The sequence below is a fragment of the Dermacentor variabilis genome, chromosome 4 (assembly GCF_050947875.1).
Source record: "Dermacentor variabilis isolate Ectoservices chromosome 4, ASM5094787v1, whole genome shotgun sequence".
Classification (NCBI taxonomy): domain Eukaryota; kingdom Metazoa; phylum Arthropoda; class Arachnida; order Ixodida; family Ixodidae; genus Dermacentor; species Dermacentor variabilis.
The window spans coordinates 129,243,416-130,396,848 of record NC_134571.1 but is presented as its reverse complement, the minus strand read 5'-3'; the positions used below and the strand labels follow the sequence as shown (position 1 = coordinate 130,396,848).

Below are 1,153,433 nucleotides of genomic sequence, written 5' to 3'. Positions count from 1 at the left end.
CTGTGTTATGTGGGGTCACAGGCACCGCGCGGTGTTGGGTGACGCGTCGCGGCAGGTGCCAGGTGGGCGAGTGCCGATTCCGGGAAGTCGGCATTGTGCGCACGGTGTTGGCAGTCCGCCGACGGTCACACGAGTCCACACAGACCAACCTTGAAAGGGACCGCTGTACAAAGTATAGTGGGTGTGGCTCCCGAGTGCCTGACTAATTGGAGGCGCCGCCGAGGTTAAGAAGGGCTTAGCAACTCTGACCCCGTTCCGCATGCAGTGAGCATGGACCTAATCTTCTACGCGTCCGGAACGCAATCGCCAGCCTTGTTGTTGGGTGCGACTGCCTGTGTGGTGTCGAAGGCCAGCTTACAGTGCACGCTGTAGGAATGCGGTGCACACGTAAAAAGTGCATTCGGACGACGGCGTCTTGGAAACACGCACTCGGAGAACTTTGTCTTGTAGACAATAAGTTTGAAGGACAAGGAGGGCCATCAGTCTCCCACGCGGACAAACTTTGAGTACGGCCGCACTACGTGGTATCGATGCCCCTGCTTCCGAGACAGTTGCGGCCCAGAGACGCCGTTGGGATTTGAAACGGTCTAGCGATAACTTGTTCGGGCCTGGCGTGTTTTGCTGAGCCCGTCACTAACTACGGAGAAATGAGAGGGCAACGGAGTTTTGGCGAAGACGGAAAAGAGCTTTGTTTTCCAATATATTTATTTTTAAGAGTAAGCCCATCCCTGTGGGTTGTGGCTTAACAAACGTTTGACTCTGATTGGCAACTGAACCTGTGGGACGGGCCAACGGCCCTACCGCCTTTTTTTTCTTTGTATATTTGGGCTATAAAAATCGGGACGACATGCTGTCCCTCAGACTTGGCTGAAATCAGGGTCGCTGATAGATCAGTGAGGCTCCGTACCATGTACGAGAGACTTGGCTGAAATCAGGATTGCTGATAGATCAGTGAGCCTCCGTACTATGTACGTTAAAACGAGTCTGGGCTCTAACAGTCATGGAGACAGTCGAAGAGTGAGACTTTGTTTCTCAGTTGTTCAAGTTTGTAATGTATTTGTTTTACCTGCCATGTATATAGAAAAGTTTACGTATAAATATTTCTTGTACATCTGATCTGCATCGCTTCCTGTCTGCGTTTGATCAACAACTGCCGATCATCGTCCGAGAAGCTTCAAGTTCCAGCGGTGAAGCGAGGACAGAGAACGAACGAAACTTTACTGCACTGATTAAGTTTCTAACTAATTACCTTATGGCACATATTGCAATTTACGAATTCTAGCCGGGAAATTTTCGAGGCGAATCCACTTGAAACGAATTCCCAGGATGACGCCAGTTTCGAGATATGAATTCCTGAACTTAGCAGAGAATTTCATTCGCGTTCCAGCTACTTTAGTGCTTGAATGCATGAAGAGACGTTTTGTTAAGAAAGCAAGTAGAACGACAGCGCATTTTTACCAGAAGTTTGACGGTGCATATCTCGTAAATGATGTCATCCACACAATTATTTTCAAGTGGTTATGCCTTGCAGTCTCACCCGCTATAATTTGGAAATTACAATACGCGCCACGAGGTAATTAAAAACTTACTTAGACCTTCCTTAATTAGTCGATTATGCATTTCACTTTTTTGTCCAAGTAATGTCTGCCTCTTCGAGTAGACCAGCTCATGGACTAGAATTGTGCTTTCTGCCACAGGCAAGTTTCAAGAATTTTTTAAGTATTCGCTAAAACGCCCTGTACACCTTCCTACCACATCATTTTCCACGCGCTTCTGCAGCTTTATAACTTCTTCGGGGTTGATTATCTTACGACCGATCTGATATGGGTCTGGGGCAGTTGAGTGGTATTTTGCCCTTGTACCGTATTATTCAACTCTATCTTATTCGCGGTAGTCAAAAAAAAAAGGAAAAGAAAATGCCCGTCGCAAAATGGGACCATGTTGTATTTTGCCGCGTATCGTACTTTGTTTAACGTGTTCTAACCACGTCGGTATTTTCTTCCGTGTCTCGCTGTATTTTGCTTTGTTAACTGCGTTGTGCTTCGCGGTAGGTCTGTCGTTTCCATTTGACATAGGACTTTCCACTGTGGTCTAACATTAAATTACACAGAGCATTTCCTTCGCCCCTCCCTCTCGATTCATTCATGCGCACACTCGGGCTCATATCGTAAATAAACAAAACAAAATATTGCCTCGGCACCTTTCTTCGCAAATGCTGTGTGCCTCGTAGTGTGCCCACATCGCGAGAAAGAAAACACTCAAGACGAAGCTGCTTCGGAATCGCTGCGACCTATAGATCGAAGTCACGTGGAAGACAACGTTAACGGCAACAAGCCCGGAGGATCAGTGAAGTCTGGTGGACCGGGCGCGGGGCCCTGGCACTTAGCCAACGCGGCCTTCTGGACTGAAAGAGCCGCCCACCTAGGGCGACTCTCACATTTACGGCGTTTCACACAGTAAATGTTTGTTCACCCTCCTCCTCCTCCTCCTCCTCCTTTTCTTTATGTAGCTGGAATCACTCGTCGCCTTCGCCGACGACGAGACCCTGGAGGACGGTGAGACCACGTTGCCACCGGGTGCCGAACCGCCGACCTGCGACGCGGACCGCCGCCCGTCGAGGCAAGATTCGCGCGGTTCCTCGGTGCGCAGGAGCCAGAAGTGGCACGAGCGTTCCGGGGGTCAGCACCAGCCGGCGGTGGCGCTGTCGTCGTCGGCGGCGAACGAGGACGTCGACGAGATCATCGACCACGAGATCGAGCTGGAGGGCAACAAAAAGATGTGCCGGGCGAACGTCAACCTGTTCACCCTCTCCTTCAAGTGCGACATCACGGAGAACCAGGTGCGGCGAGGTTTGAAAACGAAACTATGGCGCTGGCTTGAACGCGGCGCTGCGCGAAAGAAAACCACTGATTTATTGTTGCAAGGGAACGTCGTGGTCGGGTTTCCTTTTTATACAATCATTTGTTGCCGGAAGAAATAGTCCATTGTTCTGAAACCACATTGTCCCTTATTTTTATTACATCGCAGGTATGACAACGTGCGTAAACCTTAAGGTCTAGCCTGCGTAAATTTTTTCTTCTTCCTTTTTTGCGTATTACAAGCAACGTGAATTCATGCGAGAGCAGTAATTACCAGTCGTGAAGTAAAATACCTACGAAACAGAATATGAACCCTACAAAATGACAGCGATTCGACCAGCATGAACATGGTGGTGGTCAAGCACGAGCAACAAGGCATTCCCACTTGCCCAGACCTCAACAGCCATATATCCCGTGCAACAATTGAAGGGTGTTTTCCGAGATTCAATTCATGCACACTGTCCACATGTCCGTAACAAGACGTTCTTACTTGAAGTATAGGCATTCGTGTATATACTGGCACGGTATTGTTCCCACTCAAAAGTGCGTTTTATTTCAACATACTTCATCGTTTCATCGTAATAGGGTACCATTTTCTGCTTTCTTTTTCTAGTTTCAACAACATCAAGTTCACGACACTGTGTTTCGTTCGAACATGACTTGTGCCTTCATCACATGGATATTCATAATCATTTGCCAAGCAGTTATGCTTCCAAAGTGAGTCATTTTCTTACAGCTTTTAATTCTATTTATTTTAGCGTATACTACGCTAAATGACAAACAAATGGCTGGCGTAAGCGCACGCTTCAATAATGCGGCGGTTTTATTTTTCAGGTCGTTATTTATGACGGTGTCATATTCTGTTGTGTCCAGCCTTCTGGCTATTGTTCTTGTGGCTGCGGTTGGAAGCGAGTGTCGATGGTCTCCAAGTAACCTTGTGAAGGTTTCCAAGCTTTTGGAAGAACAGTGCTTCTGGAGGAATATCGTTATTTGTTCTACAATCCTCGTGATGTACATTGCTTCCACTGGCACCATGGTAAGCATCATGGGGCAAAGGGCAAGGGTGTTGCCATTGTGTATTTTAGTTACTCTCACTTTTACTGCCGTGAGCTTTTATTTTAGCTGGCGAACATGACCAAAGTATACGCAAGTTTTCTCTAAATTACCGCGCGTTATGTTTGAGAAATTTGAATTTTGAGCCATTAATTCTGCACAGTGATTATACCATAGGATAAGCGTAAAAGCGAAATACAAGAACATGCAATACACACTCTGCATTTTGATCAAGACATAGTAAGTTTTGATCATACAAATGCGACATGTATTTTTATGGGAACTAAACGGCTCTAATGACACCTGGTCGTCATGTGATTGTCGTGCCCTTCATCGCATCATGTCCTACTCATTACTTCCCCAAACAGTAACCACAAAAAGAACTTTAAAATAATAGTGTATCGATTTTAAATCAAGAAAGAAAAACAAGAAACATTACGATTTATCTGGGTAGACTTCATCAGGCGAATATAGGATGTAACAATGCCATGCGGTCAGGTAGAGCATTTTTCGTATTCTTCGGGGAAATAAATAAGCTACCCCGAATAAAGCGCTTGCGATCTCTCCGTTTAAATGATTCCTATAACGTACTATCGATGATGATGATGATGATGATGATGATGATGGTGGTGGTGGTGGTGGTGGTGGTGGTGGTGGTGGTGGTGGTGGTGGTGGTGGTGGTGGTGGTGGTGGTGGTGGTATACTGTCGCACTTGACAACAATAAGTAATGTTTGAAACGTCATTCAAGGGAACTGCAGTAGTTTGCTGACCGTTTTGCCTAAGAAGGAAGCTGCGTTCTTAGGGCACATTGAATCTGCATGGCCGTATTGCGCTAATTTCATAGCTGTTTACGGCACCGGCGCATTTAATTACTGTGCAGTGTTTTTCTTCCTTCTTTCCTTTTTTTTTTAACTTCAAACACCCTAAAAAGCACTGCTGTGAAATTTACCCGAAGTCATTAGAGATGAATTAGCTGCCAGCGGACATCATTTGCAAGAAAAATCCAACGCAATCCTTTCAATACCTTTAGACTAACTACATTAATTAAGTTTGACTAAACAACTTTGCGGCACATGTTTATATTTAATTCTTGTTGAGCTAGTTGGTGGTGCATAGCACAGACGAAGGAGACAGAATCTCGTTCCTTCTCCTTCGTTTGTGTGAATTTGCACCCGTCTTCTGATGGCTCTTTATATTGGGAAGTTCAGCAGAATCGTCATAGAAGACTAATTCTGTTTTTCCACATTTCATACTGGCCATGTAAGACCGAAATAACTGGAGTCAAGTTATTCGTTCCCTTCATAAGGTTTCGTACAATAATTACAAGAAGGAGCTGGCGCTATTAGACAGTTTTAGTTTAGCGTTTGCAACCAAACGTAAACGCATTATGTGCGTAATGAAATAGCGCTCTCATCACTGCGCATGCTTTGAATGCTATTGGGTTTCTGTGATTTACGTGTGCTATAATACCGTACGTTATTTGGGGCATCTAACGTACGTAATTTTTACGCACGTTAAAAAATAGCGTTCTCCAAATTGGGCGGGGGGCACCGACGGCTCTCGCTTCACCGTGAACTAGTCATGTTTACGCTCTCCTTGATCGCCAGTAACTATCAAAATGAGCTTTCGCGTCCTCTAAACTCACCTGAAGCGTTTGTTATGAGTGCATAGCGCATCTAATTTCTGGGATCTTTCGGTGATTCCGTATACATAAACGAGACACGTCCGTGTATCAACAACACGATGATTGTTAATGGATTGCCTTGGCTTGAACACGCTTGGTACAAGGCACCCGACGGTGCTCTGTGACGCCTGCTACCCTTCTTACGTTTGCGTTCCTGCACGTTAAATTGAAAGTCTTGAAGGGACGCGCACCGTAATGTCCCGCAAAGGTACTTGCGTTTTACATTCATAAGGCGACAAACGCTATTCGAAAGCTGTCTATTGTCTGTTGAAAACGAGGAGGTTCTGCCAGCATGGGAATGATGGGTATCACACGTATTTTCCGGAACTTCGTCCTTCTGGCTTCGACCGGCTTCGCGACCTTACATACGCGTCATTTTCAACAAAGTACTGTCTAATAAATAAATAAAAAAATAATATTATAATTTTGCGACGGCAGCATTTGAACACAGGGCCTCTAGCTCAGAAGCCTCATTGAAACCATTACGCCACGGACGCATGGGTCGACAAGCGGCCAAAAACGCCCTTACGAATTTCTCGCATCGGCATACCACGTCATCAGGGCCTTGTGAGAAACGAGCGTTGGCTCCCTTCGGTCCGAGCTTTCACTCCCCGGGATCGCTTTACGTGCGCCTTTGCTGGCTTAAGCTCCTGCTCTCTGTTACTCAGATATATTACAGGATTTGCACCTTGAGATACTGACACTCCCGCGGCCCTGCAAGGGTCTTAATATATCAGAAGAGTCTCACCTCCGTCCGCACAAACTGTGTCGTTTAATAGTCCAATCAAGCTTCACGCCATTGGTCCCGAGTCTTTTACAGCGCAGTGCAAATTTTGTGTCCAGAAGGCAGACTTGCACCATGTGACATGGGCTTGTCACTAAAATGGCAGCAATTCGGCAATAAATCAGCCAACGTGGGATGGCTGCGAGGCGGCCCTGTCCAGCTCGGATCTCGAGGAGCGACGAGCCCTCGTCGAAAGAGTATGCTTTTATCAATGGCGTCCCGCACTGGGGACCTCACCAGTCTTCCCGCAACCCAAGCTCACTGGCCCCTTGCACCCGTGGGCCCCGGGTGCAAGGGGCTAGTGAGGGGGTGACAGAAGACCTATGGGCCCCGGGTGCAAGACGACCTTGCTACGCCACTGGACGCGCCCAGCAGCTTAGCACAGTGGCGGTGAGAGGGAAATACGGGGCGACGACTCCCGAGAGCGAGACGGCGGCACCTGGATACGCACGTCGTGCGGCTGCTTCGTCGATGCGACAGCCCGCCTCGCCCCGCGGCGTCGCGTCGTCGTACTATCTTTTTTACTATTGTTGCGTCTCGGGGCGCCTCGGCGTTTGTTGCGTTTGCGAGAGAGGCGTATATATCATATAACCCTTAAGGTTAACGAATGTAGCGGTCATGTCCCAAGCTGATCATTTCAATCTTCTTCATCTTTTTGCTACTATAGTTCACCCTTGAAGCAGTAAGTCGCCGCCCAATGGTTGTCGTAACCTAATTTTTTTTCAGTTTGTCTGTGACCGCCAGTCCAGCAACTCGACGGATCAGTGTCGCCACGAGCCGTCGGAAAGTTCCTTGTGTTGCTATCCGCAGGTATGTACACCTTCATTCGTCGAAGCGTACATGTTCTCCTTTGGTGCATGCGGCAGTGAACAAATTTATGTGAAATGGCGGTTTCTTGTGAAATTCACTGCCTAGGCTTCTAAGCTGTTAGTTTCTGTAGCTTTCTCGATAATTCAAACTTTGTTTGTGCTGCTGCAACCAAAGGGACAATGGTGGATAGCATTTTGCTTACGGACGGCGCCACAAAGCTCCACTTCCCACTTTGTTTATGTTATGGCCCTCACTCTCACGTGCATTTCCGAGTTTGTATGCTAAAGGATGTACGTGCGTTCCTTTTTTTCTTTTTTGATAGCCTTCCTTTGGTCTCCTGTGATTTATTAAATGTGCAGTAGCAAGTGAAGCCTATTGCTCGGCTAACCTGTCCAGCCATCGTTAAAGATTTATATCACCAGCGTGCGCCCATGTTCCCATACTGGTTGATGCAAACTGTTTCTTTGTGATGCATTCTTGGATTGTATCACAATGGGTAGGCTATGGGGTGGAAATAGCGTAACATGTCAGTGGATGTTCAAGAGGCCATTGCCATAGGTATTGTTATTTTCAGCTGTAGCACAGCGCCAACCTTCTACGCAGATTATCTCTGACGACCCGAGATGAAAAATATCGCTTACTTTCGTTACTACTGTAAGTCTGGTGGAAGATGGCGGAGAATCGTCGTTCAATAATATTTGCCAGCCACCTGTAGTCACTTGGCTGGAAAACTGCAGATTTCTGCGGTTTCTGAGCTTTCTAAAATCTAAGACCAACAGGGCATCCATACCGATTTAACGCGGTGGGTCGTGTGATCGGCACAGCATTGAACTTTTCCAGAGCATTAGTGTTACCGAGCAAGCAGCATAAGAACAGGAAACCTTTCGTTGTGCTCCGCAGTTTGACGAACTTAACCGGTTCGTTTTGTCGGAGCACGCGGCGAAGTAAATTAACGAACTGATACGACGGGCTTTAGACTCACAAAAAATAATAATGATTTTTTTTAGTACTAGTTGGTGGACATATCAACATGACCGCTTTTAACTTATTCGCGAATATTCGAGGCAAAGTGCCAAAACACTGAGGTTAAAGAATGCATATGTAATGACCAAGTATTCCATTAAGGAAAAGTAACAACATTTGGAAGCGTTTGCTAGGGACACCACGTATATAAAAATTTGCAAGGCACTTGTATGAAGTTCTGAGCCACTTGCGCATTTGTTTTGCCCAGTATTGCCATGACATGCACCATGCCATATTTATAGCATATTTTTTTCTTTTCTCTCTCTCTCTTTCTCTCTCTCTCTCTCTCTCTTTCAGTACTACGTATTTTCTTGGATGTTGTACATGGTTGCCTGCTCTGCCTTCATCAAACTCAACTACCTTATAAAGGTCGCCATGCTTACTGCCATGGCGGTAACGGACATACTGCTCGTCAAAGTGTTCTTTCCGGACGTATTCAGAAGGTCTCACAAGGGCTACAATGTGTAAGCATCTGTCCATTTGACTTTGAGGAATGCTGCGGTCAGCGTATTAACGTCGGCAACGTTTTGGAGTAATGGAGAAGCGGCGTCACCTCCGACATTTAAATCCAGTATAAAACAGCCAATATACATACATTCCCGTCTAACGTATCAGATTCACCGTACTCTTTCCCTGCACAACTCCGAAGGGTTTAGTATAGCAAGGAAACGAGATGTCGTGCTCGCAAACTCGTTAAGAAAGGGAACTTTCTGCGATGGGCGCTGAAAGAGCGGCTTTTCTTTGCGCTATGGTGGCTTGATGTAAACTTAATATGTTAGCTTGCTAGAGGCGAAGTACGCACACAGGGAGTATGTGGCCGAGAGGCAACTTCGTTAGTTGTAACATATATCATTCCGCCGAGTAATCTATCGAGGAATAACTCGACCACTTAACGGGTAGTCAAAGATTTGAAATTAATCCCGCCCACGGTTAAGCTTCGGCGCAAGGAAAACGTGACCGCTGTCTTATTCAAAAAATACGGCCAACTAAAAGGTTGTTAAAATTACGCCGCAGTCTCATTGATTTGCGCTAAGTGTACCTGTTGTCATACATGCGTAATTTATGTCGATCAAGAACGTTTCAGCTCTTCTTTTTCTTTTTCAGGATTGTTTCAGTGGAAGACCGTATGCCCATCTTGATCGCCGTATTTTTCTACATAGTTGTCTATCACTGCAGACTGGTAAGTTTCATTAACGTTACCTTTACATGCTATATGCAAAAGAAAGCACGATATGTTGCTCTTCGTTAGTGTTACTACGTAACGTCAGTGCACGACATATGCTGCCCAAGATGAAAGGGCTGCTTTCTAATTGCAATAGTAACCACATTTTAGAAGCTTCGTCGAAGAATGCCGAAAAATCTAATATATCCAACCAGCGCCGAGTCTATCACCTTTCTACGTGCCTATTTTTCCAATTGGTAAATTGGCACTGGTTGTCAACTCGAAATACTCTGGTTTAATGCGACCCTAATAATACACCAAAACAACAGCACCTAAGAAACGACGGAATAAAATAAAGCGAGTTTTTTTTTTTTTTAAATTGTAATTTCGTCTTGATTTACGCGCTCCAACTCAGCCTAGCAAAGTAAGAACTTATTAATGTATTTATTGTGTAACGATGTTGGGCGGGGGGGGGGGGGATTTCTATGGGTGCTTTGACCTTAATCCATTGTCAGAGAATGTTGTAACCCTCAGAAAAATTAAATAGAGAAGGTGGGGCTGTAGATATTGCACGAAAGTTGCAATAACGCAACGAAAGAACCGAACTATTCTTTCGACGTTTCCTTTCGCATCTCAAGTCATTTGCCACGACAGCGGCATTCTGCCACATGTCATCTTGCTTCCTCGCTTGTTTACTCGTTCGTCAAATAACTGCGCTCAGTGAAACGGCCGAAAAATCGATCGGCTACGTTGTGAATGCCAAGTTAGAATGTATAGTATAAAGTAAGAACAGATTCGTGTACACTGATGTGTGTGTGTGTGTCTCAATTCATGCCTCGACCTTGATGAGTTGTCACAGAACGCAGTACCCCGAATGAAAGAACAAAAGTTACTCGGAGCGTGGATGCACAGCGCGAAAATTACAGTAGCACAAGCACAGTTGAGCATTGTTTCTAGCCCCCCACGGAGCGAAACCATATGCATGAAACATGCGCCATTACTAAATGCCTCCAACCATGCGCACCCGTCGCAGTCTCGTTCCATCAATGCTGTAGAAGGGGCCTACTCGGCATTGCGCTTCCGCTTTTGCGCTCGACGTCGGCTGAGACGAACGACGCCGGCGCTGTCATCCTGTCGTCCCGTGGCCTGAACACAACGCGCTGGTCTGCCGGCGCGACGAGATTCGTAGCCATTAGTGTAATGAACCTCGAGAAACCGTCTCCGGTGAAGCAGGGCGAGGTGAAAGTGTCGTTGGCGATGTGTCAGCGATGTGTGTAATAACTCCGAATGGCGCTTTTTTCCGAAAGCCTTTTGCTGCTTATCATAATTTTCTATATTTATTTATTTTTTCCAAGCGTAGAGAAGAGGCAAGAAAAAAGGTGGGAGGGAGAGAGGAAGAAAGAAAGAAATTCCAGTGGATTAGCTTGCAGATGCAAAGCTAGCTGGCTAACGAGGCGTGGTATAGCGGTAAGCGTAAGCTACCAGCGATTAGTTACGTACCCTACTTTTGAGTTAGTAATGCGCTACGGTAAATAAGTCGCCGTATTTGCTAACGCAAACGCTTTCTTCGAAATGTTATGGACTAATTTTCTAAACAATTACGTATATATCCTTTAGCGTTAATAGTGCACAATGTATGTCAGAAGTACATGGCGCTTTCTTCAACGCGGCTGTTCAACTGTGTTCTCGTTGGAAGGTTGCAAGAAATGTCTTGCTGGCTGTCGTAAACTGAACACTATGCGAGCGAACCTCTCTGCTAGTTATCGTGACAACTCGTATGCCGCACCTTTTCCAGTGAGTTTAACGTCTTCAAATTTTTATCAGGGTTATCTCTGAAAAGGTAGCTCATCTGTGGAAGACAGCGGCGTTTTATCTTATTTATTTTTATTTTGCACGCATAAATATCACTCACAGAGGAGGAGAAGAGAGCTAGCTCACAACTGTCCCCAGGAGAGGCACAACGCTTGATGGCTATAGAAGTGTACACTGATGTGTGTGTGTGTGTCTCAATTCATGCCTCGACCTTGATGAGTTGTCACAGAACGCAGTACCCCGAATGAAAGAACAAAAGTTACTCGGAGCGTGGATGCACAGCGCGAAAATAGAAAAAGAATAGTGAAACAGTAACATAAATAAAAGAACCTGGAATGTGGAAGAATACATAACAATGTTCTTCGACAGCTCTTATCGCCGGTTCTGGGTTCCGACGTGCGACCAGCTACTATACCGATGACAGCGACAACAAAGAGAAACGTGGTATCTAGTTATCGATCTTCGTCAAGCAAGGGTGGCTGAGGAGAAAATGTCTTGCTGCAGTGACAATAAAACAAATTCCGCCCATCGTGTCTGGAAACAGTATCAAGTTATCGATAACCTTCCGAATGTTACTAGGATGTTACTTACTGAAGCGAAGCAGTGGGCCTCCTCTGCGGTGCTAGGATATGCTACGAAAGACAAGTTGTGTCCGGTCGAAGCGCGGTCAGTGGGCCTGTAACCAAGTTAGTGCCCTAGTCGGTCTTTCACAATTGAATGATTCCTTCGTTAACTACAGTAATGGAATGCGTGGTAAGTACAACGCAGACGAAGTGGAAGCGATCCGGAAGCGATGCGGAAGTGATGCCGAAGTAGCATTCGAGAAACGGTCCCTCGAAGCCAACAGAAGCAGAACGCAATTCTGGAAATGCGCCTGGACGTTGCTACATAGAAGCCCCAGAGTCACTGAATATTCAGCGAAGCAGAAACGGTGCAAGAAAAGCGAGTCAGCAGAATTACTGAGCCTCCCCCAATTTGCATAATATGTAACGACTAGTGCAGTGTCGAGACAACATTTCCGACTGTGAGAAACGACAGTTTTTTCTTCTTCTAGGCAAAAAATGTGACAGTTTAACGGACAAGAAAAGAGTCTGCTTGCATTGAGAGGATGTTTTTTTTATTATTATTCTCTCACAGTGACGTATGTTACATGCAAAATTATGTATCTGCTTTGAAATAGGCGCGCAACAACCACGGAAGTAAGACGAGCAAGAAAAGGGCGTCCCTCGAAACTAATTTTACTCGCAGAAAAGCAGCGTAATATATTACCGTTCCGCCAACCACATCGCTTCAAGAACAGCAGAGATAGAGAACTCCAATTTTCGATAAAAAAAAAAAAAAAAACAATCTTTCAGCATATTGGCCTGTGCATTGTGATTACTGCTTGTGTGGGCCGAGGTTTTATGGTGTTTGCATTCTCGATAAGAATACAGATGCCCTGGCGCGTGAGATAATGGAATAATACTGCATTAAAAGGAAAAGAGACATGTATATCAGTGACACGTCTGTGGTTCTGCGTGGCGGAGAATACGAATTTTGCAATCTTTTCTACATTAGAAGGTTTCTGGAAATCCACTTATCTGGTGCAATTTGACGAGCGCTTGACGCAATGCGGTTGGCGCATGTTCGGAAGGGCTATATGTTACCCGGCTTTCTTGTGAATAAAGTTGGTTACCCAGTTACCATGCACCAACTAGCCGAGCAGCAAGTCTTGCAGTTATGTATGTATGTATGTATGTATGTATGTATGTATGTATGTATGTATGTATGTATGTATGTATGTATGTATGTATGTATGTATGTATGTATACATTTATGCATGCATGTATATATGTATGTATGTATGTATGTATGTATGTATGTATGTATGTATGTATGTATGTATGTATGTATGTATGTATGTATGTATGTATGTATTAATTATGGGGTTTTACGTGCCAAAACCACTTTCTGATGATGAGGCACGCCGTAGTGGAGGACTCCGGAAATTTCGACCACCTGGGGTTCTTTAAAGGGCCCCTGAAACGGTTCGGAGAAATTCGGAGAAATTTTGTAGACGCGTAGGGTACAGCTTAAGTAGGTCATTCGCACCACAATTTAAGTGAAGCGTTGCGTATTAATGGAGCTACAAGCGATTACAAGTTACCCTCCTCCCTAGTCATGCTTTTCCTCCTCAACTCTTTCACCGAGCGATCGGGGCTAAGCTCCGCCTTCACTGGTTCTGCGTCACGATGCGACGTCACACGTCCACTTCCGGTTGTTTTCAAGCCCGCCCCCACCCGCGCGAAACATCTCCGCTAGCCGCTTGGCCGTTCACCCCAAGCGAGGGCTATCGAAGCAGCGTGCGTTGCGAGCACTCTGTCGAAGCCGATGAAGGAACTTTAGCGTAGACGTACGTGAGCTGCCTGATCGGTCTCCACGGTTCAGCCACCCGTTGGCGCAGAGCTTAACCAGCCAAAGAAAGCTCTATGCTCCAGCTCTATGCCACCAGGTGGCTGCACCGTGCAGACCATTCACATTTGCGCTTCTCTTCAACCTCTGAAACGACACGCATGGGGACACGGCCAGGCCCTGTCCCCTTGCGCTTGCGTTTACCATAATATCGGACTCGCGAAACGCTATTGCGTTAGTAATCTCCCGGTGTAAAGTAACGGCCGCAATCGCGCAAATCCTGCCGCCGATCGGATAGCGGCAGTCCGATGCGCTGCAGCCAGTCCGCTCGTCTACTGGCTTGCAGAGGGACAGGATGTCGCAGCTTGACATATTGCCAATCACTACGTTTGCAGTCCACAACGCAACAAAGTCGAATCAAAGACAGACCGACACTGACGGCGGAGCTCTCGTCATAGACGGAGCACGTTGTAATACAAGCAGACGACACTTGCTGTGTGCCGGAAGTGTTTAAGTGTACTGAAAAATTGTTCTTGTGCATTCTCTTTATGTTACTTTCTTTTTATAAAAACAAATTAACTAACATTCCAACTATTACGAACATCATTTGTTTATCATAAAGTTGGAAAAATTATCGATCACGCGCCCTGGTCCGCCAATCGGATAGCTCACCCCACTGACGTCATATGGGTGATTTCCGGTGAGGCGTCTTAAAATTCCGCCGAGCGGGGTGCTGTGATCGGCAGCGATGTGCATTTTTAACACCTTATAATAAATTACACGCTTTACGTGGAGCACTTAGATGTGTCAATTAATGATCAGAAGCACCTACTGTAACGACTCAGTACGTTTGTAGAAAATTGTCAAAATCGTTTCAGGGTGCCTTTAACGTGCACCTAAATCTAAATACATGGGTGTTTTCGCATTTCGCCCCCATCGAAATGCGGCTGCCATGGCAGCGATTCGATCCCGCGACCTCGTGCTCAGCAGTCCAACACCATAGCCACTGAGCAACCACTGCAGGTTGTATGTATGTATGTATGTATGTATGTATGTATGTATGTATGTATGTATGTATGTATGTATGTATGTATGTATGTATGTATGTATGTATGTATGTATGTATGTATGTATGTATGTATGTATGTATGTATGTATGTATGTATGTATGTATGTATGTATGTATGTATGTCAATCTTCGCAGACTGAAGTCACCTCAAGACTGGACTTCCTGTGGAAGCGCCAAGCACAGGCTAACCTGCAGAGCATGCGCGAGATATGCACCTACAACACGCAACTGCTACGCAACGTTCTTCCCGATCACGTGGCAACCTATTTTCTTACTCACGACAGAAAGAATGAGGTTAGTATTCACCGCGAGATTCAAATACAGCTTGCAGCACCGTTGCCAAGTCATTGTGGATAGGTGGCCGAAGGCGCGCATTGAAGTGTACAAGGCGGTGTTCCGCTGTAGACGACATGGCCCGACTTTACGGTAGTGTAATGCGCTGACTGCAGATAAACGATGCTATGCTGCCCTCCAGTGCCCCATTCTTTGCGTGACGTGTGCACAACGTTATCACTGACTTGAAAGATGCACAAACTGTCATTCAACGCATGAATGGCACTCAGCCACGCAGTCTCTTTTTCGGCACTTTCTTGCGGCTTATTTTTGTTTCACTTGCTTTCCGCCTACTCTGAAGACATTGTTGCGCAAGTTAACAATTGCCTTCTGAAGAGTATAGTCTTGGGCTTATTGGTAATACATAGTTACCCTAGAAGCATAGCGCGGCAAGGACAATCGACAAAGACTTGTGCTTAATGCAAACGGCGCAGCTCTGATAACAAGTGCCGCTATAGCCTTTCCCCAAGCCACTGGGATGGACGCACGGCTTTAGAGTTGCCACACCGCTGTGAACTTGTATGTACGCACCTCTTCCTCATATCATCATCATCATTCATTCATCAGCCCTTTTCCTCCCCTCCCCTTTTCCCCAGTGTACAGTAGCAGGCCGGAGCAAGTTATAGCTCAGGCCGACCTCTCTGCCGTTCTGTAAATAAATCTCTTCTCTTCCTCTTCTTTTGGGGATATGAGCCATTAAGAAGGTAACTTAGTTTTTTTTTTTACCACTCAACTTGTTGTTTGCGTGGTTCCAATTAATGTATGAACTGTACGGTTCTCTTTGCTGAGTGCTCGCAGCCTCTGTATTACGAGAGCGATGAGCCATTGCATTTTGTGATTGCTTAGAGGGGTATGAGCAATGCTGATGATGATAGTTTTTGTATGATTGGACCGGACGACGCGTTTTTTTTTTTTTTTTCAGGGCCTTCAGGCGTATAAGCCACTTCAGGCTTTTGCCTCAGGAAAAGGGGCTCCTCATTTGGAAAGCTCGAAAGGCTTACGATGTGAACTTTTGTATCCTAGCTGGTTGATTGCTTAATGCTCCAAGCAGTGTCGAAGGATACTGCATTCAAGCGCTATCCTAAATTATGTTGTCATTTATATTCTAATCAACAAGCGGAGAACGCTGCCATTGACTTCAAAAAAAAAAGAAAAAAACTAAAAGAGCAACAGTTCAATTCATTGAATTCCCGCCCCTCAGCGCTCGTACTAATTTGGTACCTGTTTCTCAGTTTCATTACTATTGCAATATATGTTCACTAAGATGACGCGGCTCGTGGTATCTTAGGTTCTGACCACTCAATAATATTTAGTGGCAATTCAAGTTTCATAACTTCACAATATCATCTGAGATTTCTGCGACACTTCTGTTAATATTCTTGGAGCAGAAATTTGTCTTAGAATGCTCGTTGCTGATTCGGTATACTTATTATGTGTTCTACGCGTTGATGATGAATTATTCCCTGCAGCTGATATACGTGAATATCGCGTACATGGACGCACGTCTTCACGATCGCGCTGGATTTATTTTCATTTTTTTTCCTGGTTCTGTTGATAATGTTAGTGTCTCTGCGAACCTAAATTCGTTCAGTTTTTCGATCAATTTTCAGCTAAGTGATTGCGCTGACATCCATTCTTTCTAACGCCTCGTTTTATAATACACCATAGAGCTTTGTTTAATATTTTGCCAAAACAAGAAAAAGGTGACACCAAAGCCATCTAGTGCGTGTTTCTTTGTTTGTGTTGCTCGCTTCTTTTTTTCGGTGAGCTTGTGGGCAGTAATCTACAACGCTTCACTGCACAGTTAATATCTCAGAGTGTAGCCTTGGCCCATATATTATCAGTAATACCTATTAATATTTCACATGCGCAATACATTTCATTGGTGTTGCAGGAGCTCTATGCACAGTCCTACGTCTGCTGCGGTGTGTTGTTCGCCTCCATACCAAACTTTGCAAATTTTTATTCCGAGGACGTCAACAACGGCGTGGAATGCATCAGGCTACTGAATGAAATAATATTTGACTTTGACCAGGTAAGAAGTCGTCAACAAAGGTTGCCCTTTTCAGCGTTTCAGCGTTTTCTTGCACCACAACTACAAAAATAGGTACTCTTCACTTATTAAATCCCAGTACCCATCACTGAACGACTTCAGTACTCGTCACTTTAAATTCATAACATTTAGGTGCTGTTGTAAAAAAGGCAAATTTAACCCCACCATAATTTTCATATCCCTCTCCTAACCCTTGTCACTTTCCCCGACTTTTGTGGTTTTGACAGCAGCGTTAAAATTAGGAACAGATAAATAGCGACGCTAAGCGCTAAAACTGGGGTTAGCTTTCTTTATATTACGTAATGTTAAAAAAAGTTTCCAATTATAAGGTCTTTCCGTAGAAAGAAAAAAAATGAAGTGTAATGTAGGACCATGAAGTCATGGACGCTTTGCTAATTATTCTAAAAAGAAAAACGTGCGTCGACACCAACTCTCTAAATGGAGCAAGAGCGGCGCCACTTTGAAATTGAATAGGCCCAGCCAAACCGTAACTGTTCAGCACGCTCCTGCGAAATCGACGAATAGTATAACAGAAGTGATTGGCTGGCGAGCACCTCACCCAACCGAAAGGGTTACCACGTGATTTTTTCAACCGCTGCGGAATATTCGAAATTGAACACCTATCAGTAAATTGCGAGCACTTCCGTTTTTCCAAGTGGCCTCTGTCTTTAGCCAAAAACGCTCGCTCCTGGGAGGCGCAGTTATTGTTCCGCGAGCTCGTAATAATATTTTATACTTACTGCGTTAAGTTTTGGTTGTTTTCAACCAGCAGTCCTCTTTCTTCTTTTAATTTTCCATAAGTTCGGAGACGTAGCTCCTAATTTACCACTTTGTTGCAATTTCTCTCTTGCGTTAGCTGCTCGATGACGAAAGGTTTCAATGCCTGGAGAAAATCAAGACAATCAGCAGCACGTACATGGCGGCTTCTGGCCTGAACCCTAAAGACCAGGTAAGCTCGTTGCAAGTGGCTTTTTTTTCTTTGTGCAAATGCTCACGTCTATTCTCTCTACGCGTTTCAGCTTCGACGAGCGCTTGTGCGAGCTCTTCACAGATGACTTACAGTTGCATGCCCGCTCCCTAGCTGCTGTGTTCCTATATACAAAGCGTACAACTGGGCGTTCATTTTTCTCAGACCGAATCCCGTTTTTTCTTTGCAAAACCATTTACAGTTAAAACTGTCGTGCAAAAACAAAGAAGGAACAAAGAATGCTTTCCGGGCCGAATTAAGGAGTTTTTGTCGTAATCATGCAGGTGGCAATTATTTATATTTACGCTAGATCGCGGATGGTATGTGACAAGCATCTGTGTAAAATTTTCGGGCTTTCGTAGGAGTAACTTTTCCGTATAGCAGGTAACAGTGTGGCTTTTGATGACTTCGAAGTATAGTGACTAAATTAAAAAAATAAAGGCGATTCGGCAGACACCAATGAGGTGGGCGGTTCAAGTCTATAACTTGTTTCTGCTAACAGGTGAGTGTTCAGTGCACAGCTGTCTCAACTCAAATATGTACCGCGATCTTATGTAGAGCTTAACTTATACTATATGACGTATATTTTGCCTTTCTTTTTGTTCTACTGAAATTTTCCACCGTGGCTCGCCGTTTATGTTCTGTCTGTTCAAGTAAATCACCCGCGACCTTTCCATTACAGAACCTTGCATCATGGGTCCACCTAACAGCTCTTGTGGACTTTGCGATTTCTATGAAAGAAGCCCTTGAAGATGTCAATAAGCATTCCTTCAACAACTTCAAGCTGCGTGTAGGTAAGCGAGCCTTTAACGGAACGTGCCGTGCTAACCAAAGGGCACACTGTATTTTCGTTTCATTTCGCTATGTATACTAAAGAGTTTGTTAGTTTAGCTACGGGCAAAATCCAGCCAATTTTTAACGCGTGTCAATAATAGGCGTCTATTCTTGAAAAAACTGGCTGAGGAATCAGTTGGGTCGTGACACCCGGATAAAGTGAACTAGAAGGGTTCCGGTCTACACAAGCGTAGCGTTGTATAGCGCTATACAGGAAGGGGCGCATGGACACCGTACGGATTTATAAACTTTGTAAGCTTTTTATAACATGAAAAAGTCGACATCAAATAGCAAAGAAAGTACCACGCGTCGTCTGTTCACCGATGACGCCACCTTCACCCTATACGGAAACAAAGCGCTGCATGAGCGGAGATCTGTCTACGGCGGCTACTGCGAAGCGCCCCCACGCGTCACCGACCTGCTGTGTCTCGCGATCTCCCGATTAACGAGGCAGTCGCGCCACATTTCGCTTCGTTTGCAACGTGCTGCACGTGACAAGATTGTCCGCGGCAGCCAATATATCGCGAATTGAAAACACGTATAGAGTTGCGCTCACATTTCGCATTAGGGAGTATCGTAATCGTCGGTGAATTTTTCGCTCGTTTGAAGTTCACATGCTTTGGTAAAAAGAAAAACATCGTCTAACTGTATTTTTCTGAGCTTCTTCGCTAGAAAAGCCTCCGGATCATCGTTGACTTTTTTTTTCTAGTTGGGCTCTATATCTCTGGACAGTGAACCGCCAGAAACCAAGAGCATACTGATGACGGCTTTTCAGTAATAAATTAGAGATTACGTGTACTGCTCCACTGCCACTGATGTATAACCTATTGCAGAAAATCAGGCCTGTATTCACAAAATAGTTCTCACACTTGAACTGTTCGTAAGATCAGGCACCAAGCAATAGTGACGTTGGTCATATTAAAGTAGGCGGTCGATCAACGGCAAACAGCTCTTACGAGTGAAAACATTTGTCTATTTCACCACAAAAAAGCAAGGCTAAAGTAAAGCAAGTGTGGCTTAAACCGACAGCAGACTAGGGCATATATCATGAATATCATTTTCATCTTGAATTATTTCTTCCGTTTGCCATTTGTTCCGCTATTGGCCTGCTCTGCCACTGCGTGGAACAGATAATCACAGTAACGTAGTCGAAGGAATTTAATCGTTACAAAACGAGTCTAAGGAAGCACAAAATCCCCGCTTGATAACGACGTATAGTAGGACGAGGATCTCATCATGAAGGAGATTAAATTGATGTTACGGTGACGCATGAGCTGCGTATACGCCTCGTAAAATTTCTGCCCATGTTCAATTTGTAAACAACCACATGAAGAACAACGTGGATGACAAGGTTGGATGAAAATCCCCATAACAAAGCATGCAGACATGGTTTATGAGGCTGCCGTCTGTCTGACGCGAACCTGTTGGGCCTGCGTACTTACGTCATTAGGACCGCAGTCGTACAGGTGGCTTACGACATCCCACTGTCCTTCGTCCACAAAGTTGAACAAAAATAACAGGCCGATACGTGAACTAGCGTTTAAGGCAAAAATGCTTGCTTTTTTTCCACATTGCTTCATTTGGTTGTCCTGCTCAGTTCGAGCGCTCGTCATGCTAGGTGGCACGGAGGCCAAACATCGCACAAAATTGCGTGATTTGTGCGAGTCATAAGAGGCGAGAGGCGTCTCACTTACGGCAGGGCACCCATCACGGTATCTCCTTCACAAAGAGATGTAGTATAGTTTGGTTATTTGCTAACGTGAGTTCTGTCCTCCTATATAATATCGCTCTACTTGTCGCGTGCCTTCGTAGTTCGCACACGATTGTTGTTGTTGTTGTTGTTGTTGTTGTTGTTGTTGTTGTTGTTGTTGTTGTTGTTGTTGTTGTTGTTGTTGTTGTTGTTGTTGTTGTTGTTGTTGTTGTTGTTGTTTCTTGCACCGTTTGAGCATCTCTTCCGACGGTGTATTCGTCTTTTCAAATAAATGTATGTTCTTAATTTGTCAATGCCCGTGTTTCTCAAGTTGTCGCGCAGTCCCATGACAACAACTATGCGCTGTTTTCCTCCTACAAGTACCAAGTGGCCAACAGAAGGGCTATGTAATTAACCTTGCCCACCCCCCCTTCCTCTCGAACGCTCTTCAATTCGCGTCTGCCTCGAGCTTTCGCACCGCGTGCTTTATTGGACTAGAATTGCTTTACGGGCGCGAAGTAATTATTGCCTGTCGGCGTGAACCGGATGTCGGCAAAGGTCACAAGTCTTGGAGGTCACAAGCGTCGGACTGCAATATAAGAAGGACACTCAAAGCTCGTACAAGAAAGCAGGGCAGTTTCTAGGCAAACGCTTCCCTGAAATGAAAATATGAAACGCTGTTCTATCCTTCACGGTTTTTCGCATCCTTCACACGTTCATCCATTTCTCGCTGCTCAGCTTCCAAGCCACTTTAACTACCGCGCGCTGCGCTAAGAAGTTCTGACACTGGGCTCATTTTTGCGGGCGCCAACTTAGCTACGGCGGCAGCAGTCTTCGATGGTCCCGTAGTAATGCGATCAGCTTTGTGGAGTTGCAAGGCAGGAGCCGATAGCATCGGATGCCGGCGAGTATGCACACCGCTCTTATCGCGATCTGCTTCACTCGCTGTGTTCGTAGCCCCAAGCCGCGTGCTTCTTTGCTCGAACAGGGATAAGCCACGGTCCGCTGGTCGGCGGCGTGATCGGGGCCCGCAAGCCCGTGTACGACATCTGGGGCAACACGGTGAACGAGGCCAGCCGAATGGACTCCACCGGGGCCCTGGACCACATCCAGGTGCCGCGGCCCACGGCGCAGCTGCTCGAGGAGCACGGCTACAGCGTGCAGTGCCGCGGCCTCGTCCAGGTCAAGGGCAAGGGCACCATGGAGACGTACTTCGTGCTGGGCAAGAAGATCGCGCGCGCGCGCTCCATGAACAGGAATCCGAGCACCAGGAGCACGCTGGCTGCCTTCGTCTACGGGCTCGTGCAGGTGGGTCTCTCTCGAAGAACGCAACTCAGAGTGCGCGGAAACGAACAGAACTGTCAGTCGCTCAGGCGGGTTTCGTTAAGAATGCTGTATCGAACGGCTGTATCGAAGAAGAAAACGCAGCCGGATGCGGTGTCACTTTTTACACATGTGAGCCATGACTAAGTCTGGAATGCAACTTCAACATGAAACTGCATGCGTGTGCATCTCAGCGCTTTTTTATTTTTTGTCTGTGTGTTTGCACGCCCGCGTGCATGTACAAATTTCTGGATAGGGGTTTCAGAAAGCGAAATCGTAATAGCATGTGCGTCTCACAATACGCGGCGCAGGGTCGCTGCTGAACACCGAATGAAGGCCATCACTCCACTAATCGGTCGTAATGCGTTGGCAGTCCGTACTTTCGTCGTATATTGCAGATTATGAGGTATGAATTGTAATCAACCATGCTGCTACTCAGGTCGTGACAGACAATCTTCTTTTTTTTTTTGCTAAAGCTTAATATTCGAGCTGATGTGAGTCGACTTTAAGCCGTAACCACGTGCAACGTCCTTGTGGTGGAACATCCGCTTACCGCTAACGTTTCTGACCTTCGCGTAGCGCAGTGTACAGTTAACACCCCCAGTCTTAGCAAGGATTATTAGCGCTCGACGCTGTTGTCACTACAGCGAATTTCAGTGGCCTGTTTGAAGCACACCGGGAGCAAGTTATCAAGCAAAATTTTGGAGATGTCACCTCAAGTTGCAAGCCATAAGCATATATTACGTGCTTTAATGGCACTAGTCAGGACATCTCTGCAAAATTTAGAAGTATGGCGGACTAGACCAGCTAGTAATCAGCTTATAGAGGTGCGTAGCGAGCTAAGCAGTGTAGAGGACAATGACAGACAAACGCCAGCGCTAACTTCCAACTAAGGTTTATTGTGATATGCGCAATATCTATACCAGTTAACAAAAAAAACATGGTATAACCAAGAAGAGCCAATCAATCCTAGCGCTTTATACAGTTTACCACAGCTGAAAGTTAGTCCTTACAGTTTGCCTCTCGTCGTCGCAGTTCACGGCTACGCGCTATACTTATCTGCCCAAAATCGGTGGATCGGACTTCGACTCCAGCGTGACCTATTTCCTTTCTTACCATCTGCTCCTTACTCGAATTGCCCAACGGAAAACTGCTCGACCTTCTTCGCAGCGCAAATCACAGACCACATGAACGACCAGGCCAAGTCTGCGCGTTGAAAAAATCCGCTAACACTTTTTTTTTTTTCGTTCACGCGCTGCAAGCAGCCAACAAAGGTCGGGCTGGTTCGCGTTGTCGGTACGTTGGACAAAGCTTGCGTAGCCTCGTAGGCAGCTGGCATTGATCGATAGCACTTAGCATACCGATACGAAATATTCTTGATAAAAAAAGGATTTTGCGATGCTTTTGCGAGTGGTTCGACGGCCGAAAATAATAAGATGCATGGAGAAGAAAGGAAAGTTTCCGCGCCAAGAATCGGACCTTCGATCTCTTATGTCCAAACGGAGGCCATACCGCTTCGTACGGCAGGACGAACTTTTCTTGAAAGGAAAAGAGATTGACAAAATTTTCCGGAAAAAGTTTCTCTGTAGATGAATGTGTTATGTATATGTACGGTTCCTGCAAGAAGCTGGAAAATGTACATTCGTAACAAAAAACCTGCGAAAGCATTTAAAAAATTATATTTACTCAAGCCGCTACTCGGAATTGAATCTGTGATCCTTCTTTAGCTTGCAAAATCATCCGCACCACGGTTGCGCCGAACCAATGTAGGTAAAAACATGTTCTAGTGCCGTCGTGTAACATGAGAAATTGTTGTCAGCGTACTCGGTGAAATATTACCTTAACAGCATGCGCTTTCTGCATCTACATACAAAAGAAAAAATAAGGACATTAAGCAGAACACTGAACATTCTGAACTCTACGCATCCGAAGAGTCGCTTCGTTTGCCAGCTCCAATCATTCAGGGCGTCCAGCGTAGCCTCTGCCACAATTAAAGAAATGTGCGAGTGCCTCGCAGCTGGACAGAACCAAGGTAATGTTTGGCGCCGCTTAAAGCAAGTTAGATTATTATATTTTGCATTTCGCCTAATTACATATTTAGTTATCATTAATTGAATAACTTCTCCAATATTTTAATCAGAGCAACCTTGTCAGTTGCAAAAATTGTAGGCGATAACGAGGAACTTCGAATGTAGACAATGTCCACTTACCGGGAGCGCAGAGTTTCAAAGCTGATATGTGAGCATTGTCAGCGACGGAGCTAAGGAAACGATTATTAGATTACAGGTGGAAAGAAACAGTAGGGAAGACATGGGGACCGTACAATCAAAGGCGCAGCTATATTTGCGATATATGGTAGAGCTATAGCAGAATGCTAGATTGGGATATGGTAACACGTAAGCGCTCACACCGGCTGTGCCGCCATCCCGATTCGAAGGGGATGCCATCATCGTCATCTTCGTCATCTTCTTCGTCATCATTATCATCACGATCACTGATCCCTTTCGAAAACCATCCCCATTTTGCAGGCCCGCAAGAAGCAGGCCCTGGGTTCCAGCCTGAGCGTGCCCAGCCCCCGCCAGAGGGCGTCCCCGAACGCCGGTTCCTTCATGCGCAAGCAGAAGCTGCACCGCATGCTGTCCGAGACGCCCAACTCGGACCGCAAGCGCAACCGGCTACGGGAGAGGAGGATGACCGAGACGGCCGGCAGCAGCCAGTCCTTCCCGGACATGCGCAGTGCGGACAGGGACGAGCCTTTCAACTCGCCGTGACGTGCTGTGTGCGCGAACGCGAGTGCGCGCCAAGCCGCGGTGCGTGTGTTCCGGCTTGCGCTAGCGTCTGCGCGCGTCTGTGTGTTTCCGTGCGCGCGCGCGCACGCAGGAGCATCGAATCGGCGGCATTTGTTCGGAAAAAATGTGGACGGACCTTCTTAGCCGGAGGCAGGCCGTCTCGAGAGGCGATGGAACGAAATGTGAACTTGCCCTGTTTCGCGAGAAAAAAGAAGCCTGCCCCTGAAGTCGTCCTGACCAAAGAAAGGTAATGTTCGTCTGGACCCACGGAGGATAAAACTGACACGAAAAAAAAGAAGCCTATATGGAGTTTAACCGCAAATATTGTTTGCACAGGCACACGATATTGTCCTAATCGTTTCATGCATGTTGACGGCCTTGAAAAAGGAAATAAGCGTTACGCTTCATTTTATTAGTACTTGTTTAGTTGAATAACAAACCTACTCTTCGCATGCAATTTTTCTTCTCGCACCACGTTACTAGAATACTGCGCGTGTACTATAATAATTTCACATTTAACACCTATATTGAATGCATTTCGTGCTAAACTGATGCGAACGCGCTAACAATTTACAGTGGCGGTTTCATATTCTGGTGAAATAAGTAAAACTTCTCGCCCCGCGGTAGATCACTGCTTTACCAACACTTGGCGCTCCTGACGCGGGCGTCGTTGATGCCGGAACAGCACGGCAGCGCCGACGGCGCGAACGGGTATCGTATTGCTGTCACAATAAAAACATTTTTTTGCCGTTAAAAGAAAGAACAATGCTGAGAAGGTAAGAAATGAAGAAAAAGGAAAAGATTTTGAACTGTAGAATCTGCGGTAATATAGCGTTTTCCATTGGTGCAGGTGCATACCGTGGCAAAACGGGCAAATTCTGAAAACGCGACGTTCAGGAATGCATATGTTACCAACCGAGGTGCTCTCGTTGACTTCCTCGTCAACGACATTCAAAATGCATTTGTTGAAAGCACGCCGCCAGATGTGCCAGCCGAAATTTAATTTTTTTGGCCTCTCTATGCACCACTATAAAGTGGTATAGCAAGCGTATTTCAAGACAGCTTGAGTTCTTGCCGAGCAATTCGTGGATGTTTTATTTAAGCCAGTCTTGCGAGGTCTTTCGTGAGCAGTCAGAGCCGTGTCGCGATACGATTTGCTGTTTACTTACGTCAGTCCTGCTGCAGGAATAGCGTTGGACGAGCGGAGATAATTCCAGTGTTTGGCTGCTTCATTTATGCAGCTGCACCGTGTTCCGTAATGTGAAATCTCAAAAAAGTTCGAGAAGCATTTCTTGCTGAGCTCTTTTTAGTATTGCGACTTACTGGGCATTCTATTAAGCACCCCACCTTAAGACTATTTATATTGCCTCAGATAATGGTCCCAAAAATCCATCTACAAAAAGATTATGTGCTATATTAAAGGGTACTGCGCGCTATTTCCTTCCACTTTTTGTTGTTTATGTGAGAGCTTATAGCGAACTGTGGCAAATGCAAGCAAAAATCGAGAAAGCAACACAGGATTAAAAATTCAGTAGCGTCTTAACAACATTACAATGGCATTACGAACAATGCTTGACTACACGTCCACGATTTCGCGCAGGATACCTTGCGGACCGAGTGTTCTTGTTTCTGTGGATCAGTGGCCTAAGCTACAAAGCTGTTCCTTCCAACAGTTATTTTCCGCTGGCTGACAGCCTTCGCTATTAATCTGCCCAGCACCGGGATTGGCTCGAATTGGCTCCTACGAACAATTCTAGAGTAAGAGCTTTTTGTCAATAAGGGCCCAGATGTTTTGCATCTGGCCAAGGTATAGCGAACAGTGTCTCTCGCAACTGTCTAAAAAAGGCAGGAAAGTGCTGTCGCTGTGAAGAGTGCTGGTCGTTTGCGAGTTCTCGAAAAAAAAAATTGGTGCATTTGTAAGTGAGACGGCGAACTGCTGCCCCCACACGTGGAAATGTGGCGCACTCTATCGGTCTTCTCGGGAACTATCCCGCAAGGCGCTCTGATTCAACGTTTCCGCAAACCACAGGCCGAACGCTCGCAGGTTTCGCATCGTAAGCGCAGTTTGTTATTGGACGGCTATACCTTCTCACAATATGTCCAACATCGTCGTTGGTCTGTGCCTGCTCTGACAAACAATTCTGGTGCAAGAATGTTTTGTACTAACAATACCTTGAGTTGGGTGAGTTGGCTCATCTTGACATTGTTCATAAAAACGGGCTAAAGACAAAGACGAAAGGAACACGTACGACAGGACAGGTGCTGAACTTCCAACTAGCATTTATTTATTTATTTATTTATTTATTTATTTACTTATTTGCTTCGTCACAGGACATTGTAAGAGGTGGCGGAGGGAAAAGCCGTTCAAATGATGGGTTGAGGGTTCCTCCGCCACCTTTGTGAACAGTGGCAGCATTTCTAACGATCATCTCTTTTGTGTTCTGCGCATCAGGTACATTATGAACGCATCAGCATACAAAATTTTGTAAAGCCAATCAGTTCGTAGATGAGAATGCATAGTCAGGCGTTCCCGTGTCTGGATACCTCGAAAGAAAAGTCACTTCTTTCTTATGCAACGCGAAAGACGGACAGCTGACACACTTGTCACTTGCATAAATTTCCTTATAAAATACGCTTCAACTATGCCGCATTCAGTTTTTTTTTTTTTTGTCTTGCCTTAAGAAAGTTGTGCCGGCAAGCACAGGTGTGCGTGCACTCTCCCTGCAGTGTTCGGCCAAGTTGCTATTGTATCCTTTTATAACGTCATCATTCATTCATTCATTCATTCATTCATTCATTCATTCATTCATTCATTCATTCATTCATTCATTCATTCATTCATTCATTAGCTTCAATTTTATTTTCATTTCAGTTTTATTTTTCAGAAAAATACACCTTTCTGGTAGGGGTACGTGGCCAAAAACTATTTAGACAGCTTGGCTGGGCTCGGGCAGCCTCGAAACTTGTGGCAGTGTTGATATTCAGGAGATGTGCAGATATTCTTGCACATACACTCACATATATACTAACACATGCATATATCATATATACACAAATAAAGTGATTACACTTCAAAAGCGCACAGATACACCTACAGTAAAAATGTATAGTACATTCATTACCAACAACAACTAACCTAACTAACCAAGAACCTAACTAAATTAGGTTCGTAGTTTAAATGAGGTTGAAAATATAACCATTTGTAGAAGTTGGATAGCACCCTGAAAGTTAACAGCAATATAAGGCTATAGGTGTCGGAAATTTTTTTGTTACTTCTTTCTAAATAAAGCCCTCGATATGCTTGCACTTTAATAAACTAGGTAAATTGTGTTCAAGGGATTGTAACTTGTAGTTCTTGCGGAAACGCGGTATAAACCACAATACCGTGTTTCAGGTACAGATGTTACTCAGAGCGCGTTTTAATGATGGTGTGTGTGTGTGTAAGGAAATTGTGAAAGGAGCTAGCCGAAAAATATAAGGAACGCAAAATACGAAAGTTATACATATTATGAGAGGCCATGATCCTATAGGTCTGAAATGCAACGCCAGTGTCTGATAGGTACGGAATGTTTGCAACGTATCGAAGTACCTTTTTTTTACGCAACACGTGAATTTTTGTGCTATTTGTCTTAGTAGTTGTTAATCATACTAGGTTGCAGTAGTGCTGTCTAGCCCTTTCGTTGAAGCACTGGTCAGTTCGTCCAACATAAACACACAGCATTTAATGTGCAACTGGCGAATGTAGTCCGTTGATTAGTGTGTCTTGCTATGCGTTTCTGCTTCTTTTGAAGGTTGCACACTGCCGACAATTTGCAAGGCGCTGAAAAAAAAAAAGCTATATTGGCAGTGTGTCGGTTTACGACCTGTTTCAAATCATGCGAAACTTTGTGAAAGCGTGAAGGACTACATGCGCAGGTCTTCTGTCGCAATATTTAGTTGGGCACCTCATTCCAAAAATAAAACTAATCTGTTAGTTATCTTACATATCTATACATAGGCTGGGCGCGTGCGCCATCCAGACATCCCGCACTGAATCCCGCCACCATAAACGATAGATGAAAAGCACGACCAAAACTATTTGAACCTTCACGTGTCGAACGAGGTCTAGTCAGCTTTGCGCCATCATTGATCTCTCGTGTAAGGTGGTAGGAATGAGGGCGTGATTTTCGGCTGGTTCATGCGCACAGAATCTGTACATTGCTTTTCTACCTCCTGCTGCAGTTCGGTAAACGCTCAGATGTAGCCAGCCGGACGTGTCCTGTCTTTCTTCTTCGCTAATGCGCCTCGTTCTACGTGCCTTTTAACAAAAAAATAATGTACCAGCACCAACTCGCCGAGCTTGCTACTGTCTTTTTAACAGTAGTCCAAAAAGGCTACAACTATAATTGACTTCACTGTGCTTTTTCTTTCCTCTCTGCCCTTTTCCTTCACTAGGAGCACGAGCCACGACGAAGTTACTGCTTTTGCGGCGCATTGGACTTTCTGTGCCGGCACGCCAAAGGACTTTTTTCGAAACGAACTCTGCTGACCTGCGCGATCCTTGGTCCTGTACACCGTCATACGCCATAATCATCACCGACAGCGTGGTGCTAACTGAAGGACGCCTCACGCACCGGTGCCATTTGTCGGAGATCACGTGTTCTGTTTCAAGCGCCTAATCGTATCCATTGTTACTATTTTACCAGATGGCTAATAAATATTAATTTCTGTAGACATCAGCAAACAAGGCTCAGCGTGGATGCTAGTATGTGAACGGGTCTCTATTAGCCGTCCCACTAAGTAAGCGTCGGTTCCTATCCCTGCGTATACGAAAATTTACAAGCACGAAAGTGTAAGTACTGATTATACCTGGTATGTTAGCTCACACGCAAACTCTGCCGGGCTTTATAAACCCTGGCAACATTTCTTTTGCTTCGAGAAATCACTTCGCTGCGTTGAAAGCTGCGAATCAAGAGGCCGCAATATCATTTGGTGTTTTTTATTCTTGCGGAATTTCTCACGTAGCGGACTTAAACTGCGCTGTCGATCTCAGATGCCATGCGATGCCATATATGTTACTGTCCGATTTGAGTAAAGGGCCCCCAGAAAAAGGGCGTCACACTCCCGGAAACAGCAACAGAAACACGATGATGGTAAGGAGCTGGGGTATTGTGCAGAAAACCTAGAAAAAGTGACTAAACCGCATTTCTTTCCGGTTTAAATACAACGTAATCAATTTTCTACTACTCAGTGGACGCCTAAAGATTATCAGGTATCCAAAGCGGTCTTTTTCGTGAGAGTTTACGGTGCCTTAATGCGCTCGCCCACGCCTTGAGCATGTGTGTATGAATGAGGGCTCAGTAATCCTTATGTTCGAGGTCGCGGGATCGAATCCCGGCCACGGCGGCCGCATTTCGATGGGGGCGAAAACCGAAAACATCCATGTACTTAGATTTAGCTGCACGTTCAAGAACCTCAGGGGGTCCAAATTTCCGGAGTCCCCCACTACGGCGTGCCTCCTAATCAGAAAGTCGTTTTCGCACGTAAAACCTCATAATTAGCCCTTATGGTAGGCAGTTCGCATTGTGGCTTCACTCGGAAGTCACCTGAATTATTCCGGATTCACGTAATTTACTCGCAAACGGAATATCGTTTCTCAGTCAAAGAAACGCTTTCTGATCTTGCAGAGCCAATCTTTCGGACCAGCTTTACTTTGTTTTTGTTTGTTTTTTTACCTTTAGTGACCCCGACAGTCTGGTGAGTGACAAGTCGTTGAGAAGCTGCCGTTGTAGCACTGAACAATAACGGAACAGTTTCTGCAGTAAATTCAGCAACTTGAGTGCATCAAATCAGTTCTCTCGGGAAATCTTCGTATACAGTGATCTTTAATAAGACTAATGTGGTCCAGCTTCTTTTCTTTTTCAGCTACATAAGCGCTCACACCAGCCATCACATGTCCTAATTTATTTACGAAGTCGTAGTATAAAGTACTAAGAGTTCGTAAAAGATATCAAGCTTGCTATGAACTCTCCTCGAGGCTTTCTCGAAAACTTCATGCGCCCTCTGTTGGCTCACAAAAGCTCCGCAACAGAAAGTCGTAATAAGCTGCAGGTATATCTCGTCCACAAGACAACAGGGCACGTAAGTATGCCGAATGCGTTGTGAGGCATCAGGGGGTTTGCGATTGCGTTCTCGTATCATCGCCAGACAGCGGACCTACGTAGGCTCGTTGCGAGCCAAGCAGACTGCGCACCCTCTTGGATCGACATCTGTGCACTCTTCCCACCCTTCAAAAGCAGTGTTGTCGCCATCGCTATACTGGCATGAAAAGTAAAGTATTGTTGCTGTTGATCGCATACGTATATAACACCGCGGAACACGAGACCACCGGCTACACTCCGTTTCTAGAGCAGAGTTCTCGGGCGCCCGTTCCGGGACGAGCGTCGGCTTAACCGAGCGAACGAGAAAAAATAAAAAAAGAGCGAACGCGGAGCGAAGCGGGGGATGAAAGACGCGAGGAGGAAAATAGAGGAGGAAGGTGCAGCGGTAACATGAGGCGGAAAGCAGGGGAGGGTATGGCGAAAGCGTGAGAAGAAAAGCGTAGTGCCAGGACGATGGCTACGAGATGGCACCAGAGTAGCGCGCGTCGTCTGGGGGGTCCGTCTGCGGCGGCTGCTGTGAATCGCGCTAACGCATAATCCACGCGCTGCCTCTCGCGATCTCTGGAATTGGCGAGGCAGTCGCCCCACACTTCATACCGTTAGCAACGTGCCGCACAAGACAGATTGTCCACGCCAACCAATACATCGCGAAATGAAAACACCGTATTGGGTTGCGCTCAAATTTCGCATTGCGAGTATTGGGATCATCTGTGAACTTTTTTTTTCTTCTTACGCTCGACCGCCGCAGCACACATTAGACAGTACATTTTTCTGTTCTAGTCATGACAACCTTTCTATCGTTGAAACTCTTTGTCGGGTGGAGTAGGCTCGGTGTCCTGCTCGTTTACGTACACTGGCTTCATAGGAGCAGCATAAAGGCCGCTGCCATAGTCGACACCGGCACGTCACTCACTTCCCCGGTGTCTGGTTATGGACTCCCATGATCGAATGTGATCTGTGCCAAAAGCTGTTTGCTGACTACGTTGGACCGCTCGTTGGGATCGATCATCTAAGCGAGGTGAATTACAGACTAGCTCGCCTCACTGCCAGTGGCGAACACTCATCCAAAACTGAGATCACGCATGCAACCTTCCTTAGGCCGTTTCCCGGCAGCTGCCCAACTGACCTCTCGCCAGGAGGGCATCGTCTGCTAGAGGGGCAATGTTGCAAAACGTCAACGCTTATGAATCATAGGCAGCAACGGCAAGAATGATGGAGAGAGGAAGAGAAGAAGGACGTCCAATACCGTCTGGCAGTTGCCGCTCGACCTCTTTAAATTAACTGTTTCCCACTCATGTTAACAGTATATGCATACCTACAGCAAGTTGGCTTGGTCCTTTTGAAACGTTCAAAGTTTCTGTTTTAGGCCTAGAATGTAACGTATTGTTTAGTACTGCCGAAACTCTCCCCTGGACGCCCTTATTCAGACTCCCACGGTGCGTTCATCTTATACGGAAATGGGTCAGTTGTTAATATATATAGAGGGGTTACGTTAGTAATGCAATATGCAAATGTCGTTGCCATGCTTTTATTAAAATGGAGAATACTACAGAAAGAGTTTCGTAACTTCGCTCTACCGCAACGCCACTACAGGTACCCATCGGCACTGATTGCATTCACAGCGGAATTTCAAGCTCTTCCACTAACGAGGCCTGCGTTCAGCCCGTCTTTTACAACGATCTAGAGCGTTTCATTGATGTACATAGCGTGGCCCTCGTCCACAACATCACATTGCTACCGTTATTGTCCCACGCAGCCTAATCGAAGAAACCTTAGCCGTGTTGCGTTTCGCCTGCGACGCGCGGTTTTGCCGGCGCGACTGCGGCGGGGCGGCAGACATTTTGGCCCGTTCGGCGTCGCCGCAACGCTCCCCGCCAGGCGTTTCCAGGCGTTTCCAGGCATGTTCCGATGCCACGTGTCTTCATGTGCGTGTGTGAGTGTATGTGCCATTGTGCCCGAACGGCGGCGATGCGACAGCAGGGGGTCACCCTCTCCTTCCAGTCATTGTGCCCGACCAGAGGCGCTACGAGAGCCGAAGTTACCTTCTCCTCCCAGTCTTTGTGCCCGACCGGCGGCGCTACGACAGTGTGCGTCACCATTAGCCCATTGTACAATCACGTGCTCGTCTATTGAGGGGTTCCTTCTTGCCCTCAACTGCGAGAGTATAAAAACAGCTGCCCCCGGACGCCAAAAGGAGGGCTCCGATTTCTTCTGTTGAGTAAAGTGCTCTCCCGTCTCTCTACTTCGGTCAACCTGACCGCCAACTCTTTGCGATGTTAAAATAAACAAGTTGTTTTGTTGTTACCAGTCGACTCATGCTTTGCCGGGACCTTCGGATGCTTCCAGTTGTACCCCAGGCCGCCAGGCCAACGCTACCCTTGGGGCTTGCGACCCAGGTACAACCACGGGCGTCAGCGCCGAGTTCCCAACAACCGATGCCATCGGTGGGATCCAAACAGCCGTTAAGAGGAAGCTTAAGCTCGAGTGCTCCTATCTAAGTACATGTAAAAGGAGAATTCGTTTTTCTCGGCAACCACTGCACCAAATTTGACGAGTTTGTTGCATTTAAAAGACAAACTTAAAATCTAGTGACTGTTGGTTCCGAATTTTTGAGTTAGATTGTTAATTTTTTATTAAAAATTGGCAAAAATCGAAAATTTTCAGAAAACGAAACTATGAAGTTTACAACTCTGTAACTTAACCACTAAAAATTATAATACAATTCTGTGAATTGCATCTAACAGTACATCTAAAGCGGACAAAATTGATATGTTACACATGAATATAAAAAAATTTAATCTTAGGGAAATACAACTTTTGCAAAACCGTTGTAACCAACGTAACAAATTCACGTAAGATGTAAAATGACATATTGAATTTGTCCGCTTTGAATGATCTAATGGATGCCGTTTACAGAACCGCGATATCGGTTCTTGGTGCAGAGCTATGAATTTGTAAACTTCGTGCTTCTATTTTTTTTCAAACGGTCAAATATTTGAAAATCGTTTTAAGAAAATTCAAGCCCTAAATCGAAATTCCGCTTCCAACAGTCACTAGAATTTAGCTTTCTCTTTCAAATGCGACAAATTTCATCAAAATAGGTCCAGGGGTTATCTTATAAAAACGTTTTTGCGTTTTACATGTATTTGAATAGGCCGCGTCGGAGTTGGGCCCCAGCTAAAGCTTCCTCTTAAGCCTTTATCTAAATGGTGGGCAGAGGAATGGGGTTCCGATTTATAAAGGTTTGCTCTCCTCGGAACGTTTTGTCATTGGCCGATAACCTTCGCTAACAATATATTCACTTACCTGATTTGCCGTCACCTGCTTTTACCAGTCCATCTAGAAGGGTTTGTGAATATCAGTCTAGTATAGTGTGCACCGAAGCAGCATCGTCGTATACTGGAATGATATTACATGGGGATAGTGATGACGATGAACCAGACTACATCTCCACCATATCGCTTCCATCAAATAGTGCTGCTAGGTTATCTCGTTCGGAATGAGGGAGAAGACCGCATAGAACGAAATGAATATCAAATCGAACAAAAAATTATGAAATACCCCTGTCATTATTGGAACAGGAGTAAGTCCAGTGGCATAGCCAGCAATATTTTTTTTCCGTGTGTGGAAGAGCAAGGGGAACGCGTTGGAGGGGCATGTGCCCGTTTGGCCGCTCCCTTCATCCCGCCCCCCTTGTTACTTCCCTGCCCTAGGCAAAGCGTTGCTTGGGTCTATACTTGCGCAATTTGTTGTTTATCGTTTTATTAGCGCAAATGAGCACTTGAATTGTCTCACAGCCCTAGCTGTCGCAAAGCGAAAAGTGGCAAATGTGAGAATTATACCTGGGGCGCGTTTAGACGTATTCGTGTGTTTCGAAGTGGCAATAAGCGTTTCAATCATTTCAAAATGCCAGATGACACGAACGAAGAGTGGTAAAGTAGAGTTATTATCATGACCTATTCAAATTACCCGCGAAAACAAGTCGTCCCTATTTTATCCACCAGATGCCGCCATACACAGCGGTCGTCGGTCTTTGGTATTCAATTAAAATAGCGGACAGACCGTGTCAATACAAGTCCAGGAAATGCCTCGGGTAAGAGAATGTAAATACGTCCGTGTATGGATAAATGAGGGCAAATAGATATATGAACACAAAAAAGAAGGTTATAATAGCAAAGAAAGGAGAAATGCGGACTTGTGAAATACAGAGCGCTGTGGCGATACAGTAAGTACGAAGCGCTCCGGGTATATGTGGAAGGGCTTAATGATTCGAGGACTAACGTTTGGAAGTGCGGCACAGTCGTACCACAAAAGCCGTACAGAGCGATATGGACAGGGCAACTTTTGAAGTTAAGGAAGCTCAGAGCAAATTGACTTTGAAGAACGACTGAGTGGGAAAGAAAGTATATGAGTTGCGAGAGTGTTCAAGTATTAGTACAGGGAAAATATTGACTCACAGCGGAGCAAAAGAACTAGGAAGTTTAAGAGCAAGTATGCGGCCGGTATGTGCGCAAAATAGCAACAAAGACTGTTAAATGCAAAGGCATTGGAAAAGAAACCGGCTATGAGTAACTTCTTATAAGGCAAAACCGAAATCACGGGAGACATATAAGTTTTTACTTTTCCAAGCGAGATCAGGATGCCTTAGAACGCGTAGTTACAAAACAAGGTAGACCAAGGAAGAAGCATGAGCTTGCGGCAGTAAAGCTATGGAAACAATGGCAAGATATAGATTGGCAAGATATCTTCCCGGCTGCAGGTTTGGGCTCCGCTGGCCTCCTTGAAAACCTTGGGTTCAGGGATAGTTGGGGGAAAGTTAACATGTCCACAATATAGATCAGTAAAACGCCAATAGAGGTTTGGTGGCAGAATAGTAGGGTGACCACATACAACTCAGGAGTGGGAAAACGAAGTTCCCAATAATGACGCAGGAAGTTTGATGGTGGACATGTATTTTCTGTAAAAAATAATAATGAGCTAGGTAAGACCTTCGCTAAATAAGAAAAACATCAGGCAGGAACTCCTGTGGGCGTTTTCTAAGTGTGCGTAAGCATTGTGCCGCTTGCTCATCGCGCATCCCAGTGTCATTATCAGTGTTATGAAACTTGATTCGACCAGCGACAACGCTTCGGCGACACGAACCCCTGTGGACGGCGGCGGAAGGTGAATTGATGACGCAAACAAACTACTCAGATGGCGGCGCCAGATGCTCTGATGACGTTCTGATCATTACATGCCATTATCGCCCTTTCGCCCCATGTCCACCCGCGTTGAACCATTATGAACCAGGATCAACCCTACTCCGTGGGCGGCTGCGTATGACGTGGCCGCGCGGGCCTTGTCTTGAAAAGCGATATGCGATGGCGACAGGGTGCGCCGAGTGCTGATAGCGTCGTGTGCTCTGTGTTCTCAGTGGTCAGTTAGTGCTGAAGCGAGAGGCAGCACGAAGACAAATTAGCTCGCTGCTGCGATCCCTATCTTGAAAGCGATCCTTCTATGTTGCGGAGGGACGGACAGACGGACAGACATAGGGGTTTCCTCATCTGGCAGGCATACAAATGCTTACGCATTCAAAATAGAACTTTAGCTCCAGCCATCGCCCCGTTTTGAGGGGGATGCTTTTAGCATCCAACCATCCACCCTAGGGTGCCTCGATACCAAGCCAGGTTTTCAAGGTGGGTACAATGTATCCGCCTGTGCCGTGAGGGTTCGCACCCCCGCCGAGCCGCCTTTAAGCCTGTGCTAAAGCCGTCGTAATTTTATCGAGATCGCCCGCATTTTTGGGGGGAAAATTTAGTGAAAAGTCATGATCTGGTAAAAAAAAAGTGCTGGGTTTCGTGAATACTCGAAAAAAAAAGTTTAAAAAGAAAATTATGCACTTATGATGAGGGTTTATTCAGGAGCTCCTATATATTACACGTGAATGGAGAGATCGTTTTAAATGGGAAGCATTTCTTTTCCTAATAGAAGCCAAAGTCAAACGCAGAGGCCGTTCAAGGTCACAGAGTTTGTCGCCGATGCGCGCGCATCCCCGCGCACCCACTCGCTCGCCGCTATTGATTCGGGCCCTCTTTGGTCCGCATGCATGCTCTCCAACGCACCCACTCCGCACGCCGCTGCTCGCTTGGTGCCGTCTCTCCTTGCTGCGCTCGCTGGTTCGGGTGTGCGCGTCACAAGTATACAGGCGTGGCTCGGGTGCGCTAGGTGCGCTGTGTTGCGCGTAGTTCTGTACGACGTTACCTCTCTACTTCCAGATACAACAATGGACCATCGAAAGTGCCAAGCGGTAGACGAACGTAAGAGTGCAAAGGCTCTGCAGAGACTACAGAGATGCGCAATGCGTACCGAAGCGGTGAGGCAGGAGGCGAAGCGACGGGCGAACGAGTCACGTGCGGCCTTGCAGCGCGAGCAAGAGAAGCGACGCGGGGCCGAAGAACCGCGGCACGCCGAGCAAACGGCCGCTGTAGAGGCCACAAAAATAACAATAATAAAACGACGCCGATTGGAGGAGCGGCATTTGCGGGAAGCGGACGTGTGCTCTTGAAAGCACCCCGACGAATTAGGTTCGACGGGTATACTATAGCGTCTGCGACCGCCTCGGGTTCCGATCGTACGTCGTCAGAGTGTGGCGGACCGCGCATGGCAGCGGTCTTCGAGTGGGCATCTTCTCGGGAGGACGCGAGTTCGTTCGGGCTTTGCGTTACGTGCAAGGGAGAAATGCTTAGCGTTGACCTAGATAGTCATCAAGGATGATTTCTGGCGTATTCTTTCTTTTTTTTCTGAGCAACCACTGTACCAATTCTGAAGAGACTTGTAGCATGGAAGAGTAAAATTCTATTGACGTTATGGAATAATACGCACACACACACAACCACAGACATGCACATGAAGAAGCACACACAACCGCACGCAAGCGCACACACATGGACGCACGCACCGACACTCACAAACAGCCGCGGACACGCACAAACGCATACACTCACACACGTGCACACGCACGCACACGCAAACAAACACGCGCACACACTGATGCACGCAAGCATTAATGCGCGCACACGCACTCCCACATTACCATTTATTATTTCTTTTCAAAGCATGCGCACACATACACACGCACACACATGCACGAACACACGTACGCGCATGTGCAAACACGCACGCTCGCGCGCACATACTGACGCACGCACACACATGCACGCACGCACACAAACATGCATACTCTGCAAAAAAAAAAACACCCTATCAAGGATTCCCACACAAGCATGTGTGTGTGTGTGTGCGTTTGTGCGCTTCATGAATCGAGATGATTCATGAAGCGCGCGTTTCAATTCAATCGTCTCAAGAGAGCTAGCTGCCATGAACGAAGAATCGCAGCGCGCGCCTATCTATAGGCACGTGTTTGATGCACCTGGCTGTATCTTAAATTGTGGGAGCATCGGCGACTGGAGATGCAGTTCCAATCACCCCTATCAGACACGTAATTTTTTTCGTTACACGGCAACTTGTGTTCAATCCAGACTCTGTCTATACTTGGCAAGAACCGGACCCGACCGATCCGCACCAAACACTTGGTAGGTAGACAAATAACATTTCGCTTCAAAAAAAAAAAAGAAGAATTAGCTTGCACTGCGCAAAAACCCATTTACGGTTCCGTTCGGCTGCTACAACATCGTTCCCACAAACATGTCATAATATTGACTGAATTCGTGGGACTTACATCACTAGGGAAGAAAGGACAAGGTACGTATCATCATATATCTGTTTACAAACCGTGATCGGTTGGCAGCGGCTGCCCAGTATACCATGCTCCTATCTCAGGAAAAGGAGGGTAAGGGGCACATAATTAGTGTTGCGGTAAACCAAAAGGGAGACAAGAAGTGCTGGAACTGACGCGTCTGACTCTGTGATGCTGCGACTGCTGAGGAGTAGCAGCTGATATTTTCGCATTCGCTCGCAATGTTGTTTTCCTAAACGAGTGTCATGGTGGACGGACCAAAGGGGTTGGAGGCACATCACAACGGGCTACGCTGAGTAGCCATGATGGAGGCATGATTTCGTATTATAGTTCGACGGAGATAAGTCGCCCTAATGGGCGTAATCTGGATGTTCTTTGTATATTATGCAGCTAGGTATTATGCAGCTTTGTATATTATGCAGCGAATAAAAAATTATTTGATTGCACTGTAGTATTGGAGTATAGTCGCCAGCAGAAGCAAAGTCAAACATTTTTGTCAGCTTTGACCAGTTGTTTCATGTAGTACATCGAAAGCACACATTCAGCTTTACAAGGTGTTTCACGCAACCTGAGCCAAAATTTTAAAAATATGCGAATGCTACGTAGCAGGACAGACCCGAGGTAACGTTGTTTGCAGTCGCTTGGAGATACTGAGATTATTTGTTGCATTCCCTCTAATTACATTAGTTAGTCTTAATTATTGACCTTCTTGAATATTATAGTTAGATGAAAAGTGTCAAGGGGAAAATCGTATAGCAACAGGAAATACTTCCGATACAGCTTTCTGTTGCTCAATGCGTGCTACATAAAAGTGTTTTTTCTGAGCGTGAAAGACGCCCGCGAATACACCCAAAGAGCGGCCAGTCGCGCGAAAGTTTTGCGTGTATTCACGGGATTCTTTCATGCTCGGAAAAAAAATGTTGTGTTGCACGTACTGAGCAACAGAAAGCTGTATCCGGAGTTTTTACAGCGGAGCTGTACATGGCCAGGGTGCCATAGAATCGTGTCCCAGGCACAAAAACTATCATCATCAATGGCTCACAGCCCCGTAACCAAGGGAAAATTCAATGCAAGCAGAGGCTACAAGCACTCAGCAAAGTGAAGCGAACAGTGCTTACATTCTTTCTAATCACGCATGCAACGTACAGAACAGCATGTCGAAAACTGTCACCACCAATGGCTCATACCTCCAAAGCAAGCAAAAAATGGCAATGGCTCATTGCCCCGTAAGGTTCATGGCTACTCGCTTTGAGTGGGTTAGTTGCGGTAACACTGCCCCAGTGGTGTTTCTCGGTGATTTCAATGTGGACGTGTCGGCACCAAAAATGGAGTGGTTTGCGCGTTTGGTGTTGCAGACATATTGCTCGAGATGCCACACCTATCCGGCCCAACCGACCACCCGGGGACGTGCGTGCATCTATTTGACATGATCAAAGAATGTGTTTGCAGTTGCTGATATTCCGATCAGTGCAGGTCATAGCGACCACAAAGCCCTGTGACCGCCGTTAGTAATTACAACGAATGATGCCAATAAAGTCTTTACCACAAGTTTTCTTACCGCGATGTTTACAACTCCGCTGGTCAGTCACCTTCGCCGGGCAGAATGGCCTTGATTTTCACGTTGCTGTGCAAAATCCTCGTTGACACTTTTCATCTGATTATGATATTTAAGAACTTGATTGATCAATTAAGACTAATTGTGCAATTAGGCGCAATGAAAGAAATAATCTGAATATCTCCAAGCGAGGGCAAACAACATTACCTTGATTCGGGTCATGCATTTGCGTAGCCTTTGCATATGTTTAAGGTTTGGCTCAAGTTACGTGAAACACCCTGTGTAATTCTAATCCTACACCGCAGGATAGGCAGATTCGGAGTTACGCTCATCTCTAAGCTGCTCACTCTCATGGCGTCGTTAAGTAATGTTTCACAACTGCGAGTTCGGAGATGTAAAATTATTTCAAGGTCCTGAGCGAAATATCATTGTCGATAACGAGGACCTATACGTTATGGCCGCACAATATACGGCCGCGGTGGACCCCACGTAGCCCGAGAGGGGAGTTCTAGCGGCCCGCGACTGAGTTCAGGCGTCCGAAGTGGGCTGGTTCTGCAATACCGGCGTGACCGTACGACGAGAAAAAAAAAATGACGATTCAGTCACCGATTTTCAGGACATGTCGAAAACCGGTCGGTACAAATTAAACTGCGTCTCAAGCCATCCGACGATGAGCAGCAGCGCGACCCGCTGTTTCGTCAACCCTTTCCTCGGTGCCTCCTGAAGATTTCAAGTCCGCCGCACGGAAGCTGATCGAGGATCAGCGTTCACCGAAGTTAAAAGGCGTGCACCAGGGTCTTCGCCTCATTTTGTTTCATAAGGACCTCAACAAAAGCAACTGCGGACACACAGCTAACAATGCCTTGGAGCTTGTGCTTCTTTTTTTTTTTCGGAAGCCACCTACGCATTTGAGAGGACGTTCCGGGGGATGACGCCGAACAAGAGCCACTTTTTATCTTCAAGGACCGACGCCGCGATATTGCAAGACCTGCTCAGGACCGCCGCAAGTGCGATGACAAAAAAAAGAAAGAACAGACAGAGAGAGAGAGAGAGAGACTGCCTTTCCGCAAGCGAAACATGCAACGCTTCTCGCTAAAATGCAGCCCGCGCAGCTCCCAGAGAAGTTATTTATGGCCCTCGCTAATTTGCCCAGCCCTGCTCTTAACAATTGGTCACAAACGTACACTGTCACGTGGCCTCGGAGCCCCTCGACGATTGGACGAAGCGGAAAAGTGAGCAAGGCGATGGCGGTGATGTTGGCGTGTTCCATATGGCGTCATATTGGCGTTGTCCGTAAGTCTGTGATCCACGACGAGTGTCATTTCCCGCATTTGTTCACCACGAGACCCAAGTAAACGTTTAAGTCACCGTCAGGTTACAGCACCCTAGCGAGACCTCTGGATTTAATTACCGTTATTGTCGTTGTTTGTAGAAGTGTGTTGGGCGTGTTTGCCGCTTGTCTTTGTACCGCCGAAGTCAGACCATTGTTATGATTGGGGGTTCAATCCCATCGCTCGTGATCCGTTGTCAAGGTTGGAGTTGGGCATGAATTAGAAGGTAGCTGGCCCATGCGGTCGTCCAACTTATCCATGCTGAGGACGTTGATGAAGGGAAGGACTGCTTCTCATCAAGAACGAGGAATAAGGGTTTATTTACAGTATTTATACCAGTCTAACATGACTGCTTGAGAGAGAGTGTCCTGAGCAGCCGCACAACTGCGGTTTTTAAACACTCGGTCCTCTGCCGATACAAGGTGACGCGAACGTTCGTTTAGTCATCGCAAACTAGCCGCCTCTCCGCGGCACGGTTTACACACACACGCGCACACACGCATACACACAGGTGCGATGGTCCGGAGCCGACGTCAGAGGGGCTTCGCAGAACTCGGAGCCGTTCCGGGTAGCGCGTTGTCTTGCGTCTTGGTAGGTGCGTGGGAAGGAGCGTCCGTCGGCGTTCCCGCGGCATCTTCCTCGCCCGTAGGAGACCAGGTCCGCTTTGTCGTGTTGCGCACAAAGCCTGCTTCGTCGAACTCCTTCAGTCACAACGCATCCTAGCTGAAGCGACGGAGAGTGGAGGATGCGCTTATTGATACCGACACAAAGTCGACTTAGCCACGCCGTGGCTAGAGGTTGGCGGCGGCATTCCAATATGAGGTTGCCACCACTGGCGTAACTGGCTGGCAAACTTGCACTGCAGCTGGCCGTTCTTAACACCATGCAAAGTGAGCGCACGATATTTGGACGTCAAGCAGTTTCGCGAGCACCTCGTTCACTGGCGTCTCCAAAAAGGCGTCACGAAGCAGATGACCTGTGTTCTTTCTTTTTCTGAATGAGATGAAACGCTATTGGAATTCTTATGAAATGTTGTCCACACGTTGTGAGTTCTGTTCACGAGCATGAACGTTTATCTTCTAGCAAAAAGACGTCGCAAGCTTGAAATTACTGCTGAAGGACGCCATTCGCATTCGAACTTTCTGTTACGACACGGATAGAAAACGTTGCGGCTTTCTCCGTTATAGAATGAACGAGAAGTGCTTGTGTCTGCATCCAAATGCCGAAATGAGTTGACCAAACATCATTTAAAGAATTGGCCAGGTACGCTTTGGTATACTTAATACGAGCTCTTTAATGTGTGCCAATGAAGTTATTTGTACCTGCCGAATACAAAATCACGACAGTTACGTCGGGCCATTGTGAAGAATAGGTGATAGTGGCAATATGACACTAAGACTCAAATAAATGTCTTTTTTTTGCGAAAACTTTATTTTATACCCGAGCAAATACCTTCGCATACAAACGTGCCATAGCATGCTGCCCATTTTCGCTAAAGTTGATCTCGTTTGTATTTCTTGCAGGGCAACATATTAAATTCCGCGCCGCTCGTGAGACAACTTAAACGCGGCAAAGTGATCGCAAACGGTCGCAAACGTAATTTATTGCCGAGGCCCCAATTGTCCTATTCACTTTTTAACTTTGTCTACACATCTACTCTTACCTGGCCCTTACTGTCACACAACAGAAAGAAGCTGCGGCGTTTATTTCACCGAGGACACCAAGAAAACGTCATATTTCGCATGGAAAGACCAAGAAGGCCGGGGTGAGTTAATCATTTACAAAGCTCCTACTTAAGGCATCTGCGCGAAAATTTCGGGGCACATTGCCTTTACCATGCCCCGCACTTCAACAAGACATAATTTTTCCTAACGTGAGCTTTTTCGGAATATGGGGAAGTAAACTTAAAACGGTATGCATGATATATTCAAACACTTGCTTAAGCAAATTATTACAGAAGGCTTTTTTTACGCGCGTTCAACATGGTACGAAAAATTCAGCGGAATTTCAATGCCGAGTTTCAATTGCCGAAAATTCAATGAAATTCAATGGAACAGAACTCGATTTTGGTAACACTTGTAGTTACGCAGAGTAGCCGGGTAAATTTTGAGCAGCTTACCAAGAATGCACTCGTAACGCTCCGGAGCACTTGCATGTGTCATCATCATCATCACCATCAGCCTATTTCTTACGTCCACTGCAGGAGGAAGGCCTCTCCCTACGATCTCCAATTGCGCCTGTCTTGCGCTAGTTGATTGTGAAACTTGCGAAAAATTGCATGCGTAATTTCTTGCAAATCTTGTAATTAATCTACAAACTATGAAATTTATGTAGTTCTATAGGCTTGTATAGTTCACCGAGGACATCTTAGAAAGCAAGTAGAATTGTTGTATTAAGCCTGGAAATAGTGGAGAAACGAGCGTTCAGTAATTATTTCCAATGGGTTTGTTCAAGCCAGCAGCACGTGCGACAACTTAGCCAAACACAAGAGTTAACCTTCTACCCGTTCTTGCTGAATTTCAACTTGTTTACCTGCCCAGTTGCTTTAGGATTGGGAAGTGCAGGGTATAACGACAGCATGGCGCTCTCGAACGCTTGAATAAGTAACTTTCAGCGAAAGCTGTAAATAACCTACACAGATTAAACACTTGTATTTCTTCAGTCACAAACGTGCTTCCTATTTCAACGAAATATAAACGCCATACCTTTCATAGTCCAGGAGGATGCCGGGGAAAAGCGTCTACATGCCTTGTAAGCGCATAAAATATTGATTGAATAAGAGTATAGAGTTATTGTTTTCAAAGCACATAATCATTTTACGCACTTCAAACGTTTGCTAACTGTCATTCATAGAAATGGGACCATTTCCTGAATATATGAAATCTCTCCCGTTCTTGGCTCTTTCAGGCAAGCAGATAAACTTTTGAAGCGTTTTATATAACGCCTCTAAACGAGCCGAGAACGAGAGCTTAACCATTTCCATTTAACCAGTAGTCGACACACACGCACTTCAAAGTTTGCCTGCATATTCACCCTAACAATCGCCAAATTTTATCAAAATATAAACTTCGTGAGTTACGTAGCTTTTTTTTTCTTTTGTTTTTCAGAAAACCGCGAGAACTCGCGTATGAAGTTTTCGAGCGCTCGTTGTCGCCATAACAACTTCACTTAAAATCTGATGGCGGGCCGCAACGCAGCCTGCGGGACGCATGCTGTGCAGCCGTGACCTAAAACGTGGAATATGCGAGTTTTGTGGTGGGCTTAAAAAGCTGGATGACATGCGCCATCGGGAAACGGGAACTTGTACTCGACTGACAAAGCTTGGCGCGGCTGCGGATAGATGGCGCTGCGTGCCAGCGTGCGAAGCTACGGCACTTTGTGCATAGAGAAAGCTTCGTGGGCATCACGAGTTCCAAGTTGCGTGAAAAGTGCCGATGGAGAGACGCAAACGCGGCAGACAACAAAAGGGAGTTTTAAATTGTGCGCACCGGCGGTTAGGGGACGTAAACTACCGTGATTTTAAAATAACGCGAAATGTTACGCACCACAGCAACCACCGAAGCCCATACACAAGGCATCACACCTTCTCCACGGGGGGCACCGCAAGAGTCTGTTCGGCCCAACCCACGGGAGACGCACTCCCGCTTCAAAACAGACGACAAACTGCATCGCGTGCTGTGACCCTTTGCATGTTATTTGCCTTAAGCCGCTTCTTGTAAACCATAATGTCGTGCTTCCCTCAGCGTCGACCACTTCGGTGTGCGTCCACCTCGTTAATCTAACATGTGGCCCTCGCAACCTAAAATCGCGTGCTCGTTAAACTAAACGCAGCCCTGCCTTCGTAGGTAGCGACGCGAATCTCTTTTCGAGATGACTTTTCGACATCTGCGAGGTGACCGTTTTTGTCACGGGGTATGGCAAATGTTTATTTTTACTCCGCTCTACTACATCCGAGGCAGATTGCATCGCAAGCCGTACTTCTCTGTGCCGCATACGTAATCAGGTAAAACGAATGAATAGGTTGACGCAAGTTATTTCGGTCTAAGTGGCCATGTTGAAACGTATGTAACCGTAGCTATACTTTTATTACCACTCCCTTAAAATTTTCGGCATAAGCATTCAAGAGAAACGGCTGCTTCCCCGCATTTCCATCTTCCATGAATGACGTTTCTTTTTGTCTTGTGTTGGAGCTGGGCATTGCAGGGTTTACCAGGTATGCATCGATCACTCGGCATTGCTCAAACGATTCATCATCATCATCATCATCATCATCATCATCATCATCATCATCATAATTTATTTTCCCCTAAAGGCGGCAGGGGCGCATTGCATAATGAGAGGAGTGGGGGCAAACGCAAAAAAAGTAATACAGTTAGAAACGAAATGCAATACGGGCAAAAAAAAAATGAAAACGTAACAATAGAGTTACTGAGCAGAATGCAAAAAAAAAAAAAAGAGCTCACTGCCATTTCACTCTGTGAAGGTGGATGACCAGCGAAGCTGTATATATGGTGATGAACTATCTAAATATAAATAAAGACACATTCCACATGAACTATCATTTTCTATCATCTATATTATTTTGTCAGTAAGGTGACTATAACCTTGTGGCCACTGTGGCAGACTTGACGTCAGCAGCTTCCTACCACCTTCGCGCCTATTCCCGCTTCTGCGCACGCCGTCATTCTTTGTGGGCATGCTGTTCTTCCTCGGTCCGCACAGTACGCGGCCTAGCCATTAAGGCCCAACCACACGCGGTGAATCGTGCGCGCCTGGCTGCGCGTCACGCGTCTGCGAGGCCGTACGCGCCTGTCCTACGCGTCCAGAGAGGGCAGACGCGCAGGAAACGCGCGCGTCAAGGAGGTCTTGATCTTGGGCGTCTGTTTGAGCGTACGCGACGGAAGTGGCAGCTTGTGCACCGACGTCACGTGGGCCGCATGTACACTTCCGGCGGTTCGGAAAGGTTGTTGAAGTTTCAGAATCGTGCGGAGACGCCGGGAGTCGCTGCTGGTTTCGTGTCGATGGAGCACAGAGGCTATGGAGGCGATCAACAACGAAGCGCTGATCGCCTGCGCTGAGGCTCGACCGGCGCTTTGGTAGCAGGCGAAACACAAGCGCCACTAGAACAAGCACTTGACGAGGTGGTCGTGGATCGTCATGCCCAACGCTGCCGAACAGGTCAGTGCTCGGAATTTTATACGGGCGTCATAGCGGAGCAGTTTCAATCGCGATCGAGCCCGATCGGGGTCGGATTTTGTGATCACGATTGCCTGTACCGCGCAATCTGCGCAGGACCGATCGTGATCGAGAAATTTGATCGCGCTCGATCGCCATCGAAAGCCTAGCTGTGTGGCACTGGTATAAGCTGACTCTCTCATCAGCCGACTCGCAGATGTCTAAAACGCGTTTCATCTGTGCAGATGACGTTATCCCAGCGCTGCAGAAGTGATGGAAGTCCGCGGGGAATAAATTTCCGCGCCTGGGAATACGTTTCAGAAAGAAAAGAGCCGCGCCGTGCCAGACGACGTTCAGGACGACGTCATCTGGCTGTTTTTCGACCAGATGATGTTTCTGCGCCACACAATGGAGAGTAGACCGTAAGTGATCTTGAAGTTTCCACCTTAGCCGGCGTGTTAAAAATGAAACACGGGATTTTAGTGCTTTCCCTTTACCACGTTAACCGGCGATGCCGTATGTTTCTGTTATAGCTGGCAATGCACCGCACTTATGGGAATCGACTCAATATTGTGCTTACACAAGCAAGTCGACGCACAGTATGCATTATATTCAGCTTTGTCTAATTGGCGATAAAATATTTGTGCTGCATCGCCGCTCCGATTATCGCATATTTCGTTAAATGTGATCCGGTGAGGGGACATACAAGCAGTACAAGAATAGCTTTGTATATTTATTTAGGTACCCACAAAGCCAGTTTGGCTTTGCAGTGGGGAGCAGAGAAAGCAGAAATACAGGTACAAAATAACAAGTAAAATAGCACTTAAAAACCTAACAGTAAATCATAAGACAGAAGTACAGAGAATATCACATACAAATTAGCAGGATGAATAAAAAGAAAAGGGCTTGCATGATGCACACACAAAAACAAAACACAAAACATGCAAGTAGTTTTTTTTTTATTCTGTGCACTGATCCTAGAAGGCAGCGTGCAAGTCAATGGCCAGTATTTAACTGAGTATTGAATGTTGCAATATTCATGTGTACCTTGGGCACTTCAATGCACAGTTTTAATTTTGCATTTTGTTGCTTGCCAGCAGTGTGCAAATCGGTGCTTCATCACAGACCCTCAAATATTACCTAGCTTGCTTAGGGATTCATTCAGTGTCATCATGCTGTAGGAATAAATGCGCCATAGTACTGACGACATTGTCAGCTGTGTAATTGATAATTCTTTTTGTGTCTGCTCAGCAGTGTCCTTACCTAATTATCAGCCTGCGGTTATTCTGCAGATCCCAGGTGGTGTGGTTACTCGTTTAAGCGAAGCTTTCACGATGTTTGTGGAGAACGCTGTTCCTGCTTAGCAAAATTTTCAAGGAAGGACTAGATGATCCAGTTTAACACATTCGCACTGTGCAAAAAATGATTATTGAAATTTTACATGCTAAAACCACTATCTAGTTACATTATTTTAATTGGTATTTGCATTACGTCCAGTACTTGTCACTCGTGCAACACAGTAGCCAGTAGTCAGCTGGGATGACCATGGTTCAACGACTACATTAATATCAATATGATGCGAGCTATTTGGCAAGACAGTAGGAGTGGCGGTAGGAAAGTCCAGAGAAGAGGCAAAAAAAGCTTGGCTGTAAGAAACCTTCTGGAAGGATTTGCTCGCTAAGGTCGGCTTTGCTGGGCCAAAACACCCTTTACAAGGCAGATGGCAAGAAGGCAAACATTATTAGATGTAACTTCCTAAATACAAACAAGAAATGCCCTGATTACTACGTACACAGCTTCACACTGTGTTTAGACGTACATTCAGTTAAGAAAAACAGTTTAGAATGAGATGAAGTTTACAAACAAGTGAAAGGAAAACAAAGTTACAAGCCAAGAACGTTTCCAGTAGAAAAACTAGAACAGGAGAGAGCCTTATACTAAAGCAAGACCTAACAGTACTACTACTCTATGTTTAGAGAGTGCAAGCATAGGTCTTTCAACATGAAATTTATTAAGTGGTTTTACTGAGTAAATGTAGTGGAATGCTTCCTGCTAATTATTTCAAAACTGAAACATTCCAAATATCATGCACTGTTTTGAGTAGAAGTAATCACTAGGCTTTAGGCATGCAGATCTCGTAAGAACTGCTTAAATGCATCACAAGCAAAAACAGAAAAAGATACAAAAGCTACACTTATGCGCATGCAGAAACTGTTCATTCTGGTTGTATAGGCAAGTCACTTTTGTCCCTACAAAACTGATTCAGAGCTTCAGTGTACGCTAATAAAATCACACACTAAAACAAATGTGGACGGATTTGAGCCTTCATATATTTTTGCATCCAGACTGGCACATTATTTACACATTGACAGTATGTGCAACCCTTATTACGCTCACATGCAGGATGTCCGCCAACCTTCCACCAGTGCCCCCACCGAGTGAGGAGGGAAGTGCTGCAGACATCTTAACAAAAAATGTGCCAGTTTTCCGATCTGGCAACACTTGGAAGTGCCATCACCGTCAAGTGAAGAGTCACAAGCGCCAGCATCGACTCTGTCTTCGGCGTCGCATGAGTCTGTGGAGTCTCAGGGCATTTTAGAATCTCTTGAATCACCGATGTTTCAAGAAGTTCTGGTTCCTGAGGATTCTGAGGCACACCACAGCAGTCCGCAGTCAGAAGCATCGCTGGCTTCAGCAGGCAGTCATAGGCTGGATACGTTAGGAAGCATTGCTTCTGAAGCAAAGTCAAGGGGGAGGAAAAGGAAAAAGAAAGATTAGAGTCAGTTAATATTGGAGGAATTAGGCAATGTTTCAAGTGCAATCAAAAGATGCAAACCACAGGACGACCTCGAACTTTTGCCGTCTCTCTGCTCAAACACATTAGAGAGGTCAGTGAGGATACGCATTTCGACATGAAAATTACATTGATGCAAGTAGGAGAGTAATTCAAAGATTAATGTTTTTGAATGTATACTTTTTGTATAATAAAGCCAAGAGACAATGAAACAAAAGGAAATCATTGATGAATTTAATGACTTTATATCGAAATGGAAAAATAAGGAGGAAAATGAAAGTATATAAGCAGGTAGCTTCTCACTAATGGGAGACAAACCCACAAACTTTGAATTATGCTTGCATTGCTTTACCAGTAGAGCTGCAGCAATGGCTATCCCTCTGCAAACTTTCTTGGGCCTGAATGTGCATGTACTGGATCTCACCCTGGTAGTGTTAGCCAACGCTACTCATGCAAGAACACTCCAAGAGCCTAATCTAGTACACATAAACATTCTATGAAATTGATGGTGGAATAGCCTCCAGCTCAATTGGTTTTGGTTTTAGCTCCCACCAGTGGCAAGTTATATTTTGACCACTTTCATTTCCCTTCTCCTTGTGATGTTGACATTACAAATAAAATGAGTTATTTTCCTTTATGCTTTATATATGTTTCCTTGTCTGTTGTTGTCATGTCAAAGCCCCTCAGCTCTTCTTTTTTGTTCATTTTACATTGTGTTGTATCCATATTTTTGTGCGGTATTCAAGAATTTCATAAAGTTGATATCTGTGGGCCTGGTTGGCTGGCCATTGCTGCTGTAGAGATGTGTGAACATGTTTTAGCAACCCACCTGCGATAAAGAAGCACTGACTTGCAACTAAAGGTTTGTTGTTGCAAGACAGATGTTTATCGCTTTCATCTGTGTTTACTCATTCAGCCTGTCTTGCAGCAATGAACCTTTTTGAGTTCACCACCTGTGCATGAAGAGTTTGTGCATGCATGTAGAGATGCCTGTACATGCCTGTAAATAAAAAAATGTAATGAACCTTCAACCAGACCCCACTGAAAATTTCGGTTATATGCTGCAAGTTGTAAAGCCTGTCGGGGCGTTCTAGCAGCGCAAGCATTTTTCATATTGTTTTATTATTATTAGAAGAGGTAGCAGAAAGGCAAAAGTCTTGCCACCACATAGCCAGGAGGCGAGGTTCACTGCCAACATAGACAACCTCTACCTCTCCCACAACTATCATCCACAAGCCACATTCCTTGCATTTTTTTTCTTTGTGTTCCGTGGCTCAGTTCCAGAGTTGGTTTTGCATGTTCTGCATTGGATGTTTGGCCAAAGTCTTTGTACGTAATCAGTGACATTGAAGGCAGTGTGTAAATGAGACATTTATACGTATGACCCTGCTTCACTGGCAGGAAGCAGGGCTACCTGACGGGAGCCGTGAACAGCATGTGAGCTTTAAAAAATTTCTTAAGCTGAAAAAAATGTAAGAAATTTCTGCGGCTGTCGTGCTGTTCTGCAGTTGTTTAATACTTTGCAGGCACGATCGCCACTATATGACTTACACACCACTGCAGAGTCTAGCCGCCTCAATCCCCACACAGTAAGTCAAGGCAACGTCTTTTATGTCTTACCGGGATGCCAAGTAGCTTGAATGCAAGTTGAAAAAAAATTAGTACGCATGTTTCAATTGTTTGAATACTAATTATGATGACATGATTTTTCTTCACAATGATCTACATGGCTGTGAGGGGGCCCTTTTCAGGTGACATACGATCAAAATTCATATGTGTAGGTTAGCTACCACCTTTGTTTAATACTACATGTGCAAGCATACCTCAGTGCATGTTTTACAGGTTGCGCAAGGTCAAAAGCACTGAGGTAGCTTTTGTGCGATGCCAGTCGATGGCAGTTTTCTTTAGAGTTAGCCGTAACTGTTACACTGGTGATGCAGTAAGTGGAAACTTTCAGTCTCTATGCTCATGCGATCATTTTTTTCTTGTATTTCTTTTTACGCGCATTGTCAGTACCATCATTACTATTTCTCGTTTTGTATCAGCATTTCGTGTCCCATTTTTTTATGTGTTTATGAGTTAATAAATAGTTAGTTGTGTATAATTCTGTATTCTGTGGAAAGAGAGAAATAAAGATGATTATTAATATATTATTATTATTATTATGTATTAGTATTTTTTATGCACGCTCGTTGTCAGTCGTTTCCTTCTTTCTTTTGTTTTGCTTCAATGTTTTGTGGCTCCTTCCTGATTTGGCTTCCAAAAGGCGGCGGGCAGTAATATGTAAATAAAATAAAATAAATGATACATTAAATGACAAAGAAACGGTGTTCTGTATTCCTGCAATCGCACATTATTACTCTAGGGGCAACTGTCCTTTACCAACCTCAATGCTACAGCAAGTCGTTCTCCAGGCTCCAGGGGTTTCTCGAATGTGGTGCTGCCGTGTGAGGGCCTCTGCTAAAAAGCTCAATAGCTTGTCCAAGAGCTGCGGCGCCTTGTGAAAGAACTTGTAGAAAAATCCGTGGTCATCCTGACGTATCCGTTGCATCTGTAAAAAATGGTGCATTATTGCCTGGCAGCAAGACCATGCCCTGCCCATATACACGCGCAGGTATCAGGAGCTGTACACTTTTCACAGACACACACGTATAGCCACTAGCCATCATTAATTTTACCCCCTGCTTTGTTTATGTGCTTGAATACAAACAGTGGTTCGGCAAAACAGGAGAGCCAGTCAACGGTATATTAAAATCGTGCGGCCACTGCCAAGAAACTTCCGAAATTAGTCGCACAGAATTTTAACCTGCCCCCCAGGTCACAATTTAATTACATTACACTTCATATTCTACAGTTACAATTCTGAGAGACAGAAAATATAGGAAATCGTATCTCCTCCACAAGCTTCATATAAGACAACCAACACGTGTAAAAAGGTGTTCTTGAATCTATGTGCTATACTAATGGCACAAATATAACTAGCAGTCCTTTGCTTCTTGTAGGGGTGTGCTAATACCGAAAAGTAGATTTAGAATCGAATCAAATGAAGAAAAAATAATCTGGATATCAAATAAGATATCGAATAGCAGAAAATGTATTACAAAACTTAATCCTTACAAATTTTGTGCAAGAAAAGAGGCTGCTACACAAGCTCTGTGTAAACAGTATGGTCTACTGTTAATAATGAAGGGAGCCCCAAATTAGTATTACAGATTGTCTGTTGAATCAAGCGCTTCTTCCCCTCTGACGCTGAACAGTTAATGACCGTATGTCGTACGGCATACACGGGTTAGACAGACGGCGGTTGAAACGTCGTGAGGTGTTGTCACCACGTATCCAATATACTATCTGTATGCTTCCGGCGGCTAATCAGCCCGATCTTCGCCTATGCTTTCGCGCTTTCCGCACTACACCCTGCTCTTGTCGTTCCCCCTGTTCGCGTGCGTCACGTTATCGTTTCGATCGGTGCTGTCAACCTGGACGAACCTTGCACCGACGACGCGATGCTGTTCTGCGAATTGGGCGTTCGCGCTCTGCGAGTACGATCCCCGCATTACTACTTTAACCCTTTCGCTTATGCGCGCACTTAAAAACGCTGATAAGTAATTGCTGTCCTAACGAAGATAAGTCTCCATGTCCAAACACTGGCTCCTAGTTCTACCACTGTAGATCATCGAAAGGAAAGAAGTTACTCACAGCCGTAAAGTCCTTCTTTACGCAGTTGAAAGACTGGCCGGACCCACCAACGTCGCCGCCGCAGAGGCCGCAGACGCTTTCTGCGCTCCCGCCGCCGTTGCAAGAGCAGCAGCAGCAAAAGCTTCTTTCTCATGTGGTACATTACGGGGAGAGAACGCTGATGCCGGCGAAGCAAGCGGCTAAGCAAGGGCTCGGCAGCAACGTCGTGCGTGGTCGCGCGCAGATGTCAGCTGCAGTTGTGAGCAAGCAGACGCTATCCCGCGTGATGTTGATAATTGATGTAGCTTTTCTTGCCATAAGGATGTATAGATACAAACAGCGTGCGTTTCTCAACTTAAAAACAATGTACTAGCTCTAACATTGATAAATTAAATAAACATGGCTAGCCATAAAGAAATTAAAGATAAACTTTTCTCAAAGCCAAAGACGACCGTTTCCGCCATCGCTGGGCAGCTGGTCTGTCAGCCCTGTGCTACGCGCAGCGAAGCGCGCACGTGTGCGCGTATCGTGTGGCTGGACGCCCTTCCCTTCATCACCCGCGTACGCGCACGCAGACGCGTACGCTTACGTGTACGCGTAGCGAGACGCGTATCCCGGGCTGCGTGTGGTTGGGCCTTTACACGACCGGAACGCAACTGAGAAAACGTGCCTATGCAGCACGTGACGTACTCAGCACAAGAGAGACACCCATTGACGATTGTCAGTTTGCCGTCGTAGTTTTATTTTATTCATTCGTATTTTGAATGTAGGTAGACATTATTATAGCGCCATCTACGGACGAGGCACAGGAGCTGTTGCGTACTCCAGGGTAGCGTACCGTAGTGCTGCCGAGAAGTAGCGGCGCCTGCCTATAGAAGCTCGACCGACATTACTTATTGGGTAGCGTGGCGTTGTCGGCGGGCTGCAGGCATCCGGTTGATCATGGCGACCAAGCGAAACTTGCACTGCTTATTCAAAGGTAGTTGAAAGAAAATAAGAAGAGCATGAAGTATGAAGTATGAAGTATATCAAAAGTACATTTCGGAGCCCCTTAAATAGCCTCTCTACAAGTGTGGGCGGGATCTTGCTTCCGTCGATGACACGTGACAGGCACAGAGAGAGGGCCCCTCCTCCTGCATTACCGAGCACGGCTAGGAGAAGTCGATCCTCTTTTCGACGAAACCGTGGAGAAGGTCGGGTGAATGACACGTCGCCCGTGGGCTCCGGCCCAGAGGGTAGGGTGAATGACCTCTCGCCCGTGGGCTCCGGCCCAGCGGGTAGGCGGAATGACCTGTCGCCCGTGGGCTCCGTCCCATGCGGTAGTGTGAATGACCTGTCGCCCGTGGGCTCCGACCAAGTAGAGGGTAGGGGGATGAAGTATCGCCCGTGGTGTCCGACGCCAACCCTAACAGCATCTCCGACGGGGGAGGAAGATGCCGACATGTAGGGGCCAGCAGCCGCTGTACGAGGGATCGGCGTTTCGGTATCAGGATTCTCCGTAGAGGTCACGAACCCTTCGTTCGTAGCAGTTAGATTCCGGGGAGTGGTCATCCGTCCTCGTGGCGCTCTTGTGACTTTTCTCCTTGGTCCGGTCCGGTGAAATTGGTCTTTGCAAGCAGGTCTCGCAACTTTTCGTCGCCTGCGTGGGCGAGCAATCGCCCCAGAACAGTGCCGGATCCACAAACACAAAGCAGTGAGCACAAGGCCACTCTCCCCCAAGACACACCCGGCTTTTAACAAAAAAAGAAAACCCGCTACACCTTTCCCATTTTCTACGCGCGTCCTCCCCCCCTCAACACTAAAAACAGCCATTTCTTGAAAGTGTTAAGACGTGGTTATTAAAATCGGATAACAATCGGCTTCACTTCGGAAAAACATATGAATGCACGAAAAAAAATGCCACGGAAACCCGGATGAGCATGAGGCTTTCGATACTCTAGGAGCAACGACTTAAACCGTCGGCATTGCCGTTAAGCTTACCCTTCTTGTAGCGAATATCGAAGGTGTACTGTTGAAGAGCCAAGCTCCAGCGCACAAGACGACCGTTTTTCGTAGAAATGGACTGCAGCCATGTGAGGGGACAGTGATCAGTCTCTATCGTGAATCTTGAGCCAGCGATATAGCAAGCTACCTTCTGTACCGCCCAAACTACGTAGGCGCATTCCTTTTCTGATGCAGTGTATGCTGCCTCACGAACTGAAAGCTTTATACTGGCGTACAGTACAGGATATTCGTTCTCGTCATCTTTCTTTTGACAGAGCACCACCCCCATACCCCTGTCACTGGCATCACAGTGAAGAATGAATGGCTTAGAGTAGTCGGGCGCGTTCAACACTGGCTGACTCGTCAGTGCGTTCTTCAGCATACTAAAAGCCTTTTCTTTCGCGTCATCCGACTTTACCGTTTGCGGTTCTGTTTTTCTGAGAGCATCCGTTAAAGGACTCGCAATCTCGCAATACCGTGGGATATATCTTTGGTAATAACCGGCCAAGCCAAGCAATGACCTGATGTCCCGCTTGGTGCGTGGTTGCGGGAAGTTGTCTGTCGCGGTCAGTTTAACCTCGGAAGGCCGACAATGACCTTGCCCTATTACATGACCCAGATAAGCTACCTCCGCGCGATCTAATTGGCATTTGGGAGCCTTAACAGTTAAGTTGGCCTCTCGTAGACGACACAACACGGTTCGGAGGTGTTGCATATGGTCCGCCCATAATGAAGAAAAGATAGCTATGTCATCGAGATAGGAAAGTGCAAAGTCCTCCATTCCTCGTAGCACCTGGTCCATAAGGCTACAGAAGCAATATGGCGCATTCTTCAATCCAAAGCTCAGGACTTTCGGACGAAAGGTTCCCATCGAGGAAATAAACGCGGCAACCTGCTTGCCCTCTCGGTCAATGGAACCTGCCAATATCCTCTGACTTAATCGAGCGTAGAGATGAAATTAGCACTGTTCACTTTCTCAAGCCTTTCCTCGATATGCGGTATTGGATAAGCCTGGTCCTTCGTGATTAAATTTAGCCTGCGGTAGTCGATACATGGCCGTGGCTCTTTTCTTGGGAACTCAACCAAGATAAGAGGCGAGGTATAATCACTCTCTCCTGGCTCGATTACACCTAGCTCTAACATATTGTTTATTTCAGCGCTGTTAGGGTTGGCGTATGCCACCACGCGGCGACAGGTCATTCACCCTATCACCTGAGCCGGAGCCCACGGGCGACCTCATCCCCTTCACCTTCTCTTGGCCGGACCCCACGGCGCCGGAGAGGTCATTCACTCTAAACCTGAGCCGGAGCCCACGGGCGACCTCTCTCCGTGCCTGTCACGTGTCATTCGACGGATGCAAGATCCCGCCCACACTTGTAGAGAGCCTATTTAAGGGGCTCCGAAATGTACTTTGGGAGACTTCATACTTGATACTTCTTACTTCATGCTCTTCTTATTCTATTTCAACTACCTTTGAATAAACAGTGCAAGTTTCGCACTAGCAAATCGTCTCGCCCGCGCTTGGTCGCCATGATCTACCGGATGCCTGCAGCCCGGCGACAACGCCACGCTACCCAATAAGTAAAGTCGGTCGAGCTTCGATAGGCAGGCGCCGCTACTTCTCGGCAGCAGTACGGTACGCTACCCTGGAGTACGCAACAAACTGGCTGGATACGGAATCGGAAGCGATTGGGATGCGGAATCCTGGAGACCCCAACCTGGACGACAACTACGAGATCGTAGCCTCTTCGTCATGGCAACAACGTTCGGAAGAAAGGTGTCTGGATCATGACTGCATATCGCTAGTGCACGGCTTTTCTTCACTAAGATATCACTTGGCTTTTACATATTTTTTGGAAAGTACATTGCAGTGATTTTTCTTAAAACCGTTGACGGAAGTTTGAGTACGTCAAGCTTGTATAGAGTGAAGGTTCAGCAGCACTAAGGGCAGCGATGAACTTGAAGGCACTAAAGAAGCTCTTATTGTTGAGCTTGGCCAAAGAGTTGGGCCTCCAAATTGCCGAATCAAAGAGAAAGCCGGGGAACATTGAGGCGATCGAAGTGACCGGGTCAGACGACGAGGAACTGACGGAATGCCTCGAGAGCATTAAAGAAAAAGAAGAAGAGCGTAAGCGCCTAGAGGAAAAAGAGGAGCGCGAGCGGGCAGCACGTGAGGCCAAAGAAGAGCGCGACCTCAAAATGAAGCGCCTAGAGATTGAGCTTCTGAAAGCACAAAATAGCGAAAGACCTAGCACAGAGGCACGTGAAAGCGAGCGCAGAATGACAGACTTGATGGCACCTTACACAGTAGGAGGGGACATAGGTCTTTTTCTGGTACAGTTTGAGCGCACGTGCGAGAAGGCAAAATTCGCGAGAAACACGTGGCCGCAACGCTTGCTTACGTTACTGCCACGTGAGGTAGCTGATATTCTCGCCCGCATGGGGAAAGAAGAAGCAGAGGACTTCTCAAAGCAAATCTGCTTAAAAAGTATAGATTATCAGCTGAAGCATTCAGGCGAAAGTTCAGGGAAGTCAAGAAGACCAAAAGTGAGTCATATTCAGATTTTGCATACACCTTGGAGGTAAACCTGAAGGAATGGCTCAGAGAAGAGGGTGCACTCGGCGATGCCGAAAAGACAATGCAGTGCGTTGCTTTAGAACAGTTCTACCGCCGGCTGCCAGTAAACATCAAGCATTGGGTTCAGGATAGGCCAGGCGTAGACTCTATCACGAAAGCGGCCAGTATCGCTGAGGAGTACGTAACCCGCCGTGCGTTCAAAGGCAACGAAGCTCCTAAGAAGGAGGTGACTAAATACAGAGCTGACAAGCCAGAGCGTTCGCGGAAGTCGATCGAATCAGTATAAATCAAAGGAAAGGACAGATTCAGTGAAAAGTAGTGACGAGAACAGCAAGGGAAAGGAGGAGTCCCCCGAACAGAGGGCAGAGAAGTAAAAGAAGAAGGCTTTCGAGGCCAAGAAACCAGTAGTTTGCTACAACTGCCGAAAAACAGGGCATATCTCTGCGGGATGCAGGAATCCCAAAGTAGTGTTGATGTCACTAAGTAGTAACGCACAGAATCTGAACTTGCTCGAACCGTGCATTCGAGACCTCATGGTAAACGGCAAACCGTGTAGAGTGCTTCGCGACTCGGCAGCCACAATGGACGTAGTGCATCCGTCGTACGTAGAGGCAGGCCAGTTCACGGGGGAATGTGCTTCGATAAGGCAAGCCGTAGAGGCCTCCAGTGTTTGTCTCCCGGTTGCCAAAATTCGTATTGAAGGCCCTTTCGGAGTACTGGACACTGAAGCCGCCGTCTCGACACATCTCCCGCCGCAGTATCCATATTTGTTTTCTAACCAATCAGAGGATTTGCTGCGACGCAAGGGAATCGGGTTTAGTGAGGGAACAGTGCCAGCCCTAGCTCGTTCCAAGGCAGTGTACGAATGTCCAGTGGTGGAGAAAACAGGTTTGACAGCTGATTCGTCAACCAGTACTGAACAGGATAGCCCTATAGGGTTGATGCGGAAAGTACGCCAGCTAACGAAAAAACCAGGAAAGCAGCGGAGCCTGAAATGTCGCGAGAGGGAGAATGTAGGAGAAAGTTCTTAAACGTAAGCCCTGCCACAATGATTGCTGAGCAGGAAATGCGTAATGCACAAAACAATGCTGAGCATTACTATGACAGGACGGCTCGCACGCGACGCTTTGAAGTGGGGGAAAAGGTAATGATCCTGAAACCCTCGTTGAAAAACAAACTAGAGGCCCAATGGGAAGGACCGGTTGACATAATTCGGAAATTATCTGAAACAAGCTACGTAATCACGGTACCGGGAAAACGAAGGACACCACAAGTGTACCATAGCAATCTACATAAACCCTACAGGCAGAGGGAAGCCATTGTGAACATGTCCCTTAACCAACCAGAGGAAATGCCTGTCGACTTTCCAGAGTTAACTGCAGTGACGGAGACAAAAGACATTGACGAGACCATTGATAAGTTAGTAGAACAGGCGGAGTTGAATCCCAATCAGAGGGCCGAACTGAGGGAACTCGTGTTTGAATTTAAAGACGTATTTTCAGACACACCGGGCACGACAACTGCGATCGTTATCGACATCGAGTTAACCTCGTCGGACCCAGTTCGTTCGAAAGCTTATCGCGTTTCGCCTCGTCAACGTGAAGTCATGACCGCTGAAATAAACAAGATGTTAGAGCTAGGTGTAATCGAGCCAGGAGAGAGTGATTATACCTCGCCTCTTATCTTGGTTGAGTTCCCAGGAAAAGAGCCGTGGCCATGTATCGACTACCGCAGGCTAAATTTAATCACGAAGGACCAGACTTATCCAATACCGCATATCGAGGAAATGCTTGAGAAAGTGAGCAGTGCTAATTTCATCTCTACGCTCGATTTAGTCAGAGGATATTGGCAGGTTCCATTGACCGAGAGGGCAAGCAGGCTTGCCGTGTTTATTTCCCCGATGGGAACCTTTCGTACGAAAGTCCTGAGTTTTGGATTGACGAATGCGCCATATTGCTTCTCTAGCCTTATGGACCAGGTGCTACGAGGAATGGAGGACTTTGCACTTTCCTATCTCGATGACATAGCTATCTTTTCTTCATTATGGGCGGACCATATGCAACACCTCCGAACCGTGTTGTGTCGTCTACGAGAGGCCAACTTAACTGTTAAGGCTCCCAAATGCCAATTAGGGCGCGCGGAGGTAGCTTATCTAGGTCATGTAATAGGGCAAGGTCATTGCGGGCCTTCCGAGGTTAAACTGACCGCGACAGACAACTTCCCGCAACCACGCACCAAGCGGGACATCAGGTCATTGCTTGGCTTGGCCGGTTATTACCAAAGATATATCCCACGGTATTCCGAGATTGCGAGTCCTTTAACGGATGCTCTCAGAAAAACAGAACCGCAAACGGTAAAGTCGGATGACGCGAAAGAAAAGGCTTTTAGTATGCTGAAGAACGCACTAACCAGTCAGCCAGTGTTGAACGCGCCCGACTACTCTAAGCCATTCATTCTTCACTGTGATGCCAGTGACAGGGGTATGGGGGTGGTGCTCTGTCAAAAGAAAGATGACGAGAACGAACGTCCTGTACTGTACGCCAGTATAAAGCTTTCAGTTCGTGAGGCAGCATACACTGCATCAGAAAAGGAATGCGCCTGCGTAGTTTGGGCGGTACAGAAGCTAGCTTGCTATATCGCTGGCTCACGATTCACTATAGAGACTGACCACTGTCCCCTCACATGGCTGTAGTCCATGTCTACGAAAAACGGTCGTCTTGTGCGCTGGAGCTTGGCTCTTCAACAGTACACCTTCGATATTCGCTACAAGAAGGGTAAGCTTAACGGCAATGCCGACAGTTGAAGTCGTTGCCCCGAGAGTATCGAAAGCCTCATGCTCATCCGGGTTTCCGTGGCACTTTTTTCATGCATTCATATGTTTTTCCGAAGTGAAGCCGATTGTTAGCTGATTTTAATAACCACGTCTTAAGGCTTTCAAGAAATGGCTGTTCTTAGTGTTAAGGGGGGGAGGACGCGCGTAGAAAATGGGAAAGGTGTAGCGGGTTTTCTTTTTTTGTTAAAAGCCGGGTGTGTCTTGGGGGAGAGTGGCCTTGCGCTCGCTGCTTTGTGGTTGTGGGTCCGGCACTGTTCTGGGGTGATTGCTTGCCCACGCAGGAGACGAAAAGTTGCGAGACCTGCTTGCAAAGACCAATTTCACTGGACCGGACCAAGGAGAAAAGTCACAAGAGCGCCACGAGGACGGATGACCACTCCCCGGAATCTACCTGCTACAAACGACGGGTTCGTGACCTCCACGGGGAATCCTGATACTGAAACGCCGATCCCTCGTGCAGCGGCTGCTGGCCCCTACACGTCGGGATCTTCCTCCCCCGCCGGAGATGCTGTTAGGGTTGGCGTTTGTCACCACGTGGCGACAGGTCATTCACCCTACCGCCTGAGCCGGAGCCCACGGGCGACCTTATCCCCTTCACCTTCTCTTGGCAGGACCCCATGGCGCCGGAGAGGTCATTCACTCTAAACCTGAGCCGGAGCCCACGGGCGACCTCTCTCCGTGCCTGTCACGTGTCATTCGACGGATGCAAGATCCCGCCCACACTTGTAGAGAGCCTATTTAAGGGGCTCCGAAATGTACTTTGAGAGACTTCATACTTGATACTTCTTACTTCATGCTCTTCTTATTCTCTTTCAACTAGCTTTGAATAAACAGTGCAAGTTTCGCACTAGCAAATCGTCTCGCCCGCGCTTGGTCGCCATGATCTACCGGATGCCTGCAGCCCGCCGACAACGCCACGCTACCCAATAAGTAATGTCGGTCGAGCTTCGATAGGCAGGCGCCGCTACTTCTCGGCAGCAGTACGGTACGCTACCCTGGAGTACGCAACAGCGGCCATGACTTCACGTTGACGAGGCGAAAAGCGATAAGCTTTCGAACAAACTGGGTCCGACGAGGTTAACTCGATATCGTGAACGATCGCAGTTGTCCTGCCCGGCGTATCTGAATATACGTTCTTAAGTTCAAACACGAGTTCCCTCAGCTCGGCCCTTTGATTGGGATTCAACTCCGCCTGTTCTACAAACTTAACCATGGTCTCGTCAATGTCTTTTGTCTCCGTCACTGCTGTTAACTCTGGAAAGTGGACAGGCATTTCCTCAGGTTGGTTAAGGGACATGTTCACAATGGCTTCCCTCTGCCTGTAGGGTTTAAGTAGATTGCTATCGTACACTTGTGGTGTCCTTCGTTTTCCCGGTACCGTGATTACGTAGTTTGTTTCAGATGATTTCTGAATCATGTCAACCGGTCCTTCCCATTGAAACTCTAATTTGTTTTTCAACGAAGGTTTCAGGATCATTACCTTTTCCCCCACTTCAAAGCGCCGCGTGCGAGCCGTCCTGTCATAGTACCACTTAGCCTTGCTTTGTGCCTTACGCATTTCCTGCCCTGCTAATTCCTGAGAAGCGTGCCGACGGTCCAACTGCTCTAGCACGTACGCCACAATCGAAGGATCGTCTGCCCGGCCTTCCCAGGCTTCTCGAACAATGCGGAGTGGGCAGCGAAGGCAGGGTCCGTAAACGAGCTCTGAAGGTGAAAAACCTGTTGATTCGTGCGGTGCAGTTCGAAGCGCGAACATGGCGGCAGGCAAGCAGATCTCCCAATCGGCTTTGTGCTCATAACACAAGGCTCGCAAAAGCCGTTTCATGACTGAGTGTACTTTCTCTACCGCGTTTGACTGCGGGTGGTACACTGAGCTATGGATAATTTTAATACCGCATCTTTCCAGAAACGTCGAGGTCAGTGCGCTCGTAAAGGCGGATCCTTGATCTGACTGGATTTCTGTGGGAAACCCTACTCGCGCGAAGATAGATAAAAGCGCGTTGACGATCTCCGCCGAGCTTAGTTCATTGAGAGGCACTGCCTCGGGAAATTTCGTTGCGGGGCATAGTGCCGTAAGAATATGTCGATAGCCAGACTGCGGCGCAGGAAGTGGTCCCACTGTGTCTATTATGAGCCTGCGAAATGGCTCCGTGATAATGGGAACAAGTTTCATTGGCGCTTTAGCCTTATCTCCGGGCTTGCCTATGCGTTGACATGTGTCGCTGCTTCTTACAAATGCTTCTATTTCGCGAAAGCAGCCGGGCCAGCAAAATTTCTACAATAAGCGGTCCTTTGTTTTGCGAATGCCCAGGTGCCCTGTCCAAAGACCCCCGTGAACCAGGTGCAGGAGCTGCTCACGATAGGGATGCGGCACCACGAGTTGGTCGAATTTCACTCCCTTTCGACTGGTGTACTTTCTATAGAGGACGCCTGCCCTCTTTAGGAACTTCGCGTTCTGTTTGCTACACCTTCTTTAGCGTCTGGCCTTAGGTTACGCAGGGTGGAATCTTTTTCCTGCTCTGCAATCAATGTGGCAGGGCTTATATTCAATAACCTTTGCCTGCATTCTGCCTCGCGAGACATTTCAGGCTCTGCTGCTTTCCTGACTTCTTCATTAGCTGGTGTACCTTCCACATCATCCCCTATAGGGCTGTCCTGTTCGGCACTGGTGGACGAATCCTCCTTCAAACCTGTTTCCTCCCCTACTGGACACTCATACACTGCCTTGGCCGCGAGCTCCCGTGCCTTGGAACGAGTTAAGGCTTGCACTATCCCTTCACTAAACCCGATTCCCCTGCGTCGTAGCAAATCCTCAGATTTGTTAGAAAACAAATATGGATACTGAGGCGGGAGATGTGCCGAGACGGCAGCTTCAGTGTCTAGTGCTCCAAAAGGTCCTTCGATACGAATCTTGGCCACCGGGGGACAAACACTGGAGGTTTCTACGGCTTGCCTTATCGAAGCACATTCCCCCGTGAACTGGCCTGCCTCTACGTACGACGGATGCACTGCGTCCATTGTGGCTGCCGAGTTGCGAAGCACTCTACACGGTTTGCCGTTTACCACGAGGTCTCGAATGTACGGTTCGAGCAAGTTCAGATTCTCTGCGTTACTACTTAGTGACATCAACACTAGTTTGGGATTTCTGCATCCCACGGAGATATGCCCCGTTTGCCGGCAGTTGTAGCAAACTACTGGTTTCTTGGCCTCGAAAGCCTTCTTCTTTTGCTTTTCTGCCCTCTGTTCGGGTGACTCCTTTTCTCCTTCGCTGTCCTCGTCACTACTTTTCCCTGAATCTGATCTTTCCTTTGTTTTATACCGACTCGACTTTGACCATCGTTTTGGCTTGTCGGGTCTGCGTTTATTCATCTCCTCCTTAGGAGCTTCGCTGCCTTCGTCCGCACGGCGAGTTACGTACTCCTCAGCGAGATCGGCCGCTCTCGAAACAGTGTCTACGCCTGGCCTATCCTGAACCCAATACTTGATGTTTACTGGCAGCCGGCGGTAGAACTGTTCTAAAGCAACGCACTGCATTGTCTTTTCGGCGTCGCCGAGTGCACCATCTTCTCTCAGCCATTCCTTCAGGTTTACCTCCGAGGTGTACGCAAAATCTGACTATGACTCTCTCTTGGTCTTCTCGACTTCCCTGAACTTTCGCCTGAATGCTTCTGCTGATAATCTATACCTTTTAAGCAGCTTCGCTTTGACTTCATGGAAGTCCTCTGCTTCTTCTTTCCCCATGCGGGCGATGATATCAGCTACTTCACGTGACAGTAACGTAAGCAAGCGTTGCGGCCACGTGTTTCTCGCGAATTTTCTCACACGTTCGCTCAAACTGTACCAGAAAAAGACCTATGTCCCCTCCGACTGCGTAGGGTGCCATCAAGTCTGTCATTCTGTGCTCGCTTTTACGTGCCTTTGTGCTAGGTGCAGTGGTGTTTTGGCTGAGTATCGGGTGGTTTAAGGTGTCTCAATAACCGTATTTTAGTTCCTGGTTGATTGGCATTCCTTGCGTCCGCCGTCTTGAGCTGATGTCGACCAGTTCTCCTGGCCAGGCGCGATCCGCCTGGTCAGCATCCCTGTCACCTAATGAATTGCCCATAGATTTATTTTTTCGCAGTGGCGTCAGCACCATTCCTGTGGCGCTTGTGCCTACCAATGGAGGTTTCATCAGGATCACGAATCCACAGGCTGTCCAGAAGGCACTTAAGGCCACGTCCAACCACTTCCAGACCATAACTGATGTGCGAGCGTTCGGACGGGGAGGTATAGTATGTCGTTCACCCGACCAGACCTGTGTAGAAGACCTCTTGAAATGCACTTCATTCGCTTCCACTCCGGTGAGTGCTTTTATTCCACCTCACCTTGCGTGCACCAGGGGTCTTGTACGGGGCGTAGACTCCCGATTAAGTCCTACTGAAACCCTGGACAAGCTATCCGCAGCAGGCGTCATTGCCATCTACCGTTGCAATCGACTGGCCAATAACGAGAGGGTTCCGACAGAATATGTTATTGCAACGTTTGTGGGCGCATCATGTCCATCTGAAATAAAGGTGTGGCCTCTTGTGTTCCGTGTAGAGCCGCTTGCGTCACGTCCAATCCAGTGTAAGAATTGTTGGAGATTCGGGCACATCGCAGGAGGAAGTAAGTCTAGCTTGCGTTGCCGCACCTGTGGGGATGGTCATTCTTCAAGTGAATGCTCTACTCAATCTCAAAAGTGCTGCCTCTGTGGGGGAGAACACCCAGCAGACTATTCGAACTGCTCAGCTCGCGCTCAAGAAATACAAATTCTTGAAATAATCGACCGCCGTCGTTGCTCCTGCAGAGATGCAATTTCAGTTATCAAAGACAGGGCCTTCGGATACTCTGGTGTTACAGCGCGCAACACTCCAAGCATGGATCTTAACATCTCAGAAGCAATTGACTCTGCTGTGGAAAAAGCAATGGCTAAAGCTATATGATAAATTGATATCCAGTCTCTCTGATTGCTTAGCGCAAATCATTTCCAGTCACATGATGCAAATAATGCAGCCCACTAAGACACCAATGCAGTGTCCAGTATCTAACGCCACACCTCGAACGTCTAGCAACGAGGTAGAGACGCCTTCCACAGTTGCAGAATATCCCACAGACACTACTTCGCTAGTCCAAACACGCGAGGATGAGCCCTCTTATTCAGACACTGTTACTGTCACAGACATGGAACTTGACACTCGAGCTCCCAAACGCATGGGGTCCCCAATTTCAAAAACTATGAAACCAAAATCAAAAAAGAGTCAACCAACTCCTGTGCTTACAGAAAGTATTCTAAAGGCGGCAGTTGCCGCTGCTGTGCGTTCAACACCATTGGACAGTTGAAAGTGCTGCAGTGGAACTGTCGTTCTATATTTTCAGCTTCAACAGATTTATGTTGCCTATCTATTCAATTCAATGCAGATATCTTACTTCTTCAAGAAACGTGGCTTTCACCAGAGAAAAATTTTCATTTAAAAGGTTATCGGTCCTTCCGATTAGATAGAGACTCGCGAGGTGGAGGATTAATGATACTTGTTTCCAGTAAAATTTGTCACAAGGCAAAAATTTCTTTTCAAATCATTGACTGCGACTGTGAAATTTTGGCCATAGATTTATGTCTCCCAGGATGCCATCCATTTTCCATTATAAATGCTTATTTCCCCAGCGGTGTGCAAAGTACACGTCAACTTGATAGGGCTGTGGCTGCCTGTAGAAAAGAAATTTTGTTTGTAGGGGATTTTAACTCGTATCACGTGTCGTGGGGGCAAAAAATAGATTGGTGTGGTAAGCGACTTTGGGAGTGGACTATTGATAGTCACCTTTCATGTTAGAACACAGGACAAGTAACGTTTGTTACAGGACCCTTCCGTTCAGTGTTAGATTTGACATTTTGTAGCGCTGGCATCAAAGTTTTGTCGGGGGTAGCGGTTGATTCAGCAACCAACAGTGATCATCTTCCTGTGTCATTTGAAATCAATTGTCAAATAACATCTTTAAAATACCAGGCATGCACATTTATGGACCATACGAAATTTAAGACTTTCTTGCGTTCTGCCGTTTCGAAACTTGCCAATGCCAATAATAAGGAAATCGCTTCGACCATTTGCTTAATTCTAGAGGATTCCCGGAAGCAAGCTGAATTTGTCATCCCTTCGGCTAAAGGCACCGCTTGTCGTTGGTGGAATAATGAGTGTACGCGGGACTATAGAAAAAGAAAGGTCGCTTGGAAAATGCTTCTGCATAATCAGTGCCCGACAAACTGGAAAAATTATCAGTTTCAGGTTGGTGTATTTAAGCGTACTGTTAATCGAGCCAAAGAGGAATACGATATTAGACATTACGATTATCTATCTAATTCAAAAAATAAGCGTGCTTTATTTGCATTCCTTCGTGCTAGGAAGGTGCTACCAACACCCTTAACATTAGATTCAATTGTTTTGACCCCGCAGGAACTGAGCGCCTACCTAGAAGAGATTGCCGAAGGCTTAGAAAATCGATTTACGGCCAGGCTTCCGGCTATTCATTCTACATTAGGTCCTTGGGATGGCTTTACTCCAATTTCCTTAGCTGAACTAAATGAGACTGCCCTATGTTTACCGAATTCAGCCCCTGGCCCTGATGGCGTCACAAATGCAATGTTAAAAATATTGTTATAGGAATCGCCTAACGTTCTTTTAGACCTGGTGAATTATTCAATTAAATATGCTTGGATTCCGCTGCAATGGAAGCTTGCCAAGGTAATATTGATGCTTAAGAAACAAGAAGGAAGGTATGTTTTGGAGAACATTAGGCCCATTGCGCTTACATCAAACGTAGTAAAATTCATTGAGAGGCTTCTTCACCGTCGCATCATGAAATTTATTAATGATCATTCCATTCTTAGTCCCTGTCAGATTGGTTTCAGGGCCGGCTGCTCCATCTGGCATGCCCACGTCGACTTAGAAAGCAGAATACAACTCGCTCGACGTCAGAAGCAATACGCTGCCTTAGTGACGCTCGATATCGCTAAAGCATACGACACTGTGGAGCACACTTTATTGATCAATCGGTTAACTTCCTGTGGTGTTCCTGGGTATATAGTAGCATGGATTCAGTCACTCTTAGGTGAAAGAGACTTCTACTGCTACGAAAGCGGCGTTTCTTCTTCTAAACACAAACAAACGAGAGGCGTACCGCAAGGCTCAGTTCTTTCCCCGGTACTTTTTAATATTCTCATGAGCACACTACCTTGTCATCAAGAAATAACTACTTATGTTTATGCAGACGATATTGCGTTTTTTGCATCTGCAAACGACATCCACACGCTGTACCAACGACTGCAAACTTACCTTTATGATCTGGAGAGGTGGTTAGATGCTAGTCACTTCACACTCAATGCCAGCAAATGTGCTGTTCACCTTTTTCCGATACTTGACATAGTGCACATTTCATTGTCTTACCACCTTCAAGACATACCACAGGTGGAATCTGTTAAATACCTCGGAATTATTTATAACGCCTCTCTCAACTGGCGCTCTCACATAGATCATTTGACTGGGAAAGGTACCCGTGCAATTGGCATATTGCGTAGGCTGAGCAGTCGTCGAATAGGATTGAGAAGAGAAACACTCCTAATGATATATCGTATGTACGTTCGCCCTGTATTAGAATTTGGTTGCGTGCTCTTCTCTGGAGCTCCAGCCTACATGTCCCGTCCTCTAATCCTCTTAGAAAGACAAGCATTACGTCTGTGTTTAGGTCTTCCTAACTTTGTGGCAAATTCTATTCTTTATCTAGAATCCCGTGTTCCGCCACTTTCGTGCAGGTTCCGGCTTTTGACGGTGCAGACGTTCTTAAGGATTTACGAATCACCACTGCGTCATCCCCAAATAATCTTTATTTCACAACCTGCGTTGTTTTTCGGTGTCATCTGGCCACGACTACATAATCCGCAAATTATATTCGTGCAAAAATTACTTGACTCTTTGGGCGTGCGCATATGCGATGTACTTCCTATTACCGACAGAGCTGTTGCCACGGATATTCAATTTGATGGCATCTTTCCTAATAATGCAAAATTACTTCCACACCGTATTCTAGACGGTATATTACAAGATCACCTGAAAAACCTTCAAACAAACGTTGTAATTGCTACAGATGCTTCACAATGTGAAGAAAAGTCAGGTGTCGGAATATTTTCCCCGATTCTCCATCGGACATTTCCTCTTCGGATGCCAGATTTCATACCGATATTTTAGCCGAATTCATGGCCGTGTTGCTGGCATTACGCAAATTAGGACCATCAATTACATCAGCCGTGATAGTTACTGATTCTTTATCATTGTGCTCATCCCTTACTGCTTCTAGTGATTATTGCGTGATGAGGACATTTCAATCATTGGTACCTGACTACTTGAGAAGCGTGCGTTTGATTTGGGTGCCTGGCCATAAAGGACTAATCATTAATGAAATTGCAGACTCTCTAGCCAAGGCATCGCTAAGTGGCCCGATTCTTCCTTGCTGCCCTTTGACTGCTTATGTTACTGCAGCTAGATTTCGAAGGAGTATCATTATACAGTCAGTATCAGGCTCCGCAATTACTAACTCTGTGGATTACGAACATCTCCTGCACCCTTGGAACAGAAATTTTTGCCGAACACGGAAAATTGAAGTGTCTATCACGAAGCTGCGCTGCCGTATACCTGCATTGAACTTCTACCTCCACAGGTCTGGTCTGGTCCCCTCACCATTATGCTCATTCTGTGGCGAAGCGGAGACAATCGACCATTTCTTGTTGTCTTGCAGACGTTTTTCTATTATAAGAAAACGACTACTCGAAATCCCGCTTCGCTCTATTGGTCTAACTTTATCAGTGCCTGTGATTCTATCTTTTGGAGCCTCCATTGTTGGGTTCAGCCACAGAAATGTTTGCTTGGCGATCCAAAATTACCTAATTGAAACCAATCGATTTCCATGTTAGATTGATCGTTCTCTTTGCCAACCCTAGCTTTCTTTTATTTGTTATCTATTATTAATTATTATTGTTATTAACATTATTATTATTATTATTATCTTATACCCGGTTTTCATCTGATTATTTCCTTTTTTCTCCAACCACAAAACGTTTATTTTTAAACTCACACGCCCAAATTGTTAACTCCCTTGTTATCATTATTATTTTTAGGCACCTAATTAAACCGCCCGATTCTTGGCCAATCCCCCACTGTGGGTGTGTGCCACGGCCACTCAGGACAACAACAACAACACGCTCTTCCTTTTCCTCTAGGCGCTTATGCTCTTATTTTTCCTCTTTCTCTAGGCGCTTACGCTCTTCTTTTTCCTCTTTCTCTAGGCGCTTACGCTCTTCCTCTCTCTCTTCAATGCTCTCTAGGCATTCCGTCAGTTCCTCGTCGTCTGCCCCGATCGCTTCGATCGCCTCAATGATCTCCGGCTTTCTCTTTGATTCGGCAATTTGGAGGCCCAACTCTTTGGCCAAGCTCAACAATTCCGGCTTCTTTAGTGCCTTCAAGTTCATGGCTGCCCTTAGTGCTGCTAAACCTTCACTCTATACAACCTTGACGTACTCAAACTTCCGTTAAAGAAAAATCACAGCAATGTACTTTCCAAAAAATACGTAAAAGCCAAGTGATATCTCAATGAAGAAAAGCCGTGCACCCACCATATGCAGTCATGATCCGGACACCTTCCTTCCGAACGTTGTCGCCAGGACGAAGAGGCTACGATCTCGTAGTTGTCGTCCAAGTTGTGGTCTCCACAATGCCGTATCCCAATCGCTGCCAGCCAGTTTGTTGCGCTTCAGGGGCGATCCCACCGCTAGCAACTAGTTTGTTGCGTACTCCAGGGTAGCGTACCGTACTGCTGCCGAGAAGTAACAGCGCCTGTCTATCGAAGCTCGACCGACATTACTTATTGGGTAGCGTGGCGTTGTCGGCGGGCTGCAGGTATCCGGTTGATCATGGCGACCAAGCAGGGGCGAGACGATTTGCTAGTGCGAAACTTGCACTGTTTATTCAAAGGTAGTTGAAAGAAAATAAGAAGAGCATGAAGTATGAAGTATGAAGTATATCAAAAGTACATTTCGGAGCGCCTTAAATAGGCTCTCTACAAGTGTGGGCGGGATCGTGCTTCCGTCGATGACACGTGACAGGCACAGAGAGAGGGCCCCTCCTCCTGCATTACCGAGCATGGGAGGGGGAGAAGTCGATCCTCTTTTCGACGAATCCGGGGAGAAGGTCGGGTGAATGACCCGTCGCCCGTGGGCTCCGGCCCAGAGGGTAGGTTGAATGACCTGTCGCCCGTGGGCTCCGGCCCAGAGGGTAGGGGGAATGACCTGTCGCCCGTGGGCTCCGGCCCAGAGGGTAGGGGGAATGACCTGTCGCCCGTGGGCTCCGACCAAGTAGAGGGTAGTGGGATGACGTATCGCCCGTGGTGTCCGACGCCAACCCTAACAGTGGTGAGTGGAGAGGGGTTCACCGGCGATACGCATTTGCTTTGTAACGAGGCTACGGCGCTTTTGGTTTACGTGCTTGGTCTACGCAGGCAGCGATCCGATGGAAGCTAGCGCATGACAGCTCCACTGTAAAATAATAATAATTATAATAATAATAAATAAAAAAACAAGTCCCCGTGACCACAAGTAATACTGAGCACTGGACGGCATCTCTATAAATCCATCTGTGCCGTTTCAATGTACAAACTCCATCTTTTATTTGTTACACAGAACTCTGATGACTTTGGAAGGGAACCGTTAAGTTCAAGCGTGCTCTTGAACCCTTTCCTGCAATATTCTAGACCATTCGAAAAGAAAAGAAGTACTTGGTGATCATTGAGGTGCCCTTATGATCACCAAGTGCTAACATACAACCCCAAATAAGTACCGAATTTGCTGAACATACTATTATACTAAATTTTGTTTCAACTCGCTTTCGACAGACGAAAGAGCTGTGAAATACCAAGACGTGGAGCTAGAGTGACAGCCCGAAAGACTACAGCTAGCTCGCTTCATGGCCCCAGGGTTTTCGAAAAAAAAAAGAAAAGATTTATGTCACGGTGTTTGTCTTGCAAGGGAATATTTCTTACACGGGCAACTCAGAGTGTCTGCAGAGTTGGACATGTATTCGTGCAACACGCGAGAAAAAAGAAAGGACCTAAATTTGTACTAGTGCAAGTAATGGAGGCGCTGTGATGTGTGGTGCGCGACATGGTGCGGCGATCGGGACGGACAGGAGCAGACGACAAGGAGTGCGCGCGCCGAGGCGAATTCCGTGCTGGAAGGAGAAAAACGACAACGCCGAAGAGCGTCCGGCACGTGAACGCGCGACGCTAGAAAAGCAACTAAAAGAAGAAAAGCCAACCAATTAGGAAAGACCACGGGGCCTCAGGCAGCCAATCGGAGAATGACCAATCGGCCAGAACGAAAGAAAAGGCGAGGTGCTCTGGCAGAATTCGAGGGGGAGACGCCGGGATAATTCCAGGAGAATTCCAGGAACCGACGCCAGGAGGAGGTCAACCACCGGACCGGGAGTTGAGGACGGGCCGTCGGGTTCCGGACCCGAGCCACCAGGACTTCACTCCACCGGGGCCTCCTGCCAACCCGTTCCTGCGCGTCACCCGTCTACCCGAGCGTGCCGCCAGGTCCTCAAGGCCGGTGAGCTCCTGCGCCCGTGGGCAGGACGAGAACAGTCGGGCTACGTGCCCGAGCTCTACGTCCAGCTGCCCGGCCAGAACGCCACCGCCGCCTGCCTCTATTTCCAAGCCAGAGCAAGGGCGCCCCGGTCTCCCGGTCAACCAACTTACACCACGACCTTTGGTGAGACCGGCGCAACTCCTTTCGTCAGCTTGTCGCCGCGTCGCCGCGTCGAGACTGTTATGTGTCCCTACCGTCGTGGCAAGCCCGGAGTCGCGCACTAGTTAACTTCATACTAGCCCCAAGTGTGTTTCTTACTGCCGTGATGTGTATTTAAGTGTTTCTTTTATGTTTTCTATTTTCTGCTATTTATTTGAAGCCTCTTTTTAGTGCCATTAAAAGTTTGTGTGTGTGTGTGTGTTCGAAACCAACGGCTTTGTCCTCAAATTGTTTCTCGGAGGCTCCGCCTAAGAGAACCGTGAGAACCTTTGAGTACACGAACCTTGCATCACAGGCGCCAAACCACCGGGACACTATTAGAATGGTGGGTAATATATGTATTTGCCTAATCTTCCTGCATGTGGCTTCAAACGCTTTTACGGTGTTATTTATTACGCGTTACCATTTTTACCTTTCTTTATTTTTCTTATCATTGTACCTTTCTTATCTGCGCACATGCATAATTATTGCGAATTATGGCGCTTACAACGCAGTATATTGTACAAAATTTCACTTTGCAAAGTCACAAACCATTTCAAGCAAGAAGAAGGATTTTGAGGTAGACCAATACCTCGAAATTTCTGATGAGAGGTATTAATATATAAGTACCGCAAGACTAAAGCCGCACATAGAAATTTACCAAAACTTGCCGTCGAGCACTACCTGATCAAAAAATGCTACCGTGTCTCATAGGTTCAAAAATAGAGGACCATATAAATTTTGAAAAAATCCAGCAAAAATGTTGAATGTAAAATCTTGCGCTAAAATGAAGGTAAAAAACACCGAAAGTTTCGCCTGCCAAGAAACATGTTGCATGCTTCTGCTTTACCACATATTGAAAGATGGTGTGGGACCATAATATATGTTTAGCTCTCAAGGGCTGGAATGCGTTTTCTGCAATCCATGCCTTCAAGTGAAGTGCTCTCAGCAACTCTGCCGTTGCTACGGCAGTGTAGATCCTGGAGAGCGCGATAACGCCAGCAACTGCCATGATTGGTTATGCCAATCAGCAGCTGCCATTACCGCAAGTAAGAACCATTCAGCCTGGCTGCTCCCAGTGATACAAAACGTCCCGAAAGTGGCTTCTTTTTTTTTTTTCAAATTAGAAAGCACTACACGTGCCTTATTGTGTCTTATTTGCTTTAGAATTTTCACTTAATGTGCATGAGGGAACTATTGGCCTGTTGCGTATCAGGCGGACAACAGAATTGTTTTTTCGAAAGTCGATGTCTCAGCAGTTCATGCAAGCTGGTTTTCACTGACTTGAGTGCATGGTGCAGCTGGAGGTTATGTAAGGGCCAACGTGTGAAGTAGCGTACGCTTTCTGTTGGTCGTTTTAATGCTTGTTTCGACGTCAGCTTGCCTAGTCAGAAATTCGATGGGCCATAGCAGACGTTAGGGTACTGTGTCTTATAATATAGCAATGACAGGACGTTCAAAATAAGTTTGAGCTGTAGCGAAACGTAGCAAATTGTGTGACCTCAGTTCGGTGGACATTGTTCTGTGACTTCATACTTCAATGTCTTGCTCAGAAGTTATCTAATTATGTCTGCTTCAGCCCACTGGTTTCGTATAGGGCGGCGAAAATCGCAGGAAGAACTCGCCACGAGCAAATTCAAGAGCCGCAGGAATAAAGTTCCGGCTGCTGTATGGGCTGGTAAAACAATGACAATGCGTAAGGGGGACGCCATTTAGATCATTATACAACGAACGAAAGGTTTTCCGGAGTTCCGCACTTACTAAGAAGAAGAAAAAAAGACTGGAGAAACACAAACTTCGCTGTATTAAGCGTTTCCCTTTTTTTTTTCGATGCGGATGTCAGGAAATCAACACGAAGATGCTTTGAAATTCTTGCCGCGGTGTACAGATGTCGTCTTATAAGTAAACAAAGTATAAATTATTTGCTGTTTTACCTTTACGGTTCCTGCATCTGCCTGCTGGTCCAGAGCGAAATCCGAAAGTTGAAATGAAACGTTGACTGAATGGTCCCAACAAACAATTTGCATTTGCGGCAAGCTCCCGCTTCGCCCCATAGGTACTGCGCGCTGCCGTCTCTGCTTTAGTAGCGCCTCTAAACACCAGGGTGCTCATGCGGCGCTGCGACCGCCGATCTAGGGGATTCTCTAGCGTATAGAAAGATTCATCAGTCTGGTAGCACCTCGACCAGCTGTATCCTAAGTTAAGCATGCAAGCTTTCTAATGCGTGGATAATTGTCACGCACCTCACTTTGGCATCGCTGTGTAGAGGAAAGAAACCATTATTCGATCGTGCAAGTATTGTTTCCGCTTATGGCGCCGATGTCCCACCGGGGATGACACAGTCAGACCTGCTGAGCACGTGGGTATGCACGTGATGCTAAGTGAAGCATGTTTTTTTTTTCCAAATTTTAGCTCGACAAAGTTGTGGTATGGGCCATTCGCGATGGTGGGCCTTACAAGAGGTCGTGTCTTACACAAGCAAATATGGTAGTTTAGTTGTGGAGTAGCGAACTGCAATAACGATGTTAAAGATAAGTTTCCCGATCTAAAAAAAATTAATATCTTACATGATCGCACATCTGCTCCCTTATAAAAACTCCACTGCAATGCGAATGCCATCCTGCGGCCTCTGACAGAGTTAACTAAGATCTGTGCATGAAATCTGTTTTACTCCAACACAGAGTAAGATAGACAGGAAGGCCGACTTTCCTTACCCTGACAAGTCAGTCCAACTTATCAATTCAAGCTTTCCGGATAAACTTAGATGGTGTTGACGGCAAAGAAACCACACATTCTGCCAGATGTAGACACCTATGCTACAATTGCTCAGCAGTGCAGTTATCACAAGAATGCATACTGAAATGGCTTCGTGTTTCTTTTTTTTTTTAGTTTGTTTGCGTATAACTGTTTTTCAGTTTGCAGCATAGAAAAGCCAGCAATAGTTGTACGTTGTAGACTTTCGAAGCGACAAGTGTTGTAGAATATTCTTGATTTATTATATATCTGACAGTGCAATAAATAAATATTTTGAGTTGAGCGGGAAATGACTCGTTCTCGTAACCCTGAGCTGGCTTCGGACTCCTGGGCGGCTACGATGAGCGATCGCTGTAGCAGTCACTAGAAGCCTGGGGCCTCCTTTGGGGCCACTGCCTTGTTTGCTGCAATTCCAGTAAAAAAAAAAGAATACATCTGAGCACAAGCAATAAATTTCTTGGGGTCAAACGGAAAGTGCTTGGGGTCACAGGCATTCGTATAAGCATTTAGTAGTACTTCATTCCGTCTATTGTCATCTGCCTCATTTTGCCTATGCACAAATTTATCAGCTATATTTTTTTTGCCACTTACTTCGTGCGTGAGATTTATCGATGCCAGAACGTTGATCACATGCGTACAAGAGACGTCGGTCGCCAAGTGCATATATCTGCATATAGAATTCTAAAACACAAATTAAGGCAGGCCTTCATACAAAAATATTGTACAAATAACACATACCCTTCATAACAGCAATTTAAACGTCCTGAGACAAGGATAGTGAAAATGTTACAGGAGTCATACCACGTGGAAAAACAAAACAAGCAACAGACAAAGACGCAGAAGCGCTTGCCCTGCACGTAAGGAAACTGTGCAATAACTCACCTTACAAGCCAATTCCTGACGTCTTCATCGAAGAAATCGTATCATTTGCATTTCTTCGTAATTAACTCGTCGTACTGTCGTCCTGGTACCTCAGCAACTGCGCAAGTAACGAAGAAATATTATTACCGGTCATATAATTAGCTTCAACATCAAGTTCATGCACAACATCTATACATTTTCCACAGTTTGCTGACCGCTCATCTACGGTTATTGAGCTATGGGCGTTTGAAGTGAAACCTGGTATTCGTCATCTTCAGCTGCCTATTTCATGTCCACTGCAGGACAAATGCCTTTCCCTGCAATCTCCAATTACCGCTGTCCTCTGCCAACCGATTCCAACTTGCGCCTGCGAATTTCCTAATTTTATCACCCCGCCTAGTCATCTGCCGTCCTCGGCTGTGTTTCCTTCTCTAGACATCCTTATTCTATTGGAAATTATCTTGAATATTTATACAACTGAAATTACGGGGTTTTACGTACCGAATCACAATCGAATTATTAGGCACGCCGTAGTAGGGGACGCTGGAATTTCAGGCCACCTGGGGTTCTTTAACATGCACCTAAATCTAAGTACACGGGTGTTTTCGATTTTTTTGTACAATCCTGGAAGTAAGCTAATGGGCCTATAATTTTTTTTCTATTCTTTACCGCCTCCCTTTTTGTGGATTAGTATACTGTAGGCATTCTTCCAGTTCTCTGGGACCCTTGAAGTCGTGAGACATTTTGTCGTGAGACATTTGAATAAGATCCACACTCCCCATAATTCCCGTACTAGTCATTCCATAGTATTACGATAACATACGAGATCTCTGTCACCTATGGTCATATGAGAGTATGCTACAGAAAGTCTATGAGGCGTATGGGTTTCCTTCGATAAGGTGTTGTTGTATAAAAATACGAAGGAAATTGAGCATATGGAAGTTCTAGTGTCTCTAGCACGTTACGCGTGCCCAATATATTTTATTGTGCATGTAGGATGCATTTCTGTAAAGCATTCACTGCGAATAAAAAGATGCACGCTTCTCATTGACAAAGCGGATATCATAAATCTTAGAGCATTTATAACGTTCTCCAAACTCTGCGTTTACTTATGTTTGAGTTATCACTTTTCGTTTTATATGGTGGCAAATTGTTTCTGCCGGCACTACTGTTTCATGCGCTAACCATTTACTACAATTATCCTGCAGTTGTTAAATCCCATTTCTTTATCACTGTTCAGCGCGAACACACAGCTTCAATTTTTCCATGAAAGTGTTGCTTTAAAAGCTGTGTGAGACCACGGTACAGTATATCTCGTGGTAATCCCTGCAACCCAGTTGACGTTGCGTCGCAACCCCCCACGCTCTTGTATGCAATTTCTTTGCATTGGCCATCCATGAAGCGGCCGCGATAGACGTGGAAGTATTTTGCCATCATGGGACGCTCGCAGCTCGCGTGCGCTAAAGCCCCCTTTTTATTTATTTTATTTATTTTATTTCGATTTCAACGTCAAGGGTCCCCAAGACGGGACTTTATATGAGGGGAACATTTTGTCAAGATCGTGTCTTTATTCTGTCAAAAATAAAGAGGCTTTTTAGCGTACGCCCTCCTCACCTCTCCCCCTCCTAGTGTGTGACGTCACCCGCGCGCGTGCCATCCAATCATGTGCCTCGCTCCCCTCCGCGTCCTCCTCCATACCTGTGCTTTCACTCCCCGCTCTGCTTTCACTCTGCTCGCGGCTTCAATCATGCGACATCGGCCAATGTTCATCGAAAGTTAGTTAAGCAGTAAAAGAAAGCTGCTGCTCTGTTCAAGGCTACTTACTCCTTGTGTCGTTTGGCACATCCATTCTGGATGATTAGCCAAGATTGGGCACGTACCAATACCACGTACGTATTGCCGAAATAGTCTGTTCGGATACATTCCAGTCACCCAAATTGTCTACTACGCCAGACAGCAGCCTGTCGCCTATTCAGGCACTTACCCAGTTGCCCACACTGTCTGCTCGGCAAGAACACAGATCGCAAATACACAGTGGAGCAAGCTAACAGAGAAAAAGGAATTATAGGATTGACGTGCAAAAACTAGGATCTGATTATGAGGCACGCCGCAGTGGGGGACACCGGATTAGTTTTGACCACCTGGGGTTCTTTAACGTGTACCTAAATGTAAGTACAGGGGTGTCTTTGCATTACGCGCCTATCAAAATGCGGCCGCCGAGGCCCGAATTTGATCCCGCGACCTCGTGCTTAGCACCAAAGCCACTAAGCAACCACGGAGGGTACTAGTAGACAACCTGTGTCACTAGGTATGGTTCCATCATGTTCATGTGCGTACCTTTGTGTCCGGACATGTGTGTCAGCACACCGCGTGCATGTGTGTCCGTTTCATTTGGTTTGTCCTTTTGTATCAACAGTACAGTGCAGTGTACAGGACGATATTATGCCAAGTAGGCCCAGTCGAAGCCTTATTGATAGCTAAAAATATTTATCGTTTTAACACGTTAGTCGTACCGGCTTAACATAGCTGATTTCTTAACGAACGCTGCATGCACAGTTTTTTTATTACAATGACGTGTCGGCCTGCGTATATCCATTGTATTCTGCAAACGCAGAAAAAAAATTCCAGCTTCAATCAGCAAGAAAAAGAAGCACGAGAACGGGAAATCGGGCGAATTGGTATGGCTTCATGGTCGCAACAGCGCGACAAGACAAGGACTAAGAAAAGCGAGGGAAAAGCACACGGCGCGCTGTGTGATGCCCGTCTGATGTCCCCTCCTTTCTCTTAGTCCTTGCCTAGTCGTGTTGTTGCACGCAATTGTGAAGAAAAAAGCCAAGTGCGAATATTTGGAATTACACTTAATCAGTGTTTCGCCTGCGGACCTTTGGCCTATCACTCCCACATTCAAACGTTATATCGGATAAGCCACACCAAAATCTTCGCAATATAGTGTAGCTTGCAATCCAAGGAAGATTGTGCCTCCAGTGTGATTTTTATGACATCTGAGCTATCGCTTACTTAGTTTCTGGTGATCCTAGGCAACGTCTCCAGGCGCCAGGTGGTGGCAGTGTCCGTCGCTGGGAAAGATGAGATAAATAAATTTTTAAAAATTATAACGGCAGAACTGATCTCCCGTTGACTGTTGACGGTATAAGCGGGATCTTATGCATGAGTATTCCAAGTGGTGCATCAGCAACGTTTGGAAAATAGCCGTGGCAAAAACTACAGAGGGTACGAGTTTTCACAGATGGCAGGATTGATGCTGCGAGGTATAAATTATGGGGTTTTACGTGCCAAAACCACTTTCTGATAATGAGGCACGCCGTAGTGGAGCACTCCGAAAATTTTGACCACATGGGGTTTTTTTAACGTGCACCTAAATCTAAGTACACGGGTGTTTTCGCACTTCGCCCCCATCGAAATGCGGCCGCTGTGGCCGGGATTCGATCCCGCGACCTCGTGCTCGGCAGCCCAATGCCATAGCCACTAAGCAACCACGGCGGGTGATGCTGTGAGGTGAGCGATGGCTGTTCTCGCTCGAAATGGACGCAACAGCCGAGAAAGCGTATGCGTTTCAAAACTGTGGTCGCCGTTGCGCATTGCCTTATTTTGGTCGTGGCAGGATGTGGCTGGGGTAATCAGGGAAAAGTGGGGAGAGGCGAAATGAATAGCCGCTGCAATTGGGAGGAGGAGCTGATATGGAACGCTGTTCTTTTATTTCACGTTTATCGAGTTCAGAAGACAACTGCTTTCACGTCATTTTACCAAATTGCAATGATACTCATATTACAAGGTGGCGGGTTCAGTGAAAATGGCCGTAAATTTGAACCACCATTGTATTGGCTGGCCCACACACACGCACACGCACACGCACACGCGCGCACGCGCGCACGCACGCACGCACACACACACACACACACACACACACACACACACACACACACACACACACACACACACAAACACACACACACACACACACACACACACACACACACACACACACACACACACACACACACACACACACACACACACACACACACACACACACACGCACGCACGCACACACACACACACACACACACACACACACACACACACACACACACGCACGCACGCACACACACACACACACACACACACACAGAAAGGAGGCACCATACTATGCGCAAAAGAAACGATAGTTTTTTGAACACTCATCAAGAGAAACTCTCTACTTACAATCATCGAAGAAGGCCGGGTGTGGCCCGGGTGTTGCCGGTACTGCTGGCTCGGCTGCTCACGTGACTGTGTATTGCGTAGAACTGAGGCCGGCATCGAGCTGTACGCGGCCTTTGTCGACCCGTCGTCATACTTCTCTGCAAATCAAATTTTTCGTTGTCATCAGCATCATCGTACAGAGTAAGTCAAGAGGAGACGCTGTCTCTGCTAGATCGCCAATTGCTACCGTCGTGTGTCGACCGAACTTGTCAAATAGTCTGGAAGTTGTCCTTTTCGAGAGCCGGTGCTTTACAAACCGCACTACTTATTTCAATATTATTTCTCGCACCTAATGAACCCTAAACAGCATTGTTATCTGTGACTGGTGAGTGAGGGAAAGAAAGAAATAGAGAAACAGAAACAGTAAATTGGATGCAAAAAAATTTTGAAAAAAAAAAAGATTTTCACTCAGAGAGACCCGTAGGTAATGTTCACCTTCCAGAATCGCTGGGATTCAAAAAGCATAGAAGAACTAACCTGACCGCAGCCTAGATGAGGAAGAGAAGTGTAGTGTATTGGTGGAAGAGATTGGTACGACCAGATCTGTTACAGGCATAGGTAACTGTAGAACTTAGATATGAATGTTTTAAGGAATAAATAAAAGGTTAGGGAGATGAAGGCAAAATGCTAGACTGATAAGCATGTACAGATTACATGATTAGGTCAAACTGGATAGGTGGCTTTTTGTTACCGCCCCGTTTCGAAGGAGATGACAATAAATCATCCCTATCTTCTGCGGTCTGACAGAGTGCCCACTACTTGTTCTTACACGCAATTGCTTTCATCCTTTCAAATATAGCGTTTCCGCTAATTCTTTGTTGCGTACGCTAAGTGATAATGGACGGATATCTTGCCGCTATGCCTGGCAGGATTTATTGCGAGTATATTTTCACAAATGATATGTGACCTGTACTTCGAGAACCTGTACCTCGAGCGCTATTTCCTCAAGGACCAGTTCGGAACCCCGTTCAGCGTCGGCGACCACTGGCGCAGCGTCTCAAACGATCGACACGATCAAAGGATCGATTTGTGCCGCCGCCTGCCGACAGCTGCCGCGTGTTTCAGAGGAGCGGGCAACACGAGGCAACCATCCCTGTCCGGCTGCTTTCTGTAGCTGCTGGCAGGCGGCGCTACAAGTTTATGCTTGCGCTGTCGCGGCAGCAGCTCGCAACCCCATAAACAAGGCGAATTTGCACCTTTATCTTAAAAACAAGGCAATTAAGCGCGGCAAAAGATAGATTGAACAGTAGACTCCAAAATGCAATCCTTTTACAAAATTTGAGCAAGAACAGGGCAGTGATAAACGCAAGATCTTTTTTTCGAGCACTTTAAGCAAAATATGCAGCTCCCCGTAATTTTCTAAAAAAAAAAAAAAATTCGCAGTTGCGCCCGGAAGGCGGAGCACCGATTGCGATAGCACATTAGTAGATAGCTGCACGAACTAAGAATAGTTGTTTTGTCGGCCGTATATACTTGTAAACTGCATATCATACTGACCGCAAATAAAGACGGGGACAGCGGAAGAGAACGCATAAACGACAAGGCCCGTGTCGTTTATGCGTTCTCTTCCGCTGTCTCCGTCTTTATTTGCGGTCACAATGATATGTAGTAAACACCAACTAGGCCAAACTGCAGTTTTTCTGAAACTTTTAAACATTCACTTACTAACTGAATTAACAATGATAAAATGCGTAAGTGTGCCTCAACGAGGGCGTAGAAAGAAACAGACACACTGAGAAAGCGCTGTCTGTGTGTCTGCATCTTTCTACGTCTTTGTTCAGTCGCGCTTACGCATTCTATCATGGATTGAAACCATGATAGAATGTGTAAAACTAGCCTGTTAACTAGCCTGTTAACGTGTTTTAACTAAATAAATCGACACGGTGTCACGCGCGCAGAGGTAAACATGAACACACGTCGCTCGATGACAGTGCAAACTGTCTATGAAAACGATGGAGTTAGGAATCGCGGCAGAAGCCGCGAGCCAATTGACATTCGTGCATCTGTCGCCTAAACATGTACAAAACGCCGAAGGCACAGCACAGACGAAGCTACCGGCACTACGCACACTCTGCAAACATCGCAGATCGCTTTGAAGATGAGGCCCTCCCGGGCGCGCACTTTAGCCACGTCGCAGACCGCTTTCACTAGCGCCGGCAACGCGTCCTTACGGCGTCCGCCAAAGGCGTCTACTACGGCGTCCGCGATCCGCGTGGCCAACGCCGTAGGGACGCCGTGGTTTATGTCCACTCTGTCGACACCCTCTGACCCTGTACGGTGCGGTGGGCGAAGAGGACATCGAGGCACCGTAGCAGCCGCCGAAGAAGAACGCCCTCCTCGTCTCGCCTCAACCCCTGCCTCGCACGCCGAAAGAGGGGGCACGCATTCGGGCCGCGGTCCTCACTCGCGCAGGGGAGATTGCACCGCATTCGCCTGCTCACCCTCACAAGCTTTCACTCATACGGAACCTTACAGCGACGGCGACGGCGACGACAGAAATGCGCCTGGAGTGTCCATGTAATTGCTATAGCAATAAAAAAAAAGTAGAGAAGGACCCTGGTGCTACTATACACGCATGAAACTGCTCCTACCTGTCTAGCAGATTGGCGTCCGTGGACTCGGACAAGTGGTATGCAGAAACAGCAGAGTGTCTCGCGTACTCCGCGCGAGGGCTGTAGCCGTAAGAGGTGCGGCATTTGGCAGCGTATCGCTGGTTGTACTGGTCCTCTCTGCAGAGCTCTGGAAAGAGTCGAAGATGACGCATTCGCGGCTGTAGCATGGCTGTAGCTTGGCATTTTTCAATATGCTGAAGCAGTGGGGGAGGGGGGGGGGGTTATTATGCAAGTGTCCACCTAGTCGACACGCCTATTTCGCCTGCTTGTGGAGTTCTGATTGGCTGGGCAGGGGCACGCGTCAGCAGGAGACAGGTACCCCCGGTCAATCAGCACTTCGGCAGCAGACGAGATGACTACACTTGCAGAATAGCCCCCCCCCCCTCCCCCACCCACAGCTTATGGATCATTCGGTGAGGGGACTGAATGTTTAGCGATACGCGACGCGTGTGGCGTCTGTGTTTAGGACAGCCTTTCATTACTCCTTACATAACAGTACAAAGACAAGGATACTTTTTTACAGGAGTTAGCCGAGAAAATTTAATCCTGAAAGGTGCCTTTCATATAATGTAAATATGCTATGCAGGAGTACCTATTCTGGTAATCCACTTCATACGTGGTATAATGAAGGCAGCGCTGTGGCAACACTTTATAAAGTCGCAAATTTTGCTCTACAGAAAATGATCTCGCAGACCTTCGGTGTTCGCGCGCGTCATGCTGATGGCAAGCGGCTGCATGGTTTGCTTTAGGAACTGGTTCTTTCAGTGATTAGGCTCAAAGAGAACTGCGGGAAATACGTTTTGATAATAAAATATTTTAGAATTCATTTGTTCATACGAAGGCGATGGCCAAATATGCGAAACGGGCTAAGCATCCAACTTACATTATATAGATGTTTGCCCACAATAATTTAACCTCTTGTAAATGGCAACAGGCAAGATAAAAAAAAATTTATATCCGTGTGCCGTGTGCTCGTTTGTGCATGCCTGTTCGTACAGGTGCACACTTGTGTGTATATGTGTGTCCGTGTGCCTGCGTGAGTGCGTGTCTTATGGAGCGTGCATGTGCATATACACTATATTTAGGAGTATGTGTGCACGCGCGTCTGCATGTGCGCGGGCATGTGTGTGCGTGTATGCGTGTCCGTGTGTGTGCGCGCGTGCGTGTGTGTAGCGTGTGTGTGGGGGGAGCATGCGCATGCGTGTGCACATATATCTGGGCGTGTGTGCGCGCGCGCTTATGCAAGTATGCGTGTCCGTGTGTGCGTGCGCGCATGTGTGTGTGTGCGTGTGTGGGGGGATATGCATGCATGTGCATATAAATTTGGGCGTGTATGTGCCACGCGTGTGCAAGAATGTGTGCGCATGTGTGTGTGTGTGTGTGTGTGTGTGTGTGTGTGTGTGTGTGTGTGTGTGTGTGTGTGTGTGTGTGTGTGTGTGTGTGTGTGTGTGTGTGTGTGTGTGTGTGTGTGTGTGTGTGTGTGTGTGTGTGTGTGTGTGTGTGGGTGCACGCGCATGCGTGCGCATAATTATTTGGGCGCGTGTGGCGCGCTTATGCAAGTATGCGTGTCCGTGTGATCGTGGGCACGTGTGTATGTGCCTGTTTTTGCATGTGTGGGGGGCATGTGCATGCGTGTGCAAATATATTTGAGCATGTGTTGCGCGCTTATGCAAGTATGCGTATCCGTGTGTGCGTGCGCACGTGTACACGTGTGTGTGTGTGCATGTGCATGTGTGTGCGCGACAACGAGAGTTTTGATGCACCCCAGTCACTATCGTGAGATGCTGTCATGGTCGTGTGCGTTAATCTGGAATTTCAAATATATTTCAACTGGACGAAACAGCGTTTGGAGCAGGAACATTGCAGGAACCGTCTAGACGGTCGTGTGCATATCGGTTAAGGGGATACGGCTAGTGTGGGAAGTTGAAATGCTTATCTCGTATTTATTTGTGAGAGTTGTGCTAAAAAGCCTGCATAGAGCTTAGCGACGCGTAGCTTCGAAGTGAGTTCGCACTTATAAAACGACCACCATAAGAAAGTGATGTGTTGACATACAATGATATATATATTTAAATTATTCCTTAAATTTTTCTTCGTGTACTTCGTTAATGATACGAGCGCGGTGCCACCTTCATTATGTCCAAGTAGGCCGGGTCGTGGGCGGTGACAAATTGTAAGGATAGCCGTGTGCCATCAGGGCGCCACAGCCCGCGAAAGTGGGGAGAAAGAACGAAGTGCGATACGGTTCACCCCGGAAGGGCCCAAGCTTCGCGCCATTCAGCGCCATTACATGCGTTGGCTGTACGCAGGCCTCTCATTGGCGGCCCTGAGTACCACTCTCAGGACCATATCTAGTACACACACTAAATACCGAAGAAAGTGGATGGGGAAACGGAAGCGCTGCTGCTAACTGGCAAAAGCATCACAGGCGTCAAGCGATGTGGGTTCCTTTCCCACATGTGACAAGTTTTTTTTTTTTTTTCTGGTATGATGCACTTTTCTCTTTACTTTATCGTTCTTACATTCCGATTTAGAAAAAAAAAACAAATAATTTACCCTACGATGTCATTGTCTGTTGGCTTCGTATCAACTTGCCTAAGAAAAATTGTGCCCCTTGGTTCTACTTGGCTTTAGGTGAGTAAATGCACGTTGAAGATTGTCCGCGCTGGCAATAATCGTCAGCTGGCGATTCTCACCTATAGAATTCTGCTGCTTGTTTTTGCGTAACGCGTGCTTGAGAATGCCATTTGACCGGCGTTGTTTCTGGAATGGACAGAAAAGATGCAAGCTTTAGACGCTCTGTACACACGAACTCGGACTGCAGCACTATACTGTAATAGCAAGGTGTGGTTTAAGATGGAGCAATGCAGGCTGCAGCACTTCACATGACTGTGTGGGTTGAGACATCTTTATTGCAAGGTGCAGTCTGCGCAGCTCCTTACCTAGACGAGCGGAGAATAATCATTCGTAAATGTGGTTGAGAAGTAGTTTTGCTTCGGCAGGTTAATGCGACATACTGCAAGTTTAAACGGCGCGAAAAGGCGATTACTAAGAAACGTACAAACTGGACACCGCCTAACCTGTGGTTTTCTATATGCATTCACTTATCCAACAGTAAATGTTATTCTAGGGTGTTACGATCGGCCTGCGGGGGCTGGTGACCTTCGGAGAAGCGACCTCCGAAACATTCCCAGCCCGCTGCGACGACTCGCTTTGTAAAGACAATGCGCCGCCTCAACAGCCCAATGGCGCTGGCATGTCTAGCCACGTTCGGCGGGCTGAGTATTGTTAGTTGATTCGCTCTCGCCTTCACAGTTTGCTTGGAGCGAGAGAACTTCTGGAAAAGGATGTTTTTCGGTGCTTTCTCACAGGCCCCAGAAGTTGTCACATTCAAAGGACAGACGCGGCGGCTACTGACTGCGCGGTCAGCTCTGGGATCAAAAGGCGCCTGCTTGGGTCAAGACCTCTGTCTACGGGAACCCTCTCACCTCGGTGTGTTCAGTGAAACCAAAGTGCGGATGTGAGTGCGTGAACTTGCCGAAAGGCGGGTCAATTACGATGACCTCAGACGCTCCCATTGGTGGAAGGTTGAACCGCAGTTTTCCCTCACCTAGGGATCTAGGGAGGACAGAGTGTTTTAAGCAGCTGTTTACGACTGCTTCGTTTGCATTATCTTTCAGTCATGCTAGACTGATTAAATGTAACCTTTTCAACACTTCACGTATATATTGCAAATAAATCCCATATTTCTCGATGAGAACAAGTCCCTCCCTTCAACAACGTTCTCAGAGTTGATGAGTTGGACGACGGCATGGGCCAGATACCACTTATTTCATGCCCGACCCCAATCCTTACAAGAGATAGTGTATTAGACATGTTTGCAGTTCAAAGCAGCTTGAAAATTTACAATCATAGTAAAGGAGACGGAGATATTTGTCCAGCTTTCGTCAAGCGGTAAGAGCGCTAACAGAGTGCTAAGATTTGACCTGTCACCTAGAATTCTAAAGCGAAGCTTTCTTCGCGTTGGCCAAACCTAAAGAACGGGTACGTGCCAGTGAGACAAAAAAAGGTACAGAATCCTAAATTGTAGCTAAATCTGTGTCGTACACATCCGTATATACACAGGCAACCCCATTCGTCCTACGGCATGCATCATACATCGACTTCGTTCACGTGACATCACTGCGAAGAGGTATGACACTGTACATTTGCCCGATTTGCTGTTTGCATTTCGGCATAGCTTCTGAACGGTAAAGTGCATCAACAAAATATTGCAGGAAATTAACGTCGTCACCTTTGTAGGGTTTAAACGTAAGCATTGCGTGATGACACCTGTTACATGGGCTATAAGTATACGGAATTGTAAGTATCAAATTTGGTGTACAGCACATAACTAGCTTCTCCTCTAAAGCTTCGTTTTAGATACGTTACAACGTTACAACATGCACGTTGTATCTGAATTCATTTTTTTTTAATTGGGACGCGCCACTCACGCTGCCATCCCGCTGATGCTGGGGCGCGTCGTAAGCCTGCACGACAGTCCTCGCTGAAGAGTAGGGAGATGCAGTAACCGCAGCCTTTGCCATAGCGTGCAGACACGCGTCGTCTGCGCTGTCCCCGCCATTTTGGCCACGTGAGATGTCTGCCAGCTTGGAGGACATGCAGGGTGACGAGTAGTAATACTTGCGGCCCTCGGTGTCAGCTCCACCACTCTCGAAGGTCGCGTGAGACTTTTCTAGTTCGGACATGGTGATGGAGTCCATCTTGCCACCCTCGCCAAATCGCACATCTGAGCGAAGGGAAAAGTGGAAGGCGCGTGAACTTCGTGAAGGCACGAACAATGCCCGGCCCACGTTATGTGCGCAGATATCTGCCCCGCAGCATCCCTCACTGGTGCTGTCACATTGACAGAGCCTGAAAATTTTTACGCCACCGAAAACATTTGCAGGAACGCCTACAAACTACAACAGTATGCGGAAGCCTATACACTCTGCAGCCAAGCTTATGGTGACAGCAGATCAACAAGAAGAGCTTACTATCATTAGTAAAGATTAGTACGCGCCACTGTGACACAAGAGGAACGTAATGCTGAAATGTAGCTAGATCTGCGTCATTACTAGCGGCGTTTCTACCGTGTTGTACATAGTCGGCGTTAAGAGCATCGCTTGTCAACAAGAAGGAAGGCGTGCAAGGGAATCCACTTCACCTTCATATGCACCAATGGCCGAAGGTGGCGATGTAGGAGACCTCCTTCTACAGATGAGCACAATGATGGCCACAGTGACGGCCGTGAGAACAACGAGGGAGCAGCAAACAGGAATGATGATGGACAAGCTGCGGTACCGATGAGCGCTGCTCTTTCGGCCGACCTCTGATATTTTGTCCGGCTCCAAAGGGTCTGTGCACATGAAAGGCAGACCATGCACAAACTCTACACGTTCTACATGTCATGCTTGCTTAATAAAAGCGCACTACAGAAAAACACCAGATCAGTTTGGGTAATAAATCTGTTGTATTTTATTTAGAGATTACATTTTGATTACTACCGAAAAAAATGTAGCTCAAAACTCTTTTTTTACTTTGCATCGGAACCGCAGCGCCTCTAGGCTATATTTATGTGATGGATCTCAAGGCATTCTTTGTACTTGGGCCAGTGAGGGCGTAGTAAAGGTTCTTCAAACTTGCAAAGTTCCTTCTTTTGCTCCCTTAAAGTACAATGCAGTTGATATTTCCTAATAAAAAATCTGGCAGAATTCACCTCACGCCGACTGTCGACGGTAATGCGTTTAGCATTTAATCAACATGACTACACGACATAATACCACCGTCGAAATTAGTTATGTGTGAGGCGTGTACTGCAGCCTGACAAAGTAGGAACTGCAGCTGAGTTCTAAGCGCACTCGGCGCCATTTAGCGGTGCCGCCGCTAAGCCTGCACGTGGCCTCCGAAATACATGGCGCACACCGCTGCGTGCAACCGCTGAGAAACGCGTCATGCGGCACTCGGGCTCCTCTCTCGTACGTCTTCCTGGACACGCTGCGCCATCTTGTGGCCCCGCCGAGAAGTTTGCGCGTGGGCTACGAGACGAGAAGCGTGGCATTGCGGTGCGTGCGAACGCTGAGAATTGTTCCGTCGTCTGCCACACACCCATTAGCACGTACTCAATGACCGAAGTTCACGAGAAAGCTATTCATGGCGCAGTTCGCTGAAGCGTTGGCTTGAAAGCCGTTCATTGAAAAACGGCACATGCCAATGCATTAGTGGCGCAGCTTGCTAAAGCGTCGGGTTGCTCTAATTGAGGTACCTGCGTGACGTTGTTCGATTCCGCCCAGCATCGCAGAAATGAAAAGAATAGTAAGCTAGGATAGTAAGGATTCCCAGCGGCACATGCCTAGTTACCCAAGTTGGCGTGAAAGACTTTCATTGAAGAGTGGCGCACACATACCCAATGACTCATCAGCCTGGCTACGCCCACCGCAGGGCAAAGGCCTCTCCCGTACTTATCCAACAACCCCGGTCATGTACTAATTGTGGCCATGTTGTCCCTGCAAACTTCTCAATCTCATCCGCCCACCTAACTTTCTGCCGCCCCCTGCTGCGCTTCCCTTCTCTTGGAATCCAGTCCATAACCCTTAATTACCATCGGTTACCTTCCCTCCTCATTACATGTCCTGCCCATGCCCATTTATTTTTCTTGATTTCAACTTAGATGTCATTAATACGCGTTTGTTCCCTCACCCAATCTGCTCTTTTCTTATCACTTACCGTTAAACCCATCATTCTTCTTTCCATAGCTCGTTGCGTCGTCCTCAATTTAAGTAGAACCCTTTTCATAAGCCTCCAGGTTTCTGCCCCGTACGTGGGTACTGGTAAGACACAGTTGTTATACACTTTTCTCTTGAGGGATAATGGCAACCTGCTGTTCATGATCTGAGAATACCTGCCAAACGCACCCCAGCCTATTCTTATTCTGATTATTTCAGTCTCATGATCCGGATCCGCGGTAACTACCTGCCCTAAGTAGATGTATTCCCTCACCACTTCCAGTGCCTCGATACCTATCGTAAACTGCTGTTCTCTTCCGAGACTGTTAAACACTACTTTAGTTTTCTGCAGATTAATTTTTAGACCCACCCTTCGGCTTTGCCTCTCCAGGTCAGTGAGCATGCATTGCAATTGGTCCCCTGAGTTACTAAGCAAGGCAATATCATCAGCGAATCGGTAGTTATTCTTTCTTTCTTTATTAATACTGTTAACCCTCGCTTGAGGGTTGTTACAGGGAGGGAAAATAGTAAAACACAAGCAAATTTGACATTTCATAGCATCAGGTTGGGTGCTCACGATACAAAATATCAATCAAGCATTCAAATTTGTGCACATCCGTCTGATGGACAACAACATCAGGTAAGGCATTCCACATTTCAATTACATCCGGGAAAAAAGAAGCGCGAAAAACATCAACACGTGTGTTATAAGGCTTGATGGCTCTGCTGTGGTTTATTCTCTCGCTACGATTTGCAGGGAACTGGACATATATTTCCTTTTTTTATCTTCAAAACCCTTTGAAACATCTGAAAAAAAATCTTTAGTCTAGCTTTCTTCCTTCGCGTTTCCAGCAACTCAAGCCCACACGAACGCAGAATTGTTGTTACCGAGTCAGTCCTTCCGAACCTTGAAGCGATAAAACGAGCAGCCATTCTCTGAATTCTTTCTAGTTTTTCCATTAATACTTTTTGGTGGGGGCCTTAGACAACGCAAGCGTATTCTAAAGATGGACGTATGAGAGTTTTATAAGCAATTAATCTGGCATCCTTCGTTGCATGTTCCAGCTTTTTCTTCAGTGAATACAGTTTTTGTGAAGCCGTCGAGCACAGGTTATCGATATGTTTACACCAGTCTAAGTTATGTGAAATTGTGACCCCTAAATACTTGAATGTATCTACATTTCTTAGTTTGTTGCTTGCAATATTATAAAAGAATGGTGCCACACCTTTTTTGTTAGTAACATGTGTAAAAGTCGATTTGTTGTAATTGATTTCCATGTCCCATTTTTCACACCAAAGGTGAAGGGAATAAAGAACCCGGTTAATTCTGATTTGGTCGTCAATGTGCATGTGTTACCGTCGAATAAATTAAACAATCGTCAGCAAAAAGCTTCAATTTCACAGGGAACTCGACAATCTCTGCAATGTCGTTAATGTAAACCGAGAACAGCAACGGGGCCAAAACGGACCCCTGGGGAACACCAGAAAGCACTTCTAACGCAGGGGACAAGCACTCGTCCACACGCACAACCTGCCTGCGATTGTGTAGGCAGGCTTCAAACTATTTTAGAATAGTGTCATATATTTCTGCTTTATGCAACTTGAAAAGTAATTTATTGTGTGAAACTTTGTCGAAGGCTTTCGCAAAGTCTACGCAGATGACGTCCATTTGTTCTTGGGCGTCTATAGCTGAAGTAAAACCATGAATAGTTTCTACCAACTGGGTTGCTGTAGAAAGTCCCTTTCGGAAACCATCTTGGTGCTGATAAAAAAAGTCGTTATTTTCAAGAAAAACGAGAATATGCTTACTTATGACATTCTCTAAGACTTTACAACAAACGTTAGTCAGGGAAACTGGGCGATAGTTATTTATTAGCAATCGGTTACCGTTCTTAAGAACAGGAGTTATGACTGCGCAACGCCAGTCTTGTGGCAACGAGTGAGTTTGCAATGACTTAACAAAGATATTATTTAAGAAAAATGACACCCACTCCGCGTATCGCTTTAGAAATTGGGTTGGTATTCCATCCGGCCCGCTAGCCTTCTTAGAATCTAAAAGTAGCAGTTGGTTAAACACGCCTGCTTGAGTGACTACAAGATTTTCCATCCCATATGAAATGGAAGACGGCAGACAGGCGTCTGCGCAATTGCTGCTAGGCGCTGAAAAAAACTGATTGAAAGAAATTATTAAAATTACTCGCAATATTTGCTTTTTCCGTTACTACTACATTGTTAACTTGGATCTTGGTTATTTGTTCTTTTTTGTCATTCAGATAAAGCCACAATTTTTGTGGTGATGTTCTCATAAAAGTATTTAATGTTTGCTTAGAGAACTACTCTTTTGATTCCTTCAGACCCGTTTTCAGTGCCCTTCGCAATTTCGATACCTCGGCGGACATACCTTGCCTTTTGCGTAAGCGCTTTATTTTGCGCTTAATATGAATGATATGTCGATTAATCCAAGGGTTCCGTCGTTTTATATTTTTTAGTCGAGTTGGGATGGAAGCTATCAACGCAATGTCTTATGATTGTCTTGAGGCGCTGCCATAGTTCGTCAACCGATTCACAATCGCAGACAAGTTCAAATTGATTAAATGATAATTCTAAAAAATCGAGAATAGATGTGTCGTCTGCCGGACTATAGTCCTTAACTTTCACAGGTATAAACGGCCGGGAACGAGTGCTTGCGCTCGACACTATGTGTACAAGGACCATCTTATGATCTGACAAACCATCTTCCACAGACACTGTATAGTCGCCTATTTTATTCGAAAGAAACACCAAGTCCAACAATGACTGAGATTCAGGCGTTACCCTCGTGTTTTCTTTCACAATTTGCTTTAGATTGTGCGAGACCATTATTTGAAGCAGCTTTTCGCTACTAGAAATTTCTACGTGCCCAGGTAGTAGACTGTACCAGTTAATATTAGGTAAATTAAAGTCCCCGGTCATTATTAGTCTGGAGTTACGGTCCGAATGATTACATAGGAAATCATTCAGCTTATCTAAAAACTCGGGTGCAGTGGCAGGTGGCCTATATATTGCGCCAACAAGATATACAGTGTTCGCGTAAGTAATTTTCACCACGCTGTCTCAGGAATGATACATTCAATCATTACAACATCAATGTGCTGTTTAACAATAATCGCAACGCCTCCACCGCGAGTGTCGCTATCCCATCTAAACATTCGGTAGTTTCATCATATAATCAGCGAATGGCAAGTTACTAAGGTATTCTCCATTAACTTTTATCCCCAATTCTTCCCAATCCAGGTCTCTGAATACCTCCTGTAAACACGCTGTGAATAGCATTGGAGAGATCGTATCTCCCTGTCTGACGCATATCTTTATTTGGATTTTGTTGCTTTCTTTATGGAGGACTACGGTGGCTGTGGAGCCGCTATAGATATCTTTCAGTATTTTTACATATGGCTCGTCTACACCTTGGTTCCGTAATGCCTCTATGACTGCTGAGGTTTCGACAGAATCAAACGCTTTCTCGTAATCAATGAAAGCTATATATAAGGGTTGGTTATATTCCGCACATTTCTCTATCACCTGATTGATAATGTCAATATGGTCTATTGTTGAGTAGCCTTTACGGAATCCTGCCTCGTCCTTTGGTTGACGGAAGTCTAAGGTGTTCCTGATTCTATTTGCAATTACCTTAGTAAATAGTTTGTAGGCAACTGACAGTAAGCTGATCGGACTATAATTTTTCAAGTCTTTGGCGTCCCCTTTCTTATGAATTAGGATTATGTTAGCGTTCTTCCAAGATTCCGGTACGCTCGAGGTCATGAGGCATTGCGTATACAGGGTGGCCAGTTTCTCTAGAACAATCTGTCCACCATCCTTCAACAAATCTGTTGTTACCTGATCCTCCCCAGCTGCCTTCCCGCTTTGCATATCTCCCAAGGCTTTCTTTACTTCTTCCGGCGTTACCTGTGGGATTTCGAATTCCTCTAGACTATTCTCTCTTCCATTATCGTCGTGGGTGCCACTGGTACTGTATAAATCTCTATAGAGCTCCTCAGCCACTTCAATTATCTCGTCCATAATAGTAATGATATTGCCGGCTTTGTCTCTTAACGCATACATCTTATTCTTATCAATTCCTAGTTTCTTCTTCACTGCTTTTAGGCTTCTTTCAATCCTGAAAGCATGTTCAATTCTATCCATATTATACTTCCTTATGTCAACGACAAGATTGTCGTTCATTGCTTCAACACTAAGGTCCTCTTCCTGAGTTAAAGCAGAATACCTGTTCTGTAGCTTGATCTGGAATTCCTCTATTTTCCTTCTTACCGCTAACTCATTGATCGGCTTCTTATGTACCAGTTTCTTCCATTCCCTCCTCAGGTCTAGGCTAATTCGAGTTCTTATCATCCTGTGGTCACTGCAGCGCACCTTGCCGAGCACGTCCACATCTTGTATGATGCCAGGGTTATCGCAGAGTATGAGGTCTATCTCATTTCTAGTCTCGCCGTTCGGGCTCCTCCACGTCCACTTTCGGCCATCCCGCTTGTGGAAGAAGGTATTCATTATTCGCATATTATTCTGTTCCGCAAACTGTACTAATAACTCTCCCTCCCCTGCTATTCCTAGTGCCTATGCCATATTCCCCCACTGCCTTGTCTCCAGCCTGCTTCTTGCCTACCTTGGCGTTAAAGTCGCCCATTAGTATAGTGTATTTTGTTTTCACTCTACCCCTCGCCGATTCCACGTCTTCATAGAAGCTTTCGACTTCCTGGTCATCATGACTGGATGTAGGGCCGAAGACCTGTACAACCTTCATTTTGTACCGCTTATTAAGTTTCACAACAAGACATGCCACCCTCTCGTTAATGCTATAGAATTCCTGTAAGTTACCAGCTATATTCTTATTAATCAGGAATCCGACTCCTAGTTCTCGTTTCTCCGCTAAGCCCCGGTATCACCGTGGCTTGCCCGCTTTTTAGCACTGTATATGCTTGTTTTGGCCTCCAAACTTCACTGAGCCCTATTATATCCCATTTCCTGCCCTCTAATTCCTCCATTAGCACTGCTAGGCTCGCCTGACTAGATAACGTTCTAGCGTTAAACGTTGCCAGGTTCATATTCCAATGGCGGCCTGTCCGGAGCCAGGGATTCTTAGCACCCTCTGCTGCGTCGCAGGTCTGACCGCCGCCGTGGTCAGTTGCTTCGCAGCTGCTGGGGACTGAGGGCCGGGGTTTGATTGGTGTGTTCATATCGGAGGTTGTGGCCAAGTACTGCACCAGGGTGGCCAATCCTGCTCTGGTGCAGGAGTGCGTTACCGGTTCTGGACACCGGGATCAGGCCACACTCCAGGCCTGCTTATGCAATTTTATCAACACGCGGATTTTTCTTTAATCCGGTGGAAAATTGCCGGCACCGGGTTTCGAACCATGGACCTCTTGCACGCGAGGCGGGTGTTCTTCATCTACGCCACCGCTGCACCCATGGTCATCGCTCTTTAGCGCCTTATCCATCCGCGTCGAACCACTGTCAACCGTACTCTGGCGGCGGCGGCGTATGGGGCGGCCGCACGGGCCTTATCTTGAAAGCGATCCACAAGGTGGCAGAGTGCTTGCTGCTGCAGGTCCTATCTTGAAAGCGATCGTCTTATGCGACGGACGGACGAGCTGACGGATGGACGGACGGACGGTTGATCGGTTTTTCCAGTTGGGTAGAAATAGAAATGCTAACACATTTAAATTTTTTTTGGCTAGAGTCCAGCACCGAGCGTCGCAAGAAATCAGAGAGTTCCGATGCTATGGCAGACTTTTTCGATACGCTGATAAGCCTTGCGATCACCGAGAACATGAGAGCAGAGGTCGTACTTTGTAATGATTCATTTTATTTTTCTTGCTTATCATTCATCAAATTAATTTCTGCGATAACACCGGCATGGCTTAGCATGTGCGAATGATGATCGGCGAAAAAAGAAACCTGGATTGATATAAAGTACGGTCCCGCTACGCAGAGAGCCCCTTGTTTGCACGTGTGCAAAACATTACCGTGGCTTCGGTAAAACGGCATCTTCCCTCGAAATACCGATCCGTCGTACGTGTTTCGTTCCGGCATAATATGCACATAGCGCGCCACCTTTGACGAAGGCGCAATGTTGCTGTGTACTATAGTGTATCAGAATACTGTTTGTTCTTGCACACTCTATTGTGTACACAGGGTCCGTGAGAGTGCGGATTTCGGTGGGTTTGGTTGAGTGCGGTGCGGTGATGAGGCCCCATTTGTAGAGGGCTCACAAGCGTTTTGAACTGGCGCATCAGACAAATTACTGGCAGCTGCACGCAAGGGCACACTTCAGCTTAATTGGCGTAAAACAATAACGAAATCCTCCTTATGACCTAAAATATGCTTAACTATATCTATTTGTTGGAAATTATTGCTTCGTTAAAAGGTCTTAAATTCATGAGCTTCTAAGAAAATATGAAGGAGCATTATGATTACTTCGTTATATTCATTCGTTCGTTCTAAGCCGTTTTGCTATGACGAGGTTCGCCTTATATCGCGACTTCTGTCTGGTAGCCACCGAGGGTCACAGAACTACTGTTTTAACCAGCTACGATAATATGCGGACAGCAAGGATTCCGCTCACTCAGAACTGCCCTGTTTTTTTTTCTTAGTCCTTGTTTTTTATTCACTTTTCCCAAAAGATTAGTTTCATGCTCCTAAACGAACAGGTGCAGTATACAGGTCAGACTACTAACCGCCTTCGTTAACGCGTCTCCTATTTCCGTGTTCGCCGCTTTCAACAACAATCATTAGTAATAGATATTCTGAAAAATTGGCCGCGTGTGCTAACTTTAACTGTCGAGGAAACTTACGTCATTAGAGTCCGCAGAAAATATATAGCTTTTGCCCACACGCAGCATGGCGACAGTGCCGCCACACTCCGTGACGTCACGCTGCACAGCTTCTTCGTATGCATCCAGGATCGAAGCATTGGCTAGTTTGCGGCTCCGAGCCAACGCTGCTGCTTTCCACTCACCTCCGGCCATTGTGAGAGTGGCAACGGTGTACTCGGTCCTGGTGGAGCCCGCGCTGTTGTAGGCGACTACGAGCAGCTGGTACCAGGTGCCAGGCACGAGGTCGACGATAAGCGCGACGTCACGGTCAGGCAGCACCCTCGAACTCAGCAGTGTCCAATCAGCTTCGTCGCGGGGTCGGTACTGGACGAAGAAATGGCTGATGGGGCAACCTCCATCATTCCAAGCGGCGAGCACCAGGCCCAGGTAAGTCCTGTTTGTCACCACGGCCGCCTTGGCCGAGGGGGCCTGAGGTACTGCAAGCGTAAGCAGTAAAGGCTGGTTCTTAAGGGTGACGCGATGGTGGACGTCTCTGCTGATGGATTGTTTAAGCTGCACAAACGAAGGTGACGTAGTCCTTTTTGTGTCACAGTAATTCCATTTTGTGCAGAAGGTACATACTAGGAATGTGTGTGTGTTTAAGGGGTTGGCCAAGAATATTGCAGTACAATGAGAAAAAGTGCCCTTTCCCAGCTTTGCTTTATCATATCCGTGTTCTTTTCCGCAGCTTGACATTCCCTGCCACAGGACACCATGCGGATGCGCCTGAAACCTTCCGCGAAAGTAGGAGAGCCATAGGCACTCATTGCCTCCTAGTTTTCCTTCGCTCCCAAGGAACGACGGAGTCCAATGATGGTTAGTTACGTAATCTGACTAGAACAGACACATTTACCGTAACGTTGCCTATGGTGAAAACGCAAGGACACCATGGCAGGAGGAAAGATAATGCACATACCTGATCGGCCAATCCGTTGGCATATGGAACATAAGCTTTTAAACTTTGCCTCTCGCCTTTACTTGTAAAAGTCGAAAATTAGAATCATTAAATTGAACTAAACAAGCAGGACAAGCAAACATCTTCTAGGTACAGACCTAAGCTAGCGTCAGCTGTCTAGAGCTGGTCCGCAATAATTTTAGAAAGAATGGTTAACTGATGCTGGAATCTTTCCAGACATCAGTCAACTCTACAGAAACGTACATGAAGACACTAAGAAACTTTGAATGAAGTCTCTCTGCCGGCTGCCGTTCCGGCCGGCGGCTCAATGACGATATCTTTCCCATTGCTTAACTAAAACGATGTTTCGTGCTTTATCGTGCATTATTTATTAAACTCAATAGTATATACATTGGGCCGGCTCACCACTGACACAGTTTCACCGAAATAAATCTATCCTATTGATGCATCGAAAGCGACGTCCGCTTCGATATGATACGTGACATCCGACATCAATGTTTGACGCCGTGTCCGATGCCTGTGTTCACCCGAATGAACCAGATGGAGGTCAAGGCAAAACGCGTTGGTGCACTTCACAGCTAGAACTGCGAAATAAGGTGACATTGCTGCCCAGAGAAGGCCTAAATGCCTACCGCACAGTGGACATGATACTGAAGGTTATATTTCGCTAACGCGGTGTGTGTCGCACAACGCGAGCAGAGTGTCGAACCTAAACTTATTTTCAGCTCCGATTTTCGTTGCGATTCAGCAAAAACGGTTCACTTCTGATTCAACTACGGAGCGAAAAAGAATGTTTCAAAACAGTTTGAATCAGTTCCAACTGGTTCAAATTGATTTGCATAAGTGAAAGACATTTATAGAAAAACAGCGTGACCTTATCTTGTACAAAAGTTGGACGCTGCTGCTTCGGAAAAATTACGTGTATGAGCGGACTTAGGCTTGAGGCCGGACGTTGTAGTTGCAAAAGAACTATGCACATCCAACATCAATGCTGGAATCTATGTGAACCGAAAGAAAAATTGTGAAAGCCTTAATTGCTCGCTTTGTTGATATTGTTACGAAGGAAGACGCAGATGAAAAGCTATATAGAAGTATATTTACAAGAAAATACGTCGCGCTTGGCCAAGAGGCAACAGCCCGCGTTAGCCTCTAATCGTCGTCGTCGTCGTCTTCACACTTCTCGCCTCTTCGCGATAGCAAATACTGTTCCGTAGCACTACCCCCGGCGGCAAAAGTGCCGTCCCGGAGCGACTAAAGGCCGGACTCGGAAGCAGTGTAGTTGGCCTTGAGCCTACTGACATGCACTGCATCACTAGATGCCAGAGGAGAGGACGAGGTTGAACCCACAGGAGCAATTTCGTACGTCACAAGCGTCACCTGGCGCAGCACGCGGTAGGGCCCTGTGTATCGCAAAAGGATCTTGTCTGAAATCCCGACGTGACGAGAGGGCAACCACAGGAGCACGAGCGCACCAGGCGAAAACTGTACATCACGATGGCGGGCGTTGTACTGACACTGCTGAGTGGTTTGCGAGTCCGTCAGTCGAGCACGGGCAAGCTGGCGTGCATGGTCGGCGAGGGCGATGGCGTCGCGCGCATACTCGCTTGTTAAGTTCGCAGCAGGAGGAAGTGCCGTGTCTAGGGGCAAGGTCAGTTCGCGACCGTACAGTAGATAAAATGGAGAAAATCCGGCGGTGTCGTGCCGGGAAGAATCGTACGCAAATGCGACGTAAGGAAGGGCAATGTCCCAGTAGTGGTGGTCCTTGGAAATGTACTTGGACAGCATATCGGTAAGAGTACGATTTAACCGCTCTGTCAGACCATTGGTTTGAGGATGGTACGAGGTAGTCAGCTTGTGTTGAATGGAGCAGGAATGCACAATGTGGGCCATAACTTTCGAGAGGAAGTTTCGACCACGGTCAGTAAGCAGCTGTCGAGGGGCGCCATGAAGCAAGATGTCACGCAAGGGAAAGTGCGACGTCAGTGCCGCAACTGGTAGGGAGAGCCCGCGTGATAGCGTATCGGGTGGCGTAATCAGTTGCGACGGCTACCCATTTGTTCCCAGAGGATGACGCGGGAAAGGGACCGAGGAGGTCTAATCCAACACGAAAGAGGCAATATCATGACCGACTGAGGGCGCAGCAAAATTATCTTGTTGGACGAACTGTTGTTCATTGGCCCTTACCAAGTGGTCAATGCCTGCCGTTCGCAGTCATGCTAAGGACAAGCAACACGTATGCGATTCGCTGTCTCAGGGCAGGCACTTTGCACGCATCACAGTCTGACGAGTCCGCGTGTCGAATGCAATGAAACTACTCTCACGTCAAGGGATAACGTGATCTTAGCCTGTGGAGCAGGGTCGCGTGGCTACTTTGTATCCCCCACGGCGTCATAAATGCTCCCTGGAGATCGAGCCTATAACGTGTGTCTGTCGCAATTTGTTGTTGTTGTTGTTGTTGTTGTTCGCATAGCCTCGATGAAAAAAAATGTAGTAGTCCGTCCTTGAGAATGGCGTGGTGGAAAACATGTCGTCTAATAAGGGCATTTCTACTGTTGTGTCAGCAAAATAATTCCCGTATGCAATACGGTGTCCAAAGTGAAGTTCCACGACGTCTACAGTAAAACAAAATAAGAGAGTTGATTCACGATGCAAGCTTGACTTCAACCAACCAGGAAAACAGGCTGGCTTCAAGAATATATAGTCTACAATGAATCGCATCCACGTCATAAATCAGGTAATTGATAAATATACCGAGTACAGTCAACCTCTCTCTATCGTTGTCGTAGATTATGAAAACACATTTGATTCAGTAGAGATACGAACATGCATGGAGGCATTGCGTAATCAAGGAGTACAGGAGGCATGCGTGAATATCTTGAGAAATACCTATAAAGATTTCACCTCCACCTTGGTTCTCCGCACGAAAACTAGAAAATTACCTATCGAGAAAGAAATCAAGCAAGGATACACAATCTCTCCAATGCTATTCATTGCATGCTTAAAGGAAGTATTTACTCTATTAGGCTAGAAAAGCTTAGGACGGAGGATCAACGGTCAATATCTCAGCAACCTTCGGTTTGTAGATGACACAGTCCTGTACAGCAACACTGGGGATGAATTGCAACAAATTATTGAGGATATTAACCAAGAAAGTGTAAGAGCAGGGTTGGATATTAGTGCGCAGAAGACAAAGGCAATGTTCAATAGCCTTGCAAGGGAATAATAATTGATGATCACCAGTCAATATCTAGAGTGTCTGGAGAAGTACGTTTATCTGTGTTAAGTACTCACAGGTGACCCTGATGTTGAGAAGGAAATTCACAGAACAAAAATTAGTTCGAGTGCACACGGCAGGCATTAGGCAATCGTGACCACTGTCGTTCAAAAGAGAAGTGCAGAATCATTGCTTTTTACCAGTGCTAACGTATGGGGCAGAAACTTGGAGGTTACCACAGAAGCTGCAGAACAAATTAAGGACCTCGGAAAGAGCGATAGAAAAAAAATGTTAGGCGTAACATTAGGAGCCAGAAAGAGAGCCGTGTGGATAAGAGATGTACACCACTCAGGGATAGTTCATGTCCTATTTGACATGAACAGAAAAAAAAAATAGATATAGGCAGGTCATGTAATGCGTAGGGCAGATACCCGGCGTATTATTAGAGTTACACAATAAGGGCGAAGAGAAGGGAAGTGCAGTCGAGGACGGCAGAAAATCAGGTGGGGTGATGAAATTATGTAGTTTGTAGGCGCAAGTTGGAATCAGCTAACGCAAGACAGTGGTAATTTCACTTCGTCGGGAGAGACCTTCGGCCTGCAGTGGACAGAAAAGGTGTGATGCTGACGATTCGTAGTGTTGATAAAAAATATTTTTTCCAATTATGCTCCTTTTGCCAACATTTCTTGCTCGTATAACGGGCAATATGAAGAGATGTCGACAGCGTGTCTACAAAACTATGAGTTTTCCTGTCACCTCTCCAAAGATCATACCATTTGGAAAGCACTGTGCGAGGTATTCAACACTGGTTGTTCGCACAATGATTAAAGTACAAAGACCTGCGCCAGCACAACTAGCGATAACTGAGCAGCTTGCATAGGCAAGCGTTAAATTAATTAAGTAAATTATGTGTTTTACGTGCCAAAACTACTTTGGGATTATGAGGCACGCCGTAGTGGACGACTTCGGAGATCTCGACCACCTGGGGTGCTTTAACGTGCACCTAAATCTAAGCACACGGGTGTTTTCGCATATCGTCCTCATCGAAATGCAGCTGCCGTGGCCGGGACTAAATCCCGCGACATTGTGCCTAGCAGCCTAACACCATAGCTACTAAGCTACCACGGCGGGTGTGCAAGTGCTTCTCATGTTCCCAAGTGCGGAAGACATGAAAAAAATAGGTCAATACTCAGTGGTGTGTTTTGTCTCATTTTTTGCAGTTATATAAGATGTTGATGTTTTGTGATCCACAGCTTAAACTAATGCGGATGATGAAAATGCAGAGTGGCTTTTTGGAGGAGCACTGTTACTCGCGCGTGATTTTACCTTCATAATTTTCACTTCATTGCCACAGAAAGTCGCGAGCGAGTATAGTGAATCATTTGCAAGGTGATGGGGTAGATTTTGGGCAGTGACCGGAGGTATGTCTGCGGCGGCTGCTGTTCATCGCGCCCACGCGTCCCCCACGCGCTGCCTCTCATGATATCCCGATTAGCGAGGCAGAAGCGCCACACTTCGCTCAGTTTGCAATGTGCCGCACGAGACACATTCTCCGCGCCAGCCAATATACCTCGAAATGAAACCGTGCGCGGAGCTGCGCTCAAACTTCGTATTTTTGAATCAGCGAACGGCGTGAGCTTCTGTTAAAATTATGCTGCTATTGGTGTTATTGCGTGCCTTCGATAAGGGAACCAACTATGCGCATTAACTAATAGATTTGCACTGTGTAATACTTATATATACCATTAATTTCCATACCTAACTTGCATAACAATTTACATTGGACACTTTGTTAAGAGCGTACATACAGTTGGTTCTCATTTCTGGTAGCAAAAGTTAATCAACACGTGCTCTCAACGACGTTTCGCACAGTGTAATCACGAGAACGCGAACGCCCAGCGTCGAGAAGGTGAGCCCTACGGCTCTCCTAGCTCAAATCTCGCGCCATCGCCTCTCGTCTCGCGTTTCGCCACCTAGGCTTACCGTGGAGTGCGAGATTCAGAGAAAGCCTAACCTGTGCCTTCGGTCATCGCGTGCAGCAGCTCCTCGGGCTCGCTCCGTCCATGGTGGTTGAAGCACAGCACGGAGAATGTGTAGGCGCTACCGCACTCTAGTCCCTCAAACAGGTAGCTCCGCTTGTCGGGGCCCAGGGACACCTCCTTCCACTCGACGGAATCGTGAAGGCGGCAGCGGGCCACGTAGCCTGCATTACACAGTAAGACACATAATGAGAGAGAGGGGGAAAGGAGAGAGAAAGAGAGAGAAATGGGAGGGAGACGAATTGAATGGAAAACACAGCGAGATTAACCGGAGCAAAAGCGCTTCTGGCTTGCTACTCCGAACTGGGAGAAGGTTAATGGAAAAAAAAGGACGAATAGTATAGCAGAGAAAGAGAGGAAACGTGCGGAAAGAAAAATAGAGGGGGTTGGAGAACGGCCTGCGAGAGTCAAAGTGTGTGTAATACGCTGCTGGAACTTAAAAACTCCAATTGAGCCGTGACCGACATCTGGTGTAACGACCTCAAAGGCCGGCATTCCAGGACCGTGTGCTACGAAAGCATATAAAAACTTTACCTGCCACATAAGTATACTGGTGTTGAAAAGTGCTGGGGATGTCACGATAAATGTTGCATAACGGCAGCGTCACTGTTCCTACCTCGCCGTGAATTGGGCAGCAACCATGGTTATTGTTATTAAAGGCTTAAGCATTTCTATGCCTGCACAACGAAGAAACCTGTCCATCCGTCACGTAAGACGAATCGCTATAAAGAAAATAATGTATAAAACAAAGCAAATTCGAAAGGAAAAACATTATCGGTGCTGAGTTTCGAGCCTACGACTCCACGCTCAGAAATCGAGTGTCTTACCTACTGGGCGAGACAGCCACTTCTTTGTCTTTATTGCATATAATTATGAGTAGTGTCATGCCACAATTAGTTACATTACATTTAGACACAGATAAACAATTGACTGTGCAGCATGTGGGGCAGCATGTGGGCTAAACACTCACGCTTGCAGAATGTCATGCCACAATTAGTTACATTACATTTAGACACAGATAAACAATTGACTGTGCAGCATGTGGGGCAGCATGTGGGCTAAACACTCATGCTTGCAGAAGGTGAATATATCTGAGCCATACGAATGTGTTGTATCTGCGGTACAAAACAAATGTTAAAGGAGAGCAGCTTCTACGAAGGCTTTATTGAAAGATTTTGTGATGGTGGAATAAAAGCAGTCGCTAGGAACGCATGGAGAGCCGTCTTAGAGCATTGTACACATTAGGAAAATTATGATTATGCGAAAATTTGATGCAGTACATGGCACATTCGCGGAGCGTTTCGGTAGACGAGGAATGCGCCCTCCGTTGGGGCCTTCCTTCACGGACCGAAATGCCACCGCTCTTCGAGGCCTCGTGCCTGTAACGTCGTGCAACACAAACAGATAAGTAATCAATGAGTTGATAAGGAGTCATCAAGGGTTATAGGAGTCTCAACATGGTTGCTAGCGGTTCGGCACGGATGGATAAGGTGCTAAAGAGCAATAAGCGCCTATATTGGTCGGAGCAATTATGATAAGGTTATCAGGCACCGATAAGAGTCCAGTCAAGTGCAGTAAGGTTGATAAGGACCAATAAGAATTGACAAGGGTCAGATCATGTCCAATGATTGAATAAATACCGATAAGGTTAATAGGAATCGGGTCGATTGCGATAATGTTGACATCGACCGCTAAGGGTTGGCAAGGCTCGGATCGAGTCGGATAAGTTGATAACAACCGGTAAGGGTTGGTAAGGGCTTATACTGCTCGAATCAGGTTTCATAACATCGATAATGACACCCGGCTGCGCGGAGATGAGCAAGCGACACAATGCTTACGCATACTCAAACAACTCCTGCGTGTTCCTGCGTGAATTTTTTACGCGCTTTTGGCAATACAGAAGAAAACATAAGACAAGAGTACAAATTTTGCAACGTGGAATAGTGACAAAAGAGAAAGAAAGTGCACACTTTGCGGGTACGCAAATTTCTAGCATTCACAAAAATATTTGCAGTGACGCGTTCTTCGGCACATGACGCACTCTACATCCTGTTAAAATTTCTTGAGTGTTGTGGGAAAGCAGTAAGAGGGTTTGAAGGCCATAATGTGTGCGAGGCACAAGAATAAAGCCAACCAATGGGCTTGATTTGAAAAACGAATAGCTTTCTTTGTCTCTTTTTGCCCGTTTTCTTGTTTGGCGGTGACCGGTGGTCGGACTTGCGATATGAAGGTGCTGATGGAGAGGGCACATGTTTTCGAGCAATCGAGTTGTGGGGAGGGGCGAGAGAAATGGAGGGGGAAGGGAATGTCGTGCCACAGAGCTTTCATTGTCTGTTAGTTAGTTAGTTAGTTAGTTCGTTAGTTCGTTAGTTCGTTCGTTCGTTCATTCGCTCGTTCGCTCGTTCGCTCGCTCGCTCGCTCGCTCGCTCGCTCGCTCGCTCGTTCGTTCGTTCGTTCGTTCGTTCGTTCGTTCGTTCGTTCGTTCGTTCGTTCGTTCGTTCGTTCGTTCGTTCGTTCGTTCGTTCGTTCGTTCGTTCGTTCGTTCGTTCGTTCGTTCGTTCGTTCGTTCGTTCGTTCGTTCGTTCGTTCGTTCGTTCGTTCGTTCGTTCGTTCGTTCGTTCGTTCGTTCGTTCGTTCGTTCGTTCGTTCGTTCGTTCGTTCGTTCGTTCGTTCGTTCGTTCGTTCGTTCGTTCGTTCGTTCGTTCGTTCGTTCGTTCGTTCGTTCGTTCGTTCGTTCGTTCGTTCGTTCGTTCGTTCGTTCGTTCGTTCGTTCGTTCGTTCGTTCGTTCGTTCGTTCGTTCGTTCGTTCGTTCGTTCGTTCGTTCGTTCGTTCGTTCGTTCGTTCGTTCGTTCGTTCGTTCGTTCGTTCGTTCGTTCGTTCGTTCGTTCGTTCGTTCGTTCGTTCGTTCGTTCGTTCGTTCGTTCGTTCGTTCGTTCGTTCGTTCGTTCGTTCGTTCGTTCGTTCGTTCGTTCGTTCGTTCGTTCGTTCGTTCGTTCGTTCGTTCGTTCGTTCGTTCGTTCGTTCGTTCGTTCGTTCGTTCGTTCGTTCGTTCGTTCGTTCGTTCGTTCGTTCGTTCGTTCGTTCGTTCGTTCGTTCGTTCGTTCGTTCGTTCGTTCGTTCGTTCGTTCGTTCGTTCGTTCGTTCGTTCGTTCGTTCGTTCGTTCGTTCGTTCGTTCGTTCGTTCGTTCGTTCGTTCGTTCGTTCGTTCGTTCGTTCGTTCGTTCGTTCGTTCGTTCGTTCGTTCGTTCGTTCGTTCGTTCGTTCGTTCGTTCGTTCGTTCGTTCGTTCGTTCGTTCGTTCGTTCGTTCGTTCGTTCGTTCGTTCGTTCGTTCGTTCGTTCGTTCGTTCGTTCGTTCGTTCGTTCGTTCGTTCGTTCGTTCGTTCGTTCGTTCGTTCGTTCGTTCGTTCGTTCGTTCGTTCGTTCGTTCGTTCGTTCGTTCGTTCGTTCGTTCGTTCGTTCGTTCGTTCGTTCGTTCGTTCGTTCGTTCGTTCGTTCGTTCGTTCGTTCGTTCGTTCGTTCGTTCGTTCGTTCGTTCGTTCGTTCGTTCGTTCGTTCGTTCGTTCGTTCGTTCGTTCGTTCGTTCGTTCGTTCGTTCGTTCGTTCGTTCGTTCGTTCGTTCGTTCGTTCGTTCGTTCGTTCGTTCGTTCGTTCGTTCGTTCGTTCGTTCGTTCGTTCGTTCGTTCGTTCGTTCGTTCGTTCGTTCGTTCGTTCGTTCGTTCGTTCGTTCGTTCGTTCGTTCGTTCGTTCGTTCGTTCGTTCGTTCGTTCGTTCGTTCGTTCGTTCGTTCGTTCGTTCGTTCGTTCGTTCGTTCGTTCGTTCGTTCGTTCGTTCGTTCGTTCGTTCGTTCGTTCGTTCGTTCGTTCGTTCGTTCGTTCGTTCGTTCGTTCGTTCGTTCGTTCGTTCGTTCGTTCGTTCGTTCGTTCGTTCGTTCGTTCGTTCGTTCGTTCGTTCGTTCGTTCGTTCGTTCGTTCGTTCGTTCGTTCGTTCGTTCGTTCGTTCGTTCGTTCGTTCGTTCGTTCGTTCGTTCGTTCGTTCGTTCGTTCGTTCGTTCGTTCGTTCGTTCGTTCGTTCGTTCGTTCGTTCGTTCGTTCGTTCGTTCGTTCGTTCGTTCGTTCGTTCGTTCGTTCGTTCGTTCGTTCGTTCGTTCGTTCGTTCGTTCGTTCGTTCGTTCGTTCGTTCGTTCGTTCGTTCGTTCGTTCGTTCGTTCGTTCGTTCGTTCGTTCGTTCGTTCGTTCGTTCGTTCGTTCGTTCGTTCGTTCGTTCGTTCGTTCGTTCGTTCGTTCGTTCGTTCGTTCGTTCGTTCGTTCGTTCGTTCGTTCGTTCGTTCGTTCGTTCGTTCGTTCGTTCGTTCGTTCGTTCGTTCGTTCGTTCGTTCGTTCGTTCGTTCGTTCGTTCGTTCGTTCGTTCGTTCGTTCGTTCGTTCGTTCGTTCGTTCGTTCGTTCGTTCGTTCGTTCGTTCGTTCGTTCGTTCGTTCGTTCGTTCGTTCGTTCGTTCGTTCGTTCACGCTATTCCGTTACATTGACAATCATGTTCGATGGTTTCTGCACGTTTTTTTTTTATTTAGACGCAACCACGTGAAGACAACCGGCAATGAAGCCAAGGAAAGAATAGAAGTAGTTACCTGTGGTTGTTCATTGAAATATTGATGGAATACTGTAGTTGAAAATGAAATGAATATGAAAATGAATACAGTAGTTGAAAACTTAGATTTAGCTGCACGTTAAGGAACCCCAGGTGATCAAAATTTCCGGAGTCCTCCACTACGGCGTGCCTCATAATCAGAAAGTCGTTTTGGCACGTAAAACCCCCTAATTTTTACATGAAGAGGTGGAATTGCTCGCTCATGTAATCAAAATGCATAATGAACAAGTAGAACATAAATACAAATCAGCTTTTTAAAGTAATTTCTTAAGGCACATACTGCAATTAAGGAACTGCAGCAAGGTAATTCTTAAGGTGCATTCAATCGGAACCAATCTTGACTATAGCCCTTAACTTGAGATTAGGCAATCAAAAGTGCGGTCAAAAAGCACGATTGTTCTGCTTACTTTTGTAATAAAAGACCTTTAAGTACTGAAGCACAAAAATAATTGGATAGTCAGCGTATTCTGTCGCAAAAATTCCTAGACGCATACCTCAGAACTGGTGTCCTCCTCAGCATTTATTCCAAATGGAAATTCTCTGCGACTGCAGGCTACGATTAAGTAATTGCAGTATGTGCCGTAAGGCCATTAGTTTTAAAGGCTATCAGAAAAATTATGGCAACGTGTCAATCATGCATTTTGATTGCTGTGCAAATAGCATCTGCCGCATTTCATTTAGTGCATGGTTACTCTTTGTTCGATTACTTTGCTCGAACGACGTTGCTTCTTTGTCGTTCAGTATCATCGGTAATGTCAAGTTATCCTAACTGGGCGCGACACAAACAAAAGTGTATCTGCCGGGCAGAAAAGTCCAAACACACTGTTCACAGCTTCAAAGCAATGCGTCATTAGGCCGCAGACTCCTGTCCGCACAGCAGGTGCACAGTTGTTGGCAGCCAGCGCTGTGTGTACGTCTATTTTCGTTTGTCTCTGTCTTTCGCGCGGTTATTATTTCAAACACGATCTACCAACGTGACCAGGCCTCTACCCTTCATAGCTGCTAAATTGCTTGTCAACCATCCTTTAAAAAACTTGAACTAAACTCACGCCGAACTTCAGTCATCGGCAAGCTCTTCCACTGCCAAAAAAAAAAAAAGACACTCCTATAACATGTATTCGAAAGCAACAACGGTTTGCCTGCACGGTGACTTGTCATCCAGGAAGCAAAGCTACGCCATTGCACAAACTTTTCCTGCCGTCACTTAGGGTGTTCTGGAAATCTAATATATGCTCTCTCGTAACCCTTATCTCGCGGCATTGTATCATGCTCTCCTAGGTAAAATGCACCCCAATTTCATGAGTGCTGGGATCTTCTTGGCTTGGTTCAGAATAAGCAGCTCACCATCGACGACCTCGCTTTCTTCGTCCTGTGGCGTCCAGGCTAATTCTATGGACTCCGTAGTCCTCGTTGTCACAGTGACGCTAGGTGGCGGTGGTGGGTCTGCGTACACCGATAGAGCCGCCGCACTGTTATTACTTCGTAAACAATAGGAGTGGCAAGCTGTAAAAAGCAGCAAGAATTATTAGTTACTAACGTTCCTGCTAACATGCTTGCTTTTTACTCAACACATGTTCCTTTGTTAGTACGCTAGAACAACTTCTCAGGCTAACAGCATCCTTGTCCAGCTTGGCCAGCTCCAGAAAAGAAAAAAAAGAAAAAGGTATCGCAGACTTTAATCAACGTAGACACTAATCTACGTGGTTCTTTTCTTCTGACTTAGGTGCCGCTGTATGTAAGGCTCAGTTATAAATAACATCTCACTGGAAAATGTAAACGGAAGACGATAATAGTATGTTTCAGATTATAAAATGTTATAAAAAATCACACTAATGTTAGAAAGACAGAATAATGCATACTTTTTTTACGGCTTTGCATGCAACACACATATTTGTACGAACAACCACAAACACGATTTGTTATACAGAAAACTAATTCGTGCAAGATGTAATAATGTGGTGTCACAGGATCTAGACCGCGATCACTCGAAAAAAAAAAGAAACAATATGAATCTGAAGAACAACAGCACCTGCGACCGCAAGAAATTACGCCATCATATACGACATCAACGTAATCGCCAACAAAGCAACGCAAAAGAAGTACGTCCGCAATTTCTTGTGTTGCACCACCGATTGCCTGACAGATGCACTGTGTTCGTGTAACGAGCCACTCGAATGTAAAAGGGTTGCGCAATCGTCCCACTGACCATGCTCGTGCGTGTGCACGCGAATCTCGTCGGACAAAGGACCCGCGCCTTTGTCGTTGTACGCCTGCACCACGACCGCGTAGGCCGTGGCACGTTGCAGGTCGTCCACCACGCAGCGCGAGACTGCTCCGCCAACGGCCACGTGCGAAGACGTCGAAGGGACGGTGACGGTCTTGAAGACGTAAGGCTCGGTGGACCCGTGGACGCGGTAGCCAACGTAGTAGCCTTGGATTTCACCGTATTGGAGGTGCGCCGGCGGAGGCTGCAAACAGAGCGCGCAATCCGCTTCGAGCAACAGGCCGTATATATGTTGTTCTATCGGATTAACATTTAGAAGGAGAGACAATAAGAATTGAATTGAATTCTGGGGTATTAGTTGTCAAACCCACGATTTGATTATTAGCCACGCAGTCGTTCGGATTAATTTTGACCACCAGGAGATCTTTACCATGCCCCCATGCGCCAGACGCGTTTTCGCATAACTTGAGGCAAAACGCAAGAAAGCACGATGACAACAGAAGGGAACGAAGACACCGCGCGGCTAACAACTATTCGTTCTAACAACAACTTCGTTCCCTTCTGTTGTCTTCGTGACTTTTTGCGCTCTGCTTCAAGTTATGCAGTACCAACTAGCTCACCACTCTGTTCTCTTGAGCGCTTTTGCATTTCGCCCCAATCGAAATGCGCCCGGCGCGGCCGGGATTCGATCCCGCGACCTCGTGCGTAGCAGTGCAACACCATAACCGCTAAGGCACCGTGGCGCGTGACAGTGACTACATTTTAATGTGAAAAATGCAGAGAGGTCGGACGGAGGAGTTTTTTTTTTTTTTTTTGATCTGCTACATAGCGTAGGAAAGAGGAAGAAAGTGAAGGAGAAAGAGAGGGAGTTGGAATGACGATCATAACTAACTATGTACACGTGCGACTTGCAAACGTGTTCTGCACACAGCACACCACCCAGGTCCCAATGTGCAGGCGGTTGTCATGTACTTCCAAAGGCCGATGTCAGATTCAAAGTATGTCATGTACTTCCAAAGGCCGATGTCAGTTTTAAAAAATGCCAAGCACTCTTTTGTTGCTCGCAATGCACATTGCGTTGTTGTCAAACGTCACTAGAATCCTCTACCCCTAAAGGAGTTTGTCGTCCAAACCAGACAATGTGGCGTTAAGCGCCCGTTTACAAAAACTCCCAGGACGCTTAAGCTTCGTCTTTAAGAGTGGAACGCGACAGCATTCAAAGAATGCTGACTGCTTCCCACGATTCCCAGTAACTGCCCCTTATGTAACCGTAATGGTCACCGGGAAACGCTGGCTGCGAGAACTATACACGAAACCGAGCTTCCTGGTAGAAACCCGGCCTCTTGCGTGTGCCAATCTGCTGTTATTGTTTGGCACTTTTAACATTTCACTCTGAGAAGATTTAACATAAAAGGCATGCGCTGTCTGTGTTTTTGTTTGAGGACATTGGTTTGTGGGCTGTCATTCTCAAAATTCCTAGGAATAACACTGTAAAGAATGTAAGACAACGTCTGAGCAATTTTAGAGATATAATAAGAACGTTAGTGCCGTGTGGAATATATACGGCAATTTTCGCTCGCAGGACGGCCGACGCTAGACGCTGGCACCGGATTTTCTACGACACGGGGCCCCTGGCGCTGTTCCGTTAAAATTGTACTCCAAGCCACAGACGGGCTTGAAGGGCGCAGTCCCGCCGCGGGATGTGGGACGGAATAAGAAGCTGTGGCACACCCGACCCCCTTGTTAACGTGCAATTTGGTGTCACGCAAGAGGTAGCGCTTGCACAATTTAAGACATTGGCTACTTTTGGCGCATACGTGTACACGGCACTTGCATCCCAAAAATGAGAACTCCCTATGGAGGTGAAGTAAAGTGCCTCTGGAAAATAAACTCAAATATTCTCAAGTTTCATGGCATTGAGTTGACGTCTTTCTTCACAGCGTATTTCATATTTGCCGCACATTCCCCGAATCTCAGTGGTGTTGCCTCTGGAATTATTATTCGATGTGAAAATACACATATGCAACAGACATACAGGGTAATAGGAAGGGAGAAGACTGGCAATTTCTAGAAGAATTTCTGTCAGAGGTGAACGGTCTGTGCTCACGCAAATGCTATTTTGGCTCAGTAAAATGTCACTATGAGGAATGAACAAACTCAAACAGCTATTCTGAACACGGTAACGTAGGTCGAACAGGGAGAGAAATAGTAGAATGAAGAAAAAAATACTGAAAAACATAAAATAGGTTTTAAATAACCTTTACTGCGCAAAGAAAGGATCAAGTTTATTTTCTGGGGAATAAGTTGCTTGTGAGCATCATCTCGTCACTGCGACTTGTACGTATATTTCGTAGTTATAATAACAAAATTTCGCGAATCGTCACGCTTACCATGAATGCTCATGACTGAGTCCTCATGCTGTACAAGTACAGAAAGAAAAAGGCACGTTATTTTTCAGCATATTCCAAAATATTGGAACACCATCGGTAACAAGTTCATTGACAAGAGTGTTCGTTGTGACCATGAAAACACCCAGACGCTTCTGATTCTTCAGCCTGGACAGACGCTACAGGAGAACTTGTGTTGCTTCGTCGCACAATAACGCAATTTTTTTTATGTTTTCCTATAGTGGGGGGAGGGGGGGGGCTTGTTGCGTATACCCTATACCTTCTCCTACGTTTGAAAGTGCCCATTGGCATCTCCGGCTGCGACGAAACATTGCTGCATTACTTATTGCGGAAATTACGCTAACAAAACGTTCATAATTTTCGCTTTAGAAGAACGTGCTGTTCATGTGGATATCATACCAAACTTTTATCAAACTCTTGTGTGCTTGCTCCCGACACGACGTCGAATGCTTCTCTCTTCAGCCCGCCGCCGGCTGTACTCCGGAATATTTTCTAAGATATTGGGTACATGGCCAGAGCGATTCGCACAATGCGCATTTTGACAAGTTTCTGTGCGCGTCTGCTGAATTTTTCGGGGCTGCGAAAAATTTTCATGCCTTTTATGCGATACGTAGCGAAGGAAAGTCTGTCTTGAGTTGCCGTCGATGGCGAAATTGTCTACGCTGGACAAACAGACATTGGGCACACGGTAGGTTATTTTTCCAAGGTCCCCAGGAGTGATGAAGTGTCTCACCTTCCAGGATACTTCTATTTTTCTTGAGCTGACAGCCGTCACCTTGACACTTTGAGGAGGTGTTGCAGGCACTGCAAATGTAGTAATAAATGTTAACCGGGCATTGGCGCTCGATTAAAAGAGCACATTATGCTACTGTTTTCTGGCCTCACATGCATTTGTTAGACGAAAGCCACTTTTGGATATACAATATTTCTGAATGGTTTCTTGCGTTTGCCAAGAAAACTCAGCAAAATTTTGCCCATATGTCATTTTATAAAGCAGCCTTTCCGCCTGTTCGCATGATCTTTATCGGCTCTGCACGCGAGTAGCAATTTATCGAGATGTTAGAGTTGACTGTTGCGACGAAATATTCGGAATTTTGAAATCAAGCCTTTATTTTCTGTTATCTATTTTATTTTCTCCTTCCTCGTGGACACCGCAAAGAGTATCCAGAAAAATACTTACGAAGACATATGAGCAGACTTCTTTCCTAGGTGAGCTTACTGGCACCCATTAACGCTGGGATTATGCGATGGATTTTTTTTTTTTACACCATAAAGATTTTCCTTAAAAAGTGCTGTAAACGTGGCGAACGTTACATCTTTGCAGATAAGTTTTTCGGCAAGGCAGACATACTTTGCCGCTAATAACGTGAGTATCAGTAAACTAATTAACCCACAATTGGTAATTTACCTCTCGTTCAGAACTTTGGGGCAGTTCTTTAAATGACAAACTTGTCGTGAGGGAAAAGCCTTTGAAACGATGGCTTGAGGGGTCTTTTGCCCCCTTTGCTTGCCACAAAGTCGCGGCCAGTCGCGTCAAATAGTGATACGACACGTTTTGCGTAGCAAGAATCTGCGGCGACGTGCTGCATTCGCAGTTGTCGCGACATGCGCCATTATTAAAACTCTTGTGTTACACTTCGTCAGGGGGCAGTTCCCTTTGACGTAGCTTCCACGTGCGCTCGATTTCGATATTGTTTCGATTGAGCGTTGAAATTCGATAATGAATTTCTCAAGATAGATGCGTTTTTAAGTTCATCTCTTTTTTTAAACAGAGGTGCAATAAAATATGACTGCCTGCAATTGTGCCAAATAAACGACTGCTTCCAAGACTATCGTAAAAAAATGTTTAACAGTTTTTCTAGATAATACTTCTGATACTTAGGTTGTTAGCGGCAAAACATGTCTGCGTCACCGAAGAACTTATTTGCAACAGCGCCATGTTCGCTACGCTCATAGATGTTTTATAGAAAATCTGCAGGGTGTAAAAAAAAGCACCTTGTACACATATAGAGTGTTGTAATCCCCTTCATCCTTTGATAACACTATTGATGTCGCTAATTATTCGGTCACTGCTACAAGTACAAGTTTCACACGAAGCTATAGGTGGCTTAGTGCGAAGCTCTTTTTCCGTGTTCTGCCGCATGTTGTTCACAAGAAAAAAGCTCATTGCTGAAAAAGTTCCCGCAAGATATTATTTTTTCTTTTAGTGGAATATATTTTCGTTTTTCTGAACCTAACAGCCCGTGTACTTAGCACAATTCGACAAATAATAAAACGTTTTCTTTATGGTTTTTTTTTTACGTCTCATCATCCAAAGGTTAAATGTATCCTATCACTATAGGTCTAACTGCAGAGTATTTTACTTGTAGGGTGGCTTTGCAACATCGCACCGTACCTTCTCCGTCGGTGACGACGGTGAGTGCTTCGCTCGGAGGCCCAACCCCGATGACGTTCTGGGCCAGAACGCGGAAGTTGTACTCGGCGAGGGGCTGCAGGTCCTGCACCGTCACCTGGCTCTGGTCCGACTCCGCCACCATTTCGCTCAGCTGTTTCTCCCACGACTCTGCGGAAAAGACGCGCTGCATGCGTCATCTTTCAATGTTGGTTTGGCAATGATATAGGTGGCGGAGCCCATTGAGCCTGAGTGCGAAATATGTCTTTCAAAGCAAGGCTTAACCCTCGTACAAGCCAACCTCGAGACGAAGCTCTTCCTCGACTCCGCCGAGTGGTCTGAAGTGCCGCCCTTAAACTGAGGAGGACACTACGCTTCAAAAACATTCGTCAGTGATTCATACGGCTAGAAGTACCTCGATTAGTGCACTTTTAGTCGAACGCGTTTGTGTAGTTGCCGTGAGCGTCTGGCTAGAAATACTTCGCTCGAGCATCGCCTCGTAGAATATCATCGAAGTGCACTGGCCACTTCAGTTAGAGAAGGGCAGTGCCATCCACTTTCTTAAGCCGAGACGGTGTGTCAAGCAGGGGAACATTCTAGAGTATAACGGGAAAATCTGTTTCATAGCACTGCTTCCGTGGCCAAAACTTTGCCGCTGTGCACCTTAACGTAGCAGCATTCAAACGAAAAAGAGTGGTTATTCGGGCGTCTCTGAATGAAAGTGATTCGCAGAGTGACTCTGGCGCACACTTGCAAGCACACGTGTACCTGAACGCATGCGCGCCAGATGAAAGGATCGACACGCTGCATGAATTGATAGGGACATTTTTAAAATTGTTGCCGTCAGCAATTCCTTAGTGACGAGTCGCATCGTTACAGCGTCCTGACATTGTGAATGTGCCTAGCTGCCGTAAACAACGTGAGCGTTCCTCCACATATGCACTGGCTGTAAACGTGAATAAAAGTAAAACTCATCAATGCTGGAAGCCATAGCCTATATTTTCCTGCGTCGTCACCGTTACAAGAGTGGATCGATCAGCGTGGGTAAATTGGGTTACTAAAACAGGCTAGGCCGTGCATCTGCGGTTGTCTCGGGGCTCTGCCATGCGCCCATGCATTTTCTCCTGAATTCCACATGTCATGCTTTTCACGATTCACGTTGAGCTGGCAGGATGCTCTTCGCGTATACGCTACCTTTAAGAAATCAATAATGCGTTTGGAATGACCTTTTAATATTTATTTACAACGCAGCACAGGGGACCTTCCTGAATATCGCTTTCTCCATCGTCCCAGATTTCGACAGTTTGTTAGATGCGCAGGCAAATAATGATTCTAACTTGAAACTTCTCTCAGGGGAGCGTTTCTTGCGAACGCACTTACAAAGACTTACATTTTCGATCAATCTTACCTGCGCTCCTCTTGTACTGTACGATGTACTTGGTAATCGGGGAGTTGCCATCACCCGGACTCTTCCACAGAATGGTAACAGATCGGCTGAGTACGTTGAGCACTTCCGGTCTTGGAGGCTGTTCCGGCCGGTCTGGTGAAAATAAAAATGGCGGGTGTGTACAACATAAAATCGCCGTTGAATATCCAAAGATAACCCCCTAAGTTCTTAAGAAGGGATTTTTCTGCGCAGTAAAGGAATCCTGACACGAAACTGCTTTTACGGGGTTGACAACTATCAGATAAAGCATAAAACCAGGATGCAACAATTCTGTGTCAGTACTCCTCTGAACGTTGTGTTCAGTGCAGTTTTCAAAACCCTTTGAATGCAAGAGAGCTTTAGAGCGGGTTCGAAAATGTCACTGGAATTTTCGGGAATCGTAGCAGTTTGCCTCAGTTGTCACATACATTTTAAATTGCGCAAGCGAGGAGGTAGGCTCTGCTTGAGAAATATAATAGGCTACAGTTCCACAACACTTCCTTGAAAGTACACTATGCGTCGTGTCCTATTCAGTGGACGTTGCGGCTAGCGAGTTGTTAGTACTTGAATGTTTACGCGCCATGAGGGTATCGATATATGAGAAATAGCAGCACGTAGTATAAACAGTATTGTGTGCACAATAATTCCCACCATGACGGAGTTACTAATGTAAATAAATATAGCATAATTCATGTAACTAAGCTATTGTAATGTAATCAAACGAAGTTTTGTACTGAAATATTCGGAAATATCAGGATGTTTATATCCTGGACAGGTGAACTGCTGTCAAACTGCGTTGTCTCTATCTGTGAGCTTTCTGGTTTGTTCGAACGCGAAAGCGCAACCGCAAACAAGTGGATATGCCAATATAGTTTAGCTGTACCTGCGGATTGTTAGTTCAAGGAACAACTATCTGATTTTCTAACAAGTGGCAAGGTGCAGCCAGCTTGTTGCTGAGGCCTACCTTGTATAGAGAGGTGGGTCACCTGCTCGTCCTGTCCGTACGAGTTTGACACGTCGCACCTGAAGGTGCCGGTGTCGTTCTTCTCGGCGAACAGGATTACTAGTTCCGACCAGGGTGTCTCTTCGCCAGAGTGATCTTCGATCGAGTACCTGCCACCGCGAGAAGCGAAAGCAGCGTTCACGCGTACACGCATACGAAACTGGTTCGCGACGAGATCGAATGAGCGTATTCAAACAAAGTAAACCATCGTGTCTTTTCTGTGGACTACCGTCTGCCTAAGACGCTGTTTTCTGCGACACTGTGAAGTTGTCGATATGGCAGAATGCTCCCAGCTGATCTAGTTCATGATTAAATCTGTTACACTTAATTATTACGCACGTTTTGACCATGTGTAGCGTTCTCAATAGTGGAAGGTCTGCAGTAAGACATTTTTTCTTAAGCAGTTAACTTCATAGAACACATAGTCAAGCCACCCTGCGCAAACCTCACAAGGAACCATTAAGTCTCTCTCTCTCTCTCTCTCTCTCTTTCTCCTGTTCTTGAACGAAGAGCCTATGGCCTACCTGGGACTTGAAAATGATTTAATGGGTTTGCTGTCCTTGGACCAGAAAAATCTGATGGGCTTGTCTCCAGTGGCTTCACAGCGAAGCTTCACCACCTGGCCTCTTGCTGTCGTTTGGGACATGAAACGCTGCCGTACCTTGGCCGGAGCTGAAATAGAAGTTTAAAGTTAAAAAAAAAGGGACCTTGGCTCCGCGCTCTTATACTTTCAATCCACGGTACTTGCAAAGTGTACTTGTTTTATCAGGTGTAAAAGTTGTTGGGACGTCCTAAAACTGCGATTTCGCCACTAATGTTTTAGTGTTGTGAATATAACAGTAGCTATAGGTTTCTTCATGGGGTTTGAGCTGTGTACATGGCTAAGCGGTCTTGGTTTTGTCTCACAGTCAGGTAAGTGATGTCGATAATATTTCTTGAACTTGAGGGCTGCATATGCTCCCGGTAACGCAGAATCGCGATCGCCATTAAATACAGAGAAAAATAACAGAAACACATAAGGCTTAGAGATTTATAACAGTATAAGTGAGAAAACTTTTAAGTTGTCATTCTAAAGGAGGCGTGACCTTGTTCACTTGAATATACAAGCCCCTACTTCATTGACAGTTATGTCAATGAAGTTATGAATTGACAGTTATGTGATTTTATATGCCCATGAAGATGCACTCCCAATGAAAAAGTCCACAGGCCCATTGCTGAAATCTAAATGACGCGAAGCATGTTAGATTTACTAAAGTATCCGCAGGTAGCGGATAGCACCAGCAAAGCCTCGTCGCATGTAAGTGTTATCTTCCTGTGCAAGGGGGATGAAGGCGATGTGTGATGCTTGTCTAGCAAAGTACGTAAATGAGCGGTTAGTGCACGGAGAAGTACGAGACATACCTAAATACATATTCATTGCGTCAAAGTGGCACATGCCCAGTGGTTCAAGTTGTGCTAGACTACGCGAAACAGCACCCGCAAAGTAGAGGGAAGATGTAATGCAAGCTTTGCTTTAACACTGCAATACAAATTTATTACTACCAGAAACCTTACGTTGGGCGGTTATTTGATTAAATGAATTCAGATTCAAACATCAGGGAAATCAATGTGACGCCTAAAGTAAAAGCCCGTTTTACTAAATCTTCACGTTTATGTCTCGCACGTATTGGCGAACTGGTTGGTGACGTCGCATGTCTTTAACGTACAGCATTTAAAATTATATATTCCATAAATTTCATGTTTCTAATGACGCGTTGCTTAATAGCGTTCACAGTCATGTTAGAGCATTGCCATTCATTGGCCACTCATTACGGTATGCTATGAGCTTTTGCAGATTGGAGGTAAAAGGTGTTATTATGATTTTTTTACGCATGCAAGTGTTTACCTTTTTTGTAAAACCCATAACATGAGCACTTTGCTTTTGGCAACTTAAGACGGGCAGAATAGCTATGCCACAACACGCCTCTATTCTCATCGTTCGAGTGAGAACTTATCTTTGCAAGAAATTATTGTCCATGAAAAAAAGTTTAGATATATTTTATGAGATCAGGTATGAGCCGATATTACGTAGCACAGGAGACGTTCATGTGATCGCTGCATATACTCATTTTATTCTTGCGAGCATTCGGCAAAAGCTTACCGGTCACTGAAAGCACGATAAATTGTTCTTGTCAGGTTTCTTGTTTCGTTTTCTAGCACTAACATTCTTGTTTACAGTTAAGTTTTCCGATTCCTTACAGTCGCTATTTGCCAGAATTGGCTGGAAGAACGCTCATCTGAGAAAAGCAGTGCCAGAGGACGGAGCCACAAGAAAGGGAAGCGGAAGAAAGTCACGATGGCATTTCAGTCTCTGGTCGACTTATGCGCGCTTAAGTGGCTTCAAGCATGCCACTCTGAGGAGCTACAGAATAGGTGTCGCAGGAGAAAAGGTACAAAGTTTCGCACAAGTGCCTTCCTTTTGTCGATAACTATGTAGTAACTCAGTACCGCTATGAAATGGTGAAATGAAGTAGGCTTACGTGCCTAAACTTGCTTCCGTTTATGCGAATGACAGTGTGCCTTTCTTTGCCTCCGATTTCCGTCTCCCTTTGCTTACAGTTCACGATGGCCATCTCTGAAACTGTGACTGAGCACCAGAGTGCCTTACTCACAATGGACGTTGACCTGGACGACGGTGTACAGTGGCAGCCCAACGCCATTGGTAGCCTCGCACATGTATCCGCCGGCGTCCAACGTCTCCACCTCTTGTATGACCAGCGAGCCATTCACGAGCGCTTGCATGCGAGAGCTGCTGATTACCGTGCGAAATTCAGTAGCCTGCAGCCCTGCAACGAGGATAACGAGTTCAATTTATTTCGAAAGGTTTATTTCGACAATTTATTTCGACAATGCTGTATATGTTTCTTAAGATAATTTTCAGGACAGCTCTTTGATCGGAATGTGTGCTTGTGATGCAGTCAATTTTTTTTACATGTGTTGACAAAATTAAAGGTAGCAACAAACCGAACAAAAAGAAGCTTAACGTTAAAATATAGGGACCCCCTACAGAAGTTCAATTGCAAGATAACGGCAAACCGTAGAAAGTTACCAGCTCACCAGGAAAAGAAGTGGCAGAGAAGCTTCTTTTTCCTTTCTTTATTTCTTTTTTTTTACCACTGTGACGTTTTTGGAATACGCATGTGTTGTCCCGTCGGGAATGCTTGATTCAAAAACTGATGCTTTCTCTTACACTTTCATGCACCGTTTTGAAAAGCGGCCAGTTCTTTCGTCGCATAATTCGTCGCAGACACAGCATGTCTGACTTAGGCTACTGACGCGCATTCGTGATTTGAGACACTTGACTTACTTTCGACTACATTGGAAGCAACACGATGCACAAGAGAATTAGTATCAAAATTTTTTTATTCGTTCGTGGTAGTTACACGACAAACAGCTCAGATGCCACATTTCATAGCTCACGATTTCTTATACCTTATCTATAACGATTGAAATAAAATAAATAGACTGGTTCGTCTTTTCTTTTTCTTTTTTCTTCTAGTATGCGAACCTTTTCAGATGTCGCGCTAAATTTCTAATTGACGCTTGTCTTCGTATTTAAATGTTTTTTTTTTTCGTTCGCTTGGTGTTTTCCAGTGGTAAATATATGTACATATTGTACCGAGTGGCAGACCGCTTGCACTATAATTGTACCAGATTCCAGCGTGCTGGAACCAAAATACTCATGCATGTGTTTTATTGTTATTTTAAGTACATAACGTCCCCTCTGTGTCGATAAGATAAGATGATGTAGAAGAAACAGCGCACCTGCCGACTTTTTCCAGCGCACTCTGGGTTCCGGGGTGCCGTCAGCTTGGCAGTCCAGGATTATGCGATCACCGGTCGTCACCGTGGTGTCTTTGGGTTCCAACCGCCATCGCGGTGGAGCTGCGTCAATAACGCCAATCAAATCGCAGCACACATAAGGCCGCACAAATAATTGAAGTACTTAAAAAAATTTATTATTGTCTCAAATATGAAAACTGTTTGCAGGTTATCCGGCTTAACGATGTCACCCTGCGTGTTTCGTGGTGAAGTCGTCTAGATCGCCAGATCCCGTATGCTGGATCGATATTGCAACAGCTGCGTGAGCAATGTTTTCTGCCTTTTGTTCGTTCTGCAGTACACTGCGAACACCTATTTCTATGCATTACTTTTCAGCGGCTTCTCGCAAGAAAAACACATATATCATAGACAAAAAGCGACGCCTAAAACCAAGCGTAGATGGTAGCCAGACATTACATGTCCTTTACATAGACATCACATAGCTCCTGTCGCCTCCAAGTCACCGATATCGGTTATTCTTCGTTGTTCTGTCGTGCTGCACGTTTGAACCTGCAACACCGAACACTTACGCTTTTTTTGGGGGGGAGGGGGGGGGTAACTACTAGAACTAATAAACAAGAAAACTACTAATATAAGGCAATGGTGGGGTCCTTTTCTATGTAATGTATTCTCCTCACACGACTATGTTATATAGTAGGATTTACAGTAACGCGAATCAAGCAACATTCTTCTAAGAAAAATATGGGGTGTTACTCTTTGGCCGTGACTGCGCGAAATGCGAGAAGCCACATTAGCTTTGACATGCTTGCACGTGAAGCGTCAAATTAACTCTAGTTATTGTCCAGGCCGTGATGCCGTTGCCGGAGTTCTCACGAATACAACAGTATAATGCGAGTCATCTTTCGAAAGCAAATATTGGACGAATCGCAGGATTCTTGTTCAATTACGAGAGCAATAGAGAGAGTGTGTGTAAGGTTTAACGAGAGGCAAAGCGGCGAGGTTGGCCGGAGGAGCGTGTCTGTGGCCTGCTAGTGCACACTGGGGTAAAGGGGAAGGGGAAAGCATAAGAAAGTAAACGAAAACGAAGAGTGGTGGTAAAAGAACTACAGTATTCGCATCCCCTATTCTCCTAGTAGTGCAGTGTTTCATAGGAACGACGCCAGTATCGACGGGAACGCCATTGTAAATAAATGAAAACTTAATAGCGGTGGCTTTGCTGTTTACATTTTCCCGTACTAGAACACCCACTCAACGAGTGCACATGGATACTTACCGTAAACGACGAGCGGCGCAGAGTAATTGATGAAGGCGGCCTCGTTGGCAGCTAGGCACGTGTACACAGCCGTGTGCTCCTCGCGCAGCGACCTGAACACCAGCGTCGAGATGAAGTCGTCCACGTGGCCCGAGGAGATGCCCACCGCAGAGGTGGAAGAAGAGGCGGAATCCAGAGGCACGCCATCTCGCAGCCACGACAGCCGTATGGGCGGGTCTCCCTCGGGCACGCTGCATGTGACGCTGGCTCGAGAGCCCAGCTGAGGCTTCTCGGGAAACGAGAAGGGCGTTATGGACGGCGGAACTGCGTACGACCGCCATAGGTGCAGGCAAGACTGTAAGTACAGGTAGTCGCAGATACAGATAAAGCGCGAAAGTGTGTTCAAGGACTACATTTCACTTTCATTCCTTCGACACCATGTCTTGGCGTAAACTGGACTGGCTCTCAGAGCTTTTCATGAATGCGTGAGTGGTTCGTATCTAATCCAGCACCCGCCCAACGCAGAAGCTCTTCTGTCTGTAAAGCGTGCTCTGCCGCAAACGCATGCTGTTTAAGGGAAAGCATCTTTCGCGAGAAAATATTCTACATCTAAAATTTCTGCATCTGGTTTTCGTTTAGCACTACAGCCGCCAGTGCCGCATTCAGATAAATAACACTTTTTGTTTCAATTATTACACCACATTTGTTTATAATTAGGGGGTAAGGACAGCATTACCCACAATGTAGAAGAAATAATTGAAGATAAAGAGCATTTTTAATTTCATAGATACCTCTGTTTACGGTATAACCCTGAAGGTTCCGCTCCACTCTTAACGAAAGAAAAAGCCCGCATGCTTCATGGATGAAATACTGGAAATGGCATCAATGGGTATTAAAAATGAGAAACGATTCACGCAAGCGGGTTGTCAAGTAAACGAAGCAGAAACAAAATACTCAACAGTCTGCACCGGATCCTCTTTTTCAAGTTATTATACAGCTGGAACGCACAATGTATTGTGGCGAATAAAGTTGCATCTACTAAATGTGTCGATTTCATCTTCAGGTTATCTTTAGCGAATAAGGGGAGGACGGACAGCGGACCTATGTATTCGGCTACAACTGCATCTAACTTAGCATATTTTTAAGCAACGTACTTCAAGATTTTCAGACTTTGGGATGTATGCCTTCTAATGTTGTGGTAAATTTGGTACAAAAATATTGAGTATTTTTAAGAATATTAAAATATAATCTTTAAATATATTTTTTTCTTTCTTAAGGAATATTTCTGAAAATTCTATGCAGGCAAGTACTCCCAATTTTCCTGGCATATTTATGTGCACTGGGCTTTGCTCTGAAACATCACTTACAGCCCGTACATGTAGAGGAACCAAAAGAACGACGAAGCCAAGTGCTGACTTCCAACCGATCTTTACTTAGAGTCACACGCATGTATACCGAGACACCAAGACAGCTTTGTTCTGAACTAAAAAAATAACTGTAACTTTTACCACAGTATAGCAAAAAAAATGTACCGGCAAATGACGAATCCTAAGCGATTTTCTTTGGTAAAGCTCGTAGTAAAAGCAAAGTTCTGGTGACATCACGTTTAATTTGGTTGAGCATGTGTCAGAAGCATTCAGGAAGAATTCACAAAAAATATATATTTGGAAAGTACAGCGGTTGCAGAGAAAGCAGCAAAAGTGGCGTTATGATAACACGTGACACAGACGTTTTATTTTCCCACAAGCTGACCTTAAACGCTCCTAGTGTGCCGTCTACGCAATTACTTTCTTTGAATCACCCTTTATTAGCCTTTTTTTTCATTCGCCTTGATCTTCCTTCTTTGTTTAACTTTTGCAAGTGGCCTGAAATTCTGCCTATCTGATCCTATTTTGCTCCATCCTGCTCAGCACAGCACCCCAAAACACACCTGCTTTAGAACTCAGGGTCTCAGAAACTTTTAGGTCTTGTTACCATCACTCTAATGAATTACATCGTAAACATTGACTTTCAGTATGAATGCTTCAAGAAATGTGGTTTTGGGGCACCTACACCAATTCAAGTGTTCGCGCAGGAACTATTGCGACTATTATGACACATTTAGGCCGTACACTGAACTACTAAAGACATTCAGAAAGCAACACACGTAACTTTTCTAAAATATTGTGCAACGTACTAAAGATATTTATACGTGTTGAATGGACAATAACCCATAAAACGCCGCATTACGTTTCCCAACATTTCTTCTCAGGGAAGAGGCGTGTTTCATTCCATTTTTAAGTATTTTCCAGTGCTCATCTGAGGATACGCTCAGATGAGTAAGTTTTCAAGTTCAGAAGCACTTGGTGCAAACATCTACCATGAATGCTGACATATCTTGGCGATAAAATAAAAAACTAGCATTTTTAGTCTGCTTTACTATCCATCCTCACCTAAATAATATCAAGTACATGCGGCCTTCATATAGACTGTTCTTTTTTTAGATTATATAAATTTTTAAGATCATTTGTGGCTGATAGCACAATTAAAATTCTTGAACTAGATTACTCGACGAAGTGGACATTACTTCCACGAGAAATAAAAATGCCCAATCAGAGGGCTAACAAAATTTTTAGAAGAATTGGGCTTTTAATTAATTAAGGCTTGGGTTTGGACTAGTTGGAATGTCATAATTAGAAAACAACGCTGCAGAAATTAAGGCCCACACACAAAACGTGAACATGAGCGACGACAATGAAGCACTTGTATCAACTGATATCTTAGAAACGTATTTATTAGTTCTTACTTAATCAATTTCCAGTCTTTAATGCACTGCGCGTAGTTGTTTGTGCATTGACGTTTCTGCTGACAGTTTGCCCCCTCCTCGGTTCTTTTCTAATAAATAAGTTGGTAGAAACGCTTCATCGTCAGCGCTCGTGTTCACGTTTTGTGTGTGCGCCTTACCTACTGCAGTGGTGTTTTAAAATTATTTACTAATTACTTTACGGTACATAATTTTGTGAGTTGTAGCCGGTGAGCTTGCAAGACATATTACCTTCGAATGAATTCTAAGGATGGCACTGGTTACGAGATCATCCCAGTTAAACTGGCCCGTAAAATTCCCTCGTGCACAACTTAATGTTTTAGGAAAGCCTGTTTTCTGCATTCACGCACAAAAGGAACTGGAGTTCCACCTACGAGGGCAAATCTGAAAGTATTTGCCCCTATTATTTATTAGCCAAATAAGGTAAATACAAGTAATTACAAATATATGTACTGTTCTACGTATGTTACACTGCATTTTTTTGCATTGTCCTCACACCGGTTCAGACATTTATTCCAGCGCAACACTAAGTTTGAGGTGCTCCTGTCGTAGAATTCGTCCGGATGACTGTGGCACCACCGTCAGACTCCTGTCGTGGCTTCATCGTTGCAGGAGAATTTCTGTCCTGCGAGGAACTTATTCAGCTTACCGAAAACGTGGAATTCACTAGGGGCGAGGTCCGGACTGTATGGCGGGGGGTCCAGGCACTCCCAGTGAAATTACCGGAGCTTGTCGGCGGTTTTGATTGCCACATGTGACCTCGCATTGTCACAGATGATAACCACGTTGCCCACATCTAGATTCCCTAGGCGCTTTCGTCTGATTGCAGCCAGGAGACGCGACAGTGTTGAACAATAATTGACGGCATTGATGGTTGCACTTTGTGGCATCAAATCCAGCAGGAGTGGTCCTCGGTGATCCCAGAAGATCATTAACATCACTTCCCAACAGGTTAAACTGAAAGGAATTTTCTTGTCACAGGTGAATCCAGATGTTTCATGCTCCGCTGCTTCGATTGCGGCGTGAAATGCATTCATCGCCAGTAAAAACGCGGTCCAGGAAACTTTCACCCTCCTCGGCATACCACTGCAGATCATTCAGTAAAGCAATCATTCGCTTGCCTTTCATCGAGTCATCCAACTCCTTAGGCACCCACCGACATGAAACATTCCGGGACCCTAAGGACGCGTGAACGATGTCACCAACACTCCCATATGAAATGCCAAGAGAGAGAGAGAGAAAGAGGGAAGGGGGGGGGGGGTTATAAGGAAGACAAAGATGTCAACCAGTCAAAATTCCAGTTGACTACCCTACACTGGGGAAAGGAAGAGAGGGAAGTGAGATAAGGCAGAGAGAGATAGGTAGTATAGAGACGTGCACGGACAGTACTAGAGTCAAAGCCGCTCGTACGAACCAGAAGTTCTCAGAAAGCACAAAAGTGCCTTCACTGCCATCTGAGACGGTGATCCGTGGGGACGGTGTTCTAGTACTGTCTAGTCACTCAGAGGACGATCATTTAGTTTCCTGAATTTGTTAGACACAGATTGTCATTGTGCTTCAAATTGAGGGCAGTGGCACAATAAGTGGTCAATGTTCCCCTCGCATCCGCAAACATCACGTGCAGGACTGTCAGCCATTCTAAATTAGTGCTGAATAAGCTTTCGTGAAGGCAACTACCGGCCACAACCGACACAGGAGGGACTCTTTGCGTCGGTGTCGTCCGGCCGGAGGTCTGAGTTGCAGTGAAGGGTTTAGTCTGTGCAATCGCCTTGTATGTGCGGTATTCCACTCTGCTAAGGAGAGTGTGCGTGCAAAAATGCGAAGTTGTCTCGCATCGTCTGTCCTTGAGAGAGGAATGAAGACGCAGCGGTCTTCTTTGTTTGACGCACGAGCTTCCTTATCTGTGTCATCATTTCAACCAGTACCGCAATGGCCTTGTAACCATTGAAAAGTGATATCATGGCCTTTTTCTCTCAAGGTATGGATGAGTTCCACGATTTCGCACGTGAGCTGATTGTGAGTTTCATGTCGGAGAAATGACTGTACAAATTGCAAGGCCGGCCGGCCTCGAATCACCGAAGACTGCCCATTTATCCCACGAAGTGCATCGCGGAGAGCCGCGAGCTCGGAATGTGTAGGCGTGGGGATATGGGAAGTCTTGAACAGCTGAGTTATTCCCATTGTTGGCATAACTACGAAATGCCAAGCTCCTAGGAAATTGAAAGAGTGCAGGTTAGGGCGTGTTGGTAATACCATAACAGCTTTTTTAGCGCTCAAAAAGGGACGAGAGACAGTGGCAAGACGCGCTGTGTCCGCGTCTTGCCACTGTCTCTCGTCCCTCTTTGCGCGCTCAAAAAGCTCAGTCCTAGGAATTGTCCTTGAGGTGCACACGCCGATCCGCTTTCACCATTGAATCTATGCGCGAAATGTTGTCGTCAGTCAGCGACGCATGCAGCCTCCCCGGACATTCATTGTCGTGCAAGTCTTCGCGCCCTTTTGCGAACTCGCAACACCACCTCACACTTCTCGAAGCGAGACACTTTTCCCCATACGTTGGCTGCACTTCCCTGTGAATTACAATGGGCGTTCGTCCCTTGCTGCCTAGAAAACAAATCACACTTCATTGCTCGTACGCCGTGGACGCGTGAAGCACAACCAGCGTCTTCAACAACTGACATAAGTGCCGTACCGCAGAGCTGCCGGCGGATGAGATAAGGTTCAAAAAAAAGAGAGAAAGGTCCACCGCTGGGAATTGATATGTTGACTTCGCATTTACAGCCGTAATCTGCCTGAAAAAGTAGAGGCAAATACTTTCTGATTCATCCTCGTATTTCGTCGCCCACTTTAGATATGACTATCTCGAAATTGAGAGAAAAGACGGGGAATGCGGGAGATGGAAATTCAAGACGATGAGCAAAACGGGAACAAGGTGAATGCAGGAGCCAACGTTTCGACAAGTGGACTTGCCTTCTTCTTCTTGTTCACGTTTTGCTCATTATCTCGAAATTGGTAACATGCTGACAGTTGGTTCTAAAGCGGATACGCCTAATAAACCCACCGCCTACAATTGGGAAGTTGTAATACGTGTCATAAATCAACTAGTTAAAAAGGTAATTAGTGTAATTTAGTGAAATCATTTTAGCAAGTAATGTCCGCCCCATTGAGTGATAGAGTTGAAAGGGTAGACTTGCGGTACTTTGACAAATATTCTGTGCAATGTAAAGTAAAAAAACGGTGTTATTCCACCAATGAAGGACAACGAGGACAAATAACCATCCCCATACACTGAGCCATCTTTCATACCAAAGCCGATCAACTTATGTTTTCCCTTACTACACCGATGACCATACCATATCCGCCGGTAATGATGGCAAGAGAGAAAGAGCGAGCAGCACGAAAACACGAGAGTCTAGTGCACTTACCCAGCACCCTGAGGTGGAGATAGTTGTGGGCTTCACTGCCGTGCTCGCTGCTCACAGAGCAGGAATAGCGCCCCTCGTCGTCCTTACGGCTCACAGCCTCCAGGACCAGGGAGCCGTTCGGGTAAGCCATAACGCGCTTGCTGCTGGGCAGGCTCTTGGCATCTGCGAGTGCAGGGGGTGAGTCAGGAAGTAAGTGGCAGATCCGATTATGGCACGTTAAGCAAGTTATGGCAAGTTAAGCCGTTTGCCAGAGCTTTTTACACTATACTTTTGCGATACAGCGAGCGACTTATCTGTTCATTGAGAGAGATTGCAAAATCACGTACGCGCCACGCCTCCTTGAACTCAACGTAGCTTCATGTAGGTTGCAGAATTCTGATGATGAAAGCTGTCGAATCGGACAAATGTCTTGTTTTTCATCGCACCCTTCCCGCAGCCGTGCGGCCTTAATGGACATCAGAAAACAAAGTTTTTCGCCGTTTTTTTTTTGCGTCAGAACAAAGAGGATTTGTTAACAAGAAGTCATTCGTCTTTCATACAGCATTATTGTCAAATGTTTGGTCACTGTGACTTGGACAGGAGAATTATTGTGTTTTAAGTGGGCCACTTACTGCTAACGTAGTATCTATGGACATAACATCTGCTTGCTCAGGATTTTTGCAAGTATTGCTTTTTATTGTGATAACATTATACGGAGACTCAAGGCGCATCTTGATGTAATGGAAAATTTTGACATTGCCCGTTCAACAGTCTGTTAATTTCACCGGAATACACTAGCGCAACTGAATGTACAACACTTTCAAGAAAGTATTTTTCAAAAGTTAGCAACGTCATGAAACATTAGAAACGGTTTTAATTTTTACTTAATGTTTTATTTAATTGTTATTGAAGTAGCAAAGCCTCCAACTACAACGTCGAGACAGTATTTTTTCTATAGTATTAAAGGAATTTACAACACTTAGTCGGCACTTGGTGCCGAGTTATAGCAGTGTCTACTTCGTCAGGACCAAAACACTGCTATAACTCGGCACCAAGTGCCGACGAAGTGTCGTAAATCCGTATGTTATCAGAAAGAAGTACCCTTTCCATGTTGCTGTCAAAACTTTGCTGAAACAAAGTAGATTTCTCGAAATTTATATTTTCGAAAATATTGCCTGTCGACTTACGTTGGTGTATTGCGGCGAAATTTAGGAAATTTTCATAGGGAAAGTGTCCGAAAACACCACGGTGTGCGCTACCATCGCCCTCACCGTGGTGCCAGCGTATCGAGGACGCGCGCGTGACCCGGGCATTGAACGCTAGAAGTTCTTCAGAGAGACGGGCAAGCAGTCCAGGGGCTCATCGATAGGTGGCAGATGATGCACATCTGTGCGCGTAACTGTTTAATCGGCGGTGATCGACGCATAGGCGGATTGAGCCGTCTTTTTCCTTGACAAGAACAACAGGCGACGACCGCGGACTGCAGGACGGCTGAACGATGCCGCGCTGAAGCATGTCGTCGACTTGTTCGGAGATCACACGACGCTCACCACGGAATACGCGGTAAGGGCGCTGTCGCAGAGGCGCTTGGGAGCCGGTGTCAATCGGATGGAGAACAGTGTGAGTTCGGCCTACTGACATCTTCTGGAAATCAAACAAGCCACGAAACTGGTGTAGAAGTGCAAGAAGTGTCTCAGGGTGGGCCTCTGCAAGTTCGTTGTCGATGGTGCAGCCAAACACACTTAAAGATGGCCGACCAGGCGTACCGGTAGAAGGTATCGGGGCACTAAGTTGCAAGTTGTTCGCGTCGTCAAGGCAGAAGATGGAGGATACGTCTAATGCCTGATTTGTGCCTATACACTGTCCACGCAGTAAGGTTGAGGGAACTGGCAACGGATTCGCAACGAACAAGGATGTGGCGCCGTTGGGTTTGTCGAGAACGGTAAATGGCAAAGCGAGATTTCTGGGGTGTTGAACAGTCTCGGATGGTGTAAACAGAACTATGGAATCGCCAACACCAGCACAGGATACGGGGACTAGGGCTGTACTACTGGGTGGTATGTTCGTATCGTAAGCGACAAACAACTTTACGAACCTAACGCGGAACTCATCGCAGAGAATGCCACCTCGGCAAGAGCATAGTCAACGACTGCATCATGGCGAGAGAGAAAATGCCAACAGAGGATGACGTCATGCGGAAAGGCCGGTAGCACAAGAAACTCAATGGGATACACAACGTCTTGAATGACGACGCGGGCTGTGCAGGCGGCCGACAGCTGGATATGATGTGCATTGGCGGTACGGAGGACAATAAGTGACGCGCCGGGCGGCAGTCGCGTCCGAGCTCTGACACGGGGAGTATTTGAAAGTGGCGCGAAAGCTATTCTCGAGTATCTGGCACGGCAGAAAACGTCAAACAAGGAGCGTTCGCCGGAGCAGCGGTACGCGAATAAATTTCGCTTTCACCTGGGCAAAACCGCTTCCGAGACGCTTGCCCTGGATGAGGAGGAGGCTTACAAAGACGATGCCCTGTCAAGGGCACAGGTTTTTTGGTGGTTCAGCGAGCGCGAGAACCGATGGGAGACCGTTGAAGACATGGAGCGATCTGGACGCCCTTCGACGAGCGGTTTGGAAGAAAATGCGACCAAAGAAGCATCTCCTGGACTCAGAACAGGCGTTTGAGTATTAGATTAATCGCCGAAGACCTCAACATGTGCAAAACCATGGTTAACAACATAATTCCTGAAAATTTGAATGTGCGGAGGTTCGTTCGAAATTGGTGCCAGAATTGTGGAGTGATGTACAAGAACAACGAGTTGACGTTTCCCGTAAAATTTTGGTGCAGTTAAAAAATGAAAGGGACTTTTTGGATGACGTAATAACAGGCGACTAATCCTGAGTTTCACACGCACGCACACGCACACACACGCACGCACGCACACGCGCACAGACGCACAAGCACACGCACACACGCACATTGCCACTTACTAATCGTAGTCGGTGAGTTTGCAAGGCGTATACTTGAATTGAATCTCCAGGATCACATCACTATCGCGTTAACATTTCCCGAAGTGTAGGGCGAAACACATAGGTGTTCTAGTTAATTTTCTGCTTCAATGCATAGGAGAAACTGTGCATTTTTACGTCGATTCCGATAGTGTGTTTATCCGAAGTGGTGTCATTTAGGAAAACTATTCCTAGTGGATACACCTTACAGACACACCTGCTGCAATACAAAAATTGCCGTATGTGCCGTAAAGCAAATAATTAAGGTGGTAATTATTGAATTTTTGTTGATTTTGATTAGTTTGTGAGTAGCTTGAGAATATGTGTTTCGATTTATAGGGCAATTAATGTGCGCCTCTCTGAATAATCAAGCTCAAGGGCTAGAATGATGTTATCTGCAACAGGCAATTTTTAATAATTCCATGAGACTTAAGGCAACTCAGGCGATTCTTCGATATCAACGGATGTTGATGAAATTCACTGGGTACGTTCCTCTAAACCCTTCCGTCATGTCCTCAAAAAAAGTAGGTTTGAGAATTGCAGATATCTTTTACAAATGAATTTAATTAATTGCCTCGAACACCCCACTCTACCTCTTCCTCAGTTACAGGCCACGTTGTGTATCATGTCAGGAGTGTTCCATGCAGAGCATGCCGGGATTATGCAGACGACAGCGACGAGAGCGTCGAGGAGTCGACGATCGTGAGCTGGTGCATGGCGTGAGAAGTTCCTCTCGCGAGAAGTTGCGTTCCCTGTAGACGTTCAAGAGATGGGAGGCCAATGGTGTTGCGTTGCTGGCTGCATGAACTTCGGCCCTCGCGGCCCGCACACACAGTTTGAGCCGATGCCGATCGCGCTCAGCCTAGGTTAATCCTGGATGTCACAGTCGCGGAGTTCGTGCGTCTACTGCCGGCGGACGTGAGTGGCTGACCTGACGCTAATTAGGCCATTAGGATGAATAAAACTGCTTCTGTGGTTCAGTTTTGACCATACACATTTGCAATAAACCATTCCTCCTTTCGTACAGAGCACACACAAAAAGCAGGAGGCGACGACACGGAGCCGTATCGACATCGGTACGTTGCCGTTTTCGACGGAAAGCTGCCAGCTGCGCTCGCCGGTACTTCGCTAAATTAAATTCGACTACGAACATGAGTGCGTTTTTGCGTATTGTCATGCAGACTCATTATTTAGCTTCCGAGGTGCACTGCTTGCCTCGTATCCCAAGTGGGCAGCAAGCGTAGCTGGGCTACTTCGACCCACCAGCGTAAACAACCACCTCGTTCAGCTGCCAATGGCGTCAATATATACTGACGTCGGCGTTCCCGCAAGAGAACTACGCCTTCTCTAAATCATGTGCGCAGAGTCCTCATCTGTCTCTACTTTACGTAGCATATTGTGTGCATGAAGAGAATACGAAGAATGACCGACGTGAACTGTCGTCGCAGCAAAAGTCGGTCAAGGCTTTGTTGACTTTTCTACGTGACAGTGGCCTATTAGAAAGACTATAAGGACCCCATTTCATCCCTTTTCATATTTTTTTTTTCTCACGCTTTTATTTTTGTCACGCTCTTCTTTCCGTCTTTACTTCCCCTTTCCCTTCCCCTAGTGCAGGGTAGCAAACCGGAGGTTTTAAGTCTGGTTAACCTCCCTGCCTTTCTCTCATTTGCATCTCTCTCTACGAAGAATGATAAGTAGCCAGCATAACAACGGTCCCCTACTACGGTCTACCACTCGCTGTTTTCCAAGGTGTGTGATCGCTCATGTTAGCGCAATTCAGAGTGATGCAACGGTGCTTACATTAACAAAATCTACCTGTTTTGATATGTCCTGACATTACTGGACGTCATCGATGAGCGGCTAGCATTATATCTCAAGCGATGTGCGACGATGCCCTCCGCGGCGGACCTCCCGAGGTCCTCCGAGCTGTGATACAACGGGCTCGAAACATCGCCGGAATCATCTTAGGGACCCTGGACTGAGGGTTCCTCCCACACTGCTCTCGCCATTCAAATATTAATAAAGATGTTTTACTCACTCTCAAGCGAACGACGAGTGGTCGCTGTACCTGCCGATTTAAACAAATAGACTGGTCGGTGCTTCGGACTGTCAGCGGCGCTCTTGCGGGATACAAATGCGGGAGGTCGTGCGCGACATCTTACAGCGAACATGCGAAGCGCTTCCCTGAGAAAGGTTAAAACTCGTAAAACAGCAAGCAGCACGTCTGAAATCAGCGGTTACGGCTACCCTTGGTCTTCATGCTGCAGCACGATATGCAGCGCGTAGGCGCTGGCTCTCGTGGTGGCGGGTCGAATGCGAACGGCGATTCATGGCTATTGAATTCGCCAGAATCATAACTGTCAATATTTGACAGATCTGAAGAGCTGTTCCAGCTGATATTGTCATCCGAAGGTCCGGCGCGGTCACGAATCGGCTGAGCGTCTGCTGTTCACTAGTTTCGTTCACCCAGCAGGCGAGACCGCCATGCCTTGCGCGCCTTCCCGCTGGGGATATTCGTGACGTCATACGAAGAGGTTTTCTCGGCTGTTCCGTCAGGTTTCGGTTTCGTTTTCGCGCTTTCTTTACTTATTTAAAATTATTTTAGAATTTCCGAAACAACTCTACAGTGAGACCCGTGACAAGGGGTCTCGAGAACCTAAGTATTCCATTCACTTGACATGGTCAAAGAATTGGTAGAGTTGCCCTTTAAAGATGATCACTCAGTATAGTGATACTCTACAGGGACGATAAATTTGCAGGCAACTCAAAATAAACGCAACTACGACAGAATAAATTTTTACTATTCGTATTCATTCAAAGACTATTAGCAAGATTAATCATTACAACACTGTTAACCGCAACTACTAGCGCGATTTCAAACAGTACAGTCGGCACTAAACGGCAGAAGCAAAACACGTACATCATAAGCATTGATAACCTCAGCAGTAAATGCGACCGTATATTAAAAAAAAATGCCGTTACAAAGCTGTAGATGTAGATGCTCTCACCGGACCGTCATCTTCCGCGAGTACATTTTTGGCGTTTTAGTTTATTCGATTTTATTTATATATCTATATATTTTCGTAGTTACGTGTTCGTTCATTCGTTAGTTAGTTGTAAGTTAGTTAGTTGTAAGTTACTTTTTGTAAGTTAGTTAGTTAGTTAGTTAGTTAGTTAGTTTGTTTGTTTGTTTGTTTGTTTGTTTGTTTGTTTGTTTGTTTGTTTGTCGCCAGAGTCTCACCTTTGCGCCAAGCCACCCTGGTGACGGGATACCCGTAGTAGGGGCAGTGCAGCACCGCCCTGCGTCCCGCAACAACGGTGCGGTTGGGCATGTCGTGCACCGCCGGCGGCCCGAGGACGTTGAGGCGGCCGGCGTGCGCGTGCGAGCCGTGCTCGTTGGAGGCCTCGCAGCGGTAAGCGCCTCCGTCTTCGTGCCGCGCCCGCGTGACGTTGACGAAGCTGATCACCGAGCCGTCGCGGCTCACGTAGTCTCCTACGCGAACCTGCGCGGGGGGAGACGCAAACAGAGCGCTCACCAACGATCTCGGCTCGAACACGACGACAATGACAACACGTCTCTATGCCTACCTTGTGCATAAAATTTGGCCTGTTAGTCAGGAGTCCATCAATATTGATGCGCAAAGCGTCAAAAAAAATTGTATAATTTATCATGTCCTAACAGGACGCTGTTATGAATCGGAAAGTATTAGAATTATAAGTACATACAACAAGTATGATTGTAAAGCATAAAACCACGTGTCTAGAGCCTGCCTCTAACTACATGCACCTTTACCGCCATCATTTTTCATAATATAATGATAACGTTCCGTGTCGGGATAAGGCGATAGTATTACAGTCGAGCAAACTGCTAATAAACTGCCCATACAGCAATCCAAGTACACTGAAGATATGCTTGGTTGGTACTGCAGGAGTTACGCAGCGTCTGAACACGTCGTCCTATCTTCTATGATCACGACAAAACGGTGTCCATGGTCACCTCACAACATCGAGAAGCCCTCATGCTCACACTGCTCAAATTTCTCACGCACACCCCTGAAGAAACACCATCCTAAAGCGTCCGCTCCCCTCCCAGCTCTCATCACATGGGCTATTATGACTGCAGCGTTGCGCCACCATTGAGGAGCCCAATTTCCAGCTCAGGTGAACCCACCATGGCCTCTCCTCTCTCGACGCTGTCGAGACGCGAAGATATCAGAACGATAAATTTGCTTCCGCGAGCGAATTTACCGTAGCCTCACCCCTTTCTCTGAACAGGAAATACAGTCAAGGTTGTTCAACCTTCTGTTATCTTTTCTGTATTACACGCGAATTCCACGTAACCCCCCTCTCATTCGGCTACTCCGCACCCTTTCGCCACTACTGCATCGTTAATGAGTGACCGCAACTTCATTAAACTTGTTTTCACGATCACCTTTAAGGGATGCGCCTGTACAACACGGAGCTGGGGACGCGTACGCTGGCTCACCGTTACTCCGTAGCAGCGCCAATGTTTGGGGCCGCAGTCATTGCGTCAGGTGTATGCAGAGTCCTGTCTCGAATGCTTTTCTGGTGGTGTCCAATTTAACGTGCTCTAGGCGTTGATATTGCACGGTTTCCTTACTACGTGGGCAAAGGGGTTGGCGTTAATTTCGTGACGATCCTGTTGGCACCTGTCGTGCACTGCCCTCGGGATCGGCCCACTCGCTTCTCACGATCAGCGCAAGCTAACACAGGCACGTCGGGGCCGGTTGAGAGTGATGTCCCGGAAGTAAGGACAAAACAGTTCAGGAGAGGAACCCGTAGCGCCAATAGGCCGAAAGAAGAAAGCGACACGCGGTGACGTAAAATGTAACACGAAGTGCAAACGGAAGTGGCAGAAACGGAAGGGGCCTGTCAAGAAGTTTAGGCTGAGGCTAGCACACAGGATGGACACGTACGTAGATTCAATACAGAGATCTCTATAATACCTGCACAGAATTTAGTGCTGCAGCGCGGATGAACAAAGCATTCACTGATAAAAGGAAAGCCGATTTTTGTTTGTTTGTTCATTTGCTTGTGATTCATTACATATGCCTTCTATTTACATTACATTACATTTACATTTACATTGCATATGCCTTCTATTCTTAAAATCTCGTCGGAAAATCAGTCACCTCACTCTATTCCACAAGGCATATCATCACGTCATGCTACCTGACGATTTTATTTCACCACCGGAATACACCTCCCATCGCACTGATCATCGGCACAAGGTTGGCATCCAAAAGTGCAAAACTAAAGCTTGTTTTCAGTCATACCTTCCCCAGACATCTGTCGAATGGAACCGCCTCCCTCCCGATATTGCAGCCATTGAGAATAATCATCTATTTCGTGATGCACTAACAACCTTTGTTTGTTTTGGAGAATGTTGAAATTATGTTCTAACAAAATTCACTGTATTGTATTTATTGGCTTTGTAACCTATATTACCCACTCCTCTCTGTAATGCCTTTGGCCCTGAGGGTATAATAAATAATTAAATAAATAAATATTTTATTTTTATTAGGGCGTCCCTCTCTTTTGTTACGTCCCAGGACATTTCACTCGCAACAGGGGGTCTTGAGGACTCCATATTATGACCAATAAAACGAGACAAAGATATATATACTTTATTATTTGTCACATTAAGATACTTTCTCAGCCATTTGGCGTAATTTTCGCAACCTGTGCTCCGAGTAGATTGCTGCATGCATAAGTATTCAGAATGTTCCGGCTGAGCTCACTCCACGATGTTTCAAGAGGAAAAGAACCAAGACTTCAGATGGGACGCAAGACGAAGATGTGGACAGGACGAACGGTATGTTGTCTTTGATGAATGTTGACTTTAATGTGATTAGCAATAAAGAAGTGTACTGACACGCCGGATCACTGCCGCCGAAACGCGTCATGTATGCAGCCATGCTCCTCTCTCGCGCATCCCTTTGTACACGCTGCGCCATCTAGCGACGCCGACACGAAGTCCGTGCGTTACGCGTGTCTGAACCTATATTCAACAAGATGGCACGAATATATTATGAGGCGGGTTTTCCTCTGTCCAAAAACGGATACATATTAAAGGATCTTTTAAAATTGAAGAGCTGCACATACACAGTCGCACATACCCTGTGGCCTAAGCTGGCGTCACACAGGTTCATTGAAGAGTGGCACATACCAATTGACCAATGTTGGCGCCAAAAAGGTTCCTTAAAGAGCGGCCCACACTCAGTGTCGCATACTCAGTGACCCGAGTTCGTCCAACAGTTGGTTACGAACACAGTTCGCTCACAGAGGTACGAACACAGAGGTGCAGCGGTGGCGTAGAGGTAGAACACCCGCCTCGCGTGCAAGAGGTCCGTGGTTCGAATCCCGGTGCCGGCAATTTTCCACCGGATTAAAAAAAAACAATCCGCGTGTTGATAAAATTGCACAAACAGGCCTGGAGTGTGGCCTGATCCCGGTGACCAGAACCGGTAACGCACTCCCTCACCAGAGCAGGATTGGCCACCCTGGTGCAGTACTTGGCCACAACCTCCTATGAACACAACAATCAAACCCCGGCCCTCAGTCCCCAGCAGCTGCGAGGCAACTGACCACGGCGGCGGTCAGACCTGCGACGCAGCAGAGGGTGCTAAGAATCACTGGCTCCGGACAGGCCGCCATTGGAATATGAACCTGGCAACGTTTAACGCTAGAACGTTATCTAGTGAGGCGAGTCTAGCAGTGCTATTGCAGGAATTAGAGGGCAGTAAATGGGATATAATAGGGCTCAGTGAAGTTACGAGGCCAAAAGAAGCATATACAGTGCTAAATAGCGGGCACGTCCTGTGCTACCGGGGCTTAGCGGATAGAAGAGAACTAGGAGTCGGATTCCTGGTTAATAAGAACATAGCTGGTAACATACAGGAATTCTATAGCATTAACGAGAGGGTGGCAGGTCTTGTTGTGAAACTTAATAAGAGGTACAAAATGAAGATTGTACAGGTCTATGCCCCTACATCCAGTCATGATGACCAGGAAGTCGAAAGCTTCTATGAAGACGTGGAATCGGCAGTGGGTAGAGTGAAAACTAAATACACTATACTAATGGGCGACTTTAATGCCAAAGTAGGCAAGAAGCAGGCTGGAGACAAGGCAGTGGGGGAATATGGCATAGGCACTAGGAATAGCAGGGGAGAGTTATTAGTAGAGTTTGCGGAACAAAATAATATGAGGATAATGAATACCTTCTTCCGCAAGCGGGATAGCCGAAAGTGGACGTGGAGGAGCCCGAACGGCGAGACTAGAAATGAAATAGACTTCATACTCTGCGCTAACCCTGGCATCATACAACATGTGGACGTGCTCGGCAAGGTGCGCTGCAGTGACCACAGGATGGTAAGAACTCGAATTAGCCTAGACCTGAGGAGGGAACGGAAGAAACTGGTACATAAGAAGCCGATCAATGAGTTAGCGGTAAGAGGGAAAATAGAGGAATTCCAGATCAAGCTACAGAACAGGTATTCAGCTTTAACTCAGGAAGAGGACCTTAGTGTTGAAGCAATGAACGACAATCTTGTGGGCATCATTAAGGAGTGTGCAATGGAAGTCGGTGGTAACTCCGTTAGGCAGGATACCAGCAAACTATCCCAGGAGACGAAAGATCTGATCAAGAAGCGCCAATGTATGAAAGCATCTAACCCTACAGCTAGAATAGAACTGGCAGAACTTTCGAAGTTAATGAACAAGCGTAAGACAGCTGACATAAGGAAGTACAATATGGATAGAATTGAACATTCTCTCAGGAACGGAGGAAGCCTAAAAACAGTGAAGAAGAAACTAGGAATTGGCAAGAATCAGATGTATGCGTTAAGAGACAAAGCCGGCAATATCATTACTAATATGCATGAGATAGTTCAAGTGGCTGAGGAGTTCTATAGAGATTTATACAGTACCAGTGGCACCCACGACGATAATGGAAGAGAAAATAGTCTAGAGGAATTCGAAATCCCGAAGGTAACGCCGGAAGAAGTAAAGAAAGCCTTAGGAGATATGCAAAGGGGGAAGGCAGCTGGAGAGGATCAGGTAACAGCAGATTTGTTGAAGGATGGTGGACAGATTGTTCTAGAGAAACTGGCCACCCTGTATACGCAATGCCTCATGACCTCGAGCGTACCGGAATCTTGGAAGAACGCTAACATAATCCTAATCCATAAGAAAGGGGACGCCAAAGACTTGAAAAATTATAGACCGATCAGCTTACTGTCTGTTGCCTACAAAGTATTTACTAAGGTAATTGCAAATAGAATCAGGAACACCTTAGACTTCTGTCAACCAAAGGACCAGGCAGGATTCCGTAAAGGCTACTCAACAATAGACCATATTCACACTATCAATCAAGTGATAGAGAAATGTGCAGAATATAAGCAACCGTTATATATAGCTTTCATTGATTACGAGAAAGCGTTTGATTCAGTCGAAACCTCAGCAGTCATGGAGGCATTACGGAATCAGGGTGTAGATGAGCCATATGTAAAAATACTGGAAGATATCTATAGCGGCTCCACAGCCACCATAGTCCTCCATAAAGCAAGCAACAAAATCCCAATAAAGAAAGGCGTCAGGCAGGGAGATACGATATCTCCAATGCTATTCACAGCGTGTTTACAGGAGGTATTCAGAGACCTGGATTCGGAAGAATTGGGGATAAAAGTTAATGGAGAATACCTTAGTAACTTGCGATTCGCTGATGATATTGCCTTGCTTAGTAACTCGGGGGACCAATTGCAATGCATGCTCACTGACCTGGAGAGGCAAAGCAGAAGAGTGGGTCTAAAAATTAATATGCAGAAAACTAAAGTAATGCTTAACAGTCTCGGGCGAGAACAGCAATTTACAATAGGCAGCGAGGCACTGGAAGTCGTAAGGGAATACATCTACTTAGGGCAGGTAGTGACGGCGGATCCGGATCATGAGACGGAAATAATCAGAAGAATAAGAATGGGCTGGAGTGCGTTTGGCAGGCATTCCCAAATCATGAACAGCAGGTTGCCGTTATCCCTCAAGAGAAAAGTATATAATAGCTGTGTCTTACCAGTACTCACCTACGGGGCAGAAACCTGGAGGCTTACGAAAAGGGTTCTACTCAAATTGAGGACGACACAACGAGCTATGGAAAGAAGAATGATAGGTGTAACGTTAAGGGATAAGAAAAGAGCAGATTGGGTGAGGGAACAAACGCGAGTTAACGACATCTTAGTTGAAATCAAGAAAAAGAAATGGGCATGGGCAGGACATGTAATGAGGAGGGAAGATAACCGATGGTCATTAAGGGTTACGGACTGGATCCCAAGGGAAGGGAAGCGTAGCAGGGGGCGGCAGAAAGTTAGGTGGGCGGATGAGATTAAGAAGTTTGCAGGGATGGCATGGCCACAATTAGTACATGACCGGGGTTGTTGGAGAAATATGGGAGAGGCCTTTGCCCTGCAGTGGGCGTAACCAGGCTGATGATGATGATGATGACAGTTCGCTCAGCACAGCAATCCGATGGTCTAACCATTAGACCATGGACAAACCCAGTGGCCCAGAAATAGGCTCATGGAAACATAACGAAAAATGTGCGAAATGTGCTAAGAATGATAATGAAATTAAAAATCGCTACGGGTAACCTTGCCAACATCGCGACTCGCTCTCTGCATACTAGTGAATTTGCTGACATTGCGATCCTACGTGCAGATTAAGGTACAAGTTACATTAAGTTACAGTTTGCAGTAGTGCTTTAAGAGAGACATATCTGTTTATGATAGGCGAGCGTTAGATTATATTCAGAGATTGCGTTTTCTTCTCTGAAGTAATTAGTGGCTCCAGAGAGGGATGGCTGCTACTGAGTGTTCCCAACAACATGCAAAGCATGCGCTCACGCTTTTGTTAACAGTTGTGAGGTCGGAGCTTCTGTAGAGAAAACATTCTTACCCGGCTGGAGTCTTGAGCCTGGACGTCATAAATAGACCACGTGATCTGAGGCAGTGGTGTGCCGGTTGCCGCGCACCTCAGCGACACTGGTTCTTCCGGGCGTACCACGACGTCCTCAAAGTGGGATACAAGGACCGGTGGTTCGGCTGCACAAACGCAGGTAGCAATATTTCAGTGTGGCTTCACTCAAGGTCAGTGCATTCAAAGCTAAGACGACCAAACGTCCCGCTTTAGGCGGGTTATGTCCCGCTTTTGCCACCGCGGACCCGCTGTTCCAAGGCTTACTTGTGGGACGGTCTTTTGTCCAGCTTTAGCCTCTCCGGATCCCTTGTTTTCCTGAAATGCCTGCCTAGTGGTGCCGAACCAGCTGTCGACTGTCTCGAATGTGATGGCGCCGCATTGGATTAAAAAGAAAGAAAAAAGCTCGAGAGAAAGGCGACAAAGCGATGAACTGACGGAAGGGAGGCAGCAGCACCTGCAATCTTGTAACAGTTCCGAAAAGCTAACCATTTTTTTGCCCTCGCGTGGTTGGTCAGAATGGCGCTTCTACTGGCGAATACGCAATTCTCATCGATCACGCGAAGGCAAGCGAACGGTTCGCTTTCTGAACCGCTATAAGAACGCACCCATTCTAGAAAACATGACCATGTACGGCTCGTACGTTTCATCGATCTAGCTACGATGGACTTCTAAACACTTTATGTAGCTAAGTCAAAGCACCCTGACCAGGCCTTCTTCCTGACGTCTTGCTTGTTCCGCATGTGCAGTTGGCAGCACGTGGAACAATGCCAAAACGCGTTTATAGAATAGCGGCTTGGAAAAGTTACCCTTCACAAAAACAAAGCTTAAATGGTAAATGTCCCTTATATTTCCTACCGCCCCTCCCGTTCGGCTTTGCTGTTTGAGGGATCTGTTCACATAGTCCGAAACTTATCTACCAACAAATCTCGCACGCGGTGCTACCGGCCCATCCCGCTGCCAGATAAACGTCACGACTAAGGCAAGCTTCTACATAACCATGTCCCTACTTCTTTTTGCGCATTATAACACGTGAAATAGGATAAACTATGGGGTCATCAAGGAAGAGAGCTGTTAAAAAATTCAGTTTCAGTTTTGCCACCGCTGTTCCGCGCGGTACCGAATTGCGTGCAGTGGCGGAGTTGCGCTATCCCTGAAATGCGCTAAAACAGTTGTCCGCCAACACAAACGTAGTCGTCGCGGCTATTCCAAGTGTCATAGCCTGCTCTGTAAGTGACTGCATCCTATATATACAGCGTCATTCAAAGACTGTAGTACTGTTCTTGATCACACTGTCGCTTGTACCCAGAGAAATTATAATTATTATTACTTGATTTGAAAACATATATGCACATGGCAGGAAAGGAAAAGCGAGAAACAGGCTGGCAACTGCCACCGGAAGGTGCACAATGCCTGCCTACCCAGAGGAAGTGTATGCTGAATTCACACAGTATGTCTGTCCATTTTGAGAGCATTGTATCGTACATTACATTGTATGTTATACAGTGCTTTCCATAATTTCATCAGATTGGCTCCAGGTCCAATCAATTTTCTTCGTGAGAGCCACTGGTCTCCTTTGTACAGGCGTACCGGTAGTTTTCGAGAACTTGACTGAAATTAGAAAGTTAAGGGACTCTAAAAAATGTGCGCACAAAACAATGAATTGCGAGAAAACGTCCCTAAAAAGAGAAATTTCTTAGAGGACTCGTATGGTTAAGGCATTCTTCCTTGATCACTTCCAGTCACTGTAAATCCAAAGCATATAATGGCAGCTCCAGAATCGCCTTTGACAATTATACATCCATCTATATAAACGTCAGCCTCCCTATGTGGGCCGCTTGATTGTGATTCACCGATTTTCTTTAGTCTGCATTTCTATCTCTGCCTATTGTCGTGCTATGACAATTTATTCTAGGGCTTATTATCATAGACACATTATACAAAGAAAACAGCTGACTTTATTCTTATCTAATGTAATAATGACCACACGCCTCTTGGTTCTCTGTGTATTGATTGATGATCTGTCTGTGCTTCGATTAACATTTCAATATGCCTATGTTTCATAACCCGCCCTCCCGCCCCCTTTTTACTCAATGATACTTCGGCGGGGCCTGTAAGGCACCGTAAACAAATAAATAAATAAAAACAAAAATAAATAAATAAGTAGACTACATTAGAGAAATAAAACTGCTGGATTCCAATGATACAGAAAGACTGCTGCTTCGCAAAAAAGAAAAGGTATGGCTACCGAGCGATGCATGATGCTACAACGCGAATCTGGAGCCAAATTCACATCTCGTTCGTCACTGTTCTCGGCTATTGGCTGACCGCCCTCGCTAATGAAATGTGCAGCATCAGGATTGGCTGGAATTTGCTCGAAGTAACAATTCTAGCGTATAAGAGCTCTTTGCGAATACGCCCCGCGGAATATCCGTACGTCTACATACTTACCCGCCAATCGCGAATAGCGCTGCTTTTCACCCACCGGCCAGGAAGTACCCCGCCTTTTTAATTCCACAGCCAACGAAAGGCAGTCGAGTAGCCTCAAAACGTTCAGTAAGATGCAACATCCTAATGAGCCCGAATGAAATGTGTTGGCCACATAATACATCGCCAAACTAGACTTAAGATAAGGCTTTCTTTAAAGTCTTAAGTACAAAACTATATTTTAGGAATGATGCCTTGACCGCTTCAGTCATGTTTCATTTCATATTTCATTAATATCCTAAAAATAGTTTCCAAGTCAGGTGTTTTTGCCAAGACGGGAAAATTTCACGGGTATAGCAGCAAAAAAATCACCTCCAGCGTCACAACGACGCGTGACATTATGGAGAAAAATATGGTTCGCGACGTCGGCGGAGCCTATGTTAATGGACACCTTTTTCTGGCTGGTTCCTTAGGTTGGGGCGCGATGGTTATTCGAACCATAGCGAGCTGCACTTTTGCTGCCCCTCTGAATTACGTCTTAAGCGCAGTAAAAACAACAAAGCAAGAGCAATTTCTTATTATTTTAACGGGACTAAGCATGCCAATATCACATAGCTCCTTATATCGACTAAACGAAAAGAAAGACAACGCAAACATTTTTCTTCCTCTTCCGTAACACGTCTCCATCTGCATGTCGCGTGCAGTGTGACGGGAGAAAACATTAGCGCAGGAAGATACTCAGAACTACAGCGTCGGGTAAGATACGTCTGCAAAGTAAGCTCCCCAACTCAAAGCCCGCGTCTCGAGGAGGGATGGTATTCTCGCACGATCACTCTCGGGAATGCGATCACTCCGAGAGGTTTCGGGTGACTTGACAAATGACGCGTGGGGCGTCTACGGGGCGACAACGTTCTGGGTCCTGTGCCAGGACAGCATGCTCGGTGAGGAACGCTGTTGACCGTAGACGCCAACGCTTCATGTGCCGAGTCACCCTAAATGTCGGCTAAGTGATCGTATCCCCGAAAGTGATCGTGCGAGAATACTGATCCGTCCGCCGGCGCACATCAAGAGCAGAACTCCAAAACACACGCAGCTGGTGGGGAACGGGTATGGACGCGCGCGTACACCGGACGTGGACGTAGGCCTGGGCTTGCGCCGAGTCCCGCTCGTTCGCCGCGTGGCACTGGTAGACGCCGGAGTCGTCGCTCTGCGCCGCCTGGATCCGCAGCACGTACTGGTTGAGCATGAGCACGCGCCGGGACGACACCTGGCCGCCGCCCCTGCCCACTCCTTTGGCGGCCGACGGGCCCGTGACGGGGCGGCCGTCTTTGAACCACGTGACGGAGCGGACGGGGAAGCCGGACACGCTGCAGTTGAGCGTCAAGGAGTCCCCGGAGCGCACTTCTCTCGTCCGGGTCCATACGTCGACCTCCAAGGGCTCTGCGGCGAGTGCGGTGAAAGGAAGTCAAGGACGAGGTAAACAGAGACAAGCGTCGGTCGAGACACGGTGTGCGCGACGACCGATAGTGGCTGCCTAAGGAACTCTCTTAGGACCTAGCGTGACGTGATATTGATCGAGGCATTTAGCTGCCTTTTGGCCATCCCTTAATCCACACCACCACAGTGTGTAAATTGTTTGTCGATCTATGATAGAAAAGAAAAGAAAACGCTAGCTAAGAAATCATTGACAATTAACCCTAAGAGGGCTATAATACCAAGTATGCTGTCCACATATGTAGGTCTCATGTAGGTGCTCTTGTGGCTACGGCCCTTCTTGCGCTGGTTGTCCGCCCTGCATGTCATTCGGTATTTGTGTTTAAGACGAAGTTTTAGCTCGTGAGCTACTATATAAATACACAGAAAAAGAGTAACCGCGCTCCACGGCGACCACTAAACCAATTTTAATGAAATTCCTTGAGGTTAATAGAAAAAAGTTAAAGATTCCAGCAACGGCAGGAAGCAGATTGTTTATTGTAACTGCCCCACAAAAAAAGCGAAAATTTTCGAAGTTGGAAAAAGAGAACTGGTGTGCCAAGTTTTCGAAAAAAAGAAATAATATGACAACGTTGTAAGTAGCATCTGTTGAGATATCTAAAGCAGCGAAAGAGATGTCATATACAGAGCTCTGTATATGAGCTTTGTATATAAATATATATATATATATATATATATATATATATATATATATATATATATATATATATATATATATATAAGTTGTGAGTCGGACTTTTGCAAATAGCTCGAAAGCATTATAAAAGCTTCGCGTACGCTGCCAGATCATATATCAGACTTGAAAGCTACAGATGCTTTAGCAGGTGCAGCTTTCAAGACAGTGATATCTGCTCTTGCTGCAGAATTACCAATATGTAAACTGCAACTTTCAATTCCTTGAAATCTAAGAATTTTCGATAATTTATGTTAAATATTACTAAAGTCTTAAACCGAAAGCTCTCCTTCTATAGAGTTGCTAGAAAATAACGCTGCCTTTCAGATGCGTAAGTTCGTGAGTGAGTTAGTGCGCTCCTGCCTTGTGCAAGAGTCGATACGCACACTGAGTCACAATCACGGCACAATTCCACCAGGACGATAACATATACAAGAAATGAAGCATTGTATACACGACACGTTTTCAAAGTAGTGTCTGAGTCCTCACTCATTAACATATAACCACATAAACCCACGGGAAGACACAGTTACACATTAGCTAATTGTCATATGTATAAAACGATGCACAATATATGCAGTGTACACGATGGTTATATACAATGATGATGTGACAGAGACACTTTACATAATTTTGAAGTGATGCATGGGATGTGTATATACAAAAATGATGAGTTATACGAGAGCACCCACACACACAAGTCACAGGTACTTACATTTTGTGTAGATTCAATATACACTTCTGTTGGTCTGGCTACATGAACCCGGCTGGTCGAAAAATAAGCCGTACGCGTCCATCCACCACCGACAGGAAACGGCATGACCACTGTCGAAGGAACTCTTCTTCCCGAATGAAGAACAACTCCTCTGACAGAAACGACAGTAGCTCAAAGTGGAGCCGCCCCAGAAGTGGAAACAGAGCGTGGCGAAGATGGCCCGCGGCAACTGCCTCGCACCGCAGAGAACTTTCCTCTTTCTTCTGTTTCCATGCTTATTTAGCATCACTGTCGTATTCAGGGTGGCCCACTCCCACCATCGCGCACGTGGGACAGGTAACACGTTAGGAGTCGTAGAAGACCGTATTTTTCTTTCGGAACATCCAATTCTGTCTTCCAACGCGTAGGTTTCATCTTTTGTTTTTTACTTGTATATATACACTTTACTTTCTCGAGCTCTTGTATGCTCCTTGTTTACTGTCGCGCTTTGCGCTTTGATTCTTTGCTCGCTAATTAAACCTTTTCTTTTTTGCATGTGTAATCGCCGTGTCCGCCTTCAGTGTCTGCCATTCTTCCATAACATCGCCGCACGTGCACACCGCACGTGTCGACCGCCAAACTAAACAAATTTGCTGAACCACTCCGAGGCTTGTTGAGTCCCCGGCAGAAACTTCAAGCGGGAACCTGCGCCATTTCCAACGTTGTCGTTAGACAGCGGGCCCCCAGGTTGTGACAATGCTTCAGAGCTCAAAGTAGTCAAGACGAGATAGCCTACGTTCAAAAAAGAGCTCGCAGTTTCGCCCGAAAGGCGAAACATCGATGCCGATAGCAAATTAGCAGACAGCTGTACAAAGTAAAGATAGTGTAGCTTTATCGGCCGTGTAAGCTCGTAAGCATTCGCTTACTAACTAAATTAACAAGCATGGTGTCACGCGCACACAGGCAAACATGAACACATCACACTCGATGAGCTCGTACGCTTGCTGTCAAAACGCTGACGTGAGGAACCGCGGCAGCAGCAGTGAGCGAATTGACCTTAGTGCGGCCTCCCGCTTCAACGTGAACTAAGCGGCGAGAACACAACGCACACGAAGCTACGAGCTTCCGGCGCACTTAGACTCTGTACTGATCGCAGATCGCTTTTAACATAGAGCCCGCGTGGCCGTGCCATACGCAGAAGCCGCCGGAATGAACCCCCTCCCTCCGTCCGGTGCCTTGCGCGCGACGGAAGAGAGCGCACTTCCTCCCGCTTTCCACCCTTGCACGCGAGACACTGAGCCGCAATCATCGTCTCGTCCTCGCACGCTTACGGCGTGCGAGGATACAGCATACGGCGAGGAACGACGATGTTACCGCTCTTCGGTTTTATATGAACCATCACGGCGACGACTAAATTGCGTCTGGAGCATCGATTCAACTGCTATCTCAATAAAAAAGACATTGTTGTGTTTCACGTGCCAAAACCACAATACATGAAGCACGCCGTAGTGGGAGACTCCGGATTAAATTTGACCACCGGGCGTTCATTAACGTGCACCAAATGCATGGCGCAGGGGCGTTTGTGCATTTCGCCCCCAACTAAATGCGGCTGCCGCTGCCAGGATTTTTTACCGCGTGTTCAGGCTTAGCAGCGCCACGGCAAAGCCACTACGCCACCACGGCGGGTATTGGTTTTTCGCATGGCCCTTCGTTCGCAACAAGCTGGAGCGTGTCTCCGGTGATTTGTAATTAGGACGTCAATAACTGCCGTGAAAAATTCGGAGCTGAAATTTCTCGCGCCAGTCGCGGGAGTGGGAAAAACGTATTCTGCCGGCAGTTGGTGACGTCGTTTCAGGCAACCAATGGTAGGCAGCTGCAGTGACAATTAGAATACAATTTATTGACAGGAAAGACAGAGAGGTCGGCCTGAGCTAGTGCGCTCTAGTCTGCTACTCTGCACTGGGGAAGAGGGAAGGGGAGTGAAAGTACTGCAGTGACAAATATGGTACAGAATCCATCGCGGCTGTTTTGAGAACATATATACACTACCTATACGACACATATTTCTTAGAATAGACCTTTTCAGCCGCTCTGTAAGTTGACAGTCCGTTGACCCCCGAAAATCCCGTATACAAACTACTGTTCCACGAGAAACGCCAATTTCTCACGTTATAAACCTGCTTCGGCTATCATTTTGGCTGATGTCACTAACTTCTTTCTTCACCGCGTGCTATTCTAAGAAATTTAGTGTCATTGCGCCTTCACCACGGTTTGAGTAGACGTGTGCAGATACCTTCAAAGCTATCTCCTGTCGAGAAGAAAACTGTATTCGTTGTCAAGGTAGCGTTCCTCGTTGGTGAATTCGAGAGATGAGGCTATTTATTCATCCTATTTCCCATCCTGATTTTCGCATTTTACCACGGGCTTCATTTAATTTTTTTCTATGTTCGTGCTGCTTTTATGGGCGAAAGATAACGGCGAGACCGCGCTCTCAAGGCACAGTATTTTTCTCTTCTATAGCATCAGCTGAGTGTCTGAGAGATAGAACTTTCACTGTCTGTTTTGACTCTCTTTGGTACTGAGGTTCAATCCAGTCCAGATACAACACATTATCCCTTTTATTTTTTGTCGAGCCGCAAATCGCTTTAGGGACTCCTGCGACGGACATCGGCGGTTATCAAAACGACTCGGGAAAGTGAACCCAGTACAGCTCTCACTGCAGCACGTGCCCTTGTGTGCCATGATTCGAGCGCACCAAAATTGTGCATAAATCATCGACGATGACTGTGAAAAGAGACGGAAAGAACAAACGAATGAGCTAACGAGAAAGAGAGCGAGCGATCTAACTAACATTTCCCTCTCCGAATCCGGCTACCGGCCGTCTACCACCGCCCAACCACAAAAACGGTTGAAACAGCCAAATGAAGTCCATTAGGTTGATTAAAGATCCCCTTGTGGTAAAAAAATAAATCAGGTGTCCCGCATTACGGCGTTTCTCATAATCAAATTATGGTTCTGGCTCGTAAAGTAACCAAATTGGCATTAGTTCATAGTTTAATATAATACGATTTCAAAGCCAGACCGCGGGAGAAGCATTGCGAAAATAAAGACCTTTGCAGAGAGAGAGAGAGAGAGAGATGGAGAAGGCAGTTGGCGGGGGTGGAAAATCTTTCCAGGCCCTTGCCACGCCGGGAAATTGAAAGCTCTAAACCTACGGTATGTTGGTTTGTATGTGCCTGCCTGCGTCAGTGGATGACAAGGAGTGAAAAGAGAGGGAGAGGCAGACAGTGCGTGTGTGTGCGCGCGCTTTTGCATGTGTGTGTACAGGCGTGAGTGTGAAACTGCGTGCGCGAGTGAGAGTGTGCGTGTGTGTTTTTGTGTGTGTGGGAGAGGGTAAGAAAGTTCATGTCTATGCATGAAAGAGCTTTTGTGTACGCGCTTGAGTAAGATTAAGTGTGTGTGTACGTTAGCATGGCCTGCGTAAGGGAGAGTCTGTGGGTGGTAGCGTCCGTGTGGAGTGTAAATTCCCATCCGAAGAAAGTCCGGTGCATCGGCTTTCTTCTCCAAAAAAGGAAAGAAACAAAAGGAAGAAAGGGTTACGCTAAGGCGGGGTGGCTTTGATCAAAACCACCAGTTTGTATCTAATTATATTTCCTTTTTATTTCAGCAAGAAAAAATACAGTGAATGAATTGCTATAGAAATTTATAATAATAGAACTAGAGCTGAATTCTCAGAGAGTTCTTTTTTTTTTCGCTGTTCATGACGTCCTACAAAAGAACGCCATAAATAATTGGCTCGCTGTCGTTGCCCAAGGCCATTTGTTAGGGCGCCTAATGAATTACCGATATTAGCTAATACCGCCGTTGGATTGTGAAACGCGAAGGTTAAACATCGGAAACACTATATTTTGTACAAGGTTATACAAGCCGTCTGTTTCCTGCATGCAGGCGCATGCCTCAGACAGAACGGGAGTGGGAAAAAAAAGTAGTCTTCCAGTATCTGGGCTTGTGTTTTGTGTGTGTTTCGTTCCGCAAATTGCCTCCATTTTTCTCTCCGTTTAACGGAAGCTCTCTCACTGAGCTGCTTGCATGCTTTTGAGTTCTGCTTTATCTATCTGCACCCCCTCCCCTCACAGTAGGACATTCCTTTCGTGGAAAACGCAGTCAGTTTTAGCTGCCGGCCCATTAATTACGCGCACGACAAAATTAATTAAACCACTGCTTCTTCGCTCCTCTCTCAGCACCAGCCGCTGCACCCACTCGACCATCGATTTTCTGTCCGGGGCCATCGACTTCGATGCAATTTGCAAATGGCCCAGTTTCTCAGTCGTGCCCTGCAGTGCTATCCCCTTTCTTTATCTCTCCCTCTCCCTTTTGTGCACTCAGTCCTTTTAACGAGCACTGCCATTGGACAGCGTTATCTAATGTTCTACGCTCGAATATTTTTTTTTCCTTTTCTTTCCTGAGCAATGCAAGCCCAACGCCGGCATACGTGACTGCATATGCTATACGTTCATAGCTCCCTCTCTATTCGAATGTACAGTCTCAGAACAGCGGTTTCAACAGATTTTGTGACGAGGAGTAGGGAGTGTCTGCAGCTACTTTTCGGCTTCTTCAGATCAGCTTAGAAAATTTCGAAATGGCGATCATTAAAGAATGAGCATCTGCGCAAGCATTCCCGACCACATTCATCGCGACTTTCAAACGTTGAGTAAATGCACCGATCTCAGCTTCTGGTTGTTTGCTTTTGTAGGATAAGCCTGGCAGTAAAGTGATGGCATTGGCCACATGGCGTACGGCGGCACGCTGCTAATACGCAAGACTTATCGGCAACACACGAGTAGAAGAGTCACGTGCTGCAGGTGCGCCTACAGCTTTGCAAGGGTTAACGGCCGGCCGAGCACGAACTTAAGTGTCGTGCCCGTGCCCATCTCCATATAGCTTTGACTTTGGCGCTGTGACTGAAGGAAGAAAAAACATGTGCTTGCTGCGTCAACGCTAGGAAAACGATGGAGTATGTTTTATTACAGCGTGTTTACAGCGTGTTTACAGGAGGTATTCAGAGACCTGGATTGGGAAGAATTGGGGATAAAAGTTAATGGAGTAACTTGCGATTCGCTGATGATATTGCCTTGCTTAGTAACTCAGGGGACCAATTGCAATGCATGCTCACTGACCTGGAGAGGCAAAGCAGAAGAGTGGGTCTAAAAATTAATATGCAGAAAACTAAAGTAATCCTTAACAGTCTCGGGAGAGAACAGCAATTTACAATAGGCAGCGAGGCACTGGAAGTCGTAAGGGAATACATCTACTTAGGGCAGGTAGTGACGGCGGATCCGGATCATGAGACGGAAATAGTCAGAAGAATAAGAATGGGCTGGAGTGCGTTTGGCAGGCATTCCCAAATCATGAACAGCAGGTTGCCGTTATCCCTCAAGAGAAAAGTATATAATAGCTGTGTCTTACCAGTACTCACCTACGGGGCAGAAACCTGGAGGCTTACGAAAAGGGTTCTACTCAAATTGAGGACGACACAACGAGCTATGGAAAGAAGAATGATAGGTGTAACGTTAAGGGATAAGAAAAGAGCAGATTGGGTGAGGGAACAAACGCGAGTTAATGACATCTTAGTTGAAATCAAGAAAAAGAAATGGGCATGGGCAGGACATGTAATGAGGAGGAAAGATAACCGATGGTCATTAAGGGTTACGGACTGGATCCCAAGGGAAGGGAAGCGTAGCAGGGGGCGACAGAAAGTCAGGTGGGCGGATGAGATTAAGAAGCTTGCAGGGACGGCATGGCCACAATTAGTACATGACCGGGGTTGTTGGAGAAGTATGGGAGAGGCCTTTGCCCTGCAGTGGGCGTAACCAGGCTGATGATGATGATGATGATGATGATGTTTTATTAGAATGTGAAGATATCTGCCCAGCGGTCGGTCTGGCATCTCTGGTCTCCTTAAAGCCCTTGGGTTCAGCGAGAGCAGGGGGAAAGTAAACATGTCCACTGTAGAAATTAGTGAGCGACGATCGGAAGATTGGTGGAAGAAAAGTGGGGAAACGATAAAAAACGGAGGCGTGCAAAAACAACGTTCACGATAGGCGTTCAGAAATTTTGGTTATGGGAATTCATCGCGGTTTTTTTTTCCTTTCCTGTTTCTTCTTCTTTAACGTGGGTAGGACATTTCGCAATATAATAAGAGCTTGGTGGCGCAACCCACCACCCCGTCCCAAAGGGGACGCTCAAAGCCTCCATCCATCCACGTGGTGATGGCACTCAAACCAACAGTTCCAAGCAGACCTTTGCGAACCAACAACTCCAACGCTGTTTCGCCCGACGACACTCATAATGCAGCAAGCCGTCTGCGTTGTCGTTAACAGCCGGCGACAATTAGCGATGGCTCACTTGTTAAACGTGGACTTTGCGCATTACGAAATAACGCACGTACTTCCCGCTTCAGATTTCCCACGCCGTAGCAGTGCAGCAGCCACGAGCATCATTAACTCGCTTGCCACTCCGATGAAGCCACCTGAGTACGGAATGATTCGGGTATGTTTTCTTTCCTATGTGTTTGACTGCAAGGCAGTGTCTACCAAAGATCAGGTAACTCACTTATGAGTCCACCTACTCGGACCGACCCTTGAGCCGCAGTCTGGGTCATTTCAGTGTGAGTCGTCTGTGGTGAGAGCCTGAATGAGTAGAGGTGAGTCCAAGTACGCCTGAGTGTGAGTGCAAGTCCGTCTGAACCACATGCGATCGTATGCGTTTGAGAGTGTACGAGGCTACATGTGAGGATGACACCGCGTGAACTTGGGTAAATCTGATTGTGCATCCATGAGTCAATGTCTAGCCATAATAAACACGTGGGTGGTGGAAATAATTATCTATTTTTATTATAAAGTAGGAGCTTCTGAGTCAGTGCATGGCGATCTGAGTGAATCTGGATGTCATCGTAATAGATCAGACAAATATGCAAGATACAAGCAAGAAATGAAATTAGAATTCGTTATCAATAAACTAGGATTGCTAAAGCGGAACAAAGACCACCGCGTGCGATTAACATATGGGTAGTGCGAATTGAAGCAAAAATAAAACAGATGTTCCATCTTTGCACCTTAGTTCACGTGTAGCGTACTGCGAGGTAGACGATAGGCGGATGGCATGTATTCACATGCAATGTATGACCGTCTCCGTAGCCTTTGTTTTTATCACGTCTATATGCAGACATGCAAACACTTCACGCGTTTAAGCACAAGGCAAACTATTGGAATATTCGCAGGCATATACGTTGACTTTGGCCAACGCGGGGCTAATTCCAGATACATGTGACGAGCTTCTGTCATGTAAGGCAGCGACAAAGACATTTTCTGGTATACGTTGGATTCCACCGACGAAGGACTAATTGCAGACAGAGAAATAGAAAGAGATGAGCTCAAGCAAATACAGGGAGGTTAACCAGAACAAAGACTTCCGGTCCACTACCCTAAGATGTGGGGGGCGGGGGGGTGGAATGGGGCGCACCCAATGTTCCCCAGATATCTGAGGAACGTTTGTGGGAAATCCAACTCCCTACATTAGGGCGTCCAATGGCCATCCCAATAAACCCGAATAACATAGTACGGATGTCTGCAGGATCCTACCGTGCATACAATATTACGGCAGAACTCATCTTACGATGAATGTCGATGGTGATCCGAATAGCATGCGAGAAATGTAGTGACAGACCGTATTCCTGAAGTCACGCTCATATAACACGTGCAGTGGTACATCTCACATTTTTTCTTGCTTCGGCTGTAATCAACATATACTCCGACATCGCACTACTTTGCTATGGCAATCGCTTGCGAAGGTCCACCATGATCATTATGGCATGACGACGGCTGTATGACGTCCATGCAGTGACGATGGAATGTCGAAGAAGGAATGGTATCGATGGAACGAGAAAGGCGGTATAACGATGACGGCATGACTACGTTGAGATGTCGTTCCTTATATTATGACGATGGTGTAAGGCCAACAGCATGACGACGACGACGTGAAGACAGTGAGGTGACTACTACCGCATGACGACGATAGCATGACGACAACCGTTTGAAGAAGTTGGGATGACGATAATGGCACGACCACAGCGGCGTGACGGTGACGGTTTGACAACGAATGCTAATAGCGTCTGTCACAGGACAATAGCAAGGCAATGGCCGCAGAATTACGGTTGAATGACGACAGCATGATGACGATAGAAGGACGAACAAGCAATGACGTCATAGATTGACGAAGCTGGCATGACGACGACAAGAGGACGACAGTGGGATGCAGATGGTGAAAGGACACTTTTACAACGATGAATGGATGACAGTGGTGTGACGAACTCTGTGTGACAACGATGGCGACCGGCAATGGTTCCCGACGACGGCATAAATGTAGTCGGATGTCGAAGTTACAATGGCGACGATCCAAAGACCGCGACTGCATCATGATGACCGCACGGCAACGAACGCGTAATGACGACTGTATGACGAGATGCAATGACGACGATGGCATGACAGAGGCATCAGGACAATGGCATGACGTCAAATCGATGACGACAATGGCGTAACTATGACTGTATCACAAATTTGTATGACGACAATGGCGTGACGACGACGGCCTGACGAGAGTCGGATTTCGAAGCTGGTGTGACGACAATGGTGCAACTACGAAGACATAACGACGATGGTCTGACAACGGATGCATGAGTGCGACTGTCTGAAAATGACGGCATGACAAGGTCGACATAATCCCGATTGAATGAGGACAGTATGATTAAAATATTACGACGAAGAAATACAGATGTGAAAGGAACGACAAAGGCCGCATGACGACGACAGCATGACGACAATGCGATGACGTTACTGAAGTGATGGCATTGATAAAACGACAACGTGACGACGACGGCGTACCGACGACTGTGTGAAGACGACTGTGTGATGGCGATATCATGATGAGAGTCGGATGCCAAAACTGGAATGACGACGATGGAACGACAATGACGACATCACGGCCAAGAGCACGTACTTAGTGGCCCAAGTAAATAGACAACTAGGGCCACTAGGGGCGCCATAGCGTGAAGCGATTGCAAACTTTTTTATTTCAATTCTGCAATAAGCCCGCCACTATTGGTAAAAAACTTTTTTGGGCCACCCCCACTTCACCTGTCTGTCACGCGGCGTCATGACAACCGCGATCGCTCCCCAACTGATATGATGTGTAAACACTGATTATGCATGATCACACCGAACAAAAGAAAGATAATTATTTATGATTCGACGCCTTTTCGCCATCAGCACTCTGCTATTTGTCAAAACTTTTCGCGCTGCGCCCACTTCGCCTGTCTGTCACGCTACGTCACAAAACCGCGAAAATTCACTGCGTCAAAGTGACGTGTACGCGTTAAAGATGCATTAATACGGCAAACAAAACCATTTTTTATAGCCGGATACTGCCCCGTTCCGAAAGGAATAGAAGATGGCTGCCCGCCGATCACTCAGGCACTGGCTATTCGCACCTGCCAGTGAGTATGGGTTTATTTGCGTATTGTAAATGTTTTTGCATGGCCGTATAACGTTCAAGAGAGCAGACTGGTGGGCTACTTGGTACTGCGTCGCTTTGCCTCAAGTTATAATGTATAGCGTTATCGAGCTTTTCCGGCACGTTTATGACGTCATTCTGCCAACTGTTCTTTGCTGAGGATAAGTTTTAGCGGCATTCTTAAGCTTCCGTTGCATGCCGCCGCGATTTTCCAACAGCCACCGCAAGCTAAGTAACGGGAAGCAAACCAATCGCAGAGTCGGTTATCTATTTTCACTGAGCTGGCTCGCCTTATCTGAACCATCTCTACTCGAACGTGCTCCTCGACCTTTGTCAGCCAATTAGATAAGGAAAACCGCTCAATGTAGGCAACGTTATTCGTTTCGAAAGCAAACGAAAGTGACCGCCTATAAACAAGGAAAGCATTCGATTGGGCTTGCGATTGGGTTGCGATGCTGTAAATTTGACGTCAGGGGATTGGAATAAACATTATGTCGGAATAGAATTACGTTATAGGATCCTAGGTCGCTGTTGACGGACGGACGGACGGACGGACGGACAGACAGACAGACAGACAGACAGACAGACAGACAGACAGACAGACAGACAGATAAATAGATAGATAGATAGATAGATAGATAGATAGATAGATAGATAGATAGATAGATAGATAGATAGATAGATAGATAGATAGATAGATAGATAGATAGATAGATAGATAGATAGATAGATAGATAGATAGATAGATAGATAGATAGATAGATAGATAGATAGATAGATAGATAGATAGATAGATAGATAGATAGATAGATAGATAGATAGATAGATAGATAGATAGATAGATAGATAGATAGATAGATAGATAGATAGATAGATAGATAGATAGGCAGGCAGGCAGGCATGCAGGCAGGCTCAAAACGCCTGAAGTAAGCAAAGAATGCTATTCGTATTTAAGAAAAAGCGTCCGACTGGGCATCATGCACCCACCGATCTTAGACATTCGGATGCCCATCGTATGTAGAAATCCCTTGCAGAAATGTAGCTCTAAAAAGTACAAGGGGACAGCGCGTCGGCGTTGTCCCTCGGCGTAAACGAGCGAACGAGCACATCAAAAGATGAAAGCGAATGCGGAGCGCAGCGTGAGAAGAAAAGCGTAGTGGCACGCAATACTTGCGACGACAGCTAGGAGATTGCGTCAGGGGAGTGCACCGTCTATAACCCCCGGAACTTCTTAAAGCAGCAATGCGTTTTGAAGGATGCCACCTCCTCCTGGCGCGCCCTTGCCGAGACCGACAACACGTCGCTATTGGCCTACTGGCATCACGTGGGCCCTGGCGCCGGCTTCGTTTGTTTACAGTCACGCTCCACCACTATTTATTCTTCAGAAACGTCTACCGACTGACGAGGAGCGCATGTTTGCGCCGTTGCTCTTCCATATTGTGTCTGTTTGCGAACACCTTGAACTCACTTTTCTGGCAAGTGTGAAGCCGCTTCACAAAATTTTCCATTACACTGACCTGCTGCGCCTTCGGATGCCAAATAGTCTAAGCAAAGGTGAGAAGCTCTTCTCGATACCGTTCGGTAAGCGCGATGGCTAAAGAAAGGCATGGATTCATTGATTTGGGAGGGGAGAACGTATTGCGCAGTTGGTTGAGCACGTTCCCATCTGTCTACACTCTTTAACACGGTTCCTACGCGACGTGTGTTTTGTTTATATAAGCCCTACGTGGTCTTATTATTTTGTGTGCGTAATCGTTATGTACGCCAATAGGCCTGAATTCGGGGACACGCGAGGCTGCGTGCGAAAACATGATTACGAAACGTTTAAGACTCGCCTTTGTTCTCGCACCCGCCGTGGTTGCTCAGTGGCTATGGTGTTGGGCTGCTGAGCACGAGGTCGCGGGATCGAATCCAGGCCACGGCGGCCGCATTTCGATGGGGGCGAAATGCGAAAACACCCGTGTGCTTAGATTTAGGTGCACGTTAAAGAACCCCAGGTGGTCAAAATTTCCGGAGTCCTCGACTACGGCGTGCCTCATAATCAGAATGTAGTTTTGGCACGTAAAACCCCAAATATTATTATTATTCGCCTTTGTTCTTTTGACCAAATTTGAGGCTCGAACCTGAAAACACACCTTACGATAGCAACTGAGTCCCTTGTAGGTTACTTACTAGCCTTGTTTAGAGAGAATAGCTTTATTTTGCCTCTTTTGCCGGTGGATTGGGGATACAAAGCAACCGATGAAAAGCGTGCGTCTTTTCCCGAAAGCGAGTTACGGGGTGCATTCTTCGCCGAACGACGGCATCATAGGTCTTTGAGACGTAGTACATGTTGATTCGTGTGAGCTTTAAAGTGTGTCAAGGTTACGATGAGGCGGTGGAGCGCTCGCAAGGAAAACGTGTGGTCGCCAGTTCGTCCACTGGCTTGTTTAGTCGTTTGCTCGGTCGCTTAGTGGTTTGCTCGTTCGTTTAGTTGTTAGCTTGCTCGCTTAGTCAATCGCTTCGTCGTTCGTTCAACTATTAGTTCATACGGCCACTGTCTCTTGTACGGTCACTATGCTCTTGTTTGAGCCGTTTAAGCCAGAGTGAGGCGCTGTTACCGCATTTCCGCTTCATGAACGATTGCTGAAAAAATGTTTCATTTTCATTGTACGCAGTCCCGACTCGATGACCGGCCGCGCGTATTTCTGTCGATATTGAGGCATGAGAAACACAATAGCACCAATGTCTATCTCTGAACGTTTGCGCGTGCTTAGAAGATTGGCAAGCACGCATGTTGGCGACACTGCAGCTTATAATGATCTATCGAACCTGTGGAGCCGTGACCGTTCGTACCCTCTACCAGCCTTTGTGCATCATAGCTTATACGCGCCGCGAATTCAAGTGCTCAGGACGGCGTGGATTAGTTAGGTTACTGAGGGCTTGCTGGAGGCCAGGATGTTGGCGTTCGATCGTGAATGTGTTGTTTACGACCATTCGCAACAGGATCTTGCCAAACTCGCTTGACAAACGTTGCGTACTTATTTGTAGCGTACGCGACATTCTGAGTCGTCCGAGGGCTGGTTTAGATACTCTTTTAGAAAATAGTTATCAAAACAGACAAAAAAGGCTGCAGTCACTGAATTTGTATAACCCTCCGTATAGAAACCCTATGCTGTACACGAAGTTTCTCGAAGCTAGAAAGCCAACGCGAACGCTTAAAGGACACCGCCTTGCTATATCTCCATTCACTCTGCGAAAAGTCGTCCGCTACGTTCAAGCATTATAGGCATGATCAAGGTCCCCTGTGAGTAATTACGTTGGTAAACGTACTCGTTCACAGACTCTAGATGCTGACTGCCGATCCTGAACTCTTGTTCTCTTGCCAGGCTAGTGAGCATTATCTTTGTTTTGTGCATATGAATCTTCAACCCCGCTCTTACACTTTCTCTGTTAAGGTCCTCAATCATTTGTTGCAATTTGTCCTCAGTGTTGCTAAACAAGACAATGTCATCTGCAAACCGAAGGCTGCTTAGATATTCGCCGCTCGTTCTCACTGCTAAGCTTTGCAAGTTTATTAGCTCGAATACTGCTTCCAAGTATGCAGTGAATAGCATTAGAGAGATTGTGCGTCCCTGCCTGACCCCTTTCTTTATAAGTATTTTTCTACTTTTCTTGTGCAGAATCAAGGTAGCTGTTGAATCTGTGTAGATATGTTCCAAGATATTCACGTACGTCTCGTGTACTCTTTGATTACATAATGTCTTTATAACTGCTAATATCTCTACTGAATCAAATGTATTTTTACAGTTTATGAAAGCCATACAGAGTGGTTGATTGCACCCTGCAGATTTCTCGATTATCTGATTGATGACATTAATGTGATCCTTTGTAGAGTATCCCTTCTGAAGCCAGCCTGTTTTCTTGGTATATTGAAGCCAAGTGTTGCCCTTAATCTATTGGGAGTTATCTTGGCGAATATGTTATACAACACTGGAAGTGAGCTAATGGGTCTCTAATTTTTCAATTCTATAACATCTCCCTTTTTCTGGATTCGAATAATGTAGGATTGAAGTCTTAAGGCATTTCGTATAAAGGTCCACAAGCTTTTCAAGCATCATATTTCCTCAATCTTTGATTAAATCGACTGTTATTCCACCTTATTCTGCTGCTCTTCCCCGGTCCATGTCTTGCAAGGCCCTTCTAACTTTATCGCTCGTTTTAGCTGAAGCCTCTGTATCCTGTTTATTACTACTTCGAATGGAAGTAGCCTGGCTGTTCTGGGCTACAGTACAGGTCAGTATAGAATTCTTCCACAGCTTTTACTATATCTTCGAAATTGCTGATAATACTACCCTGTTTATCTCTCAGTGCATGCATCTTGGCTTGTCATATGCCAAATTTTCTTCTCACTGATTTCATACTGCGTCCATGTTTTACTGCTTTTTCAGTCTTTCTCAAGTTATAATTTTAAATGTCCCTTCCTATCTCCTTTTTGATTAGTTCTAACAGTTCCGCAAATTCCATCTGGTCTCTTGAGTTGAAGACCTCATTCTTTGTCGTTTCTTTATTAGGTCCTTCGTTACTTGGGAGAGCTTACCTCCCAGTTCAATGGCTGCTTCTAAAACCACCCTAGTTACGGTAACATTCATTACTTCTATGTCATCATCTCTCTGTTCTAAGGCTGCATATTTGTTTGCAAGCACCAGCCTGAATTGGTTTGCTTTTACCCTTACTGCGTCTTGGCTGGCTTGTTTCTTCTTGACTAGCTTTACTCTGTCTCTCTTACTATTGAGGTAAATCCTAAACCTTACTAAGCTATGACTACTGCACTTTACCTTTCCTAACACTTCTACATCCAGCACTGTGCTGGGATCGGCAGAAAGTATGAAATCTATTTCATCTCTTGTGTCTCCATTAGGGATTTTGCAGGTCCACTTTGTGTAGCTACGCTTCCTGAAGAAGATATCCATTATTCGGAGCTTATTTCTTTCCGCGAATTCTACCAGCATCTCTCCTCTAGTGTCCTTAGAATAGTTACCATAGTTGACAATTGCTTGTTCACCAGCCTGCTTTTTCCCTTTGCATTGCTTCACTTTGCATTGGAGTCCCATCGCTACAGTATACTTAGTTTGCACTTTTCTGATCACCAATTCAACATCTTCTTAAAACTGTCCTATTTCTTCATCATCGTGAGAGGAAGTGGGAGTGTAAGCCTGTACTATCTTTATTATGTACCTCCTATTTAGCTTGATTACGATTACTGCTACCCTCTCATTAATACTGTAGAATTCCTCAATGTTACCCGCTACGACCTTGTGAATTAAGAATTGTACCCCGTATTGCTTCTTATCTGGGAGACCTCTCTAGCTCAGGACGTGGCCTTTAGTCAGCACTGTATAAGCCTCACCAGTTCCAAGTACACTAAAGCCAATATTGTATCACACAATGCCTGATAGTTCCTCAAAGAGTCCTTCTCAACTAGCTTCCCTCGAGAAAGTGTAGCTCGCTAGTATAGTGCAGGATGTAGAAGTGTTAGGAAAGGTAAAGTACAGTGGTCATAGGTTAGTAAGGTCTAGGATTTGCCTCAAAAGTGAGAGAGACAGAGTAAAGCTAGTCAAGAAGAAACAATCCAGTCAAGACGCAGTAAGGGTAAAAGCAAACTAATTCAGGCTGGTGCTTGCAAACAAATATGCAGCCTTAGAACAGAGAAATGATGACATAGAGGTAATGGATGAAATCGTAGCTAGGCTGGCTTTAGAAGCAGCCATTGAAGTGGGAGGTAAGCTCTCCCAAGTAACGAAGGACCTAATAAAGAAACTACAAAGACTGAACTGTCCAACTCAAGAGCCAGTGGCGGCCTGTCTGGGTACAGAGATTATTAGCACCTTCTGCTGCGTTGCAGGTCTGACCGCCGCCTTGGCCAGGTGCTCCGCAGCTGCTGAGGACTGCGGGCCATGGGTTGGTTGAAGGAGTCATGAGGGAGGTAGTGGCTGAATACTGCACGAAGCAGGCCAGTTCCTGTTCTGGTGAAGGAGTGTTTTTGTTGAAGCTTACTGGGCTTTCTTAATTTGGTTGCACCTGGACTAGTATAGACCCACTGGCTATCGGAATTTTTTGCCGGTGTCAGGCGCCACTACAAGCCTGGAGATGTAACCACTTCTATAAAAAAAGGACCCTTTCACGGCTTCGAAGCATCATAGCGATTCGCAAGTGGGATGAAAATGACGGTATCAACTAGAAAAAGAGAAAGCCAGAATTAGTGGCAGAGTAGGTAAAGGTAACGCTACGGCCGTAATTAGCGACAATATAAGCGAGAGTTACGCCAGTTGCGCTATACTCCTGTAAAGGGTGCACCGCCGTAGATATAGTCATGTTGAGGCAAAGTTATCGTACGCCACACTTTTGGGAAATGGAGCGAATTCACTTGGAATAAGCAGAGCTCACGCGAGGCAACGGCACCTGGAAGATGGTTTCGGCAGTGCCAAAAAACGCCAGAAATAGTCACAGAGTAGGATAAATTAAAGGTACGGGCGTAATTAGCACCAATATAACCGAAAATTAAACACATTGCACAATAGACTGCACTATTTACGGCATTAGCCCACCTGTCCTCTGCCATAAAAAAGTCCAACCAAGTGTCGAAGCCAGAGAAAGCCGGGTCGACGTAATGCCTCGTGTATAAGATACGAAATGAGCCAGTAACGAACATGAAAAAGATAGACAAGGACACAGAACAACGAGATATAATCAATATGTAGTCATCGAGTAATATAAACCTCCATCTTACGTCATCCGTTTTCTTCTTTAGCTTCGACACTTGCTTGAGCCTTCTTTTCTTGTTTATTATTACCACATGAAGTCAATAGCCCATGAAGCCTGTAAAGGTGTAGCCGAAAAGCCCCCTTTTATAGAAAATGTAGAAATCATATAGAAAAGGAAAGTGAGTGTAGAAGAAACGACAACTCCTACTTGGGGCAAGTTATACTTTCGTCCACTTGCATTTGCCTTTGGTCACTTATTTCTGCGTTTCGACTTAATTCCTCCTGCATATTACGTAAAAACATTCTGTGTTAGCTACATGTGTTTGTTCATACCAGTGTTGTTATTTAATTTTTATTTAGACTCTCTCTTTCTGCATATGTTATGTAGCATGGTTTTCACATCTGTCGAAGCTTTTCCTTCGCATTGTTGTTCTGAAAGTTCGATGGTAGTGTAGTGTTCTTTTGCGTGTTCTTTTGCAACAAACATATCTTACATGGGATATCTATCGCGACAATTAAAAATTTAAAAAAAAACAGGAAGAAGACGCGACAATGCAAGCGTGCCCCGAGGTATACGAATATAGTTTTCTTCCTTCCTTTCTTTCGTTCTTGTTTATTTTCTTTTTTTTAAATGTCCCTTCCGGGTAGCATTTTAGAGATTAAACGCATGTTGTTCATTATTAAATAAACTGAAACTGCTGTCGTGATTAAGCTGGCAGTTATTACTGTCTATTTCTGTTGTTTGCATTCTCAAATTTCGCATTAGGGAGCGTCGTAATCATCGGTGAATTTTTCCCCTGTTAAACACCTAGGGGACGTCCGTCAAATGCAGCGCTCGGATACTGCACGTTCATGGGATTTGCACGCGAAGTTATTAATGCGAAAGTATTATATGCCTCATTATACAGAAATGCGGCGGCGTCATCGGCGGCGTGACCGATCGATGGTACCAAAAGCGCTCAGAGTAAAAAGACGTCAGAAATGCTCGGAGTGACGTCACATGTTCCAAGGAGGTTACTGAAAACAAAGTGAATTAATGGCTTTGAAGAGAAAAGTTGGTGCATTTTGGTCTGGGTGCGCGACGAGCACGCCTTCCCGACGCCACGGTGGCTACAAGGTTCTGGCTGACTAAAGGTTGTGGCCTAGTGCGTGCGCCATGCTCACGTGACCACGCAGCCAATGGGGTCACTTGCTTTTCGGATTTCGTCGGTATTGTGTCTACGTCGATGGACTCACGACGCCACGTCATGAGTGCATAAAACGAGCGCACACCGATTCAGCACAAAGAATTTTAATACATGTCGGAAGCATCAATCGAAAACATTTCACCTAAGTGACTATAATGCTTGCGCATTCCGACAGGTACGCAGTCTTAAGTGGCTCTGCCGCTTTTTTCTTCTTTTTTTTGTTACGGCCTATGCTGGTTTTAGGCGGTGGCTTAAATGTATTCTTTGGTGTTCACATTGTTTTGCAGCGGACATTCATTCGCGTCGGTGTGCAGCTTGACACCATGATGCAGCGGAATATTCCCAGCGGGCATTCGCAGCGCACGCATGCGCTACGCATGCATGCGCACGCACGCATGCACGCATGCGCACGCACGCATGCGCACGAATGCTACGCATCACATATCTCAAATATATGCAATGCATAGCATATAATGTTTTCCACGTTCAAGGAAGAGCATATGAAATGCGTTCAAACGAACGTGCGCGCACGTGCGGCATGGAAGTGCTCCGCGCAGTTTCCTTCTTCTAAACCTTCCACCTGGCACAGGTGAATTGTTCAAAAAATTCCATTTTTAAGGTCAATGCTATAAAAAATACACGAGGGACGATGTATTTATGAGCTGGATACGTTATAGCTTTGTGTTATAATTTGAGCGTATCGGAAAACATGCGTCTCGTTCTAGAAAACTAAAAGTACAAACCTCTGGAGGGCAGACTACTCATATATGTGGGCCAAAAAGGTCCGGGCGCGATGTCTTGAAACGTCTTTAATAGCATAAGTTAAAATTTCCTGTAAGCTAAAAGAGAGTGCCCTCTGGGAAACATACACACAGCCGCCTGACACGCCGACTCCTGGCACAAGTTCACAGATTATATTTCGAATGCGGATCCCATGCTTCAATCGTGACCGTGCCGATGCATTTTCGGAACCTTTCCCACTGAAACGTCGTTGCGAGTTCTACTGAACGCCTTCATTCGGATCTGAGACGTGTGGCTCTCTTTTTGACGACGGTCGGACTTGCAACCTGAGTATGCAACGGTCGCTACACAGTAAGCCGTTCTGACAAATGCTACTACATATACGAGGTACTTTTGGCTCCACCCGATATTTTAAGGAATAGCCGATGGTAGCAAACAATTCTAACCCTTCAACTAAATTACTCGATGAGGCGGGCAATATTTCTACGAGAAATCAATATGACGAATTTAATAATGAACATAAATGCATTAATTATATTCTGCACTTTCCTCACGCAAGTGCATTATAAATACACTTACGTGAGGAAAGTGTGATGAGTGCGTTTTAAATGCACTTACCACAAGTAACAATATTTTAATTTATAAAGGGAAAATCAGACATCCACAAGTTCATAACAATTGCTACAAAGGAAACCCATACGGATTCCTCGAAAGAAGAATTTTTCTTTATTAATTACTTCTCTCTACCTTGCAAGTTTCCGCAGAACTATTACGCCAATATTTTAATTTGTTACCTTAGGGCACTTATTAAAATTTACGAATTTTGCCGGTGAGTTCGCAAGAATCCACCTGAAACGAATTGTCGAGATATTAATTTTCATAGTGTACGCTGAAATACATTGGCGTTCTAGGTAATTTTGGGCTTCAATGCACAAAACATCGTTTTCATAAAGAAGTAAGTGGAACAACAGTAGATTTATCTACTGATGTTTCCAATATCTATCTATCTTACCCATATTTGAAAACCGGTGCGATATTTCAGAATTCGCTTCAATTCTATATGCATTGCAAAAGGATTAGCTGCAATTTCTAAAGTGCAAGTTGTGCTGTAAATTGATTGTAAAAAAAACGTAATTTGTGAAATTTTTTTATTACTTCATTACGCTTTTGATTGCTCGAGGAAGTAATGTCCGCATCACCGGTGTAATGTAGGCTATTAATTGTGCCATCTGCCATAGGTGATTTTCTTTAAAGATTTTGGTGCAGCTAAAGGAAACGCCCTTTGTTATCATGCAACAACATTAAATTGTTTCAGTGAGACCGAAAAAAAGTTTGCCTTCCTGCAATGGCCGCTGTCGGATATCGTAGTAATGACGTCTGTACGACACACACGAAATAACATTTATTGGCTGTTCTTAACAATCTAAATTGCGACCTCCCTTGTTCGTCCACAGAACTGTTTATATTGGAGTAAGCTGTTCGGACCTTATCAGGACATCCATCGGATATCCGCTAACGTCCCATAAAAGACTTGGACGTTCGGAACTTGTACGGATATCCGTCAGATATTGGTGTTTCATTGGGTAGATAGATAAAAAGGAAACAGATAGAGAAACAGAGCGCGCGCGCGCGCGCACTCTCTCTCTCTCTCGCTATCACTGCCGTTTACTGCGTCAAGGTTTGTTGTCTCCATATATTGCAACGACGGATTCGTAGCCCTCCGCTGCGACGTCTTGGGAAGTCGGTATTTCATAGCGATTATTTCTGAGAGTATTTATGATAAACCTGCGTGCTGCACGGAGCTTCATGCCGAATTACGATGGTGCCCCCTTCACGGTCTTGATGCCCGGCCGCGGCCCCCGCATTTCGATGGGCACGAAGTGCAAAAAAAAAAAAACGATTTTACACTGATTTAGGCGCACGCGAGAAAACGCCAGGTGATCGAAATTAATCCTGAGTTTCCCGTTATGGCGTCTGTCGTAGCGCACGTGCTGAGTTTGAATGTTAAAACCCTTAATTTGATTCGACGTTGAATAACGATGACGACAAAGTGCATTCATCGATTTTTGTGCCCAGTGCTCACACAGCCAAGGCCACCCGTTAGTAGCACTGCATTGTCAGCCCCTCTAAGCTATGTATCAGTTTCAGTTTTAGCTTATTGATGCCATTGAAATGTTTTACAGAAAAAGCAACTCTAGGAGGTCCCGTAGTCAAAGACTGGGGAGGGACCTCCTCGGGATACTGACGCGTACTGACGCAACGTTGCGAAGTCTGCTCGCAGAGGGCGCCACTCACCAGTGACGAGCACCTGCATCTCGTTCTTGTCCTCGACGCCGGCCCCGTTGCTCACAACGCACACGTACGTGGCGCTGTCCTGCACCGAGGCGCGCCGCAAGACTAGCGTGCCGCCGACGAACACGATGCCGGGCTCCCCGAGGGGCAGCAGCGGCCTGAGGCGGCTGCCGTGCTGGCGGTACCAGCGGTACGAGGGCTCCGGGTGTCCCTGGGCCTCGCATGGCACGAAGAGCGTCGAACCGTGTGGTCCTTCCACCTGGCGGCTCCAGTGGATCACCTTGGCTGGTATGCTTGAGTGGGGCTCTGCAGGAGTGAGTTGTAGTCGGTGATAAACAGGAGCTGGGAGTGGGACGTTGCGAGCTTAGCGAAGAAGGCTAAACTAGGAACGAATTACCGATCAAATGAACGAGCGATAAAATGCTAGAATGAATGAAATAAGAAAGAAAGAAAGAAAGAAAGAAAGAAAGAAAGAAAGAAAGAAAGAAAGAAAGAAAGAAAGAAAGAAAGAAAGAAAGAAAGAATCATTGTGTTTGCAGCCTTCGGGTCAGGCACAAAGCAAGAACTTAACGAACACGTTGGTAACAGCCATCGCAGAGCCATGACACACGCCTTCTGTGCAGAAAGTTGGCCATAGGAAGATATGAAGAAAATAAGGAGATGACAAAAATAAGATAGCACGTAATGAAGCCGAAAGCAAAGCTGCAACATCGAACACCGCACGACAGCGCGAACAGCAAAAGAAAAGAAAGAGAAAGACAATGTCCGCTACTAGCGCGAAATCGGGGAATTTGAAGGAAAAGCGAACTCGAATAAGTCACAGTACGAATACCAAAAGTGCACTGAAAAAGAAAAAGCATTGTTACAAACTGGAGGCCGAATCAGTTGCCCCTAAGGACAGAATGACGTGGTGAGCCTGGTGGCGTTGAGACGCAAGACCACTAGTAAACAGACGTTCATTAAGGGCGGTACACGGCACACCAAACGAACGGCGGTCCTTTAGAGACGACTTGCGCTACGCAAAGGCAGCAGGGTACTGCAACATCAGCATTGAGATAATAACATGGCCCCTCTTCGACTTCAGCCTTCCCAGACTGTAATGCCCCAGCTACTACGTTTGAGTGAGTGTTTTCTCGGTAAAGCGCTCTTTAATTATAAGTACACAAAGGCGGTTCTGTCAAAGTAGACGAATACCGCTGCGCAGCTGCATTCTGTATTCGCTCTCAGAGATATACGTGGCCTGAACATCTGGACTGTATAGCCTCGCCGACAGTTGTGTAAGGTATGGCAATAGCTGCAGCTCTGCAGAAACTAAAGGCTTTGCCTCCACAGAACGTGGTTCTCTTACGGGTTCAAATGCCGCATTGCAACAGGTCTACCGCGTGTACAGTTCATCACTTTCCCGCGCAAATCGCTATCTTTCGTGAAATAACTCGGCAACGAAGGCCTCATATTAAAGTTTCAGTAGAATTCCTCCCACATTTGCACTGCTGGCAATGAAAAACCTGATGCTCTTGCATACGCTGCACTCTATTATCCTTCCGAAGTCAAGGCCCCGAAGAGTAATCAAGTTTAAACAACTGACATTCGAAATTGCTTTGGGTCAGTTTCAGTTCCACCACATATGCTCCGGGTAACCAAGATATTTCATCGAATGAAAGCTTCACTTCTACATCGAATAAGGACAGGACCTGCAGCATCTTTATTTGAGAAGGGGCGTATCAATTCTCGAAACTGTAGGACTGTATGCGACGAGACAGGAGACACTGAACACTTTCTGTTGACGTGCCCAAAATTCCAAGATGAAAGGGCCGCTCTCCTGGAAAATCTGAAAAAAAAAAGGGGTGGGGGGCCTTCCGCATGCGTGCCTGCAACAACTTGTGTCCCCACAAGAAGGATCAATTATAGCCCGCAAAGAAACTTCACGTTTCCTTGTCGTATACTTATTTAGAGAAGCTACTTTGATGGATACGTATCTCGTGAAACACCGCCGTGATATTGAAAGAGACGCTCTGGCCGAGCAGTTGCCGGCCTTTGATCGCCAGGCTAAGCCCGGCTGCTGCTACTATACATCCTACCACCGCACTACACCACTACCAATCATGTTGAATGAATGAATGAATGAATGAATGAATGAATGAATGAATTGGACGTACCTGTGATGACTAGCTTTCCGGCCGTGATGCTGCTTACTGCGGCACCAGTGAGTGTGTCCTTGGTTTGGCATTGAAACGAATGGTGGCTGTCCTCGGGACCAGCTCGCCGCACGTGAAGTTCGCCCGTTCTGAAGGCCACGTACTTGGAGTTTTCATCTGCACGAAAGTCCGAGGAAGAGGGGCCCGAATCGTCCTGTCACGAAGGGAGGTCATGGGATTGCGCAGTATCGCGTGCGAAGGAATACAAGAAAGGAGTCACTGACAGGCGTCGAGTTCAGCGCACAACCTAAAAAAAAAAAAAGAAACTGGCGAGAAATTACACAAAGTGCCCTATAGATCTAAGCGGAACGAGCGTAGGATCAACAAGTGAGCTTTATTACACCAATACACCCCCGGCAGGACCATATAGTGCACGACCGAAGGTGAAAAACGTTAACAGGGGAACGATATCTAAATATATGAGACTTCTTCGGCAAACCTTTACCAATAAGGATTACCACTGCACGCGCGCGAAGCAATCGTTCAGTTACTGCAACTCCTTTTTTGCTGTTGCCACCGACAGACCAGTCAGACATTTTCTTTTTTTTTTTCTTTTTTTGCGATTGTTGCCGATAGCAAAGGCTTTCAAATTCGTTTTTTCTTCTGCCCTATATTCGTTGTTTTACTACCACCTACCGAAGGAGGCAACCGAATTAGAAGTGCCTGCTTTGTCTATTCTAGTTACACGCATCTAGTTCTGTATTCTAGTTGCACGCATCTTGCCTGTGGTCAACGAACATAACAGAAACAGCGCCGGGCCAATAAAGCACGGCGTATACTTTGTATTATGCAGGACAGGCATTATCTACAAGATATAGCTGTCTTATTGCTTCACGAGTTAATAGTGGGCTTTTGTCTTTTGACCCATTGCTACGAAAAGCAAAGCTAAAATAAAGTATTTATGATAATCACGTGTGACAGCAGTCTATAGACGCAGGACGTCACAACATTCAGTTCAAGGACGTTAACTATAATTTTCTTTCGCTCTTAACTGTCGTGTTCTTGACGGAAAACAGGGGCTATTACTAGTTAAAGTAAAACCTAACAATTCTAGTCTCCCAAATATATGCAACTTTACGCGTAATAATACAACGACCACTTTCTCCTTCGATGACGCGTTTTTAGTGTTACTACAATAAAAATGATCTCGTTGGAAGCAACCCGACAATCCTGCTAACATGCTTTCGCTTACAGTGGCTTAGCTTGTTTAATTGAACTCGTCAAATATAGCGGATTAAAAAGAAAAAGAAACAGTGGTGCATAGCAGAAGGATTTAAAAGTGGTTGAGTTTGAATCTGTTCATGCTTGGCCGGCGTATACATCAAACCAAAACAAGAGATAGAATATAGAACAAGCGCTGCCTGCAATATAGGGGATGTCGCGTGTGTGTCAACGTGCCACGCTAAGTTCATTTTTGTGGGATGCCGACTTCGTTTATAAGCAGCGCAAGATTTCCAGCGAATGTCGTATTAAGTGGCACAGCAATTCTAGCAGAGTAGGCAGAACGCCAGCGAAACATGCAGGAAAAGCCTCAAGGAAGCGCTGAAGCACGAATTGCTTTGCTGAGTGCCAGTCCCCCGTTTAATGGCAGCGCGCGCATCTTTCCAGTCGATAGAGCCGTTCTGCGTATTCAGTGCACAAGTGTTGCATTTTAGGGCAATATATGAGCACCGTAGTCAGCGCGTTTCGATACCATAAAATTGGGCCAAACCGTTGAGTGACGTGCCACCCACCGCCTATTCACACTAGCGCGGCGGTGGTGCTCCCACCTGTAGCTCGATCCCGCGGCGGATAACCTACTCCTATTCTGACAGTGCAGGCGACCATAACGAGTTGATGTTAATCGTCATCTCACCGAGCACTTTCAGGGCTGATGTCGTCGCGTCTTTTATGCGACCGTTTTTCGTTCACATCGTACTTCGCTTTCTTTTTAATGTATTCTCACTCGTATGATATGCTAAATAATTCTCTGCCCCGATTTTGTTGTCTCCAAGTGTCAACTCGTATTATATAAGCGTCTGGATCGCGCGCTTTCTTTAATGTATTGTTTTGCTCGGAGTCTCTTTCCAAGTTCAAGATAGAAATATGGGAAATTCCCCAACTTTACAATGCCGACGCCTTGATTTGAATGAGCTAGCGAGCTGTTTAGTTATTTCCACCTCGGAGGCCACGGTTGCATGCCACTTCATTAAAAAATTATTACCGTTTTGCGATCCAAATTTGCTTGTGTGTCAGTGAGACATCACTCATATGACTGATTCGTTCTCTCCTATTCTTTCTGAGGCCACCCGAAGTAGGTGCTAACGGTATGATACTTGCCTGGGATAGCTTGTACGGAGATGATGAACCCATCGCTGCGGATCCATGACGTGACGATGACGTATTCCCTGACATATTTGGGAACGTGACACCTCAGCACGCCGGTGTTCATGCGGATGACGAAATCATCGTAGACCCGTATGTCGTACGTCTGCTGCACCACTGCGATAAAGGAAAGCAAAACTCATGTTGATGCATTGCCCACTAACCACAATGACGTTTTTTTTTTTTAGGTAGAGGGGTAGAGGGGAGAGGGAGCAGCGGAGAGAGAGAAACAGAGTGGGAAAGGCAAGAAGGTTAAACAGAAGAGATTCTATACCTGCACTTGGAGAAGGACGAGGAAAAATGAAAGCCGGGAAGAATACCGAGTTGTTTACGAGCCTTCGAGTTGTTTACCAGACAACTAAAATGCGCTGGACGAGACTTGTTGCAGTGACCGCGTGTACTTGTGGCCTCTACCAGTCATGCGCCTCTTCTCACTCTTGCTTTCGTTCATTCCAAGTTATGTGGCTTCTCCAGCGCTCACCGAAGATTAGATGAGAGAGCAAACGTTTTTAATAAAAATCTTGTCAAGGCATACGGTGGTGTCCACTTGTTTCTAGAATCTAGAGGCAGAAGAGGAAGCGGTGTTTCGTCGACTTCAGGAAATGCGAAAGACAAATAAGAAATCGAAAAGTAGGGAGGGTGCTTCAGCGGCTTTGTGCAATTTATCTCCCTATATATCGTGTGTAGTGCGACAATATGTATGGAATATTACGAATGTAATAATAATGCAATAATATGATGGGTAAGCAAGAATCAGATGTATGCGTTAAGAGACAAAGCCGGCAATATCATTACTAATATGGATGAGATAGTTGAAGTGGCTGAGGAGTTCTATAGAGATTTATACAGTACCAGTGGCACCCAGGACGATACTGGAAGAGAAAAAAGTCTAGAGGAATTCGAAATCCCGAAGGTAACGCCGGAAGAAGTAAAGAAAGCCTTAGGAGATATGCAAAGGGGGAAGGTAGCTGGGGAGGATCAGGTAACAGCAGATTTGTTGAAGGATGGTGGACAGATTGTTCTAGAGAAACTGGCCACCCTGTATACGCAATGCCTCATGACCTCGAGCGTACCAGAATCTTGGAAGAACGCTAACATAATCCTAATCCATAAGAAAGGGGACGCCAAAGACTTGAAAAATTATAGACAGATCAGCTTACTGTCTGTTGCCTACAAAGTATTTACTAAGGTAATTGCAAATAGAATCAGGAACACCTTAGACTTCTGTCAACCAAAGGACCAGGCAGGATTCCGTAAAGGCTACTCAACAATAGACCATATTCACACTATCAATCAAGTGATAGAGAAATGTGCAGAATATAAGCAACCGTTATATATAGCTTTCATTGATTACGAGAAAGCGTTTGATTCAGTCGAAACCTCAGCAGTCATGGAGGCATTACGGAATCAGGGTGTAGATGAGCCATATGTAAAAATACTGGAAGATATCTATAGCGGCTCCACAGCCACCGTAGTCCTCCATAAAGCAAGCAACAAAATCCCAATAAAGAAAGGCGTCAGACAGGGAGATACGATATCTCCAATGCTATTCACAGCGTGTTTACAGGAGGTATTCAGAGACCTGGATTGGGAAGAATTGGGGATAAAAGTTAATGGAGAATACCTTAGTAACTTGCGATTTGCTGATGATATTGCCTTGCTTAGTAACTCAGGGGACCAATTGCAATGCATGCTCACTGACCTGGAGAGGCAAAGCAGAAGAGTGGGTCTAAAAATTAATCTGCAGAAAACTAAAGTAATGCTTAACAGTCTCGGGAGAGAACAGCAATTTACAATAGGCAGCGAGGCACTGGAAGTCGTAAGGGAATACATCTACTTAGGGCAGGTAGTGACGGCGGATCCGGATCATGAGACGGAAATAATCAGAAGAATAAGAATGGGCTGGAGTGCGTTTGGCAGGCATTCCCAAATCATGAACAGCAGGTTGCCGTTATCCCTCAAGAGAAAAGTATATAATAGCTGTGTCTTACCAGTACTCACCTACGGGGCAGAAACCTGGCGGCTTACGAAAAGGGTTCTACTCAAATTGAGGACGACACAACGAGCTATGGAAAGAAGAATGATAGGTGTAACGTTAAGGGATAAGAAAAGAGCAGATTGGGTGAGGGAACAAACGCGAGTTAATGACATCTTAATTGAAATCAAGAAAAAGAAATGGGCATGGGCAGGACATGTAATGAGGAGGGAAAATAACCGATGGTCATTAAGGGTTACGGACTGGATCCCAAGGGAAGGGAAGCGTAGCAGGGGGCGGCAGAAAGTTAGGTGGGCGGATGAGATTAAGAAGTTTGCAGGGACGGCATGGCCACAATTAGTACATGACCGGGGTTGTTGGAGAAGTAAGGGAGAGGCCTTTGCCCTGCAGTGGGCGTAACCAGGCTGATGGTGATGATGTGTAAGCTGCACTGATGCACTCCCGGTGGCCTCCCACGATGGTCCTGTGTACACATGTATCTGATAACTTCAAATTTTCGAATTTCGTGGTATTTGTTTCGCTGTGGCTTACGTTCTTCAAAATTGTTCTTTTTTTCATCTGACAATCTTCCAGCCTCCTAATTATTACCCGATCCCCAGAATGCGTGGTGCTATTTTGCAAAATAATCAATCGACCATCCGACCACTTCTCTACTCATTGCTGTCAATGCGAATATAGCAGTTTTCTTTTTTTTCTGTGTCCTTTTTTTATTCTGGAAAGCAAAAGTGACACGTGAGTGGCAAGGTCTTCTCTGTGTGAAAACAGCATAGCTAATACGGTAGCTTTCAATGCGCCGCACAAATTTGATATAACTTGCTGTGACCTCGCATCCTAAACTTGCGGCGTAACGCGTCAGACATTTGTCCTCACCTTCTGGGTTGCTCCTTAGAGTTTCCAGAGAGCAAATTGCGACTTGGAACCTCTGCCGCTCTGATCCTTCAGCAACGATGGAAACGATGGACGATTCGTGGATTTGTATGATATTATAGCTCATCGCTTCATACATTGTTGTAGCTTCGAACACTAGATGTATCTCTGCCTTCATTGGCCCAAAGTTCTAAGCAATCAATCCTATTTTTCCAAACGCAAAAGGCGATAAGACAATGCGCACAAGCACAACGACTACAAAAAAAATCTAGCATTTATAAAAGAATATTTCGTTGAAAGTAATCACTTCGGAAAGTTGTAAGCCGTTCGAAGCCAGAAACACGAAGTCTAGGCAAATCCATGTACTGCACCGTCGTTCCCACGTTGGCAGAACCGCCCTGCGCGCGCGCAGCTCCTACAGAAACCAGCACCATAGCTCCCTCTAGTTAATTGCAGTTTTTTCGTAGGAAGTGCTACGGGTTTCTCGACTGAGACAATGTCGAAGGCTAATGACATGCATGTGTTGTGCGCAGCGTTCGCTAGATGTGACAGCCATCATACATTGAGTAGAGTCACTAGATAAACAAGTGGCTCTAACACTAAGGCATATCACCCGCCTGGACGAAGTGTGCGTGCTCCGCGTGAGGGATGTAGCTCTCGCTAGGTGTCGTAAGAGTAGCTGCACACTCGACCGCGTGATACGGTTAAGCACAAAGGCTTCATCTGCAGCTCACTTACGTCACCTAAATTTTAGGCATTACCTTTTAGAATTCGAAATATCTAGGAGAAGCCAGGGCAGAATAGAAAAAACACAAGAAGTGGTTATTCGCTGTCTTGGACTTGTTGTTTCATGTGGCATTGAGTTGACATGTGAAGAAAAAAATTATTATGCATGAACAGCAAGGGCCTGTAAATACGCTCTCTTTTTCTGAACGCGTCTGTAGTAAAATGTTCGTTTCATTATACCTGGCATAATACGACGCACGACGATATTCACCTGCCCTGCCCCCCCCCCCACCCAACCTCCTCTCCCCTCCTCCCGCCCATCCTCCTCCCTGGTCAAGTGCTTGCTCCCGCGAGAAAAATTTCTGGCTACACCACAGTGCAGGTAGTCCAGCACCAGCGCCCAACGGGACTCCTTGACTTCTCGCGCCCTGTCCGATTAAGCGAGCACGAAATTTACACAGGAGTCATAATTCGCGAATCCAATGCATTGAAATAGCTAAATGCGCTCGAGCAAATGCGCGAAGGTGTCACAGATCACGAATGAATTCACCGAAGTGAAGAAACTGCGCATCCAAAGCTGCCCAGCGCATCAAAACGTGTGTCGGTTTATTCTACCACTAACTAGAACAGACGCATTTTCGGTGCACCACGAGAGGGCACTATCTCCAATTTTAATCCTGACGAAACTGTTCCATCGTCAGAAAAAATATGTATACTTGCACTGTCGCGCTTACATTCGCCATCAAAATAAAAGGGAACAGCGATTTTTTTTCCTTTTTTGAAGCAGCGATAACTGGTGGGGCATGTGTTTAAATTCAGAAACCTGATACATTGCAATAAGTTTCTCTGTTGAATTTTTAGTATCATTGAGCGCTTTTATGGAAGACATGTGTGTTTAGTCTCCTACGGGCGTTCGAAAAAAAGAATTAGGTGTTCGCTTTCGTACTGATGACGGCTGTTACGAGACACATAAATTTTACCGAAACGCCGCATGTCTGTGGAGTAAGACGCACTCACGCAAGTGCTCCTACTGCTTTTATGAAGACACACACAGTGATTCACAGCCTCTTAGTTTCCTTTTGGTCAATGTATTTTGCCGTTGCAAAGACATATTGGGTGGATATAAAATATCACTGCTTAGCACCTTCCCGAGGTTGCATCTATGAACTTATTTTTCCCAATTTATGCACTCAAAACAAATTGCAGCAAAGCTGGCATGCCTCTAGGGCGCGTTGAAACTCTGTCCTGCTTGAGGGCGTGACAAACTGCAAAGTTGGAAGAGATATTTAAAAATATTTGAGGCGCTTTTTCGTAATTATCTGGCCTCCAACGCCGAACCCGTTTTAACGCGATGGTGCCATTTATACGTATGGCGCACCACAGTTGTAGTTTACGAGGTTAAAGCTTCATGCATAAAGTATAACTATTACTAGAACTATAACTATTACTAGAAGGAACTGCGGCCCTATCGCCCCGCGGAGCTGCAAGCAGGGTGATTCATCCAACATGGCGGATAGTATACATGGATTTTCCTAAAACTTCGTCCTTTTGACTTCAAGCGGGTTTGCGAATTGGCAAACTCATTATGTTCAACAAAGTACGCGGTCATGAATAATTAAACAAACATTTACAAAGTTGTCTGATCGCAGGATTCGAACACGGCATCTCTAGAACACAAGCCTGACATTGAAACCATTATGCCACGGAGGCTTCTTTTTTTTTTTTTTTGCTCTTTTGCCGTGTTTGCAAGTTCACTTATTATCAAGACGTGAGTTCAGAGAACAGGCAGGTGAAAGGCATATGTAACGTCTACCAACCAGCATGATTGTAATCACATAAAGATCCTCTTAGGTTTGTCAAGAGTTCTAACCTCGACAACCATTCCGCCGGATATTCTTGTGCCTCTTGCACCTCCATATAGGGGTTTATACCTTCTCGAAAGTACATTCTCGCGGGTCATGCGTCTGGGTCACAGTAATATCCAGTCATTCTGGAGCGCCAGAGCATTTGAATGTTTTGGGGCCACTGATCCTGACTATCCGTTCCGCCTGCTCCAAGAGGCCCCTTTCGGCCCCTAGCCCCCGTCGGGCGAGAAGGAGCTCCCACGGCTCCCTACTGTAGCTAAGTATCTCAGGTGAGTTTGCTTTCTCTGGCCTTTCGTGCATTCCCAGAAACTTGTGGTATTGACAACCATACACCGCACCATGGACAAGCGCCGAAATGTTGTCTGGGATTCGTGTGGTGTTCGCTTTCCAAGTGGGGACAGATGTGTGTGTGTGTGCGCATTCTGTATGCGCGGGCTCCTTGTACCCCCCCCCCTCCCCCACCCACCCCCAGGGGGGCTGGGGGGGGGGGGGGGGGGTAAGAGGCAAGGGCTATGGTTCCCTGCTCGGATTATGAGTTCTCAAGCTAGGGATTATGCTCTCTTATTGCCTAGGATTCCTTCGTGTACTGGATACCATATTATTGCACGTTCTTTTGTCAGTATCTCAGTGAGGGGATGAGCGGCAAACATGCGTTGTGACTCTTCCCTCTACTGTAGTCGAGCGTTCCGCGTGTCCGAGTGTCCTCTTTGTGACCCGCTTTCATTTCTCGTGTTGAGCAAGGTCTGCAAAACGAATTACAATTAACCGAGTACGTCACCGCAGTCACTATATAGTAATGCCACTCAAACATGCCCACCGGTGAGGGATGAATTGGTAGCTATTCAAAATAAAGTGAATGGCTGTGTTCTGCGCGCCACTAACTCACACAATGATTTCATCTTCAGGTACAGTTACCTTTTCCTTTTCTTTTCTTTTCTAGAACTCCACAACACGGCAGCTCCAATTTCACGGATACAAGCATCGGGTTTTGCACCTTAAATTTTTAATTCGCAAGTGCTCTGCACTCGTTTACCGCTCTCATTCACGGGCCAGCGTATGAGGTCGCGCAAGCCCAAGGATACACGGCGTGCCAACGGGCGCGTGTTATATTGCGTGAAATTACTTTTTAGCGTGATTAATGCCCGAACACCGAGCTCGTTAATCATCTCGCAGCAGCCGTCGCCTCACTGTGCCGCCGAACGCCGCGGTCGCTGCCACAAACGTGCTGGTGACACGGTTCCGTGATCCTTGGACACGTCACTACGAGATTTCGCTAAGTTCTAATGAGCCAGTGACAGAAGCTCTGTTTGTGGAAAGGCACCTAGGAAAAAGTGATTCGGCAATTTGTACGCCGATGTGGCGCTCTCCTTCCCTTCTGTTATCGAACGTACTTTCAGTGCCTTAAGATCGTGCACGCTATCGCCTCGCTGCGATAAACAGTAAAATTGTTTGTTGGCATGCATGCGCTTGTTTCTGCTTGTGGTTGGCGTCAGGGTTCGTTTTCTTTTTTTTTTGCCTGCATGCATGCGTTTCCTCGATAGAACTTTCATTTACATTCCAATGCCTCAAGCTTTAAACTCGCGCTTTCAATCTGGGCAACCACTGCCCTCCCCCCCTCTCCCCTTCCTGTTTTTTTTTTTTTTTTAAATCTAATTCCAGTAAGTGCTTCAGCGCTCTATCGGCGCTCCGCAGTAATTACGACTATACTTAGGAGTCTGCGATGATCTCTAGCGAGCTAATAAAGTTTTACGCACTTTTCCCGCGATTAACCTATACCGCTTTTTTCCAATTAGGGCCCACATGGAGCAGTTCTATCTCGCTGGGGCCCAGGCCGCAATATGGGGTTACGTCGGCGCAATATCTCCTGGAGGTATAGTTTCGGGCTGGTTTTCAAACGCACTTACTTCATATTCAATATCAATCATGTTCATATCAATGAAGCCTCAAAAAGAATTTTTATTAAAAACAAAGAACTACCCTAACCCTTCGATAAGAGTTACATCGTTGTAATTAAAAATTTGCTGAAAGATAAAAGTGGGCCCGGCTTCTACGACGCATTTACTGGTCATGAAGCTTTGGCCGTGGCTTGATGCGTGGACAGTAACTGTCGCTACCTGTGTCTTCACAGTTCAAGAGACAAAACAATTTCTTTCGCTGCGATCGCACGCGTGCTCCGGTAAAATGTTATCTGATGCGCGAGTTCTTGCTTTCTTGTTTTGTTTCTATTACTCTGCAAGAGATATGAGCAGTAAACATCTGAAAGAAGCCACAGGTAAGATGTCCTACCGTACCAAAAAATCTCCAGAAAACTTGACACTAAATAGCGCATGTACGGGGGGGGGGGCGGGGGGGGGTCCTAAAAATCACCTGTTGTAGATACCATAATTCTAGTAGTCCCTGATCTGGAAAATTTAATCGCTACGTCAGGTGGGAACATTGTTTTGGGGCATTCTGTTTCGACATTCAGGTCCGGAACAAATTACCTGTAATGGCGCACACACTGTGTTCTTAAAGGGGCAGGGGCTTCTTAGTACATACGCTGGCACAGATTCGCAGGAAAATAGCGTAGTAGATAACTTTATAGACTTCAGCCCGCAGCGTATGGAGAACAGAGCGGGAACCTCAATAATGAGCGGTCGCATGTTCAGTTCCACACCAGACGAGTGTTGCGGAATTTTCTCCGCTGTGTATCGTTTGTTTGACTGCTCTCGGCCGACCCTTAACAAGTGAACGGTCGTCCTTTAGCTGAACTGTTAGACACGAATGAGATGGGCTCTATCTTAATAGTCGAATATGAGATAATACGAGACGTGCGGGGATTTGGGAGAACCGAAGGACCACTTTGTCTGGCCTAAGATATTCTCGATGGGGTCTGTTAGAATGTCTTGTGATTAAGATGTGTCTATTAAAATTCATTATGCCTCTACGCCCTTTATGAACATCTTCGGCGAGTTAAGCAATGGAACCCCCCTAACGAAAACTAATGGCGCGAGGCCGGACACAATACGCGATGGCAAAAACCAACTAATCAAGTGTAATAAGCGAAGTCTGTATAATTAAAATTTTCTCGCGCTCAAATTAGCCGCTGTCTCACTGTCCAGAACTTCCAACAATTGGCCAGCGTATTCTGCCTAAGAACATGTACGCGTATGATTTATGTTTTAAAGAATGGCGGAAACAGTCGACGAATTTTACCGCCATCGTGTTGCAGGATATCAAAATATAGAATCGAAGGGCAAACGAACTTTATAACTTGTCAATTAGGTGGCGGAAGAAGGCAAATAAATTGAGTATCTTTGGTAATAGCTAACGCATAAGGGGATAAATTTAGTACGAAAACAAAACATTACCGAGATGTTAGCTAAAGAAATACCTCTACCCAGACGTACGAACAAAATGCTATCCAAATGCGATTAAACACGCTGGCGGGATAACCACCGCAAAAAATTCGATGCGTGCTCCAGAATGATTTTGGTTACATTGCAAATGTACACAGGCGTACTCATCGTAACTGAGCTCTGGAACGCAAGCTCTACTATGATGTAAATTACTTCTCAACTGCTGAGCCTAGCCAAGCTTGCGCTTGCGCACCGATCTCGCTCGCGATATTTCAAACTCGAATAATCTAATTGCTCTGTTCTTTTCCAATTCGTTATATTTCTCGGAGAAAGGAGAGGGGGCAATGACCTCTACTGGCATGCCTAAATGGGAGAGGGGGAGGGCGCAAATCGAGTGCACAGCCATTAGTTCCATGTCCTATGAGCACCTTCGATGCATTTTGTTGAAGAGGGTGTCACAGAGTCTACCAGTTGTGCTTTGATCATCCGGCCTTGGTGAAAAGAATGTGCAGCTTTGACTTTACATACGTGAGGACAGGTTGTGTAAGCTATACAACGTTTAGCAATATTCATTTATCTATGCTTCTTTCCAGCCTCCGGAGTTTCAGCCTCCGCCTTGAAGAGCACGATGCAATATTTTTTTGTGGAGGCCGCTTTCCATTTTCAGAAATCTGTAACATTTTGTGCAGCTTGGTGCTTACGAGAGCTCTGAACGCAAACCGGCACATTTATGACCGCGCGGCAATCAAATTTTTTTGCGCGAAAGGAGAAAGCCTTTAGTGTCGTTTCTGTGCCCCAGTTTGTTTTATACTCACCAGCGCTTGTTCGCGGGTCAATTAAACTAAAGTCTGAACAAAATACACATTGCACGAAAGCCTAGTGCATAGCAATGTCTAAGTGTGATAAGCGATTGTAGAATAAATGACAAACATCGCATTCTATCGTGGCTTTTCTTTTCTCGTGGAATGTCCGCCAGATGTCCCTAGGTGAGAGAGAAACTTGACGAGACATGAGAGGGAGAGAGAGAGTTCACTGCAGAATAATTTGGGCCCTCTTAAGAAAAGCACTGCACACTACTACGTGCCTGTGTGATCGACAGGCATTCCATTGGAATGACGACATTGTAACGAGCCGCGTCCCTGAAGTTACGACGGTATGGCCACGCATTGCCGCGTGCGATGGTGCACGACTGTACTAACTGACACTGACTGTGTCAGTATGGCTTTACTTCATTCTAGTCTTTATTTAATCCGTACCAACCAACATTCGCGAATTTTCCTTGATGTTCATGAACCTGGGCCCGCTGTGCGATTTTACGAATGTAACCGAATGTTTTACGAAAAAAAAACTCAGTTCGTGAAAAAAAGTATTCGGGGCGTTGAAAGGTGGGTCGGTGCGAGATTGCAAAGAAAAAAAGATGCATGCAAGAAAGAAATTTTGATGACACTTGCACTGCCTTTTTTTTTTATTGAAATAAATATTAGGAGAGGTTGGCGCCTCTATGGTGGCACCGGCTACTCCTTATCACTTGGCAAAGGAAACAAATTTGCGTAATAAGGGAGAATAGCGACACAAAATATGGCACTCAGTAGAACACTGGATGAATAAAAAATATAAAGTCCAACAGTACATCAGTCGCAAAGTTATATAAAGTCAGATATTTTGTACAGCCAAAACACACAACACATGTAATGCACTGCAAGCACAGAACAGAATCATACATATTACGTAAAAGTTGCCATCACCACATAAACCAATTATGAACCACGAACAACATTTGTGTTACTCATTTAGCGTATTCGGATCATCTCATACCTAATATTTTCCCAAAATGGTGTCCTCTAAAAACTTTTTCAGAGCAAGAAGCGCTCTTTTTTGAAGGTCCGCAGTTGGCCATGGACCAAGTATCTTTTTTAGAGAGAATGGTCTTCTGTCTAACATCAACAAATTTGCTTGCAGTACCCTTCTTTGTGGATCGTATTTCGTGCACTTGAGGAGATGATGACGCACATCTTCGTCTGGATGGCCACAAGAACACTGCGGAATAGAGACACGTTTTATCCTGTACAAGAAGTGTTTTGTAAATGCAGTACCAATACGCAGGCGGTGTAGCAATGCTTCAAATTTTCTGTTGTCTCTTAGATTTTCCGGCATTTATAAGTTTATACATGGGTCTATCAAGTATAACTCCGAGTTTTTAGTTTGCTGATCAAACCAGGTAGTTTTGCTGAGGCGACAAGAAATCTGTCTCAGGAGCAGCCGGACTTCACTACGCAATAGAGGAAGATTGGTTGTCTCCGCGTTATTGTGCGCTCGATTCGCAGCTGCGTCCGCTGCAGTATTACCAGGAATATTGCAGTGCCCAGGTATCCACTGGAATGCAATTACGTGGTTCATTACGCTTGCTTTTGTAAGTTCTTTGAGTGTTTCATACAATAGCGAAGTGTTCAAAGAATTTTTCTTATTGCTCTGTAGTAATGTGAGAGCGGCTTGCGAATCGCTAAAGATAACCCATTTTTGCGAATGTTTTTCTAATGTTATGAAACGCAAAGCACATAGGATTGCAAACAGTTCTGCCATGGTGGAAGATGTTACATAAAGCACGCACGAACTTTCTGTCCTGCTAGTGTTGTCGAACTTTTAAATTGTAGGCAAGTAAACGGAATTCCTGGTCTGGATATAAGTTGACAGGATTCGTCAGCATGTTTCCGGAGTGCTTCGAGCTACGGCAAGGGCTCGGAAGGGATGGCTCTGGGTAACTGGACCACTAAAAGATCTGACAACCGACCATATTCTGGGAACTGGAGTAAACGGAGACAACGACGCGCAGTATTCTCGCCATCTTCTCGTACCTAACGTTTGTAAAAGTCTGCGCGAAGTTGACTGAACTTTCTGTGCCATATTGTAGTCATCCAGCTTTCCAGTGCGGCGGTAAGCCCGTTCTGCGCGTCTTCTAATTGCTCTTAGACATTCATATTCCCCGTCGACTGCAGCGTATTCATTTGGAACAATGACTTGTTTTGCGCAGATCTCGTAAGACTCACACAATATATTTGCAAAACTTTGAAAGCTCGGATTTTCACCCAATGAGTTACTTAAATGGTGACGAAAACTTTGCCAATTAGTATATTTTGAGTAGCGCCGGGTCCCCTCACTCCGTATGTGGCGATGTTTTACCAGGATCGGAAAATGATCAGTACCGTGCGTTTCTATGTCCGTTGACCATTGAACGCCATCAAGAAGGTCTTGTGAGCAGAGCGCAACATCTATATAGCTTGAGTAACGAAACCCCTGCAAGAACGTTGGAGAGCTGTCATTTAACACGATCAGATTACTTTTTTCTGCGACAGACTCAATGATGCTTCCACGGGAATCGTTATATTCACTGCCCCAGATGACGTTATGTGCGTTGAAATCCGCACAAACCAGTACATGTGAGTTTGCGATACCAAACACATTCACCAAGCTGTCAACTGATATTTTGATAGCACATTGTAGATAAAGACTGATCACTGTGACGCTTGCATTTCTAAAAGATATCTTGCATGCTACGAACTCCGGTATATTTAAATCGCTCGACTGTATTAGATAGGACGGCAGGTCCTTTCTCACGCATAACATCGCTCCACTACTTCCAACAATGCGCGATGGGCGAATAACATAGTTTGAAAGACGAAAGTCATCTGTTACACCTGCTTCCTGTATACATAAAACAGGAAAGTTATGTTGAGCTAGTAGTTTGCGAAAATCAGCTGACTTATTTCGAAGGCTATTAGCATTCCACTGAAATACGAAAACATTGCTGTAACGATTATTCATTGTATGCCTGCCTTGGAGCTGTTGGTGGTTGTGGAAGCACCAACGATTCTATAGAAAGCAGTGCTTTTACCTCTGGTAGGTTGTTTGCTTGTGAAATGGCACTTAGAATTGCACGCAGAGCTGTGAATATCATGGGCAGGATCATCTGTGCTACAGGTATAGACGCGTAATCACCAAACGGCGCTGAAGTTCCATGCGTGCTCGAAACAGGTCGCTGAAGAGTTGACTGAGATGGTCGCTGGGATGGCTGGTGTGGTTGAGGCGAATGCTGAGGCAGTCGCTCAGACGTTAGATGAGGTTGCTGTGTCAATGGCTGAGAGCGTTGCTGAGAAGGTCGGCGAATTTCACTCGAAGCCCGGGCAAGATGAGTAGCATTCTCTGAAGGTGGATCATGCCGCTCGCTCTCAGAACGTTGTCGACCTGAGTGTTTTAGAGCTGCAGAATAGCTTATATGGATCCCTTTCTCTTTTTCATTGCTAGGAGTTGGAGGCGCGCATCTTACAGCATCAAGGTTGGGTGGGGGCGCATTACGAGGAGGCAGCCTTCCGTATTTTAACTCATGTCTGCGTAACCTTGAGGCAGCTGTGCTCTGAGGGCACCCGGAGTAGGAAGCTGTATGGTTTCCACCACAGTTGGCACACTTTAGCTGACAGAAAGACTTGCACTCTGAATGGTTGTGGTCTTCTGAGCATATTTGCAGCGACGCTGACTGCGGCAGTTCTTCGATAGATGTCCAAATCTCTGGCAGTTGTAGCATCTTAGAACAGGGCCATGATGTTCTTCAACGGGGTGACTCATGAATCCTAAATGCACTCGTTGCGGCATTGGTTTGTCTTCTCTGAAATGGAAGATGACGGCTCTCAGAGGGCGTGATTCTACCGCTCCGTCTTCTTGGCGATTGTAGTGCGCCTGACGACGGGCTGATGCCACTCCAATATCCTTCAGGAAGTCAACCAGTCGTTCTTCCGTATACTCAACTGGCACATGGCGTATCTTGCCAACATTCTTGGTATAAGACGCCGGAATGAATGGCTTGACTTCCAAACCAGCCACTTCGCTCATCGACAGTAGATGTCTTGCAGATGAGACTGAAGTAACGTTGACAGAGAAACTTCCATCTCTATTCACGCGGGAAGACTGCACTTTTTCTTTTGCCGCGGAGACGATTTCCGACGCAGCTCGGTTTGGATTCACTTGCCAGAAGTTGCGTCCTTCCTGTGAGGGTCGAAAAACAACTGGAATCCCCTCAGGCCGCTTCATTTTATACGTTGCCAAGGAGAACGGCGTTTCATCGCAGTCTATGTCTTCATCTTCACTTAGATCATAGGTAGATGTTTTGTCGTCGTCAACCCGTGGTTTCTTGGCTTCACCTTCGCTTGCCTCAGCCATATTCACTGAAGGTGCGCTGGAAGGTAGGGCGGCGTTGAAAACTAGCGTCGCCGGCTTGATGACGCTGGGCGCTTGTTGTGGCACTTCCGAGTGCGGCGCCGATTCTGCGGCACTCGTGCGCCTAGGAACGCGCTGTCGGGCATATGGCTCGTGCCGGTGTTCTTTGCTGCCTACCACCGTGGTAGGCGTAGATGCGCTGCGGAGCGCAGCCAAACCACGCGATATTGTGCGTGATCTTTAGCACACGGGAATCCCACGGGATGTCTGTTCTCCCTGGACAACAGTGAAGTCTCAACACAGCACTGATTCTTCGAAGAAAACAGAAAATAATATCTCACCGAAGAAGCAGCGGCCGCTCGGAGGGACTTCTTCCGCCTTCTTGCATCAAGTGCGAGACGCGATTTACGAGAAAGGTGCTTCCCGAGCAAGTTTACTGAGACAAGTTTCTGAAGCAAGCGAAATCAGTGCAAGCAAAGTCACCCCAAGTTTCACTGAGATCTGAAAACGATGTCTTGCTCGTTTGTATCTTCTCTGCCATATTTGCTGCAGTCAGGTGCGTACGTGCTCCACACAAGGCATATTCTCGGCGCAAAGTTCTTAAAAATACATTTTAGTGTTTCCTATCTCCCTCCGCCCCAGGTCTGCTGGCATTGCGAGTTTTAAACTTCACAAGTTGCCAGGTATGTTTAAGCAGACAGTGGTTTAATGTAACGTCTGGAACTAACATTTTCGAGATATATCAACCGAAAATTTTTTGCGGGACAAAGAGTATTTCAACGTTCTTCGTTCATAGACTAGGTACTGTGAGCAGCGACGATGCGTTTATGTGGAGGAAATAATTCTTGATATGAGTCGCGATTTTTTTTTCTTCTGTTCAGTCAAGAAATATTTTAAAGAAGTTGTCGTCGTCGGTTAGAGGCTTTAGTTTGTTGTATGTGCATTTATTTATTTGATCTAATTTTTGTGCCTTTAATTTCAATTTAAGTGTTGAAGTGTTTCACTATGCGTTAGAAGAACACTTATGAATATATTTTCGCGCCGTTTTTGTCGGTATTAGGATAACTTCTGTTTAGACTCTGGCCATATCACGGTAACCGACTTTGCCGGGCCAAGTCGCACACGGTATTAAGCCTTTTATAGACACTCCTCCCATATTTCTTCATAGAGCAAAAACGTTTGTTGTCGTCGTCGTCTGACTTAAGGCGCGAAAAAAACCGCTTCAGACGCGATCTAAATTCACCAGAACACGGCACGGGGAGACCAAAGGCACGCGGAAAGTTCGGCGCAGTACAAGCGAAAACTAGAGCATTCGTTCAGTGAGCCGTCAAGGTGAAGTCATGCCGGGGCGTGTGCAACTCAGCCGGGCTTGCGCTCCAGCAACCCGGGGCCTGTGTTCCTGTTTCTTTTTTTTTCTTTCCACTGACTTCGCCAAAACTTCCTCATCTGGCACAGACGCTCGAGACGTATAACCTAGTGCGTGTATTTCTTTTTTTTCCGCTCGAACAGTTGAACTTCTAAACAGCTTCCCGAGCTGAAGCTAAAGTTATCTCAGTTCTGTAAAGGAGGCAGGCGCTTTCCGAGCCGTCAGTTTGTTGAACGCGGAATACAAATTTTGGAAACGCGCAGCATCACAGTGTGCGCCTGCCTCGAAAGACCTCACCGATCCTCAAGCTCAGGTTCTGCAGCCCTCGTTGCCTTGCCTTCGAGCAAATCAAATAGCACTTTATTGCTTCCGGATTTCTCGGGAGTGAGTGGGGATGCAAATGCAAGGGCAATATTTGTCGGGCTCCCCATGTCGCGCCGCTCTGGGATCCCAGTCACTCCTCGAATCTTGAAATGCTAACGGAGACTCCCCTGTTGCGTTTCGCCTGCGACACGTGGTTTTGCCGGCGCGACTGCGGCGGGGCGGCAGACATTTTGGCCCGATCGTCGTCGCCGCAACACTCATCGCCAGGTGTTTCCAGGCGCGACTGCGGCGATGCGACCGCCTAGGGATCATCCTCGCATTCCAGTCATTGTGCCCGAAACAGGCGATGCCAAAGCAGGGATCTCATTCCAGTCATTGTGCCCGAAACAGGCGATGCCAAAGCAGGGATCTCGTTCCAGTCATTGTGCCCGAAACAGGCGATGCCAAAGCAGGGACCATCTTCTCATTACAGTCATTGTGTCCGACCGGCAGCGCCACGACAGGGTGCTACGAGATCGTGCTCGACATGGTGCTACGGCATCGCTACGACAGTGTGCGTCACCATTAGCCCATTGTACATTCACGTGCTCGTCTTTTGAGGGATTCCTTCTTGCCCTCAACTGCGAGAGTATAAAAACAGCTGCCCCCGGACGCCAAAAGGGGGGCTCCGATTTCTTCTGTTGAGTGAAGTGCTCTCCCGTCTCTCTACTACGGTCAAACCTGACCGCCAACTCTTTGCGATGTTAAAATAAACAAGTTGTTTCGTTGTTACCAGTCGACTCATGCTTTGCCGGGACCTTCGGATGCTTCCAGTTGTACCCCAGGCCGCCAGGCCAACGCTACCCTTGGGGCTTGCGACCCAGGTACAACCACGGGCGTCAGCGCCGAGTTCCCAACAGATCGTACCAGCGGTCGGATCCAACCATCTGGTTGGCAGCGGTGAGATCGCCTCCGACTTCAAACAACTGTCTGCCAGCGGTGAGATCGCGACAACGGAGGCCAGCAGCGAAGAGATGCAGTTGACGGTATGCTGAGCAGCTCAACGACGATCCGGGAGCAGTGCAACGAGCCCTGTGTGACGACTGGTTGCCTGCAGCGGAACGACTGCGCGGAATTCCTGCCTGCGAGGTTTGGTGAGTGCGGGACTTTCTTCTTCTGAGCTTTGCCAGGCTTTTGTTAGTGTCAGAAACAGAGCTGGTAATTGTGGTTGTCGTTGCTGCCGGGTTAGTTTGCGGCAAGACAATAGTAAGCAGTAGAGAAAGCAGCATTCAGAGCAGCCATGGATTTGAAGTCGTTGCGCAAACCGAAATTGTTGGAGCTTGCAAGAGAGTTGGGTCTGGATGTCTCAGACAAACTAAGAAAACCTGAACTGCTAAAGGCTATTCTTGAGTTAGAGGCTGAGGATGACGAGCTGTCGGAATGCCTTGAGACTATTGAGGAGAGGTCAAAAAGACAGGAGCGCGAACTTAAAGAACAGAAAGAAAAAGAAGAGCGTGAACGTAAAGAACAGAAAGAGCGAGAGCAACAAGAGCGTGACCGTCAACACGCTTTGGAAATGAAGCGTCTTGAGGTAGAGATGGAACGCGCTCGTAATGGAAGTCAGGCACACGGTGCAGGAGAACGCGTATTGTTCAAAATGACTGACCTGATGCGGCCGTTTAAGCTTGGAGAGGACATTGGTTTGTTCCTGGTTAACTTTGAGCGAACGTGCGAGAAGCAGGGGTTCTCTCGGGAAACGTGGCCACAGCGCTTGCTCACTTTGTTACCCGGCGAGGCGGCCGACGTAGTCGCTCGCTTGGATAGAGAGGAAGCAGAGGATTTCGACACAGTGAAATCGAGTCTTCTAAAGAAGTACCGGCTGTCTGCGGAGGCGTTCCGTCGGAAGTTTCGGGAAAATGAGAAAGGCAGAAGTGAGTCATATACAGAGTTTGCGTATAGGCTTATGTCGAACATGCAGGAGTGGCTCAAAGAAGAGAAAGCGTTTGGTGACCACGATAAAGTTCTGCAGTGCTTCGGGCTAGAACAGTTTTATAGTCGGTTACCGGAGAACGTGCGATACTGGGTCTTGGATAGGCCAGACGTTTGTACGGTGGCTAAAGCCGCTGAGCTAGCCGAGGAGTTTGTGACGCGTCGGGCTCGCGGAGCTAAGGACGGTCAAAAGGGTGAATTTGGCTCGACGTTTGAGAGGCCGAAGTTCACGCCCATGAGATTAAAGGGGGACACGCGTAGTGCGGATGCGAGCGAAAGCAGTCCGACCAAACGTAAAGAGACGGCGGCAGCCAAACGCAGAAAGCGGTTCGAGATGAGGCGAGCGGGCGTGTGTTATACGTGCCAGAAGCCGGGTCACTTTTCAGCGCAGTGTCCGGAAACAACACCAAAAGTTGTGTTTTTTTCAATAGGCAGCACTGACGAGAACATGAAGCTTCTCGAGCCTTACATGCGAGACCTCCTCGTGAACGGGAAAGAGTGCCGAGTGCTTCGCGATTCCGCAGCTACGATGGATGTAGTTCACCCATCTTACGTAGAACCCCATATGTTCACGGGCGAGTGCGCGTGGATCAAGCAAGCCGTGGAAGCTCATAGCGTGTGTCTGCCAGTAGCAAAGGTGCTTATTGAAGGACCTTTCGGAGCGCTTGAGACAGAGGCGGCAGTGTCATCTATGCTGCCACCCCAGTACCCGTACCTATTTTCAAACAGGTCCGATCACCTCCTGCGCGAGAAGGGGCTTTTGTTTGGTGAAGCTAGTGTTCAGGCCTTAACCAGATCGAAGGTTCGGGAGCTCGCTGCAAAGGCGGTAGTTGCGGGGCCGACGTTATCAAACAACGAAAAAGGGTCAGAGGCGCAGCAAGCTGATATTCCGAGCACGCCCGAACTGAATAAACTTGAGTCTGTAACGTTAAAGGCGCCAGATACTGGAGAGGAAACGCCCGACGCGGGAAAGTTAGAAGAGCTATCTACTGATTTGCTCATCGCGCCTACGTCAGACGGACTTGATAGGTTGCTAAAAGTCAGCCGGTCGGCTTTGATAGCAGAGCAAAAAAAGGATGGCAGCCTGGAAAACGTGCGCTGCAATGTCAAAGAAGGTATCGCCAGGAAAACTGCGCGTTTTGTGGAAAGAGGTGGAGTCCTGTACCGGAAGTATCTAGACCGAAGAGGAGTGGAGTTCGATCAGCTGATCGTGCCTCAATGCTATCGTCAGGATCTGTTGCGCTTGTCGCATGGGGGTTCGTGGTCCGGACACCTAGGAGTTAAGAAAACTAAGGACCGTCTCTTGCAAGAGTACTATTGGCCAGGGTGTTTTCGGGACGCAGACCATTTCGTCAGGACATGTGACACTTGTCAGCGGGTGGGCAAACCAGGGGACAAATCAAGGGCGCCGTTGAAATTGGTACCTATCATAACGGAGCCTTTTAGACGGCTCGTTATTGATACAGTGGGACCTCTGCCGGTAACAGCCACGGGGTACAGACACATTTTGACTGTGATCTGCCCAGCGACAAAGTTCCCTGAAGCAGTGCCGCTTAAAGAACTCAGCTCAGTTGAGATAGTCAATGCACTACTGTCCATATTTGCGCGAGTTGGTTTTCCTGCGGAAATCCAATCAGATCAGGGCACAGTGTTTACTAGCGCTTTGACGACAACTTTTCTCGAAAGGTGTGGGGTAAAGCTGCTACACAGCTCAGTGTACCACCCACAGTCGAATTCCGTTGAGAAGCTCCACTCCGTCATGAAGCGCGTGTTGAGAGCGTTGTGTTTTGAACATCGAACTGACTGGGAGCTGTGTCTGCCTGGGGTGATGTTTGCTTTAAGGACCGCGCCGCATGCGGCTACGGGGTTTTCGCCAGCTGAACTGGTGTACGGTCGCTCGCTTCGATCTCCGCTTCGCATGCTTCGAGAATCATGGGAAGGTAGGGGCGACGACCCAGTCGTGGTGGAGTACGTGCTTAAGCTCCTCGAACGCTTAAGAAGGGCACAGGAGTTGTCAGGTGAAGCAATGACAAAGGCCCAGCAGAGGGCCAAGGTTTATTATGATCGGACAGCCAGGGCCCGTCGTTTTGAGGTTGGCGATGAGGTCATGATATTGCGCACATCGCTAAACAACAAACTAGACGTGCAGTGGGAGGGCCCAGCACGAATTGTTCAGAAACTGTCGGACGTTAACTACGTGGTAAGTCTGCCAGGAAAGCGGAAAGCACAGCAAGTTTACCACTGTAATCTGCTCAAACCTTATAGACAAAGGGAAGCAGTGGTGTGCATGATGGTAAACGTTCCTGAAGAGCTTCCGGTCGAGCTTCCGGGACTAGGCTCAGTGACGAACAGGGAAGACACCGGTCAAGTCATTAGTGACCTTATCAGTAAAGCGCCGCTGTCGCCTGAGCAGAAAACCGAACTACACCAGCTATTACAAGAGTTTCAAGGTCTGTTCTCTGAGAGGCCTGGTAGGACTTCTGTACTTACTCATGATATAGAACTTACCTCCACAGAGCCAGTACGATCCAAGGCGTATCGGGTGTCACCCCGCCAGAGCGATATTATGGAGGCTGAGGTAAAGAAAATGCTACAGCTCGGTGTTATTGAGGCAGGTGAGAGTGATTATACCTCCCCTTTGATTTTAGTTGAGGTACCGGGCAAGGAACCTCGTCCTTGCGTCGACTACCGCAGGCTTAATTCCATCACTAAGGATCAAATTTATCCGATCCCTAACATCGAGGAGCGCCTTGAGAAAGTTAGTAGCGCTCAGTTTATTTCCACCCTAGATCTTGTCAGGGGTTATTGGCAGGTTCCACTTACAGAAGAGGCTAGTAGGTATGCGGCGTTCATTTCACCAATGGGAACATTCCGTCCTAAAGTGTTGAGTTTTGGTTTGAAGAACGCGCCATACTGTTTTTCAAGTCTCATGGATAAAGTGTTGCGGGGACAGCAAGAATTCGCTTTACCGTATCTAGACGACGTAGCGATATTCTCCGCATCCTGGTCTGAGCATATGGCACACTTGCGGGCAGTGCTAACCCGCCTGCGCGAAGCGGGCTTGACAGTCAAGGCTCCTAAGTGCCAGATAGCACAGGCCGAGGTTGTCTACCTCGGTCACGTGATTGGTCAGGGTCGTCGCCGCCCCTCTGAAATAAAAGTGGCCGCTGTGCGAGACTTTCCGCAACCGCGCACCAAGACCGATATTCGGTCGTTCTTGGGTGTCGCCGGCTACTATCAGAGGTACATCCCTAGGTACTCTGATATCGCGGCTCCCCTGACGGATGCTCTAAGAAAGACAGAGCCTCAAACAGTCGTCTGGGACGAGACCAAGGAAAGAGCTTTTAGCGCCCTAAAGAGTGCCCTAACAAGCCAGCCTGTGCTACGATCGCCAGACTATACAAAAGGGTTCATTGTTCAGTGCGATGCTAGTGAGCGAGGCATGGGCGTTGTACTGTGCCAACGGGAAAATGGAGAAGTAGAACACCCCGTCCTGTATGCTAGTCGTAAGCTGACCAGTCGTGAGCAGGCGTATAGCGCCACCGAGAAAGAGTGTGCGTGTCTCGTGTGGGCCGTTCAGAAATTGTCATGCTATCTAGCCGGCTCGAGGTTTATCATTGAGACGGATCACTGCCCTCTCCAATGGCTGCAGACCATCTCTCCCAAAAATGGCCGCCTCCTGCGCTGGAGCCTCGCTTTACAACAATATTCCTTTGAGGTGCGTTACAAAAAGGGGAGTCTCAACGGTAACGCCGATGGCTTAAGTCGAAGCCCCTAACGTAGGAATCAGCCTCAAAATTGTTTGTTACTGATGTTTTTCTTCCTGAGGCAGGATTTTTTTTAACATATTGCTTTTGTTTAGTGTTTCAAAGTGATGATATGCTTTCTAGTGCAATTTTTCAATTTGTGGACGCGTTCTGAGTGATGCTAGACTACTGTAAGGAACTAGGCAGTGGTATAAAAAGGGGAAAGAGCCTGGCAGGGCTTAGTGAGGGTTGTGCCGTGCTTGCTGACTGAGCGGTTGAGTTTCAGCGTAGTTCTAACGCTTGCCGGGGACGAGAACAAAAATGTGAACTCTCCCGAAGTCACTTTGCAGTGTCCCGTGCGAACCTGAACAAGAGAACGAGGCCTTCTCTGTGCGCTGCGCTCAAGAAACGTCGAGGGACGCCCGACTTCGGTTATGAGCATCATCGAGCGACATCCCTCCGGACAGCGGATGCAGTCCCCTGTCCATCGGGATCTCCTTCCCCCGGCGGGGCGGTCTGTTGCGTTTCGCCTGCGACACGTGGTTTTGCCGGCGCGACTGCGGCGGGGCGGCAGACATTTTGGCCCGATCGTCGTCGCCGCAACACTCATCGCCAGGTGTTTCCAGGCGCGACTGCGGCGATGCGACCGCCTAGGGATCATCCTCGCATTCCAGTCATTGTGCCCGAAACAGGCGATGCCAAAGCAGGGATCTCATTCCAGTCATTGTGCCCGAAACAGGCGATGCCAAAGCAGGGATCTCGTTCCAGTCATTGTGCCCGAAACAGGCGATGCCAAAGCAGGGACCATCTTCTCATTACAGTCATTGTGTCCGACCGGCAGCGCCACGACAGGGTGCTACGAGATCGTGCTCGACATGGTGCTACGGCATCGCTACGACAGTGTGCGTCACCATTAGCCCATTGTACATTCACGTGCTCGTCTTTTGAGGGATTCCTTCTTGCCCTCAACTGCGAGAGTATAAAAACAGCTGCCCCCGGACGCCAAAAGGGGGGCTCCGATTTCTTCTGTTGAGTGAAGTGCTCTCCCGTCTCTCTACTACGGTCAAACCTGACCGCCAACTCTTTGCGATGTTAAAATAAACAAGTTGTTTCGTTGTTACCAGTCGACTCATGCTTTGCCGGGACCTTCGGATGCTTCCAGTTGTACCCCAGGCCGCCAGGCCAACGCTACCCTTGGGGCTTGCGACCCAGGTACAACCACGGGCGTCAGCGCCGAGTTCCCAACAGATCGTACCAGCAGTCCGATCCAAACACCCCCTAGCTCCCTTCGATCCTCCCCGAACCCTTTATCCTCGTTCCCGTGCACGGTACGCGCACGCGCTCGATAATTTCAACCGCTTCAGTTATCTGCTTCAATACCGAGTAGTCAACAGTAAACAACTACACTGCTCCGACGTTGTTGTTTTTCATTATCGGTCGCCTAGCTTCGTTTGTTGAATTTGTTGTATCTTCCACGTGTTCTGTACCACGTGTGCGAGTACGTAGGCCGGTACAGTTTCTACTGAATGGTATCATTGTAATCACTGTGTTATCATTATCGTAATATCGCCGTCTTCGTTGTAGCATGTTGTCGTTTTACGGCTCCAGACAGCACACACTTTACGGGAAGCACAAAGCAGTCAGCCCGTGAGTCCAACGAATCGCGTTTTGTCCCCAGCATTCCCTAAAACCCAAGTCTCGAAATGGGGTTGGCGGTTCGAGAGGGGTTGGGAGTAACAGGGCGCACCCAGGGCAGCAGCAGTGCAAGCGAAGGCCGTTCCCGGAACAATTCTCAACGAGCCGCGTTGCTTATTTATTTGCCTGACCCGGATCCTTTTGTATGCGCATTGTGCTTCGTATAGGTATCCGTATCGTATTCTGCTCCCGAAAATCGTTGAACGCTGTCGCGAGAAGACACGGGAGCGAAATTGGGACTGGCTGCAGCTCGATTTTCTTTCGGTCCCCGTCATAGCAAGGCCATCCACCACGCTGTCGTCTAGATAGAAACACACGCAACAAAACAAAACAAAAATACACGAAAAAAGAAAGAAACGTCGCAGAGACGGCGGCGTTTCCTTTCTGCTTACAAACTCAGAAAGGTAGATCGAAGACATAACTGGTGTTGATCCTGAACGCAGGAGACGTGAAGAGGAGAGTGAAGTAGATCGGAGGGTAAACAATAGCGAAAAAACAGAACGAGAGCAAGAACGTCGGACTTCGCCGGAGTGGCACCGCGCCAGAGGGGACGGGCGCGCAATTGATCTCAAAATGCTTCATGGTCTCGAAACGAAAAGCGGAAGCCGTGTGTAATCGAGCGAGACCCCATTCTTCCGTTTTTTTGGAAATGGTGCAGTGGAAAGATTTCCATCTATCCCCGGAAGGGCCACCCATGCAGGAGAACACGCCAGAGGATAGAGAACTAGAGAGGGAGAGAGAGAGCTATCGAGAAAGTAAACATCGACGAAGGCCGATTCCGATAGAGTGATACGGGCGCACGCATTTGGGTGATCAGGAATTTTTGTTTCGTGTTGGGAGGCCTCCTTCAGCCCCTCTTACCGTGTCCGTCTGTTTCGTCTTTTCTGAACCGCACGACAGAGACGCTTTGTTTAAGTAGCGCCCCTCATATTTCTTCTTCTACGTTTGGGGGACAAGGGGGGGGGGGGGGGGGCGGCTTGAGGCCCCTTGTGTTTGCTCGTTTTCATCTCGGCAATGTGCATTTTCGAGAACATGTATCAGATCGAGGCGGGCATCGGCAAACAGTTCGTTCCTTAAAAAAAAAAAAAAAGAGTGGATGAAAACCTGAAATGTCTTGCGCGCCATATTCCAAATTCTCATCACCTCGTTTCTAGCAAGCAAGCCAATGCGGAAGTAAATAACAGTGCTTCAATTTATTTAGTTAGTTAGTTAGTTAGTTAGTTAGTTAGTTAGTTAGTTAGTTAGTTAGTTAGTTAGTTAGTTAGTTAGTTAGTTAGTTAGTTAGTTAGTTAGTTAGTTAGTTAGTTAGTTAGTTAGTTAGTTAGTTAGTTAGTTAGTTAGTTAGTTAGTTAGTTAGTTAGTTATTCTATCAAATTCGAGGCACAACATGGAGCCCATAGCCTAATAAAGCTTTTGACGTCTGCCGTGGATGACGGTGCGGAAGTCTTACACGGCGGGAATCTTCTCAGCGTCAAGTTGAACTGCGGCAGCGACAAGTTGGCCGAGAACAATAATATGGCGACGTCCAAAGTGGCACTTGAACGAGTTGAGTTGCAGGGCGTCAGGTCGGAAAATAGCAAGAATGGCCGAGAGACGTGTGAGGTGACTTGCAAATGCGGGCAGAAAATCTCTCATAGTCTACATAACGTACAGAATTAGACCATTCGCTCGAAGGCTGCCGGGGCATTACAAAGGCCGAACGGCATAACCTTCAATTGGTAAAGCCCGTCCAGTGTTACGAAAATGTTCTTTTTGCGGTGCATATCATCTACAGAGTTCGTCCCATACCCAGAGCAAAGGTCTATGGACAAGAAGTACTTGACTCCATCCAGGCAGTCCAAGGGTCACCAATAGGTGGCAGCAGAGAGTTAGTCTGCGCGCGATCTTATTCAGATGTCGGTAATCGATGCAAAAGCACCAACTGCCATCTTTTTTCTCAACAAGGACAACTGGGGAGGCCCACAAACTACAGGAATGTTCGATGACGCCTTTAGCAGACAGAATTCTATCCACCTCGTGCTGTATAACTTCACGTTCGGCATCTGAAACGTGGTACACACGTCAGCGTGTGGGTCTGGGATCACCGGTATATATACGGTGACTGACCTTTGACGTCTGGCCTAGGGGACGATTATCTAAACAAAAAGATGTTGTGATAAGCCTCCCAGACGCGGCGTATGTCAGTAACGTGCGTAAGAAGGCGAAGTGTGATCACCTCGCTTAGTTCGCCTGGTGCAGGATTGGAGTGATCGCACTTGCTTGCGGATGATGATGGAACTTCCGCTTAAAATACAGATATCTCGCAATCATCGATAGGCGAGATGTCGACCAGCGACATGCCTCTGGGGTTAACCTGAGCGAAGTATTTGAAGCTTAGGAGAGGGAGTGTGGTCCGAGAGAGAGATAGATGCAAATGATAGAAAGGCAGGGAGGTTAACCAGATTTAAACCGTCTGGTTTGCTACCCTGCACTAGGGGAAGGGAAAGGGGAAGTAAAGACGGAAAGAAGGGCGTGACAAAAATAAAAGCGTGATAAAAAATATGAAAAGGGACGAAATGGGGTCATTATAGTCTTTCTATTAGGTTACTGTCACGTAGAAAAGTCAACAAAGCCTTGACCGACTTTTGCTGCCACGACAGTTCGCGTCGGCATTCCAAAACTGACTGCTCTGAAAGTGGTCGGTTGTCAAGGCGTGCCAACGCGGCCGCTAGTGACGGCCGGTGCGCGCTGTATCGAGGACAGTGGCAAAGCACGTGTTCGATAGTCTCCTCGCCGCCGCAGTGTCTGCAAGCCGCGCTGTCGTCCATACCGACTCGGAAGGCGAAGGATCTTGTGTAGGCGACACCAAGCCACAGTCGGTAAAGCACTGCTGTTTCGAGTCGACAGAGTCCAGATGGGGGTCGAAGTCGAAGGGACGGATCCAGTCGGTGTAGACGCGTATGCTTTAAGCTGGGTGTGTTCCATAAAGTTTTGATGGCTTCATTTGCAAGCACACGAATTTTCGTTGCAGCGTCTGTTCTTGAGAATGGAATGAAGTCTTGCAAGCCCTCCTCGTGTGCAGATCGTGCTGCTGCGTCGGCATGTTCATTGCCCATTATGCCACAGTGGCTTGGTCCGGTTGTCTGCAACAGTGAGTAGGGTTCCTTTCAAGCATTACGCGAGCACTCGGACATGAACAGGCGGAAATGAGGTCACAGCAGCGTACTTGGTGGCTTGCGGTGAGATGCGGATGTCATCGAGGGTACATAAGCACGGTTGTGTCTCTTGTGGAATGTCGCAGCTCTGAGGCAGTTAAAGTTGAATCACACCGGTCAGAGAAGGTGGAATGGGATTGTAAGCAATCTAATCCCAGTATAATTTCGTGTGGGCACTGTCACAAAACTGCAAGCAAAATAAGGGTAAGGTGCCCTGCGGTGCTGACGCGGGCAGTGCACATTCCAAGCACGGTGGGCGTTCCTCCAGCGGCGACGCGGGGGGTTCGTGGTGCGGCAGGTGTGAGGACTTTGTTCAGGCGGCAGCGCAATTGGGCAGTCATCACAGATTGTTGCGCACCAGTGTCGATCAGCGCTGTAATGTTTACGCCGTCGACTGTGACGTCAAGTAAGTTTTGTCTCGTCGGTAAAGTGAGCGGAGGATTTTTTTTTTAAGTCGAGTCGTCATTGCAGCATCACCTCCGGAAGCTGCAGCAGTTAGTTTTCGGGGAAAGAGCATCGTAGGTTCATTGGGGACGACGGGCGATGAACTGGTGGCGTACGGGACTGGTGACGGCATAATGACGGTGACGAACTGTTCCACGTAGCAGTAGCATCGGCGTTAGGCGGGTACTGGTCAAATGGAGGCTGTAAACAGCGTTGGCTCATTGTGGAACGGTAGTAACCATAGGTCAGTAATGGAAGTGAGGAGGCGATACGGTTGCGGCAATGGGGGGAATTGTGGCCGATTCGGCGGCAGGCAAAGAAGATTGGTCAGTCAGTAGGAGTTCTACACTTGGTCGGGTTTCGACAGCCTGGAAAGTACCGCTGGCTACGCGAAGGATAAGGCCCATCAGAGAGTCGTGCAGTGGCAATAGAACAGACAGAATGACCTCAGAGGTGTTGGAGTTCTTCGTGGGCTGCTGCTAAACAAGTGGTACCACGAGCAAGCTGTGGGGATCACTGACAGGTGGAAAAGAAAGTGGAGGGTAGCCTAACTGAAATTTGTAGTCGGGCCAACTTCAATTGCGGGGTGGGCCTACTTGAAATTTGGGGCTGTACGTACTTCAATTTGGGAGTGGATGAACTTTAGGGGAGGTGCAATGTCCATCTGAAAGCGGTTGAGCGCGTTTCCAGTTATGAACACCTTGCGGGCAAGCAAGCGCGTTGAGACGCTTGGCGCGTTTTCATTGGGCCTTACAGAGGCACAGTCAGAACGCAGGCCGGAGCCTGCATGGACAAGGAATGCGCGCATAACACAGGCTTGCGAGAGCTACAGCGAGGATGACATGGCACCGCGGCGATCCACTGTCCCCTATCATCTTTCACTCCCCGCACCCTCTCACCTGGCGACGCTTCGCCGTGCCCCCACACGGGTTGCAAAATCAAGCGTATTTCCTTTCTTTAGACCACTATCATCATCATCATCATGCACTCTCCCCTCACGCAACGGCGGCTGTCGTTCCCTTTCGACCGCTCTGCTCTGTCGATTCGCGCGCGTGCCCAGCGGTCCGGCTCAATTGGTACGATTGCATTGAAGGGGCCGGATGTGACAAGGAGATCTTACAGTTGTCTGTTAACGCCTAAGCATTCTTTGGCCCAGGAAATCAATGGGTAGATGCGCATATGCTAGGGAAAGCATGTAAACAAAACCAAGCAAAAACGATATCACATCCGAGCCAAAAAGCAATGCTAACGCATTAGTAGACAATTCTGTAGCTGTCTTTTTTTTCAGCGCACCCTATGACAAAGACGCCCAGAAGGAAACAACACCCAGTGTTGTTTCAAACCAAAGCTTCACTTGGATTCTATGGGTACATATATGAAATTAAGCACAAGCAACAAAATGCAGCTATACCATGACAAGTGCATACTCTCCTGGTTTTTAAAACGTTGTAGTGTATCCTCATCTTGTTTTTCATACACCATGCATGCGTATACTTTAGGAAAGCCGAGTAAATCTTCAATTGAAAGTAGCGCCCATTCTTGTTTTCTTTTGAGCACCCTTGTTCTTGCACGCTGCAGGAAAGCTATATAAATCACCGACTTGCCCTGATGCATAGTTATATTGCATTCAGTTAACCAGAAGCTGAAATCATAAAGACGCTGGCGCTTTGACCAACAGTTAGGCTGGGGGCGCAGGAGCCAGCTCCCTTACGTGCCAAGGCAGAGCCCGGTCATTCGAGCTCGCATCATTTCAAATAGCTTCATTTCCAGCTCCGAACCGCGCTGCACGCATTTCCGCGAAACTGTCTACGCCGCGACGCAGACGCACCGTCGACCGCGTCCCATCCGGTCCGGCGACGGCGGCAGATGGTGAGGTCACGCAGCCGCCGCTGTTGCCTGCGTTCTCGATGTCATCGAGCCGAAGATGGAAGGAGCTCGTCCCTACGGGGCTTGCGCTGCGGTGGCACCGAGGGAGAATCGAGCGCAGGCCACGGGGTACACGTGCGAAGGCTCCGGCGAAAGCCGCAATGTGGGGGAGGATGCGGAGAAGAATGCCAGCTGGGCGTAAGGCTCGCCGATAATACAAAGTCGATATCCGCCAGTGCTGCCTCCTGGCATCCATCAAGGGGCCTGCACAAGACGACGTAGTACAGCGCACGCCGCGTCTCCTCATCTCCTCCTCCTTCGCATTTCCTCGCCGTACCCCCATCTCCCTTTCTATTTCCTTTATTTATTTTTTTGTTTATCTCTCTGTCATTTTATTTTTCTAGCTTTAGCGCGAGCGTTCGCGATCTCTCGATCTTTTCGTTTTGTCGCCAGATTCCAATCCTTTCTCCGTGCGATTTGGAAAGTAGGCAGTGGGAAAGTGTGCCGCTTCTGCAGACGGAATTGCGTTTGCCCGTTCGGCAAAGAAACCGAGTGTGCTTCCTCCTGTATAGAGGCCCTACTTCTATGTACGGAATACACTTCCTCTCACGTTGCAAAATTTCCCGCTTCTTTTTTTTTTTTTTGTGAATACCATCACGGGTTTCCTTAATGACGTGTATAATTACACTTACATGTATGCATAATTGAAAATTAACAATGCACTGATATGGGATGACACTCCCAGCAACGCGCACTCATAAAAAAATTCTGCGGTTTTACGTGCCATGACCACGGCCTGATTACGAGGCACGGGGTGGTGGGCGACTCCGGAATGAATTTAATCACCCGGGGTTCTTTTACATGCACCACAAGATCATTTTTTTGTGTGTGTGTTTCAGCCCAATCATAATGCGAAAATGGCAGTCGCCACGATCGGGATCGAACTCGAGACCTCGCGCCAAGCAGCGCAACGCGAGCTCAGCAACGCAGCGTTTCACGATGGCTGTAGTTTCCCGAGAGTTGTCCTCTGCTGGCAAAGACGAACATTTCCCGTTGTGGAACATAGAATAACGAGGCCAAGTATCAGTACATTCCGCACGGGCAAGTTAACTCACGGTGTCCTAAAGCTCTTCAAAGAAATATAAAAGTGTATTCGTCTGATAATTCTCGAGTGGTTATGTTCTACTCTTCGCACCCTTCATGCTTTTACGTGAGGCGGTTCTGGATCCTTCCAGGTAGAGTGACGGCAGCGCTTGTTCTTCTGGAGAATACATAAGCTGCTATCGCAATTTCCGCTACATTGCGATGAAACGCTGCACATACTAGCACCCTTGTTGAGAAGTGCTACACGTAAATCGTAAGCGGTTACATTTGATTGGCATATGATTGCTGGGCGCCTGTTTCTAGCTCCGTTTTTTTTCAGTAGATGTTATCGCTCAGTTTTTAACCGAACAACATGCCGTCACTTCACGTGGCAGCTACACGGGGGCCTAACAACACTGCAGGCAGATAAAAGATCCAAGTCTACCTGCCTATTTGAAGTGAAGCCAGACCCGCCGTGGTTGCTCACTGGCTATGATGTTGGGCTGCTGAGCACGAGGTCGCGGGATCGAATCCCGGCCGCGGCGGCCGCTTTTCGATAGGGGCGAAATGCGAAAACACCCGTGTACTCAGATTTAGGGGCACGTTAAGGAACCCCAGGTGGTCGAAATTTTCGGAGTCCTCCACTGCGGCGTGCCTCATAATCAGAAAGTGGTTTTGGCACGTAAAACACCATAATCTTAAGCCACAGATTAGCGTAGAACGTGGCCACTTGGTTCAGCAGTTCAGTGGCAAGATCTGTTGTGCGTGTACGGAACGCTGATATAAAATTCAGACTTTCGGTGAATTCACCGAGAGACGTGGAAACTGTTTCATGGACTTACAATAAGCGCTTCTTTCACCAAGCAGGTTCTAGATAAAATCATGCACAGCAGACGGACGTGTTGAATAATCTCCATGTGCTTGTGGTGTACTGGATGAAGACACTGCGCATGCGCACTAATACTTTATTATTATTGCTTAATTATTATTTAGATGTCGGCGAGTGGGAAGGTAGGCTATGACTGAGCCGACTATTCCAGAAAACCAAATATCTTACTCAAGCAACAATAACAGAGGAAATGAAATACGAAAATATGAAAAAGCCCGACACATCTACGAACTCAAGCGCACAAAGCTTGCGTCATCTGTGGGCACCAGCACTGAAAGCACAGTTACTATGCGTTTTATGCTCAACCGAGACCACTTCAGCACAATTAGGAGCGCTGAGTTCTCTTTATGGTAGGGAATATACTGGGACCGTCACCTTGTTCAGATATTGTAAGGAGGGCAAGATGTGCTGTGGCATATATATATATATATATATATTCTTTGGTGGCCCTTAGCTTCGAATTACTTGAAGTTCGAATGCGTCAGAAACGAAATATCTTTATTGTTTCCTTTTTCAATCTCGCTCTTAAATCTGGCAGGAGTTCACTCAGCATTTGCTTACTTTTTTATGTTAATTGACATTTTTGCGAGTAATTCTCAACAGTCGGAGCGCTTTCGCCAATGTAACGGTAAAAAGTAGTAGCCCGAAGCACATGCTTCCAACCATCCCTCCTGGTCCCGTAGCTAAATGCATCTGTAGAAAGTGAAGACATTAGCCTGATTGTCCTACTCCGTTACGATTCCTGCTAAGAACTATAAGCGTATCGCCTTCGCCGTCAAGGACGCATGCCCCAAGCCCTCAGTATCTATCTTATGGACATTGTGGCGAAACGCTTGAGCACTTGCGGTTAGAATGCCGAACCTTCCAGAGTTGCCGATTGTGTGCTGCTCAAAAAGTTGTGGCCCCATAATCTTGCTAGAACTACTCTTAATGACATGTTGTTTCCAAAGGGTCGCGTCTCAACTCGATATGAGCCTCAGAAAACTGTGCTGGAATTCTAGACAACAACGGAAATAGACTCTTGTCTGTAACGCCCGTACCCTGAGTGTAAAATGACGCGTTCTTGTGTGGGTTCCTCTGCCCTCCCACCCCCCCCTGTTTTTTTTCTTTTTTTACCTCCTTTCTCCTCTCTTTCTCTCCTTGTAGCGTTTGTATATGTTTACAAGACTAATAATTTGTTTTGAAGTTACCAGGAAACAACGCGTATTCACAGCGATTCAGCGAAAAAAAAGTAGCATTAAGGTCAAGTAAACACGTATTATGCGAGTGGGAAACAACTGAGCTACAGGACTTCTTTTTCGGCGACGCCACCAGGCAGAATACAGAGAAGGCGGCTGCATTGTCCCCATCATGCAGGCGCACAGGGATGGTATTTTTCTCTTCTCTTTGCCTTTAGGCTATACAGATGAGCATCACCGAACAAACAACAAAACCAACTAACGCTCGAGGAAAAAGTACAGGCACGGCAAAGCGGTTGTAGAAGAAGATAACCGGAAACGACCGGAAACGGGATGGGCTCTTTCCGGAAACAGCGGGAGGACCAAGAAACGCAAACGTGTGCGTGCTCGGCACGACTCCAAAGCCACCTTCGCGGAACCGTTGTCAAATTGTCTCCGAAAGCTATTCTTCGTCCTTCTTGGGTGCCATTGTATTCCTCCCGTTAAACAAAAAGAAAACGAAAATTGAACACAGAAGCAACAACGCAAGCAAGCGGACAGACATCCATGGGCAACCAGAAGGAACGGGAAAGTGCCGGCCGGGAAAAGGGGCAATGGTACTGACACTCAGAATGGCAGAAAACGCGCGTACTAAAATATTCGTTGCAAGAAACACGAAAGAGTAGTTGTAACCAGATGCCCCGTTCAAAATTTGGCGTTTTCTTTGAGAAGGCGAAAGGCAAAATTCCGCCGGTAATACGAGATTTTTCTTGCAACGTTAATGAGGAGCATTCTATGAAACGCTGTTCTTGCGTTTTCTCAATTACTCTTTGTCATTTCTTTCTTCTTCATCTACCCCAGAGCCCTCACAACAAAACGATTTTCTGTACCTTACTCTTGTTTCGTGAGGACCGTTGGAACTAAGAATGCTGTTAACAGATAATATGCGAGACCAGCCATACGTGTTGTTTGCTATTGCGATAGCAATTATATGGACACTCCATGTGCACTTTCGCCGTCGTCGTCGCCACGCTGTTCCGTGTAAAGTCCAAGTGTGATAACACCGTGGCCGCGCCGTATGTTGTACGTGCGAGTAAACGTGTGCGACGATCAGCCGAGGATGGTGGCGTGATCTCGCAGGAGCAAGGGAGAAAAGCGGGGAGGAAGCACGCCGTCTTGCTCCGCGTGCAAGGCACCGGGGGGTTCTACTCCGGCGGGTGCTGCGTATAACGTGGTTGAGCGTGGCCACGCGGGCCTTATCTTGAAAGCGATCTGCAATGATCACAGACTGTAGCTTTGCCGAGGGCTGATAATTTCGTGTACGCTGCGTTCTCAAGGATTAGTTAGCGTTGATGCCAAGAGGCAGCAAGAAGGTAAATTCACTCGATGCTGCTGCCTCTCTTCCGCACGCCAGCGTGTTGACAGCGAGTATCCGCGCTCATCGAGTCAGATGTGGTTACGTTCGCATGTGGGTGCGTAAGAATATGCTTGATAATTTAGTTAAAAAGCGAATGCTTACGAGTATATACGGCTGATGAAGCTACCATCTTCACTTCGTATAGATGTCTACTAATTTGTTATCGCCATCGATGCTTCGCCTTTCGAGCGAAACTGCGACTTTTTCTCATAATGCTTTCAACTGAAGTTGTCTTCTTTCGATCGGATAAAAAAATGATAGTTTGTAGATGAGTTGGCGGTATAATTGTGGCCAGCCTTTCAATCTACATCCAAGTAAGTCAGCGAACGGACAATAACATCCTAAGAGATACTCCTCTCGAATGCTTCGCTCCAAGTAGCTTGATGATTCAGAAGAACTTGATTTTGGCATAGGTGACGTTTACTGCATGTCATATTGACCGCTCATAGAAGACGAAGACAGAAGAAGAAAAACACAAACGACGAAAAAAAAAATACCGCCTGTGTCGTCGTTTCGTGCTTTTCTTTCTTTGTCTTCGTATTTCATTAGCAGTGATAATGACATGTGGTTTGATGATGTCGAGAAGTATTTCCGGTTCGCCGCTCCTCGCTGTCTCTAATATAGAAACTTTAACAGTAAAAAAAAAAAATCAGTCGAGCTATACCGACAGTTGTGCCATGCCACGGTGGCCAGACGGGTAGGTGTGCCGACCACCGTCGATCACTGCTTCTCAGCGTCATGACAGTATAGGTGGCGCTGCGGTGAAAATTCTGCAGCGAAGCGCGCGTCACCTGCTACTCAGTCTGTTATTGAGTGCCTGCAATATTTAAAGTAATTTGTTTTCACTGTAAAGTTTGAAAGAAAGTGGTGAATTTATGGTTAGAGAGTCTATAAAAGTGTGTTGTTTCTTTATACAATTAGTAATTTACATAGCCGTTCATTTATATCCTATGTGAACGCAATGACGTCATGGTGCGCTTCGCTCGCAGTCACGATAGTTCTCCAAGTTCCCGTAGTTCCGCGTTTAAGGAGCGATGTGAATACTGCAGTTGAATTTCGTAAGTATTCAGTTCGTGAGACTCCTGGACAGAAGGAAATTGTTCCTGTACAGAAGAAAACTAGCCGCAGGGGCGCCGCTTAATTGCTATTCGCCGAATTTAAAGTTCAGCTACAAACATGCAAGTCCGTGAAAATGACACTGGTTTCGATGTTGCCAGAACTGGAAACTTTTCTAGAAATATGAACTTTCACTTCACCGAGCGGACACTTATAACGTTTTAACTGCATTAGTAACGGGCCAGCGCCCCTTCAAGGAGCATTTCATCTGGCGTATGATCGGCAAGAAGATTGTCTACATTCCGAGGGCGTATCTGCGGTTAATGAGTGACACTGTTCCTTCGATGCTACCAGACACTGCGGCGCACATATCGAAGAAACTTCCCACAAAGAAAACAAGCAAGGCCCCGACTGGATGTCGGCTGCTATAATCATCATGAAGACTCGCAGCGAACCAAACTTACACTCGCTTCAAGCAAACAGAATGCGATTGATATGTAGCGTGTTCTGCAGGTGAAAAATGAGTATTTGCACAGAAGAAACGAACCGGTTCAAAGACGGTCACTTCTGTGCAGAAAATTTAGCTCGAAGCGGAGTGGCCGCGGTTGGCCGGCTCAATCCTGCAGGACTCGTCGGTGGTGAGCAGCACAGAATCCAAGTTACGAACAGCATCATCAAGCTCATATCTTGCTCGGCTGCACTTGCTTGTGAACAGCAAGAACTTGGCGCGTGAGCGTACTCCGTAAAACAAAAGTACCTTACGCTGCGCTGTAGGACATGCTTTGTCAGCACTCTGGTGCAGTGCCCTGTTTTGCATTTAAGGCTCTAGTTCGTGTAAAAGCTTGGGGTTCCTGGTTTGCCTGCGCGACCAAATAATTGCGCTATTGCATTCAAATATACCTATATATAACCATCAAGTGTCCAAACTATAATTTTGCATGTTACAAGTTACTTCTCTCATAGTGTCAATTATATATCATCGCACAAGGCTAGAAATATTTTTTTCTTGACATAAAACAAGTTTTTTTTTTTGAAAAGAAAAAACAATGTTAATTTATACTGCGAACTTCTCCCGTTTATAATAGCATCCATGCGGGCAAATAAATTAAATGAAGGGCTTTAGCTGTACAGATATCGACACTTATATCATCGTATTTTACATCCCTTCAAGCCAAAGAATTTCTCTTGCGCATTCGCGAATTGCGTCCGCGCACAGCCCTTACATACTGACCGTTCTGTAAAGCTAACTTCCGCCTCTCTCGCTTTAGAAGAACTGATGAAAGTCTATTTCGGCCTCGCAAAACTTGCGCTCCTCCTTGCAGACTAAAGTTTAACGCGTTTACGGAACCAAAGAAAGAAAATAGCTCTGCAGTTTGCACCTCAAACCGGGAAACAAAACAGCCGACGCACAAGTGCATTACCTTCGGAAATGACGGAGCTCCGCTGCATTCAACGATTTGTAACTGTCTACGATGTCTATGCTTATGTCAACGTGTAGACGGTTTCCAGCTTAAATACAATAATAAGTACGCCGCAGTTGTGCTTTAATATGGCCGCAGGAGGACACGACGCGCGCTACTTGCCACAAGCCTCCGGGACATGAACGTTTGAGTGCAATGGGGCCGTGCGGGGGCCCAAGGACCTGCGTGTCCGCAACTCCCCTGTGTGCAATAAAGTTATCACCACCACCACCCTCAGCGCCACGTTCGTCGCGGAGAAGTGGAGAAGCACTGAGCGACGCTTCGCGCCCGGGAGACGCGCACCTACCCATCTATAGCCACCGTAACCATGCTACTTGAAAGCTCCAGAAGAGGGTTGTAGCGCCGAAAAAGACAACACATAGCAAGCGAGACGGGACAGGCGCAAGAAGAGGGTTGTAGCGCCGAAAAAGACAACACATAGCAAGCGAGACGGGACAGGCCAGTATTTGCTATGTGTTGTCTTTTTCGGCGCTACAACCCTCTTCTTGCGCCTGTCCCGTCTCGCTTGCTATGTGTTGTCTTTTTCGGCGCTACAACCCTCTTCTTGCGCCTGTCCCGTCTCGCTTGCTATGTGTTGTCTTTTTCGGCGCTACAACCCTCTTCTTGCGCCTGTCCCGTCTCGCTTGCTATGTGTTGTCTTTTTCGGCGCTACAACCCTCTTCTGGAGACGTGCACCAACTAGCCCGCCAACAAGTATTACTCAGCTGCTTGAAAGATTGCTTGATGCGATTAGCATTCTAACGATGTTTCGCGCACTTTCCGGTGTCCGTCTATCTATTTGTCCGTGTCTCTAACACTGTTTTCCCGTCAACTGCGGTCACTGGGTAGTACCCAGTCTCATCTGTAATGTCATCGTGCTCCGATGCCGAGAGAAGCGAATTCTTCCCCCTTTCTTCCATTCTTCCCCCGTCAAGAATCAAATATGGCGAGGCCCACAGTGTCCGTCCGCTTGAAGTGTTGGTCGCAGTATAGGCATAGCTTGGATACAGCGTATTGAATAAATGCAAACATCGCTTGACGTTATAGCTGTAACCTGTGCGGTGCATAAGCATTGCAGAATATTACGCGTCGGATAGAGTGAAAACAAACTAATTACACGGATCGCAGTGAGTTGTATATTGGATTTAATTAACCGCTTCACGATAACTTTGCTTCCCATAGATTCCACCATGCGCGTCGGATGTGCGGAGTTTCTTTTTTTTCTTCTAAATAATGGGAAAATAGTGCAAAGGCATAGGCAAGTGCATAGGCAAAGAGTGGTGACATTTTCCCCACTCGTACCGCATATTGGTTGGACAATCCTCTTGCTAGATTCAGGACCCCTAAATGCACACAAATTCCGAAGCTTCAACTTTTTCCGTGATAAAATTACCCAAATAGAGTACGTCAAGCGTGAACCTTTGATCCCATCGTTCCGCTTCGTTTAAACACAACGGAACTGTGTAATCTGAAAGCAAGGGCCCTGTGCGGCTCCCAGAAACGATCGTTTCGAAGAATTCACAATATATCTCAGGGCGTGCCACAGGAGGTTGTATAGCTAACTAACTTGTTCCAAGTACTACGCGAGGCAAATACGATCATACACGTATTGTTCTCCTAGTCACGTTACTTTGTTTTCTCTGCTTCGCATGGAGAAAGCTATGACGTGTAAAAGGAAAGTCCTAGTTCATCCTGTCAAGAACATCCTCGCGGTAGCACGTCAGCCTCTCCGCCTTCATGGGCGTCTCTCTTAAAAAAGCACTGGCGCTGATTACACCCGTCTCACCTCTCCGCACCACGAAGTTCGCAGCCGCGACAGGCACTAGCCTAGCTGTCGCGCAAGCCGCCATTGCCGGAAACTCCACATCGCGTGTGTGGTTAGAAACCTGCTCGGACGGGGGGGGCACGCCTGGTGTCATAACCCACGCTAGACGCTAAGCATTAAGAGAAAGGAGTACAGAAAGACGAGTCGCGAGATCAAAGAGCGCGTCACTCAAAACTTTCGAGGGGGAGACAGTTGCCTCAGAGGGAAGGGGGGAGGGGGGGAGAACTTGCGGCAGGAAAGAGTATTAAGGGAAATAACGGAGGCGACATAAGCAATTTTGTCGGGCGGTATCAAAGTGAAGGTGCGGTGTTCTCCTTCCTGATACGTGCCCTGGCAGCGGGGGCTGTTATCACGGGGGTTAAAGTGCACAACGCAAGGCGCGATGTCAGAAGTGCAGCTCAGCGGTTTCTGCGAAAGTTCTTCCTCTTTCTATTCACCCTTTCCCTTACCGCCTGTGCAGGGTAGCGAACCGGGCGCTCGCCTAGTTGACCTCCCTGCCTTTCCCCTCCTTGCTCTCTCTCCCTCGTTACAAACCGCTTCAACTGGAAGATAGCGATAAAGGATGACACATCAGTACAACAGAACGAGTAGCCACGTAGAAAAGACGCTATATCGGCTGGATCCGCAGGATCGCACACAATCAACAAAAATGCGAAAGCTGCCGAATATAATGAACATTTTGTAACACCGGAGGTCTAGTTAACAGAGGATTCAAATGTGAAGAGAAGCGCCAAACAAATAAAACTAGTAGCGCCTGACGTTTGTTGCGGGTGAACAGCGTCCAGGTTAATTTCTTTTTCTTAGGCCTCACGATATCGTTGGCGTTTTTTGTTCTCTCAATGCGTGGCTTGCCATAGACGTTTCGCTAACATACGTTTTTCACTAACACGTTTCAGCAACAGACACGACGCAGCAAAAAAAAAGTTCACAACGACGAGGCGATTCAGCAGATGGTGTTTTGCGTTCTCTTTCTTTTTCTCTGCGATGACTACGTCCCAAATGTCCTTTCGTGTATTCGCGCCGGTTCTTTCAAAAGCAACCTTATCACACATTAGCGTAAGCTACGCAGTCCTGTGTTTAATCATGTGCCCTACCGAAGCACAGTTGGAAGACACGCTTATTCAAGCAGATGCACAGCAGCGTTATAGCCTCCTCCACTATATCTGCAGCCTCAATTCTCTCGAATAAAAACCCGCGTCATCGTTTATTGCTTCTTTTATTGGTTTACCCCATTCGTCGCCTCGAATAAATTGAAACTGAGCGTTCTCAGACTTTTTGCGAGTTGTGCTGTTTTTTCTTTTTGTTTTCTTTCGCCTGAATTAAGGCGTATAAACAACGCATTAGTATGCGCGGGAACCAGAGCCTTGCGTACAATGTCTCTCGATCTTTCTAAACTTAAGCATGCTATAGCGCCACAACAGGGATAAAGGAAGCAACCGGAGAGGAATAAAAAATAAATGGCATTCAATTGTGAAAGTCGGGAAATTGCGGAGAAGCGAGGCGATTTGCGCTTCTCCACCCTGCAAACAACAATGGTTATGGTTGCGTCGCCGTGAAGTCGCCTTCCTCGCTCCCGTCGCGGGTTGTCTGAATGCTCGTCCGTTAATTAGGGCCTCTCTAATTAAAGAACAGAATCTGAGAAGGGCAAGATCAAGCGTCGCAGATGTCGTCCATGCAGCGGCCATATTGGGAAACTTATGTTTGCCATGGCGGAGACGCGATTGCTTATGTTCACCGGATAAGAAAATGAGAGCCCTTTCCTCTCGCGAAGAAAGTCTCCGACAGATTAAAAAGAAAAGAAAAAGCGAAGCTTCTGCCATGAAAGCCCGCTTCCACCTTGAATTGCACTTCTTCCTTGATTACCCTTTTCTCGCTTTTAGAAGGAGCATAACATTTAAGAAAAAGAAAACCGGTGCGGATTGAGGAAAGGAGTCACGGGTGAAGCGAGAGAACAAAACGCGACGAACCTGCGACGGGAACCCACGACGAAGATGGGTACCGCATTAACCCTCGAATTTGTGTGCTCAGGAAATGAGTGGCTAGTTGCCTGTTTGTTTAGCGTCGTGGTGCCAAACGACTGGCCGTTATAAGGCGTCCCTGGGAAGACAATGCCGCGCGGTGCCATTCTCACTCGCTGGTTATGTTCCTCTCAAGAAAAGTAGTATATATACGCCATTCTCGAATTGCGTGTGCCCGACTAGAAGAAAAGGCTTACGCGAATTCCTGTCTCTCGCGTTCTATGCGCCAGAAGAAATGGTAAAGTGAGAATGGAATAGACAATTTACGTAGCGCCTGAATATCTTCCGGGCAGTTTGCGCAATTTGGCGTTCTAGTTTCTACAAGTATTTGCGGTCATTCTCTCTTTAGAAATAAATTGGTGACGCAGAACTGGCATTTGCACAAGCGTTGAAAGTGTCTGTTGTTCGAAAAACGTTGTTGCAGCACAGATGAGGGTATACGCACCTGGAACATTTCGTGAGAAAACGGCTCATCACAGAATTCAGTACACGTGAAGCAATCCTCATTTTTTATGGGAATGTTATGCGTCCCTACACATAGATACAGCTCTGGAAGGACTGAGAATTGTTTCTCAGAAATGTGTAGATTTAGGATGCAGCACGGTTGAAAGATAAAGCGCGAGATCGGCGTTTATCTTTATTAGCGAGTGATTCAGGTGTACATTTTTATTGTTACGTAGTTCGGCGCTACGCGTTGTAAGTTTAGTGTCTCAGCTGGCTGAGTGTGTAGTGTTTTTTTACGACATTTTAGCATTACATTATGCCTCAGAGACGACGATCGCTCAGTCACTGTGGTGACAGTAACAGTTGATTACGACTAAAGTTGCGTAGCTTGCACTTCAAACGACAAAAAGTAATTTCCACAATGTACAAAAACAAAAAAGAAACTGAAAGTTCTTTTTCGATAGCTGAGCCATAAAGACATACATTTATCGCAATAGCAGATATAGGGACGCTCCAGGCACAAAAATGCCGTAAGCGCCACCGCCGCTGTTGTTGTCGTGCTGTCCCGCTCCACGGCTCATGCGCGACATGTACGAGTGTATTAAAAAAAAATCCGCCTCCATTTTGCCCCTTAAAAGTCGATGTAGAGTGTAGCTGCTGCCGACGTTAGACAAGCAGCGCCACCACAAGCGATGTACGTCACGCACCCACGTTGGCAGAAGTGCAGCATGCACCCTCATTCTTCTAGGACCTCCGCCAAGCGCGAGTGCCTTAATTAACCAACTCAATTTTTCGAAGTAAATTACTTCACAAAACTCGTAAAGTAAGGTTACACACAAGCTGCAGGCGCGATAACTTCGGACTGTAATTCAAATATAAGAAAAAATATAATTCAAATATGTGAAAAAACATAACTCAAAGACTTTTCCAGCTGCCGTTTGAGGTATGTCTGAGTGGCCGCGGCCGCTAGGTGGCGGTACTGTTTCCTCTTACATTTGGGGCGGAGGGGGAAGGAGGGAAAACACGAGCCCAAGAAAAATCCCGACCAACTGGAGGCTTACATCTTCGCTGCAAAACATGGGTGCGTTTTTGACTGCAAGAAATGGGGCCGCTATTTTGTAGCGATGCCTTATGCCTTATTCTATGCTATTCTTATCATCCACCATACACGGCCGCCTGATCCCGCTAAAAATGTTGGCAGACCGTCGCTCTGACCACTGGCCAAGCGCGAAAAGCCTGAAAAAGCATAGAATCGGACAAGGCATCGCTACAAAATACCGGCCTAGTAGAACTCGACACGTAGTTAAGACTATACGAGCTACAGGCACGTTCCGGGCACGCCATTTTAAGCACACTAGCGTTCCTGCGGAGTTGCAGTGTGCATACACTGCTCTGAGCCGAACGGTCAGTAAACGTCAAGCTAATAGGGTAGCTTAAAACAGGGCGGGTCTATAGGGCAGCTTAGGGTGCCTCTAAAAGTGTCCGCGTCGGGTTCGCTGTCTGCCTCATTGGGAAAGTGCTTAAGAACAGGGTTCCCGGGTTGCGTCAGCGTCACGCAATTGCAGCACCCTTAATTCCTGCACGCAGAGCGAAAATGTAAACGTAATGCCAAAGAGAGAGAAAAGGCATTCAGCAGTGCAATCCGTAATATTTTACAGGATGAAAAATAAACTCTCAGGATACCTGAGAGTTTATTATTTTCAATCAGGAGGTGTTGACGCAGTCTCGAAATGTTCGCGGCGAGGCTGAGACGACGCAAAGCAGGTTTGGGGCTTTCGGGGAACCCACGCTATTTTTTTCGAACCCAAATCTAGAGATAGCGTTAGGGTTCGGTACATGCGCTGTTGCGCGAGATGCTAATCGTTAGTTCGAAAACAGCCTGGCGTTGCCTAACATTCTACTGAGTAGTTGCTATAGCCAACGGTTTCCTCGTCGGTCACCATCTCGCGCACCATGCAGGTGCAACGCCCATGAGGCCAGTGTTGATGCACCTCATCACACCAGCGTTTTGAGACGCCTGCATGGTAGCTGCCAGCAGGGCATTGTTCCAGCCCAGCATGGCGTTGACTTTGCGGGCTGCGTCGCGCCAACATCTGGCATCCGCGCGTAATTGGAACATTTTTTTTTTCTGTTGACGTCAAAGATCTTTATTACTCAATGCCGCATGATGAGCTATTTCATAGTGTGATGACGTGCATCGAAGAAAATTGCGAGGTAGATTTACGCGATGCAACTGGGTTGTCCTCGGAAAATTTCATGACCCTTCTCGAATTTTATCTAAGTGCACCTTTTATGTGGTTCGAAAATAAGCTTTTTGTTTAGAAAAATGATGTGTGTATTGGTTCATGTGTGGCGCCTGCTCTTTGAGATATTTTTTTTATCGTTTGTCGACCGAGCTCTTAAAAGTGCTTTAAACAATGAAACGGTTCAAATCTTAAGATATGTTGACGATTTTCTTGTTGTGATGAAACAGACTAACAACGAATGCTCCTTTACGGTAGCTGACATTTTAACTCGGTTAAGTGATAATGGCAAATGTTTAACTTTCACACATGAGCTATCTATGGACGGTAAACTCCAGTTTTTTTTTTAATTTGCAGCTATCCTTAAAAACAGGTCACGCCTGTTGGATGTACTCGCCACGTGCACGTAAGCAACTCCTACCTTATGCGTCTGCGCACTCAAAGATTGTGAAACGCGCCATTGCTTTGATGTGTCTAGAATCTTCGTTAATGAAATCCTGTCATCACACTGCGAACCAGAGTTTCATTGCACAGTTAAATAGGCTGCAGGCTACGGGTTACCCAAGTGTGGTGGTGACGTCAGTCTCTGAGGTGTTGCTTCAGAAAGTGAAAGGTAAGCGGCACAAAAGTACCTGTGTTACACAAAAGAAGAGGCCTGAAGTTGTGCCGTATTGCCTTAGAGTGGTCACAATCTAAAGAATGTCGCCACTAGATGCCAAATTCCGGTAGTGTTTTCTGCTCATCAGAAACTGTCAATGTTGTGCAGCCGTATTTCTAAAACAAGTAAAAAACCAGATTGTGAAAAGAACTACGCGTAGTTTGTAGATTGCAGCGCGTCGGTGTGGTATGTAAGATTCCATTGTCTTGTGGCAAAGTGTATGTAGGGCAGTCAGGCCGCTGTGTTAAGGAGCGCCTTAGAGAACATGAGCGATCCATACCAACCGGCACAGGTTCCCATTTGGCTCAACATTGTGAAATATGCAAGTGCAAAGCCATGTCTCGTGACACTACGATATTGAAAAAGAGCCATGATACCACCGCCCGAGAGTTATCGGAAGCTTTCTTCATACAGTCATTGGGGGTACAGTCCATTAGTGTGCCTTCTTTAACCTTGTACAGTGCTGAATATGGTTTTTTTTTAATTCTGTCGCATGCGTGCGCTCTTGTGATCGGATGTTGGTGGTTCCTGCACATGGTGCTCACTGCGCATGTTGCTCTAGATTCTGCCGTCTATAAAGGAGTGACGCAATAAAATGATGTCAGTTGAGAGTAGCGTCTTGTCCTGGTCTTCTTTCTTGTGTCCGTTGTTTTGCGCTAAACAAAGTAATCATGAATTCGTACCAACTAGCCCGCCAACACACTGTGTAACTGGAACACCGTCTGGAGAGTCCAATTAAGTGCAATGCTAAGCCTTGCTACCGCTGTCAGCGCTTCCTACTTGCGGGTGAAACAGCCCGAATTCTTTCTCGTCTTTAAGATTTCGGCTATCTGAAATGTAAGACTAGTGTACAAACAGTGAATCTGCTGTACGCACGCACGAAAACTTTCATCGCATTTACAGTGTCCCAAGATATCAGAAAACGTGCCTCTGCTTCTTATCTTTTTTTTTTATTGAACTGAGGGTGGAGAAGAGGACTTGGTGCCATTCACTACTCGCATATGTTAGCAACTCAGAGAAATATCTGAATAACTGAATGCGACAGTGATACTGCAGTAACATGCTGTTAGCAGCTCAACAACAAACGGTGTCTATAAAACAAACATAAATCAGGCTGCATTTTTTAATTGTAATATGCGCATAACGCCGCCAACCTCACTTCGCAATGTGCACTTTGATGTTGCGTATTTACGTTATACGTGCATGCTACTGAATGCTGGAAAATCTGGACACGAAGAATTATTCTTATTCAAGCAACAGACGGCAGAAGACACGCCCTATTAGGGATGCACTATACATCCGCCAGACATACATTATACATCCATCAGAAAAAAAAGGCCGTTCCTGAAACTTTCCTACCAGCTACTGACGTTCGCGAACAAACCGAAAAAAAGAATGATCACACTGGATCACGCTCGACGCGCAGAAACGTCGCTACGAGATTCGCACCACCTGACACAGTATATGCGCGTCGTGGAAGAATCAGATGCACTTGCTTTGCGTGTAGTCTAACGTGTGTAACGCCAACAACAAACAAACAAAAACTCACGAGAAAGGCGTCTGCGAGATAGGATTTCTACGCATCGGTCGACTATTGACGCAAGCGGCGTTACTGCGCGTCGGAACGCATACGCTCGAATGCCTGCAACGAGCTCGCGGGGAACAGGTTCTTTCGACAGGGATTCTCATTCGACGTTGCACGTATATACGCACACTGGCAGTCGCGAGTTGGAAGATGCTCGCTGTTTATTCTGGTACCGATCCCTCTAGCGCCGTCGCCTAGCTGCCACCCGCCGTGCTCGCAATGCGCCATCCTATTGTAAAGCGCGAACAGAACAGCCAGTGTTTACGAAACGAAAAAAAAAAAATCAACGAGCGGCAACACTAGTTAAAACCGTGTTTGCAAGCACGGTTTCGACTCCGAGTTTCGACTCGTGTTCATTGACGCGCGCGCGTAGCTGTCGTGTATGCCAGTCGTTTCGAAAACAGCGAGTCGGCCTATTTTCAGCCCCCGAGAGACGCAACCAACGAGGACAGAAAAGTAAGCGGGCCAACGACAGAGAGAGAGAGAGAGAGAGAGAGAGAGAGAGAGAGAGAGAGAGAGAGCCCATCACTCAAATTCGCCGAGGCAAGCGCTTCTGCGAGTGGCGGTGGGAGAGCAGTGGGAAAACAACAGCCTCCGGCTAGCAACTTTTCATTTATTTACTTATTTTTCGCTTTATTTTATTCTTTAAGTCGTGTGATGCGTAAGAGTTCTGCGATGTACGCTTGCCGAGAGACAGCGGCATGCATGAGAATGCCAGGACAGTGAAAGGACAAGATGAAGTGCGCCTACAATCCTGGGGGAAGCGGCGTGGCTTCGCAAACTTCGCGAAGTCCGAATGCATTGTTCACGCTAAAGCAAGATGCGTCATGAACTGAGAGATGCCGGCGTGGTCTCGCTTGCGGGACTAACTGCTGCGAAATTATTCAGTGCTCGCTAGTTGTGCAAAACCTCAGCTCTGGGAGAGAGAAAAAAAAAAGAACTGGCGATTTGCCTCGTTAGGCACACTGCTTTGCGAAACTGCGTGTGGGAGACACGTGACCGATCGTCTCATACTTCTTGAAGACGTGCTAATTATGTACGAGCCGAAGAAAGAAAAGAAACAAAGAAAGCTGGACGGAAAGAATAACAATTTTCGACGCGGCTCACTAGCTATTAGGGAAAGTTCACTTGCCATTAGACATAACTTATTGATTACGCGTTAAACTTCTTGTGGGTGCCACTAGTTCCTCACATGTAGGGGTATTTCAGATGTTTCTAATATTCCGACGAAAAATTCAGAGCCTTACTTGTGAGAAAAAGATAACTCAATTAGGAATCAGGTATACGCAGTGGCGTAGCTATAGGTCGTCTGGCGCCCGGGGCCAATAGGTCTTCAGTTCCCCCCCCCCTCCCCGGTTGTAGTCAGGAAGGCGAGAATATCGAAAATTTCCGGTAAGTAGGGAGGGGGGGGGGTGATGTTTCAGCACCAGCACAGCCACCTAACCACTAACCAAAGGCGGCACAGTAAAGTTGCATCCCGGCGGGAGAAGTTCGATGGAATCTGCAGCTTCAATGTAGGATCCAGCCGCTGGAGACGGCAGTTGTAAAAAATCGGGGTGTTCCACAAAGTTTCAGTCTTGGTTTGAACAAGTAAACGACCCCTCGCAGCGTCTGTCCTTGATAAGCGTATAGGCAGTGTCAGGGTTTCTTATGGACTGACCGGGCGGCATCTTCAGCAAAGTCATTTACGACGATGCCACAGTGCCCCGGAAGCTATTGGAAGATGATGTCACGTCCCTTTATTAAGGCTTGATGGAGAACCTCTCTGGTCTGAAACACCAGTCGTTCATGGTTCTTGCTTGGTAAGGCTGACTGCAGACTCGGAAAGGCTGCCTTGGAGTCACAAAAGGTGACCCACTTTCGAGGTTAGGCTTGTGCGATCTAATTAACAGTGGCACGTAGAGCGGTAAGTTCTGTTGCCGTAGAGGTCGTTATATGGGACACTTTGAAAGTAATTGTAACTTGTAAGGCCGGGATGATAACAGCCCCTGTAGAGCTGGAGGCTGAGAGAGATCCATCGGCATTCTACACTCTTAGAAAAATTTACACCCTTCGGGGCTTATCTTGTCCAAAATCTTATCTTGTCCCACAACAATAATCGTCATCTGTCTTGCCCGCGTTTCCTTTCATTAACGCTGCGAGTCCGCTACTTCCCAGTCACGAACGGCATGTGCGTTGTCAGCGTGACGCAGCATTCTCGACAGGAAAGTAGCGAGGGCCGAGTTTTCAAGAAAAGAAACGCAAGCTAGGCAGATGACGATTATTGTTGTGGGACAAATATACACCCCGAAGGGCGCAACCATTTTAAGAGTGTAAGAAAAGTTTACACCCTTTGGAGTATATATTTGCCACACAACGATAATCGTCATCTGTCTTGCCCGTATTTCCTTTCCTGAAAACGCTCCGTTCGTTACTTTCCTGTCGGGAATGCTATGTCATGCTGATAAGGCGCATGCCGTTCGCTACTGGAAAGTACCGGACTCGCCGCGTTAAAGAAAGAAAATGCGGACAAGACAGATGACGATTATTGTTGTGTGGCAAATATACACCCCAAAGGGTGCAACTGTTTTTAGAGTGGGTGTAAATTTGCGTTCTTTGTTCATATACCTCGTTCAGTAATGACAGTGTGAATTAACGTAGAGCCACTATAGAATGACGGGCTTCTTGGTAATTCCCGGAATCGTGAGGCGTACTTGTGGCTGTCGTAGGCACCAGAGGGGTAACAGTTGTCTTGCTGCTGGTGTAAAGCCCGACTGAAGGTAGCCTTGATGTGTGGCAACAAGTATGGAAAATGTGGCTCGAGGTTTCTGTGCTGGCAAAACAGCAATATAGTGACTGGGTACGCGACACAGATGTCGAATGTGTGCTCTAAGGTTGTCAATCGTTATACATGTTGAAACCTGGTAGTCTCTAGCAATCATGATTGTTGCTTGAGTCGAGACGCATCGTGGTAGTCCAAGGCATGTCCATAGATCCTGGCCTTGCAAACTTTCGAGGGTACGAATGTTTGTTTTACATGTGTTCGCCAAAACCAGCAAGCTGTACCGTAAAAAGACCAGAAGCAGTGCCTTGTACAGCTTCATCATGGACTGTACCAATGTGCCTCAGATTTTTCCACACAGGAACCTTATTATAAGTACAATCGAAATTAGTCGCCGCTTCAGGTAGATGCAGTGGGAGCTCCATGAAAGGTCCCTGTCAGTAATCTGGTACATGAGCTCATGCTGCCGGTCACCGGAGCATTCTTTGCCATTTAGGCCCAGTCAAGCCGGCGGAAAGAGAGCGGGGGGGGGGGGGGGGGGTCTTCAGACCACACCCCCTTGGCACCCGGGGCCCTCCCCCCCCCCCCGTTGCTACGCCACTGAATATACTAATCTCTAACACACATATATATAAAAAAAAACGAGTTAAAGGTGTCCTGAACCACCCCTCGGACTGGGTTAAAAAAGAAAGCACAGTCTGCGGAAGCATACGCTCCTGTGAATATCTCAGCCAAATTTTACAGTCCGGCACGGCGCGTAGAGCTCGCAAGCGGAGCAGAAGTAACTTTTTTTTTTCTTGTCAAACCCCTCTTTTCATCAGAAGCCTTCTTCTCCTCACTCTTTTCAGGCTGCTAAATTTCCTCGTATAGAGCCGATAGCTGACATCAAACAAGAATGGTGTTTGGATCATTGCGCTTCTTTCTAATATTTCTGTTTAGATTTGTTGATGTAGTTTAGTAAAGAGGCTGAAGTAAGAGGAAATTTGCGTTTCGAAATTCGATAGGAATTACTTACTTCCGGAAGTACGACTGTCGTACTATCCCCGACTATCGTATGCTAACGCTAGGCCGCGTCCACCCGCGTAGCAATGGAACTTCGTCCACATTGCTTATCATTGTCGTAGCCGTCGGGTCTCGTTGACTTCTGTTAATTTTGAGCACTCAACTAGCCTCGAACAACGCGAAACTTAAGGTCAAAGCAGACGAGTGCTTGCCAGCGCGCTCACTTCTGGCCGGTCCTGGTTAGACAGCCCTGGCAGACTTCGCTTCGTATCGAGCCATTAACAGCGCTTCAAAATGCGCAAGTTCGACGTGGCTACTATACGTTCGGTCAAACTGGTGCAGGACAAAGCCGGTCCGCATCGCGTAGCAAGGCCAGGCTGGAGCCTATGAGCGCAAGCGCGCACTCAAGCCCTGTCGTGCATATGGGGCTTTTGCACTGCCCAGGGGGCGCTGCGAAAATGGTGCTAAAATGCGCCCTCTGTCCTGAACTGGGTAGTACCGAGCTCGGTCGTCTGCTTCGTAAAGCACGTTTACAACATGGACCCGCCACTTTCGGTTTTGTTGTACCACAACTTGCAGCGAATATCGGGCGCCGAAGATTTTTTCAGGGGTGGCACGCTGCGTAAAGGCAATAAATTATGCAACGCCGAATACGTGTACGCCGTTCCAGAAATAAGCGGCGAAGATTTAGCGCGGTGTCAATCGCAAGTGAAGCGAGTCGCGTACGAAGTTGAACTTCAGGTAATGTTTGCACGCTGCTAGATTCAGGCGCACAAACGCGAAGAAATGCTTGCTATAAATGTATTCACAGCAGCGATAAGCAGACATGTGCACGGAATTGCTCTGGCGCACGACGGTACGCGACGCGACGGCAGCGGTCTTTCGACGTGCCGCGAAAAGGCGGGCCTCCTGCAATCTTTGTTGACTGCATGCAGCTAGACAAGTAGTTATGCCTGCATTGTAGTAGCGGTCATCTGTCCCTCTAGCAACTGATAAATAAGTGATGCAATGCATATGAGCTCGCAGTAACGTACGTGCGAATCGCGCTGCAGCGCGAGCTCGTGCGCTGCTCGCTTATTGATGTAGCTTTTAATGACAGCGCTCGAACATCGATGTGCTGCGATCAATACTAACTTGCTGCGCTGCCTCAACGTGCTGGCTTGAGGTCAAGGATGAGCACATCTAACTCTTTAACCTATGCTGCTCGTAGTGGTGTAGTGAACTGTCACCGAATCACTCGACCATTTGTGGTCATTTGTGCACACACCTGGTCACTTCACCACTTCGCACCAGTCGAATTGTTAATTCTCGCTGTGGCCGGGTCTCGAATCGTGAATCACCAGCCATGCCTGCTACTATGTCGGTCTGCCGTCGGGACTGTAGGTGCAAAAGACTGAATTTTATAACACAGATAATCAAGCAAGCTTTAAGACAGGCGAAGCAGTCAGCGTGGCGCGAAGTTTCGCTTAATTACCCAGCGCGACGAACTGCAGCCATCCAGCGAGCCCGACGCTCCGCTTTGTGAGGCCGTGAAAGAAAACGGTAGAATCTGATGGGATTCAGGCCTTCTTATTCATGGCAGCCCACGACGCAGAAGTAACGACGGTGACGCTTTTTCGAGGCTGAGCTAGGTCTCTACGGATAGGCGTCGCCGATTCCTTCTGCTTCCAGCATTACGTCTCACGGAGAGTCCGTTCTCGTTAAACTATAGGCTGCGGCTAGCTCGCAGCGTGGTCGGCGTGGTCTGTGAGAAGTGACGAGCCTTTTCGCCTTCGCAACAGGGCAGAAAAAAGTGCGAATCGACGCAAAACTTGGGCTAGAAACGTGCTTCGCCACAGCCAGGGCTCAATACTGCCCAAGCCGGTACTACCCAGATGACGTTTTGCGCGCCGCCACCAGGCGCCGCTATTATACCTCAAACTCCAGCGCAAGACGCCCATAGTCAGCCACTACAGTCGCGTGTAGCTGCATCTGCAGCGTAGCTGTAGATGCCGCGGCCGCCGCGGGGTGCCGCGACGAGCGCGCTCGCTGTAAAGTCCCTCAATACCTTAGCTCGCTGAGTTCTTGCGTCTCGCTGAGGAAAACAGCGTGCCGTGGGTATCTATGGGCGATCTGACTCAAGGGGCCAGAGCGCTAGCATCTGACAAACAGGCCGTCTGCTTCCCAAGTTGCACACCTTCGGGGTGTGTCGCCAACATAGTCGAAGCTCGTTACGTCAGAAATCCTTTCGATACGAGTCCGTAGCACAAACTTCATCGCTTAGCCGATGTGCGCGCTGCCGACGTACTCACACGAGCGAACATGAAAATGAAGTTTGTTCGACTCTTGGAAATCATGTGATTGTCGTAGAGATAGGCGTCAAAAGAAATGTGCTGCTCACGTCACCCGGTGCGAGAATAGCCGCGCGTAGCTACCTAGTGCACTGTAGCACAACAAAGGGATGGGACACCGTGAACTTGAGCGTAAGCTCAGAGATAGCGTCCGAGTTTGGCGCGCCGTAAGCGCCAAAATCGGAAGTAGTAGCGTCTATGCGAACTACGCGCCACGGCGCGTGGCCTCCGCGATCAGCCGCCGGAGCTGATCGCGGAGGCCACGCCCGGCGCGCCACGGAGACCAGCCAGCTCCGCCGAAGCCTTCGTAGTGACATGCATTTCAAGAGGAGCGGAAGCACCGGGGCGGGTACGTTTGATGACCAATAACTTCACTTCTGCTGAACGCACTGAACTACTTTTTGCAGCAAGGTATTTCTGAAATAGTCTGTTTTAACGTCAAATGCATTTCTCAACTTTGACAAAAAGTTGTTCAGGAATCCTTTACGCTGTAAAAACTGTAACAGTGTAGTACTAAAGGGACCATGTATGTATGTATGTATGTATGTATGTATGTATGTATGTATGTATGTATGTATGTATGTATGTATGTATGTATGTAACGATCACACCTTTCTAGAATCTGCAAGCTATGATACAGAAGGAAGGAAACATACCGTAAACGTGTGCGAGCTATGATGGATGTGAATAAAGACGTCAAAGTTACATGGAGTTTATGATAACCCTGTGCAGCTTGACTGGATGAGAATAAAAGCAATGACACACACACACACACACACACACACACACACACACACACACACACACACAAACACACACACACACACACACACACACACACACACACAGCGTCTATAGGGGTAACTTTCTAAGGGTTCTGCAGACTCTCCAGAAACAAATCGAAGATGGTAGAAAAATCCTTTCCGCATTTTCTCACTAGTGATCCTAATTGCCGATTAATTGTGTTTCCCCTTGGGGTACACTAATGTCGATTTTCTTATATACATGAAATGTAGGGGTGTACGAACTTTAAAACAGTCGCAGTTTCGCCCAAAAGGCCAAGCACCGATTGCGATGGCAAATTAGTAGACAGTTTTACCAAGTAAAGATAGTAGATTTATCGGGCGTGTCAACTTGGAAACATGTGCCTACAAGCTGAATTAACAAGCAAGGTGTCAGCGCACATAAGCAAACATGAACACATGACACTCGATGAGCGCGGACAATCGCTGTAAAAACGCCCGCGTGAGCAAGCGCAGCAGCAGCAGCGAGCGAAGTGACCTTCGTACGGTCTATCGCTTCGACTCAAGAGGGCCGAGAACACAGCGCGCACAGAGGTATGAGCCGTCTGCAGATCTCTTTCAAGATACGACGCGCGCGAACGTGCAATGTACGCACTTGTTGGCGGACTCAAAGCCGCCCCTCTCTCTCCCGCGTTGGCTAAGCGCTTTCCTCCGTATATGGTGCGCGAGATTGAGCCGCGGTCGTCAGCTCCCCTTGCGCCCGGTCCCGGATTGCGCAGTTGCTGCCGGAGCCCAACGTTGCCCCACCTCACGCCCCTCACGCCCTTTCGCGCGAATGAAGACGGCGCGTTTGCTCTCCGCATTGTTTTTTCGCGCGCGCCAGATTGAGGCGCGATCGTAGGCTTCCTTCGCGTGCTTTCACTTCTTTTCTCTTCTCGCGGGGTTATGGGCTTCATGCAGAACATCACGGTGACGGCAAAAAAATTCGCAGTTCCTCCTGAAAGGTGAAGCCCCGATTGCGATGGCAAATTAGAAGCTGCACGAAGATAGTAGTTTTATCGGAGGTATAAACTTGTAAACATTCGCTTACGAATTAAATTAACAATGGTGGAACATGTAAGCGTGGCTCAACGAGGACTTAGAAAGAAACAGACACACAGAGACAGGGCTGTCTTTGTGTGTCTTCTTTCTACGTCCTTTTTGAGTCGCGCTTACACATTATATCTCGTAATTAGACCAACTATAGCCCGTCAACGTGTTTTAACTAATTTAACCAGCACGGCGTCACGCGCGTACAGATGAACATGAACACATCTCGCTTCCGGCAAGGCCCGCATGCGCAGGAGTCCAGATTTATGCTACAGTTTGACTCCAGCGCATGCGGGCCTTGCCGGAAACGAGGCGGCTCATGCCAGTGCCCGGGAATTTACAATGCGGGTTCAGGCATCACATGTGTCGGACCTTGCTACGGAGGAGGCGCCGTTTATAGCACGGGATCGGCTTATTACCAATTCCGACATCTGCACACATTACCGATTAGACCGTTTAACCTTTCCGCCACTCAGGGCCAAATCCCCGCGCAGGTGTGAAGTTTTGTGGCGACAGCTGCAGATTCGCACCTTTCCCTCCCCTTAGGTCCTCCACCGCATTCATCCCTCCATTTACCTTTCTCCCTCTTGCAATTTCTGCGTCTCTCCCAAAGCAGACTTAAACCACATCATGTGGGGATGCCCTAAGCACCCCCTTTCCTCAAGTAATTAATATCTAGTGAGGAGCAGTGGGCGGCTGCCTTGCGCAGCTCGAGGCCCGACCTTCAGGAGGCCATCCTGGAGTGGGCTGAGGGGATAGAGGAGGCCTACTTCAAGTAGTTCCTTCCCCCTGCCTCTATCCCGTTCTCCCCTTCCCTTTAATGAAGGATAAATAAAGTTGCATACTGTGCGATGAGAGAGCTACCCTCAACCATATACTCTAGGGAAGCAAAGAAGATCCCCCACCTCGAGAATTAGGGGAAATCCTGCTTCCAGATGACTGGTAGACCGTGCTGTGCAGCCCGGATCCGGGCATCCAAGACCGGATCCTCAAGCGCGCATATGAGGCCGCCAGTAGGCTTGACCTGCTGGCCACCTAGTAGGGCAATGTACCCCGGCCCTACAAAACTATCCGGCTAAATAAAAGTTTCTTCTCTCCCTCGCTCTCTCTCTCTCTCATCACATCTCGCTCGATGACAGCGGAAACTGTGTGGGAAAACGCTGGAGTTGGGAATCGCGGCAGCAGCCGCGAACCAATCGACCTCCGTGCATCTGTCGCTTAAACGCGAATGAAACGTCGAAAGCTCTGCGCATACGAAGCTACCGGCACTACACGCACTCTGCAAAAATTGCAGATCGCTTTGAAGATGAGGCGTGCGCGCGCGCTCGCTTTGGTCACCTCGCAGATCGCTTTCAAGACACGAGCGCGGCAACGCGTCCCTACGGCGTCCGCGAAGGGCGTCTACTACGGCCTCCGCGATTCGCGTGGCCAACGTCATAGTTAACGCCGCGGTTGTCTCCACTCGATACGGAGCGGTGAGCGAGGATGACATTGAGGTACCCTAGCAGCCGCGCGAGAAGAACGCCCCTCCTTGCTCGCCTGACCCCACTGCCTCGCATGCCGCAGGAGAGGGCACGAATCTGGACGGCGTTACGCGAGATTGAACCGTGTTCGCCGGCTCACCCTCATGCTCTTTCACTAATTCGTAACCTCCCTGTGACGGCGATGGCAGAAATGCGCCTGTAGGTTCCATATAGTTGCTGTCGCAATAAAATGTTAGATAAAAACCGTAGAGTCCTTGCTATTTGATTCGATTTGGATTCGATAATTTAGTATTGAAAGATGTCGAGTATTCTCTTCTTGCGAATAGATAAGCCACAAAAAACGTTATTGGAGTCTCGAGAGAGAAAGAACTATTGTTGTAAGGACTGTTCCAAATGATTACCGGGTAGGGTAGCTGCGGGTGTCGCGCCAGGAGAACAGTTCCTGAGCGGACGCATGGGGCCATATACCTTTTCCTAAATATCTTCCACTCAATCAACAATAATGGCTTGCTTTTACGCACCCTATGTATAAATCTGTTTCGGTTCATTATTTCACCAGTGCCCCCTTTTTGCTTCTCTTTCAAGCAATGCGCCGTGTTATAGTATCACTTCCCGTCTTCAACAAACACAACTCCGTGATGACATGCATAGTGTGGCATGTTTGTTTGTTTGTTTAATGTTTAACCTTGTTTGTTTAATGTCCCCGCAATGGTGCCGCAAATAACTGAAAACAATTGTTTCTAATTTACAACCTCTTTCGTTCTCCGGACATTAACCTGCAAACGGTATAATGTGCATTTGTCGGATGGTGCATAAAGCTTGACTTATTAAACGCGACAGCGTTAAGGGCACCGTGTCGCAGAAAAACCAGCGTCTCGTGTCTAGCGTCTGACGTCGTTTCGGCAAATATATTTTTGTTTTTCTTTTCGAACTACGTGTAGCCAACCACGTAGGCCCTCCATGCGGCGCAAAGGAGTTACCGAAATAATTGAATTTCTCAAGGTAAAATACGTAGAAAAATCATAAAGTACGAGTTACACACAACCTACAGACATCATAGCGTCGGATTATAGTTTGAATATACGAGAAAACACAATTCTGTTACGCGAAAATTAAAAAAAGAATCTGGCAGAGTGACGTCGGCGATACGGTCTCCTGCAGCAGCTGTCACTCTTGCAGGAACCCAGGGTGGTCCCTCTCTGAAGTTTCGTACATATACCAAGCATAGCGTTCGCCGCCAGCGTTTCCCGGTAGACATCACGGTTATGTAAGCTGCAGTTGCCAGGAAGTTTGAGAAGCAGTCGGGGATCTTTGAAGGCTATCGCGTTCCACGTTCCACTCCTAAAGGCGAAGCTTAAGCGTCCTCCAATTTTTTTTTTTTTTTTACAGCGAAGCTACTAACGTGTAGTTAGTGGGGATTTTTCTGTCCGTAAACAAAAATAAATTATAATAAATAAATTAAAAATAATGAACCCAAGAAAAGTGCATAACTCCTTTGGAATAAGGCATACAAAACACCCAGCTCAGTATTCATTTCAATAAACAAAAGCAAGAAAGCAAGCGCCAAACCGCATGATGGATGATAAGGCACCTGCGAACACTGCGAGGCACGTTCCTTCTCCCCGCGTGTGTTTATCGGCAAAGATTACGGTTGCATAAGCTGCTCCGGTGGGAAAAGGGGCAACAGTAGCATACGATTCAGCGAGTGACGTCACCAAACTCCATATATATAGAAAGGAGACCCGCTTAGCAACTCATTCTTCATTGCAAGACCGCTATGGGTAGACGCCGCAAAGTTAAGACTCCCGAAGAGCGGCGTGAATACGATGAGCGTCGAACAGCGCAAAACCATAATAATAATAATATTTGGGGTTTTACGTGCCAAAACCACTTTCTGATTATGAGGCACGCCGTAGTGGAGGACTCCGGAAATTTTAATAATAATATTTGGGGTTTTACGTGCCAAAACCACTTTCTGATTATGAGGCACGCCGTAGTGGAGGACTCCGGAAATTTTGACCACCTGGGGTTCTTTAACGTGCACCTAAATCTAAGCACACGGGTGTTTTCGCATTTCGCCCCCATCGAAATGCGGCCGCCGTGGCCGGGATTCGATCCCGCGACCTCGTGCTCAGCAGCCCAACACCATAGTCCGGAAATTTTGACCACCTGGGGTTCTTTAACGTGCACTTAAATCTAAGCACACAGGTGTTTTCGCATTTCGCCCCCATCGAAATGCGGCCGCCGTGGCCGGGATTCGATCCCGCAACCTCGTGCTCAGCAGCCCAACACCATAGCCACTGAGCAACCACGGCGGGTGCAAAACCATAATGCTGAACAACGGTGTGGTGCTACGACTAGGCAGAACAAATAAAAATTTCATATCTCCATCGACGGCATTTGCGTGGTTTTCTACCAGCCTCACTGGCTATACAGATTCGCAGGGTCGGGATGGCGAGTCAGTTTCTTTTTTCTTTCTTTCCCGATACAGATTCATATTTCATGTTCTGTAAAAAATAAGAACTTATTCGACACTTGGTTCGACATTCTGCGGACGTTTCCTTTAGGAGGAGAGGAGAGAGGAACTTTAGAAGGAGCAGGAGCGCCTCTCTCCTAAATGTCTGATGTCTGCCCGGGAACAACATGCCACTTCCCCTTCAGCTTCAGTTCATCAATAAATACGTCACGCTCTGCATCAAATTCAGCACACTCTAGTGAACAGCCGGACTGGAGAGGCTAGCTTTCTGAAGCAGCACTTCATCATAGCCACGGGGCCACCATGGCAGGCGACTTTGATTTTAGATTTCTCGGGGTCGATTTGTCTACTGTTTAAAACTTAACACATTTAAAGTGGACGAAATTCATGCGCCCCACGCCGATTCTGAAGTATGCTACTAATTCGTGAGTCGGAATTTTGCAAAACACTCGTAAACATTGGAGCAATGTAACGTAAGCTGTATATCGCATTTGTCCGCTTGAGATGCTCTGAGCCACTTTACAAAATTGCCAGGTCTGTTTTTGGCGCGAAGTTATAGAATCGTAAACTTCGTGCTTCATTCTTATTTTTAACTTATAATGTTTGGGGAATCTCGTAAACAATGCTAGGTGCTAAATGAATATCCTGCTTGTAGGAGTCAACAGAATTTAATTTTTCCACTCAAGTGCAACAGGTTTCATTAAAATGGGTTCAGCGGTTGTCTTATAAAAACATTCCAGCCTTTACGTGTATTTGAGTAGAGAAGTTGGAACTGGCCCCGAGCTTTCTCTTCAAGGATTTACTGAAGGCTGCGCAACCTAGCACTGGTTTCTGTTTTCAGAAAGAGTTGACAGGACGTATACACAGTAAAAAAAAATCATATTTAACGTCAAAGATTAGAATAACAGTTCTTTGAAGCAGCGTAAGGAAAATAAGCGAGTGAACTCGGAACTAATATCGTTAACAAAAATAGTGAAGGGAAATATGAGAAAGACAAGGTGAAAACATACATACAATAATATGAGCAAACAGAAAGCAAACGAATGCTTGCGCCTACTGATCTGTAAATGAATGTGGTAGGAAACCCGAAGACATAATAATGAAGGATTTCTAATCTAAAAAAAATTAAACATGGGCTCCGCCCTGTGCAGTCTTTCGACAGTTTCTGCACAAAGTTAACGACTGATATCACAGACATTCAGTCGACCACGTGGCAATTTTTTTTTCTTAAGCATCGGTTTGCGGAGCGGCACGAATAGGCGTGGCTTGGTCGATAATGATTTCGGATAAAACTGCAGCAATGGTCGCTTCCAGAAGAGTTTAAGCGGCATACACGAAGTGGTGACTGTCTTGGCGATGCATTTGGCATTCCTGCTTTCAAACGCATGTTGAATGAGTTAATTAATTAATTAATTAATTAAGAACCCACCAACAAACCAATTCGAGAGAACTGCAAGTTTTGTGGCAACTTTTCCATAACCGAGTTTTTATCCTGCTCTCCACACCGCTATGTTTGAGATTCGCAGCGCACTGTTCTGTCTCCCGCAAGAAGTGGGCGCATTCACTAAACACTTCTACCGGAAGCGCAACTGAAGTTCGCCGCGACGGTCCAGCAGATCAGGAGACATTCCTGTACAGAGTATTTTATTGTCCAGGACAAAAATGCTTTTTAACACGATAGTTCCTAATACAACGCTCAGTGAAGATTGATGAAACTTGTAGTGGCCTGAATATTAAGAAGCGCAACATCCAGAATTTGGGAGCGTAACACACACGTCGACGAAGAAATAAAATGAACATTCCTAATCTATGAAGTTTCGCCAAAGAAGGCGGGTGGTTGGAGAACGATGAAAAACCGCAGGTTAATTTCTTTTCTTTCTTTTTTTTTTTTTTACTTTGGGCCAAATTAAGGAAAACGTGGAGTTGTAATTCTAGATGAAAAAAAATAGAAAAGAACGAAAGAAAGCTCGCATAGAAACATCAAGTTACACTAATCGCGCGAAGGAGGGAAAGGCAGGTCGACGCTCTCCGGTTCGTTCCGACGGGCCCCCTGTTTTCTAGAAATACGTCCTCGCCTGTGCTGCTGCCGTTACGCGCGGCCTGCGTGCCTCGGAGACATTCAGCCCTAAGGCCGGAGGCACGGCCCTGGCCCCTGACATCGATTGTACCTCGCTTCTCGCTCTCGTTTTGCCTCTTTTCCTGCCACTGCAGCCACAGCTCTGATGTTGCCTGCGGGCTCGTTCGTTTTATTTTCCTACGCGTTTCGTGACAGAGCCACTTCCCGTCGTGAAAGCTGCTGCAGCCTGCGTAGGGTCTTAACAAGCAGAGAAACGGGCTTGATTTAGTAAGTGCAGACCAATGGGGAACGGCGCATGTAGCTTAACGCACTAACGCACGGACGGAGAACAAAAGCACCGGTGGTAACGTAAGGAGAAGAATAGCGATGACTCGGTCAACCGTACTGTCTTACAGTTAGGTTTAGTGAGGAACGGCATTTGAAGGCAAGGAAGGAACACCATGAAAGCAACGCAATGAAATCAGGGATTGAACGGTTACTCGCGTTTGCGTCATTGTGCTTTTCATTTCGGCCGCTATCTACCGTTTGTAAAAAGTTCGAACACCTACGCCAGCGCGCGCTTTTTCTTTCTGTTGTACATCGGCTATGAATCAGTGGCAAGACTCACTCGTTTAATTCACTGACATGATCTCGGTCACTTTTGACTTCTCTTTTTTTTTTTTTTATGCGGACGACGACAGGCAGACGAGTATTTCAAGCACTAGAAGTATAATTCGAGCTAGTTGTTTGAACGTAGACGTACTCAACAAACAGCGCACACAACAGGACTACGAAGGGGAGGGCACTGATTATCAATAGGTGGTTTTATTCGAGGAAGATATATATATATATATATATATATATATATATATATATATATATATATATATATATATATATATATATATGTATATATATATAGTTACATACTGCTATCCTTATGTGTAAGGCTGTAGCAGGGTCGGGACACAAATACAACTATGAAAGTAGCTTCAAGCGTGCTTAACATTTTCTGTTAATAACAATGCGAAATACTGTGAATGATGAATAAAGACGGATACAAAAACTTTCCTGCAAGTCATGTCAATGCAAACCGTTTTCATACGCAAAGGTATTAACAACTTTGAGTAAACACTGTAAAAATATTATTATAAGTACACTTAGCACAAACAATTCACTGACATGAAAATCGCCGATATATACATTTCATTTTCCTCGCTAAGGCAGTAGCGAATAATAATTCAGTTGAACCACAACTAAAGACGTGTTCATATAGGGAATTCCATCTCTTTTTGTCTGTGGGAAAAACGAGAACCTATATGTATCAATGTAGAACCTGTATTCTTTTAAGTATCTACTATGTTTGGTTCTGGTGGGTACAACAGGAATCGACTGCTGTTTCCGTTTACTTCATTATTTAAAAACTGGAATAAGAACTTGAGACGTCGAATCTTTGCACGTTGTGCTTATTGTGAAAAGACCTGCTCTCACAAGGAGTTCAGAAGGCGAATCACGGCGTCGACACAAACGCAATTCCTTCTTTTTTGTGCTGCTTCTAATTTATCGATACTTTCGTGTGTAGAAATCAACTTATAATACCTGATTCACGAACTGAGCGAACTGACGATGTGTATGCTAGTATTTGGTGAAGCATTCAGAATTGAGCGTTTTAGTGAGCAAAAAAAAAAAAAGCTGAAAAGGCTTTAGAGTAAATATATGCGATCCCGCGACCTCGTGCCTAGCAGCCCAACACCATAGGCGCTAAGCAACCACAGCGGGTAAGAAACGATGCAGCGCCAGTGCCGCAAGAGGGACGAAACAATCCAATCGACTTATTTGCAGAGAGGTTAGGCAGGGACAGCCGCATCCGGCAATGCGCGGCAGCTGTTTCGGATCGAAAGAACCGTGTGAAAGAACTGGCGTCCGTTGCTCGGTTTAGCCTGCTTAGATTATGCATTCACGCCATTGTCAGGAACAGTGCTCCAGCAGGCTCGCGCACAAACCGGTGGGGGGTAACGGAAACAACCGACCGCGTGCAAGGCAACACCTGCAAATCACAAAACGACGACCACGAAAGGCAGTGCACGACAGAGATACTGCAGGAGCAAGGCGCAAGGCCGCGACAAGAATCCGTCGCTCGCCGTAGAAGCGGAAAAGCTGGGCGAAAAAAGAAAGACGCCCAGATAAACAAAGCACGTGAAGCGAAAGGCCCAAGCGCGCGAACAAGGAAAAAAATAAGGAAAAGAAGAAAGAATATGACAGCTAAAAAAGAACAAAGAATGGAAAACTATAAACGTGGAATCGCCACTTCAGCTCTTCTCTGCTCTGGTGCGCAAGCGTGCGTTAGTGTGCCAACCCAGATAGTGAAGTTCGCCGGAGTATGTGAGGTGCGGCTGCCATGTGGGAAGCTGAACACGGTCGACGGGCAGTCACTAATATCCCTGACTCGGTGAAGGAAATACTAGCGTAGAGGGTGGAGGAAAGGTTATCAAGGCGTGTAATGGCTGCGGCTATCCGTCCGGCTGTGGGTTACGGAAGGATGAGGAGTGAAGGAGACTGGGAGGAAAAATACGGGAGCGTACTCAATTGTAACCGGGCAGCGCCCCGGTGAAGATAACATGGCGCGGGGAGTCTGGCCGCAATGAAATATCGAAACGTCACCGGAAGCGAGCCACTGGCGGGGAAGCCCTAGCATTAGCAATTATTTGGAGTAGAAGCAATTATTTAGAGTGGAAGCAATTATTTCGATGCCACGCCGTGGGCCAGGCTCCACACGGGTGATAGTGTTGGTACGGGCTCCTGAAAAACATGGTCGTTCAAATCACGTCTGCTTGAATAGAGCACGGTATATAATAGGAGAAGCTAAGTTTCGGTGCCGATATTGAATTTGTCCCTATATAGTACTCGGCCATCCTCGTAAACAGCAAGACGAATCTGCGTAACTTCTCTGTCGCACTCTTGTGTAGGTCAGTGGTCATTCCTCAAGTCCTGTCAGCATCTGTAATTTAAAAAAAAGACAGTTGAAAGCAATGCAGCGCTAATTTTGATGTCTGGTGCCACTGACCTTTTAAAGCGAAGCTTTCTTTGACTCTTCCTTCGACTTTTCCACTGCTGCTGCTGCTGCTGCTGCTACTAATGACGATGTAGCCACTGCCTTTTGAAGCGAGCGCTCGCACCATAGGGTCGGGCCAAGATGAAAACAGAAGGTCATAAAACTCAAAGTTCTCCAAAAACACTATCACACACTGTCTAAATCACACTGCCGCCTCAGCCAATATGAGTTTGTCTCGGCACCACAGCTTCAGATGTCGCCTCGTTGTTCTGAATGCGTGGAGTGCTCCATGCGTCCTTGTCAGCCCCAGGGCGGTCATCATCATCGGCGTCAGTCGGAGCGGATCAAGAGGAGCGCTCGCGCTTGGGTGGTGTGGGGCGGCGCCGATGCGGGGACAGCGGAGCCCAACGCAGGAAAAAAAAAACGTATTTTCTTCACTGCCGCACCTAGGACATCTGGAGTCCAACGCTGGCGAGTACTTCGCACAAAACACCCTGGTGCGGGGCACACCGCTTCCTCTGCTGTTGTTGTAGAGGGCTGCCTTGAAGATTGCGTCCTTCTTGGATCGGCACAGCACTCTCGTTCAACTTTGTTCAACTCTAGTTCAGTGAATCAGCCTCCTAGAGATTTGGGTCGGTTGTTCTGCTGGTTGGTAGCATGATGTACCCGCTAGTTTGCGCGTCGTGCAGCTTTGTATATATGTGAGACAAGCTTGGCCTTCATATTGCTCTCCTGTGGCTGGGTAACAGGATATTCGCTCCCTTGGTAGGTTGTCGCTCTGCCTTGATGTGCTATCAGAACTTTGTTGGAGCATCCCAACCAGCGTCCTTGAGTTCTGGTACAATCTGGCAGCTTACTTGTCTGATCTTCACCTGTGTCAGCAATGCAGCTTTGTTTTGTTTTTCTATCCCCCTGTAAGAAGCTCATGGTCCGTTCTTTGTATCACCGATACCTCCACTGCTGGCACGGCGGTATTCCCGGCACGTTTTCTTGCACTTACTAATTACTTCAGTGACTTCTTCGTCCCACCATCGTTTTCGTCGTCTACGACGCGGTCCCTGTGGTGCTGCTTTCTGTATTGTCATCATCTTGGTTTGTATCCATTTAATAAAGTCTTCGTGTTTCTCTATTTGAGTGTTGTCCACGACATCTTCCAATAAAGTCACCAGCTGATGTATTTGTCGCGCAGTCATGGGTGCTTTGTGACCTTTCGATTTTTCATTAACATAAAGAAAATTAAATTATGGGGTTTTACGTGCCAAACCCACAAACTTGTTATGAGTCACGCCGTACTGGGGGACGCCGAAAATTTTGACTACTTAGGACTCATTAACGTGCACCTAATCTAAATACAGTGTTGTTTTCGCATTTCACCCCCACCGAATTGCCGCCGCCGCGGCTGGGATACGATCACGCGACCTCTTGCTTAGCAGCCCAACAACATATCCACCAAGCAACCACGGCGGGTTGTTTCCCATTGACTGTTCTTCCCCAGGCACAACTGAAAATAACTCGAAAGCTATTGTAATTGCTACTCAATGTTGTGTCTGCTGTTTCATTTATTTGCACGCATTCAATTCTTTGATTAGGCAATACAGTAATGTATGAATGTTGTTCGGTTGCCAGTTGCCTACCTGGTCTTTCCTTGACATTTCACCGTTGTGTTGATAATCACTGCCTGCGTTATCTCGATCCATTCGAGTATCATTTTGCCCACACAATCCCTCTCTTTATCCAGTGAATCGTTGCTGGAACTGAAGTCTTCTGCTATCATAAAGCAATGGTTAAGAGACTGTGTGCCTTTTGAAGATATTCAAGGAGTTCCTGTTCTTGGTCTCTGCACCTTTTCCAGTCGACATATATAAGCGACACAACGGCAACTTCGCAGCCATCTGCAGACCCGGTCAGCAACTTGTACTTCGAGCACGTTCTTTGGGTCCTTTCCCACTGGCTCCCTGCTTTGATGAGAGTTGCAACTTTTCCACCATGCCAATCACGCATCTTCCGAACGGTGCCTTCCCACTTGTAATCCGTGTTGGCTGTGGGGATTTCATCATTTCTCAGGTGTGTCTCCACAAGCGATGACTCAGGACGCGGCCCGAGCTCAAGGCAATCTGGAATGAGGACGCCTCTCTAAAGCTGCATTTACCTAATAAAAATGTTTATTCTCTCTCTCTCTCTCTCTTTCTTTCCACAAGCGCAGTTACTGTTACCTCTCTTTCCTCCAAGATGTGGCAGCCTTCTTCACATTTGTGTGTCCGTCGTACACCTTGGATGTTTAGAAATCTAAATGTATGCGACTTTTGTCTCTTCCTTATGGGGAGCGTCTTTCTTTCTTCCTTCGGGCTTCTGGTCCATTTGTTTCCGTGTCATTTGTGCAATGGCGTGCTCTAGAGCTTTCGTGAGCATGAGTGCTGAGCTTAGGCTCATGTGCTGCCTGCTCAGCGATTGTCTGCTTTCTTCCCAGTCCTAAAACTGCGCATATCCTGCGTTCAAGTCGCTTCCTCAGAGCTGTTGCCGCGTCCTCACTGCAGCGGTCATTGCACAGTCCTACGCTAGCTACCCAGCTCGTGTCTGCAAATTGTGCCATGGGCTCCAGCTCTCTGCAGACTTCCTTAATTTCTGCGTTTGATGCCTCGCATCTGCCTTGCAGTGGAGGGTTTCCTGGGAGCCTTTCTGGGACTCCATATACAACAAGGTGTCCGTCCTTTTTTTGAGCCAGGATTCGAGTGCCAAAATTAAGGTGAGCTGTGTCGTAGTGAGAGCACGCTGCTCAAACATGTTCATCCTCCAGAACTAATACTGTGTGTTCATTTTCTGCCCAACAGCTCAAACACCCAGCCAAACTCTAGCCTGAACATCGCAAGTAATGAAACTATAGCTTCCGATGGATTTCTTCTTCAACACTACCACCAAATTGTCGTGTATAGTAAACCAGTTACTTTCAACCTTCTCAGTTATTTAACATATTAATTTATGTCAGCAGGATTTCTGCTCATGTAAACGTCATTGGTCAGTATTCCAGAACAGAGCGTCTGTTCATGCTTTCACTGCAGTTTGGTATGTAGAGCGTACGTACCAAGCTTAACTGAGAACTTGTATTATTGTGCATGTTATAGGGTGTTAAAATATAAGGTTATTGCAAAGAAAAAGCAATAAGCTAACGCATTTTTCTAACTACGTCGTTGCAGTGTGTTGTTAGGCACATTTTACATCGTTATAACTGCATACTCAAATATAGTTTGCCAATCAGCAATGTTGGTATTTATTGGTGTACTGTGTGCAATAACACTAAATAATTGTACTTGTTCTTTTAAGAACGCGCTGATCTAAGAACACTACTCGAAGAAACAAGACGGAACCACAAGTTCACCGGACAAAGCGGTCAATTTATGTTTCAGTCTTGTTTCTTCGTGTAGTGCTATTAAATGAGCTCATTCCTAAAATAAATCGAAATGAACCACCCAGCGCCATTTATTGCTCGGTTTACGCTTGTTCGTTTTTTTTTTCTTCCACATAATTTGCCTCGTATATTTGTTTAGAGTGCTCCCCGTCTTCTTTATTGAGCTGCAGTGACTTCTATTATACTTCGAATAAGGGCTAATAAACTTCCATGTTGGCATCTGCTGTTTCTTTGATTTTATCGTCAGCCAATTTTTTCAGAGTGCTTTCAATTTATCTTGCGTCAGATGAAATTTATACCTAGTAAAGTGCAAAGTAACTGGTACCAGGTAAAGCAAGGAAACTCCACCAAGGGCAATAGAGGACACTTTTCGAGTTATCGGGATATTCTAATGTTCATGAATAATAAATGTGGCAGGTTCGTTATTATCAAAAACCATAGTTTTAGAATATATAGAAAAACTTCTAAAATTGTTATAAATATCAGATCAAATCATTTTGGTGCCATGTAAAAAACCCAGTGTGTTTTTACGTGTGATTGCTGTAAATATGACGATCTGGTAATGCGATGCCCCGGAATGAAATTAGAAACGCCTGTATATTTTTTTACGGGAAATTACTGTAAATATGACGCCGCGTTATTGCACAGCTGTGATTACGGGAGCCTGTACTTTTTACGGAAATAGATGCCAGCCGAGACTGCCCGGAAAAGTCCAGTAAGATGAACAGTGTTTTTCTTCTTTCTTTCTTTTTTTTTTTGACAGTGTAGGTTCTTTGTAAACAATAGCTTCATGAGCTTTCTGCAAGTCGTCGCGTTGTCAGGTGACTGTCAGAACTAACTTGGCTTCCACGCCCAAGCATAGACTGAACCTCACGTTTCGTATATTCAGGATGTCCTGCCTGGCGCTTTGCCAGAGAGTTGACCGCAATATGACCGAAGGGGACAAGCTAGTCGTACTATGAAATGTATCGCGGACAGCGCGTCTTGGTGTTCATGAATTATTTCACTGTGGACTCCTCAGTGGCCTATTAATGGTCAAACTAGCTGAAGTATTACAACAAGTAGGTAATTTAGCCATTTGAATATGTTTCATTCTTATATATATATATATATATATATATATATATAGGGAGAGAGAGAGAGAGAGAGATAAAATATGTATTTATTAAAACTTAGGGAAGGATTACGGTGTCCGCCTCTTGCTTCTACCACAAGGAGAGATAGGGGATGGGTCAAGGGGTCGAGCTTTAAAGAGGAGGCTCGGTTTTACATATAATCCTGGAGCCCCTCACTGAACACGAAGTCAATAAGGGTCCTAAGGATTATATTGAAAATCTCTCGAGTGCGATGAAGACAACTGACAGAAGAATATATATATATATATATATATATATATATATATATATTGGATCCACTTGCTCTGACTACGAAAACTGTCGTGGTTACTAATCATCTTTGTAAACTTGAAGTCAGATATATTTATATAAACTAAGAATACACAATGGTTAAGCTTACTTTAGGACTAAAGTCAGCACGAGAATTTTCGCAGAAATAATAATTAGTTACAGCTTGGAGTACACCTTCACTGAAACTTCAATTGGTGATGCATTACATTTGGAGAACTCCCAAAAAAATTCTAGCATGTAAATTTCCCAACTTCATCATGTTCGAAACTGCGATTCGAAGTGTCTGGGAACTAGTGTCATCATGGATGCGGGGCAACGCGACAAGTATCACAACAATACGAACATTAACAGCATAAAAGCATTGCAAATCTGAAGCATGTGGCATTGCGACGAAACTCAATGCCCTAGCAACTTCAAGCTCTCGAATTGTCACGCAACGGGCGAAAGTTCCTTCTACCCACATCTGCTTTATTTTTTTGTCTCTGTCTTTTTCTGGTCTTGAATGCATCAAAGAAAGAAGTATACGTAGAAGGAATGCCTCACTAAAATTGCAAACAAAAGTGCTCAAGGAAATCGAAGAAGAAACCTGAAATGTGTCCATTAGGTGCTCTTTTACGAAAAGAACGCACCGGCACAGTTTGACAGGAGACGCGAAGCGGTACACGAAAAGCTCGCCTAAACCAAAAAGTCAGGCAAAAGGGAGACGACCGGCGCCCTACGCGCCAAGCAAGGAACGTAAGCACACACAGCAAATGCCCGACAAACACATGCTGCAGTCCTCAGTCAGCGCGGAAGTACGACGCACCAGTTCTATTGTGGTTTACGGCGCTCTAGACGTTCCCGTGGTTGACTCTCAAAAAACGCACGGATGGAGGCGCGAAGACTGCAGTGTGCTATAAGGCCCGCAAGACATGTCAGACTGCACCCGCATTTTTTCGCTGCCGTATCTTTGTCATCTCGCGCGCGCCGCATTCCTCTCTCCGGCTCTTTTTGGTTCCGCGCACGCCGAAATGCTCCTTGGAATTTTCCGTGCCGTTTCGTCAAAGACAGCTGCACCCCGCATGCTGCCGTATAGCTCTCCCGCGACTCGCGTGTCACCGACACTTCGGCACGTTGTGCTTCGGTGGCACATACCCGCCGGCGTTCTTTGTTACCCCACCGTAAACAAAGTCAGGGTGAGTCCGCGGCGCTACGCTTCATCTGGGGACCAGCGCGTCGCCGGCTTCTCGCACTCTGGCATTCGCCGTTTCGACATGGAAACCCCCGACTGGAGAATGCCTTCGAAGTAAAAACAAAAAAATCGGGGAGCGAGGCGAAAAGGTGATGTAGAACGAGGGCGAAACCGCCATGATGCACTGGGCCTCTTTCGTCAGCGAGGTATGAGATAAAAGGAACGAGACGTGTTTTTTTCTTTCCTTTCTTGTTTTTTTTTTTTTTTTGAATAGGAATGTACGCCGGCGAGCTGTTTTAACGGCGCCTCCTTTTGGGACGAGTGCCGGTTTCAGCCAGACGTGCTTTTAAGACACTTGCAATCGTGGTAATACAGACCATGCTTGCAGGGAGATCTGAGAAGCCTGTTTGCGGTTTTTGTGTGTTTCAACACGAAACGGTGGCTAATGCAAAGGAACGACTCGCTTAGGGAAATAGTGGTTGCTCGTAACTATATAATTCTGTGTTCGGTTGCAGTAAGCGTAAGCTTTCTGCGGTGAAGTCGTCTGTAAGGTTTGTTGTTTCTCGTATTGTTTTATTTCTTTATTGTTGAAAAGTAGGAAGGTATAGCGTTGTCCGTTAACGCATGTAACGGTGCGGCAGAGGGATTATGTGAAGAACATTGCCTTAATCAGATAAGTCAGGCAGCCGTGTGCTTCCTTCTCGGCAGCGAGGAAGCGCGGTGAAAAATGATGCCTTTCAGTGTCTAGCACTTACATAGACACCGAGGTTTCCTGCTTTTGTCAACGACTGTCTAGACACACAAGGACGCTGGAAAAAAAGAACATTGGTCGAAAGCTTTTGCGTAACGGCCATATATTTAAGAGCCACATAAGATGGAATAGCTAAATAAAAGGAACTAGTCCGAGAAAAGTAAACCTTTTTTGCGCGGTTGTCATGTGGCACTCGGGGCAAGCATTCCCAATGCCATGCGAACAAATAAGTGGCCTTCTACTCACGTTACGATCTCAGTTCTCATGCCGCAAGGAATTGCTGCCTTGCTTGCCCTTTAACAAGATTTATTACTTAACGATCAGGTGTGCACAGTGAGTAAAAGGAAACCAAGGCGCTGTAATATGGCACAGGAGCAAAATTTGATTAGCTGGAATTGTGTGTGTGTGCGGGAGGGGGGGGGGGGGTGGAGGTTCTCTTTGGAATACAACTGCTCACGTCAGAAATAGGTGTTCGAGTACGCCGCAGAACAGAGACGAAATGCGATAAACAGAATCAATAAACAGCTCCCAACGCGCGTGAGCAGTGCATCGAGTTGATGAACGTTTGGTCAAACGCGCGCGCTAACAAATTAAGAAATGTTCGCGCAGATCAATTGCCGGCCTCGCGAGACAGGCTAAACCCCGCCGGATGCAACATCCTTGCCACTGCTGCCACCATGCGACAAAGCAGCCGTCTGCACCTCAATGGAGTATTTTAGCATAGCGCTACACTTAAGTCGCCGGCGTTATCAATGCCGCTTGCCGCCGACTATACGCATGCGTAGTTGGGGTGAAGTCACATCGGTTACGGCTATGGTAACACTGCGTTTAAATACCCTAGAATCGCGCAGATGTAAAGGGAAAAAAAGAATATCAGGGACCAAATGCACCAAGTTCTTCGTTCAAATAAGTTATGTCTGCCATCGGCTAAACACCGCCGCTGATGAAATGTCCCACATACCGATTAACTGGCATTTGATCTTTCACAGTATGAACATTTTTTTTTTCAAATATGGATCGAGACCTTGTAATACGGCGTTGTTCACCCCCCCCCCCCCTTTCTTCAATTAAGAGTAATTTATTTTTCTGAAGATAACTCGGGCACATGAACGCCCCTGGAATAAAAAGTAATCCAAAATAAATGTTGTTTTTCTGCTCAAAAACATACGCTTCACCTTCGAACTGCAATACCAAAACACGCTCCAATTCCTACCTCTTTTCCTTCCACTTCCATCGTGTCTGAAATCCGGTCAACCATCGTGTCAACAACCAGAACCTCAAATTCGCCAGTGCATAAAAGTGCAAAAGGGTATGCAAATATGAATGTCATTACGCATACAGCCGGTCTTCTCACACTGTTTGCGTTCATGCATGTTTCTATGCAGATAGCATTTCCGCTCGGCAACGCGGAAGCCTCTAGTAAACAAATTCATCGCCGGCTCCCTTCCCGTTCAAAGACTGACAATATTTTGTTTTCTCACGTTTTTTCTTACTCGGCGAAAATACAAGATGATTATAATCATGACGATAATGTCCGCGACAAGCGCCACAAAATTTGAACAGCGTGAACACTGATGCCTGCGCGCATAGGACCGAGCACACTGTGGGCGCTAAAATAAATGATTCAGCACCGAAGAAAAAAGTAAAGGATACTTTTTCTCCCTCGACTTTGTATATCCCAATACGCTCAAAAATATAAATTTATCATGTTTTTCATTCCTTTATATTCTTGCATCCGGTGAAGACTTGAATCAGACATGGAGACACAATCTCTATAGTGCGATTCACTGCATGCGTAGAAGTATTCATTGAGACTGCGAAAAGTTACGAGGTGAGAATAAACGGCAAATATCTTAACTGCTTAGCGGTTTCAAGACGGCATAGTCCTGTTCAGGAACGCTGAAAATGACGTGCAACAAATTAACTGGTGGCCTTAGCCGAGAAAGTGTAAGAGTAAGGTTATTACTATTATTATACAAAAGACAAAGGTAATGTACAATAGCGTGGCAAGAAATCGAGAACTCGTGATTGGCAGTCGGTCTCTAGAATGTGTGTAAGAGAACGCTTCTCTAGGCCAATTACTTACATGCAACCCTGATCACTAGAAGGAAATATACAGAAGAGTAAAAATGTATTGGAGTGGTTCCGACACGCGTTACCAAGTAATGACCGGCCGCTTACCGCTATCCTTGAAAAGTGCACAGTTATTGACCTTGTGCCTGTAGTAACAAATGAGGCATAAGCTTAGAGGTCAACAAAAAAGCCTGAGAATAAGAACCACGACATGAGCGATGGAGCGAAAAAAAAATGTTAGATGTAACATTGAGAAACAGGAACTGAGCAGTATGGAGCAAATGGGGGTGGTTGATATTCTAGCTAACATTAAGAGGAAGAAATGCCGTTGAGCAGGACATGCTATGCATAGGGCAGATAACTGGTGGACTGTTAGAGTTACAGAATGGGTACCAAGGAAGGGAAGCGTAGTCAGAGACGGCAGATAATTAGATGGTCTGGAGAAATTAGGAAATTTGCAGGCATAATGGCGTCTGGTGCAAGACACGGGCAGTTCGAGATTGTGGGACATATTTTCGTTCTGCAGTGGACACCAAAATAAGATGCTGATTTTGATGATCGTAATGGCGATAACAATCGTTATGATATTTCTTGCATAATTAACACAGAAGCCTATCAATTAATTACTACGAGCATTCTCTCCCCGTGCCTACAGCCATTTGAAATACAGCTTTCGTTGCCCGTATGGAAAGCTCCTGCTAGCGATAGGCGACTGCATCGGCACTACTACTTCGCCCCCAACAAACTTGCCCAACGCACTGCAGTAAGGGTGTGTTAATGTTGAACCGGTGCTAAAAGCCCAACGTGAAGGCCTTTCACCGCTGGCAGTACAGTTGTACGGCGCGATTTATCACAAAAGATAGATGTACACCATGAAATTTACCTGTTCTCCCACGCACAAGCCATCCGGCTTTCCGCAAAGAATTGTATCCCCTCTTGTAGGAAAAGGCATCACGCACGTGCGCAAATCCACCGATGTTGTGTGAAATTTCGGGATCTGGCCCTCGACAACGACGAGGTGATGGTTTCGTTTGACGTTGTGTCTCTGTTTACTTCCATTCCCACAGACATAGCCCTGGAAGCGTGTGCCGCCGTTCTCGAAGCCGAACCGGCTCTACCGGAAAGGTCGCCAATTCCTGTCCCCGACTTGAAGAGGCTCCTCACTTTGTGCCTGGGCGACACCTACTTCTGTTTTGATCAGGTAATCTACAAGTAAGTCCACCGCACGACAATGGGTGCCTCAGTCTCGGCGACAGCTGTGAATCTGACGTTGAAGTGGCTGGGAGGTCACGTGCTTGCTTCTTTAAGCCCAACACCAAAAATTTTTCTGCGCTACGTCGACGATTGGTTTTGCCTGATTGAGCGCTGTGCTTTGGAAGCTTTCACCACGCATCTTAACAATCAAGCATATTCCATTCTTTTCACGGTAGAGATCGAGGCAGACCAGAAACTTCCTTTTTTTTTTTGTGTGTGTGTGTGTGTGTGTGTGTGTGTGCTGGTGAAAAGGAGCAACGGTGTATTTTTTTTTTTTTTCAACGTTTACAGATTGAGTATGCACACTGGCAGGTACCTCAAGTTCATGCATCCATTCATCCTGATACTCACAAGAAGTCAGTAGTTGCCTCCCTTTTGGGCCGTGCGAGCCGCATTTGCACTAATGCTGAAGACCTGAATGCCGACGTGCAGACAATTCGGAAGGATCTTTCGACGAGCAGTTACCCCCCTTCGGTGATGAATGCTGCGGGACACCGTTTGTCCAGCCATTTCCAGCCTGCTAGTGCCCGTCGAAAGAAACTCGCTCCCATTTCTCGGGTGCCCGGGATAGGCGGGACATTATTACGCGTGATGCGTAAATATAACGTTGAGGCAACTCCCGTTCCTGTGCGCAAACTGAAACAAGCACGCGGGAGTATGAAGGACCAGCTACCGAAACAACCATTTGCTGGCGTTGTTTACAAGATCAGCTGTGCGGATTGCGATAGCGTCTACATCGGGGAGACGGGCAACATTAAACAGCTGCTCCGCGAACGTCAGAACGACGTGGATGGGAAAAGAGTGGCGCCGAATGCTTCGGTAGAGCACGCAGCAACGACTGAGCAAAATGTAGAGTGGGTGAACTCTATAGTATGATCGGCCACGAAAGAAACCGCAAGTCACGCCTTTACCTAGAGCCCCTCGAGATACAACGTTTTTCTTTTGTAACGTTTCATCCCGACCAGGCGGACTTCCGTCAAACTCACGTTTAGCGCCATTTATACATCACAGAAAGCCTGCCCAGCGTGACGTAACGATCGTCCCATGGCGCCGTCACGTTCTGTGCAGCCACATAAAAGACAAATCCTAGATGCGTGACTTCTATCGGCAGGCAAGAATAATAGAAGAACGGCAGATTGGGCGAGCTAATCGTTTTCCATAATGTTTAACAAATTTGGAGGAAGCTTAAGCTTCGCCTTTAAGAGTGGAATGCGATAGCATTCAAAGAACCCTGACTGCTTTTCATGCTTCCGGGCAATTGTAGCTTATGTAACAGTGACGTTTACCGGGAAGCGCTGGCGGTGAACGCTATGCACGAAGGCAAGCTTTGTGGTAGAAACGCGGCCTCTTGCGTGGGTCGATCTCCTGTTATTGTTCATGTTATGTTCATATAGAAGAGCTAACATAAAATATAAGCACTGTCGTTGTTTTTTCATTATATTTGCGTCCCGGCCCACAGAAAAGAGGATGGGATGCACACGGTGTTGTGTGCGTGTCCCATCCTCTTTTCTGTGTCCTGTGTCCTTAGCGGTGTTTTCAAGCACTATGGAAGAATAAAAGACATGGCTAAGTTTTCAAAACCGCAAAAAAATGGTCAAAGGGGGGAGTCTGGCAACGACCGTCGACGATCTGAACCCACCCATTTGGCCGCCCATCATCGCGCGAGAGAATGTTTGTCGGTGTGAACGCGCCTTCATTCCACAGCAGCCCCGGAAGTTTATTTCTGGTTATGACTAGGCATAGTCCACCCATTCCTTGGCCAGTACCGCTTAGTGAGTATGAGTCACGAGTCAGATGGAGAACAAAGACGACGACTCCTCGAACAGTGTTGGAAAAACATGCAAGCGGGCGCCACATATCGGCGCGACGTGGCACGCCGGGCGACCCCTTCTGGATGGAAGGAACAGCTCCCTGGCAGCTACGAAACGTCTTTTGCACAGTGGCGAATCTTAAAGGCGTTCTATTCCTCCTGCTGCGTCCGTGGCATAATGGTTAGACTTGGAGTATCGGGCTTCTGTACTTAGAGGTCTTTTGTTCCAATCCGGTCGTTGGACAAATAAATATATATATATATATATATATATATATATATATATATATATATATATATATATATATATATATATATATATATATATATAACATCAATGCGACGGCGAAAAGTTGCTTGGAGTGTCCATATAATTGTCATCGCAGTAGCGTACTTGGAATCGCAAGCCAAGCCAGCCAGTTGATTTTAGGCAAAAGGCAATGACGCGATTATTTAGGTCTCGCCGAGATGCCTTACCACTATAATGCCACGCGCGCATTACATTTCTTTTTGCCCGCGACGAATTATTCCCCAGATTATCGCTGTTATCTAGTTATTGCTCGGCCGCAAACGCGCCCCACTGCATCCATAAATTATTCAATGCTGTCGCCAATACTACAGCTGAAGAGTTTTGTCTAATCTGACTGCGCGCGATACGAATGCTGTTGGACATTGTCAAAGGTAGGCGAGCACCAGCAATTACTTTGGAATGCACGATAGAGGATACGTGTATGAATAGCCGACGGACTTGAACCAGGCCCCGGACACTGGGGCCACTTTGGTGTTTCTGCCAGCGAGGGCGCTGCAGTCGTAAATTTCGCTTTATGTCTGCCACCAGGTGGCGTTGTTTTCGTTGAAAAATTATGCTGCAGCCTACATCGAGCCTGCTAAATTCACATTGCAGAAACATAAATAAAAAGTGGAATAAAAAAATCGAGATTTCGGGCTTAATAACGTTGCATATATGGAACCGCACAAAGTGGTCATCTCGAGCAGAAACAAGCCGAATCCGTAGTCGATCCAGTTTCGGCTGTGGTATCACCGTGGGAGGAATCACGTCGTCGTTCCTTTGCCGTCGTTTCAATCGGATGTGTGGTAGGACTCGTTTATTAGTGCTTTCGGAGTTTTATTGCGAAAGCAATACTGCTCGAGGTTTCCGCTCTTGACCGTCGTCCTGGAGAATCCACCACTGACATTTAGCGTTATCTATGTGTGACGTCATGCCAGCTGTGGAAAAGCGGCCCCCCAACTCGGCTCGTCGCAGTCGTCCCAGCGAATCATCCACGGTATGTCGGATGATGCGTATAAGGTGAAGCTGCAGCGATGTGCTGCAGCTAAGAAGCGGCGGCGTGCGGAAGAAACGGATGAAGAGCGGGAACAACGTTTAGCTAAACGGCGTGCATATTATGCAGCCAGGCGAATGCGTTCAATATCTCTTGATCTGGGTGCATCTACAAGTATCGTGCATGCTCTCAATGCTGACGCGACTTTGGCGACACCTGATCGTTCGACAGCAAGCCTTATGGGTGCTTTAAATGGCGACGAGACTGCATCTACACATTCGATGAGCAGTATGGAACTCTACAACCTGAACAGAAGATTGCTTTCGCAATCCACTAGGCTTAGCCAAGCTAAGCCTCTGCCAATTTTTTATCAAAACGCATACGAAAAACAGAAATGGCGCTCAGCGCACGCGCGACCGGACATCGCGAACGTCTCGGGGGTAATATGAGACGTTGATCGTTTAAAACTTCAAGGGAGAAAGAAACAAACCTCTTCATTGGAACGCAGAGAATTCTGGCGGCGTGTGTAAGGTCGCCTACATGCTACACTGCATGGGTGAGGGGTTCATACATTGAAAAGTGCTAAGAGAAGGAAAAAGGCAGACAAAAAAAAAAGGATGTGAGAAAGACGAACTTGGCATTTACGAATGTTCGCTTTTACTTCGTGCAAGCTGTAGCGTATCAGTTTTACTGCTTCAGGTATAGTTACACCACTGCCGCATTTAAACTAGGTTATACTGGGTAGTATATATAGAGCAAATTTGGCGCGCTAGTGACTCAGACACTGTTTGTTTAATAACGTAAATTAAGTCTGTTTGCAGTGTGTAAGGAAGGAAGATCGCCAACGCGGCGATCTCAAGGATAGATCGCAAGCGATCGCACAGACGATGAGCGATCGACATGCAGAAAGCACTAATGTCGCATTGAACAAGTGCATTGTAATATGAAGTAGTCCGGTAATTCATTCGTGATTACTGTCGCATGCTGGTTATAGTATTTATGGCTTTTGTTACCTGCAAATAATGACACTAGGTGGCGACTACCTTTCTTCGAAAAACGTGTGCTCCGAATGGTTGCATGAACCGCAACAACTCTTAATTGAATCTTTTGTATATTCAGTCTTTCTTCAATAAATGTGTATATAAATACTGATATCAAATGTTGGCATAGCGGACCGTTGTTCCTGCAGTTACGCAACGTGCGTAAATAATTTTTTAAACAACATTCTGCTACACATGGGTGGTGTCTGCATTACGCTGTCTAGTGAACGCATTTGTTTATGCAACAGTTTGCTCGTGTTTAACAAAATGTAAGATATCTGCATTCCGCACTGCTGCTATCTTTTGCCACACAAGTGACACTCGCCTAAGCACGGGATAAATATTAACGACCAGCACAAATAGAAGCCAGAAAAAAATAAAACGCACCTAAAGGTACTGTTCATCCCAAAGAAAGATGAAATTGCAATATGCGCGTAGGCACTTCTCCACAGAACACGTGTGAGGACGCCGCGGGAACCTAAACTGGAATTAAACAGAAAGAAGGCCACCCGCTTCGGCTTTCGTGAATGCGACACGATGACTGCTGCGCATGCGCACACCGTTCACAACGAGGCCCAGTGGCCAGAAACGCGCTAGTATAGCGTTCCGCGTGACTTTAGCCCTAGTGAAGCGTCCATTCTTAAGCTAAGTGTTCTGTGCTTGAACCGTGAGCCAAGAAATTTAGATTCGACAGTCGACGACCGGGCTCACCACTGTTCGTTGCGATATGCGTGTTCACCGTTTTCCTTCAATTAGAAGCTTAAGTTCCGCTGTGTTTGCTTTCCCGTCGCCAGTACCACGTGACAATAAGGTACCGCCATTCATGAAGTGCGGTACACTGCCAAGCACGAGTACACACGACGGCACCCAGAAGTTATTGGATTGCAAGAGTCTTCACTCACTCGCTTTGACATGGACGCTCCGGCTGACCACGGTCCCGAGGGCGTTGGAAGCCCTGCACCGATATCGGGTCGAGTGCGCGTCCTGGCGATATTCTTCTCCGCGGAAAGGGAAGAATTCGAGGGTCCCGTCCGGCCTGACGCGGCGCAGTCCGGGCAGCGGCTCCAGGGGCAAGCCGGTCTCGTTGGTCCACGTCACTGAGGGCCGAGGCTGTCCGGACGCCGAACAGGAGACCAGCGCGCCCGTGGAGTTGGAGAAGATCGTCTGCACCGGAGGCTCGCGCAGGAACGCAGGCGGGGCGGCGCCGTTCGACATAGGCGGCAGGGGCTCGCCACGGGCACCTGCGTCACGAAGGGCAAGAAAAAAAAAAGAAAGGTACGATTTACAGGCTTCAGGAGCAGACGCGCAGTTGCGCATCTCACCACAAAACGTGCGTTACAAAGCAACGGTCGCCGGTTTAGTCCTAGGAAAGAGCGTCACAGCTTCGCCAGTAGAACGAACCGCTGACAGCAATAGTGAAGTGTTGATATAGTCTGTGACAAGCTAAGAATTCAGTACAAGCTCCATCCGCAAAAAAAATGCAGTGCACCTGTTCTTCAGCTCCGTACGGGAACCGAGCCGGCTGGAGTCTGCACTTTAGTCTGCTAACGTAAACGCTACAATAATAGGGAAATAAAAGCTGGTTATTGCAAGCTAAAATATGACCTTTAGTTGTGCATCGATATGATAGGATCACCCGTAAAATCTCGCAAGACGTGCAGTCTTCACCCTAAATGCAGCGAGACAAGGACAGATCCGTACGCAGAAAACAGCCGTTTGAAACGCGTAAAACCACTTGGCGTCCCAGAAATAAGCGAAGCTAGCTTGCTGGCGCATCCATGCAAATTGTGTTTGAGTTGGCCAGCGTACATATAACCTTTTATTCTTAGGCAAACTAAAGCTAGTACTTATATGGGCGGTACGAATTGCACTAAATATCCAGGTAATAAAAAACACGCACGGTGTCATGCACCCAAAGGCACATGCGAACAAAGTACAATCGATGTCCCCGAGCACTCGCCGTCACAGGCGCTGCAGGGACGAAGAAAGCCGGCAGCGGGCGATGCGCGTGCTTTGTCACAAAGCAAACTTTCCCTGCCACCGCTTCCCTTTGCCGCATTTCACTGTGCGGCGCCTCCGACGCTTGGCAGATCACGTGACCTACTACACTGTGCGCGCGCTGTTCTCAAGGCGCCAGCCTTCACGGCTCGCCCTCGCCGTCGCACCCGCCGCGGCGGATTACGCGACCCCCAACGGTCGGCGCGTGGTACACGCATGCGCCGTCCAAGTAGGGACAGCACGGCTGCACTGACGACGCGAACGATCCAGGAATGTCTGTGGAGTTGCGACGAGTATCGATGTCTCGCACAGCGCGCGGTATATGGGCTTTCGGACGAAAGAGTACTGGACAAAGAAAAAAGCAAGTCCAGAAGAATTCGTTGAAATGCAAGGGCATTTCTCATAAGATGTATAAGAAATGCCTCATCATGCCTCTAAGCAAAAAAAAAAGTGAAAAAGGAAGGCCTGCTTGAAAAGCGATCTGATTATTTTGTCAAGAGGCTGAAAAACATGCTGAGCTTCTTGGAAAAACTTGAAGCGTTTTAAACACGCAGGACGTAGAAAAGGAACACGCACGACATACCCCATGTGGTGTGTGTTCCTTTTCTGCATCATGTGTGTTTATAGCGCCCCAGGTTTTGCTAAGAATGCATTGGGCCAACTAGCCCACCTATCCATATTTGTGCAATGCTGAGCTTACAACGATACATTTTGTTCAAGTGCGCATACCCTGGCATACGAATGCTCTCCGGCATACGAGTGACGGAGAGCACAACATTTGTGTTTAATGTTGCAAGCGTATAGCTTTGATGCCCGCAGCATGTAATGTTGTCTACCTCTGCAAGAATTGTCGTTCGTTTCAGAGACACACCAATCAATGGTGGTCAATGACTGGATGGTGGTGGAGGTCAATGACCAGCTACCCTACGAGTGATGGAACAAAAAAAAAAAGAATAATACACGCAGCGTTAAGAAACAGAAATACATAGCAGTAGACGGCTAAACACTCTATATCCATGGAGTGATCTCTGCCTCTCCCCTTTTCGTTAATATCTCCAAGAAGATTAATAGGAGTAGAACAGACCACGTAATGCGTAAATCAAATAGGCGGTGCACCATTAGGGTTATATATAATGTGGGTGCAAAGCGGAGGGAGAGGCCGTCTAGTGGACGGCGAGGAACCAGGTAGTGCGACGAAATTGTGGAATCTCCGGGGCATAGGATGGGGGAGTGCATTGACGTATACCAAAAGCAATTGGGGACCGGTAGGAGGTTCCTTCATCCTACAGTCGGCATAAAATGGTCTTATCGTGATAACGATGTAGTCACTTTGACAGACTACAAGCCTACATACGCTACCTAGAACGAAAAAAAAGAACGGCTTCGCCAAACACACGCTGCTTCGATGTACTCGTTCGATGCAGCCGGTACTCCGTCCTTTATGCGGCAGCGTGAGACAAGAAAAGGGCGTGGCACGGACATGCGTCTCGCAGTCCTTATACAGATGTTCAAACGGCAGTTTTTTTTTTTCTCTCTCTGTCTCTCTTTGATAGAGGAGCCTCTACTTTCTATCTTGATCGATAGGAGAAAGTATAGAAGATCTCGACGAGCAACAGAAAATGGTGACTTAGAATTGCGCAGAAAATCATTGGCCAATTTCGACCGGTGTCTTTAGCTTTGACTACTGATGCTTTCGACCGCAGCGTGACAAACCCTCAATCGGCAACAGTTAAAAAAATTATGCAGTCTCGCAAGGAACACGGCCGCATCGCAGAGAAAGCGTTTATAAAAGCAGTTTTTTTTTTACTTTCTTGTGTTACTGGTTCAAATATTTATCGGCCTGTGCCTACGTAAGCGTAGAAGGTGTCAAGTTTAAGTGGAAATTATAAGGTCGGAACTCGGAATCTATACGTAAACAAAGTCTCTTCACAGCTTTGCGGGACTTTTCGGGATCACTGATCGAAGCCCAGCGAAGCTCTTTTACAGGAATCTCTTTCGAACGTCTTGGACGTTTGAAAAATCCGTAATTAGTAGAAATTCTTAATTTATTGCGACTCGCGCATTAATGCAAATCTTCGTAGTTTCGCGCGCACACCGTAAACAACGCCTTCCGTAACCCTAAGAATTTTCGCCTCGATCCCAGTTTTAGGGAGGTACTGGCTTTCACGATATCCTGGACATGTTAGCCTGGCTGATCGCCTGACATGCTACTTCAACTGCTGGGCGATGATTATGTTATACACAGTGATAAACTCAAAAACGGCACATACAGTCGCATACAGCAACATACATACATACATACATACATACATACATACATACATACATACATACATACATACATACATACATACATACATACATACATACATACATACATACATACATAGATACATACATACATACATACATACATACATACATACATACATACAGAAATATTTACAAAGACCGAGGGTGTGTAGCTGTTCTAAGCTCGAGTCCCGTTGCAGGGGTGTAGCGTCGCCTTCAGCGACTATTTATTCTGCAAGGCTCGCGATTGCGTGCTGCGGCCACGCATCCTTTGCGAACTCGAATACAAGCAAAAGCCCGCGAACAAAATCCCCGCGCGACTGGCCGCTCGAGGCACTTTGCGCGTATCCACGGGCTTCTCTTTTTTTCGCATTCGGAAAAGCACTTTTATGTAGCACGTATTCAGCAACAGAAAGCTGTATCCGGAGTTCTTCACCGTTGCTCTACAATTTTCTCATTAACGCTTTTCATCTAACTATAATATTTGAGACGTTGCTTGATTCATTAGGACTAATTACGTAATTCGGCGAAAAGCAAAGAAAAAATAATCTGAGCTATCTCCAAGCGACGGCAAACAACATTATCACGGTTGTGTCCAGCTACGTGGCATTTGCATATTTCTAAATCTTGGTGCATAATAGCTGCGGCACCCTGCATAACTGTGTCAGAGACGTGTGCCTAAACGACGTCCTATGTCTCTGTCGCAAATTTCGATAATGCGAAGAAGCCGCGGTGGGCTTTTACGCTCTGTACATTGCGAAGATGCAAATTCTAGGTAAGCGAGCTACTGGCTATTTGACCTACTTCATTTTGTACCGTGAAAACCAACTTATCTCACGTGCCCGCTCGCTGAAAAGACGGAGCGCTCTCATGGGCGCTTTGGTTCTCTTTTCCTTTATTTCTTTTTTTGGTCAGTGTACGTCGCGGCGTGATAATGGTGCGTGGCAGAGCCTAATGAGGCGGTCATGACTTACGGCGTCGGGGAGGATTAGAAGGCAGCGCGATAAAGCTCCCTGCCTCCCTGCCTTCAACTCAATGCTTCGGAGCTTTGTGTTGAGAAGCATATGCAGCGATGACAGTAATGGGGAAAGGTCATTTCGAAGGAGAACTGAAATTCGGAATAGTTGGTGTAGATTTATCATGATGTCTCGGGCGCCAAGCAAAATACGAAAGGAAGAGGGCGGAAAAACGGCGCTTCATTTCGAAGCGTATACTGCTTAGTGGCCGGCGTTTACTCTTTGAAAAGATAGTGGCCTGGTATGAAGGATTGAAAGCCCGTCGATAATATAACGCTAGACACAGACACGCATGAAAGCAGGGAACACACGACGAGTGCTTGCGGTGTGTCCCCTTTTCGACCTTGTTTGCTTTTAGTGCTAAGTAGGGGTTATGCGAAAGATTGCAATTCGGATTTTCCCTACTATTATATAGTTTCCCCTACTCAAGATGGCCTACCAGCCACTCAGGGCAGCGCTTAAGCCGACAGTAAGCTTGCAAACAGTGAGCACGAAGTAAGGAAGAGATGGTGACTAGGATAACGGCACCATCTTGAGTGTTGCTGCATTATTACCGGTTTTAGGTCAACGTCCACTATCTTGTGCAGGTCAGTGCGGGGAAGCGCGCTAGCAGGATGTCGCATATTTCCTACCTGATCAGTTCAATATACTGACTGAAAGCCTGCCGGAAGCTTTTGGTACCAGCGAAATCAATCGTTTATATATATATATATATATATATATATATATATATATATATATATATATATATATGTATATATTCGTATCGAAGTCCCAGCAGATTTTTCGCGCTCTGTAAACTGTTGTTGTTGTTACTATTATTTAGCGTCATTAATTTACTACAAGAACCTGTGTGCGATGCGATGGTTTGGTTCGCTAATACCTGTTTGTCTTTAAACGAGCAAAAAAAAGCAAATATAGTATGTTTAACATATCCGCTCAATTCGACGGTTGCCGAATTACCCCTGTTTTTGCATGGTCATAAATGACCTTCATGCAAATGCAGGCCAGTGGAGTCCGTGAGCGCAACGAAATGTCTGGGCGCATTCTTTGACAATGATTTAAAGTGGCACGAGTAACTTAGTACAAGTTTGTAGGAGACTCAAACGCGTCGTATTCCTGCTGTTTAACATTACATTTTTTTCCACCGACATCTGGGAAAATAAGGATTGCGAATGCCCTTCAGGACATGCAGCATACCTAGGAACGGGGTAACACTGTATTCGTTTTGCTATGCTCGTTGGCAGTCTTTTATCGACAAGCATCTCGAAGAGTGCGCTAAAATGTATTGCGTACAATTCTTCCGTGACTGACTGCGCTCATTTGTTTTTGTCTCGAGGCCTCCGCTCGCCTAAAATATCTGTTTATAGAAACAGTTGCTTTACGATGCTTCTGGAACTCCGACTTCAAACGCTATTATATTGCTCCTAGGGGAAAAGTCATAGGCTACATTGTACCCCATTGTACAAGTAGACATGGCAGAGTTAGAAGGCGTGTGTATACGTTCCTCAAATACTCAATAAAATCCCTGATTATGTTTTTCGCTCGACTTACAAAGCGTAGCTTAAAGAGTGTGGCTAAGCTATTGCCAAACTTCATATGTTTGTTGTCTCTCTTTTTTTTTCTTCTGTGTCTCCTTGTTTCCTCGATCTTGCTGTCAGTTGGATTCCTGCTATTGTTTAAATGACGTGATTCTTTGTGTGCGAACCCAGTGATCTTTGTTGACATCGTACTTTGCGCTCGCCGATGTTGCCAGGCCTAGTCACGCAAGCCTTTTTTTTTCTTTTTGCTTTGACAGGCCCCATATGTAATATACCGCACTGCAAGATGGCAATAAAGTGTTGTCATTATTATTATTATTATTATTATTATTATTATTATTATTATTATTATTATTATTATTATTATTATTGTTGTTGTTGTTGTTGTTGTTGTTGTTGTTGTTGTTGTTGTTGTTGTTGTTGTTGTTGTTGTTGTTGTTGTTGTTGTTGTTGTTGTTGTTGTTGTTGTTGTTGTTGTTGTTGTTGTTGTTGTTGTTGTTGTTGTTGTTAAAGAAAACATTTTTCATGCACCCTTTTTAGCACAAAGCTACAAACAAAACCTTTATGGGTGTGTCAGAAAGAAATCATTTCACTTAAAAGGTCTGGCAATCGATTTTTAAGGACCTAGTTTTTTATGACGCAATGCAAAGCTCACCCTCGATAGTGTTTACATCTGCAGCGGTTACCGCCAAAAGCACGTAGATATTTAGTAAGCAGAATTTTTCGATCTGAGCCACTCCTAAAAAAGGAAGTTCCTCCTCCAGCAACGCTGAGAAGTGAGAGCGATGTCGATAGCCCGCCTCGCAAATTGGGAAAGCCGCCCGTCTTCCTGCTTTCACAGGAGTAAGTATAACTGGGGTTAACCACCTACATGTTAACCTGTTCAACCACTTTTGAAAATAAAAACAAAAGCTGGTGCAATAAGTTCGCGTTGTTGTACAGACACTTCTTATATTTGTACACCGTTTTGCCCAAAAGACACGCCTATGTCATGGCTGGCTGGCCCCGTCATCGTTGTTCTGTCGATAGACGAGACAAGCCAACTCATCGAAAACGAAGGCGAAGGCAGCGCCACTTTTCTGCTAACTACAAACGAAGGCTTATCTCCACATTGCAAGTCAGGAAAAACTTATAATAATAAAAGTATACTGCATCTCAATACTAATAAAAAGACCAGTAATCGCGTACACTAGTAGAAGGTCACGTGGTGGACCTCTTATGCAGCTTCATGTTTTTGACGCGTGGGGCGCCAAAGGTCCCTTTTCGAGACTTAGTGATAAATTAAATCTATAAACCTACGTTTATTAAGAAACATATGGCTCGTTTAAACAACTGCGATAGGGAATCATTCCATCAGCGGGGTTACCTATCGAGTCATATTCTGAGCGGTTGCCTGTCCCTTTAAAGAAACATTCATCCTGGTCCAGGGATCGAACCCGGGGCCAGCAGCTGTCCAGGACGGTCACTCTGCCACGTGACCTAACCAGGGTGCTAGCAAGGACCGAACCACCATCTGATGCCTAGGCCAACGGTATGTAAAAGGATGCCTTTAGTGCCTGCAGATTTTGCCTCCCCGGGCTTTCTCATTTATACGCATCTAATACTCTTTTGTTTTTGGCTCAAAACGTCCGACGCGAGAGAGACCTAGCAACTCGATTGTTGCTTCGAACCTTCAAACATCGCATTTCCTATCTGAAAAGGCAGTGCTCCGGCTAAAGTGAGCAACGAAGAAAGAGAAGTACAAACAGCAAAACGGTACGGGCCGCGTTGTTGACACATCGTTTGCGGGAGAACCCGAAAACAGGCGGTGGAAAGACGCCGCCGGTATCGGCACCCTGCTGCCTCTTCATTTCCGGAGACAGACCACGCAGCCGCGCCTGCATTGTAGGAACCCGGATCCCTCTACAGTTTGCTGCTAACCGCAAAAGGAAACTCAAACACGCGCACTCGTTAGTGAATGTGCTTCCAGTCAGACAACGAAAGAAAAAGAAATGTACGCGAGAACTGCGAGGCCGAAAAAGAAACGGATACTCTTGAACAGAAGGGATTGCCCGCAGCATGCTTTGCTGGATGCATGGCGTCCTGCCTCGTTATCACTGCGTTTGCCAAAGCTCGAGCCACCAAACCTCACAGACGCGCCGTGCGAACACGGCAGCTTACAAAGTACAAAAATTAGAAAGATATGAGCCAGCAAGGGGGGGGGGGGGGGAGGGCAAACGAGACCGCCCTCAAGGGACTGCAGACAGACGCCAACTTTAAAAGCACAGCTTATAGCTATGCTTATAGCTATGCTTATAGCCCTAATTATATGCGCAGCTTATAGTTAGGGCCCTTAGTTCTCGGTTTTTATTTATTTCTTTACTGCGACAGCAGTCAGGAGCTCGAATTCGGGTTTGACTCGTACGCCCGCCCATTCTGTTGCGCGGACGGCGACCCTTGTCGTCATCGACGACGCACTGTGATGATTTCTGTCGCCGTCGAACCACCTAGTCATGACCGGCATCGTCATCGACACAGCGTGAACAAAAATAAAAGCCCTCCAAAACCACCTCCTCTGGGACCTGATCCCGTGTCATTGAAGTCATGTACATTTGAGAGTCGGGTGAGCATAACCACTTGGCTAACGCGCAACTTATTTATATGTGTATATATTATTATGTGAGAGAATAAGTTTCAGCAAGACAAGAAAATCCAATCGCTACAGAAATTTAAGGTGTCTGAATAGACATTCAGATGTCAGGCAAGCTCATGCAAGCGTAAAGATGCTGGGTGATAACTGCAGGGTTTCACGCAGCAGACACGGACTCTGAGAGCTGCGGCGGCTGGGCATGTATTTCGGAGGCCAGAACGAGCAATATACTGTAACGGATGAGCATTACAATACGTGGCCATCGCGTAGGAATTGTGCTTGACACTCGACGGCGGTGTGTCTGAGTGCTGTATTCAGGGCTCGCGCTCACGAAAACAGCGTCGGTGGAACAAAGGAGGCGTACGTGACAATGGTAACCCTCGAACATGCTGCATACACACAATAGGGCATGCGCCTGGAATAAGGTGGTTGGTTAAAAAAAAACGCAATGACACAAGCGTCGACAACGTCAATGCCAACAGCGACGATACAGCGACGACACCAGACTGTTTACACAGTGGCACGCAGGGTCCACAGCCGCCGAGTGTACTGTATAGCAACACGGCAAATGTACGAAGAAAATGGTGTCACTCAACTTTCGTAGGCTGGCATTGCGTTATTCCGCTGGTGACATCAGTTGCAGTAAATGTCTGGGCCTCAGAGGGACCCGAGCGCCCACCGAGGTGAGAGGCCCCGCCGGCGATGCCGAAGCCTACCATCCCCCTTCCCCTGAAGTGTAATTACCAAAATTCTGTTTGAGGTTTCTTTTGAGTTGCTGCTACCTTTTCAACTTAAAGGGGCCCGGAACCACCCCTCGGACTTCGTGAAATGACATAGCCCGCGGGTAACATACGCTGCTGTGAATATTTCAGCCAAGTTTTGCTGTCGTTTGCGGCGCGTGGAGCTCGTAAGCCGCAGCACGAAATCACCCCTCTCCCAAACGCTCTCTTTTGAAACAGAATCCCGCTCTTCACTCCCTTCTGGACGCCTTATTTATACAGCCACGTTTGGCTTACGTTTAGCGCGTAGTGGACACCAAAATCGGAAGTCGTGGCATCTAAGTTAACGTCCCAAATGAAATGTCAACTGCGCGCCGCGGTGACATATACAAGGCAGAGCGTTGTGGGCACTCCCGCCTCATCCGTAGCCTTCGCAGTGCAATGCATTGAAGCAGGAACGGGAGCATAGCGGAGGCCACCCGTTTGGTTTCCAATAACTCCGCTTCTGTTGAACTCATTGAAGTACTTCTTGCGACAAAGTACTCCTGAAATAGCCTATTTTCTCTTCAAATGCCTTTATCCACTTCGATAAAAAGTGGTTCAGGGCCTTTTTGAAATTTTATTGGGGCTAAAGTCTTCCTGGATCATTGTTGGCGCTGACGCGAAGGGACCTTAATTCATACTATCACTTTATCTCTGCAAAATCCTGACAATAGGAGGACAAGCGCATTATAAGAACCAGCGGCTACTACCTCATCCGTATATATCACTTCAACTTTTTTAAATTTCTACTGCAAACACCATGCACAGACACAATATATTTAAATATATACAAAGGGCAAAATTTATCATAAATATTTAATGAGATGGGGAGGTAACCAACTAGCAATTTTGGTTTGCGTGCTTTTCTGACCCTGAAAAAAAAAACTGCAGACATCAGAGACCGAGTCTTTCGTCAACGCCATGTAAAATGCACGTGAATGATAGGCGTCTCAGTATTGCTTCTCTTTCCAGTAAGGAATGCTAACAACTCATGAAAAAAACACTGTTGTAATAATTCACAACATTAGGGATGGAAATATCACCACATGTATGCAAAAGTCATAAATATGCCTAATTCACTCGGTAACCTAAATTTGGCCAAGTCGGAGTCGCTCTAAATCACAATCAATAACAGTCATGCGCAGCAGCGATTATATTCAGATTTACAGCTAAAAAAAAAGGTGGTTCTAGTATCGCCGGAAAGGCGAAGAAGTGTTGGCGATACCAGAGTATAAGAAAATTACGCGAATGAAGATCACACCACCTAGTGACGCCAGAGTTTTGGTGGTGCCAGAGAACTCAAGCTGTGAACTTGAACTGTCTCCTACTGTGTCTCGAAGTACTCATATAATGCCGTCACTTCAGTGAACAATACTTTGAGGCCACACGAAGTGTCTTCAAGCGCAACTGTTATTATAGATAGATAGATAGATAGATAGATAGATAGATAGATAGATAGATAGATAGATAGATAGATAGATAGATAGATAGATAGATAGATAGATAGATAGATAGATAGATAGATAGATAGATAGATAGATAGATAGATAGATAGATAGATAGATAGATAGATAGATAGATAGATAGATAGATAGATAGATAGATAGATAGATAGATAGATAGATAGATAGATAGATAGATAGATAGATAGATAGATAGATAGATAGATAGATAGATAGATAGATAGAAATGAGAGAAGAAGGGAAACCGAGGGGCTCGATTTTGTTAATCACGACTATACAAAGCCAACAGACAATGAATTCAAGGAAAGCATCGGGGAAATTAGCTGTAGTTGAAGGTCAAATGTACAAAATATTAAAGAAAAGGAAATTGAAAGTGGATGATAAGATAAATTGTAAGGTCTAACAGGATGTGAACGTGGTACTTCCACTGTATTTGTGAGCACAGAAACGTTTAATAGTGCTCCACCTTCTCTCCGCGCCCAGTATCGTTACTTTTGTGTTCCCAATCGAATAGCCCTTTCAGTGCGCTGATTCTGAGAATAATTAAGGCCCACCTCGGGCATAATACAATAAGAGTCCTTGTCGTCTACATCTCATACGTTTCTCAAGGCTAGTTCATCTTGGTCGCCGAAGTCTTTTTCGTTGAAGGTAAGGACGGCGCCGTCACGTACGTGGCTTCGCCCCACCACTGTAGTTTCTCTCACAGAATCATACAGACGCGTGCAGCAGTGAACAGAAGGTTGGTGCCGAGCATTATACCGCTGCAGTCGGCCAAGGTTCTATAGAAGGATCGCAGGAATCTCGGACAGTGGAGCACCAGAGCGAGTAAGTGAAGGCATTACGCACTGATTCATGTCGACACTGCATTGCCCAGAGTGGCACAAAATGTGTGCATTGACGTCCGAGTACGGATACAATGAGCATTATGTGTGAGGCGTTCACGGCGCGTCTTCTGCTGCATGCGGTTAATGTGGTCCGTGCATGCGTATAGGATCCAGCATTCTCGGGAACTTGACCCTGTTAGATCGCTCTTCCACCCCTGTGGTATTCGACGCCCTCCTTTCCCTGTCACTTTCCTTCCGCGAATGGCTGCTTCCCATTCCTTTCACATACTCCGCTCTCCGTGGTCTCGAACGAGAATTCTGACGAATGCATTGGCCACTCCGAAGTCGCCGGTTCCCGCATTCCAAAGCCAAATCTCATCATAGGTCCCACCTCGTTTCCCGAGCCAGCCTCCTTCCCGAGTCCTCGTTGGCCGGCATATATTGTGGTGCTTGGTCGAGTCTTGCGTTGGCTTTCCGGCGCTGCACTTCGAAACAGTCGAAGATGCCTAATGCCCACAGCGCCGTGGCTTCTCCGGACCCGAATACGAAGCAACCCTTTCACCTCACCGGCCGCATGAATTGCGCGCTTCACTACTGCATCTGCTCTATGTGCCGGCTGTACGTATGCGCAGCCTATATACATTCAGTGCTCACAGAGCATGAATGACCTCATATGTGGTATTTTCAACATGAAGCAAACTTCGCGGGCAGCCATATCGCTCCCTTCATCTTGCACCACGTGGGGGCAACGTTCGCCAGCAGGACTTCTGGAGAAGCTATATTACCTAAACTTCTGAGTAGGCTGGGTTTGCATGCAGTATATATAATCAGACTTGGAAGTATCGTAATGTCATTTTATATTGCGTTCCGTTTACTTTCGTAACGTTGCGTGAGCTGTGACGTGTTCGTATGCTCCTCACGTGAAAATGAGTCGCCGGCACCGCCCCCTTGGCACCAGCATCTTATTTTTCTCGTGAATAAAAAATTCGTTGCAGTGACCACTGAAGTTTATTGTCAATATAAACGAGTAGCTTACGCGGTCCACAAGAACGAAATAGACACACCATCAATTGTTCCGAAGGATACTTCTGATATCCATAGCGGTTTGGGATGATGGCGGTACACATCAGCGTCGACAAGTATTTGTAGACGGCACGACAGCTTAACAACGACGACGGTTTGACAGCGATGGAATGACGAAGATGGCACGACATGATGACGGTTCGAGCAAGGCACCCGGTTAGCGATCAACTGCAAAACGGGAGCCGAATAAAGCTATACGCTTTAAAAAATTTTCAGCGGTGATTTAGTGGTACAAAAAGGATAGAAAGTCGGGCGAGTTGGTACGGTAACATGATCTCGAATTGTAGCGCGAAGTGACGCAGACAGAGACTAGAAGCAGACAGGACGAGCGCTAACTCTCAACGAAATCTTTATTGAAACTGTCAACATATATGTGTGCGTGTGTGTGTGTGTGCGTGTGCGTGCGTGTGTGTGTGTGTGTACTTTGATAAGTTCTTTGGTAGCAATCACGTCACATTGACGTACTAACGCTTAGGTTTCAAGCCATGTGTGACCAAGGGTCTCAAAAGAAATCAAGCCACTTTACTGCTCCGCATTCGCACGAGCTCTGCTCGTACCCCTGCGTGGTTGTATAAGACTTGCCTGGCGTTGTCTCCATTATGTTCAACGTGTGGTGTGTGCGATGAGATAGAACATTACCTTATATGCTGTACTCTGTATAACGGGGAAAGGAGTGTGTTATTCGTGTCCCTCAAGAAGACAGGAATTCCTTGCAGTTCTCTTCAGGACATATTTTTTCCCGCGCGGGAACCAGTTAGATAGGAAGAAGGTTTCTCGCCTTCTTTTAAATTACCTGCAGGACACGGATTTGGCCTCCACATGGTGACCTTAGGAGTGACTATGTGTAGTTGTGAGGTCTTTGTCTGATTTATATGATTTATGTATTTTAAGTGTCGCTACGGTGGAGCAATTGCCGGCAGCAACTGCAAGGCTCCCACCAGTAGCCTACAACCAATCAACTCAACTCACTCAACTAGGTTTCGGCGGAATTTTTTTTAATGAGCAAGAGCGGCATCCCCTTCGCCAAATAAATAAAAATAGTTTTCAAAGAATGCTCGGCCATTCTACAGACTGATTCAGTAGTCTTCATTTGCCCTTCAATAATGACAAATCATCATCATCATCAGCCTGGTTACGCCCATTGTAGGGAAAAGGCCTCTCCCATACTTCTCCAACTACCCCGGTCATGTACTAATTGTGGCCATATTGTCACTGCAAACTTCTTAATCTCATCCGCCCACCTAACTTTCTGCCGCCCCCTGCTACGCTTCCCTTCCCTTGGAATCCAATCCGTAACCCTTAATGACCATCGGTTATCTTCCCTCCTCATTACATGTCCTGCCCATGCCCCCCATTTCTTTTCTTTGATTTCAACTAAATTGCCATTAACTCGCGTTTCTTCCCTCACCCAATCTGCTCTTTTCTTATCACTTAACGTTACACCCATCATTCTCATCCCATTATCAATGACAAATATAGATACCCAAAAAAAGGCGTATTTTTTAATCTAAATGTACAAAAAGCGCAGGGAATAAACCTAATCAACGAAAGGAAAAAAAATATTTTTCCGATACTTTTTTCTGGAATAGGGAGGAAACCCCACGCAAAAAAAAAAAGGAACTGTAACTGGGTTTCACTCCAAGCCCAGACATATATTTTCGTTCGGCAATATGTACAAGCATCTCTAGTTATATATGAACCGTAAGTGCACTGCGCTACCGGACAGCTGGCAGCGGTCTGTCTTGTCTGACCGTTCTTTCAAAAGAGCGCGAGTCACGTGACAAATTCCGTCTTCCTCGTCGTGCGTGCCCGCCAACAAATGATGCTTGTCGTTCAGTGTTGGCCGAAGACATTCAGGCACGAGCAACGTACCCACTACATAAAACCTGCAAGAAAATAAAATTTTGTTTTCTGGATGACCAGCGTGATCTGATCGACCCGACCCGGGAGATGGCTCGTGTTCACGGTTTGCTGGACTGAGGAGGATGCGCGCCTAGGACTTATCGCCCCACTCTAAGTAAAAAATCATTTCCCTCTCTTCTCTTCTATGTTGCCTGTACGTAACAGTCATCAATAAAGTGTTACAATGCCCATTTAGAAGACACCCATCGCGGGCTTCAGTTCTTGCGCCGTGGATCTTGACACGAACATTAAGCAAGTGCTTCACTGCGTCGTTGACTGCCCGTTCGTAGTCCCGCTGCAGGAAAGCGCTCATCATCTATCGAGGAGCGTATGAATGCATCCTGCTTGCCCCTTGCTGTTTTCTCCATCATGCGGTGCTTGCAGTGCTTGCAGGCTAGTGGTCACGCGCTGGGCTCCTTTCCATAACATCTACAAATGAGCTTCACGGAGCTTTGCGATGACCATTTAGACTAATATTAAGTTGGGTAAGTGCTCGCGGAAGATATCACGCTGTCTGCTGCCTTTTTTTAATCCTTCGCTTTCTGTTGTTCCGTATTTCTTTCTTTTTTGTCTCATTTTTTGCTTCCTTCCGTTCCAGAGGATGTCAGCGTGCTTGAAACAGTTATGGTTTGGAAACCACGATGACGCAATTTGAGATTCGTGCCGTTCTTGCAGAAATTATTGAAGAGGTCGTAAACCTAATCGTATTAACCCGCGGAGAAATTCTACTCCTTGATTTTCCTATAGTAAATATAGTTAACCCCTATCTGAACAAAATTTGGCAATTTCCCCACACTCCCATAGCTAGAACAGCTGAGGCGATTGCCTTGGAAATTCCGATACAAAAAAAAAAAGAAACAGGACCTGTGTGTGCCGCAGACAACAAAAGAAACGATTTTGACGCTCTACGTGTCAAAACGATCATCTTATTAAGAGGCATGCCGTAGTGGAAGGTCCCAGATTAATTTGACCACCTGGGGTTCTTTAACGCGCACCCAATTTATGGTAAGCGGGCGGGTTTGCATTTCACCCCCATTAGATGCGTCTGCCGCGGGCTAGATTCGATCCCGTGACCTCGGGCATAACAGCGCAACGTCAAATCCACTACGCCACTACGGCGGGCAAGCTGAAGCCACTCCCATTCTCTGTTGCATTGAACCGCTTACCTGGATGTCAGACCCCTTTGTCGATCCTTCCCTCAGAAATAAAACGCCACTCACTTCCTTGTCACACTCTCATCTCCCTGAAAACCGGTACGACCTCTCTTAAACTGCAAACACTCGCCGATTTTATTTGGGCGATGTGCTGATAAAAATTTTGTATCGTGTTTACGAAGAATAAGGACTCCACGGGCACTCTTTGTTTCACTTCTTAAGGTACTTGGCGAGCATTGCCTAGCAACCACTGTGGCAGGACTCAGCCCGTGGCCTGACACTGTAGCTGCACTGCGCACAACTACAGAGCGCTGTTTAAACATCCCGCACGACAGGAAACTAGACGAGCGGCTCCAGTAGGGCCACCGCCTGATGCACGTCAGCTCTCGCCACTTCTCTTCTCCTCGTGCTCATTCTTCCCGATCCTTTCACTCCCCTTTCCCTCTTTGCCCGTGAAGAGTAGCAGACTAGAGCGTACCAGCACAGGTCGACCTCTCCGTCTTTCCTGTCAAGAAAATCGCTCTTTTAAGCTATCTGGACGTGGCCGGCCAAAAAAAAAAATTTAAAAATGACGTATTCAGAGTCAGTAAAAGTTCCGTATGGGTGCTGCGTGCTTCCTTTCTTGCTCTTAAAGTTTGTTTGCTTTGTGGGCGTGCTTGTTTAAAAAAAAGAATTTTGGTTACCTTCGCTCTGAATCGAGCTAGTTTGCAATCTTCAATAGACAATCTAAACTCCGGCAAGGATTGAAAAATATTGACAAAGGCTCTGGGGAAATTGCAAGTTTTCCGGTTGTTCAGAGACGAAAGCTTTTATCCGAACTAATTAAAAAGAAGATATTTAATAAAGTGACAGCTTAGAGGTTTAGGTTGATACGAAAAGGCTGAAAAAGAAAAAAAAAATAGACGGAAACTAAAATGGCAGTTTAATCTAATCTCGAAAGGATAGCTAGCGGGCGTATCAACCTGTCCGAGGGAGTTTTGTGCTGCAAGAATTCTTTGTCATCTTGCAGTACGTCGCTCTAGTTTAATTATGTTTGACTTAGCTTTCCCGTGACTGCAGTTTTTATCGAGCTGGGCGTAGATTTCTGCATAGATTTTGTTGAAAACGGCTCCGTGTCAATATTATTCCCCGTTATAGCAGAGGAACACGTCGCGCGAAAGCCTTTTCAGCTTATCTACCCGTCGCCAACTTATCAAGGAAATGCTGCAGCCAGACCTCGACAATATTGCGAGATTGGCTTCATTTCAGACCCTGCTGAACGGCTTTGCTCTTCCTATCGCAACGAGCAATATTGAGGTAGGGTTGTACAGGTTTTTTTTTTCTTTGAAGCGAAATAAGCTTCCCATCTTTCTTTTTCTTTTCTTTTCTGCCAGGAGTTAGGCATTCTTAAATGGGTTATTATGCTTAAACCGCACAATGTGTGGAAGTTTGCCTCCTGGTATAGCGCTATAAAATTTCCTTCTAAGGCATTAAGCTAGCTGTGCATCGGTCCTTGAAGTTGTCTCCAGTAACGCATACTACATGATGCGAATTAAAAGCTAGCTTTAACAAGGAGCACATAACCATGAGAAAATAAAACAAGCAAGAACTAAGACTGCGCAAGAGGATAAACAGAAACCATCACCTCGCGGTGTGGGCTTGTTGGTTGATCATTGCAAAATTCTAAATCGCAGACTAGAAAACCATTCCGAAAGGGGAAAAAAGGTATAATCTGTTAATAACAAAATGGCTTTTAACCACAAAGACGCTCAAGCGACAGCACTTTCACACTCAACCTAATAATTCAAAGGAAACATAAACGAAAGTCGCAACTCTATCTGACCTTTCTGGCTCTGGACAAAGCTCGCCACTCCATATCCTACACAAATTCATCGGAAAAGCTTGATAATATGAAAGTGGACCAAGAGTTCATTGAGCTAGTGAAGCAAGTTTACACAGAATGCACAGTTCCTCACGAACTTCATCTAGAAATGTGAGTACAAAATCTGGATTAAAACGACAATGCCAGCTGTCACGGATATCACCAACCTTATGCAATATCTACATAAGTAACCTACTGAAGACACTGCAGTACGAGTGTTCAGGACTGAGAATTCCAACAGGCCGCCGGGTGTTCTACACAATATTTCTATGCATCACTTCCCGAGTTGCGACAGAGTATCACCTTAAGTTCGCCACTGAGGAAACGCAATGAATGGGCACAAATGTCACGGAGGGACCTTCTCATTACAAGGAAGCTCCATGAAAAAAGACAGCAACGTACAAATACTTTGCAACTGAAATGACGAACAAAAAACACCTTTTGAAAAATGAGCTGACTCGTTTGTAAACAACTCAAGCCGTATAAAAGACAGAGTGTGGCACCTATCCCCCAACTCGTAGAAGTACAGAACTCGTAGAATGCTTTCTTGAACAAAGTGTGTGCTTCTGCAATATATATATATATATATATATATATATATATATATATATGCAGTGCTTCAGTAGGCGGCACGCTATGAAACACTATGAAAAGCATTTCCGGTCCCAGAAGCAAGCGACTCAATCGACATTCTTACAAACTCGACCGAAAAAATTGCGTGCTTAAACCGGCACCAAAACAAGCTCGGATGCTGACTTCTTGGGAGAAACTTTTTCACAGCCAATGCGGACATGGTGCTCAGCGTGCTATAGGTATACCGATGTCCACATATGGTGCGATTTGCCTGTGTTGCTGCGTTTAGCGTTGCAGCCTTTATTTTTCCAGTTAGAGAAAAAAAAATATTTCGTTCAAAAGGCATGCAACTCGACTGCACAGCCGTATATGTTCAAATGGCAATAGTGCAGTAGCCGCGATCTGATAGCGAGCACGGCGCACATCCACCTCTTGTCGTTCAATCGGCGAGATGCGTTCACTGCGCTACAGTGAGATCATAAGTCCCACTTCGCACGTTAATGCGAAGGCAACTTGCGGCGACTGAAATCAAGACACGCTGCAGTTGCGTCAGCAGTTGCACGCCCCGCTCGTTGTGACTCCTCAGCCATGTTTGGTCACCTCTCCGAGTTTCTTTCTTCGCGTCGCGTCTTAGGGAAATTCTCCCTCTATTTGGACAATTCTCCCTGTTTCCCTAACAAGGCACGAAATCCCTAGGTTTTGCAGCACTGCTCGCCTCTCTCGTGCAATTTCGTGCGCACACGTGACGCGAACGCGTACGCTCAACACACGTCGAGTTTTCTGTTAGATGTCTCCAAATGTGGGTGAAGTATGCCCTAAATGCTATAAATATAATGCCGAGTCCGATGATGGGGTCGAGCTTCCATCGTTCAGCGCAGCAGCCTGTCGCTCTAGCCGTTAGGCCACCATGACCACCACGGCATGCTTCTCTCCTGCCGAAGTCGCTCTTTGACACGTTTGGCCCGCGTCGCATGCCCTTTTCTCGCGTTATCCCCTGGTGACAGCTTTGAGACGCTCTAGCTGCAAGAATGCACCGCCTTTAGGATCCACCCCCACTTTTTTTTTTTGTCAGACAGATACCGGCCAAGCGTTTAGTGTCCACCTATAACGCTATCACATTTAAAAAGCTACACTTTTTCCTGAGGCACCTTACGCGTCGACCCTGTGTTAAAAGGGAGTAGGAACTCCTTGCTTACTTCTTTGCTCACTTACTTGACAGCTGTTGCCACCCAAAATTCGATGGACACATTTGAACGTATTGCCGCCCTTCCTTACATTTATTTTTTTTAGCTTAATTGGACACTTGACAAACAAGATGTTTCAGACAAGATGACACGAACCAACACATTCCGGGTGCCTTCCAATAACGCCTAGGTAAAAGAAGAACTGGGAGATTCAGAGCAAATGCTGGGATTTGTGTGGAGCGAAGCTTTAGTGATGCGTTTAACTAACTGCTGCACAACCGATAGCAATGCGTACAATTTAGTCACAGCGAGAAATAGCAATTACGGAGAATCGGTCGACAATGAGCACAAAGCCATTTGCACCTACCCAATGACCAAATCAAAGAAAATCAAGAAAATCAAAGAAACTTTTGTATATATTGCACTATTCCTATTAAGAGATGCTTTAGAGATAGCTATAAGCTGATAATATAGATACAGGTCTTATGTCGCGATTTATTGCTAGATCACGCAAAACACGAGGTGCTCTAATTGGCACTATCTTCTCGTTCAGCGTACATAGTTAATGCAAGCCCACTTGCTGGAGCTTGCATTCGGAGCACCTATAATAATATTATATCTATCCACAAATGTGTCTGGTGAGATGCCGACCTATACCCACTATCAATCTCGCCAAAGCGAGCGAGGTTAGACAATGTAATCTTCGCTTCATCAAATAAATCTAAATCACTGTGAACTCGGCAGCTTTATTGCCTTTTTTCGAGAAAGTATCAGATATCAGATATAAGAAGAACAATGACACCACAATAGTCGCCATTCAATGTAACACGTAACGTACATTTTCTACCGATAAAATCGTAATTGCAGCCACGACTAATACAACTGAAAAGGCGGTATTTTTCGTTGATATAGAACGTTATGTCGTGGCCGATGACACTTGGCGAAGCACATATAAAGCGTAAAATTTGGAGGTTGTCGCATAGGCTGCCGAAATGCTGCTAACGAGCGGCCGAACCGCAACAACCTCCAATTAACGACAGCATGGAAAACTGGGCGTGCTGTTTTAGCACCTTCGGAGGTGAAAGGCGCGTTGACGACGACACACGTACGAGGTATGTGGCGCCTTGCGTGTGTATCTGTCTTACGTGCGTCGTAATCTACGCGTCTTTCAGCTCTGAATATCCAATTAACGATTTTGTCAAGCGTTGTCTTGAATGAGCGAAGTAAGAGCTCTGTACAGCAACTAAAGATGCTGTGAAGAACACTAATATTTCGCTGATTCGTCCCCTCACCTCTTCTTTTTTATAGGACGCCGGAGGTTATTATGAGAACAGTTATGGAGACAAAGAATAGGTGCCACATTTAAGCCATCTGGTAGAAGGCACCTCTAGAAGCATCCGGGGTTTCTAAAATGCGCCTTCAAGCCGGTTATTCAGCATTACTTCCAGCTACGACCGGCACTCCATGTTAACGCGATAGCGCTTAGTGCCCCTGTGTCACAGAAAATCCGGTATCGGCATCCAGCGCGGGCGTCCGCGTAAGCGAAAATTTATACTCCGTTTCATACATCAGGTGCAACGCTGTAGAGGCTGGAGATACTTTCTGCAGTGGCTTCGTTCGCACTTAGAAACAGTTAGGTGTTTTTGGCCCAATCTTTGTGAAAAATGCTCTTTATATAAGGTCAGTTCTGAATGAAAATAAGAAATTATTACCCTTCGAAACAAACAAACCATGCGCTCATTCGGCAGCTAACGATTTTTTATATATATATATCAAATTGCTTTTCGTTATTTTTTATTTGGAGCCCGTCGCGGCAGCCTCACGTGCTTCACGCTCGATCAAACGCCGCTGGCGCCCAGCGAAGCATAGACGGAACGCGCAGAGTGATGAAATTTGGAGACCGGACTACTTGTGCAGCTTCCACAGCGTTGCACCTGATGTATGAAACGGAGTATAGGTATATGCGATGCATATGGGGGTCTCGCCGTGCCATATGACGAGCGCTACGTGCGGATTATATCACCACATCATTCTATTAGCAAAGTTGCTCATACCTTAATTGTCTTGCATTCTAGACAAGGTCATTCCTCGAAATTTTGATAATGACAGCCCAGAAACAAACGTCATGAAACAAAACACTGGCATTGCATGCCTCTTATGTTGAATCTTCTCAGACTGAAACATTAAAAGTGCGAAACAATGAGAGAAACCTGGAAAAGATGTATTTTTTTTTCTTTTTTTCTTTGCGTAGCTATGCACAGCCTCCGAGATCGGCCACGCGAGACGCCGCGTTTCTACCAGAAAGCTCGCGTTCATGCTCAGTGTTCGCCGCCAGCGTTTCCCGGTAAACATTACGGCTGCATAAGCTGCAGTTGCATGGAAGCGTGAGAGGCAGTCAGGGATCGCTTTGAAAGCTATCGCGTTCCACTCTTAAAGGCAAAGCTTAAGCGTCCTCCAATTTTTTTTTCTAAACATTTAATAATCGCACATGCATATTGCGTGTTTCTTGTAGACGGTGCACGCTTGCGCCCGGACGAAGACGGTGAACGCTCTCGGGCTCTCGAGCTGTCGGCTGAACTGGCCAGCGCTGCAGTTATCCTTTGTATATACACTTTGTAAATAGCCTCCACTTCTTGTTCCTTCGTTCACGTAACAATATCATCAAAACCAATGAGACTGAAGCTTTGATAACTCAATATACCATAACAAGAGCGCAGCATCAATCTCTTCATCAGGTTACAAATTGCCAAGAACGCTAAAGACGAAAGCGTGCCTGTTCACATTGTATAATCCTGCCGTGTACTGAAGCGTCTTGAATTTCGATACAACGCATAACATGCGCTTACATAAGACATCTTACAACCGCGGCTAAACTAACGAACCTGTCTGTTCGCTTTTCCAGATACGTTTATTATTATTTATTCATACTGCCAACCTCCAATGAGGATTCTTACAGGGTGGGTAGGCAAAGGAACAGAAACGTACAGCGTATACGTGCACAAGCCGCATAATCCTTCAAGCACAGTTTCGTGCTCAAATGCGCGAATATCGCTCGTGTTCACTACAGACCTTGGCAACGCATCCCACAGTTGTAACACGTCCCAACAAACCGCCGCACCTACTAAAACATATCGTTCGAATATTCACGGGGACATCCGCTTCTGACCGACTCTTCCACGTTACAATGCTGCTGCTAACAAGACCAGATCATTATAGTTTTAGTTTAACGCAGCTACATACTGAGGTAAGTTTCGTCATAGGACAGGGTTTGGTCACGAGAAGTTTGCCTGCTATTACTTTTGTCAGCGCGTGGAAGCATAACGTTCAAAACGACGGCCACCCGTGGGAGAACGGAAGCGGAGCTATTTGTGCTGCCTTATCGATAATCAGTTTCCGAGCGTAGGATGGTGCAAATGAACCTAAGAAAATACACGCTAAAACACAACTTCCCTAAATATGCAGTCAGAGTGGGTTACGGTCTTTGACCCGTGCCCTACCTCTCAGACGCAAAACAACAATACATGGGGAATCTAAAACATTTATATTGTTCATTCAACAGCCTCACATACTTCAGTAGAAGTATTTCGTGAGGGGGGAGGGTTATATACTATAGATGTTCGCAAGTGGAACCACTATGCAGTTAGGAAGGAACAAAACCTGTGCAGACGTAAGCGATTGTTTCAGCGGGGGTTTCACGATAACGTTTCTGAGCCGCTGTCGAAACAATCCTCCATGGCCCGAAATCCTCCAACCCAGAAACCGACGAGCAAGAAAAAAAGCGGCGATTTCGCAAGCATTAACATGCCCGGTTCTCTGGTGATCCCTGCGACAGTCCTAAATGAACCTGCATTCATTCGAATAACGCGTGTCCAGGATAACGCAACTACGCAGCCTGCACGGAAGGAATTTCAGTGGAGACAGTTTGTATAGCTGGACTGGATGAAACGAATGCATGCCAAGGAGCATTGGTCCGTATAGATGAGTCGCATTAGTGCCAACTGGCGCGTTCCGTACGCACGTGGTGACTCCTGATTGGCGGCGAGAAGTTGGTCAGTGAGTTTGCCGCCTATTCATTCCCGGCCACTTGCCTTCTTGTAACTTTTACGGGCTCGTCACGCTTTACATAATAGTAGCGACTACTATACGATCTGGCATCCGCTTTTTGCTAAGCGACGCTTTCCCCAGCTCCCACGCACACCTCGGATCGACGACCTAAGGCTTGCTTCACACAGATGTCGTCACGCCAGGCCCGTCGTCGTCGCGGCACCGACGTAATTAAGGAAAGAACGTTTTTCTCACGGGTTTCTCCTCAAAAACAGTACGCCGGCGAAGTTGTTCGATGCTCTTAGCATCGTTGGCGTGTCCTTCTTTTTACCCGTGCTTCGAGTCCGTTTTTACTGGATAAAAGGCACATATAAAGCACTGAAAATATGATGCGACTGATATTTTCATTATTCTGGTTCATTTTTGTTGTCTTTGATGTTGGGCGTCCAGCCTTTTTACGTCCGAGTTCATTAGAATCTCCATGCCGTCACAGATAACACCGGTGCCACAGGTACACTTCTGATTGCGATCGCGGCCGATCCGGATCGATGTTGATCCAGATCGGGTGTTGCTATACACGGCCATTTGCGATCGCGATCCTGCGGGATCCGGATCTGGGCGATCGCGATCCGAGAATCGCGATCAGGCACTTTTATCGCGATCGCAGGTTGACGTCTGCGCCCTCTAGAACAGTATTCTGAAAACGCTAGAAACAAGAAGTGAAACCAGCTCAATAAAGATAAAAACGTTCAAAATTCTTTTGTCGGCAATAATAAGCTTTAAAATGTAAATAGTGCCCGAATTAACCATATTTTGCAAAATCTGAATTTGTAGCCAATACATTATGCAGCTGTGAGAATTGCCGACAATCAGAAGACTAAAACGGCTCGATCCGGATCGCTAGTACCGTGTAGCAGCGACCGTTGTCGATTGCGATCAAGAAATCCGATCCGGATCGGCCCCGGATGCCATCAGAAGATTACGTGTCACGCCTATATAACTCTTTACGCGAAGTGTAAGTCACACACAAGCACTGCCATCCGTCGAAGTAAACGTCTAGGGAAGCTCCTCAAGCGCGCTTCAGTGCCTCGTGTATAAGTGATAGCGCTGGCTGTATATTGAGCCGAGTACTAAAGAACCAATAGGTCACATCGCCTCCTCAATGGTTTTGATGTGAGGTTTCTTTCGACCGCCTGCCACTTCTTCTTGCTTCTTTTAATTTTCGATCTGCTATTTGCTCTATCAGCACTGTGCGGCTGCATCGTCCTCGAAGCGAGCGGCGAGAGATTGGCACCGAGGCTGCAACCTGATTGTCATGGCTCTACGGTTGCCATGGCGACCCTTGCCTAGGTCTGCCTATAAGGCCCGACTTACGCTCGATTCGCACGCTGCACCGCCCGCCAGCCGCATGTGGTCGTGCGAAGAAAAAAAAAAAGAACTGCGCACGTCGCACACCCGTGCACATATTTCGGTTTACACTGGCTCCGCACATGCAGAGTGTAATCCGAAATCGGTGCACCAGTGTGCAACAGGTGTAGTTTCCTGCGCGACCGCACGCGTGAGGCCGGTGGGCAAGTGCGGCGTGCGGCTCGAGCGTAAGTCGGCCTTAAAGGGAAGCTGAAACACTTTTCGAAAAAAATGAGTTCCCTGCGGCATTCTACAGTTTTGAGTCCACTGAACACGAATATCTCGTTTTAAAAGGGCAGAAACAAACGAAAGCGGCTGTTTTTTGCAAGAAAACTCGCACCAGCGCCTCAGGGAATCGCGCGAATTCCGCTGTTGCCCGTGATTGGTCGGGACCACTTTGACGTCATTCACGGGGATCGCCGGTCGGCGCCGCCGTTTCAGAGCGTAGTACGCTGTTCTGTTCTGGCTTCACAGCTGAGTTGTAAGCATTATGGAACGTTCTCGCTGTCTCGGAGAGCTTGTATTTTCGCCGTACATGTTCGAACCGACAGCCGATACAGAAAACGACAGCGGCAACGGGGGCAACGTCGATGTTGAGTGTGCCAACAGCGAGAGCGATGTGTGCACCTTCTCGCGCGTTGGAAATCTTAGCTGGTACATATGTCTTTTCATGTAGCTGCACGTTCCAATGACGGGAGAAAAAAACGCGCTAAAGTGTCACTGGGAACTTGCTTCTGGAAGAATGCTGAAGCACTAACATCTCATTAGATTGTAAACACGGGTGCAATTCCGCGATGTCATGCATCTTGCCGCTGCTTGTCTAAAGTTCCGTGGTTTTTTGCGAGTTGATACACGATCGCGAACGTAAGTGCCGCGTTTGGCTACTTCAGCCTCTTCAACATTATCTGCCTCTGTCACACTGGCTGCTTCAAACTCTTCGATTGGTGATGGTAGTGCAACAAGTTCATCAGGGGCTCGGTTCTCAAGGTGCTCTGCTAGAATCTGAAAGAGTGCAAGGTATGGATGTCGTGAATTTCAGCATCTCATGCATATCAGCAAACATGACAACAGTTGGATTACACACAGTAATTGAAATACTTTTTCAGTAATTTATGTGATGGATTAGTTGTCTAGTGATTTAGTAATGTGAATTATTTGGCGTCTGTAATTTCATGGCTAAAGTAACTTATTAATTGCGTTAAATATGCACCAGTAAGCTGTGTACGGCGCCAGAACGTTGGTAGTGTCGTGAGGTGTCGTGGAGGAACATGCGGGAGAGGGCATGAAATGTTGGCAAGTGTATGTTACCTTTAAGAAAGGTTGGCGTCCCTTTATACTTTGCTTTTTGCTTCTTGTATGCATGAAAACTTTTTGGAAGCAATCGTAAAGTAATACCATTACTTTTTTGAAAGCGGTAATTGGTAATGTAATTCAAATCAATGACCGTAATAAGAAAGTAATGAGTAATGTATTATATTTACTTTCAAATGATAATTTTGCCATGCGTGATGCATAGCCAGTTAAAGGCAAGAACAATTTTTGTCCAGCAGCGATGCCTGTATTGGGCTAGACCACGTCGAACGCTCACAAGTTCAATACCTCACAACGTTACGTCATTATTTGAACCCGTTCGCCTTGCCACGGGCGCGGCTGTGCCGACGCTCGTTTTTGCGGCATTTCGCTGCTGGTAGCAAGCTGTGATTGCGAAATCTACGGAGCGAAGTTTTTACACGCCGAGTTCAACTACTCTAACGCGAGCATGAAAATATTACCGTAACGCCTTATGTCGTGCGATTTGAACACGAATGCTGAACAGCTAAACCTGCGGGCACCGCGTGGTAGGACGAATAGCAAATATCACTGAATGCGCAAGCGTACCCCCGGCGAGTTATTTCACCGTACCAAAACAGCGCCGAACAAACAGCCGTAGTACAGTGTTCCGTGACAAGGCGGAGTGAAAAAACAGGATCAAAACGGCAAGCACTTTGCGCGCATGTGCATATTCCCGGCTGTGCCTCCACCTCGCTTCATCATAGGCCGCTGTAAGGCCATTTGTTCGACACTCAGGTGATCACCCGTTTAAAAAATTGCCCGTGTGCACATTAAATTTCTTAATTTATTACCTCACCCTTTCTCCTCTTGGAGAAGACCGCTCTTGGAAGTGGCGAGATGTTTCTCTTGTGGGAGAATATAGACAGAACAACGCCGGCCTTCAGTCGCGCCGATTTAATTGGAGTACCGAGAGCCCGCATTGTTGTCAAGCTCCGATGATAATCACTGTAGCGGGAATGGTCCGAACACAGGACATTTGATTTCGTCGGCAAGAAATTATCCCTCCTCACCGCACGGACCGACTGCGCTGCAAGTTTCTTGTCCTTCGGGAACATGTGAAGCACCACGTCGTCTCACCCGCCTGTGTTCGCACAGCCGAATGCTGCACAGAACGAGGGCGTGTTGGGCGCCCTTGGCTGTAGGCACTCACGTAGCACAGTAAGGAAGCACATTTCACGAAAATCGCAAAAGAAAACAAACGCGAGCATCGTTTATTAAAGTGCAGGACGGAAACGGGCCAGCACATGCCAGCACGCCGGTCCGGCAGTACGGTCCCCGGGAATGACGTCACTCTCGCCGGTTCTCTCCTCCGGCTGCCTCCTCACCCGGCGCTCCGGGAAGCGACGGGGGCGTGTCCGCGGGGGGATTTAGAAAGCGATTTCTGCCCCTTATATTGGAAATAAAAATAAAAAATTTCAGAACCGTAAATTAATAGGTCTGTTCTTCCCAACCCCAGCAATTCATGGAAATTGAAAACCGTTTCAGCTTCCCTTTAAGGTGCTTCTTCTTTGCACGAAAATAAATATAATCTAATCTCTAATCCCTGCTTCGCCTTGCTTCTGCTGCGCTCGTGCTGAGTAAAATAACGCCGGCTGATCGGATGCGGAATAAAAGACGAATTCTGCGATGGGAATATTGTCCCGTGTTTAGCTGCAGCGCTGTCGAAGGCCCGTTACTCGCAACGCAACATGTTGAAGGAAGATTTTCCAGGTATCAACGCGTAAATAACCACGCACCACATAACTTGAGCGTTATCAAACGTTAACAGACCTATAGCAATATGGAGAGAGAGAGAGAGAGAGAGAAAAGGGAAGAAGGAAAGGCAGGGAGGTTAACCAGACTGAGTCCAGTTTGCTACCCTACGCGCGGGGAGGGGAACGGGGAGTGAAAGAGAGAGAGAAAGAGGGAGAGAAAGAGAGAGAACTTAGGTGTAGGATGTCTATAGTCGGGCACTCAAGTCTGTTGCCTTCAGGTAGGGAAAAAGCGCTCGAACTGCTTTCAGCGCTAATGAACTGTGAGGCCAGGCTCCCAAGATCTTCGCTTCCGTAAATGGCCTGTCATCCAGTCTATTCAAGGCACACTGGAGAGTCTCACGTTGATTATCGAAGCGAGAACAGTGGCACAGAAGGTGACTGATGGTCTCTTCACACTTGCACTTAGCGCACATTGGTGAATCCGCCATTCCAATATGATAGCTGTAGGAGTTGGTGAATGCTACTCCTACCCACAGCCGACACAGAAGTGTTGCGTCAGATCATGTAAGGTTCGCTGGTAATTTAAGTTTCAGTGATGGGTCGAGGCTGTATAAACGACACTTAGAGTTCTGTGGTGTATGCCAGCAACCTAACGTGATGGTACGAGCGAGACTGCGAAGCTCTCTTGCTGCGTCGACTCTGGATAAAGGTATAAGCAGTGTCGGGGAGCCAGCCTGGCCACGTCGGGCAGCGTCATCGGCGAGGTGATTACCAACGATGCCACAATGTCCCGGCAGCCACTGAAATATGACATCATGTCCTCGTTCAGAAGCGCAATGGTAGGTTTCGTTTATTTGTGACACCAGCTGTTCATAATTGCCACGTCGTAAACTTCGCAAGCTCTGGAGGGCTGCTTTCGAGTCACAATATATTGCCCATTTGTTGGGCGGTTCTTTTTCAATATATTCGACAGCAGCGCGAAGAGCGGCCAGTTCGGAACCTGTAGATGTCGTTACGTGTGAAGTCTTAAACTTGATGACGACCGATTGAGATGGTAGAACAACGGCGCCTGTAGAATTTTCCGAGACAGAACCATCCGTGTAAACATGGATTCGGTTAGCGTATGAACGATGCAAAAGTTCCAATGTGATCTGCTTGAGAGCCGCGGTGGTCAGGCTAGCTTTCTTCACTATTCCTGGAATAGCAAGGTACACAGGAGGCTTTTTCAAGCACCACATAGGGGATGGCCTTCTTGTTGGGGGTGAGTGCCTCAAAGACAAAGAGTGCCGGTTAGCCGCAATTGATCTGGAGAACGCTGCCTTGGGTCTTTTCTCAGGCAAGCGAGCGAGATGGTGGTCAGGCGCTCTGGATATATGGCGAACATGCGCCCGCAGTGCGTCGATAGTTATATAGGTGAATATTGGGTGGTCTCCCGCGGTGGCAATTGCTGCCACAGTTGAAGCATTTCGAGGTAGCCCCAGACATGTTCGAAGGGCTTGGCCTTGAATGATCTGTAGGACATGGATGTTAGTTTTGTTAGCATTGGACAGCACTGGTGTGCTGTATCGCAAGTATCCTAGGAAGAGCGTCCTGTATAGTTGAAGCACAGATGCCATGGATGTGCCCCACGTTTTACCGGCAAGAAACCTTAGTATATGGGAGACAGAAGTAAGCCTCTTCTTCAAGTATGAGATGTGGGGCTCCATGAAAGGTCTCTGTCTATAATAACGCCTAGGAATCGGTGAGTTTTTGCGTAGTAAATTAGTTGGTGGTCAATAGAAATGGGGTACCAGGTCATGGGCTTGTGGGTAAAAGCGACTAAGGCGCACTTCTTGGTCGAAATGCTGAAGCCTTGAGCACGCAGGTACGATGATGTTAGGGTCACTGCTTTTTCGAGCCGTGCACGCAATTGGAGACGCGTAACTGCCGAGGCCCATATGCATATGTCGTCAGCATATATGGAACAGCTTACTGTATGATGTGGAGAGACAATCAATGATCTTACAAGAAGTTTTTACGTGTTAAATACTTCTCGAAGGAAATGGGGATGTCTTTCTCCGGCGCCAACACTGTAGTATTGTCTTTCACGCAAAAAATGTTAAACAGCTTTGACCTTTCTTGTTATCAAGCGTCACTTACAGCGCATACATAGACAGAGGACAAAAAAGGACGACGTAGACAAGCGCTGACTTCCAACTGATTTTTATTTTCAGAAACAAACGTATATGCACTGAAACATCAAGACAAAAGCGCCCTCTACAAGCAGCAACCCGACATGAGAATGCATTCAGAATTTGTTACCTAAGATGAACGAGAGCGCACGTGCGACCTCAGGAAAATGAGTTCTTTGTCTGTTAGTGCGATTGAAGGCTTACTAACCGAGTCGCCATCGGCAATCGCTGCTGCTTCAATGATTATTCTGGTACTTTCATTGGAATGCCTTGCTAAGATAGTCGTCTCCTCAAATGGCGACTCGGTTAGTAAGCCTTCAATCGCACTAACAGATAAAGAACTCATTTTCCTGAGGTCGCACGTGCGCTCTCGTTCATCTTAGGTAACAAATTCTGAATGCATTCTCATGTCGGGTTGCTGCTTGTAGAGGGCGCTTTTGTCTTGATGTTTCAGTGCATATACGTTTGTTTCTGAAAATAAAAATCAGTTGCAAGTCAGCGCTTGTCTACGTCGTCCTTTTTTGTCCTCTGTCTATGTATGCGCTGTAAGTGACGCTTGATAACATGGAATACCAACTAGCCCGTACTCAAACCTTGCTTCAGATTTGACCTTTCTATGGGAAGAAAAAGTTTGAACATTGTAGAATAACGTTTTTCTTGCCGTAACTCTACATCAACAATCATGGCGTACGTCGCATATAAGATCACTTAAAAACCAAGTAAATACTACAATCAATATACTACGCCGACTTGCTGGTACCGCATGGGGTGGGTCAGTGGCATCAATGCTGCAGGTTCACAGAACCCTGTAAGACAAAAAAAAATATTCCTATTGTAGCGGCGCGACTACCGCCTCCAAAGCCGGCGAAGACGAAGAGGGCTCACGTACAGGTATACCGGGACAAGCGAGCACGCTAGCGCGCTCGACTTTGAGCGGCCGCGATGTCGGTCGCTCCCGAGATCCCGTTGCACCATGGCGGGCCGGCCTAAATAAACTGTGACCACGGCGGCTACCTCTTCGAGCCGCCTCCCACACATTGGTGACCCGGATGACCGAGCCCAGCCTAACCACGCTATTTTCGCCCCCTTCTACGTAGCGCAAAAAACTCGGAGAACGCTTAAGCTTCGCCTTTAAGAGTGGAACGCGATAGCATTCTAAGATCTCTGACTGCTTCTCACGATTCCCGGCAAATGCAGCTCATACGTAACCGTAATGTTTACCAGGAAACGCTGGCCCGGCGAACGCTATGCAGGAAAGCGAGCTTTCTAGTAGAAACGCGGCCTCTTGCGTGGGCCGAACCCGGTGGTAGTGCACACCGGCGCCAAAAGAAGTACATCATATTCAGGTTTCTGTTAGTGTTGCGCACGTTCAATATTTAAGTCTGGAAAGATTTACCATAAAAATTGCTGCGCTGTAGGTGTTTTGCTTCATGACCTCTGTTTGAGGGCTGTCATTCTCAAAATTCCGAGGAATAACTTTGTCACGAATGTAAGACAAGGTATGAGCAACTTTAGTGATAGAATGGTGTTGCAATATAACCCGCATATATCGCTCGTCATATAGCAAGGCGTGGCATATACGTATACTTAAATATATAAGGAAATTTTCGCTCGCGAACAACTCCGCCGACGCCGGATTTTCTGTGACACGGAGCCCTTAACGCTGTCGCGTTAAAAAGTTCCTGCACCAGATTCGCGCCGCAACAAAGACCCTTACTGCACAGATCAAGATGTACAACATCTACTTCTCTCTCTCTCTCTCTCTCTCTCTCTCTCTCTCTCTATATATATATATATATATATATATATATATATATATATGTGTGTGTGTGTGTGTGTGTGTGTGTGTGTGTGTGTGTGTGTGTGTGTGTGTGTTGTATGCATTATTCTGTTGTCTGACTTGCCATATATCGTATTGCACTTACAGTGTTCGCAACATTTATATTGCGCCATCTTATCCTGTGCTCTGCCTGTTTGGCTTATATATATTCTGTGTGCAGGATGCGAGACCCTTATAGTGAGTCAATTTATCATTTGTCGTTTGTGACTTTTTAGCCTTTGTGAATAGTGTGATGCACTTCCATGTCATCCATGTTGAAAAGGAGTATAACCGTCACCATATATGTTTGTGCCAACATCTCCTTATTTATTTATGTCAATAAACAAAACATCACGTAACTTAAGTGTACATGCGCGGAATCATACGACTTCCTACTCTGTCTGTTTTCACTTTATTGCCTTTCTATCTCCACCCTTTCTCCAATGTAGCGTAGCAAACCAGATTTTCGTTTCTGGTTAACTACTATGCCCCTTTCCATTCTTTCGTTTCTCCTTCTATACTCGAGTTTGCTCCCATCGTGGTAGGGCAAGTCACTAGTTTATAACGATCACATAGTTCACGTCTCCAACCATCTCTATTCATGAGAACACATATTTTCCCTCTCTCTTCAGCGCTTAATCTGAAATGCCCGCCAAATTGTTTCCGGGCTCGGACGCCTACTACGAGTAGGCGTTCAACGGCCAACGTATCTTAGCTTCTTTTCCCTAGTCGACTTCGATCTGCTACACACAAGCAAGCAGGAGGCGTCTGTAGAAGCGTTAGCCTGCTCAAGAAGTGCGTGGAATTATTTGCGAGACCGAGTGTTAAGCCCTGAAGAGCCGACCGGCGGCAGAAAGCAATTTAGGCTGGCTGCCCACGCCTAATGTGAGTTAGAGTTAGGAAGCCCGTACCACCATTAAGCTAACGCTTTGTGTGGCAATCATCATTATCTCCACCAGCGCGGTAGTATAAATAGGCCAGACACCACAATGACTTAGTGGACGACGTCCGCTGGGCACAGATGCCGTGGTCTGCCACCTATAGGAAGTTTACCAATCCGATGGTTACTGTTCCTTAGGCATGGTCGGTTTGGAAAACATTCAGTTAGATCTTGACACAAGTCATATTACACTGTGATTCTGTACAGATGGTAAACTAGCGAAGCTGAAACGTAAGGCCCCGGTGTTTATCCCTTGGTTAATTTTGACGGTTCATTAAACGGCGGCTTGGTAGGCTACCGGATCCTCGGTACGCTGCTTGCGCTCGGCTGCACGAGCCTGTTCTTGTGTCCAAGATGCAGCATCGGCATGGCCTAGACGAGCGCGTTCCCGGTCCTGCTCGCGGCGTTGCTGATCGAAAGCTGCCTGCTCCTCAGCAGTACGTATGACGCGTGCCCTATCCATTTCGGAGCCGGAGAGAAATTGCTGCACGCGCGCTCGGCTGCGCTGGAGAGCAACGACGTCACTAATGGCGCTGCTAGTCCAACACCACCTCTAGATAGCACAAGGCCTTTTCATTCTGATCTATGACGTCATGCTACCAGGCCCAACTGCCCTAGAATCTAATGGGGATGCTCGCGAGCAGGCAACAGCGTGACGTCACCGCTTTCATCACGCCGGCCTTGTCAGTGGAAATTTCGGGTCAGGTAGCGTGACGTCATATGTATCGTAGTAAACAGGCCTTGTGCACATATCTTCGGTGGTGTTGGCTAATCACGCGCCTCTCTTTAACTCTTTCTTTTTTCGCGCATGCGCATGGGGTCGCGCCGGTGGAGTTTTCAGCGTTCAGGTGACCGACAGACGGACGGGCGGACGAATCGGCTAGGAATATACAGCTTCGCTGTAAAAAATCACAGTGACGCTTCAATTCGTGTACGCGAGTTACGCTTGCGCGTAACTCGCGTACATGCAACCTGCACCAACTGCCAGAGAAGGTCAACCTAGCGAACTAGCGCGCCTCCGCCTACCCTCCTCCTCCGCGACGCTTCTCCTCCTGTCTCTTTCTCCGCAAGCGCCATTGATATGCAATGGCGATAGCAATTATAGGGACACTTCAGCCACATTTCTGCCGTCGTCGTCACCGAAATGTTCAGTATAAAGTGCAAGGGCGATAACATATATTGTCCCTGCGTGTCATATGCTGTGAAAGCGTGCGACGGTGAGCAGGCGATGGCGGCTCACCTCGCACTCGTAATAGAGGAAAGCGTAAAGGAAGCACACCGTCTTCCGTCGCGCGCTATTGACCCTTTTCGTGGCGATCCCGTCAGCACTGCCATGTTTGATCACGTGGTGATGCGTCCATTGCCAGCCTCAACTGCCTCCGCTGCCTCCGCGTTTACAATGGGTGTGTACAATGCCGGTAAGGCTTAACAAACCACTGTTTCGGGAGATATCGTGCACGGTGACTGGGTGGACGATACGAAGCTATGGCCACAGCTTCGGAGAACATGCAAAAGCGCCTTGGAGGCTGATTAAGCTATGTCCAAAGAGGACGAGCAGCGTATAGGGTGCTTATTTTAAAAGCGAGGCCAAATATGTATTCCGAACTATCCGAACCTTCCGCTCATGAATTGAATCAGGATTAGTGTGTTTTTGCTCTTGGTTCTTTATTTGTCAGCTATTTTCAGGACTATTGGCGTAGTCCGTCATTTATTGTGCGTATATGGTGCGCATATATTCAAGTGTGGGCCCATTCCCTTATTGACACCTTGGCAATAGAGTGGGCCTAAGATTCCGTGCCAATAGGGGTAAATCTGTGTAGATACTGTACGCGAAACGTACTATATGACATTAAGCTGCACTACTCCCTTTGTCATTGTTTAACGAGGGCTAGTCACTCTTGCCGACGTTCCTGGGCTGAAACACTTTGTTTGAAGGTTAGCGACGCAACTCTGGTGGATGAGCAAATTTCTGTGTACTCGAAGAAAGACGTACATCTCGAAGTGCCGGTAACACGTACGGACAGTTGCAGCAACAGTGCGCGAACTTAGTTACACAGATTCATTCCATTTCTTAATATGCCAGTCACTATTTCTGCAGCCAGCTACTGAACACGTCTTCAATCCACATTATTCAATCTGGCACTATTGGAGCACCGTGCGCTAGCGAAAACTCAGTTCCATTTCCGACAGCTGACCGCACAGAAGCAAGGTGGAAGCGGCAATGGTTTCGTATTCGTGCACTGCCACTGAGGCGACGTGCGGAGCGCGACCGAAAGCGCCATCTTGTTTCTCTAAACAAACTGTTCCGCGAAAAGGGTCAGTAGGCTTCGGGAGATAGAGAGGAATGGGGGTGGCGTTGGTATTACGGTATCAACTGCGTATTCCACGGCCGCGCGTGCCTTGTCTTGAAAGCGATGTACGTTGAAGGCAGAGTCTAGGCGCTAACCTACATAACGGTATCGCAACCGGCAGCAACTGCCAGGGAAGGTCTACCTAGCGAACGCGCGTGTTCATCTACCCTCCTCCTCCGCTACGCTTCGCCTCCTGTCTCTTCCTCCGCTTCGCCGAACCCGACCTAAGCTTTCCTCTAGGTGGCGTTGCTTTGCCGCTCGTCGCGCGCTCCTTCGTACTCTCTCCGGCGCACGGTTCTCTTCACCACCGCTAGGCGCTTTGCTCCTACGGCGCTCGCTCACTTCGCGGATTCAAACACCGCATCGCCGATTTCACTGGCGAACCGTGTACGCTTGCGCGTAGAAAATAAAAAAAATATATCTGTAGCTCTAGTTTGACATTCCTGTACAAGCCTCTTAGATATACAACTCTTTGAACAAAGCTTTCTGCGTTTCAACGTCTGTGTTGCATTAACGGTGAGACTGGTCCAATCGTTCCAGCAGACGCGCCGAGCAGGCTAAACACGCAAGCGCAGAGCACTGCGTCATCGTTGCGCATAACGTTTACGCATGTATTGTCGACCATTTACTGTTGTCCGAGAAATTTACCTGCTTTGACCAATTGATTGATTGATTGATTGATTGATTGATTGATTGATTGATTGATTGATTGATTGATTGATTGCTTGAAGCGAAACAAAGCAGAACTGTCAGTGATAGGTTGTGATTTGAGCTGAGTTCTTTGCATGCTTCTTTTGTCTTTGTGAAAAGACGCGAGCTAGAAGACCCTGCCTGAAAACAAAATGTCGAGACGAGCAGAAAATGACCCATACATATTCACAAAAAGAGCAATATAATAACAGACTTTAAGGAGTCTCGCAACATTTATGAACGAACTACGCATAAAAAAGGATCTTACCAATGCATTATTTTTTATCTATTTTTTTCTGGGTCGAGCTTTATGATACTATCGCTCAAGCGCCTGCAATATCTTGCCGACTTCAGGTATTACGAAGCTCTCACGAAGCTAGATACAACTGCAGGATTGAAGCAAAAAAATTTTCACATTAAAGCGCGAGATACGATGTTATGCTGCTGTTAAAATATGTCTTCCTAAGCTATGGCGTATGCTTCTTTCGAACTAGAATGTGTCACCAATACTACTTGCTTGTTGACGTGGCTCTCCAATTACGGAGAGTACTGGGTAATATAACGAAAGAAAGAGAAATTTATTTAAATGATATGCAATGGCAAACCACGCGATTAAAAAAACAAGTCAGGTGCGACGCAGTAAGTCTAGGGGCTTTCATCCTCTCAATTTAACATTTCATTCACGCCATTTGCAGAAATATTTTTTCCCTAAATTTTCATTCCTACCGTTCAAGTGTTCCAATTTTGTTAGAATGTGATCTGAGTGAGAAGCTACAACTCTGGTTCGATTATCCGGCCCTCGATGACTTTCCCACAACGGCTGCCGTGTGTTCCTTCGTCCCCAAAAGCTAACAAAACAATGTGACTGCTACTCAAGCTAAATTGAAAGTGCTCGGCTCTGTGAAAAATGAAACAAAGCCATTGCAATGCACGTACTTGCAGAAACTATTTTAGAGTTAGGGCGAAAACAAGAGATCCCAAAATTTTTTTTGAAAAAAAAAAGACCCAGACGGAAAAGCAAGGAGGATGCCCATCGAGTTTTGTTGGAGAGGTTGGCAACGTGCTCGAAATCCCAAAGCTGAGCAAAATGAACTTCTCCCTTCCCCTTCCCTTGCGTTTCGGGCCGATTCAACTTTTGGAGGCAACGAGACAGAACAAACAAAATAGGTAGCTAAAAACGATATTTCTCACAACAGGAAAAAAAAGAGTGATTGTTATAAAACGAAGAGATTTCTGACTTCGCTAAACTCCGACACCAACAGGCAGGCTGAACCGCGATCAGCAAATTGAACTATTTATGACGAAAAAGAAACGCTTTCAAGTCACGCTTCATTCAATTCGCAGGCTCTTTGTTTCATGGCCTACCTTTATTTCACCTTCATTTCTGGTTTCCACTTTTTGCAAGTCTCACGACTATAGTTCTACACGGCAGAACCCTTTCAATGGCTGTCCATTCCCTTACACTGTTATCTTTGTTGCGCGGGTATAACTATTAGCTCACCACTTAGTGATATGAATTTGCGGAACTCCCGAACTAAGGAGCAAGCAAAATGTTGTCATTTTTTTTATTTTTGCTTTCCCTAATGGACACCTAGTGTGACAGCATCACTGCCTTTCTATTAGATTGCGGAATGATTTTTAGCAATCGGTTTCCACTTGTCAACCTTGTCTAACCCACTACCACGTATGTATGCTATACAGGATGCTTTTCGTTAAACTGTGCAATTTTTTTTTTCATTTAAGAAATGCAGCAGATCCAACGAGCTGGAATATATATACAGCGAAACTATGTGTGAGGGCATGAAGAGCCGAACTACGAGTAGACGCACGCACACACACATACACACAAATTATACCGAGCCTTTTGTTAAGCGGCGTTGCTGACTACTAGCGAGTACGAGGGATGTCTTGAACGCATCATGGTTTCGTAGAGGACAAGATAGAACCGGACCTTCTCGAGGAGCGATGGCTAAGCGCTCTGACTAGCTCAGAACTACACGACCAATTATGGGCTATCCAGCGGGCCCGGGCAGCGGTGGAAAGGCTATGCCTCACCGCACACAATGCCCGGGTGGCCTGAGCCCGGGCTGGCAACCTCGCAGGTCCTTTTTCCATTAAAGTTTTTTCCGTCCGTCCGTGGTTTCAGAGGCAGCATGCGCATTCCTACGTAGCGCAATTCGAATTCATTCCATCGACAAGAAGCGTTTACTTCCTCATTACCGTGCAGCCTCCGAAAGCGAGCTTCCTGGGTCTTTTCTTGCTTACCCGCACGGCCGCCGCCGCCGCCGCCGCTGCCGCGGATGTATGTATGTATGTATGTATGTATGTATGTATGTATGTATGTATGTATGTATGTATGTATGTATGTATGTATGTATGTATGTATGTATGTATGTATGTATGTATGGATGGATGGATGGATGTATGGATGTGTGGATGGATTTTATTAGCGTCCCCTATGGAACGTGGCTGTGGGTTGCACCACCAAGCTCTTGCTATTATACTGCTTAATGTCCTACCTTGGTTAAACAAGAAAAAAAAGTTTCTATGTTGTTTGATGTATGGAAAGTCTGTTTTTTTTTTTACTCTTTCAGGTAAAAAAAGAAACGCGCATAATGCTTGAATGATAATCATTTTTCGTGCACCATACGGAAAACTTAAGTAGTAAACTTGCGATTACTTACAGGAAAGAAAGGGTTGAATATGTACGAACCTCTGATTTAGCGTGCTCCTGCTACCACTCCTTGTCATTGTTTGCACGCTGAACTTAGCGGGATATTTCAGTGGGTAAAATCGAAAATTGTCCACGGTCTATGTTTGTAAGCGGAAAAATGTTTTATACCGTTTAAGTATTTTTAAAAACGTCATTGTTTACTTGAGCTTAGTGCTTCTATAGAGCCTTCTTGTAGTGCAGTTTGCTCTAGAGAAACCAGATGGCGCTTTCGGCGGGGCGCCGCGCGTTGCTTCCGCGAAAGCTCACAAACACGAAACCACTGCCACTTCTGCTCTGCTTCTGTGCAATCAGCTATCGGAAATGCAACTGGGTGTTCGCTAACGCACTGTGCTCCCTTCATGATGCGAAATGTGGAGCGGTGGAGTGAAGACGTGTGCAGTGGTTGTCTGCAGTGACTGGTGTATTAAGTAATGAAATGAATCTGTGTCCAAGTTCACGGATCACTGCTACATAAGGACTGCCCGTGCTACCGGCCCTTCGCGATGCACGGCTTTCCTCGAGGATAAAAAAAAATCGAGTGATCCGCCAGCATTGTATCGCTAAACTACAAGGAAAGGACTTCAACCCCGGAACATCTGAAAGAGTGAGTGCAGCTTGTTGCACCGTGACAAAGGAAGTAGCACCGCTTCTTGGCATAATAAGTTTCTCGCATGATCATCTACACTTTCGCCCCAACTCACACGCAAAGTTACGCCCACTCTATAGCCCACGGATCAAGAACAAGCACATGGGAACACTCTTTAATCAATGGGCCGAAGTCTGGGTGACCTGCAACTCCGACAGCGCACGAATGTTCGAAGCTGAAGGTTTCTTAACGGTCCACACAGTAAGCGAGTGACCAGCGACAATACCTATTGGCTACAAGCTGTTGCAAAGTGCACAACATCTACTTTAGGAGCCTTGTGCGCAGTAAAAACATATATATCGCAACTGAGCACATCCACGCGCGATCAGGCAGAAAATAAACAATCATATAATAACTGCACTGCGTGGGCAACTTTACTGAGTCAGAAATGGGACAAGCGCCTGCTTCAAGCTGTTTGCTAAATAAAGAACGAAGAGCAAGATATACTGATGCACGTTCAATTCACAAGCGGAAAGTTTGGACAGCTTGGAATACATATTTAGCCCAGCTTTTAGTACCGTATACGCTGCTCACGCCGTTTGGACAAGGAGTGGTGAGTTCCGAACGCTCTTACATGTCCCCTGAAGCTGTGGTCAAAGCATGTTGTTGTCCACCCAATCACCGTCTACGATATCCGCCAAAGCCGAGGTTTGCACAGCTGCACCGACGTCGCTCACATCGTTTATAAGCACGGAGGCAGCTGTGGCAAGCAATGAACGCGTCACCACGTGATCAAACATGGCAGCGCCCTCTGGATCACCGTGAAAAGTGTCAATACTCTCTGCCACATTCGCCGCACGTTCCTCTATGTGCAGTGTCATGCTTAGCTATGTGTTACACATCTCGCCTGTGCCTCCTCGATAACGACCAATGTCACCACACGTTGCTGCCAGTACTAAAATTGTTGTGAAATAAGTTCATGCAGTTTCTCTGCAAATTAATGAACTTGGTTTTATGAAGTGCTTGCGTGAGTGACCGTGCCTCATGACCGTGCGCGAGTGAGCAGTTGTGCTAATTCGGTGTATCGGCGCAGAAATTATGTGGTTCATATTTCCTGGCACCGTTCACCTCAATAAACATCGTGATGAAGACGATGACGAAGCTATACCAGAGCGCGTGTCTAATGTGATACCTGCTGAGTATGTAACAGCAGCCTACTTGCAAGAAATCATAGTTAGAAATAGATAGATTAGATTATGGGGTTTTACGTGCCAAAACCACATTCTGATTATGAGGCACGCCGTAGTGGAGGGCTCCGGAAATTTCGACTACCTGGGGTTCTTTAACGTGCGCCTAAATCTAAGCACACGGGTGTTTTCGCATTTCGCCCCCATCAAAATGCGGCCGCCGTGGCCGGGATTCGATCCCGCGACCTCGTGCTCAGCAGCCCAACACCATAAGTTAGAAATAGCGTTTGCGTTCTCTGTAATCAATATTTTCTTTTTAGGGCTACACGTAGATATCGATTAACACCAGTTAGGTGGTTCACAGTGCTTGAAAAATAGGCGATCAGCAAGGTGTGTGAAAACGACCTAAATGGAAATGGGTTTGTGTGCGGAGGTGTACTTGAATGCTATCGTAAGAATAACTGTGCGCTGCCAAGCAGCAGCACTTTTTTTTCTTGGTGTTATGTTCTAATCTTTCTTCGTTTATCAGCATCTTTACTCGTGTAATCTTAGATCAGGCGTCACTTTTCTTCTCGCAAAGTATTGCGTTACGTAAACTTCGCCGCTCCTGTGGCGCCGTGTCTTAGTGCTCCCAATGCGCAGCAAGAGAAGCCTGTTGGAGACGGGGCGCTTAACGCGCTCAGGTAACGGCAAACGAAATGTACACGTGATGCCTTCTTTCAGCGCAGTCGGATCCAATTACGAAGGTTCCTGCTGCATTAACAATATTTCTGTTTACGTTTTCCTGTCTCCCTATACTTCCGCCCTCCGCGTCTCATGGTGCAGACCTTACGAAAGTCGCTTCAAAATATTGCGACACAAGGCACAGATCACCTATCTGCCATCGCCGACTTCTGTGATGGGGCTCACCGATGCCGAAATGGAAGCCTGGCAACAAAGAGCCCGCCCCACAGTCAAAGCATCGGTCATCAGACCGCTGGTGCGTGTTTTGGTCTTTCTGGCTGTTTCCGTTTCGCCCGTTCCTTTCAGCGTTTACTGCATTGCGTCAAACATTACGGCCTTTATTTGGCCCAGAAGAGGAATGCGCTGCCGGGAAGAGGGGAAAAAGGGGCAAACAGGCGGCCAATGAAATGAAACGCGATATCAGAGAAATCATCCCCGCTTTCGAGTTGGCCGTCTTGTGTGAGAAGAAAGAAAAACACGAGAAAACAGGCGGTGCGGGCTTTTTCGACGCTTATTTGCTTTGTTTCTTGTCTCGTTTTGTGTTGTCGCTTCTCGGCTAGCAAAACTCATCTGGATTGCTTTCCCGGCTTCAAGGAAGCCTGGAGCTCGGTGTCGCCCATTCCAGGAGGTTACAGCGTCAGCGCCAGCCGGATAACAAGATAACGCCGCTGTTTGTCCTCGTTCTTGCTCCTCCTCTGATAAGAAAACACCGAGTTGGTGAAGAGCTAGGAAAGGGCTCCAGGGCGGTGATCTAAATTCTTCCTGACCACGCGGTAACAGCGGTGCGGCAGACAATTCTGGTTCGGTCGCTTTCCCGCACGTCAGCTTTTCCCTTTGGTGACGATGGTGCTTTCGTGTTCCTGTTTGTCTCACGGGCTTAGTGTCGGCTCTACCAGCAGGCTCCACTGCTGCGCGGTTGTTGACGTTGACGGTAAACGATCACGCGGCTTCGGTAAAGCGAGCGAGATAGAGCGTGTGACAGCGGCAAGCATGTTTGCGGGAGAAAATTGGCTTCCGTTACGGCAACAGCAGAGCCCATTTGTAGCGACGCGTTGAAGGCTTCGGGAAACGTATATGCTGCAAGGCGACGCTGAAACCGCAGGGAGACGCACGGGGACAAGCGCCACTCGGGGCGTTCGCTTCTGTCACAAACATCCCCTTGCTCTGGCAGGTTGTGACTCGTTGCAATCGGTGGCCGCTGGATGTGCACGTGTGGAATTCTGAATTACGCGCCTAATAAAGCATAATACGTTCACGAAACTTGGGGAATGCTCGTTGGCCACAACTTTATAGATTACTCTGAGCGTGCTGCGGCAAACACTACATTCGCTATGTCGTCATCATCACCATAGCCACCATTTAAAGGTTGCTGCAGGAAGACTGACTTTCACGGCGATCTTCAATTACTCCTGTCTAGTCTGAGGTGACTTCATTACTTGATTGCAAATTTTCTTTCCACGACACCACTTAATTCTCTGCCATCCTCAGCTTCTTTTACCTTCCCTTCGCACCCACTCTACTGCTCTAAATAGACCAACGGCCATCTGAACAGCGCTATTACATCACCTGCTGAACTCTTCTTGCTCTTAGTAATATCAACTTAGATATAAGATTGCCTGCCCTCTTATGCTTTCTTCTTATCTCACAGCGTTACATCTGCCAATTTCCGCTCCACCATTCGTTGCGCTCTCCTTCATTTCTTGTCAAGCTGTTTGTTATCGTTCAAGTATGAGCCTCATTGTTTAACATGGATAGAACCAGCTGATTGCACAAGTTTTATGGATAACGGTAAGTTGGTGTTTATCACTCGGGAACACCTACTGGATGCTCTTCCACCTATTCTTATCGCCAGGACATTTCCCCTTCATGATCCAGTTCCCCTATAGCGCTGTAGTCTAGATAAACCTACTCCTTCACAGCTTCGAGGGACTGACTGCTAAACAGGAATTCTTGTTTACATGCCAAAGCTATTGAGAATAACCCCTATATCCCGTATATCAATTTTCAAACATACCCTTTGAATTTGTCGGTTCAAGTTCTGAGTCTAAAGTAATGTTGCTAGCTTGATGCTTGGTTCATGTTAACCGCGCGAAATCAAATGTGACACACAAAAAATTGTGGTGTCGGTGTCTTCCCTCAGAATATCGTTCATTTTGTGTTGGTACCACGAACCAAGAACCTCAGTCGCCAACTTGGAAGTTGCCTCAACGTTGCTGATGACGCAAACGTCATCATCGAATCGCAGTCTGCTGAGATATTATTCGTTGATCTTTACCCCTATCCTTCAACATATAGCATCGCGAATGCTTTGCTATAGCAATGTTTTTGGTGATGACCGAAACATTGCTATAACGCGACAGGGAAGTTAGCACTAAGTGCCCCAAAATGTGTAGATTATTACAAGGAAATACTCTCTCGACATTGCTACTCAAATTTGCGGAAAGTGTGCCGATTTTTTTAAACATCTTTTTTTTTTTTTTAGACGCCCCCCCAATCCGTTAAGCTGGTGCATTGCAGAGAAGTATGAAAGATGGCCGAAGGGCCAATGTCCAGGATTACTGGGTATGCCCTCGACGTTTCCTTTCTCTTGGATTATTAATACGTTGGAATTTTTGCCATTCCTCCAAGTCTCCGGTGCATTTCAACTGCGATATTACCCGCTTTTCCTCTTTTTTTTTCCGATCAACTGTTGCTGCATCTTCTTCTGCCGCTTTTAGTCTGGACAAATCCGATAATGCCCTTCCCACTTGAGCATCTGCTACGAGAGAAGTTCAAGTATCGACAAAGCATGCTCGATGGCCATAGCTTTCACGTATAAAATGTGCACGCGACCACGAAATGGAACGCGCGTCTCCTTAGGGGCACTTTGTGAATGCGCGGCATTATTTAGAGCAACAGTTTTCGTTTACTCGTCAAGACTCGAGTGCGTTACTTATCTGTGTCCCGCACCGTGCGTGTGCAAGTGGGCAGAAGGGTTATCGCTGAATTTCGCTCGCAAGGACGTGAAATACAGTATATATACATATATTTATTTTTCAGCACAAGATGCACTTTACACACCTACAAACGAATTCAAGTCACCGACTATAGCTGCCATTCCGACTCTGCAAGTAATGCGACCCATGAGTAAAATACGCAGGGTGTTCTTGGCTTGAAACCTTTCTTGAGTTCGGCCTGCACATATGGGGTCGCTTGCTATAAAACCGCATGTAACGAAAACAGGTGACACTTATATCGCCGCCTATGTCTTTGCAACCGTGCTACTCACGCGTTGTACCTAGGTGTCGTATAGTGTCGAAGAAAGAAGCCGTTATTCGAACACGCATGTGCAGCATGCGCGCATGCAACCGTGGTCGGGCCGCACGCATGACGTCATCAGAGCTACATTCAGCCTGGAACGCGGCGTTCAGAGAAGCGTAGCTCGGCTGCGCGTTTGTCGCTTCGAGCGGGAGGGGTCGCGTTTGAAAGAGCTCGCCCTTGCACGGCTGCTATACAACTCATAAAAGTCAAACCAGTGCTCATCAGGATTTACGGGACTTACAAGTGTGCAATTTGTTGCAGACGTCTGGTGGTTGCTCGCCTATGGCGCCGTAGGGTTCAGAAATAACGGGGCGAGACCAGAGTAGCGATACGGAGGGACGCCAATCCGCGTCTACCACCCTTTGACGAGGGCGGGCCCACTTCGAATAGGGAGCGAGCACTGTTGCAAGATTAGACCCAACCACTAGCCGCACCATAAGTTAATGGAGCACTCAAGGAAAATATCGGGTCGAGATAGACCGACAGATTATTCGTCTTCAAGTATGTCACCATTTTCTATTTGCCAATACTTCGTTGCGTAGAACATTGTTGCCGAAGATCGCGCTGCTGCTCCTCAATTTGAACCACCCGCGCTAACACGGACGAGTATAGATGGGATCTCCACGTCACGTTCCTCTATGCCGCTCTCTGTGAACCGGCCAGCTCTGACGTCACACGAGAGGTACCGTTAGTCCACAACAGGTGGCGCCACTCTGATTTTTAATTTGCGTCGTTTTCTCGCTCACAAATGCTCCGTTCTCACTGAGAATGACGAATTCGTTGTCACTGAAGCATAATCTTTCGATCTAGCTCGACTTAATATTTTCCTTTATTGTCCCTTTAAGCGTGTAAGCTTTGTAATGCGTGAATAAATGTTCATTGTGTATTTGGGTACGTCATTATCTGTACCCTAGCGACCACACACCCTCAGCAGCAGGCACAAGACGTCTCACAGATCCCACTGCGGCTGCGTCCCCGATACAGATCACCCAAATTTAATGCAATAAGAATCTTTTTAAATCATCGATAGCCTGCAGTTCAAATCCAGTCATTAACCTGGATCACTCGAAGACGTGAACAATGACTATATTGAAAATCGAAGTGCATAACCGACTAACAAAATTTCATCAACAAACGTTCAACTAATTAATTTAGAAAACATATTAAGAGTAACTAGCCTTCTATAACGAAACCATTGGTTATCATGCAAAACTACATCAACAGGTCCATGTGCTTTATGGATATCCCATAGTCAACAATAGTATACATAAATGTTATTCCTCTTTATTGTTTAATTACGAAAACGTTTGCGCGCTAGCTTGCACTACTTAGTAGGTCCCGCTAGCATTGGCTGCAGCGCGAGGATAATTGCACAATTTCTCATTTCTCTATCGCTGCGTATTCTGGCCCTAAAGGACGGCAGGAAATAGCGCTTCTTCCCCTTCACAATCGCATTCTGTTCTAGCAGCTCCTTTGAAAGTCAATCTGTGATTTTTTTTTACGTGTAACTGCATGTTTCTATCGGCAAGTCCAGAATCCGTTACTTGTGCTGGCAACACTGTCCAAATCAACAAAAATGACTACGACAACCAGGTTCACGGCGGCTCTTTCGCTTGGTGCTGCGCTCACGTTTCTCGTTTGTGGCGTAGAATCGAGGTGTTTCGTCCAAGCCGAAAGGGCCCTTGCTGCTGATTACCTTATTTTGATCGGTCTCGATGATTTCAGCGACGAAACCGTGGAAATAGTTGCGCCGTGCGTGCAAACGTCTGGCCTGCCTAGCGAGCCACATCATTCGTTTCTTGAAAAAACAAAGCCTTTCAGGCGCTCCGGAAGTTAGAAAAGTGACAACCATTCCACTCTGTGAAGATGGAATGGCAGCGAAACCTGACGACAGTCAAAGCTCTCAAACGAGTGCTTTCGTTGCCGTTCCAACTTCACTGACTGGAATTGTCGTCATGTTTTTTTTTTTTTTTTTTTTTTGCGTTGCGAGTCCGGCGTCGTTGCTCGTTCGGAGGTGCCCGGGATAGCGATTGTCATTTTCGTTCAATATCGCGGGAACGTTCTTCATCGACCGGTCGTTTCGCACCGGCGCCGTTTACATTCTCATTGCTGTTCCCTCTGGCGCTCCTCGTGCGCATGTTGTTCTTCGGGTGTACGAACTATACGTGTCTGCCCCATCGATAACACAGCTGTTTTTACCGCCGATACCTCTCCTGCTTATATAGTGCGGCAACCTTGACGTCACGCTATTGTTCACGGCGAGCGTTCTAATGTGTTCCGCATTTTGACACCTGCACCGCCGCACTGCACCCGTATGGGTTTGTTAGAAATCGCTAAGTCCGTTCCTGTTGCCGGACGCCGAAAAAAACTACGGAACTTTTATACGTTACTTTTATACGTTACTTTCATACAGCTTTCGCTGTGAAAGGGAAGTGTGTGCGTAGAGCACCTCCGAAACGTGCAAGCACTTGTTCGTGGCGTTGCTCCACTGCTAAAGGTGCGATACCTGACTGTTTTCGACCTTCATCGGTAACTCCGCACTGTGGCTCGTGTTACAGTATACCGCATAGCATGCCACAATATGTAGGCAGTAACATTTGTCATGATTTAAGAAGGCTAATACGGATGTTCTCTACTGATAGAACAAGGCTGAATGTTTTCAAGTTGCCTGGTCAGTGTGTCTCTAAATAAAAACAAATGAGAGTTCCGTTTGCGAGTAGGCGTAGTAGTCTTTGTAGTTAGTTTATCCATGTGATAAGGTAGTCTGAGTCATCTGACTGACGCTTGTTCGTGCTCGCAGTACGTAGTGTTCGAGGTAGGGTCTAGGCTTGGGAAAACAGCAGACACCCTCCGCGTGTGAAACCCCGGTGAAACTCAAGAAGTAAGAACCAAATGGACCAAGTTGCGTTTCTTCCAATAGGTTTCCGAAATTTAGCGAGGGTTTTCTTTTGAGCAACGTCGCTTGTTATAGTGTGAATGCGTGACTTCGAAACTAACTGAAGCAGTTGTAATGGAATGTGGCTTTGTTCATCGTGCCGGAAAGTCAACTAGCGGCGCTGTGGAGAAGCTGAATGCTCCAAACCTGGAACGAGCGCGGCTTGCAGTTGCGTCTACATTTCTTGCGAGCAAATAAACTACTGTTGAATGAGGAAACAGCGTCTTCTGCTTACACTGCTAAACTAAAGCAAGTTATAAGAACGACATGGCGTCACAGCATAACATCTGTCATGGTCAACTTCAGAGGTTGCGAGCTAGTTATCGTTCCTGCTACCGGTGCCCCACATTACTTGCTTCCCGGTACATTACCGGTGCCGTAGTACTTACTTCCTGTTACATTAGCGAGAATTTGTCACGTTGCAGTGATGGTGAAGACAACAGTAGCAAAAAATTGCCGTGGTTGAACGTGGTTAGACCAAGTTTGTAGAGCAAGAGCATGGTTTTGCTTGCTGTGGGAAAGGACACAGTAGCTGCTCGGTGCCGTCAGCAACTACCGCATCTACCATTGCACCACAAGACAGCACACAGGCGCTGCTCGGCGCGGCAGCAGCAGCGAGCGAATTGACCTTCGTGCTGCGCCTGGCTTCAACGCGGACTAAGCGTCGAAAGTGCAGCAGAGAGAGAGAGAGAGATGAAGAGGAAAGGCAGGGAGGTTAACCATATATCAGTTTCCGGTTTGCTGCCCTACACTGGGGATGGGATATATATATATATATATATATATATATATATATATATATATATATATATATATATATATATATATATATATATATATATATATCTTGCCGTATAGAAAATGCGTGGTTCGGGATGATTTTCTCGGCCGCGGACGCCGACGCCCACACCGACAGCCGATTTTCGGCGACACGGGGCCCTTAACGCTATCGCGTTCTAACGAGATCGATAAATGTTAGAATAAGGTGCAAATACTCATCATACCCCTACACGTTACAGAAAAAGAAACGAAACCTCGTTGAAGAGGGCTGGCGACACGCCTGGAAAGCGTTTCGAAAGGCAGCGTTCCTTTTGTGTGCGTGTGTCTTCGTGTGCGTGTGTGCTTCCCGCTACACGATGCCGTGGCCGAAATGATGGAGCACGTGGTTACTGGATGAAGGCAACTCGCGCGCCGTTGCCGGCGCTGTTATTTTGTGAGGCATCACGCTATCGGTGCTTGACCCGCTTCACTTCGTGGTGCACTGAGAAACTTCGCTCCGCCTTCTCCAGTTCCTCTAATGTCGGGAGACATTAAAGCTACCCTAAGCAAAGAACTCGAGTAAGTCTAGAATGTCGTAGTTTCTCCTCGGGATGACAAATTTACTCCGTTTGGTGCCGGTGTGGCGCCAGCAAAAAGAAAGAGAAGAAAGGGAGAGAAAAAATGGAGAGAGAGAGAGAGAGAGAGAAGAAACTAGTAGGCAGTAGTTTTAGTCTCTACCGATCATCTTCTTTTCTTTATTTTGCATTTTATTTTTTACAGTGAAGCTGAGCATTCGGCTAGAAGCGCTCAGAAACGTTATTAACCTGTGTTCACGGTTTTCTTAAAGAACTAGATAACTTTGAGAATATGTCAGGAAGGTTACGGGCGATATACAGGCAACATTCCAAGTGGCTGTGTGTTAATTAGCGCCTAAGCGAAGGTCTCCATACTCTCGTTTTTCGGCCGTTCAGGTGTTTTAGGAAACGCTTACAAAGCTTTTCCCACTTCCCTGGGAGAACCGAAAGACAGAAGACATGTTTCATATTCAAAGAAAATGGGGGGGGGGGGGGGGGCGGCACCTTACGAGTATCGTGTGCCGAAAGCTTGAAGCCGCGTAGTTTGATTATGTCATCCGAAAAATATTTACTAAAAACTCGTCCTCTCGCAATTCTTTTTCGTGGGTTACGTAAGAGGCGTGCAGCTATAGTTTCTTCCGGCACGTTGTTTATGTTTCGTTGACGTATATACAGAGCAACAACGTCGATGGTTTTCCGTTGGTCTCATTCCATGCAGCCTTAGTGCGTGCGGCACCGTTAACTCAGCTGCCATCGCTCCGATGTGTGTGTGTTTTTTTTTTTTTTTTGCCATTGTAAGATACTATTGCGGGCATACTTCTATCGTGACAACGCCTGCGAGCTCTTTCAGATGATAAAAAGCAGCGTCGGTATGCGAGAGCATATGCGCACCCGCGCGCCGGTTTCCTTTACGCCAATGACGCAGGAACGAAATGGGCAAATGTATAGTGACGCGTGTACTTGTTCATCGAGTGACTGCGTTTCGCCGTCCAACAAATGTTATCGCTCAGCGCAGGACGCGCCTGCAGGTATCGGAACTTTCGGGAATGGTATCGATGGTCCTCACCGCTGTCGTCCCCGAACCTTGTGTAATCTGATTGCACGTATGCGCAACGCCAATTGTGTAGAACTCTCTGGAAGACAGGCACCAGCGGCACCAGCGATTACTCTGGAACGTTCGATGGCTAGTATATAAAAGCTGACGCCCTTGACCAGCAGATCAGATTTACGGCGATCGCCGACTGTGTTCGCCACTGTCGTTGTGCTTTGAGTGCAGGGCCGCTATTTTGTAGCGATGCCTTATGCCTTATTCTGTGCTATTCTTATCATCCACCACACACGGCCGCCTGATCGCGTTGATAATGTGGGCAGACCATCGCTCTGACCAGTGGCCAAGCGCAAAAGCCTGAAACGGCATAGAATCGGAAAAGGCATCGCTACAAGATACCGGCCCAGCCTGTTTTTGAGGGCACAAGTTCGCCCAATGAAACGCTAGTTTCGCCATTCGGAGTTTTACTGCTTTCTTCACCATCGCTAACACGTCACAACAGCGTTCGATTAACCGCTTCGTGTCCTGTCGTCTTCACTATATAGCAGGCGGGTGATCGCAATGGTATACGAGACTACCGCAGACTATGGTCGATTTCGTTGCATTTATTTGACCGCATGTCTGGTGCCAACACGAGGGTTATATCTGCATCAAATTTACGAATTGTGGCGGGAAAGCTTGCGTCGCATATTCATTTGGAACGAATTCCTGGGATTATACTCCAGTTTCGAGATATTGATTACCGAAGTATTCGGCGTAATGCAGTGGCATTGCAGTTGTATATCGGTGCTTCGGTGCGTAAAGTGGCGTTTTGCTAAAAAGAGAAAGAAAGGTATGTGGAAGAACGGTGCGTTTTTTTACCGCAAATTCAACGGCGTCAATCTCGAAACCGGTGCCAGCGTCAGAATTTGTGGGAAGTGAATATGCCTTGCAAACTATCCGGCGACAATTCATAGGCTGCAATAGGACTCATAAACTCATCAGCTCCGTAAGTTTTCACCTGCTTGGTCTTTGAATAGGCCGCGGTATGCTTGTAAATAAATTAAATAAGTATTTATTTATGTTGTGACATTTCGTTCAAGAATCAAATGTGTATTTCGCTTTATTCTACAAGGAACGTCCGCCTCACCGAGCAATCCAATCCAATGATTACTGCGCTACTATCTGCCACAAGAAATTTTGAAAATTTCTATATTTCTTAACTCCTTGCTTTCATTACCGTAAAAGAGAGAGCGAGAGAAACACATCCGGTAAAAAAGAAGCAACAAGAATATCTATATCAAAACGCCTCCTAAGTTCCAAACGCGCTGTTGGACTCATTGGCGTGTCACTGCTTTCAAACAGCGTCATACAACGTGAAGTACAGAACTTAACAAGGCAACTTGTGTTCATCTTGCTGTATATGTTTCTCAGATGCACTTATGTATATGTATAGACCAAAATGCATGCTGCAGTACTGAAGACGAATCACATCGGCACAACCAAGTTTGATTGCATTCTCTGCTTCTGCACACAGACATCGTCCTTCCTCGGATGGTGAAAGACGTCGCCGTCGTAACGGTATAGAAGGAAACAAAATTGTTCAACAGCATCCCAAATATTATTTTTCCCTTCCTGATTACCGCCGGTGCCAAGTACTGCCCAAAAAACGAAAGCAATAGTATCAAAAGACGCATCTGCGCAACTTCGGCTCCGAACTGAAGAAGACGCCACCCTCTCACGGAGACGGATATATCGATTTCATACCAGGACATTATTTCGATCGAGACCGAAGGTACAACAAAGTTTCGATTTTATGGTCTTGCGACTTCTCTCAGCTCTTTTTTTTTTCGTTGTAACCTCCATCATATGTCCCACGTTTTCAAGCGTAAAAGAGAAAGTGATCTGGTAGAGAAGCTTGTTTGTGTTTGAACGCCGATGGCACTGCCATCGAGGCGTTTCTCTTTCCATATCAATCAGAATCAGGAAGGGGAAGAAAACACTTCTCGGAAAGTGAAATCCGGATGACAAACACTCGGCAGGAGCGTCGATCAAAAGACTGGCTTTGTGCTTTGGAAAAAAAAAACATGAAAAACTTGTAGCATACGCACAACACTCAGATTAACCGGAAGTGGCAGTTCAAACAAAGCGCTGGGAACCAGCACAGAGCACGGATGACGAATGTAGACGTGCTGAGCTATGTGGGTTAGAATAACAAAGTGCCCTGAGGCTGCTACGTGTCTTCGTTATTTGGCGTGTACGGCTACAACATCGCATGGTAAGTATAAAAAAACACGAGAACATATTGGCTCATACGCACAGAGGTTGGCGATGGGCAGGATATCTATCTATGTATCTATCTATCTATCTATCTATCTATCTATCTATCTATCTATCTATCTATCTATCTATCTATCTATCTATCTGTGTGCGAGTCGTATCTATCCATCTATCTATCTATCTATCTATCTATCTATCTATCTATCTATCTATCTATCTATCTATCTATCTGTGTGCGAGTCGTATCTATCCATCTATCTATCTATCTATCTATCTATCTATCTATCTATCTATCTATCTATCTATCTATCTATCTATCTATCTATCTATCTATCTATCTATCTATCTATCTATCTATCTATCTATCTATGTGCGAGTCGTATCTATCTATCTTTTTGCGTATGCGCGTGTCGCTGAGTGCACTCTTCTCATTGGAATGTGACGAGTAAGGAAAAACCGACATAATTGCGAGCAACTATACAGTGGATCGCGTTGTTATTCTGAGAACCTTAAAAGAAGATTTTGCGCTTGTCACCTGGTTTGATTTCGTTAAAATTTTGCAACATCGGATTTCTTAATTGGCATCGTCGAATGGCGCATCGTATATTTGCTTGTCTCGTGTATATGTTCTAGACATCCTAGAAAGAACATTTTAATCGAGAAACGATTCCTCTCGAAAGCAGTGGCGATGCCCAATGTGCAGGGGAGCAAAGCAAAATAACATAGTTAATACAACTAGTGCGGCAGCAGTCGCTGAGCCAAAAAGAAGGCCAGGAGCCTCACGAACACCATGAAAGCTGTTGAGAAAAGTGTGCAAATATTGTCTCATAAATATGATATAATATTGTCTCAAGTAGACCAGCAAGGTAACGAGCTGGAGGACATTAGACGGTCAATGGAAGGAGCTGAGGCTGGACAGGAATCGCAATAGATAAACGATCCGAAAAAAGAAATGAATGAACTTCAGTGGCACAGTCGAAAGCTCAGTTTGGAACTGCACGGGATTCCAAAAGCTGATCATGAGGTTTCTGCTTCACTTCAACTTCCCACACTGTCTCCCTCTGATATAACTGTCATGCACCGTTTGCCATCACAGTCTGATAAGACTCCCGGAGTTATCGTTAGTCTTGCCATACAGTCTATCAGGGATGACTAGTTTCGCAACCGAAACAAGCTGAGGGCAGTTAAATAAGATGTGTGTATTCATGAAAATTTAAGTAAACAATGGCAACAGGGGGCTTCTACGGGAGACAAAACGACTACAAACGGGCACGGGAACATGAAAATTTCGTTTTGACTGGCATAATGGAGGGAGAGTTCTTGCAAGGCGGAAAGAATGCGAGTCGTTTGTTTTTATCAGGCCAAGAAGCCTAGAGATATCCCCTAGTTGAGCGCACACCATGGCTTTATTAAGCTTTTATGTATATCGAACCCAGCGATTTGAAGAAGCACCTTGGCAAAGTCTGTAAGGTCTGAAATTTTTTCACTTGAACGTGCAATCTGTTCGAAATAAGTATGCCCATTTTGACGCATTTCTTAACCAACTTGGTTTTGATTTTGATGCGATCATGTTGTCTCACACGTGTTATGTACATTGCAGTGACGTATACCGGCCGCCCGGCTGCAATGTACAGAACCTTAATCTCTTAAGTCGTCGCGGTGGTGGTGTGTCTGTTTTAGTGAAAGAAGCCTTACCATGTGAATTTCTCGGAGATTTTACTTGCTGAAGGGTTGACTATGAAATACTGTCCGCAAAAATGTATCACCTAATTTTTTCTGTTGTTTACCGTTTTGCAGGTGGAAACCATAACGCATTCTTTGAATATCGTCAGGCTTTCATCAAGTACAATTACGAACTTCCCCCGGGCTTCACCGCTGCATCGAAATCATCGATACCCCCCTGCTTTCTTATCAACGCCACAGTACATCTCAGTGTACCAGGAATCGGGAAAAAGTCTGAGATGTCGTCGCCTGTGCTGAAACAACTGTCTCTGCTTCTTCTGCAGGAGACGTGCGCGGTCAGTGAACACATTTATACTGATGGTTCCACAAACATCCAGTGTTCGCCGGTGCTGTGGTTGTCCCAGCAAGAGCTATTACCATCAGCTTTAGTACTGACCACCCAACGACATCGCCATCTGCAGAACTAGCTGCTCTTCGCGCTGTACTTTGTTTCGTCAATCAGGAACCACCTCGACAATGGTCAATCTTCAGTGACTCAAAGGCAGCCCTACAATCTGTGCTATCAGCTCTGCGTCGCGGGCCATACGAACAGCTCGTATTCGATATTAGATGCATACTCCCTACATCACATGCGAAAGGACACCACGTGACGTTTCAGTGGCTGCCAAGTCACTGCGGCGTCATAGGAAACGAAGACGCCGACAATGCCGCTCGCGCAGCTCTCGAAGACGCACAAGAAAAGGCCATACCACTTTGACGGTCCGACGCAGCCAGCAGACTTCGAATGCTTGCACAGGAAATCGCGCTCTCTCTATGTTGCACACCAATCAGCCAGACCAACCGTAGCAATCGTCATTACCACCTGCCCTCTTTGATGCATCTCTATATGCCAACTGGACTCCGCAGAAGAGAGGCCACGTTGCTTTATCGCTTATGGCTAGGGGTGGTATTCACGAAATCTTACTCATTTCGCGTTGGAATGGCCGACAACGCTCTCTGCAGTGCCTGTCTTTGCGAGGAGACGCTAGAACACATTCTGTGCTACTGTCCTGGACATAATGTTCAGAGACAGTCCCTGGCGTCCATCCTAGCGCACCTTGACAATAGACCAGTGTCAGTTTAAAAGGTTTTCACATGTCGCCGACAGAAGACATCGCAGGTGAAGGCGACAAAGGGACTACTTCGGTTTTTGAAAGAGACGGGGCTTGGGCAAGCGGCTGTGACAGTGATGTCACGTACCACGCAAGAGTGACGGACTGTAACTGACGATTTGTGTGCTGTGCTATGTGCTTCCTCTCTCTCTCCCCATCTTTCATCCCCCCCCATCCCGCTCCCACCATGTGTAGAGTAGCAAACCGGTTGAGCTAAACTGGTTAACCTCCCTGCCTTTCCTTCTCCACTTTTTCCTTCCTTCCTTCCTTTCTTCCTTGAATATATCAAAGAATTTTTTTTTTATGCCTGCGTTAGACACAAGCTGGTAATTATTTGTGGCGGTGATATTAACACAAACATGAGCATTAATAGCAATGAAAGTAGCGAACTGACTTCACTGTATAAAAGCTTTGATTTAGTCAATGTCATTAAATTGCGAACTAGAATCGGTCGAAACGCTGCTACTCTAATTGAATTATTCCTTCTTAGTTCTCATATTCCAAATTTAAACCTGGTGTTATTGACAGCGATATCTGAGTGTTCATCTAGCTATATATTATATGGCGCTTCCACACACTCACGGAGTGCCAAGATCCGGACCATTAATGCAAATTGTGTATTCTCGGAACCTTTAGCGTTATCACCATGAAATGTTAACTACTTCGTGGGCAGATATTCTGGCCTCTGACGACGCATCCGGGTCTTTTGACAAGTTTTTTGGAATATTCAAAAAATGCATGCGAAACAGATTTTCCCTACATATACTACTCTCGTCCTCGAGGGATACGAAAGCCATGGGTCAGTCGTGAATTTCACTCGAAAATAAACACAAAAGCTTCAGTGTACAACAAATTCATTCCCCTTTGGAACGCTGCTTTATTTCATGAATTTAAAAACATATCGTAATCGTTTAAATAAAGAAATTCAGAGCGCTAAATACACTCCAGTTTTTAGATTTGCAGCTATCCTTACGAATAGGTCCCCCCTGTTGGGTGTACTCGCCACGTGCCCGTAAAGAACTTTTACCTTATGCGTCTGCGCACTCAAAGATATTGAAACCCGCCATTGCTTTGACGCGCCCAGAGTCTTTGTTAATGAAATCCTGTCATCGCACTGCAAACCAGAGTTTCGTTGCATGGTTAAATAGGCTGCAGGTTGCGGGTTAACCAAGTGTGGTGGTGCCGTCGGTCTCTGAGGTGTTGCTTCAGAAACTGAAAGGGAAGCGGCAGAAAAGTAACTCTATTACACGAAAGAAGAGACCTGAGTTGTGCCGTATTGCCATAGAGTGGCTCACAATCTAAAGAATGTCGCCATTAGATGCAAAATCCTAGTAGTGTTTTCTGCTCCTCAGAACTGGCAATCTTGTGCAGCCGTATTTCTAAAACAAGTAAAAAAGCAGATTGTGAAAAGAACCACGCGAAGTTTGTAGATTGCAGCGTCGGTGTGGTATATAAGATTCCGTTGTTATGTGGCAAAGTGTATGTAGGGCAATCAGGCCGCTGTGTTAAGGAGCGCCTTAGAGAACATGAGCGATCCATATCGACGGGCACAGGTTCCCATTTGGCTCAACATTGTAAAATATGCGAGAGCAAGGCTATGTTTCGTGATACTATGATTTTGAAAAAGAGCCGTGATACCACCGCCCGAGAATTATCGGAAGCTTTCTTCGTACAGTCATTGGCGTCACAGTGTATTAGTGTGCCTTCTTTACCCTTTGTACGGGGCAGAATATAGTTTTTTGGATTCTGTCGCATTAGTGCCCTCTGGTGATCGATGGTTAGTGGTTCCTGCACATGGTGCTCACTGCGAATGTTTGTCTAGATATTGCTCTCTATAAAGAAGTGACGTAATAAAAATGATGTCAGTTGAGAGTAGCGCCTTGTCCTGGTCGTCTTTCTTGTGTCCGTTCTTTTGCGCTAAACAAAGTAACTTGTTTCGCCGTATTCCAAGAGACACTAAAGCCAAACACTAAATCAGTTTAGGAGGAAAAAGCGTTCTTTGGGAAACTCTGTTCTCGTTACTTCCGAAGTAATAGATTGATAATTAGAAGAGAAAATGATGATCAAATTTATAGCTTTTTTTATTTTCGCGCCGAAACTGCAACGTTGGTACGAGCTGTGACGTTTTTGTCGTATTTAGGCCACATTGGCCCAACAAAAGTTCCCGACGCTCTCCACGTTCAAAGTTGGGCTCCTTTAGAGCAAAATGCAGTCTATCTTTATCGCTACATATTTAACCAGGCTCTAGAAGACGCTGTCAAAGTGCATGACGTCACAGTGAAATGATGCGAGAACTTCAAGAAGGCGTCCCACCCATCTTTTGTTATTCCGCTTTTTCTCGCTTACCAGGCGTCTAGGATAGCAAGACTGCCGTTTTCCTTATATATATCGCGGAAGGCTAATTTACGAATACAGAAGAAATCATCCTGTCTCTCTAGTGCCTTTTAATGCATGGGTTTCTTGGATTTGCATTCGTATGCAAAGTTGTTTTTTTATTCTCGAAACAAAAAGTCGCCGCACCAGCTCAGGGTATAAAATTCTCCATTCTGTCACCGTTTGTCAAACTAACCGAACGAATAACCTTATTTTTGTTATTTCTGTACTATACTCCTCCTTCGTCGTTGCTTACTTTTGTCTTTTCTTTTCCTTTTTTTTCCTTCCTCGTTTCTTTCTTACACCTTATAAGCCTCGTTGGCGGCCCGAAACGAATTCTATACGAGAGTCACCGCTAACCAGCAGCGGCGGAACAGCCACCTATACCAACGATCTGCGCAGAGCTCGGTCGTTGCCTCGAGCCCTCCCTTCCTATAGCAGCCCGTATACGCAACACCGACTTTGCCTACCACTCCTCGACTGCTGCGAGTAAAAGTCCGCCTCCCCCCCTCTCCCCTCCGACAACCTCCGAAAGGCGTTCCCCTGCCACTCCATCAGTAGCCGCGTTCCTCTCGTGAGACTATAGAAAGTGTTGTTTCACCCCAGCCTCACGCAACACACCACTTAACTGCTGTGCCTTCGTTTAAAAGAAGGGCGCTATTTTTCCAGCGTTACACAGCGCGGCACGCGTTTTGCAAGCTGCAGTTTCAAGTGCCCGTCGGAAGCTCGCAAAAAAGCACCGCTGAAACCGAAAAGAGAGGTGGGTACAGAGAATGGAAGAGAGAGAGAGAGAGAGAACATTCGGGTAACGGGGCAGGGGTGGTCGACGCCGGTTACAAACCGGCCACATTTGAGCCACGACGCCCCGGCGGGAGAGGAGCGCGCCCGATTTGTTCGGCCGGGGGGCGTTACCCCTCGGAGCTGTAGTTCGCAGGCGCTCCCGTTGAGAAACGCGTAGTGATTAACGACGCCGAGTGCGCCGAGGAACGCGAGCCTGCGGCAACCGGGGTTGGCGCTTGTTGCGAGACGGTCAAGGGAGCCGGCACCCTCGCGCGCGCTGACTTTTCTGCTCGCATGCACTACCGAATCATTCGGCTCTGCGCGTATAGTTGTAAGGGTTTCGCACAGCGCACGAAAGATGAAGTTGTGTTCCGGCAGTGCTAAAAAAAAAAAAAGAAATGCGTCAGCCCTACCACTCTGTGAAAAAGGACGAGCAGCGAAGCTGTGGTGTGTTTTACCTCAATCGACGCATCAATGTATAGATAGGTATTATTATTATTATTATTATTATTATTATTGTTATTATTATTATTATTATTATTATTATTATTATTATTATTATTATTATTATTATTATTATTATTATTATTATTATTATTATTATTGCTTCTAGTAGTAGTAGTAGCAGTAGCAGTAATTAGCTGAATGAAACGTCTAGGACTAGAATTTTACTCTAGCGGACAATCATGGGACTTTCCGCTTTCCTTCCGTATACAAGCCAATGTATTTATTGACAGCAGACGGAAATTTTGTAACGTTTACAACTTCACTGTGAACTAACTAACTGCGGCAAGTAAATGCAACGCTTGGCGTACTGACGGGGTTATCCTAGCGGTCAATTTCAGTACAATTTTTTCCATGATACCTCCGTTAGATTCAGAGCTACAGAGCATTCGCGAGAAACTGCAGACGAAAATATTTTCGCGCCGACGTGACGCGCACGTAATGTAATGAGGAGGGAAGATAACCGATGGTCATTAAGGGTTACGGACTGGATCCCAAGGGAAGGGAAGCGTAGCAGGGGGCGGCAGAAAGTTAGGTGGGCGGATGAGATTAAGAAGTTTGCAGGGACGGCATGGCCACAATTAGTACCTGACCGGGGTTGTTGGAGAAGTATGGGAGAGGCCTTTGCCCTGCAGTGGGCGTAACCAGGCTGATGATGATGATGATGATGATGATGATGATGATGATGATGATGATGATGATGATGATGATGATGATGATGATGATGATGATGATGATGATGATGATGATGATGATGATGATGCGCACACGATCGGACATCGACCACCGCCGGAGGGTAGCTGTACGCAGCTTCGCTCGGGGAGAACGTGTAGGAGCGAAGTCGGAAACAAATGCTCGCAAACTTTTCCATATAGTATTACGGCGTTTTAGATTTTGCGGACGCAGAGCTAGAGACGCGAACCTCCGGGCTTACAAAAGAAAGCTAAAAAGATATACAGAAAAAAAGAAAGACGGAGGAGTACAAAAGAAGGAAAACTCGGCCTGCTATTTTGCATACAAAAAGGCCCCTTCGGGTGCCTAAACCCGTTTCCGTACGCAAAATTTAAAACTCGTTATTGCCGCTTACGTCCTTATTTTATTTCCTGATAACAAACCCTGGGGAGACATGGAGCAGACGAGGTACTCTTTATTTCAATCTTTTGGATACAGATAGCTCTCTGTAGTCTATAATACCACTTCAAGACAAAAAAAAACTACATGTTTGACGCGCAGAACACGGAGTCATGGTTGCCACGAAGAGGATTATCGGATATCCAAGAAGGAAACTAGGGTGGTCGCTTGGGCTAGTTGGTAATTCATGATAAAAACGACGCGCAGCGAGAAGGACAAGGACTGCGAGAGACGCAGCGCAGCGTATGTCGTCTGTCGCAGTCCTTGTCCTTCGCGCCTTGTAGTCCTTGTCCTTCGCAGTCCTTGTACGTCGTTTTTACCCAAGAGGTACTCAGAGATCTTGGCGCACTACAGGAAGCAGAGGAATCGCTAGCGGCGGCACACAAGAGGCTGAGTAGGGAAAAAGCGGCGACCTGGAGAAGACTCCAGGCTGGAACCTACCCGAACAGAACGCTGCCGCACGCCATGTATCCAGGGCCCTACGGGCGGGACTGCAAATTCTGCCCACCGGACACGCCCAACACCCTGTGCCACATGATGCTGTTGTGCAGAAATAAACCGGACGGGCCCACCGTCATCATCACCGCTAGGAGATAACGGGCAGAGAGAAGCGGAACCAGAGGAAGAACCGGAAAATCAGCGGGAGCCTCTGCTGGTGACGCGAGACCCTGAAAACCGGCTTTTAGCCTTCCAGCCCTGCAGCCACTGTCGCGAACTAACCTGAAACTTATCAAGAGTATGCAGCGCTTTCAGTATGCCTATATAGGACTCCCGAAACGCACATCTACAATGGGAGCTTTTTGTGATGAACGACGTCTGACACACTGGATCGAACACCTCCGAACTAGCTCGCGACACGTTACCTTGCGCTACGAACATCCACTGGCAGGATCTGGTTCGCTCAAGTCATGGTTCAATTTCCGACAGTCTTCCAGCGCCCTGTTCTAGCAGAAACTGCGCCGCGGCAAACCGGATGTGCATCTGGTTAACCTCCCTGCCTTTCCTGTCCTCTCTCTTTCCTCTCTCTCTCTCTCTCTCTCTCTCTCCCGCAATGGCAATTCTCCACCTATAACAGTCTCAAGAATGGGCATAACGCCAACAGTGCTCGCTCCTGCATTCTTATTCTTTCCCATTTGAATACACTGCGATTCACTGCAGTTACTCAACGCAAACTTAAACCGACAGCTCTGTGAATGGCAATCAATGGAGATTTTAAAGCATGTACCGCATCGTTCACCTGTAGGTTCGTAGCGTGAATTCGCGCCCCGTCTTAGTGTGGTGTTTAGCGGCGCATTGATGTTAACCGATATCGACTTTCGCTGCGGAAAAGAAAAATGTACATGTAGCACAAGACCACCGCGTATTCCGTGCAATTCGTAATGTCGGAATGACGTCGGCGCAACGGTCGTCTGGATGATATGCAAAATCTTCTAGAGCAGACATTCCCACGCTTGCACATTACCCAAACCAAGATGGCCGCGTTCCTGCTAGTAGCACTGTTAAAGCTGGGGCACACGTCTTAATTAACAGGTTGGGTGGTGTGTGCAATGGAGGGCGGTAGAGGAATCATGTTACCAGTCAGCATATTGAGACATTAATTGTGATCGTAGCCCGACGTCCACCATCTTGAATAGGTCAGACGAAGTCTGTGCAGAAGCTGACTAGCGTGCTTTGCATATCGTTCCGTTTAGAGTCCCATTAGGTTGGTGCGATTTCATTCAGGCGCTTTACAATATGGGAAGAAACCATGAGCAAGTAAAATTCTGCGTGTAAACCATGCCCTGATATCATTACATTAGCATATAGCTCTCCCGTGCCCTTTCAGGTCGTTGAACACCATTTCCTATACATTATTCCTCTCGTAAAAGCAGTACATACTCTAGCGCTTCTTCAGCCCCGCTGCAAAAATAAAAATTTATAGCTGAGAACATCGTTCCTTCTTTTTTCATGTTTTGCACGCTGCTTTTAAAGGCGTAAAAGCTGGCGTGAGTGTAGAGCGTCCTCTGGTATGAAAAGCTGTGCTAATGGTGGGCGCGCCTTTCACTGCAAGTAAATGAAGTGAGAAGAACCTTTATTTGAACCTTGCTTTATTAGATTTTAACCTTGCTGCACATTAACGCTTTGCGCTGGCGCAATTCACCACCTCCTCCCCGCAGGGATGCCACGTTCACGTTTTGCGCACGCGCCATTTGGATGCGACGAGCAGAAATGTCACAAAAAAAGAAAAGGAAAGACCACCGCGGGGCACGGGGACGGTGACGACAGAAGAAAATAAAATTAAAGGTGCACAAACAGGGAGGCTGACTTTATTAAGAGGAGCGGAAGCGCGTCCCTCTTTCCAGCTCGGTGAAGAGAAGTTCAAAGGAAAGAGACATCGCGAATGCGCGAGTAATGACTCGTGTCTCTATATAACAACGCCAGCAGGGCTTTCATTTACCCTCCCCCCCTCTACTGGGCCCAACAACAGAATTGCTGAGTGGTCGCAGTTTAAATAGCTTTTCTGTTATTTCTTTTTTTCACGTGTCTTTCAAATCGCCTGTTTCTTTTTTTTTTCTTCAACCCTCTCTTTTTTTCTATTCCTTTAGGTGAATGTCGTTGAAGCCGTTCCGGTATGTAGGCGCTGGGAAATAGCGCAATTTTTCTTTCCTTTCTTTCTTTTTGTAAAGGATTTTAATTTAAGGCACCTTTTTTGTTAGTCTTGATCTACCTTCGTTCTTGAAAATATTTCGTCGTCGTCGTCGTCGTCGTCGTCGTCGTCGTCGTCGTCGTCGTCGTCGTCGTCGTCGTCGTCGTCGTCGTTGTTGTTGTTGTTGTTGTTGTTGTTGTTGTTGTTGTTGTTGTTGTTGTTGTTTATCCAGTAATGACAGCGAACGCTGGCCAACCATGATCATCAACGCTAGGCACGAAGTTCGCCGCTCGTGCTGGGACTCTTGCTGCTGCTTGACCGGCGCGTTAGCCGCTCTCAGTGCGCAGCCAGTAAACCTCTTCATAACTGGCATAAGGCACGGGGTATATTGAGAACACCCACGCTGGATTTGCGGTCCCGCACGCTACCGTCTACCATGCCCGACGACTCAACCCTGCAGGCACCTCCTACTCCATCGGTCGGGTGCTCCGACGTGCTGCGCCATAGGGACCCTGCTGTTTTCAGCGGCGCGGATGGCAACGGCGTGGAGCATTGGCTCTCGTCGTACGAGAGGGTAACCGTGCTCAACCAGTGATACGATGTCGCAAAACCGAACAACGTGATTTCCTATCTGGCGAGTGTGGCCAGCTCTTGTTAAAGAACCATGAGAGGGATTTACAGACGTGGTCAACGTTTAGGACCTCTTTCGTAGACGTGCTTGGCTGCCCTGGCGTTGCCAAGCTGTGCGCATAGCACTGTTTGTGGGAACAAGCTCAGCAGTTTAGGGAATCATTCACGAGGTACGCAGAATACATTATAGACTTGTGCAACAGAGTCGACGTGACCATGTCAGAATCAGACTGAATCAATAATATTATGAAGAGAATAGAGGACGGCGTTTTAAACATGCGGCTTGCGAAGCATCCACGCACCGTGATAGAAATTATTACTCTGTCCCAAAGCTACCAGGAGCTGCGCAGACAGCGGTCGTTGGCCCTCCGACCACCTTCGCACGACCAACATCTGGCTACAGTGGCTGCCGTTCTCTACCAGTCAACGCTGCTCGCTGAGATAAAGACGTTCGTGCGTGAGTAACTTGACCGCCAGCTTTCCCTGGCAATCTTCGCTCAGCCGCAGCATGCTCAGCAGCCTGCTCGTGCAGATTTTGGGCCCTCACTCGGCCACGCGATTGAGCAACGAATTGCCGGGGTCTTGCCTCTCCACCGCCAACAGATCCCTGGAGTGGCACGCTGAACTCGTCACCAGGCCCCGACCATCTCCTGCAGCGGGAACGAGCGGTAATGCCGATGCGGTACCTAGGCCTCGACCACAAGTTGCCGTCCCGTTGTTTCGCCACGCGCCACGACCACCGCGTCCTGTGACCTGGACTGGACCTGCCGTCGCAAACTCGCGGCGTACGACGTCCGGCGATCGGCCAACATGCTTTGCCTGTGGCGTCGCCGATCACAGATCGCTCACTTTTGTTGATGTGCTCAATCGACCGGTGCCGCATCGCCCGTGACTACCGGTGACACAGGGGCGCGAAGGCCATTTTGAAGCTCTTACGACTCATGTCCGGCCCCGTCTGCTGTTCGACCGGTGCCCGCCGTTCACCTTCTCCGCGTCGCCGCCCACTATCGCCGATGCGACCTCGTTCTGTGGCTCGAGAAGAGGAAAACTGATCGTCTACGAGTCTGCGGCGCCGTCGAACTGGAACGTTCCTCACCATCGCCCATCAAATGTTATAGAAGTATTCGTTGAAGGTGTACGCGAATTCGCTGTAGTGGACACTGGAGCCGCCGTCTCTGTTATGGACGCCAATCGCTGTCGCTCTCTGCGGAAAGTTATACGACGCCACTTTCGGGGTTCTCCCTTCGCACAGCGAGGGCTCAGAATGTTCACTCTCTCGTGGCGTGCGCGGAGCGTGCGGCCATTGAAGACGTCCTGTGTAGCGTCGAGTTTATTGTTACTGCTTCGTGCTCTCATGACGTTATCCTCGGTTGGGACTTTCTTTCGCGCCATAACGCCATCATTCATTTCGCAGGCGCTGAAGTTGAGCTATGACCGATGGTAAATGTGACCTCTGCCGGCGTTCCATCCATTCCCTGTAGACTGCTCGTGAAGGAAGGTACGAACATTCCCCCCAAGGCCTCAGCGCTTCTGCCCACGTGCTGCACCAGCTTCTGCAACACAGTCGCACTGTTTTCTCCATCTGGCCTGTTCCTTAAACGAAAAGCTGTTGCGCTACCTTTTGCTGCTGTTTGACATTACGTAAAGCTGCAGCTATCTATCTTATTTCGAACCCGTTTCCGCCATCTGTGACATTGCTTCGTGGAGAATGCCTGGGCAATGTGGAAGCCATTAACGACAAGCAATTCATTGATGTATCGGATGACGCAGCCTCTGCCAGCAACCATACTTTGAGTGCTGTATCCACAGCATTGTCCACAGATGTGTTTGGTCTCTCCATCGCCGATGATCTTAAACCGGTTCAGCGTTCACAACTTCTACGCGTCTTTAAACGAATTTCGTCCTTCTTTCGGTGTCACGCGTTCGGGGTAATTGTAGTGAAGACGACGAACGTTGGTCTATCATCATCACCAGTGCAAGGCACGGGGTTACCCGCTCGAGGTGGGACTCTTGCTACTGCTTGACCGGCGCGTTAGCCGCTGCGCGTCCGCAGCCAATAGACCTCTTCACAATATTTAAATATAGGTAGTATATTGACCACTAAGTTAACGGGAAGCAATGACAATATTAAGGCGTAAGCTTTTAGTGGCTCATGAGTGTCCGGGCGCAGTCAATGGTGGACGCAGGAAAGCAGTGATCACCGGCGAGGGGAGCAAGGAGAGGAGGTGCCATGCCAGCAGCGCTGTGAGAGTGGGAGCGTGGGGGAGCGCGGACATGCGCGTGGGGGTGCGCGCACATCGGCGACAAACCTTGCAGCCATACGGCTGTGATTGCATCCCATGCTCGCGACCACGGCGGCATCCGTTCGCAGAAGGGTTCAGACAACAGCTACAGAGGCAGTCATAGATAGGCTTTCGCCTATCGCAGTTTAGCTCAGCAATGTGCCCATAGATATTTATGTTTCCGTTGCGAACATTGGGCAATCCCCCCTCGTGAGTACGTGTCATATGTGGAAGGCAACAAAAGCAACATTGACAAGGTTGTCGACAATATACCGTCGAAGGAGGACAAACAATTGTTTCTTGAATTGAAGGAAAGGGGTGACCTGCTAACATGTGGCCAGGCGACATGTCGAAATTAGGCTAGCGTATTAAGATTGATCTTTTGAGTAAGCTTGTAAGAGAAGCGCTAGCCCATGTAAGCGGGAACCGAAATGCGTTTCTTTTTCTTTAGCGCTGACGCAACAATGCGAAATCTTATTGTTTTATTGAATAATTTAGCGTTTAGATCCGGTGCTATGTGGCTGGAATGATTCGCGTCGCTTGAATTCACGGCAAAAAAAGAAAGCACTGCACAACAAAGAATAAAATTCAAGCAGTATAATTTAGCGACAACTTAGTAAGTGCGTACCTTTATTATTTTTCTCTATTTCAAAAGGAATAGGTGGTGCACGCGACAAGATTACACTGTCACTTTCATGTAACTAGGCCACACTCGTTTTATTAATGCAGGGACTGATTTCGATCTCTTCATTCAATAGCTTCTTTTTCATACTAAAGTGTTTGCTTATTTTATAATTAATGATCCGTCTTCCTTATCCACACCAGCACTGCCTCCACGCCAAGCGAATTGTTTCACCTAGCTTCTGGGGAAGGGGGGGGGGGGAAGCTAACAGTTTATTAAAAGCGTTAACCATTCCGAAAGAAAAGGTTGTAGCCCATTCGTATATAGATATATTTTTTTTCTTAATTTAACTTCATATCTTCTGCTCGAACAAAGACTTTGCCTTTGTTTCTGGTGCCATGTGAGGCCATGCAGACGAGCTTCTGTCTTATTGTTATACTCTTTCTTTTGTTTGTTTGTTTTTCGTTTATCGATTAGCGGGCGTGCGTGTTTGCTCGAGCTCAGAACGAGTGCGAGGTAAGAGTTGAGGAAAGCAAACTCGCGCCCGACGGGACCACCGAGAGCGAGGTCAATAGTTGTCCTCGCACAATGAGGGAGCAATTTGAATTTCAAAGGGAGCGAGGAAATAGGGAGGAACAACTATCGAGCGCCGGTTAGAGGGCAGCGCTCCAATATATAGACCGAGCGAGCCAGAGCGCGCTACGCCCTTTCGAGCTTGAATAGGGCCACTTATCTCACGGCCACACGAAAACAAGCAACGAATAAACGAGAGAAGCGCGCAAGAACAAAAAACAAAAGAGGCCACGCGAGCTCGACGTCTCCACAGAAGTGCGACGGTACTCCGAGGGCCCACGCGACATTGCGAGGAAGCAACACCAAAGGCACTGCGGTGCGATAAAGCGAGCGCTGCTCTGGCATGGCCTATCCCTTCCGGTTCAGAGGCGAGGAGTACACTGGAGAGGCGAAACTCACCGAGCTGTTTAGCTGCCATCGAAAGCGCGGAGAATCTCTCCGGAAAGTCGCCGGTAAATCCGAGCTCACCTTGTTCCTTCTTTTTCGCTCGCTCGAGTGCTACAGCTCCAGGTCCTTTCTCTGACCGCTTCTCTTCTCTTTTTCTTTCCGATTTCCGGCGTTCTTTCGCAGCTGCTCCCTCCCTCGTTCTGTTTAGTTATTTCTTCCTTTCCACTATTTTCTCCTCACCTTCTTACTGTCTTTTTTTTTTTTTCGCTTTTCGGAGCCTTTCTTCGCTTTCCCCCCAATCTGCCACTAACCGCGGCTATTTGAGCACGTCGGCGGGTGTCCGACCGGTCTTCACTAATCCGCGCTTTCGCTTTCAAGCTGCAGCCCAGGGGAAACTTTCGCGACGGCCGTCTGTCGCATCCCTCGGGGACTTCCTAATACCGTCGAAGTTTTCCGGAAACGCAAAGCTTCTAAGCTCGAAGGCGCGAACACGCTGAAACCAGAGCGTTGATAGAGGGTAACGTATTTTCCCCTTCCCCTGCGACCGTGCTTCTTGAAGAACAGAACCGCATGGTGCATGAGTATAATAAAAAATTGAACGCCCCTCTGAAGTCGAGACGAAAATCGGTGCGCAAGTATATGATAAGGAAGTGTGCCGGGCCGGGGTAGTTTCGGTTAAATAATTGTGAGTCGTTCGACTCTGTGAAGGTTATTGACCAGCGAAGCTGTTTTGCACACGACACGGAGGTGAGACATAATTTTGAACAAAGGTACGAGCTCATTCATTGTCTCGATGGGTGGTCATTATTTCACTCGCAACTGCAATCACATTCTTTGATAATGTCAAATCGACGCACGTATGCCGCTGGGTGGTCGGTTGCGCCGGATCGGCATGCCATCGCAAGGGATATGTCTGCAATACGGAACGCGTAAGCCGCTCCCTTTTCGGTACCGACACATCCACATTGAAATCACCGACAATGGCAACAGGGGCAGTGTCATTGCAGCTAATTCACGCAAAGTGAGTATATAGCCATGAACCTTACGGGACTATGAGTCATTGCATTTTTTTGCTTGCTTAGTGGGGTACGCCCATGCGGGGTTATACGCCCACGGGGTTATACGCCCTTGCTCACGGGGGTATGAGCCGTTAATGATGACACTTTTCGACTTGCTGTTCTGTATGTTCTATGCGTGATTAGAAAGAATTTAAGCCCTGTTCGCTTCACTTTGCTGAGTGCTTGTAGCCTCTGCCTTACGGGGCTATGAGCCATTGCGTTTCTTGCTTGCTTATGGGATCATGAATGCTTACGGGGGTATGAGCCATTGATGATGATAATTTTTATTCACGGCGAAAAAAAAAATGCCCCGAACCCTAGACCCCCATACGCAGCTTCGCTGTAAAAAAAAGCGGCAGTTCACGCGAATGTACAACATTCTGAGGCGTGTGTCTCATTGAGTTAAAATAAATAAATAAAAGAACCAAACATGTTACATGGTAAATACCACCTCGCTTAAAAAGACACGTATTACACCTTGCAAGGTTTTGGTAGAGACACGGACAGAGAAGCAATGAAAGGCAGGTGGCTTAACCAGACGCACGTCTGGTTTGCTACTCTGCACTGGGGAAAGAAGATGAAAGGTTTAAGGGCGAAATGGGAAACTTGGTGCAGTCCTTCAAGAGTGCGTGTGACTAATGCCTCTCTTTGTTCCGTCTTTCTCTCTATAAATGTTTTTTTTTTTTTTTTGAAATCCGATAAATGTTTACAGTGTAAACCAGCTCCGCATCTACGGAGAGCGTGTGATAAATGTAAGCTGGAAAACAAGCAACATGACTATTACGAATGCGTGGTGCGCACTACTATCGACAGCGCTTCAGTCACACGGAATGTGCATTCGAATGCAGCTATATATGCGTAGGAAGTAAAGTGGTGAAGCAGTATCATAGGATGTTAACTAATTATAAACGCAACGGCGCTGTACAGCATCTCCAGAAGGCTCCTCTTACACACAGACACACAGCCTACAAGAGTGCTAACATTTTCCACGTCAGCAGGTCTCGTATTAAAAAAAGAAATGTGGTTTGCGTTAAAACTGTTCGCAAAAAACAGGCGCCATTCAGTGGTGACGTATCTTTCAAGAATATAGTACCTGGGACTGCCAGCCAATGACAAATAGCTATTAATTAAAAACAAAAAAAAAATGTGTACTCGCCATCCCGGCCCTGTACAACTGGATGTCCAGCGAAGCTGTTGCAAAACCACCATTGCATGCTGCTGAGGAGGGTATGCGATGCTTTACTGACAGTTCGGATGCTTGTTTTGAGCTTGTTCTTTACTGAAACCTACGCTGTTCCGTGTGTTGTATGGGTGGTTTCAATGAATGTATGCACTGTTCGCTTCACTTGACTGAGCATTTGTAGCCTCTGACCTTACGGGGGTATGATCATTGCTAATGATGATAGGTGCTTGTTTTAAGCTTACTGTTTTTTTTTAATCTTACGCCGTTCTGTATGTTGTATGCATGATTCCAATGAATTGTATGCACTGTTCGCTTCACTTGGCTGAGTGCTTGTAGCCTCTGCATTTTTTTTTCTTTATTGCCAGCTTTGACATACACAAACAGTACCTCTGCATTACGAGGGGGATGAGCCATTGCATCTTTGCTTGCTTAGGGGGTTATGACCCATTGCTGATGATGAATTTTTTTCTTCACGAACGGGCACGAAAAATGCTTACCTGCACAAGGCTAATTAACAGCTTCGCTGTAAAATTCTTGTGAACTCGGCACCCAATTCGCATTTCTTGGCGGGAAAGTTGTCCAAGCAGCTGTGTAGGTGCAGATAAAATGCAGAGTTACATTGGCTTTACGCTGGACCGCGCTGACTTTAGATAGGCCTAGGACACTGATTTGTTGGATGCGTAGTGACATACTTTTATGACACTGCATAAGAGATGTTCAGGCTTGACCGCCAGACTAAACCAGCCTGAAGCTATACAATCCACCCCAAGCTGCATATGTCGCGCATGCTTAGCTGCCCGGGGTGCGCTTCCACTCTCGTTTTCAGAGAGCTCTAGCTCTTGCGTGTCAGCGTTAAGCTTGCCGGTGCACTGACTGCCAAGCCGTGTATGTCGTAGCGTCTATATCATCAAAGCTGGCGCGTTCTAATGGTATACAGGAACTGTACGCGTGGAGTATGGGCGAACAGTTGTATCCACACTCACAGGTAGAGTTTAAGGACGTATACGTACACACGCGTGCAACACTGTCACACTGATAGCCGAGGCACATTGACTTTTCGGCATAATCATGAACTTCTGATTATACATACAGTGTTTATATAGTAAACTCCTGATTGTATAGTGGATTGACGTCTGTGAACCTTGCGGCCACTAACGCCATTACGCAGCGATTTGGGCATACGCAACAATATCATTTCGTGGGCGCGGAAGAGAACACAGCAGCATCGGCGCGGTGCATGCATTGCCGCGAACCAGCCAACCTTCGTGCCATTGTTTAAGCGTTCGCTACTTGACTGAACTCGCTCTTATCTGTGTGCGAAATTTCCGAGAGGTTCGAAGTACTAAGCGGGCTGGTAAAAACGCCTTTGGCTTTCGTGATAATATTTCCTTCGTGTGAAATCCAGCCGGCTGTCGGAGGTGCAGTCAACAAACATTTGTACGACAGCGAAAACTTGTAGGCGAAAAGGAAACATGTTCTGAAACAAAACAATATTTCTCTTCCTTCTTTTTCTTTCTTTTCTTTCTTTTTTCTTTTTTTTTTTTGGTTGTAGAAATGGCGCTCCTTTCCGATTGCCTTGTCGTCTGATCTCGGAGCTTTATCGCTTCCGCACTTTAGCAGCCGAATGCAGACTTCCCGGAAGCCTACCAGTGGTGCAAGACTGTGTGCAATGAAACGGGCAGCGAAAATACTCAGCTTTAGCGGTAAAAACGCTGCGGACGAGAACAAATGTTTTCACATAATACACAGCAGTCTTTTTCTTCAATAGTATGATTTAATCAAAACTAGGCCAAATGAAAACGCGAACGTCCCCTACAGGTGTTCAACACCCCAGGCAAGCCTCTATAAGTAAGCTGCATTAAACAGGAGCAAGCTTTAGCTTCGCAATCTGAAAACAAACGCGGTACCTTCTTTGACACCACGTGATCTCCTCAAGTGTGGCGGCATGAAACATGTAAGTAACAATGCAAAAAAAAAACTGACGTGAATTTATTTGTTCGCGTACACGTAAAATTGGTGTATGATAGCAGACCCGATAAGACAGCGTTGTTCAGCTTACCTGGAGAAAAAGCAAGAATGGTGGACACCCACGCCATGAAGAAAACAGGTAGCAAGTGCCATGCTTGAAACGAGCTTAGCCAGTGGTGGTGGACACTGCGTTTAAACACGTGGTTGGCGTCCAAGCACTGCGGGTATTCTCCCATGGTGAACACTCGATTCTTTTCCAAATTTTCTTTGGGGTAGACGCGAGCCTTGCTGCCTCGAAGAAGAAGCCTGTGAGAAGAACAGAGAAGAAGATTGTCCAGGGAAATAGAAATTACTTTATTATTTAGCAGCCCAGGTCTGCTTTATCATTAGTAAAAGCGGACATTTCAAATCGCATGACGGCAAGCGCAAAGCACTGACTTAAAGATGCGGTGTAGTAAAGAGAGTTTAAAAGATTATGCAGATTCAATGCGCACGTTTGAATCTGTGCGAAGCGAAGCTTTAATGAAGCCGTCAGTTCACTGCTACCCAAACAACGCGACGAGTACGATTGTGATTAGGTTCATCCTCTACAACGTGTAATCTGGTGTAATGCCTTATGCTTACGCCCTCAGATAATGACAACATTTATCTCGTGCATTTCTTTTATTACTGCAATTCGAAAACCAGTCCTAAGCTATCCGAAACGTAAACGACAAGATCAGGCGGATACACAGTGTCAGACATCCACCCAGAGATGTCAGGGGGACAGAAATGATATGTGATGCACGTAGTGAGGAGGTAATGACAACAGGTGCATGCAAAGAAAATTACTCCACGTAAAGGAAGCTTCGCTTCAAAGTGCAGCTGTTTACCTTACGGGCGCGATGATTTGCTACCATGGGTCAGCATCATAATTAGACAACAATGCACATTTGTTCCAAGAACGAGAGCTGCGTCTTGCAGTCTACAAGCAGCTCGGAAAGCTAACCGAGTAGACACGAGAAATGGACTGAGCCCGAGGGCATACTTAAATCAAATATAGGTGCATTCAACGCCTACGGAAAGGCCCCTCTTATTCCCACTCGGCCCATTTGACGTGGCAGCCTCGAAGCGTTTTGGGCTTCCGTACGTAAGCTCAAGGAAATATTTTTAAAAAATACAATTTTTGCACTTATTCTACAACACATTTTTGGCCAGCATCCTTTTCTTTTCCGTTAAGATGAATTTACTACTCGACTTCGCGAAATGTCGTCAAACAATCGACGTAGTCAATTAATCCCAACTGGCGGTCAGACACGACGCGTGGAAAACTTCCTGAATTTCACTGCCTTAATGAGTCCGGAAAAGTGCTGCCGTCTACGCAAGAGAAGCTGCGTTGAATATTCCCGCTCACGAGCGCCTGCTTCGAACGCAGTCGGGCCCCATTCCTCGACGCCATTCGGTCGCACATTGTTCGGTGGCGCGGGCTTTATTTAGAGGCCCATCCGATGCAGGAGGTCCGATGAAGTGAAACTTGATTCAACCATGCCTCGGGGGATTTTGCCAGCGCCTTCAGACGTCTTTGACTCGCCCAGGCCCTTCACGTGCGTGCGCGAGCTCGCCGCGGCTTTCCCCTCTCTCTCTCTCTCCCTCTCTCTTCTATGTATCTATCTATCTATCTATCTATCTATCTATCTATCTATCTATCTATCTATCTATCTATCTATCTATCTATCTATCTATCTATCTATCTCTTTCTATTCCCTCTTTCCCATCCCCCAGAGTAGGGCAGCCAACCAGACGAATTTCTAGTCAACATCCCTGTTTTCTCTCTTTACTTCCTGCTCCTCGTCCTCCTTTGTTGTTCTTGATTTGCGTCGACGACATTGCTCAGAAACATGGCCGCAAAATCCGTCTCTAAGTCTACGACGTGACATAGCGAAATATAAAGAATTTGTGTGAAGTCCTCTTCCTCCAGCAAGATCTAGAGCGTGTGCATCAACGGTACACGAAAATTGGCAAAATGCGATTGAATGCGAGAAAAAAAAGGGCAACCAATTTGGATTTTCCGAAAACGCTCCCTATTCGTTTACTAATACTTTTTCAACAGTGTTCCACTAAAGAAAAAGAAAGGCAGTAATACAAATACTCGGGCATTTATTTTTCCGATAAGCTGACCTGGCCTAAGCATATAAAACTATGTTGCAACCAGGGCGTACGGTAGGCATAATTTAATCAGACGTAACTTTCGGCTGCCCACCTCCCCCTCCCCGATCGCACGTAAAATAACTATTCTATACTTTACTAACATCTGGCCACCCTCATGATACGCCTGCGCAGAGTGAGAACCATGGGTCTTCTGTGGATACACAGGCGCACTTACTAAACGTGTAATTCTAGCACTTGAAGTTTTGTTTTTCTTTAATGAGCTACTCTGTGCCCGCGCGTTTATTGAATTCTCATACTAGCCTCGTAACATTGTTTGTTACACTTTGAGGCGAAACTTGTGGTCTTCTTTTTCCATGTACATATCCTCTCCTCCTCCTTCTCCCCCGCGCAATAATGCCTGTATGGCGCAGGAGATACTCTGTAATAAATAAATAAATAAATAAATAAATAAATAAATAAATAAATAAATAAATAAATAAATAAATATGCGTCGTGGCTTATCGAGCGGATTTCTTGCACAACGCTTGCTTACTTTATTGACAATACAACATTGTCATAGTGTCGAGGCAAGAGTCAACTGCAAGTCGCCTGACTAAGCCTGACTAAAGGCTTCGGGCCACCCGCTTTCAATTTACAAAGCTATTTCACTTGCAGTGTCGTTTCTGTAGGCAAGATGAGTGGGCCTTGTCAAGTCGTAGTTGAATACACACAGACTCGTCTCCTAATAAGCTTTCAGACCGCAGGCTCTCGGTAATCGAGTGTCCGCTATGGCCTGTGCGTAGCGCAGTCGCCTCAAACAACGCCTTTCGTCAGACCTTGTTCTGCACGCCGTGCAGGAGCGTCATCGAACGTATACATTCGTCGATGATATATATATATATATATATATATATATATATATATATATATATATATATATATATAAACGCTCGCACACATATAATATTGTCCAATGGCAAGATTCGAACAAAGAACCCCTAGCATGGCAGCCCGATGCTCTAAGCATTATACCACAGGCGCTTCCTTTATCGTTATTACCTTTATTAATTAAAAAAAGTACATAATGGTAAAATGCGTCACGCTTCTTGTGGCTTACAGGTACTAAAGCTTTCTCAGCACTACCAAATCATCAAACAGGGAGATCCACCCTGGCGGATCGGGGTGATTCCTGAACACTTCTCTAGAAGGAACTGAATCCTCAATGAAATTGCCTCGTACCGAACAGGCATTAATATCGGCATGATGTAACTACTTGCATGCGGGCCTTCCACAAACTTTGTAAGTTCAGGAGCGTTATTAACTCCGAAGAAACACTGTCGGTGCTATGAACCGGCAAGAATCGTAGGCCATGCTCGTCCAGCGGCGATTCTTTTTTGATACTTCACTGAAGCACATCTCGATGAAAAAATTCACCGACGATTACGATACTCCCTAATACGAAATTTGAGAGCACCTCGATACGCGTTTTCATTTCGCAATATATCGGCTGGCGCGGACAATCTGTCTCGCGCGGTAAGTTGCAAACGGAGCCAAGTGTGGCGCGACTTCCTCGCTAATCGGGAGATCGCGAGAGGCGGCGCGTGGGTGACGCGCGTGCGCGATTCACAGCAGCCGCCGCAGACAGACCTCCGCTCATGCGGCGCTTTGTTTCCATGTATGGTAACGTGCGACGCGGTGAAAAGACGCCGGCGCGCTCATCTGGCCCCATCTCGTAGAGGTCGTCCCAAGTCTTGCGCGGGACTACGTTTTTGTTCTCACGCTTTCGCCATACCCTCCTCCTCCGCTTTCCACCTCACGGTTCCACTGTACCCTCCTCTTCGCTTTCCTCCTCGCGCCTCTTCGCTCTCGCCAATTTCTTTGATCCCCCGCTGCGCTCTGCGTTAGCTGTCATCTTTGGCTGTGCGCGTTCGCTATAAAACTGCTGACCAGCAATCTAGATAAAAACGTGTTCAGTGGTTTCTGGTTTTTTACATAAAAGACAGTCAGCCGTTCAGCGAACAAAAATTCCTTTTTTTCCTGGAGCCGCGTTTTAACACGTAATGTGTGTGAGTGTAGTTTGTAAAAGAAACCCTTAAGAGCACGGCAACTGATATTTGATTTTAATCCTCCTGAATACATTTTCCCCTGGGCCTCCAGAATGTGTTAGATGGTAGAGTAGTTAAGGGGGTATAACATCAAGAAGGCATGTGTAAAGCCGCTTTCTTTTTTTGGCACATTGGACAAATATTCCAGGGAAAATCTGACTTACAACATATGATAAGAAAGTAACACCGCGTGCGTATATCCCCAGTTCTAGCCCCACACATATCTTCGCAAGACGAGACTAATAGACCAGGAAGTAATCTACGCAAGCGCATTAGAATTACAGTACGTAAAAACCCATCTTTTTCATCACGGAAAAAAGAAACGCGAAACCATTTTTCTTAAAAACAAAGAGGCCAGTCCAAGGCCTCCTTTTAACGGGAAGAAACAGATTTGTTAAAGTATTTTTTTTTTCATGCTGACGCCCCAATATAAACAGCAAACACCCATTGAATTCTTTGAATACTAGTGCGGGATGCGTGGAATAGTTTCATCACATACCAGATCTTAGACACAGGAAACACGCGAACATTGAGAGTTATCTCCCTTGAAACGCGTCTGCCTTACTTATTACGCGTGATTTCTAGCCTGCCCAGTGATGATTTGTGTCATGGTAGTTGTCTTAAAGAAAGCCGAGGTGCTGCTTCGGCGGAGCTGACCAACGCATGCGAGAAAATTGCCCAGGCGTCGTAACACAGTTGCCATGCTGCAGAAACCACAGCTCTTCTCCTAATTTATGCGGGAACATCTGCGTTAGCAAAATTTTTCGGAAATACCAGTAACTATACGCGAATACTCGTCATATCCGTTTAAAAAAAAAAAAACGATATCGCCCGCATAAGCTAGGATCTTGCCGTGTGCAGACTGTAGTGTAAAGCCTGTGAAGTTTTCGTTAATGACAATTGCTCAACAAAGCGGCTCAAGACAAAGAAAGACGTACACCGATCAAGTAAAACTTATTAAAAGACAAGACGTTCCGGCTTCCATACGGAAGCCTTGTTTACAATGGGGCGAAAAAGATTGATGTGCCGGTTTAGATATACGTCTTTCTTTGTCGTGTCTCATCCCGATCAGACGATCTTCCATCGAACTCTCGATTACAAAAGGGCTCAAGGTTGATAGCAAATAACTGTAGCGAAATGACACATCCCTGTCTAACAGAGGGGTTGCTCTCACACACTTTCTATGAGCAGTCCAGTGGCAATTTTCGTTGTGCAGTCAGTGTACGAGACCGTGGATGCATGCCCCAGCAGGCGCAATACAATATCCTTAAAGGGGCTCAGAACTACTTTTCAGCTCACAACTGCTCCAACGAGATTCGTCTTTGTTGGTTAGTCTCTCTCGTTGGAATTTAGGTTTCTTGAAACGCAATTTTGTGATCCGCATCTTCTGAACGTTCCACAGTCGAGAGAAGGCTCTAACATCGTTTTTTGTGTTGTGTGAATATTTCGCTTGGGTTTTTTGTTTCGCCAATTTATGTCGCCTCTCAGCCGAAATAGTTGATTTTGCAGACGACCCCTTGAGCCCAAGGACCGTGCTCAAGGGGCAGTCAGCAATATCAACTGTACCGCGTCTCAGGCAGTGCACATTGGACAGTGTGCAGTGCAGTGGAAAGTGGACAGTGCACTTGTCCACTTTCCCTTTATTATGTCGATAAGAAGAAATGGTGTTTAAGTCATTGGGCCGCGCTAGCGCCGTCTTGATTCACCAAGCGACTATCTACACGAAGGCGACCTGCAGTGAAGTTTCGTTTGCGACCTCCATCGGTCAAGCAACGAACACAAAAGAAAAAGGGAGCGTCTCCGTAAAATATAGGAGAGTGGGTAGAGTGTGTGTGTGTGTGTGTGTGTGTGTGTGTGTGTGTGTGTGTGTGTGTGTGTGTGTGTGCGCGTGTGTGTGTGTGTGTTGTATGAGTGGTAGAAAGTGAAAATAGAAGGAGAGGGATATGGGAGCGGTCTGGTCGGGCCCCAGCCTCCGGAGAAAATCAAAACTCTGCGCTTATGCGTGTTCGTATTTTAATCGCACAGACTGGCGCCCAGAAGAAGCTGTATTTTAAGACTGCAGGTTAGACAGCCTTGCTTCCCTCATTTCACCATCTTTTTTCCCCGCATAGTAGCCATGGTAGTACTAACGCAACAGCGTTAAGAGCCCCGTGTCGCTGAACCCCGTGTCGCCCCGTGTCGCTTCGTCTTAGTGATAAACTTGCGAAGCATGCATACCCAACCACGCAGGCCCTCCCTGTAACGCAGAGGCGTTGTTAAACTTATTGAATTCCTCAAAGTAAATTGCAAAGTACGCCTTACGCATAACCTATAGACATGATAGCGGTGACTTGTAATTTGAATATCCGAGAAAACATATTTCTGTTACGCGGAGGCTCACACACAAACTCCCTTTCTCAGCGCTTCTACTATTCAAAGAGCGGCGCGCCCGGTTCATTGCAACGCCATCCAGATGGCACTCGCCTCCGCGCATCCGCGGCCCACGCAAGATTCAGGGCCTCTACCACAAAGCTCGTCTTCGTGCATAGCGTTCACCGCCCTCGTTTCCTGGTAAACACGGTTGCGTGCGCTCCAGTTGCCGGGAAGCGCGAGAATCAGTCTAGGATCTTTGAATGCTGTCGTGCTCCACTGCTAAAGGAGAACGCTAAGCGCCCTCTCAAATTTTTTGTCGGCGCGGGGTTTCTGCAGCGGACCACCGCGTCCCTCACGTCGCGCAAACATGCACTCGCGTGTTGATTGTCGGAACGCCGCAGCCGAGAAGATCGCGGGAAGCGCTAATCGCACGCGAGCAAGGAGAAGTCTGCATACGATCCGAAACAACCCCGTGGTGCAAACAATAGCGCCTCTTCCTCTTCACAATCGCACTCCCTGCATCTCTCAGACCATGTGCAGACGCACGAACAACAAGCTGATGCGCATGCTTCGCACGTTGCCGCTCAACGCCGGGTGGTTCTCCCAGGCGCGGCACTGCGGGAACAGGAGACCGACGCTAAGCGACAATGCCCACAAAACCGTGCAGTTCTTAAGCGCGAAGCGGACACTCATATCGTGCCCGCCTTGAGCATGCCGCAGTGTACAGGAAAGAGAGGCCGCTGCAAGGCGACAGCTCCGACAAGACCTTGAAATTCTAGCCGATGCTGCCCGCGGTCATGATTTTTTTTTTTTTTGTCGACGTGCCCCTGCGAACGTAACGCCACACGCGTTTACGCTCGCTGCAATTCCGCTTATGCTTGCTGCCGTTCATACTGCCGCTAAAAATACGAGCCTTACTTCGTGTAAGAAAATCTAACATGTTGCTATCGCATTCATTCCTTCGCCCTTATGGCGAAATTGTTATTTCTTTTCTAAATAAATCAATTAATAAAATTATCCAATGGACATATTCGAACAAAGGGAATGCAGCGCTGGAGCCTGATAGCGTAACCATTACGCCACGGACGCTTTTACCCCATAACGGGGTGCCTCATAATCGGATCTAGTTTCGCCATGTGAAATCATGGAAATTATTTAAAATTAATTAACGCGTCATCATTCGTCAAAATTTGGGACGATACCGAAGATAGTGCAGTAATATGAAAATTTTGCCCGATGCTCATTCTACTCTCCTCGCGCGAGAGCTGACGCAATAGACTGCTGTGCGCAGTCACTCCCCCCCACGTGCTCCTTCCCTGCCTCACCCCGAACTCGCTGAGTAAGACTTTGTCTTTCATCGACTTCAATCGGAGGCTGAATAGCCTTCCAACGTTTCTTTCTTAAGGCGACAGCCTCAGATCTCTGTCTCAAGGTCGCGTTGTGAGGTAGAGAAAAATAGAGCACACCGGTAAAGGGACACAGCAGCGCCGGGGGAGGGTTCTGAGAAAGCGTGACGGAGCGCAGTAGGAGATTTGACGGAAGTGTCCGCGGCGGCGCCAGAGGGCGTTGAGGGAAACGGCAACAGCCCTTTAACCTAGGTAGGACATTAGGCAGTATAATAGCAAGAGCTTGGTGGCGCAACCCACCGGCCCGTTCCAAAGGGGACGCTCATAACGTCCATCCATCCATCCATCCACAGCGGCGCCTGTAGAACGTTCTGGAAACGGCGGCAGCACGCTCGCAGCGCGCTAGCCCGCCTTGCAAACGTCGCCGCGTGGGATCAGAGCTTCATTCCACATCGCTATGAGTGACGACGTGCCAGGACCTAGTCGCGGGCAGGGAATACCTAGAAAGTACGCCACGGCGGAAGAGGCCAGAGCAGCTCGAAACGCCGCTCGTCGTAAGCACCATCGGGAGGAAGCGGCTATGAATGAAGCTGCGGCAACAGCCCGACGGGAGCAATATGCGGCCTTAATTCGGCGCAGCGCGTTCATAAGAAAGTTCAACAGCACATCAGCAGAACATTCGTCACAAAGTTCAGCAGCAGATCAGCTGAAAGTACAACACAAAGTTCAGCAATTCAACATTCACATTGTTAGAAAGTTCTAAGCATACCCCGTAGTCATTGCCGTATCGCGACAGTACAGTCAAAGAATGCCTGAGCTTAATGGAGCATGTCGCCGTTAAGTCCTAAGGTCTCTACAGCAGGGTCGTCCAAACCAGGTTATCTCATGGCGTCAACAATATTATTTTATAGATTGTCTCATAACAACCACTAAACAGTCACCTTAAAACGAGGAGACTGTTTGTCAGTTATTGCTTTCTCCCCTTTCTTAAAGTTTGTAGTGCAGCTAGTTATGCGGTGAACACATTAGTGTCCATATGTTTGCAAATGCGACGTGAAACTATGAACGCCAAGCAGGCCATCAGCAGACACCGTCGTGCAGCTGATGAGTGCCAGTAGGTGTCGGAGTTTGTGCTCGTAATTTCGCCAATACTGAAAAAAATTTGGAGGACACTTAAGCTTCGCCTTTAAGAGTGGAACGCGATAGCATTCAATGATTCCTGACTGCTTGCTTCTAACGCTTCTCGGCAGCTGCAGCCTATGTAACTGTAATGTTTGCAGGGAAACGCTGGTGGCGAACGCTATGCACAAAAGCGAGCTTTTCGGTTGAAACGCGGCCTCTTGCGCGGGCTGCGATGCCGCGGAGACGCGCGCCACCTGGAGATGTCGCAAGGAACCTGGCGCGCCGCTTCACGGCCGCCTGAATCGGCACCGTGGACGCTTTATGGCCTTCGAGATTTGCGCGCGCGAATCTGGGAGGCCACGGTCGCTCTATGAATGGTAGACACGCTGGAAAAGGGGTTGATGACTTTTTTTTTTAGTTTTCGCGTAACAGATTTGTTTTCTCGAATATTCAAATTACAATCCGGCGCTATCATGTCAGCAGTCTGTGTGTAAGTCGTACTTTACGATTTTTTCTGCGTATTTTACCTCGAGAAATTCAATTAGTTCAGTAATTTCCTTGCGCCACGTGGAGGGCCTCCGTTGTTAGGTATGCGTGGTTCAAACTTTGGTTCATGCTGGTTCATTCAACGTGGCTCATGATCCAATATATTGCTACTTACGTTGAAAACGTGCTGTGTTTTGTTTCTTAAATGTTATCGTCCCGGTGGAATTGTGCCGTGATTATGACTCAGTGTTAGCATCGTCTCTTGTCGAAATAAACTTTTTTTAAACGCGGAAAACGATTCAGTAACAATTGTCACCGACATCGCCGAGGGTGGTTGTGGGAGCAGCGATTGAAGCGCGACTATGTTTGGAGGGAGCAAACATTGGGAAAGAAGAAAGCGTAATTCATGCGCAACACAGTTAGATTCATTCAACGAAAATAAAATTCCTGGTCAACTTTTATATTCGTGACGAGTTAAGAAAATACAAGTTTGTTTCATTTTTTTTATTATTAATAGATACGTTTCTTTTCAGCGCCAATCGTTACAGGGGGCGTTCACGCCATTATCACTCGCAATGCAATGCACCTCTTGAAATGTGCAGAAAGGCGCGCTCGTAAAGTTCGCATGTTTAAATACGCCCCTCTCACACGTTTCGCTTTTTTGTTTGTCGAAGTTTGTCTGAATTTGGTGATGCGGGTAGCTTCATCGCTTCCTAACCTGTTCAGTCAAAAGTAGTGAGTTACGACCGCCAGATAATTGAGTAGTTGTTTTCGTGCGACTGTACTGGCCGACAGTCTTGGCATCCGACGATAGGACCGGCACTCTACACCTAAAGCTTTCGTCGGCCTCCAAAGAAAGTATGTTCTGTGCAGGGGTGCGATTTCGGCAAGCGTACGGCTGGCCTTTTCCGGCATCGCTTTCCGCGCTGAAAGCTCGAAACGCCCATCAAGTCGAATGGCGGGGCATTTGAATATATAGCTCTAAAGGCAGGCCAACAAAACAAATTTCGCGCCTTCGAAAACAAAATGACGTCACTTCTGTGTTTAACGGATATGGCGTCACAGTATTTTTTTTTTCTTTCGCCGGAAGTGTTCCCTGCACATACAGATGGCGCTAAACCCCATGAACCGTCGAAGAGCCGCCATGTTTTGAACGTACGGGCTTCTATGGAAGCTTCGCTACCAGGTACATTTATTTACCTTGCCGAAGAGACGTCCAACGCTAGACGCCAAATTTTCTGCGACAGGTGGCCCTTAACGCTGCAGCTGACATGTTGTATAGCACGTCCCTCGGAGCGAGATTGTTCGCGCCTGTGCGATGGGCCTTTTACAGCGACGCTGTATACCTCTACCATCCGAGGAAATTTTCGACTCGTTGGCGTGGTAAGAAAAAAACTCCCTATACGTGAGCCGATCTCGAAGATAGTGCAATACCGGCCCGACCCGCGGCGGAGGTGAAGCAGGCGTTAAGCACTCCCCAAGCACGGGCCGATCCCGAAGATTGTGCAATGCCGGGACGAACCGCGGCGGAGGTGCCGTTCGACATTAAGGGGCCCACATGACGGCAAGGGCACCGAGTTTCTTTTCACCGAGGCGTGCACACTGCCAAATCAGACTTCAACCTTCAGAAAATATTATTGAATGTATCCGGTTACGTTGCCTCAACTAAACGCAATGCATCGTATGTGTGGCTGACTTCTAGTGTGGAGCCGCTAAAATGGAATTTGAGAAACAAAAATTACGAATTACTAGCTGAAAGAAACCATGGAAACAATTTTTTTTTCTATTTGAATGGCGTATACGCAAGCTAGCTTTTACTTTATAATAATTTATTATCACGTTTCAGAGCGAATTCGGGGCTCCGACACAGGTTGCGTTTCATTTGCATTTGATACACGCTACGCCGTCGCACGCCGGCCTTCATCACTGCACGAGAACTGTTACTCTGTTTAACAGCTTCACCCGCCGTGGTTGCTCAGTGGCTATGGTGTTGGGCTGCTGAGCACGAGGTCGCGGGATCGAATCCCGGCCACGGCGGCCGCATTTCGATGGGGGCGAAATGCGAAAACACCCGTGTGCTTAGATTTAGGTGCACGTTAAAGAACTCCAGGTGGTCAAAATTTCCGGAGTCCTCCACTACGGCGTGCCTCATAATCAGAAAGTGGTTTTGGCACGTAAAACCCCAAATATTATTATTATGTTTAACAGCTTCGAGCTGCAAAACGCCGGTAGGCCTGTTACGTTGGCAAACACGCATTGAAGGATCAGTGCTGCTTATTAACAAAAGGCATAGCGAATGGAGGGAATTAGTCAAACATAACGCTGTTTTGAAACGTTGGTTCTCATTACTGATTGAGGCGCAGATGTCCCGCTTCAACCTTCAATACGAATGCAATTTTTTTCCATGTGGCTGCCCAGTGATGTGCTCGAACGGAGGAGCACTTACAGTTATACTTAAAATTCTCAGACTGCTGATGTGGATACTGTCAGGCATAAGAATTTTGTACTAACCACTGCTAGAGCGAACTCTCGCGCTGCAATCGCTCAGTCACCATGGAAACGCTGGGTAATGCATGGATTTCCCTAACGATCGCTTCGTGTCGGTTCTTTCAATACGTTGTTGTGACGTCACTTGTTGTACGTCACTTTTACCCATTTCCGAGCGCTATATATAGCATTTTGCTAAACGAGTCAGGAGAACATGTCTCGGCGAACATGCATAATCACTGTGAGTCGTTCATTAACTGTATAACGCAATATTAAGCTTAAAATGATCGATTTGCAAAGTTACAAAACCATTTCGAGCCAGAAAAAGGACGAAGTATAGACAACTCCATGCCTTAGCCATGGTTTTCTTGCTACCTTCCTTTATTTCTCATCTTTAATACGAATGCTGCTATTCTTGTGCTGTGCGGCCATAACACCGTAGCCTGCAGTTTCAAATTCTATATAGACCGCGCCCTTTCTGGTTTTGGCGCCCATGACGAGGTAAACTGAAATCTGAACTCTTCGGTTGTCTTTCAACTTGTGCTTGAGCGTACTTGAGTGTACTAGTAGTGTTTACATGCTACAACGGCGAGCCCTAGCTATAGCGTTAAGCCTATATAGTTAGCTTTTAATTATCTCAAAGAAACTGCGTCGTGTTTTCCACGAGGCGGACACGTATAATGCCCCTCGCAAGGGTTCAGTTGTGTCGTTTACGAGACAATGAACCCCGGTTTACGAAGTGGGTTAAAGCGCTTGACGGCTGACAGGGCAGCTGACACGGCTGCGCACAGGGACGCCGATGTACATGACGCTCCCCCGGGCATTCTAACCATGCTTGCCGCAACTGCACATCTATATATGGCGCAGTATGACAGATGCTGCGCAGTTTTTTTTTTTGTCACTTTTACCACATTTGCCACAAACAGCAGAACAGCGGCGCCGCAGTGGCGCGTTCATTTTGAGCAAACGACTTGTGATGTGCGTTTCACACAAATTCCACAACTACGAACACTATATACAAAGGCCGCGTTCGCGCTGCGCGCCTATGCACTTGCGTTCATGTGACACACACACACACACACACGCACATACAATGATGAAAACACACTGGAACGCGTATAGTCGCACTACGTTCAGTGACGGTGCTGTATGTTGGGCATGTTGGTACTTGGAAAAAAGTTTGGAGCACGCTTAAGCTTCACCTTTAAGAGGTAGTGTTCAAAGACCTCTTACTGCTTTTCATGCTTCCTGGCAACTGCGGCTCATGTAACCGTAACGTTTACCGGGATACGCTGGCTGCGAACGCTATGCACGAAAGCGAGCTTCCACGTAGAAACGTGGCCTCTTGCGTGGGTCAATCTCGTGTTATTGTTTCCCACTTTTAATATTTTAGTCTGAGAAGGAGCTAACATAAAGGACATGCGCTGTCGGTTTTTTTGTTTTCGTTACATTTGTTTGTGGGCTGCCGTGTTAAAAATTCCGAGGAATGATTTTGTAAACCAAGAAAGACAAGGTATGAGCAACTCGGGTGGTAAGAAGTGGTTGGGTATAAGCCGTTCGAGATTTCGCTTGGAATTCTTTTGGTCGTGCGAAGTTCATAAAGGCATTTTCTGTGGGTGTATGTTAGTGATCGAGGACTCGGATACTACTTTAAGAACGTGCCTTGTGTGCAACCCTTCATTTCTTGTGTATGTTATCGTCCTGCTTGAATTGTGGCGTGATTGTGACTCGGTGTTCGTATCGTCCATTGTTTAAATAAACTTTTTCTAAACACACACGCGGGACGCCGGAGTTTATGCGACACGGGCTCCTTAACGCTGTCGCGTTAAAGTATTTTTAGCGCCAGCAGACGAGGACGGGCTCGTGCCGAAAATATGCGGTTTTGTGCTCCAAAAGGCACGGAAACGCTTTTTTGGATTGTGAAGAGGCAGCGGAGAGTTGCCGCTGTCCTGCAGTAAGAAGTGTGCATATAAATGTGACCGCCCTTCCACTGCTGTGAAGAAGGCTGCAAGCGAAGCTAGGTACCCACGGCTCTTCGTTGTCGTAGCGCCGCGGCTTCACGCTCCCTCACGGCGAGGTCGACACGTCGACGCCAAGCCCTTTATCGAGCGAGTTCCCGGCGGCGTTCTCGAAACACCGCCTGTACTTCGGCTGAACGCACAGCCCGCTCCCACTGCTGTTCCTTCCACGCAGCCTGCTCCTCGGCAGAACGTACCAAACGTGGCCTCCCCATCTGACGGCCGGGCCTGAACTGAAAAATCTGACGCCTGTGATTGGCTCGCAGCTTGCGCTGCATTTACTTCTTCATGCATATAAAACGCCGCTTTGAATGGCGCGTATGATGAACCGACAGTATATTCAGTGTAATCAGTCACCGGTGCGATATCTTGATGTGCCTCTCGATAACTTACGTGATAGTGGATCTCATTGGACGTCCCCGTTAACCACTGTCCGTCGAAAGGTAACAACCTGGCAGGGAAGTGACCTCTCCATTTTTGCGAGAGCTAAGGCATACAAGATATTTCTTGCTTCTAAGTTTATTTATGTTCTGCAGGTCTTGCACTGCTCACGTATCCATCTTCAGGTATCTTGTAGAATATTTGCATATTTTATTTGGTGTTCATCATGGGAAGCCATCAGAAAGGACAATCTTTTTCTTCCGCATGGGAAGGGAGGCCCAAATCTTGTGCATTTGTTTGTGCGACAATCCGTCATGCGATTATTTTACCTTAAAAACGTCCGTAATCCATTCCTTCTCGCAGTTAATCGAACACGTTTTGCCTCACACCTCCCTTTTATTTTTGTCACGACAAACTTTGCTCAAGAACTGCCGATATGAGGCTTCGGAAAAGAACTTGTCGACACTATTTCATTTTGAAAAGCCAGATTCACTCTACAATATTTCTTTAGAGTTGATCGAACGTTGCTAAATATGGTACTTATACATAACCTTCTCCCTGAACCTATGTATAGAAAGCCGAACCTGTCTCTATTTGGTCACGATGTTCTTTGCTGTGTCCGTGGAATGTGCATTACGCCAGCAGCGAAAACATTTGTCATTAAGCTGCACACTTGCACCCTTCCAGTTATAACGTGGCTTCAGGAAAAGGGAATATATGTACCCTGGAATAGAAATTGTAGACTTTGCAAATGACCCAAGACGACAGAACATTCATTTATTCTTTGTCGTCACGCATTTCATTTTTGGGGCATTTTACAAAGAACTATAAAAAAAAAAGACCTTGCTCTCAAATCCTATGGTATCCAGTTCCTTCCTTTCAAAAAGACAGTCAGTAATACACCATGTGATTTGTTTATGGTGTTAACGCTTTATTCGTTACAAAGATGCCGAATGATCGACAGACATGCCGAGCCACCACGCTCGACAAGTTCTGTCTCTCGAGAAGAGGCTGCTCAAGCGCGTACTGTGGTCGAAACCTTTGATCCCTTTCCTGAATGGATTTCGCATCTGGACGCCTGCGCTTGTTTGAGCGAATTTCGAACTTTCATTGGAGTGCGCAGCACGTGTGTACTTGTTTCTCGTGCGTGTTCAAATGCAATGTAACAATTTTTTGAATGGCACTATTCATAATTACATGCAATAAACAAAACAAAAACGATATTGCCTGAATCGGTTAGCGCGACAGCCTCGCAACCCGGAGGTCGATGGTTCAATTTCACAGCTCGACAAGCAATTTTTATTTTCTCGCGGCTTGAGGTTTTTTTTTTTTTTTCGTGCGGCAACACCGACGCCGATAAGAGTGAAGCAATGCAAGCTTCACTTGCATATGACAGACAGCATGATGTCTTACTGACTGATTAAGAGAGCATCGTTTCAATGTGAAGAATTACCATGGCGGCCATCTGTCCGTGCACCGTCAGAAATGCGGCTGCGCTTCTTTGTTTAGTGATTGTGTGGTTATGGCCAGGCACAGAGACCATCTTAAATGTATTTACGGACGCATCGGTAAGCAGCGACGCCCAACGCGCTGCAGCAGCTTTCTTCTGCCCTTCGATTGACGTAAGAATGGTGTTTCAAATACCTCATCCATCCTCATCAACAACTGCGGAGCTGGCAGCGATTGATGTTGCGCTGAAGTACGTTAAAGGAAAAAAATGAGCACGTCGAAGGTTGTCATCCTTGAAGACTCCCGTGCTACCCTTGGCAGGCTGTTGAGAAAGTATGCGAATCGCCCGATTCTCCGTCGTATGACAGAGTCCGCCGACAAAATTACTTCTCGTGGGGTGTCCCTCATTGCCCAGTGGATGCCTTCGCACGTGGGTATCGCTGGAAATGAAGAAGCTGATCGCCTCTCTTCAGCTTGTGTTCACAACTGGAGTGACCGCCCAGAAATGTATTGTATGATTGACAACGCCCGTGTGTTAATCCGCCGTTACCTACTAAGGCAGCACCCAGACCACTGCGTTGCGAACGGCTCGTTCCCTCCCAGCGTTCGTGGCTTGCCTCGTAGGGCCAGAGCACTGTTAGTGAAATTAAGAGTTAGCTTAATTCATTGGTGCGGGAACGCTTGTATCGTCAAGGACGTGCAGACAGTCCGTTGTGTACGTCGTCTGGCTCCTGGGAGACACTTGAACGCCTTATATAGGAGTGTCCCACATTCATCACACGACGTGCACTGCTAATTAATGAATACGGACTGATTAAATTCGAGTGTACGGCCGTTGACGATTGCCTGTTTCCGAGAGGGAGTGCTACTCAACGCGACCACGCCCTAGAGCCTTTCATGCAAAAAAACTGATCTGGCCTCTCGTCTATATACATTTTTTTTTCGTTTTCCTAGTTTCTTTTGTCGGTGTCTCTGTCATTTGTTTATTTCCTATTTTCTTTCCGATTTCCTTGTTTCCTACCTTCTCCTCCTCTTCTCCTCTTTTCATTCTCTCCTCCCGAAAGCGTGGGCAGGCGCTGTGCCCCTCTCGGTGGCAGTTGTCAGCTTGCGCTCTCTCCCTGTTTCTTTTGTGTGTTTGTATGATTCCATATAATAATAATAATAATAATAATAATAATAATAATAATAATAATAATAATAATAATAATAATAATAATAATAATAATAATAATAATAATAATAGATAAAGATGCACGAGAAATTGCACAGGCTGTGAATCGGAGGGCTGAAACCTGTGTAAACAATTCGTCTATCGACCTGCCATGGATAAAGAAACGGTCTTTTCGGAAAACTCAGTTTGACTTATCGATCAGGTGTGGCACTACTGCACACGCTGTGTGTGTGTGAAAAGTTTTATTGAAATGAGGTCCGAAGGCTCGACTTCTCACGCCAAGGCGGACTGCTCCCACGTTGGCACTGTCAGGCCAAGCCCTTTAGCGACATCATGGGCCCTCTGGACGGCCCTTACATGGGCTTGAAATAATGGGCTTTGAATCCTTTTTTTCCCACGTTGTCCATTCTGTATATAGATCTTTCTTTTTTTTTCAAGGAATGAATTTCTTGAAGTACCCGCATTCTTCTGTCCACGTCTTCCTTCCGTCCTCGTCTGCTAGCGCTAATAATGTTTCTTTTGAGTGACGCCAATATCTTGCACTGCGGAGTAGCCGGCAGAACTCAAGCAGATGTCGCCCGTCCGAATACCGGAATTCCAAAACTTAAATTGTACATCAACGCTTTGAACGCACTCTGATTGCGTTTTTTCTTTAATTGCGTAAGACATTGGGAATGCGGGAGATGGAAATTCAAGACGATGAGCAAAACGAGAACAAGATGAAAGCAGCAGCCAACGTTTCGACGAGTTCTAAACGTTTCAAGGTGACATATATGTCGGCAGTTAGGGCTCCGCCCTTATGGGCGTGCCCATATGAGCAGAACCATTTTGACTTGTCACTGAGGGCTAATGACCTATTTGGAATAAAAACAGATTGTAATAGTTATACGTTATACCGACCCAACGGAGGCATGGGACAGACTTCCACTGGGAATGACAGCATGTTAACGCCAGATCTAATACGCCGTGGTAAAACGTTGACCTCGTGGTACGACTGCGACTTCTTTACAAGCGCACGATAGCGTTTATTCGGACGACACTGTAAATCTGTCGCCGCACTGTTTTTCGCGATGTCGCGGTCATGTGGTTGCTCCACGCCGCGACGCGACCGCGCGACAGGTTGCGCCTCTCGCATAGCTTGTCGCTATCGCTTGAATATCGCGCGAATGCGGTTTCTGCTTTAGAATGCTAACGCATTAAAAAAAAATAAACGTGTGTTGCGTCGCCGCACGCGCATTCGCCAGTAAGAGTAAATGTCCTCCTAGTGGACACGTCCATTTTGGCAGCTGCTGCTGCTGCTGCTGAAATGCTAATTGACTGGGCTTGGGGCACCAGCGAGAAGGAAACAGGCGCCCACAGGCAGTTTCCTTTTGGCTGCATGTTCAGCTACAGCCAATCAGCGGCGACCGAAATGAATTGTCCACTGCATGGGTGACAGCTTACAAAATTGCCCCTCAGTATTAATCGCGAACAAGGTCGCTTTAACCGAGGCGCCCATCACTCAGGTCGAACAGCGCGGCGTGTTGTTGAATGTGCGGTCCGAAGCGCGATCAAGCACGGAGAACGGTGAGTCCGCGATGCGTTTGCATTCCATGAGGGGTGCCATCGCGTGTACGTTTTCGCTCGTGAAAGAACGAGCCGTGCGATTTCAGCTTTACGCGCCAGACGTCCGAAAGAGCTAACTTGCGTTGGCACAAGGGACATGAGCGTGCAATTAGGCCAGGATTGCATGTCTGTCGACGGTCGTGTAACGTGGCCGGCGTCTCTCTCTCTCTCTCTCTCTTAGACAAACCGGCGAGGAAACGCTCTCTCTCGTCAAATGCCTCAGTGCCGTGACGAGACGGGGCGTATATGACGGCTGCGTGAATCAAGCAGCGCCGCCATAGGGATATACACCCAAGTCATAACGAAACAGGCCGCAACGTTTTATTGGCTGCAGAGCACAAAATCGTGCCGTGGACATTACGATAATGTCCTCGCCATCTTCTATGCGGCTGCCATGAGGCGCACGCTAACGTCCCACACACGTGTACGCACGCACGCACACACGAACGCGCACGTATGCTTGACGTACACAAAGACGTTTATCCATCCGGGAACGCTGCTGGATAGCGAGCTGCCCGCAAAAGGCTTCGCAAATCACCGATTCCCATTGCGTAGCATTAACATCATGGGTTTTTTTTTTTTTCCTAGTGCTTTTTTTTTGCCAAAGCGTGAAAGAGCCAGGAGTCATCTTATCAATCAACCGTGGCGCCACGTTCGCGAAACACTTGCTGACAATGCACATAATTAATGAGTGGCTACTATGTGAAAATGTCTTAGTATGAACTCAATGACGAAGCGAAACATGCAGAATCCGAATCCGCGACCACGGGACTCGCACGGTTTTCGTAACTCGCTGTTCATGCCAAGTCACGTCTTCTCTCGAGCGACGAAAGTTCCGAGATTTACGGCCTTAACGTGCTATTTGCATAAACGGCCGAGGATGTCGCGGAATACGGAGCGTCCGCTTGCGAGGGGAAACCTTAAATCACTGACACTCGGTGACGGCCTAATGATTCAGCGCAAGCTCAGGCCACAACTTCTAGCCGGTTTTATTCGACGTGAAGAGACATTAAGGCGTCGCCCGCATGCGAGTAGCCGTCTCTTTTTAAAATAGCTATTCATTCCTAATTTGAGCAGCTGACAATGCGAAATGTAACACACCTGGCCCAGAAGAAACCTTAAAAGGCCTTCTGTGTGATTACCCGTCACACAATGCTTCAATGTAATTAGGTGACAGGCCGTTAGCAGAAGACAATGTCCTCGCACCTTGGTCTCGCGCGTCTGCGATATGCCATGTTGCAAAAGCGCTGCTGCGTTTCTTAAGATGGACCAACCTACACAGGGTGTCCGAGCTAACTTTAGCCAGAGTTTAAAAATATGCGAATGCCACGTAGGTGGACAGAAGCAAGGTAATGTTGTTTGCCGTCGCTTGGAGATACTCAAATTATTAATTATTTCATTCAGCCTGATGAGATAATTAGCCCTAATTAATTAATCAACTTCTCAAATACTACAATTAGATGAAAAGTGTCAATATGAAAATTGTAGGGCGACAGGAAAAACTCCCGATGCAGCTTTCTGTTGGAGGAGGAGGAGGAGGAAAAAACTTTAATCTTGTCCTGTACAAGGTGTTGCCACCCGCCTGGCTAGTCCCATGTTGGGACCGGGAGGTCAAGCCTCCTAGCCCTATCACGGGCGTACTGGACAGCCAGGACTTGAGGGATATGATCTGGAGATCGTATCATTCCTAAATACCGATTCCGGGAAATGCCAGGGCCGAGCGACCCACACTTCCAGAGCATATGTTCAAGCGTGCATATCTCCTTTTTGCATGCTTTGCATATAATATTCATGTCTGCAATGTCATACCATTCCTTTATTTGTGCAGGTGGCTCAATACGCGCTACATAAAAGTGTTTTTTCCGAGCGTGGAAGAAGCCCGCATATGCACGTGAAATGGCCGCGCGACTGGCCTCTCGAGGCACTTTGCGTGCATTCGCGGGCTTTTTTCACGCTCGGGAAAACACTTTTATGTAGCATGTATTGAGCAACAGAAAACTGCATCGGGAGTTCTTCCTGTCGCCCTACAATTTTCACGTTGACACTTTTCATCTAGTTGTAATATTTGAAGAGTTGATTAATTAATTAGGGCTAATTATCTCATTAGGCTTAATGAAAGAAATAATAATTTGAGTATCTCCAAGCGACGGCAAACAACATTGCCTTGGTTCTGTCTAGCTATGCATTCGCATATTTTTTTTTTTAACTCTGGCTGAAGTTAGCTATAGGTCACCCTGTATAACCGCTTGTGACGAACTGAACAGTGAACGCTTTAATACGCGTGTGCTTCCGTACTGCGAACTCATCTCCCTCTCGTAGCGTTCAGTCGCGAGTTACCTACTTTCGCTGGGCTTGCTCGGCCACACCGACACCCTCCCCACTTCTGCGCGCTCCTGACCTCTTGCCAGCCAATTAGATAAGAAGAACCTGTCAAAGTCGGCAATGTGGTTTGCTTTGAAAGCAAACAAACGTGTTCTCCTGTAAACGAGCAGAACGTTTGATTGGGCTGTTCAAACAACGCTGCGGGTGAACGCCCGAAGCTTGCGTCGGCGGTTAGGTAAGTTTGACGCCAGGAGATTGAAATAAAATCAAAACGGAATAACATTTCGTCACACAGCGCCTAGTTAGCCTTTCCTAATATATATATACATATATATATATATTGCATAGCTGAAGTAAGAAGAAGCGAGCACGAGCGCAGCCAACGACAGGCATGAAGAAAACGAAGAGCGGTTCCGCTCACGAAACACAGAACTCGAGGTGCGTACCTTTTTCACCGCTCTGCACTTAGATCGGGTGCGCAAAGCGTTACAGAGTAAATGTCCGACAATTCTCCTATTACACCTACGCGGCCAGAACTTTCTACCTCCAATGCAGGCGTCTCCGCGTCCTTGTTATTGCAGTCCCATGAAGGTCCACGGGGTTTGAATTCTTCCACTCGCAGGAATCTAACGACACCGGACGGCAGGTGCAGCAGCAGGTTCGAATAAGGTGGCACTGTGCGGTGCCATGTTTTTTTTTTTCGTGAACTGTCAACACCACCTCTATACCCAACTTAAGTTACTTCCGCTCGTTATAGGAGCACTTGCGTTTGTTGCTTTCGATGCGTTATTCGTTAACTTCCTGAGGAACACTCACTCAAGATACAAGCATGCACACTGTAAGGGGCCTTCGCACGTAGTCTGGTTGCTGTTTCTTGCTGCTGCCACGGCAGCACAATTTTGCGAAATAGCCGTTTGCTATTTCAAAAAAAAAAATTGTGCTGCCGTGGCAACAGCAAGAAAAGGCAATCAGAGCAGGCGCGAAATATTACTAAGCAGCGTATACCTTTTATACACAATCCATACGTCAGGCCAGGGGCATTTAATATTTTCGTAAAATTTAGTACTTCAATGCTAAAAGCATTACAGGACTCTGATCAGACTGTGAGGAATGTAGCAGATATTCTGTTTCCTCCTTCTTCCTTTTTTTTCGTTTTTGCAACTGATTACCTGCGTTTGGCTGCTAAGGGATGAATAGATTGACAGTTTCACTTTGACAATCATCATGTTTTGTTCATTTAACAATTTGACGTTGCGCAGAATCCGGCGACATAATGAACTTGTTGCCAACATATTCAATTCATATAAATTAAATAAATAAATAAATACTTAAATTTGCTAACTTAGAGAAAATTGCGTCGACTGAGCTGTTTGAAAAGCAGCTTGCATTTACGTTACGAGCACGCAGGCCGCACGCATTGCCGCCAGTCAGGTTGCTCGACAAACGAGCTGGTTTTTTTGCATGCTTTCCAAAGTATGTTTCGACCTTTCACCTTTTTACAGTCAAGAATATTGACTGCGTGTTCATTGGACCCCCGCAGAAGTTGGCACTTTTTCTATGCTTGTGCTTTACGCGTTGTTTTTTTTTTTTTCACATCGCATGTATGGGTCTAACTTTTCGCCTTTCAAGTCACTCAGCACGCGAGTATTTGGGATCTAGCAGGCTATGATGCTATACAAGCCAGCTTTTCAATAAGAACTAGGAAAGCTATTAAGCCCATTCATCGCATAAAATATTTCGTTCATTTAGAGATTATCTTGGAACAAACCGTCCCCCTTGTTCGTGCTTACCTTTAGGTGACTGTCTGCTTATTAGCGAGAATGTGAGCATCAATGCTGCGCGAAGTTTTAGTGACTGCAATGAACTGGTCGTTACTTTTTGAAGCACCCTCGTTAACATATGACCGCTGTGCGATGCTCAGAGTGAAACATCTCAACACGAAAAAGAAGGAAGGAAGGAAGGAAGGAAGGAAGGAAGGAAAAAGTGGAGAAGGAAAGGCAGGGAGGTTAACCAGTTTAGCTTAACCGGTTTGCTACCCTACACATGGGAGAGGGATGGGGGCGATGAAAGATGGGGAAGGGGAAGAGAGAGAGAGCACATAGCACAGCACACACACATCGTCCGTTAGAGCCCATCAATCTGGCATGGTACGTGATATCACTGTCACAGCCGCTTGTCCAAGCCCCGTCTCTTTCAAAAACCGAAGTAGCCCCTTCGTCGCCTTCACCTGCGTCGTCTTCTGTAGGCGGCATGTGAAAATCGTGTCGAGGGACAATGGTCTAGTGTCAAGGTGCGCTATAACGGATGCCAGGGACTGTCGCTGAACATTATATTCAGGACAGTCGCACAGAATGTGTTCTAGCGTCTCCTCGCAAAGATAGGCACTGCAGTGAGCGTTGTCGGCCATTCCAATGCGAAATGAGTACGATTTCGTGAAAGCCACCCCTAGCCATAAGCGATCAGGCAGAGTCGCCTCTCTTCGGCGGAGTCCAGTTGGCATATAGAGATGCATCGAAGAGGGCAGGTGGCATTGACGGTTGCTCTGGGTGATCTGGCTGTTTGGTGCGCACCATAGAGAGAGCGTGATCTCCTGTGCAAGCACTCGAAGTCTGCTAGCTGCGTCGGATTGTGAAAGCGGTATGGCCTCTTGTGCGCCTTCAAGAGCTGCCCGAGCGGCATTATCGGCGTCTTCGTTTCCAGTGACGCCGCAGTGACTTGGCAGCCACCGAAACGTCACGTGGTGTCCTTTCTCCTGTGATGTATGGAGTAGGCATCTAATATCGAATAAGAGCTGTTCGAATGGCCCGCGACGCAGAGCTGATAGTACAGATTGTAGGGCTGCCCTTGAGTCGCTGAAGATTGACCATTGTCGAGGTGGCTCCCGATTGACGAAACAAAGTGAAGCGCGAAGAGCAGCTAGTTCAGCAGATGTCGATGTTGTAGGGCGGTCAGTCCTAAAGCTGATGGTAATAGCTTTTGCTGGGACGACCACAGCACTGGACGAACACTGGATGTTTGTGGAACCATCAGTATAAATGTGTTCACTGTCCGCGTACCTCTCGTGCAGAAGAAGCAGAGATAGTTGTTTCAGCACAGGCGACGACAGTTCAGACTTTTTCCCGATTCCTGGTACACTGAGATGGACTGTGGGGCTGATAAAACACCAAGGGGGCGTCGATGGTTTAGATGCAGCGGTGAAGCCCGAAGGAAGTTTGTCGTTGTGCTTGATGATAGTTTTAGAGAATGATGATTGGTGCCTGTCTGAAGGTAGTGTTGCAAGGTGGTGATAGGGGGCACGTGCAACATGTCTGATGTGCGTTCTCAGGGCTTCCACCGTCATGTGAGTTCGCATTGGATGGTACCGAGCAATCGCAATAGTTGCCTCAGTTGACGTGCATCTGGGCAAGCCAAGACAAACTCTGAGTGCTTGAGCTTGTGCTGCCTGCAGAACACGAATATTTGTCTTGCAGGTGTTGTTCAGTACAGGTAGACTGTGACTTAAAAAACCGAGAAAGATAGCTCTGTAGAGTTTAAGCATTGCGTCTACTGACATCCCCGACGTCTTTCCTGTCAAGTATTTAAACAACTGGGAAGTTGCTGTCAGGCGCCGTTTCATGTAGGCCACGTGCGGGCTCCAACAGAGGTCTCGGTCAATAATTACGCCAAGGAATCTGTGGGTTCGGACATAGGAAATGCTCCACCCATTGATTGAGATGACATAAGCCGTCATCGGTTTGCGAGTAAATGCTACTAGTGCGCATTTTCCTGGTGACATGCTGAGACCCTGTTTACACAAGTAGTTCGCTGTCAAACTGGCCGCTCTGTGAAGCCGCGCACGTATCTGAGGACGTGTGACTGCCGAAGTCCAGACACAGATGTCGTCAGCGCGCGCGGTATATTGAAATTTTGATGATAGTTGGCAAGTATTCAGCAAGTCCAACAAGAGCGAGGTTGAATAGCGTCGGGCTGAGAGCACCGCCTTGACGAACGCCACTGCTGGTATAGCGTCGCGTAGTTGGGCCATCGTCAGTTAACACATAGAATGATCTTGCAGATAGGTAACATGCAATCCACAAAAAAACTCGACCACCTAGGCCAACCGTCGCAAGAGCGTCGAGAATGGCCTCATGTAATGCGTTATCGTATGCCCCTTTCACATCTAAGAATAAAGCTGCAGATAAACGCTTACGGGACCTTTCGTGCTGGACATATGAAACGAGATCAACTACATTGTCGATGGAAGAGTAGTCATGTCGGAAACCAGCCATGGAAATCGGATAAATCTTGTAGTATTCAAGGTACCATTCCAGGCGGCCAAGGATCCCATCCGTTCCATTATCTTTCCTACACAGCTGGCCAGCGCTATTGGGCGGTAAGAGGTGAGTTCTAGTGGGGATTTGCCCTGCTTTAAGAGTGGCACCAGGCGGCTTACTTTCCATTCGACAGGAACATTCCCCTGCTGCTATAAGGAGTTGTAAAGGCTCAACAATTCTATCCGTGCGGACTCTCCGAGATAGCACAAGGCCCGGTATGATATACCATCTGGACCCGGAGATGATGAGCGCCTGCAGAGAGCCAGTGCCGCTTCGAGCTCCTCCATTGTAAAAGGAAGTTCCATGCGGCAATCACGGGAATGGGGGACGTCAGCTCGGGCTGGAGGATCTGGACGAGTCGCTTGGTCTGCGATCCGCGCACAAAAGTCTTCTGCGACATCGATGTTTTGCCGCCCTTGGAAAAGCGCTAGCGCTTGAATGGAAAACGCCGTTCCGGAAGGCAACGCAGACCTTGCATCGTTTTCCAAATGTGAGACAGTGGCTTGCGGGGTTCGAGTGTCTGGCAATATGCTGCCCAACGTTCCGACGCTAATCTATCCATACGACGCTGAATCTTCTTTTGCATCCTCCTGGCTGCCCTAAGGTCATGGATTGATATTGCACGCCGATATCGAAGTTCCGCCCGGCGACGAAGCGCTCGAAGTCGCTCTAATTCTATGTCTAAGTCATTTCGCGTGGAAGAGATCGTCATCATGCGAGTGGCGTTTTGCATCCTAATTTTAATCGTTTGCTTTAGCCCAGAGGGCAGGCCCTCGCGGCAGGCATCTTCCATCTCAGATTCGAAGTTGGCCCATCGAATCGTCTGAGTGGTATTCCGTGGGCCTGATCTAGACGACAAGCCTTTGATGTTCAGATAGGTGGGAATGTGGTCACTCCCACGTGTCTCAATGTCTGTAAACCACTTCACACGTCTGGCGAGAGAGTTGGAGACGAAAGCAAGGTCGAGGCAGCTGCCGTATGTCACGCCTCAAAGAAAGGTGGGGCTACCATCGTTCAGCATAGTAAGGCCATAGTTGTGAGCGATGCTTGCTAATCTACAAATAATGTACAAGGACAAATGCAAAAGGACGAAAAACAAAAGTCACTCTCTAGCGAGTAACGCTACGCTCTGCGTGTAGTCAGTTTGTCCCTCGCTATACGCAACGCCCATGCTAAGTAAGACGACGTCGGCACCTTTTCTAACATCCACGAAGCTCTATTGTTTTTTTAGTTTTCTAAGCAAATGCCTAACACGTAATCCATTGCTTGTTGTCACCCTCCGCATAGACAGGGATTCGAGCTCCAAGTTCAGCATTTCTCGGATCCTACACAAGTGAGCTGAAAGCCAGCGGGCAACCGAGACACTATACGTGAAATTGGGCGATTGAGTTCGCCTTCATAGTGCGAAGTACAGAGGCCACCGAACACGGGTGGTGCGAATGCCAAAACTAAGCCACTCCGCTCTTCAAAGTAGAGTAAATGCTTTAAATAAAAGAAAATACACACTCGTGCCCGGCATCATGTGAGTCACCTTGGACTGTGAAGCACGGAAGGCAATGTCTACGAAGCAAATAAAGCGCTTCTCTTTTCCTTCCGCCAGTCCGGGCTCTTGAGCACAACTTGACTCCTTCTGGCAAGTGCTTGTTCATCGCTCCCTTTCCTCTCATTTTTTTTTTCTTTTTTATTCTTCCGTTAACTTCGATCTGCCCTTTCTGAGCAGCGAGACATGCTGATAACATTACCGACCTCTTCTGCATCTAATAAGGACTCACGAACCACCTTCCGATATTTCATTTTCTTTCTGCGAGCATTTTTGTCCGCGCTTCATAATTCTGTTCGTGGTTCGCGAGCTCCTCCAACCACGCCACGCCACAAGAAGCCTGAGATTCACTCGGTGAAACGCCGGCATTGTTGCTAAAACAAAGATGTTCAGGGCTCAACTCGCAATTGATCGTTTCCTTCTAGGTTTACGCTTCATGCCCAGTTGCCTATAAGGCTAACAGCCCCATAGACGACTCTAACTGTTCGGGTTGGCTTTTATTCATTTCCCTGACTGATGTATGGGCGAAGACTATTGCTTACTATGGGAGGTTGGCTTCGATTGAATTATTCATTCGTCCGATGCAACGCATTGGTAGACTCCGAATTAATCCTGACCTCCTAGTGGTATTTAACGTTCGCCTAAGGCTATAGAAGCGAGTCTTTTCTTCTCTCATTCACCATCCACCGTTATACGGCCACCGTGGCTGGTAATCGAACCCGCCACCATTGTTTCACTAATAGGGCGTTAGAGTCAATGAGCAATTGAGGCACATCGCTGACATTGAGATCTGCGAAACAGCTACGTGTTCAAGACTGCGCGAAAGCTTTCGTGGGTCGTCGACGCAGTATTATAGCATCTCGCTAGTTTTGAAACAACGCGCAAAAGCACATAACGCTGTCATTTTTCGGTTCATGTCAAGCCCGCAGAACACTGCGTTAGCCATAAATGACAGTGATACTTTGGTCCATTTGCACGAGTAATAATTACACGAACAATCAGAAGCTATTTAATAAAGGCACGCGTATAATTCATAAAGAATACATATCGCAGAACTCACCGATGTATATGTCGAAGTGACACGATGTCTTGCAGGGGCGTCACTGGCACTTGCGTTGTGAGGTGGAAAAATATAACTCTCACCAGTCAAGTTTCCCCGTCCGCTCGCACAGAAAGGTCAGCGAACTCCAAGTCAACGCTTTTTCTCCGAAGCGACTTCTTGAGCAAATACTCGCGGCGCCTTCCCTTCTACACACGCACACAGCGACTGTGCTGACGCCTTTCCGATTCGGGTCCGTATGATTGAACAAAAACGGCTCAATCAAAGGCGCGAAGTTCTTCGCAAACGCCTTGAAGAACTCTTGGCGCAAGTCGTAGAAGGATGCAGTGCGAGAAACGCCGTACCAAAGTTCAGAGGTGGCGGTGACTGCTCCCTTGTGTAGAAAACTAAAGCTTGAAGCCTTCTAAGTAGCGAACAGCGCGAACTTTCCGTTTATTTGGATTAAGCGAATGTCAGGCAGGGGGCGGAAGCAATGACTCTCGAGTCGTCAACACACTTCGCTTGGCTATATAGTCGATATGTTTCTTATAGCGTTCAGCAGACGACACGCAGACGACGTTTGATTTTCCGAAGCCGAGCCTGTGTCACGTCGTTGTTAAGTTTCCAAAGCTTAGACAATACTTCTCAGCTTCAGCGTACGCGGCGGACTCTAGAAAGTTTTCTTTCTTGAGGGTCGAGTTGGCTAACGACGCGACGTAGCAGCGAACTTGGTTACGGTCTTGCCGGAGTAAGGCGAGAGCGGGACAAGTGGGGCCAGGTGCAGCTGACGGCGTTGTAGAATCTCGCTCCGCCTGGCCCAGTCGGTGCGGCGGCTTCGTAGTGCGGCTGCCGAATGAGCGTGGGTGGCGCGGGAATCGAAGAGCCTCGGCTCCGGAGCCCCGAGTTCGAGCCAGGGGGCGCCGGAGGCGCCGTCCCGAACGTACGCACGCGCGCTTGCATTTGTTCGCTCGCCCGCGCCGGCGTTGGTGCCGTTCGGCTCCCGATCGTATTAGCCGCCAGTGTTCGTGACACGTTGGCCGGTAGTGACGCCTGCCGCTTCTCTCCTTTTCGGGCAGCTAGAAAGCGTGGCCCGCTTATCTACTCGCGTAATCTTTACTTTATTTCCCTTTCTTTCAGGAAGGGTTACTTCTCTACCCGGCTGTGCTTTGGAGAAAGTTTTTTTTTTTTTTTTTAATCACAGAAGCTCCTACCTAAATACATAAAAATGGACAAACCATCTTGCGCCGCATCCACTGCGCCGAGTTTGATGAGGTTTGTTACATTTAAAATGAAGTTAAAAACTTAGTTACTGCGGAAAGCAGATTTGTTTAGGCGATCATTTCTTTTTTTATGTATTAGGTTAGCGACTCTGTAACTGAACAATGCAAAAATCGATATCACAATTGTGTGAACTGCGCCTAAAGAGTCATCTCAAGGGGACACAAGAGATTTGTTAATCGTCACTGTGTAAAATATCACTACTTTAGTTGTAAGAAGGACTTTTACTGAACATTCGTAAACGCTGTAACAAGTTCACGTAAGCTGTAAACTCTTACAGCACATTTGTTTGCTTTAGATGTTCTAAGCAACGCAGTTCAAGGAATGGTGATATCTGTTTTTCGTACTGAGTTACGGATTTCTAAACTTCATGCTTCAGTTATTTGTTTTAACGTTGCCCAATTTCGGCAAAAGGGTAAAACATTTGAGTCCCCAAATCACAATTTTACCTGTTGCTATCAATAAAATACAGCTTTCTCTGTCAAGTGCTACAAATTTCGTTCCAATCGATTCAGTAGCTTGTCTATTGGCAACATTTTTCCGTTTCGCGTGTATTTTAGTAGGGACATCGTTGTTAGCCTCGAGGAGAACCTTCCTCTTAAACGCCAACTGGAACGAAATACATCGCTCTAGCAAAATTCGTTACATATAAGAGGCATATATATATATATATATATATATATATATATATATATATATATATATATGGCGTTACATATATATGGCATACTATTTAAGCAATCTTGGTAAAGGTACAAGTCTGATAACAGTCTAACTTTTGATAAGAGCCGTTAAATATTGTTCCGAGGTGGAGACAAGCACGAATGTTGTTTATGCAAGACGAATGCTGAAGGCACCAGCTGACACTAGAACATGGTGGCCGAAGCACCCCGGCAACAACAACACTTCGTCATCGTCTCTTGCCTGAACGCCCAGTTCTGCATCGCGACACTACGCCGCCGGGGTTGGAGCGCCGACCCGGCACAAGCGGTTATACCCGCTAGAAAGCACGCACATAGGGCTTCAAACGGGAGACATGAACCATATCTGTTCTTGTCTGTACGGACGACGGGCCTGGCTCTTCGGGAGCAATCTCGTACGTCATGTCCGAAAGCTGTCGCAGGATTCGGTAGGGACCTGAACATAGCAACAGAAGTTTTTCCGACAGGCGCACACGACGATGTGGTGCCACAGGAGCACGAGGGAGCCACGTAAATCCTGCACGTATGTGTGGCGCGTATCATAACGGGACTTCTGGGAGGCCTGGGAATCAGCTAGGCGAGTGCGGGCAATCTGACGGGCCTGTGCTGCCACAGAAATCGCATCGCGGCCATAAGCGGTGCGCGACTGTGTGACTTGTGGAAGTAGAGTGTCCAGGGGCAAACGGGATCACGGCCAAACAGTAGATAAAACGGTGAGTAACCTGCAATGTCATGGCGGGACTAATTGTACGCGAAGGTGACATATATGGCAGAGCGTCGTCCTAGTCCTAGTGGTCTGGAGAAACTTACATAGCTAGCATGTCTATAAGCGTTCTGACCAGTCGCTCTGTGAGAACGATAGTGTGGGGATGGTAAGCATGTGACTATTTGATGCCAGTAGAGCATAGGCGGAGGACATCGTCAAAGACCTTTGACAAGAAGTAACGTCCGCGATCCGTGAGGAGCTGACGTGGAGTACCGTGGTGCAGGATGGCGTTGTGTAGAAGGAAATCCGCGACCTCAGTGGCACAACTTGGATTGCCGTTGCAATGGGTTACGCCACGTGCTTCGCCATTACGAGAGCTCTGCCTAACGGAGATCATCCTTGATTTAAGCGGCACGCATTACACGATGAGAAAAAATAGCTCAATTTCATCTTTCAGTTCCAATAAATTGATGGCTATCTGTATTTCTGTATGTTGCGAAGTGACTGACAGCATTACGTCCTCCTTGCCCATGCCCAATTGTGGGCATGTGCTGGTTCCTTCACCATTGACAATAAACAATGTAAGCTTACTTGTTTGAAGTATTTTTTCAGAGCGCGGGTCTTAGGCGCCCGTTCCTGCGGCGTTCGTCGTCGTTGTCGCTCGTATAACCATGCCAAGGAACACAGCGAAGATTGAAAGGGAACGCGAAGCGCAATGGGAGATGAAAAACACGATAGCGCAGAGCGCGAGGAGGAAAGCGGAGGAGGAGTGTGCAGCGGAACCATGAGGGGGGTATGCGAAGGAGGAAAGTATGGCGAAAGCGTGAGAAGAAAAAACTCAGTGCCCTTCCACTCAGTGAAGAAGGATGACCAGCGAAGCTATGCATGTGGTACCCTTAATGCATGGCGAACTGCAGCTCCGCCGCGGGTCGGCCCGGCATTGCACTATCTTCGGTATCGACCCCCGTATGGGGAGTGCTTAACGCCTGCTTCACCTCCACCGCGGGTCAGGCCGGTATTGCACTATCTCCGGGGTCGGCCCCCGTATGGCGAGTACTTTGCTTACCACGCCAACGACGCGAACATTTCCTTGGACGGTAGAGGCATACAGCTCCGCTGTATAAAGCGTAGTACCACGCAAGAAAGGCTTTGTGGCGACAGTGGATACAAGATCGCGCGAGAGTAGCACGCGCCGTCCGTATGGAAACAGCGCTGCATGAGTGGAGGTCCGTCTGCGGCGGTTGCTGTGAATCGCGCCCACGCTTCACCTACGCGCTACCTCTTGCGAACCTCCCTATTTGCGAGGCAATCGCACCACACGTCGCTCCGTTGTGCAGCGAGCCGCACGAGATTGTCCGCGCCAGCCAACATATCGCGAAATGAAAACGCGTATACAGCTGCGCTCGAATTTCGAATCGTAATCATCGGTGAATTTTCTTTTTTGTTTTTGCAGTTGAGGCACCCCAATCTTTGACTAAAGATATGTAACTGAAGAAAAAGCCATATATGTGATATAAAGATAGAGATGTATGATAAAGACAGAGCACCGTACAAACGAATACTGTCCCAACAGCGGTAACAAAACGCCCGAAACCAGCGAGCAAGCAGCGCAACCAGCCCCATGCACCAGCCGCTCCAGTAGCGGTCTTGTTGCTCACTACATAATGGTGATGATATTACTTTTGATTTTCCCAACACCCTCCCTCGGTCGTATAGATTAGTTCATGACGCCCCCGCTACTTTTATTTCCGTTGCACTGTTGATGTCACAGTTTCCCATCTCTAACCATTATACGTGTTCTGTGACCACCTTCCAAGAGGGGGCCGACGCTGCAAGAAGACTTCGTCGGCAACGTATAGTGTTTTTGAAGAGTCGCCCCAGTGTAACTCAGGGATTTTTCGATACGTTTTCTAGCCATACATGAAAGGCGGCTACTACGTAGTTCACGGTGCAGTCCGGACAAAGCTCTGGCCACTTTCCGTTTTAAACGTGGAGTTGCAGTCGTATACGTATGGTTACTACACTCTGCTGCTGCTTCCAACGAGCCGTTAAACGTCGCTACGAGCGGTAAACTTCCAAAACACAAACTTGTCAAATAAGTAAATTCGCGGCCGCGTGAAAGTCAGACAACACCCACGGCACACTGAGAGGAAGAAACCTGTGTAGGGCCAGCAAAGTGCATATATATAGTCTCAATCACACGAAGCCAACAGACAACGGCACCAATGAAAGCATAGGCTGAATTAGTTGCTTATAACTTGAAATGCAGATATGGCCGGATATAAAGGTAAACGTAGGTGGACGAAGAAACAACTGATCGCAGGTGGAATACGAACTCACGTCGTCGCATTACGCGCGCGATGCTCCTACCGCCTTTCTCACGGCGCGATGGCGCATTAGCGCAGCCCGAGCGGATTATAGTCGCGCAATGTTTCGCAAGGGTCGAGCGCACGGCCCGATCTCGTATGCAAATCCCCTCCCCCTCAAAAGAGAAAGAAAAAAAAGCGCACAGACGCGCACTGCTACGCACTCGCGCTACGTACCGCGTTGCAACTCCACCTGCAGCTCTACGTGGGTGCGCGGCGCCAAAAAAAGTGCGTATCATACGCCTAGGCTTACTGTATGTGCTACCAAAGGTACTCTAGGATGGGCGTGCCCACCGATCGCACTGTGCTTTCGAAATGGATAGCGTGCGGTGCGTCGGCTTTCCTGTGTGGCACGTAGAGTTTCACAATATATGTAAGTATTTGAGTTAAGTAACGCTAACAGTTTGTCTGCATCAAGGCACTCTGGATGCTGTTTATTCGGGCCCACGCGTCAAAAGCTTCAATGTGACTCCCGATGGGCACATCGTTCGCGGTATTGAGACATATCAAGTATACGACAACGCACGTTTGTACAGCGCTGTAAAAGAAAGAAGAAAAAAAAACAGGCCAGCAGGCATTGCATACGACGAGTTTAATCGTTAGTTCAATTGATTATAACGCGCGTTCCCTTCGTAATGGAGTAGGTACATATTCGATTATCGACTCGAGAGCCCTCTTCGGATGAGAGCGGATAATTGAATTGCATGGCGCGCGCGAGAGAGGGATGCGGGGCGTCCTCGAAGCGCCAGTTTCAGGCACACCGAAGCGATGCGTCGAGTTAAAGCAGAGCAGACTTCGACCATTAATCCAAGCGGCTATACGTAACCCGGTTATGCAAACTGGATTTACAAAGCTCTTATTCTGCAGGCGCCCTCTAGCGAGAAGGTCAGTGCTCGATGGTCCGGCTATAAGGCCGTTCTTTTCCAAGCGTTGCCCCACTGCAAGATTACGTTCTCTTCCCGGAGTTCTCGAGGAAGTTTCTAAATTGCACTGACAGGGCGGGCGAAATGGTGCGCCGAGACCTGGCTCAGGTGTAAGTACCGTATAATGGCGATAGTAGTTGTACGGGCACTCCAACCGCATTCGCCCCATCACGTATCGCTATTCGCTGTCACTATACCCCAACCACCAGCAGCCTGATTCGCGGGTGGTGAAAGACAACGCAGGACAGGCGTTCTATGGTATACGTCGCACACATAAGACTACGTAGTACGTACGCAAGACGCGCTATCCTGGAACACGGCCACGTGACCGCGGGATCCATGAAGGATGCTTTGCAGCGCGAACAGTTCTTCACGGACAACACAATATCTGATCACATAACACTCGTCTCGTAGGCAGAGTTAGGCTGGCGGATAGCGCAAGCACCCGTACATGTTCATACGTCGCAGCAGTCACGCGTCTGATGGCATTAAAGAAGATAGCTGGCCATTAAGTGTTCCGACAGCATAACTAAGCAGATGTACCGTGAAACTCACTTGACTATCGCACCAAACCTGCGATGGTGTCTGTTTAATTTTTTATTTTAATATTGGTCGATTATCTTTCTCCTGTAGTGATAACACTTAGGGATTCACTGTTTGCCCCGTATCGACAGCCTAACTGTGGATCCCCATAAACGCAAGAAGCCTTCCCTCATCAGATAACATTTTGCGATAAAGTAGTGTTTCTTAAACTTTTCCAGTACGTGGTACCTTTAAGTAGTATCAGGAGGAAAGAGAAAAGAAGAAGGCAGGGAGGTTAACCAGAATAACGTCCGGTTGGCTACCCTACACCGGGGGAATGGGAAAGGGGAAAGCAAAGATCACAGGGAGAGAGAGGAGGGAAGGAAAGAATGAAATTGTGGCAAGTTCGCTGATTTAGTAGTATCAAACCTACAATGACCCTCCCCCCTCCCCTCCCAGCCTTCATAGACCTTCTGAAAATCGACGTCTTTCGATTATGCAGATACATTTATATTGTAATTTATTTAAAAGACATCAAACACAGCAAAGAAGTACAAAATGGCCTGGTAATGTTTTCGACAAGGATTGATTTAATCATGTACTGTGTGGACAAGGGTTTGTTTGGTTTCTTGATACAAGCAAATCAATACGTGGGTCTGTGTGGCTCAAGGCACATGGCATGTCTGCTGCAGTATCGTACCTGTTTATTGCATACTAAGAGGTTCGAGAAACCGGCGGGAAATTCACCGAAGGAAGTTGACGAGAAAGGAAGGAGAGCTAGCAGGGCGAATTATCTGGTCTCGGGGAAAGCGGAAACCGTTATGACCCAACAATTAGAGTTGGTGATCTGCTGCTGTTCCTGAAACTCCTCTTAGGCTGTCGTGTTGTTTATGGGTTCGAAGAATTCCTCTTGTATGTCATCAGGAAAATCGTCCACGGTGCATCGGAAATTATTGCGGGCAAGTCTGGAGATGAACATTCTAATCTGCATCCATATCTTAACAATACTGTCTGAACTCTCCCTGGAGTCTTGCAAGACGTTCCTTGATGTCTTGTATCAGTTCCTCTGCCAGTGGTTTTTTTCACCGAAGAACTCATTAAGCCGTTCGATGGAAGCCACATTTCCCATCGCAACTTTCCACTCCCAGAGAATCACGGCTTCTCCAGGAAAGCCTTGATGACATCTTTGTGCATTATGTTGGTGGTATAATGAATATATTGCTGCGCTAACAGGAAAATAAGGACTTATAGGAAGAAAAGTAGGAAACAATGGGTCGATCGCTGAACCTATCGTTTCTATCGAACCTATCGAGAGCCGGTATCTGGGCCCTGTATAGTTGCCGGTTCACACCAAATAAAGTTTGAAACACGTCTACCAAATTGCCAAGATAACATAAATGGCCCTCGAATGTCTTTTGACAACTGCTGTCTTCTTCCCTTGAGCTGCTAGAAATACCTGCAATTCATCAAAGTGCTCAAATACACGTGCAAGAACATTGCCTTTTGACCACCAACTAACAGATGCGCATACGAGGAGGTCTTCGTGGGTAGAATTCATGTCGTCTCGGCACAACTGTTGAAACAGCCGTCCGTATTGGGGCTGAAACTAATATTACACTCTTCGTAATAAACATAATTGCACCGTGTTTTTTTCTTAAGCTAGTATCTAAGAAAGGAAATAATGCAGCTCACGTAAACATGTATCGTGGAACTTGTACGTTACATCACCGTAGATTTGTTCTTCTTAAAACGTACCTATAAGATGACATATGTTCAAGGGAAACTAATCCATCTTTTTTTTTTTTTTTAACCTCTGGAATTGGACGCAGCGCAAGGAAATTGCTCGATTATATCAGCATATCCATTTGCAGTCTTCTGTGTAGCTGAGCTAGCCTTGGGAGAGAACCTGTAAAACAAGGAAAGGCAGAAAAAAGCAAAGGAACATAAATTGGATTACTCGTATGAGTGGGCTCGCATAAGCCAACACAGATATCTCTGCCAGAATTTGTTGCGAATGTATAGTATACGTGGGTCTCCACATTTTTATAACTTGTATCGCAGAGGCTTCTTTTAACAGTGCTGGTCATCCTTCAACAACTTACTGCTCGCTTTTGCGAGAATTGCCAGCGTTACATCGGCAGTCATACGAAGCGCCTTTGTTTGTCGACGACTTATAAAACAGAGGGGCCACAGAATTAATGTATACATATATATTCGCATTAGGTTATATAATATGATGCGCATTATCACTATTGCGTCTTGCCGTTTCGATGCAAATACGACGCTTTCTGTGTTTCTGTTCGAGCGCAAAAAAAAAAAGAAAAACATCGATTCATCACAAAGTCGCGAGCTTATTGCATTTTGTAGGGGCATTATAGCCTGCGTTATTTTGTTCGTTACTGTCGCCATGTGCACTTAAAAGCAATAAACGCAAATGCTCTTGTGTTCTCATTGCGACATATTTTCGTGAGAGTTTTCAGTGAGAAAAAAAAAGGACGTCATGTGTAGATCGAATGAAAATGCCCTTTTCTGACGCTGCAAATCAACATATTGTGGCTTACGGATAAAAGTGATGTTGGAGCTCGGTGCATTTCTCAACGCAAGACGCGACACCTGCACGCTAACGCCAACCTTGTCTTTTAACAAACTGAAATTTTGTTCGAGTGGCTTTGCTTTGTTTACCGAAACACTTTAGTACGCATGTGTAGCCAGTGTGCGCAAGATGTTTATGAGAGAAGGCAGTCGGGCAGATTTGCCGAACTGAAAGCGGGCTCAGCTCTATCAAAAAGCGAGGCTTAGAACATAAGCATGTTAGGCTTAGTCTTTCGGCAGGACTTCCGCGGAATGCGTTCTAGGTACTGCATCATGATGATTTGTCGTGCGAAGGTTGCGCTTCTATTACGTGTTCTTTGTGACACATTGAGTAGCTTTGAGCACTCTGTGTACTTTATATTGTAATAAAACATCATTCGTATAAAACATGTTGATTGTGCGGATTGCTGGGTGTGCGACGGAGACACTATTGGAGTGCGCAGAAACGAACCTACTCAAGCGTCTTAAACGGGTAGCGCGGCAGCTAAGATTATACTTATTATTCCATATCTGAGGTCCATAGGAGAAACCTATCAAAGCTTATTGCAGTATAAATGAGTAGAAAAATTTCTTGCCTTTTCCCGATAAGTATATGAGGGCTCCGCTGAAGGCTGTGAGACGAAATGGCTCCACGAACATGCAGGTGACGTACGCATGTCTCGTATCAGCACCTCCTCTATTTATTTATATTTTTCTGTGCCTGTTCCGTCGCGCCCATTCCCATTGGTGCGCCATTGTCACTCTGTTGCTCCGATTGAGCGCGCTGCGACGCTATAGGCGATTACCCTTTCCAGCTTTACTGTATGTGCTCCCCATAGGGAGCATACGCTCCCCGTAAGAAGGTCTCCGGACAGCATGGAACCAGCTGGACTCTAGACTATTTTCGGTAATGAAGATCCTTGGATCATGGCCGTATACGCGTCGATGGCACAGAAAGCGACGAAATCGCTGTTTAAATACCTCAAGTCGACAAGTCTTGGCAACCGTGTACACACTCGGTGCGAACCTTCAAATGTGCGCGAAACTGCGCTCTCTCTATCCCATCTCTTTCTCGTCTTCCCCATACCCCTTCCCATAGTGCAGGGTCCGGACGCGCGTCTGGTTAACCTCCCTGCCCTTTCTGTCTTCTCTCTCTCTCTCTCTCGCTCCCCGTAGGGAGCACATACAGTAACTCTAACCATCTCCCCGCGGTAGCCGCTGCGCGGCGCGCTATAGCCGTTGGTAGCATGCGCATTTTATTTACTGTATCTTATATTTTTTATGGTATTCAGCGTTTATGAATATTAGAGTATGAGAGCACAGCGCGGAATGAAGCGTTCAAAAGTGTGTCTGTTCCAATATCACGGAGTATCTGAAGTGCTCTGCTGGTGGCGAGAGCCCGAGTTGAGAATAAATTGAATTCACAGGATGAAGCGAGAAAGCAAAACATGACAATTTAATAATATAGGGACAAGAGACATATGTGAAACATCTTTGAGTCACTAAAAGTAAGCAAACTTAAATGAACAGGATTGCTATTGCTCGGTTACCCTGCAATCATGCACGCGGGCCAGTTTGGTGTCGTATGTGCCGTACAATCGACAAGTACGTTATCGTTTAGACAAAAAAGCTTTTAAAGCTTGCCTGACAGTGGCTGCTTTTGATAAAACCTGGTCACTGATTTCTTGTCAGTGAAATCAACGCATAGTTTGTGAAGAGCGGCTTCATGAACTTTTTACAAACAAGTCCTATTCGCCTGCGCCTGTGGCTTTGGCCACAACGATCACAAAGCAGTACAGGCAAGGCAGCAATCCCGTCAGCACTGTTCGTTAACCACGTCTCCAAGGGTTTCTGCAGGATGGGCGGTCTGAAAGCGTCGTGCCCACAAACCTCTTCAGGGCATGGAGAACGCGTACCGGCTCTGAAGTGGCGTAGCACAAACCTCCTCTGTCCTTGTTTTTCTTTTTCAATTGATATTGAATTTGATTTATTCATTATAGATTACAGGTTATAAAAAAGAATAATATACAGAAGGAGGTCCCATAGTCAAAGACTGTATCGGGCCCCTCTGGAGATCAAGAGAGAGAGAGAGAGAGAGACAAAAGAAAGGGGAAAGGCAGGGAGGTTAACCAGATGGGTAGATCCGGTTTGCTACCCTACGCTGGTGTTGGAGATCAAACCGTCCATGGCACTAGTACTGCTCGCATTAGCGACCAGCGACACGTAGCGCTCGCGCTGAATCTTTTCGCTCACAACACAGGATATGTATCTACGTGAACTGTACAGTTCACATATATAGTGCCTGTTACGCTAATTTCACTGCTATGCGAGCGTTTGTTGTTGACGTTCTGTTTGTCGCCGCTCCTAATAATGTTGCGTGCGGAAAAGAATAAGCTTGAAGTTTGTACGTTACTGGTGCCCGAAGCTGGAACAATTCCCGTCTTAATTCATCCTCTCAAGTACAGAAACAGTGCTTCTGACATCCAGCATGTCATTGCACCCAGCACTGCGCCGAAGGGTCACAAAGAGCGACTGTATGGGGTCGCTCGAAAATTTATGGGTCAGTACGAACTTGAATCCTCGCTTCAATAAAAAGCTAACGCATTGAGCTTGAGACACAGTGGTGAATGTCGGGATGTGGTGCGTTTCTTCTGCCCGGAAATTCTGCGGTTCACTTGCCGATTTCAAGTTTTCAACATATTCTAAGAAAACACACTCCAGCAAGTGAAATCTCGAGCCCCCGGATCAGAGAACTGCTTGGAGTAGGAGTGGTTTTGATGAATATGTTGCTGGCAATTGCTGAGATCCATAAGAACGAACCACTTGCATATGTTCTTCAAGAACTTAACGCTTGGTCCAACGCTGGCAAACTTTGCATCGCATATATGCACTGCATGGTTCTTCATGAAGGACAAAGCCGCTGCCACAGCAGGGGAATACAACTGGACGGCAGGCTTCACTGCCGTTTTTTTTTTCTATATTTGCCGGAAAGGGGTGTTTTCTCGTGAGAAAACGGGCCTGCTTCAGAATTGGTCTCTGTTGCCTCTTGTACATGTCTTTTATGTAGGTTGGCGTAATTTCTTTTTTTTTTCCGAATTATTTTGCCAGAAGCTGTTATCGGATGGTTCTTTTTTTTTATGATGTGGCTCTGATCGAATGCCGGGAACCAACTCCGGCTTGGATGGGCGGGATGAGATATTCGGGTTTGCAGTTGCCCACGCGATAATATTTCCATTGCTGCCACGTTTACTTTATGGTTGTCAGTCGCAAACTGAACGATTTCAAATCCCAGTTCCTCGGTCTTTCTGACGACGTGCTTAGTGGTTTCCGCATGTAGCTCACCAGTGCAGGCCCTCGTGAAGAAGTATCCTACCGGGATCCTAAACATCGCGTGCAAGCCACAGAGCAAACAACACAAGAGCGAGTTCCCCAGTTCCTTTCTTTCAGACGCCGACAAAAACGTTGTTCAGAGCTCCCTTGTCAACATCTTCCAGGAAAACATCTCTTTGCTTGTTCTACTCTAGCCTCTGCGCGTTCCGCATTCCATCTAGGAGGAGGCTGCACATTTCGGCTTGTTCCGTCTCGAAGCACTCCATCTCGGTGCTCAGTCTTTTTTTTTTTTCTCACAAGATCACGGAAACTTACCTAACCTGCAGTACATCCAAGGTAGTTTTGAAGCGTCGTTCTGCATGGAAGTGGGAGGAGCCCTCTGCTGATGCATTCATATGACCTCGTGGAAAGGTTCCGCAAAATTATGCGCTGTCTTATAGTGATCTTGCATCACTCTCTGTCTTTTTTTTTTTTTGCCTCGTAGTTCAGCATCTGATCCATAATAATTCTGCCTTTCGTATTGCCCTGGTTTGAGTTAAAGGCGATTTGGGAAAACTGGTTGACATTGCACTCTTCTTTTAGGCGTTGTAGCTCCTTTTTGTGAGCATCGACGGTTGCGCGTAGCCTCCCATACCGTGCCTTCCAGGTCCCTTCTTTTCCGGGCCGCTTCTTTCGTTCTAGAAAGACTCATGCGGAGCTTCCTCAGATCAGCTTGAGCGCCAATTGATTTAAAGCCGCGGCCTGCCCCGTCTACTGACTGCACATCTGTTAGAAAAATGACGTTCACGCATTTCCCCACTCGTTGATGCCAAAGCAGCAGTATCAGGCTCGTTGTCGTCGCTGTAGATTGCAGATGCATTTTCTTATGTGACCTGGCGACTGGGCCATCTGGGCTCGGGCGTTTGAGCCGACACGTCCACGCAAACTTCGAGTGTGTCTCACGATGATGTAGGGCACGGATACACATCCTGAGCAGGGGAAGGCAGGCTAGTCAGCGAGCCCGTAGAGAAATCGCGCTTGCTTTTCACACCCACCTTAGGCTTCTCCTTCTTCATCTAGGACGGACAGTGAGAATAAACACAGGGGGCGTCGCGCCTTGCTTGAGCATGCACCTCTTCGTGACCTGGCGAAATTCACTTTCCAAAAAAATGAAGGCTGCATACGAACGAGTAATTTGAATTCGAACTCGGCTAATATCTGGCTAATGTCTGGAACTCGGCTAATGTCTGACTAATATCTGTGCACTGGAAGGCGAGAATTTAGGTTTGAAATTTGGCGTTAGAAAATCAGGTGTTAAGGTATTCAATGAAAACGGGGAACAGACAGTTGCAATGCAGGGCCAGGAAACAAACTCGGGTGAAAGAATAAAGATACCTTGGCATATCGATAAGCGAAGGCAATAGATCTATGGAAACACAGGAAAAAAACAATACCAGTAAAAGGGTAGAGAAATTGCAGCCATAATGAAGAATAGAGCGCTATGGGGATACAATAGGTATACGAGGTGCTCCGGGGTACGTGGAAAGGTGTAGTGGTTCCAGGACTTACCTTTAGAAATGTTGTTGTTTGCTTGAACTCAGGGGTACAATCAGGACTCGATGGCAACCAAAGGTCAGTGGGTCGCCTCGCATTGGGCGCTCACGAGAAGACTACAAATGAAGCTGGGCAGGGTGATACGGGCTAGACTAGTTTTGAAGTCAGCGAAGCTCGCAGTAAAATTAAGTATGAAGAACGACTGAGGAATATGGAAGGAAATAAATGGGCTGGGAGAGTGATGAGGTATTTGCACGGGAAAAACATTGATTCACAGTGGAGTAAAAGAACCAGGAAGCTTACCAGCAAGTATGCGGCCTGTAGGGTGAGCAACACAGCAACGAATAACGTCAAGCGGAAAGTCAGGGAGGCTGAAATAATCTCATGGGTCGCGACAATGGAAAAGAAACCTGCCATGAGTAACTACTTAAGAAGAAAAAACGCAATCAGGGAAGAAGCAATTTATGATAACTCAAAAGTAAGCTCATTACTTTTCGAAGCGAGATCAGGATGCCTTAGAACACGCACCTATAAAGTGAGATATAATAAGGAAGAAGAAGCATGTGTATGCTGCGGTAAAGCTAGGGAAACGATGGGACATGTTTTATTAGAACGTGAAGTTATCTGCCTAGTGGTCGATTTAGGCCCCAGCGGACTCTTTGAAGCCCTTGGGTTCAGGGAGAGCAGGGGGAAAGTAAACATGTCCGCAATCCGCCTCTTTCATGGCGCGACGGCGCATGCGCCCTGCCCTAGCGGATTAGTCGCGAAACAATTTGGAAGGGTCGCAGGCGTGGCCGCACGCCGGGAAGTCCCCCGAAAAAAAAAAAGCACTCGGACGCGCCATGCTGAAAGCACTCGTGCTGTGTACCGCGTTGAAACTCTACCGGTAGCTCGACGTCGGTGCGGTGCCGAAAACGTGCGACTCCACTTTAAAAGAAAAAGCGGCCAGGGCATCGTCCGAGTTGTCCGGACTGCGCCGTGAGCCAGGTAGTTGCCGCCTTTCATGAATGGCTCGCTAATTTAACGAAAAAATCATGCGTTACACTTGGGCGACACTTAAGTATATCACGTTGCTAACGAAGTTTTTTTTTCTTTTTCTTTTTTCTTTTTTTTTTCTTTTTTTTTTTTGCAGCGTCGGTCCACACTTGCTGGTGGTGGCAGCGCGTTTCTGACTGCAGGTATTCGTAAGGCTGGGTCAATACGAGACCGACTAGGCGCTCACTCCAATGATTGACCGACTATTGTGCGTCACTGAAACCTTTATCATACCAGGTCGACAACGACGCAACCGACGAGCGCGAGTTGTACTGCGACAGGCTTTCTTGTCGAAGGCACCGGCAAAATTAGCGTGCCGACCATCGTTCGACCGAACTCTGCGCGATCGGCCGTCAAACCGACAACACAATAGCGACAGCGTCTTCGCTTGTACATATTGTTACGCCTGCCGTTACTCGGTTCGTACGAATCGCTGACGGTAGCACGGTGACCGTGGTCTGAATGTGTACTGCACGTGTGAGCACTTCCGGCCGCCATACTGTTATCCTTTTCACCGTGCTTGACTAATGCCCCTATGACCTCATCCTAGGCCTACACTTCCTCTCCGCCTATTCAGCACTCATTGATTGTTCCTCAAGTACTGTGCGTCTTGACCTGCCTCTACTGGACGTTCCTCCAACACCACATGAAATTCGCCGACCTACCCAGGACCGTCCCAGCAGGAAAACTAGGCAATGCGGCACCTCGAGGTGGTGCTGCAATGTCGGATTCGCCGCAAAATCCTCCTTTGACACGGTCTACAAGACGTCACCTTCTTGACGTCCAAGTTGATGGCACACCCGTCACAGCCCTCATAGACACCGGACCACACATATCGATTATGACCAGCCGCCCACGCCACCATTTAAAGAAAATTGTTACGCTAGCCATCTTTTGTCACCAGGGGAGCGGAACTACTCTTTTACCGAGCGCAAATGTTTGGCAGTTGTCTGCGCAGTGGCGAAATTCCGCCCCTATTTGCACGGCAGGCCCTTTTCCATTGTAACAGATCACCACGCTCTCTGTTGGCTTTCGTCCTTAAAAGATCCCGCAGCGAGGCTTGGACGATGGGCTTTGCGGCTACAAGAGTATTCCTATTCGGTGGTGTATAGGTCTGGTCGCCTACACAAGGACGCCGACTGCTTGTCCCGTTACCCTGTCCACACGCCAGCCTACGCCGACATGGACGCCTCCAAAAGTGTTCTTGCCATTTCCCAGCTTTTGGACATGGCCGTCGAGTAACGCCATGACGCTACTTTGAGGACCCTCATTGACTGCATGGAATCTGCTCCTACTGATCCATCGTTACGGTGGTTCGTTCTCAACGACGGCATATTGTACCGACGCAGTTTTCATCCGGACGGTCCTCCCCTTCTGCTTGCCGTCCCTCAACACCTCCGCTCAACCGTGCTTCAAGAGCTTCATGACGCCCCAACTGCCGGACACCTTGGGTTTGCTCGCACTTACGACCACGTGCGCCGCCGCTTCTACTGGCCCGGCCTCACACGTTCCGTACGGCGCTATGTAGCTGCTTGCAAGCCCTGTCAACATCGCAAAAAGCCAGCGACGCTTCCTGCCGGGTACCTACAGTCGATCGACATTCCAACTGAGCCATTCTTTCGCGTGGTTTTGGAACTCCTTGGCTCTTTTCCCGAGTCCAGCTCCGGCAACAGATGAATCGCTGTCGCTACTGATTACGCGACGCACTATGCCATCACTCGGGCACTTCCCACGAGCTGCGTAACCTCCGTGTAAAGTGATTGCATATACGGCGACTCTTCGCCTGCTCGAAACGGCGGCATTCCTTCATTATGGCGTCGACAGTCGATAAGTTTCTGAAGACCAGAAGGTTGAATGCCTTTGATAATGTGTCCAACCTTGTCCGCCTCTGTCGTGGACGTGTCGATTTTATGACAGAGGGCTAGGACGTCCTGAATGTAGGGGACATACGACTCGGTAGCAGTTTGGGCACGCGTGGCGAGTTGTTGCTTGGCAGCTAGTTGTCAACCGGTCGGATTACCAAAAACGTCGGACAGCTTTTCTTTGAACAAGTCCCAGCTGGTTAGCACTTCCTCGTGTGTGTAAAACCACGTTCGCGGAGTTCCGTGTAGGTAGAACACGACATTGGCCAGCATTATGGTCGGCTCCCACCTGCTCACCTTGCTGACGCGCTCATACATCTTCAACCATTCTTCCACGTCAACACCATCGTGGCCGGTGGACTTGCCGGGGTCTTGCGGCTGAGGTAGAGCAACGTACAGGGGTATGTGTAGCTGGCACTACTGCTGCCAATGCGGTATACCTTCCACTGGAAGCATGGTTGCAGGCTGGGTTAGACGTCCGCTGCGGAGCTCGGTGGCGAAGACGCGTACCCCGCACGTCCACCAAAATGTCACAGGTATAAAACTATTTACACGGTGTATTTACAAAGATGTATATAGACAGCAGCCGAGGATCCCGAGAGACTGTTGCCACTTCGTCGTCTTCACCGTCGACAACCTTGTCCGCTTTTTTAGTCGGTCTCAAAATGAGTCAAGCACGTCTACCAAGTTGAAATGCGCAAGCTTTAACCATCTCAAGCCGTGCCCACGAAGTTTGAGCCACCGTGGTTTGAGCCAATGCCGATCCTGTTCAGCGAAGGTTAACCTTGCGCCGTCGAGTTCGTGCACTCGCTCCCGGCGGACCTGAACTGAAATGTAAGCAGTTAGGTCGAACGCAACTGCTTTTAGTTCAATTCTGGCCTTAGCGATTTGAAATCAGCTACACTTCACTTCGCACGGCGCGTACACCATAAGCGGTAAGCGGCGACACAGCGCTGTGCCAACATCTGTACGCCACCGTACCTGTAGGCTGTCGGCCGCATTCGCTACGTATATGGGTGGACCTGTACGTGTTCCTTTGCCGACACGTTTCTCAATTTCAGAGATGGACTGTTTGCCTCTGCGTCAAGCGGCAAACAAGAGACGGTGTATTCGGTATACAGCAGCATAAACAACCGCCTCGCTCATTTATAGCAACGCCGTGTAAGCAAGGGCATCCGCGCGTTTTCGTTAGAGAACATGGCCTACAAATGAGCACTTATGCGAGCACAGTTTTCTCTAATAATGCTCTATGGCACGCTAAAACTGTAAGTATGATGTAGTTAAAGAAAAGCGAGAATGAGTTCATTAACAGCCCATAATATATGTATCCGGATCACAGTTGCCGTTGTTTAAGGGGTTAGGCCGCTCATATTGACTCGTCTCAGGGTGTGTCAACATGGTACATATGCACAGATTTGCATATTTTGCTACATTTTGACACTATTTAATATCAGCGATAGGCCTTTCCCACAATATTTGACGATAACAACGACCTGCGGCTGTAGATGTCGATGTCGATGTATACAAGTTGGCCGCTTTAATAAGTCCGACGCTGAAGGCTGCGCTCGAAGACTTTTTGAATATGCGAAACGTCTAAATGATGTGTAAAAAGAATACAAAGAGCGATGTCCAAGTGCAGAAATCAGTGACAAATTCCAAGGCAGCCGTGCCGCCAAACGGAACTCAGCGTGCCTTTATCGGCCGCACTGTTTGCAGAACAGCGCACTCAGGCTTGCTCACCCAGTAGTCATTGAGTGTTAAATGGCTTCAGGAAGTACATGCTGTCTCGAAGATGCCATTAATAATTATTCGCGATCCACGAAACCCACAACCGACGCGCACTCAACGTGGGCGCAGGTACACAAATCAACCGACGAAAGCCCCAGGACACTTCCAAAACGTTTTCAGCGGCGTGCGGCAGAGGGCAGCACAGGAAAATGAAAGAGGCGGATAGAGATCAGTAAGAGGCGATTGGAAGATTGGTGCAAGAAAAGTAGGGAAACGACAAAAGTGGAGAAGTACAAAAACAAAGTTCGCAGTAGGGGGTCAGAAAATTTGGTTATGGAAATTCATCATGCGGTTTTTTTAACCTAGGCAGGACTTTACGCTGTATAATAGCAAGAGCTTGTTGGTGCAACCCACCGCCCCGTTCCAAAGGGGACGCTCATAATATCCACCCATTGCGAATGCTATCCCCGGACGTTTTTTCACCGACCCCAAGAGCAAGGACAATGAGACTGGAAATTTATCGCTGCTCTGGCAAGCAGAATCCATGGCCCCCTAAAAGGCGTTCATGGCCCGTAGTTTGAGACCTACTGCGATTGAGCATGCCTTCGAGCTCACAATGCCAAGGCTGGTGTCAAAAAAAAAAAAGAAGATTGTGCATCTTGCTCAAACGTACAAGGCCTGGTGATACGGCCCGCAGAGAGCTGCAAAAGCAATTACCACATGTCCTCTATAATTTATCAACTTTCCAACAAGCTTTACAGAGTGCAGCATTTCACGTGGCTGCAAGGGTTCTGGAGTTGCTGCAATCATGAGCCGAGCGCTTTGGTCACCGTTACATATGGGCACCCTGCAATGGTCAGGCGGCGCAGCGATCGGCTCAGCCGTCAGCGCCACCGTGTCAGTAGCGCGAAACACCGAGGTGGTCACTGCTACGGAGGCATGCTTTTGCGGCGCTCGTTTGAAACCTGGCGGACGTTCTAAATTGCGGTTTTAAGGCAATGGAAAACATCGAGGCCCATTTTGGATCACCGACGCTAACGAAAGGACGTCAAATTTACGAATGCAACCATGTATATCGTGTCAAATAAGTAAACAGCACGGACATCACAGCGAGGTGCTTAAATTAAATTGTGGTGTTTTAGGTGCCAAACCCACGATCTGTTTAAGAGGCACGCCGTGGTGCGGGGCTCCGGAATAATTTGGACCAACTGGGGTTCTTGAACGTGGACATAAATCTAATTACACGGACCTTTGGGTATTTCGACCCTATCGAAATTCGGCCGCCGTCGCCAGGATTTAATCCCACGACCTAGTAGTTAGCAGCCCAACACCATAGCCACTAAGCAACCACCACAGGTCGCGAAGTATTTGTCACAACAAAGCAAGCATGCTTACGACGTCGAACTCAAAGTGAGTTAACAAATCATTATTTTATGCCATTTAAGCGAGCAAATGCAGCCGTGGACGTCTTTCAACTGTCATTTGTCGCTTCATTACTTGGAGCGTGCCTTGCACCTCACAATTGTAGAGGTTTTGGCAAATTGGCAGGTAAGTGCTTTTTTTCTCCGTTTACAAAGTGCCTCGAGCATATTCTGGTATTGTCGTTCGGGCTCGAATGTGATGGGGAATGTGATGGGAAATAACGTGAGGACTGAACAAATATGCGCTATCGTGCGCGAGCGAAATGCTAATTTTCGAATACTCGACGCGTGCTGCAGTGTACGTACTCCAGCCTTAGTTCTGTTGTTCTAAGTGCGAGAAAATATCGGCAGGAATGAGCTCAGTTCCAGCATTCGCGTCGTGATTTTGGCGCAGGAAAAAACAAAGTGCGTACAAGGATCCAGCCCGAAGCGCCTACGAAGCTAGATATGATACGTAACAACAACAGCGCGTTTGTTTTGGAGCAAGACGAGCTAAACAACTATCTAAACTGATTTACAAGAGCGGGAATGAGTTCACGCGTTCTTATGCAGTTGACGCTTTATTGTGTTTTTCCGGATGTCGCTGCTGGTTGTTTTTTTTTTATTTAGTTGTATTGTTTTTGCCATTTACGTCTAAGTTCGTCTAAAGGCGCCAATACACTTCGGCGTGACCCGGCGCGCGCGCGCGCGGTGGTTGCGCTACCTCACACCAGGTCGGCTACGCCGCGTCAGGCGTAAATCCGTCCCCCTACAGTACAACGCCGCGCACCAGCCGCAGCTGGAGTAGCGCATGCGCAGAACACCGCGCCGCTCCGTGCCGCCTGTCGTGGAACATCGAAACAAATCTTTTCGCGCGCTTTCTCTGTCGGTAGCGATTGCCACCGCGGACCGGACTGTTGCTCGGCGATGACACGGACGCAGACACATTCCGCAAGGTGAAACATTAAGCAGGAGACACACGATACGATTCGGCGTCCGATCCGACGTGCGGCGCCGCATCCTCCGGCATGCGGCAGACGACGATTCGGGGCACACGGTCCGTGCATACGAAAGATTGAGCGGCGCGTCAGCTCCGCCCAGATCCAGCCCCCCAGCTCGACTTCATAGCCACGTCGAGAAACGCAATATAAACAACTCTGCACAACACTGCTTCGCTTTACGCGAACACTGTCGATAAAATCATGCCAGTGACAGAACACTTCACGACGGCGCGTTGTCCACTGGCGACTTTGCTAACAGCCAGTGATAGGGCCGGTAGCCCTAGCTAGGCAGACGGCGCTTACGATCCAACCCGAGCTCGTCGTAGAGCGCTTATGTTTGCCATAAAGCAATTAACACTGTACACTTAGGTCGCCCGTAATTAAATACAATTGGTTTACTCGACGCAGTCGTTGCGAAGGGCAAACGTGCAAGCGAAGCGAGCAGCGTCGCTCAGACGGTCGGTGTGGGATGTCTGCCCGCGAAATGCTCTCGCGTCGCGGCTCCCGATCTCGCCAGTAGCTTAGTGCTAGTGTACTAGGCGCTGCTTTGCATAACATGCACACGTTCGAGATAACTTAACTGAACTAGTAACTATTTCTTGTCGGAAACAAACTGCAGCAACCAAGGAAAAAAAAACTGCGAAAAAACCGGCCAGCCAGCCCCGCCTCCGTGGAGGGAACGTCGGAGAACGTCACATACCAGCCGCGCTGTCATTGGCTGTGGCCAGACGACGGTGCGGTTGCCGGTCGTGTCGGACGATGAAAATCTGCCCGGTTTGCCGCACGCCGGACGTCCGATCCGGCGCTTCGGCACGGCAAAACGCCTCGATTCCGGCTGCTGTTCCGGCTCGTCGGACGCCCGATCGGACACCGAATCGGACCGTGTGTCTCCCGCTTTAACAGGTCTCTCTCTTTACATAACACAGACACGTAGCCGCTGCCACTCCTTTTCGTCGCTTCAATAGCTTTCAGTTGAAGAGTATAGCGGTCCCTCAGCCGCTTCCATAGTTTCAGGCACTCTTCGACTGAAACAGGGAAAACAAGACAAACAAACAGGCGCTGAGTGCATAGCATGTCCGGAGACGTATACACACACGTGCGTAGTAGCATTGACGCCCGTGTTGAGAGGCCGGAGTACATGCGTATCTGCTCCCACGCGTTGTTTTCCCGCTCCGCATCCCAGTAGTCCATTCTTTTGGTGTCGTAGACACAAGGATGTTGCTGGACGGCCTCCAGGAACCTTTCGGTTTCGGAGCCGCATGGGTCGGGCACGCTTTCTTGCGAAGAGGCCATCTCGTTGTGGCTCAGCCTGCCGAGTAGCGAGTCTCTATCTTAAAGGCGGCAATACACTCCGACGTAACGCGCGCGCGCGCGTGCGCGCTCGTCATGGCGACGTTACGTTGGCGAAAACACGACCCCCTACAGTCCGGCGGCATCCGGCGCCGACGCGGCCGGCGGCATTCAGCGCGCTCGGACGTCGTCCGGCGCCGAATGCAACCGACTGCATTTCGCGCCGACCGCGCCGAGCAAGTTAGCGCCTAGCGCCCTCTGCCGTCGGAGTGTATTGCCGCCTTAACAGAAGTTCGCAAGACCGACACGAACCACGACGATCCACTTCAGCCGCCGGGTTGCTTCCCCTGATTTTGAAGGGAAGCGGTGCAATTTGATACCGACATCCCCTTCGCGGTTGTGACAATCCTTAAACCGCCGCTGCTAGGTGGCGCGATATGTACAGGCAAACTTCATTGCAGGGTGCCCATACCATATGACACCTCTTTGTAGTGCGCACAATAATTCGTGGTTTTAGCGAGACAGTGAAGAACGACGTGCAAAAAAAAAAAAAATAGAAGGAAAGAAGGGAAAATATATATGTGGCGAAACACATGCGTGCGACAACGCCAGAGCCTGATGGCCTAAAATTTTGCCACCCATGCGCGGAATATTAATTTTTCCAACCAAAACACTTTTGACAGCAGTCTTCTTTTCGGGGCTTTGGGTGAGGGAGCTCATATGGGGGCACGGCGCAAACACAACAGTCGAGTAGCGCGAAGTCTTCATTCAACAGTTTCGCCGTTGTCCAAACCAGGCGCACCCTTCCAATTATTCCGCGCGCGCGCCGTTCCTCGCGATGACAGGCTAGTCCACTTGGTTTCCACGCAAGAGGTGCGGGCGGACTATGACGACGGGGTTTTTTTCGGGAAGCCTCTCCCGGAGTGGGACGGGGAGGGAGGGGGCTTTTTTTACAAAGAGAAAAGCAGTCCCCCAGTGCATCCATCGCGCCACCTTGGAGCACCTGATTCGTCACGGCCCCGCACGCTTGGAAGAGTAATATCACGCCTGACGGGCGCCCACAGACAACGTGTTGCAGCAGAGCTTTCGAAATTTCGTGGAACATTGACCTCCGTGACCGCGTTTGTTCCCCACCTGCATCTTTGTCGTAAGACCGACGTGCCTGCGTACCGGCATTGCACCTATTTTCTCGCACGTGTATCTCTCTCTCTCTCTCCTGTAATTCCAACCCGTTCCCATTTTCCTTGGTGCGAGCGGCGATCAAAAGTAAGAAAGCCGCCGCACTCGTGCGCTTTTGGACAATATACCTCTTTTCTCTGTCTCTCTCTCTTTCTCTCCCTCTCTGCGTGTGGTGCAGGTGGGGCGCACTCAACCCCTCTCACATTCTGTCCCTCTCTGCGCGAGCATTTTTCAATGAACAGCCTTGCAACAAACTTTCGGCCGCGGCAAGCGTGCGCAAAAGGTGGCGTAATTTATGTGACAATGTCGCCCTGCTGGGTGGTGTCATTATGTAGTGCGATGGCGGCTCAGCTGCAGTGGAATGCATTACTCATCCCGACTGCTACGCCAAACAGCGCTCTCCGGAAATTAGTAAACGCCTCTATTGAGACATCAATTAGACAGACCCTAGAGGAGCATTCGCGCTCGCCGTAGTCGTGCTGTCACGTTGTCAACGCGTATGCGCGTTGAATTTGTGACTTACAGCATGTGCCACAGGGTAATTAGTTAAAAATTTAATTAGCGTAATTTTGTTAACTAGTCGTTTATGTATCTCAATTTTGTGTGCAAGTCATGTCAGCCCTCTTCGAGTAGTTTAGCTCATGGACTAGAATCGTGCTATCTGCCACAAACAATCTTTTTACATATTTTTACAGTGTTCGCTGAAACATCCGGTATGCAGGCGCGCAATGCGTTTGGCTTCAAGTAAGAAAGCTGCAGCACTCGTCCGCTTTTTGAGAATATACCTCTTTTCTCTGTCTCTCTCTCTCTTTCTCTCCCTCTCTGCGTCTACGTGCTCCCTCTCTGCGCCTACGTGCTGGCTCGTGTCCCTTCTTCGTGTGTTGTTTTATTCGGCGCCGTCTTTGTAATCACGCGTAACCAATTAGCCCACCAACACATGCTCAGTCCAAATACGAGGAAGTCATTCGGAACCAAGACATCGTTCAGTCTCCTACACACTGCGGCATGGCACGAGCGTGGCGGGTCCGAGCAGCAGCGTTCCTGCTGAATTGATGCGTGCATAGTTGCAGGTTTTCATGAACTCTAGGTGAACCGAACGTTTGATCTGGACTACTTGAACAATGCCATTCGTGAGTTACGCGTATCACAGTGGTTTTTTTTTTCTTTATTGTACAGCGCGCGCCAACTCATACTTAACGCGGGTGCATAAATGGGTCACTCCTTCCTCATTCAGTTTAATTTTTCACACGCTTACGCTAATTTCTTTTTTTGTAGGCTTGGTATGTTTTTATGTTTGTGACACGTGTACGCCTATCACTCAGCTGTGTATTGGGATGGCCGGATGTCATGCAGCCTACATTCCCATCGGCGCGTATGCAGTTATTAAACGAGACCAACAACAATATACGACACCGTAGTTTATAAAAGCTGTCTGGGCGGCACGGACACGCACTTCAAGCTACAGAAGATAGGTTTGTAGACAGGTCATGGTGGTCCCACGTGCGCCGGGCATGGCGCGAGGGTCCAGCAATGGCGTGGAGAAACTCGGGCTCGAGCGAGGCAGAGGGGGGGGGGGGGGCGTGTCAGTGCGGAGTTCGCGCCTGCCACATTTGGCCACGGCGGGCCTAATACGAATAGGGAGCGAACATTACACCACAATAAGATCTCTTCGCGTCATTCTTGGGTCCCATACGTGGCGCACGCGGGGGGTCGGGGGGAGTGCAAGGACGAGCTAGAATAGCATTCCTGGAAAAACAAAACTACGCAAAAAGAAACAACACACTTGTGTACCTTATGTAATGCCTGATTCGCACAGGTTTGAGTTTGATGGATTATCCTTACCATGGCTAAGTAAGTTCTGTCTCTCAAACGCGACCTCTCACGCTCGGATAGAGAGACGCACTGCCTAACTGAGCGCCGAGCGAGAGGCTAAGGTCAGCTCCGATTGCGTCATGCGTGGCGCGACGGTAGCGCCATCAATGCACGCGGTACATTCACATAGAGCAATTCACATTAATTCACTCACGCGACCGCAGTGGGATGTCAGTATGAATAGGCATAATTATCGACGCAAGGCTGCTTTATCTTTGGTGGCCAGGGTATACACCCCCTACATATTATCCACCGTGATTGTTTGAGCGGTAAGAACGCCCCGTCCAAATGCGACGTGTCACAAAGAAGCACCTTTATTTCGCGCGTCTCGGTCATTCAAGCAGCGTCGCGCCTGTCCTGTCCTGTGTACTCCCACGTTTCTCCAAACACGATCCAACTCGCCCAACGAAGCACACTGCTAAGTGTCGACCCCCCTTTGCTGCCCGCTGCGCCGGCGTGAAAAGCGCGCCGTACACGATGTTTGCACCCGAGTCGTCGAGCACACTTCGCAACAAAAGTATGCAAAGAGCACGAACAATGTCTCCGAACAAGCCAACGTCAAAAAGCGTTGACAACTGGGCGAGTTGGTATACGGGTTCATCTTTTCGTCCCAAACTGCGCGGCAGGACATGACGCAAGGAAAGAAGTGAGACAGACGAGCGCTCGTCTGTCTCACTTCATTCCTTGCGTCATGTCCTACTGCCCAGTGTGTTAAACAAAAAAGGCAACATTAGAATGTCAAAAGTACTGCAGTAGAAGCCGAAAACTAAAATTAGGCGAGATGCACGGACACTTGTTTGATTATCCTACACGTTGATTTGTTCAATAAAGATTCGCCGACTTTACTCTGTAGGGGTGTTGCGTGCACACACCCTGCCATAGTCGCAGAAAGGATTACCTGCACCACAGACAAATGTAGTACATGTAACGACGGCCGAGATTTCGGTTGTCGTCATACTCTGGTTCTCCAAGTTAGCGACACTGCTGGTCCGCACTATTGACTGGTTCGGAAAATCGATCAGTGACTGTATTCTTTTTTTCTTTATTCCACCCAGCTTTGCACCAGACGCAGATGAATAGTCGTAAAATCAGTGACGTCAATGCGACAAGCTCGAAAAATCGGATGTCGTAAGACTAGGCGGGTACGCAGGCGCCAAACAAAATAATGACAATAATAATACTAAATATGTTTTATTATTATCCTGGCGCCTCTCCTTAAGCCCTGCTTCTATTCCCTAGGCATTTCATTCGCACATTCCTGCATCTTGGTAGGCAGGGTAGTGCAGTTGGTCGTGACAACGAAGGAAAACAAAAACAAAACAAAAAAGTGCACGTGCCATCTCATCATAGTCGTCCTCCAGCACACTAAGAGCTGAAGGTCAATCACAGGGGGCCCCGTATCCCTAAAACAGGTGCAGCGGAGTGGACCTGGTGGCAACTCCGAGAGCAACTCACGTGCACGCTCTTGAGACCAGCCCTGTATGCTCGTCCCCCCCCCCCCCCCCTCTCCGAAATTGTCTGCCCTTCGTCTTTCATTTTGCCACTTTCGGGCAAGTCATAGCTTCGTATATTAATGCGAGGGGATAATGGGGGAATCGCAAAAATATTGGGAAAGAAACGTTGTGATTGCCGTGCAACTCGGGCGAGGTATATATATAAAAAAAAAGCCAGCTACAAGGTATCCGAAAGAAGGACAAAAAAAGCTCTAGTCGAAAATATTTATTATTCATTGGCGATTCCAGTCCCACTCTTCGTGCTCGTCGGTTGCATTGTCGGACGAGAGTCCCTCGTCGGAGATGCGTTTCCCACGGAAACCCGTCCGTAACGTCGAGCCAAATCCGCGAGGTGGCGTGATAGCGTATAACCCATGACAGAGAAATCGAAAATGCGGATTCGAGCCAGTGATTGTTTGGCTTCGCGTATATTACGAGGCACAAATTTAACATCCTATAACCCGGAGAAGAAAGAAAGAGACTCGTATTAGGCGCACGCTCTTACGCTATTTCTCAATAATAAAAAAAAAGCTTTAGCAGCCGCTTTCGTTTCCTGTAGATGTAGAGGGCGATGAAACAAAAGCAAAAAAAAAAGTATCAAGGGCTGCAGGACGAAAAAAGTGGGGGAAAAAAGCCATTAACTTAATCTTCTTGTTCGTGCATGATACAAACGTCAAGTTGCTGTGCGCAACATTTCCCTTAAATCCCCCATAAATTGTGCGTTTATGTAAATAAAGGCAATCCAATTCAAATTCAATTCAACTAGGGAACATTCGTCTCTTGCCTTTTTGGTAAGTGAAACCTCCAACTTACTTCATTTCAATGTACTATTAGAGTATACTGGACGAGCATAAAGAAACGAGAAAGAAGAACAAATCCACATATCAATCGGTCCCTTGCAAAAAAAATGTTGCCGCACATGCGCTAGAGCTGCGCAGTCAAGCTGCACAGGTGCAGCTTTTTTTCTCTGGCCCCCTATTTTCGCAGTAACAATGTACTGTCTGCGGCGAAAATAAAACTTGATTGATTGATTGATTGATTGACCTGTATTTCTTAGCCAAGACACCTTTCGACCACAGATAAATAAAATGAAGCATTGTTCCCGTTTCGAAACAGCTTCGCCTTTATATATATAGCGATTCGGAGGAAGGAGAAAATGACGCTATCTTCTGCTACCCCTGAGGGAGCACGGCTCAGCATCAGGGGGGGAGGGGGAGAGAGGCACAGAAAAGAGAAGTAAGAAAGGGAAGAAAGGAGGTTGTGCGAAGTGTCAGCTGTCGCAACGCGTCATGGCAGGACACCCCAAGGAGCAGTTGGCTGGGGGATGTGCCCACGTACTATGCAATCATTCAATGGTCGTAAAGGCTGTTGAACAGCAACCATGCATAAGTGTTCACGGTCCCGTCTGCGGTGTAGGGGGACTAACATGACAGAAAATTATACAACTAATTCTCGGAAAGCATTTCCCTTCGCGCTGCCTCCCTGCCTAGGGGGGGACCGCAAATGGACCTCGCTCGTTGTGCGCCGCTGTGGAATGTCAAACTGAATAGCGGGGAGCCTTCGTCAACGAACACCTTGCCAACCACGTGCCGTGCGTGACAGCTGAGATCGGGCGGCGCGCACGGAGGCCGTGTGGGGAGGCGTGCGGTTCCCGATTGTGGCGCCAGGGGTCGTGGCAAATTGCAAGTTGTCCGTGCTCGTTACCGGGCACGTAGCCCGTGGATAATTCCGTGAAGTTGCCGAACGACACGTTTGTCTCGGGCGTGCCAAATTGCGCAGGCATTCTTCACGCCTGAACTACGAGAAGAGTTTGAGACGACACATTTCACCTAGGCCACCACACATATGCCCCTCCCCCCCACCCCCACCCCCCACACACAAAAGAAAAAGTAAAAAGGCGACCGCGCGGGAAAGAAGACGATAGAGACGGAGAGGATATCGAATCAGTTTTGCTGAAGTCTGCACGGTAGGGGACGTTTCGTAAAACGAAGCACTCATTATTCGTCCGACCTTGCACGCCGAAGCTGCAAACGAACTTCTGCGCGCAGGTGCGGTGCTACTTGAATGTGTTGCCCTCACGTGGTGTGAAACAGCTTTGAGATTCCTTACCGCGTTCCGTGAAGTAGTTACGTGGTGCCAGGCCATACGTGGGCGTTGGGGAACTACTGTGTAGACTTTCAAGCGAAAAGTCTCGGCTGCGCAAGCATGACATGCACATAACCAGGCGTGTTGTGTTTGTGGTTGTAAACTATTTTCGCGGCATTGATCCCCACTTGACGAAGCGCAACAGACTTTGTAGTTTAACCATGAGCACTGAAAAGAGACAGAGAGAAACACTGGGATCGCCTCGCGCGGGAAATGAAGCCTAAAAGTGACCTTGTACGGCCAACTCCATGCTCGTAAGCCACCTCGTAAGACAGGCGGCGCTCGTAAGCTGGTTACCCATCACTCGTGAGCCACCCGTATCGTTCTCATGCATTCCATATCCATTATGTGAGAAAACCATATCTATTCATATCCATATCTATTATGTGAGTTGGCTGTTCGCGTGGCTCAACACAGCGATCACGGAGTTGGGAAAGCCCGCGTCTTACGTAGGCGTTCACGGCGGCGCTAATGGCTCAGCCGTCAGCGGCACCTTGTCACTTCTGCGAAACATCGAGGCGGCCACTGCTACGGATGCATGCTTTTGCGACGCTCGCTTGAAACGTGTCGGCCGTTCTAAATATCGGTTTTGAGGCAATCGAAGAAATCGAGGCCCAGTTTGTACCACCGACGCTTGAGAAAGGACGTTAAATTTACGACTACAATCCTTTATGTCGTTTAAAGAAGTAAACAGCATGGTCATCACAGAAGTGCTTAAATTTAATTATGGGGCTTTAAGTGCCATAACCACAATCTAAGAGACACGCCGTAGTGTGGGACTCTTGAATAAGTTGGACCACCTGGGGTGCTTCAACGTGGACCTAAATCTAAGTACACCGGTGTTTTCGCATTTCGCCCCCATCGAAACGCGGCCGCCGTGGCCGGAACCTGATCCCGCAACCTCGTGATTAGCAACCCCTTACCATAGCCACTAAGCAAGCACCGCAGGTCGCGAAGTGTTTGTCACAACAAAGCAAGCATTGTTGCGACGTCGAACTCAAAGTAAGTTAACAAATCATTATTTTGTGCCACTTATGTGACCAAATACAGCCGTGGACATTTTACAACTGTCATTTGTAGCTTCATTATCTGGAGCGTGCCTTGCACCTCACAATTGTAAAGGTTTGGGCGAATTGGCAGGTAAGTGATTTTTTCTCCGTCGGCAAAGCGCCTCGAACGTATTCTGGTAGTGCTGTTCGGGCTCGAATGTGACAGGTCATCAGCGTTGAAACATAATAGAGAGCAATCAGCTGAGACAGAACGACGTGAACACTGAACAAATGTGCGCTAGCGTGCGCGAGAGAAATGCTAATTTGCGAATACTCGGTGTGTGCTGCGATATGAATGAGCCCGGTTCCGGCAGTCGCGTCTTGATCTTGGCGCAGAAAGAATCTGCACGTTGGCTCATTATTGCACAACAATAAGCGCAGTGCGTACAAAGCTCCAGCACGGAGCGCTTACGAAGCTAGATTTGACGCGTAACGACTACTGCGCGTTTGTTTTGGAGCGGATACGAGCTAAACAACTATCTAACGAATTTACAACAGCAAGAATCAGTTCACGCGCTCTTTATGCAGTTGTCGCTTTATTGTGTGTTTTTACGGATGCCACTGCTTTTCTTCTTTTTTTGCGTTTACGTTTTAGTTTGTTTTACAGAAATTCGCAAGAGCGACACGAACCACGACGATCCACTTCAGCCGTCGCCTTGCTTCCCGCTTCCCGACATCCCCTTCGCGGCTGTGAGAATCCTTGGCAGCAGTATCTGCGCTTGTTCTTTTTTGTTCACACTTCACATGGAGGAGCTGCCAAGAGGCCGCGGTGAATCAATTGGAAATGCAGGCATTCTGACGGCCCTGAGCGCACCACGGCCAATGGTCCTACTCGCGTGTGCTCACGCGCCTGCTAGGTGGCGCGACATCTACCGGCAAACTTCATTGCAGGGCGCAAAGCAACGGGAACGGAAACGTTGATTGGACTTCTGACCGCTGCCGTCGTGTCGCCTAGGCGATGCGGTGCTTTAATGCGGCTTTGATTCCACACTCCATGCGTCATTCTTCCGTTTGACAAACTTGAATGACGTTCTTCTTGATTTGGGAGAGGGAAAGTACGCTTAATTCTGCCGCCCATATGGGAGCACGGCGCAGCGTATTGGGGATGGGGGCGGGGGATGAAATATGAGGGGATACAGGGGGAAAGTGAGAGCAGGTGTCATGTAGCAGCATGACAGCATCATGCTTCATACTTCAGCATCATCCAGGGGTGGTGGCGGGCGAGCGAGGCAGAGGCCCATGGGAGGCCGAGGTCTAGTGGCGGTCTAGGAGCCCGTTTGTGTACACATATGACGTTTGTTTTTCGGAAATAGCAGGAATGTATACCGTACCGCGTCTTGAACTTAAATATAGCACATGTGGTGATTATGAAGGAGAAAGAGCCGCAAAGTTACTGCAGCCCATCAGGGAGCACGGCGCAGCGTCGTAGGGGGGAGGAGGTCGCATTTTCGCTGTTCCGCCCCCTCTCTCCTACGTAAGGGAAGTGAGAGTGAAGCGTGGCAAAGCTGTTGTTTCGTCGCCGCGTCGGTTCTACCGATTCTCCGCCCGCTCTCTCTCCCTCCTCCCTAAAATTCTGTGTAGCTCCCCTCTGGGCGGTGGCACGTTAGTACATAAAGGTAAGTGGTGAAGTATCTGCAGTGCTTTTGCGGGGTGGTCACAGACGGACTTCCGTCGAAGATGTTTTCATTCAAATTCGCGAATAATTGCAGCCGTCGGAAGCGTATTGTGGCTAGGCCCGGTGAGCTCCGGGGGGCATTGTGCACGTGCGACGAATGGTGTAGGTCCGAGCGGGTTTCTCTGGTGTTTGTCCTGCTGCAATCCTGCTTCCTTCGATCCTTTTTGACTTTCTTTCCGCCCCTCAGTGCTTCGTGCTGCGAGAATTTTACACCATGGAGTTCCTCTCCTCGACCTTCCTTTCTGCTCAGCCGCTGCCATGGCGACACTTTAACCCTCTACTCTCCTATCTCCTTTGCTCCCACTATCCCCCCCACCCCTGTTGACGCTGAGCCGTGCTCCTGCAAGGGCTGCAGAAAACAGCGTTAACCTTTCCTTACCCCTTCAAGAACCACTTCTCTCTCTGAACCAGGTCCCGACGAGGTGTGCCAGACAGCGACATGAGCAGTAGCAGTGGAAAAGTCGAAGGAAAAAACTTCACTTTGAGAAATATGAAAAAAACAAAACGATAGAAATGCTTAAAACGTTAGGTTAGGCTATTGCGCGCGCAGAGAAACGCAGCGTGTCAGACATTGGGCAGAAGTTCGCAGCACAGTATTAATTTTTAATACCTTCCACAGGAGGGCACGCCCAATTAATTATGCACTAAAACTGCTCAATACAGCTTGAGATGACGAATAAGAGCGCGCCACAAAGATGAAAGCACGCGCCATCCGCGGCTATCAGTTATGGCCTCTGGCCAATCAGCCGCAACAGCGCGTTCCATCGCTTTCCCGCATCAACTCGAGCGGCGCAGATAAACACAATTATGTTCGTAAAAATGCTACACCCCCTCCCCCCCCCTTTATGTTGAAATTCATTTTCACGTCGGCAGCTGAGACGGTTGTCTATGTTTTGTTAAACGACCTACGCTTACTATTTGCGCAAGTACTGAAGATTGCACCTGTGCGAAAAGTATATAGACGCCTTTTGCCGACTTCAGCACTCGTCCTTGCAGCGGCGGGCGTCGCAAGCTCGCTGGTCTTACGAAAGGTTTTACCTCTGTGAACACGCATTTTTTTTGTCAGATTTTTCTTGCGCCAAAATTTGTTCATAAGTTCGCTCAGTCAATTCCACCTCCTGAACTGTGGTCACACTGTTACGATCGTCTCATACGCTCCTGATCTGCTGCCAAACCACAACCCGGGGCGAAATACAGGGCAAATGTTGTAATAAGGGGCACATTCGCCAAGGTTTATATATATGCCCAACTTATCTCCGATGCTAATTCGAGATTCAAACACGCGCACGCGCATAGCACTGGACGCTCCATCCGCCTTTCCGGCAGCAATGAGTGAGTGAGTGAAAAACTTTATTAGCTCTAGATTCGCTGCTTTTCTGCGGTCTTCAGATGGCTTCGTCCGCAGAAACTCCGGCCATGTCGAGTCACCTCGTTCACCAATAATAATAATATTTGGGGTTTTACGTGCCAAAACCACTTTCTGATTATGAGGCACGCCGTAGTGGAGGACTCCGGAAATTTTGGCCACCTGGGGTTCTTTAACGTGCACCTAAATCTAAGCACACGGGTGTTTTCGCATTTCGCCCCCATCGAAATGCGGCCGCCGTGCTCGTTCACCAAGTCCTACACCATCGTCAACGACGTAGAAGGCGTCACGCCTTACTAAGCAGACAGTGCCAGCCCCAAAACCACCGCTAGAAAACTCCAGCCGCACGTATCTACGCAAAGCTTTTCCCCAACCCAGCATGGTGGCGAAATCAGGCAGCGCATAAGTGGCGCCACTGTGCAACGCGATGTGGTATTCTACTTTGGCAACGAATACTGTACTTCGTGATGCATGCCACAATGCAAAGACATAACTTTCGCCGAATAACCGTGGGAGGGAATGACTGGGGGAAGACAACATAGCGCTGCTGAAGCAGATGTATGAGAATATTAACGCACAGATAGTATGGAAACGGCTGACTAGCGATGAGACAGCTTACATTTTAGAGCGATTGAACCCAGGGTCGCCGCTTATTACTTCCGCTGTTTAAAATGCACATGACGTGCACGAAAACGGAGCTACAGTCACGGAGGTTATGATATATGATATCATAACCATATCATATCATATGATATGGTTATGATATCCGCCGCATGAATAAGACAGTGTTACGTCCCCACACGGCCAATGGCATTAATTGGACGTTTGCCCCGAGGCAACCCCATCCATCCATCAGCGCCTATCCAGAAGGCAACGCATCGCTGACACCGGCTGTTGACGGGTCCACAAAAGACCCCTCCTCCGGCACCTGACAACCTGAACTAGTCCAACGTCGAATGCTACCGTGGGAACGACTGCGACTACGGATTCTCGGAGTGCTACACCCTTGCCAAATATGGGGGTGGGGGCGGGGCATATCTAACACCGTCGGAGGCGGAGTTCGGCGGGACGGTGCCATATCGTGGGCGGCATATTGCGTCCAATTCGACGATTGTGATTTGCCGCGATACAGTCATCAGATTCCCTAGTCTAGTCACCTGGGAAGACGACGGTATTAAAAGCGGAGACCTTTCATGCAGTGGTGAAGGACTGACGTGTGCTCATGTGAACTCAGACTATTAATATGCTCCTGTATCTGAAGCCAGTGTAACTAATGTAAAATAAACCTTTTTTCCTTCATTCCTGCTACCGGACGTATTCGTAGGTTGGCTTGGTGGATTCCTGGTCCAAACGCCACGTCGAGCTGCAACAACAGTGTGGAGGTGGAGCAACATCTGTAAGGTTTGGTATACGTTGTCTTGCTTGCGGATAGTCAAAAAGGTATTCAGCTCTTTGTAGATATTTACGGAAAAGGGGGCAACGTTCTATGATTTAGGTTTATTGGGAAACAATCAGGCCTTATGAGATTCACTGATGTTTGTGATCAGGTGGTCGCAATACAGAGGAAACAAATCCCCATGGTTGAAGACTACGAATACAAGAAAAAGAATTGCATGGAAAAGGAGGAAAAGTACTCAAAGCGAAAGGTAAGAGAAATTCGGTCATAATGAAACATAAAGCGCTATGGAAGCACTACGAATATGAGGTAGTACAATGCGTGTGGAAATGAGGTATGGTTCGTGGACTTACAAATTGAAACTCGGTGCTGTACTTGAAATTCGAAGTGCAAGGAGATTAATGAAAGGTCCGCTAGAAGGCTAGCTTTAAGGGTGTACGGAAAAACAAAATGTGAGGCAGTGCAAGATGACATGGCCTGGCTGTCGTTCGATGTGCTGGAGACCGAAAGCAAAGTCCGCTTCGAAAAACGGCTGAGGAGCATGACGAGGAATAGATGGGTGGCTAAGGTATTTAGGTACCCGTATAGGGAAAACATCGACTCACAGTGCAGGCCAGAGCTAGGAAGCTAACAAATAGGAAGAAGGGGCCAAAGTTAGAGATGCAGAAACAACATACAAGATAAGTGCGACGGAGGATAAGCCAGTGACGGAAATATATCAAACAGTGAAGAATCAAATTAAAACATCAAATGTTTACGATAGTTAAAAGGGAAGTTCACTGTTGTTTGAAGGCTGGTCAGAGTGTCTGACAACAAGGTGTTATAGGAGTGAGTGAGTGAGTGAAACAACTTTATTTGGTCCACTATAGACGTAAGCGAACTAGAAAATTTTTCGGTGACGACAGTATACTTGCGCATCATGTGGAGATATCGTAGAGGCCATGGTGCTTATTTTGCTAGCGTGTCGCTGTGTCACTCCCGAGGTCAGTGAGGACATAGCGACCCTACCCGAGACAATGAGTTTTAGGGACAGTAAAGGAAAGCTTAATGAATCGGCGTTTGACAATGGTGAAAGCCAACTGGCGTATTGGTGATGCACAAGCATATAACATAAAGAACGAATAGGGCAACTGAACTCTGCCTGTTTTCAAACATCATGACGTCACTGCGAGTGCCCCTCCCATCGTCCCGGCCTTCGAAGTGAGCGCTGGTCGGAAGAAAAAATTCATGAGACGTCTCCCTGCGTGAGAGCGCTGCTTGTGTATCAACTGCCGCGATCGTAGCTACGACATATTCCTTTTTTTTTTTTTTCGAAGTGATGGCGTCTACGAACTGTGCTTGGAAAGTATAATCGTCTCCTCTTTACCGTCACAGCAAAGTCAGCATGTTGTGATTTCGTGTGTGTGTGTGCCTCTTCAATAGATCAAACAGGCAAAAATTTTTTACCCTTCGAAGGCGAACATTTTATCACAGAGGATGCCCATTCTGACGCTGCCAAAGTGACGGTTCGCATAAATGACTGGTCTGCGAACGAAAGTTTGTACTGCATTGTCATGAAGGTACTAATTTGCGCCCCGTTTACACTGAAGTGTTAAACGATATACAAGATGAACTTGCTCTGCGACAATCAACCATACCCACCACGGCGGCGCCTTAATTCAGACGAGGGAGGAATACAAGCAAACTTGTCGCCGTGATTTATGAGCACGGTAAGCAACCACAGGTGGTCAAAATTGATCCGGAACCTTTCTTCACAGTGTACCCCAAAAGCCACGGTGCAGCTCGGAGATGTTAAACACCATAATGTAATTTTAATTATTAGTCAGGGTCATGCGAATGTAAAAACCAAAAGCTTGTACATTCCGGTTTTAACTTGACTGTGCGAACGGGCAAAAGTGTTCGCGCAAGGTTTAATCAGTAGCCGAGCAGCTCACGTAATTGACGATAACCGTTATATGTCTTATATACAGTGGTACTTCGATCGACCAAGGCGCCATTTGCGGCTTATCTCATCTTATCATGTGACTTCTAACGGTCCCTCTTGTAGACAGTCTCCCTGCAATGGTCAGGTGGCGCAGCGATCGGCTCAGCCGTCAGCGCCACCGCGTCAGTTGCGCGAAACACCGAGGCGGTCACTGCTACGGAGGCGCGCTTTTGGGATGCTCATTTGAAACCTGCCGGACGTTCTAAATTGCGGTTTTAAGGCAATCAAAAACATCGAGTCCCATTTTTGACCACCGACGCTTGAGAAAGGACGTCAAATTTACGACTACAACCATGTATATCGTGCCAAAGAAATAAACAGCACGGACGTCCCAGCGAAGTGCTTAAATTAAGTTGTGGTGTTTTAGGTGCCAAAACCACGATCTGATTAAGAGGAACGCCGTGGTGGGGGACTCCGGGATAATTTGGACCGCCTGGGGTTCTTTAACGTGGACTTAAATCTAATTACACGGGTATCGAAATTCGGCCGCCGTGGCCGGTATCTAATCCCGCGACCTCGTGCTTAGCAGCCCAACACCATAGCCACTAAGCAACCACCCCAGGTCGCGAAGTATTTGCCACAACAAAGCAAGCATGCTTACGACGTCGAAGTGAGTTAAGAAATCATTATTTTATGCCACTTAAGTGAGCAAAAACGGCCGTGGATGTCTTTGAACTGTCATTTGTCGCTTCATTAATTGGAGCGTGCCTTGCAACTCACAATTGTGGAGGTTTTGGCGAATTGGCAGGTAAGTGCTTTCTTCTCCGTTCGGTCTCCAATGTGAGAGGGCATTATCTCTGAAGCATCATAGAGAACAATCAGCTGAGGCTAAACAACGTGAAGACTGAACAAATATTAGCTAGCGTGCGCGAGAGAAATGCTAATATTAGAATACTCGACGTGCGCTGCAGTGTACTCCAACCTTAGTTCTGTTCTAAGCGCGAGAAAACATCGGCATGAATGAACTCGGCTCCAGCATTCGCGTCTTGACCTTGGCGCAGGAAGAAGCACAGTGCGTACAAAGCTCCAGAACGGAGCGCTTATGAAGATAAATTTGACGCGTGACAACCACTGCGCATTTGTTTTGGAGCGAGACGAGCTGAAAAAACTATCTAAACTAATTTACGGCAGCGGGAATCAGTTCGCGCGTTTTTACGCAGTTGACGCTTTGTTGTCTGTTTTGACGGGTGTCTCTGCTGGTTCTATTTCTTTCTTATTTTTGCATTCACGTTTTAGTTCGTTTAGCAGAAATGCGCAAGACCGACACCAACCGCGACGATCCACTTCAGCCGCCGGGTTGCTTCCCCCGGTTTTAACGGGAAGCGGTACAATTTGATGGCGACATCCCCTTCGCGGTTGTGGCAATCGTTGACGCAGCAGTAGCTGCGCTTGTTCTTTTTGTTCACACTTCACACGGAGCCGCCAAGAGGCCGCGGGGAATCCATTCGAAACGCAGGCATTCAAGCGCGCCTGGGCGCACCAACGGACAATGGTGAAATGACGGAGAGGGCCTACTCGCGAGTGCTCACCGCCGTTGCTAAGTGGCGCCGCGACACGTAGAGGCAGTCTTCGTTGCACGGTGCCCGTACATCTGGGTAGCTAATTTTGGGGGCGACGTGAGGTAAAAACTTTCCGCGGGAATCTCCGAAAACTTTTGTGCTCGCGCTTCCTTTGAAAAGAGAACAGGTGGGAGGGAGGGGGTGCCGCTCTTGGCGGGAACAATGTAGTTTGTGGACGAGAGTTCCGCCGAAAGACATTCTGGCAGGCCAACCGACTTGCAGATTCTGGCAAGTAGTTATTGCTCAGTGACGACACGCTGACGACACGCTGACGACACCCTGAGAAGCCCTAGTCTATCGTCGCGTTTGTAAAAACTGAACGGGGACAGAGTCTACCTCAATCGTCGAGGACAGCATAAAAAAGTACGGTAGAAACAAATTGCATATATATATATATATATATATATATATATATATATATATATATATATATATATATATATATATATACGTACGGACTACAACGAACATGCCGCAGTGTAATCATGCACAAGGGAGAAGTATGACAGTGGGAACGACAATGAAAGCAAATTATTTAAGTGGTGATGCACGCTTCTTGAAGGGGGAACATCTCGGTTATCTCACGAGGGACGCGCTCTTCTTTTTTTTTTTTCGCTCATGATATTATTATTTCTTTTTCATTTCGCCTAAATCGGTGGCGCGTAATCACGCAACTTGGTTGATACAATGTAACGATTTCATTCCAATGCCATTCCTTTCTCGCTCGGTAATTCACTATGTCGGGGACCGCCCACATTATCAGCCGAGATCTGTGGTTCTTGGAGGGCGGATAAAGGCCCCACCGCGTGCTCATGGAGAAATTATTTGTCGTTTGTAATTGAAAAAGTAGGCTTCGTTATCTGTCGGTTTCATACGGTTGTGACTAGCAAAAGTCCGAAACCCCTCGCTTGCCCTTCTTCTCGTGATGACCACACATGCGGTGTCATGTTGCAGCGTCCCACTGCGGAAAAGGGGAGACTTTTATCTCTGCTCCTTGGAAGCGAAAGAAATGCCGAAGAGAACGCCTATGGCGGTGCCAGAAGCGGCTCGAAAACTGCCAGCAAGAAACGTAGAGAGAAATATTTTGGTATGTTGGTAGTAGCGTCTGTTGGCTCAATTTACTTGGGACATTTGCACGGTTCATCGCGGGCAGGATAGGTCCCTGTGAGGAAGGATAATTTTTAATTCCGCGAAAAAAACGGAAGCTTGAGAAAGATCGCCGCCTCTATTCGACATGCCAGTGTGGAGGCGTTATTGAAGCGGACACACCAACTTGGCCGGCCAAATAATTAATTTAAGCCGCCCCAACCTCCAAGACATGTTCGGTAATTACCTGCCATGTACAGACCTCGAATTTCGCGCGTCTCGAATTTCATCATAGGACAGAGTCGGGAGGAAGAAATCTTTATATTACACCTACTATATTTTTTAACTCACTATCACTCACCATAAGTGGCGTCCGCGTCCGAACTGGACAGTGCTCCGGAAGAGGTGCTTTTCCGGTAGAAGCCCAGAATACCAACAGGGGCCTGAAATATTAGCTAAGAAATCACTCATTGAATATGTATAAAAATAAGGCGCAACTTCCGGCGCGTTTTTCTTTCTTTTCTTCTTCTTTTTCTTACATGTTTGATAAGGCTTGACCGACACCAACGATACTTACAGTATCCGAGACTTTCGAATGAGTCCAACCAAAATTTAAGTTTATTTTCCCGACGTTTCGGAACCAACTCTGCTCCTTATTCAGGGGGGGGGGGGGGGAAGCAATGACGGGGATGTCGAGGGGCAACGTTAAGCTTTCATGGACGAGGTAGGAGACGGGGAAGGATGCGGTTGTTGAATGGTTCTGTGCACTACACAGCCTTGTGGAGTTCATGGAGGCGAGTGGGTTAGCAGCATATCATTGAGCACACCTGGCCCTGCCAGTCCCTGCCTCTTCGGCTGCCATTTCACCACCTATCCTCTTTTCCTCCTACTCCTCCTCTCCCCTATGACGCTGCGCCGTGCTCCCTGATGGGCTGCAGAAATCTAAGCGTCTCCTTCCTCCTTAATAATCACCATATATTACGCCGTGACTATAACCCGACTGCTGGTTTCCTTTGGAATGATTCAAAAGCTGTAGTTATTGTTGGTTGGTCTCAGTTCTGAGAACTTCGGCTTCTTCAGCGGAAAGTTCTCTGGTCCCCGCTATGCCCTAGCTGTTGAACTAACGGATAAATGCGTCGGACGTATACAGCGAAACGCATGCAATCGTTTACTGCGCCACTTGCTGGTAGAAGATACCTGACTACTGCAAAACAATTACGCAGCATGTTGGAGTTTTTCATTTCCAAGCAGCGCATCTTTTTTTCTTAAGCTGTTGCAATTTTTGTAACGATTCGCGTCAAAAACGGCGCTTTCTTCTTTATACGTTTGAAAGTGGGCGTTCTAGTTACACGTCCTGTTCAGAACAGCACTTTGGGCGCCTAATTTTGACGCTGACCTCGTTTCGTTAGGCGCTGTGTCAAAGATGGAAATGGTCTCCCGAGCAGATCGGCAGACTCGTGGTAGTGACGGCAGTCATTTTGTATTTTCGGTAGAGGTGGACGAATGTAAACTTTTTGGAATGCGAACCAATAGAATAAACAAACGCAAACGCACATATCTACAGAAGGAATCTTTATTTCGCTAGAATTGGGTACCAGGCCTGCAGCTGACCATAGAATAAAAAAGAGAGAGAGAGAGAGCTAAATATTGAGGACAAAGGATTAACTTTAAACACATCGCTAATTTTTATTTTAAAAACTGCGCAAATAGCCTCTCAACATCTTTAGAGCCTGGTTGCAGACAAGCTTTCCAAGGATGAATAGCTTTCCAAAACCGCGGATACATTGATAACGACAACACCAATTAAGTTTGCCAGGATGTTCAGGCTTCTTCCTAAACACACTGGCACGAATATGTACACCGATCAGTATTTGTACGGCAAAATCTGCCTTAAGAAACGCGTGGAGAACGAGATGAAAGCGTTTATTCTCCTTCGCTAGCAGCTAATGTTTTATCATGCCCCTCTTAATATGGCCGTGGTACGGCTTCATTTTCGGAACATTTACAGACCTGCAATATTTTTTTTAACCCTCCTTCGAGTCTCTATGACGAATGGCTCACACCGGCTCTCACAAATAATTTTCGATAGCGAGATTCCTTTCTTTTCTTCTTTTTTTTTTTTTTGCGAGAACGGGCTGTGCTTTTCCGACTATTACAATTAGACGTGGGTAGCTTCGTGCACGTGGCTTGGTTTTGCCGAGAGGAGACGGAGAGTCGAGAAAGAAGGGAAGGAGAAGCTCCCCCAAGCTACGCTGCTTTTCCCCTTTCCCCTTTCATCCGCCTTCGCCCCCTTCCTATGCTCTCGGCTTTGCTTTGCGCGACAGTGAATACAGTGATTCGGAGGAAGGAGAAAATGATGCTCTTTTCTGCTAGCCGTGAGGAAGCACGGCTCAGCATCAGGGGGGAGGGAGAGAGAGAGAGAGGGACAAAAAAGGGAGGAGGGCCGCCTGCTATTGGCCAGTTATCCCCTGCGCCACCTGAGGAGGAAAGCACACGTGGTAGAGGGGCTGGCAACTGTTGCGTAGCCGGGCAATAAGTACGACTCGGGGTCCCTTTGGTGTACCTCACGCGTGGACAGCGAGTAGACGTGCTGCCCTCCCGTTTAACCATCCGGTGACCCTCCAAGATGCAGCTCCTTACGCTGGCTGTTATCATCGTCCTGCTGCCCGGCCTGGCTGTCAGGCCCGTCGTCGGTAAGTGTGCCCACGTTTTTCCGTCTCAATTTAGTATTCTATTCGCATCGTCTGTATCGTTGTGGCGTGCGTGCCCATATTGGACAGCTTTCTTGGTGGTTCGCATCCTGCGGATATCACGTAATCCTCAGTGCTAGGACTGTTTCTTTTCGGCGTTTTTATTCTGCAATTTGTGGTCGGTTGTGTTGCGAGGCCCTTCTTGCGATCATTGCGTCAAGTGCTCGGTATTCTTCTTTTTTTTTTTGTACTTCTAGATGTTCAGTATTTGCGCGCCGTGAAGACGTGGCCCCTGGCCTATTGCACATTTTGCTCGAACTAACAGTGGCGTCTTCGCAGGGTACAGCGTGAATGTCAATGTCACCTCCGACGTCGCCGAAACAAGCCGCACCACTCCGATGGCCCTGTTTCCCCTGGCTCTCGCTCTAGCCACTCCGGCCGTAGCCATAGCCCTGGGAGCCCTCAAACCCGTCCTCCTGGCCATGGGACTGATCTACCTGGCCTTGTACGGCCTCACCTACGTTCCCGTGGTGGGCGATCTGCTGCAATTCAGCTTCCGTGCTTTCGGGGCAGCCGTCACCGACTCCATGTCGCCAGGCGTGGGCCGAGACCTGCTTCGCGTCGTGGGCCTGGACACCGAGGCCTGCCGCACCCGGGCCATCTGCGAGGTCACCGCGGACGCGGTTCGCAAGTACCCCACGGTCGCGGCCATGCTGTGGTCCCTGACCGGTGCCGTTCAAGCCCACGGGAACAACGAAGTCCTCCAGAAGGGGCTGCTGGGCGGGCTGTCCGGTCTCGGCTGCGAGTCGCTCTACTCGACCTGCGCTCAGTCCCCGTTCGAGAGGCTTATGAGGACGATGAAGTCGTAGAGCTCGTCACGAAACGCACTAGGTTCTTCCACTTTAGGCTATTTTCTAATAAAAAATAAATTATTCCCAGATAGACGATTCTTTTTTCAGTGTCTGGACGCTTCCGCGTTGAGTACTGAGCGAGTTTCGCCTCATTCCTCACGCGCCAGCGCAAATATCATAGTACACGAACACCGACGTTGAATACAGCCTGACACATGCATTGTTCGACCACTGCTGATGGACGCAAACTTCTAGTCGCAGAAAAGAACGCCAAAAGGCATACAAGAGACCGCAAGCTGCGCGCGCTTTAAACAAATAGGAGCACTTGGGTTTTCATCCGCAATGGCGGGTGTGTTCCAATTCTGGCCAGCATCGGAGACAGTTACGTAAAGCCTAGACAGCTTCGAGGCCATGTAATGGAACGCATTTCGAACCGTCTGCGATGTTCAGGAAAGCACACGCTATTTCTGTATTTTAAGCCTGCGAACCTCTGAGAAACGCAATGTAACTTGCAGGAATGGCGTAAGAAAGCGCGTCTACGTTTTCGTGTGCGCGGAGACCCTTTCTGTCGGCAACCGTGCGTCCTGCTCAGCCACGATCTTGTGTGGACAGGAATGTAGCCTGCACCGGTTCTCTCTTCGATACGGTCTTCGCGAAGCTGTTTACTTTGACGTCTACGGCGAGTATTGAAACGCAGCCCGCATGGCGCGGGCTCCGTCCACAATCGCCGTCCTCGTTTGCACGCCAGGATGGCGTTTTCTCTCTCTCTCTATTTCTTTGTTTTTCTTTGAGGGAGGGGGTGGGGGCGATGCCGAAACCATGCAACTCCGGATTAATTTTGACTAGGTGTGGTTCTCTAACGTGTGACACTATGCATGTTCTCGCATTTCGCCCCTATCGAAATACGGCTGAAAGAAACGGACGGGCCTGTGCGATCTCGCCGCAGTGCGTTTATTTTTGACAACGCCTGCTGCGATGAGTAACTGCATAAAGGCCGCCCCACATTCAGCGTTTCTACCGGCGTTTTTTGGCGTTGCGTCTCCCGGCGTGGTCGCATGAACTGCGCCAGAGAGGGTGTCCAGCCACACGAGCGGCACGCGGACCAGCGCCAGCGCAGCGTCGCACAATGTGATCAGATTTATTTTACCAGATACCTCCTAAGCTAATTGTGTAATATCAATGAAAAGAGCTGTCATAAGTATTCTTCAATGCAATACTTATGCCTTTTGCATAGTTTTACGCTAAATAAAATATTCAGGGCTGCGTAGAAAAATTACACAAGGCTAAGCTTCAGAAAACTGGCAGCAATATCGGCGTGAACATCACGAGTGGTCGGCGCGTCGGCGTGCGAAGCTGAGCATCGAGGGTTCTTTATTCTATGATAGAGGGGGAAGTAGGTGCTTTTTATTGCTAGACGCCATACGCCACATCATGGAAAGAAGGCAGCAGCTTTTGCTGCTAAAAAAGAAGCTCCTGCTTCTCATTTGGTACACCCGGCAGGACGATGGCGGCGACTTCAATCCACAAAACGTTTTTTTTAACACGATTCTTGTGTTCCTTGTGTTTGGTCTGCCGCAATATCGGCCTTGCTTCTACAATGGCTATAAGAAGCTCGTTATCGATGTTCGCCGGTAGCATGATTGAAGCAACCAAACAAACAGCAATGGCGGCGCGAACTGCGAATCTGCGGAAGTTTCTTGCAAGAGTTGCCAGCAGCGCGGCCACGCCCTGCCACGCGCTGATTGGTCGGCGCTGTCGAGCCGCTTCCGACGGCGGCGGCGAGATCTGGTGTCCCTTGAGCACGACGTTTTGGCTTGGCGCCAGCCTCAGCGTCGACGCCGGGTGACAAAACGCCAGAAAACGCCGGGAAAATGCTGAATGTGGGGCGGCCTTAAGGGAAAAAAAAGAAATCGGGAAAGAAACATTTTTATGATTAACTCCAATGGAAGTTCATTACTTTTCGAAGTGAGATCAGGATGCCTTAGAACACGCCCTTAGAAAGCGACATATAAGAAAGAAGAAATAAAGCTAGCAAGTCGGTGGACCATGTGAAGATATCTGTCCAGCGGTCGATTTAGACACGCTGGCCTTCTTGAAGCCCTTGGGATTCATCGAGAGCAGCGGTAGACATTAGTAAATGGCGTGCCCACAACGCTCCGCCTTCTAAATGTTACCGTGCGCGCAGTTCAAATTTCAATTTGGATGTCAACGTACACGCCACGACTACCGCCTTTGGTGCCTACGACGCGCTAAAGATAAGCCAAACGCGGTTGTGCTCAGCGAGCCGCAGTGCGCTCAGCGAGTGGACTCGTGGCGGCACCCTGCGGTGGCCGCCACTGCTAGCCACCTAGCGGGCGCTTCGAACAGTACGCACGGGAGCAGTAGCAGACGACAAGCCTTTGCATGCAAGGATCAGCTGAAGTTCACGGCTGCGATTTCTCCTTTGTTCGGGTGCCAGGCTGATTGCTCTACGTTGACAGCTGTAGGGAAGACGTTGGCCTCTGAGGGAGTGGGCATGAACACGATGTTACCGGTTTTTGGTACAACCCGGTCCACATATGTGCCAGCTGCGTCCCGCGGACAAACGCCATGAACCCCATTTGCACGAAGTAGAGCACACGTTAACTAGCCGCTAAATTTTCTTTTTACTAATGCGATATCTCGAACGCTTTTTTTTTAATCTGCCTTTGCCGTAATGCTGCTTCTGTACCTCAAGACAAAACTGTCTTGCGTATAGCGTACGCTAAATTAAAACTAATTTAGCGTACGCTATACCACTACGCACGCTATAAAATAGCGGGTCGTCACTGCGCATGCGCAGGACGCTAAACGACCCATAGCGTATAGCGTACGCACGCTATTTCTCGGATTTAGCGTTAGCGTCTTTGCGTGGTTTGCGCAGTTTGCGTGAAACATAGCGGCGGTCCCGGCTGCCCACTTCGAATTGATATTGACGTTGCTTTTGTAAAAAGCCCTTCGTTCGTAGCAAATGATTTAATAAAGGGAAAATCAGAGATCCGCCCATTCGTAGCAATTGCTACAAAGGAAACCCATAAGGGTTCCTCGAAAGAGAAGCCTCAGAGTTGAAGAAACGTTGAAGTAGCAAATGATTGTGTAAACGGCTTTCGCTTAGTCTCAGACCGCTTCGACGACAGAGTATTATGGATAACCTTGTGGTGTTTTCAAAATCGCTTCTCGTTTCGAACGAGTCGAAACCCAACGAAAGAAACGTTCGAGATGTCAGCGCCACCTATCGCTATAGTCGGTAAATATCCTCAACGACGGCGTATGGCTTCTGAGATCCGGAAAACTCGTAGACCACCTAAAACTGTAAAAAAAAAAAACGTGCGTACGCTAAATTAAAACTGTCTAATAATAGGCAACCGTCGTCAGTGCCGACTTACATCTCAAATCTGCATGGTGTGATGTCTACAGAAGCCGTTGTGATCTTTCTGCCGATGAACACATGTGACATCGCCGAATAAGTGCAGTCAAAGTCGCCTCAAGAACAGTATTTGCGAATTTATTGGTGGGAACCTGTACACTAGTCAACGAAGTGAGCAAACGCACAGGTTAATAAGAGCGCATGTTAGCGCTGTAGCGCCGATGCAATTCTGCTGCATACGCCGATGAACTGCCGTCCCCGCTGCAGTTTATGCAATTTTAACTTCCCCAAGGGAGCTGCTTGGAAAGGTCAAAAGCTAAAGTCTGACCAACTTCTCTGTACTTTTTTTAAATGTTCCTAGAGAGAGATGCCACATGATATTTAAAGGCAGAACAGTGCCAGTCAAAGTAAATGGGCGCTGGCGGCAATGCCAGGCTTAATCCTCTGCGACGTAAGCGTAATAAGAAAGAATTCAGTTGAGCCCGAAATTCACATGCAACAACGGGTTACGTTGTGAAACAAACAAATCACTCGGCGTAGTAAGTCTGCTCAGACAGCAAGGATGTGTGATGACTTCCCAAACGTGACGCGAACTTTTCAGCGAAAATGGAACAAAAATATCATATGCAGCAACTATTAGCCATTCTCGCGTTTAAGTGCCTACTTTCTAAACACATTTCCCCAAAAACCGCAATATCTAAGATGCCCTCCCGCAAAAACAATAAGGTTGTTAAAGAAGCACTTGCCATGGTATCAATTCGATAAGACAGAGCGTGATTTAGACCCTTTACAAATGAGGCAGGGTGAAAACCTCGCACCTCAACAAAATCAACAGTTATGCATGAAGCAACTAGCAACAGTTCAACATGGGCGAAGCCACGCATACAATAGATGCAGAAACATGAAGTGTGCGACAGCTGGTGCGAGGATTTACCGGGCCGCATAAAACCAAAAATTTCAGTTCTGGCAATCTTCAGTAGCTTTAACAGAACACAATGCGCTCGTGCAGTCGTGCTGCCTAGGTAGCGCAACGAGGTAAAGAAGCGGCAAACGGCATTCAGAACTTTAGCGTAATGCCTTTGAACCGCATGCTGCACTGCAGACGAACTTCGTCGTTTACCCGTCTAAATATGATCGAACGGAAAGAAGACCGACACGACAAAGGATGAGAACAAGAAGTTTCCCGCTGAACGGCGGCGATCCATTGCTCCCGCTGATGAGGCTCTGCAGGGAATTATTAGAACCGTGTCGGCGGCACGTTTTTGCCAGTATATGAGCCCCCCCTCCCCCCCACCACGCAACAATTCTTCTTCGACATTCGTTGGAGCTTTGGCCACCCCAAACATGCGAAGGGCGTTGCTTATTTTGCTTTGAAAATGTCAGAGAAGCACGATCAACGACGGATCAAACTGCAGCGCGTGGCTGGCTCCTCGTCGTAGTATGTGTCGCTCTTGCGAATGTCTATGAAACGAGCTAAGACGCAAATGCAAAAAAAAAGAAGAACCAGCAACGGCATCCGTACAAACACAGTAGAGACTTTCAGCATTTCCGCTATTCCGGCAAACGGGGGTGGTTTGAGCGGATTACCGGATGGTCGGGGGCGTAAACGTGAGCCGCCAGAGAGGTGCAGCCACCTGGTGGCGTAGGGCACAACCAGACAAACACAGAGCGAAAATTGCAGAAACCTACTATATTCTTCTTCGCTGCTAGTGCAAATTTTCGGCAGTGGCGTCGTTGAACACGATTACGCCGCTGTAGAAAATTTACACCCGTGGCTAAGAAGAATGTAGTAATTGGCTCTGTGTTTATGTGGTTGAGATTTGCCCCACCAGCTGGCGCCACCACTCTGGCCGCTCACGTTTACACCCTCGCTCATCCGGCAAACCATCCGCGCTTGCCGGAATACCGGACACACTACAATTCTCTATTAAAGCGACAACTGCATAAAAACGCGTGAACTGATTCCCGCTGGTGTAAATTCGTTAGATAGTTGTTTAGCTCGTCTCGCTCCAAAACAAACGCGCAGTAGTCGTTACGTGTCAAATCTAGCTTCGTAAGCGCTTCTTGCTGGAGCTTTGTACGCTCTGTTCTTTTGCTTGTGCATTAATAGGCTAACGTGCAGTTTATTTCTGCGCCAAGATCAAGACGTGACTGCTGGAACCGGGTTTATTCATACCGCAGCACACACTACGTATACGCTAGCGCACATTTGTTCAGTCTTCACGTCGTTCAGTCTCAGTTGATTGCTCTCTATTATGTTTCAGCTGTGATGACTTGTCACATTCGAACCCGGACGACAATACCAGAATACGGTCGAGGCGCTTTGTCGACGGAGAAAAAAGCACTTAACTGCCAATTCGCCCAAGCCTCTACACTTTTGAGGTGCAAGTTGCGCCCCAGACAATGAATCTACAAATGGCAGTTGAAAAACGTCCACGACCGTATTTGCTGACTTAAGTGGAACAAAATAATGATTTGTTAACTTACCTTAAGTTCGACGTCGTAAGCACGCTTGCTATGTTGTGACAAAGACTTCGCGACCTGCGGTGGTTGCTAAGTGCGAGGTCGCGGGATCAAATCCCAGCCACGACGGCTGCATTTCTATGGGGGCGAAATGCGAAAACAGCCGTTTATTTAGATTTAGGCGCAAGTTAAAGAACCCCAAGTGGTCCAAATTACTCCAGAGCCCCCTTTACGACGTGCCTCATAATCAGATCGGGGTTCTGGCACGAAAAACCCCATAATTTAATTTAAGCACTTTGCTGCGATGTCCGTGCTGTTTACTTCTTTATCACGATATACATGGTTGTAGTCGTTAACCTGACGTCCTTTCTCAAGCGTCGGTGGTCTAAAATGGTCCTCGATGTTTTCGATTGCCTTAAAATCGCAATTTAGAACGACCGACACGTTTCAAACGAGCGCCGCAAAAGCGTGGCTCCGTAGAAGGGGCCGCCTCGGTGTTTCGCGGAACTGACACGGTGACGCTGACGGCTGAGCCAATCGCTTGGTTGCGCAACCCACCACCCCATTCCAAAGGGGACGCTCATAACATCCATTCATCCATCGCTGCGCCTCCTGACCATAGAGTTTCTCACTATTACCTAGAGGGAAATCTGGCGCTGCTGCGCTGTGGTATGCATGGGAATGCCGGTATATTGTGACTTCGGATTGACATCGTTCTCGGAGAGACAGGACACCTTGAAGACGCGCCTGACAAGTACCGTTCAGTCTGTCACAATGATTCATTTCCTGCTAAAACAGCGCGTAAAAAGCTGTTTTAGCTTTATTATTACGCGAAAACATGTTTTGTTTAACTATGAGAACTTGTTATTGCGTGTACGACTATACGTTACGTAAAAAATATCAGCGGGCCGCTAAAGTTGGAGGACAGACGACAAGGTTCGCGCTCGCTCTGAAACAGTTGGTCGTCTGTTCTTGCTTTTCTTCTCTTGGTGATGCAGTGCGGGTGAGTAAAGATGTAATATGCGTGAATGGAAACATTTTATGAAGATTTTACTTTGAGAACGCGTTATTTATGTAGCCATATCCATGTTTTAGACGAAGCCTCTTACAACACCAGCCAACACGAGCCTCGCAGACACATATACCGTCATTCCCATGACGGCACGGTGCCCCCTTAAGAAACTCCCATAGACGGTGGCGCCAGATTTCCCTCTAGGTATTATAGTGAGAAACTCTATGCTCCTGACCATTGAAGGTAGTCCATCGGCCAATAGCAGCCGTCTAAGGGAATGACGAAATAGTGCGTCTGATGATGAAATAGTGCGTTAGAAGTGAATGAGGACAGGGCCTTCTGCTGAAAAGAGCGTTTGAGAGAAAGGTGTCTTCGCGATCCCTTCTTCGCGATCCCTTGCGAGCTCAACGCACCGCGTAGGACAGCAAAACTTGGCTGAAATGTTCACAGCAGCGTATGCTACCCGCGGAATATGTTATTTCACCAAGCCCGAGGGGTGGTTCAGGGCTCCTTTAATCGCGTTGTCAACAATAAACACTCTTCGACGACCTCGGCCTGGACCGCAAGCGCCGTCGACTTCGCCGACCGCCGCGCTAGGCCTTCCAGATTGTGCGTATATCTGGCCGGCATGGTAGTACAAAGCTCAACCAAACACCAAGCCCAGGCCTGATGGCTGTTCACATTTGCGCCCACGCCCAGTCCACTTCCGCTTGCGTTAACCCAAATACCGGACACGCTAAACTCTACTGTGGTATAGTCGGATACAACTCAAGTCTGCAGTGAAGCCCCGCCCACGCCCTCATAACCGCTAACCACTGTTCCTCCGCGAGGCTGCAAATAGTTCGTACTTCAAACTTTCCCTGTAACCTATAAGCTTTTAACCTGTAATTATAAGCGTGTGATTTTGTTACTTTCATTAGTTTGTTATATTGTAACGGTGAAAGCCTAATTCTTTGTTGAAATGAAATAAAACGCTTGTTTCGCTGCAACTGTTTATTGTCAAGTTTCAGTTTGCAGTGAAGTTTCATGAGTAAAACCGGGTCAGCAGCGAAATTAACTGTATTGCGGACTTTTGAAGAGTGATACGCTCAGATTACATACGCTCTGTCATGTCTGTTGCACACCTCAGGTCTCCTCGATTTGGCTACACTTTCTACACTAGTTCAGGGGGTGCTGCACTCTAGCACTCGATTTGCCAGTGCAGCTAGCGCCACCTGCACTTCGGCACTCGATTTGACGTCGTGCTGCACGAGTTCATGTACACTTCGGCACTAGACGCCGCGTGAGTTCTTTTCTCGTGCACGTAGTGCAAGGCGCTTGATGGCAGACGACGCGTACGGCTCCGTGGCCATGCGGGTATTGCTAGACGGCATCGAAAAGGCAGTGTTTCCCGTGACAGAGAATGGCTGTCACGTGCAGTACGACGGAGCATTTCTGTATGAGACAGAAGGTGAGTGCTGTTATTTCAACACGTTGGCGATCGCAACGTTTGTGATGATTCTCTACAACTTTTCTTTTTGCTTAGACGGCCTTCACATCGCCATTAGAAATAAGGCAGCGCCAGTTTCATCTCCGCTTGCGGCAGCGGCTGGCTTTGATGTCGCCAGTCAGGCCATGCCGCCGACAGCCACACCATCCATGGCCACACTGCCGCCGACAGCCACGCCGCCGCCACTGTCCGCAGACAGTGAACGCGAGGTGTGGAACACCAACAAATCAAAATTCCTCATCTCAAAATATAAGGAATTCAAGGAGGTAATTGGCAAAAAGGGCGGCTTCAGGTAAGTCGCCTCCATTGCTACCAACATGTAAAATGGCAACTAGAGAAGCGCTACTAATTTTGTGCACGCTTCGGTAATTGATGTGTATGCACGATAAAACATCACATAACGCAGCTGCAGCGGCGCTTGTTATTAGTAACGCAGCACGGACGCCAGTTTTCTTCAGCATGTGTACGGAGCATCTTGTTAAGGGCGCTTTTCGGGTTCGGCTGCTGCCAAGTGCACTAGAGGCCGGGATTTTACCACAGGTCACAGTCGTTTGTATTACTTTTTACGAGCTTACCGCTACCACGACATTAAGTTTACGCGAAACCACGTCGGTCCGTCGTTTGAAACGTCGTACCATATATGATTCAGAAAGGTGTGAAAACCGCGCTTGGTCATGCTTTCTGAATAATGCCGAAGTTCGAACTAATTTCCAGGTACTAATACATGAATTTTTTCCACAGGACCAAAAAGGCCATGTGGGAGAAACTGGCCCAAGAGATTAATCAGGAGTTCCAATGCCATATGACGCCTTTGCAAGTGGAAAACAAATGGAAATCAATGGAACGAGCGTATAAAAAAACAAAAATAAAGAATAGTTCATCCGGCCATTCACGTGCAGCGTGCGAGTACGAAGGGTATGGGCAGCAGACGTTTTCACATCATTGTTTTACTCATGTCCCGACCCAGCATAATTTTTTCGAATGCGGTTTCTTAACAGAGAGCTTTCCGAAGTGTTGGAGCGGGAGCACCACATCACCCCTGTCGCATTGCTCGCCCCGGGGAGGATTGTTGCGTAAGTTTGCATTTAGCATCATCTTTATCTTATCCTCAAAACAATTTTAAAACGTCACCTGATGATGCATGCAAATTTTGCTAACATATTTTAATTCCACTTTGTGTGCATTCACACATAACTTAGCCAGCTTTAAACTTGCATATTGTGTGCGTGCATATTTTTTACTTAAGACACTGCTCCCATTAGTATGGCATGCAAGGACAATTTATTATTTATTTGTACAGAATTGTTAGCAGACCCTTAACTTGCTGTGTGCATCCACGTTTTTGTGGTAAAACACTACTTCCATTAGTACGGCATACACGGACCATTTATTATCATAGGATGAGGTCACTAATGTGACCTCGTCTGTTTCTCCATGTGCAATTGAATCCTCTTTGCAATGAAGATGTATTCAGCTGTAAGAATACTTGCACTTTACCCACTGCTTCTGCTTAGAGCATTGGTGTGAGTTGAAGGTACCCAGAACATGTACAAAACAATTTGACACCTGTTGACATTAATGAAACTTTATTCATGGAAGTAACAGGAACGGCGAACACATCCTGCCGGAAAATGGGCCTGCTGATGACCCAGCTGAGGAGGCACCAGCTGAGGAGGCACCAGCCGAGGAGCTACAAGCACCCCGCAGAAGTGAAGTTGAAGTCAGGAGAGGTCGTGGTGGTGGCCGCCACAGGGGCTCGTCGATTGGCAGCTTGATCAGTGTCTTGCAGGAAGCAATCGCTGCGAAACAGAAGCAGCACGACGAAAAAATGGCACTACTTGAACGTCTTGTACGCGCTGCCGAGGGCAATAAATAAGTACGCCTACATTGGCAGTTTGTTTTCACGTTATTCCCATGTGCACTTCAGCATTGATGTTGGGCAATGTGTCGCCTTCGGCTTTCACATTGCGATGTGGATGTGTCGCATTCGCTTGGCTCATTATCATTGCCAACATCGTCGTGAGGGGGCAGGTCTGCAAGTTCTGCAATAAAATCTCTTTCAGAATTGCACATGTTGTGAAGTACACATGCTCCCATAACAATGAGACAACACTGCATAATTGTCTTGGCATCAACAAGATACAGCCTTCTGAAGCGTTGCTTCAAAAGGCCAAAGCAGTTCTCAATGGCCACCCTTTGCTGACTGTGAAACTTGTTGAATTTTTTTTTCCATGTTGGAAAGCTGGAGCCGTTGTCTTTGTACGGCGTCATAAGCCAAGGCAGCAAAGGGTATGCTGAATCTCCAAGTATATAAAAGTCGCCGCACTTGGCTGCAGCCTCTTCAAAGAAGGTGCTTTCTCTCAACACCCGGGCGTCATGCGCAGAACCAGGGAAGCCAATAAAGACATCTAAAAATCTGTTTTGGTCGTTGCAAACTGCTTGGAGGATTATAGACGCCCACTTCTTCCTGTTTATGTATGATGCAGTGGAGTCGTCCGGCTTCAGAATCTCGATGTGGCTGCCATCAATGCATCCCACGGTGTTGCGGGGGCCTTTCCCGCCGCTTTTTGTCAGGAAGGCCATTTTGCTGCGGGCCATGTCGGCAGCGCTAGGCCAGCATATCACTTCAGCGCTGATCGCCTGCAGAAAATTGAGCACTCTCTGCATGCACTGCACAACTGATGATTCAGAAACGTCGAATCTATCTGCCACCGAGTACATGCTTGTTTGTGCACCAAGGTAGCTCAAAGTTATGAGGCAAGTCTTTTCTGCTGTGACCTGCGGACGGCCGGAGACACTTTTCGGGTAGAATGGCGACAACCTGAACCACGTGCACAGACTGTCAAAAGTCTCACGCGACAGCCTAAACAGCATTTTGAATTCAAAGTCCAAGTATTCAGTTGTCACCTTCTCAAAGTACCCGTTGATTCGGTGACGGTCGACCCGTGCCACTTTGCACAACGCAACGGAAAGAGCTGCGTCGAATTCCTCGTCACTGTCGGAGTCAACGAGTTCCATAGCGGTTGCCAACAAAGACGCCATTTCGAACAAATGCACAGCATATCCGTGTTCTTACAACTAGCAATAATTGCGCACTCGTTTGAACGCACACGCACGCGGCACACACCAACAAAAGAGAAGCAACAGCCGCCCAGCCGCAGCAGACGAAGGCCTGTACGTTTCTGCACTTTTGTCCTCGATTTGACCGCTGCACCGAAAGCGCTAGTGTCGCGCTACACTCACACTTCAAGAACTGGCGCTGCACTGGCACGGCACTTTTCTGAACTAGTGCAAAAAGTGCAGCCAAATCGAGGAGACCTCTCATCGCTTCTACCGATGAAAAGACTCGTCAAGGACAGCAGACGCTCAGGAGGTATCAAACATGACGCCATTTTGAAATGGTCGCAAGACGGTGATTTCGTTTGCTTCTGTGATTGACATGGCGGAGTAGCAACTCCGCGCCGCGCGGTCCGTGCCCCTTTGTTGCCAACTACAGCTTTATTTATTTTTTTACGTTGTATCCTACTATAGTAATCATTTGTCGTTAAGTGACGGCCGCAGATACGTAGAGGCTGGTGCCGATCGGATACCGACAGCCCGATGCGCTGCAGCGACTCCGCTCGCATGTTGTTTTGCAGAGGGACACGATGTCGCAGCTTTACATGTCGCCGATCGCTAGATTTTCAGCCCACAACGTAACAAGGGCGATCCATGGTGATCGCGAAAAGAAAGCTCGAGATCAGCATTGACCGCGCTGCTCGCGTCAATGTGGATAACGTTGTAACACAAGCAGACGACACTTGCTGTGTTCCGAAAGTGCTGGAGTGTATGAAAAAATTTCTTTGTGTATTCTCTTTTGTGTTACTTATTTTTTATAGAAACAAATGAACCAACATTCCAAGCATTACTAACAACATTTGTTCACCATGGAGATGGAAAAATTATCGATGACGTGACTTCGGTAGCCCAACGTCAGTTGGGCCAAACTAGAGTGTACTAGAATACGGTTGAGTGGGGCGAGTGACTGGCGCGGCGCATGCTTTGCTGTGAGGCGCGTGACGACGAAAAATACTGTGGCAGCACTGCGATCGAAGTGAATTGGGCCGAAAAAATGTCGCGCCGTTGGAAACTGCTGGCGATATTTCTCGGAAGGGTCATTCGTACTATTTCAAGCGCTGCTGTATGGGTTCAGACCGCTCAAACGGTCTTTATAATTGAATGTGGCATGTATTTATGCCTTAGGAATCGATGCCTTTCTTTCTCTTCTTTATTTCATTTTATTTTTTTTTTAAAGCAGCTCGGTGATTGCGTGTGCATTGCGGCCGCAGTGTCGGCTTTCAGTCTACCATTTATTATATACGGTTCCCTTTGGAGAACAAATATTTTTTTCTTTATCTTCAAGCAGCATGTATCTTTCATTTGTATTTTTTTTTCTGATATAGTTTTCTGTCAGCAGGTCTTGCGAAACGCAGACGGAAAAAAATGTAAACTTCCAGCTTGCCGCTTCAAACAAATAAAACATATCTACCCCGTCCGGCGCCCTGTACTCAAATTAACGGTAAGTATTCTTACAAAAAAGAAAAAAAAACTGAAGTGCTACATTCCATTTACGTTTCCGTCTTCCTCGCGTAACAGAATGCGGAGTAATTGGTACGGGTTCATTTATTGAGGTAGAACCTCGAGCGCTGAAAACATTTATAGGTACCCATTACATATGCTAAATCGTTGGGCCGTAAGCCATGTGAAATTTTTTGTCCCAGTCCATGCTTAACAACAACAACAAAAAAAAGGCGACGCGTCAGCCTAATTAGTGGCTATATATAGCTGATATGACGTTGCGCTACTAAACTCGAGCTCATGGGTTCAAACCAGGTCGCGGAATTCGATGGGAACGAAATGGAAAAAAAAAAAGCCCTGGTGCACTTCCGTTTAGGTGCACGTTAAACAACCCCAGGTGGCGAAAACTGTACAGGGTGCCTCATAACCATATCGCCCAACGTAAAACACCAGAATTTTCCTAATTAAAAAATACAAATAAAGGAGGTAACTGCGTCCTCCGGCTCTTTTTTTTTTTTTTTTTTTCAGTAGCGTAAACGAAAGAAATTATCCTCGAGTCTGATTTCTGAGAAAGACACGTTGAGCTTATCTTATATTTCATACCTAAATGTAATGCCGTTCCCAGCTGTACGTCCGCTCAACTTAGCAGCCTCTGTATTATAAACCGCTGCTTTCAGTTATCCGGTACACTATAATAAGAACAATAATGAAGCAAATAAAGGAACGGCCTGCCTCACATGCGCGTAGAGATACTTGTAGATCGGCTGTGTTCGTCGAAGAAGGTAAGTGTCGTACCAAATTGGGCTCACATCTGTAATGGGTTGCAGACATGGCTATAATGTGAAAAAAAAAAATGTTTTCCTTGCCTGAATCAAGTTAGCAGATTTACAGGCTGCCTCAAAATGGGGCGTTTATATTGAATGATAGCTGCGAACTTGTTCAGCGGAAGTGATTAGCACCCGTGCGCTGTTTCTCTCAGGAACTGGTTGCGTCTCTGCGCAACAGCCACTACTTTCCAGCAACACAAATTCACAATCATTCGGAATAAGAGTCCTCACTTGCATCTGCGCCTCACCTTCGAGTCTTCAAAAGTGCTGTTATGCGTTACGTTCGAACGGAAAAGGCTATTCGATAATTTTTAATAGTGAATTCTGAAGACTAACACAATCTAAATAGCAAATGCTATTCGATTGGAGTATATGTTTCTACTTAATTTCGCCTGCTGGCACGCTGAAAAAGATCGCCAGACAAGCCACGGAGCTTACATATGGGAAATACTTCCCGGTCTCCCTGATTCGGTCTGAGTACATATTCAATATACTTTTCCTAAAACTGTTGGTTCATATTAACGTCCAATAATTGCCTTAATTCCTTTTCTCGGAAAGTTGATTGGTTCACCTGGGGCTAGTGTAACTTTAAAATAAATACGCTTATTGCGGTCGGGAGTTCTCACCTTCTCAATCAGTGCATTTCAATATTTGATCATTTGCTCTTGCATGTATGTCTTCTATATACATGTCTATGTACCCTTAGATTTACATAAAAGAACATTGGTCATCTGCATCTCTTCGCACCACGCAGTCAATAAACCTGGTTTATTTCACTACAATATGGTTTTCTTTGATCATTGTCCCTGATCGATATTCCACCAAGAAGAAGGGTGCGTAAAATGATACGATATCAATAAAATTTCATTCCGTAGCTTCATGTTGTTGACAGGCGGCTTCTGTGTCAAAAATTACGTGTTACTTTCAGAAAACAGTGTTAAAAATTATTTCACCTGCTAAAACTACGGTTGGTACCGGCCGACGAGAGCCGCGGGCTCACCAAAGCAAGTAAAACCATAAAAGATTTTACTGCACGGACTTTCTGCGAGAAAAAGCGGGTGTCCGCCAGCGTCCGCGCAACGAACGCGCCATCGCTAGCAGACGACGCACTTGACAACGAGAGCAAAATTGAACACGTCATGTTGTATAGCCCATGCGTCAAATGTGTATACGCAGCGAAAAGGTGTAAATATAAATATGCAGTTGAAATAAAGCACCATTATAAGAGTTGACGCGTGCAATCGGTCTCAGCGCCCGCAGCGAAATTGCGTTGAATATGCCGCGAAGCGCGTCTCCATCCAATTCAGTTCGCTCGCAGCGCCCTCGCAAAATTTTTCCACATGACAAGCCTCAGCGGGAGAGCGGCGTTCGCGCCACTAGACCGGTGTTTAGTTTACTCAAGGCCAAACGCGTCAGCTGGGATGGGTAGGCTGAGAACTCGGGAGCAGCACCGCTGCGATGCAGACTTCTAAAACGTTATAATAAATTACACGCATTACGCGGAGCGCTCAACGATAAGAAGGACCTGCCCTTAGGACTTTTATGCAAACAACGTTTATGCAGTATGAAGAAAATCGTTCGAGGCTCCCTTTAATGGCTTCTCCAGGTCAGCACGTCGTTCTTGGTAGCCTTGTAGCACTAATAGACTGCTAGGAGAGCAGGCCGGAGGGCGTTGTTGCACTAACATTGCGGCAGACTCAGAGTTATGTCTGAACGCTGAGGCTGCCAACGCGGCTGCCTTGGAGTTTGCTGTCGCTGATTTCTGCACTTCCACCTCGCCTTTCGTATTCCTTTCCCACATTCTTTAGAATATCGCATGTTCAAGAAGCCTTCGAGCGCATGCAGCTTCGCGAGTAGGACTTGCCAAAGCGGGGGATCTGTTTGCATCGACACCTACAGCTCCAGATCGAGCTTCAAATATTGTGTAAAAAGGAGCATCATCGGTTATATGAAATAATGTCAAAACGGCGCAAAAACATGCATATCTACGCATGTGAGCCGCGTTGTTGCGGAACTCTTACTGTGGTTGTCCACAATCAGTTCAAATGCTACATCGAAACAGCATCTGTGTTATTTGCGCGCGTAAATAACTTGAATACCGAGCGGATGTACCTCCCACCAGCAAGAAGAAGCGGCGCGAAGCTTCGGTGGACAGCACGCCTATAGTGGCTCGCGTTCGCACTAGCGCCTACCACGCTCGCTGTGCTGGGGAGCCCGTCGAGTGGAACGGCCTGGAAAAGACAGCGCGCTGCCCTGTCTCGTCGCACCGTTCTGAAAAGCTCCAAGGAGATGCCAATAAATCAGCATCATCGGATGCCTCTTATACCGCAAAAATTTTTAAAAAGAACGAGTGGGCAGCGTGCTATCCTCCTTCGCTTCGCTGCGAAAGCACAACTTTCTGCGCGCGTAAGCTTTACGACGACGGTTTGCCACATGTGCTTCGCTTCGAAGGACATGTACTATAGTACACCCTCCGATACGGATCAGACGCGAAAAAGTACTTCCATGGTTCAAACGTCGCGGAAGCACAGCTCCTGCATCATCATGTCGACGGACGACCGAAAGAAAGAAAAAAACACCAAAGCACTCGTGGGAAATAAATATTCGTCTGTCTTTAGTTCTTCTCTTCTTTTTTTTTTAGCCTGCATTATTTTAGCACAGTTCAAAAGTCGCTAAGAAAAAAGGTGTTCCGACAGTCATCCGCCATTTTCATTGTCCTGTGCTTCCCTCTGCCGGACGCCGTTGGAAATGCTTTAAAAGGGTGCTGAGGCTTTCGCTGATTGATTTGCGTACTTTCGCCGATGATGATTGGGTGTCGATTGTGCGTTTCGTGGATAGCGAATAATTTTGAATGGTTTCTCCGGGGCAACATATCATTCCTGGGAGCCTTGTAGCTCTCACCGACTACTAGGTGAGCAGACCAGAGGGCGCTGTTGTGCTAACGGAGTGGCCAATAAAGGCAAGTTGAGTTCCGTTTACCGACGCGGCTGCCTTTGGGTTTGCTGTCACTGATTTCTGCACTTACACCTCGCTTTTCGTATTCCTTTCCCGCGTTCTTTAGAATTTCGCATATTCAAGAAGCCTTCGAGCGCCTGCTCGCGCGTCGGACTTAGCAAGGGGGCGAATTTGTTTGCATCGACATCTACAGTCACAGATCGTTGTTAGCTTCGAATATTGTGGGAAAGGCGCATCCTTGCTGAATGAAGTAATGTCAAAACGTTTCAAAACATACATATCTGTGCCGCGTTGTTCCACCCCGAGACTAGTTAATATGAGCGGCCGAGCCACTTAAGCAACGGCAACTGTGATCCATATGCATATATTGCGAGCGGTTACAGATTCTCGCTTCTCTTTGACTTCATCATAACTACAGTTTGTACGTTCCTTAAGTTATTATTAGAGAAAACCATGGTAACATAAGCGCTCGTTTAGAGGTCGTGCACTCTCGAGCTGACACCGTTATGGTTAACTGAGCGAGGCGGTGGTTTATACTGCTTCTCATTCGACACTGTTGTAAACAGTGCATCTCTGGAATCAGAAAATGTGTCAGCATAACAACATGTACAGAGCCACTCATCTACGTAGCGAATGCGACCGGCAGCCAACGGGAACGGTGACGTGCAGATGTTGACACAGCGCTCTGTCACCGCTTGCCGCTTATTAGAGAGCTTTAGAATACGGGCCCCAACTGTTTTGGGGCCCCGAAGAAATAGCGTCGAAGCCACTGCGCATGCGCGAGACGCGAACTGCGTTTGGGTTTTGCGTTGGCCCCGCTACTTCACTGATTTAGCGGGAGCCCCAAATAGCGGACCCAAAAGCTTTGCGTCAGCAAACATGGCGGCACCCATCGAAGCGACGGCTCTAACCTAGCACCAAACTGGGTTCGACTCGCGGTAACGCGTGAAGTTCGCAAGCTAGGAGACGTGACTGCGGTTATGGCTTTCTCTCAACTAGCGTGTGTCATGAAGATTGACTCATTAGACGCCGCTGATTCCGAATTCGATTGTGGATTTTATAGCTCGTAGGCCTAACACGGCTAAGCTTGGCTGGTGAAGGCACGTAAAGTTGGTTTGCTTGAAACTAAGCACAACTAATTGTTTGCTGCTTACAGAATAACCTCTAAACTGTAATTAAACGCGTATACATGCAAGTCGATATTACTGTTCCTATCATGAAATGGTACACTTTATTTAATTATTTCTAAGAGCTTTTCTTTGACGCCGTAGTGGCGCTGTCAGCGCAAGACGCTATCCGCGAACGCAAAGCCCTATTTAAAGCTCTTCACTCCTGTGGGCCCCAACGCCAACACCCGCAAAGCTCTTTGGGGCCCCAAACCATTGGGGCCCCTATTCTAAAACTCTCTATTGTTGCGTACGCGCCGTGCGATGTGAAGAGTACTGTTGATTTCAAATCGCTAAGGCCAAAACTGAACTAATAGAGCAGTTTCCTTCATCGTAACTGCTCATATTTAAGTTCAAGTCCACCGGTATGCATATATAGTGGATACACGAAGTCGACGGCGCCAGGTCTAACCTTCGCTGAACTGAATCAACGTTGGCTCAAACTTCACGGGCACGGCTTGAGAGTGCTTGTGCATTTCACCTTCGAAGACATGTTTCGACTCAATTTGAGTGCGATTGATTATACATACAAGTGAAGGCTTTCACGTTGTCAGTTCGACGGGCGATCCCGCAGGGTTCGGTCGAATAATGGTGGCACACTTGATTTTGTCTGTGCAGCCTACAAGAAAGCCCGTCGCACTGCGACAACTTGCGCATGCAGGTTGCGTCGTTGTCGGCCTGGTACGATCAAATAGTCTCAGCGACACACTCTGCTGAATGGTCGGCCAATCGTTGGCGTCAGCGTCTTGTCGTTCTGGTATCGACCCAGTGCTACCGCGCCTTAAAGGGACATAAAGGCAAATATTAGGTCAAGCTAAAGTGATGTATTCGCGCTCTAGAACGTCCAAAGCGTCAATATTATCGCGAACAGAGCTTCAGTAGTCGAGAAATTGAGGTAAATGTAGAACGCGATTAGAGTCTGCCTCGGGACATTCAAGTAGTAGCCTGATAACGAAGGCACTACTCATTATAATCCAGTCGCTAGTAATCGACCACTCGTATTAAAAAGGTCATTGTATTGCATTATAATACGATAAAAAAAAGGCTACTTCTCCAGTTTTGTTTGACTTTTAGAAAACAGACGTTAACCTTGACAACGACGCGGGTGGTCGAAAGGTTTCGTTTTCTCCACTCTGCGTCGCCGGCGCTTTCGCGCTTCAGTAGTTTCGTTATCGCGTAGTGCTGCGCTGGTTTTTCTGGCTCGCGAAACTCACACAGACTGCAAGTAGAGAACGTCAAGTCATTGTCATGTCACAGGATTCCCGAACAGTCCACGTCACTTCACCAAGAGCAACCGCAACGGCGAATCCAACGCTTCTAGCGCAGCTTCTCCATGACCACGCGTTTGCGTTTTGAGGAGAAAATGGTAGCTCCATTCCTCGTGTATCGTTTTACTCACCGATGGCAAAAGGGCGGTGGTGGCGTATGCAACGTCACCACTCCCGGCTCGGGGACGGGTGATTTTAATTGCTGCTAAAGGTGTGCGAACCTATCAGACGCAATTTTCTTGTAAACAAAGTATATTCTTAGCCCGAAACAATCGCTGCGAGGTTTCTGGAATGGTGTTTTAGCAATGCACACTGTCTTATTATTATACTTTAGTGTCCCTTTAAAATATTGCGTTAAGTCAGGCACACGCTGCCACCACAAATAAGTGAAGGCCGACGCTACAAGAATGCCTCGTCAGCAACGTGATGTTTTACAGGGAAGCTGTATATGGCCAGCCGAGTCGTCCGTCCGTCTGTCGCCTGTAGGCCGAAAACTCCTCCGGCGTAACACCATGCGCATGCTCAAAAGAAAGAGAGGCACACAATCGACTGCGCCAGTAGTGACGTCATTGCTCTCCTTCGCAGCCGAGCACGCGCACAGCAGTTTCTTTCCGGCTCCGAATTGGGTAGGCCACGCGTCATACGCACTCCTGAGGAGCAGGCAGCTTTCGATCGGCAACGCTGTGAGCAGAAGCGGGAAGGAGCTCGTCTACGCCGTGCCGATGCTGCAGCCCGTGCGCAAGAACAGGCTCGTGCAGCCGAGCGCAAGCAGCAACTGCATACCGAGGATCCGGCAGCCTACCAAGCCGTGGTTTAATGAACCGTCAAGATTAACCGAGTAATAAACACCGGGGATAAGAAAAGAGCAGATTGGGTGAGGGAACAAAAGCGAATTAATGATATCTTAGTTGAAATCAATAAAAAGAAATGGGCATGGGCAGGACACGTAATGAGGAGGGAAGATAACCGATGGTCATTAAGAGTTACGGAATGGATCCCAAGGGAAGGGAAGCGTAGCAAAGGGCGGCAGAAAGTTAGGTGGGCGGATGAGATTAAGAAGTTTGCAGGGACAACATGGCCACAATTAGTACATGACTGGGGTAGTTGGAGAAGTATGGGAGAGGCCTCTGCCCTGCAGTGGGCATAACCAGGCTGATGATGATGATGATGATGATTCTGGTGATGATGATGATGAAACACCGGGGCCGTACGTTTCAGCTTCGCTGATTAACCATCTGTACGGAGCACTTGGGCGGTGATTTCTTCAGTGTCGCCCAAGCGTAACGCAGGGGTTTTTCGTTAAATTTCCTAGTCATCAATGAAAGGCGACAACTACGTGACTCACGCTGCAGCCAGGACGAAGCGCTGGTCGTTTTTTTTTTTAAATAGTGGAGTTGCAGCCTTACGCTACAAACTTTTTCGGCACCGCACCGACGCAGAGCTACGAGTAGGGTTGCAACGCAATACACAGCTCGAATTCTTGCAGCAGTGCGCGTCCCTGAGCTTTCTTTTTATGTGAAAGTGTCAAATGGCCCTGTCCGGCGGCCTGTCCGGAGCCAGGGATTCTCAGCACCCTCTGCTGCGTCGCAGGGCTGACCGCCGTAACTACAGTAACTACAGTAGGCGGAAATATGTCTTGGGGACGCAAAAATGTGACGCGCTTTATCAGCCGCGGTGTATACGCACTTAATCAGTCGCGGTGTGTGTATGTGTTGTGAACTATTTTGCTTATATCGGTTTTAATTCCACAAAGAAAACCGGTGTCCCTGTATTACCAGCATTAAATGGTAAATCAGCTCATTGTCTGATCGCTTGGCGTAGGGAGTAAAACATAAGAGCGCATGCTCATGCACGGCCAACCTAAAACAACCATGAAACATCTAAGCGGCAGGCGCTATCAAATATCTGTGATGCACCGGCATCGTTCTCACGCATTTCAAGTCTAGTAGCTTGAAACCACTATATGTCTACGCTAGCCTTCGTGCTTGAGGCCAATGGCGCTGCTCAACACAGCGATCACTGCGGTTGGCGACCAGCACGACACATATATAAGCTGTGCGCTTCGGCATTGCCTTTTTGGCCTGCATAAAGCCATAATGTATGAGAGCGATCGCAAAAAAAGAATGCGATGACTATTTTTGACAACAAAATTTCCGTAATACGCGTGAGTGCGTCGTAGAGAACGGAACGAACACAACCGAAAAAAAAAAATTTCGTTTCATCCTCTTTCTCGAAAAAGCAAGATAAAACGGGCTAACGCCGCAATACGACCTCGCAGTGTCACGCCGCACGACGTTTATAGATATATAACCGCGGATGCCGTATGCTTGGACCATGCGGTATATAAAACAAAGATTGTATAATCCAGCACTTACCACTGCTTAGGACGCTCGCGCATTTCGTAAACAGTCCCTTTGCTGGAGAAGCTTAATTCAGACTGTAAGGTATGCTGCTATTATACCAGCCAAAACCATATTATTCAGGGGCGGAAACCTCATCCATCGAACCGAGTAGTCACGCAATGTAACCTGCTGCGAACAGTTTGAACGCTTGTCAAAGTATAACATCACAGCTCTATATATCGTAGAACGGTATTCACGCTGTTACGATCGTCGCGTATGTTTCACGGCTCCTAAACTGCAGCTTAGAAATTGAGGATAATATATATACTAGAGATAATAGAGGGCAATAAGGTCACATTAGTGAAAATAATACATAAATACACAATGTATCTACGAGGCTGGTTGTGGGCTCAAATATGCGCGCGCACATCGTGCTGCGTGTTCCGTCCACCTCAACGCCAGCAGAAACTCCGACCATGACGCCTTAAACCACTTCAGCACGTCTCACATAACCGTTTACCACGTAGAAGACGCATGTCATACTAAACAGACCGCACGACCGCGAAAACAAACGGCACAACCTACCGCCGAGCGCATACCTGCCATGCAAAACACCGCTTTCACCCAAGCCAGTATGGCGCTGCTCATAGGCGGCGCCACTGCGTTCACAATATGGCGGCGTCCACGAAAAAATGGTGTATAGGCGTGGTAGGCGGTTCGTCACTGCTGCTTCTTGACGTGACTGTCATGTGAGTGTGGGCCGCTGCTCCGAAAACAGTCTCTGTAGATGGCCTGCTCACTGCAGTGGTCACTGCTCCTGCGGAACATAACACTAGCTGGAATAATACAGACAGATTGAGACTGAAACGGACGAAACCTTGAGTGACGTTGATCGCCAACTAGTTTTGCTCCTTTTTTCTTCCTAGCGTCTACATTTTTTTTCAGCATTGTCTAAAGTACAGGAACGCTAAACGAAGGTTTTAGGCCTGAAATGATAAACATAGTTTTGTGCCTATAAACAGATAGATAAATGAAGGAAAAAGAAGGGAAGAAGACTGCTGTTGACAGCAATGGCCGATCCCCCAGAGTATAGTTGCGCCATTTCACTATAGGGTTAACAAGAACAAGCTATCTAGCGCAGTCTGCTGACACCGGAACAGCGATAATAATATTTGGGGTTTTACGTGCCAAAACCACTTTCTGATTATGAGGCACGCCGTAGTGGAGGACTCCGGAAATTTTGACCACCTGGGGTTCTTTAACGTGCACCTAAATCTAAGCACACGGGTGTTTTCGCATTTCGCCCCCATCGAAATGCGGCCGCCATGGCCGGGATTCGATCCCGCGACCGGAACAGCGATCAGCAGCGGGGGAGAGGCGGGGGTAAATGAGCAGGGGGAGAGGTTAGTGTAGAGTAAAAAAGTACTATTTACAACAGAGCGACTAAGTAAAAAGAAGAAAAAAAGACAGTTCGTTTGTGCAGTGACTTGCTCGAGAAAGTTTTGTCTCTGGCACTGTCAGGTCCTGCGGAACAGCCGGGTGTCGAGGCCCGATTGCTAGAGGAAGTCACAGTGTGTTTGTAAGCTATCCTGGAACACGTCTACGTGCCTAGAAATTAGAGTTGTCTGCACCGCTGACCCCAGTTTGTTTGACCCCAGTTTTGTTTCGACTGTAAGGGTTGTATGGTTGTCGCGCACGTTCCGCGTGATCTGATGCATATTTCAGTGCGTTCAGAAGCCCCCCCCCCCCCTCAAGCTCCTTTCCATTACTTCCGTGCTAACAATACGCAGAGCCCTTTTGTGCACCTTCTGATGCGCCGAAAAGAGTGATTTCTATATACATGCGCGACGGAAAGGCTTTGCGTACGGCCAACTAAAACACTATGAGCCCCATGCATTCCAAAGCAGATGTCGTTTATTATACGGGGCGTCGCTTTATTTATTCCTTTTCTTTATCGACCTCTCTGCGAACTGCATGAACGTGAATGGAAATTAAGATGACATATACGCAATGTTCTGGTACATGACACAGAAAAAGAAGGCGCAACTGGTAGTTTCCATGCAGGGTGGTAGCTTCCATATACAGGGTGCCTCACGTAACTTTAGCCAAACTAAAGATATGCAAATGCCACGTAGCTGGACAGTACCAGAGTAATGTTGTTTGCCATAGTTTGTAGATACTCAGATCATCTTCTTTTACTCCGCCAAATTATATCATCATCATCAGCCTATGTTATTTTTATGACCTCTGCAGGACGAAGGCGTCTCCCTGCACCGGGAGTTTTTTCATGTTCCTCTAATTGTAATATTTGAAAAGCTGATTGAATAATTCAGACTAATTATGTCATTAGGCGGAATATGAAAAATTCGAGTATCCCCAAGCGACGGGAAACATTACCTTTGTTCTGTCCAGCTACGTATAGATACCAAAGCAGCATAGAATCACAGCATCCGGCGCAGAAATAGTTCCAAGAATAGAAGCACGTAGGGAAAAAATAACAGGAATCTACTGACGTTAGCGCACAAGTATACACAGTTGAATTTATACATATTTCTCAGTAAAAAAGAAAAGAAAGAAGCGAGCGAGAGCAAACAAAAACGTGAATACAAACTTCACAAACTTGCGCGTGCACCAACATTGGCATAAAAAAATAAAGTAATTTATGACCACAAGCACACGTATATTTAGTGGCGCCATGAACACGAACACGTGCGTTGTCTCATGTCAAACTCAACGAAGACAACCGTGAATGCAAACATGCGCGAACATACAGTGGTGGTATACCAGGAGTGCAAACGTGCGAGTGCATATTAAAAAAAAAACGAATGAAAGCAAGTCGAGTGGGCAGTGTGTGAATAAGCTACACGTCAAGATGTGCACATACAGTCGTGTCCACAAGGGAAGAAAGACGAAAGCCATAGCCAATGGAATGTAGGGAAGGGTCACATTTGAGGGGTCGCAGCTGCCAGGATAGTGTTTCTTTTGTTCTTCACTGCAACTTTCGGGCAACTTTGAAAATGGTCATGCACCCCCACAAGGTTATAGGAAACCTGTACTGTGACCTCCACGGACCTCTGAGTTGAACGAACTGCGTTCCATAGCCGTCTTTGCTCAAGTGGTATCCTTTGTGTCTGCAAGCAAGCTGTTTCTTTATACAAAGTTTATGCGTGCGTGAAGAAGAAAACAAAATATAAATGATAAATTATACGGCAAGGTGAACTGATGAACATGACAGCGGGGCGAGAAGAATTGCTAATAGATGATGAGGAAACATACATACCATTTCATAAACGTGCAATGCAATATGCCCATATAGAACCATTTAGGAAATGCATAAGGCAACCAGAAAAAATATTCAGTGGTGCAGCAAACTGACGTTTCGGCCGCACAATTAAATGACAAAAAAAAATAGGGAACCATGGTAGCTAGATATGCGCGTGCACACACACATTTTGACATCGTACCGACCAAAAGTGATAGGGATAAATGTATGTCTAAAATACTAATAGGAGGCCGCGAAACTTGCGATGATTACGCTGGTGAATGTGATATACCTTTCAACGAGAACACCGCCTGCTGGAAATCACGTGTTTCAAAACTTCATTGGGCGTCGGAACACGTGACGTTCGGTTTGTTGCGCGCGGCTTGGAATGCTACAGGTCACGCAGCCATCCGCACTTTTCACTACGTGCAGTCGGGGAAATGAAGGCTCGCTCATTGTTTACTGCCAATCCCATCGTTCAGCCGGCGTGTCGTACCATAGGGCAAGCACAGTGCTCGGCCAAACACGTCGCACATCACCGCGTTGGGAAAGCAAGTTTTCAGATAGCCTCGCAAATAGGAGGTGGCCAGGCCAAGTTCCATGTGCACTTCAAAAAACGCTTCCACGGCCACCTGCGGACAGAAGCGAGTAACCAGGAAATTTCTGGAATCTTACTTCCTCTGCAATTCTGCTGGGCACAATGGCACAATAGTATAAACTGCTGGCTAGCTGTCGTGCACTCATGATGTACCGTGTGCGGCGCTTTTTTTTTTTTCTTTCATCTTTTTCTTCCAGCAGCCACAAATTAGTGAGCTGCCTTAGAGCAACGTTGAAGGCCTGTTTGCAGACACTTGTCCTTGAAGGAACGTGGGGTAGGCGCGGCCACTAGACTGAGCCAAACACTCAGAGAGAGAGATAGAGCAAATGATAAATGAAATGTAGGGAGGTTAAATAGGACTGAGTCCGGTTGGCTACCCTATGGGGAAAGGGAAAGGGGGACGGAAAGATTAAAAGAAGAGAAAGTCCACTGGGGATATCGTTCGGTCACTCAGACCGGATCACAGACGCTGACTCAATCCGGTAGCTTTCAAATATCGCAGCAGCGCTTTTGTTGCCTTTTGTACCTGCGATATGCGAGGCCATGGTCCCAAGATCTTGTTCAAGGTGAAGGAGAAAGCGTCCATCCGCGCTTAGCCCGCTTTGTAATGTTTAGTCGCGCCAGATTAGACAAATGTATCATAGCCTAGAAAACATTTAAATATTGTTCTGCGTTGAAAACCGCAAATGATATTGATTCGTAAATTTTTATTCTTTTGGCCATTTTTATTGGCGCCTATATAAATTTCTAAATGCTTTATACACAATATCTCTTCATAGAAACCTTGCATAACATTTCGTTTAACGGCACGGCAAACTTCATTTTGTTATGTTGAGCAGTCTTGCCGGAAACGCACTACAACAGGGGCTCGTACATCAAAAACGCCGTTTTTTGCTCACACTGTTTTGATTGCCGTCAGGTAACGCTTCGGGCTAGGCGACAGTACTAGGTGTCATTGGAAGTTTTCTAATGCAATGCAATTCACATCCGTCAGTTGAGCGCGGAAAGCACAGTATATATATATACTGTGCTGTATATATAAGAAATAGCCTAATAATCTGTATACCACGTTTATTTTTTATGATGTATCCGCCAACAGAAAATGAACAAGTCGTTCATACTCTTCCCGAGTTATGGAGTCTCACGTGCCAAAACCTCGATTTGATTACAAGGCACGCCCTTTAGGGTGCGGTTAATTTTGACAATCAGGGCGATCTCTAACGTAGCCCCAATGCACGGTACGCCGCCTGTTTTGCATTTCGCTCCCATCGAAATGCGGCCGCTACGGCAGGGATTTGATCCCGCGACCTCGTGCTTAGCAGCTCAACACCATACGTGTATCCACGTGTCTTCCACGTGTCTCCCAGGTAGGGACCGGCAGGGGAGTACCTGGCGGCCGCTTCACGGACCTGCTCGTCGGCGAGTAGTGAAATTCTGAGGGACTTCTCCCTCTTGTCTGAGGTAGAGTCGGGAAGAGCGTTTCTACACTCCCGGAGCTTCCCTTTGAGTTATCCTAAATTGTTTCTTTCCCTATTTCGTTTTTTTCCTCTTAAGTGGTTACTCATAGCAGGCTTCTTTTTCATTGCCGCCAACCATGAGATTATCTCCGACTCTCTGATTTTCCGCTTGACGTTCTTTGTTGCCATGTTGCCCACCATACAGGTCGCATATACTTGCTGGTAAGCTTCGCAGCTCTTTTCCTCCACTGTCAATAAATGTTTCTTTCCTGTACAAATACCTGAACACTCTCCTAGCCCATTTACTTTATTCCATATTCCTCAGTGGTTCTCCATAACAAATTTTACTGCGAGCTTCCCTCACTTCAAAACTAGTCCAGCCCGTATCATCCTGCACAGCTTCATTTGTAGTCTTTCCGTGAACGCCCATTGCGAGGCGTCCCACTGACCTTTGGTTTCCACCGAGTGCTGATTGTACCCCTGATTTAAAGCAAACAACTGCATTTCCAAAAGTAAGTCATGGAACCCTTACACCTTTCCACATACCCCGGAGCACCTGGTACCTACTGTATCCCCATATAGCGCTCTGTGTTTCATTAGGGCAGAATTTCTCTTCCCCGTTACTGTTCTTGTTTTTTCCTGCGTTTCGATATATATATATTGCCGCGTTTATCTATATACCCAGGTATTTATATTCTTTTACCCGAGGTATTTCCTGGCCCTGTATTGCCACTGTCTGTTCACTGCTTTCATTGAATACGTACCATAACACCTGATTTTCCAACGCTAAATTTCAGACCTAAATTCTCGCCTTCCTGTCCACAGATATTAGTCAGACGTAGCATATCACTTTGGTTATTACCTAGCAACACAATGTTGTCCGCATAAAACAAACCTGGAAGCTGCCGCTCTACTACTGTACCCGCCTGTTTGTATGAGAGATTAAACCCGATATTACTTCATTCTAGCCCCATCTCCGTCCTCAGCATGTACATCATAAACAGCAGTGGGGATAACGGGCAACCCTGCCTCAGTCCCTTATTGATATCTACTTTGTCCTCGCTCCTCATCCCATCCCATCTATCGCAAACGGTATTTTCTAGGTAAATCTCTTTCAAAAGATGTATACAATGGTCGCCTAAGCCTTCCCCTTTGAGAATATCCCACAAAATGTTGCGGTCTACGTTGTCGTACGCTCCTGTAATGTCTAAAAAGGCCGCATGTAACGTCCTCCTTTCTATTCTGGATATTTCGAAACATTGAGTAAGGACAAATAAGTTATCATCTAGACACCTACCTATTCTGGAGCCATTCTGAAGTTCTCCCAAAATGCCATTATTCTCTGCCCATGCTTGCAGCTTTGATTTATTTGCGTGCATTGCTAACCTGTGTATTACCGATGTAATGATCAACGGTCTACATGAGTGAATTCTATCTTTCTCCCCTTTACTTTTATGAATTAAATTCATTCCACTTTGTCGCCAACTGTCTGGTATTCGTCTATCTTTTTTCCACTGTTTTCACCAGAGCTTCCTCACTTTTTAGTCCTAGTTCATTAATCAGCCAAACGGGAACCTCGTCTAGCCCCGTGGATGTGCGCTTAGGAATTTTCTCTTCGGCTTTCTTCTAGTTGAAATTTGCCAGCACCAGCTCCTTTTACACTTGGGTCTCTTTCATGCGCTTTTCTTCCTCAAATACAACCTCGTCATTGTCTTGGAGAGATTCGGCTGTTATTTTTCGGATGTACTTTAATGCCACGTCCCCTTCCAATTTGTTTCCATCTTCGTCTGGGATATGCTGTGTTGTCCCAGACTTCCTGCCTAATACGTTGATGTGGTTCCAAAATATTCTAGGTGTGGCCTTCTTTTTCTCACGTATTTCTGACAACCAACGTTCACTTTCACCTTTTATCTTCGCTTGAACCAGTATTTGAACCACACATTCTTTCCTCCCGGAATATTTTTCATTTTCTGGCTACTTCATCCTGCGACAACTGCGTTTTTCTTTTTTTTTTTTTTGCCTGCCTGTGCTCTCGGAATGCTTTCCGTCGTTCGGCGATTGGTTCTCGTATCTCCCTGTTCCACCAGATTTTCTGTTCCTTTCCGACGAGCATGTTTCTTCTCTTTTCGTATTTCTGTCGTTATTTCACTTAGAATCTCACTATATTCCATATTCTTCCTCGACTTTTGCGACTATATTTGTTATTTATACAGTGTTCGAATTTGGACTGGACATTTTGATCCTTGCTCTCTTTACCCACTACATATCCCATTTTCAAAACTATGCGTTTATTGTCCCTCCCTATGCTGCTATACCTTTCCTTGTCAAAGACAATTTCTGTCAGCTTATGAATTCCTTCTGTCATCAGACAGCAATCAGTGGTCGATTGCCGGTTTCTTACTTTGCACGTGATCTGCCCGCCACACTTCGGCCCTGTATTCACGATAACGAGGTTATATTGCTCACAAAGATCTAGCATTGACTTCCAGCTGTTGTCGGTACAGACATCTAGGTCCTGTATGTGGGCATTCATGTCACCTAATAGGATAATTTCGGCATCATTCCCGAAACCCTTAATATCAGCACTTAGGCCTTGCACTAACTCTTGATTCTTTTCTGTGCAATTATTTCCGGTCCACAAATACGCTACGCCCAGGCAAGTTTCATTTGCAATCATTGTACCTTTTAACCAAAGATTCTCTTGACATTTTGAATTTACTCTTTTCCCTTTAGCTCCCTGATGGATCAGTATTCCTACTCCTCCTCCCTTTCTTTCCGACTTAGTTCTGTTGCATCCTTCCTAAACATAATTCTCAGTCACTGGCGGCTCTACCGAGTCCATAAGGCGCATTTCTGTAGCCAAATACTTCCCTATTTGTTCTCTATTGAACTGCTCCTCAATCTCTACCCATGCACTTTTTCTTTAGTCTGCCGCCCTACATGTTTATGTAGCCTATTGCATGGCGAGTTCTCTGTCTTGTTTTCCTCTTTTTTTCTGTTATTGACATCGATGCGATATATTCCGAGGTTCCTCTTGGGGACCTTTGTCATTACTACCTACATTGGCCGCCTGAGCGCCCGTGGGCCCCCCATAAAAGCAACCGCGCGAACAGGAAATCGCCGGCCAACTTCTCGTCCAAGCCTGTGATTGAAGTGGATCCCGTCTCGTTAGAAACCAACTTCTTAACTTCCCTGTTTACATCTACAACCTCGAAACCTTTCTTTTGGCTCATTGTCCATGTAGCCTCATTAGCAGCCACTACGGCTCTTTGTACGCTACTGTCACGTACAGGCACCTCCGGCACCGTGCGCACCACGATCGGCTCCTGAGGGGACCGCTCTCGCAAGTCGTCTACCCTCGTCGCGGGTGATAATCACTCTTTCACTCTGTCCTACTGACTATACCTCTTCCTGCTTCCATTTTTCATACTTTTCCGCGTGATTCGTATGTGACAAGGGCCACTGTCCTCTACTTTCCCTTTGTGGCCGCCTCAAGGTAGGTGCAGCTCTTTCCAGCTACCCGCTCCCCACGTTGCGCGCATGCCACGTGCTTTGCTGACACTCCCTGCTTTGTCACGTCGGGATACTGTGTTCCATCGTCACGACATTCTCGTTCACGATGGCAGCCCTGTTCAGTTTTTTCTCGGCTGCTTGAAGCCCTTTTTTCCACCGCCCTCCATGCATCACGCTCGATGCATGGACCAACCAAAGGTAACATTTCTATGCAAAAAGGGGATGTTACCTTTACTAGTAAAAAATATGAGTAAAGCCCACCATTCACCATAAGGACGCGTAAATCCACAAAAGAGAACTGAAATAATGTCTATCTCACAGGTAGGCCTGTGAGATACACCTCTCCTTTACTTGGCAAACAAGGAACTGAACCACATGAAATGAACTCGCGCAGGAAAGAAGTGAGGAGAAAACACTGCCAACAACAAGTAAACAAGTGAAAGTGTAAAATAAAGATTTCTATAGTAGAATACAAATTTTTAAAAAAGCTGTTAGCAACCAAGGCACACGGACCGCGCTGGGTTGTGTTACTCCGCCAGCCAATCACACAAGCAAACGAAATCATCGTCATGCGGCCTCTTCAAAATGGCGTTGTACTTGATAGCTCCAGAGCGTCCGCTGTTCTTGAAGAGTATTTCCATCGGAGAAAACCATGAGGTGTGCAACAGACATGAACAATGTGTATGGAGTCCGAACATTTCACTCTTAAAAAGTCTGCGGTAAAGTTCATTTCACTGCTGAACCCATTTTACTCATGAAACTTCATGGCAACTGAAGTGAAACTTGACAATAAATGGCGAAGCAAGCATTTCATTTCAGTTCAATAAATAATTAAGTTTACGCCATTCTAGTATAATAGGCGAGGGAAAACATATAAAATTACTCGGTAATAATTTTATTTTTGTGGTTGCCGCCTTATTTGGGTAACAGTAAGAGTTTGAAGTAGGAATTATTTGCAGCCTCGCGGAAGAACTGTGGCTGGCGGTTGTGGAGGCGTGAGCTGGACTTCACTAAAGATTTAAGTTGTATCCGACTATAGTAGCGCTTCTTGAATTAGCTCTGGAAGAATTATAGAGAAATATACATTTGGGGAACAATCACAATTCCTTGAATCCCTCTTTTACTGCTCTATCAAGTGCGAAAACCGACTCGTATTATTATTTGGGAAGTTGTGTGACGATGCGTGGCCGCCAGTCCCGTACAGCCACGTGGAGCGCAGGGCGGCGCCCACCGCGGAAAGTTAGAAAAACACCCATAAAAGCACAGGAAGTGGCTACGTCACGCGATTCGACTGATAACAATAGAAGCGTCATTCAAAACGCACGGAATTGTTCTCCACTTTCTACGGCATTTTCTGTACTTCCTTTTTTTAAGTAAAAAGATATTGATCCATAAATATTTTCATAAGCAACGGCTAAATTTGTTAATTTTCGCTTTTCCTTCCTCTTTGGCTGTTGCCTTGGCTCTCTCCTTTAGTAGATCGCTTAATTTCTCAACTCCTTGCAACTCTTGTTTCCAGCTGCCAATTTTGCGCAAAAAGTGCGGTACAGTTGAGAAAAGACCAGACGAGGTAACGGGTGACAATCATATTGCTTATGGGTTTATGCATTATTGCAGGGTTTGATGATGGACGCTGTTTCGCATTATTTTATTTTCCACCTTATTTAACCCATACCGCGGGTATATGGTTCCAGAGATCTACCAGCGTCGCGGCGAGCCGTCACTCGACGAAATAATGAAGCAAAAGGAAAAGTTAAGCGCAACTGGCGTTTTCTTCAGCCGCAACTCGTTCCACGAGCATGTAGACCAGCTGACTAAGAAGCGAATCCCTTTCCTGGTCCCTGGATCTGTCTAAACGAAGCAGGTTGAACTAACGAAGCAACAGCGATGCGCGTGACCGTTGAATAGGTCGTGACAACTGCACGCATCTCCAGATATTCGGGTGGGCACCGAATCTTTGAGAAAACTGGCCGTCGCCTCTCAAGAGATGCCGATAACTACCGTCATCCAGAAGGAGTGAAAACGGCAGTAAAGTGTTGACCGCTGAATAGCTGTCAAATCTCAGCACTGATTTGGCGGCGCTTTAGGAATGTGTGTGAGGAGTGGTGGCGTGGGCGGGAAGGGGGGGGGGGGGAGGCAGGGTATGTGCCTGCTGCAAAACCAAATATGCACGAAGCACACCCGCACACACGAAAAAAAAAAACGAAAACTATCCAATTACTTTTTAAACGCTAAACACTCAGCAAATCAAAGACAGAAGCAAGCTCAAAGCATGCGCAAGAAACATATTTTCGGCGCCGCCATGGAGCCCTGGCAAAACACATCTGTATGCCACAAAGATCATCGTAAGACCATTGAGGGCACGTTAAACTGGGGGTAAACATTGGAGGCACGTTAAAAAGCGCCTGGTGGTCAACACTAATCCGGAGTCCCCCACTACGGCGCGCCTCATAATCAATTCGTGGTTTTGGCACATAAAACCGCAAATTCCACTCCATTAATAAACAGTTGAGTATCTCAGGAAACGCCTTTCTGGAAGCCGTATCGATATTTTAAAAAGGTTAAAGATGTCAGAAAGTTAAGTACGTGAGAATAGACAACACGTTCCATTACTTTTGAGCAGACACATGTGAGGGATATGGGGCGATAATCTTTTTGGGGCGAGGATGTCGTACCTTTCTTTCGAATTGGAATGACCTTACCTACCTTCCAGTCTTGTGGGACCACTCCAGATAAAAGAGATTGCTGGAGTATATGCGACAGTATCACCTGTGTTACGTTTTTAGTACTCTTCAATTTCCTTCTTTCCTTCCCTCCTCTCTCTCCGTTATCATTGTTTTCCCCCTTTCCCATTCCCCCGGTGTAGGGTAGCCAACCGGACGTTATTCTGGTTAACCTTCCCGCCTTCTACTTATCTCTTTCCCTCCTCCTCCTTCGATATTTTAGCACTGATGTCATTCATACCGGTTCTCAATTGCGTACCACTTGTCCGGGTTTAATGAATCGATTATTTTTGGCGATACCATCGGCGTCGAACGTGATTTCAGGCATGATTGGGTGATTCAAATGAAGTGCGTCCGGTAGCTGGTTCTCCGATTCTACTGCAAAATCTGAACAGAAAGAAAGTCTCATTTAGTAGTTGCACGACACAGTGTTCTGTGATGACAACATTACATTCGTCTCGCAGCAACGTTCGATGAAGTTGTTTAGTGGAGGATGGGTTGACAGTTTTCCAGAATCACTTGGGGTTATTGCGTAACATGCCGGGTAAAATAAACGAGCCGAATGAGCGTGTGGCTTTCGCAGCAAGGGAATCGAGTAACTTTTCAGTGTTCTGGTATGTAGTATTTAAGACCTTTGCGAACCGGAAATGACGCTTCTTTTTTTTTTTTTAAGTCATTCCACACAGCGTTGAACCACGGAGAGGCTGATGGTATGCTGATTGTGATGCATGGTGGGGACATAACTACAGATTAGTTGCTGCAGCTTAGTTGTAAACACGTACCGGTTAGTTTCGATAGGGCGGAGGCAAATCGTTGAGAAACCATTCTTGAAATCTGACAGTTCAGAATTTATGGCCGCGTAGTTACCTTTATAATATAGTGCTATTCTTTTCTTTCTTTAATTTTTTTTGGGGGGGGGATTAAGTAGGTAGCACTTGAATGCAGTGTGAAGAACGTCGTGATTGCTTGTATCTTACAAATGTGTAATGCAAGAGAAGCTATCCGGATGAGTTGTCAGTAAAAGATCAAGAATGTTAGAAGAATGATCCGTTTCCCGTGTCGGCTGAAATATTAGCTGCGACAATCCAAATTTTAGGCATGAATTGAAGGAGTCACTCTCAGTATTATGTTTTGACGCTGTTTGCGCTAGATCGGACCATGTTATGCCGGAAAAACTAGTCAGCAAGAAAGATTGTCGGAGCGTTACGATATGCCGTCGTAACGGAAGGAAGAGAGTCGTGGAACTGACTAATAAAAGTGTCATCTGCGTCCGGCAGTCGCTAACACACGCCGATCATAATGTAAAACCTTTAGACGCGTGGCAGTGCTACACAAATACTGAGGCAGAAAGGCGGATCGCAGAGCATGATCGCGCGCTGGAACACGGTAGAAAATGGCATAGTTTCAGTACCTGCGCACGTGACCGCACGGCCGTGGGAACAAGCATACGAAGCGGTGGTACATCTCTCTTGCTTTGGTGCGAAATGAAACAAAAAAAGAAACACGCAGACATTCCGTTTGTGTGCCTCATTATTTCTCTAAACTTCAATTGGTCAATTCAAGAAACAGATGTTGCCTTGAGTAATTATCGAAGTCACATGTGACCACGAGCGACGTCCCACCACGGACACGAGGACGTCACCGTCCGGCTTGGACAGCAGCGGCCGCGAGGAGAAGGGAAAACAGCGTTCGGTTTGAAATTTCAGACCTTTCCGCGGCGCGTTAGCAATGTAATACTTTGCAGACACGACCGCTATCGCGCATTGTCAGCTCAATACGGCCATATCTGGTGAGGGGCCCTTTGCCTGCGCACTCAAAACATGGTACACGAGCCTTATTGTATTCCAGCTCTATCGGAATGCAGCCACCTTTCACATTTCTTTCCGCTGTCAAAATATTATCTCTCCTTGGTTCCTGCGTTAAAGCGAAGCTTTCTTTGCCTATTCCTTCGACTTTTCATTGCTGCTGCTGCTGCTGCTGTGGGCTGCTGTCGCGCACGCCGCCTCGGGGGTGGTGCAGAGCGTGTATATAGATGACAGCGCGAGTAAGAGAGAAAAGGCGAAGGGAGAAACTCGTTTTACCCCACCGCATCGAATGTGCACAATGCCCTCTGGAGCTCCCTGGCCGTCGCCATCTTAGCCGCTCGACAGCTGTAATTATCCGTGACTCTCCTCAGAAGCATTGCAGAAACTGCAGCACTTCCCTTTCTACTAACGTGCGAGGCCAGAGGGGACGCAGATAGAACTGTAGAGAGACGAGGGACGAGAATAGGCAGTTCCCATACAAGAGAGAGGGGGGGAGGTGGCGTGAGTAGGCAAGGAAACCCCCCTACTATGCGACAGCGATTGCGGGGAAACAGGATAAGCTTAAAGGGACCCTGAAACGCTTTTGACGATTTTCTACAAACGTACTGAGTCGTTAGAGTAGGTCATTCTGATCATTAATTGACACATCTAAGTGCTCTGCGTAAAGCGCGTAATTTATTATAAGGTTTTAAAAATGCACATCGCTGCCGATCGCAGCGCGCTGCTCGGCGCAATTTTAAGCCGCCCCTACCCATATGACCAAAATCACCCATATGACGTCAGTGGGGCGAGCTATCCGATTGGCTGACCAGGGCGCGTGAACGATAATTTTTCCAACTTTATGGTAAACAAATGATCTTCGTAATAGCTGGAATGTTAGTTAATTTGTTTTTATGAAAAGAAAGTAACATAAAGAGAATGCACAAGAACAATTTTTCAGTACATTAAGCACTTCCGGCACACAGCAAGTGTCGTCTGCTTGTGTTACAACGTACTCCATTTTGACGAGAGCTCCGCGGTCACAGTTGGTCTCAGTCTTTTCGCGAGCACTATGATTCGACTTTGTTGCCTTGTGGACTGCAAACGTAGCGACTGGCAATATGTCAAGCTGCGACATCGTGTCCCTCTGCAAGGCAGCGTACGAGCGAACTGGCTGCTGCGCATCGGACTACCGCTATCCGATCGGCGCCAGGATTTGCGCGTTTGTGGCCGTCATTTTACACCGGAAGATTACTAACGCAACAGCGTTTCGCGAGTCCCGTATTAGGGCAAACGTAAGCGCAAGGGGACAGGGTCTGGCCGCTTGACTGTGCCGTAACAGGATGAGCCGAGATGAGCAGAAGGGCAAATGTGAATGGTCTGCACGGTGCAGCCACCTGGTGGCATAGAGCGCAACCATACACAGTAGCAGCATCGAAGCGTATTCTTCTTTGCTGCTGGTGCGTATTTTTCGCAGGAGTGTAATCATCGACACGTTGTTTTTATAAATGTTTAAAATGTTTTACACTTGGTTAGAGCAATAATAGCGCTTTGTTTGGCTGGTTAAGCGCTGCGCCAACAAGTGTCTGGACCGTGTAGACCGATCAGGCCGCTCACGTACGTCTACGCCAAAGTTCCTTCATCAGCTTGAGTTTATGCCTCCAGTGATTTGCCGAAATGACCAGCTTGCCTGTGGTTAACGGAATACCAGACACGTTCGGCGCTACGACAGAATGCTCGCAACGCACGCTGCTTCGATAGCTCTCGCTTGGGGTCGACAGCCAAGCGGCTAGCGGAGAGGTCTCGCGCGGGCGGGGGCGGGCTCCAAAACAACCAGAAGTGGACGATGTGACGTCGCATCGTGACGCAGGACCAGTGAAGGCGGAGCGTAGCCCCGCTCGCTTGGCGAACGAGTTGAGGAGGAAAAGCGTGGATGGGGAGGAGGGTAACTTCTAATCGCTTGTAGCTCCATTAATACGTAACGCTTCACTCAAATTGTGGTGCGAATGTTCTACTTAAGCTGTACCCTACGCGTCTACAAAATTTGTCCGAACCGTTTCAGGGGCCCTTTAAGTTCAAGGCACGGTACAGTATGTTGCTGCTATTTCTGAAGAATAAACGCCATGCAAACATGTCAAACGTGCAACTTACGCAGGGCGTGCATAAGCAGAGCCGCATTAATTAAAGCGCACCGCAGGGTACAGGAGACACTACGGAAGCGGTCGACCGTCAAATCAACACTTCTGGGCACGCCGCCTTAGTTTTACGGCTATGGTATTGCATGAGGTCGGGGAAATCGCGGCAGTCGCATTTCGACGGGAGAGAAATAGAAAACGCACGTGCACTTAGATTTTGGTACACATTTAAGAACATCATGGTGTCAAAATTAATCCGGAGGCAGCCACAATGGCTTGCCTCATAATCTGAGTGTGGTTTTGGCACCTACAGCCCCATAATCCAATTCCAGTTTAATACTTCTGACACAATGCGATGTGCCATGTGAGAAAATGACAACGCTCAACCCTCTCAGACGTTACAAAATATGGTGCACAACAACGCCTCAAGCCAACACCTCTCCCTGTGTGTTCTGTGTACTACGCAAACAAACAGCAGGGGCGCACGCAAGGTAACGTTTAACATCAACAAACCACTCTCGTGTTAGCCAAGCCTTGAAGAAATTAAGCTGTAGCCATCAACATCACCGCAAAGCATCCAGCACGGAAAGCTTCGCTTACATCGATTCCCACAGTGCGTGGGATCTGCATATTTCTTTTTTTTTTTTGACAATTAGGACCCCGGGATAGACAACGCCTTCTTAGACGTGAAAATTCTATTCCATTTTCGCTACCACTGCAAACAACCCGCTCCGTCACCCCTCTCCCCCTACCTTTCCATCGCTTCCAAAACTAAACACGCTCGTTTGCTGAACACTTAGACTCCCGTCATCCTACTCTACGCAGCCATTTATCCTATTTTGCCATAGTGTGGGGGGAAATATAGCAAGCTATTGAAACTCTGGGAAGAAAAGCAATTTTACGGCCACACGTTTCCATCGAGCGGGCGCGGCAGTTGTTCCTTCACGAAGACGATTGTCATTGTCGAAACACTGCCTCAAGAAACATTCCTCGTTTGACCGCTGTTTGTCCTTTCACGTGAATTGATTAAAGAAGTCTTCACGGGCAAGGCGCGTAGAATGCAGCTAGGCAGTTGGACGGATCGTGGCGTGAACACGCGCGCACCCGTTTGACACGCATTGTTCGCGTTGCTACTCAAAGGGAAAATCATGATTCCGCGAAGAGACTTGGCGTATGTAGTTCTCGCAACCCAAGCGCATGCGTGCGTGGCTTATACCGAATTTCTTCCAGACACCCGGGACATTGTGGAAATGCTGCCAGGCTATACGCAGAAAAGCGAGAGATGAGAAAGAATGCGACAAAAAGTTAACGATTGTAGAATAGTGACGCCAGTCAATGGAATGCGGTGGCGGTTCTCGGATGGAAATAGGTACAGCGATGAACGAGAAGGCGGGGTATCCCAGAGGCCCGATTTAAGTATTAATCCGTATTAATCCGATTTTAGTATCAAAACCGTATTAAGTAAAGAAAGAGATAATGAAGACAAGTAAAGTATGGCGAGAAATCACGTGTTCACTTAATTGAAATGTAGAAGTAGTAAGTTACAAAACCCACAACCTCCGCATGTTTTCGTTGGTGGCACGAACATGAATCGGACCAGCCCTGTACTACGGTCAACTTGCACTGGCAGGGTGTGCAGGGAGTATACTGAAGCCACTACACGCGAAACGAGGAAAGGCGTGCGTCTCATTACCTACGACTGCTTTAGTGCATTAAAGTTAATACTCTAAGTATGGATGCTTTATTTCATAAATTTAGAACGCGGCGTCACACCGCAACATTCATATGCTGAGATGCGAATGAGGTGACATTGTCCTAATGTTGTTTAAATTGCTGTTACGCACATTCCCAAGTGTAAGCGCTGTATTTACGGTCTTATAACGGAACGCGTGTATCAAAAAAGTAAGTGCATGCATTATTCTCTCTGTATATTTTAGTTTGTTTGCAAAATCGCACTGCAGAAGAGGATTCGTCCAGTAAATCTCTTTGTTACTCCTTACACATAAGTTCGCTTACCGTCTTGTGCCATAACGCACGATATTTTTAAAGGAAACGCTAATATAGGCGACGCTAAGAAAACGAAAAAATAAAGGAGCTAATTTGCACATACGCGAGTTTGACTAGGCAAGAATTACAATAATGACATTTAGTAGCATTTAACCATTCCTGACTACTCAACTTGCAAACTGCACATAAATGCGTGTTCTGCACTTTTTCTGTTGACCATCCCCCCGAGATTTTCTTCTTAGCGCTTTGGGACGAAACTCTGAGTCGCACATGTTCAGAGGCAAGGTGTTCTGCATGAAATACAATTACGAGAGTATTCCTGTGCCGTAGTTTATTGTTTCGGCGAAGTGTGCATAAAACGTTGTGGATCTATTTATTACTTGTGGCGTGTAACCTCTCGTAGAATGTATTGTAGGCTGTGCTTATTGCAGCTACACCTGAACTACCAGGTGTCAGTTTTACAATTTCAATTTTACTTCACGTTTTAAGACATACCATTACTAGCTCCAGAAATCGCACTTGTTGTGATTTAAAACATGTTAGTTTCCACTTACTGTGAAGTATGTGTTCGCAAGTTCCAACTTCTATTCTTTTTTTCATACAATCTGTCTTGTTCTTTTGTTTGTTTAAGTCAGCCTAACCTGGGTACGTGGGGTTCTGCTATGCTTCAAGGAGTAGCCACCATTACCCATGCTGCCAACTTTTCCTACACATATATTCTGGCCATTTCGACTTCAGGTTTTATACGTTTGTGTTGAGTTCCGTGGTCAAAATCGGGCGTCATTTGTAATATCAAAACAGCAGACAAATTCGTACACGGGTGTTTTCGCATTTCGCCCCCATCGAAATGCGGCTGCCATGGCCGGGATTCGATCCCGCAACCTCGTGCTGAGCAGCCCAACACCACAGCCACTAAGCAACCACGGCGGGTGCGAGAACATTTCAATAACCTTTATAAACGACTTTATTTAAACAATCGAAATCAGTCGCAGTAATATGTGTTGATAAATATATCTGCTCCCAAGTCATGTGACGAACTCATCCCTGCAAATCATTGTAAGGCATTATTATTACACTTAAATGAAACCAAATTAACTAAAATAACAAATCCAGACGGGTTTGGTGATCCATTCTCTGCTTTATTCTCCGCACTTTTTCAGCAACGCAAAGAAAAGTACGAATAGTAGTGCACACAGGCCTGCTTCTCAAGAGGTGCGATGTTTCTTTTTTATTTTGTTACGGTGCCTCGTTTACGTTTACATTATAATATGCATTGGGAGCATTTATGTGCCTATCCTAGACCTGTCGGTTTTTTTTAGTTCTTGTCTGAAGCCTTAATTACTAGTTTCCAGTATACGCTCTAGCAACAACAATAATATATAACCTATACGAACCAGCCAACCTTCTTTCAGTGGAACGTAATTGGGTGGGCACACACTCAACGCCGCCTACACTGAACAATCGCAATACAGAGTCAGCGCTGCATTAATACGCTTCCCAGTGCATTACCACCGGCTGCATGTATACGACGTGCGGCAAATGCGATGCAGTGAGCCATCGTAGTATCTCTGCGAACGCAGCTACTAAAAAAGCCATAAGTCACCGTTCATAGAGTCAAGGTTGCGAGCTGCTGACCATCTTACGTTTTTATACATATATGCAGGCTTTCTCTTGAGCTTTAAGTAGTAAGAAGACGTACGCCATATTCATATAATAATAATATTATTAATAGAATATATCCTGGCCATTTCCGCAAGAAGGTGGGCAGCGGTCATTATTTTTGAAATACCTTTGTTCGTTAATATTCTTTACGAAAAAGGCAAAGTTCGGGGAGAAATCAGGTTCAACCGGATTTTTACAAAAAATTTGTTCGGGATGCAAAAATCGAGAATTATCCGGTCGAACCTGAGAACGAAAAACCCTGAATGATATGTTTAATAAAAATTTAAAAAATAGACGGATCCCACACACTGTGGGAATCGATGTAAGCGAAACTTTCTGGGCTGTTTGCTTTGATTGGCGATAATTAGTGTCGATGTTCATAGCAAATGTTTAATTTATTCAACGTTTAGTCCAACACGAGACTGGTGAGCTGATGTCAAACTTTACCCTTGCGTGCACCACTGCTGTTTGTGTGAGTAGTACACAGAACACACAGGGAGAGGTGTTTGCTTGAGGCGCTGTTGTGCGCCATATTTTATAACTCCTAAGAGCGTTGAGCATATTCCTGGCTTCACAAGGCACATCGCATCGTGGCAGATGTATTAAACCTTTATTGTAATATTGGGCTGTACGTGCCAAAACCACAATCGGGTTATGAAGCAAGCCATAGTGGCGGACTCCGGATCAATTTTGGCACCGTGGTGTTATTTAACCTGTCGCTAATTCTAAATACACGAGTGCTTTTTAATTGGCCCCCGTTGAAATGGGGCTGCCGCGGTCGGGATCAAGCCCACGACCTCGAACAATGCCATAGCCGCAAAGTGATCGCGGTGAGCACAGTGTTGATTTGACGTGCGACCGACCCTACGGTAGTCTCTACACCCTGCGGTGCGCTTTAATGCGGCTTTGCTTTTGTACGGCCTGCGTAAGTTGCCCTCCTGACAAATTTGCATGGTGTTTATTTTTCAGCAATAGCATAAACGTATGGCACCGTACCTTGAACTCAAAGTTATCGAGTTTGATCGATCGTAATCGCTGTCGTGTCTATAGTAGCAGCATTTCCTTGCGTTCTCACGTCACCTCCTCCCATCCTTCTTCTCCTCTCCCCCCTTATATGGGAACTGTGAGCGAAGAGTTATTAACTCGTTTCGCGCCACTGTCGGTTCTAGCCCTTCTCTGCCCCCTCTCGCCCATCCTCTCTGCCATTCTATCTAGCTTCCCTCTGGTCTTCCACGTTACCAGAAAGGTAACCTCCTGTTTCAGCAATGCTTTATGGCGGCAGGTACAAATAATTACAGCTGTCAAGAGGCTAATGCAGCGACACCGAGGGAGCTCATGAGGGTATTGTGCACGTGCGACGCGATGAAAACGTCCGAACTAGTTTCTTTCTCTCGTCGCCTTTCCTCTTTCTGCCGTGTTTCTCTCACGTGTCCACACGCTCTGACCCCCCCGCCCCCCGCCCCCCGACGCTGTGTGCCAGGGCCAGGCAGTGGCAGCCGCAGTGGGAAAGGCGAAGGAATAGCCAAAGAAAGCTTTGCTTTAAAAGGGGAGGATGAGAACACCAGTGCTGTCTGAGGGGCAAAGCACGCATAGAAAAATGAGAGAGAAGCTGTTGCCTAGCCGGGTGGCAATAATGGTCCAATGTGGTGCAATGACAGGGCTATAAATAGAGCTCGGAGAACACTTCGCATGTCAGTCTCGCCTCGAGAGCCAGTAGGCACACCCCGGTGACCCGTTTCGTACTCGTGACCACCGAAGATGCAGGTCGTTACGCTGGCCATCACCGTCGCACTTCTGCCCCATCTTGCCCTTGTCAGCGGTAAGTGTGTTTTGCCGTCACAAACATCTTATCCGCGTAGCATTGGGTCCTGCCGTTTAAGCGTACATGCACGTACCGGAACTTGCTATTCATTTTCCCGCATCTTTCCAATAGCATGCGTCTCGGGCTACTGCAGCTTCTGGTATAAGGAACACCGTCCAATGATGATTACACTACACTAGCAGTGCCGTTTCCATTGTTTTTCTAGCTGCCGTCTACCAGCCCTGTGCAAGCATATGTAATACACCGTGCAGTCAGTATAACGCGAGTTTCTCTTTGAATTGTTTGAGCCGATGCACTTTGAGCCTGCAACACAGAACACCTTAAGGTCCTTTCATTCGTTTTCTTAATCATTGGCATTGCGGACTTGCGAGCGATTCATGCGTGACGTTATAGCTGTTAACATTCATCGTATGTTTCCCTAAGCTAACGCTGATGTCTCCTGCCTGCTAATTCTTGCAGGGTACAGCGTGCACCTCAACGTCACCTCGGAGTCGTCCGTCGACGACGCCGTAGCCAGCCGCTCCAATGCGGTGACGCTGTTTCCCCTGGCTCTGGCACTAGCCGCTCCGGCGATCGCCGTGGCACTCGGAACACTGAAGCCTGTCCTTCTGGCCATGGCGCTGATCTACCTAACGCTGTTCGCACTCATCTACGTTCCCGTGGTGGGCGAGCTACTGGAAGCCAGCTTCCGCGCCTTCGACTCTGTCGTCGCCGACTCCGTGTCCCCGAGCGTGGGCCAAGACCTGCTTCGGGCCGTGGGCCTCGACACCGAGGCCTGCCGCATCCGCGCCGTCTGCGAGATCACCGAGGACGCGGTTCGGAAGTATCCCATGGTTGCGGCCATGCTGCGGTCCCTGACCGCTGCCGTGCACGCCCACGGAAACAACGAAAGCCTCATGAAAGGACTGCTGGGTGGACTGTCCGGTCTGGGCTGCGAGGCGCTCTACTCGACGTGCGCTCAGTCGCCGTTCGACGGGTTTCTCAAGACGACGTCATAGATCTCGTAAACACTAGGTTCTTCAAATTTAGGCGTTTTCCAATAAAACATGTATTTCACTGCTACATCATCATTTCCGTGTCTACGCGCTTTCGCAATAAGTAGAATGAGGTTCACCTCGTTCCTTATATGCTGGCGTCAATCATTTCTTCTGCAATACGCGTAGTTAAAAAACAAATAGAAAGCTTTGAGCTTCACTTAACAGGTGGCATATCGTTAAGACGCATCTGAAAGACAGAATTCGTTTCATTTTCTCACCTGATTATGAAATTCCATTCCGGATGGCTCAGATGCAACAATGCAACGGTGAATGATTCTTTGTGTTTTATGTACACTTGTAACTGGTCGTCACATCAAGTAAACGCTGCTAATTAAAGTTAGGAGGCCAATTTAGGCATTTTCTGATAAGATGTCTCCCAGCTACATGGTTATTTCAGTGCCTAGATAGTTTCACCTGCTTCTCTACTGCTTTCACCTGGTGTCTACCCATTTTCGTCATAGTGCCCCAAGATCACTTTCGTAGCACTGCAAGTCCCCTTGTAGAAACGTTGGCCTCCGCCAGGCGAATCCTCTGTTTGACTATGATAGACTCATTTGAGCACGCGTTGTTTGGGGGAGCGGGAGGGGTTCAGGTTTAGTTAGCAGACGCAATCACGTGGCAAACAAAAAAAATTTCATCTGGGCACATGACGTTGAACCTTACAGTGCTTTTTTTTACCACATTTCTTTCCCCCACGTATGTGGTATGAATAGCTGGGGAAAATTTGCGCTACGGTTGCTTGACTGCCCCCCCCTCCTAAAACTAAAGAGAGCAAGCAATGGTGTAGGAGATTTCATGTAACATCTTCCGTGAAATACAGAAAGAAGATATTTCTAAAAACATACGCGCAGAATGTTCTGTTGGAGCTATTTCAATGATGCGTGTATGTGTTTGCTACTAGTTGCCCACTGTTTTGTCGTCGTATGCTGCTGTGTTTGGTATAATTGGGAGAAACACCGCGAAAGAATCATGAAACGCAGAAGCTCGGTTGCAGCACCGAAATCATGACCAACCCGCATGAGACACGAGCGGTAGCAATGTTCACTGATGTTATACACAACTGCCAAAGGATGTGGACGCGGGATGAAATGACGAGAGAGATTTTGTAAATAAACCAAATTTTTTAACACATTTATTATGTGCCCTGGGTCCTGCTTGGTTCTTCTTGTTGCGTTTCTTCTTTATCTTCAAATTGAATGGTGGTGCGTTTGGATGATGCCGCTGCTTCGCGGAAGACGAGCACTGACCGATGCTTGCTGTAGTACCTGACATAACTGAACAGCCTTACGTTTGGCACACCTCGTTTGGTAGTCGATCACGCTGCCTCCTAACCGTGCAAACCATTGTCAACCGTACTCCGGCGGTGACTCGAAGTGCGGGCCCTATGATCTGTGATGGGGACAGAGTGCGCCGACTGTCGATAGCTTCGTGTGCGGCGTTTTCTCGCAGCTCAGTTCACGTTCAAGCGAGAGGCAGCAAAAACGTCAATTCGCTCGCTGCTGCAGGCGCTTAAAAGCGATCGTCTCACGTGACGGAAGGACGGACGAGTTTGCTCGACGGGCAAGCATAGTAATGCTTACGCGCTTAAAATCCCTGTTATAGAGTTTTAAAATAATTTATCTGTAAAGAATACAAAAGATGTGATTTTTATTGTGCAGTGCCACTACGATTATAGTGAGCACGGCACAGGCGAGTGCACTTTCAACCGGCACTGTCCAGTACATGTGTTAAAATTGTTATGCCGATATAAAGAATATGTATCAGAGATATAGAGACAATTAAGCACAGTTAAGGTTTCACTCTTTAAACAAAGACTTGCCTTTTTTGTGTGTGTTTGAATGCAAGATCTCGAGAAAACATTGCATAAGGTCACGCATGAGGTCACGAATTTCACCCCCAGTCACATTTCGATTAGGAGCGAAACGCAAAAAACGCTCTTGTATACTGAGATATAAGCGCACATTGAAAAAAAAAAGAACAGGCGCTTTCTCTTTTCTGTCTGTCGCGGCATTTCTGCGGTATATTTCGGGCGGGCCTCTCATGCGTCGTTCGTTTACGTACACATTTTAGGCATATAAAACTATAACAGAGGTTTCGTTATAATTAAAACCAGTGCCAATTCCATTGCTAGGGAGTTCATAGCATGCATATTCTTGGTTGATGTCGTGTACCGACGCATCGACCACCGTATTCGCGCAGCTTTCAATTTTGCTTGCACCAACTCGTACGCACCGGCGGAAGCTGGCGTGGTTATCGTAAAAAAAAAAGGCAACTATTACTTCTGGAGCGCGAGCGTCTACGACTGGGCTGCTTCGTAGAATAAACATTTTTTTCCCTTTCTTCTCTGGCGACGCACTAGGAGATGGGCGAGTGGCGCTCAGATTCGTCATGCCAGATATCGTGGTGCGTCCCTCATTGTTTGGGTGGCTGCAAAAGCAGCTGGTATGTCCACTTCGACAAGGCCGGCCCCCACGTTCACCAGTGAACAAAAAGTGGTAAGCGTGCACATTTCTGCAAACTCACTCTATTCTCAATGCCTTGTGGGCACAATGATAAGTTGACCTATTATCTTGCCCCCTGGCTGTCACGGTGCACCCTGCACGGGACCCGAGAGGCCTCGAGTAAATTAAGAATTGTAAATTGATGTTCCGGGTAGCTAGTCTAACTGCTGTAGGTATACCAAATAGGCTCTCTTTACTTTTTTTTTTTTCGCCCAGCAACTTACTTACCTTTTAGGTGGGACCCTACTTCTATCCATTGTGCGACCAGCAGAATTCTCCTGTTCACGTCTGTCTTCCGGCAGCCTCAACAATAATGGATATATATTTATATATATATATATATATATATATATATATATATATATATATATATATATATATATATATATATTTTTTTTTTTCAGAAAAAGGGGCTAGCCGACGCCATGGCGCGTACCCGTGGTTCCCTTTTTTAAAAAAAACTTATAAGTGCTTGTGAGGTATGTCTCCAACTTCGTGGCTGTATTTCAGATGCACCATAGCCTTGGGGCAGCGTTAACACCAAAGGGCGAAATAAGCCGAGCAAGTTACCCTTCTAAAATGAAAAAAAGAAGTAGCATCGGTGCTGTGAGTAGAATAGCAGAAATTTAAGCTGAAAAAGAAACACTTTTTCAGCTTAAACAGATATTGCGAACTATGCGCCCACATGTCTTCTTGCTTCCACCCATCTCATCCTCCGTCGTGTTGCACGGCGCTTATTTTTCAGAAATAGCAGCAACGTACTGTACAATACCTTGAACTTGAGCTTATCCTGTTTCACCGCAACCGCGGTCGTATAGTACTGGGGCTTCCTTGCCTTCTCACGTGACTTCCCCCCCCCCCCTCTCTTGTATGGGAACTGCCTCTTCTCGTCCCTCTCCTTCTTCTACGCTTGTCCTCCTCTCTACAGTTCTATCTGCGTCCCCTCTGGGCTCGCACGTTAGTAGAAGGAGAAGCGCTGCAGTTTCTGCAATGCTTCTGAGGGGAGTCACGGATAATTACAGCTGTCAAGTGGCTAATTGGCGACGGCCTGGGAGCTCCAGATGGCATTGTGTAAATTCGACGTGGTGGGGTGAAAACGAGTTTCTCCGTCGCCTTTTCTGTCTTGCTCGCGCTGTCAGCCACCCCCCGACGCGGTGTGCGCGACAGCAGCCCACAACAACAGCAGCAGGAGCAGTGGCAAACTCGAAGGAACAGGCAAATGAAGCTTAGCTTTAAACCTTGGATGCAGCGAGTGGGCAACGTTAAGGTATCACGACCGTCATCTTGCCTGTAGTTCAGATTCTCCCACTAGGCGACACCACTCAGTCATGTCTGGTGTGACTGCTATGCGTTGCCCACCAAGGCCAGGGCATCCCTACTTATTCACGGCGATGCCCACTCGTTACAAGAGGTGAGGCCACTTAATCGAATCCAATCCAATGGAATGGGGGAGGGGGGGATATCTGCTCTGTCCCTCTTGCGACGCTGCGACAGGAGATCTGTTGTAGTTGAGGAAAATGCCCCCTGCGTCCCTTCTTTTGAGGACGAGTTGTGTCAGGCGCCATTCCCTATCTAAAATGGTTAGTGCTACGCTTTTTTTTTTTTTCAGCGCTGTTTGCAGACTGCATGAACGTGAATGGGAATTCGGGCATCGGGCACGTTTCGGTGCAAGAGCAGCTGCTCCTGCAATCGCCGAAGCTAAGCAGCGTTGACGTGAGCTAATACATGCGAGGGTGTCTACTTGCAGGAACGATGGCTGATTATAGCTCAGCCTGCCGTGGAATAGTTCGAATGTACACTCTGTGCGATACAGTTAGGGTAACGGCGGCGAAAGATGTCTCGTTCTCGCGTATTAAACACATTTCCTCATCACCAAAAAATGTATAAAAAGCTGAAGGAAAGTGAGCGGACGCTATCCACGCAAAGGTTGACATAAGCAGACACAGCTGGAAAGCGTCCCTACTCTCTGTCGATGGCCAGCTTCCCTTCTCGTGTGCGCGAGACGTTGCATTCTCTTCCTTTCGAAAGGCGTCGCGTTTCCTATTGTCCCACGAGCGGGCAGAATTGTTTTCGGCATTCGCCGCCATGTGGAAGCGTGCGGGAAAAGCCCGTGCAATGCCTCTCATCCGTATTTGCAGCGCTCGGGCGCCAGATTACAGATGGCACGAATAGCTCATATTTTCCGTCTGCACAGCCCACGGACGAAGCGCAGACGGCAGCACTCCCGAACACGAAGTCACATGATACAACCGGGACTGCCTCTTGCCTGTTTACCTCGTGCAGCAATAGTGCGGAATTATTCACGATTCCTTCGTCCATGTGCGCGTATGCTTTTAGCTCACTATTGGTGTGGGCGAGGGATGTGAGGGAAACGTAAGAAAAATACTATTTATATCGTGTAGGGCACATAAGCGTGCAACCTGCAGTTGCGTTCTCTCACACGAGTCTCCATATCGATGCCCGTATTATGCGCCTGCTTGAGTACCACTTAGCACAAATATGCGTCTCACAATATGATATTACACAGAAATCATCCGAGTTTCATTGGCTTCCACCGCCTGAGCAACTTATTCATGAAGAATTCGACAAGCGAACTCGTGAAGGAAGAAATGCAACCCATAGAATACTGCTTGCGCGTCACTGTAATCTCTGCTGATAAAAAGGGGGAAAAGTATTATGATTGGACTACTAAGTGTCACTCAATGACATAATAAATATGTGTATATGCGTACATAAAAATATTTATAGATAAGATAATATAGATATAGATATAATAATATAGATATAGATAACATATAGATAATCCCGGGTTAACCTCCCTGTCTTTCCTTTGCCTTTCTCTCCCTCTCTCTCTCTCTCTCTCGCTGCGCTAACACGATTTTCTGCGTGCGTAAACATTACATCGATGATTGGCCACGCGTGCTTCGTTTCGAAGGATTCTTACAAACACATCCTCCGATCTGGATCAAACACGAATTTATATTTTTTCACGGTTCCGGCATCGCAAGGGAACAGCCCCTGCATCATCACACCGGCCGTTTAGAGCAAGTGACTGCAAACGAAACTGCTGCTGGGAAGGAAATACGCGTCTATGTTTAGCTCTCCTTGGCCTGTGTTATCTGTGCACACTTTAGGCGTCGCTCAGGCGAAAGGTGTTCTGATTCAGTGAGTTTCCACCTAACCGAACGTCAGCATGAAATCACTGTCTTTTTTTTCTTTTCGGCTGATAATTGAATGGAACGGAAGAAAAAAAAAGGAATATTAACAGTTCCCTCACAAAGTTTTTCTGTACTACACTATTTCTTCGTGCGATAAATATCCTAAATATGTACAGCCGTTCCATTGCACAGCAGTGTCAAACGTATTCGGTTGTATGAAATTGGCGATAGCGCCGCATAGCGGAGGGTTCCCGCTTTACGTTGACAATCCGTAGTTCTTAACTGCGCACTCAAAGCATGGTACATGACTGTCAAAATCAGGCACGCACCCAGGATTTTTTTTCGGGGGGGAGGGGGTGGGGGGGAGGACCAACCCAAGGTAACTTTTCTGTGTAAATGATGAGGGGGAGGGGTGGTACCTTTACTAGTGCAAACGTGAATAATGCCCCCGTTCGCCATAAAAATGCCTAAACCCGCATAAGAGAAATGAAATAAGGTGTATTTCACAGGCATACGCCTGTGAAATAGATTTCTCCTTTGCTTGACAAACAAGGAACCACCTCAAATGGACTCGCGCAGGAAGAACACTGCCAAGAACAAGTAAACAAGCGAAAGTGTAAAATAAAGATTTCTAGTAGCGTTTTTCTTAATTAGCTATGGAAAAATTCAGAGAAATATATATTTGCGGAGCAATCACAGTTCTTTTGGATCCCTCGTTTATTGCTCTACCAAGTATTGTTATTTGGGAAGTTGTTATTTGCTCTACCGACTCGTATTGTTATTTGGGAAGTTGCGTAACGATGCGTGGCAGGACATTGCGGTTCTAGACGTACTGCGCCCACCGCGGAAGGTTTGAAAAACACACACATAAGCATAGCAGAGAAGTGGCTACGTATGGCAGTTAGACTAATAACGGTAGAAGCGTCTTTCAAAACACATGGAATCCTTCTATACTTCTGACGGTGTTTTTTCTACATCCTGTTTAAATAAAGATATGTTGATCCATAAATAGTTTGGCAAGCAAAGGGTAAATTTGTTAATTTTCGTTTTTCCTTCCTGTTTGGCTGTTGCTTTAGCTCTCTCTCTCCCTTAGTAGATCGCTTAATTGCTAGACTCCTTGCGACTCTTGTTTCCAGTTGCCAACTTTGCATAAAAAGTGCTGTACGATTCGGGAAAAACCAGACGAGGTTACGGGTGACATTCACATTCCTTATGGGTTTAACGGTTATTGCAGGGTTTGATTATGGACGCGGTTTCGCGTGATTTTATTTTCCACCTTATCTAACCTTTATCACGGGTACATGGTTCCAAAGATATGCCAGGGTCGCGACGAGCCGTCACTCGTGGAAATAATGAAACAAAGGGAAAATTTTTATTTATTTATTTATTTCTTTCTTTATTTATTTATTTATTTAAATACATTCAGGGCCAATGGGTATCACAGAAGGGAGCGGAATGCATGAAAAACAAATGTACTAGCGCAGGAATGCGGGAATACAGAAAACAAAAACAGAAACAATAGTTAACTATGTTGCAGCAAAATCCAGATTAATCCAGAAGAATAACTTCAATAGGAGATTTAAACAAGTCACAGTGTCGGTAATTGGCGCAATTGATGAAGGCAGGCATTTCCAATCGTTACTTGTCTTAGGAATGAATGAATAAAAAATATGCGTTAGTTCGAGAAAACGGGACGCCTACTTTATGAAGGAGATCTCTACGGAATGGAAATGTATTCTGGCTCAGATAGGACTTAGTTAAGATGGTGATGATCATAAATTTTGTTAAAGAGTAATGACCGAGACACTTTCCTTCGTAAGAAAAGAAGAGAAAGGTTCAAAGTAGCGTTCATTGTGGACGCACTAGGTAGACGAGAGTAGTTGTGAAGTGTGAATCTTGCGATGGGCGATTTCGCACCGATTCCAAAGTTTTAATGAGACACTCAAGACAGAGATCCCACACCGAGCATCCGTATTCCAGTTTTGGGTCTACTAGCGATTTATAGAGTAAAAGTTTTAATGAGGATGGTGCCACAGAGAAATTGTGCCTTAAGCACCCAAGCATGCCATTGGCATTGTTGGCAGCGCAACTGGCATTGTCTCCGGCCGCAACTCGTTCCACGAGCATACAGACGAGCTGACTACGAATTGAATCCCTTTCCTGGTCCCTCGATCAGACTAACCAAGCAAGCTTGAACTAACGAAGCAACAGCGATGCGCGTGACCGTTGCAATATATGGTGGCAACTGAATGCATCTTGAGTTAATCGCGTGGGCACCGAATCGATGAGAAAACTGGCCTTCACACCCCAGGAGATGCCGATAACTACGGCCATCCAAAAGGAGTGAGAGGCAGCAAAATGTTGACCGCCGAATACCTGTCAAGTCTCAAGACTGATTTGGCTGTGCTTTAGGAATGTGTGTGAAGAGTGTTGGCGCCCGCGGGGGGGGGGGGGGGGGGGGGGGGGGTATGCCGCTTAGTTTTGGTCAAAATACGTACTTGACCAGGCACGGTCAAGTACGTGCCTGGTCAAAATACTACCTCTTCTTTCTGATTGTTCGGACGATTAGGCCCCCGGGTTGGCGATGCCCGCTTACACGTGGAGATTTTTGTCCATTTTCGCTACCACATGAAAGAATCGGTTGCAACCCCGTGCCCCCCGCCCCCCACGCCCTCCCAACTTTTCGTCGCTAATGAAACTAAACACCCTCGTTTTCTGAACACTTCGACTCCCGCCATCCTACTCTACACACCTACTTATTCTGTTTTGCCATAGTGTGCGGTGAAATAGCAAGGTATTCAAACTCTGCGAAGGAATGCAACTTTACGGCAACAGGTTTCCATCGAGGGTGTCCCACTTGTCGCCTGACGAAAACGACTACTATTGTCGAAACGCTGTAATGCAGTGATTTGGGCTTGTTGGTAAGACATCGTGAGGCTTATAGCGCGTGAAAAAGACAAGGCCGAAAGGAAGGCATGACACGCACACCGCCTGTGTGTGTGACGTCTTCCTTTCGTCCTTGTCTCTTTTCACGCGCTATCAGCCTCACGATTGTCGAAGCGCTGTCTCAAGAGACGTTCCTCGCTCGACCACTGTTGGCGCCCTTCACCTGAATCGAGTAACGAAGTCATCACGGGGAACGTGAGCACGGCGCAGTTGTGCAAGTGCAGCGGTTGCACGTGAACACGGGCACACCCGCTTGAGTTCGCACTGATCCGGCAGGAGAAAGCCAAGCCCTGGCGTCGGCGGAGAAGCCTGGCGTGGGTAGTACTAGCTACGCTAGCGTGGGGTTGTCTCGCATAGTTCATTTCAAAGAGAATTGTCCTTGTGGAAATGTGAGGCAACGCGGAGGTAAGCCAGGGCTGAGAAAGAATGCGGCAAAAGTTAACAATAGTAGCAAAGGACGACAGCCGATCGAAGGGTTCTCACACGCATATCAATGCAGCGATGAACGAGAAGGTGGTGGAGAGGAGGTGCCTATTGAGGCACCGTAGAGGGGCGCGATTTTCGTTAGCCAAAACCATATTGAGCCAAGACGTAATGAAGACAAGGAAATCATACGGGGAAAGCATGTGTTCTATTAATCGAAACGTGGACGTCATAAGATAAGCGAAATAAAAGTGCGTGAAAAAAAAAAAAACAACTTGCGGTTGGTGGGAACCGAACCCACGACGTCCGCATGTTTACTTTCGCGGCAGCAACATGGATTGCACCAGCGCTGTACTACGCAGCTGTTGCACTGCAGGTGTCTGCAGTGATTAAATTGAAGCGACTGTACGTGAGACGAGGGACGGCGCGCGTCTCATTACGAAATATTGCGTGAAAGTTCTATTGCTTGAATGCATGAAAGTCAATACAAGAAGGATAAACGTCGCATTTTTTTAAATTTAGAAGGTGCCTTCACACCGCGACGTTCGTATGCGAACAGGTGAATATGGAGAGAGTGATCCCAGTGCTGTTTACATTACTGTTAAGCGTATTCACAAGCCTATAAGCTGTGTTGCGGTTTCACGCCGGAGCGCTTGCATCAAAAACTAAAGGCGCAATGCTGTGTGTACACGAACGCGCTCCGCAAAACAGGATTCGACCAGTGAATCTTTTGGTTACATTGTCCAGATAAGTTCACTCGTCGTCTTGTGCGATGCAGCATGTTGCCTTTACCGCAACGCACAAACACAGAAATGCTAAGAAAAAGGAAAGAAAACAAAACAAGTGCATCTACGTGCATGAAGTTTTGACGTGATTTGAATTAGCATAATGAAAGTTGGTAGCATTTAGTTATTTCTGGCAATTAAAGAAACATTATACTAATGCGCGCGTTGCAATGTTTCTGCCAGCCATGCTTCTTGGCCTTTACCCTTTGAGCTTTGTGACGAATGAGCTAAGCATCATGGACATAAAATATAATTACGAGAGGCGAATTTTGCAGGCGGTGCGCCTAATCATTAACCATGCAGCACTACTAGGCGAGAGCTTCTTTCTCGCGTTTGCCCGAATCAAAGGTCCCCAGAGAGAAAATCTGGGTACTTTTTGCTGGGGAATCTTGCTTCTAAAAGAGCCTTTAGCTAGATACTACGCCCCTTCACAAGTAGCTTCCCTCTATTCCGCATTACTGAAAGGCATGTGAAAATTTAGAAGCATAGAGAGGTAAAGGGAGTGTACAGACAGACGATAAACAAACAGATAATTGTTAGACATATCGACGAGCGGCAGCTACATTCACGGTATTTAGCGAATAGACACCAGAACGTAAAAGTAAACGTTTCTCTTTCTTCCTTTTTAGTACCCTTACAAGAGCACAAAAGAGAAAAGTAACTTAAGCTGTATTAATGAGAAGAAGAGAAAACGAGGGACTAAATTTTTATTTCATCGCGACCATATAAAGCCAACAATGAAACCGAATAAAGCATACGGGAAAGTACTTGCTGTTGAAATTGAAACGGTAGAAAGAATCATCAACAATAAAATGGAAGTGAAAGTGGGAGGAAGGAAGGAAAAAGTGGAGAAGGAGAGGCAGGGAGGTTAACCAGTTTAGCTCAACCGGTTTGCTACCCTACACATGGGAGCGGGATGGGGGGGATGAAAGATGGGAAGGAGAGAGAAAGTGGAAGAAAATATAACTTGCTGCTGGTGCCATTCGAACCCAGAACCCATGCATCACGCCAACGTTGCACTATACCAGTTGTGCTATGACGACGCGTCTATCAATCCAGTCACTGTCTCGGCCATGGCCCCGTGTGGCGCTGGATGACACACCCATGGCTTCGTCCAGCACACAAAAATGCCTAAGGTAGTGGCCGTACTGATGGCTATATCGCCGTAATGAGTTATACGAGCTATGGCATATGAAAGCAAAGGCGCGTTTGCCGGTGCTTTTTTTTTTCTCTCTCTCTGAAACTTCGCATCTCTCTAGTGGACAAACCTCGGAACCACATTTGCGTTCGAGGAAAGCGCGACAAGCAGGGCGTTATTGAGCGAACCTTTTTTGAGCGGACGTCGACCTGTGCTACAAGCTGATATATTCGAACACGTTTCCGTGTGACTGTTACACCACGCTGCAAGCATTGTTACTTTATTTTTGAAACCGACAAATCTTAACTCCCGATTATGGCCTACCATGTTGCTCAATTTGGGGACCATTTGCCGGGCGTTATGTGGCGCCCGACGAGTGTGTGGCGCATGCGCATGTTTTATTCTTGTGTTGTTCTTCATACTCCTCCTCCTCATTTCATTTTTAATTTCCTCTCCCTCTTAGTATCGCCTCGTTTCTTCATTCACTGTTATTTTTCTATGTACACCTTTTCTCTTACGGAGCCGGCAGGCGTTGTGTCACTCCCGGTGGCAGCCTATCTTTCCCCTTCGTCTCTCTCTCTCTCTCTCTCTCTCTCTCTCTCTCTCTCTCGTGGCCAGCTAGCGCCCTTCTATTTCTCTGTGACTGTTCAATGTGTGCGAGCCAAATAATACCTTGGCCTTTCGAAACTTGAAGTGGTGGTATAGCGGCGCAATGCCCGTTCGCCAGCGACGTGGTAATTGGCCTGCGCGGAACGGCCGGCTGCTGAGTTTTCAGGAAGAGAGAGTGCGTGCAACAAGCCTGTCAGTGTCGTTTCAGACTAGGATAGGTGCGAGATCTTCCGAGAAAAGAGATGGTTGGTTTGGGCACTAAGTCATCGTAAAAGCAAACGGTTGTTAAAAATTGAGAGAGAGAGAGAGAGAGAGAGAGAGAGAGAGAGAGAGAGAGAGAGAGAGAGAGAGAGAGAGAGAGAGAGAGAGAGAGAGAGAGAGAGAGAGAGAGAGAGAGAGAGAGAGAGAGAGAGCTGCATGCGGCTCCAAATAGACGCATCGCGGGCAGTGTTAAATGTGCCCGACGCATTTTTCACAGCCTCGTAGTGGCAAGTGGCTTTGAAATGTGAAAGCTTGAAGATATAATTGCAGTACTGTAACTAAAGAGTTTCGTCCAATATCCGGTAAGTACCTTTCATATAACTCCCGACCTTCCGATCTCTTTCATTTGCTGTCTCTCCATCTGTTTGTCGTCCATGCAATTGCATTCTTTTTCCTAGTCTGGGAGGACAGAGACCAGGAAAGCGGAATCTTCAAGAGCCAATATTTTCCAAAAGTAGACTGTTCTGACCTTCCGAGGGTTTTTTTTTTTTTTTTCAATGCTGGCCGACTTCTTGTCCGAGCTTTTCGCTCTTTCCTCAACAAGGGAATGCAATAAAGATAGATGGCCAGCAATCGCACAAGCCTTCAGAGTCGCTTTTCCTGTTCGGTCACAAAGAGCAGAACGAAATTCTTTGAAAACATTGTTTGCTTCCACGAGTGCAAACGCCACTTCGTCCTTTTCATATACAGTCCATACTGTTAATGCGCAGTGAGAAAACATGACGAGTTTGACGGCCTAGGGTAAGCGCTGAGCCGAATTCGATACGCTTCTTAGTGCAGTGCAGGCAAAGCGCGTCTCCTAGAATTTGTTGTACTCAACGGGGTGCTTGCGTGCTCACGCTACACTCTGAAAATCTCATCGATGCTCTCACGCGAGCGTAGTGATAGGCTGCGGCGTATGCAGTGTTTACAATGTCGTGCATCTAAGAGTTCATAACGGGAATTCGTTCACGTGCCTAAGACTTGTTCAGTTATGATGAAATCGTACAGTGTTTACCTGCATACGCATAGAACGCATAAGCGGAGCAATACAGCGCAAGGAACTCCACCCTTCTCTAAACGCGCGCACCCGTTCCGGATGCGTCCTGCTCATCTCAACGTCCGCCATGCTGGACGCACAGGCACAGCCGCAACACTTACTATATAGAGCATGAAGGTTGCGGATAAACACGATGAGCTTGATCTGAGGGGAGCTGCAGGACACGGACATGCCACTCTTCTCCAAATACAAGCGTTTGCGCAATACCGCGATATGCTGTCGGTCGACCATGAACATGCGCCACAGACAAGCACAATCTACGCTAATTGTATGCCTCGGCGAAACATGGGTAAAAAGAAAATAATAACATGCTACTACTTTGTAGCAATCCGCGTCAGCGCAATAGAGAACGTTCTTTTTTCTGTGTACTGATCTGGGTTGGCTGAAGTTCGTTTGCAGAGGTTAACACCCCCTGTTAAAATCCTTTTTTTGGGATTGCAGTATCTATGAATAGAATGATATATGAATGATATATGTATCTATATATCAAATATAGACGAAAAGCTCGGCGACAGAGGAGGAGCAGTCGGCCTCGGCGGCGTGCACTTGACGACAAAGGCGGGGCTGTTGGTTGCGGTTGGCAAAGCTTCACAGTCGGCCAAGTGAAACGCTATAGCGACGGCGTTTCCCATCGCCCCAATCGCCGCACGCAACCTTAATTTCGATCAGAAGTGCGCTGATGACCTAGCCTTCCCCGGCAATAGGAAAAACACAGTAATAACGATGCCAGGGAAAAGGAAGTTCGTATACAGGTGCAAGCGCCGATATAAGGGAAGGAACTACCCGTCTTGGATGCGATGAATGAATGTGCACAGCTCCGGCCGAGCGCCAGGAGCTGGGGAAGTCTCGGGAGTCTCTGTAACGCACGCACACGAGCGAGCGTGTATATGCGTGCGAATGCTCCCTATACGGATAACATAGGAAACGAGCGTGAACGCGGGAAGGAAGAAAAAAAAAAGACGAACTGTGACGCATTGCTGGCGTAAGCGCAAGACTTCGGGCCGGTACTTTGATTATATTTACTGCACCAGCTTTTCTACAGAATCGTTGGAAAAGATTGAACAAAGAAATGGAAAGAAAGCATAGAGATTCAAAGCTTTCCTCGCACTTAGCAAGTAAAGCAGCGGCCTGTGACTAGGATTTTAGCGTGTTTACTTCAGACGCCTAGTCTAGTTAGTTTCGAGGAGCAGAGAAAGGCAGCGGCCGCGTCTGCTATCGAGTGTATTTGACTTCTCTGCACACATACATAAGCGTCTCGGTCGGTTGCGTCCATCACCGGCTGCTTTTTCTTTTCTGATTTTTTCCCCCAGCGAGACGTCTCTATGGTGTGACGACGAGAAAAGGCGTCGTTACTTGGTGGAGCCTGCACGCTGTTGCATTGTGCTCTGCACCATACAGTCGGTTCCCTGTCGCGCAGCGGCCAGTCAGTTTCTTGAACAGCCTTTTCGCCGTCGCCGTCTGGGTTGTTGTTCTTATGCAGGTTTGGTATGTTCGCACGCGCTATACCTTCAGAGTTATCGACTCAAGCCGGAGCAGAAAATACACGGGCTTACTAAGGGACATGCGCATTGTGTTGACGTCTTCGGAACGCTGCAAGAAGAAAAAATAAAGAAGGAGAGGAACAATGCAAGAAGAAAGAAAACGGAGCAACCACCAATTTCTCTACGTCGTGTTCTTTCTTGTCCTCCTGGTCGCTCTGAGCGCGCGTAAACGTAATGGACCTCGCCCTTTTTGTCGCACACGCGTTCTCTCTCTCTCCCTCTCTCTCTCCATTATCATAGTGAATCGGTATTGTGTGCTGTATTTAAAGTTGCTTCTTTTATTGCAGAGAGGAGCGTTTGTCTCGGATAACTAAGTATGATATACATATATATATATATATATATATATATATATATATATATATATATATATATATATATATATATATATATATATATATATATTCTCACCGGTTAGTTGCGTTATTCATTATTTAGTCTTGGTTCGTATGCAATACGATGTATTGGCTGAAAAAGTGTATAAACTTCAAGTGCGACGCAAGTACCCTGCTGCTTATTAAGCGATTGAACAAGTGGGAGGACAGGCCGCTGCTAGGGCCCACTACTCTAGTCATAAAATGGAATGTATGAAAGGAATGTATGAAAACAGAAATGTAAATGCAATGATTAAGGAATGTGTGGAAACATAGAAGAAGCGAAAATTAAAAGAAAAAGAGCAATGGGAAAAAAGAATAGCTGACGATTAACTATCACTCAACTCCGGCGTAGTCTACTGCGTCAACGACATGCCAGCATCGAGTCACAGCCGCGCTCGAGCGTTACCAACACGGCCTCTATCTGTACAGTCACGACGTCAAAAGCAAAACGCAAATAAAAAATAGGGCACATAAGTCACAGTTTTATCCTAAATGCGAAGCATTGATTGCGATAACAAAGTATTATACAAATGAACGAAGCAAGGTTCGTAGTTTTTTATGGGGCGTATTATTGCAGTGAAATATTTCGTACTAAATAAATTATCAAGCTCGGAGTCACGCGAACGTAGGCAAATGTGAACCGATCTTACTCGATGACCGCCAACGTGCGCCGTCACAGCGCTGGCGCGAAGAAGCGCCCAAACTGAAGCGCGCGAGCAGACGACGAAAATGCAGCCACCAGCCACCTATCCTGTATTCCGGATAGGTGACTCCGTATCCGGAATTCCTGTAAATGCAATTGGACTGGACGTTTTGACGGATGAGAGGCCGGCCCAAGTCGTATGCTGGGCAAGGCAGAAACCACCAAGTGCAGGTAAGGGGCGAAGATGAGTTAGGTTTGGGAAAAAAAATGATAATAGTTAATAACAAGCAATACAGCTAAGACATGGACGACACGAGCAGAAACAAGGCGATGGATGGATGGAAAACATTATTTGGTCCGGCAAGTAGTGATAATTAACCACTAAGCGGGCCGCTCCCACGTCGGGACCGGAAGGCCAAGCCTCACGGCCACGTCGTGAGCCTGCTGGACAGCCCAGAATTGTTCATCCAGGTCCGGGCTGCGAAGTGCAGCCTCCCACAACAAGACGAACCAATCATAAAATACTCCTGTATCGCGACTTTTCAACCCTCACCAGAGGTGTACGGCTTAGGCGCTCCTGGCTGTAATACGACGGTACCCATGAATCACTAAAGTGATAGATCACCGCGCGCGAACAGAGCCCAGTGCGCAGAAGTGGTGACAACGTACAGTCGCGGACAGAATAAAATGGACCACGGGATCTCCGAAAACGTTGAATTCCCGAGCAGCCTGTAGCAGTAACCAGTAAAACTGCCCACGACAACGTTGTTAGCACATTCTAGTCGAGGTCCAAAATGCAAATACCAGATTTCGTTGTGAGGTTGCGGAGATATACCGCTTCTTTTAGATTTCATGGTCCGTAATATTCTGTCCGCGACTGTACGTTTCCACATCACCAGTCAATAGAACGAAACGCGAGCAAGCGGGTGCTGTTAAATAAAATAATAGTTGTACACAATAGCAATCTCTGTTGCCCATTCCTACTGTCCTTCGTTGCGCTTTCTCTGATATATCTTTCCGTTTGGTACTTGGTGGCGAGGCGCCAAATAGCGGTATACGCTCGGACCACTTCGCAGTGGCTGATTTCCCTTGCCTGTCGAGAAAGATAAGTTTTGTCTTGGCCTGCGAGTCACTGCCCGAAGCAAGAGCGACGTTGTGTCGCTCAATCTTGCTTTTCTTTCTATGCCGAGAGTTCTCCAACTAGGAATTAACTGAAACAAATCGTAGAGACAGCTGGTTGTTTGCAGTCCCGTTCAAAGCGTTTCCTCTCAATCCGCAAGATCTGTAATCATATTTTGTCCGTCCGTCCGTCCGTCCGTCCGTCCGTCCGTCCGTCCGTCCGTCCGTCCGTCCGTCCGTCCGTCTGTCCGTCCGTCCGTCCGTCCGTCCGTCCGTCCGTCCGTCCGTCTGTCTGTCTGTCTGTCTGTCTGTCTGTCTGTCTGTCTGTCTGTCTGTCTGTCTGTCTGTCTGTCTGTCTGTCTGTCTGTCTGTCCGTCTGTCCGTCTGTCTGTCTGTCTGTCTGTCTGTCTGTCTGTCTGTCTGTCTGTCTGTCTGTCTGTCCGTCCGTCCGTCCGTCCGTCCGTCCGTCCGTCCGTCCGTCCGTCCGTCCGTCCGTCCGTCCGTCTGTCTGTCTGTCTGTCTGTCTGTCTGTCTGTCTGTCTGTCTGTCTGTCTGTCTGTCTGTCTGTCTGTCTGTCCGTCCGTCCGTCCGTCCGTCTGTCTGTCTGTCTGTCTGTCTGTCTGTCTGTCTGTCTGTCTGTCTGTCTGTCTGTCTGTCTGTCTGTCTGTCTGTCCGTCTGTCCGTCTGTCCGTCTGTCTGTCTGTCTGTCTGTCTGTCTGTCTGTCTGTCTGTCTGTCCGTCCGTCCGTCCGTCCGTCCGTCCGTCCGTCCGTCCGTCCGTCCGTCCGTCCGTCTGTCTGTCTGTCTGTCTGTCTGTCTGTCTGTCTGTCTGTCTGTCTGTCTGTCTGTCTGTCTGTCCGTCCGTCCGTCCGTCCGTCCGTCCGTCCGTCCGTCCGTCCGTCCGTCTGTCTGTCTGTCTGTCTGTCTGTCTGTCTGTCTGTCTGTCCGTCTGTCCGTCCGTCCGTCTGTCCGTCTGTCCGTCCGTCCGCGTCCGTCCGTACCTCACCTTTGTACCTCACATCTACTGGATGCTGCATTTGTACTACAAGGCTTTCCCGTGACTCGATGTTCGCACTCGTCAATGCAATTCTGTGCTTGGCTCACCTCTTTCCAAGACTGCTGTCGCATAAAGTTAGTCATTCTTTTCCTCTCAATTTTATATCCCTTTTGTTTTAAGTGGAAACGTGGGTGCTGGCTCTAATTTTGATGCTGAGGCCCCAACGTAACCGCGTAAGTTATGCCGGATAAACTTGAGTAGTTCTGTGTTGTGTTGAATCTAATAGGACGTGATATTTAGCACTGAGGAAGGAATTGGAATTGTTTTATACCAGAGCGATGCCAGCAGATTGAGAACTGTAGAACACGGCGTCTTCCACGGATTTCTCGAATGTTCAAAACGTTTTGAAGCTAAGGAAAATGGTATAACTGAATTTTGTAAAAAGGTCAATACAACTGGTCATCGCCATTAACTTATCCTTACTTTAATTCAATTAGTAACTACGAGTAATTTCCCATGTGTTGTCCTTGGTGTCTTTGTTGGCTTTTTGTGATATTATTAATAAAAATCGGGTGCCTCGGTTTACTCGCTTTCTTCTCGTTCATTGCGCAACGAGGGTCTCGAATCCGGCGACATTTATGCCTTCAGGTATACCATGTGTGGGTTTATTGACTAGTTGCCTTCACCCAATAAGTTCGCGTACTCGGGACGCCTGCGGCAGAAACGATGTTCCACATCCGCCGTCAAGGTTTGTAGGTGGTGGCGCTGGCTAATTAACACACTCAAGGTTAGTTCCAGCAGTAAAAAATCATAAATACCCAAGAAAGTGGGTGGGAAAACGGCGCACGCGCAATGCGAAGACATGGAATCGTTCCCAACCTGCGGGTGTTTTTTTTTTCACCCACTTTCATAGCCAATAATTTATCTTTACTTTAATTCAATTAGTAACTAAGAGTAATTTGCCCTATGTTTTTCTTGGTGTCTTTGTTTGCTGGCTTCTTATGATACGTTTAATTGTTGCGCATGAAAAAAAAAAAAACTTTGGTGCAGTCAGCGCTTGCCCAATCTGCTGTTCATCGTCTTTGTATGTTTTTTGTTTGTGCTATTGTTACAGGACGTCCGCAAAGGTGCCCCACAGGGGAACTTCTGCAAGTCGTTGTATTTCATCCACTAATATGGCAGTTGGCTCCGACGAATTGAAGAGGGTGCTGGACGTAACAGCATGAGAAGAACCCAACCAAGTTCGGTATTCGGGTCCGGATTAATTTCCATTAACGAGCAACGAATCCGTGACACACGAGCGTTCTGTCTTTTTTCTTGTTCTTGCGTTGCTCCCGCAATAAAAGGCAACCACCTCGGCTGGAAATCGAACCTTTGTCTGTTTGCTCCGCAGCAAAGGCGATGTCTACGGAGTCATTGTGGCACGTAAATAAGATTAGTAAACATTACTTATTTTGTATCTTTCAAGTGAATGTCTCAACGAAAGGAATTGGAAAAAAAGAATTGAAGAAAGAGAGAAAGAACAAAACGCAACTCACCTTTTATTTCTCTCTTATTCTCTCTTTTTTCGACATCGTAAAACTCCCAACGTCAGCAAAATCGGCCCATCAAGACAGTCGCCGAGCTAGGACTTACGACGCAATGAAGTTTGGCACTTTTCGCGCTCCAAGCCAGGAAAACGAACGTGGAATTCCGCTTGCGTTCGCATCTGCGACTGCGTTCCAAAGCTCGTGACGTTTTTACTTGGGCTTGCCCAAATGCGGCCTGTCTCGGGCGGCATATTAAATCACATTTTATTTCTACACGAAACTGCTGTCACACCTATGGCGAGCGTGCCGCATCTTTTTTTGTTCATTTTTTGATGGTCTCATGCTTTTTTTTTTTACAGCAAACAAAAATTTCTGATCAACGTATACCACACAGAAGCGTAGCTGAGACAGCGTTTCTCGCTTCACGCGTTTTCAAAGCTCCCATTCGACGTATTTTTTTTTTCTTTCTCTCGTTCTTTTTGATTCGCCGTCCTTTCACTTCCTGCGCCTCTTTCTGTGCCAATGTGCAGCTCGTTACGTGTCCAGAGCGCACGTCCTGTTTCTTTTTTTCTGCTTATTTTTCTTTGCTTTCAACCTTGCATGCTTTCTCTGTGCAGTTCAGGTAAAACGCAGACTCAGCGCGCATGCAGAAAGGGGTCGCGAAGACGTCGGCGTTTCTATCCTAAAACTTAAAAATAAGAAGAAAGAAAAGGAACTGTTAAGAAGTTGTGCTGATTGTCTTCGTTTTGCTCTTGCCGCAACGCAAAGATAAGCAAGAACCTTGGAGCCTTGCTTCCGTCTTCCTCAATTTTCATTTCCATCTGAAACCGAAAACTCTTGCTCTGCGTTGCTCATCTCCATAGGTGTACACCTGCTTTCGTTGAATGCGTTCGGGCATGCATCCGGAGCTGTGTCGGAAAAATAGGAGACTCGGGGACGGCGAGGAGAAAGAGAGAGAGAGAGAGAGAGAGAAAGACTGATTGAAGATGTTTTTGAGCGCTCTCGTTTCAGGGTTCTTACGTAATGCAAGTCCTCTTGAAAAAGAAATGGTAATAGCAGAGACATGTTGAGAGAAGCTGGAATTGCAATACCGCGCGCGTCTCCAGCTCTCAGAGATCTATTATACGCCCGTTGCTTATTTTCGCTATCGGTACCGGGTTTGATAAATGCTGTTCTCTTGATAACCATGTCAAGATGGTTTTGTGTGCCAAAACCACTTTCTGATTATGAGGCACGCCGTAATGGAGGACTGCGGAAATTTCGACCACCTGGGGTTCTTTAACGTGCACCTAAATCTAAGTACACGGGTGTTTTCGCATTTCGCCCCCATCGAAATGCGGCCGCCGTGGCCAGGGATTCGATCCCGCGACCTCGTGCTCAGCAGCCTAACACCATAGCCACTGAGCAACCACGGCGGGTATTCTTTTCTGCCTCATTGGCGGCGTTGCAGAAGACTACCGTCATACTCTGCGTATAGCTCCCTGATTAATGATAAGCACGTCATGATGTGAAGTTTAGTAGCACCTTCCTGGCTGAAGGCATTAGAGGAACGGTACAGAAAATGTACACGGGTGGATGTTGCTGGCTACAGGCGTATCTAATCTTTTGTGACACGGTTACGTTAAATTATATTATTTATGCAGTTACACTTGGGCAAAACCAAAGGACACACACACGCACTCAAATAAAAGGGAATCTGTGATACTGAGGAAGTGATGGAGCGGACGAAAAACAGATGCCGCTACTTCGACGAGGGCCACTCGGGCTTCGGATGTTATAGGGCGGCTTTGAAAATGGTGCTGATGTAACTATGTGCATACATGGTCAAAGTTGGTGGTCATTTATTTGCCGGGGCCAAGCGGTGTATATACGTATGCGGTTAAGGGTACCAGCGTGAGTTTATTCCGGAGTAGACGTCAAAAATACGTAAATAAGCAAGTAGATCCTCTGCGGTTTTTCTTTCTTTGTTTTGTCCACTGCCGCTGAACAATACGATACACCGCACGAGTTCATACAATTCAACTTGCGGCAACTTCCCGCGTTCTTTTTTTATTATTATCATTATTATTATTGGCCGTACTTGAATCCACGCTTGCGAGCAACCATACGAGAGCAGATGGTGCCGCCGGTATTCGCATAGTGGACTTTGCCATAATCTGTTACACGCCTGTGCATAAAGCGTTTCTATTTTCTGTTTTTTTTTTTTACTTTCCCGGGAGAAATGGCTTCGCAAGACGACCTTTGCTGTTTTCCAAGTTCCGAGTTACTGATGAAAATTTTAGCCACGGTGGAAAGACGCATAATAAGGCTATGCGTCAGGGACTGCAGAACTTCATGCGAACTCCCGCGACGGCAGAGAAGGCGCATAATGACGCGATGCATCATACACACATACGCACACAAAAAGAAATAAAATAAAGGTCGCGCAATTTTTTCCGTTGTTCTCGTTGCTATGCGAAGGCGCATAATAAGGTGATTCATCACAGCAATAAAAGCCCCGTGTGAACGCGCTGTCAAGTGCCGCATTTATCATCAGGCACGCGTGATTACATTTCCGCGTGCTTGAGACCGATGACAATGCAGATAAAAGATAATTTCGTTCCGTCTTTTTTTTCTTTCTTTTTTTTTCCTTCCGAGACTTGATTTGCTGTTGGCGTGCAGTTGGCAAGTGTGCTGTGCCGCAGCGTAAACCGAAAGCCGCGTTTGGAGTGGGCCGCCAGCTGCAGCCATTGTCGCATTTCGGGAAACGTTCGGGGAACCAGATGCCAGGAAATAAATTGCATGTCCACGGAAGAGATAAACGAGCGCAAGATAAAGGGCAAAGGCAAGAATCACCGAGAAAACGGTAAAATGAGAAATATTTAGTCCCTGATAGGTGGACTGCATATATATGCGCCTATTTCCGCAAATAAATGAGCATTGCAAAGTTGACGCGAAAGACAGTCCACCCGTACTCCGAAGCACACGTGAGCGTGAAATGCTTCTTATAAGCATCAACAAATAATACGCGTGTATACGTTGACGAGGACGATGCTATCGATGATGGTGACGAAGTAACGTTGTGTTCATCGCAATCGCAAACCTGCATGTGCATAGTCTCCCGTTTTCCGAAATTTTCGCTCACGGGGAAGCCGGCGCCGGATTTTCTGGGGCACCTTAACGCTGTCGCGGTAATAGAATAGACAATCGAAAAAGAAAAAAAAAATGAAAAAAGAGGAAGCTTGCGTAATCTGTCTTCGTCAGCGCTGTCACACACAGCCTGACGAAGTGCCGCGCGGTGACACAATGTCACACAAACGTACACATACGGCGTCACACAGTGTATTCACAGTGTCACGCACTTACTGCCTGACGCACAATCCAGCCTGTTTCACGTAAAGACAGGCTTGAAAATAGCGAAGACCGTAGGCATAATTTCGGTCCCGTTATCCATTGCAGAGGTCATCGGGCGCGTGATTCGCCAACGGTGATCTCAACCTTTATTTCTTTCTTTCGTTCCTTGCTGTCTGGGCAGAATCTTGATCAGGAAGGCGCGCATGCGCATTCACGTCAGGGTGACAGTTCCTTAATGTCTCTGTTTGTTCCGTCAAGCCAGATTCGCTCCCGCGGGAAGAAATGAACGTTATCGCAGTGCTTGTGAGGTTGCCTTTTCTCTCGTTACGTGTGGCGAAGTAGAAGTCAGTGACCGGAAACAGATGTGCCAGTCATTTCGTGAAATTGAACAGTCACAACGCTGCCTGTTGAATATGTAAAAAAAAAAACATTATTTGGTGAGCGTACGGAAGATGTTACCGTATCGTTCGCTATGCTCTTTTTTTTTTCGTTTAGTATACGTTCGCTTTCCGTCGCTCAGTTGACGCTCTGCGTGAAATAATTCGTCTTCAGGAAATCCTGAACAGATTAAAACAGCCCCTCATCCTTACCGGCTGCAAAATGTAAAACCACACCACACAAGCCTAAAGCGTACGATGCCTGCACGGACATTTGGACAGGTAAGCTCGAGGCAGGAAAGTAATGAAACTTCGCTGACAAGCGACGCGGAACGTATATGTATAAAGGAACTGAATGATAAAGAACGTATGTATATATAGAGCCAGAAAGTGGCGAGAATATATTTAGTTCGACAATCCCTTTTTAATAACGGGCCATTTGGCACGGCAGCTGCCGGCTCTCAAGCGAAAGGCAGCAGTGTGTCTCAAAAAATCCGCGCGATATTTCCTGTCGGAAGCGTCAGCCTCATTCGAAGCGCGCCATCTGGATATGTCTTTCAAAGAACGGTTTTCCGTGTTCCCAGACTATGCGTGCGTACAATGCTTGCACTGTGCGCGGCCGCTCTGGAGATACGGTCAGGCACGAATACTCGCTGGCATTCAGCGAATGCATACAGTTTTACCATCGACGCACACCTAGAGTAGTAAGCCCAAAGTGATGTTAGTGACAGCAAAGATTGTTCGGAAGTATCCGGAATGTATGTATGTATGTATGTATGTATGTATGTATGTATGTATGTATGTATGTATGTATGTATGTATGTATGTATGTATGTATGTATGTATGTATGTATGTATGTAGCGCACATGCGTGCATGAAGCAGGTGTATTTCTCTGAGATGCATAAGGTGATTTCTCTGGATGAATGTATAAGATCTTTTGAAACACATTTTATTAATGCGGCAATAAGGCAAATCAGTTCTGTGGAAGCACGCAAGGCGGAAGAAGGTACATGAAAGGAAAAAATTGGAGGACGCTTAAGCTTCGCCTTCAAGAGTGGAACGCGATAGCGCTATCGCACCCCGTTCGCACTGCCTACTCGAACGCGCTACGCCAGCCAAACGTCGCGATCGGCACAGATAGCCGGGCCCCGACGCGCCATGAAGGCGGACGCGATCATGGGGCAAGTGGCGCGCCACGTGTCGGGGCAGCGCCGTACATTGCGAGGAGGAGGCCTTCTGTGTTTGCCGCAAGATGGCACTGCGTGTGCGCAGAGCGCAGAAGAAATGTAGCGGAAAGGTACTTCGCTACTCGTGAAACTGCGACTTTTGTAAGTTACATGGTCATAATTACCAATACACACCGCAGTATAACTTTCTACGGCACGTTTCTAAGGCAACACCGCATTCACTAGACGCGATTTTGTCCCGTTTTGAAGGAACGAACTTGTGGCTGAGTGGTAGCGTCTCCGTCTCACACTCCGGAGACCCTGGGCTTGATTCCCACCAGCCGTTCTTGCAAGACGATTTTGATTTATGAAGTGTCTTCTGGGATTTATCGCTCACGGCCAACGCCGCTGACACTGACGCCGACGACACCGGCTTTTCTGCGACACAAGCTCCTTAACGCTGTCGCGTTAAAATTCTCATCCACCTAACTGTAGCACGAAGTTACAATGGAAACCCACAAGGCTTCTCAAAAAGAAGTCTTCACAATTGAAAAATAGTAATGTAACGCTTTCCGATCGCGCCAATATTTTCGGTCGGAATTATGGAGTCCCATAGGTGCAATTTCGCTCTGGAGGGAGGGGGGGAAGCAGTAGGCAGGGAGGTTAACCAGAATAACGTCCGGTTGGCTACCCTACACCGGGGGAATGGGAAAGGAGAAAACTAAAATGACAGGGAGAGAGAGGAGGGAAGGAAAGAAGGAAATTAGCGGTGAGTTCGTTGACGCGTGTGGTGTAATAGAAATTGCATTAATAGTCGCAGACGTTCGGACAAGCCCGACTTCCCCAAGAAGCACAAAAGCGCCTTCACCGCTTCGTGGGCCGACGAGCGATGGGAGCGGTGTTCCAGCAGCACCTGCACAAAAAGCGGCCGATTGTCCAGTTTTTGGAGAGCGTTGGCAAGTTCTTGTCTTTCTGGGGCAGTCTTTCTGGCACAGCAGGTGGTCGATATTTTCTTCGGTGCAGCAGACCTCGCATGCTGCACTGTCGGTGACTCCAATTAATGTAGAGTATGCCTTTGTGAAGGCAACTCCTAACCAAAGGCGACAGGGAAGCGTAGCTTCACGTCCGGGAAGTCCGAGTGGAGGTCGGAGTTGCAGTGAGGGGTTCAATCGATGCAGTCGTGCAAGTCGTAAGTTTGGCGAGTTCCACTCAGTCAGTGAGAGACTGCGTGCCAGGTGTCGAAGCTGCCTTGCGGCGTCCGTCCTCGAAAGCGGAATTGGAACGCTGGGCTCTTCTTGGTGTGCTGTACGAGCAGCATTATCGGCGGATTCATTGCCACACTGATTCCACAATTAATGGCCAGGTACCCATTAAAAAACAACCTCGTGACCTTTTTGTTGGACGTGATGGTGAATTTTCACGATATCTTATGTCAATTGTTCATGACATCGGCGTCGGAGAACTGACTGCGTGCACTGTAATGCCGGTTTTGAATCACAGAACACAGCCCATTTTCTGGGTCTTTCAGAATCAATGAATTCGTAGTCTATAGACCTAAGTACATAGAGAGGGAGCGTTATTTCTTTAATTTTCTTCTGGCAACAAAGGTAGTGTTTAAATAAATAATATTTTAGTAATGTTTTGCGATACAGGTAAAGGATAAGCAAACTATAAAACATTATTATTATTATTTGTTTTGAACACATATACACATATATACAGTTAACAGGAAAGGGAAGGCGAGGAGCAGGCTGGCAACTGCCACCGGAAGGGGCACAACGCCTGCCTACTCTTCTGAAGGGAGGGGACAGCAACACAGAAATGGAAGATAGGAAGGAAGGGAGGAAAGAGGAAAGGAAGAGCAACAGGACAAATCTAAAGACTAAAGTCGAACACAGTACAGTAGCTCGTTGTTCCGCCGAGTTTCGACTCAGCAGCCGGAATTAAAGTGACGCCGCATCGAACAGCCTCCACAATTATCAATCACATCCATGGCTAGTTTGCTACGCGGCTAATTGTGCGCTCCACGATGAGACGCCAAGTATAGCTGCACGCAATCACCGTTTCAGTGGTAGTCGGTTCACAATATGCACTACAAGGTGTTTAAACCCGCCACTTCCCATCTTCGAAGGAAGAAGCGTTAGGACACAGTACAGATCACACACAGTAGGGCCGGTCACTGAAGGTCACGCTACTACAGAATGTTGAACGTTCACGCTACAAACGTGAACTTAAGTTAGTTAGCTCCAGAAAGGTTAGTAGGGCGCGATGGGCCTGATCACGTTTAGATGCACAACCACTGGGGTATAAGCATTCCTCGAGTGTCGCACACCGCAGACCAAGGAGGTGATAGTTTCTCACTAGCGACATGCGCTGCGCACTGAAAGCGGGACACTCAAATATAAGGTGTTGAAGTGTCTCGTAGCAGCCACAAGACGCACAGAATGGACTTGCCACACGCCCTTGTCTGTATAAACGTTCGTGCACGTTCACGCAACCAACCCTCAGCTTGAGCAGTTGTGCTCTAGCGCGACGAGGCAAGCCTCGACCACGAACACGGGGCGGGAACGTTCCATTTGCGATACGCTGATCTGGATGCTGCTTAAGTAGGTGGCGACGTATCAGGAGACGAGCGTCATCAAGCTTGCACAGAATTTCTGGGCAGTCACAGTTGTTATGAGCGCAACTTGAAGCGAGCCGATCAGCTTCTTCATTTCCGGCGATTCCTACGTGTGAAGGTATCCATTGAGCGACGACAGATACCTCACGTGATGTAATTTTGCTCGCAGAGTCAGTAATGCTGCGCACAAGTGGACAATCAAGCGCACTGCGTTGTAACCTGCTAAGGGCAGCACGGGAGTCCGTAAAGATGACAACTTTCGATGTAGTTAACTCCTCTTGCACGTATTTCAATGCAACATTAATCGCTGCTAGTTCTGCAGTTGTTGACGAAACTGGATGAGGTATTTGAAATATACGTCGTACTTTAGTTGAAGGGCAGAAAAAAGCTGCAGAGGCGCCTTGACCGTCGTTGTGTACAGATGCATCTGTGAAAACTTGAAGGTAATCTGGAAACTTTTCGAACATGTGAGACTGAGCCAATTGGAATATTGCCGAAACAGCCATATCAGACTTTTTGTGCATGTCAGGGATTGTGAGGTAAATGGGAAGTACGTGTTTCGTGATACCTTTTGGAGGCGGAGACGTATCTGAAGCAGCATGTTCAGAAATGGTAGTGATATTCATAAATAAAGCCGCCATTTTTCCCATTCGAGATAACGGGCGGTTAATGAGACGATCAAGGAGCGATTGACCATTCGATGCGCGGTGCAGACGCTCAATATGATACAGAGCTCTCTGATCTGCTTGCAGCCGCAGGGGTAACTGATGCGCTTCAGTGAGTAATGCAATAGATTGCGCCTCACGAGGTAATCCAAGCATTAGTCGAAGGGCAACGCGATGATCTCGCTCCAGTTGGGACATCAAACTATGTGGTATGTTCAAAATTGGTAATGCGTACAGCATGCCTGAGAGTACAGATGACTGGTACACCTGAAGAGCCGTTGTTTGGTCGCAGCCAGCACCTCGAGCAGTCAAGGCGGCCACATACTTAAGGAGGGAGTGCGATTTGCGTCGTACAGATTTAACGGCAGGACGCCAAGAGATGCGATCATCCACAATTAACCCCAAATAACGGTGTTGTCGCACCCAGTTTATAGGCGTTTCGTCAAGATACAGTCGGCTCATCGTTCGACGAGCGCGTTGTTTAGGGTGATATGCTATCGCAGCCGACTTAGCAGGTGATATGAGCAGGCCAACTTCACCCAAATACTCCGAAGTAGCGTTGAGAGCTCTTTGCAAGCTTGCACGAAGCCGCGGACCAAGGTGCGAAGGGCCGCTTATCCACAGAGCAATGTCATCTGCGTAGACAGCTATGCTCACAGGGAAATCAGCGTCCCGAGGCAAACGACTTGGAAGTGCGGCGAGTACGGTGTTAAACAAAAGCGGCGATAATACGCTGCCCTGTGGCACACCGCACTTCACATTTCGGTATTCACTAGTGACTCCTCCGACACGCACTTTCATACGGCGCTCCGATAGAAAATTATGCACAAATTGTAGCAGACGACCCGAAATTCCCGCGGTTGCAAGAGCGAAAATAATCGCCTTATGCGGAACTGAATCGAAAGCTTGCTGTATGTCTAGGAAGAGCATGTAGGCAGAGTGCTTGTTTTCTTTAGCAAATTCGAGTGCTGAGACAAGGTCTGATATGCTGTCCAGAGCCGAACGGCGGCGCCGAAAGCCACTCATGACATCAGGGAAAAAATTCAGCTCCTCTAGCCTGACATCTAAACGAAAACAAGACCATGCGCTCCATTAACTTGATGACATTTGAAGTTAGGGATATTGGTCGGTAGGACTTTAGGTGCCTTGCAGGACGCCCGGGCTTTAAAATTGGTATTACCACGGACGATTTCCATTCAGCAGGGATTACACCGGCTCGCCATACTTCATTATACTCGTCCAATATACGGTCATGGAAACTCTTATCAACGTTCCGCAATGCTTGGTACGTCACACCATCTTCGCCTGGAGCAGTGCGGCGTTTGGAGAGGCTCAGCGCGTGTCGCAGCTCCTCAAGAGTGAAATCTGCCTCATCCATCTGGCAGGCTGGACCGTAGGAAGCGGTTATGGTGCTGTGACTTGTCAAAGAACGAAGGTCGCTAATTGTGGTGTCACTGGATGCAGAAGAGACGAAAATGTCTGCGAATGCCTCCGCTATTACTTTTGGTGACTGGTTAGTCGCTATGCTCAATGCAGCCGTAGGATTCTTGCAGATTGGAGGAGTGCGGAGAGCCTTCAGTATGCGCCATACATTTCCAAAACCACCTCCAGTGTGCAACGAACTACACAAAGCTTCCCAGCTCTTTCGACGAAGCTGTTTTGTATGCCGCCGTATGGCTGCATCAATGCGATTGTATATAGTCCAGTCGGTGCGTCGTTTAGAGCGCTGTGCCCGTCTATAAGCGCGCCGTCGACATGCGCGGAGCCGCAAAAGCTTTAGATCGGGATTTGGTTTGCCGATACTCCGTCGTCGTTGTACTGTAGCTTTCCGTAAGCACTCACTCATAAGTTTAAATAGGCTGTCTTGAGATGGTGCCTCTGAGATCAGCTGTCGGAACTTGTCCCAGTTAGTCACTGTATAAACGACATCCTGGCGACCCGCAGTATGTGTTGGTGTTAACCAAATGGGAAGGTGATCTGAGCCCCACGGGTCGGGTTCACATGACCAGGCTAAGCACACATCTCTCGTTGATATCGCAAGGTCTATAGTGGAATGCTCCTTTCCTCTACCTATAAATGTAGGTGAACCGTCATTCAGTAATTGGAGATCATTCTTGATAATGATCTCGTTAATCTCTGTCCCACGATTGTCTTGGGGACGGCTACACCATCGTGGATGGTGGGCATTAAAATCTCCGCATAACACAAACGATGCCCCACACCGAGACAATAAGCTCTCAAGTAGCGAGGTATCGGAAGAACGTGTAGGCCTGTTGTATATGCTTGCCACCGTCGTACACACACCTCTGAGGCTCACAGTAACAGCTACACACTCAAACTCATCGTCACAGATGCCGTCTGTGTCAATAACCGCGAAGTCCAAGTCAGCACGAACGTACACTGATGCTTTTGAAGCATTGCGCGTATGCGCCTCCTCCACGCACTGGAAAGAGCCACAAGCTGGTTCCGCGCATCGAGTGTTACTGTGGACACCCACGAAGCCTGGCAATCGATATTCGTCTCTCCTTACGTTAGTTTCCTGAAGCGCTATAACGTCTGGTGGAGTCTTCATAGCGATGAGTCGAAGGACTAAATCCGCGTGCCGCGGTCGCATCGACCTGACATTCCATTGCAGCACAAAGGGGCGAGGCTGCTGACAACTGTTGGAATTGTTTCCGGTAAAACGTCTAGCGAAGGCCGTCGAGGACAGGAACGAGTGCCTCCAAAAGTTGCTCTGCTGCTGACGCTGCTGGTGTCTGGCGACCGGCGATTAGAGATCTGATGACGCTGACAAGCATCTTTAGAAGATTGACAAGTTGCACATCGTCGTTGGCTGATACCGGTTTAGGTATTGTGTTTGCAGTGCTTTCCACCGTGGTCGAAGTCTTTGTAGATACTTGTTCCGACGGTTTCGATGGAAGCGCTGGCCACGATGTGTCCGAGAGGCAGAAGTTCCGCCCCCCTACTTTCCGATGCGTTGTGTCTTTGTCACTCTTTGAACGCGCTGCCTTTCCAGTCGCTGGGGCAGCACTACGGCGACGGGAGCTTTCATCTCCTGCTGCCTTCTTTTTGGCTTTCTCTTTTAGTGCCTTTAGTTCATTCTTCAATGAGGGACATCCTTTATCTGTTGCCAAATGTTCACCATTACAGTTAGGGCACCGATATGCCTGACTTTCACAGGAATCTACGTGGTGATTCCCACCGCATTTGGCACAGACCAAATCGCTGGTGCAAAAGCCCTGAACATGACCAATCTTAAAACATTTATGGCATTGCAAAGGCCGTGGTACGAAAGGTCGAACAGGATAGCGCACAAGTCCAGCCTTTATATGACTAGGCAGCTTTCCAGAGGCGAAAAGTATCTTCATACACTTTGACGAGCCTAGCCTTCGAACGCTAATTATTTTGCATGGTGGCGTGCAAACGATCATGTTCTTAAAAACGTCGTCTTTGAGATCCAAGTCCACATCAGATACGACACCAGCTGCTATATTAGTACCCTGTGGTATGTAGGGACGTGTGTGGACCCCACATATTTCAGACAAACCAAGTAGAGTTTGCACCATCTTGTCATCAGTTGTGTCAACAGCAATGACATTCTTCCAGGGGTTCACGCGAACCTCTTGGATTAGTCCAGGGGCAAGTTTGAAGAAGAAATCATGAAGTTTCTGTCGAGAGATAGCATTCAGGCTTACCATCGCGTCGACGGGAATGAAAGCTACTGTTGTAGTCTTGATGGTGTTGTATATGACAGTCCCTTCACTTGAGGACGATGCCGGTGACGTCCGTCGTGGGCGGCGGTGCTTGACAGGTATGAAAGCATCCGAATCTTCAGATCTTGAGTCAGAAAGCTCGGAATCAGTAGCGTCGGATCCTACTGCCGAACTGAGCCGCTTCCGAGCCGCGGGCGGTCTATGCTGACCGCCGGACGTGTCCAAGACCATATCTTCCATGGCAAGCTCCGCGGGGAGGATCTCCCAGCAGAGTAGAAGACTGCAGGGTTCAGCACAAACGTCGTTGCCTGTTACTGATGCACGAAAATAAGGTAAATAGAGAAAAACTGCAGCACCAGAAGAAAACCAGCAACCAAGCACAGTAACTTCGTCGTCGTCTCTAAAACATCGTATGTATTGCGTAACAAACACAAATATTTTTACCGTGTCTGTCGCTGTCATTTCTTTCTTTTTCTGTGTCCAATGAAATTGTCTACCGACTACAAACAGGACAGGATTTCATGAGCTTTCATTATAGATCTGCTATATTTATATGACAAGCGCGTTGACCATTGGTGTAAGCGAGAGAGGAACTGCGCAAAGCGCGTATGTTACTTGCGGTGGCCACAGATAGACAAGGCTCGTATTTTATTCGTCCCTACAAAGAGGTTATTCCCTCACTGTAACTCCCCTTACGAAGTCGTCACGAGAAAGTGAAGCCGCTCCACACTAAAACACTATAAAAGCCCGCAATCCTCGCCGACGAGGCTATTTACCGATTTATGTGGACACCTCGAGTGCTGTTTCGGCGATCGCTCTAACACGAATAGGTCACGTACGTGTTCGCCGACGGGACAACAGCATTTGCTCCTTTACCTCCCTCCGACCTCAACCACAGAGGGTCCACTGAATCGAGTTGACGCCGAAACTCGCAAGTCGGCGCTGTAAATTGGGAACGTAAACTTTTTTTTTTTTTGCTGACCCACTCGTGTGTACGTACACAACGTATCTCTCTCCCTCTCTCTCTCATTCACTGACGAACGCTGATTCCGCCTATTTGGTCTGTCCAAACCTCGCGCAATCTAATAAGCCGCCAAACGCCCCAGATCGCGGCCAAATTCTCTCAGATGACTGACTGCCGTTGCCCGGTTATCACCGTTCGTGATCCTTGGCACTGCCGTGCGAAACGACACTGACAAGCACAACAGATATATCGCGCACTGAACCAAATGGGACGAAGAGCTGCAGCATGAGAGAGACAGCATGGGACATGGACTGTTATTATCTGAGGGCTTTGAAGTGGAGGGTAAGTATTTATGGCCTCAGTCTGAAGCTTCTGGCTCAGCCGTGACACCGTTAAGAAACGCGAATGACCATCGCAGGTTCGCTCCGACTTTGGCGTCTAGCTTGGTGATATTTCGCAGCATACTGTCATCTATAGAGTGGTTACAGTTCTTATTTGTACGTTTGCCTTCCCAATATTTCTTGTCGGTAATCGAGTTCGCGTGCTTCCTTCCCAACGTGGCATGTGGAGTTCTAATTTTGTTTGTTCGTTTGTTTGTTTTATGCTGTTTCGCGGTGCATTTGCGTTTGCTTCGCAGCCCCTGTGCCCGAACTCAGGCCAAATTACCAAATGTTTTTCACCCGTAAGTGCTGCTGGCCGTTGGCCGGTCACCCTCGCTAATATTACGCCCGACAACACGATCGGCTGGCACCAGTTCTTACGAACAGTTATATGCTGCGAGCGCTTTCTTTTGAATCTAACATCAGCGTCGGGTGCAGGAGGGCATAGGCTCGGCACGCCTTTAGTTGACCTCAACACCATGGTAAAGCTTTCTCCCAGGAATCTCCCAAATACTGACAGAAATAGAAAAATTGTCTTGATAGCAAACACGATAATCCGCATGCTACATTTTAGCGAATGCAATGCCACATACAGGGTGTTTCACGTATACTGTGCCAAGGAATTGAAAGAAGTGGTCAGCCGCAGTTGAAGGAAACTGTTGTAATGTGACGTCAGCCGCAATCAGAGTGCCTTGCGAGTGTTGACGGCGGGTGCGTTTATCGTTTGATATATTTTCCTTGTCCTCCCTCTCCCCCCCTCTCCGCTTCGTATATATACGCTCCGAGACGGAAGCAATATTCATGGCCCACCCTCGTCGTCACTGTTACATGTTTACGACACACGTGGCGTGTCTCACTGAATACGACAGCACGCAGTTCGAAGGTTGGATTCATTACCCCTGTCCTGCGCCAACCCATTCCAACTAGCACCCGCACATTTCCTAATTTCGTTGCCCCATCCAGTCTTCTGCAGTCCTCTATACTGCGCTTCCCTTCTCTTGGTACCCATTCTGCCACCCTAATGGTCCAACGGTTATCTAGTCTGCGCTATACATGACCTGCCCAGCGCCATTTTTTCCCCTTAGTGCCAATTACAATATAGTTTATACCCGTTTGCTCTCTGATCCAAACCGCTCTCTTTCTGTCTCTTAAAGTTATGCCTAGCATTCTTCGTTCCATCGCTCTTTGCGCGGTCCTTAACTTGCTCTCAAGCTTCTTTGTCAACCTCCAAGTCTCTGCGCCGTATGTCAGCACCGGTAAAATGCACTGATTGTAAATTTTCCTTTTCTATGATAATGGTAAGCTCCCAGTCAGGAGCTGAAGATGTCTGCCGCATGCGATCCAGCCCATTTTTATTCTTCTGTGAATTTCCTTCTCATGGTCCGGGTTCCCTGTGATTAGTTTACCTAGGCAAACGTACTCCTCCACAGACTCTAGAGGCTGACTTGTGATCTTGAACTCTTGCTCCCTTGCCAGGTTATTTATTATTATCTTTGTCTTCTGCATAATAATCTTCAGTCCCACTCTCCCTGTTGAGGTCCTCAATCATTTGTTGTAACTCGTCTGCATTGTTGCTGAATAGAACAATGTCATCGGCAAACCGAAGGTTGTTGAGGTATTCGCCGTCGATGTTTACTCCTAAGCCTTACCAGTTTAATAGCTTGAATACTTCTTCTAAGCACGCAGTGAATAGCATTGGAGAGATTGTGTCTCCTTGTCTGACCCCTTTCTTCATAGGTATCTTCCTACTTTTCTTGTGTAGGATTAAGGTGGCTGTGGAATCTCTGTAGATATTTTCCACGGTATTTATGTAAGCTGCCTGTACTCCTTGATTACGCAATGCCTATATGACTGCTGGTATCTCTGCTGAATCAAATGCTTTTTCGTAATCTATGAAAGCCATATAGAGAGACTTATTGTACTCTGCGGATTTCTCGATAACCTGGTTAATGAGATGGATGGGATCCATTGTAGAGTAACCTTTCCTGAAGCCAGCTTGCTCCCTTGGTTGACTAAAGTCCAGTGTTGTCCTTATTCTATCGGAGGTTATTTTGGTAAATATTTTATATAATACTGGGAATAAGCTAATGGACCTATAATTTTTTGGTTTTTTTAAGGTCGCCCTTTTGTGGATTAGTATAATGTTTGCATTCTTCCAGTTTTCAGGGACCCTTGCGGTCGATAGACACTTCGTATAGAGAGCCGCCAGTTTTGATCCTCCATCTTTGATTAAATCGACTGTTATTCCATCCTCTCCTGCCGCTTTTTCCCCTTTCATGCCTTGCAAGAACTTTCTGACCTCATCTCTAGTTATAGGAGGAGTTTCTGTATACCGTTCGTTATTGTTTCGAATAGAGTGCGCCTTAGTCCTCTGGGTACTATAAAGGTCAGTATAGAATTCTTCCGCTTCTTTTATTATACCTTAGAGATTGCTGATGATATTACCCTGCTTATCTTTGAGTGCATATATCTTAGTTTGTCCTATGTCAAGTTTCCTTGTCACTGATTTCAGGCTGCGCTCATTTTTAACGGCTTCTTCAGTCTTTCTCACGTTATAATTTCTAATATCGCTTATTTTCGCTGTGTTCATCAGTTTTGACAGTTCCGCGAATTCTATCTTATCTCTTGAGTTGGACACTTTCATTCATTGTAGTTTTTTTTATTAGGTCCTCTGTTACTTGAGAGAGCTTGCCTACTGGTTGCCTTGGTGCCTTGCCTCCCACTTCAACTGCTGCCTCTGAAGCCAGCCTCGTTACGGTTTCATTCATTACCTCTATGTCATCATCATCATCATCACCATCATCTCGTTGTTCTAAGGCTGCATATTTGTTTGCAAGTACCAGCCAAAATTTGTCTGCTTTTACCCTTACTGCCTTTAGGCTGACCTGTTTATTCTTCACCAATTTTACTCTTTCTCTGTTCAAATTAAGGTCAATCCTGGCCCTCACTAACCTATAATCGCTACACTTTACCCTACCCATTACTTCTACATCCTGAACTACGCTGGGATCGGCAGAAAGTATGAAATCGATTTCATTTCTTGTTTCACCATTAGGGCTTTTCCAGGTCCATTTTCTGTTGCTACGTTTCCTGAAAAAAACGTTCATTATTCTCAGCTTATTCCTTTCTGCGAATTCTACCAGCATCTCACCTCTAGCGTTTCTAGAATCGACACCGTAGTTGCCAATTGCCTGTTCACCCGCCTGCTTTTTCCCCACTTTTGCATTGAGGTTCCCCATTACTACTGTATACCGCGTTTGCACTTTTCTCATCGCTAATTCAACATCTTCATAAAACTGATCTGCTTCCTCATCGTCGTGACTGTACATTGGAGCTTAGGTTTCTACTACCATTAATCTATACATCTTATTGAGTTTGATTGTGACTACTGCTACCCTCTCGTTAATGCTGTAGAATTCGTCAATGTTGCCCGCTATGTCCTTATGTATTAGGAATCCCACCCCGCATTGCTTCTTATCCGGGAGACCTCTATAGCAGAGGACATGGCCATTATTCAGCAATGTGTAAGCCTCACCAGTTCTAATCTCACTAAGGCCGATAATATCCCAAACGATGTCTGACTGTTCCTCGAAGAGTCCTGCTAAGCTAGCCTCACTCGAGAGGGTTCGGGTGTTAACCGTTGCAAGGACCAGTTTCCATTGGAGGCCTGTCCGGGCCCAGGTATTCTTAGCACCCTCTTCTGCGTTGCAAGTCTGACCGCCGCCTTGGTCAGGTGCTCCGCAGCCGCTGGGGACTGAGGGCCACTTCATTGAGGAGATCATTTCATTAGGGAGGTTAATTGTGGCCGAATACTTCACCAGGGAGGCCAATTCCTGTTCTGGTGAGGGGGTGTCTTTGTTCACGCTTAGTGGGCCTTCCTAATTTGGTTGTACCTGTATTAGTATGGCCCCACTCGCTCTCGGCATCTTTCGCCGGTGTCAGGAGCCACTCCAAGCCTGCAGATGTAGTGCACTGGAGGATGTCATACGCAGATACACCATCGTTTAAAAAAAAATAAGAGGGGGAGGGGGATTTTGACTTCTGACTACCGCAACCGAGCGTAAGACAGGGATCATATATACAGCTCTAGCTTTGCCTAGGCCCACGTGGCGCGCATCAAAAGTTTGCTGTCGACTGTGCAAAGAAGCCGCACTGTACCACTTCGGAAGCCACGGATCGTCGAAAAGCGCTTGCCAATTGCCTCGTTCGCTAACACACGCTCGCTGCGGGGCCGTGGTCAGTTGCACCGACAGATGCGCACTCTTCCCCTCTCCTGGGCGCACGCACGTATCCACACGCACACACGCACACTCGAGAACAAAAACACACATAACAAATTGTGTATACTGCTCGGAACCCTGCGCAGATAAACGACGGGAAATATCGCTCGAATTGCGATAGCGGCTTTCAAACCGGGGAAGTCCATTCCGACTGTGCCACACATTTGCGGTGGAGGATGAATGTTCTCCATCTGCGGCGTTTCGTGGCCTTATAGAAAAAAAAAATTCGCTCAGCAAACTTTCAATCGATAGCAAGACGGGGCGGGTAATAGGCTGGCCGTCGTCTCTTTTCCTGTCGTCGCACAAATATATAGACTTCGGCTTTGCTCTCCTCCTTCTCATTCTCTGCCTTTATGCCGACCTTTCTCGGAAATTAGGCTGGGCGCGCAGAAGGAAGTCATTAGCCGACTCTTACGCTCACAAAGCTTCCCATTTCTTTGTGTGTGTGTCGGGTTCTTCTGCCAGCAACAGTTCATTTTCCAGCACAGAGCCGCGACCACGTCGCTATCTCGTTGGCTGATCCTTTAGCTATGGGACCTGTAGCCTTTCGATGTCCTTAGTCTACAAATGCCCGGTCGCCGTCGGGGTCCGATCGTAGAGACACCGGACGGTGGCGCCAGCAGAAGGTGCCCCATCGATTTCGCTTTTCTGCACGACTGGCGCCATTGGTTTGGCAAACCTCTGCGTGACTGATTGAAGGGACAGTGGTCGCCACAAAAAAAAAAGAAAGAAAGAACAGCGCAAATGACTTGCAGTGGCTACAGTCGCTTACGTGAAAAGAAGGATATCGCCACCTTTCTTTTTTTCTTTCTTGCTTTTCTTCTTGTGCGGCGCTTTCATCCACCATCATCTTACGCTCCCCCATGTCATTGCTTTATGTGTGCGCTTGCGTGTGTGTTTTCCGTATTTCCTGTGCGTGCGCTTCACTTTCCGGCTGTCTTTTTCCATCCTTATTTCTCCCCTTCCCCCTTCCCCAGAACAAGGTAGCAAACCTGATGTTCGTATTCCGGTTAACCTCACTGCCATTCGCATTTCATTTCTCTTTCTCTGCACCGCCACTGTATACACAGTGACGGGGAAGAAGCGGTGAGTCGCAGAACTAACTCTTTATTGGGCGAACCTGCGCCTACAAAAGCGAGTTACACTCGGGCACAACGACAGTCAAGATAACACGTGCCGATCGTTCAAATCTGATCTACGAGTCAGGTGCGTCGGCTATTTATATACATTGATCGTTGAGTGTTCCAGCACAATCAATGCTGTTCGCGTACCTTCCAGAAAGGACAATGCTATTCCGGTCGCGCATGAAATCTGGTCCCTCAAGGTGAGGCCAATAACACGGAAAACACGTAGAATTAGTTACAACAACCGAGAATGTTATGATGGCGCGTAAGCATGCCTTGCGCCTTGCGATAAATTTTATCATTTGTTAGCCCGTGATGGGAAAAAGATAAACTGGGGATGCGTGTCACCCTTTAGTTTTACATTTTTAAGCAGAAGAGAAGCGTCATACCCTTTCCTTTCGTATCTGCTGGCCACAATATCAGCAGGCAATACCTCATGAAAGAAATTAAATTCTGAGGTTTTAGGTATCGAAACCGCGATGTGATTACGTGTTTAACCTGCATCCGATGCACGGTACAGGGCCGCTTTTGCATTTAGCACGCATAGAAATGCGGCCGCCGCGGCCGAGATTGGATGCCGCGCCATCGGACTTAGTATAGGGCAACGCCAAAGTCACTATGCCGCCACTACTACTACTACTACTACTACTACTACTACTACTACCACTACTACTACTACTACTACTACTACTACAACAACAACAATGACAACAACATACGTGTGCCTAAAGAGCACTGCATCAGAGAAACGTAAACCAACATCTCGTGCAGGTGATTTACTGCGCGAGGAATTCGCAAAAACGAAACGCTAACTTATTGTTCATTTTTGTAGACGTGATTTTCACAGCGAATAGCTAGCTGTCCGCGTGGTAGTAGTGGGAAATCAAGAAATAACTGCTCTCATTGAATACGTTTAAGAAAGCTTTTCTTTTTTTCCTCGATATGGCTATCAAAACAGCGGCTCGAGACACACCGCGGCTTTGGGATATGGCAATGTGTAGCGCACTGTGTGTGTCGGCGATTACGAATGTTCATGTATACTGCGCGCTTTTTCTAATAAAGTTGTCGCAAGTCAGCGCTCTGTGTTTTCGTTTCTATCCATTGTGGGGATGCGCGACTCTCGCGTGTCCCCTGATGTTTTTCCCGCATAGCGCGTCTTCTGTAATCCCGCATCGCCGCGCGCGCGCGCGGGACGTCCACGCCGCGCGCCGACCCGCCGGGGAAGAGCAGCCCGTTCTGCCCTGCGCCCCCAAGTAACCCTGCCGTGAGGCGGCGTTAGCAGCGCAACACTCGCGCCATCTCTCGGACTGCGCTTCAACCACATCGACCGCCGCGGACGTCACGCGGGCCACGCGGCGAAGCGGGATTACAGGAGACGCGCCATGCGGGAAAAACATCAGGGGAGGCGCGAGGGTCGCGCATCCCCACACCATCTAGTGTACCTGTGCAGCGCGTCTAATCGCGCATCACAAAGAATCCCAACTTTCGACTCCAGTGGGCGGCATTAATGTGGCGAACACGTTTAGCAGCGGCATGGAAAGAAGGCTCCGAGAAAGAACATGTCACATGATGGGCGCGAAGGCGGCTAACAATGGGACGTTGTTTTCTGCCCAGTCATCGTGCAGTTTTCGACTACATTCCATCAAGGCAGTTCTGCGACGATCAGCATTACGGCTGCGATTAAATGGGTGCTGGTTTGTTCCGGGGAAGCTCACATCTCTCGACCGCAAATATTTGAACGCGGAGAGACGAGAACTGCCACTATCACTGCCAAAACAATATCACTATCCTTGGACTCATTTTTTTTGTGTGTGTCGGAGGATGAAAAGGGAAGGAGCAGGTAGCGAGCTCGCTGCAACATAAGAAAAAGAGAAGGAGGCGATGATGAGTGTGGTTTGTTATACGAAGCACCTTCAAACTGTATCGCATATCGCCGTCATGTTTTTAGAATTACTGATATATATATATATATATATATATATATATATATATATATATCCGGGCCTGCCAGATCATAACTGAGCAGAATCTCAATAAAGTAGTTACCACCATCTAACCATAACCACAGTGGCCACAACCAGAGTTTCTTAGCGAACCGATGGTGGAGGGCAGGGGCTGCTATGGGTGGGAGAAGGCAAAGTGGCGTCAAGTCTATATATATATATATGTAGACTTGACGCCACTTTGCCTTCTCCCACCCACAGCCTATATATATATATATATATATATATATATATATATATATATATATATATATATATGTTGCTTGTTCACTTCAAGAATGTGAGGCAGCTATCTATTTATGCGGCATGAACCACAGATCCACAGAGGGCTGGAGGAAGAGGATGAAGTGCCCAGAGCTCACTGGTGCTCTGGGCCTCTCGCTGTTATGCAATTTTTTTACGTTTTTGTCATTTGCGTGAGAGTCATTTCATCAAGGGTGAGCAAGATGACGTTCCCACGACCAAGTGAACAAGGTCAGTCGTGCGTTTAATCGCTCACTTTTGGACGACGTGCCTTTGGAAGCTTGGACCAGCTCGACTCCTGGGAGAGCTCAACGTCAGAAGCCATGAACTCGGACAGCGAGTGCACCGTAGTCATGGGCCGCCGTATGAAGAAGATGCGCTGTATGTCGACTGAGGCGACTTCATGGTTTCTTACGTGCCGGCCGCTCTCGACGTCACACAGCATGAACTCCCTCAGCAGGCAGTTTCTAACCGAATATTTTCAAAGTGTGGCCCCTGGGCAAATCAAGATCAGGATCAACGCTCGCAAGAACATCCTGACAATAGACGTGAAAAATTCCGCAATACTGGAGAAGTTAAAGAGCATTCCACAGTTAAGCGCATTCCCCGTCCGCTCCTTTATTACTTACGGAAAGGAGACAACGACTGGTGCGATTTCCGACGTGGAGCTTGACTTGAAGGACGCGGACCTCGAGAGTCTTTTGAGGTCATCGGTGCGCATTCTTGAGATTCACCGCTTGGGGAACTCCCGATGTATCAAGTTAATATTTTCTTCTTCGACATTACCAGCGTCTGTCAAAGTGGGCCACGTGATACACCGTGCACGACCATTCGTTCCGAGGCCCGTTCAGTGCCGGAAATGTCTAAAGATAGGACACGTGAGCGCTGTTTGTAGAAGTAAATCCAGCTGCTCGCGTGGCGGCCAAAAGCATAATACCACCGACTGTGATGCATCTTCATTTAAATGTTCCAATTGTACTGGCTCTCACGAAGCGACTTCGAAGTAATGCCTAAAGATGAAATAGGAAGTTCGTATTCTTCGAAAAATGGCAAGAGACGAATCTTCACGTAAAGAGGCTGCTCAATCTGTTCGCCAAAGTGACCAACGCTCGCGAAAGAAGCGCCACAAAGCAATTTCAGAACTACATAGCGGGGCACTGGCGCCACGACCACCTCCGCCTGTGCATGCATCGAGGACGGTAACGGCGCCTACTGCAAGTTCAAGGTCGATGACAGCACGCGGCAAACACTCACCTCCACCGGCTGATACACACACAGAATGGTCTCTGCTGCCCTCTAGGCCCACGACCATGCCAGCGCGCCCTAGTGGTCCTCTGCGCCATGAAGCCAAGAATGATAGGGCCAATGAAATCGGTGGCACTACGGCAAGCAAGGAGATGGACACAATGAGAAGAAGAGCGTACAGAAAATGCTGAAGCACCTTGTAGAGTCAATGCGCGTGATTCTCGGTGGTCTCCAGAATCCGGCCGCTAAAAGTGCCCTGCAGGTGCTCGCTGTGCTGGAGCCACTTATCGCAGCTCTTCACATGCTATAAAGCGTTTGTTTGGCGCTTGTGCTGCTCACGCAGGGGAGGCCCACACACCAGCTTCATCCTAGTGCCTTTAAGTTCACTTGAATTGGTGACCACTGACTAGATACGGAACCAGATAGTGGCTTCATGAATGAGCTTTCTGAATGTTTATTATCAGAATGTTGAACTTGCTTTCACCGTTGCGCATCCCCTTTTCTATGTCATCGTCATCCCTCATCACACCTTTATGTCCCTTTTCCCCCTCCCCCTGTGCAGAGTAGCAGGCTATAGCGTGTTAGCTTAGGCCGACCTCTCTGCCTTCATTCAAATAAATTATGTCTCTCTCTCTCTCTCTCTCTCTCTCTCTCTCTCTCTCTCTCTGGTGGGCTGCTCGGATCTAACGCCACTTTCGAAAAGCTGTGGTGCCTCGGCGAGTGAAGTCCGGGACGAGTCAAGCAGGAGGCGTGCAGGAGCAGCTCGAGGCGAGGACAGAAGAGATTCACGTCCTTCCCGAAAAAAAAAAAAAAAAAACGTGGCTGCTCAGGAAAAACAGAGGCAAGTGGACGATAAGTAACGTACTCGGGGCGCATCCCCGGGACCCCGTTCGAGAAACAGAACTGCGACCGGAAATCAACTTCGCTGCTTTCCTTGCTCTGCACGTTCTTCCGAGGACGACCGCTTTTAAACGGATGGGAAACGCGAAAAGCACAGCCAGCCTGCGTCTCGCCTGCTTCGTGCATCACCTTCCCCGCGCCCTCACCCCGACGACGACGAAACAAACTCCTCCTCGCTCGAGGGTAACGCAACTTGGAAGCGAACGGCAATTGAGGAGAACCGAGGCGACGCCGCGGATGAGGCGAGGGGAACCCCAGCCCAGCCGCGCGGGGATTTCTTTCCTCCGGGCATAAATCACAGCCGTGGCGGGCTGCAGATCTATGGCCGCGAACATCCGTCAGGCCACTCGGCCCCGGCGAGCGGCTTCTTTGCCGCCGGGATCACGGCGAAACAGCGGTTTCCACTCGGTCCGTTCTCCCGCGCACTCGGGCAGTGGCGCTTCGGAAGCTGCGCTGGTGTACGGCTGATAAAGGGACGACGCCGTTTCTGGCGTAGTGTATGTAAGCTGCGCCGCGTTGCTCGAGAGCTGCGGCGCTCCTCCTTGCGTGCGATACAAGTCGGGCGTGTGATGCTGTAGGTATACAATCGCGACCTAGGCAGGTAGAAGGGTTAACCGGTGGCTGACACCAATACGTCAGAAGCGTGCTTATGGTCGCTCCGTTTCATCTTTGGCGCCATTGTGCGATGACACGGACACCGACCAAGTAAGAAAACTAGTCGGTTATGTGAAAGAAAGAAAGAAAGAAAGAAAGAAAGAAAGAAAGAAAGAAAGAAAGAAAGAAAGAAAGAAAGAAAGAAAGAAAGAAAGAAAGAAAGAAAGAGAGAAACCACAAATAAAGTTCCGGCTCCGAAAGGGAGCCCCGTTCAAAAGAATTGTGAATTGTTTGCGAGAACCACGAAGAACAAAAGCGGACGAGCGGGTAGCGGCGCTGCTCTCTCTCTCTCTCTCGCTTTTCCGCGTGAAAGCACTCAGTTTATTTCTAGTACGATCCGGGACTGGTGTACAAGGCGAAGTTTTGCGCAGAAGTTGTTGTGCAGCCGATTTTTAGTCTTTTTCTCCAAGTGGAGGTTGGCGAACTAATGGAAGGTGATTAATATCAAATGTCTTGTAGAAGGCCTATAGAAAGGATGCTATAAAGGAAGTGAATTCAAGTAATGCCGTAAAGACCCCAAGGACGCTGCCAGATCACGACACGCCTTCATCTCGTGCGATGGTGAAAACATCGATCGCGCGCGTTATATATCTTGTGGTCAGTGACCGCCGAATGACTGTTCGAATGAAAGCTGGAACAGCTCGTTTAAGGAAGTCCTCCGTTCGCTGAACCTTCACTAAAGCATTTGGAAAGGAGAAAGGTTTGCGCCGAGATGGTGTCCGAACTGGTGACTCCTGAGCAATGGTTGCAACGAAAAGAATGTTGCACTGAGTGGAAAACTTCGGAGCACAGCGATGAATTCTTGTCAGAGGTCGTACATCGTCGACAAAACTTGGATTTAAAAAACCCGGCATCGAGATGACGCCGCAGAGACAGAAGTGTGAAGAAAAAAAAGATGAACCAAGGCAGGAAACGCGCAGAAGAACAAAGCAAAATAGGAAGTCACGTACATCGCGTTTAATTGTCCGCGGCGAATTCGTACCTGAAGGTAGAAGTGTTAACGCAGCTTTCTACTTGCGGGTCCTGAGGAGTCGCGGAGATCGTGTGCGCCGCGGGCTAGCAAGTCTCGGAAGAGGGGCGCCAGATTCTGCACTACAACACTGCCCCTTCGCACTCTCGTTTGACAGTGCGCGAGTTTTTGGCAGACGCGCGATACCATCGTGTTCTGGAAGAGCCTCCCTACTCGCCGCATCTAGTTCCCTGCGGCTTATCCTTCTCCAAGAGATTAAAGCTTATGCTCAGGAAATGGCATTTAGGGGATGTGACGACAATTCAAACGGAAATCACGTAGCTGCTGAAGCGCTTAACAAAAGTGGGCTTCTAGAGGGCGTTTTTAGCAATAGAAGAAATGTGTTGTGTATGTAGTGTACAGTGTATTATGTCTAGAGTAGAGAGCGTTTTGAAGACGACTTCTCATTGATTTATCTGCAAATCTGTGATATTATTATTTCTTTTTTTACGTATCGCACGAACTTTTGGGATAGACCTCGTAGGACATCTAACTGCCAAACGTTAGGTCATGTGGCAAGATTTCCAAGAGCGCCTCCATTCGCACTTTAGACCCCGGAGTCGCCGAGCAAGCCGCCATCGCCCTCGCCCTGCTGGACGGTCGTGGATCCGAGATATATAGCGATTCCAAAACAGCAGTTAGGGCTTTTCAGAAGGGTTGCATCGCAAAGCAAGCTGCTCGTCTCCTTAGCAGCTCGAGTCGAGATGCTCTCACGCATCATTCAATCCACTGGTTTCCCGCTCACGTAGGGTCGGTCGAGTGTGCTCCCCCGAACCTCAATGAGTCTGCTCACGAGGCTGCGCGTGACCTCACCGATCGCGCTTCCTATGCAAGAAGCATCGACTCCCTTCCTCCCTACGGCCACAGGGACTCTGAGTAGCGACTCACAACGAGATTATTAAATTCTTCTACATGTCTAGAAGGGTCTATCCACCCCCTCACCCCAAGTTGAATAGGGCGCAAGCCGTTTCGCTTAGACCTCTGCAGACCAGCACGTATCCGTGTCTGTCCGTTCTCCACGAGGCTTACCCGGACGTGTATCTCGACGACGCCTGCCCCTCCTGCGGGCAGACCTCCACTCTAGCGCACATGCTCTGGGAGTGCGGGGCGACATACCCCAAGTTCATCAAGGAGGAGTGTGACTCGCTTCTGCGTAGCCCCGCTCTAGAAAAGCAAATTCTGGCTGTCCGGCGTGCCCGCGACCGGGCCGGTGGGCTAGACCTGCCGGTCCCGACGTGGGACTAGCCGGGTGCGCGACGAGTTCGCGTCCTCACCGGACCTGCAATAAAGTTTCTTCACTCACTCATTCACTCATGTGGCAAGCCTTCATTGAAAAAAGAAAAGAAGATAAAATATTGTCAGGACGCTTTCGTGAGGAAGCTGAAAGTCATCTACTTTTGGTTATCTTTAGCCATCTAGTTATCTTATGCGATCGTGTTCGTTTCATTTTTTATTCTTTTTTTTTTCCTCAGAGTGGCACGCTCATCCTGGCGAGCTTTCGTAAAGTAGTAAGTTTAGTTTCACCTTAGATAAAAAGATATATGCGCAAAATAAAACATAATAACAACAACAAGAAAGACACGTTATCGCTTGCAAACACTCATATGTAGCTGCAAATGGGGGAAAGCAAGGTGTAAGTAAATTATCAAAAAAGAAGAAAGAAATCAAACAAAAGCAGCAACAACAGCAACAATGATGCACCGTTGCGCGTGTGAAGGCGCCTCGTAAATGCGCGAAATTTTGCACATGCCCTCCACCATAACTCTGCACATTTCCATTAGTCGTGAGTTTCACGTCGGAGGAACGACTGCATGCATTCTAGTGCCGTCTTTGAGTCGCAGAAGATTGTCCACTTTCCGAGACTCTCGATCTCTATCGATTCTCCGAAGTGCATCGCTGAGATCCGCGAGTTCTGGAGCTGTAGATTCTGTGACGTGGGAAGTCTTGAACTGTCAATTGGGTTACTTCTCGTTAGCCAAATGGGAATGCCGCACGTGTGAGTCGTATACCAGACCCGCGCTTCAACTCGGACTTGCTCCCGGACTGCTACGACGCGAGGCACGTCTCCTGCGCTGGTTGTGGTTAGAAGTTGTTTATTACGCTTATTCAGCACTGATTGGAATGCCCCACAGCCCTGCATGTGACGTCTGCGGAGAGAACACGGGTCAACTCTCCTCGGTTCTACAGACAATGACAATAATTGTCAAATGCGTCGAGGTGACTGCATGATCGTCTACTGAGCGTATACAGATAATACTGGAACACCGGCCACACCTATCGGTGGCCTAGAAAGCAGTAAAGTTATTTTATGGCTTTTTTTGAAAATGACTGGCTTGTGTGAACACTTTTGATTGCGTCGTACTGTCCGCGCATGCGCACACACTTATCGCCTTCCTATGTTTCTTCAACATATTTTCCTTTTTCCTTCCTCCTGTGTTTAGAGTAGCCAACCAGATGCTTCTTACAGCGAAGCTGTATATGGCTGCGGTTTCGTGCGTTCTTCGTGTGCGTCAAAAACAATATCGTCATCCTTGTATCGCTCACATCCCTGTAAGCAAGCTATAAATGCAATGGGTCATAGCCCCGTGAGGCACATGCTACAAGCACTTAACAAAGCGAAGCGAACAGTGCTTGCATTTTTCTAATCACGCATACAACATCGAGAACATCATGTCGAAAACCATCAACATCAGTGGACCATACCCCGGAAGGAATGGCTCATACCTCGGAAGCAAGCAAAAGATGCGATAGCTCATAGCCCCGTTCATGGCTACAAAATGTATGTACAATTACCCTCTTGACTCAAGAGGACAATGCCAGCGACTGTGGCGATGTATGTCTGTGCCGTACACACGAAAGAAAGAATTGTGATATCCACTGTGCGTATATCTGCAGGCACAGCCCAGTGTAGTATTAGTATCGAGAAGTTCATGACCACGCATTTTGCGTGGCTTAGCCGTGATGACAGGACCCGTGTGATCATCGTGGGAGACTTCAATGTGGACATTTCAAAACGAAACAAGCAATAATTCACTCAGTTCGAGCTAGAAAAGTTTCGTTTGAAGTGTCACACCAATCAAAGTCACTCAACTACTTAACAATGGTCATGTAAAGATTTAACTTTGACCAAGACTCTGCCTTAGGTTGTAACCGAACCAATCAGTGCATTTCACAGTAACTACAAAGCTGTCGTCACGTCACTGTTATTACCAAATGATGAAAATAAATACATTTACCCTTGTCTAACCCTGTGTGATGTGCTACAGCTTCGCTTGTCATCCGCCTTCACAGAGTGGAATGGCTCCTCAATTTTTTTTAAAACATCCCTGCCTTCTTTCTTTCTTTTCTATCTCGCTTTCTATACTCTTTTCGTTCAATTACTGCACAGAACGCTTACGCGGTGTTCTAATTACCTGAAAACTATTTCATTTACATAGCCTTTTTGGCACTTGAGGCTTCATTTTTCACCCTCACACCGCGTAACAGCGCAATAACATGGCCGGGGCAGTTATGGAATGGACAATTAAGCAATTATCAAGGAAATGCATGTATTGCGTCTCTGCGTTCGAATTAGTCCGATGTACACCGAAAGATGGAGATTCGAAGTGATTAACAGTGGTGTAAGGGGGCATGACTCAGGTCGGAGCCAGGGTTTCGACAAGTGGACTTGTCTTCGTCAGAGCCCTCATGAAGACATGAATGCAAACATGGAGACATGAAGACAAACCGTCTAAACGTTGGCTCGAACCTCGGACATGCCTACCATCTCTGTATCGTCTCTGCGCCTGGTGCTTCTTTCGCTTATGTTCAGTTGTGTTTGAATGCATTGTGCATTATAGATACGCTCGTGAAAACATTATTCTCTAGTCAAAAAAAGCCGTGCATGTGATGATATATATATAGGCGTGAGTGCACGCACGTGTGTACATCCCTAGTACTTCGAATGCATGGGCGCATGTACGAAGCAGTCTTTCAGCAGTATGAAGGCCTTGCAGCTGGCCATAATCCAAGGCTAACGAGGAACAATAAGGGTTCACCCATCTCGCGGGCTCGCCCGAATCGGTCGAGGTGTCGGTCAAATGCGTGCAACGTCAAACCTAACCCTGTAAGTTAGAAATACGGCAGGAGACGTGGTGGCGACGAATGAATGACACACCCCTCGGTTGCGTTTCGAGTCACCTGATATAAGAGTGCCCTGTAGCGTTGTGTTATAGATATGCTTCCTGATAAGTTCTAGTGACTCCTGATTCATGTACCACGTGGTACGCTGGGGCTCCTCCTACTACCCCTAGTCCGATGGCAGCTGACAGATGCGTATTAATTTGTACGCGAACTTACTACGCCCAAAGGCCTAGCGGGATAACGCACAGTGTATCTTCATAAGAAAGAGAGGGTGAATAATCAGACAAAATATGCACGTTCGTCTAAATCCACAACTTAAATCATCAATCGGTCAGTCAATCAATCAGTCAAACAATCAATCAGTCATGTTTCATGGCTTTGACACGACAGAGGTGTATACAGAAGCTAGATAATATGCAGTTTAACGCTTTTCACTAACTCTCGCCTCCCCATAGAACCAGCAGCCCTGGGGCAGCTTGCATGAACATTTAATAACAAAAATAACAATGAATTTAAGAACGCGTTCTTGTGGTGACTAGGCATTATCTGTGGAACAATTAGGAATGCGTTCTTAAATTCCTTATTATTTTCGTTATTAAATGTCCGTGCAAGCCGCCCCTGTCGTGATGGATATCGGACGCATGAATGCACGTGGGACCAACAATTGAAAGAATGTGCAACACATTCCATTAACTAAACAATCCCGAGCCGCAAGAACTTGAAGAATGGTGATCAGTATTGCAGAGTTTCTATGTGCTGTTAAATTTATTGCGCTGTTTTTAATTCTAGTCAAAGCGCTCCAACAGTCCACTACTATTTACATTTTCCTTTTTAGTGCTCGAAGAAGGCAGTACAACGCAAGGTATGCACGTTTGAGGCATAATTCACCGTTCGCGAAGAAATTTCAAGCGTGTTTTAAAACCGCTCAGCCAGTTCGAGAATTCGCTGTACCACCTTCTTGTGTAACAAAGTTTTCCGCGCAATTACGTTAATCACAGCCCATCTTTTAATTACCTTTCCAAACCGGCGTCGTACACGTGCTTTTCTCTTGTGACGCCTTCCAGACATGCCACGCTCAACCTTTTCTTTTACTTTTTTTTATTAGTAATAAGAATGAACACTTTGTGCAGTATCGAAGCCCTCGATTCAGACTAGTGAGTCGGACTGCAAGTTTTACGGATCTTCAGGAATCCCACTAACTCTTCTAAGGACCGAGTGCGATCAAGCCTCCGTCACGAAAATTTCCCGGCGTTCCCAAAAGACGCTACAATGGCGCAAATCTCGTTTTGTGTGTCGCAATACGAAACACGGCATTATTACTCAAGAAAAGGTCCTGCTCGAGGATTACTACAAAATGTGCCGAGTGGAGTAGAATCAACGAGGTAACCAACGATGGAAGGTAGCAACGATGGAAGTGTACTCGCGCGAGAACGAATAATGAAGGTAATAAAAAACATGCACTTGCTGTATTTGAGATGCATTGCAGCAAACTCGTTACAGGCCATGAAAATGCGACGGCACCTTGTCGCCGTCCGCATCATTACTGGTGGAGAGAGCGAGAGATAAATGAAAGAAAATCGATGGATCCTATACGCTTATGTGAGCATTGGATTTAAGCGAGACTATCGGTGATGTTCGAGTCAAAAGGACAAAGTAAATGTTTGATACAGAAAAGAGAGAACGGCCGACGAAACAAAAAGTAATTCGTGAAAAAAATTAAAATACGCAAAGTTATGGCCCTGTAAAGCTAATGAGAGAAATTCTCGCAGCGTAAATCCAGCGTTATTTCATGCAAACAAAAGGTTAATGACGCAGTCTCAATCTAATGCTAAACCAAACGTACGGCGAGTGCGAATTTCAAGTTGTATAGGCGCGGCCTCTACTTAAGGGCGAGAGAAACGCGCATTAAATGCACACACCTGCTACGGGGATTCTAAAGTTCTAAAGTTCATGTGATATTTTCTTTACTTATTAAATAGACAAAAAGCATAGAAGCATTGATATCAGTTATTTTGGCACAGTTTTTGGGATACACGAATACATTTATTAAAAAATACATACTTCACTTGTCGTGACAGTGCGTAGCGTTCAAGAATTCGTTTGCAGCATCTTTGGCAATATCAATGATGTTTTTGCTCATGTATTTGATGCCTCGACAAATTCTATAAGGAGAAGGCCGAGCTGCAACGTGAGCGCCCCCCCCCCCCCCCGAACGAAATTTATGGCTACGCCACTGGTTACAGACGAAAGACGACAAACAAATGACGACGACGAAATGATGATGACCGAGTGATGACGGTAGACTTTACCTGGTATCTTGTCTGCCCAATACCGGGACGACGAAACAGGCTCCGTCAGCCAGTCTCCTCTTTGCTGGTTCAGCTCCAGCAAATCAGCGGCGCTCGAAATGAACAGTCCACTAAGTGGACTATAGGATACTGCCTTATTCATCGTATACACATGAGTTCATGGCCAAATGAATCAGTGAAGCCAAATGGCATAGCCAGAAACTTTTTTGAGGGTCGGGAGAGGGGGGGGGGGGGGAGTGCAACCACTTAACCTAGCATGGGGAGAGGGAGCAAAGAAGGATGGGGTGCTTGGAAGGCAACATACTGACACAGAAATTTCGAGGGAGGGGGAGGGGCGCACGTGCTTGGTGTGCAATCCCTTGGCTAAGCCACTACTCAAATCGGCAGTCCTTCTTTCCGCTGTATTCGTGACCGGCTCGTGTTTTTCAGAGATGCAAAACAGGTACCCATCGCAATATTGCTCCGCCACGTGAAGCCTTGGCGCTCACATCCGCTACGGAAGCGATGAATGAATAATTTCCTCTCGGCACTCATCGTCATCCTACAGAGCCTCTCTGTCCCCTATCCTCCCTTTACCATGCCTGTAGGTGGATACATACACGTGGGCAGGATTCTAAGCCTTTGAGACTGCAAACAGAGCTGTTGTGCAGAGCCGAGTTTACAAACACTTCGCGAAAGTGAAAGTATCCCTTTTTTAGATTGCCGCATTACTTTATTATGCAAATAGCTTTCTTCCTCCTAGTCTATCCTTTCTCTCTGCCGTTTCTCCTCCCCACCACCGCGGCTAACAGCCGTTCAGGTGTCAGCACATGTAGCTAGACGTGTTCCAGCGCGGAGAGCTGTAATTAACACAAATAACGTGAAAACGTGAAAAAAAAACAAAGAAGTTCGCGGACACATACATTGAATAATTACAACGAGAAACCCCGGAGGCGAAGACGCTCGCCTTTGGTTGCCTCTTGCCACGCCGCGTTCGCGGCACGCGCGCGACGCTATATAAACCAATTCACGCCGCCGCCGCCGAAACCCCTTTCTGTCTTGATCAACCGACGCGGAAACGGTTCGGCAGGCGCCGTCGAGGGAGCGGCGAAAATCTCGGACGAGTGATGCGCGGCAGTGTGTTCTTCCAGTTTAGCGAGCACGACGGGACACGAATTTCCGCCTCCGTGCGACACGTGCAAGCAGCGGCGCCTTCGGGGGTGGTGGGATTGACGCGGCATGCCGTCTTCGCTGGAGGAGACAGACAGACACGTTGGGCGCGCGCGAAGGCTCGAGAGAAAACGAAGACAATCACGTCGTCGTCTCACGAGAACAGATGCAGTAGGGCAAGAGAAAGGGACGCGGAAGGAAAGAAATGGAAGTTGGAAAGGGGGCGGATGTGGGGAGAGGGGAGGGAGGCCGGCGCACTGCGAACCCCACCGCGACCGTCCCTCGAAGCCAATCTCCCCGATGCGCACGCCGACTTGTACGTACACGCGCTGGAGAAACGGCGAAGAATTGACTGGCTCGTCCCCCCGGCGCAAGCGTTCCAAGCAGTCAGTGCCTCGGGCAATCTTCCCTAATGGGCGAAAGCACCACCGTTCTCGCGCCAAAAAGAAGGCGCGAGAAAGGGGGGGGGAATGGAGAGAGAGAGAGAGAGAGAGAGAGAGAGAGAGAGAGAGAGAGAGAGAAAACGAAACAAGAAGGAAGCGCCGTACGGCACGTGGCGGTTCGGTGCGCGAGACGGCGGGTTTCCTTTCCTTTTTTTTTTTTTTTTTTTTTGCGGCGCAAAATTGAGATTTACCATCGACCATTTCGGCACGGCCGCGAAATCGAGGGGGAGGGAAAGGGGAGGGGGTGGGCTCAGGCGCTATACCGACTGTTGGAAGAAGGAACGGCGAGCTAGATTGAACGGTTGCACGCGGATACCGGACGGCTTTACAGTGCTTTGCCGCGCTTCCAGTAATTGCGAGGAGGTCCCGCCCCACACCGGCGCGCCGCGACCAGTGGATCAATTAAATCGGTCCGCAAAGTAATAACCCGCCGGAGGAAGTTCTTCTTTCTTTCTTTCCTTTTCTCTCTCTCACGGTCTACGGCGTATATTTAGATAACGTGTGCGTTTCGGATTCCTCTCGACATACAGGTATACGTAAACGCGACCGTAGGATATATATGTGGTCGTTTGCGCAGTTAAGATACCTTCTTGACACTAGACAGAACAGCATTATGACTCTTGAAGATCTTCAATAAGACCGCACAGAGACGAGGGAATGCATTCTTTTAGCTAAACATGGCATGCATATGAACATTGATTACGACGGTAAGATGAACGAAATGTCGACAAATATAGTCTGCTATACGTGTGCGAAATGTGTAAGCGATATTGTGTTTTTTGGGGGAATCACATCCATCTCCATAATCTCTGACCTCGGAGGGGCGTCCTGAAATATCGACAAAATCTGTGCACATAACAACACATAGAGTAACGCATATTAATGGATAAACAGGGCGTATTGCTTTAGGATCGTCCGCATCATCACTATCAAGTTCTGAACTTACATGCATGCGTAAGCCGAGCATTGCGATGCGGGCATAGAATAATGAATGAAACTATGAAAAAAATGTTCCCTGGAAAACGCCCTCTTCGGGTAGAGCCAAGTCCTTCCCTGACAGAAATTCAATTTAAACTGGCGCCCATTTCACTCATAACGGAAATAATAGAACAATAACTCGTTTTGGCCATCGCCGACGCGCCTCTTCGCAGCAAGACAGGCGTGCACCGCCCTGAAACATGATAAGCGCGCATCTGTTGAAATTGAGATTTAATCGTGCACCTGTGGCCGGGAGAATGGCAACAGGTTAGTCACTGGCGCATCGCACTTTGTAGCCCTGGGAAGCGTAAGGGAGAAATGACTTGCCTTGAAGGAAACCAGAAAAATATCCGGTTCACTTGCCACTGTGCTCTTTTTTTATGGATTCTTCTTATCGTATGGTCAGCCCTTGTTCGCGGCTTTATGAACGGCCAGCGTTATGGATTTTGCTTTTAAGAGGTTGGCTAAACAAGCATGCCGTTCTGCCTACTAGATACGCACCGAAGAAGCCGAGCTGGATTGCCGGAGCCACTGCGGTGAATATAGTTGTTCGGGCAAATTCATGTACCCACTGTTGCCACAGCAACTGACCTATCAAATAGGTCTCCCGTTGTGATTTATTTATTTATTTATTTATTTATTTATTTTTGAAATATTTAGTGATTTAGTGTTAAGCTTTGGAATCTATTGACCTTATTGCGTATTCCACAGAAACAGTAGCGAAATTTTGAAAATGTTGCGCTTTTTCTACTACTGTCTACGAAACCTACTTTTTCAATAGATAACTGTTAAAGTTAACTAACTGTCAATTTTTAATGCGGACGAGAAACGAGTAATATGAGCCCTCTATTTTTTTCTTTAATTTTTGGGCTCAAGTGTAGTTCATAACACGCTAAACACTTCATACTTGGGGCACCGGATTTTCACCTGAGGCCCTTAAACACTGGTCGGAAGAAGGTCGGAACAAGGCGTCTTTTTAATAGCTATGATATTCAAGATTCGCCGTGGGATGTGCGGTTCTCCGAAAAGAAAAAAAAAACGCACCGCGCCGAAATTTTTGAGTTCATTGTATTGGGTTGCCGCTTCGCAGACGACACTGTGCAACCACACAATAACCACTAAATACGTGCAATCAAAAAAACTTCGTTTAGAATACTTCTTTTGCCAGCATAGTCTACTGATTTCTACCGAGATTCAGTACTGAATGCACTGAGTCTACCACCATAACTTTACGAGTTGTGGAAGCACTGCGTACACGCCTTACAAGCCGCTGAAAACGTTTAGAAACATTCTTTCGACCAGCACCGCAGACGCTCCCGCCTATAACTTTGACCTCCAAACTTCGGCAGCGGCTTCTCACTTAGAAGCAAGAAGAGAGGGTACGTCCTGCAGGCTGTTAAGGGTGAGCAAGCAATGGCGTCGCGTAACTGAAACCACGTTAGAGCAACCCAAGAGACGGCGGAGGGGTTGTCTCCTAACTCGATCACGCAATGGCCTCGCTTGCAAATTTGCATCAAGTTTGGGAGAGCGGACACCAAAAGGGAGTTGCTGGGGTCTATTAGTGGGCCCGTAATTGGCACGACAGTCGCGCGCCACTGGTTCTGGACCTCGGAAAAGCTAGCGTCCACTGCCGAAGAGGTCCGTCTGGCGAGTGCATAATCAAGTAGATGCGGTATGCCCCGCTGCTAAGTGGTGATGGCAGTTCGCGATACAAGTTGTCAAATCTTTGCCCTCGTGCCCCTGCTCCTAAATGGAGACGAACCGTAGTCAGCGTGAAGCACACGCGCGGAGTAGCTGGAAATAATCGGCTTAAGTCTAGCGTTAGCGTGTTGGTGGAGAGATATAAACGGCAGCTTGGCAGACAACAGGAGTGAATAGCCCACTGTTCGGAGCAAGACGGGAGGTCCGTGTGCGTGTGAGCTATAAAACATCTCAGCACGTAGCAAAGCCACTTTGTTTGAAAAGTCGAGCACTTGCGGCAGCATTAAGTGATGATCCTTTTTAGAAGAACTTTCTGCATAAAGTTTTCAACAAAGGAAATAGAGAGAAAGGGGGAGTGTGGCTGTAAGCAGATAAAGCGATGTCGAGTGATACACAAAGTAGCGTCATGATTAAGATGTTATTTCCTCTCAAATTAGAGCACATAGCACAGCACACACACATCGTCCGTTGGAGTCCATCAATCTGGCTTGGTACGTGACATCACTCTCACAGCCGCTTGTCTAATCCAGTCTCTTTCAAAAACCGAAGTAGTCCCTTTGTCGCCTTCACCTCCCCTCTCCCCATCCCTCTTCCATGTGTAGGGTAGCAAACCGGTTAAGCTAAACTGGTTAACCTCCCTACCTTTCCTTCTCCACTTTTTCCTCCTCCTCCTCCCTCAAATTAGAACGAAAGGTGTGTCCTTTTTTATGTACAGTCAACCACGGAAATTTTACGGCCCACGAAATCTGAGATACAGCTGAATGTCGGCGCAGCCTAGTATTCGCAATTACAATATTTACCAGCACATGGGAACAACATTGTGATGCTCCGTTTTACTGACTACTGTTACAGACTGCTCAGAAATTGAACGTTTGCTGAGATCCCGTGATGCGTAAGCTTTTGTGGTTGACTGCACGAGCACACTGTACGATTACATCGGACGAGGTTACACGAACACCAGGGCCGTATTCACAAGGACTACTTGCGTCAGAATTGTTTCGCAAGAGAAAATTCCAGTTTATCCTGATGCTGAAGGCAGCCAGCCAATGGGAAAGGGCACACGCGTTCGCAGAAGCTTTGTGAATTCGGTCCCCGACATTCTACACTAACGCTTCACGTCATAGCTACAGTAGCTATAGCTTCAGCTCGTCCGCTTCTCTCCCTGTATTTGTCTTGCTTCATATCTGTACATCATTATCCTCGACTGACGTAGTAACCCGTAACATCTCGGCAATAAAGAAAATAGAAAAATTGATGGAAGGGGGCGGGGGGGGGGGGGTTATAGTTGGAGAAATTTAGTGTCTCGATCTGGAGGCTGCAGACATTGGTTAAAGTGGCAAGTCACTCTTTTGATTCCTGAGCCGGCGCTATATCCAACTTGGGAGAGCACGGTTTACGCTGTCCTCATGAGAGCTTGGTGCAGGGAACTTTGCAGGGCAAACAGTGACCGTTGTGTCATTCTTTCACTCGCCCCGTCATTCGCATTGCTTCTCCTACCCATCCAGCAACTTGGGCGCCTCCGGGTAGAGCGGATCGGAACGGCTTACCCGACGTAGCGCTTCATGTGCGTCACGTGGGCTGGGAAAACGATTCTTGCTCTTCGGTTTGCGGCAAGTCCTCCAGAAGTCATGTCGCGGGACCCAAGTTGCAGACGTCACGGCAGAGACCTCTCTGAAACATAGCAGGAACTTTGCTGCTTGCCGCCTTGTAAACTAACCACTTGCCGAATTAAAAAAAGAACGAGTTATTTGGGTTCATATGAGCGTGGAAATAGGCGAGTGTTTCTTTCCTTTTTTTTTTTTTTGCAGCTAGACTTTGAGTGCGTGCTAACATCCAGAAGGCCTTGTCTGTCCATCGCGGTGGCGCTTGGAGACCTCCTCAGGAGAGCTGACGGGACGGTTCCGGGAGAAGCCCCAAGTCCAGGGGAGCTGATGCACAAAACTTGGGGCATATAAACTATGGTGACAACCGCCAGACAGGCTCAAACATCCTTTTCGGCTGCCTGCAAGACACTCCAGCTTCCCTCACGTCGCCCTTTTCCTCCCTTATTCTCTTCTCGCGAACATCTTCACCTTCGTGAAGTTTTTAGTTCAACCGTTTGCGGTACTGTGTTGTTTGCCTACCAGTAATAGCCACTTTTAATGAGGCTAAAGAATGCGCAATTCCACTTGAGATAGAAAGTTCACCACTTCGCTCGTAGATTCGCACACGTCTTGAGAATTGTTGGCGCTTGCCACCGCCACAAAATATGGCAGAGGTATTGTGCGCTTTAATTTTGTAACGTATAAACGTTCATCGGTACAATACATGCCATATGATGAGGGAATGAACTTTTCTCTATTGCACTTAAATACCACGTCGTGACTCTTTACTAATCGTCGTCAAGAGCTCCTTCGATCGACGGAGTGTTTCTTTCTCTTTTTCGTGTGTTTTTCAGATCTTTGGTGCAGCACCCCACCGAGGAACGATTCACCCCTCCAAGGGGTTTGGTTTTTATGCTCGAGGGTTTCTCGTCGATGTCTCTTTTCATGCGTTGCGCGGCCGGTCATTCCGAGAATGTGTTTGTGTAGCCGAGGTACGCTACGCAGTTTGAACGTGCTGCTCGTGCCATGTTCTCCGTTAGAGCGCCGCGCGACACTAATGCGAGCCCGCAGGGCGACAGTGTCGCGGTCGCGAAAGTGGCGCGAACGGAGGAAGCGCACATTTGCCTGCAGTCGACATACCAGGAACTTGAAGCACGCCCAACTTCCACAGCGCGTCCTCCACCAGCAGGCACGAGTGACGCCTAGAGGTAAGCAGTGAAAGCATGACTTTGAATGTCCAGACTGTGCTGTTTCGAATACCCAGAGTGACGCAAAACAAAATAAGTAACGCACGTACACACGAAAGCATGCACGCCCCACTTCCACAGCGCGTTCTCCACCAGCAGGCACGAGTGAGGCCTAGAGGTAAGCAGTGAAAGCATGACTTTGAATGTCCAGACTGTGCTGTTTCGAATACCCAGAGTGACGCAAAACAAAAAGAAAGTAACGCACGTACACACGCAAGCATGCACGCGCACTGGCAACCACTCAGAAGAGCGGTGCGCAACAGACGGCACGCCATAAACAGCTACCGAAGAATAAAGATAGGTAAACAGTTGGCGTCAGGAAATTCGGCGTAGTTCACGTTCACGTTCACGTTCACACACATTTGCAGACGCCATGGAGCGACAAAATTACGCTGAGGAGAGAACTACAAAAAGCTTCAGTAAACTTCAATATGAAAAAAATATATGTATATGAGCACACTTCCTTGGTTACTCTGGATGAAAATTCAATGATAAAAAAATGTCAGCACACTTCATTGATTACTCTGGTGCGGAACTCCTTTGCTGCGACAGGACCAGCATCGCATAGCTGACATAGTCATACAGCTGTTATTGCTGCATCACATGGCTCATATTTACGATGTGGATTGGTCACACTATAGGTAATGAGAAGTTCAGAAGAACTGCAACCCTCCATAAAACAACACGAGAAGGAAGGGGGGGGGGAGGCACGAGGCACGAGGAGGGCTTGTGATTTCAGAAGCATAAGACGCGAACATTTCACTTCTTCGCATTCAAGAACTCTTTCAACACATTTCACTCGCTTACCCTCAGGTCATGTGCTCGTCCGCTTCGTTAAGAACTTCTTCACAGAAGTGGACGTACTGGTGACACTTCACGAGCTTAGGAAGTGTTTATTTCACAGCAACATGATTTCTAGCGTCCACACATTATCCATCCTCCTCGACAGCTCATCCCACCTTCTGTGAAGTTTAACATCCTAGGAATCGAAAAGAGATCGGCCACTGCCTAAGAACAGAGTTTTTCACACTCCAGAAAATGGAGCGTGAGAAGCACGAATACACATTCGTATTCACAGGCACGTTTACTTCGAATGATCGCTCGAGTGTGGCCTTCCGTGTTCCTTCATACCAAGTAAACAGAAGCTACTGGTTATCGTACAAGTTATCACTTGCTGTAGCAGAGCTCTTTGGAATATTACAAGCTGCAAGATTTATTGCCGAGAGGGACCGAAGCCTACTAGATGGCATACACCGACTCTAAAGTAGCCCTAGAAGTGATAAAGGCATTTTATTTTCATGTAGATGACTCCATGAGCTATAAAACTATGAGAACATTGATAATCGCTTAACTTGTTGATCAAGAGGTACGCTTTCAGCGGCTACGAAGCCACGTTGGAATCAGGGGCAATGAGGTGGCAGACAGATTAGTTAGTACAGCACCCACATTAAGTACCCAGCCATCCGTGACATTTCATGTATCAGACGCCAAGAATATCCTTCGCTCCTTGCTGCACGAACTTTGCAAGGGCACCTGTCTCGACGAACAGGCAATCTCTTCACTCCCGTACAGAGTTGACCCATGCCTGCTGTTTTCGTCAAGCCTAAAAGATTGACCACACGTTCGACACGCTCCTCCATCCGACACGCCTCACTTCTTGCGTCGCATCAAACAAATAATGTCCTCATATTGTAGTTTCTGTGATAACTGCGACGCTTGGGTGGAGCACATTATCGTACGATGTACTCCACATGACCAAAACCGGGTCCGTCTGCGTGACCGTTTGAGCACCTTATGGTAGACGGCCTCCCCCGGTAAGCAAAGTTCTTGGACCGTGGTCATGCCCTTGTAGGGAGAGGTGTGCCATGAGTGTCCTTCGCAATTTCTTAGCAGACGCTAGCCTTAGAGATTCCTATAAGTGAAATTACGTATTTTGTTTTCTGTACATTGCACCTCCTTTATAGCGAAATAATGTCGCGGGCGTGTTGTCCTTATAAAGTGTTACGTAAAAAAAGAGTTGCGTGGACTATTTTAATCCTGTGTGATGGGTGGCCGTCCTATAGGTACTGGACTGTAATCTCGGTGCTGGTGCACATGGAGACACTAGCTGATAGTGTCCTTGTGTTCATGTGTGTATAGCGTTTGTTGATATTTTCTCACTTGCTTTTTTTCTTTTATTGTTGCTTGAGAAACGAATTTTGACTAACGTGGCCTACCTTCCCATGTTTCTACGTCTAAAATTTGAAACGAAATTGCACTTCCGCTCGTAATGCAAAGTGGTGCCGCAATAGCTGGTGAAATGTTACGTGCAGTAAGCCTTAGGCTGTTTCGTGCGGTGTCGGTTGGAGAGAACATTCGCAGGTGCGTGCGAGCGATCTTTTTTCGAGGAGCAAAAGAATTGTGAGTCGTATTCGTTTGTGGAAGCTGCACCTCCCGCTGTTGATGTTGCCTCTTCTTCCCCGTGGTGAAACGGAAAAGACGTACTAGGCTTTCGTTCTACCTACCTATCCGGACTTGGCTACTAGCTGGTCTCGACTAGAACAACTATATACTTAGATTCTCACTGCTAGATTCGTTCGGCTTTTCTCAAATTTGTATCGCCTAATATGCCTCGCGGTGTCACTGAAAGAAAAACAAAACAAGACCGTATCAGCGCCATGCAGCAAACATGAGAAGAAGCCGAGTGCTAGAAGAAGAAGACTAATGAAGACGAAGAAATCGCACTCGCTAAAATTCATGTAACAAAATTTTAGGTTGTTACCTCCATTTTCTGCACACTTAAGCAAAGTCTGCCCGACTCTTGGCCAATCCCCGCGAGTGGGTAAGCGCCAAACTCATCAAGGACATCATCATCATCATGGCGACGTGCGAAAGCGGCTTGCTGGAACACGAAGGAGGAGCGGACGCCAGCTATGTCCAGTGCACAGATGTTGAGCGGGCGTTAAGCAATCATGGCAGCTGCCATGGCACGACTTCGCTCTCCGGGATCAGTATGCGCCACTGCTATAGCATTGGCAGAGTGGCTGAGAAGTAGAATCCTGGAATCCCAAACTGTCCATAATAAGATATAATCCTCCCGCCACAATGGGAACTTCCCTTTTCTTTGTAATTTCCTCGCAAATGATATTATGGTTCTAGCGACAGATACCAGAGAACATTCAAATGACAAGGAACAGTGAACCCATCGCAGTTTGTACGAAAAACACCTATTGCTGTACAAAAAGAAGTATTCTTTGCTATGTATTCTACCTCATAATCGTCCGCTACAATGACTGTTGTGAACTTTGAAAAACTTATGCATACATCACAACTCTCAAGGTCTAGCTGGGGTGCAAAATAAGGATGCGCGAATATTCGGCGATAATTCTGCGGTCTTTGTTTGTCCTATACAGCAAGGATGAAGCTGACGATGAGATGGCCTGACAACGATACGATACACCGTCAAAACAGTAGGCGTAATGGAAGGGGCAGACGCGGACACAGGAAACCTAGTTGCGAGCTCTGAAGTCAGAGAGTTGAAAAGAAAGACACCATGACCAGTTCGGTGATGATGCAAGCAGTGCAAGTGGGGTCGCGTGCACTATTTTACCCAACGCTCGCACTCGCGTTTTTTATTCTATACACGGCATTCAGGGAATCGTCCGAGTCGAAGCAGGGCCCTATGCGTTCATCGTGCCGTACGTCTCTCGTTTGCCTCGGATTTTAGCCAGCCCCAGAATCCTATGAGAGGCGTGCATCGATTCCGGCCTTCGCTCTGAATGCTGGCGGCATTGTCGGCACGTCGCCTCGTGGAAGTGCTATTTTACGTGGGAACATTTGCAAACGGCGACGTGGATGTGGTGCTTGCGCCCTCATCGAATTATATGTATAGGGACATCGCAGAACGGCGTTGCTTGACTCTCCTGTAATTTCCGCCCATGCCGCTGCGTCCGGTCTGGCTGAAATGCGAAACTGTAGCTTCAACATATGTACGTGATGGTCCGCGGAAACTGATGCAAGATCACGGCCGATAGAGGACACAACATTTCCGGTCGCTCTTCTATAGAAAGCAGAGTCGAGAAAGTAGGCGAACTCGCCGGGCACCGCTGATTGGTGTCCGGGAATCGGCGGTGTCCACAGGCACTGGCGGACGGTGCAGAGAATATCCCTGCTGTAACGCCGGAAAGCAGTAGGCTCGAACATATTTCGGCGGCGCCATTCTGTTCGTTCGCGCTACTGCCCTACTGCCGTGAAGCAGAACCTTCTCGCGTTAGTGGGACAGCGCGTATAGTTGCCGCTCGTTCTTGCTCTTCAAGGTGGTACGCGTGATCTCGAAGTCAAGCGCATGCTGCTCGAGCGCCTCTACGACACGCTCTATGTGCTAGGTCAGCCTCGTTGATTGGAGCAGCACCTGCTCCAATCGCCAGGTCATCTTCGTGCTCGCCAGCGGCGACATAGCCTCCTCGGGCGGCGAGGAGTTGCTGTTCCATCTTCGCCGAGTGACTTTCGAGCCTCGAAAGCATCGCCAATGACTCCCTCGCGCGCGGACGTCATCTGCGGTGTCCGCCTTTACCGCTGGAGTGGAGTGCTGTTTGCCTCGCCGTTCAAGCTCTCATCGTCGAGCTTTTGCGGGGTGCTGGTTGATGCGATCGGAGAAGGCTACTGCTGCGGAAAGGGTGTAGGTTGCACCGTGTAGCACGCGAGCTATATACGTACACCGTGTATATGGCTTTCTTGCTCGAGCAGTCCTCGCACATTTCATTTGCATTCCTTGGCGATAAAACCCTTCGATCACCGCAGAGACCACGACAGCCCTGGGTGCAACCCTTTCACCGCGCTGGTGCGGCAGGTCCCTATAGATGAGCGCGCCTTGCAACCCACGTGGCACAAATGTCCTGCTCGTGATAAGGCGCTTCACGTGAAGCGCAGGCGTTCGCCGGCACCGATATGGCACGGATTTTGGTCCGAGCGATACACTAAAGGGACCCTGTTTCTTTTCCGCGCCACCTCAACACGCGCCACTGACAACGCATCGAAACACTGCGCCGAAAAAGCACTGCGCCTCATTAGCGGCTTGCTGAAACACCCGAGAGCAGAGAAGGTATATACCGATATGCCCAATCATGTCTCTACTACCGCGATACGAGACATCGTCGAATCCGCACAAAACGGCCACTGGAGCAGTCAGTACTTCGGCCCTAAGACTGAGCATGCTTGAGCGCCAAGGCACCATCGACGCATGCAAGATGTTCTTTCTTCCTCTAGCTGTACCTACGTAGGACTACATCCGTACAGCATGCCCCTTCGCCTCTATCACGCAACACGGTGATAATTATCTTGATTATTAAGCGCGTTAAACGCGCCTATAATTGGACCCTCGAAAGAGGCGTTAACATCACCATCGGCTGGACACCTGGTCATGTAGGGAAACCAAGGCAACGAGATCGCTGACGAGGCCACACTAGAACTAGCCCGCTGCTGCGCAGCCTCACTTGTCACCGAACCTATAGGGTCTCGGAAATCCCCCTTCAGCTTTGCCGCGACCTTGAAAATGAAAGATGAATCGGTGCTAGCAGATGCAAGCTTGCCCGTCTGATACCACCAAACACTGATCTGCTATCTTAAGAATTTCCCCGTGGGGGAGGGGAGGAGGGGTCAAGCCATACTCCAGAACCTGAAGGCTGACTTCGCCCTTACTCCTAACGTGCGGGAGAGATCGCGCAGCTATGGACCTCGTCATCAAATTCTCAACCACACCGTGGTCTGAGCACCTGTCAGCCTCTCGCTACCCGGTCATCCGATTTCCATTAAACAATCAGACCAACAGTCCACCACCTCGTCTCCGATTGTCATGCTCGCGCATCGGGCAGACAACGCTACACTCGCTGGAAGAGCTACCGCACCTGGTTACCAGCTTTCGGAACATTACCCGGATGTACCGAGAGGAAAGGTGCAGACTGCCAGAGCCGCAGCCCAAACTCACGAGGCAACAGACGATCCTGCGTCGAGCGCAGGCGGGATCGCTTGCGCATCCCGTACTGATGAACCGCATGTACCCTGCAGAAAACGATATTAGCTGTCCTTTTTGCAAAAGAGAAATGGGCACCCTGCCGCACGTCTTGGCAGAGTGCACAGAACTCAAGACCCCCCCCCCCTCCTCCCCTTCTCACCAACACCGCCAATCCCCAACCCCTGGAGCGATGGGAGACCCAGTTATTCAGCCCCGCCCTTCCGATTCAATTCCAACATAAAATCAATCAAATTTAATCAAATCTAGTATAAATATAATGAGCAATATATAAAAGTATTTTCAGAAGAAAAAGAAGGAAAAATAATATACATGCAGAAATGCACATGAGTTACATATTTCATAAATATTTGATTACGTCAGAGAGTTCTTAATTGTTCGTTGTAGTGTTGTAGTGCGTTAGAAAATGAGGTGACATTTTTATTAAAAAAGGAATAACGCTTAAGGTTTTAATACCACAAAATTATAGCAGACGTTCACCGCATTACATTACTAGCAAGAGGAATATTGAAGCGTGTATTCTATGGAGACGACGACGACGATGGGAGCACTAACAGACTCCGCCTAGTGGGTCAGAGTGAGATTGGGTGATGACGAAGAAGACGTGTCTCTGCTCTGTTTGTTTTTGAACAGATTGTCCTGTTGTTCGTGAAGAACGTCTCCCTGTGTTCTGTCCGCGTTGTACCGCGACACTGGTGGAAGTGCGGGGTACTGACCCCGTCTGATCCGTCGGAGTCCTTCTGGAAGTCGTTCATCTAGCCCGGACGCTCTGTCACCAGTTACGACACCCGCGCACCACTTTAGTCGTCGACTGCTAGGCCTTGCCCCGTTGTTCTCCGCTCTTCAACCACCTCTCTCCAGGAGCTGCACACATCTCGCAATGGCCGAAACCAGTCAACCGCAAGCACCCCAAACCAGTCGGTTTCCCAATCCCCAACAGGTAACCGTCCTGCATCCGCTGGTTCCCGATCGCTATCGCGGTGCAGTCTTCGAAGACATTGAAGACTGGCTGGACAAGTATGAACGCGTCGCACAGATTAATCAGTGGACTGAGCAGCAAAAGCTCTCCCACGTCTATTTCGCCCTTGACGACAGTGGCCGTACTTGGTTCGAGAACCGCGAAGGCAGCCTCACGAGCTGGCATGACTTTCGGCAGAGGATCACGGAAACTTTTGCGAGTGCCGAACGACGCGACCGCGCCCAGCAAATGATGGAGCTACGCGTGCAACAACCTAATGAGTCGGTCACAATGTTCGCCGAGGACATGGCCCGCCTCTTTCGTAGAGCCGACCCGAACATGACCGAAGATAGGAAGTTGCGCTACCTCATGCGAGGTGTAAAAGAGCAGTTGTTCGCGGGGCTTGTGCGCAATCCGCCAGTCACTGTCGCTGAGTTTATTAAAGAGGCTATGGCTATTGAGCGGGCCCTTCATCAAAAATGCAGGCAATACGATCGACTGTCCACCAGCACTACAATCAATGCCGCCGCAATGACTGCCGAGTATCAGAACTCCTTGCGTGAGTTGGTCAGAGAGCTCATCAGAGAGGAAATTCAAAAGATCATGACACCGACACTAGATAGACCCGTCGCGTCAATCGCCGAAGTGGTGCGTGACGAAATTCGGCAGGCGTTCCCGGTAATCAATCTTCAAGACCACCAGCGGCCCCTGAGTTACGCCGCCGCTGTCCGATGTCCACCGCCGGTTGCAACCACATCACCGTACCAACAGCCTCCGACAGCCGCTCCTTGGTCGCCGCCACAAGAGGAGGCTTCGAAGCGCGCAGCCGTTACGCCGCTTCAGTCATACCGTCAGCCGTCGTTCGCCGCGTCTTGGTCACCGCCGCGAAACGACGCTACGGGACGGCCGCAACTCCGGAGAACCGACGTATGGCGCACTGTCGATAGGCGCCCACTCTGTTTTCACTGCGGAGGCGCCGACCATATTTCGCGTCACTGTTGGCATCGTGACACATCATTTCGACCTCTTCGTCCGTGGCCCTATGGTCGACGTGCAAATCACGACGCCATGCTACGCCGCGACGACGCTGCTTTTCAGGGACCCACAATAGCGCACCCGAATGACGAATCCGTGCCCGATGATCGGTCCGATTTCGGCCGTCGGTTGCGCTCTCCAACTCCTCCACGTCAGATGGCTTCATCTACTGGACGCACTTTTGCGGAGCTCCGAGGACGAAGGTCGCCCAGCCCCCGTCGGCGAAACTGAAGGCGGCGACCTCTGGGGGCAAGGTTGCAGGCCCGCCGCAAGACATTAAAAAGCCCCCAACATTCTCGCTGCAGAACGACGTGAAGCCGATAAACAGTGAAGAAATTGTGAGCGCCGACATTGATGTTTTCGTGGATGGGCAGCCGGTGACAGCGTTAGTCGACACTGGTGCCGACTTCTCTATAATGAGTCAGGAACTCGTCCTCCGCCTGAAGAAAGTAAAGACGCCATGGACGGGACCTCACATAAGGACGGCAGGCGGCCAATTACTGATGCCTACTGGAAGATGTACTGCTAGAGTTAACATCGAGGATTCTTCTTTTGTGGCCGCTTTCATCGTCCTTCCTGTATGCTGCAAAGATTTGATTATTGGAATGGACTTCCTAAAAGAATATGGCGCCGTAATTAACATCCCGGACCGCATGGTGACGTTGTATAAGAGCTCCGGTTTAGTCCATCGCTTATCGCCGCAACACAACTGCTTTCGTCTAACAGAAGACGACGTCGTCATCCCCCCTCGATCGTGTGCCCTTGTTTCGGTAGCATGTGACATACCGTTTCGTTGCGAAGGAGTTGCCGACCAAATAACCACGTTGTTGTTTACGGTCGCACGAGGAATCGTGAATGTCACCGACGGGCGCACAGACCTGTTGCTAACAAATTTTAGCACAGAGCGATGGCACCTTCCCAAAGGCACGGCTGTGGCTTATTTTGACGCCGTTGCGGATGTTCGTGGCTGCTGTTCACTACTCGAAGAAGCGCCTACGCAAGACCCAGCTCCTGTACTTGACGTTAGCACTGCTTTGTCGCAGCACGAACGAGAGCGCCTTCTTACGCTATTGGCCAAGTTCAATGACTGCTTTGCATCGACGTCCAGCGTTGGTCGGACGCCTCTAACAAAGCACCGAATAATTACAGAGGATACGGCAAGACCAATTCACCAAAATCCATATCGTGTGGCTCCTAGAGAACGTGAAACCATACAACAACAAGTGACAAAAATGCTTGAAGATGACATGATCCAACCATCAACGAGTCCCTGGGCATCTCCTGCAGCTCTAGTCAAAAAAAAAAAAAAAGACGGCAGCTTGCGTTTCTGTGTGGACTACCAAAAGCTAAATAAGGTGACAAAGGAAGACGTATACCCGCTTTCCCGTATAGATGAACCACTCGACAGGCTTCGACAGGCACGTTACTTCTCTTCAATGGACTTAAAAGGCGAATATTGGCAGATCGAAGTAGACCCGAGAAATCGTGAAAAAACTGCTTTCGTGACGCCAGACGGCCTATACGAATTTAAAGTCTTGCCTTTCGGCTTGTGTTCTGCCCCTGCTACGTTCCAAAGCCTCATGGATACTGTACTTTCGGGTCTGAAGTGGAAAACCTGCTTAGTGTATCTGGACGATGTCATCGTATTCTCCGCAACGTTGGAAGAACACCTCGAACGGCTTGAAGCGGTTCTGCAGTCCATAGGGATCGCTGGCCTCACCCTGAAGCCGCAGAAATGCCACTTTGGCTTCTCGGAACTGCAGTTTCTCGGTCACGTCGTCAGCCACGCAGGTGTCCGGCCGGATCCTGAAAAAATTGCAGCCGTCACACAGTTTCCCGTACCATCCGATAAAAAGGCTGTCAGGCGCTTCCTCGGCCTCTGTGCCTATTACCGGCGGTTTATTGCAGACTTTGCGCTCATTGCGTCGCCGTTAACTCGCCTGACGAGAGACGACGTTGCTTTAGTATGGGGCGACGAAGAGCAAGGTGCATTCAACGACTTGCGGCAACGTCTCCAGACACCTCCAGTGCTTGCTCACTTTGATAGGACCGCTCCTACGTTGCTCCACGCTGTTCTTGTGCAGCGGCAAGACGACACAGAAAGAGTGTTGCCTATGCAAGTAGAGCACTTTCACGTACAGAGGCTAATTACTCCACAACTGAGAAAGAATGCCTCGCCGTGGTATGGGCGGTTATGAAATTTCGCCCATATTTGTATGGCCTCCACTTCACAGTTATCAGCGACCACCATTCACTATGTTGGTTGACAAACCTAAACCTTCTGAATGACTGGCGCGTTGGAGCCTAAGGCTGCAAGAGTTTGACATGGCTGTCACGTACAAGTCGGGGAAACGACATACGGTTGCTGACTGCTTGTCTCGATTGCCGATAGAGTCACCTGCTCCGCCCGAAGAAGACTCAGCATTTCTTTGCGTTGTGGACACATCCGCCATCTCGCAACAACAACGGAACGACCCTGAGTTGCTTGAACTAATCAATTACTTGAAGGGAAGATCTGCGAAACCACCTAGAGTTTTCGCAAGGGGGCTGTTATCGTTTTGTTTACGGGCCAAGGTCCTTTACAGAAAAAACATTTCTCCGACCGGGTCCCCATATCTGCTTGTCATTCCTGCAGCTCTTCGTACGGAAGTACTTCAAGCTTGCGACAACGAGGTGACTTCTGGTCACTTAGGCTACACGCGAACATTAGCCAGAGTGCAGCAAAGATACTACTGGCCGAAACTTACCACCACCGTGAAACATCACGTTCGCACTTGTCTCGACTGCCAGAGGCGCAAGTCGCCTCCGACGAAACCAGCCGGCTTCATACAACCCGTCCAGGTCCCTCGAAGACCATTTGATCAAATCGGAATGGATATTTTGGGCCCACTTCCTACTTCTACTGCAGGCAATCGTTTTGTTATCGTCGCAACGGACTATCTCACACGTTACGCTGAAACAAAGGCAATCCAGAGCAGCACAGCAGCCGAGGTAGCGCGCTTTTTCATTGAGCATGTGGCGTTGCAACACGACGCGCCAACCGTCGTAATAACAGACCGAGGAACCGCATTTACGGCTGCACTTTTAGATCACGTCTTGCTACTAAGTGGAACGGCCCATCGAAAGTCAACCGCCTACCATCCACAAACCAATGGGTTAACAGAGCGCCTAAACAAAACCATTGAAGACATGCTATCAATGTACGTGGATGTCGAACATAAAAGTTGGGACGACATCCTACCGTATATCACCTTTGCATATAACACGGCGAAACAAGAGACGACGCGCATGACTCCGTTCACCCTTGTTCACGGACGAGATGTACGAACGATGCTGGATGCGATGCTTCCACACGACTTTGACGACACTGATACGGACGCCGATGTGTTTACGCAACGCGCAGTAGAAGCTCGGCGGCTCGCGCGCTTGCGGATCTGCCAGCAGCAAGACTACAACGCAAGCCGCTACGATCTTCACCGTAGAATAGTTACCTATGAAGTCGGCCACAGAGTATGGGTTTGGACACCAATACGGAAACGAGGCCTCTCCGAGAAACTGTAAGGCGATACTTCGGACCGTATCGGGTATTGCGGCGACTCAGCGATGTCACCTACGAGGTCGTTCCCGATAATCCCAACTGTACGCGGCGCCGCACACACCGTCCTAAACTTGTGCACGTTGTCCGCATGAAGCCGTATGTGACCGAATAACTATGCTAGCGGCCTTTACTTCCGCAACTGACATTTCTTGTCTAGCATCGGGACGATGCTATCGTAGAGAGGGACAAATGACGCGTGTATTCTATCCAGACGACGACGACGATGGGAGCACTAACGGACTCCGCCTAGTGGGCCAGAGTGAGATTGGGTGATGACGAAGAAGACGTGTCTCTGCTCTGTTTGTTTTTGAACAGATTGTCCTGTTCTGTCCGCGTTGTACCGCGACATTATTAGCGAGATGAATATCAAAAGATAATTGCCTAGTACAACGAGAAGGCGCGCGAAGCAAAGCAACGACACACGAAAAGGATGATTGTAATTGACAATGGTATACACATATGTCGCCATTTTTAATTTCCATAAGAGGTCGAAAGGCAGAATCTGTTATCTGTAGAACAAAGGCTATACAATGGTCCTTAGCTACAACGATTGTATTAGCCCGGCTAGAGTCTAGGTTCTCCAAGAGGCTGTGACGGAGTCCCCGATGGTTTTCGCCATTGAAACCAGACAAATCGATTGCTAAACTCCCCCTCCTCTAGCAATCCTGCGGCGAGAGCTAGTTAGTGAAAGATTACGGCTAGACGCGCTGCTTATTTAGACTGTCTGCAGCTCAGAATATGTCTTTACAATGCATTAGGAATGAGAAGATTGCGTGTCACATTGGTGGAGACGAGCATGCTCTTATTCCATAAACTAAGAACGTAGACACATTTTTAATTTGGCTCTGAAAGTGGTGAAAAAATTACACGTGGCGTCGCTTGACGGTGAGACAGTATAAGCTAAACTGTCTACCATAACGCGACCCAAAAACCCGTGCAGGCCGACTTACATTACTTAGCTGCATTGATGACATTGCTTAAAATTTTGTTTTATCTGCTTCTTTCTAGACCGTCGAAGAAAAAGCTTGGATTCGGGCAGCAACACCAACAGAAAGAACAGACGCAAGCTGGGAATGGTTATCTTGTAACCACTTCTGGAAAGAAAAAAAAAACTGACCTTTTGCGCCTCCATAGCGTCGTGCCGAGTCGAAGAAGCTGTAAAAATGTAGGACTCAATGATATAAGAAGCGAGAATCAGTCGCAGAGTAGGTAAAAGTAACGGTGCGGGCGTAAATAGCACCAGCATGGTCGTAAATTGACCTCATTGCGCTATGCCCCTGTAAAGGGTGCACCGCCGTAGATACAGACATGTCGAGGCATAGCCGCCTTACAAAATACATTTGGGAACTGCAGCGAGTTCGGTTGGACTAAGCAGGACTCGCACGAGGCAATGAGTTCAGGAACATGGCTTCGCCAGTGCCCACAAGGAGCTAGACTTAGTTGCAGAGTAGGTAAAGATAGACTATCATCATTAGCCTATTAATATTAGACTGGGAAGAGTTAGGGGCGAGGATCAATGGCGAATATCGCAAAAATCTCAGATTTACAGATTACATTATACTGTTCAGCAACGCTGGGGATGAATTGCAACAAATGATTGAGGACCTTAACCGAGAAAGTGCAGGAGTACATTGAATATAAATATGGCAGAAGCCAATTGTAATGCTCATTTCAATTCAAGAAAAAGTCAAGAAAGTGTCGATGTTAAAGAAAACAAGGTCGACCTAATTGCGCTTGAAATACGATACGAATAAGGTACGACACAAAGGAATAATGAACATTAATAGAGACAGAATAGAGAGATATAATCAACATTTAATAATTGAATCATTTGAACCACCATGTACGTCGACCTTGTTTTTTTATAATCGACACTTGGTTGACCTTCTATGCTTTTTGTTTTGCTTTTTGAACAGGTACAGCATTCAAACGGTGCGCATGTTTTAAAACCTGATTATTTCTAAAACCTCATTACTCTTTTTTTCCGCCTGGCCATCCAGTCACGTGATAAATCCTTTGATAACTGATCGCGCGAAGCCCTGATCATTCTTTTTTCCTTCTGTTGAGTTTACATCTTTATTATATGTTGTTTTAGATTTGCACTTAAAGTACATGTCGCCACAAAAGCGCAAGCGAGAGAAGCACTGGTTGGGACGTCATTAGTGAATACGTGTCATACAATCGTTCGTATCCATGACTATGTGTCACGTGTTGCATGTTAAAACGACGATGACATTTTTCACAATTCAGCAATGAAGCGGTAAAAGCTGTTCAACCTCGGCCGACCATGAAGGCAGTACAACATTGCAGGCGCAGTCTCCGAGGAAAACACTGGACAATGCGGGCCAATCCCGTGGTCGGTGCAGTCTCACAAAGAGTATCAAATCGCGGAACTGTCATGAGGAAAGAAACACGACAAAACGGCTCATACGTCTCAGCGAGCTAGTCGGCTACGGCACGGTAGGAGAATGCGTGCGATCATGGACTTGCGCTTAGAAGGTTGGGATGCTGTGCTCGAAGGCAGAGGTTCCATTTCATTGTCAGTCACGAATTTGTTTTTATTACGTGAGGTCCGAAGTATGGTAAGACAGGAAACACCTACCTACCTACCTACCTACCTACCTACCTACCTACCTACCTACCTACCTACCTACCTACCTACACACCCACCCACCTACCTACTCACCCACCTAGGTGCCCACCTACCTACCTACCCACATACCTACCTACATACCTGCCCACCTGCATGCCTACCTACCTGCCCAACTACCTACTTACCTACCTACCTACCCACATACCTACCTACATACCTGCCCACCTGCATGCCTACCTACCTGCCCAACTACCTACCTACCTACCTACATACATACCTACCCATCTACCTACCTGCCCACCTGCCTTCCTTCCTACCGAACTCCCCGCAATGCGTCTGGAGTGAGGCAAAGAAAGGCTTCGCATTAAAAGATACACAAACACAAAGAAAATGACCAGCACGTTCCGCACTTACTGCCATACTACACAAGGTGTCAAAAGCAATCGCCTTGTGAAGCCAGTGCTCAACACGAAAAAAAAAATGATATCAACATTAAAGCCATGGGCGAACCTGCAAAGTCTGTTCGACGGCTCACGGAAGCTTCTTGAGTGCACTACGCAACTCTGCGGAGTGAAGCAGCTTGCTTGCGAGGCGCATGCTGACAGCGTCTGACAGCGCCCATCAGGGCCCTATTGAAGACGCAAACTGCATTAGTCACCCGACGCAGAGAGTGTTTTACGTAATAACGCCAGACTTCCTTTTTTTCGAAAGCATCGCTCCAGAGAGTGAGTGTGTGTGTGTGCAGAAAATGAAGGCAAGCCAACTCTCCTGCCCCCTCACTTGACGCTCCGAGACCACCAAGTGAAGATTGACACTTTTGACACACCCGGGTCTCTTTGTTGACGTCCCGTAAAAGCAGGACGCGTGTGACACGCCGACACTTTTTGTTTGCTGCCGCACGGCGTGAGCTGCGCTCCACGATTCGAGGAGCGGCGCAGAGGTGCTGTGCACTTGCCTCACGTGAAATGAAACGGGCGACAATTCCGCAGCGCTTTTGTTTACGCGTCAAGTTCAATGTCTGTCCTAGCATTACGGGGCGAGTAGCTATTTAGCACAATCTCTAACGAGGGAACTTACCTCTATAATAAAGGCTCATTCTGCCGATTCGTTCGAGGGGTAGCGATAATGCGCAAGGATATTCACGCGTAAGCGGGCGCTGTCAATACAGGCGGCCTAATTCTCCGAGAAAACGAGCCGTAAGAAGCGATATACTCCATTCACAGTTGGACAATCGAACAACAAATAAATTTTAACACGAGTGAAATAGAAAAACCGAGTTGCGTTAGTGGACGCCTATTCAAACTATTGCTTTCATTTCATATTTCCACTAAATTACACGATCAGCTCGGTGGCTCTGTGGCTGTGTCGTGCATGGGGTGGCTGAGAGGTCTGGATTCCCGGCCACGGCGGCAGTATTTATATGAGGACGGAATTCAAAAACCACTCGTGCACCATGTGTTGGGAGCACATTAAGGAACCCCACATGGGCAAAATATAACCCGGAGCCCCACCTACACCACGGCACCACCCGTGACCAACTGCGGAGATTCTGGACGTTGATGACAACTTTCGAATAATATAACATTGGGCACCGCGACTATCACATTCGTGTTAGACGCGGCTTCAAAAGCACTTCCTGCCACATGAGACATCAAAACTTTTTTTGCACGAAAGAGTGGCGGGAAACTTTAATGAGCTTTTAACTTGCCGTCTCCATGTTCAAACGCATTTGGCCGAGCGCCTGTGCATTTTAGAGTGTGTTTAAAAACACACAAAACAAATCTCGCGACAAGTCGCATGCATTGAAAGCGACAACGCAGCACGTTTCTAATCGCACTTTATTAATATGCCCCCTCAAACATGTATGTAGATAAAACCACTTTTCGACCAACTATACGCATTGCTATAGTAACCCAATCGCCAAAAGGCAATTTCGAGCGTCATTTTGTGAATTTCAGCTGCGTACGACGTTCCACTTTGTTTAGATGACTCAACTGATGTAACGTACAAACGCCGCGCGGATGCAAAATATTAGTTTGTTTGTTTGTTTTTGCTTCTCACGGTATCGTCACGAAAAGTGCGTTCATTTGCACAGCAAAGGCCTTGCCACACCGGTAAACTAAGCCAAAGAAACAGCATTGTCCTGAGAAGAAGCAAGTCTACTGTGGACGCGACTCGAGCGCCGTTCACGTTAAGAAACTGCAGCGCGCCTCATTTACCGCCACGCTCCAAGAGTACCGGAGTCCGCTGGGATTCACTGTCGTTGTGCAGGGCGGGACTACAGCTTTCGACAACAGTGGGGACTCCCAGGCTTCCTAAACGGCGTGACTTTTGTTCGTTTTCTTTTCCGCCCCTTGTTTTAACCAGCGTTTCGCCTGTCGTCTTCCGTGGTCCCCTGCGTCTCCTTGAATGATTCGGTCTCGGCCGAACTCCCCTCTGGGCGCTCCCTAACTTCCCTGCGCTCAACCCGACCTGTCTGGCTTTCCTGGGAAAGAAACAGTTTACTCTGATTCTGCTAATATTCTTTTGTTTGCCAGCCTTAACGGGACCAAGTTACAGCAACGCTGTTCGAAATCCCACGGGCCATTCTCGCTCTGTACACGAGAACGGCAGACGGCTTACTAGGAAAATTTTGGTGACAGTTATTTGCTTCTTCGGCCTCTCCATATATATTCGTGTGCCCCACACTCCCCCTCCGAAATCTTTATTTTTTGTTAGTTTTTTGTTCCAACGTTTCTGTCTTCGTTCCCCAGACCCGCCATGCTGATTGCTGTGTTCTCGCCGTTGCTTGCCATTGTTACAAAAAGAAAGAAAGATGCACATCCTACGTCAGAGCAGCGAAACGAATGCCTAGGGAAACACTGACTATATACGATAGGTGCGCTTCGCTTGCATTTCTTCCCATAGGTCATGTGGCCCGAAAGTATCATTATCTGGCAACAGACAGACAGACAGACAGACAGACAGACAGACAGACAGACAGACAGACAGACAGACAGACAGACAGACAGACAGAGACAGACAGACAGAGACAGACAGACAGACAGACAGACAGACAGAGACAGACAGACAGACAGGGACAGACAGACAGACAGACAGACAGACAGACAGACAGGGACAGACAGACAGAGACAGACAGACAGACAGACAGACAGACAGACAGACAGACAGGGACAGACAGACAGAGACAGACAGACAGACAGACAGAGACAGACAGACAGACAGGGACAGACAGACAGACAGACAGACAGACAGACAGACAGACAGACAGACAGACAGACAGACAGAGACAGACAGACAGACAGACAGACAGACAGACAGACAGACAGACAGACAGACAGAGACAGACAGACAGACAGACAGACAGAGACAGACAGACAGACAGACAGACAGACAGACAGACAGACAGACAGACAGACAGACAGACAGACAGACAGACAGACAGACAGACAGACAGACAGAGACAGACAGACAGACAGACAGGGACAGACAGACAGACAGACAGGGACAGACAGACAGACAGAGACAGACAGACAGACTGACAGGCAGGCAGACAGACAGAGACAGACAGACAGGGACAGACAGACAGACAGGGGCAGACAGACAGACAGACAGACAGACAGACAGACGGACAGACAGACAGACAGACAGAGACAGACAGACAGACAGACAGGGACAGACAGACAGACAGACAGGGACAGACAGACAGACAGAGACAGACAGACAGACTGACAGGCAGGCAGACAGACAGAGACAGACAGACAGGGGCAGACAGACAGACAGACAGACAGACAGACAGACAGACAGACAGACAGACAGACAGACAGACAGACAGACAGACGGACAGACAGACGGACAGACGGACGGACGGACGAACGGAGCGTTGTGAGCTGGTATAAATGAAATAATACGCACAGGGCACAGAACATACCCTCAACGTACACAGAATAAAATTTGTCTGGGATATCTGTTCTTTGCCACTCGGTAGTTTCATGTAAATATGGAAGTACACCCGCCGTGGTTGTTTAGTGGCTATGGTGTTGGGCTGCTAAAGCCCGAGGTCGCGGCATCGAATCCCGGCCAAGGAAGCCGCATTTCGATGAGGCGAAATGCGAAAACATCTATGTGCTTAGATATAGGTGCACGTTAAAGAACTCCAGGTGGCCCAAACTTCCCGAATACCCCGCTACGGCGTGCCTCATAATGAGATCGGGGTTTCGGCACGTAAAACCTATTATTTTTGTAAATATAGAAGTACAGTGCAGGTAAATTTAGCTTCCTGAATCATTTCTTCCTTAACCGAGCGGGACGAAAATGTGCTAGGATAACGCCTACAGCAAAGGAAAGAAATAAGACAGCTAGGTGAGGTGTAGACAAAATGGGACGAATATTTCAAGTCCTGCTGCACAGCAAAGCTATCGGACACCGAGTGAAGCGCACAGGATGCAATTCTGAAGTACGTGGCGTTATCAAAAAGTTTCGAGACTGGTTCTGATTTGAACGGGAGCCGTATACGTATCTGACGAGTAGGGCGGAAACCATCGTGTTTACGGCGAGAAATTCACGTGTGCGAAGTGATATGCGACAGGGTGCCTTGTCATCGTGCGGCATACAACTATTACGGTAGAGGCTTGGGCGAGTTGGTCGTGGTTCATTACTCGTGGTTCAAATTACTTTCTGCAAAGCAGAGCCAGTCTCGAAGCCTTTTTGACATCCCCATAGCCCACATACACACGCACACGCACGCATACAAAACGCCGAGTACCAGCTGCAAGAAATAGCAGTTTTTGTGCACGCACAACACAAGACCAATGACGTGACAGCGATGTTCCTTCCCATGTCCCTTCTAGTGCCCAGAAACAATGTTTAGTAAACCTCTATCAATACTGCCGAAGAAGTTCAATTAAGCGGCAGTATGGTAGCTCGCTATGAATTTCTGTTGCCGAATGCCATGAATGCAGAAAAACGCGATGTCTATGCAATTTGTCGGGCTGCGCGTGGACGTTCCTACCCTCTTTTTTTTTTTTTCAATCGTGTAGACATCAGGTTTTTCCACAGCTACTACTGTTGCTTCGTTTCGAGGTCGTACCCGTACACCTTAATTTCGCCCGCATATTGATGGCCCTGGACGTGAAAGACAGGTCATTCGTAAGGATTCGCTTCCACTTGTTTCGCTCTCGTCTCGAAATTGAAAACCCAAGCTTAAAGCTCTCCATCTTGACACGATTATTTAAATCGAGCTCGAATAGCGGAAGGACCTTGGACACGTTCGGGAAAAGAGACATCCAGGGCACATTCGCAAATTGTCAGAAATGCTGTAAACGCTGCATTGCTGTGCAAGCAGGCTATTTCGAAGGCGAGAGCGCTTGAATGCACGTAACTTACTTTCCACAAAGCAGAGCCAGTCTCGAAGCCTTTTTGTCGTCGCCGTAGCCTAAGCACAAGCAACTCCTTGGAAGTGTTTGCCTGGTCTACAGTGTGCTTCTCCATGTGACCAGGATGACATTTGAGGTTACGCATTCATGCACAGCACCACGCACCCTGCACATATCACACACAGTAACAAGTTTATAGTAGTGAGTGTGGGGTGGAGGCCAGTGTCTCTAAGGAAGGCTAATAGTGCGTCTGTTGCGCACAAAGCACTACCAGCGCCGTTCCAAGATCCAAGCCCACGGTGCCATCAAAGGAGCTGCCACGTAAACTTGTAGCAGGTTTAAGGGCAGCCATCAAAGGCGCAAAGCACGTGGAGACGCACGCCTCAAAAGTGATTGGAGTCGTCTCTCACGTTGCACTCCTTGCACTTTGGCGGACGCTTCAATTGCAGCGTTCTCAATAAGTATACTTCGTGTAGGCAACGCTGAACCAAATACGGTGTAATACACGTGCGCAGTAGACATCTTTTTTTTTTTTTTGCTTTCAGAGATTCAATCAGGACTGGGATATCGACACTAGCTTGATGAGCTATCACAGCACTCGCTGGTCTAGCGTGTTCGTGACGCATCAGTTCATCGTATATTCGCCCGATAGAGATGAGCGGCCGGAGCGTGCAAGCCCAAATTAAATTATAGCGAGGATGGAGCGCAGGCGCGCAAACGAAAAGGCCACTGCTAACTCAATACGGCGGGTGCAGCGATTTATGATGCTGAAGCCAGCTGAAACTTTTTCGTCAGAAAACTCGGGAAAGAACTCGGCCCATCGTCATGTGTTGTCATTTTTTTTATTGCACATTGGTTATTAAGCGAGTTGGTAAATTTCAAAACTCGGCAAACTTTATTTCTGAACGTGCATTGCCACACGAGGCCTACGCTGGTAGTAAATATGCTCACTGACTGCCGTATGGTTTTTGTTTTAATGTGATATGACGGAAAGTGTTTATATTTTTAAAAAGTTATCGCGCAGTTCTACGCGAAAAACGGTACCAACAGAACATTAAAGGGGGAAAATGGGAAAAGGGGTGAGGGGATGGCAGTGGGAGGGTAGTACTTAGAGTTCAACATGTAGAAAGCTGCCCTTTCACCCAGAACAGAGAGATAGTAATCGACAAGATCATGTAAGTACATCGAGAAAACACACGTCCAGTTTGTGATGAACGCCTTGGGTTCTGTTTACGTCTGGCAAGTTGTATCAAACCACTGATAACTGAAAATTCATTGCATTTCATCTGAATATTAAAGAAAACGCAGTTTCGGCAATTGAATTTTCCACTAAACTTCTTTCTTTTATTATTTTTACAGTGGTCCCTAGTGCCCTGTTGTGAGGAAACGGAGCTTTTTTTCCGCAGAACTTATTAAGACACCCTGGTATAGCTATAAAAAAAGATATGTCACAAGAATTCACATATGCGATGTGTTTACATTACATCGTTTATCCAAGAAAAATTATCTAGTGGAAATAAACATATGCTTTTCGCACTTTTGTTGTTAGATTATAGAATGTTTCTTTTCCCGCTGTGTTGCTTTATATATGCCTTATATGACAATATGGCGCCGCATATGCAATTATCATTGGCTGAAAACACCACCTCGGGCAGTCCGCGGGAATGTCAGGGGTTGATGATCGAAAGACGCCCGATGCTTCTCATCAGCTGGTCCTAATGCACACTTCTTGAAACGGGCCAGCATTGAGGGAACGTGCCCGTATACGGACGAAGCTTACAAAAAGTTTGTCGCTGTGTACGTATGAGCCACTCGATTTACCACACGACGCGGACGACAAGAAGGCAGCGGAAAATAAAGGTACGCAATTTGAATCCGCGCATAGCTCAGTGCTTGTCTCATCTGGGAACTTTCCTGAAGTACTATGCAGTTTAACTTGCTTGTCTCGGTGTTTTGTGTTTTCAAGGCCGTTGTGGGACTGAACGACACAAAAGTATTGCGTGCCAAGCTAGCGGGATGACGAGGCCATGCCTTCCACCCTGGAAAACGCCAGTAGCACCCGCTCCAACGCAAACGGGCACGAAGTCTCTCCCTCGGGACAGGAAGCGACCCTAGACTTTCGAATCTGCCCGCTAGACGCGCAATCGGCGCTGGTGTCGCGGGCGGTAACTTTGGGTTGCCTCGTTTAAAGACACCAGCGTTTGTGGTGCCTGTGTCTTAACTTTGTATCCCGCTTATGTTGCACAACTTGCTCTCGTAACACGAATCAAGAGCCCGTCATCGTCGTTCATGATGAGCGAGCGATTCTTTTCGCAGTGCCAACGGGTATACTTGACATTGCCACCATCACTTGACTATCGCAACTGCAGCGAATGTTGCGGTACCTGTCGTCACCTATGTTCGAAATGGCGCCTTGTGTCGGTTCGAGGAGTGCCCCTCCTGCTGCTTGCAATGCAGCAAACAGTGGCCACGTTTTGTCATTTTCAAAATGATGCGCCTCAGCGGAGAAAATGAACAAGCGTCGGAAATTAAGGAATAGAAAACGGTTCTGGCAAAAACGAAATAAGTTGTCGTAAGCGACGAGGTACGTCGACAAGATGCATCATGGCCGGCTTCTATAGGCACCGGGGAAGGGGTCCTTCTTTAAAGTTTTGGTATTAAAGACATCTACTTTTGCAAGTTCTCATGACGCATACACTCGTATTTCAAGCGTAAAATTGTGCACGGACGATGATCTATAGTATATACAGTATCTGAAACTACGCTTTTTTTACGCAGTCCAAAACATCGTTGCAATTAGCCTTTAATTTTAGACTACTAACACTGATGCCTAATAACTACTGTGCTAGGGACATGTCTGTCCCTACCACAGTATGGACGAGTATCATAGGTAAACAGAATCAGTAGATCGTAAACTCGTCAGGAATATTCAGGAATCGTAAGTAGATCAAGGTCGCAAGGGATTGTCGGTAAGCAGCATCAGTATCAGGCATCAGTACGCATCAGCATTAGTGGTAGCACCATCAGCATCATACGGAAGTTCGTGGATAACCATGGGAGGGAGAGGAAGCTTACGTTCAAATTTAATTTCTATGCTTCACAGCAATAATGGGGGGAAATCTGTTCGTTCCTTATTTTTTTCATCTTTCTGGGCATGCGCAAATTTACCAATTCAACGTTATTGATGCGCCTGAACAAAAAGTATCAGAAGCATATTAGAAGAAGTTATGACAAGATGACAATTCTGTGGTATTTTTATGGCCGGCGAAATTCAGGCAGATCTGAGGCGCATCATGTGTGCTTGAAAAGACGTATCACTTTATCTTTAGCTGACTGTGAAGTAGATGATTCGGGTTGTTGTTGTTGTTTTTCAGTGCACATGCGTGCCAATTTCTCATTCTCGCCTCAGTAATTAGGGGTGTGTTTACCCTATGACTACTGAGCTTTTGTGAGGGTGTAAGCAATAGTTGTAGTAGTCTACAGTGATTCTTCATTCCTGAAATCATACAAGAATTTAACCTGGAGGAACCCCTACGTGGTTACACGTTGGATTCGAGTATAATATATAGTACGAGTGCATGCAGTTAGCATACGAGTATGCCGGAGTATTTTCGAACAGTAAAGCTTCGCTCCTTGCGACACCTGTTCGGACAACTTCAAGAACTTCGAGTAGGCCAGCTGAAGTGGCAGGCCAAATGAAACGTGCGCTAGAAGTGATGCTTAGCAGGAACCATATGCACCGTCTTTCCCGCGTATACTCCGCGGGACGCCTTCGCCGTAGCGAACCTTTCGCGCCCCGCAATAACCACGACGGGACAAGCACCTGTCCTGTCACCTCCTATCCCTGTCTTCGTCTTTCTCACGCTACCGGGCCGCTAGCACCTTCCCATTCAGTTACAACTTAACATTCACTTACAACATCTTTTGACCAGAGTGTAGTTAGCGGGAGACCCGAGAACAGGACGCTCACGTCACGGAGGACGAGTTCCCGCCAAATATTCTCTTCGAAGCACATAATACCTGGGGCACTCAAAGCCGGCCCACGGTAACATTTACTGGCCGACAAGGCTGCGAAGCCGTCGTTAGCTCTATGGCACGAGTGCGTCTCTGAAGAGCGCGGATGCAGAGCAATTCTCTATACAGCCGCGAAGCGTCTTTGCGATGCGGCGTTCGGCAGGCCAAAACGAAAGTGTGTGCGGGCGCGCTCTCTCGCGGCGATAACGATGATGACCGTGCGTGGCGTGTGGGTAATGGCTCCACCAGGTCCCACGGCCAGGTCGGAACTACGGGGGAGGTAAGTCGGAAAAAAGGGGCTCCCTTTCACCGCTCTCCGCGGAGGAGGGGGGCGACGCTAAATAAGTCTCGCCAGTTCCACGCATCGGCCACAATGCCTAGTGCGTCGACGTGCATGCTGCCAACTGCTTGGCGTTTCTTCGCCACGAGAGTCGCAGTGACTTTGATGGCGCCGTTCACGGCACACACGTACTCTAGGAGAGAAAAGAAATGAAAGACAGGGTGAATTTCCGCAGCACGTGGGTCGCTGTGCACACCGTGAAAAATGCAGCGGTACCCACTCGCCCAAGTTTTAATTCCACTTTTAGTCGCATTCAGCCCTTACGAGTCCCCTAATGAGAACGCTCATTCTATCTCTGGAGTGTCGCGAGCATAAATTTCTTTCGTGAATTTCAACTTTACTGCCCTGATCCGAACTGCGATTTCGGACAATATCTTCGCGTTACCTGCCGTGCTCGTTTCTGCATAGGTGCTGTACCATAACAATCCTACAGAAATGCAGAGTAAAATGCGATTGTTCGTATTCATTACATTCTAATCCGAAATCACACAGAGCTATGTTTACCTACGACGTATCCATTTAGCTCCACATTCCATACAAATGGCGAACAGTTTCGTACAGTTAACCTATAAAATCAGTTTTATGCACCGTTTATTTAGCACTCACGTTCTTTTGTGTTGCGTTAGCATTGCTTTGATGTAGCTTTTCCTTTTTGCTTAATTACATGTTTACGCCTTGCCTATTTTTCGCCTGCATATACTCAATGTGAGAGGTTCCATTACAGTGATTTCTATTTAAGACCTTTTCTTGAATGTAGATTGTAACATGCATTGTTTCGCAGTTTATATTCAACGAACTTCACTCCTCAAATGTGGTGTCACTGGTTTTTCGAACGCGTGCAGAGCTACCGTTCGCGTGCACATCAGCAGCGCCGTGCACGCAACTATACTCGGACGCCGTGTTCTTCCCGAATTTCCGCGCCCCTATAGCACGCTTCGAGGACGCCGTGATGGGCTGAGAGCAAATAGCCCGGCCAAAATGCGGCCCGGGCCAAAATAGTGGCTTGCGGCATGGCACGAAGTGCATTGGCGGTGCAACCGTTCCGGATCGTGTGCTCAGAACGACGACTCGAGACAGTTAGCTGGTTGGTCAATACTTCAAGCTGTGCGGCAGGCGACATTTTTTTTTTCTCGTCACTGCAGAGTTCGCGGCTTTCACAGTTATGAGCTCGGCTGTGTTTACACTGCTCCGTGTGGCCAGCCGTCTTCTAAAGGCCCCATTGAATAGGTGCTTACATTGGGTGCATGCGAATTACTTCCAAGACGCGGCGTCGTCAGGCAATTCAGAACAACGAAGTCAGTTTCAGCGCAAACTCGGCTGTATCCATCGTTCAACTTCTATAAAGCACTAAAGTTATAAGGCCAAGAAGCAATTCTGTGGCAGCGAGTGACAGAGATCCTGCAGCGGGTAAAGTTAGCCCAATATTTGTCCCGCCTATAAAAAAAATGGTGAGATATCAAATAAACCAAGCTTCAAATACTCTCAAGAAATATGAAAATTCCGTTAAAACCCATTCCGCAAGGAATGCTGACCTTAACACGATTAGCATCAAAGAAATGTAGCGACACACTGTATCCCCGCCGCAAAGACAACACGTTGCGCCATCTAGCGGAACCGCCACGAAGTCCGCGCGTGGCGCATGCGTGAATATATATATATACATTCAGGGAAGATTATCCCAGCAATTATGGCGCAGGTTTGATTCCACCCAGCACTGGGAGAAACATTTAACTTTTTTTTGCGATTTAAAAGCGGCACGCGCCCAATGCCCCATACCCAGTGAAAGCTTCTATCGCTTAACCATGCCTTTCTGTTCAGACTCAATTTTAAAACATGTAAATCTCCGGTAAATTCTTTGTAAAGGGGTTCACGTGTGATATACTAATTGTTCTACTCGCACAATTGTTAGTAGTACTCTTTCAAGACCTGTACCCATGCTTCCTTCTGTGAAACAAGGATCTACCTTATCGACACTTCTACTTGCCTTTTATCTACAGCATGTGTTCTTCAGTGTAGAGATAGTCAGGGTTTCAACATCTTCGGCAACGAACTCAAGATATGGGCTTATGCAGAGGGTCTTGCCTTTTTTTCTGTACTGACAAAACCAGCGTCCCCAAAGTACTATCATTAACTGAACACTTCGGAATTGCTTCTGGTGCCCAGACAAATCGATCTAAATGCTTGGGTCTTTGGTTTGTGGCGTTTTACGCCAAGTAATTTTGCTGGCAGTGATTGGACTTGCTTGCCACCGAAATACTTTGGTGTTCCTTTAGACGCTTATAAGTTCAATGCACATTATACTGGCGAGAACAAATACCGGCACTCCAGAGTTTTGCTGATGCTCTTCTTCTACGCCGCCTTTCCATATTTGGGAGGGCAGCGGCATATAACCTGTTCCCGCCTACGCAGATATACTACATGCCACAGACGCTTAAGTGTGCCAGCTTTTATATTAATCGTTTCCTTAGAATATTAACCACTTGTGTGGGATCTTCTAAATTTGAACCTATAAGGTGACATAACATATATATAGGCCTGTAAGTGCACGCGGGCTTGGCTTAGTGCGTCTTTTTTTTTTTTCGACAGATAGTATGTCGTTTCTTTTTCCGTGACACTCCACACCAAATAATCCGATCATTCATGCAAGTAAATCTAGTCAGTGCTCTACCCAGAGTGGAGGTGTCATCTCGATATTCCGGATGTCTCTATTTATGGGGTTTTATGTACTAAGTTTATCTTGTGGTTCATTTTCTTTTGGTTCGTTTTTCAATGAATGTGTTTACACGGAATCGAGGTAACGGCTGTACAATGGTTTAATATCCGTGCTCCCCCCACCGTCCCGCCCCTTTACCGCTTTGCGTTCTCCGGCCTGGCCATGATTTATACTTAAGCGAGTGTGTAAGATATCGCTTTCCCCAAGCACAGAAACGTTTTTCTATAAATTACACGCAGAAACGTTACCTGCTAAAACCTGGTTACCAGGGTGTCGAAGTGAACCGGAAGTGTACAGAAAACTGGAGCTCAACCGTTATTATCAGCTGAACCGGAACCGAACCAAACCGTCATTTTTCCGTCATCTTACAGCTGAACCCAAACCGGAACTTATTCGAGGAATCATTCTGAACGGGTTCGATAAATCGTTCAGAAGACCTTGTGCTCCCTCTGATAGGGCATATCAGAAGGAAAACGTTGGACAAAGGCTTAAAGCCTCCCGCAACCGACAACGCTGTTCCCCCTCTACAAGCTAGACTCAAACTACTTCAAAATAACCTCAACTCAGTTCTGCGCAGTGCTCAAACAAGGAATGTCGCTACAGCCAAGGTTTAGACATAAGTACTTCAATTTATTTTCAACATCAGAAGACAACGACGTTGTGGGCAGCGGACAAAAATCCTAAAAAAATGGGCTTGAAAGCATCCGCTTGTCTTCGTCAGGGCAGAAACCGCTCTTCTGACACTCATCATGTTGATAATTTTCGTGCAACTGAGGCTACCTTTTATGCGACCAAAAATGCGGGCGCTTTACATGTCCCACACATCTTTCTGCAACAAAGGAACCAGAACGATTCTTTTCAACTTCCGATTTTGTTTTAGCGTTGCACGTGGTCGACTGAGCTGCTGTTGTAATCCAACAACTCACGAAAGATCTACAGCGCTGAAGCTCCTGACGTTCTTTATAGTTCTTCTTCGTGTCACGTGTGACCTCAGTGCTTCACGTGACAATGACGATGGAAGGAAGAGGGAAGGAAGGCTCCACGTTGAATCTACAGACGAGAAACGTGCCTTATGAGAAGAAAAAAAAAGTATGTTTTTTTACTTTAGATCTCCACGAAATCTTGAATGTGGCATAAGTTTTCTCTATACTTGTAGTGATACCAGGTCGTAGGTGTAAATTAAGGAGCAAGCAACTATGTAGCGGTCGAAGGCGATGTTGTGTACATGGCAAAGAAATTGAATTGCGTGGTTGAACGGGATTCCACACACTGAAGAACGGCTCACGAGGCAAGTCTTGGTGGAGCTAGTGTTCCGGGTTACATTTCGACCTCCTCGGGTTTCTTAAAGTGGCCCCGAAGCACAATACACAAACTCTTTTTTGCATTCAGCCCCCATCGTCTTTGGGCCGCATGGATCGAACCCGCGACGTCGTACCCAGCAACGCAACGTCATAAACACTGGGCTAACGCGGCGGGTCGCATTCTAAAGAAGCTGCTGGGAAGATGCATGGTAGCGTCCACTTCGAAAAACTGCTCCCATCGTGCAGTACATGAGCTGGGAGTCGAAAAAGTGGCCGAAAAAAAGTGGCTTCTTCTTCATATCGTTCGTTTTTTGGGTTTTTTTGTTTTCCTTATTTGCTGGGCATATTGAATGGGGTGTGGCGCGACGTGTGAAAAACTTTCAAACGTTGAGACGCTGTAAGAAAGCCACACTTAATCTTATCTTTTCTTTCGGCATAGTCTAGAATCTGAAGAGCGCCTCTCACCGGACTTGGGACACGCCTATCGGTATTAAGAACAAAGCGTGGTCAGTGAAAGGCCTGCGCTGGAGCCAGCTATTTGCTGCAGGAGAAAGCCCATAAAAAATACAAAATAAAGAATACCTTAAGTACTCTTGTATTTCTGTTAAGAACTGGTATCAGAGCATTAATTTTATGACCGCAGTTACCTTCTTGTTCCAGGTTGCCTCGCAAGCTGCAGATAATTGCTGTGGGGGATGAGCGTGTAATCTTCTCTGTACGTATTTATCTTAAATGCGCCCGCCTTTTCATATGCGTAGAATATCGGTACAGCGTTTAAAGGATGGGGACTTGTTTTTTAACAAATTTACAGCCTTTAATCGGTCACTTTCTCTCTTGATTTTTTTTTAACTTCTTGAAAAATTGTACCTTTTTCTTGAAAGACGTTGCTGCAAGGTCAAACTTGCGACGGACTTGGCGAACGGAGGCTTACGTTATTGTCGCCTTTTGTTCTTTCTCCCGCGAGTTGTTGTGATTATGTCCCCGAAGTGTGATCTTCTGTAACAAAGGCGCAGCCGACGCGAAGGCAGACGACACCTTAACACGCCTTAATACTGCTGCTAAAGTCGCTTGAATTAATTACCTCTTTTCACTGAACATGTCCCATGTTTCTATGTTCACTACTATACACTTAGCGAATTAATCAATTGTCAAAACTAACGTGGCTTCTATAGTTTTTTTTAAATTGTTGTTGTTATTATCATTACAAAGGGGGAAAAAAGCATCGCAGAAAGAAATAAGAATGCGTATATAGAATGCGTATCCAGACAGCATTATTGTGGTCCTCGGCCATTTGTCAATGGGTCGAGATCCAGCAAGGCTTGCACCGCATTTTCACACAAACTCTTCCCTCTACTTCCACAGCCCTTAAATGCTCAAAAATGGGTTTGCCTTGTCCGTCCATCCATTTTCTGACGCTGTCGAACTTGTCGTCATTCACGATATAAATTGCGATTGTTGTCGTCATCAGGCCACCTCGACGTCCCCAACTTCGCCATTGCAACAACGTGAGCAAAAAGAAGGCTTTATCTACAAACCGCCTCCACTTGTATTCGAATCCATGCCAATGAAGCAATGTTCATTTGGGAGTAGAGCCCGCTAACCACTGAGCTGCTGGGTTTGTTTGTTTCTCTCTCTCTCTCTCTCTCTCTCTCTCTCTCTCTCTCTCTCTCTGTTGTTGAGCTACTGCGTAACAACAGCGCTGAGGAATTGGTGCAGGCTAGGCTTTGCGCTTCATATACAGGCTCTGAGAGCCGTGGCATATACATGCATGCATTTCGGAGGCCAGAACGAGCAATACTATATCGGGGACGAGGATTACATTTCTATGCATAGCATAAAATTTGTCTCGACAAGATGGCGGTGTGCTTCGCAAAAACGGCGCAAAAGGCGCGAAGGAGGCGTACAAATGTTGATCATAACGTTATGCGTACAATGTTCACAATGTCTATGATAAGCCTCGAGCACGGCACATACCCAAAAATTATTTCGGAGGCCACATCAGGCATTACTGTAGAGGACGATGGTAAAATTGTGTGCATCGCTTAGCAAGTGTCCTTCACAAAGTGCCGGTCTGTTGGCGTGCAATTATCCGTCGTCATGCTCGTAAAAAATAGCGTCAACGGCACTAAAAGAGCCGTTCATGAAAATAATGACTGCGAGCCTCAAACATGGCACACATTCAGAATGGAAGAGTTGCCAGTAATCACAAGGTAGGCGCAAAACTACTATTTTATGCATGGCGTCACTACCAACAGCAACATCAGAAGAACAACGCGATATACCTAATTTGCGTATGCATTTAATGTCGCCCGATGCTTAGCGAATGAGTGACACAAGATTAGATAAAATATTTTTTTTTAGTTTACCCGCCAGCTTCTTGGGCAGTCCGCCGTATAGGGGGTACGTGCCATGTTTTCTGGAGCAGGCAAGCAAATCTTGTAGATGGCACATGGTAAAGCATCATGATAATCATCATCGTCGTCGTCATCATCACTTTTTTTCTCGCTACATTCGTTGTAAAATGAATTATGGCCTCCGAGGTGGGTAGTTTACAACCCGGGCCTTCAAAACGACTCACCGGGGCAGGAAAGCGAGCACTTTCTCACGCAGATGTCCACACAGGATGCAGACGTATCGCACACGCCATGCAGAAGACAATAACGACTTAATTGTGGTGGGAGAAGATTTAACACCTCGGATAGATAATCCTCAGCCGAGATCTTCGAAAAAGACTCGCAAAGGCTGAAAAGCGACCGGCCTTTAACAAACTTCAATGTTCGCGACAACCCGTACCGCGAGCTGGTGGACGATTGGTAACGCTTGCAACGCCACAAATTACAGACAGTGTCCGCACGATACAAAAACATATTCGATCAGCAGCTGTATCCAAGCAACGCATCACTGAACATACACTCAGTAGTTGAAAGCAGTCCGTACTTGGCCCAAGGTCACGTATACTTAATCGGGCACACACATTTCGTATTGAAGAAACGTAAATCAAAGCCGCGCCCATTCATGGGTAGCGATGTACAGCAAGGCGGTATGCGCGAATCGCACACTGTCGCGGCGGGTGTACTGATATGTGAACATTTATTTGAACTCACTGCACGATGCGCAATCTGCAAAGTTGAAAATCACCGTTGAAAATGATAACATAGACGCATGCGCTGTGCGCATAGCGGGAGGATTGGTGGTACCAATCGCGCATGCGTCACCGAAAAACGTCCGTCGACTACATCAAGCTAATCCTTCCGAACACATTCGCACATGAAGACAACTGCCTAATCACCGGCCCCCTAAACATTGATTTAAAGAAGCACACTCATTTTCAAACATAGAGCGAGCTAACGTTTCTTTTCAAGTTTACTTTAAGTACCACGCCGCCGACACATTGGGTAGGCGCGTGTCTGGACGTTGTCCGCCCAAATAATGAAATTTCGCTTCATTTCATTTTCTTAAAGACCCCGTATTAGGGGTATTACATAAGGGGTGGGCATGCGACATATACAAACAAGTGTTGTAGTGCATTCAATTCTGTGAATGAAACGTTGTTACATCTTGAAGAAGTTGTGAAAAGCAGGTGAACGGCAGCGATTTCATGAGGAAGGCCATTCTAGTCTTCAGATGCTCGGTAGAAAAATGAGGCTGAAAATGTATTTGTGCGTGAATGTGGTTGTGCTACCTGCTAGGGATGGCTAATGCGTCGTGATTGGTGCGTTGGGGGAACAATGTATGATGGTCGATTAAGCGTCGAATGGTAGAACCTGTGGAAGAGGGAGAGGGTAGCAATGCGGCGACGAAAGAATAGAAGCGATAAGGAAGATCCTTGTTTCAAGTATGATATGCTGACGCTGTAAGAGTATGTGGAATGAATATATCTGGTGGTGGCAATTTTGAACTGCCTCGAGGGCATTGGCGAGATATGCTTGATGCGCGTCCCAGATGGCAAATGCGTATTCGAGTTTCGTTCTTACCAGTAATTTACAGGCTAACAAAAAAGTTATGGGGTTTTACGTGCCAAAACCACTTTCCGATTATGAGGCACGCCGTAGTGGAGGACTCCGGAAATTTCGACCACCTGGGGTTCTTTAACGTGCACCTAAATCTAAGTACACGGGTGTTTACAGGCTAACAGATTGACATGCAATGGAGCAAAGCGAAGGTGACGTCTTAGAAATCCCAATGTTTTTGTTAGCCGATGAAATAACATTAGTAACATGCGTATTCCAGGTTGGATCATTAGCCAAGGTGACACCTAATTATTTGTAGGATTCTACTAATTCCACGGTGACGTAGGTGGCACCTGTAAGGATCCTGACAGGCGAGTCGATTACCAAGAGCATGCCAGGAACCTCGTCATTCTCCACCATCTGCTCTCCGTTCCTCTAGCTGTCCTAACATCGTAACTAAGGCCTCAAGGGCTGCGAGAAAAAACTGCAGCTACGGGCCAAATACTTGCAAAGGGCTAGTGCGCAGTATACTTATCCTTTTCGAGCGACTGTTCTCGATTCAAGCTTATTCGTTGTCTTTTGTGCGGCATGTGGAAAATCTTGAGGGCTTCCTGTGAATAGCAATAGCCCGCTGAACAGAGTCACGCCCGCAGCTTTCCTCGCTCATTTCCAAGCGTTATTCCTATATCAGTAGGAGATAAGCAAAAAACATACACTATCATCGCATCTGGTCTCTTAAACATGGGCGTCTCCCACCGCGCCCTCGACCGCAGCAGATAACTTTCAGCCCTTCTACAACCTTCCAATCGCTGGGAACATCTTTTCACGCGTCATAAGAACCCGTGATCTGTCTGGTAGCCGCTTCGGGCGCCTCAGACTCGTCCATTCAAGGACTCGCGCGAATAGCTGGATGTTCGTTTACAGGCTGCCAACTTGCAGTCTATAAGAATCTCGATTCACTCGTCACAGGGTCCCGCTGCCCTTCCGTTGACCGCCTCCTCAGACTCATCAGCTAGCTAAATAGCTTATAAGCGAGCTCTGCGGAGGGCCCGAAGTTTCCTGCGAGATGAAGAGCTTCCTGTTGCTTGCGCTGCTCTGTGCTACTACGGCCGCGGTACCCGCCTTTGGGTCGCCTGACGACGCCGACGATGTCATCGTCGAAGGTTCCAAGGCGTTCTCGCTTCTCTTGCCCGCCGTCGCGCTGCCTTATGCCGTAGCGCTGATTGCTGTCCTGGTGCCTCTGGCCAAGGCCGTCGTCTTGGGCGCCATGAATGTGTTCAACCTGCCGTTCGAAGTGCTGTTGACCCTTTACTTCCTCCTGTACGTCGCCCTGTTCACGTTCCCGCAGCTGGCGTCGCTGCTCAAGGTGACCTCGGTCTTCACGGCGAGGTCTGACTCTGGGGCGACAGCGTACGGAGTGCCGCACTTTCCTGCGGGAGAGGCCGTGATGAACTGGGCGCGAAACTTCGTACCTGAATCGTGGGTGGCGGCTATTATGTCCGCGGCTGCCCCGGTCGTGACGACTCCCGAGGCGACGGGGGAGACCGCGTTGCTGCCGGAAAACGTCGCGACCACGACGGAGGGTGCGTCAACCGCCGCGACAACCGAGCCCGCCACCGCTGCGACGTCGGCTTCGACGACCGAGAAGCCGACGGTTTCGCCGCTGCCCTCGGAAGCGCCCGAGGGCGTCTGGTCAACGAAACGTGTGGCCTCCTCCAAGAAACCGAACATGTCCGCTAAATGTGCCCCGTTCAAGGTGTGCGACTCGGTCTCGAGGCTCGTGAAGGATTATCCTGTGAGCGTGATGCTCATGAGTTATCTAAGGTGAGTTTGCATCTTTCACGGCGACTCGAAATTTTCAACTGTCGGATAAAGGGCCGGTAAGCCGGGTGCGTACGAATTGTATCAGCGTGGTCATTTGAATTGCATTCTTTGTTTGGCTGTCAAAGAAAAATGGGTGTGGTATCTATATATATAGTATGCAGTTATTGTCCGGCTATTTCTCCCGATGCCACGCGCGCTAACACTTGCTAATTGAATAACTCGGCCTCAATTGCTTTATTTAGTCTTGCGACTTTTAACTGATTTAGGTGTTCATTTTATGCAACTCCTTTGTTTCCCCAGAACACTCAAATGGGCTTTTTGCCGACCTTCTGGCTTGCGTGTGCACTGCAGGCACTGGCACAATTTTCCGCTTTTCGTGGCCATGGAGTTGGGCTGCTATAGGCACGAGGTCGCGGGATCAAATGCCGGCCGCGACGGCCGCATTTGGATGTGGGCGAAATGCGAAAACACCCGTGCATGTACTAGATTTAGGTGCGCGATAATGAACTCCAGGTGGTCTAAATTTCCGGAGTCCTCCACTACGGCGTGCCTCATAATCAGTTGGTGGTTCTGGCACGTCAAACCCCATAATTTAATTTTCAGCTTTTCAATTTGTTAGCGACACAACAGGTCGATTACGAACGCTAGCGCTGTTCGTAATCAGCTAGGGGCGTCGGTCGAATCGTGATTGCACAATATGGGCCCATGGGAGCTCACTCGAACCCGAAAATGTATGTGAATCCTTCTCTTGCCGCGTGTTGCTCTTTATAGTTCTCAAACTATATTCTTCAGCCGAGGACGTGCGACCGTTTCGGGCTAGCAGTTGAAGCACCGTGTCATGACAGTCACCGAGCAACTGTGATTGCACGCGTGTGTCGCAAGAACCCTATATACACACGAGGCGTAATTAGAGATTACGTATACTTGATAGGTAGTTTCTTGTCGTAGACGGCAAGGTCGCGATGTGTGGCTTTAACGCCAATATTACCGAGGTACTTTCTTTTATTTAGCTGTCTTAAAACCGCGTGGCGAAACTTGCCATTCACGAATACAAAGTGGCCTCACGTTGTTATATAGGGGCATTATGGGCTAGTTTTAGCCTGTGGTCGCGCTTTGCAGAATACCGGAACACTGGAGGCAGTGACGAAAATAGTATAAAATGACGGTGCTGGTAGCGACACCTTGTGGTGTTCTTTTTTCAGCTACGTATGTATTCTGCCGACGCGCAATAGTTTCGTGCGCTCTGGTTAGCTCTACATCACCAGACGGCACCACAAGCACTGTTGCTCGTGTTTACATTACCATACGACCCCAATCCTTTCATGTGATAGTGAGCGCTCGCGCTGCGTTCTTCAGAAGTCTCATCTTTCCGCGCTTTTGTAACCTTAATTACGCAAGCATGCCCAGTTGGCCCTTTTGTTAATTTCTTCTATAGTGAACACATGACTAATGATAGCCGTAGGACTCTACACGCACGTCTCGGCTGCTGCCATCGAATCGCACGGTGCGATCGGCCACTGCAGGTGGTTGTAGTGCGGCAAACGCAGGAGGCGAGAACAGCTGTACTCGTTTGCTTGGTCGCGGCGCTAAGGCTGGCATATGATTCCATGACAACGGTAAGCTTCGTAGCAAAATTAAAAACTGTTAGAGGGCCGGCCCCTTCACCACCACTTGTACGCTGGAAATTATACGTGCCCTTTAATGAGCGTTCTGCTGCCAGAATTCTTTCAATTAGTTCGGTAATAGCAGATATAGAAATATTTCAAGTGCCGCGCACCGATGATTTCAGGAGGCAGCGTCATCGCCAACGTATACTCTCTCTCTCCAATCGCCCCGTCTAAACTCCGCAAGCGAAATTCCTGCCCCGAGTTCTACCATGCCGGAGGATCGCGTGACTAATACGCCACGGGCCTCGCCTTCCATTTTCTTCCTCCCTTGAGCGCGGCGATTTTTGCCGAGTGGCGCACTTCCGGTGACGGTCTCGCACGCGAGCTGTTGCGTTTGTCTCGCCTCGCGCAGTGGACGATTCTGCGCGCGTTCTGCACGAGAACACATGATTGGCAGTATAAGTCAGTGCCACAGTCACTAGCACTGCGGAATGCGTGAGAGGATGAAAGAGCCATAATCGCGGCGCTGGAACACGGTAGAAAATTACATAGTTTCGTTCTCTGCGAGCGCGACTGCACGACGTGGGAACAAGCAGACGAAACGGAAGTACATCTCTCTTGCTACGGTACGAAGTAAAACGCGTTCGATTTGTATGTTTCGTTATTTCTCTAAACGTTAATTCGTCTAGTGAAGCAACAGGTTAAAGAAATAACTGATGTTGCCTTGGATAATCCTCGAAGTAACGTGTCGCTGCGAGTGACGTCACAGCACCGCCACGTACGTAGGCGCACTTGCGCGATTGATGTCCGCTCTCCGGCTGGGAGCTCAGCGCCCGCGAAGAGGAGGGCAAACGGCGTTTCGTCCGCAATTTAAGCTCTATCTGCGGCGGGTATGGGTGTCATGCATCGCCATACCTGGTGACGGGCCCTTCAAGCAATGGCACCTCCGCTGTTTCCGATCTTGAGCCCTCTGTAGTAGGTATGTGGTGCTGCAACCGACTGCACCATCACGGCACTGGTGAAATGCACACGCTGGCAGGATGGCGGTGGCGCCCCAGCTCTGGCAGCGATCAAGGCCGGAGCGAGGACGTCCCCGACGTCCCGTCACTTTCTCCGCAATGGGTGACCGGGGAGCGAGCTTGTTTACGCCTTCCTCGACACTCGATCCTTGTCTTCGGCCAAGAAAACTCCTTGGCGGCGGCACTGTGCGTATTGCACCGTTCCGCGCTCTAACATTCCGCCGTGTTCTTCTGCAAACTGAGGCAACGCGCGACGATGTTGATTGGATGCGCACCCGGCGTGTTCGATAAACTGATGCAGTCTCAACTGGGTCACTGCCCTTCGCTTCGCGTCGTCACTTTTTCCACAGAATTCCGCATGAAAACTGCAGTTGTGTAGGTATAGAGGATAATGGCAGAATGTGTACCGCTCGACGATAGAGCCGTTAGTGTGGAGAGGAGGCGCTAGAGCGCCCGGCTTCCCAGTGGAGGCTTTTTCCAGTCATGCATGTCCTCGCATTCTTTCTTTTTTCATGCTTTAAGTGCCTGATGTGTTTTTTGTTTTTTTCTCCCTTGCAGCGATTACCTCCATGGGCTCAAGTACGAGCGTGCCATTCGCGAAGGAATGGCAGGCCTGAACTGCACCTCAATCTACTCGCACTGTCAGTGATGGTCAGCGCTCGCCCAGACACGTGCGCGACGACGACGTAGAGTTGGTGTAAACGGCGGGAACGTCTACAGTGACTCGAGACAACCGGTGACGTGCGACCTCTGTCGCACATTTTAGTTGTAAACGTACATTTTCGTCCACGAAGATAACCACACTTATCCAAATGAACGCGAAAATAAAGTATCGCTTTTAATCGCACCGTATATCCATGTATTCTATTTCCCCATTCAAGAACATGCCGCAGCTAGGAACGGAATTCGAGAACGGCATTGCGCGCCTTTTCGGCAACAAAGCGTCAAAGAGAAACAGGGCAGTACTGCCCTGTTTCTCATGTGCGCTATACATGTGTTATCCATAGAAGTACCCTGTAATGTCCAAGAATTGTTATGGACTTCACTCGGCCATTTGATAGCGAGCGGCGGTCCCACAGAGGGCCGTCCTCGGAAACTGTGCCAATCGAGCGCGTCTCTCCTGAACAGTGCAGAAGAACGGGCAAGTCTTCGCAACGTCTCCGTGTGCACTACAAGTCTGCCTGAACGTGGGGTTTGTTGTGCCACTGCGGCACTCATTGTGTATGATTCAGACTACGCTGTGTGTACACAGTCGTCTGAGCGGAATGAACAGCAAACGTAAAGGTGCGCGGCAACCCTATAGCACAAAGCTCTCGTTCCGACGCGGCCATGGTGATCAAGCTAACGCCACTGAGCGCTCACTATCGCCGACAGTTCCCCGTCAGTCTCATCTCGTGCAGCTGTCGAGGTGCATAGGGAGCGTTAGGGGAATCAGACTAGTTACACAATGTCCAACCGAGAAGGTTTCTTGCAAATTCAATGTTTCGCCGCCATTCTGGCTCCTTCAGCAGGTGTGGCTTCGGGTAGCAGCAGCAGCAGCTTTCAAAGCGTTCAGCTTTTTTTGGGAACTAAGATTTCTTCGTGTATAACCATTTTCTCGGACCAATCCCGAACATAGCGCTGCCTGACACAGTAGTAAAAACCGCACTGTGATGCGGTACCACCGTGCGGTTATCCATGAGGAGCTGAGCTCCTGGTCGTTCGATATGCCGCGTCTGCGACCAGAGGCGTCTGCTGACGCTGCACTGGGATAATGATTTATTGGCACCTCCTTCGAAACGGGGCAGTGACAAATATTCACCTAGCCTGCGTGAGTTAGTCAGGTATGCTATACATGCTCCTCAGACTCGCGTTTTGTCTGCAGCTCCTTAATGCTTTTTTTTTTCTTCCCTGCAATTTCTACAATATACCTCGTGTCGTTACCTATGCCTGTAACGGTCCCGGTCCTATGAATATCTCGCAGTATCTTTTTTTTTTTTTCGCCAATGCTCTCTAAACGTCTCTTGTTCATCTTGACTGTTGAGCGGTTAACGCTTCCATCCACTTTAAAGGGTCACTAAAGGCAAATATTAAGCCAAAGTGACAGATTAGTGCTCGAAAATCTCTAAGGCGTCAATATTATCGCGAACAAAGCCTTAGTAATCGAGAAGTTGATGTAAATGCAGGACACGATTAGAGGCTCCCCCTGGACATTGACGTACTCGCCCGACGACGAAGGCACTCTTCATTTAAATTCAGTCACTAGTACTTCACCACTCGTTATAAAAGCATCATTGTATTGCCTTATAGGACGAAAGAAAATGTTGCTTTTCTAGTTATTTTTTTTTTCGAAAAAAACTGACATCACTCTTGACAACGACGCCGGCGGTCGAACGGTTTCGTTTTCGCTCGACTCTGCGCCGCCGGCGCTTTCACATTTCAGTAGTTTCGTTATCGCGTAGTTATCGTGCGGCACTGGTTTTGCTGACTCGCGAAACTCGCACAAACTGCAAGCAGCAGAGAATTCCACTTCCATGTGATGTCGCGGGATGCCCGAACGGTCCACGCCACTTGACCAAGAGCAGCTGCAGCGGCGAATTCATCGCTCCGTCGTGGCTTGGTTTCTCCATATGGCCGGGCGTTTGCGTTTTGCGCAATAAAGCCCTATTATTTGCTATTTATTGTGCAAAACCCCGTACCACCGTCTGTCGGGTGCCGTTTTACTCCCCGACGGCCGCAAACCGCGGTGATGGCGTATGCAACGTCACTACTCCCCGGTTGGGTGGCGGGGGATTTGAATTACGCCAGAGGTACTCAGGCCCTTCAGATGCAATTTTCTCGTAAACTAGGTCTTTTCTTAGCACGATACAAGCGTTGCTAGGTTTCTGAAATGGTATTTAAACAGCGTACATAAAGTTAGTATTTGCCTTTCATCATCATCATCATCATCAGCCTAGTTACGCCCACTGCAGGGCAAAGGCCTCTCCCATACCTCTCCAACTACCCCGGTCATGTACTAATTGTGGCCATGTTGTCCCTGCAAACGTCTTAATGTCATCCGCCCACCTAACTTTCTGCCGCCCCCTGCTACGCATCCCTTCCCTTGGAATCCAGTCCGTAACCCTTAGTGACCATCGGTTATCTTCCCTCCTCATTACATGTCCGGCCCATGCCCATTTCTTTTTCTTGATTTCAACTAAGATGTCGTTTACCCGCGTTTGTTGCCTCACCCAATCTGCTCTTTTCTTATCCCTTAATTTCACACCCATCATTCTTCTTTCCATAGCTCGTTGCGTCGTCCTCAATTTCAGCAGAACCCTTTTCGTAAGTCTCCAGGTTTCTGCCCCATATGTGAGTACTGGTAACACACAGCTGTTATACACTTTCCTTTTGAGGGATAGTGGCATCCTGCTGTTCATGATTTGAGAATGCCTGCCAAACGCACCCCAGCCCATTCTTATTCTTCTGGTTATTTCAGTCTCATGATCCGGATCCGTGGTCACTACCTGCCCTAAGTAGATGTAGTCCCTTACCCCTTCCAGTGCTTCGCTACCTATCGTAAACTGCTGTTCTCTTCCGAGCCTGTTAAACATTACTTTAGTTTTCTGCAGATTAATTTTCAGACCCACCCTTCTGCTTTGCCTCTCCAGGTCAGTGAGCATGCATTGCAATTGGTCTCCTGAGTTACTAAGCAAGGCAATATCATCAGCGAATCGCAAGTTGCTAAGGTATTCTCCATCAACTTTTATCCCCAATTCTTCCCACTCCAGGCCTCTGAATACCTCCTGTAAACATGCTGTGAATAGCATTGGAGATATCGTATCTCCCTGTCTGACGCCTTTCTTTATAGGGATTTTGTTGCTTTCCTTGTGGAGGACTACGGTGGCTGTGGAGCCGCTATAGATATCTTCCAGTATCTTTACATATGGCTCATCTACACCCTGATTCCGTAATGCCTCCATGACTGCTGAGGTTTCGACTGAATCAAACGCTTTCTCGTAATCAATGAAAGCTATATATAACGGTTGGTTATATTCTGCACATTTCTCTATCACTTGATTGATAGTGTGAATATGGTCTATTGTTGAGTAGCCTTTACGGAATCCTGCCTGGTCCTTTGGTTGACAGAAGTCTAAGGTGTTCCTGATTCTATTTGCGATTACCTTAGTAAATACTTTGTAGGCAACGGACAGTAAGCTGATCGGTCTATAATTTTTCAAGTCTTTGGCGTCCCCTTTCTTATGGATTAGGATTATGTTAGCGTTCTTCCAAGATTCCGGTACGCTCGAGGTTATGAGGCATTGCGTATACAGGGTGGCCAGTTTCTCTAGAACAATCTGACCACCATCCTTCAACAAATCTGCTGTTACCTGATCCTCCCCAGCTGCCTTCCCCCTTTGCATAGCTCCTAAGGCTTTCTTTACTTCTTCTGGCGTTACCTGTGGGATTTCGAATTCCTCTAGGCTATTCTCTCTTCCACTATCGTCGTGGGTGCCACTGGTACTGTATAAATCTCTATAGAACTCCTCAGCCACTTGAACTATCTCATCCATATTAGTAACGATATTGCCGGCTTTGTCTCTTAACGCACACATCTGATTCTTGCCTATTCCTAGTTTCTTCTTCACTGTTTTTAGGCTTCCTCCGTTCCTGAGAGCCTGTTCAATTCTATCCATATTATAGTTCCTGATGTCCGCTGTCTTACGCTTGTTGATTAACTTAGAAAGTTCTGCCTGTTCTATTCTAGCTGTAGGGTTAGAGGCTTTCATACATTGGCGTTTCTTGATCAGATCTTTCGTCTCCTGCGATAGCTTACTGGTTTCCTGTCTAACGGAGTTACCACCGACTTCTATTGCGCACTCCTTAATGGTTCCCATGAGATAGTCGTTCATTGCTTCAACACTAAGGTCCTCTTCCTGAGTTAAAGCCGAATACCTGTTCTGTAGCTTGATCCGGAATTCCTCTAGTTTCCCTCTTACCGCTAACTCATTGATTGGCTTCTTGTGTACCAGTTTCTTCCGTTCCCTCCTCAAGTCTAGGCTAATTCGAGTTCTTACCATCCTATGGTCACTGCAGCGTACCTTGCCGAGTACGTCTACATCTTGTATGATGCCAGGGTTCGCGCAGAGTATGAAGTCGATTTCATTTCTAGTCTCGCCGTTCGGGCTCCTCCACGTCCACTTTCGGCCATCCCGCTTGCGGAAGAAGGTATTCATTAATCGCATATTATTCTGTTCCGCAAACTGTACTAATAACTCTCTCTCCCCTGCTATTCCTAGTGCCTATGCCATATTCCCCCACTGCCTTGTCTCCAGCCTGCTTCTTGCCTACCTTGGCATTAAAGTCGCCCATTAGTATAGTGTATTTTGTTTTGACTTTACCCATCGCCGATTCCACGTCTTCATAAAAGCTTTCGACTTCCTGGTCATCATGACTGCATGTAGGGGCATAGACTTGTACCACCTTCAATTTGTACCTCTTATTAAGTTTCACAACAAGACCTGCCACCCTCTCGTTAATGCTATAGAATTCCTGTATGTTACCAGCTATTTCCTTATTAATCAGGAATCCGACTCCTAGTTCTCGTCTCTCCGCTAAGCCCCGGTAACACAGTACATGCCCGCTTTTTAGCACTGTATATGCTTCTTTTGTCCTCCTAACCTCACTGAGCCCTATTATATCCCATTTACTACCCTCTAATTCCTCCAATAACACTGCTAGACTCGCCTCACTAGATAGCGTTCTAACGTTAAACGTTGCCAGGTTCAGATTCCAATGGCGGCCTGTCCGGAGCCAGGTATTCTTAGCACCCTCTGCAGCGTTACAGATCTGACCGCCGCCGTGGTCAGTTGCTTCGCGGCTGCTGGGGACTGAGGGCCGGGGTTTGATTGTTGTATTCATATAGGAGGTTGTGGCCAAGTACTGCACCAGGGTGGCCAATCCTGCTCTGGTGAGAGAGTGCTTTAGTGTCCCTTTAAACCCCAGCGCTTCTGGAAGGTGTACGTTTCCTACGAGTTTCGCTGCGTTATTACCTTCGCATTTCATTAGGATGTGCCGAGTTGTCTGGATTTTTGCTGAAGCAGCCTCGTCCTGCTACGAATATTTGCTCCGGTATGTTTTTGTCCTCGAGCCTCAAATAGCAAGTGTTATCGCATAGATTTTCCTTTGTGTTATAGTATAGATCATTTTACATTCCAATTTCTTTCTCGGCATTCTTGTAAATCTCCATGGTCTTTCCTTGTTTCCATTCTTTGCTCACCAATTTACTGCTTTCTCTGTTTCTCTCACTTTCTGTTTGGTGACTCCTGGTTGTCTGTTTGCACTTCCAATTGACTTGTACTTCGTTGCCAACTTTCCTGACCTCTTCCGCCATTCTGTGTCCACGTTTTTAAGGTGCAGATATTTGTGCACTTTAGGCGCCCGTTTATATTTCATCCATATTCCCGAGTCTTCCTTCAAAACGTATTTTGCTCTGCGCTTCTCCGACTTCAAAACATCGTGGTCACGGGAGCGCCAGTTATAACAGGCACACTGTGCATCATAATGCTAAAAATAACCGCTCACCAAGGCGTGCTAAACGCATTCTGGGACATTCTTATACATCTTCGGCTTTCGCCCCAAGCGATGGTTACCTCGAGAGGCGACTTTGCGTATGCCCTGGGTATAGGTTGGGGGCAACACTCTCAGCGAGCGGTTCATTGCCTCGGATGTAACTTGGATGTGCCACAATTCAAGATAGAGCTATCCTACGTAGGTTCCTCTTACCACCGTGTTCTTAAAGGGACACTAAAGGTTAATATTAAGTCAACGTGGACTGTTGAACTACCATCCCAGAAGCCTCGAAACGCTTGTTTCATGCGAAGAAGAGACTTATTTTAAGAGAAAATGCGTTCTGAAGCGTCCTCGCACCTCTAGCGCAGTTCAAGTCGCCCGCGCTCCGATCGAGGAGTGGTGACGTCATGGTCTCATAGTGACGTTGCGCCGTCGGTGAGCAAACGGCGCCCGCAGACAGCGCTACGGTAGGGTGGCTAGAAGGGGAGGTGTGAATACCGGTGGCGCTTTCCTTCGGGCGCGCGTGACCCCCTTGCGCACCGATGCCACCAGGGGGAATGTGGCGCTGCCGCTCGCGGCGGGGGACTCGTAGCCGTGCTGGCCTGCGCCTCCGCTGTCAGTTGGTCTCGGCGCCCCTTTTGGAGTGTTCCTCGCGACAATCCGTAATTCGAGGGCGAGATGCAGTCGGCAGTGAAAAAGAAGACGGAGCTTTGTGCCCGGATGTGATACTGGGTGCAAGAAAACTAGCCACCCTAGCTACGGCTTTTCTCGCAAATGCGCGGCCAGAAACAGAGCCAAGACAGAGCCGACAGCAGCGCGAAAGCGGAACTAGGGTGGCTAGCGGAAGGGAAAGCGCGCGACGATAAGCTGGTTCTTTATATTATGACGCCAACTTTGACGCTTGTTGCAATGAAAGACCCTGACAACGACACATTGGCTCGCGATGCTGGGCTCGACTTCAGCAATTTAAGCACTGATGAACGTGACCTGCTGCTGAGGGCTCGCACTGCCGGCATCGTTGCGCACTACCACGATGGCAACTGTATGTCATGGCTGTACATAATCGTACACTTGTAGCTTTTCCTTCGTGAAAACCAAATGCCGCACTCACCGCCCCGTCTTCGACCCGCAGTTGTTCTTGAGCTTCGGAGAATGCAGGCAAGACCGACGGAACAGCGATACGGGAAAGCATTGCTTTGAAAGGTAGTCCACACGACTTCAGTAAGTCGGCGTTGAACTCGTAATCCTCTGGACGAAATTGCAGCGAGCACACTATGCGATTTTTCGGCTCTTTGCCAACGCGCTGTGGCAGAGGTACGACACATAACCACTTCGAACGGAGAGGTTCACTCGTTGACCCACAGTACATTGGATTCGCCGCTGCAACTGCCCTTGGGCAAGTTTCGCGGACCGTTCGCGAATCCCACGACATCACATGGACGTGGCATTCTCGCTGCTTGTTCCAAATGCAAGTTTCGCGAGCCAGCAGAACCAGCGCAGCACGACGCGATAACGAAACTGAAACTCCAAAGCGCATGCGGCACAGAGTCGAGCGAAAACGAAACCTTTCGACCACCCATACTACTGAAGGGCAACGTCAAAATGTTATTTTTTCTTAGAATCGAACAGAAGTAGACAAAAAGCATTTTCTTCCGTCTTATAACCCAATGAAATGATCTTTTTAATACGAGTAGTTCAGTACTAGTGACATAAATTGTGACAAGGAGTGCCTTCGTCATCGGGCTAGTACCGGAATGTCGCTGGGGGCTGTCAAATCGTGTCATGCATTTACCTCAATTTCACGGTTACTAAAGCTCTGTTCGCGCTTACATTGAGGCCTTAGGCGTTTTAGAGCATTGCTTTATCACTTTAACTTGACTTCATAGTAACCTTTAGTGTCGCTTTAAACGACCCTCGACTCGCAGATCTCTCTCCACTTCACGGAGCAGGTGATGATAATGTCTATCGGCATCCCCTTTGAAACAGGGTGGGGAAAATCTTCCCCTAGCCTGCTTGATTTCATCAGGTTTTACTACATCTATCGATGTCTAGCCCTTTGTCTATCTAATCTCGATGGTGCCCCGATGCCAGCGCCTCCGCTCAGGATGGAGACACCCTTTGGCCGGTCCGCGTGCCGCCGAACTAGGGTGTCTAGATAGGGGAGGTGTGATGACCGGCCAGGAAAACCTGACCCCCGTTTGCGTGAATGCCGCGGGGCGGCGCTGTTGTAGGGGGCGCCGTCTGCACGCGCGGCCGTCCGCTGCGTGTTTAGAGGGGATGCTGTAGTGGAAACGCATTTGGTTGAGTTTTAGAAATTTTAGCTAATACTGCAGTCCCTTAGACATCGCAAAGATGGTATTGCGCTACGGTAATCATGCGGTTTTCGAATATGGGGTAACACAACCGAGTTTTCTGCTGGCAGAAAGCGAGCACGCATTTTAGAAATTCCACATTATAGCCACCAAATCAGCGGGGAACTTATCTATCGTAGAATGCTCTTTGCACGATTTATATGCAATCGTATTTTTTTCTCCGAGGTCAACGCGATAACTGCTAGGATCCCCCGGAATGTTCATTCTCGCCACCAGTTTTTTTTTTTTTTTTTTAGTTGTGGGCGTTATTACGTACGAAAGCGTTGAAGTTCGTTTACACCTGCCAAATCAGCGTTAAACCATGACATACCTTGTAGTGCAACGTGCTGGAGTCATTTCATTCTCACTGCAATTCAAAAACCAGACAAACAAAAGCAACATGTTTCTGGACGAGCAAACTTTATTGCATACAGCAGAATGTACTTCCAATTCTGCTGCTTATTTCACATCACGCAAGGCTTCGTTCTTTTGCCTTTTTTCTCATCCATTTCCTGGTTGAGGCTCTTCAAATGAAAGTGGATTCTGGTAAGGCAGAAAAACCTGACCACCGATTCTGTAAGTGCCAGGCAATGCTCCACACAACCAATTTGTGGCACATTTGTACTCACTTTCTTGAGTATGCTGAAGGCAGCTTTAGAATGCAGACGCGTTCTGCTAAATTCATGTGTTAGCCTGCTTTCAAGAGCTTGAATTAGACGATACAATGACTCTGACGGGTAGAGAAGCCCACCCAAGTCCCACTCTTTGGAGGCATCAGCTGGGAGTTCTTTTGGGACACAGTCCCTCGGCACAAGGCAGGCATCCCTGCATGCTGCACAGCTAGTTGAGAGCACACGCTTCCTGGCCACGTAGCCTGCAATGTAGTATACCAAGCGAGCATCGCTTCGTTTTTCAATATAGTCCACATGGTCCACGGCCACTTCAACAGCCTCCATGGGTAATACATCATCTTGTTTCTCATTTTCCAGGAGTGCCTCTTCCGCAGAAAGAAGGGAGTCCAGAAGTCCTGGCGACACGCTTCCACCTCTAGGACTCTTTGCAAGACTGTAAAAGCTCAAGCACCTGCAAATGTTGAAATTATAGGAAGCAGTTCAGCAAAATTATTTTTACAGCCAAAGATATACAAGTACCTGATGATAAGGATGAACTGAGCCGGGGTGGGGTGATCATTTGCACCGCTTGCCTGCCGTACTATCCCAAACGCGCGCTCAAGGCAGTCTTGGCTCAGGTGCGACGTCATCAGGTATCTGAAGCCGACCTTTTCGGTTAAGTACTTCAGGAGGGCCTTTGTGGAATGTATTGAAACACGTAGACCTTCCGATGTACTTCTGCTGAGGAAGCCAAGGCCCTTTGCATAGGCCTCCCATTTGTCCAGGAACTCGAGCATTGCATCTAACGCAGCTTCTTTTGGACTGCTCGGCCTGTAACGGTACAACATAGTACACTTGAATTCATTTTCTGTGATAAAGTACATAGGGAACAACTCCGCTGTACATACCTTAATGCCTCTGCTGGAAATCTTGACGTCATTGCCTCAATGAGGTCTGCCATCATATTAATAAAATTCCTCGTAGGCTCCAGATTGGGGTACTGATCTTCAATCTTCTTCTTGTAGAAGTCCATGGCATGCAGTACAGGAGTGCTGAAGACATGAAATGCTAAATGCACCCGCATTTTCTCAAACCCATTCGGGTATATATGTGACCGCGTTAGTTTTGGCGCGACTCTCAGGGCAACGGTGCTGCTGTCAATTTTCCAGGTGGTTGCAACATGATCCCAGTGGACCTACAATATGAAAAATATTTTTTGGTGAACTTGACACCACCAGCGTCCAAGAAAAAAATATGTTCATTCATACCCGGCCTATGTGCGTGTTGAAGCCACTTTTCATCATGGCATTCCGCACACACTTGGCGAGATGCGGGAAGTCTGAAAGAAAGTGCAAAAATCTGTCCTTGTCACACGGGTGCACCACCTTGCACCGCACACCTTTACAGCTTCCATGAATGCTCATGTTGTGCCACATTGCACGATTCCAAGCCGCGCCATCACAGCAGATGTAGTCTACGTAAAGTCCAGCCTGCTCGCAAAGAATTGTAGCCTCCAAGATGATCTTGGTCAGCACTGCAGCCTTCACATTCCCTCTCGGTGCAAAGACACCTGTAGTAAGCGCGACAAAAGCCACAAATTTAATAAAACAAATTACAAATATGATGAGTGATACTTACCTATAATCTGTGTCCATTTTCCCACAAATGGTTGAAACATTACAACCAGGCCGTGATCGGCCTTTGTGTGCTTGTCCTGCTTCTCAGTAAATAGCCCCAAATCGACAAAGCCTTCAATGTCCATCGATGACTTCAGGTCAAGATGACTAGAAAGTTTTATCTCGTCCACCACTAAGCCGCCATGCCGTTGTGGGTTGTTTAGATCTTTCACTTTTTCTTTTAGACAGTCAAGGAGCTTGCGGTTGAAACCATACGAGGCTTTGAATGCCTGTAAACGTAAAAAAGAACTTTAGTAGCTTCTGCATTAAATTGAAACACAATGACACAAACCTTTATACATTTCTGTAGGCAAGCACGACTGGGGAGTGCTAGGATTTGGTGGCACCTCAAATGCTCATATAAACGAGGGCTCTTCATTCTGAGAATAATGCACTCTAAAAGCCACTCTTTACAATATTTGTACCCATGGAGGGACCGTCGTTTGGAGGCTTCAAAGCAGGTTCGCACAGCATTCTGCTGTTTTTTGGGGAGCTGACAGATCTAGAAAAGGAAAAAAAAATTATTTAGAAAGAGTGTTGGGTATAGATAACCAAAACAGAATGAACAGGCGCTACCTTTTTTTCAAGGACAGTCGCCTCTGTTGCAGAACTTTCTTCTTGGAGCCTTTCAAGGTTACTACGCAGGACCCGTACCTTCTTGTTTCGGCGTCTCAAGGTACGCACAGCATATCCGAGTCTTTTTCTTGCAGTGTGCACAAGTGGCCGACGTGCTTTATTCTTTAGTCGTAGCATGCGCATCAATGCAACTTTTCTTACTCTCTTGCAAGCAGAGCACTGTTGGGCAGAATGAATGGATACACCTGAAAAAATATTAGCCCATATAAAAATGTCATTGCAATTACTCATTGCATTAGAGTGCCTGTAACATGAACATTTAATTGAATACAGAGAACAACATACCCTGTGAAACAGATCCATCGCAGGAACTGGCATGCAGACTTAGACCTATTGATTTCGTGACATCGGACAGGTTCACTTGCTGGAACTCTTGCATCTTCCCGACACCACAACAAACTCTGAGATTCGCTGTACAGAAGAGTACTTCCTGCGCTTCTTCTTTCGACTGAATGTCACGTCGACAATGCAGGAAGCCTGAGAGGAAAACGCTGCACTTCACAGGTGCTTTTTCTTCCTGCAGTTCGAACAAAACAATTTTCTGAAAAATAACAGGTGGAATCTCGCTGCTCACATATTCTGCTGTTTGGTAGGAAACTGCATTTTTGCTCCTGAATGTTTGGATACACCAGTGTTCTGATGGGTGTCGCAAGTTATAAATAAAGTGCTCGGTAGGTGCATCTCCGGCCGCTTCCTCCACATCTGCTGTCCCATCTTCCTGCGAGCATGCTGATGCTTCTAGTTCTGTGCGCGTCTTCTTCGGAGGTACAGAATTTCGTGAACCACTTCCCCGCCTCTTTCTTTCCTTTGGCAACGTTTTTGAAATGTACTTTGGCAGATTCGGAAACAGGGTCGGCACTGCATCGTCTCTTAAAACCGGAACGTCGCGCGGTATTACGACCTCAATGCCGTTCACAGTGTGTCGGAACTCTCTTTGGATGTACCTGCCAAGAGAGATGAAAGATGGTATGAATCAGCGCTTGGAAGGACTCCAGTCATCAGAATGCGAATAAAAATGAAATATGTGCAACACGCCATAAGCTCGTACTTCAGCTGTAGGGCATTGTTTGTGCTTGTACCACGTGTTTTAAAAGCGGTAAGGTATAGCCGCCCAAATCTCTAACTAGCGTGCGCGAGCGGTGACTTGCTGTGCGCCAGCACCTAACAAATAACTGTACTATCTTCGCGAGCTTTCTGAGCACGAGTTACCATAGACCGTTCCGCAAGTTCGTTCCGTCGGAACGCGCTGCAAAGCGTAAAAAAACAACAGCATTTAGGTGAGCAAGCTAAAGATTTGGCCGGCTATACATACGCTAAAATGCTAGAACTACATACCTTGTGTCAAAGTGCTTTGCACAAACAGCTGAATTCTCCTGCAGCGGTTTGTCGGCCCTTGGAATGGCACGTGTCCACTTCAAAAACAGTTCTTGGCAAGACGGCGCACGGAAAAGGGACACTTTTTCCGAACAAGATTTATATCCGGAATTGCACCCTGGCACGAAGCACCATCTCTGAGTTTTTTTCTTCGAAGTTGAAGGCATGTTCGTCAGCCCACAGCAGTTATAAATATGCAGCACACGCAACAATCTGCAGCAAAACACACCGTGAACATGCGACGCCCAGGCGCTGTCTAGCTGGACTCGCTGCCTTCTCTGCGCAGTCTCCGCGGAAATGCACACGGCGTCCCGGGCCGCAGCGCTCTGTATTGCCCTAGCGGCAATCACGCGCAAGGGGGTCACCCCTCTCTATGGGAAGGGCGCCGCGGTCATCACACCTCCCCTATCTAGACACCCTAGCCGAACCTTGCAGCGACGCCATGTTGGGTCAAAGCGGCTGCGCGCTTCGTTCTCGCCGTGAAAGTGTGTTCTGCAAAACCTTCTTTAGTGGCTGCGTGATTTCAGATGGTCCAAATGGGCAGGCTTAGGGGTGCCCGACTACTTTTTCGTTTTCAGCGAAAATTTTACGAGGTAGGCAAATGTCTCTGTAGCAAGAAATGAACCTTCGCCTTGCGAGGAGCAGCTCGGATTTCCAGGGAAAAAAAATATAATTCACTAATGGTGAAGAGCCTTTTTGCGACTTGCAGATATTACAAGTTTGAAGACCTATCCCTCCAAAACTAACGCACTCTGGCTGACCCCGAGATCAGTGGCTTTGTAGGGCCATTTTATCTAAGCCCAGGTGGTTGAAAAATTTTCTGACAGATCATCAAAAACTTTCTTGCAAAGGAACGCAATAAATGTGCAGTTACATTACGTATCTTATTCGTACTAAAATCCCGAAAACACCAAGATTGTGAAGGTAGCGAAGATTGGCGAATTTTAAAGGCGTTCTAAAGAAACCATATCTGCCAGTTCCCATTAAAATTTTGCAAAATGCCCTCGCAGGATCGATAACCCTAGTACTGAAAAAACCATATTGCATTATTTTATTTCAAGGGCTGGCTCGTGGCTTAGGTGAGGGTCAGGGAAATGAGGGTTGGGGTTAGGTATACAGGGCAGGATACCGGCTTCCCGTGGCAAGGAAGCCCCACGACCCAACGTGCCAATCTGGTATGCTTCTCGTTACAATAAAATTCAAACAGCACTAAACGACAGGACCAGAATGAGGAGGAGACAAACACGGCGCTGTTTCTCGTAACAGGTCACACCCAGAGGGTCGAGCAAGCAGGTTCCGAGTGTGGCCGTGGTCTGCATGTCCATAGCAGATGTGTAATGTCTGCCCCGGACATGAACCCACAGTTGGGGCAACGATGGCGCACTTCTGCCACCGACTGAAGACTGCGGTGCATTGGCAGCACCAGCCCATGCTTTGTGGATCAATGCTTAGCTGCCCAATTAATGTCTTGTAGTATGGGTGGATGGAGTTGGACATGGCTTAACGTAATTTCTCATTCCTAATCCAAGATCTTTGCTTCAGGAAATTATTCATATCGGACTGCATGTCGTCCAGAGTAAGACTGTTCGCCGATGATTGCGTAATTCACCGTACCATTACTACTGACACTGACCATCAAGCATTGCAGTCAGACCTCAACGCAATAAACAGATGGTGTTCAGACTGGAAAATGACCCTAAATCATACTAAAACTAAGTGCATGTCATTTACGCACTCCTCTTCCCGTATTCCAACTTCATACTTTATAGGTAACAATGTTGCCGAACTTACTACCACGTACAAATACTTAGGAATCAACTTGCAATCGGATCTAACATGGCATCATCACATCAACGTTACTCTTGCATCTGCTAACCGTACTTTCGGAATCATGAAACACAGACTAAAGCAAGCGCCTTCACACCTAAAGAAACTCGCGTACACCACGTTAATCAGGCCTAAAATTGAATATGCATGTGCCATCTGGGACCCGAGCCAAGACTACATTATGCGAAACATTGAATTCCTGCAAAGCCGTGCTGCTCGCTTCATTTTTTCAGATTTTTCTCCGTATTCCAGTGTTACATCTTTAAAAATTCGTGCCGAACTGCCTCCGCTATCACTACGACGGAAACACGCCCGCCTATCTCTCTTTCACAAACTTTATCATCATGATCGCTTGCGCGACGACTTCTTTCAGTCACCCCCCGTCATTTTTCCTCGCCGTGATCACCCCTGCAAAGTCAAACGCCCAGCTTGCCACTCGGCCTATTACGCACAATCATTCATCCCCAAAACCATAGCTGACTGGAATAACCTACCATCTGATATTGCCACTGAAGTTAACACCGATCAATTTCATCAAATGCTGTGGACTCATATCAGAATTTGACGTCTCTGTGAGTCTTTGGTGTTAGCTATTTTTTTTCAGGGCTAATTTAATACCTTTGCATCTTGTTTGACATCGTATTGCAGTTTTTTCTCTTTTTGTGTTATCCTTGAACCCCCGGTGTTTCAATTTTCACACTTCATTCTTATCTTTATTTCGAACTTTATTCCACTTCCAATATTGGTGTACGAGTATTTTGTGGTGTTCTTACTATGTTTGCTGAATTGTTTATTCTTACTATTTTTTGTCTCGCATATTCTTATGTGTGTTTCGTGTGCCCCGCCTATGTAATACCCTCTCCAAGAGGGCCTTTAGGGTATTTGAATAAATAAATAAATAAATACCTCCTATACGAATACACGTCCTGGCAAATTGAGAAAACTAAATTAAAAAAACTTTATTAAATATATCCCATCTTTGGCCCATGTCAGTGCATGACAAATAGGGCACCTACGTGCCACACCTCTAGTTGAGAAACAAAAATGGCAGCCCACCAAATTTGGTGAGAAATGACCGAACTCTAGGTGTTGTTTCGGTTTTGTTTCCCCTTATGTAATGTGGCAAACTACTATTGCCACAATGTGGCATTATATTGTATGCACATAACAGGTGATCATTGTGGCACAGTGTACCCTCTTCCTGCTCCCTGTTCAAAATAAATGATCAGTTCCTTGTGGGTCCTCACTGAAAACGGTCGTCACTCATTTCATCAGTGCTCCGCATCTGCAGCCGTTAGGTGTTGCCCTAGACCAGGCTGAGGCCTCAACTACACCAGGACCGTTCTGCGTATGCTTTGTCCAGCCATGAACATGAACTTCAGTACAACCTCCAAAAAGATGCCCTACAACAAAACGAATTTGCAGTAATGTGTCGTTATTAATTGGTTGTCCAACCGCTAAAGCAGCATCTACCCAACTCCACCTCCCAGGCCCCACGCCATGGCTACGCTCCCTTTGGCAGGAACCTTCCATGCCAGGCATAGTGGTGAAGCATAGGGAAAAGAACATCTACTGCATAAGTCAAAGCAAAGGGGGAAAATTATATACAGGTTTACAGCATAAGTGCGTCTGCATAGCTAGATGACACCTGGCTGGGCAAAGTGTACGCAGAGCAGGCCCAGGTGTCGCATACTGTAAAGATTACTTTCCAAGTTTTACGAGGTAACGTCAAGTTGAATGTGGACTATAGATGCTATCAAAGAAAGAGGTCACAAAATGATACCATGTACAGAATCGCAAATTTATTGCTGAAATAAAAATGCCACCCCAAATTTATGTACATCACGAGCTCCACCTTCTTGTCTTCATCTCGCATCAAAGACAATCACTGTGAGATATAAGCTAAGGAAACTTGTCCACAATCAATATAAAACACTTGTATGGTGCAAAACAATCAGTGTTGAATCATTTTTACAGTGCACAAGAAAAGCACATGCTGAGTTTTCCATCTTGATGCAGCAAAAGGTCAAAACCTACTGGTAGGTGTGATAAACAAAAGTTACATGCTGTTAAGTATGTTGAAATTTGCATGACGGTCACAAAATTTGAGAAATAATTTTTATAAGATGTATTCAACCAAAACAGAGATATTTCGTTTTCTTAAAATGACACCTCCCAGCACCTAATTTCCATTTCCATAAAAAAATAGTCAAGCAGATCCACAGCATTGTCTGGAATCTATATGATGCAAGCCTTGTGTAAGTCCATATTTTAGCAATAATTTTGGGGGTCTTTTCCAACAGACTTTCTCGAGTTCTTTCCTGCGGCTGTCAAGTTCAACAACCTTGGAACAAATGCAGCCGTATCATAAAAATACTAACTAATTTTGCAATAACAAGGGTGAATACCTTTGAAGTGCAGGTGCTGTTGACAGGCTTTTAAATACGAGTTTTTCTTTGCATACCCCACCCATTTTTATGAACTTGGCTTTCCAAGCCTCTATGCAAAGTTAGGACTCGATAGATGGCACCACAATACTGTCTGATGTGTACACATTGTGCTTATCAGAGCAACGACATTGCATGATGATGCCCAGGAATAGAATGGTGGCGACAACAATGCTCAAGATGATGATGATCATTAATGTTCAGTTGGGTCTTCAAATGCTCCTGCATTTACAGCAACAGCCATCAACAAATTAGTTCTACTTGAACTTTTTATATTACAATGGTACCGAGGGAATCTCCCGCCGTCTGCACTGCAACATCTAGAAAGTCTAGAAGACATCTCGGTGTTCTGCACGAAGCATTGCAGCGCACTGGGTTGATGGGCCTCAAGCAGCCCTAGACGCCTGTTGCCATTCTGGAAGCTTCGGCAAGCTTACGTTTGCACATCTTTAATTTGGCCTGGGAAAGAAGCTTTCTTGAGCGGGGAATTTGGCAGGGAATTTTGACCTGTCTATTTGGCATGAATCGTTGTGGCACAATACGCCGACACTCGCAGAGCTGGTGGGGCCCAAGCGACCCAAGATGCACACTGTTGTTTCACTAGTGAGTAGTGTTTAAAAACAAGATATCAAAAACGAAGTCAAACTAGTGGGCAATGCTGCAATATGATGCCACCATAGTAAAACATGATGCACCTTTAGCCACCTGCAGCACAGAACGGCGGCGTGTTTGGGTCATCGCCTACTAAAAGTGTGCAGTACGCCTCCAACAACACTAAGCACCAGGCAATGTGAAAGAGGTAGGTGAAAATGCTTGCATGGGGACTGCCTTCGACAACAGTTTGCGGCATATGGAAAGCACGGGAAAAGCTAAGGAGCGGTGCTGCATTGAACATCAAGAGGTGCCACTTGAGGGCTTTCCCAGAGATTGAAGAGGCTTTAATGGTGTGGCTGAAAAAAGCCAGGGCACAGAATTTACTGGTCAGCAGCCCCCTACTCGCCGAAAATGCAGATATATTTGATAGCCAATTAAACTGCAAGAACTTTTCTTGCAGCAACGGTTGGCTAGCAAAGTCTAACGCATGCTACAATGTAAGTGCGAGGGTGGTGTGCAGAGAGACAGCACATGCGGACCATGAACGTGCCTTAGAATGGCAAAATGGGCCACTGTCGGTCACTCTAGCCTACTACGCCATAGAAGACATCTTCAACATAGATAAGTCAGCACTCTTTTACAGACTTGTGCCAAACAGAATGTTTGCGTTCAAGGGCTAAAATTGCACTGTGGCAAACGTGCCAAAGAAAGGCTCTCAGTTGCTTTCGCAGTCAGCGTGACAGGAAGCCAGAAGCTGCCACTGCTTCTTATTGGCCGGTACGCAAACCCAAGGCACCTTAAAGGCGCCCAACTGACCTCGGCTGTCATATACAGAAGCAATACAAAGACTTGGATGATGGGCAAAGCCTTTCGAGGAATATCTGTGGCTCCTGGACCGGTGTATTGCGGGAGAAAAAAGGAAAAGTTCTCCTTGTGCTCAACGTTTCAGCACAGGTTGCAGTGGATAACTTGTGCACAATCGGACTCTTCTTCTGGCCACCGAACACCACGGAACTTGCACAACCCCTCGACCAGGGCATCATTCCCTTAGTCAAGCATCTATACAGGAAGAACTTGCTGTGCAGAATGCTGCTAGCAATGGAGTGTGACAAGCAGACGTGCTAGGTGCAATACACCTTCCAGCCTACTCGTGACAGCAGGTGGATTTCGCTAATGTTGAGAACTGCTTCGCTCGAGTGAAGTTCATTGTGTGCGTGAGTAACGCCAAAAAGGCAGGTAGTGCAGACAACTGCGACAGCCTGCTCACAAGGCTGTTGGAGCAACAAGTTAATGCCGAGGCTCTGCAGTTCGATCCGTTCAAAGATATAGACACCGATGTGGCAACATCTCCTGACTTGGCAGACAGCGAAATTGTTGTCGCTGATGCACCTTGTGAAGTTAAAGATGTCGAGAACTATGACGATGTCAAGACAGACAAACTAAGTCCTACTCTGACGGAAGTTGCTGATGCCATGGCTGTGATGAGGGCATTTGCCAGGGAGAAAGGACTCGTGGCCAAGCTGGCCCAAGGTCACTTGGAATTTGAGGATGCTGTTGTCGTTGCAAGGCCTCTGCGGTGGCAACTGAAACTGACCAACTTTTGGTCCACTGCTTCAGAATAAAGCAAGCTGTGCATTGTGAACATTACTACTCATGGCATTTTCTTCACTTTTCACTTCACGGTTAGTATGTATTTTTCCCATGTCCCTGCCAACTGCGTATTAACGAGGTTTTACTGTACATATCAAACTGAAAAGCAACAATAATGGACAAGTGTGCAAGGATACAACGCTTGGTGCGTTTCTTGTACATGATCCTGTAGCCACACTCCCTGCAACGAATGGGATCTCTTGGACGAATCTCATTCTCCTGGTGGCACTCTGCATAGAAAACCAAAGAAGAGCTGGTTTGCATCGAACAATCTGTAAGTGTTCCTTTGCACATTGGTGAAAGCTCAGTTTTTAGTGAATTCTACCCTGTGAACAACGGTTTTGATTTCAATCAGGCTAACTAAATAAGCCTAACCTTTTAAAACAATGCCGTTGGGTTCAGTGAAGAAATACACTTGTTATGCCTGCTATTCACCACTGCCACAATGTGCAAGCAGCATGCAGGCTTCCTCAACATAGTCGATCATATAGACAGACCCTCTCTCTAAAGAAAGCAGCATGGAATACAGTAAACAAGACAAAATTATGAGTATTCACATTAAATATCACATTACATTCAATTTGGCCATCCTAATTTCTTTTTTGATTGTTCCAATAACAACATTTTTCTTTACTTGTGTGTGTAACGTCGGGAAGTTTGTCCTCTTCAGCACCAATTCATTCTGTGCTTCGAAGATTTTAGTTTCGGCACTTTTCTAGCACCTGAAGAATCATAAAAAGCATAAAGCTGCAGAACAGATTAGGAATTTTCAATTCTTCAGTGAGTTTTGTCAAGTTTACAGGATGTGGACTGCATGCGAGAACTCAACAGGGATGCGAGATATGAGAACAGCAACTATTTCATGCCTAGCATACCTGGAAAGTACGTATCCAGGCACTTGAAAAACATGCCTGGTGAAACATCGTGAAACGATATGAAAGAAGCGAACCCGCTAAATGATGACATACTGACATGCAAACCACCCCGTCAGCTATTCTCCGATTCGTTTTACAAAAACACTTCAAAATATTACTCTTAACTTGCAGCAACGATCCACTTGGAAGTGTTTCAGGGTGCATTTTAATATCATTATTTTAATATTATTATTTCCATGACTGCTATGGATTTTGATACCCTATTTTTGCATGCACAATTGTACACACAGTGCCTCAAGGAGGCATAGAAGCCCACCAAACTGTTTAATGGTAACTTGTTGAAGTGCATCAATTAAAGCCTTATACCTTCACTTCATTCAATATGTTAAGCAGCTAAGCTTATTCAATAAAAAGATGGAAGGTGGTTCGACCTCCAGTTGAAGTCGATGAGAGACAAAGTCTTCCTGAGTGAGCCTGGGACGAAATAGGGGCAACGTTAGAACACATCACACTTTATTGCATCACCCCTCGCATGAGGGGAGTAGGAGGGGCATCTGACTATTTAAAATTTTCTGAGCGCACTATCTTCGAGATTGGCACACATTTTGACGCATGATATGTGAACGACATTTAAATAATATACGGGGTTTTACACACCAAAACTACTGTATAGTGCGAAATAGGTCGAGTTTTTTCCAAAAAAATATTACTAAAAGGTCACTCCTCGAGTTATATACGGGCCCGTGGCACAACTTGAAGAGTCGTCTGACAACATGTAGGAGCGCAGAGCTTTCGGCATCCGCATCGTTATTGCCTTCTTGGTGACCGACGGGGCCCACGGACGCGGCCTAACGTTAACGCGGCCTACGCAGTTGGACCGACGCCATCTTCCCTTTTTGTGCAGCAATCGTTCCTGGCGTTGCCAATTTCCCTAAAACCCGCAAAATTAGTACGAGTACTCGACGTTAGCTCACCGCGGCGATTAAAAAGAAAGCCAAATATGCCGAAATTCATGGGAACATGTCTGCCCAGCGGCAATTTTGCGTCTCGGAAAAAAGCATCCGGTACTGGTGAACGCAGAAAGTCAAGCTGTCTGCCTGCAACGTGCAGAAGACGTCCTTTCGCGGGCACCACACAGTGCACCTGGAGCTCAAAGACAAGGTGGCGGATTTCGTCCGTAAGCATCATGCCAGACCTTTGCCAGTGACAGCGGAACTCATCCGCATCAAAGCTATCGAGATCGCCCAAGAATCCTGACTGCCCAAGGAACAATTCCAAGGGCTCCATTTATTTGATTCGTCGCTTTATGCGATGCAACGGATTCGCACTTCGACGGAGCACATCAATCTGCCAGAAGCTGCCAGAGGCACACAAGGACAAGTTGGTCAAATTCCAGTGCTATGTTATCCGTCTCCGGCAGCAGCATGGCTACATGTTGGGACAGATCAGCAACACTGATGAAACGCCGGGGTGGTTCGACATGCCGTCGCCCGCCACAGTGTGTGTGAGCATGGTGCAAAAGAAGTCAAAGTTCTATGGGGAACGAACATTCGCGCTTCACAGTGATGCTCACATGTACTGCAGACGGCAGAAAGCTGCCCCCATACATAATCTTCAAGAGGAAGACGTGGCGGCAAGAGGCTTGCCCACGGGATGTTGTCGTTTTCGTGAATGAAAAGGGCTATATGGACGAGGCCCTCATGCTCAACTGGATCAAGACCGCCTGGAATCAGCGACCCGGCGCACTCCTGCGGTGTTCGAGCATGCTCGTCTTGGATGCCTTTCGTAGGCACTTGACCGCAGGTGTGAAGTAGGCACTCTGCGATGGGAGGACGGAGCTCGCCGTCATTCCGGGAGGCATGCCGTCAATACTTCAACCACTGGACGTCGTGCTCAACAAGCCCTTTAACGACCGTGTCCATGAACAGTATAATCAGTGGATGGCTGGCGACAAGCCAACGATCCCAACCAGAAGGCTGCGCAGGCCGCCTCTCGTCACTGTGGCCACATGGGTGTCGCAGGCTTGGCGCTCGCTACCCCGTCAATATGGTGGTACAGACATTCAAGAAGTGTTGCATTAGCAACTCCTTGGACAGCACCGAGGATGACATGTTGTGGGATGCAGCCAGTGAAAAGCAGCCATCTTCGGAGGAGAGTTCAGACAGCTCGAACGAATGAGCAGGTGACAAGTCTGGCGGCACCACTAAATAAAACGAAGTTTTGTGCCTTATAATATTTATGTTGACTTCCTTGCTTCAATGTAACGGGGTCAACCTATATTTCACATATACAGTACAACCTGATTACAAGAAGCGCTGCTGTGGAAGAAAAGTGTTTATGGCATAATGGTTACAGTATCAGGCTTCTGTGCTAGAGATCCTCTGTTCGAATTTGTCCACTGGACAATTTTACGGTAAGGCCAAAGCAATGTATGAGATAGCAGCATGCTGGGACGTTACACCAAGTAGGGTTCATAGCTTTAGTGCCAGTGTAAATCACAGTAAACATATTCTGGCTAAGTAAACATGCATGGTATGGCATGCACTGACACACATGAACAGAGAAATCAGTGACTGAAAGCAGCATCAATTAAAACTAGAAGGTCTTGTCGGCGCTATTGCCTTGCATTGGTTTCGTGTTCCCATACTGCGGCATGCTCACAGCGGGCACAATGTGCGTCTGCTTCAAACTGTTGAACTGCAGGGTCTTGTCAACTTTGCCACTCAGACTTTGGCTCCTGTTTCCGCAGCACCGCATCTGAGCGCTTCCAGCGTTGAGCTGCAGCGTGCACCGCAAATGCTGCAAGATGTCGTTGCTGCGTCTGGACTTGGTCTTGGCGCGAATGGTCTTGGCGCGTATACGGGCCTGCCTTGCCTCAGCGCGATTGGCGCTTCACTGGAGCCCCTCGACAGGCGTTCAGAGAACACATGGAGGCGCGTTTGCACGATGCAAAGGACCCGGTGCTTCACTGCAGAAATGCCACCCTGGCAGGTACTACCATGGCTATTATGTGTGGGAAAACTATGGTACAGGCTGACAGCGTCCGCATAGGCTGTGTTACAATTCATTCAGCAAGCAAAGTTGTCTCACTGGAGAGTCTTTGAATAAAGCTTTTGTTCACCAGTCTGTGCGATTCGAAGACAAACCAACCTAGACATCTTTTGTCACCTGGTGTTCAAATTAAGACACAAAGGAAAATTGAACAGTCAACGTGAGTAATCTTCTTCAGAAAATGTATCAAAACTGAACAAATCAGTATTTTTTCATGTAGTTATTGATGACGGCAAAAAATTGCATGGAAGATTCATATAATTGATATTGCAATGAAATGCGCCAAGCACCTCAACATGATGGCTTGCACACAGGAAATAAGTAAGGATGCTTAAGGATGCTGAAACAAGAGGATTCTGCCTGCTGAGGCATGCACCCCTGGCCTAATGGTTGGCTCATCGGGCTGCTGTGCTAGGGGTCCTCTGTCCAAATCCTGCCATCAAACAATTTCATGTATGTTTTGTGTGTGTGTGTGTACATGCACGTGTGTGTGCTTCCAGAGCATCACAGCAATCAGTGATCCCAGGGGCACGTACACATAGCAGATATCAGCCCACATTTTTAGGCTGCACTGTGCCTGGGATCAGACCACGAGCGAAGAGGCCTGGAACATACCCAACAGGGAAAAGCAATGGTAACTCACTAAGAAAGACTTCATTTTCACAAAAGTAGTGCAGTCAAACTGTTATTAGTTGAGCCTTTCCAAAGCAAGGATGAAAAGAACTAACTGCCATGTGTGGCTTCTGTCGTCTTTCAAAATCCGTGCACACAAGGAGTAATAGCACCGATCCGCATCGCATAAAACACACATGCTTACAGCTAAAGAGCTGCACATACCACCACATATGTAGATCATAGGTGCCTTCACAGGCTGTGCCTGATCCTTTGGTGCAGCCTCCATGGCTCACGCAGCAACAGTTCCTTCACTGCACAGAAGTGTCAAAAAATAAGTCGTGCTTCAAAGAATGATTATCAGTGCTAGGGAACAAGACAGTGACAGCACACAGCATGAATGTTGGCGATCAAACAATGCTAACTAAAAGGTAATCACTGAAGACCGGATCTACAGGCACTAAAAATGTGGGTCATAGGCAGCTAGCACCGGCACCTAAAGCCTCTTTTTAGGCATAATCAGGACTGTAAAGTGGTATTTACATGGGAGCAAAATCCCTCGCTTCGCAATAAGATGTGCGCATCACCTGATACGACACTTTTTGGGGACAAGGTGCTGACTTAGACGTTGCCAAGGTATGGGAGACATTTTGCTGCGGAAGTACAAAACATCCCCTTTTGGCGTGTAAGACAGCAGGGATATTTTCAACTAATATCGCAACCTATCACACTGCACTCACTGGCAGTATAGAAGCAGCATCGAAATTGCCGCTGCCTTCTTGGGTGCCCAGTGATCTTGTTTGCTGCATCTTTCAATGGCACAAACATGCCAAAGCTCAGTGACTCTTTTCTACTCATTCGTGGAGCAATTTCCACGTCTTTGACACATCCTATCCGCACCTGCTCATACACTTGGTGTTGAGAGTGTAGGCCGCTAAAACCGTCTACCAACATTCACATCTTTTAATCCCTGCAATCTGTGTGAGCAAGTAACGGCTCATGGCATGCTCCCCTTTACCTTGAGAACTTTCCCAAGTGAATAGCACTTAACAAGCAATACAGACGGTTTGCAATCCATGTGTTTTATGGACTGAATGTGTATGTAGCCAATCTTCATGGTAAGAAACTGACGTAGCATTCCCTCACGAAGTCTGGAAGGCAGCAGCCATATTGTGCAGGCAATCACTTCATAGTGCTTTGTTGGGCACACAAGGAGTCTTTTCTTTTTTGTCAATCTGCATACAGCAGCCAACATGCTTAAATACATTTTTTCTGGTGCTATGAGCAGATAGTGTATATTTATTAGCCAAACTTTCCAGCTTACAATGGCACATCAAGTGAAGCAAGCACGAAAAACACAAGATACGCCAGGAAAGCTGCTAAATAGTTAATGAGAGAAGCTCAAATCCGTGTCTAATGGATTGAGGTCAACGAATGTTCCAGCAAGACAGTGTATGTTTACTAATCTATGTAAAAGTTCTAAGAACAGTAACACATGATTATAATCTCTAAGTGACCCTTCTGCACACACGTTCGATTCTGAAGATCACCAACCAACCCAACACCAGGTCGTATAGGCAACAATAGGTCGGTGTGCGAGAACAATGACTACATTTTTAAAATAATTCTTGGAGCCTATATGCTCACACGTCCTTCCTACAGAGATGGGAGGGACAGCACTTAATAGGAAAAATGGAGGCCGTGGACAAGAGTTCTTAGTTGAAAAACATCCTTGCAGGGCTGCACAGATTTTTGTAAATAGTCTCTTGTTGGGAGTCATCTCACAGTGGAGGCTAACTACAATGGCCACCAGCCACAATGGTAATCATATGAGTGTGTATTTGTATGTGTTTTGAATGCACTGCGCCCTTCGTATATGGTGAGCAGATTTAAAGGGTAAAGCCGAGTCGACATCAACATGGAGCATCTTCTGCCTTAAAGACATCTGTTGCTCACCATGGAGTCAATGTCAGGAGCAATCATTGTAAACCAGCACCTACTTGCTCAGACCAAGACTACTTCCAGTCCCGCTGGTGCTAACAATGGCCGATAGTCACAATGGTAGCCCTTTTCCCTTTAAAAGCAACCTTCCTCTCCAAAAATTCACAAAAAAGCAGATACACAGTCAACAATAAGACACAATTATTGTCAGTAGCAGGTGGCCACTTGTGCAGATCACGACTTCTGCTCAGTGGGTGCACAGCTGACACAAATGTTGGTTTTGCACACAACACGATCCACGGACAGCGCCAGGGAGCCTTTCGCTTATAAGCAGGCACATTCCAGTGCACCAAAACAAGCTTTAGAGAATCCAGGAAGCAGACGCTAAGCTGTCAGACTAGACTGACTGACAAAATGAGCAGCTTAACATTGACCTTTGTGAGAAGCCTTCCTATTGTCGATGCTTCTAACTATAGATTTGCATAAATTTGCTTGTTCCTAATAAAAGCGAGCACTTGTATAAGTCTGCTTTTTCGTGTGCTTGTGTTTATTGAACTGTTAGTTTTCACTTCCGAATGCAGCATCTCACGCTGCTGTACATTCTACTATACCAATGCATTAGGAATGTGGTAGGCTAACACAAAGAGAGTAAGGCATAGTCTACAACCTATGCGTCTGTAAATGCGAATCGTGCACTCCAGACTGGTTTTCCATGAAATGTGGCTGCAAAAAGGCGCATGGCTATCAATGTCATGTATGAGAGCTATCGAAAAAAGTGACAAGGCGCCTATATACGTCCTACAACATCGTAATCATTATATTCAAGACCAACCACAAAGGAAGGATGTCGAACGGCGGAATGTCCGGGCACGAGTGTTTTGGTTAAACACAGCCTTGTCGAATTCACGGCGCGCATATCTTTATTGCACGCAGAGGCGCTCCATTTCCATTCTACGCAATGGAGCACCACGAGAGTGCAGGTCCAGTGTAAACGAGCGGCCCTCAGACAAACAAAGCAACATGATTTCACAAGCCACTTGCTTGGGTGATTGCGCATGATCTTTACACAAAACATAAGGGATCCTTAAAAAAAAAAAAAAAACGGTACCGGCAGCAGTGTGGCTGTAATCGGCACATGCGTTGTCCTTGTGTTGCACTGTTCTTTGCACTGCGGTTCAAGAATGTGCGTTACAACCAAGTAGCCCGGCTTTCGAAATTGCTTACTTCCAGACTGGTTTCCTTACTATGTCACAAATGCGGTTAAAGCACTTGTTAGCGGCTCCCAAGTTTAGCACGCTGATGAAGTTTCAGACATTGATCACGCTGATCGCTTCATATTCCGCCATATGTTCACTCTACGACCCCGATACACACTTGCGTGCACAGTGTCCTGGAAAACTCAATTCTCTTTCAGCAGCGCAAACGCAGCGAAAAGTGCAACTATGCGTTGGCACAGCCCTTCACGAAGCACTCGATCACAATGTCACCTTACAAACAAAGCGCAACTACGACTCATTGCTAATTACGCAGCGTAAACAAACAAACAATTACCGCACACACGCTTAAAATGTTCGAAAATGATATTCCAGTGGAAGGGCGTAGGAACACAAGCCGTGCGAGCGAAACAACGTGCAAGTTGGCGACGAGCTGTCGCGCCTGCTAAAAATTTATAAGCAATTGATAAGTGGCCGCGCCACTTATCAGTTGGTCTACGACAAAAGATTCTTAACACATGCTCACCAGACTTTTTTTTCCCCGTTTTTCCTAGGAGGGAAAAAAACGGTCCGATGCGATCAAGCGATGTGACTAGCGGAGCCGACAACGCGTATCAACATGAAACATCACGCGGCCGCCATTACATGCTAATCTATCGTGCGAAACGACAGTAGCTACCGTTTTGACAGCAGCGAAAAAAAGCTGATAAAATGAAAACGTGCAGCTACTTTCCAAAAATGAGAAACTAAATCATTAATTACCAATAAAACCTGGACAGGTCATGCTTTACTTAATCAAAAACAAAAATTTATTCTTTTGCGCCGGGTTTTCAGCACCTGCTTGACGCCGATTGGTCGCAGCTGGTAAAATTGAATGTCCCGCGTGTGTTTGAAACGGGAGGCCAGATTTTGCACATGACAGCCGTTGCGATGTGGTCAGCATAGTCGGCTCGCCTCGCTTGTTTCCGTTGCATCGCCCGTTCGGTGTCGTTCACAAAGGTAAGAATGAATACCGATAGCTCACCTGTCGGTCTTTCCCAGCGAGTTCAAAGTTGTGGTTGATGTAGGGAGTGACAAAAAGGGCGCCAGACCACGGCTCGGCCGGTGTTAGCGCGCCGCACCTGTGACGTGAGGTTGGCGCGGGCGGGCTACCGGCATGACGTATGTTTTTGCGGGAAAACTTCGCTATCACGGTCGTCTCGCCGCGTCCAAGGTGCCTTGTTAACGGACATCGACGGCTAATTGTTGCCGGTTCTTTTTCCCCCGATAGTTTGGTGCGACGCTGCGAAACACCGCGAGCTCCAGCGCAGCGCGTGACCTGCGTGGAATGGTTCGCGACTGTGGAGGGCGCTCCACTGTGCGCCTAACGAATTCGAACGAACTCTAGTAGGACTTCGCGAGGCCTATGCAACTGGTGAAGTGAACGGTGCCTTGTTTTCTTTGCCGGTCGCTTCGCACGAAACGGATGCGATTATTTTCTTTTTAAGCGGCGGTTGCCGATACCTCGGAAGTTTGACGGCCCTCCCCGTTCCTACAGCGACACCACGACACTTCGACTTGGCTTCCACTCAACGATCCGATCGGGACTCATCAACGTATCACCGAAAGCTGGTTCGTTGTAGCAACCAACCTCTCAACGCTGCCAATGCGTCAGTTTTTGTGTTTAGGCCGCGGGAAATAAGTATTCCGCTGATTTTTTTTTTTTTTCTTCCCCGTTTGCTTGCACGTCTGCTACGCCGACTACCAAAGCCTGCTGTGCGCGTGAAATCAGCATGGCCGATACAAACCGTTACCAGTGCTACTTGTAACCTAGAGGTACGGTTATTCAGCCGGCAATTTCGAGTGATTTTTTTTTTTTGCACGTGTAAAGCGCGCGCGCGAACGTGAGTGGCCTCGTAGGTCTTCCCTACCGTTTCGCAAATGCAAAATATTTTTTTATTTTTATTTTCGAGAGGCCACTCGCTAAATGCTGGAACTATCGGCTCAAGTACTACGACAACGCGAAATTGGTTATGTCCACACAAACGAGGCTTCTTTCAAATTGCACCGATGCGATACTCTTGCACTGCGAATGAGATCTCCAGCTTACACGAGGCGTTAGAAGCATTGCTTTATATTCATTTAAATTGCGCCTAATTACTGTGGACAGTGCCACACTCATAATTATGAACTTTAACAACGTTGCACATATCGTATATATGTGTGCATTCTGCAGTCGTTCTACTCCAGTTAGCAGCTTATTGATAAATATCTATCCATGAGCTTCACAGTTATTTAACTTATGCAGTTTGGGTGTTAGTGCAGTGTATATACCACTACATGTGTCAAGTGAAAAGTACTAGCTAGCCTTATTTTGTCACAAGTGCTTGTGGATATGCCCCATTCTAAGTAAAGAGCAAGAATGTGAGGCTATACCAATTGCTTTTGCTCGTTACCATGTGTTAGCCTTTGCAATTTAATAAGAAACCATGATTTGGGCTGTCAACCTCCTCCCGAGTGGTGGTTGCTGTCCATTGCCACCGATGCCCAATAAACCTCAGTAGCATGAACTCCAGAGGGCTAGAACCAATAAAGGCTTGCCAATAAATTTCTAATTCAATAAATTTTTCTAAGACACACACTTTCATAAAATTGAGCAAATTTTGTGAGGGTATCACAGGACCGAGAAAAAAAAATCGGCAAAATTATTTTGCCCAAATGTTCTGCGCAGTATGGTGAAAAGGCAAGGGTCTTATCGGGTAAAATCTGCGATGGTCGAGTGTCACACCTGGGTCACTTGGCGTGGACTGGCCCTTACAGTGTTTTCAAGGGGGTCACTTATACAATCACGGCACTAAATTTGCAGTTCATGAGTCGTCTTCCTCCCCTCAACTGGCTTCTCTTTCTGTCCCAAAGATGGCGCACACACCGGCGAGGTCCACCTCTTTCCTTTCGGTTCATGAGACTCCCCACGTGCTCCAGTCCACACCCATCTCCACTGCGTGGTCCCCGGAGAGCGGGTACTTTGGCTCGGACGGCCAGTCCTCGTACCGCAGCTGCACTTTCAGCGCCTCGTCTGCACTCGTAAGCGAAGATGACAGCGAAGGCATCTGTTCCATCATGCCGTACAGGTAAGCAAACCACACAGCCAATGGCACTTTGCATACCTACAGGCAGCTAGCTGCCTTATTGCAGTCCATTATTTCTAACCAAAGATAGTAAAACTTCAGATTCTCCAGGCACCCATGTCCCTCCTCTTGTGCGAACAAACACGTATGCAAATTTTCTACAACTGTGCTGCCGAGCACAAGGTCAAGGGTTCGAGTCTCAGCTACCGCAGCTGCATTCCAAAGAAGGCAGAATGTAAGAATGCCTGTGTGCCACGCTCTGGGTGCATGTTAAAAAAAAAAAAACGAGGGTAAGCAAAATTAATCTGAAGCCCTCCGCTACGGCGACCCTTATAACCCACTCCGCAGTTCTGGGACATTAAACCACACAATTAGGTTCTCCTACAATGCCACCAAGAAGAAAAAAAACTGGCAGTCCCACCCATGCGACGACTTAGGCAATGCTGTCACAACATGGGAGTGCCAGCATATGGCATATGAACCTGGTCACTTCATCCAATGACGAGACGGAAGATGACTGGCTGTGATGCACACAGCAACAGGCTCTCGCAGTGGATAAGATCATCTTCTCGTACTCATCCTTGCTGTGCGCACACTATTTTTGTCAACTAAAGTAGTACTCGCTACGGCCTCTGAAGTACACGGACAGGTGCCGCAACTTTCTGCGGTGCCACAGGTGCCACAACTGTATGCGGTGCGCAACACCGCATACAGAAAGCCAAGCATGTTCGATCGGTAGTGGTAGTGGAGGGTAAAGCTGTTTTACTTTACTGCATAGTGAGGCTGAAGTAGTTGCTTGACGACAATGGCGGCGGGCATGACACACAGATTTAGAATAGCGTTTTCAAGCAAACGTAAGCACGTTACATACTTAGGCGGCAACCTGGTTCTAAGAATTAAATTTTTTATTTTTCTACCAATCTTGATCAAATTGTGCATACTTGTTTATTTTTCATGCTGATTTCAATTATTAAATTTTTTTAGTACAGCAGATATTCCACGAGTTCATTGAAATTAATTAGAAATCACATGCCATTGTTTGAGGCCTCAATTGTGAGAAAAATGGCAAAATAAAAGTTTAATTAATGCATCGGTCAATATCCTAGAAGGTGAAGAATGCAATAACGCAAGCGTTTTTAAAATATGGCCAATATAAGTGCCATTATAATACACTGATGTTCACTTTTTGCTGTACGGGAATGATTTGGGAACAAGTAGAGCCAAATAAATCAACTTTGAAGCCATAATGTTAAAATCTGCTTGCTCATCACAGATGTAGCTTCCTAGTGCAAAAAACAAAAGAAAGATTCTACCTGCTCTGTTTGCTAAAACATCAACAATGGCAGATTGCAAGGAGTATAAAAAATTGCAAGAAAATCTCAAGAAACAACTGAAGATAGAAGGGACACTGGTTTATGGGGTTAATTTTGTTATAACCTGGGAAAAATATCAATCTGTGAAGTGGGATACTTAAAATATTAGCATAAAAAAGAGTTGCAGACTTCAAAAATGTCAGTTTTACCAATCCAATTTTTTTCACTATTTTTGGCTCCTAGGACCAGGCTGCCCCCTGACATAATTTTCCTGACTGCATATGCTCAGTACGTTATTGGGTTTCTCTGGTTTGTATATGCTAAAGCACAGCTTTGTCAAACATGACAGCATCTGTGACTCCCACTTCAGTAGCCAATTGCTGTGATGACTAGGCCCTCACTATTGTTGATAGACAGTAACTGTGAAAATGATCTTTTGCTTCCTCTAAACTTGCCCGAGATATTAGTTATGCAAGTATAATGCGCCCGATATCCAAGATAGTTCGGCGATTCTGGTAATCATAGGCCTGACATGATGCGTCAACTTACACTACAGGATGGTTGTTAATGGGACTGTTAATGGGCTTGGCTAGGACATATTTGTCACAAAGCACGAGGCAACGGCATGTTTTTTAAAGCTTCTTTATGTTTGCATTCCTGTACATTAAACTAAAAGGAATTCCATAGTGCCCCACAAAGGTGCCTGCATTTAATGTACATAATGCAATGAAAGCTATTCTATAGCTATCTAATGACAACAGTGTGATAGAAAGGATTGACGCAGCAAACCCAATTTTGAGATATTGTCTGCTGTTGAAGTAAACGTATTAGTCTTCCTCGAACACAGCTTGCAATTAGTGAAGGAAACACAAACATAAAATTAAAACTGCGTGCAGTTAGCACAGACTTCATTGCTTTCCTCCACCTTAAGCAACATACTAGTACTGCTATGAGCACTATATTTTAGCAAATGAAAAAAAGCTCTTGCATAATAACGAAAGAAATGGCATTTTAAATGCTGTTTTTGCAAAGACTGAATCACTTTGACAGACACACCGCGGCTTGCCAGGCACCTCAGTGTCACTGCTCGCCGAGAAAGGTGTCATTCGAAGGTACCCAGTTGGCATTCTCGTGCGTAGCACCACTTCTTCGTCGAAGACAACTGTAAGACGCTGTGAACGTACATTTTACAGACGCAGTGAGTGCTATGTCATAGTTATTACCGTCACAGTCAGGCCTATTCACAAAGGTCATGGTGCCGTGATTGCCCATTGCAGTATGCGACACTGCAATCGTCGGAGCCTTATTGCTACATGCTAACCAATTTTGCTTTGCCACGACATCACGATAACGTTGATGATGCTGGAACTGGCATTTTGAGGCAATTTTAATGTAAATTAAAGTACCTTAAATTTCCAGTGTTCCTTAGTACTTACCAAGTCTGATCCTTTCATGTGCAAAGTGCGCGTTAGAGTCTCTGCAACTTCTAAAATATGTTGGCACTCCTTTGAACCTCTCGTGTACACATTTTTCACCTCAGCAACTGCAGCAACCCCATGACCCAGTTGCTGTGCCTTCCGAAGGAAAGCCCGCCACCTCGTGTAGACATCCTCAAGAAGCTCAAGGGTTTCCGGCCAGTCATGTGCAAGATACTGGGCTACCTGTCCTCGCAGGAGCTGGCTAGCGCCTGCCGCGTCAGCTCGGAATGGCGCAGGCAGTGCCTGTCCATACCTGAGCAAGCGCTCCGCTTTACGGAGTACATCAAGAAGAGAGAGGAGCTGTGGGAGTCGTCCAGGGTTAGTGAAACCAACATGCTCTGCACGTGCGGCTTACGACTACGAACAGGGAGGTTCTAGAAGGTGACACTCACGAGGAAACAATAGGTTGAGCTGTACTCGAAAATTGCCTATCTACAATATTAACAAAGCCACTCTCGCCGTGGCAGGAGGCTTGGCACGTGCGACAAGTTGCAAAACCGAAAGACTGGTGGCGACGTCACCTTGAAATTCCAGCGCCGGATTGCCGCGATGTCGTAAATTTTGGCGGCACCTGCTTTGTCCTAGTGAAGTTCTTGTAAAGTTGGACTACACTGTACTCCAACAGAGTGCCAAGGCTTGGTTTAGTAAGTAAGAACTTTTGATGAGGCACAACAGCCCAAATGTGGGACAGTGCTTTTAAATCCACAACGTTGCACTGACATACCGGCAGTGGGGTTTCGGGGTGAAATTAAAATGACTTAAAATTTCACCTTCATGTTCTGTTCTAATAATTTACCTATTACTGTGAAGTTAATGAAAATAGAGTTTCAGAAGAAAATTTTCAGTCTAAACTTGTTTGTGGTGCCTCTTTAGTGTCCCCTTAAATGGCAGCAAGCAAGAAAACAAACCCGTCATCGTCATCCGCACAAGCAGAAAGTTTTGGCAGAATTAAGTTGTTTGCAATGAAGGGGACCGAATGGCAGTGTTTGGTTCCTCAGAATGATGACACCCATTATGGACAAGCTGTGCAATTATAAACATAATGCTAAGTGCAAAAAAGCACCAGACAACCATGTTGGTACTCCTCCTTTTTACTGCTAGCCACTTTCAACAATAATAACACTTGCAAGGTTTCCTTTGAGGACTTGGCCACGTCTATTAATGTAGTCTTCTAAGAGAGCCCGTGTCGGTAGAGTTGGCAAGTTTTTTTTCCTGAACTAAATGTGACAACGGCACTAATGTCACGCTGTGAGGCTTGTCTCCGTTCCAAATGGCTGATCTGTAACATTTCGGGATGGTGGGGTTGTACACAGCCTAGCTTGATCTCTGCCTACAGGTTCCACAGCTTGCAGACTCCAGTAATCAGTAAGTTGTAATGCGGGTCACCGGACTTCGTTGCGCCCAATTTGCACAGCTCGTCCACCATGCGCAGTACAAAGCCTGTGGCACACATGACAAGCAGTATTGACAGCCCCACCTTAATTAAGCAAGGCCGTTAATCAGTTTCCTTCAATGCCTCAAGGTTCTTTTTGTGGAATGCTGCAACCTCGGAGTACAGTGCGACCCACTCTCGTGCGAGGAATATGCAATTCACGTGTGGAGTTAGCATTTCCGCTCTTTTCTAACAAGAAGTTTGGGCTTATCTCTTATGCTGAGTCATTTGTGAAATTCTGCAGTCGCTTGCAGAATACTTTGTTTCACAGTGTTATTGGCCACTTTCCAGAGCATGGCAATTCTTCCCTTTGCAAGTCTTTTTGCATGGCCTACAATTGTACTGGCACTCACTGACATTCATTTAGATGCATAACTCTTGTTAGAAATTTAAAAGAACCTTTAAAGCTATTGCAATCCTTGCTTATTGTGAGGTCGCATTGCGATCATTCACACTGACCAGTTTTGAAGTTTATTTCCCCAACACAGTTGAACATTGTTATAATGGAGTTGCAACCGTCACAAAAATACCTTAGGTGTATCCGAGATTTGTCATAAACATGCACACTGATATCAGCAAAATATAAATATATATATTATATGTTTACTTTGTTCTATCCACTAACTCATTTTATCCATCTTCATTACATTGAGGCTCGACATTATGTACAATAAATTTAGCCTGCCCTTAAAACGCGTGAGGAAATGTGACCTACAAAGTGTTTCTTACTCAGACAAGCTTTTTTTTTTTCAATCGGATTCTTTACTCTAAATATGCTTTGTAAGCGGGCTGAACAGCATTAAAAGCACAGTCGAGCTAGATTGAAAGACTAGGCTTCTCTGATAACGAATTTGTCATTCGTAGCGAGAACAGAGCTTTCGCTAGCAAGGTAATGAGGAAAATGAAAAATCGTGGTGGCACACCTATTCTGGACTATGCTACTTCTCATGCGACGTCAGCAATGACTGCCTCGCAGAGCGGCAGAGAGAGAAGTCACATGGAGATTACGTCAACCAGTCCGTTTAGCGCAGGCGAGTCAAATCAAGTAGTACCGACGGGACCTTCGGTGGCTGTATTGGTGCAACAAAAAGCTGTACATTGGCACACAGAAAACGATAATAGACTTTCAGACAAATAATCCGTCGCTCTAACTCCGCTCAATATTTCTCTTTGGTGTCGTTTTAAGGAAACTGTGCCCCTAATTTGTGCTTGCCTTGAGGGGGCCGTCCATTTGTGGACCAAGATATGCATAGTACCTCGTCACTCTGTCCACAAGTGCAGCTGCATGATGTGCTACTCGTGCAGGAAAACATGCACAATCACAAGCCATCCAGGAAGGAGCCGTCGAATGCTCCTCCTCTAACAGTTCACAATGCTCAAGCGGAGGTGCAAAATTCGACCGGGCAAGCCGAGAAGTCTATGGAAACAAGATCAAGGCTGGACTTGCACATAAAGGTGAGCAAGGCATTGCTGTGTGCCAATAATTATTTAATTGCATTAATTAATTGAATCCTGGGGTTCTCACGTACCAAAACCACCATGAAAATATTACAGGAAAGCCACCCTCGAATACTGAATATTTCTAATTTCACGCACACAAAAGAAGTTGAAATATAAAGGTTCCGCGAAGCCCAGCATCGAAAAGTTTATGCAGATCATTTGATGCATCTAATGCCATTTACAATTGGATGCCAAGTCAACTGAGAAGCCTTTAAATATATAAACAATGGAAGGGTGATGGCATCTGGGGCACCATAACGATAGCAATGAAATAATGATACAGCAGATCACCAGATGCATGCAGTTTAGCATTAATTGAAGCAGCTAGGTGCAATATACTACATTGCTGTACATCATTTCTTAAGGCGCCTAAATGTGGTGAGGGTATACAAATATATATAACTTGCTGTACGTCAATCTAGACAGCAAATTCGTAGGCTGCCTCAGGCGATACACGCTTATTTAACGAATAGGAACTATTGTACGGGAATGATATTTCCCACGCATTCATTTGCTCATGAACTGGTACATTTGGGCAACAACCACGGTTATCCTGCAGCAGAATTGTATGCAAGTGTCGCCATCTGCCACCTGCAGTTGAGGTTGGGAGTTTGATTCAGGCCGCGGATGTTTCACCCCCATTTCAATGTGGGCGAAATGCAAAAACGCTTGTCCTTAGATTTAGGCACACATTAAAAAACGACAATCCAGAGGTCCCCACCATTTTGCCTCATAAGATTGTCTTTTTATTTTTCTCTCCCCCCCCTCCCCCCGCCCTCGCTTGTATCAGTCTCTTTCCCTGTAGACTGCAACAATTGCTGTGTTGTTGCCCCTTGTAGTATTTGAATGGAACGAATATTCGACAACCTCCAATAGAGAATTCTTTATTCGGGTTGGAAATTTCGAATAGTTGCACTCTCCCAGTATAATGGTATCGCACCGTCTACGCTTCTAATTACACTGCCTTCGGGATCAGCCCACGTTGCAAGTTTACGTACAAGACCGGCAGCCTAGCATTGGCCTACGTGATGCTGTCGCATTAGAACGTGCTGTTAGCAGTGAATACGTGGTTACATGTAGGAATCTGCAACTGCATAATGCTTGTCGCACGTCCATTACCTTAGCAGGACATCAGTAAGTAATGCATGTTTGTGCTCACTGTCTGCGTGCATGTCATTTTTGTGCCACGCTACACTTTGTGCACAATAAATGAAATGCCTATTGCTTTCAAGTGACTGGACGAGTAAGCCTGTAGTGTTGCTAGATAAACATGTAAACAAGGGATGCTTCTGTATCGCATGTGACGCATGCTTACACGTGTGTAGACTGTGCACGGGTTCAGTGCAAAACTATAGCCAGAGGGCCACAGTTGGTGGCACATTGCCGTTTTGCTACTCATTCAGGTTGAAAACGAATAGGACTGTGATTTTCTCAGCTTGGCAGAAGCTTGTGGAACAAAATAGTTGTGGTTCTTGACCCTAGGTGACCCCTCCTTATTTTCGGGTGCTTGAATGCTTGCGCTGTAAATGTGACTCGCCTGCGCACAACATTCCTGGGAAATGTCGTACAACTTTTGCCATTTCCTGCTATACGAAAGGGTTAATTGCTTGCAGAAATAGCTCGGCAAAGTAGAAGCAGCACAGACGCCTTGTAAAAGCGGTCTTGCTAAACAAACAAGGAAATGTGAAAAATCAAACGAACGTTTCTCGACATTTCAGGAGGCCAAGAATCTCCAGGAAGGCGAGTGGCTCTGGCCCTGTCCCGTCTGCCAGTATCCGAGCCGGGTGACGGCCGCCGGCACGGTTGCCCTTTGCAAGTGCGGCTACAAGTTCTGCCCCAAATGCCGCAGGGACAGCCACTTGCCCAAGCCTTGCGTGGCCCACAGCGGGCAAGTCATCAGCTCGCGAACGCAAAAGAACATCATAGGCAGCAAGTACTCCAAGCGCCAACTGCGCCGCTTATGACCATGCCCCCCGCATCTGACTTCACGGCCGTGCCCCGCTGTACAGCTTCACATGGGACCAGCAGTGACAGTCTCGATTGCTCGGAGGGGTGCTTGATTGGCGACGTGTGTGTGCTTGCGTGCATCTGGCAAACTCCTCGCGAGTTTTTGAAGTGTTTATTTTTTTACATAGCTGGCGATTTTTATTCTTATTATTCTTAGTGCCTTTACATGTGACGTGCAGACGATAGTCTGCCTTGTTTTTAGTGCCTTTATAACTGGCCTGCAGAGAGCCTGCCAGTGTTCTTCTGCCGCCTCACATAACTGCGCATAATTTAAAAGTGCTAAAGTGACAGCCTCGCGCTTGTCGCATTGTCAAAAGTTGTGGCCGTGCCATCGAAAGCACTAGAATTCGGAATACCTTACGCGCGAGGCCTGACCATTGATCGCTATGGTCATTTCGTCCACATCGCTCTGCCCGTTACAAGCGTGGCCACTTAACGGGCCGACATTTGTGGCTTTCTTTTTAAATTAACGGTGCTTGATAAGTATTTGAAGGGCACTTGCCGAGCCAATCCTCCCAATATGGCATAACAATAGCTCCCACGGAGATGCATGCCTGCCGTTATGTGGCGCGTATGCTGACAGGCTCTCTGCAAAGCTTCCTGCCTTCTCTCATCTGGCTTCCGTGAAGAGCAAGCCGACCATTGCACTGTACAAACCATTGCACTGTAAAGCATCCCATCACCACAGGCAGGAAGTTTTCTGTACAGCTGTATCACCCAAGAGCACGCCATGTACATAGTGTACATAACGGAGTGAATGTGCGCCCGTGTGTGTATATACTGTTCATAGTACCGGCGCGATCTCGGTGTACTACAGGGAGGGGCTTCAGGACCAACAGGAACTCTGTGCCAAGCTGCTCTTTCAGCTCCCTTTCACAGCAGAGGAACTAAAGAGATGCTATCTCAGTCTACCTCGATCAAGAAGTACGGATTTCAATATCTTTAAGATCAGTATTAAAGAAAAAGAAAAAAAAACCAGTATTAGTGATGCTTGCCAAAATGCAATGCACGTTGTTTAAAAGCTTGCAGTATTCCACCATCTTTCCCTTTCTTACATTTTTGTCTTTAAAATGGTACAAATTTACAGCGCACAACGCTGGAACGCCAATGCATTGGCCTTCTGACTTCTTTCTTTACTACCTTCTTTATGTAGAAGGGGGAAGCCCTGTGGAAAGATGCCTCAACGTATTATGCCACAGACTTGCACAATGACAATCCATGATTACTGCATTTATCTTGCCATGTGCACCCTGCTACTGCAGCACCCTTTCAGGACTGTCTCAATGCGACAATTGTGCTCAATGTGATACCTATTTATGTGCAGTGTCACAAGGCAAAGCCAAAGTAAAATGAGATTTTTTTTTTCCCCTATGACCTCGTGTCCAAGCTGTGTGTGTTCACTTTCCTTCCATGCATGCCACTTTCTGTCTGCTGGAAATTAAGGTTGTGAATACAGGACGGCCTCGACGAAATAAGGCGCTTTTTCCAGATACACCTGTCTTCACTCGACCTTTCATGGTTCAGCGGGACATCCAGTGCTACCTGTGCCCAGTGGTGATGTGTTTTTTTTACAGCTCGTGGAAACATGCCTAGCCTAACGTTTCCCGTAATGTTGGTGACTTGGCTAGTTTTCAGTCACCTCAACAACAACTTTGTCTTTTTAGAGTCTTGGTGATGTAAATAGCCAACACATTGCCCGGCTAATGTTATGCAGGGGACTTTGGCTAAGTTCAATCCCAATAGGGATATATGGGCCTCGATTTGTCGTTACTCTAAAGACATACCGAAGAGATTGTTCGTGAGCCAACCTAAGCTGCTTTTCTAGGCAAAGAGCAATCTTCAGATCTGATGCAGTTTCAGAAAATGGATGGTTGTTTTTCCCTTTTCAAATTCTGACCACTCATGTGCTATTGTGGGAGGCAATTTAAACCTATTATAGTTTAAAGTATAATAAACAAGACGTCATCACCATCAGCAACTTTTCTCTAAAATATAGAGTGCATTGGGTTATGACCTGGCGATTCGTAAAAGAAAAATTGCCAACACTGATTTCGTGCTGCTAGTGGCTAAAAGAATATGTCGTCCTCTGTCCTGTCATATTTTTCTTTTCCATCTTCTTTTGCCATAAGCAAGTTATACCTGTGTCACACAGGCACATTTGGAAGGCCTTCCAGTCGACGGCCTTCGAAACGCCACAAATCTATCGACTCAAAGAAGTTGTCGCACTGCTACACGGCGCTTTTGAAAGGCCGCTGAGTGGTGCAGGTGTTTCTTGCAAAATTGTGTGCCGCTGCGGATCTTTACTTTCGCTTTCATGTCGCAACATGTTAAACAACATTAAAACTACTTAAAAGCACTATAATTTCTTTTATGTTTGTTTATACATTTTATAAATTGCCATACATATATGTTTAGTTCTTAAGTTTTGGAGTAGCGAAACTGCCGCAACGTTTGCATCGCTGTTGTCGAGAGTATGTGCAGTTCGCACATATCAAGTGGCAAAAATACTTTATTAAATAATTAAAAACACTCATACATAGTATTTTAGAGCATTTTGGTTTGATTTGTTCTTTCTAACCGTGCGTACGAGCACACTGTGAACGAGAGGGCATGTTCGCACTGTTTCCGTTTCCGTTGCTCAAAGGCCATCGAGATTTCGATAGAGTTGTAAGGTGCTCCGTTGACTCGATAGACTATTGACTCGGCGGCCTTCAAAACCACCCGTGTAGCAGCTCAAACTTGACCTTTGAGTCGACTGACTATCGGTTGGAAGGCCTTCCAAACGCCCGTGTGACACGGGCATTAGTTTGTCAGCTTTTTTTGGTCGCATCAGGTGCTGTGCAGGAATGCAGGAAAGCTCATGTACCTTAGGTCCACGTTAAAGTACCCCACGTGGTTCAAACTAATTTGGAGCCCCCATTACTCTCAAAGTAAGCATCTCTCAAAGCCAATGAGTTGCTCTGGGACCTGAAAGGGGCACTAAAAGCGAAACACAAAATTCATTTAGACGAATAGAGCGTTCTTTGAAAACTGTTGTTAATTTCATCACATGAAAAAAAAAATGAAGGATGAAGTTTCATTTTCTAAAACTTATCCGTGCCGAATCTTCAACGCCGCAATGTCACTGTGACGTCACGGATTTCAACTATTTTTCCATATTTAGGCCACATTGACTCGGCAAAAGTTCACGAAACTCGCCATGTTCAATCTTTGGCTCCTTAAAACGCAATGCAGTCTATCTTTATTGCTCAAGATAGGCTCTTGAAGACGCTATCAAAATACATGACGCCTCACAGAGAGCTGGTACGGGAACTTCAAGGAGGCGTCGCTACCTGCCTTTTTTGTTACGTCACTTTTTCTGGCTTAGCAAGTGTCTTATCGTGGTAAGAAGGTAAGAGCGGTGTTTCTGATATTGTAGAAAGGTAATTTACTGATACAGGTGAAATCATTTTTCTCTTTAGTTTCCCTTCAAAGGACTGGTGACACAAACTTTTGATGACGTGCAGAGAAACACTTGTATACACAAGCCCACACCAAGAAGCCGCACTCCTTTTGGCGGTGCTCTGAATTGGTCGTAATAAATTAGGTTTTAATGATTTGTTGCATGTTCAAAGAATTCTAGCACCATATTGTCGTTATGGGGTCGCAGCTATCTACAGGAGCAAGAAAGGCATATCTTAATAACAAACACAATATTTTAATAAGCTTAAAAATGAACAAAGCCCATCTTTCCTGCTTGGAAACTGTTGTACAGCCAGATTTAATTGCAGTAAAAGGAAACACCGACACCTTTGATTTGCACTCGAAAAGTGCTCGCTGCAAAATCTGGGCACATGTGCATGTATCTGGCACACACAGGAAGTTTCAATCCTTGCCAACGGAAAGTGTTAGTGAAATTTCAAGTGCAATCTCTGGGCTTTGCCTCTAAACAGTGTTTTAATGCTCACTGTGCAATCGGACCAAATAAATGTGCTACCGTGTGCATTTAAGTCTATAAGTCATATTTTACAAAGGTTTTACTGCAAATTACCTTATGGTTTTTGGCAGAACAGCCAAATTTGACTGGTATGCCAGAGCACAAGGTTTATTTTATAAATCTGCCTTGAACAGCATAAATGGCTACCTTTCAGAAAATAGCGGAATGTTGTTCACAGCATACAAAAGAAGGAAGCTTCTTTTGACTGCTAAACAGATTGCCTTAATATGAAAATGTCCAACATCAGTGTAGCCTTTCCAGCCTTTGTCAATAACGTGGTCTTGCCTTCGGTAATCAAGTTTTCTGACATCATTTACACTTCCATGTTTCATTTTTGTCCCAAGCCTGTTGACTAAACACAGTTTTTGAAGGCGCTCAGGAATCTCGTCAATACGTTGAGCACTCACTTCAGCAGCAGTGGCATCAATTGTGATTGAAAGTACCTGTGTAGTACATCTCGATAAGAAAGTTCAATATTCATTCTTTTGGCAATCATTGAAAGTGACTATGTGTGACAGTGACTGCCCCAGTCATCATCATCTTTCCTTTGGTGTCGACTTGCACGCTGTCTTTTTGGAAGTGGCCTCCATGAATAGGCCTTCCAAGGTTGCAGGCCTTTAAGGCATCTGGTTTTCTGGTAGCTTTTAATGACACCCTCGTTACTGTTGGCCCTTGCTACCCGCTCTCCACTCTGCTCTCTGCCTTACTCTCCACACACGGCAGCTTGCCTATCATGTGGCGGGGGCCTATTCCCCATGCGCCTTTCATTTCTTTGTGAACAGGCTTAAAATAGTTGTATGATTCTCCCACCTAGTCTTTTTTTTTTTGTCTCCCTTTGTGGTTACAACCACCAGTTATCCACTCTACACAATGCATGGCGTGCTCAAAGTAATTTCTTCCTCTTAATGTCATCTGTTTACAATACAAACTGCCCTTTTTCTGCCTCTTAAATTTTCTCTTCCCTCGCTCATTGCATGGAGCTTAGTTCCTTTCCATGTTTCTTTCTGCCCCAATAGTACTTAGCCTCAGTGAGAGTTGCAATGTGGGCTTGTTTGGTATGACATCAAAAGGTATTCTATTAGTGCAAGCAGGAATACAGACAAAAAATAACACACATGTCCCTGTTTGTGTTACTAGAATAACTTGACCTCAGTTGTCTTCCACAACAAGGGCTCCAGGCATGGGCTGTTTGAATAAATCTTTATGCTTAAAAACAATTATGGTCACTCTAATCACAGACATGTACACCCAAATTCCGCAAAGTAGCTTGCCGGACGCAGTCCGTAGGTCACAGTTCACCACTCCAGCATAGTGAGAGATAATGTACTCGATCGTCTCGAAGCGTGGCCAGGATGATAGTCTTATGCACGGCGTTCCCCAGGCGGCCCCACATGATGATGTCACGGCCTGCCACTTTGGTGTCTTTCCCGAGACACACCACCACACCAAAAGCATGGAACACAAGTGGGTCACCTGCAAGCAAGGCAAGAATTGCGAGCTTTAGAAGCAACATCCTCAAGCGGTCTTGCATACCCAAAACCCAAACTCCTCTGTACACCTTTCATGTTCTTTCGTACTCTTGTCCTATGCCTATAAGCCTATAGCGTCCTCTATTTCTAAGTATCCGTAATATAACTCATACCCAAGTGTACTGCATAATTACCTGTAGTAGTCGAATGCTGTTCTTTCGTTCCTATCCAATCCTATCCCAATGGCAAAAGGTGCCTTCAGGTGAAAGCAAATGCAACAATTTACCGGAATAGCACATGTTGAGCGTAGATATTCGTACTGATAAAAATCTGTGTGTGAAATATTTATGAGAAAGGAGGGTATATGAAGGTGCCTCTCCGCAGCCTCTCATTTCCTTCTCTCAACTTCACGATAATTTTACAATTATATAGATATGCACGTTTTCATAAAAAAAAAAAAAAAAAAAAAGTTCTACGCCGGGCACGAAGGCTCGGTGCACGAGCGTTCTTGCAGCCGCCGTGGCCAGGAATCGTACGCATATGGAACTTGTCATTGATTATTCGTACCTCCGGCTGATGAAAAAGAAACATATCGCGATATATTATCCCGGTGGCTCGAATACTGCATGAAAAGACAGCATTTATATGAGCACGTCCGGACAGCTTGCGTAACGAGTTTCTCTTTCTTTCGCTTCTTTCAGAAACTATGCGCTGTGAACAGCCGTTTTGCACAATGCAGGATCCAGATATTTAGCTCTGTTCATATTTGCGCGAGCAATAAGCTTTAAGATGTGATCTTCGCATTGTTTGCATGGCACAAGTTGTTGCCCAAGCGCGCCTAGCGAATGGCCTAGCCGTGCCTTCGAAGTTCCGACACCGATTCTCCAAAGCGTCTGTGACAGCGCAGCATCGCGAAGGCATCACGCAGACGCTATCATCATCATTAAAACCGCTTTCAGTAATGGCGTCGCGTGTGTTTACGATTGCAAGTCGCAAACGCGCCGGCAGTCTGTGAAATAACCTTCGAGACCGTTCGCTGAAAGATTCCGCAGTGAAACGCGCTGCGAAAGACGTTCTCCAGGAGTTTCGTGAGTCGTGTTTCGTTGCAGAGCGCACAACTTTCCCAACTCGGCAGGAACAAGCCTTGGTGCCGGCGGTGCTTTCGAACCACAGAAGTCACTCAGAAGCTCAGACTGCGTGCTTCGCGACGTTCGGTAGCAGAAGGATAAGCTAGGCGCGGGGTCGACCGCGAAGCAGCGCCGCCATGCCGTACGCCAACCAGCCGTCGGTGCACATCAGCGAGCTGACCGACGAGAACGTCAAGTTCTTCGTCGAGGACACGGACCTGAGCGTGGCCAACAGCCTGCGGCGAGTGTTCATCGCCGAGACGCCGACGCTGGCCATCGACTGGGTGCAGCTCGAGGCCAACTCGACCGTGCTCCACGACGAGTTCATCGCGCACCGGCTGGGCCTGATCCCGCTCACCAGCGACGAGATCGTCGACAAGATGCAGTACTCGCGCGACTGTACGTGCGCCGACTTCTGCACCGAGTGCTCGGTCGAGTTCACGATCGACGTCAAGTGCCTCGACGAGCAGACGCGGCACGTGACCACCGCGGACCTCAAGTCGAGCGACCCGCGCGTCGTGCCGGTCACGTCGCGCCACAAGGACGACACCAACGAGTACGGCGAGACCGAGGACATCCTCATCGTCAAGCTGCGCAAGGGCCAGGAGGTCAAGGCCCGCGCGTACGCCAAGAAGGGCTTCGGCAAGGAGCACGCCAAGTGGAACCCCACGTGCGGCGTGGCGTTCGAGTACGACCCGGACAACGCGTTCCGGCACACCACCTACCCGCGACCCGAGGAGTGGCCCAAGAGCGAGTACACCGAGCTGGACGAGGACCACGCCGAGGCCGAGTTCCAGAGCGAGGGCAAGCCCAACAAGTTCTTCTTCAACGTCGAGTCGTCGGGCGCCCTGAAGCCCGAGACCATCGTGCTGACCGGCCTGAGCGTGCTCAAGAAGAAGCTGAGCGACCTCCAGACTCAGCTGTCGCACGAGCTGCCCTGCGATTCGCTCACCATCAACTGACGGAGGGAAGCCCGCTCGTTCATTGCTTGCAGGGACACGCGTAACCGTCGCATACTGTTTAATAAAGCAGAAAACCTCGTTGCCATACCAGATGTCCGTACAATCCTGGCCCTGCACGAGCCTTACATTAACTGTACCTAGCACTAATCCTAAACCAATGCAGACGCACAGGTGAATGGGTTTTCTGTTATATAAATAGCCGTGTGACTTGCTTTATGTTCCAGGACTGATAAAACAGAAAGCCATGATCACGCTTAGACAAACTGGCTGCCTTGGGGTCCTGCCAATATGTGAAAGCAGTGTTTGAGATCCCTCTCATTGTGCAAACATGTGGCGGCTGGACAGAAGTCTTTGCTTAAGGTTGCACAGCGTATGATTTCAAGGTAGATTGCATTATTTCGAACCAGGGTGTCAAACCGAAATGTTTTCAGGTTCAGGTTTCCATTTTGGTTCAGGTTCAATTGCACGCCAAAAACATAACCATTAGAACTGGTTCACAACATTTCGAAATTATGGGGGTATTGACAAGACATTTTTGACTATGCACCTTTTTTAAAACTTCAAATGAAGGTCTTAGACTCGAGAAGAAATGGTGACAAGCTTCAGAGCGCCACAAATTATTATATTAGCTTTTCTATAGATTTCATTTTTACTGTGTCGAGACGTCGCGGCCTAGTATGTGGTCACGTGGAGCCAGGACACTGCAACGCTTTGACTTTCGTTCCACCACGCTTGGTAATCCACCATGGTACTACATCGGCCCTCACAACAAGCAGCTGCATAAGAGGTGACCAAGCGAGCCTGAGTGCACTGTCAAAGTGTCACAATGTCCTGCTCCCACATGGCCACATACTGTGTCTTGATGTCATAACACAGTATCTTTCTGGGAAACGATACCCTAACTGGCCGTAGAAAACCTTTACACATTCAATTATTTATGGCGCTGTGAGGCTTGTCACTATATTTTCTAAGGCTTGCAGGTCTAGGACCTTCATTTAACACAAGAAATGAATAGTCAAAAATATCATGTCGGTACCCTCCTAAGTAGAATGAAAAGATTTAGAAAACAACGTTTCTCAGCCTCAACAGCAAACTTATTTGAACAAAAGAGTTAATTTCGACCTCGCCTTTAATATTGCACACTAAACTGACTACAGTGTGAGCATAGGTTTTCTGTGGTTTGCTTTCGAAGGCAACAGTGTCTATTGCATTGAAAACACATTTAATTTCATTGTTGCACCTGTAAGTTGTTGTACATTTGTTTCTCACCTTGCCTGCTGAGGTTGAGGCCTAATATATTAAGATTCGGTGACGACACAGGCCTGTGTGACAGGCATTGCTCTTACAGGAGCGTCTTGTTCTGCACAGCCTGCAGTCAATTTCTAATGATGCACCCATGCAAGTTCCGTTATGTCAAAAGGCTGAAATCGAGACAATATCACTCGTTTTCTTTTGTTCTATAAATGTTTGAATTAGCGCACCCATCATGTTACGAGCTTTTGCACTATCTTGTAGTTTTCGGCATACTGTATAGACTCGTGTGAGGGCCACACTTTATTTTTTTCACAATTTTGTTGAGGTGTGGCCGTTACACAGGACTGAACCTTTTTATCAAAACGGTTCCGGTGCAGCCTTGACCATTTGATGTGCCATTGCATCAGAGGTCAACTCGCAGCTCTTGCCATCTAGTAGCGGCATGCAAAAGCACACAGCGAGCAAAAATTCGCCGATGCGTGTGCACCATTGGGGTACAGAATATGACTGCTTCTCTGCTGAAATTTTTTTCTCCAAATTTTGGACAGCCAAGTTGGAAATGCGGCCCTTACACGAGTCTGTACAGTAGTTGATGGAGACCAATTATTTTATGAGTATGCTGCTCTTCAACCAGCCTTGGTTTCACAAAAATTAATGTGTCATTAGTGTCGTAACTAAGTTGAAGTGAAGTTATTTGAGTCTTGCCAGTAGCATGGGAGTGGTTTGCCGACTGCGGGAGGCTTTGAGCCTTTGTCCGGCGTTTCTCCCCTAACACGCCCTCCTAGAAGAAGGTTCACAGCAGTGGGTCCAACATTTTTTAAAGCATGTCACTAAAGTGCGATAAAAAAGTTGTAAAATTTTGCTGCAAGGTTGCTAAAGCTGTCGCTAATACTTTTGAGCGAACTTTTAAAGCAATATAAGCATTTTGGAACACTAATATAAGTTAATGTTGCACAAACTATCTATTGATACAGTTCACGTTTGACTAATGCCCATTCAGATGAGGAATAAACAGTGCCCGCCGCGGTGCCGTTGTGGCTTTGGCATTACGCTGCTAAACCTGAAGGCGCATGGTCGAATCCCGACCACGGCAGACACTTTTCGGTGGGGGTGAAACACAAAAATGCCTGTGTATCATGCACTGGCCCACGTTAAAGAACCCCAGGTATCAAAGTTAATCTGGAGACGCTACAACCTGCCTCATGATCGCATTTTGGTTTTGGCACATAAATCTCCAGAATTTATGTAACTAACAGTAAATTTACCAGCAAAGTGTAGAGGACTTTTGCTTTGCTGATACCCCTACATAACAATAGACGATGGCAGCTGAAATTTTTCATTTACCTTCAGATTGCTAGGCAATACAGCACGCTTCAAATTAACGTCTGTTATTTTATTTTTCCAGCACGGAAAGGCGCTTGGTCCAAATCGTCTAGTTCTTGGTGCTACTGAGAGGAGAGCTAAATTCTGCACCATGTGCTTGGGCCCACATTAACACTGGCGAAGCCGATTACATGACATGTACCGGGTGCTTTAATTTAACATTAAGAAAAGTTTTAAAAATTGGCTATGGTATATAGCACAAATCTGTTTAATAATTGGGATCACTCGAAGAGAACATTATTTGGACTAAAAATAAAGATTCATAGATGATTAATTAACGAAATTTCACAAATAAACTTTTTAACTTGTCACTTTAGGGCAAACATATAGCAATATGTGAATTGAAGCCAGTGATTTCACAATGCACCTTTACTTGGAACAAATTTTGTACTAACACCAGTTTTCAGATAACTGCAGTTAAAATTGCAGCAAAATGTAGTGTTGTTCCACCTCCTCTTTTAACAAAACTGATTTTTTTGCCTTGAAGTTCAAATGTTGCTGGAACACCAATGCATTTCATTGAAAATTTTGGGAACTCGTATCTCAAAACTGGTGTCATCCTGAGAATTCGTTCCAAGTGGATATATGACTTTCAAAGTTAGAAGCTACAAGTAGTACATTATTATATTTGCCTTAAAGTAACTAGTCTAAAAGTTAATTAGTAGAAAATGTTAAATTATTCCAATATTCAGTTTGATTTCTTGTGAAAATAATGTCAGCCTCTGGGAGTAGTCTAGCTAAAGAAGCAGCATTGCGATGCACCACACCATTTAATTTATTGCGATGCATTTTGGTGAAGTTATGTGCTAAACCTGCAGCATTAAGATCCATTCAAATCACTTTTGTAAGGAATTAAAACAAAAACGATTTACTTTCATCAGCACAATGTGAATCCTGTAAAGCACCGTGTGAATACCATCAGTGTGAAACCAAATATTCTTTCATCATCGTCGCAGAGCCCATGCATCGTACAGCCCATTTCGGCCACTTAAATGTAGCTTTTACAGCGCAGCTCTTAGGCGGCGATTCCTGCGGCAAGCATCTGAGTCACTTGTCACCGAGCAAATGAGGACAGCGAAAGGAGAGAGCAAACACAGCGTGCATCGGGGGATGAAAAAAGCACCGAGTTCGAAGAGGCGCGAGGAGGGCGCAGCGAAACCATGAGGCGGAAAGCAGAGGAGGGCATGGCGAAAGGGTGAGGAGGAAAACGGAGTGCCGGCAACAAGCACACGGCGAGCGTGGAAACAAAGTGCTGGCGTGGGCTACGGACCCACTGGGCATGTGCTACTTCACCTGTGGTGGTGCCGCCACTAGAGAATGTGCTCCACACGAGCCATGCGTTCCCATGTTCACGCTTTCTTTCTGAACAATGAGTGATGCAATTGGTGGAAAAGCTTCGTCAGCCGCCGCTGCTAAACGAGCTGCCCAAGCAGAGGCTCGGAGCCGCCACCACCAAGAACACCCTGTCGTTCAGAACCAAATTCTTTGCCACAATATATCGCAAATTCGAAACGCCTTAACAGCTGCTCTCAAAATTTGCATTAGGTAGTATCGTGAGTGAAATTTTTAATAAGAAAGTAGATTCTAGAAGACCGATTTTAGAAGATTTCCTACTTTCAAAGTCAGTAAAATGTCTGTCGCGTCACTAAAAAATGTCACCAGTCTCCTAATAGAAAAAATTTGTCACTAAACAGACAAGTCACTAAATCTAGAGACAAAATCACTCTAGCAACACTGGTTCACAGGGTCTTGCAAACTGTTTCTCAAACCGGTTCAGAATAGTTCCTTCAATAAGTTCCAAGATGGCAAAAAGATAATGGTTTGGTTTGGTTCCGCCCCAGTTGTGAGTTCTTTTCAGTCTGACACTCTAGTTCAAACTGGCAAGCATACTAACCACCCATCTGGAATTTACAGGTCCAAGTCTTGCATGAGTCTATGGTAGGAAGATTTCAGGGAATTTCAGCCTAATGTGTAAGCTGCTGCTAATAGTACTTTCAGTGTGGCATGCAAAATACATAAATGGAACAAAACCATGACACTGAGTAGCACAACATTGAAGGTGTTCTGCTACTACAAACATTTCTTGAACGCACAACAAGGTGAGTGTGGCAACAGTGATTACTACATTGTAAAATCGGTAATCAGAATAAATTACTGCACCATGATGGTTAACAACTAAAGCACACTTCCAAGCTGAAGAATAATTTAGTGAGCTGACATACTCAGTACAAACTTGAGAAGAGAAAACAACTGTGTGAATGATGTTTACCATGGTGTTAGAAATTGGTTAGGTGGAGTGACAATATGCCAAAAGAAGTGCGAATCTGGCACCCAGTTTCTTTTCTTGTCACATGACGCCACATGTGTCGGGGCTCGCCTGGCTATGCCCAGAGGCTTATGCGATCTGGTTCTTGAGCGTCTTTAAAGCGATCGCAGGGGCTTGTAAAGAAAGCGCGGTCATGCTATTTCGTGCGCATAAGTTAAAGATGAATTCTACAAAAAGTTTTATGCATAAGGGCTCAGCGTGCAGCTTTAAAAAGCTCATAGTCATCACACCTGGTCTTGGAGATGCGCCGATCACGTGGCTGCATTCTACTAAATCTATGTGTGCAGTGAGTAGTATATTGTACTTGCTCTTTATTTGTTCTTGCAAGATCACTTCTACGTATTTTGTGGTCAGCATCGTATAAAGAGCGAACATGTGTCACTGATGTATAACGTGCGAGACATACTTCCGCTCCATAATATAAACAAACAGGTATCCGAGTGAAACCGACACTCGTCTTCTGCAGCAGCAAAGATGAATTGTGCAGAAACATTTTAAGCGCATACAATGACCAGCTATGATAAATGACCCAATTAAAGCTTAAATATTTATTGGAACGTAGCACAGGTGTCATATTGTGTTTACATCAACCTTGCAGCTGAGGTATACTGACCGAACAGAATATTTGCCATGCGCCGCTGATATATTTGCTAACCCTGTACACATCTGCGGGAAGCAGAGCGCTTTACAGTGCAACCGGATTAAGGGAGAATGCGATCAAGTGGGTGACAGCTTGCGACGGATGGCTATGAAGTTGTTCTTTGAAGCAGGTGACGTGCTTCTGTGTTTTTAAATAAATTAATGGAAACAAATTCGTAATAATGCGTTCACACTTTCTTTCACAGTATTGACATTACCTATGCAATACACAATTTTGCCTTAAGAGAGCAGTTATACCTTGACGATTAGTCACTCCGCTATCTGCCCTGTGGAAAACTATGTTGTATGGGGATGCCAAATCATATGAAAGAATGCAGAATGGTGCTCAAAACAGTGGACCAGAAAAAGAAAACTCACTTTGTTTACTGGATAGTGTATTCCTTATACCAGCACGGAACCTACACAACATAAAGGTGTCGGTAAAATGTATTACAATCAACATTTTAAAACAAGAAACAATACTAGACCAGCTTCGAAAGTTTCCACAGCTTCTGTGTCTTGTTTATTTCGGTGTTTCACAGCTGCTTGAAGTAGCGTCTCATTCCGATTTCCACATAATAATGAAGCACTTGTGGCATAACATCAACCTTGTGCTGATGACGGGGAAAAGATCAAATGTAATTTTCCACTGCGTTGTCTGTTGTTATGTCGTATGCATGCCTTTCACCAGCATGTTTGCGAAATATTTTTTCCACTTCCTTTAAAAACATGTACAGGGAAGTGTTTGGGGCGCACTAATCCTCCTCGCGTCTTGCAGACTACTAATGCTGCTTCCGGCCTTGACGTTGCATTATTTGTAGCCGTCAAGCCAGTTTGGCATTGTTGACAGCTGGTGTGCTTCAAAATCTTTCGGCACAAGGATCCTAGTACATAATAAATCATGCAGTCAGCATCATCATGTAATGACGATATAGCTGAAAGTATATTTTCACTCAGGTTCTTCTTCAGTTCCTCTAGACTTGACACTATGGAAACATATTCCTGGAATGCTGATGTTAGGCCAGAGAGACTTAAAAGATGTGGCTCTTCACTGGTTTGCACTTCGCAATTCCCAAACTTTGGCGGCTTCTCAAGACTATATATTGAAAGCGTATTATATAATTGTAAGAATGTAGGCAAGCAAGGGTGGTCATACTGACCCTTTGCTTGGCGTATGATATCAAAAAATTTTTCAAGAAGATCTTGATTGAATTTAGCAGTTAGCACACATCTAAAACCACACTTCTCTAACAGGTACTTTGAAAGTTTGGTTGTTGAAGGTATCGTTACTCGCAGGCCTTCAGGAATTGATTGAGACACGTAGTTAAGGGGATCAACTTTACCACATTTTACATCATTTTCCCAGTTGTTCAGCCATTGCAAAGCTGATTCTAGGATGCCGAAATCTTTGCAGCCTTCCTTGAGGCCTTCTTTGGGATTCTTACAGTTCAAGGCATCCAAGAGGTTAGTCAGCCTTACCGTAACATCAACTAAAAACTGTTAAAAATAGCAACTAAAAATCAACATAAAACCAAAGTGACATGTGCGGTCAACAGCAATCGAACACACGCCCTGAAGCCCTGAAGCACGCCCTGAAAAACACTGATAACAGTCATCACACATGCGGCCCTGTAAACCACGCGGCCACCATGGACGCGGCTCATGTGGTTAGGAATTGAAAGCCTCATGGCACCTAGTGCGCCCTGGTGGAGAAAAAAAGAAGCGTGTCTTCATTTTTCGCATGGCGGCGGCATGGAAGAGGCGGAACGTCATTTCACCTAACCTATTCTAACACCGTGACGTTCACTAAAGGTGTGTCTTATGGTGTCCATTATCAAAACAAAAACTAAACACATTAGAATTCGGGCAGTAAAACATGTTGATAGTGTTCACTTTTCTTTGACAGCACTAACCATCATTTGCCAACACTGGCCCTCTTCTCTTTCCTTTTTCTTTTTTTGGAGATGAAGTCAAGAACAAGACCATCTACAAGAGGGCACTCTTGCATCCAGACTCTGCTTCCAGGAAGAAGTGGCTTACCAGAATGAACAAGTGGCTTACCCGAATAAACGAGAAAGTCTCCTCCAAACTTTGACCCAACTGTCATGTAGTGGCCCTTTTCCCAGAGATCTTCGAACACTCGGCAACGTATTTTATGCGCATCGCTCCTCGGGTAGTTCAACTCTGCGGGCACCAGGTCTGATGCCTTTGTTCGCAGGCAATCTGCAGGAGCAAAAAGTGAGTGAAACTTGTAACTGCTACAACTGGCCTATGTAGGAATCGCACACTGAGAATTACACAGACAGTGGTGCTCTGTCAAAAGCTTTGAAGCCATTAAGTGTATTAAGTTAATGTGCTGAAGACCCCATTCAACTTTTGTCGTTCCGAAGACACATAAACGGTGAGGAATAGGGCTCCTTAATGTATTCTGCTTTGAAGCTTCAGTGCTCGCTTTGTAGGGCCCGGCAAAAGGTCCTGTCACTTAGGGAATGGCTTAAGGACTTTTGACAGAGATTGCCCCTGTTGACAACCACTATGTTAACGAAGGTGTCGCAAAAGTCTAAAGGCCATGGCTCATTCTGTACTGGAACTTGCCAGCTTCTGTAGATTGGTGCTATACTCAGTCCTTGCTGGAAGCAAGCGCCAGCAAGCACAAACGTTAAGATACTGAGAGGAAGTCCATCGTGGCTTTTGGGCTTTTGTGACAGACTGTACATAAATAGTGATGCAGAAGAGAAGCCCTTTGTGCTTGAAACAACTGTCGGACAGGGAAGAGATGGCCAGTTTTGGTTCTCCAGTCCGATGGACCACATGCATTTTGGAAGTAGGTAGTCCACTTGCTTGGGCTACAAACATAGTATGGCCTAGAAATTATAGTGTCACTGAAGTTTGCATTCGGCGAGGGTAGCTATAATGGGCTTGATGGTAAGTCATCTTCCAATTTTTCCTGGTGCAGGCACGACGACATGAACATAGAAGGCGCACAAGACAACACAGGGCACTGTGTATTTTCTTCGGTGCCTTTTATGTCTGTACCATTGTGCGTGTGCTACAACAACTTCAGAGTATTGCAGGGCAGCCAACTTGCAGAATTCTAGAAAAGTCAATTCATAGCATTCATTCAATTTGGCAGCATTGGACCTTTAGTTCATCGAAACTCTAAACTTGGCTCGGACGACACATGCAAAGCCTGCCCTTGCCAGACTGAAAAGTTGACTGCCTTTGAAGAAGATTATCAAGCCAAAGCGAGGCAACAATCAACATATTATGCGATGTTGCCAGACACAGCTTTACAGTATAGCTTAGCATTAAAAATAATTCAGAACTCATTTTGATAAAAACTGCAGGCAAATCAATGCTGTGAAAGTTCATACGTCTGGTCTGGCCCACGCTGTCAGCTCAGTTACAAATGCAGGTCTCACATATTTTCTGCTCTATCTCAAGCGAATTATTTAAGCATGCATTGAGCATATCACTCTACCCATTTTGGGAGCGCAGTGTTAGCAAAGATAATGTGAAAAAGACAACGAAAGGGTCTTGTCTGGCCTACTGGTTACTTTACTGGATGTCTGCTACGTTCTGGGCATCACCAAGCTTCCCCCTGTCATCATACAGCCGTGAATGTCCCGAAAGTCGCTTACTCAGTTCTCGGTGACTGTCCGCCAGCAGTGGTAGAAAATGTGATTAAAATTTTGCAAAATGCGAAGTATTCTTTACCTACTTCAAGTTTGAGCCTATCTATCTGTCTAGCCTCTTATGCTATCTAGCCTCTACGCTCTTACGCTTCTTTAGACAATTTCAATGACGATCTCGATTCAATTTCCATATTTATTTTACTCATACGCACGCAGACCTATGTGTGAAAAGAAGGAGAGGCTGTGCATGTGAAATGTGAGTGTGAAGAGGGTTCAGACAGAAAGAGGCAAAGTCCAGGTTGGTAAGATAAAAGAAGGTTGTAGGTTGATGTTTTTCGTATATTCTATTAGTATTCACGATTATACAGCAATTAAATCATTATTCAGTTTATAGTCAGTAACGTTAATTTCTTTTTTTTTCCTTAAAAAGATAGAACCAATGGTTCAAAGCACATGCATAAGTTAATTATTTGCTGCAGGCATTAGAAGGAAGAAAAGACAATTCCTTTCTTATAACAGACAGAACACGGCACATCAAACATCCTGTTAAACATGGCAGTACCTTTATTATAGTGGCACAAAATGAAGTGAAACGGAGCCACATTTGACAAGCAGAAGGTTCAACGTTCCAGTAACTTAATGTCCATGTTTTTGTTACTTGCATCCACTGGACAGAGCTGGCTAGAACAAGTTGCGTGCACCATGACTAAAAGAGGATACGGCACTTCTGGATGCCATCAAATCTTGTCATCATTTTCCAGCACTCAATCATAACTAAACTTGTCATCATTTTCCAACACTCACCGTACAGAACAGGTGCCAATGTGATGTCTTTTGATGGGGTAGACACCCTCTTCTTCATCACATCGGCAATAATGGCCTCCTTCTGAGCCTCGAAGTCTGCTGCTTGCACCTCAACGGGCTCAGCAGAAGAGCCTGGATCCTCTTCAGTCGACACAGAGCCACCACTCTTTTTCAGCTTCTTTCTCACCCTCTTGGCAACAAGCTGCCCTGCGGTCTTCTTAACATGACCAGCAACAATGTTCTCTGCGTACTGCTTAATCTCGGCCTTCCGTTGCGCCATAATCACTTCAACCTGCAACACAAGTAATGGCGATAGAGTTTACTGTTGGGCTTAAATTGCGAGTTGGCACATGGTATTTATGAGGACGAATCAGAAATTCGTTGCTCCTATTATTTATTAGCCAAAATAAGGTACATACAGGTAACTACAAATATATGTACTATTCTACGTACCTTATACTATTTCTCCACATAGTCCCCACACTGGCTCAGACATTTGTTCCATCGCAGAACTAAACTTTGGATGCCCCTGTGGTAAAATTCGTCCGGCTGACTGTGGGACCACCGTCAGACTGCTGTCTTGGCTTCATTGTTGCACATGAATCACACTTCTCAAAGCGAGACACCTTTCCCCATACGTGGGCTGCATTTCCCTGTGAATTTCGCTGGGCGTTCATCCCTTGCTCCATAGAAAACAAATCACACTTGATTGCTCGTACGTTGTGGATGTGTGAAGCACAACCGACAGCAGTGCTGCGCCCTGAATCCCATAGTCAGCAGATAAGGATACCAGCTGATAAGGATCGGCCGGTCTAAGAAAGGTCCACCGCTGTAAATGGATATGTCGACTTCACATTTACAGCCACAATTTGGCTAAAAAAATAGGCGCAAAGACTTTCTGATTCGCACTCGTAGAATGGAAACAGAGCAAATAATGCACTGTCCGCCTGTCTCTTTCTTGCCCCATTCTTTGCGCTGTTTCTGGTCTAAATACACGAAACGGCCAAGTGTGACATTTAAGTGCAACAAAAATTCATATTTTGAGATATCACCTGACATGCGAGTTTGCACGTCTTTTGAACTGAACAAGCGCACCATTACACAATAGAATGGCGAGTGTACTGGTTTCGTCATTTCGTAACATTGCCAAAATTCACGGCAGTTGTGGTTTGACTAGCGGATGCGTAGATGCTGCATGGTTTATTAATATTGACGTTAGCATCTCCCATGGGGAAAGGCTGGAATACCTATGCAATTCTCAAGTGCGTGTGCAGCGAATTTATCCGAAGGCCTCCATAAGGGTGTCCGTGATCACCCATGTTTGGGCAGTTTCTTTGGCATATCATTAAGAATCATGCTATGCACACTATATGGAGTGCGCGCCCCTGCTGGAAATGGCAATTCTCGCACTGGTGAAACTTATTAATCTTATTTTTAGCACGACGCGTATTAGCATAGAGATTAAGGTTCGATCGTGCAAGGTTAGGTTAGGTTAGGTTAAAAAAACAAGTTGGGGTTAATTCGATCCGAACGAAATGTTACTGAATCTCCCGGATTGGGTGCACGTATTATAAAGGTCTAAACCAAACTCGGAATTCCCGGCGCGTGTGCGTTTCGATTGGCACTGTACGGCTGAGATATCTCAGGCGTACAGTAGTTTGTGTCATATGACAATTAAGTCATACGTAGGTTGTGGCAGCATCGCCGTGTGGCACCTGTGCGTCGTGCACATTACCATTTCCGAGAGGGGTGCAATAGCTCTATAGTGCGCGTAGCATCATCTTATCAATAAATGACGATATTTCGGAGCAGCATATACGATATTAATGCGAGTGGCAGATACATGCAGTTCACCGACTTGCCTGCTGTTGGTAGACATCGTCTGCACACTTGTCAACGTGCGCTCTCTCGTCATCCGAAGGTGGCTGGCTCAACCGCGTGTTCTTCACGAGAACGCAGAACCCTAAAATTTTACGAAAGATTAACACAATTATAAGCAGACTGTAGTGGGTACGCTGAGTGGTCACGAGCTTTACGCACCTTTGGAAATAAGCAAATGCGCCTCCTCCATGGTAAACTGCACTGGCAATCCGAGCAGAACGTTCTGATAGGGGCAGCGAGGAAAGCAGCCGACCTGCGTTCCGACGATTCGATGCTGACATCGAATCTTGCTGACATCTGAAAGACAAGCAACAGACCTTAACTTGAGAATAACTTCCTTTCTATCGATACCAAGTCAAATGAATACAAGAGGAACTGAAATAAAAATAGGATAACACTTCGCACGCAAACCGGCGACCGAATCGCCTTGACGAGTTATTTCCTATAACTGAAGTTGAGATGCGGTTACTTCCTCCGTAAGTCTTACCCTCTGCGTTCCAGACAAGAACTCTCTCTTTCTGTAAATATAGTTTGATTGGAGCCCCGCTCATACTGGACAAGATCGGAGGCGCTGGTCCAGATTCCAAGGAGCAAACACACGCAGACCTTGCTCGTACTATGCAGACGAAATCAGATAAATAAATGGAGGGCGCTGCCATCGTTTAAAGCTCAGGTCACGTGCCCCTCTCTTTGGCGCCAAAACTTTTGCGAGGCAAGTTGCTGAGAGGTGCAGTCGCTGTTCTGGATATCGTGCGGTGGGTTTAGGGTGGATTAGACCGACGCTTTAGTCACGAAATGGTCGACGCCGACGCTGAGCAGCGGATCCGGGAGTACCAGCGAGAGTACCTCGAATTCTTGGACGATGAGGCGAGTTCGAAATCGCTCCTTGACGGGTCCGCACGCAGCGCGCCGGCATCCCCATTGTCCGCGATCTCTTACCGCATTGCCTCTAACGCAGGATGATCAAGGGTTTTACAGCCACAAAGTCAAGGATCTGGTCACCAAGAAAGAACGCAGAATCATTGTCAACGTCAACGACTTGCGCAAGAAGAATGCCGCCAGAGCTAAAGGGTACTAAGTCCTTTTAACGTTTAAATGCCCTCGCGCCTGAATAGCGCGGGAAAGCGCCCGAGCAGCACGTTTGGTGCGCCATATGCGATGTCGCACCTTCATCGCACGTTTGCCAGCCTCTTTTTGTTACTTAAGTTCCTATGTCAAATTTGTTGTGAGTGTTCTGATGTGTGTGCGTGTGTGTGGGGGGGGGGGGGGGTATGCGCTTTTTTTTTCTTTTTTTCACATGAAGTGCTTTCGTTCTCCATGGACGATTTGACTTGGCATTTCATGCTTGTATTCAGTGATCGTCTTATCTTATACCTGTTCTCCGAATGCGCTAAAATGCTAATTGCGTTTCAATACCTCTGACCCTGGGTTTTGTTGATTTGTCAGGTTGCTCAATCACACCAGCGAAGAGATCATCGCCTTCCAGCGCGCACTCAAGGAAATGGTCATCTCTGTTGACCCACTGCTTGCTAAAGAACGAGATGAATACTATATTGGCTTAGAAGGAAGGTGCGTGCTCGTTTCAACTTTCTGTTTTCTCATATTTCACATATCTTTATCCTGACAGCATTCGACTTGTTCTTTTCCAGCTTCGGATCCAAGCACGTTACACCTAGGACGCTCCATTCTGCTTACCTTGGTGGAGTTGTATGCGTAGAAGGAATTGTGACGAAGTGTGAGTGACCTGTGTGCGATGTGGATCATTCAAGTGGTCTGTGCGCCATTGCCTACCCTTCATTATCCAGTGCTTGTGGTACATGATGTTTACAACTTACAGGAACGGGATAGAGGAATGCATTAAAATGCTGTTGTTTCAGTTTAGCAGTTAGCGATATGGAAATAATAGCTTCATTGAAATCGTTCAACTTCATATGCTCATTTAGATTACATTAAATGGTGTTCGTTAATAGCATTGGTGAAGTACTTTGGTTGGATATGCCTATGCACTACAGAAGGTTAGAAGACATTTAAAAGGTACTGGTGATAACTATTGTTGCTACTGATTCGTAGATATTTAGTATCAGTGTACTTAAAAAATTTCATGCATGATTGACAGTGAAGTTTCCGAGTTTGTGACACTTTGACGACTTTTATTTAGACTCATTTATGACCATAGTTGTCCATTGTGGTTGTAGTACAGGTACATCCAGAAATGAAATTGTAGTTTTAGATGATGCAAAACTATTTGTAGTCACTATATAACCATTCCTTGTAAACTTTAAATTTTAGTATTTGTCACTGAAAGTGCACAAATGTAAAGAAATTGGGAGCTTGTCACTTGATGAATTTAGTTCACTGCTTTAACTGTCAAACAAGCTTCACATTCATTTCATAGATGCTGTATCACTTGTAACCATTTGCCACAGTGTAAGAAAAGTAAGTTAGTAGGTGATGACATTGCAGCAGGCGCAGTGTCCAGCTTGTATTCGCTGCCTATGCTGTTTCCGTTTCCTGACGACAGGTGGTGCTAATAGTCGGAGGCTCATTGATGTGTGCTGCTTAGGTTATTGAGGCTGAGCCTTGCCCATTTGTCGCGCTCGATGTTGGGGTGTGAAGAAAGGTATGCATATGGATGAACACGCCGTGATTCTGCAGTAACCAAACTGATTGTCTTAGTGGATATGCAGCCGATTTCTCGCCGGTGTTTTTGTAATAACTCCGATAGCTGGCATATGTTGAGGCATGTATATCTCTCGTATATTCTAGTTGCTCCCGCCAATGTCTCGGCAAACTAAAGCAAAACAAACACAAACTTTCTCAAAGCACCTTGAACCATTGCATCTCGAAGCTTACACACGGCCCCTGCTCAGTCTTTCGCTTAGTGTTGAGGTGATGACGGCTGTACTTTGCGCCAATACAGCAAGCTGTTGCAGTACAGCTTGATGAAGTGCATGTCACGCGGTTAAGTCCAGTGCAGCTCTCAGAACAGTATATTTCGTGTTCCTGTTGTCCATGAATGTGCATAATTTTTCTCCTACTGTTATTTCATGAGAACGATAAGCGTTCTTATATTAGAAAAACTATAAGTAGGTCTGGTGGTGTGTACAATGCTCTTATACACACATAGAATGTCAAGAATGATATGCTGAAAAAAGGGCTGAACATATACTTTATTGTCACAAAGCAATGCATTACATGGCACAAACTGTTTGTAACATACATTCACAAGAAACATAACAAAAATTAGCATATTCTCTAAACTTGGCAACAAAATTCACGATGAAAAAGTTTTGCTAGCTTTTTTTTTCTCTTGAGCCTGTTTCTTCAAGTTCATGCTTACAGCCTTGCAGTGCTGTCTCATTCTCATTATTAAGAAATAGTGCAGAATGTGTGCAACAATTTTTGTTTTGTGCTCGGCACATGGAAGGGTCACGCTCTTTGTGTCAAGCACAAGCGCCATCGTTTCTCAGTACGTAGACTGACTGACTGCATTCTTTGCAAAGTACTCCTCAGCTGCTCATCAACAGCTCAACGAGCTTCAAGTTGGGCTGCAACAGTCCACCTCTGCTTTTTGCATTGGTCAGGGATGCTTCGGCAGAGCTGCTTTCCGGAATGGTAAAAACACATTGGCAACAATAGCAACTGCTGGCTTTCATCAACTTTCGTCTCAAGAATCCAACCACATCGTAGAATATGCAGTCAATGACTTGCGCTGTATTATTTTCGTTTACTGTGATTAACATCCTCACATTCCCAGTCCTCAACAAGAATTAGTTTATCAAGCTTTTCTTTTAGCTGGTCGATGAAGCCAGGCGAAGAGTTGCTTGCGCTGCCTAGTTCGATCAGGGCTCTGAAATCGGATGCGTCTAGTAATGGCTTCTTGTCGACCACACAGCAATTTCCACACTTCAGAGGCCTCAGAAGGCTATAAATGCAGATTGTATTGTAGAGTTGCAAAAATGTTGGCATTGAAAAATGAACATTCCGACTTCCAGCAACTCTTATTTTGCCAAAAATATTTCGATTGGATCTTGGTTCGTTCTATTTGTAAGAATGCATCTGAACTTGTACTCATGCAAAAGAACCTCACATAGGTCTTTAGTTGATCTCAAGGTAATTCGGAGCCCTTCAGAGGTGCTTTTTGCCAGGAACATATCTTTTGTGATATTTCCACCCTGCAGCTCTTTTTCCCAGTTATCCAACCGTTCTACCCCACGTGACAATATGCCTAGGTCAGATCCATGCATTGTGAAACCTTCACGAGGAAATCAGCAGTTCAAGGCATTGAAAAGATTATTATGAAACATTGTTAACTCTTGTGTCGCTTCAGTGCTTCCCAGATTGCACACAACGGTTTCTGTAAAATTCAGTACCTGACCCCATTGAGTGACTGAACACTTGCGTTGCAAGCTTTACCCGCATCTTATTACAGTTGCTTGAATAAATGTGGGAATGTGTTATTTTTGCACGTACCTTCAAAGCTCCAACATTCACTTCGTCTTCCTTATAAACTGCTGCATAGTCCTCCCACGTTATCCAAAGTCCCTCCTCCTTCAGGTACCTTTGCTGGAAAAGATGGTTCCTGATACATTTGAAAAGGTGTGTAGCATCAGAAAATGTAAGAACTTTTTGTGTGGGGTCACTCGGATGTGTGAAGGAGTTCCGGTAATGCTTCTAGTGAACCACCTATACCCAGTGTTTGCCACATGCTCCTGTTTGTCGAAGCTCCATCACAGACAAAGCCATGAATTTTTGCTCCAGCTTCCTGCTTAAGTAAAATTGCTTGGAGGAGCAACTGTGCAAGAATAGTACCCCTTGTGGCACCTTTTGCTGCAAAAACACCTATTGGCTGAGCATAACTTTCACCAAACAGGCAAAACAAGAGCGTGGCCTGCAAGCTCGCCACTGTTTGCCGTCTCTGATGCCAGACCAACGTAGGTCATTGTCTTTGAGTTCGCATGTTTACTTTTACGGACTTGCATCTCGTCAAACATGATAATACTGTGCCGCTTGAAGTCATCTTTCTTTTCAAGTGTCTTTTTTTAACTCTGTGAAGAACTTGCTATCAAAACCTGTTTTAAAGCCCACCAATGAGATGTAGCAGTGTATTGTTTGCATTGAAAGCAAGGCAAGAATTTCACTCTCCATCAAGAATCTGTATCCTGTAGCTGACCTAATATGAAGCAGAAGGCAAAGCAAGATCCAGTCATCTGAGTATCTTCTACCATTTTTTGAGCGAGCTTTGCCTGCAGCTACACACTCCTTCAACACCAGCCTTTGCACTTCAGGAAGGTTTGCTTCTCTGCAAACGCTTTCCAATGTTTCATTATTGATTTCTAGTAGTTTTGATTTCATCATCATCAGCCTGGTTACGCCCACTGCAGGGCAAAGGCCTCTCCCATACTTCTCCAACAACTCCGGTCATGTACTAATTGTGGCCATGCCGTCCCTGCAAACTTCTTAATCTCATCCGCCCACCTCACTTTCTGCCACCCCCTGCTACGCTTCCCTTCCCTTGGGATCCAGTCCGTAACCCTTAATGACCATCGGTTATCCTCCCTCCTCATTACATGTCCTGCCCATGCCCATTTCTTTTTTTTTTATTTCAACTAAGATGTCATTAACTCGCGTTTGTTCCCTCACCCAATCTGCTCTTTTCTTATCCCTTAACGTTACACCTATCATTCTTCTTTCCATAGCTCGTTGCGTCGTCCTCAATTTGAGTAGAACCCTTTTCGTAAGCCTCCAGGTTTCTGCCCCGTAGGTGAGTACTGGTAAGACACAGCTATCATACACTTTTCTCTTGAGGGATAATGGCAACCTGCTGTTCATGATCTGAGAATGCCTGCCAAACGCACCCCAGCCCATTCTTATTCTTCTGATTATTTCCGTCTCATGATCCGGATCCGCCGTCACTACCTGCCCTAAGTAGATGTATTCCCTTACGACTTCCAGTGCCTCGCTGCCTATTGTAAATTGCTGTTCTCTTCCGAGACTGTTAAACATTACTTTAGTTTTCTGCAGATTAATTTTTAGACCCACTCTTCTGCTTTGCCTCTCCAGGTCAGTGAGCATGCATTGCAACTGGTCCCCTGAGTTACTAAGCAAGGCAATATCATCAGCGAATCGCAAGTTACCAAGGTATTCTCCATTAACTTTTATCCCGAATTCTTCCCAATCCAGGTCTCTGAATACCTCCTGTAAACACGCTGTGAATAGCATTGGAGAGATTGTATCTCCCTGCCTGACGCCTTTCTTTATTGGGATTTTGTTGCTTTCTTTATGGAGGACTACGGTGGCTGTGGAGCCGCTATAGATATCTTTCAGTATTTTTACATACGGCTCGTCTACACCCTGATTCCGTAATGCCTCCATGACTGCTGAGGTTTCGACAGAATCAAACGCTTTCTCGTAATCAATGAAAGCTATATATAAGGGTTGGTTATATTCCGCACATTTCTCTATCACCTGATTGATAGTGTGAATATGATCTATTGTTGAGTAGCCTTTACGGAATCCTGCCTGGTCCTTTGCTTGACAGAAGTCTAAGGTGTTCCTGATTCTATTTGCGATTACCTTAGTAAATAGTTTGTAGGCAACGGACAGTAAGCTGATCGGCCTATAATTTTTCAAGTCTTTGGCGTCCCCTTTCTTATGGATTAGGATTATGTTAGCGTTCTTCCAAGATTCCGGTACGCTCGAGGTCATGAGGCATTGCGTATACAGGGTGGCCAGTTTCTCTAAAACAATCTGCCCACCATCCTTCAACAAATCTGCTGTTACCTGATCCTCCCCAGCTGCGTTCTCCCTTTGCATATCTCCCAAGGCTTTCTTTACTTCTTCCGGCGTTACCTTTGGGATTTCGAATTCCTCTAGACTATTTTCTCTTCCATTATCAACGTGGGTGTCACTGGTACTGTATAAATCTCTATAGAACTCCTCAGTTTTGATTTGCAGCTAGCCAATTCCTGTTCAAGATTATTTTTGTTTTTGAAGCTGCACTTTTGACTTGTAGCAGGCAATCCTGCCTCGCTGCAACATTTCTATGCAGGCTTTTTTCGATGGACTGGCCAGAATGGGAATGTGTTTCAGTTTCAGTTTAGAATTATTTTTATTTCATGCAGCGTGAATACGGAGCACATCTTTTAACTTAACACAAGCATTGCTACTTCTACTCTCTCTCACTAGTGTGCAACTGCTGTGCCGCCAGGCTCCACATTTGTCAATATATGCGCACTCGGGGTGTATATTATTGCACATTTCACAACTGGGACCACCTGCAGACGCGTGCATTTCACGAAAGACCCGCACTGCGCATTCTATATCAGTTAGGGAATTGAAGGGCAAACCAGAACTTATGGCCTGTGTGTTAACAATACGGCCATAAACAAAACATTTCACTGACAAAAAGTCATTATGACATGTGGTCACTTCAAGTGCTTTTCTATGAAAAGGCGCCTGGTTACAATCTTTCGACAATTCTAGCTCACTGAAAACTACAGATCTGACCCCAAATCTGTCAGAATGCTTCACTTGGTAGTTGAAGGCTGGAAGCATAGCATGACAGAGTGGAAATTGTCGTTTGTTGCTCTCCGACCTGTAGGAATGGGGACCTCTCGGTGGACTGCCGCTCCAGCTTTGGTCCATCGCTGCTCTCTTGCTCTGTAGTTTTTTTTAAAGAAAGAAACTTGTTGCTGCATGTAAATAAATGATAGAATAAGGAATGTTTCTGCCATACCAATTGAGCCAAAGTTTCGTTTATGTCATCTATATTTTGTCATTACTTCTATTATACAGTTGGTGTTATGTTTCTTGCTGTTTGTTTATTTATTTATCTCATTTGTTTCTTCTTTTACTCTTCTTTAACGCCTGAACGGCACTAAAGTTAAATCATTGAATATTCAGCTTCCAGATGCCACGTAATAGTGAACAGTGCTTATGCGATTAGAAGCACATTATGCTATGAAATTTCTGATAAGACCTTGGCTAATTAATTATTATCAAATAAAGATATTGGACGTAAGAAAACATTGCTGTGGCGCACAAGTCGTATTTACGCCAATCTCCGTTCACTAGTTATTGTAGAATATTTCATGATTTCTTGCGCCTGGTGAGCTTAAATGAGGCAGCTGGAAGAATGCCACCTGAATTTAAAACAAGAAATTACCTCTTCGGCTGGATGACAAGGTGCATCGGCAGTGCATGTGCCACTCAACGTGTCAGTGTCGTCTTGAGAAGCACTCTCTTCACGTGGAGGGGGCGTGACGCTGCTTAAATCAAAGCATGGCCTCTTGCGCTGCGTGCCTGTTGATTCGGCATCAGCATGTCCTAAACTCGTTGTCTCTACGCGCAATAAATTTGGTGTATTTCCAACCGTCAGGTGAACCTCTTCAGAAGCATTTGAGGCTTTTGGCTGTGCTTGCTTACGAGAAGTCGGCAGCTCAGCCTGCTGTTTCCGCTGAGGTTTTCTCGTCTTTTGCTGCACGGTCGAGTATCTTGGGCAGTTCGGGAAAATGCTAGGCACAGTGTTGGGTGAGAGCACAGGTTTCTTCGGAGTGTGTAGAAGCATGTTTCCCTTGTATTCTGCGTGATATGCTGCAGAGATCGTGTCATCCAGGAAACGCTTCGCGCACACAGGGTCCATCGGCTGCAAAACTCGGAATCACCTGTCGCCACTTTTCTACATGCCCAGGTTCATGTGGAGCCTTGAAAAGTGACACACGCTCCGTACAAGTCCGATACCCCAACTTGCAATTCGGGACGAAACACTTTGTGCCCTTTGTGCCCACGGCCTGAGCGCAGCTAAATGGCACTCGGCGTAACATGCCGCAGCATAGTATACATTGAGTGAATCCCAGCAGAATACGAATCAGCCGAACAAATGCACTCACGGCCCCAACACAACGCTTTTCGAGAACACGCAAGCCGTCACACACACACACGAGTTTCAGCAACTACACTTCAGCACGTGTACGGCCCGCATTTAGCCAGCAAGCGTGCAAATTTCTGAATACACGCCACTCGGGCAGTGCGGATCCCTGCACCCCTATACTACAGCACCATCTGTATTCTTGGAGCAAAAACTACCGCTGACTAAAAGTCATTTGCGAACACGATCTGTCCACACTCTCCCTCTCGGGGAGCGGTAAGTGTCAGCACCTGACCTATTCTTACACCATGCCTTTCGTGGTAGCCCAGTGGCTATGGCATTACGCTACTGAATTCAAGGTCATGGGTTTGATCCAGGCCAAGGCAGTTGCAGTTTGATGCGGCAAACTGCAAAGACGTACGTCTACTCACATTTAGGTGCATTACTCCAGAGTCCTTTACTATGGCATACCTCATAATAAGATCACAACTTTGGCATGTAAAAATCGGAGCTCGTGCCTCTTGTTATTCTGTGCCACTCCAGGTTTCTTATCTGAATTTTTTGTGTGTGTGTTTGCAGGCTCACTTGTGCGTCCTAAAATAATGCACAGCATCCACTACTGCCCAGCCACACAAAAGACTTTAGAGCGTCGCTTTACTGATCTCACGTCCTACGATGCCTTCCCATCATCTGCAGTCTATCCTACAAAGGTAGGTGCCGCACTGCTGCCATTCTGTGTCACATTGTTCATTGAGAACTTCAGAAAGGGGTCTGCTTGCCAGTATGCATGCTGAGCTGCGTCATTATTATATTACTAAAGGTACATAAAAGGAAATGAAGCCAAGTTAAAGTGAATAAACTTCCGATATTTGACAAGGTAGCTACAGGGACTGGTGTTTGGTCTGCTTTATAACAGCTGTTAGGAAGTCAAGCCTCCTTTGTGACATGGCATAGTATAAATTAGTAAGAAGCTGCAATGTGCACTGTCCATTGTCACGCGAGTCTAGAAAGCTGAAAGTTAGGAAAATTGACATTTTACAAGAAACAACTGTAAAAGGAAAAGAAAGAACCAAATAAAGAATACTTACCAGTTGTAAAGGGCAGTTTGCGAGGACTTTTGTGTTGCTTTCCTTTAAAGCTCTGTTTCAGTCTAAAGGGCTCTTCTGACAGATTACATTGTACCGGGAATGGAAATGGCATAGCACTGATCAGGAAAGCATTTAATGGTTAGCATTGTTTGGCAATGCTTCTTTTCTATCTTCTGCAACTTTTTTTTTCTTTATGTGCTTATTAGGAATGTGAATATTGTGGCTGCTCAACAGATATGCTTGCTATGGTTTGTCACAGCATCAGTAATGTAAATTTCATGGTTAGCGGAAAGCTGCACAAGTTTGGGATTTCTGGAAAAGTGACACAGGAGGCACCCTGCAATTGCATGACAACTTGGTGAAGCATGAAGGCAGATAAATACTAAGAATCCCCCCCCCCCCTTTTTTTTTTTGAGCCTGTGAACTGTGCAAAATTATTCATTTTGGTCATTATTACTACCAAAACTGGTACTACTTTCTGTACCGCAAGGCTGTTCTTTGAAGTGATGAGTAACTTTTGATTTGAACTTTGTGAATAGGATGAAGATGGCAACCTTCTGGAGACAGAGTATGGACTCTCACTATACAAGGATCACCAGACTCTAAGCATTCAGGAAATGCCAGAAAAGGCCCCCGCTGGTCAGCTGCCTCGATTTGTTGATGCGGTTGTGGATGGAGACCTGGTTGACCAGTGCAAGCCTGGAGATAGAGTTCAGGTCGTTGGCACTTACCGCTGCCTGCCAGGAAAGCAGGGAGGATTCACCACTGGCACATTCCGGTACCTTGTAGTATTTTGCTCCCACCTAGTCATTAGCTTAATCAGAGGTCTCATGACTGCAGCTTATGGACCGCTTGCAGCTTGGTGTGTTATGCGCGCCTTCTGGCTGGATATGTGTTCTGGTGGTGGTCCTGATCACAAATCTCGTGCAGGCGCTTGTGTCAATCAGTTTATTGACCGTACATAGGCTGGACGGTCAGCGGGCTAAACACCATGATTGCAGGTTGACCTGGCCCATATGGTATTTGCATGTAATTACAGGGCAAAAGTGATACATAGAAAAAACAATAGAACAGTGTTAATCGTGAAAGTAGCACATCTGAAACAAACAAATACAAATTATAGATATATTGCAGTAATGAAATTCACTCTTAATTTTAAACACTTCAGAAATATCACGTTACAGTGAACAAACATATTAAGCCATGGAAATTATAGGGAAAGTTGTAGTTTTAATTGAAATGTTGAAATGACAGGCTAATAAGAAATGAGAGTGGACGAAAAACATATTGCCACTGGTGGGTTCAGCTCCCACCGGCGGCAATTGTTTTTGCATCCACTCTCATTTCTTATTAGCCTGTCATTTCTACACTTCAGCTAAAACTACAAATAATTTCCCCTATGATTTCTGTGGTGACATAATCTGTTGGCTTGATATAGTCGCAACGAGCAAAAATCTGGCACTTCGGTTCCCCTTCCTCTCGTTCACTGCAGTGAACCATGTTCTATTTGTTGCTGATGTCGCAAACTTGGGCACAGGTAGTTCTTCTAACGGTGCTAGTGTTTCTGCTCAAAAGGCGGCCTGTGATGCTAAATTCATCTTCAACCTTTCTTTACATAATTTTGCACTGTGCAAGGTCTGTGGCTACTATGTTTATTTTCTGGTGACAGTGTTTCTTACATGAACAAAGAGGTGATATACGTATATCAGAAACCTGCTCCTGATCATAGAAGTTCAGCTGCATGACATTTCAGACGGAAATACTTTCTTTTTTGAATTCTTCTATCGATCTGTGCTTGATTGCATATAAGTAAAACCTAAGATCAATTATCTTACCACATTTGCAGCACTTCATTGTGCCATCCCAATGTAGAAAATGCTGATGCCTCGTAGTTCAATGTTCTGTTATGTTTGTGTGCCTCCATTTCAGGTCTATCTTGATTTCCAACAACATTCGTCTGCTGAGCAAGGAAGTGGCTCCGAATATTTCCGTTGAGGACGTGAACAAGTGCAAGGCCATCAGCAAGCAGAAGGGGGTGTGTAACTTGCAGTTACATTTATGCTACCACTATTTGTAATGGGGCCTGATTATCAGCTGCTCTATGTGCACTGGACAGCCTCCTGAAGGTTTGCACGTTTATTTGTGAAATGTTTAAATGCAGACTTACACAGGTGTCAGGTGTGATGAATGTACAAGTTTCCTTTGTTAAAATGTAAAGCTTTTACTTGGAGCTAAATAGTAAATTGGACAAATCGGACCTTACGAAGAACACAGCGCTAGAGAACTGCACGGGACGCGCTTGTCCTGTGTGGTTCTCTGGCTGTGTTTAAGATTGTTAACCTCATTTGCGATATGTTCTTCTAAATGAAGTTTTAATTTGTTCATTCATTAGTTCATTCATTCATGATACTAACTTTCATGTCTTGAAGTACCATGCACATAATTAGTGGCTTAGTACAGTCAAATCTCCATACTTCGAACTTGAAGGGGCCTGAGAATTTGTTCGAATTGTCCACTTTGTGCATACAAATTGGATTAGAATGGATGTGACTAGCAAATTAATTGCTTGGATGTTTCTTTTTTTAGGATGTCTTTGAGATTTTGGCTCGCTCACTGGCGCCATCTATCCATGGCCACGAGTACATCAAGAGGGCGCTGCTGTGTCTTCTTCTGGGAGGCGTAGAAAAGGTCCTTCCCAATGGAACCAGGCTGAGAGGGTTAGTTGCTTTGTGTTGATGTGCTTGTGGAGCACCAGCACTCCCACAATTTCATGTGTTAACGGACTGCGGAATCTGACAAACGGAGTAGCCGCAAGGCCGTGTTGTGTGTTTTAGGTTTGTTGTAGTTTTTCTTGTTGTATGGTGAACTGGTGATTATGTGCTAGCCGTGGGCCATCATCCCATTCACAGTGGTTGCAGAGTCATTCAAGAAATGTTGAATATCAGACACAGACCGCACGGGGGACGTGCTGTGGCCCATAGCAATAAAGAGCTGCCCAAGAGTATCAACAATGGCCATGTAGATAAATGTCCATTGTGTAATGGTTAGACTGCAAGTTTTCTTCTTTTTCTTGTAACCAAGGTATGAGGCCTGCTACATTTTTCTTGTAGTGAAATCGAGTGCACATACTTTCGAGTCATGGTAGGATCAGGTACTGGCAAAAAATGCACCAATGAGTTTGAACATTTATTTTTCTGGTTTTAATTTGGCCTGTTGCATAAATAAATCAATTCCGTCAGTTGCATCAATGTTGAGTTAACAGAAGTCATCTGCATTTGAAGTTCCACTTCTAGTATATGCTAATACTAGTATATGCTGCCTACACAGTGTTGTTTAGTTTAATGGCGGTGAGCTAACACGGCTGCAAAATTCAGCTTGCTGACGGAACCTACGACCCGTGAACTTTTGCTGCTGACTGTTCCTTGGGCATTAAACATAACTGCACACCTTAATATGATCGTTTGACAGTACAATAAAATTGCCAGTCATACTTTTTTAGGTCTAAAACAATTGAAACCTTTTAGGCATCAATGAAGCACCAAAACTTCCATAAAGAGCTTTTTTGTCCTAGATACAAATGTTGACACCATACAGCTTGGCTGATAGAATGTGGCATCACATGGCTTCGTGGTTTGGGTGCACTTGTAGATGGCTTTCCTGGCAGAGAACTGCTCAATGTGTATTGTTAAGTGGTCTGTGCATGTTAAGTTTTGAAACATTAGGAAATGCTCAATAGGAAGTGAAATCCGCCAAGGCGTCTAACCAGGAGCAGCCAGGAGTGAGCGCACACTGGCAAGTGTGCAAGTGATCTGACCTTAAGTTTCGGGTAGTTCGAGGCTAGTTGAGTGTTCAAAACTTATTGAAATTAGCGAAACCCTGATGGCTACGACACCTCAATAAGCTGGGTGGCCCAAGTTTGGTTCCCAGGGGGACGGCCGCGGCCGAGCGTGGACAGACGATGGTCGGCTTCTTGCGGAAGTACGTAATTATTTTTGAAATTCAAAAGCAGATTTTTCCTTACTTCAGCCTATTTCTTAAACTGCATCAATAAATACACACAGTAACAGTAGGAAGAAGCACACTGGTCCAAAAACAATTCCTGATTGATGTCAGCTATTGACCAATAGCAGCTGCATGTGGGAATCTACTACATTATGAAATGAAGCATCCATAAAAGATTGAGGAGCAGGTGGCTGTTAAAAAGAGAGCATTTGGGAAAAAGCTAACTTCGTGTTCCACTTGTGAGCTCCACGCACTGCACATGACGGCAAAATTTGGTTGAGACATCCACAGCAGCGTCTGCTATCTGAGGACTGTGATTTTTCAGCAAGCCCGAGGGGTAGTTCAGGACTGCTTCGAAGAAATATTTTGTTGTGTGCGATATACTGGCAGCATCGACATTGGCTTTTTCTTTATCTTTTCTTGCAGTGACATCAACTGTTTGCTCATCGGCGACCCGTCGGTGGCCAAATCTCAGCTACTGCGATATGTCCTTCACACGGCGCCAAGGGCTGTGGCCACTACGGGACGTGGTTCTTCTGGTGTGGGTCTCACAGCGGCAGTCACTACTGATCAGGAGACAGGTAAGAGGCTTGGAAAACAGGTCCGTTGCAGTGTAGGGGCTGTTGCCTATTGCATCTGGTGAGCTACTGCAGTTACATTTATTTCAAGGTGGGTCAGAGTTTAGAATGCAAGCCGGATAGTCTATCCGTTGTAAAATTACTTTGCTGTCGACCATGAGCGTGCTTTCATTTGTAATAGATTAACATGCAGTTTGAGTGTTCCGGTTAAAGTTTTTCGTGGCACTCTTTTCCTCTTGTAGGGGACAGACGTCTGGAGGCTGGTGCTATGGTTCTCGCTGACAGAGGCGTTGTCTGCATTGACGAATTTGACAAAATGTCAGACATGGATCGCACAGCCATTCACGAAGTCATGGAGCAAGGTCGTGTCACTATCTCCAAGGCGGGCATCCACGCGAGGTTGAATGCACGTTGTAGTGTGCTGGCTGCCGCCAATCCTGTGTATGGTCGGGTGAGTAGTCTTGAATTACTACTAGAAGTAGCTAACAAAGTTATTAAAGAAACTATCAGCTAATGGGACAGTAAGCATGTTTCCGCAAGCAAGTGCTTTAGAAGCAGTGTATTCTTTTTGACTCTATTATAGTTGCTCCAGTGTTTTTGTTGCTTCTCCTGTCAGCATTAACAAAAGTAACTGGCATCATTACTGGGTCGTTGTAAGAACATACGGTGCACTGAAAAGGCATGGGCTTACTGTGCACACTTTTGATGACGCCCGACAGTTTGCATGATTTCTGTGAACATTATTTCGGTCATTTGACAGGCAGCAACTCATTCTCCGAATGTGTTGCTTGGTTAGTGTTGGAGAAGGAGTATTGGCACAGAATTTCAAATTGGGCACACCAGTTCTCGCTTATAATTGTGGATGCTTTCAACCAAGTAGTAATGGTGTAAAGTGGCTAGAGCGCACTGTAATTTGATTTTAAAGGCACTAGGACAGCTGACTTCAGACTACAGCACTCTGGAATATAAATTTAGATGTGGCAGGGAGACATGCCGTGGCATACGCGAGCATTTGCAGTGTCCCGCCAACGTAAGATAGCATCTGCCTTCATCCCCCAATCGGGCTACAGAAGGAGGAGGAGGAATAAACTTTTATTGTAGAACCAGCACTTTATGATGGCCGGGCCTAAGCCTCCCACAAAGGGACGTCGAGGGCTTGCCTCGCCGCCGCCTCGCGGGCGTGCTGGGTCGCCCAGGTTTGGTCGTCGAGGGCGGAGCTCCGCAGAGCCTCATGCAACCTCGACGAGAGAGTCGTGGTGTCAGTCTGGGTGTACTGTGCTGGGCACTCCCATAGCATATGCGGAAGCGTAGCCGGGTGAATTCCACAGCACCGGCAGTTGGGGGTAGTGTAGACGTCCGGAAACATAAGGTGGAGGCGGGCGGGTGAAGGGTACGTGTTTGTTTGTAGTAGACGCAGGGTGGTAGCCTGCGCCCGGCTGAATTTTGGGTGAGGCGGGGGAAGATTCGGCCACAGAAGGTGCGCATTCTTTCTTGAAACATGGATTGCCTGCTTGTTTTCTGCTCCTTTCTTCACAGTGTCCTAATACATGTGCAATGTGAACGCCATGACAAAGAATCGTGGTTAGACCAGTTAATGCGAAATAAATAAACAAGAAAATAAAGGAAAATGGCGAATCGGGCTAGTTGGTATGGATTCATAACTACAGGGGGCGGCAGACGGGAAGGTGTCTGAACAAACCTCTCAATGGGCATCTTCACAATGTTAAATCGGACAACCAGTTGCGTCTCGCCGCTCATTGTAAGAGCCGCATATGCCAAGCGCAGTTCGATCGAGCACAAGTACTTTTCCGTAGCAAACATGTTAATGGAGACACTACATAGAAAAAAAAAAAAGAAAGTGTATACTTTTAACATTTTTGTATTATGTGAGCCACTCGTAGCTGACCCTTCGGGACAATGAACTTGCTCTCTTGGATACCTGACTGTTAATTTACCGTACCCATTATTTTGATGCCGGTGTGTCCTGTTAAGCCTGTTTCACATGCAAGCGATTGAGCGAATGGAGCGAATAGTGGTGCGGCGCTGCGAAGCTTTTCGCGAGGTTTCGTTTCACATGCATTGCCGCCGCGCGTTTTCCGCCGCTGCAAATAGCAATGTTGCTGGCAAAAAACACAGGACTTTCAGCCAGTTTCGGTAGTTTGCGACTACCAACATAAGCATTGCTCTGTCCCTGCCTCTCAAATTTTTATTTTATAAATACATATCCTGCGCTTAGCAATTAACAATTCGTTGAAAAGCTCTCTTGGCATGTTGCCTGTACCACGCGTAGCAAGTAAATAAACATCGTCCTGTGCGCAGGTTTTCCAGCACTAATCCTCCGCTGGTCACGTGTCGAGGTGGGCCGTTCGGAAGCGGTGCTGCCGCTCCCGCCGCTAGTGCCGCTGCCATTTGAAACTGATTTCTGCGGCGCGGCGGCAGGATTCGCGAGCATTTTCGCTTGCATGTGAAACAGGCTTTAGATAGTGGCATGCTGGTGGTGTCATTATTGCAAGTATGTGGGAGAAGTTTGACCTCTATATTAAAACGCTTGTTTCAATAAAAAAACGTCACTTGATAGCCAACACTTGTTCTTGTATTTTCGTGTCTCCCCTTCGTCTTCGTGCTTTGTGCTGTAGTAATTATGCAAGAAAAGGAGTTAGAAAACAACTGAAAGCAGTGGGGCGCTCAACTATGCATCGATTTGTGCAATATATAAAGAAGAAACTTTTTTTTTTCTGGAGGGCTACTGAAGGCTGATTCACAGAATGTGATCCTGCTTTCTGCATGTTACAGGCACTACAAGTTTCACGTGCATTTTTCTTTCTTGCCTTTTTCTTTTTATTTATTTCGTATTAACTGATCTAACCACAATGCTTTGTCATGGTCTTTTGTTGCCTTTCAGGCATATGTGTGGTTGAAGCGTACTATAACTTGTTCCTTCAATAAGTTTTCCAGTTAATAGTCAGCATTTGTGTTAGGTTTACACTTACCATCGTTTTTGGTGTGCTGTTGTTCTTAGCCATTAACCAGTATCAATTTGTCCAGTTTTCTGTCGTCTTCAATATGTGCAGTACCAACTAGCTCAGTCCTCCAGAGAGAGGGAGAGAATGACATTTATTAAGTCATTATGAGTTCTGTTTTGGCAATATTTGGCACAAGAAGTTCATTTCTGTGTTCATTGCTGTGTTATTTCTTTCTTGTTTCAGTATGACCAGTACAAGTCACCAATGGAAAACATTGGCCTCCAGGATTCCCTGCTATCTCGTTTTGACATGCTGTTCATTATGCTTGACAAGGTTAGTCACTTTTGAAATGTAGGGACTAGCAGTGATGGTTCATATTAATACAGTCTACACAACAGCAGTTTTAGTAAGCCTATTCATTATGTCACAAAGCTTCTAGGGTCAAAATGGAGATATATGGGGAGAGAAGCACTCTGGCTTATGATGTAGTGTTCTGTCAGTCCTGGTGGCTTGGGCTTATCAGAAATGCTATGCTCATCTGCAGCACATAAGTGTTGGCAAATTCTGTCTGCAAATTATTTTGTTTGCTTGAATCTCTAAAGAAATTAATGCTAGACTGCTAAATTATTCCTATTACAAGGGACTGAATACCATTCAATTTCGTTAACTCGGGCAGAAATCGTAAACAAGTAGCTTATCTTTAACTTAACAGCTTTCCTTTAGAACCATTCAAGATTGTTTCCTACCTCATTAACTCGAACTTTAGCACCTCTTTTTATTTTTAAACCTTGGAAGTGTGCTTAGAAACGAAGTTGTGTGCAGTTACACCTCCTTAGTATTCACCTGGCGAGATTGGGTCATTACTACGCACTAATGGGCAACTACAATTTTGTGTATCCTTGCATGCACTTCCGCCAACAAAGAAAGAAGTGCAACACCACAACAACCGTTTGTCAAAATAGGCACATAGAGAGTATCTTTTCTTTTCTGTTTTCCTTCTCCAACAGTGCTGTAATAAGGACAGGCAACACCAAGTAGCATCTTTAAGCTTTGGTAGAGGTGTGAAATGGCAGAGTGAACAATCAACTCATTAAGCTTTCTCCAATATGTGTGTGCGCGTGCTTGTACAGCGATCACCTGAATGAGAACCAGCTGGGCTTTGCACACTGTACTTGCTACCGCGTGGCGCCGATCATCCCATGTCGTTAATTGTGTGCAGCATGTCGCCTACTAACCACACACTGTGTCTTCTTGCCAGTACACTTGGACATGTTCGCGCGAGCATCTGTTTCTCCATGCCCGCGCCATTCTTGGTTACGCAGGCAGCGCACGGTTGTGCAGCGTAACCTGCTGAGCCAATGCAGTGACTTCAGGCAGCAGGTGGCAAATTTTAGCAGCGCCTTCAGGTTATTAAAAGCGTGCAATATGCTTCCAATGGCACTATGCCACGCTTGCTACTGACCAAAGAAATGATGAAGTTGGTCGCGATATGGTTGCCAGCAATGCTTATCTATTGCGGCATCACCTCAAAAGCCACAAATCATTAGTAAACTGGTCTCTGCACTTTGTGGAACAGCATAAGATATTTTGTGGCGCAGCATGACGTTAGCCACATTGCGAGTTGAGATGGTGCAGTTAGCCTCTATGCGACAAAAAGTGGTTATAGTGCGCACTAACCGGTAGGCATACAATGAGCCACTGCAGCTTAGACGGTCAGTCATTGCAGTAGAACTTTGTCAATATGATCGCTCTACATGCTATTTTTTGGCACCAACATTTGCGATCAAGCACACGAAAATGACACAATACAGTTGCCCTTTCTCATTGCCAGTTGAAATGTTCCTGAAAAACGCAATCTTTCGGCGACAGTGTCCAGTAGGTCACTAAGCCGTGATTGTATGATATATTTTGTGGCCCCTAGATCTTGTCCGCTGACCCAGGCCCAATTCGAGGTGCGCAAACATAAGCTTGCCGAAGCCACAAAAACAGCAGTGTGCATCTCAGGCTGCTTGGACCTCACCAGCTTAACTCACGTCAGTGTCTTGTGCTGCAACAATTCGCGCAACACTTCACATTACATAGATGTCAACTACAGTTGAGTCTGTCAACTTTTTTAGGGACTTTGAATCGTATGTTTTCGTGCTTAGTACATTTTCTTCTCAAGTGTTTTCCTGAAATGCACGAACAAGGTCCTGTTGTACATTAGGCTCTATAAAGACTGGTTTGGGGATTTGGCACAGCTACAATTTAACCATTGACTTTGCATTCAGTAATTAACTCTAATCCGACCCAGCCTCGATTTTAAACCAGCTCACCAAATTCGGAAAGTCCGAAAAAAAACTTCCCTCTAATGCAAGTTGACCAAGATAACAGTAAATGTCAGCAGCCGCAATGAGGAATTGACACTAATTGCCACTAATGTGCAGTGCTAGCTACGCGCTTGTCTCGGCTCACTGTGGGCACCACTGTACTGGCATCGCATGCTCGGGGCCAGCATCTCGTTGAATGCGAACTTTGAAAAGCCATGACTGTGCCCACACTGGTCGCGTAGAACGTGGTCAAAACGGCGTGCCATTACAACGAGATTAGTACTATGCGGCTGCAGCCGCGGATAGTAAGAACTACAGTGTTGTATTTTAGCACTGGTGCCAGCAGCGCGTCACTTCATTTTCAATGATTTCTGATGAAATCCTAGAATGTAAGTTGACCTTAAAGTTTTGTAACTCATGTTCTAAAAAAAGCTATAGGCCTAGATTAAAATAAACACAGTAGTCTCCACCGCTCGCCCACGCTCTTTGTTTCTTTTTCTCTTAGGTCATCAAAAGACATGACTGTAATTTCGGTGTGTGTAATGCCATGTTAAAGTACTAGCTACAGTAAACAAGTCTGCCTTTCGTGTATCACACTCGAGCTTAAGAGTAACAGTGGGGCCAGCAGAAATTTCCTTCTTATCCTTTGCATACTTTCATAAATGACCATTTGCTACTATCAGACCCAACATTCTTTCTTCACACTTTTTTTTTTTCACATTTTCTCATGGGGCACTAGATGGATCCAGAGAGTGATCGAGAAGTTGCAGACCACGTTGTCCGGATACACCAGTACAGAAACCCAGGGGAGCAGGATGGCGAACGTGAGTGGCACTTCTTTGCCTGGATGGCGATGACTCTTTCACATTTCAAATGAGAGCTCTGTAACTTTTCTTGTCCTGTTGCGCCCATCCAGCATTGCCCATCCGAAGTACAGCAGACCTGCTCACAACACACGACCCAGATCAACTCGACAAAGATGCTGACAAGGAGACTCCTATTTATGAGAAGCACGACGTGCTGTTGCATGGTTCCAAGCGTAGGACGTAAGTAAAATTGAGTCAGCAAGCCAAGCTAGTTAGATTGGATTCATGGTGAAACTTGCCTCAAATGTACGCCGAACAAAACAGCTAGGACAGCATTCACGAAATGAAAACAGCATTTATTGAATATGAACATGCCGAGCTCATTCTACATCGCTATCTTCCTTATCGCTGTCATCTCTTCGTTGTAGCTGGCGCACGCAAAAAGCATCTCCTTTTGCCCTCTCCAACCATGGACATTTTTCTCATTAATGCTGAAGTCCCGCCTGGCTTGAATGTTTGACGATGCCTCTGCAGCTAGCACAACATTTTGTGTGAAAGTGGCAGCACAGTGGCATCGCCTGTTTGGTGCCATACAGTAACGGCATGCCGCACGCCAATATGACACAGGTCAAAATGGCAATGTTGTTCATGTACTTCAGTTGGCTACTGGTGCAGCTAGTAGTGGCTGCGATACTGACTTTTCTAGATGGCACTAGCTATGTACCATATTTATCAATTTCAATTAAAAACTGGCACGTTTTTCAAAATCCTCGAATCTAAGCTGACTCCAGAGTTTTTTATATGGTAATTTGAAAAAAAAAGCTATCATCCTAGATTCGAACAAATATGGTACATATAAATGAATTAAGAGTAAACAAACATGCAAACAAAAATCGGTGCTCTTGAGGCAGTGTTGAGAGATTCCTCTTTCTTCAATCCTTTCATCTTTGCTCTCTCTGGTTTGTACTTTCGCTGCCGTAAGCCCTAAGTATACTAGCTACTATATACAACATGGCCAAGAGCATAACATGGAATGATCCTTCTTAGGTCTCTAAAGGAATTGTTGGATTGGATGGGATAAAGTTTGTTAAAGGTCCTGCAGGATGCATGTCAGAACACAGTGGGCATTTCTAAAAGCAGTTTCGGGCTCTGACCCGACCTGCGCGACCTTTCATAAGCACACTGGCACAGTAAGTGGTCGCTGCCAACCAGCACCAGCAGGCTGACACCCGTTACCTCCCTGATCCATTGTTGGAGATTGTAAGAAGTTCTAAATGTATGACAGCCTGCCAGTGCATCAGCTTCTATAGTCTGCCTTTTATAATGTGCACAAAAGCAAGTGGATAGGGCCACTACATTTAGAAACAAGAAAGGCTTGTATGAGTACAGCATGGTGATCATGCACAATTGGAACTGGATGGAAAGGGGAAGAATAAGTGAAGGGACTTTCACAATTTAAAAGATAATGTGTGTTGCTGTGAAAGTGATGTGTGCAGTGCTACTCACATTAGTACTCACATCTATTACTTATAATTATATTGTATGGGTCCTAGCCCTTGCAAACCTAAAGAATAATACTGGCAAGTGTGGGAATAGCCTACATAATTTATCATAATACTTGTCTCTGAGAACCAATTCTGGTTTCAGCACCTGTGGATATGTCATGACACAATACGCAAGTTCGTTCTGTTTCTGCAATTACTACAGCTACCATACATGAGCGCTGCCAAAAAAAAATGCGTGCAGTGCTCTTGTTAAATTTTTCATAAGCAATATCCTCACATCTAGCCTTATCGTCAGACAATGTGAGCAAAACTTGCTCAGCTTTGTGTACTGTTGTCGCGTAATATCTGGCATCGGGTCTGGTATATCGAGAACAACTTCAGTAACAAATTAAGGTATCTCATGTTTCCCAACCTTCATGTTTGCTAAGTATCACTCTTTCAAATGTTACAAGCATGTAGAAAAGTTTCAAAAACATGTGAAACACGGTATTCCTCTAAATTGAGAGTTTTGCCACATATAGACGCCTTGATGTTGTAAAGCACCGGTGTGGAATGCCTGCTCCTTTGTGCCCCCAGGGAGAAGACGATCAGCGTAGAGTTCATGAAGAAATACATCCACATCGCAAAGGGCATCAAGCCGACTCTGACGCAGGCTGCGTGCGACAAGATAGCTGAGGAGTACGCTCGGCTACGCTCCTTCGACACTGAAAACACAGATGTTGCTAGGGTACTTTGTTTTTCCTCTTCTATTTCTTTTCTCAATTTACTTTAGGCTGCATGAATGGTTTAGTCCATGTTAGATGCACAAATTAAATCGTTCTCAATGCATTGGCACTTGCACTCTGATATGTGAATGAATGAGCTCATCTATATTCAACATCACCACTTAACAGGGACATGAAAAAAAACTGGATATGTGCTGCAATTCTTCTTTTTTTTTTTTTTTTTCCTTGTCCTTGTCTTAAAGGGCCCCTCACCAGGTCCGGCCATTTTGAGCTAACAAGCACAGAGCATACAATGAGCATACGAGCGTGTCTGCAAAGTTATACATAGCTATGTGTGGATAGATCTCAAGTTTCAAACCAAACGCCGTTTTCTCTTCTACTCGCGGCCACTGCGCTCCAAGCTGGAGGATGACGTACATGTGCTAGTGCGCCTACGTACACTTGTTCGCGCTATGACATCGCTCGTGGTGACATGTGACTTTGAGAATTATTCGAACCAACATCTGTTATTTGTGTAATATGTTGCTAGAATAGGCTAATTAAAGCTTAGAGAAATAAGAAAACAGACAAACCAAATGTCTGCATGTTTTTGCTTTACTTCACACCGCAGCAAGAGAAATGTACTTCCGTTTTGTCTGCCTGTTCCCACATCGTGCAGTCGCGCATGCAGGCACCGAAACTTTCTACCATTTTCTACCGTGTTCCAGCCCGGGATCATGCTCTGGGATCTGCTTGTGTCTGTCTCAGTATTCGTGTAGCACGAATTTATAGCGCTAGTCAGGTGTCCTCGTGCACAGCGTGCAAAATTGTGCACTGCGCGAAACAAGACAATCGCAACAGCTCACGCCCGATGCCGTCAGCGGAAGTGCGCCGCACTGGAAAAAAAGTGAGGAGAAAAAGAAATGATGGCGGGGCCCGTGACGTACATGTCAGATCTCGGCTATTAATGAGCCGATTTGAACATTTTTTTGCGGTCATGTGATTGATGCACAAGTACTTTGTCACCTTTTCAAGAGCATGGCATTTTATCAGTTTGACCATTGTGGATAGGGTAAATAAAAACGCAAGTTATTAGCACAAGCCGCTTTTTGCAAGTAGATTATTCCTCCTGAAAGAACGTAAGGCGTGCAGACAGACACGAGAAAAGGGAACCAGACAACACAAGTGCCAGCATTTGTGTTGTCTGGTTCTCTTCTCCTGTGTCCCTGTCTGCGTGCCTTACTTTCTTTCAATATGAATCCCTCCCAACTAGCTACACTTTCTGCAGTTCTAAGCTACATTTTTCCTTCTGTCCTTTGAGTCAAGGTTCAAATGCTAAAGGTTACATTGCCGTGGCACAAGCTGTTTCGTTTGCCAGCTGCTGATCACCCCTTCACACTCCTGACACATTTTTTTTCCAGACGCAACCCGTGACAGCTCGTACCTTGGAAACACTGATTCGTCTGTCAACGGCACATGCCAAGGCTCGCTTCTCGCGTACAGTGGAACCTGAGGACGCCAAGGCAGCCATTCAGCTCGTTCAGTTTGCCTACTTTAAGCGTGTTCTCGAGAAGCCTCGCAAGCGCAGGAGGAAGGACGAGAGCGACTCTTCAGATGAAGATGGCGGTGACGATGATGACGATAAATCCAGGTAGGTGGGCCCACATGTTTCTTGAGCTCGAGTGTGGGATTACACAGTGTGAAGAAGTTTATGGTGTCTCCTATACATACAGGAGTACTGACCACCAAGAGTTCAGGCTTTACAAGCCACAGGGCCCTTCGTAATGTAGTATGCCAAAGGTCAAAGCTCACCATTGGCACTAGGCATGTAGATTAGCCCTAGTCTGAACGATGCACAAAGGGGCTAGTGAAGTAAAGCAAAAATGTGTATGCACCTTGTGCTAGTACCATGCAAGTGAAAGAAAGACCAGAATGTAAAACAGCTCTAAAACATGGCCATGAAACACTGTCGGCAAGTACTGCAGTGGAAATTGCCAAAGCAAGCCAGCGACGCCGGTTCTAGCTGTAGCCGATTGCAGGTGATTGAAGTCTGCAGTGGCGCGTTTAGTGGCAGCTTCTGCCCTTGTGGCAAACTTGGCCTAAAGTTTTGGAGGCTAGTCAAAAGGTATTAAAGGACTCTGATCCAGGAAAAATTTGCACGAAATTTTGTCCATTGTAGCTGATAGTTCGTTAAGACAGATCCAGTAGAAGCAAAATTTGTTGCATTGATATTGTACAGGAAGACCAAAGTGAGGGAGAAGAATGGTCTTTTATATCCGGAAGTATGTTGTACGTGGACCCGTTGTAACGGCATGGATGTATCAGCTTAACTGCTTCTCACTTGGGACCGCTGCCCCATCCTCACAACTGATTTATAGATTATAGTCTGTCAAAGTGCCTAGATACTATGATGCTATCTACGAACGGGGTGATGCACTGATCATGTGAGTTGCCACAATGAGCACATCCCAGCACATTAATGATGTGCCATCATGTTGACGAACAATTAACAGTTCACTTTTAGTTCAACTTTAACCTTGCTGAGAATACTAGACTGCATGGTTCAGCATTCTGTGCTGGCATTTCAAATACAGTGTCACTAAACCCAATTTTCTTGTTTTTGAACTTGGTTGCATTGATTGCTTTGTTTTGCACAGATGCCTTGAAAATACTGTAAGGGAGCTTACAACGGACAGAAACGCCTGTTAAAATTATGGGGCTGACCGTAATTCTTGCGAATACAGTCGAACCTCGGTATAAGGAAGTTGCACCTGCAGCGAAAAACTTGGTTAAATCGTGAGTTTCATTAATTGAAGGTTTTGAAGTTTGAGCAGTAAAGATAATTTCACGAATTCTCAGAACATTCCTGGTGGCTAGCATCCTGTCATTAATAACTTATAAACAACTCACAAGAAGGTCCGGTCATAGTGGCGTGGTTACAAGCATCAGCGCGCATGGTGCAGGTCACGCTGAGAGCGGTTCATTGACGTGGCTCATGGCATCCGAGATTAGCATGTTGTGTCACGTGACTCCATAACTCTTAAATGCCATGGCTGACCGCGCTTAGGGCCCACAGCTGTCATCAGTTGGTGCCTTCAAATTAAATACAAAAGTTAGAAGTCATAAAGAAATCAGGAGGGAAAATGTGTGATAACGCAAAGTTCAGAGCCTTGCTATTTGATGCCCAAGTTGGCTGCCTGAGGACAAAAAAATACTGGAGCAAATATGCGTCACAGGATGAGGCATGTGTGTGCTGAAAAAAAAAAAAAAAAGAAAAGAAAGCCCAGAAACGACTTGCCGCGTTGTAATATAGTGCAACCTAGCAACAACCATAGGGAACATCCACCTTCCAGAGGCGTAGTTATTTAAGCAAAACGGAAGGACTAACTGGTCAGCACTCTAGATAAGTAAGAGATGTTTAGAGTATTGGTGAGGAAAATGAAGTAGAGAAACAATTGATAAAACTGGAGCCATTGCAACAGTAGGTGACTGTACAGTATAGTGATAGTGGTTTTAAATGCGAAAGTTAACATCGACATCAGATAGGTAGAAGGATAGGTGGCCATGTAGTAAAACCTGATTAAATTGGGCAGGTTAGAGGACCATTTTTTGCCACGTCATTTCAAAGGGGATGACAATAAACATCATCACCACCATCAAAAGTTCAAAATATACAGATATTCATAAAAACAAAACAAAAAGAAAGTGGCAGTTTCACCAGAAAGGCAAAGAATTGAGGGCGGTAGCCAAGAGACAACTACATGAAGTAAGGTTCGTAGTTTTATCAGTGTCACACATGCTCGGGCAAAGATCTCACTCAATGACCAAGAACACTGTTTCTTGCAATACGAGCAAACGCTTCGCACTGTGACTTGGAAACTGTTATGTGAACAGCAACACCAGATGCACCGGGACAAAATGTGCATCAAAGCACCAAGCATCTCGACTCTGCGTTGCACTTCCCAAATATTACCTCTAAGATGAGGTGCGTAGCTCGCATATGGGTATCCGTGCGCAGCCACGGCAAAGGTATAGGAGAGGAGAGTGCGTACTAGGGGTAAAGGGCGGATAAGTGCGCTTCCCCCCATCTTCCCTTTAGCACATGCTTGATCACATTACTGCATTCACCTGTTCCCCACCCCCCTTGTGCTGAAGGAATTTTCAGCTTCTGAGCGCTCTGAGCTTACACGCACCCCACAGCCTCCGCAGGTTGTTATAGTATGACAAATTTCGCAACGGTACTTCCTGCATACTGCATCCCAGCGTGCGCACTTTGAAAGAATTTTTGTGACTACTAGAAATTTTCATGTGAAGAGATGCTTGTGAAATGTCCTCCTTGGCTTACATTTATAGTTTTTTGCTAGATTTACTAGCCATAGAGGGTCCAAGTACATGCTTGAAATGGCCTAAAACTTCATTATATTGAACCACGTCATGAAATTACTCCATTTAATCATGTAACAAAATGCATGGTTTTCTATGCAACTAAAATTGGGAAATGAAAATAGTTTGTTAACATCATGAATTTTGTTAAACCGAGGTTTGACTGTATACATAGAGTAAATTGTCATTACAACAAAGTTGATTTATTCAAATTATTGCTTAAATCGAAGAGTCATGTGGTCTTGACCCAAACACATGCATTTTATGCTGGAATACTCTAAGCCTGCAAGCAATGGCCTCTGCTTAGTATGAAGAGCAAACCGGAAAAAGTTTGGAATCTTGAGGCGCCAGAGCGGCAGCCTGGGCCTGCGCGTGCCCCCTACCAATGACTGAGAGAGCGTGGCGCTTGTCTGCAAGTCGAAGCCTTTCCTGCTCCTTTTCCTCAAACACACCACAGAGAAACGGAGAACCAGCGTTCCGGCGGCTGTAGGGCTTTAATTCAGGGCTTTGGCTAAAGACAGCCTGCAGTGCCTGCTGCCTACATAAGCTGTAGCCTACGAGATTGGCAGACTATGCGCACTCCCAATCACGATAGTCATGGGGAAGCGATTTGGTAGAACCGGGCAAGACTTGCGCCCTGCTTTCATCATTGCGCTGTGCGCGTGCTCCAGGGCAGTCACTGTGCCAGTGTGGGTGCGCGGTACACAACATTGAGACATTAGGCATGTTCAATTTTGGCCGCTTTGGCAAGTGTCTCACTTTGGCCATTACACTGCTTGCACCACGGTAGCCATTGCTCCAGCGTGGGCGTTCAAGTGCAAGGCGCACAATATTGGGACTTCAGGCCTGCTCAGCTTCGAATGCTGAGATAGTCGATACATCGTTGGGTTGTCCCACTGAAGTACTGGCAACACACGAAGTACCTCGGGAGATAACCAACAATAGCACGGACACAAACGTGCCTGCGTCTGGTTCTCAACAGCTGTGAATGCAGTGGTGGTGGCTACGGACTGGCACGCAACGTGCGCATGCTGTTGTTTCAAATTTTGTGGCCCTTCTGTCGAGAAATCTGCAGGTGGTTCAGTTGGACATTTTATGGTTCCCTGTGCAAGCTTTGCTGCAAGAGCCTGCTGCCTATGATACAAGCAAAGGCTGCAGCATACTCCTTGCTCTGTCGATAAAATTTTGCATCAGAGTGATGGTGTAACGGAAGATTTTGATCTTAAAAAGGGGGCTGTGCAAAATTGAGGCAGTTTCAGCTGGGCTCAACAAGAATGTGTGCGCATGGTATCAGCACACACCGTCTTGGACATAACCAAAGTAAAATGCATTACACTTTTGTTTCCAAATGTATGTCTTTCTGTATCCCTTTCGACTGCAATGTTTGAATGTGCTTTCCGTAACCCACGTCACTTTGGACAAAAACAATGCTGGTGTCAAAAAGCGCACAGCAAAGGCTTCTGAAATTTGTATGCCTTAGAACAGACAAGCCAGATTAAGATGTAAACGCAGGAGAGAGTGTAAGAGGATGCAGACTTAGCTCTTGTTTTTAGCGTACCATCTGTATTGTTCTTAAGCATCGTTGTTTCAAGCAACAAAAGATTGCCCGAATCTTCAATGAAGTCCTTGTGAGAGTATATATATTTTTAACTGTTTCTTTTTGTTCCCATAAAGAAAGAAATGGAGTTATTAAATTTCATTTATCAGTTCCTTTCATGATCAGTCATCCTGGCCTCTCTGGACTTCTTTTTCCAGTGGCACCAGCAAGAAGACTACCAGCACAGAGCCCAAAAAGAAATCCGGTGATGGAAGTCAAGATCCATACGACTTTGAAGAGGGTAGTGAGGAACCTGAAGGTGAGCATTTCAGTCAGGTTCGGTAGAAGGCAGCAAGCAGTGTTTGGTTGATCGTTATAATGTGCAAAGCATCACAATGTAACTGGTGTGTCTGGACGTGGTTTGCTTCTTGATTTCAGCTGAAGATACTTTGCCGTAACGGATGAATGAAACACAAACAAGAAATTATGAAGCAAAACACCAAATACAAACTCGTGAGCACAATCTTTTACTAGTACAGTGAAACCTCGTTAAACCGTAGTTGGCCGGAGCTCGGGAAAGGTACGTACTAAGCGGTAGTACTGTTTAACCGAATAGCATGAGATCGCCCACTTACCTGTCGAAAACGGAGCTCAGAGAGAGTGCGATGAAAGGGGAAAAAACATGCAGTATTTATTCACTTCACGCGACAAAAGCGTTATTTTTGTTTGATGCCGCGGCGGCCTAGCACGCCGACGACAGCGGCCTCAAACTTACTGAAGCTGCGTGCCAGCTTTTCAGCCAGCCCCCTCTTCTCGGCAAACACTCGCATGGCAGATTCCTCGTTGGCGTTACGTATTCACCGTGCACGTGCGCAGTAGTGCTGCAGAAGTCCCGGGGGCGCCTTTTTCATTACGGGTGCCGGAGTTTGGAATAATTTTCATTTGGAATAGAGTTACGTTCAATTGCATTCATGAAGCTGACGCAACGCGCAGCTTATGCCACTGTCGGGCCTGAATCGCCCGTGCTATCGCTTTCCATGTCTTCCTCGTCACTATCACTAGTCGACACTTCGGCAACAACAGAGGCAACGATGGCGAAAAGGCGAACCTCGTAGCCGACATATCTTCGCGGTCGCAGCAGCGCTGCCGAGCAACTTCTTCGCATTCCAAATGCCACACACTGTTAGGGTGAAATGTACTTTTCATTCCTTTCCCGATAACTCTTTGTATTGATTTAGCGTTTTTTTTAACACTGTTTTGGAAGCATGTGATCATTACAAACGTTTTTGACTCTCACATTTTTTAGCGCTCATATATCTGTTTTCTCTTGTCATTTGTTCAATGACGCCCCCCTTACTCAATGCTCCCCTTGGGGCCTGTCAGGTACTTTGAAATAAATAAATAAAGAGTAGATCCCTGCTGCGTGTCAGTGCCGACTTCTTCGTGTCACGTTCGATAGCACAGACGATGTCTAATTTTTCTTCTATGCTGAGCACCCGGCGTCTTTTTTATCCAAGCTTCGGAACGACGCGAGTCCACGCTTGCACGACGCCATAACGCTCTCTGGCACCGCGTCGAAATGATGTTGATGTTGATGTGGCTTCACGCGCAAACGCACAGGGCGCTTGGAGGCCGTTGTTCCGATCTCTGAGGCGTGTTGTTCTGCCGGGCTGCCCGACGGAGACGGCGCAGCACCGTGTTTGCGCGACGAAAAGTTCAAACGCTACGTTTTAACCGATGCGTACGCAGTATGCTGGTACGGTTTATGCGGATACGAAACACGTTATGTTCAATGGCCGCCGAGTCGGGGATTTGACTTTACTACTTTTAAAACGAAACTACTGTTTAAGCGGGTACGGTTTAACGAGGTTTTACTGTACTTATCCAATCACCAATGATGCAAGCCTAGCACTAAGGCACCCAAGCTGAAGTCAAGCCCACATTACACGAATTGGCGAAATTGGAAACGAAAGAGTATGTTCTAGTAAGCCCTAACCTGTTGGTGTTTCAATTGTCTTTAATAGTACATGGGAACAAAAGCACTAATTAATTTATCACTAGCAGTGATCTGACAACACGAAAGCAACGAAAAGTTCAGACAACACATTCGAAACTCACAGTGGGGGTTCATTACATACCATATTTATCCAAGTCCAACACACCCCCAATTCTAACGCGCACCAGATTTTCGTGTCTGAAAGAATTTTATATCTTCAACACTAAACAACCTCTTTATTAGGCCTGTACTTCACTCACTATCTCAGAAAGCTCCTTTTCACTTTTGGACCACAGCATCTCGTCTTCAGTGCCGTCCATCACATTTGAATTGTCGCATTTTTCGAAATACTTTATGATCATAGCTGATGGAATCCCAATCCAAGCTTCTGCCACCCGCCATGCCACTTCCTCGATCGATGCACACTTCACCCTACTGCTGGCTGCGAACGTGTGATATCCACTCATCAGCCACTCGCTATAAAGCAACCGAATGTGGTCCTTGGCAGGCTTGTTGATACACACATCTAGTGGCTGCAACTGAGAAGTAATCCCGCCCAGTATTACCACCAGGTCTGTGTGGCAAGCTGCTAGCTTGTCCTTGACACGCTGGTTCAGGTGGTACTTAAAGGCACTAAGCACAACCATCGAACAGAGCCCTAAGCTAGCACCCGGCCTCTTGCACCACACACAGTCTATCTAGTCAAGGACGTGGTCAGCGTCTATCCAACCTTTCTCATTGGCGCGCACTAAAACACCTCGGGGAAAATTGCAGCCTTTGGGGGAGAGCCCTGTCTTTAAAAACAAGAAAGGACAGAAACTTGGGGCCATCTGCTGTACAAGTCAGCATTACCCGTGTCTTTTCATTCCCAGGCGAAAGCAGGGGAACTTGTTTGGCTCCAGTCAACTCCACTGTTGAGTTGGCTGGCCAGCTCATATCAACTCGGCCAGATTGGCAATGGCGATCTGGCCGAGTTGATATGCAGAGTTGATAGTGTTGCTGTTTCACAACAATAAGACATACTGCTGAAGTGAAAACAGCTTCTCTTCAAATTTTCCTGTGGTGGCTTCTGGCACATGCCAGTCTGCCTTTGTAAAGAAAATCCGTTTCGCCTTATAAATCTGCTATTCAGTTACGGCTTGCTTTAAACTGGCCTCTCGGAAGGCCTCGACTCTTGGCAAGTTCAAGGGCTTTTACCTTCAGCGCCTCCGTGGTCACGGGCATGTGGTCCACTCAGAGCTTCCTGATAAAGTCAGCCGGCTCGTCTTCAAGGTCTGGAAACTTCCCTGTTCGCAGACCATGGCCGCCTTTACGTGAGGTTTCACTGTTGAAAATAGACTTCTTCAGTTTTTGCCAGTCGCAAACGTAAGTCTCCTGTGCACTGAACTCGAACGCTGCAGCTCTGTTTCCACTATCCTCCGCGTGTAAGATAACTTTCCATTTAACTCTGATCCCCGCTCCTGCGGGGACGGTAGAGTATCCGTCTCCAGTGCAAGAGGACCGTGATTCAAATCCCGGTGCCGCGCAATTCTCCACCGGGAAATACAAAAAAAAAAACCGTGTGTTGAGAAAATTGCACAAACAGGCCTGGAGTGCGGCCTGATCCCGGTGACCAGAACCGGTAACGCACTCTCTCACCAGAGCAGGATTGGCCACCCTGGTGCAGTACTTGGCCACAACCTCCTATATGAATACAACAATCAAACCCCGGCCCTCAGTCCCCAGCAGCCGCGAAGCAACTGACCACGGCGGCGGTCAGATCTGTAACGCTGCAGAGGGTGCTAAGAATACCTGGCTCCGGACAGGCCGCCATTGGAATCTGAACCTGGCAACGTTTAACGTTAGAACGCTATCTAGTGAGGCGAGTCTAGCAGTGTTATTGGAGGAATTAGAGGGTAGTAAATGGGATATAATAGGGCTCAGTGAGGTTAGGAGGACAAAACAAGCATATACAGTGCTAAAAAGCGGGCATGTACTGTGTTACAGGGGCTTAGCGGAGAGACGAGAACTAGGAGTCGGATTCCTGATTAATAAGGAAATAGCTGGGAACATACAGGAATTCTATAGCATTAACGAGAGGGTGGCAGGTCTTGTTGTGAAACTTAATAAGAGGTACAAATTGAAGGTGGTACAAGTCTATGCCCCTACATGCAGTCATGATGACCAGGAAGTCGAAAGCTTTTATGAAGACGTGGAATCGGCGATGGGTAAAGTCAAAACAAAATACACTATACTGATGGGCGACTTCAATGCCAGGGTAGGCAAGAAGCAGGCTGGAGACAAGTCAGTGGGGGAATATGGCATAGGCTCTAGGAATAGCAGAGGAGAATTATTAGTAGAGTTTGCAGAACAGAATAATATGCGGATAATGAACACCTTTTTCCGCAAGCGGGTTAGTCGAAAGTGGACGTGGAGGAGCCCGAATGGTGAGACTAGAAATGAAATCGACTTCATACTCTGCGCGAACCCTGGCATCATACAAGATGTAGACGTACTCGGCAAGGTACGCTGCAGTGACCATAGGATGGTAAGAACTCGAATTAGCCTAGACTTGAGGAGGGAACGGAAGAAACTGGTACACAAGAAGCCAATCAATGAGTTAGCGGTAAGAGGGAAACTAGAGGAATTCCGGATCAAGCTACAGAACAGGTATTCGGCTTTAACTCAGGAAGAGGACCTTAGTGTTGAAGCAATGAACGACTATCTCATGGGAACCATTAAGGAGTGCGCAATAGAAGTCGGTGGTAACTCCGTTAGACAGGAAACCAGTAAGCTATCGCAGGGGACGAAAGATCTGATCAAGAAACGCCAATGTATGAAAGCCTCTAACCCTACAGCTAGAATAGAACTGGCAGAACTTTCTAAGTTAATCAACAAGCGTAAGACAGCGGACATCAGGAACTATAATATGGATAGAATTGAACAGGCTCTCAGGAACGGAGGAAGCCTAAAAACAGTGAAGAAGAAACTAGGAATAGGCAAGAATCAGATGTGTGCGTTAAGAGACAAAGCCGGCAATATCGTTACTAATATGGATGAGATAGTTCAAGTGGCTGAGGAGTTCTATAGAGATTTATATAGTACCAGTGGCACCCACGACGATAGTGGAAGAGAGAATAGCCTAGAGGAATTCGAAATCCCACAGGTAACGCCAGAAGAAGTAAAGAAAGCCTTAGGAGCTATGCAAAGGGGGAAGGCAGCTGGGGAGGATCAGGTAACAGCAGATTTGTTGAAGGATGGTGGTCAGATTGTTCTAGAGAAACTGGCCACCCTGTATACGCAATGCCTCATAACCTCGAGCGTACCGGAATCTTGGAAGAACGCTAACATAATCCTAATCCATAAGAAAGGCGACGCCAAAGACTTGAAAAATTATAGACCGATCAGCTTACTGTCCGTTGCCTACAAAGTATTTACTAAGGTAATCGCAAATAGAATCAGGAACACCTTAGACTTCTGTCAACCAAAGGACCAGGCAGGATTCCGTAAAGGCTACTCAACAATAGACCATATTCACACTATCAATCAAGTGATAGAGAAATGTGCAGAATATAACCAACCGTTATATATAGCTTTCATTGATTACGAGAAAGCGTTTGATTCAGTCGAAACCTCAGCAGTCATGGAGGCATTACGGAATCAGGGTGTAGATGAGCCATATGTAAAGATACTGGAAGATATCTATAGCGGCTCCACAGCCACCGTAGTCCTCCACAAAGAAAGCAACAAAATCCCTATAAAGAAAGGCGTCAGACAGGGAGATACGATATCTCCAATGCTATTCACAGCATGTTTACAGGAGGTATTCAGAGGCCTGGAGTGGGAAGAATTGGGGATAAAAGTTGATGGAGAATACCTTAGCAACTTGCGATTCGCTGATGATATTGCCTTGCTTAGTAACTCAGGAGACCAATTGCAATGCATGCTCACTGACCTGGAGAGGCAAAGCAGAAGGGTGGGTCTGAAAATTAATCTGCAGAAAACTAAAGTAATGTTTAACAGGCTCGGAAGAGAACAGCAGTTTACGATAGGTAGCGAAGCACTGGAAGGGGTAAGGGACTACATCTACTTAGGGCAGGTAGTGACCACGGATCTGGATCATGAGACTGAAATAACCAGAAGAATAAGAATGGGCTGGGGTGCGTTTGGCAGGCATTCTCAAATCATGAACAGCAGGATGCCACTATCCCTCAAAAGGAAAGTGTATAACAGCTGTGTGTTACCAGTACTAACATATGGGGCAGAAACCTGGAGACTTACGAAAAGGGTTCTGCTGAAATTGAGGACGAAGCAACGAGCTATGGAAAGAAGAATGATGGGTGTGACATTAAGGGATAAGAAAAGAGCAGATTGGGTGAGGCAACAAATGCGGGTAAACGACATCTTAGTTGAAATCAAGAAAAAGAAATGGGCATGGGCCGGACATGTAATGAGGAGGGAAGATAACCGATGGTCACTAAGGGTTACGGACTGGATTCCAAGGGAAGGGATGCGTAGCAGGGGGCGGCAGAAAGTTAGGTGGGCGGATGACATTAAGACGTTTGCAGGGACAACATGGCCACAATTAGTACATGACCGGGGTAGTTGGAGAAGTATGGGAGAGGCCTTTGCCCTGCAGTGGGCGTAACTAGGCTGATGATGATGATGATGACCGCGTGTGGGGTTCTCACACCCATGCTCTTGGGACATAGGAACGACAACACAGTAGTGCAAACAATCACAAGGGCATTTATTGCACCTTTCATAGATCAATACCTGCTAGTCGAGTTGCTATCCCCAAAACATTCCGATGGGCGCACGACAAATCTAGGAACCCTGACTCACCGCGACCGAATAGTGAGCGAATATGTTCGTCCCCATGCTGGATCCCAACGCCTGGTCGTTCACGCGTACGGTCACGCGAACGGTAGCGCGTTCGAAGGAGGCCACGCGAAACGGTCTCGCAGAAGCATAAATTGGCGCACGCGCGGGACGTCCGTGGCGTTCACCGACCCGCAGCCAAAGAGGAAGCGCCTTGTCTTTCCCGCACCCAAGTAACCCCGCCGTGAGGCAGCGCTAGCAGCGCAACACTCCCGCAATCTCTCGAACTGCACTTCAACCACTCCGACCGTCGTGGGCACCAGGCCACGCGGCGAAGCCGCACTGCAGGAGATGGGAGCTATGCGGGAAAACAAGATATCAGGGCACGCGTGAGAGTCACGCATCCCCGCTCGCGAGAACATGTTCATATTGTATAGGTCTTGGAAAAAATTATTTACCACTACAAATAATATTCCACCACACATTGCTGCATACCATATTGTGCATAATGAAATACTCTTTCCTAAAAGATACATTGCAAAAAATATATATATATATATTGTTAGGTAACACATAAAAAAAAATCCAGAAAGCACCATTTTTGTTGCCAGTCGATAAAAACAGCAATAACAAAACATGATATCTAGAAAAATATTAATAGCAACAAAAATTCAGAATATACATTTCAAAGATAAATAACCCAGGAATAGTGTTTGAAAAAATAAATGCTCACTACACCGCCATTCTTCGCATACAAAAATGAAACTAAGACCAGAAACTTCATCACTTATGCCATGTGGTGAAGCAGTTCCTGGGTTTTGTGAAGCATACTTCAAGTATAATGCAAAAGGCTACAAAGTTGGGCAAGTTGGTGCGGTAACATATTCTTGGATTGTAGCGCGAAGTGACACACACAGACTAGAAGAAAACAGTACGTCTGGAGTCATGCACCTCTTTCCAGGACTGATCGCTCTCAGCGTAGCTGGGAAACTACAGAATTATGCATCCAAGCATATCTGTTTGCATTTTTGCAGATCGTCTTTATCACCCCTGCACTGAAGAAGAGTAGAAAGAAATCCCACGCCATTGTAAACTGTCTTGCGCTGCTCCGTAGTGCTGGGCCGAGATGTGCTGTGGGCGGCCTTCTTGGCATAAGTTTCTTTGCTGCTGATGGCAACATATCATGACCAAGCGAAACATGCACCCTGAAGATATCCAGTAGAACCCTCAGGGTGTGCAAAAAGATGGCAGATAAGCGTGCACAAGGGAGGATACTGCTCAAGGCCGTAAACAAAACTCGCCAGTGAACAGCTCCTGATGTTCCAGGCTGACTCAAAACATTGTTGCCGTCAGGGCTTCAATCTGCTTTGCTGTCATCCTTGGACTTATAACTCAACTTCTCATCACTAAATTGAAGTGTGGGTGCGGCATAGTTTCGAGCGGGGCGCTTTTCTCGTGACGCAGCTGCGCAAGACGATGCCATGGGAGCAACTTTCGATAACTACTTACTGACACCGGCAGTGCCCCTTGCTGGGACTTTACAAGAGAAGCGAAACTGAAACTCTTGGAAACTGGTTGAAAACGCTAGGTCCACATATTGGACATGTGGCGGACCTTCAGAGATACGCTTTGGTGGAATAAACCAACTCTGACTCCAAACCAAAGCTCACTACTGAACAGCTGACGTCATTTTCGTGTAATTATCACCGCTCAGCACTGTCGGACGGCAAAGCCGGTGACATAATTTAATTCTTGACTTACTGGGAGCCATTTGATTACAAAGTTTTGATGTTAGTGCAGTGAAATTGTGAGCGGCACACTTTTTTCTCGAGCGTACCAGAGGGTGACAGCCACGCCCCTTTTTCTGCAAAATACGCACATTAGTTCGCAAAAAGGTCTGTCAAAAATCACATCGCTAGAGAAGAAAAATTTAAACAGATTCTGAAAGTGCAATGCCCGTACTAACTACTGGGTGACCTTAAGTGGATAAGAAACGGTGCCAGCATGTCTAAACTGGTGAATTAAAGCATTGATCACTGGTGATCAATTTGAATAGGCGTGGTAACGAAAGAGTTAAAGCCATTCTCATAGTGGAGACGATGTGTCTTCGTGGCCATTTGCAGCATCCATTTGCCCAGAAATTATCGAGCACGATAGTCTGCGAGTGAATATACGAGTAAGTCGTACTGATACAGCTCACTGCAACGAAGGCAGCACTCCATCCGATTGAAAATAGCTGCTGCGACTACGGAAAACGATGAGGAAATGTGCTACCATGGTTGCCAGCAACGAGTAAACTTCCACTGCCTTGTAATCGCGATGGAATGCTATGGATTCGGTTTCGGTTTGCACTCGATTCTAATGCGCATGTGATTTTTGGACCTATTTTCTTCTAAAAAAGGTGCGCATTAGAATTGGGTAAATACAGCACCTACAGCCTTTGTCAAGAAAAACAAAGGGGGGAGGTACATAAGCAATTTAGCTTTAGTTTTTGTTTGTTTTTCCTTTGTTTTTCTGATACGACCATTACACAATTTCGAACGTGGTACATTGAGCAATTTTGCAATTTGGATGCATTTACAAAATAAATGTGAGCCCATGATGCAGCCTACTGCGATCGGCAAGTGTAGCCGGGATTAAAAAAAGTGCAGAGCTTGCCGCTGTCCAAATGCATGCGAATTACAAACCCAATTTTTGTGAACAAAACACTAGAAAAATGCAGTTTTCTCATTTTCTGCTTCAGATTTCTTTTTAGTACTATTTGCCCACACAAAAGGAACACCTCGGGGAAAAATGAATTGGAATGTTTGCCCAAATTAACCATTCTGATTGCAGAGTCCCCCCTCAAGGGCTAGGCTTAGTAAGCCCGACCTTTTGAGGGTGAGATCAAGGGGCGGCATTTCTTCAGCTGCACACCATGGGGAGAAACAATCTAATGCAGAAGGTTGGGCTAGTTGTAAATAACATTATTGGCCAGCATTCTTGACATTATTGGTCATTACCAGTGTTCCTTGACTGTCCTCGTCCATTCGTTTTCCTTAATGTGCTGGTAATGTCCAGTAGAGATGGTTGAAATCGTGCGTGTAGTGGATTCATTTCTTTTGGCAAAGGTTGCACACACACGGTAATCCAATAAGACATAGGTGATAAGGCACCACTGGTATCATCTGTTTGTTTCTTTCTCTGTACACTTTTCCATGCCTTACTTCCAGACATGAGGGCATTTCAATTTGCACAACTGCTAGTATATTTAACAAGACATTCTCCATGTGCTGTATTTTTGAGGTTGTATTTCGTTGTGAACTTATCAAGCAACTTGAGCAGTTGTTCAGACTTGTAAGTGGCAACAGCTTGATGTGCCAAAAAAGAAATATTTTTTTAGAATACTAGTATACTGAGAAAACCCTGATTTTGTTAATATATGCAAAATTTATAGCAAGCCACCACATAAGCTTTTTCTGGTTACAGTGGCCTATTCCTTGTAGCTGAGGCTGTCATTGTTACTATAGTATACCTGGAGTACTGGAAAGTTGGGCGTCTGTGGCACGACTGAACGGAGGCAATGAGGCCACCGCAGCAATGCTAGTCGCAGTAGGCACTGGCGTGATACAACACCTTTGCTCTCCCATTTGCTTGCTTTCTCATTTTGCGTAGTTTGACTGCGGCGATCACTTTTATCCATCAGCTAATTTCACAGAACTGCTAAGTGTGCTTGAAGAGTCGTCAACGTTGCTATTAAGCATAAGAACACTGCGCTAAGTATGTCCGACTTAAGCATTTTACAAAGGTTAACAGTGCTAAAACTTGTATGCTGTGCGCTCAAGAAAAAAAACTTTAATGTAAAGCTTGTACTCCATCGTTGTCTTCCTTTTTTTTTTTTTCAATGTTTCTGAAACAAAAAGAAAAAGGAGCTAAGAGAGGACAGGTTACGCATCCAAGTACGAGAAGGTGCAATTGGTTGTGATGGTGCGAGAAAGTCAAGTTTATTTTAGTGTGCTTTAAAAGTCTAGTAAAACCATACCCCTCCTTGTCCCCATTTGCCCCTCCCAAATTTCTGACCTCTATAAGTATGCAATGTTACTTTAGCACTGAAATCTTTACAGCAGCTTCAATGAATCTGGAAGCCACAATTGGAATGTCAGTTTACTTGTGCGAGTTGCACTGCAAAATGGCTGCATGTGAAAGGCCGAGAAACACATTTGCTTCTAGTGTTTCAACGGGCCAGATACGGAGCTCATTTATGAGAAAAAAAGTGATAAAGAGGTTGGGCGCAAGCAAGCAACCAGGTTGGTGAGAGATATTGCGAGGCTCACTTTCCCTTCTCGCATTTTTCTTCATTATGTGTATTTGTGCATATGAAGTGTGTTTTTATATGTTAATTCTGACATTCTCATATTTTCTTGTCTTTCTTTTCTGCTGCTGTGGGTACTAGCTCTTGCTTGAATTTTGCCCCAAGTTTCACGAACATGTGTACGAACTCTTGTTTAAGTTGCTTATTCTCGACTTTTCCAATGATCAAGGTTCTAATAATAATTTTTATGCAAGATGTCTCACATTAACACTGTATAGTTCATAATTCCGCATGTGCTTTGTGTGCAAAGCATAAGCTGCAACACCGCAATGCAACACCGTGCATCACTGTCTACTTACGAAGCACCAAGAAAATGGGTACACAGTAGAATAAACTTAGACGAGGACATCCACGCATCCCAGCCAAACATTTATTTGTGTCTTTAAGTATTGCGCAGGGAGTGCTGAAGCGCAGGTTGTTGGTTTCCAATGACGTACTCTCAGCATGCCTGCTGTGGACGGCGTCATTGCTGAAATGGCCTGCTCTCCACCCACGCACACTTTCTGGTATTCTAAAACACCGTGTTGTTGCTGTGCCTTTGTTACAGAGACAGGGTCCATCTTTGTGGCTTGCACAATAGAGTGGGAGTGATAAAGAACCTTAGCGGCAGTGCTTCCAAAGCCACAATTTGACTGTACTTTTGCAGACAAAACAGTACGGCCAAAGAGACCTCGCAAGGACGAGCCATCTACATCGAGGGCTGCCGATCTCAGAGACAGTGCCGCAGCAATCTCTACGCAAAGGTCTGTGTCTGAGCTTCCACACACGTGCATGCAATCATTGAAAATTCTGAAGGAAAAGAAAATTACTTTCTGCTTTAGGCACAAGGATGAGTCCCACAATGAGTGCATTTTTGTTTATTAAGATTTTTTCACAAATTTGATAACTTTGGCAGGTGATGGTGCATTTCTATTAATCACACCTTTTCGTTATTTCAATTCATAAAATGACCCACACCAAATAATCTAACCTCAGATAATGTGTAAACATGCGCCTGCGCTGCCATTGATAGGTAAGCAGTCACACCTGTGTGGCCATGAAAGCATGGAGCACTGCTTCTCTGGTCAAGAGAAGGAGTACAAGTAGCTGACCAATGCTTGATGCTAACAGGTAAACAAGAGGTGGGTAGGCAGTGAGCCATTCATGTTTGCAAGCAATGTAACTTCAGTGTGTCCGTCTTTTGCTTGCCACCCTTTAAAGGTAACCACTGTGCAATGCTGGTGGTGGAAACAGGTGTCAAATATTCATGGACGTACATGTGCGGCAGCAACCAAACGTTTCGTGCGTTTTTGAAATGATGTGCTGCTTTGCATTGCTGTGGAGGTGTTGCACCCTCCCGACTTCTAAAAAAAAAAAAGCTTATTGCAGTGCCACTCGTGTGCTTCTGCTTGACTTAATTTTTCACTTCGCTTTAAAGTGGCTGCCACAGTGGTGGTTTAGGAGTTACCCCGTCTCAACTGGTTTGTTGCTGCATGCTCGCGTTTCCAGCTGGCATTGTTGTGCATGTCGTTTCAAGTTACAGGTATCGCTGGAATTAACTGCTATCTTGTTCCTTATCTCCGAGAGCGTTATCATGGAGCGCTCGCCCGTGTGGCTCTTAGGTAGATGTGGGATTGTTCAAAGGGGGGCGCTCACAAACCAGCAATTCTGCCATGCATGCGGAATTTTTTGCAAGGCATGTGAAAACTGATAGAACCTCGTCTAGTGATAAAATCTTGTCTAGCGATCAAACAATTGATTACTCCAAGTTTCTCTCTTCACTTTTGCTTTGTTTTTCTAATGGGTACACACCGCTGAGTTTCTATACGGGCTACAGGCACTGACATAGTGTGCTTTGCTTCCAATGTGGCCACATTTTCCTGGGGCCCTGTTCTCTATCTATCCACATCATTTTCCATTGGTCTGGCCCTTTGTTGTTGGTTTTAGCTCGAAAGTTGCCGTGCCGTCGTTTATGCTGGGATTGACCTTTGGTGTGACAAGTGACGAGAATGGAGAACAAAATGGAACATCGTAAAATATGTGCCCTGGTTGTGCCAAATATATTCAAAACATATAATGAAGTTGTGTGACATTTATCACATATGTAAAAAAATTATGCTAGTTTATGTATCTTCTGAACGATACGTTTTGCAAGTACTGCAGACATTAGATTCATATTTTTTTTCTTTTTTTGTCTCTGTAATGCTCCATAAAAGAAGTAGTGTTATTTCTCAAAATAAGTCACTCAGAAGAATTTAACATTGCAGTAAAAGAAAATTGACCCTTGGGGAACTCATTTCATGAAAGAATATTGATCCTCAAAAGGTTAACGGTACGGGTGTGCAAATAGTGGTTTTTGAGACAGAATTGAATATAAATCTAATAAGGCCGGAAGCAAATCGAATATTGAATAGTTTTCGAATAATGAGCAGCCGTTATAACAATTAATATAAAACGATGTTCAAATCCTAGTCTTCTCAAAGTTAGCAAGTTTCTGTCATTACATAGTATGTTATGAAGTGTTGTTTATTAAAAGCACAAATGGAGCTTTAGGAGCAAACAGGCAGTTTCTTTTCATGCACAGGGCTCTTCAGGGAGTGTGAATGATCGCTGTATAGCCTGTAACGTACGGCTACCTAAGTGACGTAGCCTGTTCCATTACACAAGTTCTCAGGTTTTATGTTCATACTATGCCAGCAGGGGTGAAAATTTACCGTACTTTTGCTTCTATGTTATGTTTAATTGGGCGCACTTTTACGTTTTGAAATATTAAAAAAGTATTAGAAAAATATTCGCATTCACGAGTAGTGACTATTCGATTAGAAGACCGAATCAAATAGGACACTATTCATTACGTTATTCGAAAGTTTTTCGCGCACCCCTAGTTATAGGTACTAGCCAGGACATGCTGGCACTTTCGAAGAAGTGCTGTCTTTTACTGATCGTTCAGATTTTCAGCTCACCATTGGCAGCACTTTATTATATGTTGTGAACACGGACAGTAGGACAAAGTTCTTGCTATGATAGCAGGCAGTGACAGGCACATCAGCAGCAGCACTGTTGGGGCCGATTACGAAAGCCACGTGGATTTTGCCATAGGTACTGAATGGCCGTGCCTGGCCAAACCGGAAGCTGAACCCGATGCCTCAGAGGTATTCTTTCACGAGGCAAAGACATGTTTGGGAAATATATTGGTGTGCTCTGCATTGGACATTATCTATCGTTTTTCACTGCCAATATCTGCTTAGGATGGGTGAATTAGGCACACAATGTGATGAACATTCAAACATATTTTTCTTCTTCACATTGGTTCCTTGCATCATCACTGTGTGCCAATTATTCTCTCCTTGACTCTTTAGCTGTATTTCAACGCGGAAGAAAATTTAGTGACGAGCGTCATTTTGGTGATTCAAATTAAGTGGTGTTTCACAGTGGTTGAAAGTGCCTATCGTTTGTAACGTTGGATGCACCTCTGCATGCGCCGATGCCAGGATGAGCAAGTTCCGCAACCTCCTGGGCAAGCTCTTCAAGGACACCCACACCCAGTCGCAGCCCATGTCCAACATAATGGACTTCCTGGCCAAAGAAGAGCACGTGGAACCATTCACCCAGGAGGAGATCGACATCGCCATCCAGCGTATGATGGACGAAAACCAGGTCATGCTCTCGGACGAGATTGTGTTCCTCATCTGAGCTGCGTCCATTGGAGGCACTCGTGTACATCCTTGTAATATGCTACGTTTACATCTTGCCATTCTGTTGTCAGAAGACACTAAGTGTTGAGTTTGCGCACCTGATTACTGAATGGAGTGTTGGGCACAATGTAAAATTCCAAGCAATTAGGTATGTCAAGTTTGTTCACTGTCATCACATGCACCCATTGTTTATAACAAGAATTTTATATTTGTATTTTACAACTGTTCTACACTTTTTACAATAAAGTTGTGTACGTAAATATGTGGTCTTTTCTCAGATAGAACAATAATACAATGGGCGTAGTACGCAAGCTAAGTTAGCACCAAAATGCATTGCCTTAATGTAATACCTGGTGAAACAGCCTGGTGTAGAGAGCGAGAATTTCCATCTCACATCTGCTAACCGTTGGCTGTTCTCGGGCAACCTGGTTGATCCTACCAGCATTCGTATTCTTGTCACGAAGGTTAAGCCATACATGTTTCGGCACATGCCATAATAGCGTAAAACTGTGGACACCTCATTAAATCGGTTGTGGTTCATCAATTTGTTTCTTACATAAAGAACTGTCAACAGTGTCTACATTCTGGGGATTTATTTTTTCCTCCATATCCTGTTCTTGGCAGCAGGCATATCTCTTGCGTTTGTGTCGCTCACTCATAGGACTGACAGAGCTCACAGAGTATAATGCTAATAGGTGTTATTACACTAAGGACTAGCCACTTGCCCAACAGGTGACGTAGACAGGGTCAAAGCACTAGAAAGTTTTCAATAAGGGGATGCAGGCTGCTTGGTTCACAGCAGATTGCAACCACCATTCGGTTCTTAGTATCGAAGTCGCTTGCATCCCCTAGCCTAAACATCTCTATTGCAGTTCTTGCCCCAAATAGTGGCCACATAAAAAGCATGGACCATGTTTCAGTTCTACAAATCAAAGTACAGTCGGCTTCTTTTAATTTGATCCCAAAGGGACTGACAAAATTTGTCTAATTATCCAGTGAATCAATTATAACAAGAGACTGAAAAATTACTAAAGCACACTGCTGTTTCATTCACCAATGTTTGCCCAATCCTAACAAGCCCTAGTATCTAATGCATACGCAAATCTATGGACTCAACGTAGAAAACTAATTTAGAAATTACATTAAAGCTCTTAAATAAAGTATAAGTTTAATGCGCACTCGATTTTAACAACATGTAGCATGCCTCCAGTGCGGGCAATCGGTGAAAGAACTTGAATCTTTATTTTCGCTGAAGGAAATTTACTTACACTTAATATCCATTGCCGTCGCTCGTGACAGTACTTGGTGACCGTCTATGAACCACAAATTGTCCTCTACACGGTCTGCTGCGCATTATGATGTTCCGCATTTATCGAATGCCTCTGCAGAGCCGCAAACCGATGAGTGGCCCATGCCTACACTGACCACTTGGCTAGTTCGTTCTGTTATGTATGCAGTTCTTCAGAACACCAGAAATGTGCGACTTGACTTGTTGCTGCTAGCTTAGCATGTAAAATGAATTTAAATGAGCTTTCGTAATCAAACATTGAAAGCAGCATGTCGTAGTCATAGTAAGAGAAAACTTTTTCTGTTGCCATTTTGCAATGTCAAAGGCAATGATAATCACTAGGCTGGCCCCGACGGCAGGCTATTGTGAATGCCTTGAGCACGGTTTTAGTTTCGTGTGCAACTGCACTGTGCGGGCAGTTTTTTAAACAATTTTCTAGGGAAAAGAAAGCATGGGTTAGAATCTAGTAAATTTGTTAAATTTCACTGTTAGCTAGCGCTTCCAGTCAGTCAAGAACTTTATTGAAGTCCTGAGGACTTTCAAGCCGTTGGAGATCCCATGCGGGGAACTCCTCCGGTCGAAACCGTAGGCGACGCCCAAGTCAGGACGGGAACGTGGAGACGTTCCGCCAGTTCTTGGGCCCTCTGGATGGCCTTGAGTTGGAGCTTGAGGTCCGGGCTTTTGGAGGCTTCTTCCCATTCGCGCTCACTGGAGAGGGGGCCCTTTGGTAACGCGGTACATTGCCATAGCATGTGCGAGAGCGAGCAGTAAAGTTCTGGGCAGTCTGGGCAATTTGCCGGGATTTCCGAGTTGTAGTGGCTTAGTAGGCCTCGTGACGGATACGAGTCCGTTTGTGGAATTCGAAACGCAGCCGCCTACGCGCGTTCGAGTTTGGCGTGCGGGAGCGGGAATTTGGTTCTGCCTTTTCGATAGTGTGAGGTGATATCTTGGTAAGTTAGCAGCGGGTCATATGAAATTGAAATTTTTCCTAGGGCAGGCCAAAAGTTTGTTTTTTTGGCAGGAGATCGACATATTCACTGTCCCCTATAAAACCTCCCAAGACGAGCACTGTGGCCATTGGGGTCACCATTGGGATCAGGCGCATTCATTGCCAAACAGTCAAATTCCGATTATCCAGGGATTGCCAATTTATGATTGAAGTAACTAAAGTTTTGGCCCATAGAAATGTATGGGTGTCAACCGGGACCTTTACTCGGGATCGTATTAACCAAACTAACCAAAGTCGAATTAACGGAGGTCTACTGTACTACAAAGAAAAGTGCCTTACTAACCATACTTGCCATCGGGAAAAAATACAAAGTGGTCAACTTCAGGTTGTCTGCAGGTACTAGAGATATACCTGTGTGGCAGGAGTAAAAGCGATCGAGCCTTTGGTTCCCCTTATTTCTTTCGTTTCATTCCATAGCAAGGATCTTGAATTTGGCAGTCTTGATGCCATGAAGTAGCATACTGGTGTTTACCTGCCGTATGCCTGCTGCTAAATTCACATACCACCCGACAGATGTGGTTAAAAGGATCATCCACTGCGTTAGCCATAAGGGATTATGGCTAACACTGCGAGAGTCAGATTGTGTGCACACATACATATATGTAAAGTGGATGGATGGGCAGTGTCGCGGTAGCTTAATAGGTACTAAAGCACTGCACGTCTAATCCAAGGATGTGGGTTCAATCCTCGCCTACAACAAGTCATCTGTCCGTTGCCCTAGTGGTACATTTGTACATTTCAATTGACAAATAGCTTCCCCTATGCTTTTGCTGCCTCCACTGTCAGTTGTATTGTTGCGACTAACAAACTATGCAGCCCTTCGGATTCCCCTATTTCTTCTCACTCAATAAAGCTTAACAAAAAGTGACAACTGGTACCCAGGACTTCAGCAGGCTCGACCATGTCTTCTCACTTTTTACTTAATAGGAAGCTTTAGCTAGGAGCCTATGCAAAACGCAGAAATGATTTCCGAGATAACCCCTGGACCACTTTAAATGGAATCAGTTGCATTGGAAAGATACAGTTAAATTCTAGTGACTGTTGGAAGTGGAATTTTGATGTGGGGCCTGAACTTATTAAAGAAAATTGCCGAAAATAATTAATTATGAAAGAAATAGAACAAAGTTTGCAGATCCATAACTCTGCACCAAAAAGAAATATCGCAGTTCTTTGAACTGCATCTGTTAGAACATACAAAGAGGACAAATTTGATATACCAATTTATATCTTATGTTAATCGTTTACAATGTTAACGAGGGTCATGCAAAAGCCCTGTTCACATATGAATGGTGTACTTCAGAGCCATCTACGATCAGTCACTTTTGTCTGCTTTAGATGTACAATTAGGTGCAATTTACAGGATTGTAATATCATTTTGGATTGCCGAGTTAGGGAGTTGTAAATTAGAGTTTCGTTCTCTGGAAATTTGTGACTTAATTTTCATCAAGAAATAGATGGCCTAAATAAAAAATCCTCTTTCTACAGCCACTAGATCCACTCACTCCATGTAGCGCAGCCCGACGAACATACGGCGTCGCGGCGTGGCAGATTTTCTGCCGCCCGAACTTCGTCGTGAAAGTTCGCTCCATGTATTCTGGCCTTAATACCACACAATTAGAACAGCCAGTGCTGTTTTGGGGTAGTATTCTGGACATTGACAAATTTCGCTGTATTGTTGATTTTTCCATTATGTCAATCTGATAGGTCCAGAGGACTGTTTAGTATAAGTCCTCTTCAATTGGACCAAAATGCCACCATTATAAAATTCAGCAATGTGGCGAGATTTTACAATGTCCATAGAAGTACCCCTGATTAGCGCTAGAAGCATTGGGAGTGGCCTTACTTAGTTAAACCATATGCACTGCGCAGCTTTTCTGCTTAATTTTGCAACATTAGTGGCATACCAAAACCCTTGTTTAACTCGGCCTGCTTGGCTCTTCTGGCATTCTTTGCTTCTACTATTCTGGATACATCCTCGGCATTCAAAGCAACCCTCACTTTGATTTCTTTGGCCTCTGAAAAGACTGGGGGCCAGAGCCACGGGCCAGGCTGGGTACAGATTTAGACCACACAAACAACGGTAATGGCGAGTACTGTATACCCGACTTTGTGCAGCAGTTAGGTGTATATGCTGAATCATAGCCCGAGAGGTATTGTGTGAAAAAGGAATAAGAGTCATACATGCCATTCTTGTTGTTCAGAGCATCTCTGCCTCCAGGCATTTGCTATACTGTTCCTGGTGTTCAGTATGTCACTTTCATTCAGCTGCCTGTTACTCTAGGCGTTGTGATTGGCGATTGGAATGACCGAAAATGCCAAACGCAATGCCTGTAGTGGCGAAGAAACTGTAGAACATCTGTGCTACTTCAGTCCCTTGAAAATGAAAGGTTTGACCAACTCTGCACCGCTCTAAACCAGCTAGATGGAAGACCTTGTTGGACAAGATCTTTAGACCATGGTCTCGGCACGTCCAGCTGCAAAAAGCCATAAAAGCGCTGCTGCCAACTTCTGAAGGCTACCAGACTGAGCGATCATCCGAGATACAGAGCAGAGAACTTTACGTTGGCTACACCGATATTGGAGTTTCTCTCATTCTCTTTTCCTCCCTTTTCCCCAGTGCAGGGTAGCCAACCGGGCTCAGTCCTGGAGCCCTGGTTAACCTTCCTGCCTCCTCATTTATCCTTCTCTCTCTTCAGCTTTGCTTTTCTGCTGCAGCACATCCTAAAGCCCCTGGATCTTTCAAATGTAGCAGAAGGCTTTGGTGTCACCACCGAGCTAAACCTGGTTTGGGGCAGGTGCAGCTGGTAGACGACACATGGCTTGCACGCATCATTCCCCATTCTGAACAGGCGTGCACATTTAGATCCAGACGTAGCCTTTGGTATGATAACTGCTTTCGCAATTGCAGGTTTCTTCTCAGATTGTTCATGCAAAGGAAAAGGGGCGAACGGCTTTAAAGAGACACCGAACTCCCGGATTGGCACCTAATGTCACACAGCCATTAATTTATTGCGGCTCATAAGGCTAGTGCAAATCTTTCTCTCAGCCCACACCAGGAAGCGCTGCCAGCAGTTGGCACTACTTTTAGCTTGAGCAGGTGAAGCTATTTGGAACTGAAGTGAAAATGCTTGAGCCAATGAGGATTTTTCTCAACAATGGACATACGCCACTGACAAAGCCCATAAGAACTGATCAGTGTACATGTTCACCTATGTATTCTATTGTTCTGAACTGAAAAAAAAAAAAGAAAACACTTCACTGGAATTCAAAATTGTGCCTTGAAGTTGGAGATCAGTAAACCCGAAATCGAGCTCCTCAATTCCTCCTTGTTCGCCCATTACATACTCATTACGTTCTCACCACCAGGGGGTACCACCTTCACAAAGACTTGGACGAGTTTCCTTCATTACATAGCGATGGTCCCACAGCAAACTTGATGCTTTGAGGTAAGATACAGGGGTTTATTAGCCAGTTGCTCTGTGAAAGATCACATATTATGCGATGCCCGTGCCCAAATGAATGTTCCACATTTGCCGCCACAGCCTCCAGGGGCTAGGAGTCCCAGGGCCAGATTGTTTGTACATAAGCAGAGGAAAGTGAACAGGAGGACAGCCATCATCATAGCTCATTTTGTAAGTACACCGTACACGTGTGGAGGTTGTGGGTTCAACACCCACCAATGGCAGGGTTGTTTTTCCTTTGTTTTATTTCCCTTTTCCAATGTACAGAATATAAAGTTCATCTCTAATCCTAATCTACAAACAATTATACGGCCCAATTCTTTAAAGTTTGTTTTTCTTTGCTTTTCTTGGCTTCAGTATCCTTTGGTGTCACATGGCATCAGGTTTGGCCAAGTAGTATTATGGAAGGCGTACGTGCGTCTTCCAGTCTGCCTCTTAGCCAATTAAGTTACTGAAAATTCTGCCAGCTAAGTCAGCTACATTTCGGATATTACTGCAGAGTGCTTGCATGATCTTTTTGACATTGTAAAAAAACACACGCTAGACTGGATGCCCGCCCCAGACGTCTTTATTGAGCAATCAGTTGCAATCCTCAGACAAGCTCCACAGGCACGTTCCACAAGAAAAAAAAAAAGCGTTTCAGAATCACATCGCTCCACACATTACAATTAGAATGTTTTTTTTTTATCATTTCCCCATTTCTGACTAGTTAAAAAAAAAGTAGACGAGAGAGAGGTGAGTGTAAAAGTGCAAAATGTCGGAGGAGGACAGAAGTCTGATCAACCTGGCCGTCAGTTGACGAGGTCAGCTTTGCGCGCGCATAAATAGGGGGGGAAAAAACTTGGGCCGCTGCAACTTTGCTCGTAATGCTGCGTGCTGTCTGGCCCAGACAGCAGACACTGTTGCGTACCGTGGCAGAAAAGGAAGAAAAGTTTTCGGAACTCTTGTTTTCGTCGTCAGCACTGATTAGGGGGTGCTTGCTCCTGATCTGCCACAGCGAAGAGGTGTTGGAAGACGTGTGACGCCTCCTCTGGAGCAGTCTTACGCCTTCTCTATGACGCTTGTCGTCAAGGTCTTTCCGTTCCAGATGGACTTGTACTGCTCTGGAACTGGTATCTCCATCTGCATTAAGTATAGCAACGATGTAAACATGCCAATGCAGCCTCGCAGTCAGATCCGATTAGGATACATTATAAAATATATGGTTCAATGCACATTTGGTTGAGGGAGATTGGGTATTTCATGCTACAGAAGCCTTATGTGTGAAGTTCCATAGTGAATTGAAAGTATTTCTTGTCTGTCACCAGACCCAACAAAGAAAGAACGACAAGTCATCCCCTTCTTTTATGAATGACAAAACTTCATTGCACATAATACAGTGCCAAGCACGCACAACTTATATGCAAGTACATACAGTAGAACAACAAATGATACATCTTTTGTGGGACCATGGGAAAAGCATGAATGTTCTAGGAAAACCTAACATCTGATAACAGTCCTGGCACCACTATTGATGAGAGAAAAAAGCTACACTGGTACAAGGTCTTATTTGAAGTTAATGGGAAGCTAAAAAAACAACTAGAGATCAGCTCAATACAGCTCATTATCACTGCCTGGCAGATTTCCTTTTCTTTTTCTGGAACAGTCATAGCCGTGAGTCACACCAAATAAGGCGTGTATAATTTCCGTCCGGCACATGAGCAGCCTCTTTTTGAGCACTTGCAGCCCTTCTTTCTGTTCTTGTGCAGCCTTGCATGCCTAAGTTACTGCACGAGGTATTAAGATAACGAGACAGCATCGGTGGAAATGGGTGTGGGGCGACCCCTCGAGCCTTAACGCGCCTCCTCTTCACTTTTGACTTCACAAGCCCAGTGAAGATAGTGAACAGAAAAGATCTGAACATGATCGCAATCCTTCTGAACCTCCAAACAAAAAGGGCCATTCTCAGAGGCCAGTGGATGATGCCGCATCAGTGTCGCGCCATAGTCACTTTCGGAAGTAAGAACCGGGAAAAGAAACAGCCCACAAGAAGCCAATACACCCGATCGTATGAAGACTTAATACGACTCGTGCTTTAGAGCATAATAAGACCTAGGAAAATGCAACAAACAAGGATGCGTCATCGAGGTTCTAGGGGTACTTGTTAGGGGTTCTAGTTCTTGTTCTAGTACTTGTTAGGTTCTAGTTGTTAGGGGTACTTCAAGCAATTTTCACAGCACCTGTACACACATATAGCACACATCTTCATGCTTCTACAGACACCTGATAAAGCCACACAGTAAAAATCTACATGGAGCTGTAACAATCTTTGGAGGATGGATTTGTCATCCAGCAAGTTGTGATGGATTCTAAAATATACTGGGATAAAATTCTCCGTGCCCGACACCTTTAGAATCTGTCACTCTTCTTTGGAAAGTCTAACGACTGAAATGTCTGTATTAAATTACACGTCTTTAAATTGCAATAAAAATAGTACTGGCCAACTAAACCCTTGTTATTTCTTTAGTTTAACCAGAGCTGCAAATTATTCGAGCTTAAATCATCATGGGAATTTTCAGTATGTTCAAGCAAGAGGCAGCTGCAGCGCACTTCTGTGCCAACATGCAAGTGATACTCTGGCCATCCGCTGCAGCCAGGCATGCCAAAAACTTAAGGCAGAAACTTACGTAGTCTCCACTGGGTGTGGGCACAGACACATTCACTTCCGATGACTTGGAGGTCACCACCTCGACGTCCAGAGACTTGTCCGACAGGTAGACGTGCGCGCCATCCGTCTTGTCCACCGCGATGGTGGGCACCCGGCCCATCGACTGCGCCTTGACGCTCTGGCAGTTGATGAACTCCACCACCGACACAATGTCCTCAAACACCACAGCAGTCTTCTTGCACGAGTCTGAAATCCAATTTAAAAAAAAAAAAAAAGAACACTGAGGCTCCATACCCCCTAAGTGGTGAATTTGTGTTGAGCCAATGTGTTTGAACATTATGCATATTATTAAACCATGTAATGCTGTATTTGTGCAATGCCATAGCAGCACTTTGTGCAACACGTTTTCCAGGAGTAATGTAAGCATATTCAGTATCAGATTAAATTGCGGGTGCGTCCCGGAACTGCAGTGGGTTATGAGGGAAGTTGTAGTGGAGGGCTCCAAAATCATTTGCCCACATGTTTCTTTACTGTGCACCCCAAAGCACAGTACGTGAGAGCTTTTGCATTCAGCCCGCTCCGAAATTCAGCCACTATGGGCGGGAATTGAACCTGCAACCTTGTGGATCCAGCCACTGAGTGCACCGCAGCCGATATATTCTTTATATTATTCACGTTCTGTAGAAATGTGTGTGCTATTTAGGGGGTTCACTTTGCAACACACAGCATTCCTTTATGGTTGACAAATTCACACGCTCTACAAAATGAATGCCATTTTTAATGCCTCTGCAGGGGTTCAGTAAAAACACAGTAAGACTGGTTCTTCAGCACTGTTGGAGTAGAGCCAGAGAGCAGATGCACTAAAAGCCCCGTGCTCAAAATTTCAGTTGAACATGCTTAGGTGCACCCCTCGCTTACCTAAATCTCCAGGTACAGTGTAAGGTGAGCAAGATACAAATAAAATAGATTATTGTAAAAAAGGAAGGAGAAAGCACACACAGAAGTTACAATATTGCACTGTCATTGAATGAACGAACACAAGAGCCATTTACAAATTTCTGCCTTGGGATTTCGGGAAACCAATGTGAACAACGGGGAACCAACGTCGACGTACTGGCACAATGCTAACATATGCTGCCCACCTCAAACCTTCATAGTTCATATGGTGCTTTCATGGTCTGCTTTCTTTTCTTTCATTTTTACAGCACCACTTTGATACAGGACGTGCGCTGACTACCAACTGAATTTATTACACATAAACAGTAGCTTATATATACCGCAATGTCACTCCTTGCCACCCGTGCCTGCGCACACACAGCCTCCAACCATCTGACAGCAAGACTTTTAAAAAGATGGTACAGAATTTTTGAAGTGCCACATCAACCTTTATTTTTAACTGATATTACAAAACACCAGCTCAATTTAAGTATGAAACACCACTCTTCCAACACCTGCTACAAGCTTAGTGATCCTCCAAAACTTCAAAAGAGTCGAAGGAAGCAAAGCGTCGCCAACTTTCTTGCCTTCTGGCCATTTTGGTACACCAACACCTATAACGCAGCAGCAATGTTGTGTTTTTAAATCACTGCTACTTTGGATGGTGACACAATAACCATAATTGAAAAAGAAAAGTTCTTGCAAGAGAGACAGTTCAGACACTGCTCTAATAGAGTAGAAAGGAAGAGCTGTGTGAATGTGCTTACAAACTCGGATACTGCAAATTAATACAGCTGATTTCCATTAATTCAAGCTAAGCAGGATCAACAGAATTGATTTAATTATCTGGCAGGCAGAATTAAAAGAAGCAGAAAAAATTTCAGAACAAATCGCTGCTCATTCAGCAGTGTGTTTACCTGATTAACCCAGCACTGAATCAAATGTGCAACCAATTTTTACAGGTTCATAGTACAAAACAATGTGCACTCAAATTATAACACCCAATTCAAAACAAAACAAGGAAACATAGCATGCCTCCAATTCTGGAAGTCACAAATCGGATAATACCTGTAAAGTTTGCCTCACCAAATGTAAATCTATTTATAATGCCTATCGTTATCAACACCAAACAGCTTTTTATTGCTACGTATAAACCACAACATGTCCTTTGTACAGTTCACCGAGTTTTATATTCTGCATTTCCTGAACGACTTCACAACCTATGTGAATGGGATAGTGGCCTATGCCTAGACTAAACACATGTCTGGTTCCTACTGTAACAAATGCAAGTCTCTGGACAGCTTAGCCACTTAGCTTTCATAATCAAAGACAAAGTGGCTAAGCTAAGCTGTGTAATTGGCTAAGCTAAGTGGCTAAGCTGTCCAGAGACTTGCGTATGTTACAGTAGGAACTGGAAATGTGGTTAGTCTAGGCATAGGCCACTATCCCATTCACATAGGTTGTGAAGTCGTTGAGGAAATGCAGAATATAAAACTCTGAACTGTACAAAGGACATGTTGTGGTTTATACGTAGCAATAAAAAGCTGTTTGTGATTGATAATGATAGGCATTATAAATAAATTTACATGTGGTGAGGCAATCTTGTGATGACAATGGTGGCGACGCTACGTGACTGTAGGCTGTTGCTAATGCTACGAAAGTGGTTCTCACTTCGTATTAGATTGCAATGTGCAGGCAATTTACAGTGCACATTAAGATCGGATAATTGTAGTAATCACTCATTGCGAGCTGCCGTTTTCACTTTGAACTTTGCTGAAGCTAGGCCTGAATCGGCATTTTCAGCGGGAGATAGCTTAACCGCATTCACAGTCTCCTCAATGTTAGACCCTGTAGCCATTGGTGTCATGATGAGGGTAACCACTGAGGTCGTCACAGAGGTAAGGCATCAGCGTGCTGACCAGTCACGTTTTAATTATATGACAAAGGCAAACTTCAGGATAAGAACAACAAGTGTTTTTCCCAACAGAAACATATGGCTGAGGGCTGGAACTTTCGGTCGAGGTCAAATTAGTAACTGCATACGCATACACCTCTGCAAACGTCAAATGTGGTCTCACCAATGACAATGGAGTTGACCTTGCCCTTGACCTGGATGACAGAGTTGACACACTTGTATATGCACACCGACTGGTTCATCAGGGTCTGGTCCAACACAATGTTCTGGTTGTTCACTTGGTACTCCTGCAAACAGCAGAAACAAGCAGATATGTGTCAGGTACTAACAGAGGTGAAAAATACTCCCAATTAACAGGGATTAAAAATTTTTGACAAGCAAGCAAACATCACAATGTTTCCACAAGTGTGAACAATCTGCCCATTAATGTGGCAACATCAGCATTTAAATTAAGCCTGAAATTCCTCACTCACTTGTCTGATTGTTCTCTTGCTCTTTAACAACAGAAAAGGTGCTACCCAGCACCATTTGGGGTTTTGCAAAGCGCTGCCCGATGGACCAATGTGTCGGTCAAAGGTGAGCAATTGTGTGCGTGATGCAAGTGTGTGTGCGTGAAGACAGCAGCAAGACAACAGTGATTGCTTGACAACTCATTTTTCTTGCACTTCGGTGAAGGAACATTACAACCTGTTCCGTTACAACTTGGTCCATGCCTAAAGGTGGTAGAATGTCACAGTGTCTATGTAGCGCCAGCTGCCAAGAGAAAAAGACTGGGGAATATACAGGCCAATCCTGAAGGCAGTGCAGTCAAACACAGCTTCTCAAAGCACTGGCTGCCACTATGGAAGAATGGGAATAACTGGCATGCTCTCGCGTTTATAACCAATTTGTCACTATGAGATGTGACGCACACAAGAGACAGTGGCAAAAATGACTTTACTTATGTGGCCTGACTAAAATGGCCTCGTGCGCACATGCTCCTGCGCATTATGTGACGTGATGCAGGTGCCAATCATTACAAAGAGTTAAGCGACGCTGGCACAAGAGAAGAATGTGTGCAATTGTGGCCTAATGGTTAGAGCTAACAGGCATTGGGCTGTTGCGTGGGGAGTTTTGCTGGGAATTGAAAAATTTTCCTCCAGGGCACTTTTAAGTGAAACAGCGTTAGTACTCACCACACACCACTTCTTTCCTTCCAGCTCCAGCTTGGGAGGCTTAGTGATCTCCTGGGAAGGCTTAGAGCCAAATCGCGAGGGCGGTTGTCCCGGCGCAGACTTGGGGGCCACGGGTGCCTGTGCCCGCAACGCGGGGTTCTTGTGAGTCATCTGATCGCTGCTCACTTTCTTCAACCCTGCAATAACCACAACATGCACGTGATGCACTTCACGCTACAGCAAGACAAGACAGTGCAGCAAGAGTTCCACGAGAACATTCAGTGAAGAAACGGCCCGTACAACATTAGCTTAGCCCAGCTAAGCTTCAAGCTTCTAGGGGACTAAGCTTTGCAAGGGTATTCATTTCCGGTATGCACACATACGTAAGCACAGAGGAATGCAACAGTGAAGTGCACTTGCCTATGTTTCCCAACAATGGACCCTGCTAGCCTCTCGCAGCATTTATAAAGTCATCCACTTACACGTAATGGCAACATTCTCAATCAGAAAACAGTAGTCCCAGCCTGGAACACAGTGTTCACATGATATGTACAAAACAAATATAGTTAATTATCGAATATAATGAAGTAAATATGGAAATTTCGTTGCTGATATCAGCATGTAATAGATATGCTAGTGTGAAGCAGAAGCATGCACCGATGTTCACAAACACAGGTGGCACAAACAATGCAGAAGATTCAGGTGAACAACAAACATGGCACCATAAGCCACTAGCAGTAACCACACAACTTCATCCTCTATCTCTTGCTAGCCCCTGGCCTTATAATGAATATTGGATATAACAAAGGTACTTGTTTGTCTGATTTGACTGTTACAACAAGGTCTCACTGCATATGGTTGAGCACAGCCACATTTAAACGTACTGTGATGAACAGAAAAGTTTGCAGTGTGTCGTATAGTAGTATGGTGGCAAACGATATACAAAAGGTGTGGACACAAAAGCATGAATAGAAGCAAGAGATGCAAATCACATCTGAAGGTGAGGTGAAGTACAATGCAGTCTATCTGTAATGCTGTCAAATCCTATCACTTTAACTATGTGTTTGAACATCTGGACAGATCTACCCTTCCAATATACAACGTAGTAGGCAAAGCCCATCATCCCCTCCACTCGTAGCACTACACCTGGAAATGCAACTGAGCGTTAATGCTTTTTCTGTGCAGTGATCACAAGGGGAAAAAAAGGAATCGTAGTGCAGAGTACAACTGACCTCCTCTCCCAATGAAAAGTCTGCTGTGCCATGTTAGCACCTTGCATAGTTAGTGCCACGAGCACTGTTTTAGGAAAGGCATTACAATGCGGAACAGGAAGCTTTAAGGGGAACTGCAACAAAATTTTGGACCATGTAAAAAGCCTAGTTTAAGATAACGTAGATATTGGGGAGCCTCCATGCAAAATGTGATGTTTGAAATATGACTGGTAGCATGACGAAAAGCTAACGAGAATAGCTGTTCTTGATACTGAAAAAAGCACGGCCACTACACCTGCGAGAAGTGATGCACAATTTAGTGCGAGGCTCTCGGCATGACATTCGAGAAATCTTCAAGGCCAGAAAAGTTTATTGTTGGGCTAGTTGGTTTTCCATAATTGTAGCTGTAGCGCTTGTCTTTGTCCACTTTTCTTGTCTGTGCAGTTTCTATCGCGTTAAGTTACTAATTCAACTCGAAGGCCACGCTGATGCATAGCATAGATTGGTCAGGTGGTACATGTACTACTGCTTTATAACATTTATAACAAATTTAGCCAAAGTGAAATTTTATTGCAGTTGGCCTTTAATGGGCTTCTCTCCATCAGTGTTGCTGATGGATGCTCCTTCCTTGTGTCAGAATGCCCTAAGCTTCGCAATAAATTCTATGCAAGCTTCAAACTCGAGACTTGAGTTCCTCTCGTGAAACAACAAAGCAGCACTCCCAGAGCAATCTCCATAGAAAATTTCATTTTGTAATTATGCGGCTGGGCAAGAAATAGTTGAAACATACATGCTGAGGCCTAGAATTCATTTCTGCGGAGCTTGCAACTTGTGTTCAAAGAAGACAAACCATCATTTCAATTATACTAAATAGCAACAGCCTATCGTCATTCGCAGCTGAAGGAGCCATCACCAAGTTAGTGTTGTACAAGTGGTATTGTTACAATTGCCATGCACTGTGCATGCTTTCCAAAGAATTGGGGAGAAGCAAGGAAAAGGTGAACGCTGTGCATGAAGGGTAAATGGTGTGGCGTACTTCTTGGTGTTCTTTTACATGCTACAGGACTACTTTGAGGCAACTTTTTTTTTTTTTTTGTGTTCACTCGGAATGTGAACGATGCTGGGGAATGTGTTGCTTAGAAACACAACTTGCAACCCCAGCTGCCAGACAATGTGCACAATGCAAGATCAGGTCAGCTGGTATTACATTCTCACTTCTTGGAACACTGAAGGTGTGGGACACAAAAAGTTTGAGACACAAGTGTTGCCTTTGTAGCAGCAGCAGCCTGGTAATATAGCTGTGAAAGTTTTCTCATCTGCTCCCATGGCTGCCACAATGTGACCCATTCGCAGGCACAGCTGTCAAATAATTCCAGCAGGCACAGCATCTGGCTGACCTCTACTGATGTCTTCTCCCTTGTTGAGGTCCCTGAAGAGGGCAGCTCGGGGGTCTTCAGCGGGAATCTGGTTGTTCATGAAATCGGCTGGTGGTGGCGGCGGCGGAGGCGGGGGACCTCCCGCACCAGCAGCTGGTGCTCCACCGGTACCAGCCATTGCCATGGCATCGCCACCCTGCAGCGCACATTCCAGGGAACGGTCATGCTTTTTCGTTTGTAATGTATGCACTGCCTCCACCTTCAAGCAACAAACTGTATTTAGACACTTTAAAAGTTTAAGTGATGCATCTGTTATCTTGAGAATAGTGTTTGCCTGAGCTCATTGGATGCACGTAGAAAGAAAGGTTCCCAGCAGACAACACACCGCTACAGTGTCGTCATCCCTTCTGTCTTTCTCAGTGCTTTCTGCTGGAAACCTTTCTTGCCATCTGTTATCTGATTATACAGCGAAGGGATTAGTTTCCAGCCAAGAGAGTACACAGGATGGATTCGAGCTCGAACCTTACTGCAGAAGCTCAGTTTCAAAAAGTACAACCTAACAATAGCGAAGTTTATGCTATAGGACAGGTTATGGCTTCCATCCATTCTCCTTTCTTTTTTGTTATATGTACCATGTGGAATGAGACAGTGCCTCTGCCTCACTACCCAGTGTCAGTGGTGGGCCAACTAGTGTTTCCTGAACCTCCGCGTTTATTATACTGAGATTTGTTCACTGTGAATGTAACAGCCCAACAACAGAAGATATTGACCACCCTAAAGCACATACTGCAGAGCACTGTAGAAACAGCTTTACTATACCAAGTTATTTCCCAATGTCCTTTGAAGGGGACTGCAACAAAATTATGGATCATGTAAAAAGCTTAGTTTCAGATAGTGTAAATATAGACCAGCCTCTATGCGAAATTTCACACGTGAAACATGACTGGATGCATCCTGAAAAACTTGTAAAAAAACTTGTACTGAAACTGAAAAAAAAAATGACATCATTGCCGCTCGAAGGAAGTGATGCATGACCTAGAAAGCTTAGAACCAGCACAGGTCCCTGGCATGGCCTCCGAGATTAAGTGGCACCCAAGGCTGCCCGCAGATGATGAAAAATCTTGGAGGCAACGTACTGGGATTTAAGTCATATCCGCTAACCACCATAGGCACACGCATCACCTGCATAGGTTCTATTTAAAGGCTGCTAATAACACAATTGGACAATTACCAGCCCTTTAGTTTTGAAGAGATTGCTTCAGTGGTATTTCGCTACTCATATATAACCAAATTACCCAAAGTGCAATTTCGCTGCAGTTGGCCTTTAACTGTACTGCACAACTAAGGAGACAAAGGAATTCGGCGACCATTACCTTGGGATTCCACACAAGTCCAGTCAGGTGATGCTCCTTCACAAAGGCTTGGAGTTCTGTCAGCACAGTGAGCCATGAGCGAGCCCAGTCCACGTGAGTCTTGTCCCTGCAAATGAGGAAGCAACCTGTCACTACTGGCTTTATGTAACTGCCAATCAAGGATTACTTCAAGGTGGCACCTAGGTGAATTCGCATGTTGAGCATGTAAGGCAGACAACAACAAGACAAAACTTTTCCAGCTTCAAAGCAGCTACCGGAAGAATTGTAGAGGCCAATTCGAAAGAAAGCCTAAACAGCCCCACTAAGCAGTGACAACTGGGCTGACAGCAACGACAATGATGACAACAATAATGGCATGACAATGACAGCGTGAAGGCCCACGTAATGCACTCCCAGCATTGAATCATGGTTGGAGCTCCCCGGATACTACTACTTACAAGGGGACATGATGATGATGAACACAGGAGGACAATACCGCCCACAGACAATGAAATTTGGATGAAGAACCTTTAACAGTTTTGTTGCTACAAAATTTCCTACAAGTGATGTGCAACAACAACTCTAATTCAATAATAAATTTCTCAGATGTACCTAGGAACAGCACTCTGTTACGTAGATTAGCAGAAAGTTGCAAACGTTCAACGTTTTACCAGCCCAGTTTGTCACATGCAAGTATGACAAAGAAAATCAGTTAAAAGGATAACTTGGAGTTATATTGGGTAAAAATTTTCCTTCCAAAGGTAAGCAAGAGACAGAAGCATCACATACTATAGCAAAGCTATTAATGAAGAATGCCACTGAGATAAAACCATGCCACCTACCCTCATCACAAGCTATGTCTGAAAACAAACTTTGCAGGGCAGTGTTCATTGGCAGATAGTCTAGGGAAATGAGGGAAGAACAAAGAGCTAAACATAATCATACCATGCAAGTCAATAAAGACAAATATTCATACATCTAGACATTTTATTCAAATGAAAAAAAAATTAATGTTTTGATCATTAGAGTTCTCAACACGAATAGCTTCCACATCTACTCCTCTGTACACAGTGTCCTGAACTTTCTGCAATAGATTAAAAAACTCACTTTTCCTTGTAGTCCACTAGAACCCTGTTGGTGTAGAACTGGCAGGCATCGCTCATTTCCTTGATGAACGGAGCCGGGGCAGGCGCCTGTTAGCAATGACAGGCAGGGGGACCTTAGCACACATTGTTCCCAAACGCATTTAGAATTGACACATCCTCACATCGTGCGGCTTGCAAAGACAAGAACAACTTACGACTGTCACCCATCCAAGGGCTGGAATGGATTCGCTGATCGCCGACAGGTGGTTGAAGAGCTTGCTGGTACGGTTCTTCTGCCTGAAATCCTGCAACACAGATTCGAGGCAAAGATAAACAAGTGCTAGGCCAGAGAAGCGAAGTGTGCTGCCATACAACTGACTATCACAGTGCGGCGTAGTATAATAGAGAAGGTGGAACTAAACAATCCCTCTCTTTTTGGCGCCTAAATAAAGAATTTCAGCCTTTATATGGCCTTACAACAGTACTTCACTTTTCCGCGGCAGTATCAAGAGGACAATGAACAACACACTCCGCACATTTTTGTCTGTGTGTGAGAATGAGTAACTGAGAAGCCCCACGCACGCATGCTGAAAAATCTACAGTTAAAAAAATTGAATTGTTGGGTTTAATCTCTTGGAAAGTGCAGAGTGGGTTACGATGGATGCCTTAATTAGCAAAGAGCTCTAGGGCTATTTCAGCCACCTGGGATTCTTTAGCATATGCCTAAATCTAAGTACACCAGCATTTTTGCACTTCAGAGTGATGTGGCCACCATAGAAGGGAGTCAAACCTGTGACCTTTTGCTCAGCAGTAGAAGGTCATAGCCACTGAGGCACCACAGCCAGTAAATTTCCAGTTCCGGATGCGAACAGTAAGTAATGCTACATGCAGTGCAAGAACAGCCTTTGACAACTCTGGTGTTATCTTATCTGCACTGCCATGCACTGTGACGAACATGGCCCTCTCCTTATCTTGACAGCAAAGACACCTGAGTAACCTTTCTTCATCTTTTTTTTTTTTTTTTTGGTTTCCCCAGTGTAGTTTCGACTCTGCCCTTTGGGTCAAGGCCAAACTTTTCTTTTTTTGAGCTCTCATGCTTGCATGCTAAGCAACAAGAGCTATAATTGGCCCCAAATATGCCATACATTTCAAGCTGCAAGGCTAAGAAAGGCAAACTGATTTCCATAGACAAAGGAAAATAATTTGTGTTCTGTAAGGCTTATGAAACTATAAAGTGTCCTAGCCAGTTTTCGTAGCCTTTACAGCACACTTTAAAGGTACTACAACCAACCAGCACATTTCCATCAGTCTTGGCTGGCTTAGAAGAGCCTGTGATGTTGGTAACTTGCTTCAGGACGCTAGAGAACACTTTCACATACACGCACGCACACACACAAACAAACAAACAAAGGAAGGACACTCACTTTTCACACACACACTCTTGTGTGAAAAAGAGAGGGGGCATCCTTTCTTGGGGTGTTTGTGTGTGCGAGTGCATCTGTGAATATGAGTATGTTGTCCTGCACTCTGAAGCAAGTTACCAAGATGGATTGCCAACCAGCCAACCTACGAGTTCTTCTAAGCTCTTGCGTGATGTTTTCGTTCTCTTAGGTTTGGCGATCACAAAAAAAGAGGGTACCTGAATTGCCTGGATCTGCTCGGATGTTGGCTGCAGAAGTGTCATAAGGCCATGCTGGGTGCCGGAAAAACAAAGCAAAAGAATGTATTGTAGCAGAACCTTACGATGCGGAATGCAGATGAACTGCGCAACAGCTAAGGATTTATTTTACCTTGTCGGGCTGTCGAGACTTGGCCGCGACACCAAGGAACTGTCGCTGCGTCAGGAGAACTTTCTCCACCATGCTTGCCTGTTGATTAGGCGGGGTAAAATTAACATACATCAGATGTACATAGATCTATAGCAAATACTGTCATATGTCGATGTACCTGCGGCTTTCCTGGTACTTATTAGAAATGCCTCACTTTTGGCTGCACTGAAGGCAACAGACTCGCAAGTACAAGACAAATGTGCATAGCATGCACTTCACCAATTTATGAAATTGCAATGAAAATGCAATATAAACATTGAAATAGTCAAAGCTGTTCTAAAATGTTGTTTGACCACTTCCAAGCAGCTAGTACTGCAATGTTGTCGGTGATACAATAGATATACTATTGCTGATAACTTAATATAGCGTACATTACAGAAAAATGCAACCAATTACAATCACACTTGCCTTGCTCAAAACTAGCGTGTTTCATTTCTCAATTGCAATCTCAAAGTAAATGAGACAAGAAATGCACGAAGTACCCCAAGAACGCATTAAAACACCAGCTGCAATGCTGGAGACTTTCCTGACATATGCACCAACCCCACTCTAAGCAATCTACATTTCATGATGATGAAAGATCGGAATGCTGTTCACAGAGTTCTAACTGTTCCCTGTGCAGCATTTAAAAAAGTCTTTTTTGTTTTAGTGGCAACCCACTCGAGCTGAAAGCCGTAGATGCAAACACACGTAAAGCTTCTTCGCTCCTTAACTAAGATCTGCTCTGTCATGAAAAACATTCTCACCAGCAGCAATTTCTGGTCCCAGGCTTTGATGGTGGAAGTAGCATTGCTGTCTATGAATAAAAACTAGTACTTCACTAAACTAAAACTAGTACAATAAAACTAGCCTTTTGTTAGTGAAGACAGTGGCTAAAATACCATCAAATTCCTTCCTCAGCAAAAAATAGATTGTGAAATGCAATGAATTATAATTATGCCTCTATTGCAAGTAATTTAATCCCACAATGGCTTGTCCTGCTCTAACAACCACTACTCTTCATTCACACTTCACTCTTCCCAGCACTGCACACCCCATTGTGCCCTAGCATCGTATCCTAGCACTCCTAACCATAAGCGTGTGTAAGATGTGCAACATTCTTCCAGTTACAAAAGAATGCACAAACCAAAGTGCAAGAGTGCAAATTCAGTGGCCATGTCATGCTGAATACACTGGTACTCATCAGATCACCAAACCTAAGCACAATAAAATGAAAATTTGAGCAAACTTGTGATCCACTGTAGCCAGCTATCCTGCAGACTGACAGTTGGACTGAAAGGCAGACATATATGAAGAACTTCTTCCATCAAATTATTCATTATGAACCAGTGTAAAAAGACCATTTCGTCCCGAGCTTTGCCCTTTCAATCTTGAGTCTACTCCAACACTAGCTGGCCAAGAAAGCTAAACAGGTTTGGCATCAATTCCTGTGGGAGATATGGCCTGGACTAGCTGAGTGCTGATGCCTCTTCTGTGGCGGAGGACTCCAGAGGTCCACCCTGAGTGACAGTTACAGTGCCCATACAAGAGATTATCCTTACCCTTCTTAGCAACTACTCCTCATAACCCAGAAAAAAAATGGATATGTGCAATAATATGTGCACGACACCTTGGCTGGGATAATGTAAGAATTCTATTCCAGCATTTTTTTTCGCTTCATCAGTGGTCTACAGCAGAGCTTGATCTATGTTATCACCAGCATTGGCTGGTCACGAGTGGCGGATGACAAGAAAGAAATGGAACTGAGTGAAAAGAATTCTTACAATATACCTGCTACCTAGCAGAAAGTGTCCATGGGTTAGCACTTCCTCAACAACATTGCAGTGGCAACGCTACACACACAAATCCACACGCACACACACACACACACACACACACACACACACACACACACACACACACACACACACACACACACACACACACACACACACACACACACGTGGCTAATTTCTACCAATATCATTGGCAAGCAGCTGAGCAGATGTGGATGCAGTGATGGGTACCCACGTGAGCCTGGACATCTCCTCCAATGGTGCGGCTGAGGGTCATGTAGGCCTGCACAGGCCCTTTAAGTAGCGCCTCAAAGCCCTGCACCGAGGCCGACACCAGCTCCACTGAGGTGCCACGCTGCAGAAGGCGTGCTGCGGGAGAGCCCCCGCCTCCTCCAAAGGCCTGACCCTCACAGCGCTCCAGCCGGAAGGCCACCTGCTCCAGGCGGTCCACCAGCGCAGCCAACTCCGGGACTGACATGGTTGTCACACTGCCTGCAAGGTTCAAGAGGCATGACTCACTTGTTCCTCAAAGTTGGACAGGTTGGTTGCTCATCATAGTAGGAGAAAAATCGACATGCACAAGGATTATGTAGCGGAGGACACACCAGCAGTGCCAAATCACCATCAAAATCTTTAAAGACAAACACAACTTGCACAACAAATCAATGTGCAAATAACTAATTGACAAGAATTTTGTTTTTTGTTAATTATAATTATCCCCTTCAGGGTATACAACACAACTGCAGAAAATAAGCTACCCATTACTCAAAGGTTCAAGGCAATGGCTTTGGCAGATAAGAGTAAGTTTCAAGTACTGAAGCAAAATTTCTCAACAGAGTTCAGTGAAGACTCTGGAAGCTAAATATATTGAGAATTGTCTGTCTGGCTCACTCTATTAAACATCTGCATTTTTCTGTATCTTTACTTACATTCTATGTTCACCAGAATTAATGCCACCTTCCCTGCCCTTTCCTGCCTTACCTCCACCGCTGGTACAGTACTGACCATTCATGCAACCCGAACTTAGCACTGTCCTGTGGATAGTCATCATAATAAATATTTTTGGGCTCTGTTTTTTTACTTAATCACATGTAGGATTCTCCAGCCACTTGTAGCGGTGTCAACAGCGATACCTCAAATTATAAAGGGCTGACAGTGATTGAAGCTGTTAGGGAGTTGCAACACGAGCAGTTTGTCAAATGACAAACTTAAAAAAAACTAACAAAACACTGATGACAACAGGATTCAATCCATAGCCGCAGACATCCTGGCCGATGCCAATGTACTAACAAACCATGACGCCAAAGCAACCCTTAAGTAAACAATATGATGAGACTGGAAGCTGTGCCTTGTCAAGCATAACAATGGTTATAACAAACAATCTGTTTGCAAGAAATAACTGATGGCATTTTCAGCTGGTCATATCGAAAAAATATTTCTAGGCAACAAAGAAGCAAGACAAAATTAGTGAAATTCTCAAGGCGCAAAGTGAGATGGTGTAAAAACATCAGAATGTGCTGCTAAGAGTTGGAGATGCGAATGAGCGAAACTGCCAAGGACTTTGACAATGCCCCTAGCATGATGCTAGTGCATGTGCGACAATCTGGTGCAAGCAATGCACAGACTGGCAGCATGCACCTGAGTACTCACTGCAACTGATATTGCCCCAACACTGCAATTCTTGCTGCACAAAAGATTGTGGTACTGCAGCTTTAGACAAAAGTGATTTTTCTTTTTTCTGGCTTGGCACCCTTAGCACTTTCTTGTTCCTAATTAAACATTAGTTTTACATGCATTCCCAACTTTGTGGGCCTGTTTACTAGGTAAACTTGTAGGTGGCCCGTGGCAGCCCAATATCACTTGGACGCATACTTCTCCTTGAAAGAGGGATGAAAAGCATGAAAGCTATCAGCGTGATTGGTTAGAGGAATGAAGCTCTAGTCATGATGACCAGCTTTGTCCATGTTTTTCTGAATAGCGTTCAAGAACTTCGACCATACAAGAATATTTAGGGTATTGAGCACGTTCTTGTTTATGACAGTGCTTCTGCGCAAAATGTTCGGCTTGTTCCCTACTGCATTCGTTTTAATTTTCATGTAATGAACTCCGCCTGATCATTCTAATGACAGAGTGTAAATCTTTAAAAGGTCATTCTTCTGCATTTTCTTCGCTTACATTTAGGAAGCCTGGACACAGGGTTGCTTCAAACTTTCTGGTAGTTCAAGGATTTTTTGAGAAGTTTGGAACCCCTGCCCTGATCAAGAAGCCAAAACTAAATGATCTGGGTGCCACACCCAACAACACTCATTTCCTGCTCCAAGGTATGCTCGTGGGGGAAAAAAACAAAAAGGACAGAAGGAGAGAGAGACGCAATCTATACAAGTATTTTGGACCAAACTTGTAAGCAGTTTCATGTGGTGACAGATGGGGTCAGCTGTTGCTAAGGCAACTAACGCACTACAGTTTTTTATCGAGTATCACAAAATATATTTCGAGCCGAATGTACATAGTCTGGGGTTGCCGGTTACGAGAACCCAAACGCACTACATAGCTCTGACAGCTATAGCAATCTGCGAAAAATGGCTAATTATTACAAGAACGAAGCAGTGAGATCTCCGGCTAATTAAAAAGCTTGATCAGATATGCCAGCACGACAAAGTTGAAACGCAGTGAGTGCAACACAGCTGCAAGGTAAAACGCGCTTTGTGCCCGTACACAAACAGCTGTATCCGCCCCCACAACGTCGATGTCCGTGCCGAAAGAAGGGCGAGCTTTGAGCAAAAGCAAAACTCAAGATCCGTCATCGCCACCTGCTGCTCGACTTGGCCCTCCACAATGCGCACAGGCTCCGTTCCAAGGGACAGGGCAAAACAATAAAATAAACTCGCACCCAGCAGTAAAATCTCGATGGCCTGCTCAGCCCCAAACAACGCGCAGTTGGGGGTGAAAAAAAGGAAAATAAGAACGCGGGGGCGGGGTCTGTGTCTTCCAGACAGCGCCCAGCGCGCAGCAGCATCCAAGTTCAGGTGCAAAGGGTGGGAGCAAGTGCCAGTCCAAAATAGACACGACACGCAACAGACAGCGAAGATCGTAAGAAGAGAAAGAAACACTTCTAACGATGCGCATTATTTAAACTAGTTCATGCTCCAGGAAGGCGGAGGCAACCGCAACGCCCGAGTGATCACCCAGCCGCATCGATAGGCGTTGCAGAGTAGGATCCGAAAATTGCTGGAAATTGGTCCGGCGACGAGAAGGAAAAAAAAAAATGTGGCTAACAACGCGTCGCCACCCACACCTAAGAAAAATACGCTGTGACTCAACCGGCTTCGCAATCAAACGTGCCGTGCCGTCCGTCAGAGACCGGCCTAACGACTGCAGGCGGGAAAGCCGGCCCGGAGGGAGCAGACGACATTTCGGCGCGCCTGTCAGCGTGAAATACGAAAAAAAGCTACGGTTCGTCTAAACGATCGCGAAGCGCCGCCGAGAGCGTTGCCGACGTTCGAAAACGCTTACCGAGGTGATCGCGAGCCACTCGAAGTCCCGCGAGCCGAGTGAGCACAGTGTTGAGACGGTCTTCAGACATCTATCCAAACAAAGTCTGGCGGCGGCGGCGGCAGGGCGGGACGCTCTGTGGAGGTACGACCAACACCGGCGGCAGCACGGCGAGCGGAACGTTCGGAACGAGGCAGCAGCAGCAGCAGCGCTCGCAGCGAAACGACCAGCGGGCAGGCAGACCTGTTTCCACTCGTCAAGGGCGCGAGCGATCCCTTCGCCGTAAAGCGGGGACGTTCGCTTCGCAGCAGGGTCGTGGACGCCGGGAGGAACGTTCACAAAACCACGGCGAAGAGATGCTTCGCTGGTGCTGCCGCTGCGAGCCAAACGTCGGGTCCCCCAAGCAGCCAGCGATCCGCTACCTCGGGGAGCGCGCGCACACGATGCTTGGCATGAGGGGGGAGGGGGGACATCCTTCCCGAAATACACACAAGCAGAGCTTCCGCCGCCGCGACGCTCCCAGCGCCGCCCGTTGCTGCGGCTGCTGATGCACGCGCGCAAAAGACGACGAAACCGGTATATCAAAAAACAAAACGCGGGAGAGGAGGACGCGTGTCGCCGCGCGAGTTCTTTTGCTCTTCCAACGGCATCGTAGAGTTGCTCACCCCGACGAAGCTTCTCCAACTTTTTTTCAAGACCTAAAACCCGGTTTTCTTACTGGGGCCAGTGTTATTCGTTTTGCTCGCGGCTTCCCAATAATCGGGCACGTCTGCTAAAACCGGGACGGTTCGGCGCGCGCTTTAACGAATACACGGGCGACCTCGTAGACTGAGCTGGTGCGCTTTGCCCCAGCGGCCGCCCCCTCTCATGCCTCCAGCTGTGAGCGCTATTCTGGGGCGTCAAGCGAGCCTCCTACCCACGAATGACGAATGTTTGCAAGCGTGGTGCACCGCAACAGACCGCCAAGAACAGAACACTTACGTAAAATGACGTAATAGCCCATTTTCACGCGCTCTTGCCTTGCCTGGCCGTTATTGCCACTTGTGCATGCATCATATATATGAAAAAGAATGTTGAGCTTGTTTTAATTCCTTCTTCAATGCAAGTACTAGTAAAAAGAATTCACAACAACTTCACACTAAACGGTAAACAAAACACGCTTGTTTCAAATGAAAATATCGTTGCGCTCTTCGCGATTGAGAACGTGTGTTTGTCTGCGTTAGCTTGCCTGGTTAACGACGCTTAGTGAATCGTGTGCGTTGTACTGGTTACCGGAAATTACTCACGCAAGCGTCAGTCGTGTAGGCAACCGCTAAATGCGGCGATTGGCCTTGGACGCGAGCGAATGCCGTAAAGACCGTCTGCTACCGAGAGCAACAGGAGTGCTCCCACGCGGTGCAAATGAGAAGCACCGAAACGCGCAAACATTCAGTCGAGAGATCTTCCACCGTGCTCGAGAGTAGAGATGTAAGCGCATGAAAACAAAACGAAAAAAAAAACTTTCCGAAAGGAAAGGTTTCTTTCGTTTCTTTCTTTTTTTTCAACAAGGATAAAATTGAAAAAGAGAAGAACAAAGAAAAAACAGAGCTTCTCCGCAGAATTATTCCGCTGCGATGCGACTCCTTTCGACGTATCTAAACGTTCAGTCAAAAGGAGTTTGGGAGCCTGCGAAGCACCTGGATGCATCTACGTGGTGGCAAGGACTGCTTCAACCAAACTTCGAGCCCCCTCGCCTGTCGCGTACTGCAGATTCCCCCTTCTTCTGCAGCATGTGAAAGAAACTGGTTCCAGTTTGTAAATGTGCACACCAAGCTGCGCAACAGGCTCGCAGGGGATCGCATGCAAGAATTCACGCGTCAAGCGGAAATGAATCGGACACAGATTGATACAAATGTCGATGTTGACGCTTTGATGTGAAATCAGTGCTTTGACGCGAAATCGTGCCTTGATTTTGAACCCGGAAGCTCTGCTGGGTCTTTCGTGATGCAATAACGTAAACATTATATTTTAACGCGACAACGTTAAGGGCCCCGTGTCGCAGAAAATCCGGCGTCTGTGTCCAGCGTCGTCGGACGTCGCTTCGGCAAAAGACATTTCGTACCAAATTCCGTACCACGCATACCGAACCACTCTTCCACCACCAAAGTTGCTCATAACTTGCCTTTCGTTGTTTACAAAGTTGCACGAGGTCGCGGGATCGAATCCCGGCCACGGCGGCCGCATTTCGATGGGGGCGAAATGCGAAAACACCCGCGTACTTAGATTTAGGCGCACGTTAAAGAACCCCAGGTGGTCCAAATTTCCGGAGTCCTCCGCTACGGCGTGCCTCATAATCAGAAAGTGGTTTTGGCACGTAAAACCCCATAATTTAATTTTTAATTTACAAAGTTATTCATCGGAATTTTGAGACCGGTAGCCCACAAGCAAATGTAATGAAAAAGAGAAAACCATCAGTGCATGTATTTTATGTGAGCTGTTCTACACAAACATAACATGAACAATAACAGGAGATCGACCCACGCAAGAGGCCGCGTTTCTACCACAAAGCTTGCCTTCGTACATAGCGTTCGTCGCCAGCGTTTCCCGGTAAATGTTACGGTTACATAAGCTACAGTTGCCGGGAAGCATGAAAAGCAGTCAGGGGTTTTTGAATGATATCGCTTTCCACTCTTAAAGGCGAAGCTTAAGCGTCCTCCACATTTTTTCCTTTCAGGGTTGGAGAAATATATGTGTCAGGTATGGACTCTCCTCTCACGCATTCACGACACGCGCACTGCATGCTAACAGTCTGCCTTCCTCCATTCCACTTCTACGAAAAATGTTTCACACGTGGGCAACAGGAATGGGACTGTATGTGGGTGAGGGTTTAAACGATATAATGGTACAAAAGAACAATCAAGGAGGCGATGATACTCGGGCTGACGTTACTTCGAACGGTGATCTCCGAGAATCGACAACCCCCACAAGGCCCTGGTACGCCATAGCCCTCGGAACCTTTTGTTCGCGCAGGGGGGCAGCACGTCGTCAGCGTCGACCTTTGACCTACGACATCGAAGCCCCATTCCGACTTCCTATACCGAAAGGTCGTAGTGTATCCCGCCTTCCCCGGCCCGCAGGGCCACGTAACTTGAGGTGAAAGACACTTTATCCAAGCGTAATTTGATTTAATTAAATCCTCTCCGGGGGTTCCGCCGACGGCGAAGCAGACATCCTCCATGAGCTCCATCGGCACGGAGGAGACGAAGCCCGCAGAAGCGGCGACAAAAAACGAACGGCACGCAAGAAGGCAGGAAGCCTTCTTGCGGCGCAAGACAAAGCGCAATCTGCCCGGAGTCGCATGTACGCAAGTCGCCGTCCGGCACTACTGCAAGGCCAGCAGACGACCTGACCCCGCGTGAAAAGAAGCCGCCTTTCCTCGTCCTTGCGCATTTGACACGGTTAAGCCAGAGGAGAAAGGAGAACTGGAAAGAAAGATGTCCCGAGCGGAAACACTGCTGCCAGATGTGGCTTTTCATTTGTCTCCCCCATCTCTCTCTCTCTCCCTCTCGTCTGCTCTTCTCAGCCACGGTGGGGGCTTCCGAAACCGGCCACGTTGGTGCGGAATGACAACGGAGTCGCGATGGTGATGTTTTCGTAAAGTTTGCGAATGTGGGCCTGATCTACGCTCTTACGAATGTAGCGTCAAGCTTTGCGGAAAAAAAAGAAAGATACCGTTCGTGGACAAGTTGAGCTAATACGTCTCGGAACGTACCGTTTGAAGCATTTGGATGGTGAAAGGACAAAAGGGGTGGGAGGGTGAGGGTAATTGCTTCGAGCTACTTTTATACAGACAAGTTCCTGAACCAGGCGAAATCGGCAACAGCAAAGTGGTTGCGACTTTCAAAACAATACCGTTTGCTCGTCAGTATTTCATGTGCAAACTTTTCTGCTACCTTTGTGCTGCGAAGGTGCAAATGCTCCAACGTTCGTTCAGCTTCGCACTGTACGGCATATATCACGTGTTGCCTGGCAGCCTCACATAAGATTGTGCGCGAAAAATCGACCAACAGACAAACGAGAAGCCCGCTTCGTTCTCGCTCGCGTTCCATGGTCTGCAGCATACTTTACAAGGTCGCACGACCTTACGCTGAGCTCGTTCAACCAGTGTACACCGAAAGCTGCCTCGCGTAGCACGACGTCCTCTTAGAGGAAAAAAAAAGAAGTGAGATTACGTCGCCGAAGAAGTGGAACAATTACGAAGGCTACGTCACCGAAGAATATTCGCAGATATCAGCGAGAGTTTTCAAAACATCTCGCTTCACGTCGTCTACAACACTGCTCGACTCCGCCCGCACGTCTTCTACAGTACGGCAGGCAATACGGTGCCGTCGGCGTAAGGCTGCAGCTCAGGGAAGCCCACCCCCCAAGTCGTCTCCCTCGGGTGAGTATGAGAGGAAAGGGGGTCGTCGCACCTTTCACGTCGCTTCGTCGACGGGCCTTCCACGAAGAATGTGCAGCCCTTGCGGAACGGCTCGCCGCTTCCAGAACCTCCAAAGCTGGCGTAGCGGTCTGCTTTGTCGACGCGCTGTTGTGACGAAGCGCCGACGATGCGCGCGCGCGTTATTTCCGCCGGTAAAAACCGCGCGTCCTGCTCGCACGATGCCTCGACAGGAAGTCTTGCGTGTGCGAACGTCGCTATACTCGGCCGCACACTTTAACGCGTGCAACGGCGGCGCATTCCCCCGTGGTCGACTCGTACAATGCGCTTCGAGAGAAGCCCGGCGACTTGCTATAGCGATACAATACAGCCGGCCGGAGCTGCCCGTCAAAAAGAAAGAAAAAAAAAATCGCCAAGTATACGACCTCGTAATCCCAACGCGTCGTCAGCGTGTTCCACACCGCACACAAGCTAGGCGACCACTCGTCTAGCCGGAATCCGGCGTTCAAGGTCGAAAGGGCAGCACCAACGTGCGACGAAGAGTGGGCGCGCTTCACACGACAGAGCCGATGACGCCGAGCGGAAGCGAGCGAGCGAGACTGCAAGACTGCGCAACAATTCGCGTGTATATGGGGCCAGTCTGGCTCTGATTCATTCGTCGCGACGGGCCAGCGCTGTGGCCCGGCACCCACCGCCGACATGAAGGTGGCTTGCATGCATGCGCTCAAATTATGGGCTGTCCAGATTAACGGGGGACTTTCGTAGTAATACTCAACACAGCAAAGGAAGTAGCAAGCAAAAGCGGCGTACTCGCATTGATTTCGCTGTTGTTTTGAGAGAGTGAAACATCTTTATTAATAATAATATTTGAATGGCGAGAGCAGTGTGGGAAGAACCCTCAGTCCAGGGTCCCTAAGATGATTCCGGCGATGTTTCGAGCCCGTTGTATCACAGCTCGGAGGACCTCGGGAGGTCCGTCGCGGAGGACATCGTCCCACAGCTCTTTGTTGCGTGCCAAACTTTGTTGTCTGGTTACAAACGCGCAGGCGTGTTCCGAAGAGACAGTCATTTCGCACAATATCTTCCGCTCGTCTCCCCCATCGTGAGAACGCAAACTCGCTACAGCGAAGTTACCTTATTCGAATTATCGCTTTATTCGAAACTTGTGTTTTTTGCCCTAAGTGCATATGCATTTAGGTCAGATTAGTAAAAGTGGAGCGGCGGCGTACTCCGCTTCGTGGCAAGAGCGAACCGTTCGTAGAGAAGAACGCGCTAATGCATCTCGCTGCGAATTTGCATGGTGGCGAGAATTCCCGCTCAGCAGACATGCCTTCAGCACTGGCAGGGCTTCATATGTGTTACTGTTGCGACTTCGTTAATTGGTGAAAATTCGATACAATGAGTTTATTGCCGATTATCGCACAATTGTTGGTGTCTCCCATTACATTAAACTTGGCTAAAATAAGCCCCCCCCCCCATTTCAATTTCTCCCATAATAAAATAATTTAACTTGAAGCAGCCTTCACTGACACACCTCGTATAATGCCTTAACGCTACACCACCATTTCCCAAACCATTAAGTTTATCTTGCAGTCCCTTTGACTCCTTTACGCGAGGGTCTACGGAAGGGTGTGTTTAGATAAGGATAGACTTAGGAGTCCCGACTATTTTTTGGTTTTAGCGAAAATGTTGCTAGAAAGGAATCAATGTTTGTTTTGTGAGCCACAGCGCGGATTTCCAGCAAGAAAATTGTGATTCCCTGAAAGTGGAGAAGAAAGTTCTTGCGACTTGCAGATTTTACAAGTTCGAAGACTTACCGCTCCGAGATTAAACATGGTACACCGTCAAACATATATTTTGTAATTTTAAACAATTAAAGCTACTGGTGCAAGGAAACTTAGACTTATGTAGCTCACAGTATGTTCTTTTAATTGCCAAACTTTGGTTTTCTCACTGACGCCGCAACCACTGACCCTGAGATCAGTTGCTTTGTGGGGCCATTTTCGCTAAAGTGACGAAACTAAAAATATATTCTGAGAAATCTTCAAATACTTTCCTGCAAACTAACGCAAAAAACAAATGTGCAGCTACGCTACGTACTTATTTAATAATAAAATCCTGAAAACGCCAAAATTGCAAAAGTAGCGAAAATGGACCAATTTAAGGCCGTTTAAAAAAACAATATTCGTCGATTTTCATTAAAATTTTATCGAATGCCCTCGTAGGACTGACAAATCTAGTACTGAAAAAAAAAACATATTCCAATAATTTATTTCAAGCGGCAAGATTGAGCCTATATTGAACCCTGTATGGCCACCCCTATATTGTGTGTATTATAATAATAAATTCGAAATTACATTCATATTGCATTCCGAGCTCGTTCTTGTGGTATAGTGAAGAATGGTGACTCGGAGTGTGCACTTCTTTTGTGCCTTTTCTGAGCCCCGAAATGAGTTGAGCTTGGGTTTTCAAGGCTCCTTCATCCGCATTCTGTTTCCTATGGTACGTTAAGGTAGCAAGCGCGCGAGAGCGCGCACAGCGAGCTGTGTAAGGCTAGTCTGGGGAAACTAATTCTAGCACTACTCTCTCTAATTGCACCTGCTCTCTGAAATACTCCCCGTTTATACTATGGCCGATGCGCCAGCCTAGCGTGAAAGCGTGACGCCGCCAATGCAGTGGATGAATCAGCTGGACGTGTTCATATAAGGACAGTCGCAAAAGGGGTCCGAGATATCATTTTTGATGCGAAAGTGCCAAATGGCCCATTGACCGACAAAGCCAGCGTCTGTCGTCTGTGGAAGCAAAAGGGCAGGTAAGTTCCCACTTACCTGCCCTTCACTGTTCCTTCACCCAATCTGCTCTTAGCAGATTGGGTGAGGGAACAAACGCGAGTTCATGACATCTTAGTTGAAATCAATAAAAGAAATGGGCAGGACATGTATAATGAGGAGGGAAGATAACCGATGGTCATTAAGGGTTACGGACTAGATTCCAAGGGAAGGGAAGCGTAGCAGGGGACGGCAGAAAGTTAGGTGGGCGGATGGCATTAAGAAGTTTGCAGGGACAACATGGCCACAATTAGTACATGACCGGGGTAGTTGGAGAAGTATGGGAGAGGCCTCTGCCCTGCAGTGGGCGTAACCAGGCTGATGATGATGATGATGAAGTTCCCACTGCCTGCGACGCCACGTCACGAGAGCGTCTTGACTGAGCAGAGCGGTGGAAAGGGAACACCTGCTGCCGCAATAGCGCGCGCCGCGCGATGCGTCAGGGGAGAGGGCATCGTCGCGACGCCACGTCACCCTGGCTCTCGGAAGCCTGTGTTATCCGCGCGCTCCTCGTCCGCGCAAGCTCTCGTCTACCTTGTCCAAATTAAAAGGCGCCAAGCGTCTCAACGCGCTCGCTTGCCCGCGAGGAGTTTGAACTAAAATTCTTATGTGAATCAGAAAAACCCTACCGCAGAATGGAACCGAGGCTACCTTTCCAACGTAAGTCTTCGTTTCACAAAAAGAAAGATTCTAACTTGGACAAAGTGCAATAATCTCGTTATCGCGAGCCATAAAATGTTGGAACTTAAAAAGCGCGTGGTACAGAGAATACAGTTTTCTACACATTAAGCGTGTTGCTCTAAATCCATGCAAGCTCTCTCACTAAATCAACGTAAATTGAATTAATCGTGGCAATTTTCGCTTCGACGCAGCAATGGTCTCTCCGAGGTCGCTGACCAGCACTCGTGAACGGAGGTCTTCGCAGCCTGCGCGCCTCAACGGGATTCAAGAGGGCCTCAGCTCCTTCGAATCGAGCGGTTGAGTGCTGCAAATCCTCGATGTTCGCGAGCGACGCGCAAACGAGAGCGCTGTCTTCCCCGCATTGCTCAACTAAGAGCGAGATTGATTCCTTTCTCCGCTTGGCGCAGAGTGGAGTCACTGATAAGCGACGCATGTGCTGTACGCGAGACAATGATTTGATTGATTGATTGATTGATTGATTGATTGATTGATTGATTGATTGATTGATTGATTGATTGATTGATTGCCATTAACGCCTCAAAGCAACACGGGCTGCCATACAAGCCGTAAGTGGAGGGCTCCGGAATAATTTTGCGGTTTGACCTTCACTGAAACGCGGAGGCGTCCGGATATCGAATAAGCGATCTCGTTCTCACCAAGTCGATCTCAGTCGCCACAGCGGGTATACGAGCGAGCTGAAATGCGCAGAACAGGCATACGTCATACGGAATGAGACCGGTTACGGTTTTACGAGCTCTTCTCTCAGCGGCATCAACGCATGCCGACGTCACTGCTTTCGCGAGTGCTGGGCCACAGGCCAGTTCCGATCACGTCCGGCGTCCGTCGCGACAGGAAAACAGAACGAAGCGGCACTAACTCCGACTGGCGTTTGCGCATTCCATATAGGTATACGGGAGGCGTCGTCGGTTACAGAGGAACTGCCTCGTTCTCGGGCTGCCCATAATCGGCAATACATCCAGTATACACTGGCACTTTCTCGCCACTGGGAGCAAGACGCGTGTCGCAGTGGCGGCCGATGCGGAACGCGTCGGGTCTTCTCCGCTTGGCTGCTTGGCGCACAGTGGAGTCACTCGATGAGCGACGCGCGTGCTACAATGAATCGAGACATGCGCGATACATACAGCGGTGGCCTGCCCACTTGCCAGCGCAATGCTAGGCAGCAACAGCGACAATGTATCTACAGAGAATCGACGGCACCACCAGTACGACGAGACGCGAACCAACAGACGGCGGCACCTAGCAAGGCGTGCGAGTTTTGAGTCGTGACGTCACAGGGGAAGGCCGACAGCCCATAGATTCGACGCGCAGCCCTCAAGTGAAGTTTAGCGGAATTATCCACTCTTTCTTTTCAATCCATTGTTTTTCGGCATCAATGGAAACGTAGTTGACGTCACAGCCAGAAAGCACAGGCTTTGTTACTGCGGAGGTGTTGCGCCTCAGATTACCCAGCGTCACCAGCTGGATCGGTGCCGTTTCAGACTGCATGGGGATAGCCACAGAAACGTGTAACTACACGAACATTTTTTGTTTACTATAACAGACACCTAATTAAGGAACACATGGCCCCGCGGGGACACCATACCCCTCTCCACGCCAAAAAAAGAAAATAATAATCACTCGGGTGACACAATCGTAGCTCGTCGTATAAGCGTGAAAGCGCGAAAGTCTACTGCGCCTACTCACCGCAAATGTACCGCGCACTGTAGAGCATGAAGAATTTCAACGGAACGGGAAGTGCAAGACGGGGTCCGTAAGTGATAAGACGACCGTTGCTTCCCTGCAGTTGTGTTGCACCTCGATTGCAAGCTTCGGGGAAGTGCTTATATAGCTAGCGCGCTCGACCTCCTAGGACATTCCAATTTTTAAATGTACCATAACTCGTAGTCTCGTAACGCTATATTTTTATATCGTGCGTACGCTGCCTGCTGTATTTGAATGCGGAGTGTTGCGAATAATTTTATGTACCGTGCACGTTGGCCCCCATATAAGGGCACAAGAGGATCGCTAAACTTAAAGGGCAAAATCGTCTATAAAGTGCAAATTGACAACAGCAATTTACTCGACGAACGTTGGGTCGCAGTATACGCACATAATACTCGAAACGATTACGGTATATACAACGGAGCCCCGCAGGGCTCGTGCTTATCCTATCGCTAAACACGTGAACTACGGTTCACGAACCTTGTGTACAGGATACAAATAATTCGGTGGTGATATAGCCATAATGCAAGAGAACTGCGTTAGGATTCCTCTCACAATTACTGGGATACCTCTTTGAGGTCCCGAATCCAAACCGCCGTTCACCACATTGTATCTCTTCGAGGAGCGAAGTGCAAGTGGTACGGAGCACATCATCGTCATTTGCACTTATATTGGGGCTCTTTCGCCATACCTGGCCCTTGCGCCAATAAAAACCAAACATTCATTCATTTGCACTTATATATATATACCCTCTTTATCTCTACCCCGTGACCGGCTTCCCACATATTACACACATACACTTTTTTGCACTTTGACACTCGTAATGCTAACGAATCAATACAGGGTGTTTCAGCGAACAAAGTGTAAAATAAAGATTTCTGTAGTAGAATACAACTTTAAGAAGCAGCAATTGGCCCAAAGTACATGGACCGCGCGGGGTTGTGTTACTCCGCTAGCCAATCGCAGAAGCAAACAAAATCGTCGTCACGCGGCCTTTTCAAAATGGCGTCGTACTTGGTAGCTCCGGAGCGTCTGCTATTCTTGAAGAGTCTTTTCACCGGCGAAAGCGATGAGGTGTGCAAAAGACATGGACAGAGTGTATGTAGTCTGAGCATTTCACTCTTCAAAAGTCCGCAGTACAGTTCATTTCACTGCTGACCCCGTTTTACTCATGAAACTTCACTGCAAACTGAACTTAAACTTGACAATAAACAGTTGCAGCGAAGCAAGCGTCTCATTTCAGTTCAACAAAGAGTTAGGCTTTCACCGTTAGCCTATAATAGGCGAGGGAAGACGTATAAAATTACGCGTTAATAATTTTATTTTTGTGGTTACTGCCTTATTTGGGTAACAGGAAAAGTTTGAAGTACGAATTATTTGCAGCCTCGCGGAAAAACAGTGGCTGGCGTATGAGGGCGTGGGCGGGGATTCACTGCAGACTTAAGTTGTGTCCGCCTATAGTAGCGTTCTTTTGAATTAACTCTGGAAGAATTATAAAGCTATATATATTTGCGGTACAATCACAGTTCTTTTGAATCACTCGTTTACTGATCTACCAAGTGCCAAAACCGACTCGCATTGTTATTTGAGAAGCTGCGTAACAATGCGTGGCCGCCAGTCCCGTACAACCGCGTAGAGCGCAGGACGCTGCGGTTCTAGACGTACTGCGCCCACCGCGGAAGGTTAGAAAAACGCCTACATAAGCACAGCAGAGAAGTGGCTACGTCAGGCGGCTCGACTGATAACTGTAGAAGCGTCATTCAAAACACACGGAATTGTTCTCCACTTCCGGCGGCGTTTTCTCTACTTCCCTTTTAAATAAAAAGATGTCGATCCATAAATATTTTCGTAAACAACAGTTAAATGTTAATTTTCGCTTTTACTTTCTGTCTGGCTGTTGCCTCGGCTCTCTCCCGTAGTACATCGCTTAATTTCTCAACTCCTTGCGACTCTTGTTTCCAGTTGCCAATTTTGCACGAAAAGTGCTGTACGAAATGGGTAAAGTGGGCCGTAAAGCCCCTTACACATCGTAAAGTAGTGCCACGCTTTGAAGAATGCCGCCGCCTCCTCCTCGCGCGCTCTGGCCGAGGCCGACGCCGCGTCGGCCTCGCCGACCGCCTTTAGCTCCATCACATTTCCGCGGCGTGCTGCTGTTTCTGGTGCTCTTTCTCTCCCCCTACTTTCATTCCCTACCCCCTGCGCAGCGCGGTTGAGGTGTCCTCTGCTGAGAGACAGTTACTGCGCTGCACTTTACCCCAACCTTTCCTTCCCATATTCAAGAATCTCCTTCTCTCTCTCTCTCTCGCTATTGGCCTAATAGCATCACGTGGGCCTTCGCGCCGTGCATCAGCGCCATTTTTACTCGAGAAGCGTCTAAGGAGTGGCGAGGAGCGCATGTTGGCGCCGTTGCTACGCTCGAGCAGTGTAGGCGGCGCCACGGTCGAGGAGGGAGCGTGAAAGAGAGAAACGAGGAGGAGTGAAGGTGGAGGAGGAGAGTGTCGCTACTTTACGAAGTTTAAGGGGCTTTGGTGGGCCGATCCCGGAGAGAGTGTGGATCACGTGGGCTGATTTGCTGGAGAGCCACGAGATGGTTATTGGCGGCGAGGAGTTACGGAGTCGCCATCTATCGGAAGCGCCTCGCTGCCGTAGTATGAGGGATCACGCGGCGCGCTCCTCATAGGTTTTGCTGTCAGCGCTCACTGAAAACACCACGCGCGAGCTCTCCCGGACGTTTCTGTAAGTACTTTCGAAACGAGAGAAGTTTTTTACTGCCTAAATAATAATCTTGGGCAAACTGAAAGCACACAATCGTTTACAGACGCTATCTCTTTAGCGAATACGTGAACGCCACTGAGCGCGGTAGCCGCGATGGGGTCTCCCGAGCCGGCTTTTTGCGTGAAAGGTAGGTAAACGCTGAGAGCAAACTATGGGAAATATGTTCTTATAGTGTTTGTATAACTAAATGGAGCATAATAGAACGAAGCCTCAATGCAGCGATCGCGCAGATTCGCAGCGACCGACTGCGCGTCTGCATGCTTGTCCGCGCACTGTTTCGCTTTCTCCGCGCGCGCGTTTTCGCACCATGCCATGAGCGTTAGGCCGCAGAATATGAGCATTTGACAGTATACAAGCAACCATTGTTGCGTGGGCGCTATCAAAGCTGTTCAAAAGTAATTTCGTTGTAGAGACTTCGACGCCTACGGGGACTGTGATGTGCCGTCGCGACGATTGAATTTTTTTTCTTGTAAATTCTTTGACCTTTCAATATTATTTCTCGAGTTGCGTCGCACTGTATGTTTATCGGTGCTCTCAACGTGCAATTTCCCGCTGCTCCTTTTTTGTAATCCAGTGCATTAATTCATAACACAAACATGACCATATGCCATGCTTTTTTTAAATGTGCTTCTTACCGCTGCCTTTCCACTCCACTGAACTTGCCAGTATCTATAGCATCGACAAGTTCATAGACCAAACCGTCATGACATTAGTCGGGCAGCGGACTCGGGCGAGCGTCCCAGTGCGCGTTTTCAGAACATCGCAGACCGGGCGCCGTAGTAGAAATCTTCCTCGCGTCTGTGCTTGCTGCATACCCGAGTTGTAGCCGATGACTGTTTGCTGGTTTTATGTTTCGCGAGCCAAGCTTCACGCAGCTTCTTGTCCTGTGGACGTGTGAATAAGGCTGACACCGGCCTCCGTTACGTGCGTCCGGCCCTGCGGCACCGAGCGGTAGCCTATTATGTTGCGCGCCTTCAAAGGCAGCCACTACATATTGTAGTGCTTTCAAGCGTTGTAAAGGAGACACTCGAAGCGGGAAAATTTCGTCACTAAATGAGGACCGCAGCGTACGAGGGGGTTTCAACTCGTTTTCAGGACAAGCAGCCGACGCGGCCGCTATGTCCACGTGAACCCTCCTAGCACGTCACGCCGACGGTGGCGCCAGCTTTTCCAGTGGTGGAGCTCGAGGCCAATAGCTACGCCGCAAAACGCATTCGCAGAAGGCGAGAAGTCTTATAGTAGCATTTAATTAACCGCTCCACGAAATCTTCGCTAATTCCGAAATTTGCGTTGGATCTGCTTTTTTTTTCTATCTGTGAAGACCATCGTGAGGGGGGGGGGGGGGGCTAAAACATATAGATCTGTGTATACGGGCTACCGCAGTATAATAGGCCCGCGTGCCTCTTTTCCACACATGCAGTCAGCATGCGCACTTTCCCGGAAAAAAAAGAAAAAGAAACGTTGGCGCGTGTTCGAAGCATAACAGAAAGATGGCGTTGGGCTTAAAAAAAGAGCAAAAAATAAATGCCCTGCCTCCACCACCGAAGTTCGAAGCACAACAGTCGCAAGTAAGTGCACTGACCGCGCCGTGCCACCAAAGAAACCGATGGGCGTCGACGTTTTCGTCCCAGGACGCGCCGCCAAAAGGCCCGCCGACGAGTGAGGGCCTATTTATACGTCGTTGCCGTTGTGTTTCACTAACTAAGCGGGCAAGGGAAGAGCAGGGCAGTGCGACGAAAACAGTGCTGCTAGGGGTCGAGGCACGAACGACAACACGGCTGCTGATAAGAGCAACGACATGTGCCCGATACTGCATATGCTATAGATACTGTCTCGATCGTCACCTTGTCTCGGCTGTTAGATCCCCTTCAAACGCCAATTAATTCTGTACGTTGAAAGGCTTACTGTAAGGCTTTTTTGCGACTCCTGCATTGTTAAAGACGTGCAGCAGCAGATGAGGTCTGGAAACCTGAATTTCTAAGAGAGTATTTGTCGTAGAAACTCCAAAAAAAAATATTTTGAAAAGCGACAACCGCGCATAAAGTATTTCACCAGGCTTGTGCTAGGAAAACACCTGTCAGACATCTGCCTAGGGCAAATTGTCCGGAAAGAAGAAATAAGATAAACCGCTATATAACAATGTACTACGTAAGCGTCGCAGTTTACTTGTCGAACGTCTATCCTGTAACTTTTTACTAACAGTTGTGGTCCATGTTAAAAAAATGCGGCGCATTTATATAACAAGTTTTCATTAGTATTGCTTATTTTCAGGCCAACTAGTTCGACTTCGCGATTCGCGAGAAAATCCTGCAGAGTATATGAACAAGCTACCTGTTACTAAAGAAAGTTGCGCATGGACATATAGAAAAGGCAATATATATATATATATATATATATATATATATATATATATATATATATATATATATATATATATATATATATATATATACACACGACTATACTTTCGTTTGCTAGACATTCGCCCGCAGCGAACAGTACAGCATTCTGCAGTATATATTTTTTTTCGGGAACTCGCCTTGAAACTTTAAATCTGAAAAAGTGTAGGCAGAGCCGCCACATATTCGTCGCGTTCAGCATTGCAGCTTGTATAATGAGCAAGCTCATGTTCCGCATCGGCCCATTCAACACGATAGCATGGCCTCCGAACGTGCGTCAATCTCGGAGGCCATGACGCTACAGTGAAGTGAATGAGTTCTGATGCAGCGTCATAACCGGGGACGGCTGAGGACCACCGGAGCTTCGAGTAGGCTGAATACCACGGTAGATTCATAACAAAAGAAGCTACAGGAATGGATGAAGACGACAGAGCACAGGACAAAGCTGTTCCATTTTCGTTAATTTCGCGGAATGTGGTTCCTTAGCCGGAGAGAAAACGCAGGCGAAACTTACGCATTTTTTTTTTAATTCGCGTACAAACGTCAACGCAGATTTGTCACAGTGACTGGCATGGATGCCGAGCTATTCTCTCGTATTTCGGCCGTTGTGCCAGCATAGTACTAGTTATCGAACCTTGCTAGGTTCACTCTTTGGCAATCATCAGAATACAATCTAGTCCAACTTCATCGATAACCAATTATAGCTTGGCTCGAGCAGAGGCCGTCAAAAAGTCATGACGTCACTGAGAGCTGGTGCGGGAACTATACGTAGGCGTCGCTACCCATCCTTCGTATGGTATGGTATGAATAACTTTATTTAGGTCCTGGGACTGATGCGGGCCGCTCCCACGTCGGTACAGAGAGGCCGAGCCCCTCTGCCGTCACACAGGCCCTCTGGACAGCCCTGAATTGGTCCGCCAGCCCTTCACTGTGCAGCATCCGCTGCCACCACTGCTCACCTCGAGAACCATCACCGGCCAACGCCAAGCAGCGCCAAAGCATGTGTTCTAAATCGAGCAAACCCCCACACTTACTACAATAGAGTGAAACCCCGCAGTCCGGATTAATGTCCGCGTATTTTTCTTTGTGGCTTATAACGAGCTTACTCCCACGGTATGAGCGGGCTTTCGATTCTCGCAGGAGCGTAATTTATTGCAATACAACTTGATTTGTTTTTTCTCTTTACACTGTCTCTTTCATTAGGGGTGTGCGAATAGCTCACTTTGAGACGGAATCGTATACGAATGAAATAGTGCCGGAAGCGAATCGAATATCGAAGACTTCTTCTTAATTTTCACTTTCACTTAACTGTTTTCAATTAATATAAAGCAACGTTCACATCGTAGTATATTCACAACGCTAGCAAGCTTCTGTCATTACACTGCACATATTATGAAGCACTGTTTATGAAATGAAAAAAAAGAAAGGAAGAAGACCACTAGGAGATAAGCAGCTCTGTCCGCAGACAGTGCACTTTTCTACAAGAATAGCGACTCAGCCGGAAAAAAATATGGATCCCTGAGTAATACGTACGTGCAGCGTACGTATTATGTAATACCATTATTCCACTTTTCGTCTTTGATGTCTATGCATTAAGGCCGCCCGAATGAAATATATCGCACGTATGCTCCAATGTTGTGTTTGATCGCGGCACAGTTGATTTAAAACATCCGGCAACTATTGGAAATATAGTCGTACTTACGAGTAACCACTGTTTCATTCGAAAGCCGAATATGAATGGGACAACTTACTCGATTTGTTATTCGAAAGTTTCGAATAATCGTACAGCTCAACCTCCAATATGCGCGGGGACGAACTTAAGAAAGGCGACGCTAACCAGTGCGGCAAAAATGGGTGCATTAAAAGAACTGACCTTGCGACAGGACTGCGGGCAGCCTATATACAAAAAGCCACAAACACGCAGTATACATCTGTTTACGGCGTATGAAGACAACGCTCTGTTTGGCGTCGCCTTCCAAACGGGGCGGCGACAAAAAGTCACCCACTTGAGCTAATCAGGTTTTTACTACACACCTACTACAGTCTAGCGTTTTGTTGTTCATCTCCTCTTCATCTTATCTCCCGTCATTAAAACCTCTGTCTCTATATTGTACAGTTACCTACGCCTCTAACGACCCCGGCTCCATCAATCTCTCTCCTGCTTTCTTATCTGTGCACCCATACTTTAGACGTAACTTGCTGCTCTCGACCGCTGACCAGTTAATGCTCATACCATGCAGCTTTGAAACCCAACACTCCTGGCTATTGAGTGTTCCCTAAGGTCCTTGCTGGGTGAATATCTTGGCGCTCCTTTGCAACGAGCTGAGTCTTCTCCGGACTTTTGCTAAGTCACTGACCACGCAATGCCTCGCTGCCCTTACGAGCGATCGTTCTGACCGCCACCCGGCGGGAATTTCAATAACCGTGCTTCTCATGTGACAGCGCGAAACGTTTGACAGCGAGACTGGAACACGACGTGCGGATACCGTCAATACAAGATTTCTTTTTTTAAAGAAACACCCATTTCCTAGCTGTCCACCATGTCTTAGTGGCAGACTTGCACACGTATGTCACATAAAAGTAGCCAATTATAATTACCATTGCTTCATTAATTAAAATATGTGATCGATTACAGTGACCAATTACCGCCCCACGAAAGTAACCTAGCGATTGCTAAAAAAAGTAATCAATTAGTCTTACGTTACTTGCCGTTACACTATTGTTGACATTCACCGAATCCAATACACAGGACGAGCTGGTGACCCATGGCGCTTTCAGTGCGCCCTCTGCAGCTTTATCACATGTCGTTTTCCAGCAATTGCTTCCCAAAACTTCATCGATCATAATCCCTTGCTTCCTTGCGAAGACATCAGGCAGCGACACTGAAAACGTGCTCGATGTGCTAGGGCAGCAGGGAAGGGTGAATGCAATGTACATACGAACACATTGCTCACAAGATCGTGCTTATACTCAATGCCGCGATGCTATAGGGTCTGCGTTCTCTATGAATCGTTGCTGGAGCTCGGAGAAGGTGGATCCCGGTAAGATGATTTCCTGGCACCAACGACCGAAAGGGACATCGCTATCGAACCCTATATATAACCCGGACTTCTCTCGTCAGCCATTTAGACTTGAACCGAGCAATTGTGAAGGGCGCCAGCAGAAGTTTATATACGTTCCTTGAAAACGAAAGTCTGGTTACAAGTGACTGGTCGCCGAAATTAAGGTAATTGACATTACATTGAGCGTTACTGAGTAAAAAGAAAACGTAATCGATAAATTACTCAGCTACAAAAAACCTTATTGAACACAAGTAATTAATTAGGTACAGTGGCTATGACGTTCACCACTGAACACAGGGCGAGGCAGCTGCATTCCGATGCGCGAAAACGCCCTTGTGCTAAGATTTCTATACAAAGGTGCACATTTTTATAGGCACCCACCATTAATGCCGATATTTCACGTGAAATAATACTAATGTGAGACCTCAGAACAATGTGAGGCCTGAAGTTTAGGGCAATGCGAGTAAAGCTTACAGGAGCTAACAGCGGTTGCATTGGAATCGCAACTATTCCTAGAACTCTATCGCAACATTGTGATCGCTTCGGATGAAGTACAAATTATAGCGTACAAGATTTGTTCCTTTTGTAATAACTCTTCTTTCTTCCTTTTTTTTTCTTTTAATACGCTTCTGCCCTTCCTGCAATAATTCCCATTAAGATTGCCAGTAAGTATGATATAAAAGAACATAACCATTTCCTTCATATGGTGAGAAGATACATTATTCGACTACAAGTGCCGTATGTACTCAAGCGGTGCACGATACAACTCCGGCGTGCGAAATCAACGGCTGGTGAAAAGACAGATAGACAGATAGATAGATGTAGGCTTTAAGTTCGCCTACTCTTACATATGTACTGTGCCACACGTACAAAACCGAAACTTCGAACTACTTTTCAACATTGCCCGTCTCTGACGTATCCACCGACCGACCGTACGTAATTTGTGATGCGAACGGAACAGGACTCATTGACACACGCTTCCAGCAGGCTCAGTGAGAGGCGGAGCAGAGCATTTTGTTTCTTCGTCGACATTAATTAAAGATACGCGCCCCAAGGTGATAAGTTACACAAGAGCGGTCCACAGACCATATAATCACGCCGTTCCGAGGTAAGGGCTGCAAACTTCGAAACCAACTGAAGGACCGCCGTATGCGTCACTTATCGGTTTATTCTGGCCCCAGCTTACCTGCTATGCATGGTCTGTATGGCTACGCCCTCCTACTCTAATGAAGTACAAGGCCACGAATAGAACGTGTGCCTTCATTCGTGCGCGTAGGTGAGCACAACAAATCCTGAAGTGATACAGAGGCGTTTGTTTTTTCCTCCCCTTAGCAATCCCTTTACTTTCGTAGTACTCCAAGCGCGATGACACGCGTAGACGCAACATCCGCTTCGCGACACTTGCTAGCAGCGGACAAGAAAAAACACACATGCACGGCTGCTTAAAGCATGCTGTTTGCGTTGGATAGTTCTTCGAGCATGCGCCACCAGACCTTTATAGTTCCGCAAGAGCAGTGGACTGGGAGAGAAGACACTAGTTATAACGAAGTCAAGGTCAACTATTGTAGTGATGCCAAACGAAAGTGTCGGGTCCTCCGAACACCGTGACGGTGTTCTTGGTATTGGTACGCGCTCGACTTCACGATAAAGTTCGTTTTAGCTGCAAATGCAAGGCTGGCCAAAAAGAACGGGGTTAAACAAAGAAGAAGAGCCAATACATCGATCCGCAACGCACAGAGGGTTTCCAGAAGATGGGCTCCACAACCGAAAGCTTCCTTTACGCGCCGCGTCATTATGTCGGTGCGCTTTTGCAAGCCCGTGGAAGCCGGATGAGTGACGTCAGACATCCGCACATTATTCGTTGCCACGAATTCTGTTTGACAGAACTGAAATTTTCCTCATACGGCCACGTTGTAAAGCGGAGCTGTTGCTATACGCCGTTCCGCTCCTACGAAAATAACAGTGAAGTGACCCGGCTGGCGTTATCACACACATCCATAATTAAATCAAAAGTGCGCAGTATCCACATACAGCAAGCAACAACCGGTGCTCACCTGTATCACTAGGATTTTAGTCCAACCGCTAGAAACTGACTACACAAGCGTCGGTGGCCAAACTTAGGCCAACAGAAAACCTCCAAGCGTTGAGCTCAAATACTGAGAAGGCCGCAGTGCTGTCCGGATTGGCAGATCGAATCGTGCCGTGTCATCTCCGCTTATTGCATCCGCACTGTAGCCGTGATGAAGCCAATGCAAAAACAGACATTCAGGCGTGGCGCCTAATCAAGCGGCAAAACGTTCCGCGTCACCGCGCGGCTTGCGTTGAATACGAACACGCGCGCGCGAGTAGGTGTTCTCTCATTCAAAAGAAAAATGGGTCGCGCAGCGATCCGCTAGTCAGCCTCACTATCAAAACGTCGGCTGCCAAGTAAGCGAACTAAACAAACTAAGCGTCAAAGCGGGCGGCATCGCTCCTTCTGTCCTTACATCGCATGCGTGCGTAATTACATTTGTGACAGCTAGCTGTAGCGCAAGGTAGGCTCTGATTTCCTCTAGGCGGCGATCGCATGAAAGTCGCGCCGATGACTTTTGGCGCTTAGGGAAGGACGCAGCGACGAGGTGAAGGGCGTAGGTGCGGTGCGAAGAGCTGGAGATATCTTTCTTTACACCTCCGCAAATCTGATAAGGTCGGTGACACCTGGGCGAGAAATAAAAAGGTACAACCGAAACACGCACGCTCCCGATTTGATGACTGCAACGTTGTTCACGGCTATTGCAAAAAAACACGGCAGTCGAGCCACACGGAAGGAGTGGAAGTTCCAGCTGGCTTCCGCTCACGCGAGATCGCACAAAAACAATGCAGTCACCGGTGAATATGCCAGATAAGGTGATCAAAGTGCGCTACCGCGACGCAAACGCTGCGCCCAGCCACCGCCAACGCCGGCGAACTGCGCTAATGCTGCTATTGAGCTCTCGCCCGAGTTGCAGTGCTCAAAAACCAATTGCCGCGGGTGCAAAGGTGACCCACGGGTCTCAGAACGCGGTTTAAAACGCTCGTTTGAAGCACATATAATCGCCAAAACACTTACGGGTATCCCAAGCTCAGTGACTCACTGCAAGGCAACTCGGCAACTCCTCCTTTTATTAGTAGCGTCCTCTTGCGAACAACGCATGTAGCCATGTAGATGTTTCTTTTCAAACCTGCAATATGCATAAAATCACAAATTTTAAATTGAATAAATATTTTAATTACTATCAATAGTAATGGTTACACCAGAGCGCTAATAACCTAAACATTTTGAGTGAAAAAAAAAGGACCTTAAAGTCGAAACCGAAACCAGACAATGAGGCAAACACTATCCGCTTCCGACTACCGCAACGTTCCTTCTAGATAGGGTTGTCCATTTCATGTGCATAACATTAAATTGATTTGAACAACCATCAATAAACACCGCGGGCATAACCAACTGTAGAGATGTGAGCTCTTTTTCCAGCAGCTCATGGGAAAAGTGGAGAAATCTGGCCTCTTGACATTATCCCACCTCCCAAGAAAAGCTTCAATGCAACGATAAAAGCTTAAAAGAGCGGAAGCAAATGATACTGTGACAGATGCATCGTATGCATGTGCAGTAAATGTGTTGCTGATAATGAATTGAGCCGGAGCACTGTACATAGCTTGCCTGGCAAACAAAAGCGGAGCAAAGAAAAGAAACCTTTCGTAAGAACTTTTCGCAAAGACAAAATAAAGTACTATCGAGGACCCTCCAAAATGAAATAGCTGAATTTCATTATGCCTGAGAAACAAAAATGAAGATGAAAACCGGTACGTTTTGCTTTTTACCATCTCTTCGCTTTCTTCGTTTACATCACCAACGTTACAAGCGCAACAGTGAAGGGATGAGCCTGATGAGCCCATAGGACAAATCGATCACTTAATTAAACGTTGCCCTCGCTTGCGCTCGCATTTCACATAGAGGTGGCATATCTTGCGGTGGGTTTCGGGCACTGCATAGGTGTTCGTTTTTTTTTTTTTTTTTTCAGGAGGGTGCCCAGAGTAAATGAAAACGACGCATACCCGAAACGCATACCCTACGGCGACAGACCGAAACAGCCGATTTTCTGGGCGACAAGAATGGTGGCTCCATCTGTAACTGCGCAGGCAAAACGCTATGCAAAACGCCCTTCGCACGCACCATAAACGAATGTTCGCAAATAACGTAAAACGGAGATCCGCTGGCTGTCCTGTGGACTTTCGTTTTTGGACGTGGACGTTCGGCTTTAGATAGGACGTACAGCGGACATTCATGGCCCCTTGGGCAGCACGACATCCAATATATATCGTGTGGCGCGATACGACCCTCCGTCATGGCTATGGTGTACAGCATTGTCCCTCTACAACGAACGCCTCTACAATTAAGGAATGATTCTGTCCCGGTTCTATTGCGAATAGTGCGGCGCGCGGCCTCTACAACGAAGTTACCTGTACAACGAATGATTTCGGAGGCTCTCCCAAAACTAGGGAGCATATTGAAAAATTTTCGCGGCGATTCCGTGGGCGCTGCCAAGTTTGATCACGTGGTGACGCGTCCATTGCTCGTCTCAGTCGCCTCCCACGACAACGGTGCGGCTCTGCGGTCCTCTGTTTCGGCGGATATCGTATATGGTGACTGAGTGGACGACACGCGAAGCTTTGGCCACAATTTCAGAGGACATCTCAGCGCTTCCGGACCTCCAAACGGCGCGAGCAGCGCAAAAAGCGGTGCTAAATATATATTGCAAACTATCCTCACTTTCGGCCTTTCCTCCCTTTCCGCCAATCAGTATCAGTTCCTTTATTTAGCAAATACTTTTAAGCAGCAGCCTGTCGCATATCTGACTCAGTAAAGTTCCCTGGGCGGTCACTCTGATTGCTTTTTTTTTTTTTTTGCCTAATCGTTCGCGGGTGTGCTCAGTTGCCATAGATTTGTTCTTGCTGCGCACAAGGCTTGCAACGTAGATGTTCTGTACTTTATAATAGCCTCAAGCAAATACGTAATTATCACTAGCCACTCACAGTCTGGGTTGTTATGAAACGTTCAGATTCGAACATAATTGTGCTGTTGGTGTAGTCGCTGTCACCATTGCGTTGGCACATTTGGGGTGGATATGTGTAGATAACACGCGAGAAACTTACTACAGTAAAACTCTGATATATCGAACCCACATATAACAAATTATTGTGTATAACGAACATCAGTAAAATCCCCACAAAAATTTTTCTATGATGGTTTTATTTTATATATCGAATTACCTATATAACGAATTTTTTTGTGATCCCCTTCAGGTCTCATATATCCGAGTTCGACCGTATATGCCAAGAAACGGCGCTGCTCCCTTTCTTACCGTATAATGAGTGGTACTCGCTCGTGCAGGCATTCCGGGCTTGAAGTCCTTTCCTTAGAGGTTGGCACTACAACGCTGGTGGATGAGTGAATTTTTATTCTCGAGGGAAGCCGTGCATCACGAAGAGCCGGCAACACAGGCAGCCCTTATGTAGCAAAGCTCAGTGAACTTGGGACACACAGATTCATTCCATTCCTTAATATACCAGTCAGAATTTTTGGAGCCAACTATTTAACGCGTCTTCAGGCCACTGCTCCATGTTTTGCAGCACGAATGGAGCACAGTGTGTTAGCGAAAACTCTGTTGCAACTCTGTAACAACAACTCTGTTGTTACAGAAGCAAGGCAAATGGTTTCGTATTCGTGCACTTTCTCTGAGGCAATGTGCGGCACGCTGCCGAAAGCACCATCTCATTCCTCTGTAGCAAACTGCTTTGGGAAAAGGGTCAATACAGGGACAAGTCAAGATGGCAGACACAATCCTAGGGACCTTATGGGGCATGTAGAAAATTTCCTTCCTCCATGTTCGGAGGCCATAGTATCAGCAGAGTAGTACGAAACCACAAGTAGTGTGTGGCAGTATCATCCTCCGAAAGAAGTGCCAGCGCCCTTATCACAGAATAAACACGAAATGCGGCAGAAATTTCTGGGCTTTATTTTTGTGCGCTGAACAGCATTGATCATTGGTGTTCTCTGGCATCGCCGTGCAGAGCATGACGGCTCTCATCTGCTGAGAGTACAGGAATAATTAATCGTCTATTCAAATGCTTGTATGGCAGCATTGTCTTGTGGCTCAGCAAATTACCATATGTTAAAGATGTTTTGCAAGGCCCCCTTATTGGTTGGAAACACCACACACATTAAAATATATACCGGTATTTTGGTAATGTGTGACTGCAAAATGCACAACTCAAGGTAGCTTACATTATAGAGTACTGCAATTTTCTGTTGTTCAAATCCTGTTGGGTCTGACAGGTATTAGCAAATAATTTGTAACATATACAATGTAATGGGACCCAGTTGGTTGGTGTTATATAGGCTTCCAATTGTATGTTAATTTTTATGGGACCAGCTGCTGTTAAGAAAGTTCTGATTAGGTCTGATTGCGAGTTGCTCATTGTGTGTCCCATTAGGACACATACTTGAGAGTGCCAAGTGTTTATTCATGCAGGGGTTTCACCAGTTAGAATCTACAATTAGCAACTGGACTTAATGTGACCCTAAACACCAGTTGGTTGCAATGATGAATAATGCCGTGAAATGATACTGAAATGAAACAAATTAATTAAATAGTTCAATTAATGTGAAAGTCCAATATAAGAAGTAATTGTAGTTCGGCACAATCAAGAGAGAGCAGCATTTATTTCTTGTTCGAGTTGGCCGTAAAATTTTACCTTTTTGTTTTGTAAAACTGGTGCTACTTCCTGGTGCAAGAATTTGCTGGCATATATTTTGAGAGATGTGCAGCATTTGAAGTAAAGAGTAGTTGGAATTTAGTCAAAGACATGTCTAAAGAGAGATTACATTTAGTTGGGGAGCCTCCGTGAAGCAATATTATCTTGTGCATTTGTGCACAAATAAGCTTCTCGAATTGAATGAATATCAGATAACCTGGTTCCTTTAACAGGCAATCGTTATGCTTAGGGGCTGAATTTGTGAACCTTTTCATTCACACAGGTTCAGCTGGGCGACCAGTTACTTTCAGCTGGATGACTACTCAGGTCAAAGCAGGTGGCTTGCAATGAAAATCTAGCTGAGCAGCCGCAGAGAATAGGTACAGCACACAGGCCAGAAATGTTCCTATTCTTTCACTGCATAACAAAAGTCTAGTAAAATGCACAGTTTGTAATGGTGCGCAAAGAGCTGAGCTATAGGTGCATAGTTGCTATGAACAACTTTGTTAGTACAGGCTCACTGTTCTCCTGAACAATGAGCAGTTAACTTGATGCACAAAATACGAATACATAATACATTGCAATTGGTATGCCTTATGTGCAGGCTTTGCAGGACAGAGCTCATTGGCGATAACTGAGAAAGGTGTTCATCCAGCAGTGAGCTTACAACAGGCTGCACACTGGTGACTTTATGATACAACATATGTGTGAAAGGTGAACGACTACTTTGCCCTGCTACTAGCGATGGCTGATATGCCATCGGAATGCATTGGATATCACATCAGCGAGTTCAGCTTCTGCCAGTCATGCAGATGCAGCTCTTGACGGCAAACATCCTTTGCCCTTGCTGTAGGCAGTACAAAGGCAAAAAACATTTCCAAAGATGTGAATAGATATGGTAGCACATTAGGAAAAACTATCACATTTTGCGAATACAGGTGCACATTATGATATTGCTTGTTTATGTTAAGCGCAAAATATGGGTTCGACAAAGAAGATAAAGAAATCGGCAGCATGTTACACTCCTGTAACATGTGAAGGAAAAAGCCTGCTGTACATGTGGTGATGCATTTTATCTGATCGGAGGGGTCAGACTTCTTGCAAGACATAACGAGCTGCAGTGTGAAGTAAACTTATTGCGCTCCAAGTTGATTTCCTCAATGACACACGAGCACATCTAATGCACTATCTATAGGTTATTTCGTTTGTTCTTTCTTTCCGTTTCTTTCTGTGTTGTTCCTTCCTTTGTTATTTATTTTTTTTCATTTCTTTCATGTTCAGCCATTGCATTGTTGCTTTCTTACAGGGGTATGAGCCATTCCTAGTGGTGGTGGTGGTGCTAAACTTTATTGAAAGGCGGAAGGGTAAAGGGGGATGTGGCGGAGGGATTGGGCTCAAGTAAGGCCCTGGGCCTTGTTACGACTTTGAGGTGGTCCCGTAGCTCTCGTCACCCGTTTCGTGACAGAGCGTTGGTAGCGAAGACTCCGAGTCAGGCGTCGGTGAGAATAACAAAAGGGACTTTATACACTATATACAGGTCATTATACAGGACAGGAAGGGATCGGCACTGGGGCCGAGAGCTCACAGCAAACGCGACTGTTCCCGCACGGCGACGTCCGGCGAAAACGCGTGACACATCTCACTCCAGTCGAGAGCGGCACTCTGCTCCCGGTGGGTCGGCGGATCCGGTTTTCCAGGCGGCGCGCCGCGGCTTATAAGCCCCCAGAAACCATTGTCACTCAAACGGCCCAATACAAAGTGAGCACTCGACGGTCGTCGGAAGAGGTCCAACCAGCGACCACGCTGGCCACCCCGTTCAAAGTTGGCGGGCGCGGTGACCTCCAGGGAAGGGGAGGTACGGCGCCGGGCTGTCTGGCACTTGGCGACACGTTTGAACATGTTGCCCGCCGATGCTTCTCCGGAGGACACCACTGCCTGACGGCTCAGCATCTTGACTTGTCAAGGGAGAATTAGGGCGCTGTGCCTTTCGGCGCAGCCCCGGGTTTGTCCAAAGGGCGCTCGCAGGAAAATTCTCCATCTTGCAGATTCGGAATCCGGGCTTGTGGTAATGGCACAACAGCCTGCTTGGCCTTCTCCGCCCAGTCCACCAGTTCAAGCTGTCGGTCGATGTCCCCGGAACTGAGCCAGGCTGTCCAGTCAGTCTCGCTGCTGACGGGGGGATGAGAAAACGGGAGCGAGGTGCATTCCTGGTGTTGATGTGTTTTCTTTTCTTCATTCTTTTTTCTTTCGTGTTTTCATTCATATTCAGCATTGCATCTGTGCTTGCTCATGGGGGTATATGCCATTCCAGATAGGTTTTTTTTGGGGGGTATGAGCCTTTACTGACGATGCTATTTTTTGTACCACTCGTCAACTATTTCCAAACCCCTCGACTTGATGATGCTATTTTTTTAATCACTGGACTAGCCACGGCTTTTTTCGAATGTGAGCCATAGCAACGAGCCACTTAAGGCTTTCGCTGTAAAAAATACAGACACTATTGCCTTGGCTTGCTTGTTGAAAAGGTTTCTGAACTATATGAACTAATCTACTGCATGGCCATGTAAAAAAATATGGTTTAATACAACAATGCAGGATTACTGGCCGTCAATAAAATCAGCATTTTTCACACCAATACCCCCTCATTTACGTAATACCTGAATTGAATAAGTAGAGTAGGTGAAACGTATTGAGTGTGCATGACTTTACACTGCAACTTAGCCAGTACGCTATTGTTTTTGTACATAAACAGCTCTGTCTGATATTTAGCTATGTTGGTGTAATGCTTTGCGATGGCGTCACAAGGTTGTGTCTGGGTTTCCTGGCAGCAAGAGCTGCAGTTTTACCGAGATGGTCATTAAAAAAAATTCAAAGCCATTCCACCCTGCGAAGGTGGCTGACCAGCGGAGCTGTAAATGTTGTGGTAAGAAAACTTGTGATAAAGACTGTATTGCATTACTCATTGTCACTTAGCACCGTGAGTCACAATGGCTTTGTGGTCGCTATGATATACACTGATCGGGATACTCGCAACTGCAGACACATCACACAATTGCTAATTGCAGCAGTTCAGCCTGTCGAGGTGGCCAAATCGAAACACGCCAAGCGTCTCAACGCTCAGACTTCCCTGCGAGAAATTCGTAAGGGCGTTCTACGCCGCTTGTTGATGCATGCGTCTGTGGCACAATGGTTTCAATATTGGGCTTCTGTACTACAGGTCCTGTGTTCGAATCTTGCCGTCAGACAGTTTTAATAATTTTTGTTTAATTATTTAATACGCAGTACTTTGTTAAAAATGACGAGCTTACTTGCTAGAGAGCGGCTGCTGCGCACCTTTGTTGAAACAGCGCCACTAGTGTGACGTCGTGGTGCGGGACTACAAAAAGCCGTTGTCGGCAAGCGTGGCCCTTGGATCAAAAAGTATTTTCCAGAGCTTCATATACTAGTACTGAGCTGTAGTCAGTGCCGTCACAATAATTTGATGCTAAGTCACGAAGCCGTGTGAGGCCAGAAGGATGAAGTTTAGGCAAATCCACGTACCTCCCATAATTTCCACGCTGGCTGAACCACCCCAATTGCAGCTCCTATGGACACTGGTGTCGGAGTTCCCTCTAGTAATTATTGTATGAAACTCTATTGTATTGGGTGGCCTCTTAGCTTTCCTCTTGCTATGCCAGGTGTCAGCACATGCCTTACTGGTTTTCTTTGCCTCCTCATAAATGCACGAGGGTCTTCAGGCACGGACACTGAAAAATCAATGGACGGGTAGACATCATACAGCTCCATTGTAATACAGCATCTGTTGGCTTGGCACCTTTCATTCACTTACAGTGTTAACTCACAAAGACATCCAGAGCACCACGCTAAGTGTGCAAGTGTTGAGAATGAGAACAAATGAATGAAAGTGCAACAACTGTGCTTGGATCGTAGCAGACACATTAGGTGCATTGATCGTACCCAACAATGCTCTCAGACTGCCAATACCTTCTGTCTGCCTATGTGCATGCATTAAGAGAATGGAAAAACTGCTGTCCATAAAGTAAACCTAAAGTGACACCAAAACTTCAGTGCCGGTATGCCTATGTGAGGTCATGGATTTCAAAGTATACTACAAGTTCTAAAAACTTGTGAAGTGCAGTCTTTGGCGGCCTTAATAGGCCTGATGTGCTGCCCAGGTGGCACTGCGGCAACGCCAGTCAACAGCGACCTCCCATGCTGTTTTTTATAAGTTTCAGGTAGTACAGAACACAAGGCCTGCTGGTGAATGCAAGGCACCGCAGTGCATCTGCTTGTCTGAGGTGTGCTGAGGTGGCTATCTTGAGGAGTCTTTGGGATTGGAGTCTTTGTAGCACATTCCTTCCGTCACGAAAGAAGCTACATGCTATGTCGAATGCACACACTGTGCATAAGGAGTCGCGGATGCAGTTTCGCCATGGCACAGCCTTCTAGTACGTTCCACTCAGCCTTCTAGTACGTTTCACTCAAGTCACACAAAGTTAAGCTGCAACGACAAACTGTTGCAATGTGTGTCTAATCGGCTAACATGCATGAACTTGGAACTATAGTCCCTGAACAATGATGTAATCAACTAATCGATCTAATAAGGTAATAAAAATATATATTCTACATTCTATTCGATAGTCGATGGTCATTCTTATAGAATATTCGTGTTCGAGTAGATTCAGGAATATTACACTTGAACAACCCTACTCCTTATATCTCCACACGTGAAAAAGAAACAGAAAACCAGAAAGAAATTGACAGAGGCTTAGCTTGGCTAAGCCTAGTGGATTAGAAAAGCAATCTTCTGTTCAGGTTGTAGAGTTCCATACTGCTCATCGAACGTGTAGATGCAGTCTCATCGCCATTTAAAGCATCCATAAGGCTTGCTGTTGAACGATCAGGTGTCGCCAAAGTCGCGTCAGCATTGAGAGCATGCATGATACTTGTAGATGCACCCAGATCAAGAGATGTTGAACGCATTCGCCTGGCTGCATAATATGCACGCCGTTTAGCTAAACGTTGTTCCCCCTCTTCATCTGTTTCTTCCGCACGCCGCCGCTTCTTAGCTGCAGCACATCGTTGCAGCTTCACCTCATACACATCATCCGACATACCGTGGAGGATTCGCTGGGACGATTGCGACGAGCGGAGTTGGGGGGGCCGCTTTTCCACAGCTGGCATGACGTCACGTATAGCGAGCGCCCCTCGCGGCAGCGGCGCACAGCTGCAGCATGGAGGATTCGCTGGGATGATCGCGACAAGCCGAGTTGGGGCCCCGCTTTTCCACAGCTGGTATGACGTCACACATAGGTCACGCTAAAGGTCCATGGTGGATTCTCCGGGACGACGGTCAAGAGCGGAAACCTCGAGCAGTATTGCTTTTGCAATAATAGGCTGCTAGCGTTAGTACACTGACTGAGTCTGGTCGATTCTTGTACATGTTGAAGCTGGCCGCTGTTAGATTGCCAGCCACAGACATGCTTATGTGGCAGATGCATATTTCTCAACAGTGACCATTGGTTAATTACACGACTGAGCATCTGTAGCTTTGCATTTGAAGGGCCTGGAATTTTTTACAACATTACTGTAAATCTGTAGGTTTAAAGAAAAAAATAGAAGCACAATGTTTACAAATCCGCAACTATCGTAACTATAGCTTACAAGAAAGAGCCTGCGCGTCACGCTTCAACATGAACTAAGCAGCGAGAACAGAGTGCATATGAAGCTATCAGCACTCGGCGAACTGTTTCCCCATGGCAGATCGCTTTTAAGAAAAGGCCTGCACATCTTGCTTCAACACGAACTAAGCGGCGAGAACAGAGCGCAGACGAAGCTGTCAGCACTCGGCGAACTGTTTCCCCGTGGCAGATCGCTTTCAAGAAAAGGCCTGCACGTCTCGCTTCAACACGAACTAAGCGGCGAGAACAGAGCGCAGACGAAGCTATCAGCACTCGGCGAACCGTTTCCCCGTGGCAGATCGCTTTCAAGAAAAGGCCTGCACGTCTCTCTTCAACATCAACTAAGTGGCGAGAACAGAGTGCAGACGAAGCTATCAGCACTCGGCGAACTGTTTCCCCGTGGCAGATAGCTTTCAAGAAAAGGCCTGCGCGTCTCTCTTCAACACGAACTAAGCGGCGAGAACAGAGCGCAGACGAAGCTATCAGCACTCGGCGAACTGTTTCCCCATGGCAGATCGCTTTCAAGAAAAGGCCTGCGCGTCTCGCTTCAATGCGAACTAAGTGGCGAGAACAGAGCGCACATGACGCTATCAGCACTCGGCGAACTGTTTTTCCATGGCAGATCGCTTCAGAGCAGTCGCTGCTGGAGTATGGCTGATACTGCTTCGACACGGATCGATGAGACACTAAAGTGCGATAACTACTTATAATGATCAGAACGTCATCAGCACAATTGGCGCCACCACCTGCAGTAGTTAGCTTGTGTCAACTAACCTTGCACTGCCTTCTGCAGCAGTTTGTGTTGCCGCAGCACTGTTATTTGCACTGGTCGGATCAAGTTTCACAACACTGATAATGACAACGGGCTGTGCGGAGATGAGCAAGTGACACAATGCTTACACATATTCAGACAACTCCCACAGGAGTTTCTGCGTGTTTTTTTTACACATGCTGGATATAATGGAAGTTGGCATTTGTGCTTCTGTTGCCGTCTCCAAACCCTTGTCTATGGAAATATGGAAATGGTTGGAAAAAAAAAAAGTTATTGTACGAAAAAAAAAATTACTTTTTCAGCATCTGGGAAGATAGCCAAAATTACCAGGCCCCTAAATTACACTAAAATTAAACAAAACTTCATGCAATGACAGAGCGCATAAACTTGCTTTTGTTCATGCTCACCTCAATGCAATTACCATGAAAGCTGTCATGCCGACACAGAATAGGGTAGTACACTAGCTTTTTGTTTTGTGCATTTCAAAACTTTACATTGCGTGTGTAGAAAAATGATGATTGGATGTCACGTTGACTGTGGCAGATTCATTTATTTTTGTATTCCCACGAGAAGAAAGGGAACCAAGGGTCCCGATTATTAATAACTCTATCACAAGAAGCCAACAAAGGAAGATCCACATTGGGCGCCAAGGCTTGCGAGTGGTGGTGCTGGCAAACACTCCCAGGTTTATTTCTAGTAGATAAAACAAATACCCCAGAAAGTGGAAGGGAAAACAGCACCGCGGTAGCTCAATCAGCAAGTTCATCGCACACATAATGCAAAGTAGGTTCGTACCCCGCCTGATGCCAGTTTTTTCGTCTGCTTTAATTTCCATTAATTCATCATTTCTCTAATTGAATTATTAAGCACAAGTAACTTCCCCTATCTTGTATTCCTAGTCAAACGAATAAAACATATTGACGGTCTGTCCATATTTTTTACCTGTAATGGCGTACAGAGAATCACTCTGCTGCAAATATTTGTAGCGGACAGTGTGAAACTTAGTTTATTTACAAGTTCTCCAGGAATAATTTTTTTTTCTGCAGGCCATTAAAAATTTAGGAAATTTTGCATCTCTACCTTTAACCATTGAGAAAGCAACAAATAATAAACACAAATTAGCCCAAAAGCTTCATGCAACTCAGTTTTATCTACTGTAGGGTAGAGGTGGAAATCATGTATATGAACACAAACAGGACCGCCGCATGTAACCAAGTGTACAGGAGTTTATTATGAAACTTCTTAGGATACATATCACAATCAGGTCGATTGAGAACATCAGAGCGAATAAAATGGGCCTTAATTACTCAGCATTTTTGCCTTCTTATTTGTCCCTCCTTTAGGGGCCCCTTTACGAGAAAATAACACCGGTGATAAACAGTATAAACCATAGCATCAGATATCTCAATTTTTTTTTACACGTGTTGAGTGTATTAAACAGGAACAGCTAAGTATCTGTGCGTATCTCGAGAGTGCGCAGTGTTCCAAGTGTTACACCATCTTTGATCTAAGCAAACGATTCTACAATGTCCACAATCAGTCCAGATCAACACTTCTTCCAAATGCCAGGACAGGCATACCACATCATTCGGATAGAACAGTTCTGCATCACACATTCGTCCAATGAAGACCACATTCAATTGGAAAAAAAAATTGGCATTTAAAATGGCACAGTTCCTAGAGTCCATTATATTATAGCACACTGACTAGAACAAAAAACTTCTTTTTTATTTTGCAGAACAAGGAAAGGATAGAGCAGGAACTCTTTTACTCTCCCCCCCAAGTCTAAAGCTATGGTTAAGGCAGGCTTGGCGCTTTACCATTTATACAACCAGCAAAGGCATCTCTGGGCTACCAATTTAAAAACTTACATGATTGTCAGTTTACAAACAACAATAGCCATTGTTTGATTGTTACCTGGAACCTTTAAGGCACGCAATTCAAATTAAAACAAATTCAATGTCGAATTTCAGTACGTCTTAAGGCAATGTGCGATCTAAAAGCAGAATAGAGAACTGCTTGTAAAAGAGAAAAGAACAAAAACAAAGACAACTGTTGGTTGAGATAAAATAAGTAAATAGCATTCAAATGGAAGGTTTAAAAAAAAAACAGAAACTGGTGGAATTTCTCTGACCTGATTGTTCTGTGACAATGTGTGAGTGATGTGCATGAGGCTCAGTATAAAACCTGACTGGTTAGAAGTTTCTAACAATAATGAGTGTTCCTCCTCTCTCTCTCGCTCCTTGTGTAAAATATACATCTCATTCACCTTAGCTACGTCCGTGTCATGCTAGCCTAGGTAAAGGCCATTTCATGTAAATGAGTTCGTCTTGAACGAATATCCACTTAAAAGGAAAAAAAAAAAAAGAAACAGGTGGGCAGCATTCGAGCAAAGGGTGAATGAACCACTGCCACAATATGTTGCTGCATCACAGCCATTTCTTTTCACAAACAGCACCTCTGCGAGAACTCATTTGAGCAAAATGACATTTACACGGCTACATGTGACAGCGGTACTGGATTAGACTTGGACGGGGGGGGAGGTGTTTACACATCCTAGTAGAAAACGGCTTCTAGTTTTCGCCAGAGCTGTGGCAAACACATAGACACTCCACTGTGGAGATTGGGAATGCACAAATGTATAGAGGGGTTGATCACCTTTCAACGTGAATAGAGTTTTAAAGGCACGTCAGATCTCGGAAGCCTCGAAGACACGATGTGCCATAACTGTGCCATATCTATTGTGTTCGTGGCTCTGTCAAATCTCTGAGCAGCTCACCCCTCCTCTTTTCTTCTCCTTTTTGTACGAGCTTTGAACATGACAAGCAAAGCGCAAGTGATAAAATGCTTGTTCCCAACAACTTGGAATATACACGCTGTATAGTACTGAGCAAGAGTCCGCAGACTGAATACAGCTGCTGCTGTAGTTGCTGCTGCACTGGCCACCTTGTGGTGCCACTTCAAATCCAATGCGCACCTTCAGAAAGCAGGAGAACATAGGCAGCCCATAAGTTTAAGTTTTCAAAGGAACCCGGCTTTTGACAACCAACACTGTGGATCAAGTTTTCAGTAGTGCCACAGGCTTGTCAGAACACCGACATGTTCATTGAAGCTTGGACATTGGGACTAGGACTTGCCCTGCTCCATTTAAAGCTGCCACACGTGGACAACAGCAGCTGTTGTGGATCACATGACAGCACAGCGTGGCACAGGTGTGTATCCCTCGTTTCTGAACGACAGCACACAGATGATTCTGACGCATGCAACTGATATGCAGCACACACAGCCTCGTTTAGACTGTGTGTTTGCCACAGCTCGAGGCTAGCAAAAGCACCTTGCTTAAATGTTCGGCCGTATTGTGCCTTCCGTCGTCTCAACAAGAAAGTTTGGGGTATAAAAGGGAAGTGTGAGGGAGGGAAAACATAAATAAAAATAAATACATAAATAAAAGGGGCAGGGAGTCATAAATAGTAGACGAACAACAATGTTTATAAAAGAAAGAAAAAAGGAGAGAGAGACACGCGGGTGAGATCCAGTGTTTATGAGACAAGTGCCTGTCCCCCGTCGGGTAGTCAAACCCGACGGGCTGCCAGGCCCACAATTTCCTGCGTGTTTTTCTATAAGGCATTTCAGAAAGACCCTGTAGGTACTCGCGTGTGGCAAGAAGGCTGCAGCTGTGTAAAGTTGAATACAAAGGCAGCGGTTTTTTTTTTTCTGAATCTTTAGAGGAAAATATAGTTCATCCTAGCTACATATTTTCTTTCGTCTTGTACATGACGCACAGTGACATGTGGAGACAGAAATTTGCTTTGGTTTCTAGCTTCTTCGCAGAGAGAGGGGGGGGGGGGGGGAAGGAGTCATAAGCGCCATGTCAGCCAACTTCACCTGCCTTCTCAACACAGAGAACGAGATGACTCGGAAAGAAATGCATGTGCTGGGACGTACAGTCTGCAGAGCTACAATCACTACATGCACCTTGGAATTAGCCGTTGCGAACTAAGTGAGTTGTGACATCGCCAACAAGAGGCTCTCGGGAGCTCTTGCATCTTCTTTTGGGCTCTTGCACCCATAATCTTTTTTTTCTTTTCTCCAGCAGGAGTTGTGAGACGTACGTATGCAGACCGAGAACAATTCTGCCTCGTGGGTCTGTTTGCACAAATCTCTCTTTAAGCCGATCTCTCCTGAAAGAACTTGGCTGGCTAGTTTTCGTGCCTCTCGCATTTCCCCTAAAACTGTTTCAATGAAAATTTCCACCGGTATGTCCAGAATGAGCGTCTCTTGGAGGTGATGCATAGATGATTGGTAAAAGATGGGAGAAAAAAGGGAGAAAAAAAAAAAAGCAATGAAAAGCAACAACATGCAAGAGCATTTGGTTATCACAATGAGGTGGCATTTCACAGAACCTAGACAGTACTTAAATAGCATGTCTGTGAGCTAGCGAGAAAAAAAAAAAAGAAAAAAAAGGGGGGGGGGGAATTCGGCACTTCCCGCTGTACTGCTCCCTCACCTTGCTAGCTCAAAGCTCCGTGATAAAATAGACCATGTGATGGCTTAAACAACTGCCAGAACTCACGGTGGCACATTGCAACACAGACCATTCTCGTCTTAAGGTAATTGACATCACTAAGAGCATGTGATGCCACCTTCTGAAGTAGTGATTACAGCAGGCGTTCTCTCAGTGTGCAAGAACTGACAGCACCATTCTGCATGCAACAATGCTACCAGCAGGCATCAAGCAGAAGAAAACAGCCATTTACAAACAATTAACAAATAGAAATGAGAATGAAAGCAAGCAGTTTCACTGAGCAGCAAGTGACGAGAGTGAAGATTATTCACCGTTGATGTTTTATATCTTCTTTTTTTTTTCCCTAGCAGACAAGGCACTGATATGCAGAATGAATGGGGTGTATGAAATGATGGCTGCCTGCTAGCAATAAGATGCCCCGAATGATGCCACCAGGCTGCTCTTTGCACTGCATCCATGAGAGAAACATCTTTGCAAACATAACAGAAAGTTTTAAAAAAAAAAAGAATAGTCCTTGCGAGTTGTACAGAAAATTTTGCCACGTTTGCTTGCGCATAATGTTCAAAGCCAACGAGCGGAAAAACAAACTCAACAATGCAATCAGAACTTCCATGAGCAGTTCATTAACAACAGCATTTGTGAATAAAACAGCCACTTCATGCCGCAAGTCTGAAAGGCCACAAATAGAATGTTGGAGAATGCCAAATAGCTACCAAATAAAGTGCCGATTAGGTAGCCATGGAGACGTCAAAAAAAAAAAAAAAAAAAAGCAATGGAAGGTGCGCAATCGTGATTGCAGGCAAAGAGCACACTGCAGGCATTTGGAGCTTGCGCATATGCTTGTAGCAACATGATCATGCGAAGTGTTACCATGTGCCCCTTTGGTACGCAGGGCGGTCATCATGCATGCTAAAGAGTGTAGTTAATTAAGTGGTCTGTGTCTTGCGTATGTATACATGTCCTCTTGTGCGACGGCTCTCCACAGAAGCACAGCGGCGGCATCTTACCCCACAGTGGTACCGGACTGTTGTAGTAGTTCTCTTTTGGTACAAAGCTAGCCCCCACATATTGAAAGGGCAGAAGTGCTGCTGTGTTTCCGTAATCAATGCTGGAGGCTTGATAAAACATCAGGCTGTCTGCTAAAGTGACCTGCCATCGAGGGGGGCGCGCATTCAGCCAGGGGCGCACAAAGCAGCATGCTGGGAAATCACTGAAGGCGCCCTGGAAAAGACTGGCAAGCATTCTGGACTAACTACACTTCTGAGGAATGCCCCATCTATGCATTGTCTGCTTGAAGCAAGCTCCTTGCAAGGCCTTGACATTACAATGGTAACCAAAACTTTGTTGAAGTTGTGGCAGCACATTCGAATCTGGCTAATTTTAGTCGACGAATTATAAGTTAATCAATCATGTCTAAGACTGAGCACTGCTGAAGTGTTCCTAATGCTCAAGTGCAAATAATGCCACTTGCTCGAGTGCACATGTGAAGCAGCTGTCATTCATCTTGATGCACAGTAACAGTGGTAATGACTAGCTTTCAATATCAGACTACAGTTCGTTCAAGTGCTTTTCACGGCAAAAATATGATCCCTTCAAAATTCCAAGAAGTGTGCAGCATCGCACACAACACGACATGGAATGCTGGCACTTCACAACTTGAGCAAGTACTCATTAAAGTTTGGCCCTCGGTGCACTTTGAAAGGGGAAGCAACAGAAAAGGATCATCACAGACTACCGCAGCAATTTTTACTGCACGTATGTTGCAGGTGATGAAATAACAGGCACCTTGACTATAGTGCTCTTGCCAAGACCCACCCATAGAACAAAACAAATGGCTAGCTACAGCAACTTCCTGAGCAAATACGGGATGTCCAATTCCCTCAGACTAGAAAAGAGAGGCCAGTAAAACAACTTAAAGACCTTGCATCAATTTTGAGCGTGGCATCCCTTCCCCATGTGTGCATGCACTCCACAAAGTTTCTGGTCAGTGAAGAAAAGTTTGCATTGCCCATAACAGATGATCACACTTTAATTTACTACTGCAAGGAGCTTGCCCCAAGGACTCAGATAACATCAGCAAAAATATAAGATTTAGCAATTTAAAAAAATGTTCGTCCAAGCAGTCCACCAGGCATATCTTCCTCACCGGTGCTGCTCTTTCGGAATCATCTTTGCAAGCACCTGGGTGCCATGGTTTGGTGGTGTGACGAGCCTCCTATATGTCTGCCGATGTACCCACCCCTGCTTTGGTATTGCTCTAGACTACTTGAAAGTGTCGGTTGCGTGTGTGGGTGGCGGCGGCGGGCAGCACGAGGCGAACAGGGCCACCACCCAAATCACTGTAGCCGGGCGTCTTGAGCTTGCGTGGCGGCATATGGCATGGTGCTCAGGGACCCAGCTGCGCCACTAGTCACCGCCCCCAGGGGCTGCTGCAGTGTGTAGTAGGCAGCAGCTGCCGCTGCAGCGGCTTGCCCGGCGTGGTGTGCAGCTGTGGGCGGAGGCGGCGGTGGTGCCAGGTAACTGGCAGCAGCGGCTGCGGCCAGGGCGGCGGACGAAGGGCTTGTCGAGAATGGGTAGCCTAGTTCGGCAGCTGCAGCAGCTGCGGCCGCAGCCTGGTTCGCCGAGGCAGCTGCAGCTGCAGCCCCGTGTCCAAATGGCGATGGCCCATAGTCATAGAAGGCGGCCGCAGCGGGCGAGAGAGGAGGGTGTGGCGGTAGGATCAGGCTCGGCGTGTGCAGGTAGGCGGACGGGTAGACAAATGGCTGGTGTAGCCTGCGCATGGGATGCCAAAGCAGATAACGACAGCTGCTAATAGGGGTGGATGCAGAAAGTCAAAGCATGACACGAGATGCTACAGAAAGAATGCTTCTGGTAGGTAATTTGCGGAAATTATCTGCTTCCAAAGTGCGCAGAAGGTCGGTGCAACTGACTGCAGTGCACACTTTACGTGCAGTCCCATTCATTGAAAAATTGCACAGCATATGTATTTGCAGCAGATTGCATATGCACATTTCATATTGTGGCTATCAAACAACTAACACAGAAGTTTCGGGGTGGTGGGCATTTTTTCGGTGCGCAGAACCTATCACATGCATGCTGTTTTGTTTCGTGACAAGTGCTCCATCTTCTTTACACACACACAAAAAGAGAGAAAGAGAGAGATTTGTTATGATGAGTGATATTACTCATACTTGGCAAACAACATGCTAAGCACTCCAAAATGGCACATTAAGTTTGCAGTTTGTTGTGAAAACCACCACTCGTTTACCAGACCTGTGCCACCCACAAAGCACAAAGGTTGCACCTATACTTTCTGCCTCAACTTTGCAAAATCACACTTGAAAAGCATGCTGCCCATGCACAATATATGTTCGTGGTACGCAAGCTACAGTACCTCAAGTGTTCATGAACCACTCAGACAACCTGCACCTGCAAGGGAAATGAGGCAGATAGTTCGGACTCCTCTTTCTCTCAAATCCCTAGATCTAGTCTTGTATAAATATGGGAGGACTGTCAGGACTCGTCAAATAAGTGCCTGCATGTGGACTAAGGTAAGAAAAAAAATTAATGATTCTCCAGAAGGCTGAGTGATAGTGTTATTCTTTTTTTTACAAGGGCTCTGTTTGTACAAAGCTTTAATTTATGTTGCCTCTATTCATGTACAATTCACATTTAGTGTCCATAACAGGCATTATATGGGTGCAGGGTGTCTACCAAGTCGACATTTCCAAATTCCCCAAGTTTTCCAGGTTTTCCCCGAGTGCCTTTGCAAAATTCTTCGAGCGACACTTCGGGCGTCAAAATGGGTTGACACTATATCGCCCTGTGCTGTCACTCTGTAGTAAGCATGCTAAAAAATAAAGAATGACGTAATCCAGTTTCAATAGTAAGTAGCAGCGTTTATTTTATTCAAAAAGAAAACAGAAAGGGGGGAGGGGGTATAGTAAAATGCACAACAAATATCTTCTAAAGAAATAGTAAAACCCATTTCAAATTGAGTTGAACATTCTCTATATATACGAATAAAAAGGAGATGCATACAGAAGCAAATATTTTCAAATATGAGCTATTTCTATCAACTGATAGCAAGCTCATTGGTATGAGGCTCAAACTTTGTCACAAGTGCGTTTCCCTCTCGGCAACCTCAACTGTCCTGACATACTCTCAGCCCACGCACAACGCATCAGCGTTGTGTTTCCCTGCTTTAAAAAGTTTATTTTGGTTTGGATGAGGGACACCTGCATCTTGGCGTCAGTCAACACTTTGTTTTCTGAGCTCAACCTCCTTCAAAGAAGAAGCGGCATGCCTCCTTTCCCATTCATTCCTCAATGCATAGGTTGTTTCTGCTCTCGTTCTCCTTCTGCCGTGTGTTTGCCCCATGGACCATTTGAAGCATCCTCTTAGTCAGTTGTACAGTCAACACTAGATTTTCTGGACTCACTAAGGGCCGCAATAACATCCGAAAATCAGGCAGTTGAAAAAAATTAATGCATGTATTTTACTGCCCTTAAAGGGCCCTTCACCAGGTCTGGCCATTTTGAGCTGACAAGTCCAGAGCATACATTGTGTGATAACAATCATGTCTGCAAAATATTACATCGCTACATGCTGCGGAAAGATCTGAAATTTCAATCCGAACGCCGTTTCCCTCTTCACTGACGGCCGCCACGGTCCAAGCCAGACGGTGACGTAATCGTGCCCCTACGTCTATGTAATCGTGTCTGCAGTGTGACGTCGCTCTTGGTGACGTGACTGAGAATTATTCAAGACAACATCTGTTATTTGTGCAATCTGTTGCTTGAATTGACGGATTGAAGTTTAGAGAAATAATAAAACACACAAACGGAATTTCTGCATGTTTTTTGTTTTACTTTGCACTCAAGCAAGAGAGCTGTACTTCTGCTTTGTCTGCTTGTTCTCACGGTTGTGTGGTCATGTGCGCAGGTAACGAAACTATGCCATTTTCTACTGTGTTCCAGAGCATGGTCACGCTCTGCGATCCGCTTGTTCTGCCTCAATATTCGTGTAGCACTGAATTATGCCGCTAGTCAAGTTTCCTTGTGCCCAGCGCGCAAAATCGTGCGCTGCGCGAACATGACAACAGTTCACGCGCAACGCCGTCGGCGGAAGTGTGTAGCGTCAGGCGGAAAAAACAAAAGGAGCAGAAAAAAAAAAATGAACGCTGGGCCTGTAACGTATGTGTCACGCGATCCTCGAGGTCCGGTATGGGAGAATGCAGCGAAGGAATTTCACTTGAAAGGCTAGACGGCATGAGTGGAGAGAGTGTCTTGCTTGGCAGTGGAGCCCGCCTGCTGAAATCATCGGTGTGCGGCACTGAAATATTTCTATCTCGGCTACTCATGAGCTGATTTGAAAAATTTTTGCTGCAGAACACTCCCTAGAGGACATGCAACAACTTCGAGCATATAACCAAAATTTGCTATGGGGCCTGGTGAGGGGCCCTTTAAGGGCTCAAATCGCCACACGCACATGCAAAAAAGCTCTGAAGGCCTGAGAGCGCACTTATTTGGCATATCGTTGCTTGTACCATGACAGGAGATGGCGGCTGCATGCGTGTGTAATTAAGGAATACAGTAGAATTTCGTTACAACAGACTTCGCGGGACCGCCGAATTCAATTAGTTAATTTGAATTATCGTAGTACTGAAAACCAATATTTTCATGTCAGTAATGTAACGCAACGAAAATTACATACCTTTGCAGCAGGAATGCGTGTTTGTACGTAAATAATAAACAAGAATGGTGGGCACAGTTTAACTACAATTAATTGCTTGAAGTCTGTAATCTTCTTCTGGCGAGTAGACAGCAAGCGCTGCAGGACAAACGCCTCCACATCCTTGACTTTCCTCTGAATGTCATCGAGGACATCTTCACAGCGCCCGCGGAATGACTGTGTCTTTTCTAGAAAAACTAAAATATCCGAGCTGGAAACAGTCTCTTCCTCTTCGTGTGTTGATCCAGTGTCGTCATTGTCTTCGTCACTTCTCCAATCTTCTTGCTCACGCACTTTATTCACGATGTCGTCGTTGGTGAGCTCCGCAGATGTAGCCGCCGCGCTGTCGCTGTCAATGTAATTCAATGTAATCATCGAACGTCACCGTGGTGTCGACGAGGAGCTTCACGATAAGCTCATTCCACAGCTCTGGGTTGAGCTCCTCTGTGTCCTCGCAGTCTTGTGGCATAGTTGAAGCCTTTAAAAGGCCTGCCTTTCGCCAGCAGTTGCTGATCGTGCTTGCCTTCACGTTCCACCATGGCCCTGTAAGCATTTCTGCAGCCTGACGGATGTTTACCTGTGTGTGTGTGCAGCTTCAGTCGAATATTGATCAGGAGGTGCTGCACAAGACGCTTCCGAAATTCGGCCTTCACACATCTGATGATGCCCTGGTCCAAAGGTAGGAGCAAAGAAGTACAATTCGGGGGCATGAATTCAAGTTGCACAATGCTCAATTGCACGATCACGATGTGTGCCGAGCAATTGTCAACGATGAGAATAATATTTCTGTCTTTCTTCTTCATTGTGTCGTCGAGCTGCAGCAGCCACTGAGTGAACAATTCTCACATCATCCACGATTTTTTGTTGGCTCGGTAGTCACAAGGCAACGAGACAATGTTTTTCAAGCAGCGCGGCTTAGCAGACTTGTGAACAACTAGCGGCTTGAGTTTTTCCTTACCGTGGAGTTGCAGCAAAACAGAACAGATACGCAAAGACGTGATTTCTTTCTGCACTTGTACCTGTCACGTTTGAAGTTCATTGTTTTATCGGGCAACAACTGATAAAAGAATGCCGTTTCATCATTGTTGAAAACGTGTTCTGGAGAGAAAGACTTGATCTCTTGATAGCGCTCGCTTTACCAGGCAACCGCACTCTTGGCATCCGCTGCCTTTTCTTCGCCACAATCAACCTGCCGCGCAATGCCATTCCTTTTCCAGATGCGGTTAAAGCCATCCAGCACTTGCATCGAAACTGGAGATATCCAAGACGGCCATGAACTGTGGCGCCTTCTCTTGAATAATCGGGCCTGACAAGGGCACATCGTTTTGTCTGGCATCCTTAAACCACGTGAGGATGGGGTCGTCGATGTTCTGGTAGTTGTCAAGCCGCAAGTGTTTTCTTGAGGGAGCCAGCTGTGACTCTTGATACAATTTCACTATCTTTTCCCGATCCTTGAGCATCGTTACTGTTGTTGACGGGGAAATATCACGCTCCCTGCACAGGCCGACTTGCTTTCTTCCAGCATTCAGCTGCGTCAAAACGTCCACTTTTTCTTTGAGCGGAAACTGGCGTCGCTTTTTTTTAATGCAGGGGCCAGGAGACCTCATTGTCAGCAAAGCGAACGCCACAACACAATCACAACACCGATAACTTCGCAGCTCCTGCCGATCGCTATCAACGTGGTGACGCTAGGCCTACAACGTAGTAGGAGAGTCCGAACATGACCATACGCGACGCTCACGCTGATGCCTATGCTGCTGGGGCTGTACCCGTTGAAACGAATTCCCCAGCGCATGGCTGCTTCAGATGATGATGAGAGGCGTAAGCCTCAAGGATTCGGTACCGATACTTAAATGGAACTTCGTAATAACAAAGCATCTTAGTGATTATGGGATTAAATTACGTACGTTATTCTGAAATATTCGGTAACCTGAAATTCGTAGCACTGAAAGTGTTTTATGTTGAAAATATAGGCATTTTGGCGGGGATTTAAAAAAAATCGTAAACCTGAAAAGTCTGTTAATGCGGTGTTCGTAGTAATGCGATTTTACTGGACATACTGTGTCCCATACAATTGTCCCTTCCCACGCTTGTAATGCTTCACCGCAATACCTTTCTTGTGTGCTTCACCACGTGACAGTGCAGTACTGAAGCGAAGTTGACCTTCAGGAATTAAACGCATTATCCAATGCGTTGCGCTTTCTGAGGTACCACAAAGGCGGAGTCAGTGCTATTGCTGACAGCTGCGAAGTCTTTCAAGGAAAAACACGGCACAGAATGGCAAGAAACATAAAGGGCCCCTCACCAGGCCCCATAGCAAATTTGGGTTACATGCTGGAAGTTGTTATGTGTCCTCTAGGGAGCGTTCTGCCACAAAATTTTTCAAATAGGCTCATTAATAGCCGATAGAAATATTTCAGTGGTGCGAACCCATGATTTCAGCAGGCGGGCTCCAGGGCTCCACTGCCACGCAAGATGCTCTCTCCACTCACCCCGTCTAACCTTCGCAAGCGAAATTCCTTCCCTGCATTGTCCCATACCAGCCCCCAAGTATCACGTGATGCATACGTCACAGGCCTTGCCTTCAATTTTTTTTTATCCTTTTTCTTTTTCCCCGGTGCTACACACTTCTGCAGACGGCGTCGCGTGCGAGCTGTTGCCTCATTTGTGCAGTGCACGATTTTGCGCACTGTGCACAAAGAAACATGACTAGTGGTATAATTCAGTGCTACACGAATACTGAGGCAGAACAAGCAGATTGCAGAGTGTGACAACGCGCTGGAACACGGTAGAAAATGGCATAGTTTCGGTACCTGCGCACGTGACCGTACGACCGTGGGAACAAGCCGATGAAGCGGAAGTACATATCTCTTGCTTCGGTGCGAATTAAAACAAAAAACATGCAGACGTTCCGTTTGTGTGTTTTATTATTTCTCTAAACTTCAATTCGTCAATTCAAGCAACACATCGCACAGATAACAGATGTCTTGAATAATTCTCAAAGTGACGTGTCACGATGGATGACGCCCCACTGCGGACACGATTATGTAAGTGTAGGGGCACGATTACGTCACCGTCCAGCTTGGAGCGCGGCAGCCATGAGCGAAGAGGGAAACAGCGTTCGGAGTGAAATTTCAAATCTTTCCGCAGTGTGTAGCGATGTAATATTTTTCAGACACGATTGTGATTGTGCAATGTATGCTCTGCGCTTGTCAGCTCAAAATGGCCAGACCTGGTGAGGGGCCCTTTAATAGCGAACGTCGACGCAGCTAGGCCTAGCTAGCATTACCGCGGTGGTGGCTACAGTTGCCAGTGGGTCTGCATACAAGAGCACCAGTTCGAGGCGGCAAGGTACTTAAAATGGCGGTGGTGGTGGGGGCTTTCAAATGCTGTTTTGAAGATGCGGTCATGGCAGAAAGTAAGGAAAATCGGATGGCGAAGGGTTCTCGGGTCTGAAATTTCAGGGGTTCTTATACATTCACTCTATGGGGTACGTGGTGGTGCCACAGAGCCGTCCTCATTGTCAGGCGTCCGGAAAGTCGGTCGTTGACCGTACACTGGCAACTCCTCCAGCGGACGACATAGCGTCAAAGAGGATTCGTTACGATTCCTCCCTGTTACTCAAGTCAGCATTATTGTGATTTTCATTCCCCTTCAACAAAATTATTGCTGATTTTTCCTGAGAGAAGCACAAATTCCCCGAGTTTTCCCTGAGAATTCCCAGTTTTCCCACTTTTCCCGGTTGGTAGACACCTTGTGGGTGTGTTACAATTCTGGCCAGCATCAGAGAAACCCTACATAGACAGCTAAGGAGACAGCCAAGACAGCTTCGAGGTCACATACCCGAACGCGTTTGTAGCCTTCTGGAAGAATTACGGAAGACGCTTCTGTGACGCGACTCCACCTCGTGGCCACAAGAAAAATTTGAAAAGGGCCCACATTACTTCTGTATTTAAAGTCTTTGCACCTGCGAACCTATGAAAAACAAAATGTAGTTTACATTAAGGGCCAAGGATAGTGCGTCTATGTTTTCTTGTGGCTGAGCAGGATGCTTGGAAAGCCAACAGGAAGTTGGCTTTCCAAGCGTCCTGCTCAGCCGCCATCGTGTTTGGTCAGGAAAGTAGCCAGCATCGTTTTTGACTTTGATGCTGTCTTTGCGAAGGTGCCTACTTTGACATCTTCGTGAGAATTGGAACGAGACTTAAGAGCGCGGCTGTCCGCTTAGCTGTCTACGGCGAGTACTGGAACACAGCCTATATCTCCATCTAGAAGACAACGAAGGGGCTGTCTGGTACAGAGGAGAACAATGACCAGTTTTATATGCTAGTTCGTCTCTAGTTCATCTGACTGGAAGCTTATCCTTATTATTGAAAAGGAAGGTGTATAATCAGTGCATTTTACAGGTGCTGACATATGGGGCAGAGACTTGGAGACTGACAAAGAAGCTTGAGAACGAGTTAAGGACCACACAAAGAGTGATGGAACGAAGAATGCTAGGCATAACGTTGAGAGACAGAAAGAGAGCAGTTTGGACCAGATTACGGGTATAGCCGATATTCTAATTGACATTAAGAGAAAAAATGGCACTGGGCAGGTCATGTAATGTGCAGGTTAGATAACCGTTGGGCAATTAGGGTTACAGAATGGGTACCAAGAGAAGGGGAGCACAGTAGAGGATGGCAGAAGACTAGGTGGTGCTATGAAATTAAGAAATGCGAGAGTGCTAGTTGGAATCAGTTGGCGCAGGACAGGGGTAATTGCAGATTGCCGGCAGAGGCCTTCGTTCTGCAGTGGATACAAAATAGGCTGCTGATGATGATGAATAAAACCTAGCTTCTATTTTTCATAACTTTTTTCAATATACGCAACTTATGCAAAGTGAGCTGAAGATTGCGTGAAGCGATGTATTTACTACAGGGTCAGAAAGACTGAAGCAACTGCATTTAGCTATATCAACTGTCAAGGCATGGCATGTATTCGAATACAGGCTGGCATCAATGCTAGGCCTACCCCCTCCCCCCAATTTGGAAGGTCAGAAAATAAAAACTTTCCGTGAATGCAAGACATATTAAAAAAGGCATTTCACAGCAAAAAGAACATGCAACATCATCAGGATGTTGCACATTTAGAATGCTCACATTGTAAGAACAGCTGGAATTTCATCTCATGCAGTCAAAGCCTAGTAGACATGTCAAAGGTGTGTTGAAATAGACGGGCACTTGAACTTGTTCCAAGCTATGCGTCGGAATGTTTGTGACCCTTTTCATCTTTGTCTGTATTACTGCCTCTCTTCCGTGTCCTTATACGATCAGTCTTTTTCCCCCTCGTGGCATTGATCTTTCTGCTGTCAGCAGCGTCTGGCAGTTGTAGCCAAGCCGTCACCTCCACGAATCTAATTTTGTACATTTATTTTTTAAAGAAAAGTATCGGCTGAAATTCGAGTAAATACAGTATGTTTGACCAGTACATGGCCAACCAAGTTAGCTTTCGCAGCCCTAAGACAATGCCAAGTGAGAAAAGTGCTCTCCCAGTCTCTCCCAGTTACCCTGAAACATTTGTGGACCGTAAGTTTAGAGTGTAGAAGTTGAAAAAGTGTAAATAAAGCCAAATTCATCCAGTGTACAAAAATGGTCAAAAAAAGACGGCATCATTCTGTGAACAAAATACAAACAAAGCATGGACAGTGCCTACAGGCACTGGAGGCAACTTTCTAGGCATTCCCAGCACAGGATGTGTTGGTGTGGCAGACGCAGTTTGCCAGACATGTGATGTGAACTGGTGCTTCTAAAAGCGACGCATGATATTTATTGCTGCCGTGAGCTGTCGCGTGTGACAGCATGGGCAATAAGAAGATACAAACAATCGGCTGCACACCAAAGGGCCTTTAGCACTAACTTTGTTAACATATAATGCTTAGTGATTCACCTAAAGCTTAAATGGTCTTCTTTCAATGTTTACGTATCATTTAAAGCGACATGCAACTTTTAGTTGTCAAAAAGGCGAGTGCTTCATCTGCTAGTATTTGAATATATCCTGTCCTTAATTGCATACTGTCCAAGACAATGTGCAGCTATTGTAGGTACACATCATCACAGTGCACTGCCTAACTGTCTTTATAAACCAGGAAAAGAATTCCTGTGAGACGGTGTTGGAGAGATGTCAGCTGCAATAAAGGATTGAAACAGTTAGCCTTTTACATACCTGAAGTACGCACACAGCACATTAGCAAAATACTGTTGCCACACCTGGGGTTCTTTAACGTGCACCTAAATCTAAGTATACGGGTGTTTTCGCATTTCGCCCCCATCGGAATGCAGCCGCCATGGCCGGGATTCGATCCCGCGACCAGCACTCAATGCCTGCAGACAGACACAAGCACTAGCAAACTGAGATCGATTAAACTGTGGAGTTTAACATGCCAAAGCAAATTGCAGGCCGAGAGATGCCAGAGTCTCCCATTATTTGAAGACTCCAGATAAATGTCAGCCAATTGGTGTACGTCGAAATTTTAAATATATGAGAATTTTCGCACCATCGAAATGTGGCCGTTACCGCCAGGAATAAGATCCATTACATTGTGCTAAGTGGCACAATGCCATGGCAGCAGAGCTACTGCGGTGAGTAAAATGAGATCAGTAAATGTTATGGGTGGTGAGGCCCAATTTGACAAAAGAACATGCTGTTTCTAGTTTGGTTACACTGCACTTAAAAGACAGTTGTGGGCAAAGAAAAGAAAGAATCAAAATCCTGCCCCAAACTCCACAGCAATTCCTAGGCTCCTTCTCAGCATGCACCTTGCTTGCAGATTCACTCTGTAGTTCAGTGCAGTGTGTTGTTATGACGGACATCCGAACATCGAATTTTTTATTAAAAATCGTTGAACACTGCGAATTTTCAGAAAATGGAACTATCAAGTTTACAACTCTAATTCAGCAATGAAAGATGATATCACAGTTATGTAAATTGCGTCTAATAGTAAATCTAAAGCGGACAAAATTGATGTATTAAAAATGGCTCTCAATAGACTATTAATATGTGAGTAGGGCTTTTGCAAAATTATTGTAACCAATGCAACAAACTCACGTAGGATACAAATTGATAAATCAAATTTGTCCACTTTAGATGCTTGAACGTATGTAATTTACAAAACCGCAATACATGTTCTTGGTGCAGAGCTACGAATTTGTTAAGTTTGTGCTTTTATATTTTTGAAACTTTGCAAGTTTGAAAAATTCTTTAGAAGTATGCTGGCATTGGAATCGAAGTATTTAGAACAGTCACTAGAATTTAACTTTCTTTCTCAAATGCAATAATTTCATTAAAATCGGCCAAGTGGTTATCTCAGAAAACCGTTTCTGCGTTTTTCGTGTATTTTAATAAATAGGTCACGTCGGAGTTGGGGCCAAGCTAAAGCTTACTCTTAAGTATTAAGTTTACAACTCTAACTCCCCACAAAAACTCAATATCCTAATTCTGTAAACTGCACTTAACTCATCTCAAGTGGACAAAATTTAGGTATCGTACATCACTCTGAAATATACCACTAACTTGTAAGACTTTCACAAAGCGGTCGTAAACATTGAAACAATTCCGTGGAAGCTGTGAATTCATGTATGAAATTTGTCCACCTCGGGTGCTCCAACAGATCCAGTTTACAGAATGTAATATCTGTTTTTAGTGCAGAGTTATAATTCTTGAAACTTCTTGCTTAAATTCATTGATTTACCAATTTTTGTGCATATTGGTAAGAAAATTCCAGGCCCTAAATTAAAATTCTGATTTCTAAATAAAGGCACTAGAACTGAAGTCTCTCTCAAATGCAACAAATTTTGTTCAAATCAGTCCAGCAGTTGCCATGTAAAAGCATTTCTGTGTTTCACATTTATGTGAACAGCAAAATCCAAGTTGGTACCGGGCTTTAGCTTCCTTTCTTTGACAAAAATATGGTAAGTGCTCTAGGCAACCTTTTATCGGCGAGCTCACTACTTAAGGCTTTAAGCACAATCTTATATATATTATGTCCGTACGCAGTAGTAGGAATGTGCACTTGCTGTTGACACAGCCACAGCATGTTTGCAAGGTCAAATTTCAAGGTACTGTAGGCAACTTGAGAAAAACCTCAGTGATTGCTGCGTCCACAGAAAAATCAGGACATTTAGAATAGTTTGCTTTGAAAATCCAGTAACAGCATGCAGATGTTCAAATGCATAGGCCAGCAGCGTTACTTACCCAGCATATTGACTAGGGAGAAAGGTTGGGTAGCCTCCTGCCCTCACAGATAAGGGGAATCCTGCACAACAGAAATGTTGAAGAAATGTCGCTGCAATGAAATGAGGGAAACAAAATGGGACATTAACTACTGCAAGTACAGTAAAGCAGTAGAACATGTCACGATGAAGCTTGGGCAAAGCAAAAATCACAGCTTCAGCCGAAACATGTAGCAGCAACAGTGAGAGCCAGTGCGATATTCCGCACTGGCTCAGCGTACCAAAAAATCCAGACGTTGCTGGGCATCTGAAGCAGAGCCCTTTCTAGGTAGCCCACCTGTCCGATGTGACAATACTTAAAGGGACTGACAAACAATTTGAGATCTAGAGAAGTCCTACATACATGAAAGGAGACCATCAGCAGATCCAGGCTGACAATTACAAAGACGGAAAAAAAAAGGGGGGGGGGGAGAGAGAGAGAACTTATAATACAAGCAGATTGCACACAAATGTGTGAATCAATGATAAGCTTGGTAAGGATTTTTATTCATTTATTTATTTATTTCAATTTCTGTTAACTTCTTTTTCTTCACTTCCATGTAGCTCAATACTCTTTGCTCAATACAACATCCTGGACCCATTTAGAAGACAAAGACATGGTGCTACTAAGTGAAAACATTCAACAATCTTCAAACAGCATTAGCATGGACTGCTCCCATATACCATGCTATGCTGTTTGGTGGGTCCGTGCATTCATTTGGTCACAAAAGGAGGCGTGTGCAATGCTTTAATGTAATGTTGTGTCTTCGTCTTCTTTGTCTTTTTGTGTGCCCCGTTTGCACTATACTTCAAGTGATAAAATACCAACTAGCCCACCAGTCAGTTTCTTTAAGTTTGTTTAGTTCACTTCTATACACTTGGCTGCTGCTGTCGACTTCTTCACTATAGGTGTGCGACCTATAAAATGCACATAATTAATAATAGACATGCTATCTGCCAACTGCTCAGGCTTGCACACAAGCAATATTGCCTACATGGGCTGGATAAGTAACTGTGACATTAACGTATGCAAGAGAGTTATAATGAAAATCAGAAAATTCTGCTATTGTAGATGTAGGAACCTACGTTTTACTCTGCATAGGGGAAGGGCAAAGGAAGGCCTTAGGAGGAGGAGGAAAGGAGAAATAAAGAAATGTGTCTGCTGTATAGACAAGCAAAACAGGAGGAAAGAATTGAAGAAGCTGGCAACAGAAAATCAAAAGCAGCTGACTGTGCAAAAGAACACTGAGCAACACAGAAGTGAAAAATTAGAAGTGCAAGGTTGCAAGGGAGTTCCCCACTCATAAGCAAGCTCTATGTCAGCAGTTGAGTACACGTGTTAAGACATTTTCCAAGTGGCACCGTCAACAAATATGGTGAACAATGTGCAAATGGACATTATCAGAAACTTCTTTCTGGTCTGTCATCCTACCCAAGTGAGCTCTGTGTCATGCACCTGGTATGAGGAATACCAAACTGCAGCACAAATGGCACAGACAAAAACACTGTGCAGAGGCATTAGATTGGAACATCTGCCAAAGATATGCAGCAAAAGCACGAAGACAGCAAATGTAGAGCCAACGAATTTGGATATATCTTTGACTATGGCTGCTCCGTTGACTTCCAGGATGATGATGACAGCATACTTCAGACTGGTTTCAGTTCTACCATGGAGGCAGTATCGACGACAGGCTGTGGTTCTTATGCCTCATTTGGCACAGGCTTGGCACAAATTTCTGATAAAATTCCGTTTTGGCACAAAATCGTGCAAACTACTGCTCATTACACAATTTGGAGCAATCGGCATAGCTGTTTTACCATGGGTTAATTAATTTTTCAGTTCAATTGCTGCAGTTGCACAATTGAAGCTGGTCAAAGCTCAAGGCATGCGGAGTATTAATCCTGACATAAGCAGCAGTTCGGAGCAAACTGTCACAAAATAATTTGGTATTCCACTTAGCTTTGCACATCACAAGTGAGTCCTTTTGTGAAAATGTCAACTAGAACAATAATGCACTCCTCAGCAAGTTTGAGGAGCAATGTCATGAAACCACTGACCAGCAGCCTCCCCTTTCCGTCAATGTACTGGCTTTATGCCGTGCCTTTCCAATTTAATTTCAACTAGCCTTGGCATATCTCCAAGCCTAGCCTAGCTTACTGGGTGAACAAAACTAACTGCATGAACCTGATACTTCTTGCTAAATTCACCAAACCACAAGAGGTGCAGTGATTGCACGAAATGATGCACAGCCTTGGTTAACTCTTAAAATAGACAGCACCTTCTGCGATCAATTCGTTAATTTCCACCTAACTAATCTGCACACTTCTTGGAGAATGAATTTCACTGTGCTGAGTGGGTCATCAAATGTTCTGTCTGATAAGCAGAACTCTCCGCAATTTTGTGATGGCATTACCTTGCAATGGCCAGGCTTGACATCTAGCAGCCAATCTAGATCTATATTTTTCACTAGATACCAGCAAATTTTAAGCCCGAGTGGAGAAGATCCAATATTTTGAGGCACAATGTGAGAAGCAACAGCATCAGCCCTCAATTTAGAAGGCTGCCACCACATTTGCATCATGATTTTGGCAACATGCCAAATGTCAGCTCAAAGAATCGCTGAAACACCAAACGTATTCGAAAAAATAACTGTATTTGAAATTTAACGTTGTTTTAACGTTGTTCAGCAACTGGCAACACAGAAGCTGTATAACAACGCGATACCGAAATTCTTTTGTGCCACACTGTGCCAACTGCTACACATGCCAATGTTATCCCGCTGCCAAGGCTAGCAGCGCACAAACGACCAATCTAATCACGTGTTCGGGGCTATTTACACACATCATAAACCTCTAGGCGCCAGCCTGCGCTTCAATTGCCAAAATGCTCTGACGCATTCGCACAGACGGCGACTACACAACGTGACAGCAACGCATTGCGGAGAAGCGTGACTTCCGGGGCCCGCCCAGTCTTAACGGGGTTGGGATGAGTTTTACGCTGGGGAGATTCGCGTGCGTGCCGCCAAACCACCAGAAAACGCCTGCCGATCAAAACCAACGAATGACAGTCGACGAGAGAAAAGTGTACAGGGATGCGCGCAGAGTAACGCAAGCGAAACGTTTGTGGCAGCGGGGCAAACCGCGGGATCGTCGTCCCGGGGTCGACACGACGCCGATGCCGCGCGCAGCGACTAACGAAGCAAGGAGAGCCGTCTTCTGCCTCTCCCTTCTCCCTCCTTCCCCCGCACCTTCGTGAAAGCCTGCCTGCCTGCCCATGCCACGAGCAAGCGCCAGCAATGGGGTAGTGGCAATTGCGCAGAGAGCTGCTGCTGGCTGCTGCTACACCTACCGCGTGGCCAGGCCTACCCCCCACCTTCCCCCTCTGCTAAAGCGCGCCCAGTGCAGTTCTTTTCTGCGGGGTTGTTTTTCAGCAGCGAGCTGTTGCCTCCAGAGGTGGACGAGAAGGAGAGGGAACGACGACGCCAACAGCAGCAGCAGCAGCAGCAGAGAAAGAAAAAATTAAAACCCGGGAACCATCGCCGGCGAGGTAAGACGAAGAGAGAGAGAAAAAGAGATGAAGAGGGGAGCCGCCGCGAAGAGAGTCGGATGACTCTCCGACGTCAAGGCGTTATTTTCGGGGGTCGCGCCGCAGTCCCACCCCCTTTTCACAGCGCGCAGCGGCGGCAGAGCGCAAGGACACCGATCTTTCGAGAGACAGGGAAGACGACAACGACGATTGCACCGCGGTCTCTCTTGTTTGCTTTGTTTTTCATTCGTCCACAGCCTTGCGCGCGTCGCAGAAACTTCGGCTACCGCGTGGTCCACCCCCTTCTCCCCCCCCCTCAACAGCCAGTTGGTACTGGCGCAGCGTCGGCTGTTGGCCTCGGCCGCCGCTTTTCGGCGCCACCCGGGCCTTCTCTACTGCCTACCCCCCACCGTCATCCCGTGCGACGCCTTCCAAGAGGCAGCAGGAACAGTCAAGAAGAGAACGCCGGTAACAGCACGGGCTACGACAGCATGCCTGCTCGCGTCTTCTTTCCTGCACGGTGGCTCCACCGCACAGAGGGCAGCACCCATCGTCGCGCGCGCTCTTCCGCATCTCGCAACGAGGCGCGAGGTAGCGAGTGCGAGCGCTGAGCTCCGTCGTCCTGTTGCGTAGACACGCCGGTACGGCCAGCAGCTACGGGCCGGGAACGCACAGCGCATTCTTACTGGGGGGGAGGCACAATTCAGGGAAATCCACAGCAAGGACTTCGGATACGGCACACGAAGAGCGCCGAACTGACCTTCCGCGTTCGTTATTTCACTACAGGATCACTATAGTCGTCGCTGTTGTGAAAGCAGGATAAAAATAATAATAAAGAAGAACGTTCGGAAATTGTATGACAACGTGATTAGATCCGTTAACCTAGCACCTGCGCATATTCGAACACTGTTGAAATTCGCCTTCCATTATTTTTTGCCCTCTGTCGAGGGGAGTAAGTGGTGTGAGCGGCGGCCACACTGCGATGGAGCCGAAATGCAAGAAAACTATACTCCGCCTCGTACTTAGTAGGTAACGCTGCGGAAATTACGCGCTGCCGTGCAGCGACGAAGAACGTCAAGCGGGAAAAAATTCAAATCACTTGGAACTAAGCCAAAACAATGCCGCGCGTTTAATTTATAGAAATTATAGCCGTACATCAAGCGTAACTTCCATGAAAAAACTCCTAGCTACTTCCTCCGCTGTCAGCCCGGCGTAGGTGCTTTCTTTTGCCTTGCTTTATTTCATCAACCATATTTCCACAATTCCTACCCGCGCGATAACCTTATATCACCTCCTACCCATATTTCCTTTCGCATTGATCATAGCCATAAGGTTGGAATAATTCAATGCCACAATAGAACCTGTCGCGAATCATTTATTCTCAGGACTTCTCAGGAATGGAACCACCTTCCCGGCGCCGTTGTTGCATTCAAGGACAACTCAGAATTTCGTTTGGGTATATCACACATCGTCGCTCCCGGATACAATTAACTAATCAGTTTTGCTGTGCTAACGAACCACTTTTTTTTTTCAACCTTATGTATATGTTTTAACCCACTTCCTTCTGTAATAATATATGCATGAAGGTTGTACACCAAGCAAAGACAAACTCCTAGCACTCCCCGGACAAGAATGCGTTAACAATGAGGGTGGACGTTCTTGCGTTGCCGAAACAACACTTTGCTTAACTTCTGACAAAAGCTTTCTCTTGCTAAAGCGTGTAGCCACTTCGCATCAAGTTATGCTATCATCCTTATGCTGCTTTTAAAAAATGCTGACATAAAAAAACGGCAACTAATATTTCGCTTACGAATCGATGCATGTATATAATGCGTGTCGATGACCTAGCTGGTACATACATGACTTGGAAAAGCGAACAGCGCAAAATCACGACAGCACATCGCGTGTCCTCTGCTTGCAGGCCAGACTTGTTGCAGCTCGCGCAACAGTGAAGATAACCGTTGTTTTCCAGCCAAGTCTTCCATTGAGTCGCACAGCCATGGCTACGTACAGAAGAGGGCGGGCACTATTTTCCAAGTCGCCTTTCACTCAATCGCGCTTTCGGCGTTGTGGGCATGCTATATTATTTTAGATTAAAAAATACGGGAACGAAGCTTTGCTCTAGAACTTCAACAGCATCATATGATGCAAGTTTCGCTCACTTTCGGTGACCTGCCGTCCGACTTGTTAGAACAGATGTTTGGAAGAAAATTGCGATCACGGTATTGTCATCAACGCGACACACACTGTTATTCGATCACGCTCGGGAATCGATGGGCCAGACCGTCCGAAACAGGGATGATGCTTCCTTATTAGAAGCCTTGTTTGTGAAAATTACGACACCCATTCTTCGCAGTAAAATAAGGTCCAGTAGCCCCGAGCGACTTGTGTCGTGTGTCCTGACATCCGTCTACTCTGAAAACTGCCGATACGTTTAGTTAGAACGGGCTCTCCGCATCAATTAAAGCAGCACGTGTTACGACGGTGTAGGGGAAGCCTCAGCTAGGCGACTGGCCACGGACGCCTGGCGTTGAGCGACCGGACAGTGACCCCGAGACGCTCTCCCTATGTCCATAATTATCCCCAAACTTCGATCTCGACGCCTTTTATGCCCGTCCCTCCTCGGCGCCTCCTCGTATCCATCACCCCACTCCCCTTAAAATTATTCTCCGTTCAGTTTAAGAGGCCGTTCATAGTGTCCCTCCCACGCGCACTCAGTGCTTACTCTCTCCCTTATTTCCTCTTTCTATTCCCTTTCCCCCAACCCCAGTGCAGGGTAGCAAACCGGGTGCTCTTCTGGTTCAACTCCCTGCCTTTCCTGTCCTTGCTTTCTCTCTCTCTCTTCCGTTAGTCACAGTCACCCTCTTAAAACGTTCACAGGGTCGTTGAATGGCGCGGCGGCTGCTAACATTATTATATTCCCGTTTAACAGCCCCCCCCTCCCCAACGGTTACTCCAATGAAATACCGATATTTCCAAAGAATGCGTACTGCGTGATAACGCTACGTATACGCGACAAGCTTTTCACGCGCCAGTCCGCGGCCCCGTCATATAAGTAAACACGGTAGTCGACTGTCGTTGATAGCAGATTCCTCGACACTCACGGACAATCGAAGCACGTGTTGGAACGTGACGCTAGTCAAAATTAACGAAGCACACACACGACGCGTTGATGTGTCCTATTATACTTGACGCAGCAAAGTTTAAAGTGCCACTGAAAAAGAATTAACTGTAGCTTAAAGGGAAGCTGAAGAGTCTATCGAATTCAATAAGACGCTCATATACGGATGCGGGAACCTTATAAACCATGTAGGTAAAATTTGGGGGTTTTTTTTTCAATTAGGAGCGACGTAATCGTCGGTTAAAATTGCGCTGTAGCTCCGCCCCCCGTCGAATGCTGCGCGTTGCTGCTGACGCTGACGATGCCAGCGGAGACCGGAAACCGCGGTGTTGTGACGTCAACTCTAGTGTTTTGTTCCTTCGCAGCCTGCGCGACCGTGCCTGACCGTGCTTGTTTCTGCGTGCGTGCCATCGTAATCTGCTTCGATCGACCCTGCATTCCTTTGTTGGTGCGTCTGTGTGTATGTAGAGTGGTAGTCAACGTGCGCGGCATCAACTGAAGTGGTGGGCCGATCATGCCGGCTTTCTGTGCAGCCTACGCTTGCACGAGCACCAGCGGCCGCGACAATGTTGTCTTCCATTGCTTCCCACAAGACAAGAAGCTTTTAACGAAGTGGGAGGCTGCTGTGAAGTGAAAGAATTTCAAGCCCTCAAGAACAACAGTGCTGTGCTCCAACCACTTCCGTGACGACGATTATCACGAGAATTTATCATTAAAACGTGCGTTGGGTTTGCCAGTCAAGTCGGCTCGTCTAAAGGCTGTTTCACATGCTGCGACTGCAACGACGAAAATCGGTGCTGTCGCACGCGTCGCAATGCGATTTTTAGAGGGCTCATTTCACACGATTGCGATTTCAACAATGCGACTGGTGCGACGCCCAGGGTTGCTTACTGCCAGGTTTCGTGGCACACGCTGCATAATTATATTATTGTAGTGAATAAAACATTTACGCTATAATACTATTGACTTATATTGATTATAAGCAAATAATATGTACGCTTACTAATTTAAAAACGTTAGATAAGATTTGTCTTGGAGTGCGCGACGGCGGTTTCTGTAGTTCAGTACGACATCGCGCACGTAAACAGCTGTTCGCAGGTGGTTCAGCGATTCTTTATTCTATATTCAGCGCTGTGTGTTGTCTTATCTACCTTCTATGACCGTTTCGTTCTGCCTGCGCTACAACAATCTACAAGATGACCTATTGACAAGTTCATATAGCTACCCTCACCGCATATGCAGTATTCGGAATTCAGCTGCCACGACGTTGTCGTGTCAGCCCAACAAGATCCTCGCGCTACCCGTGCTCGGCGTTAGCTTCTGGAGAAATGATGCGTGTATATTGCCCGTCATTGCGCATATGTGGTGCCTGCTCCTAGCCATATTCTTACGCCAAACGCAACAAGAAGCACCAACCCGAACGCCCGCGTGTGCCCCTGAACGAAGCCTCAAACGATCTGTGTGATTACGACGTGGAATGAAAATTGTGTTGTGAAATTCAACCTTAGCGCTAGCCTGGTTCGTCCATCGCCGTGCTTGCGCTGCGAATATATATATCGGAGCCCTCTCTAAATATTTCTAAAGGCGCAAAAGCCGACGCATCAAATGTTTCGAGCAGTTACCGTCACTTTTGTAGAAACCTGTACGTTGTAACATAGCATTCTAAAAGACACGCTTCTCGTCCACTTTGTTGTACCGTGTCTCGCGCTGGTAGTATACTCGGAACTTTTAACAAGAAGACCATATCAATACGCGCTATTCATAATGCAGAATCGTAGGCCCACGGCAGGCGCACTTGCCGTAGAATTTTGCAGCTTTCTGCTCAGCCTCGCACGCCTCTCACGGTTAGCCTGTTTTGTGGAAATAAATATTATTATTATATTATTAATGTTATTAGATATTATAGTTTCTTCACTGTAATTTATAGCAATCATCCAGATTTCTTAAGCTAGTCATGCATTTAACCTGTATTAGATCAACATTGTTACGACATGCTTATGGAAGTAATTTCAAACTAAATTGCTCAGCCAGAGAAAGTACAAATGCAAGCCTCAATGTTTATTCCAATTTGGTATTCCTAAACAGGTTATGTCGGCAGAATTTTATGCCTGCTTGCATTTCCTGCAATTCAATGTTCAGAGCTGGAAAAACTGATTCCTTTTCTTGCTGTCGAATGGCTGCTTCAATGTCGATAGCAAGCTATAATTATTCATTTCGAAAGTGCTAAGCAATGACTATATGTCTAAGCTTATCAATGCGTTTTCGTTCCACGAACACAATTAAGTTTTCTCTCTCCCTCTCATTGACAGCCATGGAATGAAACCATTCACTTTCATAAGTATCAGGATACAAACATTCTGAAATTTGTCCTGAGCATTTGTCTGCATCCTATAGTGTGCATGTTTGTATCAAGTTCTGGTGTTACAATCGCAGTGATCTACACATATTGTTATATTGCAACAAACAAATTTATTTCACTTTGTTTTCAAATCTACAATGTGGCCATGGAGTAACGACTGCATTAATAAGCAAAAAAGCAAACTGCAGATTCAGTGTACGTGTTGGAATCTATGCAAAGTGAAGTTTTTGTCAAGAGGTCAATTAAATGCTGTTAAACTAACTGCAACATATACAATTTGTCTTATTTTCAACAATCCAACATCTCATCTTTTCCAAGGTTTGCTTATGCACCGCATAGGTCACAACCTTAATGTCATGTAATCTTTATGCATTACACTGTTCACAAGCCATACCGAAACGCAAACGGCAGTTAACGTAGATACACGCTGCGAGATGTCAACGCAGTGACGTTTGATGAGCAAGGAATGGTGCAAGGTGTATGCAGATGAATGAATGACGTGCTTATGTACTTATTTATTTATATACCTTGCAGGCTGCAAGGTTGAAGTATTATGCAAGGGGGAATAAAAAAGTTGTTACAAAAGGAAGAAGGGCACAACATTAAGAAAAAAACCAGCAAGAAAAGCAATACCAATACATTGCACCAACTAGCCCAATGTGTTTTACTGGCACAACATTATACAATACTTAACAAACAATAACAGAAAAAGTTACTGCCCATGCACCATGTACAGATGGTAAACCAGCAAAGCTGAAATGTGCAGCCCCGGTGTTTATCACTGGGTTAATTCCAATGGTTTATTCAAGTCTTTCTATATTAGTGGTTATGTCTGTGTTTCTTAATGAGGTTATGCACATGTTTGGCTTGGGTTTATCACATTGTGTATGTGGAATGCCACGCATTGCACTTTGCAAGATCACCATCATGGAAAGTGCAATGAGTGGTTCATTGTGTTAATCCAGCGAGTCCATTAAAGCCTTTCTGAATTATGTTACACACTTGTGTTTCGTAATGCGTTAATCATAACGTTTATGACTCAGTTATGCACTGTAGTTACGAAGTGGCACACTGGGGCTGTACATTTCATTTAATTAAATACAGGGACACATTTTGAACCTATAGGGAAGTCGGAGAGAGACTGCTGCACGCACGCTCTGCTGCTAGAGAGAAACGACGTCACTATCGGTCTAGCCAATGGCCCACCACACCTTTGCTGTGAGATAATAATGACATCATGATCTTTTCTTAACCCCATCCCCCTCTGTGTCCCTTCCCTGCAATAATAGGCAAATAAATTTATGTTTGAAATGCATAAGCATTTCTATGTCTACCCAACAAGAAATGTCTCCGTCCATCATGCAAGACGAATGCAATGGCTCCCACCCCCTTAAACAATGGCTCATACCCCTACACTAGGGTTTTTGGGATCGGACCATGAGTGTTTCGCCTAGGCATATACAGCTTCACTGTAAAAAGAATGAACACCTTTCTGCTAGAGACCAAGACAATCATGAGGTGTATTAACAAATGAAAGTTTATTGAACATGCCGAGTAAATGCTGGTCGACAAGCAATAAATCGAATTTACACAAAAAGCAGAAGCAAGATCTGATGCGTGTCCATACAGATCCCAACAGGAAACGCATCCATCTCTGAAAGTGTAACAGCGGCCATGCTGACACAAGATTCTCCCAGTGTATTTGCATCTACAGCATCCATAATTTCTCTAGGCAGCCGATCTCCACAGAATGCTAGCTTCTTCCTCTACAATGCACTCTCCGCATCTGAGCGTGCATTGTAGAGGAAGAAGCTAGCATTCTGTGCAGATCGGCTGCCTAGAGAAATTACGGAAGCTGTAGATCTAAAAATGCTGGGTTAATCTTGTCAGCACGGCCTCCATTAGAAATGGATGCATTTCTTGTCAGGAAACCCACATGAATTTTTGCTTCTCTTTTTTGTGTATGTTGTCTATTGCTTGTCAGCAAGCATTTACTCAGTGTGTACATTAACCTTTTGCTTGTTAGATCATCTCGGGTTTCCTTGTTTGTCCTATGTGTTCTCTGGTGCCATTTGCAGCCAGGCTATTCGTTTTTTTTTTTAGACTGCAACAAGTCACTTTAGTGGCCCTCATGATACCTTATAAAATCTTTTATTTGGCCAATGTAGCAAGAATGTACAGTGTGAAGCAGTAAGAACAGGGTACGCTAACTTCTAATTAAAAGGTTTATTGTGAAAATGCAGTGATCTATAAAGGTTACCACAAAGTAGTACAGCAATACAACCTGATAAAGACTAGTGCTTGATGAAACCAAACATAAAAGCAGGAAAGGGAGAAAATACATATATATATGTACAAGTCCAGGAAAAAAAAATATTGCGATCACCAAGTGTGCATGTGGCTACCTTCCAGGAAACTCATTTTTTTCCCAATAGCATGGAACTGGAAGAATGTGCTTGTATAAGCAAGCTGTCAGTCTGTCTACTGGAATAACAACAGTGTTTCTTGAAAGGTGCTGGCATGCAGGATTGGCAATTGTAATGATTTTTTCCTGCACTTGGAATTTTTCTGTATTTTCTTTCTGTAGCATATTTATTTATGTTTGGCTGCATCAGGTACCAATTTTTATCTATCCTTCAAAAATGTCTTTCTTTTTCTGGGGAAAACTCGGGGAAGGCAGGAGATGGAAATTCAAGACGATGAGCAACATGAGAACAAAGTGAAAGTAGGAGCCAACGTTTCCACACGTGGACCTTGAAGACAAGTCCACTTGTAGAAACGTTGGCTCCTGCTTTCACCTTGTTCTCGTTTTGCTCATCGTCCTTTTTTTTTTTCTGGTAATTTATATAACTCGCCACATTTGTACAAATGAACCTGAGTTGAAAGTTAGTCCTCATCCATATCTAGTGTCATCCTGTTGATACTGCTTCGTGCTATGCACTCTTGCAACATTTGTGTGTGTGTGTGTGTGTGTGTGTGTGTGCGCGTGCGCGCGCATGGATTTGGATGTGAGATCGGGCGCTTGGGCAGAGGTATCATTCTTATCCTGTGCAGCCTTATGAATTCATTAACTATAGTGCAACAGAAATGCGATAGACAGGAACGAAGTGAACACACAGAGTGCTTCGTTCTTGTCTGTTGTCTATCTGTTGCACTTTAGTTAATAATGAATACACACAAACTCATCTAGTTTTCAGTTATTATGTCAGGCTTATAATAAGCCCGCTTGTGCACTGGAATATCTGCATGGCTATGTATCCTGTAATTTAATTTTTGGCCATGTGCTTGCAAGTCGCGTGTCAATTTCCTGATTTTCCTGACAATCTTGTGTGATGTGCAGGCCCAGACAGTTTCTGGTGAATCCATGCAGGGTGTTGTGCAGGGTGTAATCTGCACTACAAGTGCTGCTTTGATTGCTTTCAGTTCAGCTTTTCTAGGTGTAGGATGACCTGGAATGGTACTCACTTATATGGGGTTTAGTTTTATGTAGTGTCATACTACTGTTACACTGCTATTGCCAGATCAGTGTACTATATATGCCTTATGTTTGCTTGCATCTTCATGATTAGCAACCTCCTCTGTGTGTTTGGCAGTTGCGTATAGTCTCCTGGCCTAATTGTTTGCCCCCGTATTCCACGATATGGGCCTGTTGTGTTTCAAGTTCAGGTACTCCCGAGGTTGTGTTTTGAAGGGAGGGGTAGTTGTCTTTGCATCTCATATGCTAGCTGGCATAGTATCTTGGGACGAGGTTCTGAGCTCTTGAGACAAAGAATTTGTGCTGCAGGCTGCAACTCTACTCTGTATAGGTGCTTGTTCGTTAGCTCTTTCTCATAGAGGTCTTCAAGCATGGTACAGTTGGAAAGACCTGTTATTACTACCCGATGCCTGTATTCGATGAGTTGTCTTTTTTGTGTGCTGCTGGTAATTCATACCGTACCATACCTTGGACACAAGCACAGCATCTGCGATTTTCTATAGTATCCACTTGTCCACCCCCATTATTTTGAGATTATTCTTTTCACCAGGTGTGGAAGTTGCGTCCAGGCATTGCATAATTGTTTCACCCACGTGCTGGCTCTGCCGTCATGGGCTTACACTAGCTGAGGATTTGTGGATGTTGACTTGCGGGCATATTTGCCCAGCTATGTGGATCACAATGTGCAGTCTGGGGTAGTCCTTGATTCTAGTCTTTCTTTTTTTTCCGACGTCGATATGAGCTGACTTATCAGAAAGCGAGAGGCCAGACTGGCCAAGAAAGTATGCAGTGTTGTCGAGGGCTTGTTGCATCATTCTTGATTTCTGCATAAGATAGCTTTCCCATAGACTGTAATACACCATAGGCTGTAGTGTTTCTTGTAGTATGCCCGTGTTGTTGGTGTGTGTGGGCCAAATGTACCTCCAACTCTCACCTGGAATGTTCTGTCTTTCAGAAAGTTACTGTTTAAGTGCTCTACCAGAAATGTTTTTGCTCATCGTTCCTCTTATTAGAGCAGCATGAGGTACTGCTGTTAAAAGCCTCTTCACTCTCTTCATTCTTTCATAAGCGGTATTACACAATGTCCTGCAATAAAGTTTCTGCTGCTTATGGCCCACTCATATCTGCCAGAAGGGACAACTCTTGAAAAAGGTTTTCTTTGTGCCATGTGTGCGACGTGTGAGCATTCATGCCTTGACATTTATACATCTGTAGAACCAGCTTCCTGACAGAGTACTTGCTATACCTGATCATGCTTATTTGTGCAGTGCTGTTGAACAATACATATTGATGCAATGACTATTTACACACTCGAATTATCACGAAAGATGGTTGTTTTACAATTCTGCCCTTTGCTTTCTATTGGTGTTAGATTTTGCATAAGCATGCCCCCCCTATGCAATAGTATTTTGAAGTGTAAGGATTCAATAAAAGGTGATGAACTAAATCTAAGTGCAAGAGCTTTTTTTCTCACCTATGACTCCCATCGAAATGCGACTTCCATGGCTGGCAAATCAATCCCTCGCCTTGTGTTAGCAGCAGAATGCTATAGCCACAGTGGGGCAGGTGAACAAATTGAACAATATTTCTGTCTATAATATTTTTTCTTGCCTGTATGTAAGTGAAGTTTGGAATAAGTTTGTCATTGCAAGAAAGCCCAGTTTGTGGTCTTTTATTGAATAAACCAAATATTGTGTATAGTTGAAATGCAGAAATTTGATCAAAAATCCTCAGGTGATATATGTTCTTGCAAGTAGCATGGTATTTCATTACTTATAAAGACAGTAATCGCAGTGGATATCGTTATATGGGTTTACACACTAACATATGTGATCACAAACTTATTAGAAACTTACTAGAAACATGTAAGGAATGAATGTTTCTGCACACTCGATCAGCTGTGAACGTGCAAGAACTGCTAGTACTGGCTGACTTCACTGCACAGTTTTGATTTACTTTTCTTCAGCGTGTCGTTTTATACTGCTTTATCCCCACAAGAACAGGCCGTTTGCCTGCTTTTCGCATTGTTGCACGAGTTCTACATAATTGTGCAGGAGGGTACGTTGTCACTGTGCCACTATAGCAAGCAATTTACTTAATCTACTAGCTGTACACTTAATTACCTTGCAGAGCAAGTGTTCATACATATGCAGTAAGGATGCAAAGTCCGCAACATAGTCAATGTTTATTGGTTTCTGTGCAAGAAAAAAAAATTCTCCGGAGAAGAGGTGCAACTTAACGTGCATGTAATATTTTATTCAAGCCACGGATTTAATGCTATAGTAGCGAATTCATTACGATAGCCTACACTTTTGCTCTATCAAATTTCATAAGAGGCAAGATAAGCTTTCAAGATGCATCGGGAAATTCGTGCTTGAAAACCGACAAGAAAATGCAACTGAACGGTACCGCGTTCAGCGCAACGTTGAAACTTCGGATACTTTGCTGTCTTGTCATTTGCCCTTGCCGAGGTTAAAATAATTCAAGCTGCTCCGTAAGCGCGATTTTTGCATGCTACTCAACAAAAGAAAATTGTAACGACCTCGTCGTCTGCTGGGGATCGAACACCTCCTAGCACTGACAACTCGCAAAGGCGTACGAAGCAAACGTGAAAATGCGCTTCATTTGTTGTGTAGCGTGTCAACAAACGCATAGCAATCGGAGGATGCAATCTGCGGTACAAGTTTTTATTCTCCCTTCGCGTACGTGCCGAATTCGACAATCCACTTCTCCGCGCATTGCACTTGTCGTGCGAGACGCCATTTTCCAAAACAAACCGGCGAAATAGCTCCGTTGACAGCTCTCCGCGCAATTTCGACGGAAAATCGCAGCGATCGGTGCGACGGTGCGACTGTGCGACCAACCGGTTGGTCGCAGCCGAAAATCGGGGGGTCGGCACTGCGACTGCGATTTTCATCGCAAACGACGGAAATCGCACTTCCGGTGCGACGAAAATCGCATCATGTGAAACAGGCTTAAGGCACGGCGCAGTGCCGTCAGTGTTCGCGTACACAAGGAGCTCGTCACCGCTGTCAAGGCCAGCTTTCGCGAAAATGACAGAGTGAGAGAATGAGAGAGGACTACTTGCCACTAGCAGGCTTTCTAAACGCAGCGCGAAAAGATCGGAGCAACGAAAACAAAGACGGCACGAGTGCGGACTGACGGATGATAACTGGTGTTGGAAGGCCTTATGAGAATACACGAACTCGCCCAAACCTGGATTTTGATTTACTGCGAGCTCCTTCGTGTTAGCACGCTGAACGGAAGGTGCATGTTTATCTCCCGCCCTTGACGCAGGTTTCGTCGCTAAGCGCCGGGAATTTTCTATTTGCACGTGTGTTGTAAAACAGCCTGCATGCAGCTACCATAACGCAGTGCAAATGTAGAGTTTGCATGTGCTGGAAAGCCGGCGCACGCCAGGACGCTACGCTCCCCCCTTCTCTCGCGCACAGCGAGTAACCGACCGTCTCACGTAGCCGACGGAATTTGCCGCCTTTACGACTTCGGTTACGAGTAGTGTGCGGATGGCGCACATATGAAGGTCACTACACGTACTGCATGAACCGGGAAGCTTTTCACGCGTTTAAACCGTCTTTGTAGGTTGCCGACAGCTTTGGACAGCGCACAAATGCCGACGATCGCATCCCCGCTTACGTTCCACGAGGAGGCATGCAGGAACACAACACTACAGTTGTTTGACCGGAAACGAGCTCACTAGATCGGCGAAAGATCGGCGAGATCACTAGATCGCTTTGCAAAAAACATAGTCACCAAAGAGCATTTCCAACACAAGGAGATCCCAAGACTTCGCTTTTGTTCGCGTCGAAAGCACTGCTCGCACCAGCATCGTTTGCTTCTTCGAGAGGCCGGCTCTTCGCAATTGGCTCGTACATGTAGGGAGTAACGCCGAACTCCTCAGAAAAACGCAGTCTCTCTAAATTTTCCATTACCTCTTAATTTTCCATTACAGCACCAAACTACCTGGCACCGCGCTTCATGTGTAGCGGCAGTGGTCGGTCACTAGAGTTGACGTCACGAGGCGCCCGACCAATCCCGGCTGAAAACGAGACGCGCGAGCTGGGCGTGTCCGCTGCTGCACTTTTCGTCGAAATAAAATATATTTGCGCCTTCTTTCGCTCAATTTAGATACGATATTCGAATTCGGTGGGTTGAAAACCATTATGTACACATGTTCACTCATTTTTTCTGGAAAACCTTTCAGCTTCCCTTTAAAACACCTAAATTTTGCCATTTCACTACCACAGAGAAGCGCTGTCAATATTAATAGCAAATGAAGAGAACACCTATCAATCAAGGTATGGCACTAAACTCCACGAAGTGTGTGTGTGTATATATATATATATATATATATATATATATATATATATAGAGAGAGAGAGAGAGAGAGAGAGAGAGAGAGAGAGCTGGCCTAATATACAGGAAACACTTTGCAGACGACCCTTTGACTAATAATTTACGCACTGCTTGTTCGTGTAATTTTTGCAGTCGAGTTTCTCTTCACTGACTGGTACAGGCTATGCAGGTTGGCGGGAAAATGCTGCTCGCTGCAGCTTGACAATACATGAAAGCCTGCCGAGTATAAATGGAAAGACGGGGGTCGGCAGCTGTGATCAAGCGCTGCCCATGTCGCGGTTGTACGGCCTCTACTGAAAAAAAAAAAAAGAAGTTACTGGAATTCGAAATATTCCCGACTACACTTTCCGAGCTTTTGCGGCACTTTATAGGCGAGTGTACACAGCTGCCATTTATTTTTAACTGCGGGGAATTCCGATTTTTAACCACGGCGCTCTTCGCCACCACTGTCGACAGGTGGCGCTGGGCGTTCGGAAGGCGTAGAGTTACTCTATATGCTACCGTAGGTAGCATATACAGTAACTCTAGGAAGGCGCAAGTAAAGTTGCTTTCTGATTTAATTACGCGACGCAAACCTACCTATGCTCCGTTTCTATACATCAGGTGCAACGCTGTTGATGCTAGAGATGCTTTTTGCAGTGGCTACGTTCGCACTTAGAAATAGTTCGGTGTCTTTCGACCGAATTTTGTGAAAATGGTCTTTATATAAGGTCAGTTCTGAATTAAAATATGAATTTACCCTTAGAAGCAGACAAACCATGCGCTCATTCGGCTGCTAACACGTTGTTTTATATCAATTTGCTTTTCGTTGTTTTTTTTTTATCTGCATCCCATCACGGCAGCCGCACGTGCGTGCTCGCGCGAGCAAACGCGCGGAGGGATAAAATTTGGAGACCGCACTACTTGCGTAGCTTCCACAGCGTTGCACCCGGTGTATGAAACGTAGACGAGTACATACATTCGCATGCGAAACGCTACTTTTTTTCTTTCTTGGTCCTGAACGCGAGCAGTGAGAAAAGCGTGCCTAGCCTTCGTAACGTTGCATGCTGCGTATGACACAAAGTAGTATATGCTTTAATCCAGTACGGCCGAAATTTATTCAGAAATTCTAAACCCCAGATCGTCCTACTAAAATCGCTAGAGGGAACTCTGGCGCTGCGATCGCTACCGCGGGAATGATGGCTAGTACTGTAGGCGCATTTGTTTAATTTTCGTGATTGCAGATTCAAATGTTCCCAAACTTTATTTATTAGGTTAATGTTTACTGAATATAGTGCAATATTTTTTTTGAAGCTGATCAATTTGCAAAGCCTTTTGAAGCCAGAAACACAAAGTAAGCCTTTAAAAAGAAAATGCTGCAGTGGAAGTGAGTCCCAAACGAGAACCCAGACCGTCGCCGTCTTACCATACAGCACAAGAAAAACACGTTAGCAAATAATCCACAAAGCGCGTTTTTTTTTTCTATTCCACGCTACTTAAAGGGACCCTGGAACGATTTTGACGATTTTCTACAAACGTACTGAGTCGTTAGAGTAGGCCCTTCTGATCATTAATTGACACATCCAAGTGCTCCGCGTAAAGAGTGTAATTTATCATAATGTTTTAAAGATGCACATCGCTGCCGATCGCAGCACAGCGCTCGGCGGAATTTTGAGTCGCCCCTTCCTACCCATATGACGAAAATCACCCATATGACGTCAGTGGGGCGAGCTACCCGATTGGCTGACCAGGGTGCGTGATCGATAATTTTTCCAACTTTATGGTAAACAAATGATGTTCGTAATAGTTGGAATGTTAGTTCATTTGTTTTTATAAGAAGAAAGTAAGATAAAGAGAATGCACAAGAACAATTTTTCAATACACTTCAGCTCTTCCGGCACACAGCAAGTGTCGTCTGTTTGTGTTACAACGTGCTCCGTCTTTGACGAGAGCTCCGCCGTCAGTGTCGGTCGGTCTTTTCGCGAGCGCTAGGATTCGACTTTGTTGCGTTGTGGACTGCAAACGTAGCGACTGGCAATATGTCAACATCCGACATCGTGTCCCTCTGCAAGTCTGTAGACGAGCGGACTGGCTGCAGCGCATCGGACTGCCGCTATCCGATGGGCGCCAGGATTTGCGCGATTGCGGCCGTCACTTTACACCCGAAGATTACTAACGCAATAGCGTTTCGAGAGTCCGGTACTAGGGTAAATGCAAGCGCAAAGGGACAGGGCGTGGCCGTGTCCCCTTGCGTGTTATTTCAGGGGATGAACAGAAGCGCAAATGTGAATGGTCTGCACGGTGCAGCCACCTGGTGGCATAGAGCTCAACCACCCACAGTAGCAGTAACAAAATGCATTCCTCTTTGCTGCTGGTGTAAATTTTTCGCAGGAGTGTAATCGTTAACACGTTGTTTTTGTAAATGTTTAATATGTTTTACACCTGGTTAGAGCAATATTAGCTCTTTCTTTGGCTGATTAAGCTTTGCGCCAACGGGTGGCTGGGCCATGGAGACCGATGAGGCAGCTCACGTACGTCTACGCTAATGTTCCTTCGTCAGCTTGGGTTTATGCCTCCACCGTTCCGTCGTAACGTTCAGCTAGTGTGTGATTACCGGAATACTAGACACGTTCGGCGCTACGACAGAATGCTCGCAACGCAGGCTGCTTCGATAGCTCTCGCTTGGGGTCGATGGCCAAGCGGCTAGCGGAGAGGTTCCGCGCGGGTGGGGGCGGGCTCCAAAACAACCGGAAGTGGACGATGTGACGTCGCATCGTGACGCAGAACCAGTGAAGGCGGAGCTTAGCCTCGATCGCTCGGCAAACGAGTTGAGGAGGAATAGCATGGCTAGGGAGGACGGTAAGCTGTAATCACCTGTAGGTCCATTAATACGTAACGCTTCACTTAAATTGTGGTGCGAATGTTCTACTTAAGCTGTACCCTACGCGTCTACAAAATTTGCCCGAACCGTTTCAGGGGCCCTTTAAGATGGTTAATTTTGCCTTATAGATATTGCTCGACGCGTCTCCCTCTCTGTCACTGGTTCGGGAAGGAAGCCTAAACGTATTGGTCAAATTTTATGGCACATCATTACATCAGTACGGAGCCAAAGGTGTTATTTTAGCGAAGAAACCACAAGTTTTTAGTTCGCAAAATAAGCCCAGCATTTACAATAACTGAGCAAAAGCAAACGAGCTGTGAACGGACTTCAGCTGTCGCGGTCCTCTTACAAAGGTGAAGTGTGGGCAAGCTCCGGCTTCGTCTCTGCCGGTAAGAAACTAAGTAAGAAACTGAGGCTGCCACCACAGCGTTTTTCTCGTAAAACCTCCTCGTGCAGAACCGCCATGCTTGCAGCTTCCGCAGCAAAAAAAGACAACTATAGTGCCAGAGTTAATCGCAGACTTTTGTGCGATGCTCTAAACCACGGAGCATTCAGTTCTGCGAGCAGTTTTTATGGCTTACAGTATACGTAAAACAACACCTTGGCCGAAACGACAAGATGAAAGAGGTCAGAGGAACCCACTTTCAGTAATCATCACGACTCAAAACGTGACGTCATCGCCTTCCCGAATAAAATGAATTCCGATTTGCATACGGTAAGGCGACATCGGCGACGGCATCCGGTAGTTGCGCGAATGGGATCGTTCCTAATAATATTCGCAATGTTCGCCCCATCAATCGACAAAGCGCTCTAGCGTGCTGTCTGGACGACTGTGATTGTATGGACGGGCAGTTAAGAAGAGACGCATCACCACATGCAGCAGCAATTAGAGGCCAACCACGTTTTCCATTTCTTTCTCTCTTTCTTTCTGTAAGGGTGCGGGAACAAACAACGCGGGTAATGACGGTAGGAGGATTAAAAAGGTCCGCTACTATAATTTCATGTCCAGCTCCGACTGTTAGCGAAAGAGTCGCTGACCGCGGCCATCATAAACGCAGCTGTTATTCGCTGCCAACAATAAACACGGTAAGTGTTAAAACGGCAGCACAGGGGCGCTCGGACAAAGAGGAACGTGATATATACAACAACGCTATATGGAGTCACTTGCAGCTGTTTGGACCACAGCGTGCACCGAACAATACCGAGCGGAGAATGGGACAAAGAAAGAACGTATGCAGCTTCAAATCGGGCAGCGTTCCCTTACAACTCGACCGCAAGAACGGCCTCAACAGCGTCGCAACAAATATTTGAACTCGAAACTCGAGCGAACAGCTCGGCGGCGGGCTGCATACCTCGGGGAAAAAAGAAACAATGCAGAAAGCATTGGAGGACGATCGTCAAAGTGGAGCCACACATCTTCCAGGTCTACGAATATAAGAAAAAAGCCAACAAGCAAAGACACTACGTACAACATAGGGTAAATTTACTTGTACTTACTGATTCAATTAAAGAAATGATAAATTAATGGAAATGAAAGTGAATGAAAAAAAGAAAAAGTTGCCGCAGGCGGGGAACGATTCCGTCTTCGCGTTACGAGCATCGCACGCGTAATGCGAAGACGTGGGAACGTTCCCCACCTGCGGCAAGTTCTTTCATCCACTTTCATTGCCATTAATTTATCATTTCTTTAATTGAATCAGTAAGTACAAGTACTTTACCCAATGTTGTACGTGGTGTCTTTGTTTGTTGGTTTGTTATGAGATGATTAATAAAGTCGGGCCCCTCGGTAGGTTCCCTTTCTTTTAGGTCTACACATGGTGAGATGTGCTGCTGGGACACATTGGCTCCTAATTGAAGGAACGCCGACAGACCACTTTTGTTTCTGTAATTTACTGTTTTACTGGATAGCCGTCGACCTAGCGATTGGGCTATGCGACCTCGATTGCCTCGGGAGTGCAACAAATGATCAATAACGTTACGTTTTGGCGCGACCAGTTCAAACCGCGAGCCGAGAGCAGCACGGCTGGAATGTCCGTTAATTGCTATGGTAGCAATAGTAATAATAATAATAGTAATAAGACGGCGCTACCGCGGATCCGCGCCTACGTTATCCGTGCACGGTAACGCACGATCCACACAGCTGTCGTCCGCCCCGCACCTCCACAGCAAACGTCGCTGGCGTCCCAAGTTTTCTCTCTCACTTTTCCCTTCTCTTTGTTTTTTAGGGGGGGGGGGGGGGTACAGACGAGGATGCGCTCTCCCCTGACGAAAAGCGGCGACGGCTGGGCGGATCGGACCCGTTCACTCCATGCAGTGTGCAACTTTAGAAAAAAAAAAGGGGGGGGGGGGGGTGGCCCCGCCCAGATGACCGAGGCGCGACAGCCGATTGCCTCCGCGATTATTATATAGTCCCGCAAAAAAAAAAAAAAAAAAAAACCTGTGCTTCTAAACCGCGTAATTCTCAGTATAAATAAAGACTTGCGTATTTCATTTTGATGACTGGTTTGGTAGGGCTCTCGTGATAGGAATGCTATACGGCATATGCCGGATCGCGAGAGAAAAACAACCCCGTGCCTTCTACTACAAGGCTGCGCGTCGTCTGCATGGCTTTTGCGTTGCTTGCACATGTAGTACACGGCACATTTCCTACTCGTTTTCCGAGCTTAAAATGAATCAGTTGCTATTTAACGAGTAGCTAAAAAGAAACGATGCATTTATCGAAACCATTACAAACCTGGGGCGATAATAGGATCGGGATTAGGATTACTTTCTTGTGTTCTCAGAAACTTATTTTCAAGAATGTGATAGGTTTTTCTTTTTTTCGTTCCTTCTCGCTGTTTTTTTTATTTGCAAGCCTGCAGTCTCGCCAGTTTGCGAAGCCTAGCGTTAGTGATGCTCGCTGCAATCATCGTCGCCGGATCAAGGCTCAGAGTAAACGTACGCGGCGCACACGGGGCATCGCAAGCTCGCAATAATCTTTCTGGTATGATAGACCACCGCAAACAATCTGGGAATTCCCTCTGACGAGGGGCTGATGAACAAAGCTGACTCGACTCGGCCCATTTCGAAGCGCGGGCGACCATCTTCTTCATCGGTGAAGCCACCGGCCGTCCGGCTCGTGACGTCAGTCTAGAGTGCGCGCCCATTGGTGGAGGCTCGTGCACGTTCACCTTGCAGGAGCAATATGCTGCTATACGGCATGTAATGTTTAACAGTCTCGGAAGAGAACAGCAGTTCACGATAGGTAGCGAGGCACTGGAAGCGGTAAGAGAATACATCTACTTAGGACAGGTAGTGACCGCGGATCCGGCTCATGAGACTGAAATAATCAGAAGAATAAGAATGGGCTGGATTGCGTTTGGCAGGCATTCTCAGGTCATGAACAGCAGGTTGCCATTATCACTCAAGAGAAAAGTGTATAACGGCCGTGTCTTACCAGTACTCACCTGCGGGGCAGAAACCTGGAGGCTTACGAAAAGGGTTCTACCTAAATTGCGGACGACGCAACGAGCTATGGAAAGAAGAATGGTGGGTGTAACGTTAAGGAATAAGAAGAGAGCAGATTGGGTGAGGGAACAAACGCGAGTTAATGACATCTTAGTTGAAATCAAGAAAAAGAAATGGGGGGGGGGGGGCATGGGCAGGACATGTAATGAGGAGGGAAGATAACCGATGGTCATTAAGGGTTACGGACTGGATTCCAAGGGAAGGGAAGCGTAGCGGGGGGCGGCAGGAAGTTAGGTGGACGGATGAGATTAAGAAGTTTGCAGGGACAACACGGCCGCAATTAGCACATGACCGGGGTTGTTGGAGAAGTATGGGAGAGGCCTTCGCCCTGCAGTGGGCGTAGCCAGGCTGATGCTGATGATGACAGAGCATAGCACATGCGAACAAAATGCAGCTAGCTAGAGGAGGCCCCGTTTCCAGGAAAAAAAGAAGAAAAAAAAGGGGGGGGGAAATCAGCCTTTCACAGCACACCTTGGCTTTGGGCACAGATCGACGACTACATGCATAGCAGTGCACGGCAGAAGTTTCTTTCCGAACCGCTGAGCTAGATTCTCCAGCACAATGACGCGCATATGGTACTGCCGATTTCTCAATGTGCTGGTAATTATACTACTATCCAGTTGAAAAAGACAACAGAAATTTCTGTCGTACGACAGAAGTTCGATCCTGACGTTGCTGTAGGCGCGACAGAAATTCTGGCGAACAAAAAAAAAAAATGATATTATGGGGTTTTACGTGCCAAAACCACTTTCTGATTATGAGGCACGCCGTAGAGGAGGGCTCCGGAAATTTTGACCACCTGGGGTTCTTTAACGTGCACCTAAATCTAAGTACACGGGTGTTTTCGCATTTCGCCCCCATCGAAATTCTGACGAACAGAAACATTCTGTCGCGACAACCAAGAGTTCTGAAGTCGCAACATGCTATCGTGGCAAAGATTCTGACGTTACAGCAGAAATTCTGACGTTACGACAAAAATTCTCATGTCGCAACAGGTTCTGTCGCGACAAGAGTTCTGAAATCGCAAGAACAGCTTTCTATCGATACAAAGACTCTGACGTTAAGACAGAAATTCTGACGTCGCAACAGAAACGTTCTGTCGCGACGACAAGAGTTCTGAAGTTGCAACAACAACTTTCCATCGTGACAGCGATTCTAACGTCGCAACAGGAACTCTCTGTCGCGACGACACATTTTCTGCGTGGAGTTAGAAATGTGGCATTCTCCGTCGCAACGGCATAAGTTCTGAAGCCGCGACAGAAGCGCTTACCACCACGACGGTTTAAAATTGTATGTCAGTTTCACGTCGGTGGCGTACTGTACTTCTCTCTTGCGCGGTACTCAACGGTGCGTTCTCTGAATCCGGCAACGCTGGTAGCACCGACACCGGTATTAAAGTCGACGCGGCCAATTGTCGTAATCGTGCCGTGACGACGAGGCACCTGTGACACCCTACCGGCCTCTTCAACATCGGTCGCTGATCAATGTCATAGTACCTACGGGAACGGCTGCGAATCCATTTTGTTTTAATTTGGTAAGGTGAGGCACGCAGGCCTGTGGACTTAAACGCGCCGTTACGCAGATACATCAGTTAATTTCTCAGAAATATCGCACAAGCTTTCGCGAAGCGAAAAAGAAGTTTTGGGTTGTTGCGTGAAAAGCTGTCTCGCTCGGGTGTCAGTATTCTGACCCAGCGCTGCTGTGAGAAACCGGTATGCTCGTCCAAGAATATTTGTGTAGCTCTCTTGCACTGACCACACGAATTATATGCGCGCTCGAAAGTGTAAAGGGCGAGAGACAACTGTCGAAATTAGCAGTAACAACCCTAACAGTCACCGTTGCCTATTTCTGAATTTCTTATTTAATATGGATGCCGTAAAGCAAAACCCATGTTCTAGCACTCCACGATGTATTTGCCCATGGCAACAACACTTTTGCTTTTCTAGAGAGGCGCCAGTTGACGCGGCGGAGTGAAAGCGCATCTTGGCTCTCAACACACAAATGTAAATAATAAGGGGAAACCCGTATGGGTTTCCTTTGTAGCAATTGCTACGAATGGGTGGATGTCTGATTTCCCCATATTAATCACTTCTCTCCACCTTGCGGGTTTCCGCAGAACTATTACGTCAAACACAAATGTAAACATCAACGCATACAGATTCTTACTGTTGACACGGCCAAAATTAATGCACATGTACAGACACGTTCGGCGCAGTGCAGTGCCAAGATACTGCTTTCGGGATCGTCAGGTCATAGTTCGAATCCCCGGAGGAAAACTTTCCGCGTGTTACTTTTATGCACTAACAAATTTACGTAGCCCTTAAGAGGTCTCTGTGAGTTTTTAATTAAATATTGATCAAGAACTACAGGACGTCACACGCCAAAACGTCCCAAAATACGACAGACTGAAATTGCCTGTTGTGTTTTTCAACTGGGCAATGTGTTTCACATGGCGTGCGAGACGTCAGGCTACTTCCCAGCAGAGCATACTACATATTCCAGTACGACACCTCGCATGAGTGTCATGCGCCTGCAAGCGCAGAATAGGCTTCAGTCTTAAAAAAAAAAAAAAGAGAGAAAACGTGGCATTTAGGAAAGCGGCATATAGCCGCCGCTTAAAAGAGCTTTGCGTGCTGTGTGGAGAAGCGAAATCGATTTTTCCAGACACGAATTCTATACAGGCTGGAAATGAAGCTTCACTGGATTTATTGCAGCCGCAGTGTCATATAAAACACAGACAACACGAAGAAAGATAAACGATTTTTTTAAGGTTTAAAGAGCCGTAAATAATTTAATATAATCGCTTTCCTATACAGTCAGTTACAGTTTCGTTTCCCAGGAGGCTACTGTGCCGTCACGTCATGACGCGGAATGTGGTCACGTGGGAACAGGACACGCATCGGCATTTCGACGTACAGGTTCCGGCTCGCTCGGTCGCTTACTTGTAGCGAGGGCCGATCGGCTCGCGTAGCAGAAGACCGAGCGTGACTACCAGCTGTGTCAAGAGACACCAGAAACGAAACCGAAACCGGCTGTAAAATAAAAAGCTACTAAATCAATTTATTCAGGGCGCTCTGAGACTTGCCAGCATTTTTACGGCGAAGCTGTCTATGGCTAGGATCCGGGATTACGTGGCGTCCGCGCGGAGAAACTCTCCCCCGAAAAGTGAGATCGAAAAACAAAAGCAAACGCATGCCGCTGCTCGCGCCGGAGCTCGGTTTAACGGCCACCCGCGTCTAAAAGGGCACTCCGTGGCAGCTGCGTCTCTTGTGAATGTATGACGACGTAGTGTGCGTCTGATAAGGCGACAGAGCATCGTATCCACTAGGAGCCACAGCGAGAGCAGCGGCGAGAGAGAGATCGTCGACAACCCGGTGGCTCGAGAAGGAAGAGCGTTCCCGCGACGTGGTACTACGTACGCGACAAGCACGAGCCGAAGACGCACATCGGGACGCCGAAAATGCCACAAAGAGACGTCGACGTCACGAAGGCCCGGTGTAGGGATCCAAATGCGCCTACGCAAGGTTCCAAAAGAGAGACTCTCTCGATCGCAACTTCGGATCACGCTAGGCCGAGTATCCGCTCGCCTATGGTTCGGTGACGACCTCTCGGAAATCAACGGCATACGGTCGGAAGAGCGACGGCAGGAGCTGGTGGATGTGCTGACGCGGTGCGTTCCCGGCGAGAACGTTGGGTGAGTTTTTCGAGTCTGCGGCGGCACGTGTAAGGAGGCGCTGATAAAGGTATAACGTGTCTCCGTTCAGTACAACGCGTGTATACAGAGGCCCTGCCAAAGGGCGCGGTTCCACGTTTCTCGACGACGAACGGTCACGTGTGGCCACATGTGCCGGCGCATCTTCCGAAGCTCGATCAGCGCCGATCGGGTCAGCTTCGCTGGTCATCCACCTTTCAAGAGTGGAATGGCTCATGGTTCTTTTTTTTTTGGCTGGACTTTAAGAGGTCTCTGACTTCACGCAAAGAATGAAGAGTACCCAAACAATCACGAAGGGGGGTCCAAAGGTCATTTAGCTGCGCGCTCTAGACAAAGCAGCTCTTCGATGCGCGCAGCTGTTTCGAAACTGGGAAGCTTACAACACAGCGACTGCATAGAGGGGCGACAAAGAAATTCGTAATCACTGAAAACTTAGAAGCCGAACACAGGGAAACAGCATGCCACAGTGAGAGTGGCACGCTATTCACTGCAGCAAAGACCGACAGTACAACGCAAACCAGCCGAACGGACAGTGTCGCACCCGACAAATTGCTAGGAGTCGGAACAGTGTTCGCGCTCCTCGACTCCGACAGATATGTTTGCCGCGCTCAAACACAGAATGAAAATTAGGCAGACACTTAAAAAAATCACCGAGGACAGCGGTACCTCAGTCAGAAATTGCATTTGTCCCACGCTGTCACTGTTCTGCGCCACTGTTTGCGTCCCTTTAAAGAGCAGAATTCAACCAGTTAATGTGGGTGACTACTCTTTGAAGAAGTACTCTTCGAAGACTTTGTCAGGAGGAAAAAAGTTGGTTGCGTTTGCCCGAAGTTTAAAAGTTAAGGTTGGCCAGAGTTTCTTGTTATTACTTAAAGGGCCCCTCACCAAGTCTGACCATTTTGAGCTGACAAGCGCAGAGCATACAATGCGCGCCAACGATCGCGTTCGCAAAGAATTGCATCGCTACGCGCCACTAGAAAGGTCTGAAATTTCAATCCGAACGCCGTTTTTCCCTTCTCCTCGCGGCCGGTGCGCTCCAAGCCGGACGGTGACGTACTCGCGTCCCTGCGCCTACGTACTCGGGTTTGCAGTGTGACGTCGCTCGTGGTGACACGTGACTTCGACAATTATTCAAGGCACCATCTGGTATTTGCGTGATCTGTTGCTTGAATTGACGAATTGAAGTTTAGGGAAATAATAAAACACACAAATAGAATGTCCGCGTTATTTTTTTTTTCCTACCGTGTTGCAGCGCGTGATCATGCTCTGCGATCCGCTTGTTGTGCCTCAGTATTCGTGTAGCACTGAATTATACCGATGGTCATGCGTCCTTGTGCACAGCGCGCAAAATCGTGTGCTGCGCGAACGAGACAACAGCTCGCGCGCGATGCCGTCGGCGGAAGTGTGTAGCGCTGGAAAAAAAAAAAAGAAGAAGAAACGAGCAAGAAAAAAAAAAAAAAAAACGAAGGCGAGGCCTGTGACGCATGCCTCACGCGAACCTCGAGGTCCGGTATGGTAGAACACGGGGAAATAATTTCGCTGGCAGAGGGCTAGACGGAGCAAGTGGAGGGAGCGTCTTGTTTGGCAGTGCAGCCCACCTGCTGAAATCATGGGTTTGCGGCACTGAAATATTTCTATCTAGGCTATTAATCAGCCAATTAAAAACAAATGTTTGCGGCAGAACGCTCCCTAGAGGACGCGCAACAACTTCCAGCGTATAAAAAAAATTTGCTACGGGGCCTGGTGAGGGGCCCTTTAATGTATATCGCGCAGAAAATACACAACCGGTGGTGCTTCAGTGTGACGTCGCAGATTTCATTTCGTGTTTGGGCCCTTTTTGCGCACTAAAATGTTGCGAAACTCGCTACAGGTGGAGTATTTCGTTCCGTTAATTACAGTGCGGTGCAATCCTCGCCTATCGAGAAACAATTACCAATTCAGCAAACGCCGTTGAAGTGCCGCGACGTCACGACAACTTAAGTTTGACAACTTCAAGGTGGCGGCGACTCGTTTTCATTTTTCTTACCAAGCCTTCGCTCACGGGAAGAGTCGTTTTCGTGGCATTTCGGAAGCGCAACTTACCGACCCAGTTTAAATGCAGAATCTCAAGTGTACGCTCAGGGACAAGACAACGTGAAATCGTCGATAACTGAAGCCGTCGGTTCGGGGTACAAAACCTGCTGCACGGGCTTGCCGATTGTCCGGACGGGTATGCTCAATTTTAATATCGCCGTGGCACGCCTGACGCCGACAAAGCGGTGAGTTGTCACACCTTAGCGTAGACGCTAACTGTTGGCAGCATACATATAAATTAAAAAGCACCGCAATGATATATATGCTTTAAAGAAGGAAGCTGCTGAAAACAGCTGGCGACGCATCTTCTCCCCGAGGAACTACGAACGGCAAAGCTCGCAAAAAAAGGCGGTGCAAGGAAATGGGCAAGGAAGAGAGTGTGCCGTAGGGAGCACAGCGCACGCCCCACTCGTCGAATTTCTGCAATAATTTGTTTAAGCCCCAACTACTCATAATCATCACTAGCCTATTTCATGTCCACTGCGAGTGATCTCCAATTGCCCATTTCTTGAGCCGGCTGAAGTCATGCAGTGCCTGCAATTGACCCAATCGCAACACACCCTATTTCCTCTTCCGCCTTCGACGCCTCAAGCATGGTTCAGTAAAGAGAAAACGCGAAACAAAACGTGCACAACGCTTTCGTTACCCGTCCTTGTGCCGCAAAGGCGCCTTGTAATTTCTTCACTATTGGAATATAGCGTATGACTGCACACAGCAACAAAATCAGTGCATCCATTGACGCTCGTCTTACCTCCCTCCGAATTTAATTTTCACCGAGACAATAATTCAAGGTGTTGGACTTTTATTTAAACAATAAAGACGGGCTATATATAACAACTATAGTGGCTTCCCCAACGTTATAATGTACATTTCGAAGCCTTCGAATGGCCCACGTTACAGCGACTTCCAGCAAATCCTCCGGCCCTCGCACTGACCTTATTGCACGCGTTGTCATACTGGACGAACACTATAAGTCCGCCATTTCTTCCTTTCTAAGCGCTGGGCTTTCGGCGAATTCGCCGGTTCCACGCGGGAAAGAATAGAAACGTACCGTTGTTCGCGTTAGCCCTGGGCTTGGCGCCGAGGTAGGCGAGGTTGACGTTGGCCTTGCGGCCATCGATGATCGGGTTGGCTTCTTTGACCGCGCGTTCCGCCGCGTCGCGGTCAACCATCGTCACCTGCGTACGGAAAGGAGGAAGTTGGTGAGAGAGAGAACAAGACCACGAGGACGACAACATCGGCGGCGAGCGCCCGCGATAATGGACGCAATGTAACAAATGATTGATTGCCTCGTTTAACTGGTGATAATTATAATTGATTCCCCGAATTTAAGAGTTTCTAAGCAGGGCAGACGATGTACCAGATCTTAAATAAGTGCCAGAAAAACTTGCATCTTCGGAACCAACGAAAATCAGCGCGCGCGCACACACACACACACTACGTAGTTCGCAGAACCAGCCAGAAATGGGTAGAATTTGTAAGTGCAGTAATATATTGCAAATAGTTACTTATGACTCTTCTCTCGGTTATTATCTATCTATATATCTCTGTTTTTCTGTACTTTTTTTAATCACCCCCCCCCCCCCCGACTCTCCCTGCTGGCCGAGTCGGCCGTCGGCTAAGCAGCAACAGTGCAGCCAGCAGAATTTCAACTGTCCCTTCTTTCTTCTAACAAAGATAGATGATGAAATTAAGAATATATGTGGGTATATATAGCTACGCCGATTTGCATGAAACTTCCTTGGAGTCGCCCGTTCCTTCCCAACACTTCCCAACGGTACACAAATCAGCGCGTCCAAAACACGAACCCGAAAAAAAAAAAAAGAAGAAACGCGGAACTACGTAATATCTGATGGCACAGCTTGGTGCGTCTCCGTAACTTCGAAGAGGGAACCAAAGGTTCTCAAACTCAGCAACGCCGAAGCGGCGTAAACTGTTCAAGCAGAGGCACGAAAGAACGCGAAGAGGCGCGAAAAGAGTTGGCAGCGAACGCGCGCCGTAAAAGTAACACACCGCGATTGATACCCAAATAAACACGACGCCGCCTCCGAGATGGGAAACCCGTTCCGGCCGAAATCGCTTCGACTCGCGCGATTCCACACCGCGTCGCGGGTAAGGAAACAACACACAAAACCGCCCAAAGCCCTCCGTCGCGCGCGCTTTTTTTTTTTTTTCTTTCTGTTCTTTCGTTCGCTTTCTTTCTAACGTTTCTCCGCAAGCATATGGCGCACTGACGTGGTTAAGTACTCCCGCGCACTCTCTCTTCTCTGTGCACGCGCACGCACACGACACCCCCGCTTCCCTTCCGCATCGCGCAGAGCACGATCCATCCTCCCTCAACGTCTTTTGCCGCAGCTATCGCAGCGCCTCGAGGTTGGAGAAGGGGGAGAAAAAGGAAGAAAGAAAAAAAAGGGGGGGGAGAAACGCCGAGCACCTCAGAAAGAGAGATAGACAAAAAGATAAGACCTGAAAGAGTAGCTCGCTCGCCTCCCCGCTATCGACTCTCAAGAGACATCCAGAAATAAACGCACCTCTCCCCGTGTGGTTCGCCCATCTCGCATAGAAATTAACGCGACCAGAGAAACAAGCAAGGCGGGGAAATGGGAAAGCAGGAAGCGGCTGGTGCAGCGGAAGAAAAATTAGAATTATTACAGAGGACGAAGCAATGAGACTTCCCAGCCCTCTCTCGAAGGAAAGGGGTGGGAGGATGAACGCCTGTGGGAAGGAGCGCGTGTAGTCAAAGAAAGAAAGAAAGAAAGAAAGAAAGAAAGAAAGAAAGAAAGGAAGAAAGAAGCTGAGACAAGGTGAAAATATTTAGGCGATGCATGACGCATTCAGACGCTTCGCCCAAGAGACGCATCGTGCTCATCCGCGCACGTGCCACACATCTGCTTACTCCAGGAGAGAGCACATTACTTTAGAAGTGAGAAAGAAAAAGGAGGAGGGGGGTGGGTAGTAGGAGAAGCCGGCCCCCTCCAGTGCAAGGACGAGGAATGGAGATCCGGTCCTGAGCACTGGAGTATACTACAGCAAAAAGGAAGTAATCGCCGAGCTCTTTCTTTTCTGGTTTTCTTCTTCGGGAGGATCTGGCGCAAGTATTGTGCGGAATAAAATAAAATAAAGCTAATCCAAAATGCGTCTCGGAAAGGGCGGAATAAAACGCGACGCAGGGTTTTGAGCCGTATACGGCGTCCGCTTGCGGACCGGCACACATGCGGCGACTTCGGCTTCTGGCGCGCATGGCTTCCTTACATCGTGCACGCATCCACGCAAATAAAAGTACTTTATCTTTTTCACTATCTTCTCGCATAAGGCAGATCTTTAAAAACTCGACCCCGAAGCAAGGAGCTGATGTGTAGTGAAGCGCGTGCAACCGTTAAAGTCGAGCGTCTCTCTCTTTTTTTTTAATTCAGTCAGCTCGCAATTTAAACCAGCCTCGACTTCCAAAAGTCACCTCGTGCCCCGTAACGACGACCGTGTCGACTACAACATTCCGACTTGCTACCGTAGGCATCGCAGGCGTACGCGGGTATAGGGCACATGTGCAGAGGACCGAACAGCAACGAAAACTGAAAGGCGATCGAGTCGAACTCTAGTTGAAGTCGATCGAAAGCAACGTGTTCCTTAACAAGTTAGAGGTGAGAACGCGGCAGAGTCACTGCGCACGGCACTCTTGCGCGTCACCGCAAGCGTGAGGGGAATAGTAGCAGCGTCGGACCGCTTATATATATATATATATATATATATATATATATATATATATATATATATATATATATATATATATATACACACACTGCACCATGGCATGGATTGGCCCACATATTTAGACTGACCCGCCGTGGTTGCTTGGTGGCTATGGTGTTGGGCTGCTAAGCACGAGGTCGCGGGATCGAATCCTGGCCACGGCGGGATTTCGATGGGGGTGAAATGCGAAAACACCCGTGTACTTAATTTAGGTGCACGTTAAAGAACCCCCAGGTGGTGCAAATTTCCGGAGCAATCTTTAGCATTGACGGACGACACTACCTTCGGTATGGGCCCACAGAAAAGGCTTTAAAAAAGAAAAAAAGAAAACTGGGTACCTGATACGTAAAACGGGGTTAACTCGCTTAAGGAAGACATTGTGTTTAATCAACACAAAACTAACCCATCGGCGATGCTTGTCAAACTAAGCGAGGCTGTGCTGTACCGCAATGCGCCGTGTTTCTCAGCGTCGTTCTCTTTCCACGTCTAGTTGAAGCGTCTTCCGTGCGCTGCACACATCTCCACCTCTTAGTCCAGCGCGACATCTACATAGACGCGCCGCTGTGCGTTGAACATATCGTCGCCGCAAGCGTATTTTTTTGTCTCGCTTCCGAAGCCGGTGCCACGTCACATTGCCCACTCACAGCGCTGTAGCTGCCGCGAGCGAAAGGACGGGAAACAAATTCTACGAGCGAATTGTCGTTGCTGTGCTACACGCGTCGCGCGGGCCAGGCATCTCGAAAAGCGCTATCTCGCACGAGCGAAGGGGTTGTCACGTTGTTGTTCTCTCGCGCCACGCGCGCATCTGTGGGTAGAGAGAGAGTATGCACCGAGCTGAGCGACAGTTTGGGCTACGCGCATTGTGACGTCAGCGTGCCGCATAAACCCGCCGCATAGGCGCAAGCGTTATATACTTTCCCGGTGAGAAACCCGTCCGACCGGCGCCTAATCCCGAAGACGTGCGGGGGCAAAGAGAGCTTCGCTTTAAAGACGGAAAGAAACGACAGAGGCCCTGGCCCGTCCTGTCAGTGGATGCGGGTTTCGCATTCGCCTTTCCTCTGCCGTTTCGGCGTCTAAAGAGGGGGCCCGCCTGTCGTCGAGTTGCGCGGCAACGTTCACGGTGCGACGAGGACGGCGGAAGAAAACGAGAAGCCTGCGAAGCAGAGACAGAAAACGCGTGAAAATAACGGCTTTCAAACAAAAAAATTGAAAAAAATGCCCGCTCGGCAACATCGGCGACTCGCAGCGCGCCGCGCGCACAGCGACGACTGGCTTCTGGATGCGCGGCCGCTGAGGAAGCCCGGGAGCAAGCATCAGTGGCGCGGCGGCGGACAGCGAAATGAGGCCCGAGAGAGAGAGAGAGACCTTCGACTCCTCCAGCGAAAGCGGTTTCTCCCTCACCGCCGGCGCGAACCAGTTGAGAGCAGCCGAAGCAGGAAGAGGAGGACAGAGGCGAAAAACAAGGCGCAACGGTGAAGGCGGCAGAGGGGGCAGAGCAGAGTCCTTCGTCGCACTTAACGAAGGCTTCGGATAAAAAAAAAAGAAAATGAAGAAAAACGTCAAGCGGCAGTGACACAAAGCGGACCGAGAGACAGCGAAACGCCGGTAACCCTCATAAATTACACGCCTGCGCGCGCGCGCCACTACACTCTCCGTTGCTGCTCTTGTCTCCCAAGGAGTGCGCCGTGTAGCTGCCGCCGCGATGGGCGACATCCCTGCAGCGTTATGTATTTTTTTTTCTTTCTTCCTTTTCTTTGCTTTTTTCGTTTTCCGTCGCGGAGGCGAACAACTCCGTCGGCGTGCCTTTCTTTATTCCGCCCGCTTCCGGACACGGTGACGTAGTGACGGGAGGAAAAGGAGAAGGAGGCGAAAAGGGCACGAGACTGGCGGTCGCTGCGCCGGAAGAAAAGGGGTGAAAACGCACACGCACGACTTGTAGCGCGCACGAGGCTGTCGCGAGGGGGCACGGGTCACGCGCGTACGCGCCGGCGGCGCCGCAAAGAAAGAAAGGGGGAGTGCGCAGCGCGCTAGGAAACCGAGAGAGAGCAGGGAGAGAGCAGACGAAAATGAGAGTCGCTAAAGAGTCGGGGAAATCAAGCGGCAACCACATGGACGCGTCTGAGCCGCATTTTCTTTTTTTCTCTCTCTCTCTCAACGCGGCGTCGGCGCGTGCGTCTTACAAATGTGCGACGACAGCTCTACGGCAGTCCGGGCTTGAAACGAATGTGCGGTCGCACACGCATTCCACCCGCGACTATACACGTCGTGGTTTACTGCGTCTTCGTCATGGACGCGCAGACAGAGGGCGGCGTGAACGCCAAGACATACGCTGCATGTAGTTGCCCGAATGTGGTTAGCAAGCAGACGAAGATTGCTCCGGCCCTTAGAACGCGCCTGTTCGGCCCGAGACAGAGCGACGTCAGAATGTGACTGCCGGCCCTGCGGAACACCAATACGCGTGACAAAGACTGGGACGACAAATTAATAGGCAGTGCTTACAAGTGCGTGATATAATTTCACTACAATACAGAGATATAAGCCGAGTAAACCTTGTTCTGTACTCATATTCGAGCGCGCCAATTTTCCTTGACCATACATACACCTCGCACATCCTGCGACCACTCGTGCGGCATTTTCACCATTCCCCGCACCATATAGGGTCGCGTCCACGTTCAACATACGCCCCTCCCCCCCCCTCCCCCACCCCCCACTCCCCTCCCGGCCACCTTTGCAACGCCTCTCCTCGGAGAAACTATTCTCGAGGAGAGCTCTGTTGCACTATACGGGCGGTTGAAAGGAGCAGTGACGTCACGACCACCACGTTTCCAGTGGAATCTGCCAAACAAACAAAGCAGCCACGGAAACGAGCGAGGAAACGAGAGCAATTTCGCCTACCAGGAAGGAAGCCCGCCAGCCGGAACGATGGTCAAATATGTGGGACACGTGGCTGCCCACGACTCGAGAGCAAGCCACCCCCGCCAACGCGCAATTCCACACGCCCGGCGCTCCGAGGTCCGCTCTGCGTGCTTTCCGTGCGCAAGGCCTCACGAGCGGTGGAAGTCTGCTGGCGCGCCAAGTGCCAGAGGCTGAGCTCTGCCACGGGCTCGGACTTCCCGAGTCTCGTTGCTTCACATCGCGTCCATATCGCCTTCTCCGATGCGGCTTACGGTGACCTCCCGAGGCTGGCGTCTGACGTAGGTGCCCTCCCACCGAGAGCGACCGAACACTGGAGGCAGCAGGACGAGCGCGACGCGTTAACCGCGACTTTCCAGATTGCTGTAAGATTCGGAAGGGGCGGGGTGCAAGCATGCGCGAGTTCGCCCTCAAAAAACTAGCGCCAAACGTCGGTTGTCAATGGCCTGCACTGTAAGCTGCCGTCAAGCTGGCGGCCGGCTGGCATTTCAAGGAAGCGCGGGGAACGAATCTGCCAAATAACCCGTCGCGTCTGCTCGTAACGCCATCGCTGATGCCGCATAAAGCGAAAAAGGTCTTGGAAGCTGCAGGAGAAAGCAAGCGATTTAGTATGCCAGATTGTAGGTTCCTACTTGCTGGATGCACCGGAACAATGTTCCGGCTCCGCATGTTCGTGCTGCAGATCCACAACCTTCTTTACTGTAATAAAATTAAATTTTGGGGTTTTACGCGTCAAAACCACGATTTGATCATGAGTCACGCCGTAGTGGGGGACTACTCCGCATTAATTTAGACCAGAACTTGCCCCCATCGATATGCCGTCGCCGCGATGTCATCCCACGAGCTCGTGTTTGGCAGCGCAACGCCAAGGCCACTCAGCGCAACGCCAAGGCCACTAAGCATTGTTAGGAATGGCCTGCCGAGGTGGCAACGTGCAAGTTATTTCAGCCCGCTGCACGTGTTTCGATCCACCCGCGATGGGGGGCGCCCTTCGAGACACCAGACAACGGACCGCGGCGGAGGCCACTGTGCGAGGTCCGCTCTGGAATTCAGAGGCGCCGGCTGGGGTCGGGCGTGACCACCTGGCTACGGGGACGCAGGACACCACGACGACTGCGCTGCAAAGGTCGTCTGCCCGCAGAGAGGCGGCTTGTTTACGATGACGTCGAACGTTTCGCCTTTTACAGCAGCAGAGTCGCAGGTTTCTACGACTTTCGCCAATGGCGTATATTATACGTACAGCTTCCGCACGCTCTCGGCGCCTCGCTTTCCTTATCGACTCCACCTAACAAAAAGAACGAGCATCCGGGATGCAAACGACGCCAGCGCTAGCGACGCGTCGAAAACGCTCCGCGCATATAGTTGGCACGCGCTCGTCTCCCGACACGCCGTGCCGCCGCGGCGTGCGGTCGCCAAATAAGTGCGCCCCGTAAAACGGCCGCTGGCAACAGAGCGCCACGCACAGCGCATGCGTGCTCGCGTTTAGCCACACGTTCGTGCTCCGCACGCTACAAAAGAAAGCTGACGCAACGGCCGCGTCATCAAAGCGAGAGCGGACGGCATTTATTATGCGAGCGCATTTCTTTTTTCCTCCTCCGCGCTCGGCGTCTCTCGTACATGATCCTATAAAATCCGCACGCGCGTAGAAAATTATGGAAATTTGGAAATAGCCTAACTCGACACGTCCAAAATAGCGCCCGCTTCGTATGTCCCCCCATTAAAACAAAACAAAAAAAAAACCATAATGGCCGGCACACCACGTGCGTTTCGAACGCCCTCGTTATCGCTTCTCGGCGGCGGCGCTGAGGTGTAAAAAGAGCGAGCTATAAACGAAAACCGAGCAGCTAACTTTTCTGCTCGCGGGCACTTCTCTCGTCGTCTCGGAACGCACACCGTCTCGAACGACGAAAAAAACAAAATGGCCAGGCCTAGCATAAATTTAGTGAAAAACGAATGACACGCCAAGACTTCGCTTTCTTCTTCTTTTCCGCAAGCGTCGCTGCTGCACTGAAAGGAAATATTCTTCTTCCAAAGCGTCACCTTTTCCCTCCATCTTCGGTCTTTATTTTTTACCCCTCGAGCGATAACCGCTGGGCCGCCAACATGACCAGAGAAACGGCACCTCAATCCGGAAATAACTAGGCGCGATAAATCAACCCCCCAAAAAAGCAAAAAGGCAAGACAGAAATAGTCGGCGTGACTACGCGCGGAACGGACGCGACAAACCAAAAACTAATCGAAAGAAAGAAAGAAATGCGAGAAAGCGCAAGGCGAGAGGAACGAGCGTACACGCACTACACGGCAGCAGCAGCAGCATCTTCACGCGACGTGCCAGCCTGCTGCTCCCGCCGGCGTACAGGGCGCGCCAAATATAGACGTCTCTCTCGCGCAGTCCCACACAGCAGAGCTCGCTCCTCCTCCTCCTCCTCGGCGATGCCTCTTGTGCCAGGGCCCCGAGCAGGCGGCGCCCCGGGCTACGCAGTACGACGAGCAGGCGCCGTGTGACGCAACGCGAGGCGTACAGCAGCTACGGGGGCGCCGGCGAGCAAGACAGGGGTCCCGGGGGTGCAGTGAACTAGTCCGGGTGCAGTCACTTACGAAACTCATGCGTCGCGCGCCGCCTCTTGTTTCCTCCTCCTCCTCATGCCAAACCAGAGTGACTCCCCCGCACTACCGGCGGCGGCCAGTTGGCGACGGAGACGAGCGTTGCAACTAATTCTCGAGATCTCGGAAGCGGAAGTATGTACAAAGTAGACCCGAATACTATAGAGAAGGGAAACTTTCATTTTTTTTTTTTCCACGCCATAATGCCAATATCAAAACCACAGTCGCACAGATACCACCACGCTCCGCATACCGATCCGAAAAGGCCTGTCATGCGCCAAACCAGCCACTGGCCCTTCGCCCCTTGCAAACGAAGGCCCGCGCCAAACAAAGTTGCAGCGACAACTGAACTCGTCATCGAAGCACGATCTAGCAGAGGCGGGTCGACGACACAGATGGACGCAACCGTGAAATACCAGTACGGTAGGACACCTATACAAGACCTACAGATCTCGTTACACCTTTGAAAAAACGTACAAAGGGTAGACATTATTAACTTCCTCTTCCGTAGTCTTCTGATCCGACCCTCTGAGACGGCCCGTAGAAGCTTGCGGCAGAGAATTAAGGCGACAGGACGTGGCCAGTACGTACAGTCGGATACCTCCGCCGCCACCGCGAACGCTACGTACGCCCGCGCGGTGCATGCCGGGTGCTGTTCTCATCCGCAGTGCTGACGCGGCCGCGTTCGTCCCCGCAGTGATATTTGAAAAAAAAAAAAAAAACGAGATGAGAAGAACCCGAGGGGGGGGAATCAAGAGAGAAAGGGGGAGAGAGAGAGAAAAAGCCGAGTCTGGAATGCCGCACGAGAGCGGCACGGTAGATGTCGAGAAACGCGGCTAAAGGAGAGCCGCCCCAGAGCAGCGGGACAGTCTAATTAAAGGCGTGCCCCCAAGCTGTGCCGCACGAGTCCAGAGGCCGCGCTGTGTAAGACATACACACGGGACGACCGCATTTCCAGAGTGGGGAGGAGCGGGGAGGGTGGGGGGGCAGCCGTTTGCCGCGGCAGGCAGGTGTGCTTGAGCACGCTCAAGCCCTTTTCCGTATGGCGCCCACCGAACTTCCTTCCTACGGCACTCCACATAACGTATCTAATTGTGGGAGAGAGAGAGAGAGAGTAAACGTTTATTGTAATAGAGGTTGTTTGGTTATGGTGGGTGGAGCCCCTCCTCCAGGGCCCCACTGGTTACAGCGGCTCGCCGGGCCTGGTCAAGGGTAGCCAGTTGGCTTCCCAATTCCACTTCCGCGAGTCGCGCGGGCTTTTTCACTTGCCGATCGATGCTTGCACAGAAGGACTACAGCTCCGTTTACTCAACGCGAATGCGTCTCGAGGTTGCGACTCGATGCGAGCAGGTCGAGTCGAGCCGACCAAGCATGACCCGCCGACCGCGTGTGCGAGCATCTCGCCAAGCGGTTCGGGCGAGTCGACCCACGTGACCCTGGCAGGCGGGTTGACAGACCCAACTCCAATCGACGCTCGCTCGCCAAGGCCGGACCCGCTAGCGTTTACGCGAGCCCGACACTCGACCCCGCAAACCTACTCGGCCCGGCTTTATCGGGTTCGTTTAAGCGCGGCTCGTGATAGGCGCCGCAGAAGAGGGGGGGGGGGGGGGGGAGGGCTCGCTCTGAACGCGGCCGCCGCAACCGGGTAACGAGCCGGCGACCTCGTTATCGATCACAACCACTGAACATCACTGAAGTGGCACGAATCTGAATAGTCAACATGGAGCTCCTATATCACGAAGGCACGCCCATTTATTAGTCGATGACCATTGTTAACCGTGATCCGAATAAAGCTTTATCTCATCTACGAACGAAACGACGACGACGTGCACCCTCATCTGTGGAGCTCAAAAAAACAAAGAAAAGTAGAGAGGGCCACGCAAACAAAATACTCGAAAGTCACTCAAAATAAGCGCTAGCTCGCATGACGCGAGTCCGACGAACGCACGGGTGACGTCAAGCGTTTTTCTGGCGAACGTTCATCTTTCCCGTACGGCTTGGCTGTTATGCGGAAATGCCAACAGTAAGCATTAAAAAAAAGTACGACGATGGATTAAAACATGTAAGTAACTAAAAAGCATGAGCAACAATATAAGGCTGCTCTGTATATTCTGTTGTCGTCGGGAAATCGTCCGCGTCTATTTCTTTGTTCCCGCTGTTCAGCGCCAGTCTCTTGACAACTGGTGTATAAATTTTAGCCCACGTTTATACCTCGCTACAATCTCTAGAGATAAAATTGCTGCGACTACTAGCGGACGCTGTAATGACGTCACGCGTACAGTGTAGACAGCGCACTCAACTACGTTGCGACTTCTGTGTAGGCAGTATACTATGCCCCAAGACGATAGTCGCATCCGGCAAGAACTTCGCCCGGTAGGTTTTTGCGTCAAGAATAGTGAAACAGGGCCGGTACATGCACATCAAAGGTTGGGCTAAAACAAAGCGTACAATCCCGTCCCCTGTCACCAGTTAGTAAACGTTCTAGTTTCAAGATACATAGAAAGCCCTGGACCTAGAAACTAACGGGTGGATGTCGTGATCTCCCTTTATTAATTATTAATCTTGAACCTAGAAAGTATACTAGCTGCGTGAACGTCACTGTACGAATGATGTCACAGTTGACGGGTCGAAACCAGAAAGCTGTGCTGCGGCTGTCGATGAGAGAAGTTGGTGACTCGCATCCCATCTTTCCCGCACAAGTGGACGAACAGAAGGCTACTATCGGTTTGGTAAAACATTCCATCCATTGCACCTTTATACTCACGCACTTCGCGCGCTGCCCTGCTAGCATCGCGTTATTTTTCCGCGGAAGCAGTACACGTGCGCAGACTGCGAAGCTTTTGTGAACCCAGAACTGAAGCTGCCATTATTCCATTGCGCTATACTGTCGATGAGGGCCCCCGGTTTCGTGCTGGAAAACCGCTGAAGATCCGATACCAGTAATCGAAACGGTTCTTGGCGAACTAGGAGGCTTTAGAAAGCAGATAAAGCGGTCTGTGCAGCGATTCGAAACTATAGAAAACAGGAGAGGCAGCTTCGAGGGGGGTGAAAAACTCAGCTGCATACGCTAGCCGCAGTGGCTGGGTGGCTACTGTAGCGTTCTGCTGTTGAGCGCGACGTCGCAGGTTCGACTGCCGGCCGCGGCGCCCGCATTCCGATGAAGGCAAAATGCAACACGCTCGTGCGAAGTTTACGCACGGTTAGGTGCGCGTTAAAGGGCCCCCTCACCAGGCCCCGTAGCAAATTTTGGTTATACGCTGGAAGTTGTTACGTGTCCTCTAGGGAGCGTTCTCCCGCAAAAATGTTTCAAGTCGGCTCCCATTAATAGCCGAGATAGAAATATTTCAGTGCCGCGAACCCATGATTTCAGCAGGCGGGCTCCACTGCATAGCGAGACTCCCTCTCCATTCGCCCCTTCTAGCCTTCGCAAGTGAAATTCCTTCTCTGCGTTCTCTTATGCCGGACGTCGAGGATCGCGTGGCGCAGCCCCGCCTTCACTTTTTTTCCGCGCTACGCATTTCCGCTGACGGCGTCGAGGCGCGAGCAGTTGTCTCATTCGCGCAGCGCACGATTTCGCGCGCTGTGCGCATGGAAACATAGGTAAAAAATGGTTTAGGTGCCTATGCACGTGGCCGCTGTTAAGATACGGGACCTTTTCCTGAGCCTACTTCGAGTTCACCAGACCACATCGAATCGCGTCACACCTAATTAAGGAGTGCAGAGGCACATCTACCACGTTCCCGAGGCGCGGCACGTCCAAACAAGTTGGCGTCCCCCACCTCGTGCGCCGCATGTGGAGCTGTTGTCCCACTGCTTGACTCTTCCCGAAAGTGTAGCGGGAGCCTGGCACTGTTCCAGGTAACGTGGGTCCCGAGCAAAGCTGCTTTGCGGCTCTGAAAGGTCGCTCGAGAACAAACAGCCTGCCGCCGCTGTTCGCTTGCAAGCCGCGAGGCAAGACGGCTGTAAATGCACCGTGAAGTCCTGGCAACCCCTCCCCCCATCCGCCTTTGTGACGGCAGTTGCAGACCAGGAAGGCAATACCGCAGAGAAGTACTCCCTCGGACAGGTGGAGACAATGGAGCGACCCTCTGCGCCGGGTGTGACTTATGTTGAATTCCAATGGCGGAGTCGGAGTGGCCGACGGACTCCGCGAGCGAGCACTCGACTCTGGCGTAGAGCAACGCCTCCAAATCCACGAGTGGAACACAACCTGCGCCGCCGGAGCAAGGTGGAAGCGGAACTTCTATCGCCGAGTTACCCAGCATACCTTGCGTGCTGTCATTTTCTTCCGCTGTTTGCTCCCAGCACCGCTGCACCGGTCACTTGTCTCTTCAGCGCCGTTCGCCTGTTGTTGTTTATAAAGTGCGGAATGGATATCTCGCCAAGCGTGCAGCAGCTTTTGCTTCCTCGCGAGTCGCGACCGGTGGCGCCTCCCAGCAGAAAAACTTGGTAAAGGAAATGCGTCACGCAGAGTTCCGGTCCACTCCGCCGATTTTGGCGGAGCATCTTTTTCTGCTCCACGGAGTGACTCCCGCTCTGAATCCACTCCGACTCTCTCATTGGAACACCTTACTCCCGCCCTCACTCTGTCATTGGAACAAACTTGCTCCGAAACGAGCAGAAAAACTTGCTCCGACTCCGCCATTGGAATTCAACATTAGATTCGCACGGACGCCTACCATTGGCCGAAAATGACGCCACCTGAGCGGGCTCGCCGATTGGCCGAACGGGACGCGACTTCGAGACACCGAAGGGGTTAAAAGCCAGAGACCGGGAGCAGCAAAAGAGCATTCCTTCATTCATCTCTTTCGAGCTTCTTGCCACGGGCCGCAGCGTCCGAGTTGCTGCCGGCCCGTAATGACTTTATGGCTGTTAATTTCTTTGTACTCTCACTGTAAATAATGTAAATAAACCTCCAGTTTTCATCTCAAAGTCCTTCTCAACTTCGGCCAACTCCCGCACTCAACAGCAAGGTCCAATATCTGGGGGACAGCAATTCGGATATTCCTCCAGATCCAACACCGCACGACCGTGGGAACAAGCAAACGAAGCGGAAGTACATCTCTCTTGCTTCGGTGAGAAGTAAAGCAAAAAACAGGCAGACATTCCGCATGGATTTATTATTTCCCTAAACTTCAATTCGTCAATTGAAGCAACATATCACACAAATAACAGATGGTGCCTTGAATAATTCTCGAAGTCACGTGTCACCACGAGCGACGTCACACTGCGGACTCGAGTACGCAACCGCAGGGACGCGAGTACGTCATCCTCCGTCTTGGAGCGCGGCGGCCGCGTGAAGGAAAAATGGCGTTCGGTTTGAAATTTCAGAGCTTTCCGCGGCGCGTAACGATGTAATACTTTGCAGTCACGATTGTTATCGCGCAATGTATGTTCTGCGCCTGTCAGCTTAAGATGGCCAGACTTGGTGAGGGGCCCTTTAGAAGAAATCCAGGCGGCAAAAACAAATCCGGCAGCCACCTGCACCCCACGGCGTCTTTTTCGTGAACCCACGGTGCAGTTTCGAGCAGTTAAACCCTACAGTTTAACGAAGCAGAAGGACGCCACCACTCACGCGACTCAAAGATGGTCAAAACATCATCATCACCATCACCAATGCGCTTCAACCGCGGCATTGAACCACTCGGAGCTGCTACTTCTGGACATTGCCAAATTCCGACACATTGTCGAATTCTGCAATGACGTTTCGAGCGAATCGGAGAGGGGCCGTGGCAAGCTCCTGGGCCAATCACAGCCGACAAGATGGCGAAGTCGACAATATGGCGCAATTTGACAAATGCCCTAAGGGGTCCACACCAAACTATAGGTCTTCATAATCTACGTTCCCACTCCGAACAAATCACCGCCGGTGCTTGCCCCGCCCGGTTTAGGCCTCCTGACAAGTGCTGAAAACGATTACCCCCCCCCCCCCACCAGCTCCTTTCCCGTAGGGTCGGGTTGCCCGGGGTGGCGTACAGTCGACCGGAGTCAGTCGAGTTCCGCGACCGAAAGGTGACGCACGAGCGACGCGGGCCGCGGCAGCCGCCGCCGCTGCACGCACGCACGAGACAACGACGTCGCACGAGTCAGTCGCTGCCGACGCCGTCCCAAATATAGAAACCATGCACGCGCTCCACGGCGCGGGTCGGGGTGAAAAAAAAAAGTGAGGGGGGAAGCAGCGCAGCAGAAAAGCTCGGGCAGGCAGGCAGCGAGAGAAGCATTTGAGTGCGCAACCCAAGGCGCGTGCGCTGGCTAGCGAGCTACGCAATCGTTCGTCGCTCGAGACGAAAGCGAAAAGACGAGACGGATTCGGGCACGGTATGACCTCGCAGCAGGCGAAGAAACTCCGATCTATCTATCTATCTATCTATCTATCTATCTATCTATCTATCTATCTATCTATCTATCTATCTATCTATCTATCTATCTATCTATCTATCTATCTATTACCGTGCGACAGGAGATTTGATAAGACAGTAAACAAACAAAAGACGGGTGCTGAAGTTCCCGCACCAGGGCGCCGTGACGTCGCGAATTTCGCCTGCTCGGGCCCAGTTCATTTTCTTTTTTTTTTTTTTGTCAGGATGAACCCCTTTGTATTCTAAATGACCCAGGGACTGAAGTTACCAAATTTTGGCAACACTTATTGTGCACAGTGACCCAAATAACGAAAAAAAAAAATAACACTGAAATCGCTGACGTCGTACTGACGTTCCGGAAGGAGGATTTCGGCACGAAATTCAAGAAACGGAATTTTGACCTTAATTTCCTCTTCTGTAGTAATCAACCACTTGCCACGAAATTAACAAACACTGACTTTGAAAGAAAAACTGCCTAAACAGACTTAATCTTAGCTGTTTCTCTTTAGTGCTGTCCCCCCATTCGTGAGTTATATGCCAGCAAGGCGGCCTCGGACAGCACGCATTGCGACGGCACTGGAGCCCAGCACAAGAAACGCGAGCGCTCCCACATGGCAGTCAGCAACACCAGGCCACAAACCATCACGTATAGGGCATAGTTAGAAAAGGAAAGGTGGGGGAGGGGGATTAATAGTAAGAAAGAAAGCAGAGAACACAAACTTCGAGTCCAGTTAGGTTTTTAAAAAAGAGAGAGAAAAAAAAGCGCCCGCGTGACTCGGGCGAGCCCATAAATAGACGACTGCAGAGAGAACGCGCCCGTATTACTCGACGCACGCTGGAACGGCCGACCACGAAGCCATCATCAGGGCTCGGTCCCTACACACCGACGGCTACCTTTTACTAGGGCGAAACGCAGTGGTTGGTTACAGACGCTTATAACCGTACGTCCCCCAAGCGCGCTTATATATAGAATAGTATAGCAGTAGTGGTGGACTGACACTCCTCTCAACACCCCCAACCTTTCCCTCGGCTAGACTCGTGAGCCTCTGAGGGGCCTTTCCTTGGCAGGCCAGGCAATACCCCCGCGAGTGTTAAGCTGTGAGCCACTCGGCTGTATGAAGTATATGCACACCTCGAGCGTCGCAACCACAAAAGGCTTTTGGACGTTTCCACGATATCGCCGGTTACTATATCACACCATCTTCATTGTCCGGCTTTCGTGAGGCGCTTTTTTCTTTTTAAAGCATTTACCAAACTAAGTTCGTAGGCCGTGGCGTTTTCCTCGGGAACTAAATGTGTTTGCTACAATACGCGGACGGTCGTTCGTAATATCCATTCCCGCGCACACGGCTTCCACAAATAGAACCTGCGCGAACAAGGGCGTCGCTTACATGTATTTGAACTTGCAGAAGAATAATTTCCTAATGAATAAGCGCAGTAGAGAACTGTGCTTTTGACATGCCAAGTCATCGAGAAAAAAAAAAAAAGAAAACACGTTCCTGCCACGATTATCACGGTATCTGAACGACTTCCGCGTCGTGGATATTTACATCTGGCCCGCCATCACAGGAAGCTCTATATGGTAAGACACACACAGTCACTGCACATCATCACCTCAGAAGGTTGACAGCCCGAGTGCGCTTAAAGCTGAACGCAGGCGATGCTGGGCACGTTAACCTGCTAAGTATGGTCTATACGGGAGCACTTCGGCGCTTGTCGCATGATATGACCATGAGACGGAAATTGCCTCGCAAGCCTCGTCTCTGCACAGAGGAATATTAGTAAAACGAACAAAATACAGTCGAACCTCGATACAACGAACACGTATATAACGAATCGTCGAGTATAACGAAGTGCCTTTATTTTTTCTCGCTGTATACCCGCGAGTAACGAACATCGAACATAACTAAGGTAAGGCGATTAGCACCTGACGTGGTTAAATACATTATAACCAGGTCGTGTGTATTTACTTCCCTCCCTTCTTGCTCTCACCACTGTAAGAAGAAAACATTTTCGCAGGAAAAGGAAACAGACAAAGAAACTTCAGGCAAGGGTCGAAGTGACGTGGGGACCGGCAGCGGAAGCAAGCAAAAGTAACTCCCAGCACGACTATCAATCGAAGTCGAGAAATTATGTCCAATTATAGGAAACCTAAATAAAACGCGCCGCCGGTGACACCCACCCCCCAACCCCTCTTATTTTCTTGCTTATTTCTGGTATCTTTAAGAGCGCTCTTTACTAAAAGCTCATTTGCGTGAGGTGCGCTTTCTTCGGCCGCAGCAAAAGGACAACAGCTTAGCGCGCCGCGTGAAAAGGAAGAAGGCGCGACGATGCTGCGACGACGAAACTATAAAGCGCACCGTGCGGCTCTAAGCCGCGGCGAGGACAATTAAAGAAAAAAAAAAAAAGCCAGAGAGGAGTCACGAACCATTTCCTCCAAACACGCGGCCCGTCGCAATGGCAACACTATTGCTGCTGCTAGTATCAGTCTTCTTCCGGCGAGGAGGCAAAGAGAGAAAGTTTGTAAGAGCCGACGAGGGGGAGGGGGGAAGGCGGGCAATGGCAATAAATCAGCTAAATCGGGTACAAGGCGACTACCCGGGCCCCGCTCTCCCCAAGAGCAACCCATTAGAGTTCGCCCAACGCGACGGTGCGGTAGAGAAAGGCTACGAGGCGGGCAAAAACACCCTACTCTCGCAGTCAACTTTCTGTGGCAACGAAGGGAAAGCTACGGAGGCAAAGCGCTTATTAAAAGAGTTCCCCCGTTTTAATCCACGTTAGTTTCGGCTGGGGAAGAGAAAACATAAGCGTCTTATTAGCAACATTTCAATAAGACAGAACATACCAGTGAGCGTAAAGGTTAACTTATTTTGCGGCTTTTCACCCGCTATGGTTGCTCAGTGGCTATGGTGTTGGGCTCACGCCATCGCGGGATCGAATCCCGGCCACGGCGGCCGCATTTCGATGGGGGCGAAATGCGAAAACACCTGTGAACTTAGATTTAGGTGCACGTTAAAAAAAAACACCAGGTGGTCGAAATTTCCGGAGACCTCCACTACGGCGTGCCTCACAATCAGAAAGTGGTTTTGGCAGGTAAAACCCCATAATTTAATTAATTTTGCGGCTTTTCCCTTTCGCGTCTAGAGAAACGTGAAACCGTCGCACGAGGAAGCTGCGTCGATTCAGCGTCTGTTCCCAGCAAAGCATTGTCAAACGCTGCCGGACTACTCGGCGCAGTAACACATGAGCAGCATCCACGCGCCCGCAGCTCTCCCCTTCATTGCCACAGAAAGTTGTCTGCGAATACATAGTAAAAACAACAGCGCATGTTCCGAGAAAAAAAAAAAAGACTCGTAAGAACAACAACAAAAAATCGGTTCCCACTTCGCGCGGTGCTCGTCATGGCGCGGCTTACGAAGTCTGAAGAATAGCGAACTTGAGATTGTCAGGCCCTCTTCAGCAAGGAAGTGACGTAGGGATGCGACGTTCGAAGAAATCACCGCGTGCTTGGGTGACCGCGGCGGTGGATGATGTCGGTGCATGACATGAAATCAAGGCGCTCCACCATATTACACTAAAAACCCCTCAGAACGGCGTGTGTCAGCACCAGTATAACTCTGGTACGCAAAATATCAGTTTAATGCCATTGAGCGAGAGCGCGCGCACACACACGAGAGGGGGAGGGGAGAGAAAGAGGAGGGGGGGGCACTCCGCAACGCTCAGTAATGTCAGAGTCCTTCCATGTTTCTGGTAATGTGGATCCTACGTCTCCGTTATCATCATCCGACATCACCAGTCTATTCAAGTCGACGGCAGAACGAAAGGCTCCCTCAGCGATCTCCGATTACCCCGTCTTGCACAGCTGCTGACCGAATCACGTGTTGCAAACTTTCGTCACACCAGTCGTCCTCGACTCATTTGCATCCATTCTGTAACTCTATATAGAACACCGGTTATCTACCTTACGCATTACATGGCCTGCCCAGCTCTATTTATTCCTCTTAATGTCAACCAGAATACTGGCTACACCCGTTCGCTTTCTAATCCCCACCGCTGTCTTCCTGTCTCTTAACGGAGACCACCCAACATTTTTTTTTCGTTCCATCGCTCCCTCCGCGGTCTTAAATTTACTCTCAAGTTTTCTTGTTAATTTTTATGTTTTTGCCCCACAAGTTAGTACCGGCAGACTTTTCAGGGATAGCGGTGAAAACTGCCTGTCATGATTAGGTAATACCTGCCGTGTGCGCTCCAAAGCCATATTAACACAGCAAGCGGGGCGAGCTGGTCACTGAACAAGGAAACAAAAGTTTTTGAATGGCGAGATAGGCTGACACCCTTTCACCACTCGTACGCGTCACTTCATCACATGATCAGATTCTCTGTATATTTAATCAACTTGTTTGAAAAAATAAACCAGTTAAGAGGAAGCTTTAGCTCGGGCCCAACTCCGGCGCGGCCTACTCAAATGAATGTAAAACGCAAAAACAATTTTATGAGAGAACCTCTGGACCAATTTTAATGAAATTTGTTGCATTTGAAAGTGAAAGTTAAATTCTAGTGACTGTTGGAAGTGTAATTTCGATTCAGGGCTTGCATTTTCTTAAAAAGATTTTCAAATATTTGACCGTTTAAGAAAAAATAGAAGCACGAAGTTTACAAATTCATAGCTCATAGTTCATCAAGAACAGATATCGCGGTTCTGTAAACGGCATCCGTTAGATCATTCAAAGCGTACAAATTCTATGTGGCATTTTACATACTACGTGAATTTGTTACGTTGGTTACAAGGGTTCTGCAAAAGTCGTATTTCCCTATTAGTAAATTTTTTTTATATTCATGTGTAACATATCAATTTTGTCCGCTTTAGATGTACTATTAGATACAATTCACAGAATTGTATTATCATTTTTCGTTGTTGAGTTACAGAGTTGTAAACTTCACAGTTTCGTTTTTTGAAAATTTTCTATATATAAAAACTGACGACCTAACTCAAAAATTAGAGACAAACAGTCACTAGACTTTAAGTTTTTCTTTTAGATGCAACAAACCTCGCCAAAATTGGTGCAGTGGTTGCCAAGAAAAACGAATTCTCCTTTTACATGCATTTGGATAGGAGCACCCGAGCTAAAGCTTCCTCTTAAGTCTGCGCTCGCATCGTCCACTTCCTTTTGTCTTTCGTCCGTGTTGCGCTGCCCACCCCTAGGGAAATGTCCAAAGCCATTTTTATTCTTCTAGAAATTCCCTTCTCACGACGAGGGCCCCCTGTGAGCAACTGACCTAGGTATGCATGCTATCACACGTATTCTAGAGCCTAACTGTCAATCACGAATTCTCGTTCTCCCGCCACGCGCTAGTAAACATTAACCTCTTGTCTTTCGCACGTTGATCTTCAACACTCTCTCGCACTCTCTGTCGGGCAAAATAAGACCCTCAATCAGTTGTTGCAAGTGATTCAAACGTCGTCGAACAGCGCAACGTCATCTCCGAATCGCCGCCTTACATGCGCCGCACCTGGAGGAGCAATAATTTACCACATTTTCAGCGTCGTCGTTCTTTCAGAGACAGAGGGAAAAAAAAAAAAAAGAGAGAGAGAGAGAGAGAGAGAGAGAGAGAGAGAGAGAGAGAGAATGGGTTACTCGGCGGCTGCAGTGCGACAGATGATAGCGTTGCAGCTTCGCCCGCGGAACGCTCTTCCGTTTGCCCTTCGCGCGCAAAAAGCCGTGAATGCACGTCCGTATACGGAAGGACGCCTCTCTTCTTTTTTTTTTTTTTCCCTTCTTCTTGCCCCCGTCTCGCGGCTTCGTTGAAGGGAGACGTGCAGCCCCGAGCTCCGCGTATACGCTCACGCCAATCCGCGCATTATAATGCGCTAGGCTTCGCGCGCACAATAGAGAACGCGCGTCCGCCCGGGGCCGATCGATGGCCTCGCCTCCCCCCCCTACGCACAACAGCCACGCACACAACAGGTGGCCGCCGCGCCCGCCCGCCCTGGGGCCCGGCACCGAAAGCGCCGGCGACGACGGCACCTGTTACGCGCGCTCTCCAGAGCCCACGGCGCGCGCCCCGCATAACGATCGCCCTACTCGTCGAGGAGATAAGAGCTGCCGCGGCCGCCAGCGAGACTGCCTGGCTCCTACTCTCCGGAGGAGCCCGCGTGCGAGGCGGCGAGGCAGCTTTAACGGGACGCCGAAAGAGGAGAACAGGTTGCGCTGCATTATACCGCGCTACCGAAACGAAGGGCACTTTCGCCGGGAGAGAAAACCCGAGGAAAAAGAAAAGACGCAAGAGAAAAAGGACGCATGCGCGGGAGGCGACGCCGCCTCGAAGCTCCCCGCGCCAGGTGGCCGTGACGTTACAAATTTCGAAGGCGTCTGTTCGGCCGCGGTCGACTTTTCACTGGCAAATACGGACTACAACGCGTTCTCGTGGAGCCAACGATCGAACTAGGGGCAAGCTTCGAGAACGTGTGGAGGCCGCCACTGCAGGCGACCGCGGTCACGTTTATTCGAGAAGAGGCTGAGCGGCCCCGGCGTATATAGGTATACCAACAGTATACTGGCCGCCCGCTGGAACGTTGTCGTTATCGCCTCGCACCCACGAGGGGGAGATTGGCCACACTACATTGCACGAGAACTGCAACCAACAGAAATACCAGAAGGGATAAAATGCAAAACGGTCTTCGATCGCGCACCGAGTCAATCGTCTTGGTGCTAACGGTGCCGCAGCTTAAGATAGCGCTGCCGCAACGGAACAATTAGGAAGCGCGTCAACTCTCAAATGCGTCACGTCCCACTGATGTACCGGCGTTGGGGTTTCGGCGTGAGGTGTATATATATATATATATATATATATATATATATATATATATATATATATATATATATATATATATATACATAAACGGAACTTTGACCTTCGTTGAAGTAAGAGAGGCAACCAAGTTATGCGGCCCTAATGGCAACTAAGAAGTGGGTAAGGATTGCTGCAACGGAAGACGTCGAGACGCGTCAAGCCTTGCAGCCAGGACATTAAAGGGACTGAAAGACGGGCTACTTGGGTCCGGACTGATACCGAAATTTTAAGCGCATAGAGGGTTAAGAACGACAGAACCACGACAGGGCTATGGTGTGAGCGCTTCTTTGTCGTCGAGATGGGATGTCGAGATGGGAAGATGGGCCGTAACGCACAGAACAATTTGCGGACGGTCCGCTGCAACATTACCGATGTCGAGCTAAAGGGGATCGCAGCTGGAGGGAGAGCAGCGGTGGTCATATAGGTGCAGTGGCGAAATTGACAAGTTTTGCGCAGGCACGGCGTAAAATTGCAAATCGGTTGACGCACGGCAGAGGAGATTGGAGAGGTCGAATTTACTTCCGAGCTGAGGATGACCTCGCACGTACCAGGGCTGAAAAGCCCTGGTACGTGATTTCTGGGACAACGCCGCGGTATCCACAGTGGGCAGGTTGCCGAGACCACTGAATTAATCAGTGATTAGGTTTGACGAAAAAAAAAAAGGGGAAAAAAGGTAAGAAAAAGCAATGCCAGGAATGTAAGAGATGCAGTAATAGAAGGCTCCACTATAGTGCACGGTCATACGTATATGTGCGCGAGCGTTATCACATTCTACAACTCCATTGCAATGGGTTTTATTTGTTTTGCTGTTTGGCTTCGGTTCGGCGCTAACCGCTTTCTAACCGTACACACTTCAGCGTCGGTACAGAAGAAGTACAGTACGGTTCGGAAGAGTGCATATATATTGTACACAGTTCGAAAGTTCCAGAGAGAGAGAGAGAGAGAGAGAGCAATGAAGAAGAAGGAACCTGGAGAGATCTCAAGAAACGTCGCAGCGCTTGAAACGGTCGACGTGAATGAGAATCTCGCATGCTCGTTTTTCTACGTCTCCAATCAATAGAGAGGGACACGCACACAATGCGTCAGAGACGTACACCCTCGCACAGTCGACGAGAAAACTCGTGCAACCCTCTCTCGAACGAGGCGACGCGGAGAGTCACAAGAAGATTGCGCCGCGTTCCGCACCGGTTTCCGCATTGGGGACAGCGACACGCGCCGCTTCGCAGGCGGAAAGCAATTGATTGATTGATTGAAAACATCTTTATTTGTAGGATATTCGTAGAACTCGTGGGTGGGCCGCCTATTCCGGTAGCCCACTGGTTACTACTGCTGCGCTGGCCCTCCCCACCAGCCAGTGCTGACGGTCAGGATCATCGCTGAGCAGAATAGCCTCCCACTGCTCTTTTGAGGGATTTGGAATGGGGTCAACTATGGGATTAAATTGGCAAGCCCACACCATGTGGTAGAGGTTAGCTACCTCTCCACAGTGTGGGCATTGCGGGGAGTACAGTGTAGGGTACCACTGGTGTAACTTAGCTGGCGTTGGGTATGTATTAGTTTGGAGTCTCCTAAGAGTGTTCTCTTCCAACTTATCGAGGGAGTTATGTGGTGTTGGGTACTCCTTCCTGGCTGTTCTGTATGGTGCGGAAAGCAAAAGCCAGTTTTCCCAAACGTACACGCGACGGTCAGTTGAAGAGGCTGACGAGAGACACTATAAATTTTGCTGCATAAACTGAAAAAAGAAAATACTTTTTTCGAAATACCGTCTTCATTTGTTTGGCAGAAGCAGGCGTCTGCACTGCTAGAAGGAAATACGCAGGCTCAACTTCAACCCTTCAATATTGACGCCCAAAACAGCGGCACCGACGACGTCTGTGGGTATGTAAGTAAATAGAGGAGGGTGGGGGGATGCGTATTTCACGTATTCGGCTGCTTCGTCGATGGAGAGGCTTCAGAAGTTGCTACGTCGAGTAAAGCGTACTTTGAACGCAGCTTTTATTACACTTTTTTTAAGGTTGTATTGAGCGCAAACTTTTTGTTGTTCTGTGCCGTAGAAACACTACATTGCGGCAGCAGCAGACGCAGCAGATGATTTCGTCTTTAAAAGCTACTGTAAGCAAAAAAATTAATATCTAACTCGTCGCTACCACTCTTTTCTGATGCTCATGCTTTCAGCATGAGCATCCTGCATGCGGGCCCGCATCATGAGCATGCGGGCTTCTCTCCTGCTCGGAAAAACACATTTGCTCTGCAGCTTCCCGCTATGACGTGCCGCATAGCCCAGACATAGATTTTGGGCCACAAATACAAACACTTGTAACTTGCTAACACGTTTACACATGCGCTACGTCGCATCTACGTGCTTTCGACGTTATTATAGAAAACTTCAACCGTACCCCGTTACCGTAAACAGAAGGGAGAGAAAGTGAGTAAGTAATCGAGTGAGTAAATGAAGCAAGGATGGATAAAGAAAGAAAGAAAGAAAGAAAGAAAGAAAGAGAAGCCAAGCAAGGTCGGCATCGGCAGTGTTTGACGATCTACGACCTCGCAGCCCGACGATAAACGCGACACAACCGAGGCGAGGTCACCAGCCGTACGGGCCGCGAGTACACGCAACGTAAGCTGTTGATTGCTCATCGGTTCACCTCGCCTTCGTCTCTTTCGCCGCACAGCGACGGCCTCGACTACGGCTGGCTTGGATGCCTTCAGGTATGACATACGAGGGTCTATTGGTCAGCTGCCGAAGGCTCACGTATACCACGTGACGCCAGAGGTCGCGAAGATGTGCCAAATCAACGGCCGTGCCCTTGAGCGGCCCGGAAAAACACTCCCAGAGTCGGATCTCGTACACACTGAATTGAATAACGGGGTTTTGCGTGCCAAAACCACGATAGCCGATGATGAGGCACGCCGCAGTTATCCGGACTCCGGATAAATTTCGACCACCTGGGTTTCTTTAACGTGCACCACAATGCACGGTACGCACGGGCGTTTTTGCACTTCGTCCCCTTCCTTATACGGCCGCCGCGGCCGGGATTCGATCCCGCGACCTCGTGCTTAGCAGCGCAAAGCCAATGCCACGGCGGGTCTCGTACACAAGTAACCCAATAATGCGGACGTGGGTGCCGCCGTTGCCGTAGCTCAACGGTAGACCATAGCACACGTATAATATGGGTTCTGCTCTCCGGAGGCAAGTTGCTTTTTTTTTTTTTTTCGTCCGTTTTCATCTTTCCCTTTACGTTAGCGTTTTTCACATATTCAATTTTTAAAAAAATACCCCATGCTTTCACTGGCATGGGGGAAATGACTGTCGGCTTCGCATGGCTGTGATTAACAAAAAATCGGGCCCTTCGGTCCAACCGCCGCCCCTTCCTCCTCTCCCACTTATAGTTCCAAGTGCACACCAAAGTTGCTCCCAACGTACCCGAGAGAACATGAGCTACGTAGTTCACTATAACAGCAGCAAGAAAATTCTTACTGTACACCCGAGAGACACCTACAAGCACGTCTGCAAATAAAACAAGATTGAAATAAGCAAAAGCATGGTACGTGATATAGACAACACCAGCCAGTCGCGTTGATGATTCAGGATGTGTTGACGTTCTATACAATTTAATATTGCTCCAGCAAAGCAAAATGTTCATAATCAACAAGAAACGGTCTTGCTGGCAGGTCGGTTCATACTTGAAGAAAGGTTAAAACGGCGCGAAAGAAAACGAGGGCAAGCGGCAGGAATCTCGTACATACCACGAGAACGCACAATACACCACTGTGCTCGCGTTGTATTGTGTGTTCCTTTCGCTTGTCTTCGTTTTTCTTCGCGCAGCTTTAACGCTCCTACAACAAGGAACAGCTGGGAAAAGAACTATATGTGTGTGCGTGTGTTAATAAATAAAGTAGCGAACTGCGACTTCTCAATTCTCAAATTCGACTTCTCAAGTGTGGTAAAACGTTCCACCTCGCCTTTCGTGTCGAGCCAATTGCCCTCATTACCAAGAAAGCGTCACCTCTATGACCCGTGCCACGTCTTGAGCTGACAAGTGGACACAAGGCTGCGCTGAACCAGCGCCTGCCTCCTAGATAGCATGGCATGTGCACTCTGCCTTGTGACATCATACTACATGGACCGAAATTTCCATTGCGAAGCCCGGGGTGACGAAAGCGCGGTGACGTCAAAATATCACCTCAGCTTACTCGCGAGTGTCCCCATTAGGTTCTATGGCAGTCGGGCAAGGTAGCATGACGTCAGGGACCGAAGTGCACCGACCTTGTGCTATCTAGGGGGAGTTGGCTTAACACGCAGGCACTGACACCTCTAAGGGCCCAACCTCAAGCTGACTTCGACTACCACAAGGCTACGAAAAGTGAATGACCCTTTCGGTGTGTACCTTTCCACCGATTGTTGTGCGCGACGGGTTATTTAAAGGGATACAGAATACACATCCAAGAATATTGAGAAAGCACCCCAGTTGAGTTCTTAAGACACGATTGCTCTTGTATACAGTCATTATTATCGGGTTATTTCTGAGCGGATGGCTTTGTTCTTGACGCTCTGTGAGCGGCCACCGGGTCACATGCAACGCGCTCCCGACAAGTCAGTAGGTCTGACGCCACATCTACCCTTCAAGCAGCGACGGGGCGAACTGACCGGCTGTTTCGTTTTCCCCGCACCAGGGCCGTGCACAGTGCTAAGTTCCAGTGAGAGTGATGGCGCGAACGGCGATTACAATGAGCGGCCTATACTGAACGACCACACACACACGCTCCAGGCATACGCGTACGACCCGTCCGCCTCATCTATAGCGACGACGACGACGGCCCGCCGCAGCAGTCCCTCTGCGCGCTGCCGAGAGAGCCTGGACCAGCAACGTGGTGTTTTACGCCGTGCATCGCATGGACGCGCGTAGACCTTGAGATCGCGGGCGGCATCATACGTGGGGACCAGATATATAGTAAAGATGCGGTTCCCGCGGCTCGAGTCGCAAGCTTGCACCTGTGACGAATGAGGAAGCGAGACGGGAGGTGCACGCCTCATTTGACAAGTGTCGCATCCGTGGCAGTGCGCCCAGCGTGGTCCAGTAACGCAAACTCTTTGCGATGTTTGGTTTCGGCAGAGCGAGGACCCTTATGGCACGCACTATGCAATGTCAGGCGACGTAGGGGAAATTTCTCTGCTTTCTGCTCAAAGCTGCTTCCTCCGCCCGCCGGGTTGTACGTTATGGCACCGCAGCTGGCGCGTAAAACTTCACTGAAGGTTGCCTATGCACACTATACGTTCCGTGAGTGCAAAATAAAAAAAAATAAATAATAAACGGTATAAACGTTGAAGATATTGACGCACATACACCTCCTCATACCTACGCCATCGACGTAGGTACGGCCAGCGGCGTGAGCATGTCGGCTGCATACTCTCCTCACGGTAGGTGCTTGACGCGCGGAAGTAGGCTACATACGTTCACACTTGTGAAGCGGCAAGCGGGCGGAAAGCGGGCGGAAAATCCTTTCCGCCCGCTTTCCAAGATGTTCACATATGTTTCGCCGCTGCAGCGGAAACCACTGCCGCTTTCGCCCACATCAATCTAGTATGTGTACGTTTGTCCGAATGATGGCGCTGTTCATCTCACCATTTCAAGCGGTACGTTCATTCATTGACCCGTCAGTTATCAAAAGCAATCATTTCGCGCAACAGCGCGTGTCGTCTTCTTTCCGTCTGCTATGGATGAGGAAGAAGACAGTCTTGATACTTTTAGCTAGTTGTTCCTAAAGATAGACAACGAACAAGGGAAATGTTCAATTTTACGAACCGATGTTTACATGCCAGTGTAGCCTTCCGGCGAAGCGGAACCGCTTTCCGCTTCGCCTTGGCGAAAAAATCGGTCCGATAGCGATCGGGCTCGCCGCCTGGTTTTCCGCCCGTTTCGCGGCCTAGGCGGGCGGATTTTTGCCAATTTCTTGCCGCTTCCGCCTCCTCCGAGACCGAGTGTGAACGTAGCCCAGCGAATAAGTGCCATGGAGCAACGGGTGAGGATTGAGGCCTGACACTCCATCAGAGGTAGCAACTGGTACTGGAGGCGCGTGTTTCCGATTCCTCCGTACTTTCACCAAGAAGTTGATCAATGATCCAACACAGAGGAACAAAGTTTTTATGCACAGCCTGCAGAACTGCCAGCCACAAGGAACACAAGAGGCGAGCAGGTAACATCAACACATTCCTTCTGCGCTAGCTAACGCGCTCGCTCGCTCCCCCATTGTTTCATCGCAGCAGGGCACTCATTCCCTTGGCGAGAGCGAGATGGCACCACCAGTATCACGTAAGACGATATATTTCCTTTTTTTTTTTCTTTCCTTCGTCGTCGCTGCGGACGATGCGAATTTCGATTCATTCGGGCAGAATTGACCAAACATCTGACTCAGAACGTCGTACAAACAACAAATTACTGCCAAACGGCACCTCTGCACAAAACTCCAGCGCGAACAAGCCAGTGGTTTACGGGAGGAGCATTCACGAGAGACACGCGAGAAAAGAGAATAATGCTTCCCGCCGTTTCCATCATGCGCATGCAAAAAAAGGGGGGGAGGCAAACAAAACCGCAAACCTCTTTTCGCCTTCCCTTCTCAAACGCGCCCCTGACGCCTTCTTGCTTGCGCTTCACCGAGAAAACAGACGGCACAGCGTCAGGCTTGAGGCGCTGCCTTTTCAGCGACACCCCGAGGCTCCGCAGCAACGCCGGGCTTGTCTCGTAATCGCTGTCCTCAAAGTGGTCGGATCAAAGAAAGGAAGTGCCGCCCGACACTTGTGTTACGGCACCCTTGTGCGCAGCAGACCCTCGGCATTCTGCGACGACGTTGACACGGCTGCTGATCCTGACGTCAATTACCGCAAAACCACCGCGATGGAAGACGAGATTCTCGAACAGTTCACACACGAGGAGGCGGCACGAGTTGGACGGTCCAACAACAAAGCAAACGCGCCGCAGGAAACGTCAAACGAGCCCTTTACGCGTGCTCAATGCGGGCGATCGCTCGAAATGGGCGAGAAGCAGCGAAGGTGTGACGCGATATCCGGTTTTGCCGGAGTATTCAGAGGACGCCGCTAGGCGCGGCGATTTGATAAATCGTAAATATTAATTAAAATAATTACATTTAGCTCATTCCTGCGCAGGAGTAGTTTTGGTCGCTCTCGGTGCGACAGCTACCACTGGAGGCAGAAATTTTGGCGACAATTTTTTTTTTTTTTTTATTCTGTATCCCTTTGAAGCCGTCCTCGTCCCCGTGTTAGGCAGAACCGCTAGAGATTCGGATAGAGTCACAACCATGTATCACTGAAGCGAATACATTCTTTCTATTTTGCATCATGACGATGCCCACCTTCGTCGCGTCTTCCGACTCTTGCGATGAAGACATACCTCACCGGATCGAGATCTTATCAGCGCGTACGATGGACGTACAATGAACGCCACCGGACGAATGACCAACGCTCCGAAATGAAATATATATCTCTCAGTAGCGCTCATCAGATGTCGCGAGAATCGCACGCACCCTAATGGACCCCAAGTCGACGGGGATCCCAAGTGAACAAGACGGTTCGTTGAGGAAGCCGCTAGAAGGCGGTAAGAAGCATCCCCCCCCCCCCACCACCACCACCACCACAAGAAAAAAAAAAAAAAAAGCTGCACGTATAACCAACACATTATTGCAAACCGTAGGCTAGCTAAACTTCCAAAACGAAGAGCACACTGAGATAACTGGCTCCACCAACAGGCGATCCTCAGGAAATGGCATTCCATTGGTGATCACAATGTTAAGGTTTAGCCGCTTCTACAGCGGCCATATTACTTATAACGATGGAATTTGAGAATAAGCGCACGCGGTTAGAACAGACAGACAGACAGACAGACAGACAGACAGACAGACAGACAGACAGACAGACAGACAGACGGACGGACGGACGGACGGACGGACGGACGGACGGACAATTTCGGCGCGCGTGTGACTTCACTTGGTCGAGCTTCGTTCCAAGCTAAATACGTTTAACTACACATTTCCTTTTTCGAAGACAACACTCGAGGATGACCGACATCGACAATAATAATAATAATAATAATAATAATAATAATAATAATAATAATAATAATAATAATAATAATAATAATAATTACTTTCTGATGAACGGAGCATGTCGGATCGGAGGTTTAGCTCGTGCGCGCACACCCGCGACGGCGAGAGATTACGCAAGCGGGGGAGGGGGGGGGGGGGATGAAGCCAATGCATTGTCGCACTCTCGGCAGCACCGCGGCGGCAGCTGCAGCCGCCGCCGCCTGGCTGCTGCGCGCGAGCCGCCGCATGACAGCGGCTCAACAAGTGCACACGGCACGCATCGAAGGAGGTTGCGCGAGGATAAACGCGTACCACGATGCGGCCGTGTACGTACGCACGCACACTCGTGTGTTCGTTTGCGCAAATGATTACCGATTGCCGATCGAACAATAGCACGCGGAGGGCCAACATACTACGGACGCTCAGCAATCTATTGAGGAGAGCCGGCCTCTTTTTCTTTCATTCTTTCACACGTCGCCGGTTGGGGCTTCTTTATTTCTCTCCATACAGGCTTACATGCGAATGTAGCTGACCCAATGCAAGAGCTGCTACGCGAGCGGTCAAGACAAAATACCCACTTACTGGGATAAAGAAAGGCTGCCGATGGATTCAGTGTGAACTACCACTTTTGCTATTAGTACTATTATTGCTGCTGCTGTTTCGAAGCCCAATTACCTTCTCACGAGCCCGTGAACTGAAATTACCGGCTCGGTGCTTTGTGCATTGGATACGTGCATGGCGGCGATGCCAGCAGTTCCGAGTCCCAACCAGGCAATAACGCTGGTCATTTACTAATGTTATTTGTTTTGGGATTCAGCTGTTAGTCAACATCAAGCGTGAAGACGGCATTAGAACAATCCACTCGAGGTTCGTCTGTACATCGCTTGCGCAAGGAGGTCAAACCATGATAACGTAAGGATTTTTTGAACCGTCACAAGCCGTAGCCGGCGGCGATTAACTTTTCAGAAGCAGCTGAAACATATAAAAGAGATGAAAAAAAAAAAAACATCGCGTATTGTGCCTTGTCATTCTAAAGGGTAGACAACTACTATATATCCTTGTCGGTATATTTTACTCTTTAACTGTGTGTTTGTTGATTTCCGGCTATGATACAATGTACGGCTGGGGGCCTTTGTCAGGCAGTTACATCTGCCTTTATTAAAGCCCCTTCATTCCAGACCCAATGTACCTATGCCTAAATAAATAAATAAATAAATAAATAAATAAATAAATAAATAAATAAATAAATAAAGCTTGCGAATTCGCAGTGTTTTTTGACAGGGAGAGTATGCGACATGTAGCTTTCAAAATAACAATAATTAACCCACAAGCAAGCACGCGATCGAAAGCTTGAGGAAGCGTCGTTTCATTCTCACTCCGTACCTCCGTCGTTTCAGTCTCTATAAAAAAAGCCGCATGGCAGTGGCCAGCGGCGCTGAGCTAACGTCACGCAGTATCACACGCCGCCGCATCGCCAAACGAAAGTGGCAATAAAAACGCGCACGACACGCAACCTCATCGTCGCGCTGGCCTCGTTTCAAGCATCGCGACCCGAGCACGCAGTTTCTCGCAAGCTGTGGGCCTCGCGTGATGCGCGAGGGATCGCAAAACCGAGACCGAGCGAGAATGCAATGCAAACATTTTTGTTCCTTTCTCCGCGTATACATCCGCGGAATACTGACACTCAGTATCGCTATTCGTCACGTGAAAGCGAACATTTCGAAACCCAGAAGAGAGAGAGTTGCTTTCTTCATCACTCGCGCAAACGGCATCCCTTCGGCGAAATCCCAGCAGCGCCAGCGATGCACATTGCACGCCACATTGCGTCATACGTGCACGTGACACGCACACAAAGCACAGTTAAAAGTGACGCCGCGTGTCCCGTAGAACCGAAGCGTAAAAAAGAAACAAGAAAAAAACGAAGGAAAAGGACCAACAACAAACTGCAAACAGAATCGCAATCCGCGCGTTCTCCACCGTTATAACAGATCGATTGACACAATTACCGCGGGAAGTGCGGGGCCATTTGCGCGTATGTGTACGCAGTGCTTGTGTATCAAGTTTCGATGCCACACCAGCGGAGAGAGATTTTCCACCGGCCCTTCTGTAAGTGCCCAACCTAGTGGACCAGTCCATTTCGTCTGCCGCTGAGGTGCCGATTGGCTGGGCGCGTCTGTCTCCTTCTCACGCGTACCCCAGCCCAGCCTATCAGAACTTCAGCCCCAGACGAAATGGACGAGTCCACCAGGTTTATGCAAAGAACGCCCGTGTACCGTGCATTGGGGGGCACGGTAATGATTCCCTGTTGGTCAAAATTAATCCGTAGTCCCCCACTACGGCGTTCCTCATAATCAAATCGTGGTTTTTGGCACTTAAGAACCCAGAATTCAATGCAATTCACTAGGTGTACACTTACATGATGCACAGGCGGCGTCAATGTACGTGACGTCACGTCACATCAACTTGCGCCTTCTGTCTTACCGAGAATCCTTTCTGGCAAAGAGTGGTAGCCTTGACCACAGCCTCCTCGATAAGCTCTGTGCCTGCCAAACGGCGCTAGAGCGGTCGTCGCTTTTCCATCTCCCTATTGGTCGTTTCCCCCCGTGAGATGGCGCCACTGACGTAAACTAGCTAAAGCCCCTGAAACTTCATAAAGTAGCGAGACTCTCCTCCTCCGCCTTTCTCCTCTCTTTCAAGCTCCCTCATCGATCGTAGCGCCGCCTACACTGCTCGAGCGTAGCAACGGCGCCAACATGCGCTCCTCGCCACTCCGTAACGCTTCTCGAGCAAAAATGGCGCTGATGCACGGCGCGAGGGCCCACGTGATGCTATTAGACCAATAGCGACGCGGCGTCGGCCTCGGCCAGAGCGCGCGAGGAGGAGGCGGCATTCTTCAAAGCGTCGTACTACTTTACGAAGTTTAAGCGGCCTTAAAACTAGCTAATTCCGCGCGCGCCCGCATCTCCGTTGCCTCCGCAGGGATCGCAGTGCAAGCAGTATTTGTCGTGCGCAGTGCTTTTGTCGTTGTTTGTCGTGTGGCACGGTCCACATATTTCAAACCTTTTTGGTGCTGTGATCGTCGACCTGTGCTTAACGTCAAGCGCCCGTGATTACACGATGCTTTTGACATACTTCCTCTAGCAAGCAGTCAAGTGGAGAGAGAGAGAGAGAGAGCGAACAATGGCAACGGCGCCTCCCGAACTGTTGTCTCGGCGTCTTGACAGGCACAGAGTTTATCGAGGAGGCTGTGCCTCGAATTTGTTTATTATTAGTGGCTCTAAAAGAGGCACTAAAGCGAAAGGCTAAATCACACTGATAAAGTATTCTTTGAATACGCTATAGTCGGTCATTTCAAGGTAATATAGGCTCATTACGAGTAGAGGAAAGGAAGGTCACACTTCCTCTTTATATATATATATATATATATATATATATATATATATATATATATATATATATATATATATATATATATCCAAACTTGCGAAGTTTCGCCTTTGGCTCTTTTAGAGTGCAGTGTAGTCTACATTTTACGGATACTAATTTAACTATGCACACCCCCTCTTTCGTTACTGCGTCTTTTCTGCCTTACCACGCTTCACTCACAGTAAGGGCGTCTTCTAAGTGGCGTTATAGAAGGGTAGTTTAATGAGAAAGAAGGCTTAAAACTGCGCAAAAAAAAAAAAAACGAGGAGAAGCGGAAGGAACGCACAACACACAACGAGCACGTCCGCTTGTCCTCGTTTCTTTTTTTTTCTTTCCCCCGCGCCGTTTCAACCTTCCTTCAAGTATGAACCAACTAGCCCTCAAGAAGGTGCTATTGACGAGAAAGCTTCAGAAATATGTTCCTCTTTAGATGCCTCCTTAAATGCTCACGGCGAAGCCAACTGCCGGAGAAATGAAGCCGCAGCTCAAGAATTTTTAAACTTTTTTCGTACTTTCTCTCCTTTTTTTTTTTTTTTTCAGGACGGAAGAACCTTTCGTCCCCGACCTCTCCACGAACGTTGCGGCGAGTAAATGCCCATACGCGCTCAAGAGAGAGACAGAGAGAGAGAAAGAGACAGAGAGAGAGAGAGTTACAAAAGGCGGGAAGGCAACAAGGCAAGCGAGACCCTACAGGAAGACACTTGCGGCGGGAACCGCTTCGTATTTAGGGCTTTTTACTCAGTACAGTTGCGGCGGACGCGGCGCGCGTCAGATGTGCGAGCGATCCGATTCCATCGCACCGTGGAGTGACGTTCCCTCTCCCCCTCCACCCTTGCCGTCTCACCCGTCCGCGGGAACAGAAATGCCGCCACACAGCTGCGCTCTCTCTCGCGCGCACTTCACCTTGCCGCTGCGTATGGGCGAAGGCACAGTGTAATTTTTTTTTAAAAAAGAAGAACGACAACAACAAAAAGAAAGATTAAAAAAATAATAAACGATGCCACATGCAGTTGGATTGATCCCTAGCCAAATAGGCGTTCGCGCCGTCAACGTGGAGCCGGCGCACAGACACGACCTTGTCAGCGCAGATACGAGACAGGAGTTAGGTGGACAACTAAAAGAACCAATTTAACCCTGTAATGCACAAACACAATTCCACACGCATATAAAAAAAGGACAACTACTTCCACCTTTATTTTTGGCCTTGGAGAGTACATTTGTACAAAAAAAAAAAAAAAGAAAGTTTCCCCGTGCTGAGGTGCGCATCAAACTCGGCGCTGCTCATACATGCTTGCACGTGCGTGCGCTAGGTTGGGCAATTACAGGGTTAACCCCCATTTCGTATAGACTGCAGTCCCGAATCTACAAACAGCCGCCGGCTATAGTATTTTTTGCTGTGAGCGGAGGATCCGCGAACTCGAAAAAAGAAAAAAAAAAAGATAGGACGGGAAAAAGCGCGAGACGGATGGTTCCTCGCGTGACGTCACTGATTTTGTGATAGCGTATGCTCGGGGCCTAAGTAAACGTTCATGGATACAGAAGAACGACATTGCGTTCGTAAGAAAAACTAAGGACCCGACATGACAGCCGTCACTGCCAGCGGATGCAGCCAGAACCCACGATTTATTATTATTATTATTATTATTATTATTATTATTATTATTATTATTATTATTATTATTATTATCATTATTATTATTAGTAGTAGTAGTAGTATACTATAAGAAGAATATGAAAGAAAGGTCTGAAAGTATTTCACTCCGCCTTCGCTCTTACATTTATAGAAAATGCGTGGTATCCCGCACGCATATTGCACGCACTGTAACGGCGCATAGGACTGATCAGTGCAGTGTACTAACCACTCACCAATACTAAACGGTACTGGAGTTGACTCTACGAGTGACAGAGTGAAACGCAACAATACAGAAACGGAAGAGGAAAGAGCGCGCACGTATTCATGCACACAGAGGGGCGACAGAGAATTCTGACAACCAGCTTGTCTCTTAGAGGAGCACGGACTCTCTCTCTCTCTCTCTCTCTCTCTCTCTCTCTCTCTCTCTCTCTGCGTTAAATGAGGCTCCCCTCTAAACCTCGCAAAAAAAAAAAGCTAAGTGCACAACCGCCCTAAATAATCTGTAATAATTGCTTCTACCAACCGGCTTCGCTTTCTGCACCAGGGATGCGAATGCGTCCCGACGCCAGGATTACAATGGCTCGCTTTCTTCCCTGCGATGGGCGTGGCTGCAGTAGGCGAGCACAGACAGAAGGAACAGCTAGCGCTCTCATTTAGTATATAATTTTATGAGTAATGCCACCACACCGAGCCTTCAAGTTACATGAAGTCAGCAAGTCTTGCTCTGTGTATCAAGACGTCACGCTAATGTCAATTGACGCCCGGCATGCATCGCATTCCGACACTAACACGTTAGTATAAAATTAAAACATTGACTGTTTCCTAACATCCACACTTGCTCAGCGAAGCATGCGATATAGTGTTCCAAAACTTCGAAGGTATGCATATGTGCATAGACACGTGTATATAGACATACGTGTCAGTACTCGAATCCTTTCATGATGCGAGAAACGACCTGCTAGCTGCTACTCCAATCGCTGCACGCTCTAGCCAGCAGGGCACCTTTTTTTTTCCGCAGCGAGCCTAAAGCACGCGCGATGCTGCCCTTGCAGTCGTACCGGCGCATGTCAGCCTTGCATGTGTTTGTAGCATCGTGTGCTACGTCACGCACGATCGCCAGCGCAGCAGCGTCTCAGAGACAAATGCAAACCAAGTGAAACCGCACCTAACAGAGAACGGAGTCGTTTCGTGCATCATGGCCGTCGAGGCGCGCGCGCGCGCGCACACACACACACACACACACACACACACACACACACACACACACACACACACACACACACACGCGCGCGCGCGCGCGCGCGCGCGCACGCACGCACGCACACACGCACACACACGCACACTTAAATCAGAATTTTGAGGTATCAAAATCGAGTGCAGCAAATCTTATACGCCTGGTATTACGGGATTCGGGGAGGAGGAAGATGGGGGGGACAAAAGGAAAAGTGACCAACTCGAAGAGCAACGCACCTCTCACGTGACGGGCTAAAAAAACGTCCGAGTGCAACTCTCGCCACCTCCTACGCGCTATAAGCGCTCTGTGAAGGAGAGAGAGAAAGCGGCAATCGCCGGCAAATGAGTGTGTTACGACGCCCAAAAACGCGTTAAAAGAAATAACCAGGAAGGAGAACGGCGGCAAGTCGCGGTATGGACGCCGTCAAAGGGACGCTATAGATAGAAATCTAGGAAGCCGCGCGGCCCACCCGAGAGGAGCGCCAACTCGAGAGCCACGGAGGCGCCACCGTGGCTGTCACGCACGGTGGCTCAAGAGACTGGTTAAGGCTCGATTCCCGAATGCGGCCGGCCGCATTCCGTTAGTTAGTCAATGAAATTCTGCAGTTTTACGAGCAAGAACCCCTACCTGATTATGTGGCACACCGGAGTGCACTCGGGATTAATTTTCACCACCTGGGCTTCGCTACAGGCCAACTCTACAATATAAGTATACGGTAGGTTTTCTTTTTTCTTTTCTTTCCTTCCCCCCCCCTTTTTTTTTGTTGTTGTAACATTTCGCCCACATCGTGCTCATCAGCGCAACGCGTATACAGTGTCCGGTCTCTCGGCGATGGCAGCCAATACCAATGACAGCCTGTCATTATGACATCGGCGCTCTTTGGCCACATCTGGCATCTTGGGTCAATGAACCACAATGATCATCGTCATCTCAGTGCCAGACGTCTTGCCGAGGTGGTTGCATCTAGAATGTTATGCGCAGCGTGCTTTTATCTTATCTATACACGCGTGATCTGTTACAACAACCGCATTCCAGCATTGCCCTCTTCCGTGCTGCACGAAAGATGCAGTCGCGAGGGGATAGTAAAAGGTACTCCCATAAACCGAATAAACTATTTAACCATTTTCTTCTGTAAAATTAGGAAAAACAATAGACAGATTATTTTGAGTGATATCACCGAAAAACGAACAAGCTCACAGAACACAGAAGCGAATGGAAGAGATGTTAGAAAAATTGCCACATTTTTTTTTTTTTCAAAAAAAGCTTTAACAGCGTATCCTTAGGTGAGCAAAACCCTTCAACATTACGAGATCCCTCGGAGAGCTCGCCCGGCGAATGTCGATACAGAGAAAGGGCACGCGCGCATTGCTAGTATCGCGCTTCCGTCGTACCGGATCAGGTGTTCTAAATCAATCGGCGGTTGTCTGCGCGCGTGCGATCTTTCCTGCACCGCTTATACAGACGCTCAAACGGGAAGCTTAGTTTTTTAGGTCTCGTCCAATTAAGGCGGAGCTCTCACGACTGCTCTCGCGGTTCTCATCGCTCAGACTAGCGCAGCTTGGGAGGCAGCTGCGCGGTTGAGTGCATGGGGTCTAATAGACTCTAAACGAACACAGGCTGAAAAGGCGAGGAAATCTCGCCACCGAGACGCTATCGCGTAATCAGTTGTGGAGTTTTGACTTCCGGAAAATAACACGTTCAGTTATGACAAGACGTTGTTGCGGATGGCTACGGGTTTATTTGGACCACAGAGTTTCCTGCTTTTTCCCCTTTCTTTTTTCTCCTCCAATGTGCTTTCTATAAACGCAGACTATACATGCATGAGCGCTTTTGCATCCGACCCCAACCGAAATCGACCCTGCAACATCGTGTTAAGCAGCAGAATGCCCCATGCGACTGGGCAAATAGGGCAGGTACAACAGGTTGTCAGACACACACACACACACACACACACACACACACACACACACACACACACACACACACACACACACACACACACACACACACACACACACACACACACCCGGTACACGTTGTCAGTTGTCAAAGGAGAAACAGCTGATGTTGCGGCAGCGGCAGGTTCCCCTTAGAAATTCGTGAAGGCGGCAGACTTATGAATACAGATGCCGAGTCATTTCCCCCACGTAGACCTTCGCGCTCATGCAGAGAGTTTCCTAGAAAGGTTGCCGGAGGAAACTCTGACGCTACGATCCTTCTGATATACCGTTGACGCGATAAGCAGTGTGGCCTGCCAAACGAAGCAACGGATGAACGCAGCGACAGAGATGCGTCCCCGCGCCGCAAGCTCAAGGACCGGCGGGGAGGAGGTGCGAAGCCGCTCGGTACAGAGCGGGCGCCCAGCAACAGGTGATCTCGGTCACCTGACGACGTACCGAACCGAGAAGATTGGCATATCGCGTGCAGCCGTGTAGACCAGGAATAGGCCCAGTTATCAGTTGAAACAAGTCTCCTGCTATTTGTTCGGTACACATCTCAAGTAGTACACGGATTTGCCTCGTGTTCACGCTCGTGGCTTCCGACGTTTTTCTCTCGTTTTCTTTTCTTTTTTTTTTTGTGTGTGTGGCGTTGTTACCTTTCTGAATATCGACGCATTCATATGTTTCCAAACTCGCTAAGTCTCCGCGCACTCGAGACTGCGAATTGTCGCACGCACGGCGCAATCATTCCTCGAAAAGTCACTGAATGACAAATTCGCAGTCCGTCTGAAGGCCGTCTGAAGCCAAAACGACGAAGCTCGGGCGAATCCGTGTATACCGCATCGCCCGTCATTACCATGCCGGCTGCAGGCCTCCGCAGACCGCCAGAGTTATACGAGTTGCTACACGACAGCGCCGTCTATAAACACAAGACGGGTAGGGAGGCGTCGCGGGCGCTTCAGATTGAAGCGCTCGGCTCCTCACGGCGTGAAAACACTGTCGCCGCCCGTTGAAGCGGCGCGCGCAGGGCTCCGAGGGCGCCGCAAACCTAGCTCCACGCCGCGGTGTTCCGAGCAGCCTTTCCGCAAGCACGCACGCAAACGCGGCTGGAGAAAGAGGGGGAGCCCGCGTTTATAAACACGGGCGAGCCGTGTTTCATTCGCGCGCGATACCAGTGTAAACAGCACCGCGGCTCCGGACGGCGGCTTAGCGGGGATCAACGTTCGCCGGCGAGAGAGAAAGAGAGAGCGCGAGAAAAAGAAAGGGGAGGGCGAGAAAAGAGAGAGAAAGAAAAAGAAAAGGCGCCGGAAGGACACGTTCCAAAGACGATGCAAAAATCACGGTGCGTCTTCGCCCATTCGTCGCCGTTCGCAAGAGTTTTCTCAGCGGGCGAACGGGAGGGATGTGGTCGTCGGGAAAGACTGCCGTAATTAGCGCTTCGCATATCAGAGCCTCGCCACGGAGAATTTGTGTCGTCGCTGCTACCACCATCGAACGAAGGAGGAAAGAAGAACAAGAAGAACAAAGCGGAAACGACACCCCGATTTAGTCCTTCGTTTTCATTATATTGGAGAACTAGGTGGCACTGTGATACGAAATGCAGAAATTTGCAGGCATAGCATATTGCTTCAGCTGGCGTTAGGACAGGGTTTATAAAAGGGGGTAATTGGACACCACTGCACGGGAGAGGGCGTCTCCCTGCAGTGGTATTAGTAAAGCAGGCTGGTGTTTCTGATTATTACCATCATTAAAACATACTCTTAATTTCTTATATTGCGCAACTAGACCATTGGTCAAATCCCGAAAAGCGGATACTGCCCCAACGCCAACAACAAAAAAAATCTACACACATTACCCTGACTTTTATATAGAGACGGCCCCCTGAGGGCTCATCGCGCAGCTACCAATGAGCATGTTTTGTTAGCACGTCGCAAACATCCATCCAGAAATAACTGAGGACGTTGTTGGCCAGGCGGAGGCCCTGGGCATTATAGACAATAGAAGAAAGGTGAGCGTATCTGGTGGTGGATGATAGTAAAACACGGCTAGAGTGTGACCGGCGGCGTAAAGGCAGGGAACACAGAGAACGAGAAATACGGTTGCTTCCTGTGGCGATAAATTTCTTTAACACTCGATTATCTGTTAGCAGGAAACACGGACACATCACAAAACTCGTTTCAAAGGTGACGTTCATAAAATCCATTTAAACCACATTCACATCCGTAAGGCTATATGTAGTTTCCATCTACTATCGTGATATGTTTATGAAAGGGAACATGCGAACGCCGTGGAAGACAGTCATCCATCTATCGATGATAACGATGATGATGATGATCATCATCATCAGCCTGTTTTATGTCCCCTGCAGGACGAAGCTATAGCCTTTCCCTGCGATCTCCAATTATCCCTGCCCTGCGCCAACCGATTCCAATTAGTGCCCGCGAATTTCCTCTTGGTCAGGTGCTCCGCAGCTGCTGGGGACTAAGGGCCATGGGTTAATTGTAGGAATCATGAGGGAGGGAGTGGCCGAATATTGCACCAGGGAGGCCAATTCCCGTTCTGATGAGGGAGTGTCTTTGTTGAAGCTTAGTGGGCCTTCCTAATTTGGTTGTACCTGGATTAGTATAGACCCACTGGCTTTCGGCATCTTTTGCTGGTGTCAGGCGTCCATTTAATAATGTATAGTTGTGTAGAAGCCGGTGATATGTTGAGCTTGTCGCCGACATCAACCAATCAATCAATCAATCAATCAATCAATCAATCAATCAATCAATCAATCAATCAATCAATCAATCAATCAATGCGCCAAGGATCACAGTGCGCTGGGCCGAAATTGAAAGGAAACGGATGTGGAGGCACCCGCGCAGTTCGTTCGTTTCATTTCTTTATCCACAAAACTATTATTCGAAATGAGTGTGCAGGCCGATATAGACATTAGTATATACCGTTGCAATGCTCCATGCGCGTGTCGACCAGATGACGATCGACGTAATACCTTTTTATCGTTTATGCTTCCAAAGTCGGAATCAAAGATGCTGATGCGAACGACTTTTTTTTTTTTCGCCATAAGCTACGACGTAAAGGCGGAGCCGGTATTGACTAACTACAACGCAGCGTATTGGCGCGCGCTTCGATTTCGGCGACCAACTAAGATGTGCCTGCAGTGGGTTGGCGCGCTAGCCGACTATAGCGGAGACTCCCTGTCAGACCCTTCCTATCAAGGTGGCCGTAGCGCGTCTTCAGTGGCGCCTGACGAGGATACCTGCTACGTGCTCGCGTTGCTCCCTTTCGTAAATCTCAGGACAGTAGATGATATAATGAACAAACAAACAAAAACAAAAAAAGAACAGGGCAATCTAGCGGGAAATGAAACAAAGACAGACGCCGCCAATATAGCAGCACATACCACGGGGACACTCGCAGCACCAATAAGGAAACGAAGCAAGGTCAGAGGCGAAAAAAAATGTGAAGACGCCCGAAGCGCTGCAGCATCTTCCTAGACATTAACAGCCAACAGCAGAGCAACGGGACGCTGAAGCGAAAAAAAGAAAAGTTAAATACGTCGGCTTTCCTTGTCCCCCCCCCCACCCTCTCTTTTTATCTGTTTGCAATTAGGTGAAGTTGGCAACAGTTCCGGCGTCACAGACTAGAATACAGACGCACACACACGAGCAAGCTTAAGGTCACGCTCAATATGCCGCCGCCAGTAAGAGCCTCGCGTAGGTCGCTCGCTGTCCTAACGATAGACTTAGTGCACGCGGTGCCAGTGGCTACCGAAAGAGAAGCAGCAGCAGCACGCAGCCGGGGCCCGACGCCAGAACCCTGCGTGCATTCCCTGACCAACCGCTTTTTCGTCCCGAGAGAGAGAGAGAGAGAGAGAGAGAGAGAGACGGCAACAGAAGGCAAGAAGAACTAGCGAACGGGGTGGGGGGGGATTCTCTCACTATCAGCGCAATTCCTTCTCCGACGCTGGAGCCAGGGACCGCCGGCAGCACAGGCGGGCCCCGGTGAAAGAGCACGCGGGAACGAGGAGAGCGGCAAAGCCAGCCAGGCGTTCCCAGGCCCGTAAATATAACAGCTGCGCAGAGAGAGAGAGTCTCGCGACGCGACAACCAAGCCGACAGACCAGCGGGCGGACGGAACCGGCCGCTCGCGAACCGAGAGAGAGAGAGAGAGAGAGTTTGTGCATGCGCGCGTTTTTGTGTGCGTGCGTGCGCGCGGCGCGTGCCATAAACGCGTGTTACCCACCGTGTTGGTACACCTCGGCACGCGATTACGAGCCCCACTCGTTAAGTAGGCCCCGGCGCCCCCTGCAATTAACGATGGCCCCGTGGCCTATTGTGGGACGAGTGACTCAACTCGCGACGCTCTCCGCTTTTCGAGCATCGCAATGCGCCCGCAGCCAAGCGGCTATGCGCGATAACAAATCGCACCCCCCCCCCCCCACCACCACGGCGCGCGCAGTGGGAACTCGGAGCAATCGAGAACACGAGCGGATGTGCTTTAGCAGCACGACTCGCGGATAAGCCGCATGCGCCCGTTATCTGCACGCATTGTTTCGGACGGCTCTGGGAGCACGTCCTCGCTATACATCCCGTTTAAAAGACGTGTTTTTACTAGTTGTGGGTGAAGAATACGCAGTAATATGAAAGGACCACTCATTGAAGGGACACTAAAGAGGGAAATTATGCTAAGCTGCATTGGGAAAGTGCAGCTTCGATAAAGCAAAGTGCCTGCTACAAGGCACGAAAGCGCCATACCTATACATGTAGTGCGTTCCTTTCTTCTTTTTTTTTAGCTGCACCAAATTTTGAAAAGTTACACGCGGCGCATAGCGCAATTCTAAGTTTTGATCTAAGTTACTCGATGAAGCGGCCATTACTTCTATGAGAAATCAAAATGATTTCTTGAATTTAACATAATTAGACTAACTGACTTTAAATTAATTCCTTTACGGCACACTTTTCAAACAAAATGCACCGCATTCCAGTTACCCTTTTAAAAGAGAAAACTCAGTTCTATGCATTGAAACATAGAAGTAACTGGAACACCAATGCATTTCCATCGGACACACTGAAATTTAGTATCTCGAAAGTGGTGCAGTCCCGAGAATTCGTTCCAAATGGATACGCCTTTCGAAATCACCGGCTGCATTTCGTCGACTGAAATGCGCGTGCCGTAAGGGAATTAATGTAAAAACTCAGCGTAATTATGTTAATTATTCAATTAAGGATTTATATTTCTTGTAGAAGTAATGGCCGCCTCACCGAGCAAGCTTGATCAAGGTTAGAAATGCGTCATCTGCGACAGGCAATATTTTAAGATTTAGTACAGCAAAAGAAAAAAAAAACCTATATATCTTGGAATCACATTTATTTACACTGGACGTCTTATAAGCAAGGGCGTGCGCCTAAACAAAAATATAAAAAAGAAAGGGAGGGGGGGCACGAGGCATGGAAAATGGGGTATGCAGAGCCCCACGGCGTCGCATCTTTTCGTCATCGCACGCTGCTCAGCAGCAAATGGAATACATCAGTCCTCCATGCAGTGTGACTCACGTCGTGGCTTTTGAGGTTGCGGAGCTTGTGATATCAAGGGGGTGTTGCGGACACTCGGTAAAAAAAAAAAAAAAGGAGGAGGAAAGGCGGGTCCGACAGCGCTTCGCACTCTTCTGTGCAACGAACGATAACGAATTCCCTCAGGTGGACGCTTGTTTCCTGTTGTCGGTACATCGGCCTCCCTGTAGCTCTAGCTACGCTGTTACTTGGCAATCGGCGTCATGTTCAAATAATGTTATTTCGCCGTGCATTCCGATGTGATAAAACAGCGAAAAGAAGCGGTACACAATCAATGAGCAGCTCACTGTTCCAATGAGAATCACTTGCTGCTACACGTCTGCTATACCGTGCCTGATAACTTCCTCAACATATTTAAATATCAGTACTCGTTTCGTTCCGGCCACAAGCAGGTGGTACACATCCCGTCGAGCTGACGTTACCGTGAAGACCGGTCAGTCGGCCTGACGAACGATATGAAGCCTGCTCGCTGCTTCACGCGCGTAATGCAGTTTGCGTGCGCGATGCTCTTTCGAAACATTGTCTCATGCGTCGGGGCAAATGCAAAACAAAGAAGCTACCATTGGGACAGCTGCCAGCGTGCTACGCACAATCCTGGGATTGACGTCATATCCGCATACCCGCTCATCGTTTAACTGCGTGGGATACCACTATAGGGGTCATCTGGCATACGCTGTAATCTGAACACCGTCACTACTTAAAAGGTGTGCGAGGCTGCCAGCTTTACGGCTATGTCGCTACAATTACTTTGGGGACATCTACACTCTAAGCAAAATGAGCTCGTGAGAGGTTCGTTGCGGTTGGCCTTCGAGACCTTGTATTGCAGCGGACACCGTTTGAGATACACTACTCTAGCAAGCCTGAGCAGCCGTGTTTCAACTGTTTGCTTACACGTTTGAGCTACAGCGTTCTTCTAGCTCAACCGCTCCCCACAGCTTCGACGCGTAACATTTGCATATTCAGTACATACTTTCGGCACGAGACGGTAAGTGTCAACGTCGGAGTCACAGCCTGCGCACTGACTAATCTACAAACGATTCTGATTTCGGCCATTAAGCCATGCAGAACGCGGCCGCGCGGCACATATGCGACGGTCAACGCGACGGTTCGAGCTAGAGGCCCCCCGATAGTCCAAACACGGTCCTATCGCTCATTCGAAACGTTACAACACTGGCTACGTTATTGACTCAAAAAAAGAACAGGGCGCATATTTGCCACCCCTCCCCGCTCCCCACCCCCACCCCTTTCACGTACTTAGCTTTACAGCAAAGTCGACAGCAGTACGAGTCCCGAGTTAATGGAGCAGCGCTGCAAAACAATTCACCCGTAGGGTCGGACCACGAATTGCCAAACGCTCCTGACACGAATATGGAAATGTCAGGAGACCCCGAATCGGGCGGAGAAAACTCGGGCAAACGGTACCGATCGCGAACGTGCGGTGCCGAATCAACAAATGAGGACACCCAGCACACACAGCTCGTGGATGCGTGGACGAATGGCGATAAGGTGGTACACGTCTCTCTCTCTCTCTCTCTCTCTCTCTCTCTCTCTCTGCGCGGGCGTTTGATAGCTGAATTATGGAGTAAAACCTTCCGAAGCAACCGGGCTACTGTTTGAGTTACGTAGTTGAGAGTTCCGGGTTTTTACCACCTGGGATTCTTGGACGCGCGCGAATGTTCGGTACAGTGTGCGCGCGGCATCGCCACTCGACTTAAAGGCGGTAACACAGCATAAATGCAAATTTAACTTGGATCAGACTGTCTGGAAATATTCAGGGTATACACAGGCCGACAGGCTTTGCCGGGAGCCTCGATAATCCAGAAGGATCAAGAGAAACAAAACACGGGGGGCGACGCCATAACGTGAAGCACGCCGTGCGTGCAGCCACAGACACTGACCTCAACAAAACATGACTGCATTTTTTTCCCCTTTTGCCCGAAATGCCCACAAGTACCGCGCAGTCACCGACGCTAAATGATGACGTCATCGGTGTCGCAATTTTGGTGTGGGATACAAAATATACAAAGCACGAGCTCAATTTTCTACGCTTATTCGGCGTTTTCACGCCGATCGGTGTCACCGGAGGTTTGACAGCAAAGTGTATACGGTAAAAATCGGTTATAGCGGACTGTAGTACGAGCGGCCAACAGTCCGATATATCAAGTAATTCGATATATCCGAACCTATCCATGACCCACCTTTTAGGATGCGTTAGTTATACACAGCTAGAACAGGGGATCGCGACAGCGCAGAAACTTCTCATGTCGAGCTGACTTTAGCAACAGAGCACACTCTAAGAAGAATTCCGGGGAAAACGGGAGTAACTGCGCAGTTAGTCCCAAAAAGGGCGCTTTCATCCCTCAAGGGAGTAACTGCATGGATGTGCGTGCCGTGTGCAAATTTTGGAGAGTAAGTGTTTAGTCCCTACTCGGAAAGAGAGCAACGGGACGACGAACGGCAACAGTTACTCCCCAAGCGCTCCGCTGTTTTCGTCCGTGTCGTGCAGTGATGCGGCGAAAACTGTATTGTCTATAAATCGCGAATAGTTCGAAGTATGTGCACTGTCTATTGAACTACATGCAAAGCAGCACTTTGCCTCTTCGTGAGAAAATTGCGTGAAATTTAAAGTTGGAATGTGAAGAGCCATGCCCTTCGTGCGCACACCATAAGTGAGCGATACACATTAAACGCGCAAGTAACTGATAAACTGCCAGAGTTTGCTGGTCAATAGTGCCTAAGTTCTTTCCGTTCCAAGGAGACGACGAACTTAACTGAAGCGATACGTAGCTCAAACGGGACGCACTAAGCGACAGAGCAATTGTCCGTCTCTGTCGTCTAAGGTGCCCCGTTTGAGCTCGCTACACGTTTACATCGCGTAGTGCCTCAGCTTAAAGCACCCTAAGAATACTCACGCAGATTTCTTTTCGCACTCGCTTATGGTTGCAAGTACACTCAACGTTACATTCTCCCCGCACATCATACAAAATATGCCGAGTCGCTTGTACATTGCCGCACCTGCGTTCCAATGCTTAACCTGTCTCAATTTCCTACCCCCGACGACATTTTAATTTCAGAGAGTCAGCATAAGCTAAGCTGATTCTCTTTTTCACAATGTATTCGTATGGCGTTTCTGTAACGAGGAAATAAAGAAAAAAAAATCTGCCGTGGTGCAGTGGTTAGAGTAGCTGACCTGGGAGCGCGAGGGCGTGAGTTCGAATCGTACTTTCGCGCACCTTTTTTTTTTCTTTTCTTTTTTTCAGCTCAGTAATCTTTTTTATTAGGGTATGAATGCCTAATTTCATTATTTCCACCTTTGCGGAGCATCGGAAATAATGACCGTTACTCCCTTCAGGAGCATCGGAAAAGAGCAACTGTTAGTCCTCGGAGGAGTAACGGCATGGGGAGTAACAGTTCATCCCCTCGCACTTACCCCCTAAAGGGAGGAATGGTCGCGGCAGATCAGTTGCTCCCCTAAAGGAGTAACCTCAATACCCCATTTCCTCCTTTTCTTCTTAAGAGTGTAGTGAACCATAACAGAACGTGTGAGTGACGCAGCAAGCTGTTTTACTATGCGCCATATCGCACGCTATCTGGCTACGTCCGAACAAGCTCACCCACATAATTTGCAAAAAAAAAAAGAAAGCTATGCTTGGAAACCTAATGAGAGAGAGAGGGGGGGGGGGAAGACACTGTGGGCACAGATGCTCTTATGGTGCAGGCTGCAAGTAACGAAAGTATGAAATAAACGTTTTGGTCAAAGTTTAGCTCGTTCAATACTGAGCATGATTCGCTAGACCACGCTCCATTGGTCATAGTGGGCTGAGTGTGTACCATTGTATGTAGGCTGATTCAGTGTTACTTTTTATGCACTTTTTTTCTTTTTTTTTCATAATAAACGATCGCACAAGCCACAATCTAGGCGCTACAGGAATGACAGATGGCATGACCGACCAACGTTGCGTATACGATTCTACCATGCACGCCACAACAGAAATTGTATGACTGGCGAACGCAGCGTACGATTTTACGACGCGAGCAGCCGTACCTGAAATTGCTCAGAGAGACACTGAGCTTTCCCTCAAAATCAGGCTATATGGTGATCTACCCTTTCGAAAAAGAAAAAAAAAATTCTCTTGTTCCGGAATGTCGCTCGCTAGCGGAGAAAATGAAAGGCCAACTTCTGCTTTTGATCTTTACGCTCAAATCGCGAAGGCGATGACATCAGGAATATCGCGGCATTTCCGCCCATTTCAAACATTCTTGCGAGAGCGCAGTCCACGGGGCTACAACGGTTGCCAAAGTAACTGTTACTATTTGTTTCCGGATCAGCGCACGTACTCACTCTTCTTTCTTTCTTTTTTTTTCAGATCACTTTTATAGAATGGTCCTCTACGTTGCATTAGCGGACGGCAAATGCTTCGGAAGAAAAAAAAAAACTGAAAAAGAATAGACGCATTATACAATCCCAATCGATTTATTCGGCATCAACGTCAGGGTGATGCTGGGGAACCCACGAAAAGCCCGGGGAAAGGCCTGAAGGCGGTCGGTGCTCCGTAATCACTCAAATGTGCAGACAGTATTAGGGTAATGTACAACAAAAGAAAAATGAGACCCAATTTAAGCATTATACAATAAACGTGACATACTAGCGAGCAGTAATTTGCTATACAATTTACACAGAGGTACGGCTTAACAGAGACGAAGGTTACACCGTAACACAGCATAAACCCAGAGGCGAATGCGGATTCCACGTTGTGATTCCTATAAAGCCCGCTATGCGAGTGAGTGAGTGAGTGAGTTAGAACTTTATTTAGGCCCTGAGGGGAAAGAAAATCAATCCGGCGGCTCCACCCAACTCGGGGCCGGTAGACAAGAGTCCTTCGGCGACGGCCTATGCGAGTACAAGATGCGTCAGACACTGTGACAACGTTTCTCTTTATTATTTGAGGAGGGTAACAAAAAACAAGCAAGCGCTATGATAGCACACGATGCGTCAGACACTGTGACAACGTTTCTCTCTATTATTTGAGGAGGGTAACAAAAAACAAGCAAACGCTCGAATGAGCCAAGTGTTACTAGGCCGTCAGTATAGAGGACGATTCGGCGGCGGCGGTCGACGCACGACAGGGCCCCGCCACGTTGCGACTACAGTGCGCGCGTTTCGTGACCGCCGCCCCACCGGTGTCCTCGCGCACCGTCCCTGCAAATCATCCCTACAGACTTCACATCGCGGTACGCGCAGTACGCGACCGCGCTAACCCGTCGCCACTCACAGTTTCCACGCCGCTGCGCACGCGGGCATCCGGTACTGCACAAAACGAAGAGGACGAATCGTTCGTTCCGCGTATAGTCCGGCGCTTCGTTACACAATGCCGAAGAAGAACGAAAAAAAAAAAAAAATGGGCCCAATCGGAGAACCCCAGTTACAGGCCAGACAGCGCCCAAAACTTCTTTCGGTGCAGCTACTACTACTATCACCACCACCGCGACCAACGACAGTTATAAAACCACCGCTGCTGGATACAGTGTCCGCCTGCTATGCGCGGGATCCGTCACTATACGACCAGGGTGTCCAAGGATGCGACCTAAAAATAAACGACCACTTCGTGCACACGACTGCGTCACAGGGCTACGCAAGAAAGCAGGGTTGACCCGCGCGGAATAGAGAGAGCCTAGCCCATCTTGCCGAGACAATTAGCACACGCGGCGCTCATTGACGATTTCTTCACGGTTTTTTTTTTCTTCTTTTTTTCTATCATTCAACCGTTTTCCTTGTCCCCCTCCACTTCTTTTCAGACCTCCAAGCCGCGGGTTGACGAGAAGAAAGGGCAAGCGGCCATCTTTTAAGCGCCGTACACGCAACTGCAGGCGACCCCGCGCGCCGGCCAGGGAGAGCGGCTGACGTACTCCATCCAGCGCGACAGCACGCACGTGCGAGAACTGCGGCTGCTGCTGCTGCCCCTCTGGCCCTTTTCCACGCGCGACTATTTTCGTGCGCGGAAGGAGCCGGAGACAAATGAATCAACGCCGCCGGGCTCGAAACGCTCTCCCGACGGCTTATCATCTTCGCCGCGCTACACAAAGGCCGCCCTTCTTGATAAACGCACCCCAGACGCTATGGCAGCGTTATTATAATGGCGGTGGCTGTTTACCAAACTGTGACACGAATAGGAAGGAAATCGCTGCCGGCCGCACTATGCATGTAACCGTCTTAACACTGTCTCAACGCTGTAGCTGTCTGCCCCCCTCTACTGGCCGCCAGCAGAGGGAGGAGAGGATAACAGGATGGGGAGATAGGCGGAGATGAGAGATGAAAAAAGAAATTCACTGTTTATGTTAGCTCGTTCACCATAGTTCACGTGTTAATCGCAAACGTCTTCGCGTCCTGTGCGAAATCGCGAATGCACCATTCAAACAGATGAGCGCGAGAGGCGATTTCTCGCGCTGGAAAAACAAATCTGCTCGCTTCGCGAGCCTCCGTGGCTGATTTCCAAAGGTTTGGTCCACGCCGCCATTCACGACCACGAGAAGGAGGGTGCCTTGAATAAAGCCGATGTTTAGGAAGGCACAGATGCTGCCTTTATCAAATCTTCAAATGTCTCGCGATATGTAAACGTCGGTGGCAGTGACACGTCGTTGTAATGACACCCGTTTTGGTAGCTGTACCTATACACCAACGATTTCCAACGTCCAACAATTTCTCCCTCGCAGCTGTAAGTACAGTGAAACTTGTTTCAATTATTACGAAGTTCTCTTTTTTTTTGTTTTTTAAGCAATATAGGTGTAGAGAGACAGCGAAACGGCGAAAGCAATTACGCAAGCAGCCGAAGTCGATTGACGCATGCGCACGAGTTAGCAAAGACAGTGGTGACAAAGCAGGAAACAACACCCTTAATAGATATGTTCTCTCCCCACCCTGCACCCCTTCTCCCTAAAAATACGGCACGACAGAAACAGAGCGTCATCTGTCAAGCCGGCCTTGACAAGCACAGCAAGTCTCCACAGATTACGACAGATGCGCAACGCTACAAACGGTCCTGGTGCGAGCTCGTGATAGTCGCGACGCGCGAGTTCGACGCGCATGCGCGTCAATGGGACAGACGACGGTCACATATGAGAGAGAGAGAGAGAGAGAGAGAGAGAGAGAGAGAGAGAGAGAGAGAGAGAGCAGAAGGAGAAGCTGCAAAAATATACTAAAAAACGAAAACAAGAACGAAACGGAGCTTTAACATCGACGTATAAGTAATAAACTTTGGCCGTTAAAAGTAAGCGAATGTTATCAACGTCAATTAAGTCGTACACAAACATTACTGGCGCCTCGAGATCAACGCTCGTAATATAGTCATTTTTGATGCGTGCAAAACGTATTTGCCTTTTTCGTTTTCTCTCTCTCTTTCTCTCTGAAGACTTCGTGGCGCGTTACTTGTGGAGGAAGGAACCACACACCGCCAACAATACTACACCGAACGAACTGGGTAGGAAGTTTCCATACTTACAGCCGCATGGCTTGCACAGGGCTGTTCTTAACACCCACGAATCGCCGCATACAATAAGAGGCAAGCACTGGCAGTAGTGCATACCAGAGGCACTAACAGACCCCCCCCCCCCCCCCGCCTTCGTTGCAGCACCAAATTCCGAAACGAAACAGCTGCTGTGCACAGCAACGACACGACGGGCGTTCAAGAGCGCACCATCGAGTCGGTCGACAACGCCGTGGTAGCTAAATTATAACTCTCGTAATGAAAAGAGAAAGAAAGAAAGAAAGAGAAGAAAATGACAGACAGGTGAATCGGAGAAAGGACGCCGGAGTACGGACGGTTCGCGCGAGGCCGAGCCGTGGTGCACAGATGCTCCCAAAGCCAACGTCCTTTTTTCTGTATTTTTTTTCTTTTTTTTTTTCGCTATCCTCACACACACGCACGCCTCCGCGTATGACTAAGCGACGGCGCCGCTGTCCAAGGAACCGGCAACGCGCGGCACAGATTGAAACACGGAGAGAGAGAGAGAGAGGGGAAGAGGAGGGAGGTCGCACACACGCCGCTTCCGAGATATCGCCCCGTGCACGCACAAACACACGGCTACAGGCAAAGCTACTACTTATCAGACGCCTCCGTCCTTCCCGCGCCTCTCTACAATACACTTTGTGCACACACAGGCGACGGGTGAAACAATTAGGCCAGTCGCTCTGCGAACGATAAAAAGGCGGACGACGCTCAATTTCGTCGCTCCACGCGTGACCAACAGCGGCGCGCGCGACAACTAAATGCAAACTTGCCCTCGTTTACGCGTGCTTTCGTTACGTGAGCTTCACCGCAGTGCGGAGGAGCGCGTGGGCGAAACCATTTAGCAACGTTGCGGGGCGGCCACACACGTGTACTCAACTCGTGTGTACGTAGGTAGGTGGTGGTGCGGCCGCCTTTTACCGCGAAGCCTTGGCCGTACGGCTTGGGCAACTCCTTTACTTATCTAACAGAGGGGTCAACATGACGCAGGCCGTGCAGCGGCAACAGACTAGTCGAATAGAAAAAACAAAATCAAATATATTTCGGGAGTCTTCAGACGCTACTGTATTACGTCCATTACTTAATTTGTAGTAGGTTTATTGGATATTTTATATTATTCTGTTCTTGGCCTATCCCCGACACTTGATGTGTACCCCATTTTAAAGGAATCATTGTCATAACTTCTACCGCACTCAGCTAACCAGTTAACCACCGTCACCCTAATTAGGTCTGCCGCACCAAGGAGGGCCCCTCCCAGCCATCCTATATTACAATTGCACTGCGTCAACAGGGTCCGCCTTATTGTACCTGCGAAGTCACCAAGCCATCTCTTTCTTTACAATTCTCTCGGAACCGATTTCATCGCTCCGATCACCTGAACTAATTAGACAATACGTGACATGGGCGCCACGTCTGCCAATAAGTCTCTCAACGTTCTACAGACATCCAACATTAGCGTCACGCGCATAATTTTCCGCACGTCGCTCCGCTACCTGGTTTTTAGCTCATTTTCATTTTGTTTTAAGCCTTCGAGTTGTTTATTAATAGCAATAATAATAATGCCCCCGAAATTAGGCCCAGGCTACGCCGCTGAATCGGTAGTTAACAGAGCTGATATAAGCGCGTGGGCAAATCAACAATTCGAAGCGCAGGAAAATATGTTCGGCTAATCATGCATTTGCGCAGGACGATTTGCTACAGAACAATTAGAGGAGGATCGAGACCAGCGCCGTCAGGCAAAGTTACACATCGTGTAACAAACAGTTCAAGTGACGGGCTTATTGACCTTTTTTGCGGTGATCCCGTGGGCGCTGCCATGTTTTATCACGTGGTCACTCGTCCATTGCTTGCCTCAAGTGCCTTCGCGTTTACAATAGGAGTGTATGACGCCGGCGCGGCTTAGGAAACCTGTTTCGGGAGATATCGTAGACAGTGATTGGGTGGACGACACGAATATTTGGCCCCAGCTTCAGAGAACATGCAAAATCACTTTGGAAGCTGGTTAAGCTATGTCCAAACGGCGCGAGCAGCGTACATGGTGCCTTTTTAAAGGCGAGGTTAAATATGAATTCCAAGCTATCCAAACTTTCCGATCATGAATTGAATCGGTATTAGTGCGTTTTGCTCTTCGTTCTTTATTTGGCAAATATTTTGAAGCAGCGGCTTGTCAAATTTATGACTCAACAACATTCCTTGGTGCGGTCACTAGCTGATTATTTCCGTCTAATTGCTCCCGGGTGTGCTCAGTTCCGATAGATTTGTTCCTGCTGCGCGCAAGGCTCGAAACGTAGCCCTTTTGTACATTGCAATACGTCGTAGCAAAGATGGTATTAGCGCTAGTAACTCACTTACTCTTGTGGACCGTCACAAAACATGCAATTCGACCAATCGTGCGCTATTCGTACAGTCCGCCATTTATTGTGCGCATACGGTGTGCACGTATCTAAGCGTGCGCCCATTGACTTATTGACACGTCGACGACGAAGTGGGCGTAAGATTCCGTGTCAGTTGAGGGTAGATGTGTGTAGATACTGCGCGCGAAATGTACTATGACAGGAAGCGACACTACTCCCTTTGCCATTGTTTAACGAGCGGTACTCACTCTTGCCGACTGCTGGGGCTGAAGCACTTTGTTTGAAAGTTAGCGATACAACGCTGGCGGATGAGGAAATTGTGTATCCTCGTAGAAAGCCACACACCTTGAAGCGCCGGTAACACGTACGGACATTTGCGGCAACGGTCCGCGAACTTGGCTACACAGATTCATTCCATTCTTTAATATGCGCCAGTCACTAGTTTGCAGCCAACTACTGCACACATATTCAATCCATATGGTTAAATCAGGCATGATAGGAGCACAGCGCGTTAGCGAAAACTCAGTTGCATTTCCGACAGCTGATCGCACAAAAGAAAGTTGGAAGCGGTAATAATAATAATAATAATAATATTTGGGGTTTTACGTGCCAAAACCACTTTCTGATTATGAGGCACGCCGTAGTGGAGGACTCCGGAAATTTTCACCACCCGGGGTTCTTTAACGTGCACCTAAATCTAAGCACACGGGTGTTTTCGCATTTCGCCCCCATCGAAATGCGGCCGCCATGGCCGGGATTCGATCCCACGACCTCGTGCTCAGCAGCCCAACACCATAGCCACTGAGCAACCACGGCGGGTGAAGCGGTAATGGTTTCGTTTTCATGTGCTGTCGCTGAGGCAATATGCGGCGCGCCGCAGAAAGCACAATCTCGTTTCTCTAGAACAAACTGCTCAGCGAAAAGGGTCAATAAGCTAACGCGATGATGTCTGGCAACATGACAAGGAACAACTCGACTATATCGGACCGTCGTAAGGCGCCACCAGCGCTTTAGCGAACGGCGCGCCGCTCGTGGCGGAGACTTTCGCCACGGTGTGTGAAGCATGGCCTCCGAAATGGAGTGGTGCACGCCGCACAATCTCAGAGGCCATCTGTGATGCATCCCTAAGTTCGGAGGAGATACGCAATGGGCGCGCCGTTTAACTGATACCGAGACTTAAGAAAGATGGCCGCTGTGCGCTTCGCTGCCTAGTTAGCCGTCTACGGCAGCTATGCTGCATGGAACACAGCCGAAATGTGTCAACTACGCTCGGAGTGAAGGAACGAGAGCTACTCGGAATCGCTTTGCACACCAACACAGTGGGCGGCAAATCGTTCGGAAAAAGGACAAGCAGCCATAAGTTGAGGGACGCATTTTCAGTCACATTGGTTTGTCTGCGTCAAAGCGCAGCTCTGTCCAAATGCTTGAGCTGAAAGTGACAGATTTTTTTTTTTTTCTACCAAAAACGCGCTTAGCCTGTCTACATTGACGGCTATGAAGAGCAACGCATCTCTGCGACTTGATGACACCTTGCGTCGACAGAAAAATGAAAGATAAGAAACATGTTAACGCTATATGCTCTACGTGTACAACCCTCCTCACCTCCCACCAGAAAAAAAAATATTTAAAAATGAAGGAAAGTTACAAAAAACCTGGCGAAGCTTTCATGCGCGCAAGCGAACTAAGTGGCGAGCGTTGTTAGGATCGGCCAGCGTGGGTAGTGCCCTTTTAGCCTCTCTTAGCCCACTGCGACGAACCGCTTGTGAAGCTGACAGTGCGTCCCCCCCCCCCCCCCGACAGACTACCGGCGCCCGAAAGGCGAGGCACGTTTAGCGGACCGAGTATTAGCTCGTTCATTATCGCCTTCCCGGACTAATGGGAGGAAGAAAACACCTGGAAAACGGTGTTCTACGGCGTTCCCTCGCGGATTCCGGTAACCGCCACGGTCGTTTGACAAACACCAGGGAACAAGACGCGCCAGCTTGAGCCAAGCGTGGCAACCACTGTCTACGCAGCCTCCCCTCATTTCTGTGTGTTCTGTGAAACAGATGTGCGGGAGTGAGTGTGTCAACCCGCGCCCTCCCCAACGCGGGTCCTTCTACAACTTTGGGCGCTCCGACTGGACGAAGGTTGGACGGCAGTTTCTCTGGCCTAGGAATCCAGGGAGGACAGAGGGGGTTTAGGCAAACGTTTTTGGCTCCTCGATGAGCTTCAGTTCAATCATGCTAGACAGATGGGATGTAACGTTTTCCACTCTTCATGTAGATACTGTAAATAAAGCCAGTACTCCTCGTTCTCGATGAGAACACGTTCCTCCCTTCAACAGCGTCCTCGGCGTGGACGAGTCGGACGACGGCATGGGCCAACTACCCCGTTTTACGTGCCCGACCCCAATTCTTATAGTGTGAAGCCAGGCTGCTCAGCCGCCATCTTGACTGAACAGCAAAGTAGCCTGCATCGTCCTCAACTCTAACGTAGCTCACCTCTGACCTTGACTTTGTCAGGGGTGGACCGAGACTTAGGAAAGATGGTCGCTGTGCGCTTCGCTGCCTAGTTAGCCGTCTACGGCAGCTATGCTGCATGTAACACAGCCGAAATGTGAACTACGCGCGCTCTGCCAAATGCCGCATCTACCCGTATACACGTCGACGAGGCCAGATCAGACACCGCCGCGCACATTTCCTGCATGCAAACTTCTTCCAAGCTCTTGTTGCCCGTGGCTGCTACTGAGTGAACTGCGCAAAGCTTTGACGTAGCACCTCCCCCCCCCCCCCTCACACACGCATACACTTTTTTCTTAACGCTCGCGGACATTTCTTTTTTCCTTTTGAAGCTTCGACCATCTCAGAAAGCAAGATAAATTTCCGTACTGACGGCAGCAGACTTAATTGCGAGCACACTTTCGCGTGAGAAAATAATGCAATAAACAGTTCGATGAGTGCGCACAGAACGCATTAGCTTACGCAGGACGGTGCCAACTCGAACGCACCGGCAACGCACGGAACATGAGCGAACATGAGCCCCTGACTAAACTGTCCCTATCTCTTTTTTTTTTCTCTCTCTCTCTCTCCGGATACTGCTAATGCGTACACACGAAGAAAGCGTAGAAGAAGATGACGATGTTGCGAGGAGGTAATAAAAGAAAAGAGGCGACGCGCAAAAAACGCGAGCGTAGTTAAACGCCCGCGTGTGCGCGTGCTAGTCACGCCACGAAGGAAACGGCTCGCTCGGTAACGACACACGAAAGGCAGTGGGATAGATTGAAACCTGGCGGCGGCGGCGGTGGACAAACACGACGCCGACTAGCGATGCGCGTGTTCTAGAAAAATGGCCACTTCGGCCACGCGGACAACGCTGATTGGCCCGTTGCGCGCAAAGGGACTGCACGGCACCGACAAGGCAGACCTCGATCAGCCAGCCCGAGGTTGGCAGAGAGAGAGAGAGAGGCGGGGAAAGGGGTCACAAAACCAGCTCAGCGCTGTCGCGGCCGCGCCATTCGCGAAGCTTCGCGAACCGCGTTGTCCCCTTGATCGAATGTCATTAAAAACGCCGGACCGACTTATTTTTTTTCTCCTCCTTTCTTTCGCAAAGCGGGCGACTAAACAGACACGCGCCGCTCTGCGTAGTCGATATTGGCACGCACGCACAGAACGCGGGCGGCACGGAAGGGAACGCAAAATGTGACGGCTATGCGTGAGATAGCGGCGCTGACTACAGGAAAGATGTGTTCGCGGACAGGCCCGTAGCAGAGGAACAAACGCACGCAAGGGGCAGATCACAGCCCGCTGGACGCTATTTGCACAACGGGCCAAGTCATTCTTTTATCGCGACGCAGAGCTCGAGCGCTCGGTGTGATTGTATGTATGTATGTATGTATGTATGTATGTATGTATGTATGTATGTATGTATGTATGTATGTATGTATGTATGTATGTATGTATGTATGTATGTATGTATGTATGTATGTATGTATGTATGTACGTATGAGGTTTGTGCACGTTCATGTCTGCACGCGTGTGTTCGTAAAGCCATAAACCAACGCCATCGGAGAGCTCGAACGCGGGGAAAAAAAGAAAGCACGTTTCAATGGCCGATTTCACATCAATACGAAATTCAATTTCCCTTAGAGAACCCCTTCGAATCTGAAATCGACAGCCACACGAGAGGTACTTAGGGCGTGGCGTCGCCAAATTTATTCCGAGAATCGGGGTCTCTACATATATAGCGTAGGGTGAACACAACGCTGAAAGAAGGACGAAATTGCACCAGGCCCGCACAGTTATCGCGACAGTTTGCATCGGCACGAGTTCGTACGTCCTTCCTCAGACTACCTTGCTTGCTAACCCTTTGAAGCAATTCTAATGTCGGGCCGGCGGTCACGTGTACCCATTTTATTTACCGGAAGGTAAGCGGCGCCAAGTCATGACACGAGCAGCATAGCGCTACTCATGGGGAAAAAATGACATCATTGCATTCTGCCAGTGCTAACATATGGGACAGAGCAGCTAAGGATCGCGCAACGAGCGATGGAATGAAAAAGAAGTCGCTGTTTCGCCCGCAAGACGAAGCATCGATTGCAATAGAGCAAGTTAGTGGACAGCTATACGAAGTAAGCATAGTAGTTTTAGCGGCCGTACAAACTTGTAAACATAGGCATACTAACTAAATTAACAAGCATGGTGTTACGCGTGCACAAGCAAACATGGACACAACTCACTCGATGACCGCGCACACTGGCCGTCAAAAACGCTGGAGCGAAGAAGTGCGGCAGCAGCAGCGAGCGAACTGACCTTCGCGCTGCGTCTCGCACCAACGCGAACGAAGCCGCGGAAACACAGCGCGTGGCGGGCTGCGTCCCCGTCGCAGATGGCTTTCCGCCTTCTACTCCGGCGCGGCCGGCGGGAGTAGAAGGCGGCAATTGAGCGCACCGCTCTCGAAGGACCTGCCATTTCTTTTGAGTCCGCGCGGATAGCATACGTTGCTGTGAACATCGTATAGCCAAATTTTTTTTTTTAGTAGCGCGCGGCGCGTGGACCTCGCAAGCGGAGCGCGAAGTCACCTTTCTCTCGAACGTAATCTTTTCAGCAGAAGCCCGCATCTCACGCTTTTCGGGACGCTTTTTTATTTCGTAATACAGCAGATTCTCATAGGCGGCTTCTATTGGCCAATAGCTGACACCAATCAAGAAGGGTGTTTGGATCAGTACGCTACTTCCTACTGCTACTGTGTATATTTATTGGCGCAGTTTTAATAACGAGGCTGAAGTAAGCGAAAATCTGCTTTCTAATTTCGATAACAATTACGCACCTACGAAATAAGCAGGCTATCATCTTCTCACGCTCAACCGCCCGCATAGGTATTAGAACTTTGGCCACTCTGCTTATCGGTGTCTTAGCCGCTGGGTCTCGCTAATTTCGACTAGTTTTGAACGCTCAACTAGCCTAGAACCAGACGAGTCTGGGTCAGATCACACGACACGCTTACCAGCGCGCGCTCATTCCTTGGCATGCAGACTTCGTTTCGTGCTCAGCTGTTGGCAGCGCTTCAAAATGCGCAAGTTGGATGTGACTACTATGCGTAGCTCAAGTTGGTGCAAGATAAAGCCGGATAAAGATCTGTCGTGCACAAAGCAAAGTGTGTGTGTGTGTGTGTGTGTGTGTGTGTGTGTGTGTGTGTGTGTGTGTGTGTGTGTGTGTGTGTGTGTGTGAGAGAGAGAGAGAGAGCGCGCAAGGTTTGTTGCTCATTGAAGCAACCAGAAGACGCCGCACCAACTCCATCGGATCGCCGTGGACACGGAAGGTGGAAGGGGTCACTGACCCTCTGACGTCAGACCGAAAGCTCGGCTCTGCGCGCAGTCGCCGCCGCCGCCGCCGCAGTGCAAACGCCTTGCGGCCACGGTTGTGGCTGCCCGTTCGTCCTGGGTATACGGCGGCGTGGCCAGTTGTCCTGGCAGTGCCCTGGCCCATCCGGCTGGAGTTCGAGACCGCCACCATCACTACGAAAGCGGCACTCATCGGTTTCGCCAACAAGTTGCATGTATAGCTGCGGTCTGTCACGTAGCGTATAGATGCAGCGGCCGTTGCGGGGTGTCTCCATATAGAGAAAGAAATTCAACAAGAGCGGACACTCGGCGAAAAAAATGCCAACAGGGAAAAACGTCACGCTAGTATTCACATCAGCTGACGCAAGCACCAGAAAAAAAATGAGAGATGGAGTTAACAGACGATGTCTTACTTTTTATCCTTTCCCGCTAAAACTAAAAGTTTTGCGCACAAATAAACTCACAGTTTGCAACTTATTTTTCTTGCGTTGCCTTTCGACAAGCCAATAACACGCCAAACCTGCCAGATGCATGCGCCATGCGCCAGACAAGCCACCGAAGCGTGCGAGGCCGGCAGCGCATGTGAGCGTTCGGCGTATTAGTCGGGTATTTTCTGCGCCATGCCTGTAAAAGCGAATTGCTTTTGTTTGTAATGTCGCCCACTCACCACTTTCGCACGTTTCCACTCTGCACGCAGTATATTCCTATAAGGAATAAATACCAAAATGACACATGTTTTTTTAATTTGCTTTCTTTCGGCTTATGCCGTCCGGTGGAGCTTCGCACGGGAACTACTGCTGCTTACCTGGCACCACAACGCTGGACGAACGCACAAAAAGTCCGGAACGAGCATTTATGTAGAGCAAACTAAACATTTCCTCACTTCACGAGGCGTCTCGCGCTTACTTTAGGATAAACTGCACGTTGCACAGGGCAGATTCGATGGGTGCTTGTAAAGATCACTCTCAATCACACTTATTTCAATACGAAAAGTTCCGCACCAAGACAGCGCGCAATTGAGCAGTAGAACCGGTAGAACGAAAAAAAAAAAAAAAGCACGAATGCCGCGCCCATATCTGCCCAGCCGGCGGAACGCGCGCCACCTAGCGTTCAAAATGCGCGCGCACAAAACCGAAACAAGACCCGCCGTGGTTGCTCAGTGGCTATGGTGTTGGGCTGCTGAGCACGAGGTCGCGGGATCGAATCCCGGCCACGGCGGCCGCATTTCGATGGGGGCGAAATGCGGAAACACCCGTGTACTTAGATTTAGGTGCACGTTAAAGAACCCCAGGTTGTCGAAATTTCCGGAGTCGCCCACTATGGCGTGCCTCATAATCAGAAAGTGGTTTTGGCACGTAAAACCCCATAATTTAATAAAACCGAAACAAGAACTTTGGCCCGGTCTCCACGTCAGCCGCTTGCTGCGCTGCGGTCAGTCGGCCGCTCGGCTCTACCTATGAGAGCGTCCGCTCGTCGAATGTCTGTGTGGTGCCGCGACGAGTCCCAGCTGGCTGGGCGCACGGTGGTTCGCCGAGAACAACCAGGTTTGGCGCGTCGCACAAACCTCTTGCATCTGCGACGTGTGGCGGCAGCGCGTTCGTGGTCCCAAAGAACTTCCGGTCAGCCATTTTTGGCAGTCCAGTTAGCCAAGAAAAAGTAAGTGCTTTGTAGCATAGTATACCGTAGGCGCATATTCCTGATGTTTTCAGATATACAGAACGTGCATCATGCGTCGAACTCATGTGTGGGCTTTATTTATTTATTTTTTTGAACTCAACAATACACTTCACTTGTCATACACTCCAACTCCCCAACAAAACTGGTGGCAGCTGGAGGGGTCCCACAAATTTATAGGCTATTGTGAGGCGTTCTTGCGGAGGGCTTAACGGGCAGTTTTCCGGGCACTCTGTTTGTAAGCATGAAAATGCTCAATAGCCGCCGAAATCCGAAATAGTGGCGTCAACGTGATACAGCCAAAATCGAACTTGAACTGCGCCGTGCCACGTTCAGTAAGCGGAGCGTTACGCCCAAAGCCAACGAGAACACATTCTAGAAGGCGGTGGCACGGCCCCGCTTGACAGTGCAAAAGGACCCGAGGCAGCGCCGCGAACGGCATGTTTGAGTGCCAATAATTCCACTTTTGCTGAACGCGTTGAGGAAATTTTTGCGGCAAGGTATTTCTGAAATAGCCGAATTTAACTTCAAATTTCATTTCTCGACTTCGGTAAAGAGTGGTTCGATCGGGACTCTTAAAGCAAAAAAAGAAAAAGAAACGACGGAGCTTCACGCGTCCCGAAGCTACTGTAGGCGTGGGCTAATACCACTGTCACACGGGCACCCGCCAACTCCGTTGACATGAAACTCCCTAATGGAGGGTTACGGCAATGGAGTTGCGACCGTGCTGCGCGGCACAGTGCCAGCTTTCGACGTGCGCCGCAAGGGACAGAAACGGCGCTGCTACGCTCACTTTCGCGTGCACCTGCTCACACATACAGACGCCGTTAAAGATACGGCTTCTTTCTTTTTTTTTTTTTTTTTGCGCAGTAACTAATCGTATAAAATCGCAGCGAGATAGTTTGCTGTATGCCACCGCAAGATTTGCTTTGGAAGCATAGCCAACTTGAAAGCGATGCTGGCCACACTGTGCTCTTCCTTTCGCGCGTGGGCAGCGTGGGTCAACGCTGGCACGCTTCGAGTTGTGATTATTTTGCTGTGTAGTCGCGCGTGCGTTCGCGGTGGGCTCAACTGCTTCCAGATGAGTGACGAAGCGGACAAATATACGAAATAGCGGCACGACATTTCCCCGTGCGGCATGGCGAAGCACTGGTGCAGAGGGTACAGGCGTCATGTCCTTAAAAACTCCCGTTACGTGGTGTATAAACCAAGGCAACAAAATAATAATAATAACAATGCTGAAATTTGTAAGTGAGCCAGTTGCGACGATCTTGTTAGCGTCTCTTTTTTATTTTATTTTTTTCGCAGCTGTAGCTATCTGGGAACGAGAGTACCCCATCCAGCCGTAACGGTCATTTGCCGAACTCCCTCCACCAAAATCTCCATTGAACTTCCTTGGCGCAAGGGAGACCGTGTAACAGGGAGCGCAACTCCCTTGACGCAAAGACGAAGGAGTTAAGTGGAGTTCGCGGCTGCCCGTGTGACAGGGGTAATAAGCAAGTACGCTGCGGTCGAGGGCTTCGCATTAATTACTGGCCAACGCTCTTAAAGCGATTTCATTTTAAGACGATCATCGAGTTCAGCTATAAGTTGACACATTGTTGGAACGCACTTGTTGCCATATACGTTAAGGAAAGTTCCGTTGAAAGGTTTTAATTAAATGCTATGCAAGGAGGCACATGATGCCTGCAATTTTTATTTTATTTCCAACTACGGGCAAATAACAGCTTACGTTCTTGGCCCATGCGGCGCGGAAGTTCTCTGTCATTCGGCTACGTGCTAAAGCGCTGCTGTTCGTGTTCTGAACCTCGTTCTGCACCATTTTAAAAGGCCAAGCGTCTGCCTGCCCAGCAAGACGCTTGGCCTTTAACATGCACTCCGGTCCCATAAGAGAGGTGAAAGTGCAACATATTCCAAGAATGAGTGTTCTTATGTGCTGGGGCTTATCCCCACGCTCTTCTACTCAAGCGCCCACGTGGCCGAGGAGGCGCCCCCCGCGATCCACGTGAACGAGGACTACAGTCCTTCGGTATCAGCCCATTCTTTATTACACCATCTCCGGGGAGAGAGAGAGAGGAGAGATGAGAAGAAGAGACAAGGAAAGCTTCGTTCTATGTCGAACGTCAAATCTAACAACAAAAACGTGAAAGCCTTGGCACGCCCCACACACACACATTCATTCTTCATTCAACAGATGGACACAATGAAGGAACTCCTTAGCTGTTAAGAGTATAAAGTTCAGGACTGTTCCCAGCTGGCTTACGACAAGCAGTCGAAACGGACGGTAGAGCACAAGCATCGGCAGTTTCCCAGTTGCCAGGCCAGGCGAAAAAATAATCGTAGTAATCCGGCACGTGCGGCCATAACCCGAATAATGGACCATAGCATGTTCGCAATTCCGTACTTCGGTATACGAAACAGAGGCATCAGATACTCCGATGATTCGCACAGCCTTAAGAACCAGAGTTTCGCCCTGAAAAACGGCGCTGCTGCAGCTACGACCTCTGCGCCTCCGTGGCATACAAAATGCACGGTTTCCGAGAGGCGCACTCCCGGTGGTCACTAAGCAGTTTCAGGGCATCAAACCGCACAATTTAAACTCCGTCCGCAAAGAATACCATCCTACTTAGAATGCGCCGGTGTTTGTTTTTCTTTTAAAAATGAGAGAGATTCGACGCGGAGGAAAGACACGGCACAGTGATGCCACGACGAGTAAAGCGCAGACGCCAAGCTCATAGTTAGCGGCACGCGATCCTACAACTGCTGCAGAATCGATACGAGCGCACTGCTTCGTCGTATTAAGCGTCTCTCCACGCGTCTAAGTTGTCCCGTCGGCTTGAAAGGGGCCAAACTGATTGATATACGACTGCGTGGCACGGCGAAGACTCCACACGCGGCGCGGTTCTTCGAGGCACGTCAATCAACCGACAGACCGCCAGATCGCCGTCGTTTGAATAGCTAGACAGCCGCGGCGAGAGAACGCGGTTTTGTACAGCCACGCATGGAAGCAGCGATATGCCATCTTGACGAAGAAGTGCGCTTTTTCGTCAAGATGGAACCGCACCAACCCGCCCAACTCTCGGCTTTGATGAAGCAGCGATACACGGCTGGCTACATAAATGGGCCTCGAGCTCGGCAAACGCAAAAAGAGGCGTCCACACCGCAGTTATGACTGCGGTACGGCTATATGCGTAGAAAGGAGAGGGGGAGGCTTACAAACGATTGCGACCAAATTAGGAAGGCGAGGCGCTGAGTTACAAAAGTACGCCGCCGTAGTGAACCTATGTCAACGAGGCCAGTAAAAGCCAGTGCGAAGTACGAAACGAACATAAAAGAAAAATCCGAGGGCGCCCAAGCACTCCTTACGAGTTGTGAATGCGAAAGCATTAGGGTGAAATTGAACGCAGCTGAGCGGTACTTCCAGTTACGAACTCCTCGCGGGCAAGCGAGCGCATTTTGATTTGCCCTTGCCGAGGCGCAGTTAGAACACAGGCGAGAGCTTGCGCGGTAACACAGGCCTCCGAAAGCGACGGTGACGTGGCGTCGCGGCAATGCCCTCTCCCCTCACGCAATAACGGAGCAGCGGGTGTTCCCTTTCGCCCGCTCTTCTCCGTCGAGGCCCAAGCCAGCAGCGAAAAATGCAGTGTATAGCCTCCACTTATACGAGGTTAATTACTCCTTTCTTGAGCAGGTAACAGCCTTTTAACAGCGGCTGTGTCCGCAGGAAGACGATTCCACTCTTCCGATCAAAGTTCGAACAATGTACGAATGACTGTGAGAAAGGATTAGTTTGCACAACTGTGTATTGACATTAAGAGGAAGCTTTAGCTCTGGTGTTCCTATACCTAAACACATGTGAAAGGAGAACTCGTTTCTCTCGGCAACCACTGCACCGAATTTAACGAGGCTTGTTGCATTTAAAAGAACAACTTTATATCTAATGACTGTTAGTTTAGAATTTTTCATTTAGGTCGTCAATTTTTTATTAAAGGTTGGCGAAAATCGCAAACTTTCAATGAAACTATGAAGTTGACAACTGTAACTCGGCAATGAAAAAAAATGATATCACAGTTCTGTGAACTGCATCTAATAGTATATCTAAAGCGCACAAAATTGATGTGTTACACACGAATCTCAAAAGATTTAGTAATATGGAAATACCGCTTTTGCAGAACCCTTGTATACAACGCAACGAATTCGAGTAAGATATAAATTGACATATCGCATTTGTCCGCTTTAAGTGACATAATGGACGCCGGTTACAGCACCGCGATATCTGCTCTTCATGCAGAGCTACTAATTTGTAAACTTCGCGCTTCTATTTTCTTTTTTCGAGCATTCGAATTTTTGAAAATTCTTTTAACTGAGGCCCTAAATCGATTTTCCGATTCCAACACTCACTATAGATTTTAATTTTCTCTCTCATATGCAACAAATCGCCATTAAAATCGTTGCAGGGGTCATCTCGGAAAGCGTGCATTTGAATAGGACGCGTCGGAGTTGGGCCCGAGCTAATTAGCTTCCTCTCGAGAGCGTGATTCAACCGAGTCGAGACTCAGGGAAATCCAAGATATTCCAGCAAAATCGGGCGACTCCCACGCCGCGACACAGAGTGCATTTGGGGCGCACTTGAGCTTTGGTCCAGAGCGTCGGGGGCGGTAGCTAGCGCCCCGAAGACAAAGGCCGCGGCGATAACAGTACCCCCCCCCCCCCCACACACACACACACTCCCGCCGCTCAACTAAAGTGCTCAACGCCCGTCTGTCCACACACCTGGGCAAGGCGAAGGAAGCGTGGTGACTAACGTTCGCACGCGTGACTACGAACGTGCATTGTACACGCCCGCGTTTCTTAATCTCCAAAGCAAAGGGAAACGAAGCAAATAAACACGACGGGATCCAACGACAATGCCCCAAGAACTCGAGAGCAGGACAGTGTCCCCCTTCCGTTAAGGGGCCATTGGAAACGTTCGGCGGCCGTTCTTTCTCGAGCACGTGTCCACTGGCGAAATGGCAGTCGAATGGCGCCCCATATGCTATTCCGGTGCCCGTAACCAACAATCTCGTCCTTCTAATGGCTTCCCGATGCGCGCTATGCCGTCATCGACTATTAGAAGCCCCGAATGGCGGCTTTTCTCGAACGCCTATATGTATATCTTAAGCGGAGCACGCTCAGCGACAGAGCTTACCAAAAATATAGTGTTTTGTTTGTTTGTTTGTTTGTGCGCCCAAAGTGAACTATCACCCCAAACAAAGAACACAGTATCTTGCTCTTCGCTGACGAAGCACGCGGTTGCTGACGGCTGCCCTACACTCGCGGAGAACTGTCTGCGGCAATGGAGAGAAAGGTACAGTGGCGGAGCTCCTCTTACGTGTGTTACTGCGCCCAGCAGTAGTCCGGCACAGTTTGACAGCGCGTTCGGTTTCTTGGAATGTAATAACGTGCATACTGGGAATCTGCGCAGCTTTCACGCGTGACGGTTTCGCATTTGCCCCAACGCGGAAAAGCTTAAAAGTAAGCGAAACTTAAAACTCGGTGGAATATTTTTGTCTTTATTTTGCTGTCGCCGATAACATTTCTTTAACGTTTTCTCTTCCACAGCTCACAACTTAAAGGGAAGCTGAAACACTTTTCGAAAAAAAAAAATGAGTTCTCTGCGGCATTCTACAGTTTTGAGTCCCCTGAACACGAATATCTGGTTCAAAAAGGGCGGAAACAAACGCAAGCGGCTGTTTTTTCAAGAAAACGCGCGCCAGCGCCTCAGGGCATCGCGCGAACGCCGCTCTTGCCCGCGATTGGTCGGGGCCGCTGTGACGTCAATCGCGGCAGTCGCCGGTCGGCGCCGCCGCATGCCGCCGTTTCAGAGCGTAGCACGCTGTTCTGTTCTGGCTTCATTGCTGAGTCGCTGAGTTGTAAGCATTATGGAACGTTCTCGCTGTCTCGGACAGCTTGTATTTTCGCCTTGCATTTTCGAACCGACAGCCGATACGGAAAACGATGGCGGCAATGGCGGTAACGGCGGCAACGACGATGTTGAGTGTGCCAACAGCGAGAGCTATTTGTGCACCTTCTCGCGCGTTGTAAATCTTAGCTGGTACGTATGTTTTTTTTTTTTCATGTAGCTGCACGTTCCAATGACGGGAGAAAAAAATGCGCTAAAGGGTCACTGGGAACTTGCTGCTGGAAGAATGCCGAAGCACTAACTTCTCATTAGATTGTAAACATGCGTGCAATTCCGCGTTGTCAAGCACCTTGCCGCTGCTTGTCTAAAGTCCCGTGGTTTTTTGAGTGTTGATACACGATCGCGAACATAAGTGCCGCGTTTCAAACCGCGCACATGCAGTGCTGCGAGGTACAGTCACGGAAGTTGCTTATCATACACATCCAGAGATGGCCAGAGGTATTATATGTGCAATATTCATACTATGGTTCGACGACTTTGCGATTGTGGCTCGATCAAGAATCGGTATGCGTGCTCCATGCTAGTGTTGACATAAAGATATTAGGCTGCTTTAGCACCGCTGCGTGGTAAACACGATAACTGCAACCGTACGTCGAATGTCACTAGGCAAGCCTATACTCCATTTCATACCTCAGGTGCAACGCTGTGGACGCACGAAGTCCGGTCACCAAAATTTATTACTGCGCGCGTTTCCGTCTATGCTTCGCAGCGCGCCAGCGGCGTTTTGCTCGCGCGAGCATGCACGTGAACCTGCCGCGACGGGCAGCTTCACGAAATAACATATTACGAAAATCGCAAAAGAAAACAAACGTAAGCGGCGGCGGCGGCAGATCTCTCGTAGCGTCGTTCAGTAAAGCGCAGGACGGAAAGAGGCATGCCAGTACATGCCAGCACGCCGGTCCGGCAGCTCGGTCGCCGCGAATGACGTCACTCTCGCCGGTTCTCTCCTCTGGCAACCACCTCACCCGGCGCTCCGGGAAGCGATGGGGGCGTGTCCGCGGGGGTGGTTTAGAAAGCGATTTCCGCCCCTTATATTAACAAAACGAAGAAGAAAAAATTCGGAACTGTAAATTATTAGGTCTGTTCTTCCCAATCCCAGCAATTCACGGAAATTGAAAACCGTTTCAGCTTCCCTTTAACGGGAACCAAGATCGCGGAGCTCTTTTTTTTTTCGGGAGCGCGCTTAACTCCTATACGCGCTTCCGTCTCTGTAGACTTCATCACCGCGGGAATCCGTGCGCAAATGCAGTAGAAAGCAGCGTTCACAATTGGAGCACGCCTCCCGATGTTTGGCCTACAATCATCAACCACCAGGTAAGAAGGACCGCGACACTAAAGCACAGAAGAGAAGGGAGCTGTCGGAAAGCTCCTTTTAATTTCTGCCGATGCGCGATGGAACGCCGCCACATTAAAAGAGAGAAAGAGAAAAAAAAAAAAACTAGACGACACCGCAATTTTGCGGCCGCGACGGCCAATTCACCCTACCTGCCTCGACAGAGGACGGGAAACTGGCCGAGTCGGTGCAACAGCATTTTCGCAACGACGGCACAAAGACGCATAAAGACGCTTGTCTGGAGGCCGCGTGTGTCACCGAGGCTTATGTATACATAACGCGAGAAAAAAAAATGTGCTCGCCAAACGGGGGCGTTTATATGCGCAAATGACGGGAACAAGTGCAATCGACGCCCGCAGGAATGATCGCTTTATCTGCGCAGACACTCGAACGGGCACCGGCGCACTTCCGTCGCTCGCGGTTCGATCGAGCCGCGCTTTGCCATCGAGCGGTTCCTGCCCACCTCCGCACAGAGGAGCCATGTTATAGGAGTCAGAAAAGGAGAGCCGAGCCGTACGTGCGTATATCGACGAGCTGCGATAAATACGACCCGACGTTCTCGTTATGTTACACAACGCAGAAACGACCGTTTTCGTGAGGACGTACGCTTTACGTGTTTCCGCGTCGACCCGCATCGCACACGCAAGGACGTCGATGGGGGGGGGAGGGGGGGGGGGCTGGCTGGCTGGCCGCACTAATCACCGCAGCTCGCACATATGGGCAAACTCGCGTCCCCGAAGTCCGGCCTTGGACGTGCGGGACGGAACAGTGTTTAAAGGGATGTACAGGCGCAACGAAACAAAAAAAGAAAGAAAACAACTACCAGGACGGGCTGCTAGATAAACACGGACCTCTACGATTCGCGGTGTTGAGGCCGCATAGCCGAGAAGAAAATCTTTACTAACGCGCCACGCTTGCATGGATGTCAGACAATTTATATAACCTAAAGCGTCGCATTTCGAATGCATGGGCATAGTATACGCCTAAGCGACTGGTAACGCGCTCGGAAAGCGCATACCATTAAAGCGTCAGGCGAGGGTATAATATTGACAATATGGTAATACCCTCGGACAGACGGGCAAAATGATATTATATATCCTGTCATTTTGGCCGTTAGTGACGTTCGCAGGCTTCGCAGCATCGAAGTGCGTAGCCGCGATAAAAGGGCTTCAAGAGTAAACTGAATAGTAATATTTGCATGGGCCAGCAGTATTCTAATACCACTTTCTTTCTTTATTATTTTTTTTATTTTTTCCGCTGAGATTTTCAAATGTTATCAGTGCCCCGTGCTGTTTGCAACAGAAACATCCATTGTTCCCCTGCTCAATTCGGATGCAATGCTAATTGCGATTGTTCATGCAAATGCAGTTGCAAAGTACTACTTCGTTTACACTATAAAGGTCACGCTATGCATGCTGTTATTAGGCGGCCTATTACGCAATGTTAATGCGTGAATATTGCCCCAAGTAACCAAACATATAATGCGACTACACTGATTTACCAAGTCGACACTGATTCCAAATGACACTTTGTTTCACCGTGTATAGCAAACGTGTCGCCAAAGCGACACTCGCTGCGGCAAAGTTTTCACGCTCAAGGTGTCCCTAAGTTGGCCCCCTTTGTGTGCAGGGGGTATAACTCGCAACGTCGGATGCACCTAAAATAAAAAAATAAAAGGGGAAGCACGAAGGGGAGGAGTAAATGAAAGACAGTGGGCGAAACGCCGCCGTGGCGTGCCATCGTCCGCTTATTACCGACACGCACTCGCTATAGAAAAGTGCAGCCATGAATAACTTGCGTTCCCGGACGCCGTCGCAAGAAATCCCAAACACGCTGCGTGTAAACGGTGGCGTTCTGCCAAAGCTGACCATTTTACGCGTTAATAAGGGAATGCGACGCGTTGCTAGCTGCAGCACCATTCGTTTAAATGATACCTAAATATGCGGCTGCGCACGTAAGCCCCCCCCCCCCCCCCCCCCAATCTCCAAGCAAGAGGTGGGGATCGCGGACTATTGCATACTTGGCGGATAATGCGCGCGATAACTTTTCTCGTATCAAGCACGGCTCCGCGCAACCAAGTTCGAGCGATTACGTAAGGGGAAAGCGGGAAGTCGTACGCCCAGCGAGAGAGAGAGAGAGAGAACGAGGAATAAAGGGAAAGGCAGCAACGTTAGCCCATAGCCTCCTATATTTTTTCGAGGCTATGGTTAGCCAGATCGCAATATCTAGTTTGCTACCGCGCACTGGAGGAGTGAGCAAGAACAGAATAAAAAAAATGGAATGGAGAGAAAGTGCAGCACCACCAGGGAAAGCACAGCACACGCGAGAAAAAGAAAAACAAACAGACAAGAAAACACACTGAAAAGCGTAGTCGTTTTCACAGGCAGCTGCACAATATTGTGTGCTGACGCATTCACAGTAAGCGAGGAGGCCGCTTTTGGTTTTTCTCAGTACGAAATGGGAAGGCTTGGCTTGTGGAGCATTACTCTGCTCAGGAGATACCGGCACACGTGTATCGAGTGCACATGCGATGCACTTGGAGCAGACTTGGCGTGCTGGTTGCTTAAAGGCAACTACGCCGACGTCCGTAGCAGGGGGCATGTCACTCGTCTCGCCCAACGACGCACTGTATAACGTACAGAGCCTCGCGTACCACCGCGTACGTACCACCCGCCTCGGCCACATTTCGAAGGGGTCGAACTGCAGAAGAAATAGACCCTCGTGCACATGCATTTAGATGCTCCTTAAAGAAAGCCACGCGTCGCAAAATTATTCCCTCCACTCTGTACGGCGTCTCTCATCGTCCCAGCGCAGTTGCCTTGGGACGTTAAACCTTACGAATCACCGAATCAAGCATACAACAGATTGGCCAGCAGACTCTCGCGTGCGAGGAGGGGGCGAAATTTGTACAGACCGGACAACGATTATTACGCGCAACCCTAACGCATTCCCGCGCCGCTGCATGTTTTTTTTTTTTTTTCCTTTGTTTAAGGAAGAGCAATTCCAAGAATGTTCACGACCCGGTGCCGCGAGCTTTCCGGTCACTGCGCGGCGCGCAAATGGGGCTACACAGTCGGTATGAGCACACGCGCACGACCCGCAGAGTATATACCCTTCAACCCCAAATCGTCACAAAAAAACTACAAAAAGAAAAAAGAAAAATCGTCGCGCCTTCCTGCTGCTTCCTAACGGCGTCCGCGTCGCACACCGCCGAGCACGGCGGGCGACGGCTTGCGCAATCCACAGGAGGCCGAGCGGCGAAGCGAGAGATTCTCGGCGCGCTCTTAATGGCGGATTACAACACAAAGCTCGTTCCATTGTTTCCCCAAGACTATAGATACGCGGGTCGGGAGCAACGCAAGAAAGACGAAACCAGTGTGACGCGCGAAGAACACCGATTGGTTGAACAGTTGGTTTCATTTATATTCCGCCCGGTCCGTGCGGCTGCAGTGTGTGCTACAGGTGGCCACGGTTTTGTCACGCTACCGAAATAAAATAGAAGTGAACCGATTCCGCAGAGTTCCACAATCACAGCTGCCAACCGGCGAACTTTAGCATTCGTAAGAATGTTCCGCTGACACAAATGGGACGGAGAAATGGGTGCAGGAAGCTTTCTCGGTGGCCAGTGCACCTGAATCCAAGTACGCGAGCGCGACTAGGCCTTCATTCCGCCCTCATCGAAATGCGGCAGCGATCGAACCCGCAACCTCGCGAGCTCCAGCAGCGCTGCGCCATATTGCCACTAAGCTGCATGCCGCGGCGGGCGGGTATGTATACTTTCTCGTTACCTTATAGACTTGCGCGCGTTATCACCGGCGTGAGGTGCATACCACGACGGGCACACCGAGAACCCGAACGCGTTAGCGCACGCCTCCGCGCTGTCAAACCCGGGGGGTCCGTTTATTTCGTGTCGTGACGCATATCTTTCCGTCGGCGGTGCTTGTTCGAACAAGGCACGTGTGACACGTTTCGGCAAAAGAACAACGGGGCTGACGCTTTTAAGTTTTTTTCACCGGAGCGAAGGATGCGGAGCTTGTATGGTAACACGATGCTCCGCGTATGAAGAAAACGACACTGAGAAAAAAAATGTTTGAACGGATAGATTTTAAGTACGTTCTGCTCTGGCAGGAAGGTTCTATCTGAATGAGACAGACCTTTAATTTATCTGAAGATACCTTCCAGGTTAATAAAGCTGCTACGGGGACCGGTTGTTGCGATATGTTGATATGTTGTTGTGATAGCTGCTTCAGGTAAGACGAAGGACTGTTTAGGAACAAGGCGAAACACAGACGAGGTGAAGCGCGAACTCCCAACTAGTTTATCTTTCATTGTGTCAGGTTTCCTTTATTATGTCTGGCGTTTAGATGTGTATACACAGGGCGAATACAGCTGACATGAAAAATAAACTGGCTGCGAGCTTGGCCTTCCCCATGTTTGTGTTTCTTCTGGTTCCTAAACAGTCCTTCGTCTTATCTCAAGCTGAGCGTTTTAACCATGACGATGATACCTTACGAACCTCCTTTTGAGACATGGAGTAAGGGATACGCCAAGGAAAACAAAATAAGGTCAGTGAAAAAAGAAAAAAAGAAAAGAAAAGCGTAGTCACGAATAAGTGTGGTACAACATAACGAAATTTAGGTGACAAAGATTAGCGGCACAATAAGAAAACGAGACATTCATATAAAACACTTGAGAGGAACACGAATACATGCGTATAAGGAGAAGTGTATAACAAACAAAACTAACAAACTGAGTATTATTCGAGAATCATGGACACAACTAGCAAACAAATATGAAGGTAATTGAATACAATCACACTAGACATTACTCCTATGATTTCTTTTCGCAGAAATCAAGTCTGTTGTAACTTGCAAAATTGTGCATATGGGTGTCATCTGCTGTCAAACTTGTCGCTTACGGGGGCTGAGACCTTTATCAGGATTCATGCATTTAGTCTCAGCCTATCCTCGTTTGAATGAACAAGAAATAAGATTCAATTCAATTCAGCACATAAATGGAACACTTGAACGAAAATACGATGTCAAGATTAGTGGAACAACGTAAGACAGAATCCTGACGTTGATAATACCATGCTAAGCTTAAGGACCCCACCGACGCATTCACATAACAGCTGGAAATTTTTGACGTTTTGGTGGAAGGGGGGGGGGGATAACAATAACTGAACCGTGGGTGTTCAAAATTAATCCGGAGTAGCTCGCTATACGGCGTGCCTCATTATCAGATCAGGGCTTTTAATGAATATTGCATACGTTTTTTGGGGACGACCACGCTGAGCTCGGTGCTGGCCGTCAATGGGCAACGGTGAGTTTCACAAGTGCATAGAGATGCACATTTCTTAAATTCGCACAATGCAGGTTTTGGCTTTCGTGCGACATATCCCGCCACGAAAATAAATAAACACATTAATAAATAAATAAGGAAGGAAGGAAAGAAATTACTAGAACGTGGCTACATTCGTGGCGTCCTCCTGTTAAGAAGAAGCGCGAGGTGGAATTTATGCATGGCTCCAACTCCCAGCGCCTAACGCAAGGAACACCGCGCAGATCCGGCGGAACCCGAAAAACATGGAGGAAGAAGAATGACTAAAATGGGGAGCGTGAAGTCAGGCAGCTAGCCTCGGCGAGCAAACCGCCTCTGACGCCCTCCGTCTTTTCCTTCGTAGGCCACGTTGACTCTCGGGAAAAAAATCAACAGGACTTCCATGGTTTGCCGGACCTTTAATGCGTTCTTTGGTTCGTGATAGTCTTTAGTCCCGCCCTCAACACGATCGTCACCCGCCCTACTCCCCATTATAGTGAAATAGTTCACTATATCGCCATCATACATCTGCGTTTATCATCATGATACGTTTACCTAGGCCAATTACTCACAGGTGACCTTGATCGCGAGAAGGAAATTTACGGAAGAATAAAAATGGGTTGGAGTGCATACGGCAGACATTGCCATATCATGACTGGGAGCTTACCACAATCATTGAAAAGAAAGGTGAACAATGACTGCATTCTACCGGTGCTAACATGTGGGGCAGAAACTTGGAGGTTGACAAAGAAGCTCGAGAACAAGTTAAGGACCGCGCAAAGAGCCATGGAACGAAAAATGTTAGGCGTAACGTTAAGTGACAGGAAGAGCGGTGTGAATCAGAGAGCAAACGGAGATAGCCGGTATTCCAATTGACATTAAGATAAAAAAATGGGCCTGGGCAAGCCATGTAATGCGTCCGATGGATAGCCGGTAGACCCTTATAATTAAAGAATGGGCGCCAAAAGAAGGGAAACGCAGTCGAGGACGGCAGAAAACTAGGCGGGGGGATGAAATTGGGAAATTTGCAGGCGCAAGTTGGAATCACTTGGCGCAGGGCAGGGGGTAACAGGAGATCGCAGGGACAGGTCTTCGTTCTGCAGCGGACATCAAATAGGCTAGTGATGACGATGATGACGACACTCCGCGCTCTCGGCGGCTAGAAATCACCGCTCGCCTTCACGTGGGGAGGGACTATTTCCCATGAGCCTTAATTTCCTTTACGATGTTTACAACTACAGTATGGCACAACTTTAGAAGGCAGCGGCATTTGCCCCTCAAAGGCGGATGCACACGAGCTTCCACCAATGGGCGCGCTCAAGGCTGATGTCATGAGCCGGACGGCCGGTGACCCTACCGACAGATAACATGGCAGCCCGCGCTTCGAACTTCGCCAATTCGCGTTAGCGAGATTATTTCTTTAGTCGCGGAGGCACCAGGCTGCCGCGTTTCGTCCATCTGGGCCCTCTCCTGCCTTCTTAAGTTGTACGCGATTTTTATTATTATTATTATTTATAGGATTCAAGATTGTCACGTGACGCTCCTTCCCATGGTCTTTTTTTTCCCTTTTCCCATGGCGGGAAATACTTTCAAACAGTTTCTTTCGTGCTGTGTTGCCCACCCGCGAGAAGCGCACCCTCTTTGCAGTAGACGGACGAGACCGAACCTCCCGATAACCGAGGCTGCATGCGCGCTTGCATTGCACCGAATTATCAAGCCCGGCGCGCAGCGCTATAATGACGATGGAGCAGATAACTAGGTCACGCAGATACTAGGTCAGGATAACGTCGAGACCCGTTATCGAGGGAGACAAAAATAGTCAAAGAGATGGTCGCCACGCTTCGCCGCCGACATTAATTTGGTGCGGAGGCTGTGCTCGATTAATATATATATATATATATATATATATATATATATATATATATATATATATATATATATATATATATACTTTCTTCCTTGGGGGAGGAGGCACTTCCAGTTCGTTGCGACGTGCGAAATCTTGATGTTCGTTCCAGGAGCCAGTGAGCCAAACCTTTGAGAGGAAGTCGCTGAGAGGCCTAACCGCTAAGGAGCTTCCGCGTTAAGAGCAACACCGAGCACGACACCGGAAATATACGAGAACACCCCCACCCCCCCAAAAAAAAAAAATTAGAGCGAGCAGTGCAGTATAGGCGTGAGTTGGAAGTAGGGTACGAGGAGGAAAGGAAAAGCGCGCGAAGCACGTTTTATATCATAATTCCGGTCAGGCTTATGCGCGGTGACAGTGCAAGTGAGGGGCCCACGTGACAGGCTACGCGAGAAACTATCGCAATGGCTGCAGGCCCTTCGCATTGAATGTGATCGCCTGGACTTCTCCATATACGCAGTCGCGCATTCGCATGAATGCGACATCAGCGCATCGCACCAATCTGCTCGGAGCCTCGCGTTCGTGCAAACTACGGGAACGACGCGCTATAGATAAAGAGCGTCGCTTTAACGAGTCAATTCGCAATAAGCGATGCATACCGCTAAAGCGAGCTTGGCAAATTTGCAGGGCTGGCACATTAAACTCCCATTTAAGCAACTAATTGCTAAGTATTCCCATTTCGGCCATTGCGGTTCGGTGCATGTTCTTTAGATCAGTCTTTGCCTTCTCAGTCTACCTTGAGCGAAAACGAGTTCACTAAAGGCTCGAGCAGAGGTCGCCAAAATCTGTGACGTCACGGCGAGATGGTGCGGACAGTACAAGGCGGCGTCGCCACCAGACTGCCCATTTTGCGGGTTCTCATTTTTTTTTTTTTTTTTGCTTACCAGTTATCTTGTTTCGGTAAGGGCGATCTTTTTTTTATGTATTGTAGAAGCGTAACTTAGTAACACAGCTCGAGTATTTTATTATCTTTGGTGTCCCCAATCGTTTCTCTCTCTCTCTCTCTCTCTCTCTCTCTCTCTCTCTCTCTCTCTCTCTCTGTCTCTATGTAAACAATCGGTTTCTTCGTGTTCGTATGGTAACGCGTTGCTCGCGATTGATCCATAGCTTACTTCGGCGTTAATTCCAGCACTCTATCATAAAGTCACCGTGAAAACAAGCTGCGAGGATGGACAAAAATCGACGCTCGCGACCGCGTTGCGGCAAAGAATGTCGCCAACGGGGTTATATCTCCCTCGGGGTGGAGCAACACACTCGCATGCGGGGGCGCGTCCGACAGGCCAGTCTCTCTTTGGATTACTGTTTCTCTTCTTCTTTTTTTTTTTTTATTTTTTAGCAGAGGCAATGTGGAGAGTGTCGAGTCAGCAGTCATCGAAGCAGTGGCCGGAAGAGGTGGCCGAGAAAACGAAGGGCCACGAGAGGAGTCGAGACGGGCGAGCGAAAACCAAAAAGCAGAAAAAAAAAAAGAAAGCTCGCCCGAATTGCGCCGCGCTACGCAAGAGGCAGGCCATGTAGCGGCGGGTGACCGTCGACAACTGCCGGCAGGAAGGGAGCGCAAAGAGTCGGCACCGAAACCGAAACGCAAGAGAGGGCAAGGTCATCCAATCTCGCTGAACACGGCAGCATTTCACACGGCGTCGTAACGAAACTGTGGTTGTTATGCGACAGCGAGAGAGGGAATTCGGTTGCTGCCTGTCCGACGGCTGACGCCCGAAACATCGGCACGCAAAGAAAGGGAGAATTGGGGGGGCATCCAGAGGTCAATGAGGACGTAGTAACCACGGTCCGAGGCACTGCGATTCAGGGATATCAAAAAAAATAATAATAATAAAGAAGAAAAAACATCTTGATGAATCTGGGGTGGAGAATAGTAAAAAAGACGACTGTAGTATCGATGGCGCGAAAACGAGATACCATGAACAATATATTTTTAGGGATTTGATTTCACGTTCGACGATTTGGCAGTTCGTTCGTGGGTTCCAAAGGTCGATTATATAATAGGTGCGGAAGAAAGTTAAGCGCGTAGAGATAGGTGGCATCCGCCACTATCCCGTTCCAAAGGGGCAGCTCATGCTATCCACGCATCCATCAATATAAGAGAGAGAGAGAGAGAGAGAGAGAGAGAGAGAGAGAGAGAGAGAGAGAGATGAGGGAGTGAGAGTACAAAGCGGGAGAACGGCGGGGAGAAGAGAAGCAATTTGCGATACACTTGAAAACGCTGAAGGTAGAGTGCCTAGCCGCTTCCTTTGTACAGTGAATTTCGTAAATTACAACATCACACACGCGCACACACACACACACACCCCGCCGAACGCGGAAATGACAAGGTCATACATACTAAGTCGCCCGTGTTTCGGTAGTGGAATGTCTTCAAATAGCGCAGTCGTATTGCGCAAAACAGAGATGCGAGAAGGGATTGTTTTTCAACCAAGGCCTCCTCCTGTACACCAGACTACATTTCTCCCTCTCTTGTCTAAGAGGAGCCGCGTGAACCAAGTCATCTCTGTAACCTTTGTAAGTCTTTAATATCATCACTGCATGTCACACCAGGCCGGAGGAAAAAAAAAAAAGTATACTGTTCCCGTTTAATGGCCTCGCCTTTACCGCCGCAGGTTTAAGAAAGATTAGCTCTTTTTGTGCTACGTGGAATTAAAATGGTGTGCACGGCTCCACAATAAACATGACTTGTTGGTGTCGCACAACCTCCACGCGATGTCTTTGGGAATTTCATAACAGTGTCAAGTCGCGCCAGGTGGCGAAAAAAAGAACGCTCCATTTGATGATGGTGATTATTCGCTGGCAATTTTGTCCTTTACTTTTTCAGGTTTTAACTGTTAATAGAAGTTATTATTGTTTTTTTTAACTATAGCTTTCAATGGTCTCTTGCAGTGGCCAGTCAGCGGTCGGAATGTGGAAAAGGCAAACAGCCACCGATATTCCAAAACGGCATCAGATATCAAGACTGTGCTTTGCCTAGCGGCAGCCTTCATGAACCCAGACGGCACGCTAATAAGCTCTTCGCTACGTCTTTAGAAGTAGCGAAAAAATGGAGGACAGCATATCCTAAAAATACGTCGGGGGTGAAACGGCAAGTTAAGTTTTGGAAAAAGAAAGAAAGAAATAAAAGAAGAAACATTGCAACGCTTTCGCGGCGCATTTCATGCAGAGGTCATGATATTAAAACCTGGATTAAGCGTGCGCGGACGATTCGCGGGCGACGCAACGAGACTTCATCAATCTTTTTTTCATCTGCGTCGGCCACACTAAAATAATTTACACCCTTAAAAGTGAAAAATGGTGTAAATGTCTATAACTCACACCCTTAGGGTGTTATTTATGTAACGGACACCCTAAAGGTGCGAGTTATAGACACATTTACACCCGTTTTCACTGTTAAGGGTGTAAATTATTTTACAACGCATTACGCCATTACTTTGCTTGAAGTTTCACTGTAGATGCTATTCGTTTTCCGTTTGCTTATGCCAATGTGCAGGGCGGTCGACTTGGAGAATTTAGCAGTTCGTCCGTCAATGAAGTCGTATCCACTTTGCGGATAGCATCATTTTCGAAAAGTCGCCCTCAATTTCTGTGGCGAAATACACCGCGATGCGTCAGTGAACGCTTACCAGCATGCGGAAAAAATGAAGCACTAGCAAGTGCTACATATATATATATATATATATATATATATATATATATATATATATATATATATATATATATATATATATATATATTCGTAATCATTAGAGGGGAAGGGGATGAAGGGGTCTTCGAGGCAAGTGCCAACTAGAACAGCAATGCGTTCTGCCGCAGATTTTGAGAACAAATATAGATACTTCCGGCAGAAGGCGCTCGCTAAACACAGCATATTTTCTAAACTAAACGGACCGACTTCAAATCCATAATTGGGGCATGTAAATAATCATAGCTTGCATAACAAAAATCTGCTTCCACGCACACACACACACAAAAAGAGATTGCGTGGTATATACAGTATAACATAAAAATATATTATTATGTCATCGGCATGCAATATATCGAGATGGAAACTAGTCGAAAATGAAGGACCGAGGTCCCTCCCGACGCCCACAACGGCAGTTTCTAAGAACGAGCAAGGACGAAGATCATAATATATACACAAAAAGAAGAAACACTGCGCTTTATAAAGCATTATGCAAAGCTCGTTTATTTGTTTAAAGATAATATTCACGTTCTGGAAAGGGGATCTCACTAACATTTTCTCGAAGTCCGAAAACAAAAAAAAAAAAGATATAAAGAAATGCCGTAGTTGACTGCTCACACTTTCGAAGTGGGGCACGGACGGAGTGCGACTTCAAACAAAAATTTTGTCGCATCGACTCGTTCGAGTGCACAAGTACGTGGCTGCGATCCGACCCCTCAATAGTAATAACAAAATTTAAACACATATATAAGGAGGCCGGGCCACCAATCTAACAGCAGCTCACGCCTTTCTCGAAAGAAAGCCATACGCGCTTCTTTCAGAAAAACACAAAATGGGGTGACTGACATCAACTCGCTCTCTCGGGCGATCTGCAAACGAGGAAGTAATATTTGTGGTGAAAAAATGTTTCTAACCCTTGGCGAAGAGGTCCGACAGAGCTGAAGATACGAGAAAGCTCCAATCAAGTTCAAGTCTAGTCACTTGCAATGTCTTTTTTTTTTTTCCCCGGGTGCTAACGGTACGCTACTGAGGCAGATACTTAAAACGCTAGCTATCAGAAAAGTGACACGCATACACACAGAACGACCGACAAAGTTATGCTTCATGAACCGTTTCGCCACAAAGCTGTGTTCCGTCAACTAGCCCAACAAGAAACACCCCTGCGTTAGTTATCCGTTATCACGCACGCGATTGCAAAATTAACGCTTCAAAAGAAAATCAATCATGCAATCGGGTACGTCGAAACGACACAAACCTGTCCTGACTGATGGCAGTAATGCGCGAGTGATAAACGTATTACAAGTCATTCACATTCACATCATTCGCCTCACAGAACGGCGGGAAGAAAAAAAAAAAAAAAAGAAACGCGCAGAACAGCGGAGCAACAAGTTACACGCGGGTTTCCACGAGATGGCTCGGGCGCAAGCAATTTCGACAGCAGACCCTTTTTTTTTTTTTTTTTTTTTCACTGACCCGAGAGCGCAGGAGGCACAGCCAAAGGCTCAACGTGCTCCGTACGCACCCCTGCATTCCATTCCAAACCTCGTTTTCTCCAGATAAAATAAAAGTTAAATAAGAAAAGAGACGGGAACAAAGGAAAGAACTGAAATCCTTTCGTCACCTCTACTACGAAAAGCAGCAAAACTCAAACAGAATCGCCGGCACTCGCCCAGACGAGCGGTTAGTTAACTTTCGAAACGCCTCGAAACTGTGTCACACGGCACCAAACTCGGACCATCCCCATCGCAGGCACCCACTCACAGACAGACGCTAAAACGCGCGCGTGTTACTTAAAAAAAAAAAAAAAAGAAAGAGAGGAGCCCGGAGCAACACGCCCGGGGCTGACCCGAAGCGTCCAGCCACCGTTGCTATCCGGGCAACAAACATGTCAGATCGAAAGACGTGCGTTGCCCCTATAATAGTACGTGCCGTACGTTCCACAATGGGTCCGATTAATCACACCGCGACAAAGCAGACGGGTCTCCTTTTTTTTTTTCTTTTCTCGGAGATCCCCAAACCTCCTCAGTAAACGAAAAGAAACGGAAAGGTGCTTAGGAGGGGAAAAAAATGAAATCTGGATTAAAGTAAAAGAAACAGCCCACGAGAACCCCTCATTGTGGGCAAACGGCGCGGAGGAAAAAGGAGACGGGCTTTGCGTCTCGTAAATCTGTCACGAGTACGCCGCGAGCACCATGAGGCGAAGAAGAGGCCAACGCACGAGCAGGTCAGACCAGCGAAGTACGCGCAAAAAAAAAAAAAAAAAAAAAAAAACATGGCCGTTTCTTGGGTTCTTTTTCTTCAAGGCGAAGCTCCAAATCCCGACGTAAGGAACGGCACGCGTTAGAGAGGTCTTCGGAGATTAAAGATGACCTGTACGGCTGTTCACAAAGTACACATAGGGAGTCGCCCAATCGGCGTGCGCGTTTCAATGCCCGCATGCGCGAGACAATGCACTACCCTAATCGTGCATTCACCACGCTTTCTTTTTTTTTTCTTTTCCTCGCCACGGCGTTGCTTCTTTTCCCCTCTAATCAGTCGAAACTATCGGGCGCCACATACTACGCAAAGTCTTTTGTCCCGAAGAGCACGTACGGGAGGGGTGGGCGATATGATCAACAGTTCACTCGGTCGATGATGTTTCGAACGTGCCGTCAACGAACGCTTTGTGGAGAACGGCAGAGGACGGCGTTCCATTTTGGAACGTGTGGACCCCCTCGCGACGCTCCAACGTCCAAAATAAATCAATTCTTCAAGCGGCGATCGCTCGAAAACACGAGAGATCGCCAACAGGCGCCGGACAAATGATTCATACACTCATGCGACGTCACCGAAGTACACAGGCGCTCGGACTCGAGGACCCAACGGCGGCTGCTTTCGAAACGAGTCGACGCGGATACCGCACACTTTTGCACTTAGCATGATCGCCTCGACAAAACGGACGTTTCGAATGCTCGTTAATCGCACTTGTTCGACAGGATCGCACGGCTTTCAGAGAACCGCACGAACGAAACGACGCGCGGCGCATTTTGAACCGCGTCTCACTGGAACGAAAGGGAGAGCAAACAAGCGAGAGAGACGCTTCCACTTACGAAACCATAGCCGCGGCTCTTGCCCGTCTGTCGATCGGTGATGACCACAGCCTCCTCGATTTCGCCGAAGGTTTCGAAGAACTGCCGTAACGACTTGTCAGTGGTGTGGTACGGCAGTCCGCCCACGAATATTTTTGTGAACGTCGTGTCCTTTTGCTGCACGCCACACTCCGACATGCCGCTAACCACAGCTTTGCATGCTCGTCTGACGCCGGACCAGCTGCTCATCACGTGACTACGTTTCGGGCGCCCTCTGGCTGGTCGCCGGCGCCGGCGTCGTCTGCTGAGTGCGAGGGTGCGCGCTCTCCGGCGTCCCCAGAGTTCGGTTTCGGATGCGACGGCGGAAAGTTCGAATGTCCATTCGATACGAATCTCTCTCTCTCGTGCTATTTAACGTGCGTTTTCTAGCCGAATATTGTGTGTGACCGAGAACTCGTACCAAGGAGACGTCAGAAAGTCGTCAAACAAACAACTCGAGGAAGCAGATGCGTGATTCCTTCGCCTTCCTTCGCGAGCGTTTTCGTGTGGCCGACGATTCTGGAAACGGATACATCGAACTTTGCTTTGCATGAAAAATAAAGGAGTTTCGAATATACGGATATGAAAAAAAAAGAAACTCGTTTGAAGAGTGCGAAAACAGCCGCCAATGAACCTGCAGACAAATACATGTCCTGCAAGTATTTTCACAAACAAAAACTTTCTTTCAGGCTCAGTTCGCGAAGACGCCTGTAAAAAAAAAAGTCTCCTTGAATCTTCGTCTCGTAGCACTCTCGTCACGCAGCAATACAAGTAAACCCGAACATAACAAACCCAAATAAAGCGAATCAGTCATGTCTAGCTCGTTATGAGGGGAATTATTTCGCGTTAGTAGCGGTTAGTACGCATCTTCGATATATCGAACACGCAAAACTTGCTGACCAATTCTAAGGGGAAGTAACCCCCTCATAATTAAAGAGCTGGGCATATAAAACACGGGGCTTCCTATACCACTACCATAAGGCCGCTTGCATGTCGGCATGCATCTTCCATTGCTGTTCAGCGATCGAGTTATCCAGAACGCCATTCAGAAGCAGCTAGCATCCAGAACGCGCCATTCTTTACCTTTAAAAAAATACGTAAAGGCAAAATTTCCCCCTAGTACACGTAGTTCTGTTTTCACTAAATGGTTTCCTAACTTCCACGATATTTTTTTTTTAATCTACTATTGGGTATATAATGAAATTTTATTCAATCACGTTATAGCCGAGTTTGGCTATATCGAATAGTCTGATACATATTTAACGCATAAGTTTGTTCGTTATAATCGAGTTCAAATGAGCTCTGAACAGGACGCAGCAATCAGCTCAATCCGGTGATCAAACAATATAAATATACAGCCACCGTTACTATAACTGTGCACTTCGTGTAAAAATAAGGCTCGCTCGCGCTCGCTCCTGAATAAAGAACGCCTGGCCTCTCTCCTTCCGTGTGTTTTAACACGTGCGTATGCTAATTAATGACGTCTGGCGCGTTACGGCTGGCTTTTCGATAGGAACATAAGTATACTGAGCTGTAAGTTGCGCTTCTGCAATGCTTGAACGGTCACTTTTACCGTGATAGCTAGGGGCCTTGGGAAGCCGGTAAGAACCAGGGTGCCTCGATGTGCGCTCCCCTCCACCGCCGTGCCGAGAGGGCGCGCTCATCGAGGCACCCTAGTAAAAACGAAAGGCAGGAGGCGACGCCGCCCTGTTACCGTGCCCCTTCATCGTGTCGTCCCAAATTTTCAAAGCATCTGCGTAGTTGCTTGCGTAGTTAAGTCCGCGTTACATTAATTGTAAAGGAAACAAAGAATCACCCTAATAAGTCTTGGGAACGTTTTCTGGTCCAAAGTGCCAAAAACGTTGCGGGGGGGGGGGGTGGAAGAAAAACTAAAATTCGTGATGTTACGTTGACGTGCCTGCCTGCTGCAAAGTTTCATAAGCGTTCCGGACTATAAAAGTTAATGAATCTGTCTTACATGTGTATAAGTTGCTTACGTACAATACTACCGTGTCATTAATCCACCATTGTAAGCTGCAGATGAATTAGACCAATTATACTTCCGCAAGAAGCACACCCCACACACTTTAACAATTAACCTGCTTAATTACATTTCCTATAAAACAAACAATACTGCAACAAAACATTCGAGACGACAGTTGCAACAGTTCATCAGGATCGCTGTCTCGCATTGCGCCACATCTAACGCCCCATTACGTGCCATTACAGTGCTATTACGTGCTATTACAGTTGTAAATTACTGCACATACAAATGAAACGTTATACCTTGTCCAACTTAATCCTGATGCTGAATACTTAACTATACAGTGTTACTATATAATATAGAAAGTTAGCAGACCGCAACGTGGCTTAGTATAGTTAAGCCACAATGTACCTTTTAATTAGAGCTAGAGCCAAAGGCCTCGATTAAGTGAACCGCCAGTCAGATGCACACAATGGGGAGAAACGCAATGAAGTAATTAAACATTACAAACCAATGACAAGATAAGAAAGTACTTTGTAGGGATCCAGTTTCAATAGTGCTCAGCAAACTGTTCATTAATTGCTGCCTGCAGTGCAACTCTGCTCTTGATTTTAGGAACTACGAATTTAACTACGAAACAAAGTCTTCATCGCTATCTTGAGCACGTTTAAAAGAGTACGGACACTTATTTTTAAAGTTTGAAAACTTTATGACACGCTTCTCACACGTAAAAGGGTGACACTTAGCAAGTGCAGTCCGATATCTTGTTAATTATAATTAAACCACATCCGACACGGAAATACTGTTATATCCGATATTCGTTGTAAGCATATATTTCTTGCATGCTGATATGAGCAAGAAACATTCTAAACTGACTTCGTTACAGCTAATAATTCGTTATATTATGTTCGTTACATCGACGTTCGGCTGTTCGTGATAGTTGAGAAACACTTACAAGGCATTAAAAATTGATACTAACGCTGTACGTACCCTGGACCTGGAATCAACATTATCGTGATGTCATGCCACAAAGCAAAATTTGCTGGTGTCGTATCGCAAACAGGCTAGGTATATGATGATGTTCATAAAAAAGAAACATTAATGAGAATGCTGAACGTATTTGTTCAGACTGTGCTTGTTTGTTTGCAGCTGCAGCAATCACAAGAATGGGGCAAGCCAATTTATTTTGACTTCATGATGCATCTGCCTTTGCATACCTCTACCAAAATTGGTTTGTAGAAACAAGTGGAATAGTAAATTAATTTTTTTTTCAGGGGATTCCGACGCTTGCCAATACATATTACTAGGTTTCTACCTTCATCCAATGCTGAAAAGAAATGACAAAGGAACTTAAGCGATTACGATACCCCCTAACGCGAAATTTGAGTGCAGCTCAATACGTGTTCTCAATTCGCGATATATTAGCTGGCGCGGACAATCTGTCTCGTGCGGCACGTTGCAAAGTGAGCGAAGTGTGGCGCGACTGCCTCGCGATTGGTAGATCGTGAGAAGCGCGTGGGCGCAATTCGCAGCAGCAGCCGCAGACAGACCTCCCAGACGACGCGCGCTACTTTGGCGCCATCTCGTAGCCATGGTCGCCACAGATCCCGTCTTGTGCGGCACTACGCTTTTCTCACGCTTTCACCACACCCTCCTCCTCCGCTTTCCTCATCGCGCTCTCTTCGCTATCACCATCGTGCATCCGCCGCTGCGCTCTGCGTTCGCTCTTTCATCCTTCGTTGTGCTCGTGGTGGGATCAAAGATGCCACGAGCTAGTGAAGAATGTAAGCCGTCCCAACACGTGGCAGATGCTGCGCCACTTCATCGACCCCACCAACACCAAAACCCACGCCAACATAGAGCAAATCAAGGCAACATACAAATTTGACAGAATCGATGAACAGCTCATCGACCGACTTAAAGAAATCTATATAAGCCCCGTATGCCCGGCAACGGATAAAGAATATCAGGGAGCGGAGAATCCGCTACTGGACGAATCCATTCTAGTAGCCGAGGTCAGAGCCGCGCTCCGACTTCACAGGGAACACAGCCTCGGGCCCAGACAAGATCACCTATGGTGTGCTAAGGAACTTAGACGACGACTCTATAGTTCTATATCGCGAACCTTACAGCTTACATGAACAAAGTGTGGGAATCCGGGTAAGTCCCTACAGACGTACTGGAAACACGCCAACATCATTTTGATCCATAAGAAGGGCAAAATCCCGGGTGCAGAAAATCTCAGGCCAATTTCACTGACCTCGTGTGTAGGCAAATTAAAGGAGAAGGTAATTCACCCATGACTAACTCGATTCACGGAAGAAAACAGCATCTGGCACCACGAGATGGTAAGTTTCAGACTGTACCTTAGCGCTCAAGCTACCATGATAAGGCTCCAACACAATATTATAGACGAACGAAAGACCAAAGATACGAGAGCAATATTGGGCATAGACTTTTGATAGCGTTTGATAATGTCAGCCACTCGGCCATCCTCGACGGCCTGTAAGGTGTTAACGTAGGGAAGGGGGCCTTCGACTACGTAAAATCTTTTCTCAAAGACAGAACTGCGACTCTGCACATGCAGAGCCTCAGCTCGGAAGAGATTAAATTAGGAAACAGGGGCACCCCTGCAAGGAGCCATCCTATCCCCCTTCCTATTTAATTTAGATATGAAAAACCTCCCACGCAAGTTAGGAAGGATCGAAGGACTAAAGACGAGCGTCTACGCGACGATGTCAATGTTTGGCACAATGAGGGCAGCGATGTGTCTATCGAAGAAAGGCTCCAGCAGGCAGCTGACATCACAGACCTCCATGCCAAAAGTAAAGGGCTGAGCTGCTTCCTGAAGAAGTCGCAACTACTGATCATCAGGCGCTGGATGAGGGCGGACAACGCATCTCTTCCCAGAATCTCGATAGACTTAGACGGGAAAGAAATCCCACAAGTAGATGAGATTCGAATTCTAGGCATGCTCATAAGCAAAACAGGAAACAACCACGACTATTGCTAAGGTAGACACGCACGCAAACCAAGTGGTAAGCATCATTAGAAGAATCTCGGTCAGAGGCAGAGGGCTAAAGGAGAAGAACAAGTTAAAGCTGGTCCAGGCTTTCATCTTGAGTTGGATCTGCTATTTAACCCCATTCCTTAACACAAAAAAAGCAAAAAGAAACAAGTTAGATGTAATAATAAGGAAATGCATGAAATCTGCACTGGGACTACCAATCTCGACCTCAACCGAGGCACTAGAGGGAATAAGGGTGCATAACACATCGCAGGAGTTAGTGGAAGTGACGAGAATGGAACAACTCGAATGACTGAGTCTAACCGAGACAGGACAGCAGATTCTAAACTGGGTAGGACTACAAGGGAACAGAGGAACCAAATACCAGACATTCCATATAGAGTCAAAAATTAGGAAAGCCCTCACAGTCACACTGATACCTAAGAACATGCACCCACAACACGATCAGGAAAGACGCCAGTGCAGAGCCAAACACTTGGCAACAAAGATAAGCAGAATGCCACCTGAAACGGTTGCCTTCACAGACGTCGCCCTTGGCGGAGACAGAAGCTCCATCTCAGAGGTAGTCGACGGGTCTGGAGTAGAAGAGGGCGTGATATATACAAGCGGAGTAGACTCTAACAGCAGCAGAGGAAGCGGCGATCGCCCTAGCATGCGTTAGTACAGTCACGAGGGTGATCATTATCAATAGCAAATCGGCAGTAAGGAATTTCTGCAAAGGCCAAATATCAGACTACTCTTAGAGCATAATACCGAAGGGCAGCATAGCCAGATGGATCACCCTAACTTGGTGACCCACTCACTCCAACCTAGCAGGAAACGATGCCGCCACCGCTCTCGCCCCAGCGCTCATTATCCGGGGGGGAGGACAGCCTCAATCTAACTTCAAGGTCGAGACGCTCACGACCTACCATGAGGTCATACAGCACTACAGATTAGGACGCCGGAAATATCCACTCCTGGATAGGTCCCTCACGTCCACAGAGGCAGTCACCTGGCGCTACCTGCAAGCCAAGAACCTTGTGTCTCGCAGATGGAGATACCTCACACAAACGGGAAATCCGGAGGACCAATTCTGCAGATTCTACGATAAAATAGAAACTCTAAGACATATCCCATGGGAGTGCAGCTACTCCCCGGAATATAATTTATTCAAGGACGAAGAAGCATGGGGGACCGCACTTCATAGTGAAAACCTGGCGGCACAGGCCAACATTGTCCGTCTGGCAGCCGAAGTGGCAAACTGCTTCGTCTACTAACCCCTGCCCCTTAGGGCAACATCGGGCTCCCTGGATGCCTACAAGCGGTACCAGAGCTCCGGTGTCACCCCTTACGGACAATAAAAGTTTTTACACACACATACACATCCCAGTCATGCATCAACCATCATCATCATTGCCTGAAAGTTCATCTCATTGCACCATTGAATCATCCGTTGTCCTTAAGCGAATTTCCCCTTCCATTGACAACCATTTTGTTTCAAAGGAAAAGAACAGCGTAAACATACTTGAAATGCTATTTTCTTGTGTATTAACACATTCACTGCGATGTGGGCCGCAGGTGGGTCACGAGTTATTCTTTGTGCGTCTGGGCTTTTCTACAGCACACAAGCAAAGTCTTTGCCAGACATCAATGGAGAAGAAAAATTCTCATTGTTACTTATCTGATGTGTTGCGAAGCCATTCCTCTGTACCTCGTGTAAGTTTCCAAGGAGCACTTGCCTATCTATACATCATCATGCACATGAATGGGGACTTCAAAACACCTACTGTGTAGTGAACACGTTAAGTGCACAAAGGCTGCACTGAGCAATCTACACAAAACATTATTCCCAGCAATGTAGAATGAAAAACGCAATACGCATATTTTCCTCGCACTGTGCTAAGAGATAATGTCATACAGCTTGTACAAACAAAAACATACTTTATTACCACTCAACGTACAATAAATAAACATGCGTCAATCAGTACATAAAACCACAGGGCGTGGTGCGAAGAAACAGTTCAAGAAATAAAAGTTTTCTTCAGTTTTATTAGTTAACATGCTTCACACTGCAAACATTCCTATGTAAGCACACATTCTTCCGTACCCAACAAGTAGAACAACAAATAATTGCACAATTGAACACAACTGCACACATATACCTGAAGATCACACAGACACCTGACACATGTGTGCATGACATGCACAGACTACCACAATCTGATTATTTCACTTGATCTAGACACAACGTGACTAGCATAAAAGTGTGCCCCGGTGATAAACTTTGAAGCACGAGTGACTCAACCCATATGCACGTTAGTGAATTATGGGAATGAGTTCCACACTACAGCACAATAAACCAAACCTGTTCACTTTGAAATGTCCCAATCGAATTGGTAGACCACAATATGCTTTGCCTGCAAAGTAATGTTTGTGCTACTCCATACGGATAATCCGCAGAAGTCCACATAACTGCTAGGCATTGTAAACTAATGTGCCATCAACTTACTGATATGCACAAAGGGCACAAGCTTTATTAAATACTACATTTAAGGGAGGGCGATTAATTTCCGAGGGAGTGGCCACCAAAGAAAACAAGTCACCTGCAGTTACGTGTTGGGAGAATGAGTTGACCAATTATATGGTTCTAATATATCTTTCATCTCCTTTCTGCAAGTCATAAATGCCAAAGATTATTCTAGCAAACCTAAATGCGCAACATCATTTCAGGAAGGCCTTACGCTAAATACTACAGTGTAAGGGGTTCTAAGGAATGAGACGACCATGAATGCGGACTGTTCTGGTTGGTGCGGTAACAACATATATGTTCACGAATCCTGCCTAGACGATCCGTGCAAAAGCTTGCCACGAACACAAACTGCATGCATTTTGGAGCCAGATGACTGCTTTCCAGAGATCCGTAGCCAAGTTCACTGTTGCCATTCGGATGTGACATGTGTACTTTGTCAAGGGTATAGAAAGGCCACACAGTATAAAATTGGGGCTCGATTCCGGGCCTGTGCAATGCAACCGCAGTTGCACCTTCTGTAGTTCAATGTCCTGGGCAGTCATGACCTTTAGTCATGAAGCTCTCTGTCATCTTTCAAGCGTTTGGATTACCAGGATTGCCACATAAGACCCGCAGCGAGACCTAGCAGAATCACTGGCTCTTGTAATACACATGCAGTGACAATTGCACTTTTGACAGTCTGTACTTCATCACCCGATACGGATGGGAACCTACTAACAACATGAATAAATGCCTCCAAGCTGTGTAAAACATGCAAGTGAGACCAACTGCGTGTGCAGCAATATTCCCGCGAGGACACGAGACATGGTACTGCGGTTAGGCACTAGTGCACTGAAAACAACAAACGTGCGAGTACGCTACATCAAACGGAGGAGCACATGATACAGTCAAAGTCAAGTAGTAATGAAAGCAACTATGGTTGTGGTACAGTAACAGCAAGCCGTGCGCTTCAGAATATAAATTATTGTAAAAGCTAAAAGTGAACAAATAGCTTTAGTTCTGACCAGGAACTGTTATGGCAGTGCAGCACATCAAGAAAACAAAGTTGCAACATCAAAAGCAAAAATGTTACGTCACTGTGCCCTTGGCTGCCAGACCAGCTGGCAGTACAAGTGAAGGTTTCTCGAGAAAGGCTGAGATATTTCAAGAAAGAAAAGCTTTTTGTGCGTTCCTGTTTGACGTCAAAAACCTCTTTTAGAGATTAAATTCTCCTTGCGCCCTTTAAGAGACTTTGGCCAGGACTGAAGGTGCTATAGCAAGTAGAAGCAAGAATTCAGTATTTAATTAAAAAAAAAGAGGTGCAAGTGCAGTATCAAAAACACTGAATATGTCATGGGCTTTCAACTACCTTATGAAAATTTCTTACACATAAAATGGTAGGAAAGAAGGCTCGCTCGGTACTACAAAACTGCAAACTGACTTCATGCTAACCAACAACCTTATTATTATTTCTTTCCAGCACGTCAGTCAACAGCTGAGATCTCACCAGGACACGCGCATTTGGGGCAGCCTAATATCTCGCAAAAGAAATGTGACCACAACATAAGTCCATAAGCAACGCAGCTTTTGCAGCTCCTATGTGTAGCCAATCTTAAACTTTGCGCTTTCTTATAACTAAGGTGACTGTTTGGGCAGGTTGGTAGAACATGAATGCAGCTTTTTGCACACAAGACGAGGACAAAGAAGAGCCTCAGACACACGAGGGCAGTACGTTCGTGTGTCTTAGCCTCTTCTTTGTCCTCATATTGTGCGAAAAAAGGTACATTCATGCTCCCATGACAGAGAGCCGTTTCAGGATTTTCAAATACAGCCTGCACTGCAAGCCTCTATGTAATATGGCACTGAGACACAGCAAAAGTGGTTGTCAGGTCAGAATACAACAGGTACAATAAGGTGCACAAGTGCCAAGAGCGTTGGAAGTTATTCTCTGCTCTCTGGAGGTGCTTCAGATAGGTGCTACGTGATCACAGCAACAGCACTAAAGGTGAACAATGTATTCAGAGACTAAACACGAAGAAAACTGCTGAACGAAATGTAATGCAAGTCAATCTGCACTTCAAATTATGGCCTAAAGCCAGGTATACTTTCAGTCTGCCTGCCCCAAAGTATGCAAAAAACAGTGACAACATCGACGACAATGAAACTGCTGGCAACATTCCAGCTATCAACATGTAAATTTTTTTTTAGCTTTTGGGCTTAAGTAGTAAGAAAGTGCACATCAAAGCTTCAGTAACAAAAGGCGCAATGTTCTATAGCTTTGTTCTCTGTCACTTCCTCATGTACACTCGCATTACGAAATGTTTCAAGTATTGGCTCAATTTTATCCTGACAGGAACATTGTTACCTTAAAATAAACCTTAAATATTAGCTATATATTAACAAACGTCATCATCTGGCTCTGCAAGCAGGGAGTTTCTGCATCCTGTATCAGTAAGCCTGTTGCCTCCTTTAAGGCCAGCATAGAATCAAAATTTGCACTGAAAATCCAACAGCGTGTGATGACACATGAAGAAAGCCTGGCAGATTAAACTCGTGCACTAGAGTTGATAATGTACTCCGTTGTGTAAAAACTGATTTTCAGATATAGTTGTGGCTCACACAACTGTTTCGACGACGACCGAGTTAGTACTTTCCGACTTCTGGCTTAGGCCTTGCAATCATAAATGGAAAAGGGACTAGCAAGGCCACTTTGTGCAAGCTTCTGATGCGTCACACTGACGGAAAGATTTTGCGAGCTGCCGTATTAATATATGGCGGGCTACACGGTGCAGACTCTGGCTGAAACTATAGCACTCGGAGCACTTCTTCAAAAGAATTATGTTGTGGTCGCGCAGTGTTTAGCCACGGTGTTGCCACTAAGCCGAGCTTTGCACAGCAATGTCACGATCACTAATTTCCCAAAACAGACAGCACCGTGCGGAAGAAGAAACCGTACTAGAAGAAGTGCTTGAAAGACCAACACACACCACAACAGCAGGGATTCTGACCAACAAAAAGTTTCAACCCTATCCAAAAAATGCAAGAACACCTTTCTCCCATCAATTTCAATCCACTGGAACACAACAAACAGCTCACCAATGCATCAACAAAGAACATCAAAATTAAATATGTACAGTTTTTCTTTCAAATTTTCTCTTTTGCATTCCACGTCCTCACTTGTAGAAAATGCAGAGAGACCTAACCACTCTTAAGAGAGAGAGGGAGAGAGAAAGAGAAACAAAAAATAAAGGAAAAAATTTAGACAACAAAGGCTTCGGTAGGCAACTGCAGGTTTGAAAGAGATGCAACAGTCGAGCTCACTGCCCCAATCACAAGAAACACAACGCAAGCAATGCAAAATGACAGCAACGACCGCGCACAATGCTACACAGCCCAAAAGCAAATGAGTCGGCAGCAGATGAGATGCTGGTCTCAATGGTGGCAGCCGCAGAAGCAGCAACAGTAGCAGCAACGGGGCGTTGTTCACGGCAGCGGCCACTCAGTCCGTCTTGATGGTGCTGTACAGGTAGCGCACAAACCTGTATGCCGAGAAAAAGCTCACGGTGCCCAGGGACAGGAAGAACACGTATGCCGTCAGGATGCTGTAGCCGAAGAACTCAACAGCCTGCAGGATTCCACCCATATTGGACCGGAAGAAGTAGAAGAACACAGCGTAGAAGAACACGAATGCACCCGTGGCTCTGTAACAGAAGATTTAGCTGGTTCATTTTTAAAGATTTACAAAGTTGGTTACAAAGGTTGAAAGGAGAGAATATAATATACAGTCTACGTCCGTTACGATAGATCCACATACAACACACTTTCGGATATAACAGATGATCATTCTCACTTAGTTTGGTTCGCCTATGTTATTCATGTAATAAATTTCAGTTTTAACGGACCAACTTGTAACAAATTATTGGTTACAATAGACAATTTCGGGGCAAATTACGTCCAGATCGGGTAAATACAAAGTACTTTGCTGTAGCGGTGCGGCAGTGCATTCACTGCGCGCAGCTATTTCCAGTCACTTGCCGAATGTGCAAAAATGAACTTTTTCTGAACTCTTTTGTTACCGTGGCTATAGAAATTAATCAATTCGATCGGCAGTTTTTGCATGCATTGTTAAAAATTTCCATAGAAACTCTTCTAGCAGCAACGTCATGTATCATCTGAGATGACGACTGAACGATTTGCTGGATTGGACAATTTTTGGCAGATTAGGAAGTCTGGAAAAACAAAACTGCAACTGGACGTATTGTCGAAACTAGCCTCAAGTGCTCCTAGCGCTCCCTTCAATAACACAATGCAAAGTTTGCACTTTGGTCGACTCGGCAACACAATTTTTAAATGACAGCAGCCAGTGAAGAAACAGAAGCTTCTTCTTGGGCTGTCAATTTTCTGATCCAACATATAAGCTATTTCAACAATTTCTCAAACAATGGTAGTTGCTCATTAGCATGTGTTATTTTGATAATTGTGTTAGACTAATACTAAGTGCAACTTTATTTTCACCACTGTGGGTTGATTTTATCCATCAGCTCTTTGACAGCGTATGTACAAATTATTACAAACAATCCTTCCAGTCCTGTATGGCTTTCGTTCACACAAGAGCACACAGTCGATTTCAGACTGACCATCGACTGAAGCTTGACTAGCTGTCTAATCTCTCATATTTTGAACATCGCCGGTGCAAGCGCCACGAACCATTGTTGTACAATATTGTGCAACACTCCACATTACTGTACAGCACTGTATAGGAATTGAAAAAAACACATGGGGCCTCCAGCGCCAGTTGAATGCGCACTAGACCTCCTCGCTTGCACAGAAAAGCAGACCAAACCCAGTAATCAAGTATGGACAAGGTTCATACATGCTCCCCGACCTGAGAAACATTGCTTTGCAATCCTAAAGAATGCAGTAAAAAACAAACCAGGTGCCCACTGCAACGAGTAAAAGCAAATGCTCTCTATACAGCAGGAACTTAAGAAGGTTTTGGGTGCAAGCTAGTTCGTACAGATCATTCATCTTAAACAGCGCCAAAAAACACATGGAGAAGGAAGAGCACTGGTTAAACAGTGCTGGTACTGTGCTCTTCCTTGTCTGTGTTTTTTGGCGCTGTTTAACACGAACGAGTAGGAACTTAACCATCTTCACATCAGCAAAGCTACTGCTTTCCCGCATAGCATGAACATAACTACGGCTGATATTGATGGCAAAAAAATCTTCATATAAATTTTTTTTGCGTGATCTGACTTTAAAAAGTTGGGAACTAGAATCCAGGTGCATATTATGTATATTTCAAAATTTTGTTTTGCTCTCAGTACTTTTTTACTCTTAGAATTGGCAAATTATTTCATTCGTGTTCCTCGAGGTGCTTCCCTGAAGTTTCACATAAGAATTCTCAAAGTGTCACAGCAATCATTACTGCTATACATCCATGCAAAACACCAGTGATCAGGCTAGTATTTTATGTATTGCAGTATACGTGGCAACTACTATGTAGTGAAATAAAATGTGAATGCATAAAAGCACCGAAAATAAGCATATATCTACCAGTACCAAAAGAGGTAAAAGAATCAACACACTAGTGGCAAGTTTCCAGACATGGCGTGTCCAGTGCAATGTCCCGCCAGCTAACACAGTCTTTTCGGACAACCACACAACAAGCGGTTCAACGCTGCTGAAAGGGCCGCTAGGGCTATATTGCTATGCGATACCATAGCATACACCGCTTCAAAAACCACCACCAATGACCGCACAATGCACTGTTTTGAGAATGCTTCATTTCTGATTGTGCCAATCCACACGAAAAAGGAGGATAGATCGCTAGCGGTGTTCCAGACTGAGAAGCGCATAATGCGATAGAGTCATCCTGCGTGCAGTGCAGCAGCAGCCAGACGCAGGCTTAGAGTTTAGCTTGCCCCGGATTGCAGCTCTCGTTCGGGCTACATATTAGACGGCGGTCATTGCTTGCCGCAAAACCTTAAATTAAAACATCAGTTTATTCTACCAACCACTGTATTGCGTGAAAAACAAACTGTAGGTGATATTTGTGCCACTGGTGGCGGCGGCGGTGACTTCCTCAGAGCGGGCGACTGCCGTGGCGGAGAACTGGCTGGGCGGCTCCTGGCCACTCTAGCGCTGTATAGGTGTTTATATGCTCAAGGGTGGGAAATTGCCATGTTTCGGCAACCAGCGCACAGAAAACGGCAGACAGCAAGGTCCCGTGCCACGTGGTTGTACAAGTACCGCATAAACCCGTTTATGTATGATTTATTTTAATTTCGATGCTTACAGCATTATACTTATAGCCTTCAGTTTAACCAGTGGTATACGCGAAGTTCCACCATTTCACAACACACTACGGTCATAATTTTGGGTAGAACAGACTTCAGATATAACGCTCCTTTCTCATGGGATTATTACAATCCATTCTAACGAGCATCAACTGTATTGCTGTATATAAGTACACCTTTACTTTACTTTATTGTGACAAACAATTAACACGGATACCTTAGTCATGTGCATGGCATGATGTCTTAAATGTACACCTGAAAAACAATCTGAATGTACTCAACAAAGCTGACGTGCTCACTGGCCCACCCTGACTGTAATCTTTCATCTTGTTTCTTTTATTTTCCTCCCCACTTTTGTGTTGTTTTTGTATGAAAGCTGTTATAGTGTTGTTATAGTGTTATTGATCCATTTTTAACATTTAGGGCTTCCTGTTGAAGTGTTAGTTGTTGCAACGTGGTAGGCCCAGCAAACTGTCTTTACATTGTCATTCTGCATTTTGTCTGTACCACATTTGTTGCTTTCAAGGGTTCGACTGTACTGGTGTTGACACCCTGAGCAGTGTCAGCAAATCTCTCAGCCACAAGTCAGAGCTGTGTGCTTTTCTTTAAAGGGGCCCTGAAACACTTTTGAGCGTAATAATAATAAAAAAATGGTGCTTATCGGTTAACGAGGCTCCTGTGAACGTGTGAGCCAAGCATTACTGCACTGCATGCAGCAAGGAATGTACAATCTCGTGTCAAAAGCACTGAAAAATCTCTTGTGCTCGCATCTGCAAAATTGTCATTGAAAGCAGTTGGCCTGTCAACGGTATTGGCTTATCATGCGATTGCGAGAACATTCTCAGTAATACATAATTGCAAGCTGCTGCTAAGATGGCAGCGGAGTGCTGTGTAGCATGGTCTACTGCAGTCGTCACGGCATGCCGTGCCGAGCCCTTTTGCCACCGCGACACTAAACTTCTGGCCGGTGCTTTGCCCTCTTGTTTTCTCTGCTGTGTAGCTTCCAGAGCACCAGTGGAGACGAAAAGAGAGAGAAAGCCAGTTATCTATGCTATCACTCCACTTATAGTTGAAGGATTAGAAGTATTTCTGCAGCATGAGATCTGTGGGACGATGTACTCTAAATTTTATGATTAGTTTGAAAAGAAAGTGTTTCAGGGCCCCTTTAAAGTGTGCTAGTGCCCTTGCGCACGCTGTTTCGAGTTGAGGAATGCTTGGAGAAAGGCAGCAGTGGACTGACCCGCCGGTGCAGACGGCCTTCCACCACCAGTGGTAGTCCTCGGAGGAGAGCTGGAAGTAGGTGAGCACCACTGCTATGCTGGCCGTCACGCTGAAGAGGATCAGCGCCACCACCAGGAGGATGCCATAAAGCGTGTACTGCTCCCGGCCCCACACGGTCGAGAAGATGTAGTACAGCTCCACCGAGATGGCACTGCATGCAAAGTGAGGAGAGCAGCAGGTGCTTAGACTCCTGAAGAGAGGCAGACAGCCAGTGTTCACCAATCCTCTTCATTAATCTGTCTTATGAATGTGCCTGTTCGCGGACGCGTTACATTCCTGGATTCAGCTAAAATATGAGCAAGGCATCGTAGAGGACGTAGCCTTGCTGCTACCTGCTGGTCCGAAGCGCTTGTCTAACACATACCTGAAAAAAAAATAATCGAACATTTAATAACTTACAACTAAACTGTCCAACAACCTGCATTTCAATTGCCTTCAGTACACTCCCCCCAGCATACACTGTGCAGGTCACTTTCATATCCGTTATGGGGGGAATCGGCTCATACATTTGCGCAGTTGTTATTGCACTGACACTGTGTTACCGCTGTTGTTATTCTCTTCTGGACATCTCATCAGCATAAAATGGTGTTCCCTGAGATATAACAGTGTTGTAGGGTAACATGGAACTTCTAAAAACAGGCTGAAGATTGGGATAGTCTGCCTGAAACTTTAGTCAACATCACATGACTCAAAGCAGGCAGCTGTGCCAAACAGCATGGTTGTTCAGCAAGCGTGGTAATGATGGGAATTATATAGATTTGCCTAAACTTTGTCCTTCCAGCTTCGAGAGATCCTGCACATTTGTGTGAAACTTCATGAAGCTCATCTTTGATTGGTAAGAAATTGTATGGCAATAAATGTTCTCATTAACCCTAATATTTCTAGCATTCAATGGTTTCCAGAGCACTATACAAACAATGTATGTTTAGAATACATAAAGACTAAGCACGCATGAGAACTGTTAGCTAGCTAACATCACTTAGATGCAGTGATGCATATACTTGAAAATATCAATTTATTTGTACACAGACAAAATATGTTATTTATATTATAAAATACATATTAACTATTCTAAAAATATGATGTGCGGTTAATATAAGATGCAACTGAGACAGAAACTAATATAAAGGAAGCTACAATATATGCTCTCAACAAAGCCATGCCAAACTGCACAAAAATCCATGATTTCTAGCCTAACCATAATTTCCAGAATCGCTGAAAGACTAAAGCACCATATTTCCCTCTAGTGATCTACAAATGAAACACTGCACCCGGCGGAGCATGAACTGCGAGATGGCTGGCAAAGTGTAAGCTTCCAACGTGGTATATCCCATGCTGTACAGCGTTTTTCCTTGAGCCCTATTGGCTTGCGCAGCAGGTCTTCCCTCCACCACATCTATTCCTCCATCACTGCAATGACATCCTCTACTGCCAGGCGCACACAGACGCCTTCCTTTTTCACACGTGGCTTCACCTTTCCGGCGCATCTGCTGCTGAACCTCTGCCTGAATTGAGTAATGGGCTCTACAATCTCTCACATGTTCTCTGGCACCGATGCCCAACATGCGACTACTGCCCTGCTATCCCTGACCTCTTCCACTACCATGGCTCAGTGGCTGACTCGGACGGACACCTTACCAAGGCACTGAAGGATCACACCATCGAGCTCTTGGACGGAGGCTCTCTCCAGGGGGGCTATTCTGTAAGCGTCCACCTAGTGGACATGATTGGCTGGAAGCACCTGTCTCCTTCTGACGCATACCCCAGTCCAGCCAATCAGAACTTCAGCATGCAGAAGAAATGGACATATCCACTAGGTGGGCGTTTACCGAATACCTCCACCAGAAGCTTCCTTGGGCTCAAGCTTATACTTATCCTTCTAATAAGCTTATGCTAAGCTTATGCTTATATGAGGAATCCTACTCATGATGGGTGCTTTAAAGTTGAAGAACCACCCCATGACCCCTTCAATTGCCATTTTCTCTGCAACTTGATGACGCATCGCACTCCAAGCGCAGCGGCAGTGAGGGATCGAAGTGAGTAAGCATTTTGGCATTGCATAAAGCGTTTTTTGACTTCTGAAACGCTTCCCGTTGTCATCCCCTGGCATACAAAAAGCATTCTGAGCCTTCTATAAGTGAAACCTGAGCAAACAAGGTTTATTCAGTGTTAGTTTCTGGTGTCCCTTTACAGGGGCCATGACACCCAATTGCCAAGCTTGAATTATGGTTGAACATCTTGAAGGGGCAGCGCAGTAAGACAAAGACGGAAGGCAGGAACACACAGGACAGCGCTGTCCTGTGTGTTCTGTGTTCCTGCCTTCTGCCTTCTGTCTTTGTCATACTGCACTGCCCCTTCAAGATGTTCAACCAGTCCTAACGCGCCCAAATGTCGACCCTTCTACTTGAATTATGGATTGCATAATAAACGGCATGCATCCCACAGCAAGGTGGTAAAATATGACTGCATTCTCTGTGGTAGAAAATTTGTACTTGAATTTATTAGCAATTTGGCAACACTAAACGGTGGTGAAATGACTCACACTTCCAGCTACGGCTCCCTCAGGACAACGGAAGCCAATCTCGGAGGCTATACTTTTGGGTATTGAAAGCACCAGAAGTGATCGTAAAAGCAGGATGTAGGTCATGGTCACCCTCCATTTTTTTTTTCATGTGCACCTTGGCAGTTAGGCCGAGATAGTTTCTGCAGGCTTTCTCTGTTTTGTGCTGCTTTTATCCCACAAGTGAAAAAGAAATGTGGGTACAATGCAACAGCGACGCCCTTGCTGTGCCGTTGGGTGCCAGAGCTTGCAAAGCAATATGTGCGACGTGGTTTCTGTTTCGAAGCAGTCGACATCGCAGTAGCCCCACAGTTCCTGACGTTGTGCAACTCTTGCCTGTTGTACGAGGGGCCCGAAGGCAGTGATTTCAAAACCGAAATCTGCTGTTAAAATGTGTTCTAAGAGCCCAGTTTCCTTTGTGTGTATTACCATGTAGGACCCTCTACTCTCAATTACAACAATACACTGGTAATAGTTTGAGGACCGTGTCGTGGCCCCTTTAAGCTACAGTGACAACACTGGGAAACATAGTGCCAAATATGTAACACAGACCTAAGCTGCACTCGGGAAGCGGAACGACCAATAAGAGAACCAGAACAACAGACTCAACCACTGGCTTACCTGAAGGGCAGGAAGCCACCCACAAAGCAATGGATGGGCAGGGAGTGGTACCACGGCATGGGCGGCACCCCCCGTGCAATCAGCTTGGCTCGGCAGGGGGCCTCAAAGGGGCCCGCACAGTTCTTGCCCAGGATGCCACCCATCAGGGTCAGCGGGTAGCCGCCTACATCACCATGTAAGAATAATCTGCGCGTGATTTTCTCAACAGCTGTCACAGTAGCTTGGCCACAGAACAACAGAAAATGCACAGAGATCAGAGCCCAGCACTTCCCGCAGACAAGGTGGATGCTCTACCACTAGGCCACCGCTGAGGTAAAAGTACGCTTGCTAGACCCATGCCAGCAATTTGTCAACATGTAGGAGCCCTTCCTAAGCATTGAGGATGGCTGAACACCAAACCAAGGAGTGAGACTGCACCTATTTTATCTGTAGGTGCCCAGCAACGCCTGTGTGTCAGAATGTCTCCCAGGCCCATAGCAGATGTTCAGCCTAATGGTCTATGCAGTTGGAGTGCTTCTCTTATGCAAAAGTGTTTCCCAATTGGCTGGCATTTGGTGTTGGCCGCTTGTGGTAACAATCATATTGATGATGACACAATCGCCAGAAGCAAATCGATTTGTGAATACAGGGTCAGCCTTTTTTTCCTCCTAGATGCAATAGTGACATAGTCATTTCTGTGTATCGTATAACAGTTAACCTCAATACAACCAAATTCTCAATATGACAAAGTATCTAACTTTTTATAACTACTTGTCTTTAGAACACTATGTATTTAGAACCTCAATATAATGTGTGTTTATACACAATTTCAATACAATGAAATTTCACTGCAACTGCAAAGGAATACCAAGAAAATAAATGGAAATTTCCATGGACGGAGATAGTCAAATGGTTCAATTACAAGTGGCTGCTTGCGAAAATCTCTTGTATCACACGCTGCACACCCAGGAGCGACCACCAAAACTGAGTAGAGTCATGTTCTCTGTAAAGTCCAAGTGCAATAAGAATATAGAAACTTCTTCTTCGCTCACCTGCTATCATCATTGTCATTGTCGCTATTGTTCCATTAAAGGCGCCATGTTCACTGACCGCTCTTCCTGTGTGGTCCTTCACGGTTTTCCACAAAATGGCACCGTGAACGCTGGAACTGTATTAATCAATGACTGAACAGCCCCTAGGACCAACTAACGGATCCATGATGGAGGACCCGTGCATGGATTCGCTGGGAAGAGCAGAATCAACGGAAGCAACTGCCCTCATCCATTCAACAAGAGCCTCCTGCTACAGGGAAGGCCAGCTGATGATGGACAGGGCACTTATCAGAACGATGGTAAGCCTCATCTTCGACGATATCGACGCGGCTCTCTGTGAAGCCACAATGCTTCAACTGCGCCTCAGGACCAGCTGGCTTGAAATGCTTCAAGAGAGGCTTTGTTTCTTAGATGAAACAATTGAAGTACTGACTTCTGACGATGAAATATGTGAAGAATATACGCCTCAGGCAGATTACAGAGATAAACTGGTTACATTGAAGTCTAAAATCAGACTTGCTATTAAGATGAGACAGAGTGTCAACAGTGAAGGTGTGTGACAGATATCTGGAAGCGGAATGGCCATCTTACTACTCTTGTGCCTTGAAGCGTTGCAGTAGTTACAACTGGTAAAATATTGTATGACTGAAGCTACAAGCCATGACGGCATTTCATTAAAGCACCTACTGAAGACAAAATTGTCGTGTCTAAAACTGGTAGTAACATGGTTAGCAACATGGATGACAGATCCGAAGGCAACTATCAACTGATGTCATCATCTTTGACTTTAGAGACATATCGGCAGCACAAGGATGAATGAGAAGTAGCTTATTTAGCCACAGGGATACCGAAAGAGCTTTCATACAGTGTGCAGGACATGCGAACGGTTCAAATAGTGACGCATGGTTTGACAATGTCTCTAATCAGCAGTCCAGGAGTGCGCAAAGACATCATTTTCACCGAAGAGTCACGGTGCCATCCAGGCAAGGGAACGCATACTCATTGTATTGATGACCACGAAGGCACACGCATGAACCGAAGCGAAACGAATTCCAGCCAGTACAGGTGCTGACCACAGGAGGCCCATCATCACTGTGCAATCAACGCAGAAGAGTGTATCGCCACTGCCTTGTACTCCGTTGTCGGAACTAACTGCCCAACTGCCAAAGAATCCTACGAGGCACAAACAACCAACATCCAACCATTAAGACCAATGGCACAGATATCCAGTAAATACTGGCACAGATATCCAGTAAATACTGGCACAGATATCCAGTAAAGCTAGGACAACGATGCATCAGAGACAGGATATTACTTGCGTAAAATCAAAACAGTGGGAAGACAGAACGAGGTGTTCATTTTGTCAAGTGCTTTGCCGGCGCTGCACATCTCTTGACGAGGTTCACACTGTTTCAAGGAAGATCAAGTAATGACTACAGAATATACCAAGTGCCAGCTTCTCATGTTCAACGTTGAGCAACGTCATCTAGCACCACTACATGCGCACCCGAATTGACATTACGAAACAAAGTAGAATGGTGCATTTGGTAAGACAACAAGGACAGGGCACAGATCTCGGTGAATACCCATCGCAAGGTGAACTTATGTGAACCAGTGAACAACGCCACCAGCGCAAGGTTTCCTTCAAATTCTCCGGCCTACTGGTACTTCACAATCATTTTTAAGTGGTGTAACCAGACTTGTTTCCAAGGGCACGAAAATAACTCTTTATGTTGGAGCGGGGAGTGTGTAGAAACTTCTTCCTTGCTCATCTACTGTCATCATTGTCATCGTCACTGTGTTTCCATAAGACACGCCATGTTTGTTCATCGACCGCTCCTCCTGTGTGGTCCTTTGCGAGTTTCTACAAAAAAGATCCTGTCGTACCCCGCGCACTGTATCCTTTGAGTGTAAGTGAAAGCACGTGAGGATGAGCCGAGAAGGATGGTGGCTCGATGAGTACAGTCTTCTCGCACGAGCAAGGGGAAATGGGGGAGGAAAGCAAGCTCACAGTAATGCCATGTAGCATGCGTGAGAGGAGGAGGGGGCAGGTTGGCGCGTGCCTTCTTTTTTTTTAGTACAGGCGTGGCTGTCAGCATGGCTGAGCGCATACACAGCACATTCCTTCTGATTTAGAAGTAATGTTCTATGTGTGCAAAGAGTGGGCATGCCAAGATGACTTGGCATCATATTTATTTATTTATTTATTTATTTCAGTACTCTCAGGGCCAGAGGCATTACAGACAGGAGGGGCATACAAAATTGGCAGCAGTTTTCTTAAGTTTGTTGACGTCGGTGATGGCAGCCATGAAGGCAGAGAGGTGGTTCCAGTCATTTCCAGTTCGAGGAATAAATGAATTTATACAAAGGCTAGTTCGGCATTGCGGTATTCCTACCTTGAAGTTGTGGTCAGTGCGTGAAGATATATAAGATGGGGAGAGGAGTAACTTATCTTTGAGAATAGGGTTGGTATAATAAATTCTTTGAAAAAGACATAAGCGAAAATATTTACGGCGCAGAGAAAGAAAGGGAAGACCAAGTGCAGATTTCATTGCAGATACGCTCGCTGTTCGGGAATAATTTGAAACAATAAAATGGGCGGCACAGCTTTGAACAGACCCTAAAGCGTTAGTTAAGGTTATCTGATTAGGATCCCAAATGGAGCAAGCATATTCTAGTTTAGGTCTGATTAACGTCCTATATAGATGAAGCTTAACGGTGCTGTTAGAACCTATGAAACGGCGCCGCAGGAATCCGAGCGTGCGGTTAGCCTGGTTAGATATGTAGTTGACGTGCATTTTCCAGGACAGATTGTGTGTTAAGTGAATACCCAGGTATTTGTACGATGAGACAGCTGATAACGGAGTGTTATTAAGAAGATAGCGAAGGGTGTATTCAGGAGGACGACTGGAGATATGCAGGTGTTTGCACTTAGTGGTGTTAAGTGTCATGAGCCATTCGCTGCACCATGAGGAAATTGCGTTCAAGTCCGATTGCAAACATGCTTCGTCAGAGGAATTAGTAATTGAACGATAAAGCACACAGTCATCTGCGAAAAGCTTCAACCTTCAACAAGCTTCAACAAGCTTCAAAAAGCTTCGGCTCAATCAGCCTTCGTTGAGGATGCAAGGAGTGCCTGCACGAGGCTTCTTGCATGAAGAATGTACTGGCCTTGCGTGGAGAACAAACCTTGCAAAAAAAGGTGGAGCATGTGTTTGAACTGGTGAAAAAACTCACAAGTTCTGATAATTCACTCGAGTGACTGTAAAGCGATAGCATTATGAGATCCTATCATTTCCAGATTATCCATCAACACCTGCATCACTTCTCCTACCTCGCAATCAGCTGAGTCATGACCTCCTGACCTACTGCTGTTGTCCATCTACTGCTGTTTATGGTGGAAGGATCGATGGTTGGATGGATGCTGACTTTAATAACCTGGAGACGCCTGCCCGGCTGAGAGCTTGGAAGCAACATGTCTTGTCCACTCTTTGATGACTCATGTCTCACACAGTTTTTTTATCATGAAGTTGTAGCAAAGAGATGTTTGAATGCTATTGCAGTTTACCAATGCTTTATGTGTTTCAGTCATGTTTTAACTCTCAAATTTTGGTTACTCTACCATACTCATAACCCAGGGTACCACCACAACATTATACTTACAGCAGACCCAAACTAACAGGAGCAACACAACGGTTGTCGCTGGCAGAGCCTGGGTGGAGTGGTAGACCCATGCAGTTGAATTCTGGATGCTCCACACGAGAAACAGAGGGACTGTTCAGAGAAAGTGAGAACAGGCAAATAAATAGGATGATACAGAAGAACTTAATACAGCAGAAGTACAGTCAACTGCAAAAGTTTACGGGACGCAGGATCTGCCACGAAGCTGAATGCTCGCGAAGCGTGGTCACACAGCCTTGAATTAAATGTTCCAGCATGTAGTAGCCTTTGCTACCTACACAGTAACTCATTAACTACAAAGTGTCATGCCTTAACAGTGCAGCAGTTCACATTTGAAAGAGAAACCACATCCCGTAAACTTTTACTGTTGACTGTACATAGCCGACAGTGTTTCGGCACCGTGCAAAGATAGCAAGCTTGGCACAACACCAGACATGCTGTTGGCCGTATATGCTGACGCACCTGGTGCTCAGCCATGCAAAATCTCTGAAAGTGATCGTATCACCTGAAAGTAATTGCTTGAGAACAATGCGCCTGTACTGAGATCTTACACTGGTCTCTTCTCTTTTATTTGTTCTTTCCAGTAGGCCCTGTGAGACATCTGTGACAACTGTCTTGATGTTTGCAACACATGGAGCGGCACAACTTCCTCCTCCCTGCTGTGTAATGTCCAGTAGCAACCTACAGCTACTGAACTTAACAAAATAAAATACAGTATTTACTTGCATAATGATCGCACTTCTGAATTTTGTCGTCAAAATTCAATCTTTTTTCTTTCCCGTGTAATGATCGCACCTCGAACTTGCCGCAGCGATATGTCGTGTGCCAAGTCTAGCTAACGATGACTGCGCTTATGAGCTGCCGAATGCTGTCGAATGCTACGCAAATGACTGTTCAAGACGATACCAAGCAGTCTGCACCAAACATTCCAAACATTCTTAAGCAGACGCCCCATTTCATTCCTTTCATCCCTTTCTGCACTTCCATGAAAAAAAAAAGCTGCAACCAAACTTTTCTTGGTTTCATTACTTGTAGGCTTTAGAATGGTTAAGGTCAACAACAACAACAAAAAAGACGCCCTTCGATTCTTCTCTTCTGCACTCGTGGGCATGAAACAAATCGCGAGCGGCAATGATAGTAGCCACGTTTACACTCATACATTAGAAGTGTAGTTTATTCATATGCCGACACTTGTAACACAGCTAAGATATTCGCCCACCCTTAGTGGAAACGTGCCGTATTGGGATAGTAGTGAAGACAAATGCTGCAGTTTCCACAGCATGCCCGCCATGTGTTTCTATGTCAGTGGCAGCTAAGCGTGCCCATCTCCATTTCCGTCCTCTTGAAGTGAACATGGCTACGTTACTGCCATAAACTTGCCGATATTAACAATATTATTCATTACTGATGCGGAAGAAACTGTTTCAATGCACGTAATGTACTCATAGAGAAGAAAAAAAAAAAATCTTGTTCGGCACATTCGGCTTGCCCCGCAGGCTGCCATTTTTGTTTTGGTGTCCCACACTGTTACAGCGGCAGCCGCCTGTTTGTTGACCTGTTGTCATCTCGCAGCAAACGTGCGATGAAAAAATTTTGTTTTCTTTTCGTGGGAAATTTAACTCACGTAATGATCGCACCCCTGAATTTGCATCAATATTTTTGACGAAAAAGTGCGATCATTATGCGAGTAAATACGGTGAGTGAAATGCATAGGAAGAATATAACACTCACTGAAGAAGAGGCAGGAGACCAGGTTGATGTTTGTAACCCAGTTGGTTCCCCCCATCTGACGGTACATCTTGGAAGACACAAAGCCCGCTATGCCTGCAATAAAGAGGGCAAGACTGCAGCTCCTCAAAACATTACACTAACAGATGCACCATTAGACTATTGTGACAAGGAAATACCAACAGTGAGAGAAGCTTTACAAATGTTGGCCATATTGATGGTATCTGTTGCTGTCATGTCATTGAAGGCAACGACTGAGAGTTATAGATTAGGGAACTCAAGTAGCTTGTGTTTGCTTTCATATGCAAGCCACTAGGGTCCCAGAAAGACCCAAGCAGCGTAATGGCTTTTGCTTATGCAAACAGCTTTGATCTTCTAATTTAAAACTCTATGTAATCACAGTTCCCAACAAAACACTCAGTTCAAACTCATGCCACGAACATGAGTACAACGAGAATTTTCACTGCAAGTGAAATGCAGTAGCCAGAAGCATGCTGTTTTCAGCTTCTCCATTTGGACCTGTTTATCAAAAAAGTAAACACAGCACATGCCGACTTCTTCAGGTGGAGCACCTGAATTAAACCAGTTCCATCCCATGAAAAGTTGTTACAACAGCATCTCCTCACAAGCAATTATTCACGTCTTGCACTTATTGTCTGTTCCACAAAATCAAGCAAGTCTTGTTAACTGACATCTAAGTTAGCTAAGAGCTGTCTTGTAAAAAATGCTGTAACCAGACAAAGAATGCTGATCTCATTGCATATCATCATCATCATCATCATCATCATCATCAGCAGCAGCAGCAGCAGCACCACTACCACCACCATCATCATCATCAGCCTGGCTACGCCCACTGCAGGGCAAAGGCCTCTCCCATACTTCTCCAACTACCCCGGTCATGTGCTGATTGTGGACATGTTGTCCCTTCAAACTTCTTAATCTCATCCACCCACCTAACTTTCTGCCGCCCCCTGCTACGCTTCCCTTCCCTTGGAATCCAGTCCGTAACCCTTAATGACCATTGGTTACCTTCCCTCCTCATTACATGTCCTGCCCATGCCCATTTCTTTTTCTTGATTTCAACTAAGATGTCATTAACTCCCATTTGTTCCCTCCCCCAATCTGCTCTTTTCTTATCCCTTAACGTTACACCCATCATTCTTCTTTCCACAGCTTGTTGCGTCGTCCTCAATTTAAGAGGAAGCTTTAGCTCGGGCCCAACTCCGACGCGGCCTATTCAAATACATGTAAAACGCAAAAACGTTTTTCTGAGATAACCCCTGGACCGATTTTAATGAAATCTGTTGCATTTGAAAGAGAAAGTTGAATTCTAGTGACTGTTGGACGCGGAATTTCTATTTAGGGCTTGAATTTTCTTAAAACGATTTTCAAATATTTGACCGTCTGAAAAAAATAGAAGCACAATTTTTAAAAATTGATGGCTCTGTATAAAAACAGATATCGCGGTTCTGTGAACGGCATCCATTAGATCATTGAAAGCAGACAAATTCGATATGTCATTTTACATCTTACGTGAATTTGTTACGTTGTTTACAAGGGTTCTGCAAAAGCTGTATTTCCATGTTACTAAATTTTTTGAGATTCATGTGTAATATATCAATTTTGTCCGCTTTGGATGTACTATTAGATGCATTTCACAGAATTGTATTATCGTTTTTCTTTTAGGAGTTACGGAGTTGTAAACTTGGCAGTTTGGTTTTTTGAAAATTTCGGATTTTCGCTAGTTTTTAATAAAAGATTGACGACGTAACTCAAGAATTCGAAACTGACAGTCACTAGACTAAGTTTTTCTTTTAAATGCAACAAACCTCATCAAAATTCGTGCAGTGATTGCCGAGAAAAACAAATTCTCTTTTTACATGTATATTTAGATAGGAGCACCCGAGCTAAAGCTTCCTCTTAAGTAGAACCCTTTTCGTAAGCCTCCAGGTTTCTGCCCCATAGGTGAGTACTGGTAAGACACAGCTGTTATACACTTTTCTTTTGAGTGATAATGGCTTGTTTGTGACTGGTGGGGTGAAATGCAGTAAGTCTATTCTCCTTCCAAACACGGTGTCTCATACAAACCTGGTTTAACCTTAATACACAGCAGTACATAAAGCGGAATCTGTCTCGAACAGTACAAAGCAGCAACCTAGAGCAAATTCAACCCATTTCAGCACGGATAGATGCACATAAGTACTCGTTTTTCCCCAGAACAATAGAGGAATGGAATGCGCTACCCCCTGAATTACTAACAGTGGACAATCTAAATAAATTTGAAACCACACTAACAAAACTCTTTACTTCGGCTAGAAGTACATAGCTGCTACATTAATAATGGCACTTTGTCTTACTTATGTTCCTGGCTGTAACACATATGATTAATCCAGCGGCTGTGGTACCTCGAATACCATCCTACTGTAATTTGTTTTTGCTGCTTCTTGTTTTGCATAGTGCCTTTCCCTGTGTATATGCCTTATTTGGTCTGTTCTAGAGTGTGGCAGCGCTGCTATCTTGTTTCGTTTGTCTTGCAACCGCCCTGTAACGGCCTTCGGCCAACAGTTTTGTTAAATAAAAATACATAAAAACCGCATTTCACAAGAATTTTCACAATCCATTCCTTTAGGTCACTGTCATTTTTACTGATATCGGCAATTTGTGCAATGGTCATGGGCACATGTTAGCCGTCACATGCCATTTTTATTAGGATTGGCCATTTTGTGTTATCTAGAGGAAAAGAAGGAGAGAGAGAGGGAGGGGGACAGCAGAACCATAAAATCACGGTACTATGAATAATTATTGCTAGATTTGGCCCCTGGGTGAGGTTTTGGACATTACCTTGTCAAATGGATTAAATCCAGAAAATCAGTTTGCGACTGTACCTGAAAGTGTAGACTAATGACTGATGCTCTGAGTAAAAGAAGAAAACGACAAAGGGGAATATATCAGTCAAAAATTTTCCAAGTTTCTAAATGTGTACAATAAGATAATAATTTTTTTGGTATTTCCAAGCATTCTTTTCTTTCTCTCTCTTTTTGAATCTGAGGCCCTTTACGTCCCACTGACGAGCATAAAAGTCATGAAAATTTGTCACACAGTGAACCTATGATGACCATACTTGTCCCATTGCATCAAGTTGCAATTCCTGACACTAGACCAATGACGACTATAGTCATCATAAACCAAAATTTGTCACACAGTGAACCGATGATGACCATAATTGTCCTATTGCATCTAGTTGCAATTCCTGACACCAGATGGCCACACTTGTCCATGTTGTGCCATGCATGTCTTGCCTTTCATTATATTGCAGCCTCTGACACCCCTGCATGAAACATGGCTGCCTCCTTGAAACGAGGCAATGAAAGCATGCGTTAAAAGGAATTATTTTGACAACTCCTCATCAGACGACAGCTCTGCAGAGTTTAGCATGGATCGGGAAAGTGATGTGTTCTCATCTTAGGAGTCTGAACAGTGTGGAGTTGTGTGTGTGTGTGTGAAATGAGTTGGCCTCTGTGCCGCGCCTTGCTTCGAAGTCTACCATATGAAGACAGCCTACTAACTCCTCTAGGAGCTACAGAAAAGTAGCCACTATTCATGTGCATGTTTTTGCACCACTTAGGTTATTTTTTCTTCGTATTCTCTTTATTCATAGTGTATCAAGCCCTGCAAAATGCTTTTTTGCATGGCACTGGAGCCATGCAGTGAAGCCTTCTCCATACACTATTTTTATGCAATTTGTGAAGTAAAGGAACCTAATTGAATTGAAGTAATGGTGCCTTTTTACTCAGAAAAAAAATCTCTACGAACTAAGTGAAAAAAAAACATGTCTGGTAAATTTGGCAAAATTTTCTTTTTTGCGGTAGGGAAAGGGCTAGCCAGGTGGCATTTGGTACCTTTTTTCCTGGCTCTTTTGGTTATCGGTGTAAGAAGCTACGAATCAGTAAAAACAGCTAAACACATTTTTTTGTCAAGTTGGTACAAGTGCTCAAAATACTATGTAAGGATATTCAGTATTGCGAAGGTTTGCTGCTTCGTGGCACATCAATCACGTTCTTGTGACGCCTGCGGCAAAAAGGACGTTCCATGTCCGCTGCCAAGGTCTGTGAGTGGTGGCGCTGGCTAACACTCCCAGTGTTCTACTAGGACACATAAATACCCAAGAAAGTGGATGGGAAAACGGCGCTGCGGTAGCTCAATTAGTAGAGCATCGCACGCGAAATGCGAAGGTTGTGGATTCGGTTCCCACCTGCGGCAAGTTGTTTTTTCATCCACTTTAATTTCCATTAATTTATGATTTCTTTTTTCATTTATTAAGCACTAGTAATTTCCCCCATGTTGCCCTTGGTGTCACTGTTTGTTGGCTTCTTATGATATGAATAAGAAAACCAAGTGATACAAGCATGCAGTGTTTTTTATAACCTTTATATAACGATGTAGCTTGTTATAACTGAAAGTTGAATGAAGAAATAAAGTGGCTCAGAAGCAAACTTGACAAGACGCTGAGAGTTTCTAACGACACTCTGCAGCAGCACTACATGTAGCTGCAATATACCAGTCGGATTTTAAATTCAGAGATGTTGAAATGGGAAGAAGTTTTTTAGAGAAGTCACGGTGAACCTTTTAGACTGCTTTTCAAGTCGCAACAGAGTGTCTTGATGGGAAATGTGTAGCTGAGTATGCAAACCTTGGCTGTGACTGCAGTCTAGCAGATGATGCTTATTACATTAGGAGGTGCTCTATGCATACAATAGTGCCAACTTTGGTGCCAAGCCATGACAAGTGGCAACATCAGGCTGGTTTTCCTATGTTTGTATGTTAATACAGAAAGATAACAAAGAGCTGCACATGTAACTTTAACAACATGCACATTCCTGATGTCTCCAAGAAACAAACCAGGTTATTTAGCGACAACCCTTCAGCTAAACTCAAGCAAGCTCAATTTGGAACAGCAGTTTCCAAGGTTAGGTCATGCTCCTAAGCTTTGTTGCAATCTCTGTCTTGTTTGTTAATGTTAACAGCAGAGAAATACTGAAGAACGAAAGTGAAGACTGCCCACAGAGCATAACCTTGAATTTGTAATATGGTTTACAACCCGTGAAGAAAAATAGTCATGATAACTCCTTACAGGATGTTAATGCATAGAGGACACAGATGGCCGTGTTCATGGAACCATGGTTGTGAACATTGAACACACTTAGCAGGGCCATCAGCAGCACCCCCACAGCAATGCATAGGAACTGTGTGCCAACACCTGCACAAAAGGAAACGGGAAACAGAAAATTAATGCAAGATAATGCAGCAACCATTACCTAAACTGTTGCATGAGATCATGGCCCAACTTTTATGTAACAATATGCTATCTAAGATCATGACCCAGGACACAGCAAGCAAAAGGGATGTCAATGAGCATAAACTGGCTAGCAGTCTCTGAACAACGCTCACTGATTTTGCACTGGTGCAGCAAAACTTCATTAATATAACTTGAAAGATCTGGTAATTTGGACCAGAGCACTGCACAAGCCCGGGCCCGCCCCGTTCCGCGGGCCGGGCTCGGGTCGTGTAAGTTATCTCTATTGTGGGCCCGGGCCAGGCTTGGGCCAATGAGCTTTGGGCTTGGGTTGGGCCCAGGTCTCGGTCAAGCCCATAATAGGCCCAGGTCTCCATCAGGCCCGTAATAGGCCGGGTATGCTATTGGTGACTTGAAAACTGCCTACTATAGGTAGGAAAAACTCAGCTTCAGCGTTAGGTTGGGTGATTAGGCGTGGTTCGTCAATCGATGTTTGATGGCGACCTCTTCAGCATGTTCTAGGGCCTAGAGTTGGGTGTCCAGGCTAGAAGTGCGTAGCATCGCCTTCCGTGCTTCAGGTGAGGGAGAGGACATCAGGTTAGGAGGAGGCTTGTCCTCCTCGCAGTCCCATATTATGTGATTCAGTGTTGCTAGTTCCCCCACAACATCTAGAGTGGGCTCAGCCGCGTGGACAGCGGTGCATAACCTGTGCTACGGCCGAGGAGGAGAAACGCGCTTACCTCTTCTTCCCTTCCTATAGCATGTGCTCAGCTTGTCCCCCCCCCATCCCCCCCCTCTGCCCTACTATCCTGCTCTAGCTATCATTTTATCATGTGACCTCCAACATTGGGAATAACGGAGGGTGGGGCAACTATTTGGCAAATGTAGCACAGGCTTTCATGTTGCATGTTAATGCACATGTATAATGAGTTGAATATATAATCTTTCTTTCCAATTTACCTGTTCATTTAACAGCAACAATGCCAGACAAAGCGCTGACAGAGTCAAAACTGTCTCTAGAAGATGTCCTGCGCTGTAGATAGTATCTTCCCAATCTGCCTTTTTCATGGCGTGAGGGCGCATGCGTCCTGCCCTAGTGGTTTAGTTGGAACATTTTGGAAGGGTCGCACATATTGCTGCACGCTGAAAAGCCCTCCCCCCCCCCCCCAAAAAAAAAGGAAAAAAGAGAGTGCTCGGACGCGCTGCTGCAAACACTTGTGCCATGTACTGAGTTGAAACTCCACTGGTAGCTCAACACCGTTGCGGTGCTGAAAACGTGCGATGCATAAGACTACAACTCCACTTTAAAGCCGAGAGTGGCCAGGGCTTCGTACGGATGGTTTGGACTGCACCGTGAGGGATGTAGCTGCTGCCTTTCATTGATGGCTAGCAAATTTAATGAAAAACCTGTGCGTTAAACTTGGGCGACACTCAAAAACATCCCGTCGCTGATGAAGTCTTCTTGCAGCATCGGTCATGACTTGTTAGTGATGGCAGCGCATGCCTGACTTCACGTACTGGTTTAAGGCGTGGTAACACTGTGTCAATATGAGACCGACAAGACACTCACATCCCTGATTGACTGACTATTCAGTACGGCGCGTCACTGAAAGCGTTTTATCATACCAGGTCAACAACGACGCAAACAACGAGCTCGAGCTGTTGCACTGCAGCGGGCTTTCGATGGCACCGACAAAATCAGTGTGCTGATCATTGTTTGGCCTAACCCTGTGCGATCGGCCATTGAAGTGACAACAGGGTAGCGACAGAGCCTCCGCTTGTGTATATAATTAATCGCGCTCAAGGTGAGTCGGAACATGTCTACGAAGTTGGCATGCACAAGCTTCAACCCTCTGAAGCCATGCACATGAAGTTTAAGCCAATGTTGATCCTGTTAAGTGAAGGTTAAGCCTGGCGCTGTTGTGTTTGTGCACCCACTACCAGCAGACTTGACTGAAATGTAAGCAGTTAGGATGAAGAAAACTGCTTTCACAGTTCAGTTCTGTCTTTAGCTATTTGAAATCAACTATTGCACGATGCGTACACAATAAGCGGCAAGCGGCGACACAACGCTGTGCCAACTGTAAGTCACCGTACTGGTAGACTACCGGTCGCATTCGCTACATAGATAGGTGGGTCTGTACGTGTTGTTATGCTGACACATTTCTTGATTCCAGAGATGCACTGTTTACCTTTGTGTCAAACACGAAACAAGAGACAGTGCATTCGGTATACAGGAGCATAAACAACCGTCTCGCTCGCTTATACCAACGTTATCAGTGATGACGTAATAGTTCTATTGTATTGTATTGTATTGTATTGTATTGGGTTTTATGGCGCATAAGAGACTCAGGCTATCATGCGCCAAACACATGGTATAATTTATTTCAAAAATTGGGTATCCTCAGCGAAAGTCCTTGTTCAGACAACTACTCTGAGGAGCCCAACAAATCAAATGGAGACCTCAGCCTTCGTCTCAGGACTGAGAAAATGGGTGAGGTGCATCATAAGATGCATGAAAAAACTGGGTAAGAATTTTTAGAATTAGTAGTTCTGTGATATATTATATTTCGTTTAGGATCGCTGCGTCTTTCAAAAAACTAAAAACAGATGAAGTTCCTACAAGTGGGTTATCTCCTAAAAGTAGCCAGTCTACTTGTGGCACCTGTGGCAAGTTGCTTTTTCATCCACTTTCATTTCCATTAATTTATCATTTCTGTAATTTGATTAGTAAGTAGAAGTAATCTCCTCCATGTTGTCCTTGGTGTCTTTGTTTGTTGGCTTCTTGTGCTATGGTTAATAAATATCGGGCCCCTCAGTTAACCCCCATTCTTCTCGTTCAAGTGATTTTTAGTGTACCTTAGTGGGAATCAAGGCACGACCTGTGGCCGTCGCATGGGCGTTTGCCCATTCTTTCGTCCCTATTCCTCCTCTTTCCTTCCCACTCAAGGCGGGATGATGTGGCAACCGGCTTGTCATTCAGCTGTTGCTCTGCCTCAGAAAGTTCAGCAGGCAATTTCTACTGCACCAAGTTTTGATAGGGGTTGAGCCCTCAGAGCCCTCACTCATCTGGTTGTGCATGGCATGGCCATGAGGTTCAACCATGGAGATGTCTCCAGGACAACGCATGGAGTAAACAATATTCCTCTAGTCTAACAGCTCTTTAGCGAATGGCTTGTGCTTAAGCTCGTCTATGGAGTCTTCCAACTATGGTGAGTGCATAACTTGGGATGCTCCTTTCTGAACGATAAGTAGTAGAGCAGTGCCTATTGCTTGTTCATGGTTCTGCTATGCCGGGCCAACCTCATTAGAGGCAAACACTGATGAATATTGTCCTACGCTTTCACGCACATGCCCTTTATCACTGCATAAACACAGTGTAGGCAAGGGGAGTATTCCTCCCTGAGTGACATGCTAGCAGTGCCCATTCCGTGTATCCACCTTTGGTGTGGTGACCCTTGTTTCCTATGAAGTCCAGCACTATGTGCAAGTACTATGTTGGGCGTTGCTAGAAGTGGTAAACCCCTTCTTCATCAACTTGGGTGTACTAGAGACATAGAGTTCGGATTTGAAGCAGAAGATCAGTCAACCCAGGGAGCAGCTGATACAGACCTGTGGCTTGCTTAAGCTTGTAAGTGTGGGGGTCGGTACTCCTTGTTCGACTAGTGTACAAAGAGCGCAACTTGATCAGATGAACTTACCCAGAATGGCACAGAGGAGGTTCTTGTGAGGAGGAAACCTAAAGACATCTGCATGGATGATCTTCCAGCCGTACTCTTCTACATCCATTTCAGCCTTGCTTTCCATCGAGTTGTAACGAGCAATGTCGTTCTTAAGGACACGTGTCTGCAATGGAAGCAAATGCAGGAACATGGTGACAAGATTTACCATTAGCATTGCAAAGCACCAACACTCGTATGCCATATGGTGAACAATGCATAAAGAAACCCCAAGAGAAAAGCAGTATGTAAAAAACACACAGTGTACAAATGTGATCAAATTATGTATTAAAGAGCAATGTGCCACTTGTATGCATAAGGAAGTAAGAAACACATGCTGGTTAGAAAGGATAGGCTTTATACCTTAATAGTTAATGCCTAAAATGAGGTGTGCAAAATATTAGTCATATGCAACAATGCAAAGAGAGAGAGAGAAAGGAAAGAAAAAAGGAAATCTGTGGTGCTTTAGTGGTAAATGCAAGAGAAATGTGTTACGCATTACGATGCACCTCTTTGAGGTCCTAAATCCGCAATTTAAATCACGTTCACCACACTGCAAAGCGTTGTTCAGGAGCTCACTCGACACACATCCTGCCTCTATGAGGAGCGAAGTGCAGCTGACGGTGGTCTGGAGAAGACCAACATCAGCTGCACTAAATATATTTAATAAAGCAAAGATCACCATTAGGTTGTGACAATCATTTTCACCCTTGCAGTTGTCATGACCTCCTGCTTCATAGTCAATAAACAATCCTCCTGCTAAAGTTTGTAAACATCCAATCAGGGTCTTATGCCCAAACAGCCACTAGGCTGCAACAACTATTAAAGGGGCTCTGCAACACCATTTCTGGGTCACCATATTTGCTCTATATCTATTCTCAGCATGCCATAGAACACAGAACAAGAGGAATGAAGAAAACTGACCAACACAAACCCAAGTTATCGGCCAGAGATAATTCAAAATACAACCAAATGAGAGTTATCCTCCACTTGCATTTCCATAGACTTAAAGGGCCCCTGAAACGGTTCGGACAAATTTTGCAGATACGTAGGGCAGAGCTAAAGTTAATCATATGCACCACAATTCGTGTTAAACATTTCATATTGAGAGAGCTACGGACGATTACAAGTTACCTTCCTCCATAGTCATGCATTTTCTCCTCAAGTCGCTCGCCGAGTGAGCGGGGCTAAGCTCCGTGTTCACTGGCTCTGCGTCATGATGGCACGTCGTGTCGTCGACTTTCGGTTCTCTAGAAGCGAGCACACGAAGCCTCTCCAAACTCTCCGCCAGCTGCTTGGCAGTCGACTCCAAGCAAGAGCTATCAAAGCAGCGTGCGTTGCGAGCATACTGTCACAGCGCTGAACGTGTCTGGTATTCTAGTAACCACAGGTGAGCTGGGCGTTTCGACGCAATGGTGGAGGCATAAACTCAAGCTGATGAAGGAACTTTATCAGCTGATTTTATTAGTCTGATCAGCTGATCAGCTGATTTAGCAGTCTGATTTTCCCTTTATTCAAGGAACTTTATAGCGTACACATACGTGAGCTGCCTGATCGTTCTCCACGGTCCAGCCACCCGTTGGCACAGAGTTTAACCAGCCAAACAAAAAGCCAAGTATAAAACATTTTAAACATTTACAAAAACAACGTGTGAATGATTACACTACTGTGAGAAATTTGCACCAGCAGCAAAGAAGAATACATTTCGTGACTGCTACTGTGTGTGGTTGAGCTCTGTGCCACCAGGTGGCTGCACCGTGCGGACCATTCACATTTGCGTTTCTGCTCATCCCGTGAAATGACGCGGTGAAATGGCCAGGCCCTGTCCTGTTGCGCTTGCATTTACCCTAATACTGGAGTCGCGAAACGCTATTGCGTTAGTAATCTTCCGGTGTAAAGTGGCGGCCGCAAACGCGCAAATCCTGGCGCCGATTGCATAGCGGCAGTCCGATGCGCTGCAGCCAGTCCGCTCATCTGCTGCCTTGCAGAGGGACACGATGTCGCAACTTGACACATTGCCAGTTGCTACATTTGCACTCCACAACGCAACAAAGTCAAAAAGGCGGAAACACTGAGACAGACTCTGACCGCGGAGCTCTTGTCAAAATGGAGCACGTTGTAACACAAGCAGACGATGCTTGCTGTGTGCCGGAAGTGCTTAAATGTAGCGAGAAATTGTTCTTGTGCATTCTCTTTCTGTTACTTTCTTTCTATAGAAACAAATTAACTAATATTCCAACTATTACGAACATCATTTGTTCACCATAAAGGTGAAAAAAGTATCGATGACGTGCGCTGGGCAGCCAATCGGTTAGCTCGCCCTACTGACATCAATTGGATGATTTACGTCATATGGGTAGGGGCGGCTGAAAATTCCACCGAGCAATGTGCTGCAATCGGCAGCAATGTACATTCTTAAACCTTTATAATAAATTACAAGCTTTATGCGGACCACTTAGATGCGTCAACTAATGATCAGAAGAACCTACTCTAATGACTCATTACATTTGTACAAAATCGTCAAAATCGTTTCAGGGTTCCCTTAAGGTGCACATTTCATTCTTCCATGACACCATATGGTGCCACCCAATAGCAGCAGGGCATTAGCAGAAGCAGGTGCACCATGGTTGCCAAGCCTACTCAGCCTATTCATGGCCTTTTAGGTTGTTCCCATGACATCTGCGATAGGGCGGTGCACGGTCTAATCTTGGAGGCCACGACGTCACTTTTATGGTTACTTCAGCTTCTGCAAAGCGGCTGTTAGTGTGCCAAAGTGCTCAGCATGTGATGCGTTGTTCCCATGGTTTCAACACCCCACCCATGGCTCGGTGATGCTTAAAATGGTTGTAAAATGTAATGCCGCAGCTTTTTTGCTGTACTTGCAATATTACTTAGACTTAATATTACTTGCGGTACTTACACATTACATTTTTAACCGATCATCACAGCAGCACTCTCGCTTGTCACGTCCTGTCTACGAAGTACACAACATTGCTGCGTCGAGGCGATGTCATTGGCGCTGTTCAACAAGCTTTCCCTGGTGAGGTTGTTTGAATATATACGCTATTCACACACACGCCATACACTGGCTTGCAGTGGTGCTGCTGGATGGTGCAGCATGGTTAGAGGGAAGCACGAGATAGGAGCTGGGTGCATACATGCCTCATACATGACACATTTATGCAGTGGCAATATGATGTATCGCTACATTTCTTCAATGATAACTGCAGAAGCGTCGGCGGATCCGGTAGTAGGTACATGACACACCCAGGTGACCGGGAGTGGGGAGGTTGTGAAGTTCGTGGAGAACAGCCAAGCGAAGATGTTTAGAGATCACAAGGAGTAATGCAGGGCTGTCGGGGTGAAAGTTGTGGCGGTAGAGTACGCCATCTTGATGTGTGAATAAGCGAAGGGAACTGTCGGCAAGTGACGATTCCAGGCGGTCAATGATGATACGCAAGGACGGGTCACGGCGCTGCTTGTTGGCGACATGGAGCAATGGAGAAACAGAGAGAACACAGGGGTCGGTGTCAGTATCAGACGCAGAGGTCGCGTATTCGACTGGGTAGCGCGAGAGGCAATCTGCTTCCTGGTGTTGGCGTCCCGACTTGTAAGTCACTGTGTAGGGATATTCTTGTAGTCGGAGGGCCAAACGACCGAGCCAGCAAGTAGGATCCTCGAGCGACGAAAGCCAACAGAGCGCATGATGGTCTGTGATTACTGAGAAGGGCTTGCCATATAAGTATAGGCGGAACTTTGAAACAGCCCAGACGAGAGCAAGACATTTGCGCTCGGCAATCGAATAGTTGCGCTCTGCAGGTGTCAGGAGCTGACTAGTGTAGGCTATAACGCGGTCGTGTCCGTGTTGGCGTTGCGATAAGACGGCGCCGATCCCATAACCACTGGCATGGGTTCGGACTTCTGTAGGTGCGGACGGCTCAAAGTGGGCCAAGACCGGTGGAGTGGTGAGAATTGTGATAAGGCGTGAAAATGCGGCAGCCTGAGAGGAACCCCATGTAAAAGGCACGTCTTTCTTCAGAATTTCAGTGACTGGTCGAGCGATTGCTGTAAAAGCTTTCACGAACTGTTGGAAATAAGAAAAAAAACTCCAGACGTCTTTGACAGACTGAGGTACAGGAAAAGCCGTTACTGCTCGAACCTTCTCCAGGTTGGGTTGTACTCCGGAAGCATCGACTAGATGGCCTAGCACTGTAATATGTCGGCGCCTGAAGTGGCACTTAGATGAGTTTAATTGGAGCGCAGCCTTGCGGAAGACGTCAAGGATAGCTGCGATGTGCTCAAGGTGCATCTCAAATGTAGGAGAAAACACAAGGACGTAGTCGAGGTAACAAAGGCAAGTTGACCACACGAAACCTTGAAGCAGAGAGTCGATCATCCATTCGAACGTGGTGGGGGCATTGTATAAACCGAACGGCATAACCCTGAATTGGTAGAGGCCATCTGGAGTGATAAAAGCGGTCTTTTCTTGGTGTTGCTCATCGACGGAAATCTGCCAATAACCAGATCGAAGGTCGATGGACGAAAAGTATTTGGCACCGTGAAGACAATCAAGAGCGTCGTCGATTCGTGGTAAAGGGTAAACGTCCCTTTTAGTAATTCAGTTTAGGTGGCAGTGATCAACGCAGAAATGCCATGTGCCATATTTCTTTTTGACGAGCACGACCGGCGACACCCAAGGACTCGACAAGGGCTCAACAATACCTCTGGCGAGCATCTTGTTTACTTCCTGCTGAATAACTTGCCGCTCTGCTGTGGAATCATGATATGGTCGGCGGTGAATGGGAACAGCATCACCAGTGTTTATTCGATGCTTAACAAGGGACATCTGACCAAGTGGTCGATTGTCAATGTCACATATGTCGCGGTGGGGAAGCAAAAGGCAATATGGGGGGCTGCTTGGTTAGGTGTGAGGTCTGGGGCGACCATGGGACGTAATGGGCCATCGAGGTTCAAGGCATCCTGAGGGTAAGGGCCGATTTACGCTTGAGTCGCCCATCGCCGCAAGACGCACTGCACGCGTGCGGTCACGCAAAAGATTGCACGTATCAAACACTTGTGCACAAATTTCGGTTTACAATGTGTAAGGTATACACTGTGCACACAGTGTAAATGGTAATTTGTGCACAAGTGCTGGATACGTGCAATTTTTCGCGCGACCACAAGCGTGCGGTGCGGCTTGTGGCGATGGGTGGCTCGAGTGTAAATCGGCCCTAATCAGGAGGATCTGGAGACGCGTCGGCTGCAAAAGCGGTGACGTGGTCGTCTGTCACTGACCGTAGCATGGCCACCGCTATGCCTTCAGGTAACACTTGCTTCGTCAAGCCAAAATTGATGACGGGGAGACATCCAATTAGCGGCAAGGGTTACGACGGAGTGAGGCACAGAGATGTCGCGTGGCAGGAGGACATCACGAATAGGTGCGACGACATAGTCGCCATCAGGCACAGTTGCTGTTGAGGCCAATATGATGAAGGTTAGGGCTTTTGGAGGTAAGCAAACAAATTCTGTAGTGCAGAGGGTGTTCGGTTGTTCGGGGCGAACGTATGAAAGAAGAGGAAGCTCGAGGCACAACGTACCGGTGGAACAGTCGATGAGGGCAGAATGCGTCGTCAGAAAGTCGAGCCCGAAGATTAGGTCATGAGGGCAACTGGTCAGCACGGTGAACAGAACTTGGCAGCCAGCAATTCCTATGCGAGCAGTGCACATACCCCTGACGGCAACAGTGGCGCCATTGGCGACACGTACGGCTCGAGTGATGGTAGGCGTAAGACCTTTCTTGAGGAAACGACATAGGTTAGCGCTCATTGTGGATACTTGGGCTCCAGTATCAATTAATGCCGTCAACGGAACACCATCTACGTTTACTTCAATTAGGTTCGTGTTGGTGAGCGTCAATGAAGGATTTGGACAGGACGAACGTGATGCAGCACTACCTCCAAGAGCTGCATGGCCTAGTTTTCTGTATGGGATGGTCCATAATTGGTTGGCGACGAATAGCAGCATGGCTGGGGCAACGGGGACCGCCAGCGCTGAGGTGACGGCGAGCGAGCAGGACGACTGACATCGACGTCAGAGGTTGGAGGCATACGGCGAGGCGAGTAATGACATGGGTCGGCATATGGGTGAGGAGACGGGGAAAAGGAGATCGAATACAACGACGTCCAGGAGGTACGGCAGTGGCGAGCGACGTGGCCAATGCGGAGGCAATGGAAGTAAATGGGCTTGTCGTCCAGAGTTCTCCACTCGGCAGGGTTGTGGTATCTGGGAGGGGAATACAGATTGCCGTGAGGCATAGCAGCCGGCACCGGTCGGGCGTCAGGTCGGGAGACGGAGCACGCAGCAGGAAAACGTAGGTTTGCAAATTCTTGCCGTACAACTGCTGGAATGAGGGAGATCGCTGGGGCTGGTTGGTCAATGGTGGGTTCAAGTGGGCGTGAATGGAATGGCACAGGACTTGTAGCCTCGAGTTTGTGGCGAGCAACAAGTGTGACATGCTCATCTAAAGGTGATGAAGCGGTATGGTCAATGCAAGACGATGTTGCAACCGTGTCAGGGAGCTGGGAGAACTGTGGAATGACGCGATGGCTTTTGGTGAGTTCAAAGCGGCGGCATTCCTTGACAATGACGTCGATGGTGGACACATTGTTGAAGACCAATAAGTTGAAGGCGTCATCCACGATCCCTTTAACTACGTGGTCGACTTTGTCAACCTTGGCCATTTTCTTGTCAACTTTCCGGCAAAGAGCGAGCACGTCTTGTATGTACGAGACATAGGATTCAGTAGAAGAGTGAACTCGGGTAGCAAGCTCTTTTCTAGCAGCTAGCTGCCGATCGGTGGAATTCCCAAAGAGGTCGACGAGCTTCTCCTTGAAAACATCCCAGCTAGAGATCTCGTCTTCGTGTGTCCGGAACCAGACGCGAGGAGTTCTGCCCAAGTAGAATACGACAATAGCTAGCATAATGGTAGGGTCCCAGCGGTTGTTTTGGCTAACACGCTCATACAGGTTGAGCCAGTCCTCAACGTCGACTATGGGCCCCGGTTGCCAGACGACCTAGCTACACCACTGGGCATGCTCCCAGCAGATGAAAAAACCACGCGAATTGACGATGCTGATGACTTCGCCAAGAAAGCTGAGGGAGCTTGACAGCTTGCATAGAATCGCATCTGCAGCCAGCAGGGTTTTGACGCCTGCCGGTACAATATAGTGGATAGCAAAACATGCAGTACAACCTTGGTGACTTCTGTGGGTGTGGACACCCGTCCTTCACTGTGGATTCTCAGAGAAATTATTACAATATTTTGGCCCATAAAAGGTCGTTTGCCACCTCATCGATGTGAACTATGAAGTTATGCCTCAAAGTGTTGATCCTAGTTGAAACCGACGATGACCGCAGGCCAAAATTGTTCACGTGGTACAGATAAAACCGTACTACGCTCATGACTGAAGTGTGATGTCTGAATTCTTCTCATTCATTCTTTATTTGCTGTTGCCATGCTGTGCCTTTTCTTTCTTCTGTGATCACATGCACTCCTGGGTCGACCAGGGTGGTTACTTTTTCACAGGGAAGCAATGATGCAAAGTATGATGTCTACTACAGCCGCCGGTTGCCAGAGTGAGTACGATGAAATGGGAAGTTGTGCATGTGCTCTCAAGAGTGTCTGTCATCATTAAAGAAGGACCATTGTTTGGCAAGCTTGTTTATTAACTCCGTGACAATATATATATATATATATATATATATATATATATATATATATATATATATATATATATATAGTGCAATTAAGAGTGGCCTGCTCTGGACCATCGTCAGTTGCACTTTGCTCCTCAAAGAGGCAGGATATGTGTCGAGTGAGCTCCTAAACAGCACTTTTCAGTGTGAATGGAGTTCAAATCATGGATCTGGGACCTCAAAACAGGCGCGATGTAATGCCTGATGCATTTCTCTCAAATTAAACGTTAAATTGCCATTGAATTTTTTTCTCAAGAAAATCATGCCGAAAAGTGTCTGCGCAGTGCAATTAGTAGATACGAAACCAAAAATCATGTTCGCACTTTTTACAGCAGCCTACCATCAGAGACAGCCTAGCCAGTGTCATTGCCATTGCTATCACAATATGCCTATAGATGGAGTTCTTGCATAGCATGACAGTGATGACTTGCTGCTTTCAGCCTGATTACTAAAGCTCATTCAAAATATAGGTTATTTTATACGCCAACCTAACGACAAAAGTCGCGTCACGTTTCTTGGCACTTAGAAAACTGAATGTGTTGAAAAACGAACTGGCAAAGCTGTTAGCCTAAGCCATAGAGTTTCTCACTACATTACCTAAAGGGAAATCTGGCGCTGCTGCGCTGTGGTATGCATGGGAATGCCGGTATGTTGTGACTTCGGATTGGCATCGTTCTCGGAGAGACAGGACACTTTGAAGACGCGCTTGGCAAGCACCGTTCCGTCTGTCACAATGATTCATTTTCTACTAAAACAGCACGTGAAAAGCTGTTTTGGCTTTATTATTATGCAAAAACATGTTCTGCTCAACTATGACAACTTGTTATTGCGTGTACGATTATATGCTACGTAAAAAGTATCAGCGGGCCGCTAAAGTTGGAGAACAGACGACAAGGTTTGCACTCGCATTGAAACAGTTTGTCTGTTCTTGCTTTTCTTCGCTTGGTCATGCATTGTAGGTGAGTGAAGATGTAATATGCATGAATGGAAACATTCTATGAAGATTTTACTTTAAGAACGCATTATTTGTGTAGCCATATCCACGTTTTAGACGAAGCCTTTTACAACACCAGCCAACACGAGCCTCGCAGACACATATAATGTCATTCCCATGATGGCATGGTGCCCCCTTAAGAAACTCCCATAGACCATGGCGCCAGATTTCCCTCTAGGTGTTATAGTGAGAAACTCTATGGCCTAAGCATTGAACCAATACCATTCGGGATTGTTACGCAGCCATCTGATAAATCCAGAGTACAAAACGCCCAATGGACCATACGGAGGATGTGTTGTGGTTCACAGACAGCAATGAAGTACAGGCTGGGGCTGTTCCCAATGGACATTAGGTGTAAATAAATTTCTATTCTGTGAAAATAAAATTGGCTGGTTTCATCCTTTTCTTATTACCAGACTCGGGGGCATGCTACATGCTTCTTGCTAAAAAATCGAGAGTGCATTAGATTTTCACTTTGTTTAGGAACATCGTGTCCTTTCTATGTTGGTTCTCTATTTTGAGCACATAGAAAGTGGGTGTGCATTTAATTTAAGGTCTTGTTAGGACCAGGCATATACTGCCAAATAATTTACCATTGTGTTCCAACATTCCTTCTGTGTCTTCTTTAACCTGCCGGATAATTCGATTGGTTTCGTCTGTTCTGTCAAGGTCGAATTAACAGAAGTATACTGTTTTGAATAACAGGGTAAATATGTTGCTACTTTTAGTGATGTTGCATCCATTTGGTTGCCCCATACTGCGATGCAACAGGGTCTGCCTGTCACATTAATTGTCACTGTTGCTTCAATACTGCATCTGTCTGGTTATAATTTGTTAGGTGAGTTATCTGGATGGTGCGTTGTTTTGTTGCCAAAAGAGTCCCACTGAAGTTTGCAGGCTCCAGGCTCGAATGGTGCGACTAGCATGAAAAGTTGTTTTTCGAAGTAGGTCACACCCCAAAAATATCTAGATTAATATAATCAAAACAAAAGAACACAAAATGCAAGATGAAGAGGATGTCATCGTTTTTGGGTATATTTCTTGTGTGTTAAGATTCCTTTCATAATTATGTTTAACCAACTCGCACAACAACTTCTACTGAAGTTATCACCCATCGGTGTTGTGTCCAGTTCACTCGCATCTCTGTAACTCCGCAGAGTCTTTCTCACATAGCTACAGCAGCAATATCCAGGCTGAGCAGGCCAATGACCTGCCCAACAATGTCAATGTGGCTTGACAAATGTGCATGGTACATCTTCAATGGTACTAGCATAAGCTGAAGAAGGAAGAATTTAAACTGAAGGGCAAAATATGAATGTTGAGCGAATCAGTAGCGACAAAAAAGTTACAGCTTCATGCACAACTTTGTGGAGGCAGCTCAAGTCAGACTTTGCCTCTGCTGCAACACGTGCTTACATTGTAGCAGGTAAATATAGATGGGCATTGTTTATAACATGATGCAGTTTGCAAAATAACCCTGCTCCAAACATGGTAAAATTTCCAGTACCAAATGGCAAAGCCAGTGCACTTCGTGCTAATAATGCAGTCATACAATGTGTAATGTAATGCTTCTATCATAAACAACACAATTAGAGCACAAAATACAGAAACCATGCATTACTTACCAGGATAACACCGATGAAGCCCAGAAGCAGGACAATCAGCACCAAGGAATTTATCACCGACAGCCAGTGGATCTGATTGAGAATGAAAACTGCATAAATACAAACCTTGAGAGAAGTGCATAGCATCAAGAGCATGCGCAAAGTAAATTCAAAGGGAAGCAGTAATTTTCAAAAAGCAATACATAACGTTTTCTTGCCGATTATTATTGTGAAGGTGTTCCAGATCCCGAAAGCATTACGAAATATGAGTGCTTGCTTTCTCGCATGCGTAATTTACTGAATTTAGACTACCACGTTACTGAATTTAGACTACCTTCTATAAAAAAAGGACAGAGAGAAAAGAAAGCAGTTTCTGCCCCGATTTCCTGCAGCCCGCTCTCTCTTCAGCAGCTTCTGTTTGCACAGCCTGGAAGCTTCCACTATGTTTGCTCTTCCTGCCTGGTGCAGTCCTTTATTAATTCACTCCTTTTTTATTTCTTGTGATGGATTAGTGCTTTATGGTAGCCTTCTGTGAGACACAGACATGCCGTCTGTGTTGGAGCATGTTTTCAAATGTCAAACAACAAAGGTGGTGCAAGCTATTTTTGCTATTAAGGAAAGGCACGTGATTACTGCATCTACTGTAATTTCTTGCAACATCAGCTCTCATCCAAAGGTGAAGCAGACTATAATAATAGGTGTAATATTGAGGGACAGAAAACATAATAAATTAAGGATCAGACTTGCATATATGGTGGTTGTTAGCATAAGGATTCTTAAAAAATGAATTTGCACTGACAGCTTTTTCCCAGCCAACCACCAACACACAAGAGACTTACTGGGTTGATCCAAATATCCAACAAAAAAATTAGACGTCCTATGGACATCCATTACATGCACATATGTACGTCTGCGAGGCAACATTGACCCCAAAGGTTTGAATGTTCAATCAACATCTTTAAAAACAGCACTTTAGATGTACATTGCACAAAAGATCGGAAGTCTATGGAACATCCATAAAGTTAGTGTTTAAATGTGCATTGTATGCCGCACAAAAATTTCGTAATATCTAAGCCATTCTGGGCTTTTGACTTGGATGATGCTACATAGTCGATCTGTTAAATCATGTGCAATGATCACACAGCTGGCACTCTATAAAATTGGGCGAGCATGAATTGTATGTTTTTCCCAGCAAACAAAATTTCAGGACTGGGCGAAGCAGAAAGTATGTACGTGCACCTAAAACACTCCACACATTTTGCGTTTTGTAGAAATGATATGGTAAACCTGGTAAACTTAGCTCTCATTTACAAAAACAGTCCCAGTGCATGGTCATAATCTGTGGTCCGTTTTGCTTTTCAGCTGTCAAAAAGTAATGGAAAAAGAATAGAAGGCAAACTCCACTTATGATTGAACTAATACAACAGCAAAACGCGTACTGAAATTACAGTTGACTTGTGTTAATTTCACCCTGAAAGGACCAATGAAGTTAATCATATTATCTGATGGGTCAAATTAAACAAGATGCAGAAAAAATGCCAAAACACACTGCAAAATAATTTGGCAGAATTTGTGCAATTCTAACACACCCCCAAATCAAGTGCGCGCCCACTTTCTATGTGTCAAGAGTAGAAAACTAATGTAGAAATGACATCAAAGCTCCTAAACAATGTAGGAATCTAATGAGCACCCGATATTTCAGCAAGAAAGAATGGGCAAGGGTCTTAAGTGGCTGGTTTCCTAAAGTCAGCTTTGCCACACAGCTCCTTAACCCTTTGAGGGTCAACGACATAAATATGCGGCGCCGCGAACAAGTCCAAAAATGGTCGATGCTGTACATTTACAGTGCCGTCTGTATGATTAAAAAGCGCGACAATTTTCTAACTTTTTCTTTTCTGTCATGTGCTGCCACTATGTGGGAATACAAGGAATATTTTTCACGCGCCTCCCTCTCTCAGTTTCTGTTGCATAGTTTGTTTTAGTGCCAGTTTGCTCCCACGCATCTATCTACTACCGCTGGCACATTGGCAGGCACGTGGGCAAGCGGCAGTTCAGGTTTTGCTCTGCGGGCAGTTTAGGCTTCTTGACCTTGCATAACCGATGGCTATTTAGTTACTAATCGCTCAAAGGGCGACCGCCTGTCTCTCACTCGTTTAGTGCACACAGGGGTGCGCATAAGAAGGATGCCGCAGTGCATGCGTTTCCGTTGCTTTTCTCGGGGGGGGACACTGGCAAAAACTAATTGCCTCTGGTTGGCAATAAGATGAAGATTAACGGAAGTTTGTCACACATTGTGCTTTTGTGATGGGCACACAACCACACAGTTTTCTTGAGTGCGCGCACCTACGCAGTTCGATTACACTATGGATGTACATATTAGTGTAAGAGCAGGAACATTTTATTGAGTGTTGCAAAATATTCTTGTGTGCGCATTTTCAAGGCCTTGAATTATGTGCATAAGAAGGCATCAAATTTTTAATTCTTATAAGTTTATTTTATTTTTTAATTATTGTTATTCATGAATGAAGAGTACGTGCATACCAACGCAAAATATTTTTTCTCACTTTACAGTCACCCTAGAAATATTACGGTACATTTTTTTTCGTAATAAGTCCCTATGAGGAATTGGAATCTGCAATAAAAGAAATCGACCCTGGGTGGTCGCATATGGTAAAAAAAATCGACCCTCAAAGGGTTAAAGTTAGCTTCCTTACACCTTTACACACCTCTGACAAGAATAGGGTCTCAAGAAGTTTGACTGTTGGAGGCCTGACTTTTCTGCCAGGTTGCACTATTCAAGGGTGATAAGGGGGTGCTCAGCAGAGATAAGATAAACGAACAGGCCACAGGGCTCCATTAGCACGTGCCTATAGACAGTATATTTCAATTTTCTTTTTTTAGTTGTAGCTGTTACTGCAGCCCACAGTGCAAAGTTGCACAAACAGGGGTGGGACAGCTAAAACAATTCTTGGAGCAGGCAAACCTTGGTTTCACAGCAGGATATGTTGAATTCGGAGCAAGTTAACGGGGGGAGTGGGGGGGGGCATTTCTGGAGCAGCAAATTTAACCTTGGTGCAGCCTATTAGGAGCAGAAAGTTCCAAATCTGGAGAAGCTCAATCAAGTAAGTGATCACAATTTTTACTCTAGTCCTTCCTTTCTGAAATAATTCCTGCAGTCACAGATCCGACCTCAGAGTGTGTAAAAGACTGCTGGGTTTCACTTTCTAGTGCAGTGGGGGACATAGCCGTTGGACATTTTGGCACAAATCTTGGTGCAGGCAAAAAGTTGATTTAATGCAGCAATAAGCACTTTCTGCACAGTGTCAAACGTACATCCATACACAATATGGTCTGAATATTAAATGAAATAGTCAACAAACATAACAGAGCCAGCTGTAAACACATCTAGGTGGCTTTCTAGATAAAGACTACCAGGCTAGTTTTATTAACTATTAATAGGATGCCTTTCCCGGTGCATGTATCATGGCATAAAGCCACTTCTACCATTTTGACTTGCAATGTGCAAACACAAAGTGCAGTTAATCTTGATATACGACGCTTTCCAAAGAATAATTGTTTCAATATAACTACAACTTGCAAATCTGAGGTTATGTCAAATCATACATTATTTATGCATATTTGTGCTTACAGTATATGATATACTAAGCAGTGTGCTGTGGCCCCTGGTTGCAGAAATGTGCTGCACCACTCATTCAGCAGTAAATAGAATCGCATCTGTGAAGCCATCCACGTAATGGATTGCGTCACATTTTGCGACATAAAGGTATCAGACTTACTATTACACCGAAATACATCACACATACCTATGTCTTTCATTCATCTCCGACACACTATCCTTAGCTGCAAATGTGAGCCGTCAGAAAAGTCTCTTTAGCCTTCAGAGCATTGCCTACTATGCATGAAACGGAGTTGAAGCTGAGTATAAGTTATTTTACTGGTTGCACTACATGAGAACAAGGCGACAGCAGGAGCCAACATTTCGACAAGTGGACTTGTCTTTTTAGAGCGCAGCTCTTTGGCGTCCGTTCCTGGGTTTCGCGTCGTCGTCGGCCTCGTAACCAGCTCCGCCCCCCTTTCATCCCCCCAGCGCTAGCAGCGACCGACTGATACCGCTGGATGCCGTTGACGCCGCTAGAGAGTCAAGATAACGTGACTGCATAGAACACCGTCGCCGCCATGCAGAAAGAGGAGGAAATGGTCCCCCCCCCCCCCTGTATCGGCGTCAGCGGCATCAGTCAGTCGCTGCTATCTCTTCCCTCCTCCCTTTATCGTGTTGTCCGCTTGCTGCGCGCGCTTCTGCCCTTATCATTTGCCGCTGGGTGTACACGCCGCCCCCCTCCCCCCTCTTCCTGCGAGTCTCCGGTTGTCAAAGCGCCGGCTCGAACTTAATTCCTTTCTTCACTCCTCCTCCAATGCAACCCCTGTGCGGTGGCAATCAGAGAGCCAGATCGGTGGCGGCGGATCTGTATATGTGCACCGCCCGAGCCGAAATTGCCGCTGCCGTTCGCCCTGTGCGGTGGCAATCAGAGAGCCAGATCGGTGGCGGCGGATCTGTATATGTGCACCACCCGAGCCGAAATTGCCGCTGCCGTTCGCCACTGCGAAATTATCTGCCAGTTCTTTCTGAGCCATGAGCGAGACGACCGATGGAAGTCCTCCGTCTGCTGCTGCTGCTGCTGCTGCTAAACGAGCTGCCAGAGCAGAGGCCCAGCGCCGTCGCCGTCAGAATCCAGAGGTGCGTGCCGCCGAAGCAGAAGCTTACCGTCGCCGCCGTCGAGATGATCCAGGAGTACGGGAAATATAAAAAAAAAATTCTGTGATAGCGCATACATGTGTTGCTCGATTTCTTTGCCTCAATCTATCGAAAAGGTGAAACAGCTTATTTGCTGCGCTCAAATTTTGCATTAGGAAGTAACATAATCGTCGGTAATTTTTTAGGGCAACATATGCTTTCCTCGGCACAGCATATAGTATAGGTATGGTTCTTCTAAAGGGGAGAGGGCGTAAAGGGGGTGGACAAGGTAACTCCCGAGAATGTGTTAGCAGTGAGGGTATAGAATTGAAAACAAAGATAATGCGCTATCGAACGTCGGTGGAGGAATGTGAGGCTACGCCGTGTGTCAGCCGGTTGACATGTCATTGTAGGTTCCTCTTCTCGTGGAAGCAGCCTGGACGATGGGAGTAGAGCACATATCACTCCCCTTCCCTCCCCCCACCCCCTACCCCACCACCACCACCTTCCCGTCATCCAGGCTGCTTCCACGAAAAGAGGAACCGACAATGACACGTCAACCGGCTGACGCACGGCACAGCCTCACTTTCCTCCACCAATGTTCGATAGCGCATTATCTTTCTTTTCAATTCTACACCCTCACCGCTAACACACCTTCGGGAGTTACCTTGTCCACCCATCTGACCCTCTCTCCCCTTTGGAAGACCCGTACCATGCCGTGCCAAGGAGAGCATATGTCGCCTTGAAAAAGACAAGTCCACTTGTCGAAACGTTGGCTCCTGCTCTCATCTTGTCCTCGTGCTGCTCATCATTTTGAATTTCCATCGCCCGCATTCCCCGTGTTTTCCCTGGTTGCACTACAGTAGTTCAAGTTTAGCAGATCCGTGGCAAATGGCTGTAACCGCCATGGTGTAAACCTGTAAAACAGTCTGTAGTACGCCTCTGCTCACCTCCAACGTCTGTGGGAAGAAAAATCCATGAGGCCCATCTTTGGAGAGTCCCCCAGGTGCCCGCTCAGTGACGTTTGTGGGCAGCCAGCGCACTGAGTATGTGTGTGTGATGTCCAATGGAGCTGTCATCTCATCCAGGAGCATAGGCACACCATCAGTCACTGTCACATTAGCCGATATCACCTGCGTAAAATGTTGGCTGCTCAATCACTGCCCTGCATGTTATGTAGAGGCCCCCAACAAGAAGATCCTTTGATATTTGTTATGGTCTGTTTCATTTCTAGAAATTTTACTGCTACTTGTGGGCAATATGTTGAAACCTCCTAGGTTCTCTAGCAATTTCGCAGCAGTAGCTGAAATGTGCACTTCCCTGGCCTGAACGACGCAGGGCAACAGTCGTAACTACCCAAGTGTTTATAGTACTATATTTGCCTGTATCCTATTTACGTCAAAAGTCAAGAAAAAGCACACGTACTCAAAACCATCAGTGTCTCAGAACATGGTGGCAAATGTACAATTTACTTCACAATGAACTCACCATTATTGCACTGTGTATTCAACTAGTAATAATCTAGCTATAAGCAAGTAGGGAATAAGTCCTTGTATCCCTTCATCTTGCGTCAACTACAATGCTTGAGCAATAGGGATCTTCTGAGCCTGCACCCAGATTTTCAGCACCTCAAAGCCTAGAAAGGACATGTCACCATATAAACATGAAATCAGCACAAAAGGAAAACAGGAAAAAATTAAGAAACTACTGCAGTATTACTTTATTTGTAGCAGTGTGAAAGACGCAATGATATGCTTGATTTTCAACAACAGAAGTGCCATAGGTGGTGAACCAAATTGAATATGAAGCCAGGCTATTCAAGACTACTTGGCCACACAATCAAATCATTGCTTTATGATATACAGTAGACTTTCGTCATTTTGGCTTCAGCTAATTAGATTTTTTCGTTAATTCAATTCCATGTCGATGGTCTTAACTGGCACCCATATATTTCCATGCATGCAAGCTTTCATTATTTCTAACGTGATATTTGACGCTCAACAGTAATCCAACGTTGATTGGTCAGCACAGATGTGTCAGACCCCAATGGTGAACACAACAGCGACCCAGATGGCTTCAGTGCTTCACTGTCCCTGACGGTGCTAGAGGACAGTGAATGCATCGTACACACTTCATGTCTTACCAGAAATGCCCATTGTTGGCCTGCCCTAGGAAAAGATTTTCAAGTAAAAACAGTAGCGCTGACAATGAATAAATACAGTAGTTACCCGATTCAAGTGTCAGTTGTTACACTTAGAGGAAGCCTACAGTAATAAATTTTGCATTTGGCCAGAGGGACCTTGTGCAGGATACTGTAAGAACATTAGAAAGCGCATCCAAGTTTGCGTTTGTTTGTGTGCCCAGGTGTTTCATAAACTTATCCAAGGCAATTGCTCCATAACAGCAGTGTTGCTACACGTATTCACGAGAAAAGTAACGGGCACACTCGGCTCATCCAGGCCAGTGCAGATGCCCCCTGAAATCTGTTCCTAAACCACGGGTATTGTGTTCTCCTCACCTGTTTGTCATTGTACTCAATGTTGAAGGTGAGGTGTGTCCAGAGGTACAGTTTGTGCTTGTGCGGGATCAAGGAACCCTCTTCTAGCTGCCCTATGAAGCCCCATAGCCTCAGGCCATCTGAAAGTTGCAAGAATGGAAGCAGAACAATGCTTGAACTGGGTGCTGAGAAAAAACAGTACACTGTAAATAAAGTTTACACCATTTGGGTGTATCATGTTCCCGAACAATAGTTGTCATCTGTCTGGCTTGTGTTTTTCTTTCTGTAAAACTCTGTGCTTGCCACTTTCCCATCAAGAGTGCTGTGTCACTGTAATAATTTGCATGGTGTTTGTGACCTGAAAGTACCGGGCATGCAGCATTAAAGGAAGTAGGAACATGCGTGACGATTATTGTTTGGAGACAAGATAAGCTCTAAATGGCGAAAAACATTTTTTTTTAGAGTGTACTGAATGAAATTCCGAGCCTCGCAAAGCTTTTGTCCTACAGGGATGCTTCCTGATAAGATGATTTATAGGTTTCAAAACAATGCTTGTGAAAAAAGGGCAATTCCAAGCTGTGAAGTTCGATTTTAACAGGAACGACCACAATATGTTTTAGGCTATGTGCAGTTAGTTCCTCAGATTTATATGCATCACACGCATTAAAAATCTGCAAGCAACAGTTCAGAATAGCTCCATTAGGTGATTGTTTTGCATGTTGAACTATGAGCTAGCTACCTAATGCCTCGCTACTTAACATACAATATAAAATGCATGTAAATTGTACAAAAGTTGATTTGAAAGCCATGTTCAACTATGCTAAGATCCAGGTTGAAATTTTATTATACTAAGGTGCAAGGCTCATATTTGGTTACACAGACATGTGCACATGGCTTGTCCATGCATTAATGATGGTTGTCCTTTTGCAACTGTTTCTGTGGGTATCAGCTAAGAAAATGAACAAAAAGACAATGCTTAAACTGGTAGTCTGTTATCCGAAACAATGCTATAACTCATTTTCCATTGAAAATTTGTCCCCTGCTGCTATATTATCACATCTTACATGTCCTGAGTGTTTACACAGAACCAACAAGTATGTCTTTGCCACACTCACACTATGGACAAAGATCCTTAATCTACGTACATCAGACTCACTTTAGGCACCAAGCTTTATCTACGCCTACTTATGTACTCCACTGTTCCTTTTTTTTCTTTCCTTCTTTTTCTGTTCATTTTGCTTTTCTTTTTTTGCACATCGCTGAGGTTGTGATTTTTTACTTTAGCTCTCATTGTCCATTTGCTGCTTAGTGTTGTGTCGCCCCCCATACACAATGCTCAATGCAGGGTCCTGCAAGGTGTTATAACTATAACTATAACTATAAATAAATAAATAAATAAATAAATAAATAAATAAATAAATAAATAAATAAATAACAACAACAAAGCTAAGTGAGAAATGAAAATAATAGGGCTGTGGGAATATTCAAATTTCAAAATTGAATAGGCTATTCAATTTGTCTTTATGTACGTGGACACTGAGTTCCAATTGTTTATTTTTGGAATCATCAGACCAACTTTTATCCATGCATACATGTGACCAAAGCAACAAATTCACATCTAAAGATGGCTGTCCAGATATTTCACTTCTTTTGCATGCCTTAAGACATGCAAAAACAAAAAGAGAAAGTTAGTTGAGGCTGTTCACAATAAAGTAAATGTAAGTTATTAGGAATTGTGGTTTCTGGATGGCCATCTTTAGATGTGAATTTGTTGTTTTGATTACATTTCTACATCCGTAAAGGTTGGTATGACCGTTCCATAAACAACCAGTTGGGAGTCAGCAGCTGTGTACGTCATTTGTGTTGTTATACACGTCTTGTATATTCGTGCTGCACAAATTCAGAATTATGCGCCAGGTGAAAAAATCTAAACCATCATGGTGTTGTCAACATACCTAAAATAAACTCAAAGTAGTAGAGGTCTTCAATGGCTTCCTTCAACTTTTTGAAGTCCTCGGCTGACAGGTTCACCGTGCACAGCACTTTCTTCTCCACAGAAACTGAAAGAAACATTCCATTCATTCAAGCTAAGCAAGTGAAACTCGGCGACAGTCTTTCAGTGCACTTGCACCACATGTACTGTGCATAATCAAGCTACTTGTATGCTAATCAACAATAGGAAGCAAATGTTTGCCTCCACGCAGATACATATTTCCACTACAATTTCAGCAAATCATGACTGTGCCACAGTGAAATTACGCTTACCAAGAACATGCCAATGTCAATCCCCATGAGCTTTTTTTTTAAAACCAGCAGTTGCTAATGTGGCCTTGCCTGCAGTAACAGGTTCTACACCTGTTACTACTGACTGACTACACCTGACTACTGACTGTGACTACTGACAATGCCTTGGCCACCACTTAAATTTTGAATACACACACACTGCCAGTTCTGGTGACCAGCATGTTATAATAGTTTGTCCCTTTGTCATTGTGTGCCACACAAGGAGGGGTGCAGGTTGCTTTATTATTTGTTGCTCTGTGTCATTCAGCCTTCTTCACTTGCTGTATATATGCACACTACTTTGGCAGCAACCAGCATTCAAAGGCAGTATCCTGCATACAGGAGTGCTCAGTGAAGGCTCATGAGTGTCTATTGGTTAATAACCCCCATAAGAAATGTTTTAAGCACATAAGCATTCAGTAACACCCCTGAGATTTGAACCTATGCCTCCTGGCTTTGGCAGCCAAGCATAAGTACTGGCAGCTAAAAACTACTTTGCCATAGCACTGAGACTGGTTTGGGAGGGAAATTTTAGTTGTTTCTATGGCATTTCCTTAATAGCTAATTACCAGCACTGCAGTATAGTGGATGTGTTGTGCATCACTGCCAATTGCTTGTATTTCAGCTGAAAGTGCGCCCACAAAAAGGAAAAAAAAAGGAGAAAAACAAAGGTTGGGGGAGAGAGGGAGAAAGAGAGAGGTTGCTATCAGAAGAATTGACACAACTCAGTGAGGCAATCGTATAAAAAGTGACAATTCAGGATTTAAAAAATAAAGAAATATAAAAGTGGAAACAGAGCAGTACCTAAGGTTAGCATGCAATGCCATCAAAAAGTAATAGCAATACATAGTGCCTGGCAATGTACGCTCATGTACACTTGGCATAGAGGAACTCATGCTGCCCACAGGGCCTTGCTATTGTTCCCATGTCCTACTATAAGTTACTGACACCAGCTGCCTCTTATTCAAAGGAAATAGTAAGACAGCATACGACACGATAAGCACAAGTCTTTTTCGTGGATTGCCAGAGCTTAATCTTTGTTTTGTTGAGATCCCAAGCTTATCCACACAAGCATGCAGCAGACAACTCCTTGTGAAGCCACATTCAGTCATGTCATGCGTAATCATGTAAAGCATGAAGAGTGCTTGTCAGCACACTTGGTGGCTCAGTACAAGCACAAGCAAATTGCCTCCTACAAATGCAACATCTGAAGTGCGGCATCCGCTTGCTAGACTGTGTTTTCTAGTGCTGCATCCAGATGGAAGTTGAAGCACAGGTTTCTTTCACAGACATGGCACGCAATTTTGTCCTTGACGACTCCACGTAGCAAGAAAGTGGCCACCACCACTACTACATGTCGTGGGAGAAGAAAAGTGCAAGCCCCCTCATGTTCGCAGAAGTCAGCACTGCTATCAGGCTATCAGCTACCCTTCCTTTGCAGCCTTGCAGTTTCTTTTCGCAGTATGTGCCACTTTTGTAGAAGTTAGGATTCAACATTATTATTATCATCACCATCATCAGAAAACACTGATCTGGTGGCACTTTCACAGGCCACTACAGCAGCAGCTCAAGTGGAATGATTGCTGGTACAAACTACACTTTGCGCAGCGTGAAGTAACCAGATGCTAACCTCACTACCTTAACCCCCCACACTGCATGTGTGCTGTTATCGCCTGCCTGTGTGCGGCGTGTGACGTCACGACAGATAGCTGGGCGACAACTATGTGTGCCAAGCTACCTTTACCATGTGATGCCCCTCCCCGTCAGTGTATATTATCGGCCAGCACAATAAACAGGGGCTTTTTGCCTTTTGTCACCTTGCGCACGGCTTGTCGACTGTCCATTCTGACACGCATACACATCGCGCTCATATGCAGTGTCACCACATGGTGTCAGAAGTGGGGTGTGGTTAACTATCTCGCTGAGGCCGTGGACGGCAGCATTTCCAGAAAATGGCAAAAAGTCCGCAACGGTAATCCCGGGGCTCCAGCAGCCACCACCGTTGGACTTTGACAAAACGTCAGAGTGCCTGGTGTGGATCAACCACTTCGATGACTACCTCTTCGCCGCAGCTCTCAACGAATGTTTGGGAGAGGCCCAGGTACGCGCGCTACTTTACACAATGGGACGCCAAGCCCGCGAAGTCTTTGCTACATTTCAGCTGACCGACGATGAAGCAAAAAGTTATGATGTCGTCAAGCAGAAGTTCGACAGTCATTTCATCAAAGAGCGGAACACTGTTTATGAAAGTGGCTGCTTTCACAGATGCCAGCAACAGTCAGAAGAATCGGTGGATCAGTTCGTAACTGCCCTTCACGTGCTGGCAGACTGCTGTGACTTTGGGGATATGAAGAAGAGAATCATCAGGGACAGCTTTGTCGTCGGGCTCCGGTACGTGCAACTATCCAAGGCCTTGCAGAGCTGACATTGGCTATGGCGCTGGCCAAGGCTTGCCTCAAGGAAACCGTGCGACAGCAGCAGCAGAGATTTCGACAGGAAGGTATCCACATCAGGAGCCCGCCAGAGCTTCAGGACCAAGGTGCCATCGTGGACGCCGTGGGCCACCAGAAACGCAACGCAGCACAAAGAGGGACAGTGCCCCTACTGCATTGGTAACACGCACCCGAGGTCGATGTGCCCAGCCAAAGCTTCCAAGTGCCACTACTGTGGTAACAAAGGACATTTTGCGAAAGCCTGCCTCAAGAAAGTTGGGTCAGCGCAAATAAGAGAAGCGTCTCAGCTGTCGAACATGGTACCGGAGAAACTTTTATTGGCGCGATTGACGCGGTCGTGAAAGCGCGCTATGTGCATACTTGCTGAGTTGATTCGGGTGCAGAAGTGTCGGTTCTACCTTCTACATTTCCAGGATTGCCCACCCATCTGGATAACGTAGACGAGGTACTACAGGGGGCTGGCGGCAACAAGCTCAATGTTCTAGGCAAATTTGTCGCAGAGATTGCGAGGAAATGGAGGATTGCCTGTTAAACGTGCTATGTCGTTAGCCCTCTTCGCGACGTACTTCTCGGGCTGCCAGCCTTGGAGGCTTTAGGTATCGTTAAATTTGCCGACTCACTTACTGCAGACAAGCAACAGTATGAGACACTTTTTCCGCGCATGGGTCGTAGTCTAGGCACTATCCCAGGAGAATACACTATCAGGCTACAACTGGGCGCAATTCCACATGCCATAACCGTTCTGCGGCGAGTGCCGATTCCGCTCATGGAAAGGCTAAAGCGTGACATCGAGAGACTCGTGTGCATGAGAATAGTTAGAAAAGTACATGGCCCCACGGACTGGTGCGCAGGAATAGTCCTGGTAACGAAACAGTCGGGGGACCTGAGAGTATGCGTCGACCACACAAAGTTAAATAAGTGCGTCGTTCATGAGCGCTTCACGCTACCTACGGTTGATCAAGCATTAGGCTCTTTGGCGGGTGTGAAATGGTTTTCGAAGCTTGACGACTTCTCGGGGTTCCATCAGGTCCAACTAAGTAAGGACTCTGAAGAACTAACTACATTCTTGACTCTCTTCGGGAGGTACTGTTTTACCAGACTACTGTTCGGAATCGTGCCTGCTCCGGAGTATTTCCAGAAAGGGATGTCCAAAATCCTACGTGGCCTGCCAGGTGTTGTCAACGTCATGGATGACATTTTAGTGTTTGGAGAAAAGAAGGGGAATGCGGGAGATGGAAATTTAAGACGATGAGCAAAACGTGAACAAGGTGAATGCAGGAGCCAACGTTTCGACAAGTGGACTTGTCTTCTTCAAGGTGACATATGCTTTCCTTGCCACAGTATATATAGGTGGGGTTCTTCTAAAGGGGAGAGGGTGTGAGGCGGGAGGACGCAGAAACGAGAGAAAATGTGTTAACGTGTCGAATTGAGAGTAAAGGAACGCTGTGTACAAAGTCAAAGCCAGGGCACCCCCCCCCCCCCCTCCCCCACCCTGGTCTGTCAACACAGGCACGTTAGCCGGCGTGTCAAGGGCGTCTGACACGCCGGCTGACAAAAAAAAAAAAAAAAAAGAAAAAAAGGAAGGAAAGGAAAGGGGAAATAAGGGGGGGGGGATACGCCAAGAAATCAAACTAAGTGTTGTTGCCTATAGCTTGAAGTTTAGCATAGCGAATAGATTGTAAAACTCCCTTTGAAACGTTTATGCCTATTGGTTGCAATGTCTTCAACTTATGGATAATGTATGATTCTCTGTATTTTCTTTCTCGTTCAGAATGGAAATCTGACTGTAAGATGTCGAGTTTAAGTTCATCAAAGTTATGACCTCCGATTAAACGGACATCGCGCGGACACAGCTAAAAAGTTTCCCAAAGCCGTCGCCGAGCATTTCAACCAACCAGGTCATAACTTTGATGAACTTAAGCTCTACATATTACAGTCAAATTTCCTTTCTGAACGAGAAAGAAAATACAGAGAATCATACTTTATCCATAAGTTCAAGACATTGCAACCAATAGGCATAAACGTTTCAAAGGGAGCTTTAGAATCTATTCGCTATGCTAAACTTCAAGCTATAGGCAACAACACTTAGTTTGATTTCTTGGCGTATCCCCCCCCTTTTTCTCCCCTTTCCTTTCCTTCCTATTTTTTTTTTTTTTGTCAGCCGGCGTGTCAGACGCCCTTGACACGCCGGCTAACGTGCCTGTGTTGACAGACCAGGGTGGGGGAGGGGGGGGGGGGTGCCCTGGCTTTGACTTTGTACACAGCGTTCCTTTACTCTCAATTCGACACGCTAACACATTTTCTCTCGTTTCTGCGTCCTCCCGCCTCACACCCTCTCCCCTTTAGAAGAACCCCACCTATATATACTGTGGCAAGGAAAGCATATGTCGCCTTGAAGAAGACAAGTCCACTTGTCGAAACGTTCGCTCCTGCATTCACCTTGTTCACGTTTTGCTCATCATTTTAGTGTTTGGTGATATGAAAGCCCAGCACGACGAACGTTTAGCTTTTGTTATGTCATGCCTAGCTAGTGCAAACGAGACTCTGAACAAAGAAAAATGCCTGTTTGGCATTAATAAACTGAGATTTTTGGGCCATATTCTGAATGAGAATGGAATTGAGCCTGATCCAGCGAAGGTCAGCGCTATTAAGAATCTAAACGCACCGAAAAATGCCACCGAAGTGAGAAGCTTGCTCGGCATGGTCAATCACCTAGGTCGCTTTTTGCCTCACCTGGCGCAAACTACCGCTCTGATACGTGCTCTTTTGCACAAAGACAGCGAATGGGTCTGAGGGTGTGACCAAGCAAAAGTGCTGAACGAGCTGAAAAAACTAATTTGTTCTGCGCAGTGTATGGCCATGTACGAAGCAACGCTTCCTACCATCCTTTCAGCGGACGCATCCTCTTTCGGACTGGGAGCTGTCCTTTTTCAAACGCAGAAAGACGGTCACCGTAGACCAATAGCTTTTGTGTCTCGTTCTCTCACGAACATAAAACGGCGATACTCCCAGATAGAAAAAGAAGCGCTAGCACTGATGTGGCCAGCCAAAAGATTTGACGAGTACATCTGTGGCCTACTTTAAAACTGATCACAAGCCTTTAGTGTCTTTACTGGGTCAGATGGCCATTGATGATATGCCCCCTCGAATTCAACGCTTCCAGCTACGCCTAATGCACTATCTTTTCAGTGTGCAGTACGTCCCCGGAAAATCGCTAGTCACAGCCGACACCCTTTCGTGGTCCCCTGTTGCACGCAGTGATTCCGAAAGAGGTTTGGGGGTGTCAGATATCACAGTGTACTCTACGGCGTGTTTGCTTAGCTTGGAAATGGGGGACAATTCTTTATCTAGAGTGAGAGAATGTCAAATTAATGATCCCATTTGCAAACACCTGCGCAGGCTGTGTAAAACCAATTGGCTAAGGAAACTGAACGTTCCTTCTTTCCTCATGCCTTACTGGCAAGATAGAGAATGCCTTAGCATAATTGATGGTCTCTTGTTGAAAGGAACAAGGCTTGTAATCCCACAGTCTCTAAGAACAGAAGTGCTGTGCAGACTGCATGATGGGCACCAGGGCATTGTGCATTGTCGCGGTGTTGCTAAAGGTTCTGTCTGGTGGCCAGGATTGAGCACCAAACTGGCACAGTTCATGAACCAGTGCACTGTTTGCGCACAGCGTGCCCAGCAACTAGCTGAGCCCGTGATAGCAACCGCAACATCATTATTTCCTTGGGAGAGAGTGGGAGTAGATCTGTGCGTAATCAACGGCCAGGCATACCTTGTCACCGTGGATTATCTTTCACGTTACCCTGAGGTAGCCATTCTTCCTTCTACAAAGTCTGAAACGGTCATTGATAGACTGAAAAGTATTTTTTCTAGGCATGCAATCCCTGAGTGGGTGGTGACTGACAACGGTCCTCAGTTCGTGGCAACTGAGTTTGAACAGTTCGCTGTGTCATACGGGTTTCGCCATGTCACCGTGAGTCCGAGGTACCCGCAGGGCAACGGGGAAGTAGAGTGAATGGTTCAGACAGTTAAGCACCTCCTTCTAAAGTCTAAAGACCCTTATCTGGCATTGTTGGCTTACAGGGCGATGCCTGGCATTCTTGGGGTCAGTCCTGCGGAAATACTTATGGCTAGGCGACTGACAACATAACGCTACCACGTCACCAAAATCCGGCAAAAAGCAGCCCGAAAGAAGTTGTGGCCAGCGACCAGACAGTGAGGCGGCGGCAATGCTGCTACTACAACAGGCGCCATTGTGCCAGACGGCTTCTCAAGCTAGAAGCAGGTGACTTGGTATGGGTGACAGACATGCAATCCAAGGCCACAGTCCTCGCATGAGCACCGAAACCACGGTCATATGTAGTGCGAACAGACGACGGCGTTGACCTCCGCCGAAACAGGAGAGTGCTTAACCGTCTCCCAAAAGAAAGGGTGCACATGGAAACTTGCGAATTTCCTGAAAAAACAGAGCAGCCGAGCGCGGCACAATGGGCTCATAGCCCAGATGGAGCGACTGCAACAGATTCAGCGGTGCCTCAAACACGTGCTGTGGCCAATAGTGTCCCCACTCCCACTGTAACGTGGTTTGGTAGAGTGGTGAAGAAACCCATCCGACTGGGCTTTGATGAGTAGTGGTTTGGTGTTTTGTTTTTTTTCTTCTAGTACAAAATATATTCTCTACCATGTATCTGCGAATGTTCCTGTGTGGTGAATAAATCCACACGACCGGACTTTGATGAGTGGTTTGGTGTTTTGTTTAACTAGTATAACATATATTCTCTACCATGTATGTGCAAATGTTCCTGTGCTTGAAAAAGAGGGATGTGCTGTTATAGCCCGCCTTTGTGTGGCGTGTGTTGTCACGACAGATAGCTGGGCGACAACTGCATGCGCCAAGCTACTTATACCACGTGACGCCCCCCCGCGAGTGTATATTATCGGCCAGCACAATAAAAAGGGGCTTTTTGCCTTTCATCACCTTGCATGAGGCTCGTCGACTGTTCATTCCGACACGCATACGCGTCGCGCTCATATGCAGTGTCACCACAGCCTGCGCATCTCAAATGATGCCTTCTTTCCTACAAGCATGTTCTTATACCTGCACCCCTGTGCCTGAAACAGTTCTGTGAGAACCATGGCATCTGGGGCTTGCAAGCAGGTCAGTGCAATGCTATGACATATAAAGATTTTAAGTTGGCTGCTTGCTAGTACAGTGATACCTCGTTAAACCGTAGTTGGTCGGAGCTTGGAAAAAGTACGTACTAAACGGTAGTACTGCTTAACCGAAATACCACGAGATCCCCCACTTACCTGTCAAAAATGCAACTCAGAGAGAGTGCGATGAAAGGGGAAAAAAACATTCAGTGTTTATTCACTTCGTGCGACAAAAGTGTTATTTTCATCTGATGCCATGGCGGCCTAGCAGCGACGACAGCAGCCTCAAACTTACTGAAGCTGCGAGCCATCTTTTCAGCCAGCCCCCACTTCTCGGCAAACACTCGTATGGCAGATTCCTCGTTGGCATTCTCCATGCACGTGTGCGGTAGCGCTGCAGAAGTCACGGGTTTTCATTGAGGGGTGCTGTTCTCGTCACGACAATTGCATTCAGGTTTGCATTCAGGTAACGTGTAGCTTGTACCTCTGTCGGGCCTGAATTGCCCGTGCTGTTGCTTTCCATGTCGTCCTCATTACTGTCGCTAGTCGACACTTCGGCAACAACAAAGGCAATGATGGCAAGCTGAACCTCGTAGCCGACATCTTTTTGCCGTCGCAGCAGCGCTGCCGAGCAACTTCTTCGTATTCCGAATGCCACACACCGTAGTCAACAGCAGAACCCTATTGCGTGCCAGTGACGACTTCGTGTCATGTTCAATAGCACAAACGATGTCTAACTTTCCTTCTATGATGAGCACCCGGTGTCTTTTTTATTCGAGCTTCGGCATGACGCGACTCCTTGGTTGCACGATGCCACAATGTTCTCTGGCATAGCGCCGAAATGATATTGACGTGGCTTCACACGCAAACGCGCAAGGCGCTTGAAGGCCATTGTTCAGATCTCTGAGGCTTGTTGTTCTGCCAGGCCGCCCGATGGAGACGACGCACCACCATGTTTGTGCGACTAAAAGTGGAAAAACTACGTTTGAACCGATACGTACGCAATAAGCTGGTATGGTTTATGCGGATACAAAACACATTACATTAAATGGCTACTGAGTCGGGGACTTGGCTCTACTACTTTTTAAACAGAACTACTGTTTAAGCGGGTACGGTTTAACGAGGTTTTACTGTAGTCCAAAGAGGATTTGGTGCATAAGCACAATCTGTCCACAACCCTTTCATGTAACGGGTGTCACTGTCAAAATAGTGGCAAAATAAATGCACTTACAGCTTAGCTTTGCAGCATGATTGTCTAATGTTTTGCACATGTGCTAATAATTTGTTCTGTAAAAAAAAGAAAAACAGGCAAAAACCAAGAAAAAGATGGAGACAACTTTATAACTAAAAGCTATTTCGTTTCACTCTTCTATTCCATGCACTGTTATATATAGGAAGGTAACATATGTGCACTTAATGTGTACTGTTACGATCGGCCAGCGGGGAAGGCGACCTTCCAGCCTCTCCTGCCCTACTGCAACAAATCACTTTGTGAAGCTCACAATATGTCGCCTCAGACAGACCAGTGGCGACACTGAGGCGAGACACGTTTGACGGCTATGGGGTTGATGGATGGCACTTGGTCGCCAATTACAACGCTGAGACCAAGGAACTCCTGTGAAAGTGTGTTATATGCCCCTTCGTTACAGTCGCTGCTTGGCCGTACCAGGAGCCAAGATGCGCAAATGGAGTCAAGGGCGGCACCCGTCTTTGAGCATCCCGTTCCTTCTCTGGGACAGTGGGCCCAGGGGTATTTTTTCTATGGCGTTCGGTGGACAAGAGGTGGTGGGGTGTGCTGGTGTACTCTAACGTGTGCTCACCAGAAAGATTCTGACCTGTAGCGCATGCTACAAGAACGATGCTCCGTGGTCCAGCCAGTATGAGTAGCCCTTGTTCCATGTAAACAAGTTTGCCTTTCCGATGTAAATAAACCCCTGTTCCATTCCTCATCCTCTCGACCTCGTAGTCTTCACGAAAGAAGCAACTCTTGTCAAGAAAACTTGGATATTTGAGTAAATCTGTTTAGCCTCCGCGTGATGCCATGGTAGCGCTAGGCCAGCTACCCGTTAACGAGATGCACCGGCAGCGTGGGCTAGAGAGCGAACCTCTCTGTGACGCCAGACACCGAGACCCCTTTCCCGGCTCGTACAGTAGTGAGTCATGCATATTGATCTTTAATTTCCCCTACGCTTTCTCAGGCATGATTATCTGTTTTCTTCATACAGTTGGAACTAAAAAAAAATTACCGACGATTACGTTACTTCCTAATGCGAAATTTGAGCGCAGCAAATAAGCTGTTTCACCTTTTTGATAGATTGAGGCAAAGAAATCGAGCAACACATGTATGCGCTATCACAGAATTTTTTTTTTATTTTTCACACGTATTCCTTTAACAAAGACTCCACTAACAGTTCTTGACAGTCATGAAGGAAGCTTTGTGGTCGGAGAAATAGACTGATATATGTTCGACTTGGTACACCAATGCTTGATTCTCAAAGACGAGATCTATACAAGTGCCTCGCGAGGTTGTCACAGCCGTGGGGGAAGCAGAGGCTAAGCGCCGCCGCCGAGAAGACCCTGCCGTTCGCGCCGCCGAAGCGGAGGCTCATCGCCGCCGTCGAGAGCAACCAGCAGTAAGCGAGGCTGAAGCAGAAGCTCATCGCCGCCGCCGAGAAGACCCTGCCGTTCGCGCCGCCGAAGCGGAGGCTCATCGCCGCCGTCGAGAGCAACCAGCAGTAAGCGAGGCTGAAGCAGAAGCTCATCGCCGCCGCCGAGAAGACCCTGCAGTTCGCGCCGCCGAAGCGGAGGCTCATCGCCGCCGTCGAGAGCAACCAGCAGTAAGCGGAAGCGGAGGGGGGCGGCGTGTACACCCAGCGGCAAACGATGGGGGCAGAAGCGCGCGCAGCAAGCGGACAACACGATAAAGGGAGGAGGGAAGAGATAGCAGCGACTGACTGATGCCGCTGACGCCGATAGTGAGTCAACCCCAGCTATCCGCCACACAAGAACAGGGGGGGGGGGACCCTTTCCTCCTCTTTCTGCATGGCGGCGACGGTGTTCTATGCAGTCACGTTATCTTGACTCTCTAGCGGCGTCAGCGGCATCCAGCGGTATCAGTCGGTCGCTGCTAGCGCTGGGGGGATGAAAGGGGGGCGGAGCTGGTTACGAGGCCGACGACGACGCGAAACCCAGGAACGGACGCCAAAGAGCTGCGCTCTAAAAAAAAAAAAAAATCAAGCCCTCAGATTCCAATCTTCTTCTAGCTTATTGCATACTTGACTTTGGTTGCCTTGATGCCATGAGGTAGCATGCGAGGTTCCATTGGCCAGTTGCCTGCTCTCAAGTCAATGCACTACATGATGGCTGCAGTTGAGAGGAAGTTCAGCATCTGCCACCATAGCTGTGGGCTGTGCTGGCTAACAAGCTTCCAGGGCCAATCTTGTACAGATAAGCTAATACCCGAGAAAGTGGACGGGAAGATGGCTGCCACAGTAGGTTAACTGGTAAAGCATCACACACATAATGCAAAAGATGTAGGTACCGCTCCCAAATTTGACAAGTTGTCTTTTCATCTAATTTCATTTCTTGTTTCCCTGTTATTTGTACAAATAAATTAAAACAAAGCCATTAATTTACTCTACGCTTTCTCTGGCTTCATTGACCTTTTTTTCCTTTGGTCGTAACTAACAAAATATCAGGCCTCTCGGATCCCCTTAATTATCGCACAAAGCACTAACTAGATATACAGATATGACTACAGGGTTACAGAACCTTGATTACAGCGCCTTGATTACAGAGTTACAGAACTCCACTAAGTTCAGAAACACAACTCCTCCTTTACAGGTGAACACAAACAGTGTACTGTTACTGATCAGCAACAATTTCAGATTTTCACTTCCTCTGTTGAGCCTGATGTTAAACCAGCATTTCGTGCACAGAAACCCTCAACTTTAGCTTAACAAATTTTTAGAATAACGATGACCCAAACTTTAGCACATAAAAAATTATTCAGTTATTAGAAGGCAAGCCAGTAGCAACAACTGACTAACCATTCTACAGCTCACTTAAATACATTTACACTTCTTAATACTGTTGGCGGACACTCTATACTGTAGCCATGCTTGATATAAAACACCATAATGAGAAAGTAGAGTGCTACCCTGAATGTAGAACTTGTTTGGTTTCAAAACAGGTCTGCCTATTCCCTACCTGGCTATGGTATGACATCTATAAATTAATAATGAAACGCACCTTTATAATGGATCTTGTACATTGATTCTGCCATCCGATCGCCATCCAGGATCTCCCCTAAGGTAAGGCTTCGATGAACAATCTAAAGAGAAAAGAAGAAAGGAGCAGACACTTAATTACCACATCCATCTGAAATTCCTGCATCCAGCATCATCAGTAGCAAAATATACCTTTCAAACAACAGCACAATAAGCATTGCAGAAAGCCTTCATTAACTTCAGCTTGTGAAATTTGTTAGAAACCAATTTCCCAACAAACAAACCAATTTCCCAACAAACATACGTTTCGCTCCTGTGGGGAACAAACATCACTGCTGCAACGAGTAAGTCAGCCAATTAAGGAGCAGAGTTGCTAGTGTATTGTCACAGCCAGTGTCTTGTGCTTTTGGCAGCTTCTGCAATGCCGCTGGAGATTAGAGAATCAAGATAATGCACATGTTCTTACTGTGTTAATTGTGCATCACGAATCCCACCTCTCTTCTTTCTTTTCTCTCTTCCTTTCATGCTTCAAGCGAAAAAAAAAAAAACTCAGCGAAAACCAAGATGCCCGACCAAAGGAGGTACACACACACACACAGTCGCCGGACTTACAACTGATTTATTGGAACATCCACATACTAATAAACACCGCATTCACTGTGCAAGCGCTCACGCAAAAGAAAGGGACCAATCGGACACACTGAAGATGTCGAGCAAACCCCGATAAAAAGTGCCGGTCTTTGCTGCACAGTGCCCTTCTGGTGACGATTCTGATTAGTATGCTGTTGCCTATTTTCGCACTGCGGGTGTGGCACGTGATGTGACAGGCGCGATCTGTGATGGGATTTTTCCCTAAGAGATTAGCTAATGTGCGATTAAAGACACCCCACGGTTTCCCTGATTAAATTTTCGGTGGCTTTCGTGGTATACAGAGTTGTGACATACTGCAGACACGGTCACCACCGAGTGATTGTTTATTTGCATAAACAAACGTGATAAATAGCCGTCTAATTATTCTGGCGAGCTCAAAAGGCTTCAAAGCAGCAAGCTTTTTAACGATGGTGCACCTATGGCGCAAGGCGCACTCTGCGAGCACAAGTTGAAAATTTCGGCCGCTTCCACTTGCCCCGCCCACGCTACGCCAATCGGCGAATTAACGTGGACCACGGTTTCTCTAAGAGAAACCGGCGCGAATGATAGCTCGATCAAAGAAAGCTTAACTGGAAAGAAAAAAATTAAGCGCGCTTCCTGGCAGGAAATCTCGATTTCTTTCACACACATGTCCCTCGTTAACAGCTGTAACGTCTGTATACTTGCGTGTCAGGTTGAGCCGCAACAAATCAAAATAGCGCCGTTTCAAGCTCCAGCTTTTATCGATACATTTCGGACAACCGCATAGCAAAGCAACGTATATAAAATGGAACGACATGTTGGTTTCTTTTGTACGAATGTGCCAGAAATTTTCTTTTGGTCGATATTCGGAGCGCCGCACCAACCCGACTTCAGAGCGCGCGCCATCGGCAAGCTGGCTTCTCCTGTCTGCGAATTATCTCGCGGCAAAGCCTACTTTCCTGAAAACGACGCGCGCACTCCTCATTATTCGAAGAAGCTCGTAATACCGTAATAACGCAGTGTTTGTTTGTTCCGACAGAAAGATTCTGTTAAGACAATCGGAACGCTGTCCTACCTCGCTACCACCTCCGCTACCCCAGGACACATAACAGCGATAGCTGCCATTGTTTTCTTTCAGTTCTTGACGGTGTCCTAAAGTTCATGCAGCCGGTTAACAAAACTAGTGTATTTTACACAACCACCGAGGTTGCCTCCATTAATCATGTGTAGGCTTTCTAAAGGTTTCTTTAACACTCTTAACAACAGTAAAGCACTGACAGAAGCGTCAAAATATTATAGCGCATGCGTATTTGTTTAAACCTAATCCCCATCAATCGCTATTACTTATAGCTGACCACGCCAGCAGTAAGGAGAAAATATATTCCCGCCCGGCGCTATAGTGAGTGACCAATGGAACCAAACAAACAATCGCTGTGCAACGTGGATGCTTTCAAAAGCTGTGCCATCGCTAGCGCAGTGAACAATTGGAGATAAGTGCCAGAAAAGTATATCCACGACTATGTTCCGAACTTCTGGAAAGCAACTAATAAGCGAAATGGCCATATACACTTTACCGAAGGCGTGCGAAGCGACATATTTAATTGGTTGAACTTTGTTTTTCCAGTTATTTGTAAAGACGTTTGATCGTAAAATCGCACAAATACGGACACTCAGCAGAGAGGTAGAATAAAATAAATAAATAAATAAATAAATAAATAAATAAATAAATAAATAAATAAATAAATAAATAGATAACCACGCATGAAGGCGCACGACTAATTTTCTCAGAAATGCGCCGTACCGATAAAGACCAGTGGAATGGGAATATACAAAACACCAAATGAAGAAGGAAGTACGCGAAACCACTTTAAAAAAAAGGCTAAGTTTGCAGCCAACCCATTTTCCGACCTGCCGGTTCCCTCAATATATAGCCCGGCAACACAATTTGGCAATGAAATATCGTAATGATTCTAGCGGGCGCATAGGGGTGAGAACAAAGCGGAGAGGGAGAGAGAGAGACGGAGAGAGAGAGCAAAGACAATTGTAGGGGCTGCAGCGCGACATTGTTGCTGCGCGCGCTATAGTGACCGAACGTACAAAAGATATGACGAAGAAAAAAAAAAGAAAAACAAAGCCAAACGCAACACCGCGACACGCAGAACTAATTGTCCGGTTGCGCAGAGATAAGAAGAAGCTGTTTGCGCAGATTGCGCGGCAATATGCGCGCGCCGTGCACGTACGCTCGGAGGCAGAAGGCAGGACCCGCGCGTGACGACGCTAACGAAATTGCGATAACAAAATATAAGCGGCAAGATACAGTGCGTGGACCACGCCCACGGCAAAATATTACTTCACGGCGCGTCGCACTGCAGAGACGGACAAACAATGTAACAACGGGAAGAAGACAAGAAACAAAACAAAAAAGCGTAGCTGGGAGGACAGGTAGAGATAAACAAGCAAACGATCTGCAAGTAACGGCTGTTGGGGAGGTGAGGAAACCTTGCTTCTCTGCGTAGCCGCGGCGAGGAGATAACGCGTCATATACCCTGACGCAAACGGATATGAACGCATCACCGAGCGCAGCGCCGGCACCGCGATACGCGTATAGCACGCAATTTTCTTTCTGGACACCGTCAGGAATAGAAAAGAAGGACTGCAGGGAAGCGCCAATCGTTGCAACATGCGACAACAGCGCCGCGCAGCTTACATGTGCACGAACACACAAAAAAATAATACAACGGCAACGAGGTGGTGGGAGAGGGGGGGACTCGTACCGTTCAGATTGACGTATACGGCCACTACACAAACGCCACGTACTACGTACGCTACAGTGCGACAAGTGGGTCACCGCAGAGAAGAGTTTTGTAATTACGCGCACAGCGCACAGTGTACACAGCGCACTGCAATGTGCACAGTGTACACATTCACTAAGTACATATGGCCGGCGACAAACAAAACGCGACCATGCGAACGCGCCACTTTGGAACGTTCTGCGTTTATATGCAGTTAATGCTCAAGCGCACGGAGACGCCAGAACACTAGCTAGGAACGCGCTACCTACGAGCTCGGGAGCGTGTTTCGTTGAGCCATGAAGTCGGATGACGTTTCGTGTTTGAGAAAACGCTGGTTTTAGAAATTTCGCTACCGAGCAAACGCCGACTGAGAGGCTATGGAGGCTCTGTCTTGAGTACGCGTGGAGTTGCCGTGGCCGGATTCCGTAGGAACAGGGTGATCAGGATTTCTTTCTTTAAGTACAGTTACGCAGATCCAACGCACATGCTGCAATCTATGTGAATCGAGGTTCCCGCGATGCGGCTCTCCAGTGTCCGCATGTGCTCCACGACGTGGCGCACTTGCCATAGGTCTCACGGTGATACTTGGCGTTGCACGAGAGAAGCAAGTAGGTGAAAGGAAAATGTGGCCTACTGGTTAGGTGTTTTCGGGCTCTTGTGCTAAGAGAACGATGTTCGACCTCCGACCATCGGTTACGTAATTATTTTTATTTCCGGCAGTCATGCGGTCGGCAAAATATAAGAAGCCAAGGGCATCACAACGGAGTACATGTAACGCCGCACCGATATGCACACAGTGCCAAGTGGAGAAACCACCGGTGTTGGTTGGCGCGATGTAGCGTGCTCTCGTACGCATTTAAGCACCATTTTTAGCATCTAATCATCCGAAAATCATTTGTGCGCACGAGTGCGAGCTACGCTTGCCCCTTTTATACGACGCAAGTGATTTACGACGCGTTGCGCGTAGGAGCGGCTAAGAGGGGTTAAAGGCAGGATGCCAGTCCGCGTGCACTATCACTCCGCGTCCCACAATTGTGCTTGCTAGGCGCGTCCCTGGCGGGCGCTGCAAGTCCGCACAGCTAGGGTTGCGCGAAGATGCGCGATCTTGCTCGCTGACGCGTCAAAAGTTGTGCGGGAGAACCATTGTTCGAATACTTGCAGAAGACACGCTCGGCACAGCCGCGACAGCGCGCGCTCGTTCATTTCGCGTTGTTGTCGGCAGCCACGCGCAGTGATGATGATGATGCTGATGCTGCTGCTGATGATGATGATGAAAAAGAAGAACAAAGCAAACGCGACGCCGAGACATGCAGAACTAATTCTCCGGTTGAGCAGAGATAAGAAGCTGTTTGCGCAGAATGTTTCTTCGGGGCACCGACGCGATTATCGGTTTGCTTCGAAAGACCAAGGGACTCAAACAGTAAAAGCGATGAAAGTCGGAGAGATAGACAAGGGTTCGCTTGTACCGAAAACTATAAAACCATGATAACGCTATCAATGAGAACCGACGAGTGCGACACTCTGTTACGCGCATCAGCGTCCACTGAGCGAAAACGCAGAAACTCCTCTGAGAGCTGTCTAAGTACGCGTAAGCACTGTGCCACTTGCTTATCTCCACGCAGCCCGTTGTCATTGTCGGTGTTACGAAACTTGATCCGGCGAGTACAAACGACAGCGCTGCGGCGACACGAACTGCTGCGGACGGCGGCGCATGGTGAAGTGATGACACAAGCAAATTACCGCAGGTGGCGGCGCCAGGTGAACCGATGACATTCCGAGCATTATAAGACGTTACCGCTCTTTAGCGCCTTATCCATCCGCGTCGAACCATTATCAACTGTGGTGAACTGCACTCCGGCGGTAGCTGCGTATGGCACGGCCGCGCGGGCCCTATCTTGAAAGCGACCTGTGATGGGGACACACTGCGCCGAATGCTGATAGACTCGTGTGAGCTGTGTTCTCGCCGTTTATTTCGCTTTGAAGCGAGAGGCAGCCCGAAGGTCAATTCTCTCGCTGCTGCGGGTCATATACTGAAAGCGATTGTCTTAAGTGACGGACGGACGGATGGAGCTCTTTCCTCGTTGAGTAGGCATAGAAATGCTTACACATTTAGAACACAATTTTAAAGTGCGCTTTCTGGCAGAAAATCGCAATTTACTGCCTCCATAACAGCTGCAACGTATGCTGTTCCGCATCCTCTCCACCTCCAGGTTGAGCCACAACAAACAAAATAGCGCCGTTTCAAATTTTGCTCTAAGGGCGAAGCATAGCAAGCAATCGCAAGTTCAGCGTTGCAGGTGAAGCGGCTTGGAAGGCGTTCTAAAAATACGCAGGTGGCTACAACTTGCGCGACGGAGCAGGCGAACCAAATGATGCTACGCAGCAGGCACAGCGTCCTGGCAGTTACTATAAGCGTCTCAATAATGCTGGCGTGACGAGAAACTGGCGATCAAGGCGATGGCGCACGAGATGAGACAGAAGGAAAAAAAATCACGCAGAAACTCCTCTGATAGTCGTCTAAGTATGCGTATACCATCGTGCCACTTGCTCATCTCCACACAGCCCGGTGCCATTATCAGTGTTGTGAAACTTGATCCGACTAGTATAAACCCTTATCAACCCTCATCGGTCGTTCGCTTATCATGTTCGATAGCGAACATGATAAGGCAGGTTTAATTAAAATAGTGTTCATTATGACACTCGAACCCACGACCATTGGTGTAAATTAAGGTTAATCAGCCACAGTTATTTAGATAAAATTAATTAAATCACTCAAACTTTCGATGTTTCGTGGAAGTCGAACCCACCACCTTTGGTGTTAATTCAGGTGAATTAGGGTTAATTTTGCGAAGCTGTTGCAAAACCACCACTGCATTTGCTGAGGGGGGTATGCAGTGCTTTACTGATGGTTTGGATGCTTGTTTTGAGCTAGTTGTTCATTGAAATTTATGCCGTTCTGTGTGTTGTACGGGTGATTTCAATGAATGTCTGCACTGTTCGCTTCACTTTGCTGAGCGCTCGTATCCTCTGCCTTACGTGGCCATGAGCTGTTGCTTAAGGGGGTATGAGCCATTCATTGTCTCACGTGACGGACAAATTTCTCGTTGGGTAGGCACAGAAATGCTTACGCATAAAAAAAAATACGAGCACGCCTAAGCACTTTTTATGGGTTGTGAACGCGAAAGCATTAATGGTCGAATTGGACGCCGCTGAGCGGCCCTTCGAGTTATGGACTCCTCGCGGGCAAGCCAGCGTGTTGAGACACTTGGTGAGTTTTGATTTGGCCCTACTGAGGCGCAGTTCGAAAGCAGGCGAGAGCGTGTGTGGCATAACGATAACGCGCCGATTAACGAGCTTGTGCGCATAAGAACGCGACGAGACTTCCGAGCGCGAGGGTGACGTGGCGTCGCGGCGATACCCTTTCCCTTCACGCAATGCTGCAGCAGCAGGCGTTCCTTTCGCCTACTCGGCTCCGTCGGGGCGCACTCGCGCCGTGGCGTCGCAGCCAATGGGAATTTAGGTGCTGCTACAGACGCAGGGCGCCGGATTTTCGCACAGTGAGCCATTCGACGCTTCCGCATCAAAACCTTTTTGCAGCTCGAAGTGTACTGCCCGTTCCGCTCAGAGCACGCACACAGTATGTACTACGCACGGTGGGGTAATACCAAGGAGATTAAAAAAAATTGTTGGAGTGGAAGGCCCCCCCCCCCCCCGCCCCCTTGCCCCAGTTTCTTACTAGCACAGGTGTAGCCGGAATTCGTCTACTATACTTCTGCCCTGAAAGAGGGTCGCGACAGCTGAAGTCCGCTGCCAGCTCATTTCGTTTCACTCAGTTATTGTATAACGTTAGCTTAATTAGAAAATAAAAGCTCGTGGCTTCTGGCTAAAATGTTACTTTTGGCTGCGTACTGATATCATGATGTGCCATAAAGTTTGACAATGACCATATAAAGCTTGCAGAAAATGAAGCCTCGGGGAAATGAAGACAATGAAGCATCGGGGAAATTAGCTGTAGTTGAAACTGAAATGTAGATTATAATAAAGGGGGAAATGGAAATGAAAGTGGACGAAAAAATGACGTGTCGCAGGTGGGAGCCGAACCCACAACCTACGCATTACGCGTGCGTCGCGCTACCATTCGTGCTACGGTGACTAACTTTGTCTACGCCCACTTTCAATTCCGTTTTTTTAAAGTATTTTCTACATTTCAACTACAGCTAAATTCCCCGATGTTTTCCTGGGCTTCATTGTCTGCAAGCTTTATATGGTCATGATTAACGAAATCGAGCCCCTCGCTTTCGCTTCTTCTAAAGTTTCACAAGACGTTTAGGTTTTCTTCTCAAACCAGTGACAGAAAGAAAGACGTCGAACAATATCTGTGCTCAAAAGTTGCCATCCTAAATAGCAGAGAGCAGAAAGATAGAACTTGGTATAATCTCCGCCATTCGCTAGCGTTTTTTCGTGCCCATGGTAAGATGGCTGCAGTCCGTTCTCACTGTTGAGACGTCATCTCCACCCCAGCAATTTTTCGTAAGCCTTGAGTAATGCGCACGGCCGCCCACCGGGAACGATAGTGCTGGTACCCGCCACGCTCATGCCAACAATGTACATCAGAACGCTGTCCTGGCTTCGCAGCCGAGCCGACTGAGTGGGGCGTCACCCATTTGGTTTCGCCGTTTTATTTGAAGTAAAACGACCTTCTCACGTCTCGGCGTTGCACTGGAGGACTCCTAACCCTTCACGCGCCGGCTGTGCGAGCACCGTCGATACAACGACAGCATGACGGTGCGTAATATGATTCCCGTTAAAATATTCGCTATGAATTCACTCTATTTTGTGCTCGAGCAATAATATCGCAGGAACCCGCCGCGGTAGATCGGTGGCTACGGCGCCGCGCTGCTGAGCACGAGGTCGCAGGTCAGTCAGTCGCACGCCAGCGACTGACTAACTGCCCAACTTTGCCTCGATACGTTGCCTCGGGCCACATGGTACAGCTATCCTAGTGTAATGATCAGCAATGCCAAAGAGAGCTTCGCGAAACACGAAACGGAGCTAAGGCAACCACCCCAGAGCTTCGGAGATGAGCTATGGGCTACACAGGGACTCTAACCGCAACATGCAGTATTAAAGTGAATTGATACGGCAAGCTGGGCGAGTTGGTGATTGAACATGTTCCTAGGGGTGGGCAGCGCAACTAGGGGTGGGTTGCGCTGCCCACCCCTAGCAACATGAAGCATTAGTCTAAACGCCGCTGGGGTACATGAACTTAAGTAGCAGAATGTTTTGTTTCAACGAATAGTAAGTCATACTCAAGAATAGTTTTTTTTTTCGATAGAGAACTATGCTTGCTTTAAAGGCGCGGTGCAAGCGGCGGCGGACGCCAGAAGACGGGTGATTACGTGGCAATGAATGCACTGACTAACTCAATTAATTTAATTACGATTTTAAATATTCGGCTTAGATGGCTATTCACCGCGGGGAAATTGAAGCGAGCTACCCGCTCATGCCAAATCAGCGTGTAGATCCGAAAAATTGCGGTTCCCCTTGCAGCTGTAGCGCGACGAACCGGGGGCCCTCTGCGCGCGAAACCGGAACAAGGAGGCCGAGAAGCGCGCGCTGGCCCCGCCCTCGAGCAGACGTCGCTCACCGGCGAGAAGGCAGTGTGCTGGCGGCGAGCTTTTGCATCGCACAGACACGGAGCGCAACTCTTTGAGCAGCAACTTGAACATCCACGGGATAGATATGAAACACAATGCAACCGTGCGCGCAGTGTACAAAAAAAAAAAAAAAAAGGAAAGAAAAGAAATTGAAGGTCACTTAAGTATCTTTACGTGATTTGAATGCGAAGGCATTATGATTTCTCTCATGGTTACTGCGTCCATGAGACGGGGCCAGTCAAGCTGCCTTTGACGCAGCTTTTATCCCGTCTTCCTCGCCACACCTCGCGCACACCCTGACACTTGTTGTGGGAAATAAACTCAAACTCAATACGTGATGTCATGCATTGTCACGTGTCCTTCATAACTCTACATTAATCCACTTTAATCCGCTTTGCACTAATTTTTACCTACCCTAATACAACATAATTTACCTTAACCACCTTTATCCACATGTCTCTAATTTGTAGCAACCTTATCTTAATCCACTTTAGTTCCCCTTCATTCCCTTTACTTCACCTCAGTTCACTTTACTCCATCTTAAGTCACCTTACTCTAACTTATTTTAATTCACATAAATGATTCATAATAACTACTAATTAACGTTGGTATACCATTTACTATCTTCTGTGTTACTACCGCTGTCACACAAGACGCTGAGGACGTCTCTGGCGATGAGGATTTTTGTTACCATCGCTTGATCACACCGGATTTTCCGCCTTATGGGACATATAATGCTTTCGCATTTATATATATAAAAAAAAGACGGAGACAGAAAGACGGGCTGTAGATTTGCCACCTAAAAGCAAAGCAGGACGGTAATTGAAGTTGGCTTCTCGGCAAAGCTTAACTTGACGTGCTTTGCCTCATAACGCATTTGCTAAGCACGAAGCACGCTTTACAGGCACAACAGGACACGCAGGGCACATTCTCGTCGCCAGAGGGTCAGGCACGCCTGAAGATGCACGCGCACTCGACTTGAAGCCATTACAGAGTAGCTGGGCACATAATCACGAAGACCGGTTCCCGATCGGAGGTATTCACAAACCGCACGGCAACCGGGCGAATCGCGACTGTTAGTTCAGTGATGTCTAGCCGCACAGAAGTGGGACTTCGCATACCGCTCAATGGCACGACCGCATTGACCGGCAACCGCAACGACCGTCTGCCGTATGGACAGACGCGCAAAACCCCGTCTGCGACTGTGCTCAGTGAGCATGCCACATTTCAGCAGGCTTGCAGGGACTGCATCGCACGCTTGGCCTTTTCGCTGGCAGTGTTGCGCACATGGAGAAGCTTCCCATGCCGTGCGCAATAGAACACGCTACGGCGTTGCCAATTTCATTCAGCAGTCCAGACTACAGTCACTGCAGCAGACGTCATCACGCAAAAGGTAAGTAATGTCACCGGCGGCGGCCGAGTACATCCGCGCCGCACACGGAAAGCCCCGACTTGAGTCGGCGCACTGCAATGCTATCAAGCAGCAAATTTTTGCAGATATAATCACGCCACTGCAATGTAGACTGTATTTGCTCACTCAAGATGTTCATGTTCGTTCACGTTCGACGCTTTGACTCCCGAGATGTACTCGCCCACGCAACTTGTACCAAACTTGTTGCCGACTTCCTGGATGCAGTTGCAACGCTGCAGTTGCATGTATCTGACGTCTGCCCAATGAGAACAGCCGCGCTTAGCTTACGTTTAGCGCGTCGTAGGTTCCAATATCGGGAATATTGGCGCCTACGTGAACACCCAAAATCATATATTTGAACTGCTGGGCACGCCCCGCTCCGCCGTAGCCTTCGCAGTGCAAATTCTGGAAGAAGGAGCGGAAGCACCGCCAACGTTATGTTTGACTGCCAAATAACTCCGCTTCTGCTGAACGGATTGAAGAACTTTTTGCGGCACTAAGTATTTCTGGAATAGTTAACTTAAGATACATTTCCCGACGTCGATAAAAAAGTGGTTCAGGGCTCCTTTAACAGGGGAAAATTGTTAGAGCAGATTGTGGCATCCTGCGTGTTGATTAAAAAAATACTGTCCCGACAACTCATTCAAGGCCGTAAATCGAAGTTTTTGGCAGCACATAAATTTCATTTAATGGCTCGTGTCTCCTTGATTACCATGTGCTCACGCGATTATCTTTAAAACTCACATGCACGGTCGGAAGAACGTGCTTTTTAGAACGAGCTTCCACTTGCTTCAGTCTAAAGAGACAGACCATGTACGTAATCAAATTTTCGAATCGGTATACATATAACGCGCGAAAATTAGGTGAAACAAGACGACGAGAAATGTTGGTAATTATGCACTCTTTCTGGGAATAGGAGTCAGGCAGTTTCAGGGTTAAACGTCTCTCGAAAGGGAAAAAAAAAAAAACGCCAGAGGCTAGCGTACGATAACGCATGCGCACGTATGTACGTACACGCAGACAAGACGTTCGCGACTTGTGCGTACGCTCGCGGGCGGACGACGAGAAAATTATTCGCCAGGCTTTCTTGGCCGCGCGCTATACTGGCACCTTCGCGGTCGCACGCCCGAGCAGAACAAGCGGGCGAGCGAGAAAAAAAAAAAAAAATTGAACCGAACTACGCGTGTATAATGAAGGACCGCGCGACGGGAAACCGATTTCGCGCGCTTTCGAAAATATAAAATGAAAGAATCCGTCGGGGGCGCGCGCGGGTTTTCCGCGGGAAAAATGCGGGGCACGCGGGCGGCTATAATGCAGCGTTGGCCGCGCGCACCGCGCGATCCAATTCCCTCAAGCGAGCGCCGCGAACGATTATACGGGCGGCGCGCCGAAAGGCGCGCGACCACTTAACGCGGCCACGCGCCGATTGTTTCCTCCGACTCGACAGCAAGCTGGCGAGCGCGCGCGTGGTCACCGCGCGTGTTTGTACGTACACTGAACGTTCGCTCGCTTTTTCCCGCGCTTTTTTTTTTATCGCGCGCGCATATACACCGCAATACCTTAGTTGTAAGCAGCGAAAAGGAAAAAAGGTGAGAGCGGGAAGGGCAGTGTGGGAGGAAAACGAAAATAGATTTTTACGATTCTTAGATTCTTTCTTTTAATAGATTCTAATAGTCTTTTGAGAAAGAAGAAACAGAGGAGACCCGTTCACCGGCTCGCCCGCGGACCCAGCCGAGCGACTTATCTGCCCCGGGCGGATGACAATGGCGCTTCGCGCACCCGAAAGCGCGCGCTCACCGCGTTAGCGCGCGCAAAGTAAAGAGTGGAGGCAGTCCGCAAGCTGCGACAGAGAAGTGCGAAATAAAAAAGAACTAACAAAAGAAAACACGGGTACAGAGCGCTGAAGGTAGAGAGAGAGAGATCCCCTAACGAGAGGCACGAACGAGTTGGCAGAGGGGGCAATTTCGCGCGACGCCGGAGCCATTAAAATTTATTATGAACGCCCCATATCGTCTCTATTCGCTGGGAGAAGTGCGCGCGTATGGAGAAAGGGACGTCGTGGCAAGAACGGCGCGCATCGAGGCGTCGACACAATAAAATGCACACACACGCGCGCGCGCACGCGAACGTGCGCTGCTGCACAGTCTACATGTACTGGGAAAAACGTAGGAACTAAAAAAAAGAAGGGTGTAAAAAAAAAACAACGAACAAAAATAAACTGTTGCTCGCGCCTCGTTTGCCACGTATCAAAATAAACTGAGAGAGAGAGAGAAAAGCAAATGTGCGCACACTTAACTGCTATAGCAGGTTATAGGTGCTCAGAAAAGAAGCCGTTGGTTAGGTGCATTTACTCGGATAGGTGCACCTTTCTGCGGGAATGAGCCTTACTTGTTTTGCGCAGAGAGAGAGAGAGAGAGAGAGAGAGAGAGAGAGAGAGAGAGAGAGAGAGAGAGAGAGAGAGAGAGAGAGGTTACTGCGTAGAACGTGGAACAGGCAACGCGGCTAGTAGTAACTCGCGCACTTGAACTGCGAGTAGCTCAAATAAGAGCTTTAATGATAGCGACCTAAAGAAATAAACAAAAAAAAAGGAACGACGAACAAAGAAAGCAAGAACAAACTTATGCGTGAGAATACTATAAAATAAAAGAAACGTAAAAGAATGATCCGAGGGTTTAAAAGAACGGAGCACTTTTGAAGAGAAGTGTCGAGTAACCTACTTCGAAAGGGAGGAAGAGAGAAAAAGAGAACGCAACGAAACGATATGGACGCTTCCCCAGGAAATCGCTTAAAATGTCGCTGCCGCGGTATGTGCGCGGTCCACTGTGGCAGATAACCAGGCGTCGCCTCGCCGCACGCACGATGCCGCCAATTACGCACTTTCGCGTGACAGCTCGCACGCGACCGACAACAAACTGCTCTGCGCAGCACCAGCGCTTCGCGCCACGATGGCAAAAAAAAAACAAGGGACAATTGTCTCGAGAGTGCATCGAGCGAGAAATTGAAGCCGAGCCTGCAGCGAGAGGAGTACAAGCTGAAGAAGTAGTAAAGAAAAAAGAAGGCACCGTGAACCACAAGAACAAAAAAGAAAAAAAGAAAGGACATGACGGGGGGAGACGGAGCCCTAAAAGGCAAACGCATGCTGGACTCGAAAAAACCGCGGCCGAACATAAAAAGAGAGAGAGAAAACAAAAAGAAAGAGAAGACGAAATCTGTTAAGTTGTTAGGGAAGCAGGGTGAAGTACGAGCGAGCGAGCGGAAACAACAGCAGCGCATCCGCTGTCCGCCCGCGGTGTATGGCAAGGGTCCGCGAACCTCGTGCGAAACGCGCTAAACGAATATCCCCTTTCGGCGCGCGCACCCGCACTACACCGCTGCCTGGGGGCGCAGACAGCTTTTGCGCGAGATGACGAACGCACACGCGTGCGCATATGCAGCATACCATACGCAAGACCGGAAAGGGAAAAAAAAGGAAGAAAGAAAGAAAAAGAAACGACAATAAACCGCGCAAGTACTGAAATAAGGCAACTGCAGCTGCTGCTGTTCTTGCTGCCTCTTGACAGGCTTAGACGCGTGCAGCCTTTCTCAACACATCCGCTCGCCCCAACGTACCCACGCGGTTTGGTCTTGGGCGATAAAAGCCCGCCCTATATAAATTACCCCGAAGCAGCAACACCACTTAGGTCGCGCTTTATACATTAAAGGTAAAAACAAGGTCGGCGGACGAGGACTGTCTGAAAAAAAAAAAAAAAACGGAAACGGCACCACAGGGTTTACATACGTATATAAACAAGCCTCGAAGAAGCTCCCCGCGCCGATCACACACAAGTGCGGCAAACAAGGCGCACTGTAAATGCGCCGCCCTTGTACGCCGACCACCTCGTTAAACGGCCTCTCCAATCTGGACTCGCATAATTCTCTAGCTGAAACAAGAGCGGCACCGCGAAGCGACGATGAAGAGGAAGGGAAAAAGGAGAAAATTATGAAACAATCACGAACTCAAAAAAAAAAAAAAAGAAACCATGAGCGCGCCGGTTGTTCAACAAGGAGGCCCAAGTTTTCCTCTCCCGTTTTTCTTTTATTCATTTTTCTTGTCCTGATTTCTGCACCACGGCCCCTCCACTCCTCTTCGCCCATTTTTACCTCCGAAGTGCATGCTCGATGGACTGCTTTTGCATCCGCCTTCGCAATTCACAGGCAAAACGCCACATCCAACCACAGGTACTACTAAATACTCTTACCATAAGAGAAAAATCAGGGGCACACGCCGCGGTGGCGCACTGGCTGTGGCGTTCCGTTGCTGAGCACGAGGTCGCGGGTTCCATTTCCGCCGGCGGCATTTCGACGGGGCGGAATAAAGAAAGGAAAAAGAAAAGACGCTTGTGGACCGTGCGTTTGGGGGGCGTACTTTCGCTCTCAGTATGAAATACAGTGCGTGACCGCTTCGCCACGAGCATTCACGTTGTACCTCGTACTGAGCTATGCGATAGTATGCTAAAGAATCCCAGGTGGCTAAGGACTAATCAGAAGCCTGCCGCTACGCAGTCCCTCCGTCGTAACCCACTGCGCAGTTTCGCGATGCTAAAGCCTACAATTAAATTGTAGGATGCTAGCATGCGAGGGCTTATCGGCCGTTTGCCTACTCCTGCGATAGCACACGCATGCGGTTGAAAGGCGCTGTTCCATATGGGCCGCCATGGTCATGAGGGGCGCTCGCTGGAATTCCCAGGTCTATTGACTTCATTGTACAGCGAGATACGCAGGCTGCCAGAGCGCATTTTCATGCGATTAGCATTGTTTGCGAACTTCACCTAGCTTTCGGTCTGTATGTATGTATGTATGTATGTATGTATGTATGTATGTATGTATGTATGTATGTATGTATGTATGTATGTATGTATGTATGTATGTATGTATGTATGTATGTATGTATGTATGTATGTATGTATGTATGTTCGCACTTAACCTCTCTCACGCCAACTTGGGTAACTGGCCCGTTAATGGTCTAATGAGTCGAGAATCGGGCTGCTGTGCTGAGAGAACCAAGTTCCAAACCAACCGTCGGACAAACTTGGGTCTGGGTATGTTGCGTTCTTCGATGAGCCTCCTCGATGCCAACTTGGGTCACTGGTTAACGTTCCACTGGGAATGTGCTGCTCGTCACTGACAAAAAAAAAAAAAAAAAAAACGAGAGAGAAAAAATAACAAGGATCCTTTAGGATCTCTCCCGTGCTGGGCGGAATCCAACCCGCATCTTAATTATTCAGGCCCTTTTGTATGGATAAACATTCACACAAGCGCCCCTCGTAGATTTCGTGGCGGCAGCGGCGCTAGATGGCGCAGCGTGTCCAGGCAAGCAGTGCTACCAGCGGACAATCCAAGAGATTTACAGACACTTGCGAATAAGTGTGGCAACGCAGCGACAAATCTAGGCCTTAAGTTTGGCACAGAGAAATCGGGAATCATGATATTCAGTGAAGACACGAGAGATTGCGTGGTGTCACTTCAACAGCAAGTCATACCCGTAGTCAAGCAATACAAATACCTTGGCGTATACATAAACAAAGGAAAGACTCAAGCACCCACCAAGATAATACGAAAAAAAAAAGGGTGAAAGCGGAATGGAGCAACAATGAAACCCAGAGCCACAATAAATATGAGGTGGTGCGTGGAATCTGGAAAGGAGTAATGGTTCCAGCGCTAACATTCGCAAATGCCATTCTGTGCGTCAAATGGGATATCTTGTCGGAGCTGGAGTTAACCAAAGATCGGTAGACCACGACAAAACCACAAATGAGGCAGTGCGGGGTGACATGCGCTGGGCCTCGATGGAGGTCAGAGAAGCGCAGAGCAAAATTAGTTTTGAAGAAAGACTCAGGAACATGGATCAAAGTAGATGTGCGGTTAAAGTGCACAAATATCCGTACCTGAAAAGCGTGGACAAAGAATGGAGGAAGACGTCAAGAAAGTTGGCAACCAAGTACAGGGGAATTAAAATGTTTAAATATACAACCAGGAGTCAACAGAAAGAGAAAGTGAGAGAAACAGAGACAGCAATGAATGGAAGCAGAGGATGGAAACAAAAAGGACCATGGATATTTACAAGAATACGAAGAAAGAAATTAGAAGGGAAGATCTGTACGATAACACGAAGGGATGTGCCTTGCTATTTGAGGCTAGAGCTGGTTGCCCATGGACAAAAACATACCGGAGCAAATATTCGCAACTAGATGAGGCAAGTGTATGCTGCAGCAAAAATCAGGAGACCACTCAGCACATGCTAATGGAATGCGAAAGGATTCACCCAGTGTGACCCGTAGGTCCTCTTGGATTTAAAGTGGACGGCAGCATCAAACGGTCAGCACTGGAGATAAGCAAGACGCGTTTAGAGTATTGGTGGAGTAAAAAAAGCAGGGGGAAGCGATTAGATTAACACCACCGGATTCGTTACAGGCATAGGTAGCGGAACAATGCAGATAGAGAAGTTTTGAGGGGGAGAAAAACGATTAAAGAGACGTATACAAAAATGCTAGAATAAAAAAAAAGCATGTATAACATACCTGAGTAGCTCAACCAGGCTGGGCGACGATTTGTCACCGCCCCCTTTGAAATGGGGCGGTGACATCATCATCATGCTTGACATCATCATCATCATGAAATCATCATCATCACCACCATCGCCATAGAGGAGTCCGACTGCACACACGCCTCATACATGACGCGATGCAGCGGTGACAAATGACTGCTACTAGTAGCAGTGAATCTCCGCTCAGTGTCAAGAATGAAATTTAAATTCGGACGACGGAGACCTCCAAAGCCAACCATTGTCAGCTGCTCGGCGGCGAGTTTTGTTTTCTGCCTATTTACGACTGACTCGTGTTCTTGAGTCGACTCACATGTCGTAAATATGTTGGGACTATTACAACTGTTAATTGTTGTCAGTGGCTCTACAGCATCGGACAGAAGCTTGATACTGCCGGTTCTGCAGATCGTGACGTTTCGCCCAACATTCGTGGCACCTACCAGAAAGAGGCAGTTTACACAGTGACAATGACAAGAAATTTATTAGAGTGTCCTGAGGAACTTGATTGGGGGGAAGCGAAGGCTCCCCAGAAAACATTTTTTCGTAGCTCACGTCCCCCATACTGGCAAAAAGAAAAAGAGAAATAAAAATTTCATTTGCCACATAGGCAAATAAATTCGAAACAGATCGCACATTTAAGAACGTCTTTCTCATACTTCTTGTGTCAACAGCGCAACATTGTAAACATTCCCTTACATTTTAGTAAACATTGTTTTTCCCAAACTATATTACATATTAGGTCCGAACATTTACGCTTAAAATCTGCATCGACGGAAAGTGTTTTCTTTACCTTTCTCTTGATATAGTTCAATAATGTCATTGTAGCCATGATAGTAGATTCGATAAAAATAATCATTACCAAAGCCTTAAATCACGGCGATCTTTTTTTATGGTAAGGAAACGGGCTAACGTGCACCGAAGCCTAAGCACACCGGCGTCCTTGCAATATGCCCCCTATAGGAAAGCGGCGTGCACCCGCGTCCGGGAGTCGAAAATGTGAGCTTGTAGGCACGAAAAAGGCGACATTCTAAAGCCTGAACCACAAGGAAAGGACTTTCGACGCATGCATTTCCGGCGCGGAAGCCGGCCGGCGTCTTTGCGGCGTCGTGAACAAACACGGAAAAGTGGCCGAAGTGGCAAAGACGCCATATCGCTTCGACATCAGTCGGCCAGGGGTGTCAATGCAGCGGGCGTTAAATTCTGGAAATGTCAAATTACGGTATATCACCAAATTCGCCATCTTGTCTGCCCCGATTGGCTCACGGGGCAGCTACATCATCTCGCATTGGTTCAAAAATCAAACATCGCGGAATCCGAAAATACGGCGGAATTTGAATGTCCTGAATAGCACCACGGGTCACGCCCGCCCGGTGCCGAAGTCCGCCCGCGTCAATTATCACTGCGGACGCTGTAAGAGGCTCGCTAAGCAAGAGACGGCCGAACAGAACAAATCATTCCCTCCGAGACGAGGAAACGCGCAAGTAAGCGCGCGCGCATATCTCAGAGGGCACGCACAGCACGACAGAGATGGCAGATTTCGCGACACTCGAGAAGTAAGAGGAAGCTTTTAATGCGACGCTTTCTTCGCCTATACCTCCACGGTATTTGACGTGCCGTCCCCGTCGGGTGTCTATAGACGAGTACAAGTTGCCTAGACACATCCCGGAGGCAGTGTAATCAAAGACGTGGCTGGGCCACTCCTGATAACAGCGAACGATGTGTGTCCTCGAAAGGGTTCTAATGCGACAGACACACCAGTAATCACAAAGGTGTAGTGTTCAATCACGCGCTTTGCGCGTAGACTGCATAGACTGAGAGCTGATGGGAGCCCATAATGGCGTCCCATTACAGTCACTCGAGTGTAGCGTGAGTACTTGTTAATTATACAGGAAGAGTTTACGAAGAGCCCAGGGACACTGCAAGACGCCCAATGCGGCGTCAACAAGCGTTGCTCCACAAACACTTTGGATATCGGGTGCGGCCACGCATGACGGCAGGCGTTCCGAAGCCGATGCCGAGACGCGCAGCTCCCGGCGGCATCTTCGCCATCGGTGCGCTATAGTCGGCCACAATACATTGTAGTTCATTGTTATACAAAGGAGGGACAAACCTCACCTGCTCCATGATACAATGCCACTCCTCGATACTCGCGGCGTGATTTCAATACAATAAGGTATCCATTTGGGCCGGTTGGCAATTACAGTCACTGAGCAAGCCACGAGCGAATAGCATCGGGAACACATGCGGTCGCCTAGTTCACAATGCAACAGCCACAAGGATTGTCGTCTTTGTGCATGTTAGATGTAAAAAAAAAAAAAACTGCACGTGCTCCGAAAAATCACTGCAACTTCTGATTTTAGGCAACAGCAAACGTGTTGCCAATACGCAATTCTATTAGGCGAGCGCTGTTTATTAAATGTGTGTGCGGGGGGGGGGGGCTAGAAAGAGGAGAATGTCGTTGAACCTTGGTCTAAGTCTTGAATACGTGTCTTACAAACTACACCTTTTTTATGCGAAAGCATCAAGTGGTCCATGAGCGAACAAGCCGGCGTCTGTTGCGGCGAAACGGCACTTAAAATTCCCACTGGATGCGACGCCAAGTCACGAGCGCGCCTGGACGGAGCAGAGCGGGAGAATCGGAACACCTGCTGCCGTGGTAGCGCGCCAGGTGTTGCGTGAGGGGAGAGGGGCATCACCGCGACGCCACGTCATCAGCGCGCCTCGACGGAGCAGATACGGCGACACGACGCCGCGAGGCGAGACGGGTTCTCGTCGGCGAGGCAGTCGCGTGACACGCGCGTGCTGCTCCCTCTCTCTCTCTCTCTCTCTTTCACCCCACTCGGCTTAGCTGCTTACGCGCGCCTGAGAGCCTTGGTGGTCGCTGCTGCTTCCTCGGTCTCTCGCCGCGTAGGAAGCCGGTCATGTGCAGCGTCCTTGATTTCTCAGCAATATCGTCTACGCGATTCCAGTCTACCACCAACACGCAAACGTAGAAACCGTACAAAGAAAAAAATAACCGGCACCAATTTAATCGCAAAGCTCGAGACATATTCGGCCGCAAAACTCGAGGGACCGCTCAGCGGCGTTCAAATGGTCATTTCAATGCTTTCGCATTCACATCTCAAAAGGACTGCTTAGGTGTCCTCAGACTTCTTTTTTTTCGTTCCATGTAATATGTATGTGTGAGAAGCTTAGGTGACTTTCAGTTTCTCTCTCCCCTTTCTTTTTTCACCTCTCACCAGCCATGCGAAAAATTCAGCTGTCCTTCGAAATCCCCTCTGAAACAGGGTCGCGACAAATAGTCACTTAGCCTGTTTGAGCTAATCAGATTTTACGAAATCTAATGTAATCTAGCATTTTGCCTATATGTCCTTGATAGTTTCTCTCTTCACTAAAATTTACAGATCTCCACTTTTCACAGTTACATATATCTCTAACGACTCGTATCCCTCGATCTCTCCCCTGCTTTGTTTTTTGTCCACCGATATTCTAAACGTCTCTTGTTTATCTCGACCGCTGTCCAGTTAACGCTCCCATCATCTTTGAATTCAAGTGCTTCTGGAAAGCGAGCGTTCCCTACGGTCCTTTCCGGGTGTATTGGCATTCCATTATGATGCGACGAGTTCGCGGAAAAAGAAGAAACAACGCTTCCCTCCATTTCTCTTGTGCCCTCCCCCCGTCGCTTCTACTACTTCTAGATTCTACTGTAACATTCTGCTAAAAAAAGACAAAAAGAGCTACAATACGTATTCCATTATTATTCCTTGTCACCTTTTCGGTATGCTTCGAGAATAGATACTTTTCTCGTACTAAGAATACTAGCAGTAAACGCATTCGTGCTCCGAAGCTCGACAGCACGCAAACTATATACAACGCTCGTCGTCGCCTCTGTCTACAATGCCACACCACAAGACTGTCCAAAACGCGCAAGGTGCAGAGGCTCTCGCAGCAGGCATCGCGTAGGTCACGGTGCGCGGAACGTTACCAGTCCCAGCGCGTGTTGTGAGCGGACAAAAAAAAAAAAAAGGCTGCGTACAAAGCGACTATGCGCGCTATAACGGCTATGTGTGAACGCAGAGCGCGCTCGCGCAGTTGCGATGCAGCACGCAGATATGTCTGGACAAAAACGTCGGCAAAGGAGTGCGACAGCAGTGTACGCCAAGGGTTCGGGAACGAAGCGAAGAAAAAATAAAAGAGACGATTACTCGCGTTATCCGTTATTACCCTCACACACGACCGCTCTCCTTGTCGCGTGAGTATCGGCGCCATGGGCACGCGAATAATCATCACAGTATAGCAATGGCAAGAGAAGTAGGATACGAAAAAAGAAATAACGGAAGATAAGAAGGGCGGCAGCTACAGTTATAGGGGACGTCTCGACACACACACACACACACACACACACACACACACACACACACACACACACACACACACACACACACACACACACACACACACACACACACACACACACACACACACACACACACACACACACACACACACACGCACGCACGCACGCACACAGGACGCCTTTCTATTGCGCCGTTTTCTCTCCTATCTGACTCGGAAAGGTGGTGGGAGCGCAGTTTTAGAAGGCACACGCAAGGGCCTCAGTGGCGACGGCTAAGGAAGAAAGGGGTCCACACTGCATGCAGGGCCACGTGAAAGCGAGGGCGGTTCGGAGAAAACGGGGAAGAGGAGAAGACGGGGTCGCGAAAAACTTGTAGCAGCAACGCCAAGATGTTGCGCGGAGGAAAGAGAAAATTGGAGCGATGACGAAGGTGCGGAAGAGAGAACGACTCGACAACAACGACCAGCACACCCGACCAATGAGCCCGCCAGGCCGTAACCGTTAAAACGGCCCGGCCCAAACGCCGCGAACAAGATTGGATCACGGTCAAACTCAAACAAGCCTGTCACCCGCAAGAAAAAACAAAGGAGAAAGAAGAGCAGAATCTCGCGAAACCTTCCTTTAGTGCTTACACACACTCGCAAGATACGCACATATGCACGTGCACACACACAAAAAAAGTAATGGGGCAGAAAAAAAGAGGAAGGGAAGGCATGACAGTGCACACTATGCAGATTTGGCGCGTCGAGAAAAAAAAAAAAAGGACAGTGAAGGCGCTAACGAACCACGCGTCCGCCCCGCGGCCGAGCCATTCTCGAGAACGGCGACTGCGACATCGTGTCGAGTATGGCTTTTCTGTGTCCCCCTCCCTCTTCTCTGTACCCAGCTCACCGCGAGAGCAGTTGTTCCTTTCCTCAAGAGCACAACCAACGCCGCCTATTTAAGAAGAAGGCGACAAGCAAGAACGGCAGAAGCAGCGCAACTTGCGGAGGCAGAAGCAGAGCCACCCACGGAATAAGGAAGATAGCGCGGAGGCTATAGGGGTGGCCGGGGCTGAATTTCTTGTTCGCCAAACCGCGAGCCATTGAGAAGATACCCCCCTCGCTCGCCGCCAATGAAGCAGTGAGAAGAGGAGGGGGAAGCAGGAGGGGACGACGATGAACACGGGCGAACCGCGCGTGCAGCGCACACAGGCCGCGTATTCGCAACCTCCTTCGGCACGACGACGCCGAAAGAAGCGGCGAGCCGGAGGGCAGCCGAGAGGAAGAGGAGGAGGGGATATTCTGGAACGGCGCGAGGAGCGGCGCGATAGCCGCGCGTGTTCCCGCAGACCCACATTACGCGCGCGACTCCGAGCCCGGGTGGTGAATCGCGCGGCGCTGGGGCTCGCGCTGCCTGCTCAAGCCCTCCCCCCTCCCTATTTCAGACCGCGAGCGCGCATATTCGCGGCGTTTCGATTTCAATTTTTGCACTCCCCTCACCCTGGCGCTCCGCCATATACGCGACGGCAAAGCTACGGGGGAGGGGGGTGCGGCAATGCGGCGTTAGCGAAGGGGAGTTTGCCTTCGAGCAGGAGGGTGTGTTTGGGGATTGCGCTCGCACACCCCCATAGCGAGGCTTGTCTCTCGCCTCAATCTGGCTCCGACGCATATACGGCCCCCCCCACCCCCTTTTTCGCAAGACGAAAGAGTGACGCGAGCGAGGACGGGGTGTGCGGAACGAGAGCTTGTTTTCCTTTGTTAAGCATGCCCCGCAGCGAGGAAGTAACAAGACAAAGCGCTTAAAAAAATGTTTAAAGAAAAAGGGAGAATTTAAGGTGATACAGAACACAGCTCGAAGGAACGGCGGGAACGAGCTGCGGTGTACGGAAATTTTTTTTTTTTTTTTTTGTCTCCCCGCGTGCTTAACGCACGGTGCGGCCGCCGCCTCGGGAATGGCGCCGTTGGAAACGAAGAAGTTCGGAAACACACCCGAGATAAGGCGACAACTGCGCTCGGTGCGCCATCGCGAGGCGTCGTTGCAGAATGGTTCTCTTCAACTCTTTGCCCTTACTCCACGCGCGATTATTTTTTTTTCTTCATTTTTTTCGGCTCGCCAAATCTGCATGTACGATGAGAACCACGAATAAGAAGCGAAAGAAAGGAAAGAAAAGCGGCACACATACAGTGAGAGGCACCAGGTTTAGAATGTTACCACCGTGCGCAAGCACATCGGAATAAGCAAGCTAGAGGCAGAGAGAGAGAGAGAGAGAAATTAAGGCGCGCAGGGGCATTGCAGGCTAGAAAAAAAAAAAAAAACTAGAGGCAAAGACGCATGGGATGGCACTCTATCTGGCAAAGGAATATTGCGATCGCCAAAACTTTGTTCGCGCGACTTTGAGAAGGCATATATGTGCGAGCGAGCAGGGATGATTTTGGTTCAGGGAGGCTTTCTTTTGAGAAGAGATGGCCCCGGAAACGCCGACTGCAGGGCCTGCGCGCACATAATTCTCGCGGCGCGGGGGTCTCAATCGCGCAAGCAGATACCACTGCCGCTGCATTCCCGGGCCAGATGGCCGGCGAGCGCTACCATTCTTATTTTCTCGCGCTTTCTCCACCGCGAATGTCATAATCAGCGAGGCAGCAGATACCTTATACTCTCGAAATCCTGAAAAAAAAAAGATAAACTCGTTTTTTCCGACATCTCTTTCGCGGATACCCGAAGGTTACAAAATTATTCCTAATGCTGCGAGAACCGGAGTGATTTCGCGGAAAGGGTTCCCTGCGAACCGGGGCGGTCGACACGTAATCGCACGAGAGCGCATACGCACACAGCAACCATCCAGTGGATACACATTATCGCAGGGGCGGTGGGGGGGGGGGGAGGGGCGCTGCCGCCGGCTCGCCTTTCCCCTGTCTCGGCGAATGTACATCCACGCTCCCGAAGTGAGCTTCGTCGCAATGCAGCAAAATTACCCTTTGAGACCTGCGGGAAGCTCGCGATTTTTCGAGCACGATATCTGCACGACCTACGCGAACTGAGAGCAATGACAAAGAAAAAAACAAAACAAAAACAAATATACACATAAAGAGCAAGTACGAGCTGCGATAAAGTCCGAACGGCACGACGGTAACGAAACACAAGACAGACCTCTTCGGGCCCGTAGATTCTTCTCGACGCCTGGACTCTGGTGAGGAAGAAGATTTGAAAGGAACTGGTCTCCAGCTGCACTCGTCCATCAGAGGAAGCGATAAAAAGAAAAAAAAGCTCGGTTTCGTTCTTCAACGAATGCAAGCTGCTGGAACGGTTCATTTGACTTCCAAGTTGCCGTAACGGTTATCGTGATAGGACTAGGAAACCACTCGCCCGTGTTACAGCATGCGCAGTGAGAACAGGAACTGAGGTGCGGCGGTTCTCAGTGGCCTGAATATTGCAGAAGTCCGGGCGCATATAATGCGATCGCAAGACTATTCTGTCATGAACGTGTGTGAAGCAAGAAACTTCATACGTTCTAACTTCAAACTTCAGAGGAGAGGTGGCATTCGTTAGGCAACGCCATGCGAGCAAATATTAATGAATGTTTTCGAAAGACAGAACACAAAGCCAGCGCTAATTAAACGCCGAGATATGACCCCTATTGAAGTTGGCTTCTCGACACAGCCGTAATCCAATGCTTTGCCGTATAACAAGGTTTGCAGCGGCGAAGCACGCTTTACAGGGGCAATGAGAAAGCTCCGTGCAGTTCCCCTCCTCAAAATCTCGCAAGTGAGCCAGACGCACGCGGATATTCTCGCGTATATGCTGCGGAGCTACTGCAGAGTCGTCGGACGGACCAGTGCGGGGAGCACTTCGTCACCAGGTCTTGTCACAAATCACCCGGCGACCATATGCCTACGCTGTAGGAGTCGCGATCACCTCCGTGGTCGCGATACAGTCACGTCTACAGCCGCACAGCGTCCACAGCGCGCGCGCCCCGAGACGACGACAGCGTACGAAATGTCACACCACGCTTATCTACAACTTGCCATTCAAACACTGGTTTCAGCGTCTACGCTCAGGCAGAGACGCTTGCCACGCTGCACCACACGTTACGGACGAAGCCGAACGATAACTGGGACCGCATCGTGCGGTTGGCCTTCCCGCATCTAGTGCTCCGCATGTGGGGAAACTACTCAGCCCGTGATTGGCCATTTCATCCGCCGGTCGAGACCTGCCACCAGGTTTCTGCAGGTTGCTGTTCACGGCACAATGGAACGGCCTGATAGGCGATAGATGAAATCAGTCACGCACACTACTGTAACTTTGGCAGGACACACAAATAAATGTCTGTGCCGACAAGTTCTCACACAGCAAGAGTAAATGTGCTACCAAGTGAAGATCACTTAAAGAACAGTACAGTGCACAATCATCACATAATAACCTGCTGCTCACTATGACGGCGTCAACGTACGTAAACATAGCATCAGGACAAATTGGAAACCGAACAATACGATATCAAATGTAACTCGTATTTACGTTTCCATGCTCCCCAGCGTAGCGACAGTGGCGTCGGTCAAGGTTGAACATGTAGTTTTGGTACAACATTTAGGAATTCACTCGTAATAATTAAGCTTTCTGTTTCTTTTCTCTTTTGTTCTTGTTCAGCTTTCGAGTTTCGCTGACGGTCTCTGTTCATACACTCGTTCACTCTAGTTTAAACGCTTGCACTAAAGCAAAAACTCTTACATCGGCCCCTCTACAAGCCGAGCTCGACTACACGTCTCACGAGTAGACTACGCCGAAACGAAAAAATAAAAATAAATAATGAGCCACTCCATTCTGTGAAGGCGGATGACCAGCAAAGCTGTTTAGTGTACGACACAGAGGTGACACAGAATTTTCAACATAGGTACGGACTCATTTACCGTGATTTGTATACGTTCGCATGGACCGTGGGACCGCCGCCCCGAGGAGCCGGAGGAAACTAGACACGCGTGAATTTCGACGTGACCACCACCACGGGAGAGGGGAATGAAATGAACGGAGATACGCAAGCGCTTGGAACGCCGACAAAGAGAGGGCGGTGCGAACGTAGACATGGCCGACGCGAGTCAAAGAGCAGTATCTGTTCCTATCAGCTTAACATCTGGTACGGGTTCTATTTGGACCCAAGATATTAAACTTATTTTTGCAAGTTGGCGGAGTGCTCGAAGCCTGCTTCACACATACCGCGGGTCGGCCCAGTATCGCACTATCTTCGGGATCGGCCCACGGTTTTTAGTCTATACGGACATTGATCCGCTGAAAACTGGCCCATATACAGCTTCTCTGTTGAAAAAAAAAAAGCACATAGATGGAAAGATCCCAGTTTTATTCAAAGCATTCCTGTTATCCGCGAATCTCCATACATCACAGCCAGTTGTAGCTGCTCCTCGGGAATCGCAGATTCGCGAAGAATGAACGCGGCGTACGGAAGAACACGCGCCAGAACGAGTAGCTGCTTCCGCTGCGTACGTACATTCGCTGAGAATGAACGCGATGTAAGGAACACACTCCAAAGAAAAATGAAAAGAAACGGGGGAAAAATGACAAAGAAAAGACAAGATGAGGGAACGAGAAACATGGCGTCGCGGATACGAATCTCTGATGATGGCAAACGACGGCACGGAGAATGAGAGAGAAAGAGGTGCGGAGAAGACGCTCGCGCTCTCCAACATCTACGAATATCGCGCGCGGAGCGCGCAACAAGGCTCCGGCGAGCGGCGCGCAAAACCCGACAGGCAACGAACCGCACCCCCCTCCCCCCCCCCCCCCCCCTCACACACACACACACATCCAGCCAGCAAAGCAGCACCCACTGCTCTGTTGAGGCTCGAGCTCGCGCGCGCTCCTAGTTTTTATCGGGATTCGGTTTCGCGCCGCCGCCACAAAGCCGCGCTTCGCCTCATTTTATCCGACCGCGCGCGCCTTTTCTCATCTCTTGAGAAAAAACTCGCGCATCCTTTCTTTCTCGTCGCTACGTTCGCTTGCCGTTGCTCCCGTTTCACCCCGCAGGCTCTGTACAACAAACCGACGCCGTCACGCAAGACCCGCTCTCGCTGAGCAGCGCTTTCGCGTTCAACTTTTTGATCGCAGCTAGCTCCTCACGAAGCCTCCAAACCCTCCTCCCGCTTACGTGTGCATGCGGAGGTAATAATACGCTCGCTTGATTCTCGCTATTCACAAACTCGGCGCGCACTGCCGAGAGAGAGAGAGAGAGAGAGAGAGGATGGCGTAGGAAACAGGGAGGCAGACGAGAGCGCATGCGGGAAGAGATGGGACTCGTTGAGTGTGGGAGCTTGTGTGCGCATGCCTTTCAGCTTTAGTTTATTGCCGTTACAAAGCAGAATATGTGGCGTAAGTAGGCACATGGAAACAACGTATACCGGGACGTCAAAGGGACCTCTTGCTAACACGCGCTTAAAAGAAGCAACAGCAGTATGCACTAAATATTGCATACCAATTAACGTAAAATGAATTTAATACGCAAATAAGCTGGTGTGACCCTGTGCATACATTTACACCTTCCTTCAAAAATGCACGTGCCACGCCGTGTTGCGCCTGATCAGAGCAGATTCTTGGCAGATTTGGCGGTACTTCCGTTTCCTCCCGAGCGCTGCAAGGAAGTACGTAGGTTGACGGGGATTCACCTCCTCGGCTCCGCAATGTTTCGAGCCCCCGAATGACTGCCACATATGCTGCACGGGGGTTCCTCAGTCCTATAGGGTCAGCTCTGTCCCAGAGGTCCAGAGCTTGGCCAGGTAGATGAGCGGGAAGGGCCCACGTAGCGACGAGACGACGTAGAACGAAAAACGCCACAGGAGAGTCAGAGCAGAGCGCTCTCACCGGGGGCTCCCTCGCCCAAGGGAGGGAGGGAACCGTCGGTCGGCGAAGCACGAGCTGACGGTGTTCGGTCGTCACGTCTGTGCTTGCCGTGGCTCTTCGGACGTCGCTCGCTCTCCCACACGCATCGCGCGGTGCAGAAAAAGGGAAAAGGCTTCGCACTGGGGCACAAAAGCACACACACGCACACAGACATCCACGCGCGGACATGCTCGCTCCATGGGCTTTCGGCATTTGAAGCGTTCGAAACGCCTTCGCTGTCCGAGTGTTAGCTTGAGCATGGGCTCCGAGACTGGACTGCACGCGCTGTCTTTAGCGCCTCCCTCCACCCCTCTCTACCCCATCCCATCCCCCGCCGCTTTCGGAGGCCGTGGTTGGAAGCACTTGGCGTCCTTCTTTGACCGGGTGACAGGGGTGTTCGTCCCGGCGGCGAGCCGCAATACGTGGGAGCCCCGAAACGCGTCCGAACCCAGAAGTGTATAGAAAGTGCCAAAAGAGGGGGCTTCACTAAACACCGCCATAGTTTCGGCTCGTAGAGGGAGTCCCTTGCAAGATTCCTAGTTTACGCAAGCGGCTTGTGTGCATCGGCGACCTGAGCCGCCGCCTTGGTGACCGGCTTCGCGAACATTGCATATAAATTTGCATATAATGTTAGTATTGACACTCAGGGACATCAGGCTGAGCGCTGTCATCACTGCTGGATGTAAGTCCAATTTTGACAGCTGTTCCCACACAGTCATTATGATCGACGTGCCTGACAGATTATCGAAGAGGCCGAGATGGCACACGACCGCACTTCTTGTGTTAGCATGACCTTCATTTCTCTGACCAAGAAATGACTGCTAGCTGCTTCGGGTGACAACAATAACCTAGGAGTAATGAACAAATGTAACTGCGTAAGGCGAACAAGACAGGATGATAAATACCCCGCTATCAACGTTGGCCGAGCAAGGCAAGGCTATATATAGTTAAGCGCGGAGGAAACGTTTCGGCAACGGGAAGCGTCTTAGTCGTCACGCATGAACGCACGAGGGTACGCAAGACAGTTCATCGAAACAGTCCCGCTATCTATTGCGATCGGTTTAAACTTAACACTATGCATCTGAAGCGTTGATACCAGAAACTGGGACTGCAAAAAAATAAAATAGTAATAAAAATAAAAATACTATGAATTATTTTGTTTTACGCAATAAATTTCAATGAAATGTGTTTGATTCAACGACAGTGTTGACTTTTGAATTTCGCCAGCGCATCAAACCTGGCGCATTGCGTCGTTTGATGTGGTCCGTGGCGTTGTCCACAGAACGTGGCGCGCGAGAATGCCTGCATACGCGGAGCACACTACGTGCTTGATACATCCGCGAGGGAGAACGCGCTAGTCCGGCTGCACGGGCAGTAGCCAGGCGGCGATGTAGAGGGGCACCAAAGAGGATTATTGTTAAGTCGGGCTGGATCGGTACAATACCCCTCCCGAACACCATCTCTTGGCACGGAATATTGGGCATCAGGGGATAAAGGGCGATGAGCAAGCTCATTCACCATCACGACATACCTACTTCCCCACTGCGACGGGCAGAAGACTGCACCCTTAAACCTCGTCGAGATGAGCACTGCAAGCAACGCCGCGTTCGATTCAGTTGGATCGTGTATGCTTATTCCCAATTCCTCGCAACTCTTTCCACGCGCAGGTGCGTTTGTTACCGGACAATCTCAGACCCTGGCTTCCCATAAAACTACGCAGTTGTTCATCACATCGAGCGTAGAATGGGTCACCCGATCTGCCAGGTCTGCGGGCAGCAATGTCATCGCGACCTCCCCCCCCCCCTCTCTCTCCCCCGTATATTATCAAGCGCACCAGCACCAGCGCACCAGGCCGAACAGGTTGCGATCGCTGTTGCGCTCACCGACGACAATCTTTGCCATATCTACAGCGACTCCATAGCCGCTATCAGAGCTTTCCAAAAGGGCACGGTCTGCGCACAGGCTCTCAGAATTGTTAGAAGGAAAGAGATTAACGAACACGTCATATACTGGTTCCCGGCACACTTAGGACCAAAGATCGGCGACGTCCCCAACCTTAACGAGGCGGCACACGAGGCTGCGCGCGCGCTTATAGACCGCGCTGCTTCACCCGACCACTCGGAGAACAAGGACGCCCCCACTACATACAGTGAAATCACTAAACACTACTACCTACAACGTAGAGAGTATAGCACGCCACACCGCACGCTCACTCGAGCTCAAGCGGTTACACTCAGAATGCTACAAACAGACACATACCCCACGCAAAACAGACTACACCATTACATGCCTGAGCTCTACGACAAGTCTTATTGCACCAATTGCAATAGATCCCTTAACGTATATCATTTACTCTGGCCGTGCTCGCAAGCTAACATATAAACTACGAACAGGACAAGCGCAAGTTTGAAGAAGCAATCCGGAGCGAAGGACTCGCTCCCCAACTCTGGGCCGTCCAGCAGGTCCACGACGCCGCCAGGAAACTCAACCTCCCGGTTCCGTCGTGGGAGACGCCCACTCCATGAGAGCCCAAAGCTCTCGTGGCCTGCAGGACCTCGAATAAAGTTGATTTCCTTCCCTCCTTCCTTTCTTCCCCTTCTTCTCGAATAGCAAAAGGCTTTGCCTTATACCCCGAGCCGAGGCTCGGTAAGCCAAAAAAGACGCAAAGGCGAAATAGGGCGGGTGACGCAACCTCGAAGTTCTCGCACTAGCTCACACTAGACGTCATGGATTTTCGCTAGGCCTGCCTAGGATCAGTTCACTGTTTATCAATGACAAGGAATACACGGCACCCTCGAAGGACTATAGAGTGCACCAATAAGCGAGTTTCGATTACTTTACAGGACAAAACCACAACGGGCGATAGTGCTTTGAAATACACGAAGTCCCACTGACGCGTCGGGTTTTGCAGAGCAAGCAGCTCAGCCATCAATGAAACCATCAGTGAAATAATCCGAAGTAGTACTACGTGAAGGACAGGGCAAAACCACCACACGCTTGAAATGGAATCCTCTGCGCGCAAGCAGAAGTACGACAATGCGGCTGCATTTTCAGTTTGACGCGATCGCATTTTATGAACCATTAAAGTCGGTTTTTGACAATACCTAACCACTTATTCAAAGATAGCGATCGACACAGTGCTGATTCCACGCTAATGTGCGTAGCTCGTGCTCGCAATAAACGCGCGTTTTCCGCCAGAAAATGCTTCGCGTTTACTGGTCTACCTGTGCTCTACAATCTTACCTAAATGCTGGCCATTGCGTGCCGTCATATATATATATATATATATATATATATATATATATTACTGACGTTTTGCGAAGAAGGCCACATACAAGTATTGTTTTTGAGTGGGGCCCAAAATTTGAGGATTCCAAAGGTTGATGCACGGGCCTGCCAAAGAGCATCAAGAGAGAGAGAGAGAGATAGAGAGAGAGAGAGAGAGAGAGAGAGAGAGAGAGAGAGAGCATGTTGGGGAGCTCCTACAAATGGCGTTGCCACCCTACAGACCTTTTCATCGGGCGAGGAGGATAGGGCGCGCGGAGAGCCTTTCCTCCTCTCTGGCTTGGGCGATCCGGCGCGGCGCTGCTTGAAAGTATTGCTGTCGCGTGCTTCAGAACGATTTCGAGATGTTTTAGATGGTACTTTGGGAAATTTACGCCATGTCCGTTCATATAAGGTCGTCAGGGCAGCCTTTCAGTGCATCGGTAACTACAGTAGGCGGAAATATCTCTTGGGGGCGCAAAAATGTGACGCGCTTTATCAGCCGCGGTGTACACACATTATCAGTCGCGGTGTGTTTATATGCTGTGAACTATGTTGCTTATATCGGCTTTAATTCAACAAAGAAAACCGGTGTCTCTGTATTAGCAGCATGTAATGGTAAATATGCTCACTATCTGATCGCTCGGCGTAGGGAGCAAAACATAAAGCATAAGAGCGCATGCTTGAACACGGCCAACCTAAGGCAACCACGAAACATCTAAGCGGCAGGCGCTATCAAATATTTCAAATTCAAAAAGTCTAGTAGGCTTCAAATTACGATATGCCTACGCTAGCCTTCCTGCATGAGGCCGATGGCGCTGCTCAACACAGCGATCACTGCGGTTGGTGAACCAGCACGATACATATGTAAGCTGTGCGCTTCGGCATTGCCTTTTTGGCCTGTATACAGCCATAATATAAGAGAGGGATCGCATAAAAAGAATGCGAAGCCTATTTTTGAGGACAAAATTTCCGTAATACGTGTGAGTGCGTCGTAGAGAAGGGAACGAACACAACAGAAAAAAAAATTCGGTTATCATCCTCTTTCTCGAAAAAGCAAGAGAAAACGGGCTAGCGCCGCAATACGACCTCGCATAGTCACGCCGCACAACGTTTGTGAATATATAACCGCTGATGCCGTATGCTTGGACCATGCGGTATTAGAACGAAGATATCTGTAATCCAGCACCTACCACTGCTTATAGGACGCTCGCGCAGTTCGTAAACAGCCCCTTTGCTGGACAAGCTTAATTCAGACTGTAAGGTATGCTGCTATTACTTGCCAATACTATTTTATTCAGGGGCGGGAACCTCATCCATCGAACCAAGTAGTCACGCAATGCAACCTGCAGCGAACAGTTTGAACGCTTGCCAAATTGTAACATCACAGCTCATATATCGTAGCAGAACGGTACCCACGCTGTTACGATCGTCGAGTATGTTTCATGGCTCCTCAACCGCAGTTTAGAAATAGAGGATAATACTGCAATAAGGTCACATTAGTGATTGGAACATTCAGAAATACTCAATTGATCTCCGAGACTGATCGTAGGCTCAAATATACGCGTCCACATCGTGCTGCGTGTTCCGTCCACCTCAACGCCAGCAGAAATTCCGGCCATGACGCCTTAAACCACATCAGCACGTCTCACAGAACCGTTTACCTCGTAGAAGACGCACGTCATACTAAACAGACCGCGCGACCGCGAAAACAAACGCCAGAACCTACCGCCGAGCGTATACCTGCCATGCAAAAGACGGCTTTCACCCAAGCCAGTATGGCGCTGCTCATAGGCGGCGCCACTGCGTTCACAATATGGCGGCGCCTAAGAAAAAACGGTCTATAGCATCTTCCCGTCACTGTTACGTCATTTTCTGGCGCACTAAAATGCGCTTTAGAACCGTGATGCGTCACCACAGAGTAACAGTTTTTTTTTTTGCCTTCCGAGCACAAATCCGTTATGTTTAGGACCAAGGGCTCGAGCATGTGCCCCCGCTTAGAACTCACGACGCGCTTTGCTTTCGGTGACCACGCACGGCCGCCGTCACACACAACCCGAACCAATCAAGCCACATCTCTAGCAGCTTAATTCTAACGAACGCAGGCCGCGTGCAGCAAACATCGAAGGCTACAAAAAGGAGGACGCATTAAGCCAGCACAATCAAAGCACCCCAACCACATATCTCCTGCACTATCCGCAGGAGAAATGAAAAAAAAATAAAGGTGCTTAAAGGGTCCCGCACCAAGCGCCATTGCAAATCATCAGATATACACCGGGAGTTCTAGAGCACCGTCTAGGGATCGTTTTACCGAAATAATTTTTACAAATCCGTTTGTTAACGGAATAAATTGAAGACACTGAATGCCCCGTTACCATACCACCGGAAGGCCAGCGTGACTGCCAACATCTCTTTCTCAGCCTGCAGTATGTGCTTTCCAAAGGGACGTTCCTTCCCCGCCTTCTCCCACAGCGGAGCCGAGAGACCACGACGGGTCCACGTGACGAACCCCGCCTCCCTTTCTTCCCCCTTCTTTTCCCTTTTTGCTGCGCAGAACTTTCCGGTGGCGGCGTCGCACGTTCCGCGCCAACGTCGCGCCAACTTCCAAAGTCGCGCCAACTTTTTTCTTTCGCCGCTCGCGCACCTACTCACCGACGGCCATCACGTGGTTTCAAGTGACGTCAAATGTTCCGCCGCGCTGCGGAGAAGCCGTTATCACGGACGCGACGCGGTCTTTTCGTCACGTTCAATGCCATCGTCGCAACCCGCCGCTTCCATAACACGCGCGACATGTCACGACATTAATGACACGCACGCATGACACGAGATACATAACATGTCATATAACATACATGACGTGTCAATCATGTCACGATATGAATGACATGCGCGCACGACATATGGCAGGCCATGACGACAGTGACGTGTATCCACGAATTGACGAATGACATGACATGCACGCCCCGAATGGCATGCATGCATCACATCACATACGTGGCACGAATGACACGTACGACATGTGTGCATGACATGATATGCACGAGAAGGATTAGTACAGGCTTAGTAAATTGCTTACCTAGCATATAGCCGGAACATTTACTCCTCTGAGAGTGCGTGTTCTTTTCTCTCGAAATGTGCACCAAACGATGTCACGGTGGTAGCCTAGGCTGTTAGAAGTAAGATATAATTTTTTTGTCACGTGCACCATAAGCTTAAACGGCACGCGCGCTGATTGTGCGACTTTCTGTCCCCATGCAGTGGCAGCATTCAGCTTCCGCGGCAGGGGGGAAAATTGTCGGCACGCACGACGGAGGCGCATGTGTTCGTCGACGTCTCGATCGCCGACGAAGGGCACGCTACAAATATTTCGGGCACATCGCTGGCTTCCATTCAGTTCCGTTATGGGGCTGTAATGCAATTAAGCAAGCTGTAAGCACGTTTTAGAGAGACATGCTCACGCACGCGCTACGACAAGAGACACTTGTTGGGGGGTTGGGGGTACAGCATCTCTAATACTTTGCGGACACGATCGTCACCGAGCGAAGTATGCGCTGCGCCTATCTTTAAGATGGCGCCAAACCTGGTAACGGGCCCTTTTGAGGCGTGCTGAGGTTAAGCGTGACTCAGGCAGCACGCGTACAAGCTCGAACCCCAACGGGCCTATTACAGACGCGCGTTGCGGCAACCCTCGTCGCCGCCGCCGCGATGGCCTGGCGTACTGGCGTATACTTATTCCGTCAGTGTGTGTGTATATATATATATATATATATATATATATATATATATATATATATATATATATATATATATATATATATATATATCTGTTCGCGTGAAATACGGCTCTCTCAACATCTATAGCTATACAACGCTCGCCGCCGGTCGCTTCTGCGCCGAGAATTACGACGCTGTGATACACGAGCCACCAAGCCGACGCGCCGAGACTGGCTATATAGCACAGCCACACGGTGTGTGTGTGTGTGTGCGTGTATATATGTATATATATATAACGTATGGAAATAAGGGCGGAAGGGTCGCGAATAACACGAGCGAGCCTCTCCGCGATATAGCATCCTCCTCGGCGAGTTTGTGTAGCGAGCGCGATGTGCGAGCGCTACACACACACTAAGCACACACGCACGCACGCGCTCCAGCCTTATTCAATCGCAATCGTGCTCATTCAAGGGTTTGACAGCGCCGAGCTGCAGCAGCCACGTGATTGACTGCACGAGCTGGGAATATCTGTCCGTGCGTGCGTGTATGTACGTACGTGTGCATGTGCTTGTGCGTGCGAGTGTATAATATACCCACGATGAGAGGATAATTGCGCTTTATACGCGACGGGGCCCTCGCTTTTTTCTTTTCGATGTGAGAAGTTTCGCGGTAGCCATCAATCAGTTCCGAGCCGTGTACAGAGAACGCTTCGCGGGTCGCGCGGATCGAGAGTGTTTGGCGATTAAACGACGCAAAGCGAAGTGAGTAAAAAAAACAGAAAAAAACACATACGCTAATAATGAAAGGCTATAGTAGGACGTCGCACGCGTCGCCTGTCACGACTATACATTTACAGCAAAGGAACGGAGCCCTGACAGTGGCATTTTTCTTAATTTATTGTTTTGCATTTCGCATCAAATAGAGGCACGTCCCCCGTTCGGAGAGAAAGAGACCTCGCAACCGATCCACAAAGGCCTTGCGCTTATAGAACAGACCGAAGCATAAGCTAGATGCGTTTAAAAGGAAGTGTTGGTGGGTACTTTATTGAGTCCTCCTAAAGAACAACGACAACGAATTCTACTGAGTGACATCGACATCACGGAATATAGTCATCAGAACTTGCGCACGGACGCTCGCTGAATGTAAGTTTCAACGCGGAATATCAACATCGGGTGAATTTCTGCTTTCCGCGAAATACAGCGCGTCTCCTTTGTCGGCTGTGAGGTCGCGAGGTCGAATCCCAGACGCGCGACGGCCACAAGAATGAGGCGGGGGAGGGGGAGAGGGAGGAGGTTGCGCAAATACAAAAACGTCTGTACCTCGGGAATACAGCGCGTTGGGGGCTTTCAAAGCCCTCCGATGCAATATTTCGTACTCTATAGTTCAGTTTTTACGCGAAAAATACAATCAATCAATCAATCAATCAATCAATCAATCAATCAATCAATCAATCAATCAATCAATCAATCAATCAATTTCTTGCAATCGCTGTCGTTCCGCGAGAGGCAGCAGCCGGTGTAATCCCAGGTCCGTTATACGTACCATTGCGTTTGTTGACGCGCTCATCCCATTTGTTCACCCCGTTTCGGCGAGCCACAGTCAGCTCGTTTGCGCCACGACGAAGCCTCCCTTACGCCTCCGCACTCGGTTTACAGCGGAGTGCACTCTTCCGTATGCGCCACGGTAACGTAGAAAGCTGGCTCGTTGTCTGCACCCCCTGGACCCGCTGGATGGCGGGAGCTCGGCATACTCCACCGTAAAGCAAAAACGCCTATACTTGACAAACAATTACAACCAAAAACAAACAAACAAACCAACAAACAAGCAAGCAAACACTCATTTTTTTCCTGAATTATGTGGAGAACGAATCCGGTAAAAAGTAGAAAACACAACACGCGTTAATGAAGTGCGGAAGAACATCGTCGCCTTCTTATTCATAAATTGACACTAGCTTGCACCCTTCTCTGCTATTTCACCTGGTAAAAATATGCGCACCAGCCTGGACGCCGCGAATGCAAAAGAAAGATGTACACGTGCGAGAAAAAGTATACGGACTACGGGGTCGCCGAAAAAACAACAACTGAATTTAGTCGTAATTAACATGGACAGACTGAAATTCACGACTGCACTGGAAAGTTCGCAATGCCAAGTTTGGACCGCCTCCCCTACCCCCTTTCTTTAATTTACGTGCACAGGCAGAGGAGAAAATAAGCTTTATAGTTCAATTACTGGCCCGTATATTTTAATCAGCTCACGCGTGCACGTGCGTGCAGTATCATTCCAACAAGTCTTCAACTACATAACGATGGTGCAAAAGCTCCCCCGGAAAGTTCTCGTGAAAAAAAAAAAAACGCCGATAGTTCGCAAAGCGCGACACAAGAGTGATCCACGATGAACAATCAAAATACAGAGCGGTAAAAAAGGTTAACCAGCCTATAGGGTACCAATCCTTTCACCTAAATGCGGCAAATGGCTCGTGGTCTGGGACTTGCGACCGAGCAGACGACACTCCGAAAAGGAGGGACACGCGAACTCTCACGATCGCACTTCTGGAACGGCTACTGCCGGCTGTGTACGTAGCTGACGTTGCAGTGTCACACTATTGAAAAAAGCGAGGACGAGTTTCTCCGTTACGCTCGGTCGCCAGCACTGCACACGCGTGCCGCTGCAGATGTTTCAATGGAGAAACTTCGTTACACTCGCCCGCTGGGCTATTAGTACCTGACACGACATCGGTAGCGGCTTCCTCCGTCTTCCGCCGGATTATCTCGCCGCCGCAATGTCACCGTCTCGGGAGTTTGCGTCGCACATCTCTCTCTCTCTCTCTGTCTCTCAAGGAGCCGTGTAATCCGATCCACGTCGTCTCCGCGGCTCGTTACGCGTCTCGCATGCTTCCGACGCGACTGCAGTCCGTGCAACAAATAGCACTTCCGTAGAGTTAATCTGCGCGGTGTTTCGACGAGTTACTAACCATGAAGTCGAAGTTCTCCGCTGTATACGGATCCTCCGCTGCGCTTCATCGTGGCAGTTCCATATAGAGGGGGGGGGGGGGGGGGCTATAATCTGTAGCGCATCTTGATCGGGCGCTTCGCCGACTGCAACCTCGTCGTCCGTATCCCGATGCACTTGCGTAACTTTGCAACTGCAACGCGCCCCCGCGACGCGAACGATCAACGCGACAAATTCGTCTGCGTCGCCTTCCACGAGACGCGACGTCGTGAGGCTTGATCTCGATCTCGTTGCGCGGCACGCAACATTTTGCGCGCGCCTCGGCATCTCTATATACACAGCGTGTGCACTGCGGCCAGAACGGCGATTAAGAAAACTGCCACCGCATCTGCTAGACAATTGCAGCAGCGGTTTACAACTCGATAGACTTGGGCCTAACCGAGGGTTCACTATAGGGTTGAGGATTGGGCGAGCTGGTATTGCATTCTAAAACTGGTATAGCGCAACATAGAAAGGAAGAAATAAGCCAAGCCAACCAGATGAAGGAACAGAGCGCTGGCTTCTAACTGGTTTATTGGCAAATTGCACGAAATATTGCCGAGAGAGAGTCGGAACACAGAAAATGATACGAGAAAGGCCAGAAGAAGGCACACTCAAAGTTACTATATATATACTTAATCTAACAATGCCTTCCTATAACCCTTCTTGTGATTTCTATTTGATGACATCCCCACGCATGCTGCTTAAACACCGAATATGTGAACTCGCCCAGCAAGCTGCCCTCACGAACCTGCATTAGGTCTAGGTTTCGTTCAGTGCCACAAGCGTTCGAATGTACTAAATTTCGAATACGAGTCAAGTAGTCTTTGTTTTTCTATTCGGATTCGATTGGAGAATTCACTGTTCGAAGTTGCCGTTTGTTCGTTTTTTTTTTCTATCATGTTGAGAAGATAGCACTTACTGGAGTCTGCAGGGAGAAAGACAGATGCGACTGGAGATTGCTGCGGATAATTATGCTGCAGGGGTAGTCGCTGTTGCTGAGATGAGGGCCCATTGCCTGAGCGAACGCACGGATCAAGTAGCTAACCTCTGCTCAATAATTCATCATCATCATCATCAGCCTGGTTACGCCCACTGCAGGGCAAAGGCCTCTCCCATACTTCTCCAACAACCCCGGTCACGTACTAACTGTGGCCATGCCATGCCTGCAAACTTCTTAATCTCATCCGCCCACCTAACTTTCTGCCGCCCCCTGCTACGCTTCCCTTCCCTTGGGATCCAGTCCGTAACCCTTAATGACCATCGGTTATCTTCCCTCCTCATTACATGTCCTGCCCTGTCCTGTCCTGCTCAATAATTACCAGTCATTAAATAAGGAAGATTTTGACTTTAGGCAGCTTACAATTTTTTGCTCGGTTTAAATATAGCAATTCATTATTTGGACAACGTTGTTAGGTTTGCTGCCTCTAGGAAAACATGTACGATACTGTGGCACGGCACGGTATTGTAGCTCCTTACACGTCACAGTTACGTGATTTTCCTGGGTTGAATTGTACTGTCACTTGACGTTGCACCGGATACAATAACATTTCTCTTGTTTCTCATTTACAGGCTCCTCAATTGACTAGAAGTCCAGTTCCGTCCAGCATATTAAACGTCTGAGTTCACACCAGGACACGTCGCCACCTTCTCTCACTGCACGAAAGGTCTCCGTTTTTAATACCGTGGTCTTCCCTAGGCGACTATAGAAAATATGAATACTGTATCGCGGCCAGTCAAAATCGCCAAATCGGTCGCAATATCCCGCCCATGATATCGCACCGTCCCGCCGAACTCCGCCTCCGACATCGTGCCTTCGCTCCCGCATATTTAGCAAGCACGTTGTAATCTGGGAATCCGAAGTCGAAGCCGTTCCCACAGTAGCATTCGACGTCGGAAATCTTCATCGTTAGTTCAGATTCTCAGGTGCTGGTAGAGGGGTCTTTTGTTGACCCGTCAACTGTAGGCGTCATCGCTGCATTGAATTCTGGATGGGCGTTCATGAATGGTTGGGGGGGGGGGGGAGGAGGTTGCCTCGTGGTAAGCGTCAAATTAATGTTCAATTGGTTGCGTTGAGACGTAACAATATGCTCCCGCATGGAGTGAGCTTCCGTATCTGGAGCCAGTGTGAATAATGTTATATCCTTTTCCCTTCATTCGTACTAGCGGGCGTACTCGTTGAAAGTCTTGGTGGATTCCTGGCCCAAACGCCAACTCGAGCCGCAAAAAAACTGGTGGCAGCGGTGGGATAAAGAAGGCGGTCCTCACGATCTGGGATGGACAGGCCTGGGAACCTTCACAAGCTGGAGGTAAACTGAGGGTGGAAGAGCGACTTCTGTGGATCCGGGATCAGCAAACCTACTCTTCGTGATTTAGCGAGGCACAACTGTCGTAGTAACGGCGTGAAGACTTGGACGACTCGAGGAAACTTGAAGGAAGAGTAGCAGAAGGCAGCCCTCAGGATCTGGGATCGGCGGACCTGGGAACGTGGCTCCGGGAGACACGAACTTCGCAAGCGTGAGGTTGGGTGAGTGTTAGAGCGACTACGTTTTGCAGGACGAAAAGGGCAGGGTTTTATCTGGCAATTAGCTGTGATTGATCCCCACCGGGTGTGCGTTCAATACAGGGGAAGTTGTAGTCGGCTCTCGGAAAAGCATGGATATCGCATAGTTAAAGAAAGAGGAGCTGCTGCTGTTTGCAGCAGAGCTCTGTACAGATATTAACCATCAGCTGAGGAATCCCGAAATTCGTACTGCGATTGACGAAGTGGGCTTCGATGAGAACGAGACCACGGATGCCTGGGAAAAGGTATGTCACGAGAGGAAAGAAAGGGAGGAAGGGAGGGAGTGGCAGGAAAATGTGAAAGAAACGCAGGCTGAAATAGAGCTCGCGAAAATAAAACTAGAGAAAGCGAGACCAGCACGCAGGGCGGATGCGGCGCCGCTACAAACGGAAAGCGTGAAAATAAAGAGTTTGCTTGAGCCGTACAAAACAGGTGATGAGATCAGTCTCTACCTGGTTAATTTATAAGGGATTCGTGAGAAGCGATCATTTCACCAGGACACATGGCCGGCGCGGTTGCTTGCGTTGCTGCCGGGTGAAGACTCGCAGGTGGTGGCCCGACTGAACGCAGCCAAGGCAGGCGGGCACAGTTCAGTTAAGTCAAATTTACTCGCAAAATACAGGCTTTCGACAGAGGAATTTAGGAGATTTCGACAGGAAAGGAAGAGGCCTAATGAAAGCTTTTGCTGCGGTTGCGTGTCGCCTGAAGGATAATTCTGCAGAGTAAACGAAAACAGCAGGGGCGGATAACGTCAGTAAACGGGTAGATTTAATATGCTTATAGAGCAGTGTGAGAAGACCCTGACGGATAACGCGCGCCTTTCGGTTAAGGACAGGCAGAAAGGGATGCCTGTAAAGAGTGCAGCACAGCTGACCGATGTGTGTGCGATAAGCAGTGGCTTCAGGTCACAGAGCAGTAGCGCACAATACGATCAAAAGCCTTCCCAACGGCCACAATCTTGCCCCTCGGGGACAGCAAACCAGAAAACAAGAGGATGAGACAGCTAGCTCAGGAGAAGCAGTTAAGCCGGTGGAGGAAATCTTTCCATTTCCCGGACAGAAATTCGGGAAGAGAGTCAAGCGCCGGTTTACCACGGCGAACACAAAGCGCAGAAAGAGGATGAGACAGCCAGCTCCGGAGACACGGTTAAACTGGCGGAGGAAATCCTTCCCATTTCACCAACGGAAATTCCGGAAGTTGGTCAGGCTGAGGAGCCGCCAACGGGAAGAAAGAAAAGGTACTCGAAAATTAGCACCAGAAAGCTTGCTAAGAGAAAGAGGCGTCGCAGAGTCAGGAATGCGGCAGAGAAGGCAACGCGGCCGAATAAAGGGGAAGCCGCTAAAACATGTGGGGAGCGCAGTGAAAGAATTAGAAAGGCGCGTTTGTCGTTTGGAATGTTTCGAGTCACAGTGCGTGCGAGCCGCCATACGAAAGAAAGCGACGTTCGGAGCGGAGGAGGAAAAAGCCAGAGGGCAATTATGTTCCCCCTTGTTGAGTTCTTTTCGATGGGTAACATGTATTACACAGGAGAGCGCGGCGGTAAGGCGACGCGAAGTAGTCATACTGGGCAGTGAATTCGTAGTGCGATGCCTAGAAGGCATCTTGCCAGTACGAAAGGTGCCGGGGGTCTGAAGGCGAGGGGAATGGCCTACGTGCCCCTTGTATTCCATGGTTGAGAAGGCTGACAAGAGCTTTCAGACCACGCCCCGTAGTCAATTCAGAATGAAAAGCGGCATGCATGTTATGTGGAAACACCAGTTTGTTTGTTTCTTTATCTTTAGAGTTTGGTGAAATGTTCTGAAACCTCCGACACTAGAGATCGTTTCAATAAGCAAGTCTTGAGCTTTGTTTAAATTGTTTGTTGTAGGAGCTCACTGATATTCTAAAACAGATGGTTTGCGCACCCATCAATTTTTCAAACTTTGTTTTCTCGAAACGTCGTTCTTATTTGTTCAAACAGATAGGCTTCATTTTGTGTGTGTGTGTGTGTGAGAGAGAGAGAGAGAGAGAGAGAGAGAGATACGCTTTCAACGCCAAGTCTAGGTTATTTGTTAGAAACCTGTAGTGGAGCGCTTGAGCAGCAGATCACATTTAAGGAGTGGTCGCGATATATTATTTTCTTTAAAAGTAAGACGCGTTATTTGGCGGAGCCGTTGTTTAACCACACAATTTTAGAATGTGTTTCTGTCGTTCCTTTAAGGCGTAGAGTAGTTTCCTCCTACGTAGACGAAAAAGACGAGAATATGGAACTTTTAAGTCCATATCTTCACGACCTGCAAGTTATTGGGAAACCATGCCGAGTGCTAAGAGACAGTGCCGCCACGATGGACATTGTCCATCCGTCTTACGTGACGGCAGATGACTTTACCAGAGAAGTGGCATGGATCAAACAGGTTGTAGAAGAACACAGCGTGTGTCTGCCCATGGCCAAAGTCAATATCAGTGGACCATTTGGGGAGCTAGAGACTGAGGCTGCAGTTTCCAAATTTTTGTCACTACAGTACCCTTACATCTTTTCGAATCGTTCAGATCAGTTGCTGCGTGAAAAAGGGCTTAAGCTGGGAGAGGGCGTAGTGCAGGCATCGACCCGAGGCCAAGCTCGTAAAATCGCGTCGCTTCCGGCCGAAAATGCACAAGCTGCTCCAGCGGAAGTAGCAAAGGAGATAACTGCAATAACCGAATCCGAGCTAGGCTCGAGTGATGAAAAAACAGTTGAGGAAAGCCTGCCAGCTGACCAGTTCAATGAGAGCGTAGCACTAGAGTGTCAAAGTTCAAGCCTGCAGGAAGAGCAAGCTGACGCACTCACAAGTGAGACAGGGTCGTTATTATCACCGGCCTCAAAGAACTTTGATCAGCTCTTACGTGTGGATAGAGAGTTATTGGCAGCCGAGCAAAATAATGATGAGAGCTTAGCTAAATTACATGACACAGCTAAAGAAGGCATTGCTAGGCGCAACGTGACGATACATGAGAGAGGAGGATTGTTGTATCGGCACTACAGAGATCGAAAAGCTAGGATTTTAGATCAGTTAGTCGTACCTACTAAGTACAGGGAGGACCTTCTGAGTCTCTGTCATGGAAATGGGTGGTCCGGCCACGTAGGCATAAACAAATCAAAGGAAAGATTGCTTATGGAATACTACTGGCATGGCTGTTTCAAAGACGTAGAAAACTTTGTAAGATCATGCGACGCCTGCCAGCGTTCTGGTAAACCAGGAGAGACATGGAAAGCTCCACTGAAGGTAGTGTCCTTAATAACAGAGCCTTTCAGACGACTTGTAATAGACACGGTAGGGCCCCTTCCAAAAACAAAATCGGGCTACAGGTACTTGTTTACCATGCTGTGTCCGGCTACAAAGTTTCCAGAAGCAATCCCTCTGAAAGAGCTCAGCTCCACCGAAGTAGTAGACGCGCCTTTGACAGTGTTTTCACGAGTTGGGTTTCCAGCCTAAATTCAGGCAGATCAAGGGTCAGTATTCACGAGCGCACTGACTTCCACATTCTTGCAAAAGTGCGGGGTAAAGTTAATACACAGTTCTGTCTATCACCCTCAGTCAAACAGTGTAGAGAGGTGGCATTCGGCGCTTAAGCGAGTTTTGCGTGCGCTCTGTTACGAGCACAAGGAGGACTGGGAGAACTGTTTGCCGGCAACTTTGTTTGCTTTGCGAACGGTTCCACATGAAGCGACAGGGTTCTCGCCAGCAGAACTAGTGTATGGGAGGACACTCCGTCCTCCACTGAGAATGTTAAGAGAGATGTGGGAGGAAAGAGGGGAGAGTTCAACAGTGGTTGAATACGTGCTAAATTTGTTGGAACAGCTAAGCGCAACCCAAGAACTAGTCGGAAAGAACATGGGAGTAGCTCAAAAGAACGCCAAATTCTATTACGACAAGAATGCGAGGCTTCGTACGTTTAACGCCGGAGACCAGGTAATGATCCTCAAACCTTCAAGAAAGAACAAGCTTGAAGTTCACTGGGACGGGCCCGTTAAAGTGTTGCACAAACTTTCAGATACAAACTATGCTCTGAAAATGCCCGGTCGCAGGAAGGAAGTGAGGATATATCACTGCGATTTGATGAAGCCGTATGTAGAGCGGAGCGGAGTCGTTAACTATACCATCAAAGAGCAGGATGGCACTAGTACCAAGTTTAAGGAGTATAGGGCGACCTCCAACTCTGAAATCGGCCTAGAAGAAGTAGTAGAACACTCGGTAAGCTCGCACGCTCTAAGACCCGAGCAGCTAGATGAGCTAAAAGGGGTGTTCAGCGATCAGGTTCAGATAGACAGGTTAGGCGATCGGCCAGGTAGAACCGAACTAATAACGCATGAAATAGAGCTGACATCAACCGAACCAATAAGATCAAAGCCTTACAGGGTGTCTCCAAGACAGAGAGAGATTATGGAGGCAGAGATACAGCGCATGCTAGAGTTGGGAGTTATTGAGCCCGCTGAAAGTGACTACACGTCACCGCTAATACTGGTAGAAACCCCTAACAAGGACCCTCGTCCGTGTGTTGACTACAGGAAGTTAAATGCCATCACTAGGGATCAGCTGTACCCGATACCCGACATTGAGGAACGAATTGAAAGAGTTAGCGCTGCTTAAATACATTTCAACTATATATATCGTGCGGGGGTACTGGCAAGCTCCCCTTTCAGAAATTGCCAGCTGCTATGCCGCATTCATCTCACCTGTAGGCACTTTTCGCCTTCTCGCACTCAGCTTCGGGCTGAAGAACGCGCCGTTTAGCTTCTCTAAGTTAATGGATATTGTCCTAAAAGACTTGCAGGAGTTCGCCTTGCTCTATCTTGATGATGTAGCAATTTTTTCGGACAGCTGGGAACAACACGTATCGCACCTCAAACAGGTGTTCTCACGGTTGGGGGAAGCCGGCTTAACGATGAAAGCGGAAAAGTGTAGGTTTGGTTGTTCACAGGTTACTTATCTGGGCCATGTTGTCGGCCAAGGCATGAGACGGCCGGCCGAGTTGAAAATAGCTACGATTGGAGAATTTTCTCAGCCGCGCACGAAAACAAACCTTCGTTCATTTTTGGGACTTGTGGGGTACTACCAACGGTACATACCGAATTACTCGCAAATGGCAAGTCCATTAACGGACGCCCTCCGAAAGGGAGCACCGAGTAACGTACACTGGGATAAGGACAAAGAGAACGCTTTCCAAAGTTTGAAAACGCTATTGGTTTCTCGTCCTGTGCTTCGCGCGCCAGACTACACAAAGGAATTCATAGTTCAATGCGACGCAAGCGACAGAGGTATGGACGTGGTACTTAGTCAGGTCGGCGAGGATAACGAGGAGCATCCTATCCTCTATGGCAGCCGTAAACTAAATCTAAGAGAGGAAGCCTACAGCGCTTCAGAGAAGGAGTGCGCTTGTTTAGTTTGGGACGCCCAGAAGTTGTCGTGTTACTTGTACGGAGCGAAGTTCATCTTCGAGACCGACCACTGTCCTCTGACGTGGCTCAATCAAATGTCACACAAAAATGGCCGCTTGCTCCGATGGAGCCTCACTCTCAAAGAGTACAACTTCTCCGTTAGATATAAGAAGGGAAAGTTGCATAGCAATGCGGATGGTTTGAGCAGACTAATTTGAATTCTGCGTTTGAGGGTCCCGCCTAAATTTTAGGGTTACTAGTGTTAATTTTGTTAAGCCAAGAAGATCCCCTCTCATTTAGCAGGATTTCCTCCATGATTGCTGAATTTGTCAGCACGAAATCGCTTGAGAAATTGGCATAGCGAAATGCAGCATTTTTTTGTTTCTGCACTTACGTTCTTTCTTAAAGCCTAGCGGGTCTAAAGTGAGAGCCAATGAACGTCATCTCGGCGCAGAGCCGTGTTGTGGGGTTCATTTTGCAGTTGCCTGTCCTTGTTGGATGTTTTGGGGCGGTGACATTACACAAATGGTCGCTGCGAGCCAAGGCATCACCCCCTGGCCACCAGCCGTTCTCTTCCTGCCCAGTGGTTATCTGCGCTAGACAGTCGAGATTTTCCGGGCCGTGGAGGCGCTGTTAAGAACGGCCAGCTGCAGTGCAAGTTTGCCAGCCATTTACGCAACGGTAGCAACCTCATCTTGGAATTCCGCCGCCAACCTCTAGCCGCGGCGTGACTAAATCGACTTTGTGTCGGGGAACAATATGCGCATCCTCCACTCTCCGTCGCTTCAGCTAGGTTTCGTTGTGACTGAAGGAGTTCGACGAAGCAGGCTTTGTGCGCAACACGACAAAGCTGACCTGACCTCCTACGGGCGGGGGAGCTGCCGTGGGAACGCCGACGGAAGCTCCTTCCCACGCACCGACCAAGACGCAAGACAACGCGCTACCCGGAACGGCTCCGAGTTCCATGAAATTCGTGTGGTGTCAGTTTCGGACCGTAAACACGTGTGTGTGTGCATGTGTGTGTGTAAACCGTCCTGCGGAGAGGCGGATAGTTTGCGATGACTAAACGAACGTTCGCATCACCTTGTATCGCGGGAGGACCGAGTGTTTAAAAACTGCTGTTGTGCGGATGCTCGGCACACTTTTCTTAAGCAGTCATGTTGGACTGACTCTCTCTCAAGCAGTCATGTTAGACTGATGTACTTTCTCAAGCAGTCATGTTAGACTGATATAAATACTGTAAATAAACCCATATTCCTCGTTCTCGATGAGAAGCAGTCCTTCCCTTCATCAACGTCCTCAGCGTGGATAAGTTGGACGACGGCATGGGCCAGCTACCTTCGAATTCATGCCGGACTCCAATCTTGACAACGGATCACGAGCGATGGGATTGAGACCCCAATCCTGACACTCCTCTTATCATTCGCCTCTTTCTCTTTGCCTGTTCTCTTTCTCTCTTTTTTAAAAATCATTACTGCTCACTATTAAGCATTTTTAGTAATTTGTAATAAATTGTGGTCATTACAAGTCATTTCAGTCATTATTAGTCATTACTGGTCATTACTAAGTATTTTTAGTCATTTCTAATGAATGGTAGTCGTTACAAGTTGTCGTTAGACATATTGGTCATTTCGTAGCATTACTAGTGATTACAAGTCACTTTAGTCATTATTAGTCATTACTGCTGACGACTAAGCATTTTTAATCATTTGTAATCAATTGTGGTCATTAAAAGCCGTCGTTAGACATGTTGGTCATATCATAGTCATTAGTCATTACAAGTCATTTCAGTCAGCATTAGTAATTACTGGTCATTACTAAGCATTTTTAGTCGTTTCTAATTAATTGTATTCGTTAGAATTCGTCGTCAGACATATCGGTCATTTCGTAGTCATTAGTCATTGCTTGTCATTATTAAGCACGTTTAGTTATTTGTAATGAATTGTGGTCATTACAAGCCGTCGTTAAACATACTGGTCGTTTCGGAGTCATTAGTAGTGATTATTCGTCATTACTAGTCATTATTAACCTCTACCAATCTCTATCATAACGTTATCATTCACTAACTGTCACTATCAATCATTTAATTTTTTATGTCTTCATATGGCGGGATGATGCTTCGGCGGATACTCCGGCGGTCAGGTCTGCTGACAAAAACTTCACCATGAGCCTAGAAAAACTTTCGCTTTAAAAAAATAATAAAAATTTAAAAAAAATCATTTTGCAGGACACTACTTCGAGTTCAAGTATAGGAAAGGGAGCAAGAATATGAATGCAGACGGTTCGAGCCAGGGAATATTGAGCAACGAAATTACCTCAGGGTACTTCTTTTACATGTTTCGTAGGTATCGCCATTATTGAAATAGGCCACTTATTTCGGTCTTGCCAAGAGCTGACCACGACAAAAAGAAAGAGAGAGAGAGGGGAGAGAGAGCGGTAGAACTTTGTAAAGCGATGCGGGGATCGTAGCGTCCGTCAGGCGTGTCACTCGGGCACGCTGACCAGTGTGTGTGTGTGTGTGCGCTGATGTATTCCCAGGTAGAAGGCCACAACGAAGCCACAAGCTGCAGTGTGTCGTCAGCACTCACTTCTAGAACAATCCTCGAGGTGGCGACCGAACATCGACGTTTCGGGCAACCTGACAGCTGGTCACCCCAGATCAAATCTCCTGGCGGCGGAGGGGCCTGTTACGTCTCGACACGACCAAGCGCTTTGCTTAGACGTTTACCACAAGGCCACCCCCACCCCCTGTCCCTCAGTACTTACCCAGAAGTCAACGCAGCTTTGACGCCGGCTGAAGTGTAAACAAAAGACCCCTCTACCGGAACCTGACAACCTGAATTAACGATGAAAAGGTCCAACGTCGAATGCTACCATGGGAACGGCTTTGACCTCGGATTGCCAGGGTGCTAAATATGCGGGGGCGAAGGTGCAACATCGGAGACGGAGTTAAGCGGAACGGTGCGATATCATGGGCTGGATATTGCGATCGATTGGATGATTGTGATTGGCCGCGATCCAGCCATCGGATTCCCTAGTCTAGTCACTTAGGGAAGACGACGGTATTAAAAGCGGAGACATTCCGTGCAGTGAAAGAGGAGGTGCTGACGTGTCCTGATGTGAACTAAGACGTTCAATATTCTCCTGCATGGGAGAGGGCTTCCGTATCTGGAGCCAGTGTTAATAATGTGAAATAAACCCTTTCCCCCTCATTTCTCCTACCGGGCGTACTCATCGATGGGCTTGGTGGAATCCTGGCCTAAACGCCACTTCAGTGTAAAGGTACGTCTCACGGAATGAATAAAAATTCGTTACATTAAAAAAATACGCTATATTGAGGCTATTTAAATATGACTTCGACTGTATTGAGTTGTTTACACTAGTTTACACACACCTCTGTGGATAGGGTTGCCGCTCTTGCTGAGAATAAGCGTCGGCAATAAGACGGGTGTGAGGTCTCCTTTGTTTTTCTTTTCATACACAGAAAATGAAAACAAAATAAAGTGAAGATACGCCGAATATAAATTTTGCATGATTATAATTTATTGAAACGCTTTGTATAGAATTTGGTACACATTTATTACCTTCATACTGTGGTTGAAAGTAACTTATTCGTAAGGCATACTAATGCCCTACGAACACAGCAATAAGTGGAAGTCTGGGTGGCAACAAAATATACGATGCATTATGGAATTAAGGAAACCTTTAACGGGTAAGCGAGGAATTCGTTCGCGACAATTTCGTTGTATGCTATGCGCGAACGCCCGACACGGCGATTTCGAAGCCGCTTCTAATGTGTCGATTATTGAGAACCGGAAAACTGGCAATGGCGTATACTGGTGTGGCTGACGAACCGGCAAGCCAGCACCGTGAGAAAAACAAAATCCGATTGTGTCGGTGGAAAAGTCGCAAGGTGGCAGCCTTAGCTGTGTTTCGCTTATTTGCTCTAAGAGAGCAAATAAGCGAAACGTACTTATTCAAATGTAGGTAGGTCGACCGCTTTTTGATTACCCAAAATGAGCTTTCGGCCTATATTCATGAACACTAGTAAGGGCACCAGACTAACGGAGTTCGCCCGTCGCGCTCGTCGTAATGCCAGTCCCAAGATAGTTCAGAGACTGCCCTTAAGAAACGCTGCATATCTAACGCACTTGACGGCACCGAGGACGACGTCGTTTGTGCTGTAGATGATACCTGGGAAGTATCCAACGAGGACGACGTCCCTGGCCTTTCACGAGGATGCAGCTTGTGGCGTGAACGAGCGAGATTCAGTAGCCGTGTGACAGTTGGTAAATAAAACAATTTCGTGTTTACACTTTTATTTCGGTTTTCTAAAAATATACGGGTCGACCTCTAATCGAAGTGTATGTACTGTTACGGGGAGAATCCATATATGAGAATATATTTACAAGGCAACACGCACAACGCTGCAGCAATGGTAAATGCTATAGCGCGTGCACACCAGTTAGCCGTAGCGCCGTTGTGGTCACGTCCAAGCACCGATACCGGTGCAATTAGGGCTCGGGTGAAGAGTGGTACGATTCAAGGCGCGAGACATGGGCTATGCCACTCGCGGTTGTTGCAGGTGCTGCTGACTCGGGGTTCAGCGGAGCGAGCTCATATGTCGCACTAGTGACTTTGCGTATGACGCGGTAAGCGCCGACATAACGCGAGATGTTTTTTCGCATAGGCCAACGCGACGTGACGGCAACCACAGCAAGGCGCGCGATCCCGGAGTAAAGTTCCCCTCCCGATGAGGCGGTCATAAATACATTTTCGGTTAACCTGTGAAGCCCATAAGCGATCATGGGAAACCTGGCGGGCGATGTCAGCACGGGAAAGAGCATCACGAGCATAGGCAATTGATGTGTCTACGTGAGGATAGGTTATGGTGTCGACGGGCAATGGTGGGTCGTGGCCAATCAGTTAAGAAAAAGGCGAATAGCCAGCTGTGTCGCGACGGGAAGAGCTGTAAGCGAAGGTCACGCAATCCAGGTTGATGTCCCAGTCTCGGTGGTCCCCAGACACGTACATAGCAAGCATATCTGTAAGGGTATGGTTGAGGCGTTCAGTAAGGCCGTTTGTCTGTGGATGGTACGCAGTGGTGAACTTGTGATTGGTCGAGCGGATACGAAGAATGCCGTCGATTGCTTTAGACAGGAAGCAGCGGCCGCGATCCGTAACTGACGAGGAGCACCGTGGCGCAGGATGACATCGTGAAGAATGAAATCGGCTATATCAGTAGCATAGCTGGTGGGAAGTGCTCGTGTCACAGCGTACTGCGCTGCGCAGTCAGTAGCGACTGCGACCCATATATTGCCAGTGGTTGACATGGGGAAAGGCCCTAAAAGATCGAGGCCCACACGGGAAAACGGTTTATCGGGGATGACAAGGGGCTGAAGGCTGCCAGCGGGAGTCTGTGGTCTTGCGTCTCTGGCAGAGGTCACAAGCTGCAACTTACTGTCGCACAGAACGGTAGAGACTAGGCCAAAGGAAGCGCCTGCGGATGCGATCACACATGCGTGATACGCCTAGGTGTCCTGCGGTCGGTGCGTCGTGAAGCTGGCCCAAAACAACAGAGCGAAGATGCGCGGGAACAACAAGCAAGAGCTCAGCACCGTCAGGACGGGCATTGTAGCGGTGTAAGGTGTTGTGAAGCGCAACCATCCTCAGTGAAGGGTCAGGGTGTAGAGAGTTGAGACCGTCTATAATAGGCCGCAACGATGAGTCGCGGCGCTATTCGGCAGCTATGTGCACGAAGTCTGTAATGGAGAGCACAAACGCTACGGGTTCATCCTCCACTGTAGAGGGGGATCGACTGAATGTCAAGAAAAGCAGACGGCGCCCTGGTGAAGCCGTCCAGATTTGTGGAACACGGTAAATGTGTATTCTTGCAAGCGTAGTGCATAACAGCCAAGGCAACCAGTGGGGTCCTCAATTGGGCGAGGAAAGCCATCAAAGTGCATGGCCGTCTGTAATAACTGAGAAGTACATTCCATAGAGGTACGGCCGGAATTTTACGATGGTCCAGACGAGAGCTAGGCACTCGCGTTCGGTGATGGAATAATTTTGCTTCAATGGCGACAGAAGGCGGCTTGCGTAGGCGTCTACGCGGTGTAGTTCGTGCTGCTGTTGTGCAAGGACGGCGCCAAAACGGTGGCCACTGGAATCGGTACGAACGTCCGTGCTGGCTGACGGGTCGAAATGTGCAAGAACAGGTGGTATCGTTAGGATGGCAAAGAGCGATGAAAGGGCGTCCGCTTGCTCATGACCCCAAGTGAAAATGAGGTGTTTCAGTGAGGTCAGTGAGAATGCGGGCTACTTCCGCGAAGTTTTGGACAAAACGGCGGAAGCACGAGCACATGCCAAGAAAACTGCGGAGGTCCTTGGCCGACCGCGGAGTAGGGAACTGAACAACCACGCGGACTTTTTCAGGGTATGGCTGCACGCCTGCAGCGTCAGCAAGGTGGCCGAGTACGCAGATCTGACGGTGCCCAAAGCGACCTTTCGACGAGTTAAGCTGAAGGCGAGCACGGCGAAATACATCAAACACGGTGGATAGGCGAGTACGATGGTTTTCAAAAGTAGTCCAAAAAACGATAACATCGTCTAGTTAGCAAATGCGTATGGATGGTGCCTCGGATGGTGTATGGATGGTGCCACTTGATGCCTCGAAGAAGAGAGTCCATTATGCGCTCGAAAGTAGCAGGAGCGTTACATAGGACAAAATGCATTACTTTAAATTGATAGTAGCTGTCAGGAGTCACGAAGGCGGTCTTCTTTCGGTCTTGGTCGTCTACAGCGATCTGCCAGTATCCTGAGCCAGTATCGATGGAAGAGAAATTTCTGGCTCCGTGCAAGCAGTTGAGTGCGTCATCAATACGCGGGAGAGGATACACATCCTTCTTGGTAATCTGGTTGAGAAGGCGGCAGTCAACACAGAATCTCCAGCTATTGTCCTTCTTTTTCACAAGTATACAACGCGCAAGGCCCATGGACTGCACGGGGGCTCAATGAGGCCTTTGCCAAGCATTTTATCAACTTCCTGCTGTAAGGCAGCACGCTCCAGAGCTGACAAACGGTTAGGCCGTCGGTGAATGCGACTTGCATCGCCGGTGTGAATGCGACGGGTGACGACGGAGGTCTGGACCAGAGGACGGTCGCCAGAGTCAAAGATATCCTGGTAAGAGAACCACACGCGGCGAAGGGCCGCAGCCTGTGCCGGAGCGAAATCTCTTGATATCATGCGTGTGAAGTGGTTGCAGGACGAACTTGACTGCGATGACGGCGGCGAAAAATCCGGTGGAGATTCTGTGGTCAGGGCAGAAACCATGTGGTCGGCCAATGGGGTAATAAGCGCAAGGGATATGCCGCAGGGAAGAACTTGCATCGAGAAGCCAAAATTGAGGATGGGAAAAGAGGTTCGGTTGTTTGTAATTGTCACCACCGTATAGGGGAGCGCGACGCTCCGTTTCAGGGCGATTTGAAGTAACGTAGTCACCATCGGAGGCGGAAAGAGTGAAAGCTGGACGTATAGTGCGGCTTGCGGTGGCAGTCGAAGAAACTTGACAGAGCGTCGGCAGGGTTGGCCGGCAGCACGTTGTTGGAGCACAAAGGGAGTTTTAGCTGGAGAAGTCCCGCGGAGCCGTCGATAAGGGCAGCATGTGTGGGCAGAAAGTGAATTCCAAGGATGAGGTCGTGGGGCACTGTTCTAGGACAGCAAAAAGAACAGATATGTCGTGATCGGAAATGGTGACGCGTGCAGTGCACATTACAAGCACGGCAGGAGTACCCCCGTCGGCTACTCGGACGGTAGCTGGAGGCGCGGGCGTCAGAACATTCTGGAGGGGGCGGAGGAGGTTCGAGCTCATTGCAGATATTTTGGCGCCGGTATCACCAAGACCAGCAACCGCCACACCATCGATCAGAACTTCAAGAAGGTTGTATCCTGAATGATGGACAAGCAGAAGATTTGCAGGCCGGGTCGTAAAGGCAGCGAGCATATGGTGCATGTTCCGGGCGCCACCGACTGTAAAGGTTTGGTCGGTATGACGCGGGCCAGCGGCTGCTGCATTGGCGGGCGATGTGGCCAATCCTAGAGCACGTAAAGGAAATGGGCCGGTCATCAGGGGTGCGCCAACCGGCTGGAATGCGAGAACGTGGCGTGAAGTCGTTTTTGGTGTCTGGGGAGGCGACTGGGGAGACGGGGTAGGGAGCAGCATTACCATTATGAAAGGCGGGCAAAAGACTCATATTCTCGACCTCTTGTCGAACCACGGCCTACATTAGTTGAATAGTAGCCAGGTTGTCTTACATATCGTCATGGGGAGAAACGGGTGCCCTGGCCTCGAGTTCTCGACGGACGATCCTGGTGACGTTTTTTGGAGCGGGCGTTTGACGTAGCGCGGGTAAATATTCGCATGATGACGTGGCAGCCGTATTGGGAAGTCGGTCGAAGCGGTGAGTGATACGCCGACTTCTTGCCTGCTCAAAACGACGGCATAACGTGATGACCGACTCTACTGTAGAGCATTCCTTACGCAGCAGCAGATTGAAGGAGTCATCGGCTATGCATTTCAGTACATGTCCGACTTTGTCCGCTTCAGGCATGTCCTCGCCGACCTTGCGGCACAGAGCCAACACGTCCTGAATATAGGAGATGTACGGCTGTGTAGTGGACGTCCGGACGCGTATTGCGAGTACTTTCTTGGCCACTAGTTGTCGTCCGAGAGGTTTCCCAAACAGATCGCGTAATTTCTGCTCACGGACGTGCCAACTTGTCAAATCTTCCTCGTGCGTCTCGAACCAGAGTCGCGCAGTGTCCCGCAAGAAGATGACATCGACAAGCGTTATCGTCGGGTCCCGCTTGCTATTGTTGCTGACGCACTCATACAAACCCTGCCACTCATCGACGTCTACGTTGCTTGTGGCACTGGAAGTAACGCGATCACGAGGTGCTGCGTACTCCAGGGTAGCGCATCGTACTGCTGCCGAGTTGTAGCGGCGCCTGCCTATCGAAGCTCGACCGACGTTACTTATTGGGTAGCGTGGCGTTGTCGGCAGGCTGCAGGCATCCGGTAGACCACGGCGACCACGCAAGGGCGAGACGATTTCTAGTGCGAAACTTGCACGGTTTATTCAAAGGTTGGTGCAAATGAAGAGAGCATGAAGTGTTTAAAGGTACACTTCGGAGCCCCTTAAATAGGCTCTCTACAATCGTGGGAGGGATCATGCTTCCGTCGACGTCACGTTACCGGCACTGAAAGCCTGCTGAAACGCCACGCTACCCAATAAGTAACGTCGGTCGAGCTTCGATAGGCAGGCGCCGCTACAACTCGGCAGCAGTACGATACGCTACCCTGGAGTACGCAACAAACTGGTGGCAGCGGTGGGACCCGAACCCACGCCTCCGAAGAGACTGGTGGAAGAAGGTCGGGTGAGAGAAAGTTCTTTCTGCACGAGGTGCGGGACGCCAACCATAGCAGGCGAAGTCACGCCTCATTTCGACGAGGCAGGGTGAGAGATGGTCGGTTGAAATTCCTTTCTGCACGTGGTGCCAGACGCCAACCCTAACAAAGGGTACAAGAGAATGACCGGTAACGGGCCTTGTTCACACTGGGTCACAATGGTGGCAGCAACGAGCCGACCGCTGCGAAGATCCAGTTCTCGCTGTTGTAGCGAGCTTACCCCGCACTTCCAATAAAGATGTTACGGGGAGAATCTATATACAAGGATATATTTACAAGGCAATACGCAAAACGCTGCAGCAACGGTAGGGCTAGCGCGTGCACACCACACAGCCGCACCGTCGTCGTCGTCCAAGCACCGACCACAGGATCGCCGCCCGTGACAATATTTTTATTTTCTGGCAAGTCCGATATATAGGAGTCGACTTATTTTCGAGTAAATACGACATATAATCGCATAATACTATAAGTAGGAGTGGGCGAACATTCGAAGTTTCGAATACGAATATTTAGCATGAAGTATTCGATTCATACTAGAAAAGGAACTATTAGGTATTTTCGAACATTTGAAACTAACTATAATATTTCGCAACAGCCGACTGTTTAGGTCTGGTTACCGTACTCCATCTGCTAAATAAAGTATTGCTAATTATCAGAAGTGTGACAACAAAAGTTTTCGACGCAATGCATAAATAAAATGGGTAATGCAAGCTTCGTTTTCGGTTTCGCGACGAAAGTCTACATGGTTGCCCGTGATTTTTGCTTGCACTTTATCATTTAGTGTTTTTCACAGTCTAGCTATGCAGAAGTTTTATTTTTTATGCTATAACAAGTGATGTTTTTCTTGCAACAGGCCATTTCACATGTGTGTAGGGCACACAAGCCCTGCAACAGCTCATTTTTCTTTTTCCAGAACCTTTCTTTTTCGGCAACCATTTATTTAGCATTTTTGGAAAGCTAGTCATACAGCAGTCATTATTTAATGGAGAGTTTGTTTGCAGTCAGGATCTTTATTGCGAGACTATTTAAAAATTTTTTCTGATACGAATGGTAATCTGGTGTTTAATAAGGATCATTTGTCGCTGACAGCTAGCTGTCTTTTTTGCAGCAACATTAATGTTCCTGCTGTAAATATACGCGTCTGTGTTTGACTATTCAATACTTGATTCGATATTCAATACTTACTATTCATATCCGATCTGCATTCGAAAAGGTTTATATTCGCCCACCTTTAACTGTCAGAGATTCACATGCTCTGGTTGGACACAGCATCACAAGGTACCTCCACATGTGTTGATGCTTGTAGCCCCAAACTCTGTATCTCACTAACACTAGTACATTTGCTAAAGATAAAACTATCGCTTATTACTGGATATCTGCCAACTAAAAAAGGGCCCCTATACAATACCCCGCTTTGTCTTACACTACAAGTGTTAGTAGATCAGATGTGTCCACGAAACACAAAAAGAGCTAAAGAATGTTTAAAATCCACCTTAAATAAATAAATGAAACATCTCAAGGAAGTCACCGTCTAAACATTGTTTGGATGTATATTTCTTGAAAATATTCTATAAATCCAGTACTCCATTACACCGTTTCATTTCCAGACACCACAATATGCAGAAAACCACATAAATCTTGTGACAAAAGATTCTGTGACATGAGGCTGGAGAGTTGCTCTGATGCACTATAGTCACTGACAGGCTACCAACTCAGCAGCAAGTGCCCCCAAAGGGAACATGTATTCACCAGTGGATCGCCATGTGCAATTTCCACTCCACTTTCATCCTTTGAGTATCCATGTCCCTGACTTCGTTTTGCTTCTTCTGCTTCGGATCTTTTTCGTCCATTAAGAGCGAGTGATACCTGGCCACATCTTCAAACCAAACAGGACAATTTGCCTTGCATGGTGCATATTCGTCTCAACTGCTGTGTGCCGCCATACCAGAAGGCAAGGACACTGGCAAGGATGTTCCTTGGACAGGGAAATACCCTTGCCTAATCCTTTTTCAAACTATCAGTTTCTGCTGCAAGGTTTATTCTTTGTCCCAACAGCTGCCAATCTGAGCTGTTTATGCCTGTGATGTGATGAACGATCGCTACACACTCACTGTTGGTGAAGCATAGGGGCATCCCTTTTTTGCGCTGGTATAATAGGACATTGTTTCTTGTCCGGTTGGGGGGGGGAGGGGCTCACGTTGCAGCTCGGCCTCCTCCTTAAGAAAAAACTTTAGCTCAGGTGCGCCTATCTAAATACATGTAGAAAGAGAATTTGTTTGTCTTGGCAACCACTGCACCAAATTTGACGAGGTTTGTTGCATTTAAAAGAAAAATATAAATTGTAGTGGCTGTTGGTTTCGATTTTTCATTTAGGTTGTCACTTCTTTATTAAAGATTGACCAAAATCGCAAATTTTCAGAAAACGATACTATCAAGGTTAAAACTCGGTAACTCAACAACGATAAATTATATCACAATTCTGTGAATTGCATATCATAGTACATCTACAGCGGGCAAAACTGATATGTTACACATGAACCTAAAAAAATTAAGCATTATGGAAATACGGCTTTTGCACAACCCTTGTACATAACGTAACCAATTCACGTAAGATACAAATTGACATATCGAATTTGTCCGCTTTAAAAGGTCTATAAATGGATGCCGTTTACAGAACCGCAATATCTATTCTTTATGCAGAGCTATTAATTTGTAAACTTCGTGCTTCTATTTTTACGAGCCTTCGAATTTTTCAAAATATTTCAAACAAAGTTCTGGCCCTATATCAAAATTCCGCTTCCAACAGGCACTATAATTTAACTTCCTCTCTCAAATGTAACAAATTTCATTAAAGCGATCCAGGGGTTATCTCAGAAAAGCGTTTCTGTGTTTTACATGTATTTGAATAGGCGCATCGGAGTTGGGCCCGAGCTAAAGCTTCCTCTTAAACAATTTGTCTAGGGATCAAATACGTGAATAATAACCGCATTGTCATTGCCAAAGATGCTGCAAACGAATTCTTGAACGCTACGCACTGTCAATACAGGTAAAATATGTATTTTTTCATAAAAGAATATACTCGTCTGTGCCAAAAATTGTGCCCAAAATAACTGATATCAATGCTTACATGTTTTTTGTCTATTTAATAACTAAAGAAAATATCACATGAACTTTAGAACTACATCAGTTCGAAATCATGCATGCCGTTGATATGAAAAATGTAACGGCCATGAAATGAACGAGTTGAGGACGAATATGTTAATGAAACTTTGTCATTCAAGATCCTTGTTTACATTCTTGTACATTTGCAACGGCCAGTGAAAAATCTCAATGACGGTGTCATTTGTTCCAATGTATTACGCAGGAGCAGCTGTCAGCGGTCATGCATCGTGAGTAATTGCACCGAAATTATTGTGCCAACAGAAAGCACGTATACAAGGCCGTCCTGCAAAATATACGAGGACGAGTCAAATGAAAGTGAGCGAATGCGAATATATGACAAACGGGGTACTTTATTTAAATGTAGCCTCCATGAGTATTTAGACATTTGTCCCATTGACTAACGAGTCGCGTGATTCCCGTCTCATAAAGCTCCTTGGGTTGCCGCTTCAAAAAGTCTGGAACTGACTCTTTCACGTCATCGTCCGACACGAATCTGGTTCCCTTGAGCTGTTTTTTCGGTTGCCCCAAAATGTCGAAGTCGCAAGGCGACAGGTATGATATGTATGGTGGATGTTGCAGTGTTTCCGCTTGAACTTTGCCAGTCTTGTATTAACCACATCAGCGACGTGGGGGCGGGCATTGTCGTGGAACAAGATGACCCCATTCGTCAATTTTTCACGTAGTTTGTTCTTGATTGGTACACGCAGCTGGTCCAGCGTTTCGCAATATCGGAAACAATTGATAGTCTCTAGATTTAGCAAATTCTATCAGTAATGGGCTCCTGAAGATCGCAAAAAAAGTCAACGACACCATTCTGGCGGAAATGACAGCCTTTGCTTCCTTTTGCGGTGGTGAATTCGAATGCTTCCACTGTAAACTCTGCCGTCGTGTTTCTGGCTCGTAGTAGTGACGTGATGGTTCGTACCCGATCACAATTGCATACAAGAAATCGTCACCCTCATTGTGATACCGGATCAGATGAGTAAAGGCAGCGCCGAACTTCTCCCTCTTCTGGCGGTGGTTCAAAATCTTGGGCATCCATGAGCACACAAGAGCCGATAACCGAGAGGTTCATTAATTATGGCGTGAACCGAACCGTGACTGATGTTCACACGCTCTGCCAGTTCATCGATGCTTGTCCTCCGTTCTCGTCTCATCAGCTCATCAACCTTCGCAATTTTGTTAGCGGTGATTGCACGATGGCTTTGGCCCGGTCTCGGATCGTCTTTGCAACTTTCACGTCCTTCTTTGAACCGTTTGCTCCAGCGTTTCACACTGGCCAATGAAATGCAATGTTCAATGTAAACGGCAGCCATACGGCGACTAATTTATTTTTTTTAGGAAAAAAGCTGTCAGCTGTCAAAAACCTAACGGTACCACGCTGCTCAACTTCTAGAGCGTCCATTACGTCCCGCAACCATGTTCAACCCAGTGTATGAGAGCAAAAAAGAACATTTATCCTCCCACCTACACGTCACTTTTATAAATGAGAGATGCCTGTGTGCTACGCGCATGCCTCGCAGATAATGAACTGAACCATTTTTGCGCGGGGTGGGTAGGCTCACTTTCATTTGACTCGCTCTCGTACATTAAAAACGCGAAGATACAATCGGATATACAGATGCGAAGATACAGCTTGATGAAGGGCAATAAAGTGTCTCTGGAAACAAAGTTAACTGCACGTATACACAATATCACGCAGCAAGATATTTAAATATGTGTATAAGCCTCCAATAAATCTACATATCTGAGAAAAAAGTCAGTGTATATAATGTGTCAAACAAGGCAAATAAACATGTGAAATCACACATTCACCGAATCCTAGATCCCGCCCCCATTCTATCCACTCCCCCCAATGTATCGCGCGCGACGGAAGGCGGCGCGCTTGCTCCTCACTTTTCTCCCTTGCGCAAACAAGACTGAGCCACCATCGTCGGCTCACCCATCACCCCCCCCCCCACGCTTTCACTCGCACGTACAGCATGCGGCGCACGGTCACAATGTTATCGCCCTTGGATTTTGCGAAACATGAGGGCGACGACAGGAATGCGCCTGGAGTGTCCATATAATTTCTATCGAAATAATATAATAAGAGTATCCGGCAACTGAAGCGTCCCATGGCCCATTACTTTGCGCAAAAGAAGTAACAAAATCGAACTTTCAGCGTGCGACAATTCGCTGCGCCGCAACAATGTTTTTCTTTTTTTTTCCTTCTGTGGGGCGGGGGCAACGAAATAAAAAAAAAACGCGAAGGAAAGTATGTTGGCCACAATTGAATGCCTACTTTGAGCACCTATTGTGGCTACCAAAGGAATATCGAAGAAAACACGAGACGCTTGGTCCAGCGAAAAGCATATGCATACAGCTGGGTATCCTAAACCGGCGACACAAGACTTTCTAGAGAGGTTGCACTCAAGCAAACGCGGTGCAATTCGTCGAGTCCCCACAGTGATGGCGGCGAGCGACCATTGTTTCTTTTTCTCGTCTGCTAGCCAGAAGGCGTCCATAACTCTGCTAGGCAAAAATGCATACGGCCAGAGAAAACCGAACGCGCACCGAAATGCGCCGCGCAGTGGTCAGGGCAACACCAGAAAAATGCATGCGCTCTGGCTGGCTCTGGCAGCCTGTGAGTAGCGAGTACAAAAAAAATTGAAGAGGCTCAATGTGTCCTCGCGAATAAAAGTCAAAGTAGAAAAAATAAATAAGAACGTAGTTAGCTTCGCTGGCTTTAGTGTCTTGATATGGAAGTTTTGGCGCAAGGGAAGAAAAAATGTTGGTATTTTTTTATGTGACATGACGGCGCGAATGAACCACCACAACGCTTCGTCTCATGGGACCTCGCTGCGTGCATTGTCAACTTGTCTGATAGTGCGTTGATTTCGCTTGTCTCGTATATTCCGATGGAAGACTTTAGAAAAATCAATGCAACTTTGGCGTCAAATATTTATAGGAACATTAAATCCACAAAGTTCAGCAATTGAAAATCTAAGGCACACGTTTTGAAATGTCAGTGCACCTTTCGCATCAAAAGTTTATGAGAACTTTATACCCATAAAGTTTCGGAATTGACATCCACGTGCTCCGTAGATTCGGCGGCCTCCGCGAGATGCCGCGGCGAGCCCGTTCGCCTTCAAAACTCCCTAGAAACTTTGTGCTCGGATGGGGCTGCTTGCGTTATGTGACTCCCGGTGCATGGGCGTTGCTACGAAACCCAGCCCGAGTTCGCAAATTTTGCGCTGAAATGTCTTTTTGAGCGTGAAAAAAAAAAACATTCCAGACAAAATCCAGAATGATTTCCGGCGCCGGGGGCTGCTTTGGTCGGCGGTGCATGGACAGCACGAAAAAATTTCGGGGGGGGGGGCTGAAGTCCCATAAGCCCCCCCCCCCCCCTGGCTACGCCCCTGATCATGTTCTAAGAAAGCCAGGCACAGGATCTGACCTTGTCTGGTCGGCATACTGGCAGCTGGTAGTAGTGGTATGTCTCGTGTGGGTTAAAGTAAGGCCCAACCTTGTTCACGTACAGCATCACCTGCAAGATAGAATGGGACAATAGAACACGCCAGGCTGGTGCAGAAACTGTAAAGTGATTAGGAATTACAGTGCAAACCAAAAGACCTAAAACAGGGCTGTAAATTAGCAAATCAGTAGGGTTCCAGCCTTAAACTGAAGCATCAGGAGCACTTGACTAGGGCAGAAAGAACACACATTCTGACTTGCAACAAGTAAAACCAAGTGTTGACCCTTGTATCGTTCTTCAGCTTCAGACAGCCTTCTCCCATGTGCCGCAGCTTAAAAGCAAAGGGAGCCAAGCATTGTGGCAGCAGTCACTTCTGCAGACAAAATACTCTGCTGCTTCCGACAAATAATATAATATGCAAACACATTCCATTCCACTGCTGTCCCTCTTTCACGGAAAACATTTCAATACCGTTTCAAAGCACAAAGAGCAAGCACATAAACTTGGTAATAACAGCAGATAGACATATGAATCGGAAAAATCTTATATGTGACCTTACAGCTTATGTAAAAGTGTTTGTTTTACAAAGGTAGTGCAAAAGTCAACCTCACGAATCAGCAGTGTATTCCAGAATAGTTTAAAACCCTTCATTTTGTCTACTTTAGATATCTTAATAGGCACACCTGACAAGATTGTGGCAGTGTTGTTTATTGCAGATATATATAGTTACAAACTTGGTGGTCCAATGCCTTGCAATTTGGCGATATTCAAAGCTTTTGTTAACAAATGGGTGGCTTAGATAAAATAGTGGCTTCCTACAGTCGATAGACTTTAACCTTTACTTTTACATCAATGGAACCTCATCAAAATCGGTGCAGTGGATGCCAACCAAATTACTTTTCCCTTCTCAATTTCTCAGACAGAAGATCCTGAGGAAAAGTGTCCTCTTAATACTCAACAAATGTGGAAAGCACCGTCTTAACCAGGGCTGAAAACATTGAGACGTTGGAAACAGGACAAGATCACTGCAGGAAATACACTAAGATCAACTAAGACACTAAGATCAGGACACTTTACAAATGAGTGAAATTAATACCACAATAGGACACATCAGACAAGGGCGACATTGTGCCTTGTTGTTCCTGTTTGGCCTGTCATGCCATTAGTCTTACTCAATTGAACCTAGCGCAATACAAGATAAACTAACACCAACAGACTAAGTTTTCCCTTTACACTCTTAAAGACAAGATATGCATCTGCAGAAATATTAAAAAGCATTAGCAAAGAGTTATATGAGGACTGGTACAAAAATTTCGAGTACTACTTACTTAAGGTATATATACACAATTCTTTGAGAGGGCAACAAATTACATCACCTTTTAAAGCGATCAATTGAACATGTATGTCAAGAGCGGCCTGACTTTGTACATAATGGAGATTGGACAGATCACGGCAACTGGAGGTGGTTGCCACATGGTATCATGAACCACTCGCATATGCTGGTCAAGCTGATGCCATGGTTGAAGGTCACACAATGACTCGTCAAAAGCTAGCCACATGCCACCAAATTGGCCTTTTCCTGCTGCTTGATTATGTGCTTCTCTGCATTTTCAATGGGTCAGACCTCATTCTCTGCTGTCACTTCTCCAAGGATGATGGGGAGCCCTTTCACCTACTCTCCCATGTGATCCTGTTAAATGCTCAATTGTCTTGGCTTATGTCAGTACGATCATAGTGTGGGTGCATGTGCCAGTGGTATGTGGTGTCATGAAACCATTACCTAGTTCCATGATGTATCTAGTGTCTAGCATCCCATCTGAAGTCACCCTGCGCATGGCACATGTACAAAGAGGCGTTAAAAGGTGTTATTTCTTATTGCGATAGCATTTATATGGACCCTCCAGGCGCATTTCTGCCGTCGCCGCGATGTCCTGTACGAAGGGTGATAACATCGTCGCCGCGCGACGTATGCTCTATGTGCGAGTACAAGCGTGCGAGGGTGAGCAGGCGATCGCGGCTCAATCTCGCGCGCGCTAACGTACCTTGATAATTTGAAAGCGCCGCCACTCTTTGAACTCTGCCGCTGCCGCGCGACCTCCTCACCCATTGCGGGTACCCCAGCCCCCACCCGCCGGAACCAGTCTTGCCCTCGTTTTTCTGCACGGTGATTGGTCTCCCTGCCGTTGACCTTGGAAACGCGCGGACCTTGCGTTTTGCTTGTTTTTTACTTTTTCATTGGCGCCATTTTTCCCCTTAGCCCGGCTGAGCGAACGTTGCCCGCTGTGTTTCCTGCAGTGTTGTGCTATAGCGCTATGCCGTGCTGTATCGCATTTAACTGCAACAAGTCAGTTAAAGTTAAAGTTAACTGCAACAAGCCAGTTATGCAGTTTTTATGATACCAAAAAGAAAGCGTGACGGCTTGCGCAAGAAGCAGTGGCTGCACAATACTGCCCAAAATAAATTTGTTCCGACAAGGAACAGTGTTGTTTGCGAGGTAAGGCACTTTCTTATTGCTGGTATCAAAGCATCCCCTAATGCTTATTTTTTTAATTCTACCGGCCTGCTCATGAGCGTTTTACTACATTTGTACGTTGCATAAAAAAATGGAGGTGTCCTCAGTATGCTGAATATTCTGCTGAGACTCATCACCTCGCATGTCGTCAACTGTAATTCAGTCGAAAATGTTGCACTATAGGTCCTGTTTTCCGCTGTGAACAATTATATGCTAAGATACGGTCTCGCTGTCGCACTTTCCGTGATTGTTAGGATCCGCTGCCTGTTTTCATGAAAATCGAGATAGCGGTTTGTAGAGGAGTTTTCTTGCCAGCTTACTTCGATGTGTGCGTTGGTCACTTAGATACACTGAATGCAGGCCTTGAAAAAAGTAATTCCAAGTATACTCGTGGCACTGGGGTTGATGAGCGCCAGCTAGTCTACATTGCTTTTTTAATGCGCAAGCATTCTTTGGCGAGTACCCCGGCCCGTCACGTGAAAAGTGCAATGCCTTGTATCTGCACAAAAATGCGTTATTTGCACAGTTAAGAGATTTGATCGTTGTGATAGTGTAAATGCAGATGATTGGCAGCTTTATAAGCAATAAGGAACAAGTTAAACCCCCTCCCCCCCCCCCCAAAATAAGAAGAGATACACAGAGATACAAAGGGCTCCTTAGAAAATGCATGGGGAAGTTATAGTAGGGGTGGGTTAACGGAAATTTGTGGGTGGGCCAAATTGAAATTTGGGGTTGCGTCAACTTGAAATTTCGGGATGGGCCAACTTAAACTTAGGGATAAGCCAAGTTGAAATCTTTGGGTAAGCCAACTTGAAATTTGGACGTGGTCCAACTTAAATTTGGGGATGGGCTAACTGAAATTCGGGGGTATACTTACGCATACTTAGACAACCCCAGTAGACTTTCCGCATTATTTTTCAGTTCCTGAGTTTGTTTTGAATTGGGCTACCATGCACGCATGACTGGGTGACGATTATTATTTGGTTTTCTCACGGATAAAGATAATGTGCAGGGGGTGTTCACATAATCGCGCACGCTTCCTCGCATTGAAATTGCGCAACCATCACATTTAGTTTAGAGACTACAGCGCAAAAGCTACTTTCACAATGAGAAGACAAACATAAGGACGGACCATGCACTCGCGGCTAATTCATTACAAGAAAGCACGCTGGATATAACAGCTGCGGTGTACATGCGTGCACAGGCAAGAAAAAGAAAGCTAGACAGTGAGGGATGTGCCAGAAGCCATACTAGACCAGATGCACAAAGTAAAGCATCATATTATGTAGCAGAAAAAATGTCTGGAGTATATAGAACTCTCCTCAAAGCTCCTTTTACATTAGTTATGCCCCATTCATACGGCGTTAAGAGAAGAAATCAACCTCCTCATAAACGTTACCTTCAGCATTCTCAATGCTGTTACCACCATTTTTCAAAATTTTCTACACCACTAGGGCGCGCAAGTGGCCCATTATGCGCCTCCGCCGAATACAGCGGCCCCGCCGCGGGCGCCAAGGAGAAAGAGCGTGCCGGGCCCAGCGCGCGCAGCAGGCACGCGAGGATAATCGAGGAGGAAAGCACCGCGGGGGGGGGGGGGGGAGAATGTGGCTACTTGCAAATTAGCATGGGGCTTTAACGCGTGCAAGGGACGAAGCGCGCCGTCTTCTGTCACGCGCGAGGCATGGGGGGGGGGGGGGAGGCGAGGAAGGGGAGCGGGCGTTCTACTTCGACGGCTGCTGTTTATGGCGCAGCCGCGTGTGCGCCGCATCTTGCGAGCGATCTGCGATGGGCACAGAGTTCACCGAGCGCCGATAGCTTCGTGTGCGCTGTGGTTTCGCCACTCAGTTCGCGTCGAAGGCAGCCCGATGGTTAATTTGCTCGTTGCTGCTGCCCCGTTTCCTCACTCCAGAGTTTTGACAGCGAGTTTCCGCGATCGTCGAGTCAGACGAGTTAATGTTTGCTCGTGCATACGTGACGCCATGTTTGTTATTATGTTAGTAAGGGAATGTCTACAAGTTGATACGGCCGATAAAACTACTACCCTTCCTTCGTATAACTGTCTACTAATTTGCTATCGCAATCGATGCTTCGCCTTTCGGGCGAAACTGCCACCTTTTTTATGCTTTAAGATATTGAAAGCAAGACAGGCTTCAAACCGTGATTACTTGATCAACAGCTACCCAATAAAAAATGAGAAAGAGAGACAAAAGCTTAATGTTAGTACTCCTTTAAAATACTGAACTTTTCTAACACCAAAATAACTGTGCTATTATCATGTGTTCAGAGAAATGGCCAGGCACATCTCAAGCATAGTTTGCTTGAAGTGTCCATGGTAACAAAAACAGCGCTAAAAGTACGGACAGAAGGAAGAACACAGGCAGCACTCGTCCTGCGTTCTTCCGCCTGTTCGTGTTTTTAGCGCTCTTTTTCGACCACGGACGCATAACAGCGAGCTCGCTTTAAGACCCTTTCAACTTAAAATGTATTACTGTAGTAGAAACAAGCACGGTAAAAACTAAGTATACCGGAAATGCTTTACCGGTTAACTGAAGGTTTGGGACGTAAAGTATGCTTGTCCGTCGTGTCAAAGAAGTGCAATACAGTCGAACGGCTTTACAACGAAGTGCTTGGGGCCTCCGGAATGCTTCTTTATACAGGTCGCTTCATTGTAAAGGTCGCGCAGCGTACAGCTCACACAAGAGTATGGACAGAGTTATTCCTTTGTTATACGGGTCATTCCGTTCTAGAGGCGTTCGTAGTACGGGTGCTCGACTGTAGTTGCGGCGTCAAGGGTTTGGTTTAATCAGAAGGTAAAGAACACCACTTTGACAAACCCTCAAGCAGCTTTGATGACTTGAGATAGCATATAGAAGTTTACTGACTAGCTGCCTGTTTTTAAGGTCATGCACTACACGTCACCTGTGCTTTACTGGATATTCCACATCTGTAGCAACAGCCAGCACTCTCAGGGCTAGGTTCTATATACACCAGGGGGTTATCCGTTTTCATAGAAACAAACATGAAACACAAACACTAGTAGTACCCGCCTCCTTAAGTAATTCGAATGATGTGACAGAATTATAATACCTACCACGGGATATCTTTTTTTAATAAGTCCGTTTCTAATAAGTCCGTTTCTGCTTTGTTAGCGTATAAGGCGCTCTGATTTTAATGGATTACTGTGAAGGTTGTAAACATTATAGATTAGCACCCTTCCCCCCCCCCATTACAGGGCGGTATCAAATATTCAGCTACTTACAATGTCTCCCTCCCCCCCCCCCCCCCGGGCAGACGGGTTTCGATCACGCTCTTAATTTCATTACAGACTGGAACTCCGGATCGGATGCTACATACACAGGCTTCACAGGAATCCAGGTTCTCTTTCAAATCTCGTGTCTAGTAAAGTTTCGTGGCCGACTGTATGTGGCTGAGGGCGTTCTACTCCAGCGGCTGCCGCGCGGGCCCAACATTGAAACCAATTTGCGGTGGGTACAGAGTGTAGCCCCACCGAGGGCTGATGGCTTCGTGTGCGCTGTGTGATCGCCGCTTTGTTCGCGTTGAAGCGAGAGGCAGCACAAAAGATCAATTCACTCGCTGCTGCTGCCGCTCTTCCCAACGCCAGCGTTTTGACAGCAAATGTCTGCGGTCATCGTCTGGGATGTGTTCATGTTGGCCTGTGCGCGCGTGACACCATGATTGTCAATCTAGTTAGTAAACGAATGCTAACAAGTTTATATGGCCAATAAAACTTCCATGCTTACTTCGTACAGCTGCCTAACAATTTGCTATCGCAATTAATGCTTCACCTTTCGGGCGAAACTGCGATATTTTATTCTCGTACAATAGTTTACAGAACGAAATAGTAGGACAGAAGATGAAGAAAAAAGTGCGGCTGCGGGCATCGTTCATGTCTCGCTACTTTAAGTGCCCCTGAACTATCCCTTGACCAATTTACCTGCGATCCACGATTACCAATCTAGCCATCTCCAATTACACCTGCCCTGCATCAGCCAACTCCATCCTATGCGTGCAGATTTCCTAATCTTATCACATCACTTAAACCTCTGCCGTCTTCGACTGCATTTCCCTGCCCTTGGCAACCTTTCCTTCTTTTCTCACAGGCCACCAGTTTTCAGGTGTATGCATTACATGACCTGCCCAGCTCCATCTTGTCCATGTCAAGTGAAAGATCGGTTACACCAGCGGTTTACTCTCTAACCCCACACCACCATCTACCTGTCTCTTTGTGTTACGCTTATCGTTTTTTGTTCTATCGCTCATTGCGTGGCCCTTAGCTTCTTGTTACACCTCCTTAACTCCCTCTTCTATACACTCTAAAAAAGTTTACACCCAAACAATAATCGCCATCTGTCTTTTTTTTTAACGCTGCTATCCCGGTACTTCCTAGTCACGAACGGCTTGCGCGTTATCAGCTTGACGCAGCATTCTCGACAGGAAAGTAGCGATCGCCGGATTTTCAAGAGAGGAAACGCGAGCAAGGAAGATGACGAATATTGCTTCGGGACAAGATAAGCCCCCAAAGGGCGTAAACTTTTCTTTTAGAGTGTACCTTCCGCGAGATCGAGCGGAGTTGCCGCCTGGCGGACACATGGCTAAAGCCCGATGGTGTCGATAGCGCGTCGCATCGTCTGCTAGCCGCTACTTGCTAACATGTGCGCGTGCGGCGCGCATATCCTTTAAATTATGTTTGTTACATGGTTGCAGCACAGTCACAAATGGCGGTATGTATTATTTTACACTGTAGAAACTCATTTCGCTTTGCGCTGTAAGTATCTGCGCTGCAATCATATCAGTGACCGCACGCATGAGAGCGCGCGACGCGTGATCGTCGCGCCCTGCATTCGTTACAGTCATTAAAATGTTATGGCTGCATTGCGATTCAAGCATTTCGCAAAGAGCATTTGGCATCGTTTTAAACAAATGAAGTGGTCGCGGCGATAGCCGAACGCAGCGCTTTAGCGATTCCTTGTAGGGATGCGTTGATCATTCCGCAATGTTTGTGATAAAACGAAATATCAACGAGGTTGCGTGCGACCACTCAGCAGTAGGAAAGGAAATCTCGAGGGCTCATATGATGTCGCAGGATACAGTTTATCGTAGGTGTATAATTGAGTGGCTGTGATTGTGATTAGCAGTTAGGCAACCATTCTTAGTTGTTTCTGAGGGCCCCTTTCATTACGTGGGTATGTCCTTACGAAGAAATAGTTTCGCCTCGCAAGTCAATTTTCGCGCTTTGGTACTTTCAGTATCTGCTACAATAGAGAAGCGGAGAGAAAGTATTGCAGGAGGATCATGTGTACATATTGCAGTCGTTATACACATGACGTCGTAAAGCTGAGTTACTGGCGGCTAATATAATGCGCTCTTTCGCGTGGTGTTAGCTTGACGGGAGGTAGCAGCCATTGTTTTCACAAAAAAGAAAACAACACAGTGTGGCTGGCTCCTAAAATAATATGAAATTATTCGCACCATTCTCACGAATGTGAGGGTACGTGAATGGTGCCCTCGCACTATTCTCATGCTTTTATGCAATCATGCAAGATACCCTTGTGATAAAATGCTGTTTTTGCTCTTACCGTGAAGAAAAAAAAAAGCGTGCGAAGCTCCACGGCGATCCTGCCACATGCGCTTTCACTCATAGTACCGTACGGAATTTTACTGAAGTTACTAACTATTCTGTATTTGACAGACAACCGAAAAAAGAAGTAAAAGGTACTTATGTATGCGTTCAACCGGTGAAGTAGACACACAATAACTAGCTGCTTTAACCTCACTGTACAGGAATACAGTTAAAATTCGATCTAACAATACCCGATCTGACGAAGAAATTTCCACTCCCCGGCGGGTACTCATAGGGTTCAATGTTGTCATCGAGCCGAATTAACGAAACAAACTTGGTCGAACTCGATTTAACGAAGCGTTTCCCGAAATAAATGAGTAAAAGAAAAAGCGGTGATTTCTTTCTAATTTTCGGACGGGTTTTTCTTGGAGAGTGCGCTCCAAAGCTAACGCGTTGAAACACCTAGGCTCCCTAGTCGCGGCCCTAACTTTCATTTTGAAGAGGCTGCTCGCCGCGCCCATGCACGGAACTGCGCACTAAACACCACCTCGGTAGGGGCGGCGGTGGTTTCTTTCGTTATTTCATGGTATATGCAACAAATGGTTGAATTAGCGGCATACACGATGCAGCGGTAGCTTTTGCGTGCCGCTACATTATAATTTTCGATTTCGAAGGATTGAAAAATTCCTTTCTCGATTTTACAAGCTTCATGATTTAACGAAACAATTCGAGCGTGGTCAGCACTTCGTTAAATCAAGTTTCAACTGTATACGAATTTTTATAACCAGTGCAAGAACAGAAGAAAGTTGAGTTCCGGAACAGCAGTGCCAACAGAATAGCCTGAACGCAAGCCGAACGCAAACCGAACGCCAGCAAAAGGCACCATGCATGTACCGGGACTGAAATTACATTTTGTGCTCCTTTCATGTGCAGTATGAATGTTCCGTGCGTTTCGTGCAAAAAATGTAGCATTGGAGGGCAACACATCATCAGTTCACTGCAGTCAGGGCGTTTCATTGCTCACAGCGAACCGCCGCCGTGCACATTTCGATGAAGCCGCCCAGCGCCCATCCACAAGCGACGGTGCTGCCACCTATAGCCCGATCTCGCGCCCAATAGGATTTTCTCAGGCTTTCCTTTCTCCACACTTCTTCCATAACTACATTTCCTCCTTTAACATGTTTTCTTTGCCACATTAATACCATTGTAATGGATTTTCATTATTTGGCTGCGAAATTCTAGCACAGATGTTTCTGCTGGTACTTCCTTCCCAGCCGCCGTCCCAAGGGCAGTCACGCCGCTCACGTGTCTTACTCGAAATTTCAGTGTACCAGGGTACCTGACATAAAACGACGTGCAACAGCACCTGCATGCCTCTCCACCCCCCCCCTCATCTCTGCCCCCCCACCCTCCCAGAAAAAAAAAAAAAAAAAAGAACAGCTATTCCGGGCTACGACATATTCGCTACCTCTATAACTTCCGAAATCGGACGACGCGAACTGCTGAATCTCGGAGGCCATACGAAACGCCACTATACGTCTGTTAGATTCAGCCAAGTTTCGCTGCACCTTCTGCACCTATTCACGGTGCACTGCACCTAGGCCTTCGATTCGCTGAGGTGCAGCGGTGCACCATGCACTCCTGTGCTCGATTGAACGGGGTGAAAGGCAAGGCGCCGCCGTGCACCCGTGAACCTTGCAGCGAGTGGGTGCAGCCCGGCACACCATAACTGGCACCCCCTGCACCTTTCAGTTTGTGGTGCCGTGCACCTTGTTCTGGATCGAATTAAGTTACTGCTAGCGACGTCATTGGAGAAGCAGAGCTGCCTTTCCTGCACACACTACGACCACAAATAAATAAATGTGCGCATTCAGCACCCATCGAAACACGACCGCTGCGGTTGTGAACCGAGTACACGACCTCGTGCTAAGCAGCAGAATCCCGTGCCGGGTAGTATTATTAAAGCGCCTAGCTTACTTCTGAAAGTAGCCGCGATTTTTTCGCGTGGAACCCTTTTTGTGGGCCGATCCAGAAGTGCAGTCTTACACCGCGGTGTCACACGGGGTACTTTCGATGGGGATCGAATTTCTCCATCGTGATTGTCTAACGAAGGTAGGCAACAGGGATCGGGCTTGCTCGCAAAAGTGCCCCTCGTGCGGCAGGTATAACAGCAGGAAAAAAAAGGTGCAATACCACCTGTACCCGCTACCGGTGGTACCGAACGGTGGTAAGGGGAGCGTCTTCACATCCTTCCCTGGTACGTGACAGCTAACGTTTTGAGGAAGATGTTGAACCGCTGTGCCTCTGGTCGAAGAATGCAGACGCTGCACGGAGTTCCGAACTGGTCCTCGAAGAAGTGGTGCTCGCAGTACCGGTTGACTTCCGCGTAGGAGTAAGGCACGGCGGTAAGGAGAGCGCCACCCACAAAAGATAGTGCAACGCAGTGCCACAAATAACCACCTCCCAAATAAGCATGCTAAGTGCATTCTCGAATAGCAACCGGGGTCGGACCTTTACTTTTATCGTAAAATGCAGTTTCACCTTCTCACGCTGCCGCACCAGACCCAACTGGCAGCCATGTGGCATCACCGAATGCACATACACGTGTTACGAAACATGCAAGAATGGCCGCTGAAAGTCAGACTGCCAACGAAACCCCGTGGTAAGAAAGCGGGACATTTGCCCCCACCTGTACGCATCTTCTGCGCTCACACATTTGATTCTCCGACCGTGAGTGTCTGTGTATTTCGCAAATCGAAACCAGAAACCGCTTAAATAGGAAAAGAAAGAAGAAAGAAGAAACTTCTTAGTGTGTTTCGAAAATTATGTTCCACCCTTTGAATACCAAATCTACACAGGTATACTGTTGGTGACTGGGATGTCATTGCACTCTATAGAAAATTCGTGTTGCCACGAATGCGTCTCGACCACATAATTTTGGGCTGACATGCAGGAAGTAACACGAACATTCCTCACCACATAGTGCAAACAGGTACATCCTTTATTCCCGCCTTTTATTAACGCCCGACCGTGGCATATTTAACGAGCGCATAACAAGAGCCCAGATGATTCACTGCATTCGGGCGAAGAAAAAAAAAAAGAAGAAGAACGCAGAGCGAAACTGTGACATGCAAAAATTGCATCCGACTTTGGAGGACTTGGGTGGAATGGCATAAGAGTGCGAGCACTTGTTCATTTTCCGTCTGCGCCAGTTTTATGGCCAAACCCGAAACCTAAACCGCAGGTACGAGATCACTCCATACTATAAAAGACACAGCCCCAGCCTGGGTCTCCCGTTCTCGAGCCGTGCATGTCGTTCCCCGCTGCCTCAACAACAGAGGCAGCTCGTAAGTAAAACTCCACCCACACGAAGCGACGCATTCACACAGCTGCGAGCGGCTCGTTCGAGACGCCTTTTGTCTCCTTGGCAGTTCGCTCTAAGCCTCCTGTAAATTGCGCTTCTCGGCTCAGCTATAGGTAGTGCGTAAGGCGCGCTCTCTCACATCATCCTCTTTGTTGAACCTGGCGTCTTCGGAGCTGTAAACTTCTCTGAAGTATGGGCGCGCATCAGCGAAGCCGTCGAGACGTACTAGTAACGTGAGCGAAGCTGACGCCGAGGCACATAAAAACCGGCTCACGCCCTTCCCGAATATAAGGGGCGCTTTTCAAACGGCTGAATGTTGTTGCAAAAAGGCTTCGGCAAACGGCACACTTTCTTCTTAACTGTTCCACTCGACAAAACCAAAACACACTAAAAAATATAGAGAAATGCGGAAGGAAGACTAGAACGGCTCATAGAGCGCGACTACGGTAGCAACGTTATACTCCACGTGTCAAAATAAAACGGCCTTCTCCGCGGCACACGACCGCTAACGGAAATGCGGTAGCTGCTACGTTACGGCGACGACGAAGACGTCGCGCGAGGCAATTCCGCAGAAATCCGGACGCCCGGCAATTAATAAAAGACGGGGTACGCGAGAGACGCGCCTGAATTACGACGCAAGAGCCGGCGTATGTCGGCCAAGCGAAACCTCCCTTCTCACCACACTGACAGTTTTGAACTGCGGAGAATGCGCGCCGCACAGCTTTAGCGCGACGTGTAGCCAGCTACCGGTTCACGAGGCAGAGTAAAAAGTCGCTCATGACAAGCACCAAAGCGTACGAAAAAGAAAATTGAGAGATTGAGATGAGCAGGCCAACTAAAAGAGAAATGAAGAACATTGCGCCTCATCGCGAACGACGATTAAATTGAAACAGCTCCCAGCCAACGTAAACACACCGGCTGCAAGGCGGCGCCTTCGCGTTTAATAGTGACTCAAACCCCCAAATCACAAACTCTTCGAGGGCTAAAGAGGCGGCTAGTGACATCGAGATGAGCTGTCAATAAATCACAACGACCGAATGAGCCCCGAACGATTGTTCATCGTCGCTGCGTGGAGTAGGAGATGCGCAATCAAACGACGCCGATTCGCGCTGAAGGAGCGCGAGAAACCCCTTGACGACGAAGGGAAAGAGAGAGAGACCGTAACGAGCGGCGATGTTTGACGAACCGTATCTGAGAGTCAACAGAAAGCGGGCGTACCCTTTTGTGGACTGCATGACGACGATGAGAAGGAAATAAAATGCATACAAATACCCCACTCCGAAGACACGACAGCGACGTCGATCGCACTCGCTGAAAACACACATAAATAGGCTTAAACTCGCGGACGTGGCTCAATAATGATGCTAAGGTGCAGTTTTAAGTCTTCAGCTTACCTGATCGCCGTCATTAAATGCTCCCGCGATGACAAGACCCGAACAAATACAAAACAACGTCACCACAGATCGTCCCATGGTTGTATCGGCCACTTTTTCGCTTTTGCCCTCGGACACACCACCGCACACACAGCTGAGCGAGGGCGAAAGCTCTATTGTATCACTCCGCGGTCGTAGTTACAAGTAACGATAAACTAGCAAATAAATCTATACACATCTTCAAAGTTGTAGGAAACGCTAAAAATACATGTTTTATCTGAGTTTGGCTTTTATCATTGGTGGCAGAACAATAGTTATAAGGAACTATTTTTTCAAGCGTAGTAGAGTGAACATGTCGGCTTGAGGCAGGAGTGGCGTTGTGTCAGAGAACTCATATTTGCTCAGAATGGACTTCCAGTCGGCCATGGAAACTTTTGCAGAAGCATGGGTCGCCGCTAACACACAGACGCCACTCACAGAGGCCGCGGAAGCACAGGTAAGCTGTTCTTACTGTAATCCCAGCCCCGTAGAACACCACCGCGCGGGTAGCCATGCCCCGGAAAGCACCTTGGACATTTCTCGCTATCACCGAACGCCGATTGGGCTTTCCTTTTTGCCCTTGATTACTTTATCGTTTTGAATAACCCCTTCGACGAAGGTGTCGGGTCTTTCGTGCCGAGTTATCGAGTGGCTTCGCGCTCGGCGCTGCACCGAGAAAAAACCCAAGATCGCGAATTAAAAGCGGCTGACAAGTCTGCTCGTCGCCGTGGTGACATTACCAAGTTGTAGGCGTGCTCTTCCCTCCGCTTTTCTTTCTTTACGGGTGCGTTCGCGCTAAGCCGTCGTGTGACATGCGTGTCTGCCGGATGGATGGGCAGGGCCTGTAGGCCGCCTAGAGACGCTTTACCACACCATCGATTGCATTTCGACGACAGTGCGAGAACATCTTGTGAGTGCGCCGCGATATATTAGCGGTGCGGTGGCTCCGCGACCGGCTTTATTTACATCGGAAGATGGGCTCCGTTTTAGATATCGATCATTCGTAATAGGCACGATTCGGGCCTCCCCTGCTACTCGGCATCTTTCTCTTGTCCCCCGGCCGCGCATTCGGCGATTCCTTTCGCCGCTGATCAACCCGTTAGGACTAGGACTTTGTCACACGGGAGTTCCGGTATCGCAGTCAGCCAATGCGCCGCGCTGCTGTGACTTCCCGCTTCGCATCGAATATCCGCCGCGACCAGCGTCGTCTCTTTTAACTTTCCGCTTGCCCGTTGCTCGAGTAATCGCCTCTTCAGACTGCGTATGGGCACCGGCCGTGTTTATGTGGTCGTTTGACCGCAGCTTGCGAGTTCGTGCGACGTAATTCCTAGCCAGGATGGTCCCGTAACTGGCTTCGCCGAAGTGAACGTTTGAGCATGCTTCGGGCCCGGGCGTCGGTGTAGTTTCGCCCGTGCGGGGACGAGAACGCGGGCGTCGTCAGTTATTTAAATATTGTGCCGTGCGCTGTCTGAAACGCAGATCGCATCTGGTTCTGTTTTCAACTTGTGGGCCCCAGGCCTTGCGTTTGCGCTTTCTTTTTGAGATTGCGACTGACATGCGTGTTCTGCGGAATGGAATTGGCGCATTTTCAGCCTGTCGCGTAGCTGTTATTTGACAAGTTACTGTTCTACCAGAGTAAGGTTGGAGCGATACTATAAAACAACGGTTCGCTATATTACACTATAATTACTTCTGTTCTGTTTAAGGCAAAAAGTTCTCAGCGGTTCTTAAATATAGAGAATCGACATTTTGATCTCTTTCGGACCATTGCATTATGGCCCAGTTTTTTTACTCTGCCTTGCCTGCACTTAATTGCCGCCAGATATTCCATCCACTTTGGTGATATCATTCCTGTCATTATTTAATATAGAAGGCTCACTTTCTGTGTCGGGTATAGGTACTAGGTGCGTTTGTGCTTTGAAAATGTAGGAATTAGTGATCGAGGATTCCCAGGCGCAAGTTCATCTCATATGCGAAGACGACATTTGTAATTAAACATGGTTTCGGGAACATAACCTTTGATTCAAAAAAGTTCCTGAAAGCACATTCTTGAGATATTCTCCAGTAACTATTCAGCACCTTAGTTGCATTACTATTTTTTGTCCCATTGTTTCTATCACTCAATTTTAATATTAAATGTCCTTTCTTTCCCCGTCCCCCATTCTAAGCACCATATAGATATGGCCTACATATTATTGCATCCTCTGCCTGCATACAAAAAGTTGTAAATGAGGTCCTAACATATCAGTTGCATTATTTTGTACAACTCATATTTTCTGCTACTGCATATTCTTTTAATCTAGCATATTGAGATTGAGCAAAGCTTAGCTGGCATCGCTGATTGCTGCCATACATATAACTCAGTTTATCTTTGTTTGCACAGGCATCTTGTTCAAATTATGTATTTGACATTCCAACTTACCCGATTGACCGGGGAAGAAAAAAACAAAAGGGATAAAGCACATTATAGTGTCGAAGTACCACATTAGTTTTGTAGTTCAACTGTTTGATACATTCCTCCCGTAAAACCATTTTAGATGGTTCAAAGTATTGAAATTGAAAATATATGTATATATATTTGGTTTTTCTTGTAGCTGTCACATATTCGAAAAAGTTATCCAGGTCATGTGAACATCTTTGCCAAACTTTTCGTAAATGCCAAGGATATTGAGCCCCTGTTTAGCTTTGCTCTGTTTTGCTGATTCATGTGGTCACATTGAATCACACACCTGTAAGTAATGCCTGAATATATTTGTATACAAGTTTGCTAGCTTTGTATACCTGTGAAATTTGTCATAATTGCACTTGCATCATGCAGAGAACTTCGAATCTTTAGGGCAAGTACAACTGCGATGATGGTTTGGTGATGCTGGTGATGGTTCCCTTGCCCGTTGCAATGAGTTACTGTAGTTCATCCATGTTTCCAAGCCAGCTAAACAAGAAGACCTTCCTGCAAAGTTGATAGCATTCATTGACACAGTCCTCCAGACTGCCACCAGTACCAAAGGCTGGTTGCCTCAACCACACAACAGCCATCTTCCGTCTTGAACCCCAATGCGATAGGCCGTGCCAACATGCACACTGGCAGAATAATACTGCTGCACTCAAGGACCACACGTCTGAGTGTCTCCTCTGGCTTTGGACAGTTGGAGCATGTCTCGATTCTCTATTTTCTCGATTCAACAAAGTAGTTAACACCACAGATGCACTGAGGTCGAAATGCTATTCCCATGTTTTCCTCTCAAAGTAAAAGACAGTTAGGGTGCTGTTATGAGGAAATGGGGCTAAGTTTTAACAGGTGACAAGAGTGGGCCATGGAAAAAAATTTAGTGCTCCTTAGTTTCCACTTATTTTTCAGTAGTGCTTTCTGTCATGGTCATGTTGGAGAGCCTGTACGGGTATGATTCAATGCCCCTTGGTCCCACAATTTGCAGTGATACTTATAGGCCCTGTGTACTGAAAAACTGCATGCTGAGTACGCCAAGCTTTCGGGTCTCAGCGCATTTTATTCACTTATGATTAGATGGTGTAAGTGATGTGTCTGTTTAACACGCCTTGTTCCTTTTCCCTGTATTGAGCACTCGCATCTGTTTCCTTAAGTTGGGTATAATGAGAGGTGTCTATGCTCAAACTCTACAATTGGTGCGATTGAAGAACTCTGTCCACATGTGCCTTTCAGGAACAATGCGCATTTGGCCTGTGCCCAATTTCCTGAGCCAAACAAACTTTGGATCGTGGCTGCGCTGTCAATAGGTTTCTTCTGCGTTTTCATTATGCTGCACATTCTCTACCTATCAGAGCCTGGCAGTGGTGCCCCCGAGCGCTGGTGTGGCTCCTCCTCCGACAGGCAATGGAACGCCCTCCAGCGGGGGAGCTGGGGCGTCCGGGGTTGGGGGTCAGCCCGGTGCGCCCAGAGCCCCCTCTTCACCCCCGCCCTCGTCCCTGGCTGCCCACGGCTCGCCCGAGGATCAGGACCGCAGCAGCAGCAGCTGTGAGGCGCTGGCTCCCACCAGGCCACCCCCTCCCTCACTGGCCGGTGAGTGGTGCCATTGCTGCGGCTCTAGTGTGACTGTACGCTTTGGTCAAACACTTTCGGCACTTGCTGCAGCGATTCAGCGGTGTGGATGTTCTGCTGCAAAGCTCAAGTCCGCAGCCTGAGCCTCTCACTGTGGTGGCCACATTCTAAGGGGGGTGGAATACAGAACCCCTTGTGTAATACAGAACCCCTCGTGTAATATTAGCTGCACTTGTATGGGCCTGACACAGGTTTTAATACCCGGCGTGTAGATTACATGACGACGTCGCGACTGTGTCTGTGCAAAATATCGCACTTCTGTACGCGGCGAGAAGACCTGAAAATTCGGATGAAAGACCGCGTGGCTTTATTCTTGCAGCAGGCAGTCTACTCACCAGCAAAGAGGACATCACAGAGATGCCTGCTAAATGAAAAGTTCCACTTGCAACGTTGTAGATTACGATGGCGTGTTGTGCATAATTGCCAGGAGCAACATGAACAACACATATATTCTGGTAAAGGCGTGTGTGTGAAACCACAACCAAAAATTCGCTTCTCGCAGCAGGGAAGGAACTGAAGAAAGGAGGTGGGTCCTATGACTTCGACCCTTGGTTCTAGTGTGAGACAAGGAAGAGGAGGAATGTTGCTTGTGGATGCCGGTCAGGGCAATGGGAGAGAGCCCTTGTTATAGGGAAGGTAGCTCACTTCCTTGTACATACACTCAGCTACACTTCAGCTGTCTCAGCTATTACTAAACCATTTTGTGAAATTCCTGGGACAGCGCTTTACAAAACCCAGTATATACCAAACCCTTCTGACGGGAGGTGATTGAGAAGTACTTTAAAAATCTTTGTTGTGCAAATTTATCTGGAATACTTGCACTAAATTGTCCCTCATAAACGGTCCTTAAACCGTGGGCATCTTTGGAACGTTAGTCCTAGTCAAGAAAGGCAACTTCTTTCAAAATACTAGCTTTCACTAAACTTCATATGAGCGAACTGTGGCACTGGGGACATTTTTCCAGAGTGGAAAGTGGGATTAATTTAGACATTTAAATTTGCATACAGCTTTGTGGTTTCAATTTGGAGGTTTAGTGCGTTGGGTTGGCTTCTGCCTGGTACGCACACCATCTTGCTGCAGCTTGGTAGTTTTCCACTGTTGCCCTGCTGCTGTGCAGAATCGCATAGGTGCCTTTATTTTGTAGACCTCTCATTCTGCAGTCACCTAAAACTGTAGGGGCTTCTGCTGTCTGTACAGTCTACTACAGTGAGCGTGGAGACTGGCTCACTTCTTTCGACCTTTGCATCGTTGGGTTTCCGAAAACAAATACTCCATGCAAATGATATTTTGAAGAGAAGCAATTGATTACAAAGGCTTCTTGTGGTTGCACTTCAAGAAAATACAAAAATTACAGTTTCATTATTGCAACACTACAGTTTCTGTACTTGCTGTCAATACTAAATGATCTGCTTTTGCGGTAATCCATGTGGACGCTAGCACATTTTTTCTCTGCGGACTCCATTTGAACAATTCTTACATAGCCACAGCAGAAGCATATTACAAAGTGCCTGGTCCAGTAGCTGACGCCACGTCTTGATACCATTTATTTAATGGCACAGTGCGATGTCTCTGTATCACAACCCACCCACAGTTTGGACCTGGGTCACTTGCTTTCAGTGAGCATGTGGTCGTGAAAACAGTGGGAGCCACATTGACTTACACAGGATTCATTCTTGCCGTTTTACAGTGCAGAGACCATTCTGGTGGCTCCACAATAAAGTAAACTGTTTACGTAGCAGCGACACGAGGGAAGACAGTTCTCTTGCAACTTTTATGTGACCACCTGAACGATGCTACTATCATGGGGCACAACATTAGATGCAGTGCTTTGATGTATCAAAAGGTGCACACTTATGGCAATGCATCTGACAGATTGGCAACTTGCGCAGACACTGGCAAGCAGTGTGCTTGCTTGAAAATTTGTCGTCACAACCACTTTTACTGGCTGACGAAATTTGTGACCGACAGAATTTTCGCCACAATTGTGTGACAACTAAGATGCGGACGCTGTCCACCTGCACTCCCAGAGGGACTACCCCATCAAGAACGGAGCCAAGGCGAGATAGGGATGACGAAGGATAACATGAGCCAGTGTTCGTGGTGCTTTGAGAGTGTAGCATCGTGAAAGAGAGGAGAAGGAGGCTATGGCAGTGAGAGAAGTAGTATTAGCGCTGTAAGCAGGTTTGAGACATTCCACTGCTATAACGTAACTAATGCCCTGCCATGGCTGTATCAATAAGGATACATGCTCTCAACTCCTGTATTCACAAGTGGAGTTTGACTTGAAGCTCTTTGGCTTCACCAAGTATAAGACTGCATCACTCAACTAAATTATAGACACTACAATACAGCGATACCTCTCTGTGGTTTTCATAATGAGGATTTGCTGGAGAAACGCATTCCCAGATTGGATTAGAAATGAACAAATTCGAATTCAAGGAGCTCATTTCTCATAACAGACTGTCCATACCACATGGGCTCAAGGCAACATTGAGAGGAATGCTTAAGACAGGGCCATTGCGGAGTTTTCCAGCGAATTAATTTTACAGGGAAGTTGAAGTCTCTTCAACCTCATCCCTATGGTGAAACCATTTTATTCTCATGTCCCTAGCTTTTGATTTCGAAGGGAAAGCGGGCTTCTTGTGAGACAAACACAGTGCGCTTCTTATCTTAGTTGCCCTTCAGCCTGAAGGGCGACTACTGGCAGGCCTTGTGGCAGCGGTGGTGTAGTTGACTCATTGGGGTATGATTTGGTATCTAAAATGTACACTTTTAATAGCCATTTGTCACGCATCCACTCATATTTCAAGTGTCAATATATCTTCCCTATCTGAAACTACACTTTCACACTGACCAACATTTTATTGCAGTTGGCCTTTAAGTGTTTTTTTCTGAAAGTGATTTGTGGTAGAGAAGAGGTAGAGAAATGGTTAAAGAAATGTTGAATTAGCCATCAAAATGGTCAAAGAGGAAGATGCCCTGTAAGCGCACTTCTCAGGGTGCAGTCGGCTCTTCTGTGGAAGAAACTCTACTGGTCAAGCCATTATGTGTGGCCTCCAAGCAGCAGCAAAGGCTAAGTGGCCCGTCTCAAGTGTATCGAAGCATTGCAGTCAAAGAGGAGATTTAGGCACCCACATAAGACTGGAGGAGGGATGGAAAAGGTGAATATTGCCTGCTATTTCACCACGATGTGCACTGTGCGAGTTTGTCAATGTAGCCTGCCGACATCAAAAGAGCCCACACCACTTCCCACGTACAGCCCCATCCGCCGTGGTACTTTGTGGTGTACGCGCTCATTCAAGGCAACTGCATACTCTGCCGAGGCCCAAGAAAAGCCTAGTGACACAACACATTTCTGAGTCCGCTCTTATTGCCAAACTGTCTCCTATAAACCCGAAAGACTCCTTGTTTGGCTAATTTACACAGGTACTGTCTGCTTAAATACAAATGCGAACAATTCCTGAACTACTGCTTTTCTTTTTTGTTCTTTTCTTTTTTTTTCAGGCTCACCTGCATTTCTCATAGTGTGTTAATTCAGACTTCAAAACATACACCACGCTTAGAAACTGGTTACAGGGAGCGATTACATGTTGCACTTCCATTAGTTACATGGAACAGGCGTTCTGATCAGTAATTTACTGTTTGCATGTAATTTTATGCTGATGGCACATGCACATGGCAGCATCTCCGTGTACAAGGCCAAAGGGATAATTTTCAAGTTTGTTCGAGTAAAAGTCTTACCATATTTACTCGATTCTAAACCGCCCTCAATTGTAAGCTGCACCCGTTTTTCGTGATCAGAAAAAAAAGGGGGGGGGGGAAATGCCCTCCATTGTAATACACACCTGTTTGCCGTGACCTAAAGAAAGGAAAGTCCTTTACAGTACCGCACACCTCATTCTTTCATACAGAAATACAACTTTCACTCATTTGCAAAAAAAAAAAGAACATTTGCTCCTAAAGTTGCGATAAGTAAAAAAGCCGCAGTTTCACAAGAAAGGCAAAGCATCGATTACAATAGCAAATTCGTAGACAGCTGTATGAAAAATAAGTATAGCAGTTTTACTGGCCGTATAAATTTTTAAATCGCTTACTAACCAAATTAACAAGCACAGTGTGTATTTTATGTACACACAAGCATAAACACGTCTCACTTAATTACCGTGGAAACGTTAAACGCAGGAGTGAGGAAGTGAAGTAGCAGGAGCGAGGGAATTGACCTTTGCGCGGCTTCTCGCTTCAATGTGAACTAAGCAACGACAATGCAGCGTGGTGTACCTAGATACGTAGACTCCTGTCTCCGCCACAGCTCACTTTCAAGATAGGGTCCGCGCCGTACATAGCAGCCGCCGGGGTAGAACGCCTCTCCTGTCTGCGCCAGTCCCGCATGCAAGTTTTGGAAACTTCGAACACCCGTGATGCGGCCTGATTTTCGTCCGTCTCCAATCACGTGATCACTTTCCTTTTTATTGTGACATCGTGATGAACTCTGCATATCCTTGCAGTTGGCTCTTCCATGCTGATAGGGCAAACTCAGAAAACGGGACGATGGATGGTGCACTAAAGGAAGCATTGCCTAAGCACATGTACTACAGCACATAGAGAAAGCTTCAGCAACTAGGCTCGAAGCGCATATGAGGCGACCATATTTAAATGCCGTTGGCGATGTGGTAATGCAGATTTGGGGTCATACTCGAGTCTAATGCGTGCACAATTTTTAGACCCGTTTTATCAGAAAAAGTGTGCATGTTAGATTCGAGTAAATATGGTATACATAAACCCAGTGATAAAGCTTGCTGCTTTGTGGTGTTGATTCTTCAACTTGGATAGCAGCGCCATCACGTGGCACTAAAATTGTACATAATCTTTTTTTTTTCACGGCTCAGTTTGTCACAAGGTATTATATAATCAAGTAAATTTGTGGAGGCCTTTCTTCAGAAGTTGGAAAAGGGACTTGTGTTTTTTGTCAGTAATGATACAATTGCTTTTGCACAAGGTAGTGTGCATTTTTTTCAGAATCCGGCATCAACGTGAAAATTAATACATCATTGGTATATGGTGCAGCGGGCATTTGCCTTAAGAGATAAGAGCTGAATTTTTTTCCATTGTCACTTGGGGTTTGATATTAAAGGCGATAAAAGCTGATCTCTGTGGGTATTGTCATGGGGTCTTCGAAGGTTATGAAGTGAACAGGCCACTTTTAGAGGTAATATTGTGTGACAAAACATCCAACACGATACCTCATTGCAGATACAGGCATCCTGTACTTGCACAGTTTCATGAACCAGTAGTAACTAGTATTGCATTTGGGTTTGTTAAGACGGTGCCCCTTCCCGCTCACCATGCCATATAGCAAATTTTGGTTATATGCTGGAAGTTGCTGGGACGTTCTACCGCAACAATTTTTCAAATTACTTCATTAATAGCAGAGATATAAATATATGAAATGCCGCAAAGCCACAATTTCAGGAGGTGGGCGTCACTGCCAACATAGACACTCTCTTCACTTGCCCCGTCTAGCCTCCGCAAGCGAAATTCCTTTGCTGCATTCTCCCATACGGGAGCAGGGGGATCGCATGACAAATACGTCACAGGTCCCCCCCCTTTTTTTTCTCCCCCCTCTCTTGCATTTTTGCTGCATGGTGCACTTCTGGATACGGTCTTTTGCGCAAATGGTTGCATTCGTTTTATTCTGAAAAATGCATGATTTTGCGTGCTCTGCATGAGAACGCCTGATCAGGGCCACAGTCACAAGCAATGAGGCAGATGTGAGAGGATGGACGAATATGATCGCGGGGCTGGAACATGGTAGAAAATGAGATAGTTTGATTCTCTGCGTTGCGCATCTACACGATGTGGGAACAAGCAGATGAAACAGAAATACATTTCTCTTGGTACGGTACGAAGTAAAACAAAAAAGACATGGACATCTAGTTCGTATCTTTTATTATTTCTCTAAACGTTAATTTGTCTATTGAAGCAACAGATTAAACAAGTAACCGATGTTGCCTTGAATAAATCTCGAAATCACATGTCACTACGAGCGAGGTCATAGCACTGCCATGTACGTAGGTGTACTTACGTGACATATGTCGACTCTCTGGCTGGGAGCGCGGTGCCCGCAAGTAGAAGGGCAAACGGCATTTGGTTTGAAATTTAAGCTCTTTCCACAGCACGTAGAGATATAGTACTTAGCAGACACGATTGTTAGTGTGCATTTTATGCACTGCGCTTGTCGGCAGTGAATGGCCAGACTTGGTAAGGGGCCCTGCAAAGGGCCCCCTCACTGTGCATAAGGAAAATTTTGGTTATAGTACACTCGAAATTGTAAAGCGACATCTAGAGAGCATTTTAATGCAATAATTCTTGTCCTTGGTTCATTGTTAGACGGAGAAATCTAAATGTTGCGTCACCATGCTTCCAGGAGGTGAGCTTCACTCTCTCCCATTGCCTCAACTACCACAAGGGACATTCCTTCCCTGCCTTCGTCCATACCACAGCCAAGGTACCACATCGTGCATACATGTCGAGCCCCACCGCCTTTTTTCTTCCCCCTTCCTATTTTTTTGTGCGGCGCACATCCAGTGGTGGTGATGTGCGCTTTGTGTTGGACGATTTACCGAAGTCAGATGCCATAATAGGTAACGTTGCAGACAGCGTGTCTGATGTCTGAGCGAGTTGTGTTTGCGACCTTGATTCTATGGCAGGACACAGGGCATCCTTGAGAGGAATGACACACAGACTTTCGTTCAAAATTTCAGCTGTTTTCGCGTCATGCAGCACTTTATGCATTGCTGATGAAGGTCAGCGTGTGAACTATGCACTGTGTTTTTCTGTTTGCAATGCACAAACCTGGCGAGGGGCTTTTTAAGGTAGCTGGCATTTGCAGGCACAACTCTTTGATGGGATGTGACCTTTTAAATTCATTATTTATTTTATTCCTTTACGAAGTACAGCGCTCTATTAAAAGACCAGGCAGGTAGGATAAAAAAAATCTTATTTGCATATATGGAGCATGTTGCGTTGCTAAGAAACAAAAAAGTAAACGGGCAGTGCTGCAGCAAGAAGAAAAAAGAACGGGCATGTCTTACGCAACATATTTACATAGTAGATGCGCCACATTAGTAAACACCGCACTCTCAGCATGGAGATTAACCACGTACACATAGGAGCCGCTATGTGCATGCACCTATGCCATTTAATAAAACAGTGCGCTTTTGCATTTAGGAAGAGAGAGATTGGGTAAAAAGAACTGACTATAAGATGTATTGCGTCCTTTGGCTTTTCTTGGGTCTCAAACGGATAAGTGCATTCACAAAGTGTGAGTAGCAGGCGAAGTTGCTTTGAATGGGCATGCACAATATGACAGCAAGCCCGTGCACCATCCTTCTCGCCTCCATGTCCTACCATGGCATCAAGGTCAAACACAAACAGCTCTTAACGTCAGACGCAGTGCCTGCAACATCACCGATCATGGCACGCGATTTTGTTAAGTCGCCCACTGCACTGGTAAAGTGCCATGCAGCAAAAAAGAAGGAAGGTCCCTTGGCTACGGTATGGAAGAAGTGAAGGAAGGAATGCTCTAGTTGAGGCATAGGGAGAGAATGGGGCTCGCCTCCTGGTAGCATGGCAATGCAACATTTCAATTTCTCTCGTCTAATGATGAGTTGTGAAAAACTTGTGCATTAACATGCTTCCTATACAGCACCGCTTTGACCACTGGCAAAAAGCTAAAAGGAATAGAACTGGAACAGAATCGTCATATTATCCTGGCCCTGTCGTTTCTACGAAAAGCATGAGGTCAGAGTGAAATATTGATGCACGTACCTAGTTTCTTTTTTGGGTGATCTTTTTCACGTGGTAATTAGTGTTTAAAAGGTACCTTCCAGCATAATTGCTGGTGCTGGCATACCACGCTGAAATTTACACCACTATTTGCGTCATCTGCTGCTCTTTTATTAAGCTTGGTGCCTACTCTCTGTCTTTATAATTGTCGGATGTTTGACGTTTTACAGATTGGATTTATAAGCATTTCTTTTGGCACAGAATCGTACCTGGTCATAGGTGGAGGCCCTCAGGTACAACTATTCCTGACACACGTTGCACATCCCTTTAACATGGTTTGGAATGTTAGTGGTGCACTGTCCTAAAGTATGAAGAAAACCTAAGTTATGTATGATAAGGTACCTCGGTTATTCGCACATTACCTACAGTTCATCTATTTACAGGTGAAAAAAACCATTAAGAGTTTCTTCAAGGGAGTGAAATAGAAGTTCAATCTAAATTTGAAGGATACTTTTTTTTCTTTTATTACACATTCTTGGTCACAATACATAAAAATAGGCAAAACTAGTTAGATCCATAGCCAAAGGCTATGGCTAAGGCTATAGGGGGCTGAAACTAAGATATATAAGTGCAAGCAATAAGTTTTACGAAGCGAACAATAATTGATAAATCAATTTCTACTGAGAAAGGTATACTTAAAACAAAACAAAACATGAACTGTGAATCAGTATAGGGTAACACATACCAGGAAAAAATGCATGATAATACAGTTAACATCACATGGTGCTACGTACACTGCAGCTACAATATAATAGAATGCTAATACATGATAATAAAGTAATTTATGCATACCAAAGACACTTACTTTAAAGAAAAAAATAATGTTAAATACATGAAATGAAATCTAGAACAAAAAGTGTGTGGCAGTATTTAGGTTTAGCCATTTTTCTGGAGTAGGTATTTTTTAAGTGCACTTGAAAATCCTTTCGTTTCTTTCACATGGTGGGTACCTCGTTCTGGACTTTCACTCCATTAAATTGCTGTGGTCTTTCTCCATAAACATTGCTAGTCGGCGGAAAGTTGAAATCGGGTAATGTGACGCGTCTAAGCATGACGAAGAGGAAAAGATTAGCATCTCCGTGTAATTTATTATGTTTGGCAGATCATTCACGTACAGCGAAAGCAGTAAGGGCCAGAAAAGGGATCCCTGCAGTACCCCTGTTTTCATGTTTAGTAGGGAAGATGAACGATTGCGTTTTATGACCATTGGGTGGCATTTGCTTATGTAACTAGGAAAGTTGAAAATTTTGCCCTGGGAACCGTAGTGTTTTAATTTCTTCAGGGAAATCTCGTGGTCTACTGTATCGAAAGCTTTCTTTAGGTCAAGGAAAACTACAGCTGCAAGCGGGTTATTGTGTAATGCCATGTTAATTTTTTGCACTAAAGTTAGCTGAGTTGTGGAAGTGAAGTGGTGTGACCTGAATTCACCTTGCTGAGAGCAAATTGCATGGTATTTTTCAAGGAAGAGACGTACACGTTTTGCAAGGGTCTTTTCAATTATATTATCGATAATGCACAAAACAGATGTAGGTCTGTAATTTCAGGGATCAGAGCAATCAGCGTCTTTATATGTGGGTATGACCATTGCTTTCTTTAATCAAGAGGGATATTTGGATGTACGAAACGTGACTCTAACCCATGACCTTTGTTGGGAAGTGAGAGTCGTACCCATGACCTTGAATGTCTAAGCATCGTGCAGTGGTCGCAATGCTTTTGCATTCATCCACGTGGGGATAACTAAGTGTCCCTTCAATTTTTTTTACCGAGTTTCTGCTATTGCGAGAACGTCGAATCTGTGCCCATGCTTTTATAAAAGGGCAAGGAGTACGTTTAAATTTTTTTCTTATGCTGCAAATATTGCACTGAAAATAAGTCTTACTCATATAGCATAGCAGTTGCTCAGCTTGAATGCCATGGTTATGCTGAAAGGCAGACTTGGAAGTCGCAGAAGTACCTACGTTGCGAGGTGATCCTCACATGTGACGGAAATGACCTTTGAGTTTCAACTAATATTACAGAGCTTACTCAGGTGTAGGATGTGGAAAGACTGCACTCAAGCTTGCTTTCTTGCACTTGTGGCTTCATATATCAATGGCCTTCTCGTTTAAAACGATGAATTAAGGCCTATGGGAATTGTAGAATTCCAATAATTCTCGTGGCAACACCAGTCATGAAGACAGCTCTAGAAAATGGTTTTTGATATCAAACCTTGCGACTGGGCATGTGCAGTGGGTACAACTTGTGGCACACATCACACTTGTAGAAAGCACGCTGCTTCCATTAAACATACCTTAGCAGGCTAACAGTCTTTAGCCAGAGAAAAACTGTTATCGGAATACGATGAACAATGTATGCATGTCAATATTTAGCTGCTTGGTAGGGTCAGGATAATGGGACAATTCCGTTCCAGTCCTATTCCGTTTTGGTTTTTGCGAGCGGTCCAAGCGGTGCTCCACGTATGTTATCACTTGAGTCTGCCAGCTGTGGGTGAGGGATGATAATAGAATAATTGCTTTGTTATACCGGTCTAGCTTTCAAGTGATGCTTTCAAGTGATGCTTTCAAGTGGTGCTTTCAAGTGATGTTCCTCATCAGTGATGTACTTCTATTCAACCTTCATGTGTACGACTATTATCTCTGGAGAGGTGACATTTTTGTTATTTGAGGAAAAAGCAGGCAAGCAAAAACAAGATGGCGTTCTTCGCTGCCTGAGAACGCTTGCTGCTGTCGCAGTAAATGACTTCAGAGCTGAGGAATCGCTGATGTCTGCAACCTTTTTTGTTTTACAACATTTACTGGCGTATCAGTGGGCTGCTTCTTCCAGCACTTTTCTCTGACAACCTGTGGTCACATCTTCTGGATACTTGACAGTACGCAAAAAAAACATAAAAAGACATGGTGTGCTTTTCAGATCACTGTGGACTTGTGCAGGATGCAACCGCTTGGCGACATGGGGGTTGTTGGCCTGCATTCTTTCACCATAGGTCAAGCATACGCTTCATAAATTGAATAATTTTTCACAACTTAACTCTTAGTTAAATGTTAACGTGTTCACTAAAGCTGAGGAGCTAACTTTATTTAACTGGCTAACTTAATTTTAGCTGACCTAACTCCTTAACTGAAAGTCAAGGAGTTAACTCTAACTAAAGGTTACTGTATATAAATGCACTTCATTGTAACTAAGAAAAGTTTCTTAATCACCAGAAGTGTAGAATACTACGTTGCTTATAATTACCGTGGCAGAGGTTGTCAGCTTTAGGTAGATACTGAAAGATCCCCGTATTGAGTAAAAATTGAGAAATGTAACAAATTGACCAAGTCTAGTTCTGTCTAAATGTCAGTAAAACTTTGATTTGGGCGAGTCGGTTCATAGCTATTCCAAAGGTGCAGCGCGACCAAGACGGAGACAGAGATGTGATGCGTGATGTGGTTTTGGGTTTGTCTCCGTCTCTGTCACGCTGCACCTTTGGAATAGCTAATTGGTGGATTTACCGGTATTTTAGTCCCGCTTAAAATCAACATTTGCACTCTAGGTCTACATGCGCTTTCCCATTCAGCTTTATGTGTTTCAAAATACGGATTTATTCCAGATTCATTCCCATTCCAGAGTTGCAACTCTGGTTGGTATTTCACTTGATACTCAAGGAGGGGGGCATTCTGTCGCGTGAGAAGACAGAGAAGGATGCTGACCAAGGTGTGGTTAATGAGTGTTAGATGTTTTTACACGTGGAAGAAAGCCTTGTGTACGAAACATGAGCTCCTTGGGATGGCAAGTTTAAGTGCATTTTGACACTTGACTCAGGCAACTTGTGTGTGCAGACAGAAGAGTGCCATCGTTATGATTCAACATTTTTAATGCAGTAGCGATGAGGGCCCCGTGTCGTAGAAAATCCGGCGTCGGCGTCCCGCATCCACTATTGACCGTCTTGCGAGTGAAAAATCATTCCGAACCTCACATACCCAACCACGCAGACCCTCCATGTAGCACAGAGATGGTACTGAATTAATAGAATTTCTCATAGTAAAGTGCGTTAGAAAAATGGTAAAGTACGTCTTAGCACACAACCTACAGACATGAAGGTGTCAGATTGCAATTTGAATATATGAGAAAACCTAATTCTTTTACGTGGAAACTGAAACACAAACCCCTTTTCCAGTATTTCTACCATTCATACAGTGGCGCACCGGTTCCTTGCAACACCATCCAGATGGCGCTCGCCTCTGTGCATCCGCGGCCCACACAAGAGGCCGCGTTTCTACCAGAAAGCTCGCCTTCATGCATAGTGTTTGCCTCCAGCGCTACCCGGTGAATGTTACGGTTATATAAGCTGCAGTTGCCGGGAAACGGGAGAAGCACTCAGGGTCCTTAGGCGTCCTCAAAATTTTTCTTGTATTCTGGATAGCCAGATACTTGAGGTGCTACCGGGTAGTTTATTTATTTTTGTTCACTGGTTATAGGAACCTCATCCCAGTCTGTGTCATGACTAGAGGCTGTCACATGCTCTGCCATTGCATTGGAGGCAACATTTATCTTTTTGACATTGTTCATGTGTTGCATCAAGTGCTCTTCAGAATTGCTGCTTTCATTGATGTAAACATTGTCGCAGTTTGTGCCGGGTATTCTGCATACCACACCTGGAATCTTTCCCTTCTTCAGCTTGATGACCAGACGAGACCAGAACAAACAACACGTCTCCAATCCGTTGATTGCATTCTCCTGCAGTCATAATTTGTTCATTAGCCTTGGCTGCATGTTAGTTGTGAATTCCACTTGGCCAGCCATGTGCCTTTATTCAGGTGTGGGTGTTGATTGGACTGCTGCTATAAAATTAATCAGCTGAACAGAAAATGGACGCTTGCTCACTTTGTGTGCATTGGTAATGTCAGCCATAGCTGGAGTGCGCACAGAAGCTGGCACATGCTTTTCTATTGAATCATAAGTATGTGAATGTTGAGGTACAGTGGTGCACACTATCGTTACCTGCAGCACTTTTGTGCCAGTTCTCAGGTGCTGGACAGCACAAATTAAAATAGCGCAATTCTTGCATTTTTCCCATGCTACAGGGTGAACAGTATTGGGAGAAATGATGCTGCGGGAGGCCTGAGCGACTTCAATAGCTCAGGTTGAGTGTGCAGCGTGTTTTATTTTGTGCTGCATACGTGCGAGCGGGCTCTGGAGGCGATAGTCCCACTGCTACATTGCTTTATTGTTCATCATGCATGTAACTTACAGTACAGGCTTTAAGAAAACAATGACAGACACCATTCATCAGTGAAGTTTGTGTTCTGTGCTTCAATGGATAGAAGCACATGTTCTGGTCACACCCCTGTGCTGGTAATGTATCTTGGCTTTCTTGAGGTTGTTCACCTGTCTGAAAAAATTCTTGGTACTTGGCACCTGTGACAACAGTCCCTGTTGATCTTACTTTACTATGATGAGGCATTGAAGCATGTCTCTATGTTGTTTTTTCCGCTGTACTTGTATGGTATCGCGTCGTGGTCATGGAGTTGGTTTTCATAGTTGTCTGGCTACTTGCTGTCTTTGTGTATGAAGTCATGTATGGATAGAATGACTAGTTCCACTTCCTGCAGGACTCGACACTCTTTGGCCAGACCTGTCCCTTGCGTCAATAAATTCTCTATAGCATCAGTTACTGCAGCTCATTTCGGCATTTTCTTTCGCACTGAGTTGCTTTGAGGATTCTTCAGTCTCTTCTCATTTCTTAATGGGGGAGTTTTTTTTTTAATCTGTGCAAGGTTCTCTACAGCATTATCCGCTAAATGAACATGATTTGTCACATCTCTTCTTAGAGTCTGCAATGTCTCAGTACACATTCAGCGCTTGCCACATGCAGGTTAGAATGTATATGGGGCAGTACTTTGCAGGAAGTGAGCGGCCCCTGTGTAGATGCTGTGAAGAGCCTTGAAGAGTGCCTGGCAAAAAATTTTAAATTGCATAGTTAATTACCATAGCTGCAGGAACGTTAGCAGAGTGGGTTGGTGCTAGGGCAGCAATCGGGAAAAATTTCTAGAAGTTTTTAACAGTTTTCGTGCAATCTTCTCCAGACTTTAGAGATCTCTGTTTCTTAGATAAAAGCTACACTCAATGATCCTTGGGGGTCTTTAGTGGTTTGTTCTCAGCTGAAGCTGAAGTTCTTCTAGTTCTTTTGAATAGAGAATGTTTCTCAGTGAATATCCTTTTGTCGAAGTTCATTTAGGTTTGAACACTGTTGAACCCTAGTGGGTGGGTGGATGCGTGCATACTTTCTGTACCAGCTGACGTCTGCACTGGCACTTGGATTTACTGCCTATAGATATCCGAAATGTAGAGCGTTACAATACAAGAAGGTCAAGAAGTGCTCTGGCTACTTCCCTTTCCCTTTTTTTTTTGTTGTCATGTTCGAGGCACAAGTAGCAGCCTCCACCTATCAGTTTCTTTCCACACAGTTATTTTCCTGCCAGCTTAGCTGCACCTGCCTGCATTGAGGTTCATAATCTGTTTTAGATTGCATTGTGTGGCTGTACGGTGCAGTCGTAACCTACAATCCGAAGTAAGAGCGTGTTGTCGCATTATAGATAAGCACTGGCAGAGGTACAACTCGCCGAGTCTTACTTAATCTTTTTGCACATTTGTGAAGCACAGTAGGTGAACCTCATATCGTAGTCATATGGGTGGTTTAACGGCAATTTGACGGGACGCCCCTGCTGTTAAACTGCTGATACATTTGCAATATGTTGCACCAACTGGCCCAGCAGACTACGATCATGAGCCAACCTCATCGCTGGACTTCCCAGTGCATGAGCTATTGATCTTGGAAACCTGTCAGTTGGTTTTAGCTTCCCATTATGTCGCGGTTGCAAGTTATACGCGAGGCTTTGTTAGTCCGGCAAGGTACAACGGGGTTTTACTGCGTAAGCCACCTGTTGGGGACGATTATCTCGTCGTTTTTTTGAATGCCGGCCGCCGTGCATTGATTGGCAGAGGAGGAGCAACGCTAGGGAGGGCTGCCGCCCGATATCCGTGCTTACAGGAGGAGAAAAGACGCGTCCGTTCGCATTATAGCGTGCAGCGGCGTCCGAAACATGTTCGGGGTCGGACAGGAGTTCAGCACGGTCGACCTTTTCCTCGATTACAGCAACCACGGCTCCGCGTCGACGTCAGGTGAAGTGGCCGAACCCGTTGACCTTCCTTCCTACCTTTCTTTATTCTGTGGCCAAAGAAGGACGCGCGCTCTGCAGATAAGCCAGCCGCGCGGACTTTGCCGTTCGCGCGTGCGTAAAACCGTCGTGCTTAGCCATCTGCACGCCGTGCTTGCTGCCGACGAGCCTTCTCTCTCCCCCCCCCCCCCGTTCTCTTTCTCTCTCTTATCGACCTACGGAGGAAGCGGCTCGCGTAGACAAACGATGTTGCGCCCTTTGTACTCTTCCAAGGCGACGGGTTGCTCGGGGGATCAGATTAGCTTGGAACGAGCGTCGTTGTGAAAGCTGGAGGAGTAAGACGAGGTGGGGGGAGGAGACAATAAAGGCGAAGTGCACCTATTTCGCCGCTCGCTCGAAGGAAAAAAAAAGAATGTGTGCTGTGGTCGGTTCGGTGCGGCCCCCTGTGTCACTCGTAAAAAGGTGCACTCACTCGCCGGCGACTAGGCTTGCGGTCTTCTAAAATTATATGCGCCAAATGTGGATTTGTATGGATGGAAGCAGACACGACAAGGCATTTTTGTAGTGTGTGGACCGCTGTTCTCAACGCGCGCTCGCACGCACGCACGCACGCACACAAAAGGAAATGGTCCCGTGAAATATTAGTTGAACTGCATATACTTTCGACAGCGCGCGGCTTTACATGGAGGCGAGCGAACTTGCAAAATTCAGTGTCCGCAAGTCAGCACTTCTAAAAGTATATCGTGGAATGAAATCGTAATACAAGTTAAGCGAGAAGGCTTCATTTATATTGCTGTGTGTTTGCATTGTCGTTCGCGCTTTCCTCGGCAATGAAGCGACATAGCTCTGCGCAGATTTTATCGCTGGCTTTTGGATTGCGCGCGGATAACCGCCGACACTCGCGCGTTTTTTTTTTTTTTTTCCTACGCAACTATATGTATATGTCGCAGCTTATATTTAAAAGAACACGCCGACGGCCATTCAAGGCGGTGGGAGGACACAGTAGAGAAACAAGGAACTCTGTGAAATGGAAGCATTCAACAATCCTGCGTTTGCAACTGCGATATTTAGTGCGACAATGTACATTTATGACGAACACAATCAGTGATGTTCAGGGTTGACAAAATGTGAACACATATAATATGTTTGACGTAATTGATTGAAAAGAACGGTGCGTGCTTGAAGAGTTACCACGAATACGTCAGAGAAAATGTTATTACTCGTCTCGCGCTGCACATTATCAATGTTTTTTTTTCTTTCCTAGTGTCTGAGAAAATGTCAAGCATGTGCTATAGAGAGAAGGGAGGAGAGGGGGGTGCTTCAGCCTACTTAGTCGGGACGTTCTTGTTGATGTTGCTGTCGAGAGACCTATACCGTTCCTCACGTTTGTGTGGCGCCTTGGATGTTGCTCCATTTATTAGAGAGCGTCTAGTTCACGGTACGTAACAAGAGGTGTGCAGCAGAGAGACGAATGTCAACCTTGTTATACCTGTGTCACACGGGCACATTTGGAAGGCCTTCCAGTCGACGGCCTTCGAAACGCCACCACTCCATCGACTCAAAGGAGTTGTCACGCTGCTACGCGGCACTTTTGAAAGGCCGCTGAGGGGTGCAGGCGTTTCTCGCAAAATTGTGTGGCGCTGCGGATTTTTATTTTCGTTTTCATGTCACGAAAGGTTAAACAACGTTAAAACTGCTTAAAGGCACTATAATTTCTTTTATGTTTGTTTATACATCTAAAAAACATTGTTCATACATTGCCACACATGTATGTTTAGTTTTGAAGTTCTTGAGTAGCGAAACTGCGGCAACGTTTGCGTCGCTGCACGTCGCTGTTGTCGAGAGTACGTGCAGTTCGCACATATCGAGTGGCAAAAATACTTTATTGAATAATTAATAACACTCATACATTGTATTTGAGCATTTTGGTTTGATTTGTTCTTTCTAACGGTGAGTACGAGCACACTGTGAACGAGAGGGCATGTTCGCGCTGTTTCCGTTTCCGTTGCTCAAAGGCCATCGAGATTTCGATAGAGTTGTCAGGCGCTCCGTTGACTCGATAGACTATTGACTCGGCGGCCTTCGAAACCGCCCGTGTAGCAGCTCGAACTTGACCTTTGAGTCAACTGACTATCGGTTGGAAGGCATTCCAAACGTCCGTGTGACACGGGTATTGTATTAAATATGGTTTCGTGTCCCCGCGTGAGGCTTGTTCGCAGTCACGAGGATGGATAGCAAACAGGGTGGATGATTTCCATCCTTGATGGCTGCATACGTATTTTAGCAAATGTTTGGCAAGGTCGACACGGCGCCTATTAATTGCGGTCTCCCCGATTAGACCGAATTTCATTGGACCCCTTCGTATTTCGTCAGCATCTTGAGGACGTGGTCGCAGGTGATTCTTCGCAGGAGTCCGCGGCGTACTCTTCCAAGCCTGTCGACCCACTCCGTTGATTGTTATACAGCGGCCCGCGAAAACAACAGCAAAAAAAAAAAAAAAAAGAGAAGCCGTCGCTGTGCGAAGAGAGGAGCCCGACAGAGCTTACGCGGGGCCTGACCGATTTTCCAGAACGTGACGCACGCGTGTTTAAACCCCGTCGATAAGGCGCGGCCGCCGCGTGACCGACTGATAGAAACGGGCATCGGGAAAGATCGCCGCCCTGTAGAAACGCGGCTCTAGCGCGCGACGACGTCCGAGTCTATGCGCCAGTGAGGCGGGCTTAGGCAGATTAGGCGCGGGCACTCTGCCGCACAGCAAAGTGTCGGAGGTGCAGCTGTCGCACGGGGCCCGTTATCGGCGGCCGCGCGTCTTTGGCACCTTGGCGAGCGCCTGTATCACTTCCGTTGGGAGGCCCTGTGTAACCTACTTCTCGGTGAGAGACCCTTTGCTTCCTGTAGCCGCTACTTGGGTGTTATCTCCTCCTGCGAGAGCGTGCCCACGCGGCTCTGTCCCGTGCCCCTCTGCGTAGCTCCTCGTTCTTGACGCGCTGTTTCACCTCCTCGTTTCGCTGTTCTATATGCAAGAACCGAAGTTTCGCGATTGTAAACGCCGTTCCCCCAATTTTTGTTACGTATATCGCGTTCGCCTGCCCCCCCGTCTCCCCGTTCTCTGATCTGCCGGTCGGACGCGTTGACCGCCGTGCGATCCGAACTGGCACACGAAACGTCGAATCGAAACTAGTTTTATATTATACAAATTCGGCTCGAGTACTGAAAGACCGCCGCAAGGTATTGAAACTGATCTGATCATAGCCTTTCGCGGACAAAGGCGCACAGCGAAGCGTCGACGTTCCCGTGCTCTGCGCGAATCGTCTGCAAACACACCCCGCGTGTCGTCACCGTGACGCATTCGGGCAGGCGCAGCCAAAGGCGAGCTTCCAGTGGCATCCATCCGCAGAAGCTCTTCCGGCAACACTCCCGGCCCGGTGTACACGTGATTATCAGAAAAAAAGGAAATCCTTCGCCGCTCTATATACACGCACGTTGAAATATCCGTGTGGATCAGAACCACCCGGCCCAACACCCTCTAGAGAACTTGTTGCCCGGACGGGCCTCCGCGAGGAGGTGAGAACAATCCGTGTCGGTGCTGCATTGACGCTGTAGCTGCGCTCGTCGAGGCGCCGCCATATATACGCCTGTCAAAAGTCGGGGCTGTGCGCCCGAGCCGCCCACCTGACTAACCAACCATCTGTGGATCTATGGGTCCGCACCATACAGAAAAGCCGTTGGACTTCGTCGAACGTATAGCAAACTGTACGCGTGCAGTGCTCGGCGATAGAAACGCGATACTCGGAACACGTGCCGGCCGGCCCTTTTTTTTTTTTTGTTGCGCCACCGGTGAGCGCGGAATGATGGCCGAGTGGCCGAAGACAGTTGCAACGCGCCACGAAGATCCTCGCCTTTCGATGGGATAAAAAAGAAACGTAAAAAAGAACATCAACTCGGGTGTCCTCATTGTGTGGTCTGCCACTGGCGCAAGAAGTTCCGACAGCCACGCGCCTCGCGTACGAGTGGAGTGAATGTTTTATTTTCTTGAACGTGAACTAAGTAAATTGCTTGAAAGTTCGAATATTCAACCAGCTAGCATGTCAGGCCACGCAACTGTCGCATGGGCATCTGCTGTACAACGTAAGCAAATTGCAGAGAATTTTAGAAGCAGCATGCTTCTAAAATTCCTAGGCTGGCAGCGCTATTTCGCGTACGTAAGCCGCTTGTGATCGCAATTTTAAAGGAACATTCGCAGGAAAATGTCCGTATGCTGATCCCATTTCGTTATCGATCCCATTCGGGATTTTCGTTAAAAACCACGCTTTAATGTTGAATATCCTAATGAACTGGGGAACTTTATTTTCGTATCGCACGCGTGAGGCTGATGATAGAGTCGTGCCAGCTGATAACGTGGGACACGTTTTATTCTTCCTGTTCATGCTCCGCAGCCTTCACGATTAGATAAGGCTGATTATCCCCCAGTGGTCTTCTAGCTGCACGGAATTCTTATCAATCTTAAGCACACGTTTTCCTTTTTCAGTTTCATTGGGGCCGGTGATGGCCGAACCATAATCGCGCTATACTAATCAATTCTTGGCCGTGCTGCATGCGTAGCAGTGCAGTGCCCTGCACTCGTCTGAGCGACTTCGTCTACCGTGATAGGCTCGTTTCGGTCGTCAGTTACCGAATCCGAGCCATGGCCGCACAGCGTTAAAGTTATTAAACTCCAAAACTTAAACAATAACATGTTCCTCTCAGTGTTACTGCCAGTTTCTGAACGCGCCTCTGTTATATGCATTACTAGTACACTGTACCTCGACAGCACATCGTTTCTTCATTCGCCGGTATCGTGGACTCGAGCATCCTTGCCGCCCGCAGAGATTGCACCATTCACGCACGTGGTACGGTGGCGTCCTTTCTTCGTCGGCGCGAACGCAGTCATCCGAATCGTGGCGCCAGTTAACGTACGAGGCCACGACGTCGACGAAGGGCGCATCAGCGATTGTGAGTTGCTCAGTTGTTAACACGCTGAAAACCTTACGGCATTAAATTCACAGCTAACACACAGACTGGCGCGAAGGAAAACGAGTGGAAGCCACATACGCGAAATTTCACGCAATTGTGAAGTAGCGCGGAGTATTGCATTCGTCAAACTGGAGTATGCACCACTCACGCGTCGGGTAACGTAAAGGGCACTGTTGAAGAGTGTTGCATTCATCACACGCCAGAAGTAGCGAAAAGAGCTTCCGGAAATGAAAAATTTATGCTGCCGCCATCACGACTTCTTGCCTGAAAGGCGCCATCGAAAGAAACCCGAGGTGTGCGGCGCGCCCTGACGTCCGCGAACCACGTGCGCGCGACAGCTGCTTAGTACGGGGTTGCCGGCAGTCATGGGAAGAGCCGCGCAGGCAGTAAAGCCCCTTAAACTTCGTAATGTACTGCCACGCTTTGAAGAATGCCGCCTCCTCCTCGTGCGCTCTGGCCGACGCCGCGTCGCTATAGGCCTAATAGCATCACGTGGGCCCTCGCGCCGTACATCAGCGCCATTTTTGCTCGAGAAGCGTCTACGGCACGGAGGAAGGAAACTAAGGAGAGGCCCTACCCCCTCCGCGCGCTAGGAGAAAAGTGTGGCGGAAATGACGTAGTAGGTTCTAATTTATTTTGCTGCTTTTTTTTTTTTTGCTGTATGGCCACGCCTTTTGGGCCACAATGGCGGCGTTGTTATGGTTTTGAGCGCTCACACGTGTTGCTCTGGTAGGTTTCGTGCCGTGGCAAAGGCGCTGTGTGGACGGGTTTGCGTTAGTCACCGTGTCTTGTTGCGCTGTGTTACCTGCACCGTGCTCTGCCGGATGTTGCGCGCTCCGCGCGCGAAACCACGCGCAGCGCGGCGTGGTTTCGCGAAAGATGTAAACAAGAGAGGAGGGTGGCCCAAAAGGCGGAGCATCGCCATGAGCAACGCCAACTTCCGGCTTCACGTCAGGCCCTCTCCTTAGTTTCCTTCCTCCGTGGTCTACGGAGTGGCGAGGAGCGCATGTTGGTGCCGTTGCTACGCTCGAGCAGTGTAGGCGGCGCCACGGTCGAGGAGGGAGCGCGAAGGAGAGGAGGAGTGAAGGCGCAGGAGGAGAGAGTCACTACTTTACGAAGTTTAAGGGGTTTTAGCAGGCAATAAATACGTCACCTCATGGCGAGAACAAATAGTGCGCGAGGGCGTCCGGCGTGAGTTGTGTCGTTCTTCTCGCCCTCCCTTTTTTTTTTTTCTGTTTCGCGCGTGGAATCATCGGCGGAAAGCAAAATACACCTCCGGGTATCTCGCTTGGGTCGCTGGGCACTGTTTATATAACGTGCATGCTTTATGCCGTAGGGCAAACTTTCGAATAAATAAATAAATAAATAAATGTATATGACCTCCAAAATAGCTTGTTGTACGCAGCACGATGTGCTTTCTCTGCGCTGCTGCCCACGTGCGGTGCATTGCAGTGGAAAGTAAATTAATACCTCGTATATATATATATGTACACGTGTATACCTCGGAAGGAGCTCCGCGTGGCATGCCGTTTGTTCTTTCTTTTTTTTTTGCCACGGCAGCGCCCCCAGATTTGGCGAACTCTCATTTCTACACGTTAGCCTGACGTACACGCCCGTTTGTTTTGAGGCTGACTTCCCGAGTTATGCGCAGGCCGTGGTACGTTTGAGCGATTGTCATCGGGACTGCGAGCACTGCGTTTCGGAACCTTGCGAACGCGGCTGTGCGGCATGCTTGCCAAATCGGTGAGCGATCGGGTCGCGGGCGCGAGTCCCGTTTGCCAGCACACGTAAAGCCCCTCAATCTCCCAAAGTAGCGCCATTCACTTCCCTCCTCCTCCGCTCGGCGCTGCCTCGACGGTGGCGCCGCCGGTGGTGGGCCTGCCGTAGCAGACGACGGCTAACACTCTACGGGAGGGAATCCGCAGAAAAGTCCGTTCGAGCCCTGCAGAGCAGTTTTTTCAATCGAGATCTTTCTTCGTCAGTTGGTAATTGGCGTTTAGAATTTCGTGTCGGAAATGCGGAAGAAATAGCGAAAAGGACCATTATTCAAGGCGTATTTAAGGCGTAAAGCGCGCGTCATTGAGAGTTCGTGTTGCTGAAACACGACGCAAGCACGCGGTGTACTCAAACACGCGCGTAATTACCAAAGTTTCAGGTGTTGACAGCGTGAGAGTATGTGTACGTGGTTTCGTAGGTTCATTTACGTACCTGCAGGCTGCTTTTGTTCGGCCGGCGCGTGAGAGATTGCTGACTGCACACAGCCATTCCGGCTGTGTGCGGTCAGCAATGCCTGGCAACAGGGCCGTTTTTTTTCATTGTGGGGTGCTTTGGTAATCGTGACGATTTCTTTTTTTTTTCTACAAGTTCTGCTCCAGGAGGGCACATGTAATGCCTAACGGAGGCCTCTGAAGAGCACGTGACATTACAATAATGCAGGCGTCGCAGGGAGTGTTCGCATACAAAATTGGCTGTCCGCGATCTTATACCCCCTTGGCATGCACAGGCTTCGGCGAGCCCCATCCAGCCCTGGTTCTAGCTTTGGTGTTCCCGTTCCCGCTTTGGTGCCCAGGAGGCGCCGTCAATAATACGAAATAATGACAAGGTGTTACAACTAGTACATAAAATTTATTGAAGAAATACAATCGCGCCGAGGTGCCAACTTCTAAAGCAGCGCTAGCGCGCCCGCGCGAGTCTTATGAAACGCCAACGAGGAATTTACCGGCCCACGTACGACTCTACGATCAAAGTGCACGTTAAACATCCCCAGGCGAGCTAGATAAAGTTATCCGGAGCCATGCACTACGACCTGCACCCTAGCGTTAGTCGCTTCGGAACGTTAAAAACGTTAATCACCACAAACCAAATCAATACAGGCGGGCGTACATTCTGTTGCGTTTCGCCTGCGACACGTGGTTTTGCCGGCGCGACTGCGGCGGGGCGGCAGACATTTTGGCCCGATCGTCGTCGCCGCAACACTCATCGCCAGGTGTTTCCAGGCGCGACTGCGGCGATGCGACCGCCTAGGGATCATCCTCGCATTCCAGTCATTGTGCCCGAAACAGGCGATGCCAAAGCAGGGATCTCATTCCAGTCATTGTGCCCGAAACAGGCGATGCCAAAGCAGGGACCATCTTCTCATTACAGTCATTGTGTCCGACCGGCAGCGCCACGACAGGGTGCTACGAGATCGTGCTCGACATGGTGCTACGGCAGCGCTACGACAGTGTGCGTCACCATTAGCCCATTGTACATTCACGTGCTCGTCTTTTGAGGGGTTCCTTCTTGCCCTCAACTGCGAGAGTATAAAAACAGCTGCCCCCGGACGCCAAGAGGGAGGGCTCCGATTTCTTCTGTTGAGTGAAGTGCTCTCCCGTCTCTCTACTTCGGTCAAACCTGACCGCCAACTCTTTGCGATGTTAAAATAAACAAGTTGTTTCGTTGTTACCAGTCGACTCATGCTTTGCCGGGACCTTCGGATGCTTCCAGTTGTACCCCAGGCCGCCAGGCCAACGCTACCCTTGGGGCTTGCGACCCAGGTACAACCACGGGCGTCAGCGCCGAGTTCCCATCCGATCGTACCAGCAGGTCGGATCCAAACATCTGGTTGGCAGCGGTGAGATCGCCTACGACTTCAAACAACTGTCTGCGAGCGGTGAGATCGCGACAACGGAGGCCAGCAGCGAAGAGATGCAGTTGACTGTATGCTGAGCAGCTCAACGACGATCCGGGAGCAGTGCAACGAGCCCTGTGTGACGACTGGTTGCCTGCAGCGGAACGACTGCGCGGAATTCCTGCCTGCGAGGTTTGGTGAGTGCGGGACTTTCTTCTTCTGAGCTTTGCCAGGCTTTTTGTTAGTGTCAGAAACAGAGCTGGTAATTGTGGTTGTCGTTGCTGCCGGGTTATTTGCGGCAAGACAATAGTAAGCAGTAGAGAAAGCAGCATTCAGAGCAGCCATGGATTTGAAGTCGTTGCGCAAACCGAAATTGTTGGAGCTTGCAAGAGAGTTGGGTCTGGATGTCTCAGACAAACTAAGAAAACCTGAACTGCTAAAGGCTATTCTTGAGTTAGAGGCTGAGGATGACGAGCTGTCGGAATGCCTTGAGACTATTGAGGAGAGGTCAAAAAGACAGGAGCGCGAACTTAAAGAGCAAAAAGAGAAACAGGAGCGCGAACTTAAAGAACAGAAAGAGCGAGAGCAACAAGAGCGTGACCGTCAACACGCTTTGGAAATGAAGCGTCTTGAGGTAGAAATGGAACGCGCTAGTAATGGAAGTCAGGCACACGGTGCAGGAGAACGAGTATTGTTCAAAATGACTGACCTGATGCGGCCGTTTAAGCTTGGAGAGGACATTGGTTTGTTCCTGGTTAACTTTGAGCGAACGTGCGAGAAGCAGGGGTTCTCTCGGGAAACGTGGCCACAGCGCTTGCTCACTTTGTTACCCGGCGAGGCGGCCGACGTAGTCGCTCGCTTGGATAGAGAGGAAGCAGAGGATTTCGACAAAGTGAAATCGAGTCTTCTAAAAAAGTACCGGCTGTCTGCGGAAGCGTTCCGTCGGAAGTTTCGGGAAAATGAGAAAGGCAAAAGTGAGTCATATACAGAGTTTGCGTATAGGCTTATGTCGAACATGCAGGAGTGGCTCAAAGAAGAGAAAGCGTTTGGTGACCACGATAAAGTTCTGCAGTGTTTCGGGCTAGAACAGTTTTATAATCGGTTACCGGAGAACGTGCGATACTGGGTCTTGGATAGGCCAGACGTTTGTACGGTGGCTAAAGCCGCTGAGCTAGCCGAGGAGTTTGTGACGCGTCGGGCTCGCGGAGCTAAGGACGGTCAAAAGGGTGAATTTGGCTCGAAGTTTGAGAGGCCGAAGTTCACGCCCATGAGATTAAAGGGGGACACGCGTAGTGCGGATGCGAGTGAAAGCAGTCCGACCAGACGTAAAGAGACGGCGGCAGCCAAACGCAGAAAGCGGTTCGAGATGAGGCGAGCGGGCGTTTGTTATACGTGCCAGAAGCCGGGTCACTTTTCGGCGCAGTGTCCGGAAACAACACCAAAAGTTGTGTTTTTTTCAATAGGCAGCACTGACGAGAACATGAAGCTTCTCGAGCCTTACATGCGAGACCTCCTCGTGAACGGGAAAGAGTGCCGAGTGCTTCGCGATTCCGCAGCTACGATGGATGTAGTTCACCCATCTTACGTAGAACCCCATATGTTCACGGGCGAGTGCGCATGGATCAAGCAAGCCGTGGAAGCTCATAGCGTGTGTCTGCCAGTAGCAAAGGTGCTTATTGAAGGACCTTTCGGAGCGCTTGAGACGGAGGCGGCAGTGTCATCTATGCTGCCCCCCCAGTACCCGTACCTATTTTCAAACAGGTCCGATCACCTCCTGCGCGAGAAGGGGCTTTTGTTTGGTGAAGCTAGTGTTCAGGCCTTAACCAGATCGAAGGTTCGGGAGCTCGCTGCAAAGGCGGTAGTTGCGGGGCCGACGTTATCAAACAACGAAAAAGGGTCAGAGGCGCAGCAAGCTGATATTCAGAGCACGCCCGAACTGAATAAACTTGAGTCTGTAACGTTAAAGGCGCCAGATACTGGAGAGGAAACGCCCGACACGGGAAAGTTAGAAGAGCTATCTACTGATTTGCTCATCGCGCCTACGTCAGACGGACTTGATAGGTTGCTAAAAGTCAGCCGGTCGGCTTTGATAGCCGAGCAAAAAAAGGATGGTAGCCTAGAAAACATACGCTGCAATGTCAAAGAAGGTATCGCCAGGAAAACTGCGCGTTTTGTGGAAAGAGGTGGAGTCCTGTACCGGAAGTATCTAGACCGCAGAGGAGTGGAGTTCGATCAGCTGGTCGTGCCTCAATGCTATCGTCAGGATCTGTTGCGCTTGTCACACGGGGGTTCGTGGTCCGGACACCTAGGAGTTAAGAAAACTAAGGACCGTCTCTTGCAAGAGTACTATTGGCCAGGGTGTTTTCAGGACGCAGACCATTTCGTGAGGACATGTGACACTTGTCAGCGGGTGGGCAAACCAGGGGACAAATCAAGGGCGCCGTTGAAATTGGTACCTATCATAACGGAGCCTTTTAGACGGCTCGTTATTGATACTGTGGGACCTCTGCCGGTAACAGCCACGGGGTACAGACACATTTTGACTGTGATCTGCCCAGCGACAAAGTTCCCTGAAGCAGTGCCGCTTAAAGAACTCAGCTCAGTTGAGATAGTTAATGCACTACTGTCCATATTTGCGCGAGTTGGTTTCCCTGCGGAAATCCAATCAGATCAGGGCACAGTGTTTACTAGCGCTTTGACGACAACTTTTCTCGAAAGGTGTGGGGTAAAGCTGTTACACAGCTCAGTGTACCACCCACAGTCGAATTCCGTTGAGAAGCTCCACTCCGTCATGAAGCGCGTGTTGAGAGCCTTGTGTTTTGAACATCAAACTGACTGGGAGCTGTGTCTGCCTGGGGTGATGTTTGCTTTAAGGACCGCGCCGCATGCGGCTACGGGGTTTTCGCCAGCTGAACTGGTGTACGGTCGCTCGCTTCGATCTCCGCTTCGCATGCTTCGAGAATCATGGGAAGGTAGGGGCGACGACCCAGTCGTGGTGGAGTACGTACTTAAGCTCCTCGAACGCTTAAGAAGGGCACAGGAGTTGTCAGGTGAAGCAATGACAAAGGCCCAGCAGAGGGCCAAGGTTTATTATGATCGGACAGCCAGGGCCCGTCGTTTTGAGGTTGGCGATGAGGTCATGATATTGCGCACATCGCTAAACAACAAACTAGACGTGCAGTGGGAGGGCCCAGCACGAATTGTTCAGAAACTGTCGGACGTTAACTACGTGGTAAGTCTGCCAGGAAAGCGGAAAGCACAGCAAGTTTACCACTGTAATCTGCTCAAACCTTATAGACAACGGGAAGCAGTGGTGTGCATGATGATAAACGTTCCTGAAGAGCTTCCAGTCGAGCTTCCAGGACTAGGCTCAGTGACGAACAGGGAAGACACCGGTCAAGTCATTAGTGACCTTATCAGTAAAGCACCGCTGTCGCCTGAGCAGAAAACCGAACTACACCAGCTATTACAAGAGTTTCAAGGTCTGTTCTCTGAGAGGCCTGGTAGGACTTCGGTACTTACTCATGATATAGAACTTACCTCCCCAGAGCCAGTACGATCCAAGGCGTATCGGGTGTCACCCCGCCAGAGCGATATTATGGAGGCTGAGGTAAAGAAAATGCTACAGCTCGGTGTTATTGAGGCAGGTGAGAGTGATTATACCTCCCCTTTGATTTTAGTTGAGGTACCGGGCAAGGAACCTCGTCCTTGCGTCGACTACCGCAGGCTTAATTCCATCACTAAGGATCAAATTTATCCGATCCCTAACATCGAGGAGCGCCTTGAGAAAGTTAGTAGCGCTCAGTTTATTTCCACCCTAGATCTTGTCAGGGGTTATTGGCAGGTTCCACTTACAGAAGAGGCTAGTAGGTATGCGGCGTTCATTTCACCAATGGGAACATTCCGTCCTAAAGTGTTGAGTTTTGGTTTGAAGAACGCGCCATACTGTTTTTCAAGCCTCATGGATAAAGTGTTGCGGGGACAGCAAGAATTCGCTTTACCGTATTTAGACGACGTAGCGATATTCTCCGCATCCTGGTCTGAGCATATGGCACACTTGCGGGCAGTGCTAACCCGCCTGCGCGAAGCGGGCTTGACAATCAAGGCTCCCAAGTGCCAGTTAGCACAGGCCGAGGTTGTCTACCTCGGTCACGTGATTGGTCAGGGTCGTCGCCGCCCCTTTGAAATAAAGGTGGCCGCTGTGCGAGACTTCCCGCAACCGCGCACGAAGACCGATATTCGGTCATTCTTAGGTGTCGCCGGCTACTATCAGAGGTACATCCCCAGGTACTCTGATATCGCGGCTGCCCTGACGGATGCTCTAAGAAAGACAGAGCCTCAAACAGTCGTCTGGGACGAGACCAAGGAAAGAGCTTTTAGCGCCCTAAAATGTGCCCTAACAAGCCAGCCTGTGCTACGATCGCCAGACTATACAAAAGGGTTCATTGTTCAGTGCGATGCTAGTGAGCGAGGCATGGGCGTTGTACTGTGCCAACGGGAAAATGGAGAAGTAGAACACCCCGTCCTGTATGCTAGTCGTAAGCTGACCAGTCGTGAGCAGGCGTATAGCGCCACCGAGAAAGAGTGTGCGTGTCTCGTGTGGGCCGTTCAGAAATTGTCATGCTATCTAGCCGGCTCGAGGTTTATCATTGAGACGGATCACTGCCCTCTCCAATGGCTGCAGACCATCTCTCCCAAAAATGGCCGCCTCCTGCGCTGGAGCCTCGCTTTACAACAATATTCCTTTGAGGTGCGTTACAAAAAGGGGAGTCTCAACGGTAACGCCGATGGCTTAAGTCGAAGCCCCTAACGTAGGAATCAGCCTCAAAATTGTTTGTTACTGATGTTTTTCTTCCTGAGGCAGGATTTTTTTTTTAACATATTGCTTTTGTTTAGTGTTTCAAAGTGATGATATGCTTTCTAGTGCAATTTTTCAATTTGTGGACGCGTTCTGAGTGATGCTAGACTACTGTAAGGAACTAGGCAGTGGTATAAAAAGGGGAAAGAGCCTGGCAGGGCTTAGTGAGGGTTGTGCCGTGCTTGCTGACTGAGCGGTTGAGTTTCAGCGTAGTTCTAACGCTTGCCGGGAACGAGAACAAAAATGTGAACTCTCCCGAAGTCACTTTGCAGTGTCCCGTGCGAACCTGAACGAGAGAACGAGGCCTTCTCTGTGCGCTGCGCTCAAGAAACGTCGAGGGACGCCCGACTTCGGTTATGAGCATCATCGAGCGACATCCCTCCGGACAGCGGATGCAGTCCCCTGGCCATCGGGATCTCCTTCCCCCGGCGGGGCGGTCTGTTGCGTTTCGCCTGCGACACGTGGTTTTGCCGGCGCGACTGCGGCGGGGCGGCAGACATTTTGGCCCGATCGTCGTCGCCGCAACACTCATCGCCAGGTGTTTCCAGGCGCGACTGCGGCGATGCGACCGCCTAGGGATCATCCTCGCATTCCAGTCATTGTGCCCGAAACAGGCGATGCCAAAGCAGGGATCTCATTCCAGTCATTGTGCCCGAAACAGGCGATGCCAAAGCAGGGACCATCTTCTCATTACAGTCATTGTGTCCGACCGGCAGCGCCACGACAGGGTGCTACGAGATCGTGCTCGACATGGTGCTACGGCAGCGCTACGACAGTGTGCGTCACCATTAGCCCATTGTACATTCACGTGCTCGTCTTTTGAGGGGTTCCTTCTTGCCCTCAACTGCGAGAGTATAAAAACAGCTGCCCCCGGACGCCAAGAGGGAGGGCTCCGATTTCTTCTGTTGAGTGAAGTGCTCTCCCGTCTCTCTACTTCGGTCAAACCTGACCGCCAACTCTTTGCGATGTTAAAATAAACAAGTTGTTTCGTTGTTACCAGTCGACTCATGCTTTGCCGGGACCTTCGGATGCTTCCAGTTGTACCCCAGGCCGCCAGGCCAACGCTACCCTTGGGGCTTGCGACCCAGGTACAACCACGGGCGTCAGCGCCGAGTTCCCATCCGATCGTACCAGCAGGTCGGATCCAAACAATTCGAAGCTAAAAGACTGCATCCTAAGTCATATTGAGCCTTGCAAAAGCGTCGAGAATGTGCTAGAGATTGTGCTGGAGCTCAAAAGACACCCTGAATAAAGTCGCTCTAATGTCACAGGCCAGCTGCAGATGCGTGCATTTCACCGCAAGACGAAACTACATGAAACAAAGAGAGCACATTCGAAAAAAAAAAGTCATTCACCGCGCTAAAAACTACGCAGAGCATGAACACACACTTTTTCGAAGCGGAAGGCGTGAACTAGGCTCAAAATAAGAGGTTGTGAGTAGCCGTGGCCCTTACTTCACCAAGCCGTGCGTTCTTTGCCACTTCCTCGATGTCAGCCCGCCCGTTCCTGCGAATCCACACTTCTTTTTGCGTTGCGCCCGCCGGACGGCAAAGCAAAAAGCTTTTTGCCCTCGCTGTGTCTGTTGCGGCAACCGAAGGCGCAGCAGCATGGCATCGCAATTAAGTTCTCGGCCCTACACATTCTATTACGCTAACGCATTCCGTCAGTGCGCCTGCCGTACTTTCGTCGCGCAGGCCCAACAATGGAGGTCGGCGCGCGCTGGAAAGAAAAAAATATACAAAAGCGCGGCGCCTGCTCCGCGCTAGCAAGAAAAAATATACTAAAGCGCGGCGCCTGCTTCCACGTGACACAGATTGGCCAATGGGGGAGCAGAGGAGGCTGGGGCGACAGGAGGCGTGGAGGAGGACGCGCCAGGGTGAGCGGGGTGGCGGAAAGATCTAAGAATGGCGCTACTTTTGAAAAATTGAGGGGCTTTAAGCACACGGTGAAACGCGATACACTTTTGACAACCAACTCCGTGCCGAATGCCTAAACAAATGATACTTCAGGCGTCGTCTTTTTCGATGTTTCTGCCGTCAGTCCACGCCCCATGCACGCGTTTTTTCCCCCTCGGTTTGTTTTCTGTTTATTTGTGTTTGTTTCTTCCCTTGACGGACGTGGACTGTATAAGCGGCTCGCAACTTTCCGAGCGCGGGAGTCGCGGTTTCGACTACCGGCTCCATTTCGCCGGTAGCGAGAAGGCACTCGAGTCCTTATAGCCTTACGCGTACTCATCAGAAAACGCCGGCTGTAGTTTTGAATCAAGCAGCACGCCTCACCCCAAGCACGCGCGTACACCCTCATTTTTTCCCTCTTCGCGGTGTTCCTTGATAGCTGACAGTGTAGCATCGGGGCGTTAGGCTCGATCAATTAATAAAAAGAATGAGGCGGGGTCGCCGCGCGGCGCTTCTATTACGTGCATTTGTTTTGCACCGCCACTCGATCGGCGGCGTGGATCGGCCGCCTTCCGTCGGCTTTGTTTTTCCACGTGAGGTCAACACGCGCTTATAGCGGAGAGAGAGGCATTCGCTCGTCCCCCTCGTAATGCGATTACGAAAAGGAAAAAAAAAAAAGGAAAAGTTGAAAGGAAGTTCTGCACGATGGATAAGCGAGCTAATTGGTTGACATTTATCATTTGCGAATGGTTTTTTTTTTTCATTTCGCTGGAAGCCACCCATATGGTTAAATATTATGCAGATTCAACAGACTTTTTGGAACGTACTTGAAGCGAAGCTTTTCTGAACGGTCAGCTATACGCCGTGTGATTGTGATTTGCGCACGCGGCCGGCGAGACGCCGAGACTCCCCTTCCCCCTCCCCCCCCCCCCTTTCCCCCGGCACGCGACCGCGGATTACAGTCTCGTGGGTCGGCCCCATATTATTATTGCCTTATCGCCTGCAGTACTATCTGGAGTGTCGGCCCAGCTAATGCGGCGGGATGCTGACCGAGCGAGCAGGCGCACCAAACAGCGATTAAGAAGGTAGAGAAGGTTTCAATAACAGTGCGCTCGTAGGCGTACACTTGTTGCACTGAGGATGTTTAAATTAAGCACCCTTTGTTCTTTCATTGCGTAACTCCGGAGAGGAGTGCACCGGATCACCGGCACATCTTCAGGGGGTAGCAAAGATTTGGGCGGGGAGGGGGGTGTAGGGCGGCTGCGTTTGAGCCGATTCGTTCGATTACGGGTGCCGTCCTGTGCGTGGAGCTGTTTGGGAAGACAGCAGCAGCAGCCACGGTCAGCAAAATCCGGGAGGTTTCGGATGTAACGCTTTACTTTAAAATACCAACAATTAATAATGACAGAAAAACAGAAGGAAGCAAGCAACGTCGCTCTTTATGCCGTCATCGCGCAACGCGAGGCCGCCCTGGTCGCAGCGACGGCACGGAGCAGCATCCAGCGGGATGCGCGAGCGAGAGAGGGAGAGGGGCTGTTCCATGAAGGGGCATCCTGCGCCCCCTTCCACCCCCTCCCCCGATTTGGAATGCGGAAAAGCGGTTGAGGCAGAGCGGATGACGCCTGGCGCGTGCTCTTAATCCGGGTGGCCTCGCGAGCTGCCCCCCTCCTCGCCTGTTTATCCGCTGCCGGCCTATCTGTCCACTGCCGCCGTGCGCGGCTCGCGAAGCGGGGGACGGCTTGTGCAAAACGGCGGGGGCACGCCGAACGGGACCCTCTCTCGCGGACTCCTTCCATCCGCCCTGTGCTCTGGCTTACGTACCTATGGCGACCTTGTGATGCTCCCCGTCTTTTTTTTTTTTATTTCTATTTCCTTATTTTATTTTCTACCTGATGTTTAGGAGATATTGGCGCCTTTAAGTAGTGCCGGTTGTAGCCCTTTTTATTCCGTGTTACAGATGCGTAGTAAAAATCAAAGAACAAGCCGGCAGTCGAGGATAGAGCGCTAACAAGAACGAAAAAAAAGGACAAAATGAAAAGTTTGGGCGACACAAGTGCATTAAAGGCAGTTCAAGACAGAGGTCACACTGAACACCCATCTTTAATTGTTGTTTACTTTTCTCGTATTTGTTATTCTTCTTGCTTGTTGTTTCGGCGCTTGCGTTTTCGGCATGATCCGAGCGATGCGTGTGTGTCTATGCGCACCCGTCAATGCGCATAACGTTTTTTTTTTTTCTTCAAGTTGCTTTGCGCTCTGCAGATAGCTGTCGTCCGCCCATCAAGAGAATACAGCGCGGCACCGCCGTGTCACATGCACGTAAAGGTCACTTGCACTTAGCCGCCGACCCATTGCACGAAGCTTTTGAAAACTAATCGTGTGAGGGGGTGGCTCCTCGTCTCTGCCTTCTTTTTCTTTGTCCAGTTTTGTTCTATATACGCCGTTTAGATTTTCCAACGCACGTCATTGCTTGACGTGTCTGCTTCCCTTTCTCATTCATCCTCTCTCTCTATCTCTCTCTCTATCTCGAGGTTCCTGTGTTAAGCGTATTCATCGTCCGCTCGATGTGCTCGCACAGCGTGAGTGTGACTTTAACCGAGAATGAGAACTGCCATCGTGCCTATACCTTCTTCCTCTCGCGCCGTCGCAGGTCAGCTTATTCGCGCGGGTTATAGGAAGGTGGGTTGTGTAAGCGTTCTACTGTCTTCCTTCTACCCACGCTTGTCGGTGTATCTCGCTCGCTGTGTTTCGAGGAGCGCTCCCGGCTGCAGGCACATGCGTTCGAACAGTTGTGACACGCTGAGAAGCGTGGGTGGCGTAAGTAGCGGGTCTCGTAATTTTATTTGAACTGTCGGGTTTGAGCAGTGCCCCTATAGTGTACTGAGATCGGATTGTCTACTCGCTTTGCTTGTAGGCGAGGATTTATTTATTAATTTATTTACAAACACTGCAGGTCTTGGCATGGTCGCTATAACGCGAAACTATTCCAATCTCCTGACGTCGAATTCACGCGACCGCCGACGCAAGCATCGGGCGGTTACCCGCAGCGCTCTTTGAACAGCCCAATCAAACGCTGTCGTCGTTCTTAGATCATTTTTGCTTGTTTTCAAAGCGAATAGCATTGGCTACTTTGTCTAGCTTTTTTTTTTCTTATCTAATTGGCTAACAAGATTGAAGCACGCAGAAGTGGAGACGGTTTCGGTGGGGCCGAGCTAGCCCCTTGAAAGCAGACAACCGGATCAGGTCGAGGATTGTGCCAGCATCTGCGGTTGGTCCGCTTCCCCTTGATTAGCTTGCGGCGGCTGGTCGAAATTTGTGGCAGTTTCGAACGGAAGGTTGAAAATGTCGCTAAAAACGGATTCTCAGCGAAGATCAGTCGGTGGTAGAGCGATGTATACGTGACCGAAAGGGCTCGACAACGTTATACTGCTGCGCAAAAAAAATATTTATTATACGCAAATAAACCTATTCTTCTCGGCAGCTCCCGAATCCCGGCCACGGCGGCCGCATTTCGATGGGGGCGAAATGCGAAAACACCCGTGTACTTAGATTTGGGTGCACGTTAAAGATCCCCAGGTGGTCGGAATTTCCGGAGCCCTCCACTACGGCGTGCCTCATAATCAGAAAGTGGTTTTGGCACGTAAAACCCCATAATTTTTTTTTCCCTCGGCACCTCCGAGTGGCCACTGCCAGGTCGATCGGCGGGCAGCCACATATTCCGTTCGGAACGGACCAGTCTCTGGTCCCATTCCGACTTAAAAAAAAAAAAAAAAGAAAAAGCAGCTCGGCAAACTAATGCATCGTTAATGCGTAAACGTCACTTCGACGTGATGAGTTTTCGCGGTTTTGTGACGTCGCGTGGCAGATAGGCGAAGTGAGCGCAGCCCCGAAGCTTTCGACCAGTATAGCGGAGGCCTAATCGTGAAAAAGGTGTAGAATCGGAAATAGTTATTTTTCGTTTGTTTGGTCTAATCGTGCACAATCGGTGTGTACACGTACGTCATATCAGATGACGCAGTTATCGTGATGTCGCTTGACAAATAGAAAAATAGACATGAAAATTCGGTCTCCAAGAGGAAGGCAGTGAAGGATCGGTAATATGCACACATTGTGCACAGGGTTATATCGCTTTATTGCTCGTCTTTATGCAGTTTGTTTCGAAGTTTTTTTTTTTTTGCGTAGTGGCTAGGTTCATATCAGCATTGACCATTGCTGGTCGATTAGCTATGGCGTTACGCCGCTCTGCACGAGTTCGCGGATTCATTGTCGGCCGCGGCGGCCGCATTCATTCCTCAAAAGCGGTATGAAAAAAAAAAACGCTCTAGTACAACGCATTCATTCATTCATTCATTCATTCATCAGCCCGTTTATGTCAACTGCAGGACGAAGGCCTCTTCCAGCGGTTCTTCAATTACCCGTGTTTTGAGCTAGCCGATTCCAACTTGCGCCTGCAAGTTTCCTAATTTCATCATTTCCTACTTTCACCCCCCCCCCCAAAAAAAAAAAAAGAAATTAATAAGAAAAGAGCTCGGGCTTCGTCCTAATACCAGTAACATAAACATACACGTGGACCTGTATCTGTACGGCAAAAATAAGCCACGCTATACTCCTGGGGAGTGAGAGGAAAAACGCTTATTTTCCTTCACTATAGGGTAACGTTTTTATCGTTCTCTTTTTAAGATGGCGGCGGTGCGGCTTCACTTTCGGGACATCATTCCTGCTCCAGCAATTCTTTTTTCAACACCTCCTCGGATAAACCACGGGAGATAAATTAATCCCGAGTGCGTCAATATACGACGTCCCTTATTAGCACGCTGTGCAGTTTCAGGTCGATTAAACACCGCAATTTTGGTTTCACGTCTTCGTTCATATTGTAGGACGTAACGAGAGTGAGAAGGACTGGCCATATACGGCTCGCGAATGACGCGGTTCGTCCAATGTGCGCCGCCGGTCCTTCCGTGAAGCCTCCATTCAGTCGGCATTGAACGCTAAGACGATCAGAACCGGACAGAGACGCCAGCGTATACACCGTGCATTGGGTGCACCTTGAAGGACCCGAGGTGGTCGAAATTAATCCGAAGTCCTCCAGTACGGCGCACCTCATAATCATACCGGGGTTTTTGCACGTAAAACCCCAGAACATTCTTTTTCTTCTTCTTCTTCTTTTACTTCTTTTTTTTTAAGAAGCAGACAGTGGAGGAGCCCTTCTTCTGGTGGTTCTGCTATTCATGTTGGCGGGAGCGACCCGCACCTTTCGCAGCGCTGGAAAAAAAAAAGGTGACTTGGTACATGGGCTTTCGTTGATCGATCCCGCGCTCTGATATAGGACGTAGATGATGTCGGACGTCTTCTGCGGGTCGAAGTACGAACCAGCGTGCCGCGACTAGTTCAGGAAAGCCCGATGGCTTCTAATAATATCGATAAGGTCACTCGCCGCTCCGTCGCCTATTCTGGGAGAAAGAAAACAAACGGTCAGCCGTCTTTGCCGCGTCCGCGCCCGATAAACCTAATCGACGGCGAGCACGGGTAACCACCGGCTCAATCTTTTCCCGGTGATCACGAGAAAAAGAAAAAGAAAATAACAACAAAAAGCTTGCTGTCAACTTTAACTAGGATAAATAGGTTACGAAATGCGTGTATGTAATTGGCCGGTGCATCTGCATTATATTCCCTACCTGTTGGACGACGGTGTATTTTTTGCGGGCACTCTTTTATCGTTGTCACCGACATGTCTCGGAGTGGGTTATCGGACGACTTCGGGTGTTCCCTCCTCCGTTGAACGTACGTTCAGCTGGCGGTGCGGGAGATCTTCGGCGGGGGGCGTAGGAAAATGTATAGGCGAAGACACAAACAAAATGCAGAGAGAGAGAGAGAGAGAGAGGAACGCGCAGATCTCCTTGACTTCCATGAAGAAAAAGCCGGCAGGGGCGGCGGCTTTACGGCTCCGAAGCGGACAGTATATATACACGGCGCGCGCGCGCGCGCGTGCTACATAACGCACGACGCATGGATCGTGAGTGGGGACTCTAGCGAGGATCAGCGCTCGTGCAAAGGGGATAAAGGTGGCGCGGCCTCGCACGCTGGAGGGGAAAGAAAAGAAAGAACGGGGCCAGGCCTTCGGGCTCGTGCTCCTAATCCCTTTTTCACACAGAAACGCATCGCCGAAGAGGATAGGTTGCCGCCCTCTGTGTCTGTCTCTCTCCATTCGCGAATACGGAGGAGAAGACTGGCCGCTTGCGCGGCGCTCGCGGAAAGCCAGTCCTTTTGGCGTCCTTTATGGGCTCCGCTGAAAGTCTGTCTGCGGCTCTGTCTCGGTAGGGGGGCGGGCGGGGGGCGGTGGAGGAGAGGCTTATCTGTCCGCCCGTCTTTCTGTGCGCGCGAAAGTGACGCTAGATAGCGACACCCAAATACGCTTAGGCTGATAAACTCTGCTGATACTTCACAAAATCCCATTAGCATTGATTTGGCGAGAAACGGTTGATTAGCGCAGAACGTGAAGGGCAGACTTTTTCTATGCGAGTTTCGCGACGAATCGCCGGCGCGTCACAGTGTGACGTCAAACATTTCAAGGCACTTTCTGGTGTTCATCAATTCGGTTTTAATTATGCTAAGACCGGGGCGCGGGTTCGAGTCCCTGCCGCTGCGGCCGCATTCAATGGGGGCGGAATGCGAGGACACCCGTGTGCCGTGCATTGGGGGCACGTTAAAGACCCCTTCCCCCCCCCCCCCCTTCCAGGTGGTCGAAATTAATCAGGTGTCCCCCGCTACGCCGTGCTTCATAATCGGACCGCAGTTTTGCCGCGTAAAACAGCAGAATTTAATTCGGTTCAGTTTATTCAGACACCACCACCACCACCACCACCACCACCACCACCAACAACAACAACAACAACAACAACAACAACAACAACAACAACAACAACAAGAGTTATCTATGGTATCGGCAAGAAAAGGCATCGTATTCGTATTTGCAGTGTGCACTATAGTGCACTCTGTAAATACGAATACAAGGGTTGCGCAAGTAGTGTGTGCCAACAATGTATAGTGTTGTACGGTTTTGCTGGCTACCGTCAGGAAGTCAACGTTTGTCTAGATTCCGCGTTCCGTTTGAGCTTTTGACGCTTGGCGTACATATGTAGCGTCTTGGAAAATCGGAAAGAAGCATTTGCGCTAGCGGGAATTTTTGAAAACTGATTTAGAAAGCAGTTGTGCGCGTGACTTTATGTCAATGCTAAATACGTAGCGCTAGCGTAGGCATTGTGGGATTACTGTAACTGAATTTGGTAGGCAAATGCTTTGGAACGTGAAAAAGTTACCGGCACTTGCTAGGTTTAGCGTTTTGTTCCCCTAGAATGCGATGTGCATTCCTTATTTACCGGTGAATGATTGGCTAGACTCGTGCAGACGCCGTCTAAATCCACGACGTCATGCACGGTGAGCGGGTGCGGCAACTTTTAAACCGTCTTTCTTTCTTGCGTCTTTATCTGGCTTACCAAGTCTCCTTTCACTGATATATGTATATTTCCTTTCGATAAAGATCAATCGCGCCTGTAGAGTTTGCCTTACGGCTGCGCTGATTATGCACAAGATCATACACTTGGGGTACTCGTTGTGAGTAGGGGACGGTACCACCGCTGTTTGAAGACGCGGGAAGTAATTGCGCACCACCGCCACATTATCGTGACGCGACGACCTGAAGGTGTAATAGTTTGATGTACTTTATGGTTCTTCTTCGCGGTGGCTCTTCTCGAATAGGCAATGAGGGATAAGAAATCGGGGTTCGCCTCCGTTGCCCCTCCTGTTGTGCTGGTCATTTCGTACGCTGGCGTTCGTTATAGAAGTGCTCTATTGTCTGGTAAATGTGTGTGGTTCTGAAACTCTTCATCATGCGGATGACAGATGCATCGTTGTGCGGCTTACCGAAGGTCCCGTGTTTACACCATAAGCTTCAGCATGTCGGGAAGTTGCAAAAGGCTATACCATACTTCAGTGTAGACTGGATCTAACTTCACATTTTGGCGTTGCCATGACGCCGTGTTTATGCAGTTCTCCGACACTTTAATGAGGAGGTGTCATAATTTATGCCGGCTAAAAGCCAAAGTCGCAATTAACGGCGTATATGCTGCATGTATGTGATAATACAAGATTTGTTTCTTTTGACGGGCAGAGAAGCTCTCTACATGGCACGTCAGCGCGACCTCGTGTTCGAGAGACTGCGGGTGCGTAGTACTGTGTGCGCGAATATTACGAATTAATTATGCAAGGACGGGGAAGTGCTATTTCTCAGTCTTTCTGACACTGAGCCAACTTCTGGGGGAGAACACCTTTTTCTCTAGGGTGCGAATGTTTGAATATTTCGAATATTGTATTTTTAGTAATCGTATATTTGATTCGGAAACTAGGTATTCGAAAATTTTCGAATATTCCGTTGGATACTTATATTCTAAGGAAATCGAATATATTGCTGGCTGTGCGGGGTCAAACGCTGTTCTTAGCGTTTGCTGATTGATATGCGTCTGATTTTGTGCGGAGTTTTGCGATAATTTCGTGCTGTCGGAGAAAGTTCACCTGTAAAGCACGTTTAGCCACTTGACTTCTAAGCTGTGCAGAAAAGCCAGCCTTTCAGTGGCAAGGGAACACGGGTTTGCATACAGCGAGGGCGTGCTGTTTCGCAGCGCCACCCACAATCTGAGCTAATAAATAAATAAATAAATAGTGCTTGACAGCAAATGCCACGAGTGACGACTAGAACAGGGTCAAATGCCTCTTGAGTATACGGGCATTTGACGTATAGTGAGGAACAGGCTGGCGAGAACAGACAGCCAGTTACTCAATTTTCCAAGTTAACATGAGCCAAATGCACCAAATGCAGTATAATTATTTACCTTTGACAATGTAATTGCCATGCTCAATCATGTTAAAATAACCAAACCTGTTAGTAAATGCATGTGCATATATGCATTATTCGATGTTCGATTCGTATGCGAAAAAAGATAATTATACTTGCAGACCCCTACTTTCTCCACTTTGAAGCGTCTGCAAGTGGCGGTCGGTGCTACGTTAAGTCTTCCGAGTGACGAGTAAGACCTGTGACGGTTCATGCCCTAAAGCGACGCAACGATTTCGTTCTTTTTTTCGTTTGTTTCCTTTTGCACCGCTGAATTGACGGGGCTTCTTCGCACCCCGCTTGTAAAGTGGAATTAGCCAGGAATAGAGAGAGTGCGAAGGAGGCGGAGAAGATTACGGAAGACCGTTTTTGGCCTCCTGTTCGGGCGAGCGCTCGATTGATCCGCCGCCTAGTAAAGAGAGAAATGAACCAAGCCAAAAGCGACCTATCCTTTCTTTCTTTTATCTGCTTTTTCCAGTTTATGCGGTGTTTCTTGTCGTTTTCTTTGTTTTATCTCGCCCTCCCCCCCCTTTTTTTTTTCTTCCCCGGTGGGGAAAGTGCGTCGCCTTATGTGTTCCACGCACCGTTCACTGTACTTTAGCGGCTCTCTAGTAGAGGTAAAAAAGCAGGTCAGAAGGAAGGAGAAAGGGGAGGTGGGGTGGAGGTGGGAAAGCATGTAACAGGAACCTTGTGGTGTGAGAGCGGCCGGCTATATGGTGTGATCGATCGCTGTCGCGCTTGGTCAATCAGGAAAGGGGGGGGGGAGTGTATTCGCCAGACGGGACGAAGGCAGAGCCGGCGACGAATCAGACGCCACCGACGACGCCGACAACGACCGAGGCGTCTAACTCCCGCGGGGTCTAAGCCGTATCCTCGAGAAAGGAATCTACGCTCCCTCGCCGCTGCAGTTTCTTCGGGGTAAAGGGAGACTGGAAGGAAGGGTGGGGAGGGTTGGGCGAAGAGGCGAAGGAAAAGAGAACGAGGAAAAGAAAGGGCCGAAGGAGCAGTAGCGGGCTTTCTTTGCGGCGGATTCGGGGAAGAGTTGGTGGATTGGCTGGCGGGGGAGAGAAAGGCTCCGGGGGATGAGCCGTGGTGGCGCGCTCTGGCGTCCAGCACCGCTAATGCCGCCGAACGTCGACGCGCCCGTGGCCGAGCAAAGCCCGCGGCCCTGGCGTATAGAAGAGGACCAAGCGCGCGCCTCTTTGACCAAAGTCGTCGCCCCTAATCCGACGTACGCCCGGGCTTCTGTGCTCTTTCCTTCCCCCGGGGCCCGGACACCTCTGACGCTTTTGTGTGTCGTCTGATTTTAATCTTTCTTCGTCTGTCCTGCCTTTTGTTTCGGTTCCTTTTTTCTTTCTTTTTGCGTCATCTGCTATGACCTTCGCGTGTCGTCTGCTTGCTTTCGCTGTCTGCCGTCGTCTCTTTCATTCTGCTTTACTTTCTTTGTCGATCCGTCCTTATCAGCCGTTTCTTTATCCTCGGCCTTCCCGAAGAGGGACTTTCCCTAAGCCCGCGCGATCTTGTGTAGTTGCTGGCGCCGTACTTCGCGACTTTACCCTTGACGCATTTTGCTTTTTGTTTGCCGCTGCTTGTGCTCTCTTCGTCTCTTATTTTCTTCCTCTTTTCCTCGAACCCTCCCCCCCTCTTTTGTTGTACAGGTCCGTCGGTCCTCTGTGTATTTACTTCTTACTCGTTGCGGTTAGCTTTTTCTTTTCTTTTTTTAGTACACCCCCGTCATACTTTGAGCTGATCTCGTCATCTCCGCTTTCGTGGCAGCATCGGTAATCTTTAGGATAAGAAAGAAGATGCGCGAGGGTAAGAGGAAAAGTGAGGGAGCTTGGAACGCGATCGCGCTTACTCCGGTAAGCGGCTGTGCCGGCCTTTACTTCACGTTGTGTAACAGATATGCGCATTCCGCGCGCTTTCATGTTTTCGTACTTTGCTGGTCACGTTTTCTTTAATTGTGTCCAGAAATTTCTATAACGACGGTTTGGCCGCATAAAAGTAACAGTGGCTGGCTCTACGGTTGTTTGCGACACAAGCCGTTGTACGCCGTGTCGAATGACTTTGTCGATTCAGCTGCTCAAAGTTTCTCATCCTCTGTGTCATAGTTAACCAAACATTTTTCTTCCACACCCGTTTTGTGTCGACATGCGATACTCCCGCACACGCTGACTGAATTCGAACTGACGATTTCGTGCCATCGGCAGACGACTCCAGTTGTCGAGCGAGCGCGGATACTCATTTTCGAATTTTATTTGCCAAAATGTCTTAAACAGTTACCTAAAGCCCAGTCTCCTGTAGCGACAGCGATGCACGTAATAGAATGAAAGGTTTTGGGACAAATACATCACATGGCTAGTTAGAGACCCTGCCAGCTGTCAATGTGCACATGCAGGACCGCGCGGCAGGGCCGGCATCAGGCCGGACACTGACGGTAGCGGCTGGACTGTACCGCTAAATTCTAATCCAGTTTTAGCATAACGTTACCGTTCAACTCACGTGCTTGTCGTCTAGCCCCGTGCGGCACTACGTTTGCGTACGCCACTGTACCTGCGATGGCAAGTTACCTACACCATATAGTGTTGGCACTGATCCGTGAAGCATCTTGTCTGTAGTCGCTGTCGTGTGTCGTATATCTATAGTCACGGCAACGTTTACTAGCGGTTGCAAAGTTATGCCTAGTGTGCGCTGAAACCTCTATTGGTGCCGGCTGTCACTTACTTGCATTTCCCCTTGAGCTGCACCTCAATTCTGAGACGGCGCGCGTCAAGGCACCGTCCTTCTAGGCTCACCCTCGTACGCTTTATCTCGCAGCCACATCGTACGGCGCGCGATGTTAGGGTCTTTTAGCGGTGCTACGGAAAGTACGGTATACGGCACGGTAAGTGCGTAATACCGTACCGGTCGAGGACTGCGCATGCGCGAACTTTACCGAACGGAATGACTTTCTGTACGGCACACTTGACGGTAAGTCTCGGCTGGCACCGTGTGTCGTGAGCCGAGCTGCACCAAGCCAAAACAGTGAGAAGCTGATGTCGGCCACAAAGTCCACGTCTCGCGTGCTAACCTCTTGCATAGGTATTATCATGATAATACCTATGCAAGAGGTTACTTTAAATCACCTTCTGCGGAGCGACGAAGTGGCAACAAGTAAACAGTGGCATAAATAAAAGAAACAGGTAGGTGGCGCCATCTAGTGATGCAGAGTTTACTTAGAGGGGACGCAGAGCTTTTATTGCAGTAACTAACTATATTCTACTTATCTGCTGGTGTAAAGTGTCAGCAGCGGTGTAATTTACAAGAAACAAACCTTTCTTTATGTATTGATTAGATAAGAACACCTATCTAACAAATGGATTCACGTGTTGCAGGACGAAGTGTCACAAGATGTCGCTACCGGCCTTGTGACTGGCGTCTAAGTTTGCCGTAGCCGGGCACTTCTGTAAAGAATAATGCGTGTATGGACAAGCTAAAGCTTTCTGGTATTCGTCAAAATGAATATTTCACGCTCAGCGCATAGTTATTGTATTCTGCAAAGCCCCAATGTTAGCCGCTATCATCATTGTCACATTAGAGTGTTTCAGTTGAGCGTGTTTACGCTCCGCTAAGCAGCTAAGCGGAGCGGAAGCGCGAATGCGCATGCGCCGTCCGCTTAGCCGTAAGCGGGCTAGCGGAGCGAGGAACACGGTCCGCTAAGAAGCTGCCTGAGCGGAGCGTGTTGCGCAGCGGTTTGGCTAGCGTTGGCGTCAGAAAGGATTGGATTGGATGCTGAAAGCAAGCGCGCTGGCTATCACGTGGCATTCCCCAAGACGGCGCTTTATTTTTCATTGGATAAAATGGACCGGTAATGCATTACAGATGCACGTCTAGATACTCCATGGAGAAATAAGTTATATATACACATATATACTATACAAGAGTGATCAATAGGTGTTTTTATTTTCTTTCATTACCCTGAATTTGGCCAGGGGGCGCTGCAACTACGAAAGGTCCGCTTCGCTACGCTAAACGTATAACTAAAACGTGAAATTGCTCGCCGCTCCGCTGTGGCTTAGCGGGGCAGCTCGGAGCGGAGCGTACCGTAAAGACGCTCAACTAAAACACTCTATTACCGTACGCATCGAGCGGCACACGCAGCTAAAACGTCTTTGGTCGTCGCAGTAAGTTAGTACGGAACGGTAATACCGTACCGTATACCGCACTTACCGTACCGCAATACGGCACTGCTAAAACTCTCTCTTATCGCACTTGGTCTTGAACATCACGGCGACGGCAACGGGGGCGACGACGGCGAAAACTCTCCTGGAGTGTCGATGTAATTGCTGTCGCAATAGCGATAACAGAGTATCGTGTACATCCCACAGCCTGAAGCTTTGTAGGAAGCTGGCGAGGAGGCATCGTTTGTGGTACCGCTAAGCGTTACCAGTGGTTGCGACGTGGTAGGTGGACATCGGGAGTTTGGCCACGTGCGACGGGAGTCGAGAGGCCGAGCAGTGCCGATGGAGATGCAGCTTAGCAAACTTAAGGCTTTATTCACATAGCGAACGTCAGAAACGAGTGTCTCTGTGTGTGTGTGAGAGAGAGAGAGCGAGAGCGGAAGAAATAGATGGCCACCTATTTTTATACCCGCCAAGGTCCCCGAAATACCGCCAGTTTTCTAGACGGTTTAGTCACAATGTTCTCGGAAATATTTTCCTTCCGTTGCAAGGTCGACGATCCGGGCCAGTACTTCCGGAAGCGACTCGGGCTTCGCGGGGAGCAACGATTCCCCCCCTTATTCGCGGAACTGAGTTCCGTCACCGCGCGGTCTCGGGCATCGACGGGGTGCGACTCGGTGACCTGAATGCAGGAGAGGCGCGCCTCGTGTGGGACCGCACCGTGGCTGCTGCTGCTGCAGGTGGGGTTGGTCTCTCCTTCCTTGCCTTCGCCTGCGCGACGGAAGCGCTTAGCGTGCGGTTAACCGCAGACGTTATCGTCACTGGCTCCGAACTGCGGCAGTTGGGCGTGCGTCGCGAGGGTGACGACGGTAGCGAGACGACGGTGACGACGGATCGTACTGACGGCGACGGCGCGAGTTGTGCTCCGGCCGTTCGACGCCAGTGTATACGGCATGCCGATTGAAGGCCCAACCTAAGTTTTCGGCGTCACACGACGTAGGCTGCGATCTGGTATTGGCAGACTTCGGCGTCGAGCGAGCGTCGCTCCCCAGTCGCTGGGAAGTATCGAAGATAAATGTATCTTAGCTATGCTATCTTTGATACCCTTTTTGTATCTGTATCACGATACGTCTGGCAAGACGCGTGTCACTGCACTCTAAAAACTAAGGGAGTGCCGGGCACTCTCTTTGAGGGAGTAGCTGCTTGTCCCATATTTCACTCTCTTTTCGAGAGTAGATCGACCCTCTTTGAGAGAGAGTAGGTCAACTCCTCCTGACAGAGTTTTGTTACTCCACCGCAAGGGATTGCTAGTACTCTTCCGCAGAGTGATAATACTCTTCCCACAGGGAGTGCTAGTACTCTTCCGCAGAGTGCTAATACTCTCCCCGCAGGGTTAATAGTACACCGCCAGACCGAGTACTTCTACTCCCCCAAACAGAGTGCTTGTACTCCTTCAGAACAGAGTGCTAGTACTCTTCCCAATACCCTCTTAGCCAAGTCCTGGTCACGCATGCAGGCAGGAAATCAGATCAAATTAGGGCCGCTGATATACTGTTCCCTAGGCGGCTCCTCAGAGACACTGGCCCGATTCCAAGCGGCCTTCAGAATAGGCGTGGGCAAAGTTATGCAGGATTTTAAAGTCTTTTTTTCCTGGCTATTTGCTGCCTACCGTGAGGCGTGACTGCTCTGAAGCGGCCTATGCGTCACGAACGCCACTGAGGAGAAAAAAAGCGAATTAACACTTAATCTGCAAATATCTTCGCAAATTTCACAATCAGGAGTCACACAATCTAATTAGAATACAATTGTCAAGGGAATCACATACTTATCAAGAATCACAATGCTCTATACATCATGTGAATTCGAACCCGCGTACACTCGCATTTGTACAATTCAAAACATACATCATAACCATTACACCACAGCGCCGCCACGCCCAGTCGTATTCTTTTAGAGGTTATATATATACCAAACGTATTTGATGAATCGGCTATGGTGGGTGGGGTTTCTCTGCAGTGTGCTGTGCTGTTGTGTACTCGAATACGTGTGCGTTTGCATCATTTCCATTCCTTGGTACGACTAACGAAGGAAGACAACGTAGACGACAACGTGAGAACTATTCACGGCTTGTCGTCACCGCAGGAAAATAACAAATGTGCCGTTCAGCTCATGATCGAGTGCTTCTCCAGTCCATGTTCTCCAAAATACGCGGATACAAAGTATTGCGCCAACCATCCACGTATGTGAATTTAATTCGCGCGTATACTGGTGAGCAACTGCGACGCCAGTACCAGGCATTTCGACGTGCCTCACGCTGCCGTGTAGGCGTTCTTTTCAAGTGCATTAGTTTAGAGTTTGGTTCAGTCCGCTGTGAGCTGTTGTCCTGCATTAGCAGCGGATCGTTAGCGTTTTGAAGCGCATGCATTCCAGCATTTGGAGACTGCTTATGCCGATAGCCGCGTCAAATGCATTGGCACGAATGTTTAAATGACTAATGTGTCCACTTGTTACGCGTGCACTGCTCGTATCCTGTGGCAGTGCTCGTTCTAAAAGCTTCGAAGACCATCTACACTCATGCGTGTGTTCAATTTATATATGCACAGGATGGACTTGCCGGCTAGTTGGTTGAGCATTTTAGAAGAAACAGCGCAACACAAGGACGACGCAAAAACATGCCACACCACGAAGCGCTGGTGTGGTTGATGCTTTTTTTCGTCCTTGTGTTTGCGCTGTTTCTTCTTCCACGATACACGCACACCACAGGTACGCGAAAGTTTAGGAGCATAAGTGGTTAACTCTGTTTTCCCCGTTTTCTCTCAGTGTCAATGGCACAGTGCGTTGCCCGGAATTGTGCACGCTTACCCCCATATGCAGAAATGCATCATAACTTGAAGCCCATGCTTGACTTGATCTAAATGACGCAAGTCGTGAACGCACCAAAAGAAAGGCAGTGAGCGTCTTGGGGGACGTTCGCACCAGGCGTCGTTTATATCAAGTCAAGCATGAGCTTTGTATTAAGATACATTTCTGAATACGGGGGCTAGACATCTGCTTCTTCCAGAAAATGTCGAAGAAACGCCCGCCAAAACCAGGCACATTCGTAAACTTAACTAGGCAATACGAAGCTCCATAGAAAAAAAGAAGAGTGGTATTAAAAGCTTTCAGTATTTTTCTTTACTCCAAAATAGTTGCGCTCTCGTGGCTTCACTGTACAGAGATAGTGCAGCGTTAGCTAGAAAGCATGAATTTCCTAACTCCATGCCAAAATAAGCTTGTAAAATTATTTAGGTGCTAGAATCCAGCGTTTGTAGCGAGCCTTGAAAATCCTTTATTTCTAAAATGCCATTTTCAAGGCATTGAAAACCCTTGAATTTTTAGAAGTACTGGAAAGTCCTTAAACTTGTACACTTGGCTAGACTTAGCAGACATTGCCAAGCGCTTTTTTTCCCTTCTGTGACACTCTTTCGCATGTCACAGAAAATTGTCTCTGGAGGTAATAGAAGGAAAGCGACATCCTTAAAGTTTAAATTACAAAGGAGCTGCAGATACCAGTTTTATGCACATGGAACCGGCGACAAATGTGCTTGGAGGAGCAGAAGCAGGTAGCTCAACAGTTTAGGCATTCAAAGAGAAGCCGTGAAGAGTAAATTGAGAGCGACAGACACAAAAAGAAATTAGAAATGACTATTGCTTATTTGATGGTGAAAAAAGCTGAGGCAACAGATGACATCACATCCACTGTCAAACCAAACAGTATTCAAAAACTGCAAATGTTGCAGGTCCAAGTAGTTAATTGTGCTATTGCAGAAAAACTTTGAGCGCTTTCTTGAAATGCTTCCTTGTGTGTGTTTAGTGATGGGCAGTGAAAGGCAAATTAGCAGTCTTTCAAATGTTTGAAATCACTGAAATGCAATTTGTTTTGTTTTCTTTTGTTTGCATTAAAGTTAACGGTGTTCTTGAACAAGTTATTGCCTGTCCAAACTACTACACACATTGCACGAGGTCCTTGAAGTTACTGTGTCGGGGCCTCGAAAGTCCTTGAAAACCATTGAATTTTTTTCTTCAATATTGCTACGAACCCAGTAGAACAACTGTCATGGAGTAAAAACCTTGGCTGAACAGGGGCTTATACGCAGAGCACAGGAAGACTAGAAATGCAGTAGTAGGCATGGAGGGCCCTGAAAAAAATGTGCCACATCCGCTCGTCTGCCTTATGTTTCTGCACCGACTGTCGCATTTTTAATATAAGTGCACTTTCTGTTCTACTCCAATAAACGCAACATTACGAACTCCAGTGTGGGGCAGTCCTTCAGCCAGTGCAGAACTTTTTCTGTACATCAGAGTCAGCTCTGTCATTTTTCCAGCATTGTAGTACAAGATTTGTTAAACTGGTTTAGCAGAATATGAGCAGTATACTCTTAAATTAGCTGTTTATTTGTATGCACAAGTTCAGGTCCTTAGTTTGGTTGCATGACAAATTGCCATACCTCAATAGATACAAGAAACAATTTTATTACAGTTTAATAAAATCCAAACAGTAATAATCACAATATAATGACATACATTTCTTTTGGTACGTATACAGCCCATGTCCTGGCAGTGTATAAATTCAACTATACACCGCAAGTACTGTGTCCTGACCACTATTATTCACATGTGTAAAACCATCACAGCAATTCAACAAATATCACAGTAATTAGTGACATACACTTTGTAACTGCTTTACACGAGCATAATGTATACAAATGGTCCCTGTGTACCTACACATGACTAGTGCCACCCGAGTACTATTACTCACAGGTGTAAAACCAACAAAGCAGTTCTTTAAAAAATATCGCAGCGCTTAGTGACGTACATGCTGTAACTCCCTTGTAGAAACTTAATACAAACACGTGAGGACACAGAAAGCTAGCAGTGGGCATACATGGGAATACCACCGCCTCAATACTAATTCACAAGTGTAAAACCAACCAAGCAGTTCTTTAAAGAATATCACAATGCTTAGTGACATACATTTTCTAACTAGCTTATATAAGCTTTATACAAACATGAGAACATACACAAAGCTAGCGGTGCACCCGCATAGAAGTGCGGCCATCTGAACACGATTATTTGCAAGTGTAAGCTCAACAGAACAGTTCGTTATAGTGACGCATATTTTGTAACTGCCTTATACAAGCTTAGTGCAAGCACAAGAATGCAGAAAAATATAAATTAAAAACTTGCTCTATGCATACACAAACAGATCAACACAAATGGTAAACACCGCTTTGAAGACAAATGTGACTGTGGCAAAGCGCAGTGCTGTGCCGGTTGAAATTGCCACCCACAAAAGTATTGAGCAATGCTTAAACCACAGGCAATAAAGTGCTGAAAGACTGCGTCTCTAACGTAACTATTTTAATTCAAATTTCTTGAATATAGGGCTCGCTTGCAGATAAGGCATCTGATCCAACTGACCTGATTTTACACCTGCTACATGCATACAATGCACTCAGATATAACTGGTAATAATAATTATAAAAGGCATTTAAAAACTTGATAGTATGATGAAGATGCATGACTAGAAAAGTTCTGTCCCCCTCGTACTTGTTAAAAAGGTGTAAGTACGACACATGTTCTTTTTTTCCTCAATTTTTGCATTAATGAACAGCCGGGAACCTCGAACCGACACAAAAAAAAAGATACTGCTATGTTAATAGTGTTATGAATAACTTTTTGCGAAAGCTTTTTTACAGACAAGTTGCAGTCTCGTTTCTGGAGGTTGAGCTGTATCTTGCAAAATAACTTGAAAAGTGGTCACATGGGAGCATGACACTATATCATAATGTTAGTTTCAGTTGACTCTCTTGCCCTACAAGTTGCTGCTCACTGTGGCCAGTGATGCAACAGCAGTGTCTGTGTGATTTTCATCACACTTCTGTCCTATGCCATTCTTACCAGAGTTGGCGGCACATAGATACCCAAATTTCGATAGTGTTGCTTTCTCAGGTGGTTGCTTTTGATTTGCTCAATATCAGTTGGCACTTCAGCTGCATCAAACTTTTTTACCTCTTCAACAACAACATCAACAACAATCTTATGACACCTGTGTTGTCCTTCTAGTTGCCTACAAAGACCAGTCAATCTAGCAACAACACTGACAGTCTCTACTATCTTGTAATGGGAGAGAGGTGTGTCCCACCATGTGTTCCACATTGTTGTCACTATGTGGGCTGGCTGGGGAGGCAACAACTGTAATATGTTTGCATTTGCATATATTAAAGTGATGCTTGTACTGTGTTATAACACCTAACTTAGTCTTGCACTTGCTGCACAATAACACTGGCTCACAGTCGTGGTGAAAAGCTTTTGTATGTTGAGCAAATGAGTTGTATCCACTACAAAAAAAGTCAGTGATAGCACACATGTTGCTCTACCAGGCCTGGTGTGGTTCCTTCTGACACTGCTGCTGATGCTGACGCGCTGCTGCTTGCCTCGTACACTGTTGCAGCTGCAGTAGACATGGCAGTCTCTGTATCTATTGCTGCCGTGTCATCCGTCATGGTAACTTCCAAGTGGTATCGGGCTCACTTCTGCAACAGAGATGTTGTTTGCCCCTTGAGGGCTCTCATGATCAGGGCCAATAATTTCGTAGGCATTGTCTCCTGCATCGAAGAACCAATAAGAACAGCATGAATTAATAAACATAGCTCTAAAAAGTACGGACATCAAGACTTAACCACAAGCTTTGCACATAAGTGACCGGGCTTAATGAATAATACTTGCAGGAGGAGTTACACAATTGTTTGTGTATATTACAGTAAAGCCTCATCAGAAGATATTCAAGAGGCACGGGAAACATGTCTCTCGAAACCAAAAATTTTAAGACACTGAGGAGCCAGACTAGATCACTTTATTATGCATCATCACTAAAGTATGTTTTGATATATCTGAAGGAATAAATGCTCAGGGTGGCTTAAAGGGCCCCTAAACCACTTCTCGACATTTTTTGAACATTTCAAGTAAACACGCGTATCGAAATCAGAATGCCGTCACGATCGACGAAGCCAAATGCCAGAGTGCGTAGCACTGCCGGAGCACCACAATATGAAGAAAATGACCCCGTGCGCCTCTCTGGACCTATCCTGCACCCCCCAGTTTGTCCTGACGTCACCAGGCTGTCTCTGATGACGTCACCAGTTTCCGGTGCTGTCGATTGGTCGAACGAAAGTGTACGACTGCCGGCAAGGCCTGCAAGCAAATACACACACTCCTTCTTCCTCGACGCGTTGCGCGCGATGCCATTGTGGGCAGCCAATGGGGGCAAAGAACAGAAACGCCAACAGAAGGGTCTCCCTAAGAGGCTCTTCAACACGAGTCACCATACAGTTCCGTTGTATTAGCGCCACTCCTCGCAGGACGACGGGCCAGCGCGGCAGCAACAGTGCTCGTTGGTGTTGGCCTGTCCCGTAACATTTGGAGGTGTACTAGGCAAGGAAAAGACGACACTGTCTATATGGCGTGTACCAGATGAAAGAGTAAAATGAGTGGGGACTACTTTTCGATAATCAAACACACGTAGCTCCAGTATTACTGCACCGTTTCGAAAAATTCTCGTGGCTACCTGTTCATTGCCTTATTGTGTAGAACTGCAACACCGCAACTAAATTTCAACCTCGGTGGTTTAGGGGCCCTTTAAAGAAGACATTCACAGCTTTTTAGTGACTGTAGATTGTGTTAGCTTCCTTCCCAACTTCTGGAATTTAAACACTTCCCTTTGCAAGCCTTGTTGCTCGCAGTACCTTTGAGGTGCTCTTAGACGCTCGTCAGCTTCAACTGCCGACACTTTCTGCCCTGCACTGTCGTCGTTGCCCTCCCTTTCTGGTTCATGCTAAAAGAGACATGCGCGATTGACTTGTGTAAGGATTGCATGATCTTTACGCCCTTCGGAGCACACAAGGTGCACAAAGTGAATGTGTCTGGGTTGTGTCCCTTCGAAGTAGTGAATACTTAAAAAGTCATCCTTAGTAACAAAGGTGTCTCTTGTATACAGTATTGTTAACGTGGCAAACATCGGAAAACCAACCAAACCATTTTCAGATATCTCTTACAACCAAGTGCATCTTGTAATGAGATTCTACTGTACTGAATATTTTTCAACTATGGATCATCTGCATGTACATATAGTCACAAAGACATGTGTGGAATAGCGAATCGGGAAACAGTTCGTACTCTTACTTTTTGTCCCGAACATAAGCAGCTGATAACAATATGATAAAAAAGCAGGCAATGAGGCTAGAATGGAACATAATCCTTCAGCTCTAAACAGTTTTTTGGGCCCACATCATTCCCTCATATGACATAAGGAAACAACTTGATTGCAGTAATGGCTGCATGTGATCTGAGTTGATTGAAACAAACTATACGTAAGGTTGTCCTGCTGGTGATCCTGGCTGCGCGATGCTTCTCATGCTTTTTGGCACGATTCCTTTTTTTCCACTCCACTTTTTTTTCAGATTTTCTCCCCTTTCCCTTCCCCCTTGTGTAAAATAGCACACTTGAAGTATCAAATCTGTTGAACTAACGTGTGTATCAAACCTGTTAACATGTGTGCTTCTCTGTGGTCTGTGTTGTATTTTTGCGCTGCACAATTCAATTCAAGATGAAAGATGGAACGTCCCTGCCTTTAGTTTAATTGTGTGTGTGTGTGTGTGTGTGTGTGTGTGTGTGTGTGTGTGTGTGTGTGTGTGTGTGTGTGTGTGTGTGTGTGTGTGTGTGTGTGTGTGTGTGTGTGTGTGTGTGTGTGTGTGTGTGTGTGTGTGTGTGTGTCATGTTTTGAAATATATGTACATTCAGGAGTGCCTGCATGCCCTTCTCTCCTGCTCCAGTGACGAAAAGGAGAGCCTGTTTATGTACCATAGTAAAAAATTCAAAGGTTTTCGCTGTGCCTATTACATCCCTTATCATATGGATCTGTCACAATACAGAGTAGCAGTGGTCCATAATACTAGCCCATCCCAACATAATTATAAATTAACACATACCGACATGCTGCGAAACAGCTGTTGCAAAGCCGCTGGTGAAGGCAATTTCCGCTGCACTGCAGTGGTAATGCAGTGGTATGCGTGTTAGCAACTCAGTAGTTGCTGATGGTTTCATAAGCTTTACACTACACAATAAAGTAATCTAGACAACTTTGTTGGAACAAATGCACATAATTAGGACACCACTTAAACACTAACACGATTAATTGCCCCCAATCTCTCACTCACTAAGGGATAACACTACGGAAACATCGGTGGAGAGCTCAGATTAACACAGCCCATAAAGGACAAGCGTTCTTTGAGGAAAACAGCTATAACAGCGGTTAGTTTTCTTGATCATTTTATGTGGTAGCTTTGATTTAAATGTCATGCAGTACTATAAAATACGAAGTGCCGCATTTCTAGCAGCAGAAGGCGTCGTCAGGCTCATGGTACAACATATTTTTGCACTGTTTGTCAGTGAGCCGACACATACAAAGAAAACCGAATTCACACATACATATACAGTGTCAAGTGCACTTCTCCTTCTGAAAACGCAGCCACCAGTTCCAATGTTGCTGAAAGGAAAGGTAATATAAAGTGCGAGACTGCATGGAACTGCCACTTATGACTGTAAATGTATGGTCTGCTGATTGCAGAGGTAGTCACATGCTATTTCTAGTCTCTTTTAGAAGCATTACTAAAGAATAAATTAAAATCTATTCATAAGTCACGAATTTCATGCATCCACAGTTTGGCTAAATAACTTGTGAGAAAAAGACATGTTTACTTGGAATAGCAACCTTTTTTCCTGCTGCAAAACTTTCCTTCGAATTAATGAAATAACTTTACAGTGTCATAATGCGTTTCTCGCAACTACTTGCCGGCATTGGCGAGTTAGTGTTTATATCCGACTCATTGGGCGACAATACTGCCAAACACAAATGCTTCACGAACACGAGAACACGTCCCTCGCAGAGAATAGCAACCATATATGCCTCTGAGAGACATGATCGCACCTTTGTGGTCAAAATGTACATTAGAACGACATCACCATCTCATTAAAAAAAAAGCCTCCGAACAAGGCAGCCGCCAACTGCATAATGTAAAATTGCAACTGATGTCCACTTACTGGTGGCCTGTGTTTGAGTCACTTTTGGCAGTTGACTGGGTGCTGAGAAATGCCCGTCCTGGGTTGTCCCTGCGAAACATACAGGGTTATGTCAAATGTTGAAAATATATATATGCCGGCATTTCATCAGTCGCAAAACAAACGAGTAAACTAATAAACAACTGTAATGTAAACAGAGTACACATCATAAGATAGGCTCTCAACTGTTAATGCATTACGCAAAAAACCTAATGCATAGGAAGGACTATATGTATACACACGAAGCTGACACACAATTTAATTCGCTCTAGGTTTTTCCGTGCAGTATATTCAAATTATTATGTCTCGTGGTTAGAGCAAAATTAGTGTAAATTATGAACTAAATTGTCTACCCTGGAAACTTTTCTTCAATATGCACCTGTGCGCGCTTCGAACGAGTAGCGTTGTAAAATTTACGTACATGGCATTTAACATAGTTGCTGAACACGGATTTCCTTTGCCCTGTGTCGTGTACAGTGAGCTACATATATCTGCCCCCCCCCCTTTTTTGTACTAGCCATACTACGTGCCATTGCACCTATACGCACGTCAATAAACCTCACGACACAGAAATAAAAAAAGCGCCAATCACCCATGCCTGCATGTTGTAGTGGGCCTAACCTAACCAAGCATGGGCTATTGCTTTTTATAGTAAACACAGGCACCGTGCTCATTGCAAGTATGTATCATGTCGCTAAGCAAATATGCAATTTCATTGTACCACTATTTTTTTATCACATGGATATATCTGTTGGGAGGCAAGACAAAAAGCAGTCACTTCTCAGAACTAATCAGCTTTCTTAAAACACATTTTTAACTTTTCAATGACACTTGCTGCTATGTGTTTGTCTCCAGAGAGCATACTTGATTTGACTTTCCAATCAGAGACATTACATAAATATACCATGTTAAGATGACTGCCTGGAGCACGTGAGAATTTTCATCTTCGTGTAACATACTGTATCTTGATTTTGTTGACATTTGGTCAAATGGTACACCCAATATACCCACATACTAGTTTTCTTGTCCAAATAACATGCCAATGTATTTTGATTTTTTGGCATTGGCTCCTCTGCACTACGTGAAGTCGCGCTGCACTGGCTCTTTCACATCCTCGTGTCCTTGCAGCTGCCTTCTTGCGTTATATAAAGCGGGTGCCTGAAAAATATCGTATGCAAAAGTCAACACAAGGGCATGGTGCAAAACAACATCAAGACAGTCAACGCCATGGCAATAAAAAAGTCTTAGCTCTTAGTCTTCCTAGTGAAATGCATGCAAAACATCCAAATGACTGCAACAGTCAACTGCTAAACTAACTTCAATTTTTAGATTTAAGCAAAAAAACAAATAAACCACAGTTCATCCTTGTTTTTCATGAATGTTAGAATACTCCTGCTAATGAATAGAATATTGGTCATTTTCAGACGTCATAGGTCTGTCATGAGTCTGGTGTATCGCAAACACCACTTGTGACACATCCTAAGCACGTGCCCAGTGTGCCCCCCCCCCCGCACCATCCCTGGTTGTGCCACTGCTGAAGCCATAATTTCAGGATTATAGCTGCAAACATGATGCTCAGTAGGGATGACAATATTGTCCTTCAGCTCAATGGATATATGGATGTGCCTATAAAAAAGGGCAACAAGGCTTGTTATGGCAAGCTTACCCACATTTCAATACTAACAAGTTTACTGCGGCCTGCATCTAACCTTACTAAAAGGCATGAACTTATTTTCATGCATGAGGTGCGCAGTGGAGTTCATTTTTGACAGACCCGACTACTGCTGCAGTTTGAAATCTAGCATTTTAGATTCTTGTAGGCATGTAAAAGTTGCAGTTAAACCGCAGTTATTAGTTTATTACACCAACCTATTGTTCTGTGTACGACAGACTGGTAACACGGAATTAAAGCAACATTTTATTTTGATATTTTATTTCTCTACTAAAAATATTCAAGCGATAAACACATCTTGATCTGCCATGCTATAGCAAAATGCACACATTACGCTTGTAACCCCCAGAGGAAGGCTGATTTAGCTGTTCATATGACATAACTCTGACACGCCAACTCATATTAGCAAATGCACAGGCATGTCCAAAACAATAAGCGTATGCAAAGCGCCCCTGCAATTGTAATTCCACACAGCAGCCGTTATATTCGATGCCGATGCGTAACTAGCTGCTCGACAATTCACCGAGTTCGTAGACATAAGCATCCTTTCAGTTTCGCACCGTGCACGAAAACCGCAACAGGAGACAAAACCAGACCTATAATCACACCATTTCAACATGAGCAAAAACAGTTCAGTCTTAGGGATAAACACTGTGAGAGCGATTTAGTGCGCGACGGCGACGAGCGACGGCTTCGAGCGACAAAACGGGCCGTCGCTTGAACAGATGGCTCGGTTCTGGAAATCTAGAAATCGTCGCTCGTCGCCCAGAAGTGCTATGAGCGACTAGCCAATAGCGCGAAGCCGGAACTGGATTAACATACATCGCTCAAATACTACCGATTGTCGCGCGCAACGAGCAAATGATTCAATTTTTATACGTGCAAGGATAAGGACGTACTGCAAGACCTCCGGAAATATTTTATGCTACTTTTTATAGTAAAATCCATCAACGCAAATTACTAAAGCACGCGTCACGCGTGACTGCAGCCCTCATGCCGGCAACACCGGGGAGGCGTCGCTCAAAATCGTCGCTCGCACGGAGTACGACTTGTAGGCGACGAGCGAACGCGACAGCCATCTCCGTCGCGTCGCTTGTAGCTGCCGCGCGCAAGATCGCTTATATGGGGTTTATACTTTTTTCAGCATAAAACATGGATTCCTCATGCGTTTTCAGTAAGTTCAAGGTAACGCGCCCAACTGTCCTCTTGCAGCATGCAGCTGAATGCCTGCGGCAAAGTTTCTAACTAGCACTGGTGCTGCACGTAACTTCAGTGGTCGCAGATTCCCCCTGCGCGAGACACCGTCAAGCGCGCGGTTTATTTATAAAAAAAAAAGCATGCTGCCAGCAAAATGACGCCTTCTGTTATGTGATTCCTTAGTTCAACAGCGTTCCGTACACAGTAGACTGCCAAACTGAATAAATTCAAACACACAAAACGCACGCTAATCACGCTCCGCATAGGCTCGGAATCACGGGCTGGTGAACTAACCATATTAAGCGTCCTCTCGCCTGGCGTCTTATTGAACATACCATAGTTCTGGCAGCGTTAGCGATTTTTAAAGCTCTTACGGACAACGGCAAAGTGATAAAATCACATGCAGTTATCGCGACGACTGGCTTTTTCGATTGACATCGAGAGACAGCGCGTACGCCTAGTCCTTTGTCAATCGCGTCGGCTAAGCGCAGCGACGACTTCCTGGCGATAGCATGACATATACGGTGAATGTGCACCTAAGTTAGAATTCACTTACCGTGGAGGATTTGTTGTTATATCCAAGGCATGACGAACGACTGTCGTGTTTTCGTGGCGACGCGAGATGGCTGAAACACGATCTCCCTCGGCTGGCCTTTGCTCGCTGGACGGTTCACCTTTCTCCGGTGCTGTGTTGTTCCGCGATCTTGAGCGCGCGCGCGCGCGGTGGAGCCACTCCGAGTGAAAAAGTAGAGCGCTCGCTACGCGTTCCTTTGAACTGCGGCGGCCTGTTCTCTTAGAAGCAAAACGATGTGTTCTTTGCTCAGCGTGCATGAATGATACATTGCCATGTTCGGGGCCAGCCACCTACAGTTGAAGCAGAAGATTACGCTACGTTTTGTTTTCTATTGCCGCAAGAGTCTCTCTTTTCTATTGTCGCAAGAGTCTTTTCACTCTCTCTCTCTGAAGGGGAGAGTGAAAAGCACATTTCACTCTCTCCTTGCTGACAGAGTGAACAATGCATTTCACTCTCCTCGACATTTTGCGAGAGTAAAACGACGCTTTGAAGAGTGAACCGGCAGCTTCACTCCTGCGATACCCTTCCTAGTTTTTAGAGTGTGTCTGTATTTCCGGTAAATGAAATAGTGTATGGTGTACTTTAAGATACAAGATGCTGGCTATCGCAACATCGCCGTGCGAAACTATAAACTTTGGCTGAACTCCGCTTCTCGAGGTGGTGATGCTGCCACTAAACCAGCCATAATACAGCTAAAGGCAGCGACATTCTTTTATCTCCCCGTCAGAGCCCTCCAGCGAGGGCAGGCGATGAGGTCTGCGAGTCCTTATTGGTGGAGCAGTCACGTGTTGGCGCTCGCGCCGTCTCGACAAAGAAGAAGAAGAAGAATGAGAAGCGTGCAAACGTTTGCTTAAAGCCGACCTTCTTTTTCTCGATTTTTTTTTAGTTGCGTCGGTGCCATGACGCTTGCTCGTAGCCGCCGTATATATAATGTGCTGCGTACGTCAATGCGTGCGACGTCTTTCGCGCAAATTCGGATACCGCCATAGTGTCGTTATGGAAGCTTCTCTTGCGTGGTGCTTGGTTACGAAGTCAGAAGAATGCAAGAATGGGCTTGCTTTCGAAATGAAAATGTTGCGCTTTGAGCAAGACAGACAAAAATTTTGACATACTAACAGACATTTCATTCAAGCGAAACGAGGTTGGTCGGAGATGAGAAGTTTCCAAGCGAACATTTTTGCGCATACGCGCTTGCTGCTACCTAATGTAGATCTATAATAAGAAATTTGGGAATGTATCGAGGTATCATAAGATACAAATGGGAAGTATCGTATCGGATACAATAATTGCGCTAGTATCTTGTGTGTGTATCTCAAATACTTGTTGCCTGAGTATCTTGTGTCACGATACAATCGCAAAGTATACTTGCCCAGCCCTGGTCGCCCCCAGCTTCAAGTTTCTCTTGATCACGCCTGTCGCCGGAACTCCGTCTGAAGCTTGTTCCAATTGTGGTTCGGGCTTTAGTTGCTGGCACCAGGCGGGCGGAAGCGAGAGAAACACGCACTGCGATAACGCGCGCTGATGAGCTATAGTTCGTACTCGACTTGGAAAAAGCAGACAAGCGCTGTAACAACGAGACTAAACAGAAGAACGCAAGACGGAGCGCAGTTGTGATGTCAACAGCGACTAACTGTTATACAAACGACGTATACCTGTGTCGACGTAAGGCGGCTTATGTGTTAGAACGACGACGGCACTTGTTCCACGGCAAAGAAGCGTTGGAACCTGTTCGACCACGACCGTTCCAGAAGGCAACACTGTGTCCCGCAGCTTCTACTGCAGCTTTAGAGGCTACGACGGAATGACTGTGAAATTTGGGCCGATCCCGAAGGCGGTGCATTTCTAGCGCAGCGTCTCGAAGCCCTAGCTGCCGCGAGAGCAGGATGCTGCGTGTTAGTTTGTGGTCTATAATCTGGAGAGCACAGCTCTGCTAGTGCTGGGAGACAGAATTTCGATCCCACCACCGGACGCTTGAATTTTTTCTTTTTTTTTTTGAGGCGAGACGACAGTCTATCTACCCGTCTCAAAGCGCTTGGGAAGAGCCAAAGGAGGTAATAATAATAATAATAATAATAATAATAATAATAATAATAATAATAATAATAATATCACGTTCGTGTTCTCAAACACTTGTGTTTGCAGCGGTTGAATCGGGTGGTAGTTCCAGGGTTGGGTGATGGCGAGACCGCACGAGTCCCGGAATAACTGATTTTGTCTTCACGCCCAGGCGACAACGAAGAAGGGAATTATATTAATAACACAGAGGCTCGGGCTTGGAAGCTGATTGTTAGGGGCGTATATATCTAATGCGCGTTTCGGTCATTCCTTTGATAGTAATCCTATTCGGATGAGAGAGCTTGCAGCTCGATCCTTCCCTATATACACCGTGTCAGTGCGCGTATCCCCTTTTGTCTTTCCTTTTTATTTCTTTCCCCCTTTTGATTTTGTGAAGGATCGTCGCCTCGTGCGTGTCTATAGTTATACGACGTCCGCTAGTGCAGTTCGCAGTAATAACCGAATGTCAAAAACGCGCGCCGGACGTGTAGTAATACAAGACGAGGAAGGGTTCGTTAATTCAGTGGCGGTGATCGGATCGGATTATCGCAGAGCACAGAGGCGCCGTCTTTAGCGAGGAGAGGAAGACGGCGCGCGCGGATGCAAACGCCGGGGCGACTCGTGTATGCGCGGGTCTGCAAGCTGCCGCCGTCTCTATCCGGATTAGGCCGGCGTATCGAGGGGCCGGCTATCGTGTATACACTGGGGCACGTTTTTTCTTTATTTTTGCGTGAGGGGGGGGGGCGGAGAATGAATTAAACGGTGATGCGTGCCGACACCGGTGCTGGCTCCGGGCCCTCGCTGTATACTTGTACGACGCAGGTCGGCGCCGTTCGATGACTCGAGCCCGACTTGCCCAGCCGGTCGGTTCTGCCTGCTGCGGGGTTTTTGGTGCGTTCCTTACTGAGATATATTAATGGAAGCCTTTGAGGAACTTCTCTCCGTGCTTATAGCCGTGCATAGTTAAATGGGTTCCGGAATAGGCCTTGTGCCTTGTGGGCCTCCTAACCATTGCTTCCGCAAAGGCGTTCGCTACTCTGGTATATAATCGGCGAAATAATAATAATAATAATAATAATAATAATAATAATAATAATAATAATAATAATAATAATAATATGCGCATACAGCGCACATTTTGAAATGTATGTGAAGCGAAGCTTTCCTGACCCTAGGTTCCATCCCTGCATCGGACACGTAATTCAATTTATGTTCTCATGTTTTAAAGCGTATGAGCAGACGGTTGGTTTCAAACCCCATTACCCTAGCACAGCGGTCCGGTGCGCCCTACCCGTTCGATCGCGGACTTGCGTACTGACCCGAGTTGTGAGGCGTTCGGCACAACGGCAGCAGCACCCAGCCACGGTCTGAAAATTCCGGGTTTCGCGAGGAAAGCTTCGCTTCTAATAGCAAGCGATTTGCGGTGAATGGTTGTAAAATCACGCGCGACGGGAAGCCTACGATGAAACGGCATGCTGCTCAAGCCGTTCTCGCGCGGCTTCTTTTACGACTCGAAATGACTCGAGACAACGCTTACCTCTTCGCGTGGGAACTGGCCGGTCACTTGATCCCGAATTGCTCTATGCCGCGAACAGATTGCCACTTATGTCACTACATCGGTTGGCTGTATAACACGGGGTCCGCGTTATTTGGTACGTGTGCGTTCGCACTATAGGGAGCTTGCGTGCAAGAACCCTTTCCAGAGTGGCGAAAACTGAAATATTTTAGCCGCCATTCGCCGCCACGTTGGGCTGGCCGACACTTTTGTTTACCCCGGCCGAATTGGATGGAAGTCGTGGCACATTGTGACCTCTTTTTTTGTTATGCGCCGACGTGTGCCGGCGTTCGCATCCGATTGATATACAATATGCACAGACTGACGTCAGATGACCCATCTAGCGAAAAAGCCGTTGTTAGTAGCAGCGAAACGGCGCCTAAATTCTCATTGGCTGCGGTGCCGCGTTACGAGCGCGCCTCGGCGGAGCAGAGCGGGCGAATATGAAGACCTGCTGTTGCGATAGCGCGCCAGGTGTTACGTGAGGGGAGAGGGCATCGCCGCGACGCCACGTCACTCTCGCTCGCGGAAGCAGGAGCGCAGTCTGTATCTCTCTCTCTCATGTCCACCGGGCTCAGCTGCTGCGCGTGGCTGCCGACCATGGTGGCCGCTGCTGCTTCCTCGGTCTCTCGTCGCGCAGGACGTCGGTGGCATGCGGCGTCGGCACCGCAGGCTGCTGCTGCTTGCTGGCTCGGGCAGCACGTATGCCGCTATGGTGCATTACTTGCGACGCAGAACTCTAACGACCGCCCAGCGGCGTTCAATTGGACATCACAGATTTTTAGAATAGGTACCCCAATCGGAGCGTCAAAGAAGATGCGTCGAAGCCACTGCGCATGCGCGAGACGCGAACTACGTAAGCGCTTTGCGTCGGGCACGCTATTTCGCCGATTTAACGGGATCCCCGAGAGCTGCCCCACAAGCTTTGCGTCAGCAAACATGGCGAGACCCATCGAAGCGACGGCTTTGACCTATAACAGCAAAGTGGGCTCGATTCGGGGTAACGCGTGAAGTTCGTAAGCCAGGAGAAGTGAGTGCGGTTATCACTTTTTCTAACGTGTGTAATGAAGATTGATTTGTTAGGCACCGCTGATTCCTAATTTGATTGTCGATTTCGTGGCTCGTAGGCCTAACAAGGCTTAACGGAACTGGTGAAGGCACGCAAAGTTGGTTACTCAAAACTAAGTGAAACAAATAGCTTGCTGCTAATAGAATAACCTCTAAATTGTAGTTAAACGCGAAAACACCAAAGTTAAAATTGCTCATATCATGAAACGGTATATTTTATTTTAATATTGATATTAACTTTCGCGCCGTAGTGGCGCTGCAAGCGCGAGACGCTATCCGCAAGCGCAAATCCATAGCAAAGTCCTATTCCAAAACTCCTGCGTGCCCCAACGACAGCACCCTCAAAGCTCTTTGGGGCCCCTAATCTAACATTCTATTAATTCTTTCGCATTCACAACTCATAATAATGGTTTAGGTGCCTTCGAATCTGTTTTCTTTTACTGCTGTGTTTTCTTTCTGAGAGGCTCTACATTTTTTTGGTGCCATCCAGCTATACTGTCGCGTGGATGGTAATTTTCCCTTACGCGCATGGTTGCGTGTTCGAACCCGCGGAAGCCGAAGCATCGCGTAGTTTTGTATCGTGGCCTTGGCCAGCTTTGGCTCGTGTTCAAATGAGCGACGAAACAACTGCGTATGTTTGATTGATTTGAGTTTGACGTCCGAAAACAACACTAGTTGCTATGGGAGTTGCCGCCTCATTAACATTGCGCTCTCGCCTGTCTTTTAACGTTCAACCTATAAGGCTCGGTACGCGGGCGTCGTTATATAGATCGTGTATCCATTATATCGAAATGCGGCAGCTGCGGTGACCGGTCGTCGTTATCGTCATCTCGTACTCAAGAGCCGAGCGTCATATTGGTATTGGGGGCGAGCAGTTACGGAGTCGCCATCTGTCGGAAGCGCCTTTCTTGCGTAGTATGAGGGATCACGCGGCGCGCTTCCCCATGGGTTTCGCTTACGGCGCTCAATAAAAATACCACGCGGCAGCCCACCTGGACATTTATGTAGGTGCTCTTAAAACGAGGGAAGTTTTTGACTGTGGATATAATATTCTTGGGCAAACTGAAAGCACAGATTCGTTTACAGACGCTATGTCTTTGCCGAATACGTACAGTGAACGCCACTACGCGCGGTCGCCGCGATGGAGTCTCCCGAACCGGCTTCTTGCGTGAAAGGTAGGCAAACGCTGAAAGTAAACTATGTGAAATATGTTCTTGTAGTGGGTTGTCTGTATAACGAAATGGAGCATAACAGAATGAAGCCTCAATGCAGCGATCGCATGGGTTCGCAGCGACCGTCTGCGCATCTGCATGCATGTCCGAGCACAATGTTTTGCTTTCGCTGTGAGCACGTTTTCGCACCGTGCCGTGAGCTTTAGGCCGCAGCATATGAGCATTTGACAGTACAATATTTGACAGTACACTAGCAACTATTGTTGCGTGGACGCTATTAGAACTGTTCAAAAATAATTTCGTTGTTGAGACTTCGACGCCTACGGGAACTGTGATGTGCCGTATCGACGATTCAAACTTTTTTTTTCTTCTAAATTTTTGGACGTTTCAATATTATTTCTCGAGTTACGTCGTACTCTATGTTTATCGGTGTTCTCAGCGTGCGATTTCCCTTCTTTTTTCTAATCCAGTGCATTAATTCATAACACAAACATGACCATATGCCGTGCTTTTCTTTAGTGTGCGTCTTACCGCTCCCTTTCGTTCCAGTGAACTTGCAAGTATCTAGAATCAACAAGTTCATAGACCAAACCATCCTGACATTAGGCGGACAGCGGGCGCGGGCGATTGTCTCAGTGCGCGTTTTCTGCCACTCACCGAACATCGCGCAGTCCCGGCGCCGTAGCACAAATCTTCCTCGCGTGTGTGCTTGCTGCATAACCGAGTTGTAGCCGATGGCTGTCTGCCGGTTCTAAGTTTCGCCAGCCATGCTTCACGCAGCTCCTTGCCCTGCGGTACGCGTGAATAAGGCTTACACCGGGGCTCTGTTGCGTACGTCCGGCACAGCGGCACTGAGCATTAGCCTACCATGCTGCACGCCTCCAAAGGTAGCCACTACCTATTATAGTAGTTTTAGATGTTGTCAAGTTGACACCGAAGGCGGTAAAGCCTCACCACGTAATCTGAACCGCGGCGCAGGTGGGACTTTAAGCTTTCGTTTTCAGCTCGCTTCGGCGCTTCCGAAGCAGCCGACGCGGCCGCTGTGGCCACGTGATCCCTCATGACACGTCACGCCGACAGTGGCGCCAGCTTTTCCAGTGGTGTACAGTGGTGGAGCTCGCCCCCGATACGTTTACGCGAACGCGGCAAAGTCTAGGCGAGTCGCCTTGTCGGGCCGAAATACGATTATCAGGCTAATAATGAATGCTGTCAGGTCTGATAGAAGCTGGTTCAGTGGAATCACGCTAGCTTCGACGCGTAGTTGCTGCCCTCATGTCGGCAACACCGGGGAGACGTCGCTCGAAATCGTCGCTAGCATGGGGTACGTTTTGTAGGCGACGAGCGAACGCGACAGCCATCTCCATCCCATTGCTTGTCGCTGTCGCGCGCAAGATCGCTTCCATGGGGTTTATACTTTAGTTGCATTGTACTGTGCGACTATATGAGTGCACTTTTCGTGTAGCGTCGCATATATCCTTTCGTAATGTCAAGTCGCCTGTCTTGCTTACCTCTAGGGCTAGATTTTGTACTACAGTTTGTATGTCTTGCTGTGTTTGTCACCTGCCAGTGGCGCCTTATCCCCGTCAAGCCGTTTTGTACAGCTTTCTTCCCCGAAGTGGCCGCCAACGTTTTGTAGGCGCCGGAAAATAAATAAGCTGTGGTATGATGGGATATATACTGGGCACCTCCTAGTGCCTCGGAATGATGGAACTCTCGTCGCTATAGCTAGGAGCGCCGAATCGCTCACCGAGGAGAACCTCTGACGGCACCAGTGCCTACTACATTTCCCCCCCCCCCCCCCCTTGATTTGCTAAGCGACGTCGACGCTCTATTTGGGCGCGCATAAAAAAAAGGGGGGGAGGGATTATGAAAGAAACGAGGCAGCACGCGTTCCTCCTGCGACGGATGAAGAACTTTAAGAGGGCGAGCCGTAAAGGAGGGTTGAAGGGATAAAATAGAATCGGGTAAGGCGGGGTGGGGGGGGGGGGGCGATGGAGGCGCGGAGCTGAAGCGCGATCTCGCCCCTTTTTAATCCGCGAGACGAAATTTCCGAGAGCGCCGCCGCTCCTCTCGTGGCGTCCGGGCTTTGGGATTAGGCGCTGCCGGGAGCCGGATTAAGTCGGCACCGAGCGGCGCCGCCTGGCTTTGTTTCTCTCTCTCTCTCTCTTTTATTTCTGGCACGGCCGCCGCGCGGCGCCACTCTCGCACTGGTGTGAGTGCGTGCGTGCGCGCACACGCGCAGCTCGTGCTCTGGAGATATTCGTATGCTGACGCACGACTTCGCCGTCTTCGTGCGGAAAAAGCTTTCTTTCTTTCCCGTCTGTTGTTTATGCGTCGGCGGCGCGCCTACGCCTTTGCGCGTTCTCGGTCGCTATAACTGTGCGTCGCCGCGACCTCCTTCGTTCGACTTTTGTTTCTTGCCGGCCCACAATCACTTCTCTTGGTTTTTTCTTTCTTCTGCTGGTGTTATCCAACGTGCTCTCCTGCTGGCACCATGGTTTTATTCTTCTTTTCCCTTTCTTTTCTTTAATCTCCGCTGCTGCTTATTCCGTTTTTGATTCGGACGTGGGGCTTTGTCTTACGGCGGTAATTTTCGCCGTCTCCGCGATTTCTTTCGCGTCTTCACAAACGACGACGACGGAGCGGGCTGAGGAATGGAGAGAAGAGGGGGGAAATACCAAAAGCGCGTTCTTATTGTACTGACACGAAACGCAGGGCTCGCGGAGGCGCTAAGCGCCGCCCGGATTAGCGCCGCCGCTAATCGATGCGGCGCCGATCGAACGCCGCACCGTTGCACGGCCTTCGTTGCGTTTCTTTGGCTGCGTCTGCGCGCCTTCCTTTTCGAGAAGACGCCCCCCCCCCCCCCCCCCACTTCCCTCCCCGGGCGCACTTTACGGATCTGCCGGCTCAGCCATTCGTTCTTGTCTTCTTCTCCAACTTTCGGCGCCACCTAAAGTCTTGGTTCTTCGAGAGGACGAACAGCGCTTAGTTTTACTGGGGTATCCTTTTAGAGTAGTTGTGAACGTCCGGGACCTCTGCACGAACGTCCCGGACCTGCGAAGCTATAAAAAGAAAAATCATACTGGCAAACCACAGGGTCCCCTAAGTAATAAAACGCGATAGCTTCGTCACAGCCAGTTTCGGTGTCCTTTTTCCAAGTGGTTACTGTGTCATGTCATAACATTACGCAGAAAGTAGTCACGCGGGAGCAGGACATTGCGAAGTTCTGACACCCTCTCGGGCTTGCTCGGTCTGGTATGCTGCTACGGCAGCATAGCGGACGAATTTACAAGACGACCCGCACGTTGCAGCATAAAAGGCGACCGAGCGAGCCAGAGACAGTGCCAAAATATCACGACGTCCTGCTTACCACATGAGTACACCTTCTGCGTCATGACGTCACCACAGTAACACTTTGGTAGACGAAGCCGAAACTGGCCGTAGGAAAACTATTCCGTTAAATTTAGGGCACTCTAAGGCTTGCGAGTAGTATTTTTATAGGGTATTGATGTCTAGGACCTTAACCTAACGAAAAAAAAGAATGAATAGTAAGAAATATCGAGGTATCGCTTTCTTTCGCTCTTTCAGCCGCTTTCGTGGTCGGACTCTCACCGCCTGTACATAAAGGCACTGGCGCAGATAAAGCGTGCGTTCGTACAATTAATCGACTTAATTTACGAAATAATTTATTAATCTGTAGGCACTAGTTCAACAGTAGTACGTATCTATACAGCTGCGTACAATGACTTGCGAGGTATTGTGCATGCAATGCAATACACTCGATATAAACGACGCAGAAGAAACAAATCGGCCGGTAAATTGTATTGTTTGCTGAACAGCACTGACGTCTGCTAGTTCAAAACCGAGTGGCGGAGCGCGTTCTATTTGAGCTCACTCTGCCAGCATGACTTTGCATATTCTGGGTCATCCGTCATGATAGCACAGTCCCAGGCCTCGAGCGTAGAGTCTTACCGAAGAATCGTCCTTGGCGGAGGGGAGGGAGGGGGGGGCGAGTTGGATGGATTACCCCTAAAGTATGTGGAGGCCACACGGCCTCCAGGCTAGCTCTTCTTACGGGGTCCCAACTACTATATTTACGTCTCCAATAAAGTTTACTTATCTCCTCTCTCTCTCTCTCTCTCTCTCTCTCTCTCTCTCTCTCTCTCTATATATATATATATATATATATATATATATATATATATATATATATATATATATATATATATATATTAGAGCTCTTTGAGACGCACGTGCTGTATACCTGTGTACTGCCGCTACAGGTGTGCTGGTTAACAGCTCTGCCACTCTGCAGAATTACACAATGAAACAACAAATGCTTCCTAAACACCCTCACTGCAACTAAATACCCTCACTGCACTCAATACCCTCACTGACAGCTATGCGCCGTCAAGTGGACCGTTCCTTTAATAACGCGAATAGTGTTCTCTGAAGCGTTCGGCTATTCGGTCACATTGGCAATCATCGTTGATTGGTTTCTGCAGAATCTTTTTGTTTGTCGTATTTGTTGTGCGGGCCGACGCTTTTTCGAGCGGAGCTTGAACGCGAGTGGTGCGAATTAAGTCATTTGGCGACCATACGCAACACTCCTCGCTTAAACTGGGAAAGTATGGGCCGAACTCTCCTCCTTCTAAGTTTCCTTCATTTAATGAGAAGTGTAAGCATCTGTGTGTGCTTCGTAGAAGAAAAAAAGAAAGAAAACATGCGCTCACTTTCCTAAGGAAAAAAATAATAAAAACAAAAGAAAGCCCCACATTCCTTATGCGCTGTGGGGCATAACTATTTACATAAAGTGTATAGTCAACATGGGACATGCGAACGTGCGGCTTATGCTTCGAGTCGGTTGAGGGGCGCCTTGTTGCGGTGGAAAGCTAGGGAAACGATGGAGCATGTTTTCTTAGAATGTGAAGACATCTGCCCAGCGGTCTATTTAGGCACCATTGACCTCCTTGAAGCCCTTGGATTCAGCGAGAGCATGTCCGCATGTCCGCAATAGATATAGGTAAGAGGCGATTGGAAGATTGGTGGAAGAAAAGCAGGGAAACGACGAAAAACGGAGACGTACAAAAGCAAAGTTCTCAATAGGGGGTCAGAAAATTTGGTTGTGGGAGTTCATAGTGGTTTTTCTTGTTTTTCTTTTTTAACCTTGGTAGGACATTAGGCGGTATAATAGCAAGAGCTTGGTGGCGCAAGCCACCGCCCCGTTCCAAAGGGGACTCCAAAAAGTCCAATACTTTGGCACTTTTGCGTGTCCCACTATTGCAGTGGACCTTTGTATACAGGGGACTACGCTTTCACGTGGACGAAGAGCAGCACAAAGAAGGAGTGGACAGCGATGTTTGTTGGCGTTGCTGTAAGGACACCGAGGTTTTACGCCCCTCCATTGTTGGTACGAGCGCCGAAGTTCGTCGGAATGCGCCGTCATGCAACCGTTCAAAAGCTGGTGGCGACAGCGGCAGCCGATCTACCGGCGGGCACGTGTGACTGTAACTTTGTATGACGCACGCTTCCCAACTGGCCGTATAGAGCTGCAGTTTGTTTCGCTTTCGAATTTGTCACGTTGCGTCTCTTTATGGCTGTTGACTGATGGCTGTAGTCTCAGTTAGGGGCGGGGGAAGGGGGGGGGGGCATTACCAATGTACTCACCTTTGTTTACACTACATTCTCTTTTTTTTTCCCTCGTGGAATAGTGCGGAACTGAGGGTTTTTCGACTACTTATTCGTTGACTTACGTTGCGGAGCCGCGTTGACTTTAGCTACCAGCTCGCAGTGTGCTCCTGTCTTCCCCTTTTTTTCCACGACGGCCGCTCCCGCTGAGACCTCGTCGCGGATTATCCGCGTCTTCGGCGGGAGCTCCCGCCGGCACACGAGAAAGAAAGCCCCAGATCCCGCGGATTGATGCGCCAGCTACTGTAGATATCTCTTTCTTTCTTTCTTTCTTTCTTTCTTTCTTTCTTTCTTTCTTTCTTTTCACCGCCTCTTCACGGCCGCTGCAGCCTACTCGCGATCCCTGTCGACAAAGCACGAGCGCCCGCCCCGCAGCAAAGCCCGGGCCCACGCTGCACACCGGCGCGCTCGGTTTCTCCGAACCCCCACGCCTTCGACGGTTCCCATATCCCGGACCCGATGATCCCTCGGGGACGGACAAGGACGTCGCCGGAATGTTCCCCCCCCCATTCCTCTCATTATCTTTTTCTTTTATCTCGTTTTGTTTCCTTCTTTTCCTCCAGCCGATATGTCCTTTCTCTCTTGCCCGCTGTTCTTTTCGAGATCGGCCCGGTAGGTACCGTCGTCTTATTTTCGCTCGCTTACCGTCATCTGCACGTTCTTCTTCTTCCTTTCGCACTTTGTTATCCGCTGTGCTCTGTCGGGCCGGCTGGCTGACGCGTCCCTCTTCACCTCTCATTCGATCTTCCCACTCCCTCCCTCCGTTTGCAGCATCTTCTCAGGGCCATTCTTCCTCCCCTATATTATTATTATTATTATCTCGGACGCGCTGGATTGTTCTTGCTTCTCTTCCGTTATCGCCTGTCCGCTTATTCACCGCGTGGTGCACACCCTCTCGTCTTCTGGATCACAAGTGATCGGTCCTCCTCACCTTTATTCGCGGTTCTTGCCGAATCGTTATCTTTCTGTTCTCGCCGTTTTGGCCGAACGCTCGTTTCGTCTCCCTGGCTGAGTGGTTCCCACTGTCTCCCCTTTTCGTGCGTTTTTGTTAATGTTTGTCTCTCTCTTTTTCTCTCTCTCTCTCGCTCTGCTGGCTTTTCGCTGACCGTCGGTCCGGAATCGAGGTCATCGTGGGCGACAGTTTGTTTCTCCCGCACTCTTTGTGGCGTTCAGGTCGGTAACCCCGTCCCTCCGTCCTGTTCATTCACTTTCCGTCATCTTGAGATGAACTTGGCAGCTGTCGGCGGCGATGCATGCAGTGCGCTGTACCCATTTTTCTCTGCCCACTTCTCTGCGCTGGCTCCACGTCTGTACGCGGACTCCCGAGAGCGTGACGTCACGACGGTGGCGCCACCGTCGCATGTTGAAAATGACACAGTAGGTTTCGAGGGACGCCGTACTCGAAGGCTCCCGATTGATTGATTGATTGATTGATTGATTGATTGATTGATTGATTGATTGATTAACGTGCATCCGAAGCACACGCTACACGCGTGCGTTGCTTGCGTTCCGTCCGCGTCGGAATGTGGCTGCCGCGGCCGAGAGTCGAACCCGCGACCTCGTGCTCAGCAGTGCAACGCCATGCGTGGCTACCGAGACACACCGACCGGTTAAAAAAATAAATGATAAATAAATGAAAAGACAGCGTGGCTGTTCCGCCGGTCTACAGTGGCTGCTGCGCCTGTGCGTATTTTGTGCGCGCCGCGCGCAGTGTTTCTCATCAGTGCAACCGTTCCGTCTCCTCTCGTTCAGGCAAGACCCTGCCGGTGCACTGCGTGGTGGAGCGGGTGCCGAGCCCGCAGACGGACAGCCAGCAGCCGTCCGTCGAGGTGGACAGCTACGCGATCGTGCCCAGCGCCGCCCTGTTCGCCGACCTGGTGCGCACCGCGCTCACCAAGCTCGGCTACTCGCCGTCGGAGGCCATCTGCGCCAAAGGTGCGTCGCCCTCTCTTTGCGCGCGCCTTTCTCTTGTTTTCCGCATCACTCGATCGTTTACCACGTGGCAAGCGTTCGAAACTGCGAAACGTTAAACGCGGGTGCGTAAAGCCGAGCCTGTCTGGTCCCCTTATTTCCGTCTCGTTCATTGCATAGCGAACGCCTCGAATTTAAGCAATCTCGATTGGCGTGCGAGAGATTATTAGCCAGTTGCCTGCTTCTAAGCTGACGTACTGCATGACTGCTGTAGTTGAAAGGGCGTTCCATGCCCGCCACCGTAGCTGTGAGTTGCACTTGCTAATACTTTCGGGGTTAATCTTGTACAAAATTACATACCTAAGAAAATGTGGCCGGATGACCACCGGTATGACCACCGTGATAGCTTAATTTGCGAAGCACTGCGTGCATAATGCGGATGTCTTGTCCTCACCTACGGCAAGTTGTACCTTTTTGTTTCAGTTTCATTTCTCTTAATAGTTCTACGTATCGATTAAACGTGGTAACTCACTGCTACATGCTTTCTCCTGCTTCAGTGTTCTGCTTGCTTCACGTGGTCGTGGATGAGGTCAGTCGTGCGATTACTCGCGCCAACGATACGTCCAGCAAATTTTCGACAAAATTCCCCCGCCAGGTTTCTTCGCCAGCCCTGAGCAGCGGCCCATCTTTTTTGACGCGTACGTGTTCGACGGTGAAGGACCCGGTACGCGATTGCGGGCGCGATCCGACGCACCACCTGTCGTACGAACAGTCGCATTCGAACAATCGCATGTCGTACGAACAATCGACAAGTTTCCGATAGGTGTTTCCGACAGGTTCCACAGAGTCGAAGCAATAATACTTCCTACGCGTAAGGACAAACGCAGCGCCCTGCCAGGCTTCTCCTGCTTGCCCAACGTATTGCCTTTTCATTTATTGCAGCTCTAAGGGGTGCGAAGGCATTGCATAAGGTGGGGGCAGTAACGACGTATAGTACGATATGTACGCGAGAACCGTCGGGTATGTCTGACGACGTTCCTGCTGGAACACAGGTTGGAAGCGTAAAAGATTAAGATTTAAGTTCCGGCGTTTTACGTGCCCCCAAATCACCGTGTGGTTACGACGGACGCCGCAGTGGGGGACTCCGGTGTAATGTTTTACCTCGTGGGGATTCGTCAACGGGCGCGTATAATGCACAGTACGCGAGCGTTCTTGCATTTCGCCCCCCATCGAAATGGGGCCACTGCGGCCGGAATCGAACCCGTGACTTCGCGTTATCGATGGGTGTATACAGGGACGCAGTAATGTGTTTACGGCTCAAATTTCGCGGCACCGCGGGGCATTCGCATAGTCTGAAAATTTATACTCATTACACGCGCAACAAAGGTAAATGTGACCACCATTGTCGAAGGCGTACGCGCCGTTGAGATTCCTGTGCACGTTGGAAAAACCGTAGATGCTCAAAAAAATTAAAGGGCAACACCGGCGATTTTTCGATGACCCACGGACCGTAATAAAATTTTGAGTGTATCTTCTCTTCACTCTGATTCCCTGTGCCAAACGATATGACTGAAAGTCGATGAGTTTTTACTGAAAATTAATTTCGAAAATCGGTTGCGCGTTCCCGACTCATGCCCACGAGTGCATGACTCTGTATGGCCACCCTGTGTTTGTGACGTTAGCAGAAGGCTACACCGCTACCAACTGCCACTTCGCCTAGAAGCTACGAAGCTGGCTCCATTTTCTGCGATGCGATGGCCGACACTCATCGTTTCGACAAACGTGACAACCGGTGCTTAACTTCGTCTTGCCGCAGCGCAATGCGTCGAACTTGGGGCGGCACGTCAGCTGCCATAGCGCGGCGGCGGCAGGTCAAAAGCAAACTGCGCCTAAACGGGGTTAGCGCCACGTTTAATGCTTTTTTATACATTGCGGTAGTGTAGGATCTCACATCATCGACTCATCGTATAGACGTCACACGAAGCAGCTACCCGTTTCGGTTTCGGTACCTCATTTAATTATTGGTTGTTTAAAGTTATTCGTGAGTTTGTAAGCAAATTCTACCACCCTACCATTGACAGGACAGTCAGTGCCGTTTGAAAATGACGATATCCTAATATGGTTAAAAAAATTAATGCCGAATTTGGCCTTTAAAACGAGTAAGAACGTAGAAGACGACCGACAACGACAGGAAACGCTCGTGATGTATTTTTTTTCTGCAGTTATCATTGGCCAACTACAGCTAGTTACTCTAATGATTGATTGATTGATTGATTGATTGATTGATTGGACCTAACGTCCCAGAGTAACACAGGGGCTATCATAGACTTCATAGTGTGTGGCTGCGGATTAAACTGGATCACCTGTATAGTTATTTCTATGACGGGCACATGATGCTTGCCGCCCAAGGTTTTCTTTTTTTTTTCATTCCTCCGCCATCGGAATGCGACTGGGTATCAAACCCGCAACCTTACGCTCAGCACCAAAAACTGGTCAGTTGGTGAGCCACCGTGACATCACGGGTACTCTCCTAGTTAAGCTGGAGACACACGGTCCGATTCGGTGTCCCATCCGGCGTCCGACGCGCCGGAACGGCAGCCGGAATCGACGTGTCTTGCCGTGCCGAAGCGCCGGATCGGACGTCCGGCGTGCGACAAACCGGGCAGATTTTCATCGTCCGACGCGTCCGACAACTGCACCGTCGTCTGGCCGCAGTCAATGACAGCGCGGCTGGCATGTGACGTTCTCTGACGTTCCCTCCACCGAGGCGGCGCTGGCTGGCCGGTTTCTCGCAGTGTTTTTTTTTGCCTGCTGCAGTTTGTTTCCGACACGACATAGTTACCAGTTCAGTAAGATTATCTCGAACGTGTGCCTGTTATACAAAGCAGCGCCTAGTACACTAGCACTAAGCTACTGGCGAGATCGGGAGCCGCAACGCGAGGGCATTTCGCGGGCAGACAGCACACACCGACCGTGTGAGCGAGGCTGCTCGCTTCGCTTGCACGTTTGCCCTTCGCAACGGCTGCGTCGAGCAAACCAATTGTATTTAATTATGGGCGACGTAAGTGTACAGCGTTAATTGTTTTGGCAAAAATAGGCGCTCTTCGACGTGATCGTAAGCGCCGTCGGCCGCGGCGGCCGCCTAGCCAGGCCTACCGGCCCCTTCGCTGGGTGTTAGCGGAGTCGTCAGTGGACAACGCGCTGTCGTGAAGTGTTCTGTCACTCTCAGAGGCATGATTATATTGACAGTGTTCGCATAAAGCGAAGCAGTGTTCTGCAGAGTTGTTTATATTGCGTTTCTCGACGTCGATATGAAGTCAAGCTCAGGGGCTGGATTTGGGCGGAGCTTACGCGCCGCTCGATCTTTCGGGTGCACGCACCGTGTGCCCCGAATCGCCGTATGCCGCACGTCGGATCGGACGCCGAATCGTACCGTGTGTCTCCTGCTTAATGCGGCGACGACGAGCGCATCGCGCTTTTGAGTTCCCACCTTTCCCTGCTACACAAAGAACGAAAGAGAGAGAAGAAAAAGAAAGGAAAAGAAAATGGCGATAACCCACTTCCCAACAACAACAAGAATGCAGCGTGCGCCTCCGTTGAAATGGCGCATCAGCCTTGTGTAAGCCCGTGCGTGAAAATCCACCCCCTGAATTCTTTCGTCGCTGAGCAAATTGTTTTTACCTCGCATCCCCGCGAGAGTTTACATAATCCGCGCGCGGCGCGCGTATGTGGATATATAGTCATAAGGAGCACGTGCGTAAGTGTGTGTGTGTGTGTGTGTGTGTGTGTGTGTGTGTGTGTGTGTGTGTGTGTGTGTGTGTGTGTGTGTGTGTGTGTGTGTGTGTGTGTGTGTGTGTGTGTGCGCGCGCGTGAAGGGACTTTGGGCGGCTATGGGACTAGGATGGCAGCAGAGGCTGGGGGAGGATTTTCTCCTTGCCCCTTGGACGCGGCGCCGTTTCCCTTCGTTTCCCTGCCTTCTGCGAGAGGAATCTTCGTTTTCGTTTCCACAGAAGCGAGACTAGAGAGAGGCAAGGGTTAGAAAGGGTGTGAGGGATGAAAAGTAATATTAAACACGTGCCGGTCTCCGTCGGCCGCTTGGAGAGGGAGGGGGGGTTGCTCGCTCCCTCTTCTTCGTCCCTTTCTTTCCTCCCCTTCGCCGCCTTTAATCCGCGCCTCGGCTGCCGAACCGCGCGGATCCGGGGCCCGGCTAACGGGATTTGCGAGGCGCGCGCCTGCCGCCGCCCCCCAACCCCCTTTCCCCATATCCCTCCCCCTCTCTCTCTCTGCCCGTTTAATCCTCTCTCGCGTTTTCCTTCTCTCCACTGTCGGATGATGCGCGCGGTCCTCCCTCCTTTACTGATTTCAGTCCCCTGTTTTCGTAGCTGCACCTCTCGCCATAAAAGGGAAGCGTTGAGATGAGGTTTAGGAAGGGTGCGGGAAAGACGGAAACGGGATAGTCTGGTGATGCGCCCCCCCCCCCCATTTTCTTTTCTTTTGCCCGTGATGCGCCATCCCTCCTTTTACCCGTTGCATAGCTGCGGCTTTTCCTACGCATACGATGGTGCCGCCGAGAAAGGTGCGATCGGAAAGGATGAAGAAGAGAGTTCAAGCGGCGGGTTGGGGAAAAAAAAGGGAGGCAGAGAGAGAGGGGCGGAAGGATAAACCTGTCGCGCGATCCTGTTGTTCGACCCCGGGTCGACCCTGCGCGCAGCCGGCGAAGACCCCGGGCCGGGTCTGGTCCGACCCGGCGGCTTCTGGCGGCGGCGGAGTTTCACCTTGACGAGATTAAGCGCGCGCGCGGATAGCGAGCGCCGAAAAAAAAAAAAGAAGAGAACACTGCCGGCAGCGTGCGCGCGCGAACGACCCGCGAAGCCGCTTTCGGAGGTGGAGGTAAGAAAGAAGAAAAAGAAAGGAGCGGAGAGTCAAAAGCTCGGGCAGCCATCACCGCCGCGCGAAGGCGGATAACCCGCCCTCCTTTCCGCGCCATTCCAAGCCACTCTCTCCGTTCACCCTCGGCAACCAAATCCTGCTATGCGCGCGCGTACGCGGTGCTGCGTGGGTCCCGTGTCTTTTCATCTGTTGCCCGCATCGAAGCTAACGGGTTAATATAATATTTGGGGTTTTACGTGCCAAAACCACTTTCTGATTATGAGGCACGCCGTAGTGGAGGACTCCGGAAATTTCGACCACCTGGGGTTCTTTAACGTGCACCTAAATCTAAGCACACGGGTGTTTTCGCATTTCGCACCCCCATCGAAATGCGGCCGCCGTGGCTGGGATTCGATCCCGCGACCTCGTGCTCAGCAGCCCAACACCATAGCCACTGAGCAACCACGGCGGGTAAGCTAACGGCGCCGAACCGCGCAACGCAAGAAGACCGTGCCTGAAATGGCAGTGCTTGAGAGGAAGCTCTTCAAAGCTCGGGGCCCGCCACGTATTGAAGTGCATGTAAAGCGCTGAAACGATTTATGCGAAACAATCGGCACGCGAATTTTCGATGAAATCGGTTGTATTTGAGAGAGAGTTCAGTTCTCGTGGCTGTTGGAAGCGGACTTTATCTTTATTTAGGGCCTGGGAATTTTTCAACAAAAAGTTTGAAAAAGTAAACAAACCGAAGCACGAGGTTTACATATTCAGAACTCTCCGCCAATAAGAAATATCGCATTTCTGTAGACTCTAGTCATAGAAAAAAAATGTAACTGCTTACCCGAATTTGTTTCACCGTGTAATATTATTTTGTAAATGTCCTAGTCACATAATAATGGTATATTTCATAGCGTTGTATAATACATCAATTTTGTCCGCTTTAGATGTATCATTAAGTGCAGTTCACGGTGTTATAATTTTTCGTTGCCGAGTTACGAGTCGTTTGTAAACGTGATAGCTTCGTTGTTGTTCTTTGTTGAAAATTTTGGCGATTTTCAATTATATTTATTAATCGATTGATGGCCTAAATCGTAATTACGCTTCCTTCAGTCACTAGATTTTGTAACCTTTTCTTTTAAATGCAACGAGTTTCGTTAAATTCGGTGCGGTGGTTGCCGAGACAACAGATTTCTAACCATTCCCGTGCATTTATGTATGAGCCCCGGCCGAGCCAAAGCACCGAAGGTAGATCACACGTCTCGGAGCCTCAAGTCGCGGTGATTAATTGGAACGCGGGCAGCACCCTCTGTGGGGCGAGTGACGGCAGCCCGCCGACGTGGAGCATTGATGGGGATCGTTCGTAGCGGAACGGTGGACGATGGTGCAAAACGGGCAAGTGCGCTTTTAGCATGACACGCCGTCCGTCGTGACCCAAGATGTCGGAAGTAATGCTGCCACCGTAAGTAGGGCGTCAGCGTGCGCATGCGCATTGCTTCCCATCCCCGCTGTCCATCGTTCCTGGCATTATCCGAGCTTTTTTTTTTTTTTTTTTTTTTCGAAGCGCGTTTCGTAGCTTCGGGAGTTTCTTCTTACAGAGGGGACGGTCTGGGCTGTGGGCTGTGGGTGTTAGCTCAGACGGGGGCTTGTGGAGAAACGCGCTCGCCCGTTCTTTCTTGTTTTTTTTTTTTTTTCATATCGTCCGATTGCTTTGCTGGGAAATAATTCTTACACAAGTCGTTCTGGCTCGGTTTCGATCACTCGTGCTTGCTCGGATGACTACTAGCGGCGTTGTTGGTGCTCCAGTTTCGCGTGCGAGTGTCCTGCGTGCGTCACACCCGGTCCCCTTCGCGGACGGCCTCGATGACGGGCCTCGTTGTCGTGCGTTGTGTTGCGCCGGCTCCTGCCGCGCTATAGTCTATTTCACACGCTTCAGTATCGGCACTCGGGGACGCTCTGGTAGGTGGCCGATACTTTGCTGACATGTTAATAGGCAGAAGCTCTGAAAGCAGGAGGGGGCGGGGGAGAAGGAAAAGCACCTCCAAGAGAAGATGGACTTCAGGTATGAATGGACTTCAGGTAGCGATGGGAAAATTCGGCTATGGGGCATTGCGTGCGGCATTACTAAAGATGCGTGCTCTTCTGTCTATTGCGTCCTCGGTGCCGTCCCTGACGCACGTACATTGTAAAATAATTTACACCCTTAAAAATTAAAAAAAAGGATGTAAACTTCACTACAACTCGAACCCTTTCCTCCAGGGTATAAGGGCGTGAGTTATAGGGAAGTTTACACCGCTTCTCACTTTTAAATTTTACAGTGTGCTTGCGAGTGTTTAATGCTCACGACTTTTTTTTTTTTCCTTCTCCCAGATTGGCCCCTCTTGTGTATTGCATTCGGGTTTGCCTCATGTGCGGCATTTTACGGCTTACGCGTTGCTCTCTCGGCAAAGTTGACTGCCGGAAGGCGACCTACCAGCATTTACGTTTTTTATTTTTATTTTTCTCCCGAGTTGCAGGGACAAGCGCTGTCGCCATAGCCCACGAAAAAGCTGTTAGATTTAGCCGGCCACAGGCGTTCACTTCTGGCTATACGCGTTTAACTTCCAGCTTATCGGCGGGAGGTTAAACGACAAGGACGTACTACACACTGGTGGTTGCGTCAACGTTCGGCTTAACTACGGCGCTCGGGAAAGCGCCGAGCCAGGGGCTGCAGTGTAGTTCCGCTGCTCTCAGCTCCTCGAGCAGCGATGTGGGCACGCGCACCGGCGTTTGCCGCCGAGCAACGTCCCGCAAGAATTACACGGAGGGGTGACTTTCGACGCTGCGACCGTTCGCAGTGGGGTAACGCGACGGGACTGTCGCCACTGGCGTCCGCCGCTCTGGTATAGGCCCGTTAATTCGTTAAACCGCGAACGACGGTGAGTTTATGGACGGAGCCGGAGCGTTAGGGAGGGGTGGGTGGCGGGTTGCAGGTGCACTGAAACGGTACGCGCTAGGAAACGGCGAGCCAGTAGTAGCAGTAGTGGGAGGAGGAGGAGGAGGAGGAAAGGCGCGACGGCGGCTATGCCCCGGGTGGTTGCGCGGTCGACGGGCGGTGGTGGTGGTGGTTCGTGCCTCCGGGCTTGTCCGTGGATCCGCTGTTTGTGCGCGTTGTTGTGCGTGCGAGGAGGAGCGTGTGGAGGCGAGGCGGCCGCTCCCGGGCCCTTTCCCCCGGCCAGCGGATGTTTGGCGCTCGCACGCGCGCGCCCTTTCCCGCGCGGCCTAATCTCTTGACTACATTAGGCCTTCCCATGTTTTATTTAAGTCCGGATTAGGCGGCTCTGGGAAGCTAAAGGGGATATAGACGAGCGCTATTGGGAAATACGGCCATGCTAAGAGGATTGGGAACCTCTTCAGTGCCGCGAGCGACCCTGTAGCTGCTTCTTTCTTTTTTTTTTTCGTCTTTGTGCTTTTTTCTATTGACCTTTTGTTTTCGGTCTCGCTCGCCGCCTGGTTACTCTCTCTCTCTCTCTTTCTCTTCTTTGCTTCTCTTGACGCAATTTCTTTCCTTGTCTCTTTTCTGTTTATTTCATTTTTCACGCACCTGTACCGTCTTTCCCGGGGCTCCACCTTTCCATATCTACGCCGCCGTTGTTCCGCAGAACCGTTTCTCTTCGCTCGCGTTCATATTACGTGGCCCCGGCTGTTTCTAGGCGGGATTATTGTTTGCAGAAGGAGTCTCCCGGCATTTCTCTTTAATTTGTCCTACGGGCGCGGCATCTGTCTTTGCGATGAGCTCCACAGCGGCGCTTGCGTCATTCTCGAAGCATTTGCTCGACTGCTGTCGGCGTCGACACCCAGGGGCCTCAACGCGTGCCGGTTTGTGTGGTGCAAATGCCAGCCCATCGTTTGAGCTGTGCGAAAAAGAAAGGAAGACATACTCGGTCGATTCGAGCTGGTCGCCTTGACTTAGTAGCCGCGGCGTCCTGCTACGCAGCGCAAACAAGGCACCGGGCGTCGAATTGTGCCGCCCGCGCAGCGTCCACACCGTCATCGAGGGTGAAAGCGGAAGGGTTCGTCTTCCTGGTTTTAGGTGCGCGTTCGGGAATGGCGTGCTACTGCGACGTCGATTAACGTCCCTTGTGTATAGCACCGGCACGTTGGGGTTCGGCGAGGATACAGTCGATGTGAATACGCAGCCTCTGCGTATCTGCGTGACGGCTAAAAAAGAGCGTTTTGGTCGATTCGAACAACGATCCCGCATGCGTTTGTTTCCCTGGGATGGTGGGACCTACTTTTGATTTGGATCAACGAGCAGCGCGTGCTGCTCCGCTTGTCGGCGTATACCGGGAAACATATACCGCGCAGAAAATCTTGACTAAAACCGGTAGCTATAATCTTGAAAGCGCAGTACCTGTAAAGCGGTGCAACGGATTTATTTGACGCGCAGAGGTGCATTTCAAATCTCGGAACTTCCCGCGAAGCACGTTCAACTTAGGGGCTATAACCTCACTTTGGGCGCGCGCGCACGCACGCACACACGCACGCACGCACACACGCATGCACGCACAGGCACACACACACACGCGCGCGCGCGCGCGCGCGTAGGTAAGGCCCGGGCACCGCCAGGCGCGAGAGCGCGAGCAGCCGTAATCTTGAAAGTTCCGCACATCAGGCGGAGGCCCACACCGTCACGTGACTCGTAGCTGGCGCGCTTTCGTCCTCTTCTGAGCAAACGGCAGTTGAAACTCGCGCACGAGTTGGTCATTCGTGCTGGAACTTCTCCCAGGTAATGTGGCGTAGAAAACGCTGAGTAACGCCTAACACGCATGGGCAGGACGAGCACCATCGGCCAATTGGTTATATTTCTAGGAAGACAATCGCATCAACAACGAGAACAAACAGCCTTAACATGCCAACGACCACAGAAATTTGGGTAAAGTCTGCACTAAAAACGTACGTACGTTACCTTCTAATGAAAGTATTTCTTCATAAAGAATGGGCAAATGTGGATTCCTAACGCCTTATATGGAAATGCCGGAGAGGAAGAGAAAGCCTGGTGTCAACTTCAGTTCGCTCGCTCCCTCGGATTAATTGTGAGCTATGTGTGCGGGAATGGAAGTGCCATTCACAAGCACTCTTGTCAGCGTTGCCGCTGCTCCCATTCGGTAACAAACGCAAACCTGACCTTCTCAGTAAAAGCTAATGATGCCGCTATGAGGTCCACGCTAGTTACGAGCTCCCTACTGCCGACAGCAAGCACACGGAGAGCGTCCTGCGAGCTCTCATCCCCGAAGCAGTTGAAGAAACTGCGAAATTCTGTGTCGTGATTACTCTTGACCTGTCGCTGCCAGCAGGCGCGTATTGAGCTAGCACTCACGTTTTATTTAGTTTCGGTCAATTGACGTGTTAATTGTTTTAGTGAACTGTCGGTTAGTGGAATTATCTGCGTATTCGTTGATTGAACCGACAATGGTGCGTGCGCAATTCTCTCTTTTTTTGTATTTGTATTGCGAGGAAGTCGTGGCCCTGAAGCCATGGCGGTCTGCAGGCCCCAACCGTTGCCTGAGCATTTGTCGTCGTCTTCCGTGTCCCACAATGCATCTGAGCCAGCTGTTCTCCCGGGTGGCTTCCGGCGCTTACATTTCGCAGTGCATAGCATCTGTAATGTCACTATCCCGAGCTTTTGGCCTCTGCAGCTCAACGGGAGACTCATTTCGAAGCAGCTCGCCCCTGGATTGGGTTTAGGATCAGTCGGTAGCGCGCACCTTGCATACTACAATCGAGAGCGCATGTAATTTTGTCCTTGAAAGGTCGTTTCTCCGCATAGTAAGCGTTTAGTGCGGGTAAGCCGTCAGTAAATGCTGTACGAAGGATAGAATGAAGCAATGGTTGAAAGGACAGTGTGTTATAGTAGGGTGCTGCGCAGTGGAGCGAAATCGGGTGAGCGCCGTTAACGAGAGTTGGACGAAGCAAGGACAAGCGCCTGACACGTCCGGGACGACAGATAAGTGATATACGCAGCGACTCGCGCGGTGACGCTAGAAGTATCGTGGCCTCCGAGCTCGCGGGCTGCCTGATCTCGGGTGGCATGGCGGAAATTGAGCTGGCGCCACAAATCGCCACCCAGAGGGCGTCTCACCACATTCGCATCACGGTCCTTCACAGGCAACCTACTATATTTTGTGGGATTCTCACACCTATGCTCTTGGGACAAAGGAACGACAACACAGTAGTGCAAACAGTCACAAGGGCATTTATTGCACCTTTTATAGATCAATGCCTGCTAGCCGAATTGCTATCCACAAAACATGCCGATGGGCGCGCGACAAATCTAGAAATCCGACTCACTGCGACCGGATAACGAGCGAATATGTTCGCCCCATGCTGGATCCCAACGCCTAGTCGTTCGCGTGTACGGTCACGCGAACGGTGGCGCGCTTGAAGGCGGCCACGCGAGGCGGTCTCGCAGAAGCATGGATCGGCGCGCGCGCGGGACGTCCGCGGCACTCGCCGATCCCCCGCCAAAGAGAGCCCCTTATCTTTCCCGCACCCCCAAGTAACCCAGCCGTGAGGCGGCGCTAGCAGCGCAACACTCGCGCCATCTCTCGCACTGCGCCTCAACCACTCCGACCGTCGCGGGCGCCAGGCCACGCGGCGAAGCCGCACTGCAGAAGACAGGAGCTATGCGGGAAAACAAGATATCAGGGGACGCGTGAGAGTCGCGCATCCCCACAATTTATCCCTCGCAATCTTTCGCGCGCAGCTCCCCACATTCCCCACATTACTCCCCGCTACGCATCTCTTCAGCTATACGTTGTGAGCCGCGCCAGAGCTTGCACTGAAGGATCATGCGCTGAAACATTGAATCGTAGCAAAGAACCTAAAGCTTAAAGATTAAAGAATGGTGCGGTGAGGGGAAACGAATTAGCTTGTCTGCGACTTCTAGCTGAGCGCTCTAACCACGTGTCCGCCTTCTATTGTGACCCAAGTGCTCGTTATAAGATAGGAAATGCGCCGAACGACTTAGTCCCCGACTGTGCAGATTCCCCGCGGGCTACAGCGGAGAATCGGGCTGGGCTATAGCTAATAATTACCATGGATATAATGCAAGCTTGAAGCGGTACTGGGCAAACGATGGGAAGAGCGTGGATAAATATCATAGGGCTGTTGGGCCTGGCTAGTGGTAGCGCTGGTGACCAGTAAGGATATTATGGAAGAGTCCACCTAGTGGACTGTCCATTTCAGCCGCTGCTGATGTGCTTATTGGCTGTAGCTGTGCGAGTGAGGAGGAGGAAGCGAGTGGCCCCAGTCAATAAGCGGCGGTTGAAATGGACAGTCCATTAGGTGGACTCTTACAGACTCTCCTACGGTGTGTTGTCAAAAACGATAGGTGTTGTCTCGGGAAGGATAGCGGCAGCTTCGCCCGAAAGCCGAAGCAGCGTTAGCGATGACAAAGTATTAGAACTACGCGAAGGTGCGTAGATATATCGGTAATATAAATTGCATAGAAATTCGCTTACTAATTAAAGTAAGAAGTATGATGTCACGCGCTAAGGGCAGACATGAACAGATCACACTCGATGACCGCGTACTGTTGCGTTTCGCCTGCGACACGTGGTTTTGCCGGCGCGACGGCGGCGGGGCGGCGGACATTTTGGCCCGATCGTCGTCACCGCAACACTCATCGCCAGGTGTTTCCAGGCGCGTCTGCGGCGATGCGACCGCCTAGGGATTTCGTTCCAGTCATTGTGCCCGAAACAGGCGATGCCAAAGCAGGGATCTCCTTCCAGTTATTGGGCCCGAAACAGGCGATGCCAAAGCAGGGATCTCGTTCCAGTCATTGTGCCCGAAACAGGCGATGCCAAAGCAGGGACCATCTTCTCGTTACAGTCATTGTGTCCGACCGGCAGCGCCACGACAGTGTGCTGCGCAGCGCCACGACCAGGTGCTACGAGATCGTGCGCAGCGCCACGACATGGTGCTACGGCATCGCTACGACAGTGTGCGTCACCATTAGCCCATTGTACATTCACGTGCTCGTCTTTTGAGGGGTTCCTTCTTGCCCTCAACTGCGAGAGTATAAAAACAGCTGCCCCCGGACGCCAGAGGAGGGCTCCGATTTCTTCCGTTGAGTGAAGTGCTCTCCCGTCTCTCTACTTCGGTCAAACCTGACCGCCAACTCTTTGCGATGTTAAAATAAACAAGTTGTTTCGTTGTTACCAGTCGACTCATGCTTTGCCGGGACCTTCGGATGCTTCGAGTTGTACCCCAGGCCGCCAGGCCAACGCTACCCTTGGGGCTTGCGACCCAGGTACAACCACGGGCGTCAGCGCCGAGTTCCCAACAGATCGTACCAGCGGTCGGATCCAAACATCTGGTTGCCAGCGGTGGGATCGCCTACGACTTCAAACAACGGTCTGCCAGCGGCGAGATCGCGACAACGGAGGCCAGCAGCAAAGGGATGCAGTTGACTGTATGCTGAGCAGCTCAACGACGATCCGGGAGCAGTGCAACGAGCCCTGTGTGTCGACTGGTTGCCTGCAGCGGAACGACTGCGCGGAATTCCTGCCTGCGAGGTTTGGTGAGTGCGGGACTTTCTTCTTCTGAGCTTTGCCAGGCTTTTGTTAGTGTTAGAAACAGAGCTGGTAATTGTGGTTGTCGTTGCTGCCGGGTTAGTTGCGGCAAGACAATAGTAAGCAGTAGAGAAAGCAGCATTCAGAGCAGCCATGGATTTGAAGTCGTTGCGCAAACCGAAATTGTTGGAGCTTGCAAGAGAGTTGGGTCTGGATGTCTCGGACAAACTCAGAAAACCAGAACTGATAAAGGCTATTCTTGAGTTAGAGGCTGAGGATGACGAGCTGTCGGAATGCCTTGAGACCATGGAGGAGAGGGAGACTGCAAAAAGACAGGAGCGCGAACTTAAAGAGCAAAAAGAAAAAGAAGAGCGCGAACTTAAAGAACAGAAAGAAAAACAAGAGCGTGACCGTCAACACGCTTTGGAAATGAAGCGTCTTGAGGTAGAGATGGAACGCGCTCGTAATGGAAGTCAGGCACACGGTGCAGGAGAACGCGTATTGTTCAAAATGACTGACCTGATGCGGCCGTTTAAGCTTGGAGAGGACATTGGTTTGTTCCTGGTTAACTTTGAGCGAACGTGCGAGAAGCAGGGGTTCTCTCGGGAAACGTGGCCACAGCGCTTGCTCACTTTGTTACCCGGCGAGGCGGCCGACGTAGTCGCTCGCTTGGATAGAGAGGAAGCAGAGGATTTCGACAAAGTAAAATCGAGTCTGCTAAAAAAGTACCGGCTGTCTGCGGAAGCGTTCCGTCGGAAGTTTCGGGAAAATGAGAAAGGCAAAAGTGAGTCATATACAGAGTTTGCGTATAGGCTTATGTCGAACATGCAGGAGTGGCTCAAAGAAGAGAAAGCGTTTGGTGACCACGATAAAGTTCTGCAGTGTTTCGGGCTAGAACAGTTTTATAGTCGGTTACCGGAGAACGTGCGATACTGGGTCTTGGATAGGCCAGACGTGAGTACGGTGGCTAGAGCCGCTGAGCTAGCCGAGGAGTTTGTGACGCGTCGAGCTCGCGGAGCTAAGGACGGTCAAAAGGGTGAATTTGGCTCCAAGTCTGAGAGGCCAAGGTTCACGCCCATGAGATTTAAGGGGGACACGCGTAGTGAGGATGCGAGTGAAAGCAATCCGACCAAACGTAAAGAGACGGCAGCCGAAGCCGAACGCAGAAAGCGGTTCGAGATGAGGCGAGCGGGCGTTTGTTATACGTGCCAGAAGCCGGGTCACTTTTCGGCGCAGTGTCCGGAAACAACACCAAAAGTTGTGTTTTTTTCAATAGGCAGCACTGACGAGAACATGAAGCTTCTCGAGCCTTACATGCGAGACCTCCTCGTGAACGGGAAAGAGTGCCGAGTGCTTCGCGATTCCGCAGCAACGATGGATGTAGTTCACCCGTCTTACGTAGAACCCCATATGTTCACGGGCGAGTGCGCATGGATCAAGCAAGCCGTGGAAGCTCATAGCGTGTGTCTGCCGGTAGCAAAAGTGCTTATTGAAGGACCTTTCGGAGCGCTTGAGACGGAGGCGGCAGTGTCATCTATGCTGCCACCCCAGTACCCGTACCTATTTTCAAACAGGTCCGATCACCTCCTGCGCGAGAAGGGGCTTTTGTTTGGTGAAGCTAGTGTTCAGGCCTTAACCAGATCGAAGGTTCGGGAGCTCGCTGCAAAGGCGGTAGTTGCGGGGCCGACGTTATCAAACAACGAAAAAGGGTCAGAGGCGCAGCAAGCTGATATTCAGAGCACGCCCGAACAGAATAAAATTGAGTCTGTAGCGTTGAAGGCGCCAGATACTGGAGAGGAAAATCCCGACGCGGGAAAGTTAGAAGAGCTATCTACTGATTTGCTCATCGCGCCTACGTCAGACGGACTTGATAGGTTGCTAAAAGTCAGCCGGACGGCTTTGATAGCCGAGCAAAAAAAGGATGGCAGCCTGGAAAACGTGCGCTGCAATGTCAAAGAAGGTATCGCCAGGAAAACTGCGCGTTTTGTGGAAAGAGGTGGAGTCCTGTACCGGAAGTATCTAGACCGCCGAGGAGTGGAGTTCGATCAGCTGGTCGTGCCTCAATGCTATCGTCAGGATCTGTTGCGCTTGTCACATGGGGGTTCGTGGTCCGGACACCTAGGAGTTAAGAAAACTAAGGACCGTCTCTTGCAAGAGTACTATTGGCCAGGGTGTTTTCGGGACGCAGACCATTTCGTGAGGACATGTGACACTTGTCAGCGGGTGGGCAAACCAGGGGACAAATCGAGGGCGCCGTTGAAATTGGTACCTATCATTACGGAGCCTTTTAGACGGCTCGTTATTGATACAGTGGGACCTCTGCCGGTAACAGCCACGGGGTACAGACACATTTTGACTGTGATCTGCCCAGCGACAAAGTTCCCTGAAGCAGTGCCGCTTAAAGAACTCAGCTCAGTTGAGATAGTTAATGCACTACTGTCCATATTTGCGCGAGTTGGTTTTCCTGCAGAAATTCAATCAGATCAGGGCACAGTGTTTACTAGCGCTTTGACGACAACTTTTCTCGAAAGGTGTGGGGTAAAGCTGCTACACAGCTCAGTGTACCACCCACAGTCGAATTCCGTTGAGAAGCTCCACTCCGTCATGAAGCGCGTGTTGAGAGCCTTGTGTTTTGAACATCAAACTGACTGGGAGCTGTGTCTGCCTGGGGTGATGTTTGCTTTAAGGACCGCGCCGCATGCGGCTACGGGGTTTTCGCCAGCTGAACTGGTGTACGGTCGCTCGCTTCGATCTCCGCTTCGCATGCTTCGAGAATCATGGGAAGGTAGGGGCGACGACCCAGTCGTGGTGGAGTACGTGCTTAAGCTCCTCGAACGCTTAAGAAGGGCACAGGAGTTGTCAGGTGAAGCAATGGCAAAGGCCCAGCAGAGGGCCAAGGTTTATTATGATCGGACAGCCAGGGCCCGTCGTTTTGAGGTTGGCGATGAGGTCATGATATTGCGCACATCGCTAAACAACAAACTAGACGTGCAGTGGGAGGGCCCAGCGCGAATTGTTCAGAAACTGTCGGACGTTAACTACGTGGTAAGTCTGCCAGGAAAGCGGAAAGCACAGCAAGTTTACCACTGTAATCTGCTCAAACCTTATAGACAAAGGGAAGCAGTGGTGTGCATGATGGTAAACGTTCCTGAAGAGCTTCCGGTCGAGCTTCCGGGACTAGGCTCAGTGACGAACAGGGAAGACACCGGTCAAGTCATTAGTGACCTTATCAGTAAAGCACCGCTGTCGCCTGAGCAGAAAACCGAACTACACCAGCTATTACAAGAGTTTCAAGGTCTGTTCTCTGAGAGGCCTGGTAGGACTTCTGTACTTACTCATGATATAGAACTTACCTCCACAGAGCCAGTACGATCCAAGGCGTATCGGGTGTCACCCCGCCAGAGCGATATTATGGAGGCTGAGGTAAAGAAAATGCTACAGCTCGGTGTTATTGAGGCAGGTGAGAGTGATTATACCTCCCCTTTGATTTTAGTTGAGGTACCGGGCAAGGAACCTCGTCCTTGCGTCGACTACCGCAGGCTTAATTCCATCACTAAGGATCAAATTTATCCGATCCCTAACATCGAGGAGCGCCTTGAGAAAGTTAGTAGCGCTCAGTTTATTTCCACCCTAGATCTTGTCAGGGGTTATTGGCAGGTTCCACTTACAGAAGAGGCTAGTAGGTATGCGGCGTTCATTTCACCAATGGGAACATTCCGTCCTAAAGTGTTGAGTTTTGGTTTGAAGAACGCGCCATACTGTTTTTCAAGTCTCATGGATAAAGTGTTGCGGGGACAGCAAGAATTCGCTTTACCGTATCTAGACGACGTAGCGATATTCTCCGCATCCTGGTCTGAGCATATGACACACTTGCGGGCAGTGCTAACCCGCCTGCGCGAAGCAGGCTTGACAGTAAAGGCTCCTAAGTGCCAGTTAGCACAGGCCGAGGTTGTCTACCTCGGTCACGTGATTGGTCAGGGTCGTCGCCGCCCCTCTGAAATAAAAGTGGCCGCTGTGCGAGACTTTCCGCAACCGCGCACAAAGACCGATATTCGGTCGTTCTTAGGTGTCGCCGGCTACTATCAGAGGTACATCCCTAGGTACTCTGATGTCGCGGCTCCCCTGACGGATGCTCTAAGAAAGACAGAGCCTCAAACAGTCGTCTGGGACGAGACAAAGGAAAGAGCTTTTAGCGCCCTAAAGAGTGCCCTAACAAGCCAGCCTGTGCTACGATCGCCAGACTATACAAAGGGGTTCATTGTTCAGTGCGATGCTAGTGAGCGAGGCATGGGCGTTGTACTGTGCCAACGGGAAAATGGAGAAGTAGAACACCCCGTCCTGTATGCTAGTCGTAAGCTGACCAGTCGTGAGCAGGCGTATAGCGCCACCGAGAAAGAGTGTGCATGTCTCGTGTGGGCCGTTCAGAAATTGTCATGCTATCTAGCCGGCTCGAGGTTTATCATTGAGACAGATCACTGCCCTCTCCAATGGCTGCAGACCATCTCTCCCAAAAATGGCCGCCTCCTGCGCTGGAGCCTCGCTTTACAACAATATTCCTTTGAGGTGCGTTACAAAAAGGGGAGTCTCAACGGTAACGCCGATGGCTTAAGTCGAAGCCCCTAACGTAGGAATCAGCCTCAAAATTGTTTGTTACTGATGTTTTTCTTCCTGAGGCAGGATTTTTTTTTAACATATTGCTTTTGTTTAGTGTTTCAAAGTGATGATATGCTTTCTAGTGCAATTTTTCAATTTGTGGACGCGTTCTGAGTGATGCTAGACTACTGTAAGGAACTAGGCAGTGGTATAAAAAGGGGAAAGAGCCTGGCAGGGCTTAGTGAGGGTTGTGCCGTGCTTGCTGACTGAGCGGTTGAGTTTTCAGCGTAGTTCTAACGCTTGCCGGGAACGAGAACAAAAATGTGAACTCTCCCGAAGTCACTTTGCAGTGTCCCGTGCGAACCTGAACGAGAGAACGAGGCCTTCTCTGTGCGCTGCGCTCAAGAAACGTCAAGGGACGCCCGACTTCGGTTATGAGCATCATCGAGCGACATCCCTCCGGACAGCGGATGCAGTCCCCTGTCCATCGGGATCTCCTTTCCCCGGCGGGGCGGTCTGTTGCGTTTCGCCTGCGACACGTGGTTTTGCCGGCGCGACGGCGGCGGGGCGGCGGACATTTTGGCCCGATCGTCGTCACCGCAACACTCATCGCCAGGTGTTTCCAGGCGCGTCTGCGGCGATGCGACCGCCTAGGGATTTCGTTCCAGTCATTGTGCCCGAAACAGGCGATGCCAAAGCAGGGATCTCCTTCCAGTTATTGGGCCCGAAACAGGCGATGCCAAAGCAGGGATCTCGTTCCAGTCATTGTGCCCGAAACAGGCGATGCCAAAGCAGGGACCATCTTCTCGTTACAGTCATTGTGTCCGACCGGCAGCGCCACGACAGTGTGCTGCGCAGCGCCACGACAGTGTGCTGCGCAGCGCCACGACAGTGTGCTGCGCAGCGCCACGACCAGGTGCTACGAGATCGTGCGCAGCGCCACGACATGGTGCTACGGCATCGCTACGACAGTGTGCGTCACCATTAGCCCATTGTACATTCACGTGCTCGTCTTTTGAGGGGTTCCTTCTTGCCCTCAACTGCGAGAGTATAAAAACAGCTGCCCCCGGACGCCAGAGGAGGGCTCCGATTTCTTCCGTTGAGTGAAGTGCTCTCCCGTCTCTCTACTTCGGTCAAACCTGACCGCCAACTCTTTGCGATGTTAAAATAAACAAGTTGTTTCGTTGTTACCAGTCGACTCATGCTTTGCCGGGACCTTCGGATGCTTCGAGTTGTACCCCAGGCCGCCAGGCCAACGCTACCCTTGGGGCTTGCGACCCAGGTACAACCACGGGCGTCAGCGCCGAGTTCCCAACAGATCGTACCAGCGGTCGGATCCAAACAGTACGCTCGCCGTTGCAACACTGGCGTGGTGAAGAGCGCTCGGTAGCGTGTAGCGAACACTTCGTGCTACAAACTCGAGATTACGCCAACCCCAACACTAAACGCGTGGGGAGACTGCGCGCACGAAGCCATCGGCCATATCGGCATGCCCAACATTTCACCGGCCTCAGATTGCCTCCAAGATGCGCATTCCGCGCCGTGCGCAGCCGCGGCAGGGCTGGAGGAGGAGGTGCGCGTTCGCCAGCCCCCCCCCCCCCCCCCACCCCCACCATATTGCGCGCGCTCGATCACGTTTACTCCAACACTGGGCGAGACGGCACACATCAAGCCGCCAACCTTCTCGGCTCACCCTCTCAAGCCTTCCCTCGTATCCACAGCGTGCAGCGATCTTGTCACACCTAGACTTTTTGCGGAACATCATGGTGACGTCTCAAATTCGCCTGGAGTGAGCATACATTTGCTTTGGTTATATAGAAAGCATTATACGTGAAATTTTAGAACATTCAAAACAATAAACATTGCAACATCACGGAATGACATTATTGAGATTTAGTGTTAACAACAACAAAAAAAGCGACCTGACCTACTGTTGGGTCTCGAACGTAACTGTCGTTCGCAGTGATTAGGAGAATCAAAGAGTCGATGTTACCCGTTATCCGGAGGCACGCGCACGAATGCGTAAGGCAGCCCTCCATCTCTCTATCGCGGGATGATGAATTGAACTCTCTGTATTGGGCGTAACACGCGTGAGCTGAGCGGCGCTGCCGTGAGAGGTGATGGTTTTAGCTTTTGTATTTGTTTTTCCCGCTTTGGTGCTTCCGCGTTGTATATATATTGTCTACCTGTGTGCATTAGAGCTTCAGTTGATCGACAGCGCCTGTGAACGTCTCTTCTTTTTCGTCCGTGCCCGTTTTGTTGCGCTTACAGATCACGAACACATTCGAACAACTTGCCCAGTTCCCGCTGCTTGTGCCTTTTCGTGTTTATTTCTCATCCTCCAACTTCTGTCCCGTAGGCTATGAATAGCTGAATACAGTAATTGTGCTTCAACTTTGTTTTGACACGTACACCAGCAAACTGCCGCTCATGACATACATAAGCAGTGACTGCGAAACGGGCTCGTTGGTATGTTCTAGTGCTGACTTTCGGCTAAGTCTTAAGTTAGCGCCGCATGCGTTGCCCTTAGCAAAAGTGTATACGGACCAGGCAGGGATTATGTCATGCTCTGGAAGGCGGATGACACTTCTTAATGACTTTTTTTTTTAAGACTTTGTTGATAACCATGGGAATGCTGAACTTGCCTTCATCGTTGTGCATCCTTCTTCTATGTCATCATCACCCCTTATCCAGCCTTTACGTCCTCGTTTCTCCATCCCCCTGTACAGAGTAGCAGGCTAGATCACACCAGCTCACGCACGGCCTCTCTGCCTTTCTTCAAATAAACTCTCTCTCTCTCGCTCTCTCTATATGCGATGAACCGATTTTCTTCTATGCCTATGAAGGTATCTTGAAATTTAGGACTGCAGTCCAAACTTGACATTGCGAACTTTTCAGTGCAGTCGTCAGTTTCATTTTGTGGGTCTGAATCTCTTCGCGAGCCAATTGTCTTTTCTGTTTCTTTTTTTGCTCACGGTTTAACTTCTGTGTGCTTGTGTCTCACTTTGTCCCGTTGTCGGGCACTGCAATTTACCCATCGTGAGCCAACTAATCCGATAATGTATTTTTGTGCACTTACGAGTGATTGCATCTCACTAAAACAATGCACGCCTGTCAGGAGTGAGGGACAACACAGCACGCTGAAGGTATACAACTTCCTACAGGCTGCCTCGCCTCATGTTTGCTTTTTTTTTCTCTTCTCTGCCTCTTCCTCTCCGTTCTGCAAATGGGGTCGGGATTCGGCCGCCGTATAGGCGCCGCCCCAGCAGCAGTATAGTAGCAAGGTGTGCAGTCTGCGTCAAGGTTTACGGACCGCGGTGTCGGAGAGGAGCCTGAATAATTCCGCAACCTTATCACGCAGCTGGGCATTCCTATGTGCAGCCTTTACTAGCATATATGCGAACAACATACTAATGTGCGGTTTTCTTGGCTACTTTCACAAAGTGCTCGGAAATTCAGCGTTTTCTCGGGTACCGAGGTCCGCACGCTTTAGAAGACGACTCTATACGTTTTCCAAACCGCGGCAGTGGCGACTTTCCTGAAGCCGCAGCGAAAAAAAAAAAAAAACGCTAGACGACGCATCGGCGGTCACTCGGCTCGGTGCGAGAAAACGCGGCCAATGATCCGCCCTAGAAAAGAGAGAAAAGTTATAGGAAGAACGACGGTGGCGACAGAAAAAAGAGGAATACGAGGATGAGATCTACAAAGATCGAGCCGAGAAGACACATCGAGGCGAGGAGCTTCTCTTCGAGGAAGCTTGCGCCGCGAAGAAAAAAAAGGGGGTCGGCGAGCCGCTGTTCAAGCCGCGCCTTCTCCTACTCATCCACGGCGGTGAAAACGAGGATCCTCGCGACGCCGTAAAGAAGAAGTAAAAGAAAAAAAAAACCTTCGGCGAGGATTAGGGAGGCCAGCAGCGGGCAGCCGTCGTTGGCGGCGGATCCGTGCTTGTCGAGGCAAGATAATCTCCGACCCGCCGCGTATAACGGCACGGCGGTGGGCGCGCGACATCCACGTCGTCGTCGCGCGACCCGCAGACTTTCTTCGCCGACTCGTTCGGGCGGGGAAAATGCGACGCAAATACGCCGCCGCAAGACGGAACAAGAAAACGAAGCGAAAGGAGGACGGCGGATAGCGAGCGAACCCGATTACATCTGTTCCTAAATTTCAAAACGCCGCTCATGCATAACCAATGAGAAGAAAGCAGAAGCCGCCGCCGCCGCCGCAAAGTCGCTCACGCTGCACGGTGGGCCGAGCGTGCCCTTTCCCCCCATCGGCCCCGTTATCCCGCGGCTCCTTCTCTCCGCTCGTCGCGTGCGCGCAAGAAGGACGAGACGCGCTTTCTCTCCCTCTCACTCTCACTCCCGAAAGGGAAAAGGAAGAAGAGCCGGCTTTCCCTAACTAACGCGACCCCGCGCACCGCCCCTCCGCGAAACAAGAATCAGCCTTTGGAGAGGGGGGGAGGGGTCAAAAAGCGCAAATTAAAAGAGGCTGGCTAGAGCAGCTACAGCTATATATGTATATATATGTGTGTAAGCTAACGGGAGCCTGCACGAAAACGAGTTCACCCGCGAGGAGGCGCCTCCAAAATCCGCGAATAATAACGGGCTCTCCGTCGCGCACGGCGGCTTCGGCCGGCGGCGGTGCCGGCAAAGCCGATACTTATACGAATGCGCGGATAAGCAGCAGCACCGCGGAGGAGACGACGACGCCGGGGCGAATCAACAGAGAAAAGCGCCCGCCCGCGCATATGCGAACGGATGAGGAGGTGGAGGTCGGCTCCGACGACGACGACGGCGAGGAATTACGCGCGCTAGCCCGGGATAGCGAAAGCTATCCGCCTTCGCAACACGCACTCACCTCTCCCCCCCCCCCCCCCCACTTCCCCTGCGGCTCTTCCACCGCCAGTCCTGCCGAAAAACAGCTAGCGCGTGTACGGTACGCGTCTATAAGCACCGAGCGTGCTGGTGGCTGCGACCTGCCCGAGCGCGAAAAGGTCGCGCGCGCGTTTTCCGCCACGGCGAAAAGAAAGAAAGAAAGGCTCGTTTCTTCCCTTTACTTTTGCTGCTACTGCTGCCGATGTGTCGAGGGTTTTGGCTCAACGGTTACATCCACTGGAGCTAGCCCGTGCGTACCGTATTCTAGAACACTCTACCCGTGCGTGTATGCGTTTTTTTCTTTGGTGGCGTCCCCATCATCCAGTGCTGCATATACGCGCGCTTCCTCCCCCCGTCTCTCTCCTCCGAACTCTGTTTGCCCGCGTTGTCGTTCGAACCGTCGTCGTCGTTATTTCTGCGGGCTTTCCGACGCTCAGCCGCCGATGCGGAGAGAGCGCTCGCCGCATATGCGTTGTGCGCGGTCTTAAGATAATACGACTGCTGAAGGGGGGGGGGGGAGGTGCACCAAGGTAAGAGCGTGCAGTCAGGCATCGTATAGAACGAGAGATGAGCCTACGCAAGAACTAGAAGGGGAAGAAAAATGGAGGAAATTCCGGTGCCTATACGTGAATACAATTCGAGCAGGTATACGCATTATGCCGCAGCCCGATGCGCCGAGAAGTCATCTGCTCAGAACCAGCCTATACCTCCCCCGTCTCATTCCCCCCCTCTCTCTCTCGCACATATACTAGCGGATAACTTTATGAGGCTATACGCTGGCATAATAGCTACGGGGGCGGAGCCTGTGTACTAAGCAGCATCAGGACGCCAAGCAGTCCGGACCAGTTGGATCTCTGTCTTTTTCCCTAAAAGCGGTTTTTGCCCCCTGTCTCCCTCAGACCTCCGTTCCACGGGAGCTACGTCATCGCCTGACGTGGCGGCGTTCACGCCTGCGCGCTTCGGGTCAAGCGGGTAGCCATTTCTGAATTGTGCTAAATTGACATTTTGTGCCCCCGAGGTTTATTTGTACTTGGTGTTTTTTTTTTTTTTTACCTCCAGCTGCCGTCGTAGCTGTTTGCGTTCCGTTTGGTTACTAAAAGATTAGTTTGCGTCTCTCGCTAACGTTAAAGGTCCCCTCACCAGGTGTGGCCGTTTTGAGCTGACAAGCGCAGAGCATACACTGCGTGATAACGATCGTGTCTGCAAAGTATTACATCACTACGCGCCGCGGGAAGATCTGAAATTCCAAACCGGACGCCGTTTTTCCTTCTCGCAGCCGTCGCACTCCAAGCCAGACGGTGACGTCGCTACGTGCTCGTGTCCGCAGTGTGACGTCGCTCGTAGTGACACGTGACTTCGATAATTATTCAATAATAATAATAATTAGTTTGGTTCAAAATCCGTCCCTCAAATTTTAAAGCGACAGCTTTCTTTGCTCTCAACTTTGCGGTGTGCCAGTTTCTGGCCGTTAACTGCCGACTTGGGAGTGCTACTAGGCGCTGAATGAAAGTAACCGCGAACGGGCCTGTATAACCCTTGTATGGTGACAGATTATGCACACCTTAGTTCGGCGTAACAAATCATTAACTTCCTACATAAAACCTCAACACGTAACGTCGGCCCACAGGCATCTCTGAAAGTCACAGATCTGTTAATGAAATGGGGAAAATATATTTAACGCACTCTTTGATTTTCTTTATGTCCTTTGATTTAGCCACTCTTGGTGTGCTACTGAGTGTTGGCTCGTTCTTTGCCAATCCGCCAGAATGGGCATGACCGTTTACGATACCTACATAAAACTTGTCAAACCAAACCAAATCAGTCTTTATATAGCATCACATAAGGCATTACCAGTAAACTAATCTGAGCTTCAGATTGATTTCAACGTGTGCATTGGACGTACATGCAATATCAACAAGGCTGGATTGAAGAGTTAAGAGAAGAAAATCAGACAAGAGAGATAAGGCATGGAGATTTAATGAAGCTGTTGTGAAAATACAATAAACATGTACAGGCGCCGACAAAAGTGGTATACTCCACGCAGCGGGAGCCGGAGCAACGGCAAACCGCATCGCAGCAGGCGGCATCTGGGATCGAGACAGCCAATGGGTGCCCTTTATTATCTGCAGCCATGTCGCTTGACGCGTGTCAATGTAGATGGCGTCGCGATGCAGTGTGCCGCTGCTCCGGCTCCCGCTGCGTGGAGTATGCCACTTTTGTCGGCGCCTGTACATATGTAGATACAGTAGTGTGTGTGTGTGTGTGTGTGTGTGTGTGTGTGTGTGTGTGTGTGTGTGTGTGTGTGTGTGTGTGTTTTACCGCATACCATTATATATGCTGAAGGACGCTTGCACAGCTGTCACAAAGATATCGACACATTGGTTCTACTGTTTTAAAATATTTATTAGCCAGGCTTGCCACCTTGTATATTGTGGGAATTGAATTATATGCAAGTTAGGAGGCCCTATATTCATGCATATACTGCAGCACTGACTTGTGAAATATGCATCGTCCATATAAGCCATCACTCACAGTCCTCAGTTTGTGCATTCGTAACTTCATATATTATAAGTGCATTTTCGGGGCCAGTCTTTGACGCCAGGACATGTCCAAGCTATAGATGGCCGGCATCATTTCAACATCGCTTTGTTTTGCCTTTTACACAGCGTTAGTATGGCCGAAGAGAAAAGCATTCAGCCCAAAGCGATGCTACAGCATACAGCATTTAGCTGCTTACAGCTTTAACTGCTTAAATGCTTACAGCATTTAGTTCAAAGCATTCAGCTAAAGCATTAATAGTAGTCATGACTGTTACGCATTGCAGCAAGCAAAGTAAAGCAATATGCGGTGTTACGCAGTGCTCCTTGATATTGCTTGTTTTGAAACAAAAATTTATTTGACATGTCTTTCGCATTGTGTTTGATGTTGATTGGCCTCCTACCTGCTTGGACCCAAGGGTCTGCACTATGTGATTGATTGATTGATTGAAACAAAGAAACAAACCCGGGGAAGTAGGCAAAGGGAACATCACTTCAGTACGTAAATGATGGTGCCCTTCTTTAGGTTCGTGCTCAGAGTCTGAAGGACCGTGCAGGCCCCATCAGAAACTGCGCCCCCTCCCCGACTCCCCACCCGCAACTCTTGCACGTGCTTGAAGAGAGCGGCTCGTTGACGAACGCGTGTGCTTGTGGCGCCCGCAGGCGTGGTGCAGATCAAGAACTGGAAGCCCCTGTCCTTCGACCAGATCACCGAGCTGCCGGAGGCCACCGTGGGAGACATGCTCAGCGACCTGGTGCAGGTGGCCACTCTCAGGATACGCCTGTACAGGTGCGTCTTGCGCGGCGGTACGCGCCGTGTCGTGTATGTGTGTGTACACCACGTGGCGAGCTTCGGCGCGTGCGCGGTGAGCGTGTGTACTTAGGACGTTCGCTGCACCTGTGGCAGGTAGGGTAGCCATTGATTCGGCTGGTAGTTGTGGGCGCGCCGCGATTATGAAATTGACGCTGTCTTTAGTTCTCCGGTTTTACGGAGTTTCCAGTGTATACCCGCGCACCGGTGGCGCGTTTCAGTGCATGCCTCTTAAAAACTGTGGCAGTTACTGGACGCTTACACGCTTCGCTAATTCCCGAAGACGTTGCAAGGTATGTATACCCGTGCGTGAACGATTTCGCGGTCAGCAGGTATTCGCTGGTACGTTCCGCGACGGAGAGCGACGTAGTCGTGAACCTGTTCTCCGGATGCGAGCTTGGCACGTAGCCACTGGGCTTATGTTGATGATCAAGCATCTACCACACCTTACGGCGCAAGTATGTGTATCTGTACGTAACTGTGGTCAGAGGCATGCTGCTTTTTCTTTTTTTTAAAGTGCAATGTCCGCAGTGCCCTGCCTACCGTCCGCACCATTAAGTACAGAAGACGTTCGCGTCCTTAAGTCTTAGTGCATGCGACAGGGTGGCTTTGTACCGCGGTTGCACGGCCGGAGATGCAGGTGCCGCTCACGTGCAGTGAGATGTAGTAAAAAACATATTCTCTCTGTGTCTGTCGTAGATAAGCTTTACGCCTTTGCGTGACGCTGGCCGACGCACGGAACAATGGATGAAAGTATAGCGAACACGAAGCTTTTTTTATTATTTCATTCTGTCTCACTGGTCATGCTCTTTTCGACGCCCTGGCGCTGGTGGCAAGCTCCTCCAGGGCCCGGAGGAACCTGCTCTGCCGATCGGGGAGCCGAAAGGTCGTGGCTGTATTGCAATTGGCATCTGGTTGCTTTGTTTTGCTCTCGGTTGAAATCCGACCCTCTTTTTTTTTTGCGAGCAAACCGCCCGCGCTATACTCCCGCGTGAAGTGACTTGGGGAATCCCCCTCACCTTGCCGTGCCCGATCATTGCTGATGCTTGCCTCGCAGGGTCTTAGTAGCTATCGTTTGCCCCGGCGTACGAATGAACGCTTTCTTCGTTGCAGTGTCTCACTCAAGAGTCCGTTTGTTTCTTTGCATCCTCGGTAGACGAAGGCTCGAGTAGTCTTTTTCAGTTTCGTGTGTTCGCTTATCTACCAGCGCGATCTGTCGTGAAAACGAGCGGGGAGCATGAGAGAGAGAGAGAGCGAGCGAGAGAAAGAGCGCGCGCGCGCAGACACGCGCAACGCTCTCGGGGGTTCGACCCCCCGCCCGGCGACCACCCAGTGCGGTGTTGTGTTGGTCGTTGCAGCCGGCCCAAGCCCAACGTGGTGAACGACGTGAAGGAGAAGCTCCTTCAGGTGCTGCTGGCTCAGTCGCATTCGCTGCTGCTGAGTTCTGGCTGCCCCATCGACCAGGTACGTACGCACAGGCACACTTCTGTACTGCGTGCTTCTTATATACGCCTGCACCTTCCTTAGCTTGGAAGTCCTGCTTGCACGAACTTTCCCGAGTATATCCTTAGCGGTAACGGCGCATGTCCAACTGAAATGGTTGACGGACTTACACGTGGATTGTCGGGAAGGCGCGCTGAGCTCCTTTTGCTTTTGCGAAAAGAAAAAAAAAAAGCCGCAGTTTCGCCCGAAAGGTGAAGCATTAATTGCGGGCAAGGTTAGTGGTTCTATCGGCCGTATGAACTGCTGTAAATATTCGCTCACTAACTAAAATTACAAGCATGGAGTCACGCGGGCAACCGGCTAGCGTGAACGCATCTTAACGAATGCGGACACTCGCTGTCAGGACGCTGACATGATGAAGAGCGGCGGCGGCGGCAGCAGCAGCGGCGGGCGAATTCCCCTTCGCGCTGCCTCTCGCTTTAGCGGGAACCAGGAGCGCGGGTAAATGGCGCACACGAAGCCATCAGCCATGTTGGGTCGCCTAAACATTGCACCCACCGAAGGCCACCTCCAAGGTAGGGCGAACGCCGCCGCGCCATGCGCAGCCACGGCCGGAGTAGAAGAGAATCGCGCTAACCTGCTCCGCATTATATGCAGAATGCCTGATGATGATCGTTTCTTTGTGCCTAGTCACTCTTCAGTCACTTGCCGTAGAATAGCGCGGTTGCCGTTGATCATCTAAGGCCTAAGAGGCTCTTGAGCCACAGAAACCGACGTCGACGTGCGCTTGCTTTGTGCCGTCCGCCAGAAACTGCGCGTACACGCTCATGCGTTGCGCGCGCGCTTGTTTTGAATTACATTTTCTTTTGTTCTCCTCCTCTCCCTGTCGTCTCGCCACGGCATACGACCCCCCTCCCCTCCCTTACTTCCCTTCCTCGGCACAGACGACGCTAGCGGCTCTCAGCAAGGGCAAGGCCGAGTGGGAAATCTCCGAGGACACACGCAAGAAGTTCGACCAGTGGTACCTGCACCAGGTGTTCCAGCACTGTCGCCAGGTGGCGCTTCTGCAGCACCAACTCCAGCAGCAGCACCTTCAGCAACAGCAGAAGCACGCCTCTCCGGTGGTGCCGCCGCCTCCCCGGCTTCTGCAGCTGAGCCTGTCCCAACCGCCTCTCCAGGCGCAGCCCCCGCCGCCTTCTTCCTCTTCTTCCGTTTCGAACGCTGCGCAACCCGTTAGCTTAATCACCACGCCGCCACCAGCCGGAGCACCGCCCGGGACCCAACAGTCGCAGCAACAGCAGCAGCAGAACCAGCACCCGGTGTGTCTGCAACAGTCCCTGAGCGCCGGCGGCGGCTGTTCCTCGTCGCGGACGCGCATCCGCACCTCCTTCGACCCGGAGCTCGAGTTGCCCAAGCTGCACCGTTGGTTCGCGGAGAACCAGCACCCGTCGAGGCTCACCATCCAGCAGTACGTGCGCGAGCTGAATTCGCTGGACTCGCGTCGCGGACGCAAGCCCCTCGACGTGAACAACGTTGTGTACTGGTTCAAGAACGCGCGGGCGGCGCACAAGCGGGCCGAGCTCAAGCTCTCTTCCGGCGTCTCCACCGGCGCAACCTCATTGGGTGCTGTGGGCGACGGCGGCCCAGCGTCTTCGACGCTGAGCAACGGCTTCCTGCCTCCGCTATGGAGCCCCGCTTGGGACTGCGGGATGTACTCTACGCAGGACTCGGATGACGGGTTTCGCCAGCACAGGAACAGCAACGGCTTCTCTTCGTCCGCCTCGGCGCTCGGCGGCGCCGGCGAAGCGGCGACCATGATGATGCACGAGGACTCGTTCGAAGACGACGACGATTCGCCACCGCCAAGCCCCGAGGCGACGCTGGACCTGTCGGTGCGCGGCCGCAACGGTGTCCTGGTAAAGGAGGAGCCTCGGGACTCGCAAGGGAGCAGCGACATGGAAGAGGACGAAGGCGGCGGGGGCGGCGGAGTGGCGGGCGGCGACGATACTCCCCAGGACAGCGACGACGACGAATCGCGGTGCCAGAGCGGCGCGACGACGGCGTCCTCGGGGGCGACGTCGGGGTGTGCGGCGGCGCGCGTCGATTCCCCGGGCGGGCTCCGCGACGAGCGCCGCAAGCGGAACCGGACCTTCATCGACCCGGTGACCGAAGTGCCGCGCCTCGAGCGCTGGTTCGCGCTCAACACGCACCCTTCGCACGCGCAAATCGTGCGCCACACGGACGAGCTGAACAGTGCGCCGTACAGGAAGCGGTTCCCGCGGCTCGAGCCCCGCAACGTGCAGTTCTGGTTCAAGAACCGCCGGGCCAAGTGCAAGCGGCTCGCCACCGCACAGCCACAGCGGCCTTCCTCCGCGTCGCCCAACCCAAAGTCGGCGACGGGAGGCTCCGGCGGCGGTGGTGGCGAGACCGCTGCTTCTTCGGCGAGCGCGGCGAGCTCTCCCCGGGACGCGGGCGTCCGGTCGCCGCTGCCCCAGCAGGCGAGCGGCCAGTGACGCCGCAGGTCGCCGGGCGTGCTCGCCGTCGTGCGGGAGGACTCCTAGTCAGACTGCGGCTGGCCCCGCCCCCCTCTACGCCGCGCGCGCAGTAACGCTCACCTGCTTGCTCGCTCTCTCTCTCTCACACACGCTCTGTCTCCCCCTCTCTCTCACGCTCGATCGTTAGAACCAGCGACTACCCGATGTAGTTATGGGGTGGTGCTTAGGGCCACATGCAATCAAGCCTGTACCGGATGTGAGAAAGGTCGCGCGGGAAGGTCCCGTTGGCCTACGGTCCACCGTCTGGTATCGCTGCTGCAAGGGTGTGTTCACACTGGAGTCGTCGGTCGCCGTGAACTTGGGCATAGAACTTTATGAATCAGTTTACTCCCTGAAGGCAAGTTTGGTAGCTGAAGGCGGCTAAAGCAAGAAGCATTTCCTTCAGATTAAATTTGATTTTTCTTGGGGAATACCAGTTTTAGCACTTGCCATGCAGACTCTGGCCCTTCGCTTTTCTCTACTTCGTAGCTTGTTGCAATGATTTTGGCTTGCCCTGTCGTAATGGCAACAAGTGTTCTCCAGTGGAGCCTTCTGACATTAGCAGGGCCACACAATCCACTTGTCCTAGTTTTGCTAGCCTGTAATGTTTGCTCATTTCACAGACTTCCTTGAATCACGGAGACTGATTTAGACTCCCAGAATCTATTGATACCGACATGCCTATGCTATGCTTCCACACCTCAGCTGTGAATGCACCCTTATTGTTTCCTTGTTACCTTGTATTAGTTATTATTTACATTCTGTGTATAATTGTTGTAGTGTACACACAGGCTGATCATCTAAGTGTGACCGATTGCCCTCGTAGCAAGTCTTTTGCCTGCAGCTTGGATTCATTATTTAACAATGAAATTGTGCGTTTCTCCTTTATTGTTGATTTTTTGCATTCCTCAGCTCTTTGAAGTGGCAAGTGTGGAAAGAAGGAAAAAGGGGGACTGAAGTCAAGGGAAACCTATTTAACAGTTAAAGCTTTCATTTGTTGTAACATATATAGCTAATTTCTTGCTTGGCTTTTTTGGCACTAAAATTGAGGGGTGAGGTAGAGGGAAGCCTTAAATTTTTAAATTTCGGCATGTTAGTAATAATGACATTACATGCATCATTCATATTTGCCTTCTGAATGTCACCAATATCGATGCCAATTTTACATGGCTCGTATATTGTTTGCAAATAGTGGCAGTCAGCTACCAAGTGCCAAGATTAGCGCACTGATAGTTTGGTTTCCTTTAACCGAAACTGGCTCAGAGGACCCTAAGGTAGTAGTTTCAACTTAATGAATATTGCTGCTTTGTTTCCTGTGTAATGTGTAATGTGCGTACAAAGCTCCTATTTTAAGAGGATATTGTTTCACATAACTGTAATCATAAGTTTTTAGGAGTGCTTTTAATATTGCCCTTAAAAGAACAAGTTTGATTATGTAATTTCATGTTACCTTGTAATGTTGTGCTGCCAGCTTTGTGACTGCATGTTCTAGCTTTAACAACTCTGTCATGACGCTCTCACTTTGCCCAGTAATGCTTAAAAGATGCACTTGGATTTTGCATAGGTTGCATTAATGTAACAGCCGTGGCACTCTACAATCAAAAGCTGTGTTACTTTCATTTGTTAGGTGTTTTTCCATCAGCGTCGTATTTCTTTCACTGTAACAGCAATAAGCCTTTCCTCCTCTGTGAATTTCTGCAGTGTTTGTCCACTCAGGTCTCCGTTGATGGGAACTCTGTGATGCAGTCTATGCAATTTGACGAAGGGTCAGAGGAAACATATTGACATCTTGCAATAATTAAAAATGCCCATAGAAAGAAACAGTAACCATGTTACAGGCCAACAAGCTACTGTTACTTGTATTTGGCAGTTGCAGCAGCCTCTGTTGAGGTGTCATGCTCCCCTTTTATGACATGACGGTTTTAATTTAAGGCTCAAACTTGTCCCGCTTTTGTGTTAGGTGTGTTTTGTAATTTGGTGAGTCGGTGTGTGTTATTGTAGGTTTCAGCGTTGCCGGCTTCCACTCGCACCACCACCACATCATTGGCAGATGTGTTTTCATGGAAGCGAGAGAGCAAAGATTGTTGTCTTCTGTATCAGGATTTCTGTTAGGAGGCCATTTTCCAACGTTCATTGTGCAGCGAGCATTAGGAGCAGAACGAACAGCACACTGAAAGGACTTCGTGTATCCATATATAGTCTGTCGTGTAACATTTAGTTCAGGTCCTAGTTTGAAGGTGTGGCTGCCCAGTGTTTGTTATGGGCCGCATAGTTCACAGGCGAGGAAGTAGTTTAAGCATGTTGCACCTTGGTTCCAACGAGCATGGCCAACTAGATTTTATGTGGGTTTACGTTTGAGAGAGAGAGAGAAAGAAACGGGCCACATAGTTCGTTGTGGACCACCTCTTCTGACGTCTGCAAAGAGATGCCCGCTGTTCGATTTTTCAGAGCATGGCTAGTTCCTTCTAGGGGTGTGCAATACAGAAGCAACACGCATTGCAGCCTTAATTTTTTTTTTTGATCCTCACTTCCAAAATTTTATTTGTGGGCATAGAGTTCATTTGTCTTTGTCCATAAATGTTGTCCGTGAAAATCGTGAGGTGTGCCTGCTCACAGAGCTATGACTAACCAATCACTGGCCTTCTTGTGTTCCTCATAAAACTACTTGTTTCAAGAGTTTTACTTATCCCTGATTGAGCATCTCCATGTATGACTGTTTTCTTTATCAGTTTCCCCATGTGTATTGATTTCCATGTTCAGCACTTCATGCACCCTGAATATCACATGACTATAGGTTCCTTCTGTTCATTGGTTTGGGATCTCTCTTTTTGCCTGTCCTTACACATACTATTGCAGTTTACGGGGTACCGAAACAATGGAGACCTGGACGCAAGCAGTTGCAGCGTCATCATGTGGCAGTTCGTTGAACCAAAGTGTGCCAGAAACGTTCTTTGTTTCACTTTTCCATGCCGTTCTCGTCGAAGGAAACAAAACGAAACTTTACATTCCCTACTGTGCTGCTGCTGACGCTTCTACGGAAGATGCTGTGTAGCACATAACCCTTTCATTGCAATAATAGTTTTTGGCACTCGGGTTCAACGCACCGTCACCGCCGCCAGCGCTGCTGCTCTCGCCTGCGGCTCCTGTAACCCGTAAATGGCAATACACATGCACAGTAGGGTTCGAACACTGTAGTGTGTGTGGGTGATTCCTGGAAAAAAGCCTCTGCTCTTCAGTGGGCTAAAGCTGGTGGCACCTGCTGATGCCAATCGTTTCCTATGCCCGTGGTCTCCGAGTCTTTAGGTCTGCAGTACTTCGTGCCAGCGGGTTCTTCTTCCTCAGGTCGCCGCAGTCGAACGTTCCTTTGCTTATACTCTCGTTCTACACTATTGATGTGTGCGAATTTGTTGGTGTGACAGGTTCGGAATCCGCTTGCCTGTTGCGAGTCTGTTCTCGTTTATTTCCGCTCAGGCGATTGTTTCCTTAGGCTTTCCGAGTACTCATTAACTTGTCAAACCGTGTCTTGAGTTTCTTGGCGTTAGATTTGTATTATCCACGTCGCAGCGTCTCTCAACTGGCGTCGTGGGTTCATTCGGAAGTCGGCAGTATACACGTGCGCTGCCTTTCCGGGACGATATTTACGACGGAAGGAGCAGTTTTCGCGCTTGCTGAAGTTCTTCGACTCCCGCGCACAAATCGGTCGCTTTTTTTTTTTCGATTATCGATCGCCATACCAAAGGCTTGATTTAGGCAGCGTCACCGATATGAGAAGCAGTGCTTGGAATTCACTGTATCGCCTCGTTTTTTCTAATTTTTTTTTAGCTGCGGCGCGTATATTTTACAAAATGTTTAACGAGCTCGCTTGTTACTGTCATAGCTAGCTGCTTGCTCACATATGTATAGGTAGTAAAATGTGCATGTAGTGCAAGTGATATGTAAACGAATTCTCCCCATCTCTCCGCCATTTCAAGATTGTTTAGCAAAATCCTTTGCAGTTTTCCTTCACCTAATGTGTTTGCCGATTTGGAGCTGCGGCTTATACAAATGCATCTCCATATGTCTATATAGCAGGGCGTTCTTACACTCTGCGCCAAAGATCTTGTTTCCGTGTTTTATATATTATATATATTTTTTTCGTCACACTATACAGCTCAGACTCTGAAGTTTAACCGCATCTATCACTTTCCGCGATGTGAAAGTAAAAAATTGGCGTCCACCCGAGCGTGGCAGGAAGCCACGTAAAGAACCACGTTCGGGTTTTTCAGAGAGCAAGCTTCGCGGTTGAATAAGTGTTAAATAAATAAATAAAATAAACGAATAAATGGCCACGGGGGCGGAAACCGGGGCGAACGCCTTTTCGAGGCGGTAGCTCTACCGTCTTGAGATAACCAGGAGGCCATAGCCGATCGCAGGGCGAAGCCGAATTCATCGGCAACCCGCAGCGCAGGGACACTGAATGTGGCAAGTATCCGGAAATGCAGAAAAGTGCGCGTGGTCTAGGCGATAAAAAAAACTTGGAGCTTAAGCTTCGCCTTAAGAGTGGAACCCGATAGCGTTCAAGGACTCCTTACTGCTTTTCATGCTTTCCGGCATCTGCAGCTTATGTAACCGTAACGTGTACAGGAAAACGCTGGCTGCAAACGCTATGCACGAAGACGAGCTCTCTGGTAGAAACGCGGCCTCTTGCGTGGGTCGATCTCCCGTTATTGTTTCGCACTTATAATATTTCGCTCTGAGAGGAGCTAAGATAAAGGACGTGCGCTGTCGGTGTTTTCTTCCCGTTGCATTTGTTTATGCGCTGCCGTTCTTGAAATACCAAGAATTAACTCTGTAAAGTATGAAAGACAATGTGTGAGCAACTTTGGTGGTAGAGAAGCGGTTGGGTATGCGTGGTTCGAAATTTGGTTCGTAATTCTTTTTGCCGAGGCTACGCTGGACGCCGACGCGTGACGTCGGCGCCGGATTTTGCGCAACACGAGCTCCTTAACGCTATCGCGTTAAAACGACTACGCAACATACTATGCTGGTCAGCCCAAAGCTGAAAGCTTTGTTGGATGATGTACGTGAACGCAGCTTTGTTTCCATCACGCGTCGGGCCTCGCGGATGTGGTAACCAGCTTGCGACTAAGCACCGATCGTAGCATGCGACTGAGTTAGCGTCCGCATGGAGCTGTTTCCCTTCACGCTGCGTAGATGCAGCAGAAGCGTTTCATTGCCACCAGCAAACGTGGAGCTTAACAAACTTCCCGAACTGAGGGAGGGACGCCGTGGTTAGAGTCCGAGTAGCAGCGCGTGAACTTGTGAACCGTGGCACGCTTATGGAGCGCTCTGCACAACTATGAGTCTCGATATGTCGTTCATCGTCTGCAGACAATCAACGGACGATTAATATCACGCCTAAAATAGAAACTCGGACTTTATTTGTAGAGGGTCACTTAGACCCACGACGTTACATTTTTAACCCTTGACTATGGTAGGGCCGTAGGTTACGGCGAAAAAAAAATATATTGTGAGACAAAGCAGCCCCGTAAAAAAAATTGGTTCCTACACAATTTGTACGTATGGGCAGAAACTAATCAATTCATAAGGATTGGGGTGTCAGCAAAGGCAGCTTCCCATTCGATCACAAACTCTGGTGTGCGAGAAGTCTCCACCTACAGGGCCTAGCGGCGGCTGTAATAGTGCTGTCGCGTAATGACGGCTTTGACTAAGCGTGTGCCAGTGTGGTAATCTCTGGATTGAAACCACCGACTCCGATTTTCGCAGAAGAGCGTCTCGGCAAGCTTTCGCTACCGCGCCCGTAGTGATTTCGAATTGGCTCCCAATATATAGGAAAGTGAGCTTACTGTCCTACGACACTGTTCTGTTGTATTCTTTATCACTTTTTTTTGTTTTGACGAAGGGCAGAGTGCATTCTCATATCGGTGACGTAATCGGCGTTCGGTGATTGCTTCCTCTCTGCCGTGTACATTTTGCCGGCCCGAAGCTCGCCCTCGCTACCTAAGGGACTAATGCCTTACTATGCCGCTGGACACGGCCGCAAGCGCAATAACGTACTGCGTGCGTATACATGCACTTTAGTAGTCCTTGCACCTTTCGTTAGAGAAATACGTGCGTTGCATGCTTTATACCGTGCCCGTGTTTCTCTTGTTGATGGGCGCTTTTGATTCTCGCGCGTCCTTACTATTTTAGCGCTTTTCGTATTGTTCCTCGGGAATAGCGTTAGATGGCGGTTAGATACGGCAGGGCGAGTCCCAGTGTTTCATTCTCGTGGGCGAGGTTTCTGACGTCACCGAAGGTAAATACGTAGAAGGCTGCGCTTCGCGCAAGCCTCTTTTAGACGCTCGTGGCTTGCCGCCGCTCGGTAGCAGAATGGTCGCCCGTTCGACTCCCGTTAATGGGGCTTTGCGACCGGGCTCAGACGTAGCAGAAGCGCAGGAAAGCCCACGTTTTAAGATTTCGTTTCGCATTGTAGAGTACCTAGGAAGCAAAAAAAAAAAAAAAAATCGCGCTGGCGTTCGTTCGTGGCTTTTGTGAATGTTCCGAACACCGCCGACTGATCCATACACTGGGACTCGCCGCTTTTTTTTTTTTATTTTTTCGTGAAGGATGTGATTGAAGTGAGAGTGTACGATGATGAATGCACTGTCCCGGTGATGTGTTTTACATTGTTTATTTTTGCTGGCCACTGCATTGCTGGCCGTTTGTGCTTGTGGAGCTGGGAGAGAGAGGGAGTTTCTTTTTGTGTGTGCGTGTGTGCGCGTCCCAGTGTGACCGTTGATTTTATTTTTGTGCACGCCTGCGATCAAATGAGCAGGGAGGCAGCCAGCGTGTTTAAGCTGCGCCCTGTCGCACTGCTCGAATACCGGTGACTTCGTAATTTGTTTTGTACATACACTCGCATTGTATTCCTTATTTACGCGTTTCGGTGTTACAAGGAGGAAAAAAAAAAGAAGCTGGTGCAGAGCTAAAGAGAGAGAGAGAGAGAGAGAGAGAGAAGCGGAGAAAAAGAGGGAGAGAGAGCAATACATCACCTCGAGTGCGTAGCAAGCTGTTTGACTGGTGTAAATACATTGTGCGTTGGCAGCAGTGGAGGACATAACGGACTCAGCGGACACACATACAGACACTCATGTCAATATAACAAAGCACACGTAGTCGCCTCATCGGCCGAAAACAAAGCGAGCCTAATGACTAAAGCAATAACTCTATAGAAGGGCAAGGTGTATAGAACCGTAATAAGGCGTCCCACGAGGTACCGCCACTCGTTATTTTTTATTCACGACCCCTCTGTGCTCGTGTGTGTATCATCGCGACGAGAAAGCCACCGCGTGCAAGGGAGAAAAGCCGCTACAAAGGGGCCCCCCTATCGCCGAATTCGTCGTGACGCGTGGGAGAGGCGAGGCTTTAGTGATTGAGACACTAAAAAGACCGCCGCTGGATCAGGTGAAAGTTGTTGTGCTAGTTCATTCGTTGAAAAAGCTTGGAAAAAACTAGTGGGAAATGGGAAAGAGGAACTGAATCTTCCTCATTATTATTACTATTATTATTTTTAAAGTTAAGCGCCGGAAAGTCAGCACCTCCACGTCATCGGGACGTCGCGGATTTCAGCTAGCTGTTGCTCGGCCCGTTTTTACGCAGGAAAAGCGCTCTTAGCTGCGTCTTTGGTTTCTTTAGATTGCAATGTAGTCCTCCTTTACAGGTGAGCAATTTAACTAGACCCGAGTAGCGGCTCTCAAAATTCGATGACGTGAAGGCTAAACTAGTGGTGCAGGAATTTCATGGCGTCGTCACCACCCGTGTTTAGTGCTCGCATCCTTTCTTTTTTTGTTGTTGTTGTTCACTGTAAGCTTGCTCTCGCGGTCAGCGCGGCCGCTTTGCTACTACGGAAGCGTATTTTACCAATACGGCGCAACATCATTGTTCTGTGCGGGGGGCCCCCTTTAAGCTTGGCTAGCGCTGCTGCCATGACCGATTTCGGGTCGCCTTCCATGCGACGTTCTGCTGGATTCGCTGGCTCGCTCTGGCGCGATTGTTGAGACCACTTGACATTCGTTCGCTTGGTTGGTTCGCAACTTGGCGTGACAATCCAATCCAGCGCGCGCGTAACGGAAGACGGGGGAACACAGAGGCGACGTGAGAGTCGGCGTTAGTCCCGTGTGTTTGTCAGCGCTTACGACTGGCGCCGATAGTCGTTGCTGTGTCCTCGCGAGCGTTTATGGCGACCGCTGGCAGTCGGCGCTAGTCCCGTCTTCGCCAGCTCTAGCAACGTCTCGGGTGTTCTTCTGTCTTCCTCCCAGTCCCAGAGGCTATTGGCTGGCAGCGCCTTGACGCCAGCGAGAGGCGCGTGAGGAGAGGAACCGTTGACTACTATACATCCTGCTTTAGGGGGGGAGAGCGGCTGTCCGGGCGGTTCGGTTAAGTCGAGGCTTACGCACGAAGGTGGCAGTCGATGTGCTCCTCGTATTGCCATCTCCGGTTACGGCCGCAGTAGCTGCGAATGCGGTTTGTCATATACGTGATCCCGCTTGTTACGCGTGTTCGTGGCGAGCGCGCGAGTTTATTATTACTGCTTTTTTTTTTTCTGCTGGACACAATACCGGTGCTGGTGCGGCCTGTTCGCTTCGCGGGCCACCTCTGAGACAGTTTGCCGTCGTAAACACTATTTTTTTTGTTTGTTTCCTTTTTCGACGCGGGCACATGTGTGGACTTTGAGATGCGCGCGTTGCGTCGCCAAAGAAGTGCACTGCCTCGGAGCCGGCGTTGAGCCGGACGGTGTCTCGGTTTACTTGTTATGCGGGTTTTGTTTCTCGCGTTTGTGTGATGATCGCTGTGCGGAGACCAGATGGTGAGGGGCTCTAATGCGCGGCTTCGCTTCTTTTGCAAGAAAGGAGTGGAGGAGGAGGAGGGAATGAACAATATGACCATTGCTGAGACACTCGGGTAAACAGATTCAACCGCCGCTTCTGGTTATTCAGATAGCTTTTTCTTTTTATTGTTCGAGAATAGATTCGGCGATCTTGAAAGGGAAAGCTGCCAGATTTGGTTATCCTACAAATGTATTATGCGCGGCCATAACCGCTCCTCTCATCTGTTGTAGTCGTAGGTAGGTTCATAAATTTTGCACCCGAGTTTCTGTGGTTTATTGGCAAAAAGAAAGAAATACGCACGCTATTCCTGCGTGAAAGTCTTAAACTGTAAAATGAGTTGTCAGTCAGCTGCCCGTCGCCATGTTGGCGTTTGGATGAGTTCTAATGCGTTATTGAACAAACTTTAAGTAGTGTTTTTTTTTTTTTTCACAGGAAGGTGTCCAGGCTTCATGAAACACTGCTGATCGTTCGGCTGTCTTATTCACATTTTCAGCTTTGATCTTGTCTAACTATTATACTGGATCCATAAAAAAAAAACAAGAAAAACGAGACGGGTAGTGATACGAAGCCGCGAATGCCGGCAGCAAATATGCTTTGGGGTTAATACAGTGTCTCAGCATAATTGTTGCTTGATCTATCAGCATAGAAGGTAGTAGTGCATTTTCGGCTCTCCCGTCTGGTCGCCGTTGTCATTAACGTTCCTCGCTCAGTGCATTATTATGTTTTACTTTCTTTTAAACTACGAGTCGCCTGTGGAGAGCACTTTTTCGTGTGAAGCGGCTGTGTTTAAAGCCGTGGAAGTTCAGTGAGTAGCGTCGCGCGCAGCCTCACTTGTCTCCCGTATGCGTCTACTACACGGGTACCAAGCAAACTGGGGAGACGGTGTGGCCTCTAATAACTATAGTAATAATTATTATATAGTAATAACAGTAACAATAACGACGATGCAGAGGGAGCAGTGGAGGAAGAGTGGCTTCCTCGGTGGTCCGAGGGAGCAGGTTGCCCTCTTCAGTTGTGATACACGTTGCGCCCGCTAGGTGGCGCTGCCCCAGCTCAAGGGCCCGCCCCCTCTCCCCTTCTTCCTGTCTGACCTGGGCCGGCGCGACACCCATCCAAAGACAGAGGCGGCGATGGCCGCCACGTTGGGCCTAGCTCACAGCACCTTTCGCTTTATATACATAGAGAAGAGAGAGAGAGACGACAAGAGTTATACTCAAAGTTCTTCTCGGGCCCTCCGTCTCTGGCGTTTGTTTCCTTCTCTCTTTTTTTTTTCTCTCGGGGCATTCACACAGCCGGGGGAGGGCCAGGGAGAGGAGGGACCGCAGGGAAAGGGCTTAGAAGCCCGTTTGTTCCGAGGTACGTGCAAGGAAGGGAGCCCACCTTTCGCAGATGTTGGTCGGGCATGTCTCTGCCGAGTCTTTTTACTTTGACCTGTTTTTTTGTTCGCGGTTACTAATAAAACCGAATGTTCTTGAATGGCCCGTTGTCGTGTGTGTCCTCGGCGAAAGCGGAAGAACTCTGACCGGGTGACGGGTGAGTACCTCGTACGAGAGCTGGAAGCTGTGCTTGGCGTAGATGAAACGCTTGGAGAGGACGACCTTCCAACGAAGGGGTCTACTCAGCAGCGGTCTGCGTACGTATTTCTTTCCCTTGTGGCGGCTGAAGGGGCCGAAAAGTTCGTAGGTGCTGTCGGAATCCGGGCCTATGAAAGCAGAGAAAACGTACCCGGATTCGCAAGCGGTTGCGCACAGAAACACGGGATACTTTATTAGAAGCTCGATCATTGAATATGGATATTTCTTAATGATCCACTGAGAACAGACACCGTAAATGATGTGTAATGCGTCTGGTTGGATGTACGCGTGCTAGAATAACAGCAGTCAAGCCTATCATACAAAATTGAGCTCGTACAATTTATTTCAAATGGGAAGCTTTTCATGGAAACAGAGAACCGTAACATAGAGAGGAATGTGGAATTGTTTGTCATAGATAGTATGCGTACATCTTGAAAACCGGCCCAGTTAGCGAAAATTGTGACCTCCAGACACTGCGTAAGCAGACCCGTGGTTGCGATCGGCTAGCGGGGGCAGAGACCTTCGAAACTCTCCTGCTTTCCTGAGACGAATCGCTTCAGCTTTGTGAAGTTAACAGTACGATCCACCAGCAACGCCCAGACAGTAACGAGGTCTGATATAGGCTGTCGCGCAAATAAAGGAGCTCACTTAGAGACAACAGCAATCACCGCCCTCCTCGGAAGCGGTAACGACTGCAAATGCGAGTCCTCTGACCCTGTCGAGTTTACCGTCATGGAGAGCCCACTAATTAATGCAAGGGGCCAACGTGGAGGACTTCCGTGGGAACTGCGTCGAATTCGGTTTCCTAAATTACCACGTGGTTGCCTCTCATACGGGGGCGATCGCGCAACATTGGAGGCGGAGTCCGGCGGAACGGTGCGACGTCACCGGTGGGATTTTGCGAACGATTCGACGATTACTATTGCCCGAGACGCAAGTCGTCGGATTCCCTAGTCCAGTCGCCTAGGGAAGACGACTGTTTTTAAACGCTGACATTTTCGGCTGCTCTGGTGTGCTCTCCCAAAAAGACTGTCTGCCCTGATATGTAGCTCATGCAACGAGAACAATGTACTGCGCTCCGTATACCGGCCAGTACGAGTATTCCTTGTTCTGTAAATTGCCTCTCCTATGTAACAAAACTCCCGTTTCGTTTCTCCAGCCTCGACCTCGTAATCGTCACTAAAGAAGCAACCCTCGCCAAGAAAGCTCAGACGGCGGCGTGGGCATGCTTAAGCCTCCGTGTGACGCCCATGTAACGTAGGCCAGCTACCCGTTACGGACTCGCCGGCGGCGTAGCCGAGAGGGCGATCCTCAGTTGACGCCAGACTACGAGGCTACGACTCCCCGAACCCTACAGGGTGCAGTTCTGGGCATCGGCGAATTCCGCCATAAAATCGAATTCAGTAATGGCGGCGTTTGGAGCCACTCTGAGGAGCTAAAGCCGTCTGTGTCAATTCGAGCTGACCGGATCGCGGTTTTCACAGCGTGACGAAATTCGTTGATGTCCGAAATAGTACCCCTGCGCAGCACAGTTCTCGACAAGCTATGGACACAATGCAGTAAAACTAGCTAAAAGAAATGATAACAAGCGCGCATCAACTTGGCTCTTGCAAACCGTTAAGAACCAGGAGAATGTTGGGATACATGCTTTCCTGTACGATAAACGCGTAATGGCCGTGAAGGAGGAGGAAGAATGGGACGGTGCGACCGCAGGAGAGGGGTTATGTTGGGATTGGGGAGAGGGCTTACAATTGATCATATCCTGTAGTGAACACGTTGCCTCTTGAGTTTGTTTTGGGCAGCAGTAACGGCACGGAGGTATGCTCGGCATCTCTCTGTGGTCGGTGGTTGTCTGTCGCCAGAACGACTCGAGTGAAACTCCAGGGAGATTCTCGAGGCAGTGCGGATAAGTGCCTCGTTAGATTCGTGCATTAGTGTTCGCTCAGTACATCTCGGAGGGAGGAAATTAAACCCAGTTGACGAGTTGGTTTTTGGCTGTACAACCTTCTACGTGCGTGCACAGCAGACGTTTGCGGATTAAGCTTCAATAAAATCAGTTGCAAGTGAGCGTCTTTCCGTCTGTGTTCTTTTCATCGGCAATTCGGCGCTCTTTTACAAAAGCTCCAGACGTCACAGTTGGCGGCATGGTGCGCTCTTTCAAAGAGCTCGCTTGGAATAGAAAAGCGCGAACAGTGCCGAGTAGGTCTTCAGGGAGCAACAAGTGTACGTGCAATAGGGAGAACGGAACTTGAATTACTCCCTTCCGAACACAAAAACGAAGCATGTGCTCTGTGCGTCTAGCGACCCGGAAAACCTGGGAAAGTCGGGTAAATTTTGAGCGCCTAGAAAATTCATGGAGTTTTTACAGGGCATCTATCGTTTTACTGAATGCAGTAGTGGAAATTGACCGATTTAAGCTGCCCAAGTTGCAAATTCATGTAGCTTTGTTTCCTACATAGTTGTTAGGCTCTTTGCAGCACTGCTGGTCAACTTTCTTGCACAATAATTCTGTTTTCAATCACCGTGATAAAGGAATCGATTCGAAAGTAAATGCAGCTGTGGCTCAGCGAGCGCGGGCTTAGTACTTTCATGCACCTTGAAGACAGCGCGACCTTCCACCGCAGTACAGTTGTTCATACGCATGACTCTTGCCGTACATGAAGCGTGTTGTATATCGCAGTGAAACATTTGGCAGCGGCAGGGGCGAAACTGGTACGTATGGGTGCACGCTAACGACGAACCGGAGGCTTTAGTTCGCCGCGTAGCAGTTTTTAGAGCGAAGTTGTTAGCCTTAGTTGGCCGGGATTTTTAGCAGCGGCGTCATCACACACATATTAACGTTTTCAAACTAACAGTCAGAACAAACCAAGTGACAACCGCACCAAATAACGAAGTGTCTCGAAAAGATGATATGTGGTGTTTTATGGCGCAAGGGCCAGTCATGGCCAAAGAGCGCCAAGCAATGTTTTAATGCAATCAGTGATGCAAATAATGACCAATGGCGTCGTTGTTGGCTATAACAATGCAACCTGGCCGTATAGGGGCCCGAAAAACAGTGGTAAAATAAACACGTATCTATTAAGATGATTGCCATGACTTTGGGATGTGCTATGGATTTGAAACATATGCTCTGATGGAATCGGGGAATAAAATATATAAATGCCAGTAGCACTATTGCCTCAACGAGGTCCTTAAATGTCTCGAAAAGATACAAGACGGGTAACGTGTAAGGGTCTGTGCGTCAGCCATCGTATACACATGCGGTGCTGTGGATTGCGCTTTCGCTCGTGTTCAGTAATAAAAGTTAGCTGAAAGTTGGCGGCTTGTGTTCGCATGTCTTCGTGGTTCCTGCCCCCATGATACTCGCGTTCGTGGTTTTTGCAGACTTAAGAGTAATCTTTTATCGCTCATATGAAGCTCGGCGTCTTCCAAATGCCTTAAAGGTACGCACCTACTCTGTCCTTCCGAGTGTCTTGGGCTCATTTTTCAATATAGGTATCCGTATGATATATAAAAGATCATTCGAAATGATACCCACTGCCGAGATGCTGACCTCGAAAACGCTGTCGTTTACAAGCTGGTAAAAATTTCTAGTAGAACTTCGCTTTCTTTTTAGAGCGCAGCTCTTTGGCGTCCGTTCCTGGGTTTCGCGTCGTCGTCGGCGTCGTCGTCGGCGTCGGCCTCGTAACCAGCTCCGCCCCCCTTTCATCCCCCCAGCGCTAGCAGCGACCGACTGATACCGCTGGATGCCGCTGACGCCGCTAGAGAGTCAAGATAACGTGACTGCATAGAACACCGTCGCCGCCATGCAGAAAGAGTATCAGTCAAAGGCATCAGTCAGTCGCTGCTATCTCTTCCCTCCTCCCTTTATCGTGTTGTCCGCTTGCTGCGCGCGCTTGTGCCCCCATCGTTTGCCGCTGGGTGTACACGCCGCCCCCCTCCGCTTCCGCTTACTGCTGGTTGCTCTCGACGGCGGCGATGAGCCTCCGCTTCGGCGGCGCGAACTGCAGGGTCTTCTCGGCGGCGGCGATGAGCTTCTGCTTCAGCCTCGCTTACTGCTGGTTGCTCTCGACGGCGGCAATGAGCCTCCGCTTCGGCGGCGCGAACGGCAGGGTCTTCTCGGCGGCGGCGCTTAGCCTCTGCTTCCCCCACGGCTGTGACAACCTCGCGAGGCACTTGTATAGATCTCGTCTTTGAGAATCAAGCATTGGTGTACCAAGTCGAACATATATCAGTCTATTTCTCCGACCACAAAGCTTCCTTCATGACTGTCAAGAACTGTTAGTGGAGTCTTTGTTAAAGGAATACGTGTGAAAAATAAAAAAAAATTCTGTGATAGCGCATACATGTGTTGCTCGATTTCTTTGCCTCAATCTATCCAAAAGGTGAAACAGCTTATTTGCTGCGCTCAAATTTCGCATTAGGAAGTAACGTAATCGTCGGTAATTTTTTTAATTTGATCAGCTAAACCTAGGAAACTCTTTCCAAGTGACTAATTTGCGAGTATTAAGTACTCAAAAGCTGAGCACAGTTCAGCATCTGGTGCTAGGTTGCAGTACATTGCTGTGATCTACTCAACCTTGGTATGAGAGGGAAGTTGATGGGAAGAAAGCGCCTACTACAACGAGCGAAAGTCGTTCAGTATACTATCGGCCAAAAAGAAAAATTATCCGGCCGTAGATGGGTTTTGCGTTGCAAGAGTTGGGGCCGGGCATGTCAAAACGGGTAGCCGGCCCATGCCGTCGTCCGACTTATCCACGCTAAGGACGTTGTTGAAGGGAGGAACGTCCATCAACTTAGAGAAGACGGCGTGTTCTTCAGCTCGAAGCTGAGAACGAGAGGGCGAAAAGTGCCTACAGGTGAGATTAATTTGGCACAGCGGCTGGCACGTTCTGAAAGGGGAATTGCCAGTATCCCCGCATGAAATCTCGAGTCGAAATGTATTTAGCAGCGCTGACTCTTTCGTTTCGTTCCTCAATGTTGGTTATCGGGTACGATTCCTGGTGATGGCGTTTAACTTCCTGTAGTCAACACACGGACGAGGGTGCTTTTTGGGCGTTTCCACAAGTACTAGCGGTGACGTGTAGTCACTCTCAGCGCGCTCAAAACTCCCAACTCTAGCATGCGCTGTATCTCTGCCTCCATAATTTCTCTCTATCGTGGAAACACCCTGTAAGGCTTTGATCTTACAGGTTCGGCTGATGCCAGCTCCATTTCTTGCGTTATTAGTTCGGTTCTACCTGGCCGATTGCTGGATCAATCGAGATATTCCCCTAGCAGTCCCTTTAGCTCATCAAGCTGCTCGGGTTTAAGAGCGTCCGTGCTTACCGAGTGTTCTACAACTTCTTCCAGGCTGATTTCAGAGTTGGAGGTCGCCTTACACTCAGTAAACTCTGTATTAATGTCATCCGTCTCTTTGATGGTAAAGTTAACGACTCCGCTCCGCTTCACGTACGGCTTCATCAAACTGCAGCAGTATATTCTCACCTCCTTGCCACGGGGTACTTTCAGAGCGTAGTATCTGAAAGTTTGTGCATCACCTTTAATGGGCCCGTTCCAGTGAACTTCAAGCTTGTCCTTGAAGGTCATGGTTATTATCTGGTCCCCGGCGTTAAACGTTCTAAGCCTCGCATTCCTGTCTTAATAGAGCTTGGCGTTCTTTTGTGCCACGCCCATGTTCCTTTCGACTAGTTCTTGTGTTGCACTTAGCCGTTCCAGCAAATTTAGCGCGTGCTCTACCACTGTTCGACTCTCTCTTCTTTCCTCCCACATCTATCTCAACATCCTCAGTGAGGAACGGAGTGCCCTCCCATACACTATTTCTGCTGGCGAGAACCCTGTAGCCTCGTGAGGAACCGTTCGCAAAGCAAACAAAGCAGCCGGAAGAAAATTCTTCCAGTCCTGCTTTGCTCTTAACAGAGTGCACGCAAAACCCGCTTAAGCGCTGAATGCCACCTCTCTACACCATTTGACTAAGGGTGATAGACAGAACTGTGTGGTACTTTACCCCGTACTTTTGTAGGAATGTGGAAGTCAATGAGCTGGTGAATACTGACCTTTTATCCGCCTGTATTTCGGCTGGAAACCCGACTCGGGTAATTACTGTCAAAAGCGCGTCTACTACTTCGGTGGAGCTGAGTTGTTTCAGAGGGATTGCCTCTGGAAACTTTGTAGCCGATACAGTATGGTAAACAGGTACCTGTAACACTACTTTGTCTTTGGTAGAGGCCCTACCGTGTCTATCACAAGTCGTCTGAAAGGTTCTGATATTAAGGATAGCTGTAGTGGAGCTTTCCATATATCTCCTGGTTTACCCGAGCGCTGGCAGGCGTCGCATGACCTCACAAAGTTTTCTACGTCTTAAAACAGCCAGGCCAGTAGTATTCCATAAGCAATCTTTCCTTAGATTTGTTTATGCCTACTTGGCCAGACCACCCATTTCTATGACAGAGACCCAAGAGGTCTTCCCTTTACTTAGTAGATACGACTAACTTATCCAGAATCCTGCTCTTTAGGTCTCTGCAGTGCCATCAAGTTGCGCCTAGCAGTGCCTTCTTTAGCTGTTACATGTAATTTAGCTAGGCTGACGTCATTCTTTTCTTCGGCTGCCAGTGACTATCTGTCCACACGTAAGAGCCGACCAAAGTTCTTTGAGGCCGGTAACAGTAACGATCATATCTCGTTTGCGAGTGCTCCAGCTGGCTTCCCCTGCAGGCGTGAACTTTGACACACGCTCTCGCTGGGCAGGCCCGCTGGCCCAGGATTTCCTCAGCCGCTTTTTCATCCCTGGAGCATAGCTCGGTTTCTGTTGCTGAGGCTACCTATGTTGCTACTTCTGCTGGAGCGGCTTTTGCATTTTCAGATGAAAGCGACGCGATTTTACAAGCTTGGCCTCGCGTCAACGCCTGTACTACGCCCTCTCCAAGTTTCAGCCCCGTCTGACGCACTAACTGATCCGACCGATTAGAAAAAATGTAAAGGTACTGTAGAGACAAGAATTTGGAAACTGTAGCCTCGGTCACGATCTCCCCGAATGACCCACTGATTTTGACTTTCGCAATCTGTAGATACACGCTGTTCCACAACCTGTTTAATCCATGCTACTTCTACGGTGAAGTCATCTACCGTCACGTAAGAATGGACAATGCCCATGGTGGAGGCACTTTCTCGTAGCACCCGGCATGGTTTTCCATTAATATGCAGGTCTTCAAGGTATGGGCGTAAAAGTTCCGTGTTTTCGTCTCTTTCGTCCACGTATGAAAACTACGTTAGGCTTCCCGCAGTTCGCAGCGATATGTCCGAGTTTGTGGCTTATAGCAGCGAGTCGGTCTAAAAGATTAGAATTCCTTTTTGTGCTATTTTTGGACGGTTTCGCCGTTTGAGTTCTCTGTGCTCTTTTCTGACGTCCTTCGCTTTGCGTCTACATACTCCGGTCGTTTCGTCTGCGATCCCTTTTTGAACGGAAATTGTTTCCGCGCTCCATTTCGACCGTCCCAATTTCCGTCCGCGGCGTTCAGCTGTCTACGTGTTGCGTACTCTCCGGCTAATTCGGCCGCCCTTTCCACGGTGTTTACGCTTCCTCCGTCTTGCGCCCACGGGTTCACCGATTGTGGAATGCTTTTGTAAAACTGCTCTAGACACATGCATTCAATAATCATGTCTCTGCTCTCGTATGCTTCTGCGCTTTTCAACCACTCGACTAGGTTTGCCTTTAAGCCATGTGGAAACTCCGGATATCCCTCGCTATCCAATTTGCCCGTGTTGCGAAACATTTTCCGTGAAGCATCGGCTGAAAGGTGGTATTTTTTCATACGGCTAGCCTTAACCTTTGCATAATCACATGCATCCTGTGCACTGAGTCTGGCGATTACTTCAGCAGCCTCACACTGCAACATATACCGCAACTGCTGTGGCCATGTACTCAGAGCGAAGTTCACCTTCTCGCATTGCCTTTCAGAATTTCCCAGGAACAACACTATGTCGTTCCCGACCTCAAATGGCTTTAACAGCCTGTCCACGCGGTATGATTCTGCACCACTTGATCGTTCCAGAGCCCCTACACTCGCTCGAGACAACTCCAAACGTTTACTTTCAAGGTCAAATTGCATTTTTCTTAACTCGCGATCTTTCTCGCGTTTCTCTCTGTCCTGTTTTTCTTTCTCCCATTTCTTAAAGAGTTCTAATCCAATTCAAATGTCCACCTCACTGGCCTGTTCGGAAATAAGCTTTAATATTTCCGATTTCATCATTCCTTGGTGTACCTCTAGGCCTAATTCTTCACCGACAACCAACAATTCGTCTCTCAGCAGTCTCCTTAAATTCATGACTGTTGTTTTACTGCCTTGGTCCTGCTCGCTAAACAAAACGAGGTAAACACAACCTAGCTAACAATCAACAATCCAGCTTCCCTACTGTTTTAAACTGAGCAAACACAAAATGAAGCCTCGAGAGTCAAAGCAAAAACCAAGCACCACGTCGCCAAGTCCGTCTCACCTCTGCCAGCCAGTTATAAGAGTTGTGGTCGGTCATGTCAAAAGGGCTAGCTGGCCCATGCCGTCGTCCGACTCGTCCACGCTAAGCACGTTGTTGAAGGGAAGAACATGTTCTCATCGAGAATGAAGAGTACTTGGTTTATTTACAATATCTACATGAGGAGTAGGTAACGTTACGTCTCATCAGTCTAGCATGACTGAATTGAAATCACACCGAAGAGCCGACAAAGTCTGCTTAAACCCACTCTGTCCTCCCTAGATCCCTAGGCCAGGGAAATCTGCCGCCCCACCTTCGTCCTATCGGAGCGTATAAAGTCGTCAAAAGACCCGCGTTGAAGGCGAGGGTTCACACATTCATTCCCGCACCTTTGTTCACTGAACACACATAAAGAAGGGGAGTTTCTTGGACGGATTTTCGCGCTTGACTCAAGCTGGCGCGCCTGCCAAACGACCGTGGTGGTTACCGGAGTCCGCGAGGAAACGCCATAGAACACTGTTTTCCAGGAGTTTCTTTTGCTCCCATTGGTCATTGACGGCGACAGTGAACCAACAAACAACACTTGATCCGCCAAACGTGCCTCGTCTTGCTGGCGCCGTAGGCCTGTGCGAGGGGGACGCATTGTTAGCTTCACGAAGCGATCGTCGCAGTGGTGTAGGAGAGGCTAGAAGATCACTACTCCTGCTGGCTGATCGTAACAGCGTGAGTCGTCGTGATGGCGCGTCGTCTGCCTGCTTATAACAACGACACTTCGAACAGCACCACAGCTGACAGGTGCACCTACGGCTAGTGAAGCGCCACAGAGCCTAATTTATCTCGCACTCTGTATGGTTCATTGTACTCGGGCCGCTCTTCTAGTGAGCTATGAGCAAGAACGTAAAACTACAAGTACTGCGAAAATGGGTAATCTGCTTATTGTGGTAGGTAAAGTTGCAGCTGAAGGAAGCGTTCGGTACATACACTTAATCATCGGGAACGAGAATGCTTCTTAACTCCTGGTGCGTTTACACTATGCCGTGAGGGCAGCGCGTGCGCCGTTAGAGTACTTTAAGACACGTGCAATATGACGTGGTGTCGACGGCGCGTACATCAGATGATGTGCGATACAGCATATACGGAAGCACAAAGTTTTAGATTTGCGCTCAAATTCTTCCTTTGATGCCCTTCGCAATCGGCAGGCGGTCGTATGATGCACTACAAGTTACTTGTAGTGTTCGAAGTTTGCTCGTATTGTGCCATCCTGCAAAAAGGAAAACTGCTGGAAGGTTGATTTACTGTTCCGCGGTATCTTCTTAAACTACGCTTGACATAGCCTTTTTTGCTGACAATGTGAAGAAAAAAGAAAGCTCAGTAAGCCGCCGAAATGGTGCATCGAAAAACCGTCGTTGTCAAAATAAATAAATAAATAAATAAATAAATAAATAAATAAATAAATAAATAAATAAACGAAGAAGGAAGATAGAAAGCAAAAACGCCCCTGCCGCACTGCGTGCAATTTGACAATTCGAGACTCGTTTGTGATACGTTGCCTTTCAGCTCAAGCGCAGGGCCACGCAGAGCAAATTGGCAACATTATTTCGAAACTTGTAAGGCGCTCCATCGCAGTGCTATCTTCTGACGCCTTCGATAACTTCTTGCCTGCTTCCGACTACACTCTGTCTCGCAGTTGCCGACTGTGTTGCTTTAGGAACGCCCGAGAATCGCCGTTATACATTCGGTCGCACTCGGACTCGCTAGTGCATTGTGTTGCTCCGCTCGCGTCGTCGATGCACCTATTTTGCACCCGTGTCTGTCTAGTGAAACGTCTTCGCCGCTGCCCCGCTATTTTGAGCTGCCTTCATCGTCGCCCATCATTTATAGCGCGCCTTGTTCCTCGGCATTAGATTCGCAAGGCGCATATAAGTACATGGTGTCAGCAGAAGTTGGCTGGTGGAATCTAAGTTGGATTTTCAACACAATAGCTTTCCTTGTGAAAAAGCCAGTTTTGACGAAGGCTGTCGGTCACGCACGTGCAGACACCCTCAAAGCCACATCTGTACAATTGTACAACACAGTTGTACAATTAAACTGCCACAAAGTGTCGTTACTAGCGCTATTTCTGCAATCGACGTCTCCGTCGTTCTGTAAACCTCGATGCCTATACCGACAGGTCAAAACGATCTAATATGGAATGGTAAACGTATTGTAAACGTGTCCGGTAAACTTATTGCACTTTGCAGAATACCGGATTAACAGCCACGTAAAAGTGAGTGGCCCAGTTGGTTGTGCTGAGTTTAGCCAGGGAAGACGCCAAACTATTATTGCTGAAACCAACCACGTTCTGGTTGCCTGCTGGTGTAAGGCGTGAGCAGCGGCGTAATTATTGACATCTAGCCTTTCTTTCTTCTCATCGACAAGAACAACCATGTAAGATGAAAACGTTTCAAATGCGTTGTAGTCGGGGGCGTCTCTAGAGAGCCGGCGACCGACTCCCCAATATTTTTCCCTTGTTCGGCGATTCAATGCTTTCAATATTTTCCTCATTCCCCGAATGACTAATCGGAGTCGTACGCGTTCGTTTCTATATGCGATCTGTACGATTACACTCGGATGTCGATGCTGTGCACAACAACAGCCTGTCGCTTAAATCGTGGAAAAAAAAAAAAAAGTCAATCGGTCGAGTGGCGCACGGGCCATCCACGTTATGCTGCTGGAACCGTTTCAAAACCTGTGTCATTGTGCGGCACGCACGTTCCTTCTCATAAGTATTCGGTTCACCGAAACAGGAGAGGGCGCTTGTACGGGACTTCAGGCGGCGGGCTCAAAATGTTCGTTTGAGCTGAAGAGGCCGCACTGCTCGCAACATCACGGCGTGCACTCTTGGCTTCTAGTATAACCGGTGCCCCCCTGCGCGCAGCATCCCCGCGGACCCGGAAATGTGGACCATGGACAGCGTGAAGACGGCCGTCATCCAGCTGCTCAGGGAGATGTCGCAGTCCAAGCTCGCCAAGATCTGCCCGCTCAAGCAGGTAGGAAATGGCGCGCGCTACCCCACGCTTTTGGCACTACCGGTAAGCGCTGGGTGATCGCTGGGGTACCAAGTGTAGTTCACAATACTCGTAAATGCCCTTGTTTTCGCCGTTATACTACTAGTGCAGCAGCTCGGTGTCCCCAGTGCCCACTGGTGGCGCACAGAGTGCCCGTAGCCACGTGCTCAAAGTGTCTCGCTTGAATCGCTGAGCATTGTACCTTTTTTTGCGCGTAACCGAGACAGTTATTCGTACTAATTGTTCTTAGAGAGTTACCATATGTGGCTCCCCAGTTCTGTCATACTGGGAATCTGAGCAGTGCTAGAAGGACAAGCACGGACATAAGGTACGACAGCACATGACGCTGGGCAGTAGCATCAGGCAGCATGGGCATAGCTGTGGTAAAAATGAGAATTGTAGGGGGAGTACTGTAGATATACTACTCGTGTGTGAGATCTAAAGCGCGCTTTGAACATGCGAGCGGCACCGACAGCAGTTTCCTTGCAGCTTCTTGGCACGGAGGGCATTCCGGCACTTGAGTAATCTTTCTGTGGAACTTCTGTTGAACTTTTTATTGTAATTTCACATCTGTGGCACTTCTGTTGCGTCCCATGCTGCAATCAGCGTTGTCCCATCAGCATGCAGTTTTTACGTCAACGCTGAGTGGTGGAATCATATATGATGCCGTGCCATGATCCTGCGTGGGTGGTCAAACCTACGTGATGTACGTGAAGTACGTGATCTACGTGAAACTAAGTTATCACTGAAACTCGAGCAGCAGCTGCTGCTCGAGTTTCAGTGATCACGTAGTCGTGCACCACCTAGGTGGTGCACGACTATGTGATCACGACACGTGAGCACTACGTGAGCACTACGTGACACGCGACTACGTGAGCACGACATCGTTAGTCGTGCACCACCTAGGTGGTGCACGACTAACGATGTCGCAAGTGAACTTTGGTTGAAGAAACGACGCTTTAGAACAGAACAGCAGGAGACGACGCACGCATCATTCGTGCGTCCTCTGACTCATGTTCAATGATCTGACGGTCTGATCTGATGGTTCAGTGGTCTGACTAATGCTCAAGGATTCACCAGCCCCCAAATTCGCACCCCCCTGATTTATAAATGAAATGCGGTGTATCACAACTCACTGAAGTTCTCTTTCTTTTACCGCTTTCTGCGCAGTCCCTGCTCTCAACGATTGTGAACAACAAATTCACGGGAAAGCTGGGCGCGGAGAAGTGCAAAGAATTCGGGAACTGGTTCATGCAGTACAGGCAATCGTCGCCAGGTGAGTGATGTCACTTCGAGAGCCTCAGCGATGACCTGCGGCGGTAAGGCGATGCCGCCCGGCGTCCAGTTCGTGCTGCGACTTTGTGTGCGGTTCCTCGCACATTGTGTGCATTACAAATTTTCCTGCGGCCAGCAGCGGAGCGCCTCGACTGAAAGCATCTAAGTTGCGTCTGTGGTATCGCAGCCGGAGACATATCTAGGGTTAGCCTTTGGGATAATTTGTGGGGCCCGTGTGGCTCGCTTGGTGACACATGGCCGAGATAATCGTCGATGAGTGTTCCGCGCATAGCATTAATTGACGAAAAGGTCCGAAACCTCAAGGCGGCCAGTACGTCGTGCACTTGTGCTGGAGTGCTTTCCCGTGAGACTTCGTCACTATTGGCTTCCCCACATTAACAATCTTTGTGCGGAGAAGCACGCTTCTGCGACTCCGCCTGTATTGCTTTATTGGGGGCGATAGCGTGCCTGCGTGTGGTTGTGCATGTGTGTGCGTGTGCGTGCGTGCGTGCGTGCGTGTGTGCGTGTGTGTGTGTGTGTGTGTGTGTGTGTGTGTGTGTGTGTGTGTGTGTGTGTGTGTGTGTGTGTGTGTGTGTGTGTGTGTGTGTGTGTGTGTGTGTGTGTGTGTGTGTGTGTGTGTGTGTGTGTGTGTGTGTGTGTGTGTGTGTGTGTGTTCTTCTGAGGAACTTCTCTATTCTTGAAGATTCCGCGCCACGACGACAATGGAGTCACGGCTCATGTGATGATATGTACAGATGAGGAAGATGAGGTGCGAATTACTGCGCTCACACTAACCTCCCCCTCTTGGCGGAAGCGGCCAGCCTGGCCGCAGAAGTGTGCTGCGAAACGCGTCGTACATGATGTTTCACACAAGAGACGTGCACAATCTCTGTGCCGCGACGACGACGGTCAGAGGGAGTATAATGAGGCGAAATGCGGTAATTAACAGGCAAAGTTCGTTCAAGAATCCGGTAGGGCCCAATAAAACGACTGTGAAATTTTTCACATAAACCGGGGACACGTACAAGTGTCCAGAGCAATACTTCGTCGACAGGGCAGAAAATCACACTGCGGTGAGTGGAGTCGCGGTACTTGCGAGCACCTTGGGAGATGTCGGTGCGGGAGAGGTAGCGGCAGTGGGCGATGCGGGAAACAAATTGTTTGGAAAAAGGCATTGCCGATGAGACGGGAGCCGAAAAGGAAGATGCATCGAGGGCGGAAGTTGGGGAGCGGTCGTAGACAAGGAAGAATGGGGAAAAGCTGGTCGTACGTTGAGGTGAAGTGTTGTAGGCAAAGGCCACAAACGGTAGGATTGGATCCTTGTTTGTGTGGTCCGGGCCATAGGCGGAAATTTTTCATTTTTTTCCGGGGGTGGGGGGGGGGGGGCTGAGGCCCGACCAGGTTTCTGACCCCTCCTACACCCCCCCCCCCCCACAGACACACACACTTCACTCCACTGTACTGGACACAATATGCACTAGGTTTTCTTCGAGTAACGCATTGTTTTCTTTTTTAAATCTTGGCGCATGATAGTTTATTCGGACACCCTGTATGACCTCTGCATGCATGTGAATATGTTTCGATACCTTTAGAAGTACTAATTGTTAATTGGCTACCTTCTTTTCTTTAAATATATAATAGACATTGTACTGAGTACATATTTAAATAGATTGTGTATGTGCATGGTGTTTAAAGTGGAAATTTAAAACAGTACTGAAGTGAGAAAATACGGATGAAGCAGCCAGCGCTGGTACTTCTAATGCGCTTGTTCTCCTATTGTCAGGATTTGCAAAAATAAGGCAAAATATGAATTAAAATCTATGCACATCCGCGCCGACAATGATGCAGTAAGCTATTAGCCACAAGAAAACTTTAAGTGAGAAGCTTATGGGAAGTCAAAAGACACCTCAAACAATGTAGGTGACACAACTCTGGCAATGACACGTTAGGTGGAGTGGGGTGGGGCGAGGTAGGCTTCGGCATCGCCTTGGGGTGCTCAAGAATAGTCCGACACTACGGGTCTGCGTGCTGATGTGCAATAAGGACGGGATGGCACTCAGCGCCTGGCCAGTCCACTATTGCTGTTTGCAAAGGGGACGAAGATGGCTCGCGAGACGGGCTTTTTTGGGGGAGGCGTGGATGGACGATGCGAGATCGGAAGCGGACAACGGTAGAGAGCGTGGGCGTCTTGATGCTTCCTTCCTAGTCTGTAGATTATGTCGAAGCCGTACTCCTGTAAGCAAGTAACCCAGCACCCAAGACTACCCTATGAGTTCTTCAGCGAGGAGAGCCAGCACAACGCGTGATGGTCTGTAATGACTGTGAAGCGGCGGCCGTGTAAATGCGGGTGGAATTTTCGCACAGCTCAAACAAGAACAAGGCATTCCTGCTCCGTAATGGTATAGTCTTTCTTTATTGGTGGACAGGCAACGACTGGCTTAGGCAATGACTCGCTCACGAGAGGTGCGGTCGGATTGTAATAGAACAGCGCCTATGCAATGACAACTAGCGTCGGTGTGGACGATGGTAGGTGCAGCCGTGTCAAAATGGCATAGTACCAGCTCGGATGTGAGGGCTCACTTCAGAGCCTGAAAAGCTGCTTCGCAGTACTTTCTCCAAATGAAGGGTACGGCAGCTCCAAGAAGTTGGCGGAGCTGAGATGCAAGTGTGGTGAAGTTGTGTATAAATTGGCGGATTTTGGAGGCGACGCCGATAAAACTGCGCAAGTCTTTTTGGCGTTCTGGCCGGGGAAAGTTGAGGACTGCCGCAATCTTCTCCGAGTCCAGCCGAATCTCTTCTTTGCTAAGTGTCCCAGAACCTTGATGGTCTTGCTTGCGAACTGGCACTTTCTTTTTTTTTTGTGTTCAGCTGTAGCCCAGCCTTGGCAAGACGAGTTAAAACTCGAAATGTTTTGAGAATGTTGGACAAAAGACAAGATAGCACAGACAGGTCTTCCATTGAGACCATGCAAGACACTCTATCATGCTCTCGAATGTAGCAGGTGCGTTGCCGAGTCCTAAAGAAATCGCATTGAATTCGTAGAGCCCGTCCGGGGTGGAAAATGCTGTTTTCTCATTGTCAGACTCATACATTGGTATTTGCCAATAGCTAGATCGGAGATCGAGGCTGGAGAAGTACTCAGCGCCCTGCAGCGAGTCTAGTGCATCATCAATTCGTGGCAGGGGATAAACGTCTTTGCTTGTGATTTTGTTGAGGGCGCGGTAGTCGACACAAAAGCGTACTGAGCCGTCCTTTTTCTGTCCAAGAACCACTGGAGGAGACCAGGGACTTGACGATGGACGTATTCCATTCAAGCATGTCGCGCTCATTCTTTTCAATAACTTTGCGCTCGGTAAGAGACGCTCTATATGGACGGCGGTGAATGATGCGTGAACCATCGGTCTGAATGCGATGAGTGGCGACAGGCGTCTCACCGAGGACGAATGAATGGACGTCGAATAAGACACCGTGTTTTTTTCAACAAATTGAGCAGATGTCGAGTCTGAGTAGGTGAAAGGTCTGGGCTGAGGGAACTTGTCAGAAGAGAGCAAGAAGAGTTGAGAGGAGGCAGAGTTGACTCCGTCGCTGCAACAGCCAGAGGAACGAGGACAACGGGTTCAGTATCAGTAGCGCATGCGATAGTTGATCCACGGGGCCGCAGTTGGGGATCGGGAGTAGTATTCAATGCAGTAGCCATTGTACACCAATCAGTGAAACGAAGAAGGCTAGGAGCGATTACAGTTCCTTTAGATGAGATGCGGCCATAAGGGTGAATGAACACGTCGCCGTGTGCAATCTCGGCGGAACGAACGGCGATGATTGTGTTCTCCAGACGGCCAAAGCACATAATCTGCGGCTTTCACGAAATGGCTATGCGCATCATCGGTAGAATGGTATTGCTTACTGGTGTCGGTCAGGGATAGGAGGCGCTGGCGACAACTGATAAACGCGGGGGCGGACAAGAAATCCCAACCCAAAATAAGTTTGTGAGTGCACTCACGTGACACCGCAAATACTATGTGGTGACTGATGCCATCGATAGAGACACGTACTGGACACTGTGCAATCGGGTGAATTCTGGCATCGTTTGCTCCACGCTAAGAAGCGTCGCAGTATGGCGTGGTCACCTTTCGTAGACATAACAGGAAAAGCTCCCGATACAGCTTTTTATTGCTAAATACGTGCTACATAAAATTGTTTTTCCAAGCCTGAAATAAGCCCGCGGATACACGCTCTACAATGTTGGTCTACAATTTTCTCATTTAAGCTTTTCATCTAATTATAATACTTGAGAAGTTGATTAATTAGGACGTATCTGCGTACCTCCGAGCGACGGCAGACATTACCTTGGTTCTGTCCAGCTACGTGGCATTTGCATGTTCTGAATGTTTTTCTCAAGTTATATGGGACACCCCGTATAGTGCTCATACTCTGCTTGTGCTATGTGTCTTCCTCATCCTTTTCCTTTTATTTATCTCCATCTTCTTCTATTTCCTTTTTTCCTCTCTCCTGTTCAAGCAGGTGGGCGCGATGTCCCTTTCAGGAAACAATTGCTAGCCTGCACCCTTTCTCTTTCTCTCTTTTTATGCATGTTTACACCAGTATTAATAATAATATGGGCATGCTTGTGTAAGTGAAACGATTCGTTCGAATCCGATGGTGTGCAGTGACGGTGTCGACTTTCCTGGATGAAGACAAGCCGCCTCAAGACGGCCGCATGACCTTCCACTCGACCACGGAGCTACCGCGCATGCGCGAGTGGTTCCACCTGTGCCCGCATCCAACCAACCTTCAGCTGCAGGACTTCGCCAACCAACTCAACAGCGAATCTCTGCGCTTGCGGAACAAGTGAGCAGACAGATTTTTCTTATTAGCTTCGGTGACATTCGCTACTTCCTGCGTTGCGAGGATAGCTTGCGATATTGCGGTCCTGCGATTTTATTGTGAGAGAAATTATATGGACACTCCAGGCGCATTTTTGCCGTCGGCGTCGCCGTGAGATTCCGCATAAAGTTCAAGGGTGATAAAATGGTCGCCGCGCCGTGTGTTGTATGTGCGAGTGAAAGCGTGCGATGGTGAGACGGCGATCGCGGCTCAATCTTGCGCACGCAATGGAGAAAAGCCGGCAGAAAGCGCGCCGTCTTCCGTCGCGCGCTAGGCTCCGCGGAGACTGCAGGGGGGGGGGGGGAATTCCACTTCTGGCTGTCCATGCGGCCGCGCGCGCCCGCCCTGGCCGCTGTATCTTGAAAGCCATGTGCGACGAGGACAGAGACCGCCGTGCGCTGTGTTTTCACGGCTTAATTCGCGTTGACGCGAGTGGCAGCACGAAGGTAAAATTCGCTCGCTACTGCTGCCGCGCTTCCTCACTCCAGCGTTTTGACAGCGAGTTTCCGCGGTCGTCGAGTGAGATGTGTTCATGTTTGCTTGTGCGCGCGTGACACCATGCTTGTTAATTTGGTTAGTGGTCCTATATATATGTTTACAATTTTATGCGGCCGATAAAACCACTAACCTTACGTCATATAGTTGTCCGCTAATTTGGTATCGCAATCGATGCTTCTCCTTTCGGGTGAAACTGCGACTTTGTTTATGGTTAGTGTGGCTGCTCTCGGCAATAATTCCGGAAGCGTAATGCGTGACAGAATAATCCAGTGATTCTACTGCTGACAATGCAAGCATCTAGACCTACATGCGCCTAATAATGCTACGGAATACACGGCATTATGAATCAATCGTGTCGTAATTTGCAAAGGAGCTTATTTGCAAAACTAGACTCTTTGCCCCTACATGGATATATAGGCGTCAAAGCTTGCTTGCAGTACAAACGTTTTGCAAGATCATCTGCTGATCTTCCCAGAGCAACGAAACTCGCTTCACCTTGGCAGCGCAGACTGACCAAGAGGTGTACGTTAGGTGCAGCGAGTGGCCTTCTAACGTGTACCCCCTGGCGGGTGTTATGGGTGCGCGTTCTCTCCAGTGCCCTCTAGATGGACAGGTGCACTGCAGCGGTTGCGAGCCCCTGCACGGTAAGTACTAGTGATGATCGTTCCCGGATCTGCCTTGCTCTAGAAGCAGAAATTGTTGCACCTCACTTGCATATGGCACCTGCAGAGAGACGTTTCGCTCTGCAGGAGAACCTGACTCCTGGAGGCCTTTATGTGTGGGCTGACTTCGCGTATCGTCTCAGCCCTCGCTTGCGCTGCGCGCCGATAAAGCGCCTAGCACTGACACTCTGTCGTCTCGCACAAGATGAAGGTTGCGAGGAACAAGCCGCGTACAGCCCGCCCTGCCCAACTTGTGGAATTTTCCTTGTGCTGGGAACCCAAGCAGATGGCTTTGCAATGAATCTATATCCATATCGACTTATGGAACCGTTCTGAATAAAAATGAACGCATAATGTATTGAGAGCTCATTTTTTTACCTACGTTACACGTGCAATGCGCCAAGTGTATGCTTTTTATTTCCTTCGCGACACTTACACATGACGCGAAATTGCCCCTGGCTGTGTATGCGCTGTCACACGATGACTTTTGTGACTTTTGTACGCAGGCCCAAGGTGACGCTGAATTGCCTCAAGAACTGGTGGAAGAATGAACGCCAAAGGGAGCGCCGCGTCAAGCGCCGATCTCCGGGCGGCGGTGACGAAGATTCGAACACCGGAAGCTCGGCTGGCGGGGGCGCCGGCTCCAGTTCGACGCCGTGTCCAGTGCCCATCAAGATTACCGCCGTCGCTGGCGCCGGCGCGCCGCCGACACCTTGTATTATCCACCACCACCGCAGCCCACCGTCACCGCCGGCACTGTCGCCATCGCCACAGCCCTCGCAACCGCACGCTTCGCGCTCGTCGGCGCCGAACTTCCCCAACTCCCCGCACATCCGGCCCCAGCACCCGGTCGTGACCCTGGCTACGCACGACTACGGAGCCAGGGCCGCGGCCGCCATGATGCCTCTGCGCCACCTCCACCACCTGCACCACCATCCCCGCTTCGTGCCCGCGAGCAGCAGTGGCGTGGTACCAGGCGCTTCGTCGTCAACTGGCGACTTGGTGGTGGCGCTGTCCACCACGTCCCCTTCTTGACGCTACCTCATCAACGTCGGCGGGCGCCATTTCTTGCCCCTCCCCACCACGATGGCGCCCGGTTCCTTTCGCCTGCCCCCGGGGGATTCCCCGCCCTATCCACCTTCGCCCCCGCCGCGTGCGCGAATGGAAAACGCTAAAACCGACGATGGATGACACACGCTTTATTTTCGGCCTCACGAGCGAGGAGGACTGGTTCAGAATTGCTCGTCGGCTCGTTACGGGCCTTGTTTGCAAGGCGTGAGCACGGACCTGCAGTGCGAAACCGTGGTAGTGGACAGAGCAATATGTGCGCTCTCGCCGGACATCTTCGGTAAAAGTCGCCGATTTCGTGATTCTCCGAGAGAACTGGATATCGGGAGAGACGTGAGTGGCGTGAGAAGCAACTGATGACTGAGTGCTTAGTGATAGGCTCCCAGCGAGGGAGTCTGCAGCTAGCGTGCAGTGGCCTTTTCCCATGTGCCCCTCTTTATTTATTGTACTTAAGTCATTATGCAACACCTTCGTTTGTTCTTCTGGAAAGCAGCGTTATTCTTTCGGTGCTTCTATATACTTGCATTCAAAAGACCCTGCCCACCACACAACTTCAAAATAAAATCATCATCAGTGTCCTTATGCAGCCTGCGCTGTATGCTCGGGGCACTTTAACCAGGAAGCAGATGTAACTTTCTTATGATGCCCTCATTTTCAGCATCCACTTTGCTTTCTGAAGTCATTACGAAACTCGTGCTCTGTTTTGAAGACAATGTGTTGTGGTGCTGAAAGTAGCTCCAGGAGCCGCGTTCTTACCGTGTCGGAGGTTACCAACAATATCCACAATGCATGACAGCATTGCATGTTGTGTTGCTAGGATGGTCGTGCATGGACGCCATGCACGTGAACTGTGCCAAAGAGGGACTTGCTTGTGGTTAATCCATGGTGTCTTGAAACAGTCCATTTGTTAGTGCTACACATTGTGTTGGCAGTTTTACTTTATGGGGCATAGGTACAATTTAAATGAAATCTAGGGACTCATTGTGATCATTTTCTTTGTTGTTCAGAATAAAACTTGACCACCGAGTGAGATGACCAAGTCACTTTTCAAGCAAAATCTGTACAGTATATGTCCAAAATGTGACATGACACTTCAAATAATGACAAACCACTGGCTTACACTGCTTTCCAACGTGCTTGTGGCTATACTTCCCCTGTGCTTTCTTTGGCTTCATCGTTGATTTGTTCATATGGTTGCAACTAGCATAAAAATCGGGGCCCCTCAGATCTTCTGAATATTCTTGCTTAAGGCTGATACTTTTAATTTTATGAACCACGGTTAATCATACATTTTATCAAGGCCAGAATATACAAATATCAGTTTTAAAAGGTATTTAGAATCTCAGTTGTAAAAATAGACAACTATACATTTACTTCTTGCTTTTGAGATATTACATTTGCTTAGCAATAATATGGCTTGTGCAGTAAATAAAAGCAGTTGTGTGGAGTATATGTAACATTACAGCTCGAGAGACGAAAGCACTCTATGCACACATGAGCTTTTCCTTAGTTGTGTGCTATGAGAAGTGTCACATGAACATCTGAGCATGAATTACTAAAAAAAAAAAAAAGTTGTGCTGTGAATGTCTGGCCCTATCTTGCCAGTCGTGCTTGATGTTTGCAACAACCATATGGAGTCGACAGACGTTAAAGCCAATGAAAGCAAAACAGGAAATTGTTTTTTTTTTTCATTGAGATGTAATTAACAATAAGGAAAAGGGAAATCAAAGTGGAAGGCAACTTCATGCTGGTGGAAGCTTTCCTTGGTTTCAATGTATGTAGGGTTCGTATGGTTGCTATTGACAAAAAATTGAGCCCCTTGGTTGGCCCAATTATTCTTGTTCATGTTTGATATCCTGGTACAAATATGTCGCAGACACTTCACTGCCCTGCCTGACATAGACTAGGCAATCTTCCCGTGACTGTATATTACATGGAGTGTGGTCTTTTTCAGGAAAGATTGCATAAAGCATGAAAAATAAGGAATGCATATTGTTTTGGAAATAATGGCTGATGCAGTGCAAAAGTGCACTCACCCATGCCACACTGGTGGCCTAGTAGCACCACAAAGAGTGGCTCCTCAAGAATGTGAAATAAAGTCTAACCTCTATCAAACGAATACAAATAAACCCAATTGTCGGATATAACAAACTGAACCTAGGTCATGAGCATGCAACATATATATGCTTATAATGAATATTGGATGTAAAGAAGCTATTTTTGCATTGGATACAACTTTATTATGATGAGGTTAGACTGTATATTACCCTTTAGATAGCACTATCACATTTACCTGAGTAAACTCTGGTTCAATCATCAGCTGCATGGCCATTGCTGTACACATTCATTAAGGCTTGAATTTTCCTGGGTGCCTCAGCCATTCATAGTTAGTGATTTCAAGTGCTACATGGGAAATGAAGTACAGAGAGACCACAAATGTCCACTCAGCAGTAGTGTTTTGTACACGGTTCTAGAGATTCTGTAAAAGTAAATTATACTTATCACAATTAGGCAGCTTGCAGTTCACATTGCTGTCCTGAAACAAAGGTGGAACCTGTGTTTATGTTTAGTGTTGAAAGCTGTGGAAAGCAGCCAGCACAGAAGTGGTAGAACCTTAAGAACATTGAAAAATAGTCACAACACAAGCCATCTTCCAACTAATCTTTGCTGAGTCATGCACATGTACATATCTTGATAGTGTCATATCTTGGGCTTGTTAGTTGGACACTTTGAGTTTAGAACAATGCAACATGTGACAGAAGAGTATGCACACAGCATTGACTTCCAACACTTCTTTATATTGAAAGAGCAGACTTATATAAACAGACAAGAAAAACAGCATGTTAAAACAAACTGATAATGTAATCACATTATGCCACTATCCCCATTGACGCTCAACTCTCCATTGGACAGTGCCAATGACATCATGCGATTCCCAAACGACTGGCCTCACACTTGCTTCTAGTAATTCTCTAGTCAGCTGATTGCAATACCTATGAAGCTTGTGTGCCTAAAAACTCGGTCACATACACACCCATGCTGCTGACAATGACTTGCCAATCTAGTACCTTCTTTCCTTCTAAAATTGCCTTCATGCTCATTCAGCCTGTCATTACCGCACCTTCCAGTTTGTTCAATGAAATGTTCGCTGCTAAGGTAGTGGAATATCGCATACAGTAGACTTTTGTTCATTCGACTTTTTGGTTAATTCAAACCTGACTGAAAGTTCCTACTGGCGCCCATGCGTTTCTATGGGCCCAATCTTTCGTTATTTCGATCCTAAAATTGACTTTCGCCGGATAATTCGAACTTTAACAGTGAGCATGCACGCATCTGAAACCTATGGTGAGCCCGAAAGAAACCGCTTACTGGCAGCGTCTGTATTGGCAGAGCTTAGGCAAGGGTGACTGCGTTGAAAATGCTTCTCCCGTCAATTCTTGTCAATTCTCGGCCTTTCCAAGGAAGATTTTCAAACAGTAACAATAGCTCGGAATGTCTGATTGCGGTATTTATCCGATTCTAGCAAGCGCCCTTTATTTTTCCCAGAAGATTAATACACGGCTGTATTGCGGCAAAGCTGATTTTGAAACCGTGCGGCAAAGCTGATTTTAGGAAACCGGCCGCCACTGTGCAACACGCATTGGACCCTAGCCCATTCCTCTTGCTAAAAAATCGGGTGCGCGTTAGATTTCTACTTTGTTTGGGAACATTAATGTTCTATAAGTTAGTTTTCCACTTTGGACAAATAGAAAGTGGGCGTGCGTTTGATTCGGGAGCGTGTTAGAATAGGCCAAAGACTCCCAAATGAATTGGCGTTACGACGCTTTTTCTCCATCTTCTTATTCGTATCACCGGATAATTCGATCCTTTTCGACGGTCCCGTCAGGGCCGAATTAACAGAAGTTGACTGTACTACTCTTACTGTGCATGCCACTTTAGAGTTACAATGCATACAATGCGTACTTTTTTGCTAAGCTCTTTCAGTCATTTTATTTATGTCTGCTCTTTCGGAATAAAGAAGTGTTCGAAGTCAGCGCTGTGTGCCTCCTCTTCTGTCCCTGTCCCACGTTGCGCTGTTCTGAATTCAGCATGTATATACAGGATGTTTCAGCTAACTCATGCCACATAAAAAAAAATTGTTTGCATTACGAAAAAACAATCAACCTAGTATTGTTCACTGTCGTCTTGAACAACCTAATCTACTTGTTACTATGAGCACATGCAATTAACCATAATAATTATTTAGCCAGTTTTTAAAGTATTACCTTTAACACAATCTTCAATAGAAATATTGTAGACCCTATTGACAAATATCCAAGTAATTTCTTTGCGTGCTCATAGCTGCTGTGGTTTCAATTTTTGCAGGCTGCAAAGAGAGATTTCAAAAAGCACCACGTGACTGTGTACTTGCATGCAGCGACATTAGCGCCCTCAAACATGCTACAACGAATGGTCGATGCTGCACACAGATCAAAGAAATGATGGGCGATGGCCACACCAGTCATATCTGATCCATTGCCATCTGCCATCAGAACCATCTTTGCTTATATGATTTTGGTAAACAGCATAAACACTAGCAAAGCTTCAAAAGTTACCGTGCATTATATATCATTTATCTTAAGGCACCATTTGTTACAAAGCCAAATTATCTCAGCAAATATGGAAACCAATACCATTGCATTTCATCCATCTCGATTGCTTAAGGCCTGCTCATGCTTTTGGTCTGTGCATAACATTGATAATGTGTTCATAGCATGGTTGAGAACACCAATACGGTGTGCGTAATCACTAAGTCACATAGTGCATTGTCGAATCTTGTGCACTTTATTTGCAGCCCGCAAAATTTAATAAGAAGCCATGGGCAAGTAAAATAATCTACATGTTTCTCATTAGGCGTTACAGTTTCTCCATTGAAGACTTTGCATTTAAAGCAATACTTCAAAGTTAATTCATTTTTGTTAATGATTTACCTAAGCGCATAGTAGAAAGTACCTTGAATTGCTCAAGAGGACAGTGGACAATAATAAGTTTGATGTATTCTCGTAACACACGTGTGGGCTTTTAAAGGTTGGCATAAGCTGAAACACATTGTATGTTGAAGGAATGAAAAGGTTAATGTAATCAGGTACAAATGAAAGAAAAAAAAGCAAGAAAACAAGATATGCACAAGCAAACATGATCAAGGCACGACACGCCCATTCACCTATCATGCGCATGGGATCTAGTAACGAAAGCCAGCTTCTGGTCTGTAAAATGCATTCACACTGTGCTTGCGAAGAGGACAACCTATATATGCGTGCAAGACTCAAATAAAAATTGAAGTGCAGCATTGTCAATATTTTTTAGAATCATAGTTGGTACCATTTCTGCGATACTTACCGGTCATAGATCTGATATTCCAACTTGCGCAAGTCTGTATGATGTTGTTGAAAGATCAGTTAACCCAAGCTTCAGGATATGTATGGCCCGTAATGGTGTCAGTAATTCCTGATCGTTATTTGCACACCGCTTGCAATGAGGACTGGGGGACGACAGACACAAGCACAAACTTTCAATTGGTTTTAATGGTAGGAAGTCGTGTTTTATATACATACATAAATGTGACGAAACACTAAGGACATCATATGTTACGTCACATTTATGTATGTATATAAAGAACTTGACTTCCCACCATTAAAACCAGTTGAAAGTTTGTGCTTGTGTCTGTCGTACCCCAGTCCTCGTTTTTTCGCAGATTTCTCAATTTTTTAGACATAATTTCGAATATCACTAACTTTCATCTTGTTCATCAACTTTGACAGTTCAGTAAATTCTAACTGCTCTCTTGAGTTGTCAACTTTCATGCTTTGCAGTTTCTTTGTGAGGTCCTTTTTACTTAGGAGAACTTACCTACTGGTTGCCTTGGTGCCTTACCTCCCACTTCAATTGCTGCTTTTGAAATCAACCTAGTTAGTTTCATTCACTACCTCTATACGTTGTCTTCATCTACCTGTTCTAAAGCTGCATATATTTGTTTGCAAGTACTAGCCTGAATTTGTCTGCTTTTACCCTTACTGCATCTAGGTTGGCCTGTTTGGAGCAGACATAGAACACAGTGCTTCTAATTTGAAGGTCACAAGTTCAAATCCTTGATCCTTGTCCAGTCCACTTCATTTTTCAGGCTTGAAATGGCCCCCAACAATGGGGGAGGGGGAACCGAACCAATAGCCAGTGGGGCTATACTAGTCCAGGTGCAACCAAATTACAAAGGCCCTTTAAGCTTCAACAAAGACACTCTCTCCCCAGAGCAGGAATTGGCATCCCTACTGCAGCATTCGTCTAGTACTTCCCTCATGACTCTTACAATTAGCCTGTTTCCCTCAGTCCCTGGCGGCTGCAGAGCACATGACCAAGGCCTGCATACATGCCAGAGGGTGCTATGAGTCTATGGATCCGGACAGGCTGTCACTGGAAACTGAACTTGACAATGTTTAACATGCGAACGCTCTTGAGCGAGACTAGTCTGGCGGGCTCTTTGAACAATTATCAGGCAATTCATGGGATATTATTGGCATTAGTGAGGTTAGAAGAACTGGTGAGGCTTATAGAGTGCTAACTAACAGCCACATTCTCTGCCACAGAGGTCTTCTAGATAAGAGAAAATATGGGGTAGGATTTCTAGCACATAACTCGGACATAGCAGGCAGCATGATGAATTCTAGAGCATTAAAGAGACGGTATCAGTCATCGTAACAAAGCTAAACAGGAGATATAAATTAAAGTAGTACAAGCCTAAGCTCCAACTTCCAATCATGAAGAAGAAATAGAGCAGTCTTATGGAGATGTTGAATTAGCAATGAGAAAGGTGCAATCTTAGTATATAGTAGTCATGGGTGACTTGAATACAAATTCAATATAAGCTTTACAATCTTGCATCTTTGACATGCTTTTATATAATATAACATAACAGGTGTCTAGCTGATTATACATAAATATGATGGTTTGTTTTCGGGTAAAACCCGATTTTACCCAATTTTTACACCCCGAACATGTTTAAGTAGAATCGGGCTAAACCCGATTTCTCCCCGAATGGACCTTCCCAGCAGTGACCTGCACAATCGTATGCTGACGGTCCGCTGTTCTCTCCGGGTGCCCCGCGTTACTAGACTGGCAGCACATGGCTGCCAGTCAGGGAGTAACAAATTTAGGACGAAAAAAATCAAAGAAAATGGTGCTTTGCCTACTGCAGATTAGTCTCGGGCACGTGCAACTGCTTCCATGGCTTTCATGCAGAAGGAACGGGTGGCGAGTTGGCGGGAGAGGGATCGAGCGACGAAGATGTTTCGTGCACGGGTTTTTTACCAGCAAGGGCGCCAACGCCTATTATCGCTTTTCTTCAGCCAGCCTCCGTCTAGGTGAGTTAGACACGATCGTCGGTTGGCCTTGTTGAGAGCCATGCAGCGTTCTCAATCCCCCATTCTTCACACAGCTTGTGATATCTGACAAAAGAAGAGAAAGAAGCCACTGCACTCCAAATTCGGTTCTGACAGGAACAGCGAAATTCCGAGAATGGTGCCATTGTTCCGATTCGAAGGACTTCAAAAAAGGGTCACGTTTTAGTGAGGGAGTGGGAGAGAAAGAAAAACAAGAGAGTGTGACCAGCAAGCGATAGGAGGTTGGTCTCTTTTCCTACAGGTTTTCTTGACTAATTCGAAGCACTGCAACCAAAGAATTCACCAGTTACCTGGAGAGAAGGAACTGGCAATAAAGTGAATCATGCATCTGATTGGTTTAGAGTGTGAACTCTAACCAATGAGATACATGATTGCCATCGTCACTTCCCATTACCAGGGGTGATTGGTGAGTGCAAAGCCCCTGTCCTGAACATAAGGCTCCAGTTCGTGGCAAAGGAAAATTCAGCGTGGAGATGGGAAGAAAACGAAACACACTGTATGACTGGCGTAAAGAGCATGAAGAACTTCAGATCGCAACGAAAGACAGTGAAGGCAGCCGCATGTTGTTGTGCAAATATTGCAACACCGAGATGGTCACCGATCCAGCGAAGAAGCCCTACGGCTGAATTCACAAGCATCTAGCATCATCTTGTCATAAGAATTTCAAGATGTCGACCCAGGAAGCTGAGAAGGCGGGAACATTTCAGCAGATGCTCTTTGATATGTCCTGTAGACAATTTGCGAAAGAAACTGAAGTGGATGGCATAATCCATGACTTCGTTTGCGCCCTAGCATACAGTAGAATCAGCATGCACCAGATGGACGGACCTCTGGGGGACTTCGTACGCAAATACTGCAAGGCCGCGAAGACCATGCCAACAGGATGACTTCGGCTGAAATACCTGAAAGAAGCTTTTGACAAGGACATAGTGAAAATCCGCGATGATATGCGAGATATGAAAGTGAGTGTCATAGTCGATGAATCAACTTTCTCCTGTGCTACTATAGCCAAAAAACCGTGAAGAAGCAGGTTGTTTTGGTCGACGCCGACAGAGTAAATGCTTCGAACAGCTACACGGTGGCCAGCATAGTCAGCAAGGCTCTCCTGACTGTAGGCAAGACGTGGAAATACATTGTGGCTGTAGCCACAGACTCATCGGAGCACATACAAAAAATGGTACAAGAAATCTGTCAAGCTGAAGGGATCCGAATCTTGCATGTGGAAGATTTAGCACACCTGATTCACGTGAGTGTTGGCCATTCCATTTCTTTACCATGCATGTCAAGAGTGTGATCTGCAGTGATCAAGTTTGAAGAATTATTTAAGCACTCTAACAAGCTCTACTAAAAGTACACTGAAATTTGTGCTTCTAACGGCCTCTTTGGACCTGATATAAAGAAGCCACCTTCTATTGTCCCGAATAGATGGAAAAGCTTCTACAAAGCACTTGTGGTTGTCATAGACATGTGGAGCTCATTAACTGAACTTGCTGAAAGCTCGCATGACAGCAGCAAAGCAGAAGCTATTCGAGTGATACTTTCTGAAAAAGAAGTTGTTTATGCGAAGGCAATCCTGATGAGAGACACACCTGGCCCCCTTTTATATGCCCAGAAAACACCTGAAAGTGGGAAAGTTCTGATGCCCAGCTTTGATCAGCTGACAAAAGTCAAGCTGTAGCAGACAGTTAACAAGCTTTCAATGATGATCGGTAAAAGCGATCAGGCCAGAGCAGTTTTGTCTATGTTACGCAAGAGCAGTGCCACATTAGTAAAAACATGTTGTGAAGAGTTCTGCACAAAACGCGCCATAATATAGCACTGCACTATTCAACGGAACGTCTCAGACAAAGATGAAAACCAGTCAACGTTGTGGAAGTTGGGAGCCATCCTGGATCCATTTCAGAAGCGTCTGTTGGGGCAGTCATTTGATGGCTACCGACCTCTGCTGTCCGTAACCGATGATGCAGATTCACTTCACGACGAGTTCAACCAGTACTTGCTGGAAGCAAGCCCCACAAACACAGCTGTCGTACTCATTGAGTATTGGCACAACTCTACCGCTCACTACCCCAGGCTGGCAAGTGCTGCACTGACATTGTTGTGCCTAGCTAATGGAAGCTGTGATGTTGAGAGAACATTCTCCCAGCTGAGATACGTTCAACGACTGGACAGGTCTCGAATGGAGACCGACATGTTGCGCATGCAGATGATAATGTATGTAAACAAGGGTGTGTTAAAAGTCTATGACCAGCTTTTCATGAATAAAATGTTTAATTTCTTAGAAGTTATCAATGCTCTTCACTGTTATCATTAATGATTCATTTTGAAACAAACGCCAAATTTTGGAGAGTATTTGCTAGAAAACCCTGATGTCCTCCCCAATTACCAGCGTAAAGCAAACACAAATTTTAACGCATTAGAGTTAAGAAGCCCGTGACACCCTCTGATAAAATAAACTGAGTGTATCACTTAGTACCATCTGTAGATTTAACCAGAAGAAAAAAAAACCTATTTTGGAATGGTTTCACAAAAAAACCCGGTTTCTCCCTGACTATCAGTTTGAAAAATAGCACCCGATTTTTACCCCTCCCCGATTTTAAGAAAACATAAAACCCGAAAATGAACAACCCTATATATAGACAAGTAAATTTGTGAAAGGGCATCACACTTGTATTAAATAATTATGTGCAGCTGTGGCCTTTCTTTCTATTATAGTTTCGTTTTTAATATACCAGATGAATGTAAAATGTCCCACAGGTTAGTAAAAGATGCAGCAACAGGACGCAATGACAGCCACAAAGGAGAGTTCAAACTCAACTATACATTGAGTACTTTGTCCAGTTTTGCAACAAAATATTCAATGAGAAGATGGCACGAAGATTCTGCTATGCCAAGCCATCTCGTATACACATGTTTTCAACAGCAATAATTTCACTGCTCTTAATACAGTTCATCTTTATTTTAAAAGATGTTGTTTTGTCCCTGCTAAGAGATATTTGCTTCACACCGTGATTTCCACATGCCGAGGCTATGTCCATGAATACAGGGATAACTTCGTTGATGCTGGCTTTCACCTGGTGAATGGACATGAGATTTAGCCATTTAAGCCACTCTTCAGCTGTTGGGTTCAGCAAATATGTCTTTACTCTCTTCAGTGTCGACCATTGTCAATAATTTGAAAAGTATGTGGACTCGTGGGAGCAGGTCTCTGTCACATTCAGCTAGAGTGCTCCTCTTCTAGCACAGGGACATTTGCTGTTCTGATGTCCTCCACGTAAAATTCAAAGGCCTTGTGGCGTACCTTATCAGAACAAGTTGCAAGCTCAGCATAGTGTTGTTATTCGGTGTACGGTGGTTTGCAAAGCGACGCGTGAGAGAGGTTTGCACATCGCCGATATCAGAAATGTGTGAGGCTCATCTGTAGTGCTCCTCTACAGATCTAGAAGAATAATTGGCCCGATATTTCTATACGAGGGCCATGCAGCCGCGGCACATTGCAGTTCACTCCAAACTAGGTCGCTCTGCATGGATCCAAAATGAAATTTCCCTGCTTGTCTCGAGGAGGAAGAGAAACTGCAAAGCTGACAGTAGACGCTCTTGCCCAAGCCGGAGCAACAGCTTTAGCGATAATGTATACGCGTGCCTAAGATATACAAGATGTTGTGAAAACTAGTCTCTTTGCATGCGAGCAAGTGTGCATCTCTTGCGGGACAGAAATGGGCACATCACCGCTTGTACTTGTATTCCTCACTCACTTGCGAAAATGGGCGAAGAATATCATCCCGGATATGTGCCTGATGCTCGAGTGCCTTCGCCCCTTGCCACGCAGAAAATCTTAATAAACCAAATGCTCCCTAGCGCCGTTTGTCACAGCAAATTCAAACATCATCACAGAAGTTCTTGCAATGAGCTTTCAATGACATCATGAAGTGGTGTTCACAGTGGTGTTCAACTGAAGATAAAGTGAAGTGTGATAGAGAGGAAATTTATTTTAGGAATGGCAGAAAGGTTGGCCCGAGGTTAATTCCTCTAGCCTGTTACTCCGCACTGGTGCAGCTACTATACAGTGAGTGAAAGAGGGTTATGAAGGGTGAAACTGTGAACTGAGGGCATGACAGTTGTTGGCTGCAGGTGGACCTAACTTGCAGGTGTTCGATGACAGTTTCCCTGGACATCCTGTACTGAAAGTAGCAGCTAAATAAAAATAAACAATGGTGAAAGACAAAAAGTGCCCCTCATGAGATATCTGCAGGGAACAGAGAAACAAAATAAATAAGAACGAATTAAAGTTTATAAGGGAGAACACGGATTCGGAAATCCTGGCCCTGCAAAGCCTTTTGCCTCAACTGACTTGCAACAACTTGTAAAGCAGCTATGGAAAGTTCTGCAACTTGCCCTGGCTTTTGTCCCATTCTAGCAAAATATGTTCAGAGCATTCAACTTTGCACTGACCAATGATGTTTAACATCTGTAAGCTACAGATGATCTGCGAGGAATGACACAGTAGAGTACTGTGGATTAATTTAATTTAGACTAACCATGGTTCTTTAAACCAAAAGTTTAGTAAACAAGCACTTTTGCATTACCCTGCCATGAATCTTGCTGTTGTTGCTGCTGCTGCTGTCAGCATTGTAATGTATTTTGTGGCAATTCATTCATGCTATCACTATTATAAATTACCAATTATTAACCTGTGGCCTGGTGCTTGGTAGTGCAGTGCCGTTGTCGAGCCACAGAGTAAGATATCATGGTTATTTCCTGTATGAACTGGCACACGTCCAAAAAGCATTGCATTTTCTGCTGTATTTCTGGTGGTGTTTCTGGAGGCTATAGTAAGTGTACAAATACTAAAATGCTGCGCCATGTGGAATAGTGAGGACTGTATACTATTTATCATTTATTATTGCGTGTTGGGGCCAATGGGGCCTGGCGTGGCCATCAAAATCGATCTCTTGCTTTGGCCATGTTTGGAGAAAACAAGGCTAAACTAAACCAAGGACCGTTTTTTTGTGCTATACAACACAGTGAAATCAACTCCGCAGTGATCTTTGATGTACGTTAACTACATTGCCAACAGATGTTGTTGGCTATAAGTATGCCAGTGAATGCTGCTCATGACAACAGAAGTGTGTGGTTTTCAGAGCATAGACTCGGCGTGTGTGAAAAAGCGTGCTGAGCCTAAAGATAACAAAAGGAAAAAGAAAGAGCTTATATTCAGCTAAATGTCATGCACGCTACATAAGGGATACATACCAGTCAGGTTATTTTATGAGGAAAGTCTTGCAATTTTTTTCTATCAGCTACTGAAACATTGGCCTCTCCGTGGCAGTGCTAGAAACCTCAATCAAAATGAAATATCTGTCATCACAACTGGCTACACATTAATGTCCCCTTGCCAAGAACATCACACTGATAATGCAACCACAGAACTTATGACATTAGCAGCAAAACTACCCCACTGAAAATCATTTTTTTCCCTTTTTGTGGCTTCCTTTGCATAGTGAAAAAGTTCCAACTCAGTTCCAGCTAACAAAAAAATAAGGTTTCGCATATTTTTTAAATTCAGGTCTATTTTGACGCACTGGTTTTACATGTTAAATGTTTGTGGGCTATGTAGCCCATTTCCAACAAACCATACCATGGTGCAGCTATCACAACAACTAGAAACTAGAAAAAGGGTGTCTCAAAACGTAATCAAGGCATTAGATGCACAAGAAGAAACAAGATAGTAAGTCATTTTATAATAGGTAACAAGATGTACAATGTGCAACAAAAACATAATCTTGGTTCTTGCAGAAAAGTGCATAAAATGGGCAGTGAGAGTCCAGCTGAGATATGATGACATGATGGACTATCAACGAATGCAAATGTAGTCGTGTACTCAAGTCACACAGGCAGATGCATTACAGGCTGAAGAGCCAACCCACTTAGAGAAGGTCGTAGAAGTAGTCCAAGCCCTGGCCAAGCTCCCAGATGGCCAGACCAGTGCCAAGAGATTCAGCTAGCTTCACTCGCTCGTTGATCGAGTGAAGGGTAGGGTAGAAGACTGTTCGCTTCCCATCTTGCAACCTAAAACAATGATGCCAGAAATGAATCATGACAGAGGAACGTTGAGATCGGACATAACAGGCTGTACAGCACATTTCAATCTAGCTTAAATCATGGCTAACTAAAATGAAAAACAATTAAGAATGAGGGAAGAGAGTTTATTGCACTAGGAAAGGCAGAGATTTTGGCCCGGGTTAATGTGCCCTAGTTTGCATACTCCCCACAGGGGTAGGAGGAAAGGGTACGAAACAGAATGATTAAAGACGATGATGAGGATAATAAGGGATTCATACGATATATACTACTACCATAGGCATGTAAGATGGTGGTTTTCTTAAAGGAGTACTGAGACATTTATGAAGTTGTAGAAACTCTTGTACACACTTATTGCATGTAAAATGATGACACTTAGCGAACACAAAAGTTGGGAAACATAAAATATGTTAGCTTGATATGAAAGGTAATACTGAAACACTGGACCCATAGATATAATAGGCACCAGGTGCAAGGATGGGTTTGGACCGGTGGCACCTTCACGCGGCAGCGTGGCGAGTGTAATGGCATGTGGCGGCCATGTCAGGCACAGCAGGTGCAGCCACCAGCTACATGATGATGATGATGATGTGTGGTGCAAGGGCCAGGTATGGCCAAAGAGCGCCATGACAAATGGTAATGTTATCGATGAACTGCGGACGGCCTGGACAATGAATTCCTTATGGTAGACGTGACATGGCTGTAAAAGGGCCTAAAACCTGTTGCTGTAAATGGCGTAAAATATATATAGGTACTAAAATAAGGACACCGACTAGTTAGTGATGTGGGCTATGGCAATTGGGCTTCGTTAAAAACATGATGCAACAAAACATAACAGTGACACCAGAGCTTCAAGAGAGCTCTTGAATACAAGGGCTGTTAATCGTGTGCTAAAAATTACCTGGCCATATGATTTTCAGAATGTCTGTTTCAGCTAAAAACTCAGACTAATTTCAGGTTAAAAAGTGGTTCATTGCTAAGAAAAAATGCCGGGTGAAGAGGTATGTTTTCGCAATATGCAGAAGGGAAATACGCTTTCCTCTCTGGTTGTATTGCAGGGCATTGAATAAGAACATGGAGGACTGCGAGATTATAGCAGCATTTACTATAAGTAAGAGGATCCCCCCCCCCAATCAAGAGGTAAAGATGAGTACCGTAAGTGTGTCCTATTCTTAATCGGCAAACAAGTACATCCTTGTACCGTGCTGTTTTCTCACTTATCCAGTTTCGCAGTGCTGGTTTTATCATGTATAGCTTATTCAATGCTTGGGTATCCCATTCTCCTTGCCAATGATTCCTCACTTTACAGCGTAGAAAAGGCTTGGATGGGGAAAAGGCAGGGATGGGGACATTTCGATTTTTGTCGCTAAAACTCACTGACGTAGCGTTTTTGTAAGCAGCTATATTGCCTTTATACCTTTTTGGCCAGGTACCTAGCACAAGACAATCACTTTGTTGCACATATATACGGAGCACAACAAGCTGTACAGTTAATTCAAAATGGAGTTGTATTTTCGTAGACTAATTAGGGCTCTCATGACTCTTAATGAGTCTGTGAAGACAACAGCCCTAGCAACATTTGCGAACATTATGTTCTGAATAGCCAAGAGTATAGCGTATGCTTCTGCTGGAAAGATACTCGTTTGTGGATTTAGTGCCCCAGATGTTGAAAATGAGTGTTTGAGAGCTGCGTAACCAACACCAGCAGACTTCGAAGCATCTGTGTAAAATTCAGCACAGGAATACTTCTCCTGAAGTTCAAGAAAATGTGAATATATATGTGCCTCAGGTGCTCATTTCGATATTTCTATGAAAGAGGTGTCACATTGAACAGACTGCCACTCCCAAGGCAGTTGAAGCTGAGTAGGAGCCATTAGGACATTCTCTAAAAGAGGGGACCCTGTTTTTTCTGAGACTGCTTCCAACCGAAGGGACAGAGGAGGCCGGATGGCTGGACGGTTACGGAACAGCTTGGCAGTGGACAAGTCGCGAATAGTAAAACGACATGGATGCTGAATATCTGATTTAACTTTCAGGGTGTAATAGAAAGTTCAATATGTCCTTTGTATATGTGGAGACCATTCGTTGGATTCAATGTACAGGATTTCTACAGGGCTAGTCCTGAAAGCACCTGCAGCAAGAAGGATACCCAAGTGGTGCAGCCACCAGCTGCGTTGGTTGATTATGTTCCATTGTTTCTTCTGTTTTGCATTGCCGAAATACCATATGGAACCAAATTCAAACGAACATGCTGCGTTTTTGGGTACACGAACAATTACTCACACATGACTGAAGCTGGTGAAGCCGCTCAGTTTAATCAGTTTTCGTCATGGCCTCACCAGCTAGAACAGTGCAAAGCCTGGATATGTGAAGTCTGTAGGCAACGGTATACACATCTCCAGCTCTGCTTATCTTTTGTCTAGTTATTCCAAAGTACCTAAAGGGGCTGTTCATTCGCAAGAACTTCGTGTTCCATTTAAATTGTGTCTTACTCGCCGCAAGTGTGATGGTTCCCGAGCTTCATCATGCAATGAAGCGTTTTTCCTTCCTGCCCGAGTTTTGACACCGAAGGTGAACTCACGAATTTGTAGTTGTCATTTTGTCATCCTCTCAGTGGCTCAGTTTTCTTATTTAGGGTTTATTTTCTGTCCCCGCGCTACCTGGCTTTGGCAGTGTCTGGTACACAATTCTGTGTGCTCTGCATCAACGGCAAACACCAACGCAGCGACATGTTCGTACTTGCCGTCAATGCTGGCCTTATACGTGCACCAGCAGCCGTCACCGATGCTCATTGTGTCAAGCTGTGTGGAACAGATGAAGTCTGAACATTGGGCTAGGTTTTAAGACATTAGATTTGATGAAACACCTCAAAAAGAAAAAAGACAGAGCAGGAACATGGCGACACACATGCTATCAGTGAAGCAGTGCCAAAAACAAAGAAAAGGAGACCTACACCTCCCTTGGTCAGCGATTTTCGCACCGCTTCACCCTTCTACCTGATAAAATACACGATAATGTAAACGTGCACAGTAAAAAATCAGCAAAATAACTGTTGGAGTTCCATGTCACAGCTTGCAGCAGTGAGCTTTGTTTGCGTAGTGAATTTACATTGCAATATGGACTCGTTTTCTGCTTTATATACTACTTGATGTCATGAATGTGACCTGCCTTGTACAAGCGGAGGTCTTTCTCAAGAGCAGATGCATGAAAATGTGCTTTCAGGTATTTCACACCTTACAAACCGCAGTGTGAAATCACTGGAAGCACCCTGAGCACCTTCGCCCAGTCGTCTGCATCACATGCCAGTACTCTTACTGCTACCACTTTGCAGCACTGTTCACTAGCACGCTGTTTAGCATGCTGGTGTCCCAGTGCTGGCCTGCCCCGCCCAGTGCCTATTAAGGCATCGTGAAACAACGCAAAGCTTGCTGACATTGTGTAAGTAGCAATAAGGCTAAGCACAGTGATGTTGCTCATGAAAAAATAAACAGAAGTGCTACGTGTTTTTTCGGCTGCACTTGCATATAGCAGCCACAGCGATTGCGGGGAAGTGGCAAGCCAATGTGTCATGACGTCATGGTGCGCCCACCTCGTTAGTACTGAAACTGGTTCGTAGAGACAAGTGTTGTAAATTATTTAGGGCACTCCAAGCCTTTCCAGTATTTTTTCCAAGGCTAAGAGTGGCTGGACCTTCACTTATTGCAAAAGAGTGTGCCAAATCAAAAATCTCATGTCAGCACTCCTTCAAAGCTGCGAGTCTGGTCCAGCGATGCGCAATACAGACCAGCTTCCATAAGTGCGTCCTCATGTCATAAGCCTACAATGGCATCTTTCATACCATTTGCCTGCTGATATACACCAGCAAAAGATCATGCTCTGCAGCTCTGGGGACCCTTCTGTGTTTATGTAAGCAAAAGAGGTCCATGTACATGATGATGCGCTGCTGCTGAGCGTATTTACCCATGCCCTTTGGTTAAACAGGGGGCTTTTCAGGCTTGTAACAGACGAATAGACGTGAAGAACTGACTATATAAAAGCTATTATGGCACTAGACTTTTCTCTCGTCTCGGGGGAATACGTACAAGAGGAATAGCACATACTGTACACAGGAACAGAGCCAAAAGAAGACGTGGAAGGACAGACACAGCAATACCAAATAAATCAGTGCTACTGCGTTTGATGCACATTAATAGGCTAGACTGTGGAAATGAATAATACAAGTTCTCCAGGTCAACTGAGAACACTTTTAGGTTCTTTTTCAGCAGTAACCTTCACAAATTCTAAAACTTCATCAGTTTTTTTCACTACAAAGAGATCACAGATTGCAAGAAGATTGAGTTTATCCTGAACGAATAAGGTGACCCGTCCTTGTCAAGTGCCAATTTCATAAATAATAATCATAGATCAGGCTTGTGCACTTTGGCACTAAAGATGATGTCCAAGCTATTCTGAACACTTTTCGACTCGAAAACTTGGATTATTCTCGTTTTTAATCTTGACTAATAAAGCACACTGAAAGCAGTATTGATTAATGTGGTAGTGCTTTGCGTGTCTTCTCATATTTTTCTATCCCTGTTCCTAGGAAACACATAATAAGCATCACCCCCTATTTTTTTTCTTCCTTTTCTTTCCCTTGTTTCTGACTTTCATTATGTTAAACTTGAGAAGAGCTTGTTGTTAGGCTAGCTTGTACATGTTGTTATGAATGAAAACAGCGCAAAAAAGAGGACAAGAAAGAAAGACCTACAGAACACTGATTTGCGTACAGCACAATATATCAAGGACTGAGGTACTGGGCCAGGGAAGCTAAGAAGCCGCCACAACAAAAAGGTGGGAGGACTTGTAGGTGAACGGCCTTGAAGTCCACGCAGAAACCGAAATATAGGAACATTAGACAGTTATAGTATAGTGTATGCAACTACGCGCATAAAAGGTGCCAAGAACAAAATTGATGGATAATTATGGACATAGAGGGAACATCCCATCACTGCCCGATCTATCAACACCAGACGACCGCAGCCAATTGCCTAGCTGACGCTCCCCTACCCCATCATAACACGTGCTGTTTAATTGCTGTGGAGAGCCCATCCTAACCAAAAGTCTCGGCAGTTTTCAGAATAGACGGGTGTTGGGAGACACAACACTTTCAAATCTCTCGGAGCTACTGGTGTTTATTTTACTGCAAACTACAGATGCCGTAATTTTCACAAAGGAAGCAGCCCTGCTTCGGACTGTCTGCCTCATCAATTCCCGAGTGTGATCAAACAACAATGTGTGTCATGTGATGACTGCAATACCATTATCGCAAGTTGCTTCTAAACATCTCTTTAAACGAGTGGGACAGCAGGTCACCGAAAGTGAAACTTGCATCATATGATACTACTGAAGTTCTGGTGCAAAGCTTCTTTCCTGTATTTTTAAATCTAGAATAATTTAACATGTCCACAACTCCGAAAGTGCGATTGAGTGAAAGGCGACCTGCAAAATAGTGCCCGCACTCTTCCGTACGTAGCCTTGGCCGTACCACTCACTAGATCTGGCTGGGAAACAACGGCTATCTCCACTTTTACCTGTGCTGCAACCAAGTCTGAACTGCAAACAAGACACATGATGGTGCGCTGTCTTGATTTTGTTTGGCTCCGTTTCTAGCGCTGTTAGTTTTTCTAAGTCATGTAAAAGCTTGGTCATTGACATACAGGTACATTATTACTTTATATAGGTTTATCAATTTGTAAACGAAATTAAGTTTTTTAAAAATATTGTTACGGGTAGTATTCACTAAACAGTAAACGGCTAGCACTTAGCTAGTCAAGACTGCACAGGGCACACAGGTTCTAGTAGGTCTTTCAATCCGACAGGAGAGACTCTGACCCAGCCCCACTACAATGTCTTTGTCTTCGCCACTGTTCGTGACATTATCCCAGGCCGGTGAACCACCGTCCCGGTGCTGGTTAAGGTCAAAATGGGTTACCACAGTTGTAATGCTTGAGGTGGGAAACATGTACGATGTCCCTTCATGGTGTGACCGTCAATGAAGTGGATACCATGGGAGTTATCTCATAGGTGACAGGAGTCACCTGGCGCAGCACGCGGTAGGGCCCATAGTACCGCGACGTTACCTTTTCACAGAGGTCAACATGACGAGATGGTAGCCAGAGAAGGATGAGAGAGCCCGGTGGAAAATCAGTATCCTGGTGTCAACGATTGTAAATGGACTTTTGTGCGGTCTGCAATGATGAGAGCTGAGCGCAGGCTACAAGCGCACGACTGATGGCATCTTGCACATAGGAAGTCGTGGACATGGATGCCGGATCAGAAGGGAGCAAGGGGTCAAAGGATAATAAGGGATGGTGGCCAAAGAGAAAATAGATGGGTGAGTAGCCGGCAGTGTCATGACGCAATGAGTTGTATGCAAATGTGACAATTGGAAGGGCAACGTCCCAATCGTGGTGATCATCAGAAACATACATGGAAAGCATGTCGGTCAGTGTACAGTTGAGGTGTTCGGTGAGTCCATTGGTTTGAGGGCAATATGAAGAGGTGAATTTGTAATGAGTAGCTCATGATCGAAGTAGATCATCCACCACATGAGACAGGAAGTACCGACCGTGATCGGCGAGTAGGTGACGTGGAGCACCATGTTGACGTTGTTGAGGATGACGTCGTACAGTAGGAAGTCTGCTGGCACAGCTGGTTGGCAATGCTTGAGCAAGTGCATATCGTGTGGTATAATCTGTAGCGACTGCAATCCATTTGTTGTCTTTTGTGGAAATTGGCCAAGCAAGTCCAGGCCCACTAGATGAAATGGCTCAATTGGAATGTCAATTGGCTGAAGGAGACCAGCAGGTTGAGTCGCAGGTTTCTTGCAGTGATGACACAGGTCACAAGATGTTACGTAGTGGCAAACAGAACAATAAAGGCCCTTCCAGAAGAAACGTCATTGAATGCGACCATAAGTTCTGGAGACGCCCAAGTGCCCAGAAGTTGGGGCGTCGTGAAACTGGACGAGGACATCTCTGCGTAGGGAATGCGGGACAACTAGCAGGACTCCTGCATTGTCGGGGTGCACATTGCGGCGGTAAAGAACATTATTCTGAAGCAAGAACATGTTGAGTGAGGAATCGAGGGTGCGAGATTGCAGACGGTCAGTAAGAGAGAGCAACGATGGATCTCTATGTTGTTCGTCGGCGACATGGATGAAGTCTGTAATTGCTAAGATGTAGGTGTCGAGGTCGGTTTCAGTGGAATCGGATCGTTCAGCGGGCTGATGGGATAGGCAGCTGGCGTCCGTGTGTAACCTGCCAGATTTATACACAACCGAGAACGTGTACTCCTGTAATCGTAATTGCCAACGCTGAGCCTCCCTGTGGGGCCTTGAAGTGTTGGGAGCCAGCAGAACCCATGATGGTCTGTTAGGACCACGAAAGGCAGTCCATATATAGGTACGGACAGAATTTTGCGACAGACCAGATGAGAGCTAGGCACTCCTGCTCAGTAATAGCGTAATTCTTTTCTGACTGTGACAGGAGGCGACTAGCATACACTATCACATAGTTAGCTCCATTCTGTGTTTGGACGAGGATATCACCTATGCCATGGCCACTTGCGTCAGTGCGAAGCTCTATTTTAGCAGCTGGGTCAAAATGAGCTAGCACAGGTGGTGATGTGAGGGCAGAAATTAGCGATGCAAAGAAAGTCGCTTGGTCCGTGCCCCAAGAAAACGTCACATCCTTCTTGAGGAGGTCCATGAGGGGTCGAGCAATGTCTGTGAAGTTGTGAACAAAGCGGCGAAAGTAGGAGCAGAGCCCAAGAAAGCTGCATACTTTATGCGTGGACCGTGGAAGCAGGAACTCGCAGATGGCACAGACTTTGTCTGGTTTAGGTTGGACACCAGTAGCATCAACTAAGTGTCCAAGTAATTTGACCTGGCAGCGCCCAAGGGTGCACTTAGAGGAATTGAGCTGGAGGCCAGCCCAGCGAAATATCTAGAGAATGGTCAACAGACGAGGGAGGTGGCTTTCAAAGTTGGGCGAGAAAACGATGACGTTGTCCAGATAACAACAACAAAAAAAAAAAGAATCAACCCCGTAAGACTTTGTAGAAAGGCATGATCTTAAATTGGTAGAGGCCGTCGGGTGTGATGAAAGCGGTCTTCTCGCAGTCGCGGTCGACAGCACTTTGCCAGTATCCCAAGCGGAGATCTAGTGGTAAGAAATATCAGGCATCATGGAGGCAGTCGAGCGCATCATCAATTCGAAAGAGAGGATACACATCCTTCTTCGTTAACCGACTGAGATGACGATAATCGACACAAAACCGCCAGCTGTTGTCCTTTTTCACAAGCACCACAGGGGATGCCCAAGGGCTAGAGAAAAGCTCTATCACATCTTTGTCAAGTATTTACCTTCTTTTGGATGACTTGGCACTCAGAGTGAGACACTCGGTAAGGGTGCTTGTGAAGCGCGCTGGCATCTCCAGCGTCAATGCGGTGGGCCACATGTGTGCGGCCTAGTGGACTGTTCTCAACATCAAAAATGTAAAGGTAAGAAAATAGGACCGCACAGAGTGCTTCACTTTGAGAAGGTAAGAGGTCAGGGGATACCATTTTGTTCAGAAGTGCCTTGGTTGGCGTCGGTATGAAAGCTTGGGGCACGGTCTCATCGTCAGCAGCAAATGCAGAAACTGTACACTCTTGCAGCGGTGACAGTTCAGCTAGTGAAATTCCTTGAGAAAAAATATGGGTGGAAGTACAAAAGTTGAGGACTGGAAGCAACATTCTGTTGTTGGCAACAACCATTATGGTGTGAGGAAGTGCAAGGTTGCGTGAGAGGATCAGATCTGTGAAGGCACCAACCGCACAGTCACCATCAGGGACTGGGGGAATGGTGACAGAAGGACGTAGGTAGCAGCCTGAGCAGGTAGTCGTAGAAACTCCACAGAATGTAGGCGAGTGTTACATGTTGCGGCATCATCAGTTCGAGCTGCAAAATGCCAGTAAAACAATCGATGAGGGCAGAGTGGGCGATCAAGAAGTCGATACCAAGAATGACATCATGTGGGCAAGCGTCGAGAACATCGAAGAGAACTGAAGTGTGGTGGCTGGCAAAAGTAATGCGGGCAGTGCACATACAAAGAAGCGGTGCTCGGGTGCCATCAGCTACTAGCACAGTAGGAGAGACGGCAGGTTTCAGCACTTTCTGTAGGTGTCGTCGGAGCGTAGAGCTCATAACAGATATGTGGGCGCCAGCATCAATGAGAGCAGTAACGGTAACGCCATCAACGAGAACACTGAGCAAATTGCGTTTTGAAGTAGGGGTTAATAGAGGTTTTTCGGTCCTTGTCGTCAATGCAGCCTCACCTCCCGGAGCTGCACTGGCTAGTTTCCTGGGTGATGGCCAGAGTAAGCGGGGGAGGGAGAACAACGGCGTTGAGGAGAGTGCGACTGGCGACTCTGAGGTGACAGCGATTGGCTAGACCAGTTTCCTGGAGCGGCAATATCGGCGTACGTCGGTGCAGAGAGCGAAGATAGACAGTGACGTTGATGAGCCGGAAGGTGGTCATCGAGAAGAGATGTGCTAGAAGATGGGCCATGATCTTGGCGGCTGTCATCGGGGAAGCTTGGTCGGTAATACCGACGATTGCGGCAGTGGCATGAAATGTGGCCGACGCGAGAGCAAGAAAAACAGATTGGTCGATCGTCTGGCGTCTTCCACTCAGATAGGTTTGTGTAGCGGGGTGTGAACTGGGGAGCGGAAGGGGCAGCAGCAATATTGGGGCGGTGTAGTGTTCAGTGTGAGGGCCAAAGTGCAAATGGGCTGAGGTGCATGACAGGTGGCTTGTGGAATGTCCATATTCACAAACTCTTGACAGACAAGGGCTTGAATGAGGGATATTGTCGCCAAATGGTTGTGAGCAGGTGCCTGATAAGTGGCTGCAGCCATGGCTTTGAGCTCCTGGCGAACAATTCTGGTTAGGTTGTTAGGCGTCAAGAACGAACGGGGCGTCACAGGATCTTCGCATAAGGATGTCACAGCTGTGTTCGGGAGTCTGGTAAAGCGGTGAGTAATGTGCCTGCTTTTTGCTTGTTCTAACTAACGGCATTCTGTTATGATGGAGTCAACCGTGCTGCAGTGCTTACACATGAGTATGTTGAAGGCATCGTCAGCTATGCCTTTCAACGCGTGGCCAACCTTGTCCGCCTCTGGAATGTCTTTGTCAATGGGGCGGCACAAGGCTAGCACGTCTTGGATATATGTGACGTACGATTCCGTCGACGTCTGGGCTCTTGCTGAGTGTTGGTGCTGGGCTGTCATTGTAGTACGACTGATCGGCCAAACAATTCGCAAATCTTCTCCTTGCATACATCCCAACTTGTCAGTTCTTGTTTGTGCGTGTTAATGACACACGAGCTGTGCCCCGTAGGCAGAAAATGACGTTGGCAAGCATTAGTGTCTCATCCCACCTGTGGTGCTTGCTGACGCGCCCGTACAATAGGAGTCAATCGTCGACCTCATTGTTGTCCGTCCCGCAAAATGTGCCAGGGATAAGGGGATGCGAAAGAACCATGGTTGCCTGAGCTGCGGACACGGGCTGCGATTACGGCGTACTGTTTTCGGCCATGGAGGTGGGAGAAACGTGGCGTCTGCTCCGAAGATCTAGAGCCAGGAGAAATAGAGCCCGTAACCTCCACCAAAAAGATGTTATGGGGAGTATTCACTCAACAGTAAATGGCTAGCACTTAGCTAGTCAAGAGTGCACATGGCACACAGGTTTTAGCAGGTCTTTCAATCCACCAGGAGAGACTCTGACTCAGCCCCACTATGTCTTTGTCTTCGCCACTGTTCGTGACAATATTATCATTTTTAAACATAGCGTAACGGTGATAGCATAATTTGATGCAAAGTGGCTACCCACCTTAGCAACGAAAAATTTTTGTCAGAAGTTAAGCAAAGTGTTTCGTTGTCGGTGAAATAAATTTTGATATAAATGTCTGGCTATATCACTGTGTGCTTAGAATCCATGAAGCTTGACAAATTGGACAGCACCTGCGATGTGTCAAGGCACAATACACTTCCACACAAGCGAACGCTCCCTATCTCTATGGATCCCCATTTAAGCTCATGCAATGTTTCTTGTGATCAAATATGATCAGTTCAGCACTCACATTATACCAAAATACATAGTGATGCTGGTGATTAGGGAGAAAAGAGGCCGGTGCCATCAGCAGGCTGAAAGTGTGGACTATGAACTCAAAGTACAGTAAAACATCATTATAATGAAGTTTAAGGGGGAGAAGTATACCTTGTTACTCCCATTACCTCGTTATATCTATTATTAGATGTACTCCAATAGGAATCCTTATTGGTGCTTACAAGACCAATTTTGCTTACTTGGTCATATTCTTTATTTTCTAATATATCCCGTTTCATATTAGGCTGTATATTATCCCACCTGCCCAAGGTCCCCGTAACCCTTTTCACGGGCAAGAAGAATATGAACAGCCCGTCACTGGACTTTGTGGAGAAGTAGTTGCAGAAGAAAGCAAAAAGCCGCACATGGATTCCTATTTGCTCTTACATTTCATGACACATACATATTGAACAGTCCAATCAAGGAGGGAAACTTGGCAAACCTAACAGACGTCTTGTGTCTGTTTTATGTGACAAGCTGGCCAGCAAAGGACACTAAGACCTTAACAAATCTTCCAACACTAAAGCATAAAACAGATGAGTGGCGGAGCTCTATTTATGAACAGCAGTCATTACTTATCCCATTGTGGACAACAGCAGACAGCAGAACACCCATATTGAGAGTTAAAATAGCTCTTCCTGTAAATATTTCTTGCTATTAAAAATTCCTACATGCTAATGTTCTTTCCTAACACTCAAGAAATTTTGCATGCAAAACAACTCCCTCAGTAGAACTTGCTCTTGAGCTGGTCAGTTCATACTTAAAGGAATAACCGTAACACCAACACAATAGACACTGTCGTGTCACTTCTCTTGTGTCTGCGATATTAACACTATGGTTATTCCATTAAAAAATAACCAATGCCTCACCTCAGGATGGCTGTAAGCTAGAGCAACTTGCATGTAGAGTAAAACAACAACTCACTTGTACTCAAAGTAGTGCTCCGAGGCTTCATCGTCCCAGTGTATCACTTGCTTCTTGCTTTTCGAAAGCTCTTGAATTAGCCTGTAACATAGTCACACGTGTCAGGTGAGCAGACTCGCAATACACCAAGAAGCACAAGTAATTAACCTAGCCACTTAAGATGTGAAAATTTAAGTCAAGGCAAGGATATGAGCTTATTCCTTGTTGGGAGTAGATAAAGGCACATAACCGCTGAAGATATTCATCAAGTTACCAATGCCCAGACCATATTATTTGCACAGTAGCGATTAAAACGAACCTTTGCATTTCCAATATGTTCTGATTGAACGACTGCAGATGTAGTGCTAGTGAACACATGCATTTATTTAGTGTGTTTGCCTTGAGAAATATTTGCAAGCATTGGGCTAAGCCAGGAGTGAGCATTGGCCAAGGTGATTTGTATCTACAACATTGATCATCATCATCAACATCACTGCTTAACGCTTTCATAGAAAAATAAATATGGGTTGGATCGCATACGGCAGACATTGTCAGCTCCTTACTGGAAGCTTACCATTATCATTGAAAAGGAAGATGTACAATCAGTGGATTTTACTGGTGCTGATTTTACCGGGCTGGCAGACTGACAAAGAAGCTTGAGAACAAGTTAAGGACAGTGCAAAGAGCGAAGGAATGAAGAATGCTAGGCATGACATTAAGCGACGGTAAGAGAGCGGTTTGGCTCAGAGAGCAAACAAATATAGCCGATATTCTAATTGACATTAGGAGAAAAAAATGGAGCTGCGCAGGTCACGAAATGTGCAGGGTTAGATAACCATTGGACCGTTAGGGTTACAGAATGGGTACCAAGTGAAAGGAAGCGCAGTTGAGGATGGCAGAAGACTAAGTGGGGTGATGAAATTCGGAAATTCATGGGCGCTAGTTGGAATCGGGTGGTGCAGGACAAGGGTAATCGGATACTGCAGGGAGAGGCCTTCGTCCTGCAGTGGACATAATATAGGCTGATGATGATGATGAGTAGAAATAAAATGCTGCTCTTCGTCGACACATATTTAAGGAGTTTGTAATGAAGTAACTATGGCTAAGCTGGCTGATTTCATGACACGATGCTAAGCTGACTCACATCAATATTAGGATCAGACGCAGCGACATCTTGCACAGTCCAATCGTGAAAGCCGCAATATTTTTATCTCTATCCTACTTTACTGAAACATAAATAACCTCATTATCGATAATTTCTAGCAACACATGTTTTCCAATTCACAGATAAACGTACGCTGACAAAAGCTTCAGAGCGTGTTGAGAACCTTTCAGCAGAATTCCAACAGCTGTTAATGCCATTCGAAGATTGGAAACAGAGTAAACCCTGTTTTGTGGCCTGTTCTCAGTGAAGCTTAAAAACTTCTGACTACATAATGCAGCTAGAGCTGCATTTGCCTGCACTGTTCACTGGAGCTAAAAGGTGTGCAGCCCTTCCTTCGGTTTTATAAGAACCCTGCTAAAAGCAAATACAAGAACATAGCTAACAATAACAATGCCTTTAAACTGGTGTCTCCTTTTGGAAGCACATGTGCGTGTGTGAGCATACGCTTTCTGGAATGACTGACCAAAAGCCACCTTCAGGAATCAAGGAGCAACGTGACATTGCAAGACTTGCTGAGGACAGCAGTGAATGACACTAAACAGACTATTTCCACAAGCTTAGCAAGCAAAAGATGCAAAGTTTTTCACTAAAGTGCTGCCCAAGTGGCTTCAAGAGAAGTTTATTCTGGCCTTAGCTAGTTCCGAGTTGTATACCTCCAGTTTAATATGTATTTGTCACAAATTTGAGATGTCTGGCACTGCCACATCATCACATATGTGTCGTTGAAGTAGTGGCACCTATTTCACCTGTTTGAAAGCAACACTAGTGCAGGCGAGAAATTCATCTCGGACAAGGAAAAATTTTTCTTCAACTGCGAGGCTTTTCTTTTGAGGAACTCGTATGGGTTTCCTTTGTAGCAACTGCTACGAACAGGTGGATGTCTGATTTTCCATTTATTAATTACTTCTCTCCACCTTGCGGGTTTCTGCATAACTATTATGTCAAGCTCTTGCCTTTGCTTCAAGTTGTCGACAAATTCGACTTCGCCCTGCCATCTGCTGGCTGCCTGGTTAACTCAGATGGTAGCTACCCATGGTGATGATGGTTACTACCCATGATGATGATGATTTCTTTCAGGTGGGTCAGCTTGGAGGTGCCGTCTGTGTGAAGCAGAGGTCAAAGAGGTGTGTTGCCTCCGCTGGCGGGCCTTAAAGGTCCGCACACCCAGCATCGGCTGAGCCTCCAGGATACCACTTTCCCCAAACACGGGTAAGCCATGCATGGCTACATGCGGGAGGGTCCAACCCTCATGTGCTCGGGTACGTGGTGTCACAACACACCAAACGCATGCTGACACAGACGTCCCTGCACAGCGTGCCCAAGAAATGCCCGTGAGTATGAGTCAGTGCACATGGGTGAGTATGCCAACCTATGGGCCTTCCGTCATGCCTAACAGAACGACAAAGCTATAAAACCGAAACACGGCAGCACAATGACTACATCCCACGTTCAATTAGCTCATGTAGCATGATACTCACTGGCTTCCTAGGATTGGTCCACCACCAACACTTGTGTATGAATAACCATAAAAGTTGAGGCCGAGAAGTATCTTTGCACGCTGATCATCTTTTTCAGGAGCCAGCAGCTCCACGCACTTGCGTACCCATTCGATAGGACTTGTCGGCCCAGGTCTGGAACGTAAATTTCCATTGCGTAACATTTCATTCACTAACCCACTCAGCCAAGGTGCACTTTGCACTCGGGGTGCCTCAATGCCTACATACTGTGAACCGGTCCTGCTAGCCCCCTATGAATGAACCAAATCCATCCTACAACATTTCCAGAATCAGTTTTATAGTTGACTCACTCAATAAAATAAAGATACATTCTGCTCTAAAAATGGCCTCTGGTGTGCAAAGAAAGACACTCTTGGTAAATTGCTTGCCTAGGAACTGCAGTTTTTGGCCCTCACTGTAGATGTGATGAAATAGCAGTACAAAAATAAGGCAGATCATAGACACTCTAAACATAATAAATTAACATGCTAAAAATGCTGCACAGGTAGCAACAAATGCTTTCAAATGTGAAATCTCAGCTGAGTTGAGTGGTAACCCTACACAGAGGCTGAGCAAGTATTTTGAACCAAATTTGGCAGTCTGACATCATACATTAGAAACATTTTGCATGCAATGCTCCTTTCTTGGCACTTCAGCAACGAAGCTGCTCATGTGCTTCATCGAGATGGAATGTAATGTTTATACCTTTGTGGGCTAGAGTAGTCATAGGTCATCAGGCTAAATGCAGTCACGTGGCTCACTAAGTTGTCAAAGTCCTTCTTCGAAAACATCCCTGGTATGTCCCTGAAAAGCACAAAAACAATGAGCATGAGTAATGACTTGTAATAAAAGTATCATAGCAATGAACATGTGAGCAGGAGTATAGAATTTAAAGAATATGCCCTCACCCTTGGTACACTGCAGGGGGAATGACAAGAATCAGATGCAAATTTTCAGTCTGCAGCTCCTTGGCCAGATGCTGAACAAGCTTCGTCATTTCACTATAATGAGAGAATGTGAAACACTTTTTAGCTGCAATGATGCATAAAGAATTTGACATTTACCAACAAAACAAAGTTTTTCTAATACTACAACATGTGCCAACAATTTCACAATGTTCACACTAGAAAGGACAACAGATAACCATAGTCATAATACATAATGCACCTTTCTTTTTCAAAGTTTATCAAATGTTCCTGCCACAAAGGTCCCCATAAGCCTTAAAGAAGTGCTGAAGAATTCCTGTGCCTTGGCTAGGGGAGTAAGGTCAAAAGGTGTGCCAATTCACCTTATGATGTACTCTAATTCCTGCAGATTACAGCCTCATGTGTCGATACATTGGAGGTGTTTAATGTTTATGTTTGTACAACACATAGATCACAACTTTACCGTTATACAATGTCTATATGTATGGACTCCAGCACACACAAGCTATTCCAAAATGTAAATATACACTGTGAGACATCAACAGAATGATGTCACAATGATGAAGGTGACATTTATCGAGGGAAGAATGGTGAGAAGAGGTGTACTGCCAAGAGAGTGTTATTCGCCTCTTTAATTCCAGCATCTGTGGCCAAACAAAAACTGGAATGTGTGTGCATGTGCCTTTGCGGTAACGTGCTCTCGGATGGACGCGCAGCGTGACACGATGCATGCGGGAATCGTCTGAAAGAACTACCTGGCATCGGGACAAGAGAAGTATGCTTGCACTTGTGGCTGAATAGTTAAAGCATTGGGCTTCTGTGCAAGAAGACAGAGGTTCAATCTCACCTTTAGGCACATACTTCTTTTATTATCTTTTTTTTTTTGCATTGGCTATTCGGCAAGACATCAGTAGCAGCACCCAGCAGCAGTCATCAAAGGTTTGCGTTGAAAGCTCCACTTTAAAAACCTTCTTTTGTCATTCGGCCATTGCCATGGGCAATGCATGTTTCTGACTGCAAGTTTTGGAAGAATGGAGTCAGCAACTGCCCAAAAGAATATCTTGTTGACCTTTTCCCTGATGGTGCATGGCCACACAAGCTCCGAAAAGTCCTTTGTATGCAAAAAAATGGCTGCACTTGTGCTTTGAATAAACCATGCTGTACATTGTGTAGTGATGGCAAAGACTGCTAGAGTTGTGAATACCAGTGTACTAACACAGTTTTACATTATAGGTAAGAAAGGCTGTTCATCACTCAATAACTCTCCGATATCCATTTCAATTACGTCCGCTTCCAGGACTGCAGAATTTATGCCAGGACTGGCTTCAAAAGGTACTATTTGCCACCCTGTGGGGATGTTCGCAATCCAAGCCCTTCTCTAGCTTGTCTTGGCTTGCTATGGGTTCTCCTTCCCCTTTCACAGTCCTGATTTCGCTGTTGCTGTTGTGCTGGCTAAGTGGGCAGAAGTTTCCACAACCCTTCCATACTGGAGGTAAGTATTCTAGCTATGGTTTAGGTCAACGATGCATGTCTGTCCTTCGCACACAGTAACATTACAGCCAATACAGTTAAGAAGCTTTCTTTCCCTTTCATTTTTTTTCGTCACAAGGAGATGAGCCAGAGCTGATGATGAGGCAAAGTGAAACAGCGACAGACTTACGCGGTCATGTGTCCACCGAACTGTGACCACAATTCCAGGACGTATCCATCAAAGCCACTCTTTTCGGCTACATCTACCAATGTCTTTGCCATCGCACTCATCTTCTTCTTTGATGCGGCTACTTTCGTAAGCAGTTGGGGTGTCCATTTTTCGAACAAAATCCGAGGAACTGAGAGAGCGAGAAATCAATTCCCAGAAACAGATTACAAAGTGTGGCAAAGTGTTCTCATTTAAACATGCAATTCAAAACAACCGATTTAAGCTCCAAATACACAACTGCTTTGACTGAACAAGAACGAACCTCGTTTATGACTCTGCACCGATTTCTTCTTTGATTGGGTTACTCACCCATCTTCACTGCTTCTCCAGCAGATTTTACGTCTTGAATCCAACCGACGTCAACGTCATGCTGTCCGGCGACCGCAAAGCCTGTCGACGTCTCTTGCGAAAGCTCGAGCTGCAGCCAAACTGGAGAAACATAGCTGAACTTGGAGCCGAATATTTTAGCGATGTCGTAACCACGGTTGTTCCACTGCAGATTAAGAAGCACAGTCATGAGCAGCACAACCGGCGTATCTCACCGCATTTTTTGTTAATTCATAAAAGAGGTGCAGCGAACAGCTGATTTGTTTGATACTCACAGGCGTAACGTAGCCAAGCACTGAACCAGCGAACCGCCTAGCTTTAGTTTTCGTGTTGCAGTAGGAGCGGTGATGCTTCAACACATCGCTGACTTTGAAAGCTTCCTTCACTAAATCACGCTCGAAAACGTCTTCAGAGCCGGGGTCTAACGGCTCTACGGTCTGCAATATAGGTGCACGAAACGAAAGGATTATCAGTGCCACGCAGACATATCGTTGCAGTCGCAAAACGGCGCTTCAGCTGGGCCGCTCAAAAGATTCAATGTGTAAGCACTTACCTTAGATGATTTCTTTTTGTCCGATGGAGATATAGTTCCACGAGCAGCGCTTAAAACTAGAGACAATGCCAGGAATAAAGATACAGTGCACGTAGACATTCTCGAAACCGAAAAAACCCGCTGCCACTAGCGTGTACTAGCAGGGTTGCCAGATGGCTCCAACAAAAAATGGCCAAATAATCTCAAAATGTAACCCAAAATAGCCGGACCGAAATTTTTTGTGAGCGAAAAGTCGCCATAAACATAGCAAACACGTTTGATGATGTTCTGCAGGTGCCCTATACATAGTATGCACGTACGTCAGTCAACGATACTCCGAGACTTCTGGTTTACGGCAACGCCATCTTGGGGAAACTATAGGGCGTATAGGGCTATGCGCGCGCCTGTTGATAAGGTACCCAAAGATGGCGAAAGCAGACGACAGCAGCGGATGTGACGTCACGTGCATACTATGTATAGATCGTGTAAATAGTGTCGCAATTTCACCACGTATTTCAAGTTCCAAAGTTATCCCCGCTCACGTGCCCCGGCTGCATGCATGGCTGCACGCAACCAGCACAACCATGGCACAACAGCGGCCTCAAGATCTGCGTAAAGAATTCTAGTGAGAGTTCCAACTGAGACGTGGACGTCGATTAGGACACCACTTTTGTTACAATGAACCGAGGTATTTCTTTTCTTATTTACTCATGACGTTGTTGCTATTTACTGAGCCTCGTTCTTCGTTCACGGCTCTCTGTACCGGAGTCATTTTTTCTAGAAGAGTCAGACAAAATATTGCCAGCTCCAACCTCCAGGACCAGCCTCGGCTGCTCATGATTGCGTGCCCAAGAAGCGGTCCGAGCTCAAGGCATTAAATGAGGCATGCCTTTCCTAAGCTTGATTCATAAAATAAACATGTCATTTTTCTCCTACTATCCCTCTTTCTTTTTGAATTTACTCTAAAGCAGCTCGACTCTGAGTTAGCGAATGCTGCCGCTTGGAGGCACACTGGACTCTGGAAAAAACTTGAAACCACGCATTTTCCTCGTGGGAAGCTGAAGTTGTGACTGCAATTCGCCTTTGAGTGGGAACAATCAGAACGACCTGCCGGCCCATAACCGAAGAGGTGAATTAAAGTTTATGGTTTTAATTGCCACCTTGATTGCGGTGCTGGTAATAATCCAGGTGATATTGGTGTCGAAGAAGTATAACGGCGCAATATTTAAACAGACATTCGATGGCAATATTTGTGCAATATGAAAACTTGTACGTAAGTTTCTGTGAATGCAAGAACGAATGCGTGTGTGGCCAAATTTCTGAGGAGGACTGTGCACCTTACATGCCGTGTGACTTTAAAAAAAAATAAAGAAATGTAATTCCACTAATGAGCACACAAAATCGATTTATACGGGTCGCGCACGGCAGTCATGAAGTACAAAGCAAACTCCTTGGCCTAACAAATTCAAGCACTATACATCAGAACAGGAAGTCAGCAGAACAATTATATGTATATCTTTACAAACTGGCAAGAACTCTTTGTCAAACCACCACTGAAATAAAAAGAAAAAAAAAGAAATAAAAATGGGCGTAACAGTACCACAAGCACCTATTATGTATATCAAACGCAGGTGTTTTTTCTCATTACAGCTGGAAAATATGCGTGAGCAAAGTACAATGTGATGACTTAAAAGGAAGCTATAGCTCGGGCCCAACTCCGACGCGGCCTATTCAAATACATGTAAAACGATAAAACGTTTTTCTGAGATAACCCCTGGACCGATTTTAATGAGATACGTTGCATTTGAGAGAGAAAGTTAAATTCTAGTGACTGTTGCAAGCGCAATTTCGATTTAGGTCCTAAATTTTGTTAATAAGATTTTCACAAATGTGAAAGGTTGAAAAAAATAGAAGCACGAAGTTTGCAGATTCATAGCTCTGCATAAAAACAGATATCGCGGTTCTGTAAACGGAATCCATTAGACCATTGAAAGCGGACAAATTCAATACGTCATTTTATATCTTACTAAATTTGTTACGTTGTTTACAAGGGTTCTGCAAAAGCTATATTTACATATTACTAAATTTTTTTAGATTCATGTGTAACATATTAATTTCGTCCGCTTTAGATGTACTATTAGATGAAATTCACGGGATTCTATTATCAATTTTCGTTGCTGAATTACAGAGTTGTAAACTTGATAGTTTCGTTCTTTGAAAACTTTCGATGTTTGCCAATTTTTAATAAAAAATTGACGACCTAAATGAAAAATCCGAAACCAACAGTCACTAAATTTTAAGTTCTCCTTTTAAATGTAACAAACCTTGTCAAATTTGGTGCAGTGGTTACCGAGGAAAACGAATTCTACTTTTACATGTATTTAGATAAAAGCACTCGAGCTAAAGCTTCCTCTTAAGACGAACGGAGAGGAATTACAATGATGATAAAGCACATGCATGTAAAAAAAGTACATCATAATCGCAATTACTCGTACGCACAAAGTTCCAAGGAAAAAATATTGTCGCAGAAGTATGGAATGAAAACCGGCGAGCTATCATCCTTGCATTAGCAAGGCAATCACTCACCGACTTTTGGTGAGCAATTGCCTTGCCATCTTCACTTTGGACGAGCATCGTTTTTCCTGTATATATAGAGCTTATTACTGCACTAACATGCAACGTTCAAGAACTACCATGAAACAATAACAAATTTCACGTAATACGTAGCTGCTTGACTAAAACAGAACGAAAAGAAAAACACTGCGTAGAGTGATAATTGATATTTCTCACGCTGGGGATTTACGGCAATGAATTAAATATACTATCTAGCCCCGTTCGAATCATCTTCTACTGCCCACTTGGACCATACATATAGAAAAAAATTATGGGGTTTTACGTGCCAAAACCACTTTCTGATTATGAGGCACGCCGTAGCGGGAAATTTCTACCACCTGGGGTTCTTAACGTGCACCTAAATCTAAGTACTCGGGTGTTTTCGCATTTCGCCCCCATCGAAATGCGGCCGCCGTGGCCAGGATTCGATTCCGCGACCTCGTGCTCAGCAGCCCAACACTATCGCGCGTTCGTTGCGCGGACGCTGGCGGACACCCGGTTTTAACGCGACTGCGTTAAGGAGCTCGTGTCGCAGACAAGCCGGTGTCGTCGGCCGTGACCGAAAAATGGCGGAAGGCAATTCATAAATAAAAACAACTTGCAAGGTGGGCTGGGTGGGAATCGAACCACGGTCTCCGGAGTGGGAGACGGAGACGCTCCCACTCAGCCATGAGTTTCTTTTTCCTCGCTGCTTCAAAGCGGGACAAAAGCGCCTCTAGTGAATGCGGTGTTGCCTTAAAAACGTGCCGTAGAAAGTTATACTGCGGTGTATATCGGTAATTATGAGCATGTAAATTACAAAAGTCGCAGTTAAACGCGTAGCGAAGTACGTTTCCGCTACATTTCATCTGCGCTTGGCGCGCGCGCAGAGCCATCTTGCGGCAAACGCAGAAGATCCCCTCCTCGCAATGTACGGCGCTGCCCCGACAGCTGGCGCGCCACTCGCCCGCTTCTAGAGGACGATCCCATCGAGGCGTCAGCGCCATGATCGCGTCTGCCTTCATGGCGCGTCGCGGCCCGGCTGTCCGTGCCGATCACGACGTTTGGCTCGCGCAGATCGTTTCTCCCTCCGAGACACCGAGTTCTTCGGTTCGTTCCGCTTGCTCAGGCGCACGTTTCGGCTTTGTGTGACTCAAGAGCATGCCGAGCGAATGAGTGGGCGGTGCCAACGGGGTGCGATTACGCTATCACGTTCCACTCTTGAAGGCGGAGCTTAAGCGTCCTCCAATTTTTTCCCGCAGAAAGTGTGTGTAGTAAAATTCTTTATGGCTTTACTTGCTTTGGTGCGCCAGCGATTCTTGCCGGCCGGTACCAATTGTAGTTTTAGCCAGGTGAACTGCTACTTTTAACACTGTTTTTTAAAAGTAACTAATTTTCGTCACAGCTAGAAGCCACCTATCTGTAACATGAAGCTACGAAAGGTGGTTACAACATCATTATTGAATATCATGGCGGGATCTCAGGGTGGCCCCCGCTGTGGGCGACTCCCTCGGCCGAAGTGACGATTTTCAGTTGTCCCCCGAGCTCGGTAGCAGTCCTAAGTAAGGCATCCCAGGTAAGTTTAGAGCGGGCTGGCAAGAGCGTTTTTAGGGGAGATGAACCCTCCCCAGAGTATGTGGTCTTGTGTTGCCAATTCAGTTGAGGTTACAATTTTGACACATGGGGTTAAATTCCCCATTGGTGATAATCGCCAGTATATGTAGGCTGAGAAAAGAGTCTGTCGGAAGCTGGCGGAGGACGATGGCCTGCGCTCTGGCAAGGTCCCGATGAGTCGCCGGATAAGTGCGCCTCATTTCTTTATACAAGTTTGTGAATTCGTTATATGTGGTCACCGCCGCACCCGGAGAATCCGAGTCAGCGTGGCGCGCCTCCCGGCTTGTTAACCCTCGTGCTATGCGGCGCGCTTCCTCGTTCCCAGGATTTCCGGAGTGGGTGGGGAGCCATGTATACTAGATTGATAAGTCTGTCCGCTTGATAGAAAGTGTGGCAATAATTGTTTAAGATTTATTGCATACTTTTGTTAACAGCGCCTTTACTGTAATTTAAGTTCGCGCTTTTTGAATCGCTCATGGTTGTATGAACGAAGTCATTCGTGATGGCTAGAGCGATCGCAGTCTCCTCCGCGTCAAGTGCGGAGAAGGCCTCGACCGTGGCCGCGTTTAAAATGGGGCCGCTCTCGGTCACTACGCTCGCAACGTATTTTCGGTTACCCTGCGCCGGCCGCATCCACATATGCAACGGAGTGGTCGTCCTTATACTTATCCCACAACTGCTTTGCGCTGGCCGTATACGACGACTGTCGTGCCTTCCTGGGAGCATGTCTTTAGGAATAGGTTTAGTGATCAGTTGTCGTTTTGCTATTTATGGCAGGGGGTTCGTCCCACCGAGGAGATTGTGGGATTTAGGCCCAGCTTGTCCATTATGTACCTGCCGCCCAGTGTACCGGACAGACGGAAAATCTGCAATAAAATTTTATTGATATCGGGTCATATTACGCGCTCTTATTGCTTGTGGAATATCGATCAGGGACAATGATGAAAGAAAACAATACTATAGAGAAATAAACCATGTTTATTGACTGCGTGGTGTGAAGGAGATGCATATGACCAATGCACTTCTAGGTAAATCTAAGGGTACGTAGACATATATAGCAAACACATACATGTAAGAGAAAAATTATCAAATATTCTAAATGCACTCATTGAAAAAGTGAAAACTCCTGACTGGAATAAGCGTGTTTCCTTTAAAAGCTGCACCAGCCCCAGGTGAACCAACCGACTTTCCGAGAAAAGGAAACAAGGCAATTATTGGACGTTAATATGGACCAACAGTGTTAGGGAAATATATATTACATATGTACTCAGACTGAATTGAGGAGACCGGGAAGTCTTTAACAATCTAATCTCAGCGGCTTGTCTGGCGATCTCCTTCAAGGTGCCAGCAGGCGAAATGAAGTGGAAACATATATAATAATAATAATAATAATAATAATAATAATAATAATAATAATAATAATAATAATAATAATAATAATAATAATAATAATAATAATAATAATAATCCTGGTTGCGCCCACTGCAGGGCAAAAGCCTCTCCCATACTTCTCCAACTACCCAGGTCATGTACTAATTGTGGCCATGTTGTCCCTGCAAACTTCTTAATCTCATACGCCCACCTAACTTTCTGCCGCCCCCTGCTACGCTTCCGTTCCCTTGGAATCCAGTCCGTAACCCTTAATGACCATCGGTTATTTTCCCTCCTCGTTACATGTCCTGCCCATGCCCCCATTTCATTTTCTTGATTTCAACTTAGATATCATTAACTCGCGTTCGTTCCCTCACCCAATTTGCTCTTTTCTTATCCCTTAACGTTACACCCATCATTACTTCTTTCCATAGCTCGTTGCGTCGTCCTCAATTTAAGTAGAACCCTTTTCGTAAGCCTCCAGGTTTCTGCCCCGTACGTGAGTACTGGTAAGACACAGCTGTTATACACTTTTCTCTTGAGGGATAATGGCAACCTGCTGTTCATGATCTGAGAATGCTTGCCAAATGCACCCCAGCCCATTCTTACTCTTCTGATTATTTCAGTTTCATGATCCGGATCCGCGGTCACTACCTGCCCTAAGTAGATGTATTCCCTTACCACTTCCAGTGCCTCGCTACCTATCGTAAACTGCTGTTCTCTTCCGACACTGTTAAACATTACTTTAGTTTTCTGCCGATTAATTTTTAGACCCACCCTTCTGCTTTGCCTCTCCATGTCAGTGAGCATGCATTGCAATTGGTCCCTTGAGTTACTAAGCAAGGCAATATCATCAGCGAGTCGCAATTTACTAAGGTATTCTCCATTAACTCTTATCCCCAATTCTTCCCAATCCAGGTCTCTAAATACCTCCTGTAAACACGCTGTGAATAGCATTGGAGAGATCGTATCTCCCTGCCTGACGCCTTTCTTTATTGGGATTTTTTTGCTTTCTTTATGGAGGACTACGGTGGCTGTGGAGCCGCTATAGATATCTTTCAGTATTTTTACATAAGGCTCATCTACACCCTGATTCCGTAATGCCTCCATGACTGCTGAGGTTTCGACTGAATCAAACGCTTTCTCGTAATCAATGAAAGCTATATATAAGGGTTGGTTATATTCTGCACATTTCTCTATCACTTGATTGACAGTGTGAATATGGTCTATTGTTGAGTAGCCTTTACGGAATCCTGCCTGGTCCTTTGGTTGACAGAAGTCTAAGGTGTTCCTGATTCTATTTGCGATTACCTTAGTAAATACTTTGTAGGCAACGGACAGTAAGCTGATCGGTCTATAATTTTTCAAGTCTGTGGCGTCCCCTTTCTTATGGATTAGGATTATGTTAGCGTTCTTCCAAGATTCCGGTACGCTCGAGGTTATGAGGCATTGCGTATACAGGGTGGCCAGTTTCTCTAGAACAATCTGACCACCATCCTTCAACAAATCTGCTGTTACCTGATCCTCCCCAGCTGCCTTCCCCCTTTGCATAGCTCCTAAGGCTTTCTTTACTTCTTCTGGCGTTACCTGTGGGATTTCGAATTCCTCTAGGCTAATCTCTCTTCCACTATCGTCGTGGGTGCCACTGGTACTGTATAAATCTCTATAGAACTCCTCAGCAACTTGAACTATCTCGTCCATATGAGTAACGATATTGCCGGCTTTGTCTCTTAACGCTCACATCTGATTCTTGCCTATTCCTAGTTTCTTCTTCACTGCTTTTAGGCTTCATCCGTTCCTGAGCGCTTGTTAAATTCTATCCATATTATACTTCCTTATGTCAGCTGTCTTAAGCTTGTTGATTAACTTGGAAAGTTGTGCCAGTTGTATTCTAGCTGTAGGGTTAGAGGCTTTCATACATTGGCGTTTTTTGAACAAATCTTTCGTCTCCTGCGATAGCTTACTGGCATGCTGTCTAGCGGAGTGACCACCGACTTCTGTTGCACACTCCTTAATGATGCCCATAAGAATGTCGTTTATATCTCGAACACTAAGGTCCTCTTCCTGAGTTAAGGCCGAATATCTGTTCTGTAGCTTGATCCGGAATTACTCTATTTTACCTCTTACCGCTAACTCATTGATCGGCTTATGTACCAGTTTCTTCCGTTCCCTCCTCAAGTCTAGGCTAATTCGAGTTCTTACCATGCTATGGTCACTACAGCACACCTTGCCGAGCACGTCCACGTCTTGTATGATGCCAGGGTTAGCGCAGAGCATAAAGTCTATTTCATTTCTAGTCTCGCCATTCGGGCTCCTCCACGTCCACTTTCGACTATCCCGCTTGCGGAAGAAGGTATTCATTATCGGCATATTATTCTGTTCCGCAAACTCTACTAATAACTCTCGCCTGCTATTCCTAGAGCCTATGCCATATTCCCCCACTGACTTGTCTCCAGCCTGCTTCTTGCCTACCCTGGCATTGAAGTCGCCCATCAGTACGGCGTATTTTGTTTTGACTTTACCGATTGCCGATTCCAAGTCTTCATAGAAGCTTTCGACTTCTTGGTCATCATGACAGGATGTAGGGGCGTAGACCTGTATGACCTTCAATTTGTACCTCTTATTAAATTTCACATGAAATCGTGTGGACATATGGCATCACGACAAACTTATTTGGCAGCTGGCATGGAATAGGATCGGGTGGAGTCTGGAGCTTCTTTAAAAGAGTTGAACCCACTGCGACTAGCACACTCGAAGGGAATCCCGAGGCTTTCAGACGAGACACTTGTAGGTCAAAACTGTGACCGACCCTGTGTGCACAAGACTTGGTCAGGGATGACTTGAGGCACGACGAAGCTACATCCCGTTTTACGAGTTTGGTGTGAGAGGAGTCAAAAGGTAAAATCGCCTTAGAACGTGGCAAATATGCCCAACAAAGGTGTTTGTCGCAGTTAAAATAGAGTGCTAACTCTAAAAAATAGAATGGCCGGGTCATTGTCAGAAACTTCCATTGTGAAAGATGACCAGAGCGAGCATTGTTTAAAACAAAGGAACATTCGCTCAGCTACTGCAGTACTAATGTCATTATGCGGAACATATAAAGAGACAAGAAAATCATCCACATATTTATGAACATTAAGACCAATGTCCTGGTTCAATTCTTGCTGAAGCAAACAGCCAAATTTGGCTAAGAAAATTTCAAACATAATGGGTGTCACACGTTATTCAATACATATACCCTTTTTCTATATGTGAATATTACTGTCAAAGTTAACAATGGTAGAGGTGAGGCAGCAGTCCCCCTCCCTCCGAAGTTTTTTTTTTGAATGACTTCTATCAGGCCACTTGAACGCGCCGTTGTTGCTATCACCTACACTATAGCTGTCATTAGTGAGCTAGTGATGCATGCCCCGTTGTTAGGCGAATATTATATTAAAAAAATTAAAACATTTTTTAACAATTCTCGATGCCAGCGCATGCGCAATAACGTTCCTGGTGGTTTGTCTATGAAAATATGCTTAGTTGTTACTGAGCGTCTCTCCTGTCCACGCCTCCTTTTTCCGCAACGCTTCTGCGCTTGCCTTTGCAAAAACCACACTCATACTTCCGAGAGGCGACAGTTACAATGGTGAATTGGAAGAAAAAGTTTGCAAATACTTCTTCAGAAGTTCAAGCGTCTGACCGGTAAGTATTTTAGCATGACTAGGGTAAAATTTAATCAATTTCACAAATATCACAATTCCAAAAGAACTGGCGCACTGCATTGATTTTTTCAGGTGACAACTATTTTTGCTAAAAGCCTCTGCGCGTTAATACAACCTGAGGGAGCTTAAATCTAGGTCACAGGGAATCAAAAAATATAGCGGCGAATATAACATTGCAATTTTCTATCCCGTGAACATGAGCGAAAACTGCAAATTGAGAAGGTTTGCTCGAAAGGAAAACTTTCACGGCCGTAACCCTGCTTCCCACCGCGAGTCGTAAGAAAAAAAAAGGCGCACTGAAAAAGAAACAATAAAGCATAGAATAAGCTGCACGATGAATAGACGCTTCGTCGATATTTGAAGCAGATCGTTAGTGCATATCAAGAAACGTGCAGTGGATAACAGTGACGCATTTGGTAAACGACTGACTGACGCAAGTAAGGCTCAAAGGATAAGTTTGTCTTTGTTCACACCGACATTGCAGCACGTATTGCGCAATTAAATCGCCTGCTATGCGCAGCAACCGCATTCGATTGAAGTCGCCAACGAAGCGACGCGCCATTTTTATTTCAGGACCGAAAAAAAAAACAAGGTATTCACTTAAGTACAGCGGCGGTTTACGTGTCGGCAAACAGTTAATTCACATACGGCGAAAGCAAATGTCACAGAGTTCAAGCCCACGACTGCACATGTCAAACTGCGCTCGCATGAATATCGCGCACGTTTGGGCCCCTTCGACACGCGCAAAAGCGCGCGCAGAACGTCTTGCAGGCGACACGAAGACAATGACTAATCTACGTTCGAGAGTAGCTATTTCAAAAAGCAAAAAGAAGCAACAATGTGACGTCACATCCTGTAAAAAAAAAAAGAGTTCCTCTCCTTCCTCCATGGTTGCTCACCTCGTCGCACGCAGGAAGGAAACTCAGGAGAGGCCCTGACGTCACTCTTTGTGAAGCTAAACTGAAGCCGGAAGTTGGCGTTGCTCATGGCGTTGCTCCGCCTATCGGGCCAGCTCTCCTCTCTCGTTTACATTTCTCGCGAAACCACACCGCGCTGCGCGCAACCGTACTGCTCGGACCCGCGTGCTCCGCAGCAATACAAATATCTAGGTGTGACGCTATCATCCGACTGCTCATGGTCTGCTCATGTGGATGACGTCATTGTAAAAGCTGGTAGGGCACTCAATTTTATTCAGAGGAACTTGAAATGTTCACAGCCGAACTTGAAGAAAACTGCTTACCTAACATGTGTTAGACCAATCTTGGAATACGCCTGTGCCGTCTGGGACCCCGCGCAAAAGAACTTGATTGATAAGCTGGAAAGAATTCAAAACCGAGCTGCTAGGTTCGTCCTGGGGCGGTATGGGCGGAGAGAAAGTTGTACTAAAATGAAACTTGAATTGAATTGGGAACTGCTTTCTTCTAGACGGAAAAAGTTGAGACTGAAGTTTTTATACCTCATATTTAATAATAAGACTGGAATTAGTAGTAAAAGCTACTTGAAAGAACCACATTATATTTCTAGGCGTAATGACCATTCACTTAAAATCCGCGAATACCGTGCCAGGACGTTCTTGTTTGCGGATTCCTTTTTTGTCAGAACTATTGTGGAGTGGAATCAGCTGTGTGAAGAGCAAGTGTGCTGTACGAATGAAGATTTGTTTTTTTCCCTGCTGTAACCCCCCTGCTATAACGCTTTCGGGCAATGCGGGGTAATTCTTGAATAAAGAATAAATAAAGAATAAAAATACTAAACAATCGTTAGCACGTTAGCATGATCCCGCCGAAGAGGGCAAAATTTTCCGCGGATATTCCTTCGTTCGTTGCCATTGCCGTGGCGCGGTACATTGCGTACAGCGCTGCATGCGCGTTCATTTTACGAACGTCAGTTCCTCCTGTCCCACTTGGCCACATCAACATCCGGTAGAGCACGGTCCAGATAACGCAGCGCAACAAAACACGGAGACCAACGCAAACCTGCCCGCACGGCGCCTTTGCCACTGTATGAAACCTACGGAGGAAAACGTGTAAGCACACAGAACAAAAACGAAACCGCCATTGTGGCCCGAAAGGCGTGGCCGCTGCAACAAAGAAAAAAAAACAGCAAAAAAAAAAAGGAGAACCTTTGCGTCATTACCTCCACACTTTTCTCCTAGCGCGTGGAGGGGGTAGGGCCTCTCCTCAGTTTCCTTCCTCCATGCCTCGTCGAGTGGGATTAACGGACGAGACGTTCATTTGAGGGATCGCTAGCCGTTTGTGCGCAGGCGCAAGTAAGAGCGGGCGCGAGAAAGAAAATCTGGGGGCTTTTGCTCCTTGAATATATGACTCTGTCTAGGCACTACGGAGGAGGTTTCTTAGCGCGTGTTGTAGGCGTTTTCCCTAGACGTGCCGGTATTGCGGAGTGGGGTCGAGTTTGTTCATCGTGGCTGGGACGTTGGCTGCCAGCGCGGTAAAATAAATGAAGCAATGGGCACTGACGCCCGATTTGGCGACCGTTGTGTCGGACGGACTTTCTCGAACCTGCGGCGCTCGTGCTAAGTAAGTCATGGCGGACACTGGAAAACACTGGAAAAGCTGGCGCCACCGTCGGCGTGACGTGACATGAGGGAGCCGCGACGACGCGGCCGTGACACAGCGGCCGCGTCGTCTGCTATGGAAGCGCCGAAGCGAGCTGAAAACGAAAGCTTAATGTCCCACCTGCGCCGCAGTTCAGATTACGTGGTGAGGCTTTACCGCCTTCGGTGTCAACTTGACAACATCTTAAACTACTATAATAGGTAGTGGCTGCCTTTGGAGGCGTGCAGCATGGTAGGCTAATGCTCAGTGCCGCTGTGCCGGACGTACGCAACAGAGCCCCGGTGTAAGCCTCATTCACACGTACCGCAGCTAGGGCAAGGAGCTGCGTGAAGCATGGCTGGCGAAACTTAGAACCGGCAGACAGCCATCGGCTACAACTCGGTTATGCAGCAAGCACACACGCGAGGAAGATTTCTGCTATGGCGCCGGGACTGCGCGATGTTCGGCGAGTGGCAGAAAACGCGCACTGAGACACTCGCCCGCGCCCGCTGTCCGCCTAATGTCAGGACGGTTTGGTCTATGAACTTGTTGATTCTAGACACTTGCAAGTTCACTGGAACGAAAGGGAGCGGTAAGACGCATATTAAAGAAAAGCACGGCATATGGTCATGTTTGTGTTACGAATTAACGCACTGGATTACGAAAAAGAAGCAGTGCGAAATAGGCCGCTGACAGTATACAGTGCGAAGCAACTTTACACATAATATTGAAACGTCCAAGAATATAGAAGAAAAAAATACTGAATTGTCGCGACGGCACATCACAGTCGCCGTAGGCGTCGAGGTCCCTTGTTAAAACGAAATTGTGTTTGAACAGTTCTGATAACGTCCACGCAATAATGATTGCTTGTGGACTGTTAATGCTCATATGCTGCGGCCTAAAGCTCACAGTACGGTGCGAAAACACTCTCAGTGAAAGCGAAACATTTTTGCGCGGACATGCAAACAGACGCGCAGTCGGTCACCGCAAACCCGTGTGATCGCCGCATGCATTGAGGCTTCGTTCTGTTATGCGCCCTTTGGTTGCACAGACCGCCCACTGTAAGAACATATTTCACATAGTTTGTGCTCAGCGATTGCCGACCTTTCAGGTAAGAAGCCGGTTCGGGAGACTCCATCGCGGCGACCGCGCGTGATCCTTCATACTACGCGAGGGCGGCGCTTCCGACAGATGGCGACTCCTTAAGTTCTCGCCGCCAATATTCAAGGAGCAAAAGCCCCCAGATTTTCTCTCTCCCAACCGCTCTTACTCGCGCCTGCGCACAAACGACTGGCGATCCCTCAAATGAACGTCTCGTCCGTATACACTCGCGTGAGCTGCAGATATGGGGAGTGCTTAAAGGGAAGCTGAAGAGTCTGTCGAATTCAATAAGACGCTCATATACGGATGCGAGAACCCTATAAACCATGTAGGCAAAATTTGGGTTTTTTTTCAATTAGGAGCGACGTAATCGTCGGTTAAAATTGCGCTGTAGCTCCGCCCCCCGTCGAATGCCGCGCGCTGCTGCTGACGCTGACGATGCGAGCGGAGACCGGAAACCGCGGTGTTGTGACGTCAACTCTAGTGTTTTGTTCCTTCGCAGCCTGCGCGACCGTGCCTGATCGTGCTTGTTTCTGCGTGCGTGCCATCGTAATCTGCTTCGATCGACCCTGCATTCCTTTGTTAGTGCGTCTGCGTGTATGTAGAGTGGTAGTCAACGTGCGCAGCATCAACTGAAGTGGTGGGCCGATCATGCCGCCTTTCTGTGCAGCCTACGGTTGCACGAGCACCAGCGGCCGACGGAACGAGTAGTGTGCGGATGGCGCACAGATGAAGGTCACTACACGTACTGCATGAACCGGGAAGCTTTTCACGCGTTTAAACCGTCTTTGTAGATTGCCGACAGCTTTGGACAGCGCACAAATGCCGACGATCGCATCCCCGCTTACGTTCCACGAGGAGGCATGCAGGAACACAACACTACAGTTGTTTGACCGGAAACGACCTCACCATATCGGCGAAAGATCGGCGAGGTCACTAGATCGCTTTGCAAAAAACATACTCACCAAAGAGCATTTCCAACGCGAGGAGATCCCAAGACTTTGCTTTCGTTCGCGTCGAAAGCACTGCTCGCACCAGCATCGTTTGCTTCTTCGAGAGGCCGGCTCTTCGCAATCGGCTCGTACATGTAGGGAGTAACGCCGAACTCCTCAGAAAAACGCAGTCTCTCTAAATTTTCCATTACCTCTTAATTTTCCATTACAGCACCAAACTACCTGGCACCGCGCTTCATGTGTAGCGGCAGCGGTCGGTGACTAGAGTTGACGTCACGAGGCGCCCGACCAATCACAGGCGGAAACGAGACGCGCGAGCTGGGCGTGTCCGCTGCTGCACTTTTCGTCGAAATAAAATATATTTGCGCTTTCTTTCGCTCAATTTCGATACGATATTCGAATTCGGAGGGTTGAAAGCCATTATGTACACATGTTCGCTCATTTTTTCTGGAAAACCTTACAGCTTCGCTTTAACGCCTGCTTCACCTGCGCTGCGGATCCGCCCGGCATTGCGCTATCTACGGCATCGGCCCACGTATGGGGAGAGCTTAGCGCCTGCGTCACTTACGCCGCGGGTCGGCCCGGCATTGCACTATCTCCGGGATCGGCCCACGTATGTGGAGTTTTTTGCTTACCACGCCAACGACACGAAAATTTCCTTGGACGGTAGATATATGCAACTTCGCTGTAAAATATTAAAGTGATAAAAACATTCTGATCTGCCATGCAGTAGCAAAATGCATAGATTACGCTTGTAACCCCCAGAGGAAGGGTGACGTAACGGTTCTTATGACATAACTCTGAAGCACCAGCTCATATCAGCAAATGCGCAAGCATGTCCAAAACAGTAAGCTTATGCAAAACGCCGCTGCAACTGTAATTCCACATCTTAGCCGTTATATTCGATTCCGATGCATAACTCGCCGCTTGACAATTCACCGAGTTCGTACACATAAGCACCCTTTCACATTGGCACCGTGCCCGAAAACCTCAACACGAGATACAATATCAGACATATAATCACACCATCTCAATAGATGAGCAAGAACAGCTCAGTATCATTCAGCCTAAAATATGAATTCCGCATTGTTACGTTTCCCCTACGACGCGCGGTATGGACGTCAGACTCTCGAGTTTTGCAAGACGCGTAGCGCCGCCTGCCGGTGCGAAGAGGCAGTAATTGAGTAGTGCGAAGCCCGACTCCCTTGCTAAGTTGCCTATGCAGCTAGCGACTGTGAAACAACGATTTAACTAGATTTTGGTCCATATGGCGAGTGTTTTGCGCATTTAACACCCAGACAGAGAGCTATGAATTTCTACGCTAGTCGGACGCGCCGCCGAACTGCCATAAAGCGCTTGCTGGCTCATTCGTCAGACTGATGGCGGAAACGACGGCAACCGCGATAGCTCCGCGCGCTACGAAGAAACGCCGCAATCGACGCTACTGTTGTGTTGTAAATTGCAGTGAACGGGAAGGACCGAATAACAACGTTCAGTTTTGCAGATTTCCATCGCGATCGTATGAAGGGGAAAGGCGAGAGCGCTGGATACGGGCCGTTCAACCTGTTGGGTAATCGGATTACTTGCATTCCCCACAACACAGCGGCTCGCATGAGAAAGTGCGACAATTTTTTTCTTCTGTAATTGTGTTGCGTAGCCCTGACGGAGGACTGTGGTAACCAAGCGAAAACTCAAGAATCTGCAGCCGCCACTTCGTTGGTAACAGAAAAAAACAACGTTGCGAACCATCCTGCTTATGTGCCATCGATATCTCCGCCTTTTAACAGACGTCCGCCTCCGCTTAACTCAACAAGTGGAACGGAGAGATTTGGCAGGTCACTTTTACCAAACATTTTGGTTCGTTTATGAATTCAAAATCCTGCTCTAGAGCATTGTTGTATCGCGAACTCATTTCTACTTTCGGTATTTTGTATGTCCTGCGCCGATACAACAAGCACGCTTCGCAATGTGCTGAGCCTGCTCGACTGCGTTTTACAAATGTGAGCAATAAAGTTCTTGTAGAAGCACTGGATGAGTAATTGCGAAATAACGCACGTGTGTAAAGAAAAGAATGTCGCGTTTATTTACATTTATTTGTGCGCGCTTGTTGCTCGAAGCGTCTGCAAAAAGTTCAAATTAAGGTACTGGGCGACGCTGTAGCTCCTGCGAGAAAGAAAGATGCAGCGCGTAGGCACTGTAGGAAGCTTACTTTCGTTATGTTCACACGCTATTTGCTGCCTTGGAAAATGTTTTCTGTTTGTTGCCCTGCAAAAGGCTATGAAAGGATTTACTCTTTGTAAATAATTGCGAGACAAAACATTACGATAAAATACATAAAAATATAGGAGATACTTAATAAGTCTTGTGTTCAGGACATATTCAATATGAACCAATTTGAAATGCTTAGATTTTTATGCTGATATGCCTATAGACAAACCTGATGCTCTCTGTATATACTTGCGATTTGCAGCACGCCGAAATAACACTTGAGCCTTTATTTTACATTGTACACGTACTTCGCCCTGCTGAGCTTCCTTTCCGAAGCGTGGACGGGCGGAAGAAGCTTTCCAGGTCCTTGATTTTTAGGAAACCGTGCCTCAACACAAACGAAAGAGAAGGGTCCATTGTGGCCTATGCACCTTCGCTTGCGGACAGCTCTCCTTGCACTACTCAGTTCGCGCCAAGGCTCCGATGGGGGCGCTGGTGACGGGTTTTTCCGCAGCGCCGCCTGGGCAGAGTCTGAGGTCTATAGCCGGCGCGGATGCAACGGACGCCGGGGCTTCGTTCAAAGCGGCGGACATTTTGGCCCGTTCAGCGCTTCCGCAACGCCTCCCCGCCAAGCGCGTCCAGGCATGTTTCAATGCCACGTGTCTTCGTGTGTGTGTGCATGTTGGTGCCCACGCTTGTCAAAGCGCGGCAGCCGGGGAGAGGAGCTCCCCAACTGTGAAGCGAGGAGGTCCCTACGGCGCCGGCCCGGCGGATACGTCACTTCTTGTCTCAAGGTGACTCTCAACGTGTCCGTGCCCCGCCGTCACGTGCGCCCCATCCGGAGCCGTTCCTTCTTGCCCTCGACTCCGAGAGTATAAAAGCAGCTGCCCCCGGACGCCGAGAGGCTCCGATTTCTTGCGTCGAGTAACGTGCTCTCCCGTCTCTTCACTTAGGTCGACCTGACCGGTCACTCTTTTGCGATGCTAGAATAAACAAGTTGTTCTGTTAGCAGTCGACTCATGCTTTGCCAGGACCTTCGGATGCTTCCAGTTGTGCCCCAGGCCGCCAGGCCAACGCTACCCTTGGGGCTTGCGACCCAGATGCAACAGCATGCGTTTTCAGTAAGTTCAATTAACGCGCCCGACTGACCTCTTGCAGCATGCAGCTGAATGCCTGCGGCAAAATTTCTAACTAGTACTGGCATTGCACGTAACTTCAGTGGTCGCAGGTTGCCCATGGGCGAAAGGCACCGTCAAGCGCGTGGCTTACTATAACTAAAGCATGCCGCCAGCAATACGACGCCTTCTATTATGTGTATCCTTATTTGAACAGCATTCCGTACACAGTAGACTGCCAAACTGAATAAATTCAAACACACAAAACGCATGCTAAGCACGATCCGCATAGGCTCGACATCATGGGCTGGTAGACAAACCATTTTATGCGTCCCCTCGCCTCAGGTCTTATCGAACATACCATGGTTCTGGCAGCGTTTGCGATTTTCAAAGCTCTTGCGGATAGCGGCAAGTGATAAAATCGCGACGGCTAGCTTTTTAGACGGACAATGAGAGACACAGCGCGCTTGCCTAGTCCGTTGTCGATCGCATCGGCTCAACGTCGCGACGATTTCCTGGCGATAGCATGTCATATACGCAGAATGTGCACGTAAGTTCGAATTCACTTACCGTGGAGTATTCAACGGTATATCCAACGTTATATCCAACGAATGACGAACGACTGTCCCGTGTTCGCGGCGACGTGGGATGGCTGACACACGGTCTTCCTTGGATGTCCTTCGACGCTGCTCGCTGGACGGATCACCTTTCTCCGGTGCTGTGCTGTTCCGCGATTTGCGCGCACGTGGTAAGGCAACTCCGAGTGAAAAAAAAATTGTCCGACGAATAAGCTTCATGGTAATGTGATCTTTGAGCGCAGCTGCTGCCTTACTTCAACAACAGGCAACCGCAACAGAACACGCGTACAGAACTTGTTCAACCCCGCTGTTGAACAAGCTCAATCCTGTAAACACCTAGGCGTCACCTTATCCTGCGATCTTTCCTGGCGCGCACACCTCAGCTAAGTCATATCATCAGCTATCAGATATCTCGGTTTTTTAAAGCGTCACTTGCGACATGCCCCACAGAAAATAAAAGTTATCGCGTTTAAATCTCTAATCAGATATAAACAGGAATATCCGGCGTCTCCGTGGAGTCTGCACGAAGTATACTTAACGAATTAGAAACCGTGCAAAATCGTGCCGCTAGGTTCATCCATTCTTCGTACTCATACGACATAAGCATATCATCCCCCAAGAGCGAAACTGGTCTTCTAAATCTTTCTGTGCGTCACCGCATCGCCAGCCTCTGTTTGCTTCAATTTTTTTATTGGAGAGCTTCATCGATGGCGCAACCTACACCATCCGAACGACGCACATATCCAACCGCATTGCCCATACGTATCAAATTGAAGACTCACGTGGTCGCACTACCATATTCGCTGCCTCATTTTGTTCTTCCTACAGCAGTGGACTGGAATGGCCTTCCCTGCGACATTGCAGCCATCACGCCTCCATCAACTTTTGCGGAAAACGTCAAAGCACACCGTTCCACGTGAATACTGTTCTTTGCAACTTTCATTTGTTGGCCTCTCTCTTACGTGCGTCGACCCCTTAAAGACTTCATAAACGACGGTCTTTAAGGTAATACAGTGAAGCGAAGTGAACAAAGATTCTGTGCTCAAGCACTTTTAGCGAGAAACGTGCACAATGGTGAAAATTATTCCCCCCCCCCAACCCGCCAAAAAAAGAAACAACAAAAAAACTTGCATTTCGCAGCTCATCGGGGCAGTCGAATACGATGAGAATATTTGTTTGATGATCCTGTTTTCTCTACCTGTCCATCATTTAGTTTTTATTCACTTTATGTTGTAATTATTCAGGTAGCTAGAAACAATATTTTTTTTCTCATTTTCTTTTAAGGGCCACGACGGGTTTAATATTTATCAAACCATATGCCATGAGAACACCGACTGTGACTTGCGAAAACTTATGTTTGAGGAAATATTTGGCAGAGCTTGGTCCTGACAAGCAGCGAATTATTCGTCCGTAACGGCCACTGTACACAACTTCCCTATCGTAGAACTGGTACATATAGAAGGCACGAACAATAAAGTTACGCTGAGAAGTCACATTTTAGGTGCACATATATTTTGTCATTGATCATATCTTTACCCGTGCAAAAAAAAAAAAAGGAAAGCCTTCGATCATGGTCTCCGCGCGTTCATACATAGACTCTTACATATTCACCATTGAATAGACGTGAAAACAATTTTATAAATGCCAGGAAATAATTAGTTGTAGAGCTCGATCTTCAGTTTGGAAAAGGTGTATTGTGCTGACGTATTAAGGAATATTAGGAAATATAGCCCGCAATTCGTGAAAGCACGTTTCCAGTTGAGAAATGTGAGAATTTGGGAGCAAACATAAACGCCGTGCTTCTACTGCTGCACAGAGCTTGCCCACGAGCGTCGACCAAACTGATGTCATCTACGAAGACTCTCCAGATCATGCTGTTGCCAGTTGTTTCATTGCTTCTCCGAGCCACATATGCTGCCGAAGATGTGGAAGCTAGGCGAGATCGACAAGGTAGTAATATCTCCTTTCTGTTCTCTTCTTACGAAAGGCAAATGTTAGAAAATTATATGAATTGATGTCTTTGTCTTAGTCACGGTGCCGCTATCTCCACTTTAAGATTGGTCCCTTGATAATCAGTCGTAAATACATCCTACAGTCACCCGAATTGCAAAAAGGTTTCATATTTTTTCATATTAAAACGGGATCAGTATTATTTTGCCGACTGTATTTATGCGCGTTCATTGAAAATTGAAGAAAAGAAACAAGGGGTGCCAGACATCGAACACAGGAACCCAAACACAGAGCGTGTACGTCAACTACGTGTAAGCCGCCTAAGTGATAGCGTACAGAAAATGGATCAAATACATCGTGAAGGATGTACAAGTAGTTGGTATACGTCCTCCAAGTTTGTGTTTTCGTCCTCGTGGTTTTGCACTCATTTTTATTTCTCTTTTTGACACGAATTACCAACTATCTATGAACTGGGTTTCGCCTTACATATTTGAGGTGGGCGAATAATATCGTTAATGGTGCTTCTTTTTGGCGATCAGTGTAAAGCGACTCGTAAAAGTGTTAGTTTTGTGAATAGCATACTTACACAGAAAGAGAAATAAAATTACGTCGCAGGAATTTGCACTCATGAGGATGTCTGCGGCTAAGCAGATAAAGAGATTCTTGCTGCATTCAGTTTTTGATTTGGACTCGTTCTTTTCCAGGATGTGACAAACGGCGCGATATTTGCGGATATCCTGATAGTATGTATATTTGTTTTCATTATGTGCGCTACATTTCGGTCATTGCTCCCACATTGTGAATGACCCAAATAGTTCTTCAACATTGTTTATAAGAAATGCCGGTTAATGTATTATTAGACATATTATATCACAGAATAGTGTGTCGAATTATTAAAATATGTGATTTCAGAAAAACTGACTTTTTTTTACCGGGAATTGTTCATAGCAGTAGCGGAAATCAAAATTTTCGCTATATTAAAAATGAAAATAAATCCTTCACAATATTTAGTAAAATAATTTTAATCAGCGAAATTGTTTGGCGTGTTGCTATGCCAATGCCAAAGTCAGCCAGGACTTAATGCATTTTGCTAGAAACTACATGCCTAGGGCTACATTAAAATGTAACGACCAATGAAATGTGCTCTGACATACATTGCTCTACCAATTTTAGGTACTTCTGTTAATAGAAAGCGGAACGTATGATTGATTAGGTGCACATGACGATGGCATAAGCTTCCTTGATGTAAGAGCAACCAGACCCTTACAATAGAAGATAGAGGAGAAAAGGATGCATAGAAAGGCAGGGAGGTTAACAACAGATAGTTCCGGTTGGCTACCCTGCACGGGGAAAAGGAGATGGGGGATAAACAGAGAACATACAACATCGTTTATGCATGGTGGAGTTACAGCGATGGACAGCCTTCTACGAGCCGCTAGACCCCCACAAGCCTCTATCTCGCTTATGGTGAATGGTAAGAGGCCCCCGTATGCCTCCCGTTTAGCTGTTCCCATTCAAATCTCTCGCCCTCTTCCAAGAGCGACTACATGTTGCTGTGGCAGCATGTGGCATGTGGCATGTGGCTGCGGCAAGTGTCTTTCGATACAGCGCTGTTCTTTCTAGCTCCGGTTTATTTCTGTGAAAACCTAAGTTCATCCACTGGTCGTCGCTCCCTGCTCGGTTGTAATGGAAGTGGACGACCCCGCACGTCTGCTGGCGACGGCAGCGTCAGCGGCGGCCGGCTCCAGGAAGCGGATCGGTCAGCAGAGCGACACCGACAGCGAGGACACCCATGTCTACTCTCTCAGCAGTGAGGACACTTCCGATGACGACTTCCAGCTGGTGCAGAGCCGCGGAGCGAAGAGAAGGAACACCAGGACGTCCTCGTCGTCAAGCACGCAAACAGTGAGACAGACGCAGAGGCCGGACGCCAATGCCATCATATTTGTGCCCCTGCTTCACACCGTCAACATGAAGCTACTTAACAGGCAATCTGTGTCGATGTCACTGGAAGCCCTGGTGCCAAATGAAATATCGGACATTCGAGTGAACACCGGAAAAAATCTACTGGCAGTTGATGTCCAGCATGCGGCAGCTTTGACCGATCTACGCAGCGTAACGGACCTCGACGGCATTCAGGTGCGCTCTTACATCCCTCTGGGATCTGACGTAGTCACCGGCGTTATCTACGACGTAGACGTCGCCATCCTTAATAACGATTTGCCGATTCTTATCAAGCCAGCCAATGATGAGGTCATCGTTGATGTTAAGCGGCTAGGCAGTTCACGCTGCGTGAAGATTGCATTCAAGGGTAAACATATACCCTCGCATGTTAAGGTGGGACACTTCAGACATGCAGTGCGGTCTTTCATTGCGAAACCTCTTCAGCGTCGCAAATGCATGAAACTGGGACACGTGAGCAGCGCCTGCGAAAATCAGGCAGCGTGCTCCCGCTGCGGAGAGCCCCACGCTGCAGATAAATGTGGCGCGACTGTAATGAAATGTTCAGACTGCGGAGGATCACGTGAAGCTTCATCGAAGAAATGCCCACATACTGAAAACGAAATGGCCACCTTGAAAGAGATGGCGAGAGATCATTGATCTCATCGCGAAGCCGCCGATAAAATCAGGAAGCGACGTTCGCGTCGCCGGCGCTCCTCAAGGAACGGTGTTGTCTCTGCAACGCGCATGCCACTTCCTACAACACCACCTCCTCCTCCACCGCCCAAGTCAGACAATGTGGAAAGGACCGCGAAGAGCAAGTCCACTCAGAAGACCTCATCTGCCGAATCTTGGCCGGCTCTACCGAAACGACAACATTCACCAACAGAATCACAGCAAACTTTCGCTGGACAACCCCCGACGTCTACTGTCGGCGATTTGTGCGACCAAGACAGGCAGGTGGCTTATATGCTGCAATCGCTAATTAATACAATGCGCATTATACTGAACAAGCTGCAAACACCAGCAGCTCGAAGCGCTCTGCAAATACTGGATGCACTAAATCCAGTGCTTGCTAGCATCGTTTAAGCATCATGGCTCGACCAATAGTCCCTTTCCGCACTGAACTTAAAAGTGCGCCGATCTTTCAATGGATTGCCAGGGGTCTAAGGAACCGTATATCAGACTTTCGCCAATTCATTTTCGCAAATCGCTTCCCCATACTGGTCATTTGCGAACCAAATACATCAACTGCACTCAGACTGTCCGGTTATGAATCTTTCGTCTCGTCCACATGCGGTGCGAGCACAAAAGTGATCATTTACATCCCCACGGACTTAACATATGTCGCCAACGCGATAGAGCCTCATGACGACAACCAATACGTCTGCCTAAATGTCCAAAAGAAGAATGTGTCATTTACACTAATTGGAGCCTACATATCCCCAGCGGGTCACATGGCGGCGAACGGCTTAAGAAAATATTACTAATGAACAATGGCCCCTAGGTTATCACAGGTGACTTCAACGCGCATCACCAGCTATGGGGAAGCACTAAAATCGACTGCAAAGGCAGGAGCCTCGCCTCCTTTGCTGCCGACCATGATTTGTGCTGTGTGAATAACGGCAGCCCTACATTTCTGCGAGGCACGACCTATAGTAGCTACTTGGACTTAACTTTGGTGTCACAGCGCTTTGCCTCGAGCGTCCAATGGTTTACAGACATAGAAACACATGGAAGCGACCATATTCCATCATACATAAAGATTAGAGGAGTTGAGCAACGCTCCCCAACTGTCTTGCGTACAGTTGATTGATCAAAATTTCAGAAGGATATGGATGACACACGTCGGGAAGGCCTCTCACACACTATCGAAGAAGCAATCGCACAGGCATTGAAAACATCCATCTGCTCTCTTACAAGGTCAGCAAGGCGAACAGACTTGGACATGGAACTGGAGAGGCTACGTGCGGCACGCCGACAGGCGGAGAGGAGGTATCGGCGCACGAAGTCCGTCTTAGATCTCAGGGCTTCACGACGCATACAAAAGAGTGTCCAACGTAGCATGGATAAATTGGAAGATAAGCGATGGAAGACTCTGTCAGTCGCTTGATCCCCGAAAATCGCTCTCGCACATATGGAGAACGGTTAGGGGTCTTCGCTCATCTCCGCATCAAAGGAAGCCCTTCGCTGCTCTGGCCCTCTACCAACTCCGCTCGGAACTTCAAGTGGCTGAAGAGTTCTGTGCACGGGTTGCTGGGTCCGTGGCCATCATTACTGACGCAGCATTGCATGACATCCCTGAGGCACGTGTACCAGAAATGAACGTGCTATTTTCGCTCGAAGAGCTCGATGCTGCGTTGGCGACCTGCAGGCGTCCTTCGTCACCAGGACCTGATGGCATCACGTATGCAGCCCTATGCCACCTTGGACATGACGCACGTGATGAGCTGCTCAACTACTACAATGAGTCTTGGCAGAACGGCGCCGTTCCTAAACAATGGAAATCGAGCCGCTTGAACCCCATTCTGAAACCTGGAAAGTCTCCGCTTGAGATCTCATCATATCGTCCGATTGCGCTTTCGAGCTGCGTCGGCAAAGTGATGGAAAGAATGATTCTTGCTCGCTTGGAATGGTACCTGGAACGATTTAATATCTATCCGGACGCCATGACAGGCTTTCGTCGAGGTCGCACGTCCATCGACAACGTCATTGACATCGTAACATGGGTCCAAAATCAAAAAAGCCTCAAGCGCCTATCTGCGGCACTTTTTCTGGATATAGAAGGAGCATACGACAACGTCGCCCATGAGGCCATACTGAACTCACTTGAGGCTGTTGGAGTTGGTGGCCGGATATATAAGTGGATTCAGGACTATTTGACTGAGAGGCGTGTTTTCTTGCAGACCGAAGGCGGCCCAACTTCAGACCATTACATCTGCCGTGGTGTGCCGCAGGGTGGAGTGTTGAGCCCTATTTTGTTCAACCTCGTCCTGGTAGAACTAGCGGATTACCTACCGCAGACAGTACATGTCTCAATATACGCCGACGACATTTGCATCTGGGCCTCTGCGTTGACTCGTCCTCAGCTAAGAGCCAGACTTCAGTGGGCGGCAACCATGACGGCGTCTTATCTCCGAGAACAAGGCCTCAGTGTGTCTACTGTAAAGTGCGCATTACTTGGTTTTACGCGCAAACAAATGTCATCGTATCCTGTTACCATCAATGGTCAAGCTATATCCTATGTTAAGACGCATCGCTTTGTGGGCGTCATCATTGACCGCAACCTCTCGTGGAGCCCTCAATGCGTCTATCCGAAGAAGAAGTTAATAGCCATTGCTCAGGTCTTCGACTTCTTATGCGGGAAAAACTGGAGTACACCAGTCCATTCTATGTTGCAGCTGTACAGGGTTTTATTTCTCAGACTGCTACGTTACAGCCTACCAGTGTTGTCAAATGCACGCAAGACGAACTTTCGCGCCTTGGAGAGCATACAAGGTCAAGCACTACGCACGTGTTTAGGACTGCCTCGGTGCACCTCAACAGCAGCAACAATCGCCATCCCAGGAGACCATATAATCCAAACACATCTAACTGTCGACTCTCTCAGAGCGCACATTCGCCATCTGTCAAGGATCCCCGACCATCGCTTGGCCTCCCTACCAGCCGAGAGACCTCAAGAGACCTTTTCACGAGTGATTGGCGCTCATCAAGAGTACATACCGGCATCTTTTACACCGGCGGCGAAGCCTTCCTCTCCCCTGTGGTGACTGCGACAGCCTCAAGTGAATTTTGCTATTCCTGGAATCACAAAAAAGTCCAATCATCCATCGCCGGCTCTGAAGCAACTTACGCTCCTATTACTATACCATACGTATCATGACTGCATACATATATATACCGATGGTTCGACCTCACCTACAAGCACATTTGCCCCATTCGTCGTTCCAGCCAAGAACGTTACAGTTAAATTCAAATTGTCGCACACGGCTACATCTACATCGGCAGAACTCGCAGCTCTCCATGCCGTTATGATGTACATCACCGAAGAGCCAACAGAGAAATGGGTCGTATTTTGGGACTCTAAGGCAGCCCTTCACAGCATCAAGTCCGCATTACGTCACAGAGCATACGAGTAGATGACATCTGACATCAGAGAACTACACCACCATGCTCTGGAAAGAGGACACCACATTGTATTTCAATGGATTCCTGCTCACTGTGGCATCGTCGGCAACAACCGAGCTGACAAGGCTGTCCGGTGTGCCCACGAAGATACCAAGACGCGTCCAACACCTTTGGCGAGGTCGGACGCTGCCAGAGAACTTCGCCTACTTGCGCGCAAGAGGTCACAAGAACACTGGATTTCAAGTGCCTTCAATTGCATATTACGTAAACTGGACCCCACGCTACAGCTACAACTGCCATCTAGCCTTTCCCGCGGCGAAACAACCTTGTTGTGTCGCTTGTGGCTGGGAGTGGCGTTCACGAACGCATATTCCTACCGTATGGGAATGGCCGAGAGCGCGATGTGCGACTCCCGTGGGTGCGAGGAGACCATCCAGCACCTATTGTGTACCTGCCCTCGCTACGATGTCCAACGCCTCTCTCTGCGGGCAACCTTACACCGACTGGGCTCGAGACCGTTCACCGAGTCAAACATACTCGGACCATGGCCACACCCATCACTGGCTCAAAAACGATTCGTGCACTAGTGCAGTACTTGAAGTGCACGGGCTTAAGAGACCGTTTATAGTGTCCTTGTGTACGGTGCCCTCCCACACGTAATCTGTGCTTACTCTCTCCCTTTCTTCTTCCTTCTATTCCCCATTCCCCACCCCCAGTGTAGGGTAGCAAACCGGATGCTGTTCTGGTTGACCTACCTGCCTTTCCTACCCTTGTTTTCTCTCTCTCGCTCTCTCCAACCACGTGACAGTGCCCACCAATATACCAGCTTCTATCAGCCCTCCGCCACCACGTTATTTCCATATGGACATGTCATTTTCCTCCCAAGAACTCATGGCGACACTTGCTTTGTGCGGACACAGGTCATCGCCAGGGCCTGATGAAATTTCATGCAGAACACGGCGCTGTGTTGGTGAACAGGCGATGAGGTGTCTCACTTGATATCTCAAATGAGTCCTGGCGAGGTGAGTCGGGTTCCCTTAGGCTGAAGTGCTAGTAGCTTAGTTTTAATTCTGAAGCCTGGAAAGTCCCCTCTGGAACTTTCATTATGTCGCCCCACAGCTTTGGCCAGCTGGGTGGGAGTTAATGGAGAGGATGATCCTTTCGTGGCTGACTCGTATCTTGAGCACAACAGTGTCTACGCAGACGTCATGACAAATTTTCGGCGTGGCCTTTCCCAGAATGACAATGTCATCGACTTGGTAACGTACGTAAAACATGAAAAAGGCTGTAAGCGTCTCTGCACTGCAATATTCCTCGACGCCAAAGGACAATGAGACAAGTTTATTCTTCTACGCTCTCGAAGCGGTAGGCAGGGTGGTCGGATGTTTCACTGGTTATAAATTCATCTCTCCCAAAGGTCTTTCTTTGTTAGCACCGAAGCCGGCCCTATTACAGCCCATTACACCTGCCACGGCGTCCCCCAAGGTGGTGTACTGAGCCCTACGTGGTTTTAATCTAGCACTGGTTGGTCTTTTTGATCACCTTCAAGGCGCAGTTGAGTTATCAATGTATGCGGTGTAGGGTTGCAAACCGGAGATTGATATCTGGTTAACCTCCCTGCCTTTCCTCTCCGTCTATCTGTCCTTCTCTCATTCGATGTATTCGGATGATATGTGCATATGGGCGTCCGGTGTAATGCGCCTTTGGACCGTGCGAAACTCCAGAAGGCGGAAACTCAGACGACAAACTATGTCCGCTATCAGGGCCTCCAAGTCTCATCTGAGAAATGTTCACTTCTGGCGTTTGCGCGGAAGCCCATGGCCTACTAGAGTATATTGTCCTGTAGGAATGACGATGAAGAAAGCAGCAAACTTGTGAATGGCGAAACTAGTGTTTTATTGAGCGAACCTGTGCCCTCAGAAACAGGCTACACTCAAGGCACAACGATTGCGTCGAACACAGTCGGCGATCGTCGAAAATTTGATCAGCTGGTCAAGCGCGTCGGATTTTATCCTTGAGCCATCGAACGTTTCAGAGTTGGTGCCCGCGTGTCTTCCAGAAAGTTTTACACCATTTGCGTCGCGTACACATGCAATCAGATTACGTAAGGTTCGGTGACAACAGACAGGGGATAGAACCATCGATAACATTCCAGAATGTTCCGATACATGCAGGCGTATCCTGCGCTGAGCGATAATATTACTTAGACTATGAAACGCGGTCACTACATAACCAAGTACACGTGTCAATACGTTGAAGGTATACGCTGAAGGTTAAGGTTACACGCTTACGCTCGCTGCCTAGCGGCATGGAAGTACTACATATGAATTTCTTCTATCTCCTCCAATACTACACAAATTTGAAAAAAAAAGAATATTTAGGTAAAATTGTCCTTAGGTGGCGTCTCACCACTTCCAGCGTATAAGCGAAATTGTAATGGGGCCCGAAAAAATATGATTTATAATTCTCTGTTAAACTTGTATTTATTAAAGCCTACTCATTAAACATACTGTTGCCATAAATTACCATAATTTACCGTGATATATATAGATATCTGTAATTTCATTCCTTGGCACCCCCAATAACGGGCAGTTTGCGGCAGTTGCCCGTACAAAATACTGCCTGCTGTAATTTCATTGCAAGGCACCACGATGGCATGCCATGATATTTACAATTACTTTAGCAGTTCCCTTTGAAAATTCTCGAATTGTGCTTTTCGATATAAACGAACCTGCTATAGTTATTGTTCATCGTTATTAGTATATCCGGTTTCCCGAAAAAGTATTCTTCATTTTCCTTGCAGCAGTGTCTTTTGTCTTTACCATGAGCCAGTTACTTTACAGTTTACTAGCTACACATTGCACCGGAAGCAAGAAAACGTGACGAAAAAAAAAGACACTGTGAACAAGGTGACTCACAATCATACCAAACCAACAGCAGATGCCGATATGCTGATATCTTATGTAATGGTTATTTAGACAGTCTATATAGGGTATTTGTAGATCGCAGGGAGAGGCCTTCGTCCTACAGTGGACATAAAATAGGCTGCCGCTGATGATGATAGGAAGTTACAGCAACGTACCCGTATGGAAATCTGGGTTTTTAGCTTCTTTGATTGATTGATTGATTGATTTGACTGATTTATTTATTTGCTTCGTCAGAGACAGTGTAACAGGAGGTGGAGGCCGATCTCGAAGGTAGTGCAGTCTAAAAGTGTGCGCCGATCATCTCGAAGATAGATATGGTACCGACGGCACCAGTGCGCCTGGTGGTAACGTGCCGGTGGTACCACTGTGGCACCGGTGGTGCGCCGATCCCAAATGTAGATTTGGTACCAGTGGAGACGGTCGCACCGTGCTGTACCGGTGATATTGGTATCAGTGACTATAGTGGCGTATCAACTATTTACGTACCAGGTGATACCAGTGGTACCGGTAATACCAGACTGGTACCGGTGTTGTGGTAATATCGGTACCAGCAGTGCGCTGATTCCGTAGACCTGATACCGGCGATTGCGGTGGTATCCGTACCGGAGTGAAGATACATCTGGTACCGGTGATCCCGGTAATATAGGTACCACCGTGGTGTAGCGCTGGTACGCCGACTTAAGGGATAGATCTCGTACCTGTGGTATCGGTGATCCCGGTCTTACTGGTTCCATTGGTATCGGTGCTAACACCGTGCAGTACCGGTGGTATCGGTACCGGTGGTAATGGGAACGTTCTTGTATTCTTGCAACATTTAGCGTATTTGTAGCGCATTTGCAAGTGGTTGTCTCGTGTCTCCTTCCTTCGTCCGTTGTTTTATTTGGCGCCTGCGTTGCAATCGTATTTATGCGCTATCGTGGAGATGTTGCCGGCCTCTTACCGTAAATTATATGGGTCATACACCCCATTCTCAGCCCCAACTCGCTCAGGAATAAGTTGTATTTGATCAACTTCAACAGGAGATTGATTCGCCTTTCAACTATTTTCGGCAAAAAAAGAAACATGAAAGAATACTTGGGGCGCACCATTGATGGCTTTCATAAAAGTGTAGTTTTTGTTACATCCTCACATTACTAATCCTCTTGTTTCAACATTTGCCGTGCTTTCTGAAGAAATCTGTATTCGGCAAAGCTGGCGTAAGACCTGTTTTTCCGCAGTAATCGGCGCACTATGCGTTCTTTCCCATTAAATATTTTCACTAATCAGAATAAAAGGCGACGCAAGTGAAGGTCGCAAAAAGACAGCCGTGCGGGGTTGTAAAAGGTGTTCACTGCCTCGCCTCGTAGCTTGTGTTACACTAACGCATTTTCTTTTCTGTGTCGTTTAGTCATGTAATAACTTCTGACGACTTGAGTTCTCTTTATTGAATTTTCTTTTGCAGGGTGTTACTGCCCACCGCGATTAGGCTTTGGAAATACCAGAGCAAACATGTATTACTACGATCAAAGAAGGAACCAGTGTTTCCGAAACGCAGAGCGACACAACTGCAACGCATATCAATCACAAGCGACGTGCGAGCACCTCTGCGTACCCCCTGCGCAATAAAACCCGATCTATCATCATGCCCTCTGTGTGATCCCTTGAAACATACATATCAATAAAGTATCTTATAGAAAAAGTCTGATATCGGTGTCTGCTGTTTAATGTGCGTCCCGGAGATCAACCATGCGCAACGCGTCTCTGTGACCGTCATATTCTTTCTTATTTTCCTCATTTTCTCGAAGCGCCTCGCGCCATTTGGCCTTCCTATCTACGACATCTCGACTCAGACCCCATGCGCGAAGTGCTGGCACAAAAGTACAGTTTTGTGCGGGATGTGCATGTCGTCACGGGGTGGCAGCCTATATGGCGAAGCACCGTTCAGTGGTAGGATCGCGTAGGTGACGCCACTTCGTATGGCGGCTGCTGCGTATGGCGCGACCGTGCGGGCCTTATCTTGAAAGTGATCCGCGATGGGACAGAGTGCACGCCGAGCTCTGACAGCTTCGTGTGTGCTGTGTCTTCGCCGCTTAGTTCGAGTTGAAGCGAGAGGCGGCACGAAAGTCAATCCGTTCGCTGCTGCTGCCGCGCTTCCTCACTCCAGCATTTGGACAGCGAGTTTCCGCGGTCATCGAGTGAGGTGCGTTCACGCTTGCTTGTGCGCGTGGCACCATGCCTGTTAATTTAGTTAGTCAGCGAATGTTTACTTGTATATACGGCCGAGAGACCTACTATCCTTACTTCGTATAGCTGCATGTCTGCTAATTTGCTATCGTAATCGATGCTTCGGCTTCCGGGCGGAACTCCGACTTTTTTATCAAAACGACGCTATGTAGGTGCCTTTGACCCTCCATTCCCTGATCGTGGCCAACGCTGTGAGTTAGCGTCGGTGTGTGTCTTAAATATTCTTTCCGACCTTCTCTTTCGCGCTCATTTACCATGTATAAAGGAGAACCAACCTACCCCAAAGTGACATCCTTGTGCATCCGTAGTTTGGTCAACTATGTGAAACACGGATCTGCAATAAAATAATTGTAAAGGTTATTCTAGTGTGCAGCGTCACACAACTATACCTACCGATAGCATTTGGCAATAATCAGAGGTCCTGCTCGTCCGCATCTTCCGTTGAAAAATGTTCCTCAAGTGTCGCAGATATTTTGCCACACTCTACAAAGTAGACCATTTTGCTGACCGCACTGCCATACGTTGTGTTAGCAAAGTATTGCACTGATCTGCTCTAGAATTTCACTTTACCGAAGATGTTTAATGCATTGTTGGTTTTTCCTTTCTTAATAAAGAAACAGAGACATGACATGTTTTTCAAGGCGTCGGTTGTTGTCCACTTTCATCCTTCATTCACACTGCTATGTTGTAAACGTAAAATTATGACACATTAGAAATGACTCAGTAGGGTAGACTGTTGGGCAAGATGGTGTTACATGTCGAACATTGCAGTGATCGGAAAAAAAGAAATTGCACGAAAAAATAAAGAGACCAGGCAGCGAGGACAGATGCTCACTAGCTATTTATGAGTTATTGAAACCTTCCTAAGCAGCAACAGAGGCACGATTTGAATCAAGAGGACTACACTTGCTGGAGATATATGCGGCGGTTTAAAAAGGGCATCGCCATACGACTATTCTCGCACTAAATTTGTGAAACGGGGTATGCTAATTTACACTAATTCGCACTATTTTGTAAACGGGGTAAACGGGGCAACTGGTCAATAAACCCACATATGCTACCTGAAGGCATCAATGTTGCCGGATTCGAGACCCTCGTTATGGATTCGAGACCCTCGTTGATGCCTTCAGGTAGCATATGTGGCTTTATTGACCAGTTGCCTTCACAGAAAAAGATCACGTTCTCGTGACGCCTGCGGCAAAAAGGACGTTCCACGTCCGCCGCCAAGGTCTGTGAGTGGTAGCGCTGGTTAACACTCCCAGGGTTCTACTAGTACACATAAATACCCAAGGAAGTGGATGGGGAAACGGCGCCGCAGTAGCTCAATTGGTAGAGCATCGCACGCGAAATGCGAAGGCTGTGGG

At 47.2% G+C, this 1,153,433-nt stretch overlaps 17 protein-coding genes, 3 long non-coding RNA genes and 1 pseudogene across 29 annotated transcripts in view; 12 read left to right on the top strand and 9 right to left on the bottom strand.

Moving 5' to 3' along the window:
- The window catches only part of LOC142579782 (adenylate cyclase type 8-like), a 445,425-nt gene extending 416,076 nt beyond the window's left edge, over positions 1-29,349 (top strand). For 2 of the 3 annotated variants that reach the window (XM_075690343.1, XM_075690344.1), the window contains exons 12-24: positions 2,510-2,839; positions 3,472-3,575; positions 3,693-3,894; positions 7,107-7,190; positions 8,511-8,677; positions 9,318-9,393; positions 14,783-14,941; positions 16,875-17,015; positions 17,890-17,982; positions 18,683-18,794; positions 21,513-21,832; positions 24,376-24,883; positions 29,071-29,349. In XM_075690343.1, coding sequence (XP_075546458.1) covers positions 2,510-2,839; positions 3,472-3,575; positions 3,693-3,894; positions 7,107-7,190; positions 8,511-8,677; positions 9,318-9,393; positions 14,783-14,941; positions 16,875-17,015; positions 17,890-17,982; positions 18,683-18,794; positions 21,513-21,832; positions 24,376-24,618 — 2,031 coding nt within the window. In that variant the 3' untranslated portion in view covers positions 24,619-24,883; positions 29,071-29,349. Of the gene's footprint in view, positions 1-2,509; positions 2,840-3,471; positions 3,576-3,692; positions 3,895-7,106; positions 7,191-8,510; positions 8,678-9,317; positions 9,394-14,782; positions 14,942-16,874; positions 17,016-17,889; positions 17,983-18,682; positions 18,795-21,512; positions 21,833-24,375; positions 24,884-26,236; positions 26,415-29,070 lie in introns of those variants that run through there. The other variant, XM_075690345.1, reaches the window with a different exon arrangement.
- A 16,872-nt stretch (positions 29,350-46,221) lies between these two features.
- LOC142579780 (uncharacterized) lies at positions 46,222-50,010 on the top strand. Of its 2 annotated transcripts, none has more exons than XM_075690342.1 (3): positions 46,222-46,575; positions 46,894-46,994; positions 48,976-50,010. In XM_075690342.1, the coding sequence occupies exons 1-3, from the start codon at positions 46,555-46,557 to the stop codon at positions 49,169-49,171; spliced, it is 318 nt and encodes a 105-aa protein (XP_075546457.1). In that variant the 5' UTR covers positions 46,222-46,554; the 3' UTR covers positions 49,172-50,010. The 2 variants fall into 2 exon arrangements, 1 of the variants encoding a protein (XP_075546457.1); XR_012827442.1 differs by having other exon boundaries at positions 46,229-46,575; positions 46,818-46,994.
- Positions 50,011-51,007: 997 nt separating this feature from the next.
- On the bottom strand, positions 51,008-53,308 carry LOC142579781 (uncharacterized). The gene is made up of 2 exons (XR_012827443.1): positions 53,063-53,308; positions 51,008-51,917 (listed from the first exon to the last, which is right to left on the bottom strand). It is a non-coding gene; the product is annotated as an uncharacterized LOC142579781 (long non-coding RNA).
- A 21,938-nt stretch (positions 53,309-75,246) lies between these two features.
- LOC142577940 (uncharacterized) lies at positions 75,247-85,527 on the bottom strand. 2 transcript variants are annotated; one of them, XR_012827108.1, is made up of 6 exons: positions 85,461-85,527; positions 82,744-82,891; positions 80,114-80,250; positions 78,908-78,966; positions 75,911-76,007; positions 75,247-75,432 (listed from the first exon to the last, which is right to left on the bottom strand). It is a non-coding gene; the product is annotated as an uncharacterized LOC142577940 (long non-coding RNA). The 2 variants fall into 2 exon arrangements; XR_012827107.1 differs by lacking the exon at positions 85,461-85,527 and having other exon boundaries at positions 82,744-83,141.
- An 843-nt stretch (positions 85,528-86,370) lies between these two features.
- LOC142578338 (cell adhesion molecule Dscam1-like) lies at positions 86,371-257,119 on the bottom strand. The gene is made up of 24 exons (XM_075687735.1): positions 257,080-257,119; positions 247,827-248,165; positions 171,261-171,422; positions 168,903-169,058; positions 166,750-167,052; positions 144,481-144,795; positions 140,911-141,056; positions 134,186-134,447; positions 127,960-128,121; positions 121,756-122,058; positions 120,465-120,584; positions 119,312-119,485; positions 117,185-117,332; positions 116,622-116,770; positions 115,640-115,771; positions 114,235-114,402; positions 112,573-112,643; positions 109,414-109,675; positions 108,552-108,650; positions 102,539-102,727; positions 96,538-96,831; positions 87,971-88,162; positions 87,258-87,553; positions 86,371-86,382 (listed from the first exon to the last, which is right to left on the bottom strand). Exons 1-24 carry the CDS (start codon positions 257,117-257,119, stop codon positions 86,371-86,373), a joined length of 4,494 nt encoding a protein of 1,497 aa, XP_075543850.1.
- Positions 257,120-388,228: 131,109 nt separating this feature from the next.
- On the top strand, positions 388,229-389,161 carry LOC142578337 (uncharacterized). Its single transcript, XM_075687734.1, has 2 exons — positions 388,229-388,295; positions 388,632-389,161. Exons 1-2 carry the CDS (start codon positions 388,229-388,231, stop codon positions 389,159-389,161), a joined length of 597 nt encoding a protein of 198 aa, XP_075543849.1.
- A 7,975-nt stretch (positions 389,162-397,136) lies between these two features.
- Positions 397,137-399,368, top strand: LOC142579779 (uncharacterized). 2 transcript variants are annotated; one of them, XM_075690341.1, is made up of 5 exons: positions 397,137-397,453; positions 397,529-397,784; positions 398,234-398,407; positions 398,491-398,565; positions 399,092-399,368. In XM_075690341.1, the coding sequence occupies exons 1-5, from the start codon at positions 397,324-397,326 to the stop codon at positions 399,366-399,368; spliced, it is 912 nt and encodes a 303-aa protein (XP_075546456.1). In that variant the 5' UTR covers positions 397,137-397,323. The 2 variants fall into 2 exon arrangements, with proteins under 2 accessions (XP_075546456.1, XP_075546455.1); XM_075690340.1 differs by having other exon boundaries at positions 397,137-397,784.
- Positions 399,369-431,506: 32,138 nt separating this feature from the next.
- LOC142578335 (uncharacterized) lies at positions 431,507-432,568 on the top strand. Its single transcript, XM_075687733.1, has 2 exons — positions 431,507-431,567; positions 432,030-432,568. The coding sequence occupies exons 1-2, from the start codon at positions 431,507-431,509 to the stop codon at positions 432,566-432,568; spliced, it is 600 nt and encodes a 199-aa protein (XP_075543848.1).
- Positions 432,569-522,599: 90,031 nt separating this feature from the next.
- LOC142577939 (uncharacterized) lies at positions 522,600-527,060 on the top strand. The gene is made up of 2 exons (XM_075687377.1): positions 522,600-523,590; positions 526,775-527,060. Exons 1-2 carry the CDS (start codon positions 522,833-522,835, stop codon positions 526,863-526,865), a joined length of 849 nt encoding a protein of 282 aa, XP_075543492.1. The 5' UTR covers positions 522,600-522,832; the 3' UTR covers positions 526,866-527,060.
- A 15,942-nt stretch (positions 527,061-543,002) lies between these two features.
- Positions 543,003-554,265, bottom strand: Polr2K (DNA-directed RNA polymerases I, II, and III subunit Rpb12). The gene is made up of 4 exons (XM_075690338.1): positions 554,133-554,265; positions 550,677-550,765; positions 546,051-546,143; positions 543,003-543,110 (listed from the first exon to the last, which is right to left on the bottom strand). Exons 2-4 carry the CDS (start codon positions 550,738-550,740, stop codon positions 543,088-543,090), a joined length of 180 nt encoding a protein of 59 aa, XP_075546453.1. The 5' UTR covers positions 550,741-550,765; positions 554,133-554,265; the 3' UTR covers positions 543,003-543,087.
- A 243-nt stretch (positions 554,266-554,508) lies between these two features.
- LOC142579777 (F-box only protein 43-like) lies at positions 554,509-565,814 on the top strand. 2 transcript variants are annotated; one of them, XM_075690337.1, is made up of 5 exons: positions 554,509-554,605; positions 556,502-556,716; positions 559,567-559,822; positions 562,242-562,391; positions 564,155-565,814. In XM_075690337.1, exons 2-5 carry the CDS (start codon positions 556,502-556,504, stop codon positions 564,398-564,400), a joined length of 867 nt encoding a protein of 288 aa, XP_075546452.1. In that variant the 5' UTR covers positions 554,509-554,605; the 3' UTR covers positions 564,401-565,814. The 2 variants fall into 2 exon arrangements, with proteins under 2 accessions (XP_075546452.1, XP_075546451.1); XM_075690336.1 differs by lacking the exon at positions 554,509-554,605 and adding an exon at positions 554,634-555,217.
- Positions 565,815-569,605: 3,791 nt separating this feature from the next.
- On the bottom strand, positions 569,606-584,546 carry Tsen34 (tRNA splicing endonuclease subunit 34). Its single transcript, XM_075690334.1, has 6 exons — positions 584,387-584,546; positions 584,059-584,196; positions 583,881-583,981; positions 582,019-582,310; positions 579,641-579,802; positions 569,606-569,892 (listed from the first exon to the last, which is right to left on the bottom strand). Exons 1-6 carry the CDS (start codon positions 584,448-584,450, stop codon positions 569,708-569,710), a joined length of 942 nt encoding a protein of 313 aa, XP_075546449.1. The 5' UTR covers positions 584,451-584,546; the 3' UTR covers positions 569,606-569,707.
- On the top strand, positions 570,827-572,064 carry Polr2C (RNA polymerase III subunit RpII33). The gene has a single exon (XM_075690335.1). It carries the CDS (start codon positions 571,153-571,155, stop codon positions 571,975-571,977), a length of 825 nt encoding a protein of 274 aa, XP_075546450.1. The 5' UTR covers positions 570,827-571,152; the 3' UTR covers positions 571,978-572,064.
- A 40-nt stretch (positions 584,547-584,586) lies between the features above and the next one.
- Positions 584,587-628,042, top strand: Mcm3 (minichromosome maintenance 3). 2 transcript variants are annotated; one of them, XM_075690329.1, is made up of 18 exons: positions 584,587-584,766; positions 584,858-584,970; positions 585,346-585,468; positions 585,549-585,634; positions 593,348-593,478; positions 594,396-594,634; positions 595,786-595,891; positions 596,443-596,573; positions 598,285-598,439; positions 598,679-598,887; positions 601,643-601,732; positions 604,448-604,532; positions 604,625-604,754; positions 606,596-606,746; positions 608,145-608,374; positions 612,862-612,962; positions 624,437-624,533; positions 627,261-628,042. In XM_075690329.1, the coding sequence occupies exons 1-18, from the start codon at positions 584,695-584,697 to the stop codon at positions 627,460-627,462; spliced, it is 2,451 nt and encodes an 816-aa protein (XP_075546444.1). In that variant the 5' UTR covers positions 584,587-584,694; the 3' UTR covers positions 627,463-628,042. The 2 variants fall into 2 exon arrangements, with proteins under 2 accessions (XP_075546444.1, XP_075546445.1); XM_075690330.1 differs by lacking the exons at positions 584,587-584,766; positions 584,858-584,970 and adding an exon at positions 585,037-585,124.
- Positions 628,043-633,772: 5,730 nt separating this feature from the next.
- On the bottom strand, positions 633,773-673,057 carry capt (adenylyl cyclase-associated protein 1). Of its 2 annotated transcripts, none has more exons than XM_075690332.1 (12): positions 672,967-673,057; positions 648,738-648,994; positions 646,689-646,766; positions 646,538-646,591; positions 645,114-645,203; positions 644,921-645,006; positions 643,835-643,940; positions 642,483-642,657; positions 639,896-640,071; positions 638,884-639,007; positions 635,889-636,115; positions 633,773-634,344 (listed from the first exon to the last, which is right to left on the bottom strand). In XM_075690332.1, the coding sequence occupies exons 2-12, from the start codon at positions 648,978-648,980 to the stop codon at positions 634,264-634,266; spliced, it is 1,440 nt and encodes a 479-aa protein (XP_075546447.1). In that variant the 5' UTR covers positions 648,981-648,994; positions 672,967-673,057; the 3' UTR covers positions 633,773-634,263. The 2 variants fall into 2 exon arrangements, with proteins under 2 accessions (XP_075546447.1, XP_075546446.1); XM_075690331.1 differs by lacking the exon at positions 672,967-673,057 and adding an exon at positions 652,016-652,471.
- Positions 673,058-684,313: 11,256 nt separating this feature from the next.
- On the bottom strand, positions 684,314-813,881 carry LOC142579772 (RNA-binding protein 38-like). 2 transcript variants are annotated; one of them, XM_075690327.1, is made up of 4 exons: positions 813,646-813,881; positions 731,668-731,794; positions 701,593-701,683; positions 684,314-690,402 (listed from the first exon to the last, which is right to left on the bottom strand). In XM_075690327.1, exons 1-4 carry the CDS (start codon positions 813,871-813,873, stop codon positions 689,967-689,969), a joined length of 882 nt encoding a protein of 293 aa, XP_075546442.1. In that variant the 5' UTR covers positions 813,874-813,881; the 3' UTR covers positions 684,314-689,966. The 2 variants fall into 2 exon arrangements, with proteins under 2 accessions (XP_075546442.1, XP_075546443.1); XM_075690328.1 differs by having other exon boundaries at positions 701,593-701,653; positions 813,646-813,879.
- An 8,566-nt stretch (positions 813,882-822,447) lies between these two features.
- On the bottom strand, positions 822,448-954,382 carry LOC142579771 (transmembrane 9 superfamily member 1-like). Its single transcript, XM_075690326.1, has 14 exons — positions 954,239-954,382; positions 941,370-941,459; positions 879,130-879,211; positions 866,938-867,042; positions 865,004-865,122; positions 863,436-863,618; positions 857,754-857,825; positions 847,362-847,506; positions 843,499-843,624; positions 838,371-838,463; positions 836,622-836,732; positions 831,928-832,090; positions 828,706-828,897; positions 822,448-824,867 (listed from the first exon to the last, which is right to left on the bottom strand). The coding sequence occupies exons 1-14, from the start codon at positions 954,314-954,316 to the stop codon at positions 824,666-824,668; spliced, it is 1,761 nt and encodes a 586-aa protein (XP_075546441.1). The 5' UTR covers positions 954,317-954,382; the 3' UTR covers positions 822,448-824,665.
- LOC142580575 (U2 spliceosomal RNA) lies at positions 905,572-905,751 on the top strand (annotated as a pseudogene).
- A 164-nt stretch (positions 954,383-954,546) lies between the features above and the next one.
- On the top strand, positions 954,547-1,066,295 carry dve (SATB1_N and homeodomain domain-containing protein dve). The gene is made up of 6 exons (XM_075690325.1): positions 954,547-954,713; positions 958,055-958,292; positions 1,028,642-1,028,824; positions 1,054,886-1,055,012; positions 1,056,392-1,056,497; positions 1,057,421-1,066,295. The coding sequence occupies exons 1-6, from the start codon at positions 954,624-954,626 to the stop codon at positions 1,058,987-1,058,989; spliced, it is 2,313 nt and encodes a 770-aa protein (XP_075546440.1). The 5' UTR covers positions 954,547-954,623; the 3' UTR covers positions 1,058,990-1,066,295.
- A 36,214-nt stretch (positions 1,066,296-1,102,509) lies between these two features.
- On the bottom strand, positions 1,102,510-1,121,289 carry LOC142579768 (chitinase domain-containing protein 1). Its single transcript, XM_075690323.1, has 9 exons — positions 1,121,131-1,121,289; positions 1,120,853-1,121,014; positions 1,120,560-1,120,743; positions 1,120,212-1,120,380; positions 1,118,534-1,118,626; positions 1,118,331-1,118,429; positions 1,117,608-1,117,760; positions 1,114,986-1,115,066; positions 1,102,510-1,102,859 (listed from the first exon to the last, which is right to left on the bottom strand). Exons 1-9 carry the CDS (start codon positions 1,121,227-1,121,229, stop codon positions 1,102,718-1,102,720), a joined length of 1,182 nt encoding a protein of 393 aa, XP_075546438.1. The 5' UTR covers positions 1,121,230-1,121,289; the 3' UTR covers positions 1,102,510-1,102,717.
- LOC142579769 (uncharacterized) lies at positions 1,121,168-1,151,479 on the top strand. The gene is made up of 4 exons (XR_012827441.1): positions 1,121,168-1,121,797; positions 1,140,717-1,140,850; positions 1,141,555-1,141,593; positions 1,151,288-1,151,479. It is a non-coding gene; the product is annotated as an uncharacterized LOC142579769 (long non-coding RNA).
- Positions 1,151,480-1,153,433: the final 1,954 nt, after the last annotated feature.

Excerpts from the sequence above, each read along its gene's own strand:
- LOC142579771 (XM_075690326.1), bottom strand. The coding sequence starts at position 954,316 with ATGGGACGATCTGTGGTGACGTTGTTTTGTATTTGTTCGGGTCTTGTC. Across the intron at positions 836,733-838,370 it reads GGTCTCCTGCCTCTTCTTCA|TCCCTCTGTTTCTCGTGTGG; the intron begins GTGAGTGTTATA and ends TTCTCTGAACAG. Across the intron at positions 832,091-836,621 it reads CCTGTTAGTTTGGGTCTGCT|GCGGCTACCCGCTGACCCTG; the intron begins GTAAGTATAATG and ends ATGGTGATGTAG.
- LOC142579777 (XM_075690337.1), top strand. The coding sequence starts at position 556,502 with ATGGCGCACACACCGGCGAGGTCCACCTCTTTCCTTTCGGTTCATGAG. Across the intron at positions 559,823-562,241 it reads AGCTGTGGGAGTCGTCCAGG|GAAAACATGCACAATCACAA; the intron begins GTTAGTGAAACC and ends CTACTCGTGCAG. Across the intron at positions 562,392-564,154 it reads GGCTGGACTTGCACATAAAG|GAGGCCAAGAATCTCCAGGA; the intron begins GTGAGCAAGGCA and ends TCGACATTTCAG.
- LOC142579780 (XM_075690342.1), top strand. The coding sequence starts at position 46,555 with ATGCCCAACGCTGCCGAACAG. Across the intron at positions 46,576-46,893 it reads TGCCCAACGCTGCCGAACAG|AAAGAAAAGAGCCGCGCCGT; the intron begins GTCAGTGCTCGG and ends AATACGTTTCAG. Across the intron at positions 46,995-48,975 it reads CACACAATGGAGAGTAGACC|GATGTCCGCCAACCTTCCAC; the intron begins GTAAGTGATCTT and ends GCTCACATGCAG.
- LOC142577939 (XM_075687377.1), top strand. The coding sequence starts at position 522,833 with ATGAAGAGCTTCCTGTTGCTTGCGCTGCTCTGTGCTACTACGGCCGCG. Across the intron at positions 523,591-526,774 it reads ATGCTCATGAGTTATCTAAG|CGATTACCTCCATGGGCTCA; the intron begins GTGAGTTTGCAT and ends TCTCCCTTGCAG.
- capt (XM_075690331.1), bottom strand. The coding sequence starts at position 652,085 with ATGTCTGAAGACCGTCTCAACACTGTGCTCACTCGGCTCGCGGGACTT. Across the intron at positions 646,767-648,737 it reads GAGGAGATGTCCAGGCTCAC|GCAAGCATGGTGGAGAAAGT; the intron begins GTGGGTACCCAT and ends CCTAATCAACAG. Across the intron at positions 643,941-644,920 it reads CTAGTGGACTACAAGGAAAA|GGACAAGACTCACGTGGACT; the intron begins GTGAGTTTTTTA and ends CCTCATTTGCAG.
- LOC142579768 (XM_075690323.1), bottom strand. The coding sequence starts at position 1,121,229 with ATGTCTACGTGCACTGTATCTTTATTCCTGGCATTGTCTCTAGTTTTA. Across the intron at positions 1,115,067-1,117,607 it reads GGACCAATCCTAGGAAGCCA|GCTAATTCAAGAGCTTTCGA; the intron begins GTGAGTATCATG and ends ACTATGTTACAG. Across the intron at positions 1,102,860-1,114,985 it reads GAGCACTACTTTGAGTACAA|GTTGCAAGATGGGAAGCGAA; the intron begins GTGAGTTGTTGT and ends TCATTGTTTTAG.
- dve (XM_075690325.1), top strand. The coding sequence starts at position 954,624 with ATGGACTTCCAGTCGGCCATGGAAACTTTTGCAGAAGCATGGGTCGCC. Across the intron at positions 954,714-958,054 it reads CAGAGGCCGCGGAAGCACAG|AGCCTGGCAGTGGTGCCCCC; the intron begins GTAAGCTGTTCT and ends TCTACCTATCAG. Across the intron at positions 1,055,013-1,056,391 it reads CTCAGGATACGCCTGTACAG|CCGGCCCAAGCCCAACGTGG; the intron begins GTGCGTCTTGCG and ends TGGTCGTTGCAG.
- Polr2C (XM_075690335.1), top strand. The coding sequence starts at position 571,153 with ATGCCGTACGCCAACCAGCCGTCGGTGCACATCAGCGAGCTGACCGAC.
- LOC142578337 (XM_075687734.1), top strand. The coding sequence starts at position 388,229 with ATGCAGCTCCTTACGCTGGCTGTTATCATCGTCCTGCTGCCCGGCCTG. Across the intron at positions 388,296-388,631 it reads GGCTGTCAGGCCCGTCGTCG|GGTACAGCGTGAATGTCAAT; the intron begins GTAAGTGTGCCC and ends GCGTCTTCGCAG.
- Polr2K (XM_075690338.1), bottom strand. The coding sequence starts at position 550,740 with ATGGAGGCTGCACCAAAGGATCAGGCACAGCCTGTGAAGGCACCTATG. Across the intron at positions 546,144-550,676 it reads TATGATCTACATATGTGGTG|AGTGCCACCAGGAGAATGAG; the intron begins GTATGTGCAGCT and ends TTTTCTATGCAG. Across the intron at positions 543,111-546,050 it reads CAAGAAACGCACCAAGCGTT|TGATTGTCTTTGATGCGAGA; the intron begins GTATCCTTGCAC and ends TATATCTCACAG.
- LOC142579779 (XM_075690340.1), top strand. The coding sequence starts at position 397,324 with ATGGCAGACGACGCGTACGGCTCCGTGGCCATGCGGGTATTGCTAGAC. Across the intron at positions 397,785-398,233 it reads GGCAAAAAGGGCGGCTTCAG|GACCAAAAAGGCCATGTGGG; the intron begins GTAAGTCGCCTC and ends TTTTTTCCACAG. Across the intron at positions 398,566-399,091 it reads GCCCCGGGGAGGATTGTTGC|TAACAGGAACGGCGAACACA; the intron begins GTAAGTTTGCAT and ends TATTCATGGAAG.
- LOC142578335 (XM_075687733.1), top strand. The coding sequence starts at position 431,507 with ATGCAGGTCGTTACGCTGGCCATCACCGTCGCACTTCTGCCCCATCTT. Across the intron at positions 431,568-432,029 it reads CCATCTTGCCCTTGTCAGCG|GGTACAGCGTGCACCTCAAC; the intron begins GTAAGTGTGTTT and ends TAATTCTTGCAG.
- Mcm3 (XM_075690329.1), top strand. The coding sequence starts at position 584,695 with ATGGTCGACGCCGACGCTGAGCAGCGGATCCGGGAGTACCAGCGAGAG. Across the intron at positions 593,479-594,395 it reads CTGCAGTCTATCCTACAAAG|GATGAAGATGGCAACCTTCT; the intron begins GTAGGTGCCGCA and ends CTTTGTGAATAG. Across the intron at positions 594,635-595,785 it reads TTCACCACTGGCACATTCCG|GTCTATCTTGATTTCCAACA; the intron begins GTACCTTGTAGT and ends CCTCCATTTCAG.
- LOC142579772 (XM_075690327.1), bottom strand. The coding sequence starts at position 813,873 with ATGAGCAGCTGGTCCGGCGTCAGACGAGCATGCAAAGCTGTGGTTAGC. Across the intron at positions 731,795-813,645 it reads AGAGCCGCGGCTATGGTTTC|GTGACGATGGTTGACCGCGA; the intron begins GTAAGTGGAAGC and ends TTCCGTACGCAG. Across the intron at positions 690,403-701,592 it reads CTCCCTAGTCAATATGCTGG|GCTACACCAGCCATTTGTCT; the intron begins GTAAGTAACGCT and ends TCCCATGCGCAG.
- Tsen34 (XM_075690334.1), bottom strand. The coding sequence starts at position 584,450 with ATGAGCGGGGCTCCAATCAAACTATATTTACAGAAAGAGAGAGTTCTT. Across the intron at positions 584,197-584,386 it reads TCTTGTCTGGAACGCAGAGG|ATGTCAGCAAGATTCGATGT; the intron begins GTAAGACTTACG and ends CTTGTCTTTCAG. Across the intron at positions 582,311-583,880 it reads ACGATGTCTACCAACAGCAG|GTTGAAGTGATTATGGCGCA; the intron begins GCAAGTCGGTGA and ends CTTGTGTTGCAG.
- LOC142578338 (XM_075687735.1), bottom strand. The coding sequence starts at position 257,119 with ATGGTAGGCTTCGGCATCGCCGGCGGGGCCTCTCACCTCG. Across the intron at positions 169,059-171,260 it reads CTCCGTACAAGCTATCCCAG|ATGAAAACTCCAAGTACGTG; the intron begins GCAAGTATCATA and ends ACTTTCGTGCAG. Across the intron at positions 109,676-112,572 it reads AAATAGAAGTATCCTGGAAG|CCTCCGCCGGCGCACCTCCA; the intron begins GTGAGACACTTC and ends CTCTGTTTGCAG.